The 1,153,433-nt window shown below is 44.7% G+C and overlaps 3 protein-coding genes, 1 non-coding gene and 2 pseudogenes across 7 annotated transcripts; 2 read left to right on the plus strand and 4 right to left on the minus strand.

Annotated features, from left to right (window-relative positions):
- Window positions 1-27,546: 27,546 nt before the first annotated feature.
- Window positions 27,547-36,855, minus strand: Htr5a (5-hydroxytryptamine receptor 5A). Its single transcript, XM_052172395.1, has 2 exons — window positions 36,115-36,855; window positions 27,547-27,935 (listed from the first exon to the last, which is right to left on the minus strand). Exons 1-2 carry the CDS (start codon window positions 36,853-36,855, stop codon window positions 27,603-27,605), a joined length of 1,074 nt encoding a protein of 357 aa, XP_052028355.1. The 3' UTR covers window positions 27,547-27,602.
- A 24,866-nt stretch (window positions 36,856-61,721) lies between these two features.
- Window positions 61,722-62,891, minus strand: LOC127677223 (NEDD4-binding protein 1-like; annotated as a pseudogene).
- Window positions 62,892-98,845: 35,954 nt separating this feature from the next.
- Window positions 98,846-149,543, plus strand: Paxip1 (PAX interacting protein 1). 3 transcript variants are annotated; one of them, XM_052172967.1, is made up of 21 exons: window positions 98,846-99,073; window positions 101,400-101,534; window positions 105,469-105,512; window positions 107,557-107,620; window positions 113,434-113,547; window positions 115,872-116,513; window positions 122,308-123,013; window positions 123,379-123,473; window positions 126,410-126,505; window positions 127,987-128,124; window positions 128,575-128,696; window positions 129,441-129,625; window positions 131,333-131,376; window positions 132,154-132,224; window positions 136,171-136,273; window positions 138,550-138,718; window positions 139,813-139,913; window positions 147,094-147,228; window positions 147,328-147,403; window positions 147,485-147,544; window positions 149,112-149,543. In XM_052172967.1, the coding sequence occupies exons 1-21, from the start codon at window positions 98,993-98,995 to the stop codon at window positions 149,126-149,128; spliced, it is 3,198 nt and encodes a 1,065-aa protein (XP_052028927.1). In that variant the 5' UTR covers window positions 98,846-98,992; the 3' UTR covers window positions 149,129-149,543. The 3 variants fall into 3 exon arrangements, 2 of the variants coding, with proteins under 2 accessions (XP_052028927.1, XP_052028928.1); XR_007976533.1 differs by lacking the exons at window positions 139,813-139,913; window positions 149,112-149,543 and having other exon boundaries at window positions 147,485-147,507; XM_052172968.1 differs by lacking the exons at window positions 105,469-105,512; window positions 107,557-107,620.
- Window positions 149,544-166,437: 16,894 nt separating this feature from the next.
- Window positions 166,438-826,157, minus strand: Dpp6 (dipeptidyl peptidase like 6). 2 transcript variants are annotated; one of them, XM_052172969.1, is made up of 26 exons: window positions 825,933-826,157; window positions 513,103-513,217; window positions 495,533-495,631; window positions 443,926-444,020; window positions 421,885-421,959; window positions 363,567-363,619; window positions 337,584-337,665; window positions 295,735-295,855; window positions 262,219-262,373; window positions 259,107-259,204; window positions 243,014-243,137; window positions 239,583-239,621; window positions 231,887-231,994; window positions 230,102-230,193; window positions 228,813-228,860; window positions 226,764-226,882; window positions 200,435-200,482; window positions 183,484-183,582; window positions 180,260-180,329; window positions 178,607-178,801; window positions 174,678-174,732; window positions 171,329-171,440; window positions 169,696-169,754; window positions 168,988-169,060; window positions 168,819-168,892; window positions 166,438-168,275 (listed from the first exon to the last, which is right to left on the minus strand). In XM_052172969.1, exons 1-26 carry the CDS (start codon window positions 826,155-826,157, stop codon window positions 168,129-168,131), a joined length of 2,580 nt encoding a protein of 859 aa, XP_052028929.1. In that variant the 3' UTR covers window positions 166,438-168,128. The 2 variants fall into 2 exon arrangements, with proteins under 2 accessions (XP_052028929.1, XP_052028930.1); XM_052172970.1 differs by lacking the exon at window positions 825,933-826,157 and adding an exon at window positions 615,662-615,931.
- Window positions 588,303-588,428, plus strand: LOC127679618 (U6atac minor spliceosomal RNA). The gene has a single exon (XR_007976880.1). It is a non-coding gene; the product is annotated as a U6atac minor spliceosomal RNA (small nuclear RNA).
- On the minus strand, window positions 751,240-751,854 carry LOC127678193 (40S ribosomal protein S8-like; annotated as a pseudogene).
- Window positions 826,158-1,153,433: the final 327,276 nt, after the last annotated feature.

The following is a 1,153,433-nucleotide window of genomic DNA, read 5'->3' on the forward strand; positions in this document are numbered from 1 at the left end:
AACTGAAACCTCTTCAGTCGCTCTCTCCTGAGAGATGGGAGAGAATATTGAAGGATCATGGTGGAAACTATTTCAACTTTAAAGAAATATATGGCTTTGGTTATCTTGATCCATCACTTGTGACTGGCAATGGAGTAAGTGACCCACTATATGAAACTTTCTACAGTCTGGGGGAAACAAGGAAAATGGTTCTGCTGGCCCATTGCTCCCAGCATCTCTGGATGCGTTGATAAGGAAAGGGGCGAGCTCCACGATAAACTGACTGGCTCTGGATCCAAATGAACAATCTAACGGTCTCCAGTGCGCCTTGAAGAGAGTCTTCTCTCAGCAGCCAGAGAGCTTCAAACTGGCGCCCTCCTTGTAAGGTTGGCTGAATTATAGCGAAAATTCCTCATAGAATGCCAACAGCTAAATTAGGGCATTAATTGGCAAAGAATGGGATCCTAAAACTTGGGGTGGAGATATGTGGGCGGACCCTGTTGAAGCTGAGAACTTTGAATCCTCAGATTCTCAAGGGTTTAACTTCACCTGAGGAAGTCGCACCCTCAGCCCCACCCCTTGAAATGTTGCCCTTTTCATCTGAGGAACTTAATCCTTTATTGTCTGAAAAACCAGTTCCTCAGGCCCATGGATAGTTGCCCCTAGACCTTAACCAGACTCAAGGCAAAGCAGGCCCCTAGAGGGAGGTAGAAAGTGTAATTCATGAGGAAATGTGCTATACTACTAAGGAGCTTAACAAGTTAGCTAATTCATTCAAGCACAAGTCTAGTGAATATGTGTGGGATAATGGTGGAAGGAACATAAAGATCAGGCTGAGTTTTTTGACATGGGCCTTCTGAGTGGAGATTCTAGGTTTAATGGGGAAGCTCACACAGTTAAAAAAAGGTGTCAGACGTTTGTTTGAATGGTTTGTTGAAACATTTATCAAAAGATGGCCTACTGAAAAGGAGTTGGAGATGCCTGATATCCCTTGACTTAGTGTTGACACAGGGATTTTAATGTTCAGGGAAATTATAATGCTAGAGTGTATATGTTTTGAAAAATCTAATCCTCCACAATGGGAATGCCCAGAAGATATACTCTTCACGAATCCTATAAAATCAAGGTGAGAAGAGCACCAGCACATTTAAAGTATTTTGTCCTTGCCCTTTTTCTTGTGCCAGACCTCAGGGTTGGAGATGCTGCTACTCAATTGGATGAATTAAGTGCAATGGATTTAATTGGGCCCGGAGGTAGCAAGGGCTATGTGGCAACACTGAATTGCCAGAGACAAGGTGATCATAGTTATTATAAATGGGCAGCATAGACAAAACAAGGTTCTTAATAACTTAGCCAGTAATGGCCAGCACAGGAGAGGTGAAGTTTATAACGGCCTGACTCATATGGACCCTTGCTACTGGCTAATCAATCATGGTGTTTCCAGGCATGAAATAATAAATAAGAAGCCTACTGTATTTCTCTTTGATCTGTATAAGCAGGAAAATTCTCAAACAAATGAGAGGTTGCATTGGATCATGGCAAAGGCAATCTTGGTCAGTGAATCAATTTTCAGACTTGAACCAGTTTGCAGACCCAGAACATCTTAAATGAGGGAGTGGCCAGGTTCCCCTGAGGAAGGACCTCGATAAGACACCTACCTAAGTTTTGCTGTTAGCCTTTTTCCAGTTCTTCCCCAGAAGGACCTATGGCCTTTTACAAGGGTAACTGTACACTGGGGAAAGGAAATGTCAGACTTTCTGGCATCTATTGGATACTGGTTCTGAGCTGATACTGATTCCAGGAGATCCAAAGAAATTATTGCAGCCCTCCAGTTAGAGTAGGGGCTTAAGGAGGCCTGGTGACTAGTGAAGTTTTGGAGTTAATAACTGGTTATTTCCCCAGTTTCAGAATGTATAATCAGGATAGATAAACTTAGAAGTTGGCAAAATTCTCATATTGGTTCCCTGACCTGTGGAGTGAGGGCTTTATTGCTGGAAAGGCTAAATAGAAACCTTTAGAGTTATCTCTGCCAAAGAAAATAATAAACCAAAACCAATATCGCAGCCCTGGAGGAACTGCAGAAATTAGTGCCACCACTGAGCACTTGAAAGATGCAGGGGTGGTGGTTCTCACCACAGCTCCCTTTAACGCTTCTTTCTGGCCAGTCAGAAGACATGGATCATGGAGAATGACAGTTGATATTGAAAACTAAATCGTGTAGTGACTCCAATTACAGCTACTGTACCAAATGTGGTGTCCCTACTTGAGCAAATTAACACAGCTACATAGTATGTACATAGTATGTAGCTGTTGATTTAACAAAGCCTTTTTCTCAGTACCTGTCCATAAGGACTACCAGTCACAATCTGCTTTCGGTTGGAAAGCCCAGAAGTATTCCTTTGTCGAAAATCAGTGTGAACTGTGATTGGGAATTAAGGTGAGAACCTCAGACTTGGAGGTCAGGTTAAAACAGCTCATTTATTCACACTAAACCACTAGATGGCAAAATGTGATTGCATTCGTTCACACGCACACACACACACACACACACACACCACCCACTTCACTAACCTCCAGTCTGACCTTGTGTTGTAGCGTGGCTTCAAGGGCAACACAGTGGGCTTGTCTCATTTAGCAGAGGGTCAGTGGACTCCATCTTAGCACTAGGCATCTCCGTGGCACTCTGGGAGTGAGCTAGTGGCGGTGGCCAGATGGGGGCTTTTAAGCTGCTTTTATCCAATCACAATTAAGGTGTTCACACATTACCTCAGCGGGCATTTATCTTATCATGCTCATGCACACACACTCTAGGCTTAGTCTCCAGTGGTAACATTCATTCATGGTATTGTTTCTTACAACCTGTTCCTTACAACTGAAAGGGTCAGCTCAGGAACTTTGGAAAGGTCATGGAACACTTGCCCCTCCCAGAAGGGAGAGTCTAAATTACGTTCTTCAGACCACAGGGTCCCTTCAGCTAGGGGAGGCCCAGAGTTATTTCGAAACTGTTGGCCACTTATCTCATCTCCTAACAACCAATTTGTTTAAAGGTAACACTGTTCTGCCAATCACATTGTGCCTAATGGCAGCTGCCCTGAGAACTGTATAAAAGGTCCACTGCAAGGACTTCACAGGGTCATCCCCATGTTCAGAGTGACCCCAGCATGCTGGATTAAATAAAATTCCTCTTGCTTTTTCCATTGATTCCTGTCTCCACATTGTTCACTCCGGGTGCTGGGGGGGGGGGTCTCTGGTAAGTTAAAGCTCGTTGCAGTCTTACACAACCTTTACAGCTTTGCCTCAAGGATATAAACTCTCCTGCCCTATGTTATAACTTAGTTAGACAGGACCTTGATCATCTGTCTCTTCCACAAAAGAGACATTATATTGATGGCATCATGCTGATTGGACCAAGTGAGCAGGAGGTAGCAACCACTTTAGACTTATTGGCAACACATATGCATATCAGAGAATGGGAAATAAAACCAATCAAAATTCAAGGACCTTTGTGAAATTCTTAAAATCCAGTGGTGTGGGATATGCAGAGATATTCCTTCTAAGGTGAAAGATAAGTTAGTGCACCTGGCCCCTCTTACCAGTAAGAAAGAAGCACAATATTTAGTAGACCTATTTGGATTCTCGTGACAACACATTTCTCACTTGGGTGTCTTACTCAGGACCATATACTAAATGACTCAGAAAGCTGCTGGCTTTGTGTGGGGCCTAGAACAGAATAAAAATTACACCATGTCTAGACTGCTGTGCAGGTTGCTCTATTACTTGGACCATGTGATCTAGGAGACCTGATGATACTCGAGGTATTAGTGGAGGATAGGGATGCTGTTTGAAACCTTTGGCAGGCCCCTATACACACAGAACAGACCTTTGGGATTTTGGAGCAAGGCTCTACTATCATTTGCAGACAACTATTCTCCCTTTGAAAGAAAGCTCTTGGCTTGCTATTGGGCTTTAGTGGAAACTGAATGTTTGACAATAGGATATCTACTTATCATGTGACCTGAATTGCACATCATGAGCTGAGTATTGTTGGACCCACCAAGTCATAACGTGGGACGTATATAACAGCAATCCATTGTCAAATGGAAGCAGTATATATATGTGTTTAGGCTTGAGGCGGTCCTGAAGACACAAGCAAATTACATGAACAAGTTGCCACAATGCCCCTGGCTCCTACTCCCATTACAATGCCGTCTTCTGCCAAGCATGCGCCCACAGCCTCATGGGGTGTTTCCTATGACTGGCTGACTGAAGAAGAGACTAGGACCTGGTTTACTGACAGTTCTACATATTTTGTAGGCACCACTCAGAAGTGGACAGAGTGTTACAACTCCTTTATGGGACAGCCTTGAAAGATACTGGTGAAGGGAAATCTTCACAGTGGGCAGAACTTCGGGCAGTACACATGGTATTACAATTTGTTTGGAAGACAAATGGCCAGATGTATGATTGTTCACTGACTCATGGGCTGTAGCCAATGGATTAGCTGGATGGTCAGGGACTTGAAAAGATCACAATTGGAAAATTGGTGAGAAAGATATCTGGGGAAAGTATGTGGAAAGATCTCTCTAACTGGGCAAAGAATGTGAACATATTTATGTCACATGTAAATAAATGTCCATCAGAAGGTGACTTCAGCTGAGGAGGAGTTCATAATCATGTAAATAAGATGGCCCATTCTGTGGTCAGCCTCTGTCCCCAGCCATCCCTGTCATTGCCCAATCGGCACAGGAACAAAGTGGCCATGGGGGCAGAGATGGGAGTTAAGCTTGGTCTCAACCACATGGACGTCCACTCACCAAGGCTGACCTGGCTACAGCAGCTGCTGAATGCTGCCAACAGCGGAGACCATCACAGAGCCCCAGATATGGCACCATCCATACACCAGTCAGCAACCTGATGGCAGGCTGACTATATTAGAACACTTTCTCCCTGAAAAGGACAAGTTTTGTTCTTACTGGAGTAGATACTTATTTTGATTATTCTGTAACTTTGGAGTTACAAAATGCTTTATTCACTGACATGGAATTCCACACAATATTGCTTCTGACCAGGGAACTCATTTCACAGCCAGAGAAGTGCACTCATGCGCCCACAATCCACAGGCAATACCACACTCCCAGCCATGCTGCAGCAGCTGTTCTGACAGAAAGATGGAAGGGCCTTTGGAAGACGCAGTTACAGTGCTAGTGAGGTGGCAACAGCAGGGAGGGCTTGGGCAGAGTTCTTCAGAAGGCAGGATATGCTTTGAATCAGTGTCTGATATAGTTACAGTCTCCCTCATAGCCAGGATCTATGGGTCCAGGAATCAAGGGCTGGAAAGGGGAATAGTTCCACTCACTATCACTCCTAGTGACCCACTAGGAACTTTTTTGCTTCCTGTCCCCACAACCCTAAGTTCTCCTGGCCTAGAAGTTTTAGTTCCAGAGGGGGGAATGCCCCTGCCAGAAGCCACAACAAACATTCTGTGCCCTTTCCCCAGCCTTGCTTGAGCAGGCTAAATAGACCTTAAGTGTTTGCCACACTTGGACCTTAACCTTGCCACTCCTGCAATTCCCTACAGGAGCAGACTGCCCGCTGAGCTTGCTTTGCAACATAATCCAGCTGAAACAAAGCAACACAATCCAGCTGAAACAAAGGATGGGGTTTGTGGGCTCTCCCTATATCAACACAGTGCTGAATAGTAAACTTTGAACCTTGATCAAAGACTTTGGCTTGGCTTGGCCCTTCCCTTGCACCCCACCCTTTTCATTTCCAGCCCCCCCTTTCAGGGAACTCAGTTTGTCCTTGGCTGCTGGAGGGCTGCAGCATTCTATTGAACTGTCCCTGGTCATTTTCTAATGCTCTTAAGTCAACAGGCTAAGAAAGGAGTAACAGTGTTACGGGTGTGTGTGTGTGTGTGTGTGTGTGTGTGTGTGTGTGTCAGATCCAGATTACCATGGGGTAATTGGATTGCCTCTTCACAATAGAGGTAAGAAGGGTTATATCTGGAATGCAGGAGATCCTTTAGGGCACCTCTTAGTACTACCATGTGCTGTGATTGAAGTCAATGGGGAACTACAACAGCCTAATCCAAGCAGGATGACAAAGGACACAGACCAACCAGGAATGAAGCTCACTCCTCCAGGAAAGGAGCCCAGACCTACTGAGGTGCTTGCAGAGGGTGGAGAAAATACAGAATGGGTAGTAGAGGAAGGTAGTTATAAATACCATCTAAACGGTGTGGTGGTGGTGCCCGCCTTTAATCCCAGCACTTGGGAGGCAGAGGCAGGCAGATTTCTGAGTTCCAGGCCAGCCTGGTTTACAGAGTGAGTTCCAGGACAGCCGGGGCTACGCAGAGAAACCCCGTCTCAAAAACAAACAAACAAACAAAACAAAAACAAAAACAAACAAATAAACAAATAAATACCATCTAAGTCCACGTGACCAGTTACAGAAATGAAGTTTATAGGTGACATGAATGTTTTTGTTTTATTTTGTTACTATCCTTTTATAGGAACATTGACCTATTTTAAATTAGATGTATTTGTGGTTGTACAAGGGATAGTCATATCATAAGTGTATTTATGACCTGGTTTTATATTTCTTTGTACATAAGATATGATTTGTGCCAAGTTGACAAGGAGTAGATTGTGGTGGCTTGTCAACTTGACTATATCTGAAATAAACTTACAGTCCAAAAGTGGAAGGAACACGTGTGACCCAGATCTTGAGGCTAGAAACACAAGCTTTTGATCCAGGTCTGGAGGCTGGAAGACACATGCCTTTAAGTCAGATCTTGAGGCACACCTTTAATCTGGACTATGCCTTCCGCTGGAGGCCTGAGTAAGGACAATGGAGAACGCAAGGCTTCTTCTTCTTTACTCGCTTGTGTTTACTTGCCAGCGCATCTATTGGAGGCTACATCTTCAGGATTCCAGCTCGTGCAGAGGACCAGCCGAGCCACCCAGCCTTGTGGGACTGAGCAAGTACTGGATTCTTGGACTTCCTGTTCATATCTGGCCATTGCTGGGCTAGTTGGACTGTAGCCTATAAGTCATGCCAATAAATTCCGTGCATATATATGTATTATATGTATGAGATAGTAATAGATAGATGATAGATAGATAGATAGATAGATAGATAGATAGATATTCATTCCATAAGTCCTGTGACTCTAGAGAACCTTGACTAGTGCAGTGGGTAACAAGCCACATGAGTTCAGTAACTGGAGTAGACCACATGGGTATGAGGTGCTAAGATAGGAGAAATGATTGGCAAGACATTGGGGTCTTTGTACTATCTCTTCAACTGTTTTCAAATCTGGTCTGGAATTAAAAAATGTTGTTTAGAATAAAAGAAAGAGGAACTGGGAGAGGCTCAGTAAGTAAAGCGTGTGGATCTGAGTTTAGATGCCCAGAACCCACATAAAGCTACATGTTAATAGTGCTCCTAAGCCCTTATGCTGGGGGCTTGCAGGCAGATCCTGGAGACTTGTTAGCAAGCCTAGTCAAAACAGTGGGTGGGCTCCAGGTTCAGTGAGAGCTCACGAGGTGCCCTAGTGGGTAAAGATGTTCACTATCAAATGTGTAGGTCTGGATTTGAACCCTGGGTACCACAGAATAAAAGAAAACTGACTCCTGTAAGTTGTCCTCTGCTGGCCATCATCAAATGCAGGCCATCGCATGTGCATGTGCATACACATCTGCACTCATGCATTACACACACTCACATACACACCTGTATGTATATAGGAATATACATACAATAAATAAATATAATGAAAAATGTGTAATAAATGGTAAAAGGCACAATTTAAAAAGAAACAAGTCAGAGGACTGCGTGAAGAAGATATCCAAAAGTTCTGGCCTCCTTGCCCATCGAATTGGCAAGTGCACCTGCACACACACTTACACATATATATGCACATGCAAGCACACCTACACACACATATGCACATGGAAGCACACGCAAGCACATAATAAATAAGAACAGGACAATGGAAACAGCTGTGTCCACACTCTAACCCTTTAGGATCCAGGAGGTCTTATGTTTAATCTGGTCTTGGTCAAATTCTGTCATTATAGTCAAGGAGCCTTGGCCAGGCAGTTCTGATCTGTGAACAGGGAGCAAATCAGGCACAAGCACTAGACAGGGGACTATGCAGCTTTGAGGCCCAGGGGATAGCTTATGCGAGGCTTTGTATGGGAAGCAAGCCTCTTCCCCCTAGACTAGCACTGGCGTGTCCCCACAGTGCCTTTATAATAACCAACCAGAACTTGAGTGGGACTCTGAAGCAGTAAGGGATGGAGATGTTCTTGGAGATGTTGCCTTAGCATTACTGAATAAAACTCAAGAACTTTTCTGTCTCAGAGATGCTCTTGGTGGTGAACCTGACTGTCAAGTACAGATATGGCTTACATGTGGCCTTCTTTATGGTACATAAAGATGGGAAAGGAACCTCCCCCACTATACCCACCCTGGACTCAGGGAGCTAGGGTTCCCAGGCAGGACCTAAGGGGCTGTCATTCTAAAGCTAGTCCTAGTGTCCCCTACACTGATGGACACTCTTCACTGTATTGGAAATGTCTCTGCCCTGAGTCCATTGGCTTCTTTATATAGGAGCCACACTCCTGAAGACCAGAAGCAGGAAGCTATTGAATCTCTCCCAGGCCCCCTCACAGCCTCACGCCCGTGCAGACGGAGGACAGGACCGTCCCCTTGCTCAGCCCCATGGATCCCTGCTGGAATTTTAATTGCTCCCTCAGGATTGTGCAGTAGCTCCTAGAAATGTCACAGAGTCCTGGACTGGCAATGGATTAAATGAGATTGTCACTTTATGTTGAGGGTGAGATAGGTCCTTTATTCTTTAGGGGAAAGTGAAAAGATAGCCTGGTCTCACGGGACAGGCCTGACAGCAGACACAGCTATAAACCCAGCTACGGCCCTGAAACCTGACGCTGGATAAAGAACTAGGGTATGGGTCACAATGACCCCAGGACAAACAGAGCAGATGGGGGTGGCATGCATCTCTGCTTTCTTAATGAGGGTCAGGTGTACAGGAAGAGTCACTTACTGTAATGTAGTCCAGCTGCTGCCTTGTAGTGGGTCTGGCCTAATGCTGCTTGTATTCTATTGTTAATTTGAGTCCCCAAAATTGTTTGCATGAGAATTCTGCATGTGGCTTCTGGGAACCTGTCCCTGATTGTTTTTGATCAGACGTGGGACAGAGATGCCAGCAGCCACTGGCTGGGCATAGCAGACAGAGGTGGGATTTCAGGATCGGCCTGACTAGAAAGGGAAGGAGGGGAAGGGCGTGCCTCCATGCCAGGAGAGTGGACGAGAGAAGCCATGCCTGGGGAGAGTGCAGGGCAGAGAGACATGGATCTGGGAGAGTGTGGCCCAGAGCAGCCAAGATAGGACATAGAATTAGTAAGTACTAACTCAGGATTGACTGTGTGAAGGTGAGGCGGTGGCCTAGACATGCTTAAGGCGTATTACAATACAAAGGCTGTGTGTGTGTGTGACTTTCATTCAGAAACATAAACCACTGGGATGAGTAGCAAACCCACCACTGGGATTATATAATAATTAAACCAGCACTGCCCCTCACGGCTTTCCTGTCCAACTCTGCATGTGGTGCCACCTTTGCACAGAGACAATCCATGCCTTCATCCCGATTCTCACATCCAGGCTGTTTGTCCCTCCCTGAAGCTAGAAGCAAGCAGAGGAAGGGGACCCTTGTGTCCCCTCTCTGTTACCAGGATTCTTTGGAGTACTGCAGCCACAACGTAGGAAGAAGGTATGGTAGCTCACTTTGCATTACTATGATCAGATGTCTGAAGCAAGCTAACTTAATGGAGAAAAGAGGTTTATTTAGCTCACAGGTGAGTCTAGGGGCTCAAAGTCATGATGCCAGCATTAGCCAGGCTCTGGTAAGTACACCATGGTGGGTGGCATCACTAAGTCAGGTACATATGGGAGGAAAGATCACATCTGGAAATGGGGAGTCAGAGAGCCTTGTGAGTCAGACTCATACTAATGACTTGCCACAGAGAGAGCTCAGGGTCCCCCAAGAGTGATATGAAAATCTATGCCCAACATGTTAGAAGACTAGGATCCCCCAAGAATGATGTGAAAATCTATGCCCAACATGTTAGAAGACCACGGTCCCCCAAGAATGATATGAAAATCTATGTTCAACATGTTAGAAGACCAGGATCCCCCAAGAATGATGTGAAAATCTATGCTCAACATCTTAGAAGACCATGGTCCCCCAAGAATGATATGAAAATCTATGCTCAACATGTTGGAAGACCAGGGTCCCCCAAGGATGATATAGAAGACCTGGACACCCTGGATAAAGGAGGAAGCTCAGCTGCCACCTCAGCTTATACCCTGAACTGAAAATGGACTAATTCCCCAAATATCAGAAGGAAAGCCACTGCACTCTCAGAGGGAAAGAGAGGAGCTAGAGCTGTATGTAGTTCAGGTGAGAGAGCCCTCGCCGAGCATGCGTGGAGCCCTGGGTCCAGCCTCAGGTACCACAAAGACCAGGTGTGGTGGCACGCACCTGTCATCCCTAGGAAGGGTGCAGGCAGGAGGATCACAAGTTCAAGAAAATCCTCAGCTACAGTTGAGGCCAGCCTGGGTTACATGACACCCTCTGATGAAGAAGAGGAAGGGGATTAAAGGGAAGAGGAGGAGAGAAGGGGTAGTGGGAAGGAGGAAAAAGAAGAAATATTCTGCTCTCTAGAATATGTGAACTGTCATAGCTGAACAGCAAACCGAAAGACATGATGTAACAATGACCAAGAGGTCTGAGGAGATATCACCAAAGAAGTCAGGTGCTAGATACCAAACCCCGATCCTCTACAAAAGCAGAAGTGTTCCTAACTGCTAAGCCGTCTCTCCAGCTCCCAAGGTTTTAAAATTTTATTGCAGTTGAAATCAGATCAAAGAACAAACCAGCTGTGTGCACCTCACTGTAGTCTTCCAGCTCTTGGGACGCTGTGGCTGAGGCTGAGCCCCGTGGTTGCAGCGGAAGGATGGAGATTTCAATACCTTGAGGATTTCAGGGAAGTGGGCAGCTGTGGCTGTGTGACGTTCTCTTTCTGGTTGTCTGACACCCATAGACGCTGCAGGGGCTCAATGGCCACAACACATGCCCCACCCTGTCCACTGGGGGAGGCTCTAGGCCGTATTGCACCTGTGCTGGTGAGAGGGCTACCACTCAAGGACGAAGACTGAGATGCAAGTGCAGGAGGTGGTTGGGACTCACCGGACTTGTGACCCAAGCTTCCCAGATGCTGTGTGTCCACTCAGCATCCGAACTGCTGAACTAGCTCCCTCATGGAAACGGTGCTGCTCAGAGCTCAGTATTCCCATTGCCACCTGAGTATTTAGCAAATGTGTACCCAGCATTTTTTAAGAGCCTGGCACTAGTCTGAACCCTGGTATCACCACAATAGCCCAAGGAGACGATGCCTGTCCTCAAAGCATTTCCACACAACATAAAGCCTCTGTCCCTCTTTCATCAAATTAGCCAGAGAGTTATGGAAAGGCTTAAGAAAATTGGAGGGAGGCGCTTGGCCCAAGCTTTCCCTGCCGGTCCAGCTCTGGGGACAGCAGACCCAGGTTGTTCTCAGCTGCGCTCAAAGGAGCAGCAGCGAGCAGCAGAGACTCGTCACTGGTCAGAATTCAGAGATTAGGAGGCTGAAATAACTGAGTTGTAGAAGTAAAAGAACGGGAGAAAGAAGGAAGGAGGGAGGGGGAGGGAAGGAAGGAAGGAAGGAAGGAAGGAAGGAAGGAAGGAAGGAAGGAAGGAAGGAAGGAAGGAAGGAAGGAAGGAAGGAAGGATTCCCTTTTGAGGAAAGACCTTGACAAGGAGTCACAGAATTGGAAAGCCACTGTGAGTCTGTGGGGTGGACAATTCAGTTGTGTTATAGTGCCTGTGTAACACACCGTGGTGTGCAGTATCCACCAAACAGCCTGTGATTCAGCAAGCCTGCTGCTCAATGTCAGTCCAAAGGAAAGAGGCCCAGGAACGAACGTCATCTGAACTCAGGCTCATTTCAAGATTGTCTGCAATAAATAGGTAAGCTGTGGAGTGAACCCAGAACTCCCCAGGAAGTTAGCGGATAAGGACACCATGACACACAGGCACATAGGGATGCCACTCAGGTGTAAAGAATGAAAGAGTAGAACTAGAGGGCATTGTGTTCAGTGTGAGAAGCTTGGCACAGAGATGGTGCGGCCTAGCCCACCTTTAATCACGGACTCAGGAGGCAGAGGCGAGGTCAACAGCAGCCTGGTATGCACAGTTCCAGGACAGCCAGGGCTGTGTAGAGAAAGCCTGCCTAATAGAATCTAGACTCAGAAACACAGACAGCACATATTCCTATTCTCAGGCTGAAAATGTAAGCTCCCGCCTCTATAGCAAATGGGTGGGGTGCCTGGGGTTCACATTCATGTGGATTTTCAGTGTTTGAATGTTCTTAACACAGAGTCAGTCTTTGAGGAGATAGTTATGCCGATTACTCTGAAGACATCACCACACATCTTCTATATAGCTATGCATATTTATATGTATTGAAAAAACGCACTGTAACCCCAAATATGGACAGTTTTGTGCCTGTCAATGATAAAAAAGACCCAAAGGAATCCAATACACACTTCTGGCTTCTCCAGCCACTGCATACATTCAGTGTACACATATACATAGGCAAAACAGTCATACATATATAATAAAGATGAGTAAATCTTTTCTTAGAACTATCTGTCGGGCTGGGGAAATGGCCTGGCGGGTGAGGGCACTTCGTGCTCTTGCAAAGGACTCCACTTCAGTGCCCAGCACCCACATCAGTTGGCTTACAACTGTCTGTCATTCCTGTTCCAGAGGATTTGGTGCCCTCTTCTTACCAATGGAACACCTACACACAAGCAGGCACACACACACACACACATACACACACACACACACACACACACAAATAGATTGTTTTAAAGATTCCAATGAGCTCTCGAGCACCAGAGGAAGTTTTGCATGTTCCGTCTTCGGTCCTGATGGAAGGTGACAAGCAGAAACACAGAGCTATGCACAAGACATGACCCTGCCGAAGTCCTGGAGGACCCCCGAGCCCTGCCCCTTCCTCAGACTGACACTCCCCTGGGGGCTGCCCTTCTCTGTCTCTTCTGCAGTTTCACACATTGTTTTTGAATGTCATACTGCACCTGTGTGAACAAGCTGTTCACAGGGGGTGGGAAGCCTGCCCCCCTGTCTATCCCCTACAGACAGCTTCCCATCCCCTGGGGGACACAGTGACATTGCTAGCTCATATGTCTCTCCAGACTGCAATCCTGCTCTCGCTCCCACACCCGTGCATCTCAGCTGGACATTTATAGGATGTGTCAGAAGACTCTCTTTTTTTCTCCTTGTAGTGTTTGGGCACAGGCAATCGAGAGATTTGGGGTTGACAAGTTGTTTGCTTCAATGAAAATGCGTGTTTTCTGCCTTACATAAGGCATCGGGGAAACCAGATGTACCCCTCTGAATATTTATGGCCTCACAGCTTCTTCTATTAATAATTCATGGTGCGTACTCATGTCTACCCATCAACAGGGTTACATAGCAAGAAGGGACAGAGAGCATCCCCTCCTCCCCTTACCCTGGAAGTCCCTGCAGCCGGAGCAGACAGATGGGCACCGCATGCGTTGTTTGGTTCACCCTGCGAAAGATAATAACACACACTTTGCTGGAATTTTCTATAACAAGCCTTGATTACTTTAATAAACCACGGGGGACTCGTCAGGATGCACACAGTGCTTTCCCAGCCAGGCTTCAGAGAGAAACATTTGGCTGCTTTTGTCATTTATTGGGCCAAAAAAAATTGTTACTAAACTAGTCTATTTGAAATATATTTAAAAGGGCCCTTTGCCACTCAAAGCCTGGTCTCCAGCTCGGGAAGCTTTCAAGGTTACAAACACTTTTGTTTCTGATTGAAATTTGATTCTTGACACTCTTGTCAGAAATATTTTAAAAGTGAAACTGGAGCATCACCTGGAACATAAAATAGAGAAGAAAGTTTCAGTTGTGTGGCATCATGGGATGGCATCATGAGGATGGCATCTTCTAGCATGGTACTGTGAGGGTGACACTGTGGTGTGACATCATGAGGGTGGCACCATGAGGGTCATACATCTTGAGTGTTAGTGTGAGTGTGGTATTGTGAGGTTGCATCACGGGGTGACGTCATAGGGTGACACCACGAGGTTGGCATCATGGGGTGACATCATGAGGCTGATATCATGCTGCCTTTCCTTCTTTCATAAATTCCTTTAAAAAGAGATGTGTAGTAATCTCCCTTTCTAGTAGTTTATACAAGCACCTGGGCTTAGTGATTGATGCTCCATGTTCTTTTCTGGTTAATACTAGATTTTCATCTCCATTTTTCTTTTACGGAAAATAGGGAAATGTTTCCAGCTTTGGGACATAGCTCATTTGGGAAACCACACACCTGGCATGCAAAAAGCACACAGATTCAACCCCAGCATCTTATAAACCAGATGTATGGCACATGCCTGTGATCCCAGCACTCTGGTGATGTAAGACGAAGAAGTTCAGGGTCATCCTCTGCTACATAGTGAGTTCAAGGCCACCTAGGCTATTGAAGGAGAAAGGTAAAAAGGAAGGAAGAAAGGAAGGAGAAAGGTAAAAAAGAAGCCACTGGCATGTTGGACAAGTTGGCAAGTGACCAGCATATGCTCCATTCTGTCTGTGTCCCCCGATTTGGCAGCAGCATTTGTCCCCTGACCTGTCCTCATTCTGGTCAGTGTGAAGAGACCTGTGATCGTGACCTTGAACATCCTTTCCATAGGTCCTGTTTGTCCTTTGTACAGAGCCATAACGGGGTGTCATGCCACATGGTAGGAACTCCACGTTGATCAAAGTGAACTTCCTCTCCCAGACTTTGTTGAGCAGGGATTCCTGTGATAGTCAGGATCCTGCTCCACCTAGGGTGGAGCGCTCAGAGTGAAGGTGAAGTTCATTGTTCCTCCAGGTCTATGAATTCCTGAATTAAGCAGGTGACCCACCCAGCTGCCTGAGCAGTGGAGACAACGCCCAACGAATAGCCAGACCACTTCCCCAGAGCACACGCTGGAATTTGGGGGAAGGGACACACCCCAAAAGGCTTAAATTGTCAGACCTCCCTTAAACTTGGAGCCTCGATCAGCAATTGGGTTGTCCTGGCCTCTGTTCTTTTCGCTGCCTCCCCCCATATATCCCCTTCTTCTCTTCCAGGGGCCCACTTCGCTGCACCTCGGGCAGTTACAGTCCTTCTCTGTTCAGTTGCAAGAGCAGAAGCAACAGGATGACTATGACTGGTCCTACTCCCTGTAGGGTTGGTATCTTTCTAAAAACCCTGATGATGCCACTGGTCCTGCAGGGCATGCAGAAAGTCTCAGTGAGGGGGTTAGAGAACCTGCCTGGAGAGCTCTGCCCATCTGGATGTTGTAATCAAAACCAAAAACAAACAAACAAACAAACAAAAACAGTTTGTCTGAATCAGAAAGTGATCCAGGAAGGTTCTCTCTGGGACATAAAGCAGGGGAGCAACCCAGCACCGTTGCAGCCTGCCTGCTGCCCTGCCACTGCCCAGGGTCCTCCAGGCCACTCTGCTGTCAGAGGCTCTCTGGCCCCCTGCTGTCTTCTCAGGATGCTGTGTGCCCAACCGTTCCCCTTGGGGACACTATGCAACCCCTGCAACCTCTGATTTCTCAGGTTATGACTAACACTTTTGGAACACTTTACTTTCATCCAATTCAGTTCCTTCAAATGGGATTCTCTCTCTCTGGGCAGAGACTTTTGGCCATCCTCTCCACATACAGTTCCTGGTAAGACAAGGCCCACTAGCTTCTCTGCTGGGAGCTTGATCCTGTCCTTGTAATGTGGGGGCCCTGTCCCTGAAACACACCTACTTCTTCTATTCTCTTTCTTTCCTAAACTGAAACAATTATCATCTTAGGACTGGGAGACAGCCTAACCAGTAAGGATGCTTTCTGTGCATGTATAATGACCCAAGTTCAAATCCCCAGAAACCAAAAAGCCAAAGACACATGTGTAATTGTAACCCTAGACTTTGGAGGCAGAGATAGGTAGATCCTAGGAGCTTGCTGGCCAGACAGTGTATCCAAAATAGTGAACTTCCAGGGCAGTGAGAAGCTCTATGTCAAGGCAATAAGGCAGGAAGATAGGGTATGATGCCCAGTGTTCTCCTCTGGTGTCTTCCTGTGCACACACTGATGTTCTTGCATGCACTACACACACATTGCAAGACATAATCATACCACATCACACATATGTCACATACACACATATCACATACATCATACACATCACACATAAATGCACCCATTGCATACAAACACACACATATCACACACACAAACATATCTCACACACACACACACACACACACGTCTCTCTCTCTCTCTCTCACACACACACACACACACACACATTACACACACATGAATCAGCTTCTTAGGCCATCTCTCACTATGATATAATATGACATAGACTCTCAGAACTAGTTTCACTTCAGAATGTGCTCTTATTTTTGCTGCACAGCCTGAGTCTCTTTTGAAAGAAAAGGTCTCTTCCCTCAGAGTAACATCCAGTCTATACCTTCAGCAGTACAAAAATCAAGCAAGAGAACCAGGAAATGTCTTTCCAGAGATGTTAACTGTTTCAGGTTGGCTTCTTAGTTGGGATGAGAGCAAAGTCTTCAAATACAACTGTGGCACTTCTTGACAAATACATCACAGGCACTTCTGAGAGTTCGGGGACTCCCTGCTCTGGAGGAAGAAGTCAAGTCATAAGCAGAAGCTTCCCATGCAGTGCACTCATTCAAGTCTCTGTTTAAGTAGAATCAAGTAGTCGGCCAAGAGACACAGCACTTTGGAGGTAGAGGCAGGAAGATTGAGTTCAAGGCAACTTTAGTTGATTTCACAGTGAATTTGAGACCAGTCTGGGTTTCATGAGACCTGAGAGAGAAGGAGCAAGGTGAAGTGTGAAGGACAGAGGAGTTTAGGAAGTCCTTTTGGATCAGATCCCTCAAAACTCCTGCCGCAGTTGCCATGCCAATTGAATTTTTCATTCCTGGGACATCTATCTAGAATTCTGGCAGATAGATGGATGCCTTTGTAACTAGGGAAGAAGCAGCATGCTTTGGGTACTGGACTGTGTTCCCATACAGCATTGTCCTTGAGAGATGTGTTGTGATGTGGGTGAGTTGTGCTGTTATTGGTCAGCACAGGAGGTCATGGTTTGTTTAGTAGACCATGGTCAGCACCATGGAGAGCAACTGAAACCTGAGCTTGAGGGGTCAAAATCAGGAGATCTGGCTGAAGGCTGCCTGGTTGACTCACTTGGGGTAGGGGTGGGGGGAGGGAGGGTTAATGAGGGACTGGAAGTGTCTATAAGACCCTTTCTGGCCAGGATTATCAGAGAGCGTAGACTAGGCCGGCATTGAACTTCTGATCCCCCTGTCTTAGACTCCATCAGTTCTTGGATTCACAAGTGTGTGCCACTATGTGGTGCTTGGGGAAAATGGTATGGAGACAAAATATATACAGTCTGGAGGACATAGACACCAAGCGGGTTGAGGGTTTCGGGTTCGATTTTTCTCCCTCCTTTGACCCTTGCTGAAAGCATTTCTCTGTCTATCAGTCTGTCTCTCTTTGATTGTTTTAAATTTAATTTTTTACTTATTCACTTTACATCCCACTTACTGTCCTCCTCCCCGTCATCTCCTCCCACAATCCTCCCCTCACTCCCCCTCCCCTTCTCCTCTGAGCGGTGGGCCACCCCCATGGGTATCCCCCCCACTCTAGCACTTCAAGTCTCCTCTAGGCACTTCCTTTCCCACTGAGTCCAGTCAAAGCAGCCCAGCTAGAAGAACATATCCCACATTGAGGCAACAGCTTTTGGGACAGTCCCTCTTCCAGTCGTTATGGACACACATGAAGGCCAAGATGCACATCTGCTACATGTGTGTGGGGAGGCCTGGGTCCAGCCTGTGCATGATTTTTAGTTGATGATTCATTCTCTGAGAGCCCCAAGGGTCCAAGTTAGTTGACTCTGTTGACCTTCCTGTGGAGTTCCTATTGCCTTCGGGACCTGCAATCCTTCCTCATATTCTTCCATCAGAGAACCCAAGTTCCATCCACTGTTTGACTGTGGGTGTCTGCATCTGTCTGAGTCAGCTGCTGGGTGGAGTCTCTCAGAGGAAGCTTGCCCCTCTCTGCAAGCATAACAAAGTATCAGTAATAGTGTCAGGGATTGGTGCTTGCCCATGGGATGGGTCTCAAGTTGGGCCAGTTATTGGTTGGCCATTCCCTCAGTCTCCGCTCCCTCCCCCATCCCTATATTTCTTGTAGACAGGATAAATTTTGGGTTCAAAGATTTGTGTGTGAGTTGGTGTCTCTTATCATTCCACGGGGGTTCCTGCCTGGTTACAGGAGGTGGCCTCTTCAGGTTCCATATGCCCAATGTAGCGAGTCATTGCTAAGGTCACCCCACTGTTTCTTGGGTGCCTCCCTTATCCCAGGTCTCTCTCTCACCCTGAAGATGCTCCTGACTGCCTCACCCCCATCAGCTGCAGATCTCCATTCATTCTCATGGCCACGTGGCCATCTCTCCTGACTCCTGACCTGATCCTGAACCCCATCATCCCTCTCCACCCCCCCCTCCCATTCCAGCCGCCATCTGCCTCTTATGACTATTTTATTAACCCTTCTAAGCAAGAGTCAAGCTTCCTCTCTTGGGCCTTCCCTCTTATATAGTTTCTTTGGGTCTGTGGAGTGTAGCATGGTACCTGCAATTTATGGCTAACATCCACTTATAAGTAAGTGCATACCATGTATATCCTTTTGGGACTAGGTTATCTCACTTGGGATGATATTCTCAAGTTCCATTTGCTTCCAAAATTCATGATGTCTTTATTTTTAGTAGCTGGATAGTATTCCATTGTGTAGATGCACCACATTTTCTTTATCCATTCTTCAGTTGAGGGACATCTTAGGTTGTTTCCAGTTCCAGGCTATTACAAACAAAGCTGCTATGAACATAGTTGGACAAGTATCTTCGTTGGATGTTGCAATATCTTTTGGGTATATGCCCAGGAATGGTAGAGATTTTCTCTGTATAGTCCTGGCTGTCCTAAAACTTACTTTATAGGTCAGACTACTCTTAAAAGAGATCCATCTGCCTCTGCCACCTGAGTTCTAAGATTAAAGGTATGTACCACTCCACCTGACCGGAAGTGTTTTTCAATTACTCACTGAACCTTAAAGATCAAAGGCCCTTCATAACATTTTTAAAAGTCAGTTTATATTGTTTAAAAGACTCATAGGAAATTATGATTCATAAGAAAACAAAAACAAGCCAGGCAGTGGTGGCACATGCCTGTAATCCCAGCACTCTGGGAGGCAGAGGAAGGTGGATTTCTAAGTTTGAGGCCAGCCTGGTCTACAGAGTGAGTTCCAGGATAGCCAGGGCTATACAGAGAAACCCTGTCTCGAAAAAAACCAAATCCAACCCCCCCCCAAAGAAAATAAAAACAAACAAAACATAAAACCTGGCACTCAGGAGGCAGAGGGAGGTGGATATGTGTGAGTTCAAGGCCAAGTTGGTCTATATAGTTCCACATGAGCCAGAAAGACATAGTGAGGCCCTGTCTCAAACAAACAAACAAACAAACAAACAAACAAATCTTGAGTGTACTGAGCCTTTGGCTAGTGTTAAGAATTCAGGCAGATGTAAGTGGAATGGCTGGCAGGGACTAGCACAGTAGACCTGTCTCTGTTTGGGACTCCAGCTAGCAGGCATGTGCTCAGTCTGGAGAGGAGAAGGTCTAAGGACTGTGAGTTAGGCATAGACTTGACCCTACCATGCTGGTTGCTGCCTTGGCATGGAGGAGGGAACTCAGCAAGAAGAAACAGCAATCAGGAAGTGGGGCCTTGGGGACGCTGCCATTTCCTGGAGAGAAGACTGGTCCCCACCATCACAGTGCGGCAGGTGAACATCAGAAAGGCCGAGCAGCCTGGGACCCACCTTTGGATCGAGTTATTTACACACCCCTCTCCCAACAATGTACCTGGTGACCCAGGACCCCCACTGCATCAAACTGCTTAAACGCCCCACCTCAAATGCTAGAGTAAATTGCTCCTGCCTACAATCCTGTGGTAAGTCAGTTTTGCAGTTAATTTCCACTCAAGCATGTCCTAGGACATATCCAGCAGCTAGAGGCAAGGGTTAATCAGCCTAGACTGGCTTGGGGTCCATACACAATAAGGCAGAGTGTGTCCTTTGAATAGACATTTAGGGCAAAAACAAACAAAAGAACCCTGTGCACCATCTTATCTGTATGCATAATTACGTGTGCATATGATTACATTCAGAGGTACCATGCGAAGGAACTTATTTAGTCAATAAAGACATACAATACACAAGCCTGTCAATCAAGACTGAAAACCTCCCATATCTTAGCCTTAGAACCCAACTCCTCTTTCTCCTGGTGAGATGCCCTTCTGCCTCAGGTAGCCACTGCTCTCTTTAAGTGTATCTGGCCTGGACCTTTGTTTTGCTTGTGAATTCCCCCCCCCCACCTCCAGCCCACAGCAACTTTGCTATTTGTGTGTGATTCTTCAATTTTCAAAACAAAATGCCAAGGACTTGGAAAAGCTGGTCTAGACAAGACCACCAGCACCAAAAGACATACAAAACCAAAGTTCTCTTGGGGCAAAATGGAATTACAAAGGCCACCATGCAGGTGTTGGCTCAGACAGGGTACCAGGACCTTAGTGGCAGCCGCAGCACCTTTTCCAGCAGCGACTTTTTCCAGATGGTGTGACCTATGGGTAGTTCCTAGCATCTATCCTCCTGTCTCTAGTTCTATCCCCTGTGTGCTTCCAAACATAGGGAAAAGTTGTGGGGCTCCTTAGAGCCCAAGAGGAGAAGTGGCTGTCAGGATCAGAGAAGCATCACTTCTCACAAGCTCCCTGAAGCTCCTCAGAAGCCTGTCAGCACAGCAGCAACGTTGTCCGCTGTTCTGCTAAGCCAGGAAGGGAAGCATTGATGTGAGTGAGAAGGTAACCCAGCAATGGCGTGGAGTCACCAGTGTGGAGCCTCAGAGACATCATTTCCTCAAGCAGCTGAGTAACACGTGGGATTGGGTCGGGGGAGGGGGCATTCTTCAGCCAGCATTTATGTCAGAAAGTTTCTTTGTATACAGAGAAGGGGGAACCTAGCTTTCAAAGCCTCCTCACTTGGAGACTGGTTGTTCTAGCAGAAAACAGTGAATATCCCAAGGTGGTAATGAAGGAGGGGTATTTCCAGATTCCCTGTTACCCCTGCTTTTGAACCAGTGGACTTCTTTCTGTTCCTCAAGTCTCCAGAGAACAGAAAGCAGCCCCCAGGAAGGGTCTGCTGCTCACTGGGAGGAAGACTTCTGTCAGCAGCCATTCTAGAGTGACAAGCTCCTAGCCTGGGAAGACTGAGGGCAGATGACCGGCAGTGTGCACAGCCAGACTGCAGGTGGGTGGGGAGGTGGGAGGAGCCTGGTGGGGCCGTGGCTCAGCTATCCCTCACAGGTACCCTTGGGCACTCGACTCAGGGTGGAAGTGCGGTGGATGGTCTTGCAAATGAATAGCTTTTGCCATCTGAGTGAACAAGTAGACTTGGGTCTCCTGGTCCAGGCCACACCGTTCCAAAGAGTTCTCCCTCCACACAAGGCGCACTTCCCAAGGCCATAGCCAAGCCCTCTTGGGCAACAAGACTCCTCACACCTGTCAGCTCCTCCTCCCCAGGATGTACCTCAACCATTAACAAGTCAGCCGCAGTGGAGGCACAGCCATGAGTGGTGAAAGATGGAATAGACAGGCAACTTCCTGTTCAGGTTTCATTTCTGAGGCTTAATATGTCCTGACAATAAGCAGGTTTATTAGACTTCCAGTTCCAGATTACAGTCCATGACCTCAGGGAGGTCAAGGCAGCGACCTCAGGCACTGCATGCACAGGCGAGAGCAGAGAGAGAACAAACCCAGTCCTTGTTTGCCTGTGCGATACTCAGCTAACTTTCTTCACGCTCATGAGGTAGCCGTACCCAGTCCATAAAATGGATCCACACACGTTCGGGGGGGTCTTCCCACCTCAATTAAAAACCAAACAGGCTCCCACAGGTCACCCTGATAACTCCTCAACTGAACCTCTTCCAGTGCTGGGGCACAGTGCAACACGGCATTAGTTGCTGCACTCAGGAGGATGGATGGTAAGTGGATGGATCTCTCTGAGTTTGAAGCCAGCCTGGTAAACACAGCGAGTTCCAGGCCAGCAAAGGCTACACAGTGAGACTTGTGTAGAAATGGAAGAGAGAGAGAGAGAGAGAGAGAGAGAGAGAGAGACTCTCTTCTTACGTGGTTCTAGATTCTGTCGATTAACAGCTAAAATTAACCAGCACACTTCTTAAAGGAGTCAGGTCCCACCAGAAGACAAGACAAAACCACACCTCAGTTCAAGATAGCCCTTCCTTCTTGTGGGATTTACACCAGGAAGCTGGGACATTTGCCACGATTGGCTAAAAGTTTAATGTGCCGCCTGGGAGGAGGCAGGAATCCGGCACAAGCTTGTTTGGATGGAGGCGGACTGCCCCTTGGCCTCCAGGAAGGAGCAGTGATACCTACTGAGAGGCTAGCCGCTTCCACGCAATGGCTTCTGAATGTGAGTTCTGCATCTCACATCACACTGGCAGACAGACAGACTGATGGACTTATGACCTATTCTGACATGTCAGAAGTTAAACATTCTTGAGGGTATCATCAGAGTCTGGTACAACTGTCCCAGATCACTTGTCCCTGATGAGTCACTGCTGGGGCCTGTTCTGTTCTGCCCTCCAGGGTCCCCAGAGAGGCCTGCAGTTGCTTGCCTGGTGTCTGCTGGAGGATACCACCGTCTGGCCAGCTTCAATCCTCTGTTGTGCTTCCTGGGATGCACGCCCAGAGGCAGACTCCTGACCCTGGCATGTCAGTGGTGCCTGAGGAAGCAGCCGCTGCCTCCTGGTGGAGGGAACCAGGGCGTTTAGGAGTTCAGAGGAGTGCAGGGTATGGGGAGCATGGTGGCCCGATCCTCTTCCTTGGGGCCTCTCAGACAGAAAAGTGTGTCTGGGTCTGAGCTGCAGCCCTACCTGAGGCCCCCCTGGAAAGGCACCAAGAATCCTTCTTGACTCTGCATCTGTAGAGTAGAGCGGAAGACCAAGGGGAACCTTAGGTCCAGGCTTCAAAACCGACAGCACTATGCCTCTTCCCATCCTTCTTGACACCTTGGCCTATAGAGCCCAAAATATCTGCTCACCTGTCACCATTGTACCCGGAAAATACAAGACTTCACATGACCCAGACAGTCTCAGATCCCCCGGCAGAGCAGAGCCTTCCCTTGGTGTGTTATCCATAGTGGGACTGCAGATCTGAGGCTTTCTTTCTGGTTTCTGTAAGCATGTTCCCAGACAGCCTCAAGAGTTTGAGCAGGGTATCTTTGGACTCCTCAGAGCCTGTCTGATAATGTGGACGTGGCAGAATGGGCACAAGTAATGGGCACTGGTGTTTCTAGTGACCAGCTTCTGCTATGAGTTCCAGGTACCAGTAACCACACACACACACACACACACACACACACACACACACACACACACATTGGCATTCAAGAGTAATGGAAAGGGGGCTAGAGAGACACTTGGTGGCTAAGAGCACTTGCTGCTCTCACAGAGGACCTGGGGTCAATTCTCAGCAGCTACATCAGGCAGCTCATGACTGCCTGTAAGCCCAGCCCCCGGGTATCTGTGGCCTCTGGACAGCATAGGCACTCATACTCATATGCACAAGTCCACACACATATTCACATAATTTAAAAAATATTTTAAAGTAATGGAAAGCATCCCACAAATATTTGAACTGCATACTAGAGACACAAATCCACATTTGTAATTTTTTTATCAATATATCTTTGCATTGAGACGGAAGTAAAATAATTAATTGCTATTTACTCCTTGTGCATCAGGTGTTCCATGTTCTAGGTAATGTTTGCAGAGGGTATGATTTAAATGAAATGCTAAATACGTATGAATGATGATATATGAGTTCATCTTATGAAAATATGAATAATTACTATATTTAGTAATTTAGCATATTTAGTATTTTAGTTAATATTATTATATATATTATATAACAAAGATTCAGCCAGTTTGATTATAGTATCTTTCTCTGACTAGAGTGACCAGAATCATGGGGCACTGAGGAGCACTAACTTGCATTTCTCCCTCAGCCTTAATGAAAAGCTCAAAGGAAATGGACCTTTAAAAAAAAGTGTATCTGGGTTGGCAAGATGGCTGTGTGTAAGAGCACTGGCTCCTCTTCCGGAGGACCTGAGTTCAATTCCCATCAACTATGTGGTGGCTCACAAATATCTGTACAGTTCCAGGGGCGTTGGTGCCCTCTTCTGGATTCGACAAGTACTGCAAGCACATAATACATGTACATGTAGACAATCATACAAGTAAAATAAAAACTAGAGGTAAAAAAAATCACTATGTTTATTATTTTAAAATTATGTGCACCTGTGTGTAGGTTTGCACATGTATGCATGCCTGTAGGCATCTTCTCAGGCCAGAGATATCAGATGCCCTAGAGATGGAGTTGGCTAATGTGGCTGCTGGGGACAGACAGAACCCAGGTCATCTGTGAGAGCAGAATGTGCTCAGAACCACTGAGCTGTCCTTTTAGCATCCAATAAATTTTTAAGGGAAAAGCAGAAAGATAAATATTGAAGTATGGGACTGGATGAGAAACCCCGCCAGAAATTTCAGATAGACAGACATGGTACAGTTTACACTGGACTCCATATGTGATGTCCATCCCTCCCCTTGTGGGTACTCAGTAAACACATCCCCCACTATAGCACTGGAAATCCCAGTGATCCCCCCTGAGTCCCAGTGATCCTGGGGACAGGAAAAATGAGGAAGTAACTTAGTCTACATTTTAAAGTATTTATGAGTCTAGTGTGTGAACTGAGAATTACATAGAAGCAAGAAAAATATCAAAGGAAATCCCAAGTAAGTTCTCCATTGTAGTGCTTTCCTGCACAGACAGGAATCCACATTGAACATGTCCACAGTCATGAAGCTGACCGTGTAACTCCCTGCATCAGTTCACACTCTGGTGTAAAGGTTGTCTTTGCCGGAAATTAAAGATAACCTCGTGTCAAAACCACAAATCATCACAAATTTTCTATTTTGGAATGTTGATGGATATGATTTATTATGTACAATATGTCTGTGCCTTCATATTATACATGTAGTTTTGATTTATGCATTTGTGAAATCAGGGACATGGAATATAATGGAGTTTTATTGCCCAAGAGTTTGTGGATGTTTTGAATGATGGGTAAGCTGTTTTAAATTGAGGTGATATGGGCGAATGGCCCCACGTGGTGATAACGGCAAGGGTGGAGTGAGTGCTCAGAGTGTGCGGTGTCAATACCTTTCCATTTGCTCTGCAGAGGTCCATTGCACTGAGGACTCAGGCTAAGCATAGACAGTAAAGGACGCAGTACAGAGTCTGCAGTTAGAACGTCCTCTATGCATCATTTTCCTAGGACTCTGACTCAACAAAACACCTTCTTATATCCTGTCTGTTGTGACCAAGGCAGAGAGAGAGAGAGAGAGAGAGAGAGAGAGAGAGAGAGAGAGAGAGAGAGAGAAAGCTCTTGTTGAAATCATTAGTGAAACCTTGCTATGAGATCAGTCCTGACAGTCATGAACACAGAGCCCTTTATTCTGTCCTCTTTCCAGCCTGGCTCAGGCCAGACCCCAGTGCAGGGCCTCCCTCGAGTACTAGAGGATTTGTATCTAAAACCCCTCTTGGTCTGGGAGTGGTGATGCATACTGTTCCAGCATTCAGGGGACAGGGGCAGAGATAGAGGCAGTAAGATCTCTGTGAGTTTGAGATCAGCCTGGTCTACACAGTGGGTTCCGGGACAGCCAAGGCTACTTAGTGTGGCCCTGTGTCCAAGATAAATAAATGAACAGATAGATTAAAAACTCAGGGATGAAGTTGTCACACTCTGCAATGGCGCCATCATTGGGCTGGCTCTGAGAGCCCACTTCCTGGACGGCTGTAGAAGCAGCCCAGTGTTCCTCTGGAAAGGTGACTGGTTCTTCTTTCCCTCCTTGGCTCTTCTGATAGGGTTCTCAAAGTTCCCTTGGGATACATTTGGAGGTAAGAGTGTGCCCAGGGTTTTCTGTGACTGTATAAACACTGTGTCTTTCTTTGCTAGACTGTCTTGACTCACCAGTTACACTGCCATCTTGATAGCAGCATCATGTGACCCTTGTCTGCCTATCTGGTCAGGCTCATATACTAGCAAAACCTTCACTGTAAATGGCCAGCACTCCAGACTTCATGAGTCTGATAGTCAGGTCCTTATAGTCACCAACTATGAAACTGTATTAAAAAAATAAATAGCTCATGGCTGTTGTTAGCCTCAAATTTTACTACTTAGGGAAAAAAACACTAAGGCTAGAAACATTTAAAGAAATTACACCAAGAAAAACCCATAGTGAATAAATAATTTTGACAAATTCTGTAAAATTGGCTTTTCTATTATTCATGAGCAGTTGTTTCAAAATGGAAGGAAATATTTTGCTTTACCAGTTGATGGACTGAGTTGATTTTAACTGGAAACTGTCCTTTTCTACACAGAGAGACAGACAGAGAGTCATAGACAGAGATAGAGACAGAGAGTCATAGACAGAGATAGAGACAGACAGAGGGGGACTTGTGTTTACAGTGAACAAATGGTAAAGACAGGAATCGCTGTCATCACAAATGGGATGGTGCTTTGATATGTTTGGGAACAGAATTTTGTGATCAAATATTAGGAAGGACCCCTTACTGGGGCATATACTCCAGGACCACAGAGCAGAATTCTGAAATGAGGGCTGTTCTGGGAAGTTTGTCCTTAAGGTCTGCTGCTTTTCAAACAGCCTCCCCAGTGCATTTATTGTTGCTATATATGTTGTTAGATAGCTCAGGCTTGTTTTAAACTTACTATGTAGCCCAGGCTGGCTCCAAATTTGAGCTCCTCCTGCCTTAGTCTCCTTGTTGCTAGGGTTACAGTTGTGTACGATCCCCACTGGCTTTTGTTTGGCCTTGGTCTTTCGGCCTTTCTCTGCCTGCCTCAGATGTCTCACTTCCTCACTCCTGTCTGTTTTGATCACACTTCTCATGTCCCTGCTGGAGTGGAGTTGCAGGAAAAATGGGCACTTTGTGGGTCAGGTCCGTGGCTGCTGGTACAGAGTGAGGAAAAGTGCCCAGATTGGGGACCCCGGAGTCTTCAGGTGAAGCCACCTTCCAACACATGCGCCCAGAACTGAGGTGCACTGAGCTCTGATGTGACCCTGGTGCCCTTGGCAGATGGATCTTGTCCTCAGGACAGCTGGGCAGACTGCAAAGGTTCATGGGACAGGACATTCCACTGAGCTAAGAGCTATGGGAAGAAGGCACTCCCATGTGGCCTCTCATTGTTGCTTGGAGAAGAAGACCTTGAAAGCACTGCTGTAGCTCCTATTGAATGCTGTGTAAATGAGCGGGTTGAAGAAGGAGTTGGAATAGCCCAACCACAGGAAGATGCTCTTCCAGATGGCAGGGATGTCCCAGGAGCACAGCGGACTGATGAGCTCTGTGACAAAGAAAGGGAACCAGCAGAGCACAAACACCCCGATGAGGATGCCCACCATGAGGGCTGCCCTTCGCTCCTTCTGCCCCGTCCATGGATCCCCTTCTGTCTCGAAGGTGACAGTGGCATGGCGGACTGTGAACACCATCTGGGGATGTTGCGTAGCATCCTTCACCTGCAAGGCATAAACAGACACGTTGTAAGGAGATGCCACTTCACACTTGCTAGGTGGTGGCCAGTCAGAACCCAGGTATGGATGGGCCTGGGCCCCACAAACAATTCCAAAGGAAGTGTTGAGGCTTAGTTGGAGAATCCTGCACACTGGAGGGCATAGCAGTGAATGACAAGGCTGGGCTCTGCACCTTAGGAAGGAGAGGAAGCTACAGCACACAGAGTTCAATGCAAGTGAGTCCCTGTGGCTATCTGCTCTGTTAAAGGCACAGCAAAAATATATAGAATGTGGGGGTGTCATAGTTAGCTGTCAACTTGATGTAAGGCAGAGGAAAGCCTTAACTGAGGAATTGCCCAGATCAGCTTGGCCTGTGGGCAGTGCATTTGTGCGTGGGTGTGTGGGTGTCTGTGTGCCCAGCCCACTATCTATGGGCAATCATCACTAGGCAAGTCATCCTGAATTGTATAAGAGAACTACTTGTATTTAAGCCATTGGTTCTTAACCTGTGGGTTGCGATCCCATTTGCAAACCTCTGTCTCCAAAAATATTTACATTATGATTTATAACAGTAGCAAAATTACAGTTATGAAGTAGCAAAGAAGATAATTTTGTGATTGGGGGTCACCATAACATGAAGAACTGTATTAAAGCGTCACCTCATTAGGGAGACTGAACACCCCTGGTTTAAGCCATCTTACAAGCCAGCCAGAAGAAAGCACCCTCCATGGTTCCTGCTTCTTTGGCTGTGAAGTGAGTTCCTTGGTTAGAGGTGATGCTGTGTGGAATAGCAAGTAGGCCTGCCTTGACTTCCCTCAGTGGGGGACTGTGGTCAGGCATTCCAGGCTAAAATAAACCATCTCCTCTTCTGTGTTTCTTTTCTTTCTTTTTGTTTTTGTTTTTGGTTTTTGGATTTGGTTTTTCTGAGACAGGGTTTCTCTGTGTAGCCCTGGCTGTCCTGGAACTTACTCTGTAGACCAGGCTGGCCTCGAACTCAGAAATCCACCTGCCTCTGCCTCCCAGAGTGCTGGGATTACAGGCGTGTGCCACCACCACCAGCCTCTTCTATGTTTCTTTGGCCAGAGTGTTTTATCACAGAGAAATAAACAAAACCAGAACATGAAGCATACACATTTGACAGCAAAGGCATAGGAGACAGGCTCGCTCCATGATGTGGAGGGGTACCTGGTGTGATGGGTTGGGGTACCTGGGGGATGGCCAGTCAGAGGATCTATAGACACCCAGGAGGTGAACTTCTGAGCCTGTCTGTGAGGGAGTTTTTAGGTGGAGAAGACACACCCCAAGTATTTGTGGCACCATCCTGTAGGCTGGGCTCCCGGGAAAGTAAGCAGAGTGCCAGCACTGTCTGTGCTCCCCAAGTGCACATGCAGTGTGGGCCACAGGCCCTGCCAGGTGCCTCCTGCCCTGAAAGACTGCTCCCCCCACCGTGGACCCAAGCGGATCCGTTCTCCCTTAAGTTGCATCCATCAGACAATTTATCACAGCAATAAGGAAAGCAATTAATATATATCCTAACGAGCTCATTGTAAACAGAATAGCGGAGATTGAAAATTCACACACCATAACTCTCACACCAGGTACCCCAACCCAGCCAGCTACTTGACACCCTGTGGGGGTTAGTGATTTCCTTTTGCCATCTGGGAGCTGACTGGCTGCGGCTTGCTGCTGCCACCCAGCATCAGAGTGGACCTACTGCATATCAGTAGCCTAAAGAGGAAAATCAAAACTCAAAGGTGAAGCAGAGCATCTATCAAATAGTCTCTTCACTCGTTCATTCATCAAATGCTAGGGAGTCGGCGGTAAACTTAGGGCCAGATAGCTAGAACGTTCATGTGAGTCTGCTCTAAAACATTGAACTATTCTAGAACTTTTCTCCTGATATGAGATTCCCAAAGGGCAGGTGAAGGTGGCCCAGTGGGCCGCCAAGCCAGATGACTTGAGTTCAACTGGCTTTTTTTTTTTTTTTTTTTTTTTTTTTTTTGAGCCAAACAGGACATTGCCGGTGACAGTAGAGATCCCGGCAACATGAGGGGCACTATCAACATTGTGACATGAGGACATGGGGGTGTGGCGATAGTAGGGGTGCTGTGATACTAGGGGTACTGAAGATGTGAGGACACTGGGACATGGTTTTGTATCAGCAGTTCTTCAGAGTTTAGTACTAGAACTCCACATTTCCCAGAAAGGATTTCCCCCGTTGTCCTCTGTTTGCTATGATAAAAAGCCATGACCAAAAACAACTTGGGGAGGAAAGGGTTTATTGCAGCTTACACTTCCAGGTCAGTCTTCATCAATGAGAGAATTGGGGCAGGAACCTGAGCAGGAGCTGAAGCAGAAACCGCAGAGAACGCTGCTTGCTGACCCACAGCCTTTCTCCGCGACCCCCACACAGCACATGCGCAGCCGCTCTTCACACAGCACATGCGCAGCCGCTCTCACACGGCTCATGCTCAGCTGCCTAGGCATATGCTGCCTGAAGTGGACTGGGCTCTCCCGCCTTTTTCATCAGTCAAGACAGTCTCTCACAGATGTGGTCACACACCAATCTGACTTGAGCAGTTTCTCAAGTGAGGTTGTCTCTTGCCAGGAAACACTCCAGGTTGGGTCAATGAAACTTGGGTCCTTCCCCGAGGCCATCCATGTTCTGGAGCTGTGTTCAATACCAAACCTCCAGGCCCCTGTAAGAGGTCAGTGATTGAAATCACTGTCCCTGAGCTGTTAGGAGATCCTGGCTGCTTGAAAAGTTCCCCCTTTCTCTGTTTTCAGGTTTGTGTGCTCACTCTGGCTTCCAGATCTTGGCTCTCTGCTAATCGATGGCTACAATGAAGAACTTAACGGAGTCTATGGAGTAACCTTATAGCGATTACTGTCAGAGTTTAGGACGCTCCTTAGCAGGTCTTAGAGAAGCTAACACGGTGTGAGCAGGCAGACCAAGCTAGGTCTTCTCCATCGCCTCTGACAAACATTCAGACAGGTACTTCAAAATTTCAGACTCACTGAAACTTTCCAGCTTTATTCACCTTTTCTCTTTCAATAACTGTTGTTTGGGGACAGGCACCACTTGCTAAAACTCTTGTTTGGTTTTTTTTCCAAAATGTTGATATACTAAATAATTGTTTACAGTTTTACTACAAATCTACCATGTTCTTACTACTGCCAATTAATGGTACCCTGCTCTGTGGTGCTGAAGTTTCGGGGCAGAGACTCTCAGCTCCAGAGTGTTCAGCTGATTTGTAAGACGGGTCACCTGGACCTGCCAGAACACCCAAGAGACAGATCCGCAGAGTAGAAGGCTCAGCTTGGCGTGATAAAAATGTTCTGATTCAGGGGCAGAATGATTGTTCTGTAGCTATGGTAACAAGGAAGCTTGCTAGCTGTGTAAACCTCTTCCACCCATCAAGGACAATGCCGTCTCCCCTAGCTTGTGAAGGAGCCAGACATCACCAACCACTGTCTCTTACTCCTTACTTGGTAGCCAGCCAGTCAAATCAGAGTCACCCTACAAACCCGACTCTGAGAACCAATCAATCAGCCTGACGACCACACTCTACAGAACGACCGCCACCGAACCTGACACTCTTGAGTTCAGAGACAGTCATGATGTCCCCTGTCTGAGGGACAGTTTAGGGCAGCGGCTTTCACGCCATGCTCCTTTCCTCTCACCTCCGGGTCGCAGCTCTGCCCCTCCCCCGGTCGGCAGGACTAAGGCCATTTCAGGACAGTGAGATGTTAATCTCACTGGAGGCACTCCCTGGGCCCCACCTCCAGGCACCACCAGCTTGCGCTCTTGTTCAGATCCCCTGGGGCCTTGGATTCTGGCTGCTCCCCGGGCTCTTACTGCTGGATGGTGTTTTGCTATTCCGAAATTTGCAAACAAGGATGTCCATGAGCCAGGTCGTCACATTGAACTGTTTGCTTCAAGTAACTAAAGCTTTACCTTGTAGTCTGCACTTAGGTCTTGGATTAGATCTTTGCTGCTTGTTTATTGTTGTTGTTGTTTTGGGGTTTTTTTTGTTCTTTTCAAGACAGGGTTTCTCTGTATAGCCCTGGCTGTCCTGGAACTCACTCTGTAGACCAGGCTGGCCTCGAACTCAGAAATCCGCCTGCCTCTGCCTCCCGAGTGCTGGGATTAAAGGCATGTGTCACCACCGCCTGGCCTGTTTTTTGTTTTAAAATTTTATTTTATGTGTGTGTGTGTGTGTATGCACACAGCTACCCTCAGAGTGGAGGATATTGGGTCATGTGGAGCTGGACATGAGTTCTGGAATTGAACCCAGGTCCTATGCAGGACCAGCAAGCACTCTTAACCACTGAGCAATCTCTGTCTAGCTGTAGTCAGCGTGTTTAATTTATATCTAGAGGCTTTACAATATTGCTGCCCCGCCCCCCAGGTCTTTCTCCAGCATGTTCTTGAAGCTTTATCAAACATTCTAAATGAACTGTCCTTTCAAGATGTTTTTGTTCAGGAAAAATACAAGCATTCTGTAAACTCACCAGGTATAAAGTCAGATCTATAAACTGTAAATTCAAAGCCTATGTCAGAGCTAAGGGAATAAGGGAGAATTTTTCTAAGCTTCAGAGAAAGGACAGAAATATGTTGTAAAATTTAGAATTTCATTAGAATAGAAAACAAACCATAGTATCTGGATCTGTCACAGACTGAAGTGAAACCTCTTCAGATTTGGAAATATTTAAAAGTAGGATGGAGAAGATTTATTTAATCCAACTGTGGAAATGTAACCATAAAGATAGAATATGGCTTACATAAGGTGACTTCAGAAGCTTTCCTTGCACAGGATGGCTGGGAAAAAAAAGGTGCAAAATTGCAAATAAAGACAGAAGATAAATTTAACAGAAAATTCACAGAGCATTTGCATGGAATGGAAGCCCACAGCTGATGGAGCAGACATCAGAGCTGAGGCTCAGACCTCTCACCTCTGTCTCTGTCTGTCTCTGTCTGTCTCTGTCTGTGTCTCTCTGTGTCTCTGTCTCTGTCTGTGTCTCTATCTGTGTCTCAGTCTGTGTCTCTCTGTCTCTCTCTGTCTCTTTGTCTCTCTCTCTCTCTCTCTCTCTCTCTCTCTCTCTCTCTCTCTCTCTCTCTCCATCTTTTTGTATGGCTCTGGATATCTTGGAACTCACTATGCTGGCCTCAAGCTCACAGAGATCTTCCTGCCTCCGCCTCCAGGGACCTGGAATTAAAGGTGTGCACCACCATGCCTGGCTTAGTTTTTTCTTTAAATAAATGGATTCAAAAATAAGAAGTAATTGGACCTGTGAACCTACCAACTTAGAAAATATCCAACATGAGGCTAGACGTTTCCAAATAGTCTTAAAAGTAAAGACCAGAGATCTATCCGAGATGTGGGTCTCTGGGTAAATAAGCCTCTGTACCCAGAAGTATGGGAAACTATATTCACCAATATTTTCTTTATTTATCTTTCATCCTTTATATATGTCTTGTATCAATTATATGTTATCTACCATCTATCACTGTTATCTGTCATCCATCTATATCTATCATAATCTATTAGTGGAAGGCTCCTTAAAAGAACCAGTATCTATTACTTAAAGTCACTATTCAAAAGCTGCTCAGTGAAGTTATTCCAAAGGGAATGTAGTCACCTACCAAGTCCCCATCTGTTTAACTTGAGAGGACATTTGCCGGTACTGTGGCTGCCCTGCTTGTTTGCACCGAGTTAAAGCTGCCTCCAGCCATCATACTATGAAGACCAACTCATTTGATATACAGTTTAAAATTTATCTGGGGTGGGCTGGAGAGATGGCTCAGAGGAGAGATGGCTCAGGTTGCTGTGGTGGCGCACGCCTTTAACCCCAGCCCTTGGAGGCAGAGGCAGGTGGGTCTCCGAGTTTGAGGCCAGGCTGGTCCAAAAAGGGAGTTCCAGGACAGCCAGGGCTACATAGCGAAACCATGTCTCAAAACAAAAACAAAAAAAAAACAAAGGAGTACACACTGCTTAACCAAAAGTCCAGATTTGATGCCAGTGTTCATGTGGCAGACCATAACTGTAACTCCAGTTCCAGGTGATCCAACACCCTCTTCTGGCCTTTGCAAGTACCAAGCACACACGTAGTATACATACATACATACATATATACACACATTCACACACACATGCATACAGGAAAAACACCTAAATAATAAAATAAAATAATTTTAAAAATAAAGTAAAAATTATCTGAGAATATCGAGATGGCTCAGTGGTAAAAGCATTTGCTTTGATTAACATTGATGACCTAAGTTTGATCCCTGGAACCCACCGGCTGGAAACAGAGAACCAATTCCTGCCAGTTGTCCTCTGATTGATTTACACACACACACACACACACGCGCGCGCTAAAAAACAACAGAGCAGGCAGGCTGTGAATCTCGCTAGTTGTCAATAGCTGGGAAATAGAGAAGAAGGAGAGAGGACACCATGCTGTTTGCAATCGTTGTGAGCAAGCAGCTTTGGACAAGAGGAGAAGGGAGTTGAAGGAGAAAGTGAAAGAGCCCGGAGTACCAGGGAAAGCATGCACGGCCTTGTCAGAAAGAAAGAGAAATAGATAAAAGCAAGAAAACAGGGAAGGTCACACTGGGCCAATTCAGAAGAGGCTGCAGCAGCAAAGAAGGCTCAGAGGAGGGGTCCACTGTCTCAGCAGGGGCGGCTTGTCCCTTCCATCTCCATTTGGGGTATGAAATCCGAGGTCTCTCCTCAGGCTAGAGATAGACCTGGGAACCAACTTCATCTTCCTTATATGGTCAGTGAAATTCAAGGCAAAGCAAAGCTTGTGCTCCCATTTCTGGTACCAGGGAGAGCAGAGGTGGACTCCAAGCTCCAGTAGCCCAAGGCTGCTTAGAGCTCAGTTCCCTGCTTCTTGGTGGATACAGCAGAGTTCCCAAAAGTCAGTTCTGTGAATCCTGGTCCTCGAAATTCTTTGGGGCCATCCTGTGCTATTAGAAATCATCAGCCAGTCCAAACATCATGCTTGGTGGAGGACCATGTTGTAGAAGGGGGAACAGGTAGCCTCTGACACCTGTGTTCTAAAAACAAAAGTGTTGCCCTTTTCCCTCCCCTGCCTTCACCTAAGCTTGAATGAGTAGAAACCCAGCACGCTGACACTGTCTTCAGGCTTGTTTGCACATCAAGCCAGCACAACATACTCCACACATTCATTTAGAATCGTCTGCTGCCCCGGAGTCGAGCAACAGGAATCAGACACTATGGCTTTCTCTGATCTGACCTCGGTATACAAGTGAGACTCTCAGCAGCGGTGGGGAGCTGGCTCCTGGTCATGGAGCCTGAGAGCACTGAATCACAGCTCAAGCTTCGGGAGATAAGGAGAGGCAGGCAGAGGCAGCGTGGGTGGGACTGGGTGGGAGAAAGCAGGACTTCCGTTTAGAGGTTGTCTGTTTCAATGCCAGCTACAGGGAGCTGAGAGGCTGTCTGTCCTGGAACTTCAGTTTCCCCCTGCATATTACTCAAAAGAAGGCGGACAGGCCACGAGGTCCTTAGTGGTGCCCACAGCCCTGTGGGGCTGCAGTAAATAGACCCAGCAAGCACTGGTACAGCCCACAAGGAAAGAGGACAGCACATGCACTCACCACGACACTGTAAACAATTGTCTTTAATCTTACAAGGGTGGTGTTAGGCAGGACACTGGAGAATGAAGGACAGTAACCTAGAAATTGTAGTTTGCAAAGCAGCCTAGAACACAACACAACTGGCATACCTGCTATGTGGCACTCATCCTGTCAATTATTTGATTCGTCCCTCCTCCGGACACCCTCACTACCAATGCATAAAACTGCATGTTTTTCCCCCTGGGTTACTGAGGCAGTGTCCCCAAGACACCAGTTTCTCTAGGTGCCGTCCTTCCACGGGGTTTTAGTACCAAAGTGGGCCAGGTAGGACATGGATGGCAAACCCCCCATTTTTCAAGAAAGAAAACAATCCACCAGACATTCAGTATGGGAGGGGCTCTGTAATTCAGAGCTTAGAGCAAAGGGAGTCTCTGACTCTTGCTCCCCCCTTCCTCCCTTGCCTACCTCTCCCCAAACTGCAGAGTTTCACCTTCCACAGACATCAGGAGAGGTGTGCTGCAAAGAAAGCCTTTGAGATACAAGTGAAGTGTTTTTTTTTTAAACAATCCTTGTAGCACCCACCTCCACAGCTTCGGGTATGGGGGAGACGCTGTTGGTCTTCCTGGAGCCCATGCGGAACTTGGCGGCCTTGTAAATCTTCCAGTATACAAAGAGAACCACACCCAGCGGCAGGTAGAAGGCGCCCACGGTGGAGAACACAGTGTAGGAAGGCTCGCGACTGACCTGGCATTCCTCACTGAGCTCAGAGTAAGTCTCTCCCCAGCCAAAGAGCAACGGAGCCAGAGAGATGACAGCGGAGAGTGCCCAGGTGAGCAGGATCATCACGTTGGAGACACGCTTGCGGGCACGGAGTGTGTACTCCAGGTGGCGCGTGATTGACCAGTAGCGGTCCAGCGCTATTGCTGTCACATTCCAGATGCTGGCAGTACAGCAGAGCACGTCACATGCGATCCACAGCTGGCAGAGACGCCGGCCCAGTTGCCAACGGCGCCCGGACAGTTCATGCACCAGGCTTAGTGGCATGACCAGCACAGCCACCAGCACATCCGAGATGGCCATGGAAGCTACCAGGTTGTGTGGTACTCGGTGGAAGGTGCGTACCCTGAGGATGGTGGCCAGCACCAGTAGATTCCAAGTGAACGTGGCGGCAGCTAGAAAGCCCAGCAAGGTTAGGACTAGCACTCGGAAAGCTGAGAGAAAAGGCCGATTAGGGTGCAGGACTTCCGTGTCCAAGCTGCGGTTAGGTTCCGAAGAGGAGGGAGTAGAGAGAGAAAAGGAGGTCAAGTTTGCAGGCAGATCCATTGCTGACCCAGGACACCTGCGTTTAGACTCAGTGTTGCCACCGAGACCACTGAAGTCAATCTAGATGTTTGCGACCGATGGCCAGTAGAGAGGATTCTGCCAAGAGCCAAGAACCTGGCCTCAGTCCCCACCCAGTGAGAGTCTGGGGGGAAATTGTGGCAGACAGGAGGGTGCTGGGCTACAAGCTGCACAGCCCAGGTATCCTTAGAGATTTGGAAAGCGGTCTCAAGGATGCTGAATCTAGAAGCCAGGGCCCGCCTTTGCTATCACATGCCTGCTGTTCCTCGCCTTGGCGGAGACTGCTGTCTGGTCGCCTGCAGCAGAGCATCCTTGGGGTCGGCCCCCGCCCAGTGCAGGGTGGATGGATGCCTAGAACCCAGCTAGTGCGTCAGAACAGTCGCTGGTCCAGGGTTGCTCCTTGCCCACCTCCTCCCTCTCCCGGCAGTGGCTCCGAGGGGTAGGGGTGGGGGTGGGGGACTGGAAGCCACGGAGATACCTGTTTTCTGGAGACGGCCTTCTGCCTTGCCTTGATCTCTCTCCACCGTGCCAGAGGCTGCTGCTCCCAGAGTGCTCGCTGGCGCGCCCACCCAGACCTGCCTTAGCAAAGTGGGGCTCCCGCGCTACGTAAGGCATCAGCTGATGAAGCCGCCTCTCTCCACCCCGGCTCTCCGCATGGGGCTTCGGTATTCAGCACTCCCTCCTTACGCGCAGCTCAGTGCTCGGCGCTGTCCAGGGTGCTGCCGCCTATACCACCGCGCAGCTCGGTGGCTATTCACAGTTTAGTCTCTTTACCATTGGGTCAGTGGCCGGGAATTATTTAGCTAGTAAACATTCCTAAGCCCTTCCTCCGGTACTCATGCTCCCTCTGAAGGTGATTTTGAGACCTAGAGCTACATCTTGATTTCCAGGATGTGCTTTGCTTGAAGTACAAGAGCTAACTAACTAACCAACCAACTAACCAACTAACTATCTAACAGCCTCCCGTTGTTCCTTTCCAGGTTTCTGTATGTGGTTGCCTCCTAACTCAGCGAGGTGAGCTTGGTGGCCTCACTTAAATAGTTGTTTGCTTTAAAGGAGAAAGATCGATGGCTTTTGGAGCTTGGATGCTTGTCTTGATACTTAGAAAGAGGCTTGCAGGAGACTCTCTAGTGACTCTAGAGAAGTTTCTCTGGGAAGCAGCTGGAGGGGTGGCTCGACCACCCAATTGATCACCAGCTGCCCTGGCTGAGATGCCACTTGGTTCCCAGGACTCACTCACAAAGTGGCCCACAACTGGCTGTAACTCCATTTCCAGGGGATATGACACCCCATTCTGGCTTCCACAGGCACCACGTACACACGTGACGCACACACATACAAGCAGGTAAATATTCGCACACAACAAAACAAAAAGTCCCATAAGAAGAGAAGAGAAAACCCCCATGGCACTTGAAAAGCAGGTGTACTGAGCCAGGCAGAATGGTTCAGTCTTTAATCCCAGCACTTGAGTTTGAGGCAGGTGAAGCTCTGTGAGTTCAAAGCCAGCCAGGGCTAGAGAGTGAGACTCCAACTCAAAAAATAAATGAAATAAAATTCAAAAATTTTGCCCACATATGCTTGTAAAAATATCAAAAGGTCTGACATAGGAGTTTTCTTTGTTTCTTTTTAGTGTAAGGGTTGAGGTCCGGGGCTTCTCGCATACTAGGCAAAGAGCACTGCCACTGAGCTACAGCCCCAGCTCTCAAGGAGAGAAGCAGCTCAGGAAGCTGTTTCTCTGCATGTGCACTATGGCTTATGACATCCACATACACACAGTACACACAGGTGCTTGTATGTGTGCATAATAATAATAGTAATACATAAATAAGAAGACAGAGTAGTATACATTTGTCACCCCAGCACTGTGGGCTGGAGGTGGGTGGGTCTCTGAAGTGTACTGGACATCCTGGCCTCCCTGGAGAATTCTAGGCCAATGATAGACCCTGTCCCATAAAATAAGGTGAACACTACCTACAAAATGATCACAGAAATTTTGTTCTCTGTGTGTGTGTGTATCACACACACACTCACACACAGACACAGACACACATACACAGACATACACATACACACACACACAAACACACACACACACAATTATCCATTGATGCTTAGTAGCCCTAGCACCTTTCACTGGATTTTCTTGGGTCAAATTGTTCTGCAACAATACTAAGGTAATACTTGCTTTTTACACTGTTACTAACCATGTTGGCGGTGCAAATGCAGGACATTTGCATGACCTTTCTGATAATGAAGGGCTTCACATGCTTATGTTAAGGAATGCTATGTACATACTTATGTGTGTGTTGGCTAGAACTGGAAGTACTTTTTAAAAAATAACAATGTTTTCCTTGAAAGAAATATGGACAGATAAACTACCATTCTTCACACTTGCATAGACAACAGATATTTTCTTTCAAACGAGTGAGGTAAGCCTTTAAAGAAAGTAACTGCCAATATTTTGGAACATTCAAACCCATCTTTAGAAATCTGGCAGCTTACAAGTACTTAGAACCTTTGAGCTGAGGCTGATGCTAATGTTAATAAATGCAATTCCTTTTAATAAAGATCTATTTGATTATTTTAAATACTGTATCTGTGGGGCTGGAGAGATGGCCCAGAGATTAAGAGCACTGGCTGTTCTTCCAGAGGACTCAGGTTCAATCTCCAGCACCCACATGGCAGCTCACAACTATCTGTAGCTCCAGTTCCGGTGACTCCAGTTCCAGAGACTATGATACCCTCCCACAGACATACCTGCAGACAAAATACCAATGCACATGAAATAATTTTTTATAGATTATGTACATGTGGCAAGGGTCACATATGCATCAGATCCCCTGGGTCTAAGGTTACAGGTGGCTGCAAGACACCTGATGTAGATGCTGGGAACCAAACTCAGGTCCTTTGGAAGAGCAATACAAGCCATTTAACCACCATCCCAGTCCCATGATCTGCATTATAAATGTGTCACCATCTGGAAATTATGGACAGTTCAATAACCCAAATGATTATGTCATGGTATGACAAATTCCTGAATGGGATTCTGTCCAGTTCAAAAGGCAAAGTACACAATAACACAATAGAAGTGTGTGTGTGTGTGTGTGTGTGTAAGTGCTGCAGCACAGATGTCAAGGTCAGAGAACAATTTTTGGGAATCGTTTCTCTTCTTTCTCCTGCGGGTTCTGGGTTCAGACTCAGACCATCAGTCAGCAGCTGGGACATTTTCCTGCTGAGCCTTCTCCCTGGACCAATGATGGTTTTTTGTTTTTGTTTTTGTTTTTATCTAACAGTATGAAAAAGTATATAGTAAGACTTCAGAGTCCACTATGCACAACCGGTTCAGAGATTAACACTTGCTGAGTTTTGATATAGCACCACAGAAAATGTCCATAATTATCTGAAAAGACTATTAAAATCCTCCTCCAGTTTTCAGCTGTGCATGAGGGTGCATTGGCTTTCCCAACTGAAAAGAAAGTAACATCCCACAGTGGATGGGGGAAGGGACAGATGCAAGATTTCAGCTGTCTTGAGGAGATCCACGAAAACGATAAGCAATGCAATCTCAAGTTTTGGGAAATATTTTATCATTTATGTAAATATGTGATGGAGCTGCTGTTTTATTTTTAAAAATTAATAGGTAAGTATGTTCTGAATTTCCCCACTTAAGTGCTAGTGCACACCTGTAGACTCAGGGGGAGGGACAGGGGGATCAGGAGTTCAAGGTCTGTTGCCCGATAATCCACTGGGCTCTTTGGGCTCTCCAGAGTTAAGTTACAGTGTAGCAGCAGCTCCTACTTGACAATGCTTTGTAGGCAGTGGGATGCAAGTCTAACGCAAGTGGGTATTCCCGGCAGGGGGCAATGCTCCTTGGTGGCCAGAACACTCTGTAAGCTGCAGTACATTTAGGGCATATGAATGAGCTTCCAGATCCGTTGTCTGGCCTCGCCTAGAGGTATGAATGATCGAATCACTTTTGAGGCCAGCCTCTAGGCGTGCCTGTAAAGGGCTGTCTACATTGAGGGTAGATGCTGGGAATGGTGGTGCTAATTGTGTAGAAAGTTGCCTCGACTGTGGGTGGAACCATTTCCTGGGTAGGGACCCTGGACTGCATAAAGGGCCGGAACAGCGCAAGGTAAGCCCTGGAGTGCATTCACTGTCTCTCTTCTTCCAGGCTGAGGATGGGGCATGACGGCTTCAAGCTCCTGCTTCTCTGGCCTCCCTGCCTTGAACTGTGCCCTGGGCCTCCCTGTTCATTGGACTGTGGAGCAGAGTAAACTCTTTCTTCCTTAAGAAACCCTTGCTTTTTTCAGTGTTTTATCACAGCAACAGAAATGTAATAAAGACACAGAACTTTAGCTGGTAAGGATTCACAGACTTCCTCCTTGGGGAGTGAACTCCCCCTAGCAAACTGTATGCCGCACCAGTGGGTGGCCTGCCCAGCTTCAATAGTGCCCAAATCCCTTTGCCTGAATGTGGGAGAGCCTGAGGGGCCATTCTTGCTGGGAGGCACCTGCTGGATTAGCCGAGTCCCAGTTACAAACACATAGTGACCAACCTATCACCTGTTGTCTAGCTCTCCCTAAATCCTTGTGCATTCCCAGCAGAGCCCACTCACAATCCTTCACCCAGAAAAAATACACTCTAAGGCAGCAAGCGAAGCTCCTCTGTGGGGAAGGTGTTCAGGAGACAGCAGGTGTTGGCGAGGATGTGGAGAAAGAAGAACACTCCTCCACTGCTGGTGGGGCTGTAAGATGGTACAACCACTGTGGAAATCAGTCTGGAGGTTCCTCAGAAAACTGGACATGAGACTTCCAGAGGACCCTGCTATACCTCTCCTGGGCATATATACCCAAAGGATTCCCCGGCATGCAATAAAGACACATGCTCCATTAAGTTCATAGCAGCCTTATTTATAATAGCCAGAAGCTGGAAAGAACCCAGATGCCCCTCAAAGGAGGAATGGATACAGAAAATGTGGTATATTTACACAATGGAATACTACTCAGCAATTAGAAACAATGAATTCACAAAATTTTTAGGCAAATGGTTTGATCTGGAAAATATCATCCTAAGTGAGGTAACCCAATCACAAAAGAATACACATGGAATTCAATCTCTGATAAGTGGATATTAATTAGCCCAGAAGCCCTGAATACCCAAGGCACAAATTTCATAACAAATGACGCCCATGAAGAAGTATGGAGAGGGTCCTGATCTTGGAAAGGATTGATCTAGCATTGGAAGGGAATATAAGGACAGAAAAAAAGGAGGGAGGTGATTGGAGAAGGGATGGAGAGAAGAAGGTTTATGGGACATATGGGGAGGGGGAACCCGGGAAAGGGGAAATCATTTGGTATGTAAACAAATAATATAGAAAATAAAAAATATTTTAAAAAAAGAAAAAAGATTTATGATATTAAAAAGAAAAAAGAAAGGCGGGTCCTGGGCTGGGTGATAGCTTTATATGTGAGGCCTTGCATTCAATGTTCAGTATTGCAAGGACAAAAAGGGGTTGCTGAGATGGCTCAGTGGGTAAAGACCTTGCCACCAAGCCTAATGGGCCTGAGTTCAATCCCCTGGGCCCACATTACAGAGTTCTACAAGTTGTCCTCTGACCTACACACACACACACACACACACACACACACACACACCACAGTCCATGGCATGTACTGTGTTCCCCAAACAAAATAAAAGTAAATGTTACAATAAAAAATTAAGCTGAAGACTAAAATCTCACTAACATTTCCTAGACCGTGTGGTAAATGCACACACTGAGATGGGAAGACATGGAAAGCCCAGGTGGCAGCTAACTTTCTAAAGAACAGTCCCAGTATGAGGTTACTTTCTATTAGACAAACTCACTCCAATAGAATTCTGGGGGAAAACCTGTTCCACAGACATGCTGGAAGTGCAGGGCAATTCTCACTGGCTTTGGTCTCAGGATTTTCTCGAGTGTAAGGGAACAAACATGAATGTAGGACAGGGACCACACCCCCAATATGCAAAAGTCTTTCCCTCCCGTAACAGGTGCAGGAGCTGCTATTAGCCTTAGTCTCTTCTATTTCCTGACATCCCTACTTCATCTGCACAGAGCAGCACACGGGGAGAGGGGTCGAGATAGGCATGTCCTTTGTCACTGCTGATGTGTGTGTGTGAGGGAGTCTGTGTCTGAGTGAGTGTGTGAGCATGTGTGTTTGTGTGTAACTGTTTATAACTAAGCTGAACTCCTGTTCTCCCTGCCTCAACCATCCAAGTGTTGAATTAGAGCTATGTACCCATGCCTTGCTAGAAGGCTACTTTTAAATAGCATTTTTCTTGTGTGACAACAGAGGAAAGATATACTGAGTATGACCTTCTCTGGGCTCCAACCTGTTTCCAGATACTAAAATCATGTGGCTTTTGAAGGACAGCTTAAACTCGAGTGTCTAAGTGTGCTGTTGTCACCAGGCATGTTGTCACCATGCAAGGAAGCATGGTCTTCAATATAGCCAAGTCACATGGTCTCAAAGAGCCCTGAAGCCCGCAGCAGCAGAGCAGAGGCTGAAGCCGTCTCCTCCAGGCTGGCAGCTGCCTCAGAATTCTCTTGGCAACATCCCTTGAGAATCTGTTCCTCCTCAGCTCCTTTCTGCACCTCAGTTTGAGGCTGAAGAGGCAGCTAGATGTGGCATGTTCACACAGTGTGCGAAACCCTTGGGTCCCTGCACCACCCCTGATCCTAGACTTACCTAGCTAAAGCAAAGTGGGAAATACAGACCATGAGCTGGAGTGCTGCATGGTTTATCTTGTAGATGTCAGCAGGAGAGGAGGAAGGGCTCTGAGGTTTTGATTTTCATGAGATGAATGAAGGATTCCAGAAGACACAACTAGACAAAGATGGCCCATTGATTTGGGGCACTGTTGGGTCATAGGACTCACTTCCCTGGCAAGGTAGCCAAAAGATCTGAGTAGGGCCAACTCACTGGGAAAGTGTTGATAAGGTAGCTTGGGGGAAGCCTACACTGTCTTTGCAGATGGTAGAGGAAGGAATTCAGAAACAGAGTGAGGGGATGGTGTGTGGATCGGCTGTCCCAAAAGCTGACATAGTGAAAACTTGTTCTCTTAACTGTGCTAATGACACATGGCTGGGGAGCCTACGGGGGAGGACCAGGTTTAGATGAGCTCATGAAGGCGAGGTCTTCTTGATAGCAAAAGTGTCAGAGAAGCAGGGGCTGGACAGACGGTTCAGTGGGTAAAAGCCCTTGCTGCTCTCACAGAGGACCCAAGTTTGGTTCTCAGTACCTGTATCAGGTGGCGCAAAGCCTTCCGCTTCAGCTCCAGGGAAATCTGATGCCCTCATCTGACCCCCATTGGAGCCTCCACTCATGTACAAACCCTCACACTAACACACAACATACACATTAAAAATAAGGAAGGTAACAATTCCTGCAGGTTGTCATTTAACTTCCACATGTGCACTGTGTCTGTCCACCACTCCTCTATCAACACACACACACACACACACCATATATATGGGGCAAGAAAGTAAATTGAAAAACCAACATTCATCTTTCCTTGCTTCATGACTGCACACACAGTGTGATCAGCTGCCTCAGATTCCTGCCTCCTTGATCTCACTGTCAGGATGGACTCTACCCTTGAAGCATGAGCTAAAATAAACTTGCCTGAGTTAGGATTTCATTTCTGTAACGAGACATCATGACCATGGCAATTCTTATAAAGGCATCATTTAACTGGGGCTGGCTTACAGTTTCAGAGGTTTAATCCATTATCATCATGATAGAAAGCATGACAGCATCCAGGCCGACATGATGCTGGAGGAGCTGAGAGTTCGACTGTCTTCCAAAGGCATCCAGGAGGAGGCCCTGGGTGAAGCTTGAGCATAGGACCCTCAAAGGCCACCCCCACAGTGACACACCCTCTCTAACAAGGCCACACCTACTCCAACATAGCCACACCTCCTAATAGTGTCACTTCCCGTGGACCAAGCATATTCCAACTACTACATTCCACTCCCTGGCACACATAGGCATGTTCAAACATGAGTCTTTGGGGAACATACCTAGCCACAGAATAGTGAAAAATACATTTAGTCCAACTTCAGAAGTCTTCATAGTCTATAACAGTCTCAACAATGTTCAAAAGTCTAAAGTTCAAAGTCTTGTTTGAGATTCATGCAATCTCTTAACTATAATCCCCTATAAAATAAAAAAGCATATTACACACTTCCAACATATCATGGCACAGGATATACATTACCATTCTAAAACATCATAGTGAGGAAATACTAAACCAAATCAAGACCAAAACCATTTGAGCAAACTCCAAACTCTGCAGCTCCTGACATGTCTGATGTCCAACTCCTTTCATCTTTGATGACTGCAATTCACTTCTTTCTTGGGCTGATTCCACTCCCTGAAAGCAGTTTTCCTCCTCAGCAAGTATCCCACAGCTCTGGCATCCTTAACGTCTTAGGGTTTCTAAGGCAGCTTCAGGTTCACAGATTCTTGTTCCAATGTCTGGGATCCAGGCATGATCTTTTGGGCTCCTTTGAAGGGCTTGGATCACTACTTCAGCTCTGCTCTCTGTAGTACTCTAGGCTCTGGTTGACTCCACTCCACTATTGCTGTTGTTCTTGGTGGTCGTCCCATGAAACTGGTATCTCCAATACACTGCTGTAACTAGGCTTCACCAATAGCCTCTCATAGGCTCCCTTCATGGCGCCAAGCCTCAACATTTTTACATGACCCCTTCAGTCCTGGGCAGAAAACTGCAACCTTCATTAATGGCCTTTCCTGGCCTCTCACAGTGTCAAACCTCAGCTGTTCTCCATGACCATTTCATTGCTTTCAAAACCAGAACCACCTGGCTGATTCTTACACATTACCAAGTCCAGCTGCAGCTCAAGGTACAACCTTGGTTATCTTTGGAACACAGCTTCTCTGTGTTCTCAGAAAATGCTTCCAAGAAGATTTCACTTCATTGATGCTGGTCTTTTCTTAATCACTGCTAATTTCTTAGCTTCAGCTAAGCAGAATCAACAGTCCCAGTAACCCCTTCTACTCTTGACTCTAAAGCCAGAGCCGCATGTTTGAAGTTGCTGAGTTCTGCTGCTTGCAGGGGCTGGAACATGGCCCCCTTGTTCAATTATACTGCCATCAGCCTTCTGTTTTCCAACTCTGTCACTGCATAAGCTTGACTGTCTTGGAACTTGCTCTGAGGACTAACCTTGAACTCAGAGATCTGCATGTCCCCTGAATGCCAGGATTAAAGGCATATACCACCACACCTGCACCTAAGCCTTTTAAAAACCTTTTCACATTATCTTTATAAGATCTGGATTGTGGTTCATTCCAGATATAGTCAAGCCAACAACCAAGAATAGCCATCACAACCCATCCCTTGCAAATTTGACACATAATCATATCATTGCAGGAAGCATGGCATTGGTTCTGGAGGAGCCAAGAGTGACCCAAAGGCAGCCAGGAGGAGGATTTCCTCTGCACTGGGTGGAGCTTGAGCATAGGACCTCAAAACTTACCCCCACAGTGACACACCCCCTCCAACAAGGCCACACCTCCTAATAGTGTCACTTCCCATGGGCCAAGCATATTCAAACCACCACATATTTCTTTCTTAAACTGCTTTTGTCAGAGTATTTTACCACAGAGACAGGAAAATTATTAAGACACTGGCAAAGGGTCATAGCCTCTCTGGATGAAGGCTGAGAAAGATGGCACTTGTGTTTTATTTTGGTAGTGAGTTTTGAGACAATTCTCCTACGTTGTCCTAGCTATCTTGGTACTTGTTATTTAACTCACACTGGCCTCAAACTTTTGGAAATCCTCTGGCTTCATCTTTCAAAGTGTTCAAACATACACAAGCTGTATACACATGCCTGCCCTTGGGGAGGTGTGTAGGGTATGTGTGTGACCACATTTCAGAGGGTCTCTTACAAAGTGCTGAACAAGTACACTCCTCAGTCACAAGGCATGTCTGCGGAGGTCCAGGAGGGGGAGGGGCTGAACACCACCTTGGCAATTTGAGTTGATTACCAGCTCCACCACCACGTGTACCATGAGTCCTGTCAAAGGACACCTTTCTTAGGGAAGCTCTATGTTCTGGCACCTTGTAGTCAAAAGATCTTTAAGATCTCTTCCCTAATGATGTTACATGGATTTTTATCTGACAGGTAGTTCTTTCTACTCTTTCTGTCTGCAAAGCATGCTTTCAGTTCAAGGAGGGTCTGATTCTGTGTGGTATTGTCTTCTCTCTCCACCCCTTTCCCCAACAGAGAGCCCCCTTTACTATGCAGTTCTATACTCTCAGAATTTAGGAGGCAGAAGCAGGAGGATTGCCTACTATTCAAGTCTAGACTATGCTACATAGGAATTCCATGTCAGTCTGGACACTTGTCTCAAAAACAAAATGAAACAAAAATCTACAAGAATCCAAAGGAAGCCAGGTGTGGTTGGTGGCACATGCCATTAATCCCAGCACTTGGAGGAAGAGGCAGGGGTGAGGGGGGCTTAAAAGGAGAGAAGGAGGTTTAGAGAATGTGGCACGGAGGTGTGGGGAAAGTGGGTGCTTAGGCGTGCCCATGTCCAGGCACCTCTTCTCTCTGAGGGACCACACGCACCCAGACATGGTATAGAATAGAGTTTATTCAGGGCAGAGGATGGGAGTTAGAGAGGCAGAGAGATAGAGGGAGAGTAGAGAGCAGAGAAGTGGAGTGGAGGCCGGCCATGACCATGTGGAGAGAGGGGGGAGGGGAGGAGAGCCCAAGGGGCAGAGAGGTGAAAGTGTGATGAGAGAGAGTGATAAGAGAGAGAGAGGAGGGGCAAGTAACCCCTTTTATAGTGGGCCAGATCTATGGGGCGGGGCATACCTGGCTGTTGCCAGGTAAGTGTGGGGTGGAGCTTAGACAGAATACCAACAAGGGGAATCTCTGTAAGTTCATGGCCAGCTTGTATACAAAGTGAGTTATGGGTCATCCAGGGCTGTTACAAAGGAACCCTGTCTTGAAAAACAAACCAACAGCAACAACAACAAAAACAAAAGAGAAACTAAAGAAAATAAACCAAAAGTGATAATTAGTTTTAATTGTCAATTTGATGCCATCGTAAATCACCTTTGGAAGAGAATCACAAGAGATTGTCAAGATGGAGTTGGCCTGTTGGGCATAGTTCAGGGATGCTGTCCTGACTGCATTAGTTGATGTGAGAGGCCCCATCAAGGTGGGTTGCACCATTCCCTAGCCAGGTGGTCCTTGACGACATACAAGTGAAAAGGGCAAGCTAGGAAGTAGGTAGGCATTGCTTTACTGAGTTATTGACTGTGTTTGTCAGGGTTTTATTGCTGTGAAGAGACGTCAATGGGCCAAGCATATTCAAGCTACCAACACTGACCGTTCTTGAGTTTGAATGTGATGCCACCATCTATGTTAAGTTCCTGCTGCCTTGCTCTCCCTCCTATGATGAACTGCAGCCTGGAATTGATGGTTAAATAAACCCTGTCACCACTGAGTTATTTGTATCAGGACAATCTCATTGTAGAAACAGTGTGGAACCAGATACAAGTGTACTATGGTCTCTACGTCTACCAGGCTGGCCCACCTCCTAAGGGTCCACAGGCTCCCAAACAGTCCCACCAGCAGCCCAGGATCAGTGTCCAGAACACAAGCCAGTAGGGGACACTACACATTCAAACTGTAAAGATATTCAAAATAAGAAAGAAAGAAAGAAAGGAAATGGAAAAAGGAAAGACTTTAATCCCAACACTCAGGAGGCAGAGGCGGGTGGATCTCTGTGAGTTCCAGACCAGCCTGGTCTATGGAACTACGACAGCAAGGGTGACACAGAGAAACCCTGTCTCAAAAAAACAAAACAAGCACAAACACAAACAACAAACCAGAAACAACCATACCTGGAGTTTATCAGCTCCTCCCACCCAATTCCATCCCTTTTATACTTGGTTCACTGAAATCCCCACTTCCGCTCCTCAGGATGGGTCCAGGGTGCAGGCAAATTCACAGTGTAAGCCTCATTGGTGCGTGGCTTTATTCTTGTTAATCTGAGGGCTATTCGGCCCTCACCTTTCATCCCTGTGGTGGCTTTATTAAGGAGGATTAGCCATTTGGCCTTCTCACTCTGAGTCTCAACTTCAAAGAGCCAGCAGCAGATCACCCAGCTGTCCTTTGAAGTGCTGATTTCAGGTGAATCAGCTCTGCTCAGGTGATATTGCTGCAACCCTCTGGTGACCATACTTCCAAAACCAAAATGCTAGTCCTGAATGTTTTGTTTTTTAAAATAAATTTGTTCGTTTGTTTGTGTCAATGCTGAGAACTAAAGCCAGGAACCTACACGTACTAGGCAAACACTGGACCTCAGAGAGACATTTTTCAGCCCACTCTGTTTCTTTTCTCCACCCTCATTTTAATTAAGCATTTTATATGTATGCTGTCTCAAAAAAAACCTCACTCAGATTCTGAATTTTAAAATCACTTAATGCCCAAATCAGTTTCTATCTCCCATGTTTTGGAATTTATAGCATTTTCCACAAACATGTTTGTTTTCTTTGCTTCATTTTTTGTCGTTTATTTATTTGTTTGTTTGTTTCTGACAGGGTCGCACTACTTAGCCTGGAACTCACTATGTAGATCAGGTTGGCCTTAAACTGCCTGTGTCTGCCTCCAGAGTGCTGGGATTAAAAGTATGTGGTGTTATGCCCAGTGTGTGGTGTGTGGCAGGGAGGGGAGGGGTCATGCATGCACACGGAGGAGGTCAGAGAACAACTTCAAGGAGTCTGTTACCTCCTTTCACCTGGACAGGGACCTTCAGTAGAAGAGTGACACCTTCTACTCTTGTCTTGTGGCTAATGAGACCTTGCCTCTGGGTTTTTGGAAAAATAAGTTGTAATGGGCTCTTAAACCCGTGAGCTTAACGGAGTTAGTTTTAGACTGAATACATTTAACTGAAGCATTGGGAATGCAAGGCTCTAGGAGGAGCAAGAGAAAAAGAGGGGTCCAGTGGTCCCCTTAAGCAGTGAGCAAGGTATTTAGCCAAGAGGACGGATCAAAGAGATTCTGGAATCAGTTATTAGCCTGTCTCCTTTGCTCTTCCCTAGCCAATGGGTTTGTTTTATTCTGGGTAAGGTGTCTATCCCAAATGCGTATGAACAAGCTTCCCCCAAAGGGAATTTACTTTTGACTTATGCCTGTTAAGAAGGTAGGGACAATGTACTGTTTTCTGTAACTACTTCCAGCTGAAATTGTGGTGTCAGTTGTCAGGGCCCAGGAGGCCTCAATATGCTAGTCAAAAGTTGGGCAATGGGGCACTTTCAGATGCATCTGATTAGTTGCTCCAGCTGAAGGGTCAGGGAACAAGCAAATCAGCTGGGCTGGTTTTCATCAGCTTTCAGCAGATCCAGAGCTCAGAAGATTGGCTTAGCAGGTTGCCATGCGTGGATGCTCCTGGATGGTGTCTGTCAGCCAAATGACAATCTGTGGAGACAAATATAGACTAAGGATGGAAGTTAAGATATGGTAGTAACTGAGGAAGAGAAGGAATACCAAGTCCAGGGAAAATCCCATTTTCAGAAATAGATAGGTGCAGAAATTTACAACTTACTTATCAGGAGTCTGTTTGGCCTTTGACAGGTAGATCTAAATCTTATAATTTCTTCGATTCCCAGAAATTTATATGAATGTTTAGTTTATAAAAAATATATTAGCATTGCCATTGTATTGAAATCCAAGATCCAATTTACTGATCTTGATTCTCTTTGTTAATTGATGTCTGTCTAGGCAAGTTGATCAATGGAATAGAATTGAAGACCCAGAAATGAACCCACAGAATTATGGTCACTTGATCTTTGACAAGGAAGCTACAACCATCCAGTGGGGGGAAAAATAGCCTTTTCAACAAATGGTGCTGGTTCAACTGGAGGTCAGCCTGCAAAACAATGCAAACTGATCCATTCTTATCTCCTTGTACTAAGCTCAAGTCCAAGTGGATCAAGAACCTCCACATAAGACCTGACACACTGAAACTAATAGAAAAGAAACTGGGGAAGACTCTTGAGGACATGGGCACAGGGGAAAAGTTCCTGAACAGAACACCAATAGCTTATGCTCTAAGATCAAGAATTGACAAATGGGACCTCATAAAATTACAAAGTTTCTGTAAGGCAAAGGACATTGTCAAAAGGACAAAACAGCAACCAACAAATTGGGGAAAGATCTTTACCAACACTACATCTGACAGAGCGCTTATATCCAATATATACAAAGAACTCAAGAAGGTAGACTCCAGAAAGCCAAATAACCCCCCTAAGAAATGGGGTACAGAGCTAAACAAAGAATTTTCACCTAAGGAATATCAAATGGATGAGAAGCACCTAAAGAAATGTTCAACATCCTTAGTCCTCAGGGAAATGCAAATCAAAAAACCCTGAAATTTCACCTCATACCAGTCAAAATGGCTAAGATCAAAAACTCAGGAGAAAACAGGTGCTGGCGAGGATATGGAGAAAGAGGAACACTCCTCCACTGCTGGTGGGGTTTCAAGCTGGTACTACCACTCTGGAAATCAATCTGGCAGTTCCTCAGAAAGCTGGGAATGATACTTCTGGAGGACCCTGCTATACCACTCCCAGGCATATACCCAGAGGATTCCCCAGCATGTAATAAGGATACATGCTCCATTATGTTCATAGTAGCCCTATTTATAATAGCCAGATGCTGCAAAGAACCCAGATGTCCCTCAACGGAGGAATGAATACAGAAAATGTGGTATATTTACACAATGGAGTATTATTCCGCCATTAGAAACAATGAATTCATGAAATTCTTAGACAAATGGATGGAACTGGAGAACATCATCCTAAGTGAGGTAACCCAGTCTCAAAAGAACACTTATGGTATGCACTCACTGATAAGTGAATATTAGTCTAGAAGCACTGAATACCCAAGACACAATTCACATATCAAATGATGCCCAAGAAGGAAGGAGTGGCCCCTGGTCCTGGGAAGGCTCAGTGCAGCAGTATAAGGGAATGCCAGGACAGGGAAGTGGGAAGGGGTGGATGGGAGAACAAGGGGAGGGAAGATGCTTATGGGACTTTCGGGGAGGGGGGGTCCAGGAAAGGGGAAATCATTTGAAATGTAAATAAAGAATATATAGAATAAAAAATTGATGTCTGTCTAGAGAATATTCATTTCATTTAGATTTTCCAATTTTATGGAGTATAGGCTTTAGAACTAAGACCTAATGATTCTTTGAATTTCCTCCGTGTCTGCTGTTATTTCTCCCCTTTCATTTCTGATTTTGTTAATTTCGGTTCTCTCTCTCTCTCTCTCTCTCTCTCTCTCTCTCTTTCTCTCTCTCTCTCTCTCTCTCTCTCTCTCTCTCTCTCTCTCTCTCTCTCTCTCGGTTTGGCTAAGGTCTGTCTGTCTTGTTGACTGTCTCAAAGCACCAGCTCTCGTTTTCATTGGTTCTTTGAACAGTTCTCTTTGTTTCTAATTGTTTGATTTCAGTCCTGGGTTTGATTATTTCCTGTCTGTCGTCTACTCCTCCTGCGCGCATTTGCTTCTTTTTATCCCCTAGAGCCTTCAGATGTGCTTTTAATCACCAGCATGAGAACTCTCCAATTTCTTTACTTAGTGCTTTCATAGTTTCCCATAAGTTTGCATATGCCGTACCCTCATTTTCATACCATTCTAGAAGGACTTTAATTTTTTCTTTAGTTCTTCCCTGATGCAGTGATCATTGAATAGAGTTGCTCAGTTTCCATGAATGTGTAAGCTTCCCTGTGCTTCTGTTGTTGTTCAAGTCCAGCTCTAATCCTTGGTGATATGATACAATGCATGAGGTTATTTCAATCTTCTTGTATCTCTTGAGGCTTACTTTGTGACTGATTATATGATCTACTTTGGAGAAGATTCTGTGAGGTGCTGAGAAGACAGTATATTCCTGTGTTTGAGTGAAATGTTCTATAGATATTTGTTAGGTCCCTTTGAATCATAACTTCTGTTAGTTTCATTATTTCTGTTTAATTTCTGTCTTGGTGACCCATCTATAGGCGAGTATGGGGTGTTGAAGTCTCCCACTATTAATGTGTGATTTAAGCTTTAGTAATGTTTCTTTTATAAATGTGGCTGCAGGCAAAGAACAAAACCTTCCTTCTCCCATTGTCCTTGTATACACCTCCAGCAGAAGGTATGATCCAGACTAAAGGTTTGCCCCAAGATCTGCATTTAAAGTGTATGTCAGTCTGAATTAAGAGTGTGCATCAAGATGTGGATCAAAAGCTTGTTTTTTCCAGCCTGAAGATCCGGGTCACAGGTGTGCCTTCCTTTTCTGGATTTCTGTTCATTTTTGATATAGTCAATTGAAAACAAGAATAGTCATCAGACTTCACCCCTCGTCAACGTGGCACAAATATATCTCATGTGTAAATGAAAACAAAAACCAGGTTATAAATAGATCAAACATTATCTAACTATCCCTCATACAACTGCAAATACATAAACAATAATCAGGCCACAATAATACCCAATATGATAAAGCTTATACAACCACAAACACATTGGAAATTTAGAATATGTTAATATCTCTCGGCAAACATCCTTTTAATATCTCAAACTTAAATATAATAGCCATGAAAATCCATTTAATTGATACTAAAGAAATTGAAATAACACAAAATATCTGTACACATGTATTCTTAACAAAATAAAACAGAAGCACTCATGTCAATTATAATCCTCACTTCTGCAGCTGCCCATGGGGCCTTTGATGGTATTTATAACTACCTCTCTTTATGGTTCCTACTGTATGTCTACTATTCTCCTTAAGTGTGTCAGTAGGTCTGGGCTCCTTTCCTGGAGGAGTGATCATTATTCCTGGTTGGTCTGTACCCTTTGTCATCCTGCTTGGATTAGGCTGTTGTAGATTCCCATTGAATTCAATCACAGGACATGGTAGTACTAAGAGATGACCTCAAGGATCTCCTGTACTTCAGACAATCCTTCTTACCTCCATGTGAAGAGACCATCCAATTTCCCCATGGTAATCTGATTCTGACACCCCTCCTAACACTGTTGTTCCTTTCTTAGCCTGTTGGTTTAAGGCCCTTAGAAGCATAAAATGACCAGGGAGAAGGGTGAGCGTTCAATGGAATGTTTGTTGTGGCTCCTGGCAGGAACTCTCCCCTCTCTGGATCCAAACCTTATAGGGAAGCAGAACTTAGTGTTTCTGTCATAGGAAGCAAGAACTTTCTTGTGCTTCACTAAGAGTGAGGATGAGTGAAACTATTCCCTTTTCTACCCCTTAATTCCAAATTATGAAATAAGTGAACCACCTATTAGAAGCTGCTTTAAACCACGTACAGCCTTCTGAAGAACTCTGCCCTAGCTATCCATGCTCCTGACACAAATTGGCCTTCTGTGTCTCCAAAAGGCCATCCATCTTTCTATCAGACCAGCTGCTTCAGAATGGTGAGGAATACGATAAGACCAGTGGTTTCAATGATCATGGGCCCACTGGTGCATTGTGTTGACTCTGAAATTAATTCCTTGGTCAGAAGCAGTACTGAGTGTAATATCATGATGGTGGACAAGGCATTGTGTATGCCCATGGCTGGTTGTTTTGGAAGAAGAATCATGGGCAGGAAAGGCTAATTTATACTCCGAATAAGTATCTATCCAGGATGAGCAAAATATTTCCTTACCACAGATGACATGCCCAATATTGTCGCCAGCCCATAGACTGAGGGATGGGACCCCGGGACCAGAAAGGGTGCAATATCTGGGGATAGGTGTCTGATTGTGCTGTAGGCAGATCTGGTAATCAGGGTCAGCTGTACCCAGGTCAGCGTTAGTGAATGAAAGTCTATGTTGATGAGCACATGCATAACCCCCATCTCTGCCACCATGACCACTTTGTTTATGTGCCTATTGGGCAATGACAGAAATGGCTGGGCAAAGAGGCTGACTGTCACTGTAAGAGTCAACTTATCCACTAGAGGATTGAATGCCTCCTGACTGAAGTCACCTTTTGATAAACATTTACATGGGACAAAACTATCTTCAAATCATTTGCACATTTGGAGAGATCTATCTACATATTTCTACCTCAGATGTTTATCTCACCAATTTTTCAATCATCTTTCAAAGTCCCTGACCATACAGCCAATCCATTAGCTCCAGCCCATGGGTCACTGACCAGTCTTAGATCAGGCCATTTCTTCTTCTAAATTCTAGTACTGTGTCTCCTACCTGAAGTTTGACTGACTGTAAAGATTCCCCTTCACCAGTATCTTTTCAGTGTTTTCCCAGAAAGGGGTTGTCACATCAAACCTGTCCACTCTGGGCGGTCCCTGCATAAAATGCAGAAACATCAATAAACCAGGTTCTAGTCTTCTCTTCCTCAGTTAGCCAATCATAGGAAACATCCCATGAGGCTATGGGTTCATGATTGGCAGCAGGCTGCGTTGCAACAGTAATAGAAACCAAACTCCACTTGATAATACATTGCTTGTTTGCCAATCCTACTTTATGATTTTGTGGGTCTGATAATACCAAGCTCATGATGGTCATTTCAGGTTACTTGGTAAATTGATAGCCTATTGTCAAATGTTTGGTTCCCCTACAACCCAAGAGTAGGCCAAGAGTTGTCATTGAAAATGTGAATAGTTGATATAGCCTTGCTCCAGAATCTCAAAGGGCTCCTCTGTGTGGTTCACGTTTAGGGTCCTGCCAAAGACTCCACTTGCCCTTGTCCCTATCTGCCACTTCTACCTCTAGTACCATTGAGTCATCTGGATGATATGGTCCCAGAGGTTCAGCAGCCTGCACAGCAACCTGGACCTCTTGAAGAGCCTTCTCATGTTCCAAGCCCCACACAAACCTAGCAGCTTTCCAAGTCACTTGGTATATGGGCCTGGGTAACATACCCAAGTGAGGAATGTGCCGTGTCCAGAATCCCAAGAGACCCCCTTAATCCTTGTGCTCTTTCCTTATGGTGGGAGAGGCCAGGTGCAATAACTTATCCTTCATCTTAGAAGGAATATATCTCTTCATGCCCCACATCACTGGACTTTCCCTGAGGTAGATAGATAGTCTTTGAATTTTGGTTGGATTGATTTCCCATCCTCTGATATGCATATGTGTTACCAATGAGTCCAAAGTGGATGCTTCCTCCTGCTTACTTGGTCCAGTGAGCATAATGCCATCAATAGAGTACATCATTGTAATATTTGTGGAAGAGGCAGATGCACAAGATTCCTTCAAGCTAAGTTATGACACAGGTCAGGAGAGATTATATGTGATTGAGGTATACTGCAGGTCTTTCCAACTGAAAACAAATTGCTTCTGGTGGTCCTTCTGAAAAGGTACTGAGAAAAAGGCATATACTTGATTAATAGCTACAAACCATGTACCAGGAAATGTGTTAATTTGTTCAAATGAGGATACTACATATGTGCAGCTGTACAGCACCTGCAATTGGAGTTACTCCCTGATTTAATTTTTGGTAATTATCTGCCATTCTCCATGATCCACCTGAATTCTGCACTGACTAGACAGAGTTAAAGGTTGGAACTACCAACCCTGCATCTTCCAAGTCCTTTATGGTGGCACTAATTTTTGCAGTTTATCCAGAGATATAATACTGTTTTTATTCACTATTTTCTTTGGAACAGGCAACTCTAAAGGCTTCCATTTAAGCTTTCCAACTATAGTAGCCTTCATTCCATAGATCATGGAACCAATGTGAGACCTGCCAACTTATAAGTATATCTATCCCAATTATACATTCTGGAACTAGGGAAATAACCATAGGATGAATCAAACAACCTCTATAAATTACATAGCCTTCATTATCCTCTAGTTTAACTTGAGAGCCACAATGTTTCTTGGGATCTCAGGGAATCAGCATCAATTTAGATCCGGTATCCAATAGACCCCAGAAAGTGAATGTTTCCTTTCTTCAGTGTACCATTATAAGAGGAATTAGGTCCCTGTTAGAAAGAACTAGAGAAAAAACTAGAGAAAGACACTGCAACTTTCAGGTGTCTAATCAAGGTCCTTCCTCAGTCACTCCTTCATTCCGGGTGTTCTGAGTCTGCAAACCGGCTCAAGTCTGAAAACGGATTCACTGGCAGAGACTGCCTTTGCCATGAGTAAATGTAATTTTATTTTCGTTCATTTGAGAAGCTTTCTGCATATACAGATCAAACAGAAATGCAGCAGGCTTCTTATCTATTTCATCTGGGGACACCATGAGTGATCAGCATGCGCCAACGACCCATACAAGTTGTGCCACTGTGAAACTCTTATTGTTTCTGCTGAATATTAGAGAGCAGTGCTGTTTACTGGCTTTTTTTTTTTTTTTTTTTTTTTTTTTGGTTTTTTGAGACAGGGTTTCTCTGTGTAGCCCTGACTGTCCTGGAACTCACTCTGTAGACCAGGCTGGCCTTGAACTCAGAAATCCACCTGCCTCTGCCTCCCAGAGTGCTGGGATTACAGGCGTGTGCCACCACCGCCCGGCTGCTTACTGGCTTTCTAATACTGGCTTAGTCAGACATCTTTCTTACAGAACCCAGGACCACCAACCAGCCCAACCACTGCAACACCCACAATAGTCTGATTCCTTCCCATTCCACCACTAACTAAGAGAATACCTTGCATTTGTATCTTATCAAGCCATTTTATCAATTGACGTTCCCTCCTTTCAATTATGGCTTGTGTCAAGTTTGATACCACCATTTTTTAGAATTGTGTTATTATGTGTCTACTGATAAATGAAAGATGTGATATATACTATCTTAGTTTGGGTTTCCATTGCTGTGAAAAGTCACCAGGACCAAGGCAGCTCTTACAAAGACAATATTTAATTTTGGCACATTTACTGGTTCAGAGGTTCAGTCTATTATTATCAAAGGGGGAACATGGCAGCTTCCAGGCAGGCATGTTACAGGAAGATCTCAGAGTCCTACACCTTGATCTGAAGGCCTCTAGGAGAATATTGACATCCTCAGGCAGCTAGAAGGCAGCTCTCAAAGTCTATCCCCCAAGTGGCATACTTTCTAATGGTGCCACTCCCTGGGCCAATCATACTCAAACTGTCGCTACTACTTCCAAAAGAATTAAATTAGACTTGTAACTTTCCCTGCACAAAATTGATTCCAATTAGATCAAGACCTTAATTACTCACATGAAATAAGGTAAATGGCACAAAGTAAAATAGCAAAACACTTCAGGATACAGATATAGGCCACAGTTTCGAGGCAAATCCTAGGGAATAGCCTCAAGGATTGGCCAAAGGAAAGAACATGACATAGTTTATGCTCACCTGGCATGGGGCACATACCTTTAATTTACTTCCAACATTTGAGAAGTAGGACTAGCCTGGCCTCTATGAGGTTCAGGCCAGCCTGATCTACATAGTAAGTTCCAGGGAACCTGTCTCAACCAACTAACCAACAAACCAAACAAACAAACAACCAGCCAACCAAAACAATGAAAAAACATTGCCCAGGGAAGAACACAGTAGTTAATATTCCAGTACTAAATGGTCAGCCCTGAAAAACATATACATACAGATAACACTATCTGAAAAATCTGAAATTATTGTTTATGCGATTAGTTACACACACACACACACACACACACACAGGAGACCACCAATTTGAAATAGAATAGAGTTGGTGACTAGTGGAAGAAGAAGAAAAAGAGAGAAGTAAAATAATGCGATTATATTTGAATCTTAAAAAAAAAAACAAAACAAACAACCCCAAATTAAAAAAAAGATAAAAAACAGTTTTGTAGAGCCAAGGAAACTACCAATAGAGTGACTAGACAGCCTATATAGCTTATGACAAAATCGTTGCAGAGAAACTTCAGACAAAGGTACAATCTCTAAGCAGTGGTTCTAAGCTTCCTAATGCTTAGACAGTTTAATACAGCTTCTATGTTGTAGTGACCCCTGACCTGTTATGGATGACTCTGTACCCCTTGCTCTCCTGGGAGAGGCTGTCTGGAATGAGGAATGAGTGACATACTCAGGTGGCTTCTTGTGAACCAATTCCTTAATGAATAAAGGAGCCAATCACTGGGTGAGTAGGTGGGACTTCTGGATTGGAGAGAGGAAGAGAGGAAGCAGGAGGGAGTTACTTCCCTTTGGAGCTGGGAAAGCAGAAGGGTAAGATGTAGCTACTAGAGCTTCCTAGTATCATGGTGGATCTGCAAGGATCCCCACCAGAGGGATCAGGTTTTAATAAGGCTTACAAAATTAGGTTTTAGTTGTTGTCCCCGGAGATTGAGCTTCCATTGTTTCTGAACTAAGTTTGTGTTGCATTTTCCTTCACGTGGCAACTCTTCTGGTTCCAGAGAGAAAGGTACAGTGGCAGAAGCCAAGCATGAGTTTACCTGAGGTGTTCCACAAAGGCCATGGGGGATTTGAAGCGCAGGGTTGGTGTGGTAGCAACCTGTCACTGGGAACCTATCCAACTGGGTGGAGATGCTTCAGAAGCTCTGGGCCAGTGAATCTCCACGAGATAAAAGCAGGTCGGCCATTGCCCACCAGTGCAGGGCCAGTCAGGCTGCTGGGGCAGAGTGAGGCACAAGTGAGGGAATGTGCAGATTTGGTTCATACTTTTTCAATAATTCACCTAACAGGTTCACTGCCCTCTCTACTTGAAGTTCATTTTACTACTACTTCATACAACCATAATTTTGCTAGTGTTATGGGTTGTATTATGAATATCTTTGGACATAGAAATTTGCCTATGGGGTCTCAACCCATATGTTAAGAACTACTGACCTACATACAGTATATAAAGGATTATAAAGTTAAACACCTTAAAACCCCCAACTGCCAATCAATAAATAGGCCAAAAGAATGAAACTGACTATTCTCAAAAACAAAAAATACAATCGTCTGCACATATATTTTCAGAAAGATTTAATATTCTTAACCACCAGGAAATGTATTTGAGAGTACCCTGAGATTGTATCTCATGTCCAAACAAAACAAAACAAAGGAATGTGGAGTGAGAGGAACACTCATTGTTACTGATCACTCAACAGGATGCAGTCACTATGGAAGTGAACATGGTGCTTCTCTTGAGACTCAACATAGAACTACATTATGAACCAGCTGTCACTCTTGGTTGGATGTGTGTCTAAAGTGCTCTGTATCTTCTAAGGAGGGACATGCACACATTCATGTTGATGTTGGCAGCTTTCACAATAACAAGGGAATGGGAACATCCTATATTGTCCATCAATAGATGAATGAATAATGAAGGCATGACATGTATACAATGGTATTCTACTTCGGTGTAAAGAAAAATGGAAACTTGGCATTAAAGGATGATGGGTAGAAGGGTAAAATATCCTTCAAAGTGAGTTAATGTAGGCCCAGTATTCAAATGCCATACATTCTTTCTCATTTGTATATCCAAGATTAAAACATGTATTTATTGTGGTATGTACACAGAGGCCTGAATAATAGTGTTTGGGTTTTTTAATTTTTTTTTTTTACTTATTCACATTACATCCCACTCAGTGCTACTCTCAGTTACTCCCTCCCAAAATTCTTCCTCCATCCTCTTCCCCTGCTCCTCTGTGTGGGTGAGGTCCCTGGTTATCTCCTGACCTCGACACACCACGTCTCTGTGAGGCTAGCTAGGCTCATCTTCTCCCACTGAGGCCAGACAAGGCAGCCCAAGTAGGAGAACATACCCCACTTACAAGCAACAGCTTTTGGGATAGCCCCAGCTCCATTTGTTTGAGACACACATGGAGACCAAGCTGCATGTGTTGGGAGGCCAAGGTCACTAGACCTTGCTTTTTGGTTGGTGGTTCAGTCTCTGAGAACACCAAGGGTCCAGGTTAGTTGATTCTGTTGATCTTCCTGTGGAGTTCCTATCACCTTAGGAGCCAGAATCCTTCCTCCTATTCTTCCATAAGACAAACCCCAAGCTCCATCTACAGTTTGTCTGTGGGTGTTTGCATCTGTCTGAGTGAGCTGCTGTGTGGGTCTTAGTTTGAGTCTGATTTCCAATGACCAAGGGAACTCTTAAAAAGGCAAACATTTAATTGGAACTGACTTGCAGTTTCAGAGGTCCTTTATCATCATGGTAGGAAGCATGGCCGCCTGCAGGCAGACTAGATACTTGAAGAGACGAGATTTTTACATCTTGATCCAAAGGCAGCAAGGAGGTGACTGTTCCGCTGGCAGCCAGGAAGAGGGTCTGGATCACAATGGCCAGACTCGAGCACACGTATGAGACTTTCAAGCTTCATCCTGACAGTAGCCCCCTTCCTCTAAAAGGCCTCAGCTCCTCCAACAGGGCCACACTTCCTGAAACTGCCACCTCCCACAGGCCAATGATATTCAATCCACCACAATTACAAAAATACCCATGAGATGTAAAAGAATAAACTTTCGACAGAGTTGAGGAAGGCAAGGGAACACCTGTGACGTGAACACATGACTGAAAATATTGTGGTTGGAAGAGAACAGCTAAAAGGTGTTCAAGCAGGGACATTGGGGCAGAGACCGGCAGGAAAGAGGACTAATCAAACCTCATGACAGAAGAATACAGCAAGACTATTACTTCATAAACTTATCAAAATAAATATATATACTAAAAAAATATTTTCACTTTGTAGCATTCTACATAATGTTTCAATTCTTACTCATAGGCATTTAAAAAATTAAAGTCAGTAAAGCATCAGTCTGTTACTCAAGAGTTCTCATTTACCATTTCTTTTGAGTAAACATCTTTTTGTATGTACCAAACATCCTCCTCCCTTTGTCTTTATAACACATCAAGGTTCACTCTGGGTTCTTCACATTTCGGCACTTCCCACAATTGGCAGCTCCTCCGCTCCTCACCCCCTCCCCCACCCCACGATCATCCCTGGACTCTCGGGCCAGCCTGCAGTCTAACACTAGGGCTGATGGGACATTGGTCTTTGATGCAGGGATGACCTGCTAGAATCTGGTCAATCTTCAGTTTTTGCTCAGAGTCAGGAGAGATGTCCAGCAACACCTCCCTCAGCTTGCTTGTCTCTGTAGAAGATCTCTGGGCCAACCCTGGGAAGGTTTTGGACTGGCTCTCTGGATCCAGGGTGGAGCCTCGTGGCTTGTGTTGGCTCCCCGGGTGTTGTGGCTCTGGAAGGCAGGGTCAAATGTGCCCATACTTGGCTGGGCATTGAGTCTCGGCTGCATGTATCTAAGAAAGACCTCCTTTTGAAGAAATTCTTCTAGCTGGCGTCTATTTCTTCTCAGAGGGTCATCAGGAACCATAAATATGTCCCCAGCAAACATGTACTGAAGCAGTCTTTTTGTAATATCTCTCCAGGACATCGACTTCGTCACAAACTCTCTGCAGTTAGCATTCTTTACAGTTTTACCCCCAGTCTTGCCTGCTAATTGTAGCAGGAACCTGTCCTCATAAGAAGCAATTCTTTGCCCAAAGATCACCTGGGCAGGAGTTAAAGCTAATATCCCAAGATCCTGGAGCCGACTTAAGAAGTGCTGTTCTGTGACTTTAGAATCCCTACTTGTTCTCCACTGTGGGACAAACACAGTGATGTTTCTGTTGCTGAGCTTCCAAAAATATTCAACTGAAATTGCTATGCTGTGGCAACTAAAGAACGTTTCCAGACCATGGGAAATTGCAATATTGCTGCCGTCTATTACAATATGCTTCAAATCTGCTCTCCCTGGTTCAATTTTTAATTCCAGCTTGTATGGTATTTTTAGGGTATCTTGAGATCTTTGAGCCCCTGTGTGAGACGAATGCATATGATCAGAGGTCCCTGACAACCGTGCCTCAGTATCTGAAGTTAGCAGTTTGGGTAGTGGCAACAGTGGAGAAAGCTGGGAATCATCTGGCTTCAGCTGGAGAGAGCTGCCACAGCCCCAGTGCTTCTCATAGGCCGGCTTCATATTATTTGGAAGCAAAGTTTCTGCTTGCTGTTGAAAATCATTTTCAGGCATTTCTTCTGGGGCAACTGGGAAAGCTAGTAGGGCTGGTTTCCTTTCCTCAGTTTCCTTCAGAGCCGGTGCAGTAGGTTCAGTGGGCTGTCTGTCTTGATCCTCAGTTTTATCAGGTCCTATAGGTGCGAAATTAAGCACTTCCTGTTCTTTTCCTTCCCCTGTCTTTGGTCTCTCAAGCCTTTATATTATCATAGCTATTTTTTCTTGATATACAGCTATTTTTTTGGTTATTGCATGGCTGGTTTTTCAACTTTTTTTGAGACTTTTTTCTTGCTGTGTACTTACCCTTCCAACCTCTTTTGTGAGGAAATATATAAAGATCGCAATTGAACGGAGGTAGAGGTTTACTCTGGTGATCACAGTTGCAATAAGTACAGGGATGGCTTCTTAAAGTATCATTTGTATCTCCTCAACTCTTACCCTTCATTTTAAGGGATCTGAAAGGGAATGTTCCATGTGTAATGCAGGCAAAGTCTTCCTAAGCAGTTAAGATTGTCCTTTGAATTGTTTTACTGTGATTCACTTGCTTTGTCCCTTGTTCTGGGCTGGAGGTCACCTGAGTCTTTGGGCACCTGGTAGAACCTGAGGAAACAGTGTTTCTCCTCAGACAATCCCTGGTGAATTTCCTTTGTGGGGCTTTCTGTCAGAGGACTCCTGACCTCTGCTTCTTGCAATGTTGGTGGTATTTGTAGTCAATCACACTGGGGTTTTCTTCCAAACAGTTGGAACACCAGATGTATGCCAGACATACTAGATGTATCTTTTATTTGCCCAATGTAGTTGTTGTCTCTGAAGCTTACTTCTGAATAAGTTTTAGTTCCCTCTGAACTCTGGCTGGTTGGGTCAACTCAGCTGTTACAACTCTGTAAGTCCTCTCAAGAAGTCTGATTCAATTCGGCCTATCTAGAATTCTTAAGGAATTGCTCTGCTTAGTGTCAAATTAACTCTGGCAGCATGTTCTAATCTTCTGGCTCCTTCTTATTCTCTGGCTTGAACTGTCTCTGCAGAATCTCACAAAGGAGCTCAGTCCACCAATGCTCGCTCTCACAAAATGTATGCCCAACTCCACTCAACTAGACTGACTGAACAGAACTCTGTGCTTGTGCTGCTGTTTCTCCCTAGAGTTAGGCACGTCCCATCTCTGATACATTCAGTCAAATCTTTCTCTGATTGGTCTCTTTGTCGCCTCCAATTTGATGTCATAGTTTGGGATTAAAGGTGTGTACTAAAGGATTCTAGCGACAGCGATTCAAAATATTCCTAGGGGTGTGTCTGCATTCCAATAGGTGTGTCTGCATTTCCTCAGACCTAGAAGGTCCTTGGATGTGATCTTCAGAGCAGCCATGTTTCTGGACTAAAATTCCTCTAGAATCAGTGACTGAACAGTGGATAGTCCTTAGTTTATCCTATCATGGTAGGGCTTGCTGAATAAAGCTCTTTTATGACAAAATCACATAGAAATCAGTTCCAATCCAATTAAATCAACTCTAGCTAAATATTGGAGGAGGAAGACAGAGTTTCACTATGCCCCAAGGAGACTATGGGGAAAGATGCCCACAGACTTGTCCTCAGCCCTATGGTACAGGCAGGCCATAGACACACAAAGCCCTATCACCCCACACAGCTCTGTTGCAGGAGGTTTGATTATACTGTGAAACCCCAAATTGTGGTGTTTACTTGAAAAGCCTGTTTCTAGTTGTGGTTGACTCACCCTTACCACATACCTTTAATCCCTGGGTGCGGAATACAGACAAGTTCTTAGTACTCACTCTTAATACCGATCATTGAAGGTCAAGTTAGTTTGTAGAAGGAAACACCAACATTTGAAAGTAATGTCTGGTCTGGCCCGATGCCCTGAGCAGCCCTTGGGTGCAAACTCTGCAGCCAGTTCCACAACACCCAGAGGAAGCTCCATTCCCAGGCGCTTTTACATACCCAGGATCACAGGATCATAGGATCACAGGATCACAGGATCATAGGATCCCAGGAGCTTGGTCACACCAGGATCTCAGGGTCCCAGAGGCAGCTTGACTCCCAGAAGCTCAGACATACCCAGCATCTCAGGATCACAGGATCCCAGAAACACAGGATCCCAGAGACAGCTTGACTCTGAGGAGTTCTGACACAACCAGGATCACAGGAAGGACAGGCTCCAGTCAGACATAGCAAGGGTAGGTAGCACTAGAGATAACCAGATGGCAGGAAGTAAGTGTAAGAACATAAATAACAGAAACCAAGGTTACTTGGCATCATCAGAACCCAATTCTCCCACCATAGCAAGTCCTGGATACACCATAACAAGTGAAAAGCAAGATTCAGATCTAAAATCACTTCTCAGAATGATGACAGAGGACTTTTAAAAGGACATAAATAACTCCCTTAAAGAAATACAGGAGAACACAGGTAAATAGCTAGAAGCCCTTAAAGAGGAAACACAAAAATCCCTTAAAGAATTACAGAAAAACACAATCAAACAGGCAAAAGAAATGAACAATACCATCCAGGATATAAAAATGGAAGTAGAAACAATAAAGAAATCAAAAAGTGAGACAACCCTAGAGCTAGAAAACCTAGGAAAGAGATCAGGAGTCATAGATGCCAGCATCAGCAACAGAATATAAGAGATAAAAGAATCTCAGGTATACAAGATACCATAGAAAACATTTATACAACAGCCAAAGAAAACACAAAATGCAAAAAGCTCCTAACCCAAAACATCCAGGAAATCCAGGACACAATGAGAAGACCAAACCTAAGGATAATAGGTATAAAAGAGAGTGAAGATTCCCAACTTAAAGGGGAAGTAAATAGCTTCAACAAAATCATAGAAGAAAACTTCCCTAACCTAAAGAGATGCCCATCAATATACAAGAAGCCCTCAGAACTCCAAATAGACTGACCAGAAAGGAAATTCCTCATGTCACATAATAATCAAAACACCAAATGTACTAAACAAAGAAAGAATATTAAAAGCAGTAAGGGGAAAAAGGTCAAGTAACATATAAAGGCAGGCCTATCAGAATTACACCAGACTTCTCACCGGAGACTATGAAAGCCAGAAGATCCTGGGAAGATGTTATACAGACCCTAAGAGATCACAAATGCCAGCCTAGACTACTATACCCAGCAAAACTCTCAAACACCATAGATGGGGAAACCAAGATATTCCATGATAAAGCCAAATTTATACAATATCTTCCTACAAATCCAGCCCTACAAAGGATAATAGATGGAAAACTCCAACACAAGGAGGGAAACTACACCCTAGAAAAAGCAAGAAAGTTATCTTTCAACAAACCCAAAAGAAGATAGCCACACAAACATAATTCCACCTCTAATGAAAAAAATAACAGGAAGTAACAATCACTTTTCCTTAATATCTCTTAATATGAAAATATTACCAACATATCCTAATTGTTTGAAATTCAAAAATATGAGGAATTATAAATTAGTTGGCTATCATCCAGTGGTCTCTCTAATTTAGTAATTGAAAAAATATGTCCAACAGTATATAATCCATATACACTTTCTGCTTGTTTGTACATGAGTGTCTTGCTGTGTACCACATAATGGTCTTGAAATCATGTTTCTCCTATCTCAGCCTCTCTATAAGTAGGATTGTTTATTTGATGTTTTACACTATACTATGGTTTTCAGAACAGCTTACATATTTCAAAATTATTTATATAGCTAAAAGAAACATAGACAATTTGGGAGGTAGCTTGTAAGAGAACAACAAAGAGTGAGACTAAATGTTTTGCTTGATATTTATAATTATTGTATCAATTTTTAAGATGACCTTGTAAGTTACTCTTTTTCTGTGTCACACAGAAAATCATCACAGCCAATGAACCAGTATCTTACCCTCACCTAATGTCTGTGCCACTCTCCAAGCAGGACCATTGTTCATTGAAACAGTTGATGAATGTGACTTCATGGACAGACCATTTTAATACACACACCATTTCTTAAATGAATGTAACCTGTTCCCTGTGGGCTGAGAATGATGACAATCACTCAAGTTGAATAGCTTTGACCTTAGCAGGAAATCTGTATCCAAATAATTGTATCTATAAACCATTCCTTGGTGCAGCATAACTGTCAACTCTTAGTTTAGCTATTATAGAGGTAAAATCCTTTGGTGATGTGAGGGACATTGAAATATAGCTTTATTACAATGAACCCCAATGTCTAAAAATTGTCATTTGTGGTTTCTACCACAGTAAGAGCCATGATTGTAAGCTCTACTAAAAACAAAACAAACAAACAAACAAAAAGACTTTATCTTTTTATGTTCATTTAATAACATGTCCATTATTTTTTATGATTGGTATAAAATATATATTGTGTTGAATATAATAAAAAATAAAAATTAAAAAAAATATATAGAAGTATCACAAAAAAGAAAGTAATGACTAACTGAGAGGTAGACAGTGTGATGAAACAGAGAAAGATTTGACAGAATAGGAAATTCCCAACTCTGAGAACAGAGAGAACAGAAAGGCTACTAAAACACTGCAGCGAAAGGAGAGAGGAGAAAGGATCTGTCCTACCAGGAGTGTGCTGCAGAGACAGACTAAAGAGACAAGCTAGAAGGTGGGACACACAGCCCACATTCTGGTGGAATGATCCAGAGAATGAGAAGGATCCAGGAGGTTAGAACACATCCCCAGACTACAGGAAGTGGCCAATTCAGATCTATACCCTCACTACTAGACGTCTCAGATTTGTGCCTATAGCACCCTGGGGCCTCCACCTAGTTCCAGGTACAGTACTCGAGTGGTCTCCCACTTCCTCTGAATCCTGTTATCCCTCCCCTGCTCTCCCTACACCTGATACCCACAGTTAGCATTCTGTCTAAACTCCCACAATTACCTGACAGCAGCCAGGCAGGCCTGACCCACCATAAAAGGGGTTCCTTGCCCCTCCTCTCTCTTACTAGTGTTCTCTTGGTCCCTGACCTCTTGCTCCCCCACCTTCCCCATTCCCTTCCCCCCTCTCTCCACATGTTCATGGCTGGCCTCTACTTCTTTACTCTGTCTCTCTCTGCCTCTATGTCTGTCTGTGTCTCTGTCTGTCTGTCTGTCTGTCTCTTTCTCTCTCTTTCTCTCTCTGCCTTTCTCTGCCTCTACTACCCTCTTTGCTCACCTCCCCATGCCCTGAATAAACTCTATTCTGTGCTCTACTGTCGTGTGGCTGGCCCCTCTGGCATGGGCCTGCTGAGACATCCCCTTGCCCCACACCTCACCACACAGCCCAATAGAACATATCCCCTTCTCTCTTTACCATTTTATAAACACATCGCCCACCCTGCCCTGAGAGGCCAAACCTGCTCCATCTTGGGACAGGCCTCCATTTTAAAAGAAAAAGTACAGCCTGAGCATTTGACCCAAGCTATCCCCCAAGTACCTGGAAGGACCTCAGGGCTTGTTCTGGGCCAGAGTTACTTCCTAGCAACAGTTAATCAAAGATCCCTCTGACTGTTTCAGATGTACTTTCAGACAGTTTGTGATTGTATACAGACTTGCTTCGGAACACCCACCAGTTGGCTTACAATAGTTTTTCTATTAGATACGGTCCAGGTTGGGCACCCCCTCAGGAACCGCCATTCCCTATAGAACCATATCCTGCTGAGGGTTCAGGGCTGTCCTGCTGTGTTGGGGTTGGCTTGGAGGAGAGCCAAAGCCCAACCCTAATGCCTTTATATTGGAAATGTATCTCAGCCCTACACCCATCCCCCACTCGCCTCCCACCAGGTTTCCTGCCTGCATCCACCTTCTCTATATGCGGGTTTTTCCCTTTCTGAGGATTCAACTACCCTCCCTTGGGCCCTCCTTTTATTTCTGTTCTTTAGTTCTGTGAATTGCAGGCTCCCTGTGCTTTATGGCTGGCGTGCACTCAGAGAGCGCACACCAGGCTTGTCCTTTTGGGTCTGGGCTTCCTCACTCAGGATGGTCTTTTCTAGTTCCACCCAAATTTCATGATGTCTGTTTTAATAGCTGAGTAGTATTCCATTTTGTAAATGAACCATATATTCTTTTTTAATTGAATACCTTCTTCATTTATATTGCCAATGGTAAAACCTTTCCTGATGATATCCCCCTCCCCTAAGGTGCCCTGCCCTCCCCCTCCTCCTTCCCCCTGCCTTCACCCAACACACTTCCTCCCCCCCCTTGGTTTCTCGTTGTTGGGGCCTCTGTTGAGCCTTTACCTGACCAAGGACCACTCCTCCCACTGATGCCCAACAAGGCCTTCCTCTGCCACATTTTTGGCTGGAACCATGTGTGCCCTTAGTTGATGGTTCAGTCCTTGGGAGTCTTGGGGTGTCTGGGTGTCTGAAATCATTGTTCTTCCCATGGGGGGAAACCACATATTCTTTATCCATTCTTCACTTGATAGACATCTAGGTTGTTTCCAGTTTTTTGTTGTTATGAGTAAAGCTGCTGTGAACACAACGGAGCAAGTGTCCTTGTGGGATGGTGGAGCATGCTTGGTGTGCATGCCAGCACTAGAATACCTGGGCCAGATAGAGAACTCTTCTGAGAACACGTTTCTGAGAAACAGCCAATTTAATTTCCAGAGTGGTTGAACAAGTTTGTAATCCCACCAGTTACATATTTGTCTTTTTTATTTAAAAACTTGTTTGTCAATAGTTACTTCAGACCTAATGGATTTCTTGATCAAGTTTGCCTCTTCACAGGATCTTTGGGAATTATTTTAGGCCATATGTAATTCTATACCTGTCTTAGTCAGGGTTTCTATTCCTGCACAAACATCATGACCAAGAAGCAAGCTGGGGAGGAAAGGGTTTATTGAGCTTACACTTCCACGTTGCAGTTCATCACCAAAGGAAGTCAGGACTGGAACTCAAGCAGGTCAGGAAGCAGGAGCTGATGCAGAGGCCATGGAGGGATGTTTTGTACTGGCTTGCTTTCCCTGGCTTGCTCAGCCTGCTGTCTTATAGAACCCAAGAGCACCAGCCCAGGGATGGCACTACCCACAAGGGACCCTCCCCCTTGATCACTAATTGAGAAAATGCCTCACAGTTAGATCTCATGGAGGCACTTCCCCAACTGAAGCTCCTTTCTCTGTGATAACTCCAGCCTGTGTCAAGTTGACACACAAAACTAGCCAGTACAATACCTATGTAAGAAACAATATTTTCTGAAATGAAGTTGATTTGATTTTTTTTTCTAATTCATACCAGCAATCTATACTATTTGATTTGTTTAAACAAGATTGAAGAAAATAATCAAATAGAATACAAATACAAATAGAATCCACATTATAATTACATAATCATAATCTGCTCTACACATGATGTGTGCGTCTGTGTGTGTGTGTGTGTGTCTTTGTGTAGCTGCTGTGTGTCTGTATGCACATACATCTAATCCATGTGAATGTGGAAGCCAGGGGTTGATTTCAGGTATTTTATTGGATCACACTCCCTCTCCAACTTTTCCTTTGTTTGCTCGCTCGCTAGCTCGCTTGCTTGCTTATTGGTTTTGGAGACAGAGCCTCTCACTGAACCTGCAGCCCTCAGATTCAACAAGACTAGGAGAGCAACAGGCTTCAGGGGTCCCCCCTCCATCTCTCCAGCACAAGGAGCACAGGCACTTAAGTCCATTCCCATTGTAGTTGCTTGCATAACAGACACTTCATCACCTGAACCTCCAGAATTTAGAATATTATCAAACCATTAATAACATCATTATCTCTGCCTCCCAGAGTGCTGGGATTTCTTACTACTTTAAAGGAATCGCCCAGATTGGCACTGGATTGTGGTCACTTCTGAAGATGCCTTGTTGTCATGACATCCCAGATCTTCCAGATCTGTTTTCACCACGTAATTGAGAAGGGGGGGGGGAGAAGCAAGGGTGTATGTATGTGATAGGTCATTTCTCCGCTGGTGAAGGGACCCGATTCAAGCCAGATTAGAGTGCACTGAAGGCAGGTGTGCTGGGAAGCCGCTCTAGAGTGAGCTCCCTGCCCCCAAGGTCTGAGATCAGGGAAGTCACCATGGGGAGGGGGCAGGGAGAGAAAGAGAGAAAGGGTGTATGTGTGTGCAGAGAGAGAAAGATGGAGAAGGGAGGGAGGGAGAGAGAAAGGGAGGTGGGAGAAAATGTCTGAATTATATAGGGAAGAGCCTTTAGAGGAAGGGCAGCCTGGCCCCTAGACTGGAAAGGTCAGAACTGGGGGCAGGGTTTGTCTGGTAGTGACTGAGAGATGCCGGGAGAATCTGGAGGCTAGATTTACCTTGGTATGGAAAATATGCACCACAGTCCCTTGTCCCTGGCTCCAAAGTCAACCCTGTGTCTATTTCAAGCCACGTGGTCCAGGTTCATCCCCTTCTTCATCCATCTTCTCTTTCTCTTCTCTCTGTCCCTATCTGTCCTGGATCCGCCACCCAAACTAACACCCTCCAGCCCACCTCATGTTCGCCTTGCTCCCAAAGTCCTGGGTGATATTTTCTAGTTCCATCATTTGCCTATGAAATTCACGATGCTTTTGTTTTTAACGGCTCAGTAATATTTCATTATGTAAATGAACCACATTTTCTTTATCCATTCTTCGGTTGAGGGACATTTAGATTGTTTCCAGTCTCTGGATATTACCAATGAAGCTGCTACGAGCAATTGTTCATGTGGGGTGGTAGAGCATCTTTTGGATATATATCCACGAGTGTTATAAAACGAGTGTTATACCTGGGACTTGAGGTAGAACTAGTCCCAATTTTCTGAGAAACCACCAAATTGATTTCCAGAATGGTTATACAATTTTGCATGCCCATCAGCAGTGGAGGAGTGTTCCCCTTGCTTCACAACCTTGCTAGCAAGTGCTGTCCTTTGGGAGTTTAATCTTAGCCATTCTGATGGGTGTACAGCGGAATATCAGAATAGTTTTGATTTGCATTTTCCTGACAACTGAGGAGGTTGAACATTTCTTTAGGTGCTTCTTATCCATTCAAGAGTCCTCTGTTGAGAATTCTGTTTAGCTCTTTATCCCATATTTTAATTGGGTTATTTGGATTGTTGGTATCTAATTTCTTGAGTTCGTCCTATATTTTGGATATTAGCCCTTTGTCTGATAGAGGATTAATGAAGGTCCTTTCCCAATCTGTAGGCTGTCCTTTTGATCAATGACAACGTCCTTTGACTTACAGAGCCTTTTCAGTTTCATGCTGCCCCATTTATTAATTGTTTACCCTAGTACCAGAGCCATTAGGAACTTCCCAGGAACTTGTCTCCTTTACCAGTGATTTCAAGGCTATTCCCACTCTCTGTTCGATAGACCAGTTTTTTGTTGGTTATTTAATTATTTATATTTTTGTTGTTCCCTGACATGGTTTCCCCTCTACAAATCCTCATCCCATCCATCCTGCCCCTGACTCTATGAGGGTGCTCGCCCCACACATCCACTCCCTCCTCACAGCCCTAGCATTCTCCTAAGCTGGGACATCGAGTTTCTACAAGTTCAAGGGCCTCTCCTACCACTGATGCCAGATAAGGCCATCCTCTGCTACATATGTAACTGGAGCCATGGGTCCCTCCATGTGTGCTCTTTGGTTGGTGGCTTACTCCCTGGGAGCTCTGTGGGGGGTCTGGCTAGTTGATATTGTTCTTCCTGTTGGGTTGCAATCCCCTTCAGCTCCTTCAGTCCTTCCTCTAGCTCTTGACTTGGGGTCCCTGGGCTCAGTCTGATAGTTGGCTGTTAGTATCTGCTTCAGTATTAGTCAGGTGCTGGCAGAAACTCTCAGGGGACAGCACACCAGGCTCCAGTCAGCTAGCATTTCTTGGCATTAGCAATAGTGTCTGCAGATAAGATGGATCCCTAAGTAGGGCAGTCTCTGGATGGCCTTTCCTTCAGTCTCTGCTCTACTCTTTGTCCCTGCATTTCCTTTAGACAGGAGGAATTTTGGGTTAAAAGTTTTTCGATGAATGGGGGCCCCCATCCCTCAACTAAGGGCCATACCTATCAATTGGATATGGTCTCTATAGGCTCTCTCCCCCCTCTGTTGTGTGTTTCAGCTAATGTCATCCCTGTTGGGTCCTGGGAACCTCTTCTTCCCTGACATCCAGACTTTCTAGTGCCTAGCCCTAGTTCCCCATCCACTGCTAAACACCTCCATTCAATTTCTGGCCCCTCGGTACTTCTCCCCATCTCCTCCCACACCTGATCCTGCCCTCCTGTTTTTCTCCTCTTCCTCCCCTCTCTCTCTCCCAGGTCCCTCCCTCCCTCTACCTCCCATGATTATTTTGTTCCCCCTTCTAAGTAGGACTGAAACATTCACACTTTGGCCTTCCTTCTTGAGCTTCATATGATCTGTGAGTTTTATTGTGAGCATACTGAGCTTTTAGGCTGCTATCCACTTATCAGTGAGTGCATACCATGTATGTTCTTTTGTGACTGGGTTACCTCACTCAGGATGATATTTTCTAGTTCCACCCAGTTGGCTGTGAATATCATGAAGTCATTGTTTTTAATAGGTGAGTAGTACTCCATTGTAAATGTACCTTAGCCAGGGTCATTTTGATTTGCATTTCCCTGATGACTGAGGATGTTGAACATTTCTTTAGGTGCTTCTTGGGCATTTGGGATTCCTCAGTTGAGAATTCTTTGTTTACCTCTGTACCGCATTGTTTAAATAGGATTATTTGGTTCTCTGGAGTCTTGCTTCTTGAGTTCTTTGTATATATTGGGTATTAGCCCTCTTTTGGATATAGACTTGGTAAAGATCTTTTAATAATCTGTGGGTTGCCATTTTGTCCTATTAACAGTATCCTTTGCCTTACAGAAGCTTTTCAGTTTTCAATTTTATGAGGTCCCATAGTTGATCTTAGAGCCTGAGCCATTAGTGTTCTGTTCAAGAAAATTTACCCTGTGCCGATGATGTGTTCGAGGTTCTTTCTCACTGTCACTGCTATTAGTTTCAGTGTGTCTGGTTTTATGTGGAGGTCCTTGATCTACTTGGACTTGAGCTTTGTACAAAGAGATAAGAGTGGATCAATTTGCATTCTTCTACATGCCAATCACCAGTTGAACCAGCACCATTTGTTGAAAAATCCTGTCGTTTTTTCCTCTGAACGGTTTTGGCTTCTTTGTCAAAAATCAGTTGACCATAGGTGTGTGGGCTTATTTCTGAGTCTTCAATTCTATTCCATTGATCTATCTACCCTTCTGTTTCTGTACCAATACCATGCATTTTTTTTTTAAATCACTGTTGCTGTGTAGTACAGCTCAGGGTCAGGTATAGTGATTCCTCTAGAAGTTCTCTTATTGCTGTGAATAGTTTTCGTTATCCTGGGTTTTTTTGTTATTCCAGATAAATTTGAGAATTGCTCTTTCCATCACTGTGAAGAAGTGAGTTGGAATTTTGATGGGGATTGCATTGAATCTGTATATTGCTATTGGTAAGATGGCCATTTTTAATATGTTAATCCTTTCAGTCCATGAGCATGAAAGATCTTTTCATCTTCTGAGATCTTGTTCTATTTCTTTCTTAGGGGACATGAAGTTTTTAATCCTACAAATCTTTCACTTGTTTGGTTAGAGTTACACCAAGGTATTTTTTATTATTTGTGACTATTGTGAAGGGTGTCATTTCCCGAATATCTTTCTCAGGTCACTTATCCTTTGAGTATAGGAAGGCTACTAATTTGTTTGAGTTAATTATATCTCTGGCCACTTTGCTGAAGTTGTTTATCAGCTGTAGGAGTTCTCTGGTGGAGTTTTGGGGGTCACTTAAGTATACTATCATATCATCTGCAAATAGTGATATCTTGACTTCTTACTTTCCAGTTTGTATCCCTTTGTCCTCCTTTTGTTGTCTAATTGCTCTGGCAAGGACTTCAAATACTATATTGAATAGGTATGGAGAAAGTGGACAGCCTTGTCTGGTCCCTGAGTTCAGTGGGATTGCTTCAAGTTTCTCTCCATTTAGTTTGATGTTGGCTACCGGTTTGCTGTATATTGCTTTTATTATGTTTAGGTATGGGCCTTGAATTCCTGATCTTTCCAAGACTTTTAACATGAAGGGATGTTGAATTTTGTCAAATGCTTTTTTAGCATCTAATGAGATGATCATTTTTTTCCTTTGAGTTTGTTTATATAGTGGGTTACATTGATGGATTTCTGGATATTGAACCATCCCTGTATCCCTCAGATGAAGACTACTTGATCATGGTGAGTGATCATTTTAATGTATTCTTGAATTCTATGTGCAAGAATTTTGTTGAATATTTTTGCATCAATATTCATAAGGGAAATTGCTTCTGATGTTCACTTTCCTTTTTGGGTTTTTGTGTGGTTTAGATATCAGCATAACTGTGGCTTCATAGAATGAATTAGGTAGTGTTCCTTCTGTTTCTATTTTGTGAAATAGTTTGAAAAGTATTGGTATTAGGTCTTTTTTGAAGGTCTGATAGAACTCTAAACTAAAACCATCTGGTCCTGGGCTTTTTTTGGTTGGGAGACTATTGATAACTGCTTCTATTTCATTAGGGGTTATGGGGCTGTTTAGATGGTTTATCTGATCCTGATTTAACTTTGGTACCTGGTATCTGTCTAGAAAATTGTCCATTTTATTCAATTTTCCAGTTTTGTTGAATATAGGCTTTTGTAATAGGATCTGATGATTTTTTTTTTTAATTTTTTCAGTTTCTGCTGCTGTATCTCCCTTTTCATTTCTGATTTTGCTAATTTAGATACTGTCTCTGTGCCCTCTGGTTAGTCTGGCTAAGGGTTTATCTATCTTGCTGATTTTCTCAAAGAACCAGCTCCTAGTTTTGTTGATTCTTTGTTTCTGCTTGGTTGATTTTAGCCCTGAGTTTGATGATTTCCTGCCATCTACTCCTTTTGGGTGTATTTGCTTCTTTTTGTTCTAGAGCTTTCAGGTTTGCTATTAAGCTGCTAGTGTATGCTCTCTCCAGTTTCTTTTTGGAGGCACTTAGGGCTATGAGTTTTCCTCTTAGTACTGCTTCCATTGTGTTCCATAAGTTTTGGTATGTTGTACCTTCATTTTCATTAAATTCTAAAAAGTCTTTAAATTCTTTCTTTATTTCTTCCCTGACCCAATTATCATTGACTAGAGATTTGTTCAGCTTCCATGTGTATATGCGCTGTCTGTTGGTTTTTGTTCATATTGAGGAACAGCTTTAGTCCATGGTAATCTGTTAGGATGCATGGGATTATTTCAATCTTCTTGTAGCATTGGTTTCTGTGAGTATGTTCTTGCACTTGCTTCTTACTATCTGGTTATCTCTGGTCTTATCTGGCCTTACTGTCTCTGACTAGAGCCTCTCCTTCCTGTGAGCCTGTGAGCCTGGAGATCAAGCTGTATCTGGGTGTGATTGGGGTGGGGAGGGCTATAGCACCAGGTCTGCTCCCACACAAAGATACGACCTGGAAGGATCATGTCCATGACTGGGCAGGGGGTTCCAGTGTCCCCTGGGCCCCAGGCAGGTCCCAGTTAAGCCAGGTATTGGGGCAGTAGTGATGGACTCACCTGGGTATGTAAGAACTCCTGGGGGTCAAGGTGTCTCTGGGTGTGATTGGGGTATGGCTGTAGCACAGGGTCTGCTCCTGAGAGCAGACTGAGACCAAATCTGCTCAGACTCCATTTTAGAGAACTTGAATTCAGGTAAACTAACAGGCCAGTACCTAGCATTAGTTTCCAAGTTACCCCCCAACAAAACCTGAGCCTAGGTCCAGTTTCTAGGCTAACCCCAACAAGATCTGGTCTTCAGATTAATCTCCAACAAATCCAGCATTTCCAGGTTAATTTCCAACAAGCCTGCCCTCTGCCTAACACCCACCAATGCAGAGGAAAGCAGAAGTTAAGTTTATGGTTTGAGCCATAGTAGCTCCCCAATTAGATGCTCGCCAGGCTAGAAGCACTCACCCCAACCCTCTGCTTGCTGATTTCTATAAAACCTTAACCCAATAGTTGTCTGGGGCTTCTCTCCACCAAAACCATCCTGTGTGTCAGCAGTGGACTCTAGAGCCCAAGCTAGCTTGAATAAAGGCTCTGGTGTGATTGCATCAGATTAGCTCCTGTCTGGTCTTCTGGGGTTCAGTAACACTTCCCTGCACTACAGTACTATTAGATTTAGTGTATCTGGTTTTAGGTTGAGGTATTTGATCTATTTGGACTAAGGTTCTATTTGCTTTTCTACATTTAGACATCCAGTTAGAACAGCACTATTTATTGAAGATGCTCTCCATTTTCCAATGCATGGTTTTGGCCTCTTTGTCAAAAATCAAATGTCATAAGGTGTGTAGGTTAATGTGTGGGTCTTTGATTTGATTATATTGATCAACCTGTCCATTTCTGTACCAATACCATGTAGTTTTTTTATTTCTATGGCTCTGTAGTACAGCTTGAGGTGAGATGGTGGTTCCTCCCAAAATTATTTTATTGTTCAGAATTGCCTTAGCTATCTTGGGTTTTTCATTTTCCATATGAAGTTGAGAATTGCTCTTTCAGGTTCTATTAAAAATTGTGTTGGAATTTTGATGGAGATTAGATTGAATATGTTGGTTGCTTTTCATAAGATGGCCATGTTCCTGCCTATCCCTGAGCATGGGAGATCTTTCTATTTTCTGATATCTTCTTCAATTTCTTTCTTCAGGGATTTGAAGTTCCTGTTATAAATTTCGTTCACTTGCTTGGTTAGGTAGTACTAAGATATTTTATATTATTTGTGGCTATTTAAAAGTACTGTTTCCTTAATATCTTTCTCAGCCAGTTTATCATAAAGAAGGGCTACTGATTTCTTTGAGTTAATTTTGTATCCAGCTACTTTGCTGAAGCAGTTTATCAGGTGTAGGAGTACTCTGGTAGAATTATTGGGGTCACATAGGTAGACTGTCTTATCATCTGCAAATAGTGATGCCTTGACTTCTTCCAATTTGTACCTGCTTGATCTCCTTTTGTTGTCTTATTGCTCTGGCTAGAACTTCAAGTACTGTACGGAATAGATAGGGCGACAGTGGGCAGCCTTGTTTTGTCCCTAGTTTTAGTGGGATTTAATTTTTCTCCTTTAGTTTGATCTTTGCTATTGGTTTGCTGTATATTGCTTTGATTATATTTAGATATGTTTCATGTATCCATGATCTCTCTAATACTTTTAGCATGAAGGGGTGTTGGATTTTTTTCAAAGGCTTTTTTAGCATTTAATGTAATGACCATGTGTTTTTTTTTTTTCTTTCAGTTTGTTTATATGGTAGATTACATTGGTGGATTTTTGTATATTGAAAGATCCCTGCTTTCCTGTGATAAAGCCTACTTGATCATGATGGATGATGTTTTTGATGTGTTCCTAGATTTGGTTTGTGAGTATTTTATTGAATATTCTTGCATCAATGTTCATAAGAGAAATTGGTTTGAGGTTCTCTTTCTTTGTTGAGTCTTTTTATGATTTAGGTATCAGGTTGACCATGGCTTCTTAGAACAAATTTGGCAGGGTTCCTTCTGCTTCTGTTTTATGGAATAATTTGAGGGGTATTGGTATTAGCTCTTCTTTGAAAGTCTGGTAGTATTCTGCACTAAAAACATCTGACCCTGTGCTTTTATTTTGTTTTAGAGACTTTTAAAGATTGCTTCTGTTTCTTTAGGGATTATAGGGCTATTTAAACAGTTCACCTGATTTTGATTTAACTTTATAAGTGGTATATGTCTAGAAAGTCTTCCATTTCATTTATATTTTCCAGTTTTGTAGAGTACAGGCTTTTGAAGTAAGATCTAATGATTCTTGCAACTTCCTCAGTGTCTGTTGTTTTGTCCCCTTTCATTTCTGATTTTGTTAATTTGGATACCGTCTCTCTGTCTTTTAATTAGATTTTGGCTAAGGGTTTCTCTATCTTGTTGATTTTTTCAAATAACCAGCTTTTGGTTTCATTGATTCTTTGTATTGATTTCAGCCCTGATTTTGATTATTTTCTGCGTTATACTCTGGTGTACTTGTTTCTTTTGTTTTGTTTTGCTTTGTTTTAATTTAATTTTTTAAATATTTATTTATTTATTTCAATTTATTTACATTTCAAGTGTTATTCCCTTACCCAGTTTCTCCCCTCCTGAAAACCCCTATCCCATTCCCCTCTCCCCGTTTCTATGAGGGTATTCCTCCATCCACCCACCCACTCCCACCTCCCCTCCCTCAATTCCCCTACACTGGGACATCTATCAAACCTTTATAGGACCAAGGGCCTCTCCTCCCACTGATGCCTGATGAGGCTGTCCTCTGCTACATATATACAGCCAGAGCCATGCATACTCCTTGATTGACAGCTTATTCCCCGGGAGCTCTGGGGAGTCTGGTTGGTTGATATTGTTGTTCTTCCTATGGGGTTGCAAACCCCTTCAGCTCCTTCAGTCCTTTCTCTAGCTCCTCCATTGGGGACCCCACGCTCAGTCCAATGGTTGGCTGTGAGCATCCGACTTTGTATTTGTAAGGTTCTGGCAGGGCCTCTCAGATACAGTTACCAAAGACACTATTGTGGATGTTAAGAAAGACTTGCTGAAAGGAGCCTGATATAGCTGTCTCCTGAGAGGCCCCCCTAAGAGGTCATGAGAGAATAGCCACTGTCATACCCAGACGACGGTCTCACAGCCCTGCCCATCCTCCAGCCCCTACGACGACGTTTCTGAACCCTCTCTGAAGTAGTGCTTCCTGAGCCTTAGAGGGGATGATTGTGATGTCACACTTAGGGTTGAGTACCCAACAGTCACTCATTCTCTGCACGTTGACCAGTCTCTGTACTGACCATTGTCCACTGTAAAAGAAGCTTCTCTGGCCAAGGCTGACAGCAGCACTGGTCTCTCTCTGGTTATAAGTATTTAGAAGACAACTTGATGTGACCATTTAGCAGAATGTCTGTCGGAGGTTCCCTGCCTAGGCCTGCAAATTATGCAGATTATTTCTTAAACACCAGTCCTGCTTCTGCTGTGCGCTCAACTCTCCTCACCTGGATGCACCACACATACTATGTCATTTTACCCTTTGATGCTGTCTGAAAGGCATCTATCAAACAGGAAGACTCACGATGTTAAACAGAAAGACAACCTCCGTATCTTCCCTTTAAAAGTTTACAAAATGCCAACTTGGAGAGAGGAGGTGGGCACCAAACCCCACCCACTGCCCAGGCACTGTTGTGAATTCACAGCTTCCATGAGAGGGAGGGTCCAGGTCTCTTTAAAGGTGTGACCCCTGCTAGGTTGATGACACTTCAGGGGATGGTCCCACACCCATGAGTGTATGGGCGGCGCAGACTGGATTTGAAGGGGTTAAAAGAAAACCATATAACATTTTTTGAGTATGGAATGGGAGGTAGATCTGGGAGGAGCTGGGGAAGAGAGAGGGGATATGGTCAAAGTGGTGTATGAATTCTCAAACATTTCTAACACTACTAAAAATGTAAGCCTCTCGGCAGCATCAAATATTCTGTTAGTGTTTCCATTCCTGATCGCCACATAAATATCAGTATTTACTGAAGAAACCATGCCAACACCTCTGCCGCTTCTCAGATTCCTATATGTGTCTGTGGGCTGTTGTGAAAATGCCCTGAAATGTACTGTGTATGTCCTGTAATTTCTCTTTTATTAAATCTTTATTTATTTAATTTATTTACATTTCAAGTGTTATCCCCTTACACAGATTCCCCCTCTCCCGGAAACCCCCTATCCCATTCCCTCTCCCCCTGCTTCTATGAGGGTGTTCCTCCACCCACCCACTTCTGCCTCCCCATCCTAGATTCCCCCACACTCGGGCATCTCTTGAACCTTCATAGGACCAAGGACCTCTCCTCCCACTGATGCCTGACAAGGCAATCCTCTGCTACATATGTAGCCAGAGCCATGTGTACTTCTTGGTTGATGACTTAGTCCCTGGGAGCTCTTGGGAGTCTGGTTGGTTGATATTGTTGTTCTTCCTATGGTATTGCAAACCCCTTCAGCTCCTTCAGTCCTTTCTCTCACTCCTCATTGGGGACCCCGCACAGGAGCAATGGTTGGCTGCAAGCATCTGACTCTGTATGTATAAAGCTCTGGCAGGACCTCTCAGGAGACAGCTATATCAGGCTCCTTTCAGCAAGCCTTTCTTGGCATCCACAATAGTGTCTGAGTTTGGTTACTGTATCTTCGATGGATCCCCAGGTGGGACAGTCTCTGTTTGACCCTTTCTTCAGTCTCTTCTCTGCACTTTGTCTCCATATTTGCTTCCGTAAGTATTTTGTTCCCTTTTCTAAGACGGACTGAAGCACCCACACTGAACTGAAACTACTTACCTCTCTTCTGCCCAGCTATAGGCTGTAGGTATCTTTAGTCAACCAATCTATAAATTAAGGAGCAAGGTTACATAGCATCACTTGGTGTACATGAGGATCTCCTTATCCCTGGGACAACCAGTATTTAGCATTATAATACATAGCAACAGACCAATCCTCAACAGGGAATGGTAGGGACATGGGAAACAGCCAATCCTGCTGTCTAAAACTGCAGGATTTCCGTGACACTGGGCAGCAACAGGATGACTCGGAGAAGTCCCAGTGAGGATCCAATCCACATTGATAGTGTCACAGAAGCCAGAGACTTTGAACCAGTCCAATGACTCATTGCAACAAACACTTTTAAGTGAAGATGTGTGGACAGAGGGGTATACTTACTGTAGGACATACTGACATTCTAGAGCTTCCATGATGAGATGTTTCCTATGCTTTGTTTGTTTGTGTGTGGTTTTTTGCAATGTTTTTTTTTTTTTTTTTTTTTGCAAAATGGTTACAATGGTGAAGGGCAGATATGAAGAGATGGGGAGATGAGCAGGACTGGGGTGTATGATGTGAAACTCACAAAGTATCAATAAAAAGTACACACACACACATATGTATGTGTGTGTGTGTGTGTGTGTGTGTGTGCTGTACACTCTAAGAGACCACAGATGCCAGTCCAATCTATTATACCCAACAGAACTTTCAATCACAGTAGAAGGAAAAAATAAGGCATGATGCCAGGCATAATGGGGGGTGGGGGGTAGAGGCAGGCTGATCTCTGTGAGTTCAAGGCCAGCCTAGTTTGCATAGTGAGTTCCAGGACAGCCAGAGCTATAAAGTGAGATCCTGTCTTGCAAAACAAAACAAATCAGAAATACATTCCATGATAAAATCAAATTTAAGTAATATCTATCTAAAAATCCAGCCCTATAGATCCATGGTTCTCAAAACAGTTCCTCATATTTTGGTGACTGTCTCCAACCATAAAATTATTGTCATTGCTACCTCATAAATGTAATTTTTCTACTGTTATGAATTGTAATGTTAATATTTTTGGACACAGAGGTTTGCCAAAGGGGTTATGATCCACAAGACAAGACCTACTACACTAGAAGGAAAACTCCAACCTAAAGAAGTTAACTGCAGGGTCTGGAGAGATGGCTCAGCGATTAAGATCACAGACTGCTCTTCCAGAGGTCCTGAGTTCAATTCCCAGCAACCACATGGTGGCTCAGAACTATCTGTAATGAGATCTGATGCCCTCTTGTGGAGTGTCTGAAGACAGATACAGTGTACTCACATATAATAATAAATAAATCTGAAGAAGAAGAAGAAGAAGAAGAAGAAGAAGAAGAAGAAGAAGAAGAAGAAGAAAAAGAAGAAGAAGAAGAAGAAGTTGTTAACTGCAGCTAAGACAGCACAGAGAATACCAGTAAATCATAATAGGGGAAGCACACATCACCATTACCACCACCACTGTCATCATCATCATCATCAACAACAACAACAATAACAACAAAACAAGAATCAACCAACAGTGCTCACTGATATCACTCAACATCAATGATCTGAATTCCTTAATAAAGACACAGACTAACAGAACTGATGTGAAAACAGGATCCATTCTTCCACTGGATCCAAGAAATATACCTTAACATCAAGGATAGATATCACTCTAAAGAGCTGAAAGAAGATATTTCAAACAAATGGATGTAAAAAAGAAAGCTGGTGTAGCCATTTTAATATCTGAAAGACAGATTTCAAAACACAACTAATCAGAAGAGATAGAGAACACTACATACTCATCAAATGCACAATCCACCAAAACAATATTGCAAATTCTTAACATCTATGCCCTAAACACAAGAACTCTCAAATTTGTAAAAGAAACACTATTACAGCTTACATCACATACTGACCTTCACACATCGATAGTAAGATACTTCATTACCCTACTCTCCCCAATAGACATGTCATCTAGACAAAAACTAACCACAGAAATGTTGTAGATAACTGACATTATGTACCAAATGGATCTAACAAATGTTTTTAGAACATTTCATGCAAATACAAAAGAATATTCTTTCTTCTCAGCACCTCATAGAACTTTCTCCAAAACTGACCATAGACTCAGACACAAAGCACATCTCAACAGATACAAGAAAACTGAAATAACATTTTGCATCGTATCTGATCACCAGAGATTAAAGCTGAATATTAACATATCAACAACAATGGATACAAGAGAAAGCTTATGAACTAACTCATAGAAACGGAACAACACAATATCAAATGAAGACTGGGTCAAGACAGAAATTAAGAAAGAAACTAAGTGCCTTCATAAAATAATTGGAGAGGAGTCTACAGAACAAAATCCAGGACAGCCAAGCTCAGACAGTGAAGGATTTGGAAAACAGAAAGCTAGTGATAATGTAATAGAACAAAAGGAACCATGTCCCAGCCCCAGCAAGCAGCTTTGGTCATGTGGCGCTGGCTTTAGAGTCCAGAATAGAAGGGACTACAGGGACATTTAATGTTGGTTAGCTGGAGCTAAGAAATTAGTGGTGATTAAGAAGAGACTAGTATCACTGAGGTGAAATCTTCTGGGAAGTGTTTTCTGAGAGCATAAAGAAGCTATGTACAGAGATAGCCAAGGTTGTACCTCATGCTGCATCTGGACTTGGTAATGTGTAAGAGTCACCCAGGTGGTACTGGTTTTGAAGGCATGAAGGGGTCATGAAGAGCAGGTGAGGCTTGACACTGTGAGAGGCTAGGGAAGGCCACTGGTGAAGGTACAGCATAAGTTGCAGTTGATGACCCAGGACTGAAGGGATCATGCAAAGAAGTTGAGGCTTGGCACCATGAAGAGAACCTATGAGAGGCTATTGGTGAAGCCTAGTTGCAGCAGACAACCCCAGTATATTGGAGATGTCAGTACCATGGGGTTGATCACCAAGAACAGCAGTGGCAGTGGAGTGCCTGAGCTTAGAGTGCTACAGAGGACAGAGCTGGAGAAGTGATGTCAGCCCTTTGGAGAATCCCAGAAGATCATGTGTAGATCCCAGGCATTGATACAAGAAGCTGTAACAATGAAGTTGCCTTGGAGACCCCAAGATATTCAAGATGCCAGAGCCATGGGTTATCTGATGAGGAAAGCTGCTAATGGAGTGGAACCAACCCAGGAGAAAGAAGTTTTTTGCAATCAACAAAGATGAAAAGGGAGTTGGAGATCTGAAGACTGCTTTGACATCAGACCAGGAGATACAGAGTTTGGAGTTTGCCCAACTGGTTTCCTGTCTTGCTTTGGGGATTACAGTTAAACGATTGGATGAATCTCAGAAGAGACTTTGACCTTTGTACTTTTAACACTGTTCAGACTGCTATAGACTATGAGGACTTAGTTTTTAGGTATGGCCCCTACAGACCCATATGTTTGAATAAGCCTATGGGGGTGGGCAGGGACTAGAATATGATGATTGTATATGCTTGGCCCAGAGAGTGACACTATTAGAAGGTGTGGCCCTGTTCAAGTAGGTGTGGCCTTTTTGAACTAGACATACACTGTGGGTGTGGTCTTTAAGATCCTCATCCTAGCTGCCTGAAAGCCAATATTCTGGTAGCATAACTTCAGATGAAGATGTAGACCTCTCAGCTCCTGCACCATGTCTCCCTGGATGCTGCCATGTTCCTTCCTTGGTGATAATGGACTGAATCTCTGAACCTGTAAGCCAGTCTCAATTAAATGTTGTCTTTATAAGAAAAAAAATTGGAGAGATAATCATACTAGCAACTTAACAGTTTACCTAAAAGATCTAGAACAAAAATAAGAAATCATACACAAAAGGAGAAGATGATGAGAGAAAATCAAACTCAGAGCTGCAATAAATAAAATAGAAACAAAAAAATCAATGAGACAAAGAATTAATTCTTTGAGAAAATCAAGAATTACAAAACCTTATCTAAATTAACTTAAAGGGAAGGAGATGCTATCCAAATTAGCAAAATTAGAAATAAAAAGAGGACATAATATCAGATAAAATCCAGAGAATCCTAAAAACGTACTTTAAAACCCTATCCTTCAAAACTAAACAAAACTAAATGAATCAAAACAAAACTATCCTTCACCAAATTGAAGATCCAAAGAAATGGATCATTTTCTCAATATATACCACTTATCAAAGTTAAATCAAGATCAGATAAACAATTGAAACAGACTTATAACTGCTAGTGAAATACAAGCAATAATTAAAAATCTCCCAATCAAAAAAGGCTCAAGGCTAAATGGTTTTACTACAGAATTCTATAAGGTTTGCAAAGAAGAGTTAACACCAATACTCCTTAAACTATTCTACAAAATAGAAACAGGAGGAACATTGCCCAATTCATTCTATGAGACTTTAGTTACCATGATACTCCTCCCAAAACACAATAACCCAATAAAGAGAATTACAGACCAATTTCCTCTATGAACATAAATGAAAATTCTCGATAAATACTTGCAAACGGAATCTAAGAGCACACATCAAAATGATCACTCACCATCGTAAGATACTTTCATTCCAGAGATGCAGGTACAGTTCAACATATGTAAACTGATGAATGCAATCCAGCACACAAGGGAGCTGACATACAAAAGCCACACAAGGAGCTGACATACAAAAGCCACACAAGGAGCCGACATACAAAAGCCACACAAGGGAGCTGACATACAAAAGCCACACCAAGGAGCTGACATACAAAAGCCACACAAGGAGCTGACATACAAAAGCCACACAAGGAGCTGACATACAAAAGCCACATGGTCATATCATTAGGTGCATTAAGAGGATTTGACAAGCCAACACCCCTTCATGATAAAAGTCCTGGAGAGATTAGGGATTCAAGGGACATACTTCAATATAATAAAAGCAGTTTACAGCAAATCCATGGCCAATATCAACTTAAGTGGAAAGAAACTCAAAGCAGTTCACTAAAAATCAGGAACAAAACAAAATTGTCCACTTTCTACATAGCTATTCAATATACTTCTTTGTCTTAGCTGGATCAATAAGACAATTGAAAGAAATCAGGAAAATACAAACTGGAAAGGAAGAAGTCAAAGTATCTTTATTTATTGATGATATGATAATATATATAAACAATCCTAAAAATTCCATTGGGAAATGCCTATAAGTGGTAAACATTTTCTGAAAAGCAGCTAGAGACAGATTAATTCACAAAAATCAGTAGCCCTCCTGTATACAAATGACAAATACACTGAGAAAGAGATCAGGGAAACAACACCTTTCACAATAGCCTTAAATAAGATAGAATATCTTGGGGTAACTTTATCCAAGCAAGTGAAAGACTTGTATGGTAAAAAAAAAATCTTGCTATTGAAGAAAGAAATTGAAAAAGATATCATAAGATGGGAAGATCTCCTATGCTCATGGATTGGTAGGATTTGCACAGTAAAAATGACCATCCAACCAAAAGCAATCTACAGATTCAATGTAATTCCCATCAAAAGTCTAACACAAATCTTCACAAGACATAAAAGGATAATGTTCAGCTTCATATGGAAACACACATACACACACACACCACCACCACCACCAACAACAACAACAACAGCAACAACCCTGGATATAAAAAAAAAACACCCTGAATAATAAGAGAATGTCAGGAGGTATCATCATCCCCAACTTCAAGTTGTACTATAAAGCTATGGTAATAGAAAAGGACAGACACATTGGTACAACAGACAAGTTGATCAAAGGAACCTAATTGAAGTCCCAGGCATAAATCCACGCACCCATGGACACCTGATTTTTGATAAAGAAGCCAGAAACATGAATGGGGGGGGGGAGTGACATTTCAACAAATTGTGCTGTTTAACAGATGGTCACATGTAGAAGAATGCAAATAGATTCAAAACTGTTATCCCTCGAAGAACTCAAGTCCAAGTGGATCAAAGGCTTCAACATAGAACCAAATGCACTGAACACATGATAGAATAGAAAGTGAGAAATTGTCTTGACCCATTGGCATAGGAAAAGAGCACTGTTAGTGCAAGTGCTAAGGTGAACAGCTAATAAGCGGGACCTCAGGAAACAGAAAAGCTGATGCACAGAAAAGGACACGATCCATCAGTCAAAGTGGTAGCTTATGGAATGAGAAACAACTTGTATCAACTACACATTTGATAGAGGTCTAACATTCAAAATATATAAAGAACTAAAAAAATAAATATTGAGAAAACAAGTAGCCCAATTAAAATGAAGGGTACAGATCCAAGCAGTGAATTCTCAAAAAGAGGAAACTCAAATGGCTGAGAAGGACTTAAAGAAATGTTCAACATCCTCAGTCATCAGGGAAATGGGAAGTGACTGAAATTCTTTTACCTGTACGAATGGCTAAGATCAATAGAACAAGGGACAGCTCATGCTGGTGAGGAGTAAAGGGAACACTTCTCCATTGCTGGTGGGAGCGCAGACTTATACAGACACTAAAGGAAATCAGCGTAGCTGATGTGTGACAGTCTTCAGACTACCTTCAGAACAAGATGTACAACTCTCAGCTCTTCCAGCACTATGCCTACCTGGATGCTGTCATGTTTCTCACCTTGATAACAGACTAAACCTTTGAAACTGTAAGCCAGCCCTAATTAAATGTTTGTTTTTATAAGAGTTGCCTTGGTCAGCCGGGCGGTGGTGGCGCACGCCTTTAATCCCAGCACTTGGGAGGCAGAGGCAGGTGGATTTCTGAGTTCGAGGCCAGCCTGGTCTACAAAGTGAGTTCAGGACAGCCAGGGCTACACAGAGAAACCCTGTCTCGAAAAACCAAAACCAAAAACAAAAACAAAAACAAAACAAAAACAAAAAACAAAAACAAAAAAAAAAAACAAAAAAGAGTTGCCTTGGTCATGGTGTTTCTTTACAGCAATAAAACCCAAACTACAACAATCCCTTTTGGCCATATACCCCAAAGACATATATATAGTATATATATATATATATATATATATATATACACACTATAGAGATACTTAATCATGTTAATTGATGCTCTATCAATAGTAGGTAGAAATTGGAAACAAACTAGAGGTTTCTCAACATAGAAATTGATAAAGATAATGTGGTACATTTACACATTGGAGTACTATTCATCTGTAAAAAAAAAAGTTAAATCATGAGATTTACAAGCAAATGGATGGAACTAGAAAACAATCACCCTGAGTGACATAGCCACACCCAGAAAGACAAATATGGTATGTATTTGCTAATATGTGGATAATAGCAGTTAAGTCAATGATAACCAAGCTACAACCTGTAGAACCACATAGGTTAGGTATAAAGTAAAGTACTAGAGGTGTAAATAGATCTCATTAAGAAAGGGAATAGAATATATGTTTATAGATGGATGAGGAGGGTAACTGTAATGGGAGGATCATGTGAGGAGGGGAAGGAGAGAGGGTGACAAGAGAGGGAATATGGGGAGAGACAGCTAAAGTTAAAGGCCATTTAAGAGGTACTATGGAAACCTAACACAGTAGAAGCTTCCTAAAATATGTACATAAGTATAGGCAATCTAAATGAAGTCACCAAATGATAGGAGAGATAGAATTCCAACTGACCATTTTTTTGTTGCCAAATGAAGCTCCCAGTACCAGGATCAGGTTACAGCTAATTGAGTTGTTGTCCAAAGGGGTAGGTACATGGGAACCCCCAAACAACCTAGGCTGTTGATAAAGCTATAGGTTGCTTTCCACAAGCTGACAGTAAGGCCTCATTGCTGAAGACAAACCCTGAACATGGGAGAAGTCAAGTCGGTGCCTACATAGAGCCTTCACTCCAATGTTCTATCATCTTTGGTACAGGAAGAGACTCTACAGGCTACCAAAAGAGAAATATAAACACCAAGCCATCCCCAAACCCTTTGATCACAACCATGTCCTACCTGAAAGCTATGCTGGGGCAATGGTGGGAATGATCCAACAGCATCTGAGTTGACTTAAGGTCCACTTCATCAGATGGACCCCAACCCTACACTGCTTGCGTGACCAAGAACGGGAGACTAGATAGCTCAGAGACATAGGGTGAAACCAAACACTCCTGTTCCAAAAAACATGTAGCAATAAAATGATTCCTAACGACATTCTGTTCTACTCATAGATTAGTGCCTTGCTCAGCCTGTTTAATGTTTTGTATGGGATTCCTGGTGTATGAACAAGTGGGTCTCTGATTCTTGTGCTTTTTCATGGGCTCTTCTGTTTGTTTGTCTTGTCCAACTCTCATGTGTTAGTTTTTGTTTTTTCCTATTCCATTCCATTCTATTCCATTCCATTCCATTCCACTCTACTCTACTCTACTCTACTCTACTCTACTCTACTCTACTCTACTCTATTCTATTCTGTTTTATTATTATCCTTTAGTAGTTTATCTATTTTCTGATTTAGATGGCATGGGGGTGGGGAGGAGCTGGGAGGAGTAGGAGGAGGTAGAGGAAGTAGAACTGTAATCAGGATATATTATGTGAGAACGAAATCCATTTTCAATAAAACAAAAAAAAAGTTTAAAAAGAACTTACCTAAAATATGTTCACCAAAAACTGAAATACTCTATTTTGTAACTTAAAGTTTTTTTTAATGTTGTGACACATGTGACACATGACATAGAATCTCCATGTTTATTGTAGTGGAACCTTCTCACTTTCCTTTGAATAGCATTATTCCTTTTACACGAGCTTGCCTAACCACAGGCATTTGTATATTCTATTCTGTGAACAAATTTCACGAAGGCTTCCTCATTCTCACCTGGGCTGAACTAATGAGACTCAAATTAAACAGTTCCACCAAGTCTTAGCAGCTGGCACCATCCCCCACTGAGGATCGTAAACTGAACCATGGCTACTCGGGGAGGCATCATAATTATGCCTAGATGAAACTCTTGGCAGCCAGGAGATACATTTTCTCAAGATCTGAGAGAAAATTTAATGAAAGTGCCACAAATATATTAGTTATGATGATAGTTTGCACTTAATATGAGGTCCTTTTCCCTGTGGATTTCAAAGTCTTGACTAATTAATTAGTTGAATTCCCTCATCTTCTGGATGGTCAAGCATTCCAAAAGACCTCCTGAGTCCATGGATTATGTCAGAAAAGCACAGTGCTCTGCACTCAGTGCTGGGCCTGGCAGGATGGGCAGCACCTGTTGGGTGTTATTTTTGTTTATTTTACTTGCTGGTTTGTGACCTTGGAAATCTCTACTCGTCAGCAAGCCAGTGCCCACCAGACAAATCTGTTACTGTGCATAACAGTATTATCGGTCTGAAGTCTAGGCCATCTGTATCATAGTGTCTAGGGCTGTTGTCCCCTGTCGTGCAGGTTTGAAAAGTCACTTCAAGTGACTTCAGAACCTTGAGAGGAGAGAAAAGAAAAAAGTCCACAGGATCTCTAAACTCTCTTAATTTATTTCCCAATCTACACAGTAAAATTCAGGAGTTAGAGAGGTGGCTTGGTGATTAAAAGTGCCTGGCACTCTTTCACAGGGCCTGAGTTTGGTTCCTAGCACCCATGTGGGTGGTTCCCAGCCACCTCTAACTCTCGTTCCAAGAACACCACACTAAGCTGTACACCGTGTGCATACACATAAATACAAATAAAAACGAAATAAATCTTAAAGTTGAATTGCAGGCTAGCAAGATAGCTCAGCACACACACACACACACACACACATACACACACACACACACACACACACACAAATAACAAAATAAATACCTTTTTAAAAGTAAAATTCAATAGTCAATAGCAAAACAACTCCATAGGAGAGTTAAGTTTTAAATATTATAAATAATTATTTTCTTCCATGATGCCTTAATACCAAAGTGAAAAGCTTGCAGAAGTCCTAAGACTTTTGAAACACACCTGTCCGCTGCCCCTCATTCCTTAGGTATCACACCGAGTAGTAGTTGCTGTCTCAGATTTGACTAGGCAAGCTATCTGTAATGTCTGACTTTTGTGTCAACCTGACAGAGGAAGGATGCTCAATTAAAGAAATGCCTTCATGAGACCCAGCTGGTCTCAGCCCATGGCTGGTAGATCCACCCCTAAGGTGGAGGTCCTTGAATCTATAAGAAAGCAGACTGAACAAGCCATTGGAAGCAAACCAGTAAGCAGCACCCCTCCACAGCCTCTGCATCAGCTTCTGCCTCCAGGATCCTGCCCTGTGTGAGTTCCAGTTCTGGCTTCCTTTGGTGATGAACAGCTATGTGGAACTGTAAGCTGAATAAACCCTTTCCTCCCCAACTTGCCTTTTTGTTCTGGTGTTTTGTCAAAGCTATGGAAACCCTGACTATGATATCATCCTTGATCCATGTTGTGGGGTACCACTGTATATCACACTCCTGTGTGATCAGAGGAAGAGGAACCAACACAGTCTCCATTCATCAGAGATGTATCATCAAACAGAAACATTTGGGTCAGAAGAGGAGGTGAGATTAGTTCTTTTTGGAAGGAACCAAGCCTGGGATAAATTGGTTCTGGGTTGGTTTGGAGAAAGTCCAGGGCTACAGGCTAGAAGGAAGAGAGCAGGCTGTAATGTGCAGAAATAAGAGAGGGGCATTGTAGCGAGGTGGGTGACAGAGAGGCAAAAAATAACATGGTCTGGTTTCACTGTGTAACCCTGGCTGGCCTGGAACTTGCTATATAGACCAGGGTGGCCTCAAACTCCTAAGTCTACCAGCTGTGATTACAGGTGTACACTGTCAAGTCTGATAGAAGAAGATTCTTTTAGTAGAGGATTCTATGGTATAAGGTTTCTTTGGTTATGGGTGTGCTTTGTTGAACTCTGATTTGACAGTAACAATTGAGCCTCAATTCAAGTTTTACAGATGCTATGTTTCTAAACAATCAGGAAGTCATCTTTTTGGCTGCATCTGATTGCGCTCCTAAAATATGCCCCCCCCCACTTCTGTCCTAGGCAGGATGTTCGTACTGAAACAATAAGTGTAAGATATGGTAATATTCCCTCTTGTCATGAGATTTCCAATTATTGAAAATGAAGTAAATCCCTCTAGAGGCAAAATCATTAAATATATAGTAAATAATGAGGTTAATTAATTTAACCCTTCTAATTAGGAAACTAATTAAATCAGAAAATTAAAATTGACACCAGACAGGAAGTTTCTGAGTTTAGTCCTGGCAGTTGTCTTTCTCAGCTCGACCAGTTTTGAGAGAGGCGTCTCCGTCAGCTGCAGTGGCACAGTCGGCTTCTGAAAGCCCAGAGAGATTTATCTATCATAAAGATATTGTCCAGGCATTTGTTTTACTTCTACTTTCATTATTTATGGAATTAAAAACCTTTCTCTTTCTTAGACTTCTCAAAAGAAAAAAAATTGAATAATTCCAAGAAGAATTTATAGCTCAGGTCTTAACTCGAACTCCTGGCTGCTGTGGCTGGGGGTGTGCCACTTAAAAGTCTCCGGGGCCCCTCTAGTCATCTTGCTATGATAGTGGAGAAGGTACAAGATTTATTCCCTTGTCTTGGTGAAGTGAGTTGATTTGTCTCGAAGTGTCAGACCAGCGGCTGCAGTTGGAGGTGGGAACCAAGCCTCTGCCTCAGCTCCTGCCAGGCAGAGCATCCGCTGAGAAGACCAGTGCTTGTGGTGTTGGAACGTGCAAAGCTGGAGTCAGCTATCCTGGGCCAGCTGTTAGCCTCTGTAATACCCTCCTCCATACCTAACCTCTCAACAAATCGTAGACTGTGCAGACTCCTCACTCCCACCAACTAAAGCTAAGAATACCTCAGATAGCATCTGAGGCCAATGCTGCCCAGTTTCCTGTGACTACCTCAGTCTACCTCAGTTTTCTACCAGTGTGTTTTAAAGGTGTCTCAATGATGTTTTTCTTTGTTCTGTTACTGTAAAAACTTGCTCAAACTGAGACCACATTAGAGCATTTAATTGATGTTCTCCTTCCCTCGATGCCCTCAGTCTGTGCTCCCAGTTGTGGCCACTCGTATTCAACTCTGGTACCCACAGATAGGTTGGGAATATACTTGGCAACTAAATCCATCCCTCTGTGTGGTCCATCCTGCCATGCATTATAGTAGCCTCTGAGGAAATCTGAGAGCTACAACCCAACTACAAGGTTGTTCTCGTGTTGTCATTGAAACTGGTGTTTCTAGGCTCAAAAACATCTAAGCAGATATCCCCTTAGAGATTCTGAGCTCACCGGGCGGTGGTGGCGCACTCCTGTAATCCCAGCTCTCTGGGAGGCAGAGTGAGGTGGATTTCTGAGTTCGAGGCCAGCCTGGTCTACAGAGTGAGTTCCAGGACAGCCAGGACATAGAAACCCTGTCTCGGGGGAAAAAAAAAAACAACAAACAAATCCCCAAACCCAAAATAAATAAATAATAAAAAAATAAAAAAAGAAATTCTGAGCTCTGTAGGTCTATTTTATTTTTTATTTTATTTTGACAGGGTCTTCTTAGCCCAGGCTGGCCTCAATATATAGCTGAGGATGACCCTGTACTATTCTTCTGCCTCTGCCTCTTCCCAAGTGCTAGAATCATGTATCACCACCTCAGTTTCATGCAGTGCTGCGGCTTGACCCAGGACTGCCTACATGCTAGGCGAACACTGTTCGAACTGAGCTGTAACCTAAGTCCTCCCTGTGCCTTTTAGATTGGTCTCATACTACATGGAACTTACACAGTATAGAGACATGCAAATACAGTTCTCTGAAGCCAGAACCTGAAATATTTTAACAGGAAGACAGGTCTCCTGTACAGAGCCATATTGGGGTGTCATGCCACTTGGTAGGAACTCCACATTGATCAAGGTGAACGTCTTCTCCCAGACTTTGCTGAGCAGGGATTCCTGTGCTAGTCAGGATCCTGCTCCACCTAGGGTGGAGCGCTCAGAGTGAAGGTGAAGTTCTTTGTTCCTCCAGGTCTACGAATTCCTGAATTAAGCAGGTGACCCACCCAGCTGCCTGAGCTTTGGAGCCAAGAACCACCAGAAGACCTCCTGGAAACTCAGCCTGGAGTCTGGGGGGAGGGGCTTGCCCAAACTGTTAAATGGTCTGACCGCCATTAAAGTTTCAGCTTCGATCGGCAAACTAAAGACCTGGCCCTCCTTCTTTTCACCCCTTCCCCATCCATCCCTCAGCTTCTGCTCCAGGAACCCAGTTCGCAGTCGCTACAGAATGCAGCAGTCTCCCTTGGGTGTGGACTCATCCACAAGAAGGTGAGGAGCTCCTTCCAAGCTCAGGACTGTCTTGATTCAGCAGGTACTTCCTGCACCTGGAACTGATAAGCACTAACATAAATGTGTTGGGCTGAAGATATAGCAAGTCTGGGCTATGTGAGACATCTCAAAAAAGAAATGTGGCCAGTCTGCTTAAGGGTTAGCCTTACAAAATATGTGTGTTTGAATGTTTAACTTAACTATTTCTATTGTGGTTGTTATTTGCTGGTTTTCGAAACAAGGTTTCTTTTTTCTTTTTCTTTCTTTTTTTCTTTCTTTCTTTCTTTCTTTCTTTTTTTTTTTTTTTTTTTTTGAGACAGGGTTTCTCTGCGTAGTCCTGGCTGTCCTGAACTCACTTTGTAGACCAGGCCGGCCTTGAACTCAGAAATCTGCCTGCCTCTGCCTCCCAAGTGCTGGGATTAAAGGTGTGTACTCCCACCCCCCACCCCCCACCTTGCTCCATTTCAATTATTTTAAACAAATGCTGTCATTTAGCACACTAATGTCACTAGATGCTTTTGCGTACATGAAAATGCAGCTCAGCGCAACAGTTTCATTCTCTTGCACCTTCAAAGCTGTAGGTCTGCCCCACTTCACCCAATTTATGGGATGCCACTGTAAAATCAGAAGTTAGGATGATGAAGTCAGGAGCTAAGAATGCAGTTCAGCTGGGGAGTGCTTACCTACCACATACAGAGCTCTTGGGTTCAATATCAGCCCGTGCCTAGATCGGGCATGGTGGGACACACCTGTAACCTCAGTCCTGGGGAGGTAGAGGCAGAAGGATCAGAAATTCAAGACTATTCTCAGCTAAATGGCAAGTTTGCTGGGGCACTCAGGTAAAAGGTGTGGGCTCCATGGAATTCTATACAAAATCTGCGTACTTGTTTTACAAATCTTAAAAAAACAAGACAATGGAGATAGTCATTCTAGGAAATCGAGTAAACGACCATTGCTATTTTGACAGTACCAAAGCTTGTGTCATTTTTAAAGTGTGTTCTGAATGTGTTCCCTTCAACCCAGGCCATGTGTCAGTCCTCTCAGTGACATCAGACCGTCTGCAGTTTTACTGGTTCCCCAGCATCCCTTTCCACTGCATGATTGTAAAAGTCCTAATTTTAGTGCTTATCTTCGGGTCAGGCATAATCTTCTCTATGCTTTTCTGCTTATGTGGTTTGCTCTCTGATTATGACATCATCCAGATAACTACCAAATGAGGATCATCCCAACTCCAAGCTTGGACCTGAAGAGGAAACTTCTAGCTCTTTGGAAAGTTAGTTATATCAAATGATGGTTTGCTGGGGCACTCAGGTAAAAGGGTGTCTTGTTAAAGCAAACATGTGAAAAACTGTTTTCCTGGAGCAGACACAGGGGAAAGGATGTTTGGATACAACAGTCACATGAGAGGACACTTGATGAAGGCATATAGATATGATCCCACAGACAGTGGGAGAGGAGCACTGAGCCTTGGTTTGGTTTGTTCTGCCTCACTTTCTTCACTAAAGACAGGCATGTATCTCCTTTCAGGAGTTGTTGAGTTCAGTGTTGAATCTCCTTTCAGGAGTTTTAGTGTTGTTGAGTTCAACTTGTGGTAGGGTTGCCATTGGGAGAACCTCACCCAAGAACTGCTCATAAGATTCCTGCAGCAGCTCACTGCCTCCGCAGCCTCTCCTCAGGCCAGTTGGCAAGCCTGGTGATTTCTTCAGGATTGAACTACAGCGGCCTGGTGTCTGCTTGCTGAAAGGACTGGCCTGTAGCTGCTGGTCCATGCCTGGTGTCCGCGTGCCTAGAGCACCGGTCTGAAGCTGTTGAGTCGTGTTTGGTGTTTGCTACAGGACTGATACCCAAGAAGATCAAACTCACCCCCAAAGAACCATTGCTGAACAGGTTCACTTCCTCCAAATCCTAATAACTTTATATATATATATATAAATTTTTTTTCCAAAAAAGTTGACAGCAGACAACATGAGACAGCTTAGGGCTCTCAATTATTGCTTGGCGCTTCCTGAGTACAAGAAAAGACATTTGGTTGCTGGTTTTGATTGACAGGCATGTATTACTTAGGAAAATAAACCTTTGTTTCTTGAAATTAAGCCATTATGTTCTGTATAAACAGGAAATTATGTATAGCACAAACATTGGAATTCATGGGGTACAGCAGTCCTGAATCTGAGCTGTGTTTCTGCAGCATTTGCAGGCCCTGTATCGTATAACCACTGAATACACAGTGCAGAGTGCATGTGTTATTTCAGAACCAAGGCTGTGGTGAAGTCACACAGTGCGGCACAGGCCTGCATGGCCAGAAGCACCTTGGATTTACCACACATTTTTAAAAATCATTTTTGATCCTTGCATGTTTGGAAACCTTCTACTGCTGCCAATTCTTTTCTGTTCCCCAAATGGAGTCATGATATAAACTTTAAGAAGCTAGGCTGCAGCCTATAAATGTAAATTGAACTTAATAATACCTAACTTGGGCTGGAGAGATGGCTCAGAGGTTAAGAGTACCTACTGCTCTTCCAGAGGTCCTGAGTTTAATCCTTAGCAACCACATAGTGGCTCACAACCATCTGTAATGGCATATGATGCCCTCTTCTGGTGTGTCTGAAGAGAGCAATAGTGGTGAACTCATATGCATAAAATAAATACATAAATCTTAAAAAAAAAAATGCCTGACTTTACCAGGTGTGTAGTCACCTAAACAGAACAACAAAATGAAAACACTGTATACCTATCCAAATGTATTTTTAGTTAAAGATTTTTACTTTATTTGCTTGCATAATTTGTATGGGTACCACCTGCATGCCTGGTGATCTTGGATGCCAGATTAGGGCCTCAGAACTCCTGGAACTGGAGGTGCAGTTGGAAGCTCTCATGCACATTCACACATCATTCACACATAGAAACACACATGCACACACACACACTACTGACTTCCAAAGAGTCACTGGAAAATACTATCTCAATAACCTACTTTGGTTTCTAATTGTAGAGGGATTGAATGTTGCCAGTACTACCTTTATTTTTTTCTAGTTTCACATTCACTTTCTGCCTGTGTGTCTGTGCACCCAGTGCTTGTAGTATTCTCAGAGACCAGAAGGGTATTGGAGCTCATGAAACTGAAGGTACAGGTGGCTGTGAACAGTCCTGTGGATGCCAGGAGTCAAATCTGGGTCCTCTGCTAGAGCACTAAGTGATCCTAACTGCCAAGCCAGTTTTTTAACCTAACCAAACTCAGTTTATCTAACTTTTCAAGAGAGAAACACATTACTATTTATTGAAATAGTATGAGCTTAAGCAAGGTGCTTATTTTCTGTTGGTTGTAAAACAAAATGGCTCTGCTCTGAGTTCATTTGAGATTATAAGAACATCAACACTCAATCTGCTTGAAGGTCACAGAAAACACAAAACATGATTAAAGAGCAATATCATGAGTGTGGGACTTGTAATTCTGCGAGGACCCCACAGCAGTTTCAGCTTGTCATTGTTTCCTGTAACTTTATACATCCATGTTTTATATAATTGCCTGTTAAAATAACTTTTATGGATTTTGCTGTTTACCTTTAAAAACTATGTTGACGGAGGGTTGGATGGCTCAGCAGTTCAGAACACTGGGTTCTCTTGCAGCATCTCCTCCAAGTTTGGTTCCCAACACCCACGTGCTGTATAACTTCAGTTCCAGGGGATCCTGAAGCCATCTTCTGACCGCTGTGGGCACCAGACACTCACCGGGTGCAGATACACACATGCAGGGGAACACTCCCATACATGCAGAAAAAATTACATTTATTTAGAGAGAGTATGTGCATGTGTGTACATTGTGTGTGTGTGTAGGTCAGAGAACAACTTGCTGGAGCGGGTTCATGCTTGCCACCACGTGTGTCCCAGGGATAGAACTCAGATTGGCGGCAGATGTCTTTGCCTGCAGAGCCATGTCGCCGGCTCCTACTTTGCTTTTAAGCTGCCTCGCCAAAGATCAGTTCCCCGCCATCAGTAGATGCGGAAGGGGCGGACGAAGTAAACTGACCATTAGCCAGAGTGTGACTGACTCTAGGCCGGACCGTGCGCTGTCCAACAGCAGAGGCGACGACAGTCGAATGCCGAACGCCGAACGCAGGATTGTGCTGGTCGCCTTCCCCGCCGAGGCTCCACCCCCTTTGCGCATGCGCTACCAGGTGGCCGCGCGGGGTGACGGGAGTCCCGCCTAGGCCCCGCCTCCTGGCTGATCCACTGCGGCAATGTGGGGGATATATTTTCTCTGTGGCCTCGGTTCTCGGTCGCGAAAACTCGGCTGGACCAAGTCTGCCATGTGCCGTACGAATTGTTTTCCAGCATCAGCCCTGATGCCAGAAGCGGTGGTGGAAGGAGCGCTGTCTGGTGCGCAAGGCGGGACTGTCCCACACGCTCCCCTGCCGAGCTGGTGTGGTGGTACGTACCTCAGGGCGCGCGCGGCTCCCGCGCTCCGGGCCTCGGACGGGCGGGGGCGCGGGTCGGAGTGCAGCTGCGGCTGCGGGCCGGGCTGTACGGCCGGGCAGTTGGCAGAGCTGCGACGCTGGGCGCGGCGGGCCGGGTGACGCGGGGCCGGGCGCCGCCGCGCCGCCGTGATCATGTCGGAGTCGGCGCCCGAAGTTCCAGAGGAGCTGTTCCGCGAGGTCAAGTACTATGCGGTGGGCGACATCGACCCGCAGGTACCGCCCGCGTGGGGCCCCTCCGCCGGGCCATTTTCCCCCCCACCCCCTTCGTCGCGCGCGCGCCCTGCAGGACCCCAGGCCGGAGCCGCGGGGCACGCCGGGCCGCGTAGGGCCGCGGGAAGGGCCTCACGAGCACCGACCCGGCGCGGCAGCCGGCCGAGCATCTTGCGGGGCCCTGCTGAGCGTGTCCCTTGCCAAGGGGCCTGTCCTCTCGGACCCTGATTTTTTCCTAAGGGTGGGTTGTACGGTAGGTATGGAAGGTACCCTTGATTGTACGGTCACAGTGATTTGTGCGTGTGGCCGTGGGTTTGGATCCTTCCACAGGACAGTGCCCGTGATCGTGGTATCTTCAGGACAGCGTCTCAAACATTTCTTTTCCTAAACTATGCTTACAGTTGTGTCGCCTTCGGTATCTCAGTAATGTAAGCAAAACGGGTCCTAAGGAAGGAATTATCCAAGAGCCACTGAGCATGGCCTTTCAGAGAATCATACTTGTATCCTAGTAATCGAGGTCGTTGGGTCTTCGGTGATCAGTGCGTATAGCTGACTTTTTCTAGTACTGATAACCCCACTACCACTGCCACCACCCGTTCTTGTTCTTCATTTTAGGATTTTGGCTCTTATTAAGGACTTGGACTAAATGTCACTTGAAACTAAGGACACATTGAACTGATACGTTTGCCCAATTTTGTGTGAAACCTGAGTGCTTAAAAAAAACCTCTTATAAGCTTTTGTATTCGGAAATAGTGCGTTTTTTAAAAGGTTTAGAGCCAGGGCACCTATTCTTTGAGTTTTGTAATACAGATTGAGGAAGCTCACAGGTGGTGAGCACCCCAGGACAGACTGGGCATCGGGCCTGGTACACGGAGTGCTGCAGAAGAGTGTGCTTGAATGCTGAGTCCTACAAATAGAACAGGTGTAGGTGCTGGAGGTGTTGAGTCTTAAAGAAACAAATATTGAGTACAAGAGATTGTTTGTGTGGAATGTGTGTGCTAGGCATTGAAGGCATTTATGTATATACTTGGTGTCTGTCCTGATGGTCACTGTGCATAGTTACAAGGTGGCTCCTCTGAGGTGGAATTAGTAATGTAGAGTTTGGGTGTCCTTGCGAATATGGAGAAAGGATGGACAGCGCAGTGAGACTTGTTTCTGGAAATTTGTCATGAAAAGAAAGCACTGGGACCCAAGAAGGCGAGGCCAGGGAGGGTTGCTATGTACATGTTCCTGAGTAATTCAAGGCTGAGGCAGGTGGGTGAAGTCCGTGCGTGAAGGTAAAGTTACTTCATCCAGGGTAGCTGGCTTGTGGCTGGTGACTGTTGGTTTGCCATGCATTGGATGCAGACTTCCGTGCTTGCTTAGTTCTTAGATGGTGCTCGGCCGACTGTCCTAGACTGCGTTGCTTTCAGCTCTCCCCAGACTCCAGCCTGCACACTGCTGTCAGGTTGTTCTCCTCTGCTGCCTGCCCGGTGGTTGCCTCGTTGACTCTCAGAACTTTGACTCCCATATGTAACAGGTTATTTCTGGAGAGCCAAGTCCTTTCTTGATGTGACTGAGAGTCTCTCTCCGGGTCACACAGGATGGAAAGTAGTGTGCCCACGCTGAAACCCAGCAGTGCCTCTTCCTCTCTTTGCTTCCAATCAATCCCTCCGGGAGATGCCAGCATTTCCAGATTGGCTTTTCTGTTGTGCTTGTCTAGTTACTGTGTGATTAATTCTATTCCATTCTACTGTTTGCTGCTGACATTTCTTTAGTGACCTGACTTTTACAGTAGTGAGAGTGGTCACAGTGGTATCTTAACAAGTATTGCTATGTTGATGCCCATCTGTAAGATCTGGTGGTGCCGTCTTCGTTTGTGATATCTTTCCCTGACTTAAGGACTGCTCTGCGTAGCACCCAAGACTACACTGACTATGGTTGGATCTGAGTTCCCCTGCTAGGCCCTACCTTGGTGTATATATTTTGTCTGATGGGCATCTATAAGTTAGGATTCTCCTGGTGGGTCTCTGCTTCCAGAAACGTTCTCACTGTAGTGGAGCCTCCTCAGCCTTTGGGTTGGATACCCTTGGATACCCGGAACTGGTACTCCGTGGAACTCAGCAGGTGCTGGTGTCTGCTGTCTGTCTGCAGATGGCTAGTAACTGGCTCCTCCATCTCTGTGACTGGGACTGGGAATCAGGCTTGCTGTGTTTTATTGGCTTTTCCACTCAGGAAAAGGCTTCTCTGTGGGGGACAGGGTATGTTTTTATTAAATGTTTCCATTATAGTTAATAATGACTTGTGTGAACATTTTTTGTTGTTAGTAATTGTGCTGTTGTTTCCTTAGGTTATTCAGCTCCTTAAAGCTGGGAAAGCCAAGGAAGTCTCCTACAATGCCCTGGCCTCGCACATCATTTCGGAGGATGGGGACAACCCAGAGGTGGGAGAAGCCCGAGAGGTCTTTGACTTGCCTGTTGTGAAGGTAAGCAGAAACCTGAGCCTCTCGCTGCTGCGGCTTTCTGCCTGGCTTGCAGCCGGCCAGTGTTGAGGAGGAGATCATCAGGTAGATGGAGCCCATAAACTTCAGTCACCTGCCTTAGCTTTGGGACTTTCTCTGCCATGGCCACATAGCAAGGTTGCTGTGTAAGAAATTCCTGGGCATTGTGGGAATGCTCCATCCCTGTCATTTCCTGCTAGCTCTTCAGCCCAGGAAAACCTGTCCTAGGCTTTGTCACCTTGTCAGATACATGGTTTACATGTTTGGTTCCAGAAGCCTCTTAAAGATAGCTGTCCTTTTCTGGTGGCCAGTGGTCCTGATCTCCAACTGTATAGATGGCGGGGAGAGGCCCTGCCCTGCCAACTGCCCTCGTTGCCCATGGTGAGGGTCACTGTGCTAGCTCTCCTGTTAGCCGTCTGGATTGTTCGTCCGCCTGACTTGTGAGAACTTGGTTGTGGAATATGGGGCTTCAGCTGGTGAACAGTTTGTTCAGCTTTTGTGGCCCTGCATATTGTACTGTGAGGACTTTATGTAGCATGTACTGTTGCTGTGGCCCTTCTGTTTCCTTAGCTGCTGCCCCCACCCACTTACTGTTCAGTGCTATACTGGAAGAAGCCAGCATTCAAGTTCCCAAAGTTTTACAGTAGCAGTTAGGAGTGAGGTGCTAGTCAGAGCAGCTGTTGAGGGATGGCTGACTGTTGGATGTTGTGTTGTCCTGGTTTCCGGGGTCTGAAAAACTTTGCAGTCTTATAGAGTTGACCTTTAAAAATGAACCTGACAGGTGGTCTGCCCCAGGAGTCACAGAGAGGTTCCTGACCCATACTTTCAGGACACTACACCATCAGAGGCCAGTTCCTTTGTAGCAGTAAATACGGTGGTCGTGCTGCATACCAGTATGTGTGTCTCGTCTCCGTGCTGCCAGCTCAGGCCCGCTGGGCTCTGAAGACCGGTGCTCAGCGAGGCTCCTGAGCAGTCGCCTACTGCGGCTCGCTAAGGCTAAAGCCGGCTGGGAGCCAGCAAAGGCTTCTCCTTCAGTGTGCATCTCAGCCTGCTCTTCCTTCCTGTGAGTTTGCTTTCTGTTAGCCATTGTATGGTAAAATGATTGTACGTCTTATACAGATTTAGAGTGAAAGGTTTACCTTACAAATGTGTTTTGGGGCCTAGGCCACTGTTGCCACACTAAGTATACAGACCGATTTTAATCACATTTGACCCAAGATTGTCTTGCAGTAAATTGTATATCTTTGTGGCTTTTCTATGCCTGCCCTTGCTCAGAAATAGTGACACAGAGAGCTGATATTTTTATTAAAAGACTTCTGACACTATAGCTGGGCAGATACTCATCTAAAATAATTCTAAGACAGCCTACTACCCAGCCACGTACCTGTGACCTGTCATCTGGCTTCTCCTGTTCCATTCATCCTTCCATGGGGGTCTCTTACAGTCCAGTCAGTCAGTCAGTCAGTCAGTCAGTCAGTCAGTCTGTCTCTGTCTCTGTCTCTCTCTGTCTCTGTCTCTGTGTGTGTGTGTGTGTGTGTGTGTGTGTGTGTATGTGTGTGTGCGTGTGTGTGTCTGTCTGTCTCTGTGTGTGTGTGTGTGTGTCTGTGAGTCTGTCTGTCTCTCTCTGTTTGGTCTGTGTCTCTCTTAATCCCCTGAGTGGGATGGGAAGCCGTACCCTATTCTCTTCTTCTGCCCAGCTATTGGTTGATCGGCACTTTATTAAAACCAATGCTGTCATTGAGACAGCAGATGCTCCAATAATCATGATAGTGCCAGCATCCAGACTACAACCAGATCTCTAGGCTCAGCAATTTGCATCTGAATACACAGTGCACAAACCACCCCGACACTAAATATTTGTGCACCCCTTTAGTGTCTGAAGTAAAATTCATATGTAAGATATGAATGATTTAATAGTTGGAGCTGGGGGGGATGGACGGCTCAGTGAGTAACAGTGTGGTTTCATGAGGACCTGTGTTTTGATCCCCTGTACACATGGGAAAATGTGTGGCTATATATGTCTGTAACCCCACGACTAAGAGAAATTGGAGACAGGAAGTTTGTTGAGTCTTGCTGATCACCAGCTATGTCAGGTTTCATAAGAGATTGTTTCAGGGGTCTAGGGTGGATGGAGACCGTTGGAGTAGGATACCTGACTTCCTTCTCCTGCCTCTGAAGGTGCATGCTCTCCCCCCTTCTCTCTCATGCTCTCCCCCCCCCCCTCACACACACACACACACACACACACACACACCATACTACACCACATCATACATACTATTTGTTCATAAGGACTAAGGGTGTAGCTTGATGGTAAAGAGAAGAAAAGTGTCACCATTGTCACCCAGTGCAAACATCTTAGAGTACACTGTAGAAGCTGTGTGCAGACTACACGGCAGCTGGCAGTACTGCTGTAACCTTTGAGAGCTTCCCAGGTTCCTGTGCTTTCTAGGTGTCCCTGTTGGGAAGAAAGTTTGACCATGAGAATGCATTCTGAATACAGTCATCCACAAAGCTTGGTTTTGATATGTGATCTAGGTGTTTTCTTCCTGCTTTGCCAAGTTCGTCACAGGGGATACAGATTGTGCCACCTTGCCTGATCCAGTACAGGGTCTTGATGTTGACTCACTACCTAGATTTTATTGAAGTTATCAGGATTATCAAAAGTAGGGAGCAAGAAAGTGGAAAAGGCTTATTACCAATGCATCGTACCATCAGGCAAATCAGTTCATGCCTTTGCTGACAGTATCCTAGATATAGCCAGTTTTCATTCTGTAATATATTTGCCAATCTTGTTGTACAGAACATGTTTTAGCCAGGCATGGAATTCTAGTATGGTGATAAATTCAAGACCAGCCTTGCTATATATCAAGTTTGAGCCAACATGAGGTAACTAAGACCCTATTTCAAACCAAAAAAACCCAAAAAGAAACAGTTAAGACATGTCTCTATGGGACATGGTCTGGGTCTGAAGGCAGTGAGGTAGACCTGACCAGCGTGGGACCAGAGACTGCACTCTCCTTGTTCACTCTCTGCCCATCTTCTTGCACCATCTGTATAGATTAGAATGGAGTTTGCTGACTGTTGCTGCCTCAGTAATGAGAACTTGAGAGTACATGCTTTCATCTGTCCAGGCTTCTGGAAGTCTGGCTAACTGGGGCCAGTTATAAACTGTCAGATTGTTGTTTCTTGAAATAGAATTATTAGTGTAGTAACAGGTAGACTAATTTTTTAATAATTTAGTTTTATATTTTTTAAATGTGCAGTAATGTTTTGCTTGCCATGTCTGTGAGGGTGTCAGATCCCCTGGAACTGGAGTTATGAGCTGCCAAGTGGGTGTTTGGAATTGAAGCTGAGTTCTCTGGAAGAACAGTCAGTGATCGTAATACTGAGCCAGCTCTCCTGCTCCAGGTGTTCTAACTTTTAAAATTGGGTTAGAATTATAGCTGAGTTAATTTCCCCAGAATATAAAGTACACATAGGTAGCTGTTAGTCTATCTTGTAATGAATGCAAGGTTGAAATTTGTAAGATTAGAAGAGGTTTTGTTGTTTTTGTTTTGTTTTTAAGTGGTTTGCACATATTGTGTATTCTTGGTGTTAAATAAAACCAAAATCTTAGGAATTTTGTTTATTTCTTTTCTGGGTGGGTGGGGTGAGCAGCAGTAAGAGTGTGGACCTAAACTTACATGTCTGGCAAAATCATAAGGAATGCAGTGGCTGCTTCACTCTGGGCCTGGGGTTGTGGCTTGGGCACATGGTCTTTGGTGGCTGCTACCTGGTCCTCGTGCTTACAGGCTGGTGGCTGCAGTAGGTCACAACAGAGCCTTTTAATTTCCAAAAGCGACTACTAATGAAGTCATGTCATTTTGGTCACAGATGGTAAATGGTTTTTGATTTGTGAAATTCTTTTCTTTTTCAGCCTTCCTGGGTGACTCTGTCTGTGCAGTGTGGCGCTCTCCTGCCGTATCCTTTTGGGCAATAAGGTCGGGGATAGCTGTGGGTTCAAGAAACAGTGAGTTGGTGGGCTCATGAGTGGGGGCCTGCGGGATAGCTGTGGGTTTAAGATACAGAGTTGGTGGGCTCATGAGTGAGGCCAGCCCTTTCCTCTGCACCTCTGCCCCTGCTCTTTCCTATCCTGTATGAAATGGTATGTGCCTGGTCCTCGTCATCACCTGCGTCAAAAAGCGGTGACGAGCAGTTGTGGCGAGGACCCCGAGATGCAGCTCTTCTCAGTCTTCCATTGGATGTCTTTTTAGACAGAGTAGCTTTTGAATTCTAAATCGGAGAGGAAGTATGACTGACTCATGAGCACGAGGAGAAGTTCCAAGTTTGAAGACCTTTGTTCGTCTTTTCAGTTAGATCCATGGAAAGTTTATTATTCTACACTTCTCACCCAGGACTTGCTCTGGTGTGAAATAGAGTGATGAAGACCTTATTCTGGGGCTACAGGGTGCAGCTTAGTTATAGAGAGGGCTATCTTAATTTTAGGTCCTGGGCTCAGTCCCCAGCACTGTATGAAGTGGGCATATTGATTGGTGCATGCCCATAACCCCAACACTTGGGAGGTAGAAGCAAGAGAATCAATAGTTGAAGCTTATCCTTGGCTTCATAAGGCTAGCCTGGGCTGTGTGAGACCCTGTTTCAAAACAGAACCAAAAGCAAACTCACTCTGCCCTGTGCAGCCTCCTCCCTACCTGTGTCTGCCAAACCATATTTTCATGCTCAGGGTCCTGTGTTGTGTCCCAATTGGGACACTCCTCCATTGCTGGTTTTTGCTGGGGACTTACTGGCTTCTGCTTCATTGTTGGCATGAAGCTTCACTGGGGAGGTAGTCCTAGCAGAGCCTGACTTAGGAAATCACTTCTGCCATCTTGTACTGATGCTGAAGTTGAGGCCGGGCGTTGGAATGGACACCGTCGTTCAGCTGCTCCAATACACAGCTGTGTCTGGCAAAGGACTGAGCAGAGGGACTCCACCCAGGTGCGAATGAGACACTATCAAGGGCCTTAGACACCTAAGCCTTCCTGTCTTCTGAGAGGATGCAGTTCTGGCTCAGAAACTCTCATTTATTCATTCATTCTGTATAAGCATAGGTTTCAAACAGACAAGCAAACCAACCCTGTGAAGGTGGACCTTTCTGAGGATGGAGTCAAAGGTTCTATCCCTGGTGTCTTTTCTGGACCCTTTCTCTATACCAGTCTTCCTTAGGAAGCTGCAGGTTAATTGAGCTCTTGCCTGTCTGTCCATAAAGACCTAGGGCTATGTGCTGGAGTCTCCATTGATTATAGGTAGGGATAGCCCAAGTTTAGGACTTGACATTGTGCTTGTAAGGGAAGTCTAAGCAGCGATTGCAGTTGAGTCTGCTCATTACCCACTTACCTCAGTAGGTCCTTTCCACTTGTTTTGAACTCTAGACACTCCAGTGTTGTGGTGATTCCCTGTCTCTGGGAGACCTGCTCTCTCAGTGCTTGAAGGAAAGCAGATCACAGAAGGAATTCAGATGAATGTTCTAGTCAACTTTAGAACTAGGAAAGATCTTGAGATTTTTTTTTTTTAGGGATTCTGGGGCCTTGAGTTGGCCTGCCTGAGATCAGAACACACAGGCTCTCTGGCTAGGAAGAAGTGCTTTGTAGGAATAGCACAGCCTTGGTGCTGCATTCTGACATCCTCTGCAAATTGCTTTCTAGGGTGTGTGTCTGTGTGTCTCTGTCCATGGTTAGGTTGCTGTTGGGAGTCAGGAACTTGCCCGTGAACACACTGTAGATCTTAGTTAGGATGTGAGTAGAGACCTGGTTTAGCGATGTTATTTACTGAAACTTACTCACTACCTTTCACACTTGACTCCCATCTGCTCTGCAGTCTCTGGTCATCTTCAGCCTGTCTCACTCTCTAAGAACGAATGGGAGGGAGTGGCAGAGGCTGCCCTAGTGGACAGGCAGGGCTTGTGTTAGTGAGGGTCCAGCTGTACTCACCTTACTTCATTGCAATCTTAATGACTGTCCCACAGAGTCAATGCTTTCTCTCCAGAGTCCTGTCAGATTTTTTTTGGACTCACTGCCTGCCTTTCTCAGGTAAGCATGATTATTGTCTGTGATGGTTCTAAGCGCTCATGCGCTTGGACCTATGGCCTATTTGTTAACGAGTTCCCTAGAATCCTTGGGCTAAACTGACTCCATCTGATAATCAACTTCCAGCACACTTACCATTGTCTAACTATAAAACATACATACATATGTAATTTAAAGAAATAGCAGATATTTAAAGCTTGAATATGACTAATACTTTAAGTGAAATTAGAAGATGAGAAAATTCACTCAGACTTACAGTCTCAGGGTTTTAATGTAGATGAATAAGAAAAAGGTAACAAACACCTTAGCAGATAACGCCATGGAGTGAATTAGCTCGTCAAGCTATTAGCTGTAGTTTTTAGTCAGATGAACATTTTAGTAACAAGATAAGAGGCTTTGCTTATTATGCTTGTAACTGCAGTCGGTCCTGGTGACAGTGCAGGCAGGCAGTGCAGCTGCTGAAAGGCTCAGCAGGATCGGGGCCCGCAGTGCTCCAAGTGCCGAGGAGCTTGGGATGAGGATGGCCATGCACATGCTGTCAGAAACACGGTGACGGGGAGGGGCTGGAGGACCCTGTCTCACGTATGCTTACAGTGGTGAGACAGGTAGTGCTTTCCGGAAGTGTGGGAAGTTGCGGCATGGTGTAAAGCGGGAAACTGGATGTGAGCGGTGCACAGCATTGCATGAACCAGGGAAAGTGAAAAGGAGGAACTGAATGTCCATGGTCTGTAATTTGGGGTCCTGAGAAAGTGGGGTTTGCTTTAAAGTACACCCTTAGTAGTTGCATCCTGTTCTCCTAACCCCAGCTGACACAAATGAGGGTGGCATTCCTTAAACAGTGTGCTAAAATGAGTGCGGTAGGGAGGTGCAGTGGTGAGTGCCCCTGCCCTGCCCTGCCCCTGGTCCCCAGTGACCTAGGGAGGAGGTGCAGTGGTGAGTGTACCCTGCCCCGCCCCCCACTCCCCCTGTCACCTAGGGAGAAGGTGCATGGGCGAGCGCCCCGCCCCCACGGACAGTCACTGCAGTAGGTCCCACTGCTCATCCCTGGGACCTGTGATGGCAGGCAGGTCTGAGCTGCCCTTCCTCCCTCTCTTCAGGCCTCTGAGGGGGCAGAGCAGGGTGCTTGTGAGCTGGAGAGGCCTTGGCCCTTGCCTCCCCTCTGCACTTGGCCTTGCCCATGTCGGGAAGCAGGGACTGTCGGGTTGCCATTGTTAGGTCGTTGGCTAGACTTAACCTGTACCACATGATGTTGCCAGTCTGAGGGACCGACCCCTCCTTTGTCCAGGCAATGAGTAAGTAAGTTTATCTGCAGTTACTTAATCCTTTCTGTCTTATAAATTCTAGACATTCTGTGGAATTACAAAGGCTTCATTTCTGTTCTGCTGCGTCAGTTTGATGCAGATTGTTAAAGTTGCACATACTCTTAATTTTTTGAATAGGAATTTGTTGAGATTTGTAAAAGTTTCTTTAAGCTTTTTTTTTCCTCTTAATTTTTTTTTTTAATTTCACTTTACTTTTTAGTGTTGTGGATTTCTTTCCCCTTATATAAATATGTATTTCTCATATCTATGAGGATAGCCTTAACTTTTGGTTAATGTGCAAACTTGTAAATGCTGCTGATTCTGGGTATGGGCAGCGTTACTGTTTTCCATGCCAGAATCTCTGCTGTATAACCCAGTTTATTACTAACATCAGAGAAGTGGGAGGGGGACTGATTACCATGTCTCCATCTCTGCATAGCACCATGTGGCTGCGGCCAGAGCATGCTTGTCCAGGCACTGAGAGGTGGGTGGTTACATTTTCAAGATCATGACAGGATCATACCTCCTCCAGCACATTGAGTAGGAAAAACCAACTTTATAAGCAGTAGCCCTTCATGGATCTCAGTATCTGTCACACTCGTCATTTACTGAACATAGTTGAAAACCCCAATGTGCACTGGGAGGTAAACACACTTGGTTTTTTTATGTTTGTTTGTTTGTTTTGAGATGGGATTTCTCTGTGTGTTCCTGAAATTCATTGTGTAGGTCAGGCTGCCTTGAACTCCCGAGAAATGCCAGCACCACTCCTGATAAAAGCCACTCCTTTAAGAAAGAGGAGGCTGTCTAGCTTACTGTACAGTGGGAACACTAATATTTTATGGTTGCTAAAAAAATGTTAATTTTCTTTAAGCTGTGTTAACACATATGTACAGTGTACAGCTCAGGGACTTGGGGTACATGATAATTACAGTGTAACTCGTCCCTCAGGAAATGAACAGGCTGCATATAGAGACACACACAGGAATGTGGTGTGCTGTAGCACAAAGTGCAGGCGTGGGGACAAGACGGTGAGCTGCCCTCAGGGTCAGGCTCTGTTGTGCATGGAGACTGCCACGTGGCTCCCCCCCCCCCCTTCTGTCTTGCCAGAATGTTGGGAAGAGCTAGCAATCCCTTCTGGAGTCTTCAAGGAGAGGTAGGGAGGAGGGCTCCTGTCTGCAGAAATCATCTCCTTGGTGCTTGTTGCAAGCTGAGACCTCAGCAGCATGCTGGGAAGGTCCTGGGAGAGAGACGAGGTCAGGAGCCTGATGGAGAATCTGCTCAGACGCAGCTCAGCTTGAGGAGGATGCGGTTACCTGTCAGCCACATTTCATGACTGTATTAGGTTCTCGGTTGGCAGACCCAAGGCTCTTGTCATGTGGGGGAACTTAGTGTTTCGTGAGTGGTAGCTGGCTGGGCTGCCCTCATTGTGGGTGGAGACTAGAAGAGGTGCTCTTTTTGTTGTTGTTTATTAGTTGGTTTGTTTAGACAGTGTCTCATGTAGTCCAGGCTACCACCAGGTTTCCCATGTCCCTAAGTGTGGAGCTTGAAGGAGAGTAACCTCCACAGGCTCTTACATTTGAATATTTGGCCTGCCAGGGTTTCCTTGGTTGGTGGAGTTGTTCTGGGAAGGATTAGGAGGTGGGGTGTTCTTTTTGGAGGAGTTGTGTCACTGGGGATGGGTGTTGAGGTTTCAGAAGTCCACACCGGGCCTCCTGTCTCTGTCTGCCGAGTGTGTGGAGCAGATAAGAGTGCTCTGCTACCCAGCCTGCCTGCCGGCTCCCCTGCTGTCTACCTTTATGGGCAGGGCTCACCCTGACAGTGCAAGCAAGTCCCAGTTAAATGCTTTTTTTCTGAAGTCAACTTGGTCATGGTGTCTCTTCATAGCAGTAGGAAAGTAGCTAAGACACTGAAGATAGCCTTGAATTATTGTCCCCATTCCCAGATGCTGGGGATTACGGGCCTGTACCACCACGCCCAGATGAGAGCAGTGTCAGTTGGTAGGAAGGAAGCAAGATTTTTGCATGTCAGAGGGATCTACATTCTACATTGGGAGAACAAGACAAGAAAGCAGATTGTGGGTAGTGCACATACTTCTGCTGGCTTTCCAGGGGTTCCATGGAGTGACAGGTGGGAAGCGTGGCACACAGGTGGTCTGTTGTGTTGACAGTGGCATTTATGTGTGTGTAGTATAGGATCCCAGCAGGCTAAGCCTCTGGCCCCATGCTGGAAAGCTGGGTTAGCCTGACACTGGATGGAGGCACTTAAAACACTGGAGCCAATGTGATTGCAAAACAATGGCTTTTTAAAAAGTATTTTCTTCCATTTGAAGAGATTGCTTTTGAAAATTTGGAAATTAAAGAAAAATGTAAAGTGAAAATAAAAATTGCCCGCACCCCTTGACTAGGAGGTGCCAGTATGGTGTGTGGAGTATTGAGTATGGAGGCAAGTCTCACTACTGCAAAGGTCTGAGCTGCTGGGTGTCTTTGCAGTACCTCGATTCCAGATGTGCTCTGAGTTGACAGGAGGGCTTATCAGAGACAGTGACCCCATTCATTCTCTTGGCGCTTCTGCCTGGTGAGGTGTGTTTCTCATTAGAAGCTGGTCCTGTCAGACATGGCCATTCAAGTGCTAAGACTGCATCTAGATTGGGTTTTACATTCATTTTAAATAAAGATTACAGAGTGAGTCATTGGAACACACTTGTCAGATAATTAAACATCATTCTCCAAGTGCTGCAGGAGGCTACTAATAGAGTGGGCACTGACTTGAAAATAACTTTGGAAAGCTCATGCGTAGGCAGAGCAGTGTGGAATATACAACAGCCCTGAGAAGTGGTTGCACAAGGCTGGGTCCTTGGACCATATGCTGGCATTGAGAAATCAGCTGCTTATCAGTACTTTATGAAAATATAGAGATAAACTCTGGCTTCTTCGATATCCATAAACCTCAACCTAAAATACATTTATCCAGAAAAGATTCATGTACCTGTGTAATTCATCTTAAAGTGAATACTGTATTACATTTCTTTCTTTTTTTATTGCTCATTTTATTCATTTACATTTCAAATGTTATCCCCTTCCTAGTTACCCCTCCACAAACCTCCCTCTCATTCCCCTCCACTCCTCCCCTTTGCTTCTGTGAGGGTGCTCCTCCACCCATTCACCCACTCCCGCCTCACCGCTCCAGCATCCCCCTGTGCTGGGGCATCGAGCCTCCACAGGACCAAGGGCCTCCCCTCCCACTGGTGTCAGACAAGGTTAAGTGTTTCTTTTGCCTTTCTGAATAAATGTTATCCTTTAAACTTTAGTTTGGCCTTTCCTAGAGTTAGGCCAGTGTCAGACAGTGGAGTTGGACCTGGGCTGACACATTGGGGTGTCAGATGCCAGTGTTTACAGTTTTATGAGTGTCACTGGGGCTGGTGGCAAGTTCTGTGTGTCACAGTCATGGTCAGGTTAGTGTGGCTCATAGTCGGGAGGCAGCGCTGGCGGCAGTGCCGCTGTGCCGGAGTGTTACATCTCCATGACCCCAGGGCCGTGGCTCTACATGCTTTGGGTTTTGCCATGGAGGGTTTATTTCCCTTTTCTTTGACTCACTGTGTTTTTAGCTTGTAACTTTATCCACATCATAATTAAGATTTGCTACCAATTTTGAAGGAGGACTTTGTAATTATGATATAAAAAGTTTATGATTTTTTTGGGGGGGTGGAGATCAGGTATCAAAGTACTCACATGGAAGCCAGGGGACAGTTGTGTGAAGCTGATTCTCCTGCTTTTGTGTGAGCAGGAATTGAACTTGGGTCATCTAGCTTGCAGAACATGGGCTTTAACCATTGAGCCATCTTACCAGCCCCTATAAATATTATGTGGATGTTTGAATATTTTCAGAAATGATGGAAAGTGGAATCTTCCTGCCCTTTTTAGAATTTTATATTTGTTTTCATTATAGACCATAATCCTCTATTCATGCCCTTGCTGTGCAGATGGAATTTAGAAAGATTTATTTCTATTTTATATGTTTGGGTCTTTTGTCTGCATATATCTCTGTGTGTGGTGCCCATGGAGACCAGAAGAGTGTTGGATCCTCTGGAATTAGAGTTACAGATGGTTGTGAGAAGCCATGTGGATGCTAGGAATTGAACCCTGGTTCTCTAGAAGGGCAGCCTGTGCTCTGATTGCTGAGCTTTTTCTCCGACCATAAACGGGAATTTTAAAACATTATTTTATTGTGCTTGGGATCTTGAGCTTGCCCAAGGTCTTGTACATGCAAGGTAAGCTCTTCCCCAGCCCCGGGGAGTGCTAGTACTCAGTTGGTGTCATGGCAAACGGCTTGTTTTGAAGCTGCTGGGAACAACAGGGTGGCTGCAAGCTGCTCTTGTGTTCCTCACCAGCATCCTCCGGCCAGCTGATGGCAGGAGCCCAGTGAAGACTGTGTTGTGTGGATACCACCATGTAATAAAATGGAAATGGAGACACAGGTGCATGTGTGGTGATGCCTTTGTCTCTCACTCTCCTCCAGGTGTCATCTGAAGACAGAAGTGCCCTCTGGGCCTTGGTTACGTTCCACGGAGGCAGTTGCCAGCTAAACCTTAACAAGAAGTGCACACACTTGATTGTCCCAGAGCCAAAGGGGGTAAGCACTGCAGATGCACCATCCTCCTAGGCCACCCATGCACAGCAATCAAGGGATCTTTTTGCAGTGATTGGAGTCTGTGTACTGAAACTGCTTATATTAGTTTCTGCCATAACAGATGGGAGATTATAAATTACAAGTTTAAGAGGAAATATGTGAATAGGGTGGGTGTATTTGTTAGGGTTCTGTATAGTGGCAGAACTAATAGAATGAATCAGTCTCAATGGATGGATGGATGGATGGATGGATGGATGGATGGATGGATGACAGGAAAATAAATGGATGGATGGATAGATGGATGGATGATAGGAAAATAAATGGATGGATGGATGGATGGATGGATGGATGACAGGTAAATAGATACATGGAACTTATTATATCACGTACAGGCTCCAACAGTGGTAGGCCATGAATGGAAGGTCCAGGTATCCAGAAGTTGCTCTGACCACAAGGCTGGATGTCTCAGATGGGCGTAGACACTAATGACAGTGAAGGGATGGTCTCCCTAACCAGGCACCGCAAACAAGCAAAAAGCAAAAGCTTCAGCGTCCTTATATAGGCTTCCAGTAGAAGGTGTGGCCCAGATTAAAGGTGTGTCTTCCAAATCAAAGGCTTGTATCTTTAACTTCAAAGGTCCAGACTAGAAGTGCATTCGCCCACTTCAAACCAGGAATCTCACAGGTGTGCCCTTCATTTCTGGATTGTACTTCATTCCAAATGTAGTCAAGTCGATAGTCACAATGGCTATCACAGTGGGTTTGTGAATATTAAGTCTTTGAATTTCAGCCTGAAGTATTAACTTACTCATGGATTACCTGGAGGCTGGAGAGATGGCTCAGTGGTTCAACATATTTGCAGTTCTTCCAGGGAATCTGGGTTTTCACAGACACTGGGCAGTCAGCAGGAGATTGGCAGATTCATACCCTCTGCTACTGATGTTGATATAGCATGGTCTGCCCTGGGCTATGGTGAGTGCTTGCCTCACATGCTTGAGGCCCTAGGTTCCATCCTCAGCAATGTGGAGGGAAAAAATAAAAACAAAGGTACTAGTGTTCTGGTGTGCATATCAGAATAGGAGGATGTTCATGGGCGGGTGAGGAACAAAGACATTTGGAGTCTGTTCCTGGGGAACTGCAGTGCTGTCTGCTGTCCTGGTGTGCACATGTGTTTAGAGCGGAGCAGTTGGTTGTCATTGTGACCCTGCCCAGAGCTGGTGCAGTCCTTAGCCCAGTGTTAACTGCAGCCGGGTTGCTCTGTGGAAGGCTGTGGATGGTAGTTTAGGCCCTATGCATTACCAGAGAGAAGCAAGGGGCATGACTTGACTGCATAGTACTTAGACACTATTCTTTTAAGACACTTTTATTATTTTTGATTCTTCAAGAAGCTTCCTAGAGGCAGGCCTCTTCCTCTCTCGACCCTCACTAGCTGCTGTATCTGTTTGCCGTCCTCACTAGGCAGATGCCACCATCTTATCCCAATCAGCCTACCTGGGAGGCAGTCCCAGATCCTGCTCCTGCCAGGTCTCTAACCTTTTTTGTAGCTCTAAGAAAAGACTGGCAAAAGCAGCTTAAGGGAGGAACTCCACCATGGGAGGGAGGTCACAGTGGCAGGAGCTTGAGGGCCTTAGTCACATTCTGTGCACAGTCAGAAGAAGGGAGCAGTTGAACTCACGCGTGTCAGCACTCAGCTCGTCCTCCCCACCATCCTGGGAGGATCCTCTGGGCATCGGCCTGCCTACGATCAGTAGTCTTCTCATATGGGTTAATTATAATCAAGGTAATTTCTCACAGCAGTGCCCACATGCCTGCCTCCTAGGAGCCAGGTTGGCCCTTAATACGGACATCCTCCCCTGTCACTTAGTGCCGGCTTTATGGTGTATTCTTCCTGTATGTTTAACTTCTTGGGGGAGGGGGCAGCCACACTCTGAGGACCATTCCTGTTGCGTTGACCTGAGGGCTCTTGCCTTTAGTTCCTTTAGTGAGTGCAATGATTGTCATGGACTACCAGCTCGGCTAAAGCATTATTGTAATAAAGAGAGCATTTAGCTCTTTGCTTTATTATTTCCATAAGATTTCTAGTTCTCTATGTACTTACAATGTTACCTATTAAAGTTGACTTAAACCAGCTCTTGTAAGCTTGCTCCTGCCTTTCTCGTGCTGCCTCTTATAGCTCTAGCTCACAGGTACAGGCATGGGTTTGTCCTCTCTGGGAAGCTGGCAGACACTAGCAGCTCTGAATCCTGTCCGTTTTAAAACTCCCTCCTCAAATGCATGACTATAGAACCAGAGCAAAGGCGGATTCAATGTGTTATGTCTCATTCCCAGGAGAAATACGAGCGTGCTGTCAAGAGAGCAGGTATTAAGATTGTCACCCCTGACTGGGTCCTGGACTGTGTGTCTGAGAAGAGGAGGAAGGATGAGGCTTTTTACCACCCACGTCTGATCATCTATGAGGACGAGGAGGAGGAGGAGGAAGAGGAGGAAGAGGAGGAGGAGGAAGGAGACATCGAGGAGCAGGACTCTCCGCACGAGGGCAGCACTGAGAAGTCCAGCGCGGCCAGCTCTGCGGAGGCCTCCCCTGCTCACCAGACGTGTTCTCCCAGGCCCAGGACTGAGGTGGCCAAAGGGGAGTTGATGTTTGATGACTCTTCTGACTCATCCCCTGAAAAGCAGGAGCGCAGCTTGAACTGGGCTCCTGCTGAAGCCCCGCCACTCAGCACAGCCCAGCGCAGGCTGCCTCAGGGAAAAGGGCCGGGACTCATTAACCTGTGTGCCAATGTCCCACCTGTCCCAGGGGACATTCTGCCTCCTGACATGCGGGGGAACTTGATGGCCCCTGGACAAAACCTCCAGAGTTCTGAGCGGTCAGAAATGCTAGGAACCTGGAGCCCGGCTGTCCGGACGTTGCGGAACATTACAAACAACGCTGACATCCAGCAGATGAGCCGGCCGGCCAATGTTGCACATGTAAGTCATGGGGATCTGAAAGCTGCCTTCAGGAGTGGGGTTTTATGAGCCTTCCGATGAGGGTACTTATGAGTGCTTGTGGGAATTTCTTCACAGTCATGTTGAACAGGCATAAATCACATGGTGACATTTGGGCCAGCAGGGAACCAAATACCTGCTAGCTGCTACCTGAGGCCCTATGGCCTGGCAGCCTAGCCCTTTGATTCTCCCAGGAGTGAACTTCGTGGGTTTCCTAAAGACCATGTCTTTGTATGTTGTCCCTGTTAGTACATGTTATTATGTATTTCAGTGTCGGAGTCACACAGGAAGAATCTTATGAGGGAAGTGATGTCAGTCAGGCTTGAATGGCAGGTGTGGAGAGGACCAAGGTCAGAGTTCTAGGTGATAGCCTAAAGTGGGCAAGGATCTGCTGGCCTCTGAGAACACTGGATGCTGCCTGGGCGGCGTGAGAGCTCCAGGAGAGACGGGGAAGAGTGTGCACTTCCTTCCTGGGGAGCTCCACGGGGTTGGAGCAGCAGTGAACCCAAGTCCGCCAGGTGACGGGAAGACTTGTGAAGGTGAGAGGGGAAGGAAATGAGTTCCGTAAGAGGCTAGACCATTGTGCTTGAGCGGATCCTGGTAAGCGGGCAGAGATTGCACTGCAGGAGAGACTTGAAGGAGCTGCGGGGGTGAGGGCTAGAGACCCTTTGAGGCGGTGTTAGGGACGATGGTGTGGACAGGGAGGGAGTGGGGCCGACAGTACACACTGCTCTGGTTTTCCCACAGATGAGACTGCGTGAGGTAGGACCAGACAGAAGAGGCCAGAGTCATGGAGGGAGTGCTGGGAGCAGCCAGGCATAGGCAGGCAGCTCCTCCTTCCAGTCAAGAGCTGCTGGCTGCTGTGGCGGCTTCTCTGCTCAGCAACGCTAGGTTTTTGTTTTTGTTTTTAAGATTTAATTTATTTATTTCATGTATTTTCATGTATGTGGATACACTGTTGCTATCTTCAGACACACCAGAAGAGGGCATCGGATCCTCATTACAGATGGTTGTGAGCCACCATGTAGTTGTTGGGAATTGAACTCAGCACCTCTCTTAACCGTTGATCCATTTCTCCAGCCCTGTTCTTTTCTTTTTCTTTCTTTTTCCTTTAATGGTTTTCAGCTGTGGTAACAACCTGAGGCAGGATGCAGAGCTGCTTGAGTTGGACATATGGAACCGTAAAGGGCCTGGGTAGGGGCTGGAGAGATGGCTCAGCAGTTAAGAGCACTGACTGCTTTTCTGGAGGTCCTGAATTCAATTCTCAGCAACCACATGGTGGCTCACAACCATCTGTAATGGGATCTTATGTCCTCTCCTGGTGTGTCTGAAGACAGCAACAATGTACTCATAGACATAAAGTAAATAAATCTTTTTTTTTTTTTTAAAGGGCTTGGGTAATAATCATTTTGCCAGGCTGGAGAGATGACCCAGTGGTTAAGGCACTGGCTGTTCTTCCAGAGGTCCTGAGTTGACTCCCCAGCAGCACATGGTGGCTCCCAGCCCTCTGTAATAGGATCTAATGCCCTCTTCTCGGGTGCATGAGGACAGCATACTTATACATTAAATAAATAAAGACATCTTTTTTTTTTTCCAAGAATCACTTTGCTGGGATTGACTATGGCGAGAGCTTTAAGAAAGCTTCTGTTGGTTAGAGATGCTTAAAGCCTTGTCTTGTGAATGCTGATGGCTGGGATTCTAGAGATGGCGGTGGGGCCAGATCCAGGCGACTCCAGGCATTCTTAGATGTTGGGAAGAAAACAGCTAGCTGCTGAGGCAGGGTAGAAGAAGAGGGTTGTCCAGGTCTGAGGAGAAAGGCGGACTACCAAGTGATTGACTGAGGGACTGGAAGGAAGGCAGCAGTGACATTAGGCAACCTACATTAGGTTGGCGACCACTACTTCAACGTGACGAGGAAATAAGGAAATCACGCTGTAGAGAGGGAAGATGAGGGGCTAGCTAGAGCCCTGTGGGGGGAGTGGAGGACAGGGACGTGGTACAGACAGAGCCCAGACCCATGCCCAGAAGTATATAGTACACTGACAGGCACATTCTGCATTGGTCAAAGTAAATTGTAAAATTTGATGCACTTGCCCAGATTCCAAGCTTCACCATACAGGCTGGACTTTCGGCTTTTTTGGTGGTGGTTGTATGGTGAAAACTGGCCATTTGGGGCTGGAGATGATTATGTGGTCAGGAGTACTGAGCTCTTGCAGACAGAGTTCCTGCCTTTGATTCCCAGCTCTCAAGCAGTTCCTTACATCCAGGCCCATGTCATATACCACCCTCTTCCGGTCTCAGCAGTCACTGCATGCACGGAAAACAGGCACACATGCCGGCAAAACAACCAAACAAAAACTGATCTGTGTACTGCAGCACCTTTAGGAATGAAGCCTCTGGTAGCCCAAGGGCCCTCTTTCCTGCCTGTTTGTCTGCCACCTCCCAGATGTCAAGTGTTCACAAGCCAGGAACGTGCCTTTGTGACTGACCACAGCATCAGAGCTGACATAACGTAGCAGGCATGTCTGCTTGTGGGAAAGCATGCTTGGGGGTAGGGGCTACTGGGCTAGACTGCTCAGAAGGTGTGGTTCCAGCCTGAGTGTGATGGGTGTGCCACCCTGCCTTCCTGCACAGAAGTGTCCAGGAGGCAGGAGCCATGTGGCCCACTGCCACAAAGAGGGTAGGACTTGGCAGAGCAGTGGAGGACAGCAGGAAGGGTGTCGGAAAGTTGGTGGCCCAGCGACAGTTGGAAGGATGTGTTGGTCAGTAGGCTGGAGGCAGAGAGTATAGACATTGCTGACCTCAGGTCTTGAGAGATGGGGGTAACCCTACCTGGAGGAGACATTCGAAGGTGAGCACGCTCTGGTGAGCAGACCTGGGCTGCACAGGTGGATTTGCCTTGGAAATATTGACTAAAAAGATCTCAGCTGGTGTGAGTCTAGATGGGGGTGTGAGGCTGTCATCTCCGTATCTTCCTCCTTTCAGTGAGACGTTCTGGGTGGCTGCTGTTCTGGGTGGCTGCCGTGCATTCTACAATGGAGGCATGGGCTTTGTCCTTCCCTGCTCTCATGGTAGGAGCAGGCTTAGTCTCTGGTCTCCTGCTGTGCTCGCCGGAATGCAGGTTTAAGTGTGGGGTGGATTTAGACACACACTGGCGTCTGAGGTGTCCAAGGGCGGGCGTTGCTCTGACACTGTTCTCTGTGACATTGGCTCCAGAATGGGACCGCTCAGCTAGCCACAGCCACCGCAAAGGCAGGTTCAGGTCCCTCTGGCGCTTTCTGACAGTCTTTACCCGTGTGCAGAAAGTGAATTTTAGAATGTTAAACAAGGAAGACAAGAGGGGAAAGAGACCCTAAATCCTGTTTGATGGAAGGTCTGTCCTAGCCAGGGCTTGTGTGGTGTCATGCTTATTAGATTCTGACAGGAACTCTGGTGGTGCTGTTTAAAGGACGGGAGTTGGGAGTTGCCGCTCTTGGTAGCATGGCTGCTCGGCCAGTCCTTGGGCCACTTCTCTCCCTTGGGTCCCTCAGGTTGCTGTGTTCTCAGCTTGGGGCAGATGAGATGGGAGTGAGGATGCTTGTCTCCACCACTGATGTTAGTGGCTGGCCTGGCCGGGCCTGGTCCGGCTCTCCTGACTCCCCACTGTTTGTTCTTGTGTACACTGAGGTGGCCGTGGTAGGCAGCATTTCAGCTTCACTTCTGAGGCCAGGCAGGAACATGTCTGCCCTTCTCCTTTTGTTATTTTGAGGCAGAGTTTTTCGTGCTGTACTGGAACTCTCTGTTCATGGGGGTCTCGAGCTTGGAGATACACCTGCCTCTGCCTTCCAGGCACCGCCACCATGGCCCATCCCTCAATTTACCACAGGCCTTCCTCACATCCATGGCAAAGCCTGCCACATCCTACTGATCTCTCAGCCCCAGAGGTCGGTCCCGAGGCCTGCCTGGCTGCAGTTCCTGTGTGGCGAGGCGTCTCTTCAGGGTCTGTGTGCAGAGGACACCAGTGTGGCAGATGGCCGCTTTGCCTATTCATGTGGCAAGCCATCTCTGCATCTGTCCCATCTGCTGCCTCATCTTGTTTGAGGACGGAAAGTCAACAGCTGTAATGATTTCTCAGGAAGCCATCCATTCTAAGTACTGTTTTCTGTACTGCCTATGTCTGCATACAAAAAAAAAAAAAAAAAAGCAAAAAAAGACTTCTTTCCTGAAGTCTCCCAGCCTTTTCACTCGTTGTTGTTACATCTGTGAGTGTGTGCCTACCTAGATAAAGATAACCTGCCTCGTGTGTGCTGTTCGTATGTTTGCATGCTTTAGACCTGACCATTTGCTATGGGGTAAGCAGCGGTCGTGCTTTTCCCTGGGGAAGACTGCTGCCCTCCGCTTCCCTTGGTTGCCTGTTGTTCTTTGTGTGAGGTTGAGATTTCGTAAGCTCGATCATGTTTTCTGTATCATTCCAGTTTTAATATATGTGCTACTAAAGTGAGCACTATTCATTTAAAACATTTTTGCATGTAGGTACATGTTTATACATGTGCATGGATGTGCCTGTACTACAACGTTCATGTGGAAATCAGAGCAAGATGTTAAGTGTCAGGTCCCACCTTCCCTCGTGTTTGGGACACAGCCTTGGTCACTGCTCTGTAGCTAGTCTGTGTGACCTGTGAGCTTCATTATACTGCTAGTCTGCCTGCCTTCTCCCCATGAGAGCATAAGATCACAGGTACCTGTGCTCCTCTGTGGCTTCTGGAGATCAGAGCTCTGGCTGTCAGGCTGGCATGCCTACTCCCCAGCACCTCCCTCCTCCTCCTGCTCCTCCTCCTCCTCCTTATCATCATCATCATCACAACAAGAACAACAACAATAATAATTTGAGGATACTATCTTGTGTAGCTCAGGCTAACCTTGAGCTCCCTGTGTAGCCAGGAGTGACCTTGAACTCCTGATGCTCTTTCCTCCATTTTCCAAGTGTTGGAATTACAGGTCTGTACCATCAAGCCCAGCTAACATTTACCTTTAAGTAAACCTTTATCTAGAGTCCCTCCATCGCTTTTCTGTGTCACATCCCTGACCTGCCCAGGGCAGGGTGCAGTGCAAGAGGAACAGGTGTAGCTGTGGCCTGAGTTGCTTTGGTGATAATAGTAGATCCTCTGCCTCATCTGAGTAGAGGTAACTCCTAGAAGCAGGAAGAAATAGAACATGGCTCCACCTGTGGAGAGGCCTGAACCAAAGCTACCATTTTCCATTGCACCCTGGTCAGTCAGAAGCAGAGCAGGCTACGGAGGAGGGAACTGCTGGGGAGATTGCCTCATTCCCTGTAGCCCAGGCTGCTCAGACTGGCACAAGACAAAATTCTGCCACTTGTTTGTTTTGCTCTTCTGTCCCTGTTCTGTGAGTCAGTGCGCCCCCCCTCCCCCGTGTGTGATGTGTCGGTCGGTCGGGGACTGGAAGGTGGGGTGGGGGTGGGGTAGGGATTGGGTTTGTCTTTCTGCAGTGGGTTTCCAGGGCTTGATCTCAGGCTGCTAGGCTTGGGTAGCAAGCACTCCACCTGCAGAGCATTTCCTGTGTTTGTTACTCTGTTTTCTGTTTTATAATTCCGTGTCCTGCTTTCTGTATGTTGAATACAAAGTACACATGTGAGAGCAGTGTGCTGTTGCTGTCTGGTCTCCATTTTGTAGCAGTTTGGCATGTCAGATGCATGAATGCACTGTTACTCGCCTAGGAGCGGGTAGTGCCTCTCAGCTATTATTAGTAGCAACTTAGCCCTCTTTTTGTTTTCTAGATCTTACAATCCCTTTCAGCACCCACAAAAAACCTAGAGCAGCAGGTGGCACATGGCCAGCAGGGACACCCCAATGCCAGTGCTGTGCTGTTTGGCCAGGCTAAAGGTGCTCCTGAGACACACGTGTTGCAGCAGCACCACCCTCCCCAGCAGCCCCAGCAGCAGCACCCAGCCCTGCACCTGCAGCCCCAGATCATGCAGCTCCAGCAGCAGCAGCAGCAGCAACAGCAGCAGCAGCCCCAGCCCTACCCCCAGCCGCCATCACATCAGTTCCCGCAGCAAGTCCATCAGCATCAGTTCTCTCAGCAGCAGCTCCAGTTTCCACAGCAACCATTACACCCTCAGCAGCAGTTGCATCGCCCTCAACAGCAGCTGCAGCCATTTCAGCAGCAACATGCCCTGCAGCAGCAGCTCCATCAGTTGCAGCAGCAGCAGCTCCAGCAGCACCAGTTAGCACAGCTCCAGCAGCAGCAGCAGCAACAGCAGCAGCAGCAGCAGCACAACCTTCTCCAGCAGCAGCAACAACAACAGCAGCAGCTCCAACGTTTGCAGCAGCAGCAGATGCAGAATCAAGCAGCACACTTGAGCCAAACGTCCCAGGCACTGCAGCACCAGGTTCTACCCCAGCAGCCCCTGCAGCTGCCCCTGCAGCCCCCCCCACAGCAACAGCAGCAGCAGCTTTTTGGACATGACCCAGCAGTGGAGAGTTAGTACTGGTTCCTATTTCCTCACAAGTTACAAGCTTGCATAAGAGCATGGCGCCTGTCAAGTAATTGTGGCTCATGGAGTGTGAATCTCATAGCCTTCGAGCGGGCATTACAATGAGATAATTAGGACACTTTGCATTTGCACACACTGCAGTGAGGACCAGGGTTCACAGAGTATCAAGGCTGCCTCAGGAACAGTGCTGAGGATTTAGTGCTTAGACCTAAATTATGTCTTGTTTTTAATTATCTGGTTTTTAGATAGATTAGTATATTTGTAGCAACTTTCCAGGTGTAGTTAGGTTATGGATTCAAACTAAACTCATCAAAATGCACTTTTGATTTATGTTCATGTCTGTTACTGTAGTTCCAGAAGAAAGCTTCTTGCTAGGATGCGTGTTTGCGATCGCGGACTATCCCGAGCAGATGTCGGATAAGCAGCTGCTGGCCACCTGGAAAAGGGTGAGCTGGGGAAGCTGGGGGCTGTGTGCCTGACCATGTGCCTGATGGTGGATGGCTGCCTGGTGGGCGGGGAGGGCGCCCTCCTCAGTGCTGCCCTCTATGGGAGGTGCACATCACTGTCTGGATTTCTGTTGCTTAGGTACCAGGTGGAGTGTTGAGCTTCATGGTTCTTGAAATTCCTTCAGGGGTAATGGATATGTGTAATTGTGATCTGGTAGTCCATATAGTTTTCTTTTTATTTATTCTTTGTTATGGATGAAAAAGAAAACTTTGAAAAGTCTTCCTTGCAATCATGGTACAAATCAAAATGGAGAATCCCTTTCTCTCCCTGCTTTGGATAAAAACCAAGTTTAGGATAGAAGCATAGCTGGACTGTTCTTCGCTATAAGCATTGCTGGTGCTTAAACCTCTGCCAGATGCCGAGCGTGCAGCAAGATGGCAGTGTTGAATTGGGAGAGGCCGCCAGCACAGAAGCTGGCTGGGTGGTGGGAGGCATAGAGCAGGTCTAGGAGGAGCCTGGAATGCGTCATGAGTGCAGGGTTAGATAGCTATGTTAGTCGTTAGGCCTGATCCATGTGTCCACAGGAGGACTTAGCAAAGATAGGAGGGCATGGTCCAGGCAGCGGCCTGATGAAGGCTGTAAAGCCTGGTAAAGGTGCACCCGCGGCACTAATGGGCGCTGTCATCAGGTCTCATCCTGGACAGCTCTTGAGTCATGGAGAGCAGAAGACAAAGGCAGTCTGTCTTCCAGTACTTTCTTAGATGCTATGACAGGAGTTTGGATTTTTCTTACAAGCCATATAGAAAAGGGGTGACTGGAGTAGTTAGGGTGTGACTCTGTTGTATGATAAGGTGTATAGACTCTGGGCTCACCAGGAGGGTGAGCGGGAGGTCAGTCAGGAGAGGATGACGCATGAAGATAGGGTTGGAGAGGCAGAGGGTGTTGGGGGCTGTAGGGGCAGGAAAGTGGGGTAGAGAACTGTGAAGTGGGGCATTGAGAAGCTTTGTGGAAAGGGAGACCCAGTGGATCATGAGACAGTAAAGTCTGGTGTTACATATGTTTGTTTGAGGTAGAGTCTCTAGGACTAGTGCTTGAACGACAAAGACCACCTTGAACAACTTCTTTCAGTCACGTGACTAAAGCATGTGCCACCACACCCAGTTCGCAGGGTGCTATGGCTGGCTTAGCACAGCATGTAGAGCCAGTATCAGTTGAGGGTGGTGACTTCAGACTGCCCGTCACATAAATGTGGGAGCAGAGTGAGGATGAGTACAAGTGTCTGGCTCAGAGTGCTCACCTCCCCCACACCTCTCCTTAGAAGCCACCAATCCAGCAAGGGGTACAGAGCAGCTGAGAAATAGGAGTTCTTGGGCAAGTATGAAGGGAACCCCAAGTAGATGTGAAACAGAACCAAAGAGTTGGCAGGTCAGACAAGAAGGGGAGGAGATGGTTTGCTCTTGCTAAGGAAGCTAGTGAAGGCTCTACTTCCCTCCTAGGTAACTCTCCTAAGGAGGCTTGAGGGAGTGCTTACCCTGCCCTGGGCTAACCAGGGTCCCACCCTATGGGGCCTTCCAGCTGTGTGAACAGCCGTAGTGCAACAGTGACTCCTTCCTCTTCGAGTGACTCTAGACCAGGAGCAGGGTGTGGAGGAGCCTCTGGCAGTGTGGGGCAAAAGCCTGAGGGTCTGGGTTTTGAGTACATACTTTAAAAGCCCCTCACATTTCTCTGGAGAGTTGAGGAGAGGGTGGGTAGGATACTTTCAAGACAGCAGATGTGGAGTGCGGTGGGACAGGGTGGTGGTCAGCACCAGGAAGCAAGGCCGACACCAGGAGGAACATTCGTCTTCGAGTGCCATGGAGTCCTTGGCCACCTGGATGCCTTGGCCTTTGCACAGGAACATCAATGGATAATGCATAAGATCAGATAGCAATGAAATAGCACAGCATTTGTGAATTAGAACATATTAATAATTATCAGAGGACACAACTCAGGCAGTGGAAATAGGTGAAGGAAGGAGCTTCTGGCTCCATCACAAACTTACAAGCAGGTGGCAAGTGAAACCAGAGTTGGATTCAGACCAGGTCTTTTTTGGGGTTATGCTTACGTTTCAGCTGATAACGTAACGTTTCAGAGATAACGTTTCAGCTGTAACATTCAGTTTTCTGTGGTTATGGCTGATACTGAGGGTATAAAACCCACAGCAGGATAGAATGGCCCCTTCAAAACTGGAGTCAGTTTTTGTATATGTTACGCATGTGTGTGCGTGCGTGTGTGTGCGTGCGTGCGTTTGTGCGTGCGTGCGTGCGTGTGTGTGTGTGTGTGTGTGTGTGTGTGTGTATGCTCACACCAGCCGTAAGTATGTAGTACTTGCTGAGGCTCAAGAAATTGGGTCTCTTGAAGCTAGAGATGCAGGCAGATGCATGGGTGCTGGGAGCCAGCCTTGGGTCCTCTCAAAGAGCAGTACTCATTAATCTCTGCTGAGCCAGCTCTCCAGCCCATCAGCTGTATTTTTGATACATATTTCATTCTGATGTGTCTTTTTGATACAGTGTGAAGGTTTGTTAGGGTGGCGGCTCTCCTCTGAGAGCATTTGGTAGTTAGTGGAGATACCACTGGTTCCCAGTGGGAAGTTGGATCTACTGGCCAGGGTACGCTGCCCAGGCAGTTCTGCGACACATTCCACTGACCAAAATGTCCGCAGTGCTGGGGTGAGGAAACTCAGTTTTAAGCAACACCATTGCTTTCCTGCTTTGAAAAGGACTGAATGGCATAGTGTTACTCTGAGTGATGGGGAGATTCTGTGAATGGGGTGTGAGTCATGCCAGTATCATCTAGCTTCTGTTCATAGGTGACTGAATTGGAATCACAGGTGGTAGCAGCCAGAATAATTGAAAGTTATTCAGTTAAAAACGGGTTTGCTGGGTCTTTTGTGTAGATAATCCAGGCACATGGTGGCACTGTGGACCCCACTTTCACAAGCCGATGCACACACCTCCTCTGCGAGAGTCAAGTCAGTGGTATGTATGCACAGGTAAGAACGGCTGGCCACCCTGGCTGGGAGGATGCCACAGTGTAAGTGCTTGCTGTGTTTACTCGTGGAACCAGAGTGTCATGTTGATGTGGGAAATAGTGAAAAAGATTGGCAATATCCTGCACTACACCAGCTCCTCTCTGCCCACGGGCCTGCCACTTCAGGCTGTGCTCTGTGTGGTTGTCTCCCCAGCTCTGGCTCGCCTGCCTCAGAGCCACCCGTTCCTTCTCAACCATCCACCTGCCTGTGGTCAGCGGTCCCAAACTTCAGTAACCTGGTAAAAATCAAAACTCTAGAAGCTTATAATTAATCAGTCAGATTTATAGAACAATAAATTCTCAATTCTCAAGAGTCACACACAATAATTTCAGAGCCAATTAATTGATAATGACACAAGCTGCCCACCTAGATTAGACAAGGTGTCCCAGCATTCTGTCTTTTTATGATACTCACGGCTGCCTGTGGGGATTTAAAGCCACATGGAATCTGGTCGTCTTCCTCTCCTTCCATTTTGCTTTTTTCTTCCTCTCTTCCTCCGTCATTCCATCTCTGAAACTCTTCACTCTGCCTCTCTTTTCCCTGTTTAATCACAGGCTTCTTGTTGTATTAATATTTAAAGTGATTGAACAGGGAAAATTCTGCTACATCATATGGTCCCAGCAGCCTTGACTGAAGCGTATGGAGTCCAAGATCATAAACTTGCAGTCCCTTGTCTGCACTGTATAGAGGCAGTGTGATTGTGCCAGGGAATCAGACTGAAGATCATGCACGCTAGACACATAAGCTGCAAACATACCATCTTGCAGTTCTTAGAATCCTCCAAAGAATAGTTTCCTGCCTCCAAAATTAAAAAAGCCATGTTGGTGAGCTAGATACTATTGTGGACAGCTTTGGGCAATAGAGGGGGATGGGAAGTTCCAAATAGAGGCAGAGAAAGTGAGCCGCCCTCCTGGTCTCCACCAGATGGGGTTGGTGCCATCTGGGGCTCTATATGCAAGGACTCTTGAGGCCAAAGCCCAGGAGAGCAAGCAGTAAGCTCTGGGCTGTAAGCTCCCCATTATCACCTCTTTCCCCTGAGGATTTCTTCTCTTTTGGTAAAAATCTTCCTGTGAGTTGACAGATGAATGCTAATGTATATGTACACTGACTTTAGGAGCACTGTTAGGTCCTGTTGCCTGCTCTGTACTGCGTGCCTCACCTGCGGTTAATTTTAAGAGGGTGTTCATATGCAAGGCATTGGGTGCCTCTTTGTGGGGGGATTGTGTTGTGGTATTCCTGACTATGGCTTTTTCTTAGCTTTAATTTTAATTTTGTGGGTGCATGATATGTGTAGGCACCCTGGGAACCTTAGATCCCCTGGAGGTGGAATCTTCAAATCACTTGCTCTAGGAAGGTGGCCCCGAATTGTGCAAGCCAACCATTTTCTACCTAGGCCCACAGCAAAGAACTAGAGACAACATAATTGTTGTTTTGTTTGCCAGGCACTACGGGAGAGAAAGCGGTGTGTCACTGCACACTGGCTCAACACAGTGCTGAAGAAGAAGAAGCTGATGCCCCCTCATCGGGCCCTCCATTTTCCTGTGGCATTTCCACCTGGGGGCAAACCCTGTTCACAGCATGTGAGGCCATCCCCTCTCCTGCTCGACTTTCTAAGTTCTGTCCCAGATCCCTTGGTTGCCTCTCACCCCTGCATGCCATGGTTACTGTAGCAGTGCCTGGCACAAGACATGCCATTTTATCTTGCTGACACTTCAAAACCTTGGATGAGTCACCCACTGTTGGATAGAACTTAGTACTTGTGGGTACTTGCTGCCAAATGAACCCAGAGCTTGGATCATTGAGAATGAAGACCTGCCCCATGTGTGTTTGCTTAGCACAGTAACCTGCAATCACCTGGGCAGTATTGCAGATACCAGAAGTACTGCCCTGTGAGTGAAGCCCCGTCTCTTGCCTCTGTGAAGTTATTCTTGAGATGCTTTAAGAGATGACAGTGCCAGAATCATCCCCTAATGTTGTAGGATTGTGACAGAGTAGTCAGAGATGTTTGTCGTATCTCATTTTCTCTCCAGATTATCTCCGTGACTGGATTTGTTGACAATGACAGAGATGACCTGAAATTAATGGCATACCTGGCAGGTGCCAAATACACAGGGTACCTGTGCCGTAGCAACACAGTCCTCATCTGTAAAGAGTAAGCTGGGCTGAGAAGCTGTTTCTATCCTGTTTGCCCTGTAGACAGAGTTGGGTGGTTTGGATGGTTTGGGGAAGGCATGGCCTCTTATAAGGCAAGCTTGTGGCAATCCCCTGCCTGCAGCCCCTAGTGCTGGGATCCCAGGCATGTACCACCACCCCTGGCAGCAGTCCTGCCTTAATGCATCATAGTTCTGTGTGGATTTCAAGTGTGCAAGTCCAGAAAAGAATGACACAAAGGCCTTTGAGTGTCTGTCTTCCCAGCGTCCTCCCGCTTATTGCTCTTCAGTGCCTTCATCTTTCTGTGGTGATGGGTGTTGTTTGAAGTAGTCCTGGCTGCCTTAACTCTCTGTGTGCATCAGGGTGGTCTTGAACTCACAGAAATCAATCTGCCTCTGTGTCCTGGGTGCTGGGATTAAGGCCTGGCTTTGTCTTTGTTTTTTAAAGGCATTGGTATTCACAGCACTGTCAGCACAGCACCTGTAAAGACTTGACTAGGTGAATGGATGAAATAATAGAACTTGAAATGATGGGTTTAGATACCTGGAATAGAGTCAGATCAGAGCCTGACCGACCGACCCAGTTAGAGCCCAGGCTAAGTACTCTTGCCTGCAGCTTGGATTGCTGGCAGTTTTGCTGGGACGTGCCTGCTACTTTCGTTAGCTTTATCAGCTTTTTTGAAAATAGAAAACGATTCATAGTAAGATGACACTGACATTGGATAAACGCCATTTCTCACAAACAGACCGAGCGGCTTGAAGTATGAAAAGGCCAAAGAGTGGAGGATCCCGTGTGTGAATGCGCAGTGGCTGGGTGACATTCTGCTGGGGAACTTTGAGGCCCTGCGGCAAGTGCAGTACAGCCGCTACACTGCCTTCAACCTGCCGGACCCCTTCGTGCCCACACCACACTTGGTCGTGGGTCTTCTAGGTCAGTGACAGCGGATGTGCCCTCAAGCCTGCATGCTTACCTGCTTCCTTTAGTCCCTCTGCAGAGCTGCACTTCCTCCCACTCTGCCCCAGGCCAAAGGGTGTGGCTGTGGGCTTGTGTCTGAGAGGCTCTTCCTTTTGTCACTCCCTGCTGGTATCCTGCCCCTGATGGTTATCCTCAGCCCTTTGATACTATACCACCCTCAGTGGAGACTGCCCCACAGAGGATAGGGGATATAAGATGATTATACCACCGTCAGTGGAGACTGCCCCACAGAGGATAGGGGATATAAGATGACTATACCACCCTCAGTGGAGGACTGCCCCACAGAGGATAGGGGATATAAGATGACTATACCACCGTCAGTGGAGACTGCCCCACAGAGGATAGGGGATATAAGATGACTATACCACCGTCAGTGGAGACTGCCCCACAGAGGATAGGGGATGTAAGATGACTATACCACCGTCAGTGGAGACTGCCCCACAGAGGATAGGGGATATAAGATGACTATACCACCGTCAGTGGAGACTGCCCCACAGAGGATAGGGGATATAAGATGACTATACCACCGTCAGTGGAGACTGCCCCACAGAGGATAGGGGATATAAGATGACTATACCACCGTCAGTGGAGACTACCCCACAGAGGATAGGGGATATAAGATGACTATACCACCGTCAGTGGAGACTACCCACAGAGGATAGGGGATATAAGATGACTATACCACCCTCAGTGGAGACTGCCCCACAGAGGATAGGGGATGTAAGATGACTATACCACCGTCAGTGGAGACTGCCCCACAGAGGATAGGGGATATAAGATGACTATACCACCGTCAGTGGAGACTGCCCCACAGAGGATAGGGGATATAAGATGACTATACCACCGTCAGTGGAGACTGCCCCACAGAGGATAGGGGATATAAGATGACTATACCACCGTCAGTGGAGACTACCTCACAGAGGATAGGGGATATAAGATGACTATACCACCGTCAGTGGAGACTACCCACAGAGGATAGGGGATATAAGATGACTATACCACCCTCAGTGGAGACTGCCCCACAGAGGATAGGGGATATAAGATGACTATGCCACCGTCAGTGGAGACTGCCCCACAGAGGATAGGGGATATAAGATGATTATACCACCTTCAGTGGAGGACTGCCCCACAGAGGATAGGGGATATAAGATGCAACAGGGCTTTTAAAAGACATTTTTTATTTATCTTTAAAATTTGTTTTTGTATAAATATATGATGCTAGGTTTTAATTCTGCCTTTCAAAATTGAACATTTCTCAGGTTGTGTTTTGACATTCCCCTGTGAAGCCCACTTTGCTTTATTAAACTTTGGTCATGGGAAGTCTTCCTCTGTTCCTACTGGACACCTGGCACTGTGTAGTTGTTTGTCCCAAGGGACTGCCTGGCCCTTTCAGGGACTTTGGTGCACATCTGGCATCAGATCCACTTTGTTGCACAGCACAAGCTGTCCCCATGGCCAGCACCTGTGTATTGGTCCTTGTAGGTCCTACTGGGCACGTGGTACATAGCCTGTCCTGGAAACCTGAGTTGCAGCATGCATCATAGCTACACTTACCCTGAACGATAGATAGAAAAGCCTGTGTGTCTAGGTTCCTTGCCTAAACAGGGTTATAGCAAGGTTTTGTGTACATTCAATTTGGAAGATGACATCTTTCTCTTTCAGATGCATGGAGGACCCCTGTGAAGGTGACTGCAGAGCTATTGATGGTACGCCTGCCCCACACCCCACAGAGGCCATTACTGTATGTCAACCCTCCCCCACGTCATTAGCCACTCCTGTGTGTCACACACTCACCTCACTGAGGACATTCCTGTGTCTCCCTTCACACACACACACACACACACACACACACCCCACACCCACACACACATACACACTGGCTGTTGCAGTGTCACTCAGGTGCAGTGAAGACATTTGTGATTACTGGCTCCTTGTCACTTGTAGTCGCACATGAAGGGTGTCCTCTCCGTCATAAGTGTGTTAGCATACCAGTCTACATGTTTCTATGGGTGGTGATTATGCACATATGTCCATGAGGCTCTTTGCTAGTGTCAGAGCCATGTCACACTCCAGGAGCTAAGGAGCAGGACTGTCATCATATGTCAGGTTTTCATAGCTAGTGGGCAAGGCCTCTAGAGCCACTAGAAGTGGCGGAGGTATGGCCACACACAGCCTCAGGTTGGAGGACTTGAATAAAGATGGGGAGTTGATGGTTGAGAAGTGTGAGAGGTGAAGGGAATGGGCAGGCATGTGTAAGTGTCCAGAGATGTGGGGACTGGAGCGGGAGGGAGAGGAATAGGCAGGGCCTCTGCAGTGTTAGGCTCTGCTTCTGGCCTGGCCTGGCCTGGCCTGGCTCACGCCACCTTTTTAAGCCAGTACTTGTTGTAGCAGTGAGGGCAGTGGCTCTCCTGTTGGCTGGGGCCAAGGGTGTTACAGGTGCTGTTGTGTCTTGGAGATTGAAGTGCACCACATTTTAATTACAGGGTGTGAGATTGCCTCCTAAGCTGAAGCCGAATGAGGGCGCGAACATCCAGCCTTCATCTAAAAGAGCGAGGTATGTGCAGCGGGCAGGTCCCTCCCACTCCTCTGTGCTCTATAGGTCGGCTTTGGAGCAGTGCTGCCAGCCCTCATGGTTCTGAGCGTTTTCATAGTAAACTATCCAAGGGGCTGCTAAGGTAGGTCAGTGGTCAAAAGCACTGACTGTTGCAGAGGACCTGGGTTTAGTTCCCAGCATCCACATTGCCCGTAACTTCAGTTCTAGGGGACCGGATGACCTCTTCTGGCCTCTGCAGACACCAGCCATGCACATGGTGCACAGACACACATGTAGGCAGAACACATACATGTAACTAAGTTGGACTGAAAAGGACATACCACAGTGTCTCATCTCACAGATACTCAGTGATTAAGCATGCTTTTTCTTATTTATTACAAATAAAAACTAGGACCTTTTTTCTCAAGCAGAACTTTACCTCAAGCAGACCATGTGTGAAGCAGCAGTGCTGTGGGGAGTCAGGCTGCCCCCTGCCCTGCTCCAAGCACACTGTGCACCTTGGGAAAGAGCATAGATTCCTGAGTAGCTTCTGTGCTTGGCACTCTGCGTGCTGATTGGCTGTTACTACATGCCTATGTTTTGGTTCATCTGGAAACAGCATGACTGGCCTCTCTGAGAGCAGAAGCAACACCGAACTGAAGCAAGCTGGGGGCTCTGTTCTTAGGATGCTTACGAGCTCTTGGCTCCACATTGTGCTTGCTGAGGGAACTGTTGAGGAGCCTGCCGTTTGCAATTAGCCTTTTCTCCTCCTCCTCCTCCTCCTCCTTCCCTCACTTCGCACACCCACACACAAGCTGAAGAAAACTCAGGCTCATGGGTACGGATAAGGTAGAAAGTGTTTGCCAGACCATCACATTTACATAGAAACTGGGAAATAAGATTTGAGAACACTGAAGGTGATGTACAAGACCAGAGGCTTTTTATTTAAACTATGCCTTGCAGTGTGCCTTGGTGAAGACAGGGCTAGAACCTAGCTGTACAGAAGTACTCGGGTACCCTCTCGGTATGTTATCGTGCGTGTAACAACAGCCAGAGGCATTTGATGTTTTTAAAAGCCTAACATAAGGCAGGAGGGCTTTGGTCACTTGTAGAGAGCCCTTACCTGGTATGACGAGGCTCTGGGTTCCATCAGCCCTACTACAAAATATTAAAATACATTTTAATGTGGAGTACAGACACCGCTGGGCACATGCACATTAACATGAAGAGTGGACACTGCTGGGCACATACACATTAACATGAAGAGTGGACACCCCTTGGCACATGCACATTAACATGAAGAGTGGACACCCCTTGGCACATGCACATTAACATGAAGAGTGGACACTGCTGGGCACATGCACATTAACATGAAGAGTGGACACTGTTGGGCACATGCACATTAACATGAAGAGTGGACACTGCTGGGTACATTCACATTAACATGAAGAGTGGACACTGCTGGGCACATGCACATTAACATGAAGAGTGGACACTGCTGGGTACATTCACATTAACATGAAGAGTGGACACTGCTGGGCACATGCACATTAACATGAAGAGTGGACACTGTTGGGTACATTCACATTAACATGAAGAGTGGACACTGCTGGGTACATACACATTAACATGAAGAGTGGACACTACTGGGCACATGCACATTAACATGAAGAGTGGACATTGCTGGGCACATGCACATTAACATGAAGAGTGGACACTGCTGGGCACATGCACATTAACATGAAGAGTGGACACTGCTGGGCACATGCACATTAACATGAAGAGTGGACACTGCTGGTCATATACACATACATGAAGAGTGGACACTGCTGGGCACATGCACATTAACATGAAGAGTGGACACTGCTGGGCACATGCACATTAACATGAAGAGTGGACACTGCTGGGCACATGCACATTAACATGAAGAGTGGACACTGCTGGTCATATACACATTAACATGAAGAGTGGACACTGCTGGGTACATGCACATTAACATGAAGAGTGGACACTGCTGGGCACATGCACATTAACATGAAGAGTGGACACTGCTGGGCACATGCACATTAACATGAAGAGTGGACACTGCTGGTCACATACACATTAACATGAAGAGTGGACACTGCTGGGCACATGCACATTAACATGAAGAGTGTACACTGCTGGGCACATGCACATTAACATGAAGAGTGTACACTGTGCTGGGCACATGCACATTAGCATGAAGAGTGGACACTGCTGGGCACATGCACATTAACATGAAGAGTGGACACTGCTGGGTACATACACATTAACATGAAGAGTGGACACTGCTGGGCACATGCACATTAACATGAAGAGTGGACACTGCTGGGCACATACACATTAACATGAAGAGTGGACACCCCTTGGCACATGCACATTAACATGAAGAGTGGACACCCCTTGGCACATGTACATTAACATGAAGAGTGGACACTGCTGGGTACATACACATTAACATGAAGAGTGGACACTGCTGGGCACATGCACATTAACATGAAGAGTGGACACTGCTGGGCACATACACATTAACATGAAGAGTGGACACTGCTGGGCACATGCACATTAACATGAAGAGTGGACACTGTGCTGGGCACATACACATACATGAAGAGTGGACACTGGTGGGCACATGCACATTAACATGAAGAGTGGACACTGTGCTGGGCACATGCACATTAACATGAAGAGTGGGCACTGCTGGGCACATTCACATTAACATGAAGAGTGGATACTATGCTGGGTACATACACATACATGAAGAGTGGACACTGCTGGGCACATGCACATTAACATGAAGAGTGGACACTGCTGGGCACATACACATTAACATGAAGAGTGGACACTGCTGGGCACATACACATTAACATGAAGAGTGGACACTGCTGGGTACATGCACATTAACATGAAGAGTGGACACTGCTGGGTACATACACATTAACATGAAGAGTGGACACTGCTGGGCACATGCACATTAACATGAAGAGTGGACACTGCTGGGTACATTCACATTAACATGAAGAGTGGACACTGCTGGGCACATGCACATTAACATGAAGAGTGGACACTGCTGGGCACATACACATTAACATGAAGAGTGGACACCCCTTGGCACATGCACATTAACATGAAGAGTGGACACCCCTTGGCACATGCACATTAACATGAAGAGTGGACACTGCTGGGTACATACACATTAACATGAAGAGTGGACACTGCTGGGCACATACACATTAACATGAAGAGTGGACACTGCTGGGCACATGCACATTAACATGAAGAGTGGACACTGCTGGGTACATACACATACATGAAGAGTGGACACTGGTGGGCACATGCACATTAACATGAAGAGTGGACACTGCTGGGCACATACACATTAACATGAAGAGTGGACACTGCTGGGCACATACACATTAACATGAAGAGTGGACACTGCTGGGCACATACACATTAACATGAAGAGTGGACACTGCTGGGCACATACACATTAACATGAAGAGTGGACACTACTGGGCAAGCTGGTAGACCAATGACTTAGACACTGAGTCTAATGCTGCTTAAAAGTACTGGACCACAGTGATGGCCTGTGAGTGATAGGGACTGTAGGCATTTTCCTTTTCTTTCTTTTTGTGGAAAGGGTCTCATGTAGCCCGGCTGGCCTCAGACTTACTGTGTACGTGAGAATGACTTTGAATTGATCTTACCCATGCTGGCATTGGAGGTGTGTCCCACCATGTCCACCTGAGAACATCATTCTTATCAGGAATGATCTAGATGCTTGTTTTTCCAGGATGTGGTGGAACTCTGTTAATTGGTGGGAGAGAAAGAACTGTCACCCATCACCCTCCACCCCAATACTCAAACTCCTAAAGTCTGTTAAGTTGTGGATTCCCTAAAGAGCACCTGTGTGAAGTCATCACTGTCCTGTGTGTTTGCATCGCAGAATTGAAGACCTGCCACCTCCCACTAAGAAGCTGACTCCAGAGCTGACACCTTACGTGCTCTTCACAGGGTTTGAGCCTGTTCAAGTTCAGCAGTACATTAAGGTAGAGTTGTGTTTAAAGGTTTTCAGCAGTGTCCTCTCTGCCTGACTTTGCTTTACACTAGCCATTTATTAGCCTAGTGCTTGGCTGGGGATGTGAGTGCTTAGCTAGCTTGCATGTAGGTGCCCTCCTTGCTGATGTGGCACTGGCAGTGATGATTAATCAGGAGCAGCCTGACACAGCCCCACTGATAGTGTTTATAGAGTATTGTAGTCACCTTGTTCAATGACGTCATTTTATAGTTAGTTACTAGTTCTTTTGTTATCGTAGAAGTCTGGACCAACCATGAGACTATTTTTTTTAATTATTATTAATTGGCTATCTTATTTATTTACATTTCAAATGTTCCCCTTCCCAGTCTTTCCTCTGCAAACTCTCCACATCCCCCTCCCCTTTGCCTCTAAGAGGGTGCTCCACCTCCTACCCACCCATCTACTCCCACTTCACCCTTCTACCATCCCCCTATGCTGGGACATCAAGCCTCCACAGGACCAAGGGCTCCCCTCTCACTGATGTCAGATAGGGCCATCCTCTGCTACATATGAAGCTGGAGCCATGGACCTCTCCATGTGTACTCCTTGGTTGGAGGTTTAGTCCCAGGGAGCTCTGGGGGATCCAGTTAGTTGATTTTGTTGTTCTTCCTTTGGAGGTCGGCTGTGAGTATCTGCATCTGTTTTAGTCAGATGCTGGCAGAGCCTCTCAGAGGAGAGCCATACGAGGCTCCTGTCTCATAGCATTTCTTGTATCAGGCTCCTGTCTCATAGCATTTCTTGTATCAGCAGTAGTGTCAGGGTTTGGTGTCTGCAGGTGGGATGGATCCCCAGGTGGGGCAGTCTCTGGATGGCCTTTCCTTCAGTCTCTGCTCCACGATTTTTTTCTGCATTTCCTTTAGACAGGAACAATTCTGGGTTAAAATTTTTGAGATGGGTGGGTGACCCCGTCCCTCAGCTAGGGACCATGGAAGTGGTCTCTTCAGGTTCAGTCTCCCCTCTATTGGGTATTTTGGTTAATGGCATCCCTGTTGGGTTCTGGGAACCTCTTGCTTCCCTAGGACTTTCTAGTGGTCCCCTCCCCACTACACCCACCCACCCTTGCTACATATTTCTGTTCATTCTCCTGACCCTCTGGACTGCTTTCTGTCTCTTCCCATACCCAATCCTGTCCCCTCCCGTTCCCCTCTCCCTCCCAGGACCCTCACTCCTACTGCTTCCCGTGATTATTTTGTCTTCTAAGTGGGATTGAAACACTCATACTTTGGTCTTCCTTCTTTTTAAGCTTCATGTATGTGATCTGTGAGTTGTATCATGGGTCTTCTGAGCTTTGGGGCTAATAACCACTTGTACATGCCATGTGTGTCCTTTTGGGTCTAGGTTACCTCACTCAGGATACTTTCTAGTTCTATCCATTGGCCTGCCAACTTCATGAAGTTATCATTTTGAATAGCTGAGTGTAGAGACTTCAGGCTTGAGGGGCACTGGACCTCTAGGTTCTCTTGAGAACATGGTCTTCCCATGATTAGGTCTCTGGGGAAGAAGGAGGCTACCCTGGGTAGGGTAGGTGGAGTGCATGGTAATAATAGAACATTTGTAAATACACATTCTGAGAGAACATTGGAGGGATTGGTGGGATCTGGTTATTAGTAGTTTTGGTGGAAGAGGGTCAGAAATTCACTGGCTGTGTGGTTAGATTCATACACTATGTAAAATTATTTCTGTGTGTTGTGTTCGGGCAGGGTATTGTATGTGTGCCACAGCATACATCTGGAGAGCACAGGACAATTTGTAGGATTTGGCCCTCTCCTTCAACGTGTGGGTTCCAGGATGGGACTTTTTTGTCATTGGGCTTGATGGCGACTGTCCTTACCCACTAAGCCACTTTGCCAGCACCCCACCCCTTTTTTTTTCCAAGGAAGCAGTTGCTAACACTGCTGTTATAAATCTTACTTGTAGACCTCTAAAACCTGAGCAGGACCGTTGCATGGTCTTTGTTACATGCATACACCTCAGTCCCCCAGCTGTGTCACTGTTGGTCGGAGGTGGGTCTTTTTCAGGGCTGAGTACCTGTACTGCGGAGAGTCCTGGAGCCTGGGCTGTTTAGATGCAGTTACTGATGTCTGGAGAGCCTGTGTTGTGACACAGGTCCTGTGGGGTTGGCTGCCGACGCCATTGAGGTGCTTTCAGCTTTGCCTTTCCAATCAAGAGTGCAGCCGAGGAAGGTGACCTTCCCATGTGTCACTCTGCTGACATGTGGTTCCCTCTCTGGTGTGTTTGTGGCTCCAGAAGCTGTACATTCTTGGTGGGGAAGTTGCTGAGTCCACAAAGAAGTGTACCCACCTCATTGCCAGCAAGGTGACACGCACAGTGAAGTTCCTGACGGCCATCTCTGTGGTGAAGCACATCGTGACCCCGGACTGGCTGGAGGACTGCTTCAAGCGCCAGACATTTATAGGTGTGTGTGCTAGGCAGGGCTGGGGTGCTCCTTCCCTCTCCCCCTCCCTCTCCCCCTTTCCCTTTCCCTTCCTTCCGTCCCCTCCCCCTCCCCCACTCTTTCTCTCTTTCTCTTTCTTTCAGTTGTTGTTTTGAGACAGAGTTTTTCTGTGTATTCCTGGCTACTGCCTGGCTAAGGGTGCTCATTTTCAATGGTGAAATTGCGGGTTTTTCTTGAATTTGCTCTAGTATTGTCTAGTTTGTTCTTTAACTATTTGGTATCTATTCATCTAATTAAGCTTATAAATTTATTGCCTATCACAGGGATTCCTTTGATTGACATCTTTGTATTCTACAATAAGATGTAAGGTTTAGTTTTTAAATGACATCGAGGGAAAAGGCAAACTGCAGCCTTTGTTCTTAGTACATTTCATTTGGAAATTCACCTGTGATATGCAGTTCCCACTGCACTGAAAAGTCTTAGTAGACAAGAGCACCTAGTAGATAAGAATGGCACATTCTCATTGAAGCACATTCCCTCCTGTTAGTTATACTGGGGGCTGCAGTGTGGTTCTGTGGTAGAACATTTGCCTGTTTGTTTTATAGTTGTCTTAGTTAACATTACTGTTGCTACAATGAAACACCATGACCAAAGGTAACCTGGGGAGGGAGAAGTTTAGTTTACATACACTTCCATATCACTGTTCATCACCCAAGGAGTTAGGACGGGAACCCAAGCAGTGTGGGAACTTGAAGGCAAGAGCTGATTCAGAAGCCATGGAAAGGTGCTGCTTACTGACTTGTTTCACATGACTTGCTCAGCCTGCTTTCTTACAGCACTCAGGACCCAGGGATGACATCACTGACAAAAAACTGAGCCCTTCCTAATAAAGAAAATGCCCTTCAGATTTACATACAGTTTGATTTTCTGGGAACAATTTCCTAATTATCCCTCCTCTCAGATGATTCTAGTGAGTGTCAAGTTGACATAAAAACAACCAGGACAGTACCCAAATCACAGGATAAGTTTAGCTGTGGGTTCTATGTCCTGCCTGCATGTAGGCCTGGCTCTATGCAGGGTGAACCTTTCAGAGCACACACTGTTCTGTTTTCCAGATGAGCAGAACTACATCCTGCGAGATGCTGAGGCAGAAGTACTCTTCTCTTTCAGTCTGGAAGAGTCCTTAAAGCGAGCCCACGTCTCTCCCCTCTTTAAGGTATGCTGGTAAGGAAAGCCCCTAGAGCTAAGTAGACGTGGCAGTGGTGATAGATAGGATCACCCAACTGTCCTTTCTATCTCATGCCACTTTTTGCAAGGGAGTGTAGCACATCTTAATAGATATGGACATGTTCTCACTGTGTAGATCAGACTGGGCTGGAACTTATTGTATAAACCAGGCTGGCTTCCAACTTACTAAGATCCTCTTCTCTCCTGAGTACCCGGATTAAAGTCATGTGCCACCATACTTGGTCTCAGGAACACCCCTTACTCTGAAAAGGTTGTCGTAATAACCTAAGGTAGATCGGTTGTTGATAAGGGATCCAACTGTATGTTGATGAATAGTTGAACTGATAAAAGACATTTCAGGTTTCTGGCTTTTTGTTTTGATTGTTTTATGAGTATAGCCCAAGCTGGCCTCTAAATCTCGATCCTCCTGCCTCTGCCTCCTTCAGCAAATCCTACTGTCATTGGCCACCATAACCAGTTTGTTGGGTTTTGACCTTTAACAAACCTTAGAAAGCCTCTGCTTGTGTGCTCACTAAATGCACATTCCACCAGAGATGGTCCTTGGGAACATTCTGACTGAATGCTAAACTGAAAATTTAGGAGTGCGTATTTGTAATATTCGATAGATAAAAGGCTTGAGGCAGTTAGGAAGTAATCTTTTTTCTTTTCTTTTTCTTTTTCTCTTTTTTTTTAAATCAGAGAACTAAGTAGTCAGTAAAAATCATTTGGTCTTTGAACTTCTTAGAAATGATTTGGAAGCCAAGATTCAGTTTTACCTCCAGGGACTAAGTTTTCTAAATGTTTATCATTTTCTGTGAGAGTTTTGTTATAAGCCTAGGAAAGAATCAGCATCAGTATCGTTTCCTTTTCTGTTTGTAGTAGCTGAATTGGGGCTGCTGTTTCCCTGCTGGGCAGACAGCTGCGGCCAAGTGCTGTGCTGCACTGGAATTGTGTACAGACTGACAAAAGTGTGCCCTAATCCTGCTTTGGCATAGTCTGTTCTGCTTCTTGTAGATGGCTGTAAAGTTTAGGCCCCAGTTCTTCCTTCCAACCCTATGCTCTGAGAAATAAGACTCAGACTAAAAATATATTTACAAATACCTTGGCCATATTAGCCAGGCTTTTTACTGACTAGATATAACTTAAAATGTCCCATTTATTTAAAGCTATATTCTGACACGTAGCTAGTTACCTGAGCTCAGGTACCAGGCATCCATCTCCTCACATCTTTCTTGGCAAATCTCCTGTGCTTGGATCTGTCCCAGAATTCTTTCTGCCTCCCAGATGTCTCTCCTATTTCCTGCCTAAGCCATAAGCCATAGTCTTTTTAGTTGATAGGTGCTGCATCTATACAATACACAAGATATTCTCTACAATTTCCCTTTTTAATACAATAAAAGGCTCTTTTTCTTTCAGTATGAATTGAATACAATTATAACAATTATGAAGCCATAAGATATGATATACAGTAACAAAGTCCAGTCCATAGTATTTAGCAATTAAAGAAAATTTTCTATTATCTATCCTATCTTAGATTGTCAACCTAAGAACATCTTCTTAGACCTAGAACATCATCTTAAATCCTAAATAATTTAAGCTTTTAGTAAGATTCTGACTATCTAGTCTTCAACCCCATAGAGATATGAGAAGGAATAAATATTAACTGAATATTAACGAAGTGCAGTAATGCAGTTTCCAAAAAATTTGTAAAAATGACAGAAATAGCTGGCTGTCTATAGACAGACTCTACTGTTGTCCCTGCAACTATAGAACATCCATCTTCAGCCTTCAGATTTTTTGCGAAGCGGGAATTATGAAAGACTTACATGTGTCTTAGCAGAGCTTGCCAGTCGATTTCCTGTGTCCATTTGTCCTTTCTGCACAGATTTCTTTGTAGTTGAAGCATGGGCATTTTCTCTGCCTAGTGGCTAGCTTGCCACAATTGAAGCCACTCCATATGATACACATCATCTTCTTTAACATGGAATGGGATACTGTTGGGAGCAGACCTGTCTCATAGTCAAAAGATCTTCTAATAATGAAATAATTATGAATGCCATATTCTGTGTATGTCCGAAAATTTTGAAGACCAATTATCTACAGTATATCTAGATTGTCAAACATTGTTTATTCTTAGCTATGTCTCAGTTGGGGTTTTCATTGCTATGAATAGACACCATGACCAATGCAACTCTTATAAGGACAACATTTAATTAGGGCTAGCTTACAGGTTTAGAGGTTCAGTCCATTATCAAGCCAAGAAGCATGTCAGCATCTAGGCAGACATGGAGTAGGAGGAGCTGAAAAGTTCTATATCTTGTTCTGAAGTGGAACAAGAGAAGACTGGCTCCTCAGGCAACTAGGAGGAGGGTCTCAAAGCCCACTCCCTTCTTCCAAAGACAAAGACACACTTCTTCCAAGATGGCCACACCTCCTAATAGTGCCACTCCCTGGGCCAAGCATATTCAAACCACCACACTGAATAATTTTGAAAAAAATTTACTGTAATTAACTGAACTAGTATCGGATATAACCATGAGTATGACTGACTATTAACTTTCACCTCTTAACCATCCCTTAACTCAAGATCCATGGCTATATATACAGCTGAAGTTCTGGCTAGAGACATTTTTGTGTCTCAGCCAGTTTCAGGACTGTTTCCATATAGAGGAATCAGCAAATGATGTTACCTGTTCTATTGGTCTTCTTGTCTGTAGCTAAGATCTTTGGGGATGGGAGGGTCTTCCTCTATCAAATCTGATTTTTATTAATTTGGATGATAGGAGCCATAGTTTTTCTTTTCCTGTAGAAAGAATAGCATACCTCTCTCCCAATCTCTCTGGGAGATTGGTCCCTTTTTTGCTTTTGAAGCTTCTCTTACATTTGCTCCTGTATCAGTTAAGCCTCTGCTCTCGAGTTTTCTGTTTTATCTATTGAAACTTCTCTGCCTTTGATAGCTGGCCATTAATGTTTATATCCAGAGCAGTACTGTTTAATTGTTCTGTAAATGAGGTTTTCCGGCTGTTGACCTGACATGGCTGATTTGAATTTTATACTGGGGTCTCTTGAGTCATTTCTGAACAAGGGGTTTCCTTGTCAAGACCCTTGTTGGTCTACATTCATTAGTCCAGTGCAGGCCTTTGCCACACCTTCAGCACATACCAGAAGGCTGGGGCCTTCTTTTTGGATTTTCTCTAGGAAAAAATATTGTTTCTAGGAATGCCTTGTCTATAATCTCTTTTTAAGTGACTTTGTTTATCACAATTAAAACATTTGACAGTTCGGCTTCTCTTGAAAGCCTTTAGGAATTATTTCTTAGATTAAAGTTGCATCCTTTTATAGTTTTATAAATTCTGCCTTTCTGTTGGATGCCATCTGAGTTCTTCCTGAGGGTGGCCTCTTGCTGCTGGCATTTGTGTATAGTAAATAAGGTTAATAGATAAGCTAAGGTTAGTTTTCTAGCAACCTGTGACTGACTTTCCTGGTTTTCATTAGATGGTGATGTAGTAAGCTTTAGCCTTATTTTATCTTTCTTAATTTTACTTATAATCTTTTCTAATTTCTCTTCTAAGCTTGTAAGGTCTGTATCTGTTCTTCATGTTTTTCCTTTCCCTGCATCTCTATTATCTTAGTATTTTCCCCATTTTTAATTATAAAACTTCCTAATTTTTCTTCTAAGGCCTGTATCTATGTTTTATATTTTTTTCTTTTCTTGTGTCTCTATTATCTTAGTATTTTGTTCAACCTGGTCTATAAAACTTTGCACTCAGCCGGGCAGTGGTGGCGCACACCTGTAATCCCAGTACTTGGGAGGCAGAGGCAGGCGGATTTCTGAGTTCGAGGACAGCCTGGTCTACAGAGTGAGTTCCAGGGCAGCCAGGACTACACAGAGAAACCCTGTCTTGAAAAAAACCAAATCCAAAAAAAAAAAAACCCAAATCCCCCAAAAAAAACTTTGCACTCATTGTTCTATTTCTTGCTTCCACATTTTATTTTTTTATTTTGTATCTGTAACATTAATATCTTATTTTGATTTATTAATTTTAGCAAAGTTTCCTTTAAACTTCATGAATTTATGCTAAGGCCCCATTTTTCAAAAAGACATAGCAAACTAAAATGCTTATTAGGATATGAATGAAACTTAATATTGTCATAGCTATAAATGGCCATGTTTTAATTTCTTCCATAGCATCCATTTCCCTTGGACCATTTAGAAAATAGTATCGTATGGAGCCCAAAAGGTCTTTATGGTATTATTAATCTTTATGTGTTTTATTTCTTTAACGTTATCAATTTCAATGTATTTAAATCTAACTATGGTATTTTTATAATTAGCTCCTTTTGTAGTTTAAGAACTACAACCTTTAAACCATTTTTATCTGATCAGATGATCTGTTCTTTGAGCTTGGCTTCTCCTTTGTGCTATGAGCAGTTCTGCCTCTTACTTTCAGCTCACAGAGAAGAGGTGTGTTTCTGCCTTTTGCCTGAAACTGAGAATACCTTACCCAATCCCAGTTCCTCACTCACTCTGGGAAGATGTAGAGTTAAAAGCATTGGCTCCTTGGGTCAGCATGTGTTTGAGCAGGAGAAGCCCCTTTGATCAGGTCTAGTAAGTTAGCTCTGCTGCCCTTAGGAGGACTTTCACCTGAGAGAGCTGCCCCATGAGCTTCCCAAGGCTTCTGTAAGTGTCAGCCCTCCAAGCTGGCCTACTCCACACAGAGGTCTGAACTACATACCCCAGGGTGGTGGCACAGAAAGCTGCAGAGTAATCTGGTCGGAGCGGGGTCTCTTCCTCTCTTCCACTGTGCTTTGCCTTTGGAAGAAGCTCCAACTTCTGTGTTCTGTTTTTAAGTCCAGTGGGGACTTTTTTTAAAAACCACTCTCTGGGCTAGAGAGGTGGCTCAGTGGTTAAGAGAACTGAGTGCTTTTTCAGAGGTCCTGAGTTCAATTCCCAGCAACCAGAAGGTGGCTCAATCTTCTTTGATGGGATGTGATGGCCTCTTTTGGTGTGTCTGAAGACAGCTACAGTATACTCCTATAAATAAAATAAATAAATCTTTCAATCTAAAAAAAAAAGGCCACCTTCCATACTATCGTCTCTTTTGGTTTGTTATCGGTTTTTTTGTTTGTTTGTTTTGTTTGTTTTTTCTGAGACCAAACCCCTTGTTGGGCTAGCCAGACTTTATCCCTGCTTTTTGTTTTGTTTTGTTTGTTTGTTTGTTTGTTTTTGTTTTGTTTTTTTCCGAGACAGGGTTTTTCTGTATAGCTCTGGCTGTCCTGGAACTCACTCTGTAGACCTGGCTTGCCTCGAACTCAGAAATCCACCTGCCTTTGCCTCCCAAGTGCTGGGATTACAGGCGTGCACCACCACCGCTCGGCTATCCCTGCTTTTTACCCTGGGCATTTTACAGCTGCAAGCTTAGGTTCTAATTGCTGTTAAGTTGGGGGCCATCTATAATTGAAATTTCTTTTAATATAAATGTAACAGTAAATTAATCCAGTAGCTGTAATTTTAACCTTATGTTAGCTCAGTAACTAGAGAAGCAATATTTATTTCAAATTGTACCTCAATAGCTGAGCAGCTAAACGATCTACCTTAGCTATGGTAATCTGGCTCCCTCCCAGCCTCATCCATCTCATGAGACTTGCATATTGCTAGTGAGCTGGTTCTCTGGGCTTCAGGTGTGTTTCCGTGATCTCTCTCCAGGCCACTACTTCATGGTTCAAATCCTCCATCATCCTCGTTCATCTCAATCTCCCTCCCTCCCTCTTCCTTTCCTCTGGTTGGCAGGCAACTGGCCCTTTTCTCTGTTCTGCCCAGTCATGAGGTGATCAGCATTTATTGACAAGGCAGAGAATAAATGGTAACTGTTTATACAAACTTGAGAGTCTTGGTATAAGCATTACAAAGCCATGTCCTGATTGAAACAAGATATGAAGGCAGAGAGATCTGCATTTGAATAACACAAAGGTAAACTTTAAACAGTGTATAAAAACTTTGCCTATAGGTGGCAGCTGTGACCATGTGGGGTGATAAAAATATATTCTCTTTGAATGTAACTTTTACTAGATCTCACAGTGGAGCTAATAATATCCTGGGCTTGCTTGAGACTTAAGACTGCTGTCCTACTGTGTACCAAGCATTTGGTTTAACCTGCCTTTAAGAAGCAATGTGTCATCAACCTTACTTGCTTTGGATTTCCTATGTAATCACCTTTTACAACCTAAGCTAACACATAGTTGTACTTAAGTCATGTACTCTTCTGTGTCCCTGACCTAAGAGTGATGCCTGTGTGCTTCAACATGTGTTCTGATCATCTTGGCTGGAAACAGCAGGTGGCTGGAAGCTATCTTAGAAGAATAATATCCATCATAAATGCTGAGCATACCATTTAGATACTGCTTGATCAGAATCGTGTTGGTAATACTGTCGCCTGGATTATTGGGCATTAGTCAGAGTCTGTGACTTAGTCCCTTGTAAAATTTAGCTAACGATTTCTGTGAAGGATTCCTTATTCCTTCCATATGTGATGATTTTCTATGCTGTTCAGTAAAGGGGAAAGGAAAACCCTTTGTGAGGGACAGAAGCAGACTCAGGGACAGGGACAGATTTCCAAGATAGCCTTCAAGCAGGTACAGATTCAGAAAGGAGAGGATGGAAGGAAGACACAGGGAGAGAGTTGAAATTCTGAACTTTCTTTTGGTTAAGTGACATCAAGGGAAGTGTTTTGATTTTTGTCTTTAATGCAACACCAATGTCTTACCAGACTCTTGTGTTATAAATGTGTTCAGATTAACCATAGCATCTAAATATAGTTACTTTTCCTGCCTACAATCCGTTTGGTCCCTGTGGGAGGTGTTCAGCTGACACCCCCCACGCCCCCACCCCCCACCCCCGGGTGGGAGAAGATAGGGAGTGAGTGGGGAACCGAGCCTATAAAATAAGATATCTTGTCAAACTCAGTAGAGCAGGTGTTACAGCAAACACCTTTAAATTGGAGACAAGAGTCAGACAGATCTTGGAGTTCACAACCTGCTCTGTAGAAAAAGTTCTAGGACAATTAGAGCTACACAGAAACCCTGTTGCAAAAAACAAAGTCCAAAAAAGCTTCATGAAAAGTTACATGCAATTAAAAACATTTAAAAGATATGTTTCTGTTTACTTCTAGACAAAGTATTTCTACATCACCCCTGGCATCTGCCCAAGTCTTGCAACTATGAAGGCAATCGTAGAGTGTGCAGGGGGGAAGGTGTTAGCCAAGCAGCCATCCTTCCGGAAACTCATGGAGCACAAGCAGAATAAGGTGAGAGAGTAGACCCCGCCCGAGAAGCCAGTGCCGCCCCATGTGGGCGCTGCTCCCACTCCCTCCCTCACTCATGAGCTCGCCCTCTCTCTTCCCTAGAGTCTGTCAGAGATCATTGTAATCTCCTGTGAGAATGACCTGCACTTATGTCGAGAATACTTTGCCAGGGGAATAGGTATGGCTCCCTGCTCCTCTGCACTGACCCGTGAGTGTTCTCAGTGGCCTTGTCCTAACAGTTTGGGTTCTGTTCCTTCAGATGTTCACAATGCGGAGTTTGTCCTGACTGGAGTGCTCACACAGACACTGGACTATGAATCATATCCTTTACGAGGGCACATAGCAGGGACAGGTGAGGCAGAAGGTGGATTTGCAAGTTGAAAACAGACATCGTGGTCTGGTCTCCAGATTTTTTCCTTGCTATTAAGGTGACCAACCAAGGACCTGTTTGGCTTACGTAGGTGTTGAAGGATTTGACAGTTTGACCCCAAAAAGAATGGTAGAAGTCCGTGCCTGAAGGCTGTTCCACACTCCACAGCCCTGAGGTAGGAAGTGACACAGCTTGATAAGGCATTGTAGTCAAGGTGCAGATGTGGCTGGGCAGGTCTTGGACAGCTAAGGCTTTTCGGGATCCCAGGGGAGAAGCCTGCCAGTTTACAGTCTGTATCACTAAATCCCAGCTATTAGTTTAGAAGGACACAGATTTTTTTTTTTTTAAGATTTATTTATTTATATGTGTGAATAGACTATTGCTGTCCTCAGACATAACAGAAGAGGGCAGCAGATCTCATTACAGATGGTTGTGAGCCACCATGTGGTTACTGGGAATTGAACTCAGGACCTCTGGAAGAGCAGTCAATGCTCTTAACCCCTGAGCCATCTCTCCAGCCCAGCACACAGATTCTTGAGAGGTTTTTCTCTATGGCCTGCTGGCCTGGCACCCTGTGGCCCAAGCTGGCTTCATAGGCATCACCTTGAGTGCTGGATGGCAGGCGTGAGCCACCGTGTCCAGCTGAGGTGGTTACTTTAATGTGTGAACAGCCCCCAGGTTAGAGTGATGTGATCCCTGGCCCTTCATCTGTGTGGTGTCACCCAGCTGAGTGCATTTACCAAACACTTCCCCTTGGGGGGGGGCAGCTCAGTAAACTGTGAGCGAGAAGACCTAGCTAGGTGGCCAGCAGGGACCTGGCAAGGACCCTCCTCCAAGCAGACTGAGCTGGACAGTGACAGGACAGGAGGCAGGTGTGCTGTGGCATCTGGTCTTCATGCAGCACATCCTCTGATAGCTAGCTTCCCCAGGCTTCTTACACTGCTTGCACTTAGAACATGCTAGAGCTGCTGCTTTTCAGGTCACACTGGTCAGCTGAAGACCTGGAGCCCATTGGGTCTCAACTCCTTTGGGGTCGAATGAACCTTTTGTAGGAGTTGCATATCAGATATTTTCATTATAATTCATAACAGTAATAAAAACTACTGTTATGAAGTAGCAATGAAAATAATTTTGAGGTAGAGACTCAGCACAGCATGAGGTATTAGAGGGTTGCAGCATTAGGAATTTTGAGAATCACTGCTGCCCTCAGTGTTGCTCATATAAGACGTTTAGGGTGACAGCTTTCTCAAGGACATGTTTTTGTGGTGGCTTTGGGGACAGGAAACCAGGACTGTGCCTTGGATTAGGCTTTAGCTATGACCTAAGCAGGGTGCTTCCACCCAGCCACCCATGTATCAGGTAGAGAGCCCATGGCAGGGGTGTTAGAGTTTGCAACAGGACTAGGTAGCTTGAATACAGAAGGAGGTAGTCTCTAGAGCTACCTCTCCCATGGGGCCTCTGGCCTAATGTGACCCTGCTGCCTTGTGTGTGAAAACCATTTTCCTCAACAAGGTCACATATAAATTTAACTGATGGCCTCTTGCTGCTGCCGGCCTGGAGCCTGGACCACAAGGGCAGCTGCTGGCAGCGTGAACCAGGCCTCCCTTCCTGCAGAGGACTTGCTCTCCAGCTCTGCCTAGGGAGACCTCTACAGGAAAACAGATGTAATACTGACTGCATCATGTTAAGATGTATGATCTTATTCTAGGAAACATAAATTATGTTTTGTATTATATGCCTAAGAGCCCACATTAAGTCTTCTGATTAATTTGCCAGGTTTTTATGTGTTTTCAGAAAGCTGTATGAAATTTCATCTACAAATAAAAATGATGTAAATAAGACTTTGCTGCCTAAATTATGGATGTTAAAGATATGAAATGTTTTGTACTTTGATTATTTTTATTTCTTACACTTTTCTTTTGATAACTTGCTCACATTTAAATAAATGTACTTTTGAACTTAGAATTGAGTGATTATTTAAAATTCATATTCTTCGCATAAATGATTTTCAACAAAATGGGTAGCATTTTGAGAAATTTCACAGCAGAGTATTTTTGAAGTAACTTTCCTCCTGGAGAAATGAGTTTTGATGGTATTTCATAAATAGTCACCCTTCACTGATGTGGTTCAGGAGCTCCAGACAGGTGGACTGGAGGCCTAGACAGCCACTATATGCAAACTGTGAGCTGTTCCCAGCCTGGGCGGGGCAGTGCTCTGTTCTACAGGGAAGAGCAGTGTCTTCCACCTCCATGTTTTCTGACTAGGCCTGATCTCTGGTGGCTTTGCATTGGACTGTTATTATCTGCAGAGACATTCTTCTGTTGAACTGAGGACATTCCTAGTGTCAGGTTTGGTCAGAGCACTACATAGGCAGGCAGTTTCTTCACAGACTGTTTGAAGTGTCTGCTCTGAAGCTTGTGTCTGTCTAAGTGACCTGAGAAACTCCCTGCAGAGCTGGCCTTTATTATCTGGAGGAAGTTGTCACTATGAAATAGTTCCAGATGGAAATCGGAAATGTATGGAGAAGAGCTCCGTACATGGGAACAGTCAGATTTGCCAGCATGTCACATGCCATCCTGTGTCTTAGACACTGGGAGAAGATGGATGTAGGTACAGCAGCCTTCTCTGGGACGTCACACATCTGTCACCTGTGTGGGAGACAGGATGTTTCTTTAACAGAAATATGACTGGTTTGATTAACCTTTTTTTTTTTTAACAAAGTACTTGTTTTATTTATTTTATTAAATAATGAATACACTGTTGCTGTCTTCAGACACACCAGAAGAGGGCATCCTATTCCATTACAGATGGTGGTGAGCCGCCATGTGGTTGCTGGGAATTGAACTCAGGATCACTGGAAGAGCAGTCAGTGCTCTTAACTGCTGAGCCATCTCTCCAGCCCTTGATTAACTTTTCCATTAGCATCTTCTGTAAGCTGCCAAGATATACAACTTGAGAAGCTGTTCAGAACTACGGGCTTACACAGCTGTTAAGCCTGAGGCTGGCTGGCAGGGCAAAGTGATGAGCAAATGGTTGTTATGAAGTAGACCAGAAAGGTGGTGTTTTCAAAGATAGTGCACATCTATAGTGCCAGTTGGGATGCTGAGATACAGTGTTCTACATGGCAGGCCCTGGGCTATCTAGGGCTACATGGGTGAGATCCTGTCTCAAAAAATAAATAAAAAAATTATATTTGGCCCACATTGTTTAAAATAGTTAAATATTTTCTGGTAATTGTGTCTGGTTTTAATTAATGTTTTGTAGCTTCAAAGTTTCAGTCTCTTACCCCAGGTGCGTGTTAGCACTCAGCTGGTTACGTTGGAAGATGGTGACCATTCATTATGAATATATACTGTGTCACCTTCCAGAGGACCCTGCTATACCACTTCTGGGCATATACCCAGAGGATTCCCCAGCATGCAATAAGGACACATGCTCCACTATGTTCATAGCAGCCCTATTTGTAGTAGCCAGAAGCTGGAAAGAACCCAGGTGTCCCTCAGTGGAGGAATGGATACAAACAATGTGGTATATTTACACAATGGAGTACTATTCAGCTATTAGAAACAATGAATTCATGAAATTCTTAGATAAATGGATGGAGCTGGAGAATATCATACTAAGTGAGGTAACCCAGTCTCAAAAGATCAATCATGGTATGCACTCACTAATAAGTGGATATTAACCTAGAAACTTGGAATACCCAAGACATTATTACCAGATAATACCATAATACCCAGATATTAAATGATGTCCAAACACTCCCTAGGTGGGGCCGGTAAGGCAGAAACAATTTCTCAAAGCTTCCTCACTAGCTTCCCCCGAGGCAGCTCTAAGCTTTGCATTAACTCAAATGTAAAATTTTTTTATCTGCCCTAGCATCCACCTTGAGTCCTTGGCAAGGACATTGTATGAGATTCCTCAAAAGTAAATATCTTCTAATCTGAGCCTTTTATCTAAGACCAGACCCAAACCTACCAGTCCTGCAAGGACGTTTTGAGGATTAAACAAAAGAAACCAGTAATTCCATGGTCAAAGGAACCTGCTTGATATCAAATATATTTCTACTGAGATCTCCTTTTTAATCTTGGAGGGTTAAATTTTGCTCTACCATTGTAGCCTATAAACTTGTGGAAAAGTGGCAATGGGCCTATAATGACCACAGCTGTACCACTCTTAAAATTATCTTAATTACAAAATATGTTAAGAATCGTGAGCCTGCAAACTGAAAACTGCAGCCAATGACACATTGGCGATTTTTATTGTAACTCAATTTTTCCATGCATTAGAGCACAGCTACAACCTTGGAAGTAAATCCCAATTTTAAACAATCTATTTTTTTTTTTAAATCAATGGCAAACACATTTTTACAGTACAAAGTTTGTCTGCCAGTTCTTATGTTCAAGTGTATGACAGTATAACTTATTAAAGAGACATTATTTTAAATCTTAATCTTTATAAGACCAATCGCCAGGCCAAGATTCACACAAAACACCATGCCAATTTAGGAGCATCTTAAAGGCCTGTATTTCCTGGGTTGCGTCATGCCACATGTTGTTTAAAATTGCAACTACACTAAACTACCAGCTTTAACCTAACTTTTTGTTAATAACATATACCTTTTAAGTCATGTCCAATGACTTACAAGCCAATACTCTATGTAGTCAAGACATGCAAAATATCCCTTTAAGACCAATTATAAACAAGAACAAAGCATGAGTCGCGTTAGGCCACGTGTAGCTAGTTAAGATGGCTCCAACACTGAACCACCAGTTTTAAACTAACCTTTTCTTAATAACGCTATACCTTTTAAATAATAACCAATTAATTTATAACTCTTTAGTCAAGATATGTAAAACCTTATACCGTTAAAACCAATTAGAAACAATAATAAAGTGATTACACAAATTTCATAAGTTAAACCAAAGTTGTCCCAAACCTTGAGGCTTCTGGGCTTTTAAAAGCGGCTTTATCCCCAGCCATGTTTGCCTCTTGGGTGAGTGAGCTGCGCTGCGGTGAAGCTTTAAATCAATCCTCACACAAACTGCGGCTGGCTCAAGAGGTTGCCAGCAGATGAAATCCTTACCAATTTTTCTTTTTAACATGAAACAGTCATTCACACAAAAACACAGAGAGGACATAAACATACACATAGACAAACAGTCGGTGCACCGGGACAAACACAGAAAGATACACAGAAAGAAAAGCACGCTTGTTGTTAACAATTGCACCCATTTTCCTCTTTAAGCAGCTCTTTTAAGGAGGCTGCGGACATATGCCCGTATTTAAAACTCTTTTCTTTTTCGCCTGAATCAGCTCTTATGAGCTTTGGACAAATGCCTACCCAAATTCCTTCCGCATATTCCACTGTCTGCTCCCTAAGCGAGTTCAGCACTGGGTCCATACTGCCTCACTTAGTCTGTATCCTCTAGCTCACCGTGCAGGATACCATCTTTTCCTTTTTCCGTTTTCCGCGGTGCTTCACCAAGACAGAGTCACCTCAGGAAGCCTTCTTGAATCCAGCCCCGCGTCCGGGTGCCACTCTGTTGTATTCCTTAGCTGCCTGCAGCTATTACAAAGTGGGTTTCTGGAACAGAAGCTGAGGGATGGATAGGGAAGGGGCAAAAAGAAGAAGGGCCAAGACATGATCAAGGCCGGAAACTTTAATGGTGCCAGACCTTTTAACAGTTTGGGCAAACCCTTCCCCCCAGACTCCGGGCTGAGTTCCAGTGGAAGTTGTCTAGCTTCTCTTGGAGGTCCTTGTCTTGACTTCTCTGGCAGCTGGGTGGGTCACCTGCTTAATTCAGGAATTCCTAGACCTGGAGGAACAATGAACTTAACCTTCACTGAGCTTCTCCACCCTAGGATAAAAATTTCTGCTTTAACCTACTTCCCTATTATGTCCTAAGGTCAGATTCCTGCCCGAAGCCAGGGATTGTCCTTGACCAATGTCAAACTCAAACCATGTGCATGACTGCCCCAATATGGCTCTGTACAGAGATTGCTGTTTTAATTTAAATATTTAAAAATATAATGAAGTATTGTTTTACTTACTTATCTCACGGGCTGGCCTCAAACTTGCTGTGCACCAGAGGATACTCTTAAGTCTGGTCCTTGCTGCCTCCATCATGCTAGAGCTGAAGTCCCTTCCTTAGCCAGCACGTGTGGTCCTAGGGACTGACTCCAGGACTTGAAGCATGGCCAGTGAGCACCCACACCAGTCACATCCCCAGCTGTCCTGTTGGCTAGCTTCCTGTCCTTGCTCACTGTACTGTAGACCTGTTCCAGTGCCCACTCACCCCACTGCCAACAGCTGCCTCCCCTCCATCAGTTTTAGCAGGAATTTGATCCCCCATGCCCCATCTAGTCTTACCCCATCTAGTTGATGAACAGTTTCCTCGAAATAAGGTTTTACATGTTTAGTCATGCTAGAAAGAAAGCCCAAGCTGTGTCCTTGAATCTAATCTTGCTGTGACATGCCCCATCCATTTGCCAGTCAGTGTGCCTCTGGCTAACCCTAAATCAGAATGCCTGCTTCCTATGTGTCAGGCCTTTCTGGGTGCTGAGTGGTGCCCCTCCCCCCACTTTCCTCCTTGTTTTCTGTGTCCTCTCTGGAAGGCTGTCATGGACCCGGGAGGCTGTGGTTGCCTTGTGTGGCTGCCTGTTGTAATTTGGTTTCTCGTCTGTTTTGGAAAAGCCTGAGAGGCTAGATGCTTAGGGGAGGAGACTAGTTTGAAGGAATGTCTGGGTTTATTCCACAGAATTGATGACTGCCACATGGTATCAGTGGTATGGACTCACAGGCAGAAGGCTAGGGCCTTGAAGCGGTGAGTTTATTTTCGGCTATTCAGGTGACCCAGTTTTAGGACCCATGTTCCCCAAGAAACGGGCCCAAGAGATGGGAAGAGAGGGTTTAGCCTGTGTTAGTGTCTGGACACTATACTGAAAGTCACAAAACACCTCTACCTCACAGAGGCGGCACACAGAGCAGAGGCAGACAGCTGGAGCACGGGGACAGATGGCCAGGGTAAACAGGACAGTTGTCCCCTGGCATCTCTGCAGCCTGGACCTCTGTGGTTTGTTTTGTTTTTGTTTGTTTTAGACAGGAACTCATCTGTGTAGCCCAGGTTGGCCTCATGTTTGTGATCCTCCTACCCCAGCCTCCCAAATGCTGAGAGTTTAAGGCGTGCACCACCATGCTGAGGGGAACCTCTTGGTTTCTGTCTAGTAAGATCCACCAGCTTTCTGATTACAGAGATGTAAGGGAATGGGGTTTTTGTCTCAAGCCACTGCCTTCGCTGTTAACAGTTCCCAGGAGCAACAGAAGGATGTGGGTAGTGGTGAATTGTTAAAGTCTGCCCTCTGCTCCCGCAAGGTGTGCCCATGGCTCTGCATCGCCCCGGAGTTCTGGATTCATGAATGAAAAGACACCCACCCACCCAGCCCCCCCCCCAGGGACACATGTATACACACACAGACACAGACATACAGACACATATACACATACAGATACATATACACACAGACATACACAGACACACACACACACCCTTTATATTTTAAATTCCTTAACTAGCCCAATGGCTGAGCCACTCCGAACCTCCACATGGCTAGCACACTCCCCTCCAAATTCCTGAGTTTAAACTTGCTAAATCTCTACCCCAGGCCCAGTAGGGGGAATGGCTCCTGGGGTCACATCCTTGACACTTACAGGGTTGAAGGCTTTCTCTCCTGTAGCTCTTAGGTCTGATCTTTGATTCCCTTCATGGTGATTCTGCTCCTTCTTCCCTTAGTCCTGTCTCCATCTCCCTGCCTAGTCATTGGCTGTTGTAACTTTATTGACTAATCAAAAAACCAATTGTAGACAGGGACCCTCAGGTACATTCCTGTGTATTTTGGGGGGCCACATTAAGACAGCATTAGAACCAATCCCCAACAAGTGTGCCCCACTCCCACTAGAATGCTTGGGAGGCATTTGATCAAAATATTTTGAACTAAAATGACCAATAATGAGTAGTTCTAATTTTGGAGGGAATGAAATCAAAACCATTCAAAAATTTGGGACAGGACATGGTCAAGTGGGACTCAACAGAGCTCACTGGAGTTCCCTTTGTCAGAAGTAAGGAGGGCTACACTGAAGTAGCTACACTGAGAGCAGACAGGCTCAAAGCCTGCCCATCCACCCTTGCCAGGGCTTGAAATCCTATCTCCTGGTGAACGTGTGCCATGGGCTACAGCCATCTCCACAACCCCTGCCGGAGCAAACCCTGGTGACTGTAATCAGATGACCTGGATTTCTCCTCTGTGCTGAGTCCTCACCCAGCTCCTTAGGAGGGGACCGTGGTCAGCAAGGGAGTTTTGGTAACTGGGTTGTATGGGGCCTAGTTTATTTTAGTCTGGTTCTAGCCTTTCATTTTTGCTTTTCCTATAGCATATCTCTACTTTCTAGCTATGCAGCCAAGGCTGGCTTTGAGCTCCTGAACCTACTTTCTGTTTGTTTGTTTTGTTTTGTTTCCTGAGTGCTACACATGTGCTCTAACTGGGGCCCCAAGAAAAGAAGGTAACATATGGAAAGATAACCATGTGATAGTACAGGAGACGGCTGATACAAGCCAGGAATTGAAATCACAGGTCACACTTTGACTTTCGACTTGAGCCTCCTGCACGGTGAGCAATAGCTTCCCACAGGCTTAGTCCAGACATGCTGCACTTTACTGTGACCAACAAGAGACTAGACACACATGGCCACCTTTCTGCCCCAACTGCTACCCCCGAGGATCCATTCTCCTGGTGGCCAGGCAGATCTCAAGGGCAGATGAGTCCATACAGAGCATCCCAGGGACTTCCTGAGATGGACATGTCAGGGGCACAGGCTGCACCCAGCTCTACAGCACTGCCCATACCTAATCAGAGAGTCGCTGCCCTCGGGGGCATGCCCTGGACAGTAGGTCCTGTCCAGTAAGGCTTGCCTGAGACCCATCTTTTTCTCCCAAGGAGCCTTGGTTCCTGGGCCCTGCTTTAGCAAGAAAAGTGTGTGTGTGTGTGTGTGTGTGTGTGTGTGTGTGTGTGTGTGTCCAGGTGCAGTAGCACTGCCATGCAGGGCTTGGGAGCTTTTGAAAACTAGATGTCTTTGTCCTGGGACCATCACCCCTAGCCCACCTGTGAGACCCAGACCAGAGTGTGGCCTTTGTTGCCACCTGCTGGCCAATCTCAGATGACAGTTTGAATAACTCCATCACCCTCAGAGCTTTACCAGGGTCCGTGCTGGACAGCTCCCAGGGCGGGAAGCAGGTGCTCTCTGTGGTCCTGACTAGCTACTGGGAGATTGGCTGTCTATTTGCAGCATTCACAGACCCTCAAAGCTTTGCCCTCTGCCGGTGAAGGCCTGCTTCTAGCTACCTGGTTCCCACCCCAGGATCCAGGAGTCGGTATCTCCAGGCCTTTTCTGTAGAAGAGGCTATAGTGCCATGGTGGGCTCTTTCCTTGGATGCAAAAAAGAATAAAATGGTGAGGAGGCTGGTCACCTTGCAGGATGGGAGCAGAATGGGACTCACACCCATCCAACGACCCAGGCTCCCTGTGATGGGCAGGATCCTCCCAGGCCACTGTGACTGGGACCCAGGTCATATACAGATCCACTCTACCCAGGCCTGAAATGGGAGCCTCCCTGATGAAGAGTCCAAACTGGCAGAGTAGTGTTGATTCTCTCCTCTCAACTCCAGGGCCTGACAGTCACTATCTTAACTTGGGTTGTGTGGGGTTGGGGATCTGCAGGTGTCCAGAAAGGAAACTCTTCAGACTGCCTCTGTTATCCTGCATCAGCTTGGAGAATGCGATGGTAGGCAGTTGTCTGTATATTTAAAACTGTACAATTGGGAAGAACTTCCTGGGCAACAATCATCAGCCCCATTCCAGGTAAAGAGTAGAATTTAGGTGTGACTATGTAGAAACTCCTCTACAGAGTACCTGTGACCATGAGGGCGGGTTCTATAGTTAAATGGCCTAGAATCTAGTGGTGGTCTCTGACTGATAGCACAGAGGTCAGTAAGCCACAAAGTACCTGTGATATCTCCCCTAAGGATGGATCTTACTAAATGTGAGAAGAAGATAAAGGTCTAGGAGGGAAGAGTCTGGGATAAACATTCTGGAGAGGTCTGTGTCCAAAGACAGCAGAAAGATCACCAGAATGTTAACCAAATCCACTCCCAGCCTTCCAGGCAGAAAATAAGCATTTTATCCCCTGTGTTAAGGGAGCACCCCTGCATTCCTGGTTTCCCTAGAGATCTGTGGGCACAAAGACCTTTATGCTCCCAACAGGTTACTATTGCTGTGATGAAATACCATGAGCAAAAGCAAGTTGAGAAGGAAAGGCTTTATGTGGTTACACTTGCACATCACAGCCCATCAGTGAAGAAAGACAGGGCAGGGATTTAAACAGGGCAAGAACTGAGGCAGGAGCGATGCAGAGTCCACAGAGAGGTGCTGCTTATGGACATGGTCCCCATAGCTTGCTCAGCCTGCTTTCTCACAGAACCAGGACCACCAGCCCAGGAGCAGCCCCTCCCAATGGGCTGGACCTGCCTCCATCATTTTTTAATTAATTTTTTTACGCTCCATATTTTATCCCCCCTAACATCACATCCCCTACCTCCTCCCCACCTCCCGTCTCCACGTGGATGTCCTACCTCCCATCCCACCTGACCTCTAAACTCTCTGGAGCCTCCAGTCTCTTGAGGGTTAGAGACACCATCTCTGAATGAACACAGACCCGGCAGTCCTCTGCTGTATGTGTGCTAGGGGCCTCATGTCAGCCGGTGTATGCTGCCTGTTTGGTGGTCCAGTGTTTGAGAGATCTCGGGGATCCAGTTTAATTGAGACGCTGGCCCTCCCACAGGGTTGCCCTTCTCGGCTTCTTTCAGTCTTCTCTAATTCAGCAGCAGGGGTCAGCTGCTTCTGTCCATTGGGTGGGTGCAGATATCTGCATCTGACTCAGCTGCTTGTGGGTCTTCTGGAGTGCAGTCATGCTAAGTCCCTTTTGGTGAGTGCCCCATAGCCTCAGTAAGCCTGTCAGACCTTGGGACCTCCCCTTGAGCTGGATCCCACTTTGGGCCTGTTGCTGGACCTTCTTTCCCTCAGGCTCCTCTCCATTTCCATCCCTGCAGTTCTTTCAGACAGGAACACTTATGGGTCAGAGTTGTGACTGTGGCATGGCCCGCCTCTCCCTCACTTGATGCCCTGTCTTCCTGCTGGAAGTGGGCTCTACAAGTTCCCTCTCCCTACTGTCAGTCATTTCATCTAAGGTCCCTCCTTGTGAGTCCTGTGAGTCTCTCTTCTCCCAGGTCTCTGGTGCATTCTGGAGGGTCCCCCCAACCTCCTACCTCCTGAGGTTGCCTGTTTCCATTCTTTCTGCTGGCCCTCAGGACTTCAGTTATTTTCCCTCACCCAATACCAGATCAGGTTCCCCCCTTAATTTTCTAATTATGAAAATGCCCTACAGACTCGAACACAGTCTAATCTTATGGACACGTTTTTCTCACTTGAGAGTTTCTCCTCTTTGATGGCTCTAGCCTGTGTTGAATGACATTGAGTTACCTAGAACAATTATGGAGCCCTGCACATGCCTATTCAGGCCTTGAGTACTCCATACCCAGAGAGGGGGAGAACAGAAAGGGCAGGGGGGTGCGCTGGGATTGGTGTTGGCTTTTGACATCTCAAAGCCCATTCCCAAGTGACATACTTCCTCCCAAACAGCTCATCAACTGGGGTCTAAGCATGCAAATATTTGTCCCTATAGGTGTCATCTTCATCCAAGTCACTACAACTAACCTGGGTGTGGGAACCGAACTCATATCCTTTGTAAGAACTTGGAGTGCTCTTAACAGCTGAGACTTCTCTCCAGCCCAGCCACTCACTTTTTATTACCGGCTGCCAAGGAGGAACCTGGCTCTGATATTTGATAAAGATCTCATCTTTCAGTGGGGCGTCAGCGAGATTATGTAGCTCTGCCCAACTGCTGGACCCAGCCTCAGGCTCTCCAGATTACCATGAATATCCACCCCATCCCACCCTATCCTCCGGCTCTGCACACAGGGCTGGGTCTCTACAGCCTTGGAATGATCCAAAGAAGGATGGAGGACAATAGACTGGACAACTGGGAAATGTGTTTTCCATGTTGTCCCCTTCCCAGGAGGTCTAGAATATGGTGGCATGGCTTGTGGAGGGATCTAGGCAGGGTGGGGTAAGTGGCTTCTTGGGTACTTGTGCCTTCATGGTTCCAGACATCAAGAAAATGCAGTGAGGCCGTGCTGGGCAGGAGAGCTGGGGATTTGGCTTAGGGCTTGGTCCAGAAGACCCCCCGGGATGGTGCAGGGGCCCAGTGCAGAGTGCAGGAGGTGACACTCTGGTGGTGCCTTAGACAGTTTCCTCACTCTGGAATGATGGGAATCGTGTCTAGATGCTTCTCCTGACCCCACTTTGCTGTCATCCCCTCTGCTTTCCAAGTCTCCAATGTTACCCCGAGTAACATCAAGATGGACATCATGATCAGATGTCATAGTAAAGATAAGGCAGAGATGCTCAAGCGTGTGGGGAGAGGCCAGATTCACCACCCACTGATACTTCACTTAAAGCCTCTACTGTGGCACTGGGCTCTAGAGCAGGTTTCCCAGAGGGTTGGGACAGAAGGCCTGAGAGGGTGAAGCAGTGGTACAGAGCAGACACGGCCCTCCAGACCCTTCTGTCAGCTGGGAGGACTTCATCCTCTGTGGGTGGTCTTGCTTGTTTATGTAGTGTCTGTACACATCTGGGGAGTCCAGGAGAGCAGACCCATCTCCTTTACCTGCTGACACCGCTCACTGGTCTTATAGTGGGGTTTTTCTGGAAGGCACTTTGTACCAGTGAGCAAACTCCCAGGGCAGGGGCTGACATGGTCCATGTCATCCCAATGTTGGGATAAGGCTTGGGCTCATAGACCATTGACTTTCTTGGGCGGAGAGCGATCTACCGACTGCTTGTGCAGTCTGCCGATAACATACTCCTGCTCTCAAAGCCCAGGGGTATGCTATAGACAGAACAGACTTTTGGGGCTCTGCCCACCGTGAGAACTGGCTAAGGTCCTGCCGACTGTCCTCTAGTTTTTGAGTATGACACTAGTGGTCTTCAGAGGTACACTGTGCTCACTGTGTGTCCACGGGGATCGCTCCATCTCCTCTGGTTGGTTCCTGGCTCAGGGTGGATTTTTGAAGCCACATGCATTAGATTGGGTCTCTACTCAAGTCAAAATGATAAGTTACCAAAACGATAAGTTAACATTTCCTCTAGGCCCAACAGTTACCTAGCAATAGCCAGGTACTAGCTTGCCTCACATATAAGAAGGTGCTCTCTCTCTCTCTCTCTCTCTCTCTCTCTCTCTCTCTCTCTTTCTCTCTCTTTCTCTTTCTCCTTCTCTGCACCCCTCCTTTCTCTGCCTCTGCCCTCTTCTCCAGGTCCCCTTTCTGCGAATAAACTGTCTTTTATAATAAGCCTGTCTTATGGCTGATTCTCAGCGGTATGCCTGGCACGGGCTCTCCCAGGTGTTCCCTCCTGCCACACCACTACTGCCATTTTATAAAACATAACACAGGGGCTCCCCTGTGTTAGGCAGTTAGTGACATCTGATGTGTTATTTATAGGGTCTGAGACACAAGTGGAACAGAGCAGCTAGCTTGCTGTGGTCAGTTCTTTCTCTGTGACAGCCATGTGTGACACATGCTTTCTGGGAAACATGAAGAATTCAGTCTGGCTGGAGAAATACCAGTTAGCATGACACATCACATTGAGCTGAGCTATAGCATGTCAAGGCAGGCGACCTTGGGAATTCATGGCTTGACTTTACACTGAAGACATAGAGGGGGCCTGTCTGCCATTTCTCTGGCTCTGTAGCTGCTAGCAGCTGTCAGATCAGCGCCAGCGCTGTGAGATTCTATTATCTGATATGAAGCCAGCCCTCCCTGCCATTAAGGCACATTTAGCCACATAAAACTGAATGTCAAGGCCTTTGCTGCCCTGTGTGACTCGGGCTGACACAGAAGAATCCGTCTGCAGTTGAAGGGCAAGCCAGAGCCACAGGGTGCGGAAAGGCTTGCAGGCAGCCACAGAACGTCCTCCACTGTCTACCCAGATGGCACAATCAGAGGATTTGCACAGGCGAGACCTCTGGTGTCTTGTGACCAGGTCAAGAGAATCACTGGGTCCCAGGAAGCAGCTCAGACACGGCCTCCTGCACTGGGGACTCATGTCGGGGTGAACCCTTGTCAGCTCAGAACTATGTATTGTGATCTGGTATCAGAGTGTCAGAGATGCCTCCATGCCAGAGCTCAGAGTCCCTTGAGACTGTGTAAAGCGGGTCCTGGAGACTGCAGTCCTCACATAGCACCGTGGCGCTGGGAGCCCCTGTTCAAGTTCAATCCTTAGCTACCTACCTCATAGCCACCTGGAAATCAGCTTAGGACCATGGGGTGTCCTCACAAGATGGCAGCCGGGTTATCCAGAGTAAATGGGAAGAGCCAGACCAAGAGGGAGAGAGGGATGGGAGAGGGAGGAGAGAGGGGAGGGGAGGGTCAGGTGTCCACAGGGACTGTAGAGCCTCTTGCCTTCTCTGAACACTGTCTCTTCCACCATGGCTGGCATCATGGTTACACTCCAGTGTGGTAAGCACCCTCACAGTATGTGAGGATCCCAGACAACTTCTTGGGAGCTGGCGGTAGGGACCCTGTCTAATGCCTTGGCGCAGTGACTGAACCAGTAAGGCAGAGTTATGCGTGATTTCAGACTCCCTGGGGGCAGCAAGGAAGGAAGTGGGGCTGGGAGACAGCCCAGCCATGCTGAGAGGGGCAGAGCTGCCTTTCAGAAGCAATGCCAGGCCTTGACACCTCCTGTGTCCCAGAAGCCTTGCTGGTGGCGTGTCACACAGCCGCCATGGGCTGAGTCCACAGGGTGTCAGTGCTGGTCCTTGAGGTGAGATGGAGCTACTGAGCTAAGACAGGCCAGGGCGGATGTCCTTGTGAGGCTTCACCTGGCCAGGCAGGCACAGCACCAGGCCAGGATCTTTCCCTACCGCCATCTTGGCCTCCTGGTCACCCTGACAACACTGAGGCTCCTGGGCAGCGGGTTCCCGTGCCATCACCCACTTCCTGGGTCATTTCACTGGGCTCCCCTGATGGCCTCAGTCTTGGCTTACATGCTACCTTCGCCAGGGCTCCCCTGATGGCACCCACCCACCCTTCCTCACACGTCTATTTCTGCTTTTAGAAGTCTCACAGGACTCACAGGAGCAGGCCCGGAGTACGTGTTGTGGGAACAGTGCTCTGCCTGTGGTACTGGTACAGACAGCTGTATCTCAGGAGGCTGGGGTCCCATGGGGCCTACCCTGGTCTCAGACCCCCAATGGGTGCTTCAGGAGATCACCACAGGATGTCTGATGACAGGTAACACTCAGATGACTCGGGATTCCACTCACAGCCACAGCCCACAGCCATGGCCAGGTTTCGAGTATTAAAATTTCTGCTTCCCAGCTGGAGACAGCCCCGGTGCCTCTAAATAATTTATCTAAGCTCCATCACACAGAACGTTTTCTTCCTGTTGAATCTGAACGGGGACTGTCGTCCCGTCGGGTGTCCTTTTTCTGGATCACATTCCTAAGCAGCACTCCCGAACCCAAGGCCTCGGCATTTGCCACAGCAGGAAAAATGAAACACTCGACCCTTAGTGCCAGAAAGTGAGGCGCCACACTGCCTGGCTGTAGTCCTGGCTCCTTGAGGAACCCTCAGGACACAAACAAACTCTATCTCCCGCCCATCAGCCTTCAGGTGGCGCCATACCTGAAGGGGCAGCAGCTCAGGCTAACGGGGTTTCTGAGCAGCCCCTGCTGTCATTCTGTTCCTTTAACTTTACAACTCCTCTCAGTCCAGCTGCCACCAGTGTGCTTTGCTTCTCTTCTGCCTCCCTCCTTCCCTCCCCCCTCCTCCCTCCCTTCCTTCCCTCCTCCCTCCCTTCCTCTCCTCTTTTTCTTCCCCTCTTTTCCCTCCCTCCCTCCTCCCTTCCTCCTTCCTCCCTTCCTCCCTCCATCCTCCCTCCATTCCTCTCCTCTCTTTTCTTCCCCTCTTTCCCCTCCTTCCCTCCTCTTTCCTCCTCCCCCTCCATCCTCCTCGCTCCTTCCTCCCTCCCTCCTCCCTCCTCCTTCTCCATTCCCCTACCTCCTCCCTCTCCCTCCCCTCTCTCCTCCTCCCTCCCTCCTCCTCCCTCCTTCCTCCCTCCTCCTTCTCCATCTCCCTCCCTCCTCCTCCCTCCCTCTTCCCTCCCTCCCTTCCTTCCCTCCTCCTCTCTTCCTTTCCCCCTCCCCTCTTCCCTTTTTCCCTTCCTCCCCTCCCTTTCCTCCAGTCTTCTTTCTTTTTGCTTCTCTCCTTTCTTTAAATTTATTTTTATCTATGTATGTGTCGTGCCCACATGTATGTATGTGAAACATGCACATACCTGATGCCCACACAGGCCAGAAGAGGGTGTTGGATCCTGAACTGCAGTTCAGATGTTTGTGAGCTGGGAATCAAACCCTGGTCTTGCTGTAGAAGAACAGCTAGTGGTCTTAACCATCTCTCCAGCCCCTCTCCTCCCCCTTTTCCCCCTCCTCCCCCTTCTCCCCACCCTCTCTCCTTTTCTTTCTTTTCTTGTTTCCCCCCTGTGGCCTTGAACTTGTTATGTAGTTAAGAAGTACTTTGAACTCCCTTCTCTCCCTTCCAAGTGCTGAGCTGTCAAGTGTAGCCACCATGCTCAGCCCCCAGCTTATATGGGCTTTACATGATGTATTCAGGGCTCTCCACACATCAATGAGCATTTCAGACATGTTTTGCTAAACACACTACACATTTTGGGCTCTGGACGTAGAAAAAAATAGAGTTGGAACTGAGCTGGCAGCATGGCTACTTTTCACAGAGCCGGGACGCAGGCTGCGAGGGGAGAAAGGTCACCAGCAGTCTTCCCAGCTGTGGACACAGTGTCCACGGAAAGCAGCCAGGGCAGATCTGCCCACTGCTGTGACGGAGGCATGGTTGTTATGGGGGTGACCAGCCACTTTCTGATTAGATTTGAGGCTGACTCCACTGGAGGAAACTCATGTACTATAAACATGGTCCAAAGCCATAGCTGGGGTGGGCAGAGGCCAGGCTGGGAAGCTACTACTGCTGTTTAACTAAATGGATATGCTGTGTGCCTGAAATTACCTTCTAAATATTTGTGATGATGCCCATAAGTCAGTGCTGCTGGTGGCTTTGGTCAGAGGAGGTTCTTTTGCCTCTGGCATCATAATGGACAAAGTCCTGAGAATAGGAGACTGCTGCATGCTCATCTTCATGTGAGATCATATGTCACCTACTCCAGGGTACAGAAACATCATTTAGGCTGGAAGGAAAGAGTAGAAGACCCAGAGGATGGCGGCAGTGCTGTGAAATGCCGTTTCCTAGATAAGATATGGCTGGTACACTTAGGAACTCACAGCAGCTGTGGGTCCCAGGGCCTCAGCATTCTGTCATCGATGTGGGAGGGGCCGATGAAGTCCTCTTCCTAAGGAGCTCCTGCTGCGGGCTGTGGCTGGAGGAGAAGATGTTTTCTTCAGGGGTGTAGCTGCTACTAAGTTGTAACCCTTCATCTTCGCTCAGGTAAGCTTCCCTAATCAAATTCAATGGTCCACCCCAACTACCAAAAAGGCATTAAGGGAGGGGGCTTTTGAGAAAAAGAAGGGCCAGCAGGGGTGGAAAGGATGACAGTAGAAGCAAACATGGCCAAAATGCATCATATATGTATGCAGATGTCACAGCAGCCATTCTTATGTGCAATGCAAGCTAATTATAAAAAGCAAACCACTTTTCATTAAGAGAACAGGCTGGGCATGACGATACAAGAGGCAGGTTGTGATGGTTTGTATATGCTTGGACCAGGGAGTGGCACTATTGGGGTGTGTGGCCCTGTTGGAGTAGGTGTGTCACTGTGGACATGAGCTTTAAGACCCTTGTCCTAGCTGCCTGGAAACCAGTATTCTGCTAGCAGCCTTCAGAGGAAGATATAGAAGTCTCAGCTCCTCCTGCACCATGCCTGCCTGGACAATGTCATGTTCCCACCTTGACGATAATGGACTGACCCTCTGAACCTGTAAGCCAGCCCCAATTAAATGTTGCCCTTGGTCATGGTGCCTGCTCACAGATGTAAATCACTAAGTAAGACACAGGTGGATCTCTGAGTTTGAGGACAACCTGATCTGCATACTGAATTCCAGGCCAACCAGAGCTACATGGTCACACATCCTCCTCCCGCAACAAAGGAGCGGGATTCCAAACAAACAAACAAACAAACAAACAAACAAACAAAAGAACATGTCTTGAAGCCCTGCCCAATTTCTGATGGAAGCTGTACTGACTGCTCTTGTGTGTCAACTTGACACAAGCTGGAGTTATCTCAGAGACCCCCCCTTGAGGAAATGCCTCCATGAGATCCAGCTGTAAGGTATTTTCTCAATTAGAGGGGAGGGCACAGCCCATTGTGAGCGGTGCCATCCCTGGGTAGTCCTGGTTCTATAAGAGAGCAAGCTGAGCACTCCAGTAAGCAGCATCCCTCCATGGCCTCTGCATCAGCTCCTGCCTTCAAGTTCCTGCCCTGTGTGAGCTCCTGTCCTGACTTCCTTTGGCGATGGACAGCAATGCAGAAGTGTAAGCTGCATAAACCCTTCCTCCCCAGCTTGCTCCTTGGTCCTGATGTTTGTGCAGGAATGGAAACCTGACTAAGACAGGGCTAATGGAAGAGAGTAAGAAAGAACAACCTGAGTGGTAAAATAATGTTTTATTCCATGGATGACAGACGCTACCATGCCACAACCCCGAGGCCCCTGACCCTTCCTGCAGCCAGAGCTGGCTCCCCTCTCAGGTCTCCTGGGCTTTGCCATCGGCCAAACCTGTTGAAGCAGCGAAAGCACATTCTGTCTGTCAGCGGGAGGTCCCTTCTCTCCAGGGCCGATCAACGCATTGCCTATGGAAAGCCCAGCTCGCAACTCTTCCGACAGACCTAACAAGAACCAATGCTCCGAGCTCCTGTGGGTGGAACCAAGGCCCCCAACATCAACAACAACAACAGAAAATCCACACGGACACATCTCTGAGGACACCCCAGAAGGAGAGTCCTGGGACAATGAAAACGGACAAACAGGTCGTCACCAGTCCCAAAGGGAGGTGATTGTGATCAGAATATTTCAAACTGGTACTTTTGGAGAGGCCAGATCAGCCAGAGAGGTGTCTGCATGCATGCTCAACACAGGGTTAGTGCCTCGGCAGGGCTGGGGCTGCACAGATGCCAGACACGCAGTTCTTGCTTTATATACAACGGAATGAAATATACATGGTGACAGCAGTCACACCTCTGGTTGGTGTGTATCTTACAGTGCTGATGGGGTTGCAGGAAGCTCACCAACCTCATTGTCAGAGCAGGAGGGAGGAGCCATCTCTGGGGCGGGGCTGGTGTTGACAGGAGTTCTCCCACACTGCCTAGGAGTGGAACCCAACGTATTGTCTTGTGGTTTTTAAGCAAATGTCACCTGAAAACACTCGACATCTGATTGGGGGAGAAAGGGGAGCAGTTATAAGGACACATGTGATGGGTGGTAGATCCACAGACAAGTCCTAGCGCCACTCAGGGGACAGAAGGCTTTACTGGTTGGCGTTCAGCGAGGGATGTCTGTGTCCTTGGTGTCTGCAGTACCTCCACCAAGTTCAACAGACACAACAGGTGTTCCAGAACAACCTCTTTATCCAAACAAGCAACATGGAAAGTAAAGCAACAAAAGACAGAAAGAAACTCAGAGTGAGGCAGTTCAGGCTGGGAGATGGTGGGGTATCCAGTTAAACCACAGAAAAACTCAAAGTAGTTCTACAAGGTTAACCACGGGCAGAGCTATAGTCTTACTTTGTACATAACAGACCTGCTTCCTGGGTGCAGGTAGGAACAGTGGGGGCGTTTCTAACGACAGAGAGGGGCCTGGCATGTCTGGACACCGTGGAGACAACCATGCTGTCCTGTTCCCACGGCGCAGCTCTAAGACAGGAAGCCAGACAGGACTCACCGGTGGGAACAGGAATGCAGTGTGTGAGTGCAGATGGTGAGTCTCAAGGTTACAGAGAGAGCTTGAACTTAAGGGCCAGTTCTCTTGGGCTCAAAATGTGCCCTCACTGTCATCTGTCCTTTGCTTTGTCCCCTGGGGGAGGGACACGGGATGTGCCAGTCACTGGGGGCCAGGAATAGGCCATGCTGCTGAGGTGGGGTTGTTCCAGGCTGTGTGGTGACTGGTTTCCACCTGGAGCTTGGTGCCCCCACCAAATGGCCTTCGGTATCGAGACACATGCTATGGAACGCCAGCACCTCCACTCCCGCTGCCCCTGGAGGGAGGGTGGTGGCCGTGGGGATTCCTCAGTTGCATATTGTTGTAGAAAGAGCCTTGTCTGTGCTTGGGTCTCACGCGTGGTTAGTCCTCCTCCTCGTCCTCTTTTGCTGTGGTTGTTGGTAGCTTGTCCTGGATCCTGAAACACTCCACAAAGAAGCCGATGATGGACCTGTACAGGTGCTGCTTTAGTGCCACGCTGTGGAAGTAGTGACCTTCGTCTGGGTAGATCTGTGACGGGAGAAGAGAGGGGTTTGTCATCCACATGAAAACTGATCAGTCTTCCCAAGAACTCCTCCCTTGAACCTTTCTTCCCTTCACCAAGGGCAGTGCTTAGAGTAAGGATTGGGTGAAAAACTGGAAAACACCTCATTTGGCCAGAGCTACTTGCCCTAATCTACAACCAGAGTATAACATTCAGGAGCTACAGGGGTCTCTCTCTCTCTCTCTCTCTCTCTCTCTCTCTCTCTCTCTCTCTCTCTCTCACACACACACACACACACACGCACATACACACATACACACATGCACACACACGCACATACACACATGCACACATGCACACGCACACACACATGCACACACACTTTCCTTTCTGCTTAGAAGAGTACGGGGCAGGGCGGAGTGGAATGAGCAGTGGTGGCTTGTGTATTGAGCTGAGCTACTGTCAGCTGAAGGGACTTGAACGATCTGCTGTGGACCCCACTCAGGCCTGTGCCCATGACAAGGACCATCTTGTTTTAAGTATTGAACCTAATAGGTAGCATCCCATACCTGTAAGCTATAATTGGCCTTTCCCTTGATCAGCTGTGTGATGAGCTCAGCTGTGTGCTGGAAATGGATTTTTTCTGTAGAAGAAAACAGAAGTAATCATTTGCCAAAACTCACAGCACCACCCAGGGGACCTTCAGCACCAGGGGGCTGTGCAGGGCTCTGTCCTTACCATCGGCTGTGGCGTGGATGATCAGGAACTGCTGGTCCTCCAGTGCTGACACTCGGTGTGCCAGCTTGGTCATCTGCATGTGTGGGCAAGGGGACAGGGTTAGCTGGGGCATGGGGTCAGGGAGCATGTGGGGACTCAAGGGAAGTGGAGGGAAATGCGGGCCTCCCGGAGAGAATGGGTGGGAAACGTGGAACCCAGCACGGGGACCAGCAACTCTCTTAGGAGAGAAGAGAGTAAAGGAGGTTCTCCAAGCACAGGTGGCCTTGGAGGGCTATCATGCCATCCTGTGACACTGAACAAACATGTCCCTCTGCCTGACCACGGGATGCTGGCCTGCCTGCCGTCTGTGCATGGCTGATAAGATGGCCACGGGGCGGGAGGCGTGCAGGAAGGCAGGAAGAAGCACACAGTTCACAGTTCAGCCTCCCACAGGGTCAGCAGCTCCAGCATCCTGCAGTCCCTTAGGTTTTCTCATCTCTCCCTACCCATCAAAGCCAAGCCAGAGAGCAGACGAGCAGACAGGCCACATTAATCCAGCTCAGTGCAGTGGGAAGGTGATTCCAAGATTTTGGTGGTGGAGAGGAGCAGCCCTTGGAAGGGGGAGTGGCTGATGGTGGGATGGGAGGAGAGGTGGGAGGAAGGGGAGCAGTAGATTGACCAGTTTCCCTGGTCCCCTGCCTTGCAAAATAGCAGCCATGCCAAACATACCTCGTACGCTCTGTTGTCGAGTCCATGGAGGCCAAGGTACCTCTCAGAAAATGCAGAGGCTGGACAGAGACAGAGGGAAGGGGTCATCTCTGGTTCTCCAGGGCTCCAGTGGGGCAGAACCCACTGGAAGGAAAGAGGCTGCAGTGTGGGGCCTTCTCCCTGCCAGTGGCATGGCAAATAGTAGCCTTTTGTTTTTTGTTTTGTTTTGTTTTGAGATCAGGTCTTGCTATTGCAGTTTCAGCAGGTTGGGAAACTGGATGTGTAGGCCAGAAAGGCCTCACACTCTCCAGAATCCACCTGTTTCTGCCTCCCAAGTACTGGGATTAAATCTATGCACCACCATTCTAGGCTTAAATTTTAGGGGTTAAAAGATATTTCTGAAATCTTCTGGGTCATGGCATAGGAGTCAGTGTGTGTGTGTGTGTGTGTGTGTGTGTGTGCGCACACGCACGCCGTGCATTATGCTTAAATGTGTCATTTCTGGTGGGTTTTCTCGAAGTCAGCTTAGGTTTTGTTCTGCATATGACCTAATGTGTGCCAGGTGACAGAGGAGGAGGCAGAACCTCCAACCCCACCCTGCTCCCACAGCATTGTTCTGCTAGGACAACCAGGGATGAAGGAAGGACTCACCCCAGTGTCACAGGGTGTCAGTGTTTTGGGAGTGAGGAGGGCAGTGGAAGGGAATTCCTAGCTGTGGTTCATCAAGACCCCAGCAGGCTTGGGCCCTGAGCAAGGCAGGTCCTGGCCCTGCCCACTGTCCCTGCCTGGTGTGCAGGGGCCCTGGGTCCTGCGTCCAGCACTGAAGAGGGGTGGGTGGGGCTCAACTCATGCACATTTGAGTGGGGCAGATTTAGGGTGGGTGGGGTTCAATTCATGAATGTTTGGGTCAGGCAGATTTGGAAGAGCATGACTTAAGAAAGTCTCATTGAATTTGAACAATCCAACACACAACAATATATTCTCATGAGAATGTTATCAGGAGTTGAAGCAGGAGTGTTCTTATGGAGAAGTCAATGCAATATGCATTGAAGTTTATCAGTCTCTGGTTCGGGAATCTCAGAGGCTGCAGGACCGGTGCCCTACCCAACTCTGGCCTGATGCATGGGGCCTACAGGTGCTAAGAAAGGGCACATGGTGCACAGGAGGCACACAGAGAGGAGATCAGCTCCCACAGGTCCAGGGGATCTGAGACAAGAAGGCCCCAGGTTCTTGGCATCATTTGGCATGGCGTCCCTTGGGACTCAAAGCCTGGTGCCCTGGAGCCCGGCACAGAATGTGTGTTCTCAGAGCCTTTGTACTGAGTATTGCCAAGCCACACACTGCCAAAGAAAGGAATGGCTGTCCAAAGAGAGGACATTAACACAGTGTAGTCTGGGGCTGTGTCTACCTGGGCAGATGGCTCGCTCTCACCCTAGGTGGTCTGGACCCCACCACAAGTCATCCTGATGACCTCTCCCCCAGCTCTGGTCCTGGTCATGGGAAGCTTCACTCTGCATACTAACTGGAGACCTCCCTCGTGCCCCAGGGGTCAGGATGCATGGGGGGGGGGCGCTTGCTGTTGGGCACAGAGATGCTGGAAAGAAAGACGGAGCCATACTGCGAACTCAGCCCTGGGTCTTATCAAGGCCATTACCATAGAGTTTGAAGTCTGTTATTGGAGCGAGCGCAGAGCCACAGGTGAAAGTCTGACCTTGATTTTCGCCCTTGGCTGGGAGGATGTACGTGCTCAGGTACCCACCATAATCCTAGGAGACACAAGAAGGAAGGGAAAGAGGCAAGGCGTGGGGTTACCCTCCGCAGCTCGGCAGGAAACCAGCCCCAGGCCAGAACGGCCAGCCCCTAACACGTGTGTTCATGCGAGTTTTTTTTTTAAATTGAACTTTAAATATCCTTGTTGGGCAATAAATGAGACACTAAACAGTTTCCTGTGTGGCACAGTCTCTCCTCTTCAGGACCCAGTGCCCAGGGACCCAGGGCATAGAGATGGAGACATAGAGACATAGAGATGCAACCTCTGCCTAGAATGCTGACGAAGGAAGGCTGGTGTCCAGCATTCCAGTCCACTGACAGTCCATTGTCCCTCCCACCTCCTCACTTACAGCCAGTGCCTGGCTCTGTGATCTAACAAAGGGGAACCAGAGCCTGGGCAGGGTAGAGAAACAGGCCTGCCACTCAGGCCTTCATGAAACCCGTGGTGTGTGTGTGTGTGTGTGTGTGTGTCCTGCAGGCAGAGTGAGCCCTTAGCACCCATGTGGCCTGACCACTAGGCACGGGTAACCCCAGCTCATTCTCCCAGCTGAGGCTGTACCCCATCGCTGTGTTGGCACCTTGTGAGTATTACAGCCTGCTGAGAGGAGTCAAGTGGAAGGGGACAGATATGACACTTACCTTAGCACAAATGGCTGAGAGGACCAGGCAACAGTGGAGGAGCAAAAGACAGTTTACAGAACTGTATATGTGTATGTATGAGTGAGCATGGGGGAGGGGGGAAGAGAGAAAGGAGGGGAGAACATTTGTGAGACTGTGTGTATGTGCATATATATATGTATATGTATAATACACATATATATCATATAAGCAAAGGAACATGTGTGTATGTGTGCATGTATATATGGGCATACAGCTGAAAATACAGTTGCATGTGTATGAATATATATTGTGAGCCTGTGTTCTTATGTGAACATGTGAGCACATATGTATGTAAATGTTACTGTGGTATAAATATGTATGCATGAGAGTTTATGTGAGCATATGTAGCTATATGAATACATATGTATGCATGTGAGCAAACCTGGGTATACTGACCATGGCAACATGGGGTGCGGAGAACCCCACAATTGATGAAGCCTGGGTAACAACCATATCATGCCAAGCCCCCCACTGGTTTGATAGTGTGTCCATTTTGTTATACTGTGCTGTGGTACTGTGCCTTAAGCAGGGCAGGAAAATCTTGTCAATATTTTTAATTAAAGTTTTTCAGGTTTCTATCCTTCCTTCCTTCCTTCCTTCCTTCCTTCCTTCCTTCCTTCCTTCCTTCCTTCCTTCCTTCCTTCCTTCCTTCCTTCCTTCCTTCCTTCCTTCCCTTTGTTATCCTCCTTCTTCTGTAGACGGGACTATTTAGCACAGGCTGGTTCTGGACTCTCCTTCCTGCTCTGTAAGAGTCCCAAGGCCGGGATATAGATGTACACCACCCACCCAGCACATCATGTTCTAGGAAGTAGTATTTTTTGGGAATGGACTCTACATGTTCCTATAAATCATTCTGGCCACAGTTGGCAGGATACAGCTCACAGACGTCCCCTTGTGTGTGAGGAGCAGGTTCTTCTGCACAGGGTGCTCTGGCCCTGAGCTCCCTCAGTGTGGAAGGAAGGAATACACAGAGTTCAGATGCATGGAGACTCACACAGCTCATGAGGAAACGAGAGGAAAGGCCTCAGAAGGCTAAGGAACAGCAGGAACTGATGGCGCCTGGGACCATACAGTGCAATAGCAGCAATGAAGAGTTAGAGGCCCATGGTGACACCCTGGGGGAAGGGAAGGGGACCCAAGGCAGAGGCTCACAAAGCCTTTGTTTAAGACTTGCTTAAACAAAGAACAACAGACTCCAGACAGACCCGCGCTACTAAGTGATGTGTGGCCCCATGCAGCCTCTGGGGAGAGGGAAACTCAATGAAGACACAGACTCTGACTCCATCATTTCTACCGCCATGGTGTTGGGAAGTCAGTGTGTGAGGGTTAAGGGGTGTGGTGAGTATTGACCCCCAAGTAAGTTTATCAGTGATCTAGCTGGCTCTGGGCTTCTCATAGGCACAAGTGTCTAGAACAAATCTCCGGGCAATCTCCAGGCTCCGTTCTGTCTCTGAGTCAAGGAGAGAGTCCACTGGAACCTCCGCGGCCTCACCTCCGCAGCCTCACCTCCGCGGCCTCACCTCTCCTGGAATGACTATAGGCTCATTTTTTGAGCATGGGCCCCTGGCTAGTAGCACCATTCGGGGATCCCATGGAACCTTTCGGACTTGAGCCCAGCTGGCGGCAGTGGCGGGTCACGAGTGCCCTCTTTAAAGAGGAGGAAGAAGACTGAGGTCCTAGCACAGTTGTTAAGATGCAAGGCCACAGCCAACCCTCTGGCCTCAGTCTTTCTGCTTTCTCTGCTTCCTAGCCCTTACTCCAGAGATAAAACTCTTAACTCTTACTACCATGGCTGCCACACCTTGCCCAACATGGAAACCAACAGAAATCATTTCTCCCTCAAGTTGCTTTTTGTCAGGTGGTTTTGTTTGATGAGCGCCATGAGCAAAGTAATAAGGTGGTGGTGACTCTGTTGGGCCTGCTCCTGGGGTCTCCCACACAGCACTATCAGGTCCCAGCATACACTGCTCGCTAGTCTGTGGTATATATTCTGATGCTGACTGCTGGAATCACGTGAAGGGGCTGTGTTGGGGGCCAGGGGGAGGGGAGAGGAGGGGAGGCACAGAGTCATGAGCTTTCTGAGAGGAAGGCGTCTGCAGTCTAGGTTGTATGAAGAGGAGAGGGTCGCCTATTGGAGACCTGACTCCCATCACTGGGCCTCCACAAAGGGCCCACAGAGGCCAGCCCAAGCCATGTGATGCGCTAACTGCTGGGTGGAAACTGCTTTAGCCATGGGAGCCCACTGGCTTCCTTCCATCTGAGAAAACATGGGGACTAATGCGTCTGAGCGGGGGACAAAGTCCACAACCTGGGTCCCGTTTCCTCCTCTCAGGAGTGCCCATCAGAGCTCACCAGGCTGGGCAAGGGAAGCAATGAGGAACTCGGGGTGTGGGGGGTGGGGGTCTCTGACAAGGACCTGGCCTAGTTTCCTCCTTTCAGGTCATGTGACAAAGGCCAACGAGAAGCTCTCCCCCACAAAGCTGCAGTCACTAACTTCTTCCTCTTTTCTTTCCCTTCCCCCAAGGTGATCTCAGAGGGGCTCACAAGCCCAGGCTGGAGACAGCACGACTCACCTTCCCAAACACAGCTACCCGAGTCTTGTCAATATACTGCTCCTTCAGCATAGACCTGCAGGCAGAGGGGGAGATGGTGAGAGCGTATGTGGGTCTCCTCTGTAGCCTGTGCTCTACGGCGATATTGATTATCCATAGCATGAATGAAGAAGCTCTTCCAATTAGAAAGGATCTTGGGATTGTAAATGCAGTTGCTTATGACTTATATTTATGTGGTGCTCACAGTGTCGGTACACTCTAAATGCATAGCACCCGTGTGAGGCTTTTGGAGAAACTCCGGGTGCACAGCTGAAACGCTGGGAGCCCCAGGGAGCCAGGGAGCACCAGAGGCCTTTGGCCCCTCCTTTGCCAGCTTCTCTGTGCAATAAGGTGCTGGGTTATGTGACTGTCCTTCTGCAGGGGACTTCACACCCATCATGCGGGCTCCAACAGTACATGAGCAGGCAAAGGACATTTAGAGTGAGAGTACTTCAGGGAATTTACCACCATGGGCCGGCATCAGCCTCCTCCTTCCACACAGAAATCTACCCTGACACCATTGCTGGGCTCTCGTTCTGTGAGCTAGGGTTGAGAAGTGACATCACTGATGCTTTTCTAGAACACGTTTGCTGTTGTCTTTGCTCAGCTGGTGAGCTCATCATGCCTTGTTTTTAGAGAATGAAAGAAAATGGCTCTATCTTTTTATCTCCGAGCTCCCAGGGAGGGGCTGCAGGGACTCCGTCCACACATGTGTGTTAGGACTTGGGATTGTTTTTCCTGGGTTCTTCATGACAGGGAGGAGACAGTGGCCCTCTCTATCAGATGGGATGAAGAGCAGGAGAAGACAGGCAAGGGGACGAGGCGGGAGGGCAAGAGGCGAGCACAGTGCTCCTCTGCGCACCTCCCAGCCCAGCCCGTCTGGGACCCTCCCTTTCCCTGGGAAGCGGCCTGGTGTAGTGGGAGCTACAGGCAGCCATCGGCTCCTCCTTACAGACAGAAGCCAGTGCTCACGTGTCCTCCTCCTTCCTCTGCCAGCAATTATCTCACAGCCAGAACTGGGCCAGCTGGTCTCCTGGAGAGCCGGCTTGCTATCTGATGATGCCGAGCCTCACAAGGGTTCCCAGGCTGTCTCGTGCTGGTGTGGGGTGCTGGTTCTGGGTTCTGGATCATGCAGGGTAAGTCCAGGGAAATGAAGAGAAGGTTACCAGGCTACTTTAGAGTCAAGGAACTAATTCTTCCTTGCTTTCTTGAGGTTTCTGGAAGTATCTTCTGTGTTCCTGATCAGCTAGTAACATTGGAAGACTGGAAGCTAATGTTATCATAGTCATGGCTGTCCTGAACTGGGAAAAGGCTCTTGAAGCGAGTCTGCCCTGTGGCTGTGGCTGTGTGTAGATGGATAGAGCCTGCATCTCTGTGGACACTGTTGGTCTGTGGAGCTTCAGCTGGGGGTCTGATATCTCTGTGAACCTTCAGAGCCCATGAGCTCCTTGCCTTAAAAGCAAATACGAGTATGTGTCTGTGTGTGTGTGCACATGACTTCTGTCAAAAGCACCCTTACACAAATACCTTCTCTGATTGTTGGGGTTTTTGAGATGTTCTCCTCTGTGCCTTCTTATTTTGCATATATAGATTTTTTTTTTTTGCCTACATGCATGTCTGTGCACTGTATGCTTAGAGGCCAGATAGCATTAGGCTTTATAAAACTGGAGTTATAGGCAATTTTGAGCTATCAGCTATCATATGGGTGTTGGCTGTTGAACCTGGGCTGTCTGGAGGAGCAGCACTTAGCCTCTGAGCCATCGCCTCCGCCCCCTGTGGTTTTGGTCCATAAGACACAGGAGGTTTGAAGACATCACCTTGTCTCTCTTTGGCTGGCTCATACTCCCTACTGTGGCTTGAACCTCCAACACAAGCTCATGTTTTGGGCTTTGAGCACTTGCTCCTTGGGTGGTGGGGCTACGTGGAGAAACTATGGATGGAACCTTCTGGAGGTAGGCATCAGACAGGGGAAGGAAAGCACCAGGGCAGGCTTCTGAAGGTTGCAGCTCAGCCCAGGCTCCAGCCTTGCTGTGTTTCCTGTCCGACCATGATGTGAAGAGCAGCCTCCACACACTCCTACAGCCAGGAACCCTGGCATGCCTCCCCTGCCATGTCAGACGGACATGACAGAACTGTGAGCATTTCCACTCTTGAATGGCTTCATCTCACACTTTGACCATGGCCACACAAAGGTAGCGAACACTCCCTGGAGGAGAAGGCCCTTTGCATTCTTTAAAAAGTATACTTTGAAAGTCAGCCAAGTCTTCTCTTCTGAAGCTTTGAAGCCTCAGGTGTGGGAGATCAGCTCACTACAGACTGCAGCACACAGGGGAGCTCAGCCAGTGCTGTGTTCTCCCATCAGACCCAGGCCTGTGAACAGACGTGCAAAGGTGGCCCTGACACACGGCTCAGCCTTGTCCTTCCGCGCCTGTGATTCTGCCGGGTGTGGGCCTATTTTCTGTTCACTCCCCATGCACAGACCTGGGTTTTTGGTTTCAGACCAGGGACAAGGAACTGAGGTGCATATCTTACATATGAAAGAATACCTGGCCTCCAGGTTCTCCCAGCATCCCTCACTCCCTGCCTGGCATACTCTGCCCTCTCCCTGGACTTTCCAGCCCAGGGGATAAGCTGCCCCTCCCCCAGAGGCTCTTTCCTATATAATCCAGATATTTTGGTCCCTGCCCACCTCTGCACCCCCCATACATGAGTGTTCTTTCTTTCTTTGTTTCTTTCTTTGTTTCTTTCTTTGTTTCTTTCTTTGTTTCTTTCTTTGTTTCTTTGTTTCTTTGTTTGTTTGTTTCTTTCTTTCTTTGTTTCTTTCTTTCTTTGTTTCTTTCTTTGTTTCTTTCTTTCTTTCTTTTCCTTGCTCTTCTCTCTTTCCCTTCCCATGCAAACCTCACTGGCCTCCTTCCTTGGGGCCAGTCAACTTGCCTGAGAGCACCTTCCCAATAAACCTGCATTTAGCACACTCTGATCTGGTTTGAACTGGCTCATTTCAGCAGTAAAGACATGGCTTGTCATGGGCAAGTCTGGAGGCCAGCCGGACCCTGGCACAGGCTGCCCATGGTCCTTTACGGCTTCTATGGCAATGCAGACCATGGCTTCAAGCACCTGTCCCCTGGCTCAGAACTTGTCCTCTTCTTGATGGCAATTTGTGGGTCTCACCGACTTGGTGACAGCTTATGGGAGAAGAGTGAAAGCAGGGCACTGCTCAGAGCCCAGAGGCACTTCGGACCAGCCACCCACACCTGCACAGTGTCCCCTTCTTTGTTGTGAGGTGAACCCTTGTCTTTGCCCTATTCCTGCTCATATGCTCTCTCTCTGTTCTTCCTTCCTGGAGATGACCTCACGCCTGACCACAGAAGCCACACCACAGAGAAGCCAGACAGACTGCAATGGGTTGGATGTAAACTGTCCCCTGTAGGCTCCAGTGTTTCCAGCTGGGTGGCATATTTTCGGAGATTTTAGGAGGTGGAGCCTCACTGGAGGAAATAGGTCCCTGGGAGGTGGGCCTTCAGGTTTGTAGTCCAGCCATACTTCCTGCCTTCTCTTGGCTTCCTGATCCATTGAGATCTAAGGAGTTACAACCAAGATTCTTCCTACCATGAATGCTGCAGTAGTGGGTCCAAATAAGCCTCCCCCCCTGAGGCTGCTTCTTGTCCAAGACTTGGTCACAGAAATAAGAAAAATGATTAACACACAGACCCAGCGCAGTCTTGGCCTCTGGCTTCAGACTAAGATCAGTTCAGCAAAGAAGCCACCAGGAGAACCCTGCTGCTGGCCTCCTGGATTTTGTGAGTGCAAGCACAAGATGTGGACACCTGGCGTGCCCCAGGTACAGCCCACTGCTAAGAGCATCCTCTCCGCCTTCCCTGCCCCACCGCTGCCCAGCCAGCGAGGTCGCTCACCTCACAGCTTCCATCTGGTCCTTCTCCTCCAGGAAGCCTAGCCGTCTTCGTACTTCCTGCAGGAGTTTGGTTCCCTGGAAGCCGCTGCCTCGGCCGTCACACTTGACCACCACTGCGCCATGGCTGCTCACCAACACTGTTTCCCAGGTCACCTCAAACTTCTCCGACACGCTCTGGCTCCCTGGGGTACCATCCCTAGAAGAGATAGGTTTTCCGTGTGCTGCATGGTGGCTGGCGAACAGCACATCTGAGAAGCTTGCTCATAGAGAGATGCCTGTCTTCCCCTTCACCTGGTGCCCCATGCTTGCTCCAGAGCCCGGGCTCTGCTGTCTGGGATGGGTGAGACAGGTATCATTCACAGACCCCTCAGGGAATCCTATGGCACTACAGTCATCTCAAGTGTGTGTGTGTGTGTGTGTGTGTGTGTGTGTGTGTATGTGTGTGTGTGGTGCAAGTGGGCTAGGCTGGCCGAGCCAGGAGGCCCAGGGATAGTCCTGCTGGCTTCCCCAGGGCTGGGATTATGAGGTATGTCACCATACCTTATATTTTAAAAACATAATTTCTGGGGATGGAACTCCCTTGTATTGTGTGTCAAGCGCTTTAGCTATGTCCCCTGAACTCTGGTGAGCATTTCCAACATGATGAAGCTCTTCCTGTCTGCTTGGGGTTTGATACGCCTGATCTGCTCCTACCCTCATGCCTGTCTCCTCAGTGCCCAGGATGTGGGATTCCTATAGCTGCTCCTTGCTTTAGAAACCTTCTTTATGGTTAAGTTAGAAGAAACGACCCCCAGGCTGGCCCAGTTTCTCCTGGAGGCAGGCACTTGGGGAGGGGGTATTGAACTTGGATCTTTCCTTCTCCCCTAAGGACACCATGCTGTGGCTTCAAAGCATTTCCAGTGGAAATTTATACTGTGGGAAGCAGCCCGTGCTGTGGACAGATTCAGGGAGGACAGGTGTGGGGTGGAGGGCACTCTTGTGACACTATTATGCATCAGTTAAGGGCAAGGATGTGTTCTGAGAATTGTACCTTTGGGCTGTACTGTTGTGTAAATATCAAACTGAGTTATATGAAGATGTCACTAGATGATAGATCTTGTGGGATCATGGATTTATATTCTTGTCAAGGTCAGAAATGTTTCTGTTATCTCATTACAATGATAAAAGCCCATCATTGGTACCTGAGGACCACACTGTACTTCTGCCTCTAGGGGGTCTTCAAGAGTTATAGAAAGAGCCCTATTTGGCTGACAAGCCAATATGTCTTAAGAACTAAACAAACAACCTCAACAACTCTACTTCTCCCCTTAGGTTCACTGTTTCTTTTTCTTGCACTGATAAGTCTCAAGAAGGCATCTGGAGAGAGAGAGAGAGAGAGAGAGAGAGAGAGAGACAGAGACAGAGACAGAGACAGAGACAGAGACAAAGATAGACAGAAACACTGAGAGACAGGAGACTGAGAGAGATATACCCAGAAAGACAGAGACACAGAGAGAGAGAAAGAAAGAAAGAGAGGGGAGAGAAGGAGGATGGGAAAGAAAGAGAAAAGAAAAAAGGAAGGAAGCAAAGAAGAAAGAGAGGAGGGAGGGAGGGAGAAAGGAAGGAAGGAAGGAAGGAACAGAAGAAAGGAAGAAAGAGAAGCAGTCGTACTTACACCACGAGCAGTAAGGGGTAGTGGACCGTGTCAGTGAAGGTGGCTGGCTTCAAGATCTGCATTGGCAAGCCTGGAGAAAGGGAGAATACAGCTAAGTCAGGGGCAGCTGGGCCAGGGGGTTGACTAGTGTGTACCCTGGTTCCGTTTCTTCAATTCTGTGGCTGCCCTGTGGGAGAGAAAGGCCGGAAGTCCATAACCACTTGCTCTGGGCCCTTGGGCAGGTCACTGGCTTTGTTGCTCTCTCTGGGCTGGAGCTCCGAGCTCACCTTCCACACAGAAGTGTGTGAGCCTCCTCAGGTTGTGTGTGGGGCCTCAGGACCTCCTCAGGTCCCACAGCTGCTGCTGGTGGCAGAATTCCAGGTGGAAAGAGCCACTGGATAGGTCTGCCTTTCATTTTATGTGTGTGGGCATTTTGCTTGCACAGATATCTATCTGTACATGCCTGGTGCCTGCAGAGGCCAGGAAAGGGTGTTGGAGCCCCTGAAACTAGAGTTACAGTCGTGAGCTGCCGGGGGTCTTGGTAATTGAACTTTGGTCCTCTGGAAGAGCAGCCAGTAATTTTAACTGCTGAGCCAGCTCCACAACCTATGTGGGTGGGTGTTTGTGAGTAGTTGGTTCTGGGAGAGGAAAAGACGGAGGTGAACTGTATGCTCAGGTGAGAGGCATACTGAACAGACGGTGGAGGAGAACACGCTACCATGACAGGTTCATACCAGGCAGGGCTGACTATCTGCTTGATCCTCAGGGACAGGACCCTGGGGAAGGAGTTGGGATAGCTGTGTTCCTGTGACTGAGGTCACTGGGTTTGGTCATTGTTGTCAAGAAATGGAGAGGCGGGGACGTAAGGATCAAGCCTCAGGGGATTATCCCACACCACTTTCTTTGTTCACTCCATCTTCAGAACAAGCCTTCCTGCTCCAGCAGGAATGCGCTTATTGAGAGTAACTACTGGCCAGATTACCAGAGGCCCAGCAATTAAATGGGAATTAGTGGCTATCTAGTGACTACAGACACACCCAACCCCTGGCAGCCTGCTCTGAAGACTCATCCCAGACCTGGCAGCCAGCTCGGAAGCAGCCTTTTACCATTGCCCCAGCCTGACTGCTAATGACTTGCAAATTGGATCCATGGCCCAGGGACTGGCAGAGAGGCAGGCCTTGCAGGTATCACAGAGATATCCGCAACACATGGTGCAGTTACACTGTGGGGTGGACCTTGGGAAGTAGCCACAAGTCTGAAGAACACACTGAGGGAGCTGTTCTGAACACCAACCAATCTCGCAGAAGCCTTATCTGGCAGTGGAAATAAAAAACAAAACTGTAAACAGGTCTCTAGAAGGGGACCAATGTTATTCAGACTGTTTGCTCCAAAGGCTGGCTTCTGTGTCCGGCCTTGGTAGACCTGGCGCTCGTCCCTGGTTCCCTCTTCTGCTGCAGTGCTGGGGAGGCCCCGGAGCAGGGCTGGGTGTCAGCAGTGCTCCTTTGTGGCTTTCCTAAGGGAAGGTGAGGATGACGCAGTAGGCAGAGTAATGGGGGGGGGGGGGTTTGGGAGCTGTGAAGGCATGGAACCCTCACAGTGAGGTGAGTCACACGAGCACCCAGCTGCAAAGCCGGGAGCAAGGACATGTTGGAGACAATATCCAGAGCACAAACGCAGGTCTCCACCAGAGTAGACTATGACATTCTCCTGAGACCCCCTCTCCACTTCATTTCTTCCCTTGTTCCCTTCTCAGATCTGGAGCAAGAGGGGGCCTCTGGTCTGGGGTGGGTTGTGGGGAACTGAACTCACAGCCCAGCCTGTTTCCACATGTGACTGACTCCAGGGATGGATGGAGCTCCCTCCTGGGCATCAGGGACAACACAAGCTCTTCTGGAAGTAGTGTGATCACACATGATTGATGGGGACCTGGGGACCTGTGGTGAGTGGTCTGGGGTGGACAACATGTGTTGGTGAGCTGCTGCTACATCGTGTTCCACTTGGGTCCTGTGAGTGGGGAGTCCCCAGTGGCCTCCCTAACGCACGCTTGCTCTTGCCTAAGCTGTGTTCTGGATGATGATGCTCTGATGTCTGTGTCAACCCAAGGCCCACTGAAGGGATGGTTTATAACCCATGATTCAGTGCAGGCAGCCTTCCTACACAACTTGGCTCATTCTCTGTTCTCTGAACACCCACACCATTTGCTTTCTGTTGTAAATGAGCTGCCCCACTGTGTTCACTGTGTGGTCCTACTGTGCCACTTGGGGTCCTTACTTCCTGCTCCTGGGAGCACCCAGCCTGCAGGTGGCTGCATCATCTCTAGGCTGTAGGGCAGAAGGGTATACAGATGCCAACGGTCCAGTGCCATCGACTCCATCAACAAGCCAGACCAGATGCAGGAATCTTGGAGATGACTCTGGAAAGTACCCAGAAGGTATATAGCTCCACCTGCCCCTCCAGTGAGTCTTGTCTGCTTTCCTTAAACCTTACCAGCCTTGACTCTTGAGACAGAGCTTTTTCAGTGACTATGGATCAGACAGAATCCTCCCAGGAACTGAGGCCTGCCCATGACTGCAGAGGTGATAGCAAGAGAGATCTGAATGAAGGACTTTGGGTACATTTGAGCCTTGGGAATCTAAGCAACTAAGCAATGTTGTGCCCATTTGTTAGAGAACCTAGAAAGGAAAGGAAAGAAGATAAGGTGTATTGGTCACTAGAGCTTTCTCTAGGGTTAAGGACAGTGGGCAGCTATGTACGATTCCAGGGTCAGTCAGATTGAGCTGGGAAGCACATGAGGTTTGGCAACTTCCCAGCTGCTGCTAGCTGATTCCAGCAAACAGGCTAGAACGTATAGCCTAGTGCCTATAGGAGGCAGTGGCTGGAGTATGAGAGAGGAGAGGCGGGAGAGGGGCAGTGTTGGGGATGCCTTGGGCAGTGCCAACACCCTCAGGATGCATTTCTCCAGTTGCAAGGACACTGCCCATCAGCCCACAGCCAGCACTGAGGTAGGACATGGAACAAGGAAGACAGCATGGTACAGAGGACAGAGAGCAGAGGAGAGGCTCTGTCCTGCCTTCTTCAGGAGAGGAATCATGAACTCTGTCTGTGGTTTTTGCTGTCACCAGATCATCTTGAGGTTGGAGATAGTGAGCCAGCTGGAGACAGGGTGGTGGCCAAGCAGGGAAGCACCTGGGTAGAGCTGGAGCTTCCAAGGTTGACCTTTCAAAGGGCAGAAAAGCAGTACTTACTGTAATCTTCTACTTCAATTTTCCGGTATTCAATCTTAGGCATCTGCCTGTCGCTGATAGCCTTCTGCACTTGCTCATTTGCCTCCAAGTCAAACATTCCTAGAAGTAGGGAAAGAAGAACACATTGGATTCCGGGGCCTAGAGGGTCAGGGGCTTTTCACACGCCTCCTACACTGCTTCACACAAGCAGCCCTGGGTGTTGCTTGATGCTGTACAGTGAGAAGATGAGATATCAGATTCAAGACCTGGGGCCCTAGTATCAAAGCAGGAATATAGGCAGATCAGAGATCTCTATGCTCCATCTGCTCACCTCCTTTTCCATACATGTCTGTCTGTGTTCAGTGTGGCTTGGTGAGATCCATTGTAAGTCTGTTGGGTTCCGGAAAAGCAATACCACTTATCCATGGGGGAAAATAGCCACAATGACCAGGCGATGTCAGCAGAGAAGACCCTGGACTGTGGCCTCTATTAGTAACCCGACTCCCAGGTTTCTTGCTTTAGCCTGTAAGTTATCTGGTGTTTAGAGACAGAGTTGGTGATCATAGTCACAGATAGCAATGTCCCAAGAGCAACGTATTTTGCAACTCGAGGGCTTACCCTCCCTCATGCATGGTGGTTAGGAGATTCTGTATTGTTGGCTTATCTGCATGGATCTTCATTTTATTTTTTTTTTAATTTTTTATTACATTCAACACAATATATATTTTTATACCAATCATAAAAATGATGGAGATGCTATTAAATGAACATAAAAATAAAGTCTTTTTGTTTGTTTTGTTTTTAGTAGCGCTTAAAATCTTGGATCTTACTGTGGTACAAACCCAAAATAAGAACAATTTTTGGACATTGGAGTTCATTATAATAAGACTGAACTTCAATGTCCCTCACATCCCCAAAGGATTTTACCTCCATAGTAACTAAGCTAAGAGTTGATAATTCTGCTGCACCAAGGAATGATTTACAGATATAAGTATTTGTATACAGATTTCCTGCTATGGTCAAAGCTATTTGACTTGAGTGATTGTCATCATTCTCAGCCCACAGGGTACATTCATAAGAAATGGTATGTGTATTAAGATGGTCTGTCCATGAAGTCATTCATCAACTGTTTCAGTGAACAATGGTTCTGCTTGGAGGGTGGCACAGGTGAGGGTAAGATTCTGGTTCATTGACTCTGATGATTTTGAAAAGCATTCATCTCAGAAAGAGTAACTTATAAGGTCCTCTTCTTCAAAATTGATACAATAATTATAAATATCAAGCAAAACATTCAGTCTCACTCTTTGTTCTCTTACAAGCCACCTCCCAAATTGTCTATGTTTCTTTTGGCTATATAAATAATTTTGAAATATGTAAGCTGTTCTGAAAACCATAGTATAGTGTAAAAACATCAAATAAACAATTCTACTAATAGGCTGAGATAGGAGAAGCAAGATTTCAAGAACATTATGTGGTACACAGCAAGACACTATGATGTATAAACAAGCAGAAATTGTACAATTGTATGTATTGTACAATACTGGACATATTTCTCTAATTACCAAGTTAGAGAGACCACTGGGTGACAGCCAACAAATTTCTAATTTCTCATATTTTTGAATTTCAATCAATTAGGATATATTGGTAATATTAATCTCCATATTAAGAGATATTAAGGAAAAGTGATTGTTATTTCCTGTTATTTTGGTTGTTAGAAGTGGAATTATGTTGGTGTGGTTTTGTTGAAAGATTACTTTCTTGCTTTTCCTGGGGTATAGTTTCCCTCCTTGTATTGTTGTTTTCCATATATTATCCTTTGTAGAGCTGGATTTGTGGAAAGATATTGTATAAATTTTGTTTTTTAGGGTCTGTATAACATCTGCCCAGGATCTTCTAGCTTTCATGGTCTCTGGTAAGAAGTCTTGTGTAATTCTGATAGACCTGCCTTTTTCCCTTACTGCTTTTAATATTCTTTTTTTGTTTATTGAATTTGGTGTTTTGATTATTATGTGACGGGAAGAATTTCTTTTCTGGTCCAGTCTATTTGGAGTTTTGTAGGCTTCTTGTATGTTCATGGGCATCTCTTTTTTTTTTTTTTAATTATGGAAGTTTTCTTCTATAATTTTGTTGAAGACATTTACTGACCATTTAAGTTGGGAATCTTCACTCTCTTTTATACCTATAATCCTTAGGATTGGTCTTCTCATTTTTGTCCTGGATTTCCTGGATTTTTTGGGTTAGGAGCATTTTGCTTTTTGTGTTTTCTTTGGCTGTTGTGTCAATGTTTTCTATGGTATTTTCTGCACCTGAGACTCTTCTATCTCTTATATTCTGTTGATGATGCTTGCATCTATGATTCGTGATCTCTTTCCTAGGTTTTATAGCTCCAGGGTTGTCTCACTTTGTGATTTCTTTATTGTTTCTAGTTCCATTTTTAGATCCTGGATGATTTTGTTCATTTCCTTCACCTGTTTGATTATGTTTTCCTGTAATTCTTTAAGGGATTTTTGTTTCCTCTTTAAGGGCTTCTAGCTATTTAACTGTGTTCTCCTATATTTCTTTAAGGGAGTCATTTATGTCCTTCTTAAAGTCCTCCATCATCATCATGAGAAGTGATTTTAGATCCGAATCTTGCTTTTCCAGTGTGATGGAGCATCCAGGACTTGCTATGGTGGGAGAATTGGGTTCTGATGATGCCAAGTAACCTTGGTTTCTGTTGCTTATGTTCTTATGCTTGCCTCCCACCATCAGGTTATCGCTAGTGCTACCTGCCCTTGCTATGTCTGACTGAAGCCTGTCTTTCCTGTGATCCTGTTTGTATGAGAGCTCCTCAGAGTCAAACTGTCTCTGTCATCCTGTGTTTCTGGGATCTTGGGATCCTAAGATTCTGGGTGTGTCTGAACTTCTGGGAGTTAAGCTGCCTCTGGGACCCTGAGATCCAGGTGTGACTGAGCTCCTGGGATCCTGGGATCCTGTAATCCTGTAAATGGGCCCGGGAGTGAGCTTCCTCTGGGTGTTGTGGGATTGGCTGCGGAGTCTGCACCCAAGGTGTGCTCAGTGCACTAGCCCAGACAGACTGGAAGGAGCCCATACTACCGGTCTGGTGAGTTCCTGCATGCCTGGTCCCAGGAACTCCCGGTGTTGGGACAGATGTTGTGTCCTCCTCACCTCTGATCCTATGATCTTGGGCTGGCTCTTCATTTTCAGGTTACAACACACAAATATCTCATCAGAAATTTCTTCAGCTGGAAGGAAGGAAGTCCGTTTTGCTCACCTGCTGAAGTGGCCATGCGACCCCATTTCACCATCTCATATGTAATAAGCCCCCAGAATTTCCTTTTCTTTTCCTTCTCTAAGGTTACATATAGGGTTGGCTTGTGGCTCAATGCAAAAAGGAACTGTTTTCAAGGGGCTCTGCCTTTAGCTTGTCTAGTTCCCTGGAAGGCTAGGATTGGAAAATGTTTTAAAGCCATGGTCCTATGAAGAACATCAGGGTCTTTCAGGAGCCCTTGAAAACAAAACCTCCCCACAGTCATGTTTCTTGAAGGCTTCAGAGGTTAAGCAAGAGCTTGCTGTGGGTAACACACAGCATCGTGTGACTCTAGGAACTCCACCATCTGTGGGAGCAGGGATGGTGTACTTTTGGAAGGGTGGGGCGGGGTGGAGGGGTTCCTGTGCCTGTGATGAGCTGATATGCAGCTACCAACCACACAAGGCCCGCCAGCTTTCACTTTAGACCCTGGGTTCTGCCTGAAGCTCCTCCACCTCCTGGTTCTGTGTGGCCTTCTGCCATCCTTCCAAGACAGGCACAAATGAAACAGGACTGAGAGGCACTCCAGGGGCTTCAGGAATCCAATGCTCTGTGAGGTGCCAGAGCTCAGGCTGCCTGAGGAGACCGAGGGATGACTCTAACCATTCCCCTTTCCATGTGTGAATTCAACAACACAATGTGAAACAAACGTCCAGCAAATTGATTGTAGGGTCTTTGGTATTTCTTATGGAAGTTACTGTTCAGTGAACGCTGGGATTCTGACCTGGTTCACTGATAGTCCCAGACCAATCTTAGTGTAAGAATCAGGGCGTAGACTTAAGATGTTATCTCAAAGCTTCAGCTCTTAGAGGTCCCTTATAACCCTGTGCTGGCTGGGTCTATGCCAACCTGATACAAGCTAGAGTCATCTGGGAATATGAAACCTCTGTTGAGAGAATTCCTTCATCAAACTGGCCTGTAGACAGGTCTGCAGTGCATTTTTTTGATTGATCACTGATATTGGAGGGCCCAACTCCTTGTGGGTGGTGCTATCCCTGGGCTGGTGGTCCTGGGTTCTGTAGTAGGTAGGCTTCTGTAGTAGGTGAACACTCCGTGAGAACCAAGCTAGTACGCAGCACTCCCCTCCCCCATGGCCTCTGCTTCAGTCTCTCCCTCTAGGTTCCTGCCTGGAGTAACCTAGATGAGCTATTAAATGAAATAAACCCTTTTCCCCTCAAGTTGCATTTGGTCATGGCGTTTCATCACAGCTCTAAGACAACCTGGGAAGAACCTTTCATGGTTACCACTCTGCCTGAGTATGTGATTGATCTAGATATGGCATGGGGAAGCAACCTGGCATGTGTGCAGGGGCATAGGGATGACATGGCTGCCAACGTGGGAGCTCATGGCTATCGTCACAATCAGCAAAGACGAGTTCCTGGATCTCACTCAGCTTCTGCCATCAGGGCCCCATGGGAACGTCATCTGTGTGAGCAGGTAGGTGCCAGGACCTGCCCAGAGCCTCTCACTCCTTAAGGCTCAACTCTCCTTAACTCACATGAGCTGGTTCTAAATGTTCTAAACTCTGCAATCTTCCATGCTGTTTTGGAGGAAGAGGTTCAGACTCGGATCACAAAGATGTACGGCTGCCCACCCAGCTAGGCTTTCCTGGAGTGAGAGCAGAGATAGCAAAATACCCATCACCCACGTCCAGCCCTGTCAGTTCTGGCCTTGTGTGGGGCGTAGCAAGTTCTAATCACTCAGTGGCTATTCAGGCTGCCTTTGAATAGCTTGCTCCTCTCTATTGAAATCCCACCTTCTGCGGAAGAGCACCAAAGCAACAGACTATTAAATTTAGTTAAATATTAGATTTCTCATTTAATGATTGCCCACACAGCCCGGTTTATCAGCAGAGAACTGGTGGTCTCACGGGGGAGTTGAGTTAAGCTAGTTTATTTGTTCCCCTAATTGCATTCAAAGAGGGCAGGGGCTCGGAGGAGATATAAGAAAAGATCGGTGCATTCCCCAAGGACCCTGCTTTTGACTTCGGAGCAGCAGGGACCTTCAGGATGCACCACACACATGGCCGCTCCGTAATTAAATGTGAGCCCCTCTAATATTTGGTGGAATTAGCTATTATCAGATCTGGACACAGTGAGCCCACAGAGACAAACGCCTACTCAGGAAGCCACTCCCCTCACTGTGTGGCCTGCAGGCCGGTCCCACATGGCCCTGGGGCTTGGAACAATCACTGCTCTGCCGAGACTTTGGAAACTAGTGATCAAATTGCAATGGAAATCACAAGCAAGTGATTCAGAGGGGAAAGGGCTACCTGGCCCCCGTGTTCGGGTTTCTTTTCTGTAGACTTTGACTCTCCAGGCTGTGTGAACAGAAGTGCACACTGCTTCTACCATAGCTCTGTGCCGCGTGGGCATCGGATGGTCAGGCAACCCCGTCCCCCAACCCCCACTGGCTTTTCCTATCGCTTCCCCAGGCATTATTCTTTCTTGTGTTTGTTCTTTGTGGCAGAGACCACCCATTAACCCTGGGGCTGCATCCCTCGGCTAACCCAGAGAACACACCCAGAAGTATAAAGATAGTTCAGCTTGGTCCCCTCAGTCAGACCTCTCTTTGCTCCAAGCCCTGTTTCCCTGTTACATTCAGCTTGGTAGTTTGTGGCACGGAGTGATTGTTCTTTGGCCATCTCTCCTCTCCCCTAGCCGCTGAGCATCTAGAAGGCAGAGTCAGATAAGTGGTCTTATCTCTAGACTCCAACATCTTGCTGGACATCATGACGAGGGCTGTCGTGTGGTGTGTGTCCAGCAGCTAGGGGTATATATTCATGGAGGATAAAACTGTGCTTGGCACACAGGTCAGCTGATGGTGCTCCTGTGCCCCCTGAGAGTTGTTTGCAGGGAATGAGGTCTCTGGGTCTTTCCTGGTTCTCTCTGCAGCCAGCCCTGAGGGTGTGGACACCATACACCTGGCTTATTATTCTCCACTTGGTGTTTGTTATGTGCCAACTTGTCTAAGGTTCTACGCCAAGACCTCAAACAAAGCTAGTCAGTGGCCCTTCCCAGAAGGCTGCATGTGCAACTCTGGGGTTCAGAAGACTTTTAACAACCAAATGAAGGTTTTGTGGAATTGATTTTGAGGTCTCTGCCTAGTGTGCGTGTTCCCACACCCTTTGTATCAGGGCCTCCCAAGGGTAACAGACATCTGAGTGCCTTATCTACTGCTGGACCCCTTGCCATCAGGTGGGCTCCACACTGAGGACTTGGGGCCACTGGGTCTAGACAACTCCTGGTGATGGGCAAGGCCTTGAACAACACAGAAGGTGTCTGGTCCTTTGGCATCAGCAGAACAGTCAAGAGATCTGACTAAGACCGAAATACATACTCCTTTAATTGTAATCCTTGGATAACAATTGCCATTGTTTTTGGTATGAAACCTGAAAGGAATTAAAAAAACAAATAGAGGGGGCTGGAGGAATAGCTCAGAGGTTAAGAGCAGTGGCTGCTCTTCCAGAGGATTCTCAGCACCCACACAGGGCTCACAGTTGTAACTCCTGTTCCAGAGGGTCCAGTGCCCTCTTCTGGCTTCCAAAGACACAAAGCATCCAAGTGAGGTGCAGATTCATATGCAGAATAAACACACAGTACACAAAATAAAATTAAAATAAGTAGCGGAGTTATTATAGCTCTTCTCGTCTGTCTATTCGAGCGTTTTTGGAAGCAGGAGAATGTGCGTGCTCTCTCCCAGCTGTTAGGGGTTAGGAGGAAGAGCCGTTCATATAGCCCAGCTGCATTGCTGGGAGAGCTCATCCCTGTACTGCCGAACAGCAGTAGCAGTATGTAGTGTGTTCTAGCTGCTTTCTGTGGGTCTGTGACAGTTCAGTATGACCTTATAGACACAGAAACTGTAAAAAACGTTTAGATGACTTCACGCCTGCAGGACATCGGCACAGAGTGTGCTGCGGGTGGGAATGAAACATTGTTGGCCCAGTTTTTCTTTTTCCTTGCTGTTTGGTGTCTAGATTAGATCCCAGAGCTGTGTGTATGCTAGCTAGGCAAGAGCTCTCCCACTGGAGCACACCACAGTCTATGCAGCTCCCTCTTCAGGAAAGCTCTCAGAAAACAACTCAAACATACGAGGAAACCATAGGAGTCACGTATCAGATGTCTTGCATATCAGATATTTACACTATGATTCATAACAGTAGAAAATTCTAGTTATGAAGTAGCAATGAGAAGAATTTTATGGTTGGGAGTCACCACAACATGAGAAACTATTAAAGGGTCGTGGCATTGAGGAGGTTGAGAAGCACTGCTCTAAGGAATGATTTGTGGACTGTTGGCTCGGTTTGCATCTGAATGGGGTGTGTCTAGGCAAGTAGTCTTGGCTGGCCTGGAACTCACTAAGTAGACCATGCTAGCCTAAACTCATAGAGATCCACCTGCCTCTGTCCTTGACTCCATGCCTGGGATTAAAGGTGTTCTACAGGCTGCCTTTTCCCCTTGGGCCACCAAATTGCTCCTTAAATATTTGAAAATTATAGTTATTAGATACAAACTTGCTTTGTATGGTGTAAGAGCTGGAGTTACATTAGGTACTAGATACAGAAGTGGTGCCTGCCTCTGCATTTGTGCATTGTACACAGGTCCTGTTATCAGAGGCGCTCTCCATGGCTATGGTGGGGCAGGCTGTCTCAACTGAGACCTGGCTAAACTTCCTGAGAGCAGAACTTCACCCTGTAACCACAGCCTGGAAGTCTCTGGCACTGTCTCTGGGCATGTGCCACAGCAAATGAGTATCCGCTTGGCTTGTCACTTCTGTGCTACTGTAGGGCCCTGCCCTGCTCTGCTGGGGCCAGGGAAGAGCCAGGTTTTTGAGGGCCAAGGGCTATAGAAAATCTTTAAGACTCTTCCATGGGCAAGGTGGTTCTATTTCATTGTCGGGCCTTGGGTAACAGGCTAGCCTCAACTTGCTATAAACCTGAAAATGACCTTGAATTTGATCTTCCTGCCTCTACCCCCAAGCACTAGCATTTCAAGTATAATGCCACGCTGGTGCTGGGGCTCAGAGCCAGGGTTCTGGGCATGACGGCAGCACAGCTGACCCCTTCTCTCCCTCCCTGTCCCGTCCTGCTTTCCTCCTCCGGGAACTGGGAGATGACAGCCCCTTATTAGCCGTGACCTTGGGCCCTTCTAGGCAATGAGACCTTCCTATCGCTGTTACCTACTGATACTAGAAGTCTCCTGGGAGGGGTCTGACAAGTGACCGCAGGTTCTGCACAGAGGCCCTTTAAACTGCATTCCACTTTCTTGAGTGCTTTGTGCCTAGTAGGTGGTACTCAATACTGGGTAGGGAAGGTGGCATGACCTCTCAGGATGCTCAAAGGGACAGAAACACAACTGCCAGATGTCAACTGGGATGGGTCTGATCTTTACAAAATAACAACTGGCAGGGTTGGGGTGTAGGACATTTTTAAAGCATGTGCCACAAACAAATGCAGCAGTGAGCATCCCCCGATCAACCCACCAACCCCAAACAGGCTGTGTCAAATGTGGGGAGGGGAGGTTGTCGTCTGTGGGACTGAGTTGTGGAAACCGGGAAGCCTGACTGGACTCCAGGGCTCCTGGACTGGCTTTCAGGATAGGGGAGCAGGAGGGGTGTCCACAGACACGGCTCATGTGATGCCCCCAGCCCATTCATTTTCTCTCAGTAGCTGTGACATCGTGTGAACAGTCTGTGATCCCAGCTCTTTCCCACGTGGGGCTGTAGCTAGCGCCTGCCTTGGGCATCCATCTACATGAACGCTAGAGCCAGGAGCAGACAGGCGTGGCTTGGCTGCTGCTTTCTCCATCTCCACATGATGAGAAGACTCAGACACATGAGCAGCCTTTGGTGCCCACAGTAATGACATTCTTAAGGGAACAGCTTTTAAATCATTCAGCGTCACATCTGTGACAACTCCACAGGCTCCGTTTGGAGATACGGCTTTCTAAAAGGGAAAAGTCAAGTATCCCGGGGCAGGGAGGCTGGGGAGGAGGCCAGGGAGGATGCCAGGGAGGATGCTGGGGAGGACCAAGTGTTCTGTAGTGGTAATTCCAACTTTCCTAACAGGGTTGGGTTAAAACAGAACGATGAGCCCCACTGTTGTTCAGTCACAGCCCTCCTATCAGGCCGACCCTTTACTGTGCTCCTGACACACGGGCTGCTCAAGGCGAGGCACCCTGCAGTTTCCTTAGAATCGCCTGTCCGTGAGCTTGAAGGTGAGCATGCACTGGACTGTGACTTTCCTCAGAGACGCTTAAGGTCTACTCAGAGGTGTGCTCCCTACAGAGGAGCCCAGTGGGCTTTGTGCACGGTGGCCTAGCAGTACAAGTTGCAGGAGCCACAGATTCAGAGTTCCCTCAGCCAATTGCATGCAGAGAGATTGGAGGGGTGTCTCAGAAGCTACTGTTTTCTCAGAGATGAGGGTCAGAAGTCCTGGGTCCTGCAGCTCAGCAGACAGCAGCTATGGGCTGCTCCCTGGAGTGGGGGGCAGAAACAAGGGAGCTTTAGATTTCTCGTTCTTTTAGATTTTAGAGTCTGCATGTTCCAAAGTATATCTGGGGATGAGGTGCAAGTCTGAGCACTAGATTCCTTTTTTGTTTCACGAACATGGTAACCACTTGGCCTGAAAGCAATTTCAGATGGTATTACCTACACTGGCCCTGTACTGTGACTGCAGCTGATCACATGCCAACACATTTATATTCAAGAAGTCCCGGATTTCAGAGTGTTTGGATTTTAGATTTTTAGACTTTCTCAGCCTGTAAGGGAAAATGTACTCTGAGGAGTCAAGCTAATTTGACTGGAAATGAGCCTGCCGCTAGGGCACTTGGGAAATTCATCAAGGTTCATGCCTCCATTCTCCTAAGCTATGCTGAGAAATTCACAGATGCACAAGGTATTTCTGGCTTGGCCTGTAACGTGCCGCTGACCACAAGACACTAGCGGGATGGCCTGGAGGGGGAGCCAGGGTGTTTTGGAAGGAAGTGACTGATCTGAGCCCTCCTTGGCCCCAGGCCTGCTCTTTGATGCCTATCTGAGGCAAACGCTCACAGTGTCCCAGGAGGCTGTGACCGTGGGATGGAAGAGATACTGTGACCTAGCCCAGGGGCCCAGGCCTGGAAGGAATGTGTGGCCTCACCCAGGAGTTTGGCAGACAAGAGACAAGCACAGGACATGACTGTCAGGTGATGTGTTATGCTGGGCTGTGGCTTGCTGTAGCAGGGCCATCAGCTACACTGTAAGTTCCACCCACTGGGAGAAAGCCACACACGCCCACAGACATGTGGAGCCAGACAGTGCTGACGCTGACACTGACACTGAGGCGGGCCCTCAGCTCAGCGTTCCCTTGCAGGTGAGAACCTGGCCTGCTCCTGAGGGAGTGTGTGCTCACGGGAGCTGCAGAAGGTGGTGGACTGGCACTCAGGGCCAGGGCTTTGGGCTAGCGCTCAGACAATCCTTTGTAATCCATTTGCATTTTGTGTACCTGAGACTGATGCATTCAACAGACTACATTCAGACGTGTAAACTTCCCCCTCTGAGCCAGGTGAGCTCAGCGGAGTATCTGCTGTCTCTTAGGCTCTTGGGGCTGTCTCAGCCTCCTCCCCTTCTCCCTGATCTCTGCCTTTCTCTTTCCTTTCTTCTCCTGTTGAATTATTTGCCCCTGAACAGGCCACTTCTAGGAGAAATGACTTCTTAGCTGGCAGGATTCGTTGCGAACCCTTCCTCAACCTCCTCGTCAGTGAAATGGCGCAGACCCTGCCTGTCTTGCTGCCCTCATGGAGGAGGAAAGAGGACCTGTGAGTGTGAGGAGCACCTTGTAATCCCCCAGTTGGCATTTTAGGTTTCTTGGTTTTTTTTTTTTTTTTTTTTTGACAGGGTCTTGTCATATAGCCCAGGTTGGATTTAAACTTGTTTTTAAAAAGATTTATTTCTTTTTATTTTATGTGTATGTGTATTTGTCTGCATGTATGCCTGTGCAATGCCCATGGCAGCCAGAAGAGGACGTTGAATCCCCTGAAAATGAAGTTTTTTTTTTTTAATTTTTAAAATTTATTTTCTATATTCTTTGTTTACATTCTAAAAGCCTTCCCCTTTCCCAGTCCCCCCCCCCCATATGTCCCATAAGTCCTCTTCTCTCCATCCATTCTCCTATCTTTCCCCCTCCCTTTTCTCTGTCCTGGTACTCCCCTATAATGCTGGATCAAGCCTTTCCAGGATTAGGGCCCTCTTCTTCCTTCTTCATGGGAATCATTTGATATGCTAATTGTATCTTCAGTATTCAGAGCTTCAGGGCTAATTAATATCCACTTATCAATGATTGCATTCCATGTGTATTCTTTTGTGATTGTGTTACCTCGCTTAGGATGATATTTTCCAGTTCCATCCATTTGCCTAAAAAATTCATGAATTCATTGTTTTTAATTGCTGAATAGTACTCCATTGTGTATATATACCACATTTTCTGTATCCATTCCTCCATTGAGGGATATCTGGGTTCTTTCCAGCTTCTGGCTATTATAAATAAGGCTGCTACGAACATAGTGGAGCATGTGTCCTTATTGCATGCTGGGGAATCCTCTGGGTATATGCCCAGGAAAGGTATAGCAGGGTCCTCCAGATGTGTCATGCCCAGTTTTCTTAGGAACCGCCAGACTGATTTCCAGAATGGTTGTACCATCTTACAATCCCACCAGCAGTGAAGGAGTGTTCCTCTTTCTCCACATCCTCGCCAACACCTGCTGTCTCCTGAGTTTTTAACCTTAGGCATTCTGACTGGTGTGAGGTGAAATCTCAGGGTTGTTTTGATCTGCATTTCCCTAATGGTTAATGATGTTGAGCATTTCTTAATGTGCTTCTCGGCCGTCCGAATTTCTTTAGGCGAAAATTCTTTGTTTAGGTCCGTACCCCATTTTTAATAGGGTTATTTGGTTCCCTGGGGTCTAACTTCTTGAGTTCTTTGTGTATATTGGATATTAGCCCTCTATCGGATATAGGGTTGGTGAAGATCTTTTCCCAATTTGTTGGTTGCCGTTTTGTCCTTTTGACAGTGTCCTTTGCCTTATAGAAACTCTGTAATTTTATGAGATCCCATTTGTCAATTCTTGATCTTAGAGCATAAGCTATCGGTGTTCTGTTCAGGAACTTTTCCCCTGTGCCTATGTCCTCAAGGGATTTACCCAGTTTCTTTTCTATTAGTTTCAGTGTGTCTGGTTTTATGTTGAGGTCCTTGATCCACTTGGAGTTGAGCTTAGTACAAGGAGATAAGAATGGATCAATTAGAATTCTCCTGCATGCTGACCTCCAGTTGAGCCAGCACCGGTGCATTTGTTGAAAAGGCTATCTTTTTTCCACTGGATGTTTTCAGCTCCTTTTTTGAAGATCAAGTGACCATAGGTGTGTGGATTCATTTCTGGGTCTTCAATTCTATTCCATTGGTCCACTTGCTTGTCCCTGTGCCAATACCATGCAGTTTTTAACACTATTGCTCTGTAGTATTGTTTGAGGTCTGGGATACTAATACCCCCAGAAGTTCTTTTACTGTTGAGAATAGTTTTAGCTATCCTGGGTTTTTTGTTATTCCAGATAAACTTGAGAATTGCTTTTTCCAATTCAGTGAAGAACTGAGTTGGGATTTTGATGGGGATTGCATTGAATCTATATATTGCTTTTGGCAAGATGGCCATTTTAACTATATTAATCCTGCCAATCTATGAGCATGGCAGATTTTTCCATTTTCTGAGGTCTTCTTTGATTTCCTTCTTCAGAGACCTGAAGTTCTTGTCGTAAAGATCTTTCACTTGTTTGGTTAGAGTCACACCAAGATACTTTATATTGTTTGTGGCTATTGTGAAGGGTGTCATTTCCATAACTTCTTTCTCAGCCTGCTTATCCTTTGAGTATAGGAAGACAACTGATTTGCTTGAGTTGATTTTATAACCAGCCACTTTGCTGAAGTTGTTTATCAGCTGTAGGAGTTCTCTAGTGGAGTTTTTTTGGGTCACTTAAGTATACTATCATGTCATCTGCAAATAGTGATAATTTTACTTCTTCCTTTCCAATTTGTATACCTTTTACCTCCTTATGTTGTCTAATTGCTCTAGCTAGGACTTCAAGTACTATATTGAAAAGATATGGAGAGAGAGGGCAGCCTTATCTAGTCCCTGATTTTAGTGGGATTGCTTCAAGTTTCTCTCCATTTAGTTTGATGTTGGCTACCAGTTTGCTGTATATTGCTTTAATTATGTTTAGGTATGGGCCTTGAATTCCTGTTCTTTCCAAGACTTTTAGCATGAAAGGATGCTGAATTTTGTCAAATGCCCTTTTAGCATCTAATGAAATGATCATATGGTTTTTTCTTTGAGTTTTTTTTTTTTATGTAGTGGATTGCATTGATGGATTTCTGTATATTGAACCATCCCTGCATCCCTGGGATGAAGCCCACTTGATCGTGGTGGATGATTGTTTTGATGTGTTCTTGGATTCAGTTGGCAAGAATTTTATTGAGTATTTTTGCATCGATATTCATAAGGGAAATTGACCTGAAGTTCCCTTTCTTTGTTGGATCTTTGTGTGGTTTTGGTATCAGTGTAACTGTGGCTTCATAGAACGAGTTGGGTAGTGTTCCTTCTGTTTCTATTTTGTGGAACAGTTTGAAGAGTATCGGTGTTAGGTCTTCTTTGAAGGTCTGATAGAATTCTGGACTGAAGCCATCTGGTTCCGTGCATTTTTTGGTTGGGAGACTTTCTATGACCCCTTTTATTTCTTTAGGGGTTATGGGACTATTTAGATGATCTATTTGATCCTGATTTAATTTTGGTGTTTGGTATCTGTCTAGGAAATTGTCCATTTCCTCCAGATTCTCCAGTTGTGTTGAGTATAGGCTTTGGTAGTAAGATCTGATGATTTTTTGAATTTCCTCAGTTTGTATTGTTATATCTTCCTTTTCATTTCTAATTTTGTTAATCTGGATACTCTCTCTGTGCCCTTTGGTCAGTCTGGCTAAGGGTTTATCTAGCTTGTAGATTTTCTCAAAAAGCCAGCTCCTTGATTCGTTGATTCTTTGTATGGTTCTCTTGATTGAGTTAAAGATGCTTGTGAGCTACAGCCTGCTGGACAACCTCCTGACAGGGTTCCAGCTGGTGTAACTGTCACAGGCTGGTGGCATCCCACATGCTCCGCCCACACACTCTCTCCTGGACTCCTCCCATAGGATGGGTTTCATATCCGGAGGCATCCAACAGTGTGGGAACTGGGCACAGAGAAGGTGTGTTGTCAGGTGTGGGTTGAACTATATACTAGCATCTCCCACAAGGTGCTGACGCTCTAACTCTTATTACCTGTGAAGGTTGTCTTAATTGCAAAGAGGATCAGCCTTTAGGTGGTCACTAGGGGGGACTCTAATTCAACACAACTGTTTCTTCACACCAGGAGGGGAATTGACACAGATGATGCACACAGGTAGAAGCCAGCATATTGAGGAACTAACTGGTGCTGCGGCTCGGCCGGGAAGGAGGCATGGGCAGGCTATAAGGCCACAGCGTTCACCCCCCCACCACCCCCCTCCCCACCCCCGCTCAGTTCTCAGCAGAATACCAGGTTGTAAGAGGGGAGAGCACCTCCTAGAGCATCAGGGAGCTATCCAGGAACTCTTACAACTCAGCAAATGATACAAGCAGCAATGCTTCCTCTCCTCCTGCCCCCTCCTCTCTTCCCCTCCTCTTCCCTCCCTCTTCCCCTCCCCTTCCTTATTCTCCTCCTCTTCCTTCTTCTCCTCTCCCTCCCCCTTCTCCTCCTCCTCCTCCCCTTTCCTTTCACCTTTCCCCTCTTTCTCTTCTTTTCTAGAGAAGGTTTCTCTTATGTTTCTGGCTGTTCTGGAACTCTCTCTTGGTAGAACAGACCTGCCTCTGCCTCCTGAATGCTGGGATCAAGTTGTGCACCTCCACTCTTGGCTACAAGCAGGGATTTGTTTTGTTTTATTTGTTTGTTTTTTGAGGGGGGGGCAATGTCTCTTTATTATGTAGGTCTGGCTGTTCTGGAACTCTGCTAGTAGATTAGGTTGGCCTTGAACTCACAGAGATCCAACTGCCTCTGCCTGGGTTGGGATGGGATTAAAGGCCTACACCACCATGCCCAGCTCAAGCACATGCTCTCTTAAGGGAGGCAATTCAGAGACTCTGTGCAGCAGCCTGATTTTTAAGTGAAGACATCAGGTAGTTTAAGCAGGAACAACTTGTTGAAGACCACAGAGGCCACTTGGGTTGGAAGCTATAGCTCAGTCCTTTTTCTTTTCCTTTCCTTTTTTTTCTTTTCTTTTCTTTTTCTTTCTTCTCTTCTCTTCTCTTTTCCTTTTTCTTTTCTTTTCTTTTCTTTTCTTTTCTTTTCTTTTCTTTTCTTTTCTTTTCTTTTCTTTTCTTTTCTTTTCTTTTCTTTCTTTCTTTCTTTCTTTCTTTCTTTCTTTCTTTCTTTCTTTCTTTCTTTCTTTCTTTCTTTCTTTCTTTCTTTCTTTTTTTTTTTGTTTTTTGGATTTTTTTTTTCCGAGACAGGGTTTCTCTGTACAGCCCTGGCTGTCCTGGAACTCTCTGTAGACCCGGCTGGCCTTGAACTCAGAAATCCGCCTACCTCTGCCTCCCAGAGTGCTGGGATTACAGGTGTGCACCACCACCGCCCAGCCCCTTTACTTCTCAGATTTATCATCCACCACATCCAGGATTCCAATTTCCCAAACAAAGAGCAAGTAGCAGCCTGCACCGGGTGCTGTCTGGTGAAAAGCTACAAGTTCTTTTAAGGGCTGCAACTTCTGCAAGTTCTGTGCTTTGGAAGACCTGTTTGACTTAGATTCCGCCAAGTCCTTCTTACCTGGGCTTTGACCTTGGCCCCTGACCAGTCTTTGGCTTGTATTATGTCATCTCCAAGAGCCTCCTGCTGGGTCAGTTTAGTAAGAATCTTCTGATTACCCTGGCCTGTCTGACCGTGTCCTTATCCTTACCCGATGTCCACTTCCTCAGCTTGACCACAGCAAGAACACGGCCTACCAGCATGAGTCCCTGCCGCGGTCTGCTCTCGGTGACCTCCCGGCTGCTCTGTGGCCTGGCTGTGTTTGGAGTTGAGCTGCATCTCTCTCCTGTGTCATAGCCCCCATCATGGTCCTTCCTCAGGTCTCCCCGAGATCCTAACAATCCTCAGGGAACTCTTATTACTTTGGTAATAACCTTACCTCAATGGCTTAGTCACGAACCTTTAATGGACAAGCTATCTCTCTAGCCCACTCTCTAAATCACCCTGTAGTGTGATTCTTCCACATCATGGACACGACCCTCTGACCTGCAGGCAGGTGCACCTCTGAGTACCCACAGAGCTTTGTCATAGAGGCGGAAAGAGTGACGCCTCCTCCTGACTGAGGTTCAAATCCAGCAGGTCACAGGCTACACCCTGAAGATTTCAGCCATGATCTGGGTACCTAGGGAATGGCCACCCAGCCTCAGCACTCATAGGCTTCTCTGGACCCTAGGCATTTTCAGGGAGTCAGAGAGTCCGCTGGGTCACATTGGTCCTTGTGACCATTTTATTTAGCCAGGACGGCCTGAGCGGGGTGGGGTGGACTGTTTCACAAACCATGGCTTTCAGTCCTGAAGCTCAGAAAGATTTAAGAAGAACAACACTTACTTCTCTTATCCGTGGTGTTATGCACAGTAACAGTGGGTACGCCAGGGCCTGGGTCCGAAGAGCAGAGAGACCACGGGAGAGAACACAAAACAAGGTCATTAGTTTAGAGTGAAGAAAGGGAGAAACCAAGCCTTCCTATGGCATGAGGTCCTCTGGGTCCTGAGCTAATGCAGCCAGGAGAGAAATGGCTCTCTACCCTCACATCCAGATTCATCCCCAGGGTCGTCCCTGCTGATGGTGCACATGGTGGCTATTCTCGGGTGTTTGACCAGTGTGGGAGATGCTTTTTTGCTGCACAAAAATGAGGACCAGAGTTTGGATCCCTAGAGCCCACATGAAGGTCCAGTGGGCTTGGTATCCTGCTGGGAGTCCAGCCTTAGATGACAGACACAAACTGAGCAGCTACGCAATACTGCACACTCTGGCTTGGAATGAGAGTCTCTGTCTCAGCGAAGAGGAAAAACAATTGAAGGTGACTCCTGAGGCCAACTCCAGGCTCCTACATGCATGTGCATACATACACTCATATACGCATATGTGTGCAAATGTGCACAAGCATGTAAAATGGAAAATGAAAAACTTGATTTTATGATGGTGTCCTCTGCAGGGTGTATAATCCTTACTTTGCATGTTAGCATCTGGATCAAGGCCTGGCTACTCCATTTTTCTGTTCACTTCTTCATTTCTTGAACAAGACACCAAGAACCTGGAAACACTCGATTCCAACAGACACCCCTGATCGCTCTTGTACCTGTTTCCAGATCACCACATGGCAGAAGCCACCATTTTGCAAATTATTGAATTTGGGTTAAAGGCCTGTAACCTCATTTCCACAAGTGAGCTGCAGTCCCACAGTGCCTTCCTGGAATCAAGTCTATATGACTCAAGTCTCAAGCTTGAAAAGCCGGCCACCGGGGTGCCGGAAGGAAGCCACCATAGTCTCTGCCTAACTGTCACACTTTTGCAGACTCTCCAGTATGTGGGGATGGGTTTGAGTGTGAATCTGCTCACGAAGCCCCTGTGTCTAGAAGCTGCTCAACTCCAAGGCTCTTCAGATGCAGGAGTTAGGAGACAGCTCCCAGGACCACAGTGGCCTCAGCTACCCAGCGGTTCACTGCTCTGTGGCCTGCAGCAAGAGCAGGGCCCAGGAAGAAGGCTTTCTCAGTTATGTTTGTTAGGTGGATACATTTCCAGCTGGTAGTCTGGGGACCTTTCCCAATACCCTCTCGCCTCTGCTGCTCTCTGTTGGTTGCTCTCCCTAACCCCAGGCATCAGCATGGTGGCTCTTTCTCTTCTCTGGTGGAAAGCCTTCAACTACCAGTCTGAAAGTGCATCTGCCCACAACCATCGGGCTGGACACTCATTCACTCACTCACTCATCTTCTGTTACAAGGCACCACGGTACAGGCTGTGACGTCATGGCCTTGGACATTACTGGCGTGCTCATCCCGTATTTGTAGCGCTAGGACATAGCTCCATGATGGGCAAGAGTTTGTCTCATACAGTGCTGTCATTTCTGCCTCTAGAAACATCTGCAGAGCATGGTGGAGTGACAGAGCACTAGTGTAGCGCACTAAGGGGGAAGATGCCAATGTCTTTTGGACTGGGGGCAGGGATTGAGTATTAGTCAAGAGAAAAGGCCAGTATGAGGTGAGGGATCAGAGAGACAAAGAGGACAGCATAGCCGGGTGGTGGCCTGGAGTGTATAGTGACAGTCTCGCTCGCCCACCCCCAAGGCCAACCCCAGGTGGGCCACCTTTGGAGCTGCCGCTTGCACTTCCCAGGCCATGTGGCTAGTCTGCAGAAAGCCAGTTACCACTTGTTCAGATCCCCTTAGCCCCATGAAATGAACTCCAGAGACTTACAATATACCAGCCAGATTTATGATGGTAAAGCTCCAACCCCAAAATGCCCACGCAAAGAACACAAAATACAAGCTGCATTTCTAGACTGGGCAGATGCACCAGCATTGCTCTGGTGCTGTCTGTGGAAGCCCTGGCTTCTTGCTGCCCTTGCAGACCACAGGGTTCCGGCTCCTCAGCATCTTCCTCCCCTTTCTGTCCTCCATCTCATCTCCTTGTCTCTCCTCTTCTCCCACTCCCTCCCTCTCTCTCTAAAACTTCCAGCTCCACCTTTCCTTTCTACTGCCCAAGGCAGTAGCCTTTAAACCACAGGCTTTAGCTTTTATTTTACCAGTTAAAAATGGGGAGAAGGTTCATATGAAGTCACTTGAGAGGTTCATTCTTCATCCAAGGCAGCCCCTCTGGGGAAAGCAGAATTAGCATCAAAATACCACAGCACCAGGGCAGACCCACAACAGTGGCCTGAGCTTGCCTGGGACTCAGAGGTACTTGAATCTCTCTCTCTCTCTCTCTCTCTCTCTCTCTCTCTCTGTATGTGCACGTGTGACATCAATGTTATAGGATGCATATTTAGGAACAGCAGTGTTGGGGCTCTGCATCCACAGGATCCCTGTTAGAATTCCCTGCCGACTTCCAGAGTCTATATGACATGAGAGGCAGGGATCTGCCCACAGGTCCTAGTGTGGCTTAGAGACCTCATGTGTGATCTGGTGAGTTGACTCTCCAGTCCAGGCCCAAGAAGGATGCTGAAGAGATGACCCAGTTGTTAAGAGTATATACTACTCTTGCCAAGGGTCTGAGTTTGGCTCTTATGTGGGGTTAGACTATTGAGGCACACTATATGCTTCTATTGTGAGATCCCTTCCTGTGGAGACCATTTGGAGAACAAGGCATACCCAAGGTGGGTATCTCACATTCACGCTAGCTCCAAGGGGGATTGGATGCCTATGACCTCTGAGAAACCTATTCTCACATGTGCATACAAATTCTGGCTTTGATTTCCTCTTCTAGGACCAGCACAGCTAATTATAGTCCCAGAACCTCCAGGCCAGTTTCCATGGTGGCTATTTTTAATTCTTGAGACCCTTCTCTACCCCACACCTGTGCTATGCCCAGAGTCAGGCTGGTCAGAAAAAAATGAAGGCATCTTGGTTACCTGTGAGTTTCTGAGAAACAATGACAACTTTTTCACTATAAATATGTAGGTCCCTGACAAAAATTATTTGTTATTTGCCTAAAATTCACATAGGGCTAGGCATCCAGTATTTTTATTCACTAACTCTGGCACCCCCTACTTAAAAGGGAGAAGCCACTGGAACGTGCCTCTGTACACCCTGAAGGTAGGTAAGCACTGACTGTGGGGTTAGACTATTGAGGCACACTATGTGCTTCTATTCTGAGATTCCTTCCTGTGGAGCCCATTTGGAGAACAAGGCAGTCGTCGAGAGATAAAGAGCTGTCATCTGTCAGCCATGCACATTTCACAGGGAGAACATTTGCAAACATAGCACGCCTCACATGCTTATTAATAATGAAAACAACGATTATTTATTCAGTGCCTACTATGTAAGCAGCACCCCAGTAACTCTTTCCTATGAATAATTTCAAGTCCAATCTTCACAGCACTTCAGACGGTTCACAGACAAGAACAGCGGCAGCGCAAGCTTTAAGTCTTTTGTCTCATTCATGCAGCGAGAGTCACAGAGCTTGGACAAGGTGTCATTTTCTAAAACGGTGACTTAATACATGCCTCTAAACAGAAATTTAAATAGTAGAGAGGGGGCTAGGTGACAGCTGAAGGATCCTTTCATCCCTCCCCCAGAAATAGCCCAGGACCTTCTAGAACACCCTAGTGTGTGTGTGTGTGTGTCACATTTATATGTAAATGCCACATTTACATATAAACATAAAAAGTTGCAAATAAAAAAAAATCACATGCAAAATTAACCAGACCCAAACTGTACCAGACTGAACCCAAACTAACCAGACCAAACAACTGTAAAACCTTCTATACTGTTAGAGCGGCCATTCGACAGGAAGCTGCAGAGCTTCACGTTGGATTTTACACCTTTACTATCAAATATATTTTATGCGACTATCCACCACCAAACATGAAAAATCCATGACAGACCTGGAACTAGAAAAGCTTTATATCTTCTTTTATAACCATGTTATAAAATATTAAAATATTTTAAGCAAATATTTAAAAAGATCTATTACACATATTTTTGAGACCAGGTGTCGCTATATAGTTAGTCTTGGCAGTCCTGGAAATAGCTTTGTGGGCCAGGCTGGCCTGGAAATCACAAAGATTCTCCTGTCTGGGATTAAAGGTATGGGCCACCACACTTGGGCTGTTGTATATGTTTGTGTATATGCATATGCTATTATATATATATTTAAAGTTAAAATGTTTTCTGTATGTATATGGATGTTTTGCTTGCACATGCACCTTTGCACAGTGTGCCTGCAATGCCCTCAGAGGCCAGAAGAGGGTTTTGTGTCTTTGGAACTGGAATTACAGACAAATGTGAGGTTTCATGTAGGTGCTAGGAATTGAACCTGCATCCTTCGGAGGAGCAACCTGTACTCTTAACTGTGGAGCTAACTTTGTAGCCATCATCATCATCATCATCATCATCATCATCATCATTACTCTGTTGTTTTATTAAGACAGGATCTCTTGAGGAAGTCCTGGCTATCTTGGAACCTGCTATGTACAGGCTGGCCTCAGATTCACAGAGACCCTCTTGCCTCTCTCCCGAGTGCTAGGATTCATGATGTGTGCCACAGAACCAGCCTTATTTTTTGTATTTTTACTTAGAAGTAGATATGTTTGTCTCTATGTTAGTATATGCCCATGAATAAGGTGCTAGGGAGGCCAGAGGTGTCAGATCCCTGGAGCTGGAGTTACAGATGTTGCCTGGTATGGGTGCTGGGAACCAAACTCAGGTCCTCTTAAAGAACAGCAAGTGCTCTTAACCACAGAGCCATCTTTGCAGCCAAAATGTCTTAAATACACAGATAAAAATAACACAATATATGCATATATGGCTATAAATGTCACTAAATCTTAATAGCAAACTAGGCTTGTCCTCCTTGTTTAAAAACTGCGAGGACATGGATTTGGGGTTTCCTGTGTCTCCTCCTCAATCGGCACGAAACTCTGGAGAAACACAGGGAAGGCTGGAGAGGCGCTCACTGGCTGGGCCAGCTGTGCAGGCATGGGCACCTGAGTTTGGAGTCCCAAGGCACCTGTACAACCTGACTGTGGTGGCAGTGCCTGTAACCCCACCTCCGTGGAGTGTATGCGGGGACATCCTGGAGACTTGCAGTCTAGCTAACTGGTGAGTTCCAGGTTCTCTGCAGACCTTGTTTAAAGAGATTAAAGTAAAAACAATCAAGGAAAATATCCAACACTGACGTCTGGGCTTCATATGTGGTTACGCGCACATCATACAGATATGCTGAAAACGTTTAAAAAATGACTCTCCAAAGGTCTGCCCGTCTGCATAGGACTTCCTCCCTCCCTCCCTTCCTTTTCTTTCTTTCCTTCTTTTCTCACCCTCTAAATATTTTATTTTTATGTGTATATGTGTGTGGGGAACTATCAGAGTGCAGAAGAAGCTATTCATCTCTTGGAGCTGGAGTTACAAGAGGTTGTGAGCTGGATGGAGACATAAGTGCTCGGAACTGAGCTCGGTCCTCTGGAAGAGAGCTTTCTGTTGGAAGAAGATAGATAGATGGCCAACAAGTGTGTGAAAAAAAACTAGAAAAAAGCATTGATAGTGGAAATCTAATTAAAATAACAAGGAGATACCATCTCACACCCTTTAGATTGGTGCGGTCATAGAGACAGGTGATAGCACGCTGTCGAGGATGTGGAGAGAGAGCTCTGTATGCTGTGGGCAAGATTGTAAATGAGTAAAGTGACTGTGAAAAACAGCATGAGGGTGTGTCCAGACTTACCGAGAAAACTGTCAGTTGGCCCAGGTGTCCTACCACTGGGTGTGTCTACCAAGGACACACAGTCAGAAAGCTGACAAGGGACTTGCACCCTTGTATCATGGAAGCATTGTCGACATAAGTCAAGACACGGAGAAACCATCACTTGATGGACACTTATTTAATATTTGCGCAAAGAAAACAGCATTTTCCCCTGGGAGCCTGTTTATCACCTAAAATGCCTGTAATTCATGATGGCCTTGACTCACCAGAAGGACACAGCTCAGTAAAGTCAGACAGAACAGGAAAGAGCACACTTTCAGAGATGTGGAGAGAGGAGGAGAGTTGGAGAACAGGGGCCTGGGGAGGGTGGAGGAAATGCTGGTCAAAGTGTGCAACGTTTCCCCGAGACAGACAAGAGCAATCAGCTCAAGTGGTTTGCCAGACAGAGCAGACAGAGGTTCATAGAGATGTGTTCTATCTCTGAAGGTCAATAGGAAAAATGTGCCTTCTGCACTGTCATACAGCACACGTCAGGGTCACATGCCCTGTGGACTCCTCATGTCAACAGCACTGCTGCTAACTTAATGTCACCTTGGAACTTAGCTCTTTGTCGTCCCATGGCTGTGGGTATTTTTCTCGTGTTCTTTACAAGTATTGCCAGCACAGGGGAGAGCAAATACCCAGGATGAGCTGTAATTTTCAAAGGTGATATCTACTATATCACCCAGACAAAAAGACACACACACTGAGCCCCTCCCCGACACCGGCAAAGTTCTAGGCCACCTCCACTTCCTATCCCAGAAGGCCACTGGGCAATGCACATGTAAAGTTGGCTGAACAAATTACCGTGAATGAATGGTCTGCTAACTATCAACTTGGCCATGATTTATCAAGGTAGAAACTTTAGATTAGGCCCATGAAAGGTCTCTTGAGACCATTCGCTGTGCACTGTTTTTTAATAATTTAGGTCATGGTGGTTCTGTACCTCTAAATGTCACTAAATGCCATCAGTCACTGACTTAATTTACACATCTGAGCCTCATGTTATAGTAGGGCCATTGTCATTATGATTTTAGCACAGCATGCTTCTTAGACTGGTCAAGTATACTACAAGTAAAAGTATATATACTAAGAAGACACAGATGAAGTTTAAAGGCCACTCAAAGGACCCTTCTATGTTTATAGATTAAAACCTGGTTCTCTCCATCCCCTGTAGAGCCCTGACCCATATTCATCACTTTTTAGTTTATTTATTCACTCATTTTATGCATATGAGTACACTGTGGCTGTCTTCAGACACACCAGAAGAGGGCATCAGATCTCATTATGAATGGTTGTGAGCCACCATGTGGTGGGAATTGAACTCAGGACCTCTGGAAGAACAGTCAGTGCTCTTAACCACTGAGCCATCTCTCCAGGCTCATGTTCATCACGTTTGTTGCTGTAATAAAATACTGGAGGAACCACTTAGGGGAGCAAGGGTTTATGGGGCTGTGGTTTCAGGCCCTGGTTCCTTGGTTCCATTGTTTCTGGATCACACTGAGGCTTCAGTGGGGAGTGTGTGATGGGGCAGATTCCCTCACCTCATGGTAGGTGAGAGAAAGAGAGGGAGAGAGGGAAAGGGGGAGAAAAAGAGGGAAAGGAGAGGAGAGGAAGAGGGAGAACAGGAGATGGCTCAGAGATTAAGAGCTTTGGCTGCTCTTCCAGAGGACCCAGGTTCAATTCCTTGCACCCACATGTGGTGTGTAACCACCTCTAACTCCAGTTTCAGGGATCTGGCTCCCTCTGCTGGCCTCTGAGGGCACTTTATGCACAGTCATGCGGGCAGAACAGACATAAAAGTAAATCTTCAAAAAAGATCAGAAACAAAAACGCTCAAACAAACATGAAAACTGTCAACAGTATCAGGAGATAAATTGTATTTGCTAAGCATTGCTTATGAAGAGGAGAATACCAAAAATTGACCTTTGAAAATATTTTAGTTAGAGCCAGAGCTTATTTTAGTGAAAGTTAAATGTCTGACTTACAAATTGTTATTGCTCCAGAAAAGGGCAAATATGCAGATGAATTTGTGACTGTCACACTGTGGTAGAGTATGTTGGCTGATGGACAGAAGGTCACACATCTGGATTCCATTTCAAGTGAATTCAGAGTTACACAACAGACTTGCAAATAGAAAATACTTGTTTATTTGTGTTACCAAATTCCAGCCCCATGTGGTTAAGAGCATGAGTTTGTGACCTGTCTGGTGTGGTGGAGAGGTGACAATCACAGGTGAGAAATAGAGTGTCTAAGAAGGATGTGGAACTGTAAGGGAAGCCATTAGAATAAATCCACGCACAGAGACAGATACATCTTCCACTCTCACTCTGTTTGCACCGGGAAAGAGGCTCTGACACACCGCTCCACGATGCTAACTTCCTAGTGTGTAAACAATGGAGACTCTTACATCCCAGGTGACCCTCGAGAGCTGCCGGCTGATGAATGCTTTCAAAGATCAGCTGCACGCAGGCGGAGGAGGCAGGTTCTGGCCGGTGGAGATAATTGGCAAGGGCCCTGCCGTGCACAGACTCCAGATCTCTTTATTTACCAGCTCATGAATCATGTATGGTTGGTGTGGAAAGTGTATACACCCAGGTGATACGATCATCCTAACAAACAGGGAGGGAGCAGGCTGCCGGGACGACAGCAGATAATTAAAATGTTTGTTCCTAAGTCAGTATTTCCCAGTTAACGCTACAGACAGACGGGTTTTGTGTCTGTCTGCCTTTGAAGTCTTGTTATCAGAGACATCAAACCTGGGATTTAGTGGCAGCCCCACCCCTACCCAACCCCCTCTGCCTGTACCCCACAGCGTTTAGTTTTCCTTCAATTCAATTTTCTGTCCAGGGAACTTGAAAGAGATTCTCTTTTGCAGGCAGAGCCTGAATGGTTCTGCTCAGGGAGGGCTGCTGAGGTGGCAGATGATTTCCCACGAATGACGAAGGGGCTACACCAAGCTGACTGTTCTCATCACAAGTAGCCTCTTGGTACAGAAATTACATGTGAGTCTTGGGGCACATGACAGTCATTTGAGTAAGATAAGTCCTCCCAATGATTGAGACAGTAATAATCAGTGTTTACAGGGAGGGGCCTTGGCAGACTCCTGGATCTCAGCCGCTTCCTCCAGGTATCTGACTCACAAAAGCTTCTAGACCCAAGTCTCCTGCATTTAGACACTGGTGCTTAAACCGTGCCACCCTGACAGACATTTTTAAACTTAAATTTAAATCTTTGTTTACTGAGAAAGGGTCTTATGTAGCCTAGGCTAGCTTTGAACTCACTATGTATGAGGATGCCTTTGGGCTACTGATCCTCCTGCCTCCAACTCCTACATGCTGAGATATCAAGTATGCACTACCTGGCCAGTCCCAGTGACATATTTAGGTATTATACAGGATTCAGGGTGTGATGGCAGGAGCTCAGTTTTTAGTTTTGTGATATGAGGCAAACCCAAGAACCATGCTCCAATGCACACACACACACACACACACACACACACACTGTCTGATTTGTCCCCTAAAGAGCTGGGACTGGCAGATGATGCTCCAACATGTAATAAGGACACACGCTCCACTATGTTCATAGCAGTATTATTTATAATAGCCAGAAGCTGGAAAGAACCCAGATGTCCCTCACCAGAGGAATGGATACAAAAATGTGGTGCGTTTACACAATGGAGTACTACTCAGCAATTAAAAACAATGAATTCATGAAATTCTAAAGCAAATGGATGGAGCTAGAAACTATCATCCTGAGTGAGGTAACCTAGTCACAAAGGAATACGCAGAGTATGCAATCGCTGATAAGTGGATATTAGCCCAGAAGCTCGGAATACCCAAGATACAACTCACAGACCACATGAAGCTCAAGATGAAGGAAGACCAAAGTGTGGACATTTTGATCCTTATTGGAAAGTAGGTCAAAACACCCATGGCTCACAGCCAACCAATAGAATGAGCAGGCTCCCCAATGGAACAGTTGGAGAGAGGACCCAAGGAGATGAAGAGGTTTGCAGCCCTGCAGGATATATCAACTAGTATCCCCAGAGCTCCCAGGGACTAAATCACCAACCAAAGAGTGCACATGGAGGGTCCCACAGCTCCAGCTTCATATGTAGCAGAAGATGACTATTTCAGACATCAATGAGAGGAGAAGCCATTGGTCTTGTGAAGGCTCTATTCCCCAGAATAGGGGAATGCAAGTCAGGAAATGGGGAGGGGGGTAAACAGGGGAGGGGGATGGGATAGGGGGTTTTCAGTAGGGTAACATGAAAGGGGTTAATATTCGAAATGCAAATAAAGCAAATATCTAATAAAAAAAAAAGAACCTTGTGTAGGCATATATAACCTGGCATTGGTGATATCATTAAGGAAAAGAAAAAATAAAATATCCTATATTTTAAGAGCAAACAAAACAACAGCAGCAACAACAAAACAATAACAACAACAACAAAAAGATCTGGGAATGGATCTGCACTGGGACCCCTACGCCCTGAAGGCTCAATATGCTCTGCTGAACTCACTTCTCACAGGTCCTGGTGTCCTGACTGTCGAAAAGGAATAGCTTGTATTGTTTTAGCTCAGTGCTAAAACAAGATTTTCAGTCAACAATTGCATCTAATTTGATTCCCAGTGATATATTTATGTCTTGGGTCATCAATCATTGAAACTTTGCAACACAGTATATCATCATCATTGTCTTCCTCCTCCCCCTCCTCCCCCTCTTCCTCTTCATCATCATCATCAAAATGGGTTCTCTCTGTACCCAAGACTGGTTTTAAATTTACAGCCTCCCAAGTAATGGGATTACAGGTGTGAGCCCAGCACAGCCTACTGCAATGTTTAACTCCTGTACTCCACATGAAAAAATGTTCAGGAACTCCACAGGATGGAGAATCAATAGAATCCAATTAAATAAATGAGCATCGGATGCATTCATAGTGTGTGTTCCCCTGGAAATGATCACATGGCCAAGTCATCTCAGTGGCTGTGACGAGGCTTCTCACTGGCTGCACAGCTTCCTGCCACGTGACTCGATGCCACAAAAGATCCTAGATCCTGTCTGTCTTTGGTAACGACTATGTTGTGACAAGGATGCACAAATCACTAAGCGTGCGTTTCTGCCAAGCCTGGGCCGGATGATGGGTTTAGAGGGATTCTGAAAGCTTCCCTCCTTATGGGAATGTGAGTCAGCTTCCTGAGGGGACAGTGCTCATTGGGAATGAACCAGCCACAACAGGTGGGCCTCTCAGGCTGCTCATCCAGCGAGGGTAATCAATGAGTTCTTGAGTCTCCTTGACTTGGGACAATCAAGTGGCTTCAGCAAGTGGGGGAATGCAGGCCCACAGAGGCTGCTCATGTGCTGCCTTCAGATTAAGATGCAGAATGCTTCTTGGGCGCCAAGTTTGCCTGTACAATGGCAAGCTTCCCACCATGTTAATGAACTGAACCTCTGAAACCGTAAGCCGGCCACAAGGAAATGTTTGTCTTTATAAGAGTTGCCTTGGTCATGGTGTCTCTTCACAGCAATGACACTGTAACTAAGACATAGAGTAATAGGAGCTCTCCACAATCACCCTCTGCTGCACTCTCTAGTTCAGGAAGTTTACATGCACGCAAATATCCATACACAGGTGCAAACCACACGTGCACATGAAACAAACAAGGAAAGAAGCAGAAACCTCATCAAGACTGGGGAGAAAAGAAAGAAACAAACATCTCTGTTCTTACAAATGTAGGCAAGGATTTGTATGTGCGTCAGTGTGAGTGTGTTGGCATGAGCGTGTGTCATGTGTGCAACCGCACACTTGTGGATGTCATACACTGATGCGGTCCTAGGCCACACTCCTTAAATTTATCCTTCCATTTTTTTTTCTACAATTAAAATCTCTGCTTCCTGATATCCTCCCTATTTTGACCACAACAATGAGAAATTAGGAATGATTTAAACAAAACCAGTGGTGTGTAATGGCAGTGAGGTATTTTACAACACACGTGAGTGTTCTGTGGAGAGGAGGCAGCTGCAGGGTCTGAACACACAGTGATAACTGTAATTAATTTCCTCTTGCTTTAATAACGGTGTTGTTAAAGTGTGACAGAACAGATGTTCTGTTTGAAACACCAGCCCCTCCATTGCACACTCCAGTTGTCTGGAGGTTCAGCTCCCCATGAGGGTGGAGGGTGTGGGGCAGGCCTGTGTGGGAGAGGGGCCAGTCAAAGGCAGTTTTGCCCTCACCAGGGCTCCTTGCTGTGGGAGAAGGGAACCAAAGAAGAGGCTCTAGGACAGAGGTGGCTCTAGGAGCTGCACCAAGAAACTGGGCACAGCATGCTTCCCGTGTCAGAACAGGGCTGACAGTCCCGGAGCCGCAGGCGAGACCCTCTACAAGGTCACTGTGTGCCTGAGGTTATTACACGGCCCTCGGTTGGGAAGCCAACACCTCACAATTATGGAAATCGTGCTCACCTCCAGGGGCACTGATAGGCATATGGGATGATTGGAACAAAGACATTTCTAGCTGTAAGATGGACAAGTTTGGGGTCAGAGTTGTTACAAGACAGCTGGTCTGTAAGCAAGGATGCAGGGGCTCAGTTCCTTCCTCGTAGACCGTGGTTATAAGTCTCCTTGCAGCACTTAACTCCTAAGGCAGAGGAGGGTAGGCACTGCTGATTTTGAAGGCTGGTGACAGGCCTTAGGGTCTGCCTCTTCAACAGAGCCAGGAATGTGTTTATGGAGATGTTGCTGGTTTGTAGGAAGTTCCTTTCCACAAACCTTGAGTCAGAGTGAGGTAGCCTAGAGATGCACACAGCTTGGAGGCCTGAAGTCCAAGGCCTTTCAGAGCATCTGCATAGTTGTATTCCCTGTGACCCCACAGGAATCCTCCTCCAATTTCTGGCAGCTTCTAGTGGTGGTCAGCACTCCATGGTTTACAGACACCTCCTTCCATCCCTTGTTGTCACAGGTTATCTCTGCTCATGGTGGCATGGCGTGTGTGTGTGTGTGTGTGTGTGTGTGTGACAGAGAGAGGCAGGGAGAGAGAGGGAGGGGGAAAGAGACAGAGAGGGAAAGAGAGGGAGGGAGGGATGGAGGGAAGGAAGAGAGAGAGAGAGAGAGAGAGAGAGAGAGAGAGAGAGAGAGAGAGAGAGAGAGAAGAGGGTTTCCCTGTGCAGGCGAGTTTCCCCATTTCCTTTTTTTTCTTTATTGGAAACCATGCTGATGACCTAACAGGGAAGTGTGTATCTGAATATTCTCATGGTACTTGGCATGAAGACATGCCATGCATCAGGCTTGCCCAGGATAGTCCATTTGAGCCTAGGTTATCCATAGCCAGTTCCACTGACCCTAGAGACCACCCATCCACACAGAAAATAAGACTTCTGTTTCTACACAAATATTTGTCCACCACAAACTTTTGTCTGAGGGCTGGCGAGATGGCTCAGTGGTCAAGGGCACTTGCTGTTCATCCAGAGGACCTGGCTCTGATTCCCTGCACCCACTCTGTGGCTTACACCGTTTGTGACTCTAGTTCCTTGGGATCAGATGCCTTCCTCTGGCATGCATGTGGTACACATGTGTACACGCAAACGAACATCCACACAAACACATTCTTCTTTTAAAAGAAACGTTGCTTGCATTAGCTTGAAACGGAGCAGCCATTATTAATGAGTGTTTAGGTTGACTTATGTTGTCAGTCATCAGGGAAAGATTGGGCTCCCCCACTGTAAGCAGCATACGAGGGGACCGAAGGGCTCCCCTGGGACGCTGAGTCAGAGCTGGCAGAGAGATAATACATCTGTGTATCAGCATCAGCATCTTTTTCATGAACACACTGTCGAATCCATCATGATAATAGAAACAATGTCACTGTCACTGTCGTCACAACCACCACCAGGAATACCAACAACTGTTAGATCCCTCTCTAACTCTCTGATCATAAACGATTTGATCACGGGGCCAAACAAGACGGCTTAGCATGTAAAGGCACTTGCTGCTAAGCCTTACAACACAAATTTAACCCCTGAAGTTGCGTGGCAGAAAGGAGATCCCTGTCTGCCAGCTGTTCTGCACATTCCTTACACCCCAGACACAAAATAAATGCACCAAAATAGAATTTAAAAATTAAACCTTAACTTGATACCAACCCAAGAAGTAGGTGTCATTATGCTAGAGGCTTACGGCTGCCTGCCCTGTCTGGCTGCACACTTCCCCCAGTCTCTGCTGTTCCGTGCCATCTCCTCTCATGCCCATCTCCCTCTTGCTGCCACTCTCCCTTGCCCTCCTCTGTCACTAAACAGCCACTTCTCAACTGCCCACAGCTTTGCTTCTTGGTGCTGTAATAGACTACCCTGATAAACAGGGCAACTTAAGGAAGAAAGGGCAGAAGCTGGAGAGATGGCTCAGTGGTTACGAGCACTGCTGCTTTTCCAGAGGTCCTGAGTTCAAATCCCAGCAACCACACGATGGCTCAGAACCACCTATAAAGGCATCTAATGCCCTCTTCTGGCATGCAGGTGTGCATGCAGACAGAGAACGCATGTATTTATAAAGAAAGGTAGAAAGAAAAAAAGGAAGAAAGGAAGGAAGAAAAGAAAGGAAGGAAGGGAGAGAGGGAGGGAGGGAGGGGTCTATCCAGGTTACTGTTCCTGACTGCAGCAGGAACTTACACCAGTTGGTCGCATGCCCGGCTGCAAGCAGGGAAAGTAAGTGTTTCCTCACCCACTCGGGGTCCAGCCTGTGAAATGGTGCTGCCTACATTAAGGATGATTCTTCCAACCTAATTAGGCCAGTTAAGGAAACCCTCAGAGACATGCCCACAGGCCAGCCTGGGCTAGACAATCCCCCACAGAAACTCTTTCCCAATGGGATTGTATTTTACATCAAGCTGACAGTTAAACAGGTGCTGGCTTTTTGGTTTTGGGGCCGCACTGTACCTTCTCCTCTGCCCTTCATCCTCCTGAACTGTTCACGGGTTCTCTAAGCCCTGCCAGGAAGGAGAGCGGACCAGGCCTGAGCAGAGGCTCCAGGGATGTGCTGGTCACTTGCAGTCAGCCTTCTTTGAGGGGCCTCCAATTTGTCTTAGTTCTGGACTCCCCTCCGGGTGCTTCATCTTGCCTTTAACATCGAGCCAGTGACTTCTCAAGACCAGGGCTCAGTTCCGTGCCCCCCAGTGAGTCAGACATATTCAGTCCAGGTGGTGATGTTCATGCGTGGGGAAACCCTGATGCTAAGAACTGGGAAGCCCAGCAGGAGCTCTCAGGAAGAGCAATGTGCAGGCCTGCAGCGCCCTCTTGTGTACAGGCTGTGCCCAGGGCTTCTGCACGGGATCTATGGGATTCCTGCAGATTTGTCTTCACTGTGCAAGGAGAGCAAAATAAGCACCTGTAGGCCTCTGCCACGTGCAGGGAAGACCTGGCTCTCCGCTGCTGCTGGGTGCAGTGGGACTGATCGTCTGTGAAGGGTGGTGATCGTGGATGCTGTGGCGGGAGGAGGTGAGCACCGGCCTCCTGTGGATGCTCTTCAAGCCACTCCATACACGTTAATTCAGCCCTGAGTGTGTCAGCAGCCTCCAGGCGCCATGCACCTGGAATATCTTGGCTCTAGCAGACTTCCTGTGACGCAGTGGGGGAGTGCCTTGCTGTCAGTCCCCACAGGGGTGTTCCAGCACCCACAGAACAGAATGCCAGTTGGGTTTAAGAGTCCTCTCTCATCCCCTCGAGCCCTTTAGAGGTGGTGGTATCCCCTCTCACCCTAGATCTGTGTCCACACACAGAAGCTTCTCTGCAACACGCTGGAAGCACAGGGGGGGGGGGTGAGGTCACGCTTGCTTAGGGAAACGTGGCAGCTGCAGAGGCGCCTCCGCTCTGGGAGTGAAAGGGGCCATTGAGTGGCCCGCCTGTCAGGGCCATGCTTTTCAGTAAGCTGGACTACACGTGCTTTTGCAAGATCACACGATCAGTTACTTCAAGTAAATTTAATTTGTGATAATGTATCAGGTCACTGAGAAGAAATGTCAGCATATTGAGCTAGCTGACCACACAGCCACGTTCCTGTTAACCAGAGAAGCCTCTTCATTTTTTTTTTTTTTGACACATGGTTTCATGTAGCCCAGGTTAGCCTGTAACTTACTATGTAATGAAGGATGACCTTAAACTTCTCAGTTTCCTGCTTCTCTCTCAGTGCTGCGATCACAAGCAGGAGCTTTCAGACCTGGTTTTTCCAAAACTTCCTCTAGTTCTCAGAGGCCCTGGGTTAGCAGCTCCCGTGACCATTCCCAAATGTTGCAGGTTATATGCGTCCTACTGGAAAGGCTGCCTCCTGCATGCGCACAATATTTCTGTGTAATTCCCAAAGTTAAGAGGGCACACCAGAGCAATCAGCACAGTCCCTGCAAGACCCTCGGAGCCCAGGCTCACTGCAGAGCCCAGGTCTCACGTGGCCACTTGGGATCCCAGCTTGGCACCAGTTAGGATTTCACTGGGGCTTTCACCTGTGTCCTCATGTGTTCAACCACCCAACAGCAACACACTTGGCTCTCATCCTCACTGACGTACGTCTAACTCATCAAATCCACCCCCTGAGTGAAAACACTTTCAGCTGTGGTGTGTGTGTGTGTGTGTGTGTGAGTGTGTGTGTGTGTGTGTTAGCACACACCTTTAATCCCAACACTTCAGAGGCAGAGGCAAGTGGATGTCAAACTCTGTGAGTTTGAGGCCAGCCTAGTGTACACAGTGAGTTTGAGGCCAGTCACAGTGGGACTTTGTTTCAGGAAGAGTTAAGAAGGGATGGGAGTGACACGGGTGCAGTATTTATGTGTCCCTGTAATGAACTATATTTTCTATAACCTCCTGTCTCCCAAAGCTGTCCCATCATGCTTGCCCCCGTATTCCATGCTGCATTCCTTCCTGTGGGCACCCTGTCATTACCCCCAGGCCTGTCTCCCACCACGCGGGGGCCCAGAGTGGATGACTGTCCACATCACTGGGCTGGACTTAGTCATTCCATGCTGGACTGTTCTGTGAGGACGCCTACTCTACCCCTGCCCAGAAAAGGCTTTGGGTAAGAGAATCAAGGGGAAGAGAGGGGGGAAATGATAAGCAGGGGGGGGGAGAAAAGGAAAGGGAGGAAGAGGAGATGAAGGTAAGGGAGGGGAAAGGAAAGAAGAAGAAAGGAAGGAAGAAAGGAAGAGGGTACCTGTGATTTCATCACCCCGTGGGTGCCTTCATGTGTGTCTGAGACAGGGTAAGTTACAGCACCCTCCCTGCGTGGGTATCTACAGTAACTCTTAAAACAGCAGACATTACCATTCCAAACAGAAACATGCTGTAGCACAAAACTTCTTGTTATTATAGCTTAAATAATCTGTTAAAAAGTGACGTCTAGGAGCCTGGAGAGATGGCTCAGTGGTTAAGAGTACTGACTGCTCTTCCAGAGGTTCTGAGTTCAATTCCCAGCAACCACATGGTGGCTCACAACCATCTGTAATGGGATGTGATGCCCTCTTCTGGGGTGTCTGAAGACAGTGACAGCAGACTCATAAATAAAATAAATAAATGTTAAAAAAGAGTGATGTCTATTACAATGGCCGCATTTTATCACAGTAATGGAAAAGTAACTGATATGGTGACTGAAGGAACTGGGTTTGCAGAGAACTTCCTGAAATATGGAGGGGAATCGAACCTACAGCTGCTGGGGTGTCAGGTGTCCTCTTGTCTTTGGAGATAATCTTTACATCTCTCTATGCAGAGTCTTACTCTGATATTCTGCATATCCACTGTGTATGAACACACTGAAGACATTTCTACCCACAATAATATTAAGAGGCATGATCGTTGAGGGCCCAGTGTCACATCCCTGAGACCTTACCACATAACTGTCAGCCGCTGCCATGGTGGTGGATATGTGAGGGTCCAGTGGCTTGAGAACAGGCCCGCGAGACTCCAGAGAACCCCGCTGCGACCTTGGGACCGAGAGACTCCAGAGAACCCCTCTGGTACCTTGGGACCTTACACTGAGTGGATACTGTACACACTCTGCTCACCTGTGGGTCATATGTGGTCTGCAAAGGCTTCATCTGGCAAAGGCCATCTTTCTTATTTGAGTTGGTTGCCAACATTTAGGAATCCAATTCTATAAAGAATATAGATTCTGAGAATCTTTTGAAATACTGGAAGACTCAGGGAACTGAGGCTTGTGACCACAGACTGCACCCAAATGAGTGGTTTTCTATAAACATGTCTGTAATGCCTCCTTCCAGGATGCAGGCTGGAGTTCACTTCTCTTATCACTTCTCAGAGTAGCTGGCCCTCTGCCTTCCTCTTCAGTGAAGACATGGGAGAAGTGGAGAAGATGGAGGTGCGTGGTCCCTATCTTCTGTTTCCCTATTCGTGTTAATGGTGAAGTGTGGGATGGTCTCTTCCAGTTTTGGCCACAGTAGAACCCGTTAAACTTAAGAAGTGGTAGATTCCTCCCACTGAACATAATTCATCTGCAGCAGACTGCAAGACAATGTCACCTAGTTAAGAAAAAGAAAGTTTTCCACTCTGGATGCTGGCAGAAGAGATGGGATGGAGTTATGTTGACTAGGATATACCAGAAATGTTTATTGGGGTGAAACCTTTTTGGTTCTGGCAGCATTGACCCCTTAATCACATCAAAAAGGTGAATTTTCCTAGTGATTACTGCCTTAGCTTCTTTTCCTGTCACTGAGATACAGCATCCAGACAAATGTAACTTAAGGGAGAAGGGGCTTATGTTTGGCTCAAAGTGGGAAAGTCAACAGTGGCAGGAGCTTGAGGGGGCTGGTGTCACATCACATTCACAGGAGAGAGAACAATGCACACAGCTGGCTGCCCAGCTCTCTCTCTCTGTCCATTTTCACAGTCCAGAATCCCATCCAGGGGATGGTGCCACCCACAGTGGGCAGGTCTTCCCATGTTAACTAATGTAACCAAGACAGTCCCCAGACATTCTCACAGGCTGATCTTTATCTAGAAACCCCTCACAGGCTTTCCCAGAGGCCCATATTCCAGGTGATTCTAGATTTTGTCAGGTTGGCCATTAATGCTACAATCAGCACAACCATGAAGTAAGATAAACTTGGCATTGTCTTGAGTGCCTGTCAATGATCAAGTCTGTAAAGCAAATGGTTCAGTGAAACTTACTTGATTCTAAATTTTGAACTCAAAATGGGAAGCTTTTGAACATATTCAGAATCTATTTTAGAATTTCTGGATGCATTTAGTTTTTCATGACTAATATAAACACTGGGCCTGGAGACCAGAGGCAGTGATTCTTGGAGGAGAAACCTGTGTGGATCCTGAGATGGCCCTATGGTACTCTACAGAGTCAGCTGTTGAAGAAGCCATCACAGGTTCCTGCATGGTAAGGATTTTGAGTTATCCCAAGAAACCCAGAAAGGACCCTCCAAGGCATCGCTGTCACTGGTATCTGCTTATGGCTTCTGGTGATGAGGACCCTGGCAGATCAGCAGGCGCCAAGGGCACATCACTCCTATGGAGCAGCACGCAGTGAGGGTACAGCTCTCAGTGCCTTATCATGTTATGGAATATAATGTACTTCTCCATCCACAAGCCGGGAGCGGCGGCAGTGTCTAAGCTGGTCCAGAGTCCCACAGCCAGCTGGCTGACTACTCGGAACAGTCATCCTGTAAGCATGTGGTCTCAAGTCACACAGGGTGGCCTTTATTGCTTTATTGTCACAGGCATTGCCATGTCACAGGCATTGCCATGTCACAGGCATGGTCATGTCACAGGCATTGACATGTCACGGGCATTGCCATGCCTCCAGCACTTAGTCTCCCAATGACTCAGGACAGAAGTGCGGCTATAGAGTGGTTGGAATTTCATGAGTGCTGAAGCTGGTTAATAAAAGCCTATAGCTTTTACCACCACATCCAATTGATCGTTCACACATTCCCAATCCACTAAACACTTATGAGTGCTTTGCCTGCATGTATGTATGTGCGCCATGTGCATGCGTAGTGCCTGCGGACAACAGAAGAGGCCATCAGTCCCTTTGAACTGGAGTTATGGGTGATTGTGAGCCCTGATGTGGGGTTGGGCATCAAATCCAGGTCCCCTATACAGACCATAACAAGTAACTTTCAAAACCACTGAATCGTCTTTCCAGCTCTGCCTCAGTTTTGTTTGTATGTAATAGGGCTGTTTCCTGCCCCGCCCGCCTCCCCCCACGACCCCGCCCTCCCGAGGCAGCACCCAGCAGAATGGAAGCTTGGCTGTCTTTGAGAACAGTGATGCATTTAGCCTGGCCCCAAACCCTTCACACTCCACAGTGAGGGGAGTCTAGGCTGGCCCAAACCCTTCACACCTGTCAAGTTGCCCTTGGGTTCCTGTCCTTCTGCCTCAACCTTGTGAGTGCTGGGAGCCTAGGCTGCAGCACCATGCCCAGCTCCACGCTTCTTCCAGCAGCCATGCTAGCACAGAGGTCCTTTTTGCTCTCCGTGAAGGGCATTGCCCAGTGACCCATGCCTCACTCTCTGCCCCATCTTCCCCCAGTCTCTATAAGCACTTTACATCCCTCCAGTTTATGAGCCTCAGTTCTCGTTTTCTTGGATTTTTCAACTCTGAGTTGTGTGCGCCACACACTGACTGATCCATGGTCCCCTTTGGTGCTCCTTAATCTTCCCAGTGGAGAAGACTTTAGGGAGTGAAGGAAGGTCTTACAGCAGATGCTGCCTGGTGTGTTGGAATCTGGGATCCCACACTAGGGATGCTAAGGCAGGAGGATGGTTAGTTTGAGACTGGCTTGGGCATTAGAGCAGGCTTTTATTGATATACGTTCAATGACCCCAGAGGTTTCCCTAGAAAACTGGCAAGCAACCACCATGTCTAGCCAACCTATTAAATGGTTCTTTTGAACTTCAAATAGTAACTTTGGAAAAGGCCACAGTTGGTTACTTCTTTCCCAGCACCTGTTCTCTGGTCAGCAAGGTGACACCTTCTGGAATCTGGGAAAGGCTGTAGTCATCGTTCCTGGTGGAGGTACACTTCACCTCATGCTCATAAGGCCTTGCACCCATTTCTCACAAGCACTGGTTGTCGTCCGCATGCTGGTGTCCTGGCGAGTGCTTGTACTCACTCATATTGTCTTTGCAGATGCTCACAGCTATGGTGTTCCCTCTGCTTTGGGCTCACTGTCCACTCCAACAGGTCCACAGCCAGGGCTCCTGATGGCAGCACTGTGGGAGGTCTTGGAGAGCAGGTGGTTCCTTTGTAGAATTCCTAAGCCATGATCAGCTAGCTCTAGCTCCTGGCCTTGGACATCTCGACCCTGCCTGGTGTTTCAGAATTCAAATTCTGAAAGTTAACTACTCTACCTCATAGTCACACCTTTATCAAGTGTGTCATAAATCCCTGGAATTGGCTTTCACACTGTGTGTTACTAACTTAGATTCATCTTCATATTTCATTGTTTGTGATTTGTGGTCCCTTCCCTAGTTGCTCAGTAATGTTATGAATCTTTTATTTCTATATTTCCTCTGTAAAGACCCAGAAAAGGGAAATACTGTTCTGGGAAGCCATTTTGGATAGAAATGCATGGTGGGAAGCACACTGTGTTCATTTCAACCAGGAAATGCCTGGCAGAGTGAATGGCAACGGGAAAGTCTTTCTTACCACAGCAAGTGTTCAAGAAACAAGAGGAGTGGATACAGTTTAAAGGGGGCACTATCAGACAGAATGGCATCATTTTAATTGGACATTTCAGTGACACATGTAGGACACACCCTCTCCCCTTGCAGGAAGGTCACCAAATGCCAGTGCATCACACTGGTCCAGTAACAGGGGAGTGCCAGCAGGATGCAGGGGTACATGCATGTCATAGTATATGTGTGTGTTTATCATAGGAAACACCTGCGTCACGGTCACTGAGGAGTACTATGGTCTTTCTGGGTATGCTGCGGGGGCTGGGCTTCTCTTATGGATGAAGGAAACAGTCTGTGCTCCTGTCCTGGAACATCCACTGAGGACACAGCCTGCCTCAGGATCCCCCTCCCTGTTCTTAGTACACACAGCTTCAAAGGGAATCACTCCAGATGTTTGAGAGAGTGAACAGATGTTCTCACAAACATACCAGCAATGCTCCAAGGAGCCTCAAGCCTGGCTTTAAACACACTCAAAATTACAAAGGGCAGCCAAGGTTAATGCCTCAGAAACTCAGGGTAGGAGCCATCCAGAGGACGATGTGGCTCACAGAACGAAATCATACATGTTTGCTGAATGATTTCTTAATAGTGATTTATTTTGTGTGTATATGTGTGTGTGCATACACACATGTCACAGTGTGTGTATATAGGTATATGCATGTCAGTGTGTATGAGAGTACATGCATATCACAAATGTGTATGGGGGTACATCCATGTCATAGTATATGTGTGAGTTCATACATATTACAGTATGTATGTACATAATTGTCACTGTATATATATATATATATATACACACATATATATATACATGTCACTGTGTGTGTGTATATGTGATATATATATGTCACTATGTATATATGGATGTCAGTGTGTGTGTGTATGTGTGGGTACATGCATGTTACAGTATGTGGGTACATGCATGTTACAGTGTGAATGTGTATGTACATATGTATGTCACAGTTTGCTTATGTGGAAACTAGAGGAAGTCAGAAGTTGGGTCTCTCCTCCCACCAACCATATGTCTTCCAGGGATTGAACTCAGTTATCAGGTTTGAAGGCAGGTGCCTCTGCCCACTGAGACACCTTACCATCCCAAACATTTGTTTTTAACTCTGCTTCTGGGAGCTGAAATCATTCTGCATGCTTGAAGGTAATACACATTTATCAATAAAGATGCAGGTTACTTATTATTCCCACAGGTCCAGGGCTACTCAAGAGTTATTAGCAAACAGTTGGGTACTCCTGCTAACACTGTTGGTTTAGGACAGTGCAGGGGCCTGGCTACTGTGGAGAAATGCCCAGGAAAACTAGTGTACAAAGAGGAAAAATTGATTCTAGGTCATGACTCCGGAGACTCCAGTCTCTGTCTGCTCAGCCCCCTTGTCTCACAGCCTGCAGAGAGCCTGAACGTCCAGGTAGAAACATGTCAGACACAGCTTATCACTGCATAGCAGTCCAAGCAGTGAAAAGGAGACAGGAAGGTCCCAGGGTCCCAGGGTCCCAGGGTTCCAGGATCCCCTTCAAGGGCAGGCCCCCAATGACATAACGTCTTCCTTTGGTCCATCTCCCCACAGCCCTACGGGCCGGTAAGCAAGCCTTCGGTATAGGGTATTTGGGCCTTTCCAGTATCCAAAGTGCAATTCCTGAGGCACTCTAGAGGAAGCTAGTGATGTCCGCTGCCTGGTTCAAAAGCCACCTGAGAGACAACGGCGTCTATAGTCAGAGACGCCAGCAGACCCCTCTCCTTAGGGGAAGTCTAGTCTTGGCAGGCCTGCTCCTTCAGTCTTCACGCATGCTTTTTCATGGCAAGCTGCTTACCTCAGGGGACCACGGTGGCTTAGGGGTTCAGGTCTGTAACCATAGCCTGCCTTGCTTCCCTCTGCAGCAGGAGAGGGTTAGGGTGCAGCTGGCCTGCTGCCGCCCCAGATGGCCTGGAACAGGAAGCTTACTTCTTAAGGTGGTATCCATTCGTTCTTAGAGGATGATCCCTCAAATGTGACAGACGCACACCATGTGGCTGCCAGCACCTCCCTCATTACCGGGCACGGCAGACATCACACTTGGCCTAAAATCCCACTTGTTTCCAGTCCCATGGTCAGCAACTTTCCTCAAAGTGGGGCTGATATCCTCAGCCCCATTTTCTTGTTTTTGCTTACTCATCATCATTATTAGAACGTGTGCGCTGTGCTCACAGGAGGAGGTAAGTTGCATAGTTGGCAGCCGGAGGTTGAACCTGGCTGCCTGTTTGCATCACTTTTCCCCTTATTTGTGAGACAAGGGCCCTCACTGAACTTGGAGCTCCCTGCTTGGCTAACCCGACTGGGCATGAGCTGCAGGGACTGGCCTGTCTCCATCCCTCAGTGCTGGGTGGTAGACACACTGCTCTACCTGGGGATCTGTATCCAGGCCCTCATGCTTCCTCAGCAGACACTCAACCCACTGAACACCCCCATCACCCGGGTCCATGCTTACCACCTCCCATCCCTGCCTGTTCACTGCTGTGTTCCGATTACACATGTGCGCTGCTCAGCTGATGTCATGGAGGTAAACCATCTCCACCCAGCCTCAACTTTCACATACTGAGTGGGTTATAAGTGGTTGTCAAGCCCTTTGATGGTCACTGAACTGTAGATCATGATTACAATTATAATAACTGATAGATTAGGTGCCATGGAGAGCATATCACACCCTTTGTTCTGATGGGTCCTTACAACAGCATTGTAGGTTGGTCACTCTGACTCCCCTAGTTTTCATAATGAGAATATGACATATTTGGGGGGCAGGTAACCAACACGTCCATGGTTCCAAGAGATAGTTGGCAGAGCCCAGATCCTAAGTGGGTCTGCCCAATCCTGTTTCTCTGGAACCTGATGACATCCAGGTGTGGTTATAGGGACCCTTGATGATTGCTTAGGAATAGAAGGGATAGGGATCAGAAGGACTTGCTTTAAGTGCACTAAGAACATTGTGTTTGAATTCATCTTAAGGGTGGAGAACTTGTCTTAAATGAAGCCAGTGGATCTATTAAAGAGCTCATAAGCACGGGGCATTGTAAGCAGGGTGGGGTGATGGTCCCGGAGCCCAGTGGGCTCATGAACACAGACCGTCCTTTCCTTCCTAGAACACAGTGAGATCAATAGTTCCATCCTCAGTTCCAAGAGAAATGTTTCTTGTATTAAAAAACAACTTACATCTTGGTTAATTATTATTACTACATTTATTTATATGTATATGTGTGCCCTATGTGTCTGGGTTGCCCTGCTGCACTAGATCTACTGAGCTGAAGGTTCAGGTGGCTGTGAGCTGCCCAGTGTGTGTGTTGAGAACTAAACTCAGGTCCTCTGAAAGAGCAGTTTGCACTGCTAACTTCTGAGCCATCTCTCTAGCCTTGAAATACGCATCTCAGAAGGGAGTCACTGTGGTTCACTTGTGTCTCCTCTCAAAGATAAGCTGAACTCTAGCACCATGAGTGTGACTTTATGTGGGAGGAAAGTTTTTGCAAAGGTAAGGGTACAGACTGAAATGGCACATCTTTAAGTGAAGTGTTGCCAGGGCCAGTGGGGGAAGCCTGTCCCTCAGTCTTCAGAGGATCCAATCTGTTGGCACCTTAATGTTAGTTTTCTAGCCCGGACTGACTCAGGACTAGAAGGTGATATCACGCACTATAGTGCCACCGTCTAGACATCCTCAGTCACCAAGAAGGATGAGAAACTGAGTTCCCACTTGTAGGCTCCAGTCTAAGAAGCACAGGAGTGGGGGCTGGGATATAGGAAGTTTCAGGGACTAATATGTTTTAGAAAGATTGCACCAGGTGTCACTTCAATCTTGGAAGAATGTTGGGAGCTGAGCTTTTCAGGGTTTTAGGTGACATCAGTTGAGAGAACGTATGTTCACAAGCCATGCAGGAAACAGCAGGCTGTGTAACACACTACCATACAAAATCACCACCTCTCTCTATGACTGCCAGGACTGCCATTTTAGCCAGAGAAGGGCCTGCTCTTGATCTCACTAGCCTCCTTTAGCACATGTGCTCTCTCTTGAGGGCACCACAGTAGGTCTAGGTCTTTGAGACTTCTTTGTGTAGAACCATATTTATTGTTTACCTTCTTATGGATTCAACCTTTCCAAGAGATAAGAATAAGATGCAAAGACATTTTCTGTATCCATCCTGAGGCTGTGTCTACTATGGAGTGCCCTGGCTGGTGTGATAAGAAACACTTCTTCATGGGCAGTGAGATAGCTCAGCAGATCCAAATGCTTGCCATTAGTCCAACTACTCAAGTTCTATTTCCAGAGCTCACATGGTAGAAGGAAATAGTCAACCCTTAAAAGTGGTCCTCTGACTTCTACCAATGCACCACAACACATATATACACATAGGTACATGCACACACAACAGAAACACACATGGATGTAAAGAACAGTTGAGTATTTGGGATCAATGGGCTGGGTTCCAGGAACTTGTATTTCTGTGGTTCTCTGTATGATCTCAATCCTCAATATTGGAAATTTGATCTTGAAATTGTTTTGTCATTTTTATAGACAGTTGTATGACCTCAAGTAGCTGACAACCTACTGGTCTCTTATGGATAATGGGAGGTGAGATATAGCTCAATGCAGAGAAAACTCCCTGATGACCTTTGCAAGAAGATGTGATAAATGCAGTCCTGCCTCAAGAGTAGTGTCCCTGGTTCGTGGTCTGCCGTGTTCCCACCACTCCCATTTTGCCCTGTGTGTGCTCCTGTCTGCAGACCTCAGCATCCACCCGAGACAGTGTGGAGTGGCAGCCACTTACCTTCACACTTGAGCAGGAAGAAGTCCATGTTATGGCTGAAAGAAGCACTGACGTAGGTGCAGTTCTCCACCAGGTCACATGATAGACACTGCCTGTTGAAGTCATCTACCGTGTTGGCGCTGGAAGACCAAAGAGCCAGTGAGAACAAGGGCGGAGACTGAGTGATCCTGGAGGTCAGGTCCTGAAGTCCCCAGCGGGGTACCTCTCTTCTGAGGTAGCCTGGACACCCCTGATGCTAATCCATTAAGCTTTACTCCCATCACACCCTTCTGGGATTACTTAACTCTATTTCCCAGCATTCCTAACTCATAATTCCTCCAGACACTGGAGACGTCTCAGTTCTCCTGATCCTCGCTATCGGTGAATGTGCAGGCAAGGTGATACCAGGGCATGGAGACTATAGTCTTGGGTGCCATTGCCTACTGCGGTCATTGGTGCCAATGCCCAGTGTGGTCATGGATACTATCACATGGTCATGATTATCACTCATCACCTGATGAGGTCATAGTTACTGGTGCAGTCATGAGTGCCATTGTTTTTTTTTTTTATTTGATATATTATTATTTTACATTTCAAATGATTTGCCATTGCTTTTAATAATCATGGGTGACTACAGTGGTCATGATTTGCTATTGCTTTTAATAATCATGGGTGACTACATGGGCATGTGAGGTCAGTCCCATGTGAGGGACTCTCTGGACAGATGATTGGCAATCTGGAGCAGTGGGCAGGCTTCCCACATTCCTTAAACACCAAGGGCAAGAGGAGGGAGCTCTTGAATGACAAGGAACTGGCATGGATTGTTTCCGGAACCCAGTTCTCCTGACAGCAGGATGGTGCTGATGCTTCTTGCTTGGGGATGAGGAGGGCAGTGAGAGAAACCAACTGAAGATGCCCCCTGGAACCACCACGGTCAGGTCGAATGTAGGCCAGGAAGCCCCTGTCTTCACACGGCACTGGGAAGGTTCCTCTCTAAGCACAGCTTCCACTGTGGAACCTCTCTTCCTGAGGATGAGATGTTATGGGCAGGGAAGACAAGGTTCTGATGCTACAGGTCACAGGGGAGGGGCGGAAGGCTCCCTTCTTGCCTGACTTTCACGACTCTAGTAGGCCCATAGCAGTGAACAGTCTAGAGAGGCAGGTCCAGGATCGCAGCAGAGCCTTGCTCATTCAGATCAGCTCCATACTCAGTGTGGGGAGCACTGGGGAGACTTCTGTGTGCTGGGGGCTGCTCTAGCTTCTCTGGTTCACACTGGCCTCTTCTAGTGGCCGTTGCAGATTCAGGGAGCAGCCAGCTATAGCTGTTCTAGCTAAGAAGTGTCCAAAACCAGCCATTGTTTTTCTCCTCTTCTAAGCTGGCAGAAACCAAGTTTACCTCAGAACAAAGCCCCTCCCACGAGATTAGCAACAGGCAGATAACTGCTGAGACAGATCTGCTCCCTCCCTGAAGCCCTGGCATGCCCATCCATTTTCTACATTACGTGAACTTGGGTCATCACATGCAAGCATGGGGCATGGGGGGAGATGGAAAAGCCAGCCTCCTCTCCACTCAGCTATTGCTTGATTCCCAAACCAGACCCAGCTGTCCTCGAATGCGCAGATAAAGGCCATCTGCCAAGGTAATGCTTGAGTGTAGAGCCAGACAGGGGGAGTCGCTCAAGAGGAGAAGGGTCTGTGTGCATGAATGTATGAGTGTGTGTGCGTGTGTGTGTGTGTGTGTGTGTGTGTGTGTGTGTGTGTGTGAGAGAGAGAGAGAGAGAGAGAGACAGAGAAAGAGAGAGAGAGACAGAGACAGAGAGAGAGACAGAGAGAGACAGAGAGACAGAGAGAGAGAGAGAGAGAGAGAGAGAGAGAGACAGAGAGAAAAAGAGAGAGAGACAGAGAGAGAGCGCGCTCCAATTTGACCAAAGCAGAAAGAGGACTTGAGGCCTTGGGTCCAGGGGCTTCTTTAGTTTTCTCTCCTCCAGCTGTCCTTGTCACCTCCTATGGGCTGCTCTGAGCTGTGGTTTGCAAAGCCACAAGGCCCTGAAGGCAGTGAGAGCCAGTTACCTGTAGAGGTGTCGTCTCCGTGGCATGTCCTCTGTGCTCAGGAAATAGCTGTGGAGATGGAAAAGGTATACTGGGTCAGTTTGCCTCGGTACATTTACAGGCCACAAGCCCCACCCTAGTGTCTTCATAGTACCTGCCAGGGACAGGGGCCTGCTTAACGAGCAATGCTCATGTTAGGTCTGAGCACACTCATGACCACCGTAGGGAAGGGACAGAGGGACATACCAGTCACTGACCCATCCCCCGCCTCTGCTTTGGGTCCTAACTTAGCAGTGAGGGCAACGGGAAGGGCACACCTAGACATGAACATGGGTTTCCCCATGTAACCTGGAGGGCAAGGAGGAGACTTTATATAGTCCCATAAAACCTGGTCTGGGCAATGCATGTCTGCTGGTTTCATCCTAAGCCTGAGAGTGCCTACTGGGTGAAAGTGGGGCCAAGTGGCATCAGGTACAGGGCTGGGCCTGGACACCTACAAACTCCTGGACCCTCTGATAGGCACTGAATAATCTGGGAAAGCAGCTTAACTTCTCTGCGTCTTGGTATTTATTTTTAGTGTGTGTGTGTGTGTGTGTGTGTTTGTGTACATGTAGCTGCATATTTGTATGTATGCAGGTGTGTCTGTGTGTGTGTGTACAGGGGCATATATGTGCACTTGCTTATAGAGGCCAGAGGCTGACCCTGGGTATCATTCCAAGGTCATCCCCGATATTTGGTTTTCTTTGGAGACAGGGTCTACCTCTGGGACTCAGCTTACTGACTGGGTGAGGTGTGTTGACCAGCGAGCCCCAGAGCCCTACTTGCCCAGCACTAGAATTATAAGCCCAGGCTACCATGTCTGCTTGTTTATGTGGGTCTTGGGGCTTGAACTCAGGACCTGACACTTGCACAGTGAGTACATTAGTGATGGAATCATCCCCCCAGGACGTCTTAGTTTGCCTTTTCAATGGACAAGCATACCTATGCTAACATATAACCATAGTACTAGTGAGATCATGTTGGGGATGCCCTCAGCCTGTGCCCAGGTCTGCAGACTTGATAAAGAACTGCTTCAGAGCACCTCTGTGAACCTGTGTCACCTCACTGGTCTGCTGTCCTTTGTCACTGTGCCTTGTAGCTTTGGAAGTTGGCTGAGTCAGGACCTCTGCTCACAATGCTGAGTGCCGTGACCTCGGAGGGGAGGGGGGCCCTGAGCTGTGTCTCCCCTTTCAGCACATTTGACTAGAAATAACAAGGGGGCCTGGGGGCGGTCGGAGACAGCTCCCGGGATCTCCCCAGCTCTCACTCACATCTTATTCCGCTTCTCATCATAGGACAGGATCTTGGTCACATCCCAGTCCCCAGAGGTGATGGACTGGATGTTGTCATTGCTGCTGTTGGGCTGAAATACAGACAAGATGTCAGGAAGGAGGCAGCTTTGGTGCCTCATTCTGGAGCCTGTCAGAAATGAGGCAATGTGCTCCCCCCCTTTGCTTCTCTTTCATGTGTCCTGGGTTAAATCCGGCATCCTTTGCGACGGCTCTGAGTGTTGCCAGTGGGAATATCAGATGGTCCCACTGTCAGGCCTGTTCCTCGAGCCTCATCCTACCTTCTACAGATACACACCCGAAGCCTGTGCACGCGTGAATTTAATGTTTGTGTTAGGGCCCAGGATGGAGGCAAGAGAGTATGTGGGAAGGACCAAGTCAGCCGAGTCAGGGAGGAGTTGGGAGGGGCTCAGTGTCCTCCTTCTGATAGTGTCTGCCATCCTTGCTGAGGTCCAGGTCCTGCTGAGTTCGCTTCCTTCTCAGGTGTCTCCCAGAGCCTGCCATCACTGCACCAGATGCAGGGTGGCCTTTACAGCTAGGATGCTGAGGCACAGCTGCGGGTGGCTGTTCTGCATGCCATCTGCCCTGGGAGCCAGTGCAGAGGGATGGAGCCTAACACAGGCCATGGAGGGCAACATGAAGAAGGACTGCAGACCCAGGGGCGAGCTGCATAGACACCTATGCCATCCTGAGCATGGAAGCAGAGGCCAGGACAAGAGAGGGCGCCTCGGTCAGGATGGAGACCACTTCCTGACAGACGCTAAGGGACTCTAGCAATTTCCGGTCCTTTGCAAGAATTTAGAGACTGGGGCCGAATGAAAGAATAGTTTGTTTGTTTTGTTTTATTTTTAAATCTTGCTTGGAATGACCACAGTGAGAAAGTGAAGAGATGAAATCAGGCTTTGGACGCCTCGTAAGCCTTGTGATTAAGTGGCTGGAAAACAGAAATGCCTGTCTAAGCTGGGAGCAGCCATCGCCCCTCTCCAGGGCATTTCAGGGCCTCTCTCTCCTCCCTCCCAGATATTCCTTAAGGGGACAGCTTTTCTTCTGGATCCAACCAGATACACATGTGCTTCTAAACAGGCTTCTTCCTAATTACATTTTATATAGTTTCTCCATTCTTGATAACTCCAGCCTGCTTTAAAATCAAACCTGTACACAGGGATGGCACTGGGGACACAGAGGGTCAGGCAGGTGTCCATCCTCTCAAAGCTCAGCATCCAAGCCGCTCTTCCTGGGGTCACTGGGCTTCCGGGAGGCCCGCTCATCAGCTATCCTGCTTCCCTGCTCAGCCCCCGCTTCCTACGCTGCCTGACCAGAGCAGGTATGAACATCATCAAACAGTAGCTATGGTATCAGCTATGGTATGGCCAAGGCCAGATCCGCTTTTCACTCTGGGTAGAGGCAGTGCCGGGGATAGTGGGAGATTCATGAAGGACTTAAGAGTGGCCTCGAGAGACAGGAGAGTGTCAGGAAGGGCAGACAGGCACTCAGTGCTCATCTTCGTTGCTACCCATCAGTGAGTCTCGTGTCCCTCTATTGCTGGAAATGTCATATTCCACGTCCATGTTCTTGTGCGTCAGGAGAGAACTTACACTCCAGCTGCTGCCCTCCCCTGTATGTGGACAAGCGCTGTGGCACCTCACCCTTGCAACCCAGCTGTGACCATCAGCCTCCCAGGGCATCTTGGGGTCCTAGGAAGGGTGAGTGTGCTCACCCCAAGGCCAGCGCCAATAGCACAGCAGCACAGAAGACAGGAGGACTTACCTGGGATGATGATACGGTGATATGGTAGAATTTACCCCGGCCTCCCTGTGGGATCGCTCTGACAAAGAAAAACTTTCTTCCATCTTTGGAGAACACGGGCTCTTCATTCTGGGGACAAAGACAGCAGGCCTGTTACCACAAAGCTGTATGGGAGCAGGAGTGAGTTGGGGAGGGAGCGCGCAGGCATCTTATGTGTAATTTCTAATGACAGATGTAGTTGAAGAGCGAGCGAGTCTGTGTGCGATTAGACAGTCAGATCTTTGGTTTTCTAAAAGAAGAGAAAGCAAGGGGCACCTCAGTCCACAGAGCAGGGCTGGGGATGGCTCAGTTGGTTAAGTGCTTGCTGTTCAGAAGCCTAGAACCATGTAAAAATTCAGAAAGTGCCAACAAGGGGCTGTGACCCGAACGCTGGGGGAGCAGAGGCAGTTTAGTGGCCAGTCAGCCTTGTGAGACCCAGGTTCAGTGAGGGAGTCTCTCTCAAAAACTAAGGTCAGAAGCAGCTGAGGAAGACACCGGCATCAATGCCTGGCCTCCACGTGCACACACACATATGCCTGTGCACTCATGTGCACACCTGTACACACCTACAAAAGCATGTGCATATACCCTACACAGATACGCATCCCACGCGCACCCTGCATATCCTAGAGAGAGGCAGACAACACTGTCGTCTGCAGTACAGGTGGGTCAGTGAAGAAATGGGCTCGTGCACACTCCAAGCACAGCTCAAGGTGGGAACTAAGCCAGGGACACGGACTGGACTTCAGTGGCTGTTGGGAAGCCCCGAAGCACACAGAGCTGCTACATTGAGTCTTGTCACATCCCAGCTCAAAGCCAACTGGGAAGACGTGTCACAGACCCCACTTTTCTCTCTTCTAGCCTTGTCTGCTTTTCCTTAATAAAACCTATTTCACATGGAACCACCCACTGAGGAGGCACATTGAGAAAAGAAACCCACAAGGACCAACTGTATCTATTTTAAAGCTCAGACAACAGAGAGTCCACCTTAGCTCTCACAGACATCCTGAAGAGGCAGGAGCTAGGTGGTGCATTGGTTTGAGTAATAGTCATTTCTTCCTGACAACAACTCTGGGGTCATGGCTGCCAGCCAGATGCACATTGTTACCACCCCTCTATTCCTGGCACCCCAAGAGCCGAGCAGGCAGGTCCTTGCAGCCCTTAGCCTGCTCTAGTGGGGTGACCACTCTGTGGGCAGAGTGATTGTGGTACAGTAGCATCTCTACCGTATTCTGAAACCGAAGTCTGGAAGTTTCCATCAGTATACACCAGTGACTGGTTACTTCGCGTACTGGCTGAGGTGTGAAATACTGTGATCGAGAAGCTCTCAGAGACGCGAACAAGCAGTAAATAAAGCGCAGCTGGCCCAGGAAAACCTCATCTCCCCACAGCGAGGGAACACACGCAAATATGATGTGCTCAGAGAAATGAACTAACGTGATTAAAATGACATTTAATCTCCATGAATATTTGCAATAAAATGAAACCTTTAATCTGCAAATATTGATTTTTCTATTTAGAGCTGGGAGTGTGGTATTTAACAGAAGAGGAGTGGAAAGAGCAGCCGTTAATTTGTCTTTTTAAATGGACTTTTGTTTGCCAACTGTGGGACGGATGAGGCAAGAGTCCCCTAGTTTTCTGGGGGAAACGTTTGCACTTTGGACAGAGATTAAAAGTAATATGATTAATTCTGGACAGAAGTGGTGTGCTCATAGTGAGAGGCCTCAGCTTCTGAGGCCATTGTCCACTGCTCCCTGGAGCCTTGTGTGGAGGAGGGCAGTGTCTGGAAAATTGCTCATGTGGTAAACAAGTGTGTGTGTGAAACAAGTGTGTGTGTGTGTGTGTATAAGTGTGTGTGCACGAGTGTGTGTGTATGTATGTATGCGAGTGTGCATGTGAATGTGTGTGCATGCACATACGTTTGCATGTGTTCATGTGAGTGGGTGCATGTGTAGATGAGAGTATGTGTTTGAGTGTGTGCACATGTGCATGTGTATGTGTGTGTATGTATACATTGGTTAGCATGGACCAGTCTTGGCTGTTCTCCCTCAGGGCACTGTCTACCTGTTTTCTGTTTTCTCTCTCACTTGCCTGAGGCATGCTGATTTGGTTAGGCTGAACAGTCAGTGAGTCCTCCTGTTTCCTCTTCCCAGTGTTGGGATTCCCAGCAGATCCCACCATGCCTTGTGCTCATTCGTGTGGGTTCTGGGGGTTGAACTCTGCTCTCCGTGCTGCATGCAAGCTCCTTCCTGCCTGAGCTATCTCTCCAGTCTAGTAAATAAGCCTTTAGTGACAAAGTGACTTGGGCCCAGGATTTGAATACAGGTTCTGCCTCTTGTTTGATATTGAGGGACTCTGACTTCCTTGCTAGGGTGCCCGACTGCCAGCTCTTTCCACAGCAGACCTTCAAGGAATGCAGTTTCTGTGTGGCTTCTGCTAGTTTCTTCCATAGCTTCTATCCTTTGACCTTCTAGCCCAAAGTCTGAAATCGCAAAACCAAATATCTAGCTAAATATGTAAGATGGTTGGAAACTCACCCACAGGACTCGTAGCCAGGCTGCAGTTTTGACTTCAACACCCAAGTGTGCACAGCCTGGAGGACCTCACAGACTTACGCAAGAGACAACTTGCCAGGCTGGCAGCAGTGATGGCCACGCATGTGGGCAGATGAGATTTACAATTTCTGTAGCATATCCACATATGGTAAGGATCTACACACATGTGCCCATGTGCTTCTGGGGTTCTCTGTGAGGCCCATAGTGAGGCTTTAGGAAGGCAAAGGGAAGACAACAAGCTTGGACACGCAGATGGCGATGACAACGTGAGGCCGCCAGCACAGTGCCAACCATCCTGCTGGCACCGCAATGGGGAGACTGGTAAGCTGGAGCAGACAGGATGCCCCTGGGTCTGCAGGGTCTTCTGGGCTGTGTGCAGCAAGCTGTTGCAACACTCGGGAGGTGGACGGGCAGTGGGGGTGTGGCCTAAGTGTATCTCCCTGGGTCATGCCTGTGGCCTCTGATGAGAAACGTCTGAGACCCTGAAGGAGAAGCCAGAGGCTTCCTGGCAGCTGGTGGCAGTGGCAGCCCTGCAGCATGAAGAATGCAGATCATTTTTGAAAGTAGTGTCCATGAATCCCTTTAGGGAAAAAAGATGCAGTGGGAAGCTGTTTGCAATTGTGTTTCTCTGGAGCTTGAGTAGGTATGAGCCCTTATAGAGCATGGTTTGTAGGTTGTCAGATTCACCATAGCTTGTCATGGCTGCCCCGGTGCCCTCATAGAGTTTCACAGTGGGTTAGACTCACTGAAGCTTCTCACAGCAGCCCAGGATGGAACACACCTGTCTTGTGTGGATGGCTGGTCACTTGTGGTATATCCATGACATGGAATATTACTCACCTTGATAAAAGGATCAATATCCTGGTACATGCTGCATATAACATACGCTGAAGGAGAGTAGCTGATTCATGATTTTATAGCTGAGCATTTTAAACCAACAACAATTTATATTTATCAAATAGAAGAGTGCTTTACAATGTGTAGGCATGCAGGGATGAACAAATGGGGCTGACGAATACATCAGCCATGACTTTTTCATGTCAAATACAGCTTAGACTCTACTTATACATTTTATTTTCTTTAACTTTATGTGTATGTGTGTGAGTCTGCATGAGTTTATGTGCACCATGGGCATGAAGGAGCTCTTGGAAGCCAGAAGAGGGCATCCCCCGGAACTGGAGTTACAGATGGTTGGTAAGTTTACATGTGGGTGCTAGGAATAGAACCTAGGTCCTCTGTGAAAGCAGCCAGTGCCCTTAACCACCGAGCCTTCTCTCTAGCCCTGTGTAATTGTAAAGGACACAGTAAATTAATGATTGGACCATGCTGTGTATTAGAATCTTCTGAGCTGAAACCAACCAACCTCCTCCACCATCACACATTCCAAGCAATCACCCATTCTGTGATTACTCACCCCTTTGAGTGAGAACATGCAGTTAATGGTGGCTAATTTGACCTACAAGTTTACTGGATTAAGAACCACCTAAAATACTAGTGCAACTTGGGGTCTGTCTGTGAGGCTGTTTCCCAACAGGATTAATTGCTGGAAGACTTGCTGTGGATGGTACCATCTTGCAGCCTGCATTTCCAGATGAATAAAGAGAAAGGAGGATGTCCACGGAGTACCAGCACCCACCTCTCCACCGCCTCACTGTGGGTGCCATCATGTGCCCAGCCACTCTGCGCTCCTGCCGCCATAACGTTTATCATAGGATTGTATCCATGACGACAGAGCCAGGAGCCAAACACACCATTCCTTCCTTTAGTCGCATTTGTCAGCCCTTTGCCATAACAACAGGCTAAGTGACCGACACACAGTGCACATCCCTCTGTGCCTGGCTTCTGCCATTTGTCACCATATCCCCTAGCATCACCCTTGCTTCCTTCCTGCATCTTGTATCTCCTTCGCTGTTGTGTCCCTTACTGTTGTGATCTGTGATGTCGTGACACAGGGGCCATGTCGGCATTCCGATTTCCTTTCCTTTGATACAGACCCAGGAGTGGGGTTGCACTCTCAGCTGCTTGAGGAACCCATGCTGTCTTCTGAGGAGACTTTGCTAACTTAGGTTCTTGCCAGCAGGGGTGAAAGTTCCCACATTTTCTATAATACACATCTTTTGATAATATTCTATCAGCTATGATGTTCTTTCACTTTGTGACTTCAATCTGAATTTCTCTGGCAATTACTGATGAATATTTCTCCCATGCATCTGCTGATCATTCTGTCTTCTTTCTTGGAGACATACCCATTCAGATTTTTTTGTTTTAAAATAGAGCCATACATATTTTTCTAAAATTGAGTTCTCTCTTTGGGCTGGAGAGGTGGCTCAGCAGTTAAGAGCACTGCTGTTTTTCAGAGACCCAAGTGGGTTCTCAGGACCCACATGGCAACTTCCAACTGCCTGTACATAATCCCAGCTCCAAGGGATCTGGTACCTTCCTCCGTCTTCTGTAAACACTGCATTCCTTCAGGCACACACACAAAGGGGTAAGTAAGGTGTCTTAAAAGTTTTGAGCTGTCTCAATTTTTTTATACATTTAAGTATTAAGTCCTTATCTCATATGCATTAGTTACTTTAAAATTTCTGTGATAAAATACCCTCACTACAAACAACTTAGGAGATAATGGGGTTTGTTCCGATTCGGCTTGACAATACAGTCCATCATGGTAGGACAGTATGAACAGATGGTCTTTTGCATCCACAGACAGAAGCAGAGAGTGAGTGAGAGAGAGAGAGAGAGAGAGAGAGAGAGAGAGAGAGACAGAGAGAGACAGAGAGAGAGAGAGCAAGAAAGAGAGAGACACAGGCAGATACACACACAGAGATGAGAGAGAGGAGAGAGACAGAGACAGAGAGACAGAGACAGAGACACAGAGAGAGCAAGAAAGAGAGACAGACAGATACACAGAGAAAGGAGAGAGACAGAGACAGAGAGACAGAGGGAAGCAGAGACAGAGGGACACAGAGAGAGCAAGAGAGAGACACACAGACAGACAGATATACACACAGAGAGATGAGATGAGAGAGAGAGGGAGAGAGAGAGAGAGAGAGAGAGAGAGAGAGAGAGAGAGAGAGAGATACAATACAGTCCATCATGGTAGGGACAGTTAGGCAGTGGAAGTATGAACAGATGGTCTCATTGCATCCACAGCCAGAAGCAGAGAGAGAGAGAGAGAGAGAGAGAGAGAGAGAGAGCAAGAAAGAGACACAGGCAGATACACACACAGAGATGAGAGAGGAGAGAGACAGAGAGACAGAGACAGAGAGACAGAGACAGAGACACAGAGCAAGAAAGAGAGACATAGACAGATACACACACAGAGAAAGGAGAGAAAGACAAAGGACAGAGACAGAGAGATACAGAGAGAGCAAGAGAGAGACACAGACATATATATACACACATACACACACACACACACACACACACACACACACACACACACACACACACACACAGAGAGAGAGAGAGAGAGAGAGAGAGAGAGAGAGAGAGAGAGAGAGAGAGATGCTGGCGCTCAGCTCACTTTTTGCATTAAGAACCATCGGTCCTCTATCTGCGGAGGCTGTGCTGCTTGCTGGGACGGTATGACACTGGGGCAGGCCTCAAAAGCCATAGCCTTGTCCCATTCCAGTCTGCTCTCTCTGCTCTGTTTGAAGATGCGTGCTCTCAGCTTCCTGTCCTTGCTACACGCCCCCCTCGCTCGCTGTCATGCCTCGACACCCTTATGGACGCTTCTCCCCTTGGAAATGATAAGCTACAACAAACCCTGTCATTCAGAAGTTGGTTTTGGTCGCTGTGCCTTCTCAGCAGTGGAGAGGTAAGCGCCCCAGGGGCTGCTGGTAGTTGTAGTTTCATGGATAGAATCTTTCCTGTCAAGAGAAACATGTGCCTGTGTTTCTTAGTCACAGTTCTGCTTTCTTACTTTGTTGTGGATGGAACCTGGGACTTTGTACACTCAAGACAAATGCGCTGCCACGGAGCAAGTCCCCTAGCCCTCCCTGCAATGACTCATTGGATTCAGATCTGTTTGATTTTTCTTACAGGATTTGAAGATATTTTTTATTTCCTCAGGTGGAATAGAAGAGTTCCTCAAACTTTATTCTTTCTAACACAAGAGTGTGTGGGGAGACAATAGAATTAACAGACAATACCAGTGCTCAGAGGTCACTCTCTGAGTACAACAGAAAATACCAGTGCTCGGGGGTCACTGTCTGAGTACATTAATTCAAAAGACTGTATCGCAGGCTGTTTGCCTTGGCTTCTTCCAATAGCTCTTAGTTTTCAGATTTATTTTATTTAAAAATTTTAATTAAAAATTATATGTGTTTGTGTGTGGGCTCGTGCACACGAGTGTGAGGGATCTCAGAGGTCTGAGAGAGTATCTGATCACCCGAGCTAGAGTCACGGCAAGTTTTGACTGTTGTGCACTGAGGCTGGGACGTGAGCTCCAGTCCTTGCCAAGGGCGGTTTGCATCTTAACCACTGAGCCACCTCTTCAGCCCCTCCTGACCCTAATGGACTGACCTCTCTGTTTCAGTGCTGGAGACTTGACCAAGCGTCTCAGGCACATTGCTTCACTAGTGAGCTGTACCTCAAACCCCAGCCTCTTGTACTCTACAGGCCCAGAGCCTGAGTTATGGAATGGAAAACAAAATCACAGGGATGATTCTGGGGTCCAGTTTCTGAGAAAATATCTCCCTAAGGGAGGTCACACCTATAAAACCATGCCTAAGAATCAATGGGGTACTCACCACACTCTCGTCTGCATAGCCACTGTAGGCCTCATTGGGCAACAGTGGGCTTTTCCTGGCTCAACTATTTTGAGGTCACCAACTATAGCATCTGACTGGGTGGTGAGATCTATCCCATCACTGTCTTTGGGGATGGGGACTTCTGAACTGTTATCCCGGGAACTCGGCATCTACAGCACTGCCTGGCAAGCTCCCCAGAGGGTGAAGAGAGGGCTGGCACACACCGCCCCAGTCACAGCAGCACATGTGCATGGATGGTCCCAGGTGGGGGTCCCCAAGTGACTCCTTGTGTGAAATCACAGCACCCACGCCCGTGGAGGACCAAGGTGTCGGGGCGAGGGGAGCATGGGGGCTGGTGTGTGGAGTTACCTGTCTGTGGAGCCAGGCTTCGCTTTCGTCCTCATGTTTCTGAAACAGAATAGGAGTGTTAGAAAGGGCCCTTTGTTTGTACGCCCTGTACACAGAATGATTTAATTTCACCTGCGTGGCATCTGCCCTTGAACACGGTGGCCACCGGGGCTTCTCAGTGTGGCAGTAATTCCTCTTTGTGGCTCACATCCCAGCACAAGTGTCCTCAGGCAAGAAGAATGCCATTGTCCTTAACAACCAGGATAATCCACAGCAGTGAGCGGCCCGTGGGACCTAATGGTGTTTCTAACTCTTGGGTACACTGGTCAGCCTGTATGCGCTTGGTGTCACATTGGCTGGGCGTGTGTCCACTTAGCAGTCACCACTGGTGTCACACTGGCTGGGCGTGTGTCCACTTAGCAGTCACCCCTGGTGTCACACTGGCTGGGCGTGTGTCCACTTAGCAGTCACCACTGGTGTCACACTGGCTGGGCGTGTGTCCATTTAGCAGTCACCACTGGTGTCACACTGGCTGGGCGTGTGTCCTCTTAGCAGTCACCACTGGTGTCACACTGGCTGGGTGTGTGTCCACTTAGCAGTCACCACTGGTGTCACACTGTCTGGGTGTGTGTCCACTTAGCAGTCACCACTGGTGTCACACTGGCTGGGCGTGTGTCCATTTAGCAGTCACCACTGGTGTCACACTGGCTGGGCGTGTGTCCTCTTAGCAGTCACCACTGGTGTCACACTGGCTGGGTGTGTGTCCACTTAGCAGTCACCACTGGTGTCACACTGTCTGGGTGTGTGTCCACTTAGCAGTCACCCCTGGTGTCACACTGGCTGGGCGTGTGTCCTCTTAGCAGTCACCACTGGTGTCACACTGACTGGGTGTGTGTCCACTTAGCAGTCACCACTGGTGTCACACTGGCTGGGTGTGTGTCCACTTAGCAGTCACCACTGGTGTCACACTGGCTGGGTGTGTGTCCACTTAGCAGTTACCACTGGTGTCACACTGGCTGGGCGTGTGTCCACTTAGCAGTCACTACTGGTGTCACACTGGCTGGGCGTGTGTCCACTTAGCAGTCACTACTGGTGTCACACTGGCTGGGCGTGTGTCCACTTAGCAGTCACTACTGGTGTCACACTGGCTGGGCGTGTGTCCACTTAGCAGTCACCACTGGTGTCACACTGACTGGGTGTGTGTCCACTTAGCAGTCACCACTGGTGTCACACTGGCTGGGTGTGTGTCCACTTAGCAGTCACCACTGGTGTCACACTGGCTGGGTGTGTGTCCACTTAGCAGTCACCACTGGTGTCACACTGGCTGGGTGTGTGTCCACTTAGCAGTCACCACTGGTGTCACACTGGCTGGGTGTGTGTCCACTTAGCAGTCACCACTGGTGTCACACTGGCTGGGCGTGTGTCCACTTAGCAGTCACCACTGGTGTCACACTGGCTGGGCGTGTGTCCACTTAGCAGTCACCACTGGTGTCACACTGGCTGGGCGTGTGTCCACTTAGCAGTCACCACTGGTGTCACACTGGCTGGGTGTGTGTCCACTTAGCAGTCACCACTGGTGTCACACTGGCTGGGCGTGTGTCCACTTAGCAGTCACCACTGGTGTCACACTGGCTGGGCGTGTGTCCACTTAGCAGTCACCACTGGTGTCACACTGGCTGGGCGTGTGTCCACTTAGCAGTCACCACTGGTGTCACACTGGCTGGGCGTGTGTCCACTTAGCAGTCACCACTGGTGTCACACTGGCTGGGCGTGTGTCCACTTAGCAGTCACCACTGGTGTCACACTGGCTGGGCGTGTGTCCTCTTAGCAGTCACCACTGGTGTCACACTGGCTGGGCGTGTGTCCTCTTAGCAGTCACCACTGGTGTCACACTGGCTGGGCGTGTGTCCACTTAGCAGTCACCACTGGTGTCACACTGGCTGGGCGTGTGTCCACTTAGCGGTCACCACTGGTGTCACACTGGCTGGGTGTGTGTCCACTTAGCAGTCACCACTGGTGTCACACTGGCTGGGTGTGTGTCCACTTAGCAGTCACCACTGGTGTCACACTGGCTGGGCGTGTGTCCACTTAGCGGTCACCACTGGTGTCACACTGGCTGGGCGTGTGTCCACTTAGCGGTCACCACTGGTCTGTGGTCTGTGTGTCCTGTTGGACTGCTTCGGTGGCCTCAGGTGCTGCACTGTTTGGATCTCTCTCTCTCTCTCTCTCTCTCTCTCTCTCTCTCTCTCTCCCCCCCCCTCTCCTTCCCCTCTCTCTATGCATATATGTGTGTGCATATGTATGTGTGTATGTATGTGTATACAACACATGTTAGTAGTAGACATGTGGATCAAAACTCCAGTTTATAATTTCAAGAAACAATCCTGGGACACCAAGCCAGTTAAAGGGGTTAAGGCATATATGAAAATTGCTCTCCAGAGCTGTGTGTGAAAGTACACAAACAAATCATGCGCGGACACCAAATGGTTGTTCTGCTTGGTTGCTGTCACCTGAGATGCCACCAGGCAGGTGCTGCTCCTGCACTGTCTGTGGCAGCGGCGGTGGCGGTGGCTGTTCTTTAATTCATGCTGGGCATAGCAGGACAGACATAGAGAAGGTTTGGACATTCAGCAGTGATGTCCAGCACCGAGCTCTGCCTGTCGTGCCTTCCTCTCCAGCAAGCCCATCAGAAACACCCAGAATTGCTTTCAGTAATGGTAGGGAAATGGCAGCCCGAGTTGAGGTGTCAGAGGCAGGAGTGCGTCATTTCGACCTCTGAGGGAACTGTCCTTGGGCAGTGTACTGAGAGCTGTCCTGTGGGGCTCACAGCTCTCAGGAAACCTGCACAGGCAAGCCTGGTGTTTGTTGCTAGAGGAAATAGACACTTAGGGTAAAAAAGAGTTTCTAGAAGATTTGTCTAGAGTGTCGCTTGGTCTTTTAAATTCAATGCAAGGTGACTTTCTTAGGACTGTGTCTCAGCAATGTGGGGACTTGGTTTGCAGAGCAGAGGGGAGAGTCTGCTGCCCTGGCCAGGAGGGAAGGATGCCCTGGGATGCCTTCTGCTCCTAGATATAGCGCAGGTCTGCCTGGACCTGCTTTACCTGTGCTGGGGTACCTGGCTTTACAGTGTTGCAAGGGAGGAAGGTCCTGGGCCAGTCCCCCGTCTTTTGAGCAACAGAAAATGAGGAGAGCTGTATTCCCAGAAGAGCGGCCAGTGTGAAGGGAAACAGACCCTCCTTGCCCCTGAGATTAATGGCTGCACCTCTGAAGTGCCCCCCCCCATCTTGTAGCAATCAGTATCTGACTTGTCCACTAGGTGGCAGCAAACCAGAGGCTGGACATAGTGTCAATGACAGAGCTAAGTTAGGCTTCACATTTCTCCAGCAGGGTTTGGAGGACACTTTCTATTTTATGGCCATTCCTTCACCCACTTCTCTGTCCCAGTACTGTACCTTAGTGCAGACACCCGTGGTGGCGTCACAGAGGGTCAGGATAGACACATTCTGGGCCCGGTTCAGCCAGGTCACAGCCACCTTGGTGCTGGTGGCCCACTTCACCATGGTGATATAATACTCTCTGCGAACACAAACAAGAGTGTGAGCAGGGCCAACGAACAGCAGAAGATGGCTACACCCATTGTGTGTGTAGGCGTGGGGTTCTGAAATGGGCTCATTCGCATGTGGGGTCAAAGCTCCTTATGGTGGTCAGACAACCCGTAGCACCCATCCCCCACCAGCAGGGCTATAAACCCGAAGGCTGGGTCACTGGGGTTGGCCTGGCAGTCTGGAGGGGTGTCACACACTCTGGCTGGGCCTCCACTGACTTCAGTTTCACATCACAGACCTACCAAAGGCACAACTCTACTGCCGCTTACACTTGGGCTGTTTGGGTGAAGAAGGACCTGGCAGAGAGGTGGGGTGTGAGGGTAAGTGAGAGGGGGAGTCCTGAGTGAGGGGCAGTGCAGGGGATCCTCAGAGAACCGAGCTGGAGAGCCTCTAAAGCTGGGCTCACGAGGACTTGCTTCTTTTTCTTCATTCCTTAAGGAAAACATACCCAGGATTTGGGATGGTGGCTCTGTCCCCAAGCTTCATGCCGCATGCTGAATTTTACCCAAACCTGAGAACAGCACCATGCTCAGAGCGGCCTTATGTTAATATTGGGAGGGTGGAAGGGGAAGAAAGAGCAGAGAGCCAACTGGGGAGCTGTGGAATGCTGAGCTCTGGGCAGGGCGGCACCTCCCAGCAGCCATGCTAGCCTGCACAAGGCCTGCACAAGGCCTGCACAAGGCCTGCACAAGGCCAAGCCAGCCAACGTTCCAGCACGGACCAGGGAGAGGCCCCCACGGCCCCACCCTTGGCAGATATTAACAATTGAGGCTGCTGAGGGAGTTACTGTCCTCTGGGGATATAACTGTTAGTAGGTAGCTCACGCCCTGGTGCATAGCCACAAATGCTTGCGTGTCTGTACAGCACTAATCAGATTCAGGGGTTATCAGAAACACCAAGAAAGGAAGATGTGGAATTAGGGCGTGATGGGAAGTTGGAGGGAGATACTGGTGGATGGATATAACAAAATATATGGTATAAATGGGTGGAATTTTCATCAAACTATAGGTCTCTATCTCTAGTCCATCCCCTAGTCGGTGTCCTTTGAAGAGCAGATGCTTTGCTAGACTGATGCAGTGCTGCGGAATGTAGAGAAATTGGGAGGCATCAGGAAGAAGAAAAAGCAAGATGGGAAGTGTAAGCCTTCTGAGGGAGCTGGGGTGGCCCTGGCACAGGAAGGATGGAGCATCTGGCGTGCCTGCAGGACGCCGAGGCAGAGAGGCATGCGAGTGTTGTGCGTATGTGACATCGATATCACAGTCACAAAGGAACAGGAAGCTATGATTCTTGTGAACAATGCTCTTTTCAGTTTTCTGACTCTGTTTGACTCGCAGCAGTCCCATCCATACTGACTGTTTGTTTGGATGTAGTAACAGGTGCATACGTTTCCGAAGTAACTTGTTTGGTGAATCCTTATCTCATTAAATATTCTGGACAAACTGGATACAGTGTGGAATGTTTCTTATTCTTTTGACAAAAACAGCTTTGTTGAATTTGTTATCAACATTATTTGAAGTTTCCTCTCCTTCAGGTAAATTTCCAAATTCCTTGAGAGCACACTTTTATTTTATTTTATTTTATGTGTTTTGCCTGGTGCCCGCAGAGGCTAGAAGAAGGTGTTAGTCCCCTGGAACTAGAGTTACAAATGATTGTGAGCTGCCATGTGGGTCTGGGGTTGGAACTTGGGTCCTCAGGAAGGGCACCAAGTGCTGTTCCCTGCAGAGCCATCCCACCAGCCCTGAGTGCTCCTCGAAGCCCGCTTCACAGATGCACTGTGAATGTTGAGAGAGGGTTTTCATGTCACTGCCTCATCAATGGCAGAGCAGTTCCTGCCTCATCTCCTCCCCTTGCAGGAATCGTCCCACTGGGCCGAGTGGAAAGGTTTCTGATGGTCTTTCTATCCTAAAGGATGATGTCCACTCGAGTCGTTAACACAGTACTCAGGGCAGTTTCTGTGGAAAGCAGGGTCCTGCTTTAATAATTCACGCACTCAGGGGCAGGAGGTGGACGGAAGCTGGATGAGCAGGCCTTTAACTCCAGCTCCAGACAGGAGCAGGCTCTGTCTGAGGGCGTGTGGGAGGGGCACTTACACTTTGGCTAAGGAGATGCCTTCAGATCAGAGCAAGGGGACATTTGCTGGTGAGCAGTGGACGGATTTTTGATTAGCCCACTTGTTTGCCATAAAATATGAATGGGCATGGCCTCTCTCATAGTGATTAATGTGCCATGTCATGTTTTGGTGTTTCTGGTTCTGGCACAGGCTCTGACAGCCCATGGTAATAAAGGGGAAAGGGGACATATGGATCTATGACACAAGGAGCTGACATTTAACTCCAGCATCTTAAAGCAATGATGATGTTCCATGCCTCAAGCTGGGACAGAACATGCTGTGAGGGGATTTATTTTTTGAGACAGAATTCCTCTGTATAGCCCTGGCTGTCCTGGAACTTCTTTTGTTCCACGCTGCCTGAACTCATAGACATCCACTTGCCTCTGCCTCCCAAGTGCTGGGGTTAAAGGTGCGCACCACCACCACTTGGCAAGGGATTTGTTTTTAAGAGGATGTGCTTTAGTAGAGGGCAGCTTTGAGCACAATGCTACCTGCAGAAAGGTTCACAGGCTTGTGTGGGTCTTCCTAGAGTCCACGTAACTATCTGTGCAGGCTGAGTGCACTGCAGAAAACAGAGACATGGTGCATTCAGACAGATGGCTATTCAATGCCTCACCATACTTTCTCTATCACTGAGGACCAAGAATGAAACACTTTTATTTTTCTATCAGAAGGACTAGATATACTGTAGGGCTAGCTGTCAGGGTGTGTGATGAGCTGATGTCACAGAGAGTACACTTTGCAGTTGTGGGCTCTGTATTCAACAGTTAACGATACAGCAGTGAAAGCATCCATTGAGGAGGAGTGGCAGAGTCATTTTTATGGAAGCCCTCTGTGTATGCTAGTTTAGTGTAGTCAAAGCCTATGTGTTTATCACAATGTCTCTCTGTCCAGTCACCCACCCATCCATCCATCCTTCCATCCATCCATCCATCCATCCATCCATCCATCCATCCATCCATCCATCTATCCATCCATTCATCCATCTATACATCCATCCATCCATCCATCCACCCATCCATCCATCCATCCACCCATCCATCCATCCATCCATCCATCTACCCACCAATCCATCCAACCATCCATCCATCCATCCATTCATCAATCCATCCATCCATCCACCCATCCATCCATCCATCCATCTACCCACCAATCCATCCATCCATCCACCCACCCACCCACCTAACCACCCTCCCTACCCTACTCCACCCATCCTACCACATTCTACCCATCCATCCATCCATCCATCCATCCATCCACCTAACCACTCTGTCTACCCTACTCTACCCATCCTACCACACTCTACCCACCCATCTATCCATCCATCCACCCACCCATGCATCCATGCATGTATCCATCCACCCATCCCACCCCACTCTACCCATCCATCCACCCCCGCACTCACCTATTCTAATTCCTACAACTCTATCTATCTATCTATCTATCTATCTATCTATCTATCTATCTATCTATCTGTCTACCTATCACACATCTATGCACACAGGCTTCATATTAATCCACTGCCCATCAATATGTATTAGGCATTTCCTAGGCAAATTACTGGTGTCATATGAGGGCATGCTGGGTGTTTCCTATGTCTCCCTGCAGGTGCCCTTTGCCTCCTTCATTCTGCTCTGTGTTGGGGTGGGGAGCTCACCTGTATGGATGGTGTGGTTCTTTGAATGAGCCCCCCCCATGCTTATATATTTGAGTGTTTGGTTCTAGTAGGTAGAGTATTTAGAGAGTAATAGGAGGTGTGGCCTTGTTGGAGGAGGTGTGTCACAGAGGGTGGGCTTTGAGATTTTAAAAGCTCATGCCAAGAGATACTTTCTTTCTCTGCTTGCAGCTTTTGCATCAGATGTGGGCTCTCAGCTGCTGCTCCAGAGCCATGCCTGCTTGCCTGCTGCCACATATCCCACCATGATCTTCACAGACTAGCTCTCTGAAACTGCAAGCAAGCCTCCAATTAAATGCTAATGTAACTAAGACAGATGGCATGGGGAAGTTCTGGTTGCCCTATAGGGGCACTGTCAAGAGGCTAAAGGGAAGGGAGAAAGAGGTGATATTTATTTCTGTGACTCTCTTTCTGTGACAGTCCTCTATCAAACTAAGGTCCCAAGTTGGTGGCTTGTTCTATCTGTCTCTCTTTGCCCTTGTGATCCAGTTAGAACACATCCCACCTGTATTTTAAGTACTAGGATAACAGAGCACTCAAATGTTCTAGGTCACAGTCATCATAGCTTCCTAGGGTGTACTGATCCAGATCACTTATTCGTAAACTTTGTAATAATGGGGAATTAAGTTCATTTGAGGGTTGTCTTTTCTCTTCTGGAGCACAGGCATGGATAGATAGAGGGACAAAGAAATGCATGTTCACAGCTGTGCCTTTCAACACAATGCCTCAACACAGAAACTGTTAGCCCTTGAGGGTAGAGTCTTTAACATATCAGGAGAATTTCTGAACCCTGTGGACTCAGAGTCTCAAGGACTCAGGTCCTTCTGTCACAGATGAGGAACACAGAGAGTGACTTCTGAGGTACAGGTGGAAGAAGGAAGAAGTGATCACTGAGCCTCCCAGAGAGGACATCGCTCATGCTTAGCCTGGCACCAGCTTCACGACACCATCTTGTTGCCAAGGAAACATCTAGACTATCTTGGTCATGCTGGGCTGTGTGACTAGCCTATAGACACGTGCTCTCATGTGCCTTTCACATCTTCCCTCTATGAGGATGGTAGGGGAAAGCCTGGTGTTTGGATTTTCTCTCTTTCTGTTTCCTCCATTCTGGCCATGACCCCAGATCTTCTGTTCAGCTCCATCTTGATACCACCCTGTCTATTTCTATTCTGGCCACTGGGAAGTCGCTAACTCTGACCTCCTGGGATCCTTCCACTAAATGTATACCTTCCAAGCCTGATCTTAGGTTAGTGTTCCCCTGTGGCTGACTCAGTGTTCACAGTGCCTGCTCACTACCTCTGTGTTAGACTTTATCAAGACCCTCTGTATAAGAGCCTCTTATCATAACCCAAGCATGCATGGAAAAGCAGGACCTGCCTACTTTAGTGACTGAGCACTTGCAGACCTTCTCAGAGCCTATAATCTGTTTCCCTAGCTCACGCAACATGTTTATGATGCTGTGACCTCTGTAGGCCCTTGTCTCACAGAGGAAACCTTTCTTGTTTCTGATGTCATTTGCTCACTGACTCCCAAGACTGCAGCATTCTTTCTATATGAGAGTATTTCCTTCACTTAAAATTCTTTATTTTATATGTATGGGTGTTTTGCCTGCATGCATGTCTATGCACCATGCATGCAATGCCCATGAAGGCCAGAAGAGAGCACCAGATCCTCTGGGATTGGAATTAAAGATGACTGTGAGTTGTCATGTGGATGCTGGGAATTGAACTTGGGTCCTCTGGAAGAGAAGCAAGTTTTCTTAACCACAGAGTCAACTCTGGCTCCCTGAGTCGCTTTTGTAGAAGATAGTCATCTACTGTTGGTTCTCCTTTGACTGAAGACTCCAGTGTGACTTTGTACTGAGACAGCAGATCTCTCAGCTTATGGGGACATTACCCCTGAGATGACAACCTTCTTCTGAAGCTGTGGATTCCTAGGATTCCTCTTCTCCAGGCATAGGGGCTCTAGGAGGACATTGACATGTTGGGTTGTTCTTTATCAGGACTCATATAGCCAGAATGGAGAGTTCATGGGAATGGAAGAGCCAGTGGCACCCTTGGTCCTCAGCTCAGAAGGCAAAGCTCCAGGACCACTTTCCTGGAGACACAGGAAGAGACTGCAAGCCCATGAACAAACCTGCTGTCATCACCAAGCAGTATCAGGCTGACAGCAAGCCCTCTGAATAGATCTCCTGACTGTGAGAATCTGAGCAGGATGGGGAGGAGGGAACTTCTGCTTCCAAAGGAAGCTGAGGGCCAGAAAGGAGCTCAGGGGGCGATGGACTCTGGTTTTAGAGACCCAGGCCTGGCCCTGTAAAGGACCAGGGGTCCCATTAGTGGTCACCCACTTTCTTGTTTTTGGTGTCTGAGTCATGGGAGGAGGTGTGAGAGATGTGAGGAATTTTTAGAAGCCCTAGAAACATCAGGACCCTTGAGATGGGAAGATGGTAGGGAGACCAAAACAAATACTGACCTTTTGGCAGTCAGCAGGTGTACACCCACTCCCCCACACCTCCATGCATGCAAGCACTTGAAAACACACTACAGGCCAGAGTCTGTCAAGTCCTGCCTCCTTACGGATGTACTCCAACCAGAGTCCTGGTTTGCTAGCTGTGGCTCGGGGGAGAAGCTAGCTGTCACTTAAGCCCTTTCCATTTACCATCAATAGACTCACCAGCCTTGTGACATGGTCTGGAGAAACTTGTTCAGAATGCTGCTGACATTCCCAGATGTCAACGCTGCTTTGGTTACTCTATTTTCAGACTTACCAAGAGCCCATCACTCACTACTGTCTCCTGACAACATCCTCAGGGTGCTCCAGGTGCCCTGACACCTGAGTTACAGCACTGAGCATTAGATGTTCCCCATTTTTCCCCGGAAATGCATCTAACCACACTTCTGAGACTCCAGTTTCCAACTCTGATGAGCTAGGCATTTTAACTACTGAAGGAGCCTAACCCAGTCATTGGTAGTGACTCTGTAACGTCCTTTGCAGTGAATCTATGGGGCAAAGGTTTCTCACTCCTCAGCCTGGAATGACTGTCACTCCCATCATCCAGGAGAGCTTCCTGGGTAGCCAGGACCCACTGTGTGGCACTGTGGCTGAGTTTCACACATGTGTTGGCATAGGCTGTGCCATGGGTGCTACATGCAGACGAGGAGCTGGTGGGAGCGAAGACTTGACAGTCTCAGCAGCCAGGAAACAGTTGCTCAGCACTCCCTCTGTACACACACACACACACACACACACACACACACACACACACACACACATTCACACTCTCTACATGGCTCTAGGGGAAATGGAGAGAACAGGCATCTATATCTACACTTGTAACTACAATACAGCCATGTCTCTATGTGTCGCCTTATTTCTATCTACATCCAGATCCAAATGTATAACCATGTTTAAAAAATTATAAGTTAAAAGATTTATTTGCCAGGCGGTGGTGGCGCACGCCTTTAATCCCAGCACTTGGGAGGCAGAGGCAGGCGGATTTCTGAGTTCGAGGCCAGCCTGGTCTACAGAGTGAGTTCTAGGACAGCCAGGGCTACACAGAGAAACCCTGTCTTGAAACCACCCAAAAAGATTTATCTATCTATCTATCTATCTATCTATCTATCTATCTATCTATTCATTTATCTATTTTTGTGTGTATGGAGTGCTTGAATGAATTATGTACACCATAGGGCTGTTCTCGGTTCTCCTTTACACATTTCCCAAGATGCCTCTGATGCTGGCAGGCTCCTGATGTGTTTATGAGGTGCTCCCAACACTTCCACTGCATCCTCTCACTCTGCACTTGGCTCCTGCCCCACCTCTTCACAGCCCACAGGAGGAGGCTGTCACAGCTTTGGGGACTGTGTACTCTCACGGAGGATCTTCATTAGCCTAAAGCCTAACACAGTTCATGGCATATAGAAAAACTGAGGGCCTGGGAGCCACATGGAAGGGTTGGCAGTGTCATATAGTAACAAGGAAGTCGGGCTGGGGGGAGGCAAAGAACAGATATGTGTCAGGGAAACTGACAGTGTCTGCTGTCTTTCTTTGTCCTATGCCTGCCTACTGACTACAGTAGGCAGTAGTTCCTCCTGCTAACTGTAGGTCCTCCTGCTGACTGTAGGCCTTCCTGCTGACTGTAGGCCTGCCTGCTGACTGTAGGTCTTCCTGCTGACTGTAGGCCTGCCTGCTGACTGTAGGCCTACCTGCTGACTGTAGGTCTGCCTGCTGACTGTAGGCCTACCTGCTGACTGTAGGTCTTCCTGCTGACTGTAGGCCTGCCTGCTTACTGTAAGTCCTCCTGCTGGCTGTAGGTCCTCTTGCTGACTGTAAGCCTGCCTGCTGACTGTAGGTCCTCTTGCTGACTGTAGGCCTGCCTGCTGATTGTAGGCCTGCCTGCTGACTGTAGGTCCTCCTGCTGACTGTAGGTCTTCCTGCTGACTGTAGGCCCTCCTGCTGACTGTAGGCCCTCCTGCTTGAATGTAGTGCCTGCTGACATAGGCCTGCACTTCCAAGATTCTTGGCTATTTCTTCCTACATTTTCAAGGGCATTAAAATTTCTTAAAATTGTCTGTGTGCATGTGTGGAGGTCAGAAGACAATGCTGGTGAGTTGTTTCTGGATCAAACTTCGGTCAAGTTCGCAGCCGAGCCTTGGCTGCAAGTGTCTTTATCCACAGGCCCAGCTCACTGTTCCTTGAGGCACTTGAAAAAGTTCCCTTTACACTCTACATGAGGCAGGTCTCATTTCACCTTCTAAAGTTCAAGTATTACTTTTTAACTTGTTATTTTGTGTTTCTGTGTATGTATGCCACATGTGTAGAGCTGCCTATGGAGACCAGAAGAAGGTGACAGAATCCCCTGGGACTGGAGTCACAGGCCATTGTGAGCTGCCCAATGGACATGCTTGGAACCAAATTCCTTGTCCTCTGTGAGAACAGCAAGCACCCCTAACCACTGGACCCCCTTTCCAGCCCCCTTATTTCACTTTCCTTAATGGAGGGGTTGCTGCCAATGTCTAATGCTTAAATGTTAGTCTCCATGCTCAGGACAAATGAAGAAGTCTATCCTCAAATTTCTATAGAAACAGTTACTTTGGTTCTAATATTAAATTAACTTACTTATTAGTCAAATGTATCCTGAACTAACATACCATTTCCTACTACAGAATGGTAGTACAGACTTACAAATGGTGTGTGTGTGTGTGTGTGTGTGTACATCCCAGTCTTACCCCCTCCACATTGCAGGTGTGTCAGAAACTGTGACAAATCAATAAAGCAAAGCCAGTGTCCCTCCTGGTTCTAAAGAGGAGAGCAAGTAACCCCGAGCTCTCAGAAAGGGCTTTCTGGAGATGGGGGGGGGGGGGTAGTGAGGGATGTTGGGGCATGCTGGAATGATCGGTCAAGTAGAAGGTTTGAGTGATGATCTGTTATAGACGCTGTCCTTCCCCTGTGAGGAGGGACCCACAGAGGCTCTAAGCAGGGGCCTCATGACACCTGTGGTTTAAATGTCACTGTAGCTACTGTTTGGAGACTCAGCGGATAGGCTATGGGGCATGCTGGTGGGCAAGGGGAAGGGTGAGTAGGGAGGAACACATGCTTGCTGCAGTCAAGGACGTGACCCAGCTGTTCAAGGTGAAGGCACAGCAGCCTAGGCTGGCATGGGGAAGCTTCGAGACCTGAGTGCAGGAAGGGATCAGACTTTCCAGCTTGCTAAAGACCGCTCAGTTTCTGAGGCCAATTGGAAATGGTAGGCGACTTCATCCAGCCCTCCTGTAGAGGCGAATGAGTCCTTGCAAAATTATAATGAGTGTCCCTTCGTGTGTTGACTGCTTTTGACCCTGCTACTGCAGAGGACTCTTGTGGACTCTGCCTGCTGAAGCAGCGGGAGCAGCAAGTTCAGTGCCACATGTCTGCCAACCTATCTCTAGATAGAAGCTCCTTGAATGGCATCTGGTCCCGTCTGGATACATTCTTGCATCCTTTGTTAACTCTAGAGTTAAATCTGCAACTCAAGTCCTTGTCTCGCCTGAGACTCACAGTTTGATTGCTTAATTGACAACACCCAGTGGTGATGTTAAGCAGCCAGTCAGAATATAAACATGAACTTCGTTTGCAAGTAGGGGACTCTTGAGGGGAGAGCTGTGGCTTGCAGAGAATACTCCCAGTCAGGAGACTGAGGGCTCTGTGGGCCAGGCCTGCGTTCCCTGCTCCACCTCCTAGAGTTTGACAAAAACTCAGAAGACTACTAGTTTCTTTGGAAAGTCAATTATGTCAAATGATGTTTTTTCTCTGGGGCACACAGGATGTCTTGCTAAAGCAGACACAGAAAAGACTGTTTTCCTGAAGCAGACACAAGTGAAAGGATATTTTGATATATCAGACATGTGAGAGGATGTGTGATGAAGGAATGTAAACATGACCTCACAGACAGTAGGAGCAAGAGCGATGATGATTGGTTTGGTTTGCTCTGCCTCACTCTAACAAAACATATGTATTGGTGCTTAATAACATGTATGCATTGGTTCACCTTACATAGCATTGCTGAACTCAACTTGTGGCAATGCTGTCATTGAGAGAAACTTGCTCAAGAACTGCTCATGAGGTTCCTGTGGCAGCTTACCTCTTCTACAACCTTGCCTAGGCTGGCTGGTGAGCTTTCCAGTCTCCTTAAGATTAAACTATACCTGTTGGCTCGTGCATGGTATCTGTCTGCTGAGAGGACTGGGCTGAAGTTGCTGGCTTGTATGTGATGTCTTCCTGCCTAAAGGCCTGGTCTGCAGCTGCTAAGTTGTATTTGGTGTTTGCTACAGGACTGAACTGCTGAGAAAGAAGATTGAGCTCGCTTCCAAAGAACTATTGCTAACAGGTCCCCTTCCCCCATATCCCAATAACTTTTCTCTTCTGCTATCTCTGCTGGGTGGTGGGCTAGAGCAGAGGTTGAACCCTTATTAAAAGTAGGCTGCAAGAAATTTATGCCTACACTACACACTTCTGCAATGGGAAATTTCCTCCCTTTTACAGAGGAGAGAATCATCAAGGGAGGCTGGCAATGTCTGAGACCACAGAACTGAGTCTAGTCTGTTGTCAGGGAACCTCATTTCATGTAAGGGCTTATCTGTAAGGAGCTTGGTTGAAGTCGGAAGCCTCTTCCAGCCATTGGTAAGGGTGGGTGGAGAGGGACCAGGGCAGAGCCAGGACTCTGTGATGCACAGGGGAGCCCTACAAGACTCAAAAGGTCAAGATTTCACATGTGCCCAGGCTGAGAAATTCTGGTCTAGCCTACGACCTGGGCAAATGGCATCTTTTTTCTCACATTTTCATGATTCATCCCAGGCCCACAGTTATTGACATGGCTGTGACCCTGATCTCTGTCTCACTCTCTACACTGTAGACTTCATGCTCACTCATTACTAAATTCTTACAGTCAGGTTGAATGACTGGCAAATACCAGCTGTGCTCACACCGAGACTGCACTCTAATATCAGTATGTGCATCTTTTATTTTGTTTGCTTGTTTTGGTTTTAGTAGAGCTTAAAATCTTGGCTCTTACTGTGGTACAAACCCAAAATAACAATTTTTAGACATTGGAGTTCATTGTAATAAGACTGAACTTCAATGTCCCTCACATCACCAAAGGATTTTACCTTCATAGTACCTAAGCTAAGAGCTGACAGTTCTGCTGCACTAAGGAATGAATTGTAGACACAATTATTTGGATACAGATTTCCTGCTATGGTCAAAGCTATTTGACTTGAGTGATTGTCATTCTCAGCCCACAGGGAACAGGTTACATTCATTTAAGAAATGGTGTGTGTATTAAGATGGACTATCCATGAAGTCATTCATCAACTGTTTCAAGGGTTCTGCTTGGAGGGTGGCATAGACATTAGGTGAGGGTAATTGGCTGTGGTTTATTGGCTGTGATGATTTTGAAAAGCATTCATCTCAGAAAGAGTAACTTATAAGGTCCTCTTCTTCAAAATTGATATAATAAATATAAATATCAAGGCAAACATTCACTCTCACTCTTTGTTGTTCTCTTACAAGGCACTTCCCAAATTAATTGTCTACATTTCTTTTGGCTGTATAAATAATTTTGAAATACGTAAGCTGTTCTGAAAACCATAGCATAGTGTAAAAAAATCAAATAAACAATCCTACTAATAAAGAGGCTGAGATAGGAGAAGCATGATTTCAAGACCATTATGTGGTATACAGCAAGACACTGTCCTGTACAAACAAGCAGAAAGTATATATGGATTGTACAATATTTGACATAGTTCTCCAGTTACCCAATTAGAGAGACCACGTGGTGACAGCCAACAAATTTCTAATTCCTCATATTTTTGAATTTCAATCAATTGGCATATGTTGGTAATATTAATTTTCATATTAAGAGATATTAAGGAAAAGTGATTGTTCCTATTATTTTTATTGTTAGAGGTGGAATTATGTTTGTGTGGCTATTTTCTTTTGGGTTTGTTGAAAGATGCCTTCTTGCTTTTCCTAGGGTGTAGTTTCCCTCCTTGTGTTGGTGTTTTCCATCTGTTATCCTTTGTAGGGCTGGATTTGTGGAAAGATATTGTGTAAATTTGGTTTTGTCATTAAATATTTTGTTTTCTCTGTCTATGTTAATTGAGAGTTTTCCTGGGTATAGTAGCCTGGGCTGGCATTCTCTTAGAGTATGTATGAGATCTGCCCAGGATCTTTTAGCTTTCATAGTCTCTGGTCAGAAGTCTTGTGTAATTTTGATAGGCCTGCCTTTTTTCCCTTACTGCTTTTAATATTCTTTCTTTCTTTAGTGAATTTGGTGTTTTGATTATTATGTGACAGGAGGAATTTCTTTTCCTCCAAATAGGTCCTGTTGTCTATTCGGAGTTCTGTAGGCTTCTTGTATCTTTATGGGCATCTCTTTCTTTAGGTTAGGGAAGTTTTCTTCTATAATTTTGCTGAAGCTATTTACTGGCCCTTTAAGTTGGGAATCTTCACTCTCTTATATACCTATTATCCTTAGGTTTGGTCTTCTCATTGTGTCTTGGATTTCCTGTATGTTTTGGGTTAGGAGCTTTTTGCTTTTTGTGTTTTCTTTGGCTGTGGTGTCAATGTTTTCTATGGTATTTTCTGCACCTGAGACTCTCTTCTATCTCTTGTATTCTGTTGGTGATGCTTGCATCTATGATTCCTGATCTCTTTCCTAGGTTTTCTAGTTCCAGGGTTGCCTCACTTTATTGTTTCTAGTTCCATTTTTAGATCCTGGATGGCTTTGTTCATTTCTTTTGCCTGTTTGATTGTGTTTTCCTTGTAATTCTTTAAGGGATTTTTGTGTTTCCTCTTTAAGGGCTTCTAGCTGTTTAACCGTGTTCTTCTGTATTTCTTTAAGGAAGTTATTTATGTCCTTCTTAACGTCCTGTATCATCATCATGAGAAGTGATTTTAGTTGTGAATCTTGCTTTTTTTTTTTCCAGTGTGATGGTGCATCCAGGACTTGCTATGGTGGGAGAATTGGGTTCTGATGATGCCAAGTAACCTTGGTTTTTGTTGCTTATGTTCTTATGCTTGCCTCCTCTAGTGCTACTTTCCCTTGCTGTCTGACTGGAGCCTGTCCTTCCTGTGATCCTGCTTGTGTCAGAACTCCTCAGAGTCAAGCTGTCTTCGTGATACTATGATTCTGTGATTCTGTGATCCTGAGATCCTGAGTGTGTCTGAGTCTCTTGGAGTCAAGCTGCCTCTGGGACCCTGAGATCCTGGTGTGACTAAACTCCTGGGATCCTGGGTATGTAAAAGCACCTGGGAGTGGTGCTTCCTCTGGGTGTTGTGGGACTGGCTGCAGAGTTTTTGCCCAAGGTGTGCTCAGGGCACTGTCCTAGACTGACTGGGAGGAATCCGTGCCACTGGTCTGGCAGAGTTCCTGCATGCCTGGGTACTGCTGGTCCCAGTAATTCCTGGTGTTAGGACAGATGTTGTGTCCTCCTCACCTCTGATACTGTGATCTGGGGAGTGTTAGAGCACCTGGGGTGGAGCTTCCTCTGGGTGTTGTGGGACTGGCTCCCCTATGTGCATCTTAGAGAAATGTCTACTGGGACCATAGGGAGGGCTCAGAGGCTAAGAGTGTTTGCTGATCTTCAGGAGCCCCTCAGTTTGGTTCCCAGCAGCCACATGGTGACTCACAACCATCTGCAACTCCAGTTCCAGGGGATCTGAATCCCTCTTCTGGCTCCTGCAGGCATTGAGTGCATGTGTGCACACATGTCTAAATGCAGGCAAAATACTTGTAGACACAAAATAAAGATAAATAAGCCTTAAAAACAAATATACTCTAGGCAGTGTGACAGAGAGTCAGTAGGTGTAGTGAGTGGCATCTGTGTGTCACAGATTTATGCTGTTCTTGAAGCACATTACTACATTTAAGACATTTGAGCAAGCAGAAGACCTGAAAGCCTGAATTCAAACTTCACATTCTTACTGCAGCTAATTTTTCATTGTCCTTGAAGTTAATCAAGCCTGTGGAAACAGCGTCACCAAATTGACTAAACGAGACTCCCAATTAACTCAAACAGATGGCTGGAATTTTCCAGGTGACTTTCCATATTAATTCAGCACGTTAGCTGGACCAGGCCCCAGGAGGCTTGGCAAGGTTGGCTGAGAAGGGAATGACGGAATAGAGGGATCTTCAGGAGCGATAACCTGAACTGTTTCATTTTAGCTAAGAATATCAGGAAACTGCCTGGCCTTCCTCAGCCAGTGCACACGGAGGGGTCTGTCTGCTGATGAGTCACAGGAATCCTGCCCTAGGAAACTGCCTGGTTCAGCTTTATGAGATCCAGCTTGGGGTACCTACCCTGTCTGGCAGAGGGTAAAGCAGTCCAGGGCAGGAAGAGAAAGGAAGAAGCTGTCCTTTTACAGAGCACAGGTTCCAAGCCCAGCTTGCCTCCATTTTCTTCCATGGGCACCATGGCATCAAGTTCCACTGAAGGGTTAAAAGTCCCCCAGGGGGGATTCTGCAGGGGAGGGGTGCTATGGACCTCTCCGAATATCGATCTTTTCCTCCCCTACCCCAAAGCACCCAAGGTCTCTGCACAATTCTACTGGGTTCCACCGTGTTGCTCAGTCTACTAATGTCAAAGAAACACTGCTGTCTTAGAGATCCACTGCAGGAAAAGAGAACTAACTACACATCAGGGGACAGAGGGGACAGTGTCAGGAAGAGCAGAGCAGAGCATGGGCATGTGGTGGGGAACCCTCCCCAGGAGGAGCTGGAGCAGCTGGGTCAAGCACTTGTTCTTCCAGGAGCTGCCAGAAACTTCTAATAATGTGGAGATCTGTAAGTAACTGAAACATGAAGTCCCAGGCTAACTAGATGACGAAGTGTGGCCTGGACCCCTCCTGGGTCTCCACCCCGGTGCTCGTGGCTCACACAGGTCCATTTACAGACGGGCAGGGCCTTAGCTGTGTGCGCCCTGGGGTACTGCACTCCTCTCCCTCACAGTTCGCACCAGAGAGGTACAGTGGCCAAGGACCTAGACCCCAGATGCTATCAGTCCCCACATAGCTCGACTGTAAGGGCCAAGCTCATATTCAGATCATGTCACGTAGCTGGGATCTCACTTGGCTGCCCTGATTTAACCGGAAAGTCTACACGAAGTTGATATTGCTAGCGATTGACCAGCATGATTTTCCACGTGTCCTCTGAAGCACATGCCTGCCACCCACCGGGAGGCCTGGCCTTCTTAGAGCAGGACCCATCCATGTGTTATAGGAGCTGGTCAGCCAGAGGTCCTCTTAAATCCTGAAAGTGGGATGCCGCTTACTGCAATTTGGTTCCAGGCTTTTCATGTACCAGGCCATTCCTGGGTATCATCTGTCTGCTGTGTGAATGTCCCAGCGGAGACAGGGGCTGACCAGACATGCTTTTCCAGAGGACCTTTCCTTTCACAGAACAGGTTCTCCACCCTAATGTATGGTAAAGATGAAAGTATATGCTACCTAGTGTTTCCCCTTTATTTTTCCCAGATAAATAAACCACATATTGGTAAGGAAGGCTGGAAGAACAAAGTGCTCGGGGTCTAGCCAATGCTACAAGAGCGCCCATTGTGGAGATGCTGCAGTAATGGCTTCCTTCTGAATTTGTTCCTAATGCAATGGTACGCGACACCAACCTCATGCGAGGGTCATCAGGTGGCATCATCTCCAGGTCGTGGGTGGGTCCATTCAGGCCGATGACATGGAGGGAGATGCTGGGGTTTTCACTGCCAGCCTGCAAAGCGAGGGGACAGAGTTGTGAGGGAGCAGCCTGGGAGAAATGGCCTGGAGTCCACCATGGATTTGCCACACCCTTCTGGAAGACTCTGTGGAGATTGATACTGTAGACTATAACTTACGTTGAGGACAGATCAGTTGTGTTTCTGTGTGTGACTGTATGTATGTGTGTGCACACCATGTGCACATGTGACATTATGTGTGAGTTTGCATGCATCTGGAGGCTGGGGGACAGCACCGGGTGTCGTGCGTCTTTAGGTCCCATCCACTTTTTTTGACAGCATCTTTCACTGGTCAGCTGGCTTATCAGTCAGCCTCAGAGATTTTGTCTTAGCCTCCCAGGACGAGGATTACAGCTCTGTCCTACCTCACCCAGATTTTTTTTTTTATGGGGCTCAAACTTTAGGCCTCATGCTCCAGCCTAAACCATGGAATTTTTAAAAAGCAAAGAAATCTTTGGGCCAGCTCTCCCTTCCCAGGAGTCTTGGCATCTTCCCATTCCATTCAGTTCACTGAGTCTGCCAATGTCAGTGGACACTTAGTCAGCCACATGAAAGGGAAGGAAACTGTGGGGGAGGGCAGGAGAGGCACAGCGTCACGAAGTGTGGAGCATGCACAGGAGCTACGGAACACTGGTCTGCAAGGTCACAGCTCACAGATGGGTCTTCATCAATCAGGGGCCACAGACCTGCCTGACCAATTCAGGCATCCTTTTGATCTGGAGAACAAATTCTAGACTGAAAGAGGCTGGGAGAAATGTGGCCTCATTGGATCTGGTCTAGCCTGATGTCCTCACTCCCTCTGTACAATTATGTTAGAGGGAATCTGTCTCACAGTAAGGAACAGCCTGCTATCTGTATGTCTCCAACTGTGAGTGGGAGAGAAGAGGGAAATAGCCGGAACCGTCAGTCAGAGTTGGTGGAATTTTTATTAAAACATGGAAGCCCAAGAGTTGAGTAAGATGGCACGTTCCAATTCCTCACATGTTCCAGAGCATACTGCCAAATAAAGGAGTCTAGTATAGAGGCTGGGTTGTCGATTACATTTGTTTAGGATATATGTTTATGTGTGCACATGTGTGTATAATTGGTGTTTATATGTATGGCTGGTGTGTGTGTGTGTGTGTTGTGTATATTCGGGGATAAGGAGGGGCTAGGCAGATGTGGACTTAGTCTCATGCACTGCAATCAACTGAGTCCAACTAGCAGACTTCATATTACAGTGGAGACTGGTAGGGAAACAGACACCCAGTCAATGGCAAATCCATACAAGACTGTCCCAGGAGAGGAACGGAGACAAGACTGTGGCCTCAGGGTCTCATGCTTCTCCAGCCTGGGAGCCTGGTGGGCACTGGCCACACTCCCCAAAGGCTACTCCCCAAATCCCTGTGCTGGAGCTCTTGCCTTCTCTGGGTAGCCTCTGGGAATGTGCTCTTAGGTGGTGATTATAGTTAGATGAGGTCATATGGGTGGGGCTTAATGATGGCCTTACTGTCATTATAAAGAGAGGATGTCATTATAAAGAGCTCTCATTATCTGCCTTGTGAAGAAGTAATGGCTACAAAATGTGGGGCCATGGCTCCATTGGTATCGTGCTTGCCTAGCACACACACAGAGACCAGTGCTAAATCTTCAGCACTGTATAAACTAGGTATGGTGATGTCCGCCTGTAATCCCAGCATTTGGGAGGTAGAGGGTCAAAAGTTCAAGGTCATCCTCAGCTAACATTGGAGCTCTACATTGGAGAGTTCCAATCCAGCATGGGACATTTGAGACCCTGTTTTAAAAATGGGACTCCTGAGAATACTTTAGTTTTGCCTCATCAGGACCTGGATCACCAACATCCCAGTTCCAGCCAGCAAGCCTCCTTGAGGATGCACTGTGGTGGCAAGGACACAGAGCTGGGAGGAAACTACCATGGTCAAAGTTTCCCATGTCTGCAATATTCTGTTTGGCAGCTGGAACAGCCAAACTCACTGCTTTCTCTGGTCCATGGCGTTGGGAACCATGTAGAGCCTGCCTGTGTCCTTTGTTGTCATTATGGGCCCTCCACGGGTCGGTCTGTCTTCTTACAGCACAGAGGCATGCAGTGCTGGCTTTTAGACAAGGCAGGAGACCTCAGCTCAAATGTTCTCTGGCAGAAGCAAGATGGTACTGCCAGGGGCCCAGCAGTAAGGGAGTCATGCCTGCTTGACCACTGGCCTTAAAGCAGTCTGGTGATGCCATCGGGAAGCAGGTTATCCAGCTGCATGCACCTTGGGAGCGGCATCCAAGTTCCTAGATGCCGGCCTCCTTCCAGGTGAGGGGGTCATGGAAATCTCTGCATCAGGACCTGCCTTGTGCTTGGATGCTGAGATGTGGTGCAGACATGAGGTCTGTAGGCCCCTCCCACTCCACTGCACCCTTCCTTGCTGTCCCACTGGCTCAGGCCTGCCTCTGTATTCTATGGTCACATACCAAAATGTCAATGACCAGCTGTCTTATAAACAACAGAGGTGGAAACCTCACAGCTTTGGAGTGGGAGTCCAAGACCAGGGTTCCTGACGATTCTGTCTGGTGAGGGCCTGGGTCTCATACATGGAGCCTTTTCACTGCCTCCTCATGTGGCTAGACTGGAAGGGAGAGTCCTCTGGGGGGGGGATCCCCTTCATATAACACTAACCTCAATCTTTAAGGATCCTCACTCATGGCCTGATCACCTCTCAAGGGCCCCACCGTTTTGTGGTCTCAACATATGGATATTAGGGGACACAAGCTCCCATACCCAGCAGTGACTATGGACAGCATAGCCTCGCCAATGCTCAGGGACAGGGGACAGAGGGAGGTCCTTCCAACCTTCTGAAGCTACATGCTTTAAGGAGCCAGCAGCACTGGATTTTTGTCACATCAACAAAGACAGGACTTTAGTGTGACATAATAAGCGTTTATAGTGCTTCTGGCAAAGGAATCTGCCAATATTGGAACCAGGAGCTCGGGAGTGCCTGGGGTTTGCCCGAGCTTGCCCTTTGCTTACCTTCGGATAGTGGTAGGGCTTCACAGTGGGGTAGACAGAGCCTGTGTAGGTTGGCAGCTCCATCAGTGGAACCCGGGAGTCGTTGATGGTGGCATAGGCCAGCCTGGTGCCATCTGGTGACCACCAATGTGCGATGTGGCTCTTCAGAATCTCCTCTGTGGGAAAACAGAGCAGAGAATGAGCAGAAGCTGATGCCGGGGAGATGCAGGGGCCGCGGGGACAGTGCAGAGACCTTGTGCCTGTGTGTCTGTTGTTACCTAGGCTCAGTTCAGCTCAGTCCTGCCATGGGGCTCAGAAGTGTGACTTCCACATGAACCCCGACACAGAAAACCGAAGCTCAGTCAAACACATGCCGATTGTGTGAATTGACTTTTGTACAAATTTGATCCCTGGACCTAAGGAGTGCTTTACATCTTCCTAACTGTGCAATCAGTGGATTTTAATTATCTCATTCACTTGCTATCTTTTTTTGAAAATATCCGATACATATTACAAAGCCCTTCCTCTGCTTCTGAGTTAGTCTGTTACACAGCTGAAGATTACTGTGCATGTGGCTGTATGTGTGTGTAGGTGTATGCATGCATATGCTGTGGTGTGTGTGTGTGTGTGTGTGCAGGAGGGGAGCATCATGTGTCCTTCTTTAGATGCTATTCACCTTGCTTTTTGAGACAGGGTCTCTCTTTGGCTTGGAAGTCACCAAGTAGGCTGGCCAGCAAGCCCCAGGGATCTTTCTATTGCCATCTTTCTGGGAGTGTAAGCATTTGTGTTTTTTTTCTAGAATCTTTTTATGAGAGAAATCATGCAATATTTGTCTTTGTGAGGCTCTCTCTTTCAAATGATCATCTTTTTATTTATTTATTTTATTAGATATATTCTTTATTTACATTTCAAATGATTTCCCCTTTCCTGTATCTCCCCTCCCTGAAAGTCCCATAAGTCCTCTTCCCTCCCCCTGTTCCCCAATCAACTCCCTCCTGCTTCTCTGTCCTGGTATTCCCCAACAGTGCTGCATCGAGCCTTTCCAGGACCAGTGGCCTCTCCTTCCTTCTTCTTAGGCATCATTTGATATGTGAATTGTTTCTTGGGTATTCTGAGCTTCTGGGATAATATCCACTTATCAGTGAGTACATATCATGTGTGTTCTTTTGTGATTGGGTTACCTCGCTTAGGATGATATTTTCCAGTTCTGCCCATTTGCCTAAGAATTTCATGAATTCATTGTTTTTAATATCTGAGTAGTATTTTATAGTGTAAATATACTACATTTTCTCCATTGAGGGACATCTGGGTTCTTTCCAGCTTCTGGCTATTATAAATAGGGCTGCTATGAACATAGTGGAGCATGTATCCTTATTACATTCTGGGGAATCCTCTGTGTATATATGCCCAGGAGTGGTATAATGGGACCTCATAAAATTACAAAGTTTCTGTAAGGCAAAGGACACTGTCAAAAGGACAAAACAGCAACCAACAAATTGGGAAAAGATCTTTATCAACCCTACATCTGACAGAGGGCTAATATCCAAGATATACAAAGAACTCAAGAAGTTAGACTCCAGAGAGCCAAATAACACTATTAAAAATGGGGTACAGAGCTAAACAAAGAATTTTTACCTGAGGAATATCAAATGGCTGAGAAACACCTAAAGAAATGTTCAACATCCTTAGTCATCAGGGAAATGCAAATCAAAACAACCCTGAGATTTCACCTCACACCAATCAGAATGGCTAAGATCAAAAACTCAGGAGACAGCAGTTGCTGGGGAGGATGTGGAGAACGAGGAACACTCCTCCACTGCTGGTGGGATTGTAACCTGGTACAACCACTCTGGAAATCAGCCTGGAGGTTCCTCAGAACACTGGGCATGACACAACCGGAGTGTATGCATTTGTAAGCATATGCAAGCATACTTGGCTTTTTTTTGCTTGTTTTCCTTTTTTTGTTGTTTTGTTTTTAAGACAGTGTCTCACTATGTAGCCCTGGCTGTCCTGAACTCTAGATACACTAGGCTGGCTTTCAGTTCACAAAGACCCACAAGCCTCTGCCCAGAATGCTGGGTCTGAAGGTGTGTACCACCATGCTCAGATATACTGACTTTTTCTTACATGTGTATTGTGCTTACTGAACTCAGGTTTTTTTACTGACTAACCTATCTCCCTAGCCAGGTAGACTGTCCTTTCAATATGACTTTACAAAAAACACCAGAGAAAACTAGTTCACACAGTGGCACGCTCATGAAGACAGGCCAGAGGAGGGAACGAGCCATGGGGAGGCGCAGCCTTAGACAACAGGTGAATCTATAGAGAGGTGGCCATGTACTCCTCTTCCACGGAAGAGGAAGGAGGATGCTTCCACAGGACAGACATAGACGTGGGAGTCCAATCAGAAGTGTCCAACATTCTTCTGACACACATGCATCTGTCTCTACTCATCAGATCTAGACAGAGGTGAACTTTGTAGACTCAGGGAGACAAATCTAACCTTTGTTTACAGTTGTTTTATTTCTGAGACAGGGCTTTGCCTATATAGTTCAGATTGGTCTTAAACTAGTTATCCTCCTGCCTCTCTCTCTCAAGTGCTGTGATGACAGGCACACCCTGCTTTACCTGGCCTCTATTGTGTCTTATTAATGTATCCAGAGAAGATACTGCCCAAGTGATACAAGTCAGGGAATTCACAGCCGCTGGGACATTTTCTGGTTCAGAAATAGACTCACATTGATAAGACACCCTTCTAGATTGTCTTTAAAGTAATGTCCCCTCTGTGGTGCAGGCAGGGTGTACTCATTCAGCAGGCCACTGTCACCCTGACTTGCTCTGTGTTTCTAGAGAAGTAGAGAGCCGACTCGGGCAGGAGAAAAATTGGGTGTCTACTTAGCTGAGAAAGCTGAGACAGTTGGGGTTTATAGGCCAACATGGGCACGGAGGGAAAGAAGATGTGTTGGGGGATGCACTGGTCTCAGGGCCTGGGATGCAGAACTCATTGTAGGGTCAATGCTTACTAGGAGGATTCAGATCTTTCCAGTGCCAGCCCGACTACTGCTCATGAAGCATTTCACAGTCAGAGGGCTCCTGAGTCTGAGAGCTGGCTACACCCCTAAGGGGCCTTCTGATGGTGCACAGCTCTCCTCCTCCTCCCTGGGGACCTGGGCCCACTGAAGAAATTATGAGATTCACTAAGTGTCATCATCCTGTCCCTCACCCCCTGCCCTGTCCCCTTGAGCTCTTTCCCACTGGCTTCTGCAGCCTGTCTCCCCACTGCCCAGGCAAGTTTTCCAGGGATTCCAGCCTCGTCTGGGATCTCAGAACATGCATATCTTGTGTCAAGGTGACTTTTCCCATCCAGGGCAGCCTAGGCTAGTGCACAGAGGCAATCAGAGGGAGCTCAGGGTTCTGGAGTCCAGGGTTCAGCTATAACCTGCCTGCCTGTCTCTTTTTAAGCCCCCGTCTATGAAGTAAAAGGGATCAGTGCAGCCCCTTGACAACCATTCTAGCTGTGTTGGGATCTCACAGTGTTCGTCCAGCTCCACCGGGCATTTCTAGTACCCTTGAGGACACAGAGGTGATTGAGCATACTCGTGAGTGAATGAAGAAAAGGAAGAGGAAGAGGAGGAGAAGAGGAGGGGTCAGAGGAGAGGAGGAGGAGGGGGAGGAGCAAGAAGAGGAGGAGAGGAGGAGGAGGAGGAGGAAGAGAAAAGCATAAACCATGCGTCAGGGCTTGTAATTTTTTGTGTCTTCAGCAGCAACAGAGAGAGTGATTTTGAGGTGTGAGTTTGGAATGAGGTGATTCAAAAATGACTTTATGCAGAGTCACCTGATCCGCAGGAGCGCTCACAAGGCAGAGTGAGTAATGAGTCCCTGCAGATGGTCTCTGAAAAATGCAGCCACCTTCTAAACATAATGCACTGCAGGGCTGGGTTGGAAGGGATCTATTGACGATCACCTATGGTGGCCTAGCAGGACAGAGCTGGGGCAGAAGGAGGAGACCAGCGTCCGGGGAGGCAGCAGAGGCACCTCATGCATGAAGAGACAGCCCAGGCAAACCCAGCAGAAAGGTGACTGGCCACTGCAGAGAGAGCCAAGCACAGTCACAGCAGAGCCCTGGAGTGGTGGCAGCTCTGCTCCTTCCTGCTGAACCCTCCCCAGGTCTCAGGTGACATGGTGCCAGCCTTGTGCAAACCAGACCATCCTCTCCTTTCTCGCTCTCTTCCCCCCCTCCCCGACATCTTCACTGCGCACATCTCATGTCAGACTGGTTCTCAGCCTGATAGGAAACGCTCTGCTTTAGCCCAAACAGCTCAGCCAAGGTCACACCCAGACAGCGAGTATGGTGTCACTCTGTCAGTTCCATTGCCAAGGCCAGGGAGCAGCGAACTCAAGCTCAGAGATGGTGCATGCAGGAGGGCGAATCCCCACACTCCTGCTAAGCGGTGGGCAACAGATGCACTCTGGGGAAGGGACAGTCATTGCTTTCATTTGTCAGTTGTGTACCAAATGGTGAGCTCAGTGACCTCCAAAATAGTTCAAAGCCAGTGACTACACAGACAGTCCTGGTTAGAACATAGTCACAGAACAGCACAGAGCAAAAAGGAAGCAGGAAAGGGAGCCACAGAGAGGACAGAGTGGAAACACAGGTGGAAGGGAGAACGGATGGAGTGGAGGCAGACAGAATGCAGTTTACAAATGTACGAAATCGCCAAAGAACACATTTAGTTAATAAAGCGTGTACAAAATTGATACTTCACCCTTTAACTTAGGCAGACAACTTAATGCAGGAGCCTGGGTGGCAGTAGACTATGTTGTTCATGTATGTGTGTGCTTTTGGATTGCCAATAGTAATAGCTGGGCCAGAGTGTGGAGGGCATGGGGCTCAGAGGGCACATGTGGGGATGGGTGGGCACATGCCAGCTACTGTCAAGCGCACACACAGCAAGACTGGAACGTCTAGAAAGATGTTCTAGGGCTGGAGATACTGCGGGAGGCAGCACACCTGGGTCCTGACCCAGAAGAATTAATTAAGCGAGTCGGCGGTGGTGGTGGCACACACTTGTACTCCCGGGCTGGGGAGCTGAAGCCCGGCCGATCTCTGGGGCTCACTGGCCAGTCGGCCAGTTAAGCCTACTTGGTGACAAGGGGTCTCATCTCAGAATGATGGTGGGACACCTAAAAAACAGCACTAGGGGTGCTCTCTGACTTCCAAACATACACACACGCATGTCACACACATATACACACCTGTGCAGTTGCACACAAAAACACACACAGAGGTGGGGCTATCCTGATACTCCACAATGCAGATCCTGCAACCCCAGCATTGCAGAGTTTGCCATCCCCTACCCTTCTGTCCTTTGTACACTGTCCTTTGGTGGGGTTTTTCTGTTTGTTTGTTTTGCTTTGTTGTCTTCATTTTTCTGTGTTCTGGTTGCTCAGGAAAGAAGCACTTGAGTGTAAGAAACTAAGAGGGAAATACGGGTCAGATAAAACCCCGACAGCATAGCATCCTATGAACAGCCCTGTTCTGTGAACACTTTCTCCAGCATTCCTTTCCTAATGAGGCATCTGTACAATTGGCCCGAGCCAGATGTGCTTCAAAAATAGAGATCTTCAGATAGGGGAAGAATCCCCATTTCACTGAGACAAATCATTCCATGAGCCTGTTACGTGGAAGCAAACAAACAGCAAACCTTCCTGAAAAAGTGGGATAATAACAAGGAAACAGGAAAACCTCTTTTCCTTGCTCTGCTGGGGGAGTGATTTCAGTACACATATAAACACACATGTACACACATGTAATACACATAAGCATGCACACACGTACATACAGACACGTGCACACACACAGAGACATACACATACACACAGACATGCATGCACACACAGACATATACACATAATCATGCACACACGTGCACATTCATACACATGCACACACATGTGCACACACATAGATGCACAAATGAAGACAGACATACATGCATACACATGCACACACAGACACACATGCACACACAGACATACACACATAAGCATGTGCACCTATACACATGCACATATATGTGCACATACACATACACATGCACACACATGTGCACACACAGATGAACACATGAAGACACAGACATGCATACATGCACATGCATACACAGACAGATACACATGCACGCATAGACATACACACATAAACATGAACACACATACACATGCACACACAGACACATACACACGAAGACACAGACATACACATGCACACAGAAGCACACACATGCAGACACACTGATCAATCTGAGGACACTGGTTTATCGATGGCTTTCTCTGTGAGATGCAGGAGAAGAATGTGTGCAGCTCAGCTCCTGGGAGCGCAGGCTGGTTTCTCTGTTGCTGGTGAAACCATTTGCCATGCTGTTCTTTTCTATGGACTATCTTAAAGGTATGTCTAGTGCGAGAAACCTCCCATTGGCTCAGGTGATGAAGGCCAATGTCAGACACATTGCCTGGAGACCTCCATCCTCATACCACTGTATGTGACAAGTGTTCAGTAGTGTGCAAACATGAAATACTGTGTGTGTGTGTGTGTGTGTGTGTGAGTGCTGGCTACCCAGATGTAGACTGACTCATGGAGACTTAAGAGTGGGGAGGACCATGTCCTCATTCCTGCAGAAGATCCCCAGGCAGCCATCGTGCTTCTTCTGGGTCTGAACACTGACACGGGAAGAAAGAAATGTTGACACTGTGGTAAGGATGAACCTGGAGACCTCAGGCTGAGTGTGATAAGCCGGGCACAGGAAGGCAAACCAGGAACTGTGTATGATCTCACGTACACGTGGGATCTATGGAAGATATAGTAATGGCACAGACAGACAGAAGGCAGTGAGTCCTTTTTTTTAAAATTGTGGTCAACTTGACATAAGTGAGACTTACGTGGGAAGGGAAACCTCAGTTGAGAAAATGCCTCTGTCAGTTGTCTGTAGGTGAGTCTGTGGGGCATTTTCCTGATTAATGGTCTAAGTGGAAGGGTCTAACATTACAGATGGTGTCATCCTTGAGCAGGTGGCTTGGGGCGCATAAAAAGCAGGCTGAGCAAGTGAAGGGGAACAAATCAGTCTCTGAGCTCCTCCCTGGCTTCTTGGCTTCAGGTCTGGCTCCAGATTCCTGTCCCAAGTTCCTGCCCTGACTCCCCCTTCACGAAGGGTTATCAGCCGTAAGGTGAAATAAACCTTTCCCCCCAAGGTTGCTTTTGTCATTTCTTTAAAATTGTAGCAATAGAAAACTAACTAGGAAAAGTGGGTGGGGTGCGGTGAGGGACACGTCGTCTAGGGGCTGAGTCAGCACGGCAAGATGGATGAGCCAAGTCGGTAATGCAGCACTCCCATGAGAGGTGCCAAGAGGAGGTATGGGGTGTTCTCCCCATAGGGCATGCGTGATGTCATACATTTATTAATTGCATTCAATTAGAAGTTCACCAGGGCCATCATATAGACATAAAGTTTTAACCTGTAAACCATAAAAAAGCACACAATAAACCGTGACTGTATGGGGACAAACATGCTAGCTGGCCCAGTGAGCACTGGCCCTGGGTCTGTGTCATATGAGCTTGGCATCATACATGAAACACATGTCTCAGTTTAGGGGAAAACTTAAATAGGGAAATAATTGGTTTCCCCTGAGCAGAATCACAGGGAGAATTTGTCCCCTTAAAAGAAAGGCTGAAGTTCTAACCTTCCCTGAGTGTGACCTCACTTGGAAAGAGGGTCAATGCACAGTGGGCATTAGATGTAAGCGAGGCTGAGGTTTTGCTGGAGAGGGTGGACCTTAGTCCAATATGGCTAGTGCCCTGAGGAATGGAGAGGTGACAGACACAGGAAGAACATGCGGTGATAACAGATGTTGGGGTGTTGTGCCTGCAAGCCTGTGTTAACATTATTGATCAAAGCTGAGCGCTCCACCTGTGCAAGGGTCTGGGCCATATGGTAGAGACAGTTCAGAAGTTAATCATAAATCACATGCAAGCTGGCAATTCAAGTGGTATGGGAGTGATCGGAGCAGACTACAGTGGAGTTGGAGGAAAACCGAAATCCAAATGAAATCAGGAAGGCAGAGAAGAGAAGCCTGAAAATCCATGTCCCCCCTTCTTCCAGACAAAGAATCAATGAATCATAGTTACATGGGACTTACTAGCTACCAGCCCTTAAAGGTTAGGTGTGGCATATTCTGAGTTCAAACCCTGCACAGGGGACAGCAAGTGACAGTCATTGCCTCTTTCCTGCTTTCTGCTGGCAAAGTGAAGGCAAAGTGAAGCCCTGTGGTTTGGTCCTCAGATGCCCATACAATGGGAAACAATTGGGGATCAGGCTTCCCGCTGGGCAGCTGCCCTTCAGCAAGAACTGTCCACAACTGTCCAGCTCCTGCTATTCCCAAGTGGAAGACTAGGCCACCTGCTAGCATCACACCAATCTCCACAAGGGACCTGACCCCGATAGTGTGTGACTTCTGTTTGGCCAGCTCTACGACAAGGGTGCTCACTGACAGAGAAGGCCAATTGCACAGCCCCGGGGACAGTTGTTTGGGGACAATGGGAGACACTAACCCCAGGATGGAAAACTTCGACTGGAGAGAAGGTCCTTGCGCTGTGGCAAGGGAGTGGTGGCCCTCTTGGTAACTGGGTTCAGAGATCCTTGACCTACAGACCCACCATTCAGGCTCAGCCTGAAGGTTATCTAGAGAGGCACAGATGGAAGGGAAGCAGGGACCCTTGGGTACTTCAATAGAAAACAGTCTTAGCTAGTGTCCCACAGGGAGCCTTAATATGTCCCATAGGTGGTCTGTAGAGGCCTCACAGGTCTTGTTTTCTGGGCCAAGGTAATGTGAGGCCGGGAGGTTAAGGTCTGTTCTTGTTTCACTAAGTACAGAGGAAATATATTTGCTCCTAAACCTGCTTGCATGTGAATGCTGTCTGACTCAGTGGGCTGGGGCCATGGAAGGTAGGCCCACACATTTACTGTCTGTCCCTCTGCAGCAGAGCTATTTCTGAACCATTGGAGTCAGCCAGCCAGTGTGACAGGCAGGGCATGCCCTGCACCTTTTGTATACCTTGTTGGGTGCAGAAGAGAGGAGATGCCAGCTCTGCCGTACTCAGCCTAATGCGAAGATGTCACTGCAGGTCACCAAGAGCAACTTTAATGGCAAATGTTTTGTGTAGAAAATATCAAGGGAAGGAAACGCGTGGGCCAGGAGACCAGGCTCCTGTGCCTGGGCTGCCCTGTCTGTTAGTGCTTTCTTTAACTCTTCATTCTTCATCTGTTTTTAGTGGGCAGAGGCTCCTGAAGCCATAGCCCTGAGGCTTTCTTTTGACGGGGCCCCTTACACAAACCAATAACAGAGTATCATGTATATATTCCTTTCTTTTACTTCACTGTTGAATCAGACAGCATTCATTCATTCATTCACTCACTCACTCACTCACTTAATGATACCCTAAAACAGCAGACTGAAAAAACACACTATGGACAGACATGGGGAACTATTTGAGAGTCAGCAGGGAGGTGAAGGCAAGAGGATCAGGAGTTCAAGTGCATTCTGGGAGATATAATGAGTTGATGACCAGAGATATTATCTTGAAATCCTACAGTCAGGGAATAAGAACAGTGTTTGCTTACTGGTTCTGGCTGTTCCCTGAGAAACAAGAGGGTAGGTTTTAGTTCAAGGTCATGGGTAACATGAGTTCCCAACTGGAACTTAGAAGCAGGAAGCTGGGGGCTGCTTGGATCTGGAACTGAAGGAGACTCGGGGTAGGACGGGAGGAGGGCAAGGCAGCTTTGGACCTCCAGTGGCAGTTGCTGGCTGAAGGCCTTCTTGTCACTACTCTGTACTGGGTGACAGGGACAAGTTGCCTCGTGAAGAGGCTGGAGTCACACAGCAGAAAGCAGCAGCACGCTTCTCTCTCGTTCTCCCTGCTACAGGGTATGCTGAGAGGGATGTGAAGGAGCCATCAGAGCACGAGAGGGCTCTCAGTGGAGGGGATAATCAAGTGATCATCAAACGTGAGGGGAGAAGCTATGAGAGGAGCACGTGGGCCACGTGGGCCCGTGGGCTCTGGTGGGGAGGAAGCCGTGCACCCTGACCTTGAATCAGACAAAGGAAACTGTCAAAGTCTCTCACTGCTGAGGGGGGATGGGAAAGATTTTCACTGATCTCACCAGGGCCAAAGCTGGCTTCCATTGCCCATTCTTTAAGAATATTATTTATTACACTACTTAAACATATTTGAGTGTGTATGCTGCATGGATTTGTGCATGGGTGCATGTCGCAGTAAGTATATGGAAGCCAGATGGCAACCATAGGACTTGGGATTGAATTCAGATCATCAGGCTCGGGAGACAGAGCCTTTACCTGCCACGCCATTTGCTGTGTCAGTGCTTGTTCCTACGCCATGATATAGATGGATCGCCTCTGCAACAGCACAACCCAAGCGAGCCACTGCAGCTCAGTGCTTACCACACTGTAATCCAGCAGCAGCAGCAGCAGCAGCAGCAGCAGCAGCAGCAGCAGCAGCAGCAGCAGCTCCTTAGCAGGGGCCAGTGCACTCAGGGAGGCAGGACTGACACAAGGTAGGACTGAAGAAAGGGCGGATACTTCCTTCCAACATCCCCAGCCTCCCTTCCCCTAATCTCAGGTAGAACTCCAATTCTGCACAAGGATAAGAAAGATCTTTTCTTTCTTATCAAGATTTATAGGCTAAACACGTGTGTGTGTGTGTGTGTGTGTGTGTGTGTGTGTAGCTCTTTAACTGAATTCCTGTAAGACACAGCAGCACTGAGCTCCTGGTGTAGCCTGGTCTACTTGCTGGGATTAGAGAGCCCCTCCCTCAAGAGCATCCAAGGCAGTGGGCTGTCAGTCCCCACACTTCAACACACTGAAGGGACAAAGTCTCAGTAGTTCGTGGTGCCCCGGGCTGGTAAGTTCTGAGCTTAGTGCCACTAAGCTTGGCCTTCCCTACCTCCTTTTCTTCCCTCCCTCCCTCCCTCCCTCCCTCCCTCCACACTGACGCCATCTTGCCTTCCAGAGCCCATGCCTCTCGGCCTCTGGGAACTTCAGTGTCTTAACTCTCCTACTGAAGAGCCCCCTTGAACCCTGGCCAGGTAGCCAGCCTGGAGATGATGGATATCTGTGCTCAGGATGAACCAAGGCCTACATTGTTTCTGAAATATGTCTGGTTTTCAGGCAGAACCTTCTACATAACATTTAGACCTGGTGTGGCTGTAGTAATCTACCCAGTGATTGGTTCAGTGTCTCACATAAAACGGATTATCAACTGTATAGTGAGTTTTCATTTCCCTACAATTATAATTTTCTTCTTGATGTTTTTCCAAAGCTGATCACTCTCTTAGTATGCACCAGAAAATTAAAAGAGACAGAGTATCTCAGGTGAGAATGCTAATCTCCCAGGACACAACTACACTGTTTGTGTTTACCAAGGGTTTCTTACACAGGGCGGGGCTTAATTTCCATGGTCTTATGAAAGACATATTTGATACAAAACAAAATGATTACCTGAAATTATAGGTAAAATATTTCTTTACATTGGCTCAGCCCTTAAACACGTCTGTCTCATGTCCCCTCCTTCAAGGGTCAGGGACTTTTGAAGAAGAGTTGGTGGATAGATTGTAAGAGTCAGAAGTAGTGGACTTCAAGGATGTGGTGACTGTTGGGTGACACAGCAGTTACACATAAGATCTCACAATGGCTCGAGCATGCGCAAGACCTGGACACTCTTAAGCTGCAAAAGTTCCCAGAATCGAGAGGGACAGTGGGGATGAGTCCTGCCTCTAGCTGAGGAGTCACTGATACATGATCACTGCTCAACAGAATCGGTTTTCTTTAATGGTATGATCCCTGAGAGCTGATCACACGTCAGGACAGGCCCACACCTAGAAGTAGTTGGCCAACCCAGGATGGACTCAGTGGGCTTGAAGTGTGTGTGTGGAATGGGTGGATCTGGGTAGAGTTGGGGAGGGTGAAGTGAATGTGGTAAAAATACATTGTATGGCATTCTCAAAGAATTAACAAAACATTATTAAAAAAATCAAGAATAAGATTTGCCTTCTTGAAGAACTGTAAAAAGGATAATTTAATACATATTTTCTAAGAAAACCCTAATTCAGCAGCATTTGCCCAAATCAGCCTGAGATGTTCTGTATAATTATTTCTTAATGTCATTGAAAACACAATATGTACCAGACAGAAAATTAGGTCTCAAGGTTTATTAAAGAGGAGGTTAATTAGGTATAAATTATGAATGGCTTGTGGGTAGCTCCTGTTCCTGCACAATTGCCTCATCTTGATTCTGGCCCCAGTGATAAAACAAGAGTGAACCTTAGTCTTAGGCTGGCCTGAGGATTCCACACGAATGGGAACCTGCCCTTGTCCGTTCTAGTAGGTAGTAGTAGCACTGCGTCATCCACAGACATGGGATGTCCTCAAGTTGTTTGAATGGAATCCCACACAGCAAAGCACACCAGGGTGTGGTACTCACACCCTCCCTCAGAGCAGTATTCCCCAGTTGGTGCTCATCCTCTGCCCCACTCTGCTTCCTGAGGTCACACTGGGGACAGTGTGCAACTCAAGAGGACCACATTCTGGTTCCAAATGGGCACATTAGTATTATTCTATTCAAATCTAAGACTGTGTCCCTAGGCTGGATAACCTACTCTCAAGTCCAAGTTGTACTCATAACAGGGACACAAAACAGGAGGTGAAAAGGTCCTTGTCAACTCTCGTATTCCTTTGACAATGACCACCTACCATTTGGTAATGGCAGCTGTATGGGTCCAATGTGAGGGTCACGCTGGGGGTAAACCAATGATCTCTGTAGGCATGAGGTAACAGTGGTCAGGGTCACAGGGACTCTCAGTGTCCTCTCTAAGGTGAGGTGACAGTGGTCAGCATCACAGGAGCACCTTCATTTATATAGTAGATACTACATTCTAAAACAGCTCAGCCACACACAGTACCCATTCATCACTATCTGGCACCCCAGACTGAGCTCCACACAAGCTATTTAGAACACCGTGAAGGTGTGTGACTTGTAGTCTGGACTGCAAGTGGGGATGTGAGTGCTTTTGCTGAGAGGGAAATCCAGCCATTTGTAGTGGCCATGATCTGCCAGACACTTTCAGCTCCTTTGCTAACTCTCCCCTGTATCAGAGCGATGTCCCAAACACATGCAGCTTCAGGTCTAGGGCGAAGGGCCAAGCCACACAGAGAGAGGATAGAAGATGCTCTGTGAATGACTCCAGTTGGGCTTAAACTGACATGCACTGTCGAAGGTGGACATCTACTGAGTGCTACATCTACTCCAGCACAGCATGGAGCACAACCTCACGTATCCCCATATCCACAACAGCATCTCCCCTCCAGAACCTTCTAGCTTTTTGGACCCCGCCTTTACCACCTGAGTTTTGAACAGGCTGTAGCTGAGAAGCCCCTGTTACAAACATGGTCTTCAAAAGAGCTTTGCAACTAGGGGTGGTACAACAAGTTGGTGCTCAGCTGGAGGTCTGGGGGGGCTTTACAGCATTGAACTGAAACGCCTTGCCAGCTGCCTCCTGAGCGGGTGGGGAATGTACCCCGGCAGACAGAAGCCGATACTGAGCCCCGCATGCTGGCACACCGTTCCATCGCAACAGCAGGGAGGCTGAGGAAGCTGGATCTCTGAGTTTGAGGCCTGCCTGGTTTACATAGTGAGTTCAGGAACAGTCAGAGCTACACAGAGGAACCCTGTCTCAAAAAACAGAATAAAGCAAACAAACAAAAAACAAAAGAAAACCAAAAGAAAAACACAAAAATGAAAAGAAAGAAAAAGTAATAAAGCAAGCAGAGGAAGCTGCCCTGCACCTGCCCGGAGGTTCCCAGCTCAGCCGTGTGCCCGCTGCTCCTCTTCCAAATGCGGAGCTCCTAGGATCTGGTCCAGTTTCCAAGGAAGCATCCAGAGAGATGGAGACAGGGCAGAGTATGCGCTGATGGGTAGGTTCTGAGAGGGAGATGGAAACATGTCTGCTCTTTTCTGAAGGCAAGGATGTCTTTGCCGTCTCTGATCTCTCTTTCAGCACCTCTGTTCCAAGAGCTTGCACGAAGATGACTTATACCTTCAGGGGCAAGTGGCGCAGGAACCGTGAGGTCCTGTGGAAGTCTGAGGGAGCAACGTTATGTGGCATCTCTTGAGTTTCATGAGACATTTGAGCTACAGGGGACTTCTGAGGCCTGGCTTTCCTACCTTCCCGTGGAGTCATTTCCAAAGTGAAGACAAATATTGAGTTGTTCATAGGGTCAGGTGTTTATATGGTTCTCTCAATAAACCTTCTGTTTGTTTTGAGATACTTGGTGGGAAATGCCGAATTACTTTTCTGATGGAAGCATCAACTAGATTGAGTTTTATTTTGCTCAGATCTAAATAGCACAGAAGATCCTAAAACCTGAACCATGCCACGGAGTGTTTGCCCCCAAACACTGATCCAGCCACGGAGACAGAGAGAAGTAACTCCGGCTGCCAGAACTGCTGCGTCACGCCAGGCAGCAGTGTGCGGCAGCTGGAGGAGAGCCGCAGCACCCGCCTCTACCAGAGATGGCTCAGGCAGAATGCTGCAGAACGCTTGGGTGGGGCGGGGCTCTCATGGCTGGGGAACTTGGCCACTAGCCTACCGAGAACCGAGGGGAAGGCAGGCGCTGACTCGGCCTGTGCCCACTCCTCGCTCTCACGAAAGGGAGCTCTCCAGTGCTCTCATCAACACACTAGAGGGGACACTGGGGTCTGTGCAAAGCTCCAAACCTTGCATGAGTGCTTTTGCAACTCGGGTCCAAGGCAGAATGGTCCCACCTAATCATACCATGTCTCTCCTGCCTCAAATGATGACCCTCTAGAACATTCTCTAGCTACTTCGGCAGACTCTTACATGTGCATGGCTCTTTGCCTAAGCATCCTTCCTTCTGTTTAAATGCTGTAGAAACCACACATCCAGAACCCATCTATCCCCAAGTTTGAATCAAGCGCTGCATGTGTCCTTTGAGCCTCACTGCAATCTAATACGATAGGAATGGCAGGTGACACTAAGCCTGGAGGATGTGCTCTTCTACTACAGTGAGCATTTGCAAGCCACAGACACATGGCAATACTATGGAACCCTTCGAGTGATCAGGGGATGGCCTCAGGGATGACGGAAGCTTGCTTAGTAGCTGGGATATGTGAAGCCCTGACCAGAGTGCAGCCCATTCAACCACAGCCCAGTGATGGTGCAGACGTCTAGTAGGAAGAGCCTGAGCTAGTCATCACAGGACAGGGATGGGCAGATGGTCCCCTGCTTTCTGTTACTGTGACCTTAAGGAAGCTGTCACCTATATAATCTGTGACACTCTACTCAATACAGGAGTCCATTCAATGCATGCCTGGTTCCAACTGTCATCTTTTAATAAGACAAGAGACAGACCCAAATAGACCAGAGCCAGCAAGGTGGAGTTAGGCTCATCCTAGGAACGGCTCCAGGGACTCAACTGTTGTCCTGGTAGCCTGTATAGCACTACTTCCACCAGCGCACCCTGCGAAATCTGGGTGCAAGAAACATTGCAAAGTACATAAATAACACGCCTGATAGATCTGTACTCAGGAAGAAACGGCCTCATTCTAAATATGGAAAATCTTATTTACTCCTGCTTGCATCTGCTCCTTTCTCCTGCTACGAAATACATTATCCAAGGTGCCAGGAGTGGAATTTAATGGGGGTTAAAAAAAGGAATCAGAGAACATCAAGCCAGAAGGCAAATGCAGCTTTAGCCCCTCAAGGCTTGAAACCTCTCATGCTAATCAGCACTGTGTCGCAAATTCTCACTAATACCTGAGAGCAGTAGTGTGTTCTGTGCATGACTACGGCAGCCACCAGGTGGCAGCATCTTAACCTTTTATTTCTTCATTGAGGTTTTGCTTAAACCTTAATTCTCTCTGAAGGCTCTGGCAGGTATGGGGAGTGGCAACAGACACTCTTCTTTATGACCGGGGACATTTTTAGTGAGAATTTTTCTGGAGCAGCTTCTACAGGGCTACAGTCCATGGCTTTGCCTATGTTTTCTTGCGTGTTTGAGATAGTGTTTCATTTAGCCCAGGACAGCTTCCAAGTTACCGTGTACCAGAGAGTGACTCTGATCTGATCCTTTTGTCTCCAGCTCCTAAGTGTTGGGACTGGAGCATCATACCCGGTGTTATGCAGGGCAGTGAAGAATCTACCAGGGCTTTGCGTATGCTCGGCAAACACTATGAGCTACAAACAGCTCCACAGCCTCAGACGCCTGTGTATCACCAGAAACTGTCAGAGACTGGAGGACCACAGCTCACTGAGGGCCACTCACTGAATAGGCAGCTCAGCTACCCTGCATCACAAAACAGAGTCCCCGCCACTCTCCTACAGTGGGTGGTAACTTGGAATTTCAACAATGGCTAAAGCAAGCATGACACTGACACTCTTGGGGCCTCTGAATTCCACACCCCCTTCCTTATGTTTCTGGGATCTCGGTGTACACAGACAGTTGTTGTTTACTATGGAAAGTGGAGGCCGGAGTGGCGGCTGGTGACCTGCTGGCCGACTCCAGCAGACTGTAAGGATGTGCTCTCCAGTTCTCCTTCTGCTTCTGTCTGTTTGTCCCTCATGGTGTGTTTTCCAGACTCACCTGTACACTCCCATGAAGAGTATATATGGAAATCTCTGGAAAGGAGACAGTAAACTCACATCCCCAGTACCCTGGGGTCAAGTCAGCAAGACACACAGAATTGTTGTCCTCAGTAGGATTTCAGTTTCCACCTGGGCTGCTGTGTGCTGTTATGGGTGGCTGTGTGTGTGGAGTGACTGTGGGGGGGGGGGTGGGTGACTGTGGGGTGCTGTGGGTGACTGCGAGGTGGTGTGGGTGACTGCGGGGTGGTGTGGGTGACTGCGGGGTGCTGTGGGTGACTGCGAGGTGGTGTGGGTGACTGTGGAGTGCTGTGGGTGACTGCGGGGTGCTGTGGGTGACTGCGGGGTGCTGTGGGTGACTGTGGGGTGCTGTGGGTGACTGCGGGGTGGTGTGGGGTACTGTGGGGTGCTGTGGGGTACTGTGGGGTGCTGTGGGGTACTGCGGGGTGCTGTGGGTGACTGTGGGGTGCTGTGGGTGACTGCGGGGTGCTGTGGGTGACTGCAGGGTGCTGTGGGTGACTACGGGGTGCTGTGGAGTACTGTGGGGTGCTGTGGGTGACTGCGGGGTGCCGTGGGTGACTGCGGGGTGCCGTGGGTGACTGCGGGGTGCTGTGGGTGACTGTGTGGTGCTGTGGGTGACTGCGGGGTGCCGTGGGTGACTGTGGGGTGCTGTGGGTGACTGTGTGGTGCTGTGGGTGACTGCGGGGTGCTGTGGGTGACTGTGTGGTGCTGTGGGTGACTGTGTGGTGCTGTGGGTGACTGGGTGCTGTGGGTGACTGTGGGGTGCTGTGGGTGACTGCAGGGTGCTGTGGGTGACTGTAGGGTGCTGTGGGTGACTGCGGGGTGCTGTGGGTGACTGTGGGGTGCTGTGGGTGACTGCAGGGTGCTGTGGGTGACTGTAGGGTGCTGTGGGTGACTGCGGGGTGCTGTGGGTGACTGTGGGGTGCTGTGGGTGACTTGGGTGCTGTGGGTGACTGCGGGGTGCTGTGGGTGACTGCAGGGTGCTGTGGGTGACTGTGGGGTGCTGTGGGTGACTGCGGGGTGCTGTGGGTGACTGTGGGTTGCTGTGAGGTACTGTGGGCTGCAGCTGTGTGTGACTGCTCTCCTATCCCATTCCTCTCTGCCTTATTGTCTCCAAATGTTCATAGCCATTCAAAATGACATGCTCTGCCCTTTGCATAGCATGAAGCTTTTCTTGCTTGTCTGAGGAATGGCAGGCTGTGAAACGTGGACTTCATCACCTGAACAGATATCAAATGTTAGGGACACCCTGTGTTCTTAAGTCCAAGGGGCCCTTAAATCCCTACTACCTTCTCCAGAGCCCCCCAAATGCTCAGGCCAAGAGAGAACTGATCATTGGTCAGAATCTCTGAGTGTATAAACAGAGAAGGGGTACCTGGACCATCAGAGAAGGGGTACCTGGCCCACTGACCTGCTGAAGGGGGCAAAGCTTGCTTAGCACAGCTGGGAGGTCCCCAAGATGGGGGTGACATAGGAACAATCACTAATTTTTTTAAGTAAAATCTCCTCTCTTTGTTTTTACTTTTCTATATTAGGAGAAGCTTGTGTTGGGTCACACTTCCCAATATCCCAGATTTAAAGTCACAATAAAAGACAGATATGGGAAGAATCTGGCAAGCATGCTCTGATAACACCTTGATAGAAGGAACTATGGAGCAATTAAAATTTGGCAGGCTACTTCTTGTATTAGTGGATTGATAGTTGCGTGGTTTTCTAATTTTTACTCTACAGTCTAGAGTTGGAATTTATCATTTTCCCCAAAATGTCTATGTACTGGGGATTTATGCCATGCAGTTAGGGTGTGGCAAAATGCCATCTTGCTACATAAACTTCATAACTTATAGGTACAGGTGTTAGAGAACCAGTGTTTCCCACAGTAGGAATGACAGCCAGCAGCTGGGGCTCTGGAGAAAGCAATTGCCCAGACTATGCCTGAGTGACAACAGAAGTTATGTGTGTGGTTTGCCTCTGCACCCTAGTTGGGCTAAGTGTCCACTGTTACTGAGGGAAGGATCCTTGATGTCTTCTCTTCCTCTTCCTCTTTCCTCCTTCCTCTTCAGCAAGTATCCGTGTATCTGAATCCCAGTGGGTAATCAGAGGCTGGAGGCCTGGTGGGAACTTGAAATGCAATTCTGGATATGTGAGGGATGTGCACTTCTAGTATCTCCAGAGATGCATCTTGTTACTTGAATTTCTCACCTCTCTTACTGGGCTGGGGCACAGGAAGCCTGCAGAGGGGAGGGCATACACTGCTGGACAAGGTGTCACTTTTAATAAATGCCCCATGTTCAGGAGAAGGGGTTACAGTGTGGTTCTCAGTAGACCCATTGAGACAGAGCCCTAGTGAGTGAAGGTACTTAGAACCCCAGTCAGGGTGGCACAGAGCCCCAGACTTCCATGGAGTGACATCTCTCGGAAGTGTCTTCTAGTAACATCTGTTTAGAATTCCAATACCTTACAGACTTGGTACCCACAGAGGGAATTTTAAACAAAATTTTATCTGCTTTTCTTTTGGTAAACTAACTGCCAGATGTATTTATTTCTGTCGAAAGCGAGGATAGGTTCTTCCTGTGGGAGAAGTCAGCAGGTGGCCCTGTAGGACCCAGAGAAGCAGAATTCTGCACCCCGTGGCCGCTCAGCACCTTTTAGGAGAGCCGTGTACCCTGTGCTGGCCCTGGTCTATAGGGTCAGAGGACACTTCTGCCTCCAGAGCTTCTCAGTAGAACTCAAGGCAGCTGAACACTTCATCCTAAAACCAAGAGGCAGAAGTGCAGACCTCCATCTTAAACTGTGTGTCCCTGGTACTATTAGACAAGGAAAAGGTTAGAAATGGAACTTTCGCGTGATATAGTCTATTGCCCTGAAACTTTTAGAATGAGAAAAAGAAATGAAAGCCCAAAGAAGCAAAGAAACAGTGGACAACATAATTAAGGCTGGGGCCCAGGTATCAGCTCTGGGTATCAGGTATATCTACTGTAGATTCTAAGTTTCATCATGCTAACCCAAGGTTGTATCTATCTGTCTTATTCCCATAACCAATGCATAATTTAAAAGCCTGGAAACTATAAACATTGAACACATGCCATTTACCCAGTGCTCTAGAAACTGAGTAATTGTCTTAATTGTCAGCAAGACTCCTCCAGCCTCGAGGGGACTTTGTCCTGTGTGCCCTCAAATCTCTCTTCTTTCACAAACTCAGTCTATCCATATCGAGTTAAAATGATCGGCAATCTTTCTAAAACTCTCAAAGTCTGTGCTGGCTTGCATCAACTGAAGATGTGGCCCCGATTTCCAGAGACAGGTCTGCAGTCACCCCATTTCTGTACTGCATGCAGCTGTCAGGGCAGTGCCCTGCTTGTCTTTGGAGGTGTGACCTGTGTTGCCAAGGAAGAAGTTTACACAAGCTGAGTGAGAGGGGTTTAATATCTCCTCACTGGAGAGTTAAAGCGGAAGCTCTGGATGCCCTCAGGCCACTATCTCTGAAATATGGATCAGAAACTGATTTTGTAACAGAGAGCTATAAACCCTATTTCCCTAGGGGATGATTTTCTGCAGCTGGTCTGGGTGACCTGGTAGGTAATGAGTCGCTTCTACCATCAGGGCACTATACCACAGGTGAACTGGGAAGGCAATGTAGCCCTCTTACCATTCCCTCCATCCCCACCCCATATTCCCTACCCTCAGAGAAGTATCCAAGCCAGGCAGCCCCTTAGGTTCTTCAGACACTGAAGTCTGAGCCTGGCTGTCTGTAACTGTCCCATTGTTTCTCAGATTCAGTGACATCTCTCTAGAAACTTCATCTTCTGTTATGGTCACTTGATGCCAAGAACAGTGACTATGGTGGGTTCCTCAGTGAACGCTCTCATTTGATCTGACCACTCTCCAAACTGGTTCATGTTTTGAACTCTTGGATCCCATCTTGTGGTGCTGTCTAAGACTACAGAGCTCTTAGTAGGGCCTGCATGTAGATGGTTGATTAATAGGGATGGGCCTTTGGAGGCGATACCTACACTCTGGTTCTGATAGCTCCCTCTCCTTCCTGGTAACCCACAGTATTCTTTGTTGCACACTCTACTGCCATGGGTGGAGCTGCCCAGCCTTCCTCACTATGATGCCTTACAGTCCCTCTGAAACTGTGAGCCAGATAAACTTTGCTTCCCCTGAGTTTCTTCTGTCAGGCATTATGGTCATGGCAAGTGATACAGATGCTAGAATACTAGGGAAGTAGGGTTGCTATTGTTACGAAATATCACTGTGTGGCTCTTCAGCCTTTGGAACTGACTTTCAGGAGGAGCTTGGGAAAAGCATTGAGAGGCAGTCTAGAGAAGGCCTGGCGCTGGAAGCAGAGCCCAGCGAGAAACTGGTCACGCAGAGTGTTCAGAAGTATCTGACGGACAGACAGGAAGAAGCTTCAGATGGGAACAGACAGGTCCTTTGGACCTGAGTGACAGGACGTTTGTACCGCATTCGGCAGAGAATCTGGCTGTACCTGTCTGTGCCCTGAAAGCCTGAGCGGGGCTGAATTTAAAAGTCATTAAGATATTAATCTTGCAGAGGAAATTTCAAGGCAGCATAACATATGGCATGGCTGTTACTGCTGTCTTAGGTCAGATATACAGGGATAATATCAGCAAAACATGGAGTAAAGGATTTGAAAATAAGCAAGGGAAAAAAGTGTGTTTAATGCAGACAAAGCAAGCATTAAGCATAGACAAAATACCTGTTTGCGCTGGCTGTTTCTCTGTCAGCTTGACACAAGCTAGAGTCATCAGACAAGCAGGAGCCTCAGTTGAGAAAATGCCTCCATACGCCTGGGCTGTAGGCAGCCTACAGGGCATCTGCTCAATTAGTGATTGATGAGGAGGGGCCAGACCATGCTGAGTGGCTCCATCTCTGGGCAGGTGGATTTGGATTCCATAGGAAAGCAGGCTGACAACGCATAGAACGGGCCAGTAAGCAACACCCCTTCACGGCCTCTGAATCAGCTCCTGCCTCCCGGTTCTTGTCCTGGGTGAGTTCCTGACCTCAGTGCTTTTGATGATAAGCAAATGTGAGACTTACCTTTGGTCATGTTTGTTTTTTTTTTTTTTTAATCATAGCAGTAATTCTAAGACATGCTTACAAAAGGTCTCAAGGACAAGTTCACATTCAATGACAGTTCCAGAGCATAAGGAAAGCACTCATTGGGAAGGAGAGTGCTGCCTGGTTTTGGTCAGTCATTCTTTGCCACTTTCCTAGTGTGATATAGATCGACAACTCTATGCAGCTCAGCACTGACAGAGGTTTTGAGTATCCATAGAGACTTTGGACTTTGAACAGTGCTGGGACTCTTAAGACTTGGGGCTCTTAAAGTTGGATTGGATTGGCTGCATTTTGTATTATGAGATGCCCATGAACTTATAGGGCCAAGAATGGATTTTAGGGTTTGACTGTGAAATGTCTCCTGCATGCTCTGATTTGGAATGGTCTGTCCCTACTTTGAAGGCTGAGCATCCTTTGTGAGGTGGGGCCTGACTGGTGGAAGACCTGCCCTTGGTCCCAGTTTGCTTTGAAAACCTACAGTGATATGAACAGTCAATGTCTCATGCTTCTGCCACCGCAGATGAAGCCATTTAGCCATGCCTTCTGTCAGGTGATGGCCTAAAAGTTTTCTGAGGAGCCCTGCCCCTAAATGACATTTTCCTCTCTTTAGCGGCTTCTATCCAACATTTTGTCCACAAACACAAGGGTACCAATGCAGAATGGCTTTTCAAGTGTGTTTGTCCTTTTTCTGAGTAACTGCTCCATGATACCCTAGAACCCTGGGGTGGGGTGGGGTGTTGTGATACACCTATACAGTGAGTTCTGAGCGGAAGTTCTGTTACAACCAGCCTGTGTGTCTAAAGAACATCCCCTTGTCCACTGTGAGTGCAGTACTAAGAGTAAAACTCTGAGTTTTAGCTCTGAGTGGCCCCCAAAAGAAACTGGAGAGAACATACACTAATATGCAGCTTAATAGCACATCTAAAAGCTCTAAAACAAAAAGAAACAAATACACTCAAGAGGACTAGAGGTCAGGAAATAATCAAATTTAGGGGTGAAACCAACCAAGTAGAAACAAAGAGAACTATACAAAAAAATCAACAAAACTAGGAGCTGGTTCTTTGAGAAAATCAACAAGAAAGATAAACCCTTAGCCAGACTAACTGGAGGGCACAGAGGCAGTATCCAAATTCACAAAATCAGAAATGACAAAAAAAGGGAGACATAACAACAGAAGCTGAGAAAATTAAAAAAAAATGTCATCAGATCCTACTATAAAAGCCTATACTGAACAAAACTGGAAAATCTGGATGAAAAGGAAAATTTTCTAGACAGATACCAGGTTCCAAAGCTAAATCAGATCAGATAAACCATTGAAATAGGGTTCCATAACCCCTATAGAAATAGAAGCAGTTATTAAAAGTCTCCAAACCAAAAAAAGCCCAGGACCAGATTTATTTGTTTAAATAAATCTATTTATTGTAGAATTCTAGCAGACCTTCCAAGAAGACCCAATACCAACACTCTTCAAACTATTCCACAAAATAGAAACAGAAGGAACACTACCCAATTCATTCTATGAAGCCACAATTATGGTAAACTACACAAAGACCCAACAAAGAGAAGTTCAGACCAATTTCCCTTATTAATATCGATGCAAAATACCCAACAAATTTCTTGCAAACTGAACCCAAGAACGCATCAAAATGATCATTCAGCACCATCAAGTTGCCTTCATCCCAGGGATGCAGGTATGGTTCAATATAAGGAAATCCATTAATGTAATCTGCTATATAGAAAAACTCAAAAAACACCACATGATCATTTTATTAGATGCTGAAAAAGCATTTGACAAAATTCAACATTTCCACATGATTATTTCATTGCATGCTGAGAAAGCATTTGACTAAATTCAACATCTCTTCATGATAAAAGTCTTGGAAAGATCAGGAATTCAAGGCTGATACCTAAACGTAGTAAAAGCAATATACAGCAAACCATTAGCCAACATCAAACTAAATGGAGAGAAACTTGAAGCAATACCACTAAAATCAGGGACTAGACAAGGCTGCTCTCTCTTTCCCTCTCTATTCAATATAGTACTTAAGTTCTAGCTAGAGCAATTAGACAACAAAAGGAGGCCAAAGGCTGTGAATTGGAAAGAAAGAAGTCAAAATATCACTATTTGCAGATGATATGATAGTATACTTAAGTGACTCCAAAAGTTGCACCAAAGAACTCCTACAGCTGATAAACAACTTCACTAAAGTGGCTGGATATAAAGTAAACTCAAATAAATGAATAGCCTTCCTCTACTCAAAGGATAAAGGGGCTGAGAAAAAAATTAAGGAAACAACACCATTTACGATCATCACAAATAATATAAAATATCTTGGTGTGACTCTAACCATGCTAGTGAAAGATCTGTATGACAAGAACTTCAAGTTTCTGAAGAAAGAAATCAAAGATGATCTCAGAAGATGGAAAGATCTCTTACGCTCATGGATTGGAAGGATTTATGATTGCAAAAACGATCATCTTTCTGAAAGATATCTACATACTCAATGCAATTCCCATCAGAATTCCAACTCAATTCTTTATAGAGTTAGAAAGAGTAATTTTCTAATTCATTTGGGATAATAAAAAACCCAGGGTAATGATAACTATTCTCAATAATAAAAGTACTTCTGGGAGAATCACCATCCCTGACATCAAGCTGTATTACAGAGTAATAAAAATGGCATGGTATTGATATAGTGACCGGCAGGTAGAAATGAACCCACATACTTATGGGCACTTGATGTTTGACAAAGAAGCTAAAACAATTCAGTGGGGAAAAGACAGCATTTTCAACAACTGGTGGTCTGCATGCAGAAGAATGCAAATTGATCCATTTTTACTCTTTTCACAAAGCTCAAGTCCAAGTAGATCAAGGACCTCCACATAAAATATGCTGAATCTAACAGAAGAGAAATTGGGAAAGAACCTTGAACACATGAGCACAAGGGAAATTTTCCTGAACAGAACACCAATGGCTTATACTCTAAGATCATCAATTGACAAACGGGACCTCATAAAATCGAAAAGTTTCTGTAACACAAAGGACACTGTCAATAGGATAAAACAGCAACCAACAGATTGGGAAAAGATCTTTACCAATCCTACATCTGATAGAGGGCTAATATCCAATATATATCAAGAACTCAACAAGTTAGACTCCAGAGAACCAAATAATACTATTAAACACGGGGTACAGAGTGAAACAAAGAATTCTCAACTGAGGAATATTGAATATCCTTAGTCATCAGGGAAATGTAAATCTAAACAACCCTGATATTCTACCTCACATCAATCAGAATGGCTAAGCTCAAAAACTGAGGTGACAGCAGATGCTGGTGAAGATGTGGAGAAAAAGGAATACTCCTCTATTGCTGGTGGGATTGCAAGCTGGTACAACCCCTCTGGAAATCAGTCTCAGAAAATTGGACATAGTACTACCTGAGGATCCAGCTATACCACTCCTGGGCATATTGCCAAAAGATGCTCTAACATATGACAAGGACACATGATCCACTATTTCATAGCAGACTTATTTATAATAGATAGAAGCTGAAAAGAATCCAGATGTCATCCAACAGAGGAATGTATACAGAGAATGTGCTACATTTACACAATAGAATACTATTCACTCAGCTATTCAAGAAATTTTCAGGCAAATGGATGGAACTAGAAAATTTCATCCTGAGTGAGGTGACCTAATCACAAAAGCACACACATGGTATGTACTCACTGATAAGTGGATATTTGGCAAAAAGCTCAGAGTCCCCATAATACAACTCACAGAACATTCAAGAAGAAGTGTAGATGCTTCAGTCCTACTTAGATGGGGGAACAAAATACTCACAGGAGGTCAAGGGTAGCAGGGACTTGGAGGAAGAGAAGAGGTGGGGGGGGCAAGGTGGGCAGGATCAGGTATGGGAGGAGATGGGGATGATATACAGAGGGTCAGGAAATTGAACAGAGGTATGTAGCAATGGGGTTTGAAGAACTGGGGTAACCACCAGAAAGTCCCAGATGCCAGAAAAGCAAGAGGCTCCCAAGACCCAGTGGGGATGAGATTAGCTAAAATATCTAGCAAAGGGGAGGGAGAACCTGTAGAGACCATATCCAGAGGTTAGGCAAGACCCTTGGTTGAGGTATGGGGGTCACCCACTCATCTCCAAATTTTTAACCCAGAATTGCTCCTGTCTTAAGGAAATATGGGGACAAAGGGTAGAGCAGAGAATGAAAGTAAGGCCATCCAGAGACTGCCCCACCTGGGGATTCATCCCATATACAGCCACCAAACCTAGATACTATTGTGGATACCACAAAGCAATTGCTAACAGGAACCTGATATAGCTGTCTCCTGAGAGGCTCTGCCAGAGCCTGACAAATACAGAGGCGGATGTTCACAGCCAATCATTGGACTGAGCATGGGGTCTCCAATGGAGGAGCAGGAAAAGGACTGAAGGAGATGAGGGGTTTGCAACCCCATAGGAAGAACAACAATATCAACCAACCAGACCACCCAGAACTCCCAGGGATTAAACCACCAACCAAAGAATATACATGGAGGGACCTATGGCTTCAGTGACATATGTAGCAGAGGATGACCTTGTTGGACATCAATGGGAGGAGAGGCCCTTGGTCCTGTGAAGGCTCGATGCCCCAGTGTAGGGGAATGCCAGGGTAGTGAGGTGGGAGTGGGTGGGTGGGTGGGTGTGGGGATGGGATAGGTGGTTTGTGGAGGTGAATAGGGAAAGGGGATAACACTTGAAATGTAAATAAATAAAATATCAAAAAAAAAAGAGTGGTATATAAGAAAATGAGCTGTGCCACTCAGGACACACCTACTCAGGACACACCCATTCAGGACACATCCATATTTCAACCTCTGAGTTGCAGAAGTTGACGGGATGGAAAGTCAAGAACAAAGGTGATGAGGGGGAGGAGTTGATAGGACTCAGGGCCCAAGAAGACTCACCACACAGGACAGGTGAACGGAGATGACCCTGGTTGTCCTGGCTCTGGACATGGCTGCACATTCTACACTGTGATCTGATTTTGATTCACTGCCTTAGTCCATTGCTCTTAGGTTGGTTGGTGCAAAGCCTAGACACAAATCTGGCTGGCACTGGCTCAGAGAAAGCAGAGCACCAGCGAGCCACCATCTCACCCCATCTCTCATCGATGGAGTATGAGTCTCTCTGGCATGGCCCTCATCTTTTTCTCTGTGCCTCCACAAGATACAGTCTCCATGCTGTCAGAGCTGAGGCCACTGATACTGTATGGACCTTGGGACTAGAGTGGGGCAGTGAATCCTGGGTGCATTAGGTTTCCTGTTCAAACCCTGGCTATTCCATTTCTCCTCTGCTTTGCTCTGCAGAACTTCAAAGGACAGAAAGCTTGGTGAGCACTGATTGAATTTAGATATCTCTGTTGTTAATTTCCGTATACAGCCTCCTCTAGACACTGCAGGTGAAGACAATATGGCTTTCAAAATATTGAATTTCTACGACTGATCACAAGGAACTTTGGTCTCCTAAAAACAAGAGCTGTCAGTGACTAGGAAGCAGTCTAGCTGTGCAGGTCCACACTGCTAGAGTTCCACACTAACGCCAGCCTCTCTGTAGCTACTGTAGGTGGGGAAGAGGGCCACCTCTATGTCTCCCTCCCTCTACACTGATTCCCAGAGAATTTCATAGGACACAACAGAGCATACATTCTCCCAACATTTCTTCCATCTTGTCACTGCTGGCCAGGAACCACCCAATGGGATGGTCTTCAGGCCACGTTGGGGCACTGGCACCTGCAATGCTAAGCAAGAGCCACAGTAAACAGGTTCCTGCCACCTTCGCCTTGTCAACGTTGCCCTTCCAAACAGTGTCTCTTGATCTGTTTGCACATTCCAAGCACTTTGCTGCCCTAGACTAGTAAGGCCATCCCTGGAATGTCATCCGAACCAAACCGGACTTTAAAAAACAAAACACCTACATAAATGTCCTCTAAGCCACTTTCTCGGGGGCCAGCTGCTCAGCCTCCTTACAGCTCCAGGCTGTAGTCTATAATCAGCTTTCCAAACTTATGGTCCTGTGGTCTTTCTCTGTCCTTTTAGATGAATTGGGATTTGAATTCCTAGTCCTATATACAAGGGAGAGAGGCCATTCTCAGGAGACCCTCGGCCACCTGATGTTCAGCAGACATGACTGCTGTATGAGGGCGTATCCTTAAAGACCTGTGATTGGTTTGGGTTCTGTACACAGCTGATTAGCAGAAGAGGAATGGATGGCTCATCACTTCATAGTAACATTTAGAGACTCAAATTCTTATTAGAGAACTACCAGCAACAATGCTGTGTTGGTCCTTGATTGCTCATGTACTTGATAAGGATGAAAATGAGCTGACATACTTTATAAATAAAGGGTAGCAACCAGCTCTGTAACCATGGTAACAAAGAACCTTTGTAAAAATTTGGATAATTACAACTCTCTGCTCAAATGCACTCATGTTGGGAATTTTGAATTACTAAGGCCTGCACAGATTCTTAATGAAACGCTCCTCTATGGTTGTCAGAATATTTTAGTTACACCTTAAATTTAGTTTACAGATAACCAAGTTCAGTAAAACTTAAAACTGCCAACACTATCAAGTTGTTTTTCTCTTTCTATTAAACCATGAGCCCACATAGCTACAGGCCATTTCCTCAGAGGACAAAAGATGCACACGTTATTTGTCAAGACTCGTCTCTCGTCCCTACAAGCTCTGGAAAGTCACCCAGCAGGTGGTGTGAGGCATATAGCCCAGTTTGAGTGTGGGCTTCAGCTGGTAGGCTACTCGCAGGAGGTCGTTTTTGCTCAAGGGATGGAGATTCCCAGCAGCCCCCACGCTGCTTCCTACCTCTTCCCTCCCTCTGTCTCCAACATTCTGAAGTGTTCAATATGTCTGAGGCTCTTTTTGGGAAACAAAAATCAATGCAGTATCTTGCTGCCAATAAGTGTGCAGTCTGCAGTACACTTCTTATTTACTCTGCCTTAGCTGCTTCTAAGAAGTAACCCTTCCAGGCCAGCAGAGCCTCGGCAGATGTCCAGAGTATGATCTCTTGCATCCACCTCCAGCCAGCCCCCTCTGAAGGAAGAGCCTGGAAATAAAACAGTTAAGTCACCGATTAGGCCAAGGCAATCTTCTAAGTCTGTTCTCCTGTTATAAAAAGGGACACAATATCCCTCAGGGCTTCCAGGTTCCCAGGTTCAGAAGTCTGAGCATCAGCATGTAGGACATTTCAGGGAGTGAGGCTAAGCAGATTAAGCTGCCCCACTACCAAGAGATCGATTTAAAATATTTGGGGCTCTGTTAACATGTCTACATGATTTCTTGTAAATGCCTTGAAGAAAATAAAGAATCTTTTCAACAGATTAGCCAAGGCAAAGCTAAACTCAAATGGCAAAGCAATGAATTTTTAATTTTTTTTTATAGATACTGAGATGTTTCCAACCTCCCGGCCATGGATGTTATTAAGGAGATTAGTTACAGAGTAGGCTGAGTGAGGCTCTTGCAACAAGACCCAAAGCCTTTCTCTGCAGGGTTTTCAAGAAACTCAGCTTGCTTTTGCCTCCTATGAAGTCCAGGACAGATAGTTTTTATACTGTGACAGAATGTCCACCTGGGAAATCCTGCCTGAAAGCTTCAGTCCCTCTCTTTATCATTTAAAAATATATTGCCCTAGTTAACTTTAATTACTAACTTGACACAACTGAGAGTGATCCAAGAGGGAAACCTCAACTGAAGACTTGCCTAGATTGGACTGTGCTGTGGGCATGTCTGTAGGAGATTGCCTTGATAATTAACTCATGGACGAAGGTCCAGCCCTTCGTGGGAGGCACCATTCCCTGGGCAGGTGGTCCTGGGGCATTCAAGAAAAATATCACAAGGCAGTGAACAGGACAGCAAAGCAGTATTCCTCCATGGATTCTGCTTTATGTGTTTGCTTGAGTTCGTGCCCTGACTTTCTTCAACAATGGGCTCTGACCTATAAGAAATAAGTCTTTCTCTTCCCTGAGTTGCTTTGGGTCAGAGTATTTACAGAATGGCATTAGAACAGATAATATGTTCTTTACTTTGTAATAAAAATATAAATGACTAATTAAAACAACAATAATGAATATAGCCACTGTTAGTATAACAGGTTTTTTTAAATTTAGAAGACCCTCAAGTGCCTGCCAGTTGCCATGTTGTGCTAAATCTGATCTTATCACAGCCACACTGCCCTCCCTACCCCCGTATGTTATTTGAGCATGCTGAGTTCTTGGAAATGAAAGATTTTTACAAGGTTATTTTGGTTATCCTGTCTAGGTCCCCGTGACCCTACAGCCTTGCCACTAACTACTTAGGATTCCACCCCAGCAAGATAGATAGCAGGTTTGATCCAGATTTGGAAGGCATCACATATAGGCAAGGGTGGGCACATGTGCCCCTTTAGCTTCTGGAAAATCTGTACTCAGTATCTGCACAGTCAAGTAACCAAAGAAAAAACTTTAAATATCTGATGATGTTTAAGTAAGTTTATGATTTAGAGCTGCTTTCCTGACTGTCTCCATGGGCAGGAAATGCCTAGTGAAGCTTCTCCATTCTGATTGTATCTCAAAGGCTTTTTGGTTTTCTCCTGGGGTAGTGAGTGGGACTTCAGGGTCCTCTCTCTTGACAATTTTATATGGTATGTGAGATGGTCTCTCCAGTAGATTACTGGGCACACATGGGCCTGCTCTCAGTGCACAAACAGCCATTACAGATCAATCTGGATGGAGCTGGGGAGAGCCTGGGTTGCTGTTCCTAGGGCCATTCCTGTATCAGCCCACCATCTATTTCACCTCATCTGTTCCATCAGGAAGGCCCCAGGGAACAAACAAAGTCTTAGAGTTTACTCTTCTGGGTCTCAGATGCAACCTGGAAACTGGATTCTCAAGAGTGGTCTGAGCTCTGTGTAGCACTGGGGCCCTAAGAGGAGTGGCTGGAGACCTTGTCTACATGAGGAAGTTCCAGCTTGTCCACAAGACAGAATCAAACTATGCTCTCATCTCCACCAGAGAGTGCTTTGGGTGGGCAGAAAGGGGATCAGGGAACTTTAGGACGATAGACATGTACCTTATTGTGACTGGGGAATATGACACATCTAGCCGTGCTTGCAATCTTCTGAAGGTCAAGATTTAAGGGAACTATGTTGGGAAGTCCTCTCATTTCTCAAATCCATAGTCTCCCATAAGGCAGAAGCCCAGGTCTAAGAAATGCATAACTCTAGGAGGAAGTGGTACAGTCCCGTAAAGCCAGAGCATCCCTGATCCTCCCCAACCCAATTTGGGATAAATCACCCAATATGCACATGGTGTCAGGCTGAGAGGTGAGACACATTAAACTGTCATTTGAGTCTAGGGATGGGGTCATGAGTAGACTCTGTCTGCATCTATAATTCTAAAGTAGCAGTTGACCCTGGAGTTGAGTGACCCCATGCCCATTGACCTCCCCGGACCCATCTGTGGCATAGTGCTGGGAGCTTCCAGAAGCTGTGTGTGTTCTCACATTCATATATGAGGTTCATAGCCTGAACTTGACAGGTGATGGTGGCAGGAGGTATAGAAGTCCCCAGGTGGAACCCTCACAAGTGTGGTTAGCACCAGAACCCTAACCATGACAAATGTAGGCATATTCTAGGGTAAGGGGAACACTTACTCACTGGTGGTGGGAGTGAAAATGTTATACACACTATGAAAATCAGTGGGGAGATTCCTAAAGAAGGTGGAACTAGATCTGCCACATGATCCAGCTATATTGCTCTTGGGCACATACCCAAAGGACTCTGTCCTACTACAGGGACACTTGCTCATCCATGGTCATTGCTGCTCTATCCACAGTAGCCAGAAAATGGAAACTACATAGATATTCATAAGCTGATGACTGGATAGTAAGAATGTGGTATATTTACACAACAGAATACTAGGTATTAAAAGAAGAGAAATTATGAAATATACAGGCAAATGGATGAAGTTGAAAACAATTGTTTGGACCCAGCAAGACAAACATTGCTTATTTTTTCTTATATGGAAACCCATGGCTAGACAGGTTGGAGGTGCTCTGCTAAATAGACGTAATAAACTGACTCCTAATGATTTACAGCTATATCCATAGATTAAGGCACTTCTCATCCCCTTACCAGAGAAGCTTCTGTTTGCAGTGGGTGACAACACAGAGACTCACAACTGGCTGAGGTGTAGAGAATTCAAGACTGCAGAATTTTAGTTCTAAAGAAAATATGCATATCTCCTAACCCACAGCTCAGGGATCATTGAGAAAGAAAGAGTGGTAAGAAGCTGTATCTACTAACGCACAGTGGTTGTATTGGTGTGCATAAGATCTTGTAAACCTAAGCCTGACCAAACCCTGGCATGGAGAGGGGAGGTGGGCATGGAATCCTACTTCCAGTCGAGGAGCTACTGACAATTGACAGCGGCTGGAGGAGGGAGAAAGTTTTCTTTAAGGATGTAGTTCCAAATAGGCCCACCATACTCCAGTGGAAGGCCACATCCAAGAATATTTGAGGAGCTCAAATTGGCCTTGATGGGGGGCAACAAAACCCCATAGAATTGGGGGGGGGGCAAGGGAAGGGACGGTGGATCTAGAAGACATAGAAGAGGTGGGTGAGTGTGATAAAAACTCATTGTGTGAAATTCTCAAAGAACTACAAAATGCCCTTTAATAAACTGCTTCAAAAAAAGGATGAGAAAGAAGAGGAGACCTTTTTGAGGATACAACAAAATGAGCTAGTGAGCAGGGGGTTGGGCAGGGGCTTGCCAGATGTAGACTGCCCTGTGGTGCCTGACTTGAACAAAAACCTGGGGCACAGATTTTAATGTCTAAATATCCACTTTTGTGACCTTTGGTTATAGATGCCCAAGGGGCCTGGGCTCTTTAGAAGAATTTAATTTACTTTTCCAATTTTGCTGTGATGGCAAAAGTTGATTGTCAACAGGACTTAGAATCACTGAAGAGACACCACACTTATTAGGGATCATCTAAGCAGGTTAATTAAGGGGAGAAGACCCACCCCAGATGACATCATTCACTAGCTTGAGGTTCTGAACTGCATACCTAGGAGTTGAGAGGAGAAAGCTGAGAGGAGGTGTCCTTCCCCTTCTGCCTTGTGGCTGTGAATGCAGTGTGATCAGATACGTCACCATCTTCTCACCAAGCTTTCCCTATCATAGTGGACTGGACCGTTAAGCTGTGAGCCAGCATCAAATTATTGTCTCACCAACAAGGCAACTAAAACATCTGTCCTCTCCCAGACGCGGACAGATAGAGGGGACAGACACACATCTGTAATGGGAATATTCTGACAATTTTCCCTGGGAGCACCTTTTCTTTTATAGAGGCACTAATGGGTTCAGCGATGCCCCTTACACTGCTACCTGTGGGTCTCCTATTCTTGGCCACTCATGAATGTCCCCATCTGCCACCTGTGAGTGTCCCATACGTAGCCACCTGTGATTTCCCACACTTGCCATCCACGAGTGCTCACTTGGTGTTTCCTGGATCTCCCCACCACTCTCAAGAAATCCAAGTTTATTTTTTTAGTTAGAGCCAAAGAGAAAAGAAGGAAAATTCAGAAACTGGGCCCAGCGTCCGCAGCAGCTGCCCAGAAGGCATACACATTGCTTCTTTACCCTGCAGGCCTTACCTTCATATAGCCAGTCACTGAGGCCATTGTAGATCACGCCCTCCTTCCCTGTAGACACCACTCGGATTGCCTGCTTTCCAACATGTGCACAGTAGTAGATGTTGTTCTCAAAGATAAATATCTATTTTGGAAAGAAAAAAAATGATAGAATTAAGCAAGGGGTGGGCTTAGGTGTTCTTAAATGTGAATTGCCAGGCTTCTATTCTCCTGCTGTAGTTGATTGAATAATGGTGGTCATGGCATCGTTGGTGGTTGATTCCCCTGCAACTTAATCCATACTTAGGGACTGATAAGACAATCAAACTCTGCAGAGTTCACCCAATACCACCTTTGTTTGTCAATGTAACATCTGGATTGTTATTATTGGACAATTTCTGGCTTGATACTTCTGAGTACTGGAACAATGGTACTTGGGATTGAATTGATCTTTGAGCAGTGTGGGTTTTCCTGGAGGTTTAATTGCAGGTCAAAGGGCTGAAGGCCTCTCTTTCTATCTCTCAACTTTCCCAGGGGCTGCGGTGGGTGGTGAGGGCCTTGTGCCTGTCCAGGCCTGTCATGTGGCTGGACGGTAGCAGGAGGGCATCACAGCATGACTATATGCTCACTTTGTTTTAAGGTGTTCAGATCTTGACAAGGGATATCCCAGGGCGGACACACGGGGAATATGGGAAGTCAAGGTCAATGTAGTCCAGGCTTTCTCACAAAAGAGGTGAGAAGCAGTTGTATTGGCCACTTAACACGTCATAGTTCACAGTATCACCGAGCTGTATGACTCAGAATGTTCCCACCACCCCAGCTGGCACCCTGCCCTTGAAGCACATCCACTCATACTTCTCCACAGCCCCTGGTTCCCAGCATGGTGCTTCAGCTGTCTGTAAAGTATTCAGTCACGGCTGCTCGTATACAAGGCAGTGTCTGTCCTTCTGTATGTGGTTGATGTCACTCAGCACAATGTCCTCAAGGGTCGTATATGTTATGGCATGGACCAAAACGCCTAAGATGAGGTTTTCAGCTGAGACCTGAACACACAGGGTAAGAGGGGACATGGGATGGACAGGGCAGGTGGAGAGTGGGGACAAGATTCTTGTGAGAGGGGATTAATGAAGAAGGGACAGGAAGCCAGTTTCTGGGGATCTGCAGGGCGGAGACCCGCAGTGACCGAGAGCTGCTGACTAATGCCTGCATAGGGCCAGCCCAGTCAGATGCAGGCCTGCTGAGGGTGGGTCTGGGGAGAAGGGCCGGAGGCTCACGGGGATGGCGATAGTTATCACAGACATGCACATAGAGGGAGAAGATTGAGCAGTGGCTTAGCAAGCAGTAGCCTGCTGTGAGTGGGCTGAGGTCTGGGCTGGTGGCATGAGCAGGGTTCATGGCCATGTTCGTGGGCTTCAGGAGAATGGCAACACACTAGTAGAGTTGGGCCTATTGTGGCACAAAAGAGAGTTTGACTGTGGGTGCACCACTAGTTTTCTAAGGGAGGGGACAGAGTTGGTTCTCAGAATTCACTAAGCAACAGATGACACTGGGAACTTTAAAAATTCCTATTGTTCAGACCCTAAATCTAGCTAGCGTCTCTGGAGTGGGACCCAGGCACTAGCATTTTGACGTATGTCCTGGTGACTTTCATTTACAGCCACATTTCAGATCTAGTGGCCCAGGGACTAGTCCATCTTCTGAGCTGTCACACTGAGAGAGCCTATGTGCAGAGCCCTGGTCAATTCTGCCCTTGTTTCTAGCACCTGGGTCTGTGGTACTTCACAGTACATAGACCACACCAGCCAGAGACATGGATCAGGGAGTAAAGCCAGGTTTTGTTGTTGTTTAAACAAATTCTAGCAAAACTATTGAGAGTAGGTATTTCACTTAATAGAGAAAAGCCAACCCATTGACTGCTGAGTGATTCCCGTGTTTGCAGCACTGGGGGTTAAAGACAGGCTCCTGCCTCAGTTCTGCCCCTACCTTCCTTTTACTTTTTATTTCAAGGGTTTCACTAAGCTTTCCAGGTTGGCCTTGAACTTGGAATCCTCCTGCCTCAGCTTGCTGAATGACAGGCCTTCATGTCCAGGCCATGAGTGTTTTATGTTGAACTTCAGCGTGTGTTCTGGAAGCCTCTTCAGCTGTAGGCTTTCAGCTTAGCTTCCTGCTTCCTAACATGTTCGCTTGAACCTGAAATGAGCTGGAAAACTTCCAGAAGCAAGGATGAGCCCAAATTTAATTTAAGCACCTGTTCTTAGAGGGTTGCCTAAGATGAACCCCTAAATTTGAGCTATTTTATGCACCCACCTGGCAATGGCTTTTTGAATCAAGTCAGACTGCAGCCAATTAGTATTTTGCATAAATAAAATTTGTAGCAATGGGAATTAAGGCCCTTTCTGCCTTGGCTTTTCAGGAGCCAGCTGCAGGGAGGGATGCTGGGCTAGAACACTCTTCACATTTGCTGCATTCTGGTGATGACATCAGGTAGGGAAGGCCTGTCTGTGGGTCTGTGGGTCTGTGGTGCTGGGCACGGGGGCAGTGGAATGCTGGGGTTTAGCCCCTGGCCCATCAATGCTGGCACACATGGCTGCCTTTGTGTTCTTTACCCAGCAGGCACACAGCAGGCAGAGGGCTCAGCTCTTACGCTTCCAGGTGGATATAGCAGGGGCTGTTTGAAGAACTTCCTGGTCAGAGAGCAGAGCTGAGAGAGACACCAAACTTTGTCCAGTGGATAGGAGAGTAGATCCTCTGTGGACTTCCTCCCACCTCTGTGCAGTTCCTCCCACCCGACAGGCTGCTATTTGAAGGTGGCACTGCAGCCTAAATTCTCTCATAAGGCCTTTAGACAGCCTGCCACAATTTCTCTTTATCCACTTTAGCAAGATCTCTGGTGATAAGGCTAGAAGAATGGATGAGCACCCAATTCTTTCTCCTGAAACTCATATTAAAATTACTGCAGGCGTTGAGGCATAGCAGCTGAGCAAACAGGTCTTTGTAAAAACGATGTCCTCTTATTCCTCCTCCTGAGACCATGGGGTAGAAGTCCCCAGAGCTTGGCTTGGAATTCCAAGCCACTGCTTACTTCTCCTCTGTTATTTTCCACCTCAAGTTCCTTCTGAACAGTCTTATCTCTTGGTGCCCAGGTATATCCACTCACTTCTCCTCAGGGAAGCTGTCCTGGTATGCCATTTACCTTCTTCTTGGCCCTGCTGTATCTTACTGCACAAGGAGGGGTAGGATTTTCTCTTCTCTCTGAGTTGGGTTTGCTATTACTGAATCTCCACCTAGTTTGTTTTGTTTTCCAAACACATTCTGAGATATATACAAGTGTGGTAGTTTGGCTCATATGTTTCGAATACTTAGTCCTCCACTCTCCCATAGGTAGAACTACTTGGGAAGAACTGGGAGGTGCGGCTTTGTTGCAGTAGGTCTGTCACTAGGGTAGGGATTTGAGATTCCAGAAGACTGGAGTCTCACCAGTGTTCTCTCCTTGCCTTCTGCTTGCGGGTCAGGGTGTGAGCTTGCAGCTGTTCCTGCCACTATACTTTTGTTCTGCCATTATGGCCTCTAACCCTCTAAAATTGTAAGCTCAATTAAATGCTTTCTTTTATAATGTGCCTTGGTAGAGATGTTTTTGTTTTGTTTTGTTTTGGTTTTTTTTTGTTTTGTTTTTCTTTTGTAGCAAAATGAAAGTAATGAACCCCACTCCTGGCACCAACTTCTGTCTTACTTTTGGTTTCTATTGCTATGAACAATCAGCATGGACAAGGAAGCATACAGGAGGAAGGGATCTTACATTGCCAGAGGGATAGGAGTACATCATCATCATGGTGGGGAACATGGCAGCAGACAGGTAGGCATGGCACCAGGGAAGCTCCTGAGAGCTTACATCCTGATGTACAATTGTGAATGGTTATAGTCTTTTGAAACTTCAAAGCCCACATCTAGAAATACACATCCTCTAACAAGGCCACACTTCTAATTCTTCTCAAACAGTTCCACCAGCAAGGGTTAAGTATAAATCTGCAGTGGCTGTTCTCATGCAAACTACCACAATGGGACTGCAAGTTAAGAGTCAGATACAGCCTAGACTGGTTTGAGTTGCATGTGCAGTATGGCAAACCGTGTTCTCTGAGTAAATTTTCAGGGAGAATACCGTATTTACCATCTCATGCCTGTGCACGAGTAAACATGCATATGATTGAAATCAGATGCGTCCTGGGAAAGAACCTGTGAGTAGAGAAAAGCTAATATAACCCATCTGTAAATCAAAACAGAGAACTACCCAAGCTACATGCTCAAAAAGAAGTTCCTCCTTTTCTAGGACCAATAAAGGAAAGTCTCAGATAACCATGGAGGTCCTCAAGCACTATTGCACTTAGGTGACCCACTCCCTCTCTTGGCAACGTCTCTAAAGCTTTGCTTGTATCTTATTCTTCCCAAGACTACTTGATGCCTCACTTTTGTGCATGCATCTTTCTCAATTCTTGAAGAAGGCACCAGGAGCTGGAAAACAACCAGAGACTCCCAGTTACAGTCAGAAAGGGGCTGGGCTCCAGAAAGCTGTCTTTCCTGTGTGTCTTTCCTGTCTGTGGGGTTTGGACAGGAATGGCTCCCACAGGCTCATACATTTAAATACATAGTCATTAGGGGGTGGCACTGCTTGACAGGGATTAGCAGGTGTGGCCTTGTTAGAGGACGTTTGTCACTGGGGTGGGCTTTGTGGTTTCAGAAACTCAAGCCCAGTAGCTCTCTTTTTGGCTGCTGTCTGCCAGTCCAGATGTAGAACTCTCTAGCACCATGTTTGCCTGCATGCTACCATGTTTCCACACCATGACGACAATGGACTGAACCTCTCTAAAACTGTAAACCAGGCCTTGTTAAATACTTTCTTTTATAATAGTTGTTGCAGTCATGGTATCTCTTCATAGCAAGAGATCACCAACTGAGACACTATTATTCCTCTTTCCATTGGAAAAAGCTCTGGCAGTATTTCATCAGAACCTGAATCTCTCTGTGTATATCTCTGTGTATGTATCTCTCTGTGTGTATCTGTGTCTGTGTTTGTGTGTCTGTGTGAGACACAACAATATAGGAAAAGTGCAGCCACATGTCTGAGGCTGACACACACACACAGCTAAAAAAACAGCTAATTACATGAGGAGCCAGGGATGAGATAATTGCTATAATTGTGTACAATTAGCTTTTAATCTTGGAACATCTAGGCCAAAAGGGACTCATACTTAATAGTTTACTGTTTGATAAAAAAAGATGGTGGTACAGCAATGGGTGTGTCCCATGATGACAGAAGAAGGACATCTGACTTGAAGGAGACCACACCTGGATAGTGGTCTTCAGCCTCTGGCTACCTCTCTTTGGGCATGCTACCTGCCCTGGTTTTTATCTGATATCAGTGGAGAAGAGGGCTTGGAAGTGATATTTCTAAGACAGCTCTTTCATCTATGACTATACTGAATCTAAAATCTCCAAGAGCATTTATAACCAGAAAATACCTGTCGAAAATGGATTAGTTATACTATGGCCATTCTGACTGAAGCAAGAGCTATTTACCACATAGGGGAAACTAAATAGTTATAGTCAACCTAACATGTTTCACCAAAGATGAAAGTAGAGTCTCTCTTTATTGCAATTAAAATCCTTAGTGATCACATTTCCTGAGCTTTCCTCATTCACCATTGCACACAACTTTCCAAGGCTTGAGATTGACTCCAGGTGTCGAGACTGCCTCCGGTGGTGAGGGAGGCTCCAGCTGCTTCTCCTGGTCCACTCAGCTCTTTTTCTTGAGTTATATAATCAAGCATGGCTTTACTGACCCTTCCTCAGCTGACATGCTATGCCATATAGTATTATTTGTACAGACTTTTCCAGCTCATTGACACTGTAACACACTGTCTAAAAACTTATGATTGAGGACTATTTAATCAAGTTACAAAACCACCAAAAGTAGAATAAAAAACACGTCATCTTATGTTTTAAGTAAGTTTATGATTTTCTTTTGGGTTGTAATCATAGTTGCATCCTTGGACACATGTGGCATGAGATTAGTGTGAAGCACACTAGAGAATTGTAGAATTCTACAATTGTGGAGAATTGTCTTAATGATACTCATAAGAAGGTTATGTGTTTCTCAAGATCTTTCTTGGGTCTGGCAATGCTGCAGGAAACACTCCATGGCTGACTCATGCTATGGAGACATCACACACAAATGAATCCGTGAAGGCAGTATGTCCACTTGGAGGAGGCAGAGAAGAGCTGTGCAAAGATCCCTGCAGCATGGCCGGGTCTGCTGCTTAACTGTCGTCTCATGATGGCTTTGTTCTCTGCTCAAATTACAAAGGCCACATCTAGTTCTAGATGTGGTTTCAGCTATGGAAGGGCAAGTTAGTCTTACCAGTGATGTGTTGGAGATTGAAAAACTCTGGTGCAGAACTTGGCCTCCAGCTAATTTTCTATTCCTGTTGTCTGGAAACTTGGCAAGAGGAGAATGACAAGTGTCCTGGTGGGCAGCGTGGCACATAAGGTATATGAAAAGCACATCTGGATGACAGGAATGGTGGGTGCTGGCAGCAGTTATAGATATCAGAGGCAGCTGTGGATGTACCGACTCTGATCACAGGACCTTTCCTCCCTCAGCATGAGCCTGGGGGTTTGCCATTATGTTAGTTTGTAACTAGAATCCAGACCTCTGGTTTCCAAGGAGTAAGGCAGAGTCACATCCACACTTATTTACAAGGGTCCTCTTGTCTTGCAGGAGGAATATGGGCACATATCTCCTGGAGCTGGAGTTACAGGTGGTTGTGAGCTGTATGACATGGGTGCTGGGAACCAGCCATAGTGAGGGTTTGTATTGCTGTGATGAAACATCATGACCAAAAAGCAAGCTGGGGAAGAAAGGGTACTTTGCTTACACTTCCTCTCACTACAGTCCATTTTCCAATTATGACAGAGCAGGAACTCGAGGTGGGAACCTTAAGGCAGGAACTCCCACAGAGGCCATGGAGGAAGGGCGAGTACTGGTCTGCTCTTCATGGCTTGCTCAGCCTGCTAGCTTATAGAACCCAGGGTCACATGCCTAGTGATGGCACCACCCACACTGATGGCACCAATCATCAGTTAAGAAAATACAGCATAGATTTGCCCATAGACCAACCTAGCGGAGGCATTTTCTCAAGAGAGGCTCTTTTTTTCCAGAGTGACCCCAGCTTGTGTCAAGTTGACATCAAACCAGCCAGCACAGAGACAATCTTGGGCTCACTCTAGCACATCCTCTTAACAGGTGAGCTATCTCTCCAGCCCCAATGTAGTTTAATATTTGTCCCATGGTTACTGATGTATATCCTGTTTTTTTTTATTGCAATAGAAATGTTGTGTGCATTTTTATATGAAAAACATTGTCAGTGACTTACTTTCCTGGGATAAATCTCTATAAATGGAAACCACAAGTTATGCTTATTTTGCATAAATGCGTAGTTAAAGAACATGAATAAGCAGATCAAAGAATTGCACAGAAGGCTAAAAACACCAGTGTGCTTGTGATGATGGAAAGAAATTGTACTCCACGGTATCTATTTTGATTCCCAACTTATCAAAGTCAGAATAAAAACAATGCTGAGTACCACTATGAATGCATTGTTCCTTGTGGTGTGCAGACATCAGAGAGCACGGGAAGCAGCCAGCAGATCCCATGAGCACGTTTCTTTTGCATTAATTAAATGAAGAAAGATCACTTTTGGAGAGATGAGCATATTTGGCTATAAGCAAACACACTTTGAGGTAGAAGGGTTGAGCTGCTGTTCTGTTGTGCAATAGGGCAGCTACTACTGTCAGTGATTTGTAGTGTGTCCCAAAACCCAAAAGAGATGATATATCTGTCTATGTCTGTCTATGTCAATGCCTATGTCTATGTCTATGTCTATGTTTATGTCTATGTCTATTAAAATCATCATGAATAAGACCAAAGAAATAGTTCAGTGGGCAAGATACCTGCTGCTATGCCAAGCGTCTAACAACCTGAACACACACACACACACACACACACACACACACACACACACACACACCATAAATATAAAAGTAACTACCATAGAGAGAATCAGGAAGAAAAGAAAAGATTTTTGGAAGTAAAGTATAACTGCTACTTTTCAGCTCCATGCCCCAGGACTTGTGAGCTCAGCCGCCTGAGCGTGAAGGGAGGTGGCCCCTAGGTTTGCATGCATGCTTTCCCAGGAACTCAGGAGCGCAGCAGGCCCTGAGAACCACGAGGGTAATGACAGACAGAGTCACATGCACACATTCTCACATGCTTCTCATGGAAGCTGCTCCAAATGGCTGGAAATCATCCCCAGGGTACCAACCTCAATGTCATGAGCTGACTGCTCCATATATGGACAATCTAGACATTCTTGGTCATGACAGCTTTGAAGACTTGGCAAGCCTTCACCAATTTCATATTAATCACATCAGCCCTAAGAATACTTCTTAGGCCATGTTCTAAAGTTGAGAAGCTAGTTGATTTTTGTAATGACTCAGATTCTCAGAGTCTAGGCAGCTGCAGGATGTGGTAAAACCCCAATTATTTGCTCTTCCATTTAATTATCCCATCCATAAACCATGGATGATCACACCTGCCATGCCAGTAAGGACACAAGGGGACCATCTGCAGGACAACACCTTGGAGGTTACGAACACATTTATAGGTAACTTGTTATTAGCATGATCAGTATCATGGGCCCAGCTCACGCTCCTCACTGACGACACAGCTCTCAGCACAGAACCCTTGTCTTTCTCCTGCTCAAATAATCCTCCTCTGCCTTTCCCTACAACATTCAGAGTACTTGTCCTTTCCTGTCCTTGGGGTGCTTGTAGGTTCCTCCCAGCAGCTGCTAATACCTGCTAAACCTCAGGATGCTGTGGTCAGCCTGTGTCTCACGGGCCCACTGCGAGGAAGGGAGTTTATAAACCGTTCCATTCCGTGAGTCAAGAACTTGGAGCTGAGAAAGAGGCACGGTAAAGACAGTCTGACCTTTTCGGAGGTCACCGCCCTTCCCCAGTGCTTCCCAGAACCAAGACGGAGCATTCAAATGCCACGGAGGAGACATGCCCACCACTAAGGTTCCCAACAAAGAAGGAAAAGTCTCCTTTCCAGGCCATACACTGTGAAAATTCTCAGGACCTTCCATACCTGCGCAACTCACATTTTACACAGAGAATTGTATTATTTTTCAAATTCTAAGGGGAAAAACTTGTCAAAACAGCACACACTGATGGTAGAGATACTAGAGTTTGACAAAAGAGCAAGACACTTGATACTGAAGTACACAGATGTAACACTTCTAATGCTTCCAGTGACAGCCAGATGGTTACAGCCATGGGAGCAACATTTACAAGGTCACAAATCTAGGTGGTCACAGTGGGCCTGAGACATAGGCTGACCACAAGATGACCTGGACAGGCTTCCTGAGGCCATTTCCTTTAAACTCCAATGCCTCTCCCTCTGTCCTGTAACTCACACTGGGAGGCTGACTGCATACTGCCAATGTCTCCCCTGAGTACCAGAATGGTATGTAGTCCAGGGATGTGTGTTTCAAGGATTCTATTTCTGCAACAACAGGATGGGCACTTGGTGCTGGGCTCCTGACTCCCTGGATGGTTCAGTCTCTCAGCCTCAGAGAGTCCAGGTTGACTGCTTCTTGCCCCTTGGTCCAGGAGCTGGAATGATACAGCTCTGGGTAACTGATATATCTGTCTTTTCTGACTACATGGGGAAGATGGTTAGTAGTGGGGTCACTGAGACAGTAGAGACCTGCTTTGTGCATCTAAGTTCTTCTGCAACAGAGCTGTGTGCAGCCTTGCTGCTATTTGGTGTATCATGGAGGCATACACAAGTGAGCCCCAAATAACAACTGCCATTTCTGCACACACTTGCTGGGCACTGAGAGATCTGAGTCAAGTGTGTTTTACATTCATCTGGCATTTACTGTTATCCAGGCAAGGCTTTGAGCATTTTGCATTTTCATGAATATAATTCTGTGATGTCATATCACAATGACTCACCCCTCCCACGGTAGAGCTGACAGCACAGCTAAGGGGCCTTCATGCAAAGGTGAGGAGCTAGGATTTGCTAGGTGCTAGGGCTGAGTCAACAGCTCAGGTTCTCTTCCTCCCTTATGCCAACACTGCAGAAGGGTCAGAGTCATCCTTACTTTGAAGAAGACAAATGTGGTTCAGCAACATTAAACTGTGACCCACTGTCACAATGATGGTAGACAGACCAATCAGAAAAGCATCTTGCGCCACTCGGGTCAGTTGTCCTTGAAGGGCCTGGCTATGCTGGGCATCGATAGGAATAATTGTTCTTCGGTCCTGTCCAGATGCCCCAAGACCAGCCAAATGGAGATGTGAACCCTCTTGATACAGGACATGGTGACCATGAGCTCCCCACACCAGTCCCTGTTGCCTCTCTCAGCTGAAAATCTGCAATAAGCAGTGGTTACAGACAACACCTGCTCTAAGCACAGCCCAGTGCTCGGTCTCAGAGGGAGTGGGTGTCAGACACAGAAGGATGACCCCGGAACAGACCCAGGGGGAAACGGATGGCTTTATTGACTGGTGGAATACCATCCAAGATACAGTTGCACCACACAAATCTTTCTGTATTGAAACTAGATTCAAGCCTCATCGATTGCCAAGAACATCCTCTGACTCCAAAGAAGTGAATGGATTTTAGGATCATCCTAAGATGGCAGAGTGTTTCTGGAATATTTGGTGCACTGTCCAAATATGAATACTTGCTGAATTTTAACAAAATGAAAATGGTACCAGTGATATGTCACTCAAGTGTCCCTGGTTGAATAGACTAGATTGTACAGGCATGTCATGCATGCTGGTAACATCAGCAATTTGACACAAAATAGTAACATTGGTGTGGGGCGTGAAATGGTCACTAGGGATATGAGTGGGAATGGTGACACTAGGTTAAGGGGTAGATTGGTGGTACTGGGTATGTGATGACAGTGTGTGTGTGTGTGTGTATGTGTGTGGCAGTGTCTGTGTGTGACAGTGGATGTATGTGTATGACAGTGTATGTGTGTGTAAGACAGTGGGTGTGTGTGGTGACAGTGTGTGTATGTGATAGTGTGTGTGACAGTGTGTGTATGTGACAGTGGGTGTGTATGTGACAGTGTGTATGTATGAGAGAGAGACAGTGTGTGTGTGTGTGTGTGTGTGTGTGTGTGTGAGTGTGTGTGTGTGACAGTGGGTGTGTGGGTTGGAATGGTGACATTTGTCAAGGGAATCTGAATGTTGACACCAAGCATGTGATTTGGTGACACTGGACATGTTAAGTGGCTTGTAGCTGACTTGCTTCCTCCTCCATTGAATTCCCTCCAGGTTCCCCAGTGTGTGACACATGCTCTGTTTCCCTCCTCTGCTCCATCTGCAGGGACTCCCCCAGTCTGTAGACAGTCAGACATCTTTGTACTTCCTGTGTCCTGTGGCTCCACCTCTCTTGATCAGGGCCCTGCTCATTACCACTATCCCCAGGGAGAAGTCTGGGACCAGTGTGTATCCCAGATGTCCCCCATCTTGGATACAGTTGCTCAGAAGAGTTTAGATGCTGGGAGGCTGACTTAGTGTTGTTTCTGGTTGCCATGACAAAATGCCTGACATAAGCAACTTAGAGGAGAAAAGACTTACTTAAAAATATACAGTTCCACCCAGGACCCCCAGAGCTTCCAGGGACTAAATCACCAACCAAAGTGTAGACATGGAGAGACCCATGGCTCCAACTGCATATGTAGCAGAGGATGGCTTTTTTGGACATCAAAGGGAGGAGAGGCCCTTGGTCCTGAGAAGGCCCCATGCCCCAGTATAGAGGAATGCCAGGGACAGGGAAGCGTGAGTGGGTGGGTAAGTGAGCAGGGGGAGGGAGGTTGGGTTGGGGTTTGGGGGGGGCAGGAAAGGGGACAACATTTGAGATGTAAATAAAGAATATATCTAATAAATAAAAGAAGAAAAGAAAATAAGCAAAAAAAGAAATACAGTTCCAGGTTATAGTCCATCACTGTGAGGAGGCACCCGCCACACCCAAGTCAAGAACCAGTGAATAAACTAAGTGCTCACATGCCCGTGGTCAGCCCCTCCCTTCTTTCCATTCAGCCTGGGGTGGGGATTTCATACACATCCAGGCTAGGTCCTCCCACCTCAGTTTACCTAATCAAGAGAATCCTCATGGGCATTTCTGGGAAGAGCTCCCTTCTGAGGTGTCTCTACCTTCTGTCAGGTGACAGAACCAGTCACCATTTGAGAAGAATGGACAGGAGACTAAACCAGATGACTCACAAGGAAGATATTGATAGGATTAATTCATAGAAAATATCCAATTTACTATTAAAATGCACACATTTAATTAACTATGGATTGTAACCATACATAGCTGATTTAAGCAGAGGTCAAATTGAAGTATATTGGCAAAGGTGTTTTAGAGTTACAAAATTAGCGTAATCTCTCTAAAGTGAATGCGCGCTCACCTCATCTGGCAGGGTTGCAATCAAAACGGATGATGAGATGTTCAGAACACAATTTGCAAGTACAACTTAAGAGACTTAAAAAATTGTTGATATCTTTTGACTAGATAATTCCACTTCAGGAGCATTTTGGTTACAAGGGTGTTCTGTGGTGTGATGATATGGGATACTATAAATAGCCTGGATATCAACAGGAAAACAGCTGGTTAAATTTTCATAAATCTATTCCCTGAAACATTACATAACTATTAAAATTCTGTTTACAACAAGCATTTAATTGTCTAAATGGCTGATCTTGTCATAGTGGGAAAAATGGTTGTGTTATCCAAGTAATTATAACTTCACAAAGTACATGCAGTCCTGGAAACAGTAGAAAGAAATAGAACAAAAATATTAATAGTAATTATGTGTCATGGGCTTGTCAGTGTTATTAAGTGAAGGCTTTTTTATTATATAAATGACATGTATGACCTATATATATCATATATTCAGTCTGGGGTGGGGGGATTTCACTCACATCCAGGCTAGGTCCTCCCACCTCAGTTTACCCAATCAAGAGAATCCCTCATGGGCATTTCTGGGAAGATCTTCCTTCTGAGGTGGCTCTACCTTCTGTCAGGTGACAGAATCAGCCATCACTTGGTTGGGTATGAGGTACCTGAAGGTGCTGGGTACAGCTTGCTCCATTCACAATCTTTCTCCTTTCTTTTGTCAGCCACAAAAAGAATGGACCTGAGACTAAACTAGCCAAGATACATAATACACACACATATACACACACAGACACACAAACACAGACACATACACACACATACACACACACACACAAACACACACATATATACATACTCACATGCACACATGTACACACACAGGTACAGACATATGCACACACACACACACACACACACACACACACACACCTGTTCCATAGTATTTTTACCAGTGAAAAGAGACACACGATAAACTTTATCAAGTGCCTGTGCTGACCCTGGGCCCAGGCATGGGAATTGGCTGAGAAGTGGCATGTCCATGTGCTGGGAGTGACCTTCAGACACATCTTTCACATTCTGAAGGTGTTGACAGAGCCACAGAATATTATTCTAGAAGGGCGGCTCTACCCTGGACACAGCAGACGCCATCTAGAAGTCAGGACGTCTGCACATCTAATGGTTCCGTTTGCCTTCACACTTGCTGTACTTTCCCCATGACCTGGCAATATCCAGGTCAGTGGAGCAGATAACCAGGGAATTCCAGAGCACTGAGACTCATGAGAACCTTCAAGGCCTGGGCTCTAGGATGACTGCACTTCTCAGCTGAAAGTATGGGCAAGCAGCAGGCTGAGGGAAGGCATGGCAGGGGAGGCAGGGAGAGGAGACACTCCCATGTCTTATTAAATCTCACAGAAAGGTGGATTTGGACTGCTGACCTAGGTCCAAAGTCAGCTCCACCACTAGCTTGGCAAGGAACCTTGCATGAGCCACAGCCCCAGGCTAACCTCATTTGTGATGGTCTGTTCTGATTGTCGGTTGAACATACTGTAGTCTTACTCTACAAGAGTCACAAGAAGGGATTTTCTGCATTGTGCTGGCTGGTGAGATGTCTGTGAGGGATTTTTAATTGGGTTAACTGAGGTGACAAGGTCCACCCTGAATGTAAGTGGTACCATTTCATGAGCTGGGTCCTCAACATTATAGAAGTAGAACTTCTGATAATGGCTGCTCCACCTTTGGGTGACTGACAGCTGTCTACATGGACGTCAGCCCTGCTCCATAGGAGGGCATTCAGGTAAGGAACTGTAAAGTAAGCCAACTACCTATGGCTGGTTCGGTCATGACCCTAGAGGGCCTGCTTTTTTCACCTTCTGAAACCAGTGTAATTCCAAATGGTACTCAGACATGCAGGAAATATCAAAACTTAGAGAACTGGCAATCCCCAACTGATAATTCATCAATGTAACCTCTATGGCTGTGGCTCAGGGAAAGAAGGGTAGAAATATCATAAGAACCCTAGCACCAGGACATCAGCAATGAGATAGTGTCTTCCATATATGTCAGGGAGCACACCCATGAAGTCTTAACAATATGGTCAGCTAGTCAAGGCCTGTGTAATGATAACCAGCAGACATCCCAATGTGGATGGAGAAGTCTCACAGGCTCCATTCTAGATGAAGAACTATGGTCAATGGGTGCTAAGTGGGGAGAATCAGTCTTGTCTAGGGCTAAGCCCCCAATAGGTCACCAATCCCAAGTAGTAAGTCCTAAGCACATACTCATATGATCAACACTAAATGAACTCAGTAGGCTGCAATTATTTATACACTCATATGAATATATATGTCTGTGTAATAGCAATGAAGTAGAGGTCATAAATCTGAAAAGGAGTCTCAGGGGAACATGAGAAGAGCTGGGGGAAGTGAAAATTATGCAAATACAGTATGCATCTATGAAATTCTAAATAAAATAATGTAAAAAATACAGTAGGCTGAGGGTAACCATCTTCTCTTGCTGTCTTCTCACTGCAAACAAGTTCACTCAGTGCCCTGCTGCTGTGGCTGTCCTATTCTGATGGACTACAACTTGGAAGTATGAGCTCAAACAAACCCTTTCTCCTCTAAGTTGCTTTTAAAGTCAAAATATTTTTGTCACAGCAACTGGAGAGGAAACTAAGACATTATTCATGAAATGACTCAGTGTAACCTACATACAGTTTCTGGGAAATCTGTGGTTTGGTCCTGTGTTTTCTTCTTCCTTAATTTCTGTAATAGTGACATTATATCTCTGCAGTAGCATCAATAATTCAACTTGTATGACAGCAGCAAGATCATGGAACTTTGCAGAACCTTGGTACTCTCTTAATGGCCAGGGCTTAAGACTTGCTGAGCTTACAAGTCAAGCCTGACTGTGAGCCTGGGGACTGGCCCCTTGCAGCCAACCTGTGCCCTAGCTCCCAGGGAACTCAGGGTAAGCAGCTGACTTAGGCAGTGGCCCCACACACGACAATACCAGCCACATTACTGTGCACCACAGTGGCATTAACTACATCCTCAGGGCATTTCACGAGGCTCTTCTAAGAGAAACTGAGGTAGGAGAAGCTGGGTAGCTTGCCTATGGAGGCAGAGTCCGCAGGTGACAGGGATGAGTCTAGACCAGGTACCAGTTTCAGATCAGTGCCCTGTAGCTTCAGGGCTGGTCTGGTCCTTTACACTCAACAGTCTTCAGCTATGGTGGTGGCAGAATGTGTCCACCCAAGACCCCAGGTATTGTGATAACTTGGGAACCTTATCATTCATGTCCCAAATAGGCATTGCCAGGACCACAGTGTAAATCTAGCCAGCCCTGGGGATATCCTGGATATGGCCATGAAACTGTCTATTCTTCCCATCTGTGGTGGCTTAAATAGGTATGGCCCCTATAGATTCATGTGTTTGAATTCATGGACCACAGGGATTGGCACTATTAAGAGGTGCGGCCTTGTTGGAGGAAGTGTGTCACTGTATGGGTGGGCTTTGAGGTCTTACGTGGTGCTCAAGCTATGACCAGTGTGGGGCAGTCTTCTTCTGCTGCCTGTGGATCAAGATGTAGAACTCTCAGCTCCTTCTCCAGTACCATGTCTGTTGAATACCCATGAAAGACCCCAGTTCTAGCTCATGTTCTTGATATGTCATGACCATGTGTGGGGGCATGATAATATCTTCTCTCTATCTCCTCCAGGCCTTATTTGTGGGGCTCTGGGAAATGAATGGACTTGCATCTGGCTTGCATTTGGGTTCTTGGTTCCCAACCGACAGACTTCACCAGCCCTCTGCCAGCCGCTGCCATTGCTGTCTGAGAGCGTGAATCAGAGACTATGGTCTGTGGATGGATATGGCCTCCATTTTAGTCCACTGAACTCCCACGGCTCCTATAGGAGGCTCTTGGATAGCAGGATGTATCCTGATCTGCTCCAATTCCTCCTTGGACCCTCTGTGGCCATCCTTTAAATATTGCTCCCTGCCAAGAGACATATGACATTATGATGGAAAAAATACAAAGAGAATGGCCTTTAAAATGTTCTAAAAGATGGCAGAGCTCATGCTTTTGACATCCTGGGAACAGGTGAATCCACTAATCCAAGGTGAGACAAAGCAAGAATCTTGTGTACTCACATGCGCAGGTCCACATGATTCTGGAAAAAAAGTAGGTGCTCTTTCCCATGGGCTGGGTACAAGCACAGGGAAGTGGCTCCAAACCCAGGAAGCTGTTAGCAGCATTTGACTGCCTGCACTATTCTGAGTAGAAGGTCCTGGGAATGCCTCAGTTTATTCAGGATGACTGGAAACCCAAGGCTTAGGTGGTGCCCATAAATGACAGGAGGGATCATAAGCAGATAGATCTCTATTATTTGTAGCCTGATGGAAAACCATCCTAGTTGACATGGGAAATTGTGTATCTGAGTTTAAATTTCTCATGTCTTTGAGGGCTGTCTCCTCAGACCTTAGTGCTGAATCCTGGTTCCCAAGGGGATGGGATGAGATGCAGGACCTCAGGAGTCCATGGAGTCACATGGGTAGAGCCCTCGTGGGTGGGATGGGTGATCTGCTGAAAGATACCCCAGACGTCGCTCTGGCCCTTTCTGGTATGAGAAGACACAATGAGGAAAGGCAGGAAACCGGTCTTCGGGTTATTTCCTGTCAATCAAATCTACCAGAGCCTTGACTTGTAGAACTATGAGAAATGAGCCTCTGCTCTTTATAAGTCAGCTAGTCTGAGACATTTTGTGCCAGTGACATAATGGACTATGACATAGGTCTGCATCCTCTATGTGCATATTATGTGTGCCTCTCTCATTATGATACCCAGGGGTGGTCTTGGTCACACATTTTGTTTGCCCTAAGGCTTTGAAGGCCTTTTCAGAGCCTTATAGGGTCCTAAGGGGTTTCATGGTTGTGATACGTCACATGCCAAGAATTCGGTGCTGGTTTGTGGGGTAGGAGGGGTGGATGGAAGTGGCCCTGGGTCCGGGATGCCACTGTCCTGTTTTGTTTTGTTTTTCCATTTAAGACAAGCTAGAATTATCTGAGAAGAGAGAACCTCAACTGAAAAAATGGTTCTATGAGACTACTATAGGCACACCTGTGGAACATTCGCTTAGTTATTGATGTAGGAGCGTCTAGTCCACTGTGGGTAGTGCCACCCCTGGGAAGGTGAACCTGATGTGTATAATAAAATAGCCCGAGCAAGCCACACGGAACAAGCCAGTAAACAGCATCCCTCCATGGCCTCTGCTTCAGACCATGCCTCCAGGGTCCTGTTGATTTCTGACCCCAAATTCCCTTCATCAAGGACTGTAAGTTTTAAGTTGTCCTCCCAATGTTGGTTTTGGTCATGGTGTTTTATTACAGCAATAGAACTTAACTTGACAGTCACACATCGGTGTTGATACCAATAAGAGGCTTATTTAATGACAGATATGGTCATAACGTCCATAGGATAAAGGGCCTGTTGAGACCTGGTCAGAAGGGACCTCTAGCCTGGGAACAGCAGCCGCCGCCGGGGCCTCCCGCCTGCCTGTAGAGCTGAGTGAGGACATCTCAAAGCTCAGTAGGGAACATGTGATGGAATATTTTAATATGCATCTGACTCTGTGCTGTGAGGTTGGTAATTAGCACTTCTGCAAAATCAGTGCACTTCAGAATTTAAGCAAAATGAAAATGTTAATTAATAAAGCAAAAATCTAAATCTGTATAATATCAGGAGATATCTGAGCTGCATATACTTAGTGCCAGGAAAACATGATGGAATGGAGTCACTGGGACAAGGCCCTATTTTCATGGTCACTTGAGCACTTGGTTTCCTCATCAGAGAAGCAGTGTGCTCAGTCCACTGAGCAGTGTCACCCTGCAGTTCTCACTGAACTCGAGGCTACTATTGCCTTAGAGAAACCCCTCATAGGGAAGCAGATCACCAACCTCTAATACTCAGAAAGACACATATAATTATTAGTAGATAAGTAACAGAGTTTTCTAATAGAAGTATCATGGGGGCTGTGAGATGACTCAGTGTGGGAAAAGTGCTTGCCACACAACCACGAGGACCCAAGTTCGATCCCCAGCATCCATGTCAAACGCTGGGCATAGTAACACATGCCTGTGATCCTTGCCCTGGTGAGGCAGAGACAAGTAGATTCTGAAATCTCGCTGACCGGCTTGTTCTGCCAAATAGGTGAGCTCGGAGATCAGTGAAAGACTCTGTCTCAAGAACTAAGGGAGAGGAATAACCTTGTTGATATCTTGCCTCCACATATATGCTCATGTACTGGCACAAACATGGACTTGTGCACACACTTAAATAGGAACACATGAATGCACCACACACACACACATACATACACACACACACACACACACACACACACAGTATGAAGAGAGGGCTTTCAGTGCCCTGAACATTGGATTAACAAAGCAGGCATGTCCCTTTAGAATCTGAAGCCATGCCTGAGTTTTATACATCATAATTGCAAAATCTAATTTCTGGAGAGAAATTTTAGTCAACATCTTGCTTCATGACAGCAAAAATTTACTAAATTATTTCCCCCCAGATACCAAAAAGTAGCTTAGTATGTGAGTGTGCAGTCACATGGAATGGAAGGTCACTGTGGCTGCCCAGATGCTTTGTGGTAAATGGTATTGTTTACTGGCTGCCTGCTCTGTACTTCATGTGATTGGCACTGTGCTCTCTCATCATTTACATTACTTCAGATCCACCAGATAACCACCCAGAAGAGGCATCTTAATCATCCTCCCTTTATGGATGAGAGAATCGACTCAGAAGGCTCAAGGTCAAAGAGGCTAATGCTCTTGCTTCAAGTTCAGGTTTTTTCATTTTGTAATTTTCTTGTTGCTTGCGCAAAAATCATTAGGTCTTTGGCAGAGATCCAAAGCATTAGATTCCTTCCTCAACACCACTGGCCAGGAAAGGGAGGCAACATTTGCCATGATGAATACTGCTGTCCCTCTCTCTTTATCTCCAAAGCACCCCTTGGCAGGGCTTGTTACCCTCTTTACAAATGAGGAAACACACAGAGGGCTATTGAATTAGTTATCTTTTAGTTGCTGTGGTAGAATAGCCTGACAAAAAGCAAGTTGAGGGGGGGGGGAGGATTATCATAGCTTCTAATGGAAGGGGGCATAGTCCATCATGAGAGAGAAGGCATGGAAACAGGGGCCAGCCTAGCAGTTGTGGGCAGAGAGATTACACTTGACCTGCACACAGGAAGCAGAGAGATCAAGGGGAAGAGAACAGGAAGCAGTTAGGCTACACACCTTCAAAGTCAGCCTTCCACTGACTTACTTCCTTCAACAAGGCTCCTCCTCCTTTAGGTTCCTGCTGTGATAAAGCTGGCCAGGTGCTAGGAGAGGCTTGGGGAAGGACTTTGGAACTTTGGGCTAGAAAAGCCACTGAGTAGTGAGAGCCCTGTGGGCTTGGAAGAAAGGAGTGTCCAAGGCAGTGCAGGAGATGGAGGCCTGGCTGGTGAAGTCCCAGAGGGAAGTTGAAAGAGTCTTATTAGGGTCCTTTTCTATTTGAATTAAGACTCTGTTGTTCTGGTCAGCTGGACTGATGAGTCATTTCTGATTAACAGGAGACCAGAACTACAGAAGTGACACCTATGCTTTGCTGGGACACTTGAGGCTGGTCAGCTGGAGCTGGGAAATTAGCAATGACCAGCATTTCTGATGCAAGGTCTGGGAAGTGTTTGCTGAAAGCACACAGAAACTGTGTTCCAAAGGTGACCAAGGTTGTGCCTTGTGCTAGCAGCAGAAAATAGTACCACATGAGTCACCTGGATAGTACTGGGTTTGAAGGCATGAAGGGGTGATGGAGAGAGAGCAGCTGAGATGGAGAGAGCTCCTTGACATTGTGAGGAGCCAGGAGAGACCACTGGTGAAGGGACTGCCTCATGTCCAGTTGAAGGCCCAAGATTGAGGGGGTCATGCAGAGAAGTTGAGGCTTGGCACCATAAAAAGAGCCTAGAAGAGGTTATTGGTGAAAGTGCAGCCCAGTTACAGAACACCCCGTTATTTTGGAGATGCCAGTACTATGGGAAAACTACCAAGAACAGCAGCAGCGGTGGAGTGGAGCTAGCCTGAGCTAAGAAGACATACTGTACCATCTTGAAGTGACCCGGGCCCCACTGGAGACGCTCAGGTTGTTAGGAGATCCCAGATATTGGACACTGAGTTACTTACACCATTGGAGTTTGGTTTTGAGTTGTTTCGATTGTGACTGTGCTCTGTTTCCTCCCTTTTGAAGTAAGGGTGTCTTTAATGTATTTTTTATTTTATGGGAGCCCATTGTTGAGAGGCTGGATTTTAAAAAAGATTTTAGGGTTTAAAAACTACTTTGAATGTTAAAAAACACTGAATTTTTAAGTGTTTTGAGTCTGTAAAGATGGTGGACCTTTCTAAGTTTGTAAAATATTTTATATTGTGATATTGATATTAATATGTCATATTGGGAATAAACAACAAAGGAAAGATTGTCGCTTAATAGTGATATTTTTGTGTGTCAACTTGACAAAGGGTCAGTTGTGATGGATAATTTTATGTCAATTTGATACAAAATAAAGTCATTTGAGAGGAGGGAGCCTCACATAGGAAAATGACTCTATATGGTTATACTGTATGTAGGCAAGCCTGTAGGGCATTTTAAAAGTGATCGATGGAGGAGGGCCTAGCTCATTGTGGGTGGCTATGTCTCTCCGCTGGTGGTTCTAGGTTCTATAAGAAAGCAGGCTGAGCAAGCCATGAAGAGCAAGCCAACGAGCAGTGCCCCTCCCCCCCTCACACACAAGGCCTCTGCATCAGCTCTTGCCTTTAGATTTTGGCTCTGTTTGAGTTCCTGTCCTGACTTGCTTGGTGAACAGCGATATGGAAGTGCAAACCAAGTAAACCACCTCCTCCTCACCTTGCTTTGGTCATGGTGCTTCCTAATGCAGTAGTAATCCGAATTAAGTTTCAAACCCTTTCCAAACGCCATCACCTGCTGGGGACCAAGTGTTCGGAGGCCTTCGGGAGACAGTTATTTGATCCCCAACAGTTACAGATGCCAGCCAGGCCCATGAATGAAGGGCTACATTCCAGTCTAGTGTTAGCTGAGGCTGGACACTGTTTGCTGTTTCAAGGAGCACTTCCCAAAGTCTGGAAAGCCGCCACCTACATTCAGGGTCCCTTGTAATAGGGTTGCCCGTGGGTATGATTTATTTTTTCATAACTATTCCTATTTATGTAAACAAGTTTTACTTGGGAAGGGATTTGTTTATATCACCACTGTAGGAAACACCAGTATTCTTGGCCATAGTAAAATAAAATAAATGCTACCACCATCTACCCCACCAAAAAAAGAAAAAAAAAACCCAAACATAAATGATTATGAATTCTGTAGAAGCCTGTTTAGAATTCTGAGCCAAGGGCACACTACCTCTTAGTGATAAAGGGAGATCATTTTCAAATGAAGGCCAGCACCTACAACAGGAGTCTCAGCATAAAACAAAGCCAAATCCCCATGCAAACAAAACCTGTGTCCTCTCTTTTCACCTGGGCACACTCATTTCAAGTTCTTCCCATGCAATTAGTGCAATTTAGGTAACTGCCCATCTATAGCCAGAGACCTATTCCCAGGTTATCCCAGATTTTGTTTAGTTGACAATTAGTATAGCAGTCACAGTCACATGGAAGATGATGTTGTTACAGTCTCCTCAGTATGGTGATGGCACCTGAGAAGGAACAGCAGGGTAAGAAAGAGAAGCAAAGAGAAGAGAATGAAAAGGGAAGAGATGAGTATGTCATCATTGGGAGAGACTGTGGCTGCTGAATTCTGAACTAAAGGAATCCACATGAACTGTCAAGTGTAGTTATTAACACAAATGTTCTCTTTCCCAGAGAACAAGAGTTCAGTTCCCAGCACTCACTGCCTGTAACTCCAGCTCCAGCCTATCCAGCTCCCTCTTCTGGTCTCCAAGAGCACTTGCACACACGTAGTACACTCAAATGAAGGCAGTCGTGCACAAGCATGTGCGCACACGTAAAGTCTTTTAAATAAGTAAATAAATTGGGAACCATGCCACACACTTGCTAGTTTTAATAGCCAAGATTATAAATCTCCCTTAATTTGGTTACAAATGTGATAAGATACATTTCCACATGTTTTTACATGTGGATACATTAATTTTCCACATGTTTTTAAAGGAATTGAGTAAAGTTATTCTAATTTGTGTGTGTGTGTGTGTGTGTAAAAAGATGCATGTGTGTATATGTATACAGAGTGTCAGAGATAGCGATGGTCCTTGCACAAACAACATGTTTGAGCAAGTAGCAGTAGATAGTATCACATCTCTGATAAAGCTACCATAATTAAGAATGTGAAAGGCAGAGGGCGCTCTGAGGATCCGGGAAAGAGAGTGTCTGTGAATGATCTGGGACACGTGCTTGTTCCTATGAAGAAAGGAAATGTGCTTCGCATCAGATCTCTGAAACAACTCAGATGAAGTAAGGATGTAACTAAGAGACACTGGATGACAGAAGTCTTAGAGGGGAATCTCAGTCCTCAGGCTAGCAGGGGCTTTCTTTAAGAGTACAGGAAAAATGAAAACTGTAAAGGAATGTATTTCCTTGAAATGGTCACGGCTCACGTCACAACATATCTGTGGAGGTTTGAATATGCTTGTCCCAGCGAGTGGCACTGTTGGGAGATGGTGTGGCCATGTTGGAGGAAGTGTGCCACTGTGTAGGTGGGCACTGAGGGCTGTTTTGTGTTCAAGCTCTGCCCAGTGCAGAGAAGTCAGTCTGCTCCTGGCTGCCTTCAGATCAATATGTAGTAAGGATGTGTCTGTGGGTATAAAGAAGCAACAGGTTCCCTGGGAATGTTAACACTGCTAACTTCAAACACAGCACACACTCTCATCGGTGCCCTCAGAGGCTCAAAGCACATCCTTATGTGTCTTTTGTTTTGTCGTGACATTGGGTCATTACTCAGAGGCTTTGGAGTATATGGAAGAGGTCGCTCAGGTCTAGTTCCGAATGGACAACCATGCACAGATGCTCGATCTATATGTGCACCAGAAGTCAGTGGGGAGCTGGAACAGATCCTGAGATATGCACATCTTCCTGGCCTAGTCCAGGAGACTTCTGGGTATTTGGCCACAGTGAGGGTACACATGCAGGCTGTGGTGACCTTGAAGGACAATCTCAGTTGTGACCTGCCATCAGGCCTTTTGTTTTACTAAATGGTCACAGGCTGTCAGGCCTTTGGCTGGGAAAATTTTAGGGTTATTGGAAGGAGGGATTTGTGGATCTGTGCTGTTTTCCTAGGAAATTGCAAACACCTCATGCAGTGTGTCTCTTCTTACTGCCACTGGACATAGAAGGAAGCTGAGCAGATGCTGACCAATGCTGTGCTGTAATCGCAGACTCCAACACAACCCTGCCAGGGCTCTGGGGAGTGATCAGTGAAGGGCCTCAATTGCTTTCAGCAGCCTGGGAGAGATACCTGACTCCCGACTCTGCAGTGTGGGAGCACACAGGAAATTTAGAAGACAGAACTCTGTGAGGAGCAAACCCCATTGTGGACTTTGGCCTCTGGGGGTGGGGTGGGGAGTGAGATGAAGTAGAGGGAGTTGACTTCCGAGGACGTTTTAATATGACACAACTTTGGTCAGCAATCATGTCCAGCTGACTTAAAAATATGAGTTTGTATGGCTGTAGAAAAGTCAGTTTAATTAAATAAATACATTCACCCTCATGTACATTTGCTGGCTACTGGGATTCGGCTGAGTCTGGCTTTAAACACGATAGTATGGGTGTGAGTCACTGATTTTTAGGGAGAAACGGTTATGACATAACTCATAGCTTAAGATGGAAGGTCAGCTAACTTTCTCAATAATTTGAAAAAATTACTAAGCTTAAAGGAAGAGGTGGTTGTAACTTTCCCTTAGGTCATTAATGCGCCTTAGCTGGGTCATTGTCCAGCACCCATGCTTACTGCCAGCCACCTTGTTTCAAGGGCTGAGAAATGTTAGAGAGATGGAGACGGTGGTTCTTTGGAGGTGCTTACAGTCTCATCAGGAAGAAAAACAATTAAATCAGGAGAGCAGCACAATGGGGTAAACATGCTGTAAAGGCACCAGTCATGGGTGCAGTGGCAGGCCTGAGCCCAGCTCCAGTTCCAGGAGGCCGATGCTGGGGCTGAAGGAGGCTAGCAGCACTGTGAACTCAGGGGCAGCAGATGCAGAGAGGTGAGAAGGGCTGGGTGTTAGGGAACTACATGCTGGCTGCTCATTGTCTCTGGGACTGACCCAGCCTGGGAAGGAAGGTCAGCTGAGGATATCAGAGCAGCCGGGGCTAGGATGAGGCTCGCACAGCATGCTGGGGAGTCTGGGCTGGGTCCGACCGGTGGAGTCTAACAAGAGGAGTGCTATGCACTGAGAAACCACCATAATCAAATCCTCACTTAGGAAGAATAATACATATACTAGCACAAAGAGGATTTGAAGAGTCTCTGGCTGGGCTGAACGTGGTGGGCATGGCTCTGCCGGCCCTTGCTTCTCTTGCCCATTCCCTCTGCCTTGCTATGAATGGTTAGATTTGTAACCTAAAGCTAGACACCACAATCTACACTCCTAAAGCTAGACATCACGACCTACACTCCTAAAGCTAGACACCACGACCTACACTCCTAAAGCTAGACACCACGACCTACACTCCTAAAGCTAGACACCACGACCTACACTCCTAAAGCTAGACACCACGACCTACACTCCTAAAGCTAGACACCACGATCCAGTCCCTTACTAGACCACTTTCTCCTCCTGAGGCTGACTGCCAAGGTCCAGCTATCCAAGTGTCTAGTGATCAAAAGCCCCTTTTGGCTCACCTGATTAGCATGCCTAAAACACCTCATCCCAGCACAGAGGTTCCCCCTTTACCTTTATAAACTGCCATTTGCCTATGGACCACATCTGTCTCCCTTCTGTCCTGAGGCAGTCCTTTGTCCCCCCCACCTCCCCAGGACAAATATCCCTGCCCCCTCTCCCTGTTCCCTTCTCATTCTCCCTTAGCTTCCATCTTTGTCTTTTGTGTCTTTGTTTCTTATTCCCTGTCCTCTGTTCTTCTGGAGCAAATAAATCTCCTTTGTGCTGAGAACTTGGTCTTGGGGTCCTGAGTCATGTGGATGCTTCCAGGACTGACCAGGAAAACTAAAATGAGATGTTCATTGTACATGCCTAGAGAAACCATGACAATGAAAAAACAAAAGCATTCAGATAAATAATTAGGTTTACAACCAAACTAACAAACACCAATTCCTTCATTTCTGACCATTCTATATATATAGAATGGGAATTGCTTAACTAAATTTGCATTAAAAACTTACATTCTCAAGAAATAAAACTTGCTCTGCCATTAAAATGGTCTTGCTTGTTATTTCTGCTTAGGCCTGTAACTCTTCTCAAGAAATGAGATCCCCATGCCTCCTGTGAGACTTCTGGGTTGTAAGAAACACTATGTCATGGAGCAGAGGTGCTATATTGAGGGGGCCCTTTAAAAGAGTGCAGCAGGGCTGCTTTTTAGTACTTATAAAGGTTTCTTTTAAAATAGTTCTCTCTCTCTCTCTCTCTCTTTCTCTCTCTCTCTCTCTCTCTCTCTCTCTCTCTCTCTCTCTCTCTCTCTCGAGTGTGTGTGTGTGTGTGTGTGTGTGTGTGTCAGTGTAGGTTTGTACATATGAGTATCTTCAGAGGCCAGAAAAGGGTGTCAAAGTGACAGGAAGTTGTGGGCCACCTAACCTAATCAGACTTAGGTGCTCTTAACCCACTAAGACATCTTTCTCATCCTGTGATTGACTTAATAATCAGCTGGGCTAACTGTGGCTGAGGAGAAGGTCCGTGAAGTTCATTGTGTGGAAAAGGTTTGGGCACACCACAGTGACTCCCGGAGTTCTCACAGGCATGTAAATGACCAAATACCATAGGTATGAGCAAAGTCCTGGTGAGTATATGTTATTGATGTTGGCACAGCCCTGCCAGGAACCAATGCTCAAGTCCAGAAGAGTGGCAAACCCTTCCCCAGATGAGGCCTAGAGGGATTGCAAAGCCTGCCTCTAGGTCCAAGTGTGAATGTTGACAGTGCAGAAAATGTTCACCATAGCTTTTTCTCCACAGAAGCTCCATTGTGGCATGAAGACTGCTCCCCTACAGAGACTGCCCCCTGCAGAGACTGCTCCCTACAGAGACTGTTCCCTAAAGAGACTGTTCCCCTACAAAGACTGCTCCCCTACAGAGACTACCCCCCAGACTGCCCCCTACATAGACTGCCCCCTACAGAGACTGCTCCCTACAGAGACTGCTCCCTGCAGAGACTGCCCCCTGCAGAGACTGTTCCCCTACAAGACTGCTCCCCTACAGAGACTGCCCCCTGCAGAGACTGCCCCCTACAGAGACTGCTCCCTACAGAGACTGTTCCCCTACAAAGACTGCTCCCCTACAGAGACTGCCACCCCAGACTGCCCTCTACAGAGACTGCCCCCTACAGAGACTGTTCCCTTATAGAGACTGCCTCCTGCAGAGACTGTCCCCTGCAGAGACTGTTCCCTTACAGAGACTGCCCCCTGCAGAGACTGCCCCCTGCAGAGACTGTTCTGTGGAGATGAGCTGCCTCTAGTTCATCTGTTTTAATACCCCCACCTTCCTGTTCAGCTGTAAGCAGTCAGTACACTGAGCTCCTGGGTGTTGTGGATTCTTCAGCAGAGCCCGGTCCCTAAGCCAGGCTTCTCTGTCTCTCTGTGCGCCTGGCGTTTCTCCACTCTCTGGCCGCCCAGTCAGGTCAGTCCCTAGAGCTGTACAGAGTGCCACAAAAATATTTTCCATCCCATCTTACACCCACCCTATCCCTGTTTAACAATGTAAAAGTTAGCCCCATACGATATCATCTCCAAGTTGGTCAGGACAGTGCTCAGAGGCGGACATGGCTGTCCACGGTCTGACGCTCTCATTTCCCACGTGTTCTGCACAAGGTCTTCTCTCAAGCCTTGGGGGTCCAACCAGCTCTGACCTTGGTCTGTTCAGCTCAGCCTATCCCTGACAAGTCTCCACACCCTCATTGCAGAGTCTTTTGTAGCAGAGTAAACATTTCCAGGAAAATACAAAAAAATCTGGTTGAAGATTCTAGTGCCTTTCCTGAGGGTTGTTCCTGGCGAGTCACCGAGTTAATTAACCATCAGACAAGTTGTTAAATCTAAAATCTTTTATGCAATAATATCAAGCTTTTCCAATTTCCATGAAGTCTGGAACTTATACCCATAAATTTGACATTTAATTCTACTCTCACCACAGATCTCATTCACATAGCGAGTATCTGTCAAAGCCTCGTGTTCCGCCCCACACTGAGCACCGGGCCATGGAAGCCTCAAATGTGATGGAAACCATTGTTTGTCCTTGAACAGCTCACATTCGATCTGGGAAATAAAGTTATTCAGAATTGAAAAGTGGAATATAAAACAAAGGAGCGTGTGATTAGTGGTTGCAGGATGTGGGACAGGTGATCCCCAGCAGCTCAGTGGGAGAAAAGGTCGTGACTGTTCACCGTAGCTGAGGAGATAGAGCCATTTTCCAGTTATGAAACGATTTGGGGATTTCAGGGGAATGTTGCCTCCACCCAAATGGTACAACTACCAAAAGCATCTTTCGTGCAGTCCAGAGCATCTTAGCAGCATGGAATCAGATATGCAGCCCCAAGCTGCAGCGGTGGACATGCAGCATCTGCATCCTCCCTGGCTGCAGACAGCTGTGCTGCATGCTCCCTCACCACGTCAACAAAGGCAAGTGTAATTCTTAGCGGCCTTGTTACATTATCTCTAGACCATCTGTAAACTGTAGTGGTCTGGTCCTGCTCCGAACTTCTCTCTGATAGATGATCACTCCCTAATCTAATGTAGTCAAGGCTGATGTTGAACTCTGTTCAAATTTGATTTTTCATATGGAATATTTCACCATTCCAGCCACACTTGCATCGAGGGAGCTCTGATGCGGATGGCAACACGCCCTGATGTCAATTTCCCTGCCAGGCTCATGTGCCCGTGTGGCTGATTTCCTTTCATTAAGCATGGCCTCCACTGCCTTGCTTGCCTGTTCCTTATTGTTCTTTGCCTGCCTTCCCTGAGCTGTGCTCTTAGCCTCTGGTAACAGCTGTTCCCTCTGTGTTCCCTCCACTGAGTTTGTCCTTTTCAGTTGTGACTTGGGAGTGGGGTCCTGTGGCTTTTGTCACTCTGTGTCTAGCTTAACACAATGCTTCCATTCTTAACCATGTTGGCACAAACGACAGGCTTTCCTGCTTGTTTGTTTGTTTGTTTGTTTGTTTCTGTGGTGTGTCCGTGCCAGTTTTCACTCCCACAGTCAGCCTATATGTCTAAGCTGTGCTACAGTGAAACAGAAGTGCAGGCGCGGCATCAGTACCTGGCATCCTTTCTGACAGATGCCTGACTGCAGAGGGAATGCTGGGCCAGTTGTGACAGCTCTCTGCTCAGTCTTCTGTAGCCACCCTGTGCTGTTTTCCATGAGGCTGAATCTGAATCCTCACCAGCTCTTGCTGTGGTCTGTCATTTTGACAACAGCCACTTCAGTGCAATGAGGCAATACCTTCCTAAGGCTTCTGCCTGATTTCCTTGGTGGCTTCTGATATTATGTGGCATAAAAACAGATTTGTTTAATATGTATGTATTTTTTGCCTGCATATATGCATATACACCATATATGTGCCAGAAGAAGGCATTTCATACCCTGGAACTGGGGTTAAAGGACAGTTGTGAGCCATCATGCTGGTACTGGGAACTGAACTTGTGTCCTTCATGAGAGCAAGCCAGTTCTCAGAACCATGCGGCCATCTCTCTGGCCTTTTCCCATATACTAGTGGGCCATTCTGGTCAGTCCAGGCTGATTACCTATTTTGAATCAGATTATTTATATTTTTACTGCTGAGCTCCTTATTTGTCCCAGATATCTGCCCCTCCCCTCCATTTCATAAGCATAATGTGCAAGTGTTTCTCCCAGGGTGGATGTTGTCTATCTCTATCTCTGTCTCTGTCTCTGTCTCTCTCTCTCTCTAAGATTTATTTATTTATTATGTGTGAGTACTCTGTAGCTGTCCTCAGAAACTCCAGAAGAGGGCATCAGACTTCATTACAGATGGTTATGAGCTACTATATGGTCACTTGGATTTGAACTCAGGACCTCTGGAAGAGCAGTCAGTGCTCTTAACCGCTGAGCCATCTCTCCAGCCAGAGTTTGTCTCTTTTAATCATAATTTTTAATGCTTGTGTGAAAACTCTTCAAGGCCATGGTTAGGGTCAGGGTGAAGGCTAATATTAAGGTTAGAGTCAGGGTTAATAGTAGGGTTGAGGTCAGGGTTGAGGTTAGGGTTAGGGTCAGGGTCAGGGTCAGGGTCAGAGTTAGGGCTGGAGTGCAGTTATGCTTAGTGTTAGGGTCAAGGTTGAGGTTTAGGTTAATGTTAGTATTATACTCTGGGTCTGGAGAAAGGTTGGGTTTCCCTAAATAGTCTCCTCCTCCTCCTCCTCCTCCTCCTCCTCCTCCTCCTCCTCCTCCTCCTCCTCTTCCTCCTCCTCCTCCTTCTCCTCCTCCTCCTCTCCTCCTCCTCCCCTCCTCCTCCTCCTCCTCTCCTCCTCCTCCCCTCCTCCTCCTCCTCTCCTCCTCTTCCTCCTCCTCCTCCTCTTCCTCCTCCTCCTCTTCCTCCTCCTCCTCGTCTTCTTCCTCCTTCTCCTCCTCCTCCTCTTCTTCTTCTTTTTCTTCTTCTTCTTCTTCTTCTTCTTCTTCTTCTTCTTCTTCTTCTTCTTCTTCTTCTTCTTCTTCTTCTTCTTCTTCTTCTCTTAATCTTTTTTTGTAGATATTTGCTTTATTTATATTTCAAATGGTATCCCCTTTCTGCATTACCCCTTGGAAAATCTTCTATCCCCTCCCCCTCTCCCTGCTCAACCTCCCCCCTTCCCCAATTTCCTGACTTGCATTCCCATATTCTGGGGAATCTAGCCTCCACAGGACCAATGGTCTCTCCTTTCATTGAAGTTTGAAATAGTCATCTTCTGTCACATATGCAGCTGGAGCCATGGGTCTCTCCATGTGTGCTCTTTGGTTGGTGGTTTAGTCCCTGGGAGCTCTGGGGGTACTGGTTAGTACATATTATTGTTCCTCCTGCAGGGTTGCAAACCTCTTCAGCTCCTTGAGTCCTCTTTCTAGCTGCTCCATTGGGGACCCTATGTTCATTATATTGGTTGGCTGAGAGCCATGGGTGTTTTGATCCACTTTCTAATTAGGGTCAAAGTATTTACACTTTGGTCTTCCTTCATCTTGAGCTTTATGTGGTCTCTGAGTTGTATCTTGGAAATTTCAAGCTTTTAGGCTAATATGGGAATTGTTTGTATAGATGGAAGTGATGTGGATGTACTTGTGCACATAGCTTGAAAAAGGAGTCTGTCAGCACAGGTTCACTTCCTGTCTCTCACTGCGTCCTACATTGTTTAATGAATGAATTTCTTCTAGGTTCTTCTCCTAGTGTTGTGGCATGACCAAAGGTTAGAATCTGCACATTTTCCACCTCTTCTACAAGCTCACAGTGATGGATTTGCTTGCATAGCTTTGAACCCTTTCAGAGAGGTGGTCGGTAGCATGAGTGGGCTTTCTGAATCTTCTATAATTGAATCCTAACTCTCCCATTTCCTTAACTATGATCCTGGTAGCTTGGGTTCCTCCATCCATTCAAGCCAATTGCCAAGAACTTGCCTTATTTACATCAGTGCAAGTGGATATTAAAGTGATTTGGCCCCTCATAGCTACAAAGTATGACAGATGCCTTACATTTGAAGGGGACCCTTGGCACAGCTCATTAATCACTTACTAAACTGCCTCCCCCCCTTATTTGAGGACACAGAAGGTGAATTCCATCCTGTGATATTAATTTCTTGGCTACTTTCATGGATTCAGGGCCCGTGATAAATGTTTTTACGATGAATACTAAATTAACCCAAACTGATTAGCATTTGTAAGTTATTTATGTGATGTCACATTGGTCCAGTCTTCTGCACACATAGTGTTTCATTAAATACGTTCTTCTTGCTGGAAAGATCAATCTCTTCTCCTCACTACATCCTTTTTCAACCTCAGTATGATGCTCCTGCTCCTCGTTAGCATAGGCAGGCCCCAGTGAGCTACAATGGCCATGGGAAAGCTGCTTCCTGGCAGGGTGCCTCTGTCACATAGCTCCTGTTATTGTACAGTGTGGACATAAATCTCAAGAGACTCATGGGAGCTGGGTGGCATGACTAGCTGAGTTTCTAGGGCTTGAGGTGGGCCAAGTGGCCATGAGCTTGGCTTGATAAGTTTTGCAGAAATGAGTGGCGGAGATGGTGTGGCTAGGTGATATGGGTAGTGTGGGTCTGTGGGTGCTGGGTGACATGGCTACAAATAAATTTAGGAAATGCAGGGACGCTGTCCACTGTCAAGAGAGCTCTCACACTGTGGATGGAAGGGAGAGTAGAGAAGAGTTGGAGCCCATTTCCAGGGGAGGAACCTGACCCTATGGGAGGTTTGACTTCTTAAAGTCACATTTTTGTGGCTGACATGGAAGAACCTGGTTCTTCCACTCTAAATCTCTTCTTATTAATGATTCTTGTAAAACAGAAATAACAGGATAGTTTTCTTCCCCCACTAAGGTTCAAGTTGAGCTACACCAGTGGTGTAGGCTGAGAGGTGGAGTGTGGTAAAGCCTTGGCCTTCCTGACGGGGCTTCTGGATTCAAAGCCACTTTCTTCCTGGTCCCTGTTGTCTCCCTCCCTGCTTGGCAGTCATCCTGTCCGCTTCTGACCTGGGTGTGTGTGGTGCTCAAGGCAGATGCAGCAGTCACTGATCCATTCTGCCTACTCTTGGCCATACAAGGTGGCCATTGTCCCGAGGCCTGCTCTGCTGCATGGCTGCAGGACAGAAGCTCCATCCTCAGGGCTGTAAGCTCCCACAACATTACTTCATTTCACAGGCCATCCTGGTATTGTGGGGGCACCTCATCTCTGCCCGAGAGGGGCTGTGCTGACACGGATTTCATACCTCTAACGGAATTCTGTAACACTCTTTACTGTGGAGACCTAAAGGGTACACAGTGAATGAGGGTGGATGTAAAAACTTTCAGCTCTGATTCTTCCCAATTCTTTACTGATGCACAGACAATGAGCGGGCACACTGTCTATAGCGAGGAGTGATGTGTCTCTGCATACATGGGAGGGATGTAGTGAATCCCTCAATTCCCTTCAGCTGTTGACTGTGCCCAAGGGACAAACAACTGTTGGACAGATGTGACTGAAGAGCTTCTACCACCTGGTCATGGCTCTGAGGACAGCTGTTCCTAAGGAAGGGGAGATCCCAGTCTGGGCCTATGCAGAGTGGAGAATGTTATAAGGAAGGGAAGAAAGGAGAAGGGCTGAGACATCAGAGCATATGTGGGCAGGGGCCAGGGCCAGCCATGATTGCAGTGACCCAGCTGGGACAGGAGGCCAGATCTCAGGGGGCAGTGGGGTCTTGCTGGAGAGCTGATATGACCTGATTACCTTTGGATCAAGCAAACAGCATGAGGCCCAGAATGGGAAGCTTGGTCCTACATTTGTGCTCTGGGTAGAAATGTTTCATTAAGATACAGGATATAAGGGTCTTGCTTAAAAATGAAAGGGCCACACATACAGAGCCTCTGCCTACCTCCTGAAGCGCCTGTGTGTTGCTTTGAATGAGAATGGTCCTCATAGGCTCATAGGTTTGGTTTTCATTTTTAAGATTTATTTATTTATTATATCTAAGTACACTGTATCTGTCTCCTCACACACCAGGAGAGGGCATCAGACCTCATTATAGATGCTCATGAACCACCATGTGGTTGTGGGATTTGAACTCAGGACCTCTGGAAAAGCAGTCAGTGCTCTTAACTGCTGAGCCATCTCTCCAGCCCCAAGGCTCATAGGTTTGAATGCTTAGTCTCCAGTTATCTGGGAAGGATTGGGAGGTGTGGCCTTGTTGGTGGAGGTGTGGCCTTGTTGGTGGAGGTGTGGCCTTGTTGGTGGAGGTGTGTCACTGAGGGTGGGCTTTGGGGTTTCAAAAGCCCATGTCTTCCCAATTAGCTAGCTATTTCTCTCTCTCTCTCTCTCTCTCTCTCTCTCTCTCTCTCTCTCTCTCTGTCTCGTTTCTCTCTCCCTCCCTCCCTCTTTTCCTCTCTCTTTTTCTCCCTCTCTCTCCTCTCTCCCTCCCTTTCCCTCCCTTCTTCTCTCTCCCTCTCTCTCCTCCCCTCTCTGTCTCTGTCAGTCTCTTTCTCTCTCCCTCTCTCTCCTCCCCCTCTCTGTCTCTGTCTCTGTCTCTGTCTCTGTCTCTGTCTCTCTCTCTGCTTTGTGGCTCAGGTATAAACTCTCAGCTCTTTTCTTCAGCACCGTACCCAATTGTCTGCTCCCATGCTCCCTGGCATGATACGTACTGAAGCTATAAGCAAGCTCCTAATTGAATGCTTTCTTTTTAATAAAAGAGTGGCTAGACATAACAGTGGTTGGGGACCATTTCAAGGGATGAGAGAGGGAGGAAGAAGAAACAGAAACTGTGACTGGGAGCTCATGGAATAAGTGCTCTCTGTTAGTGGTAGACACCACTGGGAAGAGAGATCATCTCTCTCCCAAGTTCCCAGAACCCAAGAGTGTCTGAAGGGTTTGGAACGTGAGCAAATGAGTTCGTGACAGAATGACAGAAGTGTGCACACAGCAAGGGCTGGCTTTTGCCGCAGCTCACTGGCTAGCCACTGCAGTCCTCATGTGCAGTGGCCATTCTGCAGAGCACTAGGGGAAGGAAGAGCATTTGAGAACACAGTACCCTTTGCCTGGACACCCTGCAAGAGAATTGCCATGCTAACCCTTCAAATACATAAACTGATCTGAGTGATAATTCCCAACTGGTTTAGTTAGGGATTCCATTGCTGTGAACAGACAGCATGACCAAGGCAACTCTTAGAAGGACAACATTTAATTGGGGTTGTTTTACAGGTTCAGAGATTCAGTTCATTATCATCAAGGCAGGAGCATGGCAGCATCAGGGCAGGCATGGTACTGAAGAAGGAGCTAAGAGTTCTATATATTGATCCAAAACAACCAGGAGAGACTCTCTTAGGCAGGCAGCCAGAAGGAGGGTCTATTCTGCATTGGTCAGATCTTGAAATAGGACCTCAAAGCCCACCCCCACAGTAATACTCTTCTTCCAATATGGCCACACTTACTCAAACTAGGCCACACCTCCTAATCCCTGGGCCAAGCATATGCAAACCACCACACCAGCGCTCTATGTCCATGGCCTTTCTAATGATTCTAAGGCCTAAACAGTCATATAATCAATCATGGCGTGCTTCATCAAGTCTAACTTAAATCCCATGATTTCTTAGCTGTATTCTTTTGCCTTACAACAGTCACTGTAACAGTCACACCTGACACTGCTAACCCAGTCTCTCACGGCTAGGGAGGTTAGGAGCACAGCAAACACTCTGCTCTTCTCAGATGGAAGACCTTTGAGCTCCTTCCTTGAACATTTCCACAGACACGTGCTGTGCATCTGCTCCTTGGGTGTGCAGGGTTGGAAGCCAGCTCCAGTACCCACAGGGGCTTCCTGGCCAACTTCACTGGATGTTCTTCATTTTTCACATTCTGAGCTATTGAAGATTTCCCAAGGGCCTTATTAAATGCTGTTTTCAAAGCTGCTCATTTATCACTGTCGAGATGGCAAGCCAACCTGAGAGGAGCCATCTCTTGGTGTCTGATCTTAAGAGCTCTGGAAGAGTCCAGTCTTGAATTTTCAAATGCTGTCTAATGTTCTGCACTGTCTCTGTAAAAAAATCCCATTATTCTTGACTCCACAGGAAGAAAGCCCCTCCATTCTCACCCCCAAACAACTTTGTATACATTTTCCAAGCTTGTACACTGACCTGCTCAAGACAGGAAGCAACTGGACTCCAGTTGTGCATTCTAAAAGAGAGGAAGCTCTTGTCCTGCCTCTGCCTGTCTGTTTTTACTAAATGGTTCTAGCAAAGCTATTTCTAAGCCAGGTGATTTGATCCGCATGGGAGGCACAGGCATACCTCACAGAAGGGAGGTGGGCGGGGCCTTCAGAGCACCAGAGCTCTGCAGAGAAACCCTAGACCCCTCAGTCAGCCTGGAGCTCATCTGAAGAGGAGAGACAAGGAAGATGGACCCCTGTGAACTTCCACACTTGTAAAGTGTGGAACCTTTGGAACGTTACCCTTTGGAACGTTACCCTTTGGAACGGTGTAATCTGGCCAAATTAGTTTTCCTACATCTTCAGTTTTGGTAACAATTTTGGAAGGAAGTGGCTCCCTGCTGTGAACAACTGTAACACCAGGCAGCAAATAGAGCTGCTGTATCCTGGGGGAAGGTCGGCCTCGCCTCCTTGTATTCTTCCCTTCCCTTCCCTTCCCTTCCCTTCCCTTCCCTTCCCTTCCCTTCCCTTCCCTTCCCTTCCCTTCCCTTCCCTTCCCTTCCCTCCCCTCCCCTCCCCTCCCCTCCCCTCCCCTCCCCTCCCCTCTCCTCCCCTCCCCTCCCCTCTCTTCTCCTCTCCTCTCCTCCACCTTTCCCTTCCCCTCCCCCCTTTCCTCTCCTGTCCTGTCCTGTCCTTTCCCTCCTTGCCTCCTGCCCTAGGAAGGTCTCATACTAAGCCCAAGCTGGTCTGAAGCCTGCTCTGTATCTTAGTTTTCTTTAATCTATCTGTCTCAGACTTCTGAATTCCTGAATACTAGGAATATGGGTATGAGCTACCATGCCTGGCTTCTCCTGGTGCAGTGATGGGGCACAAGGCCCTGAGAACCTATAGAGGTCTATTCATTCTGGACCACAGCATTTAAAGGTCCAGTAAAGCTGCCTACAAGTGAGAGCTGCTAACCAGAGGCACATAGAGTATAGATTGAGGATGACCAGAAAGACTTAGGCAGTACTCCTGTGAGTTCCACACCATAGGCATGGCCCAGAACCCTGAATGGTAGGGTTGGAAGGTTCTGAGAGCTCCTGGATGGGGCTGACTGCAGCTGTGTTCTCTGCTCCCCAAGGAAATTCACTCATTGCTGCATGACTTGTTATCATTAGCGCAGATTTACCTCAGGGAGCAATATTTACCTTTAAAAATAAAACAGCAAGGATTTGTTGCCTGTCACTTAATAGATTAATGTCTGCACGGCTCCTGATTGCAACTCTCTTTTTCAGACACACAGCTCAGAGACTGACTGTCCTCAGGGTGGTTGAGCTGTGGTGAGCATTCTCCCAGGTGAGGATATACAGTAGGTCAGAATAATCCTTTAGTTTGTGTATTTTATCCTAATATGGCTATGCACATTTATTGCAGCATTGTTCACAGCTTCATTTGTGTTAAACAGGAAGAGAGGAGTTGGCCTCAAGGCCTGCCTTCATGACCCCAAGAATCTGCCATTACTGAACTTTGCTGCTTTCCAACCTATAGTACTCTTTACCCACTATGGGTGACTTAGATTGGGTTTCCATTGCTGTGAAGAGACACTATGACCAATGGAAACTCTTACAAAGTGAAACATTTAATTGGGGCTGGCTTATAGTTTCAGAGGTTCAGTCCATTCTCATCTTGATGGGATGCATGGCAGGTTGTAGGCAGACACAGTACTGGAGGAGTCAGGAGTTCTACATCTTGACCCAAAGGCAACCAGTAGAGATTTTCCTTCCACACTAGACAGAGGTTAAGCACTAGGAATCTTCAAAGCCTGCCTACAGTGATACACTTCCTCCAACAAGGCCACACCTCCTAATAGTACCACTTCTCATGGGCCAAGCATGTGCAAACCACCCCGATGGTTTATAATGCTTCTTAGAGTTGGTACACAGAGGACTCAGCAAAGGCCTTAGAGTTAATGTAAGTTTAAACTCAAGGAGTCAATGAGCCTGTTGGTTCACAGTGATAAACCCAAATGTCAGCAACAAATCCTTAACTGGACACCTTGTTCTTTGAAACAGAAAGGGAGGTACTATTTCCCTCCCCGTGAGTGCTGAGCGCACAGTCCTAGATCACAGCTACTTACTGCCTTCTGATTATTTTATGCTTAATGTTAGGACCACACACATATACTAGTGAGCTGATTCACTAGCAATTCATTTAAGCATTCATTTTTTTTCCAGTGCCAGGAAATACTTACTGAGCACTAGGCACTTTAAAAGCTTTATGCTTTTATGCTCAGACGGTGAGGAGAGAGGCCTACCTATATCTTACATGACATTGCATGTGACAAAAAAAAATGTTACATATTGAGATGTGGGGCCTCACAGGAGTGCTGACAGAATGTGTTGGAGATGACATCAGGAAAGTTGCTACAGTCAGGTTGACACCTGCTCTGTTCATTGTTAGCCTTTAGGAGGTCAAACAAGGTCATCTTTCCATTGGAAATGGAAAGGTCTCTGTCTCCATTCCCGCGCACTGGCTTTGGATAGGGAAGGGGCTGACCTGAGGAGGAGTGCGGAGAGTTGTGTATAGACTCATCTGCACCCAAATGCTGTGGGATGGAATTCTAGGCTGGGGGCCCTGACTCCTTCACTGCCGGATGGGTCTGGTGCATTCTAGAGGTTTATTTCTAACGATGGCTTGACAAGGAGCAGGTGACGTGTCAGGCACACAGAGACCTCGGCAAGAAACCAGTGCTGGTGCCCTTTTCTCAGTTAGGAGGCAGCTTCTTATTTTCTTCCCTCACTACTGTGGCTGGGCATGGGTGCCAGGCTGGGCACACTGGGCTTTTGACCACAAAGTAGGGAGTGTAGTGACCGCATCTATAGGAGGATCAAATTTTTTTTATAAGTCAACTATTTTTCTTTTAAAGATTTTATTAGTGTGTGTGTACTACATATACAGGGGCCTGCAGAAGCCAGAGGAGGGTTTCAGGTCCCGGGAACTGGAATTACAAGCACGTACGAGCTGCCTAATATGTGTTTTCTAAAAGAGCAACAAATGCTTTTAACTGCTGAGCCATCTCTCTACCATGCTGACCTCTTAAAGATACAGGCACTAGTATACTCTGTAGGCTTCTGGAAAAGTTGCAGGTGCTTCCTGTGACTGAGGGATAGGTTACCTGCTGCCACCCCCAGCCCCAGCCCCAACACACACACACACACACACACACACACACACACACCAGGTCTCTGTTCTTCAGTGGTTCTTCCAATTGTCAAACTGATTTAGACCCATTGAAATCTCTGGTTGGCTAGACTCTTGAAGAATTGCTAAGATTCTTCTGTGGCCCAATATTTCTGCTTATTTGCAAGGCAGTGGCATTGAGGTGTAACCAAGCAAATAGAACTGTATATTGGAGGAATACAGATGACTCTTGATTTGCAACACAGTAGATCACCAACCCAATACCGCCCCTGCATCTTTAAGAGGTGACTGGTCAGTGTGGCTAGAGCGACGGCTCAGCAGTTAAAAGCATTTGTTGCTCTTCCAGAAGACATGTCAGACAGCTCACACCTTCTGCAGGACTTTAAATGCAATTGTGTTTTAGGAAAAAGGCAGCTAAAAATAGCTTTAGTTAATCTTCTTACAGATGAAAGAGAAAGTAGTGATTGAGTCATAGCCACAAATATCAGAGGGGCTCTGTGCAGGGAGACCCAGCCTCTTGAAACAAAGCTAAACAGGATTCATAGCAATTACCTGGTGGCCTGGGTGTGACCTGTCACAATGGGGCCATGACATACATATTCTTCTCTTGGTCGTCTGACTCATCCTCACCATAGACTCATAGCCATGAGTAGTCATGGGCAGCCAGTGAGTTTGGACTGGAAACCTTACACCAACTGTTCATTGTGGGCCTTCTTCATTATACTGTCTGTGATAGTTACTATTGATTGGCAACTTGACAGAATCTAGGCCCACCAAGAAACCACACCCCTGGCATATCTGTAAGACCCATCTTAAATGTGGGTGGTTCCATTTTATAGACTGGGGTTCTCTTTACTGAGGATACTTCAGGTGGCTGTAGTCATGCCTGCTCCTCACTGAAGGACTGGATTTTCATACTGTGAGCTTATGGGACCATGAAAGGAGGCCTGTATTCTGGTTGAGCTAGGTTTAAACCTCAGTGACCCAGCAGATGTTCCTACAAGGGTTGGAAAGCGTTGGCCACACTCCCAGACACTAGGTTCCTGATACCAGGTTTCAGCTCGCCATAATTCTGTGGCCATCAGTCACATAGGGCAATGCCCCAAGCCTCTCCACAGGTGACCACAGATCATGTAGCCTCAAGACAGATCTCCATTTTAACGAGTTACCAAAGGCCTGGAGGCTTAGCCAATTAAGTCTTCCTTCCTTCCCAGACACTCCTCTCTGCATAAGGTATTTAACCTCAGGCCAGCCCTGAGAACATGGGGTATGAATTCACTCCTCACAACTCTCTGCCAGGACAATAAGTGCTTTAAAACCATGGACTGCCTCTTCTCATCTGGATCTGCCCTGCTGAAGCAATGGAGCAGGTCTTCCTTTAAAGAGCTGCGTCTAGTCTCATGCAAGAGGCCTCCCTGCGCTTGCCGAGTAAGGCAAGCAAGCCGAGGACATTCTCTTCCCGCTCGGGAATCAGCCAGAGAGCTCCTCCGGCCATTTTCCCTTCAGGCCTGGACTAGAGGCAGCTCCACTGGCCTCTACTCAGTTCTCAGCTCTTCTGAGACATCCAGCAGTGTCTGCCATGTCCAAGAGCTAGAACTTGCTGTCCCAGCGCCCAGAGGCCTGAGCCCGAGGCTGGATGAAGGCCGCCATTTTAACCCACGTGAGCTAAACCAACCTCTTCCCTCCTTGAGTTGCTTTTATCAGGCGTTTGCAACAACAATAAGTAAAATGGTCTATGTGCCATCCTCTGTGCTCCAAGGGCTTTAACCATCTTAGTTTTGCCTGTTTGGGTTCATCAATGCCACTGATGTCAATGGGTCAAGCCTATGTCAGCTCTGGAGGCTTTCCCATGATGACACAGCTGACTGGGGCACAGCTTCATAATGACGAACACGCCCACTTTACCCATAAACCTTCAGGGATGGTCGTGAGCTTGCAGAACCATGTGCAACAATGCACAGCACATTGATAACTCCCATGTAATCCTCCAAAGAACTTCATCTACACACATGGTTACAGGTCTAGCACTCAACTAAGTGCACTGGATGTGGGAGCTAAGGATGCATTAGGGCTTGAATGTATTGTGGTGTGTGAGTTGTAGGTGCCGAGAGCTTGTTGCCAGGTGGTGGCACCATTGAGCAATGATTGGCCCATAAAGACACTGATGTCATTCACGGAATAACCCATCAACTCATTCCTGGCCAGATAAGCCACACAGCAGGTGGAAGCGGCAGGAGCTGCTTCACGGATACCCCACCCCTGCGTTTTGTCTGCCATGAGGTGAACAGCTCTGCTCTACCACACACCTTCTCACATGGTGTTCGGCTTCTACATGAGCACCAAAATGAAGAAAATGAAGAAGGCAGCCAACCACGGACTGAGACTTCTGAAACCCTGAGCCCAGTGGAACTCACTCAAGGCTGACTCTCAAAGGTGTTTTCCCATAGTGAAGGAAACCTTTGGAATGTAATGATATTCCGTGTGTGTGTGTGTGTGTGTGTGTGTGTGTGTGTGTGTGTGTGTGTGTGTGTTGTTTGGGTAGGTGTGCTTACCTGTATATACACATTTGGAGGCTGGAGGGTTGATATTAGGTGTCTTCCTCTGTCATTTTCTAGGTTTGTTTTTATTTTATTTTATTTTATTTTATTTTATTTTATTTTATTTGAGATAGGGTCTCTTGATGAACAGTGTTCCATTTTAACTAGCCTGGCCAGCCTAGGAGTCCCTGTGGTCTGCCTGTTTCTGTACCCAGTGCTGGGATGATAGGTGCCCTCCCCAGCCCATCATGGCCCGTTTTTAAAATGAGAATTCTCTATCTGAAAAGAAACAATGGTTTTATATAATCAGATTCTTTGGTGCATTTATCTAAAACTTAATCACACACACACATACACATGTTTCACATACCACACAATACATATACCATATACACACCACACATATCACACACACAAACACATACAACAGACACACACCACACATACAGCACACACACACAGCACATGTACCACACACTTACTCACACACACATCAGATGTGTACAGTAATAAACAGCTTAGAAAACATGAATGGTAAAAATCAAAGCACGGCAGCTAGCCCCAGCCTGCTTACCAACTGCTGGCCTTTGGGGCCCCACCCTGCATACTGAAGCTTTGCGTTGCTGACTTCTGGTGGGTCCAGACTCTGAGGGTCCCTGAGGAGACAGACAGACAAACAGAAACAAAGCACAGTGTTGGGACCAAGAATATACTCTGCTTCCCTCGTTGCCTGACAGCCGCCCTCGCCTCTTGTCTTTTACTGAGAATGTCTTACTCAGCCTCCACAAGATTTCTGCAGATGTACACAATTTATATAAAGCTGAACTATGTCCACTGCTACTTAATCCAAATGGTAAATATTCGTCAGGAGAAAACATGCAGAGAACGATATAGATCAATTTTTTAAATGTCCAGGGAAGTTAAACTTAAGCGAAACCCCACAGCCAAGCAACCATAAACCCCACAGCCAAGGTCTGCATCATTTGCTCTCCTTGCAAATGATTCTTTTCTAAGTATGAAGCCAGGTCATTCTGACCTGTGAAAGCCAGTGGCCTCAGGATGAATTGTATTTTCTTACAGATACAAAGAAGGAGAGAGGGAAAGAGGGAGAGAGGGGGAGAGGAAGAGAGGGAGAAAGGGAAGGAGGAGGGAGGGAGGAAGGGAGGGAGGGAGAGAGGGAGAAAGGGAAGGCGAGAGGGAGGGAGAGGGAGAGAGGGAGAAGAAATTAAATATGTTTTTCCCATTCAACATCTCTTACATTTTTTGTTTTGGGGAATATTTTTCAATTGTGTCTACATGGGAGCCAGCCTGTGCATACACTTATGTGTGCACTGTGCACACATGCATACATTCTCAGGCGCACACGCATGCGTGCTTGTGCATGTGGGAGCCAAAGGCTGATGATGGGCATCTTTCTCAATCACTCTCCACCTTAATTTTGGAGTCAGCGTCCCTCACTGAGCCGGAAGGACATCAGTCTGACTAGCCTGAATAGCGAGTGACCTGTAGGGATTCTGTGTCCTGACACCGCAGTGCTGGGATCACAGCTCAAGCACTTAGCTTTGACATGGTTCTGTGAATACAAACTCTTCATGTTTTTACAGCAGCATTTGACTGATCCATCTCCCAAGCCCCACATTTTAAATTCTTAATTTACAGATACGGAAAATTCCTTAATAACAAAATACTATATATTCAAATGTCCTAACAAATAAAAGCCATGAAAAAACACCAGGAAAGCATCTGTAACTCTGCTATCCCTTGAATATTTCAGTATCGTTTCTAGCTGCTGCTGTCTTCCATAGGTAGAAGGAGCAGTCTTCATTTATTTTTGAGAGAATAACATCTCAATTCTTTGTAGAATGACATCTGCCAGGAGAGCCCTGCCCTGAGAACATGGTCCCTACACTGCAGAGAGAGACACTAAGGTGTTTGCTTGTGAATCAAGAGAGAGCAAACAGAATGTGGTTTGTCTTTGGGAAAGGAAGACATAGAGTTTTAGGAGTTTCGCAAAGGGAAGAGGCCAGAAGGACAAGTATGGACCAGGCCTTTACATGGTCAGGGAGGGCTTCAAACATGGAACATTCTAGAGTAATTTCAGGAGCACTGTAAGAATCAAGACAGACAAAAACAGGAGGGAACAGAGGAGAAGATGAGAACACAAGGTTCCACAGCACCTCACAGGAGTGTGAAGACAACAGGCCAGATACCGGAAGGCAGCTGTGATGACAGAGGAGCTCGGTGTAAAGGGGGCCTGGACATACAGGCCCCGGTGGGTTCTTAAAAAGCTCCAGAACCATCCAGATATCTGTAACCAAACTCACGGCCCTAAGGTGGTGGCTGCTAAAATATGAGAACAATTAACTAGAGCCTTCCCCATGAGCTATCTGTGCGAGAAGATTCCGAGAATACCACAAGATGTTCCTGCCCTAACCGCAGAATGTTCCTGCTGGCATTAACTCCAGGTGTCCCCACCCGGATGACCTCTTCACTTCCTGCTTTGATCACTAGGGGTGTCTCCGCCCTTCCTTCCTTTGTTCTTGTGTGAAGGTCAATTCCTTCTCTGTAAGCCTTAAAACCCGTTGGTCTCCCCCACATTAAATGAGACCTTGACATAAAGATACCCCGATTGCTTGGTCTCCCATTCTTTCTCCTCCCTTTTGACCCTCAGGTAGCACCTCTTCGGGACCCTGGAATAACTGGACCTGCTGGACGGGTCACTGACAAGGCACAAAATCATTCGAACAACCTAAAATATATATTTATTATTTGTTAGCATACAGTAAAGCAGAAGGAGGCTGTGGAAAAGAGCAAAGTTTTCTATAAATCACGGCAGAGTGATGGGTGGCACTCACAGAAGAGCTTGTGTAGTCTACTAGCTGCAGCATCTTAAAGGGATTTAGGAAAATATCCAGGCATGGCATCGTTTGTGAAAAAGAAGCAAAGAAATCTGAAGCCATCAGATTGGTCGGCTAGCTACAGGGCTTGGTGGAATGGGTTGAAGGTCTGTTGGTACTTGGCCTCAGTCATCTAAGAATGTTGTGAAACTCAAGAGAAATGATGTATATTAAGTCAACAATACTCCAAGGGTGTGGTTCTCTCCTTCCTATCTAGTGACTCTCAAACTCTCTAAGTCAGCCCAGTGATTCCAAGATCCCCACAGTGAGCTGCCCACTGGGGTTACAGCAATCCACCAGGATGCCCCCAGGGGAGGAGGCCAGGAAGTGGTGGGATTCTACCCTAACAGCACAGACCTTGGCACAATAGAATAGCTCAGCCCAAATCCCTCTTCCCCACATTCCCGCAGAGAGAACATTAATGTTTGTCTTGTGGATAACATCCAGTATTGCACCGCGCATGGAGATGGGTAGCCATGTGCCACAGAAGCCAGCTTAATCCTTGATCAACTGACAGGTAATTAATTTGGCCACACATCATAAGGCATGTGTGTGTCCTTAGATTTTCATTTAATTAGCTGGACCAGTGGGTTGAGTACTGATAAAGTGTTATTGTAATGACTATCTGATGAAAGTTGTTTAAAAGGGATACTAATTTATCAGATATAAAGCCAAGTTTGTTCTCTGGAACTCAGCAGTGACAACAAATCGGTGAATCCCTAAGAGGGCAGGTGGGCTGAGGGTCCCCACTCCATCACCCACCCATACTTGCTATGGTGAATTAAATCTCTGTTTTTACACTGGGATCCTGCAGTATCAGATTGTTTTGCTTTCTAATAAAAGTCTTTAAGGTGGCACTCCCTGTGTCCCTCTATTGTGTGTCCTTGCTCAGTGAATATTCTGCAGTTTCTCTTCATCTGTCTACCCCCACACCCATGCTGGTGGCCTTTATATGGTCCTGCCCAGTGTTATAAATACAAGGATGTTATTGAATATGCCACATCTGTCCACAGGAGATAGATGGACCATGTCCACAGTCGTTCCATGGAGAACCACTGAAGAACTGTACAGAACCACAGTCTCTCTCCCTCTCCATTCTCTGCCTCCCTCTTGTTCTCCCTTTCCTTCTCCCTTTTCCTCCCCCACCCTCTGTGTATGTGTGTGTGTGTGTGTGTGTGTGTGTAACTCAGTTTGCTACTGACCTCTGTCATATCCTTCTGGTAAGTCCTGGCTTCTCAATTTCATTCTATTACTTAATCTCTGTTCCTGTTCCCTCTGTCTCCTTGTGGAAGGCTAGCAGATGGCCCTGTGCTCACCTCTAGGACGAACCTGCCACTCCTCTGCATGCACTGCATCCATGCAGAGATGCTGTGGTGAGCAGGTAGCCAGAACCACAAGTTCAGATCCAACTGCATCTGAGGTTCCCATGACCAAGTCCCGTTTCTTGCCTCTGTCTTTTTGAGGCTGAGAAATGTATGCTGTGTCAGGGAGACTCTTCCTCTTCAGCCTGCTGCCACACCCCCTTTCCTCTACAGGTGACATCACTGAACTCTGCCTTGTCAGTATCAGCATCTTGAGGAGCACACTGGCCAGGTTCTCTGATTTTCAGGACAGCACACCTTAATACGCACTGGTCCCTCAGTGTGAAAACAGCATCCTTTTCTTGGCTGAATAATGCATCGTGTCCCAGCCTGTAGCCGAGACAATTTTCCTTTGCACTTTGCTTCTGGGAAAACTGTATTACTACTGTGCTTTAAATCACTCTAAGTTCTCAGAAGAGCTGACAATAATGTAGCCCCATTATTAATATCTTGCCTGGGTTTTACATTTGTCAGTTTATGCTATCTCTCGCTGACTCCCATGGTTGACTTTGGGGTTTGTGAGCTAGGTTTGTGTCCTATGGGTTTAGATAAGTGCATCCTGTCATGCATTTCTGTGTCAGTACCACAAGGGAATGTCACTGCTTGTTCCACAAACTCTCAGTTCCCTGCCAGGGCAACTGTTGTCTTCTCAGCCCCTGGTTCTGCCTGATCTAAGAGCTCCCATATCTGCAGTCTCTTCAGACTGGCCTTTCTTTTGATAATGAGCTCAGGCTCTAAGGTTTGGCCTGTTTCCAGGACTTCACCCACTCTCACAGCCTCTTCTGTCTTCTCTGCGTTCCTAACCTCAGGGTCCCATCACAAACTAGGCAAGACAGCGAATGGAAACACGCTATCTGACCAGCACCCTCCCACATCTAAGCCTTGCTGGCTGTACCCACACATGTTAATAATTTTCCCCCTCATGGTTCACCAGGGATGGGCAGATGGCTCTGTGGGTAATGTCCCTGCTGTACAAGGACCTGAGTCCAGATCGCCAACATCCACAGAAGCAGAGCAGTAACCGCTGATACACACCCAAGGTATCACATGTGCCTGTGGCCTGTAGCCTATGGACACGTGGGTATGGGTGACTATGAATGCAGCCTGAACACAGAACTCATAAATGTACTTAAAACATTATGAGCACTTATTTATATTGTGTTTTGTAACTCAATTATGTGGTTCTCAAGTGTAGACTTTGTAGATGATAATGACAACATTGTGTTCCAGTTTTAAAATGTTGTACATGCTTGACAATCTGGCCAGTGATTCCTACCACATACTGGGTTATTCTGAAATTCTCTCTCTCTCTCTCTCTCTCTCTCTCTCTCTCTCTCTCTGTGTGTGTGTGTGTGTGTGTACACAGAGTAACCTGCTGACTAACTTGGGGGCTGTCTAGTGCCCTCAACACCCCTCCTTTACCTCTCTTTATTCGTTTATTTTGAAGAATGGTCATTGGGCTCTATGATGGATCATTCCTGGGTAGAGATGGATTGGTACAAAACTGATTAAGGAAGAATAAAATGATCTGGACTTCACATTGCTCAAAATAATCACAAGATCCATTCTGATTTTGCTTATTTGAGCAATAAACAAAACAGGGCATAAATCATACTGGATTCTGAAGAGTGAATTAGCGCCCAGCCAAGTTTGCTCATTTATCTTCCAAAGCTATTTTGAGGGATTGAAAAGCTTCCCCAACAGCAATGGCATTTAGGAGGAAGAAAAGCTAAATTTTGCTTTTTTTCCCTGGCATTAAACTGTCATGACTAAAATCATAAAAATACCCCAACCCCGCATCTTCAATGTCAAATATTGTGAGTTTTCTTGAGTCTTCTCATATGTTTAGCATAGTGGGAGACACAAAAAGATACAAGTTCGGACCTACTTTAAGTGCTGTCTACAATAGGTGGACACTGATTACAGTGCATAGTAGGTCAGCAAGAGGAAACCTTCAGTTACTGAGGGGTCAAGAATAGTATTTGTAATGACTGAAACCCACTCAGTACCTAGATATGCCTGTTGCCCTTTTAGTGTATCACAAATCATTCACAGAAGTTCTTGTGTTAGGGGTCTCACACCACTAGAGCAAGCACAGGAGCCCTGCTACTGTCATATTAGTGCCCCACCTCCACCCTGTCCCTCATCCCACGTGAGTTCTGGACTCTGGTCACTGATGTGCAATGGGGCGGCTTGGCTGAGACCCCCATGTGTTCCAAGGAAATGCCAAGTCGCATGGAAAGAGAGTCTGCCTTATTGGTCACTATGTCCCCAGGTCAGCCACCTTCAATCTACCCCAGTTAAAAGAAGAGATGAGACAGGTCAGGGTGGGTCTGGGGTGGGTGGTTGAACCATGAAACATTTTGGCAGAGATAAAATGTTCTAAAGCAGAGAGGCAATGGCGGCCAAGCCCTTCAAATATTCTACAAACCACCAAGCTGTGTGATTTAGATCTGTAAATTAAGGATGTGAGATGCATTCCTCAAAAGGGCTTGTCAAGGGAAGCGAGGAAGGAGAGAGGGGAAAAGGGAAAGAAAGGTCAGGAGCGGAGAGAGCCAAGCTCTCCCCCCTTCATTTTCCATACATCTCCTGGTGAACTTAAGGTGACCCCCATGCTGGCTGAGGAAGCCCTTCCCGAGTTGAGCCGATAGGTGCCTACCTGCTGGAAAGTTCGAACAGTCCCACAGAAGACAGCACAGGTGGCCGCCCTAATCACCCATCCCTGTCCTGTAGTCTGTAACCGGCTAGAGCCTGCCACCCCAGGCTGTCTCCTCACACTCCGCCAACACAGAACCTGCAGAATTAACAGGCTAGCTGCAGTTTCCTCTCTTGTTGGCCTCCAGGCCGCAAGGGAGCTGCTCCCTGCTGCGGGCGAGACTCAGAACTCTGCGTTATCTTTGTCCTTTATGGCAGGCCCCATCATGACGTCATGGTCTCATTCCTCCTTGGGCTTGTTGTCTTGGAGGAGGCATCCAATCAGTGTGTCCAGTAACAGATCATCCTGTCAGGACTAGTGATGTGGGAGTCTCTGACACATGGGAGTTAGACTCATGAAGCCCCAGCCACAGCAGGATGTGCAGGCCTAGGCTAATGGCCTTACCTCTCTGGGCAACTATCTACTGCTCGAGGTGGGGTCGTCCATCACTGGTCACTGTTCTTGGCAGTCAATTGACAGAGGTGACTGCTCTGCTACTGGTGGAGGCTGATGGGCTGAGTGCACATAATTTCCAGGTTCCTTGTTCATCCCACATAGCCGGGCTAGGCTCAGTTAGCATGCTGTACCACACCGTTGGCACGCCAGGACTTACCCTTTTGGAAAGTAAGGGACAGTAGGTGACTCAGGCACACGGACAGCTGTCCTCTGTGAGCCTGGGCCTCCTTCAGATGGAATAAGAAGTGGGCTTGCTTCCCCTCTTCTCGGCTCACCTATCAGCTATATAGTTAAATACAGGCCTCCACACCTTTAGGCGCTTCTGTGTTCAGCTTTTGGCAAAATCCCACTTTTGAACAAATGCTTACACAACCTGCCCTGAGCTGGAGGCAGGAAAAAAAAAAGGCAGAGAGTTCTTCCCAGTGTGGGTAAGGAGACCAGACTAGAACATGCCAAAGGCAGACAGCAGCATCCTTCAGGACCATAGGTGTGTCTGATCCAATAGCGGGGACCTGTTTTCAGTGGCTGTGAGGGCCAACTTCCCAAATTCTTCACCGATGGCTATAGTCTTCGTTAACATAAGCCATGTCAAAGATGCTCTGATGTCTGAGAACAGGCCCAGGCAACGAGGCAGCTGGGCTCAGAGGCTCAGTCTGACAGAGAGGGCTGTGTGTTCATGGTAAGCTCGGGAACACAGTGCACATGCCAAAGCTCCAAGCTGCAATAGGTATCTACACACATGACTACGCAACAGACATGTGTCCATATAAGTACAGAGGCATAGCTCAGACTCTGTGGGAGAGGCCGCCCCAAGCTGCTTCTGCTGTCTGAGGGCAAAGGAAGCCTTTTGAGGAATCATTTTAAACCAGCTAAAATGTTTGTGATGACAGATTGGAATAAAGGAAATATAGGGAAGCCAGTCCTGGGTCCCTGCAGAGCTCAAGGAGGAATTCGAAAGCACATCAATGGTAGGCAGTCTAGGAGAACGACATAGATGTAGCCAAAGCTCTGGGATCTCACAGCCATGGAAGACCTGTCTCTGTGTGACTGCCCCTACCCCTCCACCCAAGAGAACTTGATCAAACTGCTAGCTAATAGGTTTGAAGTCTATGGCACGGAAACTGGCTTTTCTACTGGAAGACTCTACCAATATTTTTAGAACAGTTCAGCGAGTGCAGATTCCCTTCAATCTGCCTGTGCATTCCTTTCAGTTTCTAAAGGCAGAGCTGAGTGCTTGGAGACTGAACTCACAGGATCAGGGGCCTGTAGTCAGACAAGGGCCTGAGAGAGTCCTGGTGTAGAGAGTGCACAGACCAAGGCTTCCTGGATGTGGGGAAGGTTCAGGGGCTGCCAAGGTCACGGTATCACCACAGACTGCAACCCAGTGCTGAAGCCATGTTGCGCTAGGGGTCTGCTGTGTTTCCCAGCATCCATCTCCTTTATGCTACACATTGGCAAATTGTCAGGGCCAGAAGTAGTCAGGCTGAAAATAATTAACACCACTGGAGCAATTTGGAGGCAAGAGCCCATCCTCGCAGACAGGAGCTGAGCCACAGCAGGGCCAATTTGGGCGATGCCTGACATGACGAGGTCCGTGGAGAGTGTCCTTTCCTGACTCACACAGCTGCAGATGCTGGGGACTGTAGTCATTAGCAGCTGATGCTGCTCAGGGCTGAGCTTAGCCAGTAGAGGAGGGGTGCTGGGAAAGTCATGGAAAAGGAGACCGCAGAACTCCATGGGCGCAGAGAGAGTTGATTTGGAGTTAACAGCAGTGAGATTGCAGGATGTAACAGTGCGGGCCGATGGAGTTTGACATGTTAAGGCATTTAGATCATTCTCTAACCACTGGCTTCTCCAGCTGTATTGGGCATAGCACTAGTATTTAGTGCATTACTAATACTCAGTGCATTATTTATACCTAGTGTAGTACTAGTACCTAGTACACTACCTAGTATAGTATTGGTACTTAGTGGATACTAGAGTGCTAAGCATAACACTGGAACTGGGACACACAGTATGAGTACCCAGCACAGTACTGGTACCTAGAAGTCATAAGATTTTAGACTAACAATGCTCTGAGAGCTTCTTCCAGCACTTCTAAAGGTCTGTAGGAATTTGCCTTAGGGCAGAAGTGTGGTGAATAAGAATTAGAATTCAGAGATATAAAACCTTGACCCTCTCATTAGTTATTAGAAACCTGACTGTCTACATTTCTGTTTATGGAAGAGATTAACTCCAAAGAGGTCAGGCCATACCACCCTCCTAGTGGAGTTGGGGCCTCCACACTTCATGGCAGTAGAAAGGACAGAGGAAATTCTAATCTGGACTCTCAAAAGCATGGCTTCTCAAAAGCAACTCTTTGTAATCTGTGTGCTCTGTAAATTGCTTCTTGAGTGTCTGAAATCCCACAATTCTCTGCTGTTGACTGAGTCAGGAGTCTTAGAGTCAGGAAGCTATGTGGCCATCATGTGTGTGCCCCAGTGTGTGCCACTGGCCTCTGCCCTCGGTGTGGAATTCTTGGAACTGGGTGGCTGGATCGTGGTGTGTCTCTCTGCGCCCTGCCTATGAAGGCAGCTGCAGAGGTACCTACTGGCCAGGCCAGCAGCTGGCAGGAGACACTACATCTGTTCTGCCTCTGGGGAGTCACAGCCTGCCTACCTTTCTCTTGATGGACTGTGCATATGTTTAGTGAGACTAGAAGGTATTCAGTACTTGCTCAAGCAAAGCTGCTTCCCAGCTGGAAACTCCGATGCCTGAGGATGGACTGCCACCTACCACCTATGTGGAGTAGCTCTGAACTCCACACCTGATACCCCAATCAGAGCAGGTCCAAGCAGGTCACCCTCAGTTCTTCCTTTGAATTTTCTTGGGGTGACTGGAGAAAGGTGGTTCTTGCAAAAGAAAGTCTCCTTAACAATCTGGCTAAGAGGTGAAGCATTTGGCCAGCACGCAGAGCCCGAGGCCTCTTTATGATGCTTAGGGTCCCTCAGTCCACGCATGTGGCAGCCCACGCCACATCTGGTCTCATTTTGGATTTGGACTCATCACATATAAAGTGTTCCACAGAGGCAATTTGTGGGAAGAAGGGGAATTAGCCATCAGCAACTCAAGGTCAGGCAGTGTCACCCGAGTCCCTAATTGTCTGCTGAGAAGACAGATGCATTGTTGTGTTGGGAGTATAGCTCTGTATACACAGAACCAGAGGTTCCAAGCTATGTACAGAGCCATTGCCATGACACTGGAGCATTCTCCAGCTAAGCAAAGACCAGGTGGAGGCCATGAGGCTCAAAAGTTACACAATGAAAGAAAGGTGTGTGTGTGTGCACATGGGCTCCAAATGACACAGCTGCTTTGAGTAACACTTTAGACATTTTAAATTAAATTAACCACATATTAATTATATATTTGAGCTGGTCTACTTGAAGGCATTTACCCAAGAGAACAGAAGATATATGTCCATATACAAACTCTCAGAGCAGATCCACTCATAACAGCCTCTAATGGGAAACAACTTAGATGTCAATCAGAGGTGGTAGGCTGAAAATTGGGTAAATACACACAATAGGTCACAGGTACCTGCTCCAACATGGGAATCTCAAAGAAGGAATCTCCTCCAGAAAAGAGTGAAACACACACAGTACAACTCCATGTGCACACATTCTAGAGAGGCAGAGGGAGCCAGGCATAAGGCACATGCCTGCAGTCTAGCACCTAGGAGGCTGAGGCAGGAGGATCACTGTGAATGTGAAGCCAGCCCAAACTAAAAAGCAATTCCCAGGACAGTCTGGGATACAGATGGAAACTCTGTCCCAATAAGTGACACCAAAGTAAAGGGGAGGACAGATGACATGATGGTTGCCAGGAAAACCCAGAGGGGTGGAAGGAGTATGTGGCACTTTGGGATGCAAATGCTCACACCCTGGCCATAGGTGATGCATCTATTGGGCTAACCTCTGAAGGTTCAGAGTTGTGAATTCTGTTGCAAGCAAATGGTTAGTGAGCCCATCACCGGACACACAGTCTGTGTGGTGCGCTCTTTACCCACCAGTCCCCTAACCCGTCTTCTATGTAGATGGTTCGTCCACTGCCTTCAACCTGGTCAAGGCTGTCCTTCATGTCTACTCTAAGCCAATGCTGAAATATGGATACTATTGGATGGAAACACACACATGCACACACAGAGATAGATAGATAGACAGACAGATAATATCTTTAGTCTTCTTCTAGGAAAAGTTCCAAACACTGAAAGAAAAAGGAAGGTGTCTAAAGCAATATGAAATGCAACAGCTAGCAAGAGGCATGTGGCCTTCCACAGTGTGCCCAGCACTTTCCCCACACTCAGTTATACTGTGACCATAGCATGCATTTTCTAAATGTAGCCATACTGGGACATAAGCATGGTGCAGAGTAGCAATGATCTGTAGACAGATCTGTGAATAGCTGGCCTTGGGGACACACATACAACTCTCTCCCAGGAGACTGACATACATGTGTCTCTAATTTTGCACAACTTAAAACCTATCATGTGATTCCTCACACGAGAAAGTGATCAACAGCCCAGAGGGAGAAAATACAGGATTAGATACTCTGGTTCTATTTTTTTAGGGAAAGGGTGTTTATTTTAGCTTATATTTCCAGGTTACATCTATAAGAGCTGGAAGTTAGGGCATTGGGAGCTCAAAGCAATGGGGAACATCATAGCCATTGCCATAAGAAAGCCTTCAATATCAGCACTCAGGAATACTGACTTATAACTTAATAATCTGGAATGCAGGCTGAAGTTAAGACTACGTCCCACTAGGTGGAGCCCAAGGGAAAGATGAGAGTAGATAGACCCGGGAAGTCTTAGGAAAGGCTGCCTTGTACAATGCATGCGCCCTAAATTCTAAAAAGTCTTTGATTTCTTTCTTTATTTCTCCTTTGGCCAAGGTATCATTGAGTAGAGTATTTTTCAGCCTTCATGTGTATGTGGGCTTTCTGTTGTTTTTGTTGCTATTGAAGACCACTCTTACTACATAGTGATCTGATAGGAGGCATGGGATTAGGTCCATCTTCTTATATTTGTTGAGGTCTGTCTTGTGACCAATTGTATGGTCAATTTTGGAGAAGTTACCATGAGGTGCTGAGAAAAAGGTATATTCTTTTGCTTTAGGATGAAATGTTCTCTATATACCTATTAATTCCAATTGGTCTAAAGCTTCAATTAGTTTCATTGTGTCCCTGTTTAGTTTCTGTTTTCCTGATCTGTCCATTGAGGAGAGTGGAGTGTTGAAGTCACCCACAATTATTGTGTTAGGTGCAATGTGTGCTTTGAACTTTAGTATAGTTGCTTTTATGAATGAGGGTGTCTTGCATTTGGAGCATAGATGTTCAGAATTGAGAGTTCTTCTTGGTGGATTTTTCCCTTGACCAGTAAGAAGTATCCTTGGACACTGTAAATCGGACAAAATGGCAATCAACAAATTGGGAAAAGACCTTCACCAACCCTACATCCGACAGAGGGCTAATATCCAATATATACAAAGAACTCAAGAAGGTAGACTCCAGAGAGCCAAATAACCCCATTAAAAATTGGGTACAGAGCTAAACAAAGAATTTTCACCTGAAGAACTTCGAATGGCTGAGAAGCACCTTAAGAAATGTTCAGCATCATTAGTCATTAGGGAAACGCAAATTCAAACAACCCTGAGATTTCACCTCACACCAGTCAGAATGGCTAAGATTTAAAACTCAGGAGACAGCAGGTGTTGGCGAAGATGTAGAGAAAGAAGAACACTCCTCCACTACTGGTGGGAATGCAAGTTGGTACAACCACTCTGGAAATCAGTCTGGCAGTTCCTCAGAAAACTTGGCATGACACTTCCAGAGGACCCTGCTATACCACTCCTGGGAATATACCCAGAGGATTCCCAGGCATGCAATAAAGACACATGCTCCTCTATGTTCACAGTAGCCTTATTTATAATAACCAGAAGCTGGAAAGAACCCAGATGTCCCTCAGTGGAGGAATGGATACAGAAAATGTGGTATATTTACACAATGGAATACTACTTAGTAATTAAAAACAACGAATTCATGAAATTCTTAGGCAAATGGTTGGATCTGAAAAATATCATCCTAAGTGAGATAACCCAATCACAAAAGAACACACATGGAATGCAGTCACTGATAAGTGGATATTAGCCCAGAAGCTCTGAATACCCAAGACACAATTCACATATCAAATCATTCTCAAGAAGAAGGAAGGAGAGTTCCCTGGTTCTGGAAAGGCTTGATGCAGCATTGTAGGGGAGTACCAAGACAGAGAAGTAGGAGGGGGTTGATTGGAGAATGTGTGGAGGGAAGAGGGCTTATGGAACTTATGGGGAGGGGGGAACTTGGAAAGGGAAAATCAATTGGAATGTATACAAAGAGCCTGCAGTGCTTTCTATAGATGAAGGTACATACTTAAGATGACCTCATTAACATATAGTTCTGAAGGGTGTAACTGTGTCCAGAGCAGCACACTCTTTTGGTGCTCATTCAGGAGTGGTGGCTGGCTAGTGATGGCTAGTAAAGATCCTCGAGGAAGAAAAGGAGAAGCAGTCAGCCATAGTTCAGGGCTCACAGAGTGTGGTCCCAGTAGGACTCCCCTCCAATGCATGCCATTTTAAGACTATCTTTCCAGTTTGCTTTCATGTTAGTAGCACTTCACTAAGGGTAGGAATAATCTAGTGATGCAGGGTCCAGAAGCTTTGATGGTCGCTCACTTTGCAAAGCTAGAAGTGTGTGCCAGGCAGGTCCCGGAGACAAGGAATCTCCAGAAAGGAAACATGCCAAGCTGCAGAGGAGCAGACCTGGGTGACCTTCCCACTACTGAACCCTCCCATGATCCATGTCTGCAGGACCCCACACACATGCAAAGCCCTAACTGAATGCAAGCCTCTCCTCTCCACTGCCCTTCATCTACTCCATGCAGAAGTGCTAAGTCTTGCTAAGAGCTTATACGGTCTCTCTTATGTTCAACATGTCTGGAGTGTTCTTGTCATGCAGAGAAACCACACCAGGCTGGGGTTCAGGTTACTCATTTTCCAAGCACATCCTACAATTCTCCAACTCTGCAGGTCTCCAAGGGCCCTGGCTGTGTGTGCACATCTTCCAGCCAGCATAGACTCCCTGCAGAGGCCAAGCTTAAGGATGACTGTACCAGGCCTCAAACATCTTTTCATGTCTTATCTAGTAGAATAAACTCCAAGAAAACCAACTGAGTTGCAAGGCTCAGCTCAATTCAGTCTTCACCTCGACTTGCACACAGACTTCTATTCCTTCTAAATTTGGAAGGAAGCTTTGCATATCAGAATCAAGTTACCTTATCATGCGCTGTTCCACAGATTGGTATCTCCTTTCTTTTTTCTTTTTTTTATTCGACATATTTTTTATTTACATTTCAAATGATTTCCCCTTTTCTGGCCCCCCACTCCCTGAAAGTCCCATAAGCCCTCTTCCTTCCCCCTGTTCTCCCATCCACCCCTTCCCACTTCCCTGTTCTGGTTTTGCCCTATAATGTTACACTGAGTCTTTCCAGAACCAGGCCATTCCTCCATTCTTCTTGTACATCATTTGATGTATGGATTATGTTTTGGGTATTCCAGTTTTCTAGGTTAATATCCACTTATTACTAAGTGCATACCATGATTAATCTTTTGAGACAGGGTTACCTCACTTAGTATGATGTTCTCTAGCTCCATCCATTTGTCTAAGAATTTCATGAATTCATTGTTTCTAATGGCTGAATAGTACTCCATTGTGTATATATATACCACATTTTTTGCATCCATTCTTCTGTTGAGGGATACCTGGGTTCTTTCCAGGTCCTGGCTATTATAAATAGGGCTGCTATGAATATAGTGGAGCACGTATCCCTTGCTGGGGAATCCTCTGGGTATATGCCCAGGAGTGGTATAGCAGGATCCTCCAGAAGTGACATGCCCAGTTTTCTGAGGAACCGCCAGACTGATTTCCAGAGTGGTTGTACCAATTTGCAACCCCACCAGCAGTGGAGGAGTGTTCCTCTTTCTCCACATCTTTGCCAATACCTGCTGTTTCCTGAATTTTTAATCTTAGCCATTCTGACTGGTGTAAGGTGAAATCTCAGGGTTGTTTTGATTTGCATTTCCCTAATGACTAATGAAGTTGAGCATTTTTTAAGATGCTTTTCAGTCATCCAAAGTTCTTCAGGTGAAAATTCTTTGTTAAGCTCCGTACCCCATTTTTAATAGGGTTATTTGGTTTTCTGGGGTCTAACTTCTTGAGTTCTTTGTATATATTGGATATTAGCCCTCTATCTGATGTAGGGTTGGGGAAGATCTTTTCCCAATTTGTTGGTTGCCGATTTGTCCTTTTGATGGTGTCCTTTGCTTTACAGAAACTTTGTAATCTTATGAGGTCCCATTTGTCAATTCTTGATCTTAGAGTATACGTTATTGGTGTTCTGTTCAGGAACTTTCCTCCTGTACCGATGTCCTCAAGGGTCTTCCCCAGCATCTTTTCTATTAGCTTTAGAGTGTCTGGCTTCATGTGGAGGTCCTTGATCCATTTGGAGTTGAGCTTAGTACAAGGAGATAAGGATGGATCAATTCGCATTCTTCTGCATGTTGACCTCCAGTTGAACCAGCACCATTTGTTGAAAAGGCTATCTTTTTTCCACTGGATGTTTTCAGCTCCTTTGTCAAGGATCAAGTGGCCATAGGTGTGTGGGTTCATTTCTGGATCTTCAATCCTATTCCATTGATTCGCCTGCCTGTCACTGTACCAATAGCATGCAGTTTTTAACACTATTGCTCTGTAGTATTGCTTGAGGTCAGGAATACTGATTCCCCCAGAATTGACAAAACCAAATTTACACAATATCTTTCCACAAACCCAGCCCTACAAAGAATAATAGGAGGAAAACTCCAATACAAGGAGGGAAACTACACCCTGGAAAAAGCAAGATAGTAACCTTCTGTCATCGAACCCAAAAGAAAATAACCACTCAAATATAAAAATAACATAAAAAATGACAGGAAGTAATAATGACTATTCCTTAATATCTCTTAACATCGATGGACTCAATTCCCCAATAAAAAAAACATAGACTAACAGACTGGATAAGGAAACAGGTCCCTACATTTTGCTGCATACAGGAAACCCACCTCAGTGTTGAAGACCAAAACAACCTTAGAGTAAAAGGCTGGAAGACGATTTTACAAGCCAATGGTCTCAGGAAACAAGCAGGAGTAGCCTTTCTAATATTCAATAAAATTGACTTTCAACCTAAAGTCATCAAAAGAGACATGGAAGGACACTTCTTGCTGGTCAAAGGAAAAATCCATCAAGAAGAACTCTCAATTCTGAACATCTATGTGCCAAATGCAAGGGCACCCTCATTCATAAAAGAAAGTTCACTAAAACTCAAAGCACACATTGCACCTAACACAATAATTGTGGGCGACTTCAACACTCCACTCTCCTCAATGGACAGATCAGGAAAACAGAAACTAAACAGGGACACAATAAAACTAATTGAAGCTTTGAACCAATTGGATTTGACTGATATTTATAGAACATTTCACCCTAAAGCAAAAGAATATACCTTTTTTTTTGATTTTTTTTTATTATTATTCGATATAATTTATTTACATTTCAAATGATTTCCCCTTTTCTAGCCCCCCCCACTCCCCGAAAGTCCCGCAAGCCCCCTTCTCTTCCCCTGTCCTCCCACCCACCCCTTCCCACTTCCCCGTTCTGGTTTTGCTGAATACTGTTTCACTGAGTCTTTCCAGAACCAGGGGCCACTCCTCCTTTCTTCTTGTACCTCATTTGATGTGTGGATTATGTTTTGGGTATTCCAGTTTTCTAGGTTAATATCCACTTATTAGTGAGTGCATACCATGATTCACCTTTTGAGTCTGGGTTACCTCACTTAGTATGATATTCTCTAGCTCCATCCATTTGCCTAAGAATTTCATGAATTCATTGTTTCTAATGGCTGAATAGTACTCCATTGTGTAGATATACCACATTTTTTGCATCCACTCTTCTGTTGAGGGATACCTGGGTTCTTTCCAGCATCTGGCAATTACAAATAGGGCTGCTATGAACATAGTAGAACATGTATCCTTATTACATGGTGGGGAGTCTTCTGGGTATATGCCCAGGAGTGGTATAGCAGGATCTTCTGGAAGTAAGGTGCCCAGTTTTCGGAGGAACCGCCAGACTGATTTCCAGAGTGGTTGTACCAATTTGCAACCCCACCAGCAGTGGAGGAGTGTTCCTCTTTCTCCACACCCTCTCCAACACCTGCTGTCTCCTGCATTTTTAATCTTAGCCATTCTGACTGGTGTAAGATGAAATCTTAGGGTTGTTTTGATTTGCATTTCCCTAATGACTAATGAAGTTGAGCATTTTTTAAGATGCTTCTCTGCCATCCGAAGTTCTTCAGGTGAGAATTCTTTGTTTAACTCTGTACTCCATTTTTTAATAGGGTTGTTTGGTTTTATGGAGGTTCAATATACGGAAATCCATCAATACAATCCACTACATAAACAAACTCAAAGAACAAAACCACATGATCATTTCATTGGATGCTGAAAAAGCATTTGACAAAATTCAGCATCCCTTCATGCTTAAAGTCTTGGAGAGAACAGGAATTCAAGGCCCATACCTAAACATAGTAAAAGCAATATACAGCAAACCGGTAGCCAGCATCAAACTAAATGGAGAGAAACTTGAAGCAATCCCACTGAAATCAGGGACCAGACAAGGCTGCCCCCTTTCTCCTTATCTTTTCAATATTGTACTTGAGGTACTAGCTCGGGCAATTCGACAACATAAGGAGGTCAAAGGGATACAAATTGGAAAGGAAGAAGTCAAACTATCATTATTTGCAGACGACATGATCGTCTACCTAAGTGACCCAAAGAACTCCACTAGAGAGCTCCTACAGCTGATAAACAGCTTCAGCAAAGTGGCAGGTTATAAAATCAACTCAAGCAAATCAGTGGCCTTCCTATACTCAAAGGATAAGCAGGCTGAGAAAGAAATTAGGGAAATGACCCCCTTCACAATAGCCACAAACAGTATAAAGTATCTTGGGGTGACTCTTACCAAACATGTGAAAGATCTGTATGACAAGAACTTCAAGACTCTGAAGAAGGAAATGGAAGAAGACCTCAAAAAATGGGAAAACCTCCCATGCTCATGGATCGGTAGAATCAATATAGTTAAAATGGCCATTTTGCCTAAAGCACTATACAGATTCAATGCAATACCCATCAAAATCCCAACTCAATTCTTCACAGAGTTAGAAAGAGCAATTATCAAATTCATCTGGAACAACAAAAAACCCAGGATAGCTAAAACTATTCTCAGCAACAAAAGGAAACCTGGGGGAATCAGTATCCCTGACCTCAAGCAATACTACAGAGCAATAGTGTTAAAAACTGCATGGTATTGGTACAGTGACAGGCAGGAGGATCAATGGAACAGGATTGAAGATCCAGAAATGAACCCACACACCTATGGACACTTGATCCTCGACAAAGAGGCTGAAAACATCCAATGGAAAAAAGATAGCCTTTTCAACAAATGGTGCTGGTTCAACTGGAGGTCAGCATGCAGAAGAATGCGAATTGATCCATCCTTGTCTCCTTGTACTAAGCTCAAATCCAAATGGATCAAGGACCTCCACATAAAGCCAGACACTCTGAAGCTAATAGAAAAGAAACTGGGGAAGACCCTTGAGGACATCGGTACAGGGAGAAAGTTTCTGAACAGAACACCAATAGCGTATGCTCTAAGAGCAAGAATTGACAAATGGGACCTCATAAGGTTACAGAGTTTCTGTAAGGCAAAGGACACCATCAAGAGGACAGATCGGCAACCAACAAATTGGGAAAAGATCTTCACGAATCCTACATCAGATAGAGGGCTAATATCCAATATATATAAAGAACTCAAAAGAATATACCTTTTTCTCAGCAACTCATAGTACCTTCTCCAAAATCGACCATATAATTGATCACAAGACAGACCTCAACAAATATAAGAAGATGGACCTAATCCCATGCCTCCTATCAGATCACTGTGGAGTAAGAGTGGTCTTCAATAGCAACAAAAACAACAAAAAGCCCACATACACATGGAAACTGAACAATACTGTACTCAATGACACCTTGGCCAAAGAAGAAATAAAGAAAGAAATCAAAGACTTTTTAGAATTTATTTAAAATGAAGGCACAACATACCCAAATCTTTGGTACACAATGAAAGCAGTGCTAAGAGGAAAACTCATAGTCCTGAGTGCCTCCAAAAAAGAAACGGGAGAGAGCATACACTAGCAGCTTAATGACACACCTGAAAGCTCTGGAACAAAAAGAAGCGAATTTACGCAGGAGGAGACAGGAAATCATCAAACTCAAGGCCGAAATCAATCAAGTGGAAACAAAGAGATCCATAGAAAGAATCAATGAATCCAGGAGCTGGTTCTTTGAGAAAATCAACAAGATAGATAAACCCTTAGCCAGACTGACCAAAGGGCACAGAGACAGAATGCAAATTAACAAAATTAGAAATGAAAAAGGGGATATAACAACAGAAACTGAGGAAATTCAAAAAATCATCAGATCCTACTACAAAATTCTATACTCAACACAAGTGGAGAATCTGGAGGAAATGGACAATTTCCTAGACAGATACCAAATACCAAAATTAAATCAGGACCAAATAGAGCATCTAAAGAGTCCCATAACCTCTAAAGAAATAGAAGGGGTCATAGAAAGTCTTCCAACCAAAAAAAGCACAGGACCAGAAGGTTTCAGTGCAGAATTCTATCAGACCTTCAAAGAAGACCTAACACCAATACTCTTCAAACTATTCCACAAAATAGAAACAGAAGGAACACTACCCAACTCCTACGAAGCCACAATTACGCTGATACCAAAACCACACAAAGATCCAACAAAGAAAGAGAACTTCAGACCATAATTTCCCTTATGAACATTGATGCAAAAATACTCAATAAAATTCTTGCCAACAGAATCCAAGAACACATAAAAAATGATCATCCACCATGATCAAGTTGGCTTTATCCCAGGGATGCAGGGATGGTTCAATATACGGAAATCCATCAATGCAATCCACTACATAATCAATCTCAAAGAAAAAAAATCCACATGGTCATTTCATTGGATGCTGAAAAAGCATTTGATAAAATTCAGCATCTTTTCATGCTTAATGTCTTGGAAAGAACAGGAATTCAAGGCCCATACCTAAACATAGTAAAAGCAATCTACAGCAAACTTGTAGCCAACATCAAACTAAATGGAGAGAAACTTGAAGCAATCCCACTAAAATCAGGGACTAGACAAGGTATCTCCTTTCAAACACAATTTTAAGTTCTCAAGCACAGCAGCCAAGTCTGGATGTTGTAGCAGCCCTTACTTGTAGTAGTTAGGAAGCTGGGGATGTTGAGTTCAAGGATAGCCTGGGCTACACTGTAAGACCCTGTCTCAAAAATTAACAGATAAACCCAAAACAATACCTGATCTGAACTCTGTTGCTTATTGTAGTGTTAATAATAATAATATAGCATTTCAACAAGGTTTTTTTTTTTTTTTAACCTGTATTGTGTTTCTTGTTCTTAATTCTCCGGAGGCTTGGGGATGGACAGTATCTTCTCTCTTTCTGTCTGTCTATCTCTGTCTCTGTCTCCATCATCTCTGTCTCTGGTCTCTGTCTCCCCCTGCCCCCTGTCTCTCCCAAGACTTATGGGAAGAAAGCAGAGCTTGGTCAGCCAGCAGGTTGAGGGATGACCTTATATTTTTGTCACTAAATAGCTGAAGTATGGATGCCAGTGTGAGCTGTTAGATAGTCTCTGGGGGAGCACTGCTCTCCTCCTGGTACCCACTTCCTAAATAAAAAAATCTTTGTGTACCCTCACCTCCAAAGGGAGACAGACTCTCTAGGAAGAAGGGCCTCTGACTCAGTTACGTACCTTTTCAAACACATCGCAGCTCTAACTAGTCAACCCCAATTCTAAAGCAATATAGTTTTTGTGCCCAAGCAAAGTCAGGATGCTGTTATTCACAGAAGATGGCCTGCTATCTAAATAATACCTCTGTTGCACATTTTAGCTTCCTCTCTATTACTGTTCTTAGTCTGTCAGATCCCCAAAGTACCACCACTTCCTGATGACGTGGCTGCCCAATTTTATTGAACTTATTTCTCTTATAGTATCAGTTGATCTTTTTGTTTCTTCATGGGACTTTCTGGATGACTCTAATAGATAGAAACTTTCTCTCTCTCTCTCTCTCTCTCTCTCTCTCTCTCTCTCTCTCTCTCTCTCTCTCTCTCTCTCTCCTCTCTCCCTCCCTCCCCCCTCTCTCTCTTCTCTCCCTCTCCCTTTCCCTTTCCCTCTTTCTCCTTCTTATTCCCCTTACCTCTCTCTCTCCCCCTTCTCTTCCTCTCCCTCTCTCTTTGGTACATAAACACACACACACACACACACACACACACACACACACACTTTTTTTGGACCAAGTCCAAAGACAAAACAAATTCAAGGAAATCATTATGCCAGAAAAATGATGAAGAGACAAATTGTACCAAAACTTACTTGAAAACATAGCTGGTCATTCTAAAAATGATTTCTTTTTTACTATGCATCCATGTGTGGTTATGTGCATGTGAGTACAGGTTCTCAGTTATACCAGAATAGGGCATCAGATGCCTTGGAGCTGTGGTAATAGATGGTTATGAGCTTTCCAATGTGGGTGCTTGGAACCAAACTCAGGTCCTTTAGAAGACCAGTGTGTGCTCTTGACCACTGAGCCATCTCTCTAGCCCCAGCATAATTAATCCGTAGTAGAGAATATTGTGTGGTTAATATTCACTGTAGAAAGTTGCCTTATTTAGTGGAAATTCTGACATAAAAACTTCTAGTAAAATAGGTTATGTTAAGATGACCATCTTTATTTCTATTCAAATAAACACTGTGAGTAAAAGATCTATGTCCCTCAAGAATATAGTCCTTAAAAACTTGCTAAGTGAAAGTCAAACAGACCTTCCCCAGGTACTAGGATGTAGGACAGATGCAGGCTCAGCTGTCTGAAACTCTCACTGTAGCTTTTGCTGCATCATGAATTGAGTTCTTTCTGGATCCAGCAACACAGGCCCAAAGCATACAAGCTAAGCAAGTGGGGCAGAGATGTGCAACAGAACAGAGACAGAGAGGGACCCAATCCCTTCTGTTTGTGAAGTAAGAGTGGCACTAACAATTAGAGGGCACTGGCACTCACATGACCCTTCTGTGGCTAGCTGAAAATTCACATTGTAAACGACAGATCCTTTCATCCTGAAGTTGGGAGGGCCTCTGCATGGAGTACAAAGGAAAGGACGCTGGAAGGAAATGTGGGAATTTGTGGGAAGAGCAGAGATCTGCATCCTCGGAATTACTAAGGGTAACTTACCCCAGCACAGTGGTGAACACCTGCTACCCAGGCCCTTCAAAGGTAAAGAGAGTCAAGGGGTCCATAAGTTCAAGGCCATTAGCTGCACAGAAAGCTCAAGGCCTACACAAGACCCCATCAAACACAACAAAATAAAACAAAACACCCTAAAGCCATGGGCTGGAGAGATAGCTCAGTGGTTAGTAGCAGCGGCTACTGTTGCAGAAGACTCAAGTTTGGTTCCCAGCACCTACATCTCTCTGTCTCCAGGTGCTCTCTATAATTCCAAGTCCAGGAGATCTGAAGGCTGCTGACCTCCAAGGGCACTAAGCATGGTACACATATATAAATGCTGGCAGACATAGACATACATTAAAAATAAAATTTTAATTTCCCCTAAACATAAAGAACAATGTATTTTATATATGAACAATGTAAAATTTAAATATTTTGATAGAGATATTTTGGTTTTTATAGGGTAAATGTGTTCACCTTCTATTAGAACCTACTTAGAGCATAAGCCATAAGATCCCGGGCTGTGTAATTATCTGCCAAGTGCTGGAGGGTAAATTCTCTGCCAGCGCTTCCTGGGCCTTTGGAAGGTTGAGAGTGCAAAAGCTGCAGGCTGAAAGGTGGCTTAATCCAGAGATCCCCTGTGCCATCAACACAGATGAGGCCCGGACAGCGCTGGAACCTGGCTAATGCATGAATTCCCACCAGGGATCTGAGGACAAAGAGGAGAAGGTTTGGGAAGATGGAACAGCAACTTCCAGTGGACCCAGAGTGGGCTAAAGTGAAGACAACACAGGACACTAGCCTTACTAGAGATCTGATGCCTAGGGCTGCCTTTAATGTCTGTGCTCTGCACTGTGACATCAGACCTGCCTTTCAACTCCTCCAAAGAGGTGACACCACGGGCATGCACTTAGAAGCCAGCCAGCCCTGCACTGGGATTCTAGCTGTGAGGTGCTAGGTGACTCAGCCTCTCTGGGCTCTCATTTTTCATGTTGATAAGAATGCCTACAGCTAAACACAACACAGGTACGGGGCCAAGATACATGGAACACAGTCAGGGCATTATAATTATCTTCAGTTACAAATACCAAAGGCAGACTCTGGGGAGAGGCTTCAGTCAGGAAAGTGCTTGGTTTTGTAAGCCTGAGAACCGTAGCTGGATCCCTAGAACCCTGTTTAAAAAAAATTGGGCATGGTCCTGCAGGCTTGTAATAGCAGTGCTGGGGGGGGGGGCAGGCACTTAAGGTTCACTGCCTACTTGGCAAGACACTAGGGGCCCTGTCCCGAGAAAACAAGGTATACAGTGGCTGAAATTGACTTCTGACCTCCACATGCATGCTCACACATGTACACATGCACACACACTCTCTCACACACGTGTACCCACAATATGTACACACACACACACACACACACACACACACACACACACTCGTGGGTGTTGGGCTCATGTAGGAAGTGAATGGTAGCGAGCAAGGCTGCCTGTGATGAGCCCAGCAGTCTTCTCCTGCCCGTACACTTTCAAGGTGCTTTTCCTAAAATCCGTACTCTTGGAATCTATTTCTCCTAAATCCTCCCAGATGCTGTCAAATCTTAATGGTGATAGGTGTAAACTGTGTGTGGAACCTTGAGTTTTATAAATTTATGTAAGATGGAATGAACTATCCAGCATGCCCCATCACAATCACTGCTCCCAGAGTAGGGGATGAGTCTCAAGGCACCAGTCTTTTCCTTGGGTGCTATGACCTTTGAGGATGTCTATCTGCTTTAAGGTGAGTAGGGTGACTCCTATCTCCTGAGCCACATCTGGGCTTCTGCTACAATTTGCTTTAAGGAAAGATTCTGTAAATACTGCACTTTTAAAAGATTTATTTGTTTTAGATCGTATGCACATATGTGTCTATACTACTAAGTACAGTGCACACAGAGCCAGAAGGGGAAGTTGGGTGCCCTGGAGCAGAATACACAGCCTTGTGAGCTGCCTCATGTGGGTGCTGGGAACTAAAGCCAGTCCTGCTGAGCGGCCAGTGCTCTTAACCACAAAACCGGCTCTGTCCAGTCGAGTTCAGTTTCTTTGGTTTAATACTGTGAATAAACCCACAGGCCCTGTCAAACACATTTGTTCTTTATGTGCGCAGCCCTCTCTTTGTCTGAAGTGCAAATGAAGTTATTTCTGCCATGTTTATTTTCTAAGGACATGCTGGCATCCTAGCTAAGCTTAGAGGAAAACAGACTGCAGCAATGATAAACATTCACACTGCGGCCAAAGCTCTTCCAGAACAATGTGCTTTAGCAGCTCCTGCTGTTTATTGAAATTTGTTGGGAAAATGTCTCGACTCAACATTTGCAGAAGCTGCAGGACAAGGCTGACAGCTCAGCTCTATGTCTTCTGGAACACGCCCTGAGAACCTATCCTTCTCAGTGCTCTGAGCATGGAGGGAATGGAAGAGAGACACTGGGGGCTCAGGACCAAGATGCCAGAAAAAAACGATGGGGGCTCTGGGATGGGAGGGGCAGAGGGAGAAGTAGGCAGGGGGAAGGGAGAAACAGCTCCTGCTTCCTAAGGTCAGCACAGAGGCTGTCTCTTAATCCGGAGCAAAGGTTTCACCAAACTTTACCAAAGCCACGAGGCTTTGTTTCTAAAGTCACGTGTGTAAGTAAGGGGCTTCCTTCCTAGTAGTGAGGAGCTCCCTGTGGTGCTCATTGAGAGGCAATTGGTAATGTAATGAAATGTGCCTATATAGAACTGAGGACCTGCAAATGCTCCTGCTCTGGGTTTCCCTTTCACATGTATTCTTGGACTGCAAGCCATGCACTTCAAGGTTTTTACACAGGGTCTCAAAGTGTACCACAGGCTGACTGCAAAAGTATTTGTAACTGAGAATGACTTTGAACTTTCGACCCTCCTGCCTCTACATTCCAAGTGTTGGGATTATGGGCTTGTGTCACCATGCCAGGTTTATCCAGTGCTAGGATTAAACCCAGGGCTTCATTAACACTAGTGAATTAATTTGACAACTGAGCTATGTCCCCCGGATTGAGTACTTTTGTGAGAGCAGATAGTTTTAGCAATGTCATTCAAGGTCATGAAGCAACAAAGTTGGATGGTCTGACCAAAAGCACTGAGAACTTGCTTCTGGGAACACAATTACAGCAGGGAAGAGCATAAGTCACAGGCACATACCATGCTTTGGACTGCTGCGCAGAGCCAGCCCTTTCTACCCTTGACCACAACTGACTGACTCATTTACTTTCCTCTGCCAATGCATTGTGGGATCTGTGACTACAGTGTCTATGCAGCACCACGAGGCTTTGTTTCTCAAGTCACGTGTGGAAGTAAGGGGCTTCCTTCCTAGTAGTGAGGAGAGAACCAAGAGGCTGCCGTGGAGAGCAGGTTCCCATGGGGCATGTACACCCTGAGTGGGGGGCACAGGTGGCTGCACTCCACGGAATCAGAACAGGAAGAGGAGGAAGCTTCACAGAGTTGCCAGCAGCTGGACTAAGTGACCTCTGCAAACTGAGACCTGTCATCAAAATAAGAGCTATGGGGCTTTTCCATTCTGTGGGGCCCTGTTCCTGCCCGGAGGGCCAAGCAGACCCTAATGTTCTCTGTCTAACTTTGTTCTGCAAATTTCCAAGGGAGAGAAAAAGAAAGAACCATCTTACCCATGTGGAATTTTGCTCAGAACATAATATCCAGTGTGGGAGTGTTGATATACCTGCAAGAGAGAAGACAGAAAAGGAAGTGTTGAGACAAAGCCTGGGATTCCTGGTTTTCAGATTTCTGAATCCTAATAAGCACCAGAGGCAGCTTGTGTGGAGGCCTGCTGGCAAAGCCTTATTGGCAATTTACAGGCCCTGTTTGCACTACTTTGACCATTCACCAGGCTTATCAGAGGCCAGAGGCTTGACATTATCTCCGTTGCTGCCTAGTTACTGATTACATTAGGAGTCTGCATTTCCATCTAAACTAAATCTAGCACAGAACTAATGAGGGCCCATGGTCACTGGACATGGTCAGAAAGCCCCACAGGACAAAAAGACCTTTGAAGTTGTGAAGTATCTGCAGAGTATGGCTAGGGGGCCTCCGGGGCCTCAACTCTGTGTCTGCAATAAGAAACAGGGAACTGGAGGCAAGATTGGGCACACTGTCTACTTCTGTGCAATTTGATGAACATCTTTTGGCTTCGGATAGAGGGTGAGCCAGGGCTCACTGCAAGAGGGGGGGTTAGAAACAGCTGGTGTTTAAAATAGAGACCTGGAAACAAGCACAGTTTCCAAACTTCTGGAGCCCCCACATTTCAGAGATCTCTTTTGATCTCCCGAGGCAGGGGAGTATGTCTAAGCCTATAAAAGGTAAGGGAAATTCAAAGGGATGCCCTTGAGAAAAGGGAGCACAGAGGTTCAGGAAATGTTCCGCAGGCCCTACCCAGTTCTGGGTAGAGCCCCTTCCTTGTAGGAGGTATCTGATATCATCTCCTCTAGAGTAAAAGGAAACCCTACCTCACCTCCACTCTTGCACACTCGAGGGAGTTCTGAGGGCAAATGCCTGAGCAGAGGGGTGCCAAGCAGCTAGCACATAAGGCTAACTTTCTTAGGGTCATCTGCTCAGGCCATGCCTGTCTGCAGCAGCCTCTGACTCATGGCTTTCCTGGATTCCAGAAAATAGTGGACACCATTCTCACTCTGTCTTGCCCCATGAATGTTTTCAGACTTCAAGTTGTCAGACTCTAGGATATCAGAGCAGTAGTGGTGGTGGGACATCCCCTATTTAAATAAAGAGCACACCTTAACAATATATACCCCTTAACCAAATGGACCTTTCCACCCATGCTCAGAGTCACACATTCCTTCCCCAGAATGCTTCCCACACCTCCTGTCCAGGTATCAGAGATAGCCTGACTGCAGACCACTTACCAATCAAGTGGCCTGAAAATGTTGTTCTTCCTTTGAGACCTGTAAGAATGGACCCCACTCAGCCTGGTCAGCTTGAATGTCATTGCAGCCCTTGCCATGCTGCTGTCTTTGTCTGTCAGTATGCTAATGCAGTGTCTTACTATCCCTCTAATCCCAAAGCAGAAACCTTTCACATAATAGGAAAGAGGTGCAGGTGAGGGAAGAGACAGATAACACAGAATGCACTGCATGGTGCCATGTATGGTGGCTGCCAATGGAAGTGAGCCTCCAAAGTAAAATGGGTAGGATAGGCCAATACAGATAGACCAGTACCTGGTATGGACCACCGAACCAATTTCTGGAACATTATGGTAGACAAGAGAGAGAAAAGAGAAAGATTCAGGAAAAGAGAGAGATTCAGAGATAAAAGCAAACAGTGCGACCATCTTGAATCCAGTGACCAGCTTAGCCGGGTATGCAGAGGACACCAGAGTGAAGGATTGTTCAGGACACAGCCTGCCTGGGTTCCTTCCACATGAGGGAGCCAGGCAGCTCTACAGCTGCCTGGGCACATATCCTGTCAGGGAACATCTGACCTGCAGGGAGTCCTGCAGTTAAAGGGAGCCTGGTGGTCTGAGGTCCCCACCATCTTGGAGCCAGTGACAAAGCAGCCAGCTCAGCCAGGGGAGCATCTGCCCTGCAGGGAGTCCCGCAGTTAGACAAAGCTCTGGTCCGAGCTCTGGTCTGAGGTCCGAGATCCACCATTTGGATCCTGTGACAAAGCAGCCAGCTCAGCCAGGCACACAGAAGACACCAGAGTGAAGGATTGCTCAGGACACAGCCTGCCTGGGATCCTTCCACATGAGGGAACCAAGCAGCTCTACAGCTGCCTGGGCATGTATCCTGCTTGGGAACATCTGACCTGCAGGGAGTCCTGTAGTTAAAGGGAGCATGGTGGTCTAAGTTTCCCATCATCTTGGCTACTGTGGCCAAGCAGCCAGCTCAGCTGTGTGTGCAGGGAACACCGGAGTGGGGGATCGCTTGGGACACAGCCTGCCTGGGTTCCTTCTGCACGCAGGAGCTGGGCAGCTCTACAGCTGTCTGGGCACATATCCTGCAGGGAAGCTTCTGACCTTCAGGGAGCCCTGCAGTTAGATGGAGCCCTGGTCCCCATCATCTTGGCTCCTGTGGCCAAGCAGCAGCTCAGCCAGAGACCTGTGCTACATCTAACACAGGGAAAATCCCACTTCCTGATACTCTCTAGAGAACCGGCAGGTACAGATTAATTGCCACTGCCCCTTTCCATCGGATGTGGTAGACCTGTGCCACATCTGACACGGGGAAGATCCTACTTCCTCTCTAGAGAACGGACAGGAGCAGGTTATTTGGCAGAAGTGGGGCATTTGAGAACCAACATCAGCAGAGCATTTGAAATCCAGCAGCAAGCCCTGTCCTGGGCTGTTTGACCTACAGAGTGATCAGTGCTTGGAGGAGGTCCTCACAGCATCCCTTATCTTCACTACCAGGTGGACCAGACAGGCAACACCAGGTACACAGAGACAACCCAAGTACAGCATTGCTTGGGACAAGGCACACTAGGGCTCCAATGGCACCCAAGAGTAGAGCCGCACATCAGCAATCTGTGCTAGGGGAAACCCAGTCATCCAGGGGTGCAGAAATAGCCTTACAGGCCCACAAGAGGTCCAAGCACCAGCCAGTGACAGGACCAACTAACACCAGAGATAACCAGATGGCAAAAGGCAAACGCAGGAATGTTACTAACAGAAATCAAGGCAATATGGCGGCATCTGAACCCAATTCTCCAACAACAGCAAGTCCTGGATACCCCAACACACCAGAAAAGCAAGATTTGGATTTAAAATCACTTGTCATGATGCTGTTAGAGGAACACAAAAAGGACATAAATAAATCTCTTAAAGAAATACAGGGGAACATGACTAAGTTAGAAGCCCTTACTTACAATGGAAACACAAAAATCACTTAAAGAAATTCAGGAAAGTATGGGTCAACAGATAGAAGCCAATAAAGAGGAAATATAAAAATCACTTAAATGCAGGAGAAATTGAGTCAACAGGCAGAAGTCATGAAAGAGGGTAACACAAAAATCTATTAAAGAAATACAGGAAAACACAAACAAACAAGTGAAGGAACTGAGCAAAAACCATTCAGGATCTAAAGACATAAGTAGAAACAACTAAGAAATCACAAAGGGAGACAACTTTGGAGATAGAAAACCTTGGGAAGAAATCAGGGGTCATAGATGCAAATATAAACAACAGAATACAAGAGATAGAAGAAAGAATCTCAGATGCCGAAGATACCATAAAAGGCATTGACTCAACAGTGAAAGAAAATGCAAAAAGCAAAAAGCTTACAACCCAAACATCCAGGAAATCCAGGACACAATTAGAAGACCAAACCTAAGGATTATAGGTATAGATGAGAGTGAAGATTTACAACTTAAAGGGCCAGCAAATGTCTTCAACAAAATTATGGAAGAAAACTTCCCTAACATAAAGAGAGTTGCCCATGAATACACAAGAAGCCTACAGAACTCCAAACAGACTGAACCAGAACAGAAATACCTCCCATCACATAATAATCAAAACCCCAAATGTACTAAACAAAGAAAGAATATTAAGAGCAGTAAGAGAAAAAGGCCAAGTAATATATAAAGGAAGGATTAGAATTACACTAGACTTCTCACCAGAGACCATGAAAGCTTGAAGATCCTGGGCAGATATTATACAGAATCTAAGAGAACACAAATGCCAGCCAAGACTACTATACCCGGCAAAACTCTCAATCACCATAGATGGAGAAACCAAATTTACACAATATTTTTCCCACAGACCCAGCCCTACAAAGGATAATAGGTAGAAAACACCAATACAAGGAGGGAAACTACACCTTGGAAACAGCAAGATAGTAAACTTCTTTCATCAAAGCCAAAAGAAGACAACCACTCAAATATAAAAATAACATCAAAAATGACAGGAAGTAATAATCACTATTCCTTAATATCTCTTAACATCAATGGACTCAATTCCCCAATAAAAAGACATAGACTAACAGACCGGAAACATAAACAGGACTTTACATTTTGCTGCTTACAGGAAACACATCTCAGTGTGTCAAAGACAAACACTACCTTAGAGTAAAAGGCTGGAAAACAATTTTACAAGCAAATGGTCTTAGGAAACAAGCCAGAATAGCCATTCTAATATCAGATAAAATTGACTTTCAACCTAAAGTCATCAAAAGAGACACGGAAGGACACTTCTTACTGGTCAAGGGAAAAACCCACCAAGAAGAACTCTACATTCTGAACATCTATGCTCCAAATGCAAGGGCACCCTCATTCGTAAAAGAAACTTTAATAAAGCTCAAAGCACACATTGCACCTAACACAATAATTTTGGGCGACTTCAACATTCCACTCTACTCAATAGACAGATCTGGAAAACAGAAACTAAATAAGAATACAGTGAAACTAATTGAATCATTGGACCAATTGGATTTAACATATAAAGAATATACTTTTTTCTCAGTACCTCATGTTACCGTCTCCAAAATCGACCATATAATTGGTCATAAGACAGACCTCAACAAGTATAAGATCGAACTAATCCCATGCCTCCTATCAGATCACTATGGATTAAGAGTGGTCTTCAATAGCAACAAAAACAACAGAAAGCCCACATACACATGGAGGCTGAACAATACTCTACTCAATGATACCTTGGCCAAAGAAGAAATAAAGAAAGAAATCAAAGACTTTTTAGAATTTAATGAAAATGAAGGCACAACATACCCAAATCTTTGGGACACAATGAAAGCAGTGCTAAGAGGAAAACTCTTAGCCCTGAGTGCGCCTAAAAAGAAACTGGAGAGAGCATACACTAGCAGCTTAATGGCAAACCTGAAAGCCCTGGAACAAAAAGAAGCTAATTCATCCAGGAGGAGTAGAAGACAGGAAATCATCAAACTCAGGGCTGAAATCAATCAAGTAGAAACAAAGAGAACCATATAAAGAATCAACAAAACAAGGAGCTGGTTCTTTGAGAAAATCAACAAGATAGATAAACCCTTAGCCAGACTAACCAAAGGGCACAGAGACAGTATCCAAATTAACAAAATTAGAAATGAAAAGGGAGATACAACAACAGAAATTGAGGAAATTCAAAAAATCATCAGATCCTACTACAAAAGCCTATATGCAACACAACTGGAAAATATGGAGGAAATGGACAATTTCCTAGACAGATACCAAATACCAAAATTAAATCAGGATCAAATAGATCATCTAAACAGTCCTATAAACCCTAAAGAAATAGAAGTCTTCCAACCAAAAAAAGCACAGGACCAGATGGTTTTAGTGCAGAATTCTATCAGACCTTCAAAGAAGACCTAACATCAATACTCTTCAAGTTATTCCACAAAATAGAAACAGAAGGAACACTACCCAACTCCTTCTATGAAGCCACAATTACGCTGATACCAAAACCACACAAAGATCCAACAAAGGAGAACTATAGGCCAATATCCCTTATGAATACTGATTCAAAAATACTCAATAAAATTCTTGCCAACCGTATCCGAGAACACATCAAAATGATTATTCACCATGATCAAGTAGACTTCACCCCAGGAATGCAGGGATGGTTCAATATACAGAAATCCATCAATGCAATCCACTACATAAACAAACTCAAAGAAAGAATCCACATGGTCATCTCATTAGGTTCTGAAAAAACATTTGACAAAATTCAGCATCCTTTCATGCTAAAAGTCTTGGAAAGAACAGGAATTCAAGGCCCATACTTAAACATAGTAAAAGCAATATACAGCAAACCAGTAGCCAACATCAAACTAAATGGAGAGAAACTTGAAGCAATCCCACTAAAATCAGGGACAAGACAAGGCTGTCCCCTCTCTCCTTATCTTTTTAATATAGTACTTGAAGTTCTAGCTAGAGTAATTAGACAACATAAAGAGATCAAAGGGATAAAAATTGGAAAGGAAGAAGTCAAACTATTTGCAGATGATATGATAGTATACATAAGCTATCCCAAAAACTCCACCAGAGAACTCCTACAGCTGATAAACAACTTCAGCAAAGTGGCCGGATATAAACTCAACTCAAGCAGATCAGTAGCCTTCCTATACTCAACGGATAAACAGGTTGAGAAAGAAATCAGGGAAATGATACCCTTCACAATAGCCACAAACAATATAAAGTATCTTGCTGTGACTCTAACCAAACAGAGACAAGAACTTCAGGTCTCTGAAGAAGGGAATCGAAGAAGACCTCAGAAAATGGAAAAATCTTCCATGCTTGTGGATTAGCAGGATTAATATAGTAAAAATATCCATCTTGCCTAAAGCAATATACAGATTCAATGTAATCTCATCAAAATCTCAACTTAGTTCTTCACAGACTTAGACAGAGCAATTCTCAAATTCATCTGGAATAACACAAAAAACCCAGGATAGCTATAACTATTCTTAAGAGTAAAAGAACTTCTGGGGGAATCAGTATCCTCAAGCAGTACTACAGAGCAATAGTGTTAAAAACTCCAGGGTATAAGTACAGTGACAGGCAGGTAGATCAATAGAATAGGATTGAACACACAGAAATGAACCCACACACCTATGGTCACTTGATCTTTGACAACGGAGCTAAAACCATCCAGTGGAAAAAAGATAGCCTTTTCAACAAAGGGTGCTGGCTCAACTGGAGGTCAGCATGCAGAAGAATGCATATTGATCCATTCTTATCTTCCTGTACTAAGCTCAACTCCAAGTGGATCAAGAACCTCCACATAAAACCAGACACACTGAAACTAATAGAAAAGAAACTGGGGAAGACCCTTGAGGACATGAGCACAAGGGTAAAGTTCCTGAACAGAACACCAATAGCTTATGCTCTAACATCAAGAATTGACAAATGGGACCTCATAAAATTTCAGAGTTTCTGTAATGCAAGGGACAGTGTAAAAAGGACAAAATGGCAATCAACAAATTGGGAAAAGATCTTCACCAACCCTACATCCAACAGAGGACTAATATCCAATATATACAAAGAACTCAAGCAGTTAGACTCCAGAGAGCCAAATAACCCTATTAACAAATGGGGTACAGACCTAATCAAAGAATTTTCACCTGAAGAACTTCGAATGGCTGAGAAGCACCTTAAGAAATGTTCATCATCATTAATCATTAGGGAAATGCAAATCAAAACAACCCTGAGATTTCACCACATGCCAGTCAGAATGGCTAAGATTAAAAACTCAGGAGACAGCAGGTGTTCGCAAGGATGTGGAGAAAGAGGAATACTCCTCCACTGCTGGTGGGAATGCAAGTTGGTACAACCACTCTGGAAATCAGTTAGGAGGTTCCTCAGAAAACTGGGCATGACACTTCCAGAGGATCTGCTATACTACTCCTAGTCATATACCCAGAGAATTCCCCGGCATGCAATAAGGGCACATACTCCACTGTGTTCATAGCAGCCTTATTTACATATAATAGCCAGAAGTTGGAAAGAACCCAGATGTCCCTCACTGGAGGAATGGATACAGAAAATGTGGTATATTTACACAATGGAATACTACTCAGCAATTAAAAACTTGAATTCATGAAGTTCTTAGGCAAATGGTTGGGACTGGAAAATATCATCCTAAGTGAGGTAACCCAATCACAAAAGAACACACATGGAATACAGTCACTGATAAGTGCCCAGAAGTTCTAAATACCCAAGACACAATTCACATATCAATTGATTCTCAAGAAGAAGGAAGGAGAATTCCCTGGTCCTGGAAAGGCTTGATTCAGCATTGTAGGGGAATACCAGGACAGAGAAGAAGGAGGGAGCTGATTGGAGAACAGGCGGAGGGACAAGGACTTATGGGACTTATGGGGAGGGGGAAACCGGGAAAGGAAAAATCATTTGGAATGTAAACAAAGAATATAGAAAATAAATACATAAAAAAGCAAACAGTGCCCTCTTATTCTCTCTCTTACCCTCTTGGGCTTTTCCCTTTCCTCTTCTGCTCCCCACTCTCTCCACATACTTCTCTACTCTCTCCTTCTCTCTGCCTGTACTACCCTCTTAACTTCTTAACTCCCCCCCCATGCCCTGAATAAACTCTATTCTATGATTTAATAAAAAGCAAACAGTACTTTAGTGCCAACAGCATTGTGCTTCTAGAGATCCTGTGGTCCCCAAAACAGGCATGTGGGACCCAGGCTGGCCTTTGGGATGGCAGTGGGTAGGGAGATACTGTTCTGCTTAGAAACAACTAGGGAGTTGACTTTGTGCCAAGTTCTTCACATTCAAATCCTGTGAGGAGAGAGCTGGTATCCCAGGAATGCTGACACAGCTGAGAGCACAGGTGAGATAACCACTTCTGCTTAAACTCCTGGCCCAAGAGGGAGCAGGCCAGAGCCACCAGGACACAGGAACCAAGGAACAGGATCCTTTTGTTTTCTGTCTGCACCACAGAGCTGACCCTCTACCACAGTTCTTCATATCCAAATTCCTCCCAAAGAAAACTGGAGTACTGACACAGAGGCTGGCAGGAAGGACAAGCCACAATCAAAGACAGCATGACCATCTAACACCACAGATAGCTAGATGGCAAGAGACAAGAACAAGAGCATAAGAAACAGAAACCAAGGCTACTTGGCATCATCAGAACCCAGTTCTCCTACCACAGCAAGCCCTGGATACCCCAACACCCCCCGGAAAAGCAAGACTCTGATTTAAAAATTACATCTCATGATGATGATATAGGACTTTAAGAAGGACATAATAACTCCCTCAAAGAAATGCAGAACACATGTAAACAGGTAGATGCCCTTAAAGAGGAAACACAAAAAGTACTTAAAGAATCACAAGCAAACGGGCAAAGGAATTGAATAAAACCACCCAGGATCTAAAAATAGAAGTAGAAATAATAAAGAAATCACAAAGTGAGACAACCCTGGAGCTAGAAAACCTAGGAAAGAGACCAGGAGTCATAGATGCAAGCATCAGTAACAAAGTACAAGAGATAGAAGAAAGAATCTCAGGTATAGAAAACATTGACACAACAGTCAAAGAAAATGCAAAATGCAAAAAGTCCCTAACCCAAACTATCCAGGAAATCCAGGATACCATGAGAAGACCAAGCCAAAGAATAATAGGTATAGAAGAGAGCTAAGATTCCCAACTTAAAGGGCCAGCAAATATCTTCAACAAAATTATAGAAGAAAACTTCTATAACCTAAAGAAAGAGATGCCCAAGAACATACAAAAAGTCTACAGAACTCCAAGTAAATTTGACCAGAAAAGAAATTCCTCCTGTCACATAATAGTCAAAACACCAAATGCATAAAACAAAGAGAGAATATTAAAAGCAGTAAGGGAAGAAGGTCAAGTAACATATGAAGGCAAACCTATCAGAATTACACCAGGCTTTTCAACAGAGACTCTCAAAGCATACGATTCTGGAATGATGACATACAGACCCTAAGACACTACCAATGCCGGTACTGGCAAAACTCTCATTTACCATAAATGGAGAAACCAAGAATTCCATGACATGACCAAATTTACATAATATCTCTCCACAAATCCATCCCTACAAAGGATAATAGACGTAAAACTCCAACAAAAGGAAAGAAACTATACCCTAGAAAAGGCAAGAAAGTAATCGTCTTTTAACAAACCTAAAAGAAGATAGCCACACAAACATAATTCAGCCTCTAACAACACAAATACCGGGAAGCAATGATCACTATTTCTTAATATCTTTTAACATTAATTGACTAAATTCCTCAATAAAAAGACATAAACTAACAGACTGAATATGTAAACATGACCTAGCATATTGTTGCATAGAGGAAATGTACCTCAGTGACAAAACCAGACATTACCTCAGAGCAAAAGCTGGGAAAAAATTTTCCAAGCAAATGGTCCCAAGAAACAAGCTGGCATAGCCATTCTAATATCGAATAAAATTGACTTTCAACCAAAAGTTATCAAGAAAGATAAGGAAGGATACTTCATACTCATCAAAGCAAAGATCTACCAAGATGAACTCTCAGTTGCAAACATCTATGCTCCAAATGCAAGGACACCTACATTCATAAAAGAAACTTTATTAAAGCTCAAAGCACACATTGCACCTCATAGTGGGAGACTTCAACAACACACTCTCATCAATGGACAGATCATAGAAACAAAAACTAAACAGAAACACAGTGATATTAACAGAAGTTATGAACCAAATGGATTTAACCGATATGTATAGAACATTTCAAACTAAAACAAAAGAATATACTTTCTTCTCAGCATCTCATGGTACCTTCTCCAAAGTTGACCATATACTCAGTCACAAAACAGGTCTCAACATGTATAAGAAGATTGAAATAATCCCATGCATTCTATAAGATTACCACAGACTAAGGCTAGTCTTCAATAATATAAACAACAGAAAGTCCACATACACATAGAATCTGAACAACTCTCTACTCAATGATAACCTGGTCAAGGGAGAAATAAGGAAAGAAATTAAAGACTTTTTAGAATTTAATGAAAATAAAGGCACAACATACCCAAACATATGGGATACAATGAAAGCCCTGCTAAGAGGAAAACTCAGAGCTCTGAGTGCTTCCAAAAAGAAACTGGAGAGAGCATACACTGGCAGCTTAAAAAGCACATCTGTAAGTTCTAGAATAAAAAGAAGCAAATACACTCAAGAGGAGTAGATGGCAGGAAATAGTCAGACTCAGGGTTGAAATGTAAAACTCCAACAAAAGGAAAGAAACTATACCCTAGAAAAAGCAAGAAAGTAATCGTCTTTTAACAAACCCAAAAGAAGATAGCCACACAAACATAATTCAACCTCTAATAACACAAATAACGGGAAGCAACGATCACCCTTTCTTCTCAATAGTGGGAGACTTCAACACTATTTTGTTTCTTCATGGTATAATGAAGAAACAAAACAAACTATATAAAAACCCAACAAAACCAGGAGCTGGTTCTTCAAAAAAGTCAACGAGGTAGAAAAACTCTTAGCCAGACTAACCAGAGGGCACAGAGACAGTATACAAATTAACAAAATCAGAAATGAAAAGGAAGATATAACAACAGAAACCGAGAAAATTCGAAGAATCATCAGATCCTGCTACAAAAGCCTACGATTCCTCCAGAGAACTCCTGCAGCTGATAAACACCTTCAGCAAAGTGGCTGGATATAAAATTAACTCAAACATATCAGTAGCCTTCCTTAATACAAATGATAAACAGGCTGAGAAAGAAATTAGGGAAATCATACCTTTCACAATAGTCACAAATAATATAAAATATATTGGTGTAACTCTAACTAAACAAGCGAAAGATCTGTATGTGGAACTTCAAGTTTCTGAAGGAAGAAATCTACAAAGACCTCAGAAGAGGGAAAGATCTCCCATGCTCATAGATTGACAGGATTAATATAGCCAAAATGGCCATCTTGCTGGAAGCAATTTATAGATTCAATGCATTTCCATCAAAATTCCAACTAATTTCTTCATAAAGTTAGACAGAGAAATTCTCAAATTCATTTGGAATATCAAAAAACCCAGGATAGAGAAAACTATTCTCCACAATAAAAGAATATCTGATGGAATCACAATCCCTGACCTCAAGCTGTACTACAGAGCAATAGTGGTAAAAAAAAAAAAATTGCATGGTATTGGCATAGAGACAGACAGGTAGGTCAATGGAAAAGAATTGGAGACCAGAAATGAAACCATATACTTATGATCACTTGATCTTTGATAAAAGGAGACAGACCATGATTTTAAAGCTTTATTGTAGAAGAAGAGAGGGGAGGTAGAGAGGTATAAGCCAGCCATGCCCACAGGGAAAGAGGAGGAAGGGAATGGGAGACAGAAAGATAAGAGAGGAAGAGTGAGAGAGAAGAGAACAAGAGAAGGAGGAGGGGCCAAGCATCCCCTTTTACAGTGTGCCTGGCTATCTGGCTGTTGACAGGTAACTGTGGGGCAGGGCAAACCTGGCTGTAGCCAGGTGACTGGGGGTGGAGTCCAGCCAGAATACTAGGGGCCTGGGGCATGGTCCTATGTGACTGATGGCCACAGAATTATGGAGTTGAGGGCCTCGTGGTGTCAACCTAGTGTCTGGGGATGTGGGCAAACAGCCTTCTGTCCCTTATGGGTTAAATCCACTGGGTCGCCAGGGTTTAAACCTAGCTCAACCAGAATACAGACTGTCTTTCACGGTCCAACAATAAGAGTAGCCTTACTTGGTTTTTTTTCAAATGAAGAAATGGAGTTTCAGAGTCACAAACCAAGTGTTCCAAGGTGCTATCATGTAGAAGGTAGAGAGTTCAGAGCTTTAGGCCTACATGCAAACCTGATGCTATCTTTATAACAACAACATGGTGTTTGGAGGTGCTCAGCCACACCGTCTCTGCCAGCTACAACTAATTTATGAGAGAGCCATGTGTTCTATAGTTATCTAGAGCCATTGGTGTCTCTCTCTACAGACCTGGATCCCACTGTCAGCCCCTTCTAGCCACCTGAAAACCACCACTGAAGTCTATAGTAAAAGTACTTAGTGCTGATTTTCCTTTCAAGCACCAAGATCTGTATTTGAAACATTTCCTGGTAAGATGGGACACTGAATACTGACCAATGCATGTGATGATCATCCGCTGGCCATCTACTGCACGCAATGCACTGGAGAAAGGTGTGTGTCAATATCTGGATCAAGAAAAGGATGAAGTGGGTCACTTAATAAAATGAAGACTAGGGGATGAGATGACACCATGGAAAATACCACAGCACAGGAAGAATATTTTGTAAAACAGGAGGGTTTTACACAAGTGCATACACACTCTAAGAGGCCAGAAGATGCACCTGGTACTTCACTGTATGTCATGACCAAAATAGTTTTAGTTGTGTTTTTTTTTTGTCAATTTATCCAGGAACTGTATATCAAACTGTTTTCTCCTCAACTGTGAAACCCATATTGTGAGGCCCTTAGCACTGCCATGTTGGAAAACTGACTCTACATAGGTATTAAGTGAAATAAGGTTGTTAGGGAGGGTGCACTATGACTGGGGTGCTTCTAACAGTGACAAAGGGAGGTGCAGTGCTGTCTCAGTGAGTAAAATACTTGCCACACAAGCATAAAGACCTGGGTTAGAATCCTCAGAACCTTTGTTAAGCTGAATATATCTGTAATTCCTGCACTCCTATGATGAGTAAGAGGCAAGGGCAGAAGAATTCCCAGAAGATTGCAGATGGGTTATCCTTGCACATGAGCAATGAATAATCATGTGAGATCATGTGTCAAATAAGGTGAAGGCAGAAACTGCTGTGCCAGGTTGTGTTATTTTCACACACACACACACACACACACTCACACACACACACACACACGAGAGAGAGAGAGAGAGAGAGAGAGAGAGAGAGAGAGAGAGAGAGAGAGAGAGAGAGAGAGAGAGAGGAGAGAGAGGGGGGGGAGGGAGGGAGAGAGAGAGGTGATAGGGAGAGTCACAGGAAGTATCTGGTGGGAAGAGGGAGGTTTCAATGGTGTATATACAAATGGAATGCCAAGAACTACCAGGCATCACCAACTGCTGGCAGCTGGAGGATACCTAAAAGGGTCATCCCCTACAAGGCTCACAGTGGTGTGTCCCTAAGTACCACAAACTGCAGCAGACTCTTACATCACTAGGGAAAAGTGAGGTCATCTTCCTCAGCTTGTTCTTTGTCATGGGTAACTATTCACTTTTACCTGTATCTGGGAATGTGTAAGTAGCCAATCAAGCCTGGAGTCCACAGGCACCATTGCTTAGTTATGAAAATCCAGCTCTACTTACAAGAACCCGATCACATTTGCCACTTTAGGAGGCAGTGACCTTCTGATAGCCAGAGGCATCTGCAGGTACCCAAGCCCACTTCCTTCTTCCAACCCTATAACCCTGTGGTTTGTGCTTTACATTCCTTTGAATTCTTCTTCTGAATCAGACCTTACAAACTAAGAACAAATGGACTTTTAGAACTTCCTTGAAATTTGTTCTGTAGACAACACTTGAGTGTTGTTTACAGCACACAGTGTACTCAACCACTTCTGTAGATTCAACCAAACACAGAAAACATTTGATAATTTGTGCATTTGCAGAGCTTGTACAGGTGGTGCTTCTCATGTCATTGCCCCAAACAACGTAATAAAACACCAATTCATTTACCATTACCATTACAATAGACAGTGTAGGTCATTTGGGGGATGCATGGCTGTTCTAATTTTGTGTCTGTTGCTGTGATAAAATTACTGACAGATGCAACATTAAGGGAGGTTAGGTTTATCCATTTGACAGTTCCATGGCACTGTCAATCTGTGTGGTAAAATTATGGCAGGAACTTGAGCAGCTAGTCCCAACAATTTTAGAGCAGAATTAGCATGAACATACACTTGCTCAGGCCATGACCCCAACCAGAGAGTGGCGCCACCAAGTTTTAGCCTAGATCTTCATTTGTTGAGGAACATTCAAGACAATAAGACAATCCCCCACAGACATGCTCACAGGAAAACCTGAACTACACAATCCTCTATTGAGATTCCCTTCCCAGGAGATTCTAGGTTATATCAAGTTGAAAATCGAAATTAACCTTTGCAATGTTCTAAAGAACCTGAGTAGTTCTTGCATAGATCATCTAAAAATTCTCCCACACCTTTGTACATTGACATTAACCTGTAAGGATTAAGTATCCTGATAACCCTGAACGCATCCCTGTGTGCATCTAGGCATGACCACATTCAATTTGAAAAGATACTTGGAGCAAAGAAATCAGTTTAGAAAGATGGAGATGCCTGAGCCTTTCCTGAGGCTCCAAATAAAGTCTCTCAGAGAACAAGCTAAAAAGAACTCAGTCAACAGCTACTCTGAGCTCCTATAGGTTCATGAGCATTCAGAGACAAGCACACTCAGGGAAACTGACTTGTGTTGACAATCTGGAGGGTTCATAGAGAACTTGCCCAAGTCCAGTAGCCTCCAGATGGACAGGGGGCGGTCATTGAACAGGTCACTGCCTTACAAAAAAGCATGATGTTCTAAAACCCAGAGGTACTGGCTCTTTCATGAGTCTCTGACTCTGCTAAGATCAAGTCTAGATTCTCTGGGCTGCATCTTGGAAGCTGGCAGTCAGCCTACTTTTCAAAAGTCTCTGGGGGGGGGTGAGAGATGCTGACTTTAAAACAGGGGTTGGGAAGGGCTGGGGATATGGCTCAGAGGTTGAGAGAACTGGCTATTTTTCCAGAGGACCCTGCCTCAATTCTTAATACGCACATGGTGGCTCACAGCTATCTGAACTCGAGTCATAGGGGTTATAATAGTCTTCTCTTCTGTTCTACACAGGCACTACATGCATATTGTACACAGACATATATTCAGGTGCACACTCATACACATAAAAATAAATGTAATATAATCTTAATAAAAAACTAAATAAACAATTCCGGAATGGGGAATCGGGATATAACTTAGTGAGCAATAACTCATCTAGTGTATGTAAAGGATATAACTTAATGAGAGATGACTCATACTGCATATGTAAAGCCTGGTTCAATCTCTTGGACAACAAAAGAAAAAAAAAGAAAGAAAAAGGAAGTAAGAAAGGGAGAAAGGAAGGAGGAAAAGAGGGAAGAGGAAGGGACGGATGGCAGTGAAAACCCAAAGGGTGTGCTATGCTAAGAGCAGTGAGTCACAGAAAGACAATTGCTGCATGAGACCAATGGAGTGAACGTATTTATGGAAAAACCCCACAGTCTAAGGGATGAGGAGATGATGGCTCAGTGTTTAAGAGTGATCATTAAGAGCAGATTCAATCCTACTATCTGCATAACAAGCAGGGCATATTATACATGCCTGTAACTCTACCCCGCTCCAAAGGATGCAGAGGCAGGATGAGTTTTTAGAGCTTTCTGGTTTCCAGACTGGCTGAAAGAACAAGGACCCCTAGTAAAGGAAGACAGAGTGAGAGAGGGGAATGTTAGATACCCTCCTCTGGGACCCCTAAGTAAAGGAAGACAGAGCGAGAGAGGAGAATATTAGATACCCTCTGGGACCCCTAGTAAAGGAAGACAGAGTGAGAGAGGGGAATGTTAGATACCCTCCTCTGGGACCCCTAGTAAAGGAAGACAGAGTGAGAGAGGGGAATGTTAGATACCCTCCTCTGGCCTCCATGGGCAGGCACAAAGGCATGTGTACCCCCCAATAATAAACACATAGAAATAAACAAACAGTATCTGGATTAGTATCCAAGGCTGGAGGCAAGGGCAGGAAGAGCTACTGTCCAATGCCTATAGAGTTCTCATTGGAGATGGTAGAAACAGTCTATTCATAGACAATGCTGATGTCGCACATCATAGATGATGGTGCTGTCACATAGCATAGATGGTGATGATGTCACAGCATAGAGAGGATTATGTCACACAGCACTGTGAAGATCACAGATAAAACACATACTTATAGATGCTAAAATGGTACACTCTGTTCTAGCTTCATTCTGTTGCCATGGTAAACACCATGACCAAAAGTAACTTGAGAAACAAACGGTTTATCTGTCTTATACTTCTAGACCATAGTCCATTACTGATGACAATTGGGACAGGAACTCAGGTAGGAATTTGAAGCAGAAACCATGAAGGAATGCTGCTTGCTGGCTTACTCACAGGCTCATGCTTACGTAACCTTCGTACACAGCCCAGGACCATCCGCTAGGAAATGGTGCTGCCACATCTTGTCTCACCTATGTTAATTAACAATCAAGACCATCCTTACAGACACACTCACTCACCAGTCTGATCTTGTGGTCCTTCAATAGAGACCTCTTTCTCAGGCGACTCTAAGCTACGGGAAGTTGACAGTGAAAGTTAACAAGAACACCCAACATGAATATATAGTCACCACAAAATGGAGAGGAGGGAGTGTATTTATAATTTATTTTCAAATTTGATACATTAATGTTCATTTAGAAAAGATTTAGATGTCTCCACAATAAGTAACAAAATCAAGGATTTACCAAGTATAGAAGTCATATACCAACATGACTTTGGGTGCGTCCACTACTATTGGCAATAATATATCATTAGCCATTCACAGAACAGGTAGGCATAACAGTGAGAACCACCCACCAAGATGCTCCCTATAGATGAACTATACTTATTCTTTTATTATTTAATAGGTGAAGGGAGCCTTTAGCCTCAGAACTCTGCTAGTAACAAAGATGAACAGAAAGCTAAGCCTCCTGAGACCTGGTTAGATATTGCTAACCCTAAATCTCTCCCAAGAGAAACACTGAAAGGCCCTGGGAAATGTATCTTTAATTTATGACCTCCCTTGCTAATGGGGCACACCAGATGACCTTGGCTCCCAAGGCATGTCTTTATGAAAGCATCTAGAGGGTTCTGCACGTCTCTGTTAAGCTCAGCCTTACCGTAGCAGCCCCTGGTGTGGGGGGAGAAAATGATTACATACTGAGTGGCCTTTGGAAGGCAGCCATGGTGGCCAGGCCTTACCTGCTTCACAATACTGTCTCCAGGCAGTTTCTCGTAGGAATGCCGTTGGCACCAGGCCTTCCCAGTCTTCTCCCACCTGACACTCTGCATGCTTCTTGTTAATACCCAAGGATTTCCAGTTGAATCCAACATTGACCATTTACCCCCACTCCCAGGAAACTTAAGTTTGCAGCATCTATAGATTGCTCAGCTGTTGGCATTCATTTCTGCACAGCCAATAAAGGACCCCAAGTCATCCGAAGTAAAGTGTCTAAGTGAAGGCTGGACAGTGATGACAGAGAAAACAAATCAGCATCAACCCCATAGGAAGAACAACATCAACTAACCAGACCCATCAGAGCTCCCAGGGACTAAACCACCAACCAAAGAGTACACATGGAGGGACCCATGGCTCCAGATACATACATAGCAGAGGATGGCCTTGTTGGACATCATTGGGAGGGGGACTCTTGGTCCTGTGCAAGCTAGATGCCCCAGCGTAGGGGGATGCTGGAGGAGGGAGTGTGTGAGTGGGTGGAGGAGCACCCTCATAGAGGCAAGGGGAGGGGGAGAAAGGGGATGAGAAGAGGGAGTTTGTAGAGGGGTAACCAGGAAGAAGGATATCATTTGAAATGTAAATGAATAAAATGGTTAATTAAAAAAGTCAATACTGGCTTTCAGGATAACAAAACTTGGGCATGGGTTAAAAAAACAAAAAACAAAAAAAACAAAACCAAAAAAATCCCATCATTTCTCTGGCAGCAGAGAGGCGGGGTTCTCTGGCCAAAGGGCGGGGTTTCAGAGAACACGCCCACAGGGTGGAAGGCCCTCTCTCTGCTCTTCTGCCATTTCATCAGATCCTGCCTGCGTCCCATGAAAGCACATTGCTATTCTGTGCCTGACCCCACCCACAAACAGGGAACTACAAAGCAAATGGACAGACCAACAAAGCTTGTTCTGAGGCCTGATTATTGGAAAGGAGCAGAGAGGAACAGTTGAGAACTTGGGGTGACTGAGGGGTTGTGGCAGGAAGGGGCAACACTAAAAGAGGAAGCCTGTTAGGGGAGAGGATGGGAGAGGTGGGCAGGGAGAAGGGAGGAGAGAGCCTTGAAAGGTAGGTGTGGGAGAGTGAGCCTGGCTACTGTGGTCATGGAAGCTCTGCTGACAGTGAAAGCCCAGGGAAGAGCAGTGATGGTTGTCCCCAGTCCTCCATGACGTCCTCCCCACTTGTCCTCTATGACGCCCTCCCCACTTGTCCTCCATGACACCCTCCCCACTTGTTCTCCATGACATCCTCCCCACTTGTCCTCCATGACATCCTCCCCACTTGTCCTCCATGACATCCTCCCCACTTGTCCTCCATGACACCCTCCCCACTTGTCCTCCATGACATCCTCCCCACTTGTCCTCCATGACATCCTCCCCACTTGTCCTCCATGACATCCTCCCCACTTGTCCTCCATGACATCCTCCCCACTTGTCCTCCATGACATCCTCCCCACTTGTCCTCCATGACACCCTCCCCACTTGTCCTCCATGACATCCTCCCCACTTGTCCTCCATGACATCCTCCCCACTTGTACCATGGAAAGCTCAGTGTTCGGCTTTGTTTCTGTCTGTTGTTCTAAAATTAAAGGCTTCTGGGTAGATGGGAATGGATTTGGTCAGACGCTTGAGTCAATCAGGAGATTAGAAAGCCCAGGGCCAGGCATGTGGAGTTCTAGGCAGAGTGAGACCCTGGATAGCTTGGGAGGCAGAGGAAGGCCTCACTCCAGTGATGCACCAGCTATGGAGAAAGATGGATGCAGCTAGACTCCATCACCCCTGGTTGACAGAATAAAGCACAGAGATTCTCAGATTAAATTAGAGGAAACAGCATCTGCATGGGCTGTGTCTCCCCCACATCCTGATGTTGAAGCACTGTTATGAGATCCTCCTCTATGACAAGATGGCCTCAGGAGATGGCACCAATGGTGGATAGCTAGGACTGTATGAAAGCAGAAAGGCAGACAGCCATCATAGATGGGGTCAGTGCCCTAGTATCAGGAGACAGCGCTCCAGCATCAGGAGACAGACAGCACCCCAGCATTGTGAGATAGACAGCACCTCAGCATCAGGAGACAGACAGCGACCCAACATCAGGAGACAGACAGCGCCCCAGCATTATGAGACAGCACCCCAACATTGTGAGACAGACAGCGCCCCAGCATTGTGAGACAGATACCTCCCCAGCATTGTGAGACAGAAAGCGCCCCAGCATTGTGAGACAGCACCCCAGCATTATGAGATAGCACTCCAGCATTGTGAGACAGACACCTCCCCAGCATTGTGAGACAGACACCTCCCCAGCATTGTGAAACAGAAAGCGCCCCAGCATTGTGAGACAGAAAGCGCCCCAGCATTGTGAGACAGCACCCCAGCATTGTGAGACAGACAGTGTCCCAGCATCAGGAGACAGACAGCGCCCCAGCATCAGGAGACAGCTTGCGTCTTTGTTCTGTGTTCTGCTGAGCGAGATGCCTGCAGCCTCGCCTCCAGACTTCTGATTAGTAGACTTCTGCTGGCTATAAGCCACCCAGCCTTTGGCAATTTGTTATAATACCTCATATGACTAATGCAGCTCCCATCAGAATGGCTGAAATACCCCACAGTACCTGAAGGGGAGGAAAATACCTGCAGCCACACACAGGTGGAGGGGGACAGTGGGAGCTGGTGAATCCTTTAGAAGCTAAATATCTGTTCACCATATGACTCAGAAACTGTTCTGTTTTTCATAGTCAGTAGTATAATTTCTTTTTTTGCTATTATCCTTCACATGATTTTGTGAAGGATACATGACTATAATGAGAATTTCATATATGCCTATAATGTATCTAACATCCACACCCCTCCCTTATCTCAGATCCCTTTACTTGCTCCCACTCCTCTCAATTTTGTGCCCTCCTTTTTTCTCTTGTAGCCCACTGGTTCTGTATCTGTATCTGTATCTGTTTCTGTATCTGTATCTGTATCTGTATCTCTATCTCTACCTCTATTTCTATCTCTATCTGTTTATATCAATATATCTGCTGCCTGTATATTCACGGGTGTGGCTCCATCTACTAGAACATGGCTGACAGACAAAGGCCGTACTTGTAAAGAAAACTGATTCTCTCTGCCCAAGAAGCCATCAGATGTCAGCAGCTCCTTAGCTCTTGAGCCCGTGCCCCCATACTGAATGCTAACTGACTTGATCTGGGGCAGGTCTCGTATAGAAAACCATGGCTGCTGTGGAGTTCATGAGCTCAGTGGTCCTGTCATGTCCAGAAGACACTGCAGAATTCTTAGATGCATCACATAGAAGTGAAACTAAGAATCACATGAAAGTTCTTCATGAGGGCTGGGTAGATGGCTTGGCAGTTAAGAACACCGACTGCTCTTTCAGAGGACTGAGTTCAATTCCAGTACCCACATGCCAGCTCAAAACTGTCTGTAATTGCAGTTCCAGGGGATCTGACACTCTTATACCAATGCACATAGAAAATAAAATTAAATACATTATATATAAATATATACTTATATAAATATTATATATAAATTTATATAAGCGTATACCTAGGTATACATACACAACTCTTCATGAATGACTACAGAAGCATCACTTATAACAGCTCAGTTGAAACTGCCCAGACACCTGTCTACACATGAGGTACAGCTGCCTCACAGAGGCCATGGGATGCCACCAAGTGATGCAAGGTGCCAATGGGACATGCGATGACTAGGGTGGAAATGGAGGGAATTCTGTAAGCGGGAAAGCCAGTCTTCGAAGGAACTTCTATGTGACGCTGCCTACAACATTCTGAAATGATAAAACGATACTCATGACCAGCTCCACGGCTGCCCGTGTTCCCCACTCTGTCTTGGTTGTAGGGATGCCTTTGTTAGTCTGTTTAGCTCTGTTGTAACAGGATTCCACAGATGGGGTAGCTTGCAATGGGTAGACATGCATTGGGTCACAGTTCTGGAGGGGCTTTCAGAATCCACTCAAGGTCTTTTGCATTGTCTCATGGAAGAAGGTAGAGGGTCTCTCCAGTCATCTCAAAATACAAGTCTTAATGTTTAGTAAATCATGTGCACATGATGATGTGTAGATGCTGCCAGACCAAGCTTCACAGGCAGTGACGAGGGCAGCTGCTGCCTGCGGCTGGATGCTTGAGGGGCAAGCAGCACTTCTCAGGAAAGTCTATGAGACCAGGAAGCAAAAGGAACGTTCTAGAAACATAGCATAGAGTAGCTCTCTGGGCAATACTAAGAGCTTAAAGGTGCATTTCTTCTCTGTCCCTTCCTGCCCCCTCACCCCCTTTTCATCTTATAAACATCTGTGGTCTCTGGTGTGGAAGGTTCTTCTTCATACCAGATATAAAGAGATGGGCTTCACGCCTTCCTAGTTCCTAAGCTATTGCGGACAGTGACCCATGTGAGAACATCATAACATCTGTCATTTACCTGAACTGACTTCTAGCAAAAAGACCTCACCAACCTAACCAACGTGGAGGGCAGCATGACTCACTGTCACACACTTATAAACCCTGCGAGTCAGGAGCCGGGAGTAAGAAAGGCTTTGACCACCAAGTGCCCATTAGTCCTGGGCATAGTTAACTGTGTGAGTCATCTGGAACACAAAGAAGTATGCAATTCCATCTCTAGAGGGTAACCAGAGCCACTGTGGCACAGACGATGAATTTAACGTGTGTGGCTTTGGATTTTAAATACCATGTAAATAAAGAGAGACCGAAGGAAAGATAGTTTAGTGTGACAAAGGTGAGAGGCTGCAAGCTGGAAGAGACCTGACAGATAAGGTGCTGATGTTCAAGTGAAGAAAGTCTGTGTCAGAGAGATAGATTGAAGATCAGTGAGCACACAGGAATAAGAGAAAAAGGCCACAAAGAAATGTTTAGAAGAGGAAAAGGTGGGCATGCAACACACACACACACACACACACACACACACACACACACACACACACACACACACACACAGAGTAAAAAACAATTGGGATTGCTTTTTATTTTCATTTCAATACAACATTTGAAGCATCAATAACATAAGCTCTTAAAAGCAAAGGTCAAATGATGCCTGAAGCCAAGAAGAGAATCTCAGTTTAAGGAGTCACATCTGGATCGATGTGCATCCTTCTGCATGCTGACCGCCAGTTGAACCAGCACCATTTGTTAAAAATGCTGTCTTTTTTCCACTGGATGGTTTTAGCTCTTTTGTCAAAGATCAAGTGACCATAGGTGTAAGGGTTCATTTCTGGGTCTTCAATTCTATTCCATTGATATACCTGCCTGTCACTGTATCAACACCATACAGTTTTTTTTATCACTATTGCTCTGTAATACAGCATGAGGTCAGGGGTGGTGATTCCCCCAGAAGTTCTTTTATTTTTGAGAATAGTTTCCGCTATCCTGGGTTTTTTGTTATTCCAAATGAATTTGAAAATCAATCCATTCTTATCTCAAAGCTCAAGTCCAAGTGGGTCAAGGACCTCCACATAAAACCAGACATACTGAAAGTAAGAGAAAAGAAAGTGAGGAAGAGCCTCAAACACATGGACACAGGGGGAAACTTCCTGAACAGAACACCAATAGCTTATGCTCTAAGATCAAAAATAGACAACTGCACCTCATAACTCAAGAGCTTAGACTTCAGAGAACCAAATAACCCTATTAAAAATGGGGTACAGAACTAAACAAAGAATTCTCAATTGAGGAATATCAAATAGCTGAGAAGTACCTAAAAAATGTTCAACATCCTTAGTCATCAGGGAAATGCAAATCACAACAGCCCCGAGATTCTTCCTCAAACCAGTCAGAATGGCTAAAATAAAAAACTCAGGTGACAGCAGATATTGGTGAGGATATGGACAAAGAGGAACTCTCCTCCATTGCTAGTGGGATTGCAAGCTGATTCAACTCCTCTGGAAAACAGTCTTACAGTTCCTCAGAACATTGGACATAGTATTACCTGAGGATCAAAAAGAAGCTCCGACACATAACAAGGACACATGGTCCACTATGTTAACTGCAGCCCTATTTATAATAGCCAGAACTTGGAAAGAACCCAGATGACCCTCAACAGAGGAATGGATACCGAAATTGTGCTACATTTACACAACGGAGTACTACTCAGCTATTAAAAACAATGACTTCAAGAAATTCTTAGGCAAATGGATGGAACTTGAAAATATCCTGAGTGAGGTAACCCAGTCACAAAAGAACACACATGATATGCAGTGATTAGTAGATATTAGCCCAAAAAGCTCTGAATACCCAAGATACATTCACAGACCACATGAAACTCAAGAAGGAAGACCAAAATGTGGATGCTTTGGTCCTTCTTAGAAGGGGTTGGGGAACAAATTACTCATGAGAGGAAATATGGAGACCAAGTGTGGACCAGAGACTTTAGGAAAGGCCATCCAGAGACTGCTCCAACTAGGGATCCCTCCCATATACATTCACCAAACCCAGATACTATTGTGGATGCCAGGAAGTGCGTGCTGACAGGAGCCTGATATGTCTGTCTCTTAAGTGGCTCTGCCAGAGCCTGACAAATACAGAGGTGGATGCTCACAACCAACCATTGGACTGAGCATGGGGTCCCTGATGGAGGAGTTAGAGAAAGAACTGAAGGAGCTGAAGGGGTTTATAACCCCATAGGAAGAGCAACATTATCATCCAACCAGACCAACCAGAGAGCACACATGGAGTGACCCATGGCTCCAGCCGCATATGTAGCAGAGGATGGCCTTGTTGGACATCAAAGGGAGGAGAGGCCCATGGTCCTGTGAAGGCTTGATCCCCCGGTGTAAGGGAATGCCAGGACGGAGTGTGTGGGTGGGGAAGCACCCTCGTAGAAGCAGGGGGAGGGGGAATGGGGTAGGGCAATGGGGGGGCAGGAAAGGGTATAACATTTGAAATGTAAATAAATAAAATATCAAATAAAAATTGAAAAACAAAAAAAGCAAACAAACAAACAAAAAAAGAAGTCACGTCTGCTGCAAGAAATAACACATGACTTATCAGATTTTGACTTTTCCCTATTTTCTCTACACCTTGGGCCACCCTTTCTTTCTTCTTTGTTTGTTTTTTGGCAAAGGGCCTCTTTTTCTTTTTACCCATTCAACACCAGGTATGTCATGGCATCAGGCAGTTGTTCATTTTCTTTTCTCCTAGAGTGCGTTTCCACCCATGTTTCTGGCTGAGAGTGATGCTCTGCCTGTTCAAGGCTCCCTGTTAAGACCATGGTGAACCCACTTGCAACTATCAAACTATATGTGGTTCTAGGGAATGAACACATCCCCTCACTCATGCTAGATAAGTGTTCTACCACTGACATGCACCTTGGACCTTTCTAATGCTCTAAAAGAGAGAGAGAGAGAGGGTTTGTGTGTGTGTGTGTGTGTGTGTGTGTGTGTATGTGTGTGTGTGTGTGTGTGTGTATGTATATATGTGTATGTATGTATGTGACAGTGTGTGTGTAGATATGTATGTGACAGTATGTGTATATGTATGTGACAGTGTGTGTGTAGGTATGTATGTATGTGACAGTGTGTGTACGTGATTTGCATGACCACATTTGTGTGTGTGATTTTCGTGGCCACACTTGTGTATGTTGTGTGTGTGTGCACTTATGCACTTGTGTGGGGTAGAACAGAAGATGCTGGGTATCCTGCTCTATTCTCTATCTCATTCTTTTGAAACAGGGTCTTTCACTGAACCTGGAGCTAGGGTGGCAGCCTGATCAATCACAGCAGCCCTCCTGTCCTTGCACTCGGTTATAGGCACGCAAGCCCTCTGACTTTTCACGTGAGTTGTGGGGATTTGAACTCAGGCCTTCATGCTTGCCAAGCCAAATGCTCAGCTAATGGCTATACACAGAAACTCAGACAAGCACAAGACTCCACACACTGCAGCCTGACAGAGTCCTGGCACAGAGTGGGGAGGTGAGCATGTGTGGATATAGTGTCTGGTTTCTTGAGAATAATTTGGAAGAGATGAAGGCCATCTTCCAAGAGGTTTGCATTTTTATAATCTTGGTTTTTGTAAGCTTTTCTCTGAGAGTGGCTTTCTGTGAGATCTCCTGTTTGGGTGGCCCAATGAAGAGAATTGCTTATGACCGTGCTAGTGCCATGGGGCCACAGCTTTTCTGGACCAGGGGACATTCATGTCACCTTAATATTCCCACCTAGAATCCTAACCTAAGAAAAGCATTATTGGTCCTTCCAAGAAGCAACAGGCACATAAAATCTTCTAGTACCATTCCTTTTTTTGTTGTTTTTAGAAAGCAGTTTACTACTTTCTCCAATTAAACCAAAGGGTTTAAGACCCTACATATTTAATACAGCATGTTAACCTTGTACAAATGACAAAAAATTACATCAAATGTTTCTGGACCTATATGGATGTTAATTTCTGCAATATGGTAAACCAGGATGATTTTCTACAAAGCTGACAACACAGTTTTATTTTCAAAATGCACACATATGGGATCAATAATGCAAGCTGTATTTACTAACAGCAGCAACAACCTTCTGAGTCTCTACAGTTGTATGTCAAGGACAATTAGTTCATGTGTGGGCACAGACTTCACTGCGGACATGCCCACTGAATAAATACACACAGCAAAGCTATCCTAAAAGCCCAAGAAGTCTAACATGAAGCAGACTGCGGACACCAGACTAAAATAATGTGTCATTCAAGCACTGAGGTCTCACCTATGGCTGTCTAATAGAGCATCAGGCCTGACTATGAGACTTTTTTCAGTGACATCATAAGAACAATATAGGCACCCAACTCCTCATGGCACTAGGGACTGAAATCATAAGCCTCCTAATGAAGGTGTTTTCTTTTAATAGTGAGACTAGGAATCAGAATTTGTTTAGATTACAGGACAGTATTCATACAAAAAAGATGACAATCGGTGTTCACAAATCATGGGGAAAATACTAAAATTCTAAAAGCAATCAGAAGAAAGGTTTTCTGCTGAAGAACAAGTCGCAGCCTGCAGCAAGAGGAGAGGAGAAAATGGTTTATCTTCTTCAGAATGGTTTATATCTTCAGGAAAAAATGTCAATCTAAAAATTTGCTCAAACTTTCATGTGTGAGGATGAAAGGGTTGAAACTGTTCATCAGCCACAGATACCCATGTGTATGTAGGCTGTTAAAAGAGGATAGGAAAGCAGGGAGGTAGCTCTCAGTGATTGGCTGAGAAAGGAATGGATGTGTAGGTCAAATAAAAATGGTCTGGAAACAGATGGCGGCTCTGACCACAGGGAGGATTACAAGATGGACTAAGATGCACATGCTGTAAGTGCAGAGGGACTGGAGAGGAGACAGTAGCAAAGTGCATTCTGGGAATCCTAAAATCCCCAGTGAAGGAACAAAAGGGAGCCTCATCTCAGTTTATCAGTAACTGTAAAAGTCAGAGAACAGTAAACTTCCCGCTGAATGCTTAAAACATATGCAATGTAGGAACATACAGTTAACTGCACCAGCTAAGAAAGGTGTGAGGTAATGGTTAAGGTTGTTCTGTACAATGATCAAAGAAACTTTAGAGGAATATATGACTAAGACCAAGAGAGAAAAAAGGTAACACTATCCTGGGTGTAAGAAGGTAATTCATGAACGATGAAGCAATTATCAGAAAACTATGGCCACCCTGAGCTATAGACACCTAACAAGGCAGCCAGCATCAATGCATAAAGCAAAAGCTCACAGAATCACAAGACTTGTAAAATGCTGTTCTCAAAAGCAGATGGGACAATTGCACTAAAGCAGGGCCAATGAGGTGGCTCAGCAGTAGCTACCACCACACCTGAGGACCCACATTCAATCTATGGGACCCATGTGTAAGGAGGGGAGGGCCACGTCCTGCAAGTTGTGCTTTGACCTTCACAGGTGCACCATGGCATGCAAATGCCACCCCTCAGTAAGTAGGTAAATAAATAAATAAATAAAGTAATAAACATTTTGCAGCTTGTATTTCAATACTACAGCTAAAATCTAGGGCACAATTTTAGATTACCTCTCAGTAATTCTGAGTTCATCACTATGTTGGAAAGTCTCAAATATATAGCTAAACCCTACTTCAGCATTTGTTTTGACTGCCAGGATATGGCTGCAATATATTTATAATGTAACTAATTTACAAGTTAGTACTTTATTAATTTATTATAAGTATTTTTTTTTTCAAGACAGGGTTTCTCTGTTTAGCCCCGGCTGTCCTGGAACTCACTCTGTAGACAAGGCTGGCCTTGAACTCAGAAATTTACCTGCCTCTGCCTCCCAAGTGCTGGGATTAAAGGAGTACGCCACCACAATCCGGCGAGTAATTTTAACTTACAAATTACATTGTTAAAAAAGTCAATGTATCTTTTTGGTGAAAGGTCCCCAACGCATACACATACATATTGAAAATAAGGTGTTAGTAATCATCATGATATAAAAGTAAAATCTTAAGCACTCACTGTAAGAAGACACTCCATAACCAGATTAGAAGCAGCTAAAGCAACAGAGGGACAGGGATAGCTGTGGTTGTAGCCATGAGAAAAGATTAAAGTTCAGGCATTGCTACTTCATGACAAAAGTTAGAAAAGAAACTGAATGTAGAGGTAATATAGTCTTCTAGAATCTTCTGGAAGACTCAGGGACACTGAAGACGGGAGGTGGGGAAAGAACATAAGAGTTAGAAGATGGGAGGAAACAGGAAGTGCTGAGTACAGGGCATGACAGCCATTGCAAACATGATCTCAGGGCAGCTATGGTCACTTACACTGGGTCTGCCCAGCGCTAATCATGGACAGAGGAAGAGGCCCATGCCCTCCCCTCTCACTGGATCACTTGTAACTGATACATTTGGGTTGGGCAACAGTCAGCACCTTTAGTTGATGGTAGCTTCCAGTCCATGGCCAACAGACTGTCCTGGTTAAATCTCATAACACAAGAAGACATGAGTGTGGGAAAGAAAACTTCAGGAAGGAAAGTATGTGTGGTAGGGGTGGAGGAGACATAAGAGAGGCAGGGATGAGATTAAACAATGGAAAACAAATTTAATCATTACAATGTTTTCTAAAACATGGCAGAAATGCAAGGAGAGTAGAAACAAATGAGGGAGATGAGAGAGGGAGACAGAGACAGAGAGAGAGGAGAGGGAGAGGGAGACAGAGACAGAGGAGAGGGAGAGGGAGACAGAGACAGAGAGAGATGAGAGGGAGAGGGAGACAGAGACAGAGAGAGATGAGAGGGAGAGGGAGACAGAGACAGAGAGAGATGAGAGAGAGAGGGAGACAGAGACAGAGAGAGATGAGAGGGCAAGGGAAACAGAGACAGAGAGAGAGATGAGAGGGCAAGGGAGACAGAGACAGAGAGAGAAGAGAGGGAGCGGGAGATAGAGAGAGAAACACAAAGATAAAAGAATCTAAAGTGTCAGGGTATTTGAGAACAATACACATGCAAATTTATGTAAAATTGATAAGGATAAAACCAGAACAGTAACAAACAGTAATTAGTAACAAAACATAAAGTGTCACTCCGATAAATTAAAGTATCATATATGAGAAGATGTGAAAATCCATTACGATGAAAACATAATTGATGATTTTCCAAGCACATACTAGCGTTGGTCCAGGAAGACTATGTCATAGCCACTGAAGGACCTGAAGGAGTGTTTAAAGGAAACAGATGACTGGCCCATAGATACTGCCTTGCTTCTGAACTAGGTAAAAAAAAAAAGACAAAGACCTTTAAACCCACTCAGCAAAGTGGTTTTAAAAACATGTCATATTCAATTACAGTATATTACAGGAAGGCAACACTGGGCATTTTATTTAAGTAAATCAGTGAATTTACAACACACATTTATGATTTAAATGGTAGAAATAAAAGCTAAGATAGAGATGTTTAGGGACTGTGGTGGTTTGAATAAGAATGGCTCCCATAGGCTCCTATGTTTGAGTGTTTAGTTACCAGGCAATGGTGCTATGTGAAGAGATTGGAATTCAAGTTTATAGACTTGTTAAGGAAGTATGTCTCTGTGGGTGGGCTCTGAGGTTTCAGAAGCCTAGGGTTTCTCTCTGCCTTCGGGATCAGGATGTAGACCTCTCAGCTCCTTCTCTAGCTCTGTGTCTGCCTCCATGTCACCATGGTCTCCACCATGATGACAGTGGACTTACCTCTGAAAATGTAAACCAGCCTACAATTAAATGCGTTCGTTTATAAAACTTGCCTTGGTCATGGTGTCTACATCTGTAATCTCAGGCCATGGTCACTCAAAATGGCTCTAGTATAAACTCCATTATTCCCTTTAAGGTGAGAGCTGTGTCTTTTGCATGGATAGATGTGATTTCTCTGTTCAATAGAATTTAGATAAGAACACTAACAGGTAGTGGGTGAAGCTGGAAAGCTGTGTTTTGACTCCTATGGAAGCAGCTCAGCCTTGCTGTGGGCGGGGCAGCTCCCTGCTGTGGGCGGGGCAGCTCCCTGCTGTGGGCGGGGTAGTTCCCCTGCCATACTGGCACGTGTGTGTAGTTGTTGTAGCCTTGAGAAGCCTGAGGCAGGTGGCCACTGAGCCTGTGAGCTTGCGACCAACCTGGGAAATGCACCAAGACATCATCTTTAAGTAAATAAGTGACGAATGGATGACCAAATAAATAAATAAATAAATGAGACATTAAAAAGAGATGTTCCAGGCCAAAAGGAAAAATTTAACAAAATGTCATTCCATAATGAAGATCAGGAATTCAGAGATGGGGGCTGGACAAGCGTGAGGACCTGGGTTCAAATTCTCAGCACCAGTGTAAAAAGCCAGCTGCTTTAAAAAGCCCATTAGTTATCTTAGCTCTAGGGAGGCAGAGACACAAGATCCTGGGATTGTTGGTCATGCAGTCTAGCTAAGTCAGTGAGCTCCCAGTTCAATGAGAGACACTGTCTTAAGAAAACACAATAGAGTGTGATCAAAGACATCTGACGTCACTCTCTTAGCTCCACATCCACATGCAGTCTGTCTGTCTGTCTGTCTGTCTCTCTCTGTCTGTCTGTCTCTCTCTCTGTCTGTCTGTCTCTGTCTCTCTCTCTCTCACACACACACCCTACACAATATTTATGTATGCACATGTACACCTACCCACACTTGTTCACACACACACATGTATGAACATGCACACACACACACACACACACACACTCCAACAAAACGAACTGAGAAATAAAAGCACACAGTTGTGCTTTTACACCTCTTCTAGAGAGAGTTGATTTTTCTTCTCTGAAAACAGTGGCAAGGATGTTATGGTATGTGAGCACACATGGGAGGAGTGCAGGACAGAGCATGAGAGAGCCAGGGGCATACACTCTAAGAGGGTTTCATGTTCCGCGTACGGTACTTACAAGTGACAAATTGAAAATGCTCACTGTAAATAGAGGGACTACAGCCAAACAAAAGAAAAGCCGGCTAAAATCCCTGTGCAGGATGATGTCCAGCGATCGGATAGGATGGAGAAACTAAAGCAAGGGGCAGCAGGAAAGGAAGAGCAGATGTTCAATCTAGGGCAGACACCAAGGGGAACTGCACCAGCAGGCAGCAAAGGCTTCCTGGGAAGGGGCAGGCAGTAAACGCTTCGGGCTTTGCAGGCTACAGTCTGCAATAACCACTTGGGCTCTGCAAAGCCAGCCTTAGACAACACATAACAAATGCTCACAATGTTTTCCAATAAAATTTTATTTACTGATCTGGGCAGTGAGCTGAATTTGGCTCTGGAGCCATAGTTTGCAGATCCTTTATCTAAACAACCTGTTTAAAAGGCAGAGGTTGCCAAATTAAAAGGAAAAAGCAAGATCTAACAATGTATTATTGAGAAAAAGCATACTTTACGAGTTATGTGGAGAGGGTAAAAGGATGGGAAAAGTTATGTTTTAGAAATTCTAATAGAGGAAGCTGCACTGGCTGGATTAGTGGACAAGTGCCACAACAAGACAACGGGTATTAACAGAGAGGTGTGTAGCCGTGCAGAATGAGGACAGGGCCAGTTCACCAAGGAGGCATGATAGCCTTAGATATCAGTGACAGCACGGCACCAGCCGTCACTAAGCAATGTTGCACAGACTAGGATAGAAAACTAGAATCTCTAGAGAGAGGTCATAATCCTTCACAATAGATGAAAAAAATAGACTGAATATACCATTCAATAGTAGGAAACAGGATCAGAGGCAGCTGATGAGACAATCGGCAGTCTCTGAAGGCTCATCTGAGGTAACTCCAGGCCCTTCATTAGCATTACTCATGCTGAGTCTGAGGGGTCTACACACATGTCTATAAATAACACCATCTTGCCAACACACAGTCTCATGTCCATAGACCCAGCACGGGGATGCCTGAGGCAGGAGGATCCTGAGTTCCTGGGCCACATGGTGAGTTTCAGCTGGGGCCGAAAAAGCAACAAACAAAAATCCCCCTGTGTTCTTTCATAGACATAGGAAATAGTTCATGATTAAACTCAAAGAACAGACCAAATATTCTATCAATGTGGTAGAAAGACAAGCAAACAGGCTTTGGAAACAGACACACAGAGGTTTGCAATGCAGCTTCCTGAGTTACCAACTCAGTGACCTGGATATTTTATTGAACTTTCTGAGTCCACATTTGCTTCTCTGTAAAACTGGGATGCACTATCTCCGAGTTTGTTCTCTGTTGCTGTGATAAATAAAGACCCAAAGCAATGTGGGGAGAAAGGATTTTATTTCACTTACAAGTTATAGTCCACTGTCTAGGGAAGTCATGGCAGGACCCTGGAGTCAGGAACCTGGGGGCAGGAGCTGATGCAGAAGCCACAGAGGGGCGCTGTTTACCAGCCTGCTCCCCATGACTTGCTCAACCTGATTTCTTATAGAAGCCAGGACCTCGAGCCCAAGGATGGTACCACCTATGGTGGACCAGATGTTCTCACACCAATCATTAAGTAATAAAGTGCCCCATACCTGTGCTCACAGGCCAATCTGATGGAGACATTTTCTCAGTTGAGGTTTCCTTTTTCCAGGCAATTCTGCATTAAATTAACAGCTGAAGCTAACTCTGAAGCACTGGGAGTTTCCACAGTAGGCACTTTGTCATGATACCATGAGGTTACATGAATAAGTTTTTAACATAGAGCCTGGCCCACGTCACACAGTCAGATGTAGCTGTTGTTTTATGAGGCTGCCCCTGGACTGGGTGACAAATCTGTGAAGTCTGAATTTCCCAAGAGAGCTGACAGGCAGGAGGGAGCATCAGAAGGCTGGGTCGGGGCTATATCCCACTGTCAGATTGTTTGACGAAGAAAGCACTAGATCCTTCACTGACTCACAGCAAAGATGAGCATCCACTGCAGCTTGGGTCTGGAGAAAGCATATGAGGGGTAGGTGTCTTCCGTGCCTGGGTGAGGGGTGGGGGCTGAGGGTGGAAGCCGGGTTGAGACAGAATTTCAGGCCAATGCCTCTGCTCTCCTTCCCAAGCTCACTGAGTGTCAGGGATGCCTTCCCCACACTTACAAAATGGTGCCCCATGTTGTTCCTTGCTGATGCGATGCAGTTGTTTTGTGAAATCAGAGGCCAACAATGAGACAGCCCTTGAGTCCTTCAGAAAAGAGGAGTGGGACATAGATAGACCCGTGGGGTCACACCTCTGCCTACTGCAGGGTGCTCACTTGCCTGCATTGTGCCTGTGGCAAGAGTTGAGCGCCTCACCTGACACAGGTACACCCTGGGAGGCTGGTGGAGCTGAGGTTACTGCTGGGCGGGATCTTCTAAGGGAGACTGAGAGCTGCTCTTGGGACCCCTCTGCCACACACCCTCCTTCTTTCAGGACTTAAGACTGAATGGCAGCACTTAGCACTCAGGCAGCTGTTTTGTGACAGACTAGGCACGAACGGGTCAACTTCCTGAGGTTGAGCAGACTATGAAGAAAGAAGCAAAAGCCACAATTCCATAGGCTTCTGTGAGGACAGCGGTTCCTCGGAGGAACATGTGGCTGGGCTGGCCTGACATTAGAGCTGAGTTCCAGAGTGTGAGGCAGGAGGCCACCCATCTGTGCAGGCGCTGGGCTCCCGTCCTGGGCCAGCATGCTGCACTTGGCATGGCTTTCCCTGGGATGATGCCCAAGGGTCCCTGGAGAATGGCAGGCTCTTGTCTGTCTGAGCTGCTGGAATCTATTTATAAGCTTGATTTCAGGCACCAGGGTTGTTTGATTGGAGTCAGTGACACCAACGAATGTGGACTAGCTAATGGACTCTGAGCTGTAACCTGGCTGTGGGCATGCCCCTTCATTCTAGACCTACACAAATGTTAGAAGGCCTGCCACAAATCACACCGCCTGAGATCTCCAAGTTTACTGATTGATTAAAAATGAATAAAACCATCTATCATCTATCATCGTCATCTATCTTTCTATTTATTAATTAATTTTATTTATGTCTATATGTAAGTGTCTGTATGTTCATATGTGTACTATATGCAACAAGGTGCCTATAGAGGCCCAATAAGGATTCCCTAAAACTGGCATTAGGGGTGCTTGTAAGTCCTCATGTAGGTGCTGGGAGCTGAACCCCAGGCCTCTGCAAGAGCAGTAAATCCTCTTAGCTTTTGAGCCATCTCTCTAGACGGTCAACCAGTTCATCTTCAAGCTCCCTGGAGTGGTTTTACCTCGTGGCTTAGTTGTGCTTGAAAGCCAAGCCTTGGAGTTTGAGCTGGTACCTGTGAGACACTAGCCTGGAGCTTAGTCTGTCTGTCTTTAGGTCTGTCTCTGTCTACCCAAGCTCTCTATGCCCCTTGATCACTCTTATTCCTTTGTCTCTGTCTCCCTCTTCTCTCTGCCCCCTTTGCCTCCATTTCTCTGTATGTCTGTGTGTCCTCTCACCTTCTGTCTCCATGTCCCTGTCTCTGTCTGCTTCTAATTTCTTTCTTTCCTCTTATTTATTTAGATTATTTTTATGATCTTTGTCTACCTCCTTTTTCTCTCCCTTCTCTTTATATCTCTGTCCCTGTCTTCATGTCTGTATGTCTCTGACTTTCCGTGTCTTTGTCTCTGTCTCTATGTCTGTTGCTCTGTTCTTGCTTTCTTCCCACTGTGACTATGCATCTCTGTATCTCCCACTGTCTCTCACTGAACTGGGACCACAGGGGCTGTCTGTGCTAACTAACCCTTCCCTCTGCCTCAGGGAAGCCATGGTGCTGGGCTGTTCTGCGATGATCCTGGGCAGATTTTTCGATAGCCATTGTATAGTGGCACTAGCCAATGACTAGCCAAAGCTTTATGGGAGTCTTATTCATATGATTCCTTCTACCTCATGTTTCAAACACTTCCAGGTAAAAGGAAATGGACCAATAAATGTAATCCTGATAGTTTCAGATATCTGAGGTATCAGTCTAATATCCTTGGTCCCTATTGGTTTTAATAATGTTCTAAACATCAGAGCTATTTTAAAATTTATCAATACCAAGTAAGAACATTAACATCAATAATTCAACTGTGGTTAACAAACCCCGCAAAGTCAATCAAAGTACAAATGCTATGCCTTTTACTCATCAGTGTCTGTTTTAGGTGTGGGAGCCCTGTCTGAACAGCCGATGGGGCTTAGGTCTCTGCACATGGTACATCAGAAACAAGGAAAAGTGTCAGTCCTGGTCCATTCTAAATCAGATCTGCTATTCCAGGAGAGACATATACATCTTCCCCATTCAACTCTATTAATTGGAGCTGTAAGTTCCATACTGTAAGTCCAATACTGATAGTTCACTGTGCATTTAATGCTGCAGTATTGGGCAAGGGAGACAGACAGCAAAGTGAAGCACATTATTTCATGATGCTTAAAGCTGGCATCTGGTGTGCACACAATAAAAACGCAGGAGGGTGTATGATCAAACTTCAAGGAGCCAGGGGGCCTCAAAGACTGCATAAGCTCCATGCCTAAGTAGAATCTGTCCACAGTGACCCGTAGTAAGAGGGGGTATCACTACTACAGGGTACAGTCGAATGTGGTTGCCTTCTGAAATCCATGCAGAATGCAATCTCATTCCAAAGTAGTAAGAGGAAGGGACAGGGGTACCCTGAAGAGGCAATTAGGGATCATCTTGATGAAGAGGTTCATCCATTATGCAACTATGAGTCAATAAGTGGTCTCCAGAGTGTGCCTGTTATAAAAGCAGTCTGGGTATGTCTCTCTGGCTTCCTTCATGCCCCTCCAAGTGATGTGAGACACTGTCAAGAGCTCTGCTAGTAAGGAGCCTGATACTAGGTGAAGCTTTGACCCTGGACTAGAACCACAAGCCCAAGCATACCTCTTTAGAATTTCTCTGCTGCGGTGCTCCATGATTATCAACAGAAAATAGACACTAACTATGGCAGATAGACTGATGCCCATGCATTCAGGCATGCATCTATTCATTCAGTCATTCACAATTCATCCATGCATGCATTAGTTAATCCATGCATGCATGTACATGCTTGCTCATTCACTAACTCATTCATAAACACATTCATTGAGTATTTGTTTAGCTGACATATTCTCTACCATTCAGAAGCATGCGTCTATCAGAGATGCCCTTCCTTCCATAATGTATCATGGCAGAGATGGCATTATTGTACAACATCCTAGAAATACTTGAGCTTCTGGTGGCATACTTCATACTGGGAGCTGGCTGCCCCTCCCGGTGCAGGGTTCTTGTGAACCAACTTCAAGATACAAACAAGACCTTCTTGTAAGGATGGTACTCAGAGCTAGAATGCCATTTTTCTAGGTACATAATCCATTTTTTATTTAGACACACATTGGTGGCATGTGTCTGGGGTCCACAGAGGACACAGGGCTTTAGTTTGCTTTGACTTTCTCTATGTGCAGGGGATTTGAATGAACAGCTTCCTGGGCAGACCACCACTGGCCCATTATCTCAGTAAGTTCCTTGCATAAGCTGTTCAGCACAGTAATTGGGAACCATCTAAGAGCTCAGTAAGATGTCATGTATCACACCCTTTCTGGGGTTTCAGCAAAAGAAAACCTGTGACCTTGGTCTAGGGAGACATTAGTATCTTAGTCGCTTAAGTGCTTGCTATGTAAGTGTGAGAGTTCAGACTTAATCTCAACACCCACAAAGAGGCCAGGCATGGTGGTGAGTACACAGGGGCTGAGGAAACCCAGGACTTGGCCAGGCAGCCTGGCTGAATCTATGAGCTCTTGGTTCTACTGAGAAACTCTATCTGAAAACAAAGTGGATGGTGGCCAAGGAAAGATATTCATGCTTGACCTCTGGCCTAATACAAACACACTCATACATGTGCATGCATACTCTGTGAACATACACACACATGCACACACACATGCAGAGGCACACACCCACATACACACATGAGGGGAGGAGGGAGACAAGATGAATTTGAGAACTGTGCAGGTAGCTTTCACGGACCAGACTTACTAACAATGCAGTATACATCGTTATCCAGCCAAGACCTGCTGTTTCTCTCTCATGCCAAGTAAATCAGAGACCAGCTGGCTTAGAGCCCTGGATCTAATGCTGCCATAAACTACATCTGTGTCCATGGAAAGGCAGTATTGGCACAGGATGCCTATGGATCTGCATGTCAGCAACACCTGTCAGGGGCCCTCACAGGGGCCTCCTCCCGTGCACACAGCACATGATTAGCAAGGATGCTGGGAAGGCTAATCATGCCTGCAGATGCTTCTTCCTACTGCTGAGCACCAACTCTTTCCTGATCACATGAACTTCCTCACCTAGGAAACATGTTCTGCTCACATTCTAACACCCTTTGGTCCTGTTTCATTCCACACCTTCCAAGTCTGTTTTGATGTGACTCCAGGAAAGGCCGCTCCCACCTTCCCTGCCTCTGTTGACCCCTTCGTTCTGTCCACCCTGCTCCAACAGGGCACATAGCACCTCTATCATATTCCAAACCATTCCTATGGTCTCTCTCTGCTAGGGCGTGCCATTTCAGAGGCAGGAGCTTGGCCTGTTTTATCCATGCTAGCCTTCCAGCCTCCCCCTCCCTCCCTCTCCCCCTTCCCTCTCTCTCTGTGATGGTGGGATGGTTGTGTGTACCCATGTACATTGGTGTATTTGTCAGGGTACCACGGTATGGGTACCCATGTATCATGATATGGGTACCTGTGTATTAAGGTGTGGGTGCCTATGTACCATGATGTAGACGCCCATGTACCATGCATGTGTGGCGGTCAGGAAACAAGCTCAGGTGTCAGTTTTACCTTCCACCTTGTTTGAGATAGTTTCTGCTCTTTGCCTCTGAGTACCTGGCCCATAAGCTTCAGGGGGTGGGGGTTCTCTTGGCTTCTATCTCATCATCACAGGAACCCTGGGATTACGGATACGCGATACCTCACACACCTGTATGTGGGTTCTGGGATCTGTACTCAGGTCTTTTTGTTTGCACAGTAAGTACCTCATATTTTACCCACTGAGCCATAGCCCATCCCAGTGTTATTTTTAGTGACATGCCTTAAACCAACTATTTTTCTTGACTTCTTTCTTCTTTTTTGATGTCAATGAGGAACTTTTAAGTCAGAAGTGTGTCCTGACACACCACTACTGGTAGCTAGACAGGGTGCTAAATCCAGCCTCCATCACTTAGGGCTCTGCAGGAGTTCAGAAATAGACCACCAAGGTGTCTCATAGACCATCAGGTCTATGAGTTCACTGCAGGTGGACCAAGGGCTCAGAAGAGGCTGCTAATGCTGTTCTGTCGGAAGTCTCAGTCCTCTGCACCAGTACTACTGCAGTGTCCTACCAGGCTACAGTCTTACTTCTCTGCCTGTTTGAGACAGTCTTTGTATGTGACCCTGGCTGGACTCAAATTCCTAATCCTTCTGCCACAGTTCATGGGCCTTAAGGGAGACTATACCACTATGACTCCTAATGATTGTTATAATCACAGAGTAATGCGTTCTCACCCCTCATCAGAGAAGCATCTATTTGCAGTGCCTGGTAATCAACACAGAGCCACAACTGGTCAGAGTGCAGAGAATAAGAGCCTGTTCATCCCTTAATGAGACATCTGTATCACGCCCCTCCTCCCAAGGCTCAGGGGTCATTGAGGAAGAGGAGGTGGAAAGGATGCCGGAGTCCTGGCCGAAGGCTAGCATGGAAGCATGTTTTCTGGATGTACCAGGAGAGCTGCACAACTATCATTCTTGCCTTTGCCTCCCAGACAAAGCTGCATCCCTCCTCGGGCATGTCCTGGGACCCAGAGCTGTGCGCTACCCACTCTCTGTTCACTTGTCCACTCCTGGAACCACTCAATACAGCCTCTATTGTTCTGACTGAGACTTTCAGTCAGTAAATGTGCACAAACAGAACATATTATTTTGGCTTGAACAAATGGTGCCTGCCTTATTAGTAAGGAAAACTCTACTGCCAAGTTACGCTCTTCCATTTCAAATGCAGGCACAGCATGGGGATTATCCTAAACAGGCTTCTGTTTAGGATAAATTTGAATGATGCAAGATTGAAAGGCTCTGAAGAGACAGTAAAGGACGATACTTAAGTTGTGAGAGGGCTGATAACCAGGAAGGAAGCTCCAGAAAAGATAAAGAAGTAGTTTTTGATTAACGAAAAGCAGGTTTGAGTTTATGTGGTGGTTTTGGTTTGTCTCTGGCCCACATTCTCTCAGAGAATTCGAAGTTCTGAGACATTCCACTGAGGGACCCTCAATTGTCACCTAAGTTACAGGTCTGTAAGCATGCCTATGGAGGAGCGTATTGATTAAGTTAATTGAGCTGGGGAGACCTGTCCACTGTGGGTGGCACCATTCCCTGGGCTGGCATCATGTGATTTTTATAAAGAGGAGACAGTAAACTGAGTAGAAAATTTATCTCTCTCTGCTTCTTGCCTATGGATGCCATGAGACTGTCTGCCTCAGGCTCCTGTTACTGCGGCTTACCTGCCATTATGTCTGTAACCTTGGACTGTCAGTCAAAACAAGCCCTTTCTCCCTTATATTACTTTTGCTAAGGTGGTTTTTTTGTTGTTGTTCTTTTTTTGTTTTTTTGAGACAGGGTTTCTCTGTGTAGCCCTGGCTGTTTTGGAACTCACTTTGTAGACCAGGCTGGCCTCGAACTCAGAAATCTGCCTGCCTCTGCCTCCCTAGTGCTGGGATTAAAGGTGTGCACCACCACTGCCCGGCCTAGGTGTTTTTTTAATTAAATTTGTTTGTTTTTATTTTTGAAATGTATTCTTTGAGACTTGTATAGATTATACAATGTATTTCCACCACACCTACCTGATACTCCCCTTAATCCCATGCACCCCCAGTTCTACCTCCACATCTCCCTCCTGCCCAACTTCACATCTCCTTATTTTATTTTTTATATAATTTGCTAAATCCAATTAGTGATACTCACATGCCCTTGAGGGTAGGGCTTCCCACTAGAACATGGGCAACCTCCTGGGGCCACAGCCCTTAAGAAATAGACTTTATCGTGGCAGCAGAAAAAACAACTGCCATAGACATGGGCCACTTGGTCACATGAGTGACAATGCCAGATGCTGCTCATCAGCATATTTATTGGTACTTTATAACGACTTATTTTAATAAGATCATGACAACGGAAGGAAAAAGACCGCATTTTCCTAGTCAGAGGAAAAACCTCTCTGACTCTCACTCAGCATGCCCCATTTACACACTGAAATAAAAAGCCAAGAATATTAGATCAGATGGGATAAACTTTGCACAGCAGAGGACAGTGCACTTATCTGTGTGCAAATTTCTCAGCTAATTACTTCAATCAATTACTCAGACACCACACAAGGTCACTACAGGGTGACCCAGCTGCTGACAATCTGGAGACATGGATGAGGGCACACTCTCAGCTAGGTAAAGACCAGAGCCAAGCAAAAGAGCAGTCCTCAGACCCGTGAAGGTCACTGAGCAGCTCTAGACCAGGTGTTGCACAGCCTCTAGGAGGCCCCTGGTTATGGGATGGGGAGGGTCCTGGGGGTGGGGGAGATATGCAAATGTAAGTGAGCCACAATCAAGTATAGTTCTGAGCTGAGTAACCATATGGCACCAGCAGCATCAGAAGGGCTGAGTGCCACCATATGGCTACCGAGACCATGCCCAGCAGTGCAGTGGTAGGCCTTTGACAGGGAGCCTGTTGTGTTGAGGGTGAAATACGACTCAGCAGAGGAAGAGTTTTAAAAGGCAGACTTGAGATGAAGAAGCACTCAGTAGAGTCAGAGATGTGAAGTGCAGCCTCAGCAATGAAAGGTACCAGGGCCAACTGTTGCAGAACTGAACGACAGCAGCCCAGAGGGTTTCCCCAAAAGATGTTGGCCAGACGGTGATGTAGACACCTGAAACTGTCTGTGCTCTCCAAATTTTGACTTGTGACCCACAGGATGTACTTTTTTAAATTTTATTTCATTCGATATATTTTTATTTACATTTCAAATGATTTCCCCTTTTCTGGTCCCCCACTCCCCAAAATGCACATAAGCCCCCTTCTCTCCCCCTATTCTCCCACCCACCCCTTCCCACTTCCCCGTTCTGGTTTTGCCTTATACTACTACACTGAGTCTTTCCAGAACCAGGGGCCACTCCTCCGTTCTTCTTGTACCTCATTTGATGTGTGGATTGTGTTTTGGGTATTCCAGTTTTCCAGGCTAATATCCACTTATTAGTGAGTGCATACCATGATTGATCTTTTGAGACTGGGTTACCTCACTTAGTATGATGTTCTCCAGCTCCATCCATTTGCCTAAGAATTTCATGAATTCATTGTTTCTAATGGCTGAATAGTACTCCATTGTGTATATATACCACATTTTTTGCATCCATTCTTCTGTTGAGGGATACCTGGGTTCTTTCTAGCTTCTGTATATTATAAATAGGGCTGCTATGAGCATAGTGGAGCATATATCCTTATTACATGCTGGGGAATCCTCTGGGTATATGCCCAGGAGTGGTATAGCAGGATCTTTTAGAAGTGACATGCCCAGTTTTCTGAGGAACTGCCAGACTGATTTCCAGAGTGGTTGTACCAGTTTGCAACCCCACCAGCAGTGGAGGAGTGTTCCTCTTTCTCCACATCCTCGCCAACACCTGCTGTCTCCTGAGTTTTTAATCTTAGCCATTCACAGGAAGTTTTAAAATACACACCATGCATGGGTCTTGCTTGTACTGTCTTAACGTTTGTGAGTTCATAGTGCAGTTCTCTGTTATGCACAGACAACACTGTTTTCTTGGGCTCACTCACTGCTCTGGCTCCAACAGCATTCCTGCTCCTCTCCTGCACTGGTCCCTGGGCACTGGGAGGGAAGTGAGTGTGGATATGAGATACCCACAGCCAAACAGTGCATGAAGCTTGGGGACTCTTATGGAAGAGTAGGAGGAAGGATTACAGGCCTCAAAAAGCAATAGGAACTTGATAGGAAGACCAACAGAGTCAACTAACTTGGACCCTTGGGGTTCTCAGAGTTTGAATCACCAACCAAAGAACAAACAGGGCTGGACTTAGGCCTCCCCACACATATGTAACAGATGTGCAGCTTGGCCTTCATGTGGGTTCAGAACAACTGGAACAGGGCCTATTCAAAAAGCTGCCGACTGTACGGGGGAAATGTTCTATTAGTGGGGCTTGATTGTCTGGTCTCAGTGGGAGAGGAAGTGCCTAGCCTAGCAGAGACTTGAAGTGCTAGGGTGGAGAGATACCCACCGGGCCCCTACCTTCTCAGATAAGAAGGGGAAGAGAAGAAGGATTGTAAGAAGAGGGTGACCAGGAGGGGGGAAATGAGTGTGATATAAATAAAAAAATAAAATAAAATAAAAAGCAAAAACCCTTGAAAGTACAAGATTTTGAAGAACTAAAAAAAATGATAAATTTAAAATGTAGGCACATGGAAGAGTCTACCCTCCTGTGAGAAAAGTCTGTGTAGCTTCCTGCATAACTTCTTTGAGCACATTCACTCACTACCCAGTGGAGCAGGGGGATGCTAGGTTGGATGGGATGTATGGAAAGACGCTGCAAAAGTTGGTGAACCTGTGCCACTGTCCCGCCATTTCCCCACTTGGTGAAAAGAGTAAAATAAAACCCAGCCAACAAGCCTAGGACCAGCATGCCCGGCGGACAGTTCACACTGACGTGGGGGGGAGTGGGTCATGCCGGCGGACAGTTCACACTGACGTGGGGGGAGTGGCTCATGCAGGCGGACAGTTCACAGTGCCGTGGGGGGGGAGTGGCTCATGTAGGCGGACAGTTCACACTGACGTGGGGGGAAGTGGCTCATGCCGGCGGACAGTTCACACTGCCGTGGGGGGAGTGGCTCATGCAGGTGGACAGTTCACACTGACGTGGGGGAAGTGGCTCATGCCGGCAGGTTTCAGTGGCCAGAGTCTGGCTTGACAAATAGCTTTGCAAGAATGGAGCAATCCATTCATTCCAGTTTAATGAGCCTTCTGCTCATTAGTGAATGGAACATTCATCACCAGCGCGTGGGTAACTGTGTATGTCATGATCATGAAATAAATGCCAGAGGCAGGTTTTACCTGTAGACACCGAGGACGGAAACACGATTACATTAAAAGCCCAGATTCTGATTTAATGAGACCATGTCTTAGGAACACACAAATGATTAGTTCAGCAAGGCTCATAGACATTTGGTTTCCAGGAAGAGGCTGGCTCCCTTAACTTGCTGATCATCCCTAAGGTCAGAAGGAGCACAGAGCCCAGTATAACCCGCTGGATGAAGTCCCAGAATGCATCAGCCATAGGCCATCAAAGATGAGAAGAGTCTCGGTCACGAGAAACCTAAGTTAAGGGCTACTCCTTTCTGTAGGGGCTGGGAGAAACTTTAAATGCAAGGGCATCGAGGTGCACATTCCACCCAGAAGTTTGCCATAGTGCCTGTCAAGGATGCATGGAGAAAATGAAGTTATCTTGTCTCCTTGTCAAGATTTACAGGGGTCCATTGCAGTCAATGAGGTGCCATTCCTTCTTGATGGCGACAGCTCTGAGGTGCCCTGGAGTGGATCAGGATGAAGAGAAGATATTTCACCAGGGTTGGTAAGGCATGTCTCCTGCATCACCTAATGCCTGTGCTCTGCAGGGCATGTGATGTAAGGCTCGCTCTGTGGCTCTCCAGTCTGACACCACCCACAGCTGCTCCATTATTATCTAGGTGACTACATGTGCCCGGACAGTCTAAGCACTTAATACCTGTCCCCTCTACAGATGCAGGTACACATGTATTCCCTCAACAAGGCCCAGTGCCTCAGGACTTGCTCCTTGCTGTGTCTGGAAGAGATCCACTTGTATGTGGCAAGCAGTCAGTCTTGACTTGCCCCTGTTGACTCCTGCCATAAATCTCTACAAGGCAGCCAGAAGAGAGCTGAGTGATGGCCCTGGGCAGAATGGGGGGCTCTTGGCCTGACTTTTCCCTTACTAAGACAGAGCTGCGAAGGCATCATCTTCTACTTTACAGATGTGCTTCTTACTTTTGGGACAGGGTCATATTACTGTGTAGCCCTGGTTGATGTTGAAATCATGACCAGCCTCCTGAAGGCTGGGAGTACAGAGCTGTGCCACCATGGTGGCAATAGAACTTTCTGGGCTTCACTTTCCTTATCTGTACAGAGGCAAATGACTGAGTCATTTTAGAAAGGCCCTTTTCACTTCTATGAGGGTGTTTGGCTTAAGACAGAGGAGGCTGCTGGGAAATAAAACCCAGAATGCTCTCTAGGGAGAAGGCCAAGCTTAAGCTACACCTGCACACCGCAGATTGATGACTCCAATGCAGGCACATGGCATGCTGAATCGTTCCTATCAGCGTCATCTGGGTACGGCTCCATGGGGTACAAAAGGAGGGACCAGAGCTGTAACCAGAATAGGTGAGAGGTGGAAAGCCCGAGTATCAGTGGCATCTTCCCCAGTGGCCTGGCCCCTGTAAGTGTCACCACTTGCTCAATATCACATCATTGCAAGCACCAGCCATGTCTGGTCCTTCTGAGAGAGCCACAGCCCCACAGAGGTGCTCCGGGAAACCTTCTCTCTCCATAGAAAAGAAGCCCCATGACCCACGGGGCTGGGGCAGCTGCAGAGTACAACGCAGGGAAAGGAAGAGAGCAGAGCAGACACTGGTGGTGAGAAGTGTCCTCCGAGTCAGGGACCACACCTGTGGAGGGGCCTGCTCCACAGCGCCTTCTGATTGGGCTTTGCTTGCCCGCCCCAGAGACTGTGTATTTCTCTAAGATGCTGGGAGGATAAACCCCGTCTCACCAGCTACCTTAAGCGGCTACCTTCTCAGCACCTCAACTCCAGCTTGTCTGCCTCAGGATGGCGATCAACCTTCTTCCTGTGGAGTGTCAGGCCATTCCAAGTGCTGGCTTCCAGCCTCCAGCCTCTGCAGGTTTAGGTCACTGGCTCAGCTTCCCTCTCCTGTCTCTCTGGTTTTTGGCATGGTTTCCCTGTCTCGTTAGGCTTTCTGCATGAGAGATTCTGCAGCTGGAGCAAGGTGGGATAATCAATAAAAGCCACTGAACTGTTGACACATTTAATCCAGTTTAATCTGATTTTGCATGTGACACCAAATGGCAGGTAACTTCTTATGGAGATATATCGAATGTCCTGAGTGTGAACACACAACACTACTGAAGAAACCTGAGACCTCCCTCAGAGTTGAATGTGAAGATGCTCCCTTTGAAGCTGGCCCCGGAAATTCAGATACCATCTCTAGTTATTCATATGCCATTCTAAGAAAGGCCGAACTGCAGGGACCGAGCAAAGCCAGCAGCTGCCAAGGCTGTGAGGATAGAAAGGCCTGCAGCATCAGCCCAGGGAGGTTTCAAGATCAGCAAGGCCTTTCAGGACCCTGATCTGCGGTCTTGATTACATAGTTCATATAGGTTTTAAAACTCATAGAACTGGAACAGACACAAAACTTATCATCATTAGAAGAAGAGGAAGAAATTCGATTTGTACTACATTATATCAGAATATGTTTCTTAGTTGAAAGCAAAGATAGCATTCCCAAAGATGGCAGTCCAGCAGGTGGTTGGCACCATGACAATGGCTGGCAGGAGTGGCGTGTGCATCTGGTGCATTCTGAGCTGTCAGGATTGGCTGTGAGGTAGATCCTTGCCTGTGTGCCTTATCCAAAGCCCATCTGATTACAGAAATTAATAAACCCCAGAAGCTGCAAGCATTTCCAGCCATAGCAGGCTTTCTGAACAGCCTGGGCCAAGACTCTCTTCATGTTGACTCTCTTGCCCTGGGAGGGGCCAGCAGGAGTGACATGGGCAATCCTACTATGCAACTCTGTGTGTGTGTGTGTGTGTGTGTGTGTCCTGCAGGAATCAATCAGAGCAAGGTGCATGCTGGGCTCTGAAGAGTCCTTTGTGTTGTCAGGCTGTTTCCTTTAAGCCAAACTGCTGCTCTCTTCATGACACCAGCAGTATCCTCTTATCAGAGTCCCTCACAATTGGGCATGTGGACTCTAGACATTCCCTTCTGGAAGGAGTAGTGTGGAGGGTCAATGGACTTGTACCTAGGGCCTGTCTGGCACCCCCTTCTTGCCATTTGTCTGAGATTTTGTTCTAAAATTGTGAGTGATCTCTGGGCCGAAGTGCATAGATGGGGAGACTAGAGGAAGGGGACCCCATTTGTACATCTCTAGAGAACAGTCATCCATTCTAGTGAAGACTTTCTAATTCAGATGTTTTGGGGTGACCCTTGAGCCAGTTGGGGACCCCTTATGCATGTGAGCAAGTCGCATAAAGCCACTGACTCCCAGGGTTAATTCTGGTAGAATGAAAGTCTGCTTGTTATTATTATTCTGGCCATGTGCCCCAGGAGAGGAACTTTAGCAACACTTGGGATAGAGACCCAAGGGGTGTGAAACCTTCCCACACCTGTGTGGTCAGGGAAGGCTCTCTGTTGAGGGGACCCGAGGGGGTGGGGAAGATTGTGAGACTGGTAAATGGGACTAGGGAGTGGAGGAGGCAGAGTGCTGTTGAGGCCATGGGAGGAGTTCCACTGTGCCTGGAGCCACCCCAGGCTGAAAGGAGATGTCAGGAACCTGGAGTCTGGAACCATAGCAAGGGCACTGCACAGAGGCCTGACCTGTTGCCTCATTGCCATGCCGATTCTTGTGTCTTAAACTTTGAAGCACATACAACCTATGTGTCTGTCTGTCCTTCCTGCACGGTAGGATCGGGCAGGGCCTGAGAGTCAGCTCAGGGGAGAGTTCCTTCTGGGTGCTTCTGCCCCATTGCCAGCACTCTGTGCAGGGGCTGCAGCAGTTGATAAAATGGAGCAGGAGCAGTCCATACTTGAGAAGAGAATCTCACCTCACCTGAACCTGTGAGGAAGATCCACCAACTAGGGACAGCATGGAGTCTTGGCTGAGGAGGTGAAAGGGGCAGCCGGAGAAAACTGAGCATGTAGACAAGATGCCCAGGGAGCCAAGGGACCTCAGTTCTGCCATGAGGCCATGGGGTACGGTGGAAGCCGTGAATCTAGGGACAAAGGGTCTGCTGGTAGTTACTGCTCGCTTCCCTGTAGTGAAGGGGAGAGTGCAGAGGTCTGCTGATCCAGCTCAGATCAGCATGGTGCCGGAGAGATGACTCACACCTTAGCCTCCGCCTGTGCTGGACATCACTAGCCTCCTCAAGACACAGCATCTTCCTCTGTAAACAGAGACAAAAGGAGGCCATGCCCTAGCTGTCAAGAGTCCTGGGTCTCAGCGGTGGAGGGGTCAGTAGAGACAGAAAGAAGGAGTTGAGTCCATCTGCTTCTGTTCTCAGCAGTTTGGCCATGAGGGAGAGGAGGAGAGAACTGTGGGTGGAGGCAGAGTGCCTCCATCTTCAGTCTGCTTCACAGTGGAGGGGCCTGAGCACCTTGAATGTTTGAGAGAGGCAGCTGAGTGGAGAAACAGCTGGTAACATGGCTGGGAACCCTTCAAGTCCACAGCATAGTCAAAGCACGGGCAGGAGAAGATTGTGAGGAACGGTCTAGCCCTAGCTACTGCTCTTTGACCACACATAATCTCTGAGTCTATCCCACGGCAGCTGGATATCCACCCACCCAGTCAAGAATTCCAGCACTGTCATGTCTCCTCACTCTACGCTTGTAAAAGTATAAAAGGGGGACCATGAGGGGAGAAGTGATCTTAGCGAGAAGGGATGGTAGGACAGAGGCAGGGATTCACATGACATGGCAGCAGAGAGGCATCTGGGAAAAGAGTGGGGGTCAGCACGAGGTAATGGGGTGGGTCTAGCGGGGAGAGGAAAGGGGACAGGGTTTAGTGACAGATGCATGAAGACACTATTTGTGACCTGTTGTTTTGTATGCTAACTTTAGTATTAACAATAAACACTGTTGTTCTTCTTTTGATAATGGGTGTCTCTGGCAGCTGGCAGCAGTCAGAAATCATGGAGAATGCCCTGTGCTGTGGGCAGGGAGGTGAGGTGCCACAGAGTCACAGCCACACCTCAGCATGGTTCCTGCTCCCCTTGCTCTGTGCATTCCAAAGAATAATGTTTTCCAATGTGTGTTTCCTTCATTACATAGCAGACTGTTGGACGATCAGCAAGCTCATCTCCTTTTCTTCCTTCAGTGAGAAGCTCTGTGCTCCCAGACACACACACACACACACAGACACAGACACACAGACACAGACCACACAAACACATAGAGACACACACAGAAATACACACAGACACACATACATATAGACATACACACAGAGACAAACACAGGCACAGACATACACACATACAGACACATACACAGATACACACAGAGACATACACACAGATACACACATACAGACACACAGAGACATACACAAGACACACACAGTCACAGACACACAGACACACACAGACATATACATAGACACACACAGAGACACACACCCACACAGACACACACAGACACATACACACACACATAGAAAATTAGACACACACAGACAGACACACACACAGACACACAGATACATACATAGACACACACCAGACACACAGAGACATAGCCACATACATGCACATGTATACAGACACACATAGATACACAGACATACATAGACATACACACAGACTCACACACATACACATGTACACAGACACACACAGACACACATAGATACATAGACACAAAGACACCCACACAGACACACAGACACACAGACACACACACACACACACACACACACACACACACACACACCTGTGAGACCTGAGAGTGAAGCCTTGTAGCCATGTAAGTAGGTACTGTGGATCCTGTCAGACTATACCCATCTATCTAGCAGTGGCTGGCAAGACGCTGAGGGGCCCAAGGAGACGTGATTTAGGGATTGTTCAGGCAATTCAACACTTGCTCAGTCATTTCTAGAGACTCAAAAGCTATAGCAATGGACTTGGCCCAAAATGTCACCACAGCAGCTATAGCAGGAATGTCTGCCAAGCTGCAGCACTCCGGGCATTAGCACACAGAACCTGCCAGAACACGGCCGGTGGCTCCATCGTTCATGTTCAGGCTTTTGATAATAAAAAAAAGTCAGGAATAAAGGAAGCCATGAGGTAGAAACGTTGCCTTCTGAGAGATGAAAACCTCTGCTCTGTGAAGGAAGAAAGTGAAAGGCACTTGCCATTGATGTCGTGAGGGCCAGAAACTAAAGATCTCAGTGTCTTCCTGGGGAACACACCCAGGACGAGGTGGGAATCGACAGGTTTTGAAAGTCTGTCTGCTACTACTGAAGTCCTTCTGGTTGCCTAGATGAAAATCAAGCACGTGCTCTAGAGTGTTTCTGGCTGTTTAATATTATTCGTGTTAAGTGGACAGCCTTGTCCTATACCCATGAGGCTTCAGACAGCCTCTTACTTAAACATTCTGCTAAATCATTTCTGTGACACAGTGGGGGTTGAATCACAAGGGAAGTCTTTCCTAACCCACCATGTTTACTAATCCTTTTCAGAAGTGTGAAAATCTCCAGCCACAAGGTAGAGATAATCATCCACAATAAGTTTCCAAGTCCTAATCATTTGTTCAGATGGCCAGGGTAGCTTGTTCCATATTAATCAGCCTGGAGTCTCTGCCAATAATTGCTGTTAACAGCTCACCCTCAATCACAGTCTGCAGAATGTGAAATAAAGGACAAATATTTTCGGAAGGATTTGAATCTTTCTGCTCCTTGCTACACTACAGTGATGGGCATTCACAATAAAGACAATTAAGTGTGCTCTACGTGATGTCTGGCCATGTCACTCAGCAAACCTGTGACTCACCTCATTTACATTTCTTCATTTCTTTTTATCACCATTTACATAAACTTTACTTTTTACATTAAGTCATGCAGAGTCTCCCTCCCAGCTGGTGGTCTTTAAGAATGATTATTGTTATGCTGTCACAGTCATGGCCTGTGCACCCTGACCCATTGACACTGTTCCTCACTTCACACACACCTGTTGCTTCTGTGGCTGTATGTTCTAGGAATGCTGACGCTTCCATGCCATGATCCAGAATCCAGGCCCTCAGGGAGTCACTCTGCTCCCTCTGGGAACCCTTCTAGGTCATCTTCTACAGTGGGGCTGTCTCTAATTCTCTAGTCCCATTTCCCCCAAAGCCCCCCTGCATGTATCCCACAGGAGGGTCCACCCCTTTCCGGGAAGCTGGTTAATACCGATTAGCTCCTTGATCCTTCCCTTCTTGGCCCATTTCTTTTATTATTCACACCACAATGTCTGCTCAATGTACCATCCATGCATTTATTTTCTGATGACTGCTATGTCCTTCCGCCACATGTGCACATGCTTCCTCACCTCATACATCCATGTTTGCTGTCCACACACTGCTCACATGCTCTAAGAAATGGAACCATGCTAGATGGTCATGCTCAGATAAAAGCAGAAACAGATGGTGTGTGTGCACCATTGAACTATGTTTGGCTACAAAGAAAGTCATGGCATTTTTCAGGAAAAGGGATGGAATTGGAGATTATTATGTTAAATGTAGCCCACCAGCCCAAAGCAACAAACACCACATGTTTTCATGTTTCCTCTGATGCGAGATCCTAGATTCAACACACACACACACACACACACACACACAAACACACACACGGAGGAGATGAGGTCATAAAACTAGAAATATGACCATGAGAGCAGAAAAAGCAATCTTATGAGAGAGAGAAAAGAGGACCAGGCAGGAGAGCTGGGCTAGGGAGGAGGACCCACAAGGGCTAGGGAGGAGGGAGGACCCACAAGAACAATGTACCTGCGAAAATGCTGTAATCAAACTCGGTACTGTGTAAGAAAATACAAAGTAAAGCTAAATTCAACCCTTCACCCAACAAAAGCTGCTAACAAAAGTTGGCTGGAAGGCGAGGCAGAAAGGGAATGTGGGTATGGATGGGTACAGTTCCAGGGAGTCCTGTAGCTACTCCTCCAGAACAGCAGGAGAGTCACTTAACGGCAATCTCCCCTCCTCCCATTGCAGGGGATGCTGGGTAATCAAGGTTAGCTAGGCAGGCTAAGGACTTACTGCAGGTATGGACTGTTGAGTCCTCATTTGGGAAACATGCAAGTCCAAAGTTAGCCATAGTAAAAAGAAATAATGCACAAGGAACTCATTTAACAGGGGCCATGTTGGCTAGCTGCTCATGAAGGAGGACATAGAAATTACTCAGCAGTCTTCCTCTGTCTCCCTCTTCTTCCTTCTCCTTCCCTCTCCCTCCCTCTTTCTCTTCCCCCTCTCCTTTCTCCTCCCCTCCCCCATGTGTGTTTGTGTTTGTGTGTGTGTTTGTACATGAGTATGGTGTCCAAAGAGGCTAGAAGAAGAAGTCAGTAAAGGAGGTGAGGGGGAGTTATAGCTATTGGGAGTCATGTGATGTGGGTGGTAGGAACCAAACTCAGATCCTCTGAGAATACAGTATGCATTCTTAGCCACTGAGCAATCGCTCCAGTCCTTGTGTTCTTGAAAAAATAGCAACACACACACACACACACACACACACACACACACACGCATAATGATTATATACATACATACATATCCCAAACCAAAGATGTGCATGGAAGACCATGGAATTTAGATGGAATTAATTTCACCAAGTATGTTGATTGTATTTGAGTGCCTTCCAGCTTTATATAAATAATATATTCAAATTCCTCCAGATGGTAAATTTGGCTACATTAACTAACAAAGTACAGGAGAAAGATAGATTCTCTTTTTTCTCAAATAGAAAATTTGTTTCACTCCTGCAATGCACAGCTCAGCATCAAAATGTCTTTCCCCTGGAGAAAGATGAGTTTTTAAGGAGAGAAACAAGCGATGACAAGCTGTGCACACTCTTCTCCTATGACGAAGAAACTGCAGAGGAGGCCCCTTTTCTCTGAGGAAGCTTTCATGGCGCCACTCCCCCTCCATGGAGGAAGCTGTACAACACACCATGTGCTGAGCAGAAAGCTGTAGATGGCACCTTACACTTCTCTGCCCTCTGAGGAGAAAGCTTACACAGCACCATCTTCCCTCTGAGAAGGAAGCTCTACACAGCTTGCTCTCTCTTCTGAGGCAGAAGCTGTGAATGGTACCTCACAGCCGGAAGAAGCTGTACCGGACACCTATGATCTCTGAGGAGAGTGTTTATATCACACCATAACTCATCTGAGGGAGGAGCTGTTCACAGCACACCACATGCTCTGAGGAGAGAGAAGGGCAGTCATCTCACTGCTCTTCCCTCTGAGGAAGAAGCCATACATGGTTCTTTTCACTCTTCTTCCCTGAAGAAGAGACTGTACAGGGCGCCTCTGCTGTGGGAAGGAAGCTTACATAGCACATCCTCTCTGTGAGGGCGAAGGTGGCTAACATGTCTCCCTCCTCCTCTGAGGAAGAGGTGGCCTCTATAGTCTGAGGAGGCAGCTGTGTACCTTATGCTCTTCTGAGGTGAGAGATATCCATGGTACCTTGCACCATACCCCCCACCCTGAGACAGAACCTCTTAGGGGCGAAGGATCTTCTACTTTCCTGTCCCATCACCAGTATCTGTGACCCAACTGAGAAAAGGGCAGATGATCAAATATCTGTTACTTGGCTAAAAACCAGCATAGGAAATATTTTAAGAAGTAGAGAATCAAGATTGTCTCCCAGGAAGGACAATTACCTGGAGCTGCTCAAGCCTCACAGGTCAGTTTCCGGCTTCCGTGCCAATGCCCATAGGGCTTGTTGGAGATGGCCAGGAGACGTATGGCTGAGTAATGACCCTGGCTATGAGTCTAAAAGTCATCTTTACAAACTACCACCTGGGCGTAGCAAAGCCTCGATTGCTGCCCCAGCCGGCCAGGGGCCATCGGTAAATATGAACATAAACTATGGGGCTATTTCCCTTCTGAGTGCATAACATAAAATTCTTTAAGAAAGGAAGCAGCCAACCCAAGGAAACCTACTGTAAATTTATTGCTAAACTTTAGGTTTGAGTAGTAAAATTATCACATATAAAAATTGCTTTTTCATTAGGATTCTCAAGAGAACTCCGGTCCTGAGGGTCTGTGTAGCATCTCTATTATACTGGTCATGAATAAACGCCAACAGTGAGACACTGGACACAGGTGACACAGGACAGAGGGGCACTGCCTAGTAAGGCCAGCGTTAGGCTCCTCCCATGCCACTTAGGGAACCTGTGTGAGATCCAGGCATGGTGGTTGCTAACCCATATTGGTTTACAAACTGCTCCTGAGTTACTAATGAATAACGGGTCTCCCTTCTCCAATAAACGTGAATGTTTTCCCTCTGGACCTGCTCAGTCCCTGTCATGCAAGCATCTGAAGAAGAGTGAAGGGTTTTCCTGACACTGCTCCCAGAGCAGAGTGCACAAGACCATGCTGGACTCACTTTCCTGCTTCCGTGACTTTTTAGTGCGTTTGGGAGGCATGTGAGAAAGAAGGCTGAGGAGACATAACTGTAACTGCAAGGGGCTAGCTCTATAATGGCTCTAGAGACTTGTCAATCCACACTTCTCAGGGTAGGCTTGACCTGGCAAACGACCTGTGCTAACAAGGGGTCGGGGAGTCCACAATGGATCAGAAATGTTGCCTGGCACCATGCGGTCGGTACTCTTCTTGCCCTGAGGGACAAGCCACACATTTTATACTGTCTTTGGGGAGATACTGAGGACATTCTATGTCCCAGAGTCCATGAGGGACCCTTCAGTCCCCAGAAACTGAGCCCTGTAAATATCCATGTGAAGGAACTTGGGAATGACCATTCCTCACCAGAGTCTGAAGGCAAGTTTGAGCCCAGATGATGATGGTGGTGGTGGTGGTGGTGGTGGTTTTTGAGATTGGGTCCTGAGCTATATAACTCATTATGCAACTCCGTGCTTGCATAATAACAAACTCAAAGGAGATGAGTTATTTATTAATGATTCAGATGTAGTATGCAAAGCAACCTGATTAAACAACCCCCCCCTGCCTGGATTCCACACAGATTTAATAAATGGGTGGACAGAACCTAACACAGATCTCCAGAGGCAGAGTTCCTCTGTCCTGCTGTCTCACTGTTGTTGTGTGTACTCATGTTCAGGAGAGTAAGGATGCTACACAGACCCTCAGACCCTCAGAATGATAGTACTGGACTCACGACAGTCCTCCTGCCTCAGCCTTTCAAGTTCTGGGATTATAGGTCTGCCATGAAACAATATCCAGCCAACCTGAGTCCTGATCAGAGATAATGGATGCTGTTGCTTTAAGCCATTGAGTGTTGGGTCTCCTGTAACTGACTCAATCGGTGACTGAGTGATAGGACTTTTATTTAGACCATATTTTACACAAAATGCTATTTGGGACAGAATGCTGTCCATGGGCTTTTAAAACAGCACTTTTCATTATCATCTTTAAACATGAAAGTCAAATTATTTACAAAAATCCAAGGCTTTCTCAGAAAGTGTTATCTAAGGAAGAATCTTTTGTAGATATAAATTTTCTTTCCTCTCACAAACATACCTATATTTTGAAATGATCTAAGATATTACAGTTTCAATTACTTTTTCACTTCTCCTGCAGAGTTTAGGACATGTGTTATGGATACCAGCTGGTCTCTGCATGAAGGGTCGCACCAATGGAGCATGTTAGTTTTAAAGCAGTGTTTACTTATGGGAGGTTGTATAACTTTCAAACCACAAATTAAAAGCTACTACTTTCCTGGCATGCCTTAGTTCTGAGAGAATTCTCCAAAAGGAGTGTCCTAAGGCATGACATGACGTTCTTTCTGTTTCTGAAACAGGACTCATGCGACAAACATTAGCTTTTTGAGTCAGGAAAAATATTTAGGGAAGATATGAGATGGTAAGAATAGTAAATAGATAAACTTTGTAGCTAGGTTCACTTGTATAGAAACTCAATCCCTCACATTCCAGGCACACTGCTCATGAACCCACAGATACTTTATGTCTGGAAAACTGGAAGAACATGACTGAGTTTATTCTCTCACAGAGACTTGATGACTCAGGTTTTTTATGGGGATGTGGGCATGGAGTCCCAATCCTAACCTCTTTGTATCTGATGTCTATTGGGAGGGTGATGGGTTTCCTATAGAATGACACAGGATATGTCAACCACACTAGGCAGGCCTCATGCTTGGGTTTAGATGGCCAAGAAAAAATGGACTCCTATACTTTTGTGTGTGCTTTTTTTGCTTTGCATTTTCCTGAGAGAGAGTGTGTATGAAGTTGGGTAGATGGGGTGGTGAGAGAGATTTGGAAGATGAGTAGGTGGAAGAAACGCAATCAGATGTATGAAAAAATAATAAAAACACTATATTAAAAATAAAAAAATGCCTCGTCTGGAGATGCTGTGTGCCCTGGGGACACCAAACCTTTCAATGTGTACTGTAGTGAAGAAGCTCCCCTTAATTACAGCTCTTGGCTTTCCTTGTGAGTTCTTTTACTTTATTAGTAAATTAATCATTATATTATTAACCTAACCCTCTTCATAATAATTGCTAAGCACAGTTTAGGAAGCCTTGTTCCATCCTGCTACTCCATCATTACAAGGCAGGACTTTCCCCTTCAAAGCACCTCCTTTTCTAGAAATGTTTACAAGTTTGTTCATCTGGTTAGGAGGTCAGGCTTCCTACCTCCCACCAGATGGACAGGCAGGATCCCTGTGTAGCCCCTTTCAGAAGCAGAAGGGATTCTGGAAATCTGTGCTTATAATAACAGCTGAGTGGGAAGGGTCACATCAAGGGTCTCAACTGTAGCTAGTGTTCTACATGGTAGAAACTCATGTTGGGTAAAATCATCTTTACCAAATGACTGTCAGTTGTGATGGGATCCCAGGGTGGCCTTTCAAAAAGAGTCTCGGGGCAGAGGAGAGAAGTTGGCAGAGCATCCCACTATGCACAGATACAGGGAACCAATCATAAGGGTTCTCCTCTCCAGGGTGCACCTGGAGGAATGCTCTTCCAGAACCTTCTGAAGAACAAATACACAAGCCTTTGCTTTGAAGGATTCTGGGGAAGGGCATGCTGGACCCCACTGTTGTTAGTGTAGTGATCCCACTATTAGTGTAGTGATCCCACTATTAGTGTAGTGATCCCACTATTAGTGTAGTGATCCCACTATTAGTGTAGTGATCCCACTGTTGTTAGTGTAGTGACCCCACTGTTGTTAGTGTAGTGATCCCACTATAGTTAATGTAGTGATCCTACTGTTGTTAGTGTAGTGATCCCACTATAGTTAATGTAGTGATCTCACTGTTGTGAGTGTAGTGATCCCACTGTTGTTAGTGTAGTGATCCCACTATAGTTAATGTAGTGATCTCACTGATGTTAGTGTAGTGATCCCACTGTTGTTAGTGTAGTTATCCCACTATAGTTAATGTAGTGATCTCACTGTTGTGAGTGTAGTGATCCCACTATAGTCAATGTAGTGATCCTACTGTTGTTAGTGTAGTTATCCCACTATAGTTAATGTAGTTATCCCACTCTTAGTGTAGTGATTCTACTACTTAGTGTAGTGACCTTGCTGTTGAAGTGTAATAATCCCACTGTTCTGAGTGTAGTGATCCCACTGTTGTTAGTGTAGTTATCCCAGTGTTGTGAGTATAGTTATCCCAATTTTGTGATTGTAGTGATCCTACTGTTGTTAGTGTAGTGATCCCACTGTGGTTAATGTAGTGATCCCACTATTAGTGTAGTGATCCCACTGTGATTAGTGCAGTGATCCCATTGTTGGTTGATGTAGTGATCCCACTGTTGTTAATTTAGTGACCCTAATGTTGTTAGTGTAGTTATCCCACTGTTGTGAGTCTAGTTATCCCACTGTTGTTAGTGTAGCGATCCCACTGTTGTTAGTGTAGTGATCCCACTGTTGTTAGTGTAGTGATACCACTGTTGTTAGTGTAGTGATCCCACTGTTGTTAGTATAGTGATCCCACTGTTGTTAGTATAGTGATCCCACTGTTGGCTGATGTAATGATCCCACTGTTGTTAATCTAGTAATCTCACTGTTGTTAATGAGGTGATCCCACTGTTGGCTGACACAGTGATTACATTATTAAAGAGAAATTCAACCTGGAGCTGCAAATCCAGAGTCCTTCATGTATCCTTCCACACTAACTCCATCTCTGAAAGTTTTGGGGAACAGTGAAGGGAGCTCAGATTGTCATGCTCTGTGCATGCCCTGCTCTGCTGCTCAAAGCTCAAGGCAAGTAGGATGGTGTCCAAGCAAACACTCTCCCAGTTAGACCCAGATGCCCAATTATCCCAGAGAACTTAGAGGGAGAAAAATGAACATTCTTGGATAGCAGACATTTAAAAATTAAGCTTGAGACAGAAAACAATGCCCTTCTCACGCCAGGTTCCCCACAGAGCCTCTCTGAGCTGAGACTCTCAGGGGCTCTCATCCCATGGGAAACACTAACAAGATCTCAGGGGACCTGGAGACCAGGGAGCTGGAAGCGACTGGTAAAGAGAGCAAGCTAGCCAGGGCTGGATGTTTAGGCAGCCACTCAAACCAAGGGTCAGATTTTAACAGAAAATTCCAGCAAGATTTTAAGGGGTAGGAGCCTCACAGAACACTAACAAAGAGAACATATAGATGGGACATTGACTCAGCTTTCCACGGGCCCTGGCATGACCAGGGAGTGCAGGCGGAGCCCACTAGCAGCTGCTTTTTGTTTTAGGGCTAAATTGATCATTTCACTGGGAGACTGGGAATCAAAGCACAATGGCTATCTCCAAGGAGACTCATCTCCCCGGGCCATGCTAGGAAACAGCCCTTAAAAGGAGCCATTGTGTTTCCTGCCAAGAAAATCTGTATTTCTCTCCTCTGCTCCATGTGGTGGTATGACTCTCGAAAGAGGCTGTCCCAGGGATGCCAAGTGTCTCAGGGTTCGAGATCAGGGGGAAGGTGCATATGGGAAGCACTCTCAGAAGGCAGCAGGTAGAGCATGACTCCTCTGCAGAAGGGCAAGGGTCAGACTCACCGGCTCCACATTGTAGGCAAACAACGCGTACTCCTTATCTGGGGATATTTCATATCTGATGGCTCTTAAGGATTCCTAAAGGGAAAAAAAAGAAAGAAAATAGAATTTACAAGATTTATAACTTTGACTTCTGTAGAGGTACTGTGTTATTCCCAAAATCCTCTACCAAAAGAAGTAAAACAGTGACCCAGCAACATTAAGTAAGATTGTTTAGTTAGCCTATCAAAATGTAGTAAATTGATGCTTTTAAAAATTCTGTTTGTGTTTTATTTGACGTTTCAACATAATGGTCCTTATTGTGTATGCTGAAGCAAATCAATAGAAACAGAAAAAGCAAGCATCATTTCCCTGTGAGACCCTCAGTTGGCATCGTTTTCTTTCTTTCTTATAGTTTGAAGCATATGCTAAGCAGAGTTGTTCCTAAAACAATCAGATTCTATACCCTGCTCTGTACCTTTTGGTTTTCCTGTTGTGGGACTCCTCAGGAGTCAGCCCACAGAGGGTATGCTTGTTTTTCTGCCAAATTCCTTTGTCCAAATGACTATCACTGTGATTATGAATATCAGCAACTTACCCTGCCCTCTGCCCTTGCACACACTCTGGCTCCAAGCCCCTGCCCCCGAAGGCCCACATCATCTGCCTGGTGTTCATCACTCCATAGTGTGGCAGTGACCACTTGGAGACTCGTGAGCCATGCTATTGAAGGTGCTGTCACGTTAGGCATCTCTGTCTCTTCAGTCTCTTTCTGGGCAATGTGACCTTAAGGAAAGGATTGCAAGGAGTTGCTTTGCTTGGATTTTCACTCTGTGCTCCTTGTATCACCTTCACATGCCTTCCTTAGCGCCGTACAAGGCAGGGTGGCTCTCAGTGGCTGCATTCACAGCTCTCATCATGAACACCAAACCAGCACATATGGGGTCCTCTCCTCTAAGGGAACCCTAGCTCCTCATGACACATATTCATCAACGGATCAAGATGTAATATGCATAGCATGTTTCTGTTTCAAGATACCTTACTGATTAGACCCGGGTTCAGAGCTATTAGCACCGAACTCCTCACCAGCAGCACTGTAATAGCACACAAAGCCAAATCTGCAACCACATTTTCTCCATTGGGGACACACACTACAACTTCCAATTCTCAGGAGTGGAACCCTCTAAGTGCAAGATCACCCACAAATAAATATGTTGCAAAGAGTGCTCTTCAGTCCATGGGGGTGGGGGTGGGGGTGGGGGTGGGGGTGGGGGTGGGGAAGCAGCTGTTCACAGTGGGAGAGCTGAGTCAGAAAGCAGACTGTTCTGTGCTCCATCTCAGCTGACACACCAATGCAGCAGCAATGCAGGATGGCTCAAACACACTCCCACCATGATGGAAATGCATCTATTGTTCTGGGAGTGTAATCCTGCTGAGCACAGTAAACCTTATCACATGAACAATCTCAGATCTAGAAGCTGCAAACAGGGGAACAAACACACAGCCACTCCCCTCAGCTGTGGCTAAGAGCAGTGCCACACATGCACTTGGCTTTTTAGGGTAAGGATTTAAGGTCTGCAGAGATGATGAATGGTGCTTTAAAAACAGTTCAATAGATTTTTGAAATATCACTTTCCACAAATGGCATCTGTTCCCCACTATAGATATGTGGGCACAGCCTCCCCCTCCCCTGAAGAAGTTTGTAGTGTGGTCTTCCCTTATTTGACCATTGTACATGATGCTTGAGGCTTCTGTGGTTGTTTAGTTCCTAGGCACATTTACTATTTTCTCCCCATGGTAGAGGTAATAATGGCCTTATCCTCATACAACTGACCAGCCAAATCTGCCTGAGTACTTTATGCTCTGATATTCCCACGCTTGCTCCTTACCTCCTGCATCCCACCACAAATGCCTACATCCAGCCCCTAAATTCCTACATCCTACCCCAAATGCCTGCATCCAGCACACACACACACACACACTTACACATATTCACTCCTCCCACCTTGCTCTTTCGAGTTAACCACATTCTCTGACTCCAAGCCCTGGAGTGCAGGACTAACAGCCAGATCTTCACTTTTCTAGAGAAAACCATTTCGTAAGTGACACCACTGTTTCAGGACTCTAAAAACCACGCACTGGCTGAGCAGTCCTGTACACACATCCCCTGCTGAGGTGTCTGATGCCCAGATGGGGCTGTGAGTCGATAACTGTTTCTCTGCAGCTCTGCCTGGGTGTGTGGGCTCATCTCTAGTCACTATTACACACAATCCCTCCCCCGGGCCTGTGTCTTCTCTCTCCAGCTTCTCTTGCTTCTTCCTCTCCCTCACGGTAGCTCAGCCAAAGCCCCTCTCCTCCCACTGCCTCATTTTCTCTCTCTCCTCTTTCTCCATACTCTCTTCTTTCTTCTATGTGTACTATTCAGTTGCCCAGAGTCCTCTGAGCTCCTGTGGAAAGGTATCCGGAACCTCTCCTCTGCTGTTTCACCTGCTACCCTAACCTGGGGAGAGCATATTTCCCTGAGATCCAGTCCCTCCCCTGGTTCTACTCCATCGCTAAGCAGTCTCCCCTTGCCTTCAGGGTGTCACATCACTGACATGTGTAACTAACTCTTTCCTTGCTGGAACTCCTCATCAGCTTCCCACCTCAGCAGAGGTCATCACTACCTAGGACTCTGATGACTGCGGGCCCAGCCTGGTCCAGTCCTCCTCCAATGCTCCCCCATAACCTGCCCACTTCTCTTCCTCTTTACCCTTTGTTCCAACATTCCTTTCTCTACACCTCCCAGAGCAAAAGAGCCTTGCAGCCATGCAAGGTTTGTTCTTCCTCCTTTCTCCCTGGAATGTTTCAAGCTTTCTTTTCCTTAAGGCCACCCTCTATGTAAGTCCTTCAATGGCTAGTAGGTGGAGAAAGGATCCAACAGCCTTGCCACTGCTGCACAAAGTGCCCCTCTGATTGTTTCTGTGACCTAACCATCTTCTAAGAGAGCATCCGTGTCCACCCAATTATTGTCTCACTGTTATTCTCCTTAAGAGGAAGGCTGCTGCTTCCAACCTTTAGTCTCCCTTGACAGTTTTGTAGGTTTTTGGCAGAGCTCACCTCCATTTTGTTACATTCATCTTTAATTATTCAATATGATGGATGTTTCATAGATATAAAGTCAGATGATGTCTCAATGCCAGTACACATAAGTTGCTAATATACAGGGATTTAATGGATTTGGGCATCCTAACTTTACCTTTAGAACTGTTGTTAAATTTGGGTTTGAGTTTGGAATTTTCTTCATAGTCATCTTTCTCTATGAATAGATTCTTCTACCCTCCCTATGTTGCACGCAGTAGGTCCTTGTGCTGTGAAGGAGGTGGGCATTGCTAGCTTGCTGGACTGGGAAGGTGAGGCAGTCAGACTGCCTCTTTGTTTGGTGGCTTCAGAGTGTCTCTGACATTATCTGCCTGCTCATTGGTACTTTGCCCTGAGATTTTGTAATGTGTTTTTTGTTTTTATGTGTTTTGTGTTTCTATGATGCCTTTCATCTATGTACAAGGGGATTTTGTTGTTTTGTTCTTTTTAGTCTGTCAATATGATAAATGATACTGTTTTCTCTTCAGATGGGAAGTCAACCTTATGTACCCAGAATAAATTATACCCAGCCATGATGTATTATCTCCTGCGTATGTTTTTGAGCTTCATGTACCCTTGTTATGTTGAAAATTTCTGCATCTGTGAGCATGAAGAAGATTGTTCTCTAGTAGTATATTGGTTGGATTTTCATCTCAAGGTGCTGCTGGCTACAAAATGGACTTGTGAAGCGTTCTTTCTTCATCCTCTGATATCTCAATCTTTCTCCCTTTTTAGTTGCTATAACAAAGTATCTGAGACTGAGCAATTTACAGCGAGTAGCAGTCGATTTGCGTCATAGTTTTACAATTGGGGAAGTCTGAGAAGTACAGACGTGGTGAGGTGTGTCTGTCTGCACCATGACACCGAGATAAAAGCATGGATAGCACTCAGGAGTCTCTTCCCTTGTTACAGAGCCACTCATTGCCATCACAGGCCAGTCCCCAAAGCCCCACCCAACCCTGATTATGACGGAGATGTCCCACCTCCTCATTCACATAAGAATTTGGGAGCTGGTTTTCCGATAGGAATTTGGTGGTGGTGGGGAAGTATTCACAACATAGTATAACTTCAATAAAATTGATGCCTTCTCTTCTTTAAATATTGGGAAGCCCTTTAAGCCTTATATTTTCTATGTTTGGTAGAAAAGATTTCTTCAATTCATGATAGCCGTTAAGGGATGTCTCAGATACTTTTTCATTGTTGTGATGTGACACCATAATCAGGGAAACTTTGTAAAGAAAGAATTTATTTGGGCTTACAGTTTCAGAGGGTTAGAGTCCACGAGCATCACTGCAGGGAGCAAGGCAGTGGGCAGACAGCCATGGTTCTGGAGCAGTAGCTGAGAGTTTGTATCAACTGCTAAGTTCTGCCAAACAGGGTAAGGTAGTCCTTCATAATTCCTGATTCACTTAAGGTCTGTTAGATGGTTCTGGGCCAGAAGGCTGAAGACAACACTATAAGGAATACTGGGGACTCTCTAGTCAGTTGTCTCTACAAATTGCATAAATTGAAAGCTATGCGTTTATGCTCTCTACATATTCAAGTAATTAATTCTTTCTCAGACTTTGACAGAGGTGAAGACTGGTGATAGTCTCATAATTGAACTTAAGTTGTTTCGCATTAAAGAAATATTCTGGATTTGAAAGGATGGATTTCACATAGTAAAAATCAATAATTGAGATACAGAATTATAAATTCTTTAAGTTATTATAAATGATAGAATACTTAATCTAAATTGCCAAATATGGTGGACTGTATGTTATGCATGCATATCCTGCCTTACAATTTACATACTTGTTATAATTGTGTTCAATATATATCTGAGAGCAAGGAGCCTTTTTAATTGGACAAAAAGGAGAAATGTAGCTGCTTTTATTTTATTAATTTGCACAAAAGGGTCTCCACATAGCTTTAAGCAACCTGCCCCCAGTTATTTCTGATTGGTAAATAAAGATGTCGGCAGCTAATAGCCGGGGAGGAGCTAGAGAGGCGGGATTTTAGGGTTCCCTGGCTTGGGACCATGTGGAGAAGGAAGAAGGAGGAGAGACAGCATGCCTGGGGAGTGTACAGGGCAGAGAGGCAGAGCAGCATGGAAAGGCACAGGGAGAGCATGGCCCAGAGGGCTGCTCAATTGAGTCAGGAGCAGCCAAGGTGGAACATAGGAATTAGTAATAACTCAGAGTTATCACGGGAGGAAGATTTTAACAACATGGAAGCTAGGCAGTCGCCCAGCTATTGTCCAACATAAGTCACATTACATATAAAGGCTATGTATGTGTGTGTCATTTGGTAACATAAACCACTGAGGTGGGAAGCAACCTTACCCTGAGCTTTATTAAAAATGTAATACTACAGATTTTGAGTTCTGAAAGCCTGTGATTTGCATCCATGTACACCATTTTCTATGTGAAAAATTGAGAATTTCTTAATTGCTCATACTTCTGTAAATAGAAAAAACTTTTGTTCCTACCTTGTGGCCAGTCTGAACATTCAAGGGAGTAATGATATGACCCAGCCACAACAAGGATACAAAGCTACTGTTGCCATTGATTTGAGCATGATGTCTTTAGTGTACTTTCAATATAGGTCAGCAGTTCTCTATCTGTGGGTCATGACCTCCACAGGGTTACATGTCAGATAGCCTACATATCAGGTATTTGCAATACAATTCATAATGGTAGCAAAATGACAGTTATAATTGTGGTTGGGGGTAACCACAACATGAGAATCTGTTTGTTTGTTTTGATTTGGTTTTTTTTTCGAGACAGGGTTTCTCTGTGTAGCCTTGGCTGTCCTGGAACTCACTTGGTAGACCAGGCTGGCCTCAAACTCAGAAATCCGCCTGCCTCTTCCTCCCAGAATGCTGGGATTACAGGTGTGTGCCACCACCACCCGGCATGAGAAACTGTATTAAAGGGTCAAAACATTAGGAATGTTGAGAACCACTGGCATACATAGAAAAACACATATTTCTATAAATGTGGCTACCTTGGGTGTTCAGTCTTATATATGAGGTCGTACTTAGAGTCAGAAATGTCTCCAAGAGACCATCTGTGTTTTGAATGTTTGTTCTCCAGCCTCAGGGCATAGGATGTGATTGGAAGTAGGCCACTATAGGATGTCCTTTGGTGCTTTTTCCCAGTTCTACTGTTTTTTTGTTTTTGTTTTTGTTTTTTTGTTTCTTAATCTACCATGACATGGGCTCCTTTTGCTGCAAACTCTCACCACTCCAAAGGGAGTGAGATCTCCATGCCCTGTGTCATGATGGATTGAGCCCAAACAAACCTTTCTTGAATGCCTCTCTCAGGTGTTTCCCATGATCTATAGGCAGTTAGTGGTTGGTGAGGAAGGGAGGGACATTTTCTTTAGTGGTATAGCCACTGGCAAGATGCTCATGTTCCTTCAGTTGACCTTTTACCCATAGTCCTGTAAACAGCCCTAATGGAACTTCTTGGTTCATCAAAACAACAAAACCCCCAAAGCTTTGAAAATCAGCAGGGAATGAGTTGCTTAGAGGAGGGGGATCAGCATGAGTGGGAGGAGACAACAGAGACAAAAGGAGCCGAATATAATGAAATATATCATATAAACATATGGAAATGGCATGAGAATCTGTATTATATGTAATTAATACATGTTAATTAAAACTTAAATGTTTAACTAAGGTTTTATCAGGGTTATAATTAGCATCATATTAGAGTTTGGTGTCAGTGTTCAGAGAACTTTTGATATTATCTTTAAAATTCTTCAAATCTTTAACAAGATTTTATGATGTCTTACTCAAAGCTTTGCCCTATAGAAGAGGTATAAATAGATGAAAAACTGTGTAAAACAGTAGGATCTTCCTTCCTGCCTGCAGATAGTGGCAGGAGAGCAAAATCTTTGCTGTTTTTAGAACAATTTTTTTTTTGTGAAACCCACAAAGTAAAGTATGTGATGAGGTTGGTAGAACGCAAACATTGATGGGTTTCCTGACTCACAGGAGGTCATATATGTAATTCAATTGAACATCTGTCAAACTCAAAGGTACAACTGCATTGCCCTCATCAATGAGGAAGGAAACTTGTGGATGGGCAGACTTCTGAGCTTGCCTCTGCCCTCCTTTTCATCTAAAATCATCATTTGGAACCAGACAGACTCAAGAACTGAGGTCACTACAGTGAATGGTAGAGGGAACACGAGGTACAGTAGCCAATTAGCAGATTGGGAGGAAGGCTGGCTGTCTACCACCAGAGCCTGTTGTGATAACTCTGAGTCTTCTCTGACCTGGGGAATGACTGGGCCTCTGCTGCATCTATATGTAGTCTTTAGGCTAAGTTGTATATTCTGCAGCTTGTTTATTCCAGAACACATTTAGTGAACTCCAGGGATAGGCCTTAATATATGAAGTCACAACCAAGTCACAACCAGAGTTCTGCAGCAGGGCATTTTTCTGTTATTATTATTATTTTAGATATTTGCTTGTTTACATTTCAAATGTTAACCCATTTCCATGTTACCCCACCCAAACCCCCTATCCCATTCCCCCTTCCTGGGCTTACCCCCTATCCCCAATTTCTTGACTTGCATTCCCCTATTTTGGGGAATTGAGCCTTCACAAGACTCTCTTCTCATTGATGTCTGAAATAGTCATCTTCTGCTACATATCTAGCTGGAGCTGTGGGACCCTTTTTGGTTGGTGGTTTAGTCCCTGGGAGCTCTGGGGGTACTGGTTGGTACATATTATTGTTACTCCTGCAGGACTGCCAACCACTTCAGCTCATTGGGTCTACTCTCTAGCTACTCTATTGGGGACACTATTCTCATTCTAGTAGTTGGCTGTGAGCCATGGGTGTTTTGATCCACTTTCCAATAAGGATCAAACTATCCATACTTTGGTCTTCCTTCATCTTGAGCGTCATGTGGAATGTGAGTTGTATCTTGGGTATTCTGAGCTTTTGGGATAATATCCACTTATCAGCGATTGCCTACCATGTGTGTTCTTTTGTGATTGGGTTACCTCACTGAGGATGATAGTTTCTAGCTCCATCCATTTGACTAAGAATTTCATGAATTCATTGTTTTTAGTAGCTGAGTAGTACTCTACTGGGTAAATGTACCACATTTTCTGTATCCATTCTTCTGTTGAGAGATATCTGGTTTCTTTTTAGCTTCTGGCTATTATAAATAAGGCTGCCATGAACATAGTGGAGCATCTTATTACATGTTGGAGCATCTTCTGGGTGTGTGCCCAGAAGTGATATAGCTGGGTCCTCAGGTAGTGCCATGTCCAATTTTCTGAGGAATTTCCAAAATGATTTCCAGAGTGGTTTTTATCAGCTTTCAATCCCACCAGCAATGTAGGAGTGTTCCTCTTTTGCACATCCTCTCCAGCACCTGCTGTCTCCTGAGTTTTTTATTTTGATCATTCTGACTGGTACAAGGTGGAATCTCAGGGTTGTTTTGATTTGCATTTCCCTGATGATTAAGGATGTTGAACATTTCTTTAGGAATTTCTCAGCCATCTGGTATTCCTCAGTTGAGAATTCTCTGCTTAGCTCTGTGCCCCATTTTTAATAGGGTTATTTGATTCTCTGGAGTCTAACTTCTTGAGTTCTTTGTATATATTGGATATTAGCCCTCTCTCAGATGTAGGATTGGTAAAGGTCTTTTCCCAATCTGTTGGTTGCTATTTTGTCCTATTGACAGTGTCCTTTGCCTTACAGAAGATTTGCAATTTTATGAGGTCCCATTTGTCAATTCTTGATCTTAGAAAATAAGCCATTGGTGTTCTATTCAGGAAATCTTCCCCTGTGCCCATGTGCTCCAGGTTCTTCCCCAATTTCTCTTCTATTAGATTTAGTGTATCTGGTTTTATGTAGAGGTCCTTGATCACTTGGACTTGAGCTTTGTACAAGGAGATAAGATTGGATCAATTTGCATCCTTCTACAAGGTGACTGCCAGTTGACCCAGCACCACATGTTGAAAATGCTGTATTTTTTCCACTGAATGTTTTTAGCTCCTTTGTCAAAGATCAAGTGACCATAGATGTAAGGGTTTCACTTCTGGGTCTTCAATTCTATCTCATTGATCTACCTGCCTGTCCCTCTACCAATACCATGCAGCTCCTATCACTATTGCTCTGTAGTATAGCTTGAGGTCACGGATGTTGATTCTGCCAGAAGTTCTTTTATTATTGAGAATAGTTTTCACTATCGTGGGTTTTTTGTTATTCCAGATAAATTTGGAAATTGCTCTTTCTAACTCTATGAAGAATTGAGTTGGAATTTTGATGGGGATTGCATTGAATCTGTAAATTGCTTTAGGCAAGATGGCCATTTTTACTATATTAACCCTGCCAATCCATGAGCATGCGAGACCTTTTCATCTTCTGAGATCTTCAATTTCTTTCTTCAGAGACTTGAAGTTTTTGTCATACAGATCTTTCACTTGCTTGGTTAGAGTCACACCAAGGTATTTTATATTATTTGTAACTATTTTGAAAAGTGTCATTTTCCCTAATTTCTTTCTCAGCCTCTTCATCCTTTGAGTATAGGAAGGCTACTGATTTGATTGAGTTAATTTTATATCCAGCCACTTTGCTAAAGTTGTTTATCAGGTTTAGAAGTTCTCTGGTGGAATTTTTTGGGGTCAGTTAAGTATACTATCATATCATCTGCAAAAAGTGACACTTTGACTTCTTTCTTTCCAATTTGAATCCCTTTGACCTCCTTTTGTTGTCTAATTGCTCTGGCTAGGGCTTATAGAACTATATTGAACAGGTTGGGAGAGAGTGGGTAGCCTTATCTAGTCCCTGATTTCAGAGTGATTGCTTCAAGTTTCTCTCCATTTAGTTTGATGTTGGCTACTGGTTTGCTGTATATTGCTTTTACTATGTTTAGATATGGACCTTGAATTCCAAATCTTTCCAAGACTTTTATCATGAAGAGATGTTGAACTTTGTCAAATGCTTTCTCAGCATTTAATGAAATGATCATGTGGTTTTTTTTTTCGTTGAGTTTGTTTATATAGTGGATAGCATTGATGGATTTCCATATACTGCATTCCTGGGATAAAGCCTACTTGATCATGGTGAATTATAGTTTTGATGTGTTCTTGGATTCAGTTGGCAACAATTTTGTTGAGTAGTTTTGCATTGATATTCATAAGGGAAATTGGTCTAAAGTTCTCTTTCTTTGTTGCATCTTTGTGTGGCTTTAGGTATCAGAGTAATTGTAGCTTCATAAAATAAATTGGGCAGTGTTCCTTCTGTTTCTATTTTGTGGAATAGTTTGAAGAGTATTGGTATTAGGTCTTCTTTGAAGGTCTGCTAGAATTCAGCATTGGTCCTGGGCTTTTTTTTCCAGTTGGGAGATTATTAATGACTGCTTTTATTTCTTTAGGGGTTATGAGATTGTTTAGATCATTTCTCTGATTATGATTTAATGTCGGTACCTGGTATCTGTCTAGAAAATTGTCCATTTCCTCCAGATTTTCTACTTTTGTTTAATATAGGCTTTTTTGTAAGATCTGATGATATTTTGGATTTGCCCTGTATCTGTTGTTATGCCTCCCTTTTCATTTCTGATTTTGCAGCAGGGCATTCCTATTAGAGGTGGACCATGACCTCCATGTATCAGAGGTATTGCTTATAGAAAACCCATCGTTTGAGGTTTCAGCAGCATCTATTACCTAGGAACAATTGTAGACTGAAAATAGTAAATGGAAAGTTCCAGAAGTGACTCATTTGGAGAGGAGTGCCATGATGCATGACTTCAGGTGCCACCTGCCTCAGGTATGACATGTGCCTTTGCCCAGCAAATCCACACAGTGCACACACTATGAACTCATTCATCATTCAGCACAAGCCTCAGGGATCAGACTGACTGCCACAATACTGCAGTGCTGAGATCAAGCCATTCTTTTTTTTTTTTTTTTTGATATTTCCTTTATTTACATTTCTTTTTTTTCCATCCTTTTTTTTATTCGATATAATTTATTTACATTTCAAATGATTTCCCCTTTTCTAGCCCCCCCCATTCCCCGAAAGTCCCGTAAGCCCCCTTCTCTTCCCCTGTCCTCCCTCCCACCCCTTCCCAGTTCCCCGTTCTGGTTTTGCCAAATACTGTTTCACTGAGTCTTTCCAGAACCAGGGACCACTCCTGCTTTCTTCTTGTATCTCATTTGATATGTGGATTATGTTTTGGGTATTCCAGTTTTGTAGGTTAATAACCACTTATTAGTGAGTGCATACCATGATTCACCTTTTGAGTCTGGGTTACCTCACTTAGTATGATGTTCTCTAGCTCCATCCATTTGCCTAAGAATTTCATGAATTCATTGTTTCTAATGGCTGAATAGTACTCCATTGTGTAGATATACCACATTTTTTGTATCCACTCTTCTGTTGAGGGATACCTGGGTTCTTTCCAGCATCTGGCAATTATAAATAGGGCTGCTATGAACATAGTAGAGCATGTATCCTTATTACATGGTGGGGAATCCTCTGGGTATATGCCCAGGAGTGGTATAGCAGGATCTTCTGGAAGTGAGGTGCCCAGTTTTCGGAGGAACCGCCATTCTTATCCCACACAATGATGATATAAAAACTCAAAAGTAGCAAGGCTGGTAATCTGAGTGTGTCAAAGAGAGGCCTTCCTGGGTGTCTTAGTCAGCGTTTCTATTCCTGCACAAACAACATGACCAAGAAGCAAGCTGGGGAGGAAAGGGTTTATTCAGCTTACACTTCCACACTGCTGTTGATCACCAAAAGAAGTCAGGACTGTAACTCAAGCAGGTCAGGAAGCAGGAGCTGAGGCAGAGGCCATGGAGGGATGTTTCTTACTAGCTTGCTTCCCCTGGCTTGTTTAGCCTGCTCTTTTATAGAACCCAAGACTACCAGTCTAGAGATGGTACCACCATCAAGGGGCCCTCCCCACTTGATCACTAATTGAGAAAGTGCCCCACATCTGAATCTCATGGAGACACTTTCCCAACTGAAGCTCCTTTCTCTGTGATAACTCCAGCCTGTGTCAAGTTGACACGCAAAACCAGCCAGTACAACAAGCTTCCCTTAAGAGAAAAACATGGAAAGGGAAACAATCCACACACTACAACAAGAATGAATCCCACCTGAACTTGTGAAGAAGGAGTAGAAAACATGCTAGCTTTACTGATTGTCATGGAGCTAGGGCCATGGTGTGTTCACTGAGGGTGAAAGGATGTTGATCCTAGGATTTGGGTGGGGTGCATGGATGCAGCATTAACTGCACACCTTGGAAGGTATCCTTTGGGACCAAGGCATTCCACTCCAGTGTGGAATTAATCAAAGCTCTCTCAGCTCCAAGCTATCGACTGTAAAACTCAGAAATCTTTCAGCTTCTAATTTTCTGATCTGTTTTGGTGAAGACATTATATCCTTCAGACACAGAGCTTGGATAAATTGAGCTGTAACTGACCTGGAAGCCTCCTCCCTGAGGGCTGGCTCTTGTAGTATTGGAAGGTGCTATGAAAAAACTGCCAAGGGAGAAAAGCAATCAACAGCCTTGCCCAGCTGTAAAACCTCTGAAGCACAACAGCGACCAGAATGGCACCCCAAGTGGTGAATGGCGGTCCTCACATGCAGAAGGCAGACAACAGCCATCCCATAGGATTCAATGCCTGCTCAACACAAGGGAAATCATGCTTGGAACTTTAAACCCAACCATATAACTATGACAATCTGAGAGATCATAGACCCTGGAGGAGAACCTGCTACTGCCATTTCCTTAATCCAATATAATTTCTAACTGTATTTTAAATAGTTATCCTTATAACCACAGGTTATAAGGTAACTTTCATCCCTCATCAAAGAAACTTGTTGTTGTAGCATATAGGGATATCACAGAGATCTACAACTGGACAAATGCAAAGAATACGTGCTCAGCCCCAGTTTGTACAGCTATAATGCAACTCTTACAACTAAGGCTCAAGAAAGAGTGCAGAAGTCTGGGTATAGAGATTATAAGAGGTAGAGACCAGGACTCCTTCTGTGTGATAGTGTCTTGTGTATATTATAGGGAGTACACACTTATAAAATATCAAATATATGGCCACTCAAACAAGACATTCACAATGACAAACAATCTGACATGCCAACATGGAAGGAAAAAATGAAAAATTTCATGAGACCCTATACCTAGATGATTAGCTAGAGGCAGCTAATGCTTCCTAGTAAGTCATCTAATTCCAAGTAATCCGTAAACACGTGTATAAATGACAGCACTAAAGATAAATAAACAGATTTATAGATGACAAATAGATAGATACAGAAATACAGAGATATAGAGATAAAGAGATATAGAAATAAATGATAGGTAGATGGATGGATGGATAAGTAAGTAGGTAGGTAGTGAGATAGATAGATAGATAGATAGATAGATAGATAGATAGATAGATACATTGATAGTTGGCACACTAGTTGGGAAGAACATAAGAGGAGTTGAAGGGTGGGAGGGTAGAAATAATGCAAATGTAGTACGTACATATGCAGTTCTCAAAAACAAACACATAAACAAAAAGAACCTGTAACTGTCTTGGCTAGTTCTATGTCAACCTGACACAAGCTGGAGTTATATGAAAGGAGGGAATTTCAATTGAGAACATGCCTCAATAAGATCCAACTGTAAGGCATTTTCTTGGGGGAGGGCCCAGCCCATTGTGGTCTTCTATAAGAAAGCAGATTGAACAAACCAGTGAGCATCCCTCCATGGTCTCTGCATCATTCCTGCCCTGCTTGAGTTCCTGTCCTGACTTCCTTCAGGCTGAACAGTGCTCTACAAATGTGAGCCAAATTAACTCCTTTAACCTCAAATTTCTTTGGCCATGGTATGTCATCACAGCAATAGACTAAGAGAGAAATGAAACAGAATCATCATGTATTTTGGCTTCTGTGGTCCCTAAGAATTTCAGCTATGTGAGGCCATTGTGTGCAGTGTTTAGGGTCCTTCTTGTCACCCAATTGGCAGAGTTCAGAGAATGAAGCTACTAGCCCCTCACCACAATAACCTTGTGGTATCATTTGTCTTGAGGTGGCCTGGTGTGATGATTAGTTTGAATTGTCAAGCTTGAGAGTTTCAGGGAAGGTTTGTCAATAATAGGTTGGTCTGAGGGGGTGTTTGTGAAGAGTATCCTAACTGAGGTGGGAGGAGCTACCACAAACTTGATCTGTCTGGATAGGAGTCAGGAGTAGGAGCATTGTAGGCCTGGTCAGCCCCAATCCCATCCAAGGGGCAGCAGCCACTAGTGCCTGCCGGGTTTTGCTTTCTGTGAGAAAATGAACCATGGCCACTGGATCGTCCTATTTTTCAGAAGATGCCAGAAATCTGGATTTCAAGTCAAAATACACCAGCCCTTAGCCAAGCAAAATATTTGAAGGACATCACAAGCTGCCGGCTTCCATGTGATAACAAAGCGTGTCATTTTCCCTTCTAGTGTGTACTCCCATGCTAAACCAAACTGAGCCTCAGGTCAGAGATTCCCTGTAGGTGCACTGGTCTGTCAATGTCACCACATGCTCATCACACGTGGGCCCAGGACTTGGAGAGCTGTGGGTAGGAGCAGCTGAAGCTAATGGGAGTCCGTGGCCCAGGGCTGACCCATTTCCCCACTCATCAGTGATGATGCCCATCAGAATCTCGTTGTTCCCAGGTAGCTGTGCCCTGGACTCAGGGACAGATGGGTAAGAGGCTAGGGGCAAGGACTCAGTTTTCCCAAACTTGTCACCTAGCTGGGCAGAGTGGACAGCAGTGCATGAAGCCCTGGCAGAAATTAACTAAAGTGCAGCGAGTGTCAATTGCTATCCAGTGGCTCCCCGGAAGGAAACAGAAAGAGAGGGAACCTCATGTTCTGATTCCCAGGAATCTTGCAGTTCCTCCACAGGCTGTGGCTGCTCTGGTCTCAAAGCGCTTGCCTAATTATACCCCTCTTGTGAAGAGTCAGGACTAATTAATTTGCAGAGATCAAGATAATATAAAAATTTGATGTCTACTAGTGATATTAGGAGATGTAAGTTAACAGAAACAAAATTCTTTTTTATTTAAATATTAATATGGCAACTAAAATACGTAATTAGCTCAAGTTAAGTTAGCAGTGGAGCAAGGCAGAATCATGGCACAGACGCCTTCTTGACAGCCAACCTGCCCTCCCAATAGCATCCAGGCACCCATACAGCTCTTCATGTTCATCGTAGGAGGGCAGCAATGTCTCATCTCTTTGGAACACGAGGTTCAAATTTTATGAACCAGACTAAAATTACTGAATAAATGCCACGAGACAGCAGCTGTGTAAATCGTATTAGGAAACAATACAGAGTTCTGCCAGCAAGCGAGCCAGGCTGTTGCACGGTTCACACTTTATTCCTGGCCCTTTGATGCAATGATGGTGTCCTCCGTTACTCACTGATGTGCAAGCATCCTGCTGGACTCTTCCGTGGCGTTTACAGAGTATTGTGAATCCTTTTCATAGCACCCAGGGCCTCTGGAGCTGCTGTTTTAAGGGCTTCACCCTAATTCAGTTCCCCTGCACTCAGCTCAGTGATGCCTGAGTGCCAGGTATCTTTGCTAATGTAAGTCACTGAACCTTCAGGTTGTTTACTAGTCAAACTTCCCCGGAGCAGCTCCAAATGTACATTTGTGTTTCCAGACTTCCTCCTAACTGTCTGGCACAGCTTAAATGACACACAAGCACGTGCACTGCTCTCACGAATAAAGGGGCACAGAATGAGTGTGCACACGGCAGACGTCAGATGACAGATGCTATAACCTCACACACACAGCTGCATGCCCCAAGGTCTTGCTGCCCTCCAACCTGCTGCCAGAAGCAGACACAATACCTGGTGGGACCCTGTCACTGAGACACAAGTCCATGTTTCTCCTACTACCTGGGAGTCAGTTCACCTGACTACGCTACAGCTTCATGGTATGAGAACACCCCCTCCCTCAGGACCCTTCGAAAGCAGGAGCTCTTGCTATCTCTTGGAGTGGAAGTTTCTCTGTTTCTCTCCTCCTCTCTCTCCCTCCTCTCTTTGTTCAGAACTCCATGGCACTGTGCACACTGTTAATTTTCCCCTAATGACGCATTGCCCTGGAGGACAATGACTCTCAGTGCCTCCCTCTTGAACCTGCCACCTCTCATTTTCGTTCCTAAAATGTAGCAACATGCCACCTCAGCCCACTCTCCTGAAACAGCCCCACAGAACCGCCAGGACGGCGTATGAGGATGGAGCCAGGTTCTGTTCATGGCTGTTCTCGGATTCTTTATCTGAGGAATTAGAATTCCAATTCATAAGCCAACAACAATTTAGCTGTAGAGAGTTAATATCAAGTGTAGGCCACAGACTCACTTCTCCACTTGAGAAGTTTTGTTCTGTTCTGTTCTGGAAGTGTATAGATGGGGCTAAGTTTCCTTAGGATTTTAGAGTCTGCATAGTCTCTTTAAGTCGGTAATATGTAGTATGGCCACTTTAAGCACACTTCTATGAGAAAATAAGGGAGAGCCACAGAAGGGGCACGAGGCAGGTGAGGGAATACAGTCTGCTGCCCAGCAGAGAAAAAAACTCATTAGACTTTCCAGATATGGGGTGACTAGCAGGCCTACATCATACCCCAGCAGAAGCAGGTGATCTGACAGTGGCCCACTTCTCAGGGTGACAGGTGTATAATATGCCAAAGACCTTCTTTGTTAACAGACAACTCTTCTTAGAACAACAAAAGTAAAATAAGAGTAAAATAAAATGCTCCAGAATTCTTGAGACATCAAATGTAACTCATATGAAAGTTACTTTGACTTTGATTTTTATCTGACTGTTGGTGTCACTAGCAAGGGACTCTTCCTAGGCCTTCCTCTATACAGCAGCAGCCCATGCCCTATTAGGAAGAATATTTTGCCCTCCACTATTGCTGCCTGGATACCCAGTGTCTGCCACCTATTGATGCTGCCTGGACACCTGGACGGCCCAGTTCAGCATAGTGTTATTACCAGGCTCCTGTGGCCTTGGCTGTCTTCTGTATCTTCCTGTTTAAATGCTCCCATTCCTTTTACCTGCACCCTGGACACTGCCTAAGCTCTCCAGGCTAGGTGAACGTCTATCCGTACATGGCTCACATTTTGAAGCATGGATATGTGATCTCTCACATATCACTACAATGTTCCAGGCTCCTGAGAGACAGTACTCGGACAGACACTACAAATAATAAAGGCCCTGTAGTTCTCAAGCACAGTTCCAGTGGGAAGGCAGATCCAAAGCTCCAGGTCATAACCTTGGTGCCCAATGGATTCATACAGATGTTTCTAGAAAGCTGGTCACCTCTGTTCTGTCATCCTTTAATACTCATTATAAGACACAGCTTCTGGCTGGAGCAGGCCTTACAGCTGAGAGCGTGAAGGAGGCTATATTAGAAATAATGGACCAGGGTCTGGAGAGACAGCTCAGCAGTTAAGAGCCAGCTGCTTTTCCAGAGGACCTGGGTTTGGTTCCCAGAACCAACATGACAGCTTACAACTATCTGCAAGTCCAGTCCCAGGTGATCCAGTGTTTTTTTTTTCTGGTGCCTCGTTAGGCACCATGCATGCATGCATGTGCTACACAGACATATATGCAGGCATCCACACCCATAAAATAGATACATAAAAATTAAAAAGTAACGGGCTAATGGTCACAATGAAGAAACTGTGGCTGCAAGAGCACAAGGCAGTGTGTCACGTGTCCACGTGAGGAAGCAAACAGCAGTGGATACCTGTGTCCTGCTCTCCTCTGTGTTCCACCCACTGCCTCAACTTACAAATTTAGGATGATCCTTCACACCTTAACTAGCTTAATACTGTCAGCCATGCCCAGACATGCCCAGAAGTTGGTTTCCATGGTGATCTTAAATATTGTCAACCTTCAAACTTTGCCTCTATATATTCATGGCCATCTCAAAATGCAGAATACATTCAGCCTGACTCCAGAAGTAAGTCTTTAACATGCTTGACACTGCTTAAAAATCTGAGTTTTATCTGAGACTTAAGGCTGTGACCAACTGTATCCCTTCAAATCAGGGGCCAAAATAAGCTTCTTCCTTCTTAATCTGCAGGTGCTAAGTGTTTTATTACAGCAAACATGACAAACACTAAGAATGATCGTGCTAACATCTTTCACTTATGATGCTGTCTGGGAAGGGTAAGGCATGACACACTACATGAGGCCAGCACTCAACCCAAGTGCACCCCCTCACCCCATCCAAGACTGGGTTTCTGTGTAGCTTTGGTTGTCCTGGCACTTACTTCCTCTGGATCTGCCTCTGCCTCCGGAGTGCTGGGACAAAAAAGCATACATCACCACTCCCTGGGTGCAGCCCGAGTTCTTATCAGTCACAAAGACACTGACATGGCTCCTTCTTACAGGGGTGCTGCAGGGTCACATGTCCTACCACCCAATCACGTCAAGCTAAGAAAGAGGTTAGAATCAAAGGTATAACCTATCTGTTCTTAACTGGATGAGGAAAAAGACTGTGGTTAGTGTCAGCCTCTTTTCTCTTTCTCCGCTTGTCTTCCAGACCAATCTTTTTTTTTTTTTCGATGCAAAATGCAAGAGGAATTTTTATTAAAACCAGCATGCTGGGGCTGCTCTGCATATGAAGAGAGAATGACCTCGGCCCTCATGCTGCAGGGGCTTTTATAGCCTCCTCAGGGCCACTGCCATTAAACACAATGTGATTGGCAGAACAACCATTCAAACTAATTGGTTGTTAGGTGATGAGGTAGATGGCCAAGGTCAGTGCTTCAGAATATGTCCTCATCCTTAGGTCAGTTTCCCTCTCCCCTTTGTGGTCTGAGGAATGTAACTCAGCCTTTGACCTTTTTAAAGTTCCCGGGTTAACTCTTTCATTTCCCCCTTTTCTTTGTGCATGCTTCAATCCTGAAGCAATTTCTGGTATTCTGATAGCTCATACTCCTGATCTTTTGTATCTAGTTCTTTATATCTCTGCTTTAAGATCATTAGCTATACTGTCTAAAATGTGGGGGCCAAGAGTCAACTATAGCTGGAGAACAATTAGGGGTCCTGACAGGGTTAACAACCTGGAATGGTCTATATAAGAGCAACTCTCCTCAGCTAAGGCAGCACATTAGCCCTCCTATCCTGCAGTACTGCTTCTGAATATGAAGCCAACAATTCTTGAGGGTGAGTGATGGGAGTTTCTATTTTTTCTGTTTCTAAATCAATGGCTGCCCTGACCATCTCTAACCCCAACAGAAGGGAGACAGTGAGTGTCATAACTGGCTTGGCGAATGGGCACATAGGATGGGGGAAGGAACCAGAATCTAAGGGCACTGCCAGGCAGTCATGATCAAGGTCAAGTGATCTTGAGCTTGAGCAGATTGTCTCTCTTCTGTACCGGCCAGCAGGGGTCTCTTCCAGACCAGTCTTAAAATCACAATTGGCCTCATAGAGGCACCAGGCTGCCTTTAGTAATTTAAACAACCTCAAGGTCTCTAGAATTCAGTTAGGAATTGACGACCTATTGGCCAATAGAAAAGGATACAAGTTGGGCTATTTTTCTAGGATTGGTAGAGTGGTTTGGGAGGATGGTGGAACCTCTTGGGAGGTGGGGGCAATCTCTGAGATTGGACCTGGAGAGTTCGAGGCAGCAACAGACTAGTTTCCTAATCCACTGAGCAGGGACTGAGCAGCTGTCCTGGGATCCAACCACCATGAGGCCTTCTGCTGCCAGGACTGACTGCGGCCTCCTCAGACCATGAACGGGCATAAGCTTCCCATCCATAAGTTGCTCTTTGCCAGGGTTTTGGTCACATCGATGAAAAGATGAGAATAGTGTCAGAGAAGTGCAGAATTGCCATCTTCCATGCTTCCTGCTCCCCTGGTCCCACCCTGCCCCGCATTCTTAAGGAGAAATCCACTCAGCGTGCAGGGATCTTATTTGTGGGTCTCACACGAGCCCCTGTGATCCAGGATGGCAGGAAAAATTCTTTTCAACTTGGAAATAAAGGAACAGAAGCGCAAACACTTGAAAAAGTAAGCATCTGAGAAGACATTAAGCCAGATTTTGCATCTGAATTGCAGTACAGTCCACAAAGTGCCATTTATTCGGTGTCTTTTTAAAAATCCTGTTTCTGGCAGCATTTAAAATGTGGCATTGAGTGAAAAAAATATCCATTGATCAGATTGCACATATTCAGTGTCCAAGAAATGTAAATTAGTGCATTTATGATACTTTAGTAGAATAAGGACTGGTAATTGAATAAGCCAGTTAATGTATGAAATGAAAAATTTTCTGTATCTATGATGGATTCTGAAATTATCTCACTAGCTTGCTAAGACAGGCACGGTTAAAGATGGCCTGTTAAAAACTGCGATTTTAACGATCTATTTATTTTTATGTGTATAGGTGTTTTGCTTGCATGTATGTCTATATACCAGGTAGGCCCCATGCATGAAGTGGCAAGAAGAGGGCAATGGACCCGCTGGGACTGGAGTTATAGACACTTGAGAACCACCATGTAGGTGCTAGCAACCTGGATTCTCTGGAAGAATAGCCAGTGATCTTAACCATTGAGCCATCGTCCATCACCTTAGGGGCATCTTCTAAATACACATTGTACGTATACTCTCTGCTAGGACTAAACCACACCCCAAGCTAGAAATGTCAACATCCTCAGCAGCAGGCAAAGTGTTTGTTTCTCCTCCTGAAGAACATTTTAAAGCAATTCTGTAGCTATAATATTTGAAGTAGGCTGAGTCAGATGAATTCTTAATAATTCTACCCAAAATGGCATTTTAGTACAATAGGGTAGACACAGTCCTCTGTCTCTCCTAATCCTTTATGGGATTTGATCCAAGCCCAAGATTCACTCCCATCCTGGGAGTGGAACCTTCACAGGATGGGGCCAGGCTGTATAAAAGGCGGGATGTATCTATGTTAAAGATATCCTTATAGTAGAAGGAAATTCAGTAGAAAATGAGACAGTTGACTGTCCCTAGAGGCTAAGAATAGAGAGGGCTTCCTCTGGTTCAGGAAGTGTGCTCAGTTAAGTCTTCCTTTCCTTCCCTGGGCAAGCTCCTAGACCTGGACGCTGCTGACTGGTGGAACTCCTAGAGGCTCATCAGCCTTCCCAGGGCTGACTGGCCTTTTCTACAGCCCCATCTTCCAGCAGCCTGAGTCTCATTCAGCTGGTTTATCAGCACTCTGGCCCGGAAGTTCCACCATTTTCTGGTTCTCACTATTCACGTATTTACCTTTGCTTTCTCCTTGTACTTCCCAAGAGAAGCAGGCTAGAAAATGATCAACCTTCAGGTTCATGGAGGCACTTCCCCTAAGACCAAGCATGAGCCCATTGTAAACAATCAAAGTCAATTCCCCTTTGATGATTTCTGGCAGTGAACCTCTGTCAGCTTTTCATATCTTCACACACAAATCCAAAGCATGTCTGCCTGGCAGAAAATGCAATATTTTCAGATCGGCTTAGTACTTATCTTAAACCATAAAACCCTACTGTACCCATTGCTATCCATCATGACACTGCCACGGTCCCTAAGTCAATATTCCCTGAGCAGTCAGAGATTTAATTTTCTTAAATAAGATCAAGTAAGTTCTCTTGAAGTATTATACTGTAGGTTTTATTGTGATTGTTCTGTAAATGTGTGAAGCCTTTGGTCTTTATCTTTCAATTATACTTGATATGCAACACTTGCTTCCAACACCTGTGGAAGGATTTTTAGGATCCCCAAAGAAAGCAGGATTTCAACTTATTAAATTAGTGTGCTTTCAATTTCCCATTATCTTTAGTTGCTCAACCAGTGGTATTATAAGCTAATGCTTTTCCTCAGCTCCACCGAAACTTGAAACCTAAAGTCATTTTCTGCTTTATTGACTTGCAGGAGAGAAAAAAATTACTCTGAAATTATCCTGGTCATTAGACAGAGTACTTACAATTTTTTTGCCTTCTATTAACACCGTGGAATTATTTGTTTCAACGTTCCGCAGTATGACACTCCCTTTCCGTTCTCTGTAGATGAATTCCTTATCTACAAGAGGGAAATAGAAAAGAAACACGAGTCATCCAGAAACCCACTTCGGTGTTTGATAGGCGTGTGTGAAATGAACTGTGTAGTTATCTCAAGAGGGGCCCTTTAAACGCAGTCTCTACTTCCCGCCCCAGCAGTGTGGCCCTCCAGGGATGCTCATTCCGGAGCCACCTCTTCTCTGCACAGACAGCAAAGCACACGTGTGCAGAGTTTAAGGATATGCAGGACTTTCTTGGGTAGGGCATACAGAGTGGACACACCAAGCAGACAGAGTCTGCTACTACAGGAGAGCAAAACAGTAGCAAAGGGACTGACAGTCTCATGGATCTGAAATTACCTGTGGCCACACCCTGAAAGCCAGCTTTCCTCTTGCCTACAAGCTCTTGGTAGAACTCTAGAAGGGCTTCCCAGGTTTCCGCCATGGGCATTTTTTTTAAATAATTTTTTATTTTCAATATTCTTTGTTTATAATCAAAATGATTTATAATCAAAATGATTTTCCCTTTCCCGGTTCCTCTCTCCCCATAAGTTCCCTAAGCCCTCTTCCCCCGCCCATTCTCCTATCAACCCCCTCCTACTTCTATGTCCTGGTAATCCCCTACAATGCTGGAACAAGCATTTTCAGGATCAGTGACCTCTCTTTCCTCCTTTTTGGGAGTCATTTGATATGTGAACTGTGTCTTGGGTATTCAGAGTTTCTGAGCTAATATCCACCTATCAGTGACTGTATTCCATGTGTGTTCTTTTGTGATTGAGTTACCTCACTTAGGATGATATTTTCCAGATCCAATCATTTGCCTAAGAATTTCATGAATTCATTGATTTTAATTGCTGAGTAGTATTCCATTGTGTAAATATACCACATTTTCTGTATCCATTCCTCCATTGAGGGACATCTGGGTTCTTTCCAGCTTCTGGTATTATAAATAGGGCTGCTATACTGTCAGTGACTCCGGTTTCCCCAATTTCTAATTATTTTTTTAGAAAATTGATAATTGGGGGTGATGGCTCAGTGGGTAAAATGCTCACTTTGAAAGTATGAGATCCTGAGATTGAGCCCCAGCTCCCACTTGAAAATGGTGGGAATGGAGGCACGTGTGTCTAATCCTAGCCCTTGGGTGGCACAGACAGGTGGGTGTCTGGGCTCACTGGCTAGGCAGTCTATTCAGTGCTCTCCAGAGTGGTGGGAGCCCTATCTCAAACAGTAGGATGAACAGCATCCTGGGATCTCTGCTTCCATACCTATGTACCCGCGTGTACACCCACTGACCCCCATAACAAATCCCAAACTAAATAGTGTACAAGTGTATCCCTGTGCCTGCAGGGAATACAGCATCTGAAGGGTGGGCCTGTGGCTGGCCCACCGTGGGGTTAGTTTCCTGCTAGGAAGCACTGCGGAGGCTGCATATATGAAGCCTGAAGAAAGCGTTTGCCACTTAATCTGACACAGACCTATCTCCACTCATTTTCAACCTTTCACAATGAGTGAATTTTTAAAAAATGATTGCTTTTATATGTATGTTTGCATCTGTGTGAGGACCTCCAGAAGTCAAAGAGGGTGTTAGATCCTCTGAAGATGAAGTTCCAGGTAGTTGTAAGCTATCTAATGTGGGAGCTGTGAACTGAACTCAGGTTCTCTGCAAGGGCAGCAAGCATTCTTAATCACTGAGCCCCAAATGGGAGAACCTGTCAGTCAAATCTGTGCTCACTCAGGAAGGTGTAACAGTGCCACACGACACAGGTGACTCCTAACCCTGTCCGTGCTGGTAAAGGCTCTGATCTAAGAACCACCACCTCTGTAAGGAAGCCGTCTCCATACCTGCTCGATAAACCTGTCTGATAAGTTAAAACAGCAACTACAACCTCCAAAACCTGTCCAAACAAACAAACAAGCAAAAGATCCATGTCGCAGGATTTTCCCTGTCCAATTACATTAGTACAGAGAAGGTCTGTGATTGGACAGGGAAAGGGGGTGGAGCCAAGAGTTGTAGAGAGCGGGAGTGTCCCAGAGGAAAGAAGAGAGCTATGGCTGGGTCGTGAACACTCTTGGCAATTACCAGCCACAAGCAGCTAAGTTTTCGCAAGGTTAGAAATGTTGGGATAAAGCTTTTTATCATTACCAATTGGCTCTAATATTATTGTATTGGCATCTTGTAAATTGTGATATTATTTATACATATGTCTGATTGGTTAATTAAACCTTAAGAGTCTTGAATCTACTGGGTAGTTAGGTAATTAGGTGGCAGATTGTGGGGTGCATGGGGTGTTGCATAGAAGTGAGAGGTATTCAGAAGCCCCACCAGAGAGCTGGCGGGGTGATTTTTAATATTTCCCGCAACAGATCCAAGAGAAGAAGGTGAATAATCTGGAAAGCAGAGAGGAAGAGGAGGAGGAGGAGGAGGAGGAGGAGGAAGAGGAGGAGGAGGAGGAAGAGGAAGAGGAGGAGGAGAAGGAGGAGCCACAAAAGGAGAGTTGGGGCAACTAAGATCAAAATATGTTGTATATGTGCATGAAAAGTCACAATGAAATTCATTATTGTGAATATTTAATGCAGGTTAGTAAACACAGAGTGAAAATGATTGTCTCCTGTATGTTTTCTGAAACATTTTTGATCTTTTCCTTTCAAAACTGAGACCTAGTTTACATGGAAAGGACTTGTTTGTAGTATGAAGCAAAGGTTTTTTTTTTTTTTTTAAATCTATTTTCACCTTTAAGTGTCCCAGAAAATTCTGATATCATTACTCTCTCAAGGTAAGTCATGTGACCCCAGAGCTTCATCAGCAACCTTTGTATTCCTGGGGTCTGATCAGTGTTCTTGTATAAATGCTAGCATGCCACCTCATCTTTTGTGGTACCACATTATGATTTGTAAAACAAATCTTTTTAAAAATTCTGTGTGTGCTTTGTGTATGTGTCTCTCTGTGTGTGAGCATGTGTGGTGTATGTATGCATGTGTGTGATGCATATGTGCATGTGTGTGTGCTAGTGTGTGTGTGTGTGTGTGTGCGCGCACATGTGTGTGATTCATATGTGCATGTGTGCATTTGGATATGGGCGGTCAAGGATGCATGTGCCACCCGGAGGTTAGAGAACAGCCTGGGGTGTGGGACCTGACCTTTGACCTTGGTTGAGACAGGGTCTCAGTACTCTCTGCCGTGTATGTCATGCTAGCTACCTTCAGGCTCTAGCTCGTGGCTTTCTATTCCATCACCTGTGTCTGCCCTTCTGTCAATGTCACCTTGTGATGGTTTCTGTAGATTTCTAGAAAGTCTTGGGTCAAGTTGTGTAAAGCCTTTGTCTTGCTATTCCCCACTTGTGTTGTCCCATATATACCCTCACTTTTCTGAAAAATTTGGAATGAGCCAAATTGGAAAAAGCATGGGCCAGGCCACTGCTGTACTGGATGCACAGCTTGCCCCAGGATGGCTGCTGCCTGGCAATTCTGGCCCCTTTTTCCTTTCACTTTACCACTTCAAAATATTTGCTTATTAACATATATGCACTATATATAATGATGTGTGTTTAAAAAAGAAATTTTCCTTCAACTCTATGTCACGTCCTTTGCCTAGGGGTGCAACAGCAGATCGTTATATCGCCTGATGATTGAGATCCAGAAAGGTAACGCTCTGTGATTTCTCTCATCCATGGATTCTAGATTACATGTAGACACATCAAACTTTTTACACTAATACATGTCAAAGATGACATGGCGCTAGGGATTGAGGGTATATTAGTGTCTAGTAACTTTTCTGTTGCTATGATGATCTCCATTACCAAGGATAACTTGGGGAGGAAAGGATTCATTACATCTTAGAGCTTATAGTCCACCATGAGGGGAGGTCAGAGAAAGAGCCCAAGGTGGGAACCTAGAGGCAGGAGCTGGTGCAGAGGCCACAGAGGGGCACTGCTTACTGGTCTGCTCCCCATGGCTTGCTTCTTATATCACCCAGGGCCACCTCCCAGGACTGGTATCTCCCATGGCAACCAGGTTCTTCCAAATTAACAATTAGTCAAGAAAATGTCCTATATATGTTGCTATAGCCTAGTCTGTGGGAGGGAATCCTTCAGCTGTGGTTTGCTCTTCTAAACTGACTCCAGTTAGTGTCAGGTTGACAAGAACTAACAAGTACAATTTGTTTTTCTGGTTCACAGACAGTGTATTTCTGTCTTCTTAGAGTCATGTCAACACTAACATCATTTTCAGGAGATGGATTTTGATCATCCCATAACACATCAGCCCCAAACTCTCTGGCAGTTTATGGTATTATAATAATTACTTAGCTATTATTTGGTTATTTCTATTGATTAACATAAAATTAATTTTCATTATTGCAGCTTTCCTCAATGTAAGTTTTATTTATAGTCCATTAAGAAATAGATTCCTTAAGAGGGTTTTCACTTCCAAAACCTGATCAGTTAACACAGGACAGACATGGTTCTGTTCAGGCCTGGAGAGCATCATCAGAATGCCAGAGACTTGAAGAGGCACATTTGCTTTATTCTTGACATTAGATACTGGTGGCACTTAACTATTAAATTTGAGAGTCTGAGTCTGTGATCTTCTATTGCTTTATTTGTGAGAGGTCTCATGTTTCAAGGTTGTTGACTATTACATAATGCTTTTCCTCCAGCACTGAAGTCACCATGTGAGTTTTCGTCAACCCAGTGAGTTGTGTTTTTAGATGCACTCACAGGACCACCCCCGGTGCTATAATATGCTGCTTTCCAGAGTATTGGTTCTAATCTTATGATACTTGTTTCTGGCTTTTACATCTGGCATCATGGGGGATAATGACTAGTTTTGTTTCCTTTGTCTGGGGCTTGGCTCATGTGGCTCTAGAGTAAGAGCATTATTGGCTTCATCACATGAGTTGGGAAGTATTTGAACCAGCTCTCCTTCAATAAACAAATGTAGTCTGGATTTGTATATTTTTAATGACATTTCAGGTTTTCTCAGTGGGCGGTTTGAGATCCCCAACTTAGGTTCTTCAATTGATACAGAGCCATTTACATTTTTCTACTTATTCTTGAGTTTGTTTGGATAATGGGAGTCACTCAAGAAAACTGTCCATGTGACAGAGTATGTAACATATTTAAAAGAGTGTAGGAGTGAAGACATTTCTTTTTCCATTCATAGCAAAAGACAGATGAACCAGAGAAAAGTGGACAAATTAATTTTAAAAAGTGTTTTACTGAAGACACTTGAGGGGAGAATTAGGGAAACGGGGAAAACATGTATCTTTCTATGCGTTGGACTGATGGAAAGCGGGCAAGGATGAAACAGGATTGGACCAAGGGAGTCTGATCGCACAGTGACAACCTGTGTGCTCCCTGCTATTGTCCTTTGTGACCCCAAGTATTCAGTGATAGGAGCATCCCATTTCTATGCATGTCAGGGAGGTACTTCTAGAGTGGTTTTAGGACTTGCTTTAGAGCAAGTCAGAATCCTTGGCATCCAGCTTTGGGAAGGAGGCCAGGCCAGTGGATTCTTGCTTCCACTACTATAGTGAGCACTGGATCCCTTGCTTGATTCTAGCAGTACAAACTCTGCTCTTAATACCATGTGATTATCTTTTTAGGAGGTTGATAGTTTATGACTGTTGCAGGATATTCCCTGTCCAACTCTCTAGACTGTAGATATTCATTGGTTTTTATTAATTTTTGCAGAGTATCATTTTGACAACATTTCCATCTCAGTACTTGACTTTGAGATTCAGCTACTTTAGCTCTTTTTCTAGCCTTTAAAGGGTGGGCACTGGGTCTTTGGTGTAATATTTTCCACCCTTACAAAAAACGCTATCAAAGCTAACCAATTTGCTTCTACAGGTGGCAACAGATGCATCTCACTAATATTTTTTTGTTTTGTTTATGGTTATGTGTTACATGTATGGTTGTGTGCCTCTGTGAATGTATGCCTATGCTAATGGAGGCTAGAAGACTGTGTTCAGTTCCCTGCAACTATAGTTGAAGGAAATTGTGAGGGGTCCAGTGTGAGTGCTGAAACTGAGCTCATATCTGGAAGAGCAACATATGCTCTTAACTGCCAAGGCATTTTCTAGCTCCTATGTCTTACAATTAAAACAGATTTACTTTATTTTACTTATGCATGTTTCTGTGTACATGTATGTGCAGGGGCCCCAGCAGAGGACAGAAGAGGGCACCAGATCCCTTGGAGCTTGAGTTATGTGTATGTGGTGAGCCGTTTCTGTGGTGGTTGCTGGGATAGAAACTCTAATCCTCCTGAGAGAGCAGCAAGCACTCTGAATGACTGAGTCACCTCTCTATGCCTCAATCTCACAACTTTGAACATGTTGTACTGTATAATTATTTATTCCATATGACTCGAATTGATCTATAATGTAACACAATCTCTATGACATTTTAATGTTTTTTTACAGGTGTTAAAAACATCATAAATTCCTGCAGAACCATAAAGAACCTCAACTTGCCAAGACAATGCTAAATCAAATGAACAAAGTTGAGGACATCACACCTCTATTTCAAAACCTGAGTCAAAGAAGCTATAGTGAAAACACTATTGTGTTCACACACACACACACACACACACACACACAATTTTAGAGGAAGTAATAAAACATTGCCTTGAGCAGTGAGTTTTGGAGTAGGACCTCGGAAAACACAGCAGCAAACTCAAAAGCCCCAGCTAGGGACTTGGCAGCAAGCTCCAATGTGTCTCTCTTTACTAATTTTAGCTGCATTTTATTACACTAGTTTGGCCGTGGCTACCCTAGTGGTTGTAATATAAGCCTTTAACTCTTCACAGCTGACAAACTCTACTTCTTATGAAATGTAGGAATCTCTTGAGCCTCCACGGCCCATTTGTTCCCATTTTATTGCAGCTGTCATGTACTCTGTACCAACAAGCTTCACACATTCCACAAGACAATGTTATCATTTTTGCCTATTGCAATATATTAAGGTGAAATGTCATAAAGATGAAGTCATCTTATTCTGCATCCATCCTTTCTAATTTCTGACACTGCCTGTTGCTAGTAACAGACCTGGGTTTCTATTGAGCACCGTTTCTTGTGTTTGAAGAGTTTCTTACACTCTTTTTGAATGGGTTCACCGGTTACAAGCTTGTTTATCTTTTCTGAAAATGTCTCCTTTCCCTCTGTATTTTTAAAAGATTTCTTAAAATACAATTTCCAGGTTGATAATTTTACAGTTTCTTTCTTTGCTTTTCTGTTTCTTTTTTTCTTTAATCATTTTGAAGATTTGTTCCACTTACTTCTGGAACATGGCTTCTAACAGGAAGGCAACATTGGACTGACTATTTCCTGGTTCCCGGTGTCATCTTCTTTTGGTGCTTTTGTGTTGGTTTCAACACATTAAATATGAACTCTAGAGTGGGCCTCTGGGAGACTTTGTCTGGTGGTTTCTGTATACCAAGTCTCTAAAAATGTGCATCATCTATCTGCTCTTGAGAGTGGTCTCAAGGCTCTGATTGGCCCACACTTGGTAGAACTGTTTGGATAGGATTAGGAGGCATGGCCTTGTTAGAGGAAGCTTGTTTGTAGGGTGGACTAAGAGGTTTCAAAAGTCGATGCCAGACCTAGTTTTCTCTTTTTCTCTAACTTGCTGATCAGGATGTAAGCTTTCAGCTACTGCTGCAGCACCATGCCTGCTTGCCTGTTCCATCATGATAGTCATGGATTCGTCCTCTGAAACTGTAAGATCCCAATTAAACGCTGTCCTCTGTAAATTGCCTTGGCCACTGTGGCTCTTCTGAGACACACCTGAACCACGTTTGCTGACTATTGTTTTGACTCCCTTCATTCATCTCCTTTCCTTCTTGTTTTCTGATTGTATAAACACTGGGGAGTTTGATATCACCTCCCAGCTTCTGACTCATATTCTCTCTCTCTCCCCATCTGTTTGTCTGTCTTTGTGTCTGTAGGTGTGTATGGTATGCATATTTGTGGGGGTGCAAATGTATGTGCAGATGCCCATGCACATATGTGCAAATAGGGAGTCTTCCTCTTTTACCCTCTACATTATTCAATGAAGCAAGATCTCTCCATTAAATCTTGACTTCCAAACTATCACTATTTGCAGATGACATGATAGTATACTTAAGTGACCCAAAAAACTCAACCAGAGAACTCCTACAGGTGATAAACAACTTCAGCAAGGTGGCTGGTTATAAAATCAACTCAAGCAAATCAATAGCCTTCCTATACTCAAAAGATAAACAGGCTGAGAAAGAAATTAGAGAAATGACACCCTTCACAATAGCCACAAACAACATTAAGTATCTTGGTGTGACTCTAACCAAGCAAGTGAAAGATCTGTATGACAAGGACTTCAAGTCTCTGAAGAAGAAAATGGAAGAAGACCTCAGATAATGGAAAAATCTGCCATGCTCGTGGATTGGCAGGATTAATATAGTTAAAATGGTCATCTTGCCAAAAGCAATATACAGATTTAATGCAATCCCCATCAAAATCCCAACTCAGTTCTTCATAGAGTTAGAAAGAGAAATTCTCAAATTCATCTGGAATAACAAAAAACCCAGGATAGCTAAAACTATTCTCAACAGTAAAAGAACTTCTGGGGAAATCAGTATCCTGGACCTCAAGCAATACTACAGAGCAATAGTGTTAAAACTGCATGGTATTGGTACAGTGACAGGCAGGTGGATCAATGGAATAGGATTGAAGATCCAGAAATGAACCTACACACCTATGGCCATTTGATCTTTGACAAAGGAACTGAAAACATCCAGTGGGAAAAAATAGCCTTTTCAACAAATGGTGCTGGTTCAATTGGAGGTCAGAATGCAGAAGAATGCAAATTGATCCATTCTTATCTCCTTGTACTAAACTCAACTCCAAGTGGATCAAGGACCTCCACATAAAACCAGACACACTGAAACTAATAGAAAAGAAACTGGGGAAGACCCTTGAGGACATCGGTACAGAACATCAATAGCTTATGCTCTAAGATCAAGAATTGACAAATGGGATCTCATAAAATTACAAAGTTTCTGTAAGGCAAAGGACACTGTCAAACGGACAAAATGGCAAACAACAAATTGGGAAAAGATCTTCACCAGCCCTACATCTGACAGAGGGCTGATATCTAATATATACAAAGAACTCAAGAAGTTAGACCCCAGAAAACCAAATAACCCTATTAAAAATGGGGTACAGAGCTAAACAAAGAATTTTCACCTGAAGAAATTCAGATGGCTGAGAAGCACCTTAAGAAATGTTCAGCATCATTAATCATTAGGGAAATGCAAATCAAAACAACCCTGAGATTTCACCTCACTCCAGTCAGAATAGCTAAGATCAAGAACTCAGGAGACAGCAGGTGTTGGCGAAGATGTGGAGAAGGAGGAACACTCTTTCACTGCTGGTAGGATTGCAAACTGATACAACCAGTCTGGAAATCAGTTTGGAGGTTCCTCAGAAAACTGGCCATGTCACTTCTGGAGGACCCTGCTTTACCTCTCCTGGGCATATACCCAGAGGATTCCCCAGCATGTAATAAGGATACATGCTCAACTATGTTCATAGCAGCCCTATTTATAATAGCCAGAAGCTTGAAAGAACCCAGATGTCTCTCAACGAAGGAATGGATATAAAAAAAAATGTGATATATATACACAATTCAGCCATTCAAAACAACGAATTCATGAAATTCTTAGACAAATGGGTGGAGCTGGAGAACATCATCCTAAGTGAGGTAACCCAGTCTCAAAAGATCAATCATGGTATGCACTCACTGATAAGCAGATAGTAGCCTAGAAACTTGGAATACCCAAGACATAATCCACATATCAAATGATGTCCAAGAAGAAGGAAGGAGTGGTCCCTGGTTCTGGGAAGGCTCAGTGCAGCAGTGTAGTGGAATACCAGAACAGGGAAGTGGGAAGGGGTAGATGAGGTAACAGGGGGAGGAAAGAGGGCTTATGGGACTTTTGGGGAGTGGGGAGCCAGGAAAGGAGAAATCATTTGAAATGTAAATAAAGAATATACCAAATAAAAAAATAAATCTTGACTTCACTAATGCTGCAAATCTACCTGGCTGGCTTACCTATTGGTTCTGTCTCTGGAAGTATAGGTGGTCCCCTGCCTACCCAGTAATTATGTGGATGATGGGGGAATCCAGATTCATATTCTCACATTTTATCTATCTAGCCATCTCCCTCTCCTTCCTTAACAAAACCTCCTCTGTGTTTGCCTAGGGTAACTTCTCTTGGACTGCCATCAAGGTCATCTCAACCCTTTGTCAAAGTCATTCACAGACCAAAGCAACCAATTCAACTTCTCAGCCCTGTAATTTATCTTTGTCCATTTAGAAACCTCCATTTTGTGTATCACTTTTATTTTCCTATCTATACCTCACATTTCCCTGCCAGAGTTTCTGTTCAATGAGTACATGCTCGTCTTAATTCTTTAGCACAGATTCCTTTCTTGGTTCCAAACTCTGCTTCATTTTGAGACAAGCTTGATTCATATTCTCTCCTGCTGGGGTAGTCTTTCTTCAGGTCTTTGTTAGAAACATTTTGGTCATGTCCTAGACAACATGGATTTTCAACATAGGCTTCTGCCCACTGCCCCAGCTCCTGCCTACTGCCCCAGCTCTTGCCCACTGCCCCAGCTCCTGCCCACTGCCCCAGCTCCTGCCCACTGCCCCAGCTCCTGCCCACTGCCCTGGATCCTGATCTCTGCCTGGGGTCCTGTCCTCTGCCCCAGATCCTTCCTACTGCCCTGTCCTGACCCACAGGACTGTCAACAGGGTCCCTGGAATACCTAAGAAAAGGCAGGAGACAAGAGATGTGAGAGACAGACAGCAAGTCAGTATTCCGATCAAGCTGTCAATCTTTATTTTTTTACACAAGGCAATATAAAGGGAAGCTCGCAAGGTTTGGGAGGGGTAAAGGGGGAAGAATCTCAGAGGCCTGGCATCATTTCTAGGAAGCAGTTTATCAGTGTTTCTGGGAAAGGCTAGTTATTGCTGCTGGAATTTTGGCATGATAAAAAAGGGGGTCATGAGGAGGTGAAGTGGAAAGGAGTTGCTATAGTAACCTATCCACAGATGAACATCAAGAGGAGGGGGTTTTGAGATCTAAGTAAGAATGGCTCCTGGCATCGAGATCTAAGTGAGAATGACTCCTGGTATCAAGATCTCCTGGCATTGAGATCTAGGTGGGGATGGCTCTTGGTATTGAGAGCTCTTGGCATTGAGATCTAAGTGAGGATGGCTCCTGGCATCTCTCCCTTCTCTGTATAGTAGAGCAGAGGTCAGACAACCATTGAAAGCAGATGAGGCACCAAGATAATGGGCAGCGCCTGACTTAGGAATCAACCCAGTCGCCCATCATCCCGTTCCAGTATAGATGTCTCTGCCAGCCTCAGACACTTGTCTTAGGTGGGAATGGTCCTGGGAAGTTGCTTGGCTAACTGCCAATAACTTATTGTTATTGGTGCCTTCAGCTTGTGGGGCTCCTTATGGAGTCCCGGCTGCAAGGGCTGTGACAATAATGTTCTCTTTACCTACTACCCCGGATCCTGCTTACTACCCTAGCTCCTCCTCCTTCTCCTGGTTCTTGCCCACTGTCCTGGCTCCTGACCTTTGACCAGGCTTCTGCTCACCACTCTGGCTCCTCCCACTGCCCTAATTCCTGCCCTCTGCTCAGGCTCCTGCCCACTATCCTGGCTCCTGAATACTGCCCCTGCCTCTTGCCCACTGCCCTGGCTCCCTCCACTGTAGTCTACATCCTTCTTTGGTGAGTGAAGCCACTTTGCTTCTGGGGCAACATTTTTGTTCATGACATTGATATTTCACTTTTGGCTAATGTATTTTGGGTCTTTGCACACCGGGGTGCTCTGTGGGCCTATCGAAGCTGTGGGGGATGCTTGTACCTCTCTCTGCTGATTATTTTCTCTATAGCGTCTCAAATCACAATTTCCTCATGTCAAGGTTTTCTGCCCCTGCCCCCAGCCCCGGCTACCATTCACCTCACTGTAGACTGCTCCATCAGTCTCCTGATAGGTCTAACTTCCTCAGAGCACACAGTGTTTTGTACGATCTGGATCACCATGATTATATTAAGTATACTATAGAAGTATAGAATTAATATATAGCAAGCTAAAGTAAAAGAACAAGTAAAAATGACATTTGAAATCTTTTCTTCCCCTTTTAAAAATGATGTCTTCTGCAGAAGTGATTTTGGTCAAATTTTTGAGCCCACTCCTCCCAACTCCAGCACCCACCTACCCCCAATCACTCACAGTCTCTCATAGTCTTGCTAGAGTCTTTTTTCCCATTTATACTTCTGGCATCCCTGAACTAGTGCGCCATGACTGTCAGGCCTCGGTGCTTCCACACATTGCTACCTCTGCTTGCCTTGACCAGGAGAGGACATCCCGGGCTCAGCATGAAGGTCCCCTCTAGTGTGAATGAGGTGTTCCTGATTCTGCTGGCAGGCTCAGTCCCTCTCTGCCCTCAGTAAACACACCGCTCATCTGACCCACGCTCATCCAGCTTGCCAGGGCCAGCTGTGTTCAGCTGTTCCTAGCACGTAGTTATCAAAGAGGCCATGCTCATTGCTTTTGTAACAGCTGGACGAGTAACAGCTGTGAAATTGGCTGTTAAAAATTGACTGACTCATCAAATATCAGCCTTCCCTGAGAAACACCTGCAGAGCCACTCTGGGAAGTCGTGGCCTTGGGGGAAGGGGTGTGTTAGAGGCAGAGTTATGCAAAACAGGCATGGATGTAGTGGTTTCCAGATTGTACTTTTTGTGCCTCTTCATGAGTTGTTGCCAGAGGTTTTTTTATTCCTATAATTATAATGTGAAGAAATGTCACATGGGAACAGGGACGTGATATAACACAGGACAAGGAATGGTGTCACACAAGGAATTGCATTTGATGCCATAGACAAGGAGGTAATGTCACATAGGAAAGTACATTTGATGACATGGGAAGGGGAGAAGATGTCACACACACAGAGAGAAATAGGAAGTCACAAAGAGACATAAAGATGCTGTCACACAGAGAAAGAAATGTGAAGTCACACAGGATAGGGAAATGATGTCACACAGAGAGAGGGATATTAAGTTACACAGGAACAGGGGATGATGAGGGACATGCATTTGATACCACAGTGGCAAGGAGATGAATCTGAAAAGGCATCCTCACAGAGGTCCCAAGGACAAGAGTCTGAGAGATTCTGACCAAAAGCTTAGGGAAAAACCAACTGCTAGTCACTGTCCTATGCCAAAAGTCCAGCTCTGTGCCCTTAAAGGGTATCCTTACTCTCAATATTCTGTGTACAATAAAACTCTCCAGTGCTCCGGTAAATAGATGAACTAGAGATGGTGACACGGCTGTCTCAGAAAGAGGGGGCTCATGTCATTTCTTCAAACTGACAGGTGAAAATAGTCAATAGCTAGAACAAATTATGTTTTGTGTATTTCAAAAATTACATCTCAGTTGTTTCCTCAGAACAGACTTTGCCACCTGACTTTACATGTTACTTGCTTTGCCTAAAACTCCTGCATTAAAAAAAGAAGAAAAAAAGATTTAAAAACAGAAGAAGAAGAATCATGAGTATGGTTTACCTAAATACACATGACACCAAGCAAAATATCTATGTCTGGGGGATGGAGAGATGGCTCTGTGGTTAAAAGCGTGCACAGCCCTTACAGAGGACTAGGGATTGGTTCCCAGCACCCTGGTTGGTGATTCACAACTACCTGTAACTCCAGCTCCAGGGGACCTGAAGGTCTCTCCTGGCCTCCTTTGATTCATGCACTGTGCATGTGTGTGTGTGTGCACATGCATGATTTCTAACACAGGCAAAATGCTGCTCTCCCCCTTAACCAGAGAAGCTGCCCTTTGCAGAGAACAATGGTGGACACAGAAACTCATGGCTTCAAGATGCTTAGAATAAATGACGTTTAATGTTCCTTACTAAGCACAGCATTTATATGACTCCCTCCAATGCTCACAGAACATTTTAAAAGAGAAAGTAGAAACAATACAAGAGCTTGGAGATAGGGAAAAGAGATGCAAAATGTCATCTTCAGGACTGACAGCCATCCATTGCAAACAAGAGGAAGGCAGCCGTGGTTCCTGGCACTGGGCCTGTCAATCACAGATCCAGGAGAGGCTGCACTATTTGCATATGATGGGTTCTGGGGAACTGGACAGCCTTTGACTTCAGTTGTGTAACAAATGGTAAGCTCACTAGGCTCCAAAATGGTGGCTATGAAGTCGGTCCTGGTTACAGTCAAGTATCACATGACAAAACAAGAAGACATACAGATGGGAAAGGAACCTGTAGGAAGGACAGTATATGTGTGTCAGGGGTGGGGAGAAAGGAGTGGAAGGGGTGAGAGCAAACATATATGTACATATAAAACTGCCAAAGATCAAACTTAGTATATAAAGTATAACTTATATATACAGCAAGAAATCACATCTATCATATGAATGTAAATAATTTGTTAATTAAAATGAAGTCTTCAAAACTAGCTAAAAACTTATATGATAAAACTTTAAATGATGTTATAGCATCTTCTGAAACTGAAAGTTTTGTAACTTTTTCTTAATTCTCAGGTATAAATTGAATATACATGTTTGGTTTAAATACACAAAGACTGTATATTGCAATAGATTCTAATTTATGTAATGAAAACTGTACACAATAAAAGGAATTAATACTTCTATCAACCATTTACTACTGGTTTGAGGAACTGTTAGTAGAAGCAGGTTGGTTACATAATTTATTTCCCAGTTACCACTCACTTGTATTTATATAGGTTCTGATAATAGTATATGATATACACATATCCTGTGACAGTAAAGACCAGTACAATGGTAATAATATTGATTTGCTACACCCAGTTCCCACATTGCAGTCTTAGGGATGTCCTTTCCACCAATGTATCTGGATTCTTTCTACAAATGACCAACTCCAGGTCCATGACAGGACCAACCTCAAAGACCAACTTTAAAAGGCTCCTTATTAACAGGTGGGTTTAAGAACAACCACTGCAATGGACTCAGGCTCATCATGAACTATCTATGAATTCCCCAAGACACCATAGACAATGGATCCCACTGGTCACCAGTAGGGGGGAACTAAAACCCATCACATCCTTCAAAATCCACGATATGAGAGGGACACTTGATCACATCTTTTTTCTACATGAACCACGTGCTAAGTAGCTAAAATAAGTGGTCAAAGCAGGCTTATTGAAGGGAAGAGGATGATGGATACAGAACATGCCCTAATGCGTCAGTGACCCAAAAAAAAGTCCGAACACTGTGAAGTGCCACTCAAGGATGACTATCACAGGATAATTCAACGTGAGCTATGAAAGCAAGACCTCCAAACACAGAGGCATCATGCAATCTGGTTAGTTGACTCAGTTTTGATCTTTGACAAAGGAGCTAAAACCATCTACTGGAAAAAAGACAGCATTTCAACAAATGGTGCTGGTTCAACTGGTGGCCAACATGTAGAAGAGTACAAATTGATTCATTCTTATCTCCTTGTGCAAAGCTCAAGTCCAAGTGGATCAAGGACCTTCACATAAAACCAGATACACTGAATCTAATAGAAAAGAAAGTGGGGGGAAAGTCTTGAACACATGGGCACAGGGATAAACTTCCTGAATAGAACACCAATGGCTTATGCTCTAAGATCAAGAATTGACAAATGGGACCTCATAAAATTGCAAAGCTTCTGTAAGGTGAAGGACACTGACAATAGGACAAAATGGCAACAACAGACTGGGAAAAGATCTTTACCAATCTACACCTGATAGAGTGCTAATATCAAATATATTCAAGGAACTCAAGAAGTTAGACTCCAGAGAATCAAATAAGCCTATTAAAAAAAAATAGGGAATGGAGCTAAACAGAGAATTCTCAATTGAGGAAACTCGAAGGGCTGAGAAGCACCTAAAGAAATGGTCAGCATTCTTAGTAATCAGGGAAATGTAAATCAACACAACCCTGAGATTCCACCTCACACCAGTAAGAATGGCTAAGATGAAAAACTCAGGTGACAGCAGATGCTGGTGAAGACATGGAGAAAGATGAATACTTCCATTGTTGGTGGGATTGCAAACTGGTACAACCATTCTGGAAATCAGTCTGGCAGTTCCTCAGAAAATTGGATATAGTATTTATTACCTTAGGACCCAACTATACCCCTCCTGGGCATATACCCAAAATATTCTCCAACATATAAAAAGGACCAATGCTCCACTATGTTCATAGCAGCCTTATTTATAATAACGAGGAGATAGAAAGAACCCAGATGTCCTTCAACAGAAAATTGATACAGAAAATGTGATAATTTATACAATGGCGTACTACTCAGCTATTAAAAATGATGAATTCATGAAATTCTTAGGCAAATAAATGGACTAGAAAATATCTTCTTGAGTGAGGTAACCCAATCATAAAAGAATACACATGGTATGTACTCACTGATAAGTGGATATTAGCCCAGAAGCTCTGAATACCCAAGATACTATTTACAGACCATATGAAGCTCAAGAAGAAGGAAGACCAAAGTGTGGGTCCTTCTTAGAAAGGGGAACAAAATACTCATGGGAGCAAATATGGAGACAAGGTTCAGAGCAGAGACTGAAGGAAAGGCCATCCATAGACTGCTCCACCTGGAGATTCATCCCAGATACAGTCACCAAACTCCGATACTATTGTGGATGCTAAGAAAGGCTTGCTGAAGGGAGCCTGGTATAGCTATTTCCTGAGAGGCCCTGCCAGAGCCATAGAAATAGAGTCGGATGCTCACAGCCAACCATTGCACTGAGTGTGGAGACCCCAATGGAAGAGTTAGAGAAAGGACTGAAGAAGCTGAAGGGTTTGCAACCCCATAGGAAGAACAACAACATCAACCAAACAGAGCCCCCAGAGCTCCCAGTGACTAAGCCACCAACCAAGAAGTACACCTGACTCTGGCTACATATGTAGCAGAGGATGGCCTTGTCAGGCATCAATGGGAGGAGAGGCCCTTGGTCCTATGAAGGTTCAAGAGATGCCCCAGTACAGGGGAATCTAGAGTGGGGAGGCAGAAGTGGGTGGGTGGAGGAACACCCTCTTAGAAGCAGGGGGAGAGGGAATGGAATAGGAAGTTTCCGGGAGAGGGGGAATCTGTGTAAGGGGATAACACTTGAAATGTAAATAAATTAAAAAATAAATAAATAAAGATTTAATAAAAGAGAAATTACAGGACATACACAGTACATTTCAGGGCATTTTCACAACAGCCCACAGACACATATAGGAATCTGAGAAGCGGCAGAGGCATTGGCATGGTTTCTTCAGTAAATACTGATATTGATGTGGCGATCAGGAATGGAAACACTAACAGAATATTTGATGCTGCCGAGAGGCTTACATTTTTAGTAGTGTTAGAAATGTTTGAGAATTCATACACCACTTTGACCATATCCCCTCTCTCTTCCCCAGCTTCTCCTAGATCTACCTCCCATTCCATACTCAAAAATTGTTATATGGTTTTCTTTTAACCCCTTCAAATCCAGTCTGCGCCGCCCATACACTCATGGGTGTGGGACCATCCCCTGAAGTGCCATCAACCTAGCAGGGGTCACACCTTTAAAGAGACCTGGACCCTCCCTCTCATGGAAGCTGCCAATTCGCAACAGTGCCTGGGCAGTGGGTGGGGTTTGGTGCCCACCTCCTCTCTCCAAGTTGGCATTTTGTAAACTTTTAAAGGGAAGATACGGAGGTTGTCTTTCTGTTTAACATCGTGAGTCTTCCTATTTGATAGATGCCTCTCAGACAGCATCAAAGGGTAAAATGACATAGTATGTGTGGTGCATCCAGGTGAGGAGAGTTGAGCACACAGCAGAAGCAGGACTGGTGTTTAAGAAATAATCTGCATAATTTGCAGGCCTAGGCAGGGAACCTCCGACAGACATTCTGCTAAATGGTCACATCAAGTTGTCTTCTGAATACTTATAACCAGAGACCAGTGCTGCTGTCAGCCTTGGTCAGAGAAGCTTCTTTTGCAGTGGACAATGGTCAGTACAGAGACTGGTCAACGTGCAGAGAATGAGTGACTGTTGGGTACTCAATCCTAAGTGTGACATCACAATCATCCCCTGTAAGGTTCAGGAAGCACTACTTCTGAGAGGGTTCAGAAACGCTGTAGGGGCTGGAGGATGGGCAGGGCTGTGAGACGGTCTGGGTATGACGCGGCCATTCTCTCATGACGTCATCGCAGTTAGGACACCCGCATTAATTTGATTTTTGGTGCTACAATTAAACACCATGAGCAAATCCATCTTATTCAGGAAAGGGTTTATATTATCTTATAACTTTCTCCATTAGCAAGGGTTGTGAAGGCAGGAAACTGGAGTGGAGAACTGAAGCAGAGACCATGGAGATATGCAGATCCTGCCCAGAGAGGGCACTGCCCAGCTCACTGGGCCCTCCGCACCAATAGTTAACCAAGAAGATGGCCCACAGACTTGCCTACAGGACAACTTGTTGGAGGCAACCTCTATATCAACAGTCTCTCTTCCCCATGAGTCTAGCTCGTGGAAGATGTCAAAACAACTCAAGCAGCATGCTCTCCACAGGAGCTTCGCACATAAAGACATGCAAGTAAGATGGGAGTAGTGAGTAAAGACAATGGTCGGTAGGAGTGGGAGGAAGACAAGAGGATTATGGGATGTGACTACGATACACAGATTATATACATGTGTAAGTCAGATTATATACACGTGTGAAATTATAAAAAGTAACTAAAATAGTGATAATAAGTTATTGTTTTCTAGAATATTAATTTGTGGACATCTAGCTATGAACTTGCTTAAAATTTAAATTTCTCATGATAAAAACTGGGGAAAAACTCAAAATTGATTTTACAGTTTTGTAACTTTTTAAATGCAGCTGAACTGGGTGTGAGTCTACATGGCCTCATCCTACCAGTTCATCTCTCAAGGCTTCTGAGGTGACTCACATTTGTGGAGTTTATCTGAGCCTATTGAAAGCTTCAGTCATGGTGTTTTTCTGTATTTCTCCAGTGATCACTGGCCACAAGCCTGCATGCTGAAAGTTTTGATCCTGAGTCAGAGTTCAGGGGTGTGAGTAGGGAGGCAGACATGGTAGTGTCCAATCTAGACAGACAGACACAACTACAGTAAACTAAGTACTGTTTCTGTTCTGGCTTCCAAATGTCAAGTCAGCAGTGCTTAGAAGGTTGGTATTGGGGATTGCACTTCTGAGAGGAAATGCAGAGCTGGGAGATGGCTCAGCAGGGAAAGGTGTTCACAGTCAAGCCTGGATATACAAGGTTTATCCCTGGAATTCACATGGTGAAAGACTGGAAGTGACCCAGTTGTCTTGATTGCCACACACATGCTGTGGCTCCATCCCACTAAATAAATGTTAGGAAATTAAGTGAAAGGAAGCTGTAAACCGAAAGCGATGCTTTATCTGATTCACATTAGTAATCTAGGACTGTGGGTCTGAGCCATAGCTACAGTTTGTCCCTGCAATATTAAAAGTAAATGTACATTTGAAACTGAGCCACTCCTGTCAGACTCTCTAGTGCACAGTGACCTGTATGGCTGGTGGGCTCCATGCCGGATGCTTTGGGAGTGAAGACTTCTATTCTTGCAGGAAGCTCTCCCATATAGACTTTTTAAGAAGATTATGGTAGTTCATTCCCAGAGAATGTTTGAGTTTACATCACAATCCACCTTTAATCTGGAAAAGACCCTCTTCTCAGATCATGGCCATTAAAGAACAAACCAAAAGCTGTCCTCCAAGGCGGGGAGCAGATGTCTCTTATCAATGATCTGCTTCTACCTATAGATCATAAACATGGAGCTTGTGGACAAAAGAGATATGTAAATATCTAACATAACCCAGGGTAACCCTGTCCTGGTTAGCTTTAACTGTCTACCTGTCACAGTGTAGAGTCACTTGAGAAGGGAGTATCAGTTGAAGGATTTGCCTAGATCTTTTGGCCTGTGGATATGCTTGAGGGGAATTGTCTTGATTGATAACTGATGTAGGAGGGCCCGTCCCCCTGTGGGTGGTATCATCCCCTAGTCATTCAGGTGGTCCTAGTCTTTATAAGAAAGCTGGCTAAGCTGGAATGAAGTGCTATCCTGGAGCCTGTTGTTGTACACTGTAATAAACTTTTGTATGAAAAACAAAACAAAACAATGAATAAAGTGAATAATGTAGTAAAAAAAAGTTGTCTAAGTGTGAGTTTGTGAGTGATCTTTTAAGTCACGTCCCTGCATGGTTTCTGATTTGAGTTCCTGTCCTGACTTCCATTAGTGATGGATTATGACCAGTGAGCTGAAATAAACCATTTTTCTGCTAAGTTGCTTTTGATCAGTGTTTTATCAAAGGCACAGGAAGGAAATTAGAATGAACCCAAACATCGCATGACATCTTAAATGAGAATATGGTTGATAGCATAAAAGGAGTTCTAGGAGTACTAATGAAACAAATATATTAAACATAGGATCCCTAAGCTGTGGTGGCAGAGAATTTGCCTGATATCTGCAGGACTCTGGGTTCCATCCATGACACTGAAACATTTAAGAAGCCAAATATCAAGAGAATGTCAAGGCAGTTGTGTGTTTGGAAATTCATATGGTTTTAGTGACCTAGGATGATAAGTATATTATTTTATTTGAAATTAAAGATACCCAGTCTTTCTGCACTCCAGAGAACTGCTCCACAGAGAGGCAGTGAGCCAATGTGGAAGGTGTCCCCTGCGTCTGCTTGAGGCAGATCAGTGATTCATTTCCATGTGAATATACTCAGGAAAGTTAGGACTGAGACAACAAAGCAAAGAAAACAAATAACTGCTCACCCAGAACGTGTTTAAGGGGTGCTGGCTCCTCTGCTGCCCTTTTCATATACACCAGGCCTCAGCCACACTTTTGTGCTCTTTTGGCCTGTGGGTATGTTTGAGGGAAATTGTCTGGATTGTTAATTATGTAGGAGGGCCCATCCCATTGTGGGTGGCACCATTCCCTAGTCAGGTGGTCTAAAAAAAATTAAACTTGACAGTCAAAGGCCAGCTATACCCACTGCTGCAGTCAAGTCCCCTGCTAAGCACACATCACACTCCAGTGTGCTTTGAGTTAATAAATAATTCTTTTAGTGTCATTAGGAACTGAGATTATTTTCTCCATTAAAGAAAAGAGATACATATTTAAAATCATGCAAATATTGCAGAAGCAAAAACCCTATCATTGTAAATTTGCAAAAGGAATTCAGGCAGGGATAGTTGCCCGTTTCCAGAGTATCTAGTGGCTAATTTTGTCTAAGGAAATGGACCAGATTCATGATGACCCTGGATATACTTTTCCTGTAAAGGATCAGCCGATCCTGAAAATAATGTGTACCTCTGTATTTGAGAGACATAGCAGAGTGCAGATCTGAGCATCTTACTGGTCAGAGCACAAGTTTGCAGGGACAAGTGAAGAATGGGCCATGTTAAAACTCATGTCAAGGTAAAACACTGGCCCCAGATCTTTGCTGAGTCCTACGCTAACTTCCCCGAGCAAGCACATGATTTTGATTGGCCAGTGGGATATTAGCAGTAAGAGCAGAAGGCAGATGAGGCTCTGTTTAGTTGTTGGTGCCCAGGATCATGGAGAAGAATGGATCTGAGCCGCGAAGCAGAGAAGTCTTAGTCACCAATAGAGAGGCCATTCTGAATCCAGCTGCCTGTACACAGCTGCCCAGAGACGAGCAGTCATCTGACTACAAGCCACAAACAAGGCATGTCTGAAGGTGGCTGTGGCTGATTAGGATAATTTGAATGTCGAAAGAATGTTAAAACTGATCAAAGTATACAAAGAAAAGAAAACCCAATCTCTACCATCATACTCATAAAAGCGTCTGGAGATCCCAAGCTGTGCAGTGGCTGCCTTTGCTGTGGTACAGGGACTTACCCCGAGCTCCTGTTTACGGTGAGTCACAAGGACCTGACTTGCTCTTTGGCAGCTCAAGCACATGGACTCACCCAGTTCTGGGTAATGGGTCCTTTATTCCAGTGAGTTGTAAATTCAATAACATAAAGCAATGTTCAATTCAGAAATTCCACATTTTGTGGTTCCCGTTGAAGTTCTCAGTTCAGGTGAGGCCCTTCATGGTTGCAAATGTGGCTAGCCTTTGCTGCCATGACAGTATGTGGAGAACCAAGGAAAGAGTTACTTTGGTTCATACTTTTAGAAGTCCTGTTGGCTGTGTCCACTGCTTTGGGCCTAAGGTCACAGGAGCCTGGGCAGAGGATGCTCTCCTCATGGCTGCTGGGAAGCAGAGAACAAAAAAGTCCCAGGGTCAGGGAATGTCTTTTTAGGGCATATCCCTCACGACCTGCTTCTTCTAGCTGGGCTTCTCATCTAAACAACCCATTATATTACAAGTAAGGCACTGGTTTATCATTCCAGGGCCTCGTGATCTGATCACCCCTCAAAGGCTAGATCTCCCAGCCATGGATTGAACACATCTACAACGCACAAGCCTTTTATAGATACTGCTCATCCAAACCAGTAGCCTTTTCTGTGAAAAGTTGACAGCATATTTGTTTAACACCAAATACTATGTCACAGAAAATGCCAATCATATTGGTTAACTAATGTATTACTTTAAATTTAATTTATTATTTTGACAATTTCTCTTTATAAAAAAAGACAGGCCCATAACTTTAGATAATCCCACTGCCTCAGTCTCCTAAGTGCAGAGATTACAAGTATATGCCACCATGCCTAAAAAACAAACAAACAAAACATTTATAATGGAAAATTTGGTGGTCATCTCTTCAGCCTACTTGTCCCTAGTAGTATATAAGCAGACAGTGCTATACATAAGCAGACAGTGCTAACTCATCTGTCAATTGATGGAAGCTGTCAGTCAAACCCATGGAGGGAAATTCCACGTGACAGGCCTACTCAGAAATCACCAGCTTTCAAGGTAAAGGAGAGATACCGAGAGATACAAGATGTGGACGGCTGTAACCGCCATCCTTACATCAATCTGTAGATGATGCTTAGAGATGATTCAGGACATCACATATGGCCAAGGCTCCAGGGACAGACAGCAGGGCTCACAGTATTTCCGACAGATGTGATCCTGTTCTTGTCTTACTAGAAGACCTTTTTGGAATGTGAGTGCTTCAACACTCAGAAAGGGGTGGAAATGCTGCTGAGATTGACACTCAGACACTTTCCCAAGACACTGATAAAGGCCTCAGCTTGGGATAAAGTCATCATAAGTCACAGGCACTGCGGGAGCTGCAGCCAGGTTGAAGGTATGGGCACACATTACACTGTACTTCAGACTTATCTTTGGCAAGTTTCATTATATTTACTTACTTAGTTGGTTTGAGGGGATCATAAGCACACTACAATATACCGGCCGAGGTCAGAGGACAAGTTGTGGGGGGGTCTGTTGTTTCCTTCCACCATGTAGGTGCTGGGGGTCAAACTCAGACCGTCCCACTGAGTCATCTCCCATGCCTTCGTCATTCCTCCTTCCTTCCTTCCTTCCTTCCTTCCTTCCTTCCTTCCTTCCTTCCTTCCTTCCTTCCTTCCTTTCTCTATCCCTCCCTCCCTCTCTTCCTTCCTTTCTTTTGATTTTTCTGTAAGCTCTTTTTAATTTTTAATTTTTAAAACGGGAGGAGAAGCTAGGCTTGGGCAAAAGCCAATAATTCCAGCTACTTGGGAAGTTGAGGCAGGAGAATTACAAGTTCTGGGCCAGCAACTTAGTGAGATCCTGTCTTAAAATAGGAAGAAAGAAGAAAGGAGTGGCGATATACCTTAGTTACAGGGCGGTGACATAGCACACGCAAGGCCTGGGGTTTAAACCTCAGCACTGTCTCCACCCCACTCACCGCAGAACAAAGAAAGAAAGTGAAGAGAAAATAAACTGGGGTGGACTCTGTGTCCTGGGAGTGTGAGACAGCAGGGGAGGGGCAAGAGCCCTGTGCACAGAGCTGAGCCTCGTGGAGCCCGAGCTGCGTGGAGCCGAGCCGCGTGGAGCTGCCAGGCTGGGAAGTTACCATGAGATTGGAAAAGCATGGAAGTAAGTCGAGGCTCTGGGCAGCCAGCTCTGGTGTTCAGGTAAAGCAGAACAAGCCGTGGGGAAAGTCCATGGGGATGGAGACTAGCTGGCTGTCTCTCACCGGGACTGCTGGCTTGGGAGATGAAGATGCTTCAGGAGCTGACATTTTGAAGTTCTGGAGCAAGGATACAGAGTGATACGTGTGTACTTTGGTCTGATGGAGACACAAGTTTCTAAAGCATTTTTAAAAATCACTTTTTGTTTTTTGGCTTCTTCTTCTTCTTCTTCTTCTTCTTCTTCTTCTTCTTCTTCTTCTTCTTCTTCTTCTTCTTCTTCTTCTTCTTCTTCTCCTTCTCCTTCTCCTCCTTCTCCTTCTCCTTCTCCTTCTCCTTCTCCTTCTCCTTCTCCTTCTCCTTCTCCTCCTCCTCCCCCTCTTCCTCCTCCTCCTCCTTCTCCTCCTTCTCCTCCTCCTCCCCCTCTTCCTCCTCCTCCTCCTTCTCCTCCTTCTCCTCCTCCTCCTTCTTTTCTTCTTGTTTTCCTCCTTCTCCCCTCCTACCACTCCCCTCACCCTTCCCCTCCCTCTCCTCCTTCTCCTTCTTCTCCCCCCTTCCTCTTCTTTCTCCTTTTGTAGTTCACATCACCAAAGTGTCTGAGGCTGGCAACATTGGCTTAGAAGGCTAATTTTCTTTCAATCCTGATAGCATGGCTCTAAACAAGATCCTTGACATCTGAGCATCAACCAGAAGGAGAAGGTTCGGCAGCCAGGCCTCAAGAGGTGGGTGGAGAAATGGGCATCGGGAGCACCACAGGAGACCGTGCCAGAATGGTCTGCTGCTCAGGTGCTCGCTCCCTCAGGTTCCAGAGCTCCCAGATCTTAACGCCGTGTTGGAGCAGCCTACAGGGCAGTACACACTGTGGTTCTGTGGGATCTGGAGAATGATGATGACTCAGGAGGCTGAGCCACGCTCACCCTGACCCAGATGAGGCTGTGTTCAGAAACCGGGCCCTCCAGGCCCAGGGCACCTGCAGCTACCTGCTTCTGGCAACCCCCACTCCTGTGAGTGTAGAGGCTAGACCATTTGTGATGAAATGTGGGCTGAGGATATGTGGAAATACTGGGTTATGTGGGCTTACCATACTCAGTGTCCATCATTACATCCTGGGCAACTGCATGATAAAAAGCCAACTGTTACCAGCAACAACTAATGGCTATGTGGAACACAGGGGATTTTTTTTAATCAAGGAAAGTAGTGTGAAAAAGAGAGACAGCTGACAGCTAGAAAAACTTTATCTTGGAATCTGTACCTTGAGCATCTGTGTCAGGCCCCACCTGACACAGTCTCTTTGTGACAGACTATCTGTCTAAAGGACTAAAGCGTCAGGCAGAGTCCTTAGAGGTATGCTGTACCCTCCTCTCAGCTTAGATTCACTCATTGCAGCCATTGTGGTTGGAAGAAGGAGCACAAGACCTTAGGGGGGATATTTGAACTAGACTAACATGAAAGATATTTTAAAAAGCTATAGAATATCTTATTACTTTATATTATTACCTAAAATTGCTTATTATATGTGTATGCACATGCATACAGTTTAGTGTTAACCATGGTATAAATATCACTTTTGATGACACTTTCGACATTGCCTGACATGGCATAGGTCTTTAGAATTTTCTGGAAGTATGAAGGAGCTCTGACATCATAGATGATGTCAGCAGTGATGCCATGCTCACCAAGCCTGTGGCATCAGAGATGGTGTCAGCAGCAATGCAATGGAATGTCCTAGTAGTTTAAGAAGCAAAAATAGAAAATATTACAGTTAAAGATCATTTGGGAAAAAAGCGGGAAGGGTGGGCAGAACATAGTCCCCACCTCCTGACTCAATGTAAGAAAAAGATAGCTGACAGACTAATTTATACTATCTTGCTTAAATCCACACCGTTTATAATTTTCTGCTCTCTGGAACTATGCAAACTTTGTCAAATAGACTGGAATACTTGGAAACCCCATTTGGATTGGGGGTCAGAAGAATTTGGCTGGAACCGTATTATTATGAGTATCTCAAAGGTCAGATTGCCTTAGCTCTTGGTACTCCCTCATAATAAAGTATTTTCTGGAAAGACAACAGCAGTAGAGTTGAGATGGGCCCAGTGAGGGCCTCTGTAAAGGGAGAGCAAGTGCCAGGTTTGCGCCTCAACACTAAGTTCTCTGGGAATGAAGGGGCCTCAGAGCCTTTTATCATACATCCCTCATGGTTTGATTTATGAGGGAAGATGTGAAGAATAATTTTGGAAGAGTTTGGGGCCGGAATCATGAAGGAGCTCACCTTGGCACAACTTGTTCCCCAAAGACACACAGAACAATCACACATGAAAGATGCAGAAGGCTGGCATCTCTGCAGGACACTGGGTATCTCTGCCCAGAATACTGCAGCTAAGGCACTGGAGTGGAAAACGGAGAGACCGAGCATTAGTGGCTCTCACTCTGCAGAAGGAAGGAGGCGGGCTCCTGTGGAGACATAACTCTCTACCCGTGCTTTGCTGATTTGTGTCTGTCAAGCTTCAAAGTGCCTGATGACATGGTGGGCCAAGTGGGCTGTGCGCTTCAGGGAGGGTTGGCAGGTGTCGCCCATGAGACTTTGTCTGAGGTGGGTCTCTCCCATGGTGTGTGGCTTGTCTACAGCCATCATGTCACAGACCATGTGAATGGCTTCCTGAGACTGCTTCTCTTCTTCACGGGCTGCTGTCTGCCAGCACTTTTGAATGGTGGAGGTGCTGGGGAGCTGATGTAGACTCACTTCTGTCCTGGAGTTCTGAGATGACCACAGTGTCCTCCTTCACTCTGGCTTTGACCTGCTCAAGAGCTGCTGATTACTGACATCTACTCAGTCAAGGGCAAGCATCAACAGTCTGAAAGTGCTGAGACCAAGGACCTAAGCATTGTGAGACTTGCTTCACTGTAGCCACAGGTCTCTGTGACCAAGGAAAGTGAAGAAGCCCCTGGATTCATTTTGTAATCAGAGGCAGAACAAATGTTTGAATAGATGTCTACTCTGAAAATTCCCACAACTGCAAATAACTGTGTAACCTCAGAGTCAGACCATGGACTTTCTGTTCATATTCTAACCTGGAAAACATAATCTGTTTTATAATATCTAGCATTACAGGACAAGACCCATACATACTGGGCTTCCACTATTCTGAAGGCTTGCTTAATTGTCAGTGGGACAGGATTTGGGATTACCTCAGGAGACATGCTTTTGGGTGTGTCTCTGAGGCCAGCTGTTTCCAGAGAGGTCTCACTGAGGTGGGAAGACCTCACCACGTGGGGACGAGAGAACAAACTGAGCATTCCACTCTGCTTCCTCACAGAGATGGCCTGGAGATGAGAAGGCCTGTCTGTCATCTGCGGTTCACTGCTGAAGCGAGGCAGCTGCTGCCCGGGCTGGCACCATGCCGAGTGCTCACATGTACCACAGGTCCCTAGGGGACTCTCTGTTTCCAGAAAATATTTGGACACATCTGTCTCAGCTCTGCGGGGAGCACACAATTCCAACTTGGACATCAGGTCTTCCTGAGGTAATTCCTGTATACTATGCCCTGTTGAAGAAGGGAGGGAAGCAATGAACGACCTCGTTCACACCCAGCACTCCAAAACACTGTAGCCCTGGGGTGGTGTGCTTCTGGTACCTGCCCCACTCACACCATTTTTGATGTATCTACATGCACCAAACACAACAGATACTTCTAATGAAGTCAAATCTAGAAAATGTAAGAGCTCATCAGAAAATCCATATTTTATTTTTATTTTTTTGGCCAGAGAACACAATTATACTTTCTTCCCATCACATCTGATTTCCATTCTGACGTGTTCGGTGATGTGAAGTTTCACTTGAGGCAGGGGAATTGAGGGACTGGTCACTTTGGGTCTGTTATAGTTCGGATGGGGTATATGTTGAAGGCCTGCTCCCCAGCTGGTTCTAATTGGACCACAAGGCCTCTTGCTTAGTCAGTGGAACAAGTCACTGCCGTTTCATAATTTGATGGCAAATATAATCGGAGATGGGATCATGTGAGGGGGTCTCTAGGGAATCACCTCAGGGTGTCCCATAGCTTACCTCACTAACCTCTCTATCAACGATGTCTCTCCCATAAACCAAAATGTCTTATGACAATGTAAATAAGTGCCAGGCCACATATTTTCCCTTGCAATTCTATTTTCTCCACTAATGGATACTCAGGGATTTAACTGTATGTTATGTCAGGGCTACCAAACGTGAAGAGAAATCTTAGAATTGTCAGTGATACTACCAAAAAAAATAGGTGATAAATTTTCATTGTTGACTTCACTGGGTGTCATAACCATGGAAACACACCTCTGGGTGTATCTGGGAGGGGAGGATCCACCCTTAATGTAGCAATCAAAGTTAAACAAGGAAGTTTAAAACTATATACAAATCAGAAACCCACACAGAAAGTCTGTGACTTCCATGGTTTTAGGTGGAGCTGGAGGCTCAGAGACCTGCAAATGGTCAGGTTTACCTTCCCTTGCCTCCTCTCTGGAGCACCAAGGAGCTGCTAATGGTGGGTGGCCTTGTAGCCACAGCTAGAGACTGTTCACCTGACAGTTTAAATACCATGATGGTTACAGTAGGGTCATTCACAGGGCAGCAAAAGCGATATTGCCAACTAGCGTTTGAACCATTTTCATTGGAAATATAAAAAGCATCTAAAACAGCAGAGCGATGAGAGTCTTTAAGTTAGGAAAACGGAACGTTTGTGCAGCTCACTGTTCAGTCACAGTTTATAAACCAACACCAGACCTTTCATAGATTTTTTATGTATATGAGTGTTTTGACTACATGTAAGAATGGCCTCAGAGATCATGCTAAGACATCAGATCCCTTAGACAATCTTAGTGATTCCAAATTGTGAGCTGCCAACTATGTACTGGCACCCAAACCCAGGTGCTCTGCAGGGGCAGCAAGTGTTAAGTACTGAGCCATCTCTCTACCCCAACAACTAATACTAGTTTTGTAGATAAACATAGCATCAGCAATTAATACAATAATGAATTTCCCCAGGGCCTCTACCCGCCTCTCTCATTTTCCTTATGATAACTCACTTGGTCAAGCCAGTGTGAATTTGGAACAGAGCATTTGAGAGCACAGCAAAAATCACCAAGGAAAATCCCCTGGGCTTCTTCTACTGAGCTGAGCTTACAAACACCAGAGTCTTTTAGGGTACAGGGCGCAGGGATGAAACCCAGCTTCTGTCTTGGTTGGGTTCTCTTGTGTGTGATTAAAATACCATGACCAAAAGCAATGTGGGGAGGAAAGGGTTTATTTTACTTAGCAGATTATAGCTCATCACTGAGGGACGTGAGGGCAGGACCTTGAGCAGGACAGAAGGCAGGAGCTGAAGCAGAGGCTGTGAGGAATGCTGTTTGCTGATTTGTTCCTCATGGCTTACTCAGACTGCTTTCAAATGCACCCCAGGACCCCGGCCCTGTGTGTTCCTATCTACAATGGGTTGAGTCTTCCCCTGTCAATCATCAGCCAAGAAAATTTACCTCAGGCTTGCCCACAGGCCAATCTGCCAGGGACATTTTTTCAGTTGAGGTTCATTCTTCAAAACGACTGTAGCTTGTGTCAAGGTGACAAGATAAACAACCAACCAACCAAGCCATGAAACAAGACAAAACTAGACAGTACTGCAATTTCCTCAACACACTGATGCTCACAGAAAATAGTACATTGATTCTAAGCTACTCCTAAGGGAATACTTACATCTAGGAAGAGAAAGTATGTAATATCATGATAAACAATCTAACAATGACCTTGGTTCCCCACTTAGAGCACTGGGTGGCCATGTGATGGGAGCTGTGCAGTTGTGGACTGGCCAACCCTAGACCAGGGGCCTCTGAGATTTCTCTCATTGGGTGAATAATTAGTTAATAATTAGGCTGCAACCTTCCAGCCTATTTCTGTCTGATGTGTCTTCACAGGATTGACCTGTGCCCACATTATATCCCTGGTTTAGAGTGCCCGAAGACTCCCATTAATCTATGCCCATAAATTCCTTTAAAACCACTAGCACAAAGTCTGAAAACTCTACCCCTTCTTGTAAGCATCACTACACTTAAAGTTTAAGTGTATTGAGTGTTCTTGAATCTCTTTATTGGAGCATGCTTTCTAAGTATTTTCCAGTTGTAGGAAGGTCTATTTAAAAAAAAAAACCATCTCCATCATTCCATTAGTGGCTATAACCTTCAATCACTCAGCTTAAAGTCCTTTTGATAATGAAGATATGGTCCGTCCTCTTGTGCTCATGCTGAGAGGCCATCAGGGAAGAAGCCTCAGGAAGTCAGCTGGTACATTTGTTCATTTGGAAAGCAATTTCTGCATCTTCTGGAGACGTTAGTGAACTTGGATTGGTCTCAAGCTCAAAAATTGGGATCTTTAATTTCTGATCTCACAGAGTGCATTTTAAGGAGGCTCTGCCCTTGCCTGTTGGTATGGGATGAGACCTGGAATTTACATTCACTGTTATAACTGTCCAGATAAAACAGTTCTAATGGTGCCTTTCCATAGTTACCTCCCGATCCAACCAAGAGGCCTTTACTGGGTGTTGGGAGTGACAGGGTGTCCTATATACTATTTATTCTGTCCCAAGTGCACACTGTCACTAACATGAATGTCTCTGTGAGAACAAGAGACAAAGCCTCTGCTTTTTCTCACATATCATGAGCCTTCATACACACACACACACACACACACACACACACATCCTCAGTGCTGGGATTGAAGGTATATAAACCTTGTGCTGTGTCTGGAAGAATCTTTGTTTTTTGTTGTTGTCATCGGTGGTGGTGGCAGCTTTCTTGGTTTGTTTTGTTATGTTCCTTCAGCATTCTGCATAGAAGAGAACTTAAGAGAAATTGCTTTTAAATGGGTTAGTGGCCTAGGGTCAGCCGGTCTAGGACTGTGCAGATCCATCTTGCATGTTTGCAGGGTTCTCAGTGGGGAGCCATGGTTGAATAGGTTAAAAGGAGGAATTTAGCTATGTGTCCATAGTGACGTCATCAATGTGATACATTAGTCAAATAAAGTACAAGTGCACACATTAGGAGGATGCTACTCCCCACAGAACCACATGCCTCAGAATTGTGGAATAAATGCCTCAGAGTCTTGTCCTTCAGATAACAGCACTATTGTAGAGGAGACCGTGAATAGCTTTAAAACATATTGCTTTGTACATATTTAAAAGCCGCTATCTTCAAATAACCCACTTCTTACAGCAGAGGAGTTTGTGAAATTTTAAGATATTCGATCAGTTTGTGCAAGTGTCATTGGGAAGCAGAGAATTCTGGATACCCTTCAATAACAGATGCATCAGAGTACTGGAAAGAATCTGTGTGATCCCATAGAGGGAGATGCTGCATCTGTAATGGCCCAGGATGACCTTTGAAAGTCTGCAAAACCAGTACTCTCTCTCTAATGTTGTCAAGGAGAACTTTCCAAAACCTCAGCAATTAAACAGTAACACACACACACACACACACACACACACACACACATACACACCCCTATCTTCAGTCGTGGGAGAGCACTGGACATTTTGAGCTATGTTTTCTCCATCTGCTTCTTCCCAGCTCCTTAGAAGGCTTGCAAATGTGCAGCCTTACAGCAGTGGGGGCTGTGACGATGGTAGTGGACAAGCTGCTGGGGGTGGGGAGCACGGTGGGGCTCCCTGGAGGCCCTCAGCTGCTTGCCTATAATGATTTGACCTGACAGGTGGTTAGAAACCGATGCTTGGAGTACCATTGTTCTGTGAGCTGACTGAGCCAAGGCTCACTGCAAATGGCCTTTTCCTTGGGGAATTCCTTGGAAATAATCAGTGACAATTGCTTAATACAGGAATTACAGAAGTAGTGGTAATAGCTGAAGTAACAAGACTTTTAAAAAAAGGAAAAACCAATTCTTTGCAGCAATGAAACCCAAACCAAGACACCTAGAAATCTTGTGAGCAAACTGACAAAAGACAAAGTGTGAATTCTGTTGGCAGTGAGGGGAAGGTGACCCATCTTGTACACAGGGGTTTCAATGGGTTAGCAGCATATTCTGCATCATTAGCTGTGGTGTTCCTAGGGCAGTGGGATAGGACCTGGCACACTAGGGGAAGGCTATCAACCAACAGTGCTGTAGCCATCCAATCAAGCCTTCAATTAAACTAACACAGTGCCAGGTACAAACTCAAAGGGTTCTATAAAGCCTGTTCCAGTAAGAAATAGCAGATCAAAGGAAAACTGTGGACAGTTATCACTTAGGAATGTAGCCACAATGTCTCCATAACAAGCCCAAGAACCTAAAGAAAATTATACATCATAGCCCAGTGAGACTTATTCCAACAGTGCAACGGGAGTTTAACAGAGGAAATCAACCTGGATAATGTGAGAAGATATCACAGAAAGCAGACCTTAGGGAGACTTGGGGATTAAAGGCATCTGGGTGCTGTGGATGGGATTCCTGTGTGTGTGTGTGTGTGTGTGTATGTGTGTGTGTGTGTGTGTGTGTGTGTGTATGTGTGTGTTGGAACATAATAGCTAAATGTTAAGAAGTGTGAAAAAAAGATTAGCTTTCAGTTCATCATGGTGTGCCAGTGCTTGTTAATTGTGGTAAGTGCATCATGCTGGCGTAAAAGGCGACATCAGAGAAGCTGGTGTTGGTATAAGGGAGTGCTGCCCTCTCCATGGCTTTTCTGTCAACATTGATTCTAAAATGGAAACATTTACTTTTACAGGAGGTCATGGATACATCATGCTAAGGCTTCTCAGGAGTGAGAGGGCCGTAGAGCTGCTGAGAGTGCCTTCCAGCCCTGGGATTCCATGCCTGAGGGCAGACAAAGATGCACGAGGGTCAGCTTGCAGTGCGGCCACCCGGACATCATGCCTAACAGTCCTCGTTCTCTGATGACTGCCTGGAACCGTTTTCAGTGCCTGCTTCTAACCACATAAAGTGCTTGCTGTCACATGCTCTCACTCTGGCTGCACGGACAGACCTGTGGGCTCTGCAAGACACACAGAGGATGTAAAACAGCACACTACAAGCGGCAACCAATCTCATCTTCACGCGTTCCACAGCCACATGAGCAAGGAAGGGGGACGCCTACCTTCCGTCCACCATGCTCCTTCGTCCTTTAAACTACAAATCCACCTGATTCCTTATTTTTAGTTAAGGAGGGCTATTTTGAGAGGGAGTGTTTAATTCGAATTTTGAGAAATATGATCCTGAGCTTTGGGGCTGTAATGATCTGTGGGACAAAAAAAGAAAAGTGAGACAAGTGTGATTTTTTTTTTCTGAAAAATTAGGTCCTGTCTGTGCATCTCCTGACTTAGACTTCCCTGCACTCACCCATCACACCTAACTGCATCTCAGGAAATAATTATCAGAGCTTTCAGTTTTGTCAGAAGGCAGATTTCTTGTGCAAATGGTAGTATGTCACATCATTAACATTATTATAAATGACAGTCAGCTAAACTTATACTCAGGGCAATATTATCCATTAATAGGTGAATTAATAAGCCAGTGATGAAGAAATTATCTGCCCAGTTGACAAGCTGGATAGTAGCTATCTTCATGACCATTTGCCCAACATATATAGAGTACATACATCTCCAGGGAGGCCTTCCAGCTTTTAAGTGCTGACCTTACAGTCACTTCTCCAGACTAAAATGCTGTCCTTGCTAAGTGTAGCCTCAGCCACTAGAGGGCACTAGTTCATAAAATGCTCTGGGCCTAAAAGGGTGCTGAGAGACTGAACAAGGGAACTTGGGAAGCAGATAAAACTCAGCCAAATGATATTTTATTATTTGTTCTTAAACCAAGAATGCCGGGCCTAAAACTCTGTCTTCTACATGGACACTAACACATCAGGAGGGAGTCCGATCTCCTGGGACAGGAGTTACGATGGCTGTGAGGCAGGAGTCAATCTCAGGTCCTCTTGAAGAGAGTAGCTGTGTGCTCAACCGTTGGGCCATCTCTCTAGCCCCTGTCTACATGAACCTCAGCGAGAACAATATATATTCCATCTGTAACTCTCCATAGAAAAGAATTGAGAGATAGAGCTTAAGAATCAATGGGGGACAAAGGGCCCTTTACTGAATATCAAACTAGGAGACTAGATGTTAGTTTGTAATTTCCGGTACAGAACTCCAGGAAGGCTAAAGTTTGTAAATGTGTTCTTTTGCATGTACCAGAAGCTGAACCTCAGCTCCCCACCCCAAGGTGCACATTATTTTCATTTCAAAGTAATACTTGTCTTGTGTGTTTCTGTGCATATGTCACATGTGCAGTCATACTTACATATGTAAGCATATGGACATGCATGTGTGCGTGAAAATGCCTGTGGAGGTCAAAAGTCACTGTCCAGCGTTCTTTTCTACCTTGGTCTTGATCCTGGAGCTCACTAGTATGGACAGACTGGCTGGCCAGCAAGTGTTCTGTCTCTGCCTTCCCAGCAATGGGGTTTTGGACATTTGTCAACACGGCCAGCTCTTATGTAGGTGCCAGGGACCCCAGCTCGAGTCTTTGTGCTTGCTTGTGCTGCAATTTCTTTGCCACTCAGCCCTTCAAAGCCACATTAAGGACAGCTTCTTCTCAGAGCATCCTTTTGAGTGGTGAGAAGTGGGTCCCTTCAGACCCGCTCGAGATGTGTGTGATGGGCCAGGTCTGAGCAGGCTCTTTGCTTCCTCCAATAGTGAAGCTTGGTGGCACGGACGATCCTGTTCCTAGACGGGCATACAGGAGCTTGGATTTTCCGCTGCCTTTGTGCCCACACGCACAACTTCCTTGGCCTTCAGGGGACTGTGCTGCTAAAGTTGCCTCCAGGGAAAGTTGCTACAAATCACAGGGCCCACCACCACATGCCAGTTCTCATTTAGCAAACCCCCCAGGCTCCCAGAGCCCCCTTTGGGTCAAGTCAGTCACATTAAGTGAATCCTTATAACTTTCATGTTCATTGCTTCTTCATCTTGCTCTTCAAAAATTAATTTATTCCTTTTCAGCAGGAGATTTGCTAGCTCAGAGTCTGAGAACAAGGATTATAGTGAATGCTTTTCAGAGACCCATTTACGTTTATATTTCTGCTGGAATAGATTGAGTTTGCTAATATTTATTCCAGAGAGAGAGAGAGAGAGAGAGAGAGAAAGAGAGAGAGTGTTAAAATTTAAGATTTTAACTTGTGAGAATCTTGTCTGAAAATCTGAGACTATGCCTTGTAAAGTGTCTACTATGAGCACGTGTTCTGGCCTGGGCTCCTGTGGTCAGGGGATTTGCCCTCTTGGTACTGGAAGATTTCAAAAGCTTATTAGCCAAGCCAGCCAACGCAGCTCCAGTGAAAGCCTGCTCTCCCGACTCCTTTCTCCACCAGCTGGTTATGTGATGTCTCAGAAGCCCTGAAGCCCTGCCTAAGACATTTTATCTTCCCAGAGATAGCCTGAGGGAACCAGTAGCGGACAACAGTCTGTGGTAACATGTTCTTTCCCAACTTCTAGTCGCTGCTTTTTTTCTCGACTGTAACCAAATACTTGGTAAGAAGCACCTTAGGTGAGAGAGGGTTTATTTGGCTCCCAGTTGGAAGACTGACAACCCATCATTGTATCCACAGTCAAGACGCAGAGTGTGGGCAGGAAGTGGAACTGAGCTATTCAACCCCAAGGCTAGCTCTCAGTGGTTCTCTTCCATCACCAACAAGACTTCACCACGTCCAAAAGACAGCTGGAGACCAAATGTTCAAGCACAAGGGCCAGTGGGCAAGTTTCACACTCAAACCCCGACACAGCTTTTACCAACTGTCATCACCCAAAGAAAGCAGCAAGCACCTGGACCAGGCAGACACTGTCAGGGCCCCGGTGCCCAGAGGAGCATCCTACCCAATATCTGATGCCCTCTACACTGAGGTATTGTTTCTGCTAGTCTCCCTGAATGTTCTAGCCTTAAGCCAAACCAATGTGTGGATCAGTATCTGATAAGCCTCACATGCTTTCGTCTTCTTGGTGTCTTAAGTTCCTCCCTCCTACTTAAGGTAGCAACCATTTTCCCTTGGCAAAGTCCTAGCTATGTTCAAACACCACTTTGATGTGAATGTCACCTCGTGAGACTGTTTAGACTCCCAGGTGCACAAGCTGCCCTTTCTTTGAACTCTCAGTCTACCATCCGGGGACACATGCACGGTTCACTGTGTTAACATAGTAAGAGGACCTCTCTGTAAGTCTGCAGGGCCCAAGGGAGGACCATGTCTTGCCATTTATCACCATTATTCTTGGTGCAGGCGGGGTTGGGGGGAGCATGAGCATGGGACTGTCTGGCTGGGAGGAGGCGGGATAAAGGGAGAGCACTGGACTCGGAATCTCTTGGCAAATAGTCTAGCTCCCTCTTCCCCCAGGAGTCCCAGTTAACAAGGAATACAACCTGCAAGGTGTCCATCTGTCCATCTTTTAGGGGCAATTGTATAAAGATCTGACAAGAGAAACCTTCTTTCAGATATGAAGACCCCGGGTGGGGGGGTTGTCTGTGTGACATGTCACTATGTAAGTTTGTGGCTAATACTGACCTGAAGGTTATAAATAGAATGTGAAGGGGCAAGCGTAGGGCTCGGGCAGGCCTTGCCTTTCTTCTGCGTTCTCTCTGCTTTGCTAAAAACCATTAGATTCCATTTCCTAAAGAATAGATCAAGGTCTATTCCCTTATTTGGCCACTTCCTCATCCTGAAACTGACAACCAAGGTCTTTCTATCAAAGTATTGAAGCCCAGCAATCAAAAGGCCCCTTTGGATCATCTAATTAATATACACAATTAAAATTAAACATCTCATCTCAACAGGATTTCCTCTACCTTGATAAGCTTTTTCCTATGGGCCATGACTGCCTGTCTCCTCTCTATCCAGAAGCAGTTAACCCTCCCCCTTCCTCCTTTTCTCCCCTCTCCCTTATTCCCTCATCCTCTCTCTCCTTGTCTTCCCCCTTATTCCTGGGGCAAAGAAATCTTTGTGCTGAGAGCTTGGTCTTGGGCATCCTGAGCTGATGCTATTTCTTACAGTATGCCTTTTATTGAAGTTATATGATCTACTCTTTTGTGTGGATAGCATGGGAACCCTGTCAGACAGACCTCATGGCTTCTTGGCGTATCTCACCTCCTAGGAATCTGGCAGTGCCACACTGGAAGGAATCCAACCCACAAAGCAGAACATGCCACAAATGCAAAGAAAAAAAACCCTGCTCACACCTGTACACAGGGCTTAAGGATCACGTTCTGGTCCGTGTGTGATTCTAAAAACAGAATTTATTCTCTGCTTTTAAGTTCTTTTAAAAAAAATTACAATGTGGGGCTGTAGAGATGGCTCAGCAGTTCAGAAGTTAAGAGTCCTCTTCTAGAGGACCTAGGTTCACGTCTCTGAGCTCTCAGCAGCTGGCTCACCACTGACTGTAACACCAGTTCCAGGGGAACCAACATGCTCTTTGGACCGCCACATGCCAAACACATGTGGTGCATAGGAAAACATGCGAGTATTCATTCATACATACAAAAATGTAAATATAAAAATTCTTTGCAATGTATTTTATAGTTCAAGTTAAGCCTCAATTGCTCATATCAACATAAATTTCCTTAGAGGCTATATCCCAGGGTGCACCTGCCTGGGTCTCCAGGGAGCTGAAGCATCGGAAGACCCATGTCTGTCTGACTGATGACATAGTAAACAGGGACTGAAAATCAGGTCCATGTCCTCCACTTTCCAACTGCAGTGTCCTTCACAGTTCTCACCTAAAGCCATCTTGACATGTGAGCACTCAGTGGTCTTGAAAAAGCCACTGTAGTGCCAGTCTGTCATATGCATGCCTTCTGCTACAGGCAGATGATGTCACCTCAGAGGAGTGCCATGAGTGACTGGTCCTATCAGCTCTGTGCCTCTTCTGTTGCTAATGAACTTACAAAGCACATATGCTTCCGAGGTTATTCCAGTTTATGCTGCAGACGGGCCAATGCATCTTGGTTGGGAAAATGGGTACAAACTCCCAGAGTGTAATTAGCTGGGTTTCTCTATAGAGCTAGGTGGGTCTCAGTCCTTAAATGTGACTTACAGCTGATCTTCATAAAATGCTAAAAGAATAAGAGTGTCCCCTGGACCAAGGATCCATCCTCTTATGCGGTGGTGTGGGGTCCACATTGTAATTTTGGAGTAGATACACTTGAAGTCTTGGTTACAAAGTTAGCCATGAGCCTTGAGAGGCTCGGAGACATTTTCAAGTTGTAGTTTGTTCATGTGAAAAACAGAAAGAATAGACTCAGACATGTCTAATTGCTGGTGTGATGTTGCCCACAGTTGGGAGCTGGGGGATGGAGGGGAGGATAGAGTGAGCTAATATGAAGCAAGAGAAAGCAAGAGAGGTGAGGAGTGGGAGCCTACTTTGCATATCCCAGGACACCCAGGTCTTTACATTCCCTGAAACTCCTCTGAAATCAACATATACTTCAGGCACATGTAATCTACCTGCCTCATCCTCCTTCCTTTTTCTCTTTCTCTTTATCCTCTTCCCATTCCTCCTCTTTCGTCTACTTTTTCTTTTAAAAAACATATGTCCTTCATGTTGTGGTTATGGGATTTTTATCCTTTGTGCTGGTCTTACTGTCAACTTGATACAATCTGGAGGCATCCGGGAAGAGGGAACCATAATTGAGGAATTGCCCAGATCAGATTGACCTTGATTGTCAACCAGATTGCCTTGATTGATGATTGATTTTTGGAGGCTTGGTCTACTATAGGTGGCGCCCTCCCTAGGTGGTATAAGCACATGTGTCCCTGAGTGACTCAGCAAGTGCTACTCCTCCATGGCTCCTGCCTTGAGTCCCTGCCATGACCTCCCTCAATGATGACGTATGACCTGGGAGTGTTAGATGATGGAAACCCTCTCCTCCTCTACGTTGCTTTTGGTTAGAGTGTTTCATCACAGCAACAGAAAAGAGACTAGGACCCACTGCTACCTCACATTTGCACTTATTTGGCAAATGATTTCCAGAAAAAAGCCAAGTCCACCTGTTTGTTCAAGTCACTAGCTGGGTACTGCACACCATGTTCCAGAGACAGTCCTGGCATGGTCAGGCCAATGAAAACAAACCAGGTTCCTTGAAACAAAACAATTTACCACACGCCTCATGCAGTACCTACAAGGCTCTGAGAATATCTTGTATGTGTTTGCAATCCAAAATAACTCAACAAACCAGAATCCCATGTCCCACACCCATTCAGTAGAGCCTGAATATTTAAGAAGCAAACAAAAGGAGCTCCAAGCTTATGATTTTAGCTGCTTATATTGCTTTATGCAGCTAGACCAAAGGGGAGCCCAGTCTCCCTTGGTACCATGATGGAGTCTTTGAAAATACGTTAAAGAGGGGAATAGAGACTAAAGTGACCATCTCCTGTAGCCAGGCAGTACTTCCAGAGAAGGGAGAGGGACATCAATCCACCCATAAACCTTCGACCCAAAATTGATCATGCCTACAAGATGTTCAGAGATAAAGATGGAGCAGTGACCGAGGGGACAGCCAACCAGTGACTGACCCAACTTGAGACCCATCCCATGTGAGAGAGCCAACCTCTGACACCATTAAGACACTCTGTCATGCTTGCAGACAGGAATCTAGCATAACTGTCTCCTAGAGGCTTCATCCAATAGCAGATGGAAGCAGACACAGAGACACACAGCCAAACATCAGGCAGAGTCCAGGGAGTCTTGTGGAAGAGTAAGGGATAGAAATCAGTAAATCAGAGGGGTCAAGGACACTACAAGAAGACCCACAGAGTCAACTAACATGGGACCATGGAGGCTCATAGAGCCTGGGCCACCTACCAGGGAGCATGCAGGAGGTAGACTTAGACTCCATACACATTTGTAGCAAATGTGTAGCTTGATATTCATATGGGTGCCTTAACAAGTGGAATGGGGGTTGTATCAGTCTCTATTCCACTTCCTCCTACCTGGACCTCCTGTCTGGACCTCAATGGGAGAGACTGTGTCTAGACCTGCTGAATCTAGAGGTACCCAAGGGGGGCTCCCCTTCTCTGAGGAGAAGGGGGCAATGAAAGAGGGATTTTAAGGGTGGGACTGGGAAGAGAGGATGGAGAGGAGTTGCAAATAATAATAAAATAAAATAAAATAAAATAAAATAAAATAAAATAAAATAAAATAAAATAAAATAAAGGAGGCTACTAACCCAAAGGGAAAGCCACGAGAAGATACACCAGTAATATTTTTTAACAAACACAAGAGAAGAGGATCTTGCTGGTTCTGTTGCAAGGCCCTCAGTTCTGACCCTCTTTCTTCTGCATTCTTCCATGCCTGGAAGACTATTAAATTGCTACACCCTAAGGTGCTAGTTTAAAATTTGAGTCATCCCATTCACATTAGGTCTTGCATCCTTACCTAACCCTGTCATTTTGTTTATCGAGTGTGTACTGGGGTGGATGGGAACAAGGCGTCATTGTTGACCTCTTTCTCTCTTAGAGGTTGTGATCCAAAGGAACAAGGAGGTGAAGGGCGAAGACAAGGACACAACCCAAGGGAAAGCCAGCTTGACTCCTGGGAGCCAAAGTGAAATAGAAACTTCTAGTGCTTACCACCTCAGTTTCCTTTTAAGCACTGTCTTGGGATCTGGGTAATTAGGAAGAAAAGCTTTTAATAGCTTAAAGAGGGCTCCAGGGGGTGCTAATGTGGCCATTGTTCCTAATGCTCACTGGCCAGTGAAACAGTGGGCTCTAATTTTATTTTCAATCTACTTTTTTTAAATCCTGATTTATTTTGAGATCTTAAACCAACATAAAGCTTTTTTTAAAAAGACTTCTATTTTTATTTATGTGATGTGGATGTGTGCATACGTCCACATGTGTATGATCCATGTGTGTATGTGTGTGTGTCTACAAAGACCAGAAGAGGTCATCAGATCTCCTAGAGCTGAAGTTACAGGTGGTTGTGAACTGTCCAAATTGGGTGCTGGAAACAGAACTCAGAATCTCTATACTGTAATCCAGCGGGAGTCAGAGGCAGCGGAGGAGTGGGAAGGGGTGGGACCCAGGTAGAATTCTCCTTAGCTCCTAGCTGTAGTCTGTTGACAGTTGGCAGTTGCTGGAGAAAGGGAGTCAGTTTTGTTTAAAGGTGTGGCCCATGGTAGATCAGCCATGCCCCAGTGAATTTCTCCATCCCATGAATGCATGGGCAGCACAAGTTGTAAATTATGAGGGTGAAAAGATGACTTAAGATTGGTGGGGGGTGGGGGAAGAAGGGTGAATAGGTTCAAAAGAAATTGCATGCATACATGAAATCTCAAAGAATTAGCCAAATAGTATATTGAAAAGACATTTTAAGTTAAAACTTATCAGCCCCCAACTTAGCATATATGTGCAGAAAACATACCCAGAATATTAGATTAAAAACAAAGCTGGGGCTGAAGAATGACTGAGATACTCAGAGCACACATAGCTCTTGCAGAGTACTGTTTGGTTCCCAGCAACCATTGCCAGCTTATAACTTTCTGTAACCCTAGTTCCAAGAGATCTGACATCTGATTTGGGCCTCTATAGACACTGCACATGTGTGTGTGTGTGTGTGTGTGTGTGTGTGTGTGTGGCAGTCAGTCACATAGACACACACAAATAAAAGTGAATAAAGAAATTTGAGAAAACAAAGTCATACTCACTCAAGTCTTTCAGCTAATCACATTATTATTATTATTATTACAAAATATTATCATAAATATTCTGTTCATCCTATCCATTCATCCATTCAACAATTCCGTGTGTTGGTCTTTACACATTCTAACTACATTTTGTGATTCTCAGACATATTTGGGAAGAGATCAGACATAACATAAAAATAAACAAAGCAGCAGAAATCAGTCAAGAACAGGTGTTGGAAAGAGCAGTGTTCACACTTGACTCGGCTGCCCAGGGCTGTGAGAGGCTGTGACAGATGCACCCCTCACCTTCAGCCTTTCTGCTGTGACCTTCAGGATGCCAGGCTTGGAACAGACCAGAAGGCAAGCAGAGCACCTTGCACAGAGTGGAATAGGACTGATGAGAGTAGGAGGAGAGGAGAAACCGGGAGCCACTGCCCTGTCCTTCACAGACACTCCTGATGGCCACGCTCCACGTGCCTGTGAAGATACAGCCCATCTTGCCCAGTTAGAGTCTGATCTTTATGTAATTAGGAGCTCTACGATGAGCTCTGGCCAATATCTAGATGCTTTTAGAGAGATGCTAAAAAAAAAAAAAAAGTCAGCTTGCCAGGTTTTCATCACTTTGAGAGGCAGAAAAGTGGTGGCAAGGCATAAGACCCTGTAGATTTAGCTCCTAGCTGGGATGCTGTTAACAGTTGGTAGGAGCTAGGGAAAGGGAGTCAGTTTTCTTTATGGGTGCAATCCCTGGTCGGTGAATCATGATTTGGTGGAGAACTCCATACTCATGCAGACATGAGCAGCAAAAAACGCAAAACATGGGGTGGGGAGAGGACATGGGAGGGGCTGAGGGTTGAACTTGATGCTTCTCCCCTCTTCCCATTCTCATTAGCCTTGTCTGGTACCAGGGATTTCAGTCCATAGCTTTTAGGCCTCTGTTGTCTGCTACAGGATGGGACAACAGTGTGTCAGTGTTAAAATGTATGGCTGAGAAAACATCACTCCTCACAGCTGGAACATGAAAAGACAGAAAGAATGAGGGGCAGAGACCTCACTACCTCCCTCAAGGACAATACATTCCCATAATGTCTCACTTCTTTTAATACTTAATTTATGCTTTTATTTATGTGCATTTGTGCATGAGGGTAGGGTGTGTGTGTGTGTGTGAGTGAGGGTATGGATGGAGGTCAGAAGAGGACATCAGATTCTCTCAAGATGAAGTTATAGGCAGTTGTAAACTTCCCAGTGTGGGTGCTAGAAACATAACTTGAGTCCTCTAAAGGAGAAGTGAGTGATCTCAAGTACTGAGCCATCCCACCAGCCCCAAGTCCCACTTCTGAAAGATCCCACAAGCTTCTAATAGTGCTTAACCCTTAAGACTTGGACCTCTGAGGACATATGTCCAACCTATGGCAGATTTGCTATGTCAATCTCTAACTAATGAAAACCATGCCTAATAATTCAAGCTGAGAGAAGCTAAAAAAAAAAAAGTAACTTACTTTCTGATTCCTCACCTTGCTAAGACTAAAGGTCACAGAGATATATATTGACTGGGAACTGAATCTCCAGCCATTGTACCTACCCTGTTCAGACATAGTTCAGATTGGCCTTCTACTCAATTGCCTTCTTCACCTCCCAAATGGTAGGATTGCAAGAGTGCACCACACCTGGCTTGGTAGAGAACGGATGAGCAATACATGGGTCAGGGCACGGAAATGTTATGCCTACACTCCACGAGAGACTGTTAGTTGAAGCAAGGCAATTAGTGCACATCTGCTATTGCTCACATATGAAGAATGTCTTAGTGCTAAGCATCAAAAGGGCTGAAGAAGATAGTTAGTCCTGTCAACTAGAAATCTAGCTGACCTCAAGGACTTTTCCACAGAGACATTGCTGGTTAGTTTTAACTGTCAACTTGACACAATCTTGAATCATCTGAGCAAGGAGGCTTAATAAAAGAGTGTCATGAGCAGGCACATCTATGGTGGGTTATCCTGGCTATGTCAGTGGAAGTGGAAAGACCTGCCAACAGTGGTGGTACCACCCCAGGCAGTAGAAACAGTGAACTGAGTAGCTACATGCACAAATGTATTGCTCTTTGTTCTTGACTGTGGATATGCAATGACCATTTCTCCCAAGCTGTTGCCATTGTGACGTCCCTGCAATGATGGGCTGTACCCTGGAATTGTGGGCAAATAGCTCTTTTGTTTCCTAGGTTGCTTTTATTGGGACATTTTATTATTGCATCAGGAAATAGAACAAAGACAGATGCAGCTTCTTACTTGCTGACTCAGTCAGTCAACCAATTAATACTTAATTAAGACTTTATTACAGGCCAGAAAGTCTGGCGTATGAGTGAAATATAATTACCATAATGTAGTCAAGTCTCTGAAGAAGCTAACTATGAAGGTAAGAGATGGAAATAGCCACCTAACCATAAATGTAGGTGCAGGTAGAAGATCTGCAGGTAGTCCCCAGGGGGTTCTGCTCAATTACAGAGAGAATTTAGAAGGAGAATTAATTAAGAAGGTGATCCATATTTGGGAAGATGTCAATGATAATTAATTAGGTTCTTGCAGATTGCCGTAGTTAAGGAGTATATGCGATAATTTAATTGAGGCAATAAATGCTAACAGTGAGGGTCACCATGTGAAGGATAATGGGCCTTTCTCCTGTGCCTTTTGAGAATCACTGTAGAAAAGGTACCAAGGTATATCTCATTCTTTGCCCAAATGGCTACAGGCTACTGAGATTCATTTGAGTTCTCAGACACTTAACTTGGGGGGGGGGGCGGCAATTAAAAGTCTGAGGGATATGAAGTGAAAAACGCTTTTGTTGTTATTAGGCTAGCCACCTGTCCTTGATTCAGAGATTACCATGAAGAAGGACCAGCATCCCCTCCTTCCGCCTGTGGGCTCATTCGTTCATCTACTCCAGTGAGGAGGAGAATGAGGGGCTGTGGGAGATGCTGAGGGCCTTAGAGTCTCCAGCTAATGCTCAATGTCCTATATAAAATCAGTCTTCATGCTGAGAATGGAAATGGAACAGAAATCTCATCTGGGATCCCCTTTCTCAAGAAAAATGTATGAACATACACATATACAGAGCATATACAACCCACAAATATATATATCGCCCTAGATCAAAAAGGCCTTTGTAATGCAAAAAAGATATCCATTAAATAGTAGGCTGTAGCAGAAATTTAAATTTATCAGGAAAGTACACTCACCAGAGACAGTCAGAGTGTATCCCTCCTTGGTGACAGGCTATTGGCCCACACTAGTCTCTGGGGTCAGGAGTGCTGGCATCATGAACTAAACATTGCCAGTAGCGGGGTCCATGGGGCACCATGCCATTGTTAGAGTATGGTAGCAGAGTGTGCGCACTTCAGGAAGTCAACAGAGGTGGCATTCAGAAGCTCAGCTGGTAACTCCCTTATTTAGATATCCCTCTAGGTGTCACAGAAGGGACAACACAGGTCTGGCCTTTACAACTAACTCTAAACTGGAATGTTTAGAGAGAATTGATTTGAGGTCAAGCCATGAAGAGTGAATGGGAATCTATAAAGACATTTTCAGACAGAGAGAGAAGTGAAGGCAGGAAGCTTTGGAAGAGGTGGGATGGTGGTCCACCAGGGGAGAAGGCAGAGGCCATGTTGAAGAGAGGGAGCAGTGGGACTTGGGGGAGAGGAAGAAAGAGAGGAAGAGAAAAACCCAGGATACTGAGGCAGGAGAACACAGGCTTCTCAAAAGCTATCTAGATAAGTCTGAAAAAAAGGCACTTTTTAAAAAAAAATATGATAACTTATTCTGTAGCTCAGGCTGGCCTCAAACTGATGGCAACTCTGCCCCCCCCCCCCTTCTTGAGTGCTTGGACTATAGTTATGGGCTCTGTCTGTCTGTATGTCTGTCTGTTTGCCTCTCTCTCTCTCTCTCTCTCTCTCTCTCTCTCTCTCTCTGTCACACACACACACACACACACACAAACCACATTTAACTTCTTTGATTCATATATTTCTAGCTTCTAAAGATAAAAGCCCCTGTCCATCTGCATTTAGTGAAGACTGAAATAGAGTCAGAGAGATATGTCATGTGGCAACTGTGCTTTTTGCATTGCCACCAACACCCAATATTAGTACCTTCCATGTTTTTCCTGTGGGAAGCAAGGAGGAATCCACAAGAAGTCTGGAGGAGGGTGACCAGACTGACAGCTTTTTTCAGATACAAAGGCTACATGGGGATAACAGTGCCCATAGGTAGACACTGAGGGAGCATAGGTGTGTCAGGTGTGACTGCATCTGACACCAGGAGAATAATTGACCTGCTGAGGCTGGGACACCAAGGATCTCTGCTCCAGATAAAAGGTGAAGTCCTGAAGATGACAACAGAAGAGAAAGACAGCCAACTTTGTCTGCATAAACTCAGCTGCGAGGACCTGGTGCTTACCTCACAGATTGACCAGACAGCACAAAGATATGCTTCAGTGTTCACTTTATGACTTCATATAATCCCACTTATCATGTCCATCTGGTCACTGGGCAGTGAGATACTTAATACTGATGGACATTGTGGCTGAACCTAGAAGGGTACAAGTCTCTGCATGTCTGTGAGGGGCTGTCTAGATTGGGCTGAGGTGGGAAGACCTGCTTTAATTGGGGATTGTCTGTTATCCTGGACTGAATAAAAAAGAGAAATGGAGTTGAGTACCAGTGCTCTGGGTAGTTTTTATTAACTGGACACAAGCTGTGGTCACTGGAACTTTCAACTGAGAAAATGCCTCCATTAGGTCGGCCTGCAGGCGGGTTTGTAGGGCATTTTCTAGAGGAATGAGTGATGTTGGAGGTGATGAACATGGGCAGGGGGCCTGAGTTATAGAAAGAAGCAGTTCAGAGATCTTTGAGAAGCAAGCCAGTGGGTTCCATTCCTCCATGATCCTGCCTCTGGGACCCACTGGAGCTCCTGCCCCGACCCCCTCACTGATGGATTGTGATGTGGACGTGGAAGGGAAACAAACTCTTGTCCTCCTTAAGTTGGCTATGGTATTTTATAGAGCAATAGAGAGCCGTGATGATCAATGTTCACTTCTCTCTGCCTTCTGATCGCAGATGCAGTGCCACCCTCTGCTTCACTCTCTTACCTGAGCACCTTCCCCGCTTTGGTGGGCTGGCCCTTGAATTATGAGTCCAAACCCTTCCTTTCTTGAGTTGCCTTGGTCAGGGATTTAGAACTAACAGACTCAGTGAGAAACAGGTTGACTGCTTTGACGCCGTCCATCCTGGGCATTTTCTGTGCAGTCACTGTGCTTACAGGAAAGGCTGTTGCAGCCAGGAATACCTAGGGTCCACGTTCACCCTCTCCCATTCCAAGGTTCCTGGCTGTGATTGAAAATCGTGCTCTCCCAAAAGCACTGGAGAAGCAGGAACCATTTTAAGAGTGAATTCCCCTCTTACTGAACCCCTCAAGCTTTATTTTTTTTAAAAAACCATCTGGTTTTTTCAGAACAACATGGAGAGGCTAAAACTCATTTGGAAATCAAATTGCTTTGAGCCCTGAGCACCGAGGCCAATTTTATCTCCTCAAACATATACTTTCCCAGTACCAACTAGCCAGCTGATACTTTCCTACACTCAAAGGAAGCAATTTTCTCCAATTTTCCAGTCTCTCTAGTTCTGTGTCACAGAGGGCTCTCTGTAGACAAGTGGCAGGATTCAAGAAAATGAGGGTGACCAGAAGCAAGTCTACATTGGGCACAGTCATCTTTTACACATAAGCAGTGAGGGGCCAGCCTCGATTGCTCAAAACCCTGTCTTGAACAGACAAAGAATTAAAAAATGACCAGGTGGGAGGTGGACTCCATGTAAAAACTTACTCCCTTCACTCTAGAATTAAAATTTATCTGAACCAGGCTGAGAAAGGGGCTGTTTGCCATGTTGACAGCATGTGGGGATGGCATGGGAAATTCACATAGGTGAGTTTTCAATCAGCCCACATTAGGGAGCTGTGGCTATGACATAGATTTGGTTTCTTTATGTGTGTTCATTGTTTTGGGTAGTGTTAGAAGCTCAGATTTGCATATATATATATATGTTAAGGTAAAATTTGCAAGGCACATGGGGAATCTAGGGAGGGCTCTGCATTTAGGAGAGGTCAGAATACCAAGAGCGAGAGTGTGCAGATGGAAGAAGGCGGGACCAAGGGACAGGCCCATGACTTGTTCATGAAGAGCATTAGGAAGAGGACCACTAGTAAGAGGACTGAGGTACAGGGAATGACCTACAAGGCAGGGGGCTACACCAGAGGACAGCTTGGCTGGCTATGATCAGCATAAAGGGTGGCCTAAAGCTGTCCTCTAGGGGGAAATGCAGAATGCACTGCTGTCAGGGAGATGAAAGATCTAAGGGATGATCCTGAGGAATGACCTTGTCGTTCACTACCCAGGTGGTCCTCTGTGACCTTGACAAGAAGAGGGTCAGGAGCCTGGGGTAGATGCCTAATCAGAGTTAGCTTCAAGGCAAGGGAAGCAGAGTGTGAAAGCTCTCACAGGTGACAGATGCTCCAGTTTGCAGAAGACTGGGAGACCAGGTGGAACCCTACTGGGAACCTGGATTAGGTGAAGAGCATGGTGTGTGGGAATGCTGAATGGGGCAGAAATGAGGATGCATTTATTTTCAGATGAGCATATTCTCATGCATCAAAATTGGGGAGAAGCCTACAATTATTCCTCAAGACAGTGAAAGTTCACCTGTGGATTGTTTTAGGTGCCTTCTAGAGCAGAAATGAGTCACTGGTGGGGTGATGTGGGGGTAAGCACAGGCAGGGTAAGGGGGTGAATGTTGTAACCCCCCTCTTGTCATTTCAATGGAAAAGAAATAGAGGGGTGAGGAGAGAGGGAAAGTGTAGACCTGAGGTGGTTCTGTCCAGATAGAAGCAGTGACCGCAGGGTAAGGGGGTGAATGTTGTAACCCCCCTCTTGTCATTTCAATGGAAAAGAAATAGAGGGGTGAGGAGAGAGGGAAAGTGTAGACCTGAGGTGGTTCTGTCCAGATAGAAGCAGTGACCACACTGGTATAATCACACACACACACACACACACACACACACACACCAGCCCAGTCCAGATCTCTACACCTCAGTGAATGTCTGATGGTCAGAATGGCCATACTGTGGCCAGGGAGCGCTGCTTAGGATTTTATAATTTTACTATTAATTACATTTTATTCACTTATGCAATTACTAAACTACCAATGAAACCATTAACTTATTTAAAAATAACTAATTAAGGACTATAATTTTAAAACTTAAAACTCCAAACTAGTATGTTTCCTTATGATAAAAACAGATCCTACTTCTAGACCATGAGCCCCAATATTAAATCCCAGATACATATTAATGTCAGTGATTGCTGTCTACAAAAGAAACAAACAAATACTCTCTCCCAAAACAAACCTTAGTTACTTTCTCAGTAGAGAACATTTCTATTTCCCTCCAGGTGGTTCTGTTATTTTCAAGAACAGAGAAGTTACAAGAATGGTGGGAACTCTGAAATATTCATAGCCCAGAAACTGGTTAAAACCAGAAAAGGTAGCTGGTGAGGTTGGAAGAGAATTTCCTGGATTGGAGAGCTCTGGATTCCACCTAGTGTGGCAGTTTGGAAACACCAGAGAAAATTAGGTTGCTATGGGCTCTGGGATGAGTTACTTAAAAGGTCAGCCTCATTTTACACATTTGAAAACAGGATTAGTGAGTCTGTGGGAAGCAAATGGCTGAATGATGTGAGGTGCTTACTGACAAGGAAATGCTTACCAGGCACCCAGGAGATGATCCTGAGGGGAGGGGAGAAGGGGGGAAGAAAAGGAAGAGGAGGCTTAAATGAACTCCCAGCATGGGGGAGGGGCTCTGGCTGCTTTCCCTTGGGTCCTGTTGACTCAGCACACCTCTAGGCAGTTTCTCATTTAATCAGAATCAGAGCCCAGAACATGCTCCTGACAGCAGGGGGCCGGAGGAAGGGTTTTCAGCAGACTATGCAGCCTGTTCCTCCTTTTTGTAGCTTACTTTTTCCCTTCCCTCTCTTCTCCTCCCCTCCCCTCCTCTCTTGCCCTCCCCTTCCCTCCCCTCCTTTTCTTTTCCTGTCCACCTCTCCCCACCTCCTCCCCCTGCCTCTTCATTTAGACTTTTAGTTTAGGACTAGGCTGTCAGAAACGATGGCAACAAACAAACAAACAACAACCAGAAAACAAAACAACAAGAACAAAGCAGTGCACATCTCTACTCTTTGACCCCTCCTGCAATCTTTCTATTCCCTGTCCCCCAGTTCCCCTGTCTCCCTGTCCCCCGGTGAGCTCTGAACTCCAACAGCAGTTGGCTCTGGTGCCCCCTGTTTCTCCCTTCCATGTATCCCTGGAACCTGCTTTAGCTGTGCTGTTTGAATTTGCTTTACTTTCTCATCCCTGGGAATTGTATCTTAGCTTGCATTTGGTTCTTCTGATCACAGCTTGGCATAGGCTGATGTTTTAGACTTACATTTCCCAGAGGGCTGTTCTCTTATCTAACAAACCCTAGCCATCCATTTAAGACCATTCATGGTCTCCAAAATGTCTTCCCTTGGAGAATGAGAAAGTGAGTCTCATCTCTGCACCTACTGAGTTAGGATCAATGTTTCTTGACAGAAGGCATGTTTGAGTTCCCAAGGAGACTGTGTTTTATTCTTGAGATCTGACCTTGAACATTGCTTGAGTCCTCAGACCTGTGTAATACTGGGACAAAACACAAATGTATGTGTGTGTATGTATACACACGCGCAAACATACACACAAACACACACACACACACACACAAACATTAGTACAATACAAAGGACACAAAACTGGGTGTCAGGTGGGTGGCCAGCCCACTGTGCTGTAGACCAGCTCTGCCTTCTCAGGCACGCAGGGAATCTGTTGCTCTCTGAAACTCTTGGTTATAAAAGTAAGGAGTGGGCCTGAGCCCCACGCACTGCAAAGGTTTACCAACCTGAGGGGTCACTTATAAGAGCAATCCCTAAAGGGAACACAATACAAAGTGCAGCCAGGGATGGGCACAGCAGGAGAGCTACAGCCTGCCAGTGAGGGCCAGGGAGGAGGCTCATGGGGTTTCAGACCCCCTTAGAGAAAATTCATTATCCTGCGCATCAAGAGTCAGGAACAGACTGCCATCTGCATACTGTTCTGTTTTGTTTTCTTGTTTAAGAAAAAAATCCCCCAAACTAGAAAATGAGGTGGGATCCAGGTTTAGAGTTGAGGTGTACTTCTCAGCATCTCCACAGACACCTGCAAACACGGGCAGTGACCTAGCTCAGTCCTTGGTCACAGTTAAGTTCCCTGGTGAGTGAACTGAAAAGCAGAGAAGCCTTGGAGAAGGCAGGCTCAGCAGAGGCACCAGGGGCTCCGTTGCTTAGCAACCTGCTGAGAGAGGTAATGACTCCAGGAGGAAGACAACGCATGGGGGATGATGGAGGATGCATCCTCAGCAGACAAAGCTGAGTCCGTGCTGATGCCTGTGAGGCAGCCTGTAGGGTAAGGCGTGGCTATCTTGGGTCACATGTTCTTATGATGGTGATGCTTTGACAATCTCATCCAGAGATCAGAGCCTCTGCCAAGCTTCACCCACACAGAGGAGAAGGAGAGGAGGTGAGAGTGGGAGGACATCCCAGGCACTGTAAGGACTGTGGACTTACCGCTTATCCACTTTGCCTCTGGGTCATGGATTTTGAAGTCTTCACTGAAAAGATCTTCCACAGTCACTTTCTTCTTCTGAGACAGACTGGTATCTTCAGCTGGAGAAAGGAAAGACAGAGGGTTAAACAACTGCAGAAGTGAACATGTGTCTCAAGGCTTGTACGGATGATCAAGAGAAAAGATATGTTTGTTCAGAACTGAGTTCAATGGTCCCATGTGGGCTTCTAGGTGTTTAAAGATACAGGAAACATCCCTTAGATATTTAGTCCCCATTTATATCACCTGTCCCTGGCTATCAATGGACACACCCAAATACCTGTATGCAGAGTCCCAAGACAGCACTCCCCCATCTTGACTGAAAACACCTGGGAGAAGGTTAGGTTGTAGTTGAACTAATATCCATCCTGAGAGGAGATGCTGAGTTAATGTTCCCTCTCAAAAAGGTTTGGAAATCTGCCAGCTTTTATCCTATTTACAGAGGTCAAAGTGCCCTGGATTTTGGCTCTCCCTCATAAGAGGCTATCTCCATTAGAGCCACAAAATCCATTTATCTTCCTTGGAAAGATGCTTAAGGTTCTCCAGGAGGCCTGTGTGAACACATGGTATACCTCAGGCTAGACTGTCCAAGCTACTTCTCTTGTGACTAGAGATAGCGCCTTAAATAGAAGTACCAAATGCTTTGTCTACCTGGAATGCTTGCTTCCTTTCTTGTCCTCTTAACTGAGTTAAGTTCAATGCCACTGAGTAATGCCAAGTTCACTGAATTTCTTTAAGACTTGGATCTTCATTTCATCAGCTGCCTGTCTTAACTTTTTATTTCCAGATGTATAATGTATCTGACCAAAGCAAGGAACTCTGTGGAGATTTCATATGGAACAAAGAATGATCTCGAAACAAATACTCCAGCACTTCTAGTGTTTCTGCTCATAGATTCTACTAATCACCTTGCAATCCTGCCTCCTGGTGCCTCTGATGTTATGCATTACAGACAACTTGTAATTGAACTGTTTTCCTGAATACTAAGTGGGATTACTGTAAATAAAATCCTTGAAAATTGCAAAGAGATACAATAAAAGGTGTCCTTATTGTGAGGCATGATCAGTGATTGCTTATGGAGCAATCGAGGTTCCAAACACAACATTGTAAAACGAGCCAGGCCTTCGCTCTCACAGCTTTCTGTCTGCCACCGAAGTCTCCACAGAAAAAGAGCTTAAAATCAATGTGTTTTGCCCTCTATGGACATCTAACATGTTTGTGGGGCATATACATATACACAGACATTCACATTTTTACATAAAATGAAATAAGTAAGCTTAAAAATCTCTTATTTGTTTTAAACATTTTTTTAACAAACATACAAAAGACAAGGAGCGTGGCAGTGTGTGGTAGAAATACTGTATGTGTGAATGTATGTGTACGTGAGTATGTATATGTGAGTGTGTGTGTCCGCACGCGTGTGTATGCTTTATTGAGGCAGGAAACTCGACTTTGCCCATAAGCAGCCTTCTGTAGTTGTCCTCTGCTGCATCTTTGGGTTCCAGTGTGGCTATTATACAATTCACTAGTTTATAGTTTGATTCATTTCCTATGACTTCTGAGGTGACAACAGACTTGATCACCTGACTTGTTTGTCCTCGAGGCATGGTGAGCCCAACTGCAGGTTGGAACCATGAGAGGCAAAGTTAAACAAGCAACCAGAACACAACAGTAACAGTGCGACAGTCTCAAGACAGCCAGGTTACCCCCATGGGCAGCAGAAATAAAACTGAAGAAGGAATTCTGGAAAGGCTTTCCTAAGGAAGAAACCATTTAGCCCAGAGACAAGCAATAAAAGGACGGGTATTCTAGGAAGGACGACAAGCAGGAACTGCCAGTGGCTTTGGTGTTTTGAGGACATGGTTTATTGGCGAAGAAGAACAGCATGTGCAGGAAACAGCTTGAGATGAAGGTAGGCGGCTTCTCCCATTATGCTTAGATACGTGTAAGACAATGCTCCCTGATGGTTTCCTTTTCAAATCTGGTGCAAGAGTCCATTGTACCTACAGTCTAAGAATGAGTGAGTATTCACAACAGAAATGATAACACTTAGGTCATTTAACACCACCCCTCTCTTGTCCTTCATGCCCCAGCTTCTGAAGCTCTACCTGGGCCCTCAGACAGCCTCCACTGCTCTTGCTGGCTTCTGTCTTTGAGCATATCTGCCTGATTCCTTCAGTCCTGTCTCTCTGATTTTTCAGTGTGCCTGATGACCTCTCACACAGCTTTAAGACATATTAAGACTAAGGTCTCAAATAAAAATTAAGTGTAGTTTCGTCTTTAAATTCCTGATTGTCTTTTCCAAGATGAAAGGCTTCCCTGTCTTCTTTAATCACAGCTATTCTTTTAAAACCTAAAATGCTGTTTCCTGTTTCCCCTCCTGATTGAATTCCTTGGGCCTCAGTCTTTCCTTGTGTTGAGCTGGTATTAGTGAGCCACTAACATTGGGGCCCATCATATGTCACACAGGAGTCCTGGGTGTTGGGGACTCCTGGAGGTGTGGCCTTAGAAATGACACTGATGATCCGGACAGTGTCTGGGTCATGACTCCCGAGTAGCAGCTTTCCAGTTTCTCTCACAGTGGACTGAGATTTAGGACAGGCTACTCCCCAGCCTCAAGCCTCTCTTAGTCACTGATATCCTCACCCTCTATTATGTGTGTTTGGATTCTGCAAGGGTTGCATTTCACTCCAGGTGTGTGTAGGACTTGTGTTGCTGCTTCTGAGGGATGCACCACTGTGTGTTCTTCTATAGCCTCCCATGCCTATGGCCAACATGGGGACGCCTACATGCCTAGTTTCCTCTTAAACCAGTAGTAATCCCCAAGCTGGGGACAAAAGAGGTAGGAAGGAGCTTTGACACTTGGGATTTCTCTCTAAGGGAAGGCAGGGCTCACTGAAACATAATTTTCTCTTAGCCCTTTAGCCTGATCTTAGACAAGTACATGATTCTCCCAATGAACTTGCCATACTGGTTAACAGGTTTCCTGTGGTATGCAGTGATACAAATATGAGGATCAATATTTAGGTGAATTTCTCAGCCCCATGCCTTTTTCTAAGATGTTTCTTGGGCACTGATGCTGTTATAGAGGATAATGGTTGGGGATATCTTTAGTAGGGATTTTAAAACTTGAAATAGTTCTCATTACCTAAGGCATGCTAAGTTTGCAGCATGTACTCTAAGGCATCTCATCGCCTCCTGGCCATTTTGGGTAGAGACAGTCTTCCCTAGATATTTCTTTTAGACTGGATCATAATGGCTACACCATCTTTTCTACCAACAGCCAACATTGAATCCATCACTATCTTTGAGTATTTATTCTGTGTGAGCTTGGCATTGACTTCATATCCTCAGGGCCCTGAGGATACACATTGTAAATACCCAACCAACTTCTTCAGAATGAAGAAACCTTTGTTTCCCACTCCACTCCACTATTTTTCTTACTTTGGTTCAACAGGTCTTAGTGTTGCTGTAGTATATTGTCTATGGCTATGTTCACAGTTTATAAAAGTCCCACAAATGGTAGCTTATCCTAAACGTTCATGGCTTTAAAACCACCTATGAAAACTAGCAGCATAAAAGAATTATACACACAGTACTTTTATTTATTTATTTTTTTATTCGATATATTTTTTATTTACATTTCAAATGATTTCCACTTTTCTGGCCCCCCACTCCCTGAAAGTCCCATAAGCCCCCTTCCCTCCCCCTGTTCTCCCACCCACCCCTTCCCACTTCTCTGTTCTGGTTTTGCCCTATACTGCTACACTGAGTCTTTCCAGAACAAGGGGCCACTCTTCTTGTACCTCATTTGATGTGAGGATTATGTTTTGGGTATTCCAGTTTTCTAGGTTAATATCCACTTATTAGTGAGTGCATACAATGATTGATCTTTTGAAATTGGGTTACCTCACTTAGTATGATGTTCTCCAGCTCCATCCATTTGTCTAAGAATTTCATGAATTCATTGTTTCTAATGGCTGAATAGTACTCCATTGTGTATATATACCACATTTTTTGCATCCATTCTTCTGTTCAGGGATACCTGGGTTCTTTCCGGGTTCTGGCTATTATAAATAGGGCTGCCATGAACATAGTGGAGCATGTGTCCTTATTACATGCTGGGGAATCCTCTGGGTATATGCCCAGGAGTGGTATAGCAGGATCCTCCAGAAGTGACATGCCCAGTTTTCTGAGGAACTGCCAGACTGATTTCCAGAGTGGTTGTACCAATTTGCAATACCACCAGCAGTGGAGGGGTGTTCCTCTTTCTCCACAACCCCCCCCCCCCAACATCTGCTGTCTCCTGAATTTTTAATCTTAGCCATTCTGACTGGTGTAAGGTGAAATCTCAGGGTTGTTTTGATTTGCATTTCCCTAATGACTAATGAAGTTGAGCATTTTTTAAGATGCTTCTCCACCATCCAAAGTTCTTCAGGTGAAAATTCTTTGTTTAACTCTGTACCCCATTTTTTAATAGGGTTATTTGGTTTTCTGGGGTCTAACATCTTGAGTTCTTTGTATATATTGGATATTAGCCCTCTATCTGATGTAGGGTTAGTGAAGATCTTTTCCCAACCAACCTTTTGTTGGTTGCCGATTTGTCCTTCTGATGGTGTCCTTTGCCTTACAGAAACTTTGTAATTTTATGAGGTCCTATTTGTCAATTCTTGATCTTAGAGCATACGCTATTGGTAATCTGTTCAGAAACTTTCCCCCTATACCGATGTCCTCAAGGGTCTTCCCCAGTTTCTTTTCTATTAGCTTCAGAGCACACAGTACTTTTTAATTGAAACACTTGTATAAAGCCTTCAGTTTTCTTACACAACACCATAAGACATTCTCATTACTGTTCATATAGCTTCTGAATTCAATCCATCAAAAGTATCTAACCCCTCTTCAGATCCTTCAGTTCATTTCTATATATGAAATGCATAAATAAAAAATAAATAAAACTATAAAATCTATGTACTGTCCTTTGTCCTTTAACGAGTTGCATCTACTTAGCCTGAAGATTTTTTCATCTTGTCACACGCACAGAGACTAAATGTGTGCATGTATTCACTATTCCTCCCTTTATTGAAATGCATATTAACTAGAATAAATGGTCTTATTTAAACATAAAATAAAATCCACATGTCAGTTCCCCTGGCCAAGGCTCTGCCTAAGGAGTTCAGTCTTGTGGCTATGAAATCATCACTGTGAGTTCAAAGCCCTTCTTCTGCCCTTAACAGAAACTTAAAATCATCAAAAAGCATCTCTTTCCATGTTTGTCTACACTGCAGCACACAACTATGCATAGTGTCCTTACTCATGTACATGTGTGTGTGTGTGTGTGGTATATTTGTAGGTGTGTGACTGTGCATGTGTGCATATACATTTGTCTGCATACATTTGGAAACTAGCCCTTTTCTGTGAAATAGGCTCTCTTTGAGCTGAAGAGATAGCTCAGCAGTTAAGATTATTGTGAAGAATCTGAGTTTGGCTCCCATGGCTCACAACCATCTATAACTCTACCTGTAGGGAATCAGATTCCCTCATCTGGTTTCTGTGGGCACCCACTCGTATGAGCATTTACATTCCCCCCACCCATGCATAGTTTGAAATAGAATAAAAGGCAATCTTTAAAAACAGAAATAGGGACTCTCACTGGCCTGACGTTCACCGATTGGGCCAGGCTCTTAGGCCAGCAAGCTCCTTCTGTGTTCACCTCCCCAGTTCTGGGATTACAAGCAGATGCCACACTACCTAGCCTTTCCATGTGGGATTTGGGCCCCCAAATCAAGTCCTCACAGGAAGAAGTGTTTATCCTTTGTTATTAGGATAGGTGTCAGTCTTTGAAGGCCAGAAGGAAGACTGTGTTAGTGTCTAAGGCCATCAAAGACATCCATGTGCAATTGGATTTTATGGAATTGTGTAGCATCTACCATTTGTTGGTTGTGGCCATAAACATTGAGGTGACTACATTTGAAGATAGAAGCAGAAGAAGAGCTTTCTTTTTCTATGTTCTTTTCAAAACACACACATACAAACACACACACACACACACACACACACAGACAGAGAGAGAGAGAGAGAGAGAGAGAGAGACAGAGACAGAGACAGAGAGACAGAGAGACAGAGAGACAGAGAGAGAGACCGAGAGACAGAGGATGTCATGAATACACCGCAAAAAGCTGCCATCAACAAGCCAAAGTGAAACCCCACTAGAAAAGAACCTCAGTTGTACCTATCCTATGACACTGGATTTTCGACTTCCAGTAGTATCAGAAAATACAATCCTATTACCCATTGGCCATGAGTTGGTGCATTTTGTTATAGTAGCATGACCCAATCAAGAAGAGTATAGCTATCTCCAAATTTCTGTTGAGCATCACACAAAAGAACAACATTTAGATGTAGATGCTGGATGGTGTACTCTTCCCAGCTTGCTTTTATACTCAGCATACCCTTTGTAAGCACTGTCTACTCTTCTGGTCTTGAAGAAAGAACCCAGCAGAACTACAAAGGAAACAGTTTGCTTAAGGATCCAGGGTCTAAGTAACAAGAAGTTAATTATAGCTCTTGGCATATCTGAGGAAATGGGAATATATTATACTTGAGTGCTTGACAGCAAATTGTTTAGTGACATTCTGTAGCTTTCTTCTTTATGACTGCAGCCACACTTCCAGAGTCTTCAAGGGTAATGTGAGACTATAAATTCATTTGGTGTGTTATTAATATTGCCTACTTAATAAGCAATCCTGTTACCATGTCATTGGAGACTTTGATAAAGAGATTTGAAATATTTCCATTGCTGAAAAAAAGTCTGGGAAGCAGGGCATTGGTGGTAAAATATGTGCCCATGATGGAGTATGTGCCCGTGATATGCTTGGTCCAGGGTGTGGCACTATTAAGAGGTGTGGCCTTGTTGGAGTAGGTGTGTCACTGTGGGCCTGGGTTTTACAACCCTTGTCCTAGCTGCCTGGAAGTCAATCTATATTTGAAGATAGAGATCTCTTGGCATCTCTTACACCGTGCCTGCCATGTTCCCGACTTGATGATAATGAACTGAACCTCTGAACTTGTAAGCCAGCTCCAGCTAAATGTTATCTTTATAAGAGTTGCCTTGGACATGATGTCTGTTTACAGCAATAAAACCCTAACTAAGACAGTGTCTGTGGTGGAGTATGTGTCCATGCTGGAGTAAACTTACAGACATGAGAGCTTCCCAAGAGGCAAAGGATAACTGAAGATGGATGGACACAGAATGTATATATAAAACCATGATCACATATTGTTATGAAATATGGGGATTAAGGACCTTAATTAATGTCATTGAAGAAAGAAAAGGAAGGCAATGCACATGAGGTAACATTTTCATGTTGGCAGTCTGAGACCACTGGGCGGTAAACGGAACATGAAGAGTGGAGTAAGAGAAGCCTAAAGCCAGAAACAGAGAGAAACAAAGTCTGGGAGCTGGTTTTGACAGGAGAAATGGATTATCATGGTGATTTTTGTTAATTCATTACTTTTTTTTACTGATTTTTTAATACATATTTTTGGCAACAATGAGTGTTAATAAAGCCATCTGATGGTTACTCTTGTCATACTGATAGGATTTAGAATCTCCATGGAAACAAGCCTCTGGGAATGTCTGGGAGTTTTTAGATTAGCTTAGATCCATCCTTAATGTGGGTGGCATTACCAGGGGCTGTGGTCCTGGGCTGACTATAAAAGAGAATGTGAGCACCAGTGTCCATCTCTCTCTGATTCCTGACCTCATGCTTCTATCCCATGCCTCCCGAGCCACATCTTTCTCAAGTTGCTTTTGTCATGTGTTCTGTAGCAGCAATGAGAGAAGTAAATACTACAGGTATGTGGTGGTTGTAGTTTGTATTCTCATCTAAATGTAAGGCCTCAGCCAACGTGTGTCTGACTGATCCACTGACACCAAGTGAGCCAACCGAACCTTCCTAAGGACAGAGCATGCAGCTGCATGACCCAGGTACACAGGACTCTGAAGAGAGAAGAGGCTGTTGGTTAGCTCTTCAGCAGGAGTAGGAAGGGTAGACTCACTAGCTCCAGACCCCTGTGCCATACACTGTGTTCCACATGTATCTCAAGAGGACCCTTGTCTCCAGAAAGCATCATCTGTTCTAAGAAAAGTACATTTTAATTCAGAATTTTGCTGGCTTTGTTGACTACTCTCTATTTAATTGCCATCTCTGTTAACTTAATTCAGATTGTACATAAAACTAATGTCTATTGAGTACATATCAGGAGAAACAAAAAGTCAGTTCTGGAGACACTTGTCTTTTCCTCTTTGATTTGGAAAAATATCACATTAAGATGAACATATTTCTATTCTTTTCTCAATGGAAAAAATGAACAAGAACCAAACATTCTAGCCAGAAGGAGTTCTCCAAAAGCCAAGAAAAGAGCCTGGGGCTTTACTTTTGTGGCACTGATGGGAAGAATAGAAGGGAGGTGTGTGCAGCTGGCCTCATCTCTCAGCCTGACTGCATAGTTCTCTCTAGCTATGACTTCTCCCAAGCTTGCAAAGTAGGCGTGGGCATTTATGTCATCTTGAAATAGGCATTCTCCTGTGAGCATACCAAAGCACCAAAGCCAAATGTTGTTGCTGCTGGTGGTAGGGGCAGAACATTATTTTATCACAATATTGGGGGTAAAGTCTGTCTCATTGGACCACATTAGCCAACAGGGCTGCAGCCTTAGAGTTCTAAAGAAACATCTGCTTTGGACTTAAGCTTCCTACCAGAGATTCTGGACCCAATGAAGCATCATGCCTAGCCTTACTTCTTGAGAACATGGATATCTCCTTTTCTGTCTCTGTCAACTCTGCCCATGTGCTTAGAATCTATGGGCTACCTCAGAGTAACCCTATCTTGAGAGGTTTGAATGTGAAGATCTTCGTGAAGATACTGTCTAGCCCACCAAATGTACCCTTTCAGGTCTTCGATTTGCAACTAGCAAGGACTTTAAGAGTCCCTCTGGATTGTATAATAATCTACTGAATTGAGAAAGATATGAGAAACTGGGCATGTGGTCTGCAGACATTACTTAGAGGCTAAGAGTACTTGGTATTCTTGCAGAAGACCCCGGTTTTATTCCCACTACAAAGTAGCTCACAATCACCTGTTACTTCAACTTCAGGGGAATCTGATGCCCTTTTCCTGTTTCTGCAGATTATGCATGCACATGGTGTTTATACATGCACTCAGGCGCATCCATATCCACATACAATAAATATAGTTAAGGAAAAAGAACTCATCCACATATAAGTTAACAAACCTGGTGATTTTTATAGGCCTCCTTCAGAGAGGCCCAACACTCACAGATGTGAATCCATGATATGAGAAAGTTCAAGTGTAGAAGCTACAGCTGAGGCGTCCAGTGGGGTTTAAGGCAATGGCTCCACTTCTAAAGGAGGCAGTGCCCATCTCAGCCTGAGCCTCTTCTGGTCTCTGACCTGCCTGGTTCACTGTGGCCCATTTCTCTTCAGTTCTATGACCCTGAACCTAGACTCCTGAATACTTGCCTTGGTGACTGTTCACTAAACCACCACCCAGTATATCAGCCAGTGCCTTGGAAAGCATTATCCTGGATGTGTGTCACACTGGTTTATAATTTTCCAATATGCTTTCTTGGGGACAGGTTCCAGAGAAAAAGGGGAACATCATGGTTAGATTTACTCCTTCAGGGTTACGCGTCTTTAATACTGGAGTATTATGGAACAAGACCTGAAAAGACTTTACACATAAACTCCCATTGTATTTCCCTCAGCTTGTGGCCTTAATGCACACATAAATAACAGGAGTGTATTGTCATCTTTAAGGAAAATAGGCCTTTAGTGCAAGGGTTCCATAAACAAGCAAGCTCTACCAGACAATGTATCTAGAGTTAATGAGGGAAAGTCAAAATAGAGAGAGTCACAGATGGCCCCAACAACCATTGGTCCCACTGCTCAGTCCGTCTGAGTCTGCGACCCACAATAAGGCTGCATAAACCAATCCTTCCACTGGAATTCCTCCAGGTCTGCTTCAGCTGCAAGAATAATCTGAATGCACTGTTTAGATTCAAGGTTTGCAGATCACAGTCCTTGGGTCATTCAAATCTAGGGTTTATCCTTGTATGCTCAACATGGAGGGCTACCTCTCCTGCAGCCTGCCCCTTCTCCTTCCATATATCCTGATTCCCAGCAACCACCGCAGCCCGATTTCTAGGAGACAGGTTCATCAAATGGTCTGCCTCCTGTCTAGTCCTAGGGACATTTCTTCAGTCATAGGGAAGGTGAGTGTCCCTCCTCAGTTGCCTGTGTGGTCACATAACATGTGAGGCTGCTCTAGCCCCTCAGTCAGATAGTGGTAGATAGTGGGGTAGAAACAAGCTGGCTGTGACTGACAAGAGTCACCAAAACAGACAAGGACTTGCTTTGTGGAGCAATACAAATACCTTCAAGTCAGAAGTACCCATTCTGGTACTGTGCAGATACATACTTTTGATAATGGATCTCCACCATGGCAGGTTGTTGGGGGGGGGGGCAGGGTGATTAAAGGCTTTCCCTGAGGCCTTGATGTACAGAGAAGGAATACAGTTCCTCCTGTAAAATCAGGAATATGGTTGGCAGAGCAAGTAATAGTCAAGGGCTGGGGCCTGGGAGAGCTGTATCACCACTCTCCTGGATCCTGGAAAACCAATTCTTCCCCACTGAAGGGCTGTGGCTATGTGTGACAAGGCTGCTGAGTGTCCTATCTGCGATGTACTTGGGAGGGATGCCCTATGTTACCAATGTACAACGTTGTTTGATTAGCCTTTGCTGACTGTCCCATTGTGTCCCATGTGTCCCATTGATACTGCTGACTCATTCCATTTCCCCTGAAATCTGTATATAAGATGCTGTAAACACAGTATCTTAATAGACTTGTTTGGCATAAGGTGTAGCTTATGCCAGACCTTCTAATCCCAAACTCTACTATCTCTGATACATTTTGATCCTCTGGTGCTTCCCCTCAGTAACCTGTTACTAAAGAACTACTTGCTAGTCCAGGGTAGCAGATGGTCCTGAAAGGACAACATAAACCCAATTTTCTCCATTTAAGACCAGGCCCAATTTAGAAAAAAAAAAAGGGCATAGATATCACCTCCAGGAATAGAGTATAACCCCCAGAAACTATGCCATAAGCTATCACTTTCAGGAACAGACCATAACATCCAGAACAAGATCATAACCCGCCCCCCCCCCCCCACACACACACCCAAAGAACAACCTGGAGATAACCACAAGAATGAGAAAGTACCTTACCCCAGGATGGGTCATCTGTACTGGGCAGTCTTATCTTATCCTAAGGTTAAATGTTCATGACTTAGGAATGAAAACTTACTACCTGGCACAAGCCAGTCAGAAGCTGACCCCTGTAGGCTCCCCAACAACCAGCAATGAAATTTTAGATTACCTCGCCCACTCTCTAAATATAGAAAACTAACATAGTAGCCAATCAAAATTAAACTAATGTCACTGCTTTGGCCTTTGCCAATCACATTAGAGATTACCTAATCCTTCTAGAGAGTTCTCCTTGGTTCCCTATAAGAAGGCCTATGTGCCTTTGTCTGGAGTTGCCATTTTGAAGAATGGTTTACCCCCACATGGTAGACATATCTACATAATAAACCATCTTTGTATTTGCATACTATCTAAGTCTGGGGTCAGACCCTTACATTCAGAAACACCCAGGGTGTGTTCATGTCTGCCCTTCTCTTTCCTCCCCAGGGACAGGGTGACATAAAGCATTTGTCAGCTTCTAGAAATGGTTGTGATAGCGACCTCTGTAGAGACAGTGGGAGAAATGAGCATCCAGTCTCAGAACTCAGGTGTCCATGTTTCTCTCTCCCTGTTACCATGGGCTCCCTTCACTGGTCTTTACACCTGACTGACCATTTACTATGCCCTCCTTATTTTCCAAGCCAGGCTATCACATGCATGCTAGTAATGGTTCCCAGTGGCCTCCTGAGCTTCCTCCTTCCTCCTTCCATCTTTTCTCAGTGGTTGTAGTGGGTAATAAAAAAAAAAGTACTGCCCGCCAGGCCTCTGCACCAAGTTCCTGGTAAAGCATGACTCTTAAACTTAAAGAGTTAACCAAATATCTTTATGTATATAAAACTCCCAATTTCATAATGCCAATTTACAATGATAAAGTCTCTTCTTCTTCTTCTTCTTCTTCTTCTTCTTCTTCTTCTTCTTCTTCTTCTTCTTCTTCTTCTTCTTCTTCTTCTTCTTCTTCTTCTTCTTGTTTTGTTTTTTGTTTGTTTGTTTGTTTGAGACAGTGTTTCTCTGTGTAGCCCTGGCTGTCCTGGAACTCACTCTGTAGACCAAGCTGGTCTCGAACTCAGAAATCCACCTGCCTCTGCCTCCCAAGTGCTGGGATTAAAGGTGTGCGCCACCACCGCCCAGCAATAAAGTCTTATCTCAATATTTCTAACCTCCCCGAAACACCAGAAATACGTCTGAAGCCATCTGGACATCCGTGTCTCCCTCTCTGCTCTGCTTGTCTGGTCCACTGAGCCTCTCTCTCTCCTCCCATCACTTCTCTGAGCTCCTCCTCTCTTCCCTCCAATCACTGGCCTCTCACTGCCTCAATGTGAATGGATAGGAAATATCTTGCAACAAGTGGCAAAGTTCAGAATGTAATTTCTCAGCCAAGATAGTTGTCACAGGCACTGCATTTAAATAAAATTGTGGTGCCATTCCAACATAAGCAATCTGTACATCATGCTTCTGTTCCCAAACACTGGTTGATCCTTACTCATGCAAACTTGAGCACAGCCTGGTCATGGCTTTCTCCTTATACTTCGCTGAAGTGTTTAGTGTATTTAGTGCTTTTTACTGCCCAGCACTGCTCAGAATTCCATTTAAGGCAAAGTCTGGAACATTCTAATGCAACTAAAATTCCATCAGGTCTACAGACCCCTTATAGAGAAGTTCATTGTAGTCAGACTCATCAGAATGCAGAAATGCAGCTGCTCTGAATGGCACACGCCAGGCATATGAGACCTATTATAGAGGAACAGTTACTGTAGTTAATATCAGAAAACTAAAAAGGTAACTTTGAATCTATTATTCAGAAGAGAAATTTGGAAAAGAACATGGCTTAGCAAGGGAGAAATATGTGACAACCAGAAAGGCCATGTTCCCTTCAAGACTCTTCAGAGAGACATGGGTAGTGAGTAATTGGAGGTGATAAGCCTCTACCACAGAACAAGGTATCTTGTCTGTGAGAATCATCGAGAAAACCTTCCAGAAACCCACAGCCCCAGAGTACACCCTCCTACCAGATCCTGCTTGCCAGGTTGGGACTGGCTTGCGAGCACTGGGAAATGGTCACAAACCTGTTTTCAGCAAGCTTCCACAGCATATAATAATTTACTGTGGTTGTCTGAATGAGGATGGACGCATAGGCTGATGTTTGTGAATGTATTGTCCCTGCTTGGTGGCTCTGATGGGGAAGGTTAGGCAGGTGGCCTTCTTGGAAGAGGTATGTCAATAGGGGTGGGCTTTGAGATCTAAAAGACTCTTGTCATTTCTTCTTTGTTCTTTCTGCTTTGTGCTATGGTTAGAGTGCAGAAGGGAGCGTGGCAGGAGCACGTTCTAATTCCCAGAACACAAGGTCAGAATTCGTGAGTGCTCAGAAAACACTCACTTTAGAAGTTTCCTTTATCAAGGTGAAGGCAATGTTGGGTGGGGCACAAGGCTGTACCCATGACTGCGTGCCTATGTCCTCAATGTATGGCCACTCTTATGAGGACTTTGCACTGTAATCTTCTTCCTTACTGTTCCTGGACTCAGCCTCACCATTCTCTCTGGGTTTGTTTTTGCTTACTGAAACAACACTGGGGACACCTTCGTTTCTTGCTTTTAGCTCAAAGGAGAACACACATAACCACATTTGCTCATTGCTTAGCACAGCAGTTGCAAGTCCTAATGGGATTGTTAATGTTGGAAGGTGGGGGAAATTAGCATTGTGGACCCTTGGGAGGACATTTTGCATCGGAGAGGATCTGGGCCCACTCCAGGGCAGTAAAGGTGGGACACCTGGCACAATTTTGGTTGTCAAAACAAAAGATTCTACTTTGTTCCAGGAAAAAAAAGCACAGAAAGGCCAAGCCTAGAGGGCCTGTAGAGGCTCCTGGGGTGAGCATCCAGCCTCTGTGGTCCTCTCTCGAGCCCAGCACACATAATTCTCCAACAGCACAACCTATAGAAACAGACACCATCCACGGATGTCTCCAGAAGCAACGGGTAGACAAGGCTCAGCCATATGCGTATTCCAACAGAAGAGTAAAGGAAGCTGCCCCTTTCAAAGCCTCTCTGGAATCCAGAGCCTCACCCAAGGCACCAGCTGCCTCCTACAGCGTCCTGCCCTGGCAGCTGGTGTCATCACTGTTGGTAGAGAGGGCTGCCATGGAGGTGTTTCTATGGAGTGGGAGTGATTTAAAGTTCCATCAGAGATAGCTGATAAGAAGGTTCCAGGAGCCAGTTTTCAAGTCTGGGATATTCATTGCCCCATGTACCATGGCCCTGCTGCTACTGGCCATCTCTACCTGCCACATTCCACTCTCGAATAATGCTCACAAGGACCCTAGATTCTGGGGAATGTGGACTTCAGGTGGGTGAATCTCTGAAAACCATCACCCCATTCTAAATCCCAAGGAAGTATAACATGACCATAGGACCAAAATGGTAAGAGTATTTTTTTTTCTATTTTTAGCAATCACAGCTCTGCTCAAGGAAAAGCAAAGACAAACCCATGTTCCCTGCATCCAGAGGGAGGCCTAGTACTCTTTTAATTAAGTCTCTGCAGTTGCTCTGGTCCCTGTTCATCCATTCAGAAGCAGCTCTCGCAAAACAAGGGATCATATCACATGTTTTTTTAAAAAAATAATTACCCATCATTTTAAATTGAGAGTTCTTAACTCTTGGGGAAGAAGACTTGATAAAACTTCAGGAGAAATGGAAACCCCCTTGCTCCCAGAGCCTGTTTTCAGTAAGCTTCCACAGCATATAATAATTTACTGTGGTGGTCTGAATGAGGATGTATGCATAGGCTGATGTTTGTGAATGTATTGTCCCTGCTTGGTGGCTCTGATGGGGAAGGTTAGGCAGGTGGCCTTCTTGGAAGAGGTATGTCAATAGGGGTGGGTTTTGAGATCTAAAAGACTCTTGTCATTTCTTCTTTGTTCTTTCTGCTTTGTGCTATGGTTAGAACTATTGCTTCCCAGCAACCCTCTTCCACCATGCCTGCTGCTTCTGTCCTGACCAACCTTCTGGAACCATAAACCAAAATGAACATTCTTCTATAAGTTGTCTTGGACCTGGTGTTTTATCACAGAAATAGGAAAGTTGCTGAAAGTTTTGAATTATTACAATATAAGGAAATCAAAATAATATTAAGAGCAAGCATTGAGAAGACATAGACCTTATTATAGTTTTAAAAGATCATAATACACTGTGGTGTGGGTACATCTACAGACATGTTGACCAGTGGATTAAAACAGAGAGTTCTGACTAATTCCACATGGCCATAAAGGAGCTATCACTACATTTTGGGGATGGGATACTCAACAAACAAGGCTGATATAGCTAGGGAATGAAGTCAGTTTCTTATTTATTCCACCATACAAAGGATCTAAATACAAAAAATAAAACTGTTAAAACTCTTAGAACAACAGGAATCAACCTCTTAGAAAAAAAACAAAACACTTCCTTAGCTATGACCCCTAACATGTTAATAACCAAAGAGGAATTAAAGCCTTTTGTGTATTAACAGAGTCTATCAAAGGGCATGGAACATTTGATCAGTGTTTAAAAGCCTGTGCTACTCCCCCAGAGGCCTGCACTTTGGTTCCCAGAACTTCTTCTGACCTCTGAAGGTACCTACAAATACAAGCCCAAACCTACACACAGAAACACAAACACAACAACAATAAAATTAAATTATAATTAAAAATAAAATTAAACTTAGAAAAAAGATGCAACTAAGTCAGCAGGGCTTATGAGGTAGCTTGTCTGGGAAAGGCACCTGTGCTCAAGCTTGCTGACCTGCTCCTTCCCTGGGGCACAGGAGCACAGAGCAGCTCTTCCACACAGTGGCCTCTGACCTCTGCTTACAGGTGGTAGCACTGATGCATCATGTGATCTGTGGGTTTGTGTGTTATCCTGTTAATACAGGTGTATCTTAGTCACTTCTGTATCTTGACCTAATATTCCTGAATTAGAATAAATCCCACTTGGTCATGGTATGTGATATATCATAAAAATTTTATTATCTATCATCTATCTATCTATCTATCTATCTATCTATCTATCTATCTATCTATCTATTTATCTACCTACCTACCTATCTATCTAATTTTTATATTTACTTATTTATTTAGTTATATGTGTTTGTGTCCCTGTGTGTATAGGCCCATATGTGCAAATGCCCGCAGAGGCCAGAAGAGGGCATCAGAGCCCTAGTAGCTGCAGTTACAAGTGTTGTGTGTCACCTAATGTGGGTGTCCGAAAGCTAAACTTGGATCATCTGTGCTCTTAACAGCAGAGTTGTTTGTCCAGCCTCCATAACACCTTTATGTTGCTGTGTTCAGTTCACTATTAGCTTTTTGTGAATCTTTCCTCACAAGGAACACTGGTCTACAGTTCTTCTTTTTCCCAGGTAGTGCCTAACACCTGTTAATAAAGATATCAGTCCTATTTCACCTCCATTGTGGTCCAGTGGTGTGACCTCTTACCTGTGTTTTGTACCGATTTTTCCCTGCACTGTGCTCTCTGCTTACTTTTCTACCTTGAAGTCTAATCCATGTGCGGTCAGCTTACAGAGGCCTGCAGCTCTGCTGATTTGCTCCTGCTCCTGACCATCCAAAAGGATGGTAAGAGTGGGGCAAGCCTTATATACTGCACTCCATGGCCCCTGTGTTTTCCAGTGACACCTTCCACATGGTTCATTTCCCACCAATCCAGGAGGCTACCTCATGCTCCACTTCTGTCATGGCCACTCACAGGCAAGGCAGGCAAATTCAGTGGGCACTGCTGTGGATTCTGGTATGTCTTTCTTACCTGAGAGAATTTTGCCTCTGGCCCCATCAGTTTTTAACTCTGTCAGTGTCACCTAATATGTAATTTGCTTTTGGTGCACAGCCATTATGTGTTGCTTGAACATCTTCTTAATTCATCCTTGCTATAACACCCACGAATATTAAACTATTTCTAATGCCACTAACTTTAATTTCAAAATGAATAAGTATCAGTAAATTTTGATCTATGATATTTCAATCTAGTCAATAGCAATAATTGACTAGTAATATAAAGCATATAAGACAGATTTGTTTTCATTGAAAACAAACTATCTTCTATAATAGTATCATGAAAACCAGAACCTGGTAAGAATAAACTGCACAATCAACAGCTACTTAGAAACCATCCTGTAGTAAAACTGCCCACTTAACCATACTAGTGATTGGCTCTGAGAAGCATCCATACCTGGGGTCAGCAGGATGACTGAGGTGACAATCAGAGAGCAGATGACAAGGATGACAAGCAGTGCGATGGCAATTCCTTTCCAGTTTCTCTGTGGAGGGTTACTCCCCACCAGCTCCTGAAACAACCACGGGAAGAGAGAGCCCAGTTAGCACCACCCGTGGACCGTCCAAATAAACCAACAGCTGCCACTTCATTTAGGACACAGGGCCATGGCAGAAGTCTCTTCCAACTTTCAGACTGCCGAGAGCAAGATCCTCTCCAGCCCTTCCTCCTATAGCACCCTGAGGACCTGCTCTGTCCCTCCTCCTATCAGGAAGACCGTGTCTACCACGAAGCTGACATTGTGCCATGATTAGAATACCCCCCTCATAAAATGTCTCTTGAGCTAGTTGTCACTCTGGGTGACCTTGAGACTCCCTTTGTCAAAGCCCCATGGACTCTCCATGGGATCTCAGTCAAGTGTGATGAACATTGCTAGCCCCAAGTCTTCTCTATTTCTTTATGTCCACACTATTGACTTTGACCAGTAGTCACCCTGCATTAATATTTAGTAAGCACACACTGAGCATCAATTCTCTGTATGCCACTTAGAGGGAGCCTGGTATTTCTTCTTCAGCTCTGTGAACACATTTAAGCACTCCTCAAGTCTTGCTTTCCTGGCTTGCTCACCTATCTTATTCTCTCAGCATTTTCCATAGAGCAGCATGTGTGCTATAGTAAGGGTGGGGGATGGGAGGGATATCTGGAGATATCATTAGAGGATATGAACAAATCTAGGAACTCAACACGCTTTGGAATAATGAGACTAAACTTGTAGTTTCCTTAAGATTAGGGTTGCCATACCATTTACCGTGCTCACTGGGATTCCCCGAGTAACAAGTAGGGCATCATTAATATCTAATAACAAGCACTGCATATAATCATTAAATAGTAATTATCATTAATTCTATAGAAAACTCTATACAAAAACAAAGGACATAGGACTCTACTGCAGCTATACATGCTTTGTTCTGAGAATATTTTATAGTGTCTGTCATTTCCGCTCATGTTAAACCAAGCTAAGATGTAGTAGGATAGTGATTGTCTCTGAAGTATATAACGATACATAAATACATCTCCATTCACAATGGTATGTTCATTAGAAGGTATAAAACAGGTAAAAATCAATATAACAGACAACAGTTAATTAGCCATATGCCTTTCCTGTCCCTGACATATCCACAATATGATATCAAGTCATGATATTAAGTCTGTAACTTAAGAGAATGGCAGGAAGTTGGCTATTGCTTTACTGTTTATCGCCATACTGTGGAGTAACAAAGCAGTAACATCTCATGTACAACAATGAGTGAACTTAGAAGTGTATGAAGAAAGGGAAGACTATCCCATTACATTATCAATTCAAACTGGGCAAGAAGGGGTCTTAGCTTTTGCTGGGAAGATAGGGAAGGTTACAGCCTTCTGAATCTAGCATTTGTTAAGCTGCTATGAATGTTTCAGATAAACACATATAACACATATAACTAAAGGGATGGCAGGTGCAGTGCCCAGCAGAGACAATAGGAGATTAACTCCCAGTAGAGAAAAGCATCTCTGGAAAACAGAAGACAAAGTATCTGGAGCCGTGACATAGGAGGTGGCAGGTGGCAAGGGTACAGCAGGAACTGCACTGATGGCAGGGCTAAAGCTTGCTGGTTGTGATTGGACAGTGGGTGGTTTTTGTTGTTGTTGCTGAAGCAGAGGGGTCAACCAGATGGCTCTCTCACCAGGGAAGTAGAAAGTGCATTCAATCCTCTCCTTTATAATAACCCATCTTTCAACCCCCATATCAGGCAATTTTTAGAAGCATGCAGAGACTACAGGACTCTGGATCCCCAAAGAGAAAAAGACCCAAGATTAGGCAAATAATAGTTTTAAATGTTTGCAGAGGGTATTCATATGCCAGCAGCTCTCTAGGCTGCCAGTGAGATTTCTCATCTTGCTACAGGGCCAACCCTGACACAATCCAGAAGGCAACCCCTCCCACCCAGGTTCCCCCCTCCCAAGCACTTTGGCTGTGTGTCTCAAAGGTACTTTTGTGTAGCTTGGCTTTGCTAGTTGTGAGTGTGAGTAGCTATGAAGTACTAGTGGAGGCTGGATTTAAGACAACGACTCTAAGACACTTTAAATAAACCACCAATTTAGTGAGACCTGTGTGTGTGTGTGTGTGTGTGTGTGAGAGAGAGAGAGAGAGAGAGAGAGAGAGAGAGAGAGAGAGAAAGACAGAGAGAGAGAGAGAGAGAGAGAGAAGTCTTATCCTCTATAAAACCCCCATTGATCAATCAGACTTTCTTTAGGTTAACTAGCCCAACTTTGGAAGACTGGCAATTCATTTCTGGGAAAGAAGAGAGAAAGAGGTACTTCCTGGGACCACCAGGCAGTGCTCTCAAGGGCCCCAATCCCCTGACCTCTCTCTACTGTCCTTTATCATGCTTGTTCTAGTTTGCTTTCTGTTGCTGTGATAAAATACTCTGACTAAATGCAACTTAAGGAAAGAAAGAGTTTATTTGCATATACTTCCAGGTCATTATGTACCACTGACAAAAGTTAGGGTAGGAGATCAAGCAAGAACTTGAAGCAGAAACCGTGTAGGGCCACCTCTTGGGGCCTGCTTAGGTTCAGCTGGCCTTTTTAGACAGTTCAGGACAACTTGCTAGGAAATGGAGTTGCCCACAGTAGATTGGACCCTACTATACCAGGTATGAGACACTGTCTCATAAACATGCCCTTGAGCCAATCTTACATTGGTAATAACTCTTTTGAGACTTTTTCTCAGGTGAATCTAGGCTATGCCAAGATGACAGTTAATGCTGCTTTCCTTAGCAAAGTCTCCAGGGGGTTGGGTTGCCCTGGCTGCACTCACCCTTTCTCACATATATTTAGAAACTTCTTAATTTGACTGCATCATGTATCGTGATTTCATATTACTGGCTGAGAGCATATTAACCCTCAAATGCTCAAGTACCTTTCACCTGTACCTAAATCTGTTCTGTAGATCAGCAGATTAATGAGGATAAGGAAGAGGGAGTCATTATCCCAAGCAGGGGACATACATTTGGGATTGGGTTTGGCTGGACGTGGTGACCAGAGGCTGAAGCCCCAGGACAATCCTCAGACAATGCCAGTCTTACAAATCCTCCTTCTTCTTCCCCTTCCAAACCTTAGTAGGAAGCTCAAGGGGGGGGGGGTTTCTTAAGTCATCCTCAGTAACTTCTGAAAGTTGGGCATTGGTTAATGATCCACTTTATTTATTGATGTCAAAAAGAGATATGCTGAAGAGGTAGGAGCTTTTCCCATGCTGCAGTGTGGGAAATACTGGGCCAAATGTAGAATCAGAGCATAATGTGCAACATGTTCATAGGGAAATGATAAAAACAATTAGAAGAAAGTCAACAACACAAGTCTGAGTGTAGATCTCCCATTACATGCCTCTGTTCTGTTGTCTGGATATATTTTCTTCCTAATATTTATTCTCTGTGAAAGGCATGGACATAAATTTCTTTTATGGATCACAGACCATTTACTATAAGTGGAAGGTTGCAACAAATTATAAAATCAATGGTGCATCCATCTTGGGTAGAAAAATGGCCTTGTGATCAGTGCATTTCCATATTTGGAGAGCAAATGACCACAAGATGGTGAGAGCAAGTCTTAATCACATCCAGCAACTGACACATGTCCATCACTAATTGCCTGGGAGCCTATGGGATTGCTGGCCCCATATTTCTTTTACTGGCTCATTGACTTCCTTTTTCTCATTGGTGGCTCCTAGGCTAGTGCTAAAATACAACCCAGATTTTAACCAGGTGCTGGAGAGACCTGGGGGATGCCGAGGCTGTACACAGGCATATCTCCTGAGGGGACCTGGTGGATGCCGAGGCTGTACACAGGCATATCTCCTGAGGAGACCTGGGGCATAAGCCTGGGCTTTTGTAGGTAGAAACACACAAGGAATTGGTACCATTGCTAGGATTTGTTTCTCTTCTCTGTCTCTCCTCTCTTTGCATCTGCTTCTTATCTGTACAGCTCATCCTTCTACTCTGCATCAACACCCAGAAATTCACGTTACCATCAACTCCTCTATGTCTGCTGTAGCCACAGACACAAATGCAACATGAACCAAGCAGCCTGAGAGTACAGGAATGGGCCAGAGAAGCCATGACACATAGACATCCCAAGAATAATTCATCCTGACATTTATGGTGTGTCAGAGGGCAGGAACACAGTAATGACCTGTTGAGTGTAGGCTGTGGCACAGGCCAGCAGCTCGGGACAAAGAGGGAGAAATCAGGAAACGGGAGAAGAAGAACAAAAAGAAATGGGAGCATCAGAGCCAGGAGAGGACACCGAAGACAGAAAGTGGAGGGGGTGGGGTCAGAAGGAGGGAAGAAAAAGAAAGTTTTTCAGGAGAGAATGGGGGAAGAGGAGAGGGTCAGAAGAGGAGGAAAGCAAGAGGTAGTGGTGAGGAGAGAATTGAGGGAAGAGGTGGGTTACAGCGGGCCCTTTAATGCAACTATTTACATGGTGTGTCTTCAAATAATTTCTATCTGAAACAAGGAAAAATTCTACACATCAAGTAGCCAAATTAAAATTATCTGGAAGCTGTATACGTCAGGATTACTTCTTAAATTAAATTCAGGCTGATCTTGTTCATTTCCGTTCTCTCAGTCAAGCTGAAAAAAATGTTTTTAATGACCCAATGTCTTTACTCAGCTTTAGCAAGTCTGAGGACACCTTTCTTGCTGCTCTGTATAAAATGGCCTTTTAGGAATCACACAGAGCTTAAGGTATTTTAAAGAGCTGGAGGCCTGAGCATCAACACAGCATTTCCAACATGAAAGGGAGAGCTGGTGTCTCTGCTTGGCCCCCGATGCTGTGGAGCTGATGAAAGGAACTTTCTAGAGACTGAAGTGGGGCAAATGGTGAATATTTTGTTAGAGATTCGTACCTATAAGAAAAGGTCGTGGCAATTAGTGTGCTTATCTGGATCAGGATGGAGCATAATTAATACGTTCATGTATAGCATCTTTGGATAATCGAAAGGTTTTTTTGTTTTTGTTTTTTTGTTTTTGCCAAGACAAATAACAATTACATATTCCTTAGGACAGAAGAGAACCAACTGATAATTCCAAATATGAGATTTAAATAGTCTCACACACTTTTCAAAATAAGGGTATTGCAAGTGATGTTAGCAGCTGCTCCTGAATGTCCATGTGGGACAAAGACTCATAGACCTATGGGGGTCTTGGGCTACGATTGGCCACACAGAATTTATTGTGCTCAGGACGACACAAGTATTGGCATATGGACCCACTGTCATCAGGATGGCAAAAATCTCCACTGCCCAGCACCTCACAAATGCAGCAAAGTTAGAGTATGTGATGGTGATTTTTCAAAGCTGAAACCCTCCATACCACAGTTTAGAAACTTGCCTGTGCAGAAACCAGATTCTGGCTTGAGCCTTGGTGCACCTGTGCCAATCCAAGCCCCGTGAAGCCGGGCTGAGACACCCGTCCCTGGAACACCCTTCCTGGGGACACCCTTCCTCTAGTATACTTTATCTTTACCAGATCAGAATGACTGGCAAACTTGTCTGAGAACTCACAACAGGAAAAGCCTACTATGCAATTCCTCATATTTCAGCAAAACATAAACTTTATAAACTTTCCTAGTGCTGAAAGTAGCTATACCAACTTCTAGGAATGAAATTTAACTATCAGTCTCACCCAGCTATGATCTATGAGCTACAGTAACCACTGTACCTGACTGGTGCGGTAGTGCAGTGGATGCCCTGGGAGTTGCCAACCGTTTTCTGATTGCACATAAAGCCTGCTCCACAAGATGAAACCCACACTTGGCACCATTCTCAGTCCAGGACCCTGTGCCTAGACTGTTACCACACCCTAGGGGAAAACCTATTACTACTGTTGTTTGGTCAACGGACATAGTATTAACTGATTCCTAATGAGCTATCATTGTACACATAGAGTATTGCATGTCTCAACATCCATCAGAGAAGCTTCCTTCCTAAGTAGATGGTGATCGCAGACACCCATGACTGTTCAAAAGTTCATGGACTAAGAGAATGTGGGGTACTGATTCCCCAGTGGGAGATTTATATGACACCTCTCTTTGTAAGTTTCAGTGGTCATCAAAGAAGGGACAAAAAGATTGGGAAGAACAGAGGTGGTGACTGACTATAAGGATGTATGTAATCTGGACACAACAGGGGAGCTGCACATAAGAATTCAGGAGCTGTGATGGCACGCGCACTCCCGTGGAAGGTCCCACACCCCAAAGCACATGAGCAGCACACATCATACTTGATAATTTTTTTTAAAAAGAGGAAACACATTTGTGTGTGTAGGAAGAATTGGGGAAGAGAATGGCTATAATTAAAATATATTACAAGAAATTCTCTCTCTCTTTTTTGGTATAGAATAGAGTTTATTCAGGGCAGAGGATGGGAGTTAATGGTGTAGTGGAGGAAGAGAAAGGCAGGGGGGGGAAAGAGAGAGAGAGAGAGAGAGAGAGAGAGAGAGAGAGAGAGAGAGAGAGAGAGAGAGAGAGAGAGAAAGATAGAAGAGAAGTGGAGGAGTGGAGGAGTGGAGAAGGTCGGCCATGACCACATGGAGAGAGGGGGAGGGGAGGAGAGCCCCAGAGGGGCAGAAAGGAGAGAGTGCCAAGAGGCAAGAGCAATGAGAGGGCTACAAGAAATTCTCACCGAGCTAATATAAATTTTAACTAAAGAAAGAAAAACCACGAGGAAGTATAAAGGGGATTAATTAGGGGAGGGGTCTGAGGCTTGGAGCAAAGGGAGCCCAGCGGAAAGGAAAGGCTGCACAAACAACGCATGCTCTCTGTGAAATGAGTCTATACTTCAGTATATACATCAATTAGAGTTTGGAAGGGCACCAACAAAAGGGCAATGGGTACACGTGAGCAAAGACACTTATAAACATATAAAATATCAAAGATAAACATTATTTCACATACTTATTATGTTTTTAGTAAAAAAAATGATGAAACACTTATTTTATATAAGCAGTCGTTAAGAGAATCATCAAATAACTGTTAAAATTGCTTCCAACTGAGCCCATGGAATTCTTCAGAGTTTAAGCACAAAAGGAACCTGGTTCAACATTGCCTCTGACTAATTCAGAAGAGACTCCACACTGGCTTTCAACTGGGGAGTTTCTTAGTGACATTGATGACACGGGATTGATTGAGCCACAATTGACTGATCCAGGAAGCAGCCTTGCCGTCCCCACAACGTTCTTCCAGGAGCCGAGGAGGCTTGAGAAGACAGGGCCTGGAGCAGGCTGGACCTATTTTCTGGCTTTAGCTTGGAATAGGTCCAGGAGCCGATGGGCCTGGCCTGGAACCGTAGAACCAAGCAGGGGCATCTGGAGAAACAACACTGTTTCCTGGAGAGGAGCAACCTGCATGAGTGGCAGACACAAGAGGAGGTCCTAGGGAGCCATCTCCAAACAGCCAGTTAAAGGCAAAGACAAACAGAGCCAGGCCCATGGCCTGTGGTGGAGGATGTCTGAGGGCGAGTGCTTGGCTGTGCAGCTTGGAGTGTTTCTCTGTGGTCTCTTCAGAGCTGGACAGTGTCCACAGAGGCCTTCAGGGGAAGAGGGAAGGAAAGAGATGCCAGGAAGACATGCTGTCTAGGTTTGGGAGGGTTCCTGTGGTGTGTCAGCGGCTCTGGTGAACTGTTCATCTTAGAGGAAGGCAGAACAATCTTTCCAGTAGCCCACCCATGGTTCTGAAAAGGTTCCTTGGAAACTCTCCTCAGAACACCCCCTCTTCTAGATATACATCTTGGCCTCTGGCCTCTTCCAAACATACTGCCGACACTTGGCCATGCCCTACCTGCTCTGTGTGACACAGGACAGGTATCCCTGCTCCCATATACTCTGCCACCCGCATCTCTGGGCTGAAGCTACCTGTCTTCCCTCTATCTCCCTGGGACCTGTGCTCTGTCCCTTCCCACATGTCTCCTTGCCTTTTCATTTGGAGCACAGCTGCTGTCCTTGCTGAGTATAAGTATGTGAGTATGGGGCACAATATTTACATCCCCAGTGCCTCTACCTCCCAGTGCCCCCATCCTCCCAGTGCCCCCATCCTCCCAGTGCCCCCATCCTCCCAGTGTCCCCATCCTCCCAGTGTCCCCATCCTCCCAGTGTCCCCATCCTCCCAGTGTCCCCATCCTCCCAGTGTCCCCATCCTCCCAGTGCCCCCATCCTCCCTGTGTCCCCATCCTCCCAGTGCCTCCATCCTCCCTGTGCCCCCGTCCTCCCTGTGCCCCCATCCTCCCAGTGCCCCCATCCTCCCAGTGTCCCCATCCTCCCAGTGCCCCCATCATCCCAGTGCCCCCATCCTCCCTGTGTCCCCATCCTCCCAGTGCCCCCATCCTCCCAGTGCCCCCATTTTCCCTGAGTCCTCTAGACTCTCAATGTTTCCATCCTTTCTGTGCCTATGAGCACTAGAATTCTTCAACTATTTGTTGCATGGTTCTCGGCTCCTGAACCAAATACATTCAACTACCCTTGGAGAAAGGAGGCTCAGATGGCACTTGCTGAGAGTCACATGTCCCTGAACTTGTCACAACCCATGGCTGCTAAGTGATCGTGGGTTTAGCTAACTGATGCCCAGTTCTCCAACCTCAAGAAGGCGATGGCACAAACTTCAGGAGGGTGAACAGAGGATTAAGCAGGATTTAAGAGCATGCCAGCACAGTGCCCAGCATGGCACAGGTAGTCAGTACTCTGCAGAGCTGTTCACCTGACACTATATGAAGCTACCATGTTCCCAGCTCTGCTGTGCTCTGGCGGAGACATTATGGTCTGAATGCACATGCTTCCCTTTAGTTCACATGTAGACACCCTGATGTGGCGACGAGGGTGGTGCCTTTATATATGAGAAGAGTCCCTCGTAAGGGGGAGAAGCAAGAACTTGCTGCCTGATCCTAACCATATTAGGACAACAGAGAAGACAGAGACCTACAGGACAGAAGGAGTCTCAGCAGAGCTGCCGGGGTGTGACTTCAGGCTTCTCAGCTCCATGCCTGTAGACAAAGTTGCCTGGCCTGTAGAATTCTCCTCTAAGAACTGCTCTCACCACTGAGCTTCCCACAGCCCCTGGAAGATTATCACACATTTCTGCTATGCTGTGCCCTTCTCAGGTGATTTGTATATGAATGACCCCCCCCCCCATCTTCACCCACAAGCTGTCCAGGGAAGGGGCCCTTTCTAGACATTTCTGTAACCATGACAGGGTCATAGTACAGTGGCCTTTAGAAACTAGAAGACCAGTTGTTCGCAAGCAAGAGGACCAGACTTCAGATCCCCAGAACCCACATAAATGCCAGGCGAGCCTGGCAGGAAGCCTTCAGTTCCAGCCTTACCTCAGAAGATAGCAATGGGGCCCCTGAGCAAGCTGGCCAGCTGGCCAGGCTAGCCACATGGGTGAGCTCTGAGTTTAACTGAGTGACCCTTTCTCAGTGAAGAAGGAAGAAGAATGGTTAAGGAAGGCTGCTGACAGGAATCTTGGGTCTCCACATGCACAAGCCTATAGGTGCCCTTGACAAGAAGGCAAGGCACCTTCTTGCCTTGCAGAACTGAGAGAAGAGTAAGGGGTGAATATGACCAAAATACATTATATGCATTTATGTACTTCTCAAATAATTAATACAATTTTAAAATAAAAAGAAGCAAAAGGGGATTTCCATTTTCTACTCAAGGCTATAATAAAAAGATTTTTTTTTAAAAAAAAAGATAAAATTCATAAGAGTACTGATTGCACCGCCCTGTTGTCAATCTTGTATTTAGATTAGCCAGATAATTATTGTGACCACGTTGGCAAGATAACATGGAAACGAAGTTATTTAGAATACATTCCATTCCATGTACCTACAGTAGCCAGGGAGTCGAGTCTAATTCTGAAATAGACTTTTAAATTTTCAAAGAAAAATTTTCTTTTAGAGCCATGACATTCAAACACTGTCACCCCATTTAAATTTTTTCCATTTCTCCCCAGACTAACCTATAAATAAAAGAACAAGAAGAGAGCCTGTTGGACCCAGACACTACTCAACCACTACTACTGGATGAGCTGTTCACTCTGGACCCATGAAGAGACAACATCAGGTTTTGCAGCATGTGTACTGTCTGAAGCATGCACAGGGGTCAAGCTCAGGGGTCACGGATGCTTGGGGCTGCACCACCCGCCTTGGTTTGCAGACACTTGTCCAGGGTGGCTGTCTCACACTGTTTGCAGCTACTTTTATTGACTGAGTCCACTGTGCATGTCTTAGTTTCCTCTGCATTGCTTTTTCCCCTGGAAGAAAAACAGTTGGGATCTATTTCTGGAAGAAGCCCGAGGTGTATTATGATGGTCTATTAGAATCTACCTTCCATTTTTCAGAAACAACCAGGAGCCAGCCCTGATGAATCTCACTAGTTCATTTCAGAGGCAGAAGGAGGCTGTCCCCAGGTATTTTCCCCACCCATTTTAGAAAGCATAAGTCACCCCTCTGGCACTTTACAGGGGACTCATCTGCATCTGATTACACAGTGGGGGAATGTTATGCAATGGGGAAGTGATGAACTCTAGAAGTGCACCAGGCTTCAAGAGCATCATAGAAGGAAGCCAAAGAAAATGTGGTCCCTGCTCTCAGTGGCCTTCACGTTGGACCAACATGGGTCTTTGAAGGGAACTGACTCCACACAGCTGACACCATGGGCTCTGAAGAAGGTGGGCAGCCTCTAGAGGAGGAGAAGGGAGCCAGCAGATTTCCTGCGAGACTCTGTGCAGAACCAAACCTGCACAGCTTGACTTGATCTCAGGGAAGCCCACCTCAGACCTGCCAGCTTCAGTGCAGGCAAATAGATGTGTGCTTAGTGACACACATCTTAGTGGTAGGAGAGAGTGAATTCATCCGCAATTGGGCTTTACTTTTCTCTGTGTGTGCCCATGTATATACAGGTGTACATGCATGCATATGCATATATATGTCTACCTCTATGTATTATCTATATATAAATATAATTATATATAAGTATACACAACATATTTATATAAATATATTTTATATATAAAATATATAAATATATTTTAATATAAATATATTATAAATATGTTTATATAATATATATACTTACACACACACACACACGCACACACACACACACACACACACACACACACACACACACACACACACATATATATATGGAGAGAGATATAGATAGAGAGAGAGGGACCCTCACAGGCCCAGAACTTGGCTGTTATACTGTCTTGGCTGGATAGGGACTCTCGGTGGCCTCCTGATTCCACTTCCCTGGCATTGGGTGGGTTTATAAACACACACCAGAAAGCTTATCCTTTTTAAATGGGATCCGGGGGAGTGAACTCAGGTCCTCATAGCTCCAAGGCAAGTTCTCAGTCACTGCGCTATCCTCTGGGCCACCTATCAGGTTCTCACTGGACATCTCTCACTCGCCACCAACCAAAATTCTAGCATGTTCAAGAGATGCAAATGTAGCTTGGTCTCTACCTGCTGGGCTATGAAGAATTCTTGCCTGTGGCTTGTCTGAGTTCCACATCTTCACGTATGTGTCAGGATGAAATGGAACAGTCCCTTTGGAGGAATGTAAGCATGTGGACACACAGTCCGCACTGGTGGGAAAGGCAGTGATGATTTCCTCCCCTGGAAAGAATGTTGAGAATGAGGGACATACAACCAGTTCAGGGAAGAGGCCGTGGTGGTGAGGGCGGAGCTCACTGTGACTCTGGCTTTGTTCATTTCAGGTTTTCCAGGAACAGGAGGGACTGGTGAAGCTTGGGAAATTCTATCAGTGACTTATTTGTATACTGGCATATTGATCAAAAGTGAACCCTCACTCTAACCATCTTGTTTAATTTGGCTTTAAAGAATGCAGTCAAAGTCCTCAGATGCACCGTGAAACATACTTAATCTGTACAAGTGATTAAGGGAAGCAGCTTTCAATTTTCCAATTCATTAATCATCACCGTGCCGTTGCCAATAAAGCTCTGACAACATGCCTTGCTGTGTTCATTTTTGTATGTTCTTTCATTATTGAGAGATGACAAAAATTCATTAACATGTGATAACAGGTGGAAACGAGCAAGCTTCAGCCGGGCCCCTTGACCTTTCTCAAGGAGTCTTGCATCCTAGGATGCTTCTTTTCTCTGCTGATTAGCAACTGACTGGTTCCAGAACCTGTTGCCTGGAGTGATGGGTGGTGGCAGCTTCCTGTTGTTCTAACTCCAGAATATTCCACAACTCCTTAAATACTGACTGAAGCTGGGTGTGAGGGCTCACTCCCTTAACCTTAGCATGTAGGACTTTGAGTCAGGAGTACTGCTATATGTTTGAGGCCAACCTAGCTACACACTAAGTTCTAGACCAGACTGGATTACAGAGCAAGACTGAACAAAACAAAATGGGAGCTGGAAAGATGGCTCTGTGGTGAAGACAGCTTGCTGTTCTTGTACAGGTTCACTCTGGTTGCCAGCACCCACATAGTGATCCCTGTAATTCCAGGGATCCAATCCATAGTACTGTCTACACATGGTGCATATCTTTGTTGTGTGTGTGTGTGGGGGGGGGTACATGCACTCATGCATGCACAAGCACAGATATGTGTATATGTGTCTCTCTGTGTGTACCAATACATATACATACATGCATGTAAACACAAAAATAAATAATTCTTAGAAGAACTTTAATGCTTTGCAGCCATAGTAATCCCAGTCTTCAATCCCGGCATATAGGATGAGGTAGGCAGATCTCTCTGAGTTCAAAGCTAGCTTGGCCTACATAGCAAGTTAGTAAGCCCAATCAGGGCTATACAGTGAGGTCACATATCAAAAAAATATTAATGACTGATAAATGAAAATAAGGAAACTAGATGTGAATGAAAAGTTCCAGGGAGTAGAAAGTAAACGCCTTATATTTTACATAAAATAAACTATTCCACACTAGTAATATTTCTGATGTAGCTTCAAAATGGTTTGAATAATATTCCACATTTCACTATAGGAAGAAACCAAGACTCATGAATAGAAGACCATGTCTCTGAACAAAACAGACCACAAACCATCTGCTACACACAACTGCACTCTTCACATTTTAGTGCTAGGATTCATCCCGGCTTATCCAGGTATGAGAGACCCCTGCACTACTCGACAGACTCCTTAGCAACCACCTGTGATCTCTGAGCAAATGCAGAGAGTGCTGGAGGCACGGAGATAGCACACAGGGGGCTGAAGGAAAATGAGTTCCTGAGAAGCGTATGCAGGTGCATTTAAACACACAGAAGAAACTGATTGGGGAGGACATGAGGACAAGGTGAGGGTGCTCAGGGTAGCTCTGAAGTGAAACTCAGGACTTCTCTCGAACTTTTGTCATTAGTGTATGAGTACCAATGATTCTGAAACCACAGAATACCGTGGTCCAATGTAGATTCTACGTAAGCACTAGACCAGACATTGCAACATTAGGAGTGACCTGTAATCAAAACTTAAATACACATCCATCCTATGGTAAGCAACATTTATAGATGCTTTTGTGTGTTTGTGTGTGTGTGTGTGGGTGTGGGTGTGGGTGGGTGGGTGACCTTGGCTTGTGTGGTGGAATTCATGAAAAATTAGTTACACAGATCTAGTTAGTGACCACTGACATGGAAGGACCACCACCAACCTGCAGACACTTAGGAACTAAAGAGTACAGCAAGTGTTTTCAAAACCAGACAGGCACCCCCCTCTGTAACATTTAACTACGCTCCAGAGACTCCTTCTCTTTAAAAGGCCATTTAAGCTTTAATGAGAAAGGTGGTGAGGGATGCTCTCAGTGACCTGGAAGGGGAGATCAGGTCCTCAAAGTGGCTGATTTGGTGGGAATCTCACACAAAGCCAGGCAGGTGGCATTCTGGTATCTAAATTCCTGCAGGGAAGCCTTGTAGAAGTCTCAGTGCACAAGACTAAACTACAAATCTTCCTGTTGTTTTCATTCATTTATTTCTTTATAAAGAGAGAGAATTGTAGCAATCAGCATGCTACTCCATGTGTGAAACAGGGCCTTTAATGAGTTTTAATCTAGCAAATGAGTCAGACTCTAAGGGAAAATACCAAACTTAATTTTTTAAAAGGAAAGGAACAAAGTTTTGCACTCTGTGAGACTCTGAGGTTTATTAGTGGTAAAATTAAAAGTCTATTATGCTAGTAATAGAATCTATTTTGTTCTTAACAGCCATTGAGTAAAGATCCTTGAGTGAAAATAGATGTTTTCTAATTAAGCTACAAATAACCTCACCTCTTTACCTTGCATAGATGATATCAGAAAGATACAAGACTAAAGACAACCATATCCCAACCTCACTATCAAGTACATATGCATAATGACAAAAGAATCCCAACATTTAATCTCTTTGGGGGATGAAAACTAGAACTAGTAAAATACTGCCCCTGAAATGACTCCACCCAAGTAGATGGTTGTTGTAGTTGCTTCTCTGTTGCTGTGGGACAAGACCTGGACAAAAGGAAATTAAGGGTAAAGAATTTATTTTAGCTCACAGTTCAAGGTACAGTGCCCATGCTAGGGAATTCAGAAAAATGGCAGCCCTGGGTCTATCACATCTGCAGTCAGGATGCTCCTCTTATATAGAGTTCAGGATCAACTAGCCGGGAATGGTGACATCCACAGTGGGAAGGTCCTTCTGGTTCAGTTAACTGAATTAATGCCCCACAGAAATGCCCAGAAGCCTGTCACCCAGAGGGTTTTAGACCCTGTGAAGTTGACAGGTAAGAGTAACCATCACAATATTTAGGCCACTTGGTGCTTGTTTATCAGAATTAACGAGTTCCAGGAACCTCATTACTGCTCTCTTCAGACTTTTCTGCCATCAGCTGTCAGGCTGCATAATGTCTCCACACTGAGGCCCCAAGCCTTGGCTTCTGTATACTACCCCTACAAAGTCATCACTGAGACACAGTGTCAAGCAAACCTGAAGCTTTGTGATCTCTGCTCACAGCTCACAGCTCACAGCTCACACTCAGCTCAGTATTTTATCAGTTTTTCCCCATACTTGTGCTTTTGTTCCCTCCAATTTGCAGAGAGACAGGCATTGCTTATTAAAGTCTAAGACTTTTGGGTTCCTTTCCCCTAAGCTATGCCTGCCTTCCCTGATTTCCAGCATGAGTGCAGAAGTGCCCTGCTCTTGCATGCCCTTCCTCTCTCCCACCACAAGGAAAGCACAGCCTTTCAGAAGCAGCTCCTCGGAGAGCGACTGGAACCCTCATGGTTTATCAGGAAACTGTCTAGCTCTAGTGCTGGCAGGTGCTGATCCCAGTACCATAGGCCCCACTGATCTCAAGACACAGAGGCTAGCCCTCTGGGGAAATGGCTAAAACTAAAGTCAAAACACAGTGGACACAGCCTGGGGTATCCTGTACCAGAGCTGAAGTGCTCAGCAGCTGGCCAGGGGTCAGGAATGGAACCATTTCGGCAGTAACACCACCAGGGCCAGAAGGAAAAGCTCAGACATTTAGGGCCACATTCATAGAAAGCAGGTAGAGCTTTCTATGGATGCCAGAGTAAATACTGTGGGTGCAGTAGCTTAACCAACACACAGGCACTTTGACAGTCTACAGCCCACAGTCCAAGATCACTGCATCAGCAGGAGTGGCTTCTGAGCCCTCTTCCTCTGGCTTCTACAGGCTGTCTTCGTCTTTTTGTCTGCCTGCTAATATTCCTGTATGTGGACAACAATCAGATGAAAGCTCTTCTAATGACCTTATTTAAACATATTTATATCCTCCAAGTTCTTAATTCAAGCAATCCTCCAAGGGGGTGCATGGACATCAGGTCATAAACTCAGCATAGAGAGGGGACAGGATACAAAACAGTCCTAGTAATAGTGATATACATAAATGATTCAAGGTTAGAAAAAGGAAAGAAAGCCTGAGAAATTATCACAGAGCAGAGGAAGCCGGGAAGACACGGTAATCCAGTGCTGCACGGTTCTCAGGATTCTGACATACATGAGGCACTTGAACGGAAAACCCGGCAATGCTCAGATTGAGTTCAGTTCATGCTGTAGAGTGATGTCAGTTTCTTAGTCTTGACTGTGGTGCCACAGGAAAGTAAGGTGTGACAGGGAAACGGGTGGATGGGGCTGGGGGTCACAACTTTTGTGGTATCTTTGGTACTTTTCTATAAACCTAAAAGTAGTGCAAAATAAAAATTAAAATACATTTTTAATAAAAAACAATAACCACCCAAACTTGATATCAAGACTTGACTCAAAGACTCAAGATCCACTTCAGTTTCTTAATGCTGACCTCAGAGAGACTCCAATGGGTCACTGTGAAGCCATTCCAACATCTCAAAGCTTTGCATACTTGACATTCTGGGACTTTTTTAATGTTAAAAAAAGTTTGTACTGTCTCCCTTTCCTTCCTTCCTTTCTTTCTTCCTTCCTTCCTCCCTTCCATTCTTCCTTCCTTCTCTTGTTGTTGTTTTGTTTTCATTTTTGTTTGAGATAGAGTCTCATTTTGTGGACCAGGCTGGCCCTTGAACTGACAGAAACCCACCTGCCTCGGCCTCTGCCTCTCTGCCTCTCTGCCTCTCTGCCTCTCTGCCTCTCTGCCTCTCTGCCTCTCTGCCTCTCTGCCTCTCTGCCTCTCTGCCTCTCTGCCTCTCTGCCTCTCTGCCTCTCTGCCTCTCTGCCTCTCTGCCTCTCTGCCTCTGCCTCTGCCTTCTGAACGCCCAGTTTTTCTTGAGAACTAAGATTTGCTTATTACAATCTTCTTTTTCTGGCCTGAAGAGAAACATGCATACATGTGAGGCAGCTCTGTTACTGCCAGAACTCCTAGTAGCCAACAGTGGCAGCGAATGTTTCTCAGTAGCTCAGTGTGCCCAGGCTAGCTTTGAGCATTTTCCAGTTCATTTAACTATTGGCACAGCCTTTGAGTCAAATGATTCTACTATTCCTAATTTTGGAAGCCAAGAGTTATAGCACACATCTTGCTTCAGGTTGCCTAGTTACAGCTAGTAAGCTGTCAAGTCAACACTAAAAACTAGTCAGTGCTTAAGGAGAATTGACCTCTACTTGAGGGACAATGCAGAGATCATGGGAACAATTGCAGCCTTAGCAGGCCAAATGCTTCTCAGTGAAGGCTTATGATATAGACAAAAGGAGTCACAGTTTTCATATTTGTTGTTCTGACACTGTCTGTATATATTCCAGGATGGCTTTCAACTTGCAATCCTCCTGCCTCAACCTTTTGAGCACTGGAATTAAAGGAGTGTGTCCCAACACCTGGCTATGTTTCACTTTTTAGCATAAAGATTCTCAAATTTTAACTTGAGATTAAACAAGCAATCAAACAAAACCATCCAATCATGTAGTCCAACTAAATCAACACATCTCCTAAGATTCTAGGAGCTGCAGAATGGAGAGGAACGAGGAATAGCCATGTAAACACGGTGGGACCATGCCTGGTAGGAGAAGTATGCAGCCATAGCCAAGGCGTCAAAGCAACCCCATTGCCAGATGTCTTCCAGAAGCATCCAGACATCCAGGGAGGCAAATACAGACAAAATGCCTCTTGCATGGTGGCTCAGCAGGCAAGAGTTTTGCAAGCAAGACAGGGTCTGAGTCTGATCTTTGGGATCCACATGGGGGAAAGAGAGAACTGACTCCTGAAAATTGTTTTTGGACCTCCATGTATGAGTCAGGGCATGGGCTCACACCTCCAAATACACACATAAATAGATAAACGCACTAAAAAATTAATGAAAGCATATGAACAGAGCAGTCCAGTATAACATAGATAAAATTATTTTTGAGCAATGATTTGCTAAGGGTCTGGTGAAAAGAAAGACTGGGAAGCTGCACAGAACAGAGAAGACTTGATAGAATCCACTGAAATTTAAGTTTTCAGAGGGAATTGTGGTGTGTGTGTGTGTGTGTGTGTGTGTGTGTGTGTGTGTAGGAACACCAGCTTGCCCTCTGGCAGTGAACCACTAATATTGGAGTCCTGAGAAGGCATGCGGGGCAGGGTCTTCAGCTTCACTGCAGAGTGCAGAGATGCACAGGGCCATAGGCTCACATGCAAGTGCAGTGAGCTCCACCTGAGATCTTCACTGCAGATGTTGTGAAGTCTCTGAGCTCATCACACAGCATGAACCATTACACCATGCTGACCAGATGTCTCCAGTAGGCAACAGAAAACTGGTCTTTAAGACACTCTGGAAATGTGTGTGTCCAGCCAAGCTACACACAGACAGCTCATCCTTGTGCTGCAATCTGTGGCCTCTGTCTCATGTCACGTCAAGCCTGTCCAGGTAACCTCCAGGGTCCACAGTGTGCAGCTGCCCCTCTCATTCCCACCGACCATCCTCTGAGGGGCCAGCACAGTGCCAGTCTGAGTTTGCAGAGCCCCAGTGTTCAGGGTGGGCAAGGAGCTTCCTGTGCCCAGGTCACTCACCTTCTCCCATTTGCATTGTGACATATTCACTTTCTAGTACTCTTAGGAAACATTTCATGTTTTTAAGAGATGAAAAACCAAGAGGAAAGAAGCTCTTGAGGGAACCCGTAATGCTGTCTCATTAACAAAAATAATGCATTTATTTTTATTTAGAACGAGTAAAGTGGCAGCTTGTGCACTTAACAAAACATTACTGAAAACCAAACATCTTTACCTCTTACCCAGAAATATTCATGGAGGCCTGCACTAAGACCATCTCCCTTTCCACGGATCGTGTCATATGGAATAAGTGCTGCAAAGCTCAAGAGGCCTCGAGCTCTGTCGACCTCTTCATCACCAACTGTGGTGACAGCAGGTCCTACCGCCTACAGTGGGTTTTTGAAAATGAAGTGAATGTCATACACTTACAAATATACAAAGAATGGAGGGGAATCCCTTATCTGACACGCTAGAGACTAGAAGGGCTTTGGATTTGAGACATGTTCATCTTAGAACACTGGCTCAGATATCAGGAGCTATCTCAGGGACTGAGCCCATGTATGAACAGCAAATCCATTTGTTTCATGTGGGCCTTGAATGTGGAGATGGAAGGCAATTCATTCAGTAGCCTTGGTGTTGCCTGCACATGAACTTGGGTCTTAAGCTTTTTATTGTTGTAAAGGGATACCATGACCAAAACAATTCTTATGAAGGACAACATTTAACTGGGACAAGCTTACAAGTTCTGAGGTTCAGTCTGTGATCATCATGTCAGGAAGCATGGCAGCACACAGACAGAAATAGTGCTGAAGAAGAAGCTGACAGTTCTACATGTGGATCTTAAAGCAGCCAGAAGACTCTCTTCTGCAGGCAGCCAGAAGGCATTGGTCTTCTGTCCTGGGGAGAGCCTGAGCATAGGAGTCTTCAAATCCCACCATACACTGACAACAAGACCTTCAACAAGACCACACCCACTCCAACATGGCCACACCTCCTAATAGTGCTACTTCCCATGGGCTAAGCATATTCAAACCACCACAGACTCAGACTACAACCTGTCACAGGTGGCCCTGTATGGGATTTCTTAATAATGCATATACACATGTGCAAACAGCTACGGTGGTAGGTGGTAAGCACACAATTGTTATTACTACTTAGTGTTACTTTTCAAATGGCTGAAGTGCCTACTTAACATATCAAAGCAGACCTGGCCACCAGTTTCTCCCAGCATCTGCTCAGCCTCTGCCTCTTACAGGATATGACTGGCATAGTCTACTCTGTTTCAGTGATCCTCCAGCCCAGGGGCTGGGCAGCCCTTCCCACTTTGGTTACCAGCCCCATTTTGTACCTTTGGCCTCCAGGTTACTGCACAGGGGTTCCCTCTCTCTCTTCTCTCATACCCTCCCCTTCTCCCCATGTGGCCTAGCTTGTCTGGCCATGTTCACTCTGGGCTCTACCAGAGCTCTCTTCCCCTGGTTATGCTCTCCTTCTTATCTATAATAAACTTTCTCCTCTCTCATACCTAGCAACAGTCATGTCCTTTCCCGTTTTCATTCACAAATGACTTGAATATATTTTATGGCATTTTTCCTTCTTAAAAATGCCAACATAAATACCTGGTGCAATTTTTGTATCAAGCCTGTACAGAATGGTATTTGCTTAGGACAAGCTTCTAGAAGCAGGCTTCTGGCTTAAGCATGCAGATACTTTTGGTGTTCCTACAGTAGAGATCAGATAGCCAAACACTGCCATAAATGACAGCTCAGCAGAGCACCCAGGGAAGGAGGCTACTTTATTGAAAGTTGTGGATTTTCAAAATATCTAATGATTTAACGAGCAAAATATATTCTTTGGATCTTAATTTGAATTTCTTTAATCACCTGTATAATTGAATGTATGTTTTAGGTGTATGCACGAAACATGCACATATGTGTGTATGTGTATGTAAACTGGAGGACAACCTTAGGTGTCATTCCTTGGGTACCATTCATTATATGTCTTGAGAAAGGGTGTATTGGGGCTTGGAGTTTGCAGAATAGGCTAGGCTGGCCAGCCAATGAACCCCAAAAGTGCACTTGCCTCTCCTTCCCCGACACTGGGATCATAGCTACATGCTAGCACACCCAGCCTTTTATAAAATATGGGTTCTGGTTTGGTCTCTCATTCTTGTAAGGCCAGCACTTGATCAAGAGAGCCATTTGCAGACCAGGAGCTGAACCCTCTTGGGAGTAGAAAATCATCCATGTTTCCTCTTTCATCTATTGATGTCTATCACTTTCATTAAGTTGACCTTTGAACCTTTGATTCCTGTGGCTGCTTGTACGGCTCAGAAGTCAACTCTACCCCCTGTGTGCCATAAGCATGTGCTCCCAGCACCCTGCTTGTTGTTACAGTTGGTATTTTAAAGAACCCATTACTCATCTTCCCTTCCAGGTTCTTCTGATCCTGTTGAATCCAAAATGTCCCCCTTCAATCGCATAGCTGCTGACCATCACAGTTGTTTACCTAAGTCATGCCACTACCATGAACCTGGATATGTCTTGACTTACTGCTCTTTCTTAGTAGTAATTGCACTTCTATGAACTGAGCATTGTGGGATAAGAAAGTGGCCATGACCAGTTACTACCTGAAGTCCGGCAAGAAGGACCATGTACCAATTACGAGCCTGTCACTAAGCTCAGTCCTGTGTGCATTGAACACAACCGACTGCACGCTAATTTCAACTGTACAAGTGATGGCCTATGACCCACACCCACAGCCAATTCTCTTGCAGCCCTTTGAAAACAAGGATTTAATTTAGAGCTAAATACGAAGCAGCGTGCTCCCTTCATATGCCTCACAGAGTTTCAGTGAGTGACCTTTTATTTAAAACTCCCTCCTAGAAATGACATTTGGAAGTATCACCCTACAGCCCTCAAGTTTATAAGGTAAGGTTCTAGAGATGTTGTGAACTCCTGTGCAGACAGAGATCAGAAAGGAAAGGAAAGCAGCATCTGGCCTCTCTGCCTCTTGAGCTACCTTCTCAGTTATTCTGGCTCTCCTCTCCATCTGCTATGCCAGATCCTTCCCCTCCTTCAGATCTCAAGAGGCATCTGCCACAGCCTCCCCACGTTTCCCTCTTCTGAATTCCTACAGTGCTACATATGGTCTCTAGGAGACTGGATAGATCCTGTGGACAGCAGTATACAGCTTTTCCCTGGGATACCTATTGGTGCAGGATATAAAATATGGCATTTGGCTGCATCTAACTATGAGTGGGGTGCAGGCCATACTGGAGTCATCAGGAATTGGATGCATCGGTTGGAGGTGGAAGTACTGATGGAGATATTGAATTTCTCTAACATTCTGGAACAAAATAGTCAGCTCAGCAGTACGTTAGCAACACCTGGAGGTGGACCTCACCACGACCAGGTGCTATGTGTTAGTGTTAGGAAAACAGAGTCTAGTTAGCATTACAGTGCTCGCACATAACAGATGGGTAGCAAGAGACATTTTCTGGTGTGCATGAAACCCAGTCCTCCAAGTCCTCAGTTCTGAACTAGTAGCATCTCTACTTTAGATCTAACCAAGATCGGCCATTTTGCAACTGTGGACAAATGCCTCTGCCTAGAACCAAGGATCAGAGAAACTCAAGGTATAAGGTTCAGGTACTTCTATGGTATCTCCCCTTTTCATTCAGCCACACTACCTTTCTAATGATGGTATTGCTAACCCACTGCCGAGCTGTCTGCTTAATTCCAGAAATTCAAAGGAACTCAGTATCTCCATCACTACTTCACCTCAAACCTGTACATCCAATTCAGCTCCCACACTCTACAGCTATCATCAGAAAAAATGTGTGTGAGGGGTCATGGGGGTTTGAGGAGGTGTGGGTGTGTCACATGTGTGAATGTGAGAACCAGAAACAGTCAACTTTGGGAAGCCTTCCTTCCTTAGAAGCTATCCAACTTGTTTCTTGAGATAGCATTTTGCTTGGGAACTGAGACCTCATTGATTAGGGCAGGTTTGCCTACCCAGGAAGTGCCCAAGATCTTCTTGCCTCTGTCTCCCTAGCAGAAATTGCAAGTGAGCTACTGTCTGGTCCTATATTTGGGTTCTAGGGATCAAATTTAAACTTATTCCTGTGTGGCAAGTACTTTAACCAACTAAACCCATCTCCCCAAACCCTAAAGCACTCCTCAATCAGCGGTCCAGAGTTTCAGTGAACAAAGGCATACCACAGCACCCAGGCTTAGCTTCATTACTGTTAGCTTCAGACTGTTACCATTTAAAATGTCTCCATTTGGGGTATCTTCGGCTCCTCTTTCCTAAGAACAGGCTCAATCCAGCCCAGAGGATGGTTTCTAAGAGGGGCAGTCACTACCACCTTAGAATGAGCATGGCACAATCTACCATGATATCAAAAAATTAGTAATTATAACTTTTATTAATAAATGTTTTAAATAGGATAATAAAAATAAAGATAGGAAATAGATAGGAGTAACTCATAGTCTTTTTCAGTTATAATATGCTATGTCATGAAAAATTAAAGATCTTATAAAATAGTTTCCTTCCATAATAGTTATTTGCAAATGCCTCACACAGGTTCAGTGGGTGACCTTTCATCACCACCTACTGGAAGTGACATTTGGAAGAATTACCCTAGAAGCCCACAGCCTTCTAAGCCCAGGTTCTGAAGACATTGTGAGGTCCTGGGCAGATGGGGATGGTGGAAGGGTCAGGATGGAAAGGAAAGCAACATCTGGACCTTGCCTCTTATCCTCCTGTTACAATATAATGTTATGTCATGAAAAATTAAATGTTTTCCAAAATACTTAGTTTCCTCCCAAAATATGTTTTTATAAATATATTTATCTCTCTACATAGTGGACAGTGATTCCTAAGTAACCTATTTATACTAGCTTTTAATTCTAAACCAAGCCCACCATGGGAGACCTGAACTGGATAAAATGATTCTCTGATAGCTTCGAAGAGCAGAGTATGTAAGCTGTGCTGTGCTAGGTGGGCTCTGCTGGTCCTCATCGCCATCTCCTTATCTGCACCTCCTTATCTGCACCTCCTATAGGTCTCTTCAAATCACAGTTGTGGTGGTGGTTTCAATAATAATAGCCACCATAGGCTCATATATTTGAATGCTTGGCCATCAGTTTGTAGCACTCCTTGAGAGGGAGCAGAAGGTGGGGCCTTGTTGGAGCAGTGTGTCACAAGAGTGGGATTTAGGGTTTCAAAAGTCCAAGCCAGTCCCTCTCTCTTCCTGCTGCCTGTGGATCCAGATGTAGACTCTCTGCTCCTTCTCCAGCACCACGTCTGCCTGCGCGCCACTGTGCTCGTGTCATGATGACAATGAACTAAACCTCTGAAATGGTAAGTAAACGCCAATTAAATGCTTTCTTTGATAAGAGTTGCCGTGGTCATAGTATGTCTTCATAGCAACAGACCTGCCTTGTGACTCGGAGATTTTGGACAAAGGGTTGTGTAGTTATCTCAAGATAGAGTTATAAAAAGTATTACAACTCTCTTGTGTCTTTGTGTACTTGCTCTGCAGAAGCCAGCTGAGGCAGCCACGCAGTGGAGAGCTGAACTTGGTGCCTTTCCATGGCTTTGATAGGGAGGCTAGCACAGGCCCTCCTGGGGATCTAGGGCTGGCTAATGTTACTTTGTCAACAGCTCACTGCACTCTTGTGAGATGCCTGGCCTCCATAGGAACTCATGGCTCTCAGAGGAAGTGGGGCTACTGGACCCTTTGCATGGCTGTACTAAGGCAGTATGCAGGGTGGCAACAGCCAAATCAATGGGGAGGGTGTCTTCAGAATTGTGGCTCCAGTTTAGAATTCCCTTGAACTCAATGACTTAGAGATGCCAAGCCAGCTATGAAAGGCAGGCTGGCCGGAGAGTCAGGGAAGTGCCGTAGACTCAGCGGCAGACGTGAAGCCAGTCGACACACAAGTACAGGAGAGCGTCAGGTAACACCAGTTCTCTATTTCCTGATGCTAATTTTTGGCTACAAAATACTAGAGTAGTTTAGAGTTCACTCTTATATCTGCTTGGTTTTTGGATAGTGGGTGCTGTCGTGACCAGCAGAAAGCTCTCGTCAAACTCAGCCTCCTCTGTTCACACCAATTCCGTTTCGAGGTGTGTACTGCTTGAATAAGGGCCTTGGGGGTAATCGTGAAACACAAAGATCTGAAAACTGTGCAGATGCCTCAGGCTCCATGAATCACAGCTCTCTGCTCTTCCCAGTTCCTTCCCAGCCAGGTCTTGTGTTCTCCTCTGAGCACAGTAGCCCCAGCCACTGGAAAGCAGTGCAGGCCATCTTTCATCTGCACTGGCCTCCTGAACTTGCTCATAAGACTGGGAAGCATGGAGTCAATCAGCCTCTGGACCTAGAAACTTGTGTACTGCAGTCACTGGTACTGAAGGGTGCCATCTTTCTCTGGCTATAGTCACAGAAAGGCACTTGAGGACCCACAGACCAGAGAGGTTGCCTTTTCTTATGTGGATTCTTGCAAAACATAGTCAACAAGAGACAGAAAGAGACTTCTGCTCAACTTACTGGTAAATAAGCACTTGCTAGAAAAAAGCTGGATTTCTGTGTCCACTAACCTAGCTCCGACTCCCTTGCACAGGCCTGCCTAGTCCTCAGGAAAACACATTCTGCTCCCCTTGCATGGGAGGATTGAAGGTTGGAAGCCTTGTTCAATAACAGAGCCAACTGAACCTCATCAGGGATGCCTGACATCCTAATTCTCCTTAGCTCTTGTCCTCTACTGAAGCTGGCACTGGGGAACTGTGTGACTCTAGTAGATTTCTGTCTATATGTGGGAGCCCTTTGCAGTAGACAGGCACTCAGGAATGTAGAGAAAGCAAGAGATTGGGCTTTGCCAAATGACGAGAACTAATTTCAACATGAAATCTGGAGTATCCTATCTTATTGCAAAACTATCTCAACCAGACAGAGGCCAGAACAGAAAATGACAGGGACAGAGCAGCCCACTTCTGTGTCTCCCTCCTTCCAGTCATGGACTCTGTTCTTGCGTCTGTCTTTAGGTAGCAGCCGCTGCCTTTCCTGAGTTGCTTGTGTGCACAGAATGACTTATTTTCCATGGCAACACAGGTTTTCCACCCCACAGAGTGACCTCAATATAGATACTGCTCAGCACAGTGACTCCATTTGGCTGACCTTGGCAAGGGAATAAATAGATGAGCACCTGGCATCCAAGTGTGGCCAGCCCAAGTCCGTGTCCATGCTCCGCTTCATTTCATCTTCACAAAATGATCAAGTCTGAAAATTTATATGTGAGTCAAAGTAACAAGGAAGGAAAAGGCAAGTCTGCAGGAAATACTCAAATGCCTAGGGTACAGAGCCATGGTTGGATGAAATGTGCCAGTCATGATTGAACTTGATCAATAGCCCAAACATAATTATAGGACCCTGGTTACCAGGGAAACAAGTAATTATAGGACCATGGTTACCAGGGAAACAAACAAACATTTCTCTGGAGAGAGGATCTTCCCTCCTTTATAATAAGTGATATTATAAAGCTTATTTTTCTCTTGTCAGGATAAAATACTCTGACATGGGCAACTGAAGGGAGAAAGGGTTTGCTTTAGCTCACTCTGAGGTCCTGTCTTTCAAGGCAGCAGGAGCATGAAGTAGTTGGTTGTGTCACAGCCACAGTCAGGAAACAGAAAGAGACAGATATAAACTCAGTTCCTGTCATACAGCCCAGAATCCTCCTCCCCTAGAGTCAAGATGTGTCTTCCAATGTCTATTAAAATAACCCAGGTGATCCCCACAATCACACCCGGAGGCCTGTCTCCTAGGTGACTCTACCTCTCCAACAGGTCAATTGATGGTCAACACTAGTGATCACAGATAGAAAAGCAATCAAAATAGTGGAGCTTCTGTGAGGTTTGCAAAACCTAAGGTTTGCTGCCCCTTTATCTGCTCGCCTAATATCTGAGGAAAGAGGCAGCACTGTGTCAGCATTGTAAGTGTTCTACCTAGTCTTATTCATCAAAGCCGCCACCGTACGAAGCCCCTCTTATAACAGCTCCAATAAAGACAGGGTGGTGTGCGTCGAGTCCTCTGAAGGATCACTTGAAATGATTTAATATGGAAAAGCAGTAACTTTTCCTTCTGAAGAGAGTGCTTTTCAAAGTTGTTTTCCCAATCAATCAAGTATACCTTATAAACAAGACCCTTGGTGGTATGCCTGAGCATTGCGGCTTTGAAGAACAGAAACTGAAACCGCAAATGCCCAAGGTCTGGAAGCATCATCTCCCCAGAGAATTCTGTCCACACACTCCAGCATCTGATACCCAGGACTGGTGACAAGGGAGGTCCCTTCCACATGGGGTTTTCTGCCTGTCAGTGATGTCTCATAGTGTAAGAAGAGATCAGGACAACAGGAGCAGAGGAGGGAGAGGAGGAAGAAGGGAGAGGGAGCAGGGAGGGGAGGAAGAGAATGACAATAGCCGATTACCTTTTTTTCTCAAGGACATTCTTGGAAATGTAAATGGAAAAGGAGATAGTTTCTGAGCATCCAGCTTATAAATCTTATAAATGGCAAATCCAGCGTGGTGGTACATGTTAGTCTGGGGAGAAAGATTCAGTTCCTGGTTGAATTCATGTCTTGCAATCTGTAGCAGAGAGCTAAGTGGCAAAATATTTATGTGAGCCCCACTTTCCTAATGTTTTGACATGGCTTTATAATGTAAACCTCATGGCATTACTGATGAGTTAAGTATGTAAACCCCTGTCACACTGATACATTAATGTCCTAGTCCACTGTCGTTATCTCAATATCAAGCTTTCATATGCCACAAACGTCTAGATTCTTAAACATTATTATGCCAAGATTTGTCATATGTATGATTTAAGAATTGAAAAAAATGTAAAGTGTAAGCGTCCCTGAATGTGTGAGTGTGTATGTGTGTGTGTGTGTGTGTGTGTGTACATGAGGGCAGGTACCCTCAGAGGTCAGAAGAGGCCGTCAGATTTGCTGGAACTGTAGTTATTAATGGTTGCAAGCTTCTCACTTACGGTGGGACTAGGACCCAAGCTCAGGTATTCTGTAAGAGCGGTACAGACTTAAGCACTGAGCATCTCTTTACCTTCCCCTCCCCCCACCCCATACCATTACTGTTGTTGGCTATAAACTAGAAATGTATACTCAAGACCTAGTTGAAATGAATGCAACTTGTCCCTGGAAACTATGGTTCTTAAAAGACAGGTTGTAGATCTCAAAAGCAAGAAGCCCTAGAGTGATGTCAAGACCCAGACATTAGAAACACTCATTAGAGATGAGGCCACAGTTGCCTCCCACCATACCCCACAAAACTGAAGAAAAAGGCTTGCATTCTGCACTTGCTGGTTCATTTTCCCTCTGCAACTTTGAAACATTTAAAAGCAAACAAATCCATTAGAATCCATCAAAGTTCTGCAACCTCAACCTGTCTTCTAGAATCTCAGTAGCTTCTCCATTAGGAGAGGATGGATCTCAGTATTAGTTGCCTGTGGTGCAGGCATTAGAATCATTATGGATGATCTCGTAATTTCTCTGGCTGAAGTCACAACCTACAATGTGAGGGATATTTAAATCAGTAACAGATATAAGTTCAAGGCATTCCTTGGGAGGGGGAGTTATTTTCTAACAATTATCTCTAAACCATTCACTTTAACTTATGTGTATATGTGAGGGGTATGCATTTGAGTGTGGGTGTACACAGGGGGTCAGAGAGCGGGGTCAGAGCTACACTTCAGGTATTTATGAGCCTCTTGATACGAGTGTTGGAAGTTTTACTTTTGGAGCCTACAAGAGGAGAATGAGTTCTTAAACAATCAGCCATCTCTCTGGTTTTCTTTCTTAACAATCTAATGATTCAAAGATTCCCTCTCTTTTTTTAACAGAGTTTATGGATAAAAATAAAACCAAAATCTATTTTTTCTCTTAGTCTGAATGACTTTTCTAATACCCTTTTTGTAAGCAGACTAAAATTTAACATCATGAAAAATTTCATAACTCTATACAATTTTTCAGTGAGTATTCATTGCTGAATAATCATGGAGGGGAACTTACCACATTAGAGGCTGAGGCAGGAGGATGGTAAATTTGAGCCCAGCCTGAGTTGCAATAGCAAGATTCCATTTCATAAAACCAAAGTCGTAGGTGGGCAGTAGGGCACTTTGCTAACGGGCACAATGCCCTACATTTGGTTCCCAGCTCTTAAGGGGTGTTAGGAGCCTGTGATGTGGTAGTCAAAAATGGCTTCACTTTGACTTAAAAAAATTACCATTTTATTCTTTTGTTGTTGTTTTTTAAAGGATTTTTTTTATTGTTTCAGAATCTCATACATGCATGTAATATGCTTTGATCAAAACCATTTTATTCTCATTTCATGCATGTTTAATCATTTATTCTAATGCCTTACCTCAGTTAAAAATATCATTGTGTGTAATCTAACAAGAAAAGTCAACTCTTTATACTGAGCAAAGGGAAGGAGGCGACATGCCTGGTCGTGGGACGTTCTGGGTCTTTCATCCTGCTGCCTGCTTTGAAGGCCCAGGCTTTGATTCCCCTTTAAACATGAACAAGAGGCAGCATTCTTCTGGCCCAGGAGGGCATTGGCTGGTCAGTCACTCTCTCTGAAGTTCAAGTGAAAGAGAGAATCTGCTCCCATCCTTCATTTCACCTTCCCCCTGATGGCGTTAGAATCCCCTCCATTAGGGGCAGAGAGAAATGAGTCAGACCGATTAAATTTTTTCATAAGTATGTAGATACCTAAAGTTATAGAAACTTCTAAAAGTCGATCAATGTCATCTCAACATGGAGAGAACATTTGACATAATTCCACACCCTTTCATGATAAAAGCTCTTAAGAAATAGGAACAGAAGGAAACCACTTCAAAGGAAAAGACCATCACATGAAAGACACAGGCTGAATAGGGCTTCATGGCAAAGATGGAGATCTTTCCCTTAAGATCAAGGACAAGGCAGGGTGCCTGCCTCAAACAAACACTTCTATAGTTGTGGCAGGATTCAGGTTGAAGCTTCAGACCAAGAGAGAGATAGAAGCATCAACGTGGAGTGGAGGAGGATCAGATCGTGTCTGCCTACACAGGACACGGGCATGACCCTTGACATAGAGAACTCTGAAGACATTCTGAACACACCTGTTGGAACAAATACATGATTTCAAGGCAGGATCCAGACACCAAGTCAGAACATGGAAATCAGCAGTGTTTTCACAGGTTCACCGTGAATCCTCTTGAAAGAAAACAGCAAAAGCAATTACATCACTGAGAGCAAGAAAGAGATAAAGAGGTTAGGAATTAACGGAAGAGTTGACACAATAAAAATTGCCAACATTACTGAAAGAAATGAAGGAAGCCATAAATGAACAGTAACATTCCCTGTGGTCTGTGGTTGGCTCAAGGTAAGCTGTATGCCCTGCCCATCAGATGAGGTCACATGAGAACCAGAGAGAAGTAGATTCCTTCAACACTGAGTGTAACAGTTCCTTGACCCTGGGCTTTCTGGCCTCTAGGACTGAGAGGAAGACGTCCCTACTGATCAGAATATTCTCCACCCACACTCCATCTCCGAGTAGAGAAGGACACCACCAGCCCACCTGACCCAGAGAATGAACACAATCCCCATCAAAAGCCCCGGGATGCCTTCTGTAGAAACAAAAAGCCTGTCCTTGGATTCATGCAGCTCTGAAGAAGTAAAATGATTTTTTTAAAGAGAAAGGTAAATGTGAGATTGCTTCCTGATTTTAACATTTGCTACAGAGCTAAAGCATCAGAAATATCTATTAGCACCAAGCAATGAAAGTGAATTAGAAGAGAAACAATCTCCTACTGGGTCTATGGATTTAAGAGTCCTAAGAGGGTGGGTGCTCTGGCTTCCCAAGGGTAAGGACAGCATTTTCAAAAGATATGCTAGGAAAACCAATTTCCTAATTTAAAAGAATGAAGTTGGAAGTTTGCTGTATACAAAATGTACAAAAACATTGCCTCAAATACATCAAAGTCCCAATTGTAAGATGGAACTATAAAACTCAGTAGAAAATGGGAAAAACTCACAGCCATTTGGCAATTGTGCCTAGGATAAAAATATCCAATAAAAATAAAAAATTGTGCCTTGAATACAAAAATCCAAATGGGGGAAATGCAAACAAACTGTACTTTATGAACATTAAAGAAAATTTTATTCATTGAATTCAGTCAGCATCAACAGATTAAAAGGCAATCCACAAAATGGAAAAATATCTTCAAATCACATACACACACACATATATATATATGTGTGTGTGTGTGTGTGTGAATATATATGTATATGTGTATATCTGCATATATGTATATATATGCAATAAAGTAATCTCTAGAACGTAGAGAACTAAAACTCAACAAGGCAAAGACAACCCAATGCAAAGCATGACTACTAGACTTGAATAATTTCATATGGAAGAAACACAAATGACCAATGAGTGGAAGAGATGCTTGGGGCTACTAACCATGGAGGAAATGCAAAACCAAACACAGACCTTACCAAAAACCTATTCAAAACACTATTTAAAAATAAACATAAGATCACAGTTGGGGAGAATAGGAGAAGTTGGAACTTCAGTGCAATCTTGGTGGGAATGTAAGCTGGGACTCACCCTCCTGATTTTAAAACTTATAAATGTATACGCACAAAGGCTGACTCTGTACAGAATAGTCCAGTTGTCCCTTGAAAAATTAAAAGTAGAATTAGAATTTGGTCCTGGAATACAACCACTAGGTCTACACTCCAGTGTCCAGAAATGGCGCCTTAAGGAGCTGTGGATGCACCATACACTCAGCAGGATGATGGCCAATAATGAGAACATGGCTACAAACTGCCCACCATGGGTGACATGAAAACAAAGCATGAAAAGAAGTGTAACAGAAAGATGTTCAGACACCAGACGGGAGGAAACGCCAATACACCCCACCTGGGTGAACTCTGAAGACATGACGCTAAGACAAAAACGCTTGTCCCTAAAGATCAATACTGCACTTTGCCTGTAAGTAACTTAGGGCTGTTAGAATCACATAGGAAATGGGATAGTGGGTACTTGGGAGGAAGGCACAGGTCACAGTGTTTTAGAGAATGTTGCATAGATGGATAGCAGTAATCATTCAGCAACACTGTGAGTGCATCAATGCTATGGAATTACACAATGTACTCTGGCCATGATGGAAAATTATGTGCTATTTATAGCTTACCATACTTAAAAAGTACTTGAACATATGCCTACCCCTCACACAGACATACATATACAGAGATAAAATCGTTAATGACGGGCTGAAAATGTAATCAAAGTCACCCTCAAAGTTCTTAAGTATAAAAGGTCTGAGGAAAATCACAACCAAGCGACCCATCCATCCAGGTTTGTTCGTGGCACTCATACAAGCAGTAGTTGGCCCACAGTTCAGTCTTAGTTCACACCAGCATCTGTCTCCTACTTCTTATGGATTTGAGATGTTTCCCCAGTGTGAGATCACAGGTATCACAACCAGGCTTTCTTTGGGGCAGTTAAAGTTTGTTCTTAATTCTTAGCATGGCTAATGAAATCCCTTCATCCATTTAGACTTTTGGTCTCTTAAGAAAATAGATGATTCCCAATTCTGAACTTCTCTAAACTAATCTAATTTGGATACTTGGAGACCCTGGAAAGTGGCAATTTGGGGAGAAAATGAGATTTAAAATTCATATTAACTCTTAACACTTTTGCATTAAGCCCTCTCATCACTGGGCGTAAAGTCAGGCGTACTTTGTTTGGCCATCCAGAGAAAAGCACAGCTTTCTGCTCTTTTGTTCTCTTTGAAAGACCTTGTGGCCCTCAGGTGGAGGCTCCTGAGGCCCACGCCTATGGCCACCTGGCAAACCAAATACCTTGGTCCTAGGAACTTCCAAGAGGGTCTCGGCCTTGGCAATGAGCTACAATTCCTCTTTCTTAGATCCTCTAATTCTTCCTAATTGCAACCTTGGGCCTCCCAAGGTGTCTCCAATCCAGATACCGGAAGATATCAATTAATGAGACTGCTCTGGGAACAGTGCTGTGGTTAATTTAATTTTCTAATTAGATAAAGACTCATCAGAAACACTGTTTAGTTGTGTCTCTCTTCTCAAAGTCTCCTAATAGCTCTTAAGTTGAGGCTAAGGAAAGTCAAGATGATAATCTGCCATGGGTGATCAAGTAGCACCCAGTCTGAGGTCCTCGAAGTCCACGAGCATACAAGCCACTGGACCCAGTGTAGCTAGAGACTCTGGGAAGGCAGGTGAGGGTGCAGCCTATCTGTGTGGAGTCACTCATGGGCTTGGTTTGGCACTATTTGCTTCTGTTTAAAAGTACAGAGAGCAAAGGGAAGAAAGGACCCCAACCTCCGTTTCCATCCGGCCGAGCTCAGGTTGTTTCAGCCGCACGTGTTCCTTTCTTAGCTGAGCACCTACTAAAATGTCCTCCTTCTCACACGGCAGCCAGGAGCTGCCTCAGCCTGTCTCCTTTCTCACCCGGCACCTGGTAGCCTCACTGTCAGAAGACACAGCAGCCAGTGTTCTCTTGGAGTCCTTGTCCCTGGCCCCTGGTTATTCCTGCGAGGTCTCGGGTGGACTCCCCGCCAGCCTCCACCTGCAGGCACACTCTAGCTTTGCTCACTGAAGAGCTACCATGTGCACTTGTGAGCATGACCTAGTCACGGGGTGCTGAGGAGCAGGTGAGAGCCCAGAGCCTAGGGCTGGCTCGGATGAGAGGCAGGGGGTCTAAGAAAGGAGGAAGAGTGGCAGAGGAAGAGTTCTCCCCGTTGGGCAAGCATGCCAAGGCAGTGTTTTCTGGGTTCTGAGAGAATGAGACTACCATCGAGACAAGCGACTTTGAGTCTGGAAAGCTGTGTCTGCAATGGTGGTGTCTGCAGATGCTGAGAACGGAGGCAGACGAGTCAAGACCATGCAATTAGCATCCACGATTCTAGAGAGGCTGCCGTCAGAGAAGGGACAGGTGGCATCAGCAGAGATCACTGACCCACTGCCAGCTGGTGAAGAGCTGCATGCCAGTCCCGTGCACACCACTTCCGGGCTGCAGTGATGCTCCTGGGGGCTGCATGAATGTGCACGGCCCATGCACATGACACTGTGAATGTGCAGTACAGGGAAGTGACCATGACAGGCGGAGTGTCAGAATGCTGTGACAAACTGTGATGGCACTGACATCTTCTGAGACACCCTCTCCTTCCAGCCCACGGGGCAGGCAGGCTTTGTGACACCATGTATGGGAAGACTGAGGCCACACAGTTACATACACTGGGTCCATTCTTCCTAAAATCATTATTTTTAAGGTGTACAACATACACATATTATATAATGAGCATATCCCCCTCATGTCTCTATTGTCCCTTTTCATGCCCACTATTTCCCTTTGTCCCTATAGACAGTTTTACTCTGCTTTCATGGTGTGTGTGTGTGTGAGTGTGTGTGTGTGTGTGTGTGTGTGTGTGTGTGCATACACATATATGCAATTTTATGTATCTATGTAAATTTAAGAACTGTGAATGTAAAGCATATATGGAGTTGGTATCTCTGTGATTACAGCACATTTCTAACACCATATCCCCATGCCTCGGTTGGACCTGGCTTGGTTCCACAGCACCGCTGTTGTGGACACTGGTGAGTAAGCATCTCTGTGACATGCTGACTTGGAGGTCTTTGGCAAATGCCCAGTAGAGGTGACTGCATCCAGCCTGGCTCTTCAGCTGATACAATGAGAGGTGGGCAGTGTGCACGGAAGCCTCAGGAAAGTCTCTCACAAAGGCTACCTGAGTCTGGATGCTGCATAACAGCCAGCAGAGAGAGACAGATACGATGCACTGTGTGCTTTTATTGAAAGTATAAAGTCACATGGGATAGTTCCAGAGTGGGAGGTGGCTGAGGGCAAGCCCATCCTCCCCGGCTTTCCAGCCTATGGTTGTCCCTGGCCCACTCTGGTTTGTCCCAAACACACTTCAGGACCTTGTGGGAGTGGTTTCCTTCCTAGGCCCCATTCCCTCTAACATAAACTTCAGAATCTGCCATTTGCAGAGACAGCTGTTTAATCCTTGGACAGATCCAGCTATGAGAGACTTGCCCATGTCTTCCTTCTCACTCAGACTGAAACAAAAAGCCTTCCTTCCTGGGCCTGCAACAGTCAGGCATACAGCCCTGTGCAAATGCATGGCTGACCTCCCTGCATACAAGTGCTTTGGCCCCATCGTGCTGCCCTTCATTCGTGGCTGTGTGTCTCACGGGCATGTTATGCTAGCTTGTGCACTACTGTCTCCAAATCTGCATCTAAGCAGCTAAGTACCCAGAACAGCAACGGACACACAGTAGATGTTCAATAAATCACTTGCAGAATTAATGAAGTGATGAATGTAGTGGTTCAAATAAAAAGTGCCCCCAGAGGCTCATGTCTGTAAACACTAGGTTCCCAGTCACTGGTGCTGTTTGAGATGCTATGGAACCTTTAAGAGGCAGAGCCTTACTGGAGGAGGTATGTCACTTATAGCCTTCGCCACTTCCTGTTTTCTTTTCTGTGTGTAGATGAAAATGAGATCTGCCAGCTTCCTGCTCCTGAACCTTGCCAGAACCTTATCATGCGTCCGCCATGATGGATTCTGTCTCTCTGGAGCGGTGACCTTTCCTCCTTGAAGCTGCTTTTGGTCCTCTTATTTTGCCACAACAATATAAATGCAAACTAGTGCAATGGACTAACAGGAAAAACAATTCAACTCTTTTCTTTGGCAGCCTCTTATTACAAAGAAAAGCTCCTGACAGCCATGGACTTGAGCATACAGCTTTGTATATGGAGTAAGAAATATTGTTCTTAGACTCTTACACTGTAAACTCACATATTTACAGCAAAAACTCCTCTTAAAGACCATTATCATGACATTGCCCAGAAATGAGGTCAAATTGCATAATCTGGCTTTGAAATAATTGCTCTTCAGACTTCAAAGCACAGATACTTAATCCTTTCACAAAGTATTGGCCACATAGGAGAATTACCATGTGCACTTTGATTAAATGGATTTTATCTAAGAATAAACTTGACAATTGAATTACAGGGACATCAGAAGCCAGGAAAACAGGAATATTCCTGTACATCTGTGAGAAAGCATCGAGCCTATACATTTGAAGATAAGATCCTCTGCCTTTGATTTCTAAATATTTAGGCTCCTAAGGAAAGCATCATAAAATATTATAAAACATATTATTGTTTGGTACTACCAACCACAAAAAGTCATTTTCTAAAACAGAAAGATAGTATCTGATCAAGCAGGCTTCATCAAAATGTGTCTGAACACTTAGCTTTTCCACAGAGAAAGAATTTTAAGGCAAAGTTTCTTGGGGGTTGGGTGATGGATAGCTCTGTGGGTAGAGGGTTCATTGTGCAAATGTGAGGACCTGAAACTGGATTCTTAGCTTCTTTGTAAAGCTGACACAGTGAAACATACACATAATCCTAGTGCTCCCAGGGTGAGAGGGGAAGCAGAGACCACAAGTCCCTGAAGCAGCAGCTCCTGGGATGATGAACCTGTTGTATTTAGCAGAGAAATGGTATCTTGTCTCAAATAAGGTAAAGTGAGGACTGATACCTGAGGTTTTCCTATGGCCACAAATTCTATGCCATCTGCGTGCCTGCACATAAACACATGTGCGCGCGCACACACACACACACACACACACACACACACACACACGCACACACACTAAAACAATGAGAACAATTCCTTGGAAACTTTCATAATTCTGGGTACAGGTTGAGCTGGTAAAGCCATCATATTTTTCCTTATTTCTAACTTCCTAATTTCATCCCAAATTAAAACATAGTTAAGTCCCAAGGCGTAAAAACCTCCCTGGAGGTGACATCAGTTAGGAGCCACCCTTCTCTTGCAGCTCAGCAAAGGAGCAGGCAGCCATGCTGTGACTTTCAGAGCCCCTCCCCCATCTAGGGCGCTACATTTGCTGATGTCATCAAGAATGCACTTCTAAATAATTGAGTGACATTTCCACACAATTGGGTGTTTAAGGTGAGGGGACTGTGAGCTCTGTGGAGGCTGAACACTAACTGCAGGAGTGGTAATCCATCACCCTGAATGACAGTTTTCCAAACCCGCTTAAACCACGGCAGGTTTACCACTTGAAGGAATTCAAGTGCCCAGGGGACAGAAGTGGGCTCTTGGAATGTCATTTGTAGAACAGAGTATATTTGAACAGGAAATAAATCACCAAGATATAAGACATACCCTCTGACAAATGAAATACTCTATTAAATATCTTGGTTCTCCAGTTTTAAATTCACTTCAATGGCAATGGACCCATGCTGCCTCCGCCTGGAGCCAACCTCCCACTGTAGATATGGTCGCAGGCTTCTGCGTCCCTAAGAGTCTGGCCGTCACATGGAAGGTGGTATTCCTCCACAGGCCTTCAGTCCAAGCCATGGAGGACACACATCTGGAGAAAAGATGCAGTAGGCTGGCCCAGGTAGCTCTCCAGAGGCTACCTGCTGGCACAAAAGACAGACCCTCTATCTTGAGGTGTACTATTTATTAAAATTCTACTTTGCATAGAATTTCTTTATTTACTATGCAAATATTTTGCAGGTTTTTTTTCTATTGCAAAATGGAAGTGGTGATGTATTTACAGGTCCCACCTTGAGAAACAATGACTGCTGGTATCTCGAGGGACACTTAAGCATCATTTTATTGGAGCAAATAAAATTTTTAAGGTTTTATTGATAATTTATGTGTATGAATATCCACTTGGATGTATGTGTATGTGCGTGTATGTGGGGGGAGGGGAGGGAGAGAGACAGAGAGAGACAGAGAGACAGAGAGACAGAGAGAAATGGCTGAAATGACCAATTCCAGCCACCATACTACTTGTCGTGATTAATTCCATCATCAAGCTGTAAGCTCAAACAATCTTCCCTCCCTAAGTTACTTCCATTGGGTATTTTGACACAACAATGAGAAAATAACTTTAAGGCCAAGAAAAACCTGCTTCTACAATAAAGCTGCTCTCGGAGGCCATTCCAGGCCTCAGGCCTCCCTCCTCCTGGTGAGTTCTCTTGTCCAGGTCTAACACAAGAGCTCATGGCTGCTCTAGTAAATAGCAACTGGCTTTACCCAGAAGTGAGTGTGTGTGTGTGTGTGCATGTATGTGTGTGCATGTATGTGTGTGTGTGTGTACGTGTACGTGTGTGTGTGTGTGTGTGTGTGTGTGTGTGTGAGGGAGATGACACTCTTGGTTGGTGGGGACTGTTAGAGATCCCAGGGAAGGAAAAGTCATTTCCATGAGGGAACACACACACACACACACACACACACACACACACACACACACCACAGGTGAACTAGAACTTGATGAGTTTGGTTTCACAGCTTCTTTGTTCCAGATGTGGTCTAGGGCTCAGCATGTATGAAGCAGGTCACAGAGTCTCACATGTGTACTCCAACAATATTTCGGTGTAGGTAAATATTGTGACCTTGTGTGCAACATCAATAGAACCTACCAAATTCCAGCAAATCCCTTAAAACACTCGAGGGCCACAGAGGTGACAAAGGGACAAAGGGACACCAGAGCTGGCAGCATTTGCCACACACACACTCTGAGGGTTTTGTGAATAAACATGGTCTGCCTTGGAGGGTCAAACCAAAATGGCAGGTCCACTCAGGGGCGTGGTTCAGTGTCTTCCTGTGTGGCCTCTTGTTTCTCTACAAGAGCACCTGTCAATCTCATCACCAAAGCCACTGCCTCTGAAGAGTCCAGCCTTCATCCTGCTAGGAGCTCTTCCCCTGGGTGCAACACAGGAGATCCAATGCCTGTGTCCCACTTCCTCCTAAATCCACTCTGTTCCATGCCTTATGAGGCACTTCCACACAGCTTCCACCAACTTCAAGCTGAAGTCCTGATTAACTGGGGGAAGGGGGGTCACTGAGAGCAAAGGCCCAAGTAGAACACCTCCACTGACAGAAGGGTCCTTCCTCACTGAGATTAAAGGACATTCCCATCCATCCACCACAGGGTAGCAGAGCATTAGCCAGGACTCCAGTCCTGTTAGCTCCACTTCCTCTCCTTACGGTCTGACAAACCTCTGGTTGGTAGGCTCCAGAGCATGGACCATGATGGAGTGTGTGGTCTTCATGATGGAAGGCAGGAAGGTGGGCATTCAATGAAAACTATCTAACAAAAAAAATAACAGTTTGAAAATATGAGACAGCGTCAAATCAGAATCCTGCCACAGCTTCCTGTTTCTTGGCAGGAAAACTCAATGAACTTACTCATCTCGTCCTTCCTGTGTTTCTTGCTAGAAAGAGGATAATAGCTCAGCGAGGGAAGACGCCAAAGTGAAGTTGGCCTGAGACTCCCCCTTCCATTCCAGTGGGCCTGGGAGCCAGTCTTTTCCTGTCACGTTACGTTACCCTTCTCCCTCCCTCCCTCCCTCGCTACAGTCAAGGCACCCACCTCTCCTCAAGTCTTCCCAATAAATATTTGCCAAGGTCAGGGTCCACTAGTTGGCCACAGTTCAGTGGTCTCCTTTCCCAAGAGACCCAGCCTGTTCCTGGTGCCATGGGTATTAAAGCCTGAGTTTTAAGCCATCGTGCTTTGTTTACTAATATCCCGAAGATCAGGGGACATCACTGTATCACCCTGTTCCATATAGAGATCTGAGTTTGAATCCTGCCATTGCATAGTGATGCTACCCTTCATTCAGCTCTTGTGAAAACACAAACAAGTGGCCCCTGTTTGGAAGGCCACAGGAAGCCTTGGTGAGCTAAGGCTATCACCGGAAGCTGGGGCAGAATAGGATATAGTGAGTGTGACAGCCAGGGAGGCCAGGTACAGAGACTAGCCAGGAATAGCAGAGATGGGCACCGCTTTGAAGAATTCACTCACACATTTTTAATGCTGCTGAATCATAAATCTGTTAGGAGAAAAGCAGTTTTGTTGTATTTTCTCTGGTGATTATTGATAGCATGCGCTTACTTCTTTATATCAAGACTGACTAGAAGTCATTACGCTCTACACTCAGGAATAATGAACATGTCCTTCAGGGTGATGCATGGTGAGCATTTTGGTGCTAAGTGATGCTTTAACAGAGCATCTGAGCTAAAATGCAAGCCTGTTAATTGGAGCTCTGAAAACACCAGCAGCACATAAGGATGCAAGGAGGGGGTGGAAAACGATGATTTTTATGGGTTCAGGTTGCAGGTTCAGAAGAACAGAGGGCCAGCTAGAGCAAGTACAGTGCTGTCCCTAGCAATTGCTCTCTTATCCAGCTAATCTCTGCCAGAAAGGATGGGAGTTTTCTCACTGCTCTACCTGGACCTTGCCAGAAATATTCCTGTGTCAGCAGTAGCCCAAGCCAGCTCCCTGTGCATGTGCCGCCTTATCACCTTACATTCTGAATCAGGTGACTTTGCTTGATAGATTAGAAGTTTTTAAGGGGAAGCATGTAACTCAGGATGCAATCACATAGGAAAGAGAAGAATATGACCCGAGTGGGTGGCTGGTGAATTTGCCCTCTGAGTCGGGAAAGGTGGCTCAGCACTTACGTGTGAGGACCAGAGTTTGATTACCAGAAATTCACATAAAGGGTCAGCCCACTGTAACTCAAGCTTAGAGGCAGAATCGGGGGACCCTGAGAGCAAGCTGGCTAATAGAATTAGCCATATTGGTGTGCCGGGTTTGATTGAGAGGCCCTGCCTCAGTGAATAAGAGTTTGATGGAATCACCCTGCCCACCTCAAACACACAAGAGTGATTCAGAATGATTCGAGACATCAACCTTAGGCCTCCACATGCAAACACACACTCAAAAAGTATGTATGTACACATATACAAATGCATGCACATACATGCATACTACACACATCGAACATGGATATTAAAACAATTATTAGGAAGTTTATGAAAAGCATCAGCTCATGCTGGGCTTGCAGAAGCAATCTCTGGCTATGGTTATTTTGTGGTGATGACCACCCCAGTAGAGCAGGGCAAATTCTTAGACTTGGGTAAGTAACCTTTGCTGTCAGAGCAGATGTATCTGCTAAGCTTCCTGGACAGACAGTGCAGTCCAGCTAACACCTTACCCTGAATGCTACAGCTTGCACGAGAGCATTTAGTGACCTCCACTTTAAAAGTGAGCAACTTGAGGTGCAGAAGGCCATGGCCTGTCAGGGCTGCCCCTCAGCATTGCCAGACCCACCCACATCCAGGATGCTTGTTTCTGCCACAGACCATAAGCACCTGCTTAGAGCAGATACCAGCAAACAGAGAGGCCTTTGGAGACATCTGCAACAGAGACTCACTTTAAATATGCATTTTATATTGCTACTCCAGCCAGAGACTAGCCCTGAAACAGCAAGACAAGCAGAGGTTCAGAGCACTAGCTACTGTGGAGGACATGGAGACCAGCCTGCAAGGAGAGTAGTAACTATGGCATGCACTCAACCAAGCAGGCCAGCTCAGATGCATATGCGCACACGCACACATGCATACACACACACACACACACACACACACACACACACACAAGTAAATAATACAATCAGTCTTTTAAAGAGAAGCCCACAAGTACTAACCCCACTACTTCAGCATGCATTTCCTATCATCCACCTTCTCCTTCTCTTCCATGTTGACCTGTCACTTGTACATTGATTTTTATACCTAGCCATGCTGAACGTCTTGTTTACCCTTTCTGCCATCATGCTCTGTATACCAGATAGACACAGGTATGTCCACAGGCAAGAAGAGATGCCTTTTCTGTTTTAAATCAAGGAATCGATCAAGGCAGACACACGGATATTACAAGGTCTAGTTTATCCCTTTTGATCTGATCAATTCCTCCCACAACTTCACCTCTTTTTAGGTAGTTCCTGCTCACCCATATGACACTGTTTTCTCTTTTGCTTTTACAAATCTAGGCCAGCTGTCTTGTGTAAAGTCACACAGTCTGGCTTGATCTGAGTGCTTCCACTAGAGTCTACTTATTTAAGTATTTCTGACAATGGTATTTACATAAATGGCATTGTGTTTCAATGGTGGCCTCATGATGTGGCCCTAGGAAGGTAATGCTGTTTGACCATTAGGTCTATAGAAAAGGTGATGTATGTATGTATGTATGTATGTATGTATGTACATATGTAATTAGAACATCTAAAATGACCCAGAAGCCTTTGTCTCCACATAACTTGTCACTTACTAGTTTTGAGTATTTCCTGGTCATTTTTAGTTGGGTCAGTTATGAAATGCTGATTCCAGGATCAGCTGTGTCGGAGGACCTCATTCCTCCAACCAGGAACACTTTCTCCCCCTTCCACAGTGGGGAGATCTTAAAGTGGGAGTTCTAGAAGTCAAGTTGTTGCCATTGTCTAAGCAGCATTTTGTTGTCTGTAGCTCTGTGTGTTGTCTGTTGCTCAGGGGCAACTACTTGAGCTTGAATGTTTGACCAACACATAACCTCCTGTGTTGAAATATTAGCCCATGGACACTAGGCTTTGAAATGGAGCTGAGTATGAGAGGCTGGAACTCCAAGAATGGGATTTAAATCTAAATGTTCCCCAAGAGGCTCATGTGTCAAGAGCTTGGTGTCAACTGACAGACTTTTGGGAGTAGATTGGGCCCCTAAATACTCTAACCTTCATCAATGGTCAAACCCATTGATGAGTTTGCAGGCGATGGGAGCTTAAGGCCACAGGGCTAAGGACTTAACTATGGTTGGAGGACACAGGCCTCTGGGGATGCCTTTGAAGAGCAGTCATGCCCCAGGAACCTTGCTCGTGGTGCTTCCTGGTTGGTGTGAGGTGAGCAGATACTCTCACTGTGCCTTTCTGCCACAGTTCTGCCTCACCACAGGCCTAACTGCAACAGAGAGGGTTGACTCTGGGCTAAAACCATGAGACAAAATAAACCTTTCTTTTAACCAATTTGAAACTCCTTTTATTGGATAGTTGTCATTGCAACAGGAAACAAGTACTATCATCAGAAGAGATAGGATAGCCCTTCTCTTTCCTTTCCTTTCATCCCACCCTCTCTTTGCCATGTGAGGACACACAACTTGGTCACCTGCACACTAGGGTGGGCTCTTTTTCATGACCACAAGCCCATTGTGGAATTACACTACCCAAAGGGAGGAGAGGTGCTTGCTTCCCTCTTTCTCTCTTTGTTGTTAATGACTTTGAGTATGTTGTCATCTGCTACAGAGCCTGAGATTATGCATCTGACATTGTTTCGTATGGTATGACAGTGGCTGGCAGCTTGGTTTCCTCACTTCTCCTGACAGGATCCAAGGCTTACTCCACACTGCTGCTTTTACACACAGAACACAGTGGACTGTAGTTATCTTCAATAGGTAGACCATGATATGTTAAATCCCAAACAGTGGCATTTTCTCATTCAAAAATATTTTCATTGTCTTGCCATTTTTCTGGGTCTTGGGGATGAAAGCAAGAGTAAACAGGACATAGTGTTTTCCCTAATCCAGAGCTTTTGTGGTGTTTCTACATATGAATGGAAGATTATTTAAAGCGATCATGACAATTACATTCTATTATCCCTCAGGAAAACTGGCCCCATGATTCCAATTGAGAATTCAGACTATCTCCACTTTCCATTCAACCTGTTACAGAGCCGAGGGTTGCCCTGACTCACCTGGGAGCTCACACTTGTGCCCTGTCTGCTCTGGATGTAATGCCCATGTTCCTGAGGAGCCACACTGAAGAGCAAGAAGAGACTAGACTGTAAGTTTGAATCTTCATCTCAGGTCAGTGACTGACTGAATCAAACTTATTCATTCCTGGCCTCAGTTTCTCAATATTAAACAATGTGGATGTGAATCTCTTCCCGTGGAACTCTCCAAGTGTGTAATGTACCATTCAGCCACTGTGGTCTTTGTCATCTAGTATTGCAATGTTTGCTGTACATGTTTAACAATAAGACATCCTCCTTTCTGAAATGGGGCCTATAGGACTACTGCCATTTTCCAAAGCAGAATGTTAGGAAATGCCACCACATAATAAGGGAGAAAATATCCTCTAGTCAGGAGCCAAATTACAGTGAATGAATCCAGAAGATTATAGCCAAGCATGGCCAGGAGTTCTCCTGCTTAATGAGACTCAAGCTGCAAACTATTAACCAGAGAGATTAGCTTTATGGACTATTGGGTAACAGAGCTGCTCTGGGAGTGCAGTGCACGCATCCAAAACTACCAACTGCAAGTAAATTAACCAGGAGGGTCAGTGTGTGCATGAAGAGCTGCATCTAAAGTTCTTCTATAGAATGTGTAGGGATCTATTCCTTATTTGGTTTACATATTCATGGCACTGCTCTCTGGAACACGAGCAGGCCTGTGATATCCCGTAAGGAGTTAGTTTCCACCAATTGAGAAAATTAATCCTTTACCCATATTATGATCCATAATTGTCTGTATCTTATGTGTGTGCACATGAACATGTAGATGCAGTCCATAGGTGCACATGGGGAGAGCAGTGTAGGATGTCCTTATATCTTCTTCTGCTATCTGTCTTACTGCATTGACACAGTAACTCTCACTGAATTTGAAGCTTGCTGCTTTGGCACACTAGCAGAAGATCTGCTTCTCTATGCCTGCCATGCTGGGTTCACAGGTATGTGTAGCACGGCCCACTTTTTATGTGGGTCCTGGGATGTGAGGTCATGCCCTCATATTTGCAGAGAAAGAACTCTTACCCACTGAGTCACCTCCCCAGTCTGAGGCTATCACTAAATCACAAGAATGGCCATAGCAACACACTGGTGTGGAAGAGGTATGTAGCCTGGTGTTCTCTTGTTAGTGCTTCCTCACAGCCCAGAGTATTCTTGTGAAAAGCATTTTTAAAGTAGACCCAGCAGCAGCAGCCTCAGCTTTCCCAACACAATTAAGCTCAGCCACAGTAATGGCCACCATCTGCTTAGACTCACAGGTCAGTGGTCCCTCAACTGCGTATAAAAATCTCCAATTACCCAATGCCGGTGGGTTGCTGAAAGTATCAGTTGAACAAAAATGATGCTCAGCACATAGGCAAAGGTTCAATACAAATGCAGCACGTCCTGTGAAGGTTGGTTGACCAGAAATCTCTAGGGTGGGTGGGGATGTGGTTTATGCCATCCTCACCAGACCTGAGGCTGCCTGGCTAGCTCCTTCAGGTAATCAAGCTAGACATATCTTTGCTCTTGAGTGGGGAGGCTTGGTGCTCTTCCTCATTTTCAGGATCTGTGGATTAAAAAGCAGTCTTTGCTGTCAAAGTTGGTGGCAGTCCTAGAGAAGATGCAGGCCTTGAGAAGCAGGCTAATGCCTGTGGGGAACAGTTTTGCTTTTGTCTGCCTAGCGTGCCAGAGAGACTCCCACTGACCAAGCATTTTAAACAGCAGCAGCTATGTTTCAAGATTAAAGTTCTGACCCTGATGAGGGCTCCTTGAGGGTGTGGATGGCACTTTACCAACAGGTCCTTGTGCCACAGAAGGAAATGGAGTCGGGCCGCAGTGTCTTCTCTTCTTAGAAGCCCACAGTACTAGCATGGGGTGAACTCATTCCACCCTAATTACCCCATAAACACTCTTCCAAACACCTGCCTTGAGGCCAGGACTTGGGTGATCTTTAGGGACCACACGCATTAGCTCCCCGACAAGATTCACACTGCACTTGTATTCAGTCCAGAAGTCCTTAACTCCTGTGCCTTCCCATGGCTTACACAAATCTTCACTTCCATCCACCCTGTGCATTCACACTTTGTAGCCATGACAATTTATTTCCTGTCCTGAGAATGCTCCACATGTAGTGCCACCTCTATATTCTAGAACTTTCTCCACCTCTGCTTAAAACATCCATGGCACCATTCATAAATCACCCTTGTGAGTTTCACACCAATGTCCCCACTCATGTCTCCTCAGAAAAAGCACTTCCTGGCTTCCACCCAGAGTGGCCTTCCTTCCTCTCCTCACACTCTACCTTTCCGTCCTCATCATTCCTTCTGGAAGACTAAGATGGGCCTCTTGTTCACAAGTACATAAGTGCTTCTGTCCAAGTGTGTGGGGTTGACAGCATCCATTAATCACCTCTGACAGGATTAGTTATAATTGTCATTTTGGCTATTTCAGTCACCCGAAAAGAAGAAACAAGAGGTGCATGAGGTCCTTGAAGAACAAGGGTGGGAACTCCTTGCTCTGGCCCCCTGGGCAGACAAAATCAAAACTGTTCTCCACAGGGCTTAGCCTGCTGTTCAAGGCCTGCATCTTCTCTAGGACCTCCACCAACTTTTACAGGAAAAGAGACAGGAAAGTACAACTTTGGGGTTGGGGTGGGTGATAGCCCAGGGTGTAAACTGCTGGCCTTGCAGGAATGAACTGTGTTTGTATCCCCTGAACCCATGATTTTGTTTCCTCTTTTTACTAGCCAAGGTAGCATACACTTGTAATCCAAAGGTTGAGGAGATAAAGATAAAAAGATTTTGAAGGCTTGGCTCCCCAGCCAGCCTGGCCTAATCAGTGAGTTCCAGACCTCAGTTATAGACCCTGTCTCAAACACCAAAGAGCATGGCCGAATGACGGCTGACATTGTTTCCAGCCTCCTCATATGCTTGTATACATGTGCACGCACACACATATACAAACATACACATGCATATATAAACACATGTGCATAGACATATATGCAAGCAGCACAGATACATACACATGCATAGATGCACATACATACACACACATAAGTGCATGTGCACACACATACACACACACACACACACACACACACTCACATGCATACACATAACACAGAGATGCGACTTTGTCTCTCAGACAACATGACCATTACTGTTATCCTAGTGAACTTTTCACAGCTAGACTTCTTACTTGCCAACTAACCCTTTGGTCCAAAGGGCAAGACTAAGACTATTTTTAAATTGCTGTGTGAGTTTTGTAAGAATGAAATCAAAGAGGTTGTAACTTCTCCAAGGTCACCTGGCTGTTAGTTATGGTGTCAGGGTGCCAGCTGAAGGCTTTCTGCTTCAAAGTCACTTGTTTTTGTTCATGCCACATCAGGAAGCCCCACCCCTACCCCCACCCCAACCTCTACTCCCACCCCTTGGGCCTAGTCAAATTTCAGAAAGCCTTGAGTCCCACTTGAAGATAGGCTAGCTTCGAGAGTGTTTGCAGCTAACTCTATCAGTTAAAATGAAGACTCTTGCCCTAAGAAAAGAAGACTCCTGGCCTCAGCAATAGCATGGAAATATTTCAGAGACATGGTGCCACATGACGTCAGCCATACATGAAGGTCAGACACTGTAGGAGACCGTGGGGGGGGAGGGGGTGTCCTGGGTGGTCAATACAGAGAGGCTCAGCTGCTGGGTATCCATGTCTGGGACTGGTGACAGTTGCAGGTAAGGCTGATGGGAGGCTCCAGGGATGTGTGATAGCCACAGCATTCTACATGCTTGCTGCATGAAACCATTTGAAAGTAGCTAACATGCTGCATTTTGTATTATGTGTGTTTTACCAGTAGAAGAATGAATGAATTTAATTGAATGAAATGAATGAATGAATGAATGAATGAATGAAAACTAGTTAAAAAGTATCTAATTTCCTTCAAAGTTCCTGATGGGTTCAAACTTAACAGAAATTGTTTCTTCTTGTATGCTGAGCAGTTGAGGAAGGAGAAGCCATTGCCAAGTAAGAAGAACAGGGTGACCGCTTACCCTGTGAGACCTTCAAGACAAAAAGTCAATCGAAGTCCTCTTTCTATATAATGCAATGCAGTCTGCATCAGCTAGAATTAACTTAATAAAGTTAGTGAAACCAGGTTAAAGGGTTATTTTTACATTTTCCAGAAGCCTAGTCTTTAAAGAAAAATGAAGTTACTGGGAAGAGGAGGCAGCATATCCAGGGCACTGCTCCTCAGGCTGGGCTCTAAGATCCATCCTTTTATACAAATAACTTTGATGATAGTCATGTCAAATTCATCACATTAACACCCCTCCTCCCTTCTGTTCTGCTCATACTCAAAATGAAAGAAGAATGGGGAGGAGGTAAAAATGAGGAAGTAGGTAAAAGGTGCAGAGAAACACAGGGGAGAAACACAGGGAGGGGATTGGAGTGGAGGGTGGAGACTTGAGTGCCAGACAATTGCTCACTGCAGTATGGGTATGAAAGACAGAGCAGAGGAGGCAACTCCACACCAAGACCAGCCCCAGGGGATCCTGAGGGTGATGGGAAAGGAACGAGGTTTTAGGGCAAAACCCAGACAACCTTTCCAGCTTGATTCTATCTGTTCAGGCAGACCGCAAGATGGTGGTGGACAAGCACAAACTGCCATGGTCCAACCTAGGGTGATGGGAACTCAGGTATACCAGTTGTCTTATAGAATCTGTGCTAGCAGAGACCTCTACAGCTTCTCTATGCTATGCTGACAGTTGCTCTTTCTAGGTTTAGTTGTCTCTGCTGCTTCTTCTTGAACACTAGAATTTGATCACATATACTAATGCATTAGTGGTGATTCCTTCTGTTCTCCTATATTTTTAAACTGAATAGCATCTTTGTTCCATATCCCAATAGATAAATGAACAAAGTCAATACTTCCCAATACTTCCAGCAGGGAGGGACAGATGATACCAGGAGAGGCAGGGAATCAGCACCTAACTCCACCATACCTTCAAGTCAGCCCAAATGATCAGCACTATACATGGGAAATGACCAATCATGCAATTTTGCCTTCCTTTCAGAAAACCCAATGCTCTATGATCCTGTTCCCAGTAAGGCAACCCAATAATCCTTTCTGAAGCACAAAGGCAAGTGCTTCAAATTGCTCTGCAAGATGCCTTCTCACTCGCTCACAATCAGGGAGCTGTCAGCTTTCCTTCAAAGTCCAGGCTACTTGAACCATTTCTATCTGAAGATTCCAATCTAATAAGGACTTGAAAGCAACCCTCAGCTGCTGCTAGAGCAATCTCTGAGCCCCAGTCTCTGCTGGAGCTTACCCTGAGCCCAGCTAAAGTCTGTGTCTTTGATTCTGGCTTGCCCCAGCCTTACCCGATCAACACCCTTGAGGGGCATTCTCAGATCAGTTGAAGCACCTGCTGCTGTGGAGGCGGGTTTATTCCTCTCTCCTTGGCACACATAATGAAAGGCTACAAAGGAAAGGATTTGACCATATGATCCACTCTACCATGCAACCTTGGGATATTCAGTCTCCCCAGACCATGGCAAGGGTGGGCTGAAGCTGTAGCACCATTCTGCCAGTCAGTAGGAACAGTCTTGTTTGTGCAGGTGGTTCCTGACTCCTTTGTGTGGCACTGGGAAAGAGACCTTTCTCTCATTCATGAATCACAAGACACAGGTATATGGGCAGCCAGACACCTGCTATTTCCTACCTTGCTCCTCCATTGTGGCCAGACAAACCATGTGTCCTGGAAACCTGGTTTAGAAACTAAGCAACAATTTAGATCTCACAGGTCAGGCTGTGGGGCATCACAGCCAGGCTACTGATCATTCGTTTGTTCTTGTTCAGGAGAGTTGGCCGTGAAAGGAGGGGGATTAAGCTGTTTCCTGTTATTCTGAAGTCTCCTCCTAATTTATTTATATGCTATCACTGAGTGGGTTGTTTTGTTTTGTTTTGTTTTCCCTCTAAGACACAATTATAGATCACACATGCCAGACTCTTAGCGAATACCTCATAGACATGCCTGGCCAACCTAAAACAAGGCATTTACCCCCTGCTGTGCTTTCAGGCGGTTTATATAGAATGGAGCCTACAAACATGACATAAAGACACTTGCTAAAAAGAAGTAGATCAAGGCCTTATCAGAGGTGTTTAAAGCACACCCACCATTATGGCTATGCCTCATCCAGGCCAGGTTTCTAGTCTTGTGTTTTTGTCTTTGTAAGATCACCTGAGCTAGTTTGGGTTCATCGGGGGTGACCCTGAGCCTGCCGGTTATGCTATAAAATGAAAAGAGTGAGGGGAGCCATTTACAGGTGGGGTCAAAGAAGGAACCTGGAGATGAGGGCAGACCCGGGGTATGGAAAGCTATTTTCCAAGAAGCAGGAGGGTAGCTGTCCCCAGATTATACTGCACAGTGGTACCCAGCATCCAGGAGATGTTTTGAGACGGAGTTAGCACAGCCTGGCCTTCCAACAACTAAATGGCAATTCAAGAAGAGATGAATGCCAGTTTCAGTCCTTACACTTGAGGGAGTGTCACTGGCGCAGTAAAGCGAGCCAAGAGGAGACTGACTGAAAGTCTCTCATCTCAAAGCCAAGCAGCAATGTAAGCTTCCCTCTGCACGCAGCTGGGCTGTGAGCAGCTGCTGCACCACTTCCACCCACCTAAGCAGAGCATTCTGTTATCTGCCTATGGCCGCCATTGCATTCCAGTCACCCAGCTCCCACTCACCTTTGCACTCTTCAGGAAGGTGCCTGCAACCGACCACATCTTACCTAGCATGCGTCTTCTGACGATAGGTAAGTGAGTATGTTTGGGTGTGTGCACCTGTCAACACCCAGGTTAGGAATGCAGCTCCAGCACAGGTTCCCTAGAGTCAAATATAGTTTCTACCATTCTGTGTGGGATTTAATGTCTTCAGGCTCACTCTTCCATAGAACAGGTCCTAAAAAAAGTGTTCCCCAAATGTTACCTCAGTTAGCACAACTGAGAGCCACAAGGTAGGGTTTACATATGAACCGTTTTGAATGCTTCCAAAAATATTCCCCATAAATGTGTGAGTGTGGGAAGCACCGATGCCTTCATAATGGAAGGTGCCACGTGTGCCGCATCTTCCTCGAGTGTCAGTTAGGAGATGGCCCCCATGTTTAAGAAGCTCCCACTGGAACTTGGCACACAGAGTCCAGCACTCACCACCTACTTTCACTCATAAGTGCACCCAGTCCCTCAACAGTGATTCTGAAGGCTCTCCATGCCAGGTATTGTTCTGAGGGCTGACGAGATCAGGCAACCAGGCAGTGCCTCCTCCCCCTCTTCAGCATGTTCACTGGTAGAGAGCAAGTGGCATTACGGGTCCGATTTCAAAGGCGCTGTAAGACTGAGACAAGGTAAGGGGCACATGCATAGGTGAGCAGGGTGGTAGCTAGCAGAGAGAGGGAGAGGCAAGCACGTGCCATGCCTGGTTTCCTCTTGGTTGCTGTTCTCATGGGCATCCAAGCCCCACCTGCCCCAGGGCAGGCAGGAACAAGGCTTTTCTGCACATTTCTAATCTCTAACTTAGTGGCAGTAACTGACTTGCAGCCACAAAATGCCACCTCATGGTTTTCTTCCCAGTTTGTGGTCTGAAGACCGCCCCCGCAGAGACTGCTTCTACCCAAACCAGCTAGCCCCTTGCCTTGTCCAGCTGTATGAATAACCCCACTTCCTGGTGTCGCTGTGCACAATAAACCTGTTTCTGGAGTGTCGAGGCTCCCCATGAGAGCAAGCACAGCCTGTCTGGTCCCAGCTTCTCTGTTTCTGTGTTCATGTATCTGTCTCTTCTTTATTTTTTCACCATTCCTAGTAAGGATTCCAGGCCCCAAGCTGTTCAAAGATGTGACAGGGCAGGGAAAATTAAAATCAAGACGAAAGAAAGCTCATAAAAATAGAAGAAAGTCCAAGTCCCCATCTACCTTGAACCTGTCAGGAGACACAAGTATCTGTGTGTGTGTGGCAGGGGTGGGGGGTGGGGGTGGGGAGGAACATGGCGCGTGTCTCCACTGGGGCCAGGGCCATTGCTGTGCAATGGAAAAGGAACACTTAGGATAAGGTGTGCCTACTGGAGCCATTGGACAATTCAGGTCTTTCCTCTAATTCTTTGAAAATGGAACATTTTCCGATCAGGTAATGCAAATCTAATGGCCCCCTGCTCTGCACTGCCCCAGGCCTGAATGCATTACAGAGAAAAGACGATTATTTTCTGCCACTTTCAAGAGAGGATATAAAAAGCCAACATTTATTGACCTTACCAAAGCCTTTGATGCAATTAACAGCAATTTGGCTAGAATCAAACTGCATGCAATTGACCTTACTTCATTAGTCTGAAGATTATTTCACAAATGGAGAGCAAAGTGCGGCAATTTAACAGATGAACTCCGATCGCTGATTAAATGAATCTTACTTCAATTCCGACAAACCCAGAGCACTTTCTAAAGATAATGCATTAATGAAAGAGACACTACACATGTTTACTTTGAGATCAGAGGAAACTAATGTGTGTGTGTGTGTCTGTTTGTGTGTGTGTGTTTAATTTTCCATACATTTCTATCTATCTTGACCTCTTATTTTATGTCTTAAGGTCAAAGATCTATCATTCTATGTTCCTGTGAGACAGCTGAGATAGATGGTAACACAGAGCAATATAGATCTTTCATTTTATGATAGCTTTGTGTAGGACTCTGAGCCAATAAAGTTTTATTTATATTTCTAAATGTCTGGGATACAATGTAAAATTGTCTAGAAGGTGAAACCTTACTCATTACAAAATTGTCAATGTCTGTGTATTACTTCTGGCCCTCCTATCTCCCGCTGTGAGGCTGCTCTGCCTGCTGCTCCAGCCTCCTTCCTGGATGTCTTCTGAATTCTGCATTAGTTCAGGGACTTTCAGTAGGAATCCATTTGAAGAAGACACATTTTCAGGCAAGTGCCCCACCCAACAACCAGAGAGAAGACTGGTTGTTGCTTCCACTGCTGTGACTCAAGATGATCCATGGTCTATGACATTCAGTCTCTCTCTCTCACACCCTTGGTCAACAAGTGAACAGGTAATTGAGTGTACATTTGCTTATCATTGACCTGAATCCTGTGAATACAGAGGAAATACCCAGATTTTACTTTCAACATAATGAAAAACAAGAGTGTGAAAACCATGAAAAATGGAAACTGTTTTAAATATGGATCAGTAAAGTGAGAAGCCAAGGATAGAGTAGTGTGCACTGTGCAGACTTCAGCTAATTAACACAAAAATGAATGGACTGAGAATCACAGAGAAATGAAAGTCATAGGATAATACAATCATACTAGCATCACCTCCCTCATAGACACCTAGGAATCACCGACCACCCAGGAAGCTATTGGAGAAATCAGAGACCAAAGAAAAATCAGCGAAGCACAGTTACCCCCACCCATCCCACCTCCCCCAGAGTGCAGCAGTGTTTGTAAAAAGCAGATCACTCTGGTCATTGGCCTCCTGCTTAGTTCTGTGCTAATGACACTCAAAATAGTGCACTCTATCCCCACCCCCTCTCTCTCCCTCTCTCTTTCTCTCTCCCTCTTTTCCTTCCCCTTTCTGTGTATGTGTGTGTGCACACGCGCAGGTGCATACATCTTTTTCTGTTTGTGTCTTTTGTCTACGTCTTTCTGTTTCTGTCTTTCTTTCTCTCTCTGTCTTTCTGTTTGTGTCTGTCTGCCTGTCTCTCTCTTTTTCTCTTTCTTTGTGATATAAATATGACAAAGTTCAGAGAAAATAAGAAAGGAAAGTGTTTTCATGGACTCAGACAAAAAGAATATTTCATCCAATGATGAAAAAAGGAAAATGCTAAACAAAAAGACAGGCTCAGCAACACTTTGTCCAGGTTCTCAGACTGACTTCCTGCAACACCGTGTCCATGTTCTCAGACTGACTTCCTGCAATACTGTTTCCAAGGTCTCAGGCTGACTTCCTGCAACACTGTTTCCAAGTTCTCAGGCTGACTTCCTGCAGCACTGTGTTCCTGTTCTCAGACTCCCATCAGCTACCTTGAACAGCCACAGATGAAAGGTCAAACCACAAACATGGTCTGCTTACAGTATTCCAGATGATGTCTCACAGGGGACAGATATGAGTAACTTCCATAGATCAATCAGTGGGGGAGGGTTATGTAAACTTACAATTAGAGAAAAACAATAGCTTGAGTAGTTTCTTGCTTGAAGAAGTAACCTAAAAAGACCCTGACCACCAGTGTACTGGATTCCATCCCACCCCCTCTCTACAAACCACCACAACCAACAGCAACCCTGCTTGGACCACTGCTCCAGAAGTGGTATGTAGGCAAAAGGATGGTATTCTCCTGCACTGTTGACAGGAGATTCTGGGTCATTGTAACTGTAGTCAGCTCTCTGTACCTTACCCCTTGGACTCAATCACCTGCAGACTAAAAAATCCCTAAATTATTGGGCTGGAAGAAGGTTCTGTGGATGAAAACACTTGCCAATCAAGCCCAACATCCCGAGTTTAATCTCTAGATCCCACAAAAAGTTCCATGTAGTGGTGAGCATCCACAGATCCTATGGAAAGATAAAGGCAGAGACAGGCAACACTCTCAGAAGTCTGTGCACCAGTAACCTGCAGTGGTGGAGAACTTAGCCAAACAAGAAGGAAGAGCTTGCTCCAGCAAGGTGGATGAGAGAAGCTAGCTGTTCTCCAACCTGCATGTCCAAGCTGTGGCGTTTGCAGCATGCATGTATGTACACGCACGCACGCACACACATACACACACACACACATACACACACACACACACACACACTTTTAAACTTAAAGAATACTTTCCCCAAGTTGTATCCCTTTTGCACTGACTGTCCCCAGCATGGAGTATGCCAGTGGGGTTGGCCCCTCCACAGCCATGACTTTGGCTCAAGTTTTCTCTTCTTTGTTGGTTTTACCTAGTCAGGGTTGATACCCAGATTTACAAGGACCACAACTTGCTATTGCTTTCAAAACCCTGTGTTTAGCCCAGCATGGGACACACAGTTAGTAAAGATTAATATGAAGATGACTGAGTGAGCTTGGACCTAATAGATGATGGCAGAAATTCTTGACCCCAGAGGGCATGGTGATTGGGAAAGAAATTTTGGTAAAGAGATTTCTTTCTTCAAAAATTTTTCTTGAGCCTGATGGTAACAGGACAGGATTTTGTCCTCTCCCACAGACTCCTGTTTGTCATTAGCATATGGTCAACTGTCCTCCACTGGAACATTGGTGTAACCTTCCTAGTCTGAATCCACATTAGCACCAACACTGTCTCCCAGTGCCAGTTGTCTACTGCTCATCTTCAGGGGAAACCAGCTCCTATTTGTCTGGGAAGCAGTTTTAATAGTTTAGACGCCTAGCTTGCATGGATGTCTTTTCTTCTACATCATCTCAAAAGAATCAGACTTGATATAAATAACTATTTTTGAAGCAATCAAAGGAAAGTGAGCATCTATAGCCCTTTCTGGTTGCTTGAGCACTCCTTGAGAGACTGAAGGGGGTGGGCATCCTCATGGTAGTTAAAAGCCTGTATATGTCAAAGAGCTTTTATAAAATCAACATAACCAACAACCTTAGATGTGACTCAGGGTGCCAGATTTGGGTCAGCCATCTGTGGAAGAAGAACCACAGTTTACTTTACTAGAACACACACTGTACTATATGCTATGTTCTATAAATTGCCAAGTAAAACCTCTATAAGCATACTGTACTTTTTAAAAGAGATCTTGTTTTTGTTATTTTTAATTTATGCACAAGTGTGTCTGGGGAGAAGCTGGATCCACTGAAGCTGGGGTGAAGGCAGTAGTGAGGCACCTGATGTGGATGTTGGGAACTGAACTTGGGGCCTCTGGAAAAGCAGTGTGTTCTCTTAACTGCTGAGTCATCCCTGAAGCCATGTACTTCTTCATGTTTATAGAAGATGTGGCTGCACAGGCCATAGGCACAGGTGGAGAACATACCACTATTATTTGTCTAAGTGGCCACAGCATTTGACTTATGTTTATGTTTATCTTTGCCTTTATACCCATAGATCAATGCATCTTTCAACCATCATCAGAGCTACTTCTATTTGCAGTATATGACCACTAACACAGAAACTGACAACTGACCAAGGTGGCAAGACTGCAGAATGCTCAGTCCTAAGTTAGACACTATATGTATCTTCTCCTCCTGATGCTCAGGGGTCATTGTAGAAAAGAAGGTAGAATAGAGTCAGATGTGGTGGGTCACCTCGAGTCAATACTCTCTTTCAGACACAACAGGGCAGCCACACTTTGAACTCACAGCCAATGTGACACCATGAACAAAGCCCTGAGCAAGCTCAAGCCACACAAAATCCCAGCATGCACAGGGGAGGGGGCACCTAGGTGCCAAAGAGCTATCAGCACCTGATGGCTGCCGGGGCAGGGAGGGGTGGGTTCTTTTTTAGACTGTAGCCAAAAATACATCCAAAAATACACGGGCGGTGCAAACTGGACTCAGTGGGTGCTAAACACAAAGGGAACACAAAGCAGGGTGGGTAGGGAGGTGGTTAGAGCAGGGAGGAACTGGGAGGAAGCTGGTTAGAGCAGGGAGGAACTGGGAAGAAGCTGGTTGGAGCTGGGAGGAACTAGGGTAGGTAGGAGGAATACAATCAAAACACATTCTGTGAAACTATCAAAGAATTAATAAAAACAATTTAAGATGTATCTTCACAAAAAAGCAGAAATGTTAGACTCTTCAAAGTTATGTTCAAAGAAACTACACTAATGAGGAAGGAAAGGGAGCAAGTTGACAGGCTCCCACAATGACTGGCAGACAAGTCCCTTTGTCCTTAGACCAAGCGACATTTCTCACATCAGGGCTTCAGACTAGACTGCACAGCTCTAGAGCTCTGCTCACACTGGTGCCAAAGCTGCTCTGACACAGGCCACAGGCACCTGCATCCCCCCTCACATCGCTGGTACCATGTGACGCAGGAATGAATGGGGGTGGCCAGAAGCTGCCCACTCTTCTGGTCTATACAGCAAAAGCAGTGACCAACAAATCGAAGCCTCTTGTAATTAGCCCTGAAATCAGGCCCCAGCCGTCAAGCTGAGTGTCCCTGAAGTGAACAGTTCAGGACACCTGCACCTTAGATGCCTGCCTCTCTCACACAGGAGTCCTGCTGGGTCAGATGAGCTACTGGAGGCTTCTGTCCCATGCCACCAATATCATGCATACCTGCTAGCAGGCCTAGGTCAGAGGTCAACACTGGATTTCTAGGCCATGATGGAGTGAGCCAGGGTGTTACTGAAGTGTAGACAGAACCCCCAAGTGGCTCAGCCTGCAGGCTCTGAATCTCATCTTAGGTAACCCTAGAACTGGCCTCATGTCCACATCACAGGCTTACTGACTTTATATTCCTACCTGTGGTCACCTGGAAGGTAGGATGGAAGTCAAGAAGACTTGAGCCTGGGTCTTCTACTCTGCGCCTGTGCCTGTCTGGTTGCTGGCTACTTTGAGTCCTGTGATCATGCCTGTAGCATTCCTCCAAGTTCTGCCTGGGGCTGGCCCAGGGTGGGAGGGGCAGGAGCAGTGGAAGTCATGTCTTCCTGCTGTCAGTGCTCACTCAGTTCACACCAGGCACTGCTGCCCGCTCCTGGTCTGGGAGCTGCAAGCTGAGCCCTCCATGGGGCAGGTGACTGGCAGGGAACCTCATAGCTCAGTGCAAGGCACTGGGGATGCTCAACTCCACTTAAAAAGCCGAGGAGGCTCCTGGAGACTACCCCACCTTTCCACCTTCCTGTCTGTCACGCTGCTCATGAACAGGACTTGCAGCGTCATCAGGGTAGGGTGAGGTCCCCACCCCATCCTCATGCAGGGCATCTGTCAGTTTGTCACCTTCTCAGACCCTGAGAGGCAGTCTTTTCTGTTAACCAGTGTTTTCTCTCAGACAAGGGCAGCCACACAGAGCGTTCTACTACTTCTGCGAGGCCAGGAGAAAATAGGAAAATAGGAGAGGCAGGCAGCTTGGTGAGTCAAAAAGGAGAGTTTTTTTTTATTTTTTTTTATTTTTATTTATTTTTATTTTTTATTTTTTTTTTTTGCATCTGCTCAGACATCACTTCCTCCAACTGCCCCAAGCTAATCACTACATTGCTGTGATCTGTGCCCTAATAACGTCCACCTAGCACACACCCCCAACACACACACACACACACACACACACACACACACACACACACACATACATACACACACCACTCTGGCTAGGTGTACTTCTAACTCAGACTGAAAAAAATTAACATGCAAGGATTCTGTGAAGTTAGGACCTCATCTTCAGGGTAAATCTTATCCTTTCCCCAAATAGTCATGAGCCTCCAAACATTAGCAAGAATTTTCTACTTTTTCTTCTTACACTTCAAAGGACTCTCTTCCTTTGTTCTGATGGGATGTTGACCTGTGAGTTAGTCTCCAGGCTTCTCTGATTCTCTGGCCAAATAACAAATCTTGGTTCACCGTATAGTCAGCTTTTGGTTTTATTATTGGATGCTCAATTTTGAGAAGGAGAAAGAATCCAGTTAAGTCAGGCATTGGTCAGGGATCTCTCTCCCTGTAGCCAAATGCTCCAGAGTCCCTGTGAAGGACTCCTGAACTCCAGAGCACTCTACTCTGAATCATACCCCACAAACAGGGGTTCTGACCATCTCTAGTGGACTACAGCGGTACCCTGTTTCAAACTTTCTATAACAATGTTTCCTTTTTGTCACAAAAGTACTATACAAGCAAGTATGACCTGGTTCCCAGACCAAACAGGCAGCCGAGCCTGGGTCCATGCTTGGCAGGTTCAGGAAGGACGATGCCCCAGGCCTCAGGGTCCTGGGAAGTCTTCTCAGCTCCACTGTGAGGTCCTACTGTGTCTCATCTTTCTACTTCCTTTTGTCTCTGCTAATATTTCACAGAACTTTCTAGTTCCGGGTTACATTCCATCAGCTCCTTGGCTATCCCTTCTCCATGTTCTCTAGAGGAAATGTCTTTTCTGGGGTCTCTCCTCCCTCCCTGCAGCCCTGGCTGGTTACATCACCCCAAGATACAGGAAGCTGACCCAAGACTGCCCTAATACTCACAAGTCTGCTCCCTTTTAGCCATACTGTCAGTCACCAGACATAATTAATCCATTAATTAATTAAAATTTCATTATATGCATTTTTTGCTCACATGTATGTATGTGTACCATGTGTATGCCTGGTATGCAGAGAGCAGACCTTGACCTTGAGGTCAAAGAGGTGGTGAACCATATCCACCTCTCATTCTTGAAGATCTTTTTCTCTCCATACCTGCATGTTAAGTAGAGTGCAACATAAATCTCAGATTCCTAATTCAAAAACGTATCCACACATACACACAAAAATAACATAACTGACTCTCAGGACTTGCTTTATACTCTGCCTCCAGACTAAGAGGCAGAAATCCCCACTTAGACCTTGAACACACATTTTTCCACTCTTGCTGTCTGAGAGGGAGGAGTATGTGCAGAGGCCTGTTCAAGCATCTCTCTTTAGACCTTATAAGGCATTGCTGGGCCAGGCACCAGCTCTGTGACTCCAGCTGTAAGCCACCCATGCTGGACATGGTACAAGAAGCTCATTATTTTAAAAAAAAACCCTATCTTCCCGAAGAATCTCCTGGAGATTCTCCATAAACACAAATTCATGTCTACCCTGTCCTGACAGTCCTCAGCTTAGCATACCAAGCCCGTATTAAGTCAGCTGAGCCTGTGAGTCAAGGGTGCCCTTCCTCTCCCACACTGACAAAGATAATACCATAAAACGGCATGTCACCCTCGACCTTGGTTTCATGGTGGACAGTTGACAGGATGCCATCAGTACCCCCTGAGTCATCTGCACTCTTCTGCCAACCCGGAAGGCTGTACCCGTGGGGCATTTCCTGAAGACCTGAGGAAGCAGCTTACCCTCAATTCTTTCTCCTAACCACTGCTGACTAGACAATGGTGATTTCTAAAACCCTGAAGAAATATGGAAGAAAACAGGCATCATGGATTGCCTGTGGCCCAGGAGAAGGGGTGGCATTTCCAACCACAGTATCTCATTTTTCTGTGACCCTGGAGCCATTTGATCAAATGACAGAATGATCAAATGAACCACACCCCTTAAGTCTCCCCTACACAGCACAACCAAATGTGAAGCAAGTGTTCAAACACCACGATTATGCAGGACATCTTATTTAAACTACCACAGAAGATTCTGGAATTGCTTGTTGGAGGAGGGGAGGGCCAGGGAAGGAGGTGAAAGACAGTGGTTCTAGAAGCTGGCTCTCTATCTTTATCTTGTTAAGCATCATGTTCCCTACTTGTGTGTCTATTTGGCAATTTTAGAAATACCTTCAGAAATCACTATATAGGAGAAGTTCCTATTCTGCTGGAAGTAGTGGTGCTCAGTGGACTGAGGCTGATGGACAGGCAAGTGCCTGGCCCAGAAGTCTTCATGAGATGGTCATGTGGGTGTCTAGGTTCCTAGCCCCCACTGACCCACTAATCCCCGACTGGAGTGATTCTTCTTGCTTTGGCCTGTGCCTATACTACTGTCCTTTTACTAATTAGCTGTTTCACTGCGTCTGCTCAACAGTCAAAGAGGAGGCCTGGGGTGAGTGGATATGTGGAGAGTAGAGTTTCAGACTTAATTAAGACTTTTATGTCTTTGTAGAGTTTGATTAGAAAGCTACAGTGCTTCTTAAAAGTGATATTTTAGCCCAATTATTTACATGCATATTACTGAACTTTGGGTAGGTCTGACATTTAAGTCAGAAAAACCTCTCCATTTCAAAATAGCATCCTTTAAAATTGAAAGAGAAATACAAACTTTCAGTGGTAAACAGAGACTGAAGAAATTGATGAATGTTAAGAAGCTGTCTTTGTAGAAGATAGCGGAAGGGAAATTTGGGCAGAAGAGAAGACTAAAGACATCCAAGTGGTCCTGGAGACACAAACAGACAGGAGGAAAAGCAGAAAGAAAGGATACCGCAAACTTAACAACATCATAGGGATCAATATACAGCTCTCAAAGTAACTTTGAATATTAATGGCCTCATTTTCACCATACTAACAGATTGTATTATAGAATAGGAGCCTTCTTTTTGTTGCCTCCAAGAAGAATACCTCACACCATGATAGATGATGTCACCCCACTTAAAAAAATAATTCAAGCTTCTTTGACCTCCAGAGGTTCCGAAAGGGAGGTGTTTTATTATAGTACCCGGGATGTTGCCTGCATCTCTTGCATGCACAACAGTTGGAATGGCCCTGAACTCCTCAAACCCTGACCAGCATCACTCCGACTGAGGGGCGAACTGCCACAGCGACTGTCTAGCATCCTGCCCCACTGCCTTGCAGGCTTAATTATATGCATAGCCCCCTATTTTGCAGAATGTAATGACAGGCCTGGCTCACCCCAGAGTTAGCTGCCAATTAGAAAAGGGGCCTCTGGGAAACAAAAGGTGCCTTGGTCATCCTCACCCATTCCGGTGTTAGCTCTCTCTTCACTCTCCTGTCAGACTTAGAGTCTGCCCACACCTGGTATCATTGTCTGGGAAACAACCATTCTTCCAACATTGTCCTGAGCTTGGCAGTTTCTGAATGGGACCAAATGAAAATGGTAATTTATTTCTAGCAATGTTCATGTAGAAGAACAGATAGGCATATTTATATGTACACAGACTAAAACACCAAAACACTAATTAAGTAAATTTAGTTTTCCCTTTAATCAGACTTCAGGTAATTAGCTGTCAGCTAAGATAAATTACAGTTTATTCCATTTTTATAGCATGCTTTGGTCAAATAAAGATTATGCTTTAATGGCCAGATTTAGTTGCTAATTTTTCATGCATATGAAAGGATTTGTAAATATTATTGCTGGGATTTTTTAATGTTCTGAAAACTAATTTTTGCCTAAAACACCACTGTTTAAACAAGCAGTTACATTTAAGGCTACAGACTGTTGACTTGATCTTTTCCACTGTATCCCAAACCAAGCTGACTTCTTAAACCCTGAATCAAACATTTGGGGTCTGTGTGAAATAGCGTTCAACCTGTCAAGCCAAGGAGAGCAGTAGGAAACTCAAAGGGAAACATCTTCTGTACTTTGTAAGATGTGAGGAAGGTAACTGAGGCAAAAGTGACTGGATTTGGCTGTGGAAACACTGGCCGAAGAGCAGGGGTGTTATAGGCGCTGGCGTAAGGGGGGTTTGCTAAGGCAAACGGCTCCTTCCTTATTCTTGCATCCTTTCCTGGAGATGACTTGGGAGGAGGGGCACCGCCTAGGAAGCACTTACTTCAGATGAGAGGTTTTGGGGCTTTCTCATTGGACATTCTCATTTTCTTCTCACTCTGGAGTCAATGCTGCACACACTGTGGTCCTCACATGTTGCCAGAGCCATTTGCTATTTTTCACTCAAACAAATGGCTGTGTCAGACATGGTGATGTATTCAAAGCCTTAAAGTGTCCTCCAGCATGTGTGCTCACTGTAAAGAAGATCTGGTGTGTGTCTCAGGTCCCTCAGGATGCAAAGGGTTTCTAGTGAGGTGCTCAAGCAGATACTGTGCTCGCAGACACTGTGCTCGAAGACACAGTAGTCTCGCCTTTACCCTGGCACCCTTCATATGGAGGGCTTGGGATTTACTGGAAGTGACTCTGATCAGTAGGGAACTCATAGGGACAGGTGAGTGGAACAAGGGTTTGACTCTTTTTTTTTTTTTAATGGTTTCTTGAGACAGGGATTCTCTGTGTAGCCCTGGCTGTCCTGGAACTCACTCTGTAGACCAGGCTGGCCTCTAACTCAGAAATCCGTCTGCCTCTGCCTTCCAAGTGCTGGGATTAAAGGCGTGTGTCACCACTGCCCGGAGGGTTTGACTCTTAACTGCCAATGTCCAGCATAATATGCCAGGCTTAGCTTGGGAGGAGCAGGCAGAGGGATGGCCAGACTCTATTGGGTATGATAGCAGGTCTCAAGGGTAAAGACTCGCCAGTGAACAGCCTCTCTGCTGCTTCGGAAAGCACATACTATAAGCTCAGCTTTGGAATGCAACCCGGAGGATCCCTCAACAAAACCCCATGAGCCCCATGAGGAGAGGAGTGGGAAGGGTGTGGTCTCTATGACAGTTAGTGCCCTTGTAAGAAGTGGCAGCAGAACTCTAACCCTCCCTACAGTCCTGTAATGAAAGCTAGAAGACAACTTCAGTAGGCACTAAATCCACTGGCACCATGACCTGGATTTTTATCCTCCAGAAGCAAGAGAAGTAAAAGTCTGTTGCTTGAGCCACCTCTAGCATCTGGCTGCAGATGCTCCAAATGTCAAGAGACCTTCCCGATCAGGAATGGTTGACAATGAGTTATCACAAAAGAACTGAGTTAAAGCTTCCTTAGATGCGAGGAATTTCACACTGAACAGATTCCCACATCTAATCCATACACTGACAGTCATTTTGTCATTTTACACAAATTGAAAAAAGAGACAGAAAGGAATCATGCAGGTAGCACATGCTACCACATGCCACCACATGCCACCACATGTCACCACATGCTACCACATGCCACCACATGCCACCACATGCCTATGGAGCTCCTGAATCCTGGAGCTTTGGATGAGTCTCATGTCCTCAACTGATAGCATGATTCAATGTACAATCTATCTCTGATAGGGAACTGTCAGGCAGCATCTGCACATGTCAGTGCATATGTGCACATATTAGTGCATATGTGCACATGAAGACCAGAGTTCAGTGTCTGGCATCTTCCTCTCTCTCTTTCCACCTGATCTTTTGAGACTAGGCCTCTCTTTTTTCTTGTTAATCAATTAATTTATTCATATTAATTAATTAATTAACATCCAAATTTCTGCCTCCCCTCACATAGTCCTTCCCTCATCCCCTCTCCCCTTCTCTTCTGAGAAGGGAGAGGCCCCCTGGATGCCAACCCATCCTGGCACATCAAGTCACTGCAGAAGTAGGTACATCATTTTTACTGAGGCCAGATGAGGCCTCAGACTGGGCCTCTCTTACTGAATGTGATGATAGAGTTACAGACACATGCAACCACACCCTGAATTTTTAATGTGGGTGCTAAGAATCCAAACTGAGGTCTTTGGGCCTGTGCAGCAAGCAACTGTTGGATTGAACCATTTTCCCAGCCCCCAAACTTATTTTCTTTTTAATGCACCTCAGATTTCCCCTAGCAAAGCTCAACTCAGTTTCAAGATAGCATAAAACTCAACCTGTACAAAAAAAAATCCCTATGCCAATACCAGCCATTTGATGCCCTTGTTCCAACTTTGCTTCTCTAAGAAATGAGTCAAAGGTCACCTATTGTAAGCACACAGGCCATTGCAGGAACCAAAATCTCATACTGTGAACCCTCAAGACTTTCAAGAAGTGGAGGTGGCTGTGTTGACACTCAGCTCACAGAAGATAGGGACAACATGGTGGGATTCACTTATGTCCCCCTTAAATCACAGAATTCTCTCTGAGGTTTTGTAGGATAGAAAGTACCAGAACCGTCAGATGTTCTCGCCAATACCCAGGAGAACATACCGACTGGCATGCCACCAGATGAATGGGTTTGCCTCCAGAAAAAGAGTCATCAGGGTGACAAAGCTTCCCATAATCCCCAGAGCCTCCTTAGGAGAAGCTGCAGCCATTGCAGGCAGCGTGGTGTGAGGGGAAGGCCAGGAAGGGGACCCTGCTGCTGTTGCACTACCTTTATTTTCACAAGGATCAAAATCTTGAGGAAAGGGAGGTGGGGCAGAATCCACCCTTCCTAGGTGCCCTGGGTCTTCACCCTATCTGTGACCCGTGCTGACTGCTGTTTCTGACCCTGGTATAAGAGCTGGCACTCTTCCATAGAGCTTGGATGGTAGGTTGGTCAGGCACGCCTTATTCCTTTCTGTCCTCTAGGCTTGCTGGTGTCTGGCCTGCTGGGGACTCTCTGCCCAGGAAGTTCAGACCACTCAGAGCATCCATCCTTCTGTCGTCAGGGCTGTCAACCGAGCATTAGCCATATCCTTTTCTAGAGGGAGCAGTGCAGCTCTTCCTCCAAATCATGGTGAGAATCCTTGAAGATTCTTTTTGGAGAAGACCCCAGCCTCAAAGGCCCAGGTGGTGACTTAAGTGCATGTGTCTTAGCATGTGTAAACTGATGACTAGTTAGTCTCACCCAAAGTCCTGTTCCTTCAACTCTCCCAGGGGAAGGACAGCCACACCCACCATGGAAATGCTTTTGATAGATCTTATACACAGTGCCTTTTCAATCCAACACTTGACCTTGGCTATATTCTAGGATCAGGCAACCAAGACATAGCCAGTATTTGGGTAGGGTAGAAACATTTCTCTTTCTCCTCTTTCGCTAGCATATATTAGTTGTATAAGGTAATTATAATTTTCAGTATCATCAAGTAAGAAAGCTGATCTACTACAATCTACACAACCCCCTCCTTATTTCTCAAACTAAACATACAAGGCAAGATAATGAATCACAGCCTATTTTCTTAGCTCATTTTACTGATGCTATTTCCAGGGAGGAATGAGTTACTTTTGCACTGCTCTGGTGTGGGTAGAAGGGAAGAAGCCAATGCTGGCCCCTCTTACAGCACCATCTCTGGTTTTCTCATCAGAGAGACACCTATGACAACAAACTCAGACTCTAAGTGGGCCTCTCCTAAGTCCCACATAAGTCCCTCTGCCACACAAACCAGACTTCAGACAGGGAAAAGAGAGGGCAGAGACCTCTGTGGGGCAACACATACAACCCCAGGAGAAAGGGAAGACATCACAACACTCAGCTCAAAGAGGGCAGGAACAACATAGCCCCATTGTTTATAGACTCTAGTTGATATCTTTTATAAATAGTTGGGTGTGTTGGTGTTTTTACAATATCCAAAGGAGAGAGTGTGACTTAGGAAAATTTGCCTTGCACTCATTTGTGGATCATGACAATAACAGGATGGCCTTAGAAACTAGCATGTATAATCACAGCCTTGGATCCTGTTGGTGAATGTGATTTATATGTGTACACAGCTAAATGCAATTTATGTGTCTTAAATGTTTAAAGAAATCCAAATACTGCAAGAAAGGAGGCCTGAGGAAAATCATTGTTTAAACTATATCCATGCCACTACAGCCACCAGGATCAGCCTCTGTGGCAGGCAGGGTTATATGCCATACTTATACCTTGGAGGCATCAAGTCTGTGATTTAAGCTGCTCCAGCCTCACCATTCTCTGTGGCAAAGTAGGAGACCCATAGAGACAAAGGTAATGTTATATTAATAGAAATAATTTATATAGGAGAGAGATTTCTTGTCAGAATCAAGTTTGACGACATGGCTGGCACCTGTGAGCTCATGGATACTGTGATATTTAATAACTATTAAATGGTTGGAAATATTTCTTAAATACTTTTAAGCAAAAAGATTATAGGAATTGCAATTTGGGCCTACAGTTGTTGAAAATATGCTAGCACAGACTGCATTGGAACCAGAGAGATATTTATCACAGCCTGTGAACAAGGAGACTCAAATAAGGTCAAAAGAACTGAGGCCACTGGGCAAGAGAGCTACAGAAGGGAGAAGAAGAAATGGATAAAACAGACTCCCATCAGCATCTGTGCAGTGGACTGAGACAGCTGGGCTTCAGGATCTTTGGTTATTTTATCCCTAAAGTGGTGGCCCACTGTGGTGTTCACAGTGTAATAATGTTGATCGTCAGAGAGGAAAGAGCATAAGGAATTATGGCGCTGGAGACTTTTGCATCTCTTCCTAGGAAATATATGAATTAAAATCTGCGATATGGGGCTGGAGAGATGGTTCAGTGGTTAAGCGCACTGGCTACGCTTCCAGGGGACCTGGCTTTAATTCCCAGCACCTACATTGTACAATCATCTATAATTCCAGTTCCAGGGGATATGATACTCTCTTCTGGTCTTTGCTAGCACTAGGTAGGCACATGGTACAGACATATATGTAGGCAAAATACTTGTATACATAAAACTAAATAATTTTTAAAACATCAAACAAAAAGCATTAAAAGTCTACAGTGTGTCCTGTTACAACTGGCAGGGTTTCTATTGGCTCTGCGAACATCAATCCTGATCCACTAAGATGGATCAGAAGAGGAGCTGATGTGCTTAGCTTGGCCCACAGTCTACATGACAAGCCAGTCAAGCTGCTGACCCAGTCAGAGCAGGGTAAGGAGAACAGACTCAACATGAAGAGCTTATGACTTTCCACTCTTCTATCCAAGGTGGCTCCTCTTTTATCTCACCATTGCAAGGTTCCTGAGCGATGCTGGGGCGGGGGTGCAGTGGGGGACAGGTGTGCACTATGAATGGATGGAAGCAATATTAGATGGGGACTGGAGGCCTATCTGTATGAAGTAGGATGCATTCTGTCACCACCCAGTCTTTATGGGATTTTATAGAACAAGTCCAACAACCGACAGCTAGCAGCCTTCAGAGCTTGCAGAGAGTGGTCCCATTCTAGGGTCTCTTGGGAAGTCATTTAGTAAGCACTGGGTCCAGAGAGGGCTTCACAGCCCTTCCTCTGGCGGGAATGGGCAGGTAGCCATAGCCTCTCCTACCCCACATTCCTACCAGTTAACTACTCAATTGAAAATAGACCACCCTGGGCCCCTGCCCCCACCTCTGGGCCTCTGGCCTCGCTCATTTCCTTGTGAATTCTGAATCGGTGGCATTTGCCATGCAGAACATGTGCAGCTTAATATAGCTCAAAGAAGAAAGGCAGCTGAATATTTTATTAAGTCACATTCCCTCCACAGTCTGTGCATGTTTATAATGTGACAGTGGCCGCCAAGGACCAACCCCACACAGCCCAACAACCAAGTACTTTATTTAAAAGGAAACAAATCATCGGGCCTCTGGGCAGCCTGGTGCAAGCACAGAACTGTGGGGCCTCAAAGGCCATTCCCAGGCTTTAACAGGCTGAGAGAGAAGGGATGGCTGTGGGGGAAGGGAAAAGTCTGCTCATGAAAAGCAAATGGGTAGAGGGTGGGTGTGGGCTGTGCCTGCTCCTGCAGCAAAGGAGCCTCTCCTATTGACTTGCAGGTCATGTTCAGCGGGGACAGAAGGAAGGCAAGGGAGAGGTGCCAAATTCCTGAACAAGTGTTAAAGAGGCTGCTGTGTGAAGGGCTTCTCTCCCTAGCCTCAATGGTGGCTCTGTCCCTGAAAGAGCTCAGATACTGGGATGCAGTTGACAGCAGAGGACTTTTGCTGTTATAATTTCTGACATTGATGGGAGGAATAAGAGAGGGCTGCAGGTACACTCAAGACGCCCTGAAGATCCGGTGCAGGGACCAGCACTGTCCCAAGAAAGAAAGCCAGCCCACACTGAGTGGGCCGCTCTTCTGCTGTCGACCATTCATACGCTGGAGGGACCTCACACCCTTCCCCTTTTCTCTATTTTAGTATTTCACATTTATTAACTTCATGTTTTACAAGTGTTTGCGTGTACATGTGTGATTGCATGCATCTGTACACATACAGCCACACATATGAAGGCAGGCAATCACCTGTGGACACCCTTCCTCAGCGCTTCACCTTTGACACAGGCTTGACCTCGACTGGAGGCTCATCTTTGGCTAGGCTGTCTGGGCATCGAGGCCCAGGCACTACCTGTCCTTGCCGCCCTTACCTCCCTTGCCCAGATGACAAGCACACACCTCCATGGCTGACTTTTCCCGTGGTTGGTGGGTATTGAACTAGGATCATCATGCTTGTATGACAAGCTTTTTATTGACAAAGGTATAGGGTACAGATGAAGTTCTGAGTGAACGTCTATTATTGACATGAGCACAGACATATGAAGAACGAAAATGCTTCAGAGCACGGACGTAGGAAAGGTTCCCTGGGTCAGGTTCACAGAAATGGCAGCCTTCCCTAGTCAAGTATGCATGTTCCTGGACAGCTCACCATCAGCTTCCCAGTCCCGGTGACTACAAACAGAGAGTGCTCGCCTACAGTGGCCTTGCTAACCTACTTCCCCCTCCTTCCTGTGCATATCATAACCTCTCTGAGCTCCCAGGCTGTCAGTGTGTCGTCATCAAAGGCCAGAGCCCACACACTCTGAGCTTTTCTGTACATGTGCCTTCTGTTTCCTGTCACCCCAGTCACGTGGATCCCAAAGCTGGGCAGGCCACAGCACAGCTGAGTTGTCTTCTCAGCCTATGTCAAATTTCAAATTTTTCATATCACAAGCCAGTTTGGGTTCCTCTGTTTCTTTCTTCCTCACTGTGTAACAAGGTCTCTTCTTCTTCCTAAGGTTTAGTTTCCTGTCTTTATGTCCTTAGGTCACAGCACTTCACCCCCTTGTGTAGAAAAGACCTGTTGGCATCAAATGATGCTAAGGGTCAGGGATCTGGGGCAAAAGGAGCTACTCCTGCCCAGGCAGAGCATGGATATTTGGAAGAACAGTTGCACACAAATGAAATTCTGCTCAGGGAGCCCTTTGAAACTCATTAAGTAACTTTGCACTCTGCCAGCCACGTGTGTGCCATCTTGGCGAGGAAGGAAAGCACAGGAATCCAGATGAACGTCAGTGAAAGCCAGGTGGAATATGTCACCCAGATGCAGGACAGTTGTGCTCAGGAGGAGGCTCAGTCTCGAGCAGAGCCACCCAGCAGCTCATTGCTTTGGTAAATTGTCATGTGCTGTCTGAGTCCCTGAGAGGCTGGCTTTGTAATGGGATTGTTCCACACATTTCTGACCCAACCATGTCTATGTCATATGGCCTCCAAAACCCACTGTCCTGGGGCAGGCTAGAGCCCTAGCTCTGTGTAGTGGAGATGTGGGAGATAGCCCCAAAGTAAAAATGCCAAGTCCTTGGGAATAGCTGTGAAGTGGACCATCAGCAACAGATGTTCCTATTGTTTATCCCACAATATAAAAATGTCCACAATGGGAACAGAGAACTGGGAGTTCAGCCATTGGAAAGTCAGCCATGGGGGAACCAACACTCACTGGGAAGTCTGGCTGTCTGTCTCTACTTTCCCTGCCACTTCTGCTGAATGCTGTAAGTGCCCATTTCGATGATGTCATGAGTCTGTTTCTACTTGCTCTTTTATTGGAAGCCTCACTTAAGGAGGCAGTTTCCTCTGCTGGGACTCTCTCAGGAACTCCAGCTGGCTGTCCTCAAGGGGTTTCAAGCCCAGTAGACTTCTGTTGCTTGCTTGCAAGCCTGGCTTAACGATGTCATCACCTCTTGTCTGCTCTCTCAATTGGGTTCCTTATACAATATTTTGCTATCTACCTGCTTATTTATTATATTAGTTTTGCTTGCCACATACTTAATAAACCTACTCTTCTAAAACTAAAACATGAATGACAGAGTACACAGTTTTTAAGACGGATTGACTACGGAGAAGGCTAAGGCTCTGGGTGGCCCAGTCTCATAGAGACGAGGTTCCCTAATCAACTGAGTCTTCTGAGCACCCTGGTAAGCATAGCGAGTGCACTCCTCACAATCCACTTGCTTCCCATGAGTCCTCACTGCAGTGTAACGTGGTGGAGGAGGTCACCCATCTCACCCTTGACACTTTGGGAAAGGGTTCAGGACTCTCCTGAGCATGGGTGGTGAGCCTGCCTGAGGGTGCTTCATGACCTGTGACAGTCAACAGGTGAATTAATGGAGGGGCTTTCCAGACCCACCTGAGCTCTGGCCTGATAGGATGGCATTGACATCAACTTTTGTCCATTCCACAGTTGGCTCTGAGGGCGGTAAGGAGGCATCCCCTGCCTGGACCCCACCCAGCTAATACAGGTTACTACACTAGAGGACAGGCTTCCTGGAACCTCAGACTGGGTATATGTGACTCTCCTTAAGGGACAGTTACTCTAAAAGACTGGCACAGAATCTTCTCACCACAGTACTGAAGACCAACACCTTGCAGATCAAACCTCTCTCTGGGTGTTTTTGCCTTTTGAGTTTTTTTGAGTTGGCCTCACTCTGCAGCCCAAGGTGGACTCAGTCTATGATCCCCCTGCCTCTGCCTTCTGAGTGCTGGGAATATAGGGGCATACCGTCACACCCAGTGGTTATCTTTATTTTTAATGGCTTATGTTTAATGTTACTGATTTTATGAGGACATTTTCACACAAGCATACCATGGGACACCGTATCCCTGTCCTTCCTCCTCCACCATTCCACACACACATGCCCTTAGTCCCTTTGCTTCCATAGATAGTTTTGCTTCTACTTTCCTGTCATAGATAAATGTGTGATTTTATGAAATCTAGGACCTACAAATTAGAGGACGCACATAATTTTGAGTCTGACTTAATTTGCTTAGCATGATAATTTATAGCTGTATCCATTTGTTTACAAACAAAATAATGTTGTTCCTTTAAAAAGTTTTGTTTTTATTATACATGCCCATGGTGTTTGTTCATCTGTACCTGAGCTACATACGATGCCTATAAAGGCCATACAAGAGCACTGGAACCTCTGGAACTGGAATTCCTACAGACAATTGTGAGCAGCCTAAGATGAGTGTTGGACCCAGCCCCTTCTGCAGAAGCAGCAAGTCCCCTTAACTGCTGAAATATCTCTCCAGTGCATTTTAGTTCTTCTTTATGCTGAATAAGATCCCATTGTGAGTGTGTGAGTGTGTATGTGTGCATTGTGCAATTGAATGATGGATAATGATGGATGGATAGACAGACAGATGATAGACAAGTACCTTACATTTTCCTCCATCACACCTTGGTTGATGGACACCTAGGTTGGTTCTATAATGTAGCTGTTATAGACTGAGCTGTAGTAAGGCGATGTGCATGTGTCTTTGTGATGTGTTGACTCCAAGTCCTTCAGGAAAGTACCCAGCACTAGTTTGGCTTATTTGGTTTTATTTTAACTTGATATTTTCACCATTAATAAAAGTAACGTAGGAGAGGTTAATAGAAGTCATGTGCAGATATATGCGGGTCCCACCTTGGCTTGGTGGCTCATCTTAGGGTTCTGTCTGTAGGACAGTGAGGCTAACACCACTGGCTATCCAGCTAGCAGTGCAGCTGGATATCACTTGAAGCCTGGCCCCCTTGCTTTGGCCCCTATAACAATTAGCATACATTTAGCAGAGCAATGAGGAAGACTCAGAGTCTAAAGCTCCAGGAGCAATCTTCCCATTCCTGAGATTGCTTGATATCTATCTACCTCTTTTTGATCAGCAGTATTATATTCCCAGTAGCAAACAAGATTCTTCCAGCCTACAGACTCCAAATCTAGAGGCACCCTCTCTTCTATCCAATGACAGATGGGCAGAGCATGTCCCACACTGCACAGGTTGATGGTCCCACTCTGCATGCAACAGCCCATTGTCAAGCATGTTACCCACCCACCCCTAGTTCCCTTCTGTCCTCATCTTTTATCCCCTTAGCTCTGCACCACCCTCTCTTCTCCAGCTCATCTTTATCGCTTGTGGTACATGGTGGGGATGCCCATAATTCAGAATAGCCATGCATTCAGTTTGCATCATGTACATCTTAGAGCTGTTGTAGAGTCTACCTCGATATATCCCCCATGGTATGAGTGCAGGTTACATGCAGCAGCTATTGAGGGGCCTGGTGATTGGGTCACTAAGAGTCCGGACTGGAAGCATTCTAGCTGTGAGCATCTGTCCCCCACAGCAGCATCCACGGTGCCCTAACCTCCCTTCCTCAAGTGCTGCAGACTTGCTGCCTTGGCCTCTTAGTCTACACTTGCCAATGAAGCAAGGCAGGTAAAGAGCCCTCCAGAGCAATCTTAGACCAGACACTCCACATCCCTGATTCAACACCAAGTACCAACTACAGGGCATGGCTACAAGAGCCTTTAAGTAGAGCAGTGATCCCTGTATACACTATTAAGTTTCCTCATTTAGCTTTCTTTTCTGGGAGCATGCAGGCATGGGCTTTCATCTGAGCCACTGGAGACAAGAAGAGACATTCCACTTTGTCCTGTCTCACAGAAACCCTGACCAATGACCAATATCACCACAAACCATCTAGAGAGTTAATTTTGGCTGTCAACTAGACTACAAACTAAAACTCAAATAGATGGGTACACCTATGGAAGTCTCTGTCTCTGTCTTTCTATGTCTCTGCCTCTCTGTTTCTCTCTGTCTCTCTCTTTGTCTCCATCTCCCTCTTATTCTCCCCCCTCCTCTCTTCTTTCTTTTTTGTGAGACAGGGTTTCTTGATGTAGTCCTAACTGTCCTGAAGCTCACCAAGCTGGCTGTCCTTGATATCAGAGATCCTTTTGCCTCTGCCTCCTGAGTGTTGGAACTAAAGTTGTATATCTCCATGCAGGCCTGAGATTTTCATGATCATTTAAAGTTGGAAGACCAATCTAAGTTTGTGCTACTCCTTCTGAATGGGCACATTTCCACAAACATCAGTGGGGAATCCAAGTTATATGCAAAGTAAGGCACCTTTAGGAAGCCTTTGTTCCTAGAGCATCTGAGGCCCTTTAAAGGGTATTATCATAGCTGTGCGGCCAATGCATGATCAGTGCACTGCCCCAGGCCCTCCATGTCCAGTTATAATTTATTTTCCTGCTGGGTAAATTTTGTGTTCTTTATCTACCATAGCAATTATTTATTAAGGCACGAAACGTTTCCCATGGCACAGCTTGGATCTTCTGTGTCAAAGTTTATGGTCCACATCCACACACTGTTCATAGGTTAATAGTGTGTGCTGTGCACAACAAGTCATCATAACCATCATTTATACAAACAATAACTGGTCAAATATTGATGTTTGGTGAAAAGATAAGTACTCACAATTCAGGTGTGATAATGGCAGGGTTTTTTGTTGTTGTTGTTGTTGTTGTTTTTAATTAAAGAAACACTCACATTAGCTGGGGGGTGCCTAGCCCGAATTAGAATGTCTATCACATTTTTCCCTGTAAAGATCAGGGATCACTGCAGAAGAGGTTGGAAAGATGCCAAGAGCCAGAAGCCGGATGACTGTGGGGCAGAGTTTTCCAGTCATGGCAGGAACAGTGTTCATGTGACCTCACAGAAGCCGTGGGCGCATGAATAAGTCCTATACAAGATCAATTCAGCCAGGATCCCAGCAGGGATGGGCAAGGGCTTGTGAGGTTCCACACTTTAGCTGAGGAGCTGTTGTCAAATGATGGCTGCCAGGGGAAGGAGGGCCAGTTTTCATTAGGGATATGGGTCCTGATAGACTACACTCATGGTCGAGGTCATGGCCCGCCGTCAATGAATATCTAGTAACACTAAGTGGACTCTGGGTTTTAAAAAGGGAGAGGGAAATGGGGAGGGGATGTAGGGAGTGAGAGGGTAAGGGGCAAGGGTGGGCTTGATCAAATATATTACATTCATGTATAAAATTAAACAAAATAAAAAAGAGAGACTCTTCTTTAGTAAGTTGATTCAAGAACTCGAGTCAAAGAAACCTTGATTTTAGGATCTCTACTCATCAGAGCAGTGGTTCTCAACCTGTAGGTCATGACCTCTTTGGGGGGGGGGATGTCCTCAAAAGAACCTTTCACAAGGGTTGACTAAACCATCAGAAAACACATATATTTAAAGTACAATTCATAATGGAAGCAAAAATACAGTTAGGAAGTAACAATAAAAATAATTTTACAGTTGGCGATCACAGCATGAGGAACTACATTAAAGGGTCACGGCATTAGGAAGGTTGAGAATCATTTCAGTAGCAGAGCCGTGATGGATGTGTGACAGTTATCACAGGTGGCTCATGTGAGCTGTTCTCATGTGATGCTGTTCACTACTCAGATCATTCTGGTTGCCGCCTTCTCCTTCACAAGGGTCTCACCTGCCACCATGCATTATAGATCTGTCCTCTGGAGGATTCTCCATGTGAGGATTGAAAGAACGAACTTATCAGCTCGAGTGTGGGAGCAAGCTTGGCAGGCAGGCGAGAGCTGCAGTGACATGCGCACGGCTGCTGTGCTCTGAGGCAGAAACAAGCCCGGCAGTTATGAGTACCATGTGCCGCTGTATTTGTGACTCTGTAGACCAGTTCTGATCGCAGCAGCTGCTGCCCTTGGTATTTATTGAGCAGCTACTGTTACTGGTGGTTGAGGTCTTTTGGGGCCAGATGCCTCCAAGCTCTTGGCATCTTATTCAAGAATGAAATAAAGGCTCACACAGGTTGCAAAGTAGCATAGAAACTATTCAAAGGGACGCAATAGTGAAGATCAGAAAGGAAGGCACCATTAAGATTGACATCTGGTGACAGGAGTGAACACACTCAAGGGCCCCAGTTACTGTTGGAACTGTCCATTTACAGGGCTTGAGAAAAAGGAGTTTGTGTGCTTCTCTGGTTTGATTTAAGGACTTGGATTAGATAGGCCTTAGCTCAGTAAGCATGCCCCCTTTTATAAAGATTCTGATTTTAAATACGTATACCTAATTATGCAAAGGTACAAGATGATAGATAGAGATTCCTCCTAAAAGTTCATTTTGTTGACACACTTTCCCTTATTGCTCACACACCTAAAATCAGTTCAGGCCGGATCAGCCCATTTCTATAGGTTTCTGGATGTGTTCTCGGATGTATTCAATATGGCATTATCAAGGGATTAAATCTACTTCTGTTGTTTAATATTATACTACAAAAACATGGGATAGAAGCTATGGGACAAGTGGCAGCAGCAGAAAGGTGCATGTGGGAAGACATGGAAGGATGCAGGAGCTAACATTCACTGCCCGTGGGTGGAGGGGTGACTCCCAAGCCCATCGTAGAGATACCTTACTGCCCTTAGCTGCCCTGCTTTATGAGGCATGCTGGTAGGTGACTGTTCTACATATATGGATAAAAACTCAACCTGCGAGCCAAGTGTCTTAGACCCATTTTTAAAAATGGTGTTGTATGAAAGGAGAGAAGGTTAGCACTCCCCTTGACAAGGATGGAAGAGGACCTTGGGCCTAACAACACACATACGGTTAAGGCATTGCCACCTACTTCCTGGCATCTAACCACTGTTTTAAAAATGATGCCTTCGATGGAGCTTAGAAATAATGTTGAACAGCTCCATCCCTCAAAGTGGCAGCAGTTGAGTATTCTTTCTTTGAGATAGGCTGTGCAACATAGAAAGGACTTGTCCCCAAAGTTTCTGGGTCTAGAAAGAAGATTGGAGCAACATTTAATGCCACTTCTATCTGTCCCTTGCCTGCTTTCCTTAGCTTTGAGTTTTCACCAAGTTGAGACCAATCATCCATTGTTCAGTGGACTCACCACAGGGCAGAGTGTTCCCTGGCAAATGGCATATGGAAAAGTAAGTCTCTGCAGTGGATCAAAAACATCTGCGAATGTGTGGCCCCAAGTTTAGAACTAGACAGTCATAGCTGGCTGAGTATGGATTGAGACAGCAGCTGGGGTCATGTGACCATTCTCTGTTGAAGTGATGCTCTAAGTTCTTGTCTTGTCTTTGTTGAGCTTTGGACTATAACCTGGGATTGTGAGCCAGATACATCCTGTTCCTCCATGTGTTTGTTTTAATCACAGCAACAGAAAGGAAACTAGGCAGACACTTACTTGCCCCATCTTTATGTCTTAAAAAACTGAGAAACACCGGGGGCCAAAAAGTGAAAAATGTAAAGGAAGAGAAATCAATGTAATCTCGGAAATTGATTTATCTTCTCAGACATTTCTTTACATGGCCATGTGCTTTTACCATGTTAGTTACATGGCCCTCAGTTGAGGCTTCCTTCCCCATCACAATGTGGCTACAGTTCACCAGCTGACCTAGTGTATGTGGGAAGCCTGAACCTCCTTCTTCTGGTACTCTGGAAGATGTGCCACAGTTTATCAGACTTCCTCTCCTCTGAGGCCCACTCTGGTTAAAAGTTTCATGTCACCAAGCTCCAATGATCAGCTCTCACCAAGTGCTGGCATCCTGACCCATCTCTGGATATCTCCCCAGTATTCACACAGAAATGGGGGCAGGGCATCCAAAGTCAACAGGTTTATCCTGAAGACACAAACTGAAGAAGAGACATCAGCCTGCCCGGTATCATCCATCCTAGTAGGGCACTCTAATCACCAGTGCCTCTCCTGGGAATCTGCGCATGTCCCCTGAGTATGCCTCTCTCTCTAGCTCACTCAATTCTTCCTCAGCTTCCCTGCTTCAGCAATTTCTCCAGGTCCTACCAAAGATCCATGAAAACATTCATGCAGCTCATCACATCTTGGAGAAACATCAGCTTCCAAGCCCCTCCCCAAACCCAGGCCGAGGTCGACACCCAGGCCTCAAGTCAAGTTTGAGGAGCAGGGTGAGGTTGCAAAGGTGCTGCCACCTATTCTCTGGCAACAAAGGAACTGTGAGCGCTTCCCAGCCCCCCTTCCCAGCCTCCCTTCCCAGCCCCCCTTCCCAGCCCCCTTTCCCAGCCCCCCTTCCCAGCTCCCTCTTCACTGCTCTGAAAACCTAACCCTAGCAGGTGTTCCAACAGTCAGTTTAGGCTTCAGTGTTGCATCACCTTGCCATGCACATCCTGGGCAGACTGTTTTAAACTTTACAGCTACTTAGTTAATAAAGGAAGATTTCCATAGACCCTTAACTGTTTTCCTTTGAGCATAGTTTCCGTGCTTCTGCAGATATGGGACTGCCTACTTTACCCATCACAATTAATAAATATGTAGAATTTTATATGTAAAAGATGCCATAATGAACTCTTGTTTGCTATGTTCTGAGAGCACCATGACTGTGTCCTAAATTTTAATAATGGGAAGTAGAATGTTGTCATTTGAAATTTTAATACCACCCTAGCATTAAATTCCACCAATATCCCATTCAACACAGTGAAGATCTGAGGAGAAATTATACTAGGTGTCTTTTGAAGATACAGAATTTCATGACAATGTATGCCAGAGACAATACATGGGGGGTATATGGTAACAAAAATCCAGAAAAGACTTCCCACTAGTATATGTTACTCAGGGCTTCAGCAAGATTAGCTAACAAATGACTTTTAGTCTATAATCCGAGTCTGGAATGGAATTATGGTCAAACACAAAAGTCAAAAAGAACAGCCTTTATCAAAGGCCAAGCAAGATGGTTTAGTGCTGCTATGACTTACACATTGGATATCATGTAATACCACAGCCCTGGGTGTCACAGAAAGACTTGTTCCCACAGTTCTTTGAATTTCTGGTAAGTGATCTTCAAAGCTTTTACTTCATTTCCAGTTCAGTATTAGCCAAGTTCTGCCTCAAAAGCATTTGATGTCTTGAAGAGTCAGTGCTGTCTACAATTCCAATGGGCAACAACAGCTGAACAGATGCCCAGGAATCTCCCAAGCCTTTCTATGACATCTACCAAATCACTGAGCATGACCGTAGGCAGAAGGGCCCTGAACTCCTAAGCACATGCAAGTGGTGAGGGTGACCTAGGAGATTTCTAAACTCTAAGTTAGACATTGAGGTGCTTAAGCATTTGGGTCTGCTGTTGCTGAGAACATCACTATCATATCTCATTTGTACCTTAGCATCAAACTTCCTTCATCCATTACAAACTTTTCGTTTTTAAGAAGTATGATATGGATGATGACATGTTCCTCACATGTGTTGAAGGCTTTGTCCCTAGCATGAGGCATTACTGTGAGGTAGTGACACCTTTAAGAGGTGGGGCTTGGGTCTGGCGAGATGGTTCAGAGGATAAAGGCACTTACTGCTAAACCCAAGGATCTGAGTTCAACCCCTGGCATCTACCTGGTGGGAGAGAAGAGTAACTGCAAGTTGTCCCCTGCTCTCTACACTTATGCCATGCCAGGCTTGCACTCCTATCTACTTCCAATAAACAAACAGGCCAACAAATAAGAATTTTAAAGAGAGACGGAACCTAGAGAAAAGAAGTTAGGTCTTTGGGACTATGTACCTGAAGGAGCTTGGGGAGATGTAGCTTTTCCTCCCTCCTCCCCGCTGCTTCTGCCTGGCATTTCTACCATATTGAGATACCCAAAGCAGACTGAAGCTTCCGAAACAATGGCCCAAAATTAACTTGCATTCTTTTAAAGTTGGTGACCTTACGGCAGTTTGTTACAGCAACAGTTAGTGTCTAATAGTATAGCAACGATATTCCTGGAGAGCTGTCAGAATGCTACATGGCTTTGAATGCTACAACCAGAAAAGAACCTCAGCAAAGGTCTTCTCTTCTTGCCCTTGTATTTAGACAAATTACAAAGTACAAAGAGCACAGAACCCACTTCACTCTGTAGCTACAACTCTTTGTGAGGAAGAGGCGGTAACAAGCCTGCAATCAGAACAGTTTAAATTAGCAAGGCTACAGCAGACGCTGCTTGGCAATTATACTACCGAGCTAGGAAAATGACTCTAGGATGTGTTGTGGAAAACTAACTCAAAGCTAATTTCTAACCACAAGAGCCAACATTAAGGAAATGAACTAGAGTAACTTCCGCTTCTGCTCCAGCCTAGTTCACAGGTGTGAGGATTACAGAGGCCTGCTGGGAATCCCTGCAAAACACAATGTAATAACAGTGACTGGACCTCATAATTAAATTTGCATAAATTCACATATTGAATTAATTCCAAAATATCAGAGTGAACCTTTTTTCTGATACTAGATTTTTTTTAGTTTAATAAAGTTTTATTTTTTTCTGAATCCCATTTCTAAAATGAGCTAGAACAATCTTCAACCCTCTGGGTATATATATTACAAAAAAGAAAAACAATATATTTCACCAATGTTCTCTACAGCAAGCAACATATGTGCCACAGAGATTTACCAGCCTCTTTGCCTATTTTTTTTTTAGCACCCAGTATTTTCAGAGTTGTCAGAGAGAGAAATCAATGCCTTAAACCATCTAAATACAGCCTGGGAGCTGGGCTTTGAGGCTGTGTGAAGCATTAATCCATAGTACTTGTTGTTCATGATTTCAGTACAGAATTATTGAAGAGCAACTGTCAGTATGTGGCTGTATTGGCAACACCAGACTAGAAGCTATAAAATGGGGATGTTTTCAAGGAATTGATGGAAAAGGATCCAGTCTTCCTTTCACATCAACAGCAGCCTGGAAATCAAACGTCATCTTCCAATAAAAATCGACTAAACAAAAGCCTGGGAAATGTATAGGATTCCTCAGCGTCAACTGCTCTCTCTCTCTTTAGCCCAAGTGGTATGAAATTAAGGAGCTCTTCCTGACAGGCACTAGGAAATAAGGAAAAAACATGACTGAAGTGGAATAATTCAAACAGCCATCAAAGACAGAGGCCAGAGCTCTCTCTCATCTGAGAAAGGCCTGGAAGCAAAGGTCCTCTCTCAGTGAGGAAGAGGAATGTCCTGGACTGGGGCCACCCACGGACAGGCCTGTGATTCCTCTGTGCTCAATACCTAGATCTGTATCTCAATTTCCAGGCAAGAATTTCGTCTCTGTTTGAATGAGTGCAGAATGCTGGAGGGCAGCATGTTCAGAAGGCCAACAAACTCTCAAAAACCATGTTTAAGGCAAACACATTCCTAGTAATTGGCTGTGGAAGGCTTTATTTTTATTTTATTTTTTCATTTGCCTGAAGGAAAAGCCCAGCATCCAAAAATACTGCATATTCTCCAACCCAAACTCAAGCATCAATAGCTACATATCTTCCCAGGCTTTGTTGGTCTTACTGCATGTGTCTAAATACTGTGAAAAGCATTCAGTGTCTTCACGGTGGACATAAGTGGAACATGCAGACATACAAAGGCCACTGAAGTTTGCCACCCTAATGCTAAGCATGCTTGTCCAGCATGTTATGTTAACCATAACAGCAGCATCTGGGGAAACCTGCATCTGCATAGTCTCCGGATGTTCCAGGTGCAAACTGAACTTTGAACTTATTAGATAAAGACACAAAGCAGTTCATACTTCTGGTTGCTTCCTGTGCTTTCTTCAGTGATCTTTGGCCACAGTCTCTAACATAATGCACAGTACTGAAAACATCTAAGTATAGTAGGATACTCCGTTATCAAGTGTAAATGTGCATTCCAGACTGTGATCTTAAAACCTGATGTTTGCTGAGCACCGGAAGAGCTGGGATATGTAGAGTAACCTTGGGCAGATTTGCAAGGACTCTGACAAAATCTTCCCTTCTTCAGCGAGTAATGGCTTCCACAGTTGTCTATATAACACGTCTGCCGTGCTAATGACCATATGTCCCCCGTCCACCTTGAGAGAGGACAGGCACAGATCACGGAAAGCCAAGCACACAGAGGCCCAAAGCTCTTCCCTGTAAGTGTCTCTCATAGCTGGATCTTCTTGAGTCAACAGCCACCCTTGCCTGTTCCACCCTCCTCTCAAAGATTTGTGGAACCCTCTTGGTTGAAGTGAGGATTCCCAGGCACAGGGGAACCTAAACTCAGTAACCCCTGGAAAAATGTGAGTTCTTTCTTTGTTGTATACTCCCCTGGTATAGTAGCTCTCTATCCAACCTTCAGCACAATGTTAGTGAAATTCATAATGATTTTCAGATACTTTTTGTACCTTACAAGCAGGTAGGACTAGAAAAAAATACCTTATTATCGCTTTATATAAGTAAAAAACGCCTTATATTGCTCGTCTTGAAGTTCCACAGAGCTCTTACACAACGACTGTCTACTCGGTCCAAAAATAATGACAGATGGGTGGACGTGCAAAATGGTCCTTGCCAGCCAGCCCTCCCAGAGCAGTTACTCATTTTGTGGTCTAAGAAACCTAAAAGAGGAGAGCATACTACAGAGACAGCAAACGCACTCATGTGCATGTGTGCATGTGCGCTCACACACACATTCACAAACTCATGCATACACACATACATATACATACATATACACCCACACACTTACATACACATGTGCATGCACATTCATACACACATACATACACACATGCACACATACATATTTACATACAGGTACATATACATTCACATGTATACACATATACACACTTCTATATATACAGACACACACATATACACACATACACATGATGTCATGGTCATCAGGGAGACGATCATCAGTCGTGATTGACTTTATAGGACTGTCCAGGATACCGTGGTTCCACACTGCCCATATCAAACATAACCCAGGATATTTTTATGGTCCTGAAAGGCATGGCAGAAGCTATCTGTTGAAAATAAGATCTCGTGAAGGCTAAAGGTTGTGTGGACTCACAGAGCTGCCCAGCCCACCTGCAGGCTTGAGGACACAGCTTAGTTTTCTGAAAGGATAGAGTCCATAAGGAGGATTGAGTTTACAAGGCCAAGCAGCACATCCTGGAAGAAGGAGGGCTACCACATACAGAACACGGAGCCTCCTTCCTGTTTTAATATTTTATGCTTCCTTGATACCGATCCGAAATCGATAGGATTCCCAGGGCTTCCCTACCGTTTCACACTGAACTGAGCACACCAGCAGAGTGTATTCTCAGACCCACACCCTCACAAAAGTAATTGCTCCCATTTCTCCCCATTTTCCATTTAACTGTCCATATTTAAAAAGAACACAGCAGGGTGGTGGGTACCTCATTCACTTGGCAGGGATCCCTGCTAAGCCCTGGGTCCCCAGGAAAGCTCATGTCCCCCACTGCATCCTGACACTCCATGACAGGAGCTTCACAGCCTTTTGAAAGCTTTTGACATACAGCATTGTAAGTACCTAAGGCCTAAGACACCACGCAAAGCAATGTATAGGTCCGTTGCCCAGGCAACGGCCACCATCTACCCAGAATTCCATAGCCCACCTTTACCTGTAATTACGTCACCACTCCTATATAACCTAGCAGCGCTCCTCTCTCTCTCTCTTTTTCCTTCCCTTCCTACTCCCGTTCCGCCGGCTACCCCTCCCTTCTTAAATAAACTCCACGTGGAACCATTTGGTCTAGCGTGCCTCATTGCGGTTCCCGGCTCCACCGCGGTCCGCGGCCCGGCGTCTGGGGTGCGTGCGTGTGTGCCGGCTAGCGGCGGCGGCTACAGAAGTCGACACAGAAGCCAACAGACGCAGAAACCAACAAGCATTCTCTTTATATTTTTAATTACTATATGTGTATATACATTTACACACGTGCGTGCACACACAGACCCACATCCATACACATATTAGGGCTGAGTACTGGGAACTGGGTAACCAATTACAGGGCTCACCCCCGTGGAAGACGGATCCTTCTCTGCTCAGCATTCGTTAACTTCCTGTGGTGTTTTATCTAGGGTCCTGCCTTGAGAGACTCCTGTCCTCATGGTTATCTCAGGTGACATTGTCTTTGCTTAGGCCTTGTTGTTGAGATTTCCTGTCCTATATAGAAGACACCATCTCTCATCAAACTTCCTGTTCCTCTGGCTTACAACCTTCCCACTTATTCTCTCCCATCTCTTCCTATGATGAGCCATTTCCTAGTAATGAAATTAAAAATAAGATAAAGTCTTTTATGCCACTGCCATTTGAAACCTGTTCTGATTTCTATTTATTATGAGGATTCTGTGGGGTAATGTTTACTCCATGTCTTTGAAGGATGTTGAGAAAATAGCAAAGCTTTTCTTTCCAAAGTGGAACTGGAATTTAGAACTCAGAAAATCCATTTGGTTTTTGAAGGCCATGGTTCTGTCATGTGGTAGCTCGGGTCCTTCCAGGTTCTCACCATCCCTGTGGTATCAGGGAAGGAACACAGAGCAGTGTAGACCACTCTTTAGCCATTGTAGACCTCTTCTTTAGCCATTGTAGACCTCTTCTTTAGTCATTGTAGACCTCTTCTTTAGTCATTGTAGACCTCTTCTTTAGTCATTGGCTGCTGATGTGGTTTTGAGACTAATCAGGCTGAGCTCACAGGCCAGGGAAGGCTGCCTCTGAGGATTCCAGGAAGTCAACCCTAGCTTGCCTCCTTCCTTTAGAGTGCTAATGCGCCAGGAATAGCTCTGAGGAATTCTGATTCCCACTTAGGTCAAAACAGATGCAACACCCAGGGCTAATGAGATTCCTTCAGCAAATTATCAGCAGGCTCAGAGCAGTTTCCTCCTGACCAGCAAAGTCAGGCCAGAGCCTCACACTGGGAGAACAAAAAACAGAGGACACAGCACAGGAAGGGTGGAATGTTGGAATTGACTGACAACGGATTTTCTGAGTTCTAAATTTCAGTCACACTTTGGAAAGAGAAGCTTTGCTATTTTCTCCATATTCTTCTAAGAAATGGAGTAAACATCACTCCTCCAAAAATTAAATAAATAAATAGAAATCAGAACAGATTTCAAATGAGCATGGCATAGAAGATTTTATCTTATTTTCCATTTCTATCAAGTTACTAATTCTTCGTTGATACAATGGATGACCATATGACAGCATGTCCCCAAGTGGGGCCTGAGAATAAAGAGGATTGCTGTTAAAACCCCCAGTCAGGACAATTGTCAAAGCAGAGTAATGTCCTATGCAAATTGCGATATGCCTAAGGCTGGGATATATCAGAAGCACTTGACACTGGCATCTATTCTCACTGTAACAGTGGGCGATTTTTTCTGTTTTCCTCTGTTACCCATACCCCAAGCATTTACTCTTTGATATTACTATTGCTGCTTTTGTTAATATGGGGTGTTGTTATGCAGTCCTGGCCAGCCTGGCATTCATTATGGAGACCAGACTAGACCTGAACATTCAGCAATCAGTCCTCTTGTCTCTGGCTCCAGAGGGCAGGGATTACAGGTGTGTACAGTGTGACCAGCTTCTAATTACATTTACTTGTAGTTCTCAAATGTGTCCTGAAGCCTAGACAATTTTTCCCCCAGAGGCATACATCTGTGTACAGACACCAGCAACTACCCAAGGAATTCAGACACCAAGCAAAACGTTGGGAGCAACACTGAAGAGTAGATGCCGGTGCCCCTACCCCAGGGTACTGTGAACTTCTTGCTAATAGGAAGTGGAATACACTCATGTTCGCTTTTAAGGATGCCTGGCATCCTGGGATACACTGAGCAGGGCCTGCAGCTTACAGAGGCTCTTCACCCTTCCCTCACAGTACCTAATTGCTCACATGCCTTAAGCAACGGTATGAGTTACTACTAAACAACCCACCCCTATAACAAAAGATCATGGTGGGAAAATGGTGTAATTTCTATGCATCAGCCACCCAAATTACATGACAGCTACAGCAGTCAGCTTCAAGTTGTTTCTGTATTCTCAGTCTGAAGGAGCAATAGACTTGCATGCCCATGTTATGAGTTGACTGTGTTGCCAGATGTCAAGTGATCTGACTGCCCCCTCACCCCCCCACCCTCCACCCCCTCACCCCCCACCCCCACTCCCCCACCCCCCACCACACCCCCCACTCCCCCACCTCCGTGCTGCAGTGTGAAGAGGAAAGTCCCTTAAGAGCTAGCTGAAAAATATCCTTATTATAGAAGTAAATGATTTATCTTAGAAGGTCCTGATATAGGGATCTCTCTGTCCTTTACATGGGCTCTTACGCTTATGCCTTCCAACCAAGGGCAGATAGCACAAGATGAAGGCCCTCAATCTTGGATGTCACCATTTCTAGAAATATTTGAAAAGCATTTTCTCCTTCAAAAATCCCCTATTGCCAGGAATTCTGTGGAAGTATCACAGAATAAGCCAAGCTACAATTCACATTCTTCAACAAACAAAAACTAAACAAACCCAACCCAAACCAAGGTTTCACAAAGCCCAGGCTAGCTAAGGACTTGCCATGCAGCTGTAGATGATGGCCTTAAACCTCTGATACTCCTGCTGCAATCTCCCCAGAGCTGGGATCAGGGGTACTGACACCATGCCTGCATTTATTCAGTGTTAGAGACCTAACATGATGTGATATGCCTCAGTTAGGATATCTACTGCTGCAATAAAAATACCATGACCAAAAATCAAGTGGGGAAAAAAAGGTTATTCAGCTTACATTTCCAGATCACAGTCCATCACTGGAGGAGGTCGGGACAGAAACTCAAGCAGGCCTGGAACGTGGAGGCAGGAGCTGATGCAAGGCTATGGAAGGATGCTGCTGACTAGCTTGCTTCTTCTGGTTTGCTCAGTTTGCATCCTTATAGAACTCAGGACCACCAGCCCAGGAATGGCACCACCTACCATGGGCTGCCTCCCACCAACTGATCACTAATTGAAAGAATGCCTTACAGCTGAATCTTATGGAGGTATTTCCTCAGCTGAGGCTCCTTCCTCTCTGATGACTGTAGCTATGTCATGTTGACACAAAATCCAGTCAAGTACACTATGCAAGTATTCTATAACCTAAGCTACACTTCTAGCCCTGGAGTTCATATTCTCGATAAACAGAAACACTGTACAAATATGAGCCTTTGGGGATCTGGTGGAGTCTCTCTTGACAGCCAGAGGAAGCAGTCCACTGAAGTTGATTGAGTTCTCAGGTCTTTCAGGCATGCACTATTTCTTTCATGCAACTTTGTTATTCAAAAGTAGAGATTTGTAACTCTGACCTTTATCCTCTAAGACAACATGACAGTTTGAAGGATAAAACTTTACACTGCAGTGTCTCAGCACCATCTGCGGCCAAACATGTATGGGTATGAAATGAAAGACTGTCTGATATCACCTATAGAGTGTGTTATGACCATAAGGAGAGCCCAAGGCTTGGTGTCACTGGACTCAGGTATAAGACCATCACACAGATGTGCATGATTCAGTCTGATCCACTCCCTAATCATCTTATTACAGGTCTTCGGAGAGTTAGTTTGACCAAATTTGCCTGATCTCTAGGTTTTCTTTTTCCTTGAGGCATGGGAGTAAGGTCGCGCCTGCTTTGGTAGGGAAGACCCAGCTTCACATAGCCTTTATCTGTGAAAAATAACTTGAAATCCATTATTTTCAATAAAAGTGTCAGGCTTAAGGTTCAATTAAAATGATGCATGCTTGTTATTTGGCAGTTGGTAAAGATAAAACGGCCAAACAAGTAAGACAGTCAGGTAACAGACACGATTTATACCTGTTATCAGAAGCTGCTAAACACAAGCCCTTGGCTAACACCTCTAGGAAACCAGAACAAAAATACAACTCTCTTCCCTCCGATTACTGATAACGTTTACAGAACACGCCCTTGGTGAAGAGTGCAGTGGTCAGAAGAACACCACCAAATCTTTAGTTTCCAGTGAGAACAGAAGCAGGACTGAACAATTTACTTCATGAATGGATCATGTGAACACCTAAACAAGATCTGCTTCTTCAGATCCAGGATTCACATTCAGGAAATGAGACTCTACTTAGGGTCATGTGCAGGGCACGGAGGCATGAAGCCCGGGAAGAAGACCCTCCACCAGACAGTCTTTCAGAGAAAACTGTCATGCCGCTCCAGATTCTGGAGGCCGCGTGGGCATCAGAAGCTCCAGTCGATTGGGTGTTATGAGTGCGTATCTGCACGTTTTTCTGGTTGACTCCTGTACTAGTTCAATGGTTTATTTCACCTGCCTGCCCCCCATACCGTGCTGTAATATCAGTGGGCTTTACCGGTTTCAGACTTGGACCAATTCAGATTTTAAAGCTGATTGCCAAATTAAGGGTATGCGGAAGTAAAGGCACGGAACTATTCCAAAATCCTACAGAACTAAAGAGAGTGGACTTGACACTCCTTCCCAGGACCCCGAGCTTGACCGAGAAAGAAAGGGGAATGGCCTCAAACGCTAGAGAGCAGCAAACCCAGGCTGCTCAGAGGCAAGTCCCTTGCCATGGCTGGACTCCCCGACCCAGGGGAACTCTTATCTGCACGCAGATGAAAGGGCAACTCTCCGGAACAATAGCAACAAATGCACCTTAGAAGGTGGGGATGATGTGAGGACACACATTCTGTGTGAAGTCATCCTCACCTGTGAGCAGGCGCAGAGCAAAAGAGAAAGCACTCTCTGCACCTCTGTGCAGCCCCCGCCTCTGCCTCCGCCTCCGCCTCCGCCTCCGCCTCCGCCTCCGCCCTGTAGCCTAGGCGAGCAAGCCTCTCTTTTCTCCCCCTTTTAACAGAGATGTCAGAGTTTTGGCTTTAGGGCAACTGTGCTCATTTAAAGAACTCTACATAAACTCTAAAAGGCTTCACATTAGCGCCATCTTTGAAAAGCCAATCTGGCAAGGAGGTTGCATCCTTGCAGCTTTATCACCAACACGCACAGCTCTGTGGGCTTAAACTGCTCCACACAGGGTTGAAGACAGGCAGGGATGGCAGCGTGTCTGCATCGGAATGTTCTCTGTGACTGCATTTATTTTCCTTGAGAAGGGCTAATGGTGCATTCCTCTCTGCGAGAATGCTGCTTTCTGCCAGCAGCCGTATGACTTAGGAGTGTCCCATCGCCCCATCTCCGCCCACTGGGAACTTCTACTTGCACAATCTGGGCTGCTTGTTACACACAGCTTTTAAAGCCTTGTCATGAAGACCCTGTTCTTAGGATCCTGTGTGTGTGTGTGTGTGTGTGTGTGTGTGTTAACCCCATAGTTGTGATACTCTCATAAGTACAAACACCCCAAGTAGACCTAACTGGCTAATGTGAGTGTGTTTTAGGTTTTAAACATCTTGACGACAAGGACTGTCATGTTTACTGCCTAGGAATTCCTCTTGTATATGGCATTTAGCTTTCTTTCTTTCTTTTTTTAAAAACTGTTTTTACTTTTACTTATTTATTTTGTGCATTTATTTGTACATGAGAGAGAGTATCCATGCTGGAGGTGTGTGCTATGGTTAGGAGACAATTTGCACAAGTTTTCATTCCACATGTGGGTTAACTCAGGCTCTCACACTTGGTGGCAGACGCACTGGCACATCAGGACATCTCACTAGTCCGTGGACGTGATGCTTGTGCGAGTGAGTGTATAGCCAGTAACCACTGTGGTCTCCCAAGCACTTCAGGAATCAAGAGGCTCACTGCAATCCAGTTCTGGAATTTATGACAAAAATAATAAAATTAGTCATCTCTTTCTCTTTCTATTTATTTATTTGTTCATTTGTCACACTGGGACTAGTATTCAACCATGGGCTATTTTCACAGCCTTCTCGGGATTTTAAATCTTTTATGTAGCTACTAACATTCTGTAAACTGAAGCCCGCAGTTCACGTTGGCCTTGTGTTAACATATATTGATGGGCTACGGAGCCTCATATGAATCCTAAGCAGGAGGCTGCTCTACTCTAGATGTTAACATTATGCAGAGAGATAGACAGAGACAGATAGACACATACAAACAGAGACAGAAACAAAGAAACAGAGAGAGAGAGAGAGAGAGAAAGAGAGAGAGAGAGAGACAACACACACACACACACACAGAGAGAGAGAGAGAGAGAGAGAGAGAATGAACTTAGGACTTTTAACCTTGTCTTTGTAAATAAGCTGTTACCAGATTCAGAGTAAAACAATTTGAGGAGAGAAGATAATTTCATTTTAATTTTTATATCAATAGAGTCTATATTTGTGAAGCTTTATAAAATCTGGACTGTTGGGGATACTCAGGACACCAGGGCTCCGTGGGCTGCATGCGGCTGTCCTCAGCAAGACCCTGCAATGTCAGCCTCCCCTACAGTGTCTGGCCTTGGGCACACCGGATCATCAGTGTAAGTGTTCCCAGTGACAGAACCCAAGCAGAGGGAGGAGGCCAGACACAAGGTCACACCTCACACAGCAGTCACTGCTATTGCCACACAAGCTGTGTGACACTGCTGCTTGTTCAACCCGGGTGTGGGGTGTGGCTGGGACAATAACGCTGGGTGGTTAATGAGCCAAAGAAGAAATTTTATGTTTCTAGAGTAACAAAGGGCAGATTCTGCTCTGGCCTTGCCTCACAGGAGGGAGGCGTCCCTCCAAGTGCCATCTCTGGTTCTGCCACAGCAGGAACCAGACTGCCATGTCTTCAACTGGTTGGTTCATAACAGCCAAGGGACTTAACATTCCAAGGAATGTTTTTCTGGATATAAGTTTTCTCCCAAGGATCTCAGTGATGTGAGATCACTGGCCATGTGGCTTGGGGAGCACCATGCCATGTGGCAGATAAGGGACACATTGATTTGTGGCTTCATAGGTTTTTGTCCCAAGACTGATCTCGTTGTCTTTAAATTGATTAGACTTCTTGTCGGGAAAATGAAAGGAAACCACCAACATTCCAGTTCATGCAAACCGTGAGGAAGAAAGACAAAGAGTCAGTCAACCATTGTTAGGAACAAAACAAAACAACCCCTGCACACCGCTCTGGGGAGAGTGATGTGTGATCTTGGCAGATATCTTAGGTCCTGTCCTAGAGTGCTGAGGCTGGAGAGAAAGTAAGGCTTCTCTCAAATAGCAAATGGACTGCAAAAATTCTGGAAATTTTAAAATCTGTTCCTCTAAATTCTCTGTAATGTTCCTAAAGTGGAAGATATTGAACCAACACAAACACTGCTACAGAATTAAAAGGCAAGTTTCTTTCACAAAAGGAAGCTCCGAGTAGAAACCACACACAGGGCTTTTGCTGTTCCCTTCCCTGATCCTCAGTGTTGAGAGCATTTCTGGCAACCTAGCCCGGGAAGTTCACAGATGCTCCCATGGCTCTCTGCAAACCTTTATTCTCTTCCCTGGTTTTCAACTCAATCACCATTCCTCATTTGAAGCATTGTTTATCTGTTCAGGAAAGGACAACACAATCATATCAGCCAGATATTTTTTTCTGTAGAGATAATTACTAAATAAAACAAAACAAAACAAAATAATAAAGTTCTGGGACTAGGGAGATGGTTTAGTTGGGAAAGTGTTTGTCTTGCAAGCACAAAGAGTTTGAGCCCAAGAATCAAAAAACAAAATAGTCAGTTATGTAACACATGCTTATGATTCTAGGGCTAGGGAAGTTGAAACAAAAGGATCCTGAGGCTCATGAGCCAGCCAGTGTAGCCTTCTTAGGGAGCTCCAAGTCAGTAAGAGATTCTGCCTTTAAGGAGGGGGGTGTGGTCCCTGAGGAGAAACACCTGCCTTATCCTCTAGCCTCTACCAGGATGTGTGTCCATATCCACATGAATGTGCATGTTCACAGGCACACACACACACAGACATAGACACACAGACACACACAGACATGCACGAGCACACACACACACACACACACACACACAAACACACACTCAGGAATACACATAGAGACACAGATACACACACACACACACACACACAAACAATAAATTGAATAAAAATGTGTTAGTCTTAGATCTACTCACTGCAATATCTCTAATTCTTCAGAATTTAGCTCAGGCAATCTAAACCCTAGCCCCACAGTGAGACTTTCCTGAGCAGGCAATACTGATGCTGTCTTGTTCTCCCCAGTGCAGGATCACAGCAGCAGCATGCAGACCTAAGCAGGGCAAGCTTCAACAGCCTTTCCTGATACTCAACAGACCACAGCTAGGCTGCCAGTACCTCAGCACAGGCCTCCAGCCACACCAGTGACAGGCAAGGACTGCACATTACTCCACTTTGTTATTTGCTCAACTCTAAGCCCAGCACGGCAAGGAAAGCCAGCTCTTGTGGTCAGAGCAGAATTCATTCTACATTGGTGAACCTTCGCTCCCTATCAGCTTCCTCCCAGGAAGTTACAGTGTGACCCAGCTCAGTCCCATCTCCCCTCCTCTTCACAGCACAGTGGCTACCTGGTTCCACACAGCTAGAGTTGAAACCAGACTCCGTTAGCACTAACTCCTTCATTTATTTGCATTCTTCTCCTGCTGGAATCTCTAAGTCTCAATCTGAAATCCCTCTTGAACTCACCTCCCCTCCTTAAAAAGTTCAGCCAGGGATGGGCTTGAGTCAGAGGTTTGGAGTACTTGTTACTCTTGCAGAAGACCTGAATTCAATTTCCAGCACTGATTGTGACACACAACTGCATGTAAGTCAATGTCCTCTTCTGACCTCTGTGAGCACCCGGTATGCACACACATATTCATATAAATACATATAAAATTGTATTCATACATATAAAATTCATACATATAATTCATACATATAAAATTAAATGAATGCATCTTTAAAAATAGAAAAAAAATGTTTGAAAATAGCTGGTGAGACGGCTCAGTGGATAAATGTGTCTGCCACTAAGCCTGACAGTCTGAATTCAACTCCCAGAATGCATACAATTGTCCTTCGACATCCACATATGCATTATGTCATGTGCAGAGTACCCACACACACACTAAATATAAAGAATCATAAAGACAACTATTTTGTAAGTCCAATAATCTTCTACCCAGACTCAGTAGAAGGCCACTAGGCAAATGTCCCAGAATTCTTCATCACCTGACCCGTAATCTTTCTTTCTTGTCTGTTGGTATTTCTTACCCATAAGAATTAGAAAATCAAACCCAAAATGCATGTCTGATTTTCTCTGAATAGATGGAGTGTCCTTGTGGATCCTGCCTGCCTAGGAAATCACTTGTTTGTCACATAGAGACGACTTGGAATGTGGGCTCAGACTGTCAACAGAGGTCTTTGGTGACAGTGTTCATTACTCAACTCTTTCTAACTTCAGCCCATTTTTTGTTCATTCACAGGTGTTGAATGAGAAGGCATTGGCTCCCTTGTAGACAGGAGTCACAGCAAGACAGAATGATGTCTGGATGGTGTCCCAAGTGTGATACTTCTGAAACAAGGAAGGTTTGTGTACAATAGGTTGCATAGTTCTGCAACAGGAAGGGCAACCCAGATGCGCCCAGCCTCAGGGGAACCACCTTAGAGCAGGTGGCCATCTGGGGAGGGATCAGGCTTTCTCTAAGTTCTGAATGTTGATTGATTCGTGCTTCATTGACTGAGTACATGAACAAAACCTGGCTCTGTACTGTGTCCATTCACCAGAAAGCACAGAGAGGGAGGTGTCTCACACCCTACAGACTCACTCAACACACAGGTCAACCAGGCAGGCTTTAGGATCTGGGCTTGGGATGGAGATTCCATACGTAACATGAGAGTTCGGGGTCCTTCAGAGGCTCCCAGCTGTGTGCCAGAGAAAGTTCAGAGGCACTGTGCTGAACTCTTGGAATCTTTAATACATCCAGCCCCAAGCCAAACTTTCTTTACTGGGGGAAGACACAGATGAGCACCCCAGCTCATGTCACAGGGAGGACGCGGAGGAGCACCCAGGATCATTCTGTGTTTCTTCTGGAACAATCTAGGCTATCGTGTCAGTCATTCCAACCAGAGCAGCCTGTGCTGTCTCCTGTGCTGGGGCTCGGGACATAAATCCACAGAGCCCTAGTTTTGCCTTTTAGATCAGACAATGGAAACTATAAAGAAAGCCTCTAAGTTCACCCACCTCTCAAACAGGAATTAAAGATTTCTGCATGACTCTGTTTAGTTCCTCTTAGCTGTGGAACTCTAAGCTCTCCATTCCTAACTGTGTATCATCCAATGTGGCAATATATCCATCATCATTCTATTCATTTCCTCCTGGTCAGTCTTCTAGACCACACTGTTGCCCTTCCTAAGCATCATGCTACCACTGAACCTAGCAGAGCACCCAGTGGTGATGGCTGCTTAGTTCCTATCTGTGCATACTATAGTCAATGGACCTATCATAGCACTCAGAGATAAAGGCTGCTTGTGACTACCTGTGTACTTTGTGATCACTGAACACAGCACAGCACCCAGAGGTGGTGTCTGGGTACAATGTGGTCTTTGATGTGTTTTTTCTGATGAACCTTAAGGTTATGCTCTCAGGGTGATAGACAACATAAAGTCATGGATGTGTGTGACCTACAGTCTCTATGTAGAAAAGAAAGGGTGGCAATGTTCTGGTTATATCCATGTTAGGTTGATGGCTCTTATAAGACCCTCAAAAGAAACCTGCAATCCAGTCATTCATGACCCACATAGGTGTGGCTCAGTTTAAACTTGGGAACAGGCAAAGCATCCAGGCATCGAAGTCCTTGCACTCCTGCTGATCTGTACACGTGATAACCTGGAACCCTCCCCACCGCCACATGCCCATCTTCCCACATTTGTGATATAACTACTATTCACGAAGTTGTTCACAAGTAAAATGAGACAGAAAATTACCTGCTGCACATTCCCAAAGCATGCATGCTCTATTAGTGTTTGGTTACTTTTAGAGGCTGGGGGACACTCCGTAGTTCTATCTCCCCATCTTCTTTGTTTCAAAAGCATCTCACTATATATTTACTTGACTATGAAAAGCTGTTACAAACCCCAATTGTGCATAGGACTAAGGAAAATAAGGAGGAGGAATCATGTGTCTTCCCAGGTGCTAAGGACACCAAGAGCCACAGCAGTGCCCCAGCTGCCCAGAGTTGAACACATACCTTCTTCTCATACTATATAGGTGCTTTACTTGTGCCTGTTGGCAGGGCTGAGCCAGGGCTGCACACAGGCTAAGCAGGTACTCTCCACAAGCTCCATGCCAGACAACAATAGGGGTTTCCTCATCCACCCACATCTCTCATGTCTTTGTTTTGCAGTTTCCAGGTAACATCAATTTTTATGTTAATTACTGAACATATTTTTTTTTTTTTACTACCTCTCACTAAGAACTGTTTGACTTAAAACAAAATGAAATGTGGGTGTGTTCTGAGTCTGCAGTTCACCAACTACATGATACATTCAACCGTTCTGAGCTTCTCCTTCTTCTGTCTACACTGTGGAGTTAGGTCTGTGCTGCACCTGCTCTGAGCTCTGCAAAGGCATCCTGGAGACACCAGAGAAGGACTGTCACTTCCTCTACCAGTCTCGGCTGATTTCCTTTGGGGAAAGGGTTCTGCTATTAAATGAAAAGTCTAAATGTCACTGTGCCCGAGAATGATTCAAAATCAAATAGTCCACAATTTTATAGAATAATCCACCTCAAAATGGGCACGAGCTTCTGTCAGCTGCTAGGAATGAGAAGATTCATGCATACACTGGCTGTATCAGTGTGCAGAGTAAGCACTCATTAGATAAGTAGATGAGCACGCACATTGCATATTAAGTGCTCATTAAATAAGTAGACCTGAAGTATGCCTGGCCAGTTCTGTGCCAAATCTGTGCCTTCTCCCACCACAACAATGTGCCAAGAATGACAATTTCCTGAATGTGGAATCCGACTGGATTCACCTGGTTACCTCAGAAGTTGGTGGGAGAGCTGAGAGCAGCAGTCTGGGTGTCTAGCCCATAGCATGTTGTGTCAATTCCCACCAATGAAGGCTGCCGGCCTTGCAAAGCCAACACTCCCTCCCCGACCCCTGGTCAAAAGGAGCTCAAACACGACAGAAGGAAGGGCTTCGAGACACCGACACTTTGTGATTTTAATGGTAAAACTCTTTCTGACTCATTCTTCCATCATACACTTAGCCCTCAGAGCTAGAGAGTGAAGGGCGACTTTGTCAAAACCAGACCCAGAAATTCTGTTATGAGCTTCGCTAAGCATTTCTCTTGGGTTATTTAAAGACATACACAGACATGTGCACACATACACAGGCACACACACACACACACACACACACACACACACCATGATGCGCATTAAGATACCTCCCTCCCTCTAGGTAACCTGGCATTTGGTTCTTAAATCTCAGCCCCGTTTAGCTCTGTGAAAATCAGAAACTTGGACAGGCACAGTGGCTTGGGAATCTGAGGCAGAAGGATTGACATAAATTTAAGACAGCCCAAGATACACAGTGAAACTGTCACTAAAGATCAGGGGAAAAAAAGATAAAGCCAGAAACATCTAGTTCCTGTGTCTGTTTTTGACCCCCGGAGACACAGCCAGGTGAGACAGTCATACACCTTCTCAGTCCATAGGCCTGGCTTCCCAGCCAGGGGAAACCCAGCTTCCTGCTCTCTCGGGGGTGGAGGGGGACCTCCATATAGACCCTTTTGTCCCCTCATTCTATAATCATATCTATCTGCCTTCTGCTCATGTGCCATGTGCCTGGTGAGAACCCTTACTCCCAGGGCACCACTCCGGTGCTCCTACCCACTCATAACCACATACCCTGGGCATCTCAGGTGGTAATGCTGCCCTCCTGGCCTGGAGTCTTTCCCATTTAGCTCTTCATTCTCTGTCCTTGGCTCCTTTCTGCCTGGGGTGTCTATTTATCCAAATATAACTCCACCTCTTATCCAACATCTGCCTAACAAACGAATAGAGTTTTGGGCAGGCCATTGACATCCTGTGCAGGGACCAGCCTGGGGACTCACCCTCTGTGTGCTCTCTGAGATGTCACAGGACAAAGACAGCAGTAGCCTCAGAGAGGAAAAATGGCACCTTTTCCGAATAAGCAAAAGGAATTTTCTTCATAATTTTAAGACCACCGTTTAAAGCCTGAGTAGTTTAGATTTCTAAAACACAATAAAAGTGTTGGGGGTGAGGCTCAAAACAAGGTTGGGTGTTTCCACCAAGCCCTCTGGAAAGCAGGTCACCAAGGCAACAAGAAAAGGTCCCAGATCACTTAAACTTTTGGATCGGTGTTTGAGAATACCCCTGCCTACCTGTGGTTTTCATTCTCTAATCTGTAGTAGATTTATACCTGCCTTTCCTTTCCCACCTCTGCACACACAGACACACACATAGAATGTTCCGGAAGCCCCTGTTCTAGAGGAAACAGCCCAGCCCCTTGGGATGCTGCTCAGCCTCGTGAGGTCTCAGATGGAGGATGGCAGCTTTGCTTAAGTTCTGGCAGAGGAAGTTAAATCTCCTTAAAAATTGATCAGAGACCAGTAAGGGAATACGATATAAGTTGTCACTGGGAATTAGCAGATGTTACTGCCACTGGTACTGCCACTGGTGGGCTACAGAGTGGGCCTTGTGGTGGGCGTTCCTGCTGCTGACCCTGCTGAGAGGTTCTCTTGGGGGGAGAATATGGTGACTGGCTTGCAGCTCAGTCCCCACAGCAGCTCCAGAAGCTGCCCTGTGGCCCTTGCTTGCCCCAGAGAGGCCAGCTCCACAGGGTTCTGAGTCACGGGTACTCGGGCATGCACAGCCTGCCTATGATTTACAGAGCTAAGGTTTTCTTTGCTGAGACCTAGACAGATTCTTCCACTATAGATCATGATCAAAAACCTTATCTTTTGATTCCAGCTGCTAGGCTGAAATTTTCTACCTAAAATCAGAACATTTAGCTATTCCTTTGTTTCGTACCTGATGTTACCATGAACAGTCTCTCAGAGGAACACAGTGCATTGCCCTATGCATTTTTTAAAAACTCTCTTGGATTTCTTTCTAATTTGTGTTTCCACACAGCAGAACTGGGAGAACGGTGCACATGGTAGATCACAAGTCCTTCTGAGCGAATGTCATTCTCCCTACAGCGGGACCCAGCGGTGGCGGAGACCTGAGCACAGACGGAAGGGTGAGAGAGGGCCTGTTTCCTGCATCTGGCCCTCTTCCCCTGCCCGCTGAGACCTCTTAGTAAACTCCTCCCTCCTCATCAATGAAGTAGGGAGATAGGGGTCCTCTCTGTCTCCTGACCTGGAAGTGTCACACATAGGTACAGATCCCTTCCCTAAGGACGGAGCCACATTTCCTGTGTGCTGAGAAGGGAGAGTGCTCATGACCGGAAGCCATCACATTTGAGTACTCCCACATGCCACTTGGGCTTTGTGAAGAACACTGAAAAGTCCTCGTTGACTCTCAGGGTCCCCAGGTTGTCTATGTATCATTTGCTGGTCTTAGCTAAGTTACCCCATGAAGAACAGTGTTGGAATACTGGGTGATTTTGACTTTGCAGAATACCAGCATAATATAGCAAAATGTATTTACTATACCAGAGCACTTCCCAGCAAGTATATAGGTTTTTGTCAACTTGATGAGCTCTAGAATCACCTAGGAGATACACTCCTGGGGAGTGGACAGTCTTGAATAGGTTCATCGAGGTGGGAAGACCTGCCTACTGTGGCTGGTGCCATTCTGTGACCAGAGATCCCGGGCTGCATAAAAAGGAGAGAGTGGGCTGAGTATAGCACTCGTCCCTCTCTCCTTGATTGTGGATGCAACTGTTGCCTTGACTCCCACCATGACGGACTGGATCCTGGACCTCTGACCCAGAATAGACTCTGTCTTCCTTAAGCTGCTTTAGTCAGACTATTTTAATCAGTGACAGGAAAAGCTAGACAGCGTATTTTCGTTGTTTGAACTCAGTCTAGAACAGCAGTCCACCTGAAGACAAAAGGTTTCCTGCCATCCTCCTACTATCTGGGCTTTCTTTTAGAGCACCAGGTGACCCTTCTGAGTGGACTTGTTTGACACACTATGTGATTTGGACCTAGAATATTTAGAACTCTCCAAAACCTAGTTCACTGGCCTGTGAGCCAGCTGCCTGTTTTGTCACCATGTACTAATGGAATATAATATCTTCCTGTGAGGATAGCACATGGTAGTCAGCCTCCTTCCTCCTCATAGCACACCTAGACTGCCCAGTGTCCTTTTCAACAGAGCTCCAACGCTGTGGTCTCCAAGGTAACTCTATCTAGTGACAGCCATGTTCTCCCAGGAAAGCCTCACAGCTCTGGCCCCTCATGCTGGTAGCTCCCAGGGTCCCAGGGGTTAGTTAGCTCTTCCCAGTGTCTTATCCACAGAGCCACAGATGGTTTGACTTTACTCAGGGTAGAATTTACATTCTGTGACTGTGGTCATGACAGTCATTGACACCAAAGGCACATTTGGATTCTGAATGCCTCCCTCTCCTTTCATGATCCTGCAGTATGTCAGACTGTCCCTTCTTAATACTGTATATTGCTTTTCTTGGTTTCTTTCAACAATTCTTTGCACTTTAATACCACATGAAATGCAGGCATCTCAAACTGCCTTTCCCTGAAACATGATTACACAAAACTCTTACCATGGTCAGACCCAGATTCTCTTACCATAGACCCTTGGTACTCTAAGAAGTAACAAGATTGTGTTCCAGGCACACCAGGCAGGAAGGTCATACACACATCATACAGGTGATCATTAAACTAGTTTATAGCCTAAGCCCCATGTCTTTGAACAGTTGCTTCTGCCATTGTGCTAGCTCTAGGATTAGAATCCTAGAATCATGAAAATCAAGACATTCCTCTGTTGAGGTAAATGAGTTAGTTTACCAGTCAATGCTAGGTTCTGAGATCCACATGTTAGTAGGTTAATACATACCCCGGGGCTGTCTGGAACCTATACTAATCACAACACAGAGGCAACAGGAAATAATGATTACATCCCATGAGGATTAACAACAGACCTCAATCACCTACATGAGACTCAACATAGAGCCCTCCCTCCAAGCTGGCAAATAGCTTAACTATTTCCACAGAGGAGGCTGTGGGACAGTCTCTTCATGGACCGCATCACTCACACACTGAAGCTTCCTGTCACCAGAAGGTTATGGGGTATGAGCCTTTGAGATCTTCACAGTTGTAATTTTGTTACACATGAGGGGTACATGTTCATGTGCATGTATATTGAGCATGTCTATGTATGAATATATGTCTGTGTGTATTAATATAGTCATGCATATATCCATATATCATCCATATCACTAAAATATTATCCCTGTTCAATAACTGTGCAAATGTTTTATGGCTCATTGGAAAAATCCAGAATGAATCCTTCTGTCTTCTCTTATTGAATAGCATTAATGATTACTGCTTTCCAATTTTAAATCATTTGAAATGGGGATAGCATATGTTAAAATAAATCTGTTCCTTTAAAAATTTAAGTGGAAATATCATGTTAATTTGGTTCTCTGAGGCAGGATTTAGCCTTTCCTCAAGAACTCACTAAATTTGACTCCAAGTACCCTCATCCTTTCTGTCTCCCCATTTTGGCCTCTGTGTGGGAAGAGACTGAGAGGAAGCTAAGGTGAATTCAGGTGTCATCAACCATCTCAGTCCCGTCCGAGTGACCTCGGAGGCACTTGAGTAAATCAGCACACTCACATTAGCAAATATGCTATTTTCAAACATTCCTGGGTAGATTACACTGTGTTTAAAGTCAGACTTAAGGTTGGGGAGAAGGCTCAGATGGTGAAACACTTGCCACACGAACATGATGACCTGAATTTGGATCCTAGATTCATATTAAAGCCAAATGCAGTCATGCAAGCACCTGTGATTCGAGAACACTCTGCAAGGAGGGAACGGGGAAGCAGATGCCTGCGAGATCATGGCCTAGCACCTCTGTCCTAGCACCTCTAACCGTCAGTGAACAAGAGACCCTGCTCTCAAACAAGATGGTCCTGACTTCTACATATACGACAGCATGTGCACACACACTCCTTCACAGACACCATGCGTATACCACCCCCACAGACCATGATGCACACCCTCAGAACACATGTATATACACTCCCGAAAAGACAGACAGACACAGATGCGTGCATGCATGCACATGTGCACCTCCCCCCCACACACACATGTTCAGCATCTCCAAGCGAAAGAGCGACTATGTTCTGAAAGTCCCTCTCTCATTTTATTCTGGCTCGTCCTCAGCATACCCTTTAAAAGCTAAAGTTCCAAGCAACTCGTTAGGCATACTCACCTATTTACTGTGGCTTTTTAGAAAACTTGGAGAACCATGCTATCACTTGGGAGACCATGGAAAATGATTTTATACATTGCCCCATAGTTAAATTAATTAGTGCCAATTTTCAGCATAGAGAAGTTATTTCTTTCCTCTCTTATCCACATTAATGGTTCCCAAATTTCAGGGCAGGTGGAAGAGGGAACCCACCCTTGGCTTAATGAGAAGAAATAGATTCTCCACTGTGGCAGCCTACATATTTTCTGACAAGCCGGAATCTGACCCTCTCTAGGTGTTAGTGTGTGAGATAACCAGTCCCCCTTTTCTGATGACTCCAAGAAAGCCAGGGTTTGTAAGCACAGCCAAGTAAGCCTCACAGAAACCAACAGCCAAGGCACAGCCAGGACACATTCTCTCAGGACACTGAAGCAGATTTGTCCCACAGCTCCCATGGCTCCCTGTGAGCTTGTCCCAACGGCTACAAGACACAGAAAATGAGCCACTGAGTCCTGCAGTGTTCACCAGGAACCATCTGGGTTGGTTGTTTTCTGTTTGGTTTGATTTGGTTTGGTTTGGTTTGGTTTGGTTTGACTTGGTTTGGGGGGAAGTTTTGAGAAAGTGTCTTACCTTATAGTCCAGGCAAGTCTTGAATTGTGGTGATCCCCCTGTCTCAGTTTCCCAAATGCTGTGACCTCAGGTGTGAGCCACCACCACACTCTGCTACATGGAACTTAAAGTAATTGCGTATAATGAAGGAATAAGGCACATTTTATCTTATTTACCTCTGTGTGTGTATGTGTGTGTATGTGTGTGTGTGTGTGTGTGTGTGTGTGTATGTCTGTCTGTGTATCTGTGTGTCTGTGTGTATTGGGTCAGTTATGATTATTGTTAACACATTTTAAAAGCATATGTATAAGCATGTGGTATGTGAACATGTATATGAATCTATCCCTAATTTTTAAATGTGAGACTTCGGTGTCCACCAGTTTTGCCTTTCTCTCCCCACTCCTCGACCACTCTACGGACTTGATGGACTCAGCTCTGGGACATTCTTAGAGTCACGACCAGGCCACTAGGAAATGAGGGAAAGGACCTACTGATTGCAACCGGAGGAAAAGTGGCCTCCAGAGTCGATGCTGCCTTTGTACCCCAGATGACACCAATACCCACAGTTTCCCAAGTCAAGATGGGGCGGGGGATAAAGGTCCAAAAATCACACTAAGAGCTTGGGTAGCATGCATAGCACACACCCTATCCAACCACCGGCATTCCTGTGCATGCTAAGATCTGGTAAAATAAGAGAGAATCACACAGACTCAAGGAAAAGTTCTTTTGCATAAGTGGGCTGCATCCTGGGCCCCTGATCCCTGCTTAGAACTGGGAATGGCAGAAAGCATTCTCACACTCGACTTATGCCCTCCGCCCAGAAGAGCCTGGCAAGTGCTGGTGCCTAGCACGAGAAGAAAGCATGAGGAGGGGAGACTGGGCTAGGAGATGCTAATCTGAGGTAGGACTCCATTTCTATGGAGCAGACATTGCTCAGGATCTTTACGAGGAGGAGGGCTTGCTTTGCCTGCCTGCTGTGGACCTGTCCAGCTCAGCTGAACATTAACCCTTGCCCAAATGCTCACACTGAATAAGACATTTTAGATTTCTAGTTTTGCAGAATCTTCTCCCCCCAAGAGTAACAAAAATGTATGTGAGATTTCTACATGATGAGATAAGATGATCTCCTTAGAAAACAAAAAACAAACAAAAAACATAGAAAATCTCCCTATGCTTGAGGGAGATGACCCTCAAAGAGATCTCAGTAAACATAGATTCAAAGTTGTCTCCAAATAGTTTGTGACAGTGTCCCCAAAGACTCTCCACGAGTTCTAGGAGGGCTTCCTTTCTGTGCCTTAATGTTGGCAAAAGTGACCTAAGGACAACCTAGACCCGAAAGGGAAACTGCATATGCTGTGAATAACTGAGGCAGCAGCAGCTGCAGTGCTAACCGGATAGAGCCTCCTGGGGCAAGCGTCAGAGACCTGCTGAGTTGAAGGGAGCACCAAGGTGCAGACAACCTTCAGGCCGTCCAGTAAGAGAGCTCCAACATCCGCCATACTCAGGTATCCATTCTCCAAGCGTGCCAGAGGGAAGCCTCTGGGCAGGGACAGTTCCTCTTCCTGCAGGACGGACTCCAAGCTGGTCTAAGCATCCCCATTGCCCTGTGAGATCTGCTGCCAGGCTCGCCTGCTCGGGGGCATCCTTATCATTCTGGGTACTGTGCTCTCTCTGCCTCAGGAACGCAGCCTGTCCCTGCCTCCACTGACTCTCTGGGGAAGAGGGCAGGGAAAGTAGGCACTGGAAGGAAGATCCTTTACTGGGTGTGCTTGCCTCTGACCTGTCTTAAAGCCACACTGAAGAAGTCCCTTTGCAGGGTCTCAATCAGCCTGATCTATGTATGTTTGCGATGTCCTTTCTCCCCAATTACAAAGAAGTTAGGAATATTCACAACTAACACGGGTTAAATGAGGCAGCCCCAAAGAGAGAGGCCTTTGTCCAGAGCTGCTTGGGCAAGTCCACCTTCCTTCTCAGTTATTGATAAAGCCAGGGTAGTCTTTAAAATAGGGGTGGGGGGGGGCAGGGTGGCCTAACACAACACACTAGCCTGGGGGTTAGAGCTACAAACAGACACTGAATAAACTACACACATCTCTCTCTCTCTCTCTCTCTCTCTCTCTCTCTCTCTCTCTCTCTCTCTCTCTCTCTCTCTCTCTCTCTCTCTCTCACACACACACACACACACACACAAGCATCCCAGCAGCCTTACCTGATCCTGCTGCTGTACAGATTTTCCTGAGGCGCTGGGCTCCTTGGCGGTGGTCATGGTCTGTCCGGCACTCGTTACCCCAGAGACAGAAGGGGTTTGACTGTGACTTTGGAGGCACCAGGATCGGAATGGTAGGGAGGGGAGGAGAGCGATTCTAGTCCATACTTCCAAAATCACCAGGTTTTTGGGGGGCGGTGGGGGGAGGGAGCTGGGGAGAGCAGCCTAGTTAAATGCAAAGAGCAGAGACAGGCTCGGCAGAAGAAGAGGCTGCTGCTCAGTGGGGCTTCTCCAATTAGCCACAGCCTCTGCAATCGCCACAGAAACAATAACTGCTTAGCAACCGGCAACTGGCGGCTGGGTGCAGGCAGGGGCCCGAGTGATGCGTGCTGCTTCCCCGTCGCCTCCTGTCCGCGGCCGCGCAAAGGCGCATGCTCCGGCTGTGCTCAGCCTGGCTGGGGCTGGGGCGGGGGCCGCGGAGGGGCTGAGGCCGGTGGACGCTCCAAGCTTGCCCAAGCACCAGCAGCCTTGTCACTGTCTCCATCAGGAAACCATCATGAATCCAGGCCACCGGGCGCCCCCATGCCTGAGCTAGTTGCCTGCAGCAGTATGGCTCCCACCTGGGCAGGGGGATCAAGAAGGATGCCCGGTCTTTTTTACTATCCCTGGCTACAAAATGCAGGTCGTTAGGGATGATTTGAGAGCCGGTCCTTCCTTCTGTTTGCCTTGGTCTTTCTTTACAAGTCAGAAAACTTCGATTTTTGCCCTTAGAGTGGATGAATCTATATTAACCGAAAATCAACCAGAACCAAGAAGAGTTCAACCTGTGTCACAGGCTCCTGCTGCATCTGACCCTCAAGAGAAAGCCAGGCAGCATACAGTGCCCCAGGAGCACCTGAGGCCTAGGCCTCTAGGTTGGACCCAGGAGGGGCACCTACCAACCTGAACACTCCTTTCCTGCTCCTACCAGTCACAACTGGGTGGATGTTGCACCGGAAACTCTTAGGAAAGCGGGGCTAACCAAGGGGTTTCAGATGGGGATGGATCCTGACCCAACAGAGAGGCTTCAAGTTAGGCAATGCCAGAGGCCTTCCCTCAGCCATGGCTCTTCCCCTGCTCTCCCTCTGTGAATATCTCCTCATCTCTGCTTCTCCTTCCAGCTTCACAGGCCCGGGTTAACAGGTAGCCACTTGCTGGAAAGAGCCTGGCTACCTGATGATGTCACTAATGGCCACTAATTACTGTGTGTCCTGGGGCCTGGGTAGCATTGATCTGATTTTGTAGTTAAGATTCCACTTAGCAGGAGTTTCAGAGACACTGCCCTGGAATCCAGCCTCTTCTGGAAGTCCAGAGCGCAGTCATTTTACAAGAACAACAATTGATCATTGACAGGCAAATTCAAGTTCTGGCAGAGGCCTGCCTGCTCTCCCACAGCCCGGACTCTGCTGCTCTGAGTCTTTGATTGGTTATTTACATGGTACCCAATGACTTACTTATACTGCTTTGGCCAAAAGGACAAGAGGAAACACTGTGGTGACCTTGCCACTCAGAACTCTGCTTGGGTCTGTTTGTATTGAGTTCGCTGCCCTCCAGTGCTGGCTGTGACGTAAGAGAATGTATAAACACCCGTGTTGTTCACCATCACAGCCTGGTTAACCAAAGGTGCTTAGGTTCTAAGTGATTCAATATTGCCGAAAGGGAGGCGCAAAACCTCTAAGGCAGACTCTAGGGGGTTCGTGTAACCACTGGCTTCTGTGAGTGTGGAAGGCTCCTGCCACACCCTGGGTGCACCCCTGGTTCTGGAAGCCACCATGGCACATTCATACTCAGGGATCAGTAACAAGACAGATGAAGCCTCTGGAAAGAGGATCATGCAGTGGACTATCTTGGCCTATACCCTGGAAACACCTCAGCCCCTTAGGATCTTAGTCAATCAACAAAATCAGCAGCCCATGCCTCAAACTGCAGTCTCAACACAGCCTGTCAAGCAGAGTTTCCTCTTTAAACTAAGCTGACTGGAGCAGGTTAAGTCCTGAGTCACCTGAGTCTATGCGATCTCAGGAAGGATTCCTTGCTCCCTCCTGAGGCTGTGAGCTGCTCTCCACAGAGAAGAACTACAGCATAGCTGTGAGCTAGCCATTGTCCTCAGGGACCACAGTCCTATGGGAAGCTGTCCCCAGAGATGCTGAGTTAGGCACCATGGGCATATAGAAAACTCCTCCAACTCTTCCCAATTTAAATCTCAGTATAGAGCTCAAAATAGTCTGATGCATCTAAGTTGAAGATGGTCATCGTATACAATTTTCTGACATTTGAAAGATGACAGAAAATTTCCTGCTGCTGGCCAGGCCACGCCCCCAGGCTCCTTAATCCCTGCATTCATTAGCTTGGTTCTCAGGAGTCATAATGTGGAAAAGTTAAAGTGTGGGAGTGAGAACGGGTGGTGGTAGGTTGACCTATGCAGAACTCTGTGGGCTTCTTCCTGGTGCTGGGTCCCCAGATACCAACTTCTTTGTGCAGTTGACCTTGACTGTCTTATGGGTGAAAGAGCAGAGATTTCTGCCTTATGAGACACCGCAGGTGAAACTATGAAAACTCAGGGTAAATCTTACATCCCTGGGAGGTCTCTAAAATATCCTCAGAGAAACCCACAGTGCTTGACTGGTGGAGGAGAGGGCCAAGGAACTTGCTAATCAACACACTCAGTTTTGCTAATAACTGTGGAACAGCACTGAACCTGGAGTCCACAATGCCATGCCACACAGTTAAAAATCTATTAGTGGGGTAGATCCCACGAGTGTTTTTGCTACAGCAAGATGAAATGGGGATATATGTTGCTGATAATTTTTCAATTAATCACAACCCCTTTGTAGGAGAAATACTGTACTTAAATTCATCTTCTGGAGTCCAGGTCTTTGCAGACTACTATATAGGCAGAGAACCTCTGGCTAAGTCAAAACTAAGTTATCTCATGTGTAATTACAGGTACTTTCTCCAAGTCTGCCTTCAGAAATGTTAACAGATAGCAAAGAACATGCGTGCCCTGCAAGGCAGGACGGCTGTGCAGACCAAAGATGAGAGCTTATCCTGTCCTTGGCAACAAATGGCAGGACTGGCATTCATACCCACTTCTTTGACCTCTTCTCCCCCTACACACACACTTGCTGTGCCATTTCTCAAGTGCCTGAACAGAAGATAAGCTCCAAGTTCTCCAAACAAGAGTTAGCTCCTTGGTCAAGACTGCTCCAGCTCGCCAGGCAGCAGGCAGCTTAGAGCTCCTTGCTAAGACCTGTTTGTTGTTAGGGAGAACCCAAGGTGAAGGGCCTCCCAAGGCCTTCCCAAGGAACTTCCAGGACCACTTTGGAGATCTCATGCTAGTTTCAGCCTTCCCTGTGAGGCCCTGTGTGTGAGAGGAGGTCCCCTCTATTCTGTAGGGAATAATTTTCAAAGTGGCCAATGAATGCATATGGGAAAGACTGCCCAGGGCCCTATCTGCTGACTGAGCATGGTGCTCACCAACGTGCATGTGTAGAGTCAAAGACTGCTCATTTCCCATCCCCATTCCACCAGGACCCTTCACATCCCTGAAGCCAGTCTTTGCCAAATGCACTTGTGGGCCTCTAGCCACGCTCTCCTCAAGACATGTGAGTGGGCATTGGCACAGACACAGCTAAGGTTTGTTCATGGCCGTGTAGACCTGGAGCCCTCTGCTGATGCCAGCAGCTCCTCAGCTTTTCCCACATACCTACCCAGGGGGCCAAGCAGGCGCAAGAGCTTGGCGGGAGTCAGGCCTCACTTCACCAAGTGAGCACTGAGCACGCATCTTATGCAAATGGAAAAATTCCAGGTAGAGATTTGGGTGTCTTAGCAGTGAGCTGCAGAGATTTTTACCACTTGCCAAAGAAAGTTCTTTTTAATGAGCAGTTTCCTGAAAAATCTAGATGACTATGGAGTAGCAGGTATGAAGCAGTCATCCAGGGTTCAAAGAAACTAATAGGAACACACACATACCACAGACACTGAAACACTCTCAAGAGGGACGGGGCGTGGCTAAGCCTCCCGATCAATCTCCATGTACCCGAGATCACTGCTGATATCCTGTCTGGAGCAGCTGGTCCTGACAGCAGAACTGTGCCCTGCTCGTCTGGAAGACTGGTTTAGGTTTGACCTTGAGAATCTACTTCCTCAAGAGCCAACATTCTGTCCTGGGAATCACTCCACTTCCTTATGCTTGGGTAAAGAACCATGGATGGTTCAGACAGAAACAATATCTGAAGCTTGGAGATCTGGGCAGGCAAGCGTCACAAGGAAGGGACACTGGGAACAGCAGCAAGGGGACCAGGACTACCCAGGAGAGAGATCCCTGACAAGCCTAGCCTTGGGACGAGGAGGGTCCGAGTGACCAGGATGCCCAAAGCTCTTTCTCCAAGCCGGTGGACCACCCTTCTCCTGTAGCCACTACGCATCTCTTACCTTGAGAAACCTGACAGCAGCTGCTGAACCATAGATGTTCTCAGGGAACTGAAGGCCAGAGCAAGGCCGAACCCCAAGCTGCTGGCCTCATCTCAACCCTCCACAGGAAGAACTCAGGGGCTTTTTGCCACCTCCTCGTTTTTTGAGTTACTTCCTAGGAAGATCCATTTCAGCATGTGTGTCATGGCTCTGCCTATTGTGTAGAGTAGATTCTCAGAGGAGCCCATGCCAGATTTCAAGAAGCCAGGCCAGACTCTCATTCTTCACAGGCACGCTTTGACCACCATTTGCTAGACTAAAGGATACAAACTCTCTAAAGAGTTTGGATGGAGCCAGGAGTGGGGGTCGGGGGGGGGTGCACTCAGGTGATTTAGGTTTGCCCTATTCTCAAATTGTTTCTCTATTTTAAGAACAATAAGAAGAGCAAAGGCCTGTGGGCTGTCCTTGGCACCCACAGTCTTGCAGACTCCTGTAGTGAACAAAAAACACCCTTGGCTTCTTTTCAGCCAGGAGTAGAGCCTCTCTTGGGATCAGGAGAAAGGAAACAGAAAGAGGAAAGAAGGTGGCTGGTCCTAAGTTAGGCCACTGATGCCCGTGTGCTGAGATCCACTCCTCCAAATCTCAGCTTCCTGTCATGTAAGCAGGGGTGGAGAAAAAATCCCAAGAAACTAGAAACCTCCTCGTGGGTTCCCTCACTTCCCCTGCCCTATTTGAACTTCATAGCAACCCTAAGAATGAGCTGTTTTAATCCTGTTTATAAACATGATAGAATACAATGGGAATGAGTAGATCACCAGGGCACTCATTGAGAGTCGTAGGAGGACTCCTGCACCCATTCCATCTACCTAACTTCCCACTCTGTGCTAGCCCCACACACTCTATGTTATGAGTTCTCAAAATTACTCTCAGCTAGAAACTCTACCCATGAATCCAAGGTCAACTGACAATGTCCTAAAAGGACATTGCAAGAGGACTTTAAAACCAGCTCTCTTCTGTCCACACCCAGACTTTGGATGAACCTTCGTGATAATAATGGTATGATTCTTGCAAAACTTGTTTCAAAATCCTCAGATTTCATCCCTAAGACCATTCATTTCCTTCTGTCTTTCCTGGCTGTCCCCAAATGAGCTCATACTTCTTATTACATATGCACAGCTAGGGCCTGCTGGACCCGAGGCAGGGCTGCACATGACGCCTGTCCCAGGCTGGATGTCACGAGATTCTCTTTGGGTTCCTCACACTGCTGGGTGACCTTGGCAACAGCAGTGTGACAGATGCCTTGCTTATGATTTTTAATGGCTCTGACTAAAATTTCTGGACTGTTCAGTCAGCTCTGGTTTGGTGCCAGCTGTGGAACAAGTCCTCGTACTGCTTGGGGGACACATGTCAGGGCTGGCTCAGCTGTTTCTACTGCTGTGCTGGGCTCCATGGCATATCAGAAAGATGTCCTCAAGAAGCCCCAGGACACATCCTGTGAGGCCTTGCTCATGTCTTGGCTTTGCAGGCCTGATGTTCGTCCGTATGACCTCTGGGCAATAATAACTCCTGGTGTTGACAAGAATCTTTGTTCCCAGTGTAGGAGGATTTCCCCAAAATTTATGGGAGATGTTTTATTTTTAGCATAAAATGATTTAAGAAGCAGATAGTTACCAGAGAAGGAGCAGTTGACACAATCCTGAATGTCCTACTTTGCCAAGACACATCTGATTTGGCTTTGGAGATTAGTGCAAAAGGAGGAGTAAATGATGCTCAAATGAACTACTTAAGCTCAGAAGCCCACAGAAGTAACAAGGAGCTAAGGCATGAAAGCACTCAACATGGGAAGCCTAAGAATCGGGTCGTCCCCCAAGGGTTCCTACCAGTGCCACACACAAAGGCTTCCCTCTGTGGAGCTCCTATCACCCTTCTCTGACCGGATCGAATGTTCTGACTGCCCTAGGCCCCCAGATGTTCACTCCCTCCTTTCTGTGTTTTCCCATCATGCTTTCTGTGTTTCCTGCAACATCACTGCTCAGCTCCCTGGATTCTAGGCCTCCTTTTGAATCCCTCTTCACAGGGCCAGGCAGGGAAAGTGCTGCAAACCCATGAAAGGCACTTCTAGTGTTGAAGTCCTAAAATTTCTCATTGGTGAACCCCATTCCTTTCTCCTGCTAGAGTGGGTGCTCTAGGTCCTCGAAGGGCAACAGAGCACAGTCTATAAATAACTGAGAGAGAACAGGAGGCAGCACTGCCTTGGCTGCCTGGGGAGAAGTGGAAACAGCAGAAGAGGAGCAAACACGGGACTGGCCCAGCAGAGGCATCTACACTGTCGGAGAAGCTATCCCACATGCAGCCTACAGGAAGTGGCTGAAGGAATAGCCTTGGTGTGGCTGGGGGTTCTAGCGCCACTCCAGCCCCCAGTCGTCAGCATAGCAGCTCCACTTTGATTTCCTTCACCATATAAACCATCAGAACCCAGAGGGCCATGGTTTATAGTCCCAGGGAGTCTCCTGCCTCACACTGCAGCTGTCCCAATTCCCAAAGGAGAAAGGAGGGTGGCCATGAGAGGGAAGAGAACACCTTATATATGGCACATCAAAGAAGTAGCTCATGGGGAAGGCCTTTCCATTATCCCAGCCAACCAACATGCAAGTCAGGTATGAGATGACTTTCTTTAGAAAGCTCTCTCTCACCAGAAACTATGACAAGTAGAAGTTCTCTAAATTTAGAGCTCAGCCTTTCCAATTTAGCAGGCTTCATGGGCTGGGGAGTTGCTGGGTGGATGAGTGCTTGCCGTACAAGTGTTCAGCCTGGAGGTTAGATCCCAGCACTCACCAGGTAGGCACAGTCTGCCACTCCAGTCTTCATGCTCCGCTGGGCAGTGGTTAATGAGAACAAACATTGATGAGCTGTGGGTTTGATGAGAGATGTTGCACGTGCATATGTACACACACACACACACACACACACACGCACACACACACACACACACAAACATGCATGCACACTCTACATACATGTGCCTATTCTATCTCCTTAGAGTAATAGATGACATAAGGGATGTTAGTCAGCTTTCTGTTATAATAGCAAAACCCTTGAGATAATTACCTCATTATAAAACAAAAGTTTTCTTAGGCTCACAACTTTGGGATCTTTAGCTTTTGACCATTCGGTCCATGGCTTTGAACCTAAGGCAGAAGGCAGAAGCTTGTGGCAAAGCTAACTGTTTGTCTCATGGCTATGAATACCAGGCAGACAGGTGGGATGAGGGCTCCATGTCCTGCAAGGATGCATGCCCAGTGTTCTAAGATCTCTTGCTAAATGCCCCTGAGAAGCTTCGACCATCTCTGTATAATGCCAACTGGTACCTGTGGGCGGCAGTCTGGATGCAGGATGCTAGCATCTCCCTCAGTCCCCCGCAACAAAGCTAGACGACTATTTAGTAGGGACACAGCACAAGCACGTGGACACAGGTGGCAAGAGAGGTAATGGACAGCTGTCAGACTGTGGAACTGACTTTCTTCTTGCCTGTCATGGCAACTAGACTGAAGAGCATGGATCAGGAAACCCTGTGGCCCTGGCTCCTAGTGAGGTCTGACCTTGTAAACAGGTATGTGGCACTGGAAAACTGCTGCATCCTACACAAGCCAGAGGGACATATGTGCCCAAGCCCCGTGCTTCCGCCATGTCCAAAGCCTCAGTTCCTCTTCCTAAGGGCTCCAACTGCTCAGGTCCTCCTGGGAGCTCTGTGTGAACCTTCAGCCACTGCTCTAGCTCAGCTCCCGTCACCACCCCACATCCCACTCCTGACTTTCCCTGTAAGCAGGCCCTACAATAAACTACACCACTACACTCAGTCAACTGGGTTCCCGGAAACGGAGGACAAGCACCCAGCATGCATAGGGACCAAGAGAATGTCATGGAGCAGGGTGCCCAGGATTCAGTCTAAGCCAGGCTGGAGGCATATCTTGGGAAGGAGGCAGGATGGACACAAGAACCAGAGCTGACTCTGCACCATCTTGGTTGGATGAGAGATGGAAACCACCGATGCTCCTACTTGTAAATGTTCTCTTTGTGGAGATTTCAAGATCACGGTGAGTTTTTTTCAGCAATGTAGTTACTATCACTCATAAATGTGCTGGAAACAGACACAGTTGACAGAGGCAGCTACTACCAGCATTTAGGACCTGCTGATGGGTCAGCTCAGCAGAGCTGCCTGAGTATCAACTAGAAAGCAAGAAAATTGTTTCTAGACCTGGATTTCTCCTTTCTTAACCTTCTCCTCTGCCAAGAGGACCTCATCTCTCTTCAGCTAAAGTGCAGTGGTCTCCTGATGTGTGTGGACTCCTATTGACCCTCTGCCAAATAAGGACTTGTACTCACTGCTGTGTCTCTGGCTGGGGAGATAGGTTCCTTGTCTCTAAACTTTTCATATCATCAGAGGGAATGCATAAAAGAATGTAAACATGTAAAAATATCTAAAAACAATTGTTGGGTTGGTTCTGACTGGAGACCAACCTTTGGACATGATTGAGAGTGACTTCAGGGTGTCTGAGCCAATCTGTGGACAGACATCCCAAGTGAAGAGGTGAAGTAGGCCGACCTTACCATTTCTCTCAAGAATAAGATTTAGAGAAGCCAAGAGCAGACTTCTTCCATGTTCAGTGACATGGGTGAGTTGGCAGGGACAGGCAGGGCAGCATGAGATGGACAGAAACAGATCTTCGCAGTGATGAGCACACACCACCACCACAGGCCAAAGGAGAGAAGAAGTGAGTGGGGAGGGCAGAGGAAGGGAAGAGACGAAGGGGCATCCCAGGGCCTGCGCTGCCCAGGCCCACTTCTGGGGACTTCAGCATTACAGTTGCTTCCTTGAGCCAGAGATTAGCAGATGTCAGCTTTGTTGTACAGAATGGAAAAGACCAAATCAAACCAGCTCTGACCTGTGTTCAGGGGGACGTGCAAGTCATGAAGGCTTCCTTTTAAAATGCAAGTTGGTTACCAATTTAATATCAGCTAGGGGTGATGAACAGGCCAAAGGTCACTCTACAAATCAACATGTAAGGGTTTCCAAGGCTTGCTCATCTCAATGACCTCTCCATGTGGAATCAGAGGGAATCTAGGAACGTTTGTGACTGCAGCTGAATGTATCCTCTGAAAAGACAGATTTAGAGTCATCAAAGAGAGAACGTACTGCAGGATAGTTACCTGTATTGCTTTTCTTCTCATTTCCAAGCTTACAGTGAACACCTGTGACATGCCAGATATTGTTAGGACAGTTATGAACACAGATATGCAAAGCACAGACTGCCATTTAAGGACTTTCAGTTTGGTGGGGGAATAAACAAGGAAATAAACCTAATTTGTCTGAATAGCACTGTGGTGAGTATAAGCAGAAGTTTTTCCGGTGACAACTCACAGGGCCACCTGGAGAACTAGCTGAGAAGGATCATCAAGTGAGTGGCCTTGAACATGGAGCCTCTGGGTGGCACACATGGCAAGGTCAGTGGCTTGAGCACCACGTCTGACCTGCTCAAAGTAGGGTCAGTGTGGCTCTGAGGATGATAACACTTAACTCCCGAAGGGCCAGAGTCTTCCCTGCAGATAGCTGGAAGGTATAAGAGTGAAATACCACGGGCAGAGTAGCCATTTGGAAAGGGATCGCTGCAGAGAGTAGGAAGTGGTCTGGGGAGATCTCAGTTCGCGAACCTCAGGGAGTGGCCCAAGAAAGATATAAGGAGTACAGCATTAAAACAGAAGAGAGGGGAAAAGGGAGAGGCTTGGGCTTCATCAGAGAACTATCGCCAACTGCAGCCACTAGGCAAGTTTCTACTCATTCTTTAGAGACACGTAGCTGCAGCAGAATGAAGTGTCTCCAAGGCCCATAACAAGGCTGGCCAATTCTAGACACACGTGTCCTTCCGTTTTCTCCCTTTCCTATGAATCATAGTTCCATATTTCACGTCCTAGTCTTCTTGACTCCAGTAGTAAGCTTGGGCCAGAATTCAGCTCTCAGGATTCCACATTCACATGGGGTCCTGTGATGGGGGTGGGTATGCTGAAAGTATAGGTACAAAATTTCAGTCTTATTCTCTGGAGATGTGCACAGTATGTGGCCCTGTCTGGGTCTAACCACAGCATCTAGAACTTGTGCAACGAGTCTCTTTCACCTTCTTAGCTCTCATCCCAAATAAGGCACTAATAGAACCAGAGACTTCCCTTGTTTCTGCCCCTCGCCTGCACCCAGTGTATTGTGGGTCCTCCCTCAGCATCTGAGGCTGTGCAGACAGGGGAGGATATAGTGGGATCAGTGGTTCTGCTGGTGTTGGCCCCCTATAAGACTCTTAGCTAGGCAGGGAATCTCCACAACAGAACCTGCCATGGTGTGGCCCCGGCACGCCACACACATATTTGTCCATGCCATGCTGGGAACTGGAGACAGAAGGCTAGGAAATATTTTTCTGTCTTGGTGAGATTCAACTTTTTAGTGTCCACTCTGGCTATGCCCCCACACCTTCAGTGTGCTCCGGCCCTTCTTCTTCATCAGTAGCCTCTGTCTTGCTTGCCTGGTGTCCTGGTGTCCCCTTCCTTGCCACTCTGCAAGCTCCTCCTTCCTGTGCTCACCACTGCAGGCCTTTTATGCTTCACACTTTAGCAAAGAGGGTGGGACAATAGTTAGGGTGTCACAAAGTGACCAGCCTGGCAACACACTCCTGTTTTTAAAAATAGGTCACTGACTAGTATTGGTGTCACTGACGTGGTCCTGACTTGTGTGCTCTCTGTGCAACTATTTGTCATTCTGTCTGTGTGTAGTTAGAGATCCTGAAATATTCAGAACTAGATCAACTCAACAAGCACAGGAACATGTGTCTGATGATTTTTTTCCCAACTAAAATATAGCAAGTTCTTACAGCAATGTCTGATGTATGTGGGAACTCTCTAAATATCAGTGGAGGTATTTGCAGGCCCAGAGTCTTTCTTTGCTGTCATTAGAAGAGAAAAACTGGGAGAAAATAATCAGATGGGTCAAATACCCCTGTATGAATCTAAACATACCATGCAGGTGCCAGTTAAAAAGGAACTTGACATAAGATGGATATTCAAAGGAAGGTTAGCAAGAAGGCCAGCATAGTCCATTCCTCCTACCCTGAGGAAGAGTCACTAGTTGGTAGATGCACAGAGGAGTGTTGCTTCTGGACTAGTGTCACACAGCTGCCCAGTGGCAGAGCAAAGGTCCTGGGGTTTATACAAAGACCTTCTTTCCAATAGGACTTTAGTGGCAAATTTTAATAAAGTCCACATCTCCTACAAAACAGGGTGACACAGACTTCCAGGGCTCTGTCACATTCCCATGTTCCAGGTCCAGAATTCAGATCCCTCCACTGTGAATCACCCTTCAAGGCCTTGTCCTTTGCTGTTCAACTCCCTGTCTCTGGGAAGTAAGTCATGAAACAGAATAAACCAGGAATTACGCAGAAATAAAAACAAATTCGTAAGGAAGGGGTCATGCCTTCCAAGAGAGCAGCCTCGACCTTCCTTGATCCATAAAACCAGGAAAGCCCCGCGGGACCTCCGTCCCTCTCCCTCATCTTCCCGTCTCCATGGGGCTCTGAGCCCAGAGTCATGCGACCCCCCTGCCCCCTTCCTCTACCATGCTTCTTGCTTGCAAGCTTAGTTTGTTAACACAGGAGGCAGCCTGAAAGAGAACCCCAAAGAAAAGACCTGCAAGCTTTGTCCGACAAGTTCCTCAAGTTGCTCTTCCAGGCTCATCCCATTAACCCAGCCCAGACTGTTTCTCCTTTGCAAACCAGGAATGCTTTTCAGTGAGGGCACAGTCGCTGCCCCCCTTTTCCAAGCCGAGACTTGAAGAAAGCCATGCCTTCCAACCAACCCTGCCTTCCAGTTTGCTTTGGTAGAGGCAGGAGGCAGTGGGAGCTGCAGGCCCCAGAAGTCATGGCAGGCACGATGAGCAATGAAGAGAGAACACAGCCACCCCATCCAGCGATGACTGCGGGAAGCGAACTCCGCAAGCCAGAGGCTCCCATGTCTCTCCAAGGCTGAGCTCAGGGAGCCGCAGAGATACAGAAGGAACCGGGTCTTCTTAGAGCTTCCTGGTGGCAAAGGAGACTGAATTAAGAGCCCAAATCCATCTGGACTGCAGAGATGGTTCTCCCTATGTAGGTGGTCCTGCCTGGGTACGTGGTCCTGCCTAGGTTGGTTCTTCTGGCTAAATTACAAAGGTTCTGACAAATCTTTCTTGGAGAAGATCTCCCCGGTGAATAGCTGCTGTCACTGTTGAAGTTAATGCCACATGTTCTGCAGCTGTTCACATGAGGACAAAATTCATTCCAGGCTACATCCTCAGACACAGCCCCTTATTTACCCAGAATTTCATCTCAACGAGAAGGTGCAGAATATATACTGGGACTGGGAGATGGACAGGAGCCCAGTCTGAGGAAGGACAAGTCACAGTGCTTCTGGCTCTATGAGCCATCTGCTCAGATACTGGTGACTGCAGGTCACTGCACTTGCACAGGCGGCATGCCTCTGAAGGCCAACAGGCATGGGGACTTGCCATTTTTTTGCATTTTCTGTTAAACAGGAGGAAGCTGCAGGGTAGAGAAAAGATCTGCCCTACATGAGAAGAGGATGAAGCCTGCATCCATTAGGGGTGCTAGCGAAAGATGTCCCCTCATGTGTTCTCAGAAGATGGAGGATCCTGAAGCTGACATCAGGATTCATCCCAAAGTCTCCATACCCTCCACAAACAGCACCACCAGTCAGAAACCAAGTGTTTATACACAGGAACCGGGGACGATGTGTGTACTTAGCTGCTCTTCCCAAGCTCATGGACAGTGGCCCTGCCTGCTGCCCTTGAAAATGATCTGTTATGGCCTACAGCACTTGTACCTATGGCCCCAGGCTTAGTGTCCACCCTGGGCATGCAAAGGCAGCGGCCCATGAATTAAGCATCACAACAAGATGTCTCCCATGATAATGGTGAGATTCGCAGAGATGATGGAATTGCCTGAGGCTGTTGAGTGAGCTGGAGTCTGGCTTCAGACCAAATCTCTTTCTGACCAAATTTCTTTGTGACCAAATCTCTCTTCTTTCACATTCTTTAAAATGTAAGTTCCACTATCTGTTCCCTGGCTTAGGAGGCATTGGATCCACTCTTACTTAATGTATGGGATTATGATTTGACGTTAAGTATCTCCCATGGTATTTGAACATCGAGCCCCAGCTATGGTGGTGTTTAGAAGGATCTGGAATATTTGGGAAATGAGAAGCATTTCCCTAGAAGAAGCAAGTGATGAGGGTCAGGCCTGGGGGTTTCCATCTTGGCCTTACTTCCTGTTCCTCTCTGTCTCCTGATCTATGTAGGAACAAGCAAACATTCTCTCTCACAGTCCCACTGTTACAGTGGTGAGCTTCTACTGACAACATGCCTTCTCTGCCTCGATGGACTGTGTGCATTCAAACTGTGGGACAAAATAAATGACGGCAGGGACTAGAGAGTGGCTCAGTGAGGAAGAGAGCTTGCAGAGGAAGCATGAAGAATTGAACTCAGATCCAAGCACCGGTGTGGAATGCCAGGCATTCTGAACCTGCATCTCCAGAACCGTGGGCAGCAGAGACAGGACGACTGCTGAGCTTGCTGGCCGCAGCCTCACTCAGGGTTAGTGAGAGAGCCTGACTCAAAGAAATAGGTGAAAAGTGATACAGCAGGATACACGATGGCCTCTTCCGGCTTCCAGTGTGCACACACATTTACTCTCACACCCAAATAAACAGAGAGATAAGTGAAAACATTCTCTCTTCCTTAAATTGCTTCTTGTCAGATATTTGGTTGCAATGATGAGGAGCTACTCTAGTATCCAAAGCCAGGAAGCACCATGCTGGCAAGTACACATTAAAAGAGAGAAAAAGAAAGAAAACCGTGCTGTAAATTAATTCTATTTTCTTAGAGCTTCAGTTCAGTATGACAGGAAAAAAAGATGACAAATGGGTCTCGAGAATGTGAGAGTGAATGAGTTTATGAAAGTGCTTTCTCAAGCTTCCCGTCACCAGTGAGTGTGTCAGAGTAAAATCATCCAGAGTTTGCCTGGTCTACAATGTCTCCCCAGACTGTGCTCTCCTCACAGACTGCTCTTCCCACAGATTGTCCTCTCCTCACAGACTGTCTTCTCCCCACAGACTCTCCTCTCCTCATGGACAGTCCTCTCCTCACAGAGTTTCCTCTTCTCAGCTTGTCCTGTCCAGACTAACTCTCTCCTACTCACAGACTGTCCTCTCCCTACAGACTGTCCTCTCCCTACAGACTGTCCTCTCCCCACAGACTATCCTGTCCCCATAGTCAGTGCTCTCAGTATTCTGAACCATCAGGACTCTGCATTCATTTAATGCATTCACATCAGGGGAAACAAGGAATTAAACAGAATCATCTCCACCCTGTGACAGCCAGAATTTATTGCCTGTGGACTGTAAAGAGTGGCACTGGGGAGATGACTCAGCAGTAAAGTGCTCACTGCACAAGTGTGAAGTCTGAGTTTGGACCCTCAGAACTCATGTGCAGAGCTGGGTGTGGTGTTGCATGGCTCATGTGGTGCTGCACGGGCACACCTGCACACACAAGTGCACACATCCACACCAAGAAGTTCATCACACACACACTCCTACACATCTACACACACCTATATCAGGAAGTTTATTTTACACACATACACACACACACACACACACAATTATGCTTTTCTCAGTTTCTATTACTCCCTATGAATTTATACTGTGGTCTCTCATAGTTTTTAAAGTTCTTCCTCAGAGAAACTTAACAACGTTGATTTTGCAATGTAACAAACATGTCATTTCTTTTTTTTTTAAATTAGGTGTATTTTTTATTTACATTTCAAATGTCCCCTTTCCTGGTTTCCACCAGAAAATCCCCAACCCATCTCCCCTCCCCCTGTTCACCAATCACCCCACTTCTGCTTCCCTGTCCTGGTATTCCCCTACATTGCTGCATTGAGCCTTCTTAGGACCAGGGCCCTCTCCTCCCTTTGGTGTCCAACAAGGCCATCCTCTGCTGCCTATGCATCTGGAGCCATGGGTAATTCCATGTGTACTCTTTGGTTGATGGTTTTGTCCCTGGGAGCTCTGGCAGTACTGGGTGGCTCATATTGTTGTTCCTCCTATGGCACTGCAAACCCCTTCAGATCCTTGGGTCCTTTCTCTACCTCGTCCATTGGGGACCCTGTGCTCAGTTCAATGGCTGGCTGAGAGTGTCCCCCTCTGTATTTGCCATGCACTGGCATTTCAATATACAATGTGGTCACAACTATGTTCCCAACACACTGGAGCCAGTGCCAGAATTCTCAAAGCATCTCTATCACACCAAACACAAACATTTTTCATTAAGCAATAACTTATTTCTCCTCTCCTTTGCCCCTATGGCTTCTAATCTGTCTTCTGTCTCTATAAAGTTGTCTATTCTAGATGTTTCATACATATAGAATAGTATAATATTTATCCTTTCTTGTCTGCCTTGTTCACTCAGTATTAACCTTCAAGGTTTATCCATCTTACAATGTGTTATAAAATTCCTTTCACTTTTTCTGATTGAGAAATATTCTACAGAATAGGTATGTCACACTTGTATGCTTCTTCCTGTTAGTCATAGTTTAACATGCTGCAATGAGTATTATTTGTGATTCTCTGAGCTTTTATTTATTTATTTATTTATTTATTTATTTATTTATTTATTTATTCATTCATTCATTCATTCATGGGGGTTCCTTTTTTGATTTTTTTTTGTTGTTTGTTTTTCGAGAAGGGTTTCCCTGTATAGCCCAGGCTGGCCTGAAACTCACTCTGTAGACCAGGCTGGCCTCGAACTCAGAAATCTGCCTGCCTCTGCCTCCCAAGTGCTGGGATTAAAGGCGTGTGCCACCACTGGTCAGCATTCTTGGAGGTTCTTGAACCATTTTTAATTTTAGCAATACAATTGACTGGCAGAAGTTCACAGGACTCATACACTCATTCCAGTTTCAAAGCTCTGGAAGGATCCAGGAGCATTTTCCATTGCTGGGTCTACAAATGAGAAAACATAAATACCTCCACAGAGGTGCCTCATGGTTCTCTGGGCCGAAGACGACTAGGTTTGAGGACACATCTTCCTATTCTAGAATGACAAGATGAGGGGGCATTCTTGGCTTGTCTTTTTCATCTGTCAATCTGAGGAATACTTCCTGTCATGGCTATCTGACATATATAACAGTGATGGAGTGAGACAGTGTCTTGGAAACACCTAATCACCAGAGCCTGTCTGATGCTTGACTTCTGAAAGAGCTCTCCTGATGCCTGATGCTTGCAAAGGTGCAGCCGTGGTGAGAGCTGAAACAGAGGCTGATGTCCTCCATGATGTGTGACGTCTAGTGTGTATGCATCCATGACAGCTCTGCTCATCCCAACCTCAGAGAACATAGCACCCCCAGGACTTAGTCTATAGTACTCAGCTGTCTACATTTTGATGTGGTGAGATCAGCACGCCTGGCCTCCATGTTTAACCCAGTGTGTGCTGCATTAGCACCCGGTGCCTGCTGGTCACGGAGATTTCCATGCTACCTTGGTTGAAAGAGGCTATCTAATACAGAGGGCCTGTGATTTAGTAACTAGTGTCAGGGTCAAATGGAGAACAAGCTTGAGGAAAGGAGCTCTACTGGGTGAGACTGTTCAAAATAGAGCCCTGGCTAATGTGCTGCTTCCAAGACTGCTCAGTCCATGCTCCCTGGTGATTATGGAATGAAGACGACCATAATGGCCCTGTCTTGGTCTCATGAGTAAGTGTTATCTTCCTAGATTCCCAGCAGTTACCCAGGTATCACATCATTTATTCTGTGTGTGTGTGTGCATTCATTTGTGTATGTATATAGTATGCATCTGTGCATGTGTGTGTATGAATGTAGTGTATGTGTGATATGTGAGTTTCCATGTGTTCTCGTAGTGCACATCTATGAATGGATGTGTGTGCATGTACATGAATGCATATAAAGACTACAGGTCAACCTTCAGTGTCATTCCTCAGACCCCATGCACTGGCTGGGATCTTGTTGATTAGACTTGGTTGTCTAACCAGCAAGACTTAGGAATCTACCTGACTCCATCTTTTTTTTTTTAAATTTATTTACTATTATATGTAAGTAAACTGTAACTGTTTTTTAGACACACCAGAAGAGGATATCAGATCTCATTACAGATGGTTGTGAGCCACCATGTGGTTGCTGGGATTTGAACTTAGGACCTTCCGTAGAGCCGTCAGTGCTCTTAACCACTTAGCCATCTCTCCAGCCCCATACCTGACTTCATCTTACAAGTGTGATCCATCACACATTGTCTTTTTATGTAGGTTCTGGGAGCTGAACTCAGATCCTCTTGCTTGTAAGGCAGGTGAGTTTTTGACTGAGCCACCTCACCTAAGTCAATTATTCTTAAAATATGTAGGTGACTACATCAAGTGACTATGTGACTAAGTGACAGATGACTATGTCAAGGTGACCTGTCAAGTAGTGGTTGGCAAACTGAGGTAAAGAGACTTGCAACACATTGCCCAAGCTCACACAACTATGCCAAGTCCAGCATCCAGAGTGATGCAGAGCTCATCTCTATGCCCCTCCCCCTTTCTGTCTCACACACTAGTGATCTATAAAAGGCAATCAGGAACTCAGAGAGCAGACTCGGTGATGAGGAACAGAAGAGGAGGCACTAGTTCCAGTCCAGTGAGGGCTGTCTCTGGAGATTACTAGGTACTCCAGAGCAGGATGGGAACTGGAGGGAGATTGTAGGATTTCCTGTTTCTGCAGATAAATGCACTCTTTGCCTCTGGAAGCAAGGAGGGAAGTCACCCATGTTCCTAGCCTGGACTGATGCGATTCCTGACCTGGGCGCCATAGGCATGTTAGTTAGCATTTGGATGTGGCCCTCAAGAGTCCTCGTTCTCTTTTACTTAATCTCTCGGTTCAACCAGACATTTGCAGTAACTTCAAATCCCATTGGGAAACCACTTGGTATTGATCTACCCAGGCACTCAGGAGAGGTTTTTGTTCAGTTTCCTTTCAGGGAAAGGCTGTGGCAGATACCTTCCTTCTGGTGTCTAATCAGCATTTATAAATTCCTTCTGCAACAGAGGAAACTGCACATGAATGGTCTGGGTATCAAGGTGCTGGGCTGCAGATCTGTCCCTTTTATCTGACTCTGTGGGGAAGCAATGCCCAAGGTTAAAGATGCATTGTCCACAGTGAATGCATCTCTCCTGAGGACTCACCAAGGAGGAAACATCTGAAAGGGACATGGAGACATAAATCGATATGAGGTACAGCTCCCTCTGCCTGTTACCTCCATACTGTTTAAGAAAGTCTCTGTAGAGACTGCTCAGGACATATGCCCTTTCAGATAGCTGTAAGATGACCTCAGGGAACGTCATCAGAGGAATCAGAGCTTGGCACAGGGGCCTCCACTGAATGGAAACTATGGTTGGCCCTCTTGTTCCAGGCCACATGCACATGCAATAGAGGCACAAAAGGTCACATTATACATGTTTAGAACATAAACCCCACCCCGAGCCCTCACCAGTGCTTCGTGGCCCCTTGTTCACTGGAGAGGCCAGTCTGGAAAGTTGAAGAGTTCTGTTGCCAGTCAGTTTGCTCCTCTCATTGCCCATCATCATGACCTCCCCATGCTGGATGATACGCTTTGCCAAGAATGCCGCTCAGAGGGGACAAAGGTATTTGGTGTTTCCTCTGATGGTCATGGTCATGAGTCACTGGGAGTATGTAAGAAGCAGGCTCCTGTATGAGTCCTGTCCAGGAAGTGCATATGCCAGAAACTGTTTGGACACCCAGAGCACATCAAATGGTACTTAGCATGAAACATTACCACCTTGCAGAACCATCCTGTCCATCTGATGGTGATGGACACTTGGGCTGCAGATACACTGGATTCCTAAGGGTTCCATCAGGTTAGGTGTGTTTACCATGTATGCTGTCACTCTGTGGGTCTGCACGCCTTAGCCAAGGCAGGGAAGAGATGGTTGTGAGGCTCATAAACAGTCTGTGAGCAAGGAAGGACAGTCTCAGCAGGGGAGGAAGGGAGGGCATGACCTACAGGACAAGGACACCTCTTAGCGGATGCAGCTGTTCATTGAGAGACAAATTCTGACATTTAAAATCCTATCTGTGCTACTTAACAGCTCTCTGCTGGTCTCACTTGCTGGCCAAAACAAGAATCTGCTTATTCATGATTTGTGAAAATCTACTTCCTTCTGAGACTGTTGTGAAAGTTATGCACTGATACAGATGGCTCTTAAGATGGGGACTTAAGATGGGGCTATATTCCAATAAGCCGACCACCAGCTGACAGTCCTCTCAGATGAAATCCATGTGTAAGCTGCTACCCTGGTGAAGTACCAAGGGTTGCCTCTGACAGGAGGCAATGTAAGGAAGGCCGCAATGTCAATATTGCCATTTCCATGAGACTGTTTTATTTTACTCTGAAAATATTTTTTTTCAGAGTAGAAAATGAACTTATTTGCTATGAATATTAATTAAACCCAATTGTAAATTGAATTAGCAGTTAATTAACTATTAATAGTTATAATTGTGGCCATTATCTGTTAAACAGCAAGTGCAAGTTTTGCGCAGACACGTCGTGCCGGATCCCAGCAGCAGCCAGCAGCATCCTCAGCATCTCATGAATAAATGATCTGCAGCCTGAGGGCGAGGCTCAGAGCAGAAGCAGTGGGGGCAGAGCGAGCAGCAGACTGCCTCACTGGTGCCTTCCGTCCAGCCTGGGCTCCAGCAGGGGCCTCCCTGTGGCAGGGGAGCACAGGGCTGGAGACCACGATGCCTGGAGGGCTACATTTACATACAGGTTCATGTTTACATTTCACTCTATCTCAACAGAGCCCTGGCATTGGAATCTTTTAAAAAAGTAAACAGCAAATGTTAAGAAAACAGGAAGAATTGAGAGTGTTCTGTTACCAGAACAGTTCCTTTCTGTCATGTTGACTGATAAACATAGAGTGGGGGGGATAAATAGTTATTTAATGTTGATCTAGGTTAAATGTAACATTCCTTTGACAGCGTCCTATCGAATGTTCTTAGAACTTAGCACTGCATCATGCTCTAAGCTCCGAGTGGGTTGTAAACTTTAGAATTCAAAGGAATGGAATAATATGCTTATCTCAAGAGCAAGACATGGTCCACCACAGGAGACTTGGAAAGGTTTTCTGTAGGAATCATTTCTTCTGGAGTTGTGGGCGTGTGAGTTCTTATCGACACACAGATCCTGTGAGCATAATAGCCTGGGCATTGGGTTAGGTGAGAGGTGTGTGGCATGGCCTTCACACATGTGACTTGCCAATCCCAGGGTGGTGGTGGGAGGAACACCATCCCCTCATGCTTTGCTGCATTTTAGCTGATATGTCCATGGGCTTTCTCATGTGGTTCTTTTGGGCTCAGAAATCAAACTCCTGTTACAGGGATGGAAAAAGAATTATGCAATTATATGTATCAGAACAGCAAGAAAAAAACTCGATGACTGGGCTCTAGTGGCACAGTCTTGTGCCCTAAATGGTTCTATTACATAGGTTTGGCCTATAAGTGACACAGATTTTTCTCCTCGGGATACTAACATGAAAGGCAGCTCTGGGACCACAAAACCAGTCACACATTTGATGATCTCTGTCTGTCTGTCTGTCTGTCTGTCTGTCTCTCTGTCTCTGTCTCTCTCTCTCTCTCACATGCACACACACACACACACACACACACACAGATGTAAACTGTACCCCAAATAGTAAATCTACCATGTTATTCACCACACCCATCTCAAAATTATCCATAGTTCATATATCCCACTCACATGAATACACATGACATATAAACACACATATGCACACACACAGGATGCCTGTACACACATCCTAGACACATGGGAGCACACTGTCTTAGAGTTTCTATTGAGGTGGTAAAACACTATGACCAAAAGCAAATTGAAATAGAAAGGTTTTTTTTTTTTTCCTTTTTTCCAGTTTATAGTCATCGTCTCTCAAGAAGGAAAGTCAGGGCAGGAACCAGAAGGCAGGAATTCGAAGTCAAAGCCATGGAGGAATGCCAGTCACTAGCTTGCCCCTTGTGGCTTGCTTAGCCTGCTTTCTTATAGCACCGAGCCACCAGTCCAGGGGTGGCATCATCTACAATGAGCTGGACCCTCCCTTATTAAACATCAATCAAGAAAATGTATCACACGTTTGCTTATAGGCCAACCTGGCAGGGGCCTTTCTCAGCTGAGGGGCCCTCCTTCCAAATGACTCTAACTTGTGTTGACACAAAGCTCGCTCATATACATATCCACATGCAGAACACAGACTTTATAAACAAATCTTTCTTTTGTTTTTGACTGTAATCTGATACCATTGGACATATTTTAGAACACAGCGGAGGCACATAAAATCCATGAACACGTTAGTGGAGGCTTCAATGAACTGAATAAGCCCATTTGTAGGCAACAGTTTTGATGGTAAAAATGCATATCTGTGTAAGTTCTAGGTTGACTGCTAAGTAGTCACACCTTCCTAAAGGTTGTCATTTTTGACTATGTGCATATCTATGCGTGTCTGAGTGTAGGTGTGTGCTCATGTGAGTGGAATACTCATGGAATCCAGAAGAGGGCATTGGATCCCCTGGAGAGACTGTACTGCGAGTGCTGGCTACTGAACCTGGCTGCTCTGCTAGAGCTGTACTGGCTTAGTCTCTGAGCCATTTATCCAAGCCCAAGAAATAACTTCTTGACAGTCAAAGGTTCTTACTTGCACATAGTTTCAAGCAAGGAGTAGAAAGCACGTCTCATGCTAGAGCTATGGGAAACACCATCTGTTCACACTTGTGAGACTCTGGGTTAGGACAGTGTCTGCAGTTCATGTCTCTGCCCATGCATTTTCTTCAGGCTGCTTGTGCAAACAAAGCTGTAAGCAAGTTTCTTCAAAGAAAACATCTCATCCAACAGCAAGAGAAAGCCATTTGGAAGCTTCTAGAATGTGAAACAATCTCTCACTGTGCTTTAAGTTGGATTTTTTTTCTGAGTCAGCAAGCTTGTGAACGGCTGATATAGCTCAGTGCTCCTCAGTCTGGCTTCTTGCATTCACTTGGTGGCTTTGGTGGAGACAGCCCTGCTTGCCGACCCCTTCCATGTACCCAGCGTGGACCACCTGCTTATCTCCTCAGCCCTTTCCATTCATTTTATTATCGTGAATGTATGCACATGTTTGAATGTGTGTGAGAAAGTGTTTGTGAGTGTGTATATGTGTGTTAGTGTGTGATGAAAGTGTATGTGAATGTGTTTGTGTGGAGTGCATATATAGAGAAGAAAAAGAGACTCTCAGTTGAGAGAAAGATGTCAGGAGAGGATCTGGATTGAGTAATGGGAGGGAAGAAAGTGCAACTAAAACATAAAAATAAAAGAAAAAGAAGGAAGGAAGGAAGGAAGGAAGGAAGGAAGAAAAAGAAAGTTGAGCTCTCACAGCTAACTTTGCTTTCTGTTCATGTGTATCTGTGAGGTGTGTGTGTGTGTGTGTGTGTGTGATATCCCAAGAATCTGTGGGGTGGAGAGTATGCTGGTGTAGAAGCAGGCTGTTCATCTTTGTGAGACATGAATCCTATACTTGAGGATCTGCCTACTTGCTAATGTCCACTTAAAACCTCAGTCTCGATGTTCCAAGTGGCTTTGAAGTCATTCACATACACACACAGACAAGAAAGAGCCTGAGTCCCAGAGGCTTCTCTTCCCAGAGAGGTCAATAAGGTGGCACCCTGTTTTCTTGTGTCAGCAACACTGGAAACTAATGTGTTTTTATAGTTTATTTAAGGCTACATTTTCACATCACAGTTTTGTGTTTTGTTGGTGGTGATTCTGCTGTTGAAATGGCCCCCGAGTGTACTTCCCAAGAGTTGCCTACTGTTCTTAAGCATAAGAGGGTCACAGTTTGAGCTGTGGGAAAATGTGCGTGGGATCTGCTTCAGTAAATAAGGACCGGCGGTGTTTCAGCTGTGAGGTCAATGGTAACCAACCTGTGCAGTCAATCAGTCTGTATACAGAAGAACACACCTACAAAGGTTGTGTGTTGATATTTTGATTAAAAATGGTATGACCTGAGGTTTAAGGAATCCTAGCTGTGCATTCCCCAGGAGCAATAGCTTAGCCAGTGTGGTGGTTGGATGAGATGCTCTCATATGCTTATGTATTTGAATACTTGGTTCCTGGTTGGTAGCACTCTTTGTGGTAGCTTAGGAGGCAGGGGTTTGCTAGAGGAAGCGACTTCAGTATCAGGAAGACTTGGGGTGAATTCAGGCTCTAATATTTTAACTAATCTTGGTGATACTGTGGAAACCAGCCAGTCTCTCCCCTCACACTAAGAGCTTCTTCCTCTTCCTCCTCCTCTCTCCTGTTTCCATAAATGCACTGTTGGACTTCACACAGCTAATTCGAGAGGAGCTGAGACAAAGACAACTTACCCCATGTGATTAGAACTGTCAACTAGACTGGACTCAAATAATTACAAATCAGAAGATTCTGGGACAGAAAGATGGCCCGCAACAAATGTTGACTGCGCCCACCCAACATGCAGCTGTATTTGAAAACAGGCATGAAATATATCTGCTTAGTGAAGGCTTCTATTGCTGTGAAGAGATACTATGACCTTGTCAGCTCTCATAGAGAAGACATTTAACTAGAGCTGGCTTATAGTTCAAAGGTTTAGCCCATTATCACTGTGTAGGCAGACACAGTGCTAGAGAAGGAGCCGAGAGTTCTTGATGCAGGTAGCAGGAATAGACTGAGCCACAGTAGCTCTAGCTGGAACACTTGAGACCATAAAGCCCATTCACACAGTGACATATGTCCTCCAACAAGGCCACACTTACTCTAGCAAGGCCATGCATTCTAATAGCGCCACTCCCTGTGAGGTATGGGGGCCATTTTCTTTCAAAGCACTACTACAATTGTTAATGGCTCCTGTTGGGGGGATGGTGTGAGAGAGCCCACAGAGAACCAAGTGAGGTGGTGAGTTTCCTTGAGCACAGGCCTTGGCTGGAGAAAAACTTGGAAGTCCAGAGACCATCATATAGGAGGGTCCTCTCTAGCCCTGATGGTAGTACAGGGTTCAATAATGGATGAGGAAGAGGGGCCTGTGCTGAGGATGAGCTGGGTACAGCACGGGAGAACACCCTAAGTCTCCCTTTGTGACTGATGGCAGTGTGTGGTCTGTCCTTGTCTTGGATGCTCCCCTCATCCCTGGGCTCACCTTTGATTAAAAATTTGTTTATAAAAACTTTGAATTCACATGCATGTTTCCTTCATCATCTCTTTCCCTAGTGGGACCGCTTTACACTGCCTTCCTACAGAGGGATTTTGAAAGAAATACCTAATAGATTGTTTACGATAAGGTTCAGTATATTTTATTTTTAATATAAATATTTTAAGTTAGGTGGCATTTTCTTTTTCTGTGCTTTCTATCAACAAAAGCCTATACTAAGTATAAGATTTTAGGATAATTGTCTTTTTCTGTTTTGAACTGACATATCCTAGTAATGCCTTTTTATAGGCATCTCACTGTGTGATGTTTTGCTGTTTTGTGCTGTGACCAAACCAGGGTGCTCAGTGCATTCATCATCTTATAAAGCCATCACGCCTTCATCATGAGAACATTCAAGGTCTTCTTGTAGCTATCTGGCAGGAATGAAGTGTGCCAATCACTCTCCCTACTGTGTACCAATTCCTCCCTCTAGCCAAGTAGAACAGCTCTTAATCAGCTTCTCTCCCCCCCCCCCCCCAACTCCCATGGTTCTCAACCCCCAGTGCATCAGGTTTCTTAGTTTCTGCATTTGAGTGCAATCAGAGTTTGATTCTGTGTCCAATTCTAAGACAGATGGCAAAGACCCGCCTTGCTCCAGAACTGTAAATAAACTCTCATGTGAATGACAAATCTTCCTTGCAGACTTCCCTGTTAATGTTAATCTCTTCTTTCAGCCAAGGTTGACTCCTTACTTGATGCCTGCTAGTCTCTTCCCTGCCACTCTCTTGAGAACAGGACTACCAGTCAGCTAGCTGGACCCCTCTTAGGCCAGCCCTGGCTGCTTTGAGTACATATAGACAGCTCGAGAAAATGCTGTTGAAACTCAACTCCAGCTTCAGAAGGGGCAGGTAAGCCATGACAAGACCCAGAACTATGAAAGACTCCAGGCTTCTTCCACAGAGACCAGAGGGAGAGCACTCTCTGCTATAGCCCAGCAGAAGCCGTGTGACTACATTACCACCAGTCTTTGATTTTATGGGGGACTGCAGCCACACTCTAAGCAGCTGCTTCAGGTCCCACTGCCTTTGCTTTCCTACCATGAATTATGAGATACAATACACCTCTATTTTTTAAGCTACTTCTGTCAGAGTATTTTATCACAGAAAAAAGAAAAGAAACTAGAGCACGTAGAGTCTAGGGGCTTGGAACAGCTAGTGCTTTATATACAGATTCATTTCCCTAACCCTTTCCCACTGAGATCCCTGTCACCTGTGAACATAGCAAGGTACATTCCAGACTGGAAGAGGAAACTGTGCTGTGTGCTCTGCCCAGGGTCTTTGTGAAATCAGGTGGCATTTCACAGTGATGAAGCCATCTTCATATCAGACCCGCCCCGACAGTCTCCAGAATGCATCCCTTTGGATTAATGTTCTCTACAGTTACACTAACACACTCTATAAGAACTAAATTCACAGATGTCCCTAAAGAGCCATTTGAAATGACAGGTGTGTCCTCTGGGGTCTACTGTGAGCCACGGTTGTCACCTTGATGATCATTCCATCCTGTTAAGAGTTCATATTAGGAGACAGCCCAGCTGAGAAGCATGGAATCAGACACAGACGCTCATATGGCTTAGCTGTTTCACAGCACTGTGGTAGGACCCAGCTCAAAAGTGACAAAACTGGAGCACTTGTTAAGGGAGTGCCCATCTATCCAGCAGGATGGATAAAATGATTTCCATATGTGGGAAGCTGAGGAAGTTTGATTTATATCAGCTATTCAGTCTGAGGGTGTTGGTTAAGACTAGATCCGTATATTGAGTTCACGACCATTCTATCTCAGATGGGAAATGAGAGACTGCAAGAGCTGGTGGACTATCTTACTGACTCCCTGAATAGGAGGCAATTCACCTCCAACAAGTCTGAGTTGATGAATATGCAAATGAGGAGTCATTGGCTCCTCACACTACATAGAGACAAACCAAACTGACAAAAGTTCATGTATACAGACAACTTCTTAACTTAAAATTTGTTCGTCTTCCCTCTAGATAAGGAAGTCAAAAGTCTTCTGAGTCTGAGTAACAGACACAGGAAATGGAAACTTGCAGGAAGAGTGCTTGCCCTGCTGAACAGTGATCCAATCTTTAATCACTGCGTGTTACCCCTCTAGACGCCTTTTTGTTGAGCTTAACAGTCCGCACATTTTGTGTGCATAGAAAGGTTTTCAACAAAGGGAAAACTGTTCCTCACAAACCAGGTGTTCTGTGGATGATAAAGGAGACAGTGACATGTGCATGGGATTCATTGTCCCACACCCAGTCCTGGCTCCACAGTGCACCCCAACAAAGACAACTAATGTGGAAGACTCTAGAGTGGAAGGAGATCCGGAAACAACACTTGCCCTGCAGAAGCATCACGTCCTGACTCCCTCTCTGAGAGCTCAGAATAAGCTTTACCCAAGGCTGGGTTTAGTTTTCCTCAGAGAATATCTGACCTTCTGAACTCAAATGGATCACACAGCCCAGTCTGAAACCTGGGAGCCTCAGACACCAAGCCCTGGAACATTACTTCTTACTCCAGCCCATGGCATGTTGGAAGTCGTGGTTTTTTAATGGAGTTCCACTTTGATGGAGTTCAAGTGTCCCCTAACGCTATGCTGATACTCTGCATTCCTCATAGACTCCATTTATTGCTAGTTCAGAAAAGTGATTTTCCCCTACTCTGTATTTTAAAATATTTCCTCCATCTAATGACTTCATAAATAATCGAATCCAAGTTTTCTGAATTAATGGAAGGCATCTCTCACACATAGCAACCCCACGATAATCAGATCAACACTCCAAACATGTGTTGTAAAATTGGACAGCAACACTTAATTTCTAACTTGATAATGGTGTGATTAATTACACATAATAGCAACACAACATAATAACTGTGGAAAAATAAATGGGTAAGAGCCCCCCTCCTCTCCTTCAGCATGTTAAACTTCTAATTTCAAGGAAAATGAGAACTAGATAGAGCTAATCATGGTAAAAAGCATAAAATGAATGTCTTAGTGTGGCCCAGAATTTCAAGTTCCCAACTGACAGCACAGGGAGGCACGTGTACATGCCTGTGTGCATGCCTGCCTGTGTGTGTACATGCATGTTCATGTGTACATTTGTATGTGTGGATGTGCTCACTTTTCCTTATTTACAGTTAAATACAAAGAAACAACAATTATGTGTCCGTGAATGACAGAGAATCTTATCAACTCCTGTCACTCGTGATGTACCTTTCAGGAGTTGGGAAGAGTATTTAAAGAGCAATAATGTTCCCTTACTTGGGAGAATTCCCATGTTCATAAATATTTTAAACAATTCTGAAGGTCTACAAGCTCTATAGACCTATGTGATTTTAATTTAAACATGTCTAAATTCACACGCTAAGTAAAATTTGCTCTTATTTTATGTGTAGACTTTAACTGCATGTGTGTGTAACATTTGCATGCAATGCTCATAGAAATTAGAAGAGGGTATTAGATCCCCTATAACTGGAGATACAGGAAGTTGTAAGTGCTCTTAACTCTGGGGCCAACTCCCCAGACACCTATAGAGTCACAAATTAACAGAAAAGAAAACCAAAACCCAGTAAATGCTAGGAGCTTTATGTGCAGACCGAAAGCCAGTGAAAGTGAAGCTATACAGGGCATTGCTATAACTTTAGGCTGTGTTGGCATTCATTTCAAATACAAGTTTTGTTCTCTCAGACCAGAATCAGAGACTCAGTCACCTTTAATGATATTTCAGTTCTGCGGTACATCTAAATGTGCACTTAGCAATGTGATGTCTTGAAGCCACTAAAGATGGGTTCCTTGCTTTTCTGCTCTGGACCTAAAATAAACCATGTTTGACTTGGTAGGCTTTATACAGACAGCCAGTTACCATGAAACTTACTGAAGGAAGCCTGCTGTGGCCTAAATGTGTGTGCCAACAAGTTATGTGATTAAAATCTAAATAGCAATGTGACATCATTAGAAGGTGAGGAGGCCCTTAGGGGGTGATGGTGTCATAGGTGTCCCTTGTAGATGGGACTAGCACTTGCATCACAAAGGACTCTAGATAAAGGTTCTGTTTTCCATCCCCAGGCCCCACCGCCATAAGAAGATAGAGAAGATGGCCATCTTTGATCTGAAATGGCACAGGACATCACCAGATGCCTTGATCTCGGACTTTGGAAATCCAGAAAGGTAAGAACTAATTTTTTTTTATCATTTTATAAGCTTCTGGCTTTATGGCATTTTGTTATATTATGAACCGTCCAGATCACTATGTGGGTATAGATGTGTCTTGTCTTCCAAACAATGTTGAGGACAAAGAATCACCTCCACTCATGGAACACAGCAAGAATAGGTGATTCATTACAGCCACAGCCCTTCAGTCTTGAGAAATAATAAGGCCAACCTTCAGCCTCCAGAACCCATGCATTCTAATCCACACACTTAGAAATCCAAACATTCTAGAAGTTATTGAGAATGTCTCAAAGCTTTTGTTTGTAGAAGGGGCTTGTCTAGTCTCTAGTAAATGTTAAAGTATAAAATTGCTTAAAACATTTATTTATTTATTTAGGTAAGAAACAATCTTATTATCACTAATATATTTTATGAAAATCTCCAAACACCAAAACTTTGTGACCAGAGCTGATACTCCACATCTCCAAATGACACCATGAAGAGTTTGTGTGTGCTGACTTGGTGTGCTTTGGTACCCTACCACAAAATGGTTCACTATATAAACCATTGTTGTGAGTTTTGCGTCTGTCATGCTTTGATTTCAGCATCTTGGGTTCTTCATTAGTCGATGAATTTTACATAATGAGATTTAAAGATAATTGAATTCAAAGCTCTGTGTCAATGCAGAGCTTGGCATGAGGCTATTAGAGGCCAACATAGATTAATTGGTCTGAGGACTTAACCAACATGCCCTGGGTTCTACCCCAGTTCTTCCAAAGTAAAACAAGACTGTCAAAATGGGTGTGTAGACCAGAACGACTGAAGCATTCATTGTTCACGGAAACATAGTGGTCAAAAGAATGTCTTGAAATCTCACATCCTAACGTCTATTTCTTTCTATCCACTATAAAATACAGATATGTGGGAGGGCAGTCTAACATCAGCTATTTCCCACAAATGACTATGGAATTAGACATGTCTCATGGGGAGCTGGAGCCTGATCTGTTTTCATTGCCTCAATTATAGGATCTGATTTTTCCCAAGCTATTCTCTTTCTTGGGTTGATCTGGTGCAGCTTGGAGTTTCTGTTGATTCTCTCACCCTGTTTCTCTGCCCTCCTTTCCCCTGTTCCTCCAAGAAATAGACACAGGTTTCTATTTGAGACTTTCTCTTCATTATCGACATCAAGGTGACCTTGGGCCTGACAGCTTCCCAAACCAGAAAGCAAGATTTTCACCCATCTAAAAGTACTGCGCAGTCAGTAATGCCCTCACCTCAGGCTATACCCCTTTGAGGTGGTGAGCAGATTCTTGACCCAGACCAACGAAAAATTGTCTCCACTCTAACACCTAATCAAATAGAAACTCTTACAAATCATTCTCTCTCCTTGCTATGCTGACTGTTGGCCAAGGTCAGTGGGTGAAAAATGTAGTTACACCTGGAGGCTAACTCTGAAAGTAGTTGGGATTTAAGAAAGGCCCTGAAGGATATTTGGCCCCCTGTCAGGGAATGGTTTTATTGCCTACAAATGCCTCCATCCCCACTTTATCTCTGATGGGGCATTTTATCTAAGCTTTGCCTACAGTCTTTTCTTCCTTAAAGTTTTATGGACACCTTTTAAAAGCATATTTAAAGTGGAGCCCCATTTCTCACCCTCCATACCTAATCTACTGACACTACTTTGCTAGGGTTCCTATAATGAGAGTCACATACTAGATAGCGTCCATGACAGAAATCTAATTCTCCAAAGTCCCAGAGGTTGGTGTCCAAGGCCATGTAGGTGAGGCCAACTACCTCTGAGGCTCTTCTCCTTGGCTAGTAGGTGGCATTTTCTGTCTGTGTCCTCCTGTGGTCTTCATGAAGGGCATTCCTGCCAGCCATTATTATGAGGTCACCAGCCAGGCTGGGTAAGGCTGATGCTAACTACCTCACAGTGACTCACTTTATTACATCTCAACACATTCCCATCCTGATGTACCCAGAAGCCTTTCGGTCTATGAGGATTTCACTGTATAGTTAGGGGGCAGGACCTAGTGAGTCCACTCCCCTCTCTGCAGCTTCTGAGGAGGGACACAGTTCCAGTTTCTTCTTTCCTTCAGTGTTTGTTAGCATGCTCTAAATTTAAAAATACTGAATACATCTTTCCCTCCTCCCTTTGCCCATTCCTCCCTCCCTCCCTCCCTCCCTTCCTTCCTCCCTCCCTCCCTCCCTCCCTCCCTCCCTCCCTCCCTCCCTTCCTTCCTTCCTTCCTTCCTTCCTTCCTTCCTTCCTTCCTTCCTTCCTTCCTTCCTTCCTTCCTTCTTCCTTCCTCCTCCTTCTCTTTCTTTCTTCCCTCCTTCCTTTCTTCAAAGTCTCCTCATGTATCCCAAATCAAACTCCCTATGTGGTAGAAGAAGATGACCTTAACCATCTGACCCATCTGCCTCTACACCTAGAGTCCTGTGATTACAGGTGTGTCCCTCTGTGCCTAGTTTATACAGTGCCAAAGCCCAGACTGTACCTCAGTGCATTTTATAGTCTGGATCTAAGATAAAATAATACAGCCTAAGAAAATGAAGATCTTCAGAGCCCCTGGTCCACCCCACTTTCCCACATCACATATATCTCTAGGTCTCTGAGTATTTCTTACAGACCTGCTTCCTTTGGGAATAGGCTGCCCACAGAGTCAAAAACCCTGCTCTTATCTGTGTATTTGGCGAGGCACTTGGCAGATTTCTGCCTACTTTGCCCCCACCCCCACCCCTGCCTCAGTGTGAGAGCCAAGTCACACTCTGGTCTGTAGGCTTGCATTGAAGATATAGTTTTCCTTCGGGCTACTGACAGATTACAAAATAATGTGAGTCTTCCTTTGTTTTCTCCACCTTTCATGTGTATGCCTGTGGTGTGCATGTGTGTGTGTATGTGTGTGTGTGTGTGCATGTATGGGGGTGCAAGTCTCTGGCTGTACATGAGTGCTCAAGCACATACATACATATAGACAGACAGACATGTAGGTGGAGTCCCAGCGTTGATCTTGGGAATCTGCTTCAGCCACTCTCCTGCCTCATTCATGGAGGCAGGGTTTCCACTCACAGTCAGCCTTGCTGTTACGGTTAGTCTTTGTAGCCATAACCATATTTCCAGGGAGGTCGATCCCTTGTCCCTACTTTCCAAGGTAGGAATTACAGGTGGGTCAGCAGCATTTCAGTGAGTTTTGGGGATCTGAACTCTGGTTCTCATATTTGAATAGCAGCACTTTAAGCACTGAGCACACTTTAACCCCAAAGCTTGAACCTTCCATTAATTTCATGTTTGCTTTTGCATAATTTTGACTGTAAGAGCCATCAAGTCAGTACAGAAAATATCACAAAGCCCCTGAGTGAAGCCAGCAGGCACACAAGTGTACATTCTCACACCCACATACATACACACACACCATTGGTAACTGTCAGCCAACTCAGGTCACTACAGCTTCATTTGGGTTCCCAGACGCTGACGTGATATCAGAAGCCCTTCCTCCTGCTTACACTCCCAAGCTACAAGCAGTCTCCCGGGCAGATCCTGGCTTTTATAAGGCTACCACAGTGTTTAGATATTTCTTGACCAATTAGCATATGCAAAGGTACTGTAGCATTTTAGATTAGGTTTCTGTGTTCTCTTTATGTATCATAAAAGAAACATGATGTCCCTATCTGCAACTCAGTTTTCCTAAAACATTGGGTACTACAGTGACTTTTAAAGACCATAGTAATTTAAACATATACCCCTGTCCAAGGTACTACCAGGGAGCCTACACATTCAGTACTTCTTTATGAATTATTTAAATATGCCTGTTGTCATTTGCATTGCCTATCCCATATATCTGTTGCTTTTGCTATTACTTGGGGAACATGATAAAAAAATATGACAAGAGCTATTGAATGGGCAGAACACACACAGGCTCTGCATAGTCTGCAGGGTCAGCCCCTTCAAACGGGCTCTTCAGCCCTATACAAGTCCTTGGGGGAACTTGCTCTGTAAGTGGAGGGCAGCACACTCCTCATGCACCAATGGGAATGCTACAAGCAGAAAATGGATTGTTATGACGATGGAACAAGTTAGGTTTTACAGCAGTGGGAACACTACCTTACTGCTGTACCATCTTCCACTAAAACACCTGAACTTGCTAGGATGTTGAGCTGTTGTTTGGATAAGCAAAGGGATGGGCACTTGGCCGCTCTCTCCATCCTCCTCTTAACCCAGTTATAACTTATCTTCGTTTAAAGTTCCATTGATCACCTTGTAAGTGTGATTTTTCAGTGATGTCTATGGCTGTTCAGTTTCCTATACTGCAGTAGGGCACAGAACCTGGGGGCAAAGGAGAGGAATAGCTGAGATTAAGACAAATTAGTGAACAAGGTTGATACTGAGGACGTCTTTCAGTCAAAGGCCAGAGCGAGGAGGACACAGAGCAATCTGCATGGCAGACAAGGAGCTGCCTGAGTTCACTCTGCTAAAGAGCCACACGGGACGCTTGTGCTCTCATGTTGAAGCTGGGCATGTCCCAGTTCAGGAGTGAGTCTGAGTTGATGGTGGTCATTCAAGGCTTAATCACTTCCTGATACTTTTACAGGCTGGAAACGCACCATGTGTGAAATGAACAGCTTCACGTTAGTTTGAGCATTAACTGAGAACAACCTGCGGACAGTAGGGATTCTGAATGTTTGTTGCTTCTGTAAGAATGACTCTACAACTCTCCGACCACAAGCTACCAGAAGCCTACAGTCTCTCTTTCACAATCGTGGCCTGAGCAGATAAAAAGAAAATGTATGAGGTAATCAGGGCACAGGCACCAGAAAGAAGATCCAAGCTCCCCAAGGACATGCCTGATGCTATAAAGGGCAATCATGGGTGAGCTCCAGTTCCACAGGCATTCAAGGGCTGGGGAGACACCCTGCATTGAGTTCTACCCAGGCATGGTGGAGCGCATTTCTAATCCCACTCCTGGAGAGACAGAGGCAACAAGATCCCCATAGTTCACTCCCTGGCTAGCCACGTCAGACTATGTGGCAAATCCTAGGCCAGTGAGAGTCCCTGGAAAAGAGGTGGGAGGGAAGAGATGAATTGGTGGGATGGGAGGGAGGGTGGATTTCATCAAAATGCATTAGATGCATGTGTAGGATTCTCAAACAATAAAAAGGTAGATAGTGCCAGCATCCAAGGTTGACCTCGCTTGCACACACATGCACTTGCATAACCTTGCACACTTACAATATTCCAAGATCTTGGAGGAAATGTCTCGATTTCTGAAACACAGTAGATTTTGAGCTATTCCTAGGAGCAAGAAGGTGCTCCACAGAGGGTCCTGCACCTGCACTGTGTGCTTGGAAATGGATCAATAATTTGCATAGTGTGTTTCATGAAACCTTTCTATAATCAAGATAAATTATAACCACTGTTGGAGTTTCTAAAAACCCAGTCCAATAATTTATTCCATAAATTGAGTCTCATAATTCATTGAGAAGTGATTTCTCTTTTGGTCATCAGACTTTAATCATCCTACACTACACTCTACAGCAGAATATGTCTTCCATATGTCAGTTCTTAGGTCTCAGGCACAATTAGGGTTCTGTCTGATCCTCATGGAAGCAGTACTATAGACTATGCATTCTTTTACAGCAATATTGTACATGTGCACATGCACACATACACACACATACACACACACACACACACACACACACAGATGCGGGGCAGACTGTGGTAGTTTGAATGGGGACCATTTATATTCAAACTACCAGGTCTCATTATAGAGAGTGCCACTATTAGGAAGTGTAGCCTTGTTGGAGAAAGTGTGTCACTGTGGGAGTGAGCTTTGAGGTTTTATATATGCTCAAGTCATGCCCAGTGGGAGAGTCTCCTTCTGCTTCCTGTAGCTCAAGATGTAGAACTCTCAGCTCCATCTCTAGCACCATGTCTACTTAGATGCTGCCATGCTTCCCACCATGATGATAAAGGACTAAACCTCTGAAATTGTAAGCCAGCCTTAATTAAATGTTTTCCTTTGTAAAAATTTCCATAACCATAGTGTCTCTTCACAGCAATGAAAAATCTAAGACAGACACACACACACCATCTTTTGACCTTCATAGGCAGAAATGAGACCTGGCATTTCTGCCTGGTGTCCACGGCAGATGCATGCCCTAGCCTTGTACCCTAAGCTTCTTACCATCAGTCCCCCTCGGAAGTACTGGGAATGGTACATATTTGCAAGATTCCAACAATTCACCGACTTTTCCTCACCACACTGATGGGACATAATTCCTCTACAGCCTCTGCCTTGCCAACCTTCAGAGAGAGCTAATTGTCTAACTATCTGCTCTGGCATAATCATAAAACCTTTTAACATTGTACACTGCCCCTAGAAAAATGGATTTCCATTTCCAGAGTGGGACCTTCAGCTCTTCTCATCTGGTATGGATGCAAACCAGGCACACAGACTCAACGGACCTCATCCGTCATGCCTCACACCTGCCCCGTGCATCTGGGCAGGCTAGCATCCCAAGGATGCCCCTCCTGTGCTCATTAGTTTACACCCATAGAATTTTCACACCTCTTCCTTTGTCTACACACTTTCCTAATTGCTGTTTTTCTTGGATTTGCAGTTACTCAATTCCTGTCACTTAAAAAATGCATTCCCCATCCACCTACCCAGAACATTAGCTTTCAGCATCTGCATTTTTATACCTTTGACTTTTTCTGAAAGATCTCACCCCAGACTCTCTCCTGCTCTGGCTCTCATTAAAATGTGTGACTTCTGTTCTTTGATTCACCAAAGTGTTAGGTTTTAATTTTAATTCATTGAAAATGTGACTGCTTCCTATTTGCTTCCTGCTCTCAAGCTTAGTGGTCATACCTCAACACAGATACACATCATTCGCAGTTCTGACTCCATCTTTGTTGGATCCAGCATTACTATCTCCTTCCTCTCCACAAACAACATAGTCCCCCAAGTATCCTTCATGACTGTGCTCACTTCCTTGAAACCCTTTGAGATATCTCTTACAAATTCAAAATGACCATGATTTCTCTATGAAAATCCAGAATGGTCTATGACATGCGACTTTAGTTCTCAGATTTTTAAATCATAAGTCTAACTCATGAATATAGAAAATAAATTCATCTTTAATTATGCCAATAAGATCTATAATACAACACAATTCTTTGGGTTGGACTTTGTAGTAGTAAAAGTAAATCTTGATGTGAAAGACAAGTCAGAGCAAAGGCATATCTAACAATGGTTTTATGTTCAATGGGAAGAACTTGGGGACATCAAACAGCCAAGGGTAAGAGCTACCATGTCTTGACCTCTATGATTGCTGACCTTATCATCTATAAAGAGAATGAATATAAATAGTAGTAATGAGTATGTGTGTGTAAAATTCCCACTAGTAGACATCATCACTGCTACAATCACCATTGTTATCAAAGATTTGCTTTGCTTACTTCCCTTAGTGGGGAGGTCCCTGCTCACTACAGCTGATACCACTTATCTACTAGCATGGAGGTGTGGGGAGCCTTATGGGTACTCCATCTCTGACTGATCTTCTCAAGGGGACTTTACCTACTGGACCTTTCTCTTCCCACCCGTAGAGGAATTTTAATCCAACAGCAGGTTACTCTAGCAAGAGATCATATACAAAAATATAATCTAGCTGGAATATAGACATGCTCTTAGTAACACTTCTAATCCTAACAATGAAAATAAAGTTAGTTTGTAGAAGGAAGCAGCAGTGTTTGAAAGTGATGTCTAATTGAGGAGCAGGCAAAGTAACAAATCATAGAAAGAGCTGAGAGAGTTAGTCTCTGGTAGGATCTGCCCAACTCTTGCAAGAACAGCTGAGGACAAAAGGCTACTTAAAAGCAAGAGAAAGAAAAAAAAAGTAGTGGTGTAGAGTGTGTGTATGGCAGTTTTACTGGGACAGTTTTACACAGTCAGGTTACAGAGAGAACAAACTAGACACAAGTAAAGCCAAAGTGAGACAGAGAATGAAAAATATTCTAATTCTAAGCCAGAAGACTAGGATGTATTGCAAAAGTTAGTATAAAGCCAGGCAGAGCAATTCAGTCAGAAGCCCAAAAAAGCTGGATTGAATCAGTCAGCTTGAAAGATTAGATGGTATGGAAGCTTGAAGTTTCCAGGCCTTGGACTGCAGATAGTTGAAACAGAAAAGGGAATGCCCTGGGCTGGGCCAAGCCATGTGTTTGTGTATCTTGTGTATGGTTCTCATCACTTCATCAAAGGAAATAACAGTGACATTTACACCTTCTTTCCTCCTTTCACCTTTATTTTCCCTGAGACAGACTCTTGTGTATTCCAGACTAGTCTTGAACTCACTACATAGCAGAAGCTGGTCTTGATTGCCAAATCCTCACCAGTCTACATCCTAAGTGCTGGCATAACATGGGGAGAGGATTCTACCAACTGAGGTACAGCCCCAGCTCCACTCTTTCTTTGCATAGTCAACATAGGCACAGAGAAGTCTGAGATAATATCTATTTCCTTGGTGAAAAAGGTTTTCTCAGAACAGGATGGCAACAGTAATGGGAACTTGCCTGCACAGACTGCTCATGGTCACTTTCTTCAGATAGTCATTCACCCCTCCTTATCTTTTTGGGGGAGAGATCAAAGGAATATTTATCCTGATGTTCATTTAGCTTTTATTTCATCAGGTCACAAGCCTTGTAAACAGAGAGGAAATTTCCAAGTGATGTTTCCTGTCCCTGTTTCCCATGAACTGAAGCTTTTAATATGTTCAGTCAGGACAGAGAATCAGGAGAAGAGCTGTGACAGGATTTTTCAATTGACTGCTTGTGTGTGATGACCATAGGAAGACAATCTCCTCTGGCTTCTGCTAGGTGAGTCTCAGTTCCCCAGATGTTCTGCAGGCTCCCACTGAAATCCTTCATGGGATTGTAAGGATCTGACATCACCTGTAAATGTCAGGGAACCTCCTGTTTTTACACCATGGTAACAACTGATGAGGGACAGTTTCAGTGGCTTTTATTCCTATGCTATGGTTAGGAACAGTCTGGGCATGGCTAGAACAGCCACCTGTGCTCACAGTCTGCTCAGAGGAAGGAAATCATACAGTGAGTTGTCTGCAGAGAGAGCTTAAAACTGCAACAGATATGACCGAGGGTCAGTCGGCCTCATGATAATGGCAGATTTGCAGTTCTAATGAGCCTAAGCATCAGAGACATCCCTGCCTGGGAAACCACGACCTAGGCTTCCATCGCCAGGACCACAGATGGGCCTGGCTCCAAAATCAGCTACATCTTCACCATGCTTATTCTTTGCAGCAACACACACACACACACACACACACACACACACACACACACCACATACACACACACCACATACATACAACACTATGTAACATTGTGAGGTTATGCCCCTCTGTAGGGTATAGCCAATAGGATTTAGTAACTGGGCACCTTCATTTTTACCCAAGAACAAACCCCTTTACTTTACTATGTCAAGTTTAGGAAGCATCTTGCAAGCCCTTGCAGATGCCCATTTTACAGTAATATTTCAGCTCCTAATTCAACATCAATGTCTCTGGCATGCCTCCCCACAGTCTCCTGCTACTTCTGAGACCAGCCACTTCCAAAGGCCTTCTGTTCATTTCATACATGTTCTTCCCCAAGAATTTTCAGGGTCTCTTGTTCTCCAAACCATCAGTGTCCAAACAATCTACAGCCCGTGAGGTAAGTGGTTCTAGAAACACCTTTGCCTGATCCCTGGGCAGCAGTTTGCCCCCTGTTCTATCCTAATGACTCCCCCCCACTACGCCAAATTTCCATTGATAAGCAATAGCTCCTTGGTATAGACCAGGCCTTTGTGAATAACTTCTCCTCACTCTATAGTATACATGTGTGTCAGTTCCCATGTGAGAATGGAGAAATTGAGGTACAAACTGGCCATATAAAATTTAACAGTTCACTGCTTGTTTGGAGCTAGGCAATCTCCCATGCCTTGTGAATTTCAGGACCTCCCATGTTGCATTGCAAACTGAATTGTTTACATCTCTTTTTTTCTTTCTCTTCCCTCCATTCTTCTCCCCTTCACTCTCCTTCCCTTTAAAGATGATCTTATTTTTTTACCTCAGCCTGTCCTATACCTCACTATTAACTCAGGCTGGCTTCCAACTCATGAAGATTCTCCTGCCCCAGGCTGCTGAATGCTTGGACTATGGGCAAAACCATGTGCCCTACTTGCAATGTTGTCTTTTTAATTAATGTCCAATTTCAGATGGAATAAATGATTGGCGAAGTGATGTGCCTTCAGGCACTGACTCTCTCTGCCCCACCCCACCCCATGCACAATCCCCGCATTTGGCCTCTTTGCCTTTTCTCTTCAAACATCTCTTCCTCTCTTTGTTCTGACACATACTCCTTTCAGTCAAGAGACTCATTCTTCTTGCTGGGAAAAAAGCCACCAGGGAAGATTGTATTTAAAGACAGACAAGTTGGGTTTCCTATTAAATAAAGCTGTCTGAATTCATCTTTGGGAAAGACATTTCTTTGTAACCAGGGAGAAACACCTTTTATAGTTCCCACATAAGATCAGATAAAGGAAAGAAATCCACTTGTTTCCTGTACAAGTTTACAGGCATAAAATGCCTCCCCCAAGGCCCTGTCAAAGGCCCATAACACCAGCTCAAAGGTATCCACAAGCCATTAGGAGTCACATATACACACCCACTGTCTCCCACACACCCACAGCTACTCTGAAAGGAAGCATAGGGCTGAGCAGGATACAGCCTGCATGGTAGCCATCACAGGGCACAGGAGAAAGTATGATCTAAGTTCTGATTTAGAGGGAACAACCTGGATCTTCTGAGAATGTTCTGGAGTCATCAGAAGTCAGCTGTAAGCCCTAGTGTGTTTGTGTTTGGTCATGAGTGTCATGGTCAGGGTCTAGTGAATTTCAGGACCAAGAAGCATGAGACCTCTCCCTGGGTCCCAGATCTCATCTTCTACCTGCTGTCAAGACAAGCATGAACAAAGTCTCCAGCCCTGAAGAATGGTCTTTATAAACACTAAGGGGCACACTCTGTGGGAGTCAGCATCCACTGACTCCAGATTTCCCTGGGGTATGTATATCATGGGGCAAGGAAAAACATGGCTGCCACTAGAATCAGGCACTAGAATCTTGTCTGTGAGTCTTTAGGCAACAAGTTCTTACAGCCCAAGTTCATAATTAATCGGCTGAAAGAATAAAGCATATATCAAACACATTTCCCTCTTCCCTGGTTCCCATTCTAGGAAGTTCTCTGCTTCCTCGTCCATGGGAACATTATGAGACTCTGCACACACTGTTGCAGATCTAAGCTGCTCTACCGTGGTACACTAGAACCCTCAGAAACTGTGAGCCCAAAGCAATCCTTCTACCTTAGGTTGCTTGTTTCAGGTATTGTAACAGTGCAAAAGTAGCTAATATAAGTCATATGCCAATCTAAAATGATCAGATAGCTTAATAATTCTAATTATGGGGGCTAGTCAGCTCAGTGATTGAGAGTACTTGCTGCTCTTGAAGAAGACCTGGGTTTAGTTCCCAGCACCCACATGGTAGGTCACAACAGTATGTAACTACAGTTCTAGAGTATCTGGCTTCTGTGGACACCAGGAACATACATTTATTTATTCTTGTTTACTTGCCTATGCAGGTAGTCAATTAATTAGTTACAGAAAATAATTAACACAGGCATACACCTGGAGAACACTGAAATACATGACATACAAAAACCAGATGGCTCTGTCTACATCTTCAAAGTCCTCAGGTGCTCACATCCTACACACTGTAACTGACAGGACAATTAAGCACTACTTCAGGAGGATTGTAGGAAATTTACAATGCACAATCAGTCATCCTGACTTGATTGACACTTAGAGAAGTTTCCCTTAACACTTTAATAGTATGCATTCTTTATGATAGGCATGGTGGTCCAGGTGGTGGTCCCAGCACTTGGGGGACAAGGCAGGAGGATGGGGAGTTTAAAGTCATCCTTGGCTATACAGCAAGCTCAAGGCTATCTCTGGTTACTCATTGAGTTTGATTCTAGTCTGGTTTCCATCAGTTTCTTTTTCCAAAAACCATTAAAACAAATAAGACAAAATTAAATCTTAAAGGGGTGTGTTACTTAATCATAAAATAATTACAGTAGGAAGAAAGGCAATAAGATATTTAAGGAAAGTTCAAAAGCAGAAAGAATAGGGATAAGTAAAATCATGATTAAAGCTAAACAATAAAAAAGCAACATTAGACATCCAGGAGTTTGAGAAAGTACTGCCTGGGGAGAAGAGTGGGGATTTCAATGCTTATAGTGAAGGAAAAATAGTAAAAGTAATATAAATGTTCTCTTTAGAAAGTAAGAAAAGGAAATGCAAAACGAACTCCTGGTAAGTTAAAAGAAGGAGGAGGGCAGGGAGATGAACTAGAGAAGGAGGAGGAGGGAGAGGAGTAAGAGGAGGCAAGGGAGGAGAAAGAAAATATGAGAAAGGGAGGAGGGGAGAGAGGGAGGGCAGAAAGGAGGGAGAAAAAAAACTGGCAAATGCTACACAGCATTATAGAGTTATAGAACTGATTAGAATTGTTTGTTTGTTGGCTTTTTGGAGACAGGGTTTCTCTGTGTAGCCCTGGTTGTACTAGAACTTGTTTTGTAGTCCATGATGGCCTCACATTCACAGAGATCTACCTGCCTCTGCCTCCTGAGTTATGGGATTAAAGGTTTGCACCACCACCTAGCTAGAATTATAATTTATTTAGATTTACTTATTTCTATTTTACATGCATGTGTTTCTCTGGCTTATATGTAAGTGTCCTGTGTGCATGCCTGGTGCCTGTGGAGGATGTAAGAGGGCACCGGATCCCCCAGACCTGGATTTACCCATGGTTATAAGCTACCACATGGGTGCTGGGAATCAAACTCAGGTCCTTCAGAAGAGTAGCCAGTGGTCTTAACTGTCGAGCCATCTCACCGACCCTTCACTCTGTTTTGGTGTCCCTCACTTTAGGTCCACAGTGCCTGGTATTCATGCGGCAGTAGCTGCTTTCCACAATCAATATGCTTATACCTTCCCTTCCCTAATTTTTCCACTCTCCCCATGTGTCTGTATTTATGGTGAAGGCCTTGAACACAGTGTGTTTTTAAGCAACATTCCATATGATAACCTTTATGATTCTATCAGAAGTGTTCAGTTCAGTTTATTGCCAATAGACTAAGTGCACCACACCAGTCCTCTGTCCTCTCTGTTCCTCTGTTACTGCGTCATTTGTGGCAAACCAATTTTTTTTTAAGGATTTCCCTTTCAAGTTCTTTATAGGAATTCTGTTGTTTACTTAGTTCATCCAACATTCAACTAACTGGTCAGGCTCACCTTGATTTGAGGTTATATTAGTTCACATACACATAAGACAATTAGAGGGGTTCTCCACCATCTTGGCTCCAGGATGGACCAGACAAGCAGTGCCAGATACAAAGAAATATCCCGAGTTTAACATGACTTGGGACAAAGCCCACATGCTTCTGCCTGCACCCAAGGCCTGAGCAGCTCTGCGGGCTGTATGTGTGCCAGCCCTGTCAGGGGACGTTTGTCGTGCAGAGTATTCTGCACTTGGAAAAAGCCCTGGCAGCATCCGCCATCTTCACTCCTGGATGGAGCAGACAGGCAGCACCAGGTTCACAGAGATATCCTGAGTTTGCCATCACTCAGGACACAGCCCACCAGGCTTCTGCCTGCACCTAGGGCCTGGGCAGCTCTACTGGCCATCTGTGTGCCAGCCCTGTCCTGGGCTGCTTGCCCTGCAAAGTGATTGGTGCTTGGAGAGAGTCCCCAAGGTGTCCACTGTCTTTGCTCCTGGGTAGGCCAGACAGGCAACACCAGGTACACAGAGACAACCCGGGTGTAATATTGCTTGGGGCAAGGCATCAGGGCTCCGATGACACCCAAGAGAAGGACGGCCCATCAACAATCTGTGCCAGGGGAAACCCAGTCACCCATTGGTGTGGAGATAGCCTTATAGGCTCACAGGAGGTTCAAGCACCAGCCAGTGACAATAGGACCAACTAATGACAGAGATAACCAAATGGCAAAAGGTAAATGTAGGACCATTACTAACAGAAACCAAGGCAATATGGCACCATCTGAACACAATTCTCCAACAACAGCAAGTCCTGGATACCCTAACACACCAGAAAAACAAGATTTGGATTTAAAATCACTGGTCATGATGCTGTTAGAGGAACACAGAAGGACATAAATAAATTTCTTAAAGAACTACAGGAGATCATGAATCAATCATGTTCCCTTACAAGGGAAACACAAAATATCATTTAAAGAAATTCAGGAGAATATGAGTCAACAGATAGAAGCCAATAAAGAGGAAATGCAAAAATCACTTAAAGAAATACAGGAGAACTTGGGTCAACAGGCAGAAGTCATGAAAGAGGAAACACAAAAATCTCTTAAAGAAATACAGGAAAACATAAACAAACGTGAAGGAACTGAGCAAAAGCATCCAGAATCTAAAAACAGAAGTAGAAATGACTAAGAAATCACAAAGGGAGACACATTTGGAGATAGAAAACCTTGGAAAGAAATCAGGAGACATAGATGCAAATATCAACAACAGAATACAAGAGCTAGAAGAAAAAAAAAATCTCAGATGCCATAGGAACCATTGACTCAACAGTCAAAGAAAATGCAAAATGCAAAAAGCTTGTAACCCAAAACATCCAGGAAATCCAGGACACAATGAGAAGACCAAACCTAAGGATTATAGGTATAGATGAGAGTGAAGATTTACACCTGAAAGGGCCAGCAAACATCTTAAACAAAATTATGGAAGAAAACTTCCCTAACCTAAAGAGAGAGATGCCCACGAATATACAAGCAGCCTACAGAGCTCCAAACAGACTGGACCAGAACAGAAATACCTCCTGTCACATAATAATCAAAATCCCAAATGTATTAAGCAAAGAAAGAATATTAAAAGCAGTAAGAGAAAAAGGACAAGTAACATATAAAGGAAGACCTACTAGAATTACACCAGATTTCTCACCAGAAACCATGAAAGCTAGAAGATCCTGGGCAGATCTCATACAAACTCTAAGAGAACACAAATACCAGCCAATAATGTAATACCCAGCAAAACTCTTAATCACCATAGATGGAGAAACCAAGATATTTCATGATAAAACCAAATTTACACAATATCGTTCCACAAACCCAGCCCTACAAAGGATAATAGGTGGAAAACACCAATACAAGGTGGGAAACTACACCCTGGAAAAAGCAAGATAGTAACCTTCTTCCATCAGACCCAAAAGAAGATAACCACTCAAATATAAAAATAACATAAAAAATAACAGGAAGAAATAATCACTATTCCTTAATATCTCTTAACATCAATGGACTCAATTCCCCAATAAAAAGACATAGACTAAGAGACTAGATATGTAAACAGGACCCTACATTTTGCTGCATACAGGAAGCACACCTTAGTGTCAAAGACAAACACTACCTCAGAGTAAAAGGCTGGAAGACAATTTTATAAGCAAATGGCCTCAGGAAACAAGCAGGAGTAGCCATTGTAATATCAGATAACATTGACTTTCAACCCAAAGTCATCAAAAGAGACACGGAAGGACACTTCTTACTGGTCAAAGGAAAAATCCACCAAGAAGAACTCTCAATTCTGAACATCTATGCTCCAAATGCAAGAGCACCCTCATTCGTAAAAGAAACTTTACTAAAGCTCAAAGCACACACTGCAATTAACACAATAATTGTCAGTGACCTCAACACTCCACTCTCCCCAATGGACACATCAGGAAAACAGAAACTAAACAGGGACACAGTGAAACTAATTGAAGCTTTGGACCAATTGGATTTAACATATGCATATGCATATGCATATGCATGTGCATGTGCATATACATATACATATAAAACATTTCATCCTAAAGCAAAATAATATACCTTTTTCTCAGCACCTCATGGTACCTTCTTCAAAATTAACCACAAGACAAACCTCAGCAAATATCAGAAGATTAAACTAATCCCATGCCTCCTATCAGATCACTATGGAGTAAGAGTGGTCTTCAATAGCAATAAAAACAACAGAAAGCCCACATATACATGAAAGCTGAACAATACTCTACTCAATGATACCTTTGTCAAGGAAGAAATAAAGAAAGAAATCAAAGACTGTTTAGAATTTAATGAAAATGAAGGCATAACATACCCAAATCTTTGGGACACAATGAAAGCAGTGCTAAGAGGAAAACTCATAGCCCTGAGTGCCTCCAAAAAGAAACTGGAAAGAGCATACACTAGCAACTTAACAGAACACTTGAAAGCCCTGGGACAAAAGCTAATTCACCCAGGAGGAGTAGAAGACAGGATATTATCAAGCTCAGGGCTGAAATCAATCAAGTACAAACATGGAGAACCATACAAAAAATCAACAAAACAAGGAGGTTCTTTGAGAAAACCAACAAGATAGATAAACCCTTTGCCAGACTTCTTAGGCAGAAGGCACAGAGACAGTATTCAAATTAACAAAAGTAGAAATGAAAAGGGAGAAACAACAGAAACTGAGGAAGTTCAAAAAATCATCAGATCCTTCTACAAAAGCCTATATTCAACTCAACTGGAAAATCTGGTGGAAATGACAATTTCCTAGACAGATACCAAAAACCAAAATTAAATCAGAACCAAATAGATCATCTAAACAGTCCCATAACCCCTAAAGTAATAGAGGGGTTCATAGGAGTCTTCCAACAAAAAAAAAAAAAAAGCACAGGACCAGATGGGTTTTAGTGCAGAATTCTATCAGACCTTCAAAAAAAGACCTAACACCAATACTCTTCAAACTATTCCACAAAATAGAAACAGAAGGAACACTACCCAACTCTTACAAAGCCACAATTACACTGATACCAAAACCACACAAAGATCCAACAAAGAAAGAGAACTTCAGGCCAATTTCCCTTATGAATATTGATGCAAAAATACTCAATAAAATTCTTGCCCACCAAATCCAAGAACACATCAAAATGATCATTGACCATGATCAAGTAGGCTTCATCCCAGGCATGCAGGGATGGTTCAATATAAAGAAATCCATCAACACAATCCACTACATAAACAAACTCAAAGAAAAAAAAACACATGGACATTTCATTAGATGCTCAAAAGCATTTGACAAAATTCAGCATTCATTCATGCTAAGAAAGTCTTGGAAAGAACAGGAATTCAAGGCCCATACCTAAACATAGTAAAAGCAATATACAGCAAACCGGTAGCCAACATCAAACTTAATGGAGAGAAACCTGAAGCAATCTCACTAAAATCAGGGACTAGTCAAGGCTGCCACCTCTCTCCATATCTTTTCAATATAGTACTTGAAGTTCTAGCTAGAGCAATTTGACAACTTAGAGGTCAAAAGGATACAAATTGGAAAAGAAGTCAAACTATCACTATTTGCAGATGATATGATAGTATACTTAAGTGACCCAAAAAACTCCACCAGAGATCTCCTACAGCTGATAAACAACTTCAGCAAAGTGGCTGGTTATAAAATCAACTCAAGCAAATCAGCAGCCTTCCTGTACTCAAAGGATTTACAGGCTGAGAAAGAAATTAGGGAAATGACACCCTTCACAATAGCCACAAACAATATAAAGTATCTTGGTGTGACTCTAACCAAACAAGTGAAAGATCTTTATGACAAGAACTTCGGGTTTCTGAAGAAGGAAATCAAAGAAGACCTCAGAAAATGGAAAAAATCTTCCATGCTCGTGGATTGGCAGGATTAATATAGTAAAAATTGCCATCTTGCCAAAAGCAATATATAGCTTCAATGCAATCCCCATCAAAATACCAACTCAGTTTTTTATAGAGTTAGAAATATCAATTCTTAAATTCTTCAGGAACAACAAAACACCCAGAATAGCTAAAATTATTCTCAACAGTAAAAGACCTTCTGGGGGAATCAGTAACCCGGACGTCAAGCAGTACTACAGAGCAATAGTATTAAAAACTGCATGGTATTGGCACAGTGGCAGGCAGGTAGATCAATGGAATAGGACTGAAGACCCAGAAATGAACCCACACACCTATGGTCACTTGATCCTCAACAAAGGATCTGAAACCATCCAGTGGAAAAAGATAGCCTTTTCAATAAATGGTTCAACTGGAAGTCAGCATGCAGAAGAATGCGAATTGTTCCATTCTTGTCTCCTTGTACTAAGTTCGCGTCCAAATGGATCAGGACCTCCACATAAATCCAGACACACTGAAACTAATAGAAAAGAAAGAGGGGAAGACCCTTGAGGACATGGGCACAGGGAAAACGGTCCTGAACAGAACACCAATAGCTTATGCTCTAAGATCAAGAATTGACAAATGGGACCTCATAAAATTACAGAGTTTCTGTAAGGCAAAGGACACTGTCAAAAGAACAAAATGGCAACCAACAAATTGGGAAAAGATCTTCACCAACCCTACATCCGGCAGAGGGATAATATCCAATATATACAAAGAAATCAAGAAGTTAGACCCCAGAAAACCAAATAACCCTATTAAAAAATTGGGAACAGAGCTAAACAAAGAAATTTAACCTGAAGAACTTTGAATGGCTGAGAAGCACATTAAGAAATGTTCAACATCATTAGTCATTAGGGAAATGCAAATCAAAACAACCCTGAGATTTCACCTCATACCAGTCAGAATGGCTAAGATTGAAAACTCAGGAGACAGCAGGTGTTGGTGAGGATGTGGAGAAAGAGGAACACGCCTCCACTGCTAGTGGAAATGCAAGTTAGTACAGCCACTCTGGAAATCAGTCTGGCAGTTCCTCAGAAAACTGGACATGACACTTCCAGAGGACCCTGCTATACTACTCCTGGGCATATACCCAGAGGATTCCCCAGCATGCAATAAGACCACATGCTCCGCTATCTTCATAGCAGCCTTATTTATAATAGCCAGAAGCTGGAAAGAACCCACATGTCCCTCAATGGAGGAATGGATACAGAAAATGTGGTATATTTACACAGTGAAATACTACTCATCAATTAAAAACAATAAATTCATGAAACTCTTAGGCAAACGGATGGAACTGGAAAATATCATCCTAAGTGAGGTAACCCAATCACAAAAGAACACACATGGAATGCAGTCACTGGTAAGTAGATATTAGCCCAGAAGCTCTGAATACCCAAGACACAACTCACATATCAAATGATTTCCAAGAAGGAAGGAGAGGGCCCTGATCCTGGAAAGGCTGGATGCAGCATTGTCTGGGAATACTAGGACAGAGAACTGGGAGGGAGTTGCTTGGGGAATGGGTAGAGGGAAGAGGGCTTATGGGACTTATGGAGAGGGGAAGACCAGGAAACGGAAAATCATTTGGAATGTCAACAAAGAATATGGAAAATAAAAAAATAACCATAAAAAATAAGACAATTACGAAGTCTAATTAAATTTATAAAAATTTAATCTCAAGCAGTTCCATATTTTCTATTTTATTTTAAAAGATTTTACTTTATTTTAAATTCTGGGTACACACATGTGACTGTGTGAGAATGTGCAGCACAGTGATGCTGGCACCCTTGGAGACAGAAAAGAGGACCAGAGTCCTGGAGCTTGAGCAGGAGCAGGAGCAGGAGCAGGAGCAGGAGCAGGAGCAGGAGCTGGAGCAGGAGTTGGAGCTGGAGCAGGAGCAGGAGCAGGAGGGAGGAGCAGGAGCTGGAGCAGGAGCAGGAGCAGGAGCAGGAGCTGGAGTTGGAGCTGGAGCAGGAGCAGGAGCAGGAGCAGGAGCAGGAGCAGGAGCAGGAGGGAGGAGCAGGAGCAGGAGCTGGAGCAGAAGGGAGGAGCAGGAGCAGGAGCAGGAGGGAGGAGCAGGAGCAGGAGCTGGAGCAGGAGCAGGAGCAGGAGCAGGAGGGAGGAGCAGGAGCAGGAGCAGGAGGGAGGAGTAGGAGCAGGAGCAGGAGCTGGAGCTGGAGCAGGAGCAGGAGCTGGAGCAGGAGCAGGAGTTGGAGCAGGAGCAGGAGCAGGAGCAGGAGCAGGAGCTGGAGCAGGAGCTGGAGCAGGAGCAGGAGCAGGAGCAGGAGCAGGAGCAGGAGCAGGAGCAGGAGTTGGAGCAGGAGCAGAGCTGGAGCAGGAGTTACAGGTTTGAACCACCTGATGCTGAGCCTCTACAAGAGCAGGACATGCTCTTCACCACTGAGCCATCATCTCTCCAGCTTCTCCATGTGATTCTTATCATACATATTAGGCCACAATTTTAAAGACAGAATTTTAACTTTATCTAAGGAACTAAAGGAGACCATAGCCATACTGAATGAACAGAGTAAATGCTATATAAAAATAAAAGCTAACATCTACTTATTTCCATACATACACTATAAATTTTAAAAGGGAGGTTAAGGGCATGAATGCACAATAAACAATATTTTCTATTTATTTGTTTAATTATAATTACTTGTGTCCTCAAGTTTTTCTTGGACATGGTTTGAGTCTCATTTTTCTTTAATGTGAAATTATGTTCCACGTGTCCTGTTACACAGGTTGAATGGATCAAAATGTCAGTTTTCACTTATCTGAAAATACTATTTTACCTTAAAGAAAAATCTCTCTGCCTGTTTTTATTTCCCCAGTTTTCAGTTCTCTAAAAAATGTTCTAGCATTTTCTAGTGAGCAGTCTTGTGCTGACTGGAGCAGTGTTTCCTGTGTATAATGTTCTCTCAGACTCCTTTGGAGGATTTCTTGTTATATTTGGTTAGCATTGATTTTTTTTTTATCATGTGTATGGAATTTAAGGTTAGTATTTTAGCTATTTTTTCTCTTCTGTTCATTTGAGACTCATATGATATGTAACTTTCCTTACTTGAATTTGGCTCTTCATAACCCTTTGCAATTTCCCATTTCTTATCTTTGTTACTCCGCTGGGGCCTCTCTGGATCTGTTTTCCCTTTGGTCAGCATTTCTTCCACAGTTCTCAGGCTATCATTAGGTCCATGCCCTACATTTTAATTTAACACATACTAATTAATACGTTTTCAGTTACAAAATTTTCTTTAAAAAATTTTAGCCACGGCTGTTTATTTATTGAGAACGCCTGTTTGTGTTTGCATTCTTTAGCCTGCGTGTATCAGTTGGAAGACGATTTTCAGCAGTTGCTTCTTCCTCACACCATGCCAGTTCTGGGGATCAAACTCAGGGAAGCAGGCTTGACAGTCACTGGCTTTACCTATTGGAATATCTGATAGATACTCAAAGGCCAGATGACAGCTGAGCTCTCACATAGCTTCCCCAATCCCAGCTCTATCACCCTGCATTCCCCTGCTGAGCCAAAGAAACCTAATAACCACACACACAAAATCCAATTTACATCCCCAAGGTACCCAGTCTTCTGTGAACAGCAAAAAGAACACACTCAGTGGGTGTGTGGAACTGACTTGGGAGAGCATGGCTAGCTCTGCGTTAGACTGACGGACAAGTGGTGCTTCCTACAGTTGGTTCGGACAGATCCACTAAGTGGAAAGTTTGCTCCTGTAAACTTAAAACAGGATGACTGAGGTTGTCTTTATATCTTTTTATGTTTTGACTTCATTTTATGTTAGATATACATATATCATTTTAATTTTTTTTGATTCTTTGAGAGTTTCATACATGCACACAATATGTTGTTATCATAACTATCCTCCACTCCTCTCACTCCTCCCAGACACAACCTCACCTTCAAGACCGCACACCTAGTAATGCTGCCCATACACTCACGAGCGTGGAGCAGGGTCAGTCTACTAGGTGCCATCTTCCTATATAGAACTGGCTCTCCTTGAGCATCAGTCTGCTGTCCATAGCACCTAAGTGAGGAGTTGGTGTTCATGAGTCCCTCCCTGCTCCATGCTGGGACACTGACTGGTTTGAATTTGCAGAAGTCCAGTAATCTCTTGGTCAATTAGAGTAGGTTCTAGCAGTAAGTGAAGGAAGTTGTCACATTAAAGCCTTCCCATCACAGTCTTCTGCCCTGAAGTTACTGTACCTCATGGACATTCTGAACACAAGACATTAGATGCAGTTCATATCTAATGAATGGGAAGGTCACACTCACCACCTGTCATGCTCAAAATATATCAACAGCAGTTAAACAACAATCATTGTTCATTTCCTCCAGGACTCATCATTATAATAAGCAGTTTGAGAGACTTGATGGAATAGAGCCATGCTGCTTATAAATGGGTCAGGTCCTTGGTGTGCATACTGGGTCATATCCTTAGAGTAGGAACATTCCTAGGGAAAGAGAGCAGCCAGTCATGTTCCAATATCATCATGTGCTCCAGAGTCAGGATGCTGCAGGGGACAGAAGTTGATCACCCTCTGGTATTTAGTCCTCTGCCATCTTGTCTTGGCTGAGGAATCTATAGAAAGTGGAGATCTTAGTGGCCTTTGTACATTCTTGTTCTACCAGAAGAAACATCTCAGAGAGTGCTGGACCATGGACCTTACTCAGACACCCTCTCATGCATGCAGGACTGAGCATATAAGGGGTGAATCTACAGTGTGTGGTTGGGCACCCTTGTCACTGTGGGACTCAGAGGCAAGAGTCAGGTCAGGAGACAGAAACAGCTACACACAGAAGGAAAACGCTAGAAGATAACTTGTGATTGGAACTCTCAAGGCTTCTATACCATAGCACATATACTCATGAGGAGAAAATTCCATTCGGTGACTTTAGACAGGCATGCCTCTAGGGGAGTGATGTGGTTTTCCTGCAAAACTTAGGGCTTTCATTTCAATCGGAAATGGCGTTCCTTCTAAGCTGGCCCACATGGAATGACCTCAAGCTCTGCTTCAAGTGAGAGTGAGAAAGAACTAGCTTGAAGCCTTCCTGGCTTGCTGGCAAAAGTCAGGCTACTCTGTGCGATGGTTCGTCAGGTTTCAAGCCTGAAAACTTGATTTGGTCGCTGGGAACAATACTGTGGAAGCATCACAGTATGGCCCACACACTGAAATAAATAAACAAACAAGTATAATTTTTCAGAAATGATAAAAATTCTGGCCAGAACTGATGTTTATAGTGCGCAACCTGGTCTGACCTCACAGAGACATGCACCTCTTCCAGAAGGAGGGGCAGCTGTTTACAAGAACAGTACAATTTTTTTTTTGCTGCTTGAGTTAAAGAGATCTTTGTGTAAGTTGGTCTGTAGTTAGTATACAGCATGGCCCTGTGGAGGAGCTGGGTTCCAGTTCTGGCCTCAGCCCTGTTCCCTGTAGTCCCGTGGCAGTGTGCCCCTCAGTGTGGTCTGCCACTGTGCCACAGCAGTGAGCATGGCATTTTCTTACCAGGTTGTCACAAGACCTAAGTCTCTGCAGCTGGATTAGAGATAGGGCCTTGCAAACACTCACTAGTGACTCCAAACTCAGTGCATGCTCCGTTTCCTCACACAGGAGAGAAGGGTTGCAGCCCTTCTCAATTATGACGGCTTCACAGCAAAGCTGTTTCTTTAGTATGTGTCAACATAACTTCAGAATCCTGAGTTCAGGCCTCAGGAAGAGTGTACATCTTCACATTTGATAAGAAAATTATATTCTTTGGCTCAGCCATCAGATGAGTCTTGAATATGGTAACAGAGCAATGAAAATGCTATTTATAACCTTAAATATCAAACTGTTCCCCAAAGTGACAAGATCAATGCTGCAGCTCAGAGCCTCACCCTTGCTGGCAGACGATGCTATTAAAAACATCAGATAACACATCTCTCAGGGAAGGGAAGATGCCTCAGACATCTGCAAAGTCCTTGTGGGATCCAAAGCTTTCCTTCTGATGAGGGAAAGTCAGTGTAGAACATTCTAGAGCTTCTCAGATATGAGAGTCAGGCAGGTTGGAAATTCAGCCATCCCCTTCTGCTCTCCTATAGTCTGACACCATTCCTCTGGATACTATGTGGACCTATAGGCTGGGCTATCCTAGATGAGGCTCTTCCATGCCCCCAGACTCTCCGTAACTCACCCCCAACTGAGTACACAACAAGGTACTGTTTTCATACCTTACAAAGGTTTTTTAAATGGGAACAGAATGTCTGAATATTCAGGAGAACAACAGATTCTAGATGATTGACTGGGCTAGGATAACATTGATGTCATCTTTAGGAGAGAAGAAGCAGGGAGGGAAAAGGAAGGGGAAGGAGGGGACCAGAGAGAAGAGGAGAAAAGAGAATAGGAAGAAGGGGAAGAAAGAGGGAGAAGGGAAAGTGGGAAGAGGGGAGTTTGATGACAAGAATGTTGGGGTTGAGGGGCTCTGTCCAGAACACGGCAGGGGCCTGGGCAATAACCAGGGTGAGTTCAGGTGAGCAGGCACCTGGCTGTGCTGTGTCCATTAACTCAGTCTGGTGGGTCCCGTGGGTGCCTTGAGTCCTTTTCATTCCATCCTGGGTGAAATGAGTGCTTTGGGTTAACATGTACTACCTGTATTCCAGAGTCTGCTTCTCCTGTCAACTAAGAATGGCAGTAAGGTTACTGCTCACTCCCCTGCCACTTTCCTTGTGCTGACTTGTACAACCATGCTTACCAGACACAAAGAAAGCCCTCTAGGTCCTGAACAATCTTCAGGCCTGGAGTTAGAGACGGCCACCTGTCAGGCAGGCTTAAAGGTGGCAGGCAGAAAAGAGAAAAGCTCATGAACTCTGACTTTTGCGCCCCATCTGAAAGGCTGTCATCAGCCTTGGATTTGATTAATGCCAAGCTTTATACTGACACTCACCCCCTCTCAGCTGTGATATTTTAAAATCATCTTTTGTCATTTTAAACTCCACAGGGAGAGACCCCAGAGCTCACAGGTACTCTTTGGAAGGAGAGGGCTCTCATAGGCACTGGCAAACTATCCAAGAGGGAGGCACCCAAACTTGGCTGGGTGCTGCATTGTTATTTTTCTTATTTTCTTAATAACTTGTACATCTATTTTGCTGCCAAGTTTTTTTTTTTTGATTGCAAGAAAATGGCAAATAGGAACTCAGGAATCCTGGCAGTGAACTGCCCTGACGGAACCCCCACAATGTGGCTGTCATGGCAGCACATACCCACGGCCTATGGTTATGGCCAGAACAGAACTGTAAGGTGACTTCACTCAGCACAGAGACTTATTTCTTCAGCAATGGGGAGGGGACAGTCCAAGAAGCAGAGGAGCAGGTGGGCAGCTGGGCAGCCTATGTGAAAAGGTTCCTCTGAATGTGGGCTAATTTGACAATAAAGAGGAACATATTCTCATTCATACTGTAGACAAAGGATGCTTCTTGAAGACAGCAAGCAAGAGAGGTACCCTTCGAATGGGCCCTCCTCCGTAATACCCAGTAGTCACTAAGTCCACAGAGGCAGATGGGTGATGGTCAGCTTCTGGGACAGGGGTAGGAGAGTGACTGCTTACTGCCTCGGCATCTTCTTTGTGGTAAGTCCTAGAACTGATTGCAGTAATGGTTGGAGCACCACGTGAGTCTACCTTTAAACACTGAATTGAATACTTCAGATGCCTGAGCTGTGTGGCATACAAATCAAATCTAGAGCATTTTCCAGGACAGCAGGAGCTGAATGTGCAGGACCCACTAGTGACTAACTTTCTTTCCCCCACAGCAGAGGGTTCCAGAAAGGTGAGGAATAGCACTGAGGCCAGCTTGTCCCCAACAGGGCCTTGGGAAGCAGTCTTGGAAAACTGGGTCCTAGGGCTGTGAGGGGCAGGTCACACTGTCTTTCTGTGGGTCACTTTGAGGCCAGCTCATCTGAGGCCCGGAGAGACACAACTACAGACTAGACATGTCTGAATTACCAGAGTCTTAGCCACCAAGACTGGGGAGCTCAGACTTCTCATTTTCGTGTAAGAGATAGATTAGGGATTAGAAGCCCTAGGTGGTGTGTGGTGCCATACTACTGGCATTTATACGATTAGATCAGTCATTCTGCTCTGTTCTGGCCTCTCAAATGACCCCATTACCTGTCAAGTGAAAAGAGTGACCATGATACCCCTGTCCCTTTCTAACAGGGTAGCTAGTTCTCCAGGGCCTAGTTCTCTGTGGCCAAGGAGGAACTGGGGGTAGAGGATAGGGTGTGAATATAGGGTCTAGCCACGTAAGTGATTACAGACAAAGCCTCCCAGCTAATGGTGTGGCTGGTGACCCAGAAATAGATGCCTGGAGCAAATGCCCTGAGAACCATCTGGGCCTCATGAGCCAGGAGGACAAATGCGGTTTAGGGGACAAGTGTCTAGGAAGCTGGAAACAGATATGCTAAAGGACACTGATTGTATCTAGATCTTTCTGGGAAACTCTTAGCCCAGAGGCACAGCACCTCATTATCATGGAAACAGGAATACTTCCTGATTCCCAACATCAAATGTCACACACAGGTTATCAAACCATACTGTTCCATCTAGCCATGGCAAAGCCACAAGGCCACACCACCGAACAGGCTGGCTCCTCACCTGCCACCTTCTTACTGCTGCTGCCTATGCAGAAGTGTACCATGAAAGGGACCGTGGACGTGGAAGTCTCTTCGACTTCTAGTTGGGCTAGTTGTGAAGGGCTGACTGGACAGTGAAGGGTTGAGAAACACAGTCTCATTCTCCTTTCTTTCTTCCTAGGTCAATGTCCCATACCCTGAGAAGCCACCTTAGTTCTTCCATGAAAAATTTCCAAATTAGGTCAAACCCACCTCTTTCCTTTTTCTATGTATTCCTGGTCACAATGCCTGCTGCATAGGAAAGGTTCTGATTTGCATCGCTGGATGCTTCTTTAATGTATGGTTTCCTCACCACTGTGGCACACTTCACCAGAGGATGCCTCAACAGGGAACTCTCCTCATAGTCCAGAAACTAGAAGTGACATCAGGGTTGGTTCCTTCTGAGACTGTGGAGGATGCTCCCAGGCCTCTGCCTGCTGTTGGCTGTCAGTGATGGTCATTTGGAACTCCCTGGTTTATAGCAGATGCAACATCTAAGCCCCAGCTTCCTAACCTTCCCCCAGCATTGCCATCCCGACTGTGATCTAACTAAAAAGAGATTCATGAAAAACTGGGCAACACAGACAGGTTCCTGCTTAATAAGCAAAAATTAGTTCAAAATCAAGCACACAGTGACCCGTGCTGTTTCTGGAAGCATTTATCTGTGCTGCAGGCATGACATCACTCCAGCCTTGATTCTGAACACACAGCATGCACCTGTGCTGGGTACACCATCTCTCTCCATGTGACACCTGAAACACCGCTCTTGGATTGGAGAGACGGTGCTCTGAGCTGCAGGCCTTTTAGTGCCTACACATGGTTTTCCACTCTTCTAGAAGCAGGGGAAGGTGTTTTGGAAAGCAACAACTTTCAGCATTCACCACCATCTCCCTCAGTATGCGGCTGCAGACTCACCACCTCATTTAATTATCTTGTCGTGGTGTGTTTGATTGTAAAAACTGCTGTTTCATTTGCTGACTTGAGTTTCATATGAAACACTAAAAGAATTTTTGGCTTGGGATTAGGATAGACTTTCCAACCATTTCTAAAATAGCCTTAAACTTATCTCTGACATTTTGTACTGTGCATTTATTCAAAGCAGTGTCTTGAGCATTAATGACTATACAATCAAAATATCGACTCACTCTAAGAAGTTTTGAAGATGTCCTGAGTCCTGAAGCATCAAGTTTTTAGCCAGGTTGTAATTTTCTTTGCTAAAAGGAGCACATCTCATTAGTATGTGTGATGGGTCAACAGACACTTGGGTGTGTCTCTGAGGGTGTTTCCAGGGAAACTTAACCACGAAGGAATAGCTACCCTGAAGATGGGCATCTCCATCCCATGGGTTGCGGAGTAGAACTAAACAAAGAGAAGAGAGTGAATGGAAGTTAAGGATGCACCCTGCTGCCTCCTGTCTGAGGATGTGACCTTACACCCTCCTCACACCCCTGCCTCCGGGCTGTTCCCACCACGATGGCCTGGATCTTTGAATTATGATCCCAAACAACTCTCTTTCATCTAGTTGTTTTTGCCACAGCAACCAGAAAATTAACTAGTTTAGCACACAAAATTAAAATTGCACATATTCTAAAGAATGTTTTAAAGCTGATTCATTTAAGATTAATTTCCATTTGTATACATATTTCACATACATTGAGGCCATGTTAAAATTGCTCTGGTAAAAACAGCTTGGAGTGTGGAAATCAGAGAGAAAGTTTTGGAGCCTGTCTCCATCTGCACAAAGTGCTGCCATGCTTTGTCTAGCTGTGAGTCCACATGAATCCTTCTTTGTACTAGAACAGATGTCATATGGACTGGGGTCCACATGTACAAGAACGATGTGACCTGGGCAGGTGTCATCTCCAAGGCAGGCCAGGATTCTCCGTGTGAACTGTGGGTGAACATAGCCAAGCTCAACAGTGGGAAGGCCCTTTCTTATTGGACTAGACATAAGCCACAGGGTGCTGGTCTGCTGCCCCTAGAGGCTGAGACTGTGAAGATGGTACTTTGTCATTATCATGGGATCAGCAAGGCAAGGGATGCTTCCCAAAATCCCTGCCTCCCATCTAACCTGCACTTCTAACCATCTAACCAAATCGCCAGCAGAAGCGCCATTCCCTCTGCTCTAGATCTTTCTCAGAGGATGTTTTCCAGCCCTTCCCGGGTGCTCCCGTTTCCAGCCCGCAGACCTCTCTCTCTAGATTCCCCCTCACACCAGTTTCCTTCTCAGTGAGATAATTTTAGCCACATTTCCCCTTCAAAACACAGTGGCTGGCAGTGCTTTATTTTTATCACCAGCAACAAAGTTGGTGATCTGTCACATAAATAGTGAGAGGAACTTGAGAGTCTCCTCAAGACGTCAGCACTTTGGGCTGCTGGCTTCTCTGCTGCTCCCTGTCATTTATTTCCATCTGTAGTCCTTCTGCGCTCTGTTTCATTGAGCTCAGATGAGCTCAGCTGGCTGCTGCCTCTTCCCTGTGCTTGGCAGCATCACGATACCAATGGAGGAGAGACAGATGCCCAATGTGGGCCATGCAGGTGTGATGTGTGAAGGCTGTTAAAAGCCTGGACAGAAAGAACACCACACACACACACACACACACTAAATCTCTTCCCTGCCTCAGTGAGTGAATGAGTGTGTGTGTGTGTGTGTGTGTGTGTGTGTGTGTGTGTGTGTGTGTGTGTGGTGGGGGGGGTGGAGTCAGAGGATATCTCCAACTGTTCCTGCCTCTGAGTCTCTTTTGCTATTTACTTCTGTGGATATCATTCTTGCTGGCTCACAGGCATCCAGGGATTCTGTTCCCATCTCCACCCCTTGTATCTCACTTCTCTCTCTCATGCCACCATTGTGTTCTATCCAGCTGTGGTTCATCCTCTGCCCTGATTTCTGCCACTGCATCCAAAACACAGCATGATGCGTCTCAAGCCACCTGCTGGGTGGGCATGGCAGTCCTATCACATGGTCACCAGGCAGCTTTATAACAGGTTTTCTTGGTACTTCTGTTGGTATATTCCATAGTCTTCAGGCTATGTGAACAAGTTAGTTAAGGCAAGACTCGCAGTGATGTCCAGGCAAAAGCATCACAGAGAGGGCAAGAATGATGTAAAAGTTCATGGTGTGTGTCATTAGTCTTTCTAAGTCTTTCAATGAGCCTGAACCATACCCAGAATGAACCTGCTGTCTGTACTTCCTTCCCCATCACTGGTCCCTCTCCCTCTGAAAGGACTCAGTGCTGGGGCTTCCCTCTGACCTCGGCTCCATGTCTTTATGGGTGCTTGACTGGTTCCGTCTCCTGCTCCACTGGGTGACTGGCCATTGCACTTAGGGTACCTTGTGGCCTTGTGTTGACTATCTGATGTCAAGATGGCCAGCTCTGCCATGCTGCCTACATGCCTGATTTGAACACTACTGACTGACTTCTTGGGTAGGGTTCATGCTGCTTTCTGGTAGAACTACTTTTCCATATTCTTATTTTTTGCTGTTTCACAGAGGGATCCCGGCCAAAGTGTCCTGCTGCATAACACAGTGATTCTGGCATTTCAAACTGATGCACTTCACAGAGCACGGATCCCCTTAGGGACACCTAGGACATGCTCACACCTGGTGCCAGGAGCCCTGAAATATGACTCTTGACAGGTCTTCCTTCTTTCCTATTGCCCAGCAGCCTTTACCATGTCTTGGACCACAAGGGAAGGAGACACCGCCGAGGTCATGGTGATCATGGTGATCATCCCTTCAAGTGATGCTGCTCAGCTCTGGAATGCTGCCCAGCTGCCTGATTTGAGTGCCACTGACTCTGGCTTCTTGAGTAGTGTTCACACTGCTTTCTGGTAGAAGTAATATTCTGAATACTGCTCCTAGGCTCATGTGTGACTTGAACCAAACATCAGAAGCTACCCACAACCCTGTGAAGAAGATCAGGAACCCAGGGTCCCATCATTGCTTAGGTTCAAAGCAAAGTATAAAATAATGGAAGAGCTGGAGAAGATGAATCCAGATGACAAGAAGAATCTGTGATGAGATCCATAGTCTGAATCATAAGATGCCTTACAAAAGTCAAAATTGAGAAGATGCCAAGCAGCTACACTCTGAAATGAATGTGTTTTCCTTCATGGTAATGTCGACATGCATATCATTTTGAACACACAGGGATATTAGTGTGAAATCTGTTACATGGTTATCATCACCCTTGTTTAGTCTTGCCGCTCATGGGGGTGGGGCTCACGTGCCCAACACCTAGCTGAGGAGCTATTTGCAGTTGATGGCTGCTGAGAGAGGAGAGCTTCTTCCCTTCAGGTATATGGCTGCTGACAGATTCCCCATGCCCCTTTGAATGACCACATGAACATGTGTTTATGGGAAGCCCAAACTGGACTAGGTGGTTTTTAACAAAACTGAATAGAGACAGGCAAGGTGGTTCACTGTTAGGAGAACTGGCTGTTCTTTCAGATGACCTGGGTTTGATTCTCAGCACCCGTATAGTGGTTATATCCATATGTGTATGTATGTATATATGCATGCATGTATGTATACATAACATTCATAGTGACTATCTATGGGCACTGCATACATGTGAAGCAGACATACATACAAGCAAAACACTCATAAACATAAAATACAAAGTGAAGAAATATAAAAGGAAACCATGGAAGTGGGAGGGAGATGTGACAAGGCGGTTCATAGGGAGAGCTGGAGGGAGTGTGTGAGTGGTGGATGTGACTGAGGCATGCTGTATACTTATAGGAAATGTACAGGAATAAAATAAAAACAAAACCAAGCAAACAAAAACAATGGGTTGTTTGGAGCAAAAAGTTATTGACAATTTTTTATTCCTCCCTGATATACTTGGGTTGGGTCTTTTCATAGATAGTAAAACATTGTAAATGATTAAATTAATTAAACAAGAGTATCCCCTAACTAACATGCCAAGGAAAGACCCAAAGGCTTGCCAGGGGCATCTCAGCAGACAGGACTTCCAACTCTAGTATTTGAAGTCTCCTTTTGGTATCTTCCACTGGCACAGGAATAACCCCTGATCATCCACAAATAAAATGTGTCAAAGTCAGCCTGAAGTGCACTCTGGGAATTACTGGGCTCCAAAAACCAATTTGAGAATTATTGATCTGAGGACCCCATTGGATTATTAGTTCTATTAGGCTCAGACTGCAGAGTTTGTAATGATAGCTTTTAAATCTACTGTTTCTAGCAGGGTAAGGAAAAGAAATCCCTCAGGGTAATTCTGGATGGGAGACAGCTCATCGCTATTGATTCTGCATCCACTAACTTTCCTCCTGAAATTTCTATGCAGGTTAAATAAATTGTAACTGTGGGAAAAAAGAGAGCCAAGATCTGGGATCAAAAGTATCCCAGAGAGCCCTGGACCTCCCAGCTTTGCCTGGTGGTCTAAGAGGGGAATAGAGGTACCTGCTCACAATTCATAGAGCCACTGTCTCATCTGGCCCACCTCATCTGTCTTAGATCTCCCACGGGTGACAGCCTAGCATAGTCCAGGGAGTACAGTGGGGACAAGGGATAAAGATGTGGACAAGAAGATGGGAGGAGGAAGAGAGGCCAGAACAGAAGGAAGGACTATGTGACATTAGACAGAGATGATGGACAGGGGGAGAAGCTGACAAAGAAGATGAAGGGCAAAGGACAGGAAAAGGAGCTGAGGGACAGGTGAAGACAGCTTGGGTTGGGAGCCTGGATAGTGGGGAAGGACTCATTTAGAGTCTTCTTCTAGGATGTTTTTACTTGACTTACTCCGCGTGTGTAATCCGTGTTCTTCCCTCCTAAAAAAAACATTTCAAAACAGAGTGAAGGAGCCCCACACTGGGCATCAGTTGTAGAATCTCTCAACCCCAATGCCTGAACAGCAGCTCCTCTTCCCCTGCCCCAGTCCAACAGCCACCATTCTACCTGCTTCTTCTCTGAGGAAAACAATTTCAACTCTTAAATTGGGTAAAGTCCTGTAGCACTTGCCTCTGAGCCTGACCCACCTCACTCCACATAATGTCCTTAACTCATTCATTCCCCAGCACAAGGCACAGGGCACAGGGCACAGGGCACAGGGCACAGGGCACAGGGCACAGGGTACAGGGCACAAGGCACAGGGCACAGGGCAGGGTTTCCCATCTTTGTAAGGCTGAACAGTACTCCATTATTATGTTCATGGGTTTCTCTATCTGTCCACAGCCACACCCTCTCATTCACCCATCTACCCACCCATTCACCCATCCATCCTTCCATCTGTCCATCCATCTATCCATTCACCCCCCACCTGTCCACCCATCCCATCCATCCATCTGTTTATCCATCCATCATCCATCTACCCACCCACCTGTCCACCCACCCCATCCATATGTCCATCCATCTATCCATCCATCCATCCATCCATCCATCCATCCATCCATCTATCCATCCATTCATCCATCAACCATCTGTCTGCCCATCCCACCCATATGTCCATCCATCTATCCATCCATCCATCCATCCATCCATCCATCCATCCATCCATCCAACCATCCATCCATCCATCCATCCACCCATCCATCCACCCATCCATCCACCCATCCACTTATCCATCAAGCACTTTCCACAAACCTAACTCCGAGGGAAAAGGGATAGTTCCGTTATGTATACATGACATGCTGGCCAGGCCTTGGCCTTCCTACATCTCCCTCTCCTCAGATCCCTCACTCTGAGGATGATGCCATAGTTCTATGCCTGTTCTTGGTTATACCTTTGAGGATAAAAGAAGCATTGCAGCAATCAATGGTGAGCTTGTGGCTAGTAATGAGTCATGAAGATAGAAGACACTGTATATGCAAATATGTCTACTGCCTGCAAAAACATGACTGTCATCTCCACGGCAACCTATTCTACTCCAGTAATTTTCATCTGAGTTCCTACAACCCAACTTTCAACTTTCTCAAGGATATTTAGATGATTAGTACAAGCATGAGGGCTTACTTTTGATTGGGAATTTGCCAGGCTCTGGAATCATCTTGGAGATTGTATGTGTCTTGTGAGGACTCCCTTGAGACTCTAGACTAAGTTAACTGAGGTGAGCAGACCCGCCCTAACACTGAGTGGCGCTCTGGAGTGGGTTTTTGCAGCTGAACATCAGCATCTCTGTCTGTGGGTACAATGTGAGCAGCTGCCTTATGTCCCTGTCACCATGCCTTCCTGCCACAATGGACTGTACCCTCAAATTCTGACACAAAATAAACCCTTCCCTTGAGTTTATCAGGTATTTTGTTACAGCAACAAAAGTATAACTAATACAACAGGGTTTGGACGGAGAATGGGGCTCTGGGCGACAGACAGAATGACTACCTCTTGAAATCCTTCCCCTGAGGCCCAGTGTTACTTCTACTGCCAACCCAACTACCAGATACTCTCGGTCAAGGTCATTGGCTCGAATTCCATCCTTTCCTCAAACCTATAGGCAGGTGAAGAGATGTAGGAAACTATTCTTGCTGTGGCGATCTAACTGAAAGAGGCACCTTTGGTTTTACTTTCAATTTCTCATTTCTTTATCCACAGTGTTTAAGGTTAAGCTGCGTTAAGCTGTGTGTTGGCTGGTGGAGTTAAGGAAGCATGGGTTGCCAGAATTTGAGCTGTGTTTTACAAGAGGCATTCAGATGGGGTTGCTGGTAGAAAGGGGTGGGACACAGCATAAGCTTAGAAGTAAAAAATCCGTTGTGTGTGTGTGTGTGTGTGTGTGTATCCACATGCATGTGCATGCATGTCGGTCTGTCTCTGTCTGTATTTCTGTATTTCTATCTGTCTGTCTATCTGAGCTATTGGAATGCTGTGGTGGGTTGTGGGAAAGTGGAACAGGTTGAACTGGGTGCTTATGACAGGTTATAGAAGCTACACACCACATTGTAGATTCACCTGCAAAAGACAGTTTTGTCTCTATGGCCAGTGAGTTGAGCAAAGACTTCCCAATAACTATTCTAGGGGAAATTAAATTAGATACTCAATTTCCCATTAATTAATATTCCCTTTAAATAATGCAAAAGCATTCTATTTAAAGTAGGGATGGTGTAATGTGGCCATCTTCCCTGAGAATGGCTTGGCCCCCTTCCAACGTTGTTCAGCCACCATATTTCCAATTCATTGCAGGTTAATAGCCATTTTCATATGCCGCCATGGGGCCAGCTTCCATACAACTCTGGAAGACCTGGAAGCCTCAGAGAGCAGTGAAATTATTATCAGAACCATTTTAATAAAAATTTCAATATGTGAGCCACTTTATGATTTATTATATATATATATATATATATATATATATATATATATATATATATATATATATATATATATATAAAACTAAGCCACCGAGTCACAGGACCAGGAAGGTTATTGAAAGGGTTGCACTTGACACAGATTATAAAGAAAGGAATCAGGGCTGGCTGGGGAGCAGAGCCTGTGTCTACACCAAGATCTGACTGCTTTCCAAAACCCATGTGGGGCGCTACTCAACAGTGAGATGGTACTAAGAGATGAGACGTTTACAAAGATCTTTGTGGTTCTACAGAAATGCTAGAGAGCACCAGGAGTCCCCTTCTGTCCCCCCTGCCTGATGCTATCTATGTCCCCCCTGCCATGATGGACTCCACCCCTCTGGACCTATGAGCCAACATAAAACCCTCTCTCCTTTAAGTTGTGTTTGCCTGAGTATTGTGTCATAGTAATGAGAACATAACTAAGACTTTCCAAGAATTCCATCTCTGATTACTATCACAATGGGTTTTAAGTCCCAGTCTGTGAAGTTAGAAGCAGAAGATAGATGCAAATAATCACAAATGTCTAGGGTTTTCAACCTTACTTCCTGAAACCTGACAGCATGAGTAGACATTTGGGAGTTGCAAGACCCTGGCCAGGTAAGTTTCATGATGGAGTTTTATCCTTGTGTCCTAATTTAGCTTTAAAGGTGACTTGCTACAATCTAGAATCACTTGTGGAAAAAAAATTCCTAGTTGAGCATCTCCCTTTATCATATGCCATGACTGTAAGTGAATGCATTGATTACTAATTGATGTAGGAGTTCCCAGCCCACTATGGACAGTACCACTCTCTAGGCTGATGACCTGGGCTAAATCAGGAAGCTAGCTGAACACAAGCCTGAGTCAGGGAGAGACCGAGCTAATGAACCAGTCAGAAAGAAGTGCTTCTTCCTGGTTCCTGCTTCAGGTACTTGCTTGAGTTCCTGACTTGATGATTTCTATCAATGAAGGGCAGCAATCTAGCCAGATAAACCCTTTCCTCTCCAAAATGCTTGCTTTTAGTCAGTTTTTTAAAATCACAGCTATGAAAAGTAAACTAGTTTGTTTAGTGACTTCAGACTATGAGTCATTCTGACCATGTGACTTTATTTTGTGGTACAGGGTGAAGCTCAATGAGGCACCAAAGGGTTCTGTGATGGTTAATTTCCATTATTAACTTCAGTCAACTTTAGTATTACTAAAGAAACACACCTCTTAGCATGCCTCTGTGAGTGTCCCTAGAGAGGTTTAAAACTGAAGGAGGGAGAACCACTGTGGAGGAGGACTTCACTGTCCTGCAGTCTTGGATCCCAGAAAGAACACAATGGCACAAAGAGGAAAGTGGATGAGAACCATCACTCTTCTGTCTTGATGTTTTCCAACTGTGTATGCAACATGATCGACTGCTTCCCACTCCTATAGCTGTACTTTCCCGCTATAGGACTGTATCCCCTAAAACTGTGAGCCAAACTACCATTTCTTCCTTAACAAAACACAAACTAATATGCTGGCTTCATATTGCACTAAACACAGATTTTCAAGAGGCCCTTTTAGCTCTTCCTCAGTCAAGTGTGTTTTACAACTCTTCATGGAATGCTGCAAAGAATCTTCAGAGTTCAACATTCCCTGTATTGGCCAATTCTAGAAAGTGTATACATGTGCACCTCTTTAATATGTGCTAAGGTTCAAATTTCAGGTGCCTTTATTGGATCTTATGAATCAAATCATTCATTCACTCAATTCCATACTTGAAGGTTACAGAAAAGATTCAGTGGCTAAGTCATCTGTTATGCAGTTGTGAAGACTCAAGTTTGGGTCTCCAAAGCCACATATTTTGGTGGCCACAAGGTCATATATTAGTTTTCTTTCTGTTGCAAAGCACTAACCAATAGCAACTTGGGAAGGGATGTTTATTTCAGTTTGCAGGCTATAGTTTATCATTGAAGGCAGAAACCCAAGAAAGATAGAACACAAGAACCAGAAGAGAACACTGGTTTCTGTCCTGATTTCCATGACTGCTACACTGGCTTTCTTATAGACTCCACATTACCATATAGGGTTGGCATCATTGCCACATCAATTATCAGTCAAAAATGCCCCCATAGACTTGTCTACAGGCCATTTGGATGGGGGCAGTCCCCCAGTTAAGGTTTCCTATTCTAGGTGACTCTAGGTACACACAGCTAGCCTGTATTTCTTGCCTAGAAAATCAGGAACAGGAATTCCTCAGAACAAGCTGGCTAGGGATACTAGCTATATCAGTAAGCTCTGAATTTGACTGAAAGATCCCAACTCATTGAATAAGGCAGAAGAATGACAATGATTGTCTACATCAATTTCACGTTTTCACATGTATGTACTCCCACACATTCAAACATGCATATATACACAAAAACATGCAACACACACACAGATTTACCACTTGTTTTTTGATAATTCTTTAATTTTTTCTCATCTGCTGGGAATTAGAGAAGGAACTATATATTTAAAGGACATATGTGTGCCTTTTTAGCCATATTGTTTGATAGAAATGTGATTTATGATTCTGGATTGCAAGCAAGATTCTGCTGTGTGCATGGAGAACTTCCATATGAGCTGCATGCACCATGGCTTTTAAGCATGAATTATATACGTCCTGGTGTAAACAGGAAGATGGGCACAATGATGAATCACTTCCTAACCCTTTCAGTGCAAGACTGCAGACTGTATAATTTAAAATTTACTTTACTTCCAGCCATCTGTGTATAATGTGATCTTACACAAGAGCCTACCAAATGCATTGGGAAAAGAATGCTATATTAAGGTCTCTTGTGACCCAGAGAGAACCCATGAATAATTCACTTTCCCAAGCATTAGGCCACCTAAAGATGAGCAAGCCCACAGCATACTCCATCCCAGGGAAACTGATGAATTGATGGAATAATCTGATTTAATATCAACATGAATTTTCAGTTACCTTGCAGGATACATTTGCCCTTTTACACCTCTGAAAGCAGAGTTTAACTCTGGGAAATGTAGGGCAATAGTAATTAATGAAAGACCGAGGAAGTGCACACAGGCTGGGAATGAGAAGCCAAGGCTCTGCTGAGCTCTTCTGCTGTCTTTGACAGGCAGATGGCTGTCCACCCCAGGAACCCAGCTAGCCTTCTTCCCACCCTACAGCATGCTTACCCCAACTCTGTCTCAGCATACTGAATTCCGTCTGACAGAAATTGCTCACTAGACAGATTGAGCCTAAAAATAATATGTTTACCCTCTCCTATTTGGCTTCTTTTAAAAATATTAATTCAGGATGCATAAAGAAATAATCTTCAGTGGGCTACTGGAGAGTGGGAGGGCAAGATGCAGAAGGAGTTCACATGTGCCTGTGTGTACCCTGTGCCTGTGTGCACCCTGTTCCTGTGTGTACCCTGTGCCTGTGTGTACCCTGTGCCTGTGTGTACCCTGTGCCTGTGTGTACCCTGTGCCTGTGTATACCCTGTGCCTGTGTGTACCCTGTGCCTGTGTATACCCTGTGCCTGTGTGTACCCTGTGCCTGTGTGTACCCTGTGCCTGTGTGTACCCTGTGCCTGTGTGCACCCTGTGCCTGTGTGTACCCTGTGCCTGTGTGTACCCTGTGCCTGTGTGCACCCCGTGCCTGTGTGTACCCTGTGCCTGTGTGCACCCTGTGCCTGTGTGTACCCTGTGCCTGTGTGTACCCTGTGCCTGTGTGTACCCTGTGCCTGTGTGCACCCTGTGCCTGTGTGTACCCTGTGCCTGTGTGTACCCTGTGCCTGTGTGCACCCTGTGCCTGTGTGCACCCTGTCCACCATGCCACATCCCCTTGTAGACCACTGCTGAATGTTCAGGAATCAGACCCATGTCTTTCCTAGTCTTCTGAGGTAACAGTACTCCTCTTTAGCTTCTCTACCCTGAGTGGACAAGGCCAGTGGCACCCTTGCAGGGTACTGCATGGCCAAGGAAGAGCCAGAGCCTAGTAAACATTTAGACTACACAGCTTTCTCTGTAGCTGTCTTCAGAGGGCCTGGCTCTCGATGAGAGAAACCACAGAGTGAATAGATGGGTGAAAAAAATATATTGATAGCTCTTCAGTTTTTATGTTGTTTTAAATAAAAAGCGTAATTTGATCTGAATGGGTCTTAGGGTTGGGATGATATCTTAGTCCATGAAGTGCTGGAAGACTTGAGCTTGAGTTCCAGAAGCCATGCACAGATTGTCTTGTGGCACATGCTTATAATCTCTGTGGCTGGGAGGCATAGACAGAGGAGGATCCCTGGGATTCACAGGCCAGCCAGCTTAGCTGAATCAGTCAGCTCCAGAGCAATGAGGGATCCTGTCTCCTAAAACAAGGTGGGTGGATCCTGGATCATGAGGGATGACAACTGGGGTCAATCTCTGGCCTCTACATGTATGTTTACACATGAGTACCTATAAACACACATACATGTGTGCAAACATGCACACACACAACTAGCTAGCTAGATAGATGGAGAGAGAGAGAGAGAGAGAGAGAGAGAGAGAGAGAGAGAGAGAGAGAGAGAATAGACTCTAACTCATAAATAGGACATAATTGTAATGTTGTGCCCTGACATCTCAGAGATAGTATTTGCAGTTGAGCTTCTGTTCCATCCCACCCCCATCTCTGAACATGGGTACAAAGCTATAATTGCTAACCATTTCACAGATACAGCATTTGAAAGTCCCATGACCCATTGTTGCTTCACAAGAACTGGGAGCTTAGAATGTGATGGATGAAGCATCCCTGCCCCATGCTCCTATATAGGAGATGGTCTCAAAGGAGGTGACTGTTACCCTTTCATAAGTTCACCTTGGCGACTTAGCCAACAGGCACCTAAGTACAGTAGTTTCTGATAGGGGACATGAGTGTTAATTTTTAAAAATTCAGTTCCCTTAGGGAGAGGCCCTTGTTTAAAACCTGGAAAGTTCTGCCTTTCATGCATTGCTTTTCCTTTAAAAACAAGCAGGTCCCGAGAGAATGGAGGAAAGTTTTCCTTGATGCAGATTTTAGCTTCATGCTCAACAAACTGACCAAATGGTCCTCCCCTGTCTCACTAGTTAGGGAAGCCAGTGATCCAGAGAGAGACAAGAATACAGGCCAGGGTGGCTCAGCAAGGTGCAAACGAGAGGTCTGGGGATCGCTTGAATCTCTTCAGATTCATTCTGCCTGGAAGGAGAAGGATTCTGCTTCAAAAGGTTGGTGTTTCTTGTCATTATCAAACCTGAGCCAACTTCTGCAGCACTGATCTTGATGATTGGCAGAAGGCCTCCACACCACCCAGTCCTGTGTCCTTTACATTTATAATCATTCACACACTACCAAGCTTCCAATGTAAACCTTGCTCCTCAGTGTCTACATAATTTTGATGTCTCCTTTCAAGTCTAAGCACCTGGGAAGGGTAGACCTGATTAAACTGTTTCTCTACACCAACTGTCGTAGGTTGGTTTCTCTTGCTGTAATGAACACTCACCAGGATCCTCTGTGCAGGGGTGGTACTACATACTGAGACCTTCTGTATCAATTATCAATCAAGAAAATGCTAGACAGGGAAGCATTCTCTAAATTGGGATTTCCTCTTTCCAGATGAACATTAACTTGTGTCAAACTGATTTAAAAACCAAAACAGAAAACCTAACCAGAAAGCCAAGGACAAGAGTACTCAGACAGAGCAGAGCTCTAGAGATGCACACCTGCATTCCTCCTTTAGATATCTGATGAAAGCATTTAGATAGTATATTGAGTGGAGGAATGAAGCAGGCAGAAGTGGGCCCAGCAGGGTTTGAGATGTCTGGCTCTTTCCCCACATACCATTTGTTTACTCCACCCCATTCTTTTTTTGGTGAGAACCAAGGTGGGTAGCATTCACACAACACTCCTCAGGTATCAGGGAACCCATGGGCCCATGGGTACTGCTTAAATTCCCACATCCACAACACACTCCCCCTTCTGACACTCTGGTATGAAGTAGATGTTGCCTTCATACTTGAGTGGATACAAGTTCTGGTGAACTGCTAGAATTTCCTGAAAGCCATAGGTCTTTAAGTGTCACATTTTTTTTTCACGTAAATACATAATCAGAATGTGATAAGGATGCTGAAAACATCTGAGGACTCTGTCATCATTTCAAGTCAACAGCAATAGTGTTCTTCATTAGCTGTTGAGCTGCCAAGTTTTAAGTGTTTTCAGTCACCTGTCTCAGAGGGCTCCTGTTTGCTAACACAGGCTACTTATAGACTCAACTCAACTGCCTGAGAAGGAAGAAGGCAGTTGCCATCAACACAGCTCATTTACCCCACAGGTCATTCTCATGTTTCCAAGGGAGGGAAGAACAGCCTTCTGACTGGAGTAATAGTTCTCTGCCTAGACAACTGCTGCCTCCCCAAGGAGCCTCTCCCTGTGCCTCTCTCCATCTCACCTTGTACTAACAGTCATGATATTAGACTCCTTGGACTGGGTACAGGGACCCAATGGCTGGCATATATATATATATGTGTGTGTGTGTGTGTGTGTGTGTGTGTGTGTGCATGCGCGCATGCGCACGCACGTGTGTGCTAGTATTTTAGTACAGTCTGTCAGATTAGGGTATGGTGCACACCAGTGGGGTGTTCAAATTCTAATTTCTCAAACACCATACATATGTTATGGCCAGCTGTAGAAATGGACATAATATCTACTTTCAGCTCTTTCCAGCTATTTTGGTTTTTTTGGAGGCAGGGGCTATAAACCTGCCCCTCTGCTGTCTCTCCTCATAAATTAGAGGTAGGAGGAGTTTGGGAAAGGCTGAAGGCCAGCCATGTCACAATTGTTGCCACTATAATCTGTCCTGATGCTTCTTCACCAGGCTCTGTCTTCTCACCTGGAGTTGTGCAGAGGGCTCTGTACAGGCTTTGGCCTGGTCCCTTACAGACAGCCTGTTTCATGCTTTGCTCCAGGTAAGCTTTGTAGAGTGACTTTTTGAGTCTCCAGAGTGTCCTCTGGCTGAGCTAGACCCTGGACATTGGTACAGGAACATCTGCTGGATGACATCTGCATGCTTTTGAATCTTCAGCTCTTCCCTCTGTGCTTTCCTAGAGTGGTCGTTTGTCACAGAACTTGCATCTTGCATAAGGGCAACCATCACGAGTTCTCTGCCAGATGGACAAGATTTTCAAGACAAAGATTTTTTTCCTACTTATAGTATGTCCTTGGTGATTAATTGTTTCCATAAGGAAATAAGTAGAGCATTTGCTCCTATTCTGACCATGGAATAGATGCTCAGAAAACATGTTTTTATTGACATTCCACATCTAATGTTCTAATCCTTCTGTGGCTTCTTGCTGTTTGGACCTCGTATCTGCGGCATCAACTCTGAGTTTGGGATGAAGGGCTTCTAAGGCCCCACAGCCACCTGGCTACTCCCTGGCAGTGCTTTGACAATGGAGGCAGATCTGGGCGAGTTACTGTTTTCACAACAGCCATTTTAAGCAAATGGAGCTCCCTGGTTTGTGTATCCTGAGGACTTATTTGCTTTCTATTGTTCCTTTCAGAGCTCTTAGACATCCTTTCAGAGCTGGACGTCTTTATTTTCCCAGGAAATATAGCAGCCATATAGGCAATGTATCTGACATTTCCACAGAAGCTTTAAGAAGTAGAAAAAAAAGTGTGAGAAATGAAAATGCCAAGAAAATGGCCCTAAAATTGGAAAATTGCTATCTTCTAGAGCATGCGGCCAGGAGACTACGGTAAGGACCATGGAAGCTCTTTACAGCTGAGGGCCTCTCCACAGAGGCAAGCTGGGTGCTCAAGGAGGATGGATTTCCTACTTGGATGTCCACCGTTCACAGGCCACTGTGACACAGGAGAGCTCCCCGGTGTGGATGGTTTGCTCCCTCACTTGCCCCAGACACCACTTGTGTGGGAACTGAGACATGCCAAGCCCACCACAGAAGCTCAGAGAGCATTTTTCATGTAAAAATTTTAATAAGGACTTGCTCTGGTAGAAATGGTCTCAAGGTAGGTTGGCCTTATTTCCCAGTGTAGGTCTGGAGAAGAATGCTGTGAGAAGTCTGAGGTGTCATGGCCAGCAGAGATAGTCATGGCTTCTGACCAGCTGGTGCCAGCAGCCCTGTTCCTCCTTTTCCTTGGGAGGTGGAGACAGGACATAAGTTGGTTCTGGCATAATCTGCCTCAGAGTCTAAAAGAGTACAGACACTAGAGAAATCCGTAAAAGCACAAGCCAACTGTTAGATTGTGAAGAACACACGTAGGGCCTGTCTGCTGTTGTGCCTTCTCTCCCACCCACCCTACCCTGGCCATAACTGCATGCTGTGGGGCCCATTCCAGTAGCTGCTAAATGGACTTTGCTCCTAGAGACAGGAGGCGCAGGGTCTCTGTGAGATAGATCATGGTTTCCCTAGACAACCTATATCAAACAAGAAGCGGTACCAACAAGAGCATCTTGGGACAACCATATTGCTGTATCTCATTATCTCACTGGCTCTCGGCACCTGAGAGGACTTTGTTGAACATAGATAGATCTAGATACAGGCAAGAGTGGAGCCCCCAAGCCTGTAGTTTTCTAGCTAGAAGGCCACTAGGGGCTAGTTTCTTCATCTATAAAATGAGAACATATTTTTCATGGAAGATTATTTCAGGTTCAAATTGGATGACATAAATACAAGGGTGCACTGAACCCCTGACCTCTAAAGATTGCAGCCACACAGTTTTCACAGTGGCCTTATCAATAGCCTGGGATCCCCTTGTAGACACTTTGTTCAGTTTTGAACAGCTTTCTGCGTTTTGCAGATTAGGACCTGTCCACATAAACCAAATCTAGGCTTTTACTTCCCCCACCCCTGCCCCAAATGCCTCTGTTCATTCCTTGGGATAGCGCAGGAACTGGAGGCGGCTTTATTAACGTCCATGTGATCTGGGTTTTGCTGTCTTCTACTTGCCAGGCACTAACTACATAGGGGTTAAATAATGAAATGTTCCAACTATGAAGAAGTGAACATTATAACTTTAGCCCCATCCCACATCTAAGCACTGTTTTAGCCGGGGTCATATGAAAGAATGCTGGGAACTATGGTAGGCTGTTGGTGATCTGAGCTTGCTCAGGGAGACCTTTGAAGACATTTGGAACACAATTCCTATGATAATACCTGCAGAGTATGTCTCAGGGGGCAGAGCGGGATTCTGAAAGCCCAGAAGGACGATAGGCTTAAAGGGTCCACATATATCCTCCCCTGGCAAGGACAAGGAGCCAGTTCTTGGGACTGACTGCTCCTGGTGCCTCTTTCCCATCAATGTATTTTCTCCAGCCAATCTCTGCTTCTTGCTATCATTTGGCTTAGCAGTAGAGACAGTCATCAGAAATACCATCAGTTAGTTGGGATTCATTCTCTCTCTCTCTCTCTCTCTCTCTCTCTCTCTCTCTCTCTCTCTCTCTCTCTCTCCCTATTCCCCCTTTTCATGTGTGGATGTGTCTGTGTGTGTTTTCACCAGAGAAGAGAGAAAAACATTTGAATGAGAATATATCCAATGCAGCATCCTACAGCCCTATTTATACGTCCCCTCTGAGAACTGTTGCATCAGTGAAACGCCCACTGGGATCTGATGGACATCTGCTAGTGTCATCTCTTGCTGACTAGGTGTCAATACCATCTCACTCCTCCACTGGCGATGGGGACTGAGGGATAACCTCCTAACATGTCTATTCTGAACACAGAGACAGCCGTTATCATGGCAATGCCGTCTGCTTCCCTTTTGAAATCCTGACCAAGCCATGTGCAGCAGTCTGGAAGCCACAAAGCCCTTTGTGAATGCACCGGAAGGTAAGAAGACTGTAATCCATGGGGGTTTGCAGTGAGGCTTCTCCACACCAAGATATTGTGGAAAGAAAACTTATCTCATCTGTCCTTCCCTAATTGGTCTGAAGAAGGCTTTCCTCCCTCAGCTTCATCTTGCTCCCAAAGGCCTGGGAATTTCTGTCATTCTGAAATGCTGGGAATCACAAAGGACCTGCAGCTTGCAGGGCAGATGCTCTCCACAGAGGTTTGTCCCCACCAAAGGTGTTTAATCTTCTTTCAGAAATCATCCTTACCTGTGAAGCTCTGAGGATAATGAGATGGAAAGAAAACCACGGGGAGACACGGCCACAAAGTGGAGGTTTCCAAAGCAAAATGGCGTTCACATGGACATCTCTGAGAGCCTTTGAAAAGCTCTCAAGATGGAGTAGGACTGAGGGGCTGTGGTCTAGGTGGCTGTGATGGATAGTTCTGTCAGCTTCATATAATCTAAAGTAACCTGGGAAGGGAATCCTAATGCCAAATTGCCTAGGTCAGGGTTGCCTGTGGGCAGCTCTCTCTCTCTCTCTCTCTCTCTCTCTCTCTCTTCCCTCTCTCTCTTCCCTCTCTCTCTTCCCCCCCTCTCTCTCTGTTTGTGTGTGTGCGTGTGTGTGTGTGTGTGTGTGTGCGTGTGTGTGTGTGTGTTTTCTTGATTGCATTAGCTGAGGTGAAAAGACCCACCCACTACGAGTGGTACCCTTCCCTGGGGCTGGGGTCCTAGACTATATAAAAAGAAAGCAAGCTGAGCTTTAAAAAGCATGACTGTATTCATCCCTTCTCCATTCTCCTTTGTAGACGTGACAGACTGCTTCAGGTTTCTGGTAATGATGGACTGTAACTAAGTAAACCTTTCCTTTCCTAAAGCTTCTTTTGTGAGGTGCCTGGTCATAGCTGGCCAGAAAGAAACTTAAGACATAAACCTAGGACCCTGTGGACACTCTGATACAACAAACATCTCTTATGAATGGGGCAACTTCTTCATGACGTAGTGAGTGTCTGCCTCTGAAGCCTGACCATTCTCTCAGAGGACAACATTTGTCTCGAACCTCTGGACCTCCATGACACCCCTTCCCCTGCAAGCCCTGCCTGGAAAAAATGGCAGAGCATTTCAGTGACTTTCCATCAATCAGAGAAAATCTGGCAATCTTAGCCTCCTGCCAGGTGCTTCCTTAAATGCCTTTGTCAAATACAATTGCATTAAAAATGTTTTCTTAGCCCAAATTAAATTTATTAGATTTTGTTAGGTTGCCATGTCCTTTGTCTGAAATGGTAAATACTTAAAATATCCTGTGCTGGGCTTCTCTGATATTTAACAGTCTGCTAGGCTCAGATGAATTATTTAAGGTAAGGAAGGAAACTTTAAACTCTGAATTCTTAATAGGCTCTAAATTCTGAGCTAGAGGTAATGTGTAGGATGGAGAATATGGCATGCAGGTGAGGCAGAAATCCAGAGGCCACACTGTTGCCTCACTTCAGTTCCAGGATGTGACTTCTTAATGGCCAAGAATGATACCGTGTCCCCTGACTGTGCCATCCAAGGCACGCCTCAAACTGTGAGTGCTTCACAATAGGCTCCTAAGGCACAATTGCCAATTAAACCATGCATTTAACCTTTGCACAGAGCACTCCATTTTCTTTTGTTGGGGCATCAAGCTTTTAAGACATCCAATCAATTCTGCAAATTAGGTAAGTACATAGCACTTGCTTAATATTTATTGTGCTGGACAGAGCTGGGCATGGCTGCAGCAGTGGTAAACAATGTAAGGCAAGATCTGGGTGGGGTGGGCTGAATCAGCCCTGTTCTCTGAATCCTCCATAGTGTGGGTTATCTGAGACTCGTCGCATCCTAGAGGGAATCCATGCATGGCAGGGAAGGCAGCCAACTTGAGCAGAGATCAGAGGTCAGCTCCATTCCTGGCCAAGGAAATGATTCATTTTCTCTAGATCACTCTCACTCAAGATTAATTTCTGAAGCTTTCTTTGCTGCATACTCACATATGTTGTGAGAATTCCCATAGGAAAGCTCATGCTAGTTATGATGGGGTCAGAAGGATTAGTGTGTCTTTTCTACCCATTGGACTGCGATAAATCCAGACCTGTCTTGGCGTGTCAGCAAACACTTATGGGGCTCATGCTTTTGCTTTTGTTTCTAAAAATATCAAAGAAACACTAACCAATGCCTCCTTCCTGGATCACACTATGGGAACAGAAAATAAAGGTGACTTGCATGGGGAAGCATTTATTCCACATCAAAAACTAGAAAAAACTGTTCTCGGAAATAGATGCTATGTTCTAAAGAGAATTCCTATACAAAGCAGACAATCAGAGTTCTGTTTCTTCAATATTAAAATAAGAGTAGGCATTTGAAGGTCTATTCTGGGTCTAACTTTACAGAACTTAATGGAGGTTCATTCAAAGGATAGTATGTGGAGCTGGAGGCATAGCTCAGTGGTTAGGACACCCTGCCTGCCAGAGGATCTGAGTTTGGGTTCCAGCACAGGCAACTGCTCATTTACAAACATTGCTTGGCCACTCCAGCTCCTCGGCAACCAATATTCTCTGTATGCCTTCCAAGGGCAGATAAACACACACACACACACACACACACACACACACACACATCCTAAAAAGTAAAAATCAGTGTTCAGTGTTCGCACTTGAACGATAGCATCTCCAGTTGCTAATGAGTTTGAGGGAAGAGTCAACCCTTTGAAAATAAAAGTAAGAACACAGCCCCAGAAGTTTAAACTGCACTCTCAGGTGACTGTTACTGACAGGCTGTGTCTGGGCAAGGCTATGAAGAGCTGAGAAGACAGTAAAGAAAACATTTGAAAGCTGGATATTTGGTCTTGGTACCAGAATCTTCCCTACATCATGTGAAATGACAAGCATACTCAACGAAATCTAAAAGGGATGCGTGCATCTTCCAGATATTTCAGCCTTCATTCCACAGAAACAAAGAACACAGCAGTTGTTGAGTCCAGATTGTCAGAAATTGCACATGGCTGCATCCTTGTGGTCCCCCTGACTAGCTGGTTCTAAGAGCTCGACATGTCCATTGGTGGGAACTGGTGTGCTCCTGAGCTTTCCCAGTGATGGGTTTCTGTGTCTTGCTTTTCCTCTTACAGAGTTTCGTAATGTGAGCACAGTTTCTGTCGTGGATCTGCTGCATAGCTCCCGGGAGCTTGTCCTGGGGACAGGAAAACCTTTTCATGCCTTGTATTTCCTTCATGGTTTGTCTAGTTGTTGCTTCTAGTACCTGGGAATGATCTGAGAGGAGTTTGGGCACTTTATCTTCCAAGTGTTATCAAGTAAATGACTGAGTGAGCGGGGCATAACACGCTGGCTGCCCAAGCATGAGGACCTGAGTTCAGATTCTCAGCATCCACATAAAAAGGATGGTGTGACAGTGCGCACCTGCAAACCTGTGCTGGGGCTGGGGCAGACAGCCTGCCCCGGTGAATTATTAATTCAGGTCCAGTGAGCAATCTTGTGTCCAAAAATAAAACAAAGCATGACTGACAAAGATGCAAACATATGTGTTTACATATAATCACATACATGTACACATACAATGATTGATGTAAAACTCACGCAGCATAGCAGCAGCCACCTAAAATTGAGTGCCTTCGTGTCACTTGATCCGTTTGCCTTGTGCCAAACTCACTTCTGTCCTTGTCTGGAATGTTTTCACCACTCTGAAGTACAGCTGCTGATCACATACATTATTTCCCTAGGACATTTCATCAAATTCCTGAGATGCTGATGAGAATAAATAGCAGTGAAAATGGCTCATTCTGTAGCATGCCATATTGTCTGGCTAGATGGGTAAGGCCATGGGGCAGGTGAGGCCGTGGGGCAGGTGAGGCCGTGGGGCAGGTGAGGTCAGAGACTAGAATCTCTAGAGAAGCCATGGGCTCAGACACATCAGTCTGTATACACTGGGACAAATGCTGTCCAAGCTTTTTAAGATTCTTGCCAGCAAAGTGCTGCCCTCTTCCTGTCCTTGCCTTCTTTGGCACACAATATCCTGAGCCGCTTTATATCCCCGACATGAGGAAGTAAAGGTTGAGGGACCAAGGAAGGTGGCTGTTCATGTCGGAAGGAGTGTGACAGAGCAAGGGTTGAGAGAGTACTTGTGTGAAATGACATACTGATGGAAACGACTGAGGTCAGAGGAACCAGTTGTATGAGTTCTGTAGGTGGAGTCTGTCTGGAGAATGAAGAAGAGAATTTGAGAACAGATGGGATGTCCAGATTTAGGAGGATTGGGACTCTATCAGAGAAAAGCCAGGAAGAGAGTAGGCCTTAGTCTGAAATACATGGAAACAGTGACTGAAGCCTACAAGGGATGTGTCTCCTCTCTTCAATGATGCCCTTGTGCTGATCTTGCCTGAGGCAGGAATAGAGAACCCCTGAGTAGATTCCAGCTTGCCCACTGACCATGAAGGTTGGGTGACAAAGAGTCTTGTTAAAGCTGACTTAGGGAAAATGACATCTTGACTGTGAAACTGAGAAGACATACTTTGTCACCGGTGATCTCTTCATGAGAGGATGCTTTAGGTCTGGAGGCAGACACTCTTCTTCAACCCAACTCCTTTCCAGGTTAGTCTGTGCCTGTGGGAGTCTATCTCTGGATTATACCTAGCCTTACAAAGTATGGTAGTCCCTATCTTTCAAATGAGTGATGCTTCTGGTTCAGAAACCCAGGTTTTTGACTTAAGGTCATCAGCTCAGTCTAAGAGTGAGCATAAAAAGCCATTGCCAAGTTAGGCACTGAGTGAAGAATGCATTGCCCCAAAGGCTGTCCATTTACTGGACATTGCCCCAAAGGCTGATCCCACTTACATACCTGTGAAATGACACCAGCAGAGAGATGAGACCAGATTAGTCGTTGCTATGGATACCCACAGGAAGGAGGAGGCACTTGGGAGGCAACATGGATTTTTGTATGGATCAATAAAGCTGAACTCTAGTTGTGAAAAGTAATCTTTGGGGGAGCCTGATCTTTAGTTATAGTTTAACACTATAAAGTGTTACACTTTATAAGAGTGTATAAATTCACAATTTCCTCAGTATACAAAGTTGAACTTAAACTCTAAGTGTGTGTGGGGGCGTGTTTTAGGACTGTTTTTAAAATAGAAGCATAAACAGGTCCCTTGAATTTCTGCCCCCTGCAAGCTGTTGCCACTGCTCTTAGCTGGCTAATCCCTGGATCTAGATGGTAAGACCCTATAAATGAAGACTGCGTATATGAAGACAGATGAAGGCTTTGGTTACAGCACATTGAAAAATTAATCTGGAGCTAGACTCAAAGCTTCCTCCCTATCATCTGGTTTTCATGGTGCTGGAAGGTGATATGCAGCCTGCTGGAGAAAAACCATTATCAACATCAATAGACTGTAAACATACAGATAGGCCAGGCAAGATGAGCTTAACGATGCAACAGTGGCATGACTGTTAGGGCTCTTACTGCTTTCTGATTGGATTTGATACCCACTTCCCAGGAGGACATTCAAGTCTGTTACTGTAAACCTGGTCAAATCCATGCTGTCAGCTTCAGGGAAGCTTCTCTGGCAGGAAGTGGAAGTTGCCCCAGGTCACACTGAGTCAAGGTGCTTAACCCCAAAGGAAGACAGCTGTGTCTTTTCTACCAAAGCTAATGCTACCCTATGAAGAAGTGCGCAAGAAGAGAAGAACAGGAGGAAGGAAGGGCTGACAAGGAACTCTGTCTTCTAGGCATAATCCAGCCATTGCACAGCATGGCCATGGGCTCTGAGCAGTTTTGAATATCTTATAAAACCTGTGTAAGACTGGGCCTGCCGACACCCTGTCACAGAGCAAAGGGGGGGGAGGGCACACAGCCCCACTGCCTCATGAAGACTTATATTCAGTTAATGGTTGTTGGAGAGAGAGAGAGAGAGAGAGAGAGAGAGAGAGAGAGAGAGAGAGAGAGAGAGAGAGAGAGAGAGAGATATTCTTTAGTGGTATATCCCCTGGTAAGATGCCCATGACCTTGTAAATAGCCCCTCACCCATTCCCCTGTGAGCAGCCCTAAAAGAACTCATTGGACACCTGAGAGTAGAAGGGGGCAGTTAGAAAGAGGAGGGTCCATCAGGAAGAAATGAGAGGGAAGTGAGCTGCAACTATGACTAAAATAACATACAGAGCATATAAAATATAAAGAGAGGAATACATGTAATAGAAGAATATTGTCTGAAAAGGTCCATGAAGGGTCAGGGGCTGCATGACTGTGGCTTTGAGCAAAAGATGTTGCTAAAGCTGTATGTTTGGCAAGGAAAGAAGAATATCATTAGCAGCATCAGCATAACCATCACCAGAGAGACATCACCCAGCCAATGATGGACACAGAAGCAGAGACCCACAGAGGAACATCACTTAGAGCTCATGGAGTCCTGTGGAAGATGGGGAGGAAGAACTGTAGGAAGCAGAGGGGCCAGGGACACCGCAAGAAAACTCCTGGAATCAACTAAGCAGAGTCCATAGGGGATCACAGAGACTGAACCAGGAGCCTGCGTGGCACTGCCTATGTTTCCTGTTAGTCTCCAAGGAAGACTCCTAACAGTGGGAGCAGGGACTATCTCTGACTTTACTGCCTGCTGTTGGAACCTTTCCTCCTGCTCAGTTGCCTTGTCTAACTTCAACAGGAGACATGCAACTAGTCGCACTGCAACCTGCGATGCCAGGGCTGGTTGATATCAGCTGGAGGCTCCCTTTTCTGAAAAGAAATGGAGGAAGGATGGATGGAAGGTTGTGGGGGAAGGACTTCAAGAGAGAAGGGAGGGGAAACTGTGGTTGGATATAAAACAAACAATCCAATTAATAAAACTGTAGATTGAAGTTAGCACTGAGTAAAGCCACCATCAAATGCAATGATATACAGTGTGCGGTATAGCACAGAACATCAATTGTGTTCTCAGTGGGGCTGAAACAGTGGTTCCTGATGCATGTGCACACATCAGAGGATGAAGACATGCTCTGTCCTGTGTGAAAAAAATGGTCCAAGACTGTTGGACTGGGCTAGACTCCTGGGCTGCCTGCCGTTCCAGTCAAAGCTTGCCCTCCCCTGCAGAGCACAAGCAACAGCATAAAAGAAGGCAGCTAGCTGCCCATGCGTCCCCACAGTGTTGCCACACAGGAACTTAAGATCTGTGCTGGCATGCTCCTATGGCACCTTCCAAGGAGTCAACATGGGCTTTCCCATTTGCTATTTGCTGACACATGGAGGATGAACAAAGGATGGTGTGCCACTGCTGATACCAGAAGCCCATAGTTGCCTGGCCTGGTGACTTAATTGTAATTGTAACTATCAAGACTCTGAGGCAGGAGAATTTCTGCAAGTCTTTACACTGTGCTATTTACATAGTAAGTTCTAAGTTAACCTAGGCTATGGTATACAAGCCTTTGTGACTCACTGGATCCTTTATTTTCCTTTGGATTACTCTGGTGTAGGTGGATAGCTGCCTTCAGTGTCATATGCTGGACAGCGATCTCAGATCCTGACTGACTGCTAAAAGCTGCAGAAGAGAAGGAACCTATAGGCCTACTTTTCCATCCCCAAATCTCCCACAGGCAGGAAGCAGCTCGGTAGGTGTCTAATGCCTATTTGGACTACTTTAGGTAGCCTATAGTTAACTTTGTGGAACCTCTCACCCATGAAATTTAAGATAGAGTGGTCATAGCATCTAGTTCACTCTGTGTCCATGCCTGGTGATGAGATGCTCATTCACTGGCTCCACACTTCATTCTCCTTGTAGCAGGGTCCTGAACAGGGCAGGGCAGGCCAGGGCACACAACAGAAAGCAATACTGTGTAGCTGAGCAGAACCAAGATCAGCAAGGGACACTAATATCTTCCCAGGGCTGTTTCCTGGGGCTCAATGCAGAGAAGGCTCTTGTTCCACGAACACCTGACAGCATCTGACTAGAAGACACAGTGCTCACATGACAGACGGGTGTGCTGAGCCAGTCCACAAGCTCAGATGGGCTTCTGCAGGGACTTCAAGGGCTCTAGAAAGACCTGTGGTGGCAAGGCTAACCTCTGCCTTCACTCTGCTCCAGAAATGGGTGTGCCTCTGCCAATGGTGAGAAGACATGGGCATCCAGACGGCTGCTCCTGACGTAGGAGTCTGAGCTGAAGACAGTGATCCTCATCACCCCATGACACAGTCTGATCCTGTTCGTGTGACCGCAGCATCAGCACAAATAACATGCCTAAATGCTAGCTGGGAAGTAAGTGCACACTCACTTAATGCTCACAAAAGTTAATAAATACAGTGGCTGTTGTCACTCACTCCTGAGTAACTGGGTGGATCTTAATTTTGGTAACATTAGTCAATATCACCTGCCCCTCGTAGGTGTAGGTGGCTAAACCAGAACTTGAACCCACATGTTTCTGGCCTTAACATTCCCATTCCCAGTCACTGCTGAAGTCCAGCCCTGGGCTGTGCCCACAGCAGGAGAAAACAAGGTGCACCCGTGCCTGTGTGTGTACACACTGTGTGCTGACACCTGCTCATGCATGTTGGCTGATATTGGGAGCAGAAAGGCCTGACAGCCCATCTCTGTGTAAAGATGGAGGCAGAGAAGGAAATTTAGCTCCACCAGCTGCTCTAAGGAGGCTCAAAGTCCGTGAGAGGACAACAGAGCACATGTACTGAAAACCAGATGGCTCAGCTCCTAAGGGCACATATTGCTCTTGAAGAGGACCCAAGTCTGATTCCAGCACCCAATTGGGTGTTCTTCAATCTCCTATAACTCCAGCTTTAGGGGTGTGGTGATTTGTTCTAGTCTCTATGGGTACTGCACTCATGTGGTCATACCCATACACAGAAACACACACATACAAATATATACATAATCAAATACATATATATATATATATATATATATATGTGTGTGTGTGTGTGTGTGTGTGTGTGTGTGTGTATTATATAGGTATACATATATGTATATGTATACATGTATATAATCATAATACACACATAAAATCCTTTTAAAAATGTATGCCTTGACCTCTAGCAAGGATAGTGTAAATGTGGAAGGATCGATGAAACAAAGGAAGACCAACTGGTTAACCAAGAGGACCCAACTTGACCCATCTAGATAAGGCTAGCATGGAGCTTAAATGAGACTCTTCAAACCTGTGAGAGTCTCTCAATCAGATGAAAACTCCAGCATGTCTGTAAGAGATCAATTAGTTTAGGTAACCTGAAGTACCATTTCATGGCCCAGAGACCTGGATTAAACAGACACAGTGAGAAGAGTGGCAGCATCTACTTCTCTCTGCCTTCTGACTGCATACAAGGCGACCGCCACCTCCAGCTCCTGCTGCCATGCCTTCCCCACTGTGATGAACTGCACCTTCCAGCCACAGCCAAGAATAAGCATTTTTTTCCAGGGGGGGGGATTGTAACTTTCTTCTTTTCTATATTATTTGTTTATATTTCAAATGATTTCCCCTTTCCCAGTTCCCTCCTCCCCATAAGTCCCATAAGCCCTCTTCCCTCCACCTGTTCCGCAATCAACCCCCTCCCACTGCTCTGTCCTGGAAATCCCCTACACTGCTGCATCAAGCCTTTCCAGGACCAGGGCCTTCTCCCTCCATCTTTTTGGGAATGATTTGATATGTGAGTTGTATCTTGGGTATTCAGAGTTTCTGAGCTAATATCCACTTATCAGTGAGTACATACCATGTGTGTTATTTTGTGATTGGGTTACCCCACTTAGGATATTTTCCAGTTCCAACCATTTGCCTAAGAATTTCATGAATTCATTGTTTTTAATAGCTGAATAGTATTCCATTGTAAATGTGCTTCATTTTCTGTATTCATTCCTCCGATGACGGACATCTGGGTTCTTTCCAGCTTCTGGCTATTATAAATAAGGCAGTTATGAACATAGTGGAGCATGTGTCCTTATTGCATGCTGGGGAATCCTCTGGGTATATGCTCAGGAGTGGAATAGCAGGGTCCTCCAGTAGTATGATGCCCAGTTTTCTGAGGAACCCCAAGACTGATTTCCAGTGGTTGTACCAGCTTGCAACCCCACCAGCAGTGGAGGAGTGTTCCTCTTTCTCCAAAGCCTTTCTTTCTTAAGCTGCTCTGTCAGGTATGCAGCCACAGCAAAGAGTCAAATGCGTAACCCAACCTCCACCCACCAACTCTCTGGAAAACTTCACTTTAGAAAGCCCATCTCCCTACTACCCTAAACCATAATTCAAGTTTTTCTTTTTATTGCTGACTACAAAGCCTGTTGGAAATCTGCCAGAGATGCTCAACACCTAGGAGTTTTTTGTTAGTATGGAAAATATGTCATTAGCTATGGGGAGGAAAAGGCAAAGGCTATTGTTTGAAATAGATATCATTTCTGTGGTTACTCTTTCATGGCAAGGGACCTTAACAGAAGGGTTAACAGCACTCTCTCTCTCTCTCTGTCTGTCTCTGTCTCTGTCTCTCTCTCTCTCTCCACCCCCTGTCTCTCTTTCTCTGTCTCTGACTCTGTCTCTCTCTGATGCTGTCTCTGACTCTGTCTCTGTCTCTCTCTCTCCCCCTCTGTCTCTTTCTCTGATTCTGTCTCTGTCTCTCTGTCTCTCTGTCTCTGTCTGTGTGTGTGTATGTGTGTGTGTGTGTTTGTGTTTGTGTGTGTGCTCATGCATGAGCACGTACTCAAACATGCACAGAGAGGGCAAATGTGACCAGGGCAGCAAATGAAACCCCTGCCTGTTTTCCAGGAAAAGAAGGTAGCTTGTCAAGGGAAGCAGTGCAGTATACACTTAAAGCCCACCTTTGCTGTGGGGCTTGTATGTGGGATGCTTATGATTCTCAGCATCTATATGAGTCTAACTCACCACACCCCTAGTGTGAGCACAGATTCCAGGCAACACTCAACACATATTTGCTCTCTGTCCACGGTGCCACTGATGTCATCAGTGGGTGTGACTCCCGGCTGCTCCGTAGTGGAAGGGAAGGCATTTCAGGGCCTGCTGGGCTGTTTCTTCCCAGAAGGTGAGCAATTCTGGTACTTTTCCTGTTCTGTACTAACAGTGGGTTCTCTAGGTGAAGAGTGTTAGGTCAACCAGGTCAGGCTATGAACTGCAAAGCAATAACATCCTAAATTAACTGCATGGTGACATAATCTATATTAACTGAACAGTATTGATTCTTATTCAGAACAAATGGTGTCTTGGCATGAGGATATTGATGTGTCAAAGGGATTCATTATGGTACCTCCTTGCCGATGAATGAATCTGACTGAACTGGGTCAGCAGGTACCACCCACAACTGTCCTTCCTCATGATCTCCAAGAGCCAAAAGTGGGGCATGGATGGATTTGGGAAAATAGTTCCATCTTACCCATTCCAGGAAATCCTGTTTTTTGTACAAACATACATTAGGAATGTCCCCAGTGAGTAGGTATTCTGGGAAAAGGATGCTCCCAAGTTTATATTGAAAGGCAGATGTTGCTAATCAGTGCTTCCACAGTCCTGCTTGGTGTTACAGACACTGCAGCGCACTGGGCTCTGCCCTAGTTACAGAAATGTAGGTAACCTAACTATATACAAAGTTCAAGAAGAAAGCAACGTCTGGATACAGGTCAAACCCACAATGAGAAAGAAAACAGCATGCAGGAGGTGTAACCCACACAGGTCCTCTGTCCATCTCCTGTGCCTATAATAGAAAACTGGACACTGGGAAGTTGTAAAGGAAGAGCTGTGGTTCCGAAGCTCATGGTGCTGGTGTTTGATTGCCTTCTGGTGAAGAGAGGAGGAAGAATGAGAGGCAGCATGGGAAGGATGACCAGCATGAAGAGTCTCCTCTGTCAGTGTCTCTGGACTTAGAATTACACGGGAGATTAGCAAATCGCAGGTGGTTATATATGAGGTGTTGGTTCCCGAGAAGAAGAACAGGGGATGTAGACTCTCTCTGAATGTAAGTAAGCCCCTCTTTATAGGCTGTGAGCCCCAAAGAATAGAGGAGGGAAGGAGGAAACAGCCTGGAGTACCAGCATTTTCCCATTGGGTTTCTGCTTCCTATTGGGCATGAGGTAAAGAGCTGTTTCTGCCACCTGCACTCAACAACATCATGTTTTGCTCAAGGGTGTGGAACCAGAAGACCAAGGACTGAGGCTCTTAAAACTGTGAGGAAAAAAAAAATCAACAACAACAAAAAACAAACCAAAACACCCCTTCCCTTCTTCAAGCTGTTCTTGTCAGGTGATTTGTCAGTGAAAAACAAATCAACACCAAACAATGATTTATTCGAAACCCGAGTCTGGGGATTATCCCAACTCTCCAGTATATGTGGACTGAGGGGACTCGCTCCAGGCCACTGGGCGATTGGAACTGTGCCTCTGCCCCTGTCATCCAAGACCTTCCCACTGAATCCCACAACTGCACCCTGCCACACTGAGGAACTAAGCTTGACTTCAAGTGGGGATAAGCCCTAGCCAAACCACAGCAGGGCTCGGAACAGAGAAACTTGGGCTTGAAAGAGAAGGGACACCCTACTGGTGTCTGACAGAAAGTCCCAATACAGGGTCAGGAATGTGAGAAACTCCAGGATTAATGTAGGGTCAGAGCTGACATTTGACTAACAGGTTGCTTCCTGGGGAAAGTGGGGGATGGTGGGAAATACGCTAGCACTCTGATGGAGTGTTTGAAAGCAATTTTGTATTCTTGAGGGTGCAGGCATTTAACTGTTCCCCCAGCGAGGCAAAGACAGAGGCAGAAGAAGCCAGGTGCTCTCTGAAAGGAGGCAGGGAAGCACTTCCCACAGCTGAAAGGCAATCATCTTCATAAAGGCAGCATTCAGTGTGGAATTAAAGCCACTGCGCAAGACGCAGGTGAGTGGGAGCAAACACACTCCATCCCGGTGTACACAACTCATTACCCAGCTCCCAAGAGCTCTTTACTCCAGGCACATGTTTGATGGCCACAGTAGCTCCAGGCCCAACTAGGCTTCCAACAGTGCTCGGCCTGGGAGCCCAGCCTGGAGGGAGTGACTGGAACTCTAAGTACCACAAAGGAAATGTTCCCATGGCAATAGTGAACAGGTGTTTGAAAATCACCAGAGAGCCAGGAGGCTGCCAGGAGGACCACAGATAGCTAGGGATAAAATGAGGCAAGGGGGCCTGGGCATCTGCCAGGAATAGAGGAAAGTTCAGACATGGCTGGCATCCCTAGGGCTAGAGTACAGGTCTGCAGGCAGCTTCTAACAAAGAGGAGCAATGAAGAGTGTGTGGGCGGGGTTGGAGGGAAGAGAGAAATGATAGAATTATAATCTCAAAAATCATAAAATAGGGCCTAAGGAAATGGCTGAGCAGTTAAGAGCACTGGCATCTATTCCACAGGACCTGGTCCAATTCCCAGCACACACAAGGCAGCTCATAACAGTCTGTGACTCAAGTTCCAGTGCATCCCACTGACTCGCACAGACTCACACAGACTACATGTAGGCCAAACACCAAATGTATATAAAAATGACTGACTGACTAGATAGATAGATAGATAGATAGATAGATAGATAGATAGATAGATAGATGAATAGTGAACGGACAGCTTGGCCACGGTGCAGGAGAGTGTTCCTGTGTGGAGTCAACACTTTTCTACACAGTCTGTTGGCTGACTACAGCTGTCCACACTTCTTGTGTGGCTCAGAGCATTCCACTTGTGATTGGCTGTCCTGATACTTGCTGGCAGTGTGAAATGCAGAATGACCTGTGTAGACCATACTGCTGCCATCTCTCAAGACAGGGTTTGCAACAATCAGACATTTATGTGCAAAAGAACAATAAACCATAGACCCCAATACAAAACATTGATCCACTGCATGATGGACTAGAAGAAAGGAGAAAAATCTGGGATCTTTTGCAAGGTGAGGATGTCTTAACTATCGCCACTGTGGCAGGGTGTGTAAGAAGCATCAAAGAATACCTTTTATCTGTCCAAAGACACTTTTCAGGGGCTGGAGAGATTGCCGTGGTTCAGAGCACTGGCTGCTCTTCTGGAGGACCCATGTTTGAGTCCTGGTACCAACAACTTGCACAGTTGTGTTTGTAGTACCAGGTCCAGTACTGATCATCTTTTCTGGCCTCTGAGGGCTTTGCATGTATGTGGTGCACAGGCATACATGCACCCTAATTTAACGCACATAAAATAAAAATAATGTTTTAAAAGACCCTTTCTTTCAGAAAATGATCAAATAAGAAAACTAGATCTGTGGGAAATAGCCACCAGTCATGTATATGCGAAAAGACTTGGATTCAGGAACAACAACAACAAGAAAAATTCCAAAGCTCAGCAACATACCAATATAGAATGAATACAACTTTAATTAACATAACACAGAAAAACCAGGAGAGCTAAGATTTTTACCATTCCCCATTAGGAAGCCCCAAAAAAGACTACCACAAACCTAAAGAGAAGGAAGAAAATACTATGAAAAAGAAGTACACTACACCTCCTCTAGTATCTCATGAAATGTTCTAGAAAATGCAAGGAACATATGGAGGCAGAAACAGCTGACTGGCATGTGGCTAGGCCTGAAGGAAATGCCTATGGGAGAGGTCTCCATTGAGTGCTTTTCCTGTGCCTTGGCTCTTAGACATACACATGCTATGGCTTGCCCGTGGGTACACATAACATATGAGCAGTTCATTGTATTGCATTAATCTCTCAATACAGCTGTTCTGAAAAGATAAAAAGAATTACAGGCATCTCAGCCCCGGTTCTTATGATAATCCCTCCTATTTCATCAATTGGTCATATTTTCTGACACCTAGAGTTATTTTTTGGCTCTGCCTGGTGCCTATGGACATCTGCACATGATGTTTCAAAGACATTACAGGGAAAGCAACTGAACTTGGGAGACAGCAGGAGTTAAGGAGGAAACACTTACAGAGAGACTGGGGACTAAGGAATTTTTTTCTCTGAGGTTTAGCAGCTTCTTAATGAATAATCATTTCTCTAGACTTCCAAGAGACTAATTTAATTTGGATGTAGTGGCTTCTTTTAGTAAAAGAAAAACTTGCTATTTTGCATGTATAGCCACAGAGTTCTCTTTAGGGACCAGAAAGCTTACATTTCTGCTCGGCCCTTGAGGCCAGTAGTAGATTTAGCACAGGGGCATATAAGGTACTGGGATTCTCAACACCCACTTAACAGGGAGAAAGAATTAGCCCTGCTTACCTCTTCTTTTCCCATTGCTGCATGGAGGTAAGGAGGTTGCCATGGTAACACATCTTTTTCCTTCACAGAACCTACACATACCTGTCACCAGGGCTTCCAAACACTGGGAGATGCCACATGGGTGAGGCAGGTGAGAAGCCCATCCTGGGGCCTCAGCCTGCCCTTCCGAGCTGCTTACCACTCGTAGTGGACACTGGCTCCATGGGAACCTTGGCTCTCTGAGATGCTCTGGTCTCCCACAGCCCCACGCACCATTTGCTTGCTTTATCGCCTCAGCTAAACTTTTGTGTTTATTAAAATCATATCCATCGGCCAAGACTTTAGCCACAACTTATCCCTCCTGTTTTTAAACATTTTTAAAATAGTATTTTCAACAAATACCCAACTCTTACTCCTCCAAAGCTATGGCAAATAGTTGAATGTCTGTGGAGATCATCTCCCTTTGCTGTGCATAGAAGAGTGATGACTTCCTGTTTCCTTTGCCACCTCAGAGGTTTCTTGCAAACATCTGTACCACATGGAACTCTCACCAACATATCCTACAGCTGAATAAAGCATAATGTGCCTCTTATCACTAACATATCCTGAGGGTGATCAGACAGTAGTCACAGCAGCCATTGCTGCGATTTCACCTTGCTGTTAAAATCTGCCTGCTAACAGCTCTGAACAAAGACTGCAGGAAGAAAGCAGCAGCATGTGTGATATCTATTTACTGACTCTTCCATAGCTTAGAGTACTAAGAATACTTAAGAACTTCAGAGTTTGCTGGGATAAATGTTCCTGTATGCAGAAAGATCCATTCATTCTTGGAGATTATTCACTGAACACCGTGAAGAGCAAAGGCAAAGATATCTACAGCTGCTTGAAAGGTGCACTGGTCCAGGTCACCATGGGTTTCCTCAGCTTGGATGCCTCCTACCCAGCCTCAGGTCAACTTCTGCCCCAGATGAAGGTAATTGTCCCTTGTTTGCATAGGGTTTTTATAACAGTCTATATTTCTTCCCCACGGCTCCCACTGCTCTGCATAGTGCTAGCTTGATCCAAATGGAGATGTTTGAACTCCTTGTTTGAGCATCTCATATCTTCTCTCTGTGGTTCTAATATCTCTGGCTTCTAAGAAGGCTCTCTGTTCAAGTATATAAAGATACCATCCCTATCTCCTCCTATTTTCATCTTCTAGTTAGTGTTTTATACTTATTTTCTATGCTTGCCTGAAGCTACCAGGAGGCTCCAGTTCCTTTCTGCCTGCATGCCTGTCAGTCTTTCAGTCTGTCTGTCTGTCTGTCTATCTATCTATCTATCTATCTATCTATCTATCTATCTATCATCTATCAATTTTCTGACTATGAATAATGGTTAATCTTCACTGTCTACATGACTTCATTAAAACAAACAAACAAACAAGGAAACACCTTGTGGTATGTTTGTGAGATCATTTCCGGAGAGTTTTGACTGAGAGGATACTCTATACATGACCATCACCCTATAGGCTGGAGGCCCAGCCTCACCACACAGGAGAAAATGTGCCCAGCAGCAGCAGCAGCAGCAGCAGCAGCAGCAGCATTCCACCCCCCTCTGCTTCCTGACTGGATGAACTATGACAGCTGTTTCATGTTCCTGTTCCCGTGATGCCCCTGCTGTGATGGAGTGTGTCCCTTCAACTGTAAGCCAAAATACATGTTTTTTTCCTTCAGTTGCCTTGTACCAGGCATTTGGTCAGAAAAAGAAAAATTAGATGGTAAGTAATTACAAGTTTATCATTTATATCAGTCTGTCTCTCTGTGTCGGTCTGTCTCCATCCATCCATCTATCTATCTATCCATCCATCCATCCATCCATCCATCCATCCATCCATCATCTCTATTCATTCATCTATCTAGCTATCATTTACCCCCCTTATCTATGGTTCTATTCAGACTTTCACTTCAAGGCCTATTCAAACTTGGTACCTGAAGGTAAAGATATTAAATGTCTGTCATTTGAATTAGTGAACAGGCATCTACTAATTTTTGAGGAAAAAATGAGGAGATTTCAGGGGTAGGACATATTTATTACCTGCATATCATAAATCTCATCAAGTATAAAAATAAACATTTTTATGAGAAATCAATGGTATCACAAACATATTCTGAATCAAAAGGAAAATTCATTTGTAAAGGAGATTTAGTGATCAGCATTTGAGACAAGCCCAACTCACCATTAAAAACTTTGTCAAAACAAGGCATCCTAAACTCCGTGGGTCTCTTTGCTTATCCTGACCAACTCTCTGCATTCCTGTAGGCAAACTCAGTAGAAGATGCTCAAGTGCTAACAGACACAAATCAACCATCATCCCTGAAAGTCTTCGTTCAAAGATCTATTTAACGCATTCTTTTCCTAATTGATAAATGGTAGAGTAGCAGTATTGTACAATACTTCCTAAGTCAAAGAGCTTTTGAAAGTTCTTGGGTGGGTAACAAAGCACATGAAATGTCTATATACAATGGCTGGTAGGCTGAACTCCCTGAGGTTAATATTTCCCCTCATGATGGGAGGGGGCAGGAAAACAGAAATGGGGGCCAGGTTTATGATCTACTGCTCACGGTGTGTTCAGATGATTAGATACTGTTAATTTTAGCAGCAGAGTAAACCCACTAAAACAGTCTTCCCACCTTGCTAAGGTTTTCAGAGTCAGTTGTAGACCATAATGGAGAACCTGGGTGAAAAGATGGCTTTATTGATCACTAATCCACCTGTCGTTCTCCATTCAACAGAAATGTATTGGCTGAAGACAGCATGTGGCCTAGGACCATGGTTATAAGAAGAAACTAATTTTTGTAGATGGGAAAGAGGCTCTATGCTGGCACACTGGATGGTTAAGTCTTTTGTCCATCACCAAAACTCAGAGGCTAAGCAATTGCCAGTGTCTACAAATAGAGCACTAGGCAGTACTTAGTACTTAGGCAGTACTAAGAGGCTCAAGGCATCTTAGTAAGTCTGCCTGCCTCTAACAAGTGGTCTCTACCAACTCATATCAAGGGCAATACGGATTACTGTTATTCATTAAGCTTTCAGGAACCACGTTTAAATCACAATAGTCTAAAAGCCATATAAGAATGTTCATCATGTACACCTATCTAGTTATCACATCTTTGGCCAACTTTCTAGAGAATGAAAGGGGGAGGGAAAGATGAAACTCTCAACCTAGCCTCTGCTTCCTGTCCTAAGAAGAAGAAGATGGCAATCCCTTCTAACTCCAAATTCAAGTCTGTTTGTGAGTTTTGCTGCAGGCTCTAGATCTTTGCTTACTAGAATCAGGCAATTTATCAGAGAATGCACACTTCATGTATTCATGTCCATTTTATAAATATTTATGAATATTTACTATGCTTTCTTCAAAAATTCTTGATAGCAGACACTTTGTATATTCTTTCTGGGCTCTCAGAGCAATCTACAAATCTACGTGCCGAGGGACTTGCTGCTCTTCTGTGAACTGTCCCATGAGAAAACGACCACTTCTGTTGTCTTTAAGAAGTAACTACCATGGCCTGAGAACAGGGTAGATTCCTGTGTTCTACTTTTCCTGCTCTGTTTTTAGAATTCTAGAGAGAGAAACCATTCACCATGGACTCAGTAGTAACCCCTAAGATCTGTCTGGTCCACAGCAGGGACCAAAGCTGTCTTTAAGGCAAACCACATGGTTGCTGAGCTCCCAAATGAAATTAAAGGAAAATATTACATGGTACGCGGTAAAGGTGAATAACATAATCTACCCAGCAGGGAGACTCACTGCCTTAGCATTCTAAAGCACTTCCAAGAGCCACTGTTCACTCCTCTGCCATCCAGACAAAGCCAAAAGAGCTTCAGTGTTATCATAAGCTCAGTCCCCATATAGCGTCCAGCCACCATTGCCTCTAAGGGTGGGAAAATGGTGTTCTGAATCTCCTAGTAGACCCTGAGGCAGGGTGGAGACTTTCTCGTTGTCCAGTCTTGCTTGTCCACATTAGCTTCATCCTTGGTAAGTTAGTGAAAGCCCACGTCACACATATTTTATTTTCAAATTCTGGAAAGAGGCAAGCTCTTCCTGGCCTTTGGTTTTTCTTTTCCCCATATCAATCAAACATCCTTCACAGCTTTAATGTCCTAAAATACTTATTCAGCTCTAGTTCTAATGTTGAGGAAAATGCAAATTAATAATTTGGGGAAGTTGGTTAAAAGAATCTAAAGACTTATCCAAAGGGATAAAGAGCTTATCAGATAGACATCAAAACAGCTGTCATGGTGACTTGTAGCTGCTGAGCTGAATCCTAGAGACCTAGAAAAAGAAACCTATTTCCTAGTTCTGTCTTTCCCAGAGTCAGAGGTAGTTTGATCTGATATGCCTGGAAAAATATATACTAAAGTAGAATCAAGACACAAGAAGAAGTTCAGATGCAAAAGCAGATGATGCCACCCTGAGAGCTACAGAAGGAAGAAGTCCCCCTTCCCCCGACCAGAGCTATGGAAGGAAGCAGAGAAGGCACCCCCTTTTTTATTTTCCAGCAGACCACATTGGTGTGAAGGCAATTTGAGGAGGACTCATACGTAACATTTTAGTCTCTCTGTGCATTAATAGATTTAAAATAGCCTTCCTAATCCCAAAACCAGATGAAGAAAATTCCAGCAGACCTGAGAAGAGGCTCAGAGAAGGCCAGTCTAAGCCAGCATCAATTACACTTCATAGAAAACAATGTCACTCTGGGCTGTGGTGGCGCATGCCTATAATCCCAGCACTCTGGGAGGCAGAGGCAGGCAGATTTCTGAGTTCTAGGCCAGCCTGGTCTACAGAGTGAGTTCCAGGGCTATAGAGAGAAAACCTGTCTCGAAAAAACAAAAAACAAAAAAACAAAAAAATAAAAAAGAAAGAAAGAAAAGAAAAACAATGTCATGCCTGAGTTAAAGATGCTGCATACTGGTTGGAATATCCATGACTACAGAGAGTTGTAAAGTTACAAGTCCAGAAAAAATTTATCTTGTGCTACTTTAGCTGTCTTAATAGTCATCCACTGCCCACCTCTGTATTTGATATAACATCCATCTTTGCTATTGCTAGGCAAATCTTTTCAAAATATACCAACAGACTCTTCTTACTTCCTACCAACTCAAAGACTGTCATCAGATGGCATTTAAATTCCACAGCAGAGATTCCCCAGTGTGCTGTACCCACCTACCTTGATGTCCCCACCAATGCATCTTACAAGGGCCCTGGATTATGACTTTCTTTGTTTTGTTACTATGAAAACTTCATAAAACTGTGAGCATGTTAGAATTTAGAATTAAGGGTAGCCTACAACTATCTTCCCTGGTCACAGTCACTCACATTTGGCTCCAGTATACTTACTTAAAGAGGAGAACTTTTGCATTGATATGGTCATATAATGAGATAAGGGATCAAGGTTCTCAGAGAAAGCCGATCAACTTTTACCCAGCTGTTGAGTGACAAAAACACAGCCAAACCTCACATTCAAAGACTAAGAGGTCTCTCCCTCCCTGGGGAAGTCTTGACTGAGTTTGTTAGATTCAAGGCAAACTTCAACAGGAGACTTGATGTTTTTGGATGGGAGATGCTTCTAGCTGCCCATAGACAGAATTCCAGCCAGGCAAGTGTTTCAAAAAGATGTCTGCCTTCTTATCAGTACTGCAATCATTCTTTTAGGCCACACATAAAGCTATTTAAGGCACAGACCCTGGCCTAACACTGAGAGCAATGCTTCACACTCTCAGAGCATCTAGGCAAACAGGTGTGGAATTCATGTCCTGAGCAGAGAGTTCCATGCTTACACAGAGGACAGAAATCACAAGAGAGACCCATTTACAGCTAGGAAGTCGTGAGCCAAGTTCGTGAGACTAGAAAGATTCATAGCAGATGAACACCAGATTGATACATCCCAAGCCATCCAGTCATGACTTGTGATCCACACCCCTTTATAATACTGTAACTTATAGTGTAGGCTGAGCCCTATGCATTTCATATCTGAGAAGATTGCTGTGCATGCAGGGCTCACATATTTAGGAGGAATAAATTGTTTTCATGAGCTTTACCCTTGGAACCTGGAGTCCACTGCTCTCAAGAAGAAACATGTACCATCAGGGAACTGAACATCCAAGTGGCCAATGAGTACTTAGTCCACAGACAGTCAACACCTTGAGCAGAGTCCATGCATGGGGGGTGGAGGGGTTGGGGTAGAGTGGGAGTTGCAGCCACACCCTGTTCTTCACTGAGCTCAGTTGTTGGGAAATGACTATTAGGGCCTTAGCAGGAGATAGAGGGAAAGCTAGCAGAGCCCCTGAGACAGCACCGTTGTTCTGACTCTATCATCCATTAGAACAGCTTGGAGAGCCTCAGTCTGGAGGGGCAGATGCGGGTCTTGCCCATTACATAGGACTCTGAGTATCAAAAGTTAGGGGAAAGGAGTCCTTGCTGGTTACTCTAGCCTACCATACAGAGAAGCCTGCTGACTTACCTGTACCCACTTCTTCCCCCCAGAATCACAACTCAGAAAATCGAGGCACAGAAAGATAGCCGACTGACTTGGACACACACGTGGGACAGACAGGGCAGAACTAGGCCTTTACCCTTTGAACCTCTCTGTTCCGCCATCACTCCACCTTGACCTGTGGATTGCCTGCTCCATCATTCCCACACATGCTGTGTACTGCTCTGCCCTAACACTGTACCTTTCATGCTTGTGGGTTGTGAAATGTTCAAATTTCAGCAACGTCACATCATAAACAATAGCATTATGCACACTGAGATAGAAAAAGGAGCCTATTATTTTTCTTCTATTAAAATTTGATCAACTTCACCAATATGTAGATATCTATAATCAAAAATGTATTGAGTCTAATAGCCTTGGAACATACCTGATAACCATAGTTGAAGGTTTTCCTGGAGAAATCAAATAATGTCTGGCTACTCTATGTGCAGTTTAAATAGCGCAGCCACTGAGACAGAGATTCTAAACCCCTCTTACTACTTCTTATAATTGCTTCCTACCAATAAAGCCATGTTGGAGCCAGGCGTGCCACATGCCTATAGTCCCAGCGCTCAGAAGGCTGAGGTAGGAGGATCGTGAGCCTAACGCCAGCTTGTACTTTACAGCAAGGTCCAAGCCAGTTTGAACTACATAGCAAGACCCTGTCTCAAAACAGCAGTTTCCCTCCCTCAAATCAAAATCACAGGAGCACTAACACTGTTCTTAAGATGGTTGTATTATTGGTATTAATAGCATCATAGTTACATTTCATGCAATTGCCCCAAATACAAATGTTAAAATACTGTTCTTGTCATCTTAAAAGGAGCCCTGTTGAGCATGTTGCCCTCTGAGACACCCACAGCCAAACAGTGGCCAGAGCTTGGGGACTCTTATAGAAGAATAGGAGGAAGGACTGAGGGACCAAAGGCAATAGGAACGCCACAAGACAACCAACAGAGTCAACTCATCTGGACCGTTGGGCTCTCAGAGTTGGAACCACCAACCAAAGAACATAAATGGGATGGACCCAGGCCTCCCCACTCATAGCAGCTTGGTCTTCAAACAAGTGGAGCAGGGGCTATCCCAAAAGATACGTATCCCTGTACGTGCAATGTGTTCTTTTAGATGGGCTGCCTTGTCTGGTCTCAGTGGGACAGGAAGTGCCAAGCCTCACAGAGATGTGAAATGCCAGGGTGTGGGGGAAATAAGGGCATGGGGGTACCTGCCCAGAGGAGACGGAGAAGGGGCGTGGGGAAGGATTGTGGGAGGGGGTGACTGGCAGGGGACAGTGAGCAGGATGGAAAGTGAATAAGTAAAAAAATTAAATTAAATTAAAAAGTTTTTTTTTAAAGAGCCCTATACTCCAAGCCCCCAGGTGTGCATTTCTTTCAAATTCACCTTTATCCTTCAAGCGGCTCACACTGGTCAGAGCGCTGTGGAGCACTCCACAGCTCAGCCTCCCCGGGAGTGACAGCCCACTGTGGAAGTGAGGCAGAGAGAGGGCCGAGGTGAGCATGAGGCCACCTTGCCATGCCATTGAGGCTTTTAAATCCTTCCTCTGGCGTTGTTTTCTAATCTATTTCTGAGTTTTAAAATAAGTCCTTAATAGCAGTCCAGGGCAATTATCATAAAACTATCATTGAAAAGAGAATAAATAATTCAGAGACCAGACAACAAGAGTAATTATATCACCCATTTCCATTTCTAAATAATTAAGGTATTCCTCAGATCCCGTACAATGTTCTGCATTATCTAGACCCGACGTTGGCTGGTGAAATCCTGGGCATTTCTTTAGAGCCACCTGAGGGAGTCCTTTAGAAGTGCCCTGGGCCAGGGCTAAAAGGAAGATCACTTCTGGGCTCCGGGCCCTCCTTCTAAAGTACGACGAAACCTTTGAAGCTCTGGAGTGATGAGTACAAGTGGTTTCCTAAGCATACAGACGCTCATAGCTAAATTGGAATTTAGTCTGTAGTGGAAGGAACTCACAATTGAGCTAGCCTGTGGTTCATCAAGCACCTGATTCACCACACCTATGACCCTGAGGAAGAGTCTAGAGCTGGGTCCAAGGACACTGAGAGAGTCCTCTCATAGCTAGATAGCCCAGGGTAAGAAATTTCATCAAACCTCTCTAGATGTGTGTGTGTGTGTGTGTGTGTGTGTGTGTGTGTGTGTGAGAGAGAGAGAGAGAGAGAGAGAGAGAGAGAGAGAGAGAGAGAGAGAGAGAGAAAGAAAGAGAACTTCAAACCCGGCTGGGACCACCTGCTTTATACATAGCCCAAGAGTGTGGAGCAGCTGCCCACGATCAGCAGGCTGATCCAAAACCCAGGCAGGGGTGTCCTTCAGCTAAGAGCTGTTCAGGCTGCCCACAGTACACTTAAAGAGGCCATAATTTAACTGTTGTTAACATCCTTCTCCTTGCTCAGAAGAAATACAGATTTATATACCTTATATATCTTTTAATTTGGGAAGAAATTAGTTTGGTTGTATCAAGCAGACCATAGACCCCTTGGCCTTGTATTACTGGCAAATTCACGTGACGGTAACTGCAAGTCAAAATAAATGGATATTGTGACTCAAGATAAACTGACAAAACCCATCTATACGTGCTTGCCTTTCCTAAGTACCTGGTATCAGCCAGAGAGAAGAAAGCGCTCTCTGTGCTGTAAGAAAGGCGTCAGGAGCACAGCTGCCTGTCATTTATCCATCAGTTAAAGGTATTTCTGTGAACAAGAATAACACAGACTCACACAACGTAACAGCAAACCCCAAACTCTCTTCAGAATGGGTCTAGCCACTCCCCGCTCCCCGGACCGCTCAACAGTATTGGAATCTGACCCTGACATTCACTGTGGACTTGACTCATCACTCCAAGTCTCTGCTCCGGAAAGAGGCCTTTCCTTGTTGCCTCTGAGATTAAAAAGTGATTTGCACAGAGCTCTGCCATCCGGCGGGAAGATCCAAAGGGTGAGACTCCAGAAGTTGCCGGTGATGGGCAGCCAATGGCACAGAATAATGGTGGCTGTCTACCTTGAGTGAGCACAGCCCTCACCGGAGCCCACGGCAGGCAGCCACCCCCTGCTCCCGGCTCTGCCACAGCAACCCAAAGCTTCTGATTTCTTAGCTTCCTTCCTTCTGGTCAATCAGGGCTTCAGCAGACTTCCAGAAGAACAGCTGTGCATTTTATCTTCAGGACCCTCTCTCAGCCGTCACCCACTACACACAGGTCTGCTCCAGAGGTTGCTCTCGGGACATGCCATCTGGTTCCCCAGTGACCAGGTAACACTGTGGCTAAAGGCTAACCTGCCATTTCCAGAAAACTTCTGCTCTGCGAAAATATCAAAGCTAAGCTGATTGCATCTGCCACCGATTAGTTGAAATTAAATCCCAAACCTTAGGCAAGGCATCAAACACAGCCAAGAAAATCTGCAGCAGGAGCCTTGTAAACCAATGAACTCTTGGACTATACTTCTTAGCCCAACGGTTAGCTGCTTTCCTTTTCTCCCCCTTCAAAATTAAGCATTTCTTTTCAATGAATTGATTTGTGTCTGTCTACTCACCCTCCAAAATTGTTTTATCCTGTTCATCCGGGACAGCTTGGAGGCATTCATCCCTGTGCGCTGATCTCAGGTGAGGCACGCCCTGCAGCTGCCACCAGGTCTAGTGTGCAAGCAGAGATGCCCAGAGCTCTTCAGCAGGGACACTCCCTGGCTTTTAAGACTGCTTACCAACAACCACAGAGTTTGCTCTGAGCACAAACAGCCAATAGCTGAACAGGACAGTTAGCCTCTGGGGACCAAAGGCAGTAGAGCTGCCCCAAGCAGGCTGAGCCTCTGACCCAGGAAGGATCTGCCTCCCACAGGGAGAACAGGGTTTTTCTGAATTGTCTGGCCATACTCCAGCCTTCAGAGGGGCTCTGAAAAAATAGATAGCAGACCACATTCTGCTTGTAGGAAGACAGCCTGATGCAAAGGGTCTTCTAGTGCTTGCACCTGCGTGGGGAGGGTCTTCTCACAATGGGCAGGTATGCTAAGGCCAGGCTTTCTCCTTGAGGTGTCCTTGATTCTATCCGGTGTCTTACCACAGGAAAGTGTGTAACTGCAAGGGATACGAGGCTGTCAGTGATTCCTGAGGAAAGGTAATTGCTGGCTACTAAGTTTGGCTATGGAGAACAGATAGGTATGTCTGAATGTAATTAGCAGATCTAAGAGATGGAGGGGGGAAGTGGCCTCCAATAGCCCAGTGGATGGCAGAGTAAAGCAGTGTCCAGAAGGACCAGCTGTTGTTCTTTACGCTGCTGCTCCTGGGTCACAGGCACAGGGCTGGTGAGTCCAAGCTCTCTATTCCAGTGACTGTAGTTATGTTCTAGGTATGAACAAGGGGCAGGTAGGTACCAATTACATACTAATGAGGTCAAAATCCTGTATTGGGATGCTGTAGTCGTTTGTTATTCCTATCACATGAGATCCTCTCAAAGCTACAGTGACCTCCATAGGCCCTGACCTAGACTTGGTATATGTGTGGCAAGCACTCAGTAACTGAGGGGAGAGGGGAAGAAGGGGAGCAGATGGAGAGGGGGTGTTGCAGCTCTGTGCTCTCTCCACCAACTTAGAGCAGCAACCACTCTGAGGCCTTTCTCCCTTTACAGAAACGGAGCAGCAAGGACTTAATACCCGCAACCTCTCCTAACCAATGAAGTGATCTCTCTGTCTGTCTGTCTGTCTGTCTGTCTCTCTCTCTCTCTCTCTCTCACACACACACACACAAGCACACATGCATGCACACACTCATACACACACACGTGCACATACACACACACACACAGACACATGCACACACGCCAACATATACACATGCACACCCCATACCACATAGACTTGCTTCTTATGGTGGTGACCCTTGGTGCCTCTGGATTCTGATGCTCACACAGAAGCTGGGATAGGACTTTCTTCATGGCATGTTTGTTGATACAATGAAAGTCACTTGCTAGAATGATAGCACAGAGACAACAGGGACAAAAAGGATGCCATGGGCTTGACTTCATGACTGGGGCAAGTGTGAGGGGCATGGAGAATTACATGAAAAGTGCTGAGGACCCAGAGAATGGGAACCTGGAAACTTGGGTGGACAAGGGAAGAATGCTCACAAGCATGCCAAGAATCTGTGCTTGGAGTGTGAGCTTAGACAGTGGAATCATTGTTCTCTTAACAGGTCATCTCTGGGCTAAGGACAAGATATATCCCAGGACAGTTACTCACTTGAAATGGAAGGAAGAAACTCTAAAGTAGAGGACGAGAAAGAAATAGGGGAAGAGGGTTCTAAGGAGAAAAGCATGACAGCCAAAAGCCAATGTCCCAAACACACTGAGACATAGGGACACAAGGACATTTGAGAGTCAAATTTGTCCTGGAATGTGCCTATCCCACCGTCTCTGAACATGGTTTTTTCCATGGGGCTGCAGAGTTTTGTTGGGGTTGAAGATAACATGCTCTTCCCAAGGCTCCTCAGCAAACAGTACTGTCTCCAGTCACACACTGCAGATGTCTCTCCTCCAGAGTGGGAAGCTGGCTGCTCTGGGCTCTTTACTGGAAATCCATAGTATCACCTCTGGGTCTAAATCCTGCTTCCAGCCACACACTCTGAGCTTCCCTCTTCTAGAAATGTATTTAATCCTCTTTCTGGGCTCTTGGTAGCTGGGCAGAATGGTGTGATTGAAAGTTCTGTCTACTTGCTAGGCTAGGCAGCACAGCACAGTTCAGTGCTTGATCCTTCATTGTGACTGGTTGTGAGGCAGTGCCAGCACCCTGGCAGGCTGACCCTGAAGGTGGTGCAGAACAGAGAGCCCTCCCAGACCAGCAATGACCAGGGAGAGACAGATAAGCCTGTCTTTTGTGAGCCCTTTGCATCTTTGCGTCCAGTAGTCTGTTCAGGGAATTATTTCTTCATGTTGTTGCTGTCCTAAGCAATCAGTATGCAGCCCCCAAAACTCTCAATGTGTGGTGGTATTTTACAAGATTCTAAGGGAGAAGACTGGTTTTTTTTTATCCTGAATCTAGGTGGGGCCACTTTTTCCAGCTGGGATGCAGTCGGCCATACTGACAGGCAAGGATCCAAATGAGGGTTTATAAACTGGTGCTGGCCCCCTCCCTGCTGTGAGCTAGGGTGAGGTAGGCTGTGCATTTTCTTCTGTTGTTATAAATCAAGAAGTTGTGGCTTCTGGAACTCAGATGATCAAGGGGCACAGAGACTCATATTTCCCCTGAAAGCATCACTGTTCTCTCTCCAAGGAAACTTCTGACAGAAGTCCTTAGAATTTGGGAAGTTTCTGTCCTCCAATTGAGCCCTGGAATAAGGTACACTCAGTGGGCTGGCCAGACTACTTAGCACCACTTCCATTACACTCTGGACAGTGCACTCTCTCTTTATCTGAAATACACTACATTATCTCATATGAGGAGAAACCCAGATAACAAAATAGTCATAATCTCATGAGCATGAAGGTTTTCCGGAACCCAGAACCACTCACAGCAGTTTCCTCAGGGTATGCTCTCAGATTTGGGAATCAAAATGCATCCAAGGTCCATGTTGGCTATTGATTCGGTCAATACAGCAGCAGAGTGAGTAAAATTTCTCAGACTTATTCAGTTACCACTTAAGAGAGATGCAAGTCAAGCAGAGAGAACTCCAGGAGTTGGTACTTAGGGCCGAATTATGCCAAGCCAAGGGATTCAAACTGGCAGGCTTTCTAGCCATTCTCTATAAAGTCATGTAAGTAAGACCTATGGGCTCAAAACCAAGAAATGCTGATTAATATTTAATGGATGGTTGGTAAAAATAACGTGGATTGGATTTATCTGATGTGGGAGAGGAGGCAGGGTAGATTCATAACCCCGGAAACAGACCACAGAGAAGCGGAACATCAAAGAAGCATTTAATCACTGGAAGCGTGGGTAAGAAGACATAGGCACAAGGCACTAAATTATGCAAGACTTTTTCTTTAAAAACCAGATTCTGACATTTTTATAACACTTTATGCCTCCCTGCTGTGCCACTTAGAAAAACGGGACATCCGTAGATTCAAGGAGAATGCTTTTGAAGTCTTAAAACACTAACCTGGCCTCAAATATTGTTAATTACCATATTTCCAGGGCATCATGGAAGTTTTAAATTTCAGGGAATGTTCTTCTGTAAAATCCCACATACTTTTAGGCTGTTAGTCAACTAGGAATTGCAATACCATTTTTAGCTTAACTTGTGTAAAAGGACATTAAGGATTTATTGATTTTTAAATAAATGGTGTCCGCTGCCTCCACTGGGCTTTGCCTTCTTCATTGGTCTAATGGATTGTGTACTGAGTGGCCACCTAGCAGTGTGAGGCAACCTAGCTTGTCACTCTCAGATTTGGAAGAGAGGAAGCAACAGGAAGCCAGACTGGCTTTGCATCCCAAGACAGCAATTCCACAGGCTAAGTAGACTGAGAACAAGCCTCTCATACACCAGGACTCTGACAGAGGCTGAGGCAGAAGCAGAGGCTGAGGCAGAGGCAGAGGCTGAGGCAACCCATCTCCACACTCTCATGGACCATCCTAAGGCCTTAAGGTCACTCCCCTCATTTACATTCCATGGATAGCATTGGTAAAGTAGAAATGTAGAAATGACTTTGAGGTTGTCAGGAATTAAGCTTGGAAAACCCACAGCTGCACCTGACTTCTCTGAGATTTACCATGTCAGGAATCTGTGGCTTTAGACTGAACTCCCAGGGCCACTTGTGACGCCCCTCATGCTGTGTCTGTGAAGTCTTTTCAAATGTGGGGCTCTGCTCTGCATGGTATCCTTCCCATGCTTGGCATGCTATTTGGAACACAAAAGAACCAACTCATTTTCTTGTTATTATGACAACTAGAACTGAGTCCAATTCTCAGCTCTAACAGGCTCTTGGGAGACAGTCCTTTATTCCTCTTGGGTGCCCCTGCTGGCCTGACTAAGTTCTCTGGTTCTCCTTACTGACAGTGTTCTTACACAACGCTCTTGCCTCTTGGCATGCGTGGGATAATCCTTTCGATTGCTGCCACGCCTTCACGTGTGTTAGCCTTGCATTCTCCTGGCACACAGAACTCGTTGGAATGGCATGGTCCAATACTCTGCCATCACCTGGTCTTCCCTGGGGTCTTGTTCTTTGCTCATATTCCATTCTGAAGCAGAACCTTGCTCCTCAAAGAATGCTAACCTCTCCCCTTTGTCCATTTTCTTTCTGCTACTTCCAAAGCTCTTTCACCACCCCCAGGCACTCCTTCAAAACACACTGCAGGAGGCTACCACAGAAAGAGAAAGGATATCTAACCCATGACAAGTATCATTTCACCCTGTAAAATCTGGAAGTAACATAAGCTATCATTTCCTGATACATCTATGATTGGTAAACACCTCCCAGTGAGGGCAGATGCCACTGTCTAGCATCTGGGAATCCCAGGTGCACTCTTGCTATTCACATTTCTCACACAGAGAACTAACAAGTCCTCTGTTAGAGCTGGCATCTCGGCAGGGTGGTTCCTGTCACATGATTCCATAACCGATTAGGTGACTGTGGGGGATGGATAGAGACAGCTCATTTATTGTACCTTTCTGCCTTCCTGTGGCTGCCTTTGTGGTCAGAGACTAAAGACAGGAGTCAAAACAAATAAAGCAATATACAGTGGTCAGCAGGACCGTGCTCTAACAGGGTTGCAGTGCTCCCTGAGGCTTCTGTTATTTCGGTCTGCTCAACAACTTCTTTGCTTCCTGAGAAAATGGCGGATGTTGAGCTCCTGCTAGTGATTGCAGGATGCTGTCAATATACAGGTCTCATCTTCAAGTTAGCAATGACTTTGTGTTCTCAAAGTGCACTGAAGACAGATATATACATTCTACATTTTTATATAGGACTGAAGCCTCATCAAGCCATAAAATCTGGGCCTAGGTTTTCCTCTGAACTCTTTAGGCACTGGGGGACAGATATGGACCACTGCACATATGTCAGTTTTAATTGCCAACTGTGCACATTGTAGAATCCCCTGGGAAGGGAGTCGCAGTGGGGAATTGTCTAGATTAGGTTAGCCTATGGGCAAGTATACTTAGGTAAGAAGACCTATCCACTATGGGTGGCAACATTCCCTAAGCAGGGAATTCTGAGCAGGGAGAGTGGAGAAAGTATGTTAATTTATTCATTGGTCTCTACCTTGACAGGGTATATAGTATAATATAACACTGTGGGTATGACTTGACACTGTGGAAGTGGTGTGTCATTGTGACTATGACATGACATTGTGGGTGTGATATGACACTAGCATATGACATGACACTGGGCATGTAATATGGCACTGTGGATGTAAAGGATGAGCTATTCCAAGTTTCTTCCATTTTGATTTCCCCCTACAACGATGGGCTATAATCTGGAATTGTAAGCCAAGTAAACCACTTCTCTCTTAAGTTGCTTTTGACAGGTGATTTTTCATTTAACCACAGCAACAAGTAACTAAGGTACTATGTCAGGAAGGTTGGCTTCATGAGGAAGGTTTAAGATTAGAGGGATCCCTTTGGAGCAGGACCTCACAGGCTCTCCTGATTCTTTTATTGTGTACACACACACACACACACACACACACACATGTTTCCAAACACAGATGAACGCATACATGGGTGGACACATACACAAACACACATACACACACTCAGACACACACACACAAACACATGCTCTGATAAAGTTTTATCAATAGTCTTGTCCTTAATGCTTTGCAAGGCATTCTGAGAATGTGTATCTTCTCCACTCAGCTCTCTGTCTCTGTGTCTGTGTCTCTCTGTGTCTCTGTCTTTGTGTCCCTGTCTCTCTGTGTGTGTCTGTCTGTCTGTCTCTCTCTCTCTCTCTGCACATGCACTTATACCATTGTGTAGTGTATATGTGGATTTCAGAGGCTAACTCTGAGAAATTAGTTCTTGCCTTCTTGTTGTGAGTCACGATCTCTCTTGTTTCTGTAGTGTTACACCACCAGGCTAGCTGTGAGCTTCTAGATTATTCTCTGTCTCTATGTCATATCTCACTGTATGGGTGCTGGGAACACAGATGTATATATCACATACAGACATTTACATGGATTCCTGGGCAAACTGAACTCAACTTCTCGTGCTTGCATGGCAGAAGCATTTCCACTCAGGCATCTCCATGGTTACCACTAGTTAGTCTATGAGATGGTTACTATACTAATCTCAGGACCCAGTGGGTCTTTATGAGCTGTTTAAGAAGTACTAGTGGACAGCAGAAGTTTGGTAGAACCACCCAGGTGGTTGTAAGAGATGTGCATCTAGACCAGTCTCCCCACAGTGAGTTTTGGTGACAATGAGAAGACCTTTGCCCATGCCCTCCCAGAGGACCAAGATGAAACAGCAGGTACTGGGTTCCCACATACTTGGTGGCTTAATGAAAGCCTCACTGCTATCCTATCACAGTCCAGTGCAACTAGAGGTCCGACAGAACTCGGCCTGATTCTGTTCAGCGTCTGAGAAGGTAGGCAGGTGTCCACAGTGTTGCCCCTCTTCTGGAGGGTCTTGGGAGGATCCATTGCACGCTTTTTTGTGCTCAGTGTACAGGACTATCTCTGACCTTTCCTCAAGAGGCAGCTACATCTCAAGTTTTCTCTTGCTTCAATTATAGGGCTCCCTCTTTTGATTCTTAGGTTTGAGGCAATTACACTGGGTCCATCTTGATTGTTTAAGATTATTTATCAATCTTGGCTCCCTCTGCCAAGTCCTTTTGGCAGTATGTATGCATGTTCATGGATGAAATACTGAAACAAGGCTCAAAGGAGCCAAAACACTGCCTACTATATAGTAGGTCAGAGACACCATTTCTGTGTCACTGTGTGATGGACAGGATTAAATATTAAAAATAATTTCACTATAAATCAGTTTAGGTAAGAAATGACTCCATATTATATAAGGTTAAAAGCAAAAGCAAATTAAATTAGTAGGGTTTTGACCAAGTGAATATCAATTCATCTGAGAATCCTTCCACAAGCAAAACATAGTATTTAGCTCTAGTTTTGGAGACAGGGACTCTGAGAGAGTCCTGAAGCATCCCTGAATAATTAATCATCTACAGCAAGTACAGAGTGGCTGTCATATAAATAGGAACATTCCTGGAGCTCCTGAGACATGGTTACCACAGTCTCCCTGTGCTCCTCAGCTGACTTCAGTGCCACCTGGCTCACTCCAGCCTGCGTCTGAGCACCAACGTCTGTGTCATGAGCCTACGTCTGATCATGTTTGACTGGCTCCTCCCTGCAGTGGTCAATGTTAATTTCCAAGCTGACAGGATCTAGAATCACCCACTAGGCAAATCTCCGGGGATGTCTGTGAGAGAGTTTCTAGACTTGCTTAGCTGAAGGGGGAAAGACCCACTCCAAACTGGGTAGCACTGTTCGATGGACTGGGTGGGGTCTTGTACTGAATGAAATTAATAAAGAAACCGAGGATGGGCCTCTCTCTTTCTCTGCTTCTCTACCACAACTCCCTCCTGCTCCTGCCACCACTGTGGACTGACTCTCAACCTGAGACGAATAAACGCTCACTCCTCCTGCATTTAATCCCATCGATGAGAGAAATAACCAATCTGTCCCCATTTCAGCCTCACCGAATTGGACATGGAGCATCCCACTAAAGCATGGCCTCCAGAGCTGAGGAGGCGGCTCTGCCCACCCATAGCGCACTTGCTTGACGTGTGCAAGGGTCAGGGCTCAACACCCATCCTGGAAAAAACAACAGCAGAGGAATGGACTATGTAAAAGGGGAGGAGACGGGAGATGAAGGAAGAAAACGTACACAGGAGAAGCCAGACGAAGAAGTGTAGGGGTCTTAAGAGGCAGGAAGAGAGGGCAGAGGGTAAGGAAGGCTGAAGGTCTGCAGCATCAGCAGCAGGAGGCAGAGGCCCCCTTATCACTGGGGCCTAGCATCTCCAGTGACATAACCAAATCCATTTATTCTATTTATTTCTTGGTAGAGATGGAGACTGATTAGCAAAGAGCAGGGTGGAGGTGCGGCGAGGAGCAGAGAATCCACACAGAGCCAGGTGTGGCAGCTTTAGCGGCCAGCAGCCTCACTCCTGGCACCACAACCGAGACCAGAAAGCAGAAACGTGATGGCATAGCTCCTATACTGGCTGGTTTTGTGTGCCAACTTGACACAAGCTGGAGTCATCACAAAGAAAGGAGCCTCCCTGTAAGGCATTTTCTCAATTAGTGATCAAGGGTGGGAGGGTCCATTGTGGGTGGTGTCATCCCTGGGCTGGTGGTCCTGGGTTCAATAAGAAAGCAAGCTGAGCAAGCCAGTAAGGAACATCCCTCCATGGCCTCTGCATCAGCTCCTGCTTCCTGACCTGCTTGAATTCCAGTCCTGACTTCCTTTGTTGATGAACAACAATGTAGAAAGTGTAAGCTGAATAAACCCTTTCCTCTCCAACTTGATTCTTGGTCAGGATGTTTTATGCAGGAATAGAAACCCTGACTAAGACAGCTCCCTATCGAGGTAGATCCAGAATGAAACCTGCTACAGAAACTACATGTCTGCTCCAAACAGTCAGACTGCTGAACAAAACAGGTTTTAAAAATTGTGAAGGAATAGCAGGTTCCAAGGGACCTGTTTTCACCAGAATCAACTGTCCTGTGTTGTGCCCAGATAGGCATGTTTACCTGCCTCCCCGCATCATGCTAGATTCTTACTAGTTTTATTCCCATTGAGAAAAAGAAATGTTGAAAAGCAAAACACATTTGCTGGGCTCCTTTGGCACCATTCCCAAATAGCACAGTTCAAGCCCCTGAGTCTTGAATTGGGTTATTGTTGCATACCCAACAAGAATTAAAATGAAAAATGGAAACTTGATCACACATTTAAGTTCATCTAGATGAGAAAGATGGTTCAAGGATACATGTGGGAAGCCAGGCACCTTAAATAGAAAACACATAGGTCATCTCTAAGAAAACGAGCCACATGTAAGGGAAGGATTCCCAGGTAGAATCTCAGCGTGTAGACACGTGCAGAGACTGAGGAGCTATGGTTCACAGCCAAAGTAAGCAGCAGGTTCGTAATCAGGAAAGGCACCTTAGCTGTACACAAAGCCTGGGTGTCTGGGCAAGGAGTCCCCAGGAGCCATGCTGAGCCTCAGGAGCCAGACTCACCTCTCTGGGAGGCCTTCCTTGGGGGATCCTAGAAGAAGGCTGAGCCTGCTTTCACAATCTCTAAAACTGTGCTGTGCGGCATAGGTCTAGATTTTCAACTGCAGTTGGGGAGCCAGGGAAAGCCATAGATTGGCTCGGACTGGCACAGAGAGTCAGGAACAGAAAACAGAGAGTATCAAATAAAACGGGACATGGGGGAGTGCACACAAGTGGGGAGGTTGGTACAGAAGAGAGCCTAGGTCAGAGCTGGAGGTTCACAGCGCTGGGATGCAGGCGTGGCATAGGTATGAGGTGGTTGATGACAGCCAGGCTTCTTTGGATAGGATTTATTGTTCTATTAAAATTATATTTCATTATGCTATTACTTATTCAACTTTTTGGGAGCATGGGGAAGTCAGAAGACAGCTAGCGGGAGTTGTTTTTAGGCTTCCACCATATGAAATCCAGGGATCTAACTCAGCTGTCAAGTTTGGTGTCAAGTGCCTTTAACCCACTGAGGAATCTCATTGACCCCTGTGAGGAGGGTTTAAAGGAGCACAGCCTGTGCCCCCTGGTCCATCCTAAGCACCCTCCCCATTCCTGTGGAAGAGCCAAGACCTCCATTAAACAGCTCCATTATTTCATTTCTTGTAAAGCAACTAAGAACAAAGACTGTCCATAGACTTCTTTAAAATGTCTAAATTGCTTCCAAATCAATTTCCATGACTTTCATGTCATCCAAGGCAACACTATGAGAAGTTATTTGTGTGATACAAATATTTGCAGTGCTACTGCTATCAGGACATGTCCACAAAATTTCAATTAGGCGACGAAACAAAATTCCTCATTGAATTTCATTGCCATGTAAACTTTATTGGAATGAAATCCACCAGGAAATCTATATACTACAAAACTGTAAATGTGAAAACAGACTTTTTTTGGTATGCTTCCTTGCTCGTTTTTGGCAAACACAACATGATACTTGGTCATGACACACTTGTAAATAATGTTTTCTGATAAACCTTCTTGTCACAATGATTTTATAATATGGGAGCAGCCACTCACACAACCATTCCCATGCCCAAGGTTTTTAAAGTGAAGGAGATCAACAGTGACTATTATATTCCACTTTTTTCAATAATTTATTTTTTATTTATGTTAAAAATATTTATTTTTATTTATGCTTTATTTATGTTCCTGATCACAGACCCCATACCTCCTCTCCTCCTATCCCCACCCATACAAATCTATCCCCTGTTACCCTTCCCCTTCTCCTCAGAGAAAGGGGACCCCCCCTTGGGTACCACCCACCCTGTGACATCTAGTCCCAGCAGGATTAGGCACATCCTCTCCCACTGAGGCCCCACCAAGCAGTCCAGGTAGAGGAAAGGAATCCAATGGCTAGCAACAGAGTCCATGACATCCCTAGCTTCAATTGTAGTCATTTTCTGTAGCTAGGAAGGACTTCAGGATGGAGGGGGACATCAACCCACCCCCAAAACCTTCAACCCGAAATATATCCTGCCTACAAGATGCACAGGGATAATGGTGGAGCAGAGACAGAGGGAACAGCCAGCCAACAACCCCAACTTGAGATCCATCCCATGTGAGAGAGCCAACCCCTGACACTATTAATGATACTCAGCTATGCTTGCAGCAGGAACCTAGCATAATTGCCTCTTGAAAGGTGTCACCCACGAGAGGATAGACACGCATGCACAGGCCCACAGCCAATCATCAGGCAGAGCTGGGAGACTCTTATGGAAGACTTGGGGATAGAAATGAGTAAGCCAAAGGGGTCAAGGACACCACAGGAAGACCTACAGGACTGACCCCCCTCTAAGGCCTATGCAGGCTTGCAGAGACTGAGCCACTAACCAAAGAAAATTCAGGGGCTGGAACTAGGCCTCCTAAACTTTTGTTTTTTACTCTTTTTTTTTTGAGAGCAGAATGCTGTGTGACACTGTTCTTAGGAGACTTAAATGAATATATACAAAGACCCAGGTACAGAACCAATAAGGATGCCTGTGGTGCTTTAAATAAGGTTCAAAGGTTTGAATGGCATATCCCCTAGGTTCATATGTTTGAAAAGCATATCTCCCATTGGTAGAACTGTTTGGGAAGGATTGGAAGATGAGGTCTTGTCTAAAGAGGTTTCAAAAATCCCCACTAGTCATGGCTAGCTCTTTTTCCACCTCATGATTTTGTAAGAAGATAATAACTCAGCTATCGCTCCAAAGTTATGCCTGCCTTGCAAGTTAGATGTGGACTCTAACCTCCTGGAACTATGAGCCCCACCTAAACATTCATGTAAATTGTTCTGGCCATGGTGTCTCTTCACAGAAAACTGAGACAACGACGAGGCCATAATAAGGATGACAACAGAGAGTGTCAGTGGAGTTACTTATAGGAATGTAGGTGAGGGGTTAATTATAGGGAAAGAAATGACTCAAAGACAGCTTACATCACCAAAATGCGCCCAAGCCTACTGATAGCCCACAAAAGCTGGAATACTGGAGTACACTGCGCAGCCTGCAGGAGCTCAACAGATTGGAGAGGGTCCTTTTTCGGCAGCTCAGTTTGACTGTTTTCTAGTCAGATAGCCTTCAATGTCTCTCAATGGTCTTGCTGTTTATATATGATTCAGAGAGAATGAGGCTAATGAATCTGGGCAGTTTCAGGAACATCCTAGGTTTAAGGAGTTTCCCTGCCCTTAAATCGATGTAATGCTTTACATCCCTTTAGAGCATTTGTGTCTTTAATGTCTAGGATGGACTGTCATATGGGGATCATGGTCTCAGATTCATGAGCCTCCTGACTCAGCCTCACAAATACTGAGAATATACACTTGAGCCACCAGGCCCAGTCTTAGGTGCATGTTTTAAAGATTCATTACTTAAAGACTTATTTTAGTATTATTTATTTAATTATATATACTGTTCATGCACACATGCATGCATGGGTATTTGGGTTCCCACAGAAGCCAGAGAAGGGCATCAAATCTCATGAAGATGGAGTTGTAAGTCACCTGAAGTTGGGGCTGGTAAGGAAACTCCAGTCCTTTGTAAGACCCTCAAGTGCTCCTAACCAAGGAGCCATCTCCCCAGGCCCTTACAGCACATAGTTTAATGAGCATACACACAAAGCTAACATGTGTACTCCGGCAGTGAAAGTTTTGTACCTTCACAGCTCCCATCTTTTCCTTCTCCCAGCAGTTGTTTAACTCATATTAGCACCTTGACCTCTCTCCATTCCAGGACTTGACATGAGGTTTATAGCTTGGGCTAGAGAAGAAAAGGCTCCTCCTTCACTATTCAGATGCAGAGGATGCAACTTTGGGACATCTGAGTTCCCTTTTCCCTTTCCATGGAGAAGCCATGAAAGGCAGAAGAGAGTGCGGTGGGAGAGTCTAAACAGGAGCCAAGTCCTTGCTGGGCCAACCTCAGACCTAGCTTTGCTCTGGTTCGGTCTTTCACTTTGCCCCGTTTAGGGGAAGCTTAGCTTAAGTTCAGTCAGCTACAACCAGTTGCTGCCAAGATGCAGCTGACTAACTCACCACGTTAAAACTAATTATATAATGGAATGTCATGACAGACACTTATTTTACTGGGCAGAGGTGATACATTAGCAGAACATGTTGGTGACATGATTGGGGTGAACATCATCTGTTACTAATGGCGCTACTATTTAAGTAGTGTATTTCCCATCTCATAAGTCACCGTGAATCCCTTTACTTAGTTCTGGTGTCAATGGAACATTGTCCAGATTAGAGTCAATTAACAAGAGATGCTGAGGGTCCTCAGAGGGGCCAGGGGACATTCTGCTGGAAGACCAATATCTGCTCCCCCCCAGCTCCTGCCCCTGCTTTGGTTAGAAAGAATCATGCTGCTCCTGCACTTTCTTGGGGGAAGGAGGTGACCTGTGGTCAAAACCACACACAGCCCACTTCTTTCACCTTCATTACACAAGTCATTTTCCATGGAGACAGTCCAAGGGTGGGAGATGAGGTCATGTGTTTGTCTGTCTCTCCATCTCTGGAGCAGGCAGCTAGCTTGGATGCAACAGCTCATTTACTTCATTGATCCTAAGCATCTTCCTCGAGCAGAAATAATAAGGCCTTCTGGGCTCTTCTCTCTCCGCTAGGTCTGGACTCTCTCTCCGTATCTCAGTCAGGGGTCCCTAAGCCGATTTTCTGTTGATTACGAAACATCTGGAGCAAGGAAACACTTTAATTGCAATGGCCATTGCTTGCTTGGAAGCTCGCCTCCCTAGGGTCACAGCCACCTGTCAACCTCCAGCATCTGCTTCTGCCTCTGCCTCTCTTGATGCTAATAGAGAGAAACAGATTTGCTCATCGACAACAGCTCCAGATGAGGCTGGGCAGCCCCCTGAAGCAGTGTGGGGGTGATGTTGTCTGACAGATATGAGATAGACTGTCTGTCCCCAGCAAGACCAAAGCAGCTTGTATGCTCAGTGTGCTTACAGCCCTACGGGCCAGTGGGTTTCCCAGATCACCAGGACAGCCAGTGTACTTGCAAGAACTCACTCACACTCCCTGCTTCCACCTGAACCTCAGGTTATTGTTCTAAAAATAACGGATGCCAATTATCTAGCAATATTTTATAGGGGGTCACAGAAAATTATCTATGTTGAGCAATTTACAAGATTTTAATCAAATGACCAAGTCACTATATGAACTGGAAATCAAGATTCTTCCTGCCAAGTCCACATGTGGCTAACGTCATGAGGCAAAGTGCCTCTTTGAGACAGCTCCAAGCCCCTGCAGGTCCCAACCTCCGAAATGGTCTGCCACTAGGCCAGTTACAGCAGATCCAGCCTGGGAAGTACCTTGGGAGAAGAGTTGGTGAGAACCCCTCAAAGGGAAGGTCCCATTTGATGGCTCAAAATGTTAATGTGAAGTTGAGCTCCCCAAACCTTAAGATCTGGCTTAACAGACAGAAGCAGGTTCAGGGAATAGCTCATCTTGGCTGGCACACACTGCTCAACAAGGCAGCTCTTGATGAGAGAGCAGAAGTGTGCTCACCCTCACCCTGCATCTCGGTAGAAGCTTGGTATGAATTTGAGCAGCTTGCTAGAAAACACCACTCAATATACCCCGTGCTGGTTTCACTCTGTAGCTCATCTTGGAAGTCTAGAGGGTTGTTTTTTTTTTTTTTTTTTTTTTTTTTTTTTTTTTTTTTTTTAAATAATATCTCCCTCTCCGTAATGACTTACATGCTACCCCCGCTCTGTCTAATGTCCATCTGGTCTCTATCTGGTTATTACTGCCCTGGCTAACTGGGAGGAGAGTGATCTCCCAGCTGCTGGTTTTCCTGAAATATGTTTCCATGCTGTAAACAGATTAGGAGTGCAGGATCAGAGATCTTCCTTATCAATATCCACAGACCAACTTCAGCAACTTCACTGTAAATTCTGCCCTTTGCTTCTATTCCTCTCATGTCCAAACCTGGGGTAGATGTTGAATAGTTTTGTTATAGATGCTGCCTGCCCAGCATGATGGGCTGGGTGCCCCAGAGAAAGGTATAAAATGTATGTGACTTGAACTATTTTGAAAAGATACTTCTATCACATACAAATCTGTGGGTTTGAGAAACACCTGTGTACTTCTCATGACAGGGTTCCTGGAACACCACAGCTCCCAGGGTTTAGTTTGCTTTTTGTTGCTGTGATAAAACATACTGACCAAAAACCATCTAGGAATTGAAGAAGCTTATTTGGGTTATCCTTTCAGATTACAGTCCATCAAAGAGGGGAGGACAGAGCAGGAACTGAAACAGGAAGTCCATGAATCAGTGCTGTTGGGCGGTTCACTCTCTGCCTTGCTCAGACCCACACTCATCTGACTTCTTTCTACAAGCCGGGTCCACAAGCCTACAGAATGGTACCACCTACAGTGGGCTAAACCTTCCTACATCAGTCAAGAATCAAGACAATCCTTCACAGACTTTATGTGCACAGATTAATTATTATTAATTAATTGATAATTAGCAGTACCTCCCACTTATAAGAAGAAACATTGAAAAGAGGAAAAGACTCATGTCATGTGAGTTAGAGTTGCTACATAGATTGATGGACCACACAGAAAGAATGAAGGATGTTTGTTGGATAGAAAAGGTAGAAAAAGGAAATTCAGAGAAAGTTCTGCTCTCTGGAGATGGCCAATTCAGCCTCCTTACTTGTCCAGTAAACAACCCCAATAAAGTCACTGGTTCACTAGGTCAGACTTGCTGTTTTCCTTATACTGGCTGGCTCTCTTTCTGGGATGCGTTGGCATTGGTTTATGTCTTCTCAAGACCAGTGCCCACCCTCCCTCCCTCTGCAGTACAACATGCTCTTCTGCAGGCTGGAGTCTTCATGGACACTGGAATGAATGTCTGCACCTCTCCTGGTACCCAGGGCAGCTTTACACACTTGCTGCCTCAGCTTCACACAGCTGCTGCCTTATGAAACTTCTTTGACCGACAAGTAAAAACCCAGGATGAAAGTCAGTATCATCATGCAGGAATTTAATGATATTGTTGATCTGAACTGTAATTAGAGCAAGAAGAAGCCAGATTCCAGTTAGGAAATTAAGCCCCTTCCAAATATCACAGAATCTAGTGAGACACCAAAGTTAGAAAGAGACTGTAATGAACATCAACCTGAATAAACCACTGGACAAATTTTAGGTGAGGCCAAGCCAAGTTTTCTACTGGGTGATTTAGGCTCCTACTTTGAAATGCTATTTGGCAGGTCAAATGTTTCTTTTGGGGAGGAATAAAAAATCCCAGCTTTTCTTAAAGAAAATAAAAATGGCTAATTAAATTATTAAAAATTTAACATATATATCTACATAAAGCCAGCATGACAGTTCCCTGTACCTGATGTGTTAGGAATATATAAAAAGCCCCCCAATGTAGGAAGTATCCAAATATCCAGAAACTAATGAATGACTATAGAACATGATGGGCCCAAATAACAGACTGTCACTACCTATTAGTGCCAAGGAGTGGGATTTGTGTTCCTGTGGTGACACACACCTGTCATCCCAGACCTCAGGAGGCTGAGACAATCAGAATGTAAATTCAAGGCCAGTCTCAGTACACACTCTCCTCATGCTGAGACCAACTGCAGCTGCTTGCAGCTGGAGCTGTGGAGGGAGGCAAGGACACTCACTGTAATCCGCATCCCAGCATCCAAGAGGCAGGGGAGGGTCTGGACTAGCAGGCTCAGTGCCGAGCCTCCTGGCTGGCTTCTGATAAGATGTGGGGGTCCTTAGGAAGCCCCACTGAGCAATGCACTGAGCCAAGCAGAAAGCAGCAGGCAGCCTTGGGACATATAGCCTCCAGGAAGCATGGCCAACTGAAGGTCAAACTATCTAATGCTAAAGGTCCTGAGATTGTTTTGTCATAATGCTACTGGAGGCTGAGGGATTACAGGTCCCTTAAATGATACCATTTCAGGTCAGGTCAGATGAGCTGTGTTGGAGAGGCAAGGACTGTGAGGCTTGGCTCATTGAGGAGACATGAGGCTGGGTGGCATAGATGTGTGTCTGTTGAAAGTGTAGATGTATTTCATATATTCTAAAAGAAAATTTAAAAAGTAAGGGAAAACGTAGAAGTCCCCACCCAGACTACAGGTCCCAGGATTGGGTAAGGCACGAGCGTGCCTGTGGAGAGAAACGATGTCTTCTGTGTGTCGTACAACTTCCTGGGTCAGTGACCCTCTGAAGACTTCGTAAAACCCATGGGGACCAATGTAGATAAAGGTGGGGAGAGCAGTGCATAGGAAAGAATTTAAACTCATTCCTTAAAACAGCACATGCCCTTTAATGACATTTGAAATTTCAAGATAAGTTAAATATCATTGCATAAAAAAATAGGTCATTCAGGATCACCAGAGATGGATGAAGCGAAGCCAGAGAATTCTGTGACACAGCACAGCACAACCCAGGGCGATGCAGCTCTCACTGTCTGCCTGTTCACAGCAACCTCTGTGGTAGCTGGCACTGTCACCCCAGCTCGAGGGGAGAAGGTGTGGCATGGGAGGACACATGTCTGAACAGGCAGCTCCCGGCCGGGCTCATCTCACTGACCTCTACATTGCTCTACAGTTCCAATCCAGAGATGGCTGAAACCCGAGTCAGCCATGTACACAAAAACACTGGAAATGAGTTTGTCTGCCTTCCTATTTCCAGGCCATCATGGGCCCAGAGGTAGACAGATCCAGATGTCAGGAGAAAGCTAGGCAGTAAGCCTCACCAGCTCACCTAATACTCACCTGAAAGCAAAGCCGCTTGCCCAGTGCTTTGGACCACAGCCCCGATATCCATCATGAAGGCTGGAGGAACGTCATGTGCCTCTCTCATGGGACCCGTTCAGGTCAGGTCTAATGAGGTGTATGTTTGAGAAGCGAGGTTTGGGATATCTGTGAATCTTGCAGGAAACATGATCAAGGAAACATGGAGGGAATGTGAGGCTGGGTGACATAGATCATGGTTTCCATGTATGTTGAGAGTGCAGATGTGTTACAAGTATTCTAAAAGAAATTTGAGAAGTGAAGAAACATGTAGAAGCGCCCCACCCAGTCCGCAGGTCAGCATTTACTAGGTTTGGCAGATGCATTTTAAATTTCTTCTCCATTCTTATGTTTATGCATGTATCATTCATAATAAGAAAAGGACAGAAGGAAGAGAGAAAGTGGAAGAAAAGAGACAGGGAGAAGAGGGAGGGAGGGGAGAGAAGGAAGAGAGGGAGGGAGGGAGAGTGGGTGGAGAGAGAGAGAGAGAGAGAGAGAGAGAGAGAGAGAGAGAGAGAGAATGGATATTGTAAAGACTGAGAAAAAGTGAAACTGGGGGGACCTAGTGACCAGTTTTGTTGGGAGGAGAAAGTTCAAGCTGTAAGTGGGATGTGGAGAAGAAGGGCAGTTTGGGGCACTTAGTAGGTCCTCAGTCTCCTAGATATACAAATGGAGCGAGGGAACTCTCACAACTCTGCTGGGCATTCCGGCTTTCTGACTTCTGGCCTGAGAGAGGCTGCCTGGAGTGCCACTGGGCACAGAGAACCCTGTGGATCTGGGTGAGCTCCTCCAAGAACAAGCCATTGCACATGCGGCATGGGGCAGAGCCCTCCCTCCCTTTGCTCACCACCTTCCCTGGCACTGGAGTGGTGGACATGCGGCTATGTAGAGTTGTAGATGAGTAGAGGACTTCATCGTCTAAGCTTGCTGCTTCCCTAAGTCCCCTCATACTTACACGGAGTTCAGACCAGACAGAGCGGCAATGGGAGACACCTCAATAAGGCCCTTCAGTTACCATTGCACAGTGTGAGCCTGGCACTAATCCAGCCTGTCTTCTCAAACACACACTGAACACACACTGTGATGACATCAGGCCAGGGGTTGGAACGGACTCTGGGGGATAATGAAGGGAAGAAGGGCTGCTGGATCTCACCATCCCAGGTGTAGAGAAATAAACGACTGGGCATTAGGATGAAAGATATGGAAAATGCATGAGACAAGAGCCCAGACACCTGGGCTGCAAAGACCTAAGATATGGGAAGGTCCACACCCCGAAAGCACAGCCTCTTCTAATAAAACAAATGCAAGTTCGTGGCGCCTACTAGCTACTAGGTTGGCAACAACTGAAGCAATGATAACACCCTGAGGGGTTCCCCTTCTGTACTGCTGATGAGAACATGGACTAATGTGACTGTCCTAAGAGGCAACTTTCCAACATATATCTGATAGCAAGGGGTAAAATGTATCAAGGAGTCACCTGACACTGGAGGGCAAGGAGGTATTAGAATGACGGCAGAGTTAATGGTGTGAAAAGATGCTTGGAATTTATTTCTATACAAGGGACCAGGGCAGGGCAAAAGCATAAAGTACTATCATTTTTGTAAGTTAATTTTGTAAGTAAAAGTGTCCTTGTTTGAATAAATGTGCACAATGTACATGCGCCTAGGTTTCAATAAACCTACACAGGTCTATAAAACCTCAGGAAGAAAATTTGCCTGATTGTTAACCATTTATAGAACGCCTTTGGTTTTCTTCTTTTGTTAAATTGTTATTAATTTTCTTGGCACATTGAATTTTTATATTAAATATACATTGCCTATTCAAAACTGATGTGTTAAGTGGTTTCATAGCTTGTCTGGGCGGTAAGCCTACTTTCCAAGCTCCCCCCAGTGGAATACGTTCACTGACAGCAGGAGCATGGGACACAGGAGCTGCAAGAGCATCTCCCTGGAAGGCTGACAGTTCCACGGCCCTCCTGCACTGTCGTGGCAAAACCCCTCACATGAACAACTGAAAGGAGAAAGGACTTACTTTTTAGCACAGAGCTCAGTATATCATAGTGGGGAGAGCAGAGTGGGGTAAGCGCTCACATCATAGTGGCCAGGGAACAGACCAGGGGAATGCCTGGCCTTGTGGGCCTTATCCTCCGCTAGCTACTTTTCTATGGCTGTGATAGAAAGTCGTGACTAAGGCAACTTATAGAAGGAAGGGTTTATTTGAGCTACAGTTCCAGGAGAAGAGCCTGCCAGAGTGGGGAAGTGGCAGACAGGGTGCCTGGAGCAGAGAGCTGACAGACAGCTCATACTTTAAGCATGAAACAGAGAATGCCAACTGGAAATGGCACTTGTGTTTAAACTCACAGCACCCCTTTCCTCTGGGCCATACTTTGTCCAACAAGTTATACCTCACAAACCTCTCATACAGTCTTATCATTGGGGGCCAAGTGTACGATTCCCAAGACTATGGAGGGAGATTCTCATTCAAATGATCACAATCTTCTTTTCTGTTTTCTTCCAGCTCAGCCACAGACTATGGAAAGAGCCTCATAAAGTCAGGTAAGTCTCCCCACTTAGTACCGCCTTGAAATGTTCCCTCAGGTGCCTTCCAGAGGCGTGGTGCCCTGGCCCTCCTCAATCCAGCTGATGGCCAAGATTCACCCTCACATCCTCTGCCAGAACATTTAGAATTTCCAGCATTCAGAGAAGATGCTCAGGTTTGATTTGTGGAGGGATTGAAGGCAGGTGGGTTTTGAGTTACCTGGTTGGGGATGGAGCAGAGTGAAGAGAGACCTGGAGGAGGAGCAGGAACGAGAGGAGGAAATCACCATGAGGGCAGTGGAGCATAAGAACCTCGTGAATGTCATTCACCTCCTGCTTCATGACACTCAAGTGCTGTCTTGGTGCGGTTTGGTTTTGGCACTTAGCAAATTATGAGTAGACCATGACAGAACTGAAAGAGATGGTAAGGGAAGAAGGCTGGCATTGTACCAACTGTGTCTCCAGTTTTCTCTGCTGTCTGAACAGGCAAAGCTGAAGACTCCATGGAAGTGCCTCACCTGAAGTGAGTCAGTAAAGAACAGAAGGGAAAAAATGTGCGAACACAGTCCAACAGATGGCGTCAGTACATGGAGATCAGATGCAGAAGTCCACCCCACCCCACACACCCCACCCATCCTACCCATCCCACCTCACAAGCAGTTGCTTCTGTGACCTTCCTAAGCCCACTTTTGAACACATTTGGAGAATCAGACTGTTTATTTATTTTTATGTTCACTGCATACTAAATTATGTATTCAGTTTGCAAACCCAAATCCCAAACCAAATAAATTATCCAGTGCCAGCCAAGTTCCAGCTTCTTATCCAATATTTAGTGCCTTGCGTTGATCTGTTAAGTTCAAATATTTCCCACTCATATACTGTGTTTAAATTGCCACCTCAATCACTTACTTAAGCTACTTAACAAAGTACATGTGCAGTGAATTAAGCATGAGGTCATTATCCATTTATTGCGTGGTGATCTTAGCCACTGTCCTGGGAATAAAGGGTCTTTCAATTTGAAGCCATAAACAAGAATAGTATTTTGAATAGCTAATATTTAATTAATTTCATAAATTTGAACTAGACTCCATATTCATCTTTTTCTGTAACTTTAGACTTAGTTCCTCTTGATGGGTCCTAATGCAACCAAAAAGGTAGATTTTGCCCCATGACAAATCTGTCCTCTCTGACGGCCCAGTGAGGAATCTGATACAGATGTTTGCTAATTCCTCTGGGTCCTTGCTGATCTTTGGGTGAGGTGACTGTGATTCCTGACTGTGCTTACTTCAGGATTATCAGGACTGGGGTCTCTTTGCTGGGGACACTGAGAAATGAGCTACTGTGGCAGGTTTATTCAGGCATAACAAGGACATAATCCATCACCTTTAAATACAGCGCAAACAGAAATTCCCCTCAGAGCAGGTGAGACTGTCTTCAGAACAGAGTGTCTGCAGACCTGTGTGGGTCTAAGCAGGTGGGGGAAGCTGCAGGAAGCACACACAGGACTCTGGGGGACTCGGGGACTAACAACACCCAGGCATGACCTAGTGGCCCCTCTCAGATCCACCGGTGCTCATTCAAGCAGTTCCTGAAGAGCGGCTGTGGCACTGAGACACCAGGCACTTCGGACACGGAGCCGATGAGAGATGGGGACACTGCAGTAAACAGAACAACCAAGGCCAGCGCTTTCAGATGCTCTGAGCAAGCAAACCCAGCCCTCACTGTCTCCACCTGTGACATGGCAACCCATACTGAGACTGGGCCAGAAGAAAGACACAAAGCATGTACGGTGCTTTTGTAGCAAGCTGCCCTTCTGCCCTGCAAACTGACTTCTTCAATGGGGCAAGAAAACATACTCTATTATGTTTCCTATTATGTCTATTTGATATGAAGCATCTTTTCAGGCAGGTACTTCAGCTGGTGAGAGCCCCCTCACCCATGCATCCCAGAGAGCCAGCTCTGTCCATGAATAACCCCAAACTTTTCAATGTTCTGATGTGACACACTCACCCCGATCACTGAGCTCAGCAGGCATGCATTCTACTGCTCCCTGTGACTGTCAACAAAGACCAAAGACAAAAGTGGCCTCCAAGCAGCCCCAGGACTAACTGAACATTTATAGACCTTCACACCAAAGAGCCTTTCAGACACTATCTAATGGGGTCAGTCCAAAACTGATGGAGAGGAAGCAGAGAGCCAGAAGGTGTTGAGGCTTAAAGGGTTGTAGGCAGGTGCCAACTGGGTAGAATCGGCCTACCTCCAGGAAGCTGAGGCGTTTCTCCAGTCACCTTAGTAGCTCAGTGTCGGATCAGAAATGTCCCAATCAGAAATGTCCCGATCAGAAGTGAGCTTGGTTTTCCCTGATGTGAGAGGTTCTAGGACCAGGGGTGTAGCTTAGATGGAGAGCATTTATCTAGCATCTATGAGGCTCAGGGTTTATCCCAGCACCAAAAGGAGGAAGAGAAGGAAGAAAGGGATGGGGAGGAGGGACAGGAGGAGAGGGAGGAAGGGAAGGAGGAGGAGGGGGGAGAAGGAGGAATTTTACTTCTAAAATTCAGTGGGCTTATTTCATGCTGGATGAACAATTCATCACATCACATTAATCAGAGTGAATTCTCCTCATATGGCCAAGGGTTCCTAAGGTGTGTTCCTTGAGTCTGAACAGGGAATGAAGCAATAAGGTATGCAACAGTAAAGGGTTACTTGTGTTTGCCTGTCCATATGCTGTAACCCTTTGTTCTTCAAAGTGCACACAAATTAAGACATTTGGGGACTGCTGTAAATTAAGTATAAATATGGATTTAGATTTGTAGCGTGTTCACATGTAAGATCACACACAGGCTGTATAATCTGAGTTAAATGCCGAAAAATATAAAAGCCAGTCATCAGGCCCCTCCTACTGGTTTAGTCCACACACCCAGGAGGCTGATGGGAATGTCCCAAGGCTCCTCCTGCTTTCCTGGGGCTCTTTGTCCTAGCCCGAACCCCAGAGGTCCATCAATCCTTCTGTGAGGGAAGAAACAACTGGATCCAGAAACAGGAACCGAGCGAGCGCAGTGTGTCTCCAGTGCACTGGTCTAGCACCCTGGGACAAGGCTGAATCTTAGCAAATGGAGGAGTGGCTGATCTTCTTCTGCCTGGAACAGGGGATAGATTCTCTCAGGCACAGTGGCTGTGGCAGCTGCACAGAGCACTGTGCCCTGTTTGTGGAGGGAGATGGCGTGTGGAGGAGACAAGTTTATGGCTCCATGAGCAGCTCACAGAGTGGTGCTGAGAGGGAGAGATGGAGCAAGCACAGGGAAAGAGTCCCTGCTCCCTTTGGGTTGTGAGGAATCCCAGAGGCCACCTTGGGGCTTGTGTTATTCCTGTGAGGAGACATACCCAGCCTCCTCCTTGCTCCACCGGCAGAGAGGAAGGAATTCTTGTCAGTTCCATCAAGGGCTGCCAGATGGCCGGTAAGCTGAGAACGCTGGGTGCATCTGAATATTTCTGGATGAGGGAAAGGTGGACATTTGAATCAACCTACCACGTAGGGAAATCCTGCCCTTGCTCAGCATGGGAGTGCACCATCCAGTCAGCTAAAGCCAGGACAAAACAGCAATGCCACCAAAAGGGGTCTCCGACTCTCCTCCCAAATCCAGGACACCTTTCTTCTTGTGCTTCTGGATGTCACAATCCCAGTGTTTGCTCACCAGAGTTCCCTCTGGTCCACAGCTCTTCAGCTTTGGACTGACAGTCACACAGAGATCTTCCTTGGTTCTCACGCCTCTGGACTTGAACTGGGTTGCACAGTTACCTTCTACTGTTCCCCAGCTTGCAGATGGCCTAACATGAGTTTCTCATCCCTTTTCACCACAGAAAGCAACTGTCCCAGTACAGTCCTTTTGGCCAATCGCCATCTGTGCCTACATAGATGCTGCCCCTGCCCCTGCCCCCCCTGATGCTCTGGAGAGTTCCATTGGTACAGCTTCCTTGGGTGCATCTGTGTTCACATTGCAGAGTCTCTGTCTAGTTGATAGGAAAACACTTCAGAAATCTTTCCTGGTGAATTGCCCCTGCTAGAATTAGTTACTGCCCAAAACTGTTTCCAAGTGGCCTGCCCAATCCCAGCTTCCCTCAGCTCCCAGCATCCAGAGCTTTCCCAAACACAGCCTTCACCCTGGAAAATGTCTCAGTAGGGCTTTCGCCTGCCTGCTATTTCCATTCAGTTGAATTAAGTGTCTACTTTACATAAATAGGACTCGTGCCTCCTAGAGAAGTGTGTTTATTGGCATCGTATGCATGAGACATCTTGGATGGGTCCCATTAGAAAAGAGGCTTGATTGGAGTGTGAGTAAGCCTTTAATGAACTTCTGAGACAGTAAACAAAGCAGTGAAGTCCACATAATTTTTGTTCATAAAAAACTTGTTTGTAAAAGGGCATGAATTTAAAAGAGAGCCTATTGGTGGTAGTGCTGCAAAGATGAGACTAATTCCTGTTCCCAACACCACATTGGGCAGCTCACAAAATTGCCTATGCCTCTAACTCCAGGGTGATCTGATGCCCTCCACTGATCTCCTTGGGCATGCTTTAACATGCACATAACATGCTTTAACATGCACATAACCCTTCAAGTGCATGCATATATACACATAATTAAAATAATAGTATTTTTTAAGTTTTGTATCTTTTTTATTAGATATATGCTTTATTTACATTTCAAATGTCGTCCCCTTTCCTGTTTCCCCTCAAAAGTCTCATAACCCCCCTGCTCCATAATCAACCCTCTCCCACTTGCCTATCCTGGTATTCCCCTACACTGCAGCTTCGAGCCTTCCCAGGAAAAGGGGCTTCTCCTCCCTTTGATGTCCAACAAGGCCATCCTCTGCTGCCTATGCATCTGGATCCATGGATAACTCCATGTGTACTCTTTGGTTGATGGTTTTGTCCATGGGAACTGTGGGAGAACTGGGTGGCTCATATTGTTGTTCCTCCTATGGGGCTGCAAAACCCTTCAGGTCTTTGGGTCCTTTCTCTAGCTCCTCCATTGGGGACCCTGTGCTCAGTTCAATGGCTGGCTAAGAGTGGCCCCCTCTATATTTGTCATGAACTAGCAGGGCCTCCCAAGTGACTGCTATATCCGGCTCCGGTCAGCAAGCACTTGTGGGCATCCACGATGGTATCTGGGTTTTGTAGCTGTATATGCAATGGATCCCTAAGTGGGGTAGTCTCTGGATGGTCTTTCCCTCAGACTCTGCTCCACACTTTGAAAATAATAGTATTATTATCACTTTTTTAAGAGTCTATTGAAAGCAGAAACCAAGTTGCCAATATGGGATAGTGATCATTCTATTTGAAAGAGACCCCAGGCTCAGATATACTGTCCCAGAGAATGAGCCTGCTCTGATTTCTTGGTCAAAGCAAGAGTCTCAGTGTATTCTTATAGTATACATAGAAGCAATGGTGGCCAATGCAGACCACAGCCCTCGCCTCCCTCGCTTCGTGTGTGTGTGTGAGTGTGTGTGTGTGTGTGTGTGAGAGAGAGAGAGAGAGAGAGAGAGAGAGAGAGAGAGAGAGAGAGAATGCTCATGTTCAGGTGTGCATGTGGGTATGCATGTGTGGAGGCCAGGAGTGATTGTTGATTGTTAATTTCTTTTTCTTTTTTTTAATTTATTTTCTATATTCTTTGTTTACATTTCAAATGATTTTCCCTTTCCCGGTTTCCCCTCCCTCCCGATAAGTCCCACAAGCCCTCTTCCCTCAGCCATTCCCCAATCACTCCTCTCCTACTTCTCTGTCCTGGCAATCCCCTACAGTGCTGCATCAAGCCTTTCCAGGACCAGGGCCCTCTCCTTCCTTCTTCTTGGGATTTGTTTGATATGTGAATTGTGTCTTGGGTATTCAGAGCTTCTGGGCTAATATCCACTTATCTGTGACTGCATTCCATGTGTGCTCTTTTGTGAATGAGTTACCTAACTTAGGATGAAATTTTCCAGTTCCAACCATTTGCCTAAGAATTTCATGAATTCATTGTTTTTAATTACTGAGTAGTATACCATTGTGTAAAATACCACATTTTCTGTATCCATTCTTCCATTGAGGGACATCTGGGTTCTTTCCAGCTTTTGGCTATTATAAATAAGGCTGCTATGAACATAGTGGAACATGTGTCCTTATTGCATGCTGGGGAATTCTCTGGGTATATGGCCAGGAGTGGTATAACAGGGTTCTCCGGAAGTGTCATGTCCAGTTTTCTGAGAAACCTCCAGACTGATTTACAGGGTGGTTGTACCAGCTTACAATCCCACCAGTAGTGGAGGAGTGTTCCTCTTTCTCCACATCCTCATTGAGATAGGGTCTCTCACTGAGCTCAGTCTGACTAGCCAGCTTACACCATGGATCAATTGTTGTGAGTATCAGGGCATCACAATTATAGGCAGGCCATTGTAGCTAACTGGGTTTCTACATTCATTCATGGATTCTGAGTTCCGGCATTCATGATTGTGAAACTTGTACTTTACCACTGAACAATCTCTGCAGAGTCCTACAGTCATTTTAGATGTAAGTTACTAATTCTACTACATGTGATGCACCTGGCTTGGTGCCTGTGAATGGAGGAGAGGAGAGGCCAGGTCATGGCAGCTGGTGGTTCTGACCACTCTCCTCACACAGGGAAGATGTGTATTAATTCAAGGAGCTTGGGTCTGTTCCAACTTGGGTAATGACACTCTACCCACTCATGTCTCCTGCTGCCACTCCCCCCTCAGCATCGTTCTCCAGTGTCAGACACATCACCAACATTGGCAAAGAAACTCATAGCAGCCTGCTCCTGCTACAGGGTGGTATGTGTGTTTTCCCCAAGTAACATTAGCCTTCGCAGATTTCAGTCTTACACAGAAATCACATTTTTTTCCTACCTAGGTGGGTGGGGTGTGTGTAGAAAACAGTGATCAGACTTGTACAGAAGCAATAGTAAGCAGGGGCCAGGCCGGCAGCACCAGGTTCCTTCATCACCCGAGCATTTTTATTTCTCTCGTTCTGCATTTGCTGTAATTCTGGAGCAGTAGACATGGACAGTCTAATTACATTTGAGAGAGGAAGGCATGGAAAAAGAGTTGAGAGAGAGTACATTTAGCCTGATTTCCTGCAGGAACTTCTTGAGTGGAAGAATTATGTAGGGAGACAGAGAGAGGTCACCTCAAAATGGACAGGTCAGAGGCAGAACCCTTGAGGGCAGCATAAAGAAAGACCCGAGGGAAGGTCCTCAGAGGCACGGCAGCAGCTTTCTGCTCAGTTTCCTTGCAGGCAATTTAGGGAGCTGCAAGCATCTGTGAAGGTCTAGGCAGGAGGGCAGAGAGAGCCTCCATGGGCGTTTCCACTGAGCCACACAACGATGCAGGTGGACTGTGCAGGGTATTCTAGGGGGTAAATTATCATAGATTTAATTCACCAACAGGAATAACCTAATTTTGCAGCCACTGTTCAAAATCTCCTGTGGCTAAGCATATTTATTTTCTACTGTTTTCTAGAACCGCCTGCCTAAACTATCGGTCTGATAGAGATGCCTTTTCACAAGGTCTCATGGTTCCAGTGTTAACATTTTACTACTTTTTAAAAAACTTTCTCCAGGAAGCTTTCTTTGAGGAAATATGGACAAGCTTTTGAAAGCTGTGTGTTAGACCCCACATGTCCCAGTGTCAGGGAAGTGTCATGGGCTTGTGAGATCATTCTGAACCATTTTAGGAGACTCTTGAGCAATGTGTATGAATGTGCCTGCTGTCAGAATACAAGACCACTGCTCTGTCAGCCTCATGGCCTGTCCACCTTTCCAGAACTCTGGAGTATGTGCTCGTGCCATTAGCTACAACAGCATATCAGGCTCCCAAGACATCAGAAACTGCGTTAGGTAGCGTTCTTTTATACGAAATCCATACGAAAAACATCCCGTGTGCATCTTAAAATTTAATTACATCTTCTAGAGAGAAGAGCCTGATCTGTAAACTATATAATTTATCTGCATCTTATATACCCATTTAGTTAGGGAAGCCCAGTGAATCCTGATTCTGGCGGCACCAAGAGGAGAGGCTTAGCTTAGCTTTACCATCTAGTACAGGGATGTCACATGTCACGCAGTAACGAGCTGATTAGCTAAGTGTCATAGAGGGAGAATGCAGGGCTCCCTGCAAGCACTAGGACAGGGCCCAATGGTATTTAGGGAGATGTCCTAAGAAACAATTGGTACTAGAGGAACACAGAAGTCAAAGGCAAAAGAAACAATGGTATTTTATGTCCCATACATAGAAACTTCCAGACAAGACAAGACACATAGAATTCCTGTCTCAGGATGGAGACCAACTATAGAGCTAAGATTGAATACAGGAAGTGTGTGATCCAAGTCAGGGTGGACTCAGAGGAAAGTGTGTAATCACAGGAAGTAATAGACTTAAAGGAAGGGTTCGCCCACGGGAAGTGTGCGCCCAAGGAAACGTGAACTCAGAAGTCTGCACTCACAGGAAATGTGGCCTCACAGGGGAAAAAATGCAGTTTGAGGAAGACTTTATGCACCAGAAGTGTCCACTTAATCACACGAAATTTAAATTCAGAGGAAGTATGCTCTCACAGGAAGTGTGTGTTCACAGAACTCATACAACAGGAAGTCAGAGCTACTGCCATGTCCAGAACTTGAAAGACTTTATTATTTTTTTTGTTCTATTTTCCTTTTGTTTTATTTTTTATTGCTTGATACATTCACACCATTAGTTGTGGCCATTTTCATGTTCTAGTCCCTCCTTCATCCCCCAGTCTCCAAAATAAATCCTTCTTCTCCAAAGGCACACTATCTACCTCTGTGCCTAATTTTAGTGTGATGCACCAAGTATAACTAAAATTTCCTGAGTGAAACTGGGGATCCTTTACAAAAGCACCTGCAATGAAAACTTCTACTGAAGAAATGACACTCCCTCCCACAGCAGCCTTACCAACAATTCCCAAGGCAAGGGAACTCTGAGCATTGCCCCCATAGAGTGTGAGCTATTGTAGGCTCCCATTTTGTGAAGGGCCTTTCAGTAATCATGGTGGTTACCTTATGGTAAACTCATAAGGCAAAAATTTCTTGAGGCAATCTCAGTATTCCCAACGCCCCCGAACTGACAAAATAGGAGCCAGGATTCCTCCTAGGACTGGAGAGAATCCAGACAGGAAAGCTTCCCCAAAGGGAGTCAAGCTGTTTTCCCCGTGCCTTCTTCCCTGTGCCCCAAGCCAATGTCCTACCTGCTTCCTGCCACTTTGTGCAAGTATAAATCCACGAACAATTCTGATAATCCTACTGAAACACAAGGAGTAGACACAAGATCACCATTTTGGAAAATTCTAAAGAAGATTCCAAGTCTTCCCAGTGGTGGCGTCAATGCCTGAGAGAACAGTCTCAGCCTACAGAAAAGTATCCAGTGGATAAATGGGAATGGAAGGGCAGGTCTTGTTTTGTGTACACATCCTTCCTGTTTCCCTGAGGTACTGGAGAACTGTGTCTAGCTAAGCATAGGCAAATGTCCTCCCTGCAGGAGAAAAATGTCTCAGACTTTTGAAGATGGTGCCAACTTGCCACGCTGTGCAATGAGAAATGGAATTCGCCTTTGTGAACGTGCAGGCATGACTGTCCATAGACTGGTGGAGGGGCTCTGCGGCACAGTGAGTCTTGTCACATTAGTAGGCTGCTGAGCAGAGGTGTGGACCTAATTGGCAGCAGCCACGGGAGGTGGATGAAGCCATGGAGCCTCATATGGTCCTGCAGGGAGTACTGTACTGGCCCCTCTGCCTCCCTGGGATTGTGCCAAGCCTGAACCAGAGAGATGAGTCACCGAGCTGATTGAGCAGAAGATCAAGGGTGCCCCATAGAGTCAAAACCCCATGCTGAAAATATCTGACTGTTCCAGATACAAGCAGGTACCTGCTGTCCAGGTTCAGAATGGCCCCAACCTGCCATTTTTCCTATAGAACACACATTTTTTTTCTCTCTTCATCTAGTCTTTTGATGAACTCAAAAATTGTTCAAAAACTATGAAGCCAGGAAGTAGGAGAATAGTTTTCCTGTGGTCTCTTGGGAGATATGTGCATTGTTTGATGGCTGTCTGCTTGTATCCATATTAAGAGAAGCTTTGTGTCTCTCTTTTAAAAGAAGCATCATCTCTCTCTTTGGCTCGTGACCTCGAAGGAGAGGCATCCTGATCTGTCTCTGTCTCTGTCTCTCCTTTCAATGCCTTTACATCTCCTGACAAATGACTCTACTCACCTCAGGCCTCTCAGAACCTGGAACCATGGGGAGCATTGTCTTACTCTAGCAACCCATTGGTCAGGGTACCACTCAGGAAGCTGTGGGAGGGGGGTAGACTGCCACCTGCCGATGCACTCCTCTGTGACCTTAGGCTTGCAACTGACATCTCTGAATCTTTTTCTGTGAGGTATGCAAAATGTCTTGCTTTAAAACTCCACAAGACACCATTTTAAAAAGTAATTAATACAGTCATGGCCTGAAGCTAATGTTGTGGCTGTTGCTGTGTGATCACGTCAGGGGACACATGCTGTTGTGCTTACCCTTTATCTCCCTTACAGCTTCAATCTCTCCCTGTTCTTTCTCTGTTGGTCTCTGTAGATCTGGGCAAGGGAGACATGAGGCCCCAGTAGCTGCAGCAGCATAGGACAGGCACAAGAGAGGGGACAGCCACTCACACAGAGGAGGATGGTACCAAGAGGGGTTAATAGGAGCCAGGCATGAAGGATACAGCAGCTCTGGACTTACAGAGTGCATGGAAAATAAGTGGTGGGGACAGAGGCTAGGGCTATCTCCTGGGAGCTGTGCCTCCTCCTGCTCACACCAAGTATATTGGAATTGAAAATATGATAAGTGATAATACTAGGTGAACAGACCTTATGATAGAAGGTTCTCTGTCCCTATGATGCCAGCACACACACACACACACACACACACACACACACACATGGAAACCCAGTGGAGACTTAAGAGATCATTCTGTATAGAGCTTCTTAAAGTTCTAGAAGGAAGGGGGGGGCTAGAACAGGACCCTTAAAACAGAACAGAGGCGAAAGCAGAAGAGTCTTGCAGGTCAAGAGGAGCAGATGTGCTGGAGTAGAGAGACTGTAAGTGTGCATGACAGACTTATAGAGCCAGACACAGGAGGGCAGAATGGATACAAAGCACATGCTGTGCCCAAGGAGGGAGGACAGTGTCCCCACTCATCGGGAACAATGTCTTCCCAGCTGGTTTGGCCAAGTTGAGTTCTGTCCCCTATGCAATAATCATAGTGAGTTATGAGTTCTCCTTTAAGTAAAACCTCACTTTATTTCTATAGAATATATTTAGCAAGCCAAGGGGAATGCTTAGTAGATCAATACTAAGCCAGCAGTGCATACAGCCAATCAATCAGCTGTCCAGCCACAGTTTCTCTGATAATGAGGCTGATGGAGAGTTGAGTACAGTGCTTTCTGTCTCATACAAATGGCACTAAATAGGGTGTGGGGTGTTTGAAAACCCGTTCTTTTACTTAAATGGGCTTAGGAAGAAATAAACAAGGTCTAACCATAAGCTACACTCATTGCCAACAGGCATTTCTGATAATGTCACATGTTGGGACGTGGGGCTGTAGTTGGTAGAGTGATTTTTCTAGCATGTATGATGTTCTGAATTCTGTCGCCAGCACTGCATAAAGAGGTACATGCCATTAATTCATTCCTTGGAAGGTGAAGGCAGGGGGATCAGAAGAGCATTGGCTGCCTGGGATTCATGAGACTCTATCTTAAAAAGTAAAGCAAATTCCATTGCACTTGATTTACAGGAAGAGAAAGTGTGTGTATGCAAAATTATGTAAATAGAGGGTCAAATTTCTTTTTATATTTCAATGCTGATATTTAACTTTTTAGAGGCATACCCAATTTATGAACTGAACTCATTTCTAGTGTAATTAGAATCTAGAGTTTCAGGGACCCACGTATCCTTTTCTCCTTCGTTTCCTTCCATCAGACACAGTGAAACCAGAGTCCAAAGGGCATCCTTCCAAGACACATTTTTCTTTATACCACCATCATTTACATAAGGAACAAAGCCTCCTATTTCATCCCCACAGACAATATTAGCCCTTCCAGATGTAATTAGTAAAAGTCCCTCATCATTCCAATTATTGATTTCATCAAACTTTCTGCTAATCCAATATTCTCCAAATAGGACTTTGATCATATTTTTGATGTGCATTGTAATTACAGAACAAAGGACAGGAGGAATCTGAAGGAGTTGACCCATTTTTGAAAGGGCCTTTTGATTTGCCAGTGAGGACCTTGAATGCCAAAAGCTAATTTGAAGCCTCTCTTAGATCTCAGTCAGGGATGTCCAAAGCAAAATGGTTTTGGGTTGGCCCAGGCTAGTGGCTTCCCCATAGAAGCCCAGTGGATGATCAGCCAGCATGGATGTTCTTTAGGTGTAACAGACTGTGACCATGCAAGGTTGGGCTGGGTGACCCTCTGTGTCTACTTTGAGAGCCTTGGAAGAGTGCCTGTCATCTTAAAAATAGCAATTAACTCTTAGGATACATCGTTGAATTTAGTTGCATAGGATGCAATGTTCATTTTTGCCCATCCCACAGCCGTGTGCATCTCATATGATCAGCAGGAGTGGGAAGCTTACTGAGTTCTCACCTTACAGCTCAGACTCCTGCTCAGCCACTCATTCACCCGTCCACCCACTCTGCCTCATCTGAATTCACACCAATTTGTCTTCTAGGAGTACCCAAAGCTTGCAACCAAGACATTTTCTGTGACACGTCTGGTGGTGGACTTGAGGCTTCAGACTTCAGTCTGACCCTGCTGGCAGTCACAATGTAAAAATCTGGAATGCTTCCACTTTCCCTTTCTCCAGAGACTTCACCCTCCCAGTCACCTGACATGAAATTGGGGGGATTTATTTAACTGTTAAACCTGAAGCTGGCCCTTAGATATAAGACATCATGAGTAGGAAATCATCTGAGGCTCAGATATGCACTCTGAGAGAATGAGGTGCATGAGAGAGACACCCCCCAGTATCCATATGTCTAAGTAGCTTAGGAAAAGGGGGATAGGTATCAGGGTTCTGTAATCTGAAACTTAGGTGGACACTCCAGGTTACATCTGCAGATGAAGGGAGTCACCGACAGTTCTGCAGATTCTGCAGCTGCTACGAGATGTCTCATTTTGCGTCCATCTGAGTCTTGCCATGTCTGCCAGGGTGCGACCACGAAAGTGGAGGCAATTTCCAAGAAACAACCTCTCACTCATTCCTCCCGCCTTCTAGTTCTGATACCCTTGTGAACATAGCACATTTGCAGAGGGTCAACCTATAGTTTATAATGCTGGCCTTGTCCTCACTGCACCTTGCTCAATGACAATTAGGCAGAGCACAGAAAGTTCAGTCCTTAGAAGCAGAATTTGACTGTAGGAGTCACAGGGGTCCACACCTAGGATATAGCAAGTTCAGAGCCATGCTGAATAAAATCTGCCTTTTGAATGACTTTGTCTCCCTAATGAAGGTTTTTGTTTGTTTGTTTGCAATGCTCTCTCTCTCTCTCTCTCTCTCTCTCTCTCTCTCTCTCTCTCTCTCTCTCTCTCTGTTATAAATGTGATTTTATTTTTGGCAGATCCTGTTTTATTTTGATATTTCTTGTCTCTTGACAATGTTTAAAAAGGGTTTTCAGCAATCATTGGAATTGCTTGGTTTTAGTCTAGGATATTAATCCAATTATTTTAAAGCAGAGCAACTTAATGCCCAAATCATTGCTGACAGGCAGTAGAAGGGGCCTGGCATCTAAGTCCTCAGCCACACAAAGTAGTGGGTCTCTAAGACAGGCAGGGATCCACAGAGGGCAAGATAAATGGAAAATAGGGAAGGGTTTATTTGAGTGATATACTCTTTCAAGTGAGCATTAATCAGTCCCCCAGAAGTCATCTGGAGTTGGCTTCGAAAGCTACAGGATCTCTTAGCATACAAATCCTGTTATACCCATGATTTCCTTATTAACATTTAAAATGTCATTACTCTGAGCCAACATATATCAGATGTCTTTCTGGGTGTGGTCTCCAGGAGAAGCAAGAGCATACATCACCTGGAGGAATGACAGAATTCCTACAGGCATGGGATGAAAATGTAAAAGTGGGCTTGTGTTGACCTTGGGAGTGGAACCCTGCAGATGAGTTTAGCTGATATATTAAGGGGCATCTTCTTGTTACGCTGAAGAAGGGAGAGTGCCATAAAATGTTCCTTAAAAATGGGAAGCCCCGAAGGGACAGCAGTGCACCCAAGCCTGTCTCCAGGAAGCCATAGTTCATAGCTGTCCTGGCATAAATGAATCTCTACTACCCTCTTCCCTTGCTCAGCACCCTGTTTGGATGGCAGTCAGGTCACCACACTTAAGTTCCTTTATATTAATTTCATTTAGATCTATTTTGTGGCTCTATAACCAACTGGAAAGGCTATGCTAAGTTCACATATGTGCTGATACAGGGAAAGTTTATTTCTCGACAAAACAAAGGCATTGGAAATTTCACCTTCACGTTCAGTGACCTTCCCCAAGTATTCTTTACTGCATCCCTGGTTTTGCTAGGCCCAGGAGGTAGTTCTTCTTACGGTGAACACCTTGAGAATGGAGTAAAGAATGGGGGTGGGAGGCTGATGATGCTTGAGACTGGAATAAGGAACAGGGGGTTGATGAAGTGATATTTCAGCAGGCGAAGGTGATTTCTACCAAGATTGATGACCTGTGTATAGTCCCTGTAACCTACCCAGTAGAAGGATCAAACTCACTGCCACAAGCTCTCTTTGATTTTATGTGCAAACACTCACACGAGCATCCACACACAAAATAAACAAAAACACTTTTGTAAATGAAGTTGCACTTGCTGCTCTTCTAGACGAGCAAGCACACACACATTGGGTGGCTCTCAACTGCTCCATGGGATGAGATACTTTTTACTGGCATCCACAGACACCGGCTCAGGTACTCTTCTGTTGCTGTGATAAAATGCTACAACTAAAGCAACTTACAGAAGGGAAAGGTATATTCCGGTTCACAGTTCTAGATGTTTAAAGTTCAAGATGGTGGAGCAAAGGCATGGCTTCACATCTTGAATTCCAAGCATGATGTGGGGGGTGAACTTGAAATTGCGTGGGTATTGACTCTCAGAGCAGCTGCCAGTGACAGACATCTTCTAATAGGGCCACATCCCCTGAACACCCCCCAGACAGCACCACCAACTGAAGAGCAAATGTTTAATGGCTGAAACCATGAGAATGATTTCTCATGCAGACACCGACACACATACGTACATGCTTAAACAAATGCATACATACGTGCATATAAATAAAATAAAATTTATTTTAACAAAGCATTGGAAGTCTCAGTTCTTCTGAGACAGTACCACTGCATTTCCAGAGTTTTCACAGCCCCATTATGCCTGGAATAGTTAAGTCCAGTAAATCAGTTCCCACCATGTCAGTGTAGATAGGAACTGGGAGGGCCCTTCTGGCTCTACTAAGGTATCCAAAAGATGACACATATGGGGCAGTTAGTTCTGTGTTCTTTCAAACACATGCGAAACCTCTGTTTTAATCCCTGAATTGAGGACCACTATTTTTGTCCTCACTGCTAACCCTAGGCATCATCCCTGAACGCAAACTGCTATCACACAAAGGTGTACTAACAACAGAGAGTCAGGGTCCTCTGGCAAGTGCGCACAGGCCACCAGCACACACCCACACTACAAAATCCATGTGGGTCACTGCAAATACTCTAGACACATGCCTCACTAACCACAGCTTACAGCTCTGACAGCTAATATCGACTCCCAGTTTGACAGCATCTAGAATCATCTATGAGATATACCTCTGTGCACATCTGTGAGAGAGTTCCTAGCCTGGGTTAGTGAAGCTGGAAAGGTTCACCCTAAGAATGGATGACCCATATGCCAGCGTCCCAGACAGTAAAGAGGTGAATTCCAGCTAAGTTCTTCATTCATCCTGGCTGCTTCCTGACTGTGGGTGTGATGCGAACAGCCTTCCCATGCCATGCTCCAGGCACCATGCCTGCCCTGCTATACAGACTGAACCTTCAACTCAAGTCAAACGGAACCCTTCATTCCTTCAGTTGCTTTTATTTTTTAACATATAGAACAGCAAACACCTTTATTGAATGAGCTATGAAGGATGGCTTATTTGCCTTTCCGGGCTTTGATCTTCCACAGATAGAACTCCAGCTCCTTGCCTTCGAGCACATAGCTGTCTGCTCTGCCTCACTGGCCCGGTCTTGAGGCAATGCAGGTGAGAAGCTTGCCCTGCTGGATCTGCTCCTCCAGAAGACGGCTGATTTTGGCATTCTTTTTCCTATCATCATACTTCTTTTGGATTTTCTTTGATTGTTTTTTTTGTTTAAAATCTCTTCCTTTTCAGGAGTCACCTTGGCCCCCTTCTTGTGGCCCAGGGGCAGTGCCTAGTGGGACTCACCACTGTAGGTGCAGTGTGCTGTCAACAAGCACAGTGCGGTTCTTTGCCAGGGTCTTGGTGCGGACAAGCTCATTACTGGATGTATTGTAGACAACATCAGTGATCCTTGTTTTTCTGAGTACAACCCTCAGGAAAAGTTCCCCACATCCAATCTCAGGCACGGTATTTTTTATTGCCTCCTCAAAGCTGGACTTGTATGCAGTGAGGGCCAGTCTTAGCATTGGCAGCGGGTCGTCCCAGCTCATACCTCCACTTCTTGTGATAGGGCTTTCTCTTACCCCTGTCTTGTGGCACTTGTGCCGGTTGTCCCGAGAGAAGCCCATTGCTCGGTGCTGGCTGGAAAGACCTTCAGTTGCTTTTATCAAGTGCTATGTCCCAGCAACAAAGAAAGTCACTACACAGACTTCATGGTAAGAGGCCATGACTGCTGCACATTTAACCCACTGTTTACCAAGTCAGCCACTGCAGCATTACAATAAGTACCTTGCTCCTTATGATGAGGGAAGTATTTTTATAGATCATTAATGCTTCAGGTCCATTCTTCTCTAATGTGACATTATTATTTTTAATGAGGCACAAGCCATAAATTCATATTAACATATTACCATGCACTTGAGATTCCAGTAATGTAGGCAGTACATAAAGCAGAGAGAGTACGGTTCTGAATGAACTTTCAAAAACTGGATTCAATGTCATCCGCTGACCCATGATTATACCCTACTGCAGTCTCAACTTTTCTTCTCTCTGAAATGTCTCTGAGTCCATTTCTATGACATCATTACTTCTTCCCACCCTATTCTCCCTACTGTGGGTTCTAGTCAAGCATTTATCTCTACACTCATTGGGGCATTGCTCATAGCAATGTCTCTACAGATTCCACAGGGTGACACTAGAGGTTCGTCTTCAACTTCACTGCAGATGCCAGGGCCTGACACTGTTTCCTCAAATCCTCTAGCACCTTTTCCCACCCCAGCCTAATTTAATGGAGTGCCAAGGGCCTCTGTTGTTTTGATTAACCTTCCCTTCCTACACACCAGCATTCACTAATCAGTGAATGGGGTGCCTTTCCAAGCAACTATTAGCCTTATGATAACTAAGGCCCTTGCATTTTATTTGTGCCCAAATCTTGCCTGTGTTCCACAGTCATAGGGTTGACATTGCCTCAGGGTATTTCATGAGTATCCCCAGATCAACATGCTCAGAATGCTGGCCCTTTTCTTTCCTGCCCAAAGTGATAGCAAAGAAGTCCATGGACTGCTCACACTAGCCATTTACAGTGTGTGACCTCTGCCACACCCCTTCTGTATATTAGGGCTATCTTGACTAGAACACACTCTTCCTTCCCACCCTTAAACCCTCCTCCCTCTGAATACCAATGACCCTCTTTTCATTGATCAGTTGTTCCCCATGAGGCCATCATCACTTGGCCCTTCAGATTATCCTTCAGATTCTCCTCCCACCAACCATCAGCCTCATCCTCTGATCACTTGCTGGAAGGTATGTGTATGCCAAACAAGTTCAGTGGTGAATTCCTTCATGTCCACACAAGGTAAATACTTAGGAGAGAGTTTTAGCTGAACAATGATTGAGTCTGAACTATGTATGACAGGTTCACAATAGTGTGTCAGAGACAGCTCCAAACCTGCTGGAGGGAAAAGCCCTCTGGGTCATGAATGGCAGTAGTACAAATAGTTATTTACTGATGCTGTTACTTGATAAAGGTTAAACACAAAAGCCTTGGGGGCCAAAGGGAAGGCAACTCAGTCAGCTGAAGTTCATAGTCTTTGTTATATCTCTGGCCCTTGAGACTCCATTTTCCCATTGTAAATAATCTGAAGTGTTATTTGAGCTTTAGCATTTTGATAGAGTTCTGATTGTCTGGACAGATAAACAGCCAGCTGGGATCTGTGCCTAGCTGCTGCCAGATGCTTGCTTAAGACCCACTTGGGGGCTGACTGGTATGAAAATGGCTAGTCTTAGGGCCAGCGTGGGAACAGTGATGATTAGGCAGGGGAAGAATAGAAGGTGGTAGTTTCCGGGAAGAGAAAATGATGGTCCAATTAATGTTGGTCTGATGAAGAGGGCGATGATGGATGTAGTCACGGAGGTGTGGTTCCATTTTCTTCTTTTCCCTTGGAGTATCCAGGTAGCACTGCATACAGAGTTGGGAAGGATGGAGCAGATCATTCTGTGGTCCAGGTCTTCCTTTGGGGTGAAGCGCATTAGGTGGGAAGTGCAGAAGGAGTGAGTCAGCAGGACCCCAGTGCAGAAGGGGTGAGTCAGCAGGACCCCAGTGCAGAAGGGGTGTATTAGAGGACCCCATTCCAGCTGTGGATGCTGGGGGGGGGTGAGGGATCCTCTGAAACTTCAGTGTTACAGCTCTTCAATGTTACAGCTCTTTCAGACAGCATTCAATGAAGCAGCTCTCTCAGATGGTATTCAGTGAAATAGCTTGTGCTCATACAGTTTATTCAGGGTAGACAAGGACTATATAAACCATGGAAAGTGAGGAAGGGATTCTTCTATGGTGAAGTTTCATTGGCTACTGTTAAAGGTTCTGGGAATACCTCATTTGGATGGAGAGGCATTCAGGAGGTTGAACCTGTAATCTCAGGTGAGAAAACCTGAAATTAATATCATATAATTACATGACATACCCCAGGCAGAGTGTGGGAGTTGGGGTTCCCAAGATAAGATAGAGAAGAGGAGCCCCAGGTGGGAAAGAGAGTCCTCCATTTTGCACCAAGCTCAAATAAACTATCCAGACATACTAGACTTCAAGCTTAAGTAGGAGAGTTTCCCAACAGGCAGGTGATGTTTAGAGGGAGGAGGGTCTGAAGGCAGAGGGAAGGATGTCTGACAGTTCATGAGAAACTCTAATAACCTAAGACAATAATCTTTTGTGGAAGAAGTAACAGTTTGTGCTAGAGACACTGTGTTAGAAATGCCTGTGGCACATTTTCATATGTTGGCAATTATTTCAGTAATTGTCTAAACCAAGCTGTGTCATCACTCCTGATGCCCAGATGGGGAAGCGGGGGTTCCCAGAGGCCACGGTCATCATCATGGGTAAGTGGCCAACACAGTGGCCTATTCTCTTCAAGAACCGAGACTATCTTTAGCATAAGTTGTTTCATGGTCTTACGGTATGCCATGGGCCCCTCTTCCTTCCTTGTGTCCTCTACCAGACTGCTCTTTGTAGGATGGAAAAACATGACACACTTTCCACTTCCATGTCGAAGCACCACAATCCTCACCGTTACCACCTGTAATCAGTGCACAAACAAGCAGATTGCATGCATGTGGTACTTCAGGGCTAGGGTCACTGGGATGACCCATCACAGAACTCATCACTTCTAATTATTATTTTAAACCTTTGAGATCCCCAGAGTATACTTTCCACTACAGTTTTCACATCCTGTGAAAGAAGGAAGCCCCATTTGGGAACTGTATTCTTCCTTATTTAGCTTGATGTGTACATTTCTAAGGTTCTGAATGGAAAGCATGAGAAAACTATATGAAAGAAGTTTTTAAAGAAAGGTGTATGAGTACTGCTTGTGTGTGTGTGTGTGTGTGTGTGTGTGTGTGTGTGTGTGTGGTGTGTGTGTGTGTGTGTGTGTGTGTGTGTGTGTTGGGGTGTGTGGTGTGTACCATGTGCATGGTCAATGCTTATGGGGTCCAGAAAAGAGTGTCCAATTCCAGCATTAGAGTTATAGGTGATGGCTGATAATGGGCCAAGTGGGTTCTGGGAACCAAACCCCCGTGCTCTTCAAGAGCAGGATGTATTCTTAATGAGTGAGTCAGTCCAGAGAAAATGCTCTTTTAACCAGGAAGAATAGGAGCTCATGCATATTTTTAGCTATTAATCGAATAGTAAGGAACACAAGCCAAGTGTGTGTTCTCCAGGATGTATGTGTAGAGCTTCAAATGGAAGCTAAACTAACATGTAACATATGTGAACTGGGAATCCAGACCGGAAGAAGGAGCTGAATGTTTGTGCCATCGCAGCCCTGCCATGCCCTGCCCCAAATGCCTGTGTGAGACACTCGGTGCTTTGTGAGCTATGACGGATGCTCCCCACAAGCAGAACACATACCTCCTCCAATGCACAGGGAACAGTCTCCAGTAATGAAACAATACTTATAGAAAGACTGAAATTCAGTCATGAGAAGCATGGTCTGGATCACAGCAGACTAAATTTAGAAATCAATAATAGATGGACACGTAAAAGCATACACAGATGTGTAGAAGTTAAACAATTCCCTCATAAATAACCAATGGATTAAAGAAGAGACCATGGGGAAATAAGCATGGATTGTGTGGAAAATAAAACACTGCATCAAAACTTAGGGGATTCAACAAATGCAATCCTTGGAGGGAAACTCCAGTGAGCGCTCATATTAAGAAAGAAGAAAGACCTCAAATCAATAACTCACTATCTTTAATACACTATCTAGACAAGAACAAAGCAAACCCAAAGTGGGCAGGAAGCAGGATGCAATAACCAACAGCGAAACAACGAGAGTGTAGAAAAATTATAAAGAGAATGGCCCAAGTGTGAGTTGTTCTTTAACAATCAACGGCACACCTTGCACAGCCATCCTCATGAGTCCCTGTGGCTGAACTTTTAACCTCAGAACATTCTGTTCAACTTCATATCAAACCACCTTTACAACTCTGGAGGAAGAAGGGATTCTAAGAACTTCCCAGAATCTCACGTCATTGGTAGACATGGTGTATTATAGTTAAGTGGCCCAGAATGTCTGAGTTTTGATGTCACAGCCTGTATACCATGTGACCATGATACAGAGCTACAACGTGCCAGGGCTATCATCACAGTGTATCATGGTTTTTACTACATTAGTTTCTACAGTAGAGAAGGAAGTTCAGAGGAGATTGGGAAAAAGACAGTATGTGTGTTCTGAATGCGTAATAGTGTGGCATGTGCATATGAATGTGGGGGTGGAGAGCAGTTGGTACAGTGTGTGTATGTGTGTGTGTGTGGTGTAGTGTTTGTGGTATGTGTGTATGTGGTAGTATTTGTGGTGTGTGTGTTGTATGTGTGTGTGTGTGGTGTGGTGTTTGTGGTATATATTTTATGAATGTGTGTATGTGGTGGTGGTGGTGGTGGTGGTGGTGGTGGTGGTGGAGGTGGTGTGTGTGTGTGTGTGTGTGTGTGTGTGTGTGTGAAATACCATACATTTCCTTGCATATGAGCATCTTTCCTAGTGCTGTTACCTTGAACAATATGACCTCAGCCAGATGGCTGCTCGTTTGTTTTTATTCTCAACGCTAGAGATTGTCTCTGAACAGTGACCTTGGGAACACCTGCTCTCCTGTCAATCAATCCTCAGCGCTGGAAGCAAGGGCTGATTCTCCCACACAGGAAAGAAGGCTTCCCAAGCTCAGGACAGAGTCCTTGCCACACTGTGGTCCTCACTGACAAACCCTGATGGAAATCTGCTCTCTCTCTGTTCACTTGCTCCTCCTCTGCCCTATCCTGCCAAGGATCAGGCCTGTGAAACAATGATCAGCCGCCAAGCAGAAGTCTGCACTATGAACCTGTCCGAGCTCGAGATACACAACTACAGATATCATCATGTTTCCTCACAGAGGGCAGCAGCTTCCAAGACCTGTGGACCCCAGAACAAAATGTCTACACCAGACAATGGCAGAGGGCGTAGGCTCAGAGGCTAAGCATGCCTGCTGCAGTCATTGCCACCGGGGTCAGCGACATGTTTGCGTGCTTGTTTGTTTGTTCAACTTTAGGTTTTTAAAATTTTCTTTTCTGGGGGATGTTACAGGGTGGAAGGTTAATATGGAAAGAATGGGAAATGAGTGGGACTGGGGTGCATGATATGAAACTCACAAAAAAATCAATGAAAAAAGTTATTGCTTAAAAAAAAAAAAGGACTGCCTGCTGTACAATCCTGAGGACGAGGAGTTGAGATGCCAGTGCCCACACCAAACAAGGTATCTTCTATGTGCCTGTGATTCCAGCTCTGGGAGTGGGGTACAGGTTGAGACAGAAGGGTCTGAGTTTGTTAGCTTCCAGATAACCAAGAACATGTAAGCTCCAGGTGAGACAGTGCCTCAAAGAAATAGAAAACCAAAGAAGGAAACACCCAATGGCTTTTTCCATGCATGGACACAGCTGAACACACACACATACACACACACACACACACACACACACACACACACACACACACAAACACACATACACATGTGGGCATCCAGAAACATGCATCCACACTCATGCATGCAACTTACATGCACATAATAAATAAATAAACAAACATACATACATTTTTTTCCTAAAGGGGAGAGGAGCCTCATTCTCTCATTCTTCTCATATAAATGTGCAGTGGGTGAAATGTGGTTTGTGTCTCTCTCTAGCCCTAACCCTAACCCTAACCCTAGCCCTAGACCTAACCCTAGCCCTAACCCTAACCCTAACCCTAGCCCTAGAACTAACCCTAGCCCTAACCCTAACCCTAATCCTAACCCTAGCCCTAGCCCTAACCCTAGCCTTAACCCTAGCCCTAACCCTAGCCCTAGCCCTAACCCTAACATTAACACTAATACTAAGCCTAGCCCTAGACCTAGTCTTAGCCCTAACACTAACACTAACACTAACACTAACACTAACACTAACCCTAGCCCTAGCCTTAGCCCTAATCCTAGCCCTAGCCCTGACTCTGACCCTGACCCTGACCCTGACCCTGACTCCAACCCTAATCCTGAGGTTTAAGTGGCTAGCCTATAGTGCTGATAGTTAACAAAGACTGCTGTGCATTTCAAGATCTGATAATACAAAAATCTCACACTACATCATAAAAAAATTAAACCCACAAAAACCTTAAAACAATAACAACAGCAAAAGCAATGGATAAGCTACTTTCTTCCAGTTCCAGTATCTGTGAAGGAACTCCTTTGACCTACAGTCAGTTTCTTACTAAATGCTACCTTGATTTCTTCAGTCTGTAGCTGTTGAGTGTAACAAGTAATCTCAACTCACCAGCTGTTTTCAAACATCTTCAATAGGAAAATGGTCAAGTGTTCAAGAGCTGTGGTGACAGTGGTGGAGATGGTGTCACCAGGGTATGCGATGCCCCACCCCATGTGTTCTCCATGTGATTAGAGTCTGAAGTCTTCTGACCTCAAAGCTGCTGGACTTCACACATGGCATAGCATCTACAAGTCTGCATCTTCCATTAGAGACAGTCGACGAACCTGCTGGAATGGTACAGGGAAGCTAGGCAGGAAGCTCCCACTTTTTGACCATAATAAAATTACAAACCAGACATTAAAAAATGTAGATATAGGTATGCTTTACTGCTTTTCCTATTCTTTGAAAGATTTAGTTATTTTTATTATGAATTTATGGATTTTTTTTTTGCCCACATGTATATAATTGTACTGTGTGTGCCTGGTACCCCTGGGGGCTAAAAGAGGGCACTGGACAGCCTCAGTGGTTGTGAGCTGCCCCGTGGGTGCTGGGAAGTGACCCTAAATCCTCTGCAAGAGCAACAAGTACTCGTCACTGTGAGCCATGACTGCAGCTTCTGTTTGGCTATTATTTTGGTAAGGAAAAGGCTTTTGCCTTGTGTGTAAACATACTTCTGCAATGTGGAAGCATTATCCTTAATTGCTGACCCTCCTTACATAGCAATTTACTGTCAATCATCAGTTCAGTCATCTATCTATCAATATCCTGCTGGAGGATCTCCCTTTTTTTTTTTTTTAGATGGGATTTTGTGCTCCAGTCTGAAGACAGAAAGAAAATAGACAAGCAGAGACATCTAATTTCATCAGCCAAATCATGCTTGCCAACAAAGGGAAATACCTGCCCGTTTATATTTTTATTATCCTCTCAGGCACTACCTAGACAAGAAAATAACCAAAATAAATATTTTCCATTATCCCCGGCATAAATCACGATTTGCTGTGACAGGCTTCTCAGCAGCACACACACCTGTGACAATATTCGTGGCAGTGTTTGTTGAGTGCTTATTGATTGCCAGGCACATTTAGAAGTGTTTGACATGGTTGTTCCCGTGTGATTGCTGCGGCATCTTATAAGGCAGACATAATCATCACTGTGCTGTGTCTGGGGAAACCAGGGCACTGCGGAGACAAGTGACAGAGCCCACCGTGGCTCTGTCCACATAGCCAGATTAAACTTGCATGGTTGGAGTCTGATGGATAGCTGCAACCCTGACAGTTGAATCAGCTGTGCACTGCTTGAAAAATTATGTTCGCCATCAGGAATGATGGAACCAGAAATAATACAAACTAACAATAACAGGAGCTGGGCTGGAGAGATGATTCAGAGTTAAGAATGCTTGCTGCTCCTTGGAGGATTGGAGTTCGGTTCTTAGTAACTACAACTGCCTGCAACATCTACTCCAGAAGGCCTTTGCTTTCTACTGGCCTTTCTTTGTATCTGCATGCACACACAGACACACACACAGACACAAACACAGACACACACACATACACACACACACAAAGACATACTCACAGGCATATACATACATCATACACATACAGTGTGTATGTAAGATAGATAGATAGATAGATAGACAGACAGACAGACAGACAGACAAATGGAAGTCTCTCCTTCAGTCAAGCTTATTTGGGGACGAGTCCCAGACTCCTTTCTGTCCTCATCCAAAGGCATCTATTGTGGACTTGAACTGGAGACCCCTATTCTGTTGGACTAGATGGGTGTTCTGCCATTGGCTGCCCATTTCAAGTTTTGTTCTTAATGTTTTTCCTGGCTTAAATGTACCTTCCTCTAATTCTCTAATTTTTTAAATCTTTATAGGTCCACAAGTTCTCTCTCTCTCTCTCTCTCTCTCTCTCTCTCTCTCTCTCTCTCTCTCTCTCTCTCTCTCTCTCTTCCATTTCCTGCATCCAGGTAGCTTAAGGCCACTCCTATGGAAGCCTTTCTAATTTAGAATACAGCATGTTTGCCCTCTGACCCCCAGACTGTGACGGACTCTTGCCTTTTCCTCTTCTGAGATGAGTACTAAAAGTCTTTCAAGTGACCCCCGGAGCAGGCGAGGCTGGCTGCCAGGCTGGGCTGTGCCCGAGGGCCCTCACCACCTCTGCTCACTTGCTGGCTATAGCTTATGTGTTAGACCATGTCGCTAATTTCCCTTTTGCTAATGGTGTGTACTTCTGCCAGTCCCGGGACCTGGACCCTTTATGCTTTCCCCTTTGCTTTCTTCCTCTATTGTCTGTTTTCCAAGTCTGGTCACTTGAGATTAGGCCCAGATTCTTCCCTGACTGCCCGAATAGAGCTGAGAGCTGTGGCTTCTTTCCAATTTCCTCAGTCCTCAGTAATATCACTGGGAGGCACCATGGCTCCGGGGCTCCCATGACTAAGGGGCTGAGCCTGGTGGAAACATCAAGAGAACAAAACACAAGGCATGGGGGAGATTGAAGACCCTACGTTGAAGATTTTTGCACAAGAAGCTGCATTTGGAGGTAACAGGATATTATCTAGCCTCCCCACGCCCTGAATGCCTCACGTTACCTCCACCCCCAAAGCACAGTTTATAAATGCACTGTTAGAAAGCTTCAACCATTTCATGAATTCATTGTTTCTAATGGCTGAATAGTACTCCATTGTATAAATATACCACATTATTTTGTATGCATTCCTCCATCGAGGGACACCTGGGTTCTTTCCAGCTTCTAGCTAGTACAAATAGGGCTGCTATGAACATAGTGGAGCATGTGTCCTTATTGCATGCCAGGGAAATCCTTTGGGTATATGCCCAGGAGTGGTATAGCAGGGTCCTCTGGAAGCATCATGCCCAGATTTCTGAGGAACCGCCAGACTGATTTCCAAAGTGGTTGCACCATCTTGCAATCCCACCAGCAGTGGAGGAGTGTTCCTCTTTCTCCACATTCTTGCCAACACCTGCTGTCTCCTGAGTTTTTGACCTTAGCCATTCTGACTGGTGTGAGGTGAAATCTCAGGGTTTTTTTGATTTGCATTTCCCTAATGATTAATGATGTTGAACATTTCTTAAGGTGCTTCTCAGCCATCCGAAGTTCTTCATGTGAAAATTCTTTGTTTAGCTCTGTATGAATAGAGCTGGAGAACATCATACTAAGTGAGGTAACCCAGTCTCAAAAGATCAATCATGGTATGCACTCACTGATAAGTGGATATTAGCCTAGAAACTTTTAATACCCAAGACATAATCCACATATTAAATGATGTCCAAGAGGAATGGAGGAGTGGCCCCTGGTTCTGGAAAGACTCAGTGCAGCAGTATAGGGGAATTCCAGAACAGGGAAGTGGGAAGGGGTAGATGGGGGAACAGGGGGAGGGAAGAGGGCTTATGGGACTTTTGGGAGTGGGGAGACAGAAAAGGGGAAATCATTTGAAATGTAAATAAAGAATATATCGAATAAAAAAATAAAGAATAAAAAAGAAAGAAAGAGCTTCAACCAAGAATCCCTTCCTCCATCACGTTTTGACTTGTTTGGTACCCACAGCTCTATTTTGAGATGCATGAAACTTTGCAGCCATTAAAATCTATCAAGTAGCAATGAGTATTTCAGCAAAGTACAAAGAACTGTAGCCTGTACCCCACATCCCAAATACAGGTTCATAAAATCTCCCCTGCCTTCTCTTGTGTAAAACGTGGTTGTCACCCCAAAGGGATTAATAAAGCTTATTCTGGAGCCAAATATTTATAACTATGCCTAGGAACAGGGATTTAGGTTATTCCAAATAATGTGTTCCACTGTAGAAGTGGTTACATGAAATTATATTAGCCATGAACAAAGGAAATCACAAATCAAATTATTTTCCAGATGTGTTGCTGGGCCACAGGTAGGTGCATTACCACAAAGCATGGATCAGCCGATGGCTTCAGATGTCAGCTGAGGGTGTGGTCAGCTTCAGGGTTGGTAGAAGCTAGTGTGTGCATTCTGTCAGACAAGGGAGCTGCTCTCCTTTGTGCTTCTCTCTCTACCGTTTACTCTTCTTGTCTACAAACTTTGGCCACTATAGTATATCCACACTGAGATTAGCATTGGAGTCAAGGTTGAGTCGGCTTCTTCCCTGGGTACCCAAATAGAGCAGAGTGAGAGCGTGGCTTTCTTCTGACTCTCCCACTCCTCAGTCACAGAATGGGGAGGCACTGCAGCTCTGCGGCTCTCACTAGTATGAGGGGGACTGGGAGGGGTGCCACAAGGGCAGCTGAGAGCAGGATGTAAAGTGAATGAATGAATAAATTAATGGAAGAACCCTTTCCCCCTTTCCTTCTGAAACTTGAGTTCACATGTGCATGCGGATCCCCAGGGGTCTGAGGTTCCTGTGGACTTCCTGTTCCCCACAAGAACACTCAGCTCTGAGCTTCCCAGTTGTCAATTCAGTCTCAAAACATATCAATCCAGAGCCCTCCTTTAGGAACTAAACCCCTCTGACAAGTGAAGCAGGTGGCCAGTGGACGCCCCAGCTGGCCACATCAGGTCATCCCTGTCCACAATAAAGACAAATAAATCCCCAGAAAAGACTGGAACCTATCTACAAAAAATTTCTGGTGGTCAACTTTTAATAATTACTTATATAATAATAACCACTGTGGAAAGTAGAAGGCTTCTGGTATAATTATGTTTCATGTGCAATCACTCAAATTTTGACAATCACTAGCATTATGCATATTTATTCCATATCTATTTTTAAATTGTTTCAAGAAAATAAAAACAGACATTTGGGGTTTAAATAATTAAATATACATCTTTTTGCAAAAAACAAGTCTCTTAAGAACAGAGACTCCACTTTGCATATCTTTTTCTGTGTAACTAAAATTTCATACTTTAAAATAAGTATTGTCACATTTCATCTTACTTTCCTAGTTATTAAAAATCACTTGGTACATATATACAGCCAACTCTTGGACTGCAGCCTGCATGCTGTCCATGGCAGGGTACATGAGTTTACTTGGAAAGGACCCACTCCAGCCCACAACACTGGCCAACAGATGAGCAGCTCGTGGTCCCATCATAGGCCCACCTTGCAGACTTATGTTTTCTTCCCACATCCAGGATTCAGATGCTCTACATCCTAAAAGTTAGACCTAAGGACTTGATTAGATGCAGTGTACCCACTTTAGAGCTACTTCTTAGGTGACTCTAGGCACAGAGAGGAGCACTCTGCTTGCCCCTTGTTAGGACTACTAGGTAGGAGTAATGACTCCATTAAGTTTGGCCAGCATGTGCCACAGGAAGTCAGAAGTCAAGTCCCCGCCCACTTGTAAGCAACAGGTGATCGATCCCTGGAGGGGCCTTTAGCATCATTCAAGTATTCAAAGCTGTCTTAACCCCTCTTGATAGTTACCAAAACCAATTATTTCCCATGCAAAGGAACAAGAGCTCTGAGATTACTGTTGGGACACTGAGCGGAACTGTGGCCACCAGACTGGGCTATGTGGAGTGGGTACTGATCCATCTCATGCCAATTCCTTGATAACAGAATGGGTAAAGGGAGACCCTTTTGTGCCTGAGAGAGTTAACATTCCCTCCTTTGGTCCTATGAACCTTCTCAGAAGCAAGTGAGTCTGCTGGGAGCTCACACTAGGGACTGGTGCTGAGCACCAAGCCCCTTCCTTCGGCTCTGAGGACATATTTCTTTATTTTCCTTTCCCTTTCATTTTGCAGGCCCCATGAATTATTTATTTGTTATTAAACTGAACTGAATGAGATTTCAAAGGCAATGAAAATTGCCCAAGTTCAAATAGAACCAAATTACCACTAGGAGCTCCAGCTAGCCCTGATACTTGGGACACTTATCAAGGGCCCCAGGGTGGGTCTGAGTCTGCCAGTCACCACGTGCAGGGTACCCTGAGCTGAGAGCACTGTCTGGCTTTACCATGGCCCACTATCATAGCCAATAGAAGGCAGAGAGCCCCAGTCACGTGGGGGAGAGCTCTAAGTTCAAATTCATCTTTTAAAATGCAATGAACAGGTCTAGAGAAATGGCTCAGTGGTTGAGCACACTCACTGCTCTTACAGAGACTCAGGTTCAGCTCCCAGTGCCAACATCAGGCAGCTCACAAACACCTGTAACTCCAGCTCCAGGGCATCTGATGTCTTCCTCTGGCCCCGCAGGTATCTGCAAGCATGTTGTGTCCATAAATCACACTGACACACACATTATGATCTTCTAAGATCTTTTATGATCTTTGTAGGGTAGAGCATGGAGATTTGAGTTTTGCTTTTATAATATTTAAATCAATGTAACTGACAGGTCCCTCTCTCACATTTTAAATATGTGTGTGTGTGTGTGTTTGTGTTATACATGTATGTGTGGTGTGTGTATGTGTTTATGTGTGTGGTATGTATGTATGTGTGTGACATGTATGTGTGTATGTGGTGTGTATGTATGTGTGTATGGTGTGTGGTGTGTATGTGTGTATAGTGTGTATGTGTGAGGTGTGTGTGTGTGTTTTGAAAGCGTTTAGGATACATTCTCTCATATTATATCACTGCTAACTAATTTCACTGTACAAAAGGTCACTCTTGCTTCTTCCCTGAGTAAAACCACTCATTTGGAAAGATTCTGTCCATCTATCAGATCCTCAGTCTGTGCTATTGTACTCATTGCTTATGAGAGCCTAGAGTTCTCTGGCTCTGCACAGCAGGAAGGAACTTAGCGCTTTTGTCTGCCCTGTGCAATGTCCTCCAGTGTTGTCCAGTGTCAGAATTGCCTTTTTTTCCTTTTTGGGGAGGAGGCTATGGCCTATATTTTGCATTTCATAGACTTACACACAATGACTAAGTTTGCTTTCTCTTGCTGTGGTAAAACACTGACCAAACCCACGGTGTGGAGGAAAGGGTTGCTTTGCCTTAGATGTCCTAGTCATGATCACGGGAAGCCAAGGAAAGAACTACAGGCAGAAACTGAGGTAGAGAGCATGAGGGGAGGGGCTTACAGACTCGCCCTCTCTGGGATGCTTAGCTGCCTTTCAGATACACGCCAGCCCACCTGTTTGGAAATGGCACTGCCCACCATGGGTGAAATACTCTTGCATCAGTTAGCAATCAAGAACATATACAGTAGACTTGCCCATGGGCCAATCTGATGGAAGCCATTTCTCAAGTGAAGGCCCCTCTTTAAGGGTCTTCAGTTTGTATCACATTGACAAAACTAATGTACACATGAAGTATTTTCTCCAACTCTCATACGTGTGGATGCTCTCACCCTGGGTATTGTAAATGGTGAAGCAATGAACATGGAGGCACAGCTGTCTCTCCACATTCACTTCCCAGCCCACCTGTGGGGATGCTACGTCCCACACTAACTCTGCTTAGAATTGTTAAAGGAAGCCATACACTTTTCCACAACAGTTGTCCTAGCTCACTTTCCCAGCAAGACTGCACAAGGCTCCTGTTCTCCACATCCCAAGTCCAATGCCCCTGGTGCAACCCTTAACTAGAAATCTGCTTGAGTGTCTATGAGGTGTGTCTTCCCATCATTGGCCTTGCTACTGCCCAGCCGCAGGCCCCTTTCTTCCCTCCCTGTTTCCTTCCAGTCACTATGCACGTGTTCTCACCCACCTCTGGGGATAGGTTAGCCCTGGCTTCCTCTTTGATATCAGCTATGTGTCATCTTCTCGGAGAAGATTTCTTCCTGGACCATTCTAACCACAATGAGGCCTGTTCAGACCTCACTGCTTCCCATTCCTTATAAAACACAGTCATTTGATTTTGATGTTTTTTCTACCTATCACCTTGAAGCTTCACAAACAGAATGGATGACTGCAGTGTCCAGCATCTAACACAGGACAGAGACACATCAGGGGCAGTAGGCTTGGTCAGTCCTTCGGACAGAGTATAACATAGCTGCACCCTCACCCCAGGGAACCTAGTGACTGACCCATGGTTGACAAAGCCACACCAAGGAGAAAACAGTTCTCTGAGGGAACAGAGCCAAGGAAGGAAGATGGATTGAAATACAGATGTGATCTTTTCAGTGAAACGTTTTCTGTAGATGATCTGGGGGTCAAGGGGAACAAAGAAGGAAGAAATGCAATGGTTCTGAGACACTCACAGTGCCTTCTGCTCTCCATAAGACATCCTTTTCTCTTCCCCTTGGGACAATGGAAGTGGAATTTCAAAGACTCTGGGAATTAACATGAGGTCATAGCTAAATCTCAGATACATATGAATAATGGGTGAACAGTGTGGAGGGGTAGTGTGCGAAGGGGTCACAGCAACAGACTGGAGTTAGCTGAGCAAGACATAACTGAGATTCATCTCTTTAGAGCCCTAAGAACAGAGGTCATCAAGCAGAGATATGGATGTACTGGTGTTCACTTACAAGCCATGGGACCCGCCACAAAATGCCATAGGTGAACCCCTGCTTAGAGAGAAGCAGACCCCAGTATGACTGTCAGCAGACCATCCAGGCCTGGGGTACCAGGCATGAAGAGGCTTTGACTATATCTCTGGTTAGAACACTTCTATTGCATACTTATTTTTGCTATTATCCCCACAGGTGTGAAGTTACCACTTGGCAGACCGAAATACATAGCCCTAGTCTGGGTCTTGTCTCTCTCCTGAGCCTTTACTCAACATGCTGGCATCTGGAACTGTCAGGACATGGATGGTGGTGTAGGAAACAATAGTCCACTGAATGCTCATCCATACTTTTGTGCTGTTTTCTGGAGGAATTATTCACAGGTTCAGAATCTCTGCACATGCAAAGTTCCATTCTAAGGTTTCTGGGAAAGCTAAAGGACTTCTATGAAACTCAACTGTGTCCTATATCCTGGCCACCATAAATTCATAGCAGTAGCCAATAGCTCAGAGTAACTGAGCTCTCCATATGAACACAGAGCCCTGCCATGGAAACACACTAGCGGGTGCCCTGAAAGTGAGGTCCACCATGGACATCGCACCCGACACTGACAAAGTGCTTCCGGAAAAGATTATTAGTCCTCCCAGCTGTGCGTCATGCGTGGCCAATTTTCTAACCACTGACAAATGATCTTCATAAAATATAACTGAATTTTCCAGGAAGTGAAATATCTCAAGGTCTAGACCAAAATTAGGGAAGCTTCACCCACTAATCCTCTAGATGAGGTGCTCTTCTGAGGAGCATCTTCCAGCTATGAGTGCTGTAGGTCATGGATGATGTGTAGGGCAATGGGGAGCTGCGGGTGTTGAAGCAGGAACAGAGAAGGGCTGTATATGATGTATAGTGAAGAACAGACAGGAAGCCTGTAGCACAAGCTTCTCAATTCCAGGGAAGGGGAGGGATGCATCATGTTTAAATACTATGTGTTCTTGCCATCTATCTCCTCAGAGAGACACTGAATTCGAAGCTCGCTGTGGGATTTTCTTCCCACAAAGAGGCCTGGGTGTTTTAAGGAAGCATAATACTGTAAGGACGATACATATCACAGGATCACCTCCTACGTATCTTCAAGGAAGAGGGTTGGAAAGAGTGTAGAGCCAGAGATGGTCAGTGGGGAGAAGAAAAAAAAAGAGAAAGAGCTTTCATAGTTATTGGGAAGGGATGGGAAGTGTCTTAGTTAGGGTTTCCATTGCTGTGAAGAGACACCATGGCCTAGGCAACTCTTTTAAAGACATTTAATTGAGGCTGGCTTACAGTTTCAGAGCTTTAGTCCATTTCCATTATAGTAGGAAGCATGGCAGTGTGCAGGTAAACATGGTGTTGGAGAAGGAGCTGAGACTTCTACATCTTGAACCAAAGGTAACCAAGAGAGACTGGCATCCTAGGCAGCTGGGAGGAAGCTCCAAATCCCACTCCCACACTGACACACATCTTCCAGCAAGGTCACACCTACTCCAACATTGAAACACCTCTTAATAGTGCCACTCCAGGGCCACACATATTCAAACCACCACAAGAGGCTAGAGAGGGCGATACTGGAAGGAGTTGGGAGGGGATATGTTCATAATATATTTCATGAAAGTCTCAAAGGAAAAACTTCCCTTTTAGTAATAGTACTATTATTTAAAAATAAATTCATAGAAGAAAGACTCAAGAGGAAAGGTCAGGTGAGTAGACACACCTGCATTCAGAGGTGCTGGCCCTGAGCTGAGCGGGCAGAAACAGGGCTCTGCAGCCTTGACCCTGTCTCTTTGAAACAGTGCCATGTGCTGGTGACAACCTAGAGAAAGAAATTAACTGAGTGGGGAATCCAGGGCAGGTGAGGATGATTGGGCAGCAGATTAACACTATGGGGCTGGCCTCTGACTGGGGACAGGTGGATTCCACCTTCAAAGTTTTACTCACTTACTGTCTGTTGATTAGGAGGTAATACAAAGTTGTCTCTCAGAATAGCCTGTGGATGGCTTGACTTGTCCTGTCTTTGGAGACCAGTGTTGAGGGTGGCGGGCACAGGAGAGAAGCAGAAATCTTGAGGGAAGAGGAATTAGATGGAAAAGAGAACGAGGTAGGGAAGAGGATTAGAGCTGACATATTGAAATCTACCTGCTCTTTAAAAGCAGACGCGAATGTGCAGAAATGTAAGGTGTATTCTCAGGGAGATACTAAAATATGTGAAATGAATTTCACACTCTGTCCAAGAAAACAACGCAAGGGAAAATAAGCAGTCACATATGAAAACATGAAGTGACCATTAGTAATGGGAATGTGTAGCCAGATGAGGGGTTTCTATGGAAACCAAGCAGGGTGCAGAAGGAAATATGCCCTGTACAAAGAACTCACAGTTTACTAGTCTCAGATCCCTGACAGTGTAATTCTGGGAAAACTTTCAACACCAAGATCCAAAGGGCTAGAAGCCCAGTGAGGAGACAGGAAGCAGGAAGTCAATGTTGACTGATGGACCAAATCAGACTGTAAGAATACTAATAAAATATTCGAAGACCTACTGAGAGCTCAAATGTGGCCACAAGGAAACTAGAGCAGCTTGTCACGTTTGATATTGCAGCATCTTTAAAACCTTAGGTTCCTCTCTTATCTGACATACTGTCCTTTGCCATATGCCCACCTGTGAAGGCCTGGCCTTAGTTAACACTTCTTTTTCTATTACTTGAAATCCCACATGTGTTTAAAGGAAGGAAGGAAAACATGGAAGGGACACAGAGGTGGAGAGGAAAGAGAAAAGAAGAAGTAACAAATCCATACTTATTCCCTGAGCTCAAGCTGGCTGTTCTCCTACTGAGAGCCCCAGGCCATTTTTTGTGGGCCTCCCTGGGTTGCAGAGAAAATGGTAGAGGTGGCTAAACACAAACTTGCAGATGATGACGGAGTAAAGCACAGGATGAAACTGAACAGGCAGGACAAACACCTGACCTAAACCAGAAAGTCCAGAAGAAGCCTGGCCTCCCCAAACTGGCAGATAGTATACCAGAGGGGCCTTCCGCTAAGCCATGAAGGATGGAGATCCAAAGGCAGATGATGGAAATAAAAGACAGTAATTAGACCATGGGGGAAGGGTGGTCAAATGAGCAGTGCAGCAGAGAGGGGACACTCAGTGCTCCATCTGACCAGAAGAGGGCCAGGATAGTGCCCAGTCATAGGAGGGGGTGCCTCACCCATGGAGGAACATGGACATCATGGAGCAGAGGAGCTGGCTGTATCCTGGAGACCACAGGACCTTTGCCATCAGTCAGTTTAGGTCAGAGGGAAAATCCATTCTGAGTAGTTTAACAATAATCCACTGACATAGAGAGGGCACATGACAGTTAATAGACCACTGCCTTGTGTGACAAGCTGAAGAGGGACACTGAGACTTAATGACACATACCAAGAAGCCAGTTTGGGAAGGATGGAGGTCACTCTGCCAGTAGGAAGCCATACAGCTTTGGAGAACAGCCTGACCCTGAGTGGAGCTCTGTGGAGAAGAATATAGGTGTGGGAACTAGGAAAAGGCAGGCTGGGGCGGGGGGGATGGACAGATGGCCATCATCCAGACCAAGATCAGGGGAGGGGGAAAGTTTGCTATGCACTGCAAAAGGATAAGTACATTTTTTGGCTCTTTAAAAGCCAAAACCTACATGAGAAGATAAGAGCAGGAAACAGACATCTAGAGAGCAGATGGTCCTAAATTACACATAAGGACATTATAATTTGGAAACTTAATGATAGAGATTTTATTTTTTGAGTTCTCTAAGGGACCTTCAGGTTACAAAAATGAGCAATTCCGATTATAAAATGCTTCCCACAACTCTGGAAGTCTGCTCTCCTTTGTTCTGGTCTGGTCGTGCTTACTCCTCATAGTGAATTCTAACCTCAAACATTCCATGAAATACTCTAGGCACATCGCTTCCCAAATCAGTAGCACCCTGAACCTCTCCCTGTGGCACTGTGGTATCTCTGTCCCAGAAGATAGTTCTTAAGCTTTAAAAGGACTCACAACTCCAAGTGTGATTCTCAAAGTCCCTATCTCTTGTTTCTGACATATCAGGAATGTCAGGTCTACTCTCTCGGCACCTTCCTGGAGTAGAAGTTTCTGGTTTCTTTGGAGACTCAGTTGTGCCACCGATGTTTTTCTCGATGTTGTCTTTTGAGAGGATGTTTTGCTGAAGGAGACACATGAGAAGATGTTTTACTGAGAAGAGATGCGTGATGTTTCTCTGGGAGCTGCTGGGAAAAGAGGACATGTTTTGCTGGAGCAGATGCTTGAGAGGACACGTGCTGTTTGGAAAGAGGATATGTATAACCCAACAGACTCTTCACTGATGATGCTGTGACATTGGTTCGCCTTGCCTTCTTCACTGATTATCTTTATTGTGACTTCACACAGAGGAACGCACCAAAGAACTTTTGATATTCCTGAAGCATGTTGCTACTTTCTCAGAGTTGTCTGATTAGAAGAGCCTTGCAGTTTCTTCTGGACTGAACTGCCATTGTTGATTCATGAATGGTGTTTGTGAGTGGATCGAGCTACCACGCTGAATGATGTGAACAAGATTGGAACTATTTCTAATCAGGTCCACATCCTCCTTTGCCCTATTAACCTTTCCTTTCCACTCCCTCTGGTGAGTGGTGGGCTAGAAGGAAGGTTAGAACATTTAATAGCCCCTATTAAAGTAGGTTTTGAAAAATCTAAGCTTACACCTCCCAGTCTTCCAGTACAGCAATCCTGGCTCAGGTTGCCCCGTCGTGTCTCAAGCACTCATAGCTCTTCACAGCACCCATCAGCTATGTACTTTTTTGCCCCAGGATTTCAGTTCTCAATAGTTCTCAATACCAAAGTTCTCAAATAGAAGCAACAAGTTTTCTTTGAGCGAGCTGCTTCTGCCCCCACTTCATTCTGACCACAGTGCCTCTTCGATGCTTTACTGTATGCTGGGCCCATGTGACTTGGGACCATTGCATTGCTTTGAAACTTTGGGATTACCTGTCCCCAGAAAGTACATGACCCACACCCTTGTTAAACACTATTACCATAAGGATTAGGAGTTCTATAGTGGAATTTTTGGGGTCACCTAAATATACTATTATATCATCTGCAAATAGTGATATTTTTGTCTTCTTCCTTTCCAATTGTATCCCTTTGATCTCCTTTTGTTGTCTAATTGCTCTGGCTAGGACTTCAAGTACTATATTAGACAAGTAGGGAGAGAATGGAAAACCTTACCTAGTCCTCGATTTTAATGGGATTGCTTCAAGTTTCTTTCAGTTTAGTTTGATGTTGCTTACTGGTTTGCTATATATTGCTTTTACTATGTTTAGGTATGGGACTTGAATTGCTGATCTTTTCATGACTTTCATCATGAAGAGGTGTTGGACTTTGTCAAATGCTTTCTCAAGAAGAAAAGAACATCTGGTGGAATCACCATCCCCGACCTCAAGCTGTACTACAGAGCAACCATGATAAAAACTGCATGGCATTGATACAGTGACAGGCAGGAAGATAAATGGAATAGAATTGAAGACTCAGAAATGAACCCACACACCTGTGGGCTCTTGAGCTTTGACAAAGGAGCTAAAACCATCCACTGGAAAAAGACAGCATTTTCAACAAATGGTGCTGGCTCAACTGGCAGTTAGCATGTAGAAGAATGAAAATCAATCCATCCTTATCTCCTTGTACAATGCTCAAGTCAAAGTGGATCAAGGACCTCCACATAAAACCAGACACACTGAAACTAATAGAAAAGAAACTGGGGAAGAGCCTTAAGCACATGGGCACAGGGGAAGATTTCCTGAACAAAACACCAATAGATTATGTTCTAAGATCAAAAAATGGGACCTCCTAAAATTGCAAAGCTTCTATAAGGCAAAGGATACTGTCAACAGGACAAAACAGCAACCAACATATTAGAAGAAAATCTTTACCAATCCTATATCCAATAGAGGGCTAATATCCAATATATACAAAGAACTCAAGAAGTTAGACTCCAGAGAACCAAATAATCTGATTAAAAATGGGTTACAGAGCTAAACAAAGAATTCTCAACTGAGGAATACCAAATGGCTGAGAAGCACCTAAAGAAATGTCCAACATGCTTAATCATCAGGGAAATAAAAATCAAAACAACCCTGAGATTCCACCTCACACCAGTCAGAATGGCTAAGGTCAAAACCTCAAGTGACAGCAGATACTGGGAAGGATGTGGAGAAAGAGGAACACTCCTCCACTGCTGGTGGGATTGCAAGAGGGTACAACCACTCTGGAAATCAGTTTAGCAGTTCCTCAGAAAATTGGACATAGACCCTGAGGACCAGCTATACCACTCCTAGGCATATACCCAGAATATGTTCCAACATATAACAAGGACACATGCTCCACTATGTTCAGAGAAACCTTATTTATAATAGCCTGAAGCTGGAAAGAACCTAGATGTCCCTCAATAGAAGAATGGCTACGGAAAATGTGGTACATTTACACAATGGAGTACTACTCAACTATTAAAAACAGTGAATTCATGAAATTCTTAGGCAAATGGATGGACCTAGAAAATATAATCCTGAGTGAGGCAATCCAATCACAAAAGAACACACATGGTATGCACTCACTGATAAGTGAATATTAGCCCAGAAGCTTGTAATACCCAAGATACAATTCACAGAGCACATGACGCTCAAGAAGAAGGAAGTCCACAGTGTGGATACTTTGCTCCTTCTTAGAAGGGGAAAGAAAATACTCTTGGGAGGAGATACAGAGACAAAGTGTGGAGCAGAGACTGAAAGAAAGGCCATCCAGAGACTGCCTCTTCTGGGGATTCATCCCATATACAGTCACCAAACCCAGACACTATTGTCGATGCCAACAATAGTTGCTTACTGACAGGAGCCTAATATAGCTGTCTCCTGAGAGGCTCTACAAGTGCATGACAAATACAGAGGCAGATGCCTGCAGCCAACCATTGGACTAAGCACAGGGTCCCCAGTGAAGGAACTAGAGAAAGAACCCAAGGAGCAGAACCAACCAGTACCCCCAGAGCTACCAGGGACTAAACCACCAACCAAAGAGTACACATGGAGGGATCCATGACTCCAGCCCCATATGTAGCAGAGGATGGACTTTTCAGGCATCATTGAAAGGAGAGGTCCTTCCCTATGAAGGCTGGGTGCCCCAGTGTCGGGGAATGCCAGCACTGGGAAGCAGAAGTGGGAGGGTTGGTGAGCAGGGGGAGAGGGATGCAATAGGGGGTTTTCAGAGGGGAAATGAGGAATGCGGATAACATTTGAAATGTAAAGAAAATATCTAATAAAAAATTAAAAAACACTAACATACGATTTTCAGTTTGTAATATCTATTTGATTATTTATTTATCTATTTATTTATAGATGCATGTCTGTGTGGGTATGCACACATTTGTGCAGGTGCCCGAGGTATTGAATCTCCTAGGGCTAGAGGTCCAGGTGGTTGTTAGCCTCCTGACATGAGTGTTAGCAACTGAACTCTGGTCCTCTACAAGAGGAGAAAGCACTCTGACCCAGTGAGCATCAGCCCTTCTGCTGTAGGCACAGGGTTTACCTTGAACTCCTGATCCTTCTGCTTCTAGCTCTAAAATTCTGGGATTACAGGCGTGTATATTCTGCCACTCCTGGACACAACGTGTTTTTTGTGGTGCTGGGGATCAAACATGTAAGCTGGACAAGCACTCTGTACCTGAGACACCCCCTTGCCCCTGCATGTAAACATAGTAAACTCACCCTTTGCTTATTTTTAGATGCTGCAGTTAGAATGCAAGACTGATGAAGGCAAAGGTTTTCAGGGCTATATCCCAAGTTCTCAAAGTAGCACATGGTACTTGGCACAGACTTGGCACCCAATCAATATTTTTTTTTTATTATTATTCGATATAATTTATTTACATTTCAAATGATTTCCCCTTTTCTAGCCCCCCCACTCCCCGAAAGTCCCGCAAGCCCCCTTCTCTTCCCCTGTCCTCCCACCCACCCCTTCCCACTTCCCCGTTCTGGTTTTGCTGAATACTGTTTCACTGAGTCTTTCCAGAACCAAGGGCCACTCCTCCTTTCTTCTTGTACCTCATTTGATGTGTGGATTATGTTTTGGGTATTCCAGTTTTCTAGGTTAATATCCACTTATTAGTGAGTGCATACCATGATTCACCTTTTGAGTCTGGGTTACCTCACTTAGTATGATATTCTCTAGCTCCATCCATTTGCCTAAGAATTTCATGAATTCATTGTTTCTAATGGCTGAATAGTACTCCATTGTGTAGATATACCACATTTTTTGCATCCACTCTTCTGTTGAGGGATACCTGGGTTCTTTCCAGCATCTGGCAATTACAAATAGGGCTGCTATGAACATAGTAGAACATGTATCCTTATTACATGGTGGGGAGTCTTCTGGGTATATGCCCAGGAGTGGTATAGCAGGATCTTCTGGAAGTAAGGTGCCCAGTTTTCGGAGGAACCGCCAGACTGATTTCCAGAGTGGTTGTACCAATTTGCAACCCCACCAGCAGTGGAGGAGTGTTCCTCTTTCTCCACACCCTCTCCAACACCTGCTGTCTCCTGAATTTTTAATCTTAGCCATTCTGACTGGTGTAAGATGAAATCTTAGGGTTGTTTTGATTTGCATTTCCCTAATGACTAATGAAGTTGAGCATTTTTTAAGATGCTTCTCCGCCATCCGAAGTTCTTCAGGTGAGAATTCTTTGTTTAACTCTGTACCCCATTTTTTAATAGGGTTGTTTGGTTTTCTGGAGTCTAACTTCTTGAGTTCTTTATATATATTGGATATTAGCCCTCTATCTGATGTAGGATTGGTGAAGATCTTTTCCCAATTTGTTGGTTGCCGATTTGTCCTCTTGATGGTGTCCTTTGCCTTACAGAAACTTTGTAATTTTATGAGGTCCCATTTGTCAATTCTTGCTCTTAGAGCATACGCTATTGGTGTTCTGTTCAGAAACTTTCTCCCTGTACCGATGTCCTCAAGGGTCTTCCCCAGTTTTTTTTCTATTAGCTTCAGAGTGTCTGGCTTTATGTGGAGGTCCTTGATCCATTTGGATTTGAGCTTAGTACAAGGAGACAAGGATGGATCAATTCGCATTCTTCTGCATGCTGACCTCCAGTTGAACCAGCACCATTTGTTGAAAAGGCTATCTTTTTTCCATTGGATGTTTTCAGCCTCTTTGTCGAGGATCAAGTGGCCATAGGTGTGTGGGTTCATTTCTGGATCTTCAATCCTGTTCCATTGATCCTCCTGTCTGTCACTGTACCAATACCATGCAGTTTTTAACACTATTGCTCTGTAGTATTGCTTGAGGTCAGGGATACTGATTCCCCCAGATTTCCTTTTGTTGCTGAGAATAGTTTTAGCTATCCTGGGTTTTTTGTTGTTCCAGATGAATTTGATAATTGCTCTTTCTAGCTCTGTGAAGAATTGAGTTGGGATTTTGATGGGTATTGCATTGAATCTGTATAGTGCTTTAGGCAAAATGGCCATTTTAACTATATTGATTCTGCCGATCCATGAGCATGGGAGGTTTTCCCATTTTTTGAGGTCTTCTTCCATTTCCTTCTTCAGAGTCTTGAAGTTCTTGTCATACAGATCTTTCACATGTTTGGTAAGAGTCACCCCAAGATACTTTATACTGTTTGTGGCTATTGTGAAGGGGGTCATTTCCCTAATTTCTTTCTCAGCCTGCTTATCCTTTGAGTATAGGAAGGCCACTGATTTGCTTGAGTTGACTTTATAACCTGCCACTTTGCTGAAGTTGTTTATCAGCTGTAGGAGCTCTCTAGTGGAGTTCTTTGGGTCACTTAGGTAGACGATCATGTCGTCTGCAAATAATGATAGTTTGACTTCTTCCTTTCCAATTTGTATCCCTTTGACCTCCTTATGTTGTCGAATTGCCCGAGCTAGTACCTCAAGTACAATATTGAAAAGATAAGGAGAAAGGGGGCAGCCTTGTCTGGTCCCTGATTTCAGTGGGATTGCTTCAAGTTTCTCTCCATTTAGTTTGATGCTGGCTACCGGTTTGCTGTATATTGCTTTTACTATGTTTAGGTATGGGCCTTGAATTCCTGTTCTCTCCAAGACTTTAAGCATGAAGGGATGCTGAATTTTGTCAAATGCTTTTTCAGCATCCAATGAAATGACCATGTGGTTTTGTTCTTTGAGTTTGTTTATGTAGTGGATTGTATTGATGGATTTCCGTATATTGAACCAACCCTGCATTCCTGGGATAAAGCCTACTTGATCATGGTGGATGATCGTTTTGATGTGTTCTTGGATTCGGTTGGCAAGAATTTTATTGAGTATTTTTGCATCGATGTTCATAAGGGAAATTGGTCTGAAGTTCTCTTTCTTTGTTGGATCTTTGTGTGGCTTTGGTATCAGCGTAATTGTGGCTTCGTAGAAGGAATTGGGTAGTGTTCCTTCTGTTTCTATTTTGTGGAATAGTTTGAAGAGTATTGGTGTTAACTCTTCTTTGAAGGTCTGGTAGAATTCTGCACTGAAGCCATCTGGTCCTGTGCTTTTTTTGGTTGGAAGACTTTCTATGACTCCTTCTATTTCTTTAGGCATTATGGGACTGTTTAGATGGTCTAGTTGGTCCTGATTTAATTTTGGTATTTGGTATCTGTCAAGGAAATTGTCCATTTCCTCCAGATTCTCCAGTTGTGTTGAGTATAGGCTCTTGTAGTAGGATCTGATGATTTTTTGGATTTCCTCAGTTTCCGTTGTTATATCTCCCTTTTCATTTCTAAGTTTGTTAATTTGCATACTTTCTCTGTGCCCTTTGGTCAGTCTGGCTAAGGGTTTATCTATCTTGTTGATTTTCTCAAAGAACCAGCTCCTGGTATTGTTGATTTTTTGTATGGTTCTCTTTGTTTCTACTTGATTGATTTCGGCCCTGAGTTTGATGATTTCCTGCCTTCTACTCCTCCTGGGCGAAATAGCTTCTTTTTGTTCCAGGGCTTTCAGGTGTGTCATTAAGCTGGTAATGTATGCTCTCTCCATTTTCTTTTTGGAGGCACTCAGGGCTATGAGTTTTCCTCTTAGCACTGCTTTCATTGTGTCCCATAGATTTGGGTATGTTGTGTTTTCATTTTCATTGTGTTCTAAAAAGTCTTTAATTTCTTTCTTTATTTCTTCCTTGACCAAGGTATCATTGAGTAGAGTATTGTTCAGTTTCCACGTGTATGTGGGCTTTCTGTTGTTTCTGTTGCTATTGAAGACCACTTTTACTCCATAGTGATCAGATAGGAGGCATGGGATTAGTTCGATCTTCTTATATTTGTTGAGGTCTGTCTTGTGACCAATTATATGGTCGATTTTGGAGAAGGTACCATGAGGTGCTGAGAAAAAGGTATATTCTTTTGTTTTAGGATAGAATGTTCTATATATATCTGTTAAATCTAATTGGTCCAAAGCTTCAATTAGTTTCATTGTGTCCCTGTTTAGTTTCTGTTTTCCTGATCGGTCCATTGAGGAAAGTGCAGTGTTGAAGTCACCCACAATTATTGTGTTAGGTGCAATGTGTGCTTTTAGTTTTAATAAAGTTTCTTTTACAAAAGAGGGTGCCCTTACATTTGGGGCATAGATGTTCAGGATTGTCAGTTCTTCTTTTTGTATTTTTCCTTTGACCAGCAAGAAGTGTCCCTCAGGGTCTCTTTTGATGACTTTGGGTTGAAAGTCAATTTTATCTGATATTAAAATGGCTACTCCAGCTTGTTTCCTGAGACCATTTGCTTGTAAAATTGTCTTCCAGCCTTTTACTCTAAGGTAGTGTTTGTCTTTGACCCTGAGGTGTGTTTCCTGTAAGCAGCAAAATGTAGGGTCCTGTTTACGTATCCATTCAGTTAGTCTGTGTCTTTTTATTGGGGCATTAAGTCCATTGATGTTAAGAGATATTAAGGAATAGTGATTGTTACTTCCTATCATTTTTGACGTTATTTTTTAAATTTGAATGCTTAACTTCTTTTGGGTTTGATGAAAGGTTACTATCTTGCTTTTTCCAGGGTGAAGTTTCCCTCCTTGTATTGGTGTTGTCCTCCTATTATCCTTTTTAGGGCCGGGTTTGTGGATAGATATTGGGTAAACTTGGTTTTGTCATGAAATATCTTAGTTTCTCCATCTATGGTGATTGAGAGTTTTGCTGGATATAGTAGTTTTGGTTGGCATTTGTGTTCTCTTAGAGTCTGCATGAGATCTGCCCAGGACCTTCTAGCCTTCATAGTCTCAGGTGAAAAGTCTGCTGTGATTCTGATAGGTCTTCCTTTATATGTTACTTGGCCTTTTTCTCTTACTGCCTTTAGTATTCTTTCTTTGTTTAGAACATTTGGTGTTTTGATTATTATGTGACGGGAAGTATTTCTGTTCTGGTCCAGTCTGTTTGGAGTTCTGTAGGCTTCTTGTATATTCATGGGCATCTCTCTCTTTAGGTTAGGGAAGTTTTCTTCCATAATTTTATTGAAGATATTTGCTGGCCCTTTAAGTTGTAAATCTTCACTCTCCTCTATGCCTATAATCCTTAGGTTTGGTCTTCTCATTGTGTCCTGGATTTCCTGGATATTTTGGGTTACAAGCTTTTTGCATTTTGCATTTTCTTTAACTGTTGAGTCCATGGTTTCTATGGAATCTTCAGCATCTGAGATTCTTTCTTCTATCTCTTGTATTCTGTTGTTGATATTTGTATCTCTGTCCCCTGATTTCTTCCCAAGGCTTTCTATCTCCAAAGTTGTCTCCCTTTGAGTTTTCTTAGTTGTTTCTACTTCTGATTTTAGATCCTGGATGGTTTTGCTTAGCTCCTTCACTTGCATGTTTGTGTTTTCCTGTAATTCTTTAAGAGATTTTTGTGTTTTCTCTTTCATGAGCTCAGCCTGTTGACCAAAGTTCTCCTGTATTTCTTTAAGAGATTTTTGTGTTTCGTCTTTCATGACCTCAGCCTGTTGAGCAAAGTTCTCCTGTATTTCTTTAAGTGTTTTTTGCATTTCCTCCTTGTTGGCTTTTGTATTCTCCTGGATTTCTTTCAATGATTTTTGTGTTTCCCTTGCAAGGGCTTCTACCTTTTGATCCATTGTCTCCTGAATTTCTTTATGTATGACCTTCATGTGTTCCTGTACCAGCATCATGACCAGTGATTTTAAATCCAAATCTTGTTTTACTGGTGTGATGGGGTATCCAGGACATGTTGGTAGAGGAGAATTGGGTTCAGATGTTGCCATATTGCCTTGATTTCTGTTAGTGACGTTCCTGCGTTTGCCTTTTGCCATCTAGATCTCACTGGTGTTAGTTTATCTTGTCAGTGCTGGACTCACCAGTGCAAGCTGCCCCTTCCCAGTTGGCCTCTGGTGCACAGCTTACCTCCTGCACTGCTTGTAGACAGTGTGCTGCTGCCCAGGCTGTTCAGATCCCAAAGCAGGCACCCGAAGGCTCCCGCTGGGGCCCGCTGGATTCACTGGAGCACACTGACTTCTCCCAGCTGGCCGCCCGGAAGCCCAGCTAGCCACTTGCAGGACTTGGAGATGTAATGCTGCCGCCCAGACTGATCTGGATCCGGAAGTGGAGAGAGTAGAGCTAAGGGCTTCTGCCTGAGGCCTTGCCCCAGATTGTGTCTGTGGAGCAGATGGAGCCCGTGTGCACTCCCAGGGAGTGCCGATGGTGTATGCTACTGTGACCTCCCCTGAGTTCCGCTCACTCCGCTGGGCAGCCGATCTGCCAACCGGGCTGTCGCACACAAGGTTAGCCTGGCCGCCCAGTCCCTGAGTCCAGGCAAAAGCCTGGGAGGCCAAGGTCCGAGCAAAGTTCCCCTACGGCTTTGACTGTTAATTGGGTTTGCCAGGTGACTAGGATGGCGGGCGTGTGCGCCCGCGCTCCCTGAAAGCGCCGGGAGAGTCTGCTTTGCTAACAATCGCCTGGGCGGGTTGACTCACAGATGGCCCACCAAGCCGCCCAGTTCTTGGGGTCAGTCCTGTGCCTTTTGGGGCCTGGACCCCCGCTTTGTTAGCCTTAGGCTATGCCTGTTACAGGTCTGCCCGCCTGAGCTCTCTGTCGTCCTGCAGGCAAAATGGCGGCGGCGCGCTCGCAGGCCTGGGCAAAAAACCTCCTGGTTGGGTTGGCACCCCGATGGCCCCCCGACCCGCCCAGGGCCTGGGTGCAGACCACCGCGGTGTTGGCCTCGGATTATGTTTGTGTACCTCAGTCTGTCCGATTCCTGGAGTACGGAACCAAGATGGATCCTCCTCTCCTGACTGGTGGGAGGCCGAGTTCTGAAGTGGCCTCCGTGCAGGAAAGGCGCTGCACAACTGCAGCTGCTTGCTGTCCGGCTGGTCAGCGAAGGTCAGTGGTCGTGGGCGCAGGGCCTAACTGGTCCCTGTGACGCCTTGGTTCCACTGCTGATGGCCCTTCAGCTGGAGCAGCCACTGCTGCCGCTGCTGCCGCCGCCGCCGCCGCCGCCGATCTCCGCACCCAATCAATATTAATTCTTGAACAATCAGTGCATGAAGAACACCCTAGCTTACACTTAGTGTGCACTGGAATTGTTATAAAGGTGATGCAGAAAGAAGAGTCTACTGTACTCTGGGCTGAACAAGCTTCTGTCTTTCAAAAGATCAAACCTCCATTTTATTTCCAGTTTTTATCTTGTGTGAAACATGATCCTCTGTTTTGCCATTCTCCTTCAAAACTATAGTCCCAACTGTCTCTGCTTATCAGAGGGAGCACTGGAGCCATCATTAACAGAAGGAGTCTGAAGCTGTGTACTGCTCCTATCCTGCTAAGTGTGCAGATGTTTACAGGTGGGCCTTTCCTCCAGCAAGCACCTTCAGCTCCCTTTAAAGAAGGTGAGGAAATCCACACGGGGCAGGGCCATCTTCTGTCCTCCTAGGTTGGATCCTGGATGTGGGAGAGCTGCAGCCTTGTCTTCCTCTCCTCTTAGCATCACACTGTTCACACTGGGAGGTAGAGCCTACCTCAAAGGGGTAAAATGGTCCCAGGAGGCTGGGATCCTCTCTAGAAGCCATGTTGCCCCCAGGATAATATACAAACCCAGTTCTTCTATCACCTGCCCAAGCATAAACTCTGCATTGATTAAGAAATCAAAATACCATGAATTATTTAAGGATATTTCCTTCCAGGAGTGTGGTTTAATGCAAGGGATGGTGTACAGAGGGCATTTTATGAGCTGTTTCCAATGAACAAAGCAGAAATAATACAACTTAAGAGAATGGACCTCACATAGGCACAAGACATACTTCAAATTTGGCCTTTGTCAGTCTTGCTATCTAAGTCAGCACTTTCTTCTCTCTTAGCCTTATCCTCTGACCCCTCCTTCACAGATTATTCTAGTAGATGGAAACCTGGTGGCACATTTCAGAAGGAACCCACATGGCCAAGTGGTTACCCCACCTTCATGTGACTTCATGTGCACTTGGGCCTTGCACCTAGTCAAGCTTTAGAAACCACACCCTGAGGAGTGCTAGGAGCATGTTCCTATATCCCTGAGGCAAAGCCCTAGGCTGTGTCCCCAGACTTGCTCCCCAGATATTGGGGAAGCAAATGCTACTCTTTTAAGCTTCAAAATGTTAGGACAACTTGTCATCCAGCAGTGGATGTCTAATATTATCTTCTACAATGGATGATGCTATGATATAAAGATAATTCTGTGCTGGAGAGATGGCTCAGTCAGTAAGGGGGTGTACTGCACAAGCATGAGGATCCTATGAAAGTCAAGCTAAAAAACAAAATGGCTCTGGTAATACATACTTATAATCCCAGCATAGTAGAATGGGAGACAGTGTATCGCTGAAATTGTCTGCTGAGCCAGTCTAGGTTAATTAAAAAGTTATACACCACTGAGAAACACTGGTTCAAAAAATAAGATAGGAGTTAAGAGAGATAGCTTAGTGGTTATGAACACTGGCTTTTCTTTCAGAACATGGGTTAGATTCTCAGCACCCACATGTTTGATCACAACCATCTGTAATATCAGTTCTGGAAATTGATACCCTCTTCTGGCCTCTGTGGGCACTGCACTCACCTAGTGTAGATAGATAGGCAGGGAAAACATCCATACTCATAAAATGTGAAAAAAAATAGAGAAGATAACTTTAGGTTTTAATATGTACACACACACACACACACACACACACACACACACACACACACACACAAATAGATATACTGATTCTGCTAATCATCCAGAGGGTAGAGGAATTTGAGTGATCTGATAAACAGTGCTTGAAATTCAAGGCTCAGTGTTCACATTTGAGTATAGAACACCAGGCAGAGCACAAGGCGAGCCTAAAGGTGAGCACACCTGAGCCCTATGCACAGAGGTCTACTGTGCTGCTGCAGGGTGACCTTGAAGTAAGCACTAGTAGGGTGGCTCAGACTGCTATGTTTGCAGTCATTGGAACATAGTTCTACCGCAAGGGTAAAAGTGAGCACATTTTACACGTGTTTCTAGACCAGGGCAAATGGGACAGTCTGACAGGCAAGTCCATAGCCTCTGAGATACATCTGCAATGCAGCTGTCTGTCCCAGGGGCAGCATGCTGCTCTGACATGAAGAGATGTCTCATGGTGACTTGGAATGGAGAAATGCCATGTGTGGGTCATACTGTTGGGAAAACTAGTCAGAGGGCTGCGTGGTAATCCAGGAGGGTCTGGACCATCCAGAGCATGTGATGTGATGTGGAGGGATGCCACAATCATGGGTGGGGACACCCGTGAACCACTATAGGAGAGGCAGAAGGCACGGCCTTTGTCAGTGTTAATATCTAACCATGCCCACTCACTTCAGTCCATTGTTCTAGACTAGTGTTTCCTACAGACAAATGCATGTGCTTCTGTTCTTATGTGGAGCCCAGCTTCTGTGACAGTGTGTGCTTCTGTGGAAGTGAGAGTGTGTAGATGACAGGAAACCAAGTTGGGACACAGACACTGCACCTGTACACAAGTGGCATAAATGAACTTGCCCCTTTGCATTCTGGTTTGAATAAAAGTAGCCTCCATAAGCTCATATGGTTAGACATGTAGTCCCCAGCTGGTGCTACTGTTCAGACAGTTTGTGAAAACTTTTGGAGGTGGTGCTTTGATGGAGGAATTTATCACTGGGGGCAGACTGAAGGCCTGGCTTCTCTCTCTCCCTTTCTCTCCCTCTCTCTCCCTCTCCCTCTCCCTCTCCCTCTCCCTCTCCCTCTCCCTCTCCCTCTCCCTCTCCCTCTCCCTCTCCCTCTCCCTCTCCCTCTCCCTCCCTCTCTCTCTCTCTCTCTCTCTCTCTCTCTCTCTCTCTCTCTCTCTCTCTCTCCTTCCCCCTCCTTCCCTCCCTCCCTCCCCCTCCCTCCTTCCCTCCATTCTCCCATCTCTCCCCCTCCCCACTGTGGGTAGCTTTAAAGGGCTCCCTTCCTTTTGCCTGACAGGCCGACTTCAGGCTCCAGCTCCCATGCCTTCCCCACCAGGATGGAATTGATCGCTCTGGAGCTGTAAGCCAAAATAAATCCATTCTTCCTTAACATTCTCTCTGCTGTTGTGTTCTATTATTGTAAGAGGAAAATAATACATGACGTAAACTAACTTAAAAATATAAACTAAGTCAGAAGAATAAAGTGAGAATCATGACTTAATCATAATTTCTCACTAGTGACACTCATATAATTTGAAAGTCTGTCTAGCAAGTCTCTGTTAGTAAGTGGGTCTGTTTACTGGCCCACTATGTCCACTTAATGTGAGCTGTGATATCGATTTTCTTACGAAGTAAAGAATTCTCTTGAAAAATGGTTTTAATGATTACATAATATTCCATTTTAGATAGAGAAAAATGCCAAGAGACAGCATTTTATTTTCTCCCTCAGAGGTACAGAAGAATTGCCTCATAGCATCCCAGTCACAGTGAAGGCTTCATGTTGCCAGCTGTTTCAACTGACACATGACTACTCGCATAGAAATGCCCACTGCCAGTCTACCTCTTAGTATCCTGATTGTGGGCTGATCACGGCAGACCTTTATCAAGTCACATACTGTCTCTGGTTTTGTTTCCTGTAAAAATGGGCTATGAGATTATTTACAGTTTTCACTGTCATGCATGCCACTAAATGGTCACCACAGCAGAGGACTCTGTGCATAATGATGCAGTGAAGCTGCCACTGTGTCATGGTCTCAGTAATATTAATCCTTGTAGGTCATTCGAAAACCTCTATCAACACCTTTGAAGTCAGAACCAGCTCAGCCACTGCCTGAACACTAAGGGACATCCACCCAGCAGCATCTCCCAGCAGCTGCCTTTGTCCAGTGAAAGGATTCAGAGCTGAGCTGAAGTCAGGTCTCCCCAGCCTCTGAAAGAACACCTGGCACCCAGCTTCCCAGCTCAGAGAGCCAGGCACTCCAATCTCCCCAGCAGACCTACATCAACCTGCTTTCTCTATATCTGCTTGCATGTTGCCAGAGAACCAAGGTCACACTCAGCAGAATCTGAAAAGCCAGGAAGAATTGAATGGTGCTTATATTCCCTACATATGGCCTCTCTCTGGTAGCGAGCAGTAGATGGCATACCCTCCCTTTCCCAGCAAACACTTAGGTGTCTAAAGCATGTCCTGCACTCTAACATAGAGATTACAAGCAAAAACCACACAGCTATCGGAGCATCCAACTCCACAGACTATTTATCACATTGTAAATCAAGGAAATCACACACAGCAGAGATCTCCACCAGGAATAGCTGCTCTCCCGAATGAAGATTTTTCATCTGCATGGCAACAGCACCAAAGCAAATGACGGAGGAGCAGCACATGGGAACCATTGCTTACTGATCTGATTCTAGAACATACTGGGAATTTTATGCACACTAACCATCCCTGAAAATGGTAATTAGTCCATGAGTCCATGATGATACAAGCATCCTCTTCCTCAATCAGGATATATATATGCATATATATATGCATGTATGCTTGTAGTTTGGATGCATATGGCATGGTATTTAGATTCATAAGACATGGCATACTATGTATGTAAATATGTAGTGTTTATGTGTTATTTTTAACCATTCTTATGGTGATACTTCTTTTGAGAAAAAAAGCAGAGCAAAAGGTTTTTTACAGAAAATCCTGTCATTCTCTTTAAAAATAAAAAATAAAAAAAAACACAGACAGCAAAGAAAAATAAAAGATATCTTCCAAGTAAAAGGAGAATAAAGAGAAATGACAACTAAATACATTGGGTGACCTGTATCAGATCCTGGGATGTTCATAGCATACTGTCAAAATAAGAAAATAGAACATGGATTCTAGATTGGATGATAATAACCCATTAGAAATATTCTAGCTCCAGTGCTGTACCTCAGCAATAAAATGCCTTTTTTTTTAAATAGGCCAAGGCCATATTTTAGTATTAATGGTAAAAGGTAATAAATTCTACAATCATCTTCAAAGTGTTTACTCAAAACAAAAAAAATTCCTACATGCACACAAAAGAAATAAGGAAATGCAGCAGAGGCTGGGGTGCTCTGCGGGAGGGACATCAGAACAGGCACTGTACTATTATACAACTATTCTAGAAACTGAAATTCCACAACAAATAAAGTCAGGTGAGTGTAGGGCAAGACTTGGGAAGGCTTCTTTTAAACACAGGGTAGCCCTATTCTCTGTGTCACTTTAGGCACAAGCACTAAAATTCCCCAGTGCTGCTGAGAGCCATGAGTGGCGGTGACACCATTGAGCCCAAGCCTGGTGCTCCTCACCCAAGAGAGAACTTGACGGGAGACTTCTGGAATGCCCTGCTTTTCCCCAGTGTCATCTTGAACCCTGGGAAGGCGGCTCCACGTCCTGACTCCACATTCATCCTGGTCTGAATTCCCCTTCAGCAATGAGCCCTGGGTGGTCAGAGTGATGTTGCAAGAAGCATAAGGCCAGAATACTTTCTCATGGGACTTGTGGGACCTACTCACTCAGGAGCCTCATGAACAAAAAGCGTTGCTCTAAACCTTAAGGGCAGCATTGTAGCCCCTAAAATTGAATGGGGCTTAGGACCATTCTATGTGTGGGATTTCTATTTAGAATTATAACTCTTAATAAACAAGCCAAGAAAGATTGAAATTCCACCCTAAGGATTATAGTGGCCTTCTCGTTTCTGTTGGCACACAGAGCTGACCCTGTGCCACAGCCCTAGATACCCAAATACCATTGGGAGAGAGCTGGTCTCCCAAGAGTGCTGACATACCTGAGAGCACAGGTGAGACCACCACTTCTGATCAAATTCTTGGCCCAAGAGGGACCCACCCAGAGCCATCAGGACACAGGAAGCAAGGAACTGCTGGGGACAGGATCCTTCACGTTTCTTCTGAACGTGAGAGCTGACCCTGTGCCACAGCACTACATACCCAAATTTCTCCCAGAGAGGACTAGTCTCCCAGGAAGACTGATACACAGGCTTGCAGGAGGGACAAGCCACAGTCAGAGACAGCAAGACCAGCTAACACCAGAGATAACCAGATGGTGAGAGACAAGGGCAAGAGCATAAGCTATAGAAACCAAGGCTACTTGGCACCATCAGAACCCAGTTCTCCCACCACAGTGAGCCCTGGATACCCCAACAGACCAGAAAAGCAAGACTCAGATTTAAAATCACAGCTCATGATCATGATAGATGACTTTAAGGACATAAATAACTCCCTTAAAGAAATACAGGAGAACACAGGTAAAGAGCTAGAAGCTCTTAAAGTGGAAACATAAAAATCCCTTGAACCCCACCAAACAATGAAAGAATTGAATAAAACCATCCAGGATCTAAAAATGGAAATAGAAACAATAAAGAAATCACAAAGGGAGACAACCCTGGAGATTGAAAACTTTGGAAAGAAATCAGGAGTCATAGACTGAAGCATCACCAATAGAATACAAAGAGATAGAAGAAAAACTCTCAAGTGCAAAAGATACCATAGAAAACATTGACATAACAGTCAAAGAAAATGCAAAATGCAAAAAGCTCCTAACCCAAAACATCCAGGAAATCCAGGACACAATGAGAAGACCAAACCTAAGAATAATAGGTATACAAGAGAGTGAAGATTTCCAGCTTAAAGGGCCAGTAAATATCTTCAACAAAATTATAGAGGAATAATTTCCTAGCTTAAAGAAAGAGAAGCACATAAACAGAAAAGAAGACTACAGAATTCCAAATTGATTAGACCAGAAAAGAAATTCCTCCTGTCACATAATAATCAAAACACCAAATACACAAAACAAAGAAAGAATATTAAAAGCAGTAAAAAGGTCAAGTAACATATGAAGGCAGACCTATCAAAATTACACCAGGCTTCTCACCAGAGACTATGAAAGCTAGAAGATCCTGAGGAGATGTTATACCGACCCTAAGAGAACAGAAATACCAGCCCAGGCTACTATACCCAGTAAAATTCTCAATTACCATACATGGAGAAGCCAAGATATTCTATGACAAAGACAGATTTACACAATATCTTTCCACAAATCCAGCCCTACATACTAGATGGAAAACTCCAACACAAGGAGGGAAACTATACCCTAGAAAAAGCAAGAAAGAAATCTTCTTTCAACAAACCCAAAAGAAGATAGCCACACAAACATAAAAATAACATCAAAAATAATAGGAAGCAACAATCACTATTGCCTAATCTCTCTGAACATCAGTGGACTCAATACACCAATAAAAAGACAGACTAAAAGACTGGATATGTAAACAGGACCCAATATTTTGGTGTATACAGGAAATGCACCAATGTTAAAGACAGATACTACCTCAGAGTAAGGGGCTGGAAATCAATTTTCCAAGCAAATGGTCCCAAGGAGCAAGCTGGCATAGTCACTCTAATATTGAATAAAAGCAAATTTCAACCAAAAGTTATCAAAAACCATAAGGAAGGAGACTTCATATTCATCAAAAGAAAAAATCTACCAAGACAAACTCTCAATTGTGAACATCTATGCTCCAAATGCAAGGGCACCCACATTCAGAAAAGAAACTCTACTAAAGTTGAAAGCACATGATGTACCTCACACAATAATAGTGGGAGATTTCAACACCCCACTCCCATCAATGGACAGATTATGGAAACACAAACTAAACAAAAATACATTGAAACTAACAGAAGTTATGGACCGAATGGATTTAACAAATATCTATAGAACACTTTATCCTAAAACAAAAGAATACCCCTTCTTCTCAGCACCTCATGGTACCTTCTCCAAAATTGACCATGTAATCAGTCACAAAACAAGCCACAACAGATACAAGAAGATTGAAATAATCCCATGGAGCCTACCAGATTTCCCCTGATTAAGGCTGGTCTTCAATAGCAACAAAAACAACACAAAGCCCACATACACATGGAAGCTGAACAATGTCCTACTCAATGAGAACTTGGTCAAGGGAAAAATAAATTAAAGATTTGTAGAATTTAATGATAATGAAGGCACAACATACCCAAATTTATGGAACACAATGAAAGCAATACTAAGAGGAAAACTAATAGCCCTGAGTGCCTCCAAAAAGAAACTGGAGAGAGTATACGCTAGCAGCTTGACAACACACCTGAAGACTCTGGAACAAAAAGAAGAAAATACACCCAAGAGGAGTAGATGAAAGGAAATAATCACACTCATGGTTTAAATCAACCAAGTAGAAACAAAAAGAACTATACAAAGAATTAAAACCAGGAGCTGGTTCTTTGAGAAAACCAACAAGATAGATAAACCCTTAGCCAGACTAACCAGAGGGCACAGAGATACTGCCCAAATTAATGAAATCAGAAATGAAAGGTGACAATAAACAACAAAAAAACTTAGGAAATTTAAAAAAAAATTCATCAGATCCTACTACAAAAGCCTATACTGAACAAAACTGGCAAATCTGGATGAAATGGAGAATTTTCTAGACAGATACCACATAGCATCAGATAAACCATCTAAACATTCCCATAACCCCTAAAGAAATAGAAGCAATCATTAATAGTCTTCCAACCAAAAAAAGCCCAGGACCAGATGGGTTTAGAGCAGAATTCTTTCAGACCTTCAAAGAAGATCTAATACCAATACTCTTCAAAGTACTCCACAAATTAGAAACCCAAGGAACACTTCCAGTTTGGAGATGGGATGGTTTCTGTCTAATCAGAAACTTGTCACAATTTCCTTTCATAGAGGACTTCATAAGAGATTTTTTTCTATGTCTATCATGTTTAATGTTCCAAATAGATTTTAAAAACTGAAAAAAAAATTATAGAGTGGAAAACAAGCGGCAGACCATTAATATGTCTTTCTATGAGAAGGTGCCTCTCGCCTCTTTACATTCCCTTTCTCGAGTGGGGCGGATGGATTTTAGTGTGTGGGAAGTGAACTGCTCATGGGATTCTGCTGGAAACACAGTGAGCTGGTGTTCACCGACAGAGGTCAGGTGTTTTCATCTGCTCTAGTGGTTGGTTACCCAGCACGGCGTCATGAGACAATTGCTTACGGAGGAGATGCTGGAGGGGTTGAAGCCAAGCAAATTTATGTAGTTAAAAAGTGCTGGAACTGGGATTTGAGGCTAATGTACCTGGTTCTAGACTCCAAGCTCTTCATGTGAGCTCTTACTGCATCTATCCAAGCAGGAGCCAACTCCACATCCTCCACAGGAATTGGGCATCAGTCTGTTTGAACATCTTGAGGGAACGAAATTTCACAATTCCTGGAGATAGACACTCTGCCTTTTAGACAGTCTGGCAGAAACATTGGCTCTCGAGAGCCAAGACCCACTCTTCACATCCCTTCAGTTAGTCCAAGCTGAGCTCTCAAAGTCATGCTTGGGAAATCCAAGCAGTTCTCAGAGCCATTGGAGGAGAGCACTTGCCGTTCAACCACAGCTCCCTCCCTGTGTCTTTTATCTTACTCACTTCCCTGCATGCTCACTGTATGGAGTGGTGTCCAGGGGCTGGTAGAGCGCGAAGGAGCGGCACTAGGAGCTCTCTGGAAGGGAACTGCAAGCAGCTCTCAAACACTTCAGCATAGCTGGTATCAGAGGAACACTATTTCCTCGTGTGTGTATGTGTGTGTGTGTGTGTGTGTGTGTGTGTGTATGTGTGAGCGCATGTGCTCACGTTTCATGGTTTGTTTATGCGGTGTTTATGCTGGTAGTGTGTGCACACTTTTGTGCATATGTGTGGAGATCCCAGGTGGAGTTCTGGTATCTTCTGTCCATTGCTCCACACCTTTACCTTTTCAAATGGGGCCCATCACTGAAGCTTACTGATTGTGCTATGGTGTCTGGCCAATGACCCTCAGACATCTGCCTACCCTTCCAGCCCTCACCAGAAGGCTGGTTTTACAATCCTCTGCCTGCACACCTGTTTTTGTTTTTTACAGGTTCTTCAGATCTAAATTCAGATTCTCCTGTTTGTGTGGAAGAAACTGTACTTCTGGTGCCATTTCCACAACACAGAGAAGTTCATTCAAACTTTACCTTCAAAAGTCTAAAATTCAAATACCTATAGATAGTGATTGGCTCTTGTGTTGACATAGACCATGACCTCTCCAGAAAAGAATGCAAATTTATTTTTAAAAAATATGTCACCTGGAAGTAAACGTGTAATGCCAGGCATAATTGATGATCACTACACTACTATGTCATCATTTTGGTGGCCATATCTCCTAACCCAGCTGAGGCTCACTTAAAAGTGTCACAGTTTTGTGCACCTAGTGATGAAAGACCTATTGTCCCTTGCCCGTTGCCCAATGCCCCTTTCCCCCTGCCATTTGCCCCATTTCCCTCCCATCTCAGACAGCATCTCCAAAGCCTTTACTCAGGGTTTAGCACAAAGGACAGCCCTGGGCAAACTGCCTGAGCAATAATCACATCTCCCAACACTGTCATAAAAAAAAGTCAACAGAAGTAGTAGCAGGAAGATTAAGAGTTCAAGACCATCCTCTGCTACATAGCAAGTTGAGTTCAGTTTGGGATATAAAAGCCCAATTTCTAAAATTATTAGCTTAGAGTACTGCCTAGCGCATTTCCAGTTTCTTTGTTGCTAAATTTGTGTGACTTCCTGACACCCTTTCACTGGAGTAACTTCCACTGGAGTAGCACCTCCATGGCATTACTCCAAAGCCACAACTTATTTTCCTTCACTCCAACTCAGTTAGATCCATCAGAGACTGAGCCCCACCTGTACAAATGTAAACTCCAAGGGACATTGAGCCTGCTCTCGAAGGGACATTACCTGAAGGGCAAAAGCACTGCTGTGATGGACACTGTAAAGAAGACAGACAGGGGTATTCTGCAGAGTTCTAAAGCCCAAGGAGGTGCAGAGTATGTACTCAAAGTAAGTTATTTATTTATTTTATAAGTTTATTAGCATGCCATGTAAATTGTTCATATTAATATTTAGAATGCTATCTCCATACATGCAGGGTCTATCGATTAGATCCAGCCTTCTGTTATCCCCTGCTCCATCCCCTTCAGCCTCTATCAATCATTATCTATATTAGTTTGCTTTCTATTGCTGTGGTAAGCCCATGAGGAGGAAAGGATCTGTATGGCTTACATGTCCAACTCATAGCCAATCATTGAGGGAGTGCAGGGTAGGAACTGGAGGAACCTAGTGGCAGCAGCTGAAGCAGAAGCCGTGAAGGAACACTGCTTTCTGGCTTTCTTCCCAAGACTTGCTCAGATTGCTTTCAGATACAGCACATGACCACCTACCTTTGCATGACACTACACAGAATGTGCCCACAACCACCATCAATCAAGAAAATAGCCCATGGTCTTATCTTAAGGCCAGTCTGACGAAGGCAATCTCTCGGTTGACATTTTCCCCTCCTCCTAATTGATTCTAGAGTGTGTCAAGCTGACAAACAAACAACTAAGCAGCACAGCATCCTAACTCACTTTTAGGTCGAGGACATTCGTTCCATTCCCTTCTGAGTGTGGCCCTTTTCACTTAACACAACATCCTCCTCTTCTTCCCTCTTTGCTGCAAATGACAGGATTTTACTCCTTTGTGGCTTTGGGACATCCTGCCAAGCACATACACTGCATTTCCCGTGTCTATTCATCTACTGGTGGCCAGTTATCTAATTCCATGAGTTGGTTATTGTGACCAGAGCTTCAATAAACACAGATGTGTGTGCATCTCATCGGCACGCTGACTTTATTCTCTTTCATACATACTAAGATGTGTAAGCGGAGTCAGATGGTAGGTCTATTTTTAGATTTTCAAGGTATCTGGTCTCCACAATAGCTACACTCATTTACATTCCTACCAACAGAGCACAAGAGGCCCCCTTTCCCCACTTGCTCACCGACACCTGTGATTATTCTTCTGATGAGAGCCTTTCTGGTTGGAGTGATATGCTTGCTGCCGCATCCTGGTTTTCTCTACATCTCCCTGATGGCCGATGACATGAAACACTCTTATACACATGTGTTGCTCAGTATTTATTCATTCACAGGGGGCCAAAGCCAGACTAGAGGTTTCTTTTTTCTTTCTGCGCGCGCGTGTGAGAGAGAGAGAGAGAGAGAGAGAGAGAGAGAGAGAGAAACAGACAGACAGACAGACAGAAACAGAAAGAAAGAAAGAAAGAAAGAAAGAAAGAAAGAAAGAAAGAAAGAAAGAAAGAAAGAAAGAAAGAAAGAAAGAACAGGTGTGTGAAGGCAGAGGTTGATGATGGGCGTGCCTCCTCCATCACTCTCCACCTCATTCTATATTGAAGCTTTGTCTCTCATTTGAATCTGGGGCTTGCTAATTTCTGATAATTTAGCCAGCCTGCTTGTTCTAGGAATCCTCATCTCTACATCCCCAAACACTGGGATTAGAGAGAAGCTGTCCTGCCCTCCAAGATTTTATAGAGGTGCCAGGAATCTTACTCAAATCCTTCTTGTGTTTTCAGGACAAATGTTTCATATGTTGAGCCACTAGAAAATTCTGTAGCAGGACTGAGTCCCAGTCCTACAAGCACCCTCTCCCCTGGAAGAGTAAATCCATTTTTCTTTAGGCTGTTGTTTTCGTGTGCCCGGCAAGTCTGAGCATATGAACAAGCCCTAAGAAGACTTGTGTGCTCCAAGCAGACCCTGCAGCCCAAGAGTCTATTTCCAAGGAAAGGTCACCAAGTACATTTCTTATGTAAAGAAATAGGGGACTCCCCAAGAAAGCTTCCTTGGGGAAACCTTTAGGAATGACTTTAAAATCAAACCTCTGTTCTCCATTCCATATAGCAAGTCACCCTCAGAATACACAGCCTACCAGCTTCCTTGCTAATAAGGAGCAATTGCTTCTTCCTACAGCACTCTAAAGGGAAATGACACATGTTCACTTCACAATCAGCATCCGGAACAGAAAGGCACATCTGGGAGGTTTGATGTGTGTCTAAGTAGGAGATCTAGTGTGTGGTGTTCTCTGAAGACATCATAGCATCATCACACTCCTCATATGTTCTTAATTTTACTATTCCTGACTAAGCCCTAACATCGACAGTGACTCGAAGCTCACCCCTCCCAGCAGCCTTCCCTGACCTTCCCACCTCCTCTGGCATTTCGTGGCATAGGTAGCAGAAGGTAGCTGGCAGGACCAGTGGCCACATGACTGTCAAGAGGTGCCATTTCCAAGCCACAGACCATTGCCACTTCATGTCATTATTGACAATGTATTTGATGTCATATGTGTCTCAACACTCAGTTTGGGAATCAGATACTATCATGATCTGTATATGCCATGACCCCAAGCTACTCCTTGTAGCTCCTGGGTCCTGGCTTCCAGCTTGGTTTAGGCTCTTTTGTAAAACAATCACAGGGTGGGTCTAACCATCTGGTCATCTGTGTTCCCTGACTGCCAGGCTGCAATTACCAACCAATATTTCCCCAGGTCTTATATTGTTAACTCTGAAGCACTGTGTGGCTATGTGACTGTGCAGCGCTGCATATAGACCAGACAGGGGATCCAATATCCGAGGGTGTGAAATGGTGGTCAAGAGATCAGGAAGCCTGTCCAAAAGGACTCAAACTGGCTTGAAGGAAAAGGTTTACCTCAGGCCCCTGTCTCCTGACTATGGTCCCTCTGAATGTCCAGTCTCTTCGCTCATGTCCCCTCCCTCTGAGTGAGGAGTATGATAATCCTCAGGATGTGTCCTGCTAGTGCTCCGTGTTTTCTTGGACTCTCAATCCAGGTGCCCATTGGACAATACTGGGGAAACCATGAGGCTCTGATGGGCCCTTGAGCCTCATTGGCTTTTCTAAGGTAAACTCCTCCATTAGTATCCTCTAGGTATTTATTTGCCCAATAACTCCTAGAGGACACAGGGAGCCCTAGGGGAGCCACTCAGGGAGCAGAGAATATGTAAGTCCTGTTCTAATCACTAAGGAGCCAGTGAGAGGGGCTCATTTCCCAGAACCCTCCCCAGAGCAGGGGTGTAGGGGAGCCTGTCTGCACAATGGTGCGGGTGGAAGGTCTCTATACATTTCTAATGGAATTCATCTACAGTAATTTGAATTTCCAAAGCAAAAAAATCTTTTAAAAAACCCAACCTAGAGCCATTTTGGAAGGAAAATAAATCACGTTTAGCAAATCATTTTGGGTGAATTTTACTCTCCCAAATTAAATTCTAAACCAGGTGGCTTCCTCTGGCTCCCTCATCCAATCCTGTGCATGTACTTCCCTGTGCCGTGTGATACTGAGGTTGCCATGACAACCACTCTTTTTTTTTTCAGGAGTTGGGTAGATATTTTAAAAACAACAACAATAGAACCCTAAATGTTTCTAGCCTCCAGATCTTCCTCATGTACATGTTACACTGGTTTCAAATTTATTCACCTGTCAGTAGGCACTCAACCATAGCTCTGTCACTAAATGATGACCTTAGGGACAAATTTATCCCTGAGATATCTTCTCCTCACCACTGCTCATCCAGGAGTAGAATGTTCACACTCTCTTCTCAGAGCGGTAAGTCTACATAGTGTTACTGTCTAGTATAGGGCTACAACTACCATTATGGTAGAAATGGGTAACAGACATGTTTAGACAGTTGAGATATATAGTAATACTTTGTTTTTTAATTGTTCTGGTTCTCCACACCTTTCTAATGCATTTCTTGGGGTTGTTTTGAAATGTTTTGCTTTCAGGAAGGTGCTAGAATGTCTGCAGCATTTTCAGAAGTGGGTGACAGCATGTCTGCCTCCGGCATACTTCTCTGCTACCTGCCAAAAAGCCAAGTAAAATATGAGGCTGAGGTATGGAGAAGTGGCACACAGGACCTGCTCAGTGCACAGTCATAGGTGAATGTAGTCACTGCCCAAAGCCTGAACCAGGGAGGTGCCTCTGCAGTGCGGCTTTGGGGGGGAAGGCGGCATTCACTCCATCTCCCAACTGCACCTTCCACCTCCACCTTGGAAGTATTTTAAAGAGGGGAGGATTTTCCAGGGGTCATAAGGAGAGGCGCTGCTGGCATTCATGGCAGGACTCAGGGATGCTGACCATCCGAGTGAAGAGCCTGCCTTGAGAGGGTCCAGGCATCCTCAGGCCTGCAGGCTGGCTGGGATAAAGCCACCTGTCTGTGACGCTGACAGCCACAGATGAGCTACCACACACCAAGGCCACCAGATCTAGAAATTTGAGACCCAGCACCAATAGACATCAGGGCTTCTAAATATCAGGGCCACCAGATCCAAGGCCACTAGGCACTAAGGCCACCAAATGCAGGGCCATCAGATCCAGGGCATAGAAACTTTGGACACCAGGGGCACCACATCCAAGGCCATAAAACTTGGGGCATTCAGAACAAGGACTTTCTAAATTTTATAGATTCCTCATGTGTCTTCTACCATGCAGAAAAATTATTCATTTTTTCCCTTTCTGATGTGAACATTTTGTGTCATAATTAAGGTGTCTTTTCTTGTTCTACAGAAATAGTTTCTATTTTCTCCTGATAATTTAGCAATGTTAGTCTTTAGTTCTTAGAGTCAGATAAAGGAAACTGACTTTCTGCTCTTCACACAGGTGGATAAATGCTGCTCCCACTGACTTGTGAAAACTCTTCAGTCTTATGCTAATTTCCAAGTACAAGTTATCATTTTCAGAGACTTAGCCTGTCTTGCCCTATGTGCCCTAAAGTTTGAGATAGGTGCTATAAATATCATATCACAGACTGGAGTGATGGCTCCAGGCATCTATGCTAGGAAATCATTAAAGTCATACTGTAGCAGAAGCTATGTAAGCTATGTCAGCTGCTATGTCTGTCTGTCCATCCATCAGGCTGAGTACTCTTTCTTTACCTAGTGCAGGGTGCAGATCACAATCACCAAGGCCACGGGACTTGAGAGATAGCTCAGCAGTTAAGAACACTGGCTGATTTTCCCAAGGACCCAGGCTCAGACTCCACGCTCACATGGAAGGTAACTCATAAGAGTTTGTAACTCTAATCTCAGGGGATCTCATGCCCTCTTCTGGCCTTCACAGGCATCAGACATGCAAGTAGTGTAATACATACAGGCATGCAAAACATTCCTGCATATGCAATAAAAATTAAAACAATAATATAAAAAGTTACCAGGACCTATTGGCAGAAGCCGTTTGCTCTCCATTGCTCTGCTCAGCCTTGGTCTGTTACATTTCTGGTGTGTTTAGTCTTGCCCGAGCCACATAATTAAAACATGCTACAGTGCACACCCACACAGTAAAAATCATGCAAAAACACTGCTGTGATTTGCCCTGTGGTTGCCCTGTGCAAGCCAGTTCAGCTGTAGCAGGGAGAGCTACAGGAGGCTCTGATCAGACCATGAATATAAAAGCCAGGCACGGCAGCTCCTTGCCTGGTGGTGCTCAGACAAGCACCTCAGGAACTGTACACAGGTTCCTACTATTAGATTCACAGTGAACTCACTTGTGCCTAGAAAACCTTACCCATACCCAAAGACAAATCCTCAACTTGTAGATAGGAGCCTGCTGAAGGGCCCTGATGCTGGGAAGAACCATCTGCTTGAAGACCACTGCAAACCCTACTGCTAGAGGAACTCCAAAGCAACAACCCGATTCAGCCATGCATGGATGTCCCAAGGCTGGGAGACCCCCAGATCAGGGATAGCTACCCAGTGCCACGTGTCATTTGTGAGGGTGCCCTATGGGAGTGGTACAGCCCAGGGCATTCTATAAACATGGGCAGGACACAGGCTTCTGCACAAGGTCTGTTTGTGGTGATGTAATCAGGCACTCTTGAGCAGCTGCAAGAGTCCCATGGAGACCCCAGAGGTTATGGACAGAATCAGACGGGACCAGACAGGGCTGCCCCTCAGTGTAAAGGGGCCCTGCTGCAGCTTCTCACCCTCCCCCCCCCCCCCCCGCCCCGGCGTGGTAAACCTCTCTGCTGACACAGGAGTTATTTTTCAAAAGGCTCCTGCTTGTCCCAGCTTTAGAAAGGTGTGTGCCTTTCTGCACAATCCTAAAAACCAGGATCTCAGCAGTAAACTGTGCCCTCTGCTGGCCAAACTCACAAAACACACACCCCTACTCTTCCCACGCCCACAGATCAGGCAGACAAAAGGAAGCAGATGCGGAAAGCATTTGGAATGTAAACAAAGAATATAAAAAATTAAAAAAAAATATTCTGCATGGTATTGATAGTGACAAGCAGGTAGATCAATTGAATTGAATTGAAAACCCAGAAATGAACCCACACACCTAAAAAAAAAAAAAAGAATGCAGACTTTTACTGTTTTTAATGATTGAGGTTTTAGACTAATTTTGTCAACTCGACTCTTCCCATGCTCAGAAAAAGTTGAATAGGAGAAAAGGGGGAAACCTTCTCTCTTTCCTAGTAATCTGGTTTTGACTGACAAGGGAGGACCCTCTTCCTTGCTTCTTGCTTGAAGAGAGGCTAGAGCTGAACTTATCAGTGTGCTCGGTAAGCACAGGTCAACCACCAGATCCAAGGAAGCCCAGAAGAGGCCACGGGGAGGAAATGTGATTATGGTGGGACTGGCCTGCCCATCCAGTCATGGCTTGCTCACCACCCAGCTGGCAGTGGGTGCCACGGGCTCATTGTGCAGTTCCTTGCAATTTATTCTAGGTTTATAAATTTCTGTAAGGTGAATCTGGACAGATCTCAGTTGGTAAAGACTGACTAGCCACAGCTGGAGAACTAAGGAAACAGCCTTAGGCTAAAGGATTCTGAAATGAGGAGCACCTGATGCTCTTTCAGAGGCCCTGACTTTAGTTTCCAGCAGTCACAGTAATGCTGGTTCAAACCACATGTAACTCCGCTCCTGGGATTCAATATCCTCTTCTGGTTTCTGTGTGCACCCACGTGTGAATAAAAGAAAATCCTCGGGGGGCTAAGAAAGGCAAGGGATCGCAGTGGTCAGCGTGCGGAAGATCAAGAGTCTGCCTGTGTCTCCCTGTGCAAGAGTCTCCCTTCTTCCTCTTCAGATAAAAGGGTCAGAAGTGCAGCCAGAGGGCGGGCAAATCCGCTCGGCAGCAGCTCAGCTACAGAGAACTCCATGAGCTTTCGTGTCCAGCATTCCCATCTTTAAAAAGATGCAACCTGTACAAGTGTCTTGTTTGTTCCTGAAACTGCTATAAGCCCTGCGTGAGATGTTTGTTCAGCCTCCTGGGGTAAAGCCATCAAACACAATGACATACAAGCACATATGTGAGTTGTGTTTTATACTCTGTCTTGGCAGGCAACACACAAAGTGAGTGTGCATGTGACACTTGGGCATCCCGAGTTCTGTGACACAGAGAGGAGGACCTGATGAATGAGTGACTTAATGATATACTTCCCTTTCAAAACATAATTCATTCATCAACATTAAGCTTGACCCATGGATAATTTACCTATTAGAAATTATGTGAATGTACTCTGCAATTTCCCATGCCTTCAACTAGCAAAAAGACGCAAAGAAAACCATGTCTAGTAATTTGTGTTTACTGTTTTAACTGACGGCTCAAGAGAGGAATGCCCACCATTTTTTAAAGATTTATTTTATTTATCATGTGTGTGTATGTGTGTGTGTGTGTGTGTGTGTATGTGTTCATGAATACCAGCAAATGAAATCAGATCCCATTTCAGATAGTTGTGAGGTACCATCATTGTGGGTGCTGGGAATTGAACTCAGGACCTCTGGAAGAGCAGCCAGTGCTCCTAACAGCTGAGCAATCTCTTCAGCCCTGAGGTATGCCTTTTTTCAGAAGGGATTTTATTGATGACACTGGGTTTGTCTATTGCCTTTAAGTCTTTTGGATAAGCACATTGATTACCTTATGCCATTAAGGAGGGGAGCCCCTGGAGATATAACTGCAGAAGCTGGGTGGAAATCCAAGTGTGTGACTACCATATGGAAGCAGTTAGATACCAGTATGCTATGCGCTGTCTCAAAATATACCCTAACTGTTTCAGAACTTCTCCAATGAATAAACAGGAATCTTAGCCGGGCAGTGGTGGCGCACACCTTTAATCCCAGCACTTGGGAGGCAGAGGCAGGCAGATTTCTGAGTTCGAGGCCAGCCTGGTCTACAGAGTGAGTTCCAGGACAGCCAGGGCTACACAGAGAAACCAAAAATAAAAAACCTGTCTCAAAAAACCAAATAGTAGTAGTAATAATAATAATAATAATAATAATAAATAAACAGGAATTTTATAACTTGATAACTATATCACGACTGCATCTGAGAAGAGACACTATTCTTGTTTCGAGTTGTAAAGAAGAAAATTGAACAGGAGGCAAGCACCTCTTACTTTGGAAGTAGCTTGTGAGGCGGCTCTGGGCTCTGATTGTACAGCACCTGTGTGCACGCATGTCCTCCAGCCCCAGGCTCCTGCTGCTCACGGTCCACAGCAGGGATGCTCACCTGACACGGCTGGGAGAGCCGAAGCTGCAATGTTGCCTGGTTTGTTGGTTTGTTTGGTTTTTGCTTTTTTTCTATTTCTTAAAAGGAGGTGTGTGTGTGTGTGTGTGTGTGTGTGTGTGTGTGTGTGTGTTCATACACATGGGTGTATGTATGTGAATGTGTTTGGTGTGCATATGTGTGACATGTATAATGTGTGTGTGTGTGTCTGTGTGCTTGTGTGTAAGTTCCAAGGACATAAAGCTTTATTACTATTGGACAATTTTCATGGAATAACTTCATATTAATAGCCTTAATCACTGACCAGACTTCCTAAGTTCTCACAGACCACTTGTGGTCAGGGGTGTTTTCTCTGTGCATCAGTCATGAAGCATTTAGTGGCATCTTCCCTTCTCTGTGACTCTGGCCCTGTCAGGAGGGGCGGCCATGCTCCAGAGCGCTGAGGACTCAGGGGCACGTCTCCTTTCCTTCTGCTGTGTCTTCCCCTTGCGCTCTCAGGATGCAGGCTAACTCCAGCCTGTGCTCTTGCTGGAGCTGCCCTGGCTGCTGACACCACCTGTGCTACCTTTGCCTTCCCCACTCAGCACACACTCTTCCTGTGTTCTATCCATCGCCAGCAGTGACTCCCCTTGTCTTCCTTTGAGGCCATTTCTACAGTCTTCCCCTGAAATACAGGATTCCCCAGTGCTCACAACCTTCCTTTCATACGGCATCAAAATGCAGTGAGCAGCACTGGCTCACTATATGAGCATTTCTTCCAGGGCAGCTGTCTCCAGCTTGCTGTCAGCATCCCTTGGTGCTTCCAGAAGCCTCCCTTTCCACACCCAGTTCACCTTCCACCAAATTCTCTGTCTGCCTGCCTGCCTGTCTGTCTCTGTCTCTGTCTCTGTCTCTCTCTCTCTCTCTCTCTCTCTCTCTCTCTCTCTCTCTCTGGGTTTCTTACTAATACTTCTTTCTAATGATGTTAGTATTCAGAAAATGGCGAACAGGAGGGGGGACAGAAGGTCCCCCCCAAGGACACAGGTGTGTCTCCTGCATGTCTGCTGGATGCTCTATTCTGTCGCTTGTGTTAGGAGGCCAGTAGGTTCCATTCAGCAAGATCTTCAGCCCATTCTGTCTAGATGCCCCTCCACTGGCCAAATACAACAGCCCATTCTTCACATGGAAGGCAGAATAAGTGTGAGACAAGGAAAGCAAACGAAGACCTTTGCACACTTCTCCAAGGTCTGCATGAACTTCTGTCATGACTCCCTCTCACCTTGACAAAGGTCATCTAAAGTGTGATACTCCCTTAAGAGCCACAAAGATACGCAGCCTGTCCCAAGCTCCTAGCTAAGTGCTTTGCACTGACACAGTCTGTATTTGAAGCTATGTTCATGTGACTGCTTTGAGCTGCTTCTATAGAGCTGATGTCTGAACCTGTCCTCTTTCTCCTCCATCCTAGGACTGCCTAACCCCTCAGGAAGACATTCCTGACACCCTTGAGATGAATCAAGTGTCTCCTTTGTTGCTACATGGTTCTTTGCACACAGGATGGGGTACTGGCCAGATAAGATAGTTTGCTTTACTTGAAATAAGGACTGTCTTACTTTCAGATATTGGACTGAGATCCCATTGCTAATAAAGAGATTTATCCAGGGACCTTACACCGAAAGAATGAGTCAACATGTTTTCCTGTGACTTGGTGGAATATAAATTCCCATCTTCATCCTCCAAACTCATGATGTTCAGAGTGGGAGTCACTAGTTACATACAATGATGTGAGTTTAAAATGGATGAAGTAATGGTTGAAGCATGGTTCCTGATTGCATTAGCCACATTCCAAATGCTCATCATGTGACCCTGATGACCAAATCTGAAAACACAGAGTATAGAATATTTCTCATCAAATGTCCTGAGCCATTCTGGACCTTCATGGCTCCAGCGTAGACTGGAGAGAGCTCTGCCCTGAGGGCATATCCATGGAAGGGCTTGATTATAAGAAGTAAAGGGTGGTGATGGCTGATATTAATAATTAATTAATTAATTAATTAATAACCACAACTGTATCAAGGAAGGACCTAGAAGAAAGTGAGGACTCATGAAGAACACCAAGTTACTATGATGCAACAGGTGAATGGGATACCAAGAGAGATCTGTAGAATAATAAAACACCATCACAGACCGAGGTCTTTATTCTGGCATATCAGTAAAGTCCTCAGCTACTGTTCTTCCTAGTGCAGTGTCTGTTCCCTCAAAGTACCAGCCTCATCTCTCATCCATCTCAGCAGGACTGGGCTCTTCAGAGGAGCTCTGGATCTAAGGATTGAGAGGTTACATCATCCTCCTTTTCCTAATCTGGGCCCTTTCTAATCAGGCCTTAAAGTTAATTCCACAATAGGTACTGGACTGGGGAGGGTAGTCTGACCAACTATGGCAGCACCTGCTGAGGGTCTAACCTGTGTTCCTCCAACCAGTAGGAACAGTGAGAGTGGCAAGGGGCACCATTGACTTTGCCTACCTGGTTTCTTCAGGCTTCCTCTTTCTCACAGAGGGATACTTTGGCAATGGGACTGTGGTTGTGTTTATGTCCAGTGAGGTGGGCATTACATCTCTCATAGCTCCCCATACCCCATTTCATTCCAGCTCTGCCTCATTGGTGAATGGTCTAAATGGTAGACGTGCTCCAATGGCTGCCACTCATAACAAGAATGGTGAGAGACCAGTGGTAAGACTGTGATGCCTGCTGTGGGCTCAAGGCAGAAGCTAAACACATCCTAGGATATAGATGGGAGGGAACCTGGGCCTTCTAGTCCTGCTGGCATTAAAAACACACTGGAAATGAACTTTGGGGAGGAAGCTCAGCAAAGAGGTAAGGCACTGAGCTCTGGAGAGCCATTGGCTTCTGGTTGAACCTCAGTCCCCAGAGCATACACCATGATGCTGTGACTGACCATGTCACACAATTCAAGTAGTTCCCAGAAGCCCTGAGTACAAGGCCGGCCTATGGCTTAGCTGGTACAAGGGCTTGTCTAGCATGCAAGCCCTGGGTTCCTTCTCCTGAACTGAGAACCCTGGGTGTTGTGCTATAGTCTGTAATCACTGAGGAGACAGGAACATCTTATATTCAAGGTCATTCTTGGCTATATATTCAGTTTGACACATGTTTAGGCTACATGTGACCTCACCTCAAAATTAATAGAGAGAGAGAGAAAGAGAGAGAGGGGGGTGCAGATGTTATAAAATAGATGGCTCCATTTGCTTTATCTTTTATCAAGAACATGGAAGATATATAAACGAGACTGAGGGGGCCACCTCTGCTCTCTATCCATCCACCCAGTGGGAAGTGAATCTCAGAGTGTGGAGACAGACAGACAGAGCTCTGGACAAATTCATTACATGTCTGTCCAGATTCCACAGAAATCTCATGATCAGTGGGCTCTGGTCCTAAAGAACAACAGATAACTTCATTAGAGACAGTCTGTGAAAAATATAGAATTACTTTGAGAAAATCAACTCAGAATATGTCTGTTACTCGGAGCTCAAAGAAAAGTAACTAGTTTGAGTGCAATGAGCTGGCGACCAGGGAAGCAGGTGTCCAGCCTGCTGGTGGAGCTGTTTAGGGAACCACAGAGCTCATGCCAGGGAGATGCTGGGATGGAAACAACAGCCATAGGGAACCAAGACAGCCATGGAGAGACATTCAGATACACTCAGGAAAGACCAGGAGACAGGTAACAGTGAGCACGCTATGGAGCTGCACTCGGAGAGGCAGAAGGGGTGGCAGCACTGGAGTAGCTGTGCTTCCCCTGACCCTATGCCACCAACTCCATCATCACAAAAAGTCACTCAGACAAGGCTGTGGATTAGTCGCAAGCTAGACAGCAAGAGATACACTGAATGGAAACCTGAGACACAGGCTGGCCAGCATGGTCTTCACAGCACGAGAATAGTGGCCATGGCAAAATAAATGTTGGCAAAACTGACCATCGCGTGACTCATAGAAGGACAGGAGGCACGGTGTCTTAGGGTTCTACTGCTGTGACCAGACACCATGACCAAGGCAACTCTAAAAAGGAAAACATTTAATTAGGTCTGGATTATAGGTTCAGAGGTTCAGTCCATTGTCATCAAGGCAGGAATGTGGCAGCATCCAGGTAGGCATAGTGCAGCAGGAGCTGAGAGTTCCACATCTTTATCTGAAGACTGCTACCAGAATACTAACTTCCAGGCAGCTATGATGAGGGTCTTAAAGCCCACGCCCACAGTGACACACCTACACCAACAGGGCCACACACTCTAATAGTGCCACTCCCTGGGTTGAGCATGTACAGCCCATCACACAGGACATAGTGTGGTGACTGAGGAACAGCTCTGGTGTTTGAAAGAGCTATGCAAAGTTGGAACAGAGAAGGTGGGGCCGAATCTAGTTACAGCCCTGTAAGAGCTGGAGATTCCCAGCCAACTTTCTGTCCATCTGTCTGTCTTCACAGAGCTTCTTAATGAAGCCAAAGAAGAGGATTAGGAGCTCATTATTTGAAGAGACTTTAAAATCACCTTGTTAGCAATGTCCTAATGCTCCAGATGGGAGATCCTGTCTCTTTCAGATGATGCTCATTTCTGAGATGGAATCAAAACAAAGACATGACTCTCTCAAAACTGATCTCATGTGCCCCAGGAATCATCTGCTCTTTGTAGCTGAGCCTTTGCTCTTCTAACTGACTGGCCATGCACCATGCAGCACGGGGCCATGCACCATGCAGCACGGGGCCTTGACTGCTCTTGGTGCCCTGGGAAGCCTTTCCCTGGCTTTCTGGCTGACTTCTGAGACCCCTGCACTCTCCAGGGTCTCACACAACCACCTGGCTCTTTCCAGAGAAAATGGTTCACTCCCCAAAGAAGTCTATTTCTCAGGAGCTCACTTTTGCCTTTCACTACTAGATTTATGACTTCCTGGTTCATAAATTGCAGGGTGGAGACCCTTTAAAATAATCAAAGGGATATGTGTGCTTTACCACATATGTGCATATCTTAACCTTGATACATGTCTTTATTTTCACCTTGTCTTAGTTACTTTTCCTCATTGAGGTGACAAAGTGCCTAACCAAAACTTTAGGAAGCAAGAGTTTATTCAAGGCCTCATTTCATCACAGCAAGACAGCATGGTGGCAGGAGATGGCATTGCATCTGAAGTTGGGAAGCAGAGGGAGATGTATGCTGTTACTCAGTTCACTTTTCCCTATTGATTCAGTCCAGGACCCCAGTGGGATGACAATGCCCACACTTAGGGTGGCTCTTTTCACCAATCTAGCAATTCCCTCACAGACATGCCCCATAGGCTCCTGTCGGAGGTGATTCAAGACCCTGTCAAGCTGCTGATCAATAACAACTATCATGCATCCCCAGAGGTTCTAAAACCAAATTAAGATGCATCCTTGGACTAATAAGCAATCTGGAGCGAGAATGCAGGGTGAGAGGGTAGTTTGTGTCTAGGCTGTAATGTCTATGTGATTTGCTACTCAGCAGGTCAACTCTAGGAGCAGCAGAGCGCTATCCCTCCTCCAACAGATACCTCAGAGAAAAAATGACCTTGACATAGACTTAAAAATGATTGACATTTTCTAGAATTGGAAAGATACAGAGAGGTCCTGGTAGCCAGCATGCCAAGGCAGGGGGATGGAAGAGTCTGACATGTGAAGGGAAGGCACAGGGGTCAGGGAGACGGCAAAGGGCTTGCATGACAGAGACATGCTGCTGTGTGCAGGCTGCAAGGCCCATTGAGTACAGAAATGGGTCACGTTGTAAGGCAAACTTGTGGTAACCAAATGTCCCTGGGGGTGTACACTTAGCCACTTGACAAGGTGGACACATGGAGCAGTTGAGGCACTGCTGTTCGTAATGACTTGTGACATTTTACATTTCTTTCCTAACTAAACTTCCTGCTCATTGCTTGTCCCCAAACACGGATTATTATCCACTGTCTGGCAAGGAACCAGAAACCCCAAGAGATGTGGCTGCTGCTTTGTGAAAGGACACACTTAAAAATAGCTTCCTTCCCATTAAGGCAGACCCAGCAGGAAGCAGGGCATCTGGGTGGAGAGACTGAATAATGTAGAAATGTCACAGCCCATGGGTGCCCTGAGTGGAAGCCTGTGTGAGGCTCCTTCATCTCCGTTGGTTTTAGCCCCAGAGATGCAGCATTGATGCTCTCATCTGCCACCCGGGACTGCCTGTTGTGTCAAGTAATGAATGCCTCCCATGAGATGCAGAGATGGGCAGCATGGGCTTGAGGTCACATGGAGGTCCCCGAGTCCCAGCATAGCCCTGCCCTCCATGAGCTCAGGCCCTGTAAGAAGACAAAGCAGAGGACACAGGTGGTGTTCACGGAGGTGCAATCAAGCCCTCTGTTTCCAAAGCATGAATGCCCTGGGAGCATGTCAGATTGGCAGTAAGCTTAGATTGAGGAATTAGTGGAGCTTTCAAGAAAGGGGACAATAAAGTGAAGTGGCACGTCCTAAAGCTTCCAGCAAAAATGGCAGTGAGCTGCAAGGGAGAAGGTGGAGCACTGCTGAGCCAGGAAAACGTTACAGCCACACATCTGCCTGCTCTACATGCTAAGAAGCTTCCTGCTTGGATGTACGTGGCCTGTTTCACTTAACATAATGTCCAGCCTGATTCCCCATGTTGCTGCCAATGACAGGATTTTTTTTTATGGGTGAACAATACAATACACATATGCCATCATTTATTTTTAAATCCATTTAGTCATCAGTAGATACCTAGGCCAATTTCATATCTTGGCTGCTGTCAATAGTCTATGAAAAAGCTTGTCTAACCAAGTCTCTCAGAACATGACCTTATGTGGAAATCAGGCGCTTACAACTGTGCTTATTAGAAGAAGGGAAAAGAGAGCTGGAGAAGGTGGCCAGGAACAGGGGGGGACAAAGGCTTGGAGAGATGCTGACACAAGGTCTGGGTTTACAGGACCTCTAGAAGCTGCAAGAGACACAGAAGTATTCTCCCTACAGTTGAAAGACTCCCAGAAAGGGCCTCCTTACAGCGTGAAGACACACGGACCAGCCCTCCCACAGCAGGAAAAGACAGAAAAGAACCCTCCCTACCATCAGGAGGGGAGAGACTCTTCTATACTTTCATTTTTTGAGCTTCCAAAATCCAGAACTCTGAGATAACAAATAGGAGTTGTTCTCAGCCACCCAGTCTGTGGTGTTTGTTTTAGAAGGCATAAAATATGGGCAGAGAGAACAGGACTTCCAGAACTGGTATAATAGAATAGGGTAAAGAAGGCTACAAGATCCAGAAGTGAATGAAGAGGGACAGATAATATCTGTCCCAAAATTCTATCGCCAACCTAAACCAACACACATAAGTGTGAAACCTCTCCAGAAATACCTCTACTTAGTATTCCATTATTCACTGTGAAATGCAAGTGAAACAAACCAATAAAAGAACTTTAAAGAATTCAGTGTTTTCTAAACTTTTTTGTCATGAAATCCTCTTGTGTGTGCAGATTAATTGTGCCCACACATGTATGTACGGGTGGATATATGTGAATGTATGACAGTCGAGGCCAAAGGTCAATAATCAGATGTTCCTCAGACACCATCCTTGTGCTTTTATTTGGTTTTGAGATGGTTTCTCATTGGCCTGGGCTCACTATTGAGACCAGGATGGCTGTCCAGTGACCTTCAGGTACCTGCCTCTAACCATCTTTGAAGTGCTGGAATTACAAGCATATTCTACCATGTCTATCTTTTAAACTGAAGCTCACATACTCACAAGATTAGCCCTTTACCAATCAAGACACACACACACACACACACACACACACACACACACACACACACACCAACCTGTTAATAGAGTTTTACAGAATAGCTAAGAAACTGTCCCAGCAGTTCCCCCTAAGCTCTGCACTAACAATAACCAATGTTGCTTGGAAGGAGCTGCAAAGTTGACAGCTGATTATACACACACACTACTGATGCTCATGAATTAGATTAGATGAAGCTCTTCATGATTGTATTTTTAAAGTGAAATCTTATATTCTTCTCATCAACAGAGTTTATTTGAACTCTGTGCTCTGAGTATAGGCCAGAGCTGGAGCCAGAAAGACCAGGAAGAATGCCAGCAAGCTATGTCTCCTCTGAGCTTGATAGAAATGCTGCCGATGTGCTCTGACTGCAATGGGGAGCTAGTAGAAAAATATTGGAAGTCCATACCTTCCTGTCTACTAAAGAGCTATTAAAAATACTGTCTCTTTCCTCTGGGCTGATGTACTCAATTATGCACCTTTCCTCACTGTTAGGATAGGGTTACTCATCCTTTTCTAAAAATTTATCCACTTTGGGGTAGATACCCATATTCCTAAATGTTTGAGGAATACTGCTTGAGAAAGGTAGGGAGGGTGACCTTGGATGTCACCTTCAGGATGGGTCTTTCCAGGATACTGTTGAGTTTCTCTGTCATACTGTTGTTTCTCTGTCATACTGACTACACCTTGACTCCTGAGAGGTAAGTTGCCCTCAGGTCACGAGGCAACCTCCAGAGCAATTACACAGCCCCTGGATGTTTTAGGCAACAGCACCAATTGTCAGAGTTTTATAACCATGTGCTGCCCATTGAGTTGACAGTTCTTCCTTAAACATCCCTTTAAGTCTCAGAAAGGAAACAAAGCAGTCCCATGAAGCTCCTGAAAATTACAAGACTCATAGGGTGCCTCTCAAGATTAGATAAGATAAAAATCATTGCTGGAGAGGGAGGACTCTCCCAGAGTAACCCAGGTATCTCCCAAAGCAGGCATGTTGTCGTCCAGGCTGGCGTGGCTTTTTGGTAACATGGCTGCCTTTGAATTATCCGTGATTCAGTAAGTGACCCCTCACTTACACCTCTGTGTATAAGCCCAACAAACTTGCTGGCTCACTAAGCCAAAGTTTTTACAAGGGCTTTTGCTGGTACTGTACTTAGGATAAACAGACAACTGCTTACATCTCCCTGGGGAAATCACACAACACTCTCTTGTCTGACTCACTGAGGCTTCAATTTCAGACTGTTTCAACTGTGAGTTTGTAGAAAATACTCAAAAGGTTTGACCAACACAAACTTGGGTTCATTTTCATTGTGCTGCTTGTGTTGTTTCATCTTGCCTCCTTTGTCATGTTGTCTGATAAGTCAGCTTGAGGTGAGCAAGCTCTGAGGCCATGGACACTCCTGGAACAGAGAGAAGGCATCTAACATATCTATGCTGCCTGAAGTCCTGCGCGTCACCCTGTTCCTGGGAAGACAGCTAGGCACATTTTATACTAGGAAAGCCAGTCAGCCCAAATAGGACAGCCCTCCTCACCTCTGAGAAGGAGTGAAACTCACATGGGTACCAGAGACCATAGCAACTAACTTCTCTCAGACCTGGAGGTTGGCTGCTGAGGCCATAGCTAGTGTGTTAGGCTCTGCAGAGAACCCTGCACCAGATATAAACTATGGCTTCTAAGTATATTCTACAAGGAAGATGGAGGCCTATGGAGTCCTATCTGTTATGGATTCCCATTCATCAGGGCCCCACCAAATGCTCCATTTTACATCCCATAATTTGGGACTTGGGCATCAATATATGAACATAGATGGAGAAAGAAACCTTTATCACCGTGCTCCCCATGTCTCCTTGATGGTCAGCAAGGATGCCATGGGCTCAAAGCCATGCTCAAGGAAACCTGGACAGGAGGACACTTCACAACCCAGCTCTCTCGTGGCTAAGCCCCTCAATTATACTTTGTATTTAATTACACGTTTCCAGATAGCATCTGCATTCTTGTCCTCCTGGGTTCTTCAGTTAAGGAATTAAAAGATGGAAAATTCCAGAGCAAAGGGAAAGTAGAAGTTACTGACAAGAATTCAGACTCTTTAGACCAAGGACAGGCCCCAGAGCTTGGCAAATACTCACTCTAAAGGGAAAAGATCATGTTAACCCTGGGTTCCTGCACTCCCTCCCTGCGACTTCCGTCTTTTTCTCTACAGGTCCTAGAGTGTTTGTGTGCTCCTCCTGGCTTGAGAATTGTATTTCTCACTTCCATCCTTGCATGGCTTTTCATCTGCTAATACACTCTCCCATTTTGTGTCAGAAGCACAGAACGGGTGTTGACTGGTTACTGCTGGGAGACCCCCTCTGTTCCTTTTTGTGTAATGGGGAAGGAGAAGCTCGGTGCAGGTGAAGGAAATGGTCTACTTTCATTTCTCCCTTCTTTGTCTCCCCAGGGGAACGGTCACAGCAGCAGCGCCTGCCCCCGAGGCATTTCTAGCCCCAAGCTAGCTTGGATCAGCAGCCACCCAGTTTTTCTGCCCTTTGCAGCAACGACTCACTGGGTCTGATTAAGAGACTGGTCAGTTCTGCATCAGTCTGTGGCACAGCAAGGGCAGGTCCAAGGCTGTCAGACATATCAGCCCAGCTTTCATGGACAGATGAGGTGAGGCATGCTCCCACTGCTTCCTGGATTACAGGGAAGAATGTTGAAGCTCTGAGCAGGAGGTACTGCAGAACTGGCGTCCAAGCTAAGAGGTCGGATGGATCCTGGAGCGAGGCAGCCCCACTGCTCTTTCCTGTTTCCAAGGGCCTTTCAGTCAGCCGACGAACAATGGCTTCTCCTGATGCTATGAGTACAGGCTTGGTTTATTTCTCCTTGCAGCGCCTTTCTGAGCTGTAATGAGAACATCTCATCACATGAGCCTGCTGGATATCTCAGAGTTCATAGAATAAGTGGTTGCTCCTTCAGCAGAGTTCATTCTATTCTCAAACCCTTTCTTCATCGGAAATTGCATGCTCAAGTAAAATATTTAAAAAGCACAATTGTTTTGGGGGAGCAACATTTTGCCAGTTCTCTGTGTCCTGCTCTCCATCCCCTGCTTGCGCTAATTGGGAACCCCAGGACTCAGACTAGTACAGTAGCTTAAAGCCAAGACTCCAAACCATAGGCCAGGATCTGTGCTGGGGGCAGATTAAAGTAGACTTCATGGCTTCTCCATGCCACTGAGCACAGCTGTTCTCACGGGCATGCTGGGCCTCCCCTGCAGCTCAGGAAGAATGCAGTGGCAAATTCCACCAGCCCTGGAAGCCATCTAGGATCCCATGTCTCCTTGCAAGCTGTGTTTAGTCATCCATGTCCTCTGAGGTTTCCCCCATGATGACCTTACTGAATTATCCACTTTTATTGCTTCCTCGGCCTCTGGACCCATCTAATCCTGCCCTTCTTTCAAGGTCATTGGTCTGTCCTACAGCAGATGTGCCTGTGGTCCATATCCAGAGACTGGAAATGACAGCCAGAAATTGCCCTCACACTACACCACCTTGAGGCCTTCACTCCTTGTAGAGTCCTCACTGGGTCCCATATGGACTTGCAGGAGGGACAGCTCTGTGGACCTTGTGCCTGACATCTCTGCTGCTGCATGGCTGTCCCATGGATGCACAGGGGATCTCACATCATCTCAGGCACGGAAAGCTATCCTGAAATACCTCTGGTGGCATGCAATGGCTTTTCAGATGCCTCACAAAGAACATCTTCCCTGCACTTGAACTGGCTGCTGGGGGTTGAGAGCTCTGCCAGGGATCACAATCCTGGTCCTCATATGATGGCAGCAGAAAGAGGATTTCTGCACATCTTTTGTTTTTAACTTTTCTGAGACCCTTTGGCAACTGAAACCCAGTGACCAGAGAGTGACCTGTTTGCAGCAACCTTAATCATTGGTGAGGCCTTCTAAACTTTGTCTTTTCACAACCTTTATTTCCCTAAGAAAGTTGAATGCAATCTCAGGTATACAGGCATATGAAATAGGTATTCAAATCTAACATTTACTGGAGATAAGTTATAAAGAAATTTATTTTCACACAAGTCTCTGGTATGCTTGTAACTTCATCATTTATGGACACTGAAAGTAAATTTGCATATTAATGGAATTGGTTGCTTGTTTACTTTATATAAATAATTAAACATTGGCTAAATATTTAGTTCTTTGGGACACAGAGCATCTTCAGTACTATTTAGAGTTGATTGATATTTTGATTTTATAATTATCAATTCTGAGAACATCACTTCACATGAATATATCACACAAAATAAGCTCAGAATCAAGGCTAGTGTGAAGTCAATTGACACAACACAGGCCACTGTTGCTGGGAACACCTTTGGTGCATTGCATGCTGGCCTTCTAACTGACTCTTGGTTATTACACATTCAGAGACCCTCTACCACTATTGGCACAGTTAAGTGACCTCAAACCAGTGCTGAGTCTCACAGTTTAAGAGACTGGCACAAGGACACTATGGATAGTTCTAGAATTTCTCACAAGTGGTAACACATCATTAGAGGAAGGACATGGTTTGCCCACACATCTCTGGTTACCGGTTTAGCATACTGTCTGAGATGTCTTGACTTGACAAGTCAGGCCTGGCTCCACCCTCCAGGGATGAGGCACACCTTCCTGCAGAGAGTGTAGATATGCAAGCATCCAATCTGAGATAGACTGCACTCAATCCTATCTGCAGCTGCAGACCTCTGTCCTACACATTTTGGTGTCTCGTACCCCTGACATCATCTGAGAGGCAAGTGTCCAGGTCCTTCTGCTGAGGGACAGAGCTACGCTAAAGATCTGAGCTGCTTAACTCCAGCTCCACCCTACAAGACTGCTCTGATTACATTATCATAGAAATGGGTGCTACGAACAGCCAGAGAGCTCCAGGCAAGTTCAAAGAGATTATAAAACCCAAGACATTTTTTTTTCTGGGCAGAAACATTGCATTTGGTCTGGGAATTTGAGTCTTTCTCTAATGACAAAAGATTCAAAATACTCTCATTTGATTTCCTACCTGCCAGATAAAAGTGTGATCATAGAAAAACTGTGGGGTTGTTCTTTTTTTCTTTTAATTATATTGAATTAGGTAATTCAATGTTCTGATTAAAGTGATTCCCTGCCCTGCTGTTCTTATAGAAATTGTTGTCCTTGTTGGGATGTTTAGCTATTACTTCTCTTCTCTGTTAACAATAACAACAACAACAACAACAACAACAACAACAACAACAAAATTGGCAAAATGGTTGAAGAATATTTTAATTGAATTCATATTTGTCAACTTTATTAAAACAATACAGAACTTTACAAATGCTAAATGCTGATCCTACAAAACACATTTTAGTATCATCTTTTTTTAAGATTCAAAAATATAATTATGTGTCTCTGTGTATGTATGTAGAATGCTGTGCCCATGGAGGCCAGAAGAGGGCGTCTGATCTTCTGGAGTTGGAGCTACAGGCAACTAGGAGGCCACTAACAGGGCCAGCACTTCTCATACCTACTAGGCCATCTCTCTAGTCTCCATGCTGCTGTTTTCCTAATAACCACTTGCCCACCTGTTCTCTTAGGCTGAGTGGTCAGAAAGAAACATTGCTTATCCCAACAATATGGAAATCACAATGAGAATTCTCTTGTAGACACTGAGGTGAATCCACAGGAAAAGTTCAAAAATGTTGCTTTGAGTTAAAGTTTCCAATTTTAACATGGTGACTGGAAGTGTAGCTCAACACACCAGTGGAACTAGCCTGAGTGAGACTGGGGATTAAATCCCCAACATTATATTTTAAAAGAAACCACAAACAACAACAAACTGGCAAATAGGGGAGGCATATTCAGATGGAAGGGACCACAGGCATCTCAGGAATGGAATCATCACTCAGTCATTTCATAGACTAATCCCTTGAGAAATCTCAGGATTGTGTGTGGCTGACAACAAGACAGCCCAATGTCCTGATCCTCAGTTCAGACAAGACAACAGAAATGAAAAGAGGCACAAGAAATGATATTGCACAATGTATCAGAAGTCAGAAACCCTGTGGCAAGGGAAGATGGAACGGCAGCAGGAATGGGAGTCTGGGTGTGGTCTGCGGGATGAACTCTAGTTCTAAATACGAAGGATGGACTGAGAAATTTATCTTAGAGGAAACTTGAGCTGAGTCTATGGCAGCAGGCAGGATAAAAGTGTGTGTGTGTGTGTGTGTGTGTGTGTGTGTCTGTGTGTTGGCAGAGGGGGGCTTCTGGGTGAAGGGATTGATAGATAGACCAATGGGAACATTTTTGGTAGAGTGGAAGCCACGGAGCCTGATGTTATCAAAAGACAGACCATGTGACACCTGTGGGTTGCTGCTCAGAGTGATCTGAGGTGGCTTCGCCTGTAGGTGGATCTAATCTACACGTGGCTCTTGGAGAACAGACATCTGCAGTAGAATCAGGACCCAAGGAAGCAGGCTGAGGACTGGACTTGGGATACGGAAAGGTATGTCCTGAGCAGAATGGGCAAACTCTCTCTATTTATGTTTGAACGTGCTTCTCAGATATCAGGCAGGGGGTGCTGATGCAGAGGGCCCTGGCAGTACACTCAAGCATCCTGGGACTCTGGGATGAAGCCTGCAGCACAGAAACCCAGCGTGTAAGAGGATGAGTTCCCTGATATAGTGCAGCGAGTGGAAGTTCTGAGGCAGTGGGTTAGAGAGGCCCTGAGGAGGGGTTCACCTCAAGACTCCGCGGAGCTGCATCCTGTGCCGCGCTGATGGACACCAGAAAAACAAGGCCAGGAAGATTCAATAAGAAATGATGTGGGTGATTTTGCATTCAGGAAGTCTAGCTGCCCAACACAGAAGCCAGAGGCCCTGCTGTACCAGCAGCTTGGTTTCTATAGAAACAGTGCCCTGCCTTCCTTAGCATCTCCTCCTTTAATAGACAGCAAGCGACGAGGAAGAGCTGGGGTTGAATTTCCTGTCCTTTTGGAAGTAAGGTAGAGATGCCCTGTATGCCCTTTCTGCATACAGAGTAGAAATTAAACATTATCAGCCATGGCAATAGCATGGAGAAGAGATTGCATTGAGGGGAAATGTTTAGATGAAGCTCATAACCTTCACCTTCTAAGATGAAAACAGCCTTGGTTCAAATCCATGGATCATGGAGAAAAGGAACGATGCTAAGTGCCTGGCGAGGTATTGGATTTTTCTTTACCAGGACCTTCAACCCTGAGGGCCTAGCCCGGGCTCTCTGTTGTGCTGACTGCACAGCCTCTGCTCCAGACTCTTGGAGGCTACATTCCTAAGTACAGGCATTTAGGAGGCTGCCAAGCGCTCTTGGCAACCTAAGACCTGATCCTGCCCCTGTGATCCACCAGCTCACACACGCTCCACACAGGCTCTTGCCTTCAGGGAGCTAGAGCCTCTTTGTTCCTCTCCTGCCACTGAGCAGAACACTCGCCCCTGAGAAAGGAGCTGATGTAGCCAGCAGGCTCAGGCACCTCATCTCTGCTACCTTCCAGTGGACAATTTCCAAATCAGTTTATCAGAGAATTGAAAATCTTGTGAGATAAAGGGAGGGACTTGCCCTTGAAACTCAGAAAGGGGGCTGGAGAGATGGACCAATAGTTAAGAGCATTGACTGCTGCCGTAGAGGACCAGGGGTGAATGCTTAGCTCCCACATGACGGCTCCCAACTGTAACTCAGTACAAGGGGATCTATGGCCTTTTTTTCCTCTTTCTTTCTCTTTCTTTCTTTCTTTCTTTCTTTCTTTCTTTCTTTCTTTCTTTCTTTCTTTCTTTCTTTCTTTCTTTCTTTCTTTCTTTCTTTCTTTCCTTTTTTGACTCCCTCTGATACCAGACAACCACATACTCTACATACATACAGGTGAACAAAATACCCATACACAAAATTTTTAAATTTTCAGAGAGAATTCTGTGCATACACCACTCCACCATGACTGAACCTGCCAGGGCCCAGAAATAAAGGATGACCTGTCCACCTAGAAGACATTTGTCCTCTGTCGTAGCCGGCTCAGGCTAGCTAGATTGTGATGAGGCTGTGATATGCTGCCCAGAATAGGTGCAGATCTATCTGAGCAGCACAGGCTGTAACATCACTGCCTTCCAGACAGACAGACAGACAGACAGGCAGGGAGCGACAGAGGCACAGTAAACCAGACATTGGTTTCTCGGAGCTTCTGGGAGCCATGCTTTCTTCCATGCCATAGCTTCAGGCAGCAGGGGCACCCCTCCCCGACTCCTACCTTACCTCCCAACCCTTAGCAAGGGTCTCCACTCTAAGTGCATGTCATGCCCCCTCCTCCATCCCTGCCCGCCCTCTCAATGTCATCTTAAGTCTGTTCTTTCGTAGATCATGTCTATAATACAGATACAGAGCGGCCATATGTGGGGCATGTGAGTTGAAATCAGATGCATATATTCTGTATTTTGTGCAGAATGGCTTTATTGATACATATATTGTTTAGATAAGAGAGAAAGCACATGATTAGATGCATATATTACGGGTAACACAGCGGGAGGCCACTGCTATTTGAAAGCTAACTGCCTGCTCCACTTGCTGTGTCTATTAACCATCCCACAATGGTGAAGGGTAGAAGACAGGAAAAAACCACTTTCTCAGTTCTCAGTTGGGACAGGAACCTATTCCCTCTAGTCCACTTTAAGAAAAATAAGCATTATATTAAAACTGGCTCAATCTTATTTAAGGTAAATGCTGATAGCTCTGTAAGATTAAAAATTGATTTTTACAATGACTTTGATGATCTACAAAAGCATTAGGTTTCATTTGAATTGAAATAAATCTCTCTAGGTGTGTGTGTGTGCATGTACGTGCGTGTGTGTGTGTGTGTGTGTGTGTGTGTGTGTGTGTGCATGCTTCATATACACTGTGCTTATATCCAGGATGACTTTTCTGACTTCCAAACATTTCTAGGTAATTGGTAGGCACGTGCAGTAGTGGCTGAGATACATTTATATGCTTCTGTTAGAGATAGCCGCTGTTTCAGGAGCTAAGAGGCTTTCTACTTATAAACATGGATTCTTCCCCCTTTGTATATTGTTATACGCTTTCCATACCAGCCACCCTCCCCATGGTCTGATGGGAGTTCTACCCCAACAATCAATCTTCTGCAAGTCTAGGGGACAGGCATGCCTCCATGCCTGTAACTCCCCTCCTTGGATCTCACAGGTCTTACAGATTTCTAGCATCCCTGTGTATGTGTGTGTGTGTGTGTGTGTGTGTGTGTGTGTGTGTGTGTGTACCTGTAGAAGTCAGAAGAGGATATCAGATCCCTTGGAGAAGGAGTTGCAGGTGGCTGTGAGCTCCTCGGGAAGAGCAACAAGTACTCTTAACCGCTGAGCCATCTCTGCAGTTCCATTTCTAACTGATTGATATAATTAAACTAATTTTCCAACTTAACAACATGGCATATACAGAAAAGAAAAGAAAAATGAGCAGAGGAGCCCAGACACCTATCCGATTCGTCGGCTGTCATTTACCTGGCTGCATTTGTAGTCCAGTCATTTGTAAAACTAGAGCTATCAATTAAAAAAAAAAATTCCACCCAAAATAAGTTTAAAGCTGGACTTCACTGAGGGAAAATGTTGTAAAAGTTGTTCCTGGGAAAGGGCATGTGTGTTTTACATCTTTATAAAATCAAATCGATAAGCTTGAAATGGAAGAAAACCGGGACATGGCACACAGGTCCAGCTATGCCCTTAACGTTCAATTTATTAACCAGAGTTTAATTTTAAAAGGATCACAGGATTATTATTTTTATAGGCAACACTGCATGAGAGGATCAATATCGCACATCCAGGGAAGCACTTCTCCTGCACTTGATTAATGAATTATTAGCGTCGGAGTAATTAAAAGGAGCAGGGTCGGGAACAATCAGCACGTACATCTCACTCAGCAAGTCCTGCCAGTTGCTCACAAAAATTAAACTCATTCATCAATCCGGCTACAAAGAATAAAAAGCTTTGAGTAAGAAATGAAAAAGTTCTACATTATAAAAGGAAAAAGAGACCCCCAGGGCCAACACCTAGGAACCACCTTTCCCACCTGGAGATAAATATCAAAGAAGGTTCATCTCACCTGGGAAAATGAGCCAACACCATAGACACAAATTTACTATTCTGAAATTCTAATACTCCAGGTCTTCTTAACCTATGGGTAATAGATCCATATAAAGTTTAGAAATGTGCTGGCAGCAATTTAAAAAAAAAAATCAGTCTGCCATGTAAATTTGGCTTTCATACCCACTGCAAAATCTCTCACTGCCAACAGCTCACATCCCCTGGGAAGAGATCACATTCCTGGTTCACAAACACATCTTTTTTTTCATCTGGCTTTAAAGAGCAAAAGCTTGTTAGCATGTCAGAATTTGTTTGCTGTGGTTCACAGTTAACAAGTGACCCAACCAGTAACAACTCCCGGCAGCCTGTTCTCCTTAATGTTGTTAATGCAGAGCGTAAAGGGCGGTTCCTTGTTCAGCTTTTCTCCCAGCTCCAGTCACCGTGCAGGTGGCGCGGGCCAGGGGTGGCGCGGGCCAGGGGTGGCCCTGCCTGCACCTCGAGGGGGCAGAGCGAAGGTAGGTCGGGTGTTTCTGATGCTGAGCTTGGAGGTCCTCCTTCTGCTTCTCTGTTCAGAGCAGCAAGCTGCTCTCCTGCAAGTTTCTCAGCTTCCTGTTTGTGCCTTATGCTTCTCACTGCCAATTCTCCCTTCTCCCTTCCCTCGCTTCCTGATTCTCTGAATTCCATAATCTCAGAGAGAAGAACTTGGTGTGTCCTTGTTACAGGCATAGCACAACCTTGACCAATTTTTAGGGAAAGAATTTATAGTGAAGCTAAGTGACCATTTGCTTTACCTGAACTCTGTTGTTTCTGATGTTAAATACATTCTACAGTAAATTTTTAAATAAAATTTAGATTTAAAAATTATATTTAATAAAATATTATGTCCATCAGTGGGATTTGAGCGGGCTTCAAAGCTCACCAGATGAAAATCATATTTTAAGAAAGGAACCTGGACCACAAGGAATATGACTTTTGTGTGCTTATGCTGTTTTAATTGGAAGTAGTAACCTATTCATGCAGATATTTTGTTATAATTTCCAAAGCTGTTGACATGTCTTAAGAGAGCTTAGTAGAGCAGTCAGTTATTCTACAGTCCTTGCGACTCTAGAATTACCCACTTCAAAAAAGAAAAAAAAAAGGCAAATTATCTTCAGAGAAGTGCATCCTGGGTAACAAAGTTGTCTGCATAATTTTCTGGCTGGAGCCACAGGACACATCATGTTCCCTTTGTACAAAGGTGAAGGAAGCATGAAAGGGAGGAACTGCAGACCAGACACCCAAACTTTAAAGGGCAGGAAAAATTTATCAAAGGAATGAGACTGAGATCAGAAAGGGATCAAAAGAGGAGGGCAGGAAGAGATAGGAAGATGGAGGGAGGGAGAGACTGTGGGTGGGATAGGAAAAGAAGAGAAGGAGGGGAGGAAAGAGGGGGATTCGCACAGCACCATGAAAAGCGCAGGGCCCAAAACTTTACAGTGGCTGTCCTCTAGAACAGAAGTTAGAATGGTACCAAGACAAAAGAAAAGTCATGTGATAGCATTGACATCTTATCACAAGGTGGACAGCATCCTGTGTGCAGGTCATGTCAAGGTCATGTCATGGCCACACTCAGAATGCAACTCTCTACCCAAGTCAGATGAGGCAAAGACTGTTGAGGACAGAAACGGGAAAAGGAGAAAGCAGGGGTGAGACTCTGGACTTTCCCCTTAGATTCAGTTGTTTGCAGAAGGTAACAAGTCACCGCTGCAGCTGCTCAGCTCAGTGAGTACCCCAATGTATCTGCCCTGCAGGTCCCACTGGTGTGGAGATTAACACACACTGCAATAAAGGGTGCCTCCTTGGTCACAGCTCCAAATGGCCCCGTTCTTCCCATCCTGGGGGTAGGTGTCCTAGGCATTGCTAATGTCATGAGGAGGAGGTCCAGGACTGCAGAAAGGTTTAATCTTTTTTAAAAATCAGGTTAGGAGAACAAAAAAAAATCACTTAATACTGGTAAAAAAAATTTTTCAGACTATATGCACATCTTTGTGTCACCAAGCTGCTTAAGAAACCAGTCACAAAACTGACAAGTCCCAAGCGCGTAAGATATACGCCACTGAAGAATCAGAGCAGAGAAAAAATAAGATGGGCTCGGGGCTTAGGACATGCAGCAGGAAGAACTTGGGCCTGCTGGGCTGGCTGGTATCATGGGTAGTGATTGCCACTGGATCTCAGCGTTGGCTGGTTTGTGGTTTTAAAATCAGGCCGCCAGCATGTTAACATCATTAGGAAAATCTGAGTCACCAAGAAGGAAGGAAGCAGAGACAGCCACGTGCCACTGCAAGAAGACCCCAGTGGCAGTATATGGGGACAGCCATGTGCCTGAGGCAGAAGGACCAGGGTGGCAGCATACAAGGCCCCTAAAGCCATTGCAGAGGCCAAAGAGAAACGTTCAAGGACAGTCCTCACAAATGCTGAGATTTTAAAATGAGTCACAGTTAATTCCAACAGCAAGTCACCAAATTTCACTAAAATCAACTTTCAGCAGCTTTTTAGAGTCAACCTATTTTTAACTCTACACAATGATTTTTAAATAAAATTGGCTAATGGCTTCTCAAAGGGGGTTTCCAGCTAATTGGCTTTATTTAAATAAGGGTAAAATTTACAAGGAAGCTGATTACAAATGAAAGATCCCAGGACAGCCCCAGCATCTTAGTTTCCTGTCACTGTGATGGAGCCTTGACAGCAGCAACTAAAGGGGAAAGGGATAGATTTTCAGTTACATTTTCAGGGTACACTCTGTTGTGGCAGAGAAGTCACAGCCGCTGGAGTTTGTGATTAATAGTCACATGGCTTCCGCAGTCAGGTTTCAGACTGGTGAAGGGCTGATGCCCAGCTCACTTGTTCCTTCATATACTCCATAACCCAAGCCTAGGGCATGACGCTGCCCATGGTGAGTGGGTCTTCCTGACTCAACTCATCTAACCAAAATTAAGATAACATCCCACAGGGATACTCAGTGGCCTGTCTTTCAGGCTCTTCCAGATTCCATCAATCTACTGGTTGTGATTAACCATGATACCACCCAAAGAGGCTGTCTGTGGACTTGCAGTGGTGACAGGTCACAAAGAGGCTGTCTGTGGTTATAAACAGTATCATGATGTCTGCACTTAGGTGATTTCTTTGTTCATCACCAGTCCCTTAATGTTAGTGTAGGAGTGTTTTGTCAGTGTACATCTTATTAGAGTTTATCTGGGTGAGTCTCTGTAGAGTATCTTAAACTTTGTGGAAGTTACATTTTCTCAATCATACAAAGACATGTTTGCTTTACTTTATTTTTTTAAAAATGGATTTTATTTATTTTATATATTTGAGTACACTGTAGCTGTCTTCGGACATACCAGAAGAGGGCATCGAATCCCATTACAGATGGTTGTAAGCCACCATGTGGTTGCTGGGAATTGAACTCAAGACCTCTGGAAGAGCAGCCAGTGCTCTTAACCGCTGAGCCATCTCTCCAGCCCTTTACTTTATTTTTTAAAAGAGTGTGTAAGAGACAGACAGACAGAATGTCAGAAAGACAGACAGACAGACAGACAGAATGCTAGCGGGCACCATAGTGTGTCTTTGGAGGTTGGAGAACAGCCTCAAGTGTTTCTTTCTCTCCACTTTTTTGAGGCAGAGCCTCTTGTTGTTTGCCCAGGTGTGCACCAGGATGTCTGGCGCACAAGCTGCTGGAGATTCTGCTGACTCCAACTCCTATCTCTGTATGGGACCACTGAGATTACAGTCAGGTACTCTACCATGGTAAACATTTACATGGGTTCGGGGGATATGAGCTCGGGTCTTCATGCTTGTGTGGCAAGCTCTTTCCTCATGGAGTATTCTCCCAGTCTTTGTGTTGGTTTGTGCACATGTTTATGCACTACACTATTTTTCATTTCCCTTCTTCACTTCTAGGTCTAAGGAAAAGATAATGTAAAACCTAATGCATATTAAAGATATGTCATTTACCAGCATCAGAAACCAGAGAACCAGGGAAGCTGAGTTTGTTTGCTTGTTTGTTTGTTTTGTTTGTTTTTGGCAACTAGATACTACAAGCTCAGGTCAGCAAAGACAAAGAACACCAATTGATAAACTATGTCCATCAGGTTGGGCTGTAGGCTATTCTGTGGGATGTTTTCTTGATTAACAATTGATATAGGAGGTCCCAGTCCACAGTAATGGTGTGACCATTTGGTTGTGGCCCTTGAGTGTATAAGAGGAAAGCCTGAGCAAGGCATGAGAAGCAAGCCAGTGAGAAGTGTTACTCTATGGCTTCTGCTTCAGTTCCTTTCTCCAGGTTCCTACCCTGACTTTCCTTAGTAATGGATTATGACCTGAGAGTTGTCAACTTAAATTAAACCCTTTCTTCCCCAAAGTGCTTTTGGTCAGTGTTTTATCTCGGCGACAGAAAAGCAACTAAGACACTGCATATTGCAACAGTTGTGCCTGACTGGCAGAACACAGATTCAGGATGAGGTCACCAGCCTTGTATTCAGACTGCTCACTCAGACACAATGAAGGCGATTTTTCTATGAGCTAATGGAAAGAGAGCGTTCAGCACCCTGGACAGCTCTGGGAGCACAAGAGGCTCTAAAAATCCCTGGGGGTGGGGAGAGCCTCTCTCTCTCTCTCTCTCTCTCTCTCTCTCTCTCTCACTCTCTCTCTCTCTCCAAATGTGTTCCTGAGTCACCTATCTGCTTTCTGGAGGGGGGAGGGGAAGGGATGGGAGGGAGAGGTGTAACGTGAGCTCCTCCAGTCTTGAAATATCTAGCAGTTTTTTAAACTCGAAAGACTTTATCAGTTACCTTTAATTGCAAGCAAACTGTAGCTAGCCTCTTGTAGTTCTTGGATGAAAGATGGTTTGATTTGTCTCTCTGTCTTTTTGGTAAATGTTTTGCCAATTTTAAACAAAGAAGTTTTTAAATTGAGGCTACATTTAGCTCTAGGTCGTGAGTTCAACTCTATATTAGAAACTTAATTAATGCATCCTTGAGTACATAGGAGGTAAATACCACAATGCTAAGGCACAGATAGGAAGAAAGAAGTTGACGGGAATGTAAACAAACATGCTCACCACCTCAATGGCTATTTTTTGTTGATTTTGTGGTAAGAGCAGCTAAGATCTATGCATTTATAATGACTCCTTCACATGACAGTTGTACTGCCTATAAAGTTCCCAGGAGCCCCGCCCCCATGCTTCCTTATCCCACACAACCGCTACTTTGTAGAAAAGGTATGTGCTTATTATACCCTAATAATGGAAAAAACATACACACCACAGAATGCTATGCACACTTGACTAATTCCCTTGTGCACTGTTGCACACACACACATGTCTGGTTTTTGCAGGACACAAACAGTGTTGGAACTTGGTGTATCTGAGTTGTAGGAAGGCACCCTTCAGAACTCTCATGGTGGATGTCACACTGATCCAACACCCCTGCTCAGATGCTGACCTCAGATTTGCCTGAGAAGCAGTTCTAGCTATGCATTAGAATGAAAAGAGTGAGCCGCCAGCTCTCAGCTAGGATCTTAAAAAACAAACAAACAAACCCAATCCAGGTGGGTGGAGACCAGCTGGTACTCCCAGCACTGTCAATCCATTCTGCTAGCGACATCTAGAGCCTGCTTAGCAAAGCAAACTCATTCCAGACCCATAATCCAAAGCTTTTAAGCCAGATTTCACTGTGTGTGTGTGTGTGTGTGTGTGTGTGTGTGTGTTTATCTTGCCTGCATTGCAACCCAGTTATGTTCACAGGATGCTAAGCATATAGAATCCTCCAGAAGTATTTATTGCTCAATACCACCTTCAAAAAATTCTAGTTCTTCAAACCAGATGTAATAATTTGTCCCTTTTCCTCAAGAGTGGCCCATTGGAGTGAAGGACATTAGTCTGTGGTATCTTTTCTAGCCAGGGGACTCAGGAAATGACCAGGAAAGAGATGCATAATGCATGGCTGCGGGTGGGCCTCCCACCAACTCCTGTCACCTCTGTGGCAGTCCCTATGCCGTCACAAAACAACCCCCAAAACCAACAATTACCAATAACATGGTCTCCCTGTTTTTGTTAAGATGTGGCAACTGAGAACCCCAGTCCCACGGACACATTAATGCTCCGTGCAGATCTCTTGCACCAAAAATTGCTGGACACTGAAATCTTACTACTTGAGACCCTACATGTCTCACGGGCACACCTCGTGTTTTCCTCAGGGTGATGGGCTGTCCTGCTTTGCAAGGATGAAGGAGACTGAAAGGCCAAGACCCAGGTGCTAACAGAACCACACTGGAAAGGGGCCCTAGTTACCCCACAGATCCTGCACAGCTGCCTCTAAGGGCTACTGCAGCCAAACCGACCCGCCTGCCTGAGGGCTCAGCTGGGAATTAGTTGCCTTCTTTGCCTGGGAACAAGTCTCAGGAAAAACTCTCCCTCCCTGAGAGTCCTAGTGGTACCAACTGCTGGGAGGGATCAGAACAAGATGTTAGACCCACTTCTGTAGCCACTGGAACCCTGAAAGAATCCTTGATTACTAGATGGATAAGCAAATTCAGTCTTTGACCCCAGACTTCCAGCCTCAAGACCTAAGAACTTCTCAAGGAGGGAGCATGTTCCAAGTAGAGTCGCTGGACCACGGCCTTGCCGCCTCAATCAACATGCTCCGTGAGAGCTCTATTGGGCCTGGGTCAGAGGCCAGGGCTCTAAGGCAAGGACTTTTTAAAAAGAGCACCATAGATCTAATCCTTGGGTGTAGAAAGAAGGTGTCTGGGGACAGTGAAAGGGGGACAGAGTGGAGAGGAGAGGAGGGTCACCTCGGTTGGAGAGTTACTGTGACAAGTGGTAGGAAGAGAAAAGCAGCCTGAACTAGTTGTTCCCTGAGCCATAAGCAGGAAAATAAACCAAAAACCCAACTCCAAGCATACACACATCTAATTCCCTGAGAACCACGGGCTGCGGTTACAAACAGACATCCACGCATCTAGCGAATTCCAATCATTGTCCACATCCCAACAGGCACAGCTCCAAAACCCTTCCTTCTCCAGCTACCAACTCCTGGCCACCTCCGCAAAGATCTGCTCCAGACTATGATGACTGAGATCAGGAGCCAAGGAGAGTGTTTGAGCACAGCAGGAGGGAACGCAAAGAGAGGCACAGGGGATCCAGAGACCCTTAGGAGTCGCCAGGCCCGTGCATCCTGCCAATGCTCCCACCACCGCCACCCACCAACCACGATGCTCTCTTACGTCCTCCTCGTCACAGTCGCTCCGCGCCTGGTACTGGAACCGGGGCCGGCCACCAGCACCGCCGCGCTCCCGGGGCGCCACCGCCTGCGCCTGCGGCCCGAGGGGCTTCTGGCCCGCGTCCTCCTCCGGCCCCTGGCCACCCAGAAGGCGACTAGCCTCTGGGGGCGCCGGAAAGGAGCGCGAGGTGTTGATCTTGCCGGTGAACCTTTGGTACAGCGAAGCCATGGGCCGCCGTGCGCTGGCTCACTGGTTAGGATGCTTCAGAAAAAAAAATTTCCTTTCTCTCTGTCTCTCTTTGCTCTCCCCACCCCCTCCAGCAGAAAAGCGAGAAGGGGGGAAAAGGAGGCGGTGGGGAAAGAAGAAAGGCGAGCCCGGCCGCTCCGCGCCACTCGCGAGTCGAGTCGCCTGGGTGTTGAGCGACTCTGCCTGGCTCAGCTTCTCCGCCCCCTCCCCGGCGGCGCGGAAGCCAGGGGTCGGAGTGATCGCTTTCTCTTTCTGCTTTGCTTTTTTTTTTTTTTAAAGTCCTCGCCACCGCCACGTTCGGCCTCACCAAAGAGGAAAGCAAGACACCAGAAGCACACCAAGGGAGGGGACTTGTCTAGGCCCCATTATTTGGCACCACCTAGATACCAGCTCATCCTCCCATCCCCGCCCCGGCCCGGCCCCTTGCAGCTCCTCCCTTCCCTTCTCAGCAGGGTACCCAGCTCCCGCTGGGGCGACAGCACCTGGGGAGGTCCAGTCCCAGGGAGCTGGGGGTGGATGCTGGGTACAGGAAGACTCTAGGAATGTCAGTTTGGTTGTGGATCCGGGTTCAGGGCTGGGCACTCATTGCTGGACAGCAGGGTGCAGCTGCCAGGAAGGTACTCCGCATAGTTATGTTCTTCTGGCTTTGGGACTTTGGTTAACTTTGACAAAGACCCTGGAGAGCCTGGGGTAGAAATGCAGTTGAAGGGCATAGGAGGAGCTGTGGAACAGAAGGAAGGCCTGTAAGGAGCAGGCGCAGGGAAATAGTTGTTCCCGGACCCACCTTTCTTCCGTCACCTAGGATTTTTTTTTTTTAAAGATACGTTTACTTTTGATACTCTGAAGAAGGGAAGGGCAAGCCTAGAACAGGCCACAGAACTCCTGGTCAGGCCTATTTTAAGCCTCAGGAACAACACCTTTCCAGGTTATGTCTGGCTCCAGCCTGCCTGCCTTCGCGTCAATATAGGGAAACGCTAAAGCTCTTGGAAGTCAGCAACCTTTCCAAGCCTTGGTCCACCCCATTTTGGCATTGAGATGCAGTTAGAGGGGCGCTTTGACACCAAACGCTGTGCAGCACACAGGGCTTTCAATAACAAATTCATTTGGTGCATTCGAGCGTGCTCAAGTGCCCTCGTGTGGAGAGATGCGCAAATTGTGTCTGTTAGTCTAGGCCCTGTCTGGCATCTCCCCCCAACTTGCTTCCTGGAGTCCTCTCTGTAGGCCTCTGGAACCCTTGTTTGTCTTGAGCCTCTGGTCACTACTGGCTTTTGGCTGTTCCACCTCCTCCTTTGTCCCCTGGTCCAGACCTTTATGGCTGAGTTAGGAGAAGCTAGTTCATCCCTTGCATCACCATGGGCTGGGACTCTGGGGAGACTCACAGGAATTCTAGCACCTGCTCAGAGTCTCAGCTGCCCCCACTGCATGCACACACACACACACACACACACACACACACAAGTGAGGAGTCCCTTTGACTTCACCCAACCTCCCAGCCTCTCAGGGGCTTCCCCAGTTCCTGTTAGTACTGAGAATCTTAAAAACATGGGGGAGGCAGCAGCTCAGAAGGCCTGGCTGGCAGAGGACCTCAGCTCCTCCCTGGCCCATGCCCAGAGGGAGCCCTATGGAGCCCTCAGAGTGGAGGAAGTGGAGCTGCTGTTTAAGCATTGGTTTCTGCTGCAGCTGCCTACCATTCCTAGCGGCCTTTCTCTCCCAAGCTCTCAGTGCGGAGGCTCATTTTCCAGAGAATTTTGTCAGCCTGTCCTGTGCTCTGCAGCTGCTGGGTCCACCGTGAATAAGGAGCTACTAACGCGCATGAGAGAGCTTTCTCTTTATGAAGAAATAAGAAGAGATTGGGGCTGCATTCCAGCCGCTGGCTGGGTAGGACTTGTTCAGTGGAACACCACTAACGTCTGGGGTGGGGAGATTTGCCCACCATGCCACAATCGCATTAACCACTGCATGATTATAAGGACGTTGAACTAAAGGTGCCATCCAGGAAGTCCTGCCTCCTAGCCCTTCACATGGAAGGTTGCTCTGCTAGCCCCTTGGAAGGGCAAGCCCTGCCTGACAGGGGTCCATGTCCACTGCAGCCAAGGATTCTGACATTACTGCTGGGGATGTCCCTTGTGACTTCCTTATGATACAAAAAGGACACATACAGAGTTTTACACAAGCAGCAATAACTTTGTATATAATGTTAATACACTTATGCAAAATGTAGAAATCATATGGTGTTCAAAATGTTATAGATAAGTACCTGTTAACCACTGTGAATAAATGATAGAATTTTTAAAAAACTATTTTTTAATATTTTTTTGTAATCATGTATTTCTGCATGAGTATGTCCACACAAATGTGGTGCCCTTGGAGACTGAAAGTGTCAGATCTCCTGGAGCTAGGCTTACAGGCAGTTGTGAGCTTCCTCACAGAGGTGCTTGAATCTCAACTCAGGTCCGCTTTAAGAGTGTTATTATGTATGCTTAACAGGTGAGCCATGTCTCGAGCCCCAAGATTGAATCGTTTATTTAATGATGAATTCAGTAAGTTGATAGGAAGGGTGTGTGTGTGTCTTGACATTCAAGAGTTATTTTCTCTGATGACTCTGCAAATATTCAATTTTTGTCAAAGTTTAAAATTCAAATTAAGTTACTCTGAAAATATAGATTATTCCTATTTAAACATATTGTAAAACAAAAAGCCATAAAAACTTAAAATCAGGGAAAGAATTAAAGTAAAATTTTCTATCCAGAGAGGCAAAGCTGGAGCATGCGCAGAACAGAGAGGATAGGAGGGTGGGGGAGGGGACAGAGCCTGGCCAGGCTTGGAAGACACAGAGGTCAGGGGGCGTGGGAGAGCTATGTGTGTGCAAAGATCCCTTGATTCACTCTGATGGAGCCACACAGCTAAGTGGAGAACTTGGCCACAGTCCTTTTCTCCTCCACAGTGAACACCAAGCATGCAGGGCCATTTTAAGGGACGGTGAAGCTGTGAACTTGTGGCAATGCACCTGCAGATCCAGTCTTCCCCTAAACATGGGCGTGCAAACTGCACAGTACATTTAGAGACTGCAGCATTGCATAATTCCCAGCAGGTTGATACTGTACTGTGAGTGAGGTATTGGGGATTTAGAGAATGATGAACTTACTGCTTATAACACATAATTAATCAAGTCTGAGCCCTGGAAACCCCTCCCCAACCTCATAAGGAATGAGGTCTTGTGAGGGGAAATGAAGCCGGGGGCTTGGACTGGATCTTAGAAGGAAACAGGTCTAAGCTCCCTTGTGCAACTTGGCTTTGACCATCTCGTTTGTGAAATAAAAACTATAAGGCAGTTGAGATGGCTCAGCAGACACATGGGAGGATTTGCCACCAAGCCTGACTCTCTGAGTTTAATCTTCACATCCTACACAGTATGACAGGACTGACATAGTTCTTACAGGCTGTGCTCTGACTTCCACAAGTATGTTATGGAACACACACACACACACACACACACACACACACAGAGAGAGAGAGAGAGAGAGAGAGAGAGAGAGAGAGAGAGAGAGGTGTAAAAAAAACATTAGACTATAAAATTCATAAAACAACCAGGGCAAATGTTGGGACAAACTTTTCTGCCTGGAGGGCAGATGTGAGGCGCAAGTTGCACTGTGGAGAACGGATGAAATATGTTGGCTTATTTGTGGACTATTCCATGTCAAGGTTTGCACTCCTTTCTACTGTTTGAACCCAGTGTCTGCCTGCTCTCTTTTCTCTGTTGTGCCTCATGATTGTGTGTGTGTATACTGCTCCCTGGAATGAACATGAGACCTCATAAGCAAACGTGAGACATCACCCAATCCAGCAGACACTACAGATGTTTTAAATGGACAACTAAGGAATCTCAAAAGACTCTTACCCTTTCTGACCACTAATATTGGAGATATAAAATGGCCACTGTAGCACACCCTAAAGGAGCTTCTTTCCTGAGGCATTAGGTGTCTGTACGTTCAGATGACAGCACTTTGACCTGCTATACATAGGATAAATGAAACAAACATCTGGACATCCCCCAGATACAGTGTTAAAACATACAGGAGAAGCACCTCTTAACTCTGAATCACCAACCCCCCCCCCCCCTTCTGCTACATTATTTGCCTGCTTTTTCAAGATGGCTACTAAGGATCAGCTGGGCTGTAGGCTCTGCACAGATTTCAAACAGGGACTGCACAGTGCATATACACAAAGGAGTTGGTAAATTCTGCACTCAGAAAGATCTTAAAGGCAAAGTGGGAATTTAATTATGTCTCAACTATTCAACATATTAATATGTTTCAAAGGAAAACACTTATTTTAACTCAATAAAAACTTGCTATAAAATCAGTAAAGTTTTAATCTCCTATCTTCACTTCTTTATGAATTTGAGTGATGCCTTCTTCAGCTGCTCATTTTTGGAGAGGAGGGGTTTGGGAAGAAATTAAGAGACCTCAGCAATGTTGAACACACAGGACTCTAATTGTGAGCCACTTATTTCTAGCCTTATGATTCATCTTTGAGGCGAGCCATCATTTCTATACTCAAAACCATTACAGACTGGGATATTATTTAGCGGATATCTTCTCACCCACAAGAGTTTTGGGGCTATGACCTTTGCCTGACCAGATGACCCTGGGACTGGCTGCATGACTGACATGCACAAATGAGAATGCTGCAGGCAGATGCTGACCTTTTCTCACCATAAGGACACTTGCCCCGGTTGGTTGCTGCGCTTGGGCCTGGACCCAATTCCTAGGCTATGGTCATGCCACGCAGTTGGGAAGCACAGGAAAAAGCATTTGGCTGTGCCTAGTGTGGACCAGCGAAACTCTAGCTCATTAGCATAAAACCAAGACTTGGATAACTTCTTGTATAATCAGCTCCATCCAGGGGTAATTTGTTATACAGCATGCCACGATTGATAGCTAACTAAAAACAAACAAACAAACAAAACCCGGTCTGGTCTGTGCATTGAAAGGGCATTCCTAGTAACACTGCAGCTGCAAGCATTTCATGTCTTTTACAGAAAGTACCTGAATGCCTACTATGTGCTGCTTGTACTGTGTTGTGAAGTGGAAATGATGAACTGAACCAAACCTGTGGCCTTGGACAACAGGCATCCACAGGTGAATGCTATTCATGATTAGACTCTCAGACTTCCCTAACAAAACAGAGTGATGGAGTTTCTCCATTTATTTGCAGATACCCACGGATGGGCTTCCCAGAGGGTAACTTTATCAGGACATGACTGCCAGAAACCCCCAAATTGCAGGTGTGTTCTTTACAAAGCCTGACTTTACAGTGTGGTCATTGGGCCCCATGAAGACTGTGGAGAGTTGCAGCAGCTTCCACTGGGGACATATTAGGAATATAGATGCTAGGCCTATACCCATTCTAGACCCATCCAAACAAAGAGCCGGGACTGACAGCTTGAGATCTGTACTGAAACAGCCCTCAGTGAAAGCGTAGCACCCACTCAAGGGTGAGACATCCCCTAGAATAACACACTTGGACCATTCTCTACATAGGGCCAAGGCAGGCTGAAAGAGTCTCCGAGCTCCGGATTCCCAAGAAGAAAGCCATATTTTTAGAGGGTCCATTAAGGATTCTCCTGGAGGTTAGTTATATTTATTTAGTGTATATGTGTGCAAGCCCGCGGAGGCCAGATTACAGCTTGAAGAAGCGAGTTCTTTCTTCTACTATGTGGGCCCTATGGATTGAACTCAGGTCATTAGAACTGGGCAGCAAGTTCCTTCACTCACTGAACCATCTATCCAGCCCAGGGAGAGGAACTTTTAAGACTCAGAAAAAACAGAAGAAGAAGAAGAAGAAGAAGAAGAAGAAGAAGAAGAAGAAGAAGAAGAAGAAGAAGAAGAAGAAGAAGAAGAAGAAGAAGAAGAAGAAGAGCCCTTTCTTATTGCTGTGGTGTTAGCCTAGCAACTCATTCAAAATCATGCTAGAATGGAGAACGTGTCTGGATACTGTCTGTCCTTGAGTTGATCTGTCCTCTGGAGTGAAAGGGAAAAATCCATTCATTTTGATGCCTTTCTCAAGAGGCATTTTGATATTGTGCTTTAAAATCAAAGAGCCTCTCCCATTCTGCCAAAATGCATACAACTTGGCAGAGAGAGCAGCCAAGTTAAAAAAGGGAGAAAGCCTTATATTCAAACACAGATTCCATTAAGAAGCTCTCAGCACCTCTGCCGTGGCCTTGCTGTTTAGTTAATTCAATAAAAAAAAAAAACCTTGCTTTAATTAAAAACCAATAAATGTAATAAACATATTTAAGTTGAAAACTGACTTCTATGAGCTTAATTTTCCTGAACCTGCTTTGTAAAAGTCCATTAAAATGTTCATTATAAAATCTATGTTATCACATTTTTCACTGTCACTTAAGATCCACTTCAAATTCCCATGACACACCTGCAGGTTGAAAAACGGGCTGGCGCCATCTGAGTCAGCTCAGAAGACGTCCTTGAACTTAAAGCCTCGTGTGCACAGACGTGGCACCCAGTATCTGTATGTAAACACTGGTCAATGAGCTGCTAGTGAAGCAGGCGTATGCTTCGTGGGCTCCCATCCTCACAAGGAAACGCAAAAGCTGCCAGTGCACAGGCTGACTCACGCATGTGTGGGTGTGCCTGCCAGGAGAGCCGGCGGCCTCGCACTAACGAAAACAGATCCTATTAGGAACAATAGAAGCGAAAGGAAGCTGCCCATTTCTTGTGGGTAATTCAATCCCGTGGACTGCAACTCTATCCATTCTACTCTACCCACTCCACAGTTTCCTCCTCTTAAAGGTTAAAACTGATTTGTCTATACAGCTAATTGCATTTCAAATCATAGTAATTTGGAACGCAAAAAAGTAATTCCCCTTACAATGACTTATATTTATATTTTGCTTGACAGGTAAACAGAAATTGCCTGTTGGCTAAATAAATCCATTAGTCATGTAAGCCTGCAGTTGGAACAGCTCCTTTCCTCACTTACAGAGGGCAACAAGTACATCCACTCTCCACCACAATAGGGTGAGGGAGGCCCCATTTGTTCCCTGCCTCTTCATTTGAGCTCCTGATAGGCCTATTACCTCAGTCCCCTCGCATCCCACCCACAATCACTACCATTACATTGCTTTATAACCCAACAATACTCAAATTACATCATTTCTACAGAGCCCTTTCCATCTCTGTGGGGAAACTTGGGTAAATTAAGGCTTACAGGGCTTTGAAGGACTCTAGCCTTCTTGGGGTAAAGCCCTGGCAGAATGAAGTCATATTAACAGCTGCCTTTCAGGGCTCTGTTACCACTCAGCCAAGCTCAACTCCAAATGAGATGGAGATGAGTGGGGTTGATGTTAGGAGGTGACATCAGGGGTGCTGGGGTCCCCAGCCAGACAGTCAAGTCATTGAGCCTCTTTCTTAAATGGGCAATTTATCTCTGTAACATAAAATTATCACATTCAAGATTCGGGGCTTAGAATAAAACACAAAAGTTGTAAGTATTCTAAGACAAATCACAGAATTACCTGCAGGGAACTCTCCACAGAGTGCAACATAGCCACTTGAGATGATGGTATCTCAGAGCATCCAGGGAATAAGCCACACCCAGTCTTGGTTTCTATTCTGAATGAAAGTGGACTGATAAAATGTCTAAAATTAACTTATGTGGCTACCGGAAGAGGCTCACCAGAGGCCACCCATGCTCTGCTGGCTCACGCTGCTGTTTTTGATCATTTTTAAAATAGTGTGTGTGTGTGTGTGTGTGTGTGTACATGCAATTGCATGCACATGCATGAATGTATATGACAATGGTGGTCAGAAGATGGTTTCAGGGAAGTGTGAGCCCTGTGATGTGGGTGCTGGGAAATGAACCAGAGTCTTCTGAAAGACCAGCAGGTGCTCTTTAATGCTGATCTCCCTCTTCTAGTCCATTCTCCGCCATCTTGAGAAAAGCACATTCATCACCATGCATTCATCACTATGCGCAACTCAATTCTACTTGGTAGCCTCCAAAGAAGGCAGCTTGGAGAAATCTTTGACTGCCCTCTCCCTATCACAGATTCTTCCAATTTTGGTTCATAAGAATGCCCTCTTTCCAGTATTTATTAGACTTTGTTTTTCACAGTGGACAGGTTCTAGAAAGATAGCATCTGTGGTTCGTTGGTCCTAGATTTGCAGTGTGCAGAATGCTCTGGGAAGCTGTTGGGAAGCCTTTGGATGGCTACTTTGATGAAAACCAAACCTTTTGGTTTTGCTTTCCAAAAAAATAAACATGGCTCATACACTCATCAGTTGATACTGATAGCTAACCACCTGCCACGTGTGCGCATTCCCGTGTGCCCACCAGGCAGAATGTCTATTCTTAAGTTAAGATAGATGTCTGGGCTGGTTTGAATAGATTTGGTCCCCACATATTCATGTATTTGAATGCTTGACCCATGCAAAGTGGCACTATTAGGAGGTGTGACCTTGATGTGAGAAGTGTGTCAGTGTGGGTGCAGGCTTTGAGGTCTCCTACATTCGAGCTCCATGCAGTGAGGAATCCAGTCTCTTTCTGCTGCTTCCAGATCAAGATGTAGAACTTTCAGCTCCTTTTCCAGCACCAAGTCAGCATGCATGCTTGCTACCATGAGAATGGACTAAACCTCTGAAACAGTGACAATTAAATGTCTGCCTTTTTAAGAGTTGCCTTGGCCATGGTGTTTCTTCACAGCAATAAAAACCCTAAGAAAATGGCCCTCTTACTCAAGAGAACATATTTTCTAGACAGCTTTTATGAACAATTGTTTTGTCCTAGTAATATAGGGGCAAGTTTCTGTTTTCATACACACTACTCAATCTAGCCCCTCCTGCTGGTTTTCAGTCTCTGAACATAGCTGTGTAAGGATGTGATTCTCAGAGCACCACAGCCTCCTTGTGGCCACAAGAACAGACACATGTTTGCAGCCATGTGAATCTAAAGCTGGAGGTTCCTGACCTGGAGCCAGGTTTCCCCACCTAGCAGAGTTTCTGGATCTGGGACTTCAGTCAGGCACTATCACCTGACTCACTGCAGTGAACTCCTGGCTCACTGCAGCCCTGGATCAGGACTGAGTTTCCTCATTCAGACCATGGAGGATGGTAAGAGTGGAGGGTCTTATTAGTGCTTGAGATCTTGAGATCCTTAGGGATTACATAAGGGAGGGGGAATGGTGGAACTTACCCTAACTTTCAGAAAATACTATGGTTACATGTAGTTAGTCTTCCAAGACAAATCATTTGGGTTTTTTGGTATTTGTTTTTCTTTGTTTTTCTCTCTGAATTTAGGATGCCAGTATTCTTAATTCTGGGAAAAATGGACCTCCTCTGCCTGAGGACCTTCTCTTGGTCTGTGTACATCCCCTCAACTGAAGCATGTGGGAGAAAGTGGCTTTCAGTGGTGAAAGCCTCTTGCATATTCTAATGGATGGATGCGAGTTTTGGGGCTATGCTAGCATAGGGCTGATGAGGTACAGAGGAGTGCCAGCCCTGGACAGGACAGAGTAGGAGGAGATGGGCAGGCATGTGACTGGAGAAGAGCACCACAGCCTTAACCACTTCTGTCTGTGCTCAGGAATCAGCAATTCTCAGATCTCATCAGAGAAGTTTTGTTGTACAGTGGTTGACAGTTAATGCAGAAACTCACAACTGCTCAGTGTCTAGAGAGAATAATTTATAGAGTGCTCAGCCAGAAATGAGACATATTTACTACATCCCCTGCCACACACACACACACACACACACACACACACACACACACACACACACACAGGGCTCAGGGAGCACAGAGGAAGAAGAAGTGAAAAGATTGTAAAAGCAGAGGCCTGGAGGACCTGAGCAAAACGGTGTCTTCCAGACAGGACAGGAGCACTAAACCCAGGAATTCACAAAAGCTCTTGTCTGCATTAGATTGGCATATGGCGGAGACAGCATTCTAGTATGGAGGGCAAAGGAGTTCATGTACCCCTACAGTTGATGATATTTTTGCAGGGAGGGGTCAGTTTTCTTTAAGGGTGGGTCCCCTGGTAGGCTGACCATTGTATCAGTTACCTGTCTGTTGCTGAGATAAAACACTGTGACTAGAAGCAACTTAAAGAAGGAAGGGTTTATTTGGGCTTATGGTCATTCCAGAGTGACAGGTATCCATTATGGAGGGGAGGAACTGCCAAAAGAGACATGCATGGAACAGGAAACTGAAAGCTCACATCTTGAAGAAAAACATAAAATAAAGGAGAAAGAGAGGTGGGTGGTTTTTAACTCTCAAAACCCATTCTCAGTGATTTACTTCCTACAGTGGGCATTCCACCTAAAGCTCCATGAACAGCACCAGGAGCTGGCGGCCATGTGCTCAAACGTGCAAGACTATTCAGGACATATCTTATTTAGGCTACTCCAACCAAGCTCTAGTGTGGCTGTTCTCAACCTGTGGGTCAAGAACAAGTCCGGAGGAGTATAAGGATCTGGAAGGAGTTCAGGTAGTACACATTATCAAAATACATTGTGTGCAAGAAGGAAATTCCATAAGCAGTTAATTATATATATATATATATATATATATATATATATATATATATGTATATATATATATACATACATATATATGCAAAACTCTTACACTTTCCAGCACTCCAGACTTTTTAGACATATAATCCCTTAAAGAGGCTTCTATAATATAAACCTTGACACGGTGCCATAAACTATACTTTGAAATGCAATACAATCAGGCTTGTCTAACCTATGGCTCATGAAATCCTGGCATAGTTATGCATGTAGATCAATATATTTGTAGGTCACAGTTTTCATGCTATAGTGTCTAAAGATTGAGCACATTTGTTATGTTAAGATTGCTGAGAGCCACAAGAAGACAGCACAGCCTTGGAATGTCCTGCCAGCAAGCAGCAGACAGGCCAGGCAGGCCTTCAAACACCTGTTATCTGAATGAGTTATCCAAACAATGGAAACTTTCCAAGCTTGGTGGATGTGCACAGTCTATCGTATCCAATGTATCTGGTAAGACCCTATTCTCAACACATCCCTGTGTTTTTATTATTTCCTCAGCAGTGCTTCAGTTTAGAATTGCACATGGGAGAGGACATTTAAGGTCTTCGCCTTGAATGCGAATGTTGTCCGTAATTTCATATTTGTTGACCTCGACTGTTGTCATAAGGGGTCAAGCCACAAAGAAGAATCAACATGCACAACCTGTCTTTCAAGGGCCCTCTAGAGTCTGATGTTAAAAAAGGACTGTAGGGAAGTTGGGTTACAGGAATCAAGCCTATGTCCTGAAGGCTTTGCTTTCATGGCTGCTGGACTGTATCTACGTGTTGTTTGTTCTTTGCCCTAACCTATAAAGCACATGAGGCCCTGTATAAAGAATATGAGGCAGGAGAGAGAAAAATCCATCTCCCACAGCCGCACAGTCTCTCTCTTTGCTCTCCTGTCCCCATGCTTCTTCCTGCCCCAACTGCACCAGCAGCCTCTCTTGGTTAGCATCTCCGTCATCACACGCTAGCATCCACTGCATACTCTGCTCTCTCAGCTTTCAGGCTGATGTCCCTCTGATGAATTCAGTCATCCGTGAAAAGCAAGTAAACATGTTCAGAAAAAAGAAAGCCAGGAGTCACCTGGACGGCCCAGACGACGAGCAACTTTGAGCTGAATGTCACCACTTGGGGGCGCTGTGGGAGCTTAGAAATGCAGACTCATTCAGTCAAGAGCCCCAACTGCCTCAAAGCCACCCTTCCTCCAGTTCACAGCATGGCTGTGTCCAGCTGGTCACGTGGGCAGTACGACAGCCCGGAAGACTGATTCTTACCGAAATGAAGACTGCCTGTGGATAAGTCTTCCCTTGCTTTTGGAAGTATTAAAATTAACTCACTATATGAACCAATTCTGCCTTTTTATTTATTGAACAATCAGATGTCTAGAAGAGGGCTGATCACGGCCATAACGTTTCATAATGATGTTCTGAGAAAAAATTATACAGTTTGGCTCATGTTCACACAACTTATAGCTCAAAGGGGGTTGGGGTTTTTTTTCCAGCCTTTTTGTATCCGCTGGGCCATTGGTGGGTGGGATACAGAGCTGGCTTGAGGCCAGAGGTGGTGGGGGAGAAGTGAGGTCTCAGCTGGATGTGAGCATATTCTTGGATTATTTAAAACAAGCCCTATTGAGCCTGGACTGGATTTCCTTCTTACAAATTAAAAAACTCAAAAACAAAACAAAAACAAGCAAACAAAAACAACCGAGGAGCTGGATGTGGGTGTGGGAGAGCTTACACTCAGAGAAAAATGGCAAATAAATTCAGGACCCTGGAGAGCAACATGGGCTTCTCCATCTAAAGCTGGCTTCTTGGAGAGCGGCAGTTTTCAGAATCTGAAAAAGCTTATTGATTCATTTTGGAAAAACAAACAAACAAACAAATATCAAAAAAAACAGATTTACAATTTATTTTCAAGATTTTTCTTTAAATATATATATACACATTCTCCTATGACCTGGGGATGCATCAGAGAACCAGGACATTAAGAGATCCAGAGCCTCCAAAAAGGGGGGACTTTGAACCAAGGTCCTGCAGATTAATCTTACCTGAAGTGTAGCCCAGAATACCCACTGATTGGTTTGCAGTTTTTAATTAATTTTTCTATTGTTGACAGCCTCATAGGTTTACAATGAATTCTAGTCAATGTCACATCTCTGCCTTCTCCCATCCCTCCTCCACTGAAAACTTTGTTTACCCCAGAAGGCACCTGGGGACGATCATATCCTTCTGTGTGTGTGTGCGTGTGACACCCTGAGTTTAATTAGAACTGCTGCATGAGCATGCATAGCATGTTATTTACTGCCACGGTGGCAACACCACTGAGGAAATACACCCCCTCCTCCAACAGCTGTTAGCTGCCAATAGTCCCTCACAAGGCATAACTTTGTACATACTTAAAGAAATCAACTGATCTCATGAACCCCTTACCGTGTTTCAAAAGTCACATTGTTATTTACCTTTTACTAATGGTTCATTTCAATCATAAGACACATGCTCTTGATCGTATCTTGTGGCTTTTCATGTTCTATGGCTTTCTAAGAAAGACTAGGTTTGAGTGAAGCTCACACCAAAAGCTCTGTGAGGTTCAGAGAAGGAAGTCAAGTGGGAAGAATGCTCCTCCTGGCCCACTGCTCTTCCTGCATCCTCTGCTGAGGCAATGGGGTGGCCATGGCCTCTAGAGCCTGTGCAGAATGGCATTGCTGAGTGATGCTGATTCAGCAAATACTGGGCACAGAGGTGGGTGGTCACTGAGTCCTCTTGTGCATTTCAACCTCCAGGGATGAAAATATTCTGACTCCATTGCAAGATTAATAAGTTGAACAGAGAAAGGGCTGTCTTTTAGGATTTTAAAATATTTTTACTGGTAAGGCCATCCATTCCCAGGAAGCTTAGAGAAAGTGTTAGAGAAACTAATGTTACACAATGGCACTATAGGAAGAAAACTCTCTTGGTTGTTTATCTTCCCAGAGTAGATTAATGCTGATGCTACTGAAAGAAGCGAGAACACATTTGGAATTATTTCATATAAGTCTGTGTATAGTACATATGTTATTAATACAGGGTCCTCTTTGCCATAGTATCACACAGTTCTCTTTGCAGTGTTTGGAAGTCTGCTGTGCTGTGTGCTTCTCTGCACACTTTGTAAGCAGTCATACATGGCTCTCCAGAATGAACTACTGACTCCTTATAATATTTACTCAGTCATTTATCCATCTGTGAGGTCATCTTGATAACTAAGAGTTGCTGTTAACTCTAGCATTGGTGATTCTGCAATAACACTATATAAACATCTCCCAGAAGCATTCTCTATGAACCCCTGGGAGACAACTGTGGCTCCAGGTGAGAATATGAGGGTCCTAACAGGAAGTCCTTGAAGGCTTCACCACTGGTGCCACACCATGCGCACGTTAAATGTGGTGTGTTAGAGAAAGCAGACTCACAGACTATGCACAAACTGAAATCTCTTCCCAATGGATCTTCCACATTCCAAGCCAGTTGCTGCCTCTCTGGATCCTGAGTGGGCTGGGAGGCCATCTTTCTCACCTGGCTTACTCACTGACTCTTTGGTATGTCTTTCCACTGAGTGCAGAGATTTTCAAACGTCTGTATCTAGACTCAAACCAAGCCTGCACAAGGAAGACAAAGACCCAAGAGAATGATATTCCAGTTTTGAATATTATTCATTAATAGATGCTTCTTGGATTTTTTTCTGCCTTGGGACATAATTGCTCCTGTGGCTGCAGATGGTTGGGCACACTCACTGGTAACATGGCTGTCAGGACCCTAGACCCTCCCGCCCCCAGAGCTCCCAGCCACTCCCTGGAAGGTTTGGGTGAATGGTACAGCTAGTGTGCTCACCTGCTTCTATCACACATTGCCTTCCTGTACATAACTGCTCTCCTGTGCACACTGGAATGCTTCAAATGGCCATGGGTATAATAATAGGTCTATCCAGAAATGTTATATTCCAGGGAGGGAACTCTTTGCAAAATATCTAGTACACGTGGAGCATCTGTCATTTCCTATCTTGCTCCATGAATAAGGGTCAAAGTAATGCCTAGGATATGAGGTGCATGCAAGCGGTCTGAGCTGGCCTCTTTCTACATCTCAGTTGCCCATGAAAGACCAAACCCAGCATCAGACTACTTCACAGAGGGAAGAATAAAAAAAATCACAACTCAAAAGTGCCAAATGGAACCTTGAACACCTTGAGCAGAGAGGCTCCAGGGGCACATGCCCAAGGATGGCTTATTGGTATTGGTTCTTTGCTGGTTCCAAGGTGCCAGATGATACCAGGATGCTATTACATCATGGAGATGGTTGGTATAAGAGTGGATGGATGACTGCAGAAACAAAGAGGAAAAGGGAAGGGCCTTAGCTACCTTTTCTGTTTCTCTAATTAGTACTATGAGTAAAAGCAAGCTGGGAGGGATGGGTTTATGTGGACTGCACATCCCCGGTCACAGTCTGTCACTGAGAAAAGCTAAGGCAGGAAGTCAAGGCAGAAACCTGGAGACAGAGAATGAAACAGAGGCCGTGGAGGGCGCTGCTTGCTGGATTGGTCCCATGCATTTCTCAGCCCGCTTTTACATACCACAAAGGACCACCACCCAACCCACAGTTGACTGGGCCCTCCAGTATCAACCACTGATTAAGACCATGTCCCACAGGCTAACCTTAGGGATAATTTGATGGGAAGGTTTTCTCAAGTATTGCTCCCTATTCCAGGTGATTCTAGATTGTGCCCAGTTGGTAAAAAGTACCAACTTAAACAGGGCTTTAAGATGTGTTACATTATCCATACTGTGCCATGAGTACTAACTAATGAAGGTAGATGGGGACTACCCAGTGAAGATGAATGGGTAAAGACTCAATACAAACATCCTAACTCAGATCAAAAAATAGACTGACGGCTCTCTCTCTCTCTGTCTCTCTGTCTCTCTGTCTCTCTGTCTCTCTGTCTCTCTCTGTCTCTCTGTCTCTCTGTCTCTCTCTCTCTCTGTCTCTCTCTCTCTCTCCCTCTCTCTCTCTCTCTCTCTCTCTCTCTCTCTCTCTCTCTCTCTCACACACACACACACACACACACACACACACACACACACTCTGAAAGGGAGAGAGGAAGGGAAGGAGGGAGAGTAGGGGTGGAAATATGGAGGTTGGAATTAGAAATGTCCCAGTAGCCTCAGGCATTTCAACAGCTGGTCCCCAGTAGATGGCGCTGTTTAGGATGGAGTTGTAGCCTTGCTGGGGAGAGACTGCCAGAGCGTGGACTTGGAGAGCTCCTGGCCTTATCATACTTCCAGTCCTCGCTCTCTGCCTTGTGCTTGTGATCTTAGCTCCCTGGTCCATCTGCTGCCATGTCTCCCTACCATGATGGTTTCTTATCCGTCTGACACTGTAGGCTTAAAAATAAACTCTTCCATAAGCAACAGAAAAATACCTAAAGCAGAAACATTGTAAATTTGCTCCAGGGACTCTGGCTACAACAGGGAAAGCACAACTACCCATGGTGCACAGAGTTAGGAGAGAGTTTACTGACGATCAGTCAGACCCTGCTCCCCCTTCCTAAACGACTTTAAACAACCTCATTCTTTCCTAGAACTTCAGTTCCTCTCAGCACATTGGAAGAACTGAGCACGTGACAGTCTTCTAGGCTTCCAGCTCTCTGGAAGGCACCGTGATCTACAGAACCCTTTCCTTGCTTTCAGAGACATTGTCTATGTAAATCTCAGGTTTTAGGGAAAAATAATGGACTGTGAAATTTGGGGGAAGAAACCCATTCATCTTGACAACAGGTACAGGAGAAAAAGCCTGCATTGTGTGGCTACTTACATAACCATAATTTGATACAGGCACAAGTCCCAGGATTGGAATCACAGCACTCATGTTCCACAGTCATCAGGAACTCTCCACCCACATTACCAGGGCGGTGCTGCCCTGTGTGTCTCTACAACCATGTTTACAAATGACCTCATGCTCGTCAACTCCACTCACACAGCGAAGGGCTCCAGAAACACGTTCAAAGAGGAGAGAAACAGTGACTGCTCATCAGAAAGGGTGCTTGCTCTGGTTGGTATAGGAACGGGCACCAAGCATGAAGAGGGCTGTGTGCCAGTGTCTCCAGTTCACAGCAAGTCCTATGGACAAACAAACAAACAAACACACCTATAGGCACACACAGGTGTTTGTTCGCTAGAAACTCAACAAGTTTGAAATCTAAGCAACTGTTGGTTTAGCATGTAGAAGAATTCAAGGACTCAAACATAACTGTACCAAAGACCTGTAAAGATGGTGCAGGCAGAGGCACAAGGCTAAGCCTCACCTGGAAAGACAGAGCCTGACAGTGATGGCTAAGAGAGCAGCCAAAGAGAAAGCAGACTGAATGTAAATGAGAAACTGGTTTCCTAGGAGGCCTTGAGTAGATTAGGTTTGATCTTCTTCACAACAGAGACAAGAGGACAGGGCCAGAATGCAAGACATTCCTTCCTGCCAGTGAATCCCAGTGCAGAGGGACAAAACAGCGTGGGGGAGTAATGTCTGAGAGAACACCTTAAAAAGAAAACTCTCAGGTATCCATGTATTCTAGAGATAAAGGGAAAGGTGTTGAGCATTTACCTATGTCAAAAGATTACACAGGACAATGGCTAATAGAGAGATGAGGGGATCCAGAGACCGAAGCCCAAAGTCTGTCCCCATTCTGTGAAGTTTCTTAGGCATAACAATTTAACTGAACCACGGAATAACGAGGGGAGACCCCGAGCACAGGGACACCTAGGCCAATGGTGATGAACCGTGTTGATGCCTGGGACTCAGCAACAATGCACAGACAAGAAGAACACACCGCATGCCCTTCACAGCAAGGAAGGGCAACAGGGAAGGAGGTAAAACCTGCAGGAGAAGATGCAGCATATGAAGAGAAAGGGGAGTGTGCTGATGCCCGACAAGTGGGGGGATGAGAAAGAGAGTTGCTTAGGAAAATACTCAACAGAGGTAGAAAGAGAAAGAGAGATAGGGAGAGAGAGAGAGACAGAGAGACAGAGAAAGAGACAGAGAGAGAGACTCTCAGAATACTGTGTTGAAGCCTATCTCTCAGAAGCTTCTTTTCTGACAGAGAAAGTGTATTATTTTGAAACATGATCATAAATCTACAAAGTAAAAAGCAATTGTTCTTTATTAATAATTCCCAATGTCACCAAAAACATAGCAAAGCTAAAATATGATTTTTTTAAAATATCAGAGCAGGGGCTATTTGTCTTAGATGTGCTATTAATGTTTGACCATGGGTTACTGTTGGCAAGGATACAGGCTGCCAAGTTGGATGCACAGAGTTCACTGATAAAGATGGGAAATAATGAAGAATGCCCATTGTGTGACAGACTCCATAGGAACAACAAGCCTGCTCCCCAGGAACCCTGCACCCACCAAAGGCATTGAGTAGAACCTAGTGCCTGACTGAGTGCTTGGTGCTTGGTGACTGTGAGAGGCTTGGGACTACCCAGTGCAGGTCATCACAGTGGCCTGAGCGTCTGCCTATACTCCAAAGCCATAAGATGTGTATGACTGAACACCACAAGAATAAAACCAATTCCAAGTGCTCCGAAGTTATGATTATAATATGACAATATCTGTGATACTCACAGACATGCTGGAAGCAGCCAGTCTTGGCTAGACATTAGTAAGTGGGTAAGTGGGGGTTGCTTCTCTTTTATCAGATACCATGGGCTCCTGGTTCCCCAGGGAAGTCAGTTCATGTTTGTGTGGGAGATGAGAGGAAGCAGGTCTGTGCTGAAACATGAGCTCTCCCAGGGGGATAAATTGAAAAAAATTCAGGAATGGAGAAGCCCAGAATTCAAGGTTAGGGTTGTCCTATTTCATTACACACACACACACACACACACACACACACATACACACACACATGCACACACATGCATGCACATGCACATATAGATGTACACACACACACTCACACAGAGAAGCACATATACACACTTGTGAGATATGAAGAAGGAACTGTATCCTTTCCAGGGGTAGAATAAGAAGAAGATGGTTGACAGCAGCACACTTCAGTTACGCTTAGTGTACATGCCTGTGTGAGTATATGTGTGCACATCTGTGTGTGCATGTATGTACATGTATTTGTATGTGCATGTACATGGGCAAGTGTGTATGTGTGTGTGCATGTGTGAATGTGTGTGTGTGTGCACATATGTGTGTATGTGCATGCATATGTGTATGTAATGGGTTTTGCCCCTGATGTTTCACAGACAGGATTTGAAATAGGAAAATCCTATTGTGGCCAGTGGTGAGAGCAGCAGTGGGCAGGTAGAGTACCCATCAGGTCAGTCATCCTCGGAGATACTGCAGAAGATAGGCAAGGGCCTGTTTTGTGTTTGTCCCCTGGCATAGGGACATTCAGATACACGGAGATAGTTTCTTCTGGCAAGATGGCACCAAGAACAATGGCTTCCAGAGACACAGTGTAACCAGAGGGGGGTTTGAAGAGGGTATTTCCCCACTGGGCAGCCAGAGGCAGGGGAGGGAAGTCTGTGTGCCCCATCAGACCTATGCGTAACCTCACCTGCAGTCATGCTGTTAACAAGTGGGGAAGAGATGGGATGGTGTAAGGAAGCTCAGCTTTCCAGTAAGAAGATGGCATTAGTAGAGATTTAACTGTCAGGAATAAGGTAAGTATGGAAACTGAATCAGATTCAAAGACTGAGGTCAGTGGGAATGGAGGATCATGAGATAGCTGTTAAGTTCAATGCTAAGGCAAGTGCGATGTGTCCATGGAGAGAGGTAGGCAAGGAGGTTCAGAAAAGAGCAGCTGTGCAGTGTAAAGATGGTGAAGGATGCCATCTTTCCAGATCACACTGCGGTATGAGTCAAAATTTACTCATTGAAGCCTGGGGTGTTTGCACAATAGGTGTATACACACAACTGTTGAATAGTCACAGACAGCACAGAATAGCACAGCTTTTGAGAGAAAGCAATCTTTGTCAACAAGAGTGATTTAGAAGAGTGAAGACCTGTTGGTGGCCTTCAGGGACCACCATCCCTAGAGATTACCAAATCTTTACTATGGAGTCTCATGGCTACCCCAGCTTGCATAGGATGGTGCAGTTAGGCCATCCATCTCCTGTCTTCCCACCACAACTCCTTCCCAGCCACAAGCCTACCATGAAAAGCTTCCTTCAAAGCAGAAGATACAGCAGGACTTTAGTTTTCAAACAGGCTGTCCTAATCAGTAAGACCTGGAGATCCAAGGAGATTACTAATATGCAAAAATATTCAGAAACAGAAGTGACATGAAAATCTAGAAACGTTTATTAGTTAATAATGGCTCTCAAAATTCTTTTTTACCCCCTGAAGGCAGGAAGCATGAACTAGCAGTATGGAAAGAATTATTCGACAATATTCTCTTTTGAATTTATATTTTTCAAAAGTAATCATGCTATGTTTAATTTCCTTTAGAACTCCCTCATCATAATTAAATTTCAAAGCTTTAACGACTAATCTCTTTTGTGTTATTTTCCCAAACCACACAGGGAAACAGGAGAAGAATCCTTGCTGAGAAGCAGCCCGAGTATGCAAGTCTCTGCCAAGCTCCCACTGAGGACCCTGGATTCTGATTTGATATTGATTGTCCTTCATGTGGACCCTGAAGATGTATCTCACTTGTTTACAATATATCATAATTAAAAATAATTTATAAGCTGAAATGCCACTAAAATCATTAGTCAGAAGATAGAAGAATGATGTCAGGAAAGCTAGATGTTTCTTTGTACAAAGGTTTGGATATAGATGTGTCTCCCAGGGGTTTGAACACAGACAGCCCAGTCCTCAGCATGTAAAGTGTAATGGTACTGTGAGGGGGTGGGGCTTGGTGGAAGGTGGTTAGGTCATTGGGATGCCGCTAACTAATTGAGTTTGCTTGGGACCAGGGTTAATTCTTAGAGAGTTGCAGGCCTGGCTCCTTATCATCCAATCTCTCCACCACACACAGAATTCCACCACTGAGGTAACTTCCTCTGGAAGGTCTTCACCAGAGCAACCCAGTAGGTATTATATCCCTGTACCCCCAGAACCATGAGGGGTACATAAATGTACAGCCTGGGTGTTTCATTACAACATGGGAAATTGACCAATATACCTTTGTGATTTTGCTACATAGTTATGCCACTGGTTCCAAATGGGCACTCGTGGATTGTTAAAATGTTTAGTTCCCTGTGTTCTAAACTAGCTATATTTGCCTATGATGACTGAACAAGTAGTATCCAAAGATCACTGCTGATGCAGACAGTAAAGCATGAGACCCTCCTGCCACAGCCACGGAATACCTCATTTCATTGTAGATCGTCTTCCAGTCTAGGACTTTGTGTTCTAGTTAGAGCACAAGGCCCCTTTTGGTATTTCTGTCCCCAAAGCCTTCTCCCGCCTTCAATTCCTGTTTTGGCACCAATGTGGTAGTCCTGGAAACCTACCTTGGTGGTTCCCCAGATTCACTGGGGTCATAAAAGATGACTTCTCTGTGTCATAACTATGCCTGCGATGCCTTTAAGCAAAGGGATGCAGGCTAAAATCAGGAAAAAGAAGATGAACATGAGGTAGTCTAAGTGAACCAGTAGAAAGTTGATGGATGCTTGTGAAGTCTTATGGCAAAATTAGTACTCTCTAAATTGTGCTACCAACCAAGGAAGCTTACCTCACTCTAAGCAGGACTGTCTGGGTTTGCTCACATAAGTGAGTAGTCTTTACATTCACTCGCTCACTATAGCCAACAACATAACCCTCCTTCACTTTGGCTCTTATCCTTAGGGTAAAACATCTGATCAATCCCAAACAATCCCAAGGCCTGAGGCATACACAAACCTAAACACAGAACATTCCAGAAGCTGACATCTAATTTCCCAGGAGTCTGCCAAGGGACATTTCAGAAGACTGGATTTTCTTGGGGGAATAAGGAGGACCCTGCAGCCTCAGGTCTTTGGTATCAGTTTCCACTTCCTCTCCAAGGTTCAAAGGCTTTCAAATTCCATGACTGCTGTATGCTATGAGAAATACATTTTGTGGCCTGTACAAGCCAGTCATCACTGAAGCATGAATGGAGGTCTCCTGAGGTCCTATCCCTATCTGAGGAGCTATGACTATCATTATTGGTAAAGGAAGAGCCAGTTTCATCAGGGGTGTGGCCCCTGGTAGATTGCTCATACTGCTCCTGTGCACATAAGGGAGGGTGTCACTAACTGGATTCAGTTAATTGAGTTAAAAAAAAAGAAAAGAAAAAGAAGAGGAGATGAGGTTGAGAGGTTATGGTCTATGAAGAGAAAGAGGAGGAAGGGGGGTGGATATGATCAACATACATTGTATATATGTATGCAATATTCAAAAATAAATACATTTAAATAAAAAGAAATGTATTTTACATTGCAATGCAGTAAATACCTCCTCTCTCCTACACACAGAAACAGATATATGAACACACACATCACATTATCCATGACAAACCTGGAAAATACAACCACTTATTCTACTAGCAACCGTGCACTAGGTACAGTTTTGACTGTATTTTATTTTCTTAAGTTAAACAAAAACTGATGCATTAATTTCATGGCCGTCTAATGTGTCACAGTCTACACAATAAAACAAAACAAATGCACCAGGGGATTAAGACATTGTGCTAAGCAGCTTGAAGCCATTCTTTTCTAGAAAGGACAGCCATGTCATCACTATAGTGCACTTGGGCTCATTTGTCATGACAGTTGACAGGAGAAAGGACTTTGCATAGGTCAACATTGCTGCTGGAAGAAAGAAATGTCCTGTTACGCCACATGAACACTGGCATGGAGCCCTGATTTCAATGAAGAGCAACATTTTTCTCTAGCTCCTTCCAAATTCTTCCTTGTGGTGTCCCTGCTGCCCTGCACACACCCATACAAGCTCACTCATCAGGATATTTTCCATAAGACAGTATTCTTGCTAAACTCATCACAGATCTCAAGGGTCTCAAGGTTTCTTGCCACTTATCTGATAGAATGATAAGAGAAAAACTACTTAGGCAATGTAGCTAACATGGGATGTTATGTCCCGACATATCATCTATTGTTGCACCGTTTAAAGACATTGGTAATTGTTAATCTTTGTAAACTTGACTGGGTAGAGAACCGCCTAGGAGACTCTGTGCCTTTGAGCATGTTTTCAGAGGGGCATATCTGAACTGGGAAGACCTACCCTGAATATTGGCAGCATCTTAGGGGCTAAAGTCCTGGGTGAATAACCAGGAGAAAGCAAGCTGTGCACCAGCATGACATTCCTGTCATGACAGAGAGCATCCTGGGGTTGTGTGATAAAATAAACTCTCCCCCCTTCCTTCCCTACCTTCCCTCTTCCTTCCTTTTTCAAGTTGCTTTTGGCCAATATTTTGCCACAGTAACAAGGAAAGTAATCAATACAGCATCCTAGGATACACAGGTATCATGTTTTAAAATACCCCCTCCTTCCACAGTGCTACTGGCAGTCTGTGAGTGATGACATTGGACATATACGGTTCCTAGGTTCTGCCAAATTTCATCATGCATGAAGTGATCTTGATGGACTGTGTGACCCTGATTGACTTCTGTTCATCCCCCATAAGTAAGAGTTCAAAAATGCTGTTTGGTATTACAAAATACCATACCCATCTACAACATTCTACAAGTATCTGCTAAGGAACCGAGACGATCAAAGCCCCCATCACTGGGAAAGTGTTTATCTCTTTATTTGTAAGACAGAAATTATGTGGGTCAGAATCAGGTTAAAAAGTCAAATCACATGGCATTATAACATTAAAAACCCAAGCAAAGATCTCCCAGAGACTCTCTCGGCCAGAGAGGCCTCTTTGACACTCTGTGACAGACATCACCATGAGGCCTCCAGACAACAGCCTGCTCATTCAGCCCCGAGGAGGTTGCTCTGCTTTGTTTGAAGAGCAGTGCTCCAGGAGCATGGGCATGAGAAAAAATCAAACTGATCGCCTAATAAATCTGTTCTGCCTGCAACAAGCTCGGCTTAAAGTACACACAGCAATTTATTCAATTACCATCAATCTCCTGCAACATGATTTGTGGGGGATGAGAAAAGTAATACACAGAAAAGTGGCTTTGATGCTGATGACACTCCACACAGAGACATCTACCTCACCCAGTTCTGAATCAAGCTGCTGACAACACACACTCTGTATTGATTGATAGCTGTGCTGTGTGCCAGGCTGGGTCTTTTAATTCAAGCCATAAACACTATATTCATTCCCATGATTCCTTCTAGTCTAGCCCATAGTTTGTTTGTTTTTTTTTTTTAAAAGAGATCTTTTACTGCTGAGAAAGGAATGCTGTGGAATGCTAGTGTACCTTCTTCCCATGGCCTCGGGCGTTCACAGGTGAGTGCTCGAAAGCAGAACACAACCAGAAATGGCTACAGGCAAGAGACCACAGAAGCTCCACTTCCCAAGAGCTGTCTACATTGTTTTCAAACAGAGGTACATCTTTTGTCATTATTTACTCCATTTTGGAGTAATTTTTTTAAAATCTAAAATATTTAACAAGAGAGTAGTCTCTTCTATGTCTGCAATTGATTGAAGAAAAGGCTTCAAATAAAGTGACTCCATGAGAGAGAAAGCAAAGCCTTGTGAGCTTGTGAGACACAAAGAGTTGTGGGAAAACATGCCTGTGTCATTATTGTGACCTGCAGGTACAAGGAAGGGGAAGAAGAGGAGAGAGGGGATGGAGAGGGAGAATGGAGAAAGGAAAAAGAAAGAGAAGGAGCAGGAGGAAGAAGAAGAGGAGGAAGAGGAGGAGGATGGAAGATGCAAAAGCCAGGGAGGACATGGGGGAGGAGATGAAGGGAAAAGACTCAGTGCCTGACTCAGGAGGCTTCAGTTCTGTTTGTTTTAGTCTGCACAGCTGAGTTGAAACCAGGACTCTATCAGCAGCAGAGGTAGGGACACGGGTGCTGAGAGGAAGCCTTCCCACAGCCTCTTCTGGCGGGACCAGGGCAGTGCACTGCAGACTCTCTACAGGTCTGCTCACAGATGGGTGAGGAGTAGATGAAGCCTGGGATCAACATCGAGAATTGAGGGGCCAGAGATCAGCCAGGCCCTAGGACCTGTGCCTGGAGCCCACAGCTACTATAGGTTCCTTTCACAGGAGAATGGTCGAGCTCTGACTCCTAAGGCGGACCATATGGGCAAACCTAATAGCAGAGGGCATTTCTGCCTGTTGAGTCTTGGTAAGAGCAGCTATAACCTCCTAGCAGAAGTAAATACAATCTCTCACAGAGTTGAGGAGAGGTGTTTTCTGACAACTTCAGTTAGTCATCTTTGTCGATACAATAAAACACATCCTGAGACAGAGACAGAGAGAGAGAGAGAGAGAGAGAGAGAGAGAGAGAGAGAGAGAGAGAGAGAGAGAGAGAGAGAGAGAGAGAGAGAGAGAACAGTAGGGGCAACTTACCACACCATGGAGCTGTGTCTTTTTCCAAGCTTGACCTTTGCCCTCCATCAGTGCTCAACCTATCTTAAGGATGTGACTTCCATCTCCTGCCATGTCTCTCCAGTCACCGTTCTGTCCTCAAAGGATTCTGTCTGTTCTTACATGCATATCACAGGACTGTTGCCTGAGATACTGAGGTCAGAAACTCTATACCTCCACTCCTTGTAATGTTCATAGCCTTGACCATGCTGGGAAGAACAGCAGCAAAAGACCACTACTGAAATGCCCAGAATACAGCAGTGGCCAAATAGAAGAGAAGGTCCTGAATCAAACACAGGGGACTAGCTTTGCCGCTCTCTTGGCTGTCACTCCAGGCTATTCTGTTCACAAGTACCATCTTCAGACAAAACATGAGCTGTCAGCCTTGTGAGCCGTGAGCGCTTAGAGTCAACACCAGTGTGCCTTCTGCTTCTTCAAGTCCCTCCACATTTCCCCCAGAGTTGCCCCCTCCCACCCCATTCCACAGAAAACATCTAAGACTCTGTAACTGGTTCTCTATGAGCAATATTATCTCAAGATAAAATTTAAACTATGTGCAGAGAATTCAAGACATAAATAAATCAAGTCAAAGCTCGGCCCCATGTCTTAGAGAGTAGATATGCTCTATATGGGGCTATGCATGTGAAATTTCATCAAGTGGGCTTTGAAACACATGCTGTCAATTGTTCTGCACCTCAAGATGTGTCCAGTGAGAGCTACTAAAGTTGTTTGTGTCCCCTGCACTGCTGCAGCAAAACCCATCTAGTACCATAATCTGAGATAAAAGAGGTTCCCACTGGAACCAGCAAGCAAGGCAGCAGAAATCATTATCTGAGGTCCCACAAAAGCCTTTCTTTGTCTGGCCCCAAGGAAGGGTGAATTTTAATAGACTATCAGCCATTATTACCTTGGCTGTGGTTGCTCAACAAAGGTTTTACACAGGAAAAAAAAAACAGAAGTGGGGGAGAGCCAATGTGGTCATTATTTGCCAGCTATTACTAAATCAATAACAACATTATCCTGAGAATTTGACACAGCCACATTATAAAAGCGTTTATTCTTCACGCAAGTCTTTAATGACTGTGTTCACTGGAGAGAGAATTTAGAAAACAATTCAAGTACTTTAGATGGGCTCCTAGCATTGTAATAAACCATCTCTTGGGACAGAATGATCACCGTCAAAGCCAATGACACCTCACATCAACCATGGAGCTAGGGGCCTCAAATTAAGAAGAAAAGGAAGGAACATGGTGGAGCCCCAGACATGGTTGATGGTGGCTGAAGGGAATGAGCTTGTCTGGCCCTAGACAGGATATTTGCTTTCCTTTTGGAAGTACTGTGTTATTCACAAAATTAAATTGAAAAAGATAAATACTTAGCGAGGTGGGCCAAGGTAAGCAGAGATGGCAGCATAAGATTTCACAGGCAAACTACACCATTTAATAATGATGCTATTTTCCTCTGAAGATTATTAATATTAAGTAGATACATCACAGATATTAAATGCTAGGAACGTGTGCATTATTCATCTGTGTATAGAAGCATTTTAAGTAGCTCTTTTTACTTACTGTATTTTTCGTGTGCTTTCCTTGAGTCCTCTTTCTGAACCTGCTTTAAGGGCTGAGCATGAGGCTTTGAAGATAAGGCAGAAGTGAAAACTGGAGTTGCGGTGTGGGGATGAGGATGCTATTCTAAATGCTTTCCTATCCCCTAGGATCACTCTTAATTAAGAACAAATGGGCTCAGGAGGAGCCCTGGGTCTGAGCTGAGCGAAACCCCCAATCTACATTCTCCTCATGCAAATGAGCTTTCAGCCTGCTTCTAATGAGTTCAAGTTCACCTTGATTACCTTTGAGCATAAAGAGCAACAAATGCTACTTTTAATATCACAGTCACCCTATGCCCTGGGCATGGGAACTGCCTGGAAGGTGCTCATGAGTGATGTCATGGTAACCATGGTACTTAAGGCCCAGACACACTATGAAGGGAGTGCTGGAAGACTGTGAAGTGCTCTTCCTGTCCCAGCACTCAGACCATTGACTTTCTTGACTCCAGGAAGAGTTCCTGTCTACTTATTCAGGAGAACAATAAAGCTGTGGTTTAAGCCCCACTGCAGATTGAGTAAATTTATTGAATGGGCAAAAATGGCCTCTGCATTTTCCTTCATCCCTTTCCCATGTTTGCCTCCATATGTAACATTAGTTGGCATTTTTCTTGTATCTAATTGAACATGCAACTGCTGAGAATACAGCAAAAGTCAGGCTGTGCTCTAAGATGCTGAAACGGACCAGATGGATGTGCACTGCCAATGTCAAGAAGAAACAATCTCTAGTTGGATACATACTTCAGGTGTCCCACAACCGGAAGGGAGGCTCTCACTGGCACCCCTGAGGTGGGTGACAACAAATCACCCTGCTCTCTCTCACTCTCGCATATGGAGCATGGCTGATCCCCTAAATATGTACGATAAGAGAAATACAATGAGAGGAGAGCCGCCACTGCAGAAGAACCAGCTATGTCCCGTACCCCCAGGAGCTGAGGATAGGGACTACAGCCAAGGCAGAGGGGGAGGGGCTGCAGACTGCTCTTCTGGGACTTCTTATGCTCTCATCACACTGAGAGACAAGTGTACCATGGGAAACAGTCTCCCAGGGTTTCATTTAATGGAGTTCAATTCTAAATGAAAAAACAAAAACAAAAACTGGACCACCATGGACGCAAACACTCAGACCCATTAGAGTGACGGACCTAAGTCTCAGTGACACAATACAGGCATCTTGATGCAAAGAACCACATGGCTTGGCCTTGGCTGGGATCCTATTCCAGTTCCAAGCAAGAACACCACCCTCCAGAGGCACCGTGGTGACCTGAGGGGAGATTTTGTTTTCAGAACCCTGAGGACAAAAAGCTGCCTGTGAAGAATGCAGAGCAGCCCCAGAAGAGCCAACACCTGTATTATTTTGCTCAAAATGGGAAGTCAAGAAACAGCACATCTGTAGCTAAAGATGAGGTTGGCCTTGAGCTAATACAGGTTTGAAGTATTATGTAGCTGAGGGAGGTGATCTTGTTGGAAAAAGATTGCTCCAGTATCCAATGTTTTATACTCTCTACAGCTATCGTGACATTGAAGGAAATGATCAAGGACCTGTCTATCAAGGCCTTATCTTACCCATGATAAACAAAACCCCCAAGCCCAATTTAGTTACTAATGCCTTCTTGAAATCAAACTGTCTGTGACAGAACCTGAGGAATAGAGAGAAAGATGCACAGGCCAGGCTGAGCCCAGCAGAGGTGGGGCACCTGACTTGGGGCCAGAGAGTCGGTGGCCCTTCACTTTACCCTGTCAGTTAGACTCAGTTCAGAACAAAGCTCAGACTACCTTCATTTAAAGCAGAATCAAGCAGTTCTTTGAAAGGGACAGAGAAGACAGCTTACATTTTGACCCTCTTACAATCTGAATGAATTTCCTAGGTGAATGGAGGCAGGAGGGAGCTGGATAAATTGGATGCCAATCAAGACGGAGGCCCAGATGGGAACAGAGCAGTGACTCAGAGTGGAGAGAAAGGCAGCCGTCATGCTCTAAGCTTATTCTGTGAGATCTGATCACACGCAGAGACCAGTTGCCATTTTCATGTAGACAGTGAGACTTCCACAGTGTTCTCCCATGCTTTACCATCCAACTTAGACTCCTCTCTTAAGGATATGGGAATATTTATATATACACACATGTATATATATATATATGTATATATACATACATACATATATGTATACATATATATACATATACATACATACATATATACATATATACATTCATTTTAACCCCCCTTTAAAATTTGTTTAGACCTGATGGTTTAATTTTTTTATTTATATGTATTAGCATTCCTGCAACATATGTGAATCCAGAGAATCCAGAGAAGGACACCAAAACCTCCTGAGCTGGACTTACAGACTGTTGTGAACTTACATGAGCTCGAATAACTGAATTTGAGTTTTCTCCCCACCTCTCCCACCCCTAAACCTGAAGATTTGGTAGACTAGGAATGTGGCTGGTTCATTTATGGCTTACCTTAAACTTCTCTCCATGGAAGAATCAAGATACTGTAACATGTATGCCAAAGAATACCAAGACCAGAGTGCTTAGAAATGAAGTGGAAGACTTGTGTCCCTAGCCAGGCAGGACTGTGGGTGGCCATATTTACTCCCTCTCTCACTGACAGTCCTAGACAAGACTTACACAAGAGCCATTTCGGAAATGGATTAGTGGATTACAGACCACACACACCTTGGCTGGGGAGAGACAGAAAGCCCAGAAGCCATCCTGCACGCTAGCTTTCTGCCCAGGGATGCTTTCAAACTGTGGCATGGATAGGAGCAGCAATCGGTCAGACAGCAGCAGGTTCACAGAGGGAGAAGAAGAGACGAGAAAGTGTGCTGGTGTGGCTGGACTAGCAGCATTAGTGACTACTGGATGCAGACACACAACATCTGGACCAAACCTGAAAAGAAGCCGCATAGACTGAGCTGCCCAACCAGCAAAATAATCACACACACACACACACACACACACACACACACACACAACTAGAGGAGAATATAATTCCTCCCATGAAGCTAAAAAATCTGAATCTATGATATGCTATAGACACCATAAGCAGAAGAGAAGAATTCTTCTGAAGAATGGACCAACGATGGACAGAATAAGGATAAGACCTTTGTAGCAGTCATCTTCATGGTGCAATGACTTAAAGGAAAAGATTTACACAACTTTCATTTTCAGTTGGTTGTTCATCTTCTATTTTATTTATGCTAAATATAAGTTCCTGGTCAGGCACAGGACTCATCAACATTTTTTCCACATTCTATATTGTTTTCTCTTCTTTGATAGTGTGCTTTAATGTATAAAAGGTTTTAATTTACATGAGGTCCACATGACTATTTTTGCTTGGTATTTGGGCTTTCTATGGTGTGTGTGTGTGTGTGTGTGTGTGTGTGTGTGTCTGTCTGTCTGTCTGTCTGTCTGAAAAACTGCTTAATCCAATCCAAGGTCATCTCAACACTCTTATGGGATATTTTATTTTGGGTTATAAATTCCCAGTTGGTTCCATTTCACATTTTCTTATAGTGGTTTCATTCTTTCAGCTCTACAAGGAGGTGTTTGTTCACTACTTTTTAAAGAATTTTTCCTTTAAAAAAGTTAGCAAAAAGGAGCTTTCACGTGATAGGAAGGGAGTAAACAGAGATGCTGACTCTATTGCGTAGCCCGTGCATGAGGCCTCCCTCTGCAAGCCCAGGAAAGTGGCTTCCTGTTACTGAGTCTTGCTATATGTGAGGACCTACTCTGTCCTGCTACTGTAACTTAGTGAGGTGCTGTGAGGAAAGGCCTGGTGGTACCCACTTTGTGTGGCTGTTCTTGCCTCACACGTGGGCCCTGTGATGCTAGAACATGATTCTTTGAGCCTCAGTGGAAAATCCCAAGACTGCATTTGATGACCTATTTAGAATCACTTAAACAGCAGAATTTCATTCACTTCATTATTTTTGTCTTTTTGTTTGATGGTTTCATTGGCAACACTACCCACTGCTTGGGACTTATATTTTAATCTACTTCTGTACTTTTATGAGTCTGCACATCTGTGCAGGTGTCCAGAAGAGAACATGAGGTCCCCAGAAGCTGGAGTTACAGGTGGTCTTGAGTGGCCCACATTGGGTGCTGGAAGAGCAGCAGGCACTCTTACCTGCTGAGCATCTCTCCAGGCCTGGTTTAAGTGAGAGACTGTTTTTACACAGAAATAAATGCCCTGGTAGAGGAGATAATACATGAAATAGGGGCCTCTTGCCTCAGATACCATATTCTTAGTAAAAAGCAAATCAATTTTGATCATTTTTGAGCTTGTAAAGTTCACGCACTGAGATTTATTTATTTATTTTCTTAGGCCTCACAGCCCACTTTTAAAAGGCGCATTTTTTTCTCTTTATTGAATGATGCTTAGATTTCAGCTGCCTACTGTGCTGCAGAATGATGCAAAGACAGAGCTCAGACTGTTAACCCAACACACTACAAATCAAGCAGTGGGAACTCAGTGAAAACAGCATCAAAGAGACCGTCTTTCATTAGGCTTGGGGCATGGGCGCTGGGCATGCATTTTTCATGGCTGGAAAGTAGGACAGGCATCTATCTACCCCCCCATATTCGGAGAGGCATCTATCTGTCCCACCATATTCGGGGAGGCATCTATTTACCCCACCGTATTCAGGGAGGCATCGATACAATCTCAGGAGGAGAGGCAAAGCCCAGTGTGTTTCTGTCAGAGCTTTCTTTCTTGAGGAAGAAGGAGATGTTTGTAGGTCCAGGAAACACAATTAGATTAGCCAAAGGAACAGCGTGAAGCTCACCTTGCACCACCCTAAAGCCAGTTGTGCCTTCCACAGCACATGGGACCTGGGTGTCATGAAACAAAGCATTCTCCACGGCATACTCCGGTACTTTGCACCACACAGCAACCTCATGGTATGCTGGGACGTGACTCCAGGTATCATGAAATATAATATCTTCTGTGGCACATTAGGACCCAAAGCATACTCCATCCACCCACGGCAAGTGCCACACAGCCTGAACACCTTCTGTGGGACATTGCTCTCAGCTTTGATGACTTCACCTTGAGAGACTGCACTCCACACCTTCGATCCTTCACAGTTTTGACTGGGAAGAGGGCCAGCAGCTCCAGAATTTGAAATGCCAAATAAACAAAACCAAGTGCCATTCTTCAAAGCTTGTTCTGCCAGGAACCAAATGGAACTGGGCACAAGCCTGGCACAGGCAAACCTGTTCTTAGCAGGATTCCAACCCAATTGCACAGTTAGGTTTTATAAGAATTTCTAAACACTGGACCATTTCAATGACCTCAGCCTAAAGCTCTCCAAGATAAGAGCCTTTGCCAGTCATCACCGATAAAAATAAAAGCCATTTTCAAAAAAAAAAATGAGCTCAGAAAACAAAACAAAACACTAAGCTCAGTGTTTCATCTCTATCTACATCGATACAATAGAAAAGGAGTCGCTGAGAGCAAAGCTTGGTTCCATGTTTTATCTTTCGCTTTAAAAACACAAAGTATTGATATGTGGTGGGCTCATTAATTCATGAGGAATCACTTGAAGCAACAGGCCACAGATATAAAGATAAACATGGTTCTGGGTTAAGTGATGGGTTTGGCGCCAACTGCCATTATTTCAGATGGTGCGTGAGTTGAGGTCTGATCAGGGGTTTCTGGACGTGTTTGATTTTGCAATGTGACAGCGCCTTCTTGGGCTTCAGCTGCATCTGCCTATAACCTGCCAGCCTAGTGCTGTTGTTGAAAGTTGTTTGCTGTGTCTGCTGGGACTCACTCTGTGCATCCTGCTTCAGAAAACATATGAAGCACAGCTGGAGGAGAACTGCGGTTGATTTGTATTCTTGATTTAGAAGCTTTTGACTGAAGGCAAAAACACAGCATTGTACAAGCTGAGCTGCCTTGGCCTCTCAGTGGCAAAGCCAATCTTGGGGCAGGGACAGACAGGTACTAAATAAACCTGAGAAGGAAACAGATAACTCCATACCCAGCCTTTTTCCCCCCAGCATGGACACTGCAGCACACCCAGATGGCTTCAGGCAAGCATGCTTCACTAAGATGTCAGTTTCCTTAGGTCAGGTATGCTAACTAGGACAGAACAAGGAACTCTAAAGTCCTAGTGTGCTAAAGTGCCTGGTATGTGGTCTGTATACACATGGTACTTCCATGCTTGGGTTTTTATCACATTTTGGAATCTTTCCACGATAGGGGTGTCTGTTCTATGACAGGGTGAGTCTGCTATGCGTTGAAGGACTTCAGGGTCCAGCCGAGCTGTAAAATATGCCCTTCCCACTAGGAGGATAGTGGGTATTAAAGAGCTGGCTTCGAGTGTTGAATGGATCAGCTGGGATACCAGAGAGGGGCCTTCAGCATTGTTAGTCCACAGTCAGCATCGTAGACTCATTCTCTTCTAATGCTCATTTTTCTATCTCATCAGTAGGAAGCTATCCAGGCAGGCTTTGGGATGACTTCCTATGGAACTGAAGGGGATATTCAGGGATATTCTCAGGGGGGCCTATGTACTGGCTTCATCTCCCAGGAGCCTTTGAAGGTTACCAGGCCAAGGTCAGTACTGGCTAAGCCCTGTTGTCTTCCAAGTCAGCTGAGTGCACAGTTGGAAACCTCAGCTGCTAGTGCAGTTGGAACTGTAGAGATGCCCGGTGCCATATGCTATTGACAGGTGGTGGCTTCCTGGGTATGCCAGGGGCTCCCAACTCCCAAAGGGACTGGCCTATGCTGAGCTTATTACCCTACAGTAGGGAGAGGAAGCTAGTGGCAGAAGAAATACAGCATACAGGAATGACTGTCCCGGTCCAGCCTGGTCATACCGTGACTTATCTCACTCCTCATGAATTAGAGGCTCCCAAGGCGTGAGGCCATACACAGACCACACCCCACCTTTTTCCCCTCTCTCTTACTGCTCTTAAGTAGCCTGTTTCTCCTGTCCTCCACTGACTCATTCTGTCAAATGTTTGTCTGATTTGTTAGGTTGTCTGCCCCTCAATTAGAAATCACTGTCAAGCATGGTGCTTCCTTCTACAAATTAATTTTACCTTCATTGTTAGGTATTCAAGGTATATACTAAAGGCGGGTCTGTATTCCAGCTAGATCATACTGTAACCCAGGGCATGTCTGCATTCTGACCAGATCATGTCTTTGGATGTGATCCCTTGGCAGAGCAGCCATGTTGTTGGAATAAAATTCCTGGGCAGGAAATGGTAGCTAGGTTCCACAGAAAAGGCAAGACTTGCAGCTATGGCTGTTGCTGCTGGATGATGAGGAAACAGAAGAAAACATCTCAGTGAAGAAATCTGTCTGAGAGACTCACGCCAAGAGTGCACAAACATCAGACCAGAACAGACAACACTTAAAACTACCAACATCAAGGTCAAAAGCTTAGGAACCTTTAAAAGACAGAGAAAGAAAAACAAAAATCCTAAAACAACTGAAGGCCCTAGAAGACATTAAGGCAAAATGCTAACGAGTATAGAAGAGGTGGTTCTCTTTCCAGAGTGGATACCAAGTCCATCCATCCTGAAGAAACTGATTCCAGATGACATGGTCATGAGAATACTCAAGATTTCTAGCAGTGGAGGTATTCTCTTTAGGAAAATGGTTTGAACAGATTGAAGTATTCCATCTTACTTTATTTATTATAAGATTTGATATCTAACTGTCCTTTCTGTAACATAAAGTGATATCCTTCCCTACTGTGTTTGATAAATATTATCCATGTTCCATTGCCAAGGATGTTCTGTCTAAAATTTCTGTTTAATATAAATATAATATATTTCTTGAGACATGGTTTCTCTGTGCAGCTTGGACTGGTCTAGAACTTGGTCTATAAACCAGGTTGGCCTTGAACTCAGAGATCCACCTGCCTGTCTCCTGAGTGCTGAGATTGAAGGTGTGTACTACCACTATCAGTACCTATATAATATTTAATTCTGGAATTCCATCCTATATTTGGTTCTACATATATATGAATTTTATGAGAGGACGCAGTAAGAGTGGTGGTCAGACATGGAAATTGTGTGGAGAAAAAATAGACAAGGAAGGAAGAGAGGAAAGGAAACAAAAAGGAGGAAGAAAGAAGACATAAAATAGAAATATTTCAAGCTCTAGATGTAAATAACTACAAACCATGAATTTAGATTAAGCAACTTATTTTTCAAAATGGATGGAGAAATAGAAGTAAGAATTTTTTAAAAATGAAACAGGTTAAGGCAGCTAAGAGGTTTTTATAATAGGACAAGAGCCAAGATAAAAGAAGTAATTGGGGATTCCTGATTGCTCCTCTGAGGAACAGGAGGGAATATGAGTCTCGTAGGAGACTCTGGACCATTCCCTGGGCTGCTTGATGTGATAGTTGAATATGTGCATTCTATGGAAAGTGGCCCTAGTAGGAGGTGTGGCCTTATTGGAGTGTGTCACAGTGGGGGTGGGCTTTGAGGTCCCATGCTCAAGTTTCACCCAGTGCAGAGATAGCCTCCTCCTGGCTGCCTTCAAGAAGACAGACTCCTCCTGGTTGTCTTCTGATCAAGATGCAGAGCTCTCAGTTCCTTCTCTAGTACATGTCTGCCTGGATGCCGCCATGCTTTAACATTGCTTCTTGCCTTGATGATAATGAACTGAACCTCTAAAACTGTAAGCCAGCTCCAATTCAGTGCTGTCCTTTATGAGTTGCCTTGATCATAGTGTTTCTCCACAGCAATGGAAACCCTAACTAAGACACATGAGCCAATACACACATTTAATGGTTAATTTTGAAATACAAGGTGCTTTGAAACTCATTATCAAAAATACTGAATCATTCTCCAAAGAGTGAGGCAGAAGCAATAAGAGAATCTTTCACAATGGGCCCAAGATCATCAATTCCAGAGGAAAGACTTGAGTAGAAAGTATTGTGTTCCTTTAGCCATTTATACACCACACTGCCAAGAGGTGCAGAGCATGATCTGGAGGTATTCACACAGTGACACCCAGGCTGGGAAAGACAGTGGGTCCTCAGGATCCTTGTAACAAACGGATCATGTGTAACATGTCCTCCACAACCTCTTTCTAAACCTCCAGGATCTTAGGAAGACTTGAGCTTCTCATTGAACTAATACAGCAAGCCTGGAGCCAAGGCCCCCATTAGACTAGGTATCTCCCCACTGAACAAGGCTGCCGCAACCAAATAGCATTAAAGCCAAGTTGGGTGTATAGGGCATGCCTCCATAACAGTTAGTTATATACAGCATGGTCATTATCAACAGCTCGGCTCAACCAGCTACAAAGCAAAAATGGGAAGGATTCCATCTATATGTAACATTTACAGGTATGTATTTGTCCTTCTCCGTAGTCAATGCGGTGGAACAGCTTGCATGTGATTCTTATATTGTAATAGATATTATGAGCAAACTAGAGATGGCTTATAATACACACAGCAACCATTTAAATGGAATTAATATTGTATTTGGAATTTTCAGTAATTAGAGATAATACCAAATGCTTGAGGGCACAAGTAAGGAACATACAAAAGCAAGGGCATGTTCCAGAAGGGCTGGGTACCTGGGTGATGATGACATCATTGCTCATAGATACAGAGGGATGACTGCAATGCAAGTTCCCATGGCAGTCCATAAAGTAAGGGTCTTCTGCCCCAGATCTCTAGTGGGAAACTGCGGTGCTGGGAGATATAATAACATAGGCATAATCCCAGAAGCTGTCAGGACAGGGCTGGGATTGTCTCTGCCAGGATCACCAGGAGCCTTCCCTGGAGCCTGGTGGCTGGTTATGCAAGTGTTCGCTTTGGCAAGGAAGGGACTGTTGTTGACCGCCTTTGTGATTTCAAAGGTAGCTCGATATAGCACATGAGCTCACTTGTGGGTACTCAGAAAGATTCAGGGATGTTTCACAGATAACAGAGGCCAGGCTGAGATCTGCTTCTGCAGCCAGCCACTTAACGTCCTTTCTTCTGTACTGAGCTCCATCAGCTCTGGTGTGCTAAGTCCACCCAGCAGGATGCACCTGCTGTCAGTCACCTAGCCACCGCTTATTCCCATCAGTCCCTTCCATCACAGGGCCAGGGATGCTTGTCTTCAAATCTCCCAACTTCAGTGTGACCCTTCCACCTACCAGGACCTTCAGCAATGACCACTAGTCAGGCTTCTAATCGCTAGTTGCCCCTTTCTAGCCTGCAACTGCTGGTTGTCCATCCAGGAGAAGCACAACCCCTGAGGCCAGGAGCCACACTGCCTACCAGATCCCACTGAGAGCAGGCAGATGGAGGTTTAGCAGGTCATGAGCCTGTAATGGACTGGGCAAATAGACCACAGTAAGCAATAGTGAGGAGTGCGCACAGGGCTTCCATTACAGCCAGCTTTTGTATCGCCAGTGCCACCGCAGTTACCCGCCATTCCTTAAAAGCAAACAGTAAGAGGGTAAAATGGGGTCTACTCCTCTCCCTGTGCTAATGGTGACGCCTAGCTTCCTCCCTGCTGTGCTCCCTTCAGTTCCCCTCCTGGAAGACTTTTTTACCCCTTTCTAGCCTCTCCCAAACCCCAACCATAATTTTTTTTTAAGATTACGTTTTTAATGTTTGAATGCATGCATGTTGCATGCACGTTCAGGTTCCCACAGTCACAGAGGCCAGGCAGGCATGGTGGTCTGGAGTCCCAGGTAATAGTGAGCCACCCAACATCTCCAGTGTACAAGGGCAGCAATGCTGCTTCTTAGCTGCTGAGTCATCTACTTCTTGATGAAGTGTGCGATTACTGACTTCCTCTGTGTCTTTTCTTCCCTAAGAGCCTCTTTCCACATTCTTGACAGTTAGATGCTGGTTTGGCCTCTTGATTAACTATGAGATACTTTGTTGAGTTCTAGTCTGAGCTACAGAAACCAGTTTGAGGAAAACTGGGTGAGGGGATCCAGGCAGTCCACTAAAACCTTTTGTACAGAGCCTGAGGAAATCCCCTCAGATCTAGGCAGTCCCCTAAATCCCTTGCATAGAAGCTACCAGCTTCTCAGTCAGCCCAGACAATATTCCAGATAATACCTGGAGCAGAACTGCATCACAGACTAAATTTCTTAGGAATTATGATTTTAAAATATCAAAGACAAGACCTAAACAATATAGCCTTTCTGGCCTATCCCAACTTTGTCTGTCAGGCATCAAAGACCTGGAAAGAAATTTGTACTGTGTTTGATACTGATTTTCATAGAACAGAATCAAATGATTATTTTAGGTCTTACTCTGCACTCATTTTTGAAACCATGAATATAAAGAAACCGCAGAAGGTAACCTCATCTTGTGACAAAGCAAACCACTGTGCACTTCTTTAAAGCTATTAGCAGCCATCACTGGAGCTACATAGGCAGGGATCTGGATAAAGAGAAACATGCCCATAAACACATCTATTCCTCTCACTGCAGATCATCATTAGCCCAAGGTCACAACTTGCAAAAAGTCTCCATGTCAACCGTGGTCACATGATCCCAGAGAGCTCTGAGCAGAAGTCTTGATAACCTTACAGAAGCAAAAAGATATGTTTTCAGCTGGAGTAAGGGGACTTCAAGCTGTGTGTGCAGATGTTCTTCTAAAGAACAACTCAGAGTGTGAAAAAATATAATTTATCATCATTTCCTATGTATCCAAAGTTCAGATTGCTGGGGAGAAGGCTCAGTTTGTGGAGTGCTTACCACACAAACATGAGGACCCAAGTTTGCTCCCCAGCACCTAAGAAAACCTTGGGTAAAGCATGCATCTTTAGTCCCAGCGATGGGAGATGGGACAGGAAGATCCCTGGAGCTCACTGGTCAGATAGCCTGCCAGAAACTCTGTGAGCTCCAGGGTCAGTGAGGAACCCAAAAAGTTAGGCAGGATATAAAAGAGGACTGGGCATGCACATGGGTATGCATATGGTCACACATACACACACACACAGACACACACACACTCACAGACACACACACACATACATAGACACACAGACACACACATATAGACACACACACAGACACACACACAGACACACACACACTCACAGACACACACACACACATACATAGACACACAGACACACACATATAGACACACACAGAGACACACACACATACAGACACACACAGACACACACAGATACATAGACACACAGACACACACACATAGACATACAGACACACACACACACATAGACACACAGACACACACACAGACACACACGCATAGATACACACACACACAGATACATAGACACACAGACACACACGCATAGATACACACACACATATAGATACATAGACACACAGACACATACACATAGACATACAGACACAGACACACAGACACACACACATAGATACACACACACACAGATACACACAGATACATAGACACACAGACACACACACACAGACACACACACACAGACACACACACATACACACACACACACCCCTAAAGGTCACCGACAAATCCACACTCTGACAGCAGCTCTTTCCCATAGTGCCTGTCAGTTCTCAGAGCTCCCTGCTTCCTTCAGGTACTAACTATCAAAACCCCAACAGGTCTCCACTGTCCTGTCCACCTACTTCTAAGAGTCTTCACATACTGTGATCTGCTGCAACAAGCTAGCAACTGTGAGTCCTTGTCTGGTATCCTCATGAGCCCTGCAGGTGGCAGGTGCTCCTCACTGTGGAGGGTAATTAAAGGTAGATGGAATGACCCCGATGATAGAAAGTAACTCCAAGAGCAAATGCCCACTGCTGACGCAGCAGTCTGAACCCGAGTGTGTCTGAGAAGGCACCACAATGTGGTCTTGCAATGACCACAGCTCCTAGATTCAGGAGGGGAAGAAGGAGAGGGGAGATAGAAGAGCAGGGGCGGGGGGGGGGCAGCTGAAATACCCTGGCACATTCTGCTTGGACCAGGCCACCAGCAAACTGTCCAGTAAGCTGACCCATGAGGAAGAATGGCCAAGGACAGGCCAGCTTAGGTGTGGGACCATTACAGATAATAGGTGTATGGTGTCAAACTACTGAACACTGAGGGGCAGGACAGTGTTGGCACCCAGCAGGCAACCTCCAGAGAATCCTGGCATGCTGTCAGGGGCTTATCAGAAGCTCTCAGCTTTTATTAAGTATTAATTGATTTTGAGCATGGCTAAACTGATATAATACCATTTTCTCTGTTAAAAAATTCATCTTTGTTCAAAACTTTCATACCCAAGGGCTTAATTCCCTTCTTTCAATCTTGTTATCTGGGACTCGCACACACTTCGCAAAGATCTGTAAGCTCTTGGTGGTCACTATGCCCCATTCTCTCTTCTCTTTCCTTTCCTTTCCTTTCCTTTTCCTCCCCTGCTTCACCTTGAACTCGATCCCCTGAGCTAAATCACACAAGGGTGGCCACCCTGGCATTTTGAGAAGAGGATGGTGATTGTAGATGTCTGTAGTTTGGGGAGGTACACTGATCATTCCCTCACAAACAAAATATGTCATCATCGAAGTCCCTTCTTGGAAACAGAGTGTATTAATCTGTTTTCATTACTTTAGAGAAATGCTTGAGGCTGGCCACTTCATAAAGATGTCTACTTAGCTCTCAGTTTGGGAGGATAGACTCTAAATTAAGGCAGCCCCAATGGTCCAGCCTGTGGCAAGAGCTCTGTCAGATTGTCAGAGGCACAAGGAAGCAGCAAGGACCTGTTCTACTCCAGACACATGAGCTCTTACACTGAGGAAGTTGATCACTCCAAGATACTATACCAAGGCTGCCCAAGCCACATGTGGTCTGTATTTCTGCTGCTTCCTTTTTAATAAGCCAAATCTTAGGCCTACTGCATTTTTAGTGCTTTCTGGATTCAGCAGTATGTAGAAAGTTACAAAGTCAGCCATGTTGCAGTCACACACCTGTGACCCGCATGTAACAAGGGCATTTGAGATTTGCCCAGTAGAGTTTGCACAATTCTGGAGGGTTTAATATCTGTTGCTGACATCTGTAAGCTTTGGAGTCATCAGGTGGTCCAAGATACCAGAGAGAATAGGGGAGGCCTAGTACTCACATGGCTGCAAGGGAAGGGAGGTGTGAGCTGCCCTCTGGTCTCATTCTGAAGTGTCCAGGATAGGACTTTGCTTGTTAATGGTCTATGCTACATTCTAGGGGAGAGCAGGCCTGTGGGAAATTGTTGTTCTCATTTGTTCACTAGAGAGGAGAGAGAAAACAGGGATAGCAAAAGGGGGAAAGGCAGAAGAAGAGAGAAAAGAGAAAGAGAGGTAAGAGAGGAAAACGGGAGAAGATGACAGGGGGAAGAAGAGCTAGCAGGGGAAGAGGAGGCGAGAGGTGAACGGATGGAGGAAGAAAGAAGTGGAGGAGGCCAACACATTTTTAAAATGAGGTTTTGCAGACAGGTCTTCCTTCGACGCTTTGAAGATAGATCTCTGTCATCCCACATTAGGTTATCCATCCTCAGGAGATTACAGTAAGGTGTAGTATGGCTAAGATAGAATGAGTCTTGAGTGAGGTATAGGGAGTCACATCTCATTCATACCTTCCTCTAAAGAAGGTTGGGGAAGACATTCTCTACAAGAGTCTTCCTGTGTTCTCAATCTCCTCAGTGACGGCTCTTGCAGATGAGAATTGTTAAAGACCTTCTTTGGCATCCGAGTTCCCATGCTCCATCATTGCTGACTGGTCTGCAATGATGTGGACGTGGCAATGAAGGCAGAGTGGAGGTGGACTGCAGGGTCTCAGGCATCCTGGGAGGGTTCAGAGATCAGCACGGACATTTCACTCTGTGAAGCACCTGTCTCCCATGATGGCCTTCTGATTGGCTGACTGAGTCTAGACCTGACATCATGAGTCAATACCCAGTCACCCAGCCTGACCTGTATACTGCATCAGAGGCCAATCAAAAGTTCAGCCATTGGGGGGGGGGTGTTCAGAGGCAGTAGGAAGCAGATGGACAGTATTGAGGCTGTGGAGTCCTCATAAAAAGGGGGCTACCATGACTGCTCTCCAAAAGACACAAAGCAGTTGAAAGATTCAGATGCAGATATTTACACCTAACCAATGGACAGAAGCTGTTGACCCCTGTGGTTGAATTAGGGAAAGCTAGAAGATGCTGAGAAGGAGGGAGACCCTGTAGGAGGACCAGGAGTCTCAATTAACCTGGCCCCCAAGATTTCTCAGACATTGAACCACCAACCAGGCAGCATATACCAGCTGATATGAGGCCCCAACAACATATACAGCAGAGGACTGCTGGGTCTGGGTTCAGTCAGAGAAGATCCACCTAACCCTCAGGAGACTGGAGGCCCGAGGGAGGAGGGGCAGTGGGGGGAGATATGGGATGTGGAACACCCAGAGGGTGAACTGGGAGGGGGATAAAATCTGGAGCGTAAAAAAAAAAAGATTAAATAAAATTTTTAAAAAATGAAAAGAAAAGATTCCCATTGAGATTGTAGGTAGGAACTCCTGCAGAAGAGGCACCATCAGAAATATGGAAACATTTGCCGCTGTGACTATTTCTCCTGTTTTTCCAAATATGGAAGCCACACACCTCCTCAAGGTCACAGCCAGGGCCTGCTAAAGTCATGTCTTGAGCCTCTATTTCCAGTCTTCCTGGGGTTGGGGTTGGGCCGGAAGATGCTTTGCCTCATGTCTGTAGGGCCTCTCACCCACTGAAAGAAGTTGAGGCCCCTATGTGGGCTGAGGTTTCCACATCAACGACAGCATGGGCAGCTGAGGTATCCCATAAGCCTCTCCTTTCCTCACTCTTAGCTACAAGAGCAGGGAGTACCCCTGCTCTGAATGCAGAGCCAAGCTCTGGCTATGCTCTGCCTTCTGTTCCGGTTTCTGGCTTCGAGAGAACTGGGCCTCCAGCTCTTTGATTTGAAATAAACGTCAACATTTTGTGTGCCTATAAAACAGCGTTTAGGCGCTTTGGCAATTTCCTCACTGGTTCTGATAATCATCAACCATATTTGTGTTCAAAGTAAATCTCACACCCAGAACAAACCATTTGCCCACCTCTAGAGCAAAGGCCAAATTCAGCAGGTCCTGTAAGCATGTTAGCCAAGTTCTCTAGTCTTGCTTTCTTGGCTAATTTCTGTCCACGTTCTGCTTTGCAGGAGTTTGGGCTTGTTCAGTGTCTGTCCTTCTTGTATCTCTGTACAAGAAGAAATGAGGAAATAATGGCAGACTAGAACTAGACTCTCCATGTTCCTTGGTGTGCTGGCTCGTCCTTTGTCAACTTGACACAGGAAAGGAAGGAACCTTAATTGAGAAAATGTCTCCGCAAGATCCAGCTTTAGGGCATTTCCTAAATTAGTTATTGATGGGGGAGGGCCCAATGCATTGTATGTTCCATCCCTGTGTCCTATAAGAAGGCAGGCTAAGCACTACCTGGGGAGCAGCCAGTAAGCAGCATCCCTCCATGGCTTCATGGTCTGTCACTGCGTTCTTGTCCTGCTTTCTTGCAGTGAAAGACTACAATGTGGAAGTGTAGACCAAATAATCCCCTTCCTCCCAAACTAGCTTTTGGGTTATGGTGTTTTGTGGTAGCAATAGAAACCTTAACTAAGTCACCTGGTCCTTCATTATTGTCCCTGTCCCCATCTCTGAGGGCTAACACTTTTGACTTAAAAGGATGTAGCATTGCACAGTCAAGTCTCAGGCACACATGTGAGGGACAATCTAGAACTAGATATTTTAGATGGAAAGAGACACTTTACCCATTAATCACCATTCTGTGAGGTAAGGGACTGGAGGGAATACAAAGAGAAAATGAGCTGAGACCCAGCCAGTGTTTGTCTCTCTCTGCTTTCTGACTGTGGATGTGAAATGGGACCCACTGCCTCAGGCTCCTGCTGCCATGCCTGCACTATCATGATGGACTGGACATTTGAACTGCGGACCAAAAAAGCAAACAAAAAATCCCTTTTCCCTTAAGCTGCTTTGTCAGTATATTTTAGGACAGCAAAAGTAAAGTATCTAACATACTGTCACAATACGTGTAGTGAGAGCTCACACATGCTGTCACAGTAAGTGCATACTGGGTAGATAGATTGTGGAGGCAATATTTCATAGAGTAAACATCGATTTCACAGGAACAGGGTCCTGTGATGTCTACAAGTGTAAGCAGATGAGCCCTGGGAATCGATTCTGAGTCTTCAGATTAACACAAACCCAGTAAGTCTGCCCAAGCTAATTAAGTCCTTTCCCTCACAGCTACAACATTGGCACCATTGGAGAAAACAAGTGCATGTCACAAGGCTATGCATTTCAGTCCCTGAGATCACAGGGCTTACATGACAGCCAATGCTTCTCACAGGGGAGGGCTGAGATATTCAACCCAAGCTGCAGAGGGTGTGGACACATAGACTAAGCAAGCTCCTATAGGGAGAATTTGCTGTCAATCAAATTAGGAGTCCCAAGGAGCTCCTTAGCTCCTACCCCACTGGCTCACTACAGTTTCTAATTTAATGAACAAAATATAAATATTTTTATTATTTATACCTTCACACATATATATTATAGAGTATATAATACACACACATATATACATATATATATTCATACATACAATGTGCTCTGATCTTCCTGATCAGATCTATTTCAACCCTCTATTGTCTTTCATCAGCCTTCCACTCCCCAGCTCCCCACTAGGTTCCTCCTCCTTTCCTACAAGTTCCTCTCCTACTTTCATACCCTTTGAATTTTTCCATGATCTTCTGGGCTCAGTTAGGGTTGCTGCTATGACAGAGATAGATGGACAGGACCTCAGTTACTTGAGGTCCTGAGTAATCTACCAGTTGCGACACCACTGAGAATTATGACACCCTGTTCCCACATGCCAACCATTTGCTGTCTACAGCTCCTCTAGGAAAGCTGGTTCCTCATGAGTTCCTCCTGGCCCAGAACTCTATAGGGAGTCTATTTATTTAAAAACTACTAAATATTTGACTGAGGGGCACTGGGATACAGCACCCATATCTGCATGCTTCACAGTGCTCAGAGAAAGGTAGAAGTTGGGTGGTTCTAGAAGCATCAACTGTGGTTCAAGATTTAGTAAGTGGAGACAGGGCTTCAGGAAGTTTGGCTCACTGGGAGACAGTCTTTAAATGAAGCCCTAGGGGAGAATCTACTGCTATTACTTTGCTAAATGGACATAGTATTAAGCTGACTCCTAAAGATTTCTTGGTATATCTATGGATCAGTGCATCTCTCGGTCCTCATCAGAGAAACTTCTATGTGCAGTCAATAGAGTAATACAGAGTCACACATTGGTGCAGAGAATAAGGAACTATATAGTACTCAGTCCTAAATAGGGTTTATATGTATGCATGTGATATATAGACATAGACATAGACATACATTTAAAATATCTCTTCTTGCCAAGGCTCAGGGATCATTGCAGAAGATGGGGGGAAAGACTGTAAGACCAACAGACTACCAGGAAACTATGTCTTCTGAACAGGGTAGCTACATATGAACTCACAGTGGTTATGAGAGCATGCACAAGCCTATGCAAGCTCGACCAAATCCTATCAAGGAAGGAGAAGTCCCACCCCTAGCAGAGGAACTATAAGCAGCTGATAGCTGCTGAGACCAGAGGGGTCAGTTTTCTCTAAGGGCATAGTCCCTGGGACGTTCAGCATACTCTGGTGGAAGATGACAGAAGCCAAGAATATAGGGACAACACAAATTGGACTTGAAAGTTTAAAAATAGCTAATAAAAACAAAAGAATACCAAGATGAGTGGAAAGGGAACAGAAAAGGATCTTAGAGGATTTGGAGGAGCGGTGAATAGGATCAAAACGTATACAAAATGGTCTAAGAAGTAATAAAATGTGAAACAACTATTAGTGGGTGCTCTGAGGAATGACACAGTCACATCCATCACAGTGCTTGAGCGTGAGTTTATCAAGGAGGCTTCTATATTCTTTTAGATTGTGTCCATAGCCCGCCATCACCCTAAGATGTCACATGCACCGCCTTTGTTACTTGAGGAGGCACACACTTAGTACTTCACCGTGTTCTTACACTGTGAAAAGAAATCAAGGTATCTGCAGACACTATGTGGGCATATACACTGAAGCCAGTGTGCCCGAGCAGCCCCTCTGGCCAGCGGTGCCTCTCAGCTGAGAGCTAGCTGCTCCTGGGCCAACACATGCAGCTGGGCCTTCAGTAGCAGCTTCCCCTACAGCAGCTGGCTCAGCTGTCACTGTGTGCTGATAGCCAGGCCTGATCGCAAGTATTGCAGCCAGGCTGGGTGTGGACTCTGCAGTGGAGCACTCACTGCATTGCAAAGTTACTGGGGGTTTTAAGAGAGGTACCAGCACTAAGAACAGGGAACAGTGAGTGAGCCTTCCTGGCAGAGCAGCAAACTGTGGGCCTTACTTCTTTGAGATTAAACGGTTTCTGGGGTATGCCCGGAACTCAGGGAAGATTTCAGAGAAACCCTGAGGCCAGGTCAGCATGCAAATGCAGGATTGATTTAATCACGATGCTTAAACTGAAGATATGGAAAATTCACTTGGATGGCCAAGGCACTTTATGCAGGAGTGGAAGTCTAAACCTTGAGCAAACCTCTTGTTCATAACAGCTCCATGCCTTCAGAATGGCCACAGATGAGGGTTTTTGCTGCATAGCATTTCAGAAATGCCTTGAGTTTGCAGATGGGCAAATAGCCTAGAACACTGGCTAACTATGTAGGACCTGACCTCCTGATCCCACCGTGTTTCTCTCTAGCTGTTTCTGGTTACTGCTCTGTACAGTCTAATATGGTTTCTTCTTGCTTTTGTCTTCTCACAGTTGGGTGACATGCCCTGTCCTGCTGAACTTGGACCAGGAAAGACACAGCAGCAACACTCTGCTTGACTGACAGGAACAAAAGGCACTGGAGCCCCAGAGGCTCCTACATCCTAGCTCTGGAGAGAAGAAGAGGCTCATGACCAGCAGGGGCAGTGCTCTCTCCCCTAAGATGTCCCCACATGCAGCCCCTCCCCCTCACATGCTGTCCCCAGAGGCCAGGCTGCAATGATCTCCCTCTCTAATGAGCATTCCTCACCACGCCCTGTCCCTTCCTTTATCTCGCTCCTTAGTACCCATCACCCCCTGACAAGCACTTCTTTGTTTGCATCTTCTTATTAACATGTAAGTGGCATTCCAGAGCCTGCACAGCGCAGATGGAGTGCCTGGCGACTACTGCTGCTGGGTGAGTGACAGATGCACCTGTCTTATCTGATGGTCAGCTGCCTGGTTTTTGTGCTGCCTGTGATAAAGAGAAAGCCACAGATGGGTCTGACCAACTTGCCTGGATATAAAGCAGGTGTTTGTGTGGACGTGTGCATGGCGTGTGTGTGTGTGTGTGTGTGTGTGCATGTGCGTGTGTATATCTTCATGCTTAGAATAAAAAGACCTCTGGGAAAGAATCTGGGAACAAGGATAGAAGCCTGAAGCCATTCCCAGTTCGGAGTATGCACATATCAAATAGTATTGAGGTTTTGTGTGTGTGTGTGTGTGTGTGTGTGTGTGTGTGTGTGTGTGTGTGTGTGTGTTGGGTGGGGTGAGTATGCATGTGAATGCAGTGACTGCAACAGCCAGAAAAGGGTGTCAGTCCCTTGGAGCTGGAGTTATTGGTGGCTGTGAACCATCTGACATAGATGCTGGGAACTAACTCAGGTCCTCTGCAAGAGCAGTATGTGCTTTCAAGCACCAAGCCACCTCTCCAGCCCCAAATAAGTATTGATGAAGCTGAGTTTCAAACCCGTGTCTTTTTCATTTCTTCATTAGATAAGATTTTATTTAAAGCGCAGTGAGTACGGGGTTACAGATATTAAAATGGGAATAGAGCAGTCGGGCCCCAGTGTCACAGCAGCAGCCAGGCTGACACCATCCTGGCAGTCTACAGAGCTTCTGAGCTTCAGCCCATGCTGAGGTTTACCTTTGGTCCATGCAGGGCAAGCCCGCATCCCTGGGGTGGAGACCCAGGGTGGACTACAGAGTCCTGTGGGTATCACAGTACAAGAACAGTATCCTGACATCCTAAAGTAGTTCTTAGTGTGACTGAATGGAGCACCTGGTGTGAGACAGAGGGAACACGGATTTCTAATTCCAGGGGCAACTCTGCTTTGCAAAGAGCTTGCCTTTGCCCTCTGTTTTACTGTCATGTTATGGTCTGGGGCAACTTTATTCACTAAGCCAACAGGCATGGGGCCAAGCAGTCCTTAGGACGACTATTTTACTGGAACCCAAACTTTCTATTAGATATCAGCCACTCAGTTTGATTTACGTGTTGTTCTGGGTATGCAGTTACCATTAGCTGTTTGGGAATTGTTTGTAAAAATTATCTACTGGGGGGATGTTCTAAAATGTGACAACCCCTGGCTTGAAAAGAAATGGCCTCGGAGGATTGTCAAAGCAAGCAGGTCCAGGACAGACTTTGTGTACCTGGCCTTTTCCCTACCAGCTGTCTCTTACACACTTTAGCTGTAAGATACTCAGACATGCAGCCTGCGTCTTGTGCTTGGGGGATTGTTGAGGGGAGGGATGGTGGACATAGCTACCTGGGTTGTTAAGCTACAAAAAGCTGGTCCTGAGAGAATCTGTGATTGAGTCCTGAAAAGCAGGTTGGAAGCCCACATTCTCTCCACCCCTGTTCTTCTAAGAAGAGAGCAATTGGTTAGCTAATAGCTAAGCATAAGAAAAACAGTGTCAGGGGTGGGGGTGCAGCTTACACAAGGTCCTAGCTTCAATCCCCAGAATTACATCAAACGAGGCATGGCAGAACATGTCTCAGAACCTGAAGGTAGAGACAAAAGGATCCGGAATTCAAGCTAATTAGCTGCAGGATGAGTCCTAGGCCAGTCTGGTCTGTATGGAAGGCTGTGTCAAGGAGAGTACCCAGGGCTCCTGGGGTGGCTCAGCAGGGAAGGGCAATTGCTACTCTTGCAGGGGACCTGGGTTTGGCTCACAGCTGCATTTAACTCCACCTCCACAGGATCTGAAGCCCTTTTCTGGCCTCCATGGGTACCTGTCTGCATGTGGCACACATGGAGACAAGCAGGAGTACACATATAAAACAAAACAAAATAATAAAAATATTTTAAAAGAAAGATTTCTTATGGTGATTTAGAATACTTTTTCCTTACCATCCTGAAAATCCCATTTCTGTCTAATGATGTAACAATGGGCCCTTGGCTTCTTTCTGTAGGGTGAGCGTTTCTTCCCTCGTGATTTGTAGGCAGTCAGGGTGCTTTGCCAGCGCTGGCCTGACAGCTATGCTCACGCATGGCAGTACAGGACTTGGCCTAGCAGGTGCCAGGAGATGTAGTCAGCATGCAGACAGCACATGACATAATCCCTGACCCTGTGTAATATTGCCTGGCAGAGCAGACAGAGCTCCTGGCTCTGCCAGGCTCCCTCACATGTTGGGTAAAAGATAAGTTGGCCAGCACCATGAAGGTGAAGATGGTCATGCTTGCTAAGACTTAACATTTGTTTAGACCTCTTGGAAGAAATGGCTCTTGAGAGAGACAGGTAAGAGTGACTAGCATGCCTCACCTGGTGTTTTTTATATACCTGGGAAAGACCTGAGTCTACTACATCGCAGTACACCCTCTATGCTGGGGGCACAGCCTGAAGACAGATGTATGGAGCGCTCTAATCGAGGTTGTCAAACACCTGCTTCCCACTGCACCTAAGGTTTTTCTTTAATGAACACAGGAAAGAAGTCACCTTTTCTTACTAGCAGGAAATGGCCAGTGGGCAGGCGCATACTTGCTAGTTACCAGGCGGTTGCCATGAATAGCTTCTCTGAGGTTATTCCCCATCACCAGGGCTACTGAGGACCTCGGAGGCCAGTCAGTGGCGCACTTCCAGCACACACATTGATCTACAGTGTTTCACTAAAGTCATGACTGGTTTTCTGATCCCTCTCTTCCTCCAGGGTGGTACCTTCCACTGTGAGTAAGGTGAAGCGTGAATCCTAAATCTGCTGATGTCAGAAGATAGTCAGGTGTCCCCAAGGCAGACAGAGCTCCCACACAAGGGATCACACGTTGCCTGAGGGGTGCTGTGCACTGCTCTGGGCAAGTCAGAGCCTTGGAATCTTCACAGGATGGGGAGAGAATTTAAGGAAACTATTTGTGACCAGAACCATTGCACTCTTTGACAGGCACAAGAAGTAAACTAGTTTAATAGGGTTGTCAATATTACTTTTGACTTATTTGAATTAAGAAAAAATTCACTTTTCAATTAATCAGAATTCTCACCAAATGAGAATTTTAGGAGAAACGTTTTAATAGAAAAAAACTAGAACACCAGGAAAAAAATTAAGTTTGAGTCTCTGATTAGAGCAAGTCCCCATGGCTATCGTTTGAGAATCACCACAGACATAGACATTCCTCGCTAACCTTGTATCTCTCCCAACAATCCAGGCCATTGTGCACATGGACCTTCTTTCCTGACACCTCTTGCTGGGACATGGAAGTTACCTCAGACATGTATTGCATAGAGCTAAAATTATTGTACAATTTTGTACGTGTTGCAGTGGCATGAACTTGGCATCAGTGGCCCAGTCTGGATTAGAGCTTACATCATGCGCTCATCTTTTTAAAAAAAGGACATTGGGATTTCCGTGTTACCCTATGACGATGGCTGTCATTAAGGAACGAACACCTGGCTGGTGAGGGTGCCAGGGACCTTATCCATGATCTGCAGCAGTGTAAATTAGAGCAACTGTCATAGAAATCAGGATGGAGATGCCTCAAAATTCTTGAACCAGAAGGCCTCTAGGATCCAGATTTGGCTTCTTGGTTATGCACACACCTGAAGGAAGGAAAGGTAGCTTTCTATGGAGAGACCTGCTTACCTGAGTTCTCAGAGATCCTGTTCACAACAGCAAAGTCACGAAATGAGCCATGTGCCCATCAACAGATAACAGGATAAAGAAAATGTGGTGCACGTCAGTGATGGAGTCCTATCCACCCAGAAAAGAATTAATGTTGTTTACAAGAAGATGGATGGAACCAGAGGCCATCACGCTAATTAATCTAATCCACACCCAGATAATTAACGTGCATTTTCTCAAGTCTTTGTACCTCAAAATAAATAAATAAATAAAAGGCGTCATGAAAGCAGAGGGAACTGGAAGAAGACTGGTAGACAGGAGGAGGGAGGGGGAGGAGGGAGGGGGAGGAGGGAGGGGGAGGAGGGAGGGGGAGGAGGGAGGGGGAGGAGGGAGGGGAAATACCGGTAAGGTGCCATTAAGGAATCCTACACTCTCACATGAAAGTCAAAGTTAGAGCCAAGATTCTGGAAAAACCAGAGACACTAGCAGAGGTGAGCAAGAACGAAGACTTCAGTAAACATCAGAAGCTGAAGGACTAGCTCGTGTGAGAGGCCCACAGTGTGGCTGCAGGGGGATGGCAGGGTATGGAGGAGACTTTTCCCGGGCAAGCCCTAAGGCAGATGCAGCTGAGGACAGGAGCTCAACAGAGCTGGCCTCACAGCGGGAAGGCTGGGAAAGGGTTATAAATGGCAGGATGGCAGGGAGGCTGGGAGTGGAGCACCGAGGGACTGTGGGCAGAACAGGAGGGGCGACCCTGAGCGGGTAGTGTTGCAGAGGCTGAGAGGTTAAAAAAATGCTGCAGCACTAGTGTAGTCAGTAAAACCAAGCTCTGAGGACCTAAGTTTGATTCTCAGAACTCCATTCAAAGAGCTGGGCACCATGGCGTATGTTTGGAATCCCAACTCTAAAGAGGGATCCCTGCAGTTTACTGAATAGATACTCTAGCCTACTTGAGAAACCATATCTCAAAAAAACCAGGGGGATAGCTCCTAGGGATTAAGAGCCAAGATTCTTGTCTGGACTCCACACACATATGCACCTGCGCACACATGCAAGCCTGCACAAACCCAAGCACACAATTAAAATACACACATAAAAGAACACACAATCACATACACACAGGTATATATGTATATGTACACACACATTTAATACAAGCATACACAAGCATATACACATGCATATACGCGCGCGCGCACACACACACACACACACACACACACACACACAGTATTTTGGAGCTTCAGTTCCAGAGTCAGCTTGGCCCTCCCAGAGTGAGTTGTGACCAGTTAATGTCCCTTGGGCATTAGACCTGCCTGTGGGTTAGAGTTAATAAAATGCTAAGGAAAAGCTAGGTGCCAGCAGGATCTGCAGTTACCTGAGATCACAGAGGTTCAGACCAAGCAAAGGGACCCCAAAGACCCTGTTGCTCAAACACACATTTCTCTTTAAAAGACAAAAACCGAAACACTGCACATTTCTATACTCCCAGCCTGGTGTTGTATTTAAGAATTATTAAAAGCTTCCAGCGGCATTTCCACACCTTTGACTCAGAGCTTATTGTCTTCTAGGAATGAAAAACATTTAATTCAAGACTCTAAACGTGGGAAATGAAGAGATTTTTTTTTTACATGGTATAAAAATAGCACAACATCAAAAGATCACTCGAAAATAAATATAGCTATTTTAAAGTTGCTGAACCCCTGAGGGAGAGGCAGGCAAGCTCTACATAACATTCAATGAGAAGCTGTGAGCTGTCTTTGACTAGGCTGTGGCGACCAGGCTCTTCCCCCTGCCCAGCCCCCACCCCTCCTGTGCTGACCACAGTGGGCTGCTTCCAGGAGACCTTCTCCGCAGTGCCCTCTACTCTTCTTCCTGGTTCATGTATTTAGTGTTGAGACACGGGCTCCATTTCTCAGCTTGATGTGAGCTACTAAAATCCTGCCTTAGCTCTTTCCCGCCCAGGTTCCTCTACTCCAGCCTCAGCCCCTCCCTCCAAGTTCTGGTAGTTCAGGCATCAGGCATCTCTTCTGAGCTTGGTCTCAAAAGTCTCATCCTTCCGCTCCGTCTCCATCCTTCTGGGGAATCTTATACTGACCCACCACAAGGGTCCTTGTGGTGGGTCACTGCACATTCCCTGTGCTTTTGAATTCCCATATGTTGTATCTGGAAACAGTGTAGAGGAAAGAGTAATTTTAAAAAATACAGTTTCATCAAATAAGGCTGCTATGGCTTGAATGTGAAATGCCCCCATAGGTCCATGTGTTTAAACATATAGTTCCAAAGAAGTGGTGCTATTTGGGGGTTGGGGGCATGAGAACGTTTAGATGTGGGTCCTAGTTGGCAAATGTGGGGTTCCTATCACTACCCACAAGGTCTGGACACACCTGCAGTCTTCTCCATATGACCTTCCTACTTCAAGTCACAAAGACAAGAAAGGGAAGTCACACAGAAGGGAAGTCCTTAAACCAGAGCGAACCATTGTCATTCCAAAGCTCAAGGAACTTAGTGTCTTCCCACCCCCTTCCTTCAGTGTTCTCTCTCCTTATTGGCTAGCTCTGGAGCGCCATGCTGCAGCACTGCAAACAGAGCCCCAGGAAGCACTGGAGAGAGCTTGCCCTGCTGAGAACTCTGCTCTAAGCTAGGTGGTAAGTGGTGGTCCCCTGGCTCTGAGCACTCGCTGGGGAAGCAGTGGTTGGGGCAGTTGTCCTGAGCAGTTCCTCACGGTGGTCTCTGAGCAGTAAGATCGGGCATAAAGGAGAAGATTCCTCCCTGGCACACATCCTCATATCAACACCCAAGTGATGACGGCATCCTGAGCAAAGAAAAAAATTAAAGAATTTCTCCTTTTCATGTTTAAATGATTCTATCTTCCCTAAAAGGGTGGATTTTTTTGGCAGGGGTGGGGGTGGGGATGGGGTTACCCCAGTATTTAGGGGCAGCAGCCTGCTGAGAACTAAGCAGATGACAGAATTGAGGCCAGGAGGCATGGATGGAGGCAGCAAGGGCTTGCTGGATCCTGCCCTGTCACAGGGTGGACCACTCAGAACGTCAGTGTCTTTCCTGTCTGTAGCTGTGGCTAATGTCACTCCTGGCTAATGCTTTAGGTGGCCCTGGCTTTCCAGCCACCAACAACTCTGTGTTCCTACAGACACTCATGTCTTTCTACCAATGAGCCATACTATCTGTCCCCAGTATTATATAACCAGGTTTTCCTTAGCACACCCAGGGGGACCCTCCTGAGGCTCATCCCGGGCTTGCAGCTGCCTGTCACCCTGGCAAAGTCAACCATGGTGCAGCATGCTGCTCCAAAGGGGCAACAGAGCCCAGGATGACCCTGAATGCCACCTGCACACACACTCTCTTCCCAGCTATGCTCCTCTGTAACACTCCTTGGCTCGTCCTATCCCTCACAGGTGCCCATTCACACACCCACTCTAATGTGCACGCGTGCACACTCATCGAAACACACACTCCTCAGACACTCATCCTCATACCCGGGTATTGCGTTCCTTACTCCCAAGTCCAGAGGCCACTTGTTCCTCACCCACAACATGCTTTCTCCCCTACCAGACCCTCTCTGAGAGGGTGAAGAAAGGGCACAGTCCATCAGAGCCCTGCCCACAGGATACTGACTTGCCTTCCTACACCAAGGCATCCCTGCTTAATAAATGGAGCAATCCCCCTGCCGCTGCCGGGAGGCCCCTTGTGCATACCTGTCTCCATGCATCAGACTTCCATACCTTTTGCTGACTCCTCGTTTCTTTGTCTTGGTGAAGCAATGTAATCTCCATAGTAATTTGGGTTCTCAAGAACTGTATTTCTGAAGTTTATTCCCCTGACTCTCTGCTAGGGTCTTAGTAATTCCTAGACCCTAGCTCCTTATCCACTGTGGGAAGCTCATACTCCTGCACGCTGCCCACCCTGCTGGAGAGGCTAGAGCTAGATCTGGTCCTTCTTCCATTTTCTGCTGCTGAGAGGACCTTGCCAGGTGGTCTGTGAGAGATCGCTTCTCCACCCACTCCTTCCTCCTTCCTCAGCTCCCTGAGTCAGGTTCACCCTTGAAAGAGAAGGTGGGTGAGGTCAGAACTCAAAGATGGGGAGGGGGCGTACAAATGTCCATCATGCTCATCCTAAGTCATTTGAAGGAGCAACAGTCTCTGCTCTTGCCCCTCCGCACACTGTCACACAGGCACACATGCAGGGCACCTTCCCAGCATGACAGGATGACCCCAGGACACAGTGGTATCTGCCTTCTGATTGGATGCTAACAGGAGGGACATTGTGGTCATTTGTGTGTGTGCGCACCTTAGGAGCACACGGACCCACGTGCTGTGAACTTGTTCACTTCTGCACTGTCAACCTTCCTGGCCAGGGACTAGAGCAAGAGCAGTCCGCTTCTTGTCATGCAGCCTGTGATGGACCACCCTTCCATGCTCTCCCTCCATGCTCTATGCAGGGGAACCAGGAAGAGGGGTCACCACCAACTTAGGATCACATTCACTATGGAAGCCCCACCTGTGCCAGGGAGTCCCCAGGGGCTGCTGGTAATGTTAAAGAGGCTGTGAGGAGCTCCAGAGGTATCTGGAGGCTAGCTAGCTTCCTGGTGTCAAGTCTCTATGGCATTCTGTGTTCCCTTCCCTCAATGGCCCTCTTCCAAGCTCCTTTCTGGCCAATCGTATCCTGGATTGGGATGAAGTATCCTGCAGCCTCAGAAGGCTTCTTCACTTGTCCTAAGTCATCCCTGCTCCAGTCAGAGTTGGGGTCTGTGAGGCAGATGTCCTTTTACTTATGCTCTGCTCACACACCAGCATGACAAGCTTAATATTTAAATCAGACAACAAATCGGTGGCACAGGGGGTGGAGGCGGGAGGCCTGTGCACCTTCCCAGCATAATGCCAAGGACCGTGCATGGTGACCGGCCTGAGGTCAACTCATAGCTGTCTACCCAGCTGCTGTTGAGGGTCTGAGGTATGAAGCAAGGAAGACCCATGGAAGTGTGCTGGGGCTGATGTTTAGGGCAAAGGACCCCAAGATTTCACACTCCTTTTCCCCCTGTGGATTAAAGGATGTAGGAACTATGAAGAAGTTAATTCTCTGCAGACAGCATTGGGAGACTGTCCGCAGTTTCCCAGAGAGAGTCATCTCCCAAGGACACACCTACACCAAGGCTATGGCCCTGCAATGACTTTGGTATGATTTTTTTAGAATGTGAGAGCTAATGTTACATTTTAAATTTTAATTGCTGTGCCTAAGAGATTAATCAAACAAAAATGCCTCTAACCCATAAGCCCCTTGCTTCCGGACACTTCCTGAGATGCTGGAAGCTACTGTCTATGTAACAAGCCACATGCCTCTACTTCCCTGAACAAGTTTTGTTGACCCCACTACATCAGATGTGCTTGATCACACAAAGGCAGCGGGAGGTATGTAGACTGATGTACAGTCAGGGGATAAAGGTGGAAAGTATGTAAGTTTTATGGGTTTGCTTTTATAAACCGCCTGGCCAATGTAGCTGAGGGCCATTTTGGGGACCCTCTGGAATGGAATTAGCTAGAGTCCATCATCCTGGTCAGTATTTAATTAAAGCTTGCTTCAAATTTGGCTCAAGCTTGTGGTAGTGGTCTTACTCTCATCCAGTGGGGGTGGCAAAAACCAGCTCAAGTCAACAACGGAGTCTGGAAATAAGTACTTCCTTGGAAGGAGGTGGAAGGAAGGGCGTTCTGAGCTATCCTCACATCACCCTTACACCCAATGATACATCACAGCTACTGAGGATGTCAGGGTTTGCACACACTGCACCTGTGCATGCCCCTCCCCCACCTGCACTGACACCAAGTTTGGGAGAACTTCTGGTGGAAACATCTGGAGATGCCAGTCTACCAAGGGCTTTGGTGAGCCAGCCATACAGTTGGAAGTGTTTTGTGATACAAACTTCTAGAACTTTTAAATTACATTAAAAAAAAACTTGAATAAACAAATATGTCAGAGAGAAAAAGCAGACATAAGGAGAGATTACTCTGAACTAAGAATTGGGGCAGTTTCTGATTCTAGAGTAATCCCCAAACTTTGTGTGTGTGTGTGTGTGTGTGTGTGTGTGTGTGTGTGGTGTAAAAGTGTTGTCAGAGTGTGTGAGGACAGTCCTGGCTCCTGAGGAGCAGGGTTACACACACTAGGACACTGATCTCAAGGAAACGATGACCCCGAGTGCACACACATGGGAGCCTCCATGGTAAATGCCATTGAGTAACTGAAGCACAGAACCAGCTGCCATCAGCCTCACATGTCACCTCTAGAGGGTCCCCTGAACACTTGGCTGTGGCTGAAGTCCGCCCTGTCCATGAGTTGAACAGAGAGATGGGAAGCATACTCACACCTCCTGGCATCTACCTGTGATCTACATCCTGGGCCACAGGGAGAGGCGGGAGTGGGGACAGGAAGGAGAAAAGTAAGTGAGCCTGAGGCTAGGTTAGCCAGAATTGGGGGGCAGGGAGGGAGAGGCTGGAGTGAGCCGCTGTGGACAGGGTGCTGTGTTCTGGGCAGGCCCGAGGTGTCGCAGAGCAATAGTCTCTATGGAGCTGCTGGATAAACAGGACACTAGCTTGTAGCTCCCAGCAGCTTTTCACTTCTCCAGAAGCCTGGACTGACAATTATTTCCATGTCCTGAAACCCCAGGGGCAACACCTTGCTGGATTGCAACCCTTTGTGTTCTCGACAATTTCCAGACAGTGAGCATTTTAAAACTGCTAACACGTTTTTTCCCATCAAAACTCTTTTCTGCCCCATCCTCACCTTGACCTGATTAGACAAGACATTTCACATGTATTGAAACTGCTGATTAATAAAGTTCAAGTCCACATTGTGTGAAAACACTTTCACAAAGCCCTCTTTACCATGGGCTCTACATCCCTGCTCAGACTGTACAGGGTTGTCATGGCGACCTTGACTTGACATACAGTGGTCCTTGGCAGCCTGGTGCATATCCAGGTTTTGATGCTGTCATGCTGCTCACATTTGGCCCAGGTTCCTCGCTGCTGCCCATTCAGATAAAGTGCCAGGGGATTTACATAGAGCTGCAGTGAAGGAGGACTGGGGAGGAAGCTTCAAGGTTAAGCACTAGGTGCTTTTCCAGGGGACCTAGGTTCAAGTCCAAGAATTCACATGGAAGTTTGTCCCCTGTAAGTCTAGTCCCAGAGCATCTTACACCCCATGGGCATCAGGCATGCACAATTGAGGTGGACATGTAGACACACAGGCAGGCACACACGTGCGTGAAAATTAATAATCTTTATTAAAAAAAATCACCAATTCTTTCCCAAATTAGATAAAGAACTATTTCACAAAATTTGTGGGTCCAATCTTAGGTAGGATTTTAGAAAAAGTGCCTGAAAACTTATGCCCAGAGACAGTTTTTAGATTCTCAATTAGAAATATTTTACTAAAGGATTATCTCTCAGGGACAGGGGTTGCATTGCCCAGAGGCCTGCTGAGCTTCTGAGCAGAGTTTTGTTGTTATTGATTTACAGGGAATTAAAGCAGTCAATGGAAAAAGGAAATTTCTAAAAAATGCTGCAGTGGCCATTCTTTTTCTTTACTTGGCAAAATAGCACAGATCTAAAATGTCCCTGGAAGGCCTCAATCCAGACGAAAGTTTTCTTATGCTTTAGCCCAATATCAAGATGGTAGAACATGAATTATAGGTCAAGATTGTGACTTTAGTTAATCTTCATTAATCTGGAAACATGATAGAGATAGTACAGTGTAGACCAGGAGTGGAGGCTTTGGAGCCACAGCATCTCAAATCAAGCAATGGCTATAGCTGCCACTGACCAAGGTTGTAAGATAGAGAGACAAACAAGTGTCCTTGGAGGCCGGATTTAAAGCACCTTAGAGGAATTCTGGGTAGGGGACCTCTATCTTAACCTGTTGGGTCCGTCTCTGTGGACATTCCAGAACCAATACCAGGAGTGGAAACTGTCGCTGACCTCTCCTCTGTGCCTTAGGCCAGGTGGCACATAGTGGGCAGTTTCTGACTAGCTGACTGAAGTCTGTTTTTTTGTTGTTTTTATGTTTGTTTGTTTGTTTTATAGTAACTGACTTGCCTGGACTTGCCCAGTTTGTAGACGTAGTCTCCTAAACTGGCAGTTTGAAGTCTGTCATGGAATCAGCCTAGCCTTCTTATTTCCCCCTCAGTTTTGGGCCATCTCAAATCCTTGAGATGTTTAATAAATCCATTCCTTAGCAAACATAACTAAAGCATTGATTATGCAGGGATCATAGGTCAAAGCTAACATCAGTAGGATTTGTCTTATAGTCTCTTTCTGACTAAGGCCATGGGTGTTTTTGACCACTCCTGAGTGGTCAACATAGAAACAAAAATTTTCACCAAAGGCTACACAGAGCACAGAGTCCTCGCTGCTGAAGGATTGGCAAGTCTAGTCCTCTTCTGCATGATTACCTCTGCCAGGAAGGGGAGGGAATCCTGCAGGGCCATGGTGGATTTCTCCATTTCCTATATACCTGCATCTATTGCCATCCATAGGGACTTGTAATTTTCATCTTGGAGTGTTAGGGCTAAGGCCCCTGTATTAGCAGCTCTGGCCAGCCCTATGTCAAGAAGAGAACCTAGTAATATAGCAACACAGTGGAAATGGCCACCCTTTTAACCCAGTTGTTTGCAGATGTTAACTGGTTGATGACATCCTCCCCAGACTAATAGGTCATTCTGGATACAAGTTGTATTGGAATAACCAAAAAAAAAAAAAAAATCCTCAGTTGTATTTACAACCAGGCATGGAGTAAGCCCTGAGGTACAAACCCGCCAAGCATTGTCTGGGGGAAGCATGTGTCCTGCAACAGTAGGTGTTAGTTTGGTCGCAGAGGTGAGAATAGGTTGGGGTACCTTATTTCCAATGCAGAGCCCCTGTCCAGTAACTAACAGTTCTTCTGTGTTAAGTCTGGGGAAAGAGGAGTTAAAAATCAGCAGTCCAATCAGCTTTTGTGCCAGCCATTGTGAACATGATGATAAGTTCGCTGCATCACTTCCTGGGCGTACGAAGATAGTAAGGCGGCTAGTGACTGAGGCAGCAAAATAAGCAGCAAGCAAGCAGGAGCAGGAGCACTGGATATGCAGTTTTAGCTTTCTTCAGGGTGTGGGGTTGTTCCATTGATCCTGTAGCAGTTTCCCTAGAAGTCTCTGTCACTGAGACCTCAACTGCTGGATCATCTCTCTCCTGGCAGGCTTAACATGGGAATGGTGTATCCACATCCTGATCCCATCCATTTTTACAGCCATAGGTATAATCAGGATCATGGCACGAGGTCCTTTCCAGCCAAGTTCCAGAATCCTGTGGTTATATCTTTTAATACAGTCTGTCACTGGTTCAAAGCAGTGGGGGTTAGGGGAGGAGCAGACTCACAGACCTGGCAGACGGCAGGGCAGAGTTGCTTCTGGACTCTATGGAGGGCTTCCAAGGATTTTAAAAACTTACGTTGGTCATATTCAGCTAATATATCAGACTGAAAGTTAGGCAACATGGGAGGGGACCTCCCATGTAGGATCTCAAAGGGGGTGGGACCTAAGTATAGGTCTTAGCCCTATATAAGGCATAACGTAGAAAAGATATCCAGTCACTGCCAGTTTCAGGGTTGATTTGGGCAAAGCCTCCTTCAGGGTCCACTTTCTCTTCTCTGCTCACCCTGAACTCTGGTCTGTATGCACAATGTAATTTCTAATTGGTCCCCAGAGCCTGTGCTAGAGATTAAGTTACCTGAGAAATGAATGCTGGTCCATTGTCAGACCCAAAGCAAGGTAGGCAAACCATACCTTGGTAAGTTTTCCAGAAGCTTCTTTGCCATTATGTTGACAGTCTCCTTTGTAGGGTAGGCTTCTACTAATCTTGAAAGGTGTTTATAATAACTAGCAAATATTTATATCTGTATGGTCCTGGTTTTATATCTGTAATAATCCATTGACCCCTGATTCTGGGGGTCCTTGACTGGGGCCTGAGGAGTTCACAGCCTGGCAGGTGGTACAGCCTGAGATTACCTGATCAATCAAGTGTCCAAAGTCAAATATTTGTACCTTGCTGCTCACAGCAATTCCTTCAGTTTTGATGAATCTGATGGATGGGTTGCTTAGCAAACTCCTTAGGTAGGATGGTGCAGCCTGCAGAGATCAGCACCCATCCGTCACTTCCGTACACTCCTTGGCTTTTTGCCTGATCGCATTTATCTTCAGCAGTATATTCAGGGGTGGCTGGGAGTGCATGGGGCAGCAAAGTTACCAGGATGTCGGCAGTGGAAGTTTGGGTGGCATCTCTTTTGGTTTTATCAGTTAGTTCCCTCGGGCTATTTCTGATGTCCCTTTCTGATGCCCGAGGTAATAAATTATGGCTATGTTGAGAGGAAGCCATAATGTCTCCCATAAAGCAAGTCTTTTTTTTTTCCTTATTTTTGATGGTTTTCCTTCAGGAGCCAATAATCCCACCTGCTATTGGTATAAATGTTAACTATGGCTTCTTTTGTCAGTTTTGAAGCCTGGGCTAGAGTCTTCAGTTCAGCCTTTTAGGCTGAAGTTCCAGGTAGCAAAGTAGTTGCCCAAATAACAAAGTCCAAGTCAATTCCTGCCTCCCCTGTATACCTGACTCCATTCTGGATGAAGCTGCTCCCATAAATTCCACATCTGGAATTAGATAAATTCCACATCTGGCCAGGGTATGTCATTTGAGTCTGACACGATGTTCTAGATGTGTAATCATGCTGCACATCTGTGGACAGGTCAGGTAGCAGGGTGGCTGGGTTTATGGCAGATGATGGGTTTTATTTTATACAAGGAGGATTCAGAAGTAGAGCCAGTGCACTGAATGTGCCCCAGTCAGGCATTGGACAGCCATTGGCCAGATGGATTCTTGAGGGTCCCATCAATAGCATAGGAGGTGGTGATAACAAGTTCCTGTCCCATGGTTATTTTGTCAGCATCCTTGACTAGCAGGGCAGTGGCAGCTATGATCTGGAGGCAGGACACTCATCCTCTGGCCACCGGGATGGCTTCTTCAGTAAATAAGCCATAGGTCTTTTCTATGGTCCCCAAGTTTCGGTAAGCACCCCCTTTTCTATCCCCTTTCTCTGAACCACAAACAGGTGGAAAGGTTTGTGAATGTCTGGGAAGGCCAAGGCCTGCACCTCCAATAAGGCTCCTCCTAGAGTCTTAAAAGCCATGTCCATCTTAGAGGTCCATTCTCTTTTGGCTCTTGGCCCCAGGGGTCTCATATAACAGTTTGGCTATCTCAATGAACCCTGATAGCCAAAGTCTACAAAACTTGCAGATTCCAGAAATTTCCATACTTGCCTTCAAGTTGATTGATTGTGATGCTGAGGATGGTTTACTTCCAGGGCATCCAACAGCATGCATTGGCTGCCCCTCCTTGAATTTGTACCAAAAATAGGTGACCTCAAGTTGACAAAGCTGAGCCTTCTTAGCAGACACTTGATAGCCAAGTTGACTCAGCACCTGTAGCAAGTCAGGTCTCTGTATGGCCTCCTGGCATGTCTCCAAGCTGTTCTGTGTCTGAAGCTTCCAATGGCTGTCAGGGCAGTTTGGTTAACAAAAGCCATGTTGACAGTTGACTGTTACTCTCTGACTTTTGGGTTAAAAGCAGTGTAGGTCCTACAGACTTCAAAAAGTCTTTCCCTGGGTCTCTCATTCTTTCCCCCTCACCACCTGGCTCACATTAGATAAATTTGTGGGCTGTTGGCGGTCTCTTGGAGCCCCCCCCCCATCCAAATCTGACAGTGGACCTGGAGCCTCTCATTACCATCAGTAGTGTTAAAATCCCAGTCAGGTCGAGTCAAAGGAAAGGGTGCATAGATCAGCCTGGATTTGAGTGGGCACCCTATTTGTTCCAGAACCAATTTCCAGGAGGCTCCCATGATTCCTCCTTCCTCTCTCCTTCCCCCTCTCCTCCTCCCCCCACCTCTCCCGTTGTGAGGAGGACCTGGAACAGTTCTTGACAGTAGTGGGCTGGTGAGTCAGCATGATTGAATCTAGAAGGCCTGTGAGAACTGATGGTCTTTCTAAAAATGGGGAGATCTGCAACTTCCAATTCTAAAGATCATTATTGGCAAATGACATGTATGTCATGAACTGTCTCCCCAGAGCATCTGGGGTCCAGAGGAATGAGGCCATAGTAGAGTCGGCCCTCTGGGCAATGTGGGCCTGTGTGAGGTCGACTCCAAGTGGAGTCAGAAGAGTCAGGGGAGTCAGCTACTGCTCTTCCCTACGCCTGTCCTGTCTGGGCAGGGCCAGTGGTGGCAGGAGCAGGAATATAAGGAAGGGGACAGAAATTCTCCTTGGGGAGCAGAGAGGGGGAGCGAGGGAGGGGGTAAGGCTGACCTTCCTTTAGAGGAAGAAAGGTGGGGAGCAATGAGCTTCATCCAGGCCTCATAAACTAAACCTTCACTCTGCAAATGATGGGGAGACAGCAAGTCCCCTCCTCAGGCCATCCTGCTTTATAGGTGGGACATTCATTGCTGTAAAAGATGGTTGTACATTTTTCCAAACTACGCATGGTCATTTTTTATCTTAGAAACAAAATTTCTTAATTCCTTCTACAAGTAAACCCAGGTTCTGTCTATTAACTAGCTCTAATTTCTAAATGTGTAAGTATATGTAAACCACTTTGGGCTTATAGTTTTAGTAAGTTCTCTTATTTAAAGTATGTAGTACACTTGTGGTCCTCCCTCCCGTGAATCTTTAATGCTTTTGCATATTTATTATTTGAGCACCACCAAACATTGGAAGATAAAATCCGAGGAAGGGAGTTCTAAAACAACCAGAAGACTCTGCATATTAAATGTCCTGCTCAAATGCCTACAAAGAGCCCACCACCATTTAGAAGCTCTCGACCAAGAGGCCTAATGGGCAGGTCTAAACACCTGCTTACAATCCCAAAGACAATCAGCACTTATTCACTGCTGCGTCCCACTGGCCATTGTCCTGCAGATTGAGGTCAAATCCCACTGCTTCTCAGAGCTCGGGAATAATTCTAGCCTGTCTGAAGCCATCAGAGCCTGTATGTTCCTGCAGCAAGCTCCGTAAATTAGTTTGTATATGCTACAATTTAGTAGTCTTCTCAGAACCACTTCATGCTGGACAGGCTAGAACCAATTTACTGGAGCTGGCCCAGCCATTCTAAGGATGGGGTGCATGTGGAGGGGGCAGTGACTCTCACAACAGGCTGGTGTGTGATCCTGCACTTCTGAGGAGTAGCCTCAGCCCTTTTGCACTATTCAAAGCTTGCCAATTCTGACATTTCTTCCTTTTAGATAAATTAACTTCTAAAACTTTCCATCTCACACACATTCCTTTTGAACACCTAATTTCAAGTTTTCCAGGAGTTTATTTTGATTCTGGCCACAATGGAACAAGAGGACAGAGATGCTCTCTCTTCCCTCAGCTTCAGCATGGCCTGCCGTTGGAGACAGGTGTGCAGTGTTCAGACTTAGGAGAGCAGACAATGCTATACGCAAGCCCTGAGAGATGGAAACAAACTACTATGTCTCTAAGTCTTCACCTCTCCGCCTGCAGCATGCTTCCCAGCTACAGCATAAGATAGGAAGGGGCATAAAAACCAGAGAATGCGAGCTGGATGAAGCCACTGAGGCTAGACTGTGAAGCAAGAACCCTGAAAGGATCTTTGAGCATCTCTAGCACACTTCATGGAGTCTCTGGCTGAATATGTACCTATGTGCAAGTGCAGGTGGATAGATACTGGCACAACACCTAACTAAGCACATATCAAAATTGTGGGCTGGGAGCTGGAGAGGTGGCTCAGCAGATAAGAGCACTAGCTGAACTTCTACCCAGTTCAATTCCCAGCACCCACATGGTAGTTAGCAACTGTCTGGTACTTCTAGTCTAGAGGATCGGATACCCTCTTCTGCTTCTACAAGCACGAAGTACACATACAAACATACATGTAGACAAAACACTCATACACATAAAAAGTTCATACATACATAATCTTTATAAAAACACTTTCTTTGTCACATCCCAGGAACTCCCACATGTGCTAAAATTCTCCTAAAGATAGGCCATAATAATATTTAACTTAATGGTCCAAAATGGAAATATTTTTCTGGAATTATGAACCAGGTGTGGGGTCCATCATGCCCAGGTGAATATGAATTTGTAGTTGATTTGTAGTTGTCCTGACCAGTGACTATGACAACAAAAGGAGTTGAATGTTCCACAAATTAGAAAGGCACAAGTAAAACTTACTTCCTTTGCAGATGACATGTTCACCTCTGCAGAAAAGAGACAGAGCCTAATGAATCTGTTCATCAAAGTTGTGGGATAAAAGATCAATATACAAATGTGAATGATTTCCTTATACACTAACAGTGAACACTTAGAAGAATAGTTTTAAAATGTCAATATGTCATTGATAATATTAACTAAGTGAATTCTTTTAAAAATGCATGGTATTCATAGCTACGGAAAAGAGAGTTAATCTGCAAATCACTTGACATCAGCAACCCATCAATCCTGAAAAAGTGATCTACAAGAGCCAACAAAGAGTGATCAATATTGAGTTCTCCGGAAACTGATGTATAGATTATGATCAGACATTAAATTTGTACTTATTTTCTTTTGTGTGCATCGGTGTTTGGCCCACATGCATGTATGTGCACCATCTGTATACCTGGTGCTTCAGGATGTCAGAGGGCACCCCGATTTCCTGAAACTGGAGCTGTGGATGGTTGTGAGCTACAGTGTCGGTGGTGCTGGAAACTGAACCTGGGTTCTCTGCCAGGCAGCAAGTGCTCTTAGCTGCCAACCATCCCTGCAGCCCAGTGTCCATCAGCCCAAGCAAAGGGGAAACAAAGAGGAAGACACACTGAGGCCTAAACTTCAGGACTTTAAAGAAGCATCCTTAACCAAGAAATTGCATGGGTGCTAAAAGGGGAGTCAGACTGTTGGCAGACAGAGTTGAGTTCCAGATTGGGCAGCTGTGAGGGCCCAGAAACTGCTGATCACCCTGTCAGTAAGCCTTATTTTTTAACTTAGTGTCTCAGCTTTAAAAAACTGAAAGTGGATTGTGGAACTAGTGTAAAATCACTTCTATGAATTTCTAGAAACAAATGAGGAAAGACCGTGATGACTTTGGGGGGAGGAAACTGTCAAACCATGCGTGCAAAAGTAGAACTCATAAAAGAAAAGCAAACAACATTTTCTTCAAAGGACAAGATTAAGGATGCTAAGAAAAAGATAGCAAGGCACGTACTGAGAAAATTGTGCAAATCATTAATGAATTGTATGTGCTTGAAACTTTTCAATTCAGTAACCTGAAGGCAACGGCCCATGAATAAAGAGTAGAAGGTTTTGATCAATCCTAAGTTACAGACAGGAAATGAACACACAGAGAGATCCCTGACCACACATATCACAACTGGCCTGTCCTTCCCAAAATCTTTAAGCAGTAATTTGACCCATAGTTTCTTTTCTACAAGAAGCAAAAACATCATCACAGAATTACCTGCATAAGAATGATAAGAGCTGTATCTGAAATATTTCAAAACCAGAAATGACCCAAATGCCCATCCCCAGTCAAATAGAAAACACAATGGTGCTAAGTGACCATAACAGAAGGAATCATACTGAGATAAAAAACAAACAACAGACAGTCATAAATCAAACTTGTAAAAGTCACAGCAATGAAGCTTGAAGGTGTGATGCCAAGAGGCTAGGCACAGCGAGGGTTTGTGCCACATGGTCCCAGGCAGGACACTCCGGGGGCACCTAGCACTGCTCCAGCCACAGGAATACAATGTGGACATGAGCTTCCCAAGGGCTGAGACTTCAGGAGGCAGATGGTTAGGCATAAAATTGTTAAGACAGCATACACATGATGGTGCTGCACAGTTGAGTGTTGCTGGAGCTCCTGAAATTGGAGAATTTTAATGAATGCAAATTATACCTCTATAAAGATAACACAAAGTACATGAAGGAAAAGGAGGGAGCAAGAGAGCAAGAGGAGAGACTCTGAGCCTGGGAGTCTACCATGCAGTGACTGGCAAGCATCTCAGGGGAATGTTAGTCACCAAAGTACCCCGATTAGGGTGTCAGTTTGGAGAAGTAAAATGTACTTTAATGGATTGATTTCTAGAACATGATGCATCTGCTAAAAGCTAAGTTCAAGTCACATTAATATAGCTTAAAAGCAAAGAAATTAATAATAATAAAAACGTGGGGTGAGAGCCTTAGCATAATATTATTAAAAGAAAGATGAAGGGAAGGTAACATCAAGGGACTTCTAGGGGAAGGACCCCAAGATCTGTTTTTCTTTCACAGCATTGAGAACATTGACAAAAATCATCAAAACCTGTTTTTTTACAACTTTGGAAATCAATCAACATCTTGTGACAGTTTTGATTTTACCATAGAAAAATGACCCTGACCCCTGCCAGGACAGAACTAGTCTTTGTGCCCCTGTGTCTACGCAGCAGCCAGAACCTTCCTTCCAACAGGGCAGGGTGGTTGCACAAGGACTGAATTCCATTCCTAAGTGCATAGGCCAGAGAAATGGATCCACGTCTGCACAAATCTCACACATGAATCTGTTGTGGATTTGATCCAATGCTTGTTTTATGATAATTGTGTCCCCAAAATTGCAAGAAAATCGTCCCTATCCCCAGTTGGTTTTGACTGGTAAATAAAGTTTCCAGCTGCCAATGTCTGGGTAGCGAGACCCAGGCAGGACTTTAGGATTCCTGGGCAAGGGGACCAAAGGAGGAAAAGAAGGAGATGGAGCCATCAAGGCAGAAAAGGAGTAAAGACCAGGCCTGAGAGGTGCAGAAGAGAGAGCTTCACAGTCATGTAGGAGTTGGGGATCTGCCCAGGAGGGCCACAGCTAATAATAACTCAGAAATATCAGAGGGGAGTGTGTTAGCTGCATGAGGCTTAAGAAGTGGTCCAGCCATTGAGCTGTTTAAGGAATATTAACATTGGGGCGGGTAGTAAGGAACACATGTAGCTGCCTCTGGGTTGATTATAGAATACATTAATTGGTAACTGAAAGATGAATCTGCACAGCACCACTAATCAGAAAAGTTCCAAAGTGCAGAGTCAAAAAGTCCCCAGGTGATGAATGAATAAAGAAAATGTGGCAGGGCCATAGGTGGAGATGATTCAGTCACACATAGCAAGGAAGCAGTTGGTGAGCTTCCCATACTGTAAGAAAGATGGAAGTCCTCAAAGACCCAACAGAGTGAGTGTGTTTGTGTGAAATAAACAGAACAGGTAAGTCCATAGAAACTGAATGGCTTCCCAGGGCTATGGGGGAAGAAAACAGGGATGGGTGCCAATTGTACATTTGTGTGTATATGTGTTTTTGTTTATATATACATATATATATATATATATATATGTGTGTGTGTGTGCCTATGTATGTATATATGTGTGTGTTGTGTTTTGCATGCATGTACATGCACATGCTATGGCATACATGTGAAAGTCAATAGACAACTTGTGAGAGTTAGTTTTCCCTTTCCAAAATGCGTGTTCTAGGAATCAAACATAGGTTGTCAGGCTTGGCAACAAGCACCTTTACCACAGAGCATCTCAACAGTCCATAATTATCTCAGTTTAGGTCATAGTATAAGTTCCACAGATTTAAGAATGCGAGAGTTACATACTTTTAAAAAATGTCAATTTATGAATTAAATATTAATAAAAATTGTCATGGAAAACATGTCCTTCTGCTTATTACTCTTCCAGTCTTTATGATCAAACACCTGTTAAGAGAGAAAGGTTCATTTTGGCTCACAGTTCAAAGGGATTAAGTCCATTCTGTTGGGGAAATCATGGTGGCAAGAGTGTGAGGCAACTGGTCACGCTGCAGCTCCTGTCACCAAAGTGAGCAAGGGTGATCTGGTTGTTTGTGGAAAGCTACTGCTTACATTCAGGGTAGATGATCACTGCTTTGGCAAAACTTTCAAAAACACCCTTCTAGACACACCTATAGTTTCCATGCTGATTCTAAATCCCATTAAATTGATAATCAGATTAACCATGACCATTAATATGATAGATACATTCTATAGTAAATAATCTAACAACATATCAAATCTGTCAAAATGAGAGACTAAGACAAGGACAAGACTCCATACCATCATCACAAAGTTACAACTCTGTGCATGGTGCTAAGATTTTTTCCAGTGGAACTCTTGATCTCCAATGCATTCCTGGAGTCCTCTGCCCTTCCGCTGCTCTTGCTTCAGGACCACATTGGAGGATGGATGAAATTGGTATGAGATGCAGGGAATGGGCATTGATATTGTTCTGCAGGTGTTTAGAGCTGTGGGATACAGACTGGCTGTACAGTTAGGTGAGCTTAGCTTTCTAGTTCCTTGCAATATTTATGGGAATCCTTGGTAAAAGTGACAGTAACAAGCATACAACTTCTCTTTGTACCTCAAGAGAAAACTAGCTATCATCTCCATCACTGGGGGTGGTCATTACTGGATCAGTCATAAGTGATTTTGGCTACATTCCATCATTGCCTAAATCAACCAGACAATGTTGTGTATGGTATCTGCTTCTCAACTATAATGACCCTGGGTTTATGCTCTTTTACAGTTTATAGACTGAGAGTTGGCACTCTCTGAAAATACATCCTACTCATTCCCTGTATTATGTAGAGCACTAATCCCTGTATTGCCTAGCCATCTCTCAAGGTTCACAGTAGAAAGTTAAAGACCAGGAACTCCTGTCCTGCATCCAATAAGCCAAGGAAACACTGCCAGGGGTAGTTGATACCTGAATGACCAAAATTAAAAAGAATATAAGACCCATTGTCCCTGCTATCACTACCAAAAGCACTGTGACATCCTGTGTGGCTTCTTCTGTGACTTCTGCTCTCGGGGCTGATGGCTACTCAAGCTGAAACCTGCCTCTAATCTGATGTCTTCCTGATAAGTCTCCTGGCAACATCTGGGAAAACCTGGGTAAATGTCCTTCGAAGAAACTGAGACCTAATACTACAGAGTTCTGAAACCATTATGGAATGTTAGATGTTAGAATATCTCCCCAGCACATACCATATCCCAGCAAACTAACTTACAAAAGGTCATGAAGATAGAACAAACTTTCCTGAATGCTATATGATCCCCTTCCCACTAAAGGTTGAAACTCCTGAGGTCCTGCTCTAAGCCAGAGATGACCTAATTTAAGATAAATGGTATCATTCATTTTTTTCTCTACTTCCTCTAAGAGCCATTGTGATTTTTATAACACCTTAGTCCTTGCAGAATCAATGTAGAAAAAAAGAGGCAACACAGATAAATGTGTTTACTTTCTTTCTGCCCTGGAATAGGAGGTCAAGACAATGTCCATGTAAGTGAGGATTTAGGTCAGCAGGAGGTAGCTGTGGAAAGAGGACACATGAAGGGAGAGAATGTGATACGGTTATCACTCTCTGTAGAGCTATAGATAGAAGTGCAGGACCTAGAGGAAAACAATAACAGAATCCTTTAGAACACTGTACCTTGTTAACACACACACATACACACACACACACACACACACACACACACACACACACACACACACACACCTGACTACACATAAGCCACTGGTAATAGAACTGAACATAGCTTGGCGGGTTTCAGTTCAATCGCTTGACAACATAAATCCTCCACACTCCCAGAGAGCACACTTTCATGCCTCTTCTTTGATTCCTCTCTCATTCATCTTCCACAGCTAGTCTGTCACTAAGCCAGGGGCTTCCTCTTCATAAAGTCCTACCAAAGTTACCTCTTCTTTAAAGCTCGCATCAGCCCCTAGGGTCTCAACACACACATCTTTCTGGCAGGATTTTTCTCCATCAAGAATTCAACTACCATCAAGTTTGTATGAATGATCAGAAAGGTTAAATTCTAGCTAGTGAAATCCAAAGGCAGGTTATGCTTTTGAGTAAAACCAAGCATATTTCTAGGTTACTCCAGCAGCAGTGTTTCTATTAGCACTCACAGGAACAGCAGTGCTGCAGAAATGGGAGACAGGAGACATGTGTGGAATTTCTACACACTGGTAAAACCAAGCTGCCCACACTGCAGGCCATGGAGGATGCTACTGAAGGAGCCATGGCTTCATTCTTAACAACCATGTGAAAGTGGACAAAGAAATGACTGAAAGGTAGATGATCAAAAGCTAGAGGAATAATCAAACATTCAAATTGTCACCACAGTGAAAGTTCTAGATGCTGAGACTTCATGCTGTTGAAAAACATCAAACTGGGACTGAAAATGATGCAGCTGGCAACGTGCTGGCTTTGAAAGATGAGAGCCTGAGCTCACTCTGCAGAAGGCACATTAAAAAACTAGGTGCAGCAGCATGCTTGCAACCCTAGCTCTGTGGTGGCAGAGACAGGCAGGTCCTTGGGGGCTCACTGGCTAGATAGCCTAGCCTACTTGTCCAGTTCCAGGTTTGTGAACGACTGTGTATCAAAAACTATAGCGGACAAAGTTGCCCTCTGGCCTCCAAACACATACACATCTGCACATTCATGAATGTGTACATACTCAAAAAGTTTGCAAATTGAAAATCTATTCTAAACTGTGAATTAATGTGAGCTTTAATGAGCATGTGCCCCAGATTATTTTAGAATGTAAATGTGATGATATGAGCAAGCTGAGAGTTATGGTTTGAGACTGAGGACATCCTGGCTGAAAGATAAATTATTGTGCCATGCAAGAAAATTAATAGAGCAAAAATTATTAATAGTCTTATCATGATTCATGAAAATCTTAGCTCTTTGCATATAGCTGAATATAGAGGGAAACCACTTGGGTAGTGTCAGGCCAGGGCTTGGTCTCACATGACCTACTGCAGACTTTTGCCAGGTCCTACTAGACATAAGACCCTCTAAAGATGAACACATTGAGAGTTCATGGAGCTGAGTACCAATCTGTATTCTGTTCTTGGAAGATCAATGAAGATATTGATACTCTCAAGTATCAATACTACTCTCAAACCTCATAGGTAATTCTGGTGCACTTGAATATGAAATGTTTCCCTAAGAGCTCTTGTGTTTATGAAAACTTAGTTCCCAGCTGTTACTGCTGCTTACAACCTTTGAGATGTGTGGAACCTTTGAGATGTGTGGAACCTTTGAGATGTGTGGAACCTTTGAGATGTGTGGAACCTTTGAGATGTGTGGAACCTTTGAGATGTGTGGAACCTTTGAGATGTGTGGAACCTTTGAGATGTGTGGAACCTTGAGATGTGTGGAACCTTTGAGATGTGTGGAACCTTTGAGATGGACCTTTTTGAGAGTGAGTGGCAGCACTGAGTCACTAGAGGCAGACCTTGAAGGTGATACACATCCCTGATTCTTGTCTGCAGTTCTGGACTTCCTGGTCAGCCAGCGTGTGAGAGGCAGCCTCGATGTGCTCCTGTCACTGTGCTCAGAGGCATTGTAGCTGCCACACCTTCCACACCATACAAGACTTAGACCAGGAGCCAAAAAATCAACAACCAGGATTTAAGGTGGTTAGTTTTAACTGTCAACTTCACTACAATCTAGAAGCATCCTAGAAGGGAGTCTCTATAAGCGACTGACTAGATCAGGTTGTGGGCATGTCTATGAGAAAGGATCTTACTAAGTGGGAAGATCTATGCACTGTGGGTAGCATTATTTCCTAAGCAGAGGATTCTGGGTTGTGTAAGAGAGGAAAGAGCAACTGGAGAACTAACATGCAAGCACTAAAGCACTGTTCTCTGCTTCTGCCTGGGCATGTAGCATGATTGCATGCTTCAAGTCCCTTCAACCTTGACATCATTGCAATGATGGACCATAACGTGCAATTGTGAAGTAAAGAACCCTTTTATTATCTAAGTTGCTCTGTTAGCATGTTTTATTACAACAACAGGAAACAAAACTAAGAAAGGCCAATTACATGAGGTAAGAAAAATGACTCTATCTTCCTAGGTTCCAGAGGGACACTGTGGATGCCAAGAACCATCAGAGTGTTATCTTCCTGGGCTTGGAAGTGAGGCCAGGGAAGAGGGTGTGGGATCTTCAGAAATAAAGAAAAAGGTATCCAACAATAATTTTCCAGGAGAATTTATTATATTCTAATACCCCTGGAACAAAATAACATTTTTCTGAGATCTCTGAGTTCCATGGCCTAGTTAGTTTTAACTGTCATCTTGGTAGAGCCTAGAGTCATCTGAGAGAAAAGCTTTAATTAAAGGATTGTATTGATCAGATTGTCCTGCATGGGACTGTCTTGACTGTGAATTGATTTAGGCAGGCCCACTGTGGGTGGCACAATTCCCTGGGCAGGTAGTCCTAGAATGCATAAGAAAGCTAACTGACCTTGAGGTAATCAAACATCTATCTGTATTCCTCTATGATTTCTCCTTCACATTCCAGCCTCAATGGTGGCCAGTCACCTGAAAATATAAGCCAAATAAACTATTTCCATCCCTAAATTGCTTTTTGAGAGAGTTTAATCACAGTAAAAGAATGAAACTAGGACATTTTGTGAAAGCTAACCCAGCAGGAAGCCACCTTCCAGCATATTCTTATGCGCAGATTCGGTTGCATTGCTCAGAATAATTTTGATGCACATGCTATACATGAAGAAGCGCATTGCTCTATGTTTTAGCAAGCAACCACACAAACCCCATCCCACTAAAGCAAGGTGCGCTGACCAGGGATGGAACCTGGGCCTTTTGGCTGTCTTCTGACTTTAGCAACACTAAGTACCCACAGGTCCCTGATCTTGTGAGGTGTCCCAAACACCGGGAGATTTGAGTTCTTTCCTGTGTGGATCACTCTCCTCTTGGGGGCTATCTTTCTCTTTTCACTGGCTTCATTTTTTCTTAGCTCTCAAGCAAATGTTGACTACTTTGGCTTTAATAACCCACATTTCCATAGGCACATTCCTTAAAATAAGGAAGGTACTTGTGGAGTTGTTTTCGTTGCTCCAGGGCCTTCAGCCACCATTATGAATGGTGATGCAGACCATTTCAGAGAATGTGAGCAAAGGAGCCATCCATTATGCCTGGAGGAAAGTCACCAAGCAAGCTAAACTTGAACTGAGCCTTGAAGAATGGTTAAGAGTGTGGAATATGGAAATGAAGGAAGAATACGCTACGAGAATATTATGAACAAAACCAGAAATTCCACATTATAGTCAAAATTGTTCTTGTAGTTTGGTATCACTAAAATGGAAAGCAGTTTCTGGTTAGAGAAACAGTGTTTGCAGATTCTTAGATTTCTAGATTGTTCCATTTGGGAAGATAATGGTACCATCACTAAGACAAATAAAACATGGAGTACCAAGTACATCCTGACTTATTAAGAGTAAGATCTCCAGGGAGTGCCAGTTAGCTAAGAAGTTTAAAACAAAGGAGTAAACGCCTGTGAGGAATGGGATGGGACATGTAGCCCCCAGGAGGCAGTAGCTGAGAGGCAAGGAGCAGGCTAAGTCACTCAATAAGCCTGGAACATTCTTTACCTAACTAGCAACAGAGAGGACCAAAAGGCTAGTGATACCTTTAAAGTTGAGATAGCCAAGAGCCAAAAGAATCAAAGAACTCTTATATCTTTATAGAAAAGCAGGAATCTATTGTCATGGTAACAGTGGGAGCACCAGACTTTTAAAAAAATTAAAAAGAGCTGGTCATTAGTACCAGATTCTACAGACATTATAAAATGGACCCGAGGTTAAATAGAGTCTCCTGGGGGTTAATCTTCAAACTAATGTAGCAGGAAAGACCTTTATCATCACAGCCTCTGCCCCTGCCAGCTCCTTCCTCCTGGAGATCTGGGTACATTTTCAAGCTCAAGTACAGTACACTTTTCAAGGGACCATACATTCTACTTTTATGCAGCCTCTTGATTCTGGGACATGCTTTCCTGGTATTGCAGCAGACTCTCAACTTTTTTGATATGTGTCAGTCTTCTGGAAGATCTCTGCTACATAGGAGCTCTTCAGCTTTGACACACATGGCTTCACCTGTACAGAACCAGGTCATGGATAAGCTCAGAATGTGGAAGCCTTCTCTTAAGGTTGCATTCCCGACTGGGTGGTAGTGGGTACGTGTGTAGTGTAGCTGTGTGTTGGGGTGCATGTGTGTTGTTGCAAATTGGGGCTGAGTATGGAAGAGAGAAGGGAGCCTTAGTCTCAGAGATCAGGTTATGATAGCTTATTTATTCCTAAGTAACAATAGACAGGTAGCAAAATGGGATCACATTCGTTCTCACACACACATTTCACTAGCCTCTTGTCTGGCCTAATGTAGCCTGGCTCTGATGGTGGAGCCAGGTAAGGTCCGCAACATACCCTTCGGTCCCACTGGAGCTCAGTCCATGGTATGTGGCTTGTCTCCTTCAGTGGTGGGCTTCTGGGTCAGTGGACTCAGTCTCTCGACATGGCAGCAACTCTGTGGGACTCCATGAGTGAGTGAATTGTGGTGGCCAGACCAGGGTATTTAAGCTACTCTTAGCCAATCATAAGGGTTCACACATTACTTCATCAGGTGTTTATCTTATCATACTCATGTACACACTTTAGGCTTGATTTCCAAGGTTACGTTCATCCATGGTACTTTACATCCTGTTCCATACATTGTGTGAGTATGGATGTAAGGTTCAGATTTCATTCTGAGGACAACTTCTACCTTAGGATTTTCTAAGGTTTTCACTGACCTGAAACTGACCTATTTGGTTGGCCTGTGAGCATTTGCTTCCCAACACTAAGATTCATGGCTATACCATCAAGTTCAACTTAAAAAAAAAAAAACATGAAAAGATGTCTTCTGTGACGAATTCAAATTCTTACACTTTCAAGGCAAGTGATTTACTTACTAACGCTATGTCCCCAGTCCTTCCATCAACCTTGAGTGCCCTTGTACCTGATCTACTCTGCCACACTCAAGCTCAATGCCAGGGCAAATGTAAGGGGAAGGAACATGGCATTCACAGTTGTGTGTGTGTGTGTGTGTGTGTGCTCACAGCTTTCTGCTTCCATGCACAGACCAGACTGGTGAAATACACCTCCCTCCAGACTATAGGAGGACAAAGAGCCCAACATAAAACCATTTTCATTGTTCCCAGCAGTGTGACATCTGCTTCTCTTTCTAGCCTTCCAGGATAATCTCCTTCTATCCGGAGATGCCTTAAAAATAGCTCAGAGCAATTTTCAAAGCCTAATAGTCATTAAAAGAGGTGCTAGAAATGATCACATCCACACAGGCGCAAAAGCGCAGGGGGGATTTCCAGCTGTCTTATTAGCATGCCAACCAGTCACCCAAGGCGTGGAGATTTCCTACTCTCTCCTTCAGGGAAGGTTCAGGACCTCTCACCCTTTGTAGAGATACCTGTGTCTGCTTGGTGCTGTCTTAATGGGAAACCAAAGGAGATGTGCCTGTGCCTTCAGGCATGCAGCAATCTCAGATGAGTTCATAACTTGATGTCCCCTATGGGTTCTGAGGGCTCTAAAGAGAATGCAAAACCACATGCTGTTCCTGAAGAACTAAAAAACTCTCAGGCTGCTGAGATGGCTGTGGTCCAACCAGATGATGATTAAGCACAGAGATGAAAACATTCCATCCATTCTTTGTGATAAATTGAAGTTCAGTATTGTCCTTGATCCATAATTCTGTTCCCTCCACTTAGCATCCTATGCAGGGCTCTTGAAAATTACCACAGCTTTCTCCTTCAAGAACTTTCCTCTCACCAGAAGGGTGCAAAATGGTAGTATATGACCAATGTGATTGTGACAAACTAAAACTATGCTTCAAATGGTGAGAAGATGTGTGTGAGGGGTTAAGCCTCACCGTTCACTGTATCTGTGAACTGTATGTCCAAATGGCTAGATTTTGTCTATGCACCCTCTTTCTTAGAATCCACCCTAAGTGGCTTTTAAAAGCCAACAACCCATGTTCAGTGATCACCCTCTGCCCCTGATTTCTAAAATGGTGTGATATATTGCCAGGGAATTTCAAAGGACACATACAAAGCCACTCACAGAATGGTGTGCTAAGGGGATAGAGCGCATATGCATCATAACTGACAGTAACTTTGAAAGAGAAGCATCTGTTTGCTTACTGTATCCTTATCTTATCTGAAGGCCTTTGGGCACTGACTAGAGGCTGGACTCTAGAAACTCTGTAGAAACTCTGCATCATTCAACTGTTTCATGCACAAAGTTATGAAAATGCTACATAAGCCTGCCTTGGTCTCTGTGTGCAATGTACCTATGGCACATGAAGGAATGTTGTACTCAGACCTGAGACCCAGCCCCAGGACTTCCCAGAATGTACTCTAAAATCTGAGCTATACCAGCTGAGAACTGTGAATGCCACTCACAGGGCATGGGATGGGCACTAAGCATGGTTTTGTCTCCCTGGGCTCTACCTCCACACACTACCTTGTTTAGAGCACATATTCTATCAGAAGGGCAAGGCAACCGTTTGTATCTCCTTGTAAGATCAGTGGGACTGTAAAGTAATGGGGCCACCACTTTCTATTTCAGTGTCTGTGTTGTAACTCACGTCCAGCCAGCCCATTCCTTAGCACTTCTGTGAGCACTCTGTTGGCGTGAACGTCGGGAGGGCTAACCCAATGCACTCATCTTGGCACTATTTTAAAAGCAGAACCTCCAAGTCATTTGCACAGCCACTCAGAGACTGTGTTCAGTCTCAGAAGGCTGTGTGACAATATGTACAGAGAGGTGGACGTTCATCCAAACTGCAGTCAGTAACTTGAAGTAGACGCATTGCTGCGTGAAAGGTATGTTTGGAAAAATATACTGTAACCGGCATGTATTGTTTCCTCATTTTCTGTGGTTCTTTGAGAATTTCATGTAATCTATCTTGTCATAGTCAATGAACTCATCCCAGATACATTCTATCACTACTTCTGCCACTTTTATCTGTTTGTATTCCTTAGAGTTTTAAATACAGTCTGTGCTGCCCATAAACTCGAGTATGTGGTGTTCTCCTGAGCAGAGCCACATGTCTGAGGAGAGTGGACTATCCCATTCCCAACAGTTGTCAATTGCCAATAGCTCCATATAATCCTAGTACAAAAATATATGTCTCTATGTGTGCATACATGAATATATTATCTATTTTATATATAATCATTACATATAATAGAGGGAGAAAGGGAGGGAGAGACAGACTAGTAATTTGCTTGCTAAAGTAAACATCAGAACTTCTTCTAGGAAAGGTACTAGGCTAATAGGACAAATTTATAAGGGACTTACATGTAATTACACAAATATCTATCTTTGTCTTATATTTTAAATGCTCACTTTAATTACAACTTACTCACAGAAACCAGATGAGGATCCAGGAAATAATTATCTGCATCGTATACCTTCTCAAATAACATAGTCACCTCTCAGTGCACACATAGCTCTGGAAATCTTTGAGGGGTTCCAGCCTTTTCCCTGTGGTGCATCCAATGTCAAAGGTGCCAAGAAGTACACTGAGTTCTTTCAGCAGTTTTAGCCCTTAGACATGTTGATGGAGAGGACATAGTATCGTTAGCTGCTTAAAACCTGAAGGGAAGAAACCTCTTCTTGCATGCAATCATGCCAGGGTTGCATTAAGACAGAGACATAAGTAAACTCACATAGATCTTCCATTGTATGACTTAATTAGAAGAATAGAACTTACAATTGGGCTTCTGCCTGAGGCACCTGAAGGTGATGTATATTCACTGTCCCCATAAATGACATCTCCTCAGGATGATGTAAAGATAGTCACATCTTGAGTTGTTCCAAATGCAATGATTGGGAGGGCAGGGATAAGAGTCCATGCTCAGGGAGCATCTGTGACTCAATGCATTGTTGAGAACCAGGACATTCCATGGATTCACTTAGGACCCATGAAAATGAGGCATGAAGCAAAGGCAAGAGGCATTGCCTGAGAATGCTGGACCTGACATCAGAATCCCATGTTGCTGTCGACGACACCTGAGATTGAATGCAAAGTAACAATTTCTATGACTGTCACTCTGTCACTGGGAGCGACCATCAGTCTAGAAGCACTCCACCAAGAGAATGGAGCCAGGATGACATCTCAGCCCATTTTCTTAATACTGGTATAGTAGTTAACATTGTCAACAGGATCTAGACTGATCTGGAAGATAAACTTCTGGGCATATCTGTAAGGGGGATTTTAGATTCTGTTTACTGTGATGGGAAAGCTTACCTTGAATGTGGAAGACATTATGCCAATGGCTGGGCTCCAGACTAAGAAGGCCTCCTGAGCACAAGCATTCTTCTCTCTCTGCTGCCTGACTGTGGGTGCAATGTGGCCACTATGCCTGCTCCCCCACAGTGGTAGCCTGTTAAACCAAAACTAAGCCCTTCACCTAGGTTGCTTTTATCAGGTATTACTGCAAGAAGAAAATAACCAATATAGTACAGAATTAACCCTTTTCACTTCACACATTTCAGTAGAACACCCCTGCCCTTCCGGCTGCAGGCAAGCTTTCATAGCCCTCATGTGCCTCCTGGTCAGGCAGGTCAGGGCTATGTGTAAAGCATGACTAAGAGCAGCTTGGCATCTGAGTGCCTGGGGGTAGTTTCTGAAGGTCTCCGTGTCTATACTGTAGGTGTCAAGCTGATGTCCTATGTGACAGGGGCCTCTCTGCACATGCCAGGAAATAAGCCAGCTCTTTAGGAGGAAGGGGCCTGGGCCCACATCAAGAGAAGTCAGGTGAGTTGTAAAATCTGATCTGAGCATCTGAACTTGTTGTTCTCCAGAGGCAGAGCAGAATGATCAGAGAAAGGACAGAAGTGTCAGAGACCCAAGGATGTCAGCCCCACCCCACGATCCTAGAATTTAAAATAAATTGGCAGGGTCCAGAGGAGTAGCTTGACAAGACATCTGTATCAGGGAAGTGCCTGTCGCATATTCTCGAGGATTTTAGGTCCTCAGGACCCATATAAAAATCTGGGCATGCAGCCAATGTGCCTGTAAGCCCAGAATGGGGGATGGAGCTAAAGAGAGAGTCGGGGAATCCCTGGAGGTTACTGACCAGTCAGTTTAACCAACAGATGAACTCCTGGTTCAGGGAAAGGCCCTGTCTCAGAAAGTAAAATGGATAATAACCAAGGACACTGGGACAAGTATGGTTCCATAAGCACACGGATATACACATATATGCAGTCCCCACATGAGTATGTACACACACACACACACACACACACACACACACACACACACACAAGTAGGGTCTGGGGAGATGGCTCACTTAGCAAAGTTATTGCTATGCAAACATAAAAATATACGTTTGACCTCACAAACCTACATTTCCTGGTTTCAAATCCCTGCACTCACCTGTGACCTTTGTGTGACCTTTCCTCTTGTTTAGCAGCCCCTCCTCCCCACATCCCAAACTCTGGATAACAACAGTGATCCAGCACTGTAGGAATGCTTATCATGAAAACTAGAGAAGGTGACATAGACAGATAAAAAACTGGCTCTGTGAGGCCTATTGCAGCCATGCTGCGGATGGAGGTGGTGGTGATTTCTGCCAATAAAACTATATTCCCTGCCAAGGCATGGATGCACCATCTTCTTTGCTATGATATTCCTACTACAGAGCTTCAAAGACAGGAAACTTGCCCAGAAGCTTCTAGGCCAACAAGTCTGGAGTATACAAGAGACTGACTCATCAAGATGGAAGGAGAGAATGGACTCCTGAACGTTGTTCTCTGACCTCCACACACATGATAAATTATGTGCACATAAACACACACACACACACACACACACACACAAACACAAATTATAAAAAATACTGCCAATATTTGAAATTTTACTTTCACATGAACCCCACATTTACAAATTAACTAACTCACAAATCAGGAGCTTTGTCTTCCTGAGCCCTCCACACTGGAATGAGAAGGTGCAGAGATGTCTCAGCCATTCAGAGCTGCTGGTCTATAAGAAGATCTGGCTTTGTTCAACAACCTGTCTGAAAACTTTCTATATATCCACTTCCAGGTGACCTGACACCTTCTTCTGACACCCACAGCTATTACACATGAATACACACAGGCAAAACACGCATACACAGAAAATAAATAAATGGATTTTATTGATTTTATTTTATCTAGAACATTCCATATTGGAATGGCCATCTTGAGTCTTCTACTAGGACTGGGATCTCTAGGTCACCACAACCCCACACTGCACCTCAGAGTTGGACACCTACCATCAAACTTGATTCTTTACACTAACCTTGTTACTTGCTTACCTCGACAGACTCTGAGATTTTTTAGCCCCTATTTATGTTTTAGAGTCATACAGAGAAATGAAAGAAATACATCCTAAGGATCTGGCCATAGGGCAATGAGTCTTGACTAGTCAACACTTGAGTGGTAGGAGTCATCTATCTGTCTGGAGATTTTAAAGTCATTCAGTTCAAGTCCAAAGGTCTTCTATTCCAGAGCTGCAGTCATGACCTAGTTCAAAGTCATAGACAACTGAGAGGATACCCTGTTACTGGGGAGGTCAGTTCTTTGCTTTAGTGAGGTCTTCCACAGATTGGATGAGGCACATAGACTCTGTAGACAGCAATCTGATCTTCCCAGTGTTCACTGGATTAAATGGTAATGCAAATGACACACATAAAGAAGGTAATGTAATCTATACACATCATGAGATAACCTGTAATAGAGTTTCGACCAAATTTCAGGACACCATGGCCTGCCAAGTTGCTCTATGAGATTAACAGATTAATAACAGACTGATATACCAGCCTTCTTCAAGAGGTAAGCTTAGTATCCCTCATATTGAACAGATAGAGACACAAAGCCAGAATGGGACAAAACTTAAATTTCATCAGATATTTATTTTGCTTTTTTTTTCTAAGAAAAGCAATTCTTCAGGACAGACATCTTTGGCTATAGCTTGTCATTACCTATGACACATTTAATGAAGAGAAAGATCCACAGAGTTTCCCTGATGGGAACTTACCATGTCAACTTGACTAGCTGATGGTGGCCAGTTACTTGGTTAAAGCCTAGTCTAGGTGCTTCTGTGAAGGGATCTTAGCATTTACATCCATAGTCACCTACATCCAAAGTCAGCTTGTATTAAAGAGATGAACACCAAGAAGAGAGGAGACCTTTGCCTGATGCACTGCACAGAAGAGCAAACCCCAGGGATTCTTAGAACTCTTCTCTTGAGAGACTTACTTCAACTCATGTCTGTTTCCAATGTTCAAGTGTATAGCTCAGGTTCCAAACGTGCTTGTGATCCACTTCCTTAATAGTGGTGCATGCATGCGTTTGTGTGTGTGTGTGTGTGTGTGTGTGTGTGAGAGAGAGAGAGAGAGAGAGAGAGAGAGAAAGAGAGGGGGGGGGAGAGAGAGAGGGGGGAGCCTGTATGTGTGGGTGTGGGTGTCTTAGGGGTAATTTCTCTTTTTCTAGAAATCCCGTGGTGTCTCAAAATGAATGTCAGATCTGAGCAGGTTAACCCAAGCAATCCGTATCTGAATGCTTTTTTTTTTTTTTTTTAAACTTTTTTGCCTGATAATGGAGGAACCTGGGGCTTGGGCCACTAGTAGAGCACCTGCCTAACTTGCACAAGGCTCTGCATTTAGTTCCCAGCCTCCACCCGCAACACATATATCGATATTATTTCTATATCCCTCTCCCTATTACTGCAGATTACTGAAGAGGATGTCAGGATACAGAACATTCGAGACTAGCCGCAGCCCATGCAGAAGGTCACCAGAGAGGCCAGTGTGCATCCCTGCTCAGGTCTCCTTTCTTGTTCATTACCTCTGCCTATTTGTGCCAATTTGTGAATGAGTTTGAGGAGATTACTCATTAGGGTCAAGTAGGAAGCAGACTAGACACTTGGCACTTAGAAAACCAAGACTCTGGAAGATAGGTGCTGTTGTCCCGATTCCATCTCTCACTGCATTTGCAGTCTTGGGAAAATTCCCCAAAGTTATTGTCTTCCACTCCCTTATCACAGAGGGCAGTGACAGTTTACTATGTGGCCCTTACTTAATTCTTATGGGTTTGGTGATAAAATAGAAATAAGATCTTAGGGCACCTTTCATATTTAAAGAATGATTAGAAAGTATTTTGAGGGAATGGGAAAGAAACCCTCTATCCACACACAGACACCTAACAATATTGGTTCATGGCTCCCCCAAGCTACCCCAAGTGTAGTCTCTTCTCATGGCTATAGACAGAAGATACAAGCAGGCTCTCAGAGCTTTCCTGCTGCCTGTCCTCAACATAAAGACCAAACAAATACCATGGTCTCCAGGGAAAGATGCACACATACCATTTTCTTCTGTTAAGATGTGCTTGACGCAGTCATTTTCCATATAGGTCTCTGAAGCCCCACTTGGCCAACTCCTGTTCACACAGGATTGAGGACACTAGGTTCTGTGGAGTGTAAGTAGCCACCATGAACTGTCCTAGCCCAAAGCCTTTGCAGTTTCAAATTGTCCACATGGACTTTCTTGCTGGAATCAGATCCCTACTTCCTCCAGAGTTTTCATTAAATATTTTATTTGGTTTCCATGTCTATGAGAGAATTAAAAGTACAACTTAAATCTCAACAAGTCTCACCCAAGGATATTGAGGATGAAGCCTACAAAGCTTTCGATGGATGTTTGACTTCTCTGGGCCTTGTTTTAATCACCTAGAATGTGGGATGTCAGTGTGCCTGATGGTAGTGTCTAGAAATGAGTGACAAGGAGAAAGTTGTATTTAATGGGTGTCAGGCGAACTGAGCATTGGCCATGGGCAGTGTCAGGATCCTTCCTACAAAGAATACAAGAATCAGGCCAGTGCTTTAGAGAGGTATGCTCTACTACAATCCACAAGCACAGGCTTCCCAGTCACCAGAGTTGTTGCCCTGTGTGAGTTTTCTTGGGGGACAACAAACAAAGGGGAATTTTTTTGTTGTACTGTATATATACATTCCTTGGTGGTGAGGCTGACAAGTGTGCAGGTCCAACAAGACAATGTGTCTCCCCTTAGGGAAGGCGTGAGGCAGAGGACAGTCCTGTTGCTTGGGTTGATCCAGATAAGGAGGGTCAGCATATCATATAATGTTCTCAGGGTTCTCCCCTCCTACCTGAGTCAGCTCAAAGCCTCTCCACCCATCAGCATCTCTAACATAAATAGGTACATGGTCAGGTCCTTCTTAATTAAAATCTCCAGGCTTTTAATTAAACAGCTCTGTGGTAGAGAGCTTGCCTTGCATGATTGAGGCCCTAGGGTCTATCCTCCTCACTGCAAACTCAGTGGCTTACATCCCCCTCTTGTTTCTCCCCCCTTGCAGCATCAGTCTTCCCAGGAATAGCTCTCTCTGAAAGCATGCTTTCCATCCACCCCAGAGCTCCTTGTGTTTACCTTCTCTTTACTCTGTACCTCACTGCCCACACAGTGGCCCCGGCTAGACTCGCCAGTCATGTGGATTGACACCCATGAGCACGGTTGACTTTTCTCTCCTCTTGGTGTGCTCACTTCACCATCTCTGTCTGCTTCACGCAGCCCTGTCTACCCACTCACCTCCTGAGTGTGGGCTGGACCCCATGTTCCATCCTCTCTACATCCTACGTGCATAACTGGCTTCCATTGCTAGCACACATGCAGTGTGACCCCAGGTGATCTGCTGGCTCAGCCATACTCTGCCTGGGTATTGTCACCAACATGTCCCTTTCAGGCCCATGTGTCCACATCTGGGTGCCTAAATTTCCATCACATCTGCTCTCTGCTATTCCCACTTCCCTGTCTCGGGGAAGAAGCTCAACACCTACCTAAGTGTCAAATTAGAACCAAGTCTCCTCTCCCTAGATTTCTCTATGAGAGCAATTAGTGCTCTCAAGCATCTTGTATTATCTTTGCATTTTTCCTTTGTGGGTGATGGATATAACTTCCTAGTCTTTCTCTTCCCTAACCTAATTTCCCATGTCTGCTTTCTTCCCACATAGATAATGCTACCAAGCAACTGTGCTCACAGCAAGGTAGTTCTATGCTGTGGCTCCATTGCCCACAAGACCCATGGAACTTATGTAAAATAGTTGTTATCTCACCATTAGGCTTCAGTTCTACCCAGTTTTCCATCACATCACAACCATGTCTGACACAGCTTGTACTTGAGCCCTGAGACCTCTGGTTACACTGACACAGACCTGGGATCCCTTCATGCCCCTCTGACAAACTGCTATTCAACCTCTGTCCTCAGAGCTGATTTACAATTTCTGATATATTCATCTCAGGAGACTTTCTCTGCCTTGTTCCCAGTACATCTGGGCTCTACCCTATTGAGGTTTTGTCTCTTGCTATGTATTATAATGCTAAGTTTTGTATCCTAAGGCCTCATTGATGAGTGAATTCTCACATACATCAGCATTTGAGGTGCAAACCATGTTCCTTAATTGAAAATTATTGATTGAGTAAAAATGGTACAGCCAATTACTGGAAGGAATAGAGGTAGGCAGGTTTTCAGTTACCTGGTTAAGGATTGTAGGTAAAGAAGAGAAGAAGGGCATGGGAGGGTGCTGCGATGGGGCGCGATGGACTATGAGCACATGGCCAGGAGAAACATCCGTGTGTATCTGGGGTATACCACTGGGGTAGTAGCCAAGCCAGCAGTTAGAAAAGTATATTAGGGTCGACCCCAGTAATTGTCAAAGACAAATAAAATAACCGTAGTCTCAGTCTCATTCCTTTGTAAGCTAGATGGGGATGTGTTTACATTGGTTCAACTACACTTCCCAGTATATACATGCTGTACTCTGAGCCTGGGGCTAGAGTTGGCTACTTGCCTGCCTATGCCTGACTCTCTTTTTCCAAAGCCAAGCGTAAAAGAAAAAAAAAAAAAAGCAAAAGTAGTTTCGGCAGTGAGCCTCTGTGATCCAGCTGCCTACTGGTATCTGCTTTTGAGTTTCTAGAAACTTCCAAGTCCTCCCTGCAAACCTCCAACCAGGACTCTTCTCTCCTATTCCACAGTGTCCCCAAGCCCACAGGGATCTTAGTCCTGGGAAGACACATTCCCTTCCCTGTTCCCTAGAGAACTCACTTTGGTCCAGGGCCTGAGCTTTGTGGAAGTTGGACTATGCTTCTCAGAGAGAGGCCTGCTTCCGCTGGTCACAGGAGCCAGTGTTCCCACTGACTTTCTTGCCACCCAGCCTACACTAGCCAGTGTGGGTCTACCTCCACAGGCTTGGATGCCCACTGGCTGTCACAAGCATCCTCACACTGAGCACAGAAGCTGCCACACGGGCAAAGCTCAACAGCTTGGTGACTTAAGATTTGGGCCTCTGTGATTGGCTCCTTCCAAGGGACACACTGTGGACAAAGATTGAGACCAGGAGTCAGCTGCTGTGCATAGGCTACCCTTGGCTGGACAGTGGCGGGCTTGGACCACAGCCCAGACAAGGTGCTTTACAGTGAGCTGCCCAATACACTGCCTTTTAGAATTAGAGAGAGAGAGAGAGAGAGAGAGAGAGAGAGAGAGAGAGAGAGAGAGACCTATATAAGCTATCTTCCCTCCTTCATACCAGGTTTACTCTCTGTTGGCCTAAAGGAAGTTACAGGGGCTTGTTGACGGGTCACTCCTCCTCAGCCTCTTCCCACAGCTGGATACCCAGGATAGCAAAAGCAGCTGCCTGTCTAAGGCTCTGGTAGCTCCTATTCCCTTGCTTTAAGGGTAAAGCATCAATGGTTTCATCTCAGTGGTTCTCAACCTTCCTAATGCTGAGACCTTTTAATGCAGTTCCTCATGTCGTGGTGCCCACCAAACATAACATTATTTTCATTGCTCCTTCATAACTGTAATTGTGCCACTGTTATGAATGGTAATGTAAATATTTGATGTGTAGGATTTCTTAACAGTCCCCCCAAAAGGGTCACAACCCAAAGGTTAGGAACCATTGTACAACTTGCTTAATGCCAGGAGAAAATTCCCACCTGTTCACAGATGCCACTTTGCCTCCCAGTACATTAGCAGGAAAGTGAGTTCATTCCTAAAAGGGGAAATTAGGCTTATAAGAGACATTTGTATAGTTTGGGGGTATTACATCCAAAACAAAAATGACAAAAAGCTTCTGCATTTAGATACTAAAAACTCAGCTTGCTCTTCAGGAAAGGAGAAAGAGATGGGAATAGACGACCTGATGGGAAAGCAGAAGGGAAAGTGTGGGGCTATTTGTGGGGCTAATTGGCAGAGGGGGCCGTGGGCACGGGGAGGGCAGTGGAGAAAGGATGGGTCAGAACAGAATGTAAGACACGTATGCTGATGTCACAATGAAGCCCATTGCTGTGTATACCAATTCACAAATTAAGCTAAACAACAGATCCAGCTTGCCTGCTCTGGAAGAGACAATCAGGTTCACATTTCCCCTGGCAGTTTGTGTTACACCCCCCCCTTTCCTTTCACCTGCAGAGAACATCACTAAGACTGGAGGTGGGGAAAACTAGCAGCTGGGTGTGGCCAGCCTCTTCCCCAGGCAGCATGGAAAGCAACGCAGGATCCTGGACACCAAGTCCTCCAGCCAGGGGCGGGGCGTGAAGACATCTGAGACTGGAGGTCAATGTCACAGCATAGCCTGGCACAAGGGACTGAGGTCTGTCTCGCTGAGCCACCAAATATCCCCATTTATTGCCTTTAGCTCCTCCCCTTGGCCCTACCATCCCCCTCCCCCAAGACTTCCCACTGTATCAGCAAGACCTGCTTTTCAGAATGTGGCTTCCTCACTGGGACTCTCCCATCTTATAACATTAAACTATATAAACCTAGTGCTTTTTTCCTTGTCAGTCTCTCTTCTGCTAATCTAAATTACAGGTCTCCATGCTGAAAGACTAGGAGGGGAAATATTTTAACTTTTCCTCCAGTCATGAACATGAAGAAGGGGAGAGGCAGGTCAACCCTCTGTCACAGTCTGGAAAGTCAACCTGATTTTAGGTTTGCACCTTCAGAAGTCTGAGATGGATATTCTTGCCATTTAAGCTGCCTGGTGACAGCCGCCCAAGAAACCAATACCCACAACCTGGGTGCACAGGTCCAGTGTATTCAAGACTAGCTTGCATTTTCTCCACAGGGTACCATGGCTTCCTGTGTCTCTGACTTATGTACACCTAGAGACCCTGATCATTCGAGGAACACCATGCTGCCAACACCAGACATGCAGTCTGGCTTATCTTTGCTGGTCTGCACACCCTGGGATGAGAGTTGTCCTCTTGCCACAGTCTGGAAATGAGCAGCTTCCAGCAGCAGATCACTACCTGACCACGACCTCATCCTTTCTTTGGGTGTTCAAACTGTTTCCTATTCTAATTAAAATTCTAAGTTGCCCTTGCTTTCAGTTTTTATGTATGTGCGAGTATGGATGTGGTATGCATGGGTGCGTCCCTGTGGAGTGTAGTGGATGATGTTGGGAAACATAGTCAACCACTCTTCTGCCTTATTCATTGAGGCAGGTTCTCTCAATCAAACCCAGAGTGTGCTGTTATGGCTGGTCGCACTTGTCGGTTTGCTCTGGGATCCCTGTCTCTACCTTTCTGGATCTATGGACTCCAGTCCTCACACTTCCCTTAGCTGTTAAACTATCTCCTGAGTCCTTCAATTCCTTTTCGAGAGTCACAAATATTATCCATCCTTGGCTTAGCACACCTTCCAGAAAGCTTTCCCCAGCCAGAAGACCATATCCCTCCCCCTTCTTCTCAACTCTGAACTACAATCTGCACAGTCTAAACCAAGTGTTTCCTTTATATTTGACCATCTCTCATCAGGGAGCCTATGCCACTGTGGAGGATAGATAAAGGCTGCTCTTACACTTCTTCTAGATTCTTAAAACATGGTTGTGTACATCCAAGGCTCCGCGTGGGAATTTTATTGATGAAACTCAATGCTGTCCTATTGTCATATAAAGATTTAGGAGAAAGCCTGTAGTGAGAATTTTGGTTTCTTTAAGAAACAGAAATTTTATAAGAATATGTTTTTTGTTTTAATCCCAGGTATGGCATATAGGCATGTCCTTCAGATTGTCCACAGCAGCTGACTGTGATTTTCCTCACAGTGGTATATTTTTGATATAAGTTTCTGTGACCCTTGGAATTCTGGAGCTTTCTCGGGGGGGGGGGGGAGGGGGGGGGACATATAAATGCTAGGACCTAAGAGGAAGCTGGGTCGTTGTTGGGTTGTTGGTTGGTTGTTGATTGCAGTTTGTTAAGTAGTCATGCATAAAGAAGAAAGTAGATATACTAATATCAAAGATCAAAGTTGCCCCAAGGAACCCGTAATCATTAGAAGTAGTATAATGACAACATTGCCCCTTTCCAGGTCCCGACTTTATCTAGGAATTTCCTTTTCTCTCTATCCATTTCCCCTTCTTATCTAGTGTTAGGGGGTTAAAAGGGTGCAAGAAAAGGGGTGGAGAAGGGTATAAGGCAAAGATAGCTACAAAAGCCAATCTTTGGTCAGCATGGCACACAGACTGGGGACACCCAGGACAAGAGCCAGGGCCTACTGGAAACTGCTCCCTCAGCCTTATGGACATCCCTTTAGCTCTTGCTCTGTCTCTTCCACACAGATTGAGTGAGAATGGCAGATTGGGGGAAACAGCATACAGCGCTTCAACCAGACCTCCACGGGGAGTCTGACCCCCTGGGAGACCTCTGTGAATCTCCAGCAGCTGCACACCACCAGCCTTAAGGACCCAGGAAAGGTGGCCTCCTGACACTCCCTTTCTATAGTTTCCTAAGTTCATCAGTGTCCTTCTCTCAGAAGACAGCATTCCATCATTCCATTTGTGCCTCCCTTTCAACCCACACAGCAGCAACTCCTCACTGGGACTGCTCAGCCATTGCTGTTGGGACCTAAGTGTCGGCTCCATTCACCCCATGTGCAACTCCTGATGTAGATATAACTTCTTTCCAGATATGACAAGCTCCTTGGGTGGAGAGATTAGAAAGGCAGACTGTGCTCTTAGTATCACAGGAGGAGATGGGAATGAGGGGCTCTTGAGAAAGAACAGAGAAAGTGCCCAGTGTCCCAAGGGGATATAAAGAGTGACATGATCATAGAGAGACAGAGTCACCGGCACAAAACTAACAAGGTCTGTGGGCCTGGTCTGTGTTCAGAGGCCTCCATGGTGCTCCTAGACAGCAACAGAGAGAGCAGAGGCAAAAGTAAGGAGCCTCTAGGTCTGTAGCCTCAAACCGAATGATCACTCAAGAGTGAGCAGCCACTCTTCTGGGATGGCCTTCAAGACCCTGTGGGAGCTGATCCTCAGCCTCCTCTGAGTCTTCCTCATGACCCCGACCTGTTACAGAGAGACTGAGCCTCTCCAGCCCTCACAGCCCCTCTGACCCGAGAGACTTCATTCTTCTGCCTTTCCTCCCTCCACAGGTCATCCACTTGTTCATCCCCTAGAACCCAGCTTGGTTGCCACAGGAGCAGAACCTACGTCCCTTTCTTTCCTCCTCTACATTCAAGCAAACTGTTGATGCAACGTTCCACCACTGGCTAGGGAACATGTGTACACACATACAAACACAACACACATGCCTATGCACACACATGCCCATGCATATACAAGTTCATACACCCGTGAGCCCCAGCAGAGCATAAAGATGCTGGGGAGTGACAGCTCAGGCCAGGAATATGGGAAAGAGCCCAATATAGCACACTGCAGCACGGCTTCCTCCTGCAACCCTTTCCGTGGGTAATTTGGGTCTGGCTTCCCCTGTAGGCACCGGCTTCTCTGTTGTGTCACTTGGCTCAGTCTCCATGTACACAGCAGATGCTCATTTGCCTAAATGGGGAGCCATGGAGCTGATGCAGAGAGAGAAGACGAGAGGAAGGAGACAGACTGCAGGCTGGAGGGGAGGGCTCATTTCTAACTAGGTGCTGGCTCCCTCCCTTTCTGTGACTAAATGCAGTATGGCATCACTCAGATGAGTATGCGGTGAGTGTAAATATTAAATACAAACTCTATATTACATGTTTAATAAACATTGCTAGCTTACAGGGAGGCAAAATTGTTTTCTATAAACACTGAAGCTGGCAGGCACATTTTTTTCTGGAAATAATTTATGAAAAACCCTCTCTGCTGCCTTGTTCATTCACACCATGGCAGGACCATGGCGGGACCATGGCGGGATCTGAATGGAGCCAGTGTTCAGCTTCCCAGGATGCCTGTGACCCTTCCTCACACAGAAAAGAAAGGAAAACAAGGGACTACCTGGAGTCAGAGCATGCTTCAGGAAATCTCAATGAAGTTGCCTTATCCTGTCCTTCCATGTGGAAACGAGCAAAGCAGACTGAGAGCCTAGGATGTGACTCACTGGGAGGGCTCCAGGGGCTGACAGAGTTCTTCAATACCTCTGTGGCTATCCACTCCTTCAGACAGATCACCGAATACATGCGTACAAGTATGTACATATATACTGACAAATGCTCAGTTTTATAATGTTAAGCTTGGGGGTAGAGCTCTTGGCCTCCACATGTCTTTAGCTGCCAGCAGGTACCCTGCATTGGCCATTCAGGCCTCTAGATCTCCAGTCACAGCATTTAGGGAGTGGCTAGCCAATCGAACAATTACTTTGGGCCCCCGATAAGTCCCTCATCAATAAAACTCCCTTTGCGATACATAACCAGTGAGATTCAGGCTTTGACGTAATCCCCAGTGGGAAAGTTGAGACAGGGCAAATACAAGGGGATTGGAGATAACATCCGAGGCCAGATAAAGCCAGACTCAGCCGTGTCCACGGTTTAGTACACAGCCAGTAATACCTTTGAGTTAGCCTCCTCAGCAATTTGTAAAGGTCAGTGATGAGTGGAACAGTGGAATTTCTGGCTTACCCAAGTAATTACTAGGCAGGAGCCACAACTGCAGCTAGTGAAAGGATTGGCAAGAGATATAGCCAGTGGACCAGAAGCCAGATCTTGGTGCACGCCTTCAATCTCAGCACTCAGGAGGCAGAGGCAGGTGGATTTCCAAGTTCAAGGCCAGCTTGGTCTACAGAGTGAGTTCCAGGACAGCCAGGGCTACACAGAGAAACTCTGTCTCTAAAAACTGAAAAACAAAACACAAACAAACAAAAGAAGCCAGATCTTATGGTCAGGGGCAACTGAGGATACTGGGTATCCAAGGATACTCTCAGGTACCTGCTGCAAGGAGACGGAACCCTGGCCAGGGTTGGGGTTTGTCGACTAACATCCTTTGCACATGCCTTCAGAGGCCTCAGTTTCTCTGCTTGCTCTCTGTGCTCTTAATTATCACTCTCTACTTCTATTTCTTCAAGTTCCAGAGCCCCTGAAGGATCAAAGGGTAGATAAGACTTCTTGGGAAGATTTCCGTGTGTGTGTGTGTGTGTGTGTGTGTGTGTGTGTGTGTGTGTGTGTGTAGCCCTTTGCCTCTATCACTGGTGAAATGCAAGGCCTAGAAAACTGGTGCAAATTGGTCTTGATTGGAGAACAACAGGTCATCCCAGACAATATGCTCCTGGTGGGGGGCGGGTCTAGAAGTCTATTCAGCAGGGATTTTTCTGTTGCCTATAGCAAAGACTACAGTGCCCTTAGCTTGGTCACCTGCTATCCATGGGTTGCAGGTAGAGATGTGGTACACTGGTCCCAGCTGCGGCCAGTGCACATACCTTACCACATCACGGAGAACCATAGTGTGAACTACACCCATGGTGCATCTACTGAGCTAACTTTCAGGAAATCTCGTCACAGGAGCTACTTCTCCAAACATCACAGAATGCCTACTGTGGGGCCAGCATCTTGCTGGAAACATGCACAGCATGATATTGGCAGTTAGTGTTTTATCCGCGCTTACTTTGCCTGTCTATGGTTCACATTCAGGCAATGCAGTTAGTCCTGGAAAGCAGTACAGGATCTCAGCTCCATCATGCCACAGAAACCCGGGCAAGAGCATCGACACATATTCTAGTTTTCTCAGATACCTGAGAGTTTTGAGGGAAATATGTATTTACTTGTAGCAACCTCTAGAAAGAGGTCATGTGCCTCATGTTGAAGCTACAAGGATTTCAAGAAAATACTCAGATCTTATGGGCACTAGGTTTTGAGGCCATCACTGATCCTACCCCAACTGGAAGTTAGGTTGGCAACTTGTTTATTGTGACAAAAACTATCTTCTCAAAGGCCCAGGGATTTCTTTACCAAAGTACCCACCTGAATCCTTGACCTTGTTTGATGTTAACACTGAATTTCAATTTGACTTGTTCTAGAACTACTAAAGAAACAGCCCCGGAGCATGGATGCAAGGTTTCCTGAATGTGTTCACTGAAGTGGAATAATCCACTCTGAATATGGATGGCAGCATTCCCTTGGCTGCATCTTGGATTGCATTGAAATGAAGAAGGAGGCTGAGTGCCAGCTCAGAATGCATGGCTCTCTGCTTCCTGACTAGGGACTCGAGACCCAGGAGACCCGCCACACCCCAACCCCTGCCTCCATGCCCACTGCCGTGAAGGACTGGATTACCCTGAACTGTGAGTCTTAAATAAACTCTTCACATAAGGTGGGCTTGTCAGACATTTTGTCACAGCAATGAAAAAAGAAACCAGTAACTGGCATTTTAGCCCATCAATCATCACAGACCTGTGGGAGGCTGCAGAGGAAATGGGGACGGATAGATGCCGAAGGCCAGGCTGCAGACCGCCTGCGTGAGCGGCACATGGTGAGTGTGAGCTACAATATCTCAACTCGGAGACCATATTCCAACAATGGAATAAAAACTGACCTGGCACAGCCTCCCAACAAAGGCTGTTTTGCTGCACAAACCTCACAGCTATAGCTTAGTCTATTGCTGAGCCCCTACTCCTGATAAGCACTAGTCTAACCGGTCAGGCGCTTAAATTCTTGTCCCCATAGTTTGAATCAACCCTACCAAAGCCTACCAAACTCTACCAACAGGTAGCTTTGATGGAGGCATCCCTGTATCCTCCCTAATGGAATGACATGGAGCTAAGTCCCAGCAGTATTTAAATGGAGCTGCTAAGTGGCTTTCTGCATTCTAATTCAGAATTTACTCGGGGCTTGGTCACAGTAAGCAGGGCTAGAAGAAGCAGGCAGGAGAGAGAAGCCGAAAGCTATAGTTCATGTTATTTGTGGTAACAGTCCACTTGCTGTCTAGCTATGCAGCTCGCTTGACTTCCTAACTTTCTTTTTGTGCATCCTGATGAGGCTTCCTGCTATTCAATGACCAGTGCCATCTCTGACTTGTGGTGTACATTTCCACAAGATCAGGGGCTCTGCCAGTCCTGTTGTGGCTGCCACTCAGCTCCTCTCTGGGAGAACACAGGAACACATTACTTTTGTGGTAAAGGGCATTCAGTGGTCACACAGAAGCCTTCTTTCATGCTACAGAGTGGAGTCCCCTGGGGTCATCCAGCAGGTCTTTCTCATCTTTTTATCTCTGTAACACCAGCCTAGGACTTGATAGGCTCAGATAAATACCAAGCTGAAGAAGGAGGCCTTGCAGGGAAACCCATTTGGGGAGGAGTCTCAAAGCTGGTTATGAGTTGGATCTCTGCCATACTTGCTACAGTGACCTTCCCTAACCTCTGCAGCTGTCCCGGGGATAGTTTCAGACTAATTTCAGTGACTGTCTAATGTCTGTCTGTGAACTCCAAGGAGCCCCGGGCCTTGTGTCTCATGCACAGCTGTGGCCTGTGGCAGGCTGCTTACAAACATTTGTTGAGTAAGAGAAGACTGTTTAGCTGTCAGAGAGGAAAATTCACCTGCAGTGGCCAACTCCCACACTTTATGGACTCTGTGTCAAAATTACCTGGTGATTGATTATAAGTGCGTCTATGTATAGTGATGATTAGTGGCCCTGATTCTGATGGCTCTGAGGGTGATGGCCTTGCACTTTGTCCCAGGGACCAGAGAGTAAGAATGGTATCCTCACAAACGTTATCACTCTGCCTTTCACAGAGTGTCTTTATTTTGATTATGGAGGATTAAAGCAAGAGCCCAGAAAAGTAAACTCCACTTCTTGGTAGTGCAGGGAGGGTGGCACCACAGTGGAAGACCACACCATGGAGTTACAGTCTACATGTTGGTTGTCACTGATGGATGTGCAAAAGTGTTTCTGTGTCTATAACCTAGTGGTTTTAATGAAGGGGTTTGGTTGAGAAAACTGAGTATGTCTAAACACCACAGACAGAACTGATGAGATTCCATTATGCTTCCTGTATGTCCTGCCTGTGGAGACTCTGATGACCCCCTTAGAGCTCACTGTCCTTAAGAACAGGTATTTCAATAATCTTTGATTTTTTTTAATTAATTAAGAGACAGGGCTGGAAGCATGGATACTGGTCAGGGGAGGGTCGAGAGGAGGTAGCAGGAGGGAAATTAAGCTCAGTGGAGACATAGGAGTCTCATGGGGTTGAACATCAATAACGTTAGACAGCGGAGTGTGGGCAGGCATGCCACAAGTACATTAGCAGCATTGAATCATGCTGCTTTTCCTCAATTCCTCCATTAGGCTTTCTCTAGCATCTGGTCACTTACAGACAGAATCTTCACGGTTTTCTGAAAGATGAAATGCTGTTTTTTTTTTTTTTTTTTTTTGCTCTCTTTAAGACTTCAAAGTTTGGTCTCTACCTTGGAAAGACACATTTATTCTAATAAGTTCTGCATGATGTCTGTGTACAAATCCCACTGACTCTTTTAGGTTCATCCAACACAATGGTGGGGCTTCAGTACAAAGCGAGGCATTCCTAATATCTGGGGTCTGTGCACTTACTGACCTACCAGGGGCAAATGCATGGTTAGACTAGAGGTTTGAGAAAGAGTAAAGAGGTATCAGGAGCCTGTACAACAGAGGTGCCTCAGCTTCAAGGCCTCCACTCTACCCTGCCAGGAAGGGCACAAGATTTGACAAATAATTTCTTCAGAGAGAAATGGACTTCTCCCAGCTGGAGGGACACAGAAGAAAGGGTAACCTGAAGGCAGTTCCAGAACCTCTCCTAGGTTAGCTCCTGGCATTGCTGCCCTGGTGAACTCTCCTACAAGTACAGAACAAAAGGCTGTTGAAAGCAGTTGAAAGGGGGAGAAGAAAATGCAAAACAAATCAAAGACTCCCAGACAGACTGGCTAGTGCAGCTCGTTCTAGTCATAATTAAGAAAAAAATCAGGGCTGCTTTTATGTCATAAACTTAATATTGTGTGGCAATTTCTGGCTTCAGTTTTCTACAGCACACTTCCTCACTATCTGAAGCTTCTAATTGCAACCTCCCAGGCACTTCAGACCCTCGCTTTAGTACCTAAGGTGACCTCAGAGTTTCAAACATGAGGATTTTCTTCCGGCAGAGCCACATGCCTATCCTTCAGTGACCCCCAAGCTAGACTCCAGCCATCTCCTCTCTGGCCTCGTATCCACCATTAACCACAGTCTAGAACCCAATTTCAAGTCAACGCTTGCTCAAGGATGTTAATGTCAACCTATTGCAGCTAGACTACTCTAGGGCCACCAGAGCACAGTAATAGAAGCTGGGTATCATGAGCATAGACATATCAACTTGCCTCAGAGCACACTGCCACAGGTCACTGCCTCTCAGAAATCAGTGGCCGTAACTCAGCCCCAGGGGGTCATCTCTCTATATGGAGGAGGTGAGGACACCCATCACCCAGCAACAGAGGGAATAATTAGTCTGTTGCTGCCTGGCTGGCTGGCTGGGCTCCCCATCCTAAGGGCTTACTCTGAAGGCTTGCTGCACCTTGCCAGACAGAGTCTCCTGACTGGTGCTGTACACTGAGGATGTGAGAGAGAGAGGAACTGAGGGAAGTAGGACGCGGAGAATATGTTGACAAAGGTAAGAATGAGGTGGAAGGGGGGATAACTCAGTATCACCTTGAAAGACTGAGGTACCATTTCCTCTTGGACCGTCCGTGTGCCACAGAGCAGCTGGGGCATGGCCAGGCACTTGGTGAATCATCAGAAGAAATTAATTTATTTAAGATGGCAGAAGCATTCAGAGTCGATAAAGATACTGAATGCCCTGTCCATTTCTCCCTCTGCTTACTGAGAACTTAATTGTGTTTTCAGCATAGACGAGGGTTAACCTGAATTACACTAGAAAGTCAGAAGAAGAGTGGACCATGACGGTCCTCGGTCTCAGCTAGCCTTCTGCTGTAGAGGGCTGGTGAATGCAGTAGCCATATTCATGGGCTCTTCAGGTAGGAAAGCATTCTGGGATTTTGGAAGTATAAGATTAAATTCTTGCTCATAGGAAACTGAGGGTAGTCACAGAGCGAAGGGAGAGGAGAGACAACAGAACAGCCTCTTGTCCTTCAGTTCTGGGGATTCGTTCATGTCCTGTTGCAAAGGAAAGGCTTATCCATCAGAAGGCCCTTCCTTCCAAGCCTGATGATAAATCAAAGGCTAGCAGCACAATAATGCGATAAAACAGCTCTAGCCTCACCTTTACAACTCCAGTCTCTGTCATTTCTAAAAGATCAAGAGTACTTTTCCAGATCTGGTGCAAGAACAAATCAGGGGGAGTGGTTTCCTGATGAGTTGTTTGGGCCGCCATTTCTCAACAATGCCATAAATTAACTGGCATGCAGAGATGGCGCCTCTGGTTGACTATGATCAACTGTTGGAGCTATGCAAATGAAGTCACAAACAGCTGCAAACCACTGGATGAACACTCCGGCTCACCCCATTCATTATCGACACCTTTAAGATCCTATAAGCTCTCAAAGGAGTAAAAAACCAGCCTATTAAAATTCAGTTATTGTCTTAGGAAAAAAAAAAACACATTTGTAAAAAGAACCTATGGATTCAAGGCATGACAGAAACAAATCTATGAACAGAGTCTGATGTGAGTCTTCCAACTTGCAAGATTCTCAAGGGAGGTAGACAGATAATGAATTGGCCATAAACTATTTTAGTTTTTTCTATAATTAACAGACAAAATATTTTTCCTTGGCATTTTACCTGAATAAAGTAGAGTTAAATTTGTCAGTAAAAGCATGAGATGATGGCAAAATTTATCATATGGACTAACAAAGTAAGACTACCAGTGAGGAAGTGAGGAAGCAGTGAGGAAGCAATGCGTCTTTCTTGTGAAAGCAAGCACTCGGGTGTCCCCTTCTTAAAAAGCAGTGCTGTCTTGGGCTTACAGGTCTAGCTTGACTCATTCCTGGTACTACTGGACTCAGACTTGCCAGTAATTAGCCGGTGTTTTTAGTCAGCAGACAAGCAGTAGGAAAATAATAGTATTCCAGTGTTACAAGATCTCACTATGAAGGCCACCCAGGACGTCCGCTTGCCAGGGAGCAGAATTCCCGGTGCTGGAGTCACCTTGGGGTGGCAAACAGCCAATCTAGAGAGCACAGTAGCTGTTCAAAATATTTTTGGAGTTTCTTTTGGAGAATTGTTCTCAGAACTATAAAGGAAAATTAGTCTCATTGTTCTGAGATGATCACGTGGGCAAGCACAGTCAGTGCTGCTCAAGAAGTTTAACATTGCCCGCGGCAGCGTCGCACCAGTCCACACAATCTATAGACCTCATTCTTAGCGTAATCACAGAACACGTGCCCCTGGACAGTATCCCAGGTCCTAGAGACATTACCAAGAAGGTGAGCATGTCAGAACCCTTAATGCTATAGTTATGTGGCTAATCCCCAGGGAAACAGAGCCTAAACTGGGTTAGTTGATGCAGGAAGACACATGCCAACTGTGAATGGCACCATTCTATGGGCTGGGTCCCCACAGGAAGTAAGGAAGAAAAAGCAAGCTAAGTCCCACCTCCCTGGGGTTCCTGACTGCAGAAGCAGCATGGGCAGTCCCTTCATACTCCTGCTGTGTGACTGCCTTGTCTCAGACTGTGCCCTCCAACTGCAAGCCAAGGAAATATCTTCCCTTCTTAAGTTGTACTCTCTCCCTCTCAGTCTCCTCCTCCTTCTCTTCCTCCTCCTTCTTCTCTTCCTCCTCCTCCTCCTCTTCCTCTTCCTCCTTCTCTTCCTCCTCCTCCTTCTCTTCCTCCTCTCCTCCTCCTTCTCTTCCTCATCCTCCTTCTTCCTCCTCCTCCTCTTCCTCTCCTTCCTTTCCTACCCCCACCGTCTCTCTCTCTCTCTCTCTCTCTCTCTCTCTCTCTCTCTCTCTCTCTCTCTCTCTCTGTGTGTGTGTGTGTGTGTGTGTGTGTAGAGTAGAAGTTGGTGTCTTCTTCAATTATTTCTTTACTTCTAATCTGCTTTATGAACTGCAGTTACATGAATTTGAAGAAAATACAGGCTCTGTCTTTTGGTTGTTCAAGTCTTCATGCTGTCCTTGACCTCTGCCCTGCCCATTTTCCTCAAGACCTGGTGTCCCACTTGTGTGCCTGCAGGCCACCTCCCTGGTCCTGTCATATTTTAGATAGCCCTTGTTGGGTAGGGAATATCCCTCCAGCCCCCCACCTGTCACATATTCCCAGCCTAGCAGCCCCATCCTCCCAATTTTTAGTAACCCCACCTCATTTCTTTGCCCCAAACTATCCAAAGTAGCCAGTTCCCTAATGACAGAGCCCAACAGCATGGCAAAGTTACTTGCTTGCTTCCTGTCTAGTATTTTCAGTCTTCTGCTTAGGTACTGCCCTTTCTGCAATTGTCCTGCCCTGACTCCTCCTATGTAGATGCCAGCACACTGGGATATCCTCCTTTTCCATTACACCTTCCAGATTAGGTGTGTTACACTGAGGTAGGAAAGACCTAGGTGAGAAAATACCCTGTGATGTGACAGTGAGGCTGGGGCCAGAGCATGTCTAGTCAGAGAGCACCTTCTGAAGACACACAGCCCTAGAATCAACCTTGGCAGTTACAAAACAACAGCAGCAGCAGCAGCGGCAGCAACAACAACAACAAAATGTAGAGTCTTCTATAGGCTGAATGCTTATATCTCCCTGTAAGAAATCTATGTTGGGGTCCTGACTCCCAAGGTGATGATTCTTAGAAGTGAGGCTCTGTGGTGATCACATAATGAGTGAGGAGATCTCACGAAACTCAGAGAACTTATGAAAGGGGACCACAGGTGCTTTATCCTTGTCCATCAAATGTGGATGCAGTAGCAGATACCACATACTGACGAGGCACTCCCAGCACTGCCTCCAGCCCACAGACCTACTTACAAATGTGAGCACAGGTGTGCATGAACACACGCGCGCGCACACACACACACACACACACACACACGCATACACACTTGTTTCTGAAGCACTTTATAAGTACACTCACTATACCTTGGGTGGCAGAGACATGAGAACCACAGTTAATGAATCTCCCCACCCTTTCCTGTCTCTCCCCCTACTGTCCTACCTCACTCGGCTTTCATGTCTGTTCTCTTGCACAGAGCTTAGGGTGCCAGAATTGCTTCCTTCCCATTTTCTTTGCTGATGAGACAAGCAAGTTGCAGAAGAGTTTTCCAGACACAGGAGGCAACTCCTCCTCTGCAGTGATTTATATATGTACCTGGACGCTTTAGTGATCAGTGACAGGTGACATGGATTACATAAGGGCTGAGGTGCTGTGAATCAGGCCCCTGAGTGTCAAGAACTTGGATGGGAGGCTGGTACTTCAGGGTGTGCTATAAATCTCTGCGGGATGAGTAGATCCTTGAGAGACATGGATGGTGGTAAGGCACTTTGGCATGGGAGAAAGATCCTATCCCTATGAAGCAGTGGCTGCAGCTCTGTGCTGCCCTGCCACCATGTCATTATGCATCTTCACTGTACCGTGGTTGGTACTTACCAGGCCCTGCACCATGTCTATACACTCACCCTTTTGGCAGTGCATCTGAGTTTGCTGGACTAGAGCCTCAGAAAAATGAGGGGATCTCCTGAAGTAGGATCCAATGTCCCACACTTGTCCTCTGTCCCAAATCAAAACCTAGGCCCTTACTCACTACACATTGAACCAGTGTCCTGGCAGATCTAGGGACGCTCAAAGCTCCCTATTCACTTTTCTTCATCCTCCGCACTGTTCCACAGCCAGCACCATCTACCCTGGGGATCAGATGGTAGGCTTCCAGCCTGGCCCTGGAGAATCTACGGCCTCTGCCAGGGCAAAATGTCCACAGAGTCCTCACATATGGTCTTGGGCTACCACTGTCATGTTGACAGCCACTACCTGTCATACCTAGTGCATTTGCTTCTCAGTGGGCCTCTAGTTCTCACCTGGCCAGCACAGAACACATACACTCTCTGTACTGTTCTATTTCTGCCAGGTACAGGCTCACTAGCATCACCCTACCTGGGGTCCGGGATGACTTGAACCAACAACTGAATGAATGCTCTATTCCAATGTCAAAGGTCATTCAGACCTGACATATCTCTGGGACCTGAAATCACTGTGTATGCCTCTCCTGTGTTCTGCAGAGATGGGAAAATCCTGTGAATGGCAGAAGGTGAACAGAAGAGAGGAAGTTGACTACCTGGATGGATGGTTAGAAAGCAAATTTAATAACCACATAACTGTGGTCCCCACCACCAATGGTTCATTCATTTTAACTTTATGAATGATACAACATGCTGTCACTCCATGTAACAGACAGAAGTAGGGTACAAATTACCAGCTGACATAAGTTGACCTGCCTAAGGTTGTTTATCAAGGGAAATGCTGGTAAGAGAATTTATTAGGTAAAGGAACTAACTGCCAAGCCTGATGACCTAAGTTCAATTCCCAGGACCCCTCCTGGCAGACAGAGAGGCCCAACAACAGTAAGCCATGCTCTGATTTCCAAAAGTATGCATGTATGCATCACACTAAATAAATACAATACAAATTCTCATCAATAATTATAATGCTGATGATCAACTTTTAGTTGGAGTTGTTATTACTGTGATAAAACATCATGATCAAAGTCAACTTGAGGAGGAAAAGATTATTTCCCCTTACAACTCACAGGTCATACTCCATCACTGAGTAAGTTAGAACAGGAACTTAACAGGTGGGACCCTGGAGGCAGGAGCTGATACAGAGGCCAGGGAGGAAGCTGCTTTCAAGCTTGTTCAGCGTGCTTTCTTACAGAACTCAGGACCACCCGCCCACGTCCTACCACAATGAGCTAAGCCTTTTCATATCAATCTATCAAGAAAATGCCCCATGGGCTTGCCTGAAAGCCAATCTGCTTGGAGCATTTTCCCTGTTGAAGTCCCTTCTTTCCAAATTACTCTAGCCTGTACCAAATGAAGAAAAACCACTCAGGGCAGACGGTGTAACAACAAGCCCCCCAAACAACACCTCCAAACCTGTGAGCCTCTAGAAAGCCTTCGTCATTCCTATTCACCTCATGGACTCGTCACTGTAGCAAACACTAGTGTGAGGACTAAGAAGCTCTATACTGCTCTTCTGGAACTTTCTCTGCCTTCATTGGCCTGTTCTCTGTTACTCTACAAAGACTGGACATTAGACAGACGCATCGAGGAGTACTGGTGGACTGTGAGGCCCTTGAAACTCACAGCCTGGTCACTGTAAGACAAAACCTTTTCTCTGTGGAGGCAGGATGATTTTGTCACTGAAAGAGTCCTTTTATAAGGTTTCTTCAAATTTGAGGACCCACCCACAATTGTCTACTCCTTACTCTATGGACCACTCACAGGGAAGAATGGTTTCTGCTTAAAACACACACACACACACACACACACACACACACACACACACACACACACACCATTCTTTTTTAGATACTTCATGATATTTCAGATAAAAAATGTGTAACTACTTTTTATATTAGAAGCATGTGCATGAACACCCATGCACTCATGTATTACCACACATGCAAACATGCATACATACATATGTACATGTACACACATGAAACATAGAAAAAGAGATAATTTTCATCTTAGAAATGAAGAAACAGCATTAATCCAATGACAGGCATCTGGGAGAGATGTGGTGGGTGGGCAGGTGGGGCTACAGCACTGTAGCCTATCTTAAGAGTTCTCATGACTACAGGCCCCTCTCCTCTAAGCGCACAGAAGAACAATACAACAACTGAACTCTTGGACGGACTGTGCTGCTTGACCAGCGTTTAAAACATCAGCTCCTGTATGACAGCAGCCAACAGAGGCTGGTCCTGCTGACCTGGTGGCACCTCACACATTCTCAAATCTGCATCTAGGTGTGTGAGCTTGGCCAGAGCAGACTCCCCAGAGTTTCTGCCTCCACCCCTTGCAGACAGGATGGAAAGTCCTAGAATTAAGACTTCACTTGGGAGTGGGTGGATAAAGAAGAAACAGGGAGAGACTAGTATCCTAGTGGCTTTGTAAAACTCAGAGATGTGTCCTGATGCCACATCATATTTTCAGGGGCCATTGTGTGTCCTTCTCAGCTGCTAATAAACCAGAATACTTTAATTCTCTCTCTGCTCCTGCTTGTTGTGCACTGTATTCCTGGGAGATGGAAACAGTTGGTTTACTTGAACCCTGAGCAACCTGCTCTTGCTTCGTAATGGAGCCAAGACTTGCCCCAGCAAACTCCACACACATTGGTTGGCTCAGATGCTAGCCAGGTTGTCTTTGTTATGTAATATATGCATTTTGAATTCCACTGAGTCAGGTGTACTTTTAAAAGTAGCATTTAACCCTTTTCTAGGACAAGATAACAATGTAAAATTTTAACTATCTAAGGATCTCAGGAGACTCCTGCTGATGGAGCCTGTTGCCAGGTGCTGCGGGCTGTGCTGGGCTGTGTTTACAAGCAGCTCCAGCATTCTGGAGGCTCATGGGAGTGTATGTTTGCTCTTTGTTCCTGTTCATTATCTGTCATGTGTCATCAGGGCCCCTGTGGTGTCTTCCTCACTCTGGCTCCAGGGTGTCCTCTATCTGGGCTACACACTGCTCTGGAACAGTCACAGAGAGGCCTGAGGAGCCACAAGCATTTCCTATGCCCACACATCACGCTCTCCTGGGACAGATACTGTTGGCTGACACAAATCATGTCCTCAAATCTCTTCTCTCCAGAATGCAGGACACAGAAATTGCTGAGATATCGTGTCCCCCTTATTCTTCAAGATCATGTGCACACACACCATTGGAACCTGAGGAGCCACAAGCATTTCCTATGCCCACACATCATGCTCTCCTGGGACAGATACTGTTGGCTGACACAAATCATGTCCTCAAATCTCTTCTCTCCAGAATGCAGGACACAGAAATTGCTGAGATATCGTGTCCCGCTTATTCTTCAAGATCATGTGCACACACACCATTGGAACCCTCTCAGCCCCAGCCTTTCTTTTCCATCATTGAATTAACTTATTTAGCTTATGCTGGCTGTGAAAATGAGCTGCCAACCCTTGGAGCCCCACTTCAAAGTTCTGCTTTTTTCAGCAGCACCAAGACAGGGGCCAGGCCTTTAATAATGGACCTCAGGGTACTCAACGTCCAAACCTGAGGATGTAGGCAGCACCCAAGGAAGTGCCTACAGTTGCTCTCTCCCTCCTCCCCTAAGAAAAGCTATTTATCAGGGAACACAGAAGACCTGCTGTATATCTCAGGAAAAAGGGACCCAATCGCTATGGAGACGCACACCTTCACTCCTCCCACTGACTCACTTGATTCCTGTGAGGTACAGGTACACCATCCGCACTGTGGTTAAGAATGGCCCTGGCTTCACACAGCAGTCAGTACCAGTTAACAGCGTTTTTTTTTTTTTTTTTTTTCTCAAGACAGGGTTTCTCTGTAGTGCCCTGACTGTCCTGGAACTCACTCTGTAGACCAGGCTGGCCTCGAACTCAGAAATCTGCCTGCCTCTGCCTCCCAAGTGTTGGGATTAAAGGCGTGTGCCACCGCCACCCAGCAACAATGTTCTTTCCATCAGCTGAAGGTGCTTCTTTCTAGACAGGGCCTGTGATGGTTGGTTTTAATTCTCAACTTGACACAATGGAGAATAACCCAGGAAGTGATTGTCAGTGAAGAATTGTCTAGATCAGGTTGCCCTGTGGGCATGTCTTTGAGGGACAGTCTTGATTATGTTAATTGAGGTAGACAGAAGACATTGTGAGACACTTCTTAGGTTTGGGTCCTGGAGTCTATAAACGAAACAAAACAACAACAACAAAATCAAAACCAAAACCAAAGTAAAAAAAAAGAACAAGGAGGTGAGCTGAGTACAGGTATGAACACACTAATTCATTGTCTCTGCTCACAACTCTCAAGTTCCGGACCTGTGAATTCCCTGCTGTGATGGACTGAATCCAGAAACCGTGGTCTAAAATAAATCCTTTCTCCCTCAAGTTGCATTTGTCAAGGTACTTTATCACAGATACAGAAAACAACTTGATGACAGGGCCAAAGAACCCACATGCCCTATGCTCCTGTGACTTCACACAGACTTCTACAAACATATGACCCTACTGGAAGCAAATATTTTAGCCACCAATCCGATCTGACATAATATAAATGACTCATAAGTCTTGGGGAATAATGCTGGAAATCAGTGAAGTCAAAGCTTGAGCTTTTATCATTTTTAAAAAGGTTTTGGGCATATTACATTCTGCCCTATGTACTTATGAAACAGAACAATTAGATGCTAATTTTGCACTTCCCAAAAGATCTTTGATAGGGTTGTTCTAAATGCATGGCATCCTAAAAGGTATTTCACATCCAATTTGATTCTTTATAATTAGATTTCCAGATTGTCCTTGAAGGTGGGCTACTGCTGACAGCAGCAGGTCCAGGCTGTGGCCCTGCCCGCAGAAAGTCCTGCTAGCATGAATGGAAGCATATCTGTGGGGAACTGAAATCATGCGTTCCTAACACCAGCCCACCTTGAGGCTGCAGAAAGTGCAATATGGGTCATGCCTGTGTGTCCAGTCTGTCCAAACTTGGAGCCTTCCTTATGAAGGAGTGGACAGGGAGGTTACCCTGTGTCTTTTCCTGTGACCCATCGATAACTTACCAGATCACATAGTGCAGGCTCAGGAAAGAGCAATTTTGCTCACTGTAAATCAAGTTTTTCAACTTGAGCTTGTGTTTCCCTAATTCCCGTTCTCTAGCCATAGGTGATTAGAATTTGCTAAAGCAGGATACCTGGCACTAACCACAGTGTTTTCTTAGATACACTTAGAGAGAGTTTATGGTGGACTCACACACAAGATAGCAATTGGGTACTCCTGTGGCTCGGTCCCTCTAGAGCAAGGGTCTTGTAAAGTTCCCCAGACTTGCCACTGTCATCACTGCGCCAGGGGATTGTGTGAAAGGCTGCTAACATACAGGCCCAGCCCAGTCATGGAGTCGGTGGACAAATGACCAGAGACCAGCTCACTTGACCCCTGGTGGACCCAGGGTCCTCTTCCTACACCCTCTCTATATGTTCTCTGAGCTTACAGCATTCTTCTAAACACCACTAAGGAGCTCTAAGTGCGCTTTAAGAGCTGTTTAGTTTTACTCCATAGGTATGCTTGAGTCTATGTGTAGGTATTTGAGCCTGCAGAGCCAGAATACAGCATCAGATCCCCTGGAACTGGAGTTACCCAGTGTGGGAGCTAGGAACCTGGGTCCTTAGCAAGAGCAGCAAGTGCTGTCAATGGCTCAGCCATCTCTCTAATGACCCCTACAGCCCCCAAATGTGGTTGGGTTAGGAGTTTAAGTCGGGAGTCTTGGGAACATGAGAACATCCTACTTCCTCTCTGCCAGGCATCTGAGGGATGCTGCAGATACTCAGATATTATCAGAACTCCTTGATCACACTGATATCTACATGGTTGGTCTGGCCTCACAGAGGTGGCCTCATTGCTGTTCTTAAAGCCCCCCTTTCCCCTTTGCCTCAAGAGAGATAGCCAAAGGATAAATGTGATCTATCACCAGTCAAGATTCCATGTAAAGGGTCCTTATCAGAACATCTTTCCCACAGCCTATAACCAGGAGCAATGGAGATAGCTCCATCAGGCAGTTTAGAATGATATTTCATCCTATCCCCAGTGTCTGCCTCCACATCCAGTAGAGTATGCTGGGTCATGTGGCAAGGACCAAGAAGATGTCAAGATTTACTGTTCTGTTTTCATCCTAGAATGTGTGTCTGATTCAGATGCTATGGAAACAAAGCACTGTGAGCAGTCATACTTCCTCTGCTTACATTCAGTAGTCGACATGATCAGCTATGCTCTTTGTCTTTATATGACTCTTCAAGATCAAGGGTGAACATCATAACTCATCCTATAAATGAACTGTAAAGAAATTTGGAATTAAAAATTTAATGCTGAAAAAGTTGAGTCATTTTTGAGATGTTTGTAATCTGTTTCCCTAAGTTGCACAGCTTTGCTGGAAGTCTAGTGTGGTGCTATTGAAGAATCTTCAAAACAGCTAGGGTTGGAAACAGGAGGCCTGCCATGCCCTGAGCACACACACAGCTTCGGAATGGCTGGAATGAGGGGTAATACATTATTACATGCATGCTGCAGTCATATAACACCAGATCACAATTTGAGTCATCAATAAGGTTTGGCTAACTCTTCTATATTTCCAAACTCTTCAGATCACTGGAGCCATGAGGAGTAGTATCAGTAAAGGGAGATGTAGTACTGTGGGTTAAACCCTGAGGGTACCAATGTCTCTTTCTTCATGCTTGATTCCAAAACTATCTTAAATTCTGGTGAGACAAAGGAAGGAGAACATCTTTTCTCACAACAAGGTCTTCCTCCAAAAATGTCATTATCCGGCACCAAGTCCTTAACCGAGGAATGGAGATCCAGGTCGAGGTACACTGAGGAAACTTAACTTACATCCTTGGCCTCACCAAGCTCTTTGCCTGAAGTCTCCACAAGAATGTGCTGTGTGCAGTGTGGCTCACATGTGCAGGACCTAACACACACACACACACACACACACACACACACACACACACATGGGACTACCTTCATCTCTAACACCTGAAGCATTCATCTTTGGAGGCAAGTCTAAAGATAGATGGTCTTAAAGTTTGACTGCAATTCTTTACCATCTCTAAAAACGCATAGAGAAGTCTTGGAATCCCATCAGACACTCCGGCCCTGTGGGAATGAGCAGCTCAAAGCAGGCAGGGAACAGTTTCCCACATCTCCCAGGGCACTCCCCACCCAGCAATCCTGTCCCCATCGCCAGTATCCAGCACTGACTCTGACTTCTTTCCTTGCATACAATCTGACCCTCCTTAGAACGGTCTAGAAGATTTATCTACACCCATTCTAAGTCTGAGCCTTCCAGTCTACCAATCTCAAGTTCATATGTGAAGAGAGAAAACCACAAAACCTGGCCTGCAGGGCTGATCCTTTCCAAGTGAGAGGGATGTGATATAGTCATTAGCCCCATGGAGATGGAGAGGTGCTCTGGGGCTCTAAGGCCAGTGAAGGGTGATGGGCTTGGCACCAGGACTGAAGTATGAGGCCACTTCCAGGCACCTTCTTAGTCATCCCTCAGGATGCCAGAAAATGGGCCAGAAACTCAACTTTGTCTATTCTCTTCTAGACTCCTGATTTGTTTTTGGAATAAAACTTTCCTATTACCTTTTACAGAGAAGGCAGTGCATCTCCACACTCTATAAAATTGAAATTATAGAGTCTTGCTTTCAACTTTTAGCCTAATTTTAGTGCATTCCCCTCGACACATTTTCTAGCCAGTTTATAAGACTATATTTGTTCCTTCCAAGAGATTCACCTATAAGACAGAAAACCCTCCACCCTTAAATATCAAATCACATTACTAATTAAAGCTAAAAGAAAACATTAGTGATTTTGGCTAGACAATAACATGAAAATGTAAATCATGAATAAAAGCTAGGGTTAAGACCCAATTACTGACGAGTGTGGGAGACACAAAAGAGGAGGCAGGCACACTGTAGGCAAGTATACTTGACAGTGCTATACCAGAGATGCTTCTCTGGGGATCACTGTTAACCTCGATAAGGGAGGAACAAAGCCAGCAGTCCTGCTGGACCTGAGACAGAAGGAAGTTTCTTTTGAAGGTGAAATAGTAACAACCAAAAAAAAAAAAAACTAGCTGGTAATGGTAGTGTCGTTCTGTAAATATGTTAAAATTAATGAAGCTATACAATCAAGTATACTGTGTAAAGGACAGAAAATGAACATGTTTCTAAAATACTGTGTGGTCAAGAAAAAGGTTTCCTCCAAAGAAAGAATTCTAATAAACATCAGGTTGCAGGTGAAGGGTTTGGGAAGCTCCTGGATCAGTAATAGACATATGTGGCAGTGTGCCTTTAATACCAGGGGCAGGCAGATCACTGTCAGTTTGAGGCAAGATGAGAAGGAACAGGAGGAGGAGGAAGGGAGGAAGGTAGGAAGGAAGGAAGGGACAGACTTACACAAAAGTGTGGTCCTCTTCAGCTCTTTAGACAATAAGTCAAGTACTTAGCATTTTGATGCACATTTTTGAAAGTTCATATTTCTAGCATGAAACTAAGATATGTGAAAATTTGTTAATTGCAAACAAGAATCCTCAAGTACTGAGTGAGTACTTCAATTCCTCTCTCATTCCTCATATGGAGACCCAGAACATCTATCAAGGTTCATGAGGCTTGGGGCAATCCCAGTCATGCAGAGGTTTAAAATGTCTCTCAGATCTAAAACAGCAAGCTGTGACAATGTCCCTGAAGTTCGGATTCAGCAATCTTGCACCATGCAAAATAGTGCTAAGAGATGTTGAGCCTGGTTGCTTCAAATATTGAACTTCTGTGAGGTGAAAGAGAGATTTGGTGCTGCTCAAAACTATTGATCCTGGGGCTAGGTTGCTCACATACTAGCTGTGCAATCATGAGAACACTAGTTTGCTCTCCAGAACCCATGTGAAAGTTTATGTGAGCTTGTAATCCTAGTGGTGGAGGGTGCGGGTACATGTATACACAGGTATACACTGGGGCCTACTGCTTAGACAACCTAAACTGCTACTGAGTTTTAGGCCTGTCTCAGAACACAAGGTGGACAGCCGCTAACGAGTGCCATGATGTTGACTTTTGGCCTCCTCACTCACAGGCAAACAGGTGCATGTACATGTCAGCATGCACATAGACACACAAAGGCATGCACACACTCACATTAACCTACACTCTAAGACCAATGAACACAAACAGTAGAAAGTGATGGTCAGTAAAAGTGTTTTTTACCATCTAGGAGAAACAATAGAAAATAGTCTTTTGCTGGGATGGTTTCTGAGACTAAGGTTGTTTTATCCTATCTATAGACTCATGACAAAACAATAATTCCAGGTTTCTAGTTAAAATCAAATAATGGGTATGGTGAGAGTGGGAGGAGCCACAGTGCCTAGCTGAAGCCTGCTATTTGAAGGTGGGATGGGCTGTTGACTCATAAGCATGGTTCCATGCCCATGCAGAACCTTTGAGTGCAGCTTCCTAAGGAGGAGAGCTTCCAAACTTGCTCACCAAGTGTGTTTGACTGCAAGGTTTTCAAAAGACACAGTGGTGTCTCAAACTCAGGCTGAACAATTCTCCTTGTCACAGGATATTGAGGTCTCTCCTGTTCTTCAGACAAACCTACTATGAAGTGCTAATTAGTCTAATGGGACCTCATAGAGAATGGCTGGCCAGAAGGCTCCTGTAGCTCAGGCTACAGGAACATGTGTGTGTGTGTGTGTGTGTGTGTGTGTGTGTGTGTGTGAACAAAATCTGATAAGTTTAATTCTTCTTCCCTTAAGAAAAATTAAACTCTTTAGGGAAGCTTGAGTTTGAGAAATTTCAATATGCAGAAGATCACCCCAGTTCTGATCCTCATTCTCTTCCCCTTTCAACCTCGGCCTATTATTCTCAACAACCCACTTCTCGGCCTCCATTGCTTTCCTCTTACAAATAGCTCTGTAGGAAAAGCTGCAATTTTTAGCATCTCTAAATCCTTCTAAGCACCAAATTCAAAGAGCTATTTTGGCAGCTGAAATGTAATAGGAAAGGGAATTTGGATGAAGGCTGGGAGGATCCAAGCTCTCTGCAGAGGGGCCCTTCAACTAAAGTGCACCTCCTGGAGCACCTGTCTCAGGAGGCTGGCTCCCTGCCCCATCCTGGCCTTCACTGATCTCTCCAATGCTGACCCCAAAGTACTTCCTCCCAGCATCCTTGGCCTCCATGGCTGTCCATTTTATCTGTAGGTGTCTAAAGTTTCCTTACAGTGATGTCAGCTCCCAGAGAGCCAGGGTGACAGTGCAGGCAGGCCAACACTGCAAAGTCTCTAAGGCATCTAGAGACTCATTTGGGAACCAAACAGTTGGTGTGCCCTGAATACTTTTGACTGTGAGACTCATCTGGACTGTTCTAAAAGCCATGGATAGTTGTGTCTGGTCCAGTTAAGGGAGCTATCCTTCTTTTGACATACACAAAAAACTATGCCTATGGAGTGGTGCTTCAGAAACTACTTGGAGGTGTTACATAACACAGTAAAAGCATCATGTTTCTGAAACTACAGAAAGTTCTGAATCACTCTTCTCACCCCATGTTTTCAGATAAATAGTGATGGATTTGTATGGGTTTTGGCCACCGAATTTGGAATTCACTGCTGGAAGTGCTTAGTGACTCTCTTAGCACTTGGTGTCCTGAAGAGGAGAAGACATGATAGGAAAATAATTTTAAAAGTGCTGTTAAATTCCATCAGCGTTGACACAGAATGGGTGACAGTGGACACACACATGCACACATCTTGCTCTCAGAAAACTGTGCATGCAGAAGGCAGTTCTCACCCCCTCCATTCTTGAATCTGCACATTATCTTGCCCCACTGAGAGCCAAGGATTATATTACAGGCATCGTTTTGTTAACATGGAGACATTGAGTTCAAGATGTCCTTGATGATCTCTGTACACCTATATTACCAGTTTGTCTTATCTTTAAACCACTTTCAATTCTATGGTGGGGTATGGTGGAGCATCCAAAAGCTATATATATTCATTCTAAGAGAACCACTATTTGATATATGTTCATGTTATCTAGGATTAGGCCAAGTTGTGGCAGATGTGGACATATAAAATGTGAACAGAAAGATATAAGAGCTCTATCTGTGGATGTTCCATTAGAGTTATGAACAAACATGATGCAATCTCCTGAACTGATAGAGCTTATAATTTCAAGAAAACTGCATGCTTAACTCATGTCTGAGGAGCAGTTGCAACAGTAAGGTTGAGTGTGAAGTGTGGAAATGATGTAAGCATGAAAATATATAAGGATGAACATCCCAGAAAGAAAGAACACCCTGGAGAAGGAAGAGCAGGTACAAAATTAGTTGAGGCTGAACAGACCTGATGGGTTCCAGAGATTCTGAGGGACTTGGTGTGTGAAGACAGCCTGTGCAGCAGCTGGGCAAGGCCCTGGTAAAAAGTTTAGTTTTCCTTACAACAGCAAGAAGCAGAGAGAACTATCTACAATTCTCACTCTGGAGGCTCCATGAGACATGATGTGTCTAAGCAAAGACCGTCTTGGTTAGGTCCTGTCTGATCTGGAACCCCCAGCAGCTGAACATTCCCCTGTAGCACCTCACACAGCTAAGGTCTTCTTTCTCTGGCTTCTGGGTCTCCCCAGCATTTTCCTAGATGAGCTCAGTTCTCTCCTGTCTTTAAGAAGCACTTGTATTCTGAGGATTCCCTCTTGATTCTGCCTACTGCCCATCTTCTGGTATCATAAGCATGTACCATTATCTCTGGCTTTTAAATTACTTTCTATGTGACCATTGATATTTTCATTCACACATTACAAAACTTGGACCAGAGAGCCATTTATTCTGTGCTAGTGTTCATAGGAAACCCTTCATAGTGAAATCCCCAGAGGTGGCAGTTGCAGAGTTCCCTTGGCACGTGTTGAATTGATTAAGAAGAGTTCTCACAAAATTCTTACTAGTGTGACAGGGGAATAGGAATTCAAAATGTTAAATCAAGATTACCATGTGCACGAAGCCAGTTTGAACAGGAAGACTGGAAGTGATTTCTCACCTTCGCATCATCTGACAAACAAAACAGGCCCAGACAAATCATGAACAAAGCCCTCATGAAATGCACACAGGACAGAGGGAACAGAAGACCATACACCATTGCAGAAGACAACATACCATTACAGATGATCAGGCACCATTACAGAGGACCACACACCTTTACAGAGGACCACACACCTTTACAGAGGACTACACACCATTACAGATGACCAGGCACCATTATAGAGAACCACACACATTTACAGAGGACCATACACCTTTACAGAAGAACATGCACCATCACAGAGGAACACACACCATTACACAGGACCACATACCGTTACAGAGGACCACACACCTTTACAGAGTGTCACACACCATTACAGAAGACCATGCAGCTTTACAGAAGACCACACACCATTACAGAAGACTGCACACCACTGTTGGCTACCTTTCAGAGCTCTTTCTTAGCTCACCATTTCTCCTTCACTCTTGGGGCAGCCTTTTCCCTCCATAACCTGCCCATTCCTCACTTAAAAGCGGGTATGATCTTCTCTCCGTGTCTCCTCCAGGTGGCTGTGGGAATTCCGCCTAACCTGCACATTCTCTTTAAACTCCTTATATAATCACCATTGATTTTCCTTCTGATTCCATTTTTAAGCACTTTTATTAATGACACTACAAATGCTGAAAGGGAGCCCCAGTTTTCCTGGTGATACTAGCTGTGGTCTATGTAGTCGGATCTGCTTTCTGGTTGGACAGACCATCTCATCACCACCCTGCTCCTTCCTGCGGATAGTTCTGACATGCTTCTATCTACCATTTTCTAACCACATCTTGAGATAAGTGGTTTTTTTTTTTAAAGAAAATATTTCCATAGTTTTGCATGTATTCTCTCTGTCAGGATTTTTTTCAGTTCAGACTCACAGTAGAGTAAGTATCCTCTGAATTAAGATTATCACTCAGTCCTCCACAGAATAATTATTTTTCTTAGTCTTTCATAATATGTTTTACCAGAAACACAGACCATTGGATCATAAGTTACTGGAATTTCCAATGATTCTGACTCCCAGTGGACATAATGAATCAAATCTAGGACTCTTTGTGACCTCTAAACTTTATGAAAAGACACAGATTTGATCTTTCTTCTATCATGTGTGTGTAAATATTGTTCTACCATTGAATCAATATTTAACATTAATATTGTCTTACTACTTCTATCCAGGGTTCCAGGGTTGAGGATCTTTCTAATAATTGCTCAAAATAAGCCTACTGATCTTTCTCTGAGAGCCACTGGCCAGTGCTCAGCACGCTGCCCATCTCTTCTGCTTTCCTTGTGCATTAGTGTGCCCCCCCCCAGAGAAATGAAACTGGGACACATGTCTAGACCCACAGCCACAGGAAGAGGAGCCATCCAGGAATCTGTTCCTGGAATCATGGTAGTTGTCAAGTTCAAAGCCTGCAGGTTGGACAGCACAGGAGCCCAGGGAGCCTATTCCTCAGCCAAGAGCACCAGTTGCAGAATTCCCTCAGTGGGACTATGGCCTGATGTTCTCTTTAGGCCTTCAAAGTTCTGAATATAACCCACTCCCATTAGGTTGGACTACTTGCTTTGCTCATTAGCTACAAATTGAAGTTTCAGGTTCACTTTAAATCCTCACCATCTCCATTCTGCCTGGTGATTGGCTACCTACTTGGGCACTGAAAGACCAAGCTGATAGGTGAATCCAACTACCGCACTTGTCTTAACCATCACTACTGACTTCAAATTTTCTTCCCTGCTGTGGTTTCTATGAGTTCATGGTTCTGATGTGTACTGATCCCCTCTCTTTCCATTTCACAGGAACCCAGAACTGAGACTCTAGCTGCATCTCCATCAGCATGCACAGGATCAGGATGTGTACCCTGGAGTGCCAATTTCTCTCTCGGTTAATGGGGTTTTAATATTAATTTAACAAAAGCCTTTAGCATTTCCTTTGACCTTTGTTTACATTCATTCATGAAAGCTGGGCTCACAGGCCCTTGAGCTGTCTTAGAATAAACATATCAATGAAGAAATGGCGAGCATTCCCTCTTCCTAGCTCAGGTATCCTGTACATCTCAACAGCAAGGCTTATTTGAGATCAGTTCCTTGTTATTTTACCCCAAGATCCCATTGTTAACTTAGGCTATGTCTAAGTGCAAGGCTCCCCTGCAGGGTGCTCTCTGCTCCACACGTTCCCCAGTTTCAGCTTCTAATAAGCAAATCTTTATACCAGGTCATGAGAGACATATGTCCTTCCTCAGATGTTTCTCACAACAGTCAGAAATTATAGAGACATGTTTAAACTCCACTTAAGTCATTCTCTTTTGAAACTGTTGAGCTGTTTCATCTGTAAGAAATATTCCTAATTATGACATCTCATTCTGCCATGAATTGACAATGTAAGGGAAACAGCTCTCTCATCTGTCATGTCTTTCTTGAATATATGCACTCCCAAACACATTTCTTAGTTGTAAAAATCACTCCAACACTGCAATATCTATGCAGAAATAATAAAAATTTCAGCCTACTTTCTGGGAAGAATGCATCCATTTTGTCATTAAACAATGAGCTGTATGATCAGCTGGATTCTGTAGGTTCCTGGTGCTAGTGAGCAGGCCCTGGGGTGGGAGCAGAGTTGTGTTTTGTACACTCAGGTTTCTAACATACAGCCTGTTCAATGCTCAGTGCACAGGTGTCACCTCCATCACTCCATTGTTCAGGAAGGGATCAGGGTGAGGAAGGATTAGGTGCCTATGTCACCACCCCTTCCGGAGCACACTCAAGCATTGTCAGCTCTGGAGGGCTTCTTCCCGCCTTCTCTACTTGTGGAATGCACCAGAAAGGGCACTGAGACCAGTATTGTCTCCAGAATAACACACTGATGGTCACACAGGCAAATCCTAGATGAATCTCACTTCAACTCCCTGGGTGGGAAAATGTTTGCTTCCTTGTATGGACAGCTGAGACCCAGGAGCCCTGTCCTTGTTGGGTATGATGGCTGCAATTTCAGAAAACAGGAACAGCATTAGTAGACAATGTCCTCTCTCTGGGTTATAGGAGACAGACATGATTGCTGACCTTGTCAAGTAGACAAAATGTCAGGTCTTAAACATAGTAGCAGGAACTCAGCCTTACATATGTCCGAGCTGGATTCTGGACTCCGCTCTACTACCTAGATGACTTCCTGACTGAACTTTCTTAAGCATCACTGGAAGAATAGAGGTATTCCTTATATCTGAAGACTCAGAGGGAGGAAGTTGGGTTAGTAAGTAAGCAGAGATATGGAGAGGATTTACATCCAGGTTACCACATCTGAGTGCTTAGCCTTAGAAGTGAGGGTCCTGAAGAGCCCACTGTGGAGCTGCTTGCCCCCTTCAATCGGTGCTCTGCAATCTATCCTTCAGAATTTATCTACCCAATGTTGGGCAGCAGCTGACGCTTTGACTGCAGGATACAGACGTCTCCACCCCAAATATCGTACTTGAGTGTGGTTTCTCGTCTTCAAATATCATCAGAAGAGGGAACACAGCCAGCAGGATCAGTTCCAGACAAGCCATACTGACACCTCAAGGACTCAATGTCTGTAAGCTGAGGCATCTGTGGCGTCCTGGCCTCAGTGTTCTTCTGTGAGACAGACACAAATGAAAAGGAAGAGGCTTACTCTCCTCATTGAGAAGTGAGGGACAGACAGACCTCTTTCCCATTTCCTTATCGAGTGCACCTCACAGACCATGTGGTTATTTTCAGTGTCATCTCTTTGGCATGGATCTTTTTGTGGGTTGGATTGGCTACCTCTGTCAGCCTGCAGTCTGGGAATATATTCCTCTGGTCCCTACTTTGAATGAAGAGAGCCCTCTTCTCTCCCAGGTTCACAGGCTAACCTTGGCTACTCTGCTTCAGGATGCAAAACTCCCTCCCACCACAAAGATAGGAAAGTTTGATTTTCCTTCAGACAAAACCATAAATAGCCAATGCAGATACCATTTCCACAATCAGACAAGTTCAGGATGAATTGACAAACGAAGGTGGTAAGCCATCTATCTTACTTAAGTACTAGTTTCTGGATATCTTAGAAACGTGAATTTCATAGGTTTCTGGGCGCATAATAAAGCAACATTTCTCTCTTCTTAGAGCATACTCCTTGTGAGATGCCACACTCTTCCTAATGCTTACTCAAACACCAAAAGTATTATTTATCTCTATGTTCTTTATGGGGAGGATTTCTGAGTTGGGAGAAGATTTGGGTTATAATCATAAATTCTTCAATGGGCTCAACTATAAATATCCCTCAGGGGAGTTCCAGAATGCACCTGTTAGGGCTCAAAAAACAATATCCCAACCTGAGCTGCTTTGGACTTTAGACAGGAGCCAAGGAAGGGTTGCAGATGTAGGGAATGACTTTATTAATGGTCTCTATTGACCTGAAGATGAGATGCACAAAGACACAGTCACCTTTGAGCCTTTCTGAAATGCCATTAACCAAAGAAGGCTTAGCTTACACCACAGGAAAGTGATGGGGGAGGGGAGGGGGTCATTCCCACCTACAGCAGTTAGGAACTTTGTCCAGGGCATAAGAAATTCTACCAGTTTATTCATTTACCTTATTTCTTCTTTGAAAAATGGCTACCACCCCAACTACCAACTGCCCATGAAAGCACTTAAACCGTGCCCGTTTGACTCCTCTTTAAGCTTCACATTGTGTGTATTCTTACGGACTTATGCATTAATAAACTTCCATGCATTTTCTCTTGTTAATCTGCCCATTGGTAGTGTGCTTCACAATCCCTATACTCAAATACTCCATCTACACAACAAAGCTAGGACCTTCCCAATATCCATTAGCACCTTTACTATCTCAAAACTATAATGTTGAACATAGTTTTCCCATTCATGTTCCTGTTGTGGGAAATATTAAAATGGTTAGCAAGTTTCTGGGCTTCACCCAGCTACTCTCAGCCCTGGCGGTCTTGCCAGCCAGTTCTTATCTCAGGGAGACTCTCTAGTTCAGAGCTACAAAATCCCTCCACCCAGCTCTCTAAGTTGCCAGTGGCAGGTCATTATCATGACAACCCTGTGCTTCAAATCCCCCATGGCCTTTGTGGTGCATATCAGGCAAACCCACACTTTGCCACCTTACCTTTCTCTCTTGAACCCAGTCAGACTTCTGCATGAAGGAAAATGCCACACAGACTTAGTTCAGAAACAATGGTAACTCAATCTCTGGGCATAACAACTAGAATCCTAATCTTGTAAACCATATAAAATCTAAATCCTCTGGTGACAAAGCCTGACAGAATCTACCACTGAAACTGGGAGACACTAATAATTACATCTTGTCCTTATGCCATCCCCATCCAAAAAACACCTAAGTTTCTCTTCTTTCTCTCTTTCTCCATCCAACCCGGAAGCCCCCCTTACTCGCCCAGTGATTGGTCCCTTTTGTCTTTGTGGGGAAGGTTCACAAGAAGTCACCTGAGTACATGATTCATTCCTTGGTCCAGACCCTCCTGGAAAAGCATAATTAGTATCAAAATATAAGCAACACAATATAAGCTATCCACAACATAATCTACATTAAGGAGCTCAAAATAAAAAAAAAGAAGAAGAAGGGAAGAGAGATAGAAATTAATGCGGCCACAAAAGCTTTCATAATAACATACATTGTAAAAGTAACCTGCAGCAATCCATAATAATCTATAATTTTACTGAGGCTGAGAACACCTTCTTCAAACTGGGTTCTAGGAAGAAATCCCCAGGGATCTAAAGACAGTTCCATCTTTATGGATTAGATCTCCAATGTCACCTGAAGGTCCATGTGCTGAAGGCTTGGACACCAGGCTGGTGTGCTGCCGAGAAACAGAGGAACATTTAGAAATGTGGGACCTTGTTGTGGACATCTTTTATTGTCAACTTTATTCCCACTCCAGAATAGCCTTGGAAGAAAGTCTCAATGAGGATGGTCTACACTGTATGGCCCTGAGGGCATGTCTGTGGAGGATTGTCTTAAAGACTATTAAGTTAACTGATGTTGGAAGACCCAACCCACCGTGAACAGCACCATTTCCTGAGTAGGGGTTCTGAACTGTGTAAGAGTGGGGAAACCGAGCAGACCCTGAGCAGTGAGAGGTCATGCCTGTTTGCATGCTCTTTCTGCTCCTCAGTGTAGATATAATGCAAGATTCTGTTTGAAGTTCCTGCTTAGTCTTCCCCACAATAATGGACCATAAAATGAATCATAAGCTGAAATCAACATGGAATCTACTCCTGTGGAAGGAAACATTCACGGAAAATTCCATTTCATGTCAATTTGCAGGGTGGTCCTAAAATAAGCCCCTTTCTCTCCTGAGTTGCTTTTTATCAGAATGTTTTGCCATGGTAACAGAAATTAGGCTCCAATCGGCCTGGTGGAAGCAGGTGAAGTCATTGTGCATGTGCTTTTGAAAGTGCTTTGGGGACTCTGCATCCTACTGTTCTCTCCCTTTGCTTCCTGCCACAATGAGATGAACAGTTCTCCTCTACCTGGTGCATTCATCGGTACTCTGGGCCATTCAGGTCAGTAGGGCTAAATGACAATGAACCAAAACTTCCAAAATCATGAGCCAAATAAGCCTTTCTTTCTTGCCATTTACAGATTCATCTCAGATATTTTGTCACAGTTATGGAAAGCTGATTGGCATGTCTCTGAACAATGATACCTTCTTGAGTTCACCCTACTTGGTCTTAATGGAGGCTGATGTCTCTAAGGCAAGACCAGGCTTTTCTGCTGCCATCAGTTGGCTGACCCTGGCATGCCCTCCCCATCTTTTGCTCTGATTCCCTCCTCACCACAGTGACCATCACATCAGATCCTGCACCATCTACTACAGTGGGTGGAAGATGGTTCCCCAGTGGTGGACACCTCCCTACCCCAGTGCTTCAGCACTTCTGCATTTGGCACTGAATCATTTCCAGGCATAACCTCTCTGAAAAACTGCATTCCAGCAATAGCTGCATGGCGGCCCTGGGCATTTCTCAGTCCTTTGAATGTTTGGGGTTCCATAAAGTTTTTAGGAATTCATGAACTCTCATTAACATTGTTATTGTAATTAGGAATGTTAAAATTTCCATAAAATATTTCAACATATCTCCTGCACATGTATTGAAGAAGACTCCATGAGATGCATGAATGAAAGACATCTATGACCCTAACTCTATCCACATAAACATTGTTCCATCAACCAAGCTTAAAGTGGAATAGTCATACTAAGAAAAGAAACTCACTGGAGGGCCCCACAGCTCATGAATCACTAAGCTACTGAAAAGTGTGCTTGGATGAGATAGAAGCAGAAGACATAGCATTCTCAGGATTGAAACTAAGAGTGTATTTCTCTTAGCAGAAGATAAAGACACATATATCCACTCATATATGTTTCTTTGTTCTCTGCTGATGTGCCCCTATGCCCCCAACAGTCTTGGCATCTTTCAGCACTGAGCCAGGACTGTAATTTACATGATCATATATAATTCTTTACTTTTCTTCTTTTTGAAAATCTTATTTTCCATTATGAATACCAAATGCTGTTTTTTATAGCATTTAAAACTCTGGCTTTATATAAGCATACCTATACATTGTTTTTGTTCTTTTTATTAGCATGTCAATTACTGTAATGGGTTCCATTACATTGTTATACACTCTGTGGTGGCTTCAACATATGAGCCACATAGTCTCATATATGTGAATGCTTGGTTTCCAATTAGTGGAACTGTTTGGGAAAGATTAGGAGGTGTGGCTTTGTTAGAGAAGGTGTATCAGTAGGGGTGAGCTCTGAGGTTCAAAAACCCATACCAGGCTAGTTTCTCTCTCTCTCTCTCTCTCTCTCTCTCTCTCTCTCTCTCTCTCTCTCTCTCTCTCTCTCTCTCTCTCTCTCTCCCTCCCCCTCTCTCTCTCCCTCTCTCTCCCCTCCTCCAACCTGCTGCTCACAGATCAAGATATACATCTTGCAGCTACCGCTCCAGCACCATGTCTATTTCCTACCATGATAATCATACACTAACCTTCTACAATTGCAAGTAAGCCCCCAATTAAATGATTGCTTTATTAGACTTTACATGGTCATGATGTCTCCACACAGCAATAGAATAGTAACTAAGATTCATACATACAATGAATTTTTAATCATGCTGTTACCAAATCTTGGAGCTCCCACCCCCTCCATTTGATTTTTTCCTCATTTTTCTTCTACCTTCTACCTTCATATCTGTCTTTCTATCCTTTCCTTTTTTCTTTTCTTTTCTCTCCTCTCCTCTCCTCCTCTCTCCTCTTCCTCCTCCTCCTCCTCCTCCTTCTTCTTCTTCTCCCCCCCCCTCTCTCTCTCTCACCCAGTAAGCTCTTCTGGGGTTCCTTAAAGGAGTAAAGGTTGATGGTTGCTTACAGAATCATTGACACCTCCCTAGTGGCTACAATACTTAAGAAATTGTCTCCCTGTCCCACCCTAGTGAATATTAACATATGCAAGTTCTCAGAGATGGGTGGTGCCAGGGATCCCCTCCTCCCTCTATGAGAGGATGTCTGTGACCCCAATTTTACACAGCACTCAGGAAGGCAGTCATGGCTGCTGTGAAATCACACAGTTCTTGCTCTGAGTCAGTGCTCCCTGACACTCCTCCTTCCCTCTTCCCTACCCACCCCTTCCACCATGCTGTTCACACTTGATATACTTTAAGCCTGGCTTCTTTTGTGGAAGTTTATTTGATAGTGCCTCCACATTTTAGAGTATATGAAGTCATTAACTTTTGCTGTGTAGTATTCTGCTACATAAAGAGAAGTATATTTATACATCATTCCTTTGATGGGGAATCAGTCAGTTCAGGCTGAAGGTTACTAAAAACATTTCCATCATAAACAGCCAAACAAATCTCTCATGGGGAGTATTTGCTGAAAAGAAATACTCCGAAGTTAGATGGCTAACTAATAAATATAGTCTTAATCTTTGCCCTACTATAAGGTTTCCAAATTTTAATATCCCTTCCAACCAACTGTGCACAGAGTTTTTGCTGTGTGTGCTTGCACACACACACACACACACACACACACACACACACATACACACAAACCAACAAAACAAAACAACAAACAAAAAAAAAAAACAAAAACAGTCCTAGCAATCTTTAAAATCTCAGACTTCACTGGAGGTTTCTTCATTGTGATTTCAATTTTCATTTTTCTAGTTATGTTAATGAAGTTGAATTGCTCAATGCAGTTTTGTAAAATTCCATCTGTCCAGAGAAATATTCTCTACAGATCCAGAGTGCAGACTGTGAGGGCCTTGCAATGAGGAAGAAGTCTTACAACATTCTAGTATTTTCTACAGGTATCTGGTTAGGCGCTTCCAAGATACCTTTCTCCACGGCTGAGGTAGCCCACAGCAGTGCAGCAGGGCAATGGTTGGTCTTCACTGCCAATCTGACTGGATTTGGATTCATCTCCTAGATTCCTAACTGGAGACGAAATAGGACCAACTACTTCCCATTCCCACAGCTGGAGCCCCTTCTACTGATCCCCAAAATGATAGGTTCTATGCCTTAGAACTGTGAGCCAAACCAAGCCATCTCTGCCTTCCTCTCCACCCCCCTCCTTCCTTTCTTGCTTGTTTGATTCTTATTTTGTCACAGCAAGAGACAGATAACCAACACAGTAGATTTTCATTTCCTCCTATGGCTGGGAACTGATAGAGGTCTTCTTTCTTCCCAGCTAAAAGATTCTTAAAAACAGATGTTGTCAGCAATGGCAGAAATGCCCATGCCTGCAGCTGCTGTGGAAGAAGCTGGAGATGCTACAAAAACACAGCCAGGGAGAGATGATTCTTAACCTCCCCACAGCCTTGTCCATCTTCTGGGATATGTGTGTTTCTCTATGTGATTAAAAAAAGAGGGAATTTCTGAAGAATAGATCATGAGCTACAAAGAATTATTATATGTTTTGTTTTGATTTGTTTTTTACACTCTCAGCATTGATTGAGAATCTAGTACACAATCTAAGTGCTTTGTAGGAATGAAAGAATATGGGATTGTTGGTTTGGTTTATGTGGTATCATGGCTGGGAAGTTTCACAACCTGCTGTTCATATATGAACATCAGACAATAGCAAGTATTTCAAGTAAGATTTCTAGTTCCTAAAATATAGTCTTGTCTAGTTGGGATGGAGGTAAGGAAGGAGAAGGAAAGTCTCAGATCCTCACTGTAATTCCAGTGAAGACACTGCCTGCCACAGCTTCCCCCTGAGTCATGCCCACTGCAATCAAAGCCAGTGCAGCTGGTTCAGTGCCAACCTGAGTCCACAGCCAACCCAGCATGCCAGCAGAGACCGTTGATTTTCACAGATGAGTAACGCTCAACTGGAAACTGGATCATCCTTGGCACCCCTGACTTATTGCAGTGTTGTTATTTCTATGTAATAGCCAGAAAGTCAAGCAATCAAAGCCACAGCATCTGCAGCATCTCTTACCCAGCAGATCTGCAGTTGTGCTCAACAGGGTGAGTTCTGTCTGCATCATGGATGAGTGAGCATCATGTATGGCAGTGTGTGAAGTGTATGGCAAAGCTGCAGTGTGCACACATCATTGACAACCTATCGGGTCATGTGCACCTGTGTGCCTTCTATTTTCTGTTTGTTTTGTGCCTACTGTGTGTATGGGTGTGCATGCCAGGTCAACCTCCACTGTACAGTCTACCTTGTCTTGTGAAATGGTCTCTCACTACCCTGAAACTAGCAAGGTAGTCTAGTCTGGCTGGTGTGAGCTCAACGAATCTAACCACCCCCACCCTGCCCGGTACTCATGCCTGGCTTTACAACATGGGTTCTGGATGCTGAATTCAGGTCTCCATTTTGTGCAGCAAGCTCTATGCTCTATGCTGGCCAAGGTACACTGTCCCCAGCCCCACCCACTTTCTTTCCCTATGATCAGATGCATCTTGGGAAGAGGGCACGATGAGGGATTGAGGTCAGTGGGGGAGGGGAGCCAAGGCCAGCAGTGTCTTGTGTTCTGGCTTGGAGGTTACTCCTACAATGTGTCCTAAGATGAGACTAATAAGAGAGAAATACAACCACCCTTGACTAAGGAGGGGAGCTGAATTGAACTTAAATTCATGAAAAATTCTAGAATCTTTCCTGCTGGTTCCACTGCCTTCACCTGCAGCCTCACTGCTACTGCCACATTGCTTCCACTTGGTTAGAAACAAACTTTCAGGTGGAACCCAGACAAGTTCCAGGGACCCAGGGAGTTCAGAGGGTAAAGGTTCGTGCTACCAAGCCTGAGGATCTGAGTCCAAGGCCAGGAATGATATGATGGAAGGTGAGATCCAACTGGTGGCACAAGTTGTCCTCTGCTGTCCACAAGAAGGCTATGGCATTTGTGAGATGGGGAAGGGTAACAAGAAGTTAATTTAAAAAACAATAAAGGAAGGGACTTGAGAGACGGCTCAATGGTTAGAGCACTAACTGTTCTTCCAGAGGACTCTGTTCAGTTCCCAGCACCCACATGGTAACTCCAATTCTAGGGGACCCATTGCCCTTTTCTGGCCTCCATATGCATTCCCTACATGTAGTGCACAGACATACATACAGGAAAACTACCCATACATATAAAATAGAAATAAAGGGATGCTAATGTTTGACATGATTTAAATATTGTATGAACATGTAAAAATGTATGTATAAACACACATAGGAGCATCTTAACCCTGTGAACATGTGCCATCTTTAAGTGTGAAATGGTTAAAAAGTAAACAAGAACACCTTGACCAGTTACCTCAGCATGCCCCACCATGTCCTCCTCTCTGCTGCAGCTGAGTGGCTCTCGCTTTCTCTCCCTCTTCTGCCTTTGTTGCTGTCTGGTCCTAGGTTCTACCTCCCACACAATCCTGAAACCAAACTTGACTGTGTATTTGTCAGGAGGCTTCCCAGTCAATGTTCTGATTATTTCCTTGGACCTGATGCCAGTGTGCTCCGGCCTCTGCCCCAGCAGCAGACTATTAATCCCACTCTGCTGGCTGCAGCCTGGATAATCGAGGAGGTGTTGGAGAGAAGGGTGGTGCTACTGCGGGGGCTGAAAGCTTCCATTCTCAATGAGTGAATCTCAGTTTCTTCCAACTGGTTCTGTAATGCAATTGTTCTAAGACCACTGTGCTCTTGAGGAGGGTCTCCACAGTCCTCAGGGGAGTGAGGTTGGATGGTAAAGTGATGCTGGTGGGCACTGTGTGCCCCTACATCCTTAGCACAGCACCTACATGGGACCTCCAGGGTCTGGGTGCATGGTTCACTTCCTAGGGCAGTTTGCCTATTCAGATAGCACTGGTTCCTATAATCAAAGGACTTCACCAAATTTTCCCACAGTGTAAATTTGTTTTAAACTATTAATTTGAAGTGAAACAAAGGTTCTGAGGTAAATTAATTTTCCCTTCCAAATAAAAAGGGCATGAAGACCAGAGTTATTTTCTTCTATGAACTAGGCAAACCCTTTGATTTTAGGATAACAGTGTGCATGTAGTCTTTTCCTGTCTTGCCCAATCCACTAGAACTTGAAGGAATGTTTCCACATTGTAGAACACTGCGCTCTGCTCTCAGGTCAGACTTTCCGCAGTAGCCTTCCAGAAACTTCTCCCAACCCTTTGGCCAGCAGGTGTTTCTGGCTGAGCAGCACAGGGAGATTCTCCACCAATGGGGTTTGTAGGTGGCTGTGGTATCCTACAGTGCAGCCTCCCCTGGGAATAAAGGAGCTCAGACACTAACTGCAAACAGGAATAGAGTTGGCAGGCATAGGAAACAAGTGTCAGAGTACCAGAAACCGGAGTGGCTGCAGGGCAGCAAGTCACTAATTCAGCATATTGGCAGGTCCAAATACGGAGACCCCTCGGCCACACGAGCAAAAGCCTGCTCAGGCTCTGCAGGAGACAGGCCAGCCCTCTCCATTGAAGTTCTACCTGAGACAATGTATAAAGCATCCTGAGGTGGTTACCTCAGGCTTTGAGAATTTCTGGCTTTGAGAATTTCTTTGTGCTAATTTTACCAACTTACGTGTGTGTAGGTGTGTATGTGTGTGTAGGTGTGAGTTTATGGAGGTCAACCTTGATGTCCTTTTCAGGATTTTCTCCTTTGTTTGTTGAGACAGGGTCTCTCTCTAGAGCCCAGAGTTTATGAATTAGGCTGGACTATGTGTCTAGGACACTCCAGGGACCCCAGAGCTGATGTCCAGTGCTGGACTGAGGCATTTCTATGTGATTGTGCTCCCGTGGCAATCATCTGGTAACCGAGTCATGGCCTCAATGCATCTTTGCACACATTTACTTGTGGTTCACATATTTAAGATGTTCCTGCTTTTGGGATGCTGTGTGTGGTGTGGACTAATGTTCACCTGGCTTTCCTGCACAGACAACAACAGAGAAAGACAGAGAGAGTGACACAGACCTGTGAAAAAGGAGGTCTGAGGAGGGAAGATGCTAGGAATAGATGCTACAGAGCCAAGAGAAGGAGAGAATTCTGAGGGGCACTCAGGGAGGCTGCTCAGAAAGCCAGACTTCCGAGCATATAGACTTGGACCCATTTTCTGGAGTGGGTTGTTTTCAAACACTAATCATGCCTGTGTTAATAGCCAGGGTGAGGAGCTTCATGTCATGGAGGAGTGAGAGTTAGTGGCCAGATTGACACTAAGTTCCCTGGGGCAGAGGAGCCTATTCCCATACAGGCTTGACCCTGTAACTCATCTCCCAAGCAGAGAGGCTGTTCCCAGGGAGGGCTCCACACAGGATGTGGCACCTCACAGTAACTCATTAACTAAAAGCCTCAAAGGCTGTCTGCTCATTACACCCACATATGGACTGAGAGTGGAGTCCGTAAGCCTGAAAGGAAGAAAACCAGATTCGGACAGTTATGATCCAGGGGCATTACAGTGTCACTGGAACACCCAGTTAGTGACAAAAAGATGCAAACTGGGTTCCAGAAGCCACAAGAGTTCCCTGGGCCAAGAATTTCCAGGTCACAACTCTCTTTAAAGCCATTGCTGGTTGGCCATGAGATTCTCAAGTGTCCAGGTGCCTTACAGACCTGGACTCAACTCTCCTGTAACATACTTGAGGATGCACAGAGGCAGGCACTGAGGACCAGAGCGAGACCCTAGAACCAGCTCTTACCCAGCAACTCGGTGTCAGGGAAAAGTTCATAGGAACAGAGCAGGGAGATTTAACATGAAGCGATATGATAAAACTTCCCACTGGCTTGGCACTGCTCCAGGAGGAGAGCCTGCTACATGTGAGTGGAATGGCAATAGAGGACACTGGAGTGAACATGTGCATGTGGAAGACCTACATGTTTCACAGGAAGATGTACAAAAATGGTATTACTTTAAAAATAATGTTTTGTTGTATAAGAATGAAGCATCTTGATTTCTGCCACAGTACATGACACGGCAAGTGTCAGTCTGTTGATATTCGAGTATCCAAAGTTTGTGAAATAGATTTCTGTCAATAATTAAAGGAACTCTGTGGATTGATTTCACCAATGGCATTTTTTAAAGTACTCATTGAATAGCACAGAATAAGACCAGGGAGCAGAACAATATACTTGCCTCCTCTAAGCAAACCAGAGATGAACTTTTAAAAGAGTTTTAAGGAATAATAACTGGTAAGCATGGCCCAGGCAACATGGCGTGGACAGGACCAGCCTTGGGGTGCTGTCTAGTCTTTGTGGGGATCCTGGTGATACAATGGGTCTACAAACCTGCAAAAGCCACACTTAGAACCACATGTGTGAAGAGACTGGCAGAAGAGGCACCCAGTGCACAGCTGTAACTGGGTTTGGCGTCCCTGCACCCACTGGCAGGGTCAAGAGTCCTTCGATACTCCGTCTCTGCTCACAGAATCAGCTCTAAGCACGGAGAACTCAGCCCTGTCTTCTCTGTCTGTCTCTGTGTGGATGTGGATGCCTTGAAGCCATTCAGTGTGAGTTGCTCTGCTGCTTTCTAAGGCACTGAGATGTCTGACCACTCACCTGTCAGAACCAGGAGTAAATCACGCAGTCCTCACAGTGAGTGTTAAATATCACCCAAATCCCAATCAAGCCTGGAGTGCCAAGAACTGCCAGTCACCCAACCCAGGCGAGACTGTGATTAACAAGGCTTCCAAGGCAACTGATGAAGTATTAGGAATCCACAAGCCCCCAATTAACAGAGCAAACATGAACGTGTCATTCGATGGAGCCACAGAGACTTAGCGGGAATGTGAAATTCAAATGAGTTACAAACCACACTCTTATTTATCAACTTAATTGTGAACAGAACATTTAAACGTATAGTGAGCTCACATTTCATCTGAACTCTCTGCCGACAGACGATGGATAAAAAGCTGGTTGCTGAAGAATCCACTGGGCTCAGTTCAACTGGCTTTAATGACAGGAATATGCAAGGCACGGGGAAGGGTGAGTGTCACGTGGTTAACCATATTCAAAGAGCAAGGAAGATACACGACGGGCAAGCTTTTCAGCCTTTGAGAGGGAGAGAGTGGAAATGGAGACTTCACACGGCTTTGAGACATAAAGACATCTCTGTTCCACAGCAGACCATGCCGGCTATGGCTGAGATACTCATTTGATATTAGATTCCTATAATCATTGATCCCATGTTATTTACATAACTAATCTTAATCCATGTTTGTAGCCTCATACATAAATGTTCCAGATTGATTAGCATGCTATGGATTAACATGCTATGGGAGGATATGCCAAGGGACCACAGTGTGGATGGGTATTACCCTCTGGGTACTTCATACATACTTCCGACCTGTTTATACAAGAGTATGATGATTATAATAACAGACCAACAGAAGGCAAAAGAAATTAGGCAAGCAGATACGGTTTCACACACAGCATAGGGCAGATCAAGAGGCGTTTGTGGAGGGAGGTATCATCACAGATTTTGGACACCACTCTTTCAGCCCTGAAGTCAGGTTCTGCAGTTTTGTGCAGGGCAACAGGTGCCTTGCTGAGGGTGGGGTACTTTTTAAAAACCGAACACACTCTCATTTCTTGTTTCCAAGAAATGGGAAGAGGGTCCAAACTGGGCAGACTGATTCTCCCAAGCATACCTCCACACCAGCCTACCACACATTCAACCCACTTTGGTAAACAACTACAGACCTTGCTTGATTCTTCCATTTCTTGCTGAATGTTCTAAAGTAGCATGGCAATCCCTTCTTGCCTCTCCCCCCCCCCCCCCCCACACACACACACATTGCCACAGAGTAACTGGAGAGACAGTAAACACACACAGAGGATTCCATCAACCAGATGGCAGCCTCCCTGCCCTTAGCAGGAGAATCCAGCACTCTGACCTCTGGGCCTATGCTTCAGGTCACTGGCACCACCATCAGGGCACTGGTATCAGACCTGCCAGCCACAAGCATGCTGAAGTTATCTTGATGAGAGAACAGGACAATGGTTCCCAAGTTGGCAAAGTTGTCACTGCCAAGATGCCCCTTGGCCCATAGACCTGAGATTCTGGGGATCCCCAGAGGTCTCCTGTCCTTCAAAGGTATTTCTAATCACTTCTACCTGCCTTAGAGACAATCATCTTTCCCAAACCTGAGGAAAAGGCCCCTGACTGCTGGGCAGTTGTGGACTCGGTGTCTGCCTCCAGTCTGCATGTTGGCATAGTGAGTATATTGGAGGCTGAAACCCCACAGGTCTAGCCCTGACCTGCACTCAGGAGACCAAGGGAGGGCATAAGGGCCCAGGGGGTACTTCCTGTTTGAAGTGACCTCCTAGCTTTGTGTCTGCTCCAGAACAGCCCTAGGGATGTGCTTGAAACTCAACAGACACACACAAGAGATCAGCCTGTGCCCAAAGCAACAAAACCACACACCCAAAAGACAGCAACCGCCAAACCACTAACTTCCCATTTGCAAAAAGATACTGGATCATTCACACCCTCAGGTTCAAGTGGGAAGTCCTTCGGAGTGTGAATGCCAACCGCCAACCGGGTCTCCTACTTCCTGAGGAATTCAGGACTTCAGACGTCTACCCTGTCTGTCTATACATTTCTAAGTGTGGGTCCCCGCCCCACAGCACTCACCATCACGTTGCCCTGCATTTTAGCAGTCTTGATCATCGCCTTTTCCTTCATTTTGCTTGGAGTCTTGAACCTCACTTCTGGCCCACAGAAGAGTAACTTAATCCATTGTTATGATGAGCACCCAAGTGTAGATAGATCCCAGCCGCGTTTACTGGGTGGAGATGGGTTTTGAAGAAAATTCAATTCTGGCAGGTCCTGGTTTTCTGTGTTCCCACTGAAATCAACTCTTCCTAGTGGCTACCAGGAAAGCAGAATCAGGAGCCGGGTGCTGGGGGTGCGGCTTGTAACAAAAAGCAAGCTGGGAGCTGCGGAGCGAGGCTGTGGCTGCCACTGAGCAAAGGCGTGTATCCTCGGAGCTGGCTTACAACACCCTGTGAGTGACAGCGGCAGCGTGGCAAGAGCCTTGTGCACTCCAGGACTCTGGGCGGGGATGCTTGGCTGACAGTGCCGATCCCCAAGGGTGGCGACACCCGGGAGTGTGTGTGTGTGTGTGTGTGTGTGTGTGTGTGTGTGTGTGTGTACACGCGTGCGCGTGCTGGCCTCAGCGGCTACTGGAAGCCCCGGGCTGCAGCACGCTTGCTTCAGTTAGCTTAGCTGCCAGGGGGATTGGCCAGCAAGAGGGCGACTACAAACAAGCTCTAGGGTGATCTTTGTGGGTGGAGCCGCGCCGTGGAGATTAGGATGGATGAGCAGCCACCAGCCTAGGGCTGCGCCTCCCACATCTGGGAGCAGAGTCACAGGGAGCCAGACTCCACGCGTCCTCGGAGAGTCTGGCGGAGGAGCTAGAGGCAAGAGGGAGGAGCCTGAGTGGCAGCTGATATTTAATGTGGTTTCGGGTTACTATGGGACACACGTGGTGTCTCCAAGGTTGCTCTGGGGCGACTGGGAGTCAGTGGCCTTGAGAGTGACAACTGCACCATACAGAGCTACGTGCTGGGTCCTTCCTTAGAGCCCCATCATGACGCCGGCTACCCTGGTCTACCCTTCCAGACCTCAGCCAGCCACAGTCCTGATAGCGCCTTTGTTTTTTCAGTTGCGTCTCTCAGGCCAGTACTTTCTTCCACAGGCTCGCCTGGTGGAACTCCAGACCCACTTCTATTTCCCCAGCCTTCTTTTAGGGTGGCCAAGCCTAGATTCCAGGATCGCCAAACCAGAGCGCTCCCTGGATCACTCACAACTGTGGTTTGTTGAGCATTGTCTCACACAGCAGGAGTTTGAGTGTGCGTGCTGAAGACACGTTATTTTACAGATGGCCCTAGATAGAGCACTCCAAAACCCGAATGAACTCGGGTTTGTGGAGACGTGTGAAGGGCGCCCTCGCCTGCCAGGGAAGGGCAATGGCGGGAGCCAGACTGGAAAAGATTTTGGAAACTTCTCTCCACCTATTTAACATTCACAAAAGACCTGTAAGAAAAGAAACTGCAGGAGTGGCTTAGGCCGATCCTTACACAGTGTATGTGCATAACACAGTGCGTAATGTGTAGTGTACAGAGCACAATCGCATGCAATTAAAGCTGCTGTCAGCTGGCACACAGGTTTAAACCAAAGATCTGGGCTACAGGGATGAACAGGGGTCATAAATTGAGAACAAAGGCTTAGAGATCGGGCTGTGCAGTGTCCCAGTCTACAATGTGTGGATTGTCTCTTCTAGAAATAAAATCTCCTGTTAGGGTTACTTCAGACACTGCAAACAGAAATACAGTCTCCCAGTGCCAGAGGCTCGGAATAAATCCCTCCCTAACACCAGGTGTCCTGCTACAGTGGTTGGGCTTCTTGACCCACACAAAGCCTCGGGGTGCCCCAGTGGCTGGAGGAGGAGGGTGGCTCTCTCCGGTCTCTGTAAGGGCAGTATTTCCACTCTTGGGGTTCAGGCCATAGAAGACCAGGTTAACACACATGTTTTGAAGGAGAGATGCCCTTAGTCTTGGGCAATTGAACCCTTGTTCCCCGGTCGGTGATGATGCTGGGGAAGTTTAGGTGATGCAGCCTTCCTTGCAGGAGGAAGTGCGTGTGCCACCACAGGCAGAACCTTTACCACTAGGAATGTCTACAGTACTTGTACTACTCTTTCTGCCTGCATCTGGAGACATAAGCTCCCAACGTCCTGCTCCAGCCGGCCTCCACTTCCCCCCTCTGAAGCCATAAGCAAAAGAAACTCTTTGTTCTGTAAGTCACTTTGGGATGTGATATTTGACCATGGCAACAGAGAAGGAACTCACACAGCTGTCCACAGTGGTCTTTCCTCTCACAGGGTAGGGAAACAAAATAACGACAGCAATGGATGCTTGTCACCCTGCCATGTCGGTAGTAGCACTGACCACAGGAAATGTAAAGGATGAACAGACAATCCCTCACGTGACCATCCGGAGCCCCGCCCCCAGAGAGCCTGCCCCTGAAGCTCCACCAATGGTCACGAGCCCTGCTGTTTTGGGCTCTGTTACTTTTGCCCACTGTTTGTCCAAAGCCAGTTGGGAAGGCAGAGGGAGCAGTAGACCCAGAGGCAGAGGCTGGAGGTTCTGAGCGCATGGCTGCTCACTCTTTCCCTGTAACTCATCTGCTTCAGCTAAGCGCCTTGTGGGATGCTGAGGAGAAATGAGACAGGGGAATAAGCAGTGACTCCATGAGAAAGAAGGGCGGGAGGAAAATAAGGAAAAATGCTGAAAGTGTGATGGGACAAAATTTTATATTAATTTTAGATAATACATTTTACAAGAAAATCCCTCAGGAAATCGCGGCTTTCTGAATCTCTTGCCAGTGTTGCAATTCTGAGCAGGGATGCTGAGTCTTTTTGTCCCTATAAAAATATCACAGAGTAACTCATAACGGATAAGGTCCAAGGTTCTGAAAGTAGGCAAGTTCAAGAAGGGAGATTTTACATCCATCGGGGACCCTGCAGAGAGCGTCAAGGGTGAAACCGAGCAGGTATGCCGACTTGGGTCCACCTTCCTCTTCTTACAAAGCCACGAGGACAACATGGCTTCATCTAACCCTAACTGACTGCATCCCAAAGGCCTGCTCTGTTTCCCAGTATCTTACACCATGCGTTTTTCTAGGACACTTGAAGATCAGCAAACACAAATGCAATCCTTGGGTTCATTCACTCCCAAGTATCAACTGTCTCTCTAGGATCCACAGTTGTCATCCTGCTCCCTGTGACACCTGTGGGAAGGGCGGGCCTACTTAAGATTTCTATCTGTTTGAGACACCCTACTCTAAACTGTAGGCCGTTTGCCTTTGCTCAGCAGTGACACGTGCTACCCGCTGAGCCCTGGCAGGCTGATGCTAGATCAGCCACCCAGCAGTCACTGACATGTCTAAACTTTACTCCAACCTTTATTTCTAGGGTGCTGGCTTTAGTGTCTCGTTAAATCAACTGGGTTTAATCATTTTGGCTCAATATTCCTTTTTACCTTTGTATTTGGGTAATCTTTATAGCACATGACCAAATTCTTTGTCATTTTATCTGTAATCCCATCTTGTAACTTGTTACTTGAAAATTAAATACAAGAATGTGATTGCCTGAGTGTGTTGTTTGACTTCCTTTTTATTAAAATGCCTACATGAATGTCCTTCAGCCAACAAATAGAAAACAACACCGTGGCATATATGTACTATGGAATAATATACAACTATAAAGAAAAATAAAATCATGAACTTCGAAGGTAAGTGCATGGAACTAGACAAGATCATATTATTGAGTGAAATACCGCAGACTGGAAAGATAGACACCTCACAATTTCTCCTGGGGGCTCCTAGCTTCAGTTCTTTAGATGTGTACATAGCCAGTAGTCAGTACAAAACCAGGGAAAGGAAAGTGGGACCACCAGGGTATGGAGTCAGGGTGCAAAAGACAGGGAAATAGCAAGATAAAAGTCATCTGATAAGGGGAATGGGAAAGGGGACTCCTTAGGGAGAGGGAGAGGGAGAGGGAGAGGGGAAGGAGGTAAATACAGGAGAAAGCAGTAGGTAAGAAAAATAAAAGTAAGGATTTTGGAAAGGCTGCAAGGGATCATACTACTAAGATTTATCAAAAATAAAAGCAAAACCCTATAACTTCATGTGTAGATCGAGACATGCATGAAGTTATATACATATAACTTCATGGATAGATAGGTGGAGAGAGAGAGAGAGAAAGAGAGAGAGAAAGAGAGAGAGAGAGAGAGAGAGAGAGAGAGAGAGAGTTTTAATAAAATTTTCTCATCTGGGATGACAGAGCTCCCTCTAATAATTCCCCCTAAAGACCACCTTAAAAACATCAATAACAGGCATGAGCAGCCCTCCGTTGGATTGTTGATTGGGGCTTTCCAAGAGACTCCTCAAACATAGAGTCTATTGATGCTGCCTGTGGTTGTTTCCCAGAGGCAGAAGGTAAATCCTTATTGCTGAAGATGCCATGCACTTCAGACACAGAGACCCCTGAGCTGGGAGTGGCCTGAATGTTCTCTCCCTGAGCACTAACTTTCACGGTACTAGAAGGCACCAGGGAAGCCTCCAAAGGAGGGAGGCAACCAAGGGCCCTACCGCTGTGACTGCTACAAACCACAATGATGGCCAGTTGGCCACCGTACCCCTAGGAGCTCAATAGTGGCACACACACTTTGGCAGTAGCCAACAGCTCTCTCAGTGAACATACAACCTTTTCAACAAGAAGCATAGCTAACTACTCAGTGCTAGTGAAGTCATGGTTAATATGGCTACTCAGAAATAACCTGAGTAAGAATCACAGCAATGATTGTGAAGTGGATGGGAAAAGCTCATGAGCCTGCAGCTCTACACACACAGAAAAACCATAGGCAACTGAGAAAATCTAGGAGCAGGAGAAGTGGTCTTCTTCAGGACGAGTATACCAATTGGCTGTCATATATATATATATATATATATATATATATATATATATATATATGCATATATATGCAATAACAGTGATCATGAATTTGAAGGAGATCAGGAAAGGGTATATGGGAAAGTTTGGAGGGAGAAAATGGAAGGGATAAATGTTATAATTAAGTTATAATCTCAAAAAGAAAATGCCTAGTTAAATAAAGAAACTGAAGAAAGAAAGGCTTTCTTTTGGCTCACATTTTGAAGCTTCTCAGTCTTCCTTAGAGTGAGTAGGTGAGGCTGCTTGCTTAGGTCTCAGCAGACCAGGAAGCAGAAACAGCAGGAAGGCAGGAGGAGTCATAGACCTCAAGACCCACCCACTAGTGAGCCACTTCTCCCAGTGAGGCTCTACTTCTTACAGGTGCCATAACCTTCACAAACAGGCAGGGACTACCAGGGACAGAGCATAAGAGTTGGATTTTGCATACAAGTCATAGTAATGGGTGAATTTCATCATAAAAATTTCAACATGTGAAATTCTCCATTTGTCAAAGAGAACGCCAAGGCTGCAAGGAAAATTACATCCCTATTCTTAACCATCGGCTGTCTTTATGTCCATTAAATTTATCACTGGCTTTCTTTATAGTGTAAACATTTCTATTTTGTTGAAAGCATAAGGTACCTTATATAACTTAATTTGTTCATGAATTTTTCAGGATCATGTCTTCCAGAAACATAAGAATGATTGGCATTCACTTTACCAAATGACCATACATTCAATAACAGTATGGAGAATGTATGTAGTAAATTGTCCTGTGTCTTCTCTCAGTTCATGCAGAAATAAGACAAATTAACTTCAAATATGTCACCACACTAATGAGACTTGATGGATTTGATTATTGATGGTGTGGATGTGATTCAGGAATGTCAGTGCTAGGAGGAAGTTGGGACAAAGATCAGAATGAGCTAAAGCGAGAGTCATGGCTGAACTACATCTCAGGATCGATGTAACCACCAGGGAGCTGGAGCCAGGATGGCAGCATCTGCAGCAGGATGTCATGAGTCATTCAGAATGTTAATACGGAGGTAGGAGGGTGTGCGGTGAAATTCAGGAGGCACTCCAGAATCACTGGCACTAGTTACTCGGTTATGTGAACCAATCCAGTGGAAACGGGATGGTTAAACCCAAGTGCCCAGGGGCCAGTTCCACAGTCAGCAAATGAGAAAGTTCTTCCTCTGACCAATCCTTCCGGGAGTGAAGTGGGGTTTCCAGACACTCCCATATCGACTGTGAGAGGTGGGACACTGTGGTGCTTTGACAGGAATCGAGGTGTAGAGTAGAGGTACATATGGCTCACCCTTGTCAACTGGTGATACTGGTTGGGTAGGCAGTTCAGTGGTTAAGGCACCCCACAAGCCTGAGTTCTGGAATTTAGCTCCCAGAGAGCCTCTTGAGCAGTGGGCATGCGCCCTGCCTATAATTCCAGCCCTGGAAGACAGAGATGGAAGCCTCAGAGGAAGATGGTGCGCAAGACCAGAGAGTTCCGAGTTTGACTGAGAGTTTAACCCTGTCTCAGTGAACAAGCTTTAGGTACATTCAAGGGTGAATAATGATTTCAATCCAGGCCTCCACATTTATGCACATACAGGCTCACATGCAGAACCACACACGTATCTACACACATGCAAAAGCATGCACCATACATGTGCCAAATCAAAACAGAAAAAATAAACAAAAACCCAACCAACTAATAAAACCTACTGAGTCCAGCATCACTAGGGCTCGCATTGCATCATCTTCTTTATCCCCATTCTTCACATTCTGCTCTACATCATCCTCTACATCCTCATCCTTTATGTCATCCTTTACACCACCTGTTACATCATTGGTTACATCATCATTTACATCCTCACCCTTTACATCATCCATTACATCCTCAATGTTTACATCATTCTTTACATCACGGTCCCACCACTCTTTACATTGCCCTTTGCATTCTCACGTTGACATCCCCAAGACATGAGAGAAATTGACCAGATGCCTTGCTGGGTCAGTCCTACCAGCTCTCCTTCAGGAAAAAGCTGGTTTCTCTGAAGTTTTAAACATCAGAGTACTTATATCACCTCATTTAATTGTTCAGTCACCTTTCCCACAGGTAGAATAGCAAATTTATAAGTTATCACATTTGTCTGCGTGCACATGTCAGTTTTTTCATACTAAACTGGAGACAGCATCGCCAGCCATTTGTCTGAATCCTCACAGTCTTAAAACATGACTGATAGACAGCCAATGGACAATCCTTAACAACTGGAGCAACGGGTAAAGGGGTGTCTGTCACCTAGAGCACATCAAGAACTGACAGGTCACATTTTATAACAATGGCCTTTAAAGCCAAGGTGCATCGTTCTACTGCTGAAAATAGATGTAAGGAACCCCAAGTGTTTACACAAGTGACACCGAGCCTTGGCCCCGTCTCCCTTTGTGCAGTGAATCAGGCATCCTAGAGTTTTTTAGTTTGTCTGTCTCTGCCCTTGCTCAGGGGCATGTTACTCATATCCACTGAAGTCATAAACTCCATAAGAATGAGAGAAACTGACCAGATGCCTTGCTGGGTCAGTCCTGCCAGCTCTCCTTCAGGAAAGATGGCTTCTCTGGAGTTTTAAACATCAGAGTACTTATAAAAAAACTTTTAAAAACTGGTGAACATTTGGAATCACATACAGCTACATGAATAAGAGCTGCTATGTCTGTGGATGACATGACATTCTCTTGTACAGTTGCTTTGCAAAGTCAGGAGCACAAGAACAAATACTTTTGAGCCCTGTTGAAGACACAGTCACACATCTATAGATTGGGACTAATGTACAAGGGAAAGAGATTTAGGCAAAGAAGGATTTTAATTGGCTTATCATACAACTTACATGCACAGCTTAAAGTTATAACTGAGCTTAAGTTGTTCAGTGACAGTAGCTTAGAGGCACATTCACAAATATACCCCCTCACTAATTTTCCCATACAGTGTAAAATGATTAATACAAGTCTGAAATTGTATATACATTTATAGTTAGAACTATCTGATTTCTGAGAGCTTTATTGCACCTGAGATGTTTCTAACCCAGACTGCATTCACGATAATCTTCTCTACACTTTTTTATTCACTTCTGTCTATCTGCATATGAGTGACTACAGGACTACCTACTCAGTAAAATCCTCATTTCAGAAATCACAGAGATGACTCAGCAGTTAAAATCTCTGTTCGCTCTTTCATATTACCAGGGTTCAATTCCCAGCACCCTCATGGGGGGCGGGGAGGCTCATAAATGTCTGTAACTACAGACAGTGCTGTCTTCCGACCTCCAGGTCTAGATACAGGCAAAACCACACAATTCAAAAGATCCTCATTTATACATCGACTGCTTTTCATTTCTAGTATTCTATTTGAAATCTTCCCATAACTCTTGCTTGGGCGTGTCTGAATTTTATCACTTGTGCCTGAAGTGTGTTAACTGCTTGAGACTGCACATCTGATCGTATCTTTGGGCACTGTTTTGTGTCTCTGTGTCTGTATCCCTCTTCAGCTCTTTCCACCGCCTTTCTCAGTGACTTTTGGGTGGATGCTTCACACCACCATTACATTGGTAAGGACAGTCTTATCCCCAAACTGTCTGCTTTTTCTCTGGAAGTTGTTCTTAGTAGACAGTTTGACTAGGCAGAAATGGGCAGTCTCAATCCTGTCAGGAGATGCATCTCTTTTAGAGTGTGAGCCTCACGTTTGATGATGGATAGCCTTTATCTCTCTGCTCCTCTGTCTCAGCCAGGTATAGTTTCCGTGACTCTAACCATCTCTGGGCCAAGAATCTCTGCAGACTCTTACCTACAGCTGTCATGTATGAATATGCAGATATCAGCACTAAATAAAACCACCTGTCTTTCCCTTCATTTCTCTTTGCTTTTGCCTGCTCAAGTTTCTCCTTCCCTGATACTCCTTTCTGATGCTCTTGACAATGATTTGTACTCCCTTCTCGCATTTCAGAGAGGTCAGTGCCCCCTCACTAGTTTCTCCATCCCTTGGGTAGCACCTGCTACCACAGAACACCTTCCAACTTCCTAGTCCAGAATAACCCATCCACAACAAGCTCTCCTAAACCTTCAAAATACAGCCCCACTCACATTCCCTACCAAAGGTGTAAATATTTAGACCTTTAACATCAGCCTTTCAGCATTATAAGAATGGGATTAGTGCTTTCATTTACTATTTTCTTCTAGATTAGATATGTGTGATGCTTAGTTTTAAATGCCAACTTGCTACATCAAAGAACCACACGTGTGAGGACCCATGCCTGATCTGTGGAACTCATGGATGAAGCTGGGCATGGTGGTGCATGCTTGTGATCTCACTGTTGGGGAGTCAGAGACAGGCAGACCCTTGGAGCTTCCTGGGCATTAGTCGAGCCTGCTCAGTGAGTGCCAGGTGCATTGGAAGAGAATCTGTCTCATAAGTCAGTTGGATGTCTGCTGCAGAAACCAAAATACACACACACACACACACACACACACACACACACTCACATGCACAACCTGCATAAATGACTTCTATGAAAAACTATAATGACTACTTCACATATCAACAAAAGGGGTAAAAATGAACTATGCAGTGCCAGGATGTGTGAAAACAGAGTTATAGACACATTTGTCATCTGTATCCCAGCTGTCACTCAGGCTGTAGCTACTAGATGACAACAAGACCACAGACAGGAGAAAGAAAGCAGCCATTCCATTTGCATTCTGAAACTCAGTCCTGGGAGCCTTTTCAGAGAAGAATATCAATAAGAGAACCAACCACCTCATCAGAATCCAGAATAGCAAATAATACCAAATGCATGATTTGATACCTAGCACTCTGCACCACCATCACATAGTAACCAGCACTAACCAGTACTACCCAGCATCCATCACTGCCAGTACTGCCCAGCACTCTCATTTATTCTGTCTTTCCCCACTCCATCCTCTGTGTGTGTATGTATGTGTGTGTGTGTATGTGTGTGTGTGTATGTGTGTGTATGTGTGTATGTGTGTGTGTATGTGTGTGTATGTATGTGTATGTGTGTGTATGTATGTGTGTATGTGTGTGTATGTGTGTGTGTGTATGTGTGTGTGTATGTATGTGTATGTGTGTGTGTATGTGTGTGTGTATGTATGTGTGTATGTGTGTGTGTATGTGTGTGTGTATGTGTGTGTATGTGTGTGTATGTGTGTGTATATGTGTGTATGTGTGTGTGTGTGTATAAGGGGAACACTACTATGTCTATCATCTCCTAAATTTATACCAATGAAGGCTTTTTATTATTCATCGTCTTTCAGTGCTGTATTCTGATGCAATGTTCATGCTTTGCACTGCATGTGTTCCCAGCATGGTACCATTACTCTCACACATGTTAGAGATGCCTCCTTTTTGCCTCCTGTCTTCCAGCCTTGACAAGCACTCATATAAACATGGCATAAACACATGGACATATATCTACACATGAATAAAAATAAATAATAAAAAAGCAATATTGGGCTAGGTAGGTGGTTATAGCCCAGGGGTAAAGTTCCTGTTGCACAAACACAAGGCTGGGAGGTCTGACCTCCCCACTAGTATATGTACCCAGAGGGCCTGGAGACCTGACTGCAATCCCAGGCTAAAGGGGAAGAGACACAGGTTCCCAGAGCAAGATACCTACATAGTTTCAGGGAATTGGAAAGCTCCAGGTCCTCAGAGAGGGCCTCTGTCTTAATCAACAAAGACGGCATAGGTGGAGGAAGTCACCCAGTGTAAACTTCTTGCCCTAACATGCACAGGCACACACATGTTCATACACTTGCAAACACATGTGGAGCCACACATACATATGTATTAAAAGAAAAAAACACAGGAAAGAAAAAGTGTGCTAAGGCTGCCTCATCTAGCTAGTGTTCCCTGGGAAAATAGAAGGACAGTCTATTTTCATCTGCAATTTCATTTATCCAAAGTCCAGCACACCAGCAGGATGTCTTGGGTATTATTTAAGTACACCACATAAAGACAGAGCAAAATGAAGCAAACTGAGAGTGAGGTGGGCTGTGGACTGCACCATACCACTGCAGTGGAGAGATGACAAATGGGCTAGGTGGTCGCTGGTGCTAAGAGGAGGGCTGAGGAATCCACAGGTACAGAGCTGGGATCGATCACAGAGTGGAGCCAGCCTGGCATCTGAGCTGACTTTCCAGGTTTTACTGTCTTACGTTTATCAACAAATGTCAACTGTTTACTAGTGGGATCCATCGTGATGTTTCCATTCCTGTGTTTGGCATGGGAAAATCAAGGCCAGCTCTGGGCTGTGTTCTCCTCTTACTAAAGATGACTGGGCACAGACTGCAGCGTTGTCTTCAGCTGTGGGTTCACCCAGGGCATGAGGGTTGGCTTGGAGTATTTCAGGGCACCTCTTTATTTTCAAATGGTTACCCAGTATAATCAACACATGCCTGCATCTCTACCCACACTGGTTAAACTCAGATTTTTTTTAATAGTGATGTAATAGATGTGTTTGATCAAATGTGAATGTCTCTGGTTGTTTTACAGTCTTGGTGATTTGTGTATCTTCTTTTCAGAGATGTCCATTTAGATCTTGGTTTGTATAAAGTTGTTTTTTTTTTAATTTTGTTTATTTTTTATTATGGGAGGATTCCAAGGCATGCAAGTGGAGGTCAGAGAACAATTTTGGGGAGTCTGTTCTCTTCTTCCACTGTAGGCTCCCAGGTTGAAGCTAAGGTCTTCAGCCTGGAAATCCCAGGACCCTGTTACTATGCTTTACAATGAGACCCTGGTCAAAGTTTCTACTGGGTGAGACCACACAGAAGCTTTGCATTTGGGGATGTTAAATTACATTGATAATCACTTCCAATATTTTTACAGCAGGGATTGGTGTTATGCATACAAACTATAATGGGTCTATGGCTAGTGGTAATTGTTATTGTTAATAACATCAATCCTATCGCCTTAAGTTTATAAAGGCTTTCATCCTGATATATAAAGTTAATTACCCTAAAAGTTCTAATCGTCTAAATATGATCTGAAAAGAATAATTATCTGTGGTAACTGCAGAGGAACATTTAGCACATGGTAGGATAGCTGGAGAGAAGAGCATTCCTCTGCCCGACACAGGGACTGCAATGAAAATGCAATTCGGCACCACCTGCTAATTGGCGAAGTATCTCAGCATGAGGCTTTTAAAAATTAACATATCCTACATGATTAAAACTGGAAAAGTAGATGCTGATGATTAATTCATCTATTCCCTGGGTTGCCTAAATATTCCGTGTGCCTGTGTGTGCGTGTGCATGTGTGTATATGTGCATGTGTGTGTAAAGTGTGTGTGCCTGTGTGAGTGTTTATATGCATGACAATGTGCGTGCATATGTGTGTGTGTGCGCGCGGGCGCACGCATGAGTATGTATACCATGTTGGCTGGTGAGATGATAAGGCCTAGAACACCGTAAAGAGTTTGGAAGCAGTGTAAAGAATTTTAGGATAATGACTGGAAGGACAATAGGAAGTTCCCATAAGTTCAGAAGTACTTGCCTGCTGGAGCAAAGTTTATTAAGTGGATATGATTTTAAGGGCTTGAGGAAATTTTAGGGAAAATACTCAAAGGTAGCTTGGTGCTAAAGACTCATAGCTGGGTAGCTACTATTCTGCTAGGCTGGGGGTGTGATGGGGTACAGAAGAGAGCAGGAACTAGACTCAGGCAGGACAGCACACACAGGCTGAAGCTCCTGACTGAAGTTTTTCATGCAGGTCACACTGGTCCAACCCTTCTGTCTCTGGGAGTGAACCACTCACCCGCTTCAGACCTCTTTCTCATGAACTCCAACAACCTCGTGGCACAAAGGAGGAGACATAGAACCAAATGCTTAAGCCAATGTTCTCTGCATCCATTGTCATTTGGGCGACCACATTCCTAATTTAAAGGAGCAACTTAACAGGTGATACAGGAGACATCTTCTCCATCCACACGACATATCCCTACAGCAACAGTTTTCTGAACGGCAGAGCCAGCAGTCACTGAGTGTGAACACAAAGTCACGGTGTCACCACCCACCATGGTAAACTGCCACAGAATAGCGCAATGCTGTCTTCACTGTGGCAGACAGCATCCTAGGCTGCCTTTGTTAGCTCTGGCACTTAACTCCACAGCCTTCCCCCCTTAGCCTTTCCCCCTCAATGCCAGGGATCCGTGTGGGGCAAAGGAAATCTCAATTTTATCAAAGAAGTCTGTTTCAAGCAGACAAGAAAAAAAGTTCTACAAAAAAAAAAAAAAAAAGGAAAAAGTATACAAAGTTGGCAGAATGAGCTCCAACAGACCTGAAAGGGTGTTCCTAGACAGACCTTCCAAAGGGCAAAGGTTCTCAGAAACAGTGACACTTGGGTTGTGAGGTCACCTGAATCCTGCCCCATGATGCTGGATGGTATTATAATAGGGCTGACAATCACTGACCACAGACCCAGGCCAGCTTATGATGTGCCCTGGGGAAAGAACACGTTGCTAGAGTCACTTCTGCTGTTTCTCCTTGATGCCGGAAGGGAAGGCTTGTCTCCAAGATGACAGCTGCAGGACCATGGCCTGGAGCAACCCAGGAAGCAGGGGCCTGGCTCCTGGCAAACAAAGCTCCCTCCACTGCTGTGTGTCTCCCTCACAGACAAGCTACAGTTTCTGCACATTCGCAATTAGCGAGCTCATTCTGACTCAGCTTAGTCTCTTTCAGCTGATGGTAAAGGAAATTGTCATTTTCAAGCAAACAGTCAAGGAGAAGCAACAGAAAGCAAAGGCCTGTAATTCAAGTTTGGCTGGCAGGGCCTCCCAAAGTGTCCTTAGGAGACATATGCTAATGACCAATTAGAAGAAAATGTAACAAACACATCAGTATGCAAATGGATCTTGAAAAGAAGCACATCTGCATAGTTTTGTACCCAGACAAACCCTGGGCCAACCAAGAACACCTGAAAACATGGAGGACCCATTCACTTCTCACACCTTCACTAATGTACCCCAAACTCCCACCACAAGTCACTCCAAAGCCCAGTGGAGCCTCCTCAAGGCGCTTGCACACATGCAGATCTGACATGAACCAATCAAGGCAACTCCACAGCCTCATCTCAGCAGGAGCCCTGCTTAGCCTGGGTATCCTCTAGCCCTGCCCTTGCAGATAAGCATTTGAAGAATGTGTTAACAGTGGAGGAGACAAAAGGGACTGCCACCAACCCTAAGTGAATGTTAAACACATCAGAATGTCCCTTCAAAGGAAAAGATGCATGCATATATTGCATCAGGCCCTATGAAGTCTAACCCTATTCACAAGTTTTAAATACAATGATTATGGTCATTGTCACTTCTCTCCACACACCACCTCTTGCATGGGATGAAGCCTGAGTTACAGCCACCGTAGGTATGACAGACAGACCCTACAATTTTCATTTGCTTCCTTCCCCTTGCATGAAGGCACAGCAGCTCTTGGTGATTAAGTATTTCAAGTACTCAGATGAGTTAGCAGACAGCACCCTCATGAACAATATCCACAGCCTCCACAAGCAAATCCAGGACCCAGAAAATTGCATGTTACTAAATGTGCAAAGAGCCAATGTGTAGTGGAAACTTCAGATTTCTTTGGAAAGTCAGTTGTGTTGAATGGTGTTTTGCTAAGCAGACACATAAAGGAATGTTTCTCTGAAACAGACACAGGTAAAAGGATGTTTCAATAAAGCAAGAGCATGAAGGATTCTTTGATAATGACACACATGTATTGGTTTGCATTACATTGCTTTGCTGAGCTTCATTTGTTGTGACTCCGTAGAAAGAAACTCATCAAAGAACTTCTCATAAGGCTCCTGTGGCTTCTTGCCAGTTCCACTGCCTTAGGAGGATTGGCTGAGTGATGTTAGCAGGTACAGACTCGTGTGGAGTTTTGCTGAGACAGATTCACATGGTGAGGCAAGACCCATGGGAGGATATACGATATCTGGAGGGAGTATAAACAGAACTCAATCAACAGTGAGGAGGGCTTGCATAGCTAGCGTTGCAATGCTTCTTGGTCTCAAGTCTTTGCCTTCATCTTTGCTGATCTTCATTTTCTTGAGAGAGGCACAACAGAGACCTTCTCCTGGTGTTCCTGCTAGCTTGGGTCACTCCTGCTGAGCTGTGCCAATTCAGCAGAGGTCTAACTTTCTTCTGGGTCACATCACTGCAGTTAATTTGTGTTTGCTATCCCAACACTACTGAACCGGACTGCTGGTATATTTGTGAAGTGTTCGTGAGTTGACTTAGCTGTCATTGCTGAGTCCTAGGATCTGAATTGCTGATTTCCTGACAATGCAGATTGGATTTTCTCAAAAACAAACAAACAAACAAACAAATAAACAAACAACAACAACAGAACCCCAAAACAAAACAGGTCCACTTCCCCCATATCCTAATAGCCTTTCTTTCCACTACTTCTGGTGGGTGGTGGGCTACAAAGGACGTTAAAGTGTTTAAGAACCCTTATTAAAGTAGGCTTTGAGAATTTTAAGCTTACAACCATGTGTAATGAAGACAGCAAAAGTCACCAGAACCTTGCAGAGTCAGCAGTATTCTAGCTATAACAATGCATGGTAATTGCATATGATAGCATAGCAATCATAAATATGATCAAGGGTATCATGAATGAGAGGAAGGGAGTCTCATCAGAGATCTCTCCTTGGTGACAAGCAAAGGGGATATTCTAATACTGAAACTACCTAAAATTTAGGGAAAAAAAATCACAGTATGGTCTTAGGCCCAGATTGGACACAGCTGAAGGAAGTCGTAGACTTGAGAAAGGATAATCCTAACCTCCTTGTGGAAAATGTTGTGTGTGTGAGCAGGAAAAGGAGGAGGAGGAGCCAGCACAGTGAACTCTGAGGTAATATCACATAGAGGATTTAAACAACCATGATAATTAAGAGAATTTAAATTAGCCAATGTGTCATCAAAATCAAGGCAATAACAGGAAGGTATCCAGGGCAATGGGGAGGCTGGTTAAAATGAAGTAAGATTAGAAATTTTTTATAATAAAAAATGATCACATTTCAATGGATTATTAAATGTATTTATAAAATGTCTACTGTAACCAGCAAAGAAAATGAATATAGTGTTTCAATTTGATACTTCTGGAGAAAATGGTCAGTATGCTGTTTTTTAACCCAAGAGAAAAAGAGTAAAAGAGGGAGTGTGTAGCTGTGTATGGCAGATGAACAGGGAGCAGCAGAGAAGCAGGAAAAGTCAAGCACATCCAACATCATCCTGGTGAGATCTGCGACTAAAATTAAAATGGAATAGAAAATTCTAAGATCAAAATTGTCAAAGTCAACACTTCCCTGAAGTCCTGACTTAAACTCAGTAGGAGGGGCAGACATGAACCAGAAGACAGAGGGAAAACTATATCACATGCCAATCAAAAAGAAGTGTCAAAACAAGAAACTTATCAATGGTACCATGTTGGAAAGGGAAAACACCTCTTTAAAACTAATAATAAAATATGCCAGTGAAAATAGTGAAAATTATCATAAATCCTCTGTCTATGAAAGTTACAATTGTTGTCAGTTTGACCCAGCCTAGAAGTACCCAAGGAGAGAGGGCATATCTAGGTCAGGGAGGCTGGTGGGCAAATCTGTGGCAGATTGTCCTGAATGTTAAGTGATCCAGCCCCCTATGGACCACACCAGTCCATAGACTGGGCCCTTGGTTGTATAAGACTGAAAAAAACTAGGTGATAGCAAGCAAGTAGGTGGGTTGTAGTTAGTAAACCATAGCTGTAGCTAAGGAAAGAAAAGAACCTCTAATACAAGATTGCATGTTTTAATATCTAGCATGTCTTAATAACAGAAGTGTCATAAAATAAAAATTCATAACACATTATCAATTACAGTGATAAATATCCCCCAGAGAACTCCAAATCCATTTGTTAAAACCAAATTTCTCTTAGAAATGTCCTTTAACTAGATTATTTTCCTATGATGAATTGCCTTCATCTTTAAAACCATAAATGAAGCCTAACTCTGGAATTTATTCCTTCTTGTGCTTCAATTATTAAATATTTCAGAGGAAACTTGAATAACATACCATCTGCCTGACTCAGAGACCCACAAACACTTCACTCCTTCTTATAGTGACCACCCTGGGGAGCTCAGCTGTTTATATAGCTCCACATCCATCACCACAAATAATTTATATCCATGCCAGTTCAAGAAAGCGTACTTAAAAGCATTTTAATTGTCAATTAGGAAGTATAAGAAACTTATTATGATGCAACTTATCTTCCAATGTTTTTAAAGTCCTGTTGCATGGAATGGGGCTGGAGAGATGTATCCAGTTACCCCAACCCAGCCCCATACTTAGTACTGGCTGATCCAAGATCTAGACTTTGTATTTTCAAATTTTGAAAAACTTGAAATGGAAAGGAGCATTTGTCTGACATATGAGAATGATATATAATTTTTATTGTAGTATCTGTCATTAAGGGTTGGCTGGAAAGCTGAGCTGTCTCATATAGGAATTATCCATATCTGGCATGCTAAACAGTTTTATGTCAACTTAACACAAGCTACATCATTTGAGGGGAGGAAACTTCGATTAAGAAAATGCCTCCACAAGAACAGGCTGTAGGCAAGCCTGGGTTCTGCTGAAAACAAAACAAAATAAAACAAACAAATTAAAAAGCCCCTAATAAAACCAGGGCGAACAAGCCACGAGGAGCAAGTCAGTAAGCAGCACCCCTCCATGGTCTCCACATCAGCTCCTGCCTCCAGGCTGGAGTTCTTGTCCTGACTTCCCTCAATGATGGACTGTGATGTGGAAGTGAAAGCCCAATGAACCTTCCCCCCCCAACTTGTGCTTCGGGTCATGGTATTTCATCACATCAATAAAAACCCTAACTAGGACAGCTGTCACCAGGATAGTGGAATATTACTGTGACATGTTCTTTACAGGAGGATAGTGAGGGGACTTTGGGACTTTGGACTAGAAACACCATGGAGTTTCTGAAGTTTGGCAAGCTGGTCTCTTCCACAGGAACTTGGAAGATAAGAATGTTAAGAACAATGCAGAAGGAGCCTGACTCATGAGGTTTTAAGGAAGTTTAAAGGCTCTATTGGAGCCAGTTGTTATTTTGAATTCAGACTCTTTGGTTCCAGTCAGCTGGAGCTGAAGAATCAGGCCTGAGCAACTACATACCAGACTACTAAAGAGAAACCTTTGATTTGTTGGGATTCTCAATGCTACTCAGAAAAACTGGAGCAGAAAAATTAGTGGTGATTAAGAAGAGACTAGCTTTGTTGAGGTGAAATCTTCTGGAAAGTGTTTCCTGAGAGGTAGCACACAGTAACTGTGTTCCATACATGGCCAAGGTTGTACCTTGTGCTAGCAGCGGAACTTGGTAATGAGTCGTACAGGTGATGCTGGCTTTGAAGTTGTGAAGGGATCATGGAAAGCAGCTGAAACTTGACACTCTCTGGCAGGGCTGGATGTTTTGAAGATATCCCAGAAGAGGCTATTGGTGAAACTGCAGCTTACTTGAGCAGAAGACCCCAGCATTTTGAAGATGCTGGTACCATGGGATGACTACCAAGAACAGCAGCAGCAGTGGAGTGGAACAGAGGCAACTGGAGTCTAGAAGTCAAACTGTGTTGTAGAGGGCAGAGCTGGAAAAGTGACCCAAGCCCTTTGAAGTAGCCCAGAAGACTATATGTTGATCACAGACATTAGTGTGTTTGGTTTTGCTTTGTTCCCATTGTTGTTGGGAACCAGAGAGCTTGGCTCAATGCCCCCAGTTGAGCTGTTTGCACAGGTTTCTTGAGAGCAAAACATCCCATGGCTTAGCTTGATTCCTGCCTTCCTGCCCAGTGTGGTAGGGACTTCCCAGGTGCCTGACCTATGACTATAATTGATTTTTCCTGTTCCCTTCCCTGGCTCTCTAGTATGTATATATATATATATATATATATATATATATATATATATATATATATTGCTGGTCTCTCAGTAGGGGGGGGCATTCTCTTGCAGAATGACTTGTGTCTGTGTTTTTTAATCCCCCTGGGAATAAACTGCTTGAAAAAGATCTTCCTGTGTTGCATTATTCCTTGCTGGCGAGGGTGGTCGCGACAATTTGTGACTGCCCTAGCTCTTTCCTCTTGAAGCGAAAAAGTATTTAATTTAATTTTGAATTTTACAGGAGCCTACAATTTATTGATTCTAAACTTTTAAAAGAGATTTTGGAATTTCAAAGAGACTGGATATTTTAAAGAGTGAAGTTTTAATGTCTTTGAATTTGTAAAGACTGGGGGGGGGGCTTTAAAAGTTATGTTTTTAGTGTGAGTCCTTGGGGATGAATACAAAAGGAAAGTTGTGGCTTAATGGTGACGTATTTGTGTATAATTGACAAGGGGTCAATTGTGCTGGATAGTTTTATGTCAACTTAGCACAAACTAGAGTCATCTTGTGCTAGCCGACATCCTCAACTGAGAAAATACCTCCATAAGATCCAGCTGTACACAAATCTGTAGAGTTTATTAATTAGTGTATTTTTTCAATTAGTGATTGCTGGGGGAGAATCCAGCCCATTTTAAGTAGTGCTATCCCTGGGCTGGTGGTTCTGGGTTGTATAAGAAAGCGGGGTGAATTTGTACCAGAGACCCAGGCAGCTCCACAGCCTTCTGTGTACAGCCCACAAGGAAAGAGTGATCTCCCAGCAGTGCCTCCACTTCAGAGTGTGGAGGTGAGGTCTCAACTTTCTCATCAATATCTCTCTGGAAGGAAACAGCTAGGAGTGCACAGGGCATATGATCAGTGGAGCACCTGGGACAGGAGGCTTCCAGTTGCCATTTGCACCAGGGAGCCAGGCAGCTCCACAGCCTTCTGTGCACAGACCCTGTCAGAAGAGAGTGATCTCCCAGCAGTGCTTTAACCTCTGAGCGTGGAGGTGAGCTCTCCACTTGCTCTCCATTATCTCTCTGGATGGGAACAGCTAGGAGTCCATAGGGCATACAATCAGTAGAGTAGCTAAGACAGGAGCCTTCCAGTTGCCATTTGTACCAGGGAGCCAGGCAGTTCCACGGCCTTTTATGCACAGACCCCGCCAAAAGAGTTGGTCTCCCAGGAGTACAGATGCAGGCTTACAGGCCCTCAGGAGGGACAAGCTCCAGTCAGAGACAGCAAGACCAACTAACACCAGAGATAACCAGGTGGTGGGAGGCAAGGGCAAGAACATAAGCAACAGAAACCAAAGCTACTTGGCAAGATCAGAACCCAGTTCTCCCACCACAGCAAATCCTGGATACTCCAAACACATTAGAAAATCAAGAGATAGATTTAAAATCTCATCTCATGATGCTGATAGAGGGCTTTAAGAAGGATATAAATAACTCCCTTAAAGAAATACAGGAGAACATGGGTCAACAGGTAGAAGCCCTTAAAGAGGAAACACAAAAATCCCTTAAAGAATTATAGGAACACACAAACAAACAAGTGAAGGAACTGAACTAAACTGTCCAGGCTCTGAAAATGGAAGTAGAAACAATAAAGAAATCACAAAGGGAGACAAATCTGGAAATAGAAAACCTTGAAAAGAAACCAGGAGTCATAGATGCAAACATCAACAACAGAATACAAGAGACAAAAAAGAAGAATCTTAGGTGCTGAAGATACCATAGAAAACATTGCCTCAACAATCAAAGAAAATGCAAAATGCAAAAAACTTGTAATCCAAAAACATCCAGTAAATCCAGGATACAATGAGAAGACCAAACCTAAGGATTATAGGTATAGAAGAGAGTGAAGATTTACAACTTAAAGGGCCAGTAAATATCTTCAACAAAATTATAGAAGAAAATTTCCTTAACCTAAAGAAAGAGCTGTCCATGACCATACAAGAAGCCTACAGACTGGTCCAGAACAGAAATACTTCCTGTCACATAATAGTCAAAACATCAAATGTGCTAAACAAAGAATATTAAAAGCAGTAAGGGAAAAAGGTCAAGTAACATATAAAGGCAAACCTATCAGGATTACACCAGACTTCTCACCAGAGAACATGAAACCCAGAAGACCCTGGGAAGATCTCATACAGCCCCTAAGAGAACACAAATGATAGCTCAGACTGCTATACCCAGCAAAACTCTCAATCACTACAGATGAAGAAACCAAGATATTCTATGATAAAACCAAATTTACATAATATCTTTCCACAAATCCAGTCCTAAAAAGGATAATAGATGAAAAACACCAACCTAAGGAGGGAAACTACAGCCTAGAAAAAGCAAGAAAGTAATCTTCTTTTAACAAACCCAAAAGAAGATAACCACACAAATATATAAATAACATCAAAAATAACAGGAAGCAACAATCAATTTTCCTTAATATCTCTTAACATCAATGGACTCAATTCCACAATAAAAAGACAAAGACTAACAGACTGGATACATAAATAGCACCCATCATTTTTTGCATACGGGAAATGTACCTCAGTGTCAAAGACAAACACTACCTCAGAGTAAAAGGCTAAAAAAACAATTTTCCAAGTAAATGGTCCCAGGAAACAAACTGGTGTAGCCATTCTAATATCAAATAAAATCGATTTTCAACCAAAAGTCATCAAAAAACACATGGAGGGACACTTCATACACATCAGAAAAAAAATCTACCAAGAAGAAGACTTCTCAATTCTGAACATCTATGCTCCAAATGCAAGGGCACCCAAGTTCATAAAAGAAATTTTACTAAAGCTCAAAGCACACATTGTACCTCAAACAATAATTGTCGGTGACTTCCCCACTCTCATCAATAGACAGATCATGGAAACAGAAACTAAAAGAGACACTATGAAACTAACAGAAGTTATGGACCAAATGAATTTAACAGATATCTATAGAAAATTTCATCCTAAATCAAAAGAATACACCTTCTTCTGAGCACCTCATGGTACCTTCTAGAAGACTGACCATATAATTAGTCACAAAACAGACCTTGAGAGATGTGAGAAGATTGAAATAATCCCAAGCCTCCTAACAGATCACAACGGATTAAGGCTGTTTTTCAATAGCAACGAAAACAACAGAAAGCCCACATACACATGGAAGCTGTACAATGCTCTACTCAATGATACCTTGGTCAAGGAAGAAATAAGGAAAGAAATCAAAGACATTTTAGAATTTAATGAAAACGAAGGCACAATATACCCAAACTTATGGGACACAATGAAAACAGTGCTAAGAGGAAAACTCTGAGTACCTTCAAGAAGAAACTGGAGAGAGCACACACTAGCAGCTTAACAGCACACCTGAAAGCTCTAGTACAGAAAGAAGCAAATGCACCCAAGAGAATCACCAAACTCAGCTGAAATCAACCAAGTAGATACAAAAAGAACCATACAAAGAATCAACCAAACCAGGAACTCGTTCTTTGAGAAAATCAACAAGATAGATAAACCCTTAGCCAGACTAACCAGAGCACACAGAGACAGTATACAATTTAAGAAACTCAGAAATAAAAAGGGAGATGTAACAACAGAAACTGAGGAAATTCAAAAAATCATCGGATCTTACTACAAAAGCCTATACTCAACAAAACAGGAAAATCTGGATGAAATGGACAGTTTTCTAGACAGATACCAAATACCAAAGTTAAATCATGATCAGATAGACCATCTAAACATTCCAATAAACCCTAAAGAAATAGAAAAAGTCATTGAAAGTCTCCCAACCAAAAAAAAAAAAAAAAAAAAAAAAGGACCAGAAGGTTTTAGCGTAGAATTCTATCAGCCCTTCAAAGAAGACCTAACACCAATACTTTTCAAACTAGTCCACAAATTAGAAACAAAAGGAACACTAACCAACTCATTCTATGGCCACAATTATGCTGATAACAAAATCACAAAAAGATACAGCAAAGAAAGAGAACTTCAGAACAATTTCCTTTATGAACATCCATGCAAAAATACTCAATAAAATTCTTGCCAACCAAATCCAAGAATACATCAAATGCTCATTCACCACAATCAAGTAGGCTTCATCTCAGGGGTGCAGATATGGTTCAATATATGGATATTCATCATTGTAATCCACTACATAAACAAACTCGAAAAAAAAAACCCAACCACGTGGTCATTTCATTAGATGCTGAAACAGCATTTGACAAAATTTCTTTCATGTTAAAAGTCTTGAAAAGATCAAGATATCAAGGCCCATACCTAAATATAGTAAAAGCAATATATAGCAAACAAGTAGCCAACATCAAACTAAATGGAGAGAAACTTGAAGCCATCCCATTAAAATCAAGGACTAGACAAGGCAGCCCTCTTTCCCCATATCTATTCAATATAGTACTTGAAGTTCTAGCTAAAGCAGTTAGACAACAAAAGGAGCTCAAAGGGAAACAAATTGGAAAGGAAGAAGTCAAACTATCACTATTTGCAAATGATATGATACTATATTTTATCGACCCAAAAAAACTCCACCAGAGAACTCCTACAACTGATAAACAACTTCAACAAAGTGGGTGGAAATAAAATTAACTCATGCCAATCAGTAGCTTTCCTATACTCAAAGGATAAACAAGGTGAGAAAGAAATTAGGGAAATGACACCCTTCACAATTGTCACAAACAATATAAAGTATCTTGGTGTGACTCTAACCAAACAAGTGAAAGATCTATATGACAAGAACTTCAAGTCTCTGAAGAAAGAAATCGGAAGAACTCAGTAGATGGAAAAACTCCCATGCTCGTAGATTGGCAGGATTAATATAGTAAAAATGACCATCTTGCCAAAAGCAATTTACAGATTCAATGCAACCCATCAAAATTCCAACTCAATTCTTCATCGAGTTAGAAAGAGCAATTCTCAAATTCATCTGGAATAACAAAAAAACCCAGGATAGCTAAAACTATTCTCAACAGTAAAAGAACTTCTGGGGGAATCAGTATCCTGGAACTCAATCAGTACTACACAGCAATAGTGATAAAAAAAAATGCATGGTATTGGTACAGTGACAGGCAGGTAAATCAATGGAATAGAATTGGCAACCCAGAAATGAACCCACACACCTAAGGTCACTTGATCTTTGACAAAGGAGCTAAAACCATCCAGTGGAAAAAAAGATAGCCTTTCAACAAATGGTCCTGGTTCAACTGGTGGTTAGCATGCAGAAGAATGCAAATTGATCCATTCTTATCTCCTTGTACTAAGCTCAAGGCCAAGTGGATCAGAGACCTCCACATAAAACCAGATACATTGAAACTAATAGAAAAGAAACTGCGCAAGACCCCGAGCACATGGACACAGGGGAAAATTTCCTGAACAGAACATCAATAGCTTATGCTCTTAAGATCAAGAATTGACAAATGGGACCTCATAAAATCACAAAGTTTCTGTAAGGCAAAGGACACTGTCAATAGGACAAAATGGCAACCAACAAACTGTAGAAAGATCATTACCAACCCTATATCTGACAGAAGGCTAATATCCAATATATACAAAGAACTCAAGAAGTTAGACTCCAGAGAACCAAATAACCCTATTAAATGGGGTACAGAACTAAACAAAGAATTTTCACCTGAGGAATATCAAATGGTTGAGAAGTACCTAAAAAACATTCAACATCCTTAGTCATCAGGGAAATGCAGATCAAAACAACCCTGAGAATCACCTCACACCTGTCGGAATGGCTAAGATTAAAAACTCAGGAGACAGCAGGTGTTGGCTAGGATGTGGAGAAAGAGGAACACTCTTCCACTGCTGGTGGAATTGCAAGCTGGTACAATCACTCTGGAAATCAATTTGGCAGTTCCTCAGAAAATTGTGCATAATACTACTAGAGGACCCTGTTATACCACTCCTCGGCATATACCCAGAGGATTTTCCAGCATATAATAAGGACACTGTGTTCATAGCAGCCTTATTTATAATAGTCAGAAGCTGGAAATAACCCAGATATCCCTCAACAGAGGAATGGATACAGAAAATGTGGTACATTTACACAATGGAATTCTACTCAGCTATTAAAAATGATGAATTCATGAAATCTTAAGCAAATGGATAGAACTAGAAAATATCCTGAGTGAGGTAACCCAATCACAAAAGAACACACATGGTATCCACTCACTGATAAGTGGATATTAGTGCAGAACCTTGGAATACCCATGATACAATTCACATACCAAATGAAGCTCAAGAAGGAAGAACAAAGTATGGATACTTTGGTCCTTCTTAGAAGGGGGAACAAAATACCCACAGAAGGAGATACAAAGTGTGGAGCAGGGTCTGAGGGAAAGATCATCCAGAGACTGCCCTTCCCATATACAGTTACAAAGCCCAGACACTATTGTGGATGCCAACAAGTGCTTGCTAAAGATATGGAGCTGGATACAGCTGTCACCTGGGAGGCTCTGCCAGTGTATGGCAAATACAGAGTGGGACGCTCTCAGCCAACCATTGTACTGCGCTCAGGTTCCCCAATGAAGGAGCTAGAGAAAGGACCCAAGGAGCTGAAGGAGTTTGCAGTGGTATAGGAGGAACGACAATTTGAACCACCCAGGACCCCCAGAGCTCCCAGGGACTAAGCCAACAACCAACAACCTCCGTACACACGGAGGGACCCATGGCTCCAGATGCACATAGGATGGCCTTGTTGGGCATCAAAGGGAGGAGAGGCCCTTGGTCCTGAGAAGGCTCGATGCACCAGTATGGGGGAATGCCAGGGCAGGGAAGTGGGAGTGGGTGGATTGGTGAGCAGGGGGAGGGGGATGGGTTAGGGGAATTTTTTTTGGGGGGGGGGATGTGGAAACCAGGAACGGGGACAACATTTGAAATATAAATAAAGAGCATATCTAATAAAAGAAAGAATTGGAAAAAATAAATAGGAAGCAGAGTGAACAAGCCAGTAAGCAGCACCCCTCCATATCCTCTGCATCAGCTCCTGCCTCTAGGTTCCTGTTCTGAGTTCCTGTCCTATTTTCCTTTAGTGATGAACAACAATGTGGAAGTGTGATTTCAATAAGCCCCTTTCTCCACAATCTGCTTTCTGATTATGGATTTTCATCATAGGAATAGAAACCCTAACTAGAACACCTGGCTTAAGTTTCAAGAACCCAGTTAATTGGTTGTGGCTCAGACCTGTGGCAATGACACCTCAAATATTCAAGGGAATACTTTGCAGATACCTGACACAGAGAAATGAGAAGATGTGTCTATGGAGTCAATGGCAGGGTTGGTTCTCATTGAACAAAAATAATTTTCTTTCACTCTCTCAGAAATTCTCAAAGTAGCAACTATTTGTGAGAAAAATAAAGGCAATTTGAATATTACAAGAATACCAATTTGGTCAGAGTTTTCTCCCTTTATTTGAATCTGATTCTAAACATAAATTTATCTTTCACCCTGTAGCTACAAATATAATAATATCTGACTGTATGATAATTGCATTCTCAACCCGAAATTACTTGCAAGTTGTATGAACTGTCAGTAGCTCCCACTGGGGGAGGGGAAAATCTCTTTTATATAAGTGTGAGCGGTCACTGGGCAGCTGCTCATGCCCCAGTGTGTCACCTCACACCCATGGTCATAAAAACAGCACTAACAGGACTCACTGAGCTATGAGTAAGGAAAAAAGATGGAAAAGAAGACATGAAGTTGGGATGGATGAATGCTTAGAAAAGGGCCCGGAGAGGAGTTGAAGTGAGGGTGTGGGGTGGAATTGATCATGATATGTTAGATACGTGTGCGAACATTTCAAAAAATAAACTATTTTATGGTAACTGGTTAAGCATTTGGAAGAAACTCAAGACCTCTCTCTTCCTTGATCCCTAGCATAAGGTGAAGACTGAATGATTTGTTGGCTTAAATGTAAAGGTAAAGGTAAAGCCCTTTGGGAACCACTAGGCAAATATGACAAATACTTATGTACTTCTGAACTAGGGAGGCAGTGTTCAACACGAAATAACAGGAATACAATATAATGAAAAATTATGAACTGGGACTAACAGAACAGAACATCTCTGTCTCCTATAAAAAGGAAAGAAAAAAGAAAAAAGAAAAGCCTGGAGCTAATAGTATTAATGCAAACACCAAATTTATAAGATGATATCTTCATTATTGATTAGAAGAATTATAATGACAATATAACAGATAAAGACACATGCAGATTTGGCCAGCTAAGAGATGTTTACATCACTTTGATGGGGAGCTGGTTTTGGAGTCACTGACCTTTTCTGACTGCAAGCTTTTGTAGCTTCCTAGAGGGGACATTTTCCCCATTGGTCAGAATCCTTCAGCATATAAACCCAATGTTGGTTTTCAGGAACAACACTTGAGACACGGTTGTTTTTATGGGTTTACCTTTTGCCACCCCGTATCCTTCTCAGTATCATTGCCTCATTCACGAGATGAGGAGTTGAAGGTATTGTAAATTAGGGAATCATATAGAATCAAAGATAGAAAACAGTGTTCACAGGGGGCTAGCGAGATGCCTTGGCATTTAAGGACACATAATGCTCTACCTGGAGACCTGAGTTCAGTTCTCAACACCCTCGTTGGCAGTTCATAAGTGATGTCCTCTTCCAGAGAGCTGATGCCCTCTTCTGGCCTCTGCCTGCACTGCACTCTCATATGTAGATACCCTGTCCCACAACACACACACACACACACACACACACACACACACACACACACCTTAAAAATAAAAATGAACTCTTTAAAACACAGCAAAATGACTGGTATTTTGTACGGGGCAGTTTCTTCAGGAAAAGTAAACACAGCACAGAAGGAGAAAGTGCTGTGTCAAGCTGAGCTTGTCTCTCCTTGGAGGCGTTAAATCGGAGGAACAGCTTCTCGGTTCAGTACTCCTCACAATTTTCCTCAGCCTACTTTCTCAAATATACTGTGTTCATGGTAAATGCTTAGAGTATTTCTTTTTTTATTTCAGCTGACTCCAGTTGCTTTCAGAGTTATGAGTTTCTGTGGAATATATAAGCAAAATGTGAAGAGATTTTAAAATATGGGCAAAGCCAATTTGGTTTGAGTAGTTCTTGCAAACTCATTCATCTCCAACCCTTGTGTTATTTAGGAAGCCACAGATCTTCCTGGTAACATCGAGTTGTCCATTCATCTGTAGTTAGAGCTGTTCACTTGGCAGGGAAAGTCCAGGCACTTGGAGTAGGGTTGAAAAGTGAAGTGGACTACTAATGACTCAAGGTTACTGAGTCGTTCTGGAGCCAGGGGCTTGGTTCTGAAGATCACTGATTTTGTGTGTGTGTGTGTGTGTGTGTGTGTGTGTGTGTGTGTATGTGTGTGTGTGTCTGTGTGTGTGTGCATGTGTTTGTGAATCAATCTCTGTGTGTGTGTGTGCATGTGTGCATGTGTTTGTGAGTCTCTCTCTCTCTTTCTCTTTCTCTCCGTGTGTGTTTGTGTGTGTGTGTGTGTGTGTGTGTGTGTGTGTGTGTACATGTGTGCAGAGTCAGGAAAGGGGGATTGGATTCTCTCTAACTGGAGTTGCAGGTAATTGTGAGCCACAATGTGGGCACTGAAAGCTGAACCCAGACCTTCTGGAAGAACAGCCAGCATTCTTAGCTCCAAATCCAATTTTGTGCCATTTAAAAGCAGGCCCAGCATCCCCAGCCTTTTAAGACAGAGTTTCTCATTGAACCTGGAGCTTCCATCTGCAGTGTGCTTGGGAAGCATAGGAGTGGCACTTTCTGCTTTCTGAGTAGACCTCACTGAGGTCTCTTCCCAGGAGGAAGTGTTCACTCTGCTTCTCAGCCTCATGCCACTCACAGCAGGCATGGTCAAGCGACCCATCCCCAAAAACTTCATGCCTCTGACACATAACGAGAAAAGCCTTCTGGAGCCCCCAGTTCTGTGGAGTATGGGCTGCAAGGACAGAAAAGTTATTGCTGGGGAAATTTTAACCTGACCTCCAGTGTCTGCATTGAATTTTAGCTGAGTCTGATGAGACGTGTTTGGATGTGAGGCTTCTAAGTTTCATAGCACTCCCTCAGAATTGGGAGGTCATCCTCCACAAACATGTCATCCTCAGCTCTAGGTCTTCTGTGGGGGATGTGCATGTACACCACACACATCATCATCATCACCCTCAGCAGTAGGTCTTCTGCATACACCTCCATCTGTGCATCAAAAAGTCAGGAGTCAATGGTGGTCTTTTTCAATCACTCTATTACCCCTTCTCCCTCTTTTGAGACAGAGTCTCTCACTGGGCTGGATTGCCAGTGAGCTCCTGGGACCTGCCTATCTCCACCCATCCAGCACTAAGACTAGAGGGCTGTGGGGCTATACCCAGCCTCCTTAGACTACTGTTCGTCCCAGTGTTCCACCTTAGTTCTGAGCAATCACTTCTGAGTCATACTTTTTTTTTTTTTTACATTTAAAGCTAGAAGCTAAGACTTTGCTATAATGAATATGAACTGCTATGCCTGAGGCACAGATGACATCTGAAGCAGAACCTTTTATAAGAGGCAAGAAAACCTCTTTAATCCACACCCAGGAAATATTCTATTTAGTACCTCATTCAAGCAGGTTTTACAATCAAATTATAGGATACAGTATGTGAATGTAGCTTTTAGAAGTGTAAGGGACCATTCTAGATGAATCCAATGGATCATGAGGAGAACACAATAATATGAAGATCTTCCACAAGGTTTTCTGGACAGTGAATTTTTTTTTATGAAGAGAAGCAAAATCATCAAAACACTGCATATTTGCAACACACTTAAGAAATGAGGCTGGGATGAAATATTCCATCAAAGAAATTCCTTTGTGGACCATCAGATCATCTGTTCTTCAAAGTTGCCCTCTACTCACACTGACATTCTTCCTTGAAAGCATTTGGTTCATGTAAGCTGACTTATATTTAGAATAGTTACTGGAGGGGATAAACCAAGTTGGTAAAAGAAAGCTGAATTTTAATGTGTAAAGTAGAAAACACAAACAAAAACAAAACAAAACAAAAAATCCAAATCAATTGTCCTCTCTTCCCCACCCAGGAAACTATGTAACTCTGAATTCCAGCAGAGGGCAAACTTAGCCTTTTGGTTTTTTAGGTGTTTGGACTACACCAGGAAGAGCCTTCCTATTTAAAACAATGTTTCTGATACCATACTGGTCAACCACTGCTGAAAGCCACAGGAACAATATTTCTGATAACAGTTTAGCACTACTGAAAGCCACATAAGCATTTATGTTTCTCATCATTAACCACTTGGTTGAAAAATGAAGACAAAGGAAGGGAATTAAGAGAGAGGAGCCTGTGAGATAGGAACACAGGGCTACATCACCGCACAGCAGGAAACCATCTTTTTCTGAATATCTAACAAGAATAAATTGTACATTCACACTACTTGAGACAAGAGAAGGAAGCCATTTTTGCCTCTTTTTTTTTTTTAATTTCAATGTCATTGCCCAAAATGTCATTGACTAAATGGTGATCTTGTGCAGAGTGGGTGCTTGGTTGTTAGAGAATGAACACGTATATAGCCTGCCTTATAACTAGGTAACCAAACACAGCATTTAACATTGAAACGTGAGGTTGCTTACTTATTTACTATTTTATGTGTATGAGTATTTGCTACATGTATGGCTGTGCACCACGTGTACCAATATATGACTAAAATTCTTATGTTCCAGTAAACGGGGTTTGCTTAAAGGCAGTCTCAAAGTGTTTTTACATTGTTGAGCTTCAAACAATTTGACTCAAAATACATAGAAAAAGATCTGTCCGGGCTGTCTCACTGAGGACAGAATGAAAGGGGCAGAGACACACTCTGTAAACTCTCAGCATCAGACATGGTTTAGCAGCAGCACAGACTTCCCTAGAAACACATAACAGAAGTCAGTATGCAAAAGAACACCTCAAAAATCAGATGTGGCTGTGATCACAAGAGGTAATGTGATGAGGCATCTCAGCAACAGATGTTAGCATGTCCCTCTCGTGGGGAACAGAGCATTCAGGTTTTGTTTGTTTGTTTGTTTCCATCATGAACGGAGTGGGACATTTATTGTAAGCAACGGAGATCTGGTGTCAAGTGCTTTGTTGTTGAGCTGGAGGTGGTAGAAGAGTGGTAGACCTTAGTTGATCTCAGGATGGCATCCATAACACAATATATTCTCAGTTCTCTCACCCATTAGCCTGTACCTGTCACCATCCAATTAATCTGCTTGTTCCTGTGCATACCCACTATAATCAACCCAGTAGGTACAGCCAGAGAAACTGCACACAGTTGCAAAGAGCCCATCTCTCCTATGCCTTGGTTCCTTCTCTAACTCCTCGAGCGACCTGGTTCTTGCTCAGTGGGCACCCAACTCTTGAATGAACCATAGTCTACCTCTCTCTACTGTCTCTGGTCCAGAAGTCTGTAAACTATACTCACACACCCAGTCCTGCTTACTACCTGCTGTGCACAGTATGGCATTTATGTTTTTCAATGATTGAGAACAAGTCAAAAGAAGGACAGTGTTTTATGACATGCAGTGCTAGTGTCCATGAAGAAGACATTCTGCAAGACCACACCATTGCCTTCTGAACCATCTGTGGCTGCTTTAGTTTCACCAGAGCAGAGTCATCATGGTACAGCGAGGTGCAAGGCACAAAGCACTTCCCCTAACTTCTAGCACTTTGCTTGAGAGGGAGAGGGGTAGCTTAGTAGTGGAGCACTCTCCTGGCATGTACAGGACCCTGACTTCTTTCTCAAGATCAAAAGAATAAGGAGAAGGTGAAGAAGAAGGAAGAAGAAGAAGGAGGAGGAGGAGGAGGAAGAGGAGGAGAAGAGTCGAAGAAGAAGAAGTAGTAGTAATAGTAGAAGAAGAAGAAGAAGAAGAAGAAGAAGAAGAAGAAGAAGAAGAAGAAGAAGAAGAAGAAAAAGAAGAAGAAGAGGAAGTAGTAGTAGTAGTAGTAGTAGAAGAAGAAGAAGAAGAAGAAGAAGAAGAAGAAGAAGAAGTAGAAGTAGAAGAAGTAGAAGTAGTAGAAGAAGTAGAAGAAGAAGAAGAAGAAGAAGAAGAAGAAGAAGAAGAAGAAGAAGAAGAAGAAGAAGAAGAAGAAGAAGAGGAAGAAGAGGAGGAGGAGGAGGAGGAGGAGGAGGAGGAGGAGGAGGAGGAGGAGGAGGAGGAAGAGGAAGAAAGGAAGAAGAAGAAGGAGGTTTGGGAACCATGCCCCAGTCCATATGACCTGGCTGCCCCAGTCCATATGACCTGGCTTCTGTTCCATTCCAGCTCAGTTCCTCCTTGTGACTTGCTGGTTCCTACATCTTAAATGTTACTTCTCTAGGAAGCTTTGTTTGTTGCTGTTCTGTGTGAAGAGATACTATGACTATTGCAACTCTTTACTATTTTAAAAAGTATTTAATTGGGGGATCGCTTGCAGTTTCCGAGGTTTAGTCCACTATCATCATGGCAGGAGCACAGAAGCAGGCACTGCTGAAGGTGCTGAAGGCATAGCTTATAGCTCCATCCTGATCTCCAGGCAAAGAATGAAAGCTGGGCCTAGCACAGGCTTTTGAAACCTCAAAGCCCACCCCTAGTGACACATGTCCTAATCAACAAGGCCACACCTCCTAATCCTTCTCAAATAGTTCTACTCCCTGCGACTAACTCAACAATCAACTGTGTGAGCCTATGGGGCCATTCTTATTAAACCACAAAGGTATAGAGCTTTGCTAGCCACTTCCCCTTAGGCCGCATCCCCATGTCTTCTTTATGGAAACCAGGGTTGCCTTTCTACCTGGGGTCCCTTCTTCTACAAACAAGTCTGATGAAAAGCAAGATGTCTTCTCTTGCTTGGTGTCAGTCCTCACACCCAACCTATGTCCATGTTCACATACAGCAAGTGTCCAGCCCCTTCTCAGAATGACTAATTTGATATTAGATAAATAATAACATTATTTGAAAATTCATAAATATTGGTTCTACCAACATCACCATGCTCAGGTCATTTTTAGTTTAATTTAGTCCTCAGTATATTTATTTTCTTTAATGTGATCTGCGAAACATAAAAACAAACTGCAATCTTACACAAAATGTGTGTGGGCATAGCACATCAAATATACACAGCATCAGCAAAGAAAATGTTGGCCCACTTTTTTCTTCATGTAAATGTCAGGGTCAGCATTTAGCAAAGTAACTTATAGTTTCTCTTCTGTCTAATTAAGCCATATATGTATAATGTGTTCTAAGTCTTTGTTATCTCTAGGTGAGATACTGCTTAAGTCATAAGACATTGAACTTAGAATGAGATAAAATGTGATGATGGGTTTAATTCTATTCCGTTCAGTTCCCGAAGCCACTGCTTGCCAGCAGGAGCACAAGGTGGACCAGTGCAGTAACTTCTAAGCTGCATGCAGAGAAAAGCTCACTTTCACATTTGGTTCCATGCTTCTCTATTCCCTTTGGCTTGACTTCCTCACCTTCTGCTGCAAGAATGACTAAGGAACACATACTCCTAATATACATCTGATGTGGGTGCACCATTCTCAAGAATATTAAAGTGTTGCTGTCCTAATCATTCCAATTCATCAAATACATGTACCAGTTAATTGTGTAAGAAGAGATGATTAGGTGGGACTTTTCTGAGCAGATTTTGTTGTGATAGAGAATCAAAGTCTAACCTCTGGAGCTTGGGAACCTTCTAAGTCTCTCCAAGAACTGAGCAGCACCTCCTAGCTTTGGACTTCACCGAGGGCTCTTGTCTCAGAGCTAATGCTAAGCATCAATCCATGGCCACTGATGGTGGGCTAAATTAATATAATTGAAAAGAGTTTATGCAATTTAATACCTGATTAAAGCTGTAACCAGGAGACAAGAACATTATTGCTGAGACCAAATTCATTTGACTCACTCTATTCCAAAGTCTCAAAAATACATGATGAAATGGAACCTGGCCTCTGACCTGCAGGGCTGTGTGCCTGCATCCACATGTCCACTCTCACTGTGTCTATTCCTGTGCAGGACACAGAGGACTGCTGAGTCACACTAGGTCAGTCCAAGGAAGGACAGAGGCCCTGGAACTGTAAGAGATACTGCCTTCTATCTTCCTTTCAGATATCCTCAAGGAATGTTTGGACCAGGCACATCCAACTCCTGGCTTTGAGATGTGACCTACAATGTTCACATGGAGGAACTGCACAGTTGAGCTTTAGCAGGAAAGCTGATAAAAAGGTTCATGATGTTCTAAGCAAGTTTGCACTTGGTGCTGGGTTACATTTGTGGCTGCACTTTTTATACTTGCACTTGGCTACATTGTGGATGTCCTTGGCCACAAGCAGCGTTGGGTAAACTGAGACCTAGGACACGCCCACCTGGACCACAGAGCAGTCAGCTTGCTCTGTGTATATCCTGAATCTGCTCTGTGTCCTCGAGGCACACGGCACTGTTTGTCATGGAGTAGATGCTCAATAAGGAAACGTGCTATTACCATTTGACCAATTTCCTTTCTTGTTGTTTTAACACATTAAATATGTTAACATACAGAATTTGTTGCAAGTTGTCTCTGGTTTGAAAAGCCAATTCTTAATGTTTTGAATGTGTAATACTTGCATTTTAAGTAGAAAATCTGAGAAGGTGGTTTTATTGTGATCATTTCATATCTTTTTTACAATATTTTATGAAGATAATGTTTTTTTTTATTTTATTGGTTTGCATTATCTTTCTCTTCTATTCACCTGTTTAAGCTACTAAATGTATTTGGAGTCATATCAGTGATGAAAAGATCAGTTTACATAGCAAATGACATTGAAAAGGTAGATTATCAAACATATTGTCAATGCCCTATTTCTACAGTTTATGATAATATCTTTGTATAAGCTTAAACACTAGTTTTGGCTCTGACTAAATTTGCCTTAGGGAAGCTACACAGACTGAACTTCTGACTAAGGCTCATTTCCCTAGAATCCAGCATCCCTTCTGTCTTAGTCAGTATTCGATTGCTATGAAGAGATACCATGATAAGTCTTATAAAGGAAAACATTTAATTGGGGCTGGCTTACAGGTTCAGAGGTTTAGCCCATTATCATCATGGTAGGAAGCATGGCAGCATGCAAGCAGACATGGTGCTGGAGAAGGAGCTGAGAGTGCTACATCTGGATAGGCAGGTGGCAGGAAGACACTAGGCTTGGCTTAAGCATCTGAAACCTCAAAGCCCACCCTTAGTGGTAGACTTCCTCCAACAAGAGGAACTATCTCCTAATAGTGCTGCTTGTTGGTTACCGGCATTTAAATCTATGAGCCTATGAGGGTCATTTCTATTCAAGCCACCACTACTTTCTTCTGCTGCAATGCCGTGGTAGTGCATGCTTCAGAGTCAGAAGGACTGCCTGGGGCTGGAGCAGATACAGGCTTGCTTTGCAACACATCCTGTCAGGAGGAGTTGGGTTTAGGATTCCAGCATTTCACACCCTTATCTCTCTCAGCATTGCCATCTGTGATGCTCACAGGAGATTCTCTGTCTCTCTCCCTCTTCTCCTCCCTTTCCCTCTCCCCATCCCTCTGACTTTTTTTCTACTGCATGGACTTCCTGAGGGACTATGATCATAGCACACATACCTTTTTGCAATCAACTTTTCCTTTAAAAGTCAAGTTACTGGGGATGGAAATACAGCTCAGCAGGCAAGAGTACTGACTGTTCTTCCAGAGGACTTGGATTTAACTCCCAGCACCCACATGTCCCCTAACAGCCATCTGTAGTCCAGTACTATGGAATCTTATGCCCTCTTCTGGCCTCCTAGGGCACCAGGCACATACAGGGTTCACATACTTACATGTAGACAAAACACCCTGCCAAGCTCAGGGATTCCTACAGCATTCTAGAACAATGTGTCAAGACACGTTAATTTACCCTCAGCCATCAGTCACCATAGGAGCTCTGGCTCCATCCTGGCTGCTTAGTGCTATGTTGATATAGAGACAGCAGGAAGAACTGAGAGAAGGGTAAATTGTAGGTCCCAGAGACTTTGGAACCACTGAAAGGCCAAAAGTGAATTATATCAAAAGGTAATTAGGACCTCATACCTCCATAACAAGTAATTCAACTGAAAATAAGTAAAGGGACTGGACAAACATCTTCTCAAGGATGGTGTCAGATGGGCAACAGGTCTGAGCAAAACCCTAGTCAAGACCAAGATGTAGAAAGAACCCAAGTGTTCTCTATTAACAGAGAAAGGGGAAAGGGCAAAGCAGATAAGAAGTCAATCGTGCCTTCCACAGAACCTTGGGTAGCCCTGGAGGACAGAAGGTTAAACACAACAACTGGACTCTTCATGAAACATAGGTCTTAGTGACCTACTCACAGAGCAGAAGGGAGCCTGTCAGAGGTTGGTTGGGGAGGAGAGCTTGGGTCCAGGAAAAAAGCAGACATGAAAGGAATAAACCAAAATAAGACAACAATGTCCAGCATGATCAGGATAGTTAATGACTATTGTGACGGTTAAATTTACTTGCAGATCTTTCCACATGTGCACACAGACACACGGACAGGCACATGTGATGGCAACATAGGAAAGTGATGCATACTGTCATCACCCTGATAGGTGGTCTGTTCACAAGTTGTGTGCGTGAGTTTGTGTTTGAGTGTGTGTGTGTATGAGTGTGTGTATGTGTGTGTCTACATGTATGTGTGTGAGTGTGAGTGTGTGAGTATAAGTGTATGTGTGAGTGAGTGACTATGTTAAGTATTTTTGAGTGTATGACTGTATGAATGAGTGTGAGTATGAGTGTGTGACTATGACTGTATGTATATGAGTGTGACTGTGGGTGAGTATGACTGTGTCTAAGTGTGACTGTGTAAGAGGGTATATGAGTATGTGTGTTTAAGTGTGTGTGAGTGTGAGTGTATATATCAGTGTGTGTATATGTGTTAGTGAGTATGAGTGTGTGCCTATGAGTGTGTAGGTGAGTGTATGCTCCTTAGCCACAGCTCGCACTTGCCTCATCACATCTCACAGACCTTTCCAACCCATGCACATTATCTTTGAATCAAAGGATAGTAGTGTGTGTTCACACTAGTGAAATCTGAGGATTTGTGAAGTGTCACCTATGACTTACCACAGTCTGCTTACCAAGACAAGAGAAGATTCTGAATTTCTAGTAAGAGGGGTACTAAGAAAGAGGTTTTTGATTAAATTGCTGTGATAATCAGCCTAAGTCCCATTTTGATAAACTGCACCTCCACTTATGTGTTTCTGTACTGTGAAAGAATGCTGTCCCTCCTCTAGCCTGTCCCCCCTGTTTCTTCCCACACTTACATCCACACAACACTAGCATAACAAAGAACATCAATTCCGAAAGTTATGGGGGGGGTTGGAAAGCCTATTTTATAAAGAGGAGGAGCTTAGTGACACTTCACTTTTACATCTGCTACAAGTAAACAGAAACTAGGAGACATGCAATGAGAAATGTGAAGTCAGCTTCTTTATAGGTTTTTGATTACACAGGAGGTATCCCATAAGGCCTCCCTTCACACAGCTGTCCTAACTTCCAGGCACCCACACACAGCTGGAAAGGTAAGTGTATCCAAAGAGTCCCCGAAAGCTTTGAAGGTTGCCAGGCCAGGGAGACATGGGCCAATCTATACTGCACAACAATGACTCGTTGAAGGATTTAGACTTTTGGTCACAGGAGTGTGATGTGTTTGAGTCTAAGGAAGAGAGTTCCAGGAAGAGCCCAGAGATTTGGCAGCAGAGGTCTGTAAGAGCATGAAGGATGGAAAGGGGCTCATGAAGTAGGCAAGGAGAGAAGTCAGGCAGGACTCCAGATGGACAGCTGGGAAAGGCAAAGACAAGGTTCCCTCCCCAAGGGAGCCTCCTCACCCAGTGGCAAAATGCCTACTTGAGTTACGAACCTATCATTCTCCGCATGTGTCCAATACTCACCTTTCCCTCAGTGGATGAAGGGAGGAAACTCATAGAACACCCTCTCCAGCACTCTGTCAGAACCAACTCAGACACACTTTCCTGTCCATGGTCTGAGTATACTGACAGGACAGTGACAGGAACGACTGTCATTGAACAGATGCTAGGCACCGGACAAAAAATGACAATATCAACAAAGTACCAGACAGCACATGAATGACATGTTTTATCACATCTAAACTGTCATCAGATGGAAAACTGGCCTCTAATTTATATACTGCTGGGAAAGAACTACCACGTTAACATTTAAAATTAGAAACATTAGTTTTCATGGGAGCCTTTATTTGTTTAAAGCTGCCTCTATCTACACTTCATTGCCTGTCACACATCATCATGCCAATAATTAAAAACGGAACTACCAGTGACTAAATGATCATTTCACCCCTTAATCTCATATGCATGGTCGATCTTTCCTGCTCTGACTGTCCATGAGTTTTTTCAGGAGCACCTGATGGTCACACTGTGTGTCTTGTCAAGTCTGTAAACAAGAAACCATCACCTTTCCCTACTGCAGAACCTGCTGACACTGCTTCATGAGAATCGATACACTGTGATAGGACAAAGATACTAAGCATAGCCAGGTGAGGGTCCTCAGGAGTGTGAGGGTGCAGGAAGCCATGTTTGGAGTGGATAAGAGGACTGCCTTAAACTCAAGGTTGAGTGCAGACCTGAACTGCTTGGGAGTCCAGCATGCAGATACCTAGAGGAGGAGTCTGTGCAGGATCAGGATCCCTGGAAAAAGAGCCCCAATGAGATAAGCACATAATCATATGTCTGCCTATATATGACTACATATGCATGTGTACATGCATGCACAAATTTATATTCACACACATATCCATTGGCTTGTATATCTATACATGGTTTTGTATACACAAAGATGATTGAAAAACAAGTCCTCATATTTGAAATGTATACATACAAATTACATACTCTTATTATTTTTAAATTTTATATGTATACTTGTGTGAGTTTATGAGAACCATATAGTGCTCTTGAGTACTGAAAAATCTAGTGTCACAGAGGCCAGAAGTAAACATGAAATTCCCTGAAATTGGAGTTACAGATGGTTGAAAGCCACCATGTATGTATTTGGAATCAAACTTAGTTCCTCTGTGTACATATAAAACTATATATTCTTATATATTAGAATCTTCTGCCACATAAATTGTAACATGGATTCATATAAGCATATTAAAATTTCATATGCAGGTTATATAAAGTATTCTTTCATCAGTTGTATTATATAATATAAAGAAGATAACTTTCTTTCTTCAGATATAGCTGTATGTGTGTTTGTGTTTATGTGTGTGTATAGTTATGACATATGCCACAGTGTAACTTCTGCAAGCAGGAGACTCAAAAGAGCTGGTGACATATTTCAGTGTGAGTTCAGAGCCTGAGAACCAGAATGGCCGGCACGAGTTCCCACATTGGAGCCCTCTCAGCTCTAGCAGGCAGAAGCAGGCTCTTTCTTTCTCTTGTTTGATTCTGTGAAGGCATCAGTGACTGGCTGATGCTTACAACCATGGAGGAGGGACATTTGCTTTATAGACCCCACAGATCTTAACAGTAATTACATCTGGAAACATATAGAACAGTTGCAACTAATACTTAATCTGGGCTCCCTAAGTCACAGTCAAGTGGACACTTTAACCCTCACAATTTGCCTGTGCTAGGAACAAGGAGGCAGATGTTCTAGGCTGGGACAGGCTGGTGTAGGACTGAAATGTCAGGGAGCCTATAGGCAGGCCTGAGCAAACTGGCCAGTGGGCAGATGTGATGGAGGTAGCTCTGAGTCTCCTGGGACTATGTATTGTTGCTGGTATTGGACTCTCTATGCACAGGCAATGTACAGGTCTTGAGCAGAGGAGTGATACAATCCAAGGTATGTCTTCCAGGACTTGTGCTTGCTTGGCTGAGTGTCAGATGGGGTCAAGAAACCAGAACCGAGCTACTGTAGCAACATGGGCAGAGACAGTGGCTCAGATGTGACCTGCAGCAAACGGGCAGACAGTGGCTCAGACGTGACAGTGGCAGTGGTGACATGCAGCAGAGCCAGGGGGTCAGAGAAGAAAGATGCAGAGCCTTCTTAGTCCACAAACAAGTTTATTTTCCAACTTCAGAAAGTAGTTTTGGCTCAGAAATAAGAATCAAAATCTCCATTCCTATGAATTCCTTGAAGAGGGCTGGGACCTGGAGGCCAGCCACAGAGAAGATTCAGCACATCTAGAAATATCGATAATAGAGTGAAAAAGAATAAGTTATACTGAAAGATGGGTAATCAAATGTCATGCCTCAGGCAGGGGTGGGGGACCAGCCAATCTCAAAGAGCAGCAAGAAGCCACTGTTTGTGTTTGTCTTCTCTTGCCTATCTTTTGTCAGAATTCTGGAACAGAATTCTTATTGGGAAATATTAACTCAGAGAATCCCAATACAATTTGGCTGACAACAAACCTCCTCTCAACAAAGTCTGAGATAGTTCCTGAATAACTCTCTGTATCTATAGGCACCAGGGAGTCCTGGGCGGTGGTGTTTCTTTTGACTTGCCAGAGCCCTCACGAGGCCCTGTAACCCCTGTCATAGGTGAAGAGGAAGAGATGCCAGGTTAGAAGCAGCAGTCGGATTTAGGTGTGTCCCCATCCAAGCCATGGGCACATCATGTTTCAGAGCACAGGTGACAGGCTCAGCTCTCTCAGTTCCCTCTTGAGCAGGCCAAGAGGTCAGTACTGATATCACGTGACTTCCAGATCTTAGACAAATTGCTGCAAGTTCTCACGTACTTGCCCAAGAGTTTAGAGATAAGATCAATACTTGCCCTTCCTCCCTGTCATAACCCCTTTGAAAAGAAAGCTGTATGTGAGATGTGGAAGGCTTCGGAGGCACAGAAAGACATATTGGAAAAGAAGAACCTGGTTAACTTTCTCTGCACTGTGAGTAGTCCGAGTACCAAGGTTGCCCCCCCAGGGCCTCAGAGTTCCAGTGCACAAGGTTTTATTTCTTTACTTTCCTAGAAGAAGTCCTGGGTTTTCATGTCCTTTCTCAAAAGCTTTAAGGTCTCTGCTTCAAGCCACCTTGCAATGTCATCCCTTCTCTTTCTTCCTTTCTGTTTCCATAGACAGAGCCACAAGGCTAAGCCTCATAGGATGTGTATGGCCCTCAGTGACTCCACAGGGTCCCAGCATCCTCCCCTGTCCACTTCCGCAGGGCCTCCCTCTGAACTCCCTCTGAACCTCCCCTTTCTAGAGAGGCACAGCTGGACATAGGATCCAGGACTCAGAAATGTCTCCTCTTCTCCCACAGCTGCATGCCAGCTGCCTTCAGGATGTGGGTGGCTTGTGGTTGGGTCGGGAAGAAGCACACAGACAACGGAGCCCTTGGAGTGGTGCATAAGGGCGTTGGTCACCATGTACTTGGCACTGTAGTAAGAACCACCATAGACTTTATCTAGGTGGGCATCCTTCATGAAAGCTAAGTGCACTTTTTAGTGTTGCTGTTAGAAACTGCACCTTCTCTTTGTAGAAGGAGAAATGAAAGTCTTGTTCAACAAGAAGGGTGCTGGATCCACACACCAAAGTAACACAATAGCGCCAGGGCCTTGAGAAATGCAGAACGTCATTCCCATTCTGGGTCTTCATACACCTATGTCTTTTCTGTATTTTTATCCACCTAATACATAAAATGTCCCAGATGTTCCCAGAGAAAGCATATTTTGTACAATTTATGTGATTTGCACTGTGCACTCCATACTTCCCTGTGCTGTGACAAGGTACACAGAAGAGCAATGAAGGGAAGGAGGGAAGGAAAGAAGGAAGGAAGGAAGGAAGGAAGGAAGGAAGGAAGGAAGGAAGGAAGGAAGGAAGGAAGGAATGGAATGGAAGGAAGGAAGGAAGGAAGGAAGGAATGGAAGGAAGGAATGGAAGGAAGGAAGGAAGGAAGGAAGGAAGGAAGGAAGGAAGGAAGGAAGGAAGGAAGGAAGGAAGGGCTGATTTGGGCTCACACACAGTTCATGAGTACATCCTACCAGGGTAGACAAGGCAAGGTGGCAGGAGTGTGAGGCAGTGGGTCACATTGCACCCCTTACATTCAGTCTGGAACCCCAGCTGTGGAATAGTGCTGCTTGCATATAAAATGAATCTTCACATCTAGTTAACCCAACCTCGGCATTTCCTCACAGATGTGCCCTGTGATTGGCCTGTGACCTATCAAGTTGGCAGTCAGCATTGCCCTTCACACCCTATCACTGTGGATTTGGACTTACATGGTAGACGATATGGTCTGAAAGAAGTAATAATTGTACTCTTACCTAAGTTGATAAATTGACAAGTAATTCTAGGACTAGAGGAGGCAATGAATCTCAACAATCTAAATACGGTTCATTGTAATTCACAGTAAATGCACAAAATGCTGTACTTAAGGAAGAGGCCAATCCCAAACACTCATGAGCATCAGGCTCTCTGCACTCCAGTGAGACACAGAGGGTCAAGAATATATGGGATTTTTTTTTTTTTTACTTGAGACTGTAGAATCTGAGCTCACATGAAAATCAGAGCCAAATCCTAGAACTGGGTAGTGCATGATACAGAAACAGACAAAATTTCCCTGAGGAAAGATGGAGTCTGCTCCATTCAGCTCTAGATCCTCTGCTGCCACACAGCACACTCTGAGTATGTGTGTATGTATGCAGGTGTGTATATATATATGTGTATGTATACAAGCATGCATTTGTGTGTGCTTATTTATATGTGGATATTTATATGTCAGTATGTGTGTATCTGTAGATGCATGTGTATGAGTGTGACTGCACATGCTTGCCTATAAATGTAGAGACCAGAGATCAACCATAGGTATCTGCTCAGAAACGACTCATTTTACTTTTTGAGCCAGAGCTTCTCACTACGACCTTAAACTTGTCAATTAGCCTTGACTATCTGGCCACTGAGCACTAGACATCCTTTTCTCTCAGTCTCCCCAGGATTTGTTTTACAAATATTATTAAACAAATCACCACATCTTGACTTTCATGTGGGTGCTCAGAGTCAAACTTAGGTCTCAAACTTATAAAGGAAAAAGTTAATAGCCAGGTAGCTTAGATTTTCTCATGTATGTGTATGATTAATTCCTTGGTCAGAAGATTGGTTGGTATGTTAGGTCTGCAAAACACAAATATTTAGAGAAATCGAAAGTCAGTTTGGAGCAAACTGGGCAAGAATCTGAAATTTCAAATTCACCAATTAATCTTAAAGGTGAGTTTTCTGTAGAGGAATCAGGGATTTTTTTGTTTGTTTGTTTGTTTGTTTTTGTTTTTGCTTTTCCCATGGGAGCTGCTGGTAGCTCTCAACAGCATTTCCTCTTCTTTCTCTCTGGGAAAACACAGTGTCTCCTTCAGGCAACCACTAAAACAACAAAGACCCACAGAAATCAAGGCTATGAAACATGCACAGGAGATCAATCTGTGAAGAGTTTACAGCGTGGTAGAAGGAGGAGAAGGGAAAGTAACCAAGCCTCTCAACACTTTCTGGGTCATTAGATCACCAGCACAGGCCATTTTCTGAACCCTCATGGATTCTGCTGGAGTCTCTTTGACTCATATTCATTCTGTAACCCATATACATTTATTTTTTATTGGATATTTTTATGTACTTTTCTTTTCTTTTAATTGAATATCACCTTTATTACATTGCCAATAGTAAAACCTTTCCCAATATCCCCCTCCCCTAAGACCCCAAACTCCTCCCCTTCCTCCTTGCTCCTGCCTCCACATATATGCTCCTCCACCCAAAACACTCCCTCCGCCCCCCTTGGTTTCCTTTTGTTCCGGCCTCTGTTGAGCCTTTACCTGACCAAGGACCATTCCTCCCACTGATGCCCAACAAGGCCTTCCTCTGCCACATTTTTGGCTGGAACCATTTGTACCCCTTGGTTGATGGTTCAGTCCCTGGGAGTCTTGGGGCATCTGGGTGGTCCAAATCATTGTTCTTCCCATGGGGCTGTAAATCCCGTCAGCTCCTCTGGACCATCCTCTAGCTCCTCCATTGGTGACCCCATGCCCAGTCCAATAGTTGGTTGTGAGCATCTGCCTCTGTATTTGTAAGGCTCTGGCAGGGCCATTCCAGAGACAACCATGGCATGCTCCTTTTGGTATGCACTTTTTGTCATCCATAAAACTGAGGGAGGGGAGGATGTTTTTAGCTTCTTTGTCAAATATCAAGTGACTGAATATGTGTGGGTTCTTTTAGGGTCACACCAAGGTATGAAATATTATTTGGAACTATTGTGAAGGGTGTCATTTCCCCAATACTGATTTGTTTGAGTTAATTTTATATTTAGAAACTTTGCTGAAGTTGTTTATCAGGTTTAGGAGCTCTCTGGTGGAATTTTGGGGGCCATTTAAGTATATTATCATATCATCTGCAAATAACGATACTTCGACTTCTTCCTTTCCAATTTGTATTCCTTTGACTTCCTTTTGTTGTGTAACTGCTCTGGCTAGGACTTTATGTATTATATTGAATAGATATGGAGAGAGTGACAGCCACGTCTAGTCTCTGATTTTAGCGGGATTGCTTCGACTTTCTCTCCATTTAGTTTGAAGTCAGCTACTGTTTTGCTGTATGTTGCTTTTACTGTGTTTAGCTATGGACCTTGAATTCCTGATCTTTCTAAGACATTTATCATGAAGGGGTATTGGATTTTGTTAAATGCTTTTTCATCATCTGATGAGATGATCATGTGTTTTTTCTTTGAGTTTGTTTATGTAGTGGATTACATTGATGGGTTTCATTATATTGAACCATTCCTGCATCCCTGGGATGAAGCCTACTTGGTCATGATGGATGATCATTTTGATATGTTCTTGGGTTCGGTGGGCAAGAATTTTATTGAGTATTTTTGCATTGATATTAATAAGGGAAATTGCTCTGAAGTTCTTCTTTGTAGGGTCTTTGGTGGTTTAGGTATCAGAGTAATTGTGGCTTCATAGAATAAATTGGGTAGGGTTCCTTCTGTTTCTATTTTGTGAAATAGTTTGGAGAGTATTGGTATTAGGTCTTCTTTGACAGTCTGACAGAACTCTGCACTAACCCCATCTGGTCCTGGGCTTTTCTTGGTTGGGAGACTATTGATATCTGTTTCTATTTCATTAAAGGTTATGGTACTGTTTAGATCTGTCCATCTGATCCTGCTTCAACTTTGGTACCTGGTATCTTGTATTGTCCATTTCATCCACATTTTCCAGTTTTGTTCAATACAGTTTAAAAAAAAAAACTAGAATCTGATGTTTTTTTTTATTTCCTTGGTTTCTGTTGTTATGCCTCCCTTTTCATTTCCTGATTTTCTTAATTTGGATACTGTCTTTGTGCCCCCTGGTAAGTCTGGCTAAAGGTTTATCTATCTTGTTCATTATCAAAGAACCAGCTCCAGGTGTGGTTGATTCTATGTATAGTTCTTTTTGTTTCTACTTGGTTGATTTCAGCCTTGAGTTTGATTATTTCATACCATCTACTCCTCTTGGGTGTATTTGCTTGTTTTTGTTCTAGAGCTTTCAGATGTGCTGTCAAGCTATTAGTGTATGCTCTGTCCAGTTTCTTTTTACAGGCAGTCAGAGCTACGAGTTTTCCTCTTAGGATATTTTCATTAGGTCCCATAGGTTTGGGTATATTGTGGCTTCATTTTCATTAAATTCTAAAAAGTCTTTAATTTCTTTCTTTATTTCTTCATTGACCAAGTTATCATTGAGTAGTGTGTTGAGCTTCCTCATATTTGTGGGCTTTCTATTGTTTTTGATGTTATTGAAGATCAGCCAACACAATATGGAAAACTACACCCTAGAAAAAGCAAGAAAGTAATCTTCCATTAACAATAAGACAGCCACATAAACATAAGTCCACCTTTAACAACAATAATACCAGGAAGCCACAATCACTTTTCCATATCTGTGCTCATCTGATAGGATGCATGGCACATTATTTCAATCTTCTTGTATCTGTTAAGGCCTATTTTGTGACCAATTATATGGTCAGTTTTGGAGAAGATACCTTGAGGTGCTGAGAAGAAGGTATATTCTTTTGTTTTAGGATAAAATATTCTACAGATATGTTAAATCCATTTGGTTCATAGCTTCTGTTAGTTTTACCATTTCTCTGTTTAGTTTCTATTTCCATGATCTGTCCATTGATAAGAGTGGGGTATTGAAATCTTCCACTAATATTGTATGAGGTGCAATGTGTGCTTTGAGCTTCAGTTAAGTTTCTTTTATGAATGAGGGTACCCTTGTATTTGGAGCATAGATGTTCAGGATTGAGAGTTCTTCTTGGTAGATTTTTCTTTTGATGAGTATGATTTGTCCTTCCTTATCTTTTTTGATAACTATAAGTTGAATGTCAATTTTATTCAATATTAGAATGGCTACTCCAGCTTGTTTCTTGGGATCATTTGCTTGGAAGATAATTTTCTAACCTTTTGCTTTAAGGTACTGTCTTTGTCACTGAGGTGGGTTTCTTGCATGCAGCAAAATGTTGGGTCCTGTTTACATATCCAGTCTGTTAGTCTATGTCTTTTTATTGGGTAATTGAGTCCATTGATATTAAGAGATATTAAGGAAAAGTGATTGTGGCTTCCTGGTATTATTGTTGTTAAAGGTGGACTTATGTTTATGTGGCTGTCTTATTGTTAATGGAAGATTACTTTCTTGCTTTTTCTAGGGTGTAGTTTTCCATATTGTGTTGGGATTTTCCATTTATTATCCTTCAAAGGGATGGACTTGTAGATACTGTGTAAATTTGGTTTTGTCATGGAATATCTTGGTTTCTCCATCTATGGTAATTGAGAGTTTTGCTGAGTATAGTAGCCTGGGCTGGCATTTGTGTTCTCTTAGGGTCTGTATGACATCTGCTCAGGATCTTCTAGCTTTCGTAGTCTCTGGTGAGAAGTCTGGTGTAATTCTGATAGGTCTTCCTTTACATGTTACTTGACTTTTTCCCTTATGTTTTTAATATTCTTTCTTTGTTTTGTGCATTTGGAGTTTTGATTATTATGTGATGAGAGGAATTTCTTTTCTGGTCCAATCTATTTGGAGTTCTGTAGTCTTAAGTCCATGAGTATCTCTTTCTTTAGGATAGGGAAGTTCTCTTCTATAATTGTTTTGAAGATGGTTACTGTCCATTTAAGTTGGGAATCTTTGCTCTCTTCTATACCTATTATCCTTAGCTTTGGTCTTCTCATTGTGTCCTGGATTTCCTGAATGTTTTGGGTCAGGAGCCTTTTGGATTTTTTTTTTTTTTTATCACTATTGGGTCAATGTTTTCTATGGTATCTTCTGCACCTGAGATTCTCTCTTCTATCTCTTGAATTCTGTTGTTGATGTTTGCATATATGACTCCTGATTTATTTTCTAGGTTTTCTATCTCTGGTGTTGTCCCCTTTTAGTGTTTCTTTATTATTTCAACTTCCATTTTTAGATCCTGGATGGTTTTGTTCAGTTCCTTCACCTGTTTGGTTGTGTTATACTGTAATTCCTTAAGGGCTTCTACCTGTTTACCTGTATTCCCTTGTATTTCTTTAAGGGAGTTGTTTATGTTCTTCTTAAAGTCCTCTATTATCATCATGAGATGAGATTTTAAATCCAACTCTTGCTTTTCTGGTGTGTGGGCATATCCAGGACTTGCTGTGGTGGGAGAACTGTGTTCTGATGATGCCAATAGCCTTGGCTCTGTTGGTAGGGGTCTTGTGCTTGCCTTTTGCCATCTGGTTATCTCTGGTGTTAGTTGGTCTTCCTGTCTCTTGCTGGAGCTTGTCCCTCCTGTGGACATGTAAGCCTGTGTCTGCACTCCTGGTAGACCAACTCTCTTTTGGCAAGGTCTATGAACAGAAAGCTGTGGAGCCACATGGATCCCTGGTGCAAATGCTGACCGGAAGGCTCTTGTCCTAACTGCTCCCCTCCCATATACATTTATATTATCATTTTATATACTATGTACTGTGAGATATCACAGTGAATATTAGCAGTCAAGATTAGAATATAATTCTGCATCCATCTTTCCTGGGTTACTTAGGTAGATGGAATTGATATATGAAAAATGCCTGCCATTGAAATCACAAATCTTTAAGAATTCATTGCTCTCTAATAAATTCTGACATTGTAGAAAGACATAAATGTGTTCATCTATGCTTTTGATATAGATGCTCATAGACAGGGAGTTGTGTCAGGTAACTGTTGAAAGGACCAGTAAAAAAAGATGTTCCATTCATGTTTGTAGTTTATTAGTTTATTAGAGGGAAAATGTAAAGACACATGTTGGTCACAAGGAAGAGTCTGAACCATCCCAAACACACGGCTTTCACATCCTCCTGATTTTCACACTACACATGGATGGTTCCCACCTGGGGAGCTCGGCAGACTTTTGACTGGGGCTCTTTTGCATGGGCATGATTAACTGATGCATTCTTAACAGCTTTCTGAGTTCAGTAACCACTTGATCTTAGAGGATGGTTGGAAACATGTGACCCACTGGTCATAACTGACATTGTATAAATTATATATTAGCATAAATATCAGTCACAGTTTAGGGACCAAAAGGATATGGTGATCTTCCTATCACTCAGTGAGAACTAAGGACTTGGAGATACCATTCCAAAGGCCAGGAACAAATGGCAGACTTTAATTTAGGCCAAACCAAATTCTTCATTGGAAACCATAGTAACATCAGTGGTCTTGAGAAAGCTGGAGTAGCTATGTTGCTACCAGACAAAGTAAATTTAAAATCAGGGAATATTACAGCTAAAGACATATTTTATAATTATACAATAACTCTGAAGATCTGTGTAATTTACAGTTGAACTTCAAATTATTGGAAGCAAAACCTAAGAATGTTTTAGAGAGCAACTGGCATATTTAAAATTATATCTAAACTTCTCTCAAACATGGACAAATCCAACCTGGATACCAAACACTGCATCAACAGTACCCATGGACTTGATCTCCTTTCCATTGCATTAGCCAGTGGCAAGGAATGTACACAGCCTGTGCCACTGCCCATAAAACACTCTGAGATGGGCCCTATTCTGGGCCAAAAGACAAATCCCAACACATTTATAATCATATAGATCACAGAGAGTATGTGATCTGACTATAATGAAAAAATTAGAAATCAATAACAGTATACTCTCTGAAAAAATGTTCACATATTCAGAAACCAAGTTACCCCTCTTTAAATAACCTGTTTCAAAGAAGAAATTTAAAAATGAAATCAAAGAAGAAATTGCAAAGCTATGACAGGTTTTGAATGGAATGAAAATAAAATTATAACATATTAACTTTGTGTAACTTTTAAAAGCAACTCTTAGAAGGAAATTTGTTATATTAAGCAACTATATCAGGACAGAACAATCATTTAAAATCAGTGTCTTAATTTCCCCCTGAAAAAATACAATAGAAAGCAAATAAAATCAAAGAAATAGCACACATTCTGAGTGAAAAATCAAGACAACTATGCAGGCAAAGCAATAGCCACAAAGGGGGAGTTCTTTGTGATCAACAAAATAAATTAAATGTGGCCAAAATAACCAGAAAAAAAAACCCGAATCACAATACAACTGGCATAAAGCACAAATGAAGAGTTAGAGGGATTTCTCATTGATTAAGAGCAATGACTGCTTTTGCAGATGACCTGGGTTTGATTCCCAGCACATACATGTCTGCTCATAATCATCAGAATTCCCATCTCAGGGGCATCCAACACTCTTCTGAATTCCACAAGCACATTCATGTGGCACACATATGTACATGCAGGTAAAACATACATACACACACACACACACACACACACACACAGCACACATAATATGAACAATTTTTTGAAACCACAAATGTGTACAGTGAAATTGCCAAAGGTTCTACAGATATTTAAAGCATAATGCACATATTAATAATAACTTAGGAATGCTTTGCAATAAGTTAATCAACTGTAATGGAATGCAAACTAATTAAAAAGACATATGTCTTGGTCAATGTTCTAGTGCCATGAAGAAATTCTATGTCCAAGGGATCTCTTATGAAAAAAACATTTATTGGGGACTTCCTTAGAGTTTCAGAGGTTTAGTCCATGATCATAAAGGCAGGAAGCATGGCAGCATGCATGACACCAAGAAGTAGCTGAGAGCTTACATCTTGATGACCAAGAGATACACTGTGCACAGCACGAGTTTTTGAAACATCAAAGCCCTCTTCCAGTGACATACCTCCAATAAGACCACACTTTATTTTGTAAGTAAGTAGTTTGTTACTGGAAAAACCTTACATCTGTTAGGAAAATTTAATTTTCTGCTAAAACACGTTTCCATAAAGAAAATCTACAGCCTAATGGCTCCAATGATGGGTCCAATTGAACACTGAAGAAATAATAACCTAGTAACAAGGTTGAACAATTATCAATGTCAGCATTCAGAAAGCTGAGATTGTAAGGCTTTGAGTTCAAGACTAGCCTGGGCTACCTAGAAAGACACTGCATCAGAGCCAGTTGTGGGGTACCTCCCTATGAATTGTTCATCAGAAGGCCCCATACAGGCAATTGCCAATGTTGTTGATTGTCTGACACAAATAGATGATAAGAGCCTATTGTTAAAAATACTACATACTGGTTTCAGGACTTGGAGAAATAAAGGTGGAACTAAACAGGAAACTTCCTCCATGCTGGCCAGCATTCATAGTGCTGGAAATGTTAGACAGACTGCTGGTGGGAGAGAGTTGATGTTTTTACTCAGTTATAGATTCTGAGTGTTAAATATGACTGTTTTTCCAGACAAGATGTATAGTGTGTAGCTTTTTCTACACCTTTAAGCTCCAGGCAGTCCACACTACCAGCCACTACCCTGGTTCCCTTGGATCCCAGATGAAACACACACACACACACACACACACACACACACACACACACACACACACACACACCTTATTTTTAACCTGCCTTATGGCTCAGTGGCTGGGCTTTTCCAAGCCTCCCACGGCTAGCATGCCTTTTCCGTTACTCCTTGCCCAACACTCTAAATCTGCCCTTAGCTTAGTTGCCCAGTTACCTTCTCCTTACTCAACGCCCTATATCTGCCCTCAACTTAGTTGTGTTTCTAATCTCCCACCTGGGGAAGCAGCCAATGGCCACTCCACTGAGATCTCACATGGTTGATAACTCTCTCTCCTTCAGAAGCATGGTGAATCCCTCTTTCTCCTGTGCCTCCTAGCCTGCCTGTAGGAATCTAGCAGTCTTGGATCTTCCCCCCAACCTTTGGTCACTGGTATCTTTATTGATGGATCAAGAACCAATTGGGGAACAGGACCTTCAGGATTCACATGAAGATACCCATTCAAAGCATCAGAAACACCCCCTCAGTGTTGTGTCCAGTAATGTATAGTGGTGTGACTATTGTGGGGAAACCAACATTTTATGACTTGAAGCCTGCTTTACAAGAAGTACATCATGCCAGACACTGTAAACTTGATCAAAACAGCTCATAGCTGAGAGGGTCAGCAACTATATGGGCAACCCACTCTTGCTGTTTTTCTAGATTGAAATGTGATTGTATGCTACCATGTTCCCCCCATGGTACACTAGAGGCACAGCACAGACCATAGATTCATGAGAAAAATCCTGTGTCAATAAAACACACATAATTTATCAAAAATATTTCTCAGACTTTTATAACAATCTAAATTGATACACAGATAAGAGTTGACAGTGGCCCACAGGACTACATTAAGCTGCATCACTGACAAGCAGACCCAGGGTTTCCTCCTATTCATAAACTTCTTGGGACATACCTTGGCAATCCTGGATTCTACATGGCCATCACTAGCTGCTCTGCAGAGCAGACCCAAGGACTTATTCCATTGTTGTTTAGAGCATACCCGAGGACTTGTTCCAGTGTTGTTTACTTGGCCTCGCTAACACTACAAGGTGGTATCTACTTATAGTAAGCTGGGCCCTCCCACACCAAACAGGATTCAAGACTAATTCCCCAAGTTGTGACCACAGGCTAATCCATTGTCCCAGGTGATTCTTGGATGTGCCAAATTGACCATAAATTTAACCAGGATACAGGTACAAGAAATGTTTTTAATCTTTCTTTTTTGCCACTCTCCCACATCCTTTTCAATACTTCTTTGATTCTCTTCATCTATCTCAAGTAACCAAGGTTACAGAGTTCCAGGAAAGCATAATGGCCACAATGTGTTGAAATATCTTACTGCAGCAACACAAACAGAAGGCAGTCAATCTTTGCTGACCTAATGTTCACTGAGGCATTTCAACAAGGTTTACAGAGACATACCTACTAATGTCACCAGCCTTCATTTCACTGGCACCCTGAGAATATTGGCTCAGGTTCCAAGTTTCAAATTTTTAAGGAGTAGCAGCTGAGCATATTCTGTGACAAAATCCAAGACAGATCCCAACCTGCAGACATCGGTTACAGAGCAAGATGAAGGTAATTTTCCATAAGCTGTAACCAAATGCCACAATGTCTGGCTGTGAGATATCTCACTCCGAGGGCAGTGCAAGGATAAGAATAAGAGCATCTATGTCAGAACAGTAAGTTAATGTGTGACATCAGTAGAATGAGACTTCTGCACAAACATTATACCACAGCACAACAGGACAAGAGATTGAGAGGTACGTGCAACTCTCTCTGACTTCTTGCACTCTGGTCACTATGATTGCTGGTAGAATGAAGCTACCCTTTGCTGCATCCTAGGAGATTCAGGATGGACACATGCTGATGAGTGCTCCCTAGCCTTCCAAGTGCTGGCTTCCTCAGAAATGTGTTGTAACTAAGGGAATGAAAGTTCATGTTTTCCCTGTGGCTCTTGCCAAAAATAACCTACAGTGAAAAGGTTGCTTGCTGCCTTTCCTACAATATGTTTTCATGGATTCATTCTTAGATTCATTCATAAATTTTCACACATATAAATATAAAATGTTATTGTCTTAGTCACTGCTCTATTTCTGAGAAAAAAACAGACTAGGGTGACTCTTATAAAAGAAAATTATTTAATTGGGAGCTGTTTGCTTACTGTTTCAGAGACTTAGTCCATTATATCAAGGCAGGAAGCATGGTGGCATGCATAGCTTTATATCCTGATGTGCAGGCAGAGAGAGAGAGAGAGACAGAGAGACAGAGAGACAGAGAGACAGAGACAGACAGAGAGACAGAGAGAGACAGAGAGACAGAGACAGAAAAAGAGAGAGAGAATGGGCCTGGTGTTGGCTTTTGAAATCTCAAAGCTTAGCCGCAGTGACACACCTCCTCCAACAAATCCATCCCTCCTAATACTTCAAAGCAGTTTACCAACTGGGGACTAAGCATGCAAATATATGAGCCAATGGAGGCCATTCTTCCTCAAGACACCACAGGATGTACCATATATGAATGTACTGAATGTGAAGAATACCATGTACCATACATAGTTGCTTATCAATATCACCACAACAGCACCCACTTACTACCAAGCTTGACAACATTTCTAATATTTTTGCTGTCATTTCCCCACTTTCCCCTTTTTGTGATTTTATTCATTTTTGTTTTAATTCATAAATTCAAATCTCTCAATGGTTTTGAAGCAGTTCTTGCTTAAGACACCATTATGACATCCTTGTTAAGCCCACGGACACCATGGTTATGTCTGACTCATGGCATGAAAGGAATTTGAGACAGTGAGAACCAGCAAGTGAGAGAGAGAGAGACAGAAAGAGAGAGACAGAGACAGAAAGAGACAGAGAGTGATATGTGTGTGTAAGTATGTTTATATGTGTGATTGTGTATGGATGTACATGTGTATATGTATGTAGACATGTTAGTGTGTATATATGTGTAGGTGTATCTGCTTGTTTATGCCTGTATATTTATTTGTCCCTGTATATTTGCATGTGTATCTATAAATATATGTGTGTATATGTATATGTATCTATATATGTATGTGCATGTGTACATGTTCTGTCCATGTGTCTGAATCTATATATGTACATTATTTTTATTTGTATCTGAATATTTTGTAACTGAGTGGATATCTATCTGTCTGTATGTATGCATGTTTGCATGATACAATGGTAAACTGGTCTCCTCTCAGGAAGCTGATGCTCCTGAGTCACTGGTTGGAGCTGATGACTTTATCTGTTGGAAGCAAATGTGGTAAGAGTAGCCAAATTAGTCTGGATTAAAATCTCCATTCTTTTATGACTTATTACTTTAACAATTACAGTTTTCACATTCATTTGTGTTACAAAGAGATTTAACAGTGCCCTTAATCTGACTTCTGAGAACTGTGCTTGTGTTAGACCCTGAACGATGACTGGAATTAGGCCAAGGCAGGGAGGGCATCCTGTGCATGTTAGCTTTGACCTGTTTACATGGGTTCCTTCAGCACTATGCTCCCATGTTAAGGACACATCCAGGTCCATTTCCCTAGCAGTTTGCCTCAGGAAGGAAACATTTACTGTGTCCAAAGCAAACTTTCTGCATAATACATTCCAATTTAAAAGCCTCTGGCTTGACAGCCTAAGGCATCATGAGGAGTCTTGAGATTGCTCCCTCCATTGCTTTGTCCATATTTGTTTTGATGAATGGGATTCCCTTGGATGTTGGCCTGGACTTTGTTGTAAAAGGTCTCCCTGGGCAACACTGGCTTTGTATCGAACTTACTAGGCACTGTCATTTGCTTCCATGAAGGGTCCAAAATTGGCAGGGGCAGGGTGGGGAGTCTCCTCCCTCCCTGGAATGTACGCTAAAATAATTTCCAATGTGACAACAACTCTCAGCCACCAGCCAGCTGGGAAGTGAAATCCAGACGGGCAGTTTTTCTCCATGTTCTACTCTGGTGACTACAGTATCTCTCAGTGAGAGCAATAACACCCCAATGAGGCAATTTGAATATCCATAAGGGTGTCTTCCACTGGTGTTATGTCTAGCATTCAGTTGGTACATTCTACTAAATAGTTTTCAAAGTGCAGGTTGGCGTTTCGATCCAGAAGAGCTACAAAGCTCTCACAAGCTGCCCGTCTCCCTGGGGACTGAATGATTTGCTTGTCTCACACTGTTTCTGTGTCAGGATACAGTCATCCTGGAATTGTCTGAAGAGAAGGTTCATAGAGGGCAAGTGATGGGGAAAACACTGGGGACAGGAGTGCTTACATCAATTAGAGATAGAGTCTTGAATAATAGAATAAATTGTTCAGCTTATATATCTACTCAGTGTCTCACAAAGCTTCCAATTTCATATTCAGTGGAAAGTGCAATCACAAAGGCTGTGCCAAAGCACATGAGCCCAACTGCAGAGATGAAACAGAGGCATGCTGGGATGCCTTTCAGGAGCCTGACCAGTAGATACAATCACATTAATTGAGCTGCATGAAACGCCAGGATCTCGTGGAATTTCGTTAATAAAGGCAATTTTAAAACTGATTTCACAACATTCCATCTTCTGCGTTTCAATTATTACACATCACAGTGATGGAGTTATTTACCTATGTAGCTAATGACAATGGGCTCCAGATAAATGGGAAAAGCAGCATAAGGGTGCTAGTGGTGCAGGAAGAGAAATTTATCTCACAAAGATAAGCTACCACCATGATTCAGTGGGGATTGTTTTCCTTTCTTTTCATATAACATCCCTCTCTGGAGGTCTCCACATCCCTTCTCCCTTTGCTCCTCTTTGTTCTTTGGAGACTATTGTGCACACCCTCCAGCTTTCCCTGGCTGCAGGAAGCTGAGTGTCTACCTGGCCTCTAGACATTCTAGCAGCACCCTTCCAGTGGCGTTCACCACTAACCCCCTCCCATGTCATAACAAAGTTTAATCATGTTACCATTATGGTTTAATTTCTATATCCCTGGCCTTCATGACCCATTTCCCCACCCCTCATTTTTGCCATGCAGGACACATTCATTTCTAGATTGTACACCTCTCACTTTCTGAGTCACAAGTGAGTTTGTTCTACTATGACAAGAATACTAGTATGAGCTGAAAAGAAAGATTTTCCCCAATCACTGCTGACGGGTTCAAACAATCTTTTTGTTTTAATTAATTTTGATTTGTTTTCATTACTAGGGAAATGGAGACATCTATAGTATTTTTAATACCTCAGGTAGACTGTGCTTTCATTTCCATCATTGTTTACACTGGGCTCATATTTGTGTTGATAGGCAAGTAGAGTAATGTGTTTCATCAGAACATGCGATCAGGGAAGTTAATGTGAAAGGCTGAAGTATAAGTATCATGGAGGTGCTGAGGCATTGAAAGCACCAACAAGCTGAACCAAGTCCACAGTCAGCATATGGCTGACTCCACAGCAAATGCACAGCCACCATAGCACCTTGGCAATGCATTAAGCAGAGCAAGCAATAGACGCAACACTGAACTGAAATAATAAAAGCTATGAATTTCCCACATTTGTTGTTTAGCCACACACAGAGAAAGTACCAAGTTCTAATAAGCATAGAAAAAGTTTGAAAATAGACAGAGAATCCATTTCTCAAAGTGAGAACGCAAAATTGGAAGTATTTAGACCTGTAAGTTCATTTAGAGGGCATGGTTATTGTACTGTCAAAGACAGTATGTGTCCACAGATCTAAAATTGGTAGCATGTGTATTTGAGGGGGCAGGCCTGAGTTGTTGCAGAGAATGTTTAGAAGGAACTAATAGGTGGGAAGAGTGGGAACTGGGTAATTAAAGATAGCTGAGGACATGAAATACTAAAATGGACCAGTCAGCAAACGTGTGTCAAATCCACACAGACTTGTTCTGGGCCATCAGGATATATTCATTACCAAAGCAAAGAGCTGTGTCTCATGCAGCTGGCACTCAATGGACAGACATCACATGTTAATCATGTTCGAACAGAGGCCAACAGATGGTACCAAAGACAGGGAAACTTAGGCTTGTGGTCCACCCTAAGCAACCAGCTCTCATCTGCTTGCTACTGCCTTGCTTGCTCCTCACCTGCAAGGATCCAACTCATCCCTGTTCCCAGCTCTGTGGAGCCCTTGGATTAATACAAACATGATCATAATACATGAAAACATCCATGCTGACCAGAAAAGCCTACAGTCAACTGTTAATACTGACTTGGTGGAGTTTAAACTTCACTTTCTTTCCAGGACTCTGGTAAACTGACTTTTGTTATTTCCTACAAAGGATTTTATCTTGTAATACATTAGGGCTGCTTAGTTCAGCTTTAGTTTTGGTCTGACGTATTGGGATTTTCATTACAATTGCCTTATTCAACACTAGTAAATATTAATCAAGTTTATATCCTCATCAACCTGTGCTCTACCTGTCTCTTAGGTGTGGCCCATTAATAATGGAGATCTAGGTCTACTCAGATTCTTGCAGCACACCAGTGAAAACCATCTCCTGCCAACTGCAGGCAGGACGGTTTATGAGCTTCACCGCAATTGAGCTCTGCAGGTGTTTTAAGATTTAAAGAGGAATTCATAATCATATCTTCACCTGAAATTAAACTATTTTAAACCACAGCTCACCATCCAAAATCAATTCTCTAAAATCAAGAAGAACTAAAGCATTCAGGATTATCAAATGCCTACCTTTCAAGCACTCCGGCTCTTTGATGATGTTAATGGCTATAGGCTCAAAGCTAGTTCCATGTTAAAGGACACGATGGGATCAAGCAGCAGGCTGAGAGAAGATTTTCTGTCATTTTTACTGTTATGTGATTGCAAATGCAGAAGCTCTGTCTTCTAGATTTACGTTTATTGCCAGCAAAGCACAGCGAGTGCAGTTTTGGATGTAGATTGATGATGATGATGTGCAGAGAAAGGTAGATTATAAGAACGGGATAATATACACACAATGCTCATGACACATCTCCCCATCTTCTGATGCACTTCAATTACAAATGCCATGGTGTGGTAAAAAAAAAAAAAAAGATGACAGGAAAATTATTTCTTTTTTTTTTTTTTACTCTACACTAATTATGTCTTCCTGCATTCATTTCAAACATAAAAATCTATCTTGTAAAAATAAATTTTATGTACAAGAGTGTTTTGAGTGCATGTATGTATATGAACTGTATGTGTGCTGGAGGAGGCCTGAACCAACACGAGTGCTGGGAATGCAATTTTAACCACTGAACCATCTCCCGGCCTCATCCTCTATTCTCTTAAATTTCAAAACACATAGCAGATTAACATGCATAGACTACTGTCTTCACATATATTATAAATAGGAACGGCTTCAATCTGTGTTTCTCCACATAACCATGCAGTGTTCTAGTAAATGCAACACCCTACAGAATGCTGATCTAGATTACTTTGATTACCTACAGAATGCTGATCTAGACTAATTTGATGAGCACTAAGAGTGCTGTCAAGTGCCAGTTATTATAATGATGATTCTATATCTGTAGATATCTGGAATTATCTGTAGATTTCTTTTGGTGAACATGTGTGTGCTATGCAGAGAAACTGGAATACAATGACAGATAATGACTGTTTTCCTAAATGGGTATACTCATCAGATTCCTCTCATCAATGTACTCAACTCCATATCTTTATTTCCAGAGTGTTTGAGGAGTGTCTTAGTTAGGATTTTATTGTTGTAAAGAGATACCATGACCAAGGCAACTCTTTTTTTTTAAATTGAATATCATCTTCATTTACATTGCCAATGATAAAACATTTTCTGATTTTCCCCTCACCAAAGACCCCAACCCTTCCTCCCTGCCACTGCCTCCACGTATATGCCCCTCTACCCAGCATACTCCCATTCCCCCCTCAAACATTCCCTTTGTTGGGGGCATCTGTTGAGACTTTACCTGACCAAGGACCATTCCTCCCACTGATACCCAACAAAGCCTTCCTCTACCACATTTTTGGCCAGAACCATGTGTGCCCTTTGGTTGATAGTTCGGTTCCTGGGAGTCTTGGGGCATCTGGGTGGCCAAAATCATTGTTCTTCCCATGGGGCTGTAAACCCCTTCAGCTCCTCCAGACCACCCTCCAGCTCCTCCATTGGGGACCCCATGCCCAGTCCAATAGTTGGTTGCTAGCATCTGCCTTTGTATTGGTAAAGCTCTGACATGGCCCCTCTGGAGACAATCATGGCATGCTCCTTTTGGTATACATTTCTTGTCATCCATAGTAGTGTCGCTGTTTGGTGACTGTTTATAGGATGAATCCCCAGGTAGGGCAGTCTCTGGGTGGCCTTTACTTCAGTCTCTGCTCCACACTGTCTCTCTTATAGCTCCTGTGAGTATTTTGTTCCCTTTCTTAGAGAAACCAAAGCACCCTCACTTAAGTCCCCCTTCTTCTTGAGCTTCCTGTTCTGGGTGAATTGTAACGTGTTTATTTTGAGCTTTTAGGCTAACATCTGCTTATTAGTGAGTGCATACCATGTGTGTTCTTTTGTGATTGGGTTGCCTCGCTCAGGATGACACTTTCTAGTTCCATCCATTTGCCTAAGAGTTTCATGAATTCATTGTTTTTAATAGCTGAATAGTACTCCATGGTGTATATATACCATAGTTTCTGCATCCATTCCTCTGTTGAGGGACATCTGGGTTCTTTCCATCTTCTGGCTATTATAAATAAGGCAGCTGTGAACATAGTGGAGCATGTGTCCTTATTATATGTAGGAGTATTTTCTGGGTATATGCCCAGGAATGGTATAGCTGGGTCTACAGGTAGTACTATGTCTAATTTTCTGACATACTGAATTGCCAAACTGATTGATTTCCAGAGTGCTTTTGTCAGCTTGCAATCCCACCAACAATGGAGAAGTTTTCCTTCCCTACCCCCCACATCCTCTCCAGCATCTGCTGTCCCTGAGTTTTTCATCTTAGCCATTCTGACTGGTGTATGGTGGAATCTCAGTGTTGTTTTGATTTGCATTTCCCTGATAACTAAGGATGCTGAACATTTCTTTAGGTGCTTTAGAGCCATTCAGGTTTCCTCAGTTGAGAATTCCCTGTTTAGCTCTGTACCCCAGACACACTGAAGCATATAGAGGAGAAAGTGGGGACAAATCTTGAACACATGGGCACAGGGGAAAGTTCCTGAACAGAACACCAATGACTTATGCTCTAAGAACAAATGGGACCTCATAAAACTGCAAAGATTCTGTAAGGGAAAGGACACGGTCAATAGGACAAAATGGCAACCAACAAATTGGGAAAAGATCTTTACTAACCCTACATCCGATAGAGGGCTAATATCCAATATATACAAAGAACCCAAGAAGTTAGTTTCCAGAGAGTCAAGGCAACTCTTATAAATGAAAACTTTTTTTTTTTTTTTTTTTTTTTTTTTTTTTTTTTTTTTTCAGTTCACAGAAAGGCCTAGGACCTTAAACAAACTGTGCCGAACCCATTTACCTAATAGATAAGGTTAAACTTGGGCCCATACTTAAGCCTTCAGTGTAGTGCAAACATGCCTTAAAGTATCCCACTAGCAAAGGATTACACAGGGCCTTCACATCCTATCTGACAGGGCACACAGCTATTCTGTATTTCACGAAGGCCTCAATTATTCTTTTTTTTTTTTTTTTTTTTTTTTTATTCGATATAATTTATTTACATTTCAAATGATTTCCCCTTTTCTAGCCCCCCCACTCCCCGAAAGTCCCGCAAGCCCCCTTCTCTTCCCCTGTCCTCCCACCCACCCCTTCCCACTTCCCCGTTCTGGTTTTGCATTGAGGCTGGCTTGCAGATTCAAAGTTTAGTCCATTATCATCAAGGTAGGAAGCACAGAAGCATTCAGACAGACATGGTGATGGAGAAGGAGCTGAGAGTACTATATCTTGATCTGAAGGCAGTCAGGAGATTGTCTCCCACACTTGGTGGAGACTGAACACAAAAGACTTCAAAGCCTGCCCCTATGGTGATATACTTCCTCTAACAAGTCCACACCTACTCCAACAAGGCCATGCCTCCTAACAGTACAATGGCCCGTGGACCAAACATTCAAACACATGGGGCTATGGGGCTCAAACCCATTCAAATCACGATGACATGGGAAGCATAAGAACATATTTCTATTTTCCAAATCTTCATATCTAATTTAGACTTTATAGGTGACTATGCCTTAACAATTGGCTTACTGATCAGAAATGCGTGAATTTCTTGGCTTTGTGCTTTGTGACCTCTCTGTGATGAGTCCTATGTAGTAGATACAACACATTGACAACACTCTACACTGACTCGTGCTTTGTGACCTCTCTGTGATGAGTCCTATGTAGTAGACACAACACATTGGCAACACTCTACACTGACTCCAACAAGGTTGTTCTAGTTCACTGATTTTCTGAGGAGAAGTGTAGCTTCATGAGGTAAGTTTAGGCTAGTTCTTCATGAAGCTCCCAGCATGCCACACCTGTAACCATATCCCTCTCATCAAGGACCACAGCAGGTGTCTATAAGGGTTATTTCACATGGTGATGAGCTGGTCACTTTGTACCTAGATTCAAACTTATCAGATGGTTCCTTACTTCATGCCTATGGACCCTGTCATGACCACAGACTAGGGTCATCACAAGACTAGATGCAGGAAGGAAGCTGGCTAGAGATGACACTCTTTAAATCCCTATGGAATCAATGAGGCCTCTGTGAGTGAAGAGTCCCATATTTTATGTATAAAACACAAGTCCAGGGAATGACAGTCCTACCCTTGCTTTCATGCCCCCTTTCTCTCCTTACCCCTAATCCTTATATTCTTTGAAACAAAGTTGGATTTTATGAAGTAAAAGGTTCACTAGGAAGGAAACTGACATTAAAATGGAGACTAATTGCTTAGGAACAATATAGTATACACTCAAGACATGCATATGGGCTTCTTTTATTGTTTATTACTTTCTTTTTAATTTTATTAGTTCTTTGAGAATTTCATACAATGAATTTTGATCATATTTATGCGCCAACATCTTCAAGATCCACCTGCTTTCCAACACACTTCTTTAAAAAAACAAAATCCATCAAGTATAATATTTACTGTCCCTATATTCAAGGATATGCTGCCTTAATTAGAAGGTAGTTTGACTTAGCAGGAACTACAATCTTAAAAAAAAAAAACGTTTTCTTCTCCCAGCAGCTATTAGTTGTCAATATCTCCTTAGCTAGGAGTGGGGCCCTGTGCCTAACTCTGCTCTCCATGCTGGAATTTGGTCTTGTTTGAGCTTGCAGAGGTATTAAGCATTTTGTAAGCATTTGTTACCACTCTGAGTTCATTCACTGCTGTTTCCCAGCAGTGTCCAGAAGACAGTGTTTTCTTGTGGTCAACCATAATCCCTGGCTCTTACAGTCTTTTTACTCCTTCTTTTCCAACACTCCTTGGTTCTCTACAGCAGTGGTTTTCTACCTGTGTGTTGTAATCCCTTTTGGGGTTGAGTGATTCTTTCACAAGGGTCACCTATGACCATCAGAAAATATAGATACTTATATTACAATTTACAACAGTAGCAAAATTACAGTTATGAAATGGCAACTACAGTAATTTTATGGTTGCAGTCACCCCAACACAGGAAACCGTGAAAAGTCAGAGTGGTAGGAAGGTTTAGAACCACTGCTCTGTAGAAAGGAATGTGCTATAGACATACCACACTATCATTCTGCTAAATGGACACAGTATTAAACTGACTCCTAATGACTTATCATATTATTCATAGATCAGTGCATCTCTTAACCATCATCAAAGAATCTTCCATTTGCAGTGGATGGTGATCAATACGGATACTCATAACCAGCCAAAGTTCAGAGAGTGGGGGCTTTGGAATATATAGGTTCTTTTTTAGGGTAAGTCATCTCTTCCTGTCTGTCTGTGCTTGGAGCAGTAGCACTGGGTAATTTCCATTCACAAGTAATTTTGTTGCAATTAATAACTGAACCCAAGATAAAGGGCCTCCACCTACAGGTTTGAACTCATATCACTGTTTGGTTCCTGCAGGCCTACACATAGGCTGCAGCTTTGTCTCTGTGATATGCTGTGACTGGCTGCTCCTGCATCTGATGACTACATCACCACAGTGTTTGCAGCAAACATCCTGGGCCTTACTGGTTACTCTGTTGTGATCCAGAGAAGACACTATGGTTTTAAAGCAGTTATTCTCAACATGAGGGTCTTGACCACCTTGGGCATCATATGTCAGATGTCCTGCATATCAGATATTTACATTATGATTTATAACACTAGCAAAATTACACTTATGAAGAAATAGTGAAATAATGTTATGGTTGGTGGTTGCCTCAACATGAGAAACTGTAAAGTGTCACAGCATCGTGAAGGTTGAGAATCACTGGTTTTAGAGGACTCAGCCTCCACCCAAGAGATTGGGCTGGTTTTGAATTCACAGTACCATTGCACAAACACAGAAGGAAGGGTCCACTAATGTTGAGCTGAAAATGTCAGTGTTCACCAAATTGATTATTGCTTCTAGACTGGAAAATCTATATAAAATGTAGGGCATATGAATACTGAATCTGTGTATTCTCATTCAATAGTTGTGTATATTCTCTGGAGAAAGATTGTTTCATGATCAGTTCTGCAGTTTATGACTTTAATCAGTAATGCCTTAATCATTACTGCCTTAAGATTTGGTTAACTGACTCACTATTTTAAAAAGCCATTAAAAGCACATAATAAGATAGGGTTTCAGCAGTTAAGACCACATGTTGCCCTTGCAGAGGACCCCGGTTCAGTTCCCTCCACCCATGTGGTAACTCACAGCAATCCATAACTCAGGATCCAGGGAACCCAATGCCCTCTTCTAACCTCTGAGGACACTGAATACACGTGGTGCACATATATACATATAGGTAAAACACACATACACATAAAATAAGCAAACCTAAAAATAATTATAAAGTACATAAACTGAGCTAAAATTCAAATATCCTTATGATGCTGAGTGAGCCTTAGTTTCAGTAAGTGCCAAGGACTGTGGTCCTGACATGAGTTCACAGCGAAGCTGTCCAGCCCTGGCAGCTCCTTCAAGGCACCCAAGTCTCTCCAGAATAAAGATGATTCTAGAGGTCTCTTCCTTTTGTTTCTCCTTAAGAGAACCCCAGGAAAAACAGAACTTTGCCTCCTGCATCTGACTTCCTGCCATGAGGCTCATGGGCAGAGCACAGAGTATACAAACTCAGCATACACCATCCATCAGGAAATACTCACAGTGCCCATGGTAGGCTGCTTCTCCCCATGTCCAGCCAGACATGGCTCCCTGCAGAATGTCTCTGCTAGTTGCCAACTGCCAAGTACATATTCTCTCTGTATAAACAACCTTCCCAGCAACCCCTGGGAGTTCTGATCCAGGATTAATGAGGGATTTAGCAAACTGCTGGTCTATTTCTCATCTTGGATTGAAACATCAGGAAACTGATGCATTTGGCAGCTAATCCCAGGCCGCTGGGGCTTCTGTCTGCAAGGCAAGATGAGAAATGGACCTGGAGTGATCAGGAGGCATCCTGGCCCAGGCTTGCACAGGTAATTCATGAATCAACATTTTAAACCTCCTCTTCTAAAATAACTCAGAGAATATACCTAAGAGTATGAAATGGGACACTCCTTGTCAGTGTCTCCATGACAAGGGGTCCAGGAAAGAATCCTAATAAATACATCAGGCAAATGTATTGCAGTCATCACAGTTTCTCTGCTGTATTCTCACCTTAGCAGTTAGAAATAATATTTATTTGCTTTATTCCAAATCCAAGGTTATGAAAGTACATCAGGTCATGATGCAGCTTGCAAAGAAATCACTTTGGGGAACTGGAAGGACCAGGAAAATCAGAGCATGTTCTCTCCAATTCATGCTCTAAACTCTGGACTCACTCATCTTTTTCGACATTAATCCAGGTAACGATTTCTTTCTTATCTCAACTTCTTAATCTAAGGGCCTGTATTTTCCAAGGCCACTGTAACCTGTCAGTCACAGTGTTCTTCCCGCCCCCATGCCTTTGGGGCGTTGTCTGGGTGCACTTCTTGGAACCTTACAGATGCTGACAGTTGCACCCTGAAGACTTATCTATTGGGCACAGTTCTGTTATGCTCTGTGAGATGTGTCTGTGTGTCTGGCTACTTGCTATCAAGAGGCTACTTAGAAATTAAAAATATGTTCAGAACTAAAAATTAAATTGGGAAGCACTGGATCTTTAAAAAAACGTTCAGTAGTGAGGCTATCTTTAAATTATGTACTGCTGACTATAAAGAGAGGGAGGGGGGATCAGTGTTTTACTTATACACACATGCAATCATGTGTGTATATACATAATACACATGTGTGCACATGTGCTTGTACACACCACACACACACACACACACACACACACTTCTGCATGACTGTGAGATGCTCTGCACTCATTCTTTTTTTAAAAAAAAAAAAGATTTATTTATTTATTATATGTAACTATACTGTAGCTGTTTTCAGACATACCAGAAGAGGGCATCCGATCTCATTACAGATGGTTGTGAGCCACCATGTAGTTTCTGTGATTTGAACTCAGGACCTTAGGAAGGGCAGTCAGTGCTCTTAACTGCTGAGCCATCTCTCCAGCCCACCCTCATAGTTGTCTAAGGTAAACAAAACAAAACAAAACAAAAAACCTGATTGTGGAATGGATAGATAACATGACTGAATATCACAGCACCAGAGGCCCTGCATGAGGTCACACGGCATGGAGGACATGCTAACTAGTGTGATGGAAGTTAACTACCTCACATTGTATATATGCATCAACATGTCACACTGTACTACTTAATCTAAACCTACAATAAATCTCAGGCAAGACAAGAAAAGAGGGACAATAAATAATATATGAGAACTATGATGTAGCCATTATTGTTTGTAGGTGGTACCATCAACTGCACAGAGTCCAGGAATATTATCATAGAATGTTCCTGAGAGATGAAGAGAGATGAGATCAACCAACAAGACCAAGTGATTTCTTTTTTTTTTTCTTTTTTTTTATTCGATATATTTATTTACATTTCAAATGACTTCCCCTTTTCTGGCCCCCCACTCCCCGAAAGTCACATAAGCCCCCTTCTCTCCCCCTGTTCTCCCATCCACCTCTTCCCACTTCCCTGTTCTGGTTTTGCCCTATACTGCTACACTGTGTCTTTCCAGAACTAGGGGCCACTCCTCCGTTCTTGTACCTCATTTGATGTGTGGATTATGTTTTGGGTATTCCAGTTTTCTAGGCTAATATCCCCTTATTAGTGAGTGCATACCATGATTGATCTTTTGAGACTGGGTTACCTCACTTAGTATGATGTTCTCCAGCTCCATCCATTTGTCTAAGAATTTCATGAATTCATTGTTTCTAATAGCTGAATAGTACTCCATTGTGTATATATACCACATTTTTTTGCATCCATTCTTCTGTTGGGGGGATACCTGGGTTCTTTCCAGCTTCTGGCTATTATAAATAAGGCTGCTATGAACATAGTGGAGCATGTATCCTTATTACATGCTGGGGAATCCTCTGGGTATATGCCCAGGAGTGGTATAGCAGGATCCTCCGGAAGTGACGTGCCCAGTTTTCTGAGGAACCCCCAGATTGATTTCCAGAGTGGTTGTACCAATTTGCAACCCCACCAGCAGTGGAGGAGTGTTCCTTATACCAGTCAGAATGGCTAAGATTAAAAATTCAGGAGACAGCAGATGTTGGCATGGATGTGGACCATGTGATTTCTTATTTAGTAAATCAGACCCAGCATTTGCAGCATGGTGGTCCCAATGCTCAGTGCTGCCCCCTGCAGTACAGAGAAGGGAATTATAGGGTCTGTGTAACAAAAGATCAAATGTGGGAATTTTGGTGAAGTTGTTCATTTTTGACCATTTAGCATTCAGCATTGAATCAGACAACCAAACCCTTAGATTCAAAGACTGCAGGGAAGACACTAAGATTGTCAACTCAAATGTCCTTTGGCCTTGCTGCCTTCTGTCTCTAAGTCCTCTCTACAGAAGTACCTCCCAGGGCTACCTTGGAGTTAAATAAACTGTTACCTGCTCATGGCCCAGAGTACCCAGCTTTTTCAGACATGAGTAAATCTTCTCCCCTAATTCCTATTGAAGATGTCTTTTCCAGTTCCATATACTGCCACAAGAGAGTTAAAGATTCCCTTTCCATAATAAATGACATTATTTGTGTTATGTCTTGGGTCACTACTGCTGTGATAAAACATCATGACCAAGGCATCTTGTGGAGGAAATGGTTTATTTCAGATTACACTTCCACGTAGCAGTCCAACACTGAGGGAAGTCAGGGCAGGAACCTGGAGGCAGAAACTGATGCAGAAGCCATACAGGGAATATTGCTGCTTACTGGGTTGCTCATGGTGGCATGCTCAGCCTGGTTTCTTATAGAACCCAGGACCACCGTCCTAGGGATGGCCTCACCTACCGTAGACTTCACCCATTAATTAATTAATTAAGAAAATGGATTTTATGGAGGCATGTTCTCAGTTCCCTCCTTTCAGATGACTCTAGCCTTGTTCAGGTTGCCTCGACTGTGATGCTATACTACCTTGTGTGAAAACTGTTGAATTGATCACAGGTTCACTTTATGGTTAATTATCTCCAATATGGGACACAGAACCAAAGAGTTAATTTTCTTCTGTAGCATCAATTTGATCAGCAAGTTTCCAACACTGGGATATCTACTTCGGATATTGATGATCGTACAGATTTTAAAGGAGCTCAGTTTGGTTTCAGTTTGGTCCCAATGTTTTCTCAGGCCCACATTTTATGAAGCCACTTTCACAGGTACCAATGACACTGCCCTGAGAGTATCCACTTCACAAACATACACAGGAGATACAACAGTAGCTGTCTCCATTAAAGCGACAATCCTACCAAGGGAACTTAGATTCAGAGTAATTCGGACTTAAAGATCCTGAAGCATTGGAATATATTTTTCAGAATAAGTATTCAATAATATCAAACATAGCTATATATTTGAATAAAATTTCTATCAATGGTAAACATTCTATAAATCTCCCTCATTTTGTAAAATCGTTTGCAACTATTTTAATCTCTTCAGCCTTTTAAAATCCTTGTTTGCTCACATGCCTTCAGAATTCCTGGAATTTGAAGTTGCTGACCCCTCAGTTCCCCTCACCTCACTTCCTCTTTATTTCACTTCCCTTTATTCCCTTCATGCTAATACTTTTAAAATCAGGCATTCACAGAAGAACGCGATGCTGGAGCCTGGCCAATGGGGAAAGCACGTCTGTGTAAACAGGTGAACTTCCTGTTGCAGTTTGCTTGCCAGGTCAGTCGTGGTTAGCGCACCCTTCTTACAGGAGTCTCCTCACCTCCTACAGCCCCTTTGCTCATGCACCACTTTGTTCAACATGGAGGTTACTCTCTGGAACATGTGTTATCTAACTTTTTTTGAAGTTGTCTAGTATCTTCATGTTAATTAGAATGTTCCATTGTTTTCTTGAGATGTATTAGATATGGAAATTTAGAGGATTTATGAGTTAAAGTAGAAACTGTAATTTAATAAGTAGGCCTTTACTTCATTGCTTAAAACCAATGTAATTTCCTTCATGGCACCTGTGAAATGAACCAACACATTTTGTTTCATTTTGCTTTCAATTTTTTTTCCATATAAAATCCCCTTCTCCTTTTCCCTACTCCTACCTTTTCCTCTTTTCCAAAGAAAATGGCAGAAAGAGATTCCCTTGTATCCTTTAAAGACTCAGTTTGAAGTTCATAGTGGGGTTTTGTCTTTCTCAATCGTCTGTGTCTTGACTCGCTTCAACAGACCAAGCATATCCCAGGAGACAGTTCAGGGACAGCTCGCGGTTCAACTTCTGACCTTTCAAAGCATCACTCAGACTCTGATATAGACAGAATCAAGATAGGTGCATTAAAAAGTTGGATGGTAGGAACTGTCTGGAAGATTAAGTGGTTTTGGTTAATGTCTTAGAGAAGAAAGATCCCCAGTGTGCACCCACTGGGATGTGTCAATAAGAAGACAGAGGTCTGCTTTGCTTCATCTTTAAAGAATTGTTTTCAAAATAACAAGGTTTACAACTTTTCTTCAGTTGTCACTACTGGAATTTGGAAACACTAGAAATGAGAAATTCATTGTGCAGGCATATTATTTTCATGCTAATAAGTTAACACCATCAAGCAAAAAAAGATTTCCTGAAGAAAATTTAACCCCCCAGTTTCATCTCTATTCAGTGGCTATCTGGCATCTCCACAGTCCAAAAGTGTCACCATCCCTAGTTGATATCACCAAGCATCCACAAAGGGAAAGGGTCTACTTTTTGTTCTCAAAAGAAAATGCATATAAATACAGAATTACATGCCAAGTTTATAAAAACATGGCACATTTATTTGAAAGCAAAATGTTAGCATAAGCTAGACTTCTGAAGACCAGCTAAGACAACACTCATTTAATAAAAGTAAGCAGAAGATGGACTCAGGGATGTCTGCTTATAGTCCAGGGGCAGCTGGTAGCAAACTAGCTTGTTTCTATTCTAACACTACATAAATGACACCAAAATTTCTAACCACAGCTCAAATTAGTAGGCTATCATGGTCAAATTACCACCAAGACTATCTTCACAACATTAAAATGTTCCCAGACTCTTGACACTCATAGACCGTGCAAGGTACAGGGATTGCTCTGTCAAAGCAAGAGTTTCTTGTCACCCATAGTGTGGCCAGAGGACCACAGAGCACAGGCATCCCTATGGGGGGGGGGGTTTAAGTGGAATCTCATGTTCTGCTCAGACTATTCATCTACATTGTAATGAGTGAAATTCCCTGTAATCTGAGATGACTCAGATACACAAGTATTTTTTAAAGATGTACAGGCAGGGAATTACTAGAAAAGAGAAATGACTCCAAGCAACTTACTGCAACAGATAATGTGATTGTAGCTTTTCTCTCAAAACCTCTTCTGAACTTGAGATGGCTCAGTGGTGAAGAGCACTTGCTGTTGTTCCAGAGGACCAGGGTTCAATGGCCAGGACCCATGTTACTAGAGAGGGATTGATGGAGGCAACATGGGAACAGAAGACAGAGGCAGTCACCTCCAGAAGCAGAATTGATCTTTTAATCAGAACAATGGAAGGAAGGACCACAGGCTCTTTGAGGAAGTGGAGACGACACCATGGCACTTGGAGATGGTGGTTTTGTGGTCTTGGAGGGATGGAAGATCATATCAGAATGGGAGTTCAGCAGATAATTTTCTGGCCTTAGTCCGGCCTCTACAGGTTCAGGTTGGGACTGTGATGTATAATGGAAGCATTTGTCAAACTAAGATATTTTTACCTATCTGCATCTCACACTGCCTGTAACTCTGTTTCCAAGGCATCTAGCAGCCCTGTCTGCCCTCCATGGGCACCAGGATCACACAAGGTGCACATACAACTAGTCAGGTAAAATACTGATAATGAATAAATCTAATATCTACTAGTGAACATGCTCTGATTGCACTTCTACATTCCAGTGCTGCCAACATCTCTGCCCTTGCACTCAGAGCCAATATCAAGTACAACAGGAGATACATACACTGCCACACTGGGCATTGGATCACTAAGAGAAGGGAATGACAAGATAAGAGGGGATGCAGGTGCAGTGCACAGGAGGCATGGATCTGACCACCCACTTACGAATCTGGACAGCATGAATGATGACACCTTACTCAGAGAAGAATGAAACTGGACACTTAAGGAATTATTTATTTCTAGAATTCACCATTTGATATGTTTATATGATGTTTGATTATAATAAATGAAGCCAACATGTAAAACCTGAGCTCAGGCTGCATTGGTGTTCTTAGAATGTAAATAATCAGGATTTTTCCTCAGTGTAGTCACATGCATTCTCTTGACTAACCATGGTTTTGAGCATAATCCTGTGTCTTACCCTACCGAGCTCTCAAAAGCACCCTTCTCAAATTAGGTAAGTCTCTGGTCTGGGGGTGATGGGGTTCACAAGGATGTTTCTTGTGAACTAGATATGGAACATATAGGGTAAAGGACTCAACAGTCACTGTGGAAGGACCATGCTAACAAGGCAATGACTAGCAGATGAGATCACAGGAGACAAAAAAACCAGTGGTAGATTCACAGCTGGAAAGAAGGCAACAGCCATCTTTCACTACTTTTTGTGATTCCAAGGGAATCTATCCAAGAAGTTCCCCAGAGGAAATGGTCATCTATGTGCATGTATCAAACTCATTGAGACCCACCACCATATAGCACTGCATCTACAACTCACCTAATCCAAAACTTGGAGAAGGAAGAAACTAAGACAAGTCAATTCAAGATGAAGAATGAATATGCTAGAGAGAAGACAAAGAGATACCCCACCTCTCCAGGGAGATTCCTGCTACCTCCAGAGAGCTCAACCCACCTCCAGATTGAGCTCCACCCACCTCCAGAGAGACTCACCAACCTCCAGATAGAGACCCACCCACCTCCAGTAAGAGTCCTGCCCTCCTGCTCATATACTTAAAGCAAGCCAAGCTGAGAGGGAAAACAGCCTAGCTTTGAGTAAAAGCTAGGGCCTGCCAAAGCACCATAGCCTGGACATTTTAACTTAGCCAACTCCACCATTACCCATTCAAACAGACCAGAAAGGGGTATACTACCTTGAAAACTCAGGTATTTCTGTTTAGAGCTAGTTACATGTTTGCTGATTGCCTCCTGAGTTTAAGCTATTCAGTGTAACACTGAAGAACTCATTCAGGGCTAGAGGTCAGACTGGTGCTTATAGAACCCTGCAAGGTGCTTTGTAAATTATGCAGCATTTTTGGTAGAGTTCATTTGATTGAAAAAGAAAAAAATCAATACCCATACAAGGTACTTAAAAGAAAAAAAAGCCAGATACATTATGGATGTAACCCAGATTTCCTCCCTCTTGGGAAGCCCAGGCCCTTGTCCTCCCTCTGTTCTGAACTTCTACTGAATGCTACAGTAAACTGCCCGCCTAATTGTCACAAAGCCTCAAGTCTAGCAGTAAAACATGATTAGTAAACACAGAAGATAATCATTGATATTTCTCTGAAAAAAAAGCAAACAGTAAACAGGACTTCCATTCTGTTCCTCTGTGTATCTCCTGATGCCAGTAAGTTTGAGTTTTTTCTTATTCCTTTTTATCTCTTGTCATAAAGTCTCACATACACTCTCTATTTGTCTGATAAATTCAGTTCTGGCAAGCTCCATCCAATAATAACGTGAAAATTTGCCCTCTTTCCAGTCCTGCTTCAAAAGTGATTGAGAGTCCAGGAAGAGGGACAGTTAGCCACAAAGGGAAACTTAGTGTATCCTGAGACCTTAAAGACCACCCACCCCAGGCTCATACAGAACAACAAATCACAATCTACTGATTGGTCCATCAAGAAATTGGTCCCAATTCTGAGGCAATGCCAGGAACTCTGTCCAAGTGCTTTATAACCATGGAGCCTACAGTGTAGCCCAGGTGAGTTGGAACAGCTTCAGTGACCTTCTAGCAGGACACTCAGCTGCATAATACTGTTGCTGAAGACCTGGGCCAAGACAGATGGCCCTCATGAGTTCAGAGTAAAGCCAGCTGCCCAGTCACACACAGAATCAGAAAGCAAGCTTTGCTCACCCAAGCTTTGCTCACTAGGAGATCCATAGAAGCCATCACTTAGAATAAAGAATCAAAAACCTATCCTTTTTGTAAAAGCCAAAGTTGTAGCTGCCTCTACATGTGTACAAACACAGTACTAAGACATAGGGGCATGGGAGGCCAGAGAGAAACCACATCTAAAGACAGAATGGATGAAAAACTTTCTTGGTCTGTAGATAAGAAGATCATCCCAATACATAAAAACTTCATCCAACTCATCAAATATAGGAGTTCATCAAGACACAGAACCAGTTAGCCACAGGTGGGTGGTCTTTAAGGTCTCAGGATACACTAAGTTTCCCTTTGTGGCTAACTGTTGAACCAGTTTCCCATTGTGGGACATCAGTAAGACTTTCCATCAGTGGACTTTGTGGAATGCACTCTGCAGGACAGGACACAGAAAGGGACTATGTTCAGTGCTGAGGAGGAAAATGTGTCAACCAAGATCTTATATAGCAGAGCTGTTTTTCAGACACAGTGGAGAAAAGCCTTTCCCCAGCAAGCAAAAGCTAAGGGTGACCATCACAACTAGGCCTGCTTTGCAGCATCTTCTACCTGAAAGAATGACTTCCTACCCATGATTTCAAACACAGGATGTTGTAAGACTCAGTGGGCAATTGAGAACTCATTGGTTCTCAGAATCATCTAGATTCAGAACATCTAAGCCTCCAGTGATGGTGTGCAAGTCATTCCTCATGTAAAGTTCAAAGGACAAAATAATTAGAAATAGCTATAGCTAAAATAAATCATTAAGAGATACATTATTATATTATATTTATTATATTATATTATGTTATAATTCAGACACTAAATACTTAAAATATGGAAAGTAAAATCTGATAGTTGTATGCAACAAAACTTTACTCATTACCAGCTTGAAGAAAATTCAAGGTGTAATATGTTTCAGCACAATAACTAAAAAGCAAAGACCTGCAGGAGAGACACAATAACAAAACCATTTTTAATATGCCACCAGAATCATTAATCATAAAGGAAGATAGCATGAGCAAAAACACAGCCTGTCTACTAAAAACTAGAAAGCAATGAAAAAGAGGAAGTAGTTTTTAATCACTCAAAGTTAGCCCGAATGTAAAGAAGCTGAATTATTGAAAATGGAAATTTTAAACAAAAAGATTCATGAATATGCTGTCTACAGTAGACTTGCTTCACATTTATAAATAAGCGTGTACTGATGTAATGAAAAAGTTGCAGATAAAAATGAAAGACAGCAGAGGAGAGCAGTGCTCACACAAGGCAGAATAGTCTTTAAATCATACATTGTTCAACGAGACAAAGCCAGGCATGATGCAGTAATAAATGCCTTCCTTTGTCAAGAAGACATAATAAACCTAACATAAGGAGACTTAAGTTTATATCAAAAGATATCCTAAGAATGTGATAGTTGTATTACCACATACTTCCTTACAAGCATAATTTTTACACATCTTTTAGTGCTATTTTACTCTAAGATTATTATTTCTAGTATAGAAAAGAATACATCAAAACATTTAAAAGTATTTTCACAGATGTTTTCATTTCTGTTCAAAATGGATACAGGGGACATATCACTCAAACAATAAAGAATATACATTCTTCTTAGGACCCCACAGAACTTTCTCCAGAATTGTTTGTGGATAGTCAGAACAATCCAGAAACCAATGAATGCTATAATGAATGCATGCCAAAATGCCTGACTTCAAATTATACTGCAGAGCCATACGGATATAACCAGAATGCTACTGGCACCGAAACAGGCACATGGACCAGAGGAATAAAAGACTCAGATGTAAATACACACAGCTACAGCCATCCTATTTTTGACAATGATGACACAAATATACATTGGAAAAAAAACCAGTATCTTCAATAAATGGTACTGGGGGAAAAACTTGATTTAAATGTTCAAAAAAAGTAAAAATTTAATCACATATTAAGACACAGAGCAAACCTCAACAAATGCAGAAATAATGGAATAGCATCTTGAATGCTATCTGACAAAGTTAAATAACAATACCAACAGAAACGACAGGAAATGATATATTCCATGGACATTAAACATCACACTACTGGATAACAGATGAGTCACTAAAGAAATCAAGAAGGTAATAAAAACTATCCTACAGTTGAATAAAAATGAAAATATAACCCATGGTGCACAAATGAAGGTGGTCCTAAGAGGGAAGTTTATGGTAATGTATAAACATCAGAGAACCCAAAAAATAATCAGACAATGCTTAAAAGCATTAGTTCAGTGTCTCTCACTTCAAGCAAAACACAACACTGTAAAGGATCTCACAAAAGTCTAAAAACCCTGACACCCTGAAGCTTCTCAAGGAATAGAGTATTTGTCAATTTACAGACGAGGGTAAGGACTTTCAATGGTAATACCGTAGTTTACTTCAGGAAACCAGTTGACAAGCATCTTGTGAAACTAAATGGCCAACAAGGGTGTGACCTTGTTGGAGTAGGTGTGGTCTTACTGGAGGAAGTATCTCACTGTAGGGGTGTGCTTTAAGACATTCCTTCTAGCTTTCTGGAAGTCAGTCTTCTCCTGTTTGCCTTCAGAACAAGATGTTGAACTCTCAGTTCCGCCTGCACCATACCTGCCTGAGTGCTGCCATGCTCCAGCCTTGATGATAATGGGTTGAACCTTTGAACCTGTGAACCAGCCTCAATTAAATGTTATCCTTAAAAGAGTTGCCTTGTTCCTGGCATATGTTCACAGCAATGAAATCCTAACTAAGACAGTACCCCATTTTTAATTGGGTTATTTGGTTTGTTGGTGTCCAATTTCTTACGTTCTTTAAATATTTTGGATACTAACCATCTGTTGGATGTAGGGTAAGTGAAGATTTTTTTCCAATCTGTAGGCTGATGTTTTGATCTATTGACTTTGTCTTTGCCTTACATAAGCTTTTTAGTTTCATGGGGTCCTGTGTACCAATTGTTGATCCTAAGAACATGAGCCATTGGTGTTCCGTTCAGGAAATCATGTCCTGTACCAATGCATTCAAGGCTATTCCCCAGTTTTTCCTCTATTAGATTTAGTGTATCTGGTTTTATGTTAAGGTCTTGGATCCACTTAGAATTGAATTTTGTGCATGGTGACAACTATGGATCTATTTGCACTCCTCCACATTCAGATATCCAGATAAATCAGCACCATTTGTTGAAGATGCTTTCTCTTTTTTATTGTATGGTTTTGGCTTCTTTGTCATGAATCACTTGTTCATAGATATGTGTAGGTTTATTTCAGGGTCTTCACTTCAATTCCATTGATCAACCTGTCTGTTTATATACCAATATCATGTTTTTATTAGTATTGTTCTATAGTACAGCTTGAGATCAGGGATGGTGATACCTCAGGAAGTTCATTATTTAAAATATGGATGTTTAAACAAAAGAAAGTAAATACAAGCCCAAGTTAGCTCTCTGAGGTCACTATCTCATACTTCCTTCTAGGTTAAGAAGGCTTGACATCTGAATTTATGGCTCATTTTTCGCAAATATTTCCTTGCAGTGATGGGTATGGGTCAAAGCTGATTTGTTCCCTCGTGCATGTAAACAACCAAAGTACACATTTATAGTCTTCAAAGCTTGCCACAGAAGAAGAGGGGCATTTAGCAAATCTGTTGAATTAGATAATTCAACAGAAATCCAGTGGGCCATTGGAAATGTGTAACCAGCATTAACTACGTTGTGGGTTTTTCTTTCTTCCATACTTACCCACTTTTTTTTCCATCCTTTAAATCCCCTAACACTAGATAGAGAAAAAAGAATAAAGGGAAGGGAGTGACATTGTTGTTGTTAGTGTGCAAGGCAAATGATAACTGCTGTGAACAATCCGAAGCAGCCCCATAGTCCACACTTGGCGTTAAAATCAAAATTTATAATATTTCTGAGTTTTTAAAAAAAGAAACCAAAACTCTGTAATTGTCACTATATTTATTCTTTTCTGTTTTAAGGTATTAGTTGTACTATGTGTAGCAGGAAACTATAAACAGAGACATTTTCAAAGAACTAAGCACTTTTTGGATCAGTGCCAAAGTTTTCAGAGACCTTTCCTGCTCGATTCTAATCTTTATCAGTTTTATGTATCCACAGCTTTTTATTTCCCATGGAAATATAAATAAATGCATGTCCACAATACAAACCTTTTGAGAGCTTCCATTCTGATGTTAACATACTCTTATAGTATAATTTAATTCCACAGGTGTTTTTCAGTAGCACAGTATCTCTCAGTTACTATTGTTCCTTTCTCATTAGCATTCAGAACATTTAAAATTATCTGAACACCATTTGGTCAATACTTGGGGCTCTTTATTCTTCCTTTTTGCTTTATAAGCATTTTTCTAGGGTGTGGTTAGATCTTTCTGTAACTGCTTGTCCTGTAAGACATTGTGGTATGCCCGTAATATGCTTTATAATATGGAAAGAATGGCTTCCTCTTAATGGAGACATATGTAGGGACATTTTCCTTCTTAACTTACACAGATATCCCTATATTAGCCATTATTTCCAGTAAATGTATAATTACATAATCAGACTTTTCAGAATTCAAACAGTGGCCCATTAAAACCTTGAATATATATGAATGGTAGTCTGTGCAAACATTAGTTTTCTAAATTCTGCAAAATGAAACACATCTATCTGCCAGATTTCATTTCTTTTGTTACCTTTAGAGAGTTACTTCCAGCGAGTATAAGGCATGGTTGTACAAAAAAAGAAAACCAGAAAAACAAAACAAACAAAACAAAAACAACAACAAAAAATCAAGTAAGGATTATTTCTTATAGTTTCTTTGGCTTATTGACACGTGATAAAATTTTTTTCTTTAAACATTTATGTGATCATTGTGCTTTCATGAAAACTTGAGGCTTCTAATACATGTCCTATTAACAATTGGTCAATTTCTTCATTATCTGTGCAAATGGACCTAGCAAGCCTATATGAGACTGAGTAGTATATAATATAATGATAATTTATAATGCATATATAATAATATATAATGCATAGTTTACTTGCATATATAATAATATATATAATTATATATATTTAGTTTACTTGCATATATAATAATATATAATGCATAGCTTACTTGTTAATAAATAATGAGGTTAATTATCATCAGGAAGAAATTCAGCAGTTTCAGCAAAATAACTCTTTCTGTATATTGAGAGTTATATTAAAATATGCAGGAAAATCTAATAATACCATAAGGATTGCATACAGTTCTAATTTTTAAACTTGAGTATATAGGATTTGAATTAGTTTGCTTTATTTCTCTTACTTACAGCCTGCAGCACTTAACTTATTTACATCAGTATAGAATGCAGGTGCTTCAGGAATTGACATTCCTTTTACAATGTATTCTTTTTGAAATATCATTAATTCTTTTTATAAACTGAAGATGTTTGCTTTTAGGATATTTGCTGACAATTTCTCCAAAACAGTTGCTACAAGCTCTTTGCCAATCTTCACTGATTACCTAGAATGGCATAATCTCAGCATTAATAAAAGGTAGTACAACCTTTGACAGGTTTGCTCCAGACCATTGATGAAGTCTTATTCTACCTTTTATGATTAAATCAGATTTTTGTGTAAGTCTTTAATTTCTTACCTTGTTTAAGTGCTAAGAAAATATATTCCCTAATTCTATCTTCCCTTTGAATAATGAGCTCAGTAAGAGAATGAATTAAAGGTAAAATAACCAAAATACAATCAAGTTTGATATTTATGTGATCAATGTTTGTGTTGTAGTCACTGTTCTACAAGAATTGATTCTCTCTCTCTCTCTCTCTCTCTCTCTCTCTCTCTCTCTCTCTCTCTGTTTCAGCTGTCTTGGACTGTTTAAGTCTGAATCTCCTTGTGACAATTGAAACAAATTACTAAACTCTTGAGTAGTTAATCCAATGGTAGATCCCAGCCAATTAATATCTCCCATTAATTTTTGAAAATCATTAAGAGCTTGGAACTGATCTCTTCTGATCTGTATCTTTTCTAGTTGGATTTTTTGTTGAGTTATTTTATAAGTTAATAGATTCCTTCTCCTCGCTGTAGTTTTTTCAGGAGCAATCTGTAACCAACAGCCTGACAGACTTCTTTGTATTTCCTTGAACATTTTTCCTAAAGTATCTGCATCAGAATCAGCCAACAAAATACCATCCATGTAATGATAAATAGTGGATTAAGAAAACTGTCTATGAATTATTTCTAGTGGTTGTTGCACAAAATATTGACATGGTGTTGGACTGTTTAACATTTTTTGTGGAAGAACTTTCCATTGATATCATTTTATAGGTTGAACATTATTATAAATAAATATGATGAAAGCAAACTTTTCCCTATCCTGCTCTTGTGATGATATAGTAAAAAAAGCAATCTTTTAAATAAATTATTACCATAGGACATGCTTTAGGTAATAAAGTAAAGGAATTCCAGGTTAAATATGTTAACATCCTCCATTTTTCTGGTTTCTTTCTTGTTTTTATAATAAATACAGGGAGGTGTGATGGACTTATAGACTCTTCTATATTTTTAGCCTCCAGCTGTTCCTGTACCAGCTGTTTAAATGCCTGTAATTTTGCCTTAGTTAAGGGCCATTGTTCTATCCACACAGGCATGTTTGTCAACCACTTTAAGGGTATGGTCTTTGGTACTTCAGCAGTCCCCCCACCCTCTGCCCCCTGCTTATAAATTTGGAAACTCAATCCCTGTGATGTCTTGTGTTTGGACAATTGGCACATCCTGGGGTTGTTTTTGATGGCATATATCAATACATTCTCCTAAGAGCGCCTGCTATATCACCCTTAGTGTCTTCATGGGCTGTCTTGCAGGAATGTTAATCTGAATATGACATTGTTATAAAAGATCCCTTCCCCAAAAATTCATGGTATGTCATCCACATAAGGCCTTAACTTCCCTGTTTAGCATTTTGGTTCCACATATTTAGCCCACCACACACATTGTTTTATCTGAAATAACCTTTCAATTCCTAGAAACCTTTAAAAGTTTCTAGGTATAAACCTTTAAAAGTGTCTGTTCTGAGTTCTAAGAGTTTTGTGAAATGATAGCTATATCAGCTCCTATATCTACCAAGCCTTCTACTTCAATCTTATTTACTTGGAATTTTAATTGTGGCCTCTGATTATTAACAAGTGTTTTCCAGAGCACACATTTCCTAGCACTTCCAAACCATCCTGCTCTTTCTATGGAAGTAGCTTTTCCCTTGATATAGGGAAATAGTAGCACCTGTCAGGAAATTTAATTTCTTCTTGTTCTTTCTTCTTTGTGCCAGACCACTTAACACACCATGACCAACAACAACCAACCAATAACCCACCATGACTCTTAGGGTCCTAATATTTATATACTCTCTGAAAAGTCCCCAGAATATCAAATATAACACATTAGCAAAAACTATCAGGCACTGGCAAAAATAACACCACACTAGTATATGAGGCAATTTGTAGTCACCTGCCATGGACAATCTGAAGCAGTTCCATATTTGACCCCAGGGATTGAAATAAAAACACATTCTTGCAATATTTCTGAGCATATTCTTGTAATAATTCTGTGTTTTTTTTAAAGAAACCAAAGTCTAAAATTGTCACTATAGGGATATGTCAGAGAGTTCTATGTGGATAGACTACAAGCATAAAAATGCTTAACACAATTAGTAACTGGTAAAATACATATCTCAACTATACCAAGACAACATTGCACACTTGCTGAGATGCTTATCAGCAAAAAAGTCACTCAAAAGACTTGGCTAAGATTTGGAGATACTGAAAGCCTGGTATACATGTATAGAAAGTAAAATTCTAAAATCACTGCTAAAAACGGGAAGTGGGAGACATAGCTCAGTCAGCAAAGTAGCCACTGCACAAACATGAGAACCTTAATTCAAGCACTATAAGTCATATAAACAGCCTGGACTTTGTAATATGCTTATAATTCCAGCACTGAGGAGGTCAAGATAAGAAGGTATGTGTGACTAGCTAGGAAAGCTAGCCTAGCCTATGTGATGAATACCATGTCAAAAAGGAATTGTCTCAAAAATCAAGGTACATGTCTCCCTAGAAATGATGCTCAGCATTTGATCTCTGTCCTTTCCATATGCACGCACGCACACACACACACACACACACACACACACACACACACACGCGCGCGCGCGCGCGCGCGCACACACACATCCCATACCTACCATATAGTACAGATACTCCTATCTACATGAGATGACAGCTACTTCCCAAAAGATTGTGCACAAAGGCTTACAACATCTTGTTAGTAATATCCCCAAATTTGGAGCTTCTAAATGTAGGAAATGGTAGGAAAACACAGAAATCATAGAATCTTCTCACAGTCCCACATTATCCTACAACAAATGATTTATGTGTTAATGCTAGGGTTCAAATACAGAATCTGGACATATTGTACCTTAGTAAACTCTAGAGGCTGAAGGACCTACTGGTGTTTTTACTGAGAATATTTTACTATAAGAACCTTTTTTGATCTCTACACTCAGATCTCAATTACTAATGGCTATCAGGGTGCCTGGACACTTTGCAGGCTGGAATGTTAACAACATTAAATCTTGATAGGGTCTCAAGGCCTCTCTTTATGGTATCCACACTCAGAAGTAAGTACACTGAGATGTGACAAGTGACACCCAGTTCAGCTAACAAAGTCTTATCTGTTGCCTTCTGTTTTCTCTGATCTTAGTCTCTTTCAGTAACAATCCTGAAGTGGATGTTCCACATGCTTTATAATGGCCCAATATGTTATCAGATTTTAATATAATATTTTTATTGATTATTTGGATATTTTACATAATGCACCCTGATCACCCTTACTCCCCAGTCCTCCTAGGTGTGCCTCCTACCATTATAACCTCCAGCCCAAAAGAAAAGATTAAAGTCTGTCCACAAGCCATATCATTGAAACAGAGTTTCCAAAGTATTCTCAAGTCTTAGCTTGTTGAGTCATATTTAGAAGCCTTTAGAAAGGGAGCAGCCATGTGGCACACTCAAGATTCAGCTTTTGACGGGAAAAAAGAGAAGGTCCAATAAATGAAACCAGGAAAACAATTGCTACTCATTTACTGCTTTGAATTCCTGGAAATTTAACTTATGCATGAGCTTATATTCATTTTATGCATTTAACTCAGAAAATGGGGACAATTAAAATTTTAAAAATCAATAAAATGTAAAACCAAAATAACATAAATAGATTTTCGCTGATATACTGGAAGTCATTAAGGCACTTTATCTTGTATGTGCCACAGTGAACTTTCTAAAATCCTTCAGGATGATTTAGTTCCTGGGTAGTAAAAATAATTTACATTTTTTATTTACATGGTGCCCTTTCCTGTTTCTTTCTGAAATTATCAAACAAGTAGACTTCCCGTTTAATACAAGGAAGGGCAATGGGGAAGATACACAATGGATGTGCCACCTACTCCCTAATACTCAGAAATAGGGAGGTATTTTATGCTATTCAGCAGCCTGCACTGTGCCTGTATCAATGCTGGATATAACCCTTGTCTTTGCATGGTCCAACAGAACAGATAAACCATGGAACAATCTGGTGTGGTAGAACTTGGTGAGACTGGAGCGGGGAGATGTTTTTCTCATTAATCAGCTACATTGTCTTAAATTTCAATGGAAGGAATGAGGGGATTGAAGGAAATGACCTTTCAGATTAGACCCTGTCTATGAAACACTACATGTTAGATGTGGGAGATTTACAAACAGAAGAGGAAGCAGATGCTATAACAGAAGGTGACAGATGCCAGCCATCAGGATCAGAGAATCAAAGGACTCAGACACAGGTGTGGACAAGATCAGAACAGGTAGAATAGGTGAAAAATCAAAACCAAAGAACAAGCTGGGGAATGTAATGGAAATTCCTCAGAGGGAGTCAGTTCTGTGCTGTGCTATGCCATCGTGGGGGAAGGAGCTGGGAGGGAAGGTGGCACAGTGTGTCACAGCAGATCACTGAGGAGCCATGAGCTTGCTTGAGCTCTTCTTGGCCCAGGGTGGCTTTTGATTCAACTGATGATTAAATCAGTTGAGAAGGGTCTTTCCAGAAAGGAAGAGCTGTCTAGAAATTAAGGGCAGAGCCTTCATGTCATAGAGAAGAGGAGGAAGTTTGTTTCCAATAAAGTGTGTTTCTAAATGTCTAAAACCAAGTGAGGAACTCAGGAGGACAAAGCTCTACAGACTCAGCAGAAGGTTCATAAAGGAGAAGAAAGAGAAACAGGAAGGATGCTAGGAAAGAGATAGCATCAAGATAGGTGTCATTTCCAAACATGATGAGGTAGCTGCACAGTGAATTCACATCAGCTGTGGCAGCATGCCTAAGATCTGCACAAGATCAAGCCAGACAAAATCCCAGCACATACAGAGGAAGGGCTGGCAAGGTTCCATCCCTAGCTGAGAAAGTATTGGACTACTGGCTACTGAGAGAAGGACGCTGGTTTTCTTCAGGGATAAGCTACCCCTGCTCCAGGGAATACAGCCTGACGCGCATGCAAACAAACGGTACTAAGTGGACGTAGTGGGATTTTGCAAGAGCCTGAATCTGGGAGGGAAAAGTGCTGTGTAGGTAAAGAAATAGAAGGGAAGGAATGGAGGTGAATTTGATGAAAGCATATTATATCATGCATGAAATTCTCAATCAATAAAAAAAAGCACTGCTACTAAAAAGGGAGGGGGACAAAGAAAGTATTTAGACTCAAGCTCTATGAGAGAGGTGGGGAGAGAGCTGACAGAACAGGACAGAGAAGAGAAATCCAGCTCTGATCAGCAAAAGGAGAGCAGAAAACATTTAAGCCAAGTCTCCTCTTGAGAAGGTTCAAACTGGCATCCACATTGGTATAAGGAAGCCCGGGTTCTACTCATCTCCTATTTGTCTCAGGATACAGAGAAGTGTTAACTTTGAGCCAAATGTTGGAAGAAATAAACTATGAATTATTGATTTATAACTGAAGGACTAGAGGGGGTGAGACCCACAGAGCACATGATGTTAATCCTGGGCACCAAGTTTACTGAGGAAAGCTACAGGTGCAGCTGCATTTCCAGCTGTAGATAAGATAATCTCTGCTTTAACTATCACGCTCAGGACATTAGCCCTTGTACAAAAACACACAAGGGGATGCTGTTTTTAAACAGCTCTGTGTCTGGGCAGAATTAGGGGTGCACCAACTATAGAAGCTGCAAAGAGGAAGGAAAGAGAGAGAGAGAGAGAGAGAGAGAGAGAGAGAGAGAGAGAGAGAGAGAGAGAGAGAGATCTATAGAATTAAGAAAGCACCAAAACAGCCAAGACCTCATGCACTGTGCCTAAGATCTCTCCTGAGACTCCAGCTGCACCCACCTAAGCACCAGTAAGATTCCAGTGACCTAAGAAAGGATCAAAAAACAAAATTTGCATTTGGGTTGCCTCTCAACTAAATTATTCATAACAACAAGCAACCAATAAATCTTCAGAGAAAAGTAAGAGTTTCCAAATGCTTACAATTTCCAAGAAAAGTTGGATTTTAAGCACAAGGAAAGAAACATAACACAGATCCTCAAGGAGAAATTGCTGGTGACATGGGTTGATCCCAAGGTGTGACCACTGGGATGTTAGCACTATCAGGCAGGGTCTGCAGTGGCTACTGTAATGCAGTTTCTCAAAGAGAAAAAGGATGCTTATCACAGATGTAAGAGCATCACGGTTTCAAGCAGGAAATCAGGAGTGTAAATAAGGAACAAAGTAGGAATTCTAATGTTTTTTTTTTTTAAGTAGCATCAAAAAACAAATGTTGGAGTGAACAAACAGAAGAATAGAAAGGATATTCAATAAAGGGAAGATAGAGCAACAGAGTTATAGCCAAAGATGAGGAAAAAATAGAGTTAATCTAAGGAGTGTCGGTTGCAGGTTTTTCCTCCCTGGGGGAGATTAGAACTATGCCAATCCCCATGTACCGAAATCCCAACCACAGGACAAAGTATGACTCCACCACAGTTCACCCTGCAGAGCCAATAAGCTTACTGGGCTTACTCACAGGGAATGTGGGAGGAGTGACTAACATGAGTCAGGGTGGCCTGGAAAGAGCTGCACTGGAAAGGCTGCAGCCACCATGGCCAATGACTCCCCTGTGTCTGTGTCCATGGAGCACCCTTCCCCGTCTTCTCCAGCCCATATACTCTACCTATCCCTGAGATGCCAAGACCAGTGTAATTCAGGTAGAGCTGCATACAATTGATTGGGAGAAGTGACTGATACTAAATGGGGACCTGTGTTCTAATGCTGTGAAGAGATAACTATGGCCACGGCAACATTTAATTGGCACTGGCTTACAGGTTCAGAGATTTAGTACATTATTGTCATGATGTGGAAGAGTAGCAGCAGGAAAACATGGTGCTAGAGACTAGCTGAGAGTTCTATATCCTGGTCCTCAGGCAGCAGGGAGGAAGACTGAGATACTCAGCCTGGCTTGAGCTACTGAAACCTCTGAGCCCACCCTAGTGACACACACCCTGCAATGAGACTACACCCACTCCAACGAGGCCACGCCTCCTAATGGTGCTACTCTATGAAACAAGAACAAAAATGGTTTCCTGCCTCAGGAGGGGGAGGGAGCAAGGAGAGAGGGAAGGAGAGAGAGAGAGAGACCTGAAGGTAGTAGGACACTGTCCTTAAAGTGCTAAAAGAAAGGCCAACTCCTGTCAGATCATCCAGAAAACAACCAAAGCAAAAAAACCAAACAAAACAAGAGAGTCCACTTTCCCTAAGTCCCATTTTTGTAAGTCTGGGTTATTTTGAAGCAAACTGTTTTTCATTTCTAAGTACATTGTAACTATATATGCAGGAATGTATTGGAACACTGTAACACCAGTTTACCTTGGTTAATAAATGTTTCTACCTGAAAATTCCATATGTACATGTACCAAGCACACACAAGAGTGAAAGTTTAGGCTCACATTATTCCACAAAATATCCTCTGATTGGTCCAAAATGGTTTCTCTTAATACATGTTCTTTTTCACTTCCTGTCATGGGAAAGTGACACACACATGAGTGCACAGGCGGCTTCTTTCCTGCCTCTGCTCATGCTGAAATGAGCCCTGGAAGTGAAAATAAATAGCTTGGTAATATTTCAAGTGTCATGTCAGAGGTGACATGGATCGGAGAGAGTGGCAAAGAGAAAGCTGTCACTTCAGAAGCCTTCAGGGGGTTCTGTAATGGCTTGGACACCCAGAAGCTGTTGAAGATTCTACAATGAAGCCCCCACAAAAAAAAAAAACCCAGACACAGAGGTAAACTAACGTCAAGATGTGCTGGCATAATTGAGTTTCCAGGAGCAAGCTTTGGAGAGCACACTCCATGGCTTCCAGGGAGGGAGGGCTGATCAGTTGCTGCTTTGATGCTGGAGCGTGACTGACAACACAAAGACACGAGCAAAGTTCCTCCTTTAGAAAAGCTGTCAGGCATATCCAGCTTTCTGACATCGCCAAAGGACATTATCATCTACGTGTTCACACTCAAGAACCATGCAAACTGTGAGTGCTCCTGCATGCAGACCGAGTGCTCCTCTCCTCCATGGATGAATATCACCCTCCCCATACTCAAGGATCAGGGAATACTAAGGAAGATAAATCAGAAGGAATTAAGAACCAAAGTGGTGAGGAGTTCTGAGAAATGCTGTCCTCTGGATATGACATGGCTTTTGCACTCAACAATTCTTAGCAGCTACATCAAAGCTGCACAAGGTAAATCCAGTTAAATTCTCCCAGCTGGGAGAAGGGATCCTGAGCCAATCCCTGGCAGAGGAGACACACAGCTGATAGCTGCTGTGATGGAGACTAACTATTCCTAAGGGGTGTGGCTTCTAGTAGGCTGCCCATGCCACAGTGGTTGGTCTTCACACTTGTGCACAGACAAGCAGCACTGGTTGAACCCAATGGATTAACTCAAAGAAGAGGGCGGGGCCCAACATGGAGTTGAAGGAGAGGGAGTTAAAGGGGAAGGCTAGGCATGATCAGAATTCATTGTGTGCATGGCTGATTTTCAAATAATAAGTTTAACGTATTTTCAAAAGAAGAGTACATTCAAGTTACACAAATACCCACTCAGATGATCATAGTGTGGGGCTGGAGAGCTAGTTCAGTGGCTTAAGTACTTGTTGCACAAGTGTAAAGCACTGACTTCATATCCCCAGCACCCATGTGAAAAACCAAGTAGAGTTGTGCATGATTGCATTCCAAGTTTGGAGGAGATGGTTGGGGTTGCAGATAGGAAGATCTCTGAATCTTGTTGGCCAGCCATTCTAGCCAATCAAAGCTACAGATTCAATAAGATGAAGACATTTTATATTGCTCTCTGGCCTCCACATATATACCCAATGTGTGTGTGTGTGTGTATGTGTGTGTGTGGTGTATGGTGTGTGTGTGTGTGTGTGTGCATGTGTGTGTGGTGTGTGTGTGTATGTGTGTATGTATGTGTGTGTATGTGTGTGTGTGGTGTGTGAGTCTGTCTCTGTGTGAGTGTGACTGTGTGTGTGTCTCTGTGTATGTGTGTGGTGTGTGTGTGTATGTGTATATGTATGTGTGTGTGTGTGTATGTGTGTGTGTCTGTGTGTGTGTGTGCCTCTGTGTGTGTGGTGTGTGTGTGTGTGGTGTGTGTATGTGTGTGTGTCTGTGTGTGTGTATGTCTGTCTCTGTGTGTCTGTGTGTGTGTGTGTGCGTGCGTGTGTGTGTGTGTGTGTGTGTGTGTGTGTGTGCGCTCGCGCGTGCGTGTGTGTGTGTGTGTGTGTGTGTGTGTAAGTTTAGGGGTTTTTGTTTGGCCATAGCCATAGCTATCCTGAGCAGCGAGCAGCTTAGGCCCTCAGGTAGCACAAAACTCCACAAGAACCATGTTTTCTCTGGAGTCCCGAGGAGGGAAGGAAGCTCCGTTTGGCTTAGATTTTCTTCCACTGTCTGTCTGACTCCACTTTTTATGCAGTTGTCTTAGTTTGGGTTTTTATTGCTGTGAAGTGATGCCATGACCATAACAACTCTTATGAAGAAAAACATTCAACTGGGGCTGGCTTACAGGGTCAGAGGTTTGGTGCACTATGGGAAGCATGGTGACACACAGGCAGACATGGCGCTGGAGCAGGTGCTGAGATCCTGGTCCACGGCAGCCGGCAGTGAGGGTGGCACCGGGCCTGGCTTGAGCATTTGCGACTTCCAAGCCAGCTCCATTGACACACTTCTTCCAACAAGGCCACGCTTACTCCAAGGCCACACCTCCTATCATGCGCGAGTCCCTGTGAGCATGTGAGGCCACTTCATTCAAACAGCCCCAAGGAGTGTGGTGTGGTCCTCCAGCTAAAGCTGAAGTCGTCAGTTGTGTCTTCCATTGCCGACAACACTCAGTCTGGTTGCCTTCGTTCAAGAACAGAGAGCCCTTGTACATTTCTAGGAGCCACTAACAAGATGGGATTTGCAGCATGAAAGACATGACGAGTAGTCTTCCTTGTTAGTCCAGACTTAGCTGCTTGCACCACAGCCCTGGTTTTTACCGAGTACTCACTCGATCCCAGGCACTGCCCAGTACCACAACTCAGTCGAAGATGTTCCCATGAGACATACTTTCCTACCATCCTAGATAGCTTTAACTTCTGCACTTCACTTTTCTGGAGCAGTGAATCTTACCTGGTGGTTTCCCTGTGTATCCTTTAGCAGATGATTGACTTTCCCACATTTAGGAATATACAAAAGATACAACATTGAGCTTTTGCTTCTTAACCCTGGTGACTCAGTGTTTGAGAATATAGCAGCTGACAACTTGTTTCAGCATGGCTGAATTCCATCCCCGAGTAGCCACCTACAAGACAAGGTGCTCCTAGGACTGTCTGCACTGAACTATGGGACGGCTCAGTCAGGAAAGTATTTGTAAGGCTGAATGCCTGAGTTTGAAGCAGACACAGATGCCTGAGCAGCAACTCTCAACCTGTGGATCCCAAGGCCTTTAGCTCCAAAAGTATTGACATTATTCATAACAGTAGCAAAATTAGATGAAGTAGCAACAAAAGTAATTTTCTGGTTGGGTGGTCACCACAACAGGAAGAACTGTGTTAAAGGGCGGCAGCATTAGGAAGGTTGAGAATGGCTATCTCTGGGACTCACCGGCCAGCCATCCTACCATACTTGGAGAATTCCAGACCAGTGAGAGATTCTGTTTCAAAGACTGAACATGGATGGTGGCTAAGAGAAAGCATCCAGAGTTGCCCTCTGGTTTCCTCATGTACCATCACATGCAGACACCAGCACACATAGGAACACACAGAACAATTGTCTGCATCATGGTCATCTCCTAAGATAAGCCAGAGCAGCAGGCCCATGGCAGCATCTTCTTCCAAACATCTATTAACCTGAGCTTATATTATTGAATTTTGTACTTTATTAAGAGACATTGTCACCTAAACCTCTTATGGTTTGTATTGTGCATTATTTATGGCCCGGACTCTGCTGATTGGTTCTTATTCATAAAGAGCCAATAAAGAATATGAATAAAGAAATTGATTCATTTATTTCTGCCATTGCCATCCCCCTGCAAAATACTTTCATGACAAACTTCACCCTCAGGAGGCTCTTCTCTGAGAATAGGAGTTATCATTTTTAGTTAGGATACCTCACCTTGGGCAATGGAGACTGCAGATCATCAGAGGTGGACTGCAGGGACTCCCAGAGAAAACATTGAATTCCCACCTGGGCCTCAGTCTTTGCACTGCAGCAGGAGTTGCATTTGTGAAATGAAGGATGGAGTGAGTGGGACTTATTACTGAGTTAATGGGGTTGATGGTTGATGGATGGGTAGACATACTGCTAATGAATGGCGACTTATTACTGAGTTAATGGGGTTGATGGACTGAATGTTGGGTAGATATACCGCTAATGAATTGGCCAGTCCGTGACTTGTGACTAAGGGGTTCTCAGTCTAGCACCCACTAAATGCTGGTGTGTAGCCCAACACTTCCCAGAAGGCTTTATTGGTGTCAGTACCCTGCAGTCCAATTCTGCCAAAAAGGCTCTTTGCCATTGGAACCAAAGGCTTTTCTTCCAAAGAAGTTCTTGAATGATATTCTGAACCACACAGATGTCTCTACTATGTAATCGCTGATGTGTGAAACTTTATTATTTGTTAATTTAAAATCTTGCAATGTCAGACATTATAGATTTAAAAGGCATTTCATCTGGATATTAAGGTAAATGTGGAAATGGGAAATGATAGGATCACAGTTCATGAGAACGGGGGTGGGGGTGGGGGGTGGGAAGTGGGGGTGGGGGGTGGCCAGTCGCATGATGTTTCATCCACATCTGATTGGGGTTAGGGAATGAAGCTAATACTCCTCTGAAATAAAAGTATACTAAGGCCGTAGCTCCCTCTTACATCAGTGTGCCAGACAGGCTTCCCTTAGTGACCGAATGAGCCCAATGTCATTACTAACCCCAGCCTCACACCCCCAAAACAACTAGAAGATCCCAAGGGCCACATTTTCCTTACATGCCAATAGCCACATGCTTGTAATTTATATGCAGGTTTAGTCATGGCAAGCTCAAGATAGAGGCTGAGAGTATAGATTCAGGCTGTATACCAAATACTCCAAAGTACTTTCGATTAGTTGGCAAGTATGCATTGGTGTGTGCTACCCTGTGGATCTGGGGAAACAGTTTGCTCACAGCTGCTCACAAGGGAAGCCCAGGTGATTGAGAGAGAGAACAGGAAGCCTGGGTGCTCACAGAGGAAGACTGGTGCTCAAGATGGGAAGGGGGAACACCTGGACTTGTACAGCTGAGTGTGGGAAGTAAACCCTTTTGAGCCTTGATCTTCCATGCTGGCTTCTGGAGGCTTTTGCTAGGGTTCCTAAGCCCCGGCCTGCCCCATTTTATCTGAACCTCACTAATTTCCTAGGAATAACTGCAGGCACACTCACACGACCCATTAAAGTAAATGTAGCACGTGTCTGGGGCACTGACAAGAGCGGAAAGCCTCTTTGGAAGCTCCAGTCTGGAGGAGCTGATTCAGGGGCTCTGCCTCCCGCAGACCTAGCCTTCCATAAAACTCAATAGAGGCAACTAGCTGCATCCACTACACCTAGACTAGCAACAGACCAGCAACAGAGCATCTTCAAGGCCAGAGTACCCCAGAATAGGCACACACACTAAGCCCTCTTAGCCGGCTCTGTTAAACATCTGGGTTAAACCTCTGGGTCTGTTAAACATCACACATCCTTGGAAATCCACGCTATCCATCTACTGTCACCACTGAAGGACATACTGGCACTAGGGAGGAAAGCATGAGAACTCCCAAGGCTTGTGAATCCCTTCACTCTTTAGATGTATTCAACAGTCCCCTCCCCTCCCCTCCGAAGCGGGTCTCTTACCTTATGGCCTTTCCCTGGAGGACACCTGACGTTGTTGGAGGCTCCGGCTGTTTGATTCATGTCCGCGAGAAGTTGGGGGTCCGGATCCTTTACCTTGCAAACTTCCTGGGAGCGTGGAGGCTGGCAACACAGATGCGTGCCTCAGGGGAGATTGTGTGTGTGTGGGGTCTTCCCTCTCCAGCCTGGGACCTGTACTCCAAGCTTCTCTGAGTCCCCTGGCCCAAAACCTTAGCTAAGGTCCGCAGCCCAGCGCCCTAAGAGCAGCTGCTCGCACCCCAAAGGGAGCCCCGGCCGGCGCCAGGCGCTCTGAGGGCGCTCTGCCCAGGGCTGCCTCGCTGGGAAACAGTCCAGGTCTCTCGGAACCAGAAGTGGGAGCAGCTCCAAGAGGACTCGAGGAGGAGCAAGAAGCTGGGTGTGGAGTGCGGGATGTCCACGCAGCCCTGCCCTGCGCCAAGGGCGGGGGAGCCACCACAGCTGCACGCACCACTCGCCGAAGCCACGCGGCCGGGACCCCAGGGGCGGGCGCTGGGCTCCAGAGCCCTGCTTGCAGGACCCTCCAGACCCACAGCACCTCTGGCACGCCCCTCAGCCCTGGCTTAATTAAGAAAAAGCAACTCAGAGGGGCCGCGCTCCCCTGCAGTTCTTGCTCCTAGCTCCAGGCGCCAAACCCGGGGATGGTCGGGAGGTGGCATGCGAGGTTCTGCCAGGAGTCACTGCACTGGTGAAGGTGAGAAAGTGGAGGGAGCGGAGGAGGAGCAGAGCTGACACGCAGGGATCCTTGGCAAGGTTCCCAAAAACCACAGCGAAGGGATGTAGCCTTTCCGCCTTGCCTGCTTGCGCTCAGGGGTAGGTGGGTTTACTTTGTCCACCATCCGCTTTGATGGGGGCAGTGAGGGAAGCTACTACACTATTGTTTTCTGCAAGCTAAGTCTTTGCAGCGCACTACCTCTCACTCCCCCTGTTGAAGCCCTGCTTTAATTAGACGGCGTTTGGACACAGGTGGGAGTAATCCCCGCCCTTGAGAATGCAGGCACCCCAACTAAGAAAGCACAGAGGCTTCTTGAGCCTGCAATGCAACGTCTTAGAACCACAGCCTGCACTGTGGGCCAAGAACACAGTTAAGTACTGTACTGTTTTTTCTTATAAGGACAACATTTTAATTGGGGCTGGATTACAGGTTCAGTCCCTTATCATCAAGGCAGGAGCAAGGCAGTGTCCAGGCAGGCATGGTGCAGGAGGAGCTGAAAGTTTTACATCTTCATCTGAAGACCACTAGGAGAAGACTGGCGTCCAGACAGCTATAACGAGATAATGAGTATTTTTTTTTGTACTTATGTTGTTTTTAATTAATTAATCAAGTTTTTTACACTCCATATTTTATTCTCCCCACCCCATCTACGCTCTGACTGTTCCAGATCCTATACCTCTTCCCCACTCCCTGTCTCCACGTGAATGTCCCCACTCCCACCCCACCTGATCTCTAAATTCCCTGGGGCCTCCAATCTCTTGAGGGTTAGGTGCATCAAAATGTTCATTTTTTTCCCCTAGATTTTCTTTTTCACCCATGCTTAGCTCGGCTTGAATAATTCTGGGTAGAATGTCAAGGCACACAATTCAACTTCCATTTCTGAACCTCAAATCCTTAACTGATGATGGATATAGCATGCAGGAAGAATCTGAGCTCAGGATACCCTTAGCCTGTAGGCACTTTGGTTCGGTACAAGCCCACTCCTTAGGGGGCCCTGCTAAGGGTGAAGCAGGCTAATTCTCTTAACTCTCCAGTTCGCCTGATCATATTAACCTCTCTTCCCCCCCAGGTCTCCCTAGAAACCTCTTGATATGCTCCCCTTCCAAGTTCATGAACTATTTTCATAGCCCAATGAGAATATGATGGAACTGCCTTGAATCAATCATACTCCTGTAAGCAATTCCAATAAGCCCCTTGGTTCTCCAAGCTGGGGGGGCGGGGGAGTTCAGTTATTTGTTGAAATAATTTTGCTATTTATTTATTGTGCACTCCAACTTAGAACACCCCCTTTAGTTTTCACATTCCAGCAGCTCCATCAGGCTCTGCAGTGGGCAGTTTGGGGCAGTGGGTGGTTAGAATCTGTTTTGCCATTCTCATCTGGGGCATCTTGGACCAAATTTTCTCTCCCATTGACTCTTGCATCTCTAAGGTGCTGATTTCCAAGAAAGATGTTGAAACCTGGGAACTGTGATAGAGGTAGAGAAAGCCCCTGGCATGGCAGCAGGGGGGTCCATTAGGGCAGGGACAGGCACTGGCCCAAGCTGTGCAAGGGGAGGTGTGACTCGGTTCTTGCCCCTGGAGCATCTCCGGGTCATTGAGTCACATGATCCCCATCCCCCACCATGAGCTGATGGCTACTGTTGCTCTGAAGCTGATCTGCTGTCTTTACTACTTGGCTTTCAGTCTTTCTGGGAATGTTTCCCCCCATTATGCAGAGGTAGCTGTGCCATAATACAGGAAACAGATGCAGCTCTCGGGAATGAGGAATGGAGGTGGTCCTGAGGCTGTGGAGGGTGAGGAGCAGGCCTCCGCTTGGCCCTCAGGGCCATGGGAAAGGATCCGGACAACAAACCACAGAGGCCATAAAAGCCTACATGGCCCTTTGTAGAAACAGCATTGCCAGACTTGGCCTTAAATTAACAATCATGAGGAATCATGTGCCCTCAATGACTGATGCATTAATTAGTCAGGATGAACTTGGGGACATCAAGGACATCAAGAGTTAAAGCAGTCTCAAGAAGAAATGGAATGAATAGAAAAAATAGGAATTTATATAAGATTTAGGAATAAATATTATCAGAAGGCTAAGACATAGGCTGTGGAATTGCTAGGATGAGGAAACAAAGATTAGAGAATTAAAAGATGATGCAGACGCATATAGAAAGCTAGTATTTTGTTCTTCTAGCTATTTGAAGAATTGGAGTTCATAGTGCTTGGAAAGCTATTAGAGAGACATAGCCCTTTACTTACATAAATTCAAAACTTTCTAAGAAATCATTTTAATTTTAGTAGTCTGTTATCTTTCTGTTCATACATGAAAATAGTTACTAATAACTGTTTCTGCTGTACCAGAAAAGCACAAGATCTGTGCCCAGCTACCGGTGAAGAACAGGGTGTGTAAAACCTATAAGGATATGCGCTTTTGCTTTTAGTTTTTGCTCTAAGGAAATGGGGTTTGGGACTATTGATCCAGGATTCATAGAATTTATGTAAATTTAAGAATATTTGAAGATTATTAATACCAAAGCCTTGATTATGTAACTTTGGTTAATAAAAGACTGGATTCGGACTCTCAGGTAGGGCGAAGGCAAAAGAATAAGAAGGCAGGAAGGAGGAGAAGAAAGGGTGATGAGAAACTTCAGGGAACAGAAAGAGTACCTGAACTAACAGCTTGGATCAACTACTGACTCGGAGTTATTATTGGAGTGTGTCTGTGTTTGTGTGTGTGTGTGTGTGTGTGTGTCTGTGTTTATGTGTGTGTTTGTGTGTGTATGTCTGTGTTTGTGTGTATGTCTGTGTTTGTGTGTGTGTCTGTGTTTGTGTGTGTGTCTGTGTTTGTGTGTGTGTCTGTGTTTGTGTGTGTTTGTGTGTATGTTTATGTGTGTGTTTGTGTGTGTGTGTGTGTGTGATGCATGTATGTGTCCATAGGTATATAGGATACACTTACCTGTGAATGGAGGCCAGAGGTAAAGTCAGGCATCTTATTTTGTCCCTATCTTAGGTTTTACTGCTGTGAACAGATACTATGATCAAGGCAACTCTTATAAGGACAGCATTTAATTGGGGCTGGCTTGCAGGTTCTTATATTCAGTCTATTGTCATCAAGGTGGGCGCATGGGAAGCATAGTGCAGGAGTAGCTGAGAGTTCTACATCTTTACTTGAAGGCTGCTAGAAGACTGACTTCTGGGCAGCTAGGACTCAGGTCTTAAAGCCTACACCCACAGTGACACACTTCCTCCAACAAGGCCTCAACTCCGAACAGTGCAACTTCCTGGGCCAAGTATATTCAAACCACCACAATCCTATATTTTGACACAGGGTCTCTCACTGGGTCTGGAGCTAGCAGTCTAGTGAGTTCAGGGATCCACCTATCTGTCTACCCAACCTCACTGATAGGACTTTGGATGTGCCATTGTGCCCAGCTTTTCTGTGGGTACTGGAGTTCGGAATTCAGACACTTGAGCTTATCATAGATCTTTGCTCACAAGCCTTTTCCCCTGCCCTCTTCTATTCTAGGCAGCACTTTCCTAGCTCTTCCCTGTGAGTACTTTGTGGGATCTCAGGAAGGTCTCTGGGGCTGTGAGTCCATGTCAGACATCATGATATGACACCCTGGGCAATCCTGATATCTTCTTTACAAGCCCCCGTCAGCTTGTCTCCAGGGTGAGAGCTCCACCTAAGCACGGTAGGCTGTGAGTTCAAACTGTGTGCTGGTATTGCCCCTGTGATACCTTGCCCTGAAAACTCAATTCTTTCTTGGATCTGAGAAATTCATCCACTTCACGTTTTTCTCATGAGTGTGGGCATGATGGCCCCTCTGTCACTATGTTGGAACAGGAGTCATCCCTCATGATGCATCACTGGGACCTTAGGGTCCCCTGGGTTTTATTTGTTCCACAGTTATTGTTTGATTTATATCTTTTCTCTCATGGTATTCTATAAGCTTCAAGCAAAATGGAAAAACTTTCTTCCACTGCCAAAGAAATCTTCTTCATTGTATAGCTAGGTCACTCTTCCCAACCTCGTGCTGTGACATGAAAAACAGCTCACTTCTACTGGGATCATGGACCCATTTCAGAGCATACCACTATACCTGCCATGTATGTCCCTGGAAAATTAATGTGGGGTTATAAAATCTAGTGTTGTGTGGCCAGCTTTATTGATAAATTGTGTATCTGGGCAGTGAAACTTGGACCTTGTAGATATAGCAGTATTCATTAGTGATTTTTTTTTCAGGCCTGGACAAGCAGCGCCCCATAAGAGATCACAGTCTGCCTAGCTGAAGAAACACAGCCAGAAGAAAGGAGAAAGAAGAGGTTTCCTCATTCTTTCTTTGGCCTTTCCATGCCTGCCCTCTTCCCAGAGCCTTTCCAGCAGTTTCCATTCTTGGGAATTCTATTGAGCAACACAGTACTTTTCTATAAAACAGCTGCTGTCCCTCAAATCACTCCAGAACCTTTTAAGGTGACTTACAGATGACTTGATATTGGCTTAGGGTCCCAAAGGACTAGTCCATGATGATAGAGAAAGCTTGGTGGTGGGCAGTAGGTATGTTGGCTAATGCCAGAAGATGGAATTTGAGAGTCCATATCTTGAACTGCAAACAGGAATCAGAGAGAAGGAGCAGGAAATGGTTCAAAGCTGTCCACTCTCAGCACCCCCTAACCCCAGCAACTCCAGCTAGTGATGAACTTCTTCCTGTGAGACCACATGTCCTTAATCCTCCCAACAAGTTCCATTAATTTGGGACCAAGTACTCAAATGCCTGAGACTTTCTCATCCCAACAAAATGGCTCTTAAGTTAGGACAAACTCAGTCAACTCCACAGCTGCTGTCACAGACAGAGCTAAACTGCAATGACTTAGCCTGTACTTGCCAACTCCCTCTCCTGTCAGGGATGCAGAAGTCAGTGTAGACAGCCACAAAGTCTTCAAAGTGAAACAAGGCCTTGCGCTACTTGATTTTTTTTTCTGTGAAATTATTATTTCTCTCATGCTTAAAAATTACATATTTTACAGTTTTAAAAAATTTGAGCTAATAACGTGTAATGCATGTTAAATGCTGACTGTGCATTTTTGAGAAAGGAGGAGACACCTGAGCAGAACACTTAGAAGTCCACTGACTTACTTGACTGAAGAAGCAGTAATGTCACTGCCGTGCCACTGACATTGTGATTGTCAACCAAGCCTCTCTGTGGCAATTCCATGTTCCAATATTTTTTAAAAACATATTTATTTTTATTTTGTGTATTGGTGTTTTGCTTGTATATAGTTCTGTGTATCACATTCATGCCTAGTGCCCAAACAAGGCTAGAAATAAGTGACAAATACCCTGGGATTAAAGCTGTAGCTTACTGTGAGCAGGGGCTGAGAACTGAACTTGGGTCCTCTGCAAGAGCAGCCAGCACTCTTACCTACTGAGCCATCTCCCCAACTCCTCTGATGGTAATATTTAATGTTTATTCATTTCTCTGCTTTGATATTCTATTTTTTCCCATAAGACAGAGCAGGCTACAGAACACTAAAAATGAAGTTGCATGTGGTGTGTTACATATTTGTTGATTATCTAATCCTCTCTATCAGGATACTCTTGTCATTAAATCACTTGTAAGGCAGACTCACACCTAGGCCAGAGGCAGGAGAGATAACAGGGGCGGGGGAGGGGTGTGCTTTGCAGGACTAGAATGCTAAACTCACCTTCATCTCTAGGATTGAAAGTAAAGCAGTTCATTCTTTCTCATCAGTCCGGAATCAGGGCAGAGACAAATGCACTTGCAGCAATGACAGTTTTCTTACCCTGTATTCTTACTATGTCTACGATCATTAGAATGCAAAAATGTCTATTGAACCTGGGCTGGCTGTGTTCCCATGGGTACTCCATGGAGAGACAGTGTCCCACAGATCCCTCACACCAAGCACATATTTGTTACCCCAACATCTTGATGAATTCTGGCAGTGTGACCTAATCGAATAACACCAAGAGAAAACAGCCAGTGACTGGATAGAGTGTGGAATGCAGCACTCTGAAGTCACGTGACTTTGGTGGGTTTGGGTCTGGATGCTCTGCACTCTGAGCCCTAGTGCACCACTTGATCTCTTTGCTGTCATTAAACCCTAGCTGATTACCTTGCTTCATGCTGCTTGTGCAAGAGTCCGAGATGGCCTTTGGCAAGCAATGCCACCAGTCAGAGGCTGCACTAGCCACTGTGTTCTGCAGAATCTTTCATCAGTAGAAGATTCCCATCATGCACCCATCGTCTCTCTAGAGCACATTCCACACCTACTCCCTCGGCCCCTTCTGGCAATGCTGACTCTGCTCTTTTGTGACGCCTAACGCTCCTGTACCTGATTTCCTTAACTTTAGGGCCATTAAGCCTTCTCACTTGACAATCTAACTAATTAACTTTGAAGCGATTTTCTCAGTGTATCTCATAAAGAGAGACTGGGCATGGAGCTCAGAAAAAAAAATTTCCTGAGAATCTTTTAGAATCTCTGCTGGGATGCAGGAGGGAGGAACACAGTTCTTTGGAGGCAAAGGCAGTGTTCTCCTGGGGTTTCTGTGCTTTGCTGATAATGGCAACAATGAGGTGACCTCAAGACATCTGTACTGTGTTAAAGCATCCACAGATGGCAAACCCTGCCTGGGTTTTGTTATAAGGAGATCATTTGGAATGACCTGCTAAAGGGAGAGCTCCCAGGGAGTATCATGTGGACACCCATGTTTCCTTTTTTCTAATACGTTGCAGCAGACATTTCTGATGCTCTATGCAAATCCTCATGGCAATAAGTCTTTTGAGTTTGCAGCCTGATGTTTCACCTGTAATCGGTTGGGTCAGGTGATGGCCTGAGAGTTTTTCCTGTATTCTCATTAGATATCTGGCCAGAAGGTTGCACCTGCCCCTGGGCACCCGAGTTGATGTCCCTGCTGGCAACCCTAGGCAACAGACACTATCTTGAGCCCTGTGTAAGGTAGCTTTAGGGTGCATGTAACCACTGTCTTTTGTGGTCTCAGTATCGACTGGTAACTTAACCAACACCATCCTTGCTGTTGGTTGGTCTTGAGTTAACTGTCTCATGTGGTGTATGTGGGAAAGCCCTGGTAGTGTTCCCTTCTCAAAGCACAAACCAGCTGCTGCCTCTGCCCCCTTAGGTTTTGTGTTTGATCTTTAGGATTTAGATTTGATGTCACTCCACCTTTCTCCAAGTCTGTCTTAGATGGCGGCAAGTATTCTCACATTGGCCTACTCCAAGGAAATGCTGGGCCTTGTGTATATCCAACCATGGTGTGAAGATTCTCTAAAGAGCTTCCTCATATCTTCAAGAAACCCAGACTCTTCAGCACACTTCTTCACTGGGGTCTAATTTACAATATGTGAGACCTTCCCTCATTTTCTCACACAATAATATCCATGATCAATGTCTGTTTTCTAAAGAGAGAAGAGTTGTATATTGCATTTCCTGCTTGCCCAGAGCACTTCTGACCAGCCTTGATAGTTATATACACCATTTCTCTATTTATCTTCATAGAGAACTCTGGAATAAGGCATATTGCATGGAACAAGCTAACAATCACAGCCTTAATTTAATTTTACGAAACCTGTTTCAATTGGAAATAAATAGAATATAATCTGCAGTGCAGAAAAACTTCTATTTCATATGGAAAAATTCAAGGATCCTGTCTATGTCTTAGTATGGGCACGGGCAAGGCTGGATACTTCAAAAAGACTTGGCCTTAATTGCCCTTCATTTGAAAAGAAATGATTACAAACAGAACAAATAATTTGAGCTTTCAATTTGGAGTAGTATTTTTTTTGTTGTTTTTTATTTACTTACATTTCAAATGTTATCCTCCTTCCCAGTTTCTTCTTTGTAAACCCCATCTCCCATCACCTCTCCCCCTAATTCTATGAAGGTGCCCTCCCACCTACCCACACACCCATTTCTGCCTCACCCTAACATTCCCCTATACTAGGTCATTGAGCCTTCATAGGACCAAGGGCCTCCCCTCCCACTAATGCCAGACAAGGCAAAATCACATTTGTAGCTGGAGCCATGGGTCCCTTCATGTGTATTCTTTGGTTGGTGGTTTAGTCCCTGGGAGCTCTGGGGGGGTCGGTTGGTTATGGTTATTCCTCCTATGGGATTGCAGCTCCTCCAGTCCTTCCCCTAACGCCTCTATTGGGGTCCCTCTACTCAGTCCAATGGTTGGCAGCAAACATATTTTTAGCGAGTAAATTGAAATTCCCAGGGTAGTAGATCTATGGATATATACATCTTGGCTTTGTGAGACCTGAGTCTGGTATGTCCATGCTCTAGTACCCTCATATACACAACTGCTTTCAAAGAGCATTTGTAAACTTCTAGAAATTCTACAGATGAAGGAATTGGTATTTTACCACCCCAAATACACGCGTGTGCACACACACACGCACACACCATCTGCACACATACATATACACCAATCATCTGCCCACACACACACATACACACACTCACACACATACCACATGTGCATACACACACACACACACACCACCTGTACACATACATACACACCAATCATCTGCCCCCCCACACACATTTGTCTTCACTTAGTGTGTATTATCTTCTGATAGAGTGCTAGTTCTTCTAAGTTTCTGATATGTGCCAATCAATGTAGCCTGCAAGACACATGACCTTTCCCTGTCCCTGTGTCTCTATATTGGGAATTTTGCTTTTCAGTTTGGAACAGAGGCCCACATCTATTCTAGTGTTTTCCCATTGTGCCTTCAGATACAATCTCTGTTCCTCTGAGACCTGAATGCTCCAGTACAAACAGATCCATAGACTCCAGGATTCTCATTCCCTAGAAGTCAAATCACACATATATGGCTGTTCAAAATTATGACTGGCTCCATTTACAGTGGAACATCTGAAGTAACTTAATGTAGCAACATGGAAAGTTCTCTCTCTCTCTCCCTCTCCCTGTCTCTCTCCCCTACCATCCCTACTCTCTTTCTCCATACAGGCAAGTACTTAAACACATAATTTCTGAAAAATTAAATGAGCTGCTACATTTTATAAATAAAATAATTAAGTCATTATGAGACTTTCAAAATGTTGTTGATGTTAATGAAACTACCTGTACTCAAATGTTTGGTGGCTTCTGAATTGTTGGTGTGATGAGTAGTGATAACTGTCAACTGGATAGAACCTAGAATCACCTGAAAGATGACCCTTTGAATATACATATGGAGATTATCATGATTGTAGTAACTGAGATAGCAGGACCTGTCCACTGTGGGCAGCACGATTCTTTGTCTGGGATCCTGAACTGTTTAAGTGGAGAAGCAAGCTAAGCAGCAGCAGACATTGGCTGCTCTCTACTTCCTGACATCAGGAGGATGTGATAGCTCCTGATGCCCCCCAATGCCTGGACTTCCCCACTATGATGGACTGTGCCTAGAACCAAGCCAGAATAAAGCTTGTCTCCCTTATGTAGCTTTTTGTCAGAATATTTAATCATAGCAGCAAAAGAAAAAAGTACAGTATTTTGGTAGAACCTTATTTATTTAGTTCTAAGAAACCTGGAGTGGTTCCCTCTTGCCTCCTCTATGAAGAAGGGTTTGAGTGAGTGAACCAATAGCATAAATAAAATTTAACTACAGAAGGAAAAAGGTTGTTTCTGAGTAACATTGCCTATCAATTTACTACTTAATTAACATTTAAATGAGAATTTAGCAGCACTGCATGCACTCTCCATGTTGTGCAAACATCCCACCACCCAGCTCCAGATTTTTGATTCATGTCAGCCAATATAAACTCTAGCTTTCTAATTATATGACCTTTATTTATTTCGAACACTTCAGAAAATATTAAACCACTGTTTGCAGTGTTCCAAAGTTAGGTATATATTTAGACTCACTCATTTTATGTTTTATCAAGTTTGTTGACAATTTTATACATATTTGTAATGAATTCTTATTACTATCAGTCTCTGTCTCTCTGTCTCTGTCTCTTTCTCTCTCTGGGTGTCTCTCTCTCTTTCCCTCTCTCTCCCTCTCTCATCCCTCACTCCCAGACTAGCTGAGTTTCCTTTTTTCCTAACAATTCCCCCACACCCATGCCTGTTTGTTCTCTTCTGTGACCCAATGACTTTATCCGAGGCTGTTGGTGACCACAGAATTGTAACTATCCACTGGAGTATGGTGGATTCAGAAGCAGGTAAATAACTGAAGACAATGACTTGCCCTCCCCCAGGATCCATCAGTAGCTTATCAGTAGTCCAGCAGGGAGGAGTAGGCCATGTGGGTCCCTCCCAGGTCTGTGATGCATGGTCGACAAGCTATGAGCGAGTGAACTTGAATATTGCCACATGCTGCAGACCATTGTATTATCATGCAAGAGAAAGTAGTAAGAATGCTGGCTGGGGTGAGGTGGAAGCTCCTTAGAGCAACAGCAATGCTCTTTTTGCTTTAAGAACCTACGAGGAATGTTCCCAGTATCCCAGCCCATCAGCCCTGTGTAGGTAACAATGGAAAGGAAGAATTCACAACCTGTTTTGGTAAATCAAGCAATTTAGTCTTATTAAAGCAAACAGTTAAGCAGAGAAAAAGCAGGCTGAGTTACTGACTGAGAAATTCAACTTTTTGCCACATGGGCAAGAGGCAGGAATGGGGCTAGTAGCTAGTATTTCTTAGCAGGCAGGGAATGTATCCTTTGTATTATCTAGACCCAATTTATTCCCTAACTGTATCTGCAGCTTTGGAACCATTTTGGTTTTGTTCTGAGCATTGAGATGTGAGCACCCAGGAGAGAGTTGACTACATATTTCTGCCCTGGGTTTTCTTTCTTTTTTTTTAATTTCTGCCCTGGGTTTTCTTTCTTTTTTTATTTAATATATTCTTTATTTACACTTCAAATGATTTCCCCTTTTCTGGCTCCCCACTACCCGAAAGTCCCATAAGCCCTCTTCTGGGTTTTCTAATATCAACAACCAGTGAATTCTCCAGCATTGTGTTAATGGATGCTACTAGCCAAGACCAGCAGGGGAAAGCCACATACAGAACTGGGAGAGCTGAGGCATTGTGAGCAGAGAGGAGCACGGTGACACCTGCCACCAAAGCATGGTGACGAACACTGTAACAGCTGACACCAGAGCCAGCAGGTCTGTTTTTGTGTGTCAAAAGGGACTTGTCATCATCACTTTGATTTGCAAGGGTGGATCATACTTCCCAGTAACAATTTCCCATGAGAATTGATAAATTAACCTTGAAAATCCATGGACTGAAATACTTGTCAAGAACTTAATCTTTTAAAACAATGTGCAGGGCTGGAAAGATGACTTGGTGGGTAAGGGTGCTTGTTCTGCACACATGTGTGACTGCATGTGTTTATGACCTCAGCATCGCTGGGTGGAGAGAGCAGGATCCAGTGAGCGTCCTGATCACTCTGCCCATCCAAAGGGCAAATTCTCTTAGTTCAGTGAGAATCCATTAGAGATTGTACCCAGCACCATAGTGGGGCCTCTTCATGCGTGATCACAAGGATGGTATACACCTGTATCACTCACATGCAGGTACCACACACATGTATAAAGTATATGTTTGAAATGGTGTGCATTGACTTTTTAAAGGCAAAAAGGACCTAATGCTGAGATTGTATTGAATTACTTCTTAATTATCTAGGAAGGAAGTACAAGCAATGTCTCCTGGAGATGCTGAATTGAAAAAATATACATTTTAAGGTGGTATTACACCAGTTTCTTTTAATTCTTTTAAAATTTTATATGTATCTCAGTCATGGTATCCCCACTCATTCTCTGCAACTCTGCCCTTCTACTCATCCCCCGCCAACTTCATGCACACCTTTCTTTCTTTCTTTCTTTCTTTCTTTCTTTCTTTCTTTCTTTCTTTCTTTCTTTCTTTCTTTCTTTCTTTCTTTCTTTCTTTCTTTCTTTCTGTGTTTCTTCCTTTCTTTTTTTCTTTTTCTTTCTTCCTTTCTTTTTCTTTTCTCTTGTTTGAATACTCCACTAAGTCCAATTAACAAATTATCAGTTCTCATTTGGTCTTGGGTGTGAAGTCACCCACTAGGGCACGGGTAGCCTACTAGTGGCCAAGCTTAAAGAAAATTGACACCCTCACAGCAGCCTCCTGTAACTGTAATCTAAAATGCTCATCATTAAGTAAAAAATGTAGCAATTTGATAAGATCATTAATCTTTCGAATCCCAAAGTAAACTTTGACATTCTTGTTTGGGTGTCTATATGCCCATTTCTTGTTCAGTGTGTGTGCATGTGCGTGTGCGTGTGCGTGTGTGTGTGTGTGTGTGTGTGTGTGTGTGTGTGTTTACAGAGGCAGTGTTTTGGGTGAACACCAGGACATCTAAGGATCTCCTCTGCATAGGCCTGAGTACCCACTCATCAAGATGCGTGCTTTAACACAGCCAGACCATTTCCCACATGCACACAGCAGCTGCCTATTCCCCAGAGCCTTGCCACTTACCCTCCAGGAAGCAGCAGGCTTTGTGCATTTTCTGTACAGTGGTGCATAGAGAGATAGTGTGGATTTTTCTTCTAGAATAACATTCTAGTTTGCTTTCTGTAGCTGTAGTAAAGATGATGACTGAAAGCAACTTAAGGAAGAAAGATTTTATTTTATTTTACAGTTTAAAATTTATCAGTGCAAGTGTCCCTGCCAAGTGGGGCTGTGAAGGTGGCCAGGTAAGACCAAGAACTCCACTTCTAGTCAGTAGATAGTTTAAAAGGGCAGGGGAGGAAGCTGGAGGCTGGAACTGAAGCAGAGACCATGGAGCACCTGCTGGCTGTCTTGATCCTTATGGCTTCCTCATTTGCTTTCTTATACAACTCCAGACTACCTGTGCACAAAGGGCCAGGCCTTCAGATATCTATCATTACTCAACAAAATCCCCCCACAGAGTAGGCTACAGGCAAATGTGATAGAGGCAGTTCCTAAACTAAGGTTCCTCTGCTCTGGTGACTTTAATCTGTGTCAAGTTAACATAAAGACTAACCAGCACAAATGGACTTCTACAGATGATAAAAAGTAGAGAGTGATCATTGATGAGATTAGGGGATCTGAAGAGCCACCATCACACTGGAAAGGAATGATTCAAATAATTTCTCCCTTTCCTGTGCATATGAATAAACTTAAAACTTAAATCATACACGAATATTTCAATCAGCATTGCAAGTAGTCTTGATTAATGACATGTTATTGTATCAGCTTCCCAGTCACTGTAGTCCATACTCATTAGGCATGTACCTACTGTGTACTTCACACCGGGAGACTGCAGATGCAGTTCCTCTAGATGGCCATGACCCTGGCAATCACAGAGCTCTTACAATGGTCGGTCAGCCACACACATAATAAGTAAGCAGACCGACAAAACAGGGCAATCACAGTCTCTATGCAGCATGAAGGCAAACAATGTTCACATCAAAGTTAGTGAGGGTGGGGAGAACCATGTTGGAGGCCCCATTTGAAAAGAGGTCTTTGAATGAATACCTAAGTGAGTACGAGAGAGAGAGAGAGAGAGAGAGAGAGAGAGAGAGAGAGAGAGAGAGAGAGAGAGAGAGAGAGAGAGAGGTGTGTTGACCCAAACTGTGAAATGCTGGGCACTGTCAAAGAGCTGTCTGGGGAGTGATGGGAGCTGAAACTTGATAGTCTAAGGAGGGAATCATGGTGCGAGTAGCTACACAGAACAACTGTTACTGTAGCTCTGAATCTTCCTGCTGTGAGTCCCTTCTTCCCCAACTGCCCTCTGCTTCAAAGGCAGAGCAGTGGCAGGTAACACATGAATGGAGAGAATATGAGGGACACAGTGAGGACTAAGATGTAGGTCTCTGTGGAGGGTAAGTTGACAAACAAAACAGTTAACAGATTTTAGTGAGGGCAAAAGCACAATCATCCTCATCTCTAGGGAACTAAGGGCAGCAGGCAATCACAACTAAAAGTAGATGCCCCTGCCTGGTGGGGAACGTGACTGTGGGGACTGCTCAGACCAAGGACCCTGCTTCCAGTTTAAAAAGATTCTTGGGGCTGGAGAGATGGGTCAGAGCCTAAACACATTGGCTGTTTTTGTTTGGTTGGTTGGTTTTGTTTGTTTTCACAAAGACTAAGGATCAGTTCCTAGTATTCACATGATGGCTCACAGCCATCTGTAACTGCAGTTTCAGTGCATCCAATGGCCTCTTCTGGAGGCCTCTGCAGTGGCCTCTCTGCAGGGCTAGGCACTCTCATGTGATCTCCTACTAGCAATAGAGGCTTACACTATATAGATCGTGGGGATGGACTTGTGTAAAGGGTCTGCTTGGCTCACATAGGGCCTGCACTACCCGTGGAGGGGTATGCATGTTCATTTATACCTGATTGGTAGCAGCAGACATACATGTCTCAAGAACCAGACAGAGAAGTGGAAACAGCTACTATATGCCATTGCCACGGGTTTGATTTTTAGCTTTGCAATCGGTGATGAGCTGTTTAGAAATTCTCATTGCTTAGGGAAAGACCTGGGAATCTGCTACCTCCTTCCCAACACCCCCACCTTCAGCTGGCATCAATGAGCTGTAAAAGAAGATGCAGGGTCTACTAGTTACTACTACCATCTCGGCTCAGGGCCCAGCAGGAAGATGAATAAGTCTGACATGTCTTTTTTTTTTTTTATTCGATATAATTTATTTACATTTCAAATGATTTCCCCTTTTCTAGCCCCCCCACTCCCCGATAGTCCCGTAAGCCCCCTTCTCTTCCCCTGTCCTCCCTCCCACCCCTTCCCACTTCCCCGTTCTGGTTTTGCCGAATACTGTTTCACTGAGTCTTTCCAGAACCAGGGACCACTCCTCCTTTCTTCTTGTATCTCATTTGATGTGTGGATTATGTTTTGGGTATTCCAATTTTCTAGGTTAATAACCACTTATTAGTGAGTGCATACCATGATTCACCTTTTGAGTCTGGGTTACCTCACTTAGTATGATGTTCTCTAGCTCCATCCATTTGCCTAAGAATTTCATGAATTCATTGTTTCTAATGGCTGAATAGTACTCCATTGTGTAGATATACCACATTTTTTGCATCCACTCTTCTGTTGAGGGATACCTGGGTTCTTTCCAGCATCTGGCAATTATAAATAGGGCTGCTATGAACATAGTAGAGCATGTATCCTTATTACATGGTGGGGAATCCTCTGGATATATGCCCAGGAGTGGTATAGCAGGATCTTCTGGAAGTGAGGTGCCCAGTTTTTGGAGGAACCGCCAGACTGATTTCTAGAGTGGTTGTACCAATTTGCAACACCACCAGCAGTGGAGGAGTGTTCCTCTTTCTCCACACCCTCTCCAACACCTGCTGTCTCCTGAATTTTTAATCTTAGCCATTCTGACTGGTGTAAGATGAAATCTTAGGGTTGTTTTGATTTGCATTTCCCTAATGACTAATGAAGTTGAGCATTTTTTAAGATGCTTCTCTGCCATCCGAAGTTCTTCAGGTGAGAATTCTTTGTTTAACTCTGTACCCCATTTTTTAATAGGGTTGTTCGGTTTTCTGGAGTCTAACTTCTTGAGTTCTTTCTATATATTGGATATTAGCCCTCTATCTGATGTAGGGTTGGTGAAGATCTTTTCCCAATTTGCTGGTTGCCGATCTGTCCTCTTGATGGTGTCCTTTGCCTTACAGAAACTCTGTAACCTTATGAGGTCCCATTTGTCAATTCTTGCTCTTAGAGCATACGCTATTGGTGTTCTGTTCAGAAACTTTCTCCCTGTACCGATGTCCTCAAGGGTCTTCCCCAGTTTCTTTTCTATTAGCTTCAGAGTGTCTGGCTTTATGTGGAGGTCCTTGATCCATTTGGATTTGAGCTTAGTACAAGGAGACAAGGATGGATCAATTCGCATTCTTCTGCATGCTGACCTCCAGTTGAACCAGCACCATTTGTTGAAAAGGCTATCTTTTTTTCCATTGGATGTTTTCAGCCTCTTTGTCAAGGATCAAGTGGCCATAGGTGTGTGGGTTCATTTCTGGATCTTCAATCCTGTTCCATTGATCCTCCTGCCTGTCACTGTACCAATACCATGCAGTTTTTAACACTATTGCTCTGTAGTATTGCTTGAGGTCAGGGATACTGATTCCCCCAGATTTTCTTTTGTTGCTGAGAATAGTTTTAGCTATCCTGGGTTTTTTATTGTTCCAGATGAATTTGATAATTGCTCTTTCTAGGGACTGGGCGGCCAGGCTAACCTTGTATGCGACAGCCTGGTTGGCGGATCGGCTGCCCAGCGGAGTGAGCAGAACACAGGGGAGATCACAGCAGCATACACCATCGGCACTCCCTGGGGGTGCACACAGGCTCCATCTGGTCCACAGACACAATCTGGGGCAAGGCCTCAGGCGGAAGCCCTCAGCCCTACTCCCTCCACTTCCGGATCCAGATCAGCCTGGGCGGCAGCACCACATCTCCAAGTCCTGCAAGTGGCTAGCTGGGCTTCCGGGAAGCCAGCTGGGAGAAGTCAGTGTGCTCCAGTGAATCCAGCGGGCCCCAGCGGGAGCCTTCGGGTGCCTGCTTTGGGATCTGAACAGCCTGGGCAGCAGCACCCTGTCTACAAGCAGTGCAGGAGGTAAGCTGTGCACCAGAGGCCAACTGGGAAGGGACATCTTACACTGGTGAGTCCAGCACTGACAAGACAAACTAACACCAGTGAGAACTAGATGGCAAAAGGCAAACGCAGGAACGTCACTAACAGAAATCAAGGCAATATGGCAACATCTGAACCCAATTCTCCTCTACCAACATGTCCTGGATACCCCATCACACCAGTAAAACAAGATTTGGATTTAAAATCACTGGTCATGATGCTGGTACAGGAACACATGAAGGACATACTTAAAGAAATTCAGGAGAAAATGGATCAAAAGTTAGAAGCCCTTGCAAGGGAAACACAAAAATCATTGAAAGAAATCCAGGAGAATACAAAAGTCAACAAGGAGGAAATGCAAAAAACACTTAAAGAAATACAGGAGAACTTTGGTCAAGAGGCTGAGGTCATGAAAGACGAAACACAAAAATCTCTTAAAGAAATACAGGAGAACTTTGGTCAACAGGCTGAGGTCATGAAAAAGGAAACACAAAAATCTCTTAAAGAATTCCAGGAAAACACAAACATGCAAGTGAAGGAGCTAAGCAAAACCATCCAGGATCTAAAATCAGAAATAGAAACAACTAAGAAAACTCAAAGGGAGACATCTTTGGAGATAGAAAGCCTTGGGAAGAAATCGGGGGACAGAGATGCAAATATCAACAACAGAATACAAGAGATAGAAGAAAGAATCTCAGATGCTGAAGATTCCATAGAAACCATGGACTCAACAGTTAAAGAAAATGCAAAATGCAAAAAGCTTGTAACCCAAAATATCCAGGAAATCCAGGACACAATGAGAAGACCAAACCTAAGGATTATAGGCATAGATGAGAGTGAAGATTTACAACTTAAAGGGCCAGCAAATATCTTCAATAAAATTATGGAAGAAAGCTTCCCTAGTCTGACATGTCTTGGTGGCAGGCCACCCACCTGACAAAGAAGATAGCTGAATGGTATGCAGACTCTCCTGACATACTCTGATATTCACAGAATATTTTTAAAAATCACATTTTATACCAGGAACCAGAAAAGTCACAAGAGGAGACGTTCCAGCCCAATGATAGCTCAGTTGATGCAACTATATGACAAGGCTTTTAAGGCAACAACTGTAAAATGTTCCCACAGGTTCTGTGAGTTAACTCAGTTAGTAAATTGTTTGCCACATAAGCATGAGGTTGTGATTCAATCTCCAGAAGCCATGTAAAAAGTCAGGCGTCTGAGAACCAGGCATGCAAAAAGCCAGGCATATGAAAGTCAGGCATGTGTTCTGTGGTTGTAATGCCAGCTCTCAGGAGGCAAAAACACAAGAAACTCTGGGTTGAGCTCACCAGATAGTATAGCCTTCCACGTGAACCCCAGATTTTAATTGAAGATTCTGTCTAAATCAAATAAGATGGATAGCTCCTAAGAAACAATACTATAAGTTGACATCTGACTCCTCATGAATATGCATGTATGCACATGAACCAGCACCCACACAAACACACCCATATAAAATATACTTCAGTAAGGAATTACTTGTACTCATGAAACAAATGAAAATATAGAAAACCCCACCAACCAATAAAAGTGAGAAGAAAAAGCCAAATGTAAATAGTAGAACTGGAAGAGAAAATACTCCAAATAAACTCCAAGCAGGTTTAGCAGGATGGAGATGGCAGAAGACGGAATCATTGATCCTGAATGGATAAACAGAACTCACTCTGTCTAAGCAAGAGAGATCAAAACAGAACAGCAGAAGGTGGTGGAGAAAATGAGACTGTATGAGCAGTGGTAACAATGATAGTCAACTTGTTGGGTCTAGAATCTTGTAGGACATCTCTGGGCCTATGTGTGAGAGAGTATCCAGATTGGGTTAATGGGTGGAAAGATTCATTCTGCGTGCGGGAAGCACCATCCCACAGGTTGGGAGTCTGAGTTTAATGAAAAGGAGAAAGTGAGCCAGGCACCAGTATCCACCTCTTCTCCTGCTGGTGGATATAATGTAAACAAATGCCTCATTCTTCTTCCATAATGCCTTCTCTGCCATGATAGATGGTACCCTAAAATAGGAGCCAAGGTGCTTTTGTCCTTAAGCTGCTTTGTCACAGCAGTGCGAAAGGTAATTATTAGATTATTGGTATGAACACTGAATCATAACTGTGTATACCATGTTCCTCTATGGGAGTGTCAGCATGGACCACCCCAAAGGTGTGAGGGCATAAGGATCCTGCAAAAATAGAAGCCCATTTACCAGCCTGGAGATCTTGTGCCTGGGGAAAGTGCAGCTGGGGACAAGTGAGGAGTTTAAGGAGTTGGGGCACCATAACAAAAGACAATTAAGAAGAATGAGAAAACAAGCAAGTTTGTTTAACATAATTTTACCAAATGTAGAGATTTCTGAGTTATCTCAAGCAAATGGAAGACTTGGAAATTTCTATGCTAGTCTTGAAGGAGTATTGGAGAGCTGTGACTACATAAAAGTAGTGGTCAGTGTCAATAAAGAGAGGCAGGGTTTCTTCAAACTGTACACAATCCTATTTACTGTGACTCTTCATTTTCAAACACACAATAAAAGAAATTGCTACATCAGTCAAAGAAAATGTTACACTTAAAAAATTTCTGACACAAAACATCCAGGAAATCTGAGATACCATGAAAAGACCAAACCTAAGAATAATAGGAATAGAAGAAAATGAAGAGTACCAGCTCCAATGCCCCGAAAATATTCTTAACAAAATCAAAGAAAACTTTCCCAATTTAAAGAAAGAGATGCTGATAAACATACAAAAGGTATATAGAACATCAATTAGATTGGACCAAAAAGAAAATCCTCCCATGACATAATAATCAAAACACAAAATCTATAGAACAAAGACAAGATTTTAAAAGTTGCAATGGGAAAGGCCAAGTAACATGTAAAAGGAGACCTGTCAGAATTACACTTAACTTCTCAACAGAGATTCTAAAAGCTAGAAGGGCCTGAACAGATATCTTGCAGCCCCTAAAACAGAACAAACAAAACAAAAACAACAACAACCCACAGATGACAACCTAGACTACTCTACCTAGCAAAACCCTCACTCACCATCAATGGGAAAACTTTAAGACAACTCCAAATTTAAGCAATATCTATTCACAAATCTAGCTCACCAGAAAATACTAGAAAGAAAGATACAACCTAAGGAAGATAACTACATCAAGAAAACACAGGAAATAAGTAACTCCATACCATCAAAAACAGCACACACACACACACACACACACACACACACACACACACACACATTAACACTATCAACATCCAAATACAGGAAGTAAAAATCACTGGTCATTAATATTTCTCAACATCAAAGAACTCAGTTCCTAAATAAAGAGCCACAGGCTAAACCATTGGACTGGGCATGGGGTCCCCGAGGAGCTGAAGGGGTTTACAGCTCCATGGGAAGAACAATGATTTTGGCCACCCAAATGCCCCAGGACTCCCAGGGACTAAACCATCAACCAAGGGGTACACATGGTTCCAGCCAAAAATGTGGCAGAGGAATGCTTTGGTAGGCATCAGTGGGAGGAGTGGTACTTGGTCAGGTAAAGGCTCAATAGATGCCCCCAACAAAGGGAAATCGAGGAGGGGGAGGTGGGAGTGAGTTGGGGGGAGGGGGATATATGTGGAGGCAGGGTGTGGGAGGAGTGGTAGGGGGTCTTTGGGGAGGGGGAAATCAGGAAAGGTTTTACCATTGGCAATGTAAATGAAGATGTTATTCAATAAAAAAACCCACAGGCTAACAGAATGGATATGATAAAAGACTCCATTGTTCTGCTGAATACAATAAACACACCTCAGAAACCAATGTAAACATTATCTCAGAGTAAAGGGCTGGAAAAAAAGTTTTCCAAGCAAATGGACTCAAGATACAAGCTGGAGTAGCTATTCTAATATCCAATAAAATAGACTTTCAATCAAAAAAAAAAAAAAAAGACAGGGAAGGATACTTCCTACACATCAAAGAAAAAAATTCTACCAGGATGATATTTAAATTTTCAACATCTATGCTCCAAACACACAGATACCCTCATTTGTAAAATAAATATTGCTAAAACTTGAATTGCACATTGAACCCCACATATTAATAGTGGAAGATTTCAAAATCCCACTCTCACCAATTAACAGGTCATCTATAAAAAAACTAAACAGAGCAATAATGAAACTAACCAACATTATGGATTAAATGGACCTAACAAACATTTACAGAATATTTTACCCAAACACAAAAGAATATATCTTCTTCTCAACACCTCATGGATCCTTCTCCAAAACTGGTTATAAATCAAGACTCAAGAGGTACAAGAACATTGAAATAATCCCTTGTATCCTACCAGACTACCATGGATTGAAGCTTGATTTTAACAACAGAAACATCAGAAAACAACTCTCAGTGATCCCTGTGTCAGGAAAGAAAGAAAGAAAATTAAAGACTTTCTGGAATTTAATGAAAATGAAGGCACAACATACCCAAATTTATGGGACTCAATAAAAGCAGTGCTAAGAGGAAGGTTCTAAGTGCCTCCATAAGAAATGAGAAAGTTCTCATACCAGCAATTTAAAAGTATACCTTAAATCTCTAGAAAAAAGAGAAGCAAACACACTGGAGAGGAGTAGAAGGCAATAACTAAAACCAGGGCTGAAATCAATCAGTTAGAAACAAAGAAAACAATAAAAAGAATCAACAAAATTAAGAACTAGTTACTTGATTAAATCAACAAGGTAGACAAATCCTTAGTCAAACCAACCAAAAGATAGAGAGACAATATCCAAATAAAATCAGAAATAAAAAGGGAGACATTGCAAGAAACAATGAGGAAGTAAAAAGATTCACTAGGTCTTACTTCAAAAGACTGTATTCCACAACATTGGAAATTTTTAATGAAATGGATGGTTTTCTAGTGAGAGAGAGAGAGATACTTACCAACATTAACCCAAGATCAAGTAAACTATTTAAACAGCCCTATAACTGATAGGAAATAGTAGCAGTCATTAAATGTCTACCCACCCAAAAAAAGCCCTGGGCCAGATCGTTTTACTGCAGAATTCTACCAGACCTTCAAAGAAGAGCTAATACTAATACTCTTCTAACTATTCCACAAAATAGAAACAGAGGAAATGCTGCCAAACTTATTCTGTGAAGTCACAGTCACCCTGATACCTAAATCACACAAGGACTCAACAATTTGAGACTCATTTCTCTTATGAACATTGATGCAAAAATACTCAATAAAATACTCACAAACCGAATTCAGGAACACATCAAAAACACCATCCACAATGACCAAGTAGGCTTCTTCCCAGGTATGAAGGGATGGTTCTATATTTGAAAATCTGTCAATGTAATCCACCATATAAACAGAAAGACAAACTTACATGATCATCTCATTAAATGCTGAAAAAGCCTTTGACAAAATTCAACATCCCTTCATGTTAAAAGTCTTAGAGAGATCAGGGATAAAAGACACATACTGAAACATAATAAGGGCAATATACAGCAGGCTAATATACATATAGCAGGCTAATATACAGCAGGCTAATATACAGCAGGCTAATATACATACAGCAGGCTAATATACAGCAGGCTAATATACATACAGCAGGCTAATATACAGCAGGGTAATATACATACAGCAGGCTAATATACAGAAGGCTAGTATACAGCAGGCTAATATATACCAGGCTAATAGCCAAAATCAAATTAAATGAATAGAAACTTAGAGCAATTTCATTAAAACCAGGGACAAGACAAGGTTGCCCACTCTCTCTATCCATTCCATACAGTACTTGAGGTTCCAGTTAAAGCAATAAGACAACTAAAAGAGATCAAGGGAATACAAACTGGGAATAAAGAAGTCGAAGTATTGCTATTTGTGATTATATGATTTATACATAAGCAACCCCCAAAATTCTACCAGAGAACTTCTACAGCTAATAAACACCTTCAGCAAAGTGGCTGGATAAAAATTTAACTAAAAGAAATCAGTTGTCCTCCTTTGTACAAATGATTAACAGGCTGAGAAAGAAATCAGAAATTAGGGAAGCCATGTCCTTTACAATAGCTATGAATAATATATCTTGGCATAACTGTAACCAAGCAAGTGAAAGACCTATATAACAAGAACTTCAAGTCACTGAAGAAAGAAAATGAGGAACATATCAGAAGATGGAAAGATCTCCCATGCTCATAGAAAGCTAGGATTAACAGTGAAAATGGACATCTTACCAAAGGAAATCCACAAATTCTATGCTTTTCCCATCAAAATTCCAACACAAAGTTTTACAGGCCTTGACATTCAATTTCATATGAAAAAGCAAGCAAGCAAGCAAACAAACAAACAAAAGCGAAGATATCTAAAATAACCCTGAAGAATAAAAGAACTTCTAAAGGTATCACTGTTGGGCCAAGGAAATGTTAGTGATTCCCAAAACACTCACAGAAGCCAATTTTATGCAACTCACAGCAGGGTCTTTATGCTATTTGAGATAGCTTGGGCCCTTCCAATGCACCACCTGCACACAGGACAGTTTTGGTTGTGGGGGAGCCCCAAATGTCTACCAGGGCAAGGATTTATAGTAAACAGCAAGCAGGGAGTATGTGTGTGGACATCTAACTGGAAAGCTATTGTGGCCTTTAACACAATTGACTGGTGCTGGGAGTCACATCATAAACTTAACTTCTGCTCCCCTCTGCATTGATGGTCATTAGGCAAGGGGAGGACTTGTTACCTGGGGTGCAGATTTATTGGGGAAATAACCTAGAGACTCTGCTCTTGTTGGGGATTAGCCTAGAGACTGGAGCTAGGCTCAGGTTTTGTTGGGAGGCAACTAGGAAACTAATGTTAGGTACCAGCCTGTTACTTTACCTGAGTTCAAACTTAGGTCAGGTTCTATAAGATGGAATCTGAACTTAAAAGCTTTGGCATCTCAATCACAATCCCTGATCTCAGGCTGTACTACAAAGCAATAGTAATAACAATTGCATGGTTATTGATATAGGGACAGACAAGTTGATTAATGGAATCAAATTAAAGACCATGAAATAAACCCACACACCTATGGAGAACTGAATTTTTGACAAAGAAGGCAAAGCCATGCAATGGAAAAAAAGAAAGCATCCTAACAAATGATGCTGGTCTGTTTGCCTGCATGTAGAGGACCGCACATCGATCTGAATCCTCCATCCTGCACAAAACTCGATTCCAAATGGATCAAAGACATCAATGTAAACACTAAATCTATTAGAAGAAAAAGCGGGGGAATACCCTTGAACTCACTGGTACAGGAGAAAACTTCCTTAACAGAACACCACCTCATAAAATGGAAACGCTTCTGTAAGACAAAGGACACTGTCAATAGACAAAAGGACAGCCTATGGATTGGAAAAAGATCTTTACCAACCCTATATCTGATAAAGGGATAACATCCAAAAGAGCTCAAGAAGTTAGATACTAACACTCCAAATAACCCAATTAAAAATGAGGCGCAGAGTAAACAGAGAATTCTCAACAGAGAACTCTCAAATAGCCAAGAAGCACTTAAATGTTCAAAGTCCTTAGTTATCAGGAAAATGCAAATATAATGAGTCTGAGATTCAATATTACACCTGTCAGAATGGCTACGATCAAAAACTCAAGTGACAGCACATGCTGGCTAGGATGTGAATCAAGGGGAAAACTCCTCCATTGTTGGTGGGAGTGCAAAATTGTATAATCACTTTGGAAATCAATTTGGTGGTTTCTCAATCAACTAGGAATAGTTCTTCCTCAAGACTCATCGATACCATTCCTGTGCATATAATCAAAAGATGCCCCACTATTCTAGAGGAACACTTGCTCAACTATGCTCATAGCAGCTTCGTTTGTAATAGAAACTGGAAACAACTTAGATATCCCTCTACTAATGAATAAAGAAAATAAGATACATCTACACCATGGAATACTGTTCAGCTATTAAAAGCAAAAAAAACATGAATTTTGCAGACAAATGGACAGACTTGAGAATATCATTCAGACTGTAGTAACCCAGAATCAATGGGGGTGACCTTAGGTGAGACTCACAGCAGTGGGGATATGGAACCCGAAGAGGCTCTATACACCTCCTCTAGCCAGACAGGAGCCCCAATGGAGTGATAGGCACATCAACCCACCCACAAAAAACTTTTGACCTAAAATTTATCCTGCCTACAAGAAATGCAGGGATGGGGATGAAGCAGAGACCTAGGGAGTGGCCAAGCAATAAACAGCCCAACCATGGCCCATGCCATAGGCAAGCATCCCCAACACTATTAATGATACTCTGTTAGGCTTGCACATGGTTGTGCTCTGGAAGGTTCCACCCAGCAGCTGACTTAGATGCAGATAACCACAGCAAGACATTGGATGGAGCTTAGGGATTCTTATGGAAGAGTTGGGGAAAAGATTGAGGGTCTAGAAGGGGATAGGAAAGCCAACAGAGTCAAATAACTTGGACCCTTGGCGCTTTCAGAGACTGATCTACCAACCATAAAGTATACACAGGTTGGACCCAGGCCTCCCTGCACATATATAGCAGATTTACAGCTCTGTCTTTATGTAGTTTCCCCAGCAACTGAGTGGGGGCTATCCTTAAAGCTAATTCCTGTCTGTGGAAAGGAACATTTTAGGACAATTTTTATAGGTCTTTCTCCATAGCTGCACTCTGCCCACCTCTCTACCTGTGGCAGTAGTAGAGTCAGCGCAGTGGGGTGAAAGAGTGAGGGAGCACTGAGGCAAAGAAAGTTGACTCTGAAACAAGATCTGGAGAGTGCTGTTAAAAGTCAAAGGGGTTGGGGAGTGAGGAGCAGAGAGGGGGAGAGTGAAGGGGAGAGAGGAGAGGAGAGGAGAGGAAGGCAGGCTAGGAACACATGTAGAAGGGGGGTTCAGAGTTGTAGTTGCATCTGAAAGCAAAAGTGGGAAGAAGACAGAGTGGCTGTCTTTGGAGTGGGAAAGCCTGAGTCTTTGGGACCCAGGAGATATTCACGGTCTTTGTTTAATCAGGAGTTTGATGTGGGTTTCCTTGGGTCCATAGCTGGGGTCCATAGCTTGTGTCAGTTGGGTATGCCCTACATTGGGTGCCAGTTGTGGGTATGCATTCCACCCCACTGCTGGGGGGGTGAGAAACACCTCTGGGGAGGCAAAACATGGCTGTCTGGGGAGGCAAAACCACTGCCGTTGGGTGCTGGCCTTTAGGGAAGCTCTGAGCTCAATTCAGGGGGTGGGAAAATGCAGCCTAGAATATGGTAGGCAGAAGTTTGGGTTTCTTGACTCCCAGGCATCCGTTGCTGCTGGAAAACTGCCCAGAGGGGTCTGGAATGAAGGATGGGGATTCATGGACCCACCGTGTTGAGGTAGAGACTGGAGGCTCCCAAACGCCTGGACATCCAGGCACTGCTGGGTTACATAGAGTTGGGAACAGAATTGGGGGCCTGCAGGCTGAGGACAACGATGTGCCCAGGGCCAAGGGAATTGGAACTCCAGCTCAGTTCATTGGTAATTGTCCTTAGCTTAGTGGCAATTGTCTGGGATCCCAGAGGGACCTTCTGCAGAAGATTTAGACTATGGCTCTGTAGTCAAATTCTTTCTCCATGCTCCCCACAGAACTTCTTGATAAAAGAGACAGTCCATGTTTACCCATACTGTTTATTGACTCTTCATCATGGAAAATGGGTACATTCCACATTTTCAGGATGGACCAGAGATTAAATACGTTTTGCATAGAGAAATGTTTGAGAAGGGAAACTTATTGGCTAAACCCTCAGGGCCTCTAAATACCACATTAACATGAAGAACTATTCTGGACTATGAGAATGACATGGGGAGTGTGGTGACTTGTTCTAGAAGGAAGCAGGTGGGTTCCCGGGTGCTGGGGTCTCAGACTCACTCAACCTAACTAAGTTTCCTGGCATGGTCCATTGTCCCACACATAAAGATCACCAGAAGAAATTTACTTTCAGTTGCCAAGACCAGCAGAATACATTTACAGTTTTACATCAAGGATATATTAACTCTTCATCCCTGAGTCATAACTTCAAAAGAGACTTGAGTGTGTGTCTTACATTGCTCTACTATGTTGTTATGCTGATTGGACTAAGTGAACAGGAGGTAACCATTTAGATGCACCTGATTCCTACCGCCATCAATAAAGAAGCACAATATTTAGTCAACCTATTCAGATTTGGAGACAGAACATTCCTCACTTGGGTGTGTTATTCCAGCCCCTAAACCAAGAGACCCATAAAACTGCTAGCTTTGAATGAAACCTAGAGCAGGAGAAGTCTCTCCATCAGGTCCAGGCTCTTCTGCAGGCTGTTCTACCACTCAGACCATATGATCTAGCAGACCTGATAGTACGTGAATGGTGGCAGATAGGATGCTGTTTGGAGCCTGTGAAAAGCCCCTATAGATAAAACAAAGAAGTGACCTTTGAAATTTTGGAACAAGGCTCTACCATCATCTGCAGATGACTATTCTTCTTTTGAAAGACAACTTTCAGCCTGCTACTGGGCCCTAGTGAAGAATGAATATTTGACAATGGTTCACCAAGTTATCCTGCAACCTGAGCTGCCTATTACAAGCTGAGTGGTCTCTGACCACCAAGTTGTTTAGTAGTACATGCACAGCAGCAGTCTATCACCAAATGGAAGTTGAATATACAGAAACTGGGCTGACCAGGTCCTGAAGGCACAAGAATGTTACCTGAAGAAGTTACCCAAATGCCTATGGTTTCTATACCCATTACTGACAACTATGCACCTATATCCTTATGGGGTTGTGCCCTATGATCGGTTGACTGAGGAAAAGGAGATTAGGGCCTCATTAACTGATGGTTCTGCATGTTATGCAGGCATAAGCCAGAAGTGGAAAGCATTACAAACTCTTTCTGGGATAACCATGAAAGATATCAGTGAATGTAAATGTTCACAACAGGTAGAACTTTGGACAGTACACATGGACAGTACACATTGGACAGTACGCATTTTGCTTGGGAGGATAAATGGCCATATGTGCAACTGTCCACTGATTCATGGTGTACAGCCAGTGGATTGGCTAAGAGTCATTGGGGACTTGGGAAAGAGCATGATTGAAAAATTGATGGGAAAGATATTTATGGAAAAATGCATGGAAAGATCTCTGTAAATGAGTGAATATTGTAGAAATATTATGCTCATCAAAAGGTGGCTTCATCAGACCAGGAACTCAATAGTCGAGTAGGTAAGATGACCTAGTCTACATATAGTCATCCTTTTCCCACAGTCATCTATGTCATTGTCCAATAAACAAGGTAGCCATGGTGGCAGAGACAGAGATTATGCATGTGCTTGACAACATAAACTGACACCCACCATGATTAACCTGGATATGACATCTACTGATCTTTTAACAGTGGAGACCAACACTGAGAACCATCTCCTATGGTGACCAGCCAATGACCTGATGGCAGATTGACTGCATTGGACCTCTTCCTAAGTGGAAGAATAATGCTTTGTCCTTATTGGAGTAGATAATTATTCTGATTATAGATTTTTACTTTTCTGCATGTAATGTTTCTGCCAAACCACCATCTGTGAACTTACAGAAAACCTTCTCCATCATCACGGTATCCCACAGAATATTACTTCTTACCAAGAAACTCACTTCACAGTCAGAAAAGTGCAACAGCAGGCCCACATTCAGAGAATCTACTGGTCGTGCCATGTTCCCCACAGTCCTGAAGCAGAGGGGTGAAAGAAAAATGGAATGGTTTTTTGAAGACCTGGTTATATTGCCAATTATGTGAAAGAAGCCTTGAGGGTTCTCCAGAAGGCAGCATGTGCTTTGAATATACATCAAGTATATAATATGATTTCTCCCATACCCAGTAACCAGTAAGGGAATTGGATTGCTTCTCTACAATGGAGGTAATAAAGGTTATGTCTGGAGTATAGGAGGTCCTTTAGGGCATCTCTTGGGGCTACCATGTCCTATGATTAAAGTCAGTGGGAAATGACAGCAATCTAATCTAGACAGAATGGCAAAAAGCACAGAACCTTCAGGAATGATTGTTTGGGCTACTCCTCCAGGAAAATATCCAAGACCTTCTGAGGTGCCTGCTGAGAGTGGAGGAAATACAGAATGGGTAGTATACGAGGGTAGTTATAAGTGCCAGGTATGGGTACATGACTAGTTGCAGAAATGGTAATTATAATTGTCATAAGTTTCTGTCTTATTTTGCTAAAAATGCATCACATGTGTTAAAAGTGTTAAAATGTGTTAAAAACACAGATATTTGTGTTTTCTTTCCTCAATGTCTCAATCATGTAATATAACACCAAAGAAGAGAATATCAGTAGTAATTATATTAAATTTGAGAAATTAAAGGAATGTTCCTCAAGGAACATGCATTAGGTGTAGTTATCACATGGCTGTTGTTTCATTTGGAAACTAAGCACAGAATAAAAAGATATGATTGTATGTCAAGTTGACAGGGTATGGGCTTGTGATGGCTGTTCTTGGGGTCAATGTGACTACATCAGGAATTCTCTAAAGCCCAAGTGGCTGGGTACACATGTCAGGGACTTTTTTCTAAATTAAATCATTTAAGGTTGGAAGACCCACTTTGACTTTGGATCTTTTTATGTGGGATGATATCTAGATCTTTTGACCCAGGAAGTTTTACCTTTAATCTGAGCCACAACTTCGGTTGGCAGCCTATATACAGGACATGGAGCATGAAAGGGTGCTCTCTTTGTTTGCTGGCTCTTCCTTGCAAGTCCATTCCTTTGCTGACATTACAGCCTACTTCTTTGGGATTATGCTTATATGTCCCGGCCTGTGGGGGTTTTCCACTGGGGACCCTAGAAGAGAAGGGCAGAGAAACAGAGTCAGGAGACGTGAAGAACGAGGCCAAGACTAATTAACTGTTCAAGGCCTCAAAAACTGTATTTTCTCAGCGAACTTATACAGGCAGGGGAAGAAGTGAGCAAGTGGGATTCCTCACGTAGCCTGGGCATTCAGCCAAGGTGAATCTCTGGCAGCTGCAAGACATTTTCTTTGTCTGGAGGGCACAGTGACCATTGACTACCTGATCTCTCCAAGGTCTGTAGCTGAGGAGAAGTCAAAACCTTAGCCTATCTTTAAAATGGACTCTAAATATAAAGTAAGGTCAGTTTTGCTTCTGGCACTTATAGTGAAGACTCATGTAGCCTCATAGACTGAATACCTACTGGATTCTTGTACCTTCTGTTGTTATGTAGTCTTTATTGGACTAGCTGGAACACAGTTTGTAAGCCATTCTCATACATCTTCATATACATACATGCATATGCCATGATTTGAATATGTTTGGTCCAGGGAGTGGCAGTATTTGGAGGTGTGGCCTTGTTGGAATAAGTGTGTCACTGTGAGTGTGGGCTTTAAAATCCTCATCCTAGCTACCTGGAAGTCAGTATTCTGATAGCAGTCTTTATTTAGATAAAGATGTAGAACTCTCGGCATCTCCTGCACCATGCCTGCCTGGATGCTGCTATGTTCCTACCTAGATTATAATGGACTGAACCTCTGAACAAATAAGCCAGGCACAACTAAATGTTCTTCTAAGTGTTGCCTTTGTCATGGTGTCTGTTCACAGTAGTAAAACCATAACTAAGACAGTTACTTATTTATTACAATGAACCCCAGTGTCTAAATTTGGGTTCCTACCACAGTAAGAGCCATTTTTAAGCTCTACTGAAAACAAAATGAACAAACAAACCAAAAGACTATCTTTTTATGTTCATTTAGCAATATGTCCATTATTTTTATGATTGATATAATATATATATATATATATATAGCGTGTGTGTTGAATATAATAAAAATAAAAAATAAAAAACTTACACTCTTTTTAAATTCCATTCATCAATAAATTATTATTATAAGTCTTATAAAGTACAAAGAAAATGCAGTTAATACCAGTTTGTTTTTAAAAGCATCATAAATTTCAAAAAAAACTTGTGAATTATCACCAGACTTCATATCATTGAGAAATTAGATATAAAATATAAAGTACTTTGGATATTTATCCTGAGCAAGTTAATGAAAAGTTTAGCAGAAGAGTTAGAGATGGCAAAAGGCCACTGAATTTGGAATTAGATGAGTTCCCATCTCTGCCCTCTATTTAATCTCAGTGGACAGGGCCTGGAAGTCACTCCTCAGTCAGCAAATATTAGTGCGTGCCTGTTCTCCTCCCTCAGAGGACACCAGCAGAAGAGAGAAAGGGCATCCCAAACTCTACTAGTCAGGGTTTTCTAAAGGGACAGAATTAATAGAATGAATGAATATATATGTCTTAGTTATTTAGACACTGGGGTTCATTGTAATAAGTAAGTAACTGTACTTCAATGTCTCTCACATCACCAAAGGATTTTACCTCCATAGAGGCTAAGCTAAGAGTTGATAGTTCTGCTGCACCAAAGAATGAATTGTAGGCACAATTATTTGGTTACAGATTTCCTGCTATGGTAAAAGCTATTTGACTTGAGTGATTGTCATCATTCTCAGCCCACAGGAAACAGGTTACATTCATATAAGAAATGGTGTGTGGATTCAGATGGTCTATCCATGAAGTCATTCATCAACTGTTTCAATGATCAATGGTTCTGCTTAGAGGGTGGCACAAACATTAGGTAAGGATAAGATTCTGGCTCATTGGCTATGATGATTTTGAAAAGCATTCATCTCAGAAAAAGAGTAACTTAAAAAGTCATCTTCAAAGTTGATACAGTAACCATAAATATCAAGCAAAACATTCAGTTTCTTACAAGTTCTCTTACAAGCCCCCCCCCCAAATTGTCTACATTTCTTTTGAAGGTTTAAATAATTTTGAAATATGTGAGCTGTTCTGAAAAAAATAGTATAATGTAAAAACATTAAATAAATAATCCTACTTATATAGAGGCTGAGATAGGAGAAGCATGATTTCAAGACCATTATGTAGTACACAGCAAGACACTGTCACGTACAAACAAGCAGAAAGTGTATATGGATTGTACAATATTGAACATATCTCTCCAATTACCAAACTAGAGAGACCACTGGGTGACAGTCAACAAATTTCTAATTTCTCATATTTTTAAATTTCAATCCATTAAAATATGTTGGCAATACTAGTTTTCATATTAAGAGATAGTAAGGAAAAGTGCTTGTTACTTCCTGATATTTTTGTTGTTAGGGGTGGAATTATGTTTGTGTGGGTTTGTTGAGAGATAACTTTCTTGCTTTTTCTGGGGTATAGTTTTCCTCCTTGTGTTGGTGTTTTTCATCTATTATGGGCTGGATTTGTGGAAAGATATTGTGTAAACTCAGTTTTGTCATGGAGTATCTTGTTTTCTCCTTTTGTGGTAATTGAGAATTTTGCTGGGTATAGCAGCCTAGGCTAGCATCTGTGTTCTCTTAGAGTCTGTATGACATCTTCCCAGTATCTTCTAGCTTTCATAGTCTCTGGTGAGAAGTCTGGTGTAGTTCTGGTATTCCTGCCTTTATATATTACTTGACCTTTTTCTCTTGATGCTTTTAATATTCTTTGTTTAGTGCATTTGTTATTTTGATTATTATGTGATAGGAGGAATTACATTTGTGATCCAATCTATTTGGAGTTCTGTATGATTCTGATATTCTCATGGGCATCTCTTTCTTTAGGTTAGGGAAGTATTCTTCTAAAATTTTGTTGAAGATATTCATTGGCCTTTTAAGTTTGGAATCTTCACTCTCTTCTATACCTGTATCCTTAGGTTTGGTCTTCTCATTTTGTCCTGGATTTTCTGGATGTTTTGGGTTAGGAGCTTTTTGCTTTTTGTGTTTTCTTTAACTGTTGTGTCAATGTTTTCTATGGTATCTTCTGCACCTGAGATTTTCTCTTCCATCTCTTGTATTCTGTTGCTGATGCTTGCATCTATGACTCCTAATCTCTTTTCTAGGTTTTCTAGATCCAAGGTTGTCTCCCTTTCTGATTTCTTTATTGTTTCTAGTTCCGTTTTTTAGATCCTGTATGGTTTTGTTTATTTCCTTCACCTGTTTCATTGAATTTTCCTGTAATTCTTTAAGGGACTTTTGTGTTTCCTCTCTAAGGGCTTCTAGCTGTTTACCTGTATTCTCCTGTATTTCTTTAAGGAAATTATTTATGCACTTCTTAAAGTCCTCCATCATCATCATGAGAATTTAGATTTTAGATCAGACTCTTGCTTTTCCAGTGTGATGGTGCATCCAGGACTTGCTATAGTAGAAGAAATGGGTTCTGATGATGTCAGGTTACCTTGGTTTCTGTTGCTTATGTTCTTATGCTTGCCTCCCACCACCTGGTTTTCTCTAGTGCTACCTGCCCTCGCTATATCTGACTCTGGAATCCTGTGATCCTGGTTGTGTCAGAACTCCTCAGAATCAAGATGTCTCTGTAATCCTGTGATTCTGGGATCCTATGATCTTGATATCCTGTGTGTGTCCAAGCTCCTGGGAGTCAAACTGGCTCTGGGACCCTGAGATCCTGGAGTGACTAAGCTCCTGGAATCTTGGGATCCTGTGATCCTGGGTGTGTAAAAGTGCCTGGGAGTGAGCTTCCTCTGGGACCGGCTGTGGAGTTTGCACCCAAGGTCTGCTCAGGGCACCGGCCCAGACAGACTGGAAGGAAGCTGAGCCACTGCTCTGGTGGAGTTCCTGCTTGCCTGGGTCCCTCTGTTCTGAGTTACTCCTGGTGTTGGGACCTATGTCTTCTCCTGACCTCGGAGTTTTTAAAAAATTTATCAGAAATGCCTTTTATCCATTCTGTTGAGATGTAACAATAGACTCTTTCAGATCTGATTATTTTAGCTCTTCCTCCATGTTGTAAGAGATTAAATGATGTATTTCATGTTAAATGGCTATTTTAAAAGATTGAAATTCATTTATGTTAGGATAATTTTATACTATAAGGGAAAGTAGATTTGTAGAATATCCAATAATATATAATTTCTTCAATATAGACTAAATTAGATTTAGAATGGGATTAATTCCAAATGATCCTTCCTATCAGTGCTATCTTACAGAAACACCTTTTCCCATATGTGGTGAGCAACCGTGTATTCAGCATTACTAGCACATAAAAGCAGTATGAACTTTGAATTACTTATGCATAATACCACTGTGGCTATTGCTTCTTATTCATATTCCAGTTTGTCTTCATGCAGTGAGTCATCACTGCATGTTTCCTTTCCTGCATCTCTCCTGATAGAATTCCTGTCATTCCCCCACAAAATTAGGGGTTTGTCCTAGTTAGCTTTAATTATTAACTTGACACAGCCTAGAGTCATCTGAGAGGAAAGCTTTGGCTGAGGACTTGTTGGGAATATGTTCACCCATATTCCCGTGAGCATGTCTGTGTAGAATGTCTTGATTTTAATTGATGTTAGAGGGCCTAGATCATTGTGGGAAGTACCATTCCCTAGGCAGGTGGTCCTAGGCTGTGTAAGAAAGCTAGAAGAGTATGAACAAGGCAGAGAGTGAACCAGCAAACAACACTCCTCCATGGTTCCTGACATCAGATTTCTTCTTTGAGTTCTGGCTCTAACTTCCCTCTGTAATGACCTAGAAGTATAAGCCAAATTTATCAAGTTACTTTTGGTCCATGTTTTATTAGGTCATCAGAAAAAAAAAACTAGAACAAAGTCTTTCCTCTAAAGTATCCCTACTACGGTACTTACATGTATTGGAGAGCAGCCACTTCTATAATTATATAGATATATAACTTACTTTTGTCTAATAGGATATGTTAATAACATTGAGTTGTTTTGAAGATGTGTGTCCAGTGAGTTATGATATTGGACATGCTGTGACAGGCCCATTGAGATTCTTGCTATGAAGGTCAGATGTAAAGGGCTTGAGCCATTTGATCAGTCTCAGCCTGCCTGATCTGAAATTCTCCAGGCCTGTGGACAGGTTCATGCATGTGTGTGCATTGCTGTAAATGGGGTTGTTTTCTGCAAGGTTATTGTTAGCTCACAAAACTACCACTAGTTTTTATACACTCACATTTCATATTGCAACTAAACTACGTTTACTTCTCAGACCTACTCAACTTCTAATGTAGTCATCTATAAGCAAGGATGATTCCAGAAAAATCAGACATGGTTACTGTTGTCTACTGGAATAATAAATACAATATACTTAGTTTCTTCTAAAATCCAACAAAGAAAGTGCCATCAAAAGCTGTGGTCACACTCAGGCATGATCTGCTAGAGTTTGCAAGCTTTCAGATAGATGCTGTATAATTTTCGCTGGGTCTTCACCAAATTTCACTTTCTCTTTTCTTACAGACACTCGTGAATGTACGGAGTTCTAGTACACATTCTAGCCTGCAGTGCTTCTGGCAGGTCATATGTTGTCTTCACTGACATCTCTCCCAGTTAGCCTGGGTAGAGACACACTTCTAGTTTTCAGAGTGACAAAGTAAAAAGAGACATATCCAGATCACAATGTCAAGGTAGGGCCACTATAAAAAGCAAACTAAACATTTAGGGACTTCAAGTGATAAATTTTAAAGTAGTAAATGAACCGAATCAAAGAACTATGCTGCATGAAATAAAGATTTACTTTTGTAAATGCCAATTTAAGACACAAATAAATATCTTCACAAAACTTCCTATTAATGCAAAATGATTTGCCTCTCTTTTTTAAAATTTGTGATTAATGCATTGAAGTTACCAGATTTTTTCTCATTTTCAGTTGAGAACTTTGTACAATTCCATTTGATGTTAACCACCTCTCACTTTATTCTTCCTAGGCCCATTTCCCATTTCCCTACACACCCTCCTTAGTGTCTTAAAAAGAGAAAAAAATATCATGTATATCTTACACTGCCCATACACTCTTGGATATATGGCCTTCACTTGAGGAAGGTCAACCCACCGGGAGCCACACCTTGAAAGAAAATTGACTCTCTCTCAGCCCCCAGGTGATCCTCTACACAGACCTTCCTAGCTAGGAATGAAGCTCCGTGCCCATTCCTCCTCTCTCTCCACAGGCAATTTGGTACTCCTTATGCTGGCACAACTTTTGGGGATTCTGTCACAAGCACTGTAACTTCTCACAGGCACCTGCCCTGCTGTGTTCAGAGGACACATTTTTTTTTTTTTTTTTTTTTTTTGGTGATCTACCACCTGTGACTCTTACAAACCTTTATGTCCCCTCTTTTTCGGTGATCCCTGGGCCTTGGGAAGAGGGTGTGTGATGTAGTTATCTCATTCATGAACGAACATTCAGCAGTCTAAGTATTCATATCTAGAAGTTAGTGTTAAGAATGAGAATGAGATTGGCTTATTGATACGCTTATCTAAAGCCCAGCTTCAGTGAGATAGGATGTTCTTATCATGAGCAGTGTTAACAGTTAATTTGTAACAATGAGGATACCAATGTGGTTACTGAAAGGGGATTCAGGAATTTTAAAGCCTCATTTATTTCCTATTACCTTAATAATCCAACTTAGTAAGAATGACTTAATGAGATTTTTCTACAGTATTTCACTGTCATAATACTAAGACCTGTCAATATTATTGAGAATGATTCACATTATTCATTATGTACTTAGCATGCCCTGATGCTAATTTAGGTCACCAACACTTTATTGCATGGAAGGTTGTTTCATTTCTTTGAATATTTCATACACGTATACACTGTATCTTGATTTCTTTCATCTCCTTCCCTCCAACTCTTGTTGGATGCCCCCCAGAACACCTCCTTCTCAACTTCATGCCCTCTTTACACATTATGCATACACATAAGCCCTCAGAGTCCAATGTTGATGCTTATATCTGAAGCAGGGGCATGGGTTCATCCACTGGGGCATGGACCACAGTCATAAAGAATGGAGACCCTCCCTCCTCCAGTAGCCATCAGCTCCCAGTAGCTTCTTCTCAGCTGGAAGTGGAGCCTTGGAAGTTTCCCTCTTCCATGCTATGATTTTTAACTGGCTTGATCCTGTACAGGTGACCACAGCTGCTATGAGTGCGTGTATGTCACAGCACGCCACAACCAGAGGACATTTCACAGCACGCAGGGTCTTGCATTCTTTTTGGCCCCTTTTCCAAATGTTCCCTCAGCTGTGGGGATGGGGTTTATACAGCTGTAACATCTATGGTAAAGTTCTCACAGCCACTAATTCTCATCACTATGAATAGTAATACATTTCTGCAGTGACCTCTACCCACTGCCATAAGTTTCACTGGCCAGAGTTGAACCAAGCAGCAACACATGAATAAAAACAGAACTGTTTAGAGGGCAGTGAGACAACATGTCCACTTAGGAAAATTGGTTCTCCCCCTTGGGCTGTGACTTCTTTAGCCTTGGGTTCTACTAATGTTACGGCAACAGATGTGAATTCCCCCCAGAACAGGCCTCAAATCAGATTATGTGTGGTTAATCACAAGAACAGGTTTGACCCTCTTGCACCGGTGGGCATCTTGTTCCTGGGAGATACATAGCATGTGCGGCCCAGTGCTGTGTAAGACCACCACGCCCTTTCTCCCCCGGCAGCCAGCATAGCACCAGCACTATGAAAGCCAAGGAGAACAGAGAGTTTTCTAGTGAGTTCAAGATTTATATCTATGTAATCTGTAATCAAAATTTGTAGCATCTTCAGCAATAGGGTCTTATAACTAGAATGCAGTTGTGATAAGAACCAAGAGCAATGATAATGGCTTGTATTGTTTTAGATGCCTCTGTAGCTCCACTAGCCAATAACTCCTAGGGTAATAACTTCCGCCTGGCACTCAGGTTTTTATCTAACAATCCGTGTCTCCTGGCAGCAGCATCATTCACCTATATGAGGGATCTCTGTTCAGATCCCTTTTTTAAAGTATTAAAATTTGCAATCTAGTGGAGTTTCACAAATCTTCATTCATTCTTAGTCTGATTAGCCCATCCCTATCCTGCCTCACCCTTACCGTCTTATCCCATTGTGCTTAAACCCTCAGTTTTAAAGGTTTAGTTAAGCATCCCTCACAGGTAGACCAGTGATGAACACATCCCTCACAGGTGTTCTCTTCTTCTACTGTGCATCAGTGCTGCTGGCGCTGGCTCCCAGGTAACGTCTTCAAGCACACTGGATTTGGGTAATGTTTCCTGACCCCTCCCTTCTTGACTCCATCACTCCTTTACCTGCTTGAGCTTGCCTGCCTGCAGTAGAATTCCCCATTTACACTTTGATTTCATCTATACTCTACAACAACCCTTCTTTAATGAATCTTCCCATGGCCTGTTTCTAGTTTCCATGTGTGCTCAAGGTTGAACACACGGAACAAGAGTTTGAAGCTAGGACCCACATATAAAAGAGAATTCTTAGAGTTGGTTTTTCTGGGCCAGAGTTTTCTTGTCCTGTTTTTCTATTTACCTTCAGATTTCATTATTTTATTTTTCTTTACACCTAAGAATATAACCCAGTGTGTATATCCACCATATTTCCATCAGTTGATGGACATAAATCTTAATTTCATTTCCTAGCTAGTGTGACCAGAGCATCGAGAAACAGAAGTATTTCTGTGGTGATTACTGAGACCTCTGGCTATAAGCCTAGGAGTTATCTGTATCATGCGGTAGATATATTCCTGGTGTTTTGAGGAGCCTCACAGTGGTTTTCAAAGTGGCTATACTAGTTTATAGTTCCACACACAGTAGTTTATATATAATTTTCTTAGAAATTGTGATTTTGAAGGTTGTTGAATTTTTTGATGACCATATTGAAATAATTTAAGTTCATGATTCTGTTAACTTGGTTACATTGATTAATGTGTTTATGTTGAGCCATCTTTGCATACTTAGGGTAAGTACTTGTTTATAGTGTATAATCTTTCTGATATACAGTTGGAATTTAAATAGAACTTTGGGTTCATCAGGAATACTGGTCTACATTTTGCATTCTCTGTGTATCTGTCTGGTTTTGAAGTCAGGGTAATGCATGCTTTGTAGAATTACTTTGCCAGGGTTCCCACCTTTTGATTTGTTGAGATTGTTGTTGCATTGGTCGTTAGTTCATTAAAACTTTGGTAAAACTCAACAATGGAAACAAATACATTTTCTTTGTCAGAAGTTTCTTATTAGTGATTCCATCTTGTTACTAATGTTGAGATTTTTTTGTCACCACGGTTCAAATATGGTATATATATATATATATATATATATATATATATATATATGGTATATACAGCCTATAAATGTATCTAGACAGCATATTTTATAAATGGATAAAACATTCATATACAAAAACTAAATAAATAACCTCATCATTTATTAGAATAATAGCAGGTTCTCCACTAGGACCTGTGAGCTAGTCACAGATTCTTGGTGTTATAGACATATCAGGTATGAGTTACATCTGATGGTACAGGTCTTATGTCTACCCAAGTTTGTTATTCCTATAACATTCAAGCCACTGTGCACCACTGTGCATATCTCACCAGGCTGTTTTAACTCACAGAAATCACAGTGAGGAAAGACTATTGATTCCCTTTCTCCTGTAGTATAGAATCTTGTAGCACTATGAGAGCAGGCCAGTGAAGACTAAGTGTCCAGATCACTACCAGCTTGAGTTGTCTGTATCCTAAGTGTCAGTTATGTGGTGTCTTCAGCAATAGCATTTTACAATCTTATTCAAGAAAGGCTGTTGCTCCTGAGTGGCTACAGTGCTCCAGTAAATGGCCCTAACCAAATTCTGGCAGCACTAATGGAACTAAAAGGTGAGTCTAAAAAGATGAGATAGAAGCATGGTAGGTGAGATATAGAAGTTGAAAGGAAGAAAATGAAGTATGTATCTGACCAAAACACATTATTGAAAATCTTGGTAAATTCAAAAAGGGAGAAAAAGTGAAAACCAAACGCCTCATCAGGGTGATTGTTGAGGTTGTTTTTTCCACCTATTTTTATTCTTGCTGTTGATCATTCTTCACTTTGGCTTAGGTCCTTGATCTTTCCTCTTTTTTCTTGCCTTTTTAATTCAAGTGTGTTTGTGTGTGTGTTTCAAACTGAAAGGTGACAAAAATCTAAACCAAGAATGACATCATATTTGTTTGACATGTGTAGGTCTTATTGATTCTTTTTTTTTCTTTTTCTTTTTCTTTTTTTTTTCTTTTTTTTTTTAGTCTGTGATGACTCAAGTTATGTTTTTTTTTAAAAAATGGATATTTTATTTATTTACATTTCAAATGTCATCCCCTTTCCCAGTTTCCCTCATCCCCATAATTCCCCTATCCCATCCTTCCTACCCTGCTTCTATGAGGGTGCTCCCCCACCCATCCACTCACTCCACCTCACTGCCTTTGTATTCCTCTACACTGGGGCATCAAGCCTCCACAGGGCTAAGGGCCTCCCATCCCATTGATGCCAAATAAGTCCCCTTTAACTCCTTCTGTTCTTCCCCTAACTCCTCCATTGAGGTCCTTGTGCTCAGTCCAATGGTTGGCTGCAAGAATCTGCATCCCATTGGTCAAGATCTGACAGAGCCTCTCGGGAGACAGCTGTATCAGGCTCCTGTTGGCAAGTACTTCTTGACATTAGCAATAATGTCTGGGTTTGGTGTCTGCATGTGGGATGGATCCCCAGGTATGGCAGTCTCTGGATGGCCTTTCCTTCAGTCTCTGTTACATTCTTTGTCCCTGTATTTCCTTTAGATAAGAACAATTCTGGGTTGAAATTTGGAGATGGGTGGGTAGCACCATCCCTCAACCAGTAATAACCTAAGCTTTGGATATGGTCTCTTCAGGTTCCCCCTCCCCTTTGTGAGGTATTTCAGCTAATGTCATCCCCATGGAGTCCTGGGAGGCTCTTGCATTTCTGGCATCTAGGACTTCCTGTTTGCTACCCCCAGTTTCCCATCTGGCATCTCGACACATTTCTATTCAATTTTGTGGCCCTCTGTATACCTCCTCCATCTCCTTCCATATCCAGTTCTGCTCCCTCTTTTTCCCTATTGCTCCCCCTCAAAGTAGGACTGAAGCATCCTCTCTTTGGTTCTCCTTCCTCTTGAGCTTCATGTGGTCCATGAGTTGTAGCCTGGGCATTCTATGCACGTTGCCTGATACCCACTTATCCGCGAGTCCTTGTTGATTCTTTTGTACAAATAGAAAATAGAAAAGTCAACTAAAGATCAGAGAAGTAATTCTGAATAATGAAAGGTGGGTTAGCAAAAAGAGATGAAGTTTCTCAAAGGGGGGAAAACACACACAGATACACACACACACACACACACACACACACACACACACACAGAGAGAGAGAGAGAGAGAGAGAGAGAGAGAGAGAGAGAGAGAGAGAGAGGTGTCAGAGATTCCATCTACCAAAGCATGAAAATTTTGTTTATAGATGATGATTCTTTGGGTACTTCACACACACACACACACACACACACACACACACACACAGGAGTAGAAATGACTTGTCCCATATCTTTGAATCATCATGCTCTTCCCAGGGTCTCCAAAAGCTTTCTATAGAAATATGAGCCTGTATTTGTACAGTGAAGTCATACCATGAGCAAGAGCTTGAATCGCCACTGTGGTTTCCCAAAGGAGCTGCAGCTCCTCCTGCTACTGGCAGCAGCTCTGAGGGCTGGCAGCATCCCTGTGGATGCATCTTCATTATCCCCAAGCATATACTTGCATTCTTTCCCATATACAACTCCAAATAAACAACCCAGAGTCTGCAGAGAGGCTGTGTGAAAAAGCTAGACCACTCATGTGATCTCCTGTGGCTGAGATGGAAGAAGAGAAGCTAAGACTTTACCTTCCTGTTCCAAGCTTCTCTGGAAATACACCCTTTCCTGGTCTGTAGTGCCTAGCTCTTTGCCAGTGAGCTTGCTGTGTAGTGTTAAAGAACTGGACAATATCTCTAAATGTAAAAGGCCACAGAGGAACTGGAGAGAAGGCTCAGAAGTTAAAAGATCTTGTTGCTCTTGCAACAGTCAATCCAGGTTCAGTTCACAGCACCCAAGTGGCAACTTACAGTTGTCTATAACTCTACTTCTATGCTGTCTTCTGGCCTGTGCAGGCACTACATGCACACACACATACACACACACACACACACACACACACACACACACACACATATATATTTATATAGATAGATAGATAGATAGATAGAGAGAGAGAGAGAGAGAGAGAGAGAGAGAGAGAGAGAGAGAGAAAGAGAGAAAGAGGAAAACACTCACAAAATACTTTTAACTGATCATGATTTGTTAAGTGGCTGCCTTTAGGCTGTTCTGCTTCAGGGTAATTAATATGTAATAATTGAACCAGCAACATATATTAATTTGTTTCAGACAGAAATACAAATAAATTGGTGTTGTATAAATTACTGACCAAATGAAAAGTGTGGGCCCATGCATACAGAAGTCTAACCCTGTATGTTACCACAGCGATGAAGGTCTAATTCCCAGTCCCTTTTTTATTAGATATATTCTTTATTTACATTTTAAGTGCTGTCCCCTGGTTCCTCCCCAGAAAGTCCCCTAACCCATTTCTCCTCCCCTTGATCACCAATCCACCCACTCCCACTTCCTTGTCCTGGCATTCCACTATACTGGGGCATCTAGCCTTCTCAGGACCAAGGGCCTCACCTCCCTTCGATGTCCAATAAGACCATACTGTGCTGCAGGTGCATCTGGAGCAATGGGTCCCTCCATGTGTACTCTTTGGTTGGTAGTTTAGTCCCTGGGAGCTCTGGGGGTACTGGGTGGTTCAAATTTTTGTTCCTCCTATGGGGCTGCAAACCTCTTCAGCTCCTTGGGTCCTTCCTCTAGCTCCTCCATAGGGACCCTGTGACCAGTGGTTGGCTGAGAGCATCCCCCTCTGTATATGTCAATTACTGCCAGAGCCTCCCAGGTGACAGCTATATCCGGCTCCAGTCAGCAAGTACTTGTGGGCACCCACAATAGTGTCTGGATTTGGTAACTGTATATGGAATGGATCACTAGGTGGGGCAGTCTCTGGATGGTCTTTCCCTCAGTCTCTGTTCCCCACTTTGTCTCTGTATCTCCTCCCATGGGTATTTTGTTCCCCATTCTAAGAAGGACCAGAGTGTCCATATTTGTTCTTTCTTCTTGCGCTTCATTTGGTCTGTGAATTGTGTCTTGGGTATTCCAGGCTCCTGGGCTAATATCCATTTAGCAGCGAGTGCATACCATGTGTGTTCATTTGTGATTGAGTGACCTCACTCAGGATGGTATTTTCTAGTTCCATCCATTTTCTTAAGAATTTCATGAATTCATTGTTTTTAGTAGCTGAACAGTATTCCATTGTGTATTGCAGTCCCTTTATAGAGCATAGCAACGGTGGATAATGAAGGCCACTGCAACACTCTTTTTTTAGTGCTTTAAAATCAGCATTTCCATTCAACTTAAAAATGTAATCACTGTGCACCTTCATGGATATGTGTATGTTTGTAATGAAAAGAGATGAATATCCTCTTTCTCAGCAATTCCTGTGGCTCACTGCATCAACACACACTTCCACAGAGCCTGCACTGCATCAGCAATTCTTCAGCTCTTTGGAGAACACAGATGTGGCAAGCATTCATTATCTGAGCTCCCCAAGGTGCTATCTGATGTGGCATGCATCGCAAACCACAATCAAAAGAATAATACAATAGTACAAGAAAACTAACTTGACATCAGGGCTTTATTAGCTGAGCCCTGCATGAGGACTGGAGTGGTCAAACAGAGATGCTTGAAGGATGAAAGGAACAATGTGGCCCAGCCTTGGACAGGTTCACGAGAAGGTCATTCATCTCAGAATCACCCAATTACAGCACACAAGGTACATTACAGGAAGTCTATAAGGAGAAAAGGAGACTACTGTATGAATAGCATTTCAGCATAGTGAAAGGCTAGCTGGGAGGCTGTGAAGTCACTGCTGTCTCCTAAGTACCTCATGGTGATCTCAAAGCTTTGCATGAAGCAATGTTTTGACAGCCTTCAAACTAATATTTAATTTTAAATAGATGTATATTAAAACTTCTAGAAAGCTCTAATGGCATTTAAAAAATAGGATACTAGGTAAAAATGATGTCTGAGTGTTTATAGTCTTGAGTGCGTGACACTGTGTTGTGACATTGGGTTGGAACAGCTCCTGGAGGTCTGGGTACTATTTATATACAAGAGATAAAAACTCTGAAGGTGTTAGAACATGAGACCCCTAGAATTTTATCTGATGTCTTGGATGGAAGAGCTGCCCAGGCCAAGCTGATTTTACAGTGTATGCACTGCCTGGCGTGCAAAGCTCAATAGAATCACATGCGCCCCTCAAAAGCCAGAAGACAATAACATGTAATTATCCCTGCTATGTATGTAAATATGTGGAAGAATTCAAGTGGAAAGATGAGGCTGTGTTTGGGAACTGTTCAGGGAGTCTTCTCGAAACAGCTAAATGCTGCCTTCTTGCAGATCAGAGCAACCTACCTATACATTTTGACCTGTAGAGGTTTCAATGGTCTGAATTTGTGTCTATTTTAATCTTTGTATGGACATCCAAACCTGCTGGTTCCCCCTGAAGCATGATTTTTCTTGCTTAGGATTTGTGGCTCATAAACATCTCCAGCTCTGTGCCTTCTTCATGTCCATACATCAAATCTGACTGAAGTCAAATATGGTTCACAGCTGAACACTTCCCTCTCTGCAGTGACTGAGTTCGTCTTTGGTCCTCTGTGGATTGATTCACCATTCTCTTCCTCCTCCTCCTCCTCCTCCTCCTCCTCCTCCTCCTCCTCCTCCTCCTCCTCCTCCTCCTCCTCCTCCTCCTCCTCCCCTTTCTTGCCCTCATCATCATCATTCTTCTTCTCCTCCTCTTCATATTCTTCTTTTTCTCTTGTGTGCTCACATGTATGTTTGTGCAGTGTGTGTGTGTGTGTGTGTGTGTGTGTGAGAGAGAGAGAGAGAGAGAGAGAGAGTTTGTGTGTCTGTGTCTGTGTCTGTGTCTGTGTCTTTGTATGTGTATGTGTATGTGTATGTGTATGTGTATGTGCATGTGTGCATGATGTAAAAGCCAAAAGTTGATGCCAGGAATCTTCCTTGTGGGAAAACTCTGCTAATTAAGGTTGGAGTCTACCATTGACTGGACAGCCTTCTAGAGCTTGGTGCTCTATGGGGGGCTCCCTTCATTGGCAGGGCTTCTTCTATGACCTTGTCTGGGGAGTTCAAAAATCACACACCTCTACCTGCAGAATGTCACTGTAGCATAACACCAGGAATGCTTCCTTGTGATAATGAGGCATTCAGCCAATGACCTTCTTTTCCTGGGTATTTCTTCCCCCAAGATGTATATAATTCCTGGTTCATTCCCCAAATAAAGTATATGTGCCCACATCCACCCTTGACCAAACAATGTCAACAAGCAAGGATCCTCTTAGAGAGCTGCTTCATCAAATATCAACATAGGGAAGGCCTTCACCTAAGAGCCATGTCTGCTGCAGATTTTCATTCATTCTCCTTGCCCTCTGGCTCTTTCTCCTGTCTCTCCCCACACTCCATCCTGGCCCCACCATTCCCCTCCCCATCTCCTCTCCCACCAAGTTCCCTTCCTCCATCTGCCTCCTATAACTTATTTTATTCCATCTTCTAAGTGAGAGTGAAGCATCCTCACTTGAACCTCTTTTTTGTTTAGCTTGAGGTCTGTGGAGTGTAGCACGGGTATCCTGTACTTTATGACTATTATCTACTTATAAGTGAGTACACACCATGCATGGACTTTCGGTTCTGGATTACCTCACTCAGGATGATATTCTCAAGCTCCATCCATTTGCCTGCTAATTTCATGAAGTCTTTGCTTTTTAATGGCTGAATAGTATTCCACTCTGCAAATATACCAGGTTTTCTTTATGTGCTCTTCAGCTGAGGGACATGCAGGTTGTTTTAGTTTCTCGCTATTATGAATAAAGCTGCTATGAACACAGTTGAGTAAGTGTCCCTCTGGTATCATGGGACATCTTTTGGGTATATGCGCAGGAGTGCCAGAGACCTGGGATGGAGGAAGCTTCCAGGAATCAATGGGGGTGACCTTAGATGAGACTCACAGCAGTACTGATATGGAACCTGAAGAGGCTGCCTCCTGTAGCCAAGAAAGGAGCCCATTGAAGTGATAGGGACACCAATACACCCAAAAATATTTTGATTCCAAATTTATCCTGTCTATAAAAAAATATGGGGACTGGAGATGGAGCAGGGGCTGAAGGAATGACTAAACAATAACCAACCCAACTTGAGACCCATTCCATGAGCAGGAATCAACCCCTGATACTATTAATGTTGTTGTTCTGTGCTTGCAGACAGGAGCCTAGTATAACCGTCCTCTGAGAAGCTCCACCCAGCAGCTGACTGAAACAGATACACAAACTCACAGGCAAAGCTTAGACAGAACAGAAGGACTTTTATTGAAGAGCTGGGGGAGGAATTGAGGGCTCGGAAGGAGGTAACAACTCCACATGAAGATCAACAGAATCAACTAACTTGGACTCTTCGGGACTATCAGAGACTGAGCCACCAATGCAAGAGCGTACACAGCTGGACAGAGGTCCCTGGCACACATGAGGCAACATGTAGGTTGGTCTCCACATGGGTCCCCCAACAACTGCTGCCCATTTGTAGAATATGTTACCCTGACTGGACTACTTTGTCTGGTATCAGTAGAAGAGGATATTCCTATCCCTGCAGAGACTTGATGCGCCAAGGTTGGTGGATACCCAGGGGGAGTCTTACCCTGTCAGAGGAGAAGGAATGGAAAGAAAAACTATGTGAGGGGACTAGGAGGGGGCAGTGATTGAATTGTAAAGGGAAATAAAATAAAATAAAATAAAATAAAATAAAATGTTAAAAAAAGAGCTGTACCTAAGACTTGAAGGTTTCCTTTCCTCCAGCCTCTCTGGACCTGGTCCTGGGTATTTGCTCCCAAATAGGCCAGAACGTGTTTGTCCAAGGTTCTGCCTTCTCCTTACTACCTGGTGCCAGAACACCCTGAGGGGAAATGAGGATGTCGGAGGACCCCGGTTCCTGACTTCCTCCTCTGGGCAACTCCAGGCAAAGAGGCAGACTACAGTAGGACACTTCCTCAGTGAGTCTTCTAAGGTGTCCTTTGAGTCAGGGTCTCACTCAAATTCAGACCTAACCAACATGGCTAATCTCACAGTCTAACTTGCTCTGGGAATATCAGATGTACCACCATTCACACATAGCACTTTTGTGTTCCATGGTTCCAAACTGGTTCCTTTACTGAGCCTTTCCCCAGTCCTGATTTAATAGTTTCTTTTTAATAATTTCAAGAGTACTTATGTATTTGTTTGTTTGCTGCAGTCTTAGCAATTGAATCAGGGCCATCCGTGTACCTAAAAGGCACGTGTTCTATAACCAAACTACAGTCCAATCTGCAGTTCACCAGCTCTTATCTCCAGGTGTCTAGAAGCTACCAGAATGGAAACTTCACATTCATGCAAGGAAAATGGATTTGTAATAAACGGTAGAATTTTACTTAGAGCATAGACTTTGCTCATAAATTAATTGCCAATACCTTTAAGAGGCCAGATGCCAATGAGGATTGGCTATTAATAACAATTGAAAGAATATGCTGTGAAATCCCCACTCCTCGGCAGGTGTAATGAAGCTTGTGTCTGCCAGATGGCAGTTACAACACAGGACACCTTGGGTTGCTTGTGTCGGTTTGCATCTGTCCTCTTCTCATGTTTGTTGTGAAAAACTCCTCAACTAACATCAACTTAGAGTAGAAAGGATCTTGGACTGTTAGCTACAATTCCAAGTTATAGAGAAAGCAAATGTAGAGGGAATTAAAACTTAGAGAAAGTCAAGGTAGTGGGAATTGAAACAGTTAACTACGTCTCATCCGGAGTCCAGAACTGAGAGAACAAATGCTCATCAGCTCTCAGCCCAAACCTAGGGAATAGTGCTGCCCACAGGGGGCTTGTCTTCCCACTTCAACTAATGCAATCAAGAAAATCCTACAAAGACATTCTCTAAGCCAACCTGAAATAAGCAATTCCTCATGGAGATGCTCTTCCTAGGAGATTCTAGATTGTGTTAAGTTGACCAGGCTAAACATCACACCTTCCAAGAATTTTCACTGACACCCAGAAGAGCAGAAATTCAAGTGTAAAATTTAATATTTAAAAATCCCAGCCTAGGGTATTCAGCCCACTTTTGGTTATTGAGTTCCCAGATAAAAACACACACAGCCATTATATTTATAATCTGCCCCAAACAATACAAGAGCTGGACAGCTGCCTACCCTCCATGCTATTCGAATCTACCTTCCTATGGATGACCCAGAGTTATTATTTACTGTTTACTCTGTTTTCTCTGGGCTGCTCTTAACTCCACCTGGCCAGCCCACATGCCCACATTTTCATGGCTCAGCTCACCTATAGTGGCTTTTCCTTTCTCCTCTCCTGCATGCTCTTCCTCTTCTACCTGCTCTGACTCCACCTAGGATTCTTCTGCCCAGCTCTTGGATGCTGGCGTCTTTATTTACCAATTACCATGAACTGGGGGCAGGGTCACTCAGTGTCCCATGTGCGGACTCCCTCGTCTTTGTGGTAAACAGTTTTAGGGACCCAAATTAGCATTAGAATACAGGCAGCATTATGCCAACCTGATACCTCCAAGCTTGAAAACTGGAGAAACAATTCCAATACATACTTCATTATTTCTCACTTAATATTCCCAGTGTCTACACTATTTTAAGATACAATATCACTAAGGCAGAGTTAGACTATTGCTGAAAATAAAAGGCTGCTTCTTCCTGTTCCCCCTTTAGATGTGAGAACAGCTGCTAAGTGTTGAACATGAATGAAAAACATTTACCCATTGATTCAGTTGGGGTTTCTGTTGCTGCAAAGAAATGCTATGGCCAAAAGTAAATTCAGGAGGAAAGGGTTTATTTGGCTTACACTTCCACATTATAGTTTTATCACTGAAAGAAGTCAGGACAGGTAGGAACCTGGAGCCTTGATCTGATGCAGAGGCCATGGAGGAGTGCTGCTTACTGGCTCACTCCCCACGGATTGTTCAGTTTTCTTTCTTACAGACTCCAGGACCACCAAGCCAGGGATGGCCCCACCCACAGCAGACCGGACTCTTCCCCATCAATCACTAATTAAGAAAATGGATCTTGTAGAGACATTTTCTCAATTAAGGTTTCCTCCTTTTAGCTAACTCTAGTTTGTGTCAAGTTGACATAAAACTAACCAGCATACCCATTGTGTGGGATGCCTTATATTGAATAGTGCAGCATGCTAGAACATGACTTGCAAAACCAGAGTCGTTTTATCCCATTTCAAGACTAAAACCTCCATCTGTTGCTGCATTACAAACATAAAACTCATGTCAGTGACTTGCAGTATCGATTGTAAATTGAAGATTCTGGAGTCTGAGGAAAAAGTACTCCCTAGACCACAGAGCTTTATTCCATTGCATAGCTATCTCCATGAAAAGTAATATTAAATTTGAAACCTATTTGGATTCATTCATTATAAGGCATTTAAAAATAAAACGATCTATTTATCTAATGCAATCTTGGGATCAAACCTAGGTCCTTAAATACGCTAGACAGTGCTCAACCCACCAAGCTGTAGCCCCAGCCTAAGAAATAAATGCTAGAACAAATTGTTCCCAGGATTCTCTAATCAAAAAAAAAATATAAAAAAAAATGAAAGTATATTTGGTGTCTAAATGTCTGATTTTCACTCTCATTTTTCTAAGAAAGATGTAGGGGAGAAAAGGGGGAAAAATAAATGTTTTAAACTCCATAGCCCCACACCCAACACACCTAAATTAAACAAACAGGTGCTGAGAGAAATATGGACCATGAAGCCATGTTCTTCCAGTTCTGGCAAGAGTAAAAACCCTCTTGGAAAGGACTGGAGTCCATCCACATCATATTGTGGCATAGTGATTTGTCTACAGTCTGTCCATGTTCTCACAATCTGAGTGAGGATAAATTTAGAAGGAACAAACTAACTGATGTGTTGGAGACTTGGAAACAGCAGGGCAGTCAGGTTTTGGCACGGTTATTTCTTGTTGCCTTTATCCACATTTATAATAAGTATTAGAAACACAAAGCAGAGCAGAAGGGGTTGAAAAGTATACCATTCGGTGAGGAGGGGCAAGAGTAGGCAAAGCAGCAAAGAGATTAGCATCATTAAAAGGAAACTTTGGTGCTGAAGAGATGGTTCACTGCTTAGGAGCACTGACTTCTCTTGCAGAGGACATGATTTGGATCTTAGCACGCAGGTGGCATCTCAACACCACCTGTAATGGCAGCTCCAGGAACTGGCTCCTCTTTTGGTCATAAGGCTAACCTAGCACATAGTGTCATATAAATATGGTTTATTGGAACTGCCACTGTCACTGTCATAGTGAGCACATGGGGCAGTCAGCATCATGTGGCTTCAAACATCTAAGCTGTTCACTATCTTGTCCTTTATAGAGCATTTTCCAACCCTGGGTATAGAAAAATAACCATTAGATAGTACACATTCAATACAGAAGCACTCTTCTATTAAAAATGTCCATAGCACAAAGCTGGTGCCAGAGTCCCACTCAAGTTTATGTTTATGTTTTGTTGAAATTAATGAGAATGTGGTCACGTCAGAACATCAAAGCTCTGGCACATCTAGACTAAAACATGCATCCAAATGGCGAGCAAGTGATCTGGGGAGGCTACAAGAAAGAGTATTCCTTTCTTCACCTCCATTCTTTTGCTTCGTAGAAGAGAAGGGAATGCTTTACAAAGAGCTTTACTTGTCTGGTCCTCCTGTTGCCATCTTGGGTTCTGTACTTGTTTGCAAACCTCAGTTTACAACACTCTAACCAGGAAACTGCATTTTGTTGCATAGTATGAGGTGAATTTTCCTAGGACAAAGAGGCTTCCTACACATACACACACACACACACACACACACACACACACACACACACTCACACACACAAGATTTGAGGTCTAGATGATAGTTGCCTGGCAACCTGAAAAGGATTGTTGGAAGCTGAGCTCATGAGCATGGACCTGACATTGATTTTTAAATTGTCCATTAGTTTATTCATAAGGGAACATGGCTGCCTTGCCAAGGGCAGGTTTGTGAAGCTGGAGGACTTTATTAACAGCACCCCAACCTCTTTCTTCACTCACCTTTATGCACATCACTTGCTCTCTTTTTATATGCTGACCCTCAGGAGATGGGCAAGGTCTGCAGATGCTTCTCAGGAGAAGTTTTCAAAAGCAAAGATATAAAACTCTGCAATGTGGAGCCCAAGGAATTAAATAGTCAGACTGCAAACCCAAACTCACAATAAAAAATGTGTGTCTCTGAGTTAAATGAGGTAGATGTAATAACTCTAGACACTTGCTGAAATCAAAAACCCAAAATATTTGCAAAAGCAGTAATGTATTTTTTTTTTTTTTAGAAAATCAATTTTCTTAGAGATTCAGAGAAGGCTCAGCAATTAAGTGCACTGGCTGTTTTTGCAGAAACCCAGGTTAAGTTCCCAGCACCTACATGATGCTTCACAGCTTTCTATAATGCCAGTCCCAGGGAAGCCCTCTTGTGGCTTTAGGAGCTACCAGTTACATATATGGGCTCATCCATATACATCCAGGTAAACACATGCATTAAATGAATAAGATGTATAAATAGTACTTACTTTCCTGCTTTAACAGTCATACATTTTACAAATACAATTGTGGTTAGAGTCAGGATTGCTAATGGAAGTCCAAGTGTATTTTAGTCAGTGATTAGCAGGAAGAGACACATGAAACTTCCTTACATCCTTTCACAGATCCTCTCCTATTGCAATTGTGGACTGTTATGCTAGTTGTCACTCCAGCCTGTGTCTCCTCCCAAAAGAGTCACCTCCCCTTTCATCAGGAGGATTGTATGGTGAATTTAACTTTACAATTTTAATCCCAAAAATGGGAAAAGAAAGATCACTGACCCAAATCAAATTAAAGCAAGCAATGAACTAAAGCAAGCTTTTTAAATTCATATATACCAAACTCCCTAAGGCAGAGTTTGAGAGGTCAGTATTGTATATGAGAAAGACAAGGTTTCTATAGCTCAGGGGTAGGGGTTTCCAAATTGTCGGGGTGGTGAGCTAGCAAACAGGTGTGGTTAGAGGAACAGAACATAAGCATAGCAAATTAGTCATATCAACTTCCTGAAACAAAAGTATAGTTACAAGGAGGTCGTAACAGCAGGTAGTCATAACAAGGCAATGCAGAACAGTGTGTGGTTAAGACTTCAGGTGCAGTGCAGTCCAATCCTTGAAAAACAAAGGGTTAATCATTAAACAGGAATGGGCCTTAACTGGTCTTTACTATAAGATAGCTTTTAAGCCTAAAATAGAAGCAGGCTGGTTCCTCACATACAATTTAGCACCCCTCCCCCAAAGGGAACATTTTAACATTGTTCTTTTCAATGACAAGGGAGGTTTTATTTTCTCTTAAAAGAACTTTTGAGCAGTAGTCACTGATACCATGTACAGGAGGGAACACTGAAATCTTAGCACAGGGGCTCAGTGGTTCCAGTTCTACAAATAGTCAGCCTGAATGTCTATTAATACATTTAACCACAGCCAATTCATTGTCAGAAGGTTGGGAGGCAGGTCTAGAATGGACTACTTTGACATTCCTCTGTTTGGCAGTGATGGGTTACAGTTGGTCACACGCAAACTCATTCATAGAGCATTATGGGAATCTGTCTTTCTCTTTGGCGGGTCCTCTGGTGTTAATGTGCCATTATTACTAGGAAGCTGTGCTAATGGAGAATTGTACTACTACTGTGGATCAAATAATAATGACATTTTATGGGCGCCATGCATTTTTCTTTGTTCCCTGAGTTTGTTTGTATGGGAAAATTAAAGGAACAAAATGCCATTTAGTGCTTTCCCACCTCTGCAGTAAACTGGCAGCAGAAAAGACTGAGCTCCAGATTATTAATGAAAAGATGCTAACAGGTTGGGAAACTATGCAATCACCCATGCTCTTGAATAATTGAGGGAAATTTGCAGCTTTTCTAACGCAGACGTGGCTGATGGTACTCAGATGTAAGGTTGAGGAAAATGTTTAAAATGTAAAGAGATAAGCATTTGTTATCCCTTTTTTCTAAATTGAAATATTTTTGGGACTCAGGATTGCTAGTAAATTCTCCAGCCCTGTATCTCATGTTCCAATGACCATTTTCAGTCTTTCTTGCTTGTTGTTAGACACCCAGAACTAGCCTCACCTCTCATGAAATGGTAAATTAAGTTTATAAGCTTGGACCAGTCTTTGGACTTCAATGGACGCCAAGGCAGGGTCTTAAGGAGGAAAGAAGCAAAAAGTATTCCAAATGCAAGAAGTTTATAAGATCTCTCTCTCTGTCTCTGTCTGTCTGTCTGTCTCTCTCTCTCTCTTTCTCTCTTTCTGACACACACACACACACACACACACACACACACACAGCTTAGGCTTTTTATGTTTGTTATTTCCTTATCTGTTATGAAATACAATTTTACAAAATACTAATCTCTCTCTCTCTCTCTCTCTCTCTCTCTCTCTCTCTCTCTCTCTCTCTCTCTCTCTCACACACACACACACACACACACACACACAGAGGGCTGAAAGCAATGATGCTTTATTAGCGTGGTAGACTCTGGGAAGGGATGTGTGCTAGGCAAACAGACATAGAAGTGGACAAGGAGGCGTGTCTGTTGCAATCTGGGTGATGAGTGCTTTGACAGGGGGGAAAGATGAAGGTCAAAAAGCAGGAAAGAGCTAGGCAGGCTTCCTGGAGTGGGCAGGACCAGGGAGTTCTAACAACTGTTAAGAAGCATCCCGAGAGAGGCACAAGGGCCTATTATTTAAAAAGAACCAAATAGTGAGCATGAGACACATTTTAAACGATCCTTTTACTAATATTTAATACATACTTTAAAAATGACTTTTTAATACAATATATGCTTTATTTACATTTCAAATGTTATTCCCTTTCCCGGTTTCCCTCCTCCCAGAAAACCCCTAACCCATCCCCCTCCCCCTGCTTCTATGAGGATGTTCTTCCACCCACCTCACTCCCATCTACCCTCCCACAATTTCCCTATGCTGGGGCATCTATCAAGCCTTCATAAGACCAAGGGCCTCTTCTCCCATTGATGCCTGGCCAGGCCATCTTCTGCTACAAATGCAGCTGGAGCCATGTGTACCCCTTCATCGATGGCTTAGTCTCTGGGAGCTCTGGGGGATTGGTTGGTTGATATTGTTCTTCCTATGAGGTTGCAAACCCCTTCAGCTCCTTTAGTCCTTTCTCTAACACCTCCATTGGGACTTCAAGCTCAGTCCAATGGTTGGCTGCGAGCATCTGCTTCTGTATCTGTAAGGCTTTGGCAGCCATATCAGGCTCCTTTCAGCAAGCATTTCTTGGCATCTACAAGCGTCAGCGTTTGGTGACGGTTTATAGGATGAATTCCCAGCTTTGGTTTGGACTCCTCCTGGGAGTGGCTCTGCCTCAGGAGATTTTTAGATGTTACTAGTCAGTGTGATGTATGATGTTGCTGCACCAGCTTGCCACGGTGTGGCATCTCCCCAAGTCCCCAAGAGAAAGCTTGGCTTGTCGCAGACCACTGTCATCTCGGGTGGTCTTCTTCCTTGGACTCGGTCTTCAAAGCATTGAGGCTTCTGCCGGTCTTCAACAGCCCTACACTCTTTTAAACCCATTCCACTGTTTATTTGAAAATTTCATTTCTCTATTCACTGTTTCTTGTTTCTTGATCACAGCCATCCTTCCTCTTGCCTCTCCCAACTCCCCTGGACCCTTTCAAATACATCTCACTGCTAATTTTATGCCTTCTTTGAAACCATCATCATCATCATAATCATCATCATCATCATCATTATTAAAGTTACCTAGTTAATTAGTGGTACCTTTATGTATTTAATGCATGGGGAGATGTGTAAATTATTACTGCCCAGCCCCACTCAAACCTATGACTCTCCCTCCCCACAGCAGACATTAACTGACAGTATCTCAGTAAGAAGAGGGGTTTCATGAGCTCCTTCCCAGACTGGAATTTTCAACTGGCTTGCCTCTGCAGGTTTGTGCACTTAACAGAAGTTCCTGTGAGTTCATATGTGTACAGGTCTGTCAGGTCTAAAAGACAGGCCTCCTTGCTATCCGCTGAGTCTTACCGTCTTTTGTTCTCTTCTTCCTAGATGTTGTCTGAGCTTTGGCATGGCAGAGAGGTTGGTATAAGTGTCCTACCTATGGGTAAGAACTCTAGCTATTTATTCTCAATACTTTAAACAGTCTCTGCATCTCCTGCTACCCATTGGATCCCTGAAGACACACATCAGCTCCATAACATATCTGACCATATTTATCTGCCCATATCTGCCCATATCTGCACATATTGACCTATCTATAACTGACCATCCTATATTTCCCACTGACCATTAGCTGTCAACTTACTCAGGAAGGCTCTGATGCCACAAACCATCTCCACTTTTTTCCTGTGTTTTCAAGTATGCACTTTCAAAGCCAGTGCCGAATCCCACCATCTCAGTGAAGCCCTCCCACTACGGTCACTCCCACTGCACAGCTCTGGTAGGCACTCAGCTTGCTGTGATCTCTATCATCCCTACCTTCCTAAGCTTTTTCTCAGGTCATTGTTGCTTGCTTTATACTGTCACAAGGGAAAGTCTGGTTGATTGATTCACTGTTAGATTGATGGAGACACCAAAACAAATTAGATCCTATCTCTCAGAATCTTGCAGCTTGGAAAGTCAATGCTCTTATGATAAAGGTTCTGAATTCCAAAAAGGCCAGTTTTGAAATTGATTTGGAAATAATTGAATTCTTTAGCTATTTCTTAAACTTCATTATCCTCTGCTAGTTCTCTGTGAAAACAGATAGTCTATTTGTGCATTTCTAACAGGTAAAAGCCGTTACTAACGTCATGAAAAAAGATTTCTTCCCATTCCATCCAATTCTTATTTAGTTTTTTAAATCATCTTAGCAATCAACTTTGAAGCCTCTCCTGTAAAACAATCTGGGACACTCCAATGAGCCCTGGTCTAGAAGGCTTCTCTTAATAGGGAAAGCAATCCCTGCCATTAGCACACAAGAACCAACTTGGGATGTCTGTATGAGAAATGTGGGCTTTTTGCTGCAAAATACATGAGGATGATATAGAACAAAATACAGCATGTCAATTATATGAGTGGGAAGAAGAAGCAGCAAGAAAAATGCCACATAGCTGATGCCTAATAGGACTTCCTGGGCATCGCTGCAGAGAAATATAAATGAGCCATCAGGAGCTGTTGACATGTGCAACAATAGTAACTCCAACCACCTGGAAATCTTGTTTACATTAAAGAGACCTGAAGGAAACAAACCCAGAGCATCACTCAGCCTCTTGAGCACAAGGCGCATGGAAAGTGCCAGGTAAATAAATATACTAAAGTCACTTCAATATCCACTGTCCCCACACAGTAATGTCCTCACAAATCCCTTATTTTTAACACATTGTTACAGGTGCAAGACCCAACTAGATGTTACAATTATCTCTTTGATTATCATGAATATCTTCTCTCACTTTTTGTCTCTTTGGCTATCTATTGGTATTCCAAGCCCTTGTGCTTGGGAGGCCTGTATTATGCCATTCATCTTGGGAAAGAACTGTCAATCTTCTGCCTACACAAACCTGAGAAACACTGTTTAATAAACTCATTGAGGGCAGGCTAGACACGCACCCCCACTGTGTGTGTGTGCGCGCGCGCGCGCGCGCATGTGTGTGTGTGTGTGTGTGTGTGTGTGTGTGCATGTGTGACAGAGAGAAGAAAAGAGAAATAAAGAAAGAGAGAGAATATTAGCATATTAGCATAGTCATATAGAGGTCAGGTGTCAGCATTTTCTACCACGATCCACCTTATTTTTTGAGTCGGGATCTCTCTAAAGCTGGAGCTAATTTCCCGTGAGCAGGGCTGGCTGGTGGACTCTCCGGATCCATGTGTCTCCATCCGCCTCCAGCCCTTCAACCGTGTTAAAGGTACTTACCACTGAACCAAGTTCTTAGTGCTTCAGATCCAAATTCCATTCCTTCGTGTTTATCCAGTAGGCATTTTACCCACGGAGCCATCGCTCTAGCATGCTTTATAAGACATAATCAATAGAGTGTTTGCTGAAGGGTGTGTATGAAGCTGGACCAGGGGTGCTTTCTGTATCTAGGTAAGCTCTGAGCCCCTGTGCAGGCGTCAGTGCTAGCAAAGAAAGTGGAAAGAGCCCTCACTACGCCCTCAGACACTGAACCAGTGGAGGGTGAGACAAATCCATTTCTATGGAAATGCCAATCTTGGAGCCAGATGAGATAGCATACAAGGACAAGAGGTAGCACTTCTGAGATGGACTCCTCTCTCCCTCTCCCTCTCCCCCCCACGCCCCTTCTTGGCATTCAGTTGTTGCCCTCGGTTGTAGTCCATGGACCCCATCATCTATCCGGAGACAGGCACCTCCAGGGACCAGAGCTCAACAGTAGCTGCTGCTCATTGGCCTGGATTTCCTTGTGGCTCACACATGGGTAAGGACCAACAATGAGAATGATGATACCATTCATTTAACCCACAAGAAAGAGTCCTAATTCCTGATGACCACACAGACTGTGTACAAATGTCTTCACTCCACATAGGGAACTGATAATAGACCAAAGTATGCACACCACCAAAGTCCAGCATAGGGATACAATGAGTTTATTGGTTTTAGTGACAGCTATATCGGCGAAGGGTCCCTTTCAGGAGCAGAAACTACTCAAAGTCAGTTGCATTTCCAAAAGCCCAGCCTAGCATGGCTGACTATTCACAAAGCTGGGAACCTGGAGCACACTGCACAGCCTGCAGGAAGCTTAGTAGGTTAAGGCGTGTTTGTCCCAGGCAGCTTGGCTGGTTTCTGCCATTTCTAGTCAGCTCACCTGGTCTGAGAGTCTCTCAGCGATTTTACTGCTTATATATATATATATGCTTGGGGAGGGAAGGATCTGGTCAATATCAGGGACTTTCTGAAGTCTTTGAGAAAGAGATCCTCCCAGCAGGATCTCTTTCTTGAGCTTAAGATCCTCCCAGCAGGATGGAATGTTTTACCTCCCCTTAGAATATCTGGTTTCCTAATGAGCTTCCTTCCAAGACAGAAAATTTCCTCATGGAGGAAACTGCTATGCAAGGTTGCAGTGCTAATGAGTCTGTGAAGTCTACGCCCACACCCTGAACCCCTCCTGCAGACATCCAGGCAGAGTGCATTTCATGTAAATGCTCAGCTGTGACTACAGAGCTCAAGCAAGAGTGTAGGGGATTGCTTATCTACATTTTCATTGAGTTATACAACAAATCAAAAACCGAACAAAAACAAAAAACTTCTACCATTTGCCATAGTAAGTGCTCTGGCATACCGCACGTCTGCAGTTGAAATACCGATGAACCAGCAGCTTTGGGTCCGGGGAGCCCAGCTGATCCCATGCTGCTCTCACATGTGTCTTTGTGCCTGAGGTTTTGAAGGCCTCTAGATTTATAGGTAATTTAGAAATAATGTATTTAGCACTTAGATACACTTTAAGTCCATGATCTCAGCAAAGCTCTTTAATGCGAATTACACATGATGCATTTATTTATTTCCATTTATTTCCATATTGGAGAATTGATAGGTTAGGACTATGTTGAATTATAGAATAGTCAGTGAATAATCAGAATTTACTAAAGCATGGTTTGTGTCAGGTTATCCTATTATCCTATGCCGGAATGCCCTCTTCCTCCTCCCTGCTGCCTGGTTTGCTCTCTGTGTCAGTTACCTACTATCAAACCCAGCCATGTCATACCCCACTAGGTGTTTACATGAGCCCTTGCCAGATCATGAGTGGTGTGAATAAGGAGGGAGCAGAAAGAGGGAAGGAGCTGGCCCTGAGCAGGACACCCACAGGAGGCAGCTGACTGCTGAGGAGATGTGCTCAGTAGGATGCACCTTATCCTGAGCAAGGACCACCAACCTATGTGCTCTGGATTCCAAGCCATCATCAGATAGAGAATAACAGGAAGGGCTGAGACCCTGAGCTCAGGATCCCAAGAGGGAGTGGGGCATCAGAAGACTTAAAGAAATTTGAAGATGGGAACCAAAACATCCAGGGTTTTGTAAGAACAGAAAAAAAAAAAAACCCAAAACAAAGGGTATTGGTGGAAAGGGTCATGGACAGGTCATGGTGCTACTCACTCTCTGTGGGGCACCGGCTCTGGCAAGACACCAATGTGTTGAAGTGTGAACAGGAAGTTTATGGCAACTTGAAGATTTTCTCATGCTTATCTCAGGGTCACTCTTTTAATTTTGTTATTATATTTATTTACTACTGGTATGTGAGTATGTGCACATGCTCATGAATGAATTCGTACCATCACACATGTGTGTCATTTGCCAATGTATGGAAACCAAAGGACAACCTGAGGGGGCTGCTTCTCTTCTTCTCCTGCAGGTCCTGAGGATTAAACTCAGCTTACAAGGCCTGACCGGAGCCATCTTTACCAATTGATGGTCCCAACAATTTTAGTTTTACTTACCTCAGCCTCAGACTACTTTAAGAAAATCTTGGACATGTGTTATTTTCCTGCATTAATAGACAATAAAATATCTTTAGAAAAGGAAGAATCAAGGTTAGAAAAAATATAACTATTCTTTTTAAATTTCATTTCTAAAAAAATCTCATTACTACCTTAAACCCCGTGAGGAGTTCACTCCTGTGCCTTAGTTGGTATTCTAGGGAAGTGAGGCTCCTGGGGTGATTTTCCAGAAAGAACCCAGTAGTGTAATGGAGAAATCATGCTGAGCAAAGGACTAATGCAGAGGTTGCTAGCCTCTGTATTAGTCTCTGGTTTAGAAAGCTGGTAATTTTAATGAGAATGGTGGAATGAAAATGGCCCCAATATAGCTGAATGCTTGGTCCCTGTTTGTGAGAACTGCTTTGACAAGAATTAGGTGGTGAGGCTTTGTGGGAGGAGGTCTGCCTCTGGAGGCAGGCTGTGAGGTGTCAAAAACCCATGCCATGCCAAGTCTGTCAAGTCTTCTCTCTCTCTCCCTTTCTCTTTCCCTCCTTTCCTCCTCCCTCCCTCTCTCTTCCTCTCTTTCCCCCTCTCCCTCTCTCTCCCCTTCCCCTTCCCCCTCTCCCTCCCCCCCCCTCTCTCTCCCACCCTCTCTCTCCCCCTCTCCCTCTCTCTCCCCCTCCCCTCCCCCCCTCTCTCCCCTGTCTCCCTTCCCTCTCTGCCTTCAACCTGCTGGTCAGGATGTGAGCTCTCAGCCACTGCTCCAGCACCATGCCTGCCTGCCGGCTGCCATGTTCCCATGTTCCCATGTTCCCATGTTCCCATGTTCCCGGCCATGACTATTTCGGCCTCACCCTCTGAGACTGTAAGCAAGCCTCTAATTCAATGCTTTATTTTACAAGTTGCCTTGGTCATTTTGTCTCATTACAACTACAGGAAAGTAATTAAGCCAAAAGGAAAATGAGACGGGGGTGTTTCTAACAGTGTTCAGGACTCAAGAAAAATGTATGCAGTTTTGTCAGAGCCTGTCCTGGGATCCAAGAACTTAGAGCCCATAGGAAAAATCAGCTAAGAAGCAGGAAGAGAGTGAGGTAAAGGTGAGAGAAGACAGCCTTCGGGTCCAGCCTTTAATAGAGAAAAGGGGAAATCCATGTTGGAGGACACAGATAGAAAGATTGAGGGCCTGGTCGAAGCAGCCATGATAGTCAGGAGTGTTCTACGTCTGAACCGCTTGATTTGGGAAAGACTTGCAGTCTGGCTTATGAGACTGTGGCACAAGGGAGTGGATGGAATTAACCCAAGTGTTGTGAAGGCAACGGAATTCAGCAATTTAGCTACCCATCCTTCAGATGGTAATAAACAAGTGTTCACAATGGCCAGAATTACACAATCGATAAGGTTCCTATTGAGAACCAGAAGACAAAAGAATAAGTTACCATAGGACTTGGAATTAATATCTGACTGTGCCTTGATCTATGTAAAACAGTGGTTTTTAAACTGAGCCTCACCATACAAGACTCTACGTTTGTAAAGTAGAGGCAACAAACAGCTTTTGCCTCTAATTTGAGGATGATTATATGCCTGGATGGACCCTCAAAAAATTATCTGTCTGGTGCCACCCATGCAACACAGACTAATAAATGAATAATTCCTGGAATAGAAGGATTTCCTCTTTATAAATTATGATGGTGACTTGAGGCTATAGAGAGGGACAAATGGGTGTATTAAAATCATATAGAAACTAATCCCAAAATCTTATCAGACACACCAAACTGATGGAAGAGGGCAATTCCCTATCTGGATCCCATAGAGTTGGACACCAGCACTGGGAAGATGAAGACTCCCCCTCACCTGTCATCTGACACCCCACATGTGATGGAGGACTGACAGGGAGAGAACTTCCATTATCCCTAGGACTTCAGCTCAGTTTGCTCCCTGCGGTTGATGGTCTACCCAGTGCTGTCTGTCCATCCTCTCATCTACCTGGTCATCTGTCTACCCACTTCTGTGTGTTGACTGTGTCAAGCCCTTCATTCTATGGCTGAAGTTCTTCCTAGCAGCTGGTTCAGGTTTTTACCTTATAAATCCAATGTATTTACATTTATAAAAGCCCATTTCTGAAACCTCTAGAAACATTGCTACAGATTCCTTAGCTCTTTTATAATGGGTATTCTGTAACAAACATGTATACTACACACACACACACACACCACACACACACACATATATAGTGCCACATTCATATGTATACATATACATACATATATATGTATGCATATGTATACATGTCATATTTATCATATGACATTTGATTTGAGAGATAATGTTGCTAATTTAGATAGCAATGAAGAACCTGTATTCCCAACCACATGACCATAGAAAGTAGGATAATTTGGCAAAATTGTTCTTATTGAAATTGCCTAACGTTTAGCCACGTGTGGACATCTGTATCACCCCCAGCAAGACTCTGGAAATATTGTAAAAGAAAGGGGAAGGAAGGAAGAAAGGAAGGAAGGAAGGAAGGAAGGAAGGAAGGAAGGAAGGAAGGAAGGAAGGAAGGAAGGAGGGAGGCAGGGAGGGAGGGAAGGAGGGAGGGAGGGAGCAAGGGAGGGAGAGAAGAACCAGAGGAAGAAGTGGACTGCTGTGCAGCTGCAAGGCAAACTCATGAGACTCAAGGAGAAAATGAATCTCGCATGTCCTGGGAATCAGAAGTTTATAGGATTCTCCAAGATTATAGAAGGAGATAACAATGGCCAGGGACAGAAGTTGAGTAACATGACTGCCTATAGGAGACCATCTGTGTGCAGGGAGTGTAGCCCTGTCTACAAGCAGAGCACAGAGCTCTAGGGATTTCAAGTCAGTATCCAAGCTACCTTTCAGCCACAGATGCTTCTGTCAGTGACCCTCGCCCATGCGCTTGTACATAACCCCAATATGCTCACTGCCTCTCTGTGTCGTACTTTAATATAATTGATACTCCACTCTGCAGTCAGTGCCTAACTTGGGTGAGAAGCTTACTCACATCTCCCCAGGAAACAAAACAACATGAAACATTTGCTTACCTGAATTATTTTGTTTCTAAAAAGACATTTTTAGTTCACCGATGAAAACTTTACTTTTAAAATTGTATTTGTGTTGACTTCATTATATTCTCAGTTCTTTGATCTGGGTTTCAAGTTTCTTTTCATATGTTTTATTATCCTGGCAATTTTGGCCAAACTTACATCAATTAAGGTTAAGGTGTGCTGAGACATGGGAGAGAGAGCTTCCTTGAGAAACCTCCCAATCGTTTTTTTGGGTCCCTCTTTCCCCTCTCATCCTTTCATTTCTGATGTTTCCTTTCAACCGCCACCCTTGCCCTCTCCTTCTCTTTCTCTCATTAGTCAGTGCCATATAGAAGCCTGGAAGATTAGCCTTGGATTATTTCTCTTATAGACACTGTATAGGTTCATTGCAAAGAAAAAAAGATAAAGAAATGAAAGAAATGACATAACTAAAAATACGTATGACTAATGTTCTTGCAAATATATCATAACATATAACATCAACAATGTTGCCTTTAACCAGATTTCCTACATGACTGTACTATGGTTGTACAGATATCCAAGTGAGATGCAGGTTAGGGAGGGCCACAACCTTAAAGTGATCCTTTCAATAAAGAGAGCAATAAAGAGTTTTAAAAAGAAGGCAATAAACCTTCACATCTCTCCCCAGTGAAGTACTTCCTCCACCTCTCTACATAGCCCTTCCCCAAACAGCATCACCTACTGGGAACCAAGTGCTTGAACACAGGAGCCTATGGGGGACATTTCCCAGTTAAACAACACTAAGCATATCTCTTGAAAGTGGTCCAGGACATGCCCAGCTGAGAGAGATACCTACACACACTGATGACTGCTTCTCATTTGTCACACACACACACACACACACACACACACACACACACACACACACACATACTCGTGCACTTGCACATATATGCACACATAAGCACACACATGCACATACATGCATGTACACATATGCACATACGTGCTTACACACAGACATGCATGCACACACATACATACACAGAGAGAAATATACATTGAGATATACCATCACAGGCTACTTGGCTTCAGTAGTTCCTAAGGTCTTACAGATTCAGTCCATCTCTATCAGGTGTGTCGTCCAAGAAGAGAAACTCCCAAGGTGGCAGAGGAGGCAGAGCCCTGCATCTGGCTGTGGTGCACTAGCTCATATCAGAATACACTTCTGAGCAATAATACCCACAGCATCTAAATAAAACATAAAGAAGGGGTTGCTGAAAGGCATTAGCAATGAGTTCTAACAGCAAAGATGTGAGGGCTGTGTTTCAGAGGGAAGAGCACTTAGGTGAGACAGTCTTCTACACCTGCTGACAGAGGCTGATTCCTACATCGTGTCATGCAAAAACCTTCAGGGAAAGAACACCGATATCAGGGTCTGAACACCAGCAACTTTTCAATATGCCTGACAAGGACACGGTGCATCCTGATCACTGATTCCCAGTGGGAATCCAGACTCAGGACTGCAAGTGCAGGAACTGCTCTGAAACCTGGTAAGGAAAACATAAAGGGTCATACCAATTCTAGTATTCACAAAGACTGAAATGTGAAAGGATTCAGAGCATGCACATGGTGGGGAGGAGGGACCAAGGGAGGGAGGAAGGGAGGGAAGGAGAGAGACAGAGAGACAGAGGCATTCAACTGACATCTCCTCAGTGTCATGGGCTGTAACAGACCAATGGCTACCAGGGATGCATAAAGAGACCGATACCTGGGGATGATTAACCAAAGTGAGCCTCATGCCCAAGGCTGAGTCCCATCCCCTTAACAAAGGGCCATCCTCTCCATCTACCAAACAACACAGCAAGTCTGCTCTGGAAAAGGGATAAGGGATTTTGTCTTAATAATAAATAAATAAATTTTTATAAGGGTTGAAGTTGCTTTTCTTACCTTACTGACCTACAAAACCAAGCAAAACCACAGGCAGGATGGAACACCTGTGTCTCCATGTTGCCTTCAACGTGTTTTGTGGATCACTTCTTACTTTCAACATTGTAGTTTTAGGTCTTAAATCTAATCAGCACACATACACATACATTAACACAAACACACACACACACACACACACACACACACCACTGTTCTGAGTCAGGACCAAGGCAAAGATACAAGAAGAAATATAGCTTAAGATTAAAGCTATGAGTTCTGCTTAGGTTTTAAAAATTGACACAAGGGATCCTAGGCATAATATGATTGATTATATTGTTTTTATTAAAGACAAGTTAAGTTACCCAGTGGGGCACACAGTACTTCATGTTAAATAATCTCAAAGCAAATGGTTAATTTGGTTACAAGGTTAGTCAAAGCTCGTATTTACTGTACAAACAGGAGGCACTGCAGAATAATCGTCCACACAGTGAGTTCCACCATGATCAGAGCAGGGATGGTGACTAGCTTCATCTTGCTCAGGCCATGTATGGGAATCATGGCTGCTGTGAGTTCCTGAGCACAGAGGGAGGAGTGCAGGCAGAAAGAGGCGAAGAGGCAGATTTGATGAAAACACTGAGCACATGAAATTACCTAACAATAAATTAAAACAAAAGCACCAAGAATATTTCTACAGCATCCCGGTCTACAAAGCAAAACCAACTATGAGAATACACCTATAAAGCTATTAAAATTTACTGCATTTTTAAAAAAATGGCCATTATGAAACAAAAGATAATTAAAAGTTTTGTAAAATTTGATGAAGTTGTCTGGGTATACAGAGAGTTACTGCAAAATACACATTTTTTTTTTCTAGCAGCACATGAACTAATTTTCAAAAGCTCTATAGTTTGGCTGTAACATTAACCTTAACAAATTAAAATGTTTGAATTTGAATAAATTCATTTTCTCAAAAGGCAAAAGGAATAAAATTAACAATTAGCTTTTGATAGTTCATATGTAGTTCTCTCTCTCTCTCTCTCTCTCTCTCTCTCTCTCTCTCTCTCTCTCTCTCCCTCTCTCTCTCTCTCTCTGTGTGTGTGTGTGTGTGTATGTGTGTGTGTTCTGGCATGGAAGTAATTCATACTGGGCTGTATGTTAGCCATACTTGCCCTGTGTTGGCTCCACAATCACTAGACCAGAGCAATTGTATTGGTGCATTGCTGAAGCGTGGTGTTCTTTAGGTTAGTCATGTTCAACGCACATCAAGTTAAAGCATTTTTTATTTACAACCTATTTTGACCTTTTAAAATATCATATTGTGTCAAGTGTTGCAGGATTTAATATAACCACACATCAAGGGGAATCTACATAGTTAATGTTTATAAGTAAGATACAAAGCCCAATATAATCACTGATAATATGAGTTCTCCATGACAACTAAAACATCATCAGTGAAAACACTACATCTTAAAACTCATGGGATATGTCTAAACTTATGTTCTGATTAAAGTGTATGGCATTGGTTGCATATTTTAGAAAAAAGGAAAATACTAACAATCAAAAACATTCAATAAGAAGCTATGGGTGTGGGGGTGGTACAGACCTGTCACCCCAGCATCTGGGGGATGTGACACAGAACTGTCGCCCCAGCATCTGGAGCATGGATGTGGAGAGGGGTTATGTAAACCTGTTACCCAGCATCTGGAACTGGAGTGGGGCATTCCTGAGGCAAGAGGATAAAAGCTGAATTCAAAGCTGGGTTGTCTCCAACAAACAAACTAAACACAAAAGAAAGGGAGGAAGGGAAGGAGGGGAATAGGGAAAGCAAAGGAAAGCAGAGGGAAGGAAAAGAGTGAGAGAGAAGGAGGAGGAAGGGAGAGAAGGAAAGAACAGAACAGAAAACCAAACTAATTTCTATGTTTTTAAACATTTTGAAATACGTGCTCTCTTCCACCTCAGGAACTGCACCCTGGTCTGAGTCCTTCATCTACATTCTCCCCTCCCCCACTCCTGGGTTCATCAGCCCCAATCCCTGTGTCCATCCCCCACCCTGTGTTCAACACAACTCTCTCTCTCTCTCTCTCTCTCTCTCTCTCTCTCTCTCTCTCTCTCTCTCTCTCTCACACACACACACACACACACACACATACACACACACACACCCTTGTGCTCTGTGCCTTGCAGTCACCTCTGCCACTTCAGTCTTTGTCAGGGTCAGGCTCTGCCAGTTAGAGCCATTGCAGGCATCAAAGGAGGCAGTCATGACTGTGTTCCTTTGAGTTTCCTTCTGAAGAGTCCATGCCAATGCTACATACACTGGCTGTCTCAATTCCTATTTCTGGGCACTTCTCACGGCATAAGAGCAGAGTGTGCACTTGAGCTGAAGGAAAAGCCATCCAGAGGGTGAGGCTGGTCTAGCTGTGTAGGCATAATGTTATTGTGCACTGTGTACATATTATCTCAAATGATGACTTCTGTGCCCCCATATCTGGTTCCAATCCTTATTCTAAAACTCTCCTGTCAAGATGTTGTGTAAACATCGCTTATTCCGACTGGTCAGTAAAGCGGGTTGATTAGCCAATGACTGAGCAAGGAAGAGATTGGTTCTGGAATTTCTCACTCAGAGGAAGAGCAGGAGAGAAAGAAAGTGGGATTTGTTAAGGGAGAAAGTCCAGGAAACACCACAAAAAAATTGTGGGGATTATGAGTGGGAAGTAGCCATATTAGTTTAGAGGATTAAAAAGGGGTAATACTGCTCAGTTGTTGTGCTCTTAAAGGTTGTTAAATATAATATAATTAATATAATTAACATAATTAATATAATAATAAATATCATAATCCTATCTCAACTATTTGGGAGCTAGCTGGGTTAAGAGGAAAAAGAGCAGCAAAACTATAAAAAGAAAAACAACCCTACCATTTGGCACACAATGTGAAGCATAGAATCCAAACTTATACACACACACACACACACACACACACATACACAGACACAGACACACACAGTCAATAACACAGCTTCCAGGGCAGCCTTGCTTCCCAGAGCACGGATGTGGGGGTACAGAGTTATGGCTCCTTCTCTGATGAGCTAGGGTTCTCCCAGGGAGCCCCCTCCTGTCCTACAAGGACTCACTTCTGCATCTTATCCCAGAGACCCCAGATGTGCCCATGGGCTGTGTAGAAACCCGGCTCCTCACAGCAATGCTCACATCTTTCTTCAGGATACAGCAGACTTTCATTTTCTTTCCTGTGCTTTTCTAAAGCAGCTTCACAGTTTAAAGGCACTTGTTCCACAGGTCTCCTTGGGAAGGTTTAAATGTTAAGGTTTCAAATGCTGTCAGTTGTAAAGTGAACGAATACTACAGGGAAACCAGCAGTGAAGGTCATGTTAGCAAATATTAATGAATCCCCAACCCTGGCAAATCCAGATTTCATTGGTTAAAAAAAACTAATAAATGTTATTAATAAACATACTAATATTCACAGGAAAAGGTAAAAAGAACTAGTAAACAAATAAAATTGATCAATGTGAGTATATATTACCAGGTCTAATTTTACATGTGACTTTTGGAGGAAAATTTCCATAATAATGTATTATGAAGGTACTTTACAAACTCTATAACAAATTGAGTTCATAGACATATTTCTAGGAATAAACAAACTTAGTAAAATGATCAGGAACATATAAGAAGCAAGGAATTCTTGTCTTGCAATTATGCCTAACTTCATAGGTATAAGATAAAAGCTCAGGCTGCTCATTAACTTGGCTAATAATATTCTATTTTAGGGTTCAATGGTTTGTGCAATGATTTTTTATAGCTCTTATTTCTTGGTCTTAATAATATTTTTGGATGTAATTTATAAAAGTTGACTCTGTCTTATTAACATTTTTTTCAGTACAATCAAATGGCACAGAAAAATTTTTTTTCAATAGTATTTGTAGTCTGCAGAGGAAGGAGTTCCAAGTCTTATACCAGTGGAAAGCCAATACTTCCTAGTGGCAGAACTCAGTCTAAGAAGAAAGAACCATGCAGAACCTGTCCTGGGAGCAGGACTGTCCAGAGTGCCAGGCACATGTTTGGGTTTGCTGGGTTGGGCTGGGTTGGGCTGTGTTGGGCTGTGTTGGGCTAGCCTTAGCTGTGATATGACTGTTCCCATAGGATTATCTATCTCCTTCCTAGTAAAAGCAGAGATTCATGACAATCCTGTATGTGCCAGCTGTAAGGCATTTTCTCAATTAGTGATCAAGGAGGGAGGGCCCATTGTGGGTGGTGCCATCCTGAGCTGGTAGTTTTGGGTTCTGTAAGAAAGCAAGCTGAGCAAGCCAAGGGAATCATGCTGGTAAGTAACATCCCTCCATGGCCTCCACATCAGCTCCTGCTTCCTGACCTGCTGGAGTTCCAGTCCTGAATTTCTTTGATGATAAACAGCAACATGGAAGTGTAAGCTGAATAAACCCTTTCCTCCCCAACTTGCTTCTTGGTCACGATGTTTGTGTAGGAATAGAAACGCTGACTTCCTAAGACCAATACATGCCAGAAACAGCCCACTGCTGTGTTGCCAATGATGGCCGGAGAGGTCCAGAGAGACAAGTAGGAATGGAAACAGGTAAATACAAACACAGAGGATCCTCTGCTCACTTCAGGTGGATTTGGTATTAAAGACTGAACTGGCTCTAATGTAAACTAACTGCAATCTCTAACTTCAGACGCATTAAGTGGGGGCTGGAGAGGTGAATCACCATTAAGTACACTTGCTGCTCAGTCATGAAGACCAGAGTTCAGATCCCAGCATCCACATCAGATAGTTCATACATGCTTATAACACCAGCTCTCAGGGACCCAGTGACCTCTTATGGTTTCATCAAGCACTGGAACACACACACTCACACACATAATAAATTAAATAAACAAATATAAAACATTGGGATGAAAAATGGCTTAACAGTTAAAAGCAATTGTTGCTCTTTTAGAGAATAGGGGTTAAAATCCTAGCACCTAAGTCACGTAGCTCACAGTCATCTGTAACTCTGTCTCTAAGAGATTTGATGCACCTTTCAGGACTCTGCAGGCATGCACACACACACACACACACTAGCACACACTCATACCGAACATATATTATATAAACAAATAAAGATGTCTTTTTTTAAAGCAATGTCATGCCACACTTGATTGCCTATTCATAAGGAGACATACCTGCTAGATGCTTCCGTGGTGGTAGACAGGCCATTGCACAGTCTTCTGCCCATAAACCTCAAGGAGCCGGAGCTTCTTGGCTATATTGTCATTGACAAGTGTTAACTTTAATAATACATCACAACTCATTTCTTGGTCAATCCCTCAAAGTGCCTCTTTAGTATTAAGTAAAACAAAGGTATATAGAATTAATATACCTCAAGATAATATTTGCATAGCTTTGAAAACATATACAAAGCCTGTCATAGAAGCCACAGATCAGGTTGAAATATAGGAATCCCTATTTTCTAGGGAGTCATCTTCTCTTCTAATTAGGATAAAAATTCCTCAAGGATATGTAATGACATCTGTCTCACTTCTTAGCTGTAATGCATGTGGGATTCATAGCGCTACCTATAATGGCCAGGTGCTTTTATGGTGTGCTTGGCTATGCCATTTATGTTGTGCTAACAGTTCTGGAAACTGTTACCTTCTGTGCAAACTGCAAGTTGATTAGAGGATTTAAATTCACTTGTAGCTTAAAAAGTGATCCTCCTGTGGCCTTGTACAAGCCAGTTGGCCTTTGGAGAACTCAGTTTATTAATCAAAGCCATCAATATATTTTGTGAGTAATATGCTAATCTAGGTGTCCATGACAGAAAATTTGTTTCTAAGAACTCAGCAATAGAGCTAGGAATCAGCTCAAAGGTTTGTAATAGAGACAAAAGGTTGAAAGTAAGGTGGTCTAGCTTAAAGTCCCTGCATGGACCATCTACTCTGACTCCATCCCTTCAATCCTAGAGTTTCCCTCTGGTTTATACTCCCTTTTCTGCAGTCTTCTTGCTGGAGTGCACCTTGGTTTGTAGTTGGACCTTCAAGAAGGGTAGGCATTACTTATGTCTCCCCTAAGAAGAATTTTAGATACCCATGGATCTGTGTATGGGACTAAGAGGAAGCAAGAGCTAAAATGGGACTGTACTCCTAACTACTTACACAGTTACTATTGTGGGGAAACTCACACACTTTCCAAAGCTCTGAAGAAGGGTGACATCTTACAAGTTTGACACTAGGGGGCTTTGCCCCTGTCCTATGGGGATTCTTTATCTAGCTATCTCTCAAATCTGTGTGCTCCTGTGCTATCTTGCAGGCAGAGGGATAATCCAGGTGGGATTAGGTGCCCTCTGGACACAGTATTGCATTAAGAACTGAAAGGGCAAAAGATGAAAACTGAAGGCTGCTTTGTAGCAAGGTCAGAGTGAAGTTAGGGCTAACCACTTGTATGTATTTCATTCTGGACATGGAGCCCAGGATTTCTCCCATGGCAGAGAAGCAGTTGAGACGCATGCCAGGTTACTATCCTCCAGTCGTGATTCCCATTTCTATACAACCACATGAGAATACATAGGGTGACTAGAAATGCCTCTGAAGGGACTAGAGGCAGGTTCTGGACTATTTGTACAAGGTCAGTTTGAAATCACCTCCAGGTTAATGTTACAGAGGGCATCTGACCAGGATTCCTCAACACTGACTTTCTGAGTTACATTCTCCACTCTTGGAGGAATATGTATCACTCTGTTTCAGAATCCACCTGAAGTTCTGAGGACTATGTGGGTTAGTGGATCAAGAATAAAACTATGTGGGTTAGTGGATCAAGAATAAAACATGCCACAGGGTCAGCACACGGTGTCTTTGCAAATGATACATAAACAGCTACTACACCCTGTAAAGGAATTATGCACTCTAGCTACCCCATATAAGACAGATAATCCAGGTATTTTATTTACAATACCATAAGCCTAGATTGGGCAGGTTTGGAGCTATTCTAACTTACTTCCCAGACATAATGGCTCTTGTTACTTACTGTTTTTCTTTCTTTTTTTTTTTAAAAAAAAATCTTTTTTTAAAGATTTATTTATTTATTATATGTAAATACACTGTAGCTGTCTTCAGACACCAGAAGAGGGCGTCAGGTCTCTTTACGGATGGTTGTGAGCCACCATGAGGGTGCTGGGATTTGAACTCATGCCCTTCGGAAGAGCAGTCAGTGCTCTTCCATCTCTCCAGCCCCACTTACTGTTTTTCTTGCCCACTTGCTCATGGTCCATCTCCTCTAGCGGTGGCCTCCTCTACCTCCATGTCCTTTCTTCTTTCCATTCTCTCTCTACCTGCAACCCCCTTAATCCATCTTCAAGTCCCACCTTTCTCCCTCCACTGCTCAAACATGTTCTAGAACTGCAGGCTGCCCTCATGCCATCAACCCGGAACTCCTTGCTCTATAGATTCTGAGAATAAGTTTGCAGGGGTTAGTTATACTTGTTGTCAGCTCTCTTAGTCCTCCCTTAATGTGCAAACACTCCTGGAAAGCATTAGTAGATAACTGATTATCTAGAACTAATTTACAGAGCCTGACGAAGCCTGGCCCTGTGGGGAGGGAGCTAGAAAGCAGAACTGCAGCTAAGCAGAGTCTGTGGTCTGGAAAGTAACTTCGTTCCTCATCCCATCCTGACCCCTGGAGGGTCGGGTCACCATCTGTGTAAGGGCCTAAAGGATTTCTGCTGTGGGAAAGAACCAGGTCCCCTCAAGGTATACATGCCATGGACAGGAGACAGTAAGAACTCAGTTTCCAACAACTGCCAGAAGACAAATGTTATCTCATTCTAAATCCACTCAGTAAGAATCATTCAAAGGCCTAACTCAGCTCTGCAGCTCCACATGAAGAGGCCTAGCTCAGCCCCGTGGTCTCACATGCAAAGGGCTAACTCAGCTCTGCAGCTCCACAGGCAAAGGACCTGCAACTCCAGTTGGCATGTTGTATTTTTTTCCCCCATGGAGTAGCAGGAGGGAACGAACAAGTATTTTTGTCCTTCATTTTTTTTCTCTCTCTGAAAAGCCAATGAGATTAAACATCTCAGTGTTGGGTTTTACAAAGACTTTGCTCAGTGCAAAAGCAAACGAGACCACCTTATCTTAGAACTCTGTTTCCAAGCCTCTGGAAAGCACTCTTCATCTTCAACTCCTACAGAATTTGAATGTGTTTGGTTCCCCATGTAAGTGAGGTCACAGATTTTGTACTTCTGTACTGGCTCATTTATTGCAGTATAGCATCCTTCCAGATCACTTCCATCGTCTTATACTGCAGGATGGCCTTGCTGTTTCAAGGCAGAATAATCTTCTACTATATACCTCATATTTATAGCCATGCACCTATCTGTGGACACATTGGTTCCATGTCTTGACTGCTGTAAGCAATGTGGCAATGTGCCCACTACAATCCCGAAGGAAAAACACAACTAGAGGGTAAATGTGGTCATCTCAGCAAAGTAACAATAAAAAGGGCAGAGGAACCATCTGCAGGTAAAATCCAGGTACTGGGGATAGATTACAGTCAGGTGGTATGTTCCTCTCCAAGCCCATCAAGCTATATGCCTTAGACATGTCCAACTCTTCCATGTCAATCATTCCCAAGGATAGTGAGCTTTTAAAAAGACACTTGAATATGTGAACATGTGAATATGTAAAAAAAAAAAATACAGTGACTGGAGAGATGGCTCAATGCATAGGATCCAAGTTTTGTCACCAGCAGCTATATCATGTGGCTCATAACTACCTGTAACTCCAGCTGCAGCACACCTGACACCCTCTTTCCATCTCCGAGAACGCCTGTACTCACAAGCATCCTCTACCTCCCCCATATCACACACACACATGTATGCATTTTTAAACATTTAGAAATCTTTTAAATATTTTATTGTCACTGGGACTTGTCAACGTTATTTAAAGAATTCTAACTTTTCTTTTTCTGGGTTCTCTAGCGGGGCTTCACTTCCTGGACATCCTCCCAGTTAGGCCAGGTCACATTGCTGGAACTGAGGAGCATCCCAGCAGAAGTGACTGTGTCACAGTCAGTCCCCACACAAACTGTAGGTGCCAATGCTCATGCTACTGCCCTCCTCCCTCAGACCTGAAAGCACATGTCACAAGGCTGCCTTCGGTGGGTGGCAAGATCCCCCTCTGGGCCTTAGCAGACATGTCACACTGAGGTCAGTGTGTGGTTACTAGGCTGGTGACATGGTCATACTGCTTTTCACACAGCCTAACCTATCCTGATCTCACCCAGGCAAACAGCTGGGGTTCAGGGTCTGTTATGCTGGATGTTGACAGATTCATGCTCTAGATTGGTCCTATCTGTAGTCATGAGAAGATGATTCTTTGGGCCACAGAGAATGATAATTTCCTTATTGAATTTTTTTTTAAAAAAATCTATTCTCAGGTTAGATTGATCTGTGTAGAGATGGATTAGAGTTGGAGACATTATATGGTCTGATGTTTAGCTGAATATAGAACACAAGTAACACAGAAATATGGATTTGGGGGCTGGCAAGATGGCTTGATTTGCCAGGGAAACCTGGTAACCCAAATTCAATCCCAGAGACAGTAAAGGTGAAAAGAGATAACTGGTTCTACAAAGTTGCCCTCTGACCTGCTTATGTGTATCCATTTGCTTATTTGCCCACATATACAACATGCACACATGGATGCCCAACAAAAATAATAATAATAAAATGTGTCTGCATACATATGTATACTAAAAAATATAAATAATTATAAAATTATAAAATATAAATATAAAAAATATAAAATTTTTATAAATATAAAAAATATAAAAAATATAAAAAATATCGCCTGCAAGCTGTCTTTAAATATGATTAAAATCCAATTGTGAGAAAAGTATCTATTACATTCTAATATAAGAATTATGCAAATTGGCAATAGAAATTTAATTGTTCTTCCGCAGCCAACAAACAATGCTTAGAATTCAGCCTCTAACAGCAACTATTCTGTGTAAAGAACCAGGATTACTTGATACATCTGAGAGTAGAAAACACACAAAATGAAAGTCAGGCATCTAATGTTGTCAGACAGTGAAGAGCGAGAAAACAATGACAAGGTCCCTAGAGCCGGGGAGCATTGTCCATAATCACGTGACCATGAGCCTACAGCTGGGGCACTAGGATGGAGTGTGAAGGTTTGAAAGTTAAATAGCCTCCATAGGCTCAGGTGCTCGTATCCACGGTCCCCAACTCGTGAAACTGCCTGTAAAGGTTGTGAAACTTTCAGGAGGGAGGACTTAGCTGGAAAAGCTGGGTCATTGGATACAGGCCTCCAGTGGGTTTTGGATTGCCCACACCCTCACCACCATGGATTGTACTGCAAAATAAATCCTTCCTCCCATAAGTTATTTTTGTCAGGAGTTTTGCAATGGTGATGAGATAGAAAGCATACAGTGGTCTTATATACCATGTAGAAGTTCTCTGTTTAATATTTGAGAATTGAGAATTGAGAACACTAAATTAATAATGGCTGGCCCAATTTGCATTTCTTTTGGAGGGTGGGTTCAAGACAGGCTTTTTCTGTGTAGCCCTGGCTGTCCTGGAATTCACTGTATAGATCAGGCTGGTTTTGAACTCAGAAATCTGCCTGCCTCTGCCTTCCAAGTGCTGGGATTAAAGGCATGCCCCACCACTGCCCACTCCCAATTTGCATTCCTAAACTAGGTGGTGGCACATACCTGTAATTCTAGCCCTTTCGGGGTAGTGACAGGAATATGTGAAGTAAAAAGATATCTTTAGCTTCCTAGCAAGCTTGGGGTCATCTGTGGCTACATGAGACCTTGCCTAAACACACACACACACACACACACACACACACACACACACACACACACTTTATATCTATTCAAAGAGTCTGTTGTATCTTTCCAATTGTACCTATTAACACGGACCATATGAGACAAGGGTTAAAGCAACAGTCTTCCATTGCACATCTATATATGCCTGGGGTTAAGTTAAAGATTTTTATTTATTACCTCATTTATTTCAGCAGCTAGGAAAATTTAACATCATCTCAATTTTTTAGGATACAAAAGTGAGATTTGCCAGGCTCTTTGCAGCTACAGGAACTCAAAGGTAATCACTATCAGTCAGGATTGAATGCATTCTGCAGCTTGACAAGTGTGTTGGTTGAAATTAACTGTCAACTTGTCATAAATCTAGAGTCACTTGGGTGATAGGCCACAGAGCATATCTATGGGGCATTATCTTGATTGCATCAATTGAGGTAGGGAGACTCATTCACTGTGGGTGGCACCATTCCCTACAAGAGGATCCTGAACTGTGTAACAGTGGAGAAGCATTCATCCACAGTCTCTTCTTTATAGGACAGTTCATACTGCTGGGTCTTCCCTGCTGTGAGCTAAATAAATGCTTAAGTTGCTTCTGTCAGTGTGTTTTGTCCAGGCAATAGAAAGGAGATTAAGATGTCAGGATCCCTTCTTAATTCCATTAGTATAACTACATGACCCTTTCAGATGAGAAAACCCATAATGGTCAAGTTCCATACCTGACCAAATGGCACATTCACTTCTTTTTTCAGGAGACTTGGGGTGGGGCAGGTTTCTTGACATTATCTGGAATGTCTGCCAAAGATCAAGGGTCAGGGAAAGCAGTTTTGTATAACTGATTAGCATAAAATAAAATTACTTCATACCAAATACCCTGAGATGCTTGAAGGAAGTCCCTAGAAAGAAAACTCTCCCCTGTGTGGCCATTCTCACCATTGCCCAGGGGAGGGCTCATATGCAAACAAAAGGTTCAGTGTTTAAAACGTGATCCTGTTTTCTTCTGGACTTGAGAGAGCCACTGAGTCCAATTATACAGCACCCCATGGGGACAGGTGAGCTTGGGTTCAAAGGCTAACAGTGCAGTTGACCCCTGTGAGCCAACTTAGGGCTTTACATTTTTAAATAATGCCCTTTTAGTGAATATTGTGTTTCACTAAAATATTCCTAACTAGTTTCTGTGTTAGGTGAGTCAGGAAAACTGCCCTAGAGAAATCCAATTGAACCAATTTTCAGGATAAGGCTGGGATAAAATAATTTTGCATTTATCATTTAAGTTAATTGTAATGAGCCAGAGTCTAATGAGCCTTACCTCTAAACTCCATTTAAGACAATAGTTAATTGCTTCATTTTAATAAATGTTGTCAGGATAGAGAACATAACAATGACAGAGCACTCAATTACTACTGAGCCCGGAAAATGAAGATATGTAGAACTTAATGAGATACATAATCTGAAAAGGCAATTAGCATCCAGAGGGGAAGCAAATGCATTCCAGCCAAGGCCACATAAACAGGGCAATCTGTGTGGAACACAATTCGGGTCTGGATTATGGTGGCATCACCAAGTGGCTACTCTGTGCCAGACTCAGCATCAGGAGGCTTCTCTGACTCACCCATTGAGTCAGTCCTATTGTGTCTGCTGAGGAAATGGAGATACAGAGAGGTTGTGAACATCAGGAAACACTGTGTGAGTCAGTACAGCCCCACAAGTCTTTTCTTTTGACATCTGTATTTAGCATATTGCCCTGATGCTCTGTGGCTTTGATGGATGCAGTTAGATATTTGGAACTTCAACAAATAAGGCCAAATGCCATGAAGCTAACCCTGTTCCCTAATGGAATAGTGTGTATGCTTACTAATATTGGGTCAATGTAATGATCTGGTCAATCACAGGGAGACAAACCCTTATGCACATCTGTGAGGGACTTTCTTTATTGGGTAAACTTAAGTGGAAGGCATATAAACTGTAGGTAGCACCATTCCTTGGGCTGGGGTCCTGGGCTGGATATAAAGCAGAAAGCAAGCTGAGCACCAGCATCTATCACTCCCTGCACCCAGACTGGGCATGCCTGGGTAATGCCACCTGCGGCCCAAGCATCTGCTGCCTCATGAATCTGCTGCCGTGCACCTGCTGCCATGCCTACTTCTCCTGATAAACTCTACCCTCAAACAATAAGCTAAAATAAACCCTTTTCTTTTTAAGTTATTTTTGCCATGGATTTTGACACAGAAATTTTTAAAAAGGCTGATGCAGCATCATAGGCAACTACAAGGTTTTAAATGTCTCAGGTTGGTCCGCACAGCCTGATGATAGGGTCACCCATGTTTAGGATCCTGCTTCCCTCCTCAGCTAATCCTTGCAGATGCATGTAGATGTGTGTCTTGTCAGTAATTCTAAATCCAGTGGAACTGACAGTCAAGACTCTCAGAATCACAGTGGCGAGGGCTTGGTTTTCATGTGCAAAATGTGAAATTTCTATCAAGAATTTGTACTGGATATGTTGCCAGATACTTAATTTTTTAAATTTTTTATACAGTAGCAAATTGTTTGTTGTAGCTATGTTTAACCGTGCCTTACACCCTGAGGTGATGCTTCTGGATTGCCTTTTCATGTCAGCCCTCATTCTTTGCTGAGGTTACATTCTTTCCTGTAATTCACCAGCATGGAAACTGTGCTTTGTGTCATGATTCACCTCATTAACATAAGCAATAACTGCCACCCCGTGCCAAGGCTCTCATGGACCCTGCAGAGAGAGCTGCTCTTATTTGGAAAGGAACTTCACCTCTATAAACAGCCCCAAGGATGTTGTCTCACCTTGTCCTGGGTGTGGGACCTGAGTACAGGAGTCAGGATCTTTATCATAAAGTCTGGGACTCTGGGGGCTGAATACATAACCTTGAAAGCCGTTCCAAGATTTGGAAACCTCTGCTCTTAGGTTGTATGATTTCATGTTAATTTGAATTTCTGAGATTCAGCTCATACTGTGTGCCTTCATCCTTCAAATTACTTTAATTTGACACTAAGAAATTTTGTCATAAAGCAGAATGAATTACTCCACTGCTGTGGTGTGTGTGATTTCAATGTAGTTGCTTTTATTAAGTGACGGTGGAATCCAAAGGGTCCCTAACAAGCCACTGAAGCACATGATACCATGCTGCCTGTTGGAGTGTCTGCACTATTTGTCTCCAAATGATGATTGATAAGTAGGACCGCACTTTCTATTTTCATGCAAATATGTAGCCTGCCCTTCAACCCTCATCTCTGTATCAAGTGAAATCAAAGAAATTTCCAGATGAAAGAAGGAAGATACTAGGGTTAACAGTTTAAGCAGAATAGCAATGAGGAGGGGATACCGAAGATAGAAAGATTGTAGTGGGCTGGGGTGGGGCTAGGAGGGAGGGCAAGGAGGGGGAGGTGAGGGTGGAAAGGCTTAAGGGAAGATGGAGTTGAAGAGAGAAAGAGATAAAAGGATGGAAAGAGATGAACGATGGAAATTTTTTAACAAGAATGGAGATGAGGGTAATGACACAAAGAAGGAGACCTAAAATACGAGACTCTACGAAAACCTTATAGAATAGTCTAAGCAGATGCAAAAGGAATATAGGAACAGGAGGGTGGGATGGAGAAGGGGGCTGGGAACTAATGGCTTCTGGATAGAATATTGTGACTGTTCCTATAGACACACAGCAGCTGTACTTCTGCACAAGATCCACACAAGAACAAGCCAGTCAGCATTCAGGCATGGAGGGAGGAGGGGCGCATGAAGGCCCACCCCTAGCTTAAGAGCTATTGGCAATTGATGGCTACTGGGGTGGGGAGGACTTTTTCTTGAGGGATGTGGCTACACACAATCTATAATTAGCCCTCCCACAGAGAAATACCCTACAAAATGATTGAACTAAATGGAAAACTATGTTTTCTCAAATTATATATACTAATTATGTTAGTGTGTCTTAGACAACAGATCTATAAACCAACTTTAACGAATATGTTGGCACAATATAATTGCTAAGGGATCAGCAAGGATTTTTTTTTTAAGAGAATGTTTTCTACCCATGAGACATTTTTTTCCCTTTTCTAGTCAGAATGAGTTTGTAAACATTTAACACAACTACATTTTTGGAATGTACTATATATTTGATTCTATGTCTATAGCGTATGGTTTATTTGGTTTTGCTAGTGAGAGAGGCATATTCCATGCCCATGGACAAACAGCTATGTTAATGGGGACATTCGGAAGGTATGAACAGCTATAAACTGAGACTGTAGGGCTTGCCTTCTAAAGAGTCCACCCTCACAGGATGGCTGCAGGCTCTGAAATCGACATAGTGAAAGCAGAGGAACAGAGGTTCCAAGGGTTGAGATGCTTGTTTTAAAGGTGCAGCACTTTGAATGAGAAATGTTCCCCATAGTCTTTTGAGGGCCTGGTTCTGGCTGATGATGTTGCATATGTGGATTTAGGTGGTATAGCCTAATTGGGGGAAGCACATCACCAGGAATAGAACTTGATATTAAAATCTTCCAGACACTTGCAGTTTGTTCTCTGCTTATGATTATGGCGCATGATGATGGAAACTCTCAGCCTTCTGTTCCTGTTGTCATGCCTCCTTCCATGATGGATGTTAACCCTCTGGAACCATATGTCCAGTTAACCTCTTTTTTCTATAAGTTAACTTGGACATGCCATTTTATCACAGCAACAGAAAAGTAAGTAACGCAGAGGGTCAGAATTGGTGTTTACAGGAGACTCAGACAAGTAAGCTTCCCTGAGCTGGAGGGAAGGCTTAATGTCAAGTATGACGCCAGCAACACTTTACCAAGAGCTGTGCCAGCTGTGTTTTTGTATAAACCACTCTACTCTGAGATTCTATGTATTTAATATTAATTACTGTGTGACATATAATTAGTGTTATAGAATTTCAGAAATTACTTCAATTATGTTACTATATAACATATATTATAGTTATAGTTGTTTATAATCGAGTAACTATAATGTATTACAAAGACTAACTATGAAATATTGTATAACTATGGAATTCATTGAAATGTATTAATATTTTAGATATTAATGGTTACAATTATTACAAGTGTTCCATAGTACTCATTACATGCCAGCCACTGTTCAAAATAATTCATAGAGACTATAGAAAGGGCTCAGTAAGTAAGAGAACTTCCTGTTGATGCAGAAGATCTAGGTTCAGTTCCCAGCACCCACATGATAGCTCACAATTAATCCCACAATTCTGAAGGATTCAACTCCTTTTTCTAAGTTCTGTGGGTACCAGACTGTGCAAGGCACATATATAGATATGCAGGCACAAGGTGTGTATGCAAATATGCAGGCAAAACACTCATGGATGTAACATAAATAAATCTAAAAAAGACACATAGGTAATAACTAGTCTAACTCCAGTTCAAGTGTTACACAGATTCGCTCCATTCTTTTCTTATAGGTGTAGAAACTCGAGCATGTCTTGGGACGTAGGGGTGTCTGCTCGCCATTGAAGCTGACAGAGCTTTCACATAGATATTAAATCTTGATGGAGAACTCCACCTGCAGAACCACCTAGCAGTGGTAGGTTATGATCATTATATTTCATTAGACGTTACCTATGCAAACTCTAGATTTAACTGTCTTTGTGAGTGCCTGCTGATTCCCAAGCCAGGTGAAGAGCCAGTCCCTTTTCATGGTCTTCTCCCATTGCATGATTTTGAGCTGGCACCCCCATCATCTGGGGCTCACACAACCTCAGTTCTAATACAAGCAGAGGAGAATTCACCCATAGAAACATCCAAGAGCTGACTTCAAATTGCTGAGTGGGTGGGAGAGGGAACATTTCCATGTCCTCATTGTGCCTCCGCATTCTCCCCAGGCTCTCATTTTCAAAGCTGATGCTGTGTGGGCAGGATGATTGGGGTTTGCTTGCAAAAGGAACAAAAATGATGTTTAAAACTAGCCTCAATTCAAAGCTAAACATTGAAATCGCCAGCTGAGGACTCCTTTTGAGGAGCATTCTCTGGGGCAACTGTGCTTTCTGCCTCGCACTTTCCTTTGCATTGCTTATGAGAATCATTGCAATGGACCATGTTGGTCACCTAAAAGGAACTTCTGATTAAGAAAAAGAGGGGGACTCTCTTCCAGACAGCTGCCTTAGTGTCTCCCTTTCTTCTACTCTTGATGCTGGTCTCTGATGAGGACCTGCCTTGCTGGTGGACAGAGTTTGAAACATGTGACCAAGGAAGTATATTCACTTCAGTATTTAATTACAACCGAGTCTCTTCATCTGGGAGGCAAATAGCAATGGCACCTTCCTCAAGTGTGGGGAACATGGCGCCTGGACACTGAGCAATCAGATGCTGGTATGTATGGAATTCTACGTGCTATGCCAACCACTCTGATAGTCACGTCTCCATGTGTGAATGACTAGGAACTATGCTGCTGCTGTATTAGTTACTTGGCTTTTGCAGTGACACCATGACAAATCAACTTAGGGGAGGAAGAGTTTTTGGCTTCTGGTTCAAGAGGAACCACCATTGACTCCATTGACTCAGGGAAGCAGGGTAGCAAGTGCATGAGGATGCAGAACAGGAAGCTGAGAGTTCATAGCTTCAACAGCAAGCACAGAACAGACAGCAACCTGCATGATGGTGAGACTCTAAGTCCCCAGACTGTCCCCAGGGACATACTTGCTCCAGCAAGGCCACACCTTCTAAACTTTCCCCAAGAATGTCACTATCTTCAGACGAAGTCTTCAAGTAACTGAGTCTATGGAGACATTCTCATTCAAACCAAAGTGTTAACTTGCCAAAATTCCTGTTTTGTGTGTCTAACCAAAGGTAGACAGTCATTTTTGTGTGTATGTGTGTGTTTGTATGTATGTATGTGTATTATGTAAATGTATTTATATAGTATATGTATGGATATATATGTATACACACAGATGCGTGTACACATGTGTGAATGCCAGAGGTCAACATAGCATATATTCCTCAGTTGTTCTCCTTATGTTTTGAGACAGGTTCTCACTTAATGTGGAGCTGAACAACTTGGCTAGGTGGGCCAGCAAATGAGCCCCGGGAATTCGCCTGTCTCTTCCTGCCTACCACTGAGATTAAAGGTGCATTAAACATAGTTAATAAATACATTTTAATGAGGTTTGAAATATAAAGACCTGTGATATTGTCACCACACACACTGCACAATGTGTGTGCATGTACACACACAAACACACACACACACACATCTATGGTAATTTTGAGTTCCTTTGTGGCCCCATGTCTGTGACAAAAACAATTAACATGAAATACCCCTGAACACAGTTTGAGTCCACAGTAGTGTGTTGCTAACTACATGCCCTAGGGTGGTTCAGCAAGTGTCTAAAGCTTATTGGTGTTCAAAAACTAAAACTTGAATGTCATAGAAGGAATTAATTGTATGTGCTTACATGGTGCCCATCCTTGTAGCACTATGGAGTAGGAGCTACAACAGATTCCCAGGGCATCCCTGCCACTCATCAGATAGCCATACTGTGTATTTATGCAGTTTGTCTTCCTCAAATAAGACCATCTCTTAAACACATAGCTATAAGTACATATATGCATATATCTACACACATACTAAATATGATCACATTCACAAAATACACTAATTGCCAGAAAAGTTAATAACAGATACTTAATTTATAAGCATGTAACAAAGACATCAGCTCATTTGTGATAGGTAGAAGGTTAACTTAATTTTGTTTTTGATGTTTCTCTTCTCTTCTCTTCTCTTCTCTTCTCTTCTCTTCTCTTCTCTTCTCTTCTCTTCTCTTCTCTTCTCTTCTCTTCTCTTCTTTTCTTTTCTTTTCCAAGATAGGGTTTCTATGTGTCTGTTTGCCCTGGCTGTCCTGGAACTTCTCTGTAAACCAGGCAAACCTCAGACTTAGAGATCTATCTGCCTCTGCCTCTAGAGTGATGGGATTAAAGACATTTACTACCATGCCCAGCTCGAAGGTTAATTTGTATGGTGGTCTGTGAGACTGAGAGAGGTCTGAATGTTCAAGCTCTTACTCTCAGCCATGAGCTCAGCACACAGCCACTGAAGCCTGCATGCCTACAGAGCACTGTGATACAGACTCCCTTTCAGCCACCCGTGAGCTGCTGTTTTAATGTCAGACTATCCACTAAGAAGAACATGGCTGAGTTCTCTTTATGGCCACTGGAGGGCAAATGACTTGCGACTTGCTTGCCTTTGTGATCCTTCAAGATGAACTGTTTTCTCAAACATTCACCACTAAAAGGGCTCCTATAAAAAGCAACTAGTCGTTGTATATGGGATGGATTGCTAGGTGGGGTAGTATCTGGATGGTCTTTCCTTCAGACTCTGCTCCACACTTTGTCTCTGTATCTTCTTCTGTGGGTATTTTGTTCCTCCTTCTAAGAAGGACCAGAGTATCCATACTTTGTTCTTCCTTCTTTTTGGACATCATTTGATATGTGAATTGTGTCTTGGGTATTCCAAGTTTCTAGGCTAATATCCACTTATCAATGAGTGCATACCATGAGTGTTCTTTTGTGATTGGGTTACCTCACTCAGGATGATATTCTCCAGTTCCATCCATTTCTCTAAGAATTTCATGAGTTCATTGTTTTTAATGGCTGAATAGTACTCCATTGTGTATATATCCCACATTTTCTGTATCTATTCCTCTGTTGAGGGACATCTGATTTCTTTCAAGCTTCTAGCTATTATAAATAGGGCTTCTATGAACATAGCAAAGCATGTGTCCTTATTACATGCGGGAGAATCCTCTAGGTATATGCCCAGGAGTGGTATAGCAGGGTCCTCTGGTAGTATTATGCCCAGTTTTCTGAGGAACTGCCAGACTGATTTCCAGAGTGATTTTATCAGCTTGGAATCCCACCAGCAATGAAGGAGTGTTCCTTTTTCTCCACAACCTCTCCAGCATCTGCTGTCTCCTGAGTTTTTGATCTTAGCTATTCTGACTGGTGTGAGGTAAAATCTCAGGCTTGTTTTGATTTGAATTTCCCTGATGACTAAGGATGTTTAACATTTCTTTACGTACTTCTCAGCCATTCGATATTCCTCAGGTGAAAATTCTTTGTTTAGCTCTGTAGCCCATTTTTTAAATTGGGTTATTTAGTTCTCTGGAGTTTAACTTCTTGAGTTCTTTGTATATATTGGATATTAGCCCTCTGTCAGATGTAGGGTTGGTAAGAGAAAGGACCAAAGGAGCTGAAGGGATTTGCGATGCCATAGGAGGAATAACAATATGAGTCACCAAGTACTTCCAGAGTTTCCAGGGACAAAGCCATCAACCAAAGAGTACACTTGGAGTTACCCTTGGCCCCAGACACATCAGCAGCAGAGGATGATCTTGTTGGACAGCATATGGGGGAGAGGCTCTTGGTCCTCAAAAGACTTGATGCCATAGTGTAGAAGAGGAATACCAGGACAGGAAAGTGGGAGTGGGTTGATTGGGGAAGGGGAGATGGCTTACGGGATTTTTGGGGGATGAGGGAACAAGTAAAGGGGACAAAATTTGAAGTGTATGTAAAGAAAATACTTAATTTAAAAAATTCATCATTAAAGAATCTAGGGGAACAAAAGCAACTAGTCAGCATCTACTGCTCACCATGGAAGGTAACTGGCTCCTGTTCAGATTGCCTGAGCTGATCTGCTAGCTGTCCTACAGATGTCAGCTTTAACTACTCTATGGCTTGCCCCCACAATTACAAACTACATGATATGGTTTGGATTGTGAACATTTCAGGAAACATTGACATTACACATTCAATGCCTCGGAGTATCTAGAACCCTGGGGACTTGGCTCCTAGTGGGGAAGGTCACTTGGGTCACTGCGGCATGCCCTGAAGTTGGCTGTGGAACCTCTTTCCTGGTCTTCTTTGCTTTCCAGTCATGGTGGATAGTTTCACTCTGCCACTCCAAAACTGATTGATAGAGAAACTTCTCTCATTACAAAGTTGGTTATCTCTCTAGTATTTTCTTATAGTGCCTGAGATCTGACCAACACAATATTTAACTATTCAATCCCTGTGGGTAGAATAATTCTATGGTAAATATAAGTGAAAGGTAAACATGATATATAAATTTATTGAAACTTTGGAACACTTTGACATTTCTGACTTCTTGAACAATGTTGTCTCTTATTACATAATATTTTAAAGGTTTTTTTCTTCTGGTGAAGTAATTCAACTAGAACCCACAGTAGGCTGGACAGAGAAGCCATTATTTAGGATGCTTATGAATATGGTCCAGCAACAGAATACATAGAGGAACAGTTTGGGAGCTCCAGGGCTGAGATAAGGGGGTCTCCCTCCTCCCCTTCCCCTTTTCCCCAATTGGCCTTTCCCCAAGAATCCCCCTGAAGACACTGCTCAGCATTCTCCATCCAAGAGTGTCTAAAGCTCACAGCTCTGTGGCTTGCACTCACTGTTCCTCTCGGTACATTTATGTGAACACACAGAGATACGTAAAATTAAAATAATTATTGAAATTCTTTTCTTTTATCTAAGGGGTTAAATCTTTGTTGAATATTTTACTATGCAGAAAAATTCTACTTGAACATTTCTCAAAGTTGTTCAATGTTTTGATTTTATTATTGTCAATGTTCCGAATGCTACTTTGAATAAGTATGTAGCATAAAATGGCTGAAATATGTTTAGAAATATTTCAGACATTAGTAGAAAACCTACCCTTACTACAAGATAAAGCTCATTCAAAAATTTCTATAACACTCTAAGACAACAACTCTAATAGCAACATTTAAAATCAAACATTCTAGAATAATCCAAAGTCACATGCTGAGGAATGTTGGGGAGAAGAGGGGGTCTTTGTTTTGCCATAGTGGCCTATGTGCTAAGATGTGTATAATGGTGAGCTTCCACTCTAAGTGAGGCAGCTGGGTCAACCCACCATGGCTCAGGGAACATTGCAGAAGGGGTTGGTGTTGTAAGAGTTTGAGGATGGGGAAATGTGCAGCAAAAGAGATGCCACCTGGACACAACATAGCCTATGTAGTCATGAATTCACTCCCTCTGTGGTCATCTAAACAAGATCTCTACAGGACTGGGCTCCTTAGCATTTCTTCATGAGTAGGGGAAGACATGAGACCCATCCCTCCATGAGGGGCTATTGGCAAGTAACAATATCATGTCATGTTCTGTAGTTGCTTTCTTACTTAGGAAATGGGCCCCATCCATACACAAGCATGAAGCTCCAATTAAACGCAATTGCTGCACATAAAAAGAAAATGTAAACGTTGGAGAGGCACTTTTTGAGAAGAGGAGCTCCAGCGGAAGAGGGAAGGGACTGAGAAATGGGAATAGGAAGATGTAAATGACTGGAATCCATTATATAAATATATGAGTGTTTTAAACAATAAAAGTATCAATGTGTGTTTTCTGTAACTGAACCATTGTGTTTTTACTGGGGAAGAAAATTTTCTCTGTGCAGTAAAATATTATAATTTATCACACACAATAGTCTTAGACCAGAGGCAAGGGTCTCTAGGCAAGTGCAGGCTAACATTACTTGGCATGACAGCATACAATGTGCAGTGTGTGCATGCTGGGACTTCAGAAGCAAGGCTGCAGTGGTTCTACACAGGGCAGCACATGCCAGGAACATCACCAGTGTTGTTCACGACATTCTGTTTCAAATTAAGCCTTGGTTATTGTACTGATTGGAGATATTTACTGCTGTCACCTGTTTCTCCAACCTCCATACTCAGTTGTGTTCAAACACGGGGCTGTGAAATATAGTGTAAGGAGAGGAGTCTAACACTAGACTAATACTCTGTCCACATTTTACTGTCCCTTTGGGACAGACAGACCTCCTTACCCTCCTCCTCCTCACCCACTGGGGTCAGGACACATTGGCCTTCCACCACTGACTGACCAATGATTTTTCCTTTGTTCAATTTAAGAATTTAGATTTTTTTGAAAATTTAATACATGATTACTCTATCTATATAATTTCTCCCTTTTTGTTCCACAGTTTCTCCCAGTCTACCCAACTCTCTGTCAAAATCATATACCCTTCTTTATCATTGTTTTATGTGTGTGGATCTCTCTCTCTTTCTCTTTCTCTCTCTCTCTCTCTCTCTCTCTCTCTCTCTGTGTGTGTGTGTGTGTGTGTGTGTGTGTGTGTAATTTCTTATTTGAGAGCTACTCTTCTGTGCCTCTGCCTTCAAAGCTCTTCCCAGGATATCCTCTCTACTCCCTCTCTTCCTTTATTCAATTTGTTGTTGCTGAAGATCATTAAAGGTGACACAGCTAATTTCAAACCAAGTGCTCCCTTATACTGACTCGTACTTTGTTTTTTGTTTGTTTGTTTGTTTGTTTTCCCTCAAGACTGTCTGCACCAGCAGTTTTTTTTATGCACGTTTCTATCATCTGTCTCCTCAGGACTGGGTGTGTTCCAGGCAGACTGGCAATTCAGCACCCCGGACAGCACCTGGGACTTAAATTGAGTAAATGAACTCAAAGGTAGCACTTGTAACAACTTATTCTAAAGAAATGCAGACATATTGCCTAAATGAAAGACAAAGAATGTCATGGAGATGGATATGCAGGACTAGAAACTATATTCTTAATAGAAAAGCTACAACATGGGAAAACATCTTCCCCAGGGAGCTTATTTCAATGAATATCTCTATCAACACCACCCAATATCATTAGGATAAAGTGTTTTGCATAATCTTTTGAAATTATATTGATATCTTCATATCCTTTCAAGGTACAAAGCACTTAGTAGATACTTTGAAAAGCAATGAATGAAACAAAAATTGCTCACTGAGCCACACAATGTTTATTCCCAAGAAGCTAGAATTTTGAGACTCAGTGAACCCACTTGGAGTAGAATGCATTAGTGGGAATATAGTTATGCCAAATTAAATATTTGCTGTTTATTTGACACTGAGATTTCTCTGGGAGTATTGCATGTGGTAAGGGACACTAAGGTCTCAGGTATTACCGTGAGACAAAAAGGGCAAGGCAGTGGCATCTGTGTTTCCAGCCCCACCTTCGATTGTCCCACTTGCTGCTCTCACCGTGGAGAGGCCATTTGAATCTCTCTCTGTTCTTCCAAGGTAGAGAATCCACAGATAATTGTCATCTCAGGACTAGCTTCTACATGCATGCACACTGAGCAGAAAAAAATAATAATAAAACAGGCAACGACAATACTGTGCTGGTGGCCCAGTGGGAGGAGAATTTTAATGGAGTTATTCTAACCCAAGGGATATGGGTTCAACATAAGTCCATCCAGAAGTCAGGGTGTGCAGACCCTTCAAAGCCTCCCCACACCACAGGGGCCTCCCTCACTGCCAGCCACAGTGGATGCCGCATCACTTTCCATTTCTTTCTGTGTCATTGTTTTTAAAAGCATCCTGGTCTCATGACCATTCACAGCCTTAAAGATCTCTGGAGAAACCTTTAAATATCAATTGTTATTAACTTATTAGAATTACAGTAAGTGGCGGAAACATTTGTCCATTACTTCATTTAAAGTAATACCTGCCCCTGGGAAGGTATCATTTAAAGTGGTAACTGAGTAGCCATTTCTTGGTAAGATGAATAACTACTTCAAAATTACTACAGTTTTCCAAAACAAAAGAAAACAGTGAGAATTTTGGTCTCATCTTACAATTTTTCAAATATTTTTAACAGTTGGCTGAAGAGAAGACAGCCTCGTTATCACATCTGCTCAAGGTCTTTCAACACGTTGTTTGGACTACCAAACATGAAGGACACAGGACTTCATGGAACAACACAATCTTTGAGGGTGGGCAGCATCAGAAATCTCTCAAGAAATGTGACAATTCTTCCTTTATTTGACAGGAGCAACAGACAAGTGATAATTTGCTAAAAATCATTTGCAATGTAGAAGTGGAAGTCACATTTTATTTAATGAGTTTAACTGTATACACAAAAATATAGTGAAAATAACCTATGATATCCTAGTATTGGGGAGAAGGCTGGATTGGTTAGTGAGGATATTTTCTCAGTTAATGATTTATATGGAAGAGCCCAGCTCATTGTGGGTGGCACAACCTCTGGGGAGGTGGTTGTAGATACTATAAGAAAGCCTTCTGATCAGGCCATGGGGGTCAAGCCAGTAAGCACCACCCCTCCATGGCTATTGCATCAGCTCCTAGGATCAGGAACTGATGCAGAAGCCTGAGTTCCTGCCTTGTTTTCCCTTGATAAGGAACTGTAATCTGTAAGATAAAATAAGCACCTTCTATCCTGAGCTGCTTGGAGGCAATGCTTTACAACAGCAGCAGAACATCAAACCAGGGCAAGAGTGATGCTTTTGTCATTGGCCTCCATCTATCCACGGCCTGGAAGAAACATTATGCCAAATACTGTCAGCTTTGAAAAGGTGTGAAGAGGAAAGAGAGAAGAAAGGGATGACACAGTGAGTTTCCCTTTTTGAGCATAATAAAAAGAAAGCCTCCTCTGGGGTTCAAGGTCATGTTCAGTCACATGGCCTGTGCCAATGCTGTCGTCTTGATCTAGAGCACTGCTCTCATGTACCTATGTCTGCCAGAACAGACATGCACAGGTAGAAACCAGATTGTGAAAATGACCGTACAAGGGATCGCCTGCAGTTCGACTCTGCAGCTGCTGCAGCTTACAAGCTTCCCCTAAGAACACATCCCAGGAATATCTGCGATGGCTGAAGTTAAATCTACCATCTGTCTGTCTGTCTTTCCATTCATTCCTCTACCTAAAAAGATTATTTCACCCTATTACTTTGTGTGCTTTTTAGCTTCTTTCCACACGTTCTCACAAAGCTTACCACAGCTTGATTTAATTATGGTTGTAGATGAAAGCTCCGCCCACAGGCAGAGACTTCCTCACTCTGAGGGCCCTGCCCCTACTATCATAGCTCCACCCACAGGCAGAGACTTCCTCACTCTGTGGGCCCTGCCCCTACTATCATAGCTCCACCCACAGGCAGAGACTTCCTCACTCTGAGGGCCCTGCCCCTACTATCATAGCTCCACCCACAGGCAGAGACTTCCTCACTGTGTGGGCCCTGCCCCTACTATCATAGCTCCACCCACTATGATACACACAGAAAGTTAGCACACAGATGTATAGTGGACAGATTTGTTTTAATAACGTTCTAAACTTTTATCAAAAGAGGAACTATTAGGAACATTTTGTTTCACTTTTCAAAACTCATCTCTCTCCTTTTGTGGTGTATAAAAAGGATTAATTTAAAAAACAAAGTAATACTCCCTCCAACACACAGTGATATCAAGAAGAGCTCATTATTATTTTTCATCCTTTATATTTTCTTAAAGGAAAACAAGAAAAATTGTTCTGGTCTTTAGATGTAACTGAATGGCTTAAATTAATTCTCTTGTTTTAATGAGACAGAAAAGTAATTTCTTTCATATGATTCAAAACTGTCACAAACTTAGAATATGTTCTTGTCCTCAAAGATAATTTGTTACAATGAAGCTCCTCACCAAGGTGGCTGTGCTTTATATGTGCTGGGAATAGGGGAGGCACTGATTCTCACCCCCCCAGACCTCCTCTTCTCTTCTCTTCTCTTCTCTTCTCTTCTCTTCTCTTCTCTTCTCTTCTCTTCTCTTCTCTTCTCTTCTCTTCTCTTCTCTTCTCTTCTCTTCTCTTCTCTTCTCTTCTCTTCTCTTCTCTTCCTTCCTCTCCACTCCTCTTCTTTTTTCTTTTCTTCTTCTTCTTCTTCTTCTTCTTCTTCTTCTTCTTCTTCTTCTTCTTCTTCTTCTTCTTCTTCTTCTTTCTCTCTCTCTCTCTCTCTCTCTCTCTCTCTCTCTCTCTCTCTCTCTCTCTCTCTCTCTCTCTCTCTCTGAGGTTGCCATGAAAACAACTAGGTTAAAATGATGCAGATGAAATGTCAGACAAGAACAGTGCGGTGAGAGTGTTGTTAACACCATTCTCTCCCTCGCCACATGAGAAGAACCATGCCCATTAGCAGGGTCCCTGGAGAAGCCAAGTGTAGAGACATCCCAGTGTCTGAAACTCCTGCAGGGGCTGAATCCAAGCTGCTTCTGAGCTCCTGTTGCTGAGGTAACTCTGAGCTTTGCAAGAGTAAATAGAATGGATTATCAACAACAGGAAGATGAGCATGCAGGATCCGACTGCTGAGCAGGAGGCAGTTTGAGGCTGCATATTGGGCCTGATGACAGCACAACACCTTCAGCCTGGCTTTCAGATCTGTGACATTCCAGGCCTGTGTCATGGTAGCTTTCTCATGAACTCACTCAAGCCTCACTGTGGAGATGTGAACTCTCCCATCACCATATGTGCAACCTGGCCATCTCAGAAGTCAACTGGACAGTCCCAAGAGAGCTTCAGATCTTCTTGCCCAGAAGATAGCTTGATCACCACTTTATGGAAGACCTAAACATGAAGCCACAAGAGTCACAACAGCTGGTGTCCACTGATGTTTTAAGTCTTTGAGTTCTGGGATGATTTGTTAGTCAGCAAAGGGAAACTATGGAAATATGGAAATAAAGCAAAGAGAATTCACACTGGCAGGTTTGAACTTGTAGACTTAAGTGGAAAAGTCAGATGTATAAAGGTTTTAGATAAAATTGATTACAAATAAGCCAATCTAACACTGCCAGGGCAAGGCCACTCCAAACATAAGTACACCCTGGCCTTGGACAATGGCCCCTTCACAGCAAGATGAAATCATAAGACTCACCCGAGTTACAGAATGTTTAAAAACAGAGGTCTTAACTCAGATTAGCACAAACTGCCCTTTAACCACTTTGAACCCACAGAAAAGGTTTGGAGAGTGCACATATTTCCTGAACACCTGTCAGCATTTCCTATCATTACTAGCATCCATCATCATGGTACAACTGTCAAAGCTAGGAAACCAACATTGTGTACACAAGTGTTTAAGAGAACACAAGGACTCCAAGTCTCACCTTATGCTTATTTCAGGTATTCCTAGTTTTTCTGCTGATTTTTTTTCTAGTCCAGGTCTTAAGTTGACTGTAAACAGTGTGGCCCCTTAATCTCCTTCATCTAAAATGGCCTCTCTTCCACTACTAATCTGTCTTTCACACCTGGAAAGAACAATGGTCAAGTAGTTTGTAGTATATTCATCAACATGATTTTGTAAGACTCAGGTTTAGGTCAATTTGGAAGGTAATTTCTCAAAGATAGGGTGTCAGTGTCATCATGTGACTAGCCTATGTATCCTTGTCTTAGAGGTGATCACAATGCTGTCTCTTTACTGAGTAAATAGCCGAAGGGGTCACTGGATTAGTGAGCTTTCGTTGGGGTTGCTTCTTTTGTAATTAATAGCTGTATGCATGTATGTGCACGTGTGTGCACATACATCAGATACGTGTTAGTGTGTGTGCAGATGCTTACCTAGGTTTTCAGGGTCTTGTGTGTGCATGTAGGCATGCATGCATATTTCCTACTTGTATATAGAGCCAGAAGTCAACCTCAAGTATTCATTTTGAGGAACTGTGTATCTTGATTTTTATGAGAGGGCTTCCTATTGAATCTAGAACTAGCTAGGTAGGTAAACTAGGCTAGTCAGTCTACCCCAAAGATAGTCTCTTTTCTAGGGTTGGGATTATAACTAGACACCAAAATGCCTAGAATGAAAACTCAATTCTCAAGCTGCAGAGCAAATACTTGAGACTGAGGTTTCCTCATCCCTTAGTAAATACTTCCTTGGCACATCCTACAGTTATGCCTACAGTTTCACCTTAAGCTTCCCCTCACTCATTTCCATGTGCATAGAAGGAGGAGTCCTGTGGGCACTGAGCAGTCTAGATCCCTAATGGTTACTTTTCTGTCCCTGCCACTCCTTCCTTGCTAATTGTAACTCTTCTTTGAGGAAGAATTCCTCCTCTTTCTCAATTCATTCCTTTACTCAGCCCTTCATTTTTCTCAGAAAGGATTTATAAAGGTTTATGTATAATTTAGGTTATGACCAAAGACTCACAGCATGTACTGTCTTTCTCAGGTTGTTCCAGTTTGGTCATGGGGTGGGGCAGGGGAGGGTCTCCTTGCAGCAGCTGCCCATATCTTCCTACAAGCGTCTTTCTATCTGGACTCCCTTTCCTCACTGTCTTACTCCTAACTTTGCTCAATATTCAAATTCATTTTGTCATTTTTAGGTAGACACTTGTGTATTGATGTGTCATTGAATATGGATATTTAGGCTTACGGTGCTACATTTCGGAATTCTACTGATTTTAAGTTTATGCATGGAGGCAAGTAAAGTGAGTACTAAGGTACAGAAGATGCCTTCACAACTTCATGACCTAATTTGGAAACTAGAAAAGAGTGTATTGCATTTTATTAGCTTACTGTGAGTGCATTTAGGAGAGTATGCATGCCATGCTGAACATGCAAAGCTCAGAAGACAGCCTGCAGGAATATGTATGCACCTTTACACTCTGCCACTTTTGCAGGCCTCTCACTTGGAGATCTTATACTTTTAATTACACATTTTATTTATGTGTATTTATGAATCTGAATGAATATAGTCATGTGTGTGAAGATGTTTGCACAGGCTAGAAGAGGGCCATTGGGACTCCTGGAGCTGCAGTTACAGGAAGTTGTATGCTGCCTGCCATATGTACTAAAAATCAAACTCTGGTCCTCTGGAAAAGTAGCAAGTGCTCTTACCTGATGAGCCATCTCTCCAGCCCTTGTGGTATATTTCAAAATGGAAATATTTGTTTATATTTAGGCATGGGGGCGATGGAAAATTCCAAGAAGTCACCCTACTATCAGTATCACAGTAGACTCAGACTGAACAGCTTTAGTGTATCAGGAATACAATCTGGGGAGAAACAGCAGGCATGCATGGCACTAAAGCTGTATGGAAAAGATGTGGAGGAAGGGACACTGGGTAGGTGGGAAAAGGGAGAGAATCCTACAGAATGGAAACTCACCAGAGCTTCTCACAAGGAGTAATGAAAACTTCCTTCCAAACAGACAGCTCAGAAAACGAGAGTCGATTTACAGTATCACTCTGGCTTCTCTCAAAAGCAAGAGACCTGCGTCACCCCTTCCAATCTGTTCTCTTAGGAAAAATATCTTGATGGATTGAGTAATTTCATTTTAAATATGCAGAAAACCATATCTGCTCATATATTTTTCAGAATGTTTTCCCTCTTGCATTAAGGAAGTGAAAGCATTGGGCAGAGAGTGCCTGATAGGTCTATGGTTACTTCATTCTCAGGAACAATAAAAAATGTTTAAATCCTATAACATAAAAATTATTTGTAGCTATGCTGTGCTTTCTAAATATCATAAGCCCTGGTTCCTAAGATATTCAATAGTTATTGGCAGCTTGGTGCTTCTGTAGTGTCAACTTGGCCAAAACCAAAATAAACCAGAAATAAAGTATGAGTTTCATAGCTTGCCCTGCTGCAGACTGTAACGCTCAGAGTTCAGAAGCAGTCTTGACCTTCAGTGTTTTCCCTTGGTCTCTGGTTCATTTTAGATGGATCACCTGGTCCTTGCCAGAATGTTCAGACAACTGTTTCCTCTGCAGATCTGACAGAAGACATGCAATAAATTCCTCTTCTCAGTTTTAAGACTTACTTAGTTCTTATTTATATGGCTGTGTGTGGTTGTGTGCATGTGTGTGCAATGACTACTGAGGCCAGAAGAGGTCATTGCAGCCCTTGGAGATGCAGTTACAGAAGGTTATAAGTCACTTGACATGGGTGCTGGTAACGGAGCACAGGTCCTCTGCCTGGGCAATATGTGTTTTTGCTTACTGAGTCATCTCCCACACCCTGCCCATATTAATTTTTGAGATGGGGTCTCTGCCTCTACCTGGAGCTTACTCTTAGGTCAGGACACCCCACCAGCACATCATTTATCTCTATTTTTCCAGTGCTGGGATGACAGGTGTATTTTACATGAGTGCTGGGGATTCAAACTCCAATCCTCACACCTGATTTGTATGTACATTATTGGCTATTGACTGATCTGACAATCCAGCTCAAGAAATGATCATTTTTTTCAATTAACTAATAACACTGAAAATGTCCTGGGTTTATCTGTGGAGCTTAAAAGTACAAACTCTAGTAATGGTTCCAGTCTTCTGTGTGCTTTTTACAAAGGCGGCCAAGGAGAGGGGTTCTGCCCAAAAACAGATGAGAAGCCTTGGAGCCTGAGAATGTGGGTTCAGTCTCTGATTCTGATTCTAATCTACTACGTTGAGCAAGTTCCCTTATGAAAATGCTATGTCCAAATGGAATATATATATATATATATATATATATATATATATATATATATATTTAAAACATTTCATCCTAAATCAAGAGAATATACCTTCTTCTCAGCACCTCATGGTACCTTCTCCAAAACTGACTATATAGTTGGCCACAAAACAGACCTCAAGAAATATAAGAAGATCGAACTAATCCCATGCCTCCTATCAGATCACTATGGAGTAAGGGTGATCATCAATAGCAACAAAAACAACAGAGAAGACACATTTACATGGAAGCTAAACAATTCTCTACTCAATGATACCTTAGTCAAGGAAGAATTCAGGAAAGAAATCAAAGACTTTCTAGAATTTAATGAAAATGAAAGCACAACATGCCAAAACTTATGCACACAATGAAAGCAGTGCTAAGAGGAAAACTCATAGCCCTGATGTCTTCAAAAAGAAACTGGAGAGAGCATACACTTGCAGGTTAATGGCATACCTGAAAGCTCTGGAACAGAAAGAAGCTAATTCACCCAAGAGGAGTAGAAGGCAGGAAATCATCAAACTCAGGGCTGAAATCAACCAAGTAGAAAAAAAAGAACCATACAAAAAATCAACAAAACCAGGAGCTGGTTCTTTGAGAAAATCAACAAGATTGATAAACCTTTAACCAGACCAACCAGAGGGCACAGAGACAGTATCCGAATTAACAAAATCAGAAATGAAAAGGGAGATCTAACAACAGAAACTGAGGACATTCAAAAAATCATCAGATCCTACTATGAAAGCCTTTATTCAACACACCTGGAAAATCTGGAGGAAATTGACAATTTCCTAGACAGATACCAAATACCCAAACTAAATCAGCATCAAATAGACCATCTAAACAGCCCCATAGCCATCAAGGAAATAGAAGTGGTCATTGAAAGTCTTCCAATCAAAAAAAACAAAAAAAACAAAAAAAACAAAACAAAACAACAAAAAAAAAACCCACACAGGTTTTAGTGCAGAATTCTACCAGACATTCAAAGAAGACCTAACACAAATACTCTTCAAACTATTCCACAAAATAGAAACAGAAGGAAAACTACCCAATTCATTCTATGAAGCCACAATTACTCTGATAACAAAACCACACAAAGATCCAACAAAGAAAGAGAACTTTAGGCCGATTTCCCTTATGAATGTTGATGCAAAAATGCTCAATAAAATTCTTGACAACTGAATCCAAGAACACATCAAACCAGCATTCACCGTGATCAAGTAGGCTTTATTCCAGGGATGCAGGGAAGGTTCAATATATGGAAATCTATCAATGTAATCCACTACATAAACAAACTCAAAGAAAAAAAATCACATGGTCATTTCATTAGATGCTGAAAAAGCATTTGACAAAATTCAGCATCCTTTCATGTTAAAAATCTTGGAAAGATCAGGAATCCAAGACCCATATCTAAACATAGTAAAAGCAATATGCAGGAACCAGTAGCCAACATCAAACTAAACGAAGAGAAATGTGATGCAATCCCAATGAAATCAGGGACAAGACAAGTTTGCCCTCTCTCTCCATATCTATTCAATATAGTACTTGAAGTTCTAGCTAAAGCAATAAGACAACAAAAGGAGGTCAAAGGGATACAAATAGGAAAGGAGGAAGTCATCACTATTTACAGATGATATGATAGTATAGTTAAGTGACCCAAAAATCTCCACTAGAGAAATCCTACAACTGATAAACAACTTCAGCAAAGTGGCCAGATACAAAATCAACTCAAGCAAATCAGTAGACTTCCTATACTCAAAGAATAAACAGGCTGAGAAAGAAATTGGGGAAATGACTCCCTTCAAAATAGTCACAAACAATATAAAATATCTTGGGGTGACTCTAACGAAACAAGTGAAAGCTCTGTATGACAAGAACTTCAAGTCCCTGAAGAAGAAAATCTAAGAAGACCTCAGAAGATGGAAAGATCTCCCATGCTCGTGAATTGACAGGATTAATATAGTTAAAATGGCCATCTTGCCAAAAGAAATATACAAATTCAATGCACTTCCCATCAAAATCCCAACTGAATTCTTCATAGAGTTAGAAAGAGCAATTCACAAGTTTATCTGCAATAACAAAAAACCCAGAATAGTGAAAACTATTCTCAACAGTAAAAGAACTTCTGGGGGAATCAATATCCCAGACCTCAAGCAGTACTACAGAGCAATAGTGTTAAAAACTGCATGGTATTGGTACAGTGACAGGCAGGTAGATCAATGGAATAGGATTGAAGACACAGAAATTAACCCACACACCTATGGTCACTTGATCTTTGACAAAGGAGCTAAATCCATCCAGTGGAAAAAAGATAGCCTTTTCAACAAATGGTGCAGGTTCAACTGGAAGCTAGTATGCAGAAGGATGCAAATTGATCCATTCTTATCCCCTTGTACTAAGCTCAAGTCCAAGTGGATAAAACCAGACACACTGAAACTAATAGAAAAGAAACTGGGGAAGAGTCTTGAACACATGGGCACAGGGGAAGGTTTCCTGAACAGAATACCAATAGCCTACACCCTAAGAACAAGAATCGACAAATGGGACCTCATAAAATTACAGTTTCTGTAAGGCAAAGGATACTGTCAACAAGACAAAACTTCAACCAACAAATTGGGAAAAGATCTTTACCAACCCTACATCTGACAGAGGGCTAATATCCAATATATACAAAGAACTCAAGAAGTTAGACTCAAGAGAACTAAATAACCCTATTTAAAATAGGCCACAGAGCTAAACAAAGAATTTTCACCTGAGGAATATCGAATGGCTGAGAAGTACGTAAAGAAATGTTAAACATCCTTAGTCATCAGGGAAATTCAAATCAAAACAAGACTGAGATTTATCCTCACACCAGTCAGAATGGCTAAGATAAAGAACTCAGGAGATGGCAGGTGCTGGAGAGGTTGTGGAGAAAGAGGAACCCTCCTCCACTGCTGGTGGGATTGCCAGCTGGTACATCCACTCTGGAAATCAGTCTGGCAGTTCCTCAGAAAACTGGGCATAATACTACTGGAGGATCCTGCTATACCAGTCTTGGGCATATACCCAGAGGATTCTCCTGCATGTAATAAGGATACATGCTCATATGCTACTATGTTCATAGCAGCTCTATTTATAATAGCCAGAAACTGGAAAGAATCCAGATGTTCCTCAATGGAGGAATGGATACAGAAAATGTGGTATATATACACAATGGAGTACTATTCAGCCATTAAAAACAATGAATTCATGAAATTCTTAGACAAATGGATGGAACTGGAGAATATCATCCTGAGTGAGGTAACCCAATCATAAAAGAACACTCATGGTATGCACTCACTGGTAAGTGGATATATTAGCCTAGAAGATTGAAATACCCAAGACACAATTCACATATCAAATGATGCCCAAGAAGTAGGAAGAACGAAGTATGGGTCCTTGGGTCCTTTGTAAAAAGGGGAAAAAATACCCACAGAAGAAGATACAAAGACAAAAGGTTGAGCAGAGTCTGAGGAAAAGACCATCCAGAGACTACCCTACCCAGGGATGCATCCTATATACAGTTACAAAACCCAGACACTATTGTGGATGCCCACAAGTGCTGGCTGACAGGAGCCAGATATAGCTATCACCTGGGAGGCTCTCCTAGTGCACGACAAATACAGAGGAGGACACTTTCAGCCAGCCATTGAACTGAGCACAGGGTCCCCAATGGGGGAGCTAGAGAAAGGACCCAAGGAGCTGAAGGGGTTTGCAGCACCATAGGAGGAACAACAATATGAGCCACCCAGTACTCCCAGAGCTCCCAGGGACAAAACCATCAATTAAAGAGTACACATGGAGTTATCCATGGCTCCAGACACAGCAGCAGCAGAGGATCGTCTTGTTAGACACCAAACAGAGTAGAGGCCCTTGGTCCTGGAAAGACTTGAGGCCACAGTGTTGAGGAATATCAGGAAAGGGAAGCAGGGGTGGGTTGAGTGGGGAAGGGGGGATGGCTTATGGGATTTTCAGGGGAGAGGAGAACCAGGAGAGGTGACAAGATTTGAAATGTAAATAAAAATATGCCTAATTTAAAAAAAAAAGGAAAAAAGAAAAAAAAAGAAAATGCTATGTGAGAGATGGAGGAGTACTTTGGTCTGCCCACAAAGTCGGAACACACTGAATAGCAACAGATTCTCTCCAGGGTATGCTGGTTTCAAGGGCAACTATTGCCAGGCAATCGTGCCTTCTTGATCACCCTGCTGAGGTGGACAGAGCTTCTTTTATTCCAACCTTAATAATTAATATAACTAGAATCACATATATGCAGTAACTATATCTGTACATATGTATATTGAGGGTACAGAATGGCTACACAGGGTTAATGATACTAGAGTAGAGCTCAAGAGGCTTCAGAATTTGCCAAATAGGACTGTAAATGGAGTCTGTTGATGAGATAGGGGAGAGAGAGACCAGCTGTAGGTAGAAGAAAAGGTACCAGGAGCAGGTTGGCTGCCACAGGGCTGAGAAGACACTGTACAGTTCAGTCCAGCTGCAGGTGTTGCGGGGAGAGGGGACTGGATTCCAGATAAAGGAATGTGTCTATACATGTTTGGAGGTCCAGATGGACAAACAGAAGGGCACCAGTGACCACCGACATTAATCTCACTTCATGGTCTTGCACAGCAGTCAACTCCTAGGTTTTAATCCCCTATCCCTGACCTCCTGCTTCCTGGGGAATACAATGTAAAAGTGCACTCACCCCTAGGGAGGTCATTGCCACCTGTATCTCCTATTTCACTCACTATTGCATCTGTTTCTGCCTGACTCACCAGCAGCTGCCTTGGACCCCTAATCAGTCTCTTGGATCTTAGCCCATTCCCTTTAGTCTGTTCTCAAACTGCTTCCATTACAATCCTATTAAGGCTTCTGTCACCTCCTGTCCCCACCACTCTCAAAGTACTAGTCTTTGGCTGTGACATAATGAACAGAGCCTTCATCCCCTTTCCACCCAGACTCTCTCATCATCGCAGTCAAATATCTCCTAGTGTAATAAATAAGTTCTTAGGCCTAGTTTCTCCAAGGTGATTTTAAAACACCCACGTGCTTCTGCAATCTCAATTCACACCAATAAATTTATGTGCAGCAGTCTTTCTACTCCCAGGAACGAGCGACTTAACAGTGTCCGCTGCATGGCTAGTGTTGGAGAGATGCTGCTGTTCGCATGTCTGCAATCTAAGATGCGCTAATGCTCTCTACCGACTGAATCCTTGCAGTCGCTTGTTCTTCTGCACACCCATTCCATCCTTCCAGTGGTTTCAGATCAGAGAGATTCTCTGAGCACATCGGTTGAAATGAAACCACATGGCCCAAGGTCCTATCAGTTCTCCCAGTTTCACTCCTGTCTGCAGTGCCTTGATTTCCCCTTACCAGTGTGTATACTGACAACCCTCTCCCACATACACTTAGTGTGAAAGGCCGGAAATCTGTTCTGTGAAGGAACTTATGATCCACACAGCTCAAGCACTTAATGGACAAACTACTTAGAATTCACTTACATAAAAGGGAGACATGCTCCCGTTCACTTTTAGAGTCTTCTTTTTGTCTCGGTGCTAGGCAGCGAGCCCTGTCAGGGGCTTACGCTCCAAACCACTGCCTTTGTGCTCTCACCTGTCACCCACTCTACCTCCCACAATGCTTCAGTCTGCAACTTCACTTTATCATTGCATTTATTTCCCAAGCTACCAGTGACTCCTTAAGTGTTAAATCCTATGGGCATTCTGTGGGTTTTAATAGACTGAAAGGCTCTGCAACATTTGCTAGCAAAGAACTAACCCTCTGAGACTGTCTTCTTAGAACTCACCGATAGCCACCTGTCCTAGCCCATTCCATTGCCCTTCACTCCTTTGTAGAATTCCACTTCACTCTGCACCAAATCAGGCCACATCAATGGCTGTTCATTCAGGAACTACAGAGCCATGCCTTTCTTGAGGTGAGGAGGTGAGGCACTTCTAGGAAGAATCCCTCTCTAGAGGAAAAGTCCCTAAGGAGACACCAACTCTTTTTTCTTGTGCACTGCTGTTGAAGGTGAGGACATGCTTGTTGTACACTGAGTAATTAACTACCCTAAAATTCTCCATGCTAGGCAGGGAGCCCTGTTCATTAGTGCACAAGTGCCTGCAATCTTGGCTGGGCTCAGGTTGAAGTTTTTTTTCATCCCACATGCAATTTCATCCCACATGTCTGGGCCTGAGACATCCAAGATGACTTTTCTGATCACATTTCCCATGCCTTGTTAGTATGCACTATAGCTAGGGACTGGGCCAAGTTCCCATGTAGTCTCTCCACATAACTAACTCTGGCTTTACAGAACACTAAAGCCTTATGGTCATTAGACTTCTGGTCATTAGACCAGATAGGTGGCCTCTTTGCAAAACTGAGGAAGTAGAAGTGGACAGTCCTTTGAAAATGTGGACCAGAAATTGAACTGAACCAATTTTTGCCTGTAGTTTTGTAATCAAAGCAAATTTGAAGGGATCCTTGATTTCAAAGGGAAAAGAAGTTAACTATGGCTGTCCATGTGAAAAGTAGTGGATGTCTCTGTTGAGAAAAGAGACCGTTATTTTGAAAAATTATGTGCCAGTCACAGAGAAGATCCAAAGCCTTGATCCCCTGGTTCTGTAATTCACTAAATAATTTGGTTTATATCTACCTCTGAAATTCTTACACAAAATAGCACAAGGCCTATAACTAATGGTATTTTATTAAAATGCTGCCATTCTAATTTCTAATATCTTGGAGTCTCCATTATAACTGAAGCGTCACACAGAAGCTCTCAGAACTTCTGTATAGTGACTCCATTCTGCCACACAGTGCCTGAGTTCAGCTTTTCTCCATGACCCCTCAACCTCGCATCTGTCGTACCTTCAAACCAGCACCACATGAGGAACTTACAGCACAGCAACGCCTGCTGCCAGATTGAGTGTCTCTCAGTCTCCCAAACTGAACCAGAGATAAGATATACAGATTAAATTATACCAATACATGCTGTAATATATTTCAAAAACATTCATCGGAATACTGTTTTATAAAGACTGAGTAAAATTAAGAATTAAATAAGTGGTGTTTTTATACAGATTATAATCTTAAAAGGAGAATTGTCTAAGACTACACAATAACTTTAGCCCTGGAATTATATTTGACTTGGGGACAATCTACTTAGATGACCACAAGCTATGCAGTTTGAAGGATAATACCAAGTTTCTCTCCACTTGTTTCCTTACATACAAAACAGCAATAATAGCATGTTAGAACTTTAGAACTATACACATTTTACATATGCTAAGATAATTGCTAGAGAGTATTTGGTTATTACCAGAAAATCGTAGTTTGCTCCTTAGCAACTATAAAAGCTGCTATCTACTGGGAGTCAGTAGGTGAGAGATGACACTGTACACTTAGTGTGTGTTGTTTCAGTTCTCATGGGTGCTACTTGTGGTGAGCATTATGTGTAGACATATATTTTTCTCAACTTACTTTAATAAGGGGTCAATCTTCCCTCAATCACACCACCCACCAGAGGTAGTGGGAAAGAAAGGTTATTAAGATACAGTGGAATTGGACTGCTCAGAAACAGTTCTGTGGGGTGATTCCAATCTTTGTGGTTCTCAGTCCAGTCCACTTCCAAACACCAAACATGAATCAACAGCTGCAGTTCAGTCCACTCAGTAGACACAGCATAAAACAGGAAGGACAGTTCAATCCAAAGAAAACTGAGAGGCTCACCAACCTGAGTCCATGAGAGAAGCAAGAAGTCACAGGAATCTCAGAAATTCTTTGGTGAGTTTCTCTTTTTAAGTCACCACAAGCAAAGCTCAGCAACCAGTGTAAGGTGGGCCAATATATGCATATCATCAGCAAAGACTATCGATGCAGAGCAAGGCAAACCAATGCTGGAGCCCCCTCTGTCTATGAGGTAATGTCTATATTCTTTCTAAACATCGTGCATCCTTTCACATGTTTGCTATATCAAAACATCCTTTCACCTGTGTCCACTTCAGCAAAACTTTCTTTCACGTGTCTGCTTTAGCAAAACATTCTTTCACATGCCTGCCCCAGCAAAACATCATTATAACCTAACTCAGTCTCCAAAGAAACCATAAATGTCCACTTTAATTAAGGCTAACTGATTAGAAATTATATTCCTATATTGCATACATCAGACTTGACTGTACTTCTGGACTACATGGTGATGGGACCACTTCCCTCCAGTGGGTTGTGATCGTTACCTCAGGCTGACTGCTGAATTGCTGACACAAGATCTTCCTCTACTGCTCTCATCCTGGGGACAATACACATTAAACATGGTGACAGGAGGACACCAGAGCAAAGACAGAGGTCAGGTTCCCCTGCTCCCCGCAGTGGACAGGTGGCTTGAATGAAGACTAAGATGTTCAGTGTAACCCTATGGAGCTACAGGCTCTTTAATTATGGCCGCATTCTTAGCCCCTCATGACTGATTGCAACCTCCCTGCAATTTATTATGCCCCAGAATTATTTTGCAGATGAGCCGGCTGGAACTTAGGATGCAAAAGTGATTTCCCTGTGGCATCCCAGCAAGTCAGCAGTAGGGTTTGGGTTCGCTTTTCTCTTTACATTTTCATTAAACTTCAAGATTCTTTTTCCCATATGTCACATTCTCCTGTCTTACAAATAAACCTAGTCCAAACTCAATTCTCTGAGCTTAGTGTTGTTCAAACAAATTCCAACCGATCTTACAAACCTTGAATTTTTACTTAATCTATTTCATGTGTCAGCTCACATTTATATCTTCTCTAGCATTGGTTCTATATGTTTCCATGAGAGAACTATTGTTTTAAGAAGAATAAAGGCCTCAAGAGGACAGTGCTTACCCACAACTCCATTCATCCATCACCGCCCCCCCCAGTACCGCATGCAATGCAGACCACACGTCATTCTACATTAAGAAAAGGCATTTGGAAGGTGCTGGAAAAATGGCTCAGTGCTTAAGAGCTCCCATTGATCTTGTTGAAGTTTCTGTCACCCACACAGTGTCTCATGGTGGCCTTAAACTACAGTTCTGTTAAAACTCATTCCCTTTTCTATGTTCTGTGGTCATTGTACACACATGTTATGCATAGATACATATAGGCAAAATACTCATACACTTAAAATAAAAATGAATCCCTTTTCAAAAATTGTTTTTTCTCAACAATATCAAGTTTCTAAAAGGTTGCTGCTTCGTTCCTCTCTAGTAATTACAGCTAAGCATTCTCATCTTTCCATGTCTTTCTGTGTGGTTTCCTTTCCTGATTATCCTGCTTGACCTTCTTTTTTGTCAGCTTGGCACAGGTTTGAGTTATCTGGGAAGAGAACTGACAAATGCCTCTGGGGGGGAAATGCCTCAATGAGATTGGCTTCTAGATAAATTGTAGGTCAATTACTATATTATTATTGTTGTTGTTGTTGTTGTTGCTGATTGGTTTAGGGGTGTGAATATTCTTGTCTTCTTGGAGGTGGTCCTCAGATGTCCTCTGTTTCAGGTCTTGTCTCCAGCTCCTTGTCTTAGGCTTCTTCCTTGTTTTCCCTTAATGGTGATTAAGACATGTAAGTCAAATAAGCACCTTCTTCCTTGGCTTGCTTCTGTCACTGTCTTATAGCAATGTGAAACCAGACTACAACACTGACATTGATTTTGTCTACACAATGTGGTAATGATGAGGACAGAATCGCAATGCTTTGATTGCCCTGAGCTTCCCATTACCATTAAATCTTTTTCCAAGAGCAGGTGACACGCTCGCATCGAGTTTAGAGAGAAGTCGGTTATAAAACAAGCTTAGAGGTTTCTCCACTTACCCTTTCTATCTTTTCTGTGAGAATTAATATGAAGGAATGTGATGTGACTAATGAATCTCTACGTGTTTGTCCAAAAAGATCTGCACACCAAGCTTTTGCGTTATCAGCAAACCAAATTGCTTGCCTACTCCCACATTTCATAGAAGTCAGTAATGCTCTCTCTGCAATGATAGTACAAAAGTAAAACCTGATTTATGAAGAAGGCTGGATTTTTAATACCTTAATTTTCATGTTTGCATGAAAAAGACATTATGGGCTGCTCAGAGAATCTCAAACAACACAAGAAATCTGCAGTGCAGTCGCAGGGCTCTTGCACTTCTACTGTGATCAACAGGTTATATACCACAACAAATGGATCTAAAGCAAGGTTTGGATAGAAACACAACCAACATTCTTAGGCAAATGGATGGAGCTAGAGAATATCATACTAAGTGAGGTAACCCAGACTCAAAAGGTGAATCATGGTATGCACTCACTAATAAGTGGATATTAACCTAGAAAACTGGAATACCCAAAACATAATCCACACATCAAATGAGGTACAAGAAGAAAGGAGGAGTGGCCCCTGCTTCTGGAAAGACTCAGTGAAACAGTATTCGGCAAAACCAGAACGGGGAAGTGGGAAGGGGTGGGTGGGAGGACAGGGGAAGAGAAGGGGGCTTACGGGACTTTCAGGGAGTGGGGGGACTAGAAAAGGGAAATCATTTGAAATGTAAATAAATTATATCGAATAAAAAAAGAAAGAAAGAAACACAACCAACTCATTCTTTAATCTTAGAAAACTCATATGGTATCTCTGCATTCAAGAAACAGAATTTTTTCAACTTGGTCTGGAGAGGTGTCTCAGTAGTAAAGAATGCTTGCTGCTCTTCCAGAGGACATGAGTTCAGTTCCCAGACTCCCTGTCCTATAGCTCACAATTGTAATAACTCTTGCTCC

The sequence above is a fragment of the Apodemus sylvaticus genome, chromosome 2 (assembly GCF_947179515.1).
Source record: "Apodemus sylvaticus chromosome 2, mApoSyl1.1, whole genome shotgun sequence".
Classification (NCBI taxonomy): domain Eukaryota; kingdom Metazoa; phylum Chordata; class Mammalia; order Rodentia; family Muridae; genus Apodemus; species Apodemus sylvaticus.

Bases quoted from the DNA above. Each gene is read 5' to 3' on its own strand.
- Htr5a (XM_052172395.1), bottom strand. From the start codon at position 36,855: ATGGATCTGCCTGCAAACTTGACCTCCTTTTCTCTCTCTACTCCCTCC. The intron at 27,936-36,114 runs GTGGGTGCTACA...TATGCCTTGCAG, and splicing joins CCATACCCGAAGCTGTGGAG to GTGAAGGATGCTACGCAACA.
- Paxip1 (XM_052172967.1), top strand. From the start codon at position 98,993: ATGTCGGAGTCGGCGCCCGAAGTTCCAGAGGAGCTGTTCCGCGAGGTC. The intron at 99,074-101,399 runs GTACCGCCCGCG...TTGTTTCCTTAG, and splicing joins TGGGCGACATCGACCCGCAG to GTTATTCAGCTCCTTAAAGC. The intron at 105,513-107,556 runs GTATCCTTTTGG...ACTGTCCCACAG, and splicing joins CAGTGTGGCGCTCTCCTGCC to AGTCAATGCTTTCTCTCCAG.
- Dpp6 (XM_052172969.1), bottom strand. From the start codon at position 826,157: ATGGCTTCGCTGTACCAAAGGTTCACCGGCAAGATCAACACCTCGCGC. The intron at 295,856-337,583 runs GTAAGCAGGCTG...TTTCCAAAATAG, and splicing joins GCCCCAAAGGCCAGCAGTTG to ATATTTATCTTTGAGAACAA. The intron at 239,622-243,013 runs GTACAGTACTGG...ATTCTGTTTCAG, and splicing joins CCACGGGTGTCTGCACTAAG to AAACATGAGGACGAAAGCGA.